The sequence below is a fragment of the Anabrus simplex genome, chromosome 1 (assembly GCF_040414725.1).
Source record: "Anabrus simplex isolate iqAnaSimp1 chromosome 1, ASM4041472v1, whole genome shotgun sequence".
Classification (NCBI taxonomy): Eukaryota; Metazoa; Arthropoda; class Insecta; order Orthoptera; family Tettigoniidae; genus Anabrus; species Anabrus simplex.
Window position 1 is genome coordinate 461,650,522 of NC_090265.1, and position 1,017,268 is coordinate 462,667,789.

The 1,017,268-nt window shown below is 39.4% G+C and overlaps 5 protein-coding genes across 8 annotated transcripts in view; 3 read left to right on the forward strand and 2 right to left on the reverse strand.

The window, feature by feature from the left end:
• The window catches only part of axo (axotactin), a 608,064-nt gene extending 588,633 nt beyond the window's left edge, over positions 1-19,431 (forward strand). Inside the window, exons 33-35 of one of the 4 annotated variants that reach the window (XR_010858480.2) lie at positions 7,562-7,695; positions 15,285-15,390; positions 18,879-18,905. Coding sequence is in view for 3 of the 4 variants with exons in the window: in XM_067135240.2 (XP_066991341.1) it covers positions 15,285-15,390; positions 18,879-19,072 (300 nt within the window). In the remaining variant the exon portion in view is untranslated. Of the gene's footprint in view, positions 1-7,561; positions 7,696-15,284; positions 15,391-18,878 lie in introns of all 4 variants that reach the window. The other 3 variants (XM_067135240.2, XM_067135241.2, XM_067135242.2) reach the window with 3 other exon arrangements.
• Positions 19,432-82,487: 63,056 nt separating this feature from the next.
• HDAC1 (histone deacetylase 1) lies at positions 82,488-361,833 on the reverse strand. Its single transcript, XM_067135243.2, has 10 exons — positions 361,577-361,833; positions 308,310-308,422; positions 264,443-264,560; positions 263,991-264,346; positions 238,605-238,806; positions 196,230-196,479; positions 196,073-196,131; positions 156,680-156,836; positions 113,268-113,380; positions 82,488-83,729 (listed from the first exon to the last, which is right to left on the reverse strand). Exons 1-10 carry the CDS (start codon positions 361,623-361,625, stop codon positions 83,659-83,661), a joined length of 1,488 nt encoding a protein of 495 aa, XP_066991344.1. The 5' UTR covers positions 361,626-361,833; the 3' UTR covers positions 82,488-83,658.
• A 1,165-nt stretch (positions 361,834-362,998) lies between these two features.
• Positions 362,999-730,970, forward strand: Src64B (Tyrosine-protein kinase Src64B). The gene is made up of 13 exons (XM_068225019.1): positions 362,999-363,494; positions 527,758-527,835; positions 664,026-664,267; positions 676,042-676,303; positions 688,545-688,643; positions 695,247-695,500; positions 695,585-695,749; positions 700,382-700,641; positions 700,740-700,893; positions 712,575-712,706; positions 725,143-727,080; positions 728,476-729,037; positions 729,323-730,970. The coding sequence occupies exons 3-11, from the start codon at positions 664,225-664,227 to the stop codon at positions 725,352-725,354; spliced, it is 1,581 nt and encodes a 526-aa protein (XP_068081120.1). The 5' UTR covers positions 362,999-363,494; positions 527,758-527,835; positions 664,026-664,224; the 3' UTR covers positions 725,355-727,080; positions 728,476-729,037; positions 729,323-730,970.
• Positions 730,971-806,632: 75,662 nt separating this feature from the next.
• On the reverse strand, positions 806,633-841,863 carry Papst2 (PAPS transporter 2). Its single transcript, XM_067135245.2, has 6 exons — positions 841,630-841,863; positions 841,414-841,532; positions 841,058-841,320; positions 840,526-840,716; positions 831,552-831,733; positions 806,633-813,085 (listed from the first exon to the last, which is right to left on the reverse strand). The coding sequence occupies exons 1-6, from the start codon at positions 841,819-841,821 to the stop codon at positions 812,905-812,907; spliced, it is 1,128 nt and encodes a 375-aa protein (XP_066991346.1). The 5' UTR covers positions 841,822-841,863; the 3' UTR covers positions 806,633-812,904.
• Positions 841,864-842,216: 353 nt separating this feature from the next.
• Positions 842,217-1,008,708, forward strand: l(3)72Dn (UTP4 small subunit processome component l(3)72Dn). Its single transcript, XM_068225020.1, has 16 exons — positions 842,217-842,501; positions 860,574-860,748; positions 868,312-868,380; positions 868,877-868,961; positions 869,219-869,417; positions 877,791-877,909; positions 904,733-904,882; positions 926,531-926,598; positions 935,943-936,170; positions 943,588-943,777; positions 968,873-968,979; positions 973,242-973,337; positions 973,422-973,604; positions 991,607-991,735; positions 1,003,372-1,003,490; positions 1,007,615-1,008,708. The coding sequence occupies exons 1-15, from the start codon at positions 842,371-842,373 to the stop codon at positions 1,003,486-1,003,488; spliced, it is 2,046 nt and encodes a 681-aa protein (XP_068081121.1). The 5' UTR covers positions 842,217-842,370; the 3' UTR covers positions 1,003,489-1,003,490; positions 1,007,615-1,008,708.
• The last annotated feature ends 8,560 nt before the right edge of the window (positions 1,008,709-1,017,268 follow it).

Here is a 1,017,268-nt window from a genome sequence, read left to right on the forward strand (position 1 = left end):
CTACTGGGTTAAACAAGCCTAATGAGCTAGTACTTTGTTTAAATCCATGACCACTGTCTTTCGAAGTGTATTCTGGTACACTCTGGTTGATGATTTCAACTTTCCTCACCAAAATGAGATGCACTAGAGCCATCAAAGCTCATCCCTCACCATACTATGACTGAACCAGGATGATGGTTCCTTCGAAATGTAGTTCTCAGTACCTTCTTGAGAATGTAGGAATCAACATTTGTGGAATTTTCACTTCACAGGCCATCATTACTTGTTCCTGTGCAATTTTATTTCTGAACAGATATTCTGTCACTGCTTTCAGTATTGAATTCTTTCCATGTGTGATGTGACCATCTTATTTCTTAGCTGGTTATTCACAGTCCCAGTTAATGGTACTCAAACCTATTGGAGGTGGTGAGTTTTTGAAGATTTTAAAAAATCTTGTCCAGTGACTTACTTAATGCAACAACAACAACAAGCATTTTCATCTGATGCCTGTATGTCAATTTTGACATTTCCTTTAACTCTACCAGATGGGTACTGGGCAACAGAGGGTTAACACCAAATATGTCACCACAAACCTTTTACTTGCAAACATTATACAATATGAAGTGTTGAATGCTGTTGTTTCCGCCCTTTAAAAATCCTACCACCTCTCCCAGTACCTTGGGATCTGGCAGCCGACACTGTATCCCTGTTCCACTGGGAAAGCTGTGTGCTTCATATAGTGCTAATTAGCCATAAAATTTTCATAACTGTCCAGTTCATAATGAAGATTTTCCCATGCAGTTAAATTGACCATGTATTCCTTTCTATTGTAAGTTATTGTTGACCTTGACCATTGGATGTAGAGCCACCATCAAAAGATACAAGAGTATTTATGCTTAGACTGAGTACATATTTAGCTCTTGTATAGTTAACTAAAGTGAACAGCTAAATCATTTTTAACATCATCGCTCACTTAAACTCATGCATTTCAGTGAAGTAGAAATAATAAACTAGTGTACGAATTTGTACAGATTTTTATTAGAACAACATGAGAGGTAAATCATTTCTTTGGAGGATGTTTGTCTCTTTTCTTTTTTCACTTCTTTAGCTCTATATACATTTACTCAAATAATGACATTACAGTACATACCGTATATGTTCCAGATTCTCTCTGTTGAGCAGAGAATATGCCCTAGTCCTATAATTACAAGTAATGCATGTCCAGCTCCATAGCTAACAGGTTAGCATCTGGCCTTTGGTCTAACGGGTTCTGGATTTGATTCCTGGCCCGGTTGCGGATTTTAACCTTCAATGCTTAATTCTGATGATTCAGGGGCTAGGTGTGTGTGTGCCGTCTTCAGCGTTAGAATTCATGATAAGAGACATGCAGGCTGCTTATGAGGCATCAACTCAAAAGACTCACAAAAGGCCTCTCCAGAGACCATACACCATTATTATAAGTAATGCACATTTTGAAGAATACCAGTGCATTAAAGATTGATAATGTCTGCTGAATTCTCCTTATTATTTCCTATACCATATAGTAAAACTTCAGTTATGATTTTCCTAGTATGTATTACAGTTTCTTTAGTGACAAAAATTCCAATTTAAAGTTATTATATCAAACTGCCAACCTGTAATGTATTTTTTATATGATCAAATTAGCTGAAGTGTGTTTACTGTGTAAGTATTTATATTGTGATAAAAATGTTTGGATTTGTAGAGTTGTTACCTGAAGAAATAGAAATAAAACGTTATTTCTCTTAGCCAATGTCTGGTTAACTGTCCTATTTGATTCAAGTGATTTTTAACTTCCATTTTTATGATTACAGCCTCAAAGTGAATCTCAATGGAAACCGGATATATAATAATATTACATACAATTAAACAGGAAAAAATAGACTGGAAACAGCAATTCTCCTTACAAAACAGCTGTCATTGTTGAACTGCCACAGATAACCTGAGCTCATCTGAACCCCCACTGATGTGTTATTTTACTAATCATGAAGAGTTTATCAGAGAATTGTAAGGGAAGATCAGAAATAGACTCTTTTGTGGGTTAGGGTAGGGATGGTATTAAATATAGCAGAAAACTTGTGCTTTGCACTTACAAAAATTTACAATATCTACAAATTTTCACAGTAGTAAAAGTTAGAACATAAGATAACTGGTGGAAATAACAAACACTCCAGCTGACACATACTGAATATACATCCACAGAAAAATCTATACACTATTATGAATGACTGAATTAATAAAATAAAAACAATTAATGAAACTTACCATATTACAGCAAGTGTTAGAAATGTTCTCCATTACCCTAAACACATGTGTTGTAGAATAAGCATAGTCCTCTGCAATCTGGTCTCTAGTATTTTTCAAAATTTCACTGTGAATGACATTATCAGTTCTTCTACAGTGCAAGGGTTTATGGACTTTGTCTTTGATACTACCCAACAAATTAAAGTCGTAAAGTGTTAAATCAGGAGAATGAGTTGACCAATAATCTACTCTAATTATTCTGTGCTGGGCTGAGTGGCTCAGATGGTAGAGCACTGATTTTCTAAGTCCAAGTTCACAGGCACAATACAATAGTCAATAGTACTTGAGGGTTTATTAATATGTCAGCCTTGTGTTTATAGATTTACCAGGACATCAGTATTCAGTACGATCAAATTTCTGGCAATCAGTAACACCATTATAAGTACTGTATGTGGCACTTTTATTACTGAAAAACATTTCTGAATTATTGTATTTAGTTTCCAAGTAAATATACAGTAAATACATTGTGTGTTTTAAAAATTCATTTGCCAATAAGAATTGCTGATTTCTTTGTTATTTTTTCCTTAAAAATTGTATGCAGTCTGTCATGTGCTGACACAGATGCATGTATTTCAATAATGGCATTCTATACTACTGTATGCGCAACTGATTATCTCATTATTATTTTTATAGGATCTATTTTTTTTTAACTACAGTTCTCAGGAGCTTTAAATGTACTAGTTATAAATGTAATTCATGTATTCCACTGCTTATCAACAAAGCTTGTGTTACTAAAGCTTCAGGAAGACACAGATCCAGTCAACAACTTGAATCCAAGATTCACCATATCTGAGCCGTATCCAGTACTGGCATTTAATTGAATAAATTCAATTGTTAAGAGTATATATGCTGGTGGATTGAATTACATAGTGTAAACTGTTAGTGTGTCAGAAATCAAGAGATAAATTAAGGGGATTTAGAGACCGTAGCAGTTTCAAAATGATGGTGGTGGTAGTGGTGAATATTGTTCTTAAGAGGAAGTAGGTGTACAACTGGGCAGCCATCCTTTCTTAACAATAATCAGAGGAAAATGGGAGAGGTCCAATGTTTAAAGGATTTAGAGTCTCAGTAGAAGAAAAGTACGGTCCACAAAGAGAGAGAGAATAAGACTCCCTAGGCCTTGCAAATCTAATACTATCAGCATTGGAAGATAACAAGAGTTGACCAAGGGAGATAGGGTAGGAAAATTGACAGTGGGAATCTTGACACAAGTAAGTGGAAATACTGTCAGGCTCAGCTGGGGGGTTCCGTGGTCATCAGCCTATATTCCCAAGTTGAGAGCCCCTGGCAACTACTCCTATCAGTTACTTCTTAAAACATGCAGGAGGTACCATGAATGTTTTCTACCATCCCCAAAAGAAGACAACTCCCAATCTAGGCTGTCTGCAGACAGATGAGCTTGATTCTCCAATACTCGTTTTGGGTTACACTCATCAGTTTTGCATTTAGCTTCACAGTAAATCCTTTTTGGAAGCTTACTTTCTTAGATGGATTCATATTTAAAACGTAATTCAATTTGACCTTCTGCATAGCTTAATTGGTTAATCATTCACCTTCTACGCCGAAAGTTGTGGCATTAGATCCGGGTACAGTCAGCTGACATTCAACATTGTGTACATTCGAGAGATTATGCCAGGAGATTTAAGTGTATGTTAATGAATCCTTTTTCAGGCCACAGTTCTGGTACTCCTGGATCTCTTAAAACCAACAGCAGTTGAAGGGACATAAAATAGCATAATAGCAGTAATAGAAAGGAACAAATGTTACAAAGTTGGTCAGTCGGTGGGTTGGTTCTCTTGAAAGGCCTAAATAACTTGAATGTTTTTGGCCCTCATATTGTTTGGGACCCGTCAATTGTGGACATTTTCAGTCCCTCTCTTACACTTAAATACTTTCAATTATTGAGGTTTTTAATGCATTAAATTTAAATATCATAGTAATTATTTACAATTAATGATAAACTTAAATAAGAAGTAAGTAATAATGCAATTATTACAATATCAATTAATGGAAAAGATATGTTAAATAAAGACTTAACTTCACTAGCCCACATGACTTGAAAATATCAGAATTATTTATTTTCTTCTATTATAATCTGATGAATCCAAGTGGTTTTGTATTTTCAGAGTCAACATCAAAAATAACATTTGATGAACATGATTACCATCAAAAACATTCAAGTTTTTTTTAGGCCTTTCAAGAACACACTTACTTTATAAATAAATTAAATAAATAAATAAATAAATAAATAAATAAATAAATAAATAAATAAATAAATAAATAAATGAATGAATGAATGAGTGAGTGAATGAATGAATTAATGAATGAATGAATGAATAAATAAATAAATAAATAAATAAATAAATAAATAAATAAATAAATAAATAAATAAATAAATAAATAAATAAATAAATAAATAAATAAGCTAAAACTGTTATTTTGTGTATAATTGATGAATGCAAGGTAAATCAGATCAAGACATTGTTTTCTATGCTTGAGGAATCCATACTTCCAATGATGTGATTCATAAACAAGAATGCATGTCAGTATATTTATTGGCATGGTTAACATACCTAATTTCAGGGCAAAATCCTGGGCATCTCTTGAAGGAATGTTAATTGCAAATTGTTAGAGAAAAGGATATTGTAACATGGTACTGTGCAGATATATACCAATGGTCAATGGTGAGATATGGTACCTGGATTATAGTTCTGATCTGGATAGTAGTTTTGTGTTCTTTCTCCACAATGCAGACAGCACCACTTAGCTGTTTCATTATGGGGATTTTTATGTTTATGTGTGTTATTTAGAATTCCTTGCATGTATATCAGAACAGTTATTAGAGTGTATTTTAATATTTTTCACTCTGCATGCCATCTGTGTCCACTAACAGTCTAGTTAACAATCCTGTGTTATCAATAGAAACAACTTGCATTCATGTGTTAACTCTGCTTTAATATTTATTTGTTGGCAAATAGACTTACATGTTTCTATATGAATATTATTATGACATAGGTCGAAGCGCAAACTTAGTGTACGTATTGGTGATATTTTTTGGAGGAGAAACCACATGCAACCTTTTATTCACTAAGAAATAACATAAAAGAACAAAAAATTAAGTAAAATGCTGAAATCAAGAGTTTCATAAAAAATTCCAAAGAAGATATTACTATCCAAGGTGTACAGCATTAAAGAAGACTTTTGTATCTTCTGACCAATGCAGTAGTTGTTGCTGTGCAAATCATGAGCAATGAATTCTCACAAATCTCAGTACTGCCTCCATTAGTTATATGAACTGGTTGTTCTATACTCATTAGAATATAAGTGTTTATGCCATAAATAACAGAATATTAAAAATGTGAAAAATACTGCTTGTAGTTTTGCATTTCCAAAATTCCAACCTAGCAGTTTAACTCATTGCTGTCATATGTAGTTTTTTCCATTGAAACAAAGGCATTCTGCAATGCAATCTAATAGTGATATTAAAAATCATAAAAACACAGATCTCAGATGTCAATCAGCATTAATATTTTTCTTGCTTCTAGTATAATTTTCTATTATAGATTAAAGAGCCTATCTATATAGCCACTTTCCTACAAAACAAAATTCTGTTGGTATCCAGGCAAACAGTAAGGTTGATTTAACTCAGTTCGATTGATTCCTCACTTAAAATCTTTGAACAAGTATGTTAAATATTCTGGAAAATATTTATGATTGTTATCTTCCACATAGTTTTACAAAAACTTCAATAATGCTAATGAATACCATAACAGTAAGACTCATACTGTTTAGAAATAAGCACTGCAAAGAAGTGTACTGCTAATACTACTTCATATGAAAAATAGCTGTCTGTGTGGACAAGAAGTAGAATGTTCAACCTACACTTCTCAGTGCAATCCTATGTAGGCAGCCAATTTTTCAAGAGCAGAAAAAAATATGATATTAAAGTGGAAGAGATCCTACCATTTGAAGAATGATAGTATCGGAAAAGAAAGGGAAGGGCCACTAAGTGTGTGTAAGTGAAAGTCTCCCTAGGCCTCGCAAACTTAATAATGTAGGGGCTAGAGGAGAAACAAGAATTGACAAAAGGAGGTTGGGCAGGAAAGATGAAAGTGATGAAGCTGACATAAGCAAGTAGAAACAATATGATACTCAGCTAGGGCCCTGCAGTCACCCACCCATGCTCCCAAGTTGAGAACACTCAGTGGTTACCTCTTTCAGGCATCTCTTTATGACAGGAAGCAGGTACAATGGATGTATTCTACCACCCACCCACAGATGGTTTTTAAAACAATCAGAATGTTGAAATTAATATGCAGGCCATCTAAATGGCATTCCTTCCGGTTTGCAATCCAATCTGAGACCATAGAATTGATGATGATGATGATGACTATTATTATTATTATTATTATTATTATTATTATTATTATTATTATTATTATTATTATTATTATTATTATTATTATTATTATTAAAATCTCTGATGTTATACATTTAGCATTTCCCATTTCAATAAGGATATTTGCTGATACAAGGATGAAAGGCTCACAATAGAACAAACTCTTCTGCATATAAAAGTGATGAAAAATTACAATACTTGGCATAATATTTGATTTGATTCATATGTTTCTATGTAACATTTAGAACAAAACTGTTCATTTAAAAAGGCATAAATAAATGGATACCAAAACCAGTATAAGTTCAGCATGTCTCAAAGAAATGAGCATCATTAAATGACCTAGGTAAATTATAATCTTAAGAATATGTACAAATTACCATATTATAAATCAGATGGTCAGTTCTGTAAGGCTAATTTCACTGATTATGTAACTATTAGCATATTTATCAAATAAGTTTATTTGACTGCTAAAATATTGTGTACTAAAAATTACAGGATTATAAATTCACCAACATGTATTTTAAGAATTTTTTTTGTCAAACATCATTCACAATTTGATTGAAATTCAGAGGGAATAAAAACTGTCTTTTGTAGAACAAAATTCAATTCCTTACAAAAGCATTGGAAACAAACTTTGATTATGTACTACAAATTTACAAGCTTATGGTTCCAGTTAATATGAACAGTTCCTACAAGAATAGTGCATTAGAAAACTGTAAATTAGGTCACTGCATTTACAACAACTTGCCCAACAGAAATGACCATCAAGTCAGTAGACTGAGTACAATATCAAAACATTTCTTTCTTTCTTGCTTGTAATAATAGAAGTGACATTGAAGAATACCATGGAACCATTTTCAGGTATACAGCCATAAAAACAATCACACACTGCCTTATAGCATTGATGAACTAGGAAGTATTGAATTTACGACGACTCCATATGCCTGATGTAAACAACGATCAGAAACTCAAAAGTACTTCCTCATTATAGAAAGGTGAAATCCAAGTAAAAATTTACATTTTAATTTATTATTATATACATTTGTTTATGAAGAAGGGTTGGTAGCCGTTAATGATGTTCTAAAATTAATGTTATATGTATATATTATATTCAATTTGGGTGGGATATTCTCAAGGATTGGAAAACATAAAATGTCATATTATTTACTGAAGAAAAACATTTCACACTCATATACACAAAACATTTTATAAAAACTATTACGGAAGACAATTCATGTGGATAAAAAGGACTGACAGTTGTATGATAATTATAAAAAGCTTCACATATAGGAACTAACAGGGTTCATCGAGTGATAAAGTCCCTGCCAAGCATAAATAAAGACCCTGTACAAGCAAAATAATAAAATTAGAAAACATGTAGGGCCTACATGCTATATCAAACTATTCAATTTTCTCAGAGCTGTATATTCATTGGATGAAGTTCAAATGTTAGCTGAGAAATTTTTGAAAATCTCATTTATAATTATCAACCCAATCTATGAAACTATTATTTTTAACAAATGCAGTAAACAGCATAATAACATTGTATCTAACTTAAGCATGCTATGAGATTAAACAAAATAGTCATAGGATTGGAAATTCCTTCAGAATCTTTCATTCACCTCCATTCAACTGAAACTTGTCAAAATGCAGTTCATCATTATCCACATCCATTACCTCGGAGAAGTTTGTTGTAAGATGAAACTATAGAAATAATCAAGAATATAATAATTTTAAGTACGGTACCCTATTTCTTATTCTACACACATGCTCTTTTTAATTTCATTTCATCTCTGTTAATTTTCTGCATTGCTTGCTTTTCAATTGTTCTTTCTTTTCTGCTGAACACAATAACTACATTCATTAACAGAATAATATAAATATACTTATTTTTGTGAATTATGAAGAACACAGCATTTCCCAAGGTAAGTAGGTCTCTATGCATTGTTCACTTCCACACGTTCCTCCCACATAAGTAACAAAGAAATTTGTAAGTACTGGAAAGGAACAAACAAGTGCCAAGAAATCTGAAAATGTGGCTACATGTGATTTAAATAAATAAATACCACATTTTAGGGCAAATATTGAAGTCTGTTCAGCAGACGAAACATTGTACTTGTTTGTCTGTTAAGTCTTTAACCTGAAAGTTGGTTGGATCCTCAAAAACCACTACCGAAGGTTATGCGGTTATAGGGAAAGCATAAAAACCATTTGTTAATGTTATAATATGGCGTACAAGGCATGATGAGTGAGGTGGTCTGCCTTTGTTTCTCTTGAAAAGCCAGAAAGTATTATTGCAACATGACCAACTTTATGAGTACCATCCTTCATAACATCCAGATGCACTAGTCGTGCTCCATTTGTCATTACTCAGTACCAGTAATTTCTTGTTTGAAGGATGCAAAAGGTATGAATATTACATATAATAAATTTCATGGTTGGTCCTATTGAAAATTTATATACTACCTTAAAACAATCAAGTTTATTAAAGTGTTCAACCTATTCAATACATTACATTCGTCTGAATGTTTATTACTTATACATTACCGTACAATCAAATTGATGTTTCACCCTTAATTGGGGACATCATCAGCCTAAACCTCTCCCCCAAAATCATAATTATCGGGATCTCGATTTTCTCTTACAGACTATCTAAAAATAATATGAATTAAAAATATACATTCTTGTCAATTTTTAACTAACTGGTATAAAATTTTAGTAATATGTGAAAATTCTTAAAGCAGTCTTTAAATTGCTCATTGGATAGTTTGTGTTGAAGACTATTAAAATATTTTTTATGTAGTGTAGCACTATTTTGTCTTCTCGGTCAATGTCCTATAAAATAAGATTACATTTACACATTATACAAAAGAAAACACCACATAAGTACTCTTACAGTATGAGCATTCACAGAATTCAGAATTTAGTTAAAAATTATTTGGATGTTGTTTTAGTTACTTGTTGTCTGACAATCTATTCAATAATACTCAAAAGAAAGATTTTTTTTAAACTCTTAAAATTTCTTGAATTCGTAGCCCTATTTTATCTTCTAGGTCAATGTCCTTTGTGTAATTAAAGCTCACATAACACTATGTATAATCGAAACACCATATGTTTATAACCATTCAATGGGTTCACGATCTGGTTAAAATAGTCTAAATGTTAATTAGACTTCTTGTTGTTTGTCAACGTATTTACACATGAAATATAGGATGGCCTTGGAGAATGATAATTAAGCTTTAAATTTGTGATAAAATGTATTGGTATGCTGGTATAATACTCGTTCAAAGTATAATAATGATGCCATTTTTGTTTAAGAAGTTATTACTAATCTTGATGAGTAGTTCAGATGAGACTGAATTCCGAAGTGCTAGATGTAAGCAATCTTGCCACGGTCCTGATGTTGGTCTAAATGGGAGACTCACGGAAATCTGTCTTGTTGAGGGAAGAATAACTTCCAATAAGGAGTAAAGATGTTAGGATGTCTGTAACGAAATGAAAAAGGTTGTCATAAGAGAATGAGATGTGATGATGGTCGCAAATAAGAAATCTGTTATGGAACTTTTTGCTTACCTCCTCGTGACTTCCACGGCAAGTTTGTGTCACTTGCGGTGCCGGCTCGACTGAATGCTACTGACCTTGTACTTCGTGTATTGTAGCAGTGTGAGGTCTTAGGTGGGAGGAGAGTAGGGGAAGAAGGAATGGGCGGAGTATTACGTACTTGGTTAGTCAGTGGGGACGTGGTAGAAGGGGGTAATAGTGAGGAAGCTGCGTTGATAGTAACTGTAGGGGTAGTTGAGGGGGGAAATTTAAAGATATTATTAGACATGCTCCCCTTTAAATTTAATACTTGCCGGGCTGAGTGGCTCAGACGGTTAAGGCGCTGGCCTTCTAACCCCAACTTGGCAGGTTCGATCCTGGCTCAGTCCGGTGGTATTTGAAGGTGCTCAAATACGACAGCCCCGTGTCGGTAGATTTACTGGCACGTTAAAGAACTCCTGCGGGACTAAATTCCGGCACCTCGGCGTCTCCGAAGACCTTAAAAAGTAGTTAGTGGGACGTAAAACATATAACATTATTATTATTATTAATTTAATACTTGGCTATGTTTGATTCAATTTCACACTAAGCCAATTAAATTTAGGAATATTTATTTTAAAGAGTTTTAAAAAAAAACTTTATTTTGAGTATTATTGAATATGTTGTCAGACAACAAGTAACTAAAATAACATCCAAATAATACTTAACTAAATTCTGAATTCTGTGAATGTTCATAAGTGTACTTATGTGGTGTTTTCTTTTGTATGTGTGTAAATATAATCTTATTTATAGGACACTGACTGAGAAGACAGAATAGTGCTACACTACATAAAGAATATTTTAATAGGCTTCAACACAAACTATCCAATGAGCAATTTAAAGACTGCTTTAAGTATTTTTACATAATACTAAAAAGTACTAAAAATTGACAAAAATGTATTTTTTTTAAATTCATATTATTTTTACACTTAAATATTAAGATAGTCTGTAAGAGAAAATCAGGATCCCAATAACTGTGATTTGGGGGGGAGAGGTTTAGGCTGATGATGCCCACAATTAAGGGCGAAACATGTCCCAATTCGATTGTAATGTATAAGTCATAAACATTCAGACGAATGTAATGTATTGAATAGGTTGAACATTTTAATAAACTTGACTGTTTTAAGATAGTATAGGTGTGAATATGTCGATATCGGGTAGTGAGTTACCAAGAGTAGGGAGACGGTGGAAGACAGAGCGTTGTTATAAGGTTAGGCACGGACGAGACACATGATGAGTGCACCGGTTGCGTGAAGGGTGGGGAGGAATGTGTATGGGGAAGTATGCTGGAAGAGTATTACATTTGGTGTAGCCATTGATTATTTTGTGAAGGTAACATAGATCGGAGAACTGTAAACGGCTTCTCAGGTCAAGTATACCCAGGTATTTCATAATGTCAGATTTAGTTTTGTTCTTAAAAACAGGACTGCGAATCATAACAATGAAAGTGAAAAAGTTAAAAATACTATTTAGTTGAGATATGTTTGTGATAGAAGATGAGGACCAAATAGGGGAACAAAAGTAAATAATGGGGAGAACATACGAGGTTAGGCATGGACGGGACACATGATGAGTGCACCGGTTGCGTGTAGGGCAAGGAGGAACATGTATAAGGAAGTACGCTGGAAGAGTATTACATTTGGTATAGCCATTGATTATTTTGTGAAGGTAACGTAGATCAGAGAACTGTAAACGAGGCGTTAATATCATTAATTTCAGTGAACCTGTAAAGAATGCCTAGGGTACGCATAGCACAGGATTTTATAGTCTGAATGAGAAATTTCAATTGTAACATTCAGTCAACAAAACATTGCTAATAACTGCCATCTTCTTGCAAATCTGGCGGTGAAATTTTTGCATCATTAAAGCACACTGTCTCTAATTGCACCATTATCGATAATTGATAATAAGGAGCAAGACTCAGAACAGACAATGTTAAGGCCCATCTTAGTGACTGATAATTTACAAAAGGACCATGACAATGGCCATAAATGTGATGAAGTATATATGACATACCAAAATTTTCTTTATGTAAAAACCTCTCTCAAAATAATTATGGATAGTGTTAGCCAGTCTCCAAAATCAGCCATTAGGAATGTTAAACTACCCACGTATTTTAAAAGAGAGATATAAAAATGACTGGCTGAAAGACTAATGATCACTTTCGACATGAAATATACTCATTAAACTGACTTGTTTCGTGATATATTGTGTTGAAACTCTTGATGATTCTGGCCGTATACAACAGACTTATTGAAACTCTATCAATGGTTGATTTGGTAATGAATGTCTCCCACTTTTAGCACGACCTTGCCATGCAAATGGTAGATTACATTTAGAAACCAATTCATTTTGATGTCTAATAGTGAACATGTGAATAATAGCCAGGATAAATGGCTGATGTTTGAATTAAAGGAGCATTAACTTCCAGGTCATTAGTTCCATCCATATTATTAAAGATTTTGTCATAAATTTCTGTTACAGTCTTAAAAGGCAGAGATCAAACTTTAGTGCTATCTACAGTTTATAATTGACAGTAAATCCAAGTGAAAGGTTCTCTCAGTGAAACTATGAATTCTAGGGAGGCACTCAATGACGGAGTTAACATGTGTTAGGAGACAAGCTTATCTACCTTTATGCTCGAGTGAATAGCATGTTTAATGTAAATGAATGTATCACAAGTAAACATATAACTTACAACTAAAACTTTTAGAACAATTTTAAAAAGTTTTAAAATCTCTTATGACATATCTTTTTATGATACAGTCTTTTAAAAAAATTAAGTTATAGCATTCTTATTTGAAGTGATGCTGGTGGTGACTGTATATAGAGACAAAATAATATGAGTATCTCCCTCTCTTGACATAACTAACAGGAGAAAGAGATCCAGCTCATATAGAATGATGATAATTTGTTTAAAGGGGCTGACATGTGTGAAGATTAAGAGCATCAACTAATGTAAGGGAAGAAAACACAAAAGACAGGGAAATGAAAGCCTCTTCAGGCCTCGTAATCCTATTGCCATTGGGGTTAGAAGAAAGTAAGCTTAGATAGGAAGGATGAAAGAATAGAGCCTGACTCAAGTAAGTGGAAGAACTGTATGTGCCATACTTTATTTAAGTGAGTACAGTTTCCTGTCAATGGCATGGCGTAGGAATTTCTTGAATGTTGCCAGTTCGAAATTGGTACAGTCGAGGAGAGGATGAAGTTCTTTAGTATATTCTACTAACATTTTAGTGGAATTTTTTTAAAGACAATATCCCATGTATAGAATTATACCAAGAACAATAGAATTATAAAAATAGTAATAATAAATATGTATATTTGTCATGGAAACTATGACAAAAATATATGCACAGCCATGGTGATTCTACATACCATGATACATTAAAATGTCTTTTGAAACCTCCATATGATTTAGTTTTCAAGTCTTTTAATTCAGGAGTTAGTCTGCCATTTGAAATAATATTATTTTTCTCACTAAATGTATAATCCTAAGGAATGGTTTAAAAGGCTCTGTATAATACAGTCGCTATCATAGGAGAATACTTCTCCAGTCAATTTAGAAGCCATGCTTGGGGAGTGTAGGGAAAGAAAAAAAAATCACTATTGTTTGCCTTCTCGTCTAATCGTCAAATAATGCATGACAAACTCTCACCCTGGCATTGAATATCACTGATATCCAGCCTGGACAAGTATGCCATTGACGGGGCTGCAGGCAACACATTGCATGAATCAGAAACTTTTTCTGACATGCGTTACAAGAATCTGTTGGATTTAGATTGTTGGTCGAAAACACAAATTATAAAATAAGAAATATACTTAGTTTCTATTTTTCTGTATATTGCTGGCAGCAACACTGGCAATATTGATGCCACGCCCGTTTCTTATTTATTTATCACAGGTATGGATCATCATCAAATTCATAGCTTGAAATGAGTTTGTACTAAGAAAAATATAACTAAAAACTACAGCTTTAAGGCTAAACAAATATAAAAACAGTTACTCTGTTTTATTTAAAAGCTTTACAGCAGAGTTTACTGAGCATTCTATAAGATCATACATCATTCAGGAGATGGTGGGTTCGAATCCCACTGTCGGCAGCCCTGAAGATGATTTTCAATGGTTTCCCATTTTCACACCATGCAAATGTTGGGGCTGTACCTTAATTAAGGCCATGGCTACTTCCTTATCAATCCTCTCTCTTTCCTGTCCTTGCTTCATCAAAACCTTCAATGTGTTAGAGCGATATTAAACTATTGCCAATTAAAAAAAAAAAATCATACATCATTTACATCACTGAAAATCCACACATGCTGATACAAGCCTTACCAATATTTGTGTTAAGAATTCTTCAATATAACTTGGTACAAAACACACCACCACTAGGCATACATACTTAAGAATATGATGAAGAGCATATAAAGCAATTCATGTAAGAATATTGGCTGGGAATTTTCTTAATATAAAGCATAGATCATCTTTGTGACAAACATATGTTTTCCAATTAAGATCAATGTTTATACATGTGGGGTTAAAAATTTGATTATCAGCATTTCAGTGTTTGTAGTCTACCAGCCCTACTTCCCTGGCATGTTAAAGGAATATATCACTGCAAGTATTTGCATGTTGCACTGAAGACCAACAAGTACCGCAGTACGATTTTCAGATTTAAAATATTTGTTTGAAAAAAGAAATGATTGAACCACTGATCAACCACATTCTTTCAATGCATCAGTACTTCCTTTTTGTGTCTGTGTGAACTGGTGAAGGTATTTGTTGCTTTAATGTGCTTCTAGATGAAAAATAGTTTTGCTCTCAAAACCAGAGTTCTAAATATAGAGTGCCTGTGTTCTTTGCTATTGAAATATGCATGCATCCAAGGGCATATGGATATATGTATAGTACATTATTTTGTGAACTGAATTCAGATTGTTAAAACTACAGATAATAATATCTTCTGTACATAATTTCATTTTGTTTTTATGTATTTTGTTTTTATCAGGGACAAGGTCATATTCCTGATGGAATAAAAAATGGGGTCTCAAAAACAGGTCAAAACTTGCCGACAATTTTTCCAACTATTCCAGAAGATGAGGTGGCTGGAAGAGGTTAGATAATTTAAACATGTCTATGTAGATAATGTTGAATGCTGGAATGAATTTGTTCTTGGTGTAACTGTAATATTTATAGAGGTTTTTTTTTTTTTTTTTACTGCATTTTAATTAACATTTACTCCTGAGAATTCCAAGTTTGTGTGTTACACAGTAGAGAGCATGCTATTTTATTATTATTACTTTTTACCTTCTGAGTATTAAGACTGTTTAACACAGTTGGAATTATTATAAAGTCCAGTATATGTCTGAACTTCATAAAAATTATTTTTCTTATGAGGCAGAAAATGACAGAACAGTATGGAAACAATATTAAGTTAAGCGAGTTCAGCAAAGCTTAAATTTAATTATCTCTCTCTGAGTTCTTATAGAGGTCCTGGAATGGTTAGACACACAAAGTACTACACTAGGTACATACCAGATTTAAAATATAGTACAAACACAAAAAGAAGTTTAAAAGGGCAGCCATTTCAATAAATGAGTTGCAAAATTGTGTTTTCTGTTTTTGAGTTTCATTGCAGCCTCATGGAGTTTTACCACCTTTCTAGAAAAGAATATCAATATTATTAATAAAATAAAATGTTCTACATGAGCAACAGTTCAGGCTGTGAGAAGTATTCACTATTGTTTTTGCAATCAAAAAGAACCTCCAACCTAAGTTGTCAACAGACCCTAATATGTTTCTTGATACACTATGAGGACAGTCAGAAGTGACTGTTGGTTTGAAACAACAAGTTTCAGTTTCTCACAAGTGTTGATGGCAAAAACTAGAATAATAAACCAACTAATGAAAATTTTGAGTTACAAGGGCCGATCTGAGTGGCTCAGACAGTTGAGGCGCTGGCCTTCTGACCCCCCACTTGGGAGGTTCGATCCTGGTTCAGTCCACTGGCATTTGAAGGTGCTCAAATACATCAGTCTCATGTTGGTAGATTTACTGGCACACAAAAGAACTCCTGTGGGACTAAATTCCAGCACCTCAGCGTCTCCACAAACCATAAAGGTAGTTAGTGGGATGTAAAGCCAATAGCATTATCATTTATTCTCACAAAGAAGGACAGATGCCCAATTCTTCAAACAATGAGGATGTAATGGTTCAAAAGATGTCATGAAAGGCAAGCAATGGTTGCTTTAATAACAGTGCAAGAGATCAATTAGAAATTGATAAGAAATATGAAAGCAGAGCCAAGCTCAAAATTTGAAATACTATGTTTTATCAAGTCCCATGCAATATTTCCTTGCCTATACAAATGCAGCATACAGCAGGCCTACTAAAGTGCTACACATATACATAAAGAAAAGGAAGCTACGAAGGATGATAAGAACATGCTCAATGACAAGCTAGTATGGGTACACAAAAAACAACAGAAAAGAGGGGCAATGGCAAACTGCGCATCTTTACTTACAGTCATCTTTAAATGGCTCATTTTTTGCCAGTCTCAGATTCTCAGTTCCCAGCTACGATAGGGAGATATACACTCTCGCTGAGGAACCCATACTTGAAAGATTATTTTTCTTGATGAGGGAAATGTACGATAAGGAGTAAGCCAGATAAAAACAAGAAAAAGTAGAGAAGACAAGGAAAACAGAAGAAGAAACACAATGGGTTTAAGAGATGTGCTGGAAACAAAACAAACAATTGTGCAAGTTTATATTAAAAACAAAAAAGAAGGAAAAAATTGGAATCTGGGAAGTAGAATTATTGATCTTGTCAGAAGCTGAAAAGAAGTAAATTTAGTAAAACTGGGATTGATCAGGAGTGAAGCCAGCCAACTCTGTTGCTCCCTCTACTGACCTTAGCCAGTCATTGTATTTGCCTTTTGTGTATGTTTTCATCTTCCTATTTTTAATGTATATTTGTTCCCTTTCCAACACTTATTACTAAATTATATAGGATATCAAAATATTTCCTCATCCACATAAGTGTATGTAAGGCCAATGATCATACTGTAATTCTAGTATCAGAAATGAAACAGTGACTAAAAATAAACCACCTTACTTCTTCTATCTAAGATACCGGTATTAATTTAGTAAATGTAATTTAGTAATTTATTAAATTGCTGAAGTTAATCATATAAATTGATTTATCTTCTTGGACTCTAACTACATAAAGAGTACATTGGAGTTTTGATCTAGAACAGTGGTTCTCAACCTTTTCTTGCTCAGGGTACACCATCCTTCCAAGCGAGTTCCCACAGCACACTGACTCAGAAGTTGGCAACGATGTGGAAAAATTGGTCATAGTTTGCCTTCAGCAGTCAGTTGTTTGTAGACTTTTGACTGTAACATCATTACATCCATGTTTTAGCATGTTATGAGGTCATAAATTAGACATGTGTTATTTGCATTATTGTGTTAATTTTGCTTTTCTTAAACATTTCAGTAGAATATTTTGATTAAAAGGAGAAAAGATGAAGGGGAATGATAAAGAATCTAACAGTAACAGAAGTGAGAATGAACCAATTCAAAGTGTAGGGACTTGAAAAGCAATATGGAGGGAAACAAGAGTGAAAGAGATTTATGTTTATTGAACAGGGAATGTGTGTGTATTTGTCTTCTTATTCAACCACAAACTGAGCTTTTGTGTAAGAAAAGACAAGCTCAAATTTCTCATTAATCTCTTTTATTGTAAAGCATAAGCCAACAAATTCCCAGCAAAATAAATATGTTTAAGCTCTTGAATATTTTTTCTATTGTTCCTGTTTTAAAATTAAAATTATTTTAATTTTACTAGCAATATCATAAAGGCTTAGATATTTCACAGCACATCTAGAGAATCTCACGGCACAGTAGTATGCCATGCCATGCCCACTGAGAACCACTGGTCTAGGAAAGTAAGTTATAAAATAATACAGAAACAATTGCACAAAAACAAACAAACAAACCTGTGGTATATAGAGTCCAAAAAGGACTTTATCCTGCCAAGGTAACTGCTGCCCAGCCTAATGGCCTGCAGATCTTGTTGCATCACCAAACTTCAACCTTAAGCATATTGCTTGGCTTTCATAATGGAATCTGCTGTCTGTCCTATCAGGTAGTTCCTAATTTGGTTTCATAAGGCTGATTGAACTCAATTCCAGACCTCAGTTCAGGACTAAAACTTGGATGAATTGAGGAATCAAACCTGGAGACTCTCGGTAAGGGACAGGTGGCTGAATGGGGATTCAAACACATAACTCTACTTTTTTTTAAAATACCTATTACTGTACAAGTAATCACACAGCTCATCAAGTGAGTAATACTGGGTAATGGAGAAGATGTAATACTAAGATTTATTCATGTCTTGCTAATGCAAAAGCACTATCAGTAAAGGTTTCCATGATGGAACAGGCTGCAGGTAATTTCCCTTTATATGAAGCTTTATTATACACATCATTTTAGCTTATAAATTAGGCTTGAAGCATAACAGAACTAGATAGCAAGTTATTATTAGTAAGAAGGATTAATGAGTATCATTCTAAACTGATTTCCAAATATTATTCCAGATATATTAACATCCAGTTATGAACCTGTTGCTGTTAAACCAACAGCTTTGATCCCAGGTGCTGCTTTATCCCCTGTATTTTTATCAGAAGAACAAAGAACGTTTGGAAATCCCATCAGTTATCTGGGCGGACCACGCCTAGATTCGCCCAACATCCCACGAGCCAGTAAAGAGAGTGTACTTTCACTGGATTAACGTCAAGAATTGTTACTGCAGCAGACCTACAGAAATAGTACAGTGTGATCATAAGACTCAGAATGAGACAAACATTAAAGAATGAATATTGGACTATTTTACTGATTTGTGCCAGAAGCATTACTTAAGAGTGAAAGAACAAAAGCAAGAAAAATAGTGATATTTTTAAGAATGAAAATTATTTAATTAATAAACTATAGCAAGAGGTGATATTAATATGATGTGTGAGTGTATGAAATGTCTTATGTTTCAGAAACATGTTTATAGAAAACATTATTGTACTTTCATTTTTCTACTACATTCCCTAGTCAGAGTTTACAAATGCATTCTTCAGATAAATAAACGTCCATTAAATTAATGTGCCCTTTATTTAACTGTAGTAAATAGGTTTTCTTAGTGTTACAACCTTTCTTCCTACTTCTACAAACAGTAGAACACCGTTAATTCGACCACCGATGATTCAACTCTCTCCATAACCTGACCATGACGTAAGCCCAGACATGTATTGTATGTTTGTACGAGTACATTGTGGGTATGTCAGCACTCAAAATGTTACACACAATATACTGTTGAGTCACTTAGCTTGGTGATGCTTGACCAACCTGTGCATTCTCATGTTTTGCTTAGTGAGTGTTTGTTGTTAAAGCAGTGTTTCTTGACAAGGTGAATAGCTTTTATGTTTTACAGTAAAATTTTGCTTTCAGTTTACCTACTCATCACAGTAGGGCAACCAAAAAAGTGTCAACACATTATGCTTACTTAAGAAAAGTTAAAAGTGTTTGAGAGATGAGACAAAGGTAAGTCCATAAAAAATTGGAAATAAAGTTGATGTTGGGGCTACTATGATTAAAGACTAGAAGAAGAACAGGAATGAACTACAAACTCATACAATAACCATTTTTAAGGAAGAAGGACTAGAAATCATAAAACGTTGAAAAAGCCCAAATCTGAACTGCTAGATTGTGCTTAGTGGGTGTGCTTTTCATAGAAAAGAAGAAAAGGAACTCCATTGTCTGGCCCATTATCAAAGAAACAATGCTTATTTTGAATAAAAAATTGGAAAGAATATTTTACTACGAGTGAAAGCTGGCTGCAATAATGAAGAAACATCATGGGATTTGAAATATGGTAATTTCAGGCAAGAAGCTATTAGCTGATGATCTAGCTTCAAGTGTGTTTGTTTTAAAACTTGATTTTTTTTTTTAAAAAACAAATACAGCATAACACCATATCAAATGTACAGTATAACATTGATGAATTGGGCCTCAACTATAAGATGCTTTCACAAAGAACTTTTGCCACACGAAATTACACCGAGAAAGGGACAAAACTTACAAAGGAGAGGGTAAATTTTGCTAGTTGGAACAATGTTACCAGTAGTCATAAATTACCAATCTTTATAATCAAAAACACCAAGGGCATTCAAGAATATCAATTTGTCATCCTTGCCAACATATTTTCGCCATAAAAAATCAGTAGCTTTAATTTTGAAAATCAGCCTGGATAGATAGCAGCCTTTTCAAAACATAGTTCTCTGGCAGTTTGTGCCTGCAGTTGAACGTAAAACAACTCCCTGTATCTGCCCTTTTCTAATACATTGCATCCAACTGAACAAGAGCAGGAAAGAAAAGGGAAAAAACAGGAAATAAAAGCTGTATTTCTTCCATCCAACATCACTTCTCTCATGCAACCCATGGATCAAGAGGTAATAGAATAGCTAAAGAAGAAATATTGCTGGAAATATGTTGCATCCATTTTGAAGAAGACAGCAAAAGTCATGGATTTTTGCATGAGGAACCAAATGATTGTTGGAAACACCTGGTTTAGGAAGAAGAACAGTCAGAAGATTATGAGGTACGAGTATGGTTAGGAAGACAGACGGATAAAGACCATGACTGATTATATTATCATAGAGAAAGAACACCGGAAGAACCTTTTAGATGTTACAGCCATGCCTGGAGAAGCCTTTGATGGAGATCATAGAGTTGTGATAGGAAAATTAAAAGTGGGAAAGATTGAAAAACCCCCATTAAGAAGAGAGAAAATTAAAGTATGGAAGTTGAAGGAGAAAAGCATACAAAAAATTTCAAAGGGAAATAATACCGTTGGTACCCAGGATGGAGATGGGAAATGTTGAAGATGAATGGAAAAGATTTAAGGAAGCACTGGTTGGATGTGCAAAAAAGATATGTGGTAGAAAATCAGGAAATGTGAAAGACAAAGAAACACACTGGTAGAATGATAGAGTAAAAATTAAAGTAAAGGAAAAGAAAATGGCATGGAAAGCATGGAAAACATCTAAGACAGAAGAAAGTAGAAGAAAATATGTGGAGGCAAAGAATTTGACCAAGAAAGTAGTGGAGGAAGAAAAGAGGAAAAGCTGGACCTTATTCACACAGAAATTGAGAGCTGATATGCAGGGCAGCAAGAAATTACTGTATGGTATTTTAAGAAACAAAAAGAGAGATCAAGTAAATGCCAGATTTGTGAAGGATGAAAGAGGCATAATATTAAGCAAGGCAGAAGAAATAAGAAATAGATGGAGACAATATTTTCAGAAGTTGCTGAACATGAGAACTAATGACAGTCATTCAATGGATGACCAGGAAAGGCTATTAGTTGATGAAGAAATGGATAAAGAAATTACAATGAATGAAATTGAAATGGCAGTAAGAAAGATGAAGAATGGAAAAACTGCTGAAATAGATGAAATTTCAGTGGAGATGATAAAGACAGCTAGAGCTGTAGGCCTGCAGTGGACATACCAAGTTCTCAGGATTGTCTGGGAGAATAAGGAGGTCCTTGAGGATTGGCAAAAAAGGAATAATCTTCCCAACTTTCAAGAAAGGCGATAAGAAAGTATCGAAGAACTATAGGGGAATTACTCTGATATCCCATGTTGCTACGATAATGGAGAGGATACTGGAAGGTAGGATAAGGTTGAGGGTTGAAAATCAGATTACAGGAAAATGAGTTTGGTTTCAGAAGTGGAAGTTCAACAATAGAGCCCATTTTCATTATGCGACAACTAATGGAAAAGCAATGGGAGTATGAGAATGATATGGTGATGACATTCACTGACACTGAAAAGGCATATGACAGTGTCACCAGGACTAAAGTTTGGGACAGTCTGGTGCAAAAAGGAATTGGACAGGGATTAATAAAAATGATCAGGGCAATGTACAAGGAATGTTGTTGTTGCGTGCAAACACAAGTTGGCAGGACAAGTTTGTTCAAAATCACTAGTGGGCTGAGACAGGGAAGTGTTCTATTGCCAATCCTGTTCACAATAGTAATGGATGGCATCATGAGAACAGCAAAAAACATATGGAAGAAGAGAAATGGACATCGTGTTATTTGCAGATGATATTGTGATTTGGGGAGAAAAGGACATGAAGGTTCAAGAACAGTTGGATGTGGTGAATGGGAAGATCAAAGAATGTGGATTGAAAATAAGTGTAGAAAAGAATAAAACTCTTGTTATGACTAGAGGGGAAATGTCAGATTAGACTTGCAGACAAGCCCCTGGAAGTAGTGGAGATGTTCAAATACCTGGGAAGTGAATTAATAGAGAATGCTCGACTGGAGGCTGAGATTAGTAAGAGAATTCAAGCTGGAAGCTGTTTCTATCATAGTGTAAGAAACATGTTATGGGACAAATATGTGCCAATGGAAGCAAAGAAACTTATGTACAAGATGTATTATGTACCCATAACAATGTACGGAGCAGAAACTTGGACAATGACAAAGAAGAATGAGAGTCGAATACAGGCAGCCGAAATGAAGTTCTTGAGGAGTATGATACAGAAGAGTAGAAGAGACAAAATAATGAATGAGAAAATCTGGGAAGAAGTTTGAGTAGAAAAAATTAATGATAGAATAGAGAAGAGCCAACTAAGGGCATTTGGGCACATTAAGCGAATAAGTGATGAAAGAATGCCAAAAAAGATTATGGAAATGCATATGCAAGGAAGGAGAGGCCATGGACGACCAGGATTGAGACGGAAGGACATAATCCAATGCAGTATTATAGAAAGAAACCTGGACTGGAACACAGTGTTGGAGGAAGAGTGGTGGAAAGACCGAAGAAAGTGGAGAGGAACCATATTTGTCCCTACCCGGCTACAGCTGGGTAAAGGGAAATGATGATGATGAGAAAAAGTCACTAACCTGTTTAAGGCAATGAAATCTTTTAATATAAAGGATGGTATTTGCACAATTGCTGAGGCTTGGGAAGAAGTTAAAGCATCAACACTTGAAAAATCCTGACATAAACTTTGGCTGACATTGGCGGTTGAAATTTATTGAAATGAAGATGAAGATACACAGGCAATCGTCCAAGATTCGCAAATCTTGAAAGCTGATGTTCAAATCATCAGTGTTGATGAGTAGCTTTCTGAAACTCATGTTGACTGCACAATGGAAGAAGAACTAGACAATGATCTGATTAATGCAACTGTTATCCAGAGAGCAGGCAATACTCAAAAAGAAGACAATGATCGAAAACTCTCCCAGTTGAGTATCCCATGCAGATGCCAAGCAAGCTTTTGATTTAATTCTTGTGTATATTGAACAGAATTCTTGTTTAACATCAATGGACATTTTGTGGATATGGAAATGGAGCATTACTGACTTTTTTTCATTCTTAAGTGTTTAAGGTATGCCTATTTATTATTGTGTTGTATGTACTTTAGAGTATAATATTACAGTAAATACTATTGCCCCTCTGGTACTCCAACCTTTCTTATGTTCCAACCATGCCCTCAGTCCCAAAGGCTAATCCATTAGTTATGTTCTACTGTAATTATATGCACTCATTCAAGAGATGAAAGAATTTTATGAAAGTTCTTTTGAATCCATATCACAGTATCAAATAAAATCAGCTATAACTATCCTAGATGTTTATTTATTATTCATGGTATGTAAAAATATTGGGTAAAAGACATTAAGACAATCAATCATGCATTACATCTTTCTAATGAAACTTAACAAAGCCTCAAACAAAATTTTGTTGTTCATTTCTTCACCAAATCTATCTTTCATAGAGCTTTGTCCTGTCTGTTAACTACAGTTTCCTGTGCTTCAGTGCATTGCAAGATGTCCACATGTGTTGCTTATTTATAACTGCACTGTATTAAAGAATGAATGAGTTCTTTCAATCATTTCTTTTGTAATTAATAAAACCAACATGTTTGACACATTCCCAAAGATTGACAAGTTTTGATATTTATGCATATTAAATACTGAAAATATAAAATTAAAAACCCCACTAAGGTATAACCATTATTGGTGTTATCATCACTGTCACTGGAACAGTGATTCTATGAGCATTTACTCAGTTCCAGGTTTATGCATCAGCATGTGAGTATTGAGTTCTCAGTCCAAAGGCTGGTTAGATCACCAACAATTTTATCAGCTGTCCCACTGCTTTCCTCACGAAGCCAGGAAGTGTTATCACATATCATTCTGACAAGACCACTGAAAGATACACACCAACATACCCCACAAGTTGTATTTCTACAGCATTCTTCACAGGGACTGATTACACAAAGATTGTTGTTACTAGCATTTCAAGTTATATGCTTGTAAGATATCTTTTTTCATGAATTCTGCAAGTTTGTAGTTTGTTTAAAGAACTTAATGATCTAGCACAGAATATAAGACACTGAGTTCACACATGACTCAATTCTAGTATAACTGACATAACTAACCTATACACCAATATACCTGTTGCAGAAGCACTAAACATACTGAGAAACACATTAAAAAGGAACATCATACCAAAAGAACACACAACGGAAAGTATTATTATTCTAAACATCATCACAAAAAAAAATGACTTCACCTTCGACATCAAACACAACATCTAACCTGAAGGATTCCCAATAGGTTTACCTTTTTCAACCATACTTATGATTTGGTTTAAAGTGGTCCACCTATTCAGAACAAACACATGTGAATACAACTGTATCTTAGTAACAGTTATATCCTCATTTTTTATTTTGGTTCTAGTTTTGACCTTTTTGGTCATCATCGGCTGTCATTATCATTGGTACATAAAATCATTAAACACCTGAATCTGTCTAAAATAAAGTGAACCCTAGATAAAATAAACACACATGAAAACACTTTAAAAAACACTCCAAGTAAGTCTGTGTAGTGATCTTAACAGTGACGATCAGATCGACAGTCATAATTGCAAACTACAACAGTCTTGATTTAACATCGGTGCGTATAACACCTGTCCTTGATTGAAGCTTGTAACTTGTGGTAGTCACCAAAATAAGGTGTATGATTATGAATGAGGGGGACATGCATAAAATAGATCCTTACAGACCAATAAAACTGTTGAGCCGGCTGTCAATGGATGCCCCCCTCACTGATAGCTTCAAGGGAATTTTCACCACACAGCAGATCCTGTCAATGACACTATCCATTGACAACCGCCTCAGCAGTTTTATTGGTCTGTAAGGATCTACACTATTTTACGGATGTCCCCCTCATTTACAGTCATACACCTCAGTTTGGTAACCCCAAGTTACAAGCTTCAATCAAGGACAGGTGTACAGGTGAAAATGAGGCAAGCATATTTGATTTTGATTACTATTATCTTATAACTCTTAAGCAATGACCTTTATTCATAGCATCATTCAGTATAGTATATGTATGTACTTCTCTTGCTGGTTTCACCAGTAACAAATAATGTTTGGCTGAACAGGAAACACACATGCTGCTATTCTGACAAAATACATATAGAAATTTTCATCTCAAGAATCGCGTGGCTTCAGGAAGGACATCTGGTCTTAAACTGTCGGTCAAAACCAAAATGAGCCTAGGTGGCTCTAGCAGCCCCAGAAATAACTCGGATAAGCTGAAGAAAGTAAAAAAAATGTTTTTGTCACATTTAACTTTGATCATTCTCACAATATACTGTTAATGATGTTTTTTCAACACAAGATAACAATGCCAGTTAGTTAGTCAATCCATCTTAGGAACTATTCATGACACCAATTTAAAACACTTCCTTTGCTCATTTGTGTATGGCAAAGGGCACAGGCTTGGCTTGCCAGATACTTGCTGCAATAATGGAGTAGATTGTACAATTAGTAACTCTCCACCGATGGTTGCATGGCAGTAAATAACTTATTTCCTTAGAGCGGTCAGTAACCTTAAATGGAGGAGCCCCTCTAAATGGGGTGATGACCTCTCAGTGGACAAAATAACACTGAAAACCATTATGCAATGTCTGTTCTTGGTTACAGTGGCTGCAAATGGTATCTGTTTCCATGTTAAGTGAGACCTGACTAAAAGCCTGTTAGTAGGTATAAAATATCTTTGATAGCAGCAAACCTATCATAATAGTAGCCTGAAATAAAAATTTATATACAGTAAATACAGTGTTTCAGAAAATGTCAGGATATCATCTACATCCAGCTATTTGTATACAAAAGGTATTGTAATAAGTGGGTGATTATCATCCAATTCATCCGGACAGACACCATTAAAATAAAAATGCACAACTGGTCAAATTCATAAAGGAGAAGGACAAGTCCATCCCTGACCAAACTGAGACCAAGTAGCAGAGCAGAAAGGAAAGAACACTGAAAAACAAATACAGGCTGCTTTATAATGAAGTACTAGATGCAAGATGGGGTAAGTATGTTTTAACAGAGGGGTATGTATACTGGAATGTTAAGACATCAGCTCAGGGGCTGGTTGGATTCTGATAAAGCACCACCAGGGTTATGTGGTTATAAGAAAACAGCAAAAACTGAAGGCAGTGTCAAAATGAGGCATACTAGGCAAGATGAGAAGTGAGGTAGTTTGCCATTGTTTTCCTCAGTGGTTCAGAAAGGGCAAATGCAGCACAACTGACCCTATATGTAACACCTTTCATAACAATCAGATGTAGTATTTGTGCTCTGAATGTCATTGCTCAGAACCAGGTGGTGGTGGTGGTGGTGATTATTGTTTTAAATAGAAGTACAATTGCTCAGGACCACCAATATCTCAACAGCTTCATAATGTCACAGCCATGGATGAGACTGGAACTTCAGCAGAAGCTGCATTTTGCTCTGGCCTGTGCCAAGAGATAGATGCAAAAATACTGCATCAGTCAAGAAATGGCAACAGGCAGAAGGAAGAGGTAAAGTATGTAAATGACAGGGATATTATACTGTTATGAATAAAACTCCATCTGTTTCATTACTCTAATTTATTTCAGGATGGCCTAATAAATGCACACACACATATTTAAACACAAACAATTCTAACCAGTTATGAATGACCACACTAATTACCAGCCTATTTACAAATCTCTCTACCTTATGGCACAGCAAGTGTCCAGGCCATTCCTTTACCTGGGATAATAATACTTACTTTCACTTTCCCAAAGTCCAGTCACCTCCTACAGCCACTGTGCGTAGACAGCTGGATTTGAACACAGTGCCACTGACTATACAACACACGTCGACTGTTCGTTGTTCGACTCCACTTATACTTCACACAGTCACATGCAGTGAGCAACTAAACAGCTCAACAGGATTCAACAACAGGACAATACTCACAACAGCGAACATTAACACAGGTTCATTTACCCTCACACTCGTGACAGCAGCTTCCCTCCCTGACTCACGCAGAAATACACGAACACACAGTATAGTCTTTTTTCCACGCACTCACTGGTTTTCTGTGGTTTCCCATTTTCATACCAAGCAAATGCTGGGGCTGTACCTTAATTAAGGCCATGGCCATTTCCTTTCATCTTCTAGGCCTCTCCTCTCCCATCGTCGCCATCAAACCTATATGTGTCAGTGCGACGTAAAGCCACTAGCAAAAAAAAAAAAAAAAAAAAAGAAGTATGTAAGGATTGTTGGCTACAAGGATAATGTCCAGATACAGGAGGTGTCTAATACTAACAAAATATAGAAATTTACCTATGCTAACAAAGACATTTACAATAAGATACAAAAGTTGAAAACTAGAAAAGCAGCTATTGATAAGATTTCTGGGGATATAGTACCGAATCTGAAGTACTTGTTTGATTACTGTTTGCATAAAGGAGCTATACCAAATTAATGGAGAGTTGCTATTGTAGCCCCTGTGTATAAAGGAAAGAGTGATAAACATACAGTAAAGCTGAAAATTACAGGCCAGTCAGTTTGACATGTATTGCATCTAAGCTTTGGGAAAGCATCATTTCTGATTATATTACACATGATGCAAAATTGATAACTGGTTCAATAGATGGAAGTTTGGTTTTAGGAAAGGTTATTCCATTGAAGCTCAACTTGTAGGATTCCAGCACAATATAGCAGATATCTTACATTTAGGAGGTCAAATGTACTGTATCGTGATTGACCTATCTAAGGCATGAAAATGAGTGCAATTGGACTAGACAAAAGGGTGACTGAAAGGGTGGTATATTCTGATCATTAAGAGAGGAATTCCTCAAGGCATTATCCTTTCTTATATATGAGTAAAACTGGAATCAGAGATAAGACATTTTGTAGATGATGTTATACTGTATAGATAATAAAAAAGTTACATGATTGTAAGCAACTGCAAAAAGACCTCAACAATATTGTGACATGGACAGCAGGCAATGATATGATGGTAAACAGGGTTAAAAGTCAGGTTGTGAGTTTCACTAATAGGAAAAGTCCTCTCAGCTTTAATTATTGCATTGATGGGTGAAAGTTCCTTGTGGGGATCACTGTAAGTACCTAGGTTTTAATATAAGGAAAAATCTTCTATGGGATAATCACATAAAAGGGATTGTAAATTAAGGGTACAAGATTTCTGTACATGAAGGGGTTGTAGTAAGGATGTAAAGGACAGAGCATATAAGCCTCTGGTAAGAACCGAACTAGAGTATGGTTCCAGTGTACGGGACCCTCACCAGGATTACTTATTTCGAGAACTGGAAAAAATCCAAAGAAAAGCAGCTCAGTTTCTTCTGGGTGACTTCCAACAAGAGTAGTGTTAGAAAAATGTTGCAAAATCTGGGCTGGGAAGACTTGGGAGAAAGGAGATGAGCTGCTCGACTAAGTAATATGTTCTGAGCTGTCAGTGGAGAGATCATGTAGAATAACATTAATAGACGAATAAGTTTGAGTGGTATTTTTAAAAGTTGGAAAGATCACAATATGAAGATAAAGTTGGAATTCAAGAGGACAAAGTGAGGAAAATGTTCATTTATAGGAAGAGGAGTTGGGGATTGGAATAATTTACCAAAGGAGATGTTCAATAAATTTCCAAGTCCTTTTCAATTATTTAAGAAAAGACCAGGCAAACAACAGATAGGGAGTCTGCCACCTGGGTGACTGCCCTAAATGCAGATCAATGGTGACTGATTGAACATTTAGGCCAAATAACATGAGGTAACCTGACTGCCCTAAATGCAGATCAATGGTGACTGATTGAACATTTAGGCCAAATAACATGAGGTAACCTGAATTAAACTATCTGAGAAACTGGTATAGCAAGATGAATTCTAAAGATTCATTTTGATTAAGGATACTGAAATTGGATTTTAGAATATTCAGACCATGTATTAGACTAGATGACTTGAAGAAATAACTAATAGCACTGTATCAGCAGACAATCCTAGGTCCCGACACAAGATGGATATGTTTCAGAGACATGAAGACGAGAAACAGAATATTTCTATATTCTGGACAAGCCAATGATAACCAAAATCAGACCATACTCCACCTTCTTCATAAAAAGGCCAAGAATAGTTTTGTTGGATTGACATTCCACTTTAGAACAGATAATCATCCCACAGTTTGTGTTCATGGATGAGAATGGGACTTCATGCAATGCTATGCATTGACAGATGTTCAAAGATGGGTAAAAAGACAAATTTTGCAGCAAGATGCAAGAAACTTTACATTGTGTATGGAAAAGAGACATCCTGATGTCAATGGAAAACTTAAATGCATAACTCAGAATAGAGAATCAATGTCCAGAATAAATTACTAGAAGAATGGGGGCTCAAATTGTTAATGAAGAGTAAGCCATCAATTTGCTTGTATATTTGGACTAGTTATAGGTAGTACAGTGGTGGTTATTATTGTTTTAAGAGGAAGTACACTGACTTAGCAAATGTCATGGGATAGTCACCTAATAGCGTGTGTGGCCTCCTCTGGCCCTGCGAACTGCAGTCAGACGCCGTGGAAGTGAGTTGAATAGTCCCTGGTAGTCCTCTGGACGCAGTTGACACCAAATCGTTTGCAGAGCGGCCGCCAATGCTGGTCTGTTCGTGGGTGCAGAATCCATGGCACGGAGCCTGCATTCCAGGACATCCCAGGTATGCTCAATACGGTTCATATCGGGGCTCCTGGGTGGCCATGGCAGTCGTTGGACCTCCGCTGCATGTTCCTGGAACAAATTCCCGGGCGACGTGGGAGAGATGTGGCAGCGCGTTATCATCTTGAAACACTGCAGAACCGTCTGGGCGCTGGAAGGCCATAAATGGGTGGAGATGGTCTCTGAGCAGCTCAACATACCGCGTACCATTCAAAGTCTCTTCCAGAACAACTAGGGGGCCCATTCCATACCAGAAAAATACATCCCAGACCATAACAGAGACATCAACGCTCTGGACCACACCTTCGAGGCAGGTGAGATCCATCGCTTCATGTGGTCTACGCCATACACGGTGCCTCCCATCGGCATGGTGCAGTTGAAATCGTGATTCGTCCGACCATATCACGTTACGCATTTGTTCCAGTGTCCATCCCTGGTGACTGGTGACAAATGCGAGTCGTTGTGCCCGATGACATTGGGTTAACAGTGGCACCCGTGTGCGGCACCGGCTCCCATACCCCATAGAACCCACGTTCCTACGGATTGTCCACTGGGAGACGTGTCTAGCATGGCCTGTGTTGAATTGAGCAGTGATTTGTTGCACGGTTGCCCGTCTGTCACTATTGACAATCCTTCTCAGATGTCGCCGGTCACGGTCATCGAGGGTGGCTGGACAGCCGATCATTCATCTGTTGTGGACGGTGACACCCGCATTCAACCATTCACGATACACCCTGGACATGGTTGACCGTGTGAAGCCGAATTCCCGCACCACTTCCGAAATCGCACTTCCCATCCATCAGGCACCGACCACCATAGCCCGTTCGAACGGTGTCAGCTCACGACGACGTTCCATATTACACCTGTCACATGCACAGCCACTGCTCACAAGGTCTCCTATACAACTGCCGCTGGCACAGGGGGCGTGTGGTGCGCAGACAACACACCGGCGCATCAGTGCTCCGCTATCCCATGACATTTGCTCAGTCAGTGTATAACTCGGCAGTCATCCTCTATTAACACTAATCAGAGGTAAAAAGATGGAAGGGATCTGACTCTTCAAAAAATGAAAGTATCAGCCAAAGAAAGACAAGGGCCACGAAGGGCATGAAAGTGAAAGACTTTCTAGGCCTCGCAACCTAATACCGCCAGGGTCAGAAAAGAACAAGAATTGACCTTGGGAAGTCAGACGGGATAGAGGAAAGTGAGGAGCCTGGTACAAGTAGAAGCAATGCCAGAACTCAGCTAAGGGCCCCGTGGTTGCCAACCCACGCTGCCAAGTTAAGAGCCCCTGGGACCCCTTTTAGTCACCTCTTATGATAGGCAGGAGATACCGAGGGTGTTATTCTACCATCCCCACCCATGACATCAGGTGACACAGGTTTATAATAATCACTAGATAGAAAACCAAATGGATCACACTGCTATTAAAAAAAAAAAAAAAGAGTGGCAGAATTCTTTATTGAATGCAAGAAATAGGTAAAGAGTAGACAGTAGTCATGTAAGAAATAGATAAGAAGCGACTACAATCTCATCACAGTGACTATGTCTATGAAGATAGCAATGATTTAACAAACACATTACAGTAAGGGGAATCATACTTCATATCAGTCTTAACCTATGGGTGCAAAACTCAGACCATCGAGGAAAAAAGATGCACTATTCAGGCAGCCAAACTTAGGTTTGTCAGAAACATGAGCAACAAGACAAGAGAGAATATGGAATGTGAAAAACTAGGCCAAAGTTGACAGACTCCATACAAAATAAGTGATAAGAATATACTTGTTTGTTCCTTTCCATTACTTAGACTTGGGAGTAAAATAACCATACAGTGAATGGTATAGTATGAGACTGTGTGAAGAACAAGTGTTGAAAGAATACCAAGGAAAGTGTACAAGTGCAGTTAGAAGATCACTAACCCAGAGGATAACCATGGCTGAAGTAAGAGAAGACAGAAAAAAAAAAAAAAAAAAAAAAAAAAAAAAACTAGACTAAACTGAGTAGGAAGAAATATTTGGATAGAAATTGGTGAATTTGTTGATCTGTTGATTAGATGGGACGTGTGTGTGTGTGTGTGTGTGTGTGTGTGTGTGTGTGTGTGTGTGTGTGTGTGTGTGTGCGCGCGCGTGCGCGCGCGCTAGCTGTAGTACCGGTGTTACCCGGATAGTTTCTGAATGTTTACCTTTAAGATTTGTATTACCAGTTAGTTATGTGTGAAGTGAATTTTTATAGAATTCGTTTTTGACGTTCAGGTTGATATGTTACGATCTATTATGTAGTTTTAGAATTATTTAGATTTTAATTTCAAGATTTAGATTATTTAATTTTTGAGTAAAACTTTGTCCTTATGGAAGCTCTAATCGACTGGGAAGTATTTGATCCTGTCAAAAATTAATAAGTGATAACAATATGTATTTAGCCGTCGCACTATAGATATGATGTACAGGATTTCAACTGTCAATGAGACTGTCCCCCTCTCAACCCCCACCCCTAAGAGATAAAAAATCTGGATTGTCACCATTCATCTCATTGACCCCAGAACTGTAGATTCAACACTATTTTTGATTATTTTTATATCTCACTCTCCCCCACACCCACCCCAAAGAGGGCTGAACATGAACTTTAAAAAATTCGGAGTGACACTATTCATTTCAGCAACCACAAAAACTATGGATTCGATACTATTCTAGATTCTTTTTATACATTACCTCGCTTGCCCCTCCCCGTAAGGGAGCTAGGGGTGCCTTACCCCCACGCAGTTTGTCTGCTGATACTAAGTCATAAGTGTACCAAATTTGGTTGAAATCGCTCCAGTGGTTTAGGAGCAGTGTAACACATACATACAAACAAACAATGACATATATATTATTTTCATACTTCTCCCCCTTTCCATCCCGACACAAAAGAGTCCTATGAGTGTCTAATTTTTTCCAGATAGTAAGTCATATGTGTACCAATTTTGGTTCACAGCTATGCCCAAATGTACATGCTCTCTAGAATCCTGGAGCTGATGTTGCCATGGTTACGGCAGTTCATTTCTTTTATCCGATTCCTAGAACAGGGGTAGTGTGGAGCCAATATCTCCATAATGGTTGGTTTTAGGGCCTTAAAACATGGCTTTTGGGCCCGTGGAGCTTGTCGATTATTGTTCTTTGCGTCATGGGGCTTAAAATAAGCTTTGTCTCGTCCTTGTACGACAAATTCGATTTCGCCCCTATTAGCCTATTATTTTTATATTTTATATCCCTCCCCATCACCCTCCTTCCCACCATCGAATTGTTTTGAAAATAAAATACAGCCCATGTTACTCACTGGCAATGTAGCTTTCTATAGGTGAAGTAATTTTTAAAATCGGTTCAGGAGTTTTTGAGTCTATCCATTACAAACAAATATACAAATTTTTCCTCTTTATAATATTAGTACCAAGCTCGATAGCTGCAGTTGCTTAACCCTCTGCTGCATAATGTTGCCATTAGGCAACAAATGACTTTTCACCTGTATAAATTTATAAATATTGTAGACAGAGGTAGTTTTATGTCACACCTTCAACTGTACAGTCAATTAAACACATATCCCAGTGATGCCTTGTTTTTTTAAATATATATACACATAACATAAGACAAAACAGCCCTACAACTAAAGGTACTCCTTCCACCCCGTCAACATCCACGCGTACCAACCACTGTTTATTTTACGTGGGTCCTCCCCATCACATTACCACAGGCTTCAGGAGTACCGCTGGCTCAACCTCAAAGACATTCCTGACCTAAAATCGTGAAAAATCGTATAGCCTATATATTCCACTATGGCAATCCACATCACATATGAGTGTTAAGCTATTAGCCCCAGTTAAGAATTGTTGGTACATCTAAAACAGTGAACGTATGTTGAACATTAAAGCTTGAAATTTTCTTCACCAAACGAAAATGAAAAATAATTCATGCAGTAGAGGGTTAAGTGCGGCCAGTATCCAGTATTCGGGAGATAATGGGTTCGAACCCCACTGTCGGCAACCCTGAAGATGGTTTTTCGTGGTTTCCCATTTTCACACCAGGCAAATGCTAGGGCTGTACCTTAATTATGGCCACGGCCGCTTTCTTCCGACTCCTAGGCCTTTCCTGTCCCATCGTCACTATAAGACCTATCTGTGTCGGTGTGACATAAAGCAAATATAAAAATATATATATATATATATATATATACATATATATTTGTATGGATGTATGCAGTGATCTTTTTCTTTAAAAAATTCAAGATGATACTCTCACTTTATACTAGTCAAAACATCGTAACATTACAATTTCCATTTTAAAATTCAATGAACAGATAAATATAAACAAATATGGTAGTATCTCCTTCTGCTGACCTGCTTACGATAATTCCCCACTGGTAGTAGAGGATGATCAGTGCCATTTTCACACCTTCTCTCCTTGCTTCTGGTGGCAGTTTGCCAGATGTTGTCCTTTCACAAACTATGATTATTTTTTTTGAGTCATGACTTTAAACATTAATTGTGTTACTGCATCCAAGGCTTCAGTGTAGTATGGTCCAGGGTTTGTCTTCCTTTCAGAAAATTAACTTGCTTGCATTGGGCAGAATTATTTGTGGCCACACGCTTACAACTCAACACAAAGTTCTGCTAACTCTTGAAGTGCATCACACACCAATGCAAGGTCTAATACAAAGTTAACATTAGTTAGGAGTCCTCCATACATGATTTGTTGGTTTTTGTCCCTTTTGGGACATTTGAAATGTGCCACTAAAACTTCAAAATGTTTCCATACTGCTGAGACAGCTCTGAAGCTGGAAGCAACCCACCTTGTATCTAAAATCCTTCCAATTTTTAGGACTATGATTTCAAACTCTTCTGCATGAGCTTTGAATTCCATGGCATTTTTGGGTGGTTGGTGGTACATTGTGTAGGCCTACAGATTGTGAAGGAAAGATTTGAAGTGGTTTACAGCTGTGAGCTTGCATCCGGGAGACAGTGGGTTCAAACCCTTAATTAAGTCCAAGGCTGCTTCCTTCCCACTTCTAGGTCTTTCCTATCCCGTCATTGCCATAAGACCTATCTGTGTCGGTGCAACATAAAGCAAAAAATTGAAGTGGTTTACATGTGAGAGGAAATCTTTACCCACAACATTAGCTACAGATGCCTGTGATTGGCACAATGCCAGAACAAAACATTAGGAAACTGTTACTTCATTAGGGTGATTACAACCTTCTTCTTTCATATAATTACTGCAGTCCCACCAGTTGCCACTGCAACGAGATTCTGTTTCAGAAACTCATCATTGAACCTCAGTGTTCTCAAATATGTCATCAATGTATTAAATATTCCTTCATACCTGGAAGAGTTGTTCTCAGGTACACTATCATTAAAGACAGCTGATTGACTGTGGTATTTTTATATGTAAGGAGAGCGATTTTACTATCCCATTCTCCTATCATGTTTACTACCTTATTTCTGTTGTGATACGAGAAGCAATATTTATCCAGGCATTATTTGAATGAAGAATGTGGCTCATATTAACACCATTCAACTCCTCCACATCAATTTCAGTTACAAAATTGTGGAAGGTTTGATTTTTTAAACTACTTTATATGCTGTTCAAAAAATATTGGCAATTACTTCCTTTTCTTTTTTGAAATCCTCAGTCATACAGTTTCCAAAGTTTTCAGTTTTGTGCAGTTTTTGTTATTTCATCTGCAGCCTGATGAGCTGAATTCTCTTTATATATATCAACTCGGTTTCACTCATTGGGGCTCTGCCCCCAAACCCCCGGGTACTCTACATTACAAATGGACATTTCAAAATAGACTGTGGCGAAACAGTATGTCACATCGACAAACGGACTGTGTCAACGGACGGACCTTTTACTGGCGTGCATGTTCGGTGCTAATATATTTTCTCGTATATTTTTGGGAGGCAAATACACAAGGATGACGTGCCACTAAGACCAATCGTGAGTGCCATTGGTTCTGCAACCCATGAGTTAGCTCGCCATATTTCATCACTGCTACAGCCAGAAACAGGGAAGACAGAACATCACATTAAAGATTCGAAACATTTCTTGCAGAAGTTACGTGAACTACGGGTGGATGAAGGTGACATTCTGGTAAGCTTTGATGTTATGTCACTTTTCACTAATATACCTGTAGAAGAAACACTTGCTTACATTGGAGAATACCTGTCTGAGGACTTGACCAATCTGGCAGCAGTTTGTTTAAAATCCACTTACTTCTACTACAAAGGGGATTATTACAAACAGACAGGAGCAGCAATGGGTTCACCTTTGTCACCAGCGGCTGCTAATATTTTTATGGAACACTTTGAATCTACTGCATTAACAACAGCGCCATTGAAACCTAAGTGCTTCTATCGTTACGTGGATGACACATTTTCGGTCTGGCCACATGGAAGAGAAACATTAAATGAATTTTTAGAGCACCTAAATTCCATTAACAGTAAGATCAAGTTCACAATGGAAGTAGAAAATGAAGGTAAATTACCATTTCTTGACATGTTAGTATACAAGAAGAACGATGGTACACTAGGCCATGTAATGCACAAGAAACCTACACATTCTGAAAGATACCTTCATAAGTCTTCACATCATCACCCCTCCCAAAAAGCAGCTCTCCTTCGAACGTTATATACTAGGGTGAATGATGTTGCAGACGATGATAACCGCTCGAGTGCATTGAAAGAACTGACAACATCCATGAAGAAAAACGGCTATATATCAGGAGACTAAACATAAGCTGTGAAGATCAAGGAGCCTAACTTGGATAGTACCAACCAGGACTACAACAAAAAGAAAAAAATATTCCTTCCTTACATGGCAGGTATAACTGACGGAATAGGGCGCATTCTTAAGAAGTACAATATAATTCCAGTTTTCACCACAGACCGGAAGCTCAAATCCCTGTTTCGACCAGTCAAAGAGAAACCACATCTTGAAACACCGGGCGTATATGAAATTCTATGTGGTTGTGGTTGTTCATATGATGGCATGACAAAAAGGCTTGTTAGCACTAGGGTGAAAGAGCACATCAGATCGGTGAAGAATGTCACTCTTTCATCCTCCATGGAGAACGCTGTAAGCCAGTCTGCCATAGCAGAACATTTCTACAGTATAGACCATGAAATCCTCTTTGACCAGGCAAAGGTCATCACGCCTGTAAAGGACTTCTATGCTCATCTTGTGAGGGAAGCCAAAGAGATAGAGCTGCGCCCAAATAACATCAACAGGGAAGACGGCTTCAAGTTATCAAATACATGGAGACCTGTACTGCAGAAATACATGCATAACACCACCATGGCACAGTGGGACGCACTCAAACTGTCGACAGAGGGCGGTGAATCAGTAACTTCCCTCCCAACCACCACAGCACTGCGCCACGATCCTTGAGTCCAGTTAGTGGGGTAGGCCGTGGATAGTACGGGCATGACTTCCACATTCCTTCGGAGAATTTCTTTGCTCACTGTTGGAGGCAAAACTTCACATGCCCTGATGAAGGCCAATGCAATTTGGCTGAAAGCTTGGCTTTATTATTAAATAAATAAATAAATAAATATATATATATAGTGGCTTTAATCCAGTTCATTTATTTCTTTATGTTAATACAATGAGCCATGAAAACCTACATTCATTAATTAGTAACTATCATCGGTGGAAAACAGTAAATAAAAATGTAAACAGACTGTTGGATGGGTTTAAAGCAATTGTTGAGGAACCTCAAAACAGGTATGTACCTTTAAAGGTGGTAAGGAATAGTAAAGACCCACCATATTATAACAGAGAAGTAAAGAGACTAAGAGGAGGTGCAGGTTAGAAAGAAATAGGATTAAAAATGGTTGTGGAAGTAAGGAGAAATTGAAGGAAATTACTAGGAAATTGAATCTAGTGAAGAAGTCAGCTAAGGATAACATGATAGCAAGTATAATTGGTAGTTATACAAATTTTAGTGAAAAATGGAAGGGTATGTACTGGTACTTTAAGGCAGAAACAGGTTCCAAGGACATTCCAGGAATCATTAATGAACAAGGGGAGTGTGTATGTGAGGATCTACAGAAGGTAGAAGTATTCAGTCAACAGTATGTAAGGACTGCTGGCTATAAGGATAATGTCCAGAAGGAGGAGGTGACTAATACTAACAAAGTATAGAAATTTACATACGATAACAAAGACATTTTCAATATAATACAAAAGTTGAAAACTAGAAAAGTAGCTATTGATTAGATTTTTGGAGATATACTAAAGATAATGGGTTGGGATACCATACCGCGGAAAGAATGTGAACTAGTGCTGTGACGTTGGCTCAGCGCACCAAAATACCATACAGTCAGGTTCAACAAACTAGAATAACATAAAGAGGCGGAAACCCTGCCTGGCTGAAGTTAACTGAACGAACATCGGCCATGTTTCCAGTGGTCAGAGAAGCAAGGGTGCATGGCTGTCGAAAGACTAAAAATATTGAAAATATGCGTTATAGAATCACTGGTGCAAATTTAAAGACCGGTGCTGGCCTGGTTAGATGATATGCTGCCTCAACACTTACATTGTGACGTTCATTGACATGCTTGAGAACTTTGAGACTGATTTAGCTAAAGCCCCATGTATCTCTTTAATTGAAAGAACAGGCATTGCCCATTTTTTTACTTACAGAGAGGTACACAATGTGATCGATCCATGCTAACTACATTCTATAACAACACCACTCAAACACAATGATAATCAAACTCATAACCTGTATGGCACTACATGCAAACATGAAATAATTAACCTCCAGGTATTTTCAGCTTCCACGAAAAAGCACCTAGTGATTTAAATACCTCAAATACCTTGTTATCAGTATTAAAAATCACAAAGTACGATCACAAGGAGACTCAATTATATCACAATTACTACTTTAAACTCGTAACCGCGATCACATACAACCTATGCATACCTGCGTTCGCGGCCATATTACTGCTAATCAAAACCTGTCTTAAGATCTGAGTATTGTAGTCAGTCTTGGTTAGTGCTCCAGTTATTCTTCTTGGTTGACTGTGCTGCGATGACGTCATGTACGTTACTAGTGGTGCTGTACTGTGCAGGACTCCACTCGCCTTGGTCGGGTAATCCTTATTTGATTATTGTTTGTATGAAAGAGCTATACCAAATCGCTATAGTAGCCCCTGTGTATAAAGGAAAGGTTGATACACACAAAGCTGAAAATTACAGGCCAGTCAGCTTGACACGCATTACATGTAAGCTTTGGGAAAGCATTCTTTCTGATTATGTTAGACATGACTGCAAAATTAATAAGTGGTTCAAAAGAAGGCAGAATGGGTGTAGGAAAAGTTATTCCACTGAAGCTCAAGTTGTAGGATTCCAGCGAGATATAGAAGATATCTTGGATTCAGAAGGTCAAATGGACTATATCGTGATTGACCTATCTATGGCATTTGATAGGGTAGATCGTGGGAGACTACTGTCAAAATTGAGTGCAATTGGAATAGACAAAAGAGTGACTAAATGGTTGGCTATATTTCTAGAAAATAGATCTCAGAGAATTAGAGTAAGTGATGCTTTATCTGACCTTTATGTTTTCTTATATATAAAAATGATATGAGTAAAGAACTGGAATCAGAGTCTTTTTTTTTTTTTTTTTTGATGTTAATCTGTATAAAGTAATAAATAAGTTACAATACTGTGAGAAATTGCAAAATGACCTTGATAATGTTGTGAGATCTACAGTAGGGAATGGCATGATGATAAATGGGGTTAAAAATCAGGTTGTGAGTTTCACAAATAGGAAAAGTCCTTTCATTTTTAATCCATTGATGAGGGGAAAGTTCCTGCTGGGGATCATTGTAAGTACCTAGGTGTTAATATAAGGAATGATCTTCATTGGGGTAATCCCATAAATGGGATTGTAAATAAAGGGTACAGACCTCTGCACAAAGTTATGAGGGTATTTAGGGGTTGTTGTAAGGATGTAAAGTAGAGGGCATATAAGTCTTTGGTACGACCACAACTAGAGTATGGTTCCAGTGTATGGGATCCTCACCAGGATTACTTGATTCCAGAACTGGAAAAATCCAAAGAACAGCAGCTTGATTTTTTCTAGGTGATTTCTGACAAAAGAGTAGTGTTACAGAATTGTTGCACACTTTGGGCTGGGAAGACTTGGGAGACGACTGCTCGACTAAGTGGTATGTAGTACCAGTATCATTAAGTGGTATGTTCCGAGCTGTCAGTGGAGAGATGTGGAATCATTAGTAGATGAATAAGTTTGAGTGGTGTCTTTAAAAGTAGGAAAGATCACAATATGAAGATAAAGGTGGAGTTCAAGACGACAAATTGGGAGAAATATTCCTTTACAGGAAGAGGAGTTAGGGATTGGAATATCTTACCAAGGGAGATGTTCAATAAATTTCCAATTTATTTGCAATCATTTAAGAAAAGGCTATGAAAACAACAGACAGGGAATCTGCCACCTGGGTGACTACCCCAAATGCAGATCAGTAGTAACTGATTGAAGAGCAAAATTAAAATCACAAATTTTTCCCAAGTCAGTGCACAAATGTATTTCTTCAATAAGAGCACTTTAATAACAATCATCCCGACAAGGAGCTGAAGAAGGTTGATTCTTCCATCAATGTAAACACAACTCTTAAACACACAGAATATACGAAGAGCATCAAAGATGATTCCGATAGTTCAGAAGAGGTATTTCTCGGTTTTAAAAATAAACCAAAAGCAGAACCAGAACTAGAAATACAACAATCTTAACATAGTCCAAGGAAACCAAAACTGATTCATTTGGGAATACGAGACCTCGAAAGCACTACTAGGAACATGACAGAAGAAAAATTGATTTTGTATGTTTGGCTGAGGTTCTAATTCAGATGGCATTTCCAGATCCAGAGAAAAATTAATGGATGCTGGTGATGGCAGATCAGTTTGTCTGCATTCTAAACAACAATCATGGGATCTCATAAACTGCCCAGAAAACAGGACAACAATTGGAATAAGTAAGAAGCAAATGGCAAGATCACAAGAAGGAAGGCTGGAGTTCTGACCAGAGATTTCTCCCACAGACCACGTATGGATTATACCAAAACATATGTACCAGTGGCACGACTCAGCTCAAAACGAGTGGCCACAATTCCAATACAACTGATCCGTTATTGGAAATTATAAATTTTCCAGCTAAATCATTCTTGGATGCCAGCATTTTGCACCAGTGTGCCAATTTGGGCTCATGTGCACACTTAAGGCAGAGGCTCACTTAGTAGTAGTAGTAGTAGTAGTAGTAGTAGCAGCAGCAGCAGCAGCAGCAGCAGTAGTAGTAGTATGATCTGGTCTAGAATTACAATTTAGGCCTATTTCAAATTATAGCACCACAATTCACTAAATAACTAAAAATTTAAAACTGAAAAGAGCCGTTTCTTAAGAAAAGCTTCTTTCTCTTCATTTTTTATTAAATTCTGCATTCATTTTATTCCAAATTAGCAGTTAAGAGGGGGTTTCTCCTCAGGCTTGGAGGAAAAATTTGCTCCAAGTCGCATAGATTTTCTGGCCGCCAGTGTAGTGAATTGAGATTTTCTGACCTATCGGATACTCCTAGGAAACAGATTAGTGAAAGGGCATAGATTTTGCCCTGGGACTCTCCACTATTCTCCCCCCTCCCGGCCGAGAAAGATGAAGAGTGTTCACGGATCACGGCTGTCTGCGCCTTGGTCATTCCAGCACTGGAACTTTGGACTGTTAGATCGGCAGTGTAGTACTGTTCGCTAAAAGTGAGAAAATGTCGGTTTTTTTTTTTTTTCATTTGATGGAGTATTTCATATGAAAGCAATGCTTTTAATGTCCGGCTCCATGGCTAAATGGTTAGAATAGAGTAAAATAATATATTATTATTGGTCCACCTTTTCAATACAAAATGAAAATTACATAGGGACTAGTTTCGACCTAGTAATAGGTCATCATCAGCCTGAAGTAAGTCAAAGATCGAAGAAAACATAAACAATGTAAACACACGTACAGTCTCTTTAAAGGTACATACCAAGTGGGAAGTTGAGTAGAGATATATTAAAAATAATAACTCATCCAAATTGACGAAGCACTGAGCGGAATTTATGTAAAGTTCGGTGCGCCGTATATTATAAAAGACCACTGTGCACTAAATGATGCAATAAAGAAGAATAGTAGGTTGAATGCTGGCTTCTTCTTAGCTGTTGTATAATCGTGCTGGCCTTTGTTCACAGGGGTCCTGGGTTCGATTTCCGGCAGGTTCGGGAATTTTAACCATCATTGGTTCATTTTGCTGGCACAGGGGCTGGGTGTATGTGTCGTCTTCATCATCATTTCATCCTCATCACGACGCACAGGTCGCCTACGGGAGTCAAATCAAAAGACCTGAACCTGGTGAGCCGAACATGTCCTCAGACACTCCTGGCACTATAAGCCATACGCCATTTCACGTTTTCATTGCTTTTAATTGCGCCATTTCTACTGACATCATTGTAATGACCTATGTTCATTTCAGTTGGGGAAACCACTAAGACAGTCTCTCTGAGGATGTAAAAAGGCAGGTGGAGAGTGAGTACCTGCCATTATAATGAAAACTCCCCAACCTTATTGTGACTGATGGTAGGCAACCGGACCTACCATTACAATGAAAATTCCCTAACCCAGTCTTCATATGAGAAAAGACGTTTGGTGAATTCCATGTTGCGTTTCTAGGGTAAAGTTAAGAGCTATACAATTTAATACAGTCTTGATCATAAAGTGTACACTACCTAATCTAGACTTCTGTATACAATGTAGAATTCCATAACGAAGCATGGGTACAGGGAGCGTGCACGGCCGCTCTTAGCGCCTCTAGCGGAAGAAATCGGTAATATTTTGGTGATCCTGTCTTGAGCTGTCAGTCCAGGCTGTATAACTCTGGCTGTAAAATTGTGGTGGTAGTAGTAGTGTATCAAAATGCCTAAATCAAATAGAAACTGTTGTGCAGCTGAACTGCCACAACACACAAAGAAACACGCATGGAAAAGGAATTACATTTCACACATTTCCTGGTCGTCCATAGGAATCGGGCAGATGCAGGAAGTGGATTTCGGCTGTGGGAAGGATAAAGTAAGTACAGTAGGCTACCTTATTTCATTTTTGACGTAAATCACACTTTTCAAACATACCAGGTATGCCAAGTCCAGAACACGTTTAGGCTATTTAAGTACACTTTGAAAAAGTACATTTCATTTCAATTATGCATTGCAGCAGGTTCATATGTTTACATTCATGTCCTTCCATGTGCACGTGTCTTGACTACGCCGAATAATAATAATAATAATAATAATAATAATAATAATAATAATAATAATAATAATAATAAATGTTTCCCTGCATTTCAATACAGATGGAACTCCATCAGAACCCACCAAATGCTCTGTCATTTGCAGTGAATATTTTGTTGGAGGAAAGCCAAGTAATATTGAAAATCAGCACAGTACCTCCAAGTATTTCGGAGAAGGTGGATGAAAGTTGTGGTCCCAACACCCCACCTGGATATATGCAGAGTATTTCATGGGTACCAGAGCATTAAAAAATGAGGCACCATTGAAGGATTTAACAAGTGTTTCATTTCGAACACTCAGCTCTTTAGTTTCTTTATTTGTTTCTAAAGTGTCTATAAATATACTGTAAGTAATAACGATGTTTGTTTACTCTTTTTAAAATGAAATTGGACCTTTGCTTCCTTGGCAGTCATATTTTGCGAATATCTTTCACTGTTCTCGGACTAGTCAAGAAACGCACTTCTAATTTTGTTTTCTGGTCTAGCAAACTATCCGTGCAAAATACTTTGCCTAGCGCTTTTAAGACACTTTATCCTGACGCACGAGTTATAATAGATTGCACAGAAATGAAATCAGAAACGCCAGCAAGAATAGATTTGAGATGTTACATGTATTCTTCGTACAAGTCATGTTATACATTTAAATTTTTATTAGCTGTGGCCCCGAATGGAACTATTGTTTTTGTTTCCGCTTGTTATGGTGGAAGAACTGATGATACTTTTATTGTTAATAATTCAGTCTTCCTAAATCTTTTGAGTGAAGGGGGCGTTATATTAGCCGACAAGGGATTCCCAGGTTTTAAAACACAGTCACCTCATTCTTTACTTGTTATGCCGCCTTTTCTTCACAATGGGAGATTTACAGAAGATGAAGTGTTACAAACTCAGAGTGCTGCAAATGTGCGAATTCATGCTGACAGATGCATACAGAGGGTGAAAATTTTCAAAAATCTTGAAAAACATTCCTAAAGATCTGTTTCCGTATATCAGCGACATTGTTTACGTAGCTCGTGTGCTAGCAAATTTCTTGCCACCAATAATAAAGAAACCCTGTACATAATCCATTCGTATAAATCTATCTTAACAGAACTTCGCTTAGCAACATGACGTGTTATATACTTATTCCAACTGAATTCCTGTTTATTTGCTTACTGGATGCTGCCTGTCAATAGCTTGTCAAAAGCACAGTCAATTTCACCGGAAATCTCACTCGCAAAAATTGAGTTTTCACGGATTCATAGATATGAGGTAGTTACAATATTGTTATTCATTTCGCCCTGTGACAACAATGTCAAGGTTAAATGTATTTTTATATGTACAGCATTACAACTTCTATAGCATTACTTCATATTTATCTTGACAAGATGCAATGATATTTTTTGCCGTAACTATGAAGCAAGTCTTCCAGCGGAACGCACTCTCACCGTATTAATTCTTGGAACTCCGCCAGAATGCTCTGATACTAGCACCGTGCACGCTCCCTACATCACCTAGTTACCAATAATTACCAAATTCTTATACTACAACAGCTTTATGTGTGGGCAAAGGATGGCTTTTTTTTTTTTTTTTTCATCACTATAAGAATACATTCAAGGAGAAATATTTCTGGAAGATTACTTCAACAACACAGTAACAATCCTAGGAACTTAAAACTGTCATGCTATACCTGTAGCATCTATAACAAAAATATAACAAATCCCTGCAGTCTTGTATATTGCAAATTCAGTGCATAAGAAGAGGTTTAAAACAAGACCTTGCCGACTTAAGTAGCAAAAGTATCATGTATTTTAAAGAAATAATTGGCAACTTTGAAGTTGCATAACTTATTTCAATTGCCACATCAGTTTAAGATTTGGAAATAACTTTTTTCACATATCAAACATAACAATTTTCATAGAAAATAGTCTTGATTTTATATAGAATTACCCATGAATAAGAGAGTCGTGGGATTGACATTTTCAGGAAATTTCAGAACTGAATGCAGTGAAATATGCAAGTTGCTCCTTCTCATAGCTCTGGTGTAATTGAAACAGATATTTTTTCTTCAAAGAAGCATGTACTGGAAGTTATGAAATTTTGATGTCCAAATAAAACTCCTATTCTAGGAAGAATTAAAAGTTACATGAGCCATGTATTTTTGCTCACGAGAAAGGAAATAGTATTCTGTAATGACCACTTTTTAAATGTTTAGATTGAAGCTTTTCAGGTCACGATGATATTCTTGAATGATATTCTTTGGAGTTTATGCCATGCGGAACAGACGAAATCCGTCCGTCCGTCCATCCATCTCTGCATTTGGCAGTCGCCCAAGTGGCAGATTCCCTATCTGTTGTTTTCCTAGCCTTTTCCTAAATGATTTCAAAGAAATTGGAAATTTATTGAACATCTCCCTTGGTAAGTTATTCCAATCCCTAACTCCCTTTCCTATAAATGAATATTTGCCCCAGTTTGTCCTCTTGTATTCCAACTTTATCTTCATATTGTGATCTTTCCTATTTTTATAAATGCCACTCAAACTTATTCGTCTACTAATGTCATTCCACGCCATCTCTCTGCTAACAGCTCGGAACTTTCCGACTTTGCTCCACTTCATCAGAAGTAAACCGTGACCAACAACATTTGTTCTAATTATGATGAACGATTTGAATTCAATGGACTGTTCCTCTTTTGATGAAATATAACACATAATGAGCCATCTGGTGATGAATAAGAGTACCATTTCATCAACAGAGCAACAGTCAACTGAATTAAATCCTTTTGGCATTATTAGAACAGTCATGGTTCACTTCAGAGGAAGCAGAACGAAGTCTTTGCAAAATTAGCTTTTCCTGAAGATTGTCTCTCCCACATATCATAAGCCTAAAAGAACATCTTGTTGACTAAATTTGTCACAAAATTAGTGATTTACCAATTTGTCATCATGACACATAATCTGCAGGCTCACTTGGATATCACATATTTATGCATTTCCCCAACATACATTTTCCTTATAAAAATGTATTCTACATTTGAGTAGTCATAGAAAGAAATGGATTGGAATTCACTTCCAATTTCAAAATAAGTAAACAGAGATTATTAGAAACTTATCTAGGTAACAATTTAAAAGATTTATAAAAACACACAAATGAAATATGTTAACCTTTAATATATTTAAGAAGAGTTCCAATTTATGACATGTGCTTTTTGCATCCTAGCACTTTAAGTCTACACAACTCTTTTCTTGAATACTAGAAAAGTGGGGTGAAACCGATCAATTTCCAAAGTGATTTTAATGAATTTTCATATTCATTTTAATTATGTCGTATATACGCTATTTTACACCTAACCTAACCCTTGTAAAACCTTCAATTATTATGTTTATATTTTAATTATCTTTTATTAAAAGCTAAGTGTGACTAACATACTGTATGATTTTCCTGTAAATAGGCCTATGTATTGTAAATTGAAAAAATTCTGAAATATTCGTATATTGGGTATGACTCGCTATCATTCTGATACATATGAAGATTTCTGGAAGCTTACCATAATGTTTTATTATCCAGATACGTGTGGAAGTTTTAGGACTTATGTAGATTCTTCTTAACAGTTTTTATTATTCTAGTCGAATATTTGAGTTTAATCTACACTGGAGTACTCCGGTCTATCAATTGTCCCTTGTAAGTTCGGGTGTGTTCCATTTATAGGATTCCAAGAACATTACCAGAAGTTAGAGATATCTAGACGATCTGTCAAACGTTTTATATATATCGAGCTGACAGCCGAGAGACCGGGTAGTTAGTCTTGCCTTGTGACGATAAAGTGAATAATCAGTGTGAGGACTTGTTGATATCTGTACTTGTCAGATTCAACTGTGAATTGCTTCAGTGTGTTTCTCTTAATAGATGATAATGATGATGATGATGATGATGATGATGATGATGATAATGCTTGTTGTTTAAAGGGGCCTAACATCTAGGTCATCGACCCCTAATGTTAACGAAATGAGACAAAATGTAATGACAATGTAAAAGTCCAAAATTCATCCACTGACGAGAATTCAAAACGTGATGATGATGAATGAATGAATGAATAATAATTTAAAATAATCAGTGGATCCAACTCGCATTACTGAAAGTTAAAAATAATTCCAAAATCAATCCACTCATTACAATTAAAAAGGATGATGATGAACAATCGTTACAAACTTAAAACAGTCACTAGATCCAACCTGCAATAACCCACCTTCCCAGAAACTATCTTAAAACAATAGTAAGTTATTACTGACCAAAGGACTGCTTCCAAAGCACAATCCTGAATCGATGATGCTTGTTGTCTAAAAGGGTCCAAAATCTAGGTCAACAGCCCCACTAGTACAGTAGAACCATAGTATTTCTCATGTTCTGGTACTAATGAAAAGTAGCGCAGACACATGGTGTTCCACACATTATGGTACTACTCACAAGTATTGTACGTTGCACACGTAACACAGACCTATGGTGTTTCTCGCATAATGGTGCTGCTCATAGGCAATGCAAACCTATGGTGTTCCTCATATAGGTGTACCAATTACTGGTGCCATATTCCCATGGTGTTCCTCACATAGCAGGTACTAATCACAGGGAACACAGACCCATGGTGTCGCTCATATAGTGGTACTAATCACAAGCAATGCCAAGACCCGTAGTGTTTCTCACATAATGGTACTAATTACAGGCAACGTAAGCCCTGGTGTTCTGCATATAGTGGTACTAATCACAGGCACTGTAAACCTACAGTGAACCCTTCTAACACAGTAGTACTACTCGCAAGTAAAGGCGATCCATGTTGTTCCCCATGTGATGGTACTAATCACAAGTAGTTTCATGGTTCTAATTCAATCATCCCTTGGTCACCCCTTTTAGTCACCTCTTACGACAGGCAGGGGATACTGTGGGTGTATTCTTCATTTGCGTCTCCCACCCACCGCAGGTTCTTTTAATAGTGTTGCAGTGTTGTTTATAATTGTGTAGTCATTATGCAGTCTGAGTGGGAACTGCGTGTGGTTAAGGAATAGACTCGGTGACTGATAATAAAGTGATTTTCCAATAAGAAGTGAATGTATCTCGTGTGATATTTATTTACACCAAATAAAATCACATTGAGAGCGATAATTTTTTTTTTTACACATTTTATTTTTTAAATTGTTCAATCATTCATCCAATAAAATATGTAGGTTGGAAATATAGAGCATATGAAAATTGTGAGGTTGATTTTAAAATTTTTTATTGGTTGTATACCAATTTAATAAAATATATTTTTAAGAAATGAAAATAATTTCTAAACAAATCAAATAACTTGCTTGATGACACATAAAAATTGTGAGTTTGGTATTTTAAATTATTATTGGTTTTACACCAATTCAGTAAAAAGTGAGTAAAATATATTTTTAACAACTGAAAATAATTTCTAAAAATTCAAATAACCTGCCTGACTTGAAAAGCACTGCTGTTGTGCTACTTCCTTGGAATTCATTACACACCAAGGAAACATTATCGACCATGCCTTATGTCCCTTCCATTCAATTTTTATGGTGTGGGTTACTGTAGTCACAACCTAGTTCTTGAAACATGGGCACCAGCTGAATGGCTGTCTAGTTGTATTCGAGGAGAGATCCTCACTGGGACTATGCATAAGTAGAGTAGCATCCTGCTTCACAAAATTCAGTGAGCTCAGCACATTTCAAGCAAGCCTTGAACCTATGGGAGTAATGGAGAAATTTTGCAGATGCTTTTAAGACCAATAACACTAATTCTCTAATCTTCTACAACACAAGTTCATTTAATGGCAGTAGTAAATTCTTAAACTTGGGGGTATACAAACTAAAACACCCACAATGTGAAGCGAGCTTTGTGGAACAGACCGGAAGAAGCTTAAGCATCAAATATCAAACCATTTTAATGCTAAAAAATATAATACATTTTTGGCCATACGTTTGCATATGACAGATTTTAATCATTCCTTTTCATGTTTAGAACAGGACCTTAATATTCTATGGTTATTTTGCTATTGGCTTTACGTTGCACCAACACAGATAGGTCTTATGGCAACGGTGGGACAGGGAAGGGCTAGGACTGGGAAGGAAGCGGCCGTGGCCTTAATTCAAGTACAGCCCCAGCATTTGCCTGGTGTGAAAATGGGAAACCATGGAAAACCATCTTCAGGGCTGCCGACAGCAGGGTTCGAACCCATTATCTCCCGAATACTGGATACTGGCCGCACTTAAATGACTGTTATCGGAAGGAAAGGCTTATTACTCAATATTTTCAAGAACATTTTTATTCCTTTTGATCAAAGATTCAACCCTACGGGGAATCTTAATGAGATTTCTGAAGAACGGAACGTCTGATTTGACAAGTTCAAATGAAAAACAAGAAATACACTGCTTCCCAACTCATCTTGTCTCGCATTACTACCACCCATATTAGTACCCCCTCTTACCCCTGCCAGCAGTGGATGACAGGGTCACCTCCCAGCTGGAATGCTCAATTAATACACAGAGAACAAGTCGCATTCTAAAAAGCCTGCAGAACAGCTTGAGAAATTCCAATGGGGCCAGCGGAGAATAAGTTGTCACCTAACTTCCACATTCCTGATTAGGTTCTTTCTCTTTAGTCGTCAATCTAATTGGGATATATCCTTTGTTTTTAGACCTCACACATTTTATGTGTTACAAGCGGTTGTCGTTAAGGAGATCTTGATATTTAAAGGTTGAATGGCTCCCTGTTGAAGTTCACTACAATATATTATAAGTCTGATCCACGCTATAAGAGGACGTTTACCCCTAATTTGAATTTTACGCACTTTGTTATGTCACACAATTTTGGTTCTCACTACATCAAGACCTTGTGTATCAACATATCAAAGAACAATTTTAAGACTTTCATGTTAGTTCGTGAAACATGTGCAACAGCTGAGTGGCCTAGTAAGTGGTCCTGAGAGTCAGGATAACAGTTGCTATGGAATGGGAGTGGGCAACTCAAACATATTCTGAGTCATGGCCTTCCTTGTGCTCAGACAGTTAGGACTATACGATCCACCGGTGGTCTCTACACCGCTAGAGGAGAGATCCTTACTTGGGCTATGTGTAAGTAGGGTAGCATCCTGCTTCATGAATTTGCCAAGCTCAGAACATTTTAAGCAAGCCCTCGGACCTATGGGAGTAACGGAGTCCTACTCCCATTTGATAGGCAAGGGACTCCTTGGAAACAACTTGGCGAACGAAATGGAATTCGATGGGGAGCTATCAATACTAATGGGGCTTATGGAAGAAAGTAGAACTGGCTGAGTTGGCAAAGAGGATGCATCTGGATGTGCTAGGAGTAAGTGATATTCGGGTAAGGGGAGAAAACGAAGAAGAGATAGGAGATTAAAAAGTGTACTTGACAGGTGTTAGAGAGAGAAGGGCAGAGTTTGGGGTAGGGCTGTTCATCAGGAATACTACTGCATGCAACACAGTTTCTGTTAGGCACGTAAACGAGTGAATCATGTGGGTAGATTAGGCAGTTGGATGAATTAGGACAAGAACTGTCTCAGTGTATTCACACTGTGAGGGTGTAGATGAGGATGAAATTGACAAGTTTTATGAAGCATTGAGTGACATCGTAGTCAGGGTCAACAGCAAGGATAGGATAGTGCTTAATGGGCGATTTCAATGCGGGAGTTGGGAATAGAACTGAAGGATACGAAAAGGTGATTGGTAAATGTGGGGAAGATGTGAAAGTTAATAGAAATGGGGAGTGTCTGCTGGACTTCTGTGCTAGTATGGGCTTAGCAGTTACAAACACATTCTTCAAGCATAAGGCTATTCACCGCTACACATGGGAGGGTACAGGTACCAGATACATAGTAGACTATATCTTAACCGACTCTGAATTCAGGAAATCTGTTAAGAATGTACGGGTTTTTTGGGGGATTTTTCAATGAAACAGACCACTATCTGTGAAAGAAAGAACTAAGTGACTAAGTATCTCTAGGACTAGGATAGAGAAAGTGAAATCTGTCTGCAAACGAATAAGGGAAGAAAATCACCAGGACGAGGAAATTAGAACTACATGGATATAATTAGAGAGAAGTTCTGACCGTGGACAGTAAGCAGGTTCAGGATATAAAACAAGAATGGGTGGCATACAGGGATGCTATAGTAGCAACAGCAAGGGAATGTCTAGGAAAAATTGTGACTAGAGATGGGAAAAAGCGAACATCTTGGTGGAATGATGAAGTGAGAGCAGATTGTAAACATAAAAAGGCTAGTCAGAAATGGATCCAAACAATGGCTGATGCAGACAGAGAATTGTACATAGATGAAAGAAACAGAGCAAAACAAATAGTTGTTGAATCCAAAACGAAGTTGTGCGAAGATTTTGGTAATAACCGGGAAAGGCTAGGTCAAGCAGCAGGGAAACTGTTCTGGGCAGCAATAAAGAATCTTAGGAAGAGAGGGAAAAAGGAAATGACCAGTGTCTTGGGTAATTCAGGTGAACTCATAATAGATCCCAGGGAATCAATGGACAGGTGGAGGGAATATTTTGAATATCTTCTCAACGTAAAAGGAAATCTTCATGGTGGTGTCGTGAACAATGGAGCTCATGGGGAGGATTAAAGTGATATTGGTGAAATTACGCTTGAGGAAGTGGAAAGGATGGTAAATAAACTCCATTGTCATAAAGCAGCAGGAATAGATCAAATTAGACTTGAAATGGTGAAGTATAGTGGGAAGGCAGGGAATAATATTAGCATGGAGTGTTGGTAAGGTAACTTCAGATTGGATAAAGCTGTAATTGCATCTACATATATGCAAGGGAACAGGAAGGATTGCAACTATCAAGGTATCTCATTGATTAGTATACCAGGCAAAGTATTCACTGGCATCTTGGGAGGGAGTGTGCGTTCAGTGGTTGAGAGGAAGTTGGATGAAAAGTTGGATGTGTTATCAAATGTAGATTATTCAAATCAATCAAAGGCATTTATGTTGACAATTGGGCTGCAGTGAGAATTGATGGTAGAATGAGTTCTTGGTTCAGGGTACTTACAGGGCACCTTTGTTTTTTTGTAGTTTACATGGATCATCTGCTGAAAGGTATAAAGTGGCAGGGAGGGATTCAGTAAGGTGGAAATGAAGTAAGCAGTCTGGCCTATGCTGATGACTTAGTCTTAATGGCAGATTGTGCTGAAAGCCTGCAGTCTAATATCTTGCAACTTGAAAATAGGTGCAATGAATATGGTATGAAAATTAGCCTATTGAAGACTAAATTGATGTCAGTAGGTAAGAAATTCAACAGAATTGAATGTCACATTGGTGATACAAAACTGGAACAGGTAGATAATTTCAAGTATTTAGAATGTGTGTTCTCCCAGGATGGAAATATAGTAAGTGAGATTGAATCAAGGTACAGTAAAGCTACTGCAGTGAGCTTGCAGTTACGATCAACAGTATTCTGTAAGAAGGAAGTCAGTTCCCATATGAAACTATCTTTACATCGGTCTGTTTTCAGACCAACTTTGCTTTATGGGAGTGCAAGCTGGGTGGACTCAGGATATCTTATCCATAAGTTAGAAGTAACACACATGAAAGTAGCGAGAATGATTGCTGGTACAAACAGGTGGGAACAATGTAGGAGGGTACTCAGAATGAGGAGATAAAGGCTAAGTTAGGAATGAACTCAATGGATGAAGCTGTATGCATAAACCGTCTTTGGTGGTGGTGATATGTGAGGCGAATGGAGGAGGATAGGCTTCCTAGGAGAATGGACTCTGTTATGGAGGGTAGAGAAGTAAAGGGAGACCAAGACGGCAATGGTCAGATTCAGTTTCTAACAATTTAAAGATAAGGGGTATAGAACTAAATGAGGCCACAGCACTAGTTGTTAATAGAGGACTGTGGCGAATTTAGTTAATTCGTTGAGGCTTGCGGACTGAGCACTGAAAGGCATAACAGTCTATAATGATGATGTATGTATGTTCTCTTTTATTAATTCAGTGTAATAATGGTTTAGTACTGATGTTATTTAGCTGAAGATGACCACTAAGTGGACAAAACATGCACTAATATTTACTTTCAGGTGATATAATTTTATCTGATTAAACATTGTATTGATTTGTGGATCTTTCACATTTGTATATGTTTTAGACCCTTAGGTTCCTGTTACTTGTTGTATTTCGTTTGGGAAAGGATATTATTGTTAATTACCATGGTTTTATCATAATATTCTTGACCTGTCCTGTGGGTCTTTGAATACACTGATTTAGTATTCAGAATAGAGAATACCATAGCTGGTTAAAGGGAGGTAGCCTTCTCATATGAAAACTGAACATGGGAAGGAATAGCAAAATAAGTGCGAATTCAACATGTTGAACAATATCGAGAACATGGATTTTGTATCAATGCTAATAACATTGTGCTTAGTAAATACTGCGACACAAGAATTGAACGGAAAAGGCAGTGATGCTTGTGCAAAGCACATTACAACCAAAGACCATATAAAGCAAATGGAGGATTCAGGTAAAAACAAGTAATGCACCCACTGTAAGAGGCAACTGACATCGAAGATTCGCTTCAAGCGCAGAAAAAGGCAAAAATTGATTAAGTGGAGTTTATTTATTATGGACACAACAGAAATGTTTATCAAGGTATGGCAGATGATATTGTTAATTAGTCCTTAGATTATGCTATTTGTTTGAGTTAGAATATTATTCAATTGGTTCAACATTTACGTGATATTGTGTAAACTTTGAAAAATGGAACATATTGATGTCATTTTACATCTGCAAAACTGCCCGAGATGTTGTGGTTGCATTTGCTGATTCTAAGAATCTACATTTGTAAATACTGTGACACTAGAATTGAATGAAAAAGCACCTTTTTTTTTTTTGTTGCTATTTCCTTCAAGTGACACCGACACAGATAGGTCTTATGGCGACGATGGGATAGGAAAGGCTTAGGAATGGGAAGGAAATGGCCATGCCCTTAATTTTTTAAAACATTCTTTTTTGCTATTTGCTTAACGTCGCACTGACACAGATGGGTTTTATGGCGACGATGGGACAGGAAAGGCCTAGGAATGGGAAGGTAGTGGCCGTGGCCTTAATTAAGGCACAGCCCCAGCATTTGCCTGGTGTGAAAATAGGAAACCACAGAAAACCATCTTCAGGGCTGCCAACAGTGGGGTTCGAACCCACTATCTCCCGGATGCGAGCTCACAGCTGCACGCTCCTAACCACACGGCCAACTCGCCCGGTCGTGGCCTTAATTAAGGTACTAATTAACTAACTAACCCCATGGCACTACAGTCCTGAAGGGCTTTGGCCTACCAAGCGACCGCTGCTCAGTCGAAAGTCCTGTAGATTACGAGGTGTCGTGTGGTCAGCACGATGAATCCTCTCGGCCTTTATTCTTGGCTTTATAGACCGGGGCCGCTACCTCACTGTCAGAAAGCTTCTCAATTCTAATCACGTAGGCTGAGTGGACTTCGAACCAGCCCTCAGATCCAGGTAGAAACCCGACCTGGCCGGGAATCAAACCCGGGGCCTCCGGGTAAGAGGCAGGCACACTACCCCTACACCACGGGGTAATTAAGATACAGCCCAGGCATTTGCCTGAAGTAAAAATGGGAAACAACGGAAAACCAACTTCAGGGCCGACAGTGGGGTTCGAACCCACTATCTTCCGGATGCAAGCTGACATCTGCGCGCCCTTAACCGCACAGCCAACTCACCCGATGAAAAGCGCATTAAAACCAGAGGCCATGTTAAGGGAATTAAACATTGTTTAATATGTTTGCTTGTCTTGCTAAAACTAATAGTTTCTTTGATAAAAGCATATTTTATTTGAGAAGTAACACTTGAATTTATTGCCTTTACTTGCCATAATTGCTCCTCGTCCCCAGTTATACGTTATGATAATTTCATAATGGTTAGTTTAATTAAAACTATTAAGATGCACATAGTTTTAATATTCCACCCCCACCCCCTAAATAAGCCCGAAGTTCTCACAATTTAGTTAATATCTAACTTTACATTCGTTGGTATGCACATTTTCTGATGTAAATTAATTTATTTTAGGCCAATATTCCCCTTGAGTAAGTTGACAATCCTAATGAAAGATCATGGATGAAAAAATACATCCCAGGTTCTGGAGATTTACCTACCACTGACTGGCTGAGGAAACAATATCTCTCAAAGAAGCAACTAAGTTAAAAAATAAAAGACTCACTTGCTAGTAAGCCAATTGCTGTCTTCAGTGATGAAACAACAGATCATAGTGGTAACTGTGTCTTTGCAATACTTTTAGGAACTTTAGATGGTGAAGCTTGCCAGCAGCTATATCTAGGCTTCTATAGTTTCTTAGAACCAGTAAATGCAACCACAACATCTCAGGCAGTTTTGCAGACTTAAAATGACTTCAATATTGATTTCCATAATGACAAAGATATTTGTATGGACAGTGCACCTTACATGCTAAAAATGTGTAAAGTCTCTTAAAGTAGTAACTGGGGATCATTTGTATGGTTTCACTTTCTGGTGTCATAAGCTCACTTTGTTACGAGAAATATGGCAAAAGAGCTTAAAAGAACTAAAGAATGTTGTCTCGAGGCTGAAGAATGTGTTCTGAAATGCACAAAAGTTAAAAAAAACTAATATAAATAATACCTCGGTAACAGGCATTCAGATTTAGAAGTAAAATTCTTCCCATTGCCTATATTGACATGCTGGTCTAGCTGGTCTGATTTAGTGGTATACCTTTCTAAATATTTTGATGCAATTGTTGATTTCTTTTCTAAGAAGGAAAGTTTTTCATTTCCTGCACAAAATTTATTAGATAATTATTTGAGTGATGCTAAATACTGCGAAATTTAAGATACAACCAGTATTCATTTCTGATAATTGGAGGTTAATATCAGATCCAATCTTGGAGTTTCAATCTAAAGAAAAACCCTTAGCTCACCTCCTTTTTTTTTTCTCAAACTAGCTGACTGAGAACCAAATGTGAAATATTAGAAAGTGGCCACTTTGGAAATATGGTAACTGAACTTGTAGAAAGCATGGCATTCACTACTGAAAATAAACTGGAAAACAATTTGAAAGCGATATGGTATGAAAATTAGCCTTTTGAAGACTAAATTGATGGAAAATTCTAGTTCCCATGGAGGGAATTAGATATTTTTCACCAATAGAGCATGTCAAAAACAAATTAGATGTAAGGCTTTTTCAGGTGTTTGCTCTATTAACCAGCGTTTCGTCTTAGGTCTGACACTAGACTCATCAGAGTGAGATGTGTCAGACCCTACCAACTGACGCTGGGGTGTATGCAGGTGAACTTATCAGAAGCCCTTATAAGAGGCACAGTCTGATAACTGCATGCGGGAGATAAATCTCCACAATGGAATTATTGCCCGCATAGCAATTCCGAATGGAAAATTCTAGTTCCCATGGAGGGAATTAGATATTTTTCACCAATAGAGCATGTCAAAAACGGATAAGATGTATGGCTTTTTCAGGCATTTGCTCTATTAACCAGCGTTTCATCTTGGTGAAATATATCTAATTCCCTCCATGGGAACTAGAATTTTCCATTCGGAATTGCTAGGTGGGCAATAATTCCATTGTGGAGATTTATCTCAAGGATGCAGTTATCAGACTGTGCCTCTTATAAGGGCTTCTGATAAGTTCACCTGCATACACCCCAGCGTCAGTGGGTAGGGTCTGACACATCCCACTCTGATGAGTCTAGTGTCAGACCTAAGACAAAACGCTGGTTAATAGAGCAAACACCTGAAAAAGCCTTACATCTGATCTGACTAAACTGATGTCAGTAGGTAAGAAATTCAACAGAACTGAATGTCAGATTGGTGATACAAAACTGGAACAGGTATATAATTTCAAGTATTTAGGTTGTGTGTTCTCCCAGGATGGTAATACAGTAAAGTGAGATTGAATCAAAGTGCAGTAAAGCTAATGCAGTGAGCTTGCAGTTGCAATCAACATTATTCTGTAAGAAAGAAGTCAGCTGCTGGACAAAACTATCTTTACATCGGTCTGCTTTCAGACCAACTTTGCTTTATGGGAGTGAAAGCTGGGTGGACTCAGGATATCTTATCCATAAGTTAGAAGTAACACACATGAAAGTAGCGAGAATGATTGCTGGTACAAACAGGTGGGAACAATGCAGGAGGGTACTCAGAATGAGGAGATAAAGGCTAAGTTAGGAATGAACTCAATGGATGAAGCTGTACGCATAAACCGTCTTTGGTGGTGGTGATATGTGAGGCGAATGGAGGAGGATAGGCTTCCTAGGAGAATAATGCACTCTGTTACGGAGGGTAGAGAAGTAGAGGGAGACCAAGACGGCAATGGTTAGGTTCAGTTAACGATTTAAAGATAAGAGGTATGGAACTAAATGAGGCCACAGCACAAGTTGCAAATAGAGGATTGTGGCAACCTTTAGTCAATTCACAGAGGCTTGCAGACTGAACGCTGAAAGGCATAACGGTCTATAATGATGTACGTATGTATGTATGTTAAGGGATCCTCTGAAGTTGATTGCTGTCTTACTGATGTTATGAAAAAGTTCCTCGAAGTCTGCAATGAAACAAAAATGGGGGATTGTTTTGTATTAATTATTAATTAATTTTATCTTTTTAAAATTAGTATTGTTTTAAGCATAACAAATGTACTATTTCAAGATGGTTTTTGAGAAGAAGAAAATTCTATGTAATTTCACCTAAGCAGTGTTATGTAGCTGAATATTTTCCTAAGGAATCTAACATATTCTGCAAATAATTAATTTGCTTAAAGCAAATGTATAGTATCAAACAGGTGGAAGTTTACTTTCATTGATTTAATACTTTCACTTGTCCAGACTGTTGGCAAAATTAGTCTCGTCATAGTTAATGATGTTGCTCGTTGCCATTCTGTCAATATAAACAAGTTATCAAAATAGTCCTTGATGGTGTCACGTCACTGTAGCCGTGTATTTTTGTTCCATCCTCACAGACAGTTCCTTGTCCCAATTTTTCAACTTTTCCCAAGCAGTTCAAATACTCCCAAACTAAGTTCCAAATGACTCTGTTCCTTAAAGAGAAACCCCCAAGTAGCACACTGCAACAAACACTCGACCAGCTGATTTTCTTCTTTGGATGATAACACAGGTAGCCTTCTAATGTAAAATTTAATATTGACCTTTCAATGTGTCATTCAACATGATGTATGGCATAGCACATTTCTTAGAGGTCGCCTGATGCTGCACCTTCCATCTTTCACTTCCCAGACTGCATTTTCCAGTGTATGGGATTATATCACTTATTTCTTCCAGGATCCAACTTCTTGTAATCCTGCAATATGATTGGTTTTACCATAATGGATTAAACACTTCCATTTTCACTCATATCTCACGGAAAAGCTCAAGTTCAAGTCTTAATTTCTTCTGGTATCATAATGAGATTCCTATGTACATAACCAGATGAAAATAAATTGCTGAAGTGCACTCCTTAACACAGTGAACACTAGCATATTTGTAACATGTTAATTGCTGTATACTGAGCACTTTAGCCATATTTTGGGGCTTTATAACATTTCTTGAGATAAATGAATTATTCTTATTGTATCCTAAACTATAATTATCTGTAGACATGATAATGGGCTTATGCCATGTCAAGGAAACAAGGTGAAACTCTTTAAGTTTCACAGAGAACTTTGCTCTGCGTCTTCAGAAGAAAATCTCGACTGTTCATGAGGAAGTCGTCTACAATAATGAGTGTTTGAATTTAATTATCTGTCTCAGCACTGAACTCATTTATTTCTTTGATTCTGACACTGAAATATGAAAAAAGGCCAATATATTATCAAATTTTTGAGGGTTTTTACATATATATGCGAATAAGCCCATTGGGACTACTTAGAAGTGTACATTTGCCTTTCTTTGTGCCCATATTTCTTTCATTCCTGTACTGTGGGCTTCCTTTCTGTATTCGGATCAGGTTGTTCCAGTCTTCTTTGGCTTTTCATGAGTTTTGGATCTGAAAATTACTCTGTTTTGGACTTCTGCTGGTGTAATTCCTGGCTATTTATTTATTTGTTTGCAAGGTGGAAAGCGAAAAGGGACCTCTTGTTGGAGAAATAACATTTTCAGTACAAGCAAATTAAGTGGTTGAGGTCGAAAATATAAATATTCGGATTTTTGGCGATTATAATACTTTGTTTCTTTCTCTGCTAGCTGATATCGATTTTAAAAGTGATTGGAACCGAAACAAACTTGATAATAATGTTAAAAGCAATCAATGTCAGCTTTCTGAAAAAGGACCTCTTGTCGTTATGGAGAAATAACATTGGCCCGATAAGATGGCCCTTGTTGATAAACTTAACCATAATAGGTTAATATGGTTGTTTGATCCTGTATTGACTTGTCTGAATCTATTACAGAACTATTTAAAATAGTTTTACTTGAGCCTGCCTTGTCAATACACCTTATAATGATAGAAAACCATTTATTTCACCATACATGTATCGGGAAAATCATCTATTCCTTTCATCAGTGATGTTAGTTCAAAGAATAAAACAATATAACACTATCTTTTGTTTTTTTACAATTTAAAGAAGTATTGTGTCCTAATTCACCATATCATTAAATAAAGAAACTAATGAAATATTATTAGGTTATATGAGACTTACCTCTCGTTACAGCACGCCATTTGACTAACACGCACTTTCTCTCCTTCTATTCGTTAATTTTATCTAACTTTATCTATCATTTATTCAGGTTAACTTCATGGACACCGCAATGAATTGCGAATTTATACCAGCCACAAATTAAGAATGTGTCAGTTTTAACCATCTTCATGTCAGCATGATTTTAACAAGCACTACGGGAACATTTCATTTTATTTTGATGTGAAACACCTTTTAGCAGTTCTGCATCAGCTGGTGGTTATTTACAGTGGCATCCAGTAGCTTGCATACTGCTAACACCACTCAAGTAGATTTGGTGATTGATGATCTGATTACAGGATCAACATTTACCAGTTCGTGTTTTGCATTTGAAATTGTAATGATTAGCAGTGATGGAACTAACGATTCTATGAATATCAATACAAGAGTGAGTCTGGATGATGAGCATACTCCAGATGCTAAGAATTTAGTCTAATTTATTTTTCAGATTTTACACTTAGTTCATCCCAGATTTTAATGTTAATCGTGTATTTGCCACATTAGTTTTCATGTCAATGGCATGTTTTTACATTTGTTTAGTTATTAAATGTATTACATTAAGGCTGAAGATGGCCAGCCAAGGCCGAAACTAGTCCCTAGTTTATAATGTATTTCAATAATATTGCACAACATAGTATTGAAAAAAGGTGGACTATATGACATTAATTTAATAATTATTATCCACCATAAGTGATTTTTTTCAGGAAAAGTCATAAACGTGTAATTTTTATAATATAAGTATCACTTATTTGTTTATACAACAAGGCATTCAAGACCAAGGACAGTTATCCCAGCGTTATTGGGCCGAGAGCGAGTGCTACAAATGTATGAATGAGAGGTCTCCAGCGTATTTGAGTTACAGGGTAATGCAGTAAATTGAGAAAAGTGCATCGATGATCGTTTTACCGCAATCAACAGTATACTGTAAAACATTGTAAATAATATGTTAAAAAGCTATTTTATAACAACTATAGTAATATTACCATTAATTTCCATGGGTCTGAAGATCATATCTTGACAATTGAAACATGTAGCCCTCTCTTGAATCTTTCATTTTAACTTCTTGTTTGGTGCTAGGCCAATCATCTTTATGGTTTGGGAATACTGTAACCCTTTGTGCATATGTGTTAGTGTATCTAGTGTCAAAAATTTCATTTTTAGGTTCCGTATTGAATCGAGATTTACATTAAAAATTGTTAGGTATGGGAATCCACCTATTCAATACAAGAAATAGTGATAATTATAAAGTCTCACTATTTCTTGTATTGAATAGGTGGATTCCCATACCTAACAATTTTGAATGTGTTAGTGTATTCAGAGTTCTGATAAATGTAGAAGAAAACATTTCAATGTATTTTAAAGGGGGCAAGTCTCAACTAAATTTTAGGATACAATATTCATAGTCTACCTCTCTCTTTGCTTCTTGTTTCTCCAGGGTCTGGAACACTCTTTCTTCCTTTACCTTTTGTAATGGGAGCAATATTCACTTTGTGGTTTTTAATCATGTTAATAATGTACGAGGGCTATTTTTTTTTCAAGGTCCGATCGGTCGCGACAGTCAAACGCCCGTGAATATATGATGAACCGCTGCGCAGATGTGTTGCGCAACGTCTCTGAAATGACTGTTATGCGCCTCACCTCAGTCCCGTCAGTAGTGAACGTGCAGCGTGCTCGTAAACATGGCTACAACGATCGCTTCGCCCGCCAAGTGTGAAGTGCGCGGTGTAATTCGATTTCTTCAGGCTGAGGGGTGCAATGCAGCCGAAATTCATCACCGAATAAGTCGTGTGTATGGTGAAACGTGCATGAGCGACAGCAAAGTGCGACAATGGTGCAGGAACTTTACAGCAGGGCGTACAGACGTCCATGATGCAGGCGGCCAGGGAAGGAAGCGTGTGTCAACCGATGATCTTGTTCAGCATGTGGATCAGGCAATTCGGTTCACAATTTCTGTGTTGAGTGCTTCGTTTCCTGAAATTTCCAGGTCAGCTCTCTACACAATTGTGAGTGAGACACTTCAGTACCGCAAACTTTGTGCGAGATGGGTTCCGAAGATGCTGTCTGACCGTCACAAAACACAGCGAATGGGCGCCGCTTTAGCGTTTCTCCAGCGCTACCATGATGGACCGGATTTTTTGAACAAAATTGTCACAGGGGACGAGACATGGGTTCATTTTGAAACGGAAGAAACAAAAGAGCAATCCAAACAGTGGATGCATTCGCACTCCCTGAGTAAGCCAAAGAAATTCAAGCGAACATTCTCCAACAGAAAGTGTATGGCTACTGTGTTCTGGGACCGGAAAGGAGTTCTGTTGGTGGAATTCATGGAACGTGGTTCCACCATCACTACAGCCACATACTGTGCGACTATTCAACGTCTACGACGGGCAATTCAGAATAAGCGGAGAGGGATGTTGTCATCAGGCATTGTCCTCCTCCATGACAATGCTCGGCCGCACACTGCAGCTGCTACCACGAACCTCCTGCAGCGTTTCCAGTGGGATGTTTTTGATCACCCAGCATACAGTCCGGACCTGGCTCCATCAGATTTTCACCTCTTTGCTCACATGAAACGCTGGCTAGGAGGACAGCGTTTTGACACCGACGAGGCGCTGCAGACCGGCGTACAAAGATGGTTACAGGCACAGGCGGCGACATTCTATCAAGAGGGCACTGACAAGTTGGTACCACACTACGACAAATGTCTCAATCTGCGAGGCGACTATGTCGAAAAATAGCTATGATGTATCAGTAAGCGATACTAATAGAAAAGTGTCAAATTTGTACTGCTGTTTCATTTCGTGACCAATCGGACCTTGAAAAAAAAAATAGCCCTTGTATTAGACTCTCAAATATGATCCCTCTTGTCAAGATCCATCACAAAGAACTTCTGTTTTTTCAACAAGATTGCATACATTTACGTCAAGAGAGGTGAAAGTTGCGAGATAACAAGTAATTCGACCTTCAAGTCATTGAGTTTGGGAATACTGTAAAGTTTGTTGAGTTTGGGAATACTGTAACCCTTTGTGCTTATGTGTTAGTGTATTCAGTGTTTTGATAAATGTAGAAAGAAACATTTTGATGTATTTTAAACGGGGCAGGTCTCAACTAAAATATTAGGATACAATATTCATAGCTTACCTCTCTCTTTGCTCCTTAATGTTTCTGCAGGATCCAGAACACTCTTCTTTCTTCCTTTACCTTCTGTAACAGGAGCAATATTCTCCATCATCCTAACACTGTATCCACAGCAAAAAACTGTATGAAAGCTTAACACAGTTCAAGAACATGTGACATAAACTGCATGTACTGAAATTATCCTCTTCTACTGGTTGACTGTATTAAGCAAGTTTTTGAACATGCACCATGGATAAGGTGAGTTATGGAACAATATCCTAACTTTGGTGACAGATTTCTATGGGAAAAGGCAAGTTTTGATGCCTACTTTAATGAAAGAATTATCACAAAACTAATCAAGAAGGCAATGCTACCTCCAGCTCATTATTTTTTAAAAATTGGATGAGACAAGTTTCGGCATGGAACACTTCAAATATGCTTTACTAGACAAGTTTTGGTTGCCTTCTGGGATATGTGGCTATTTTGACATTGTTCAAATTGAATGTTTCAACTACTGTGCAGCAGGCAGTATAGTTGAAACATCAATATGTAGTGGAATCTTGGCAGCACGTTCTCAGTTACCATGTTTTCCAATTTAACACAATGATTTTCTCAATTCTCAGTCCCAATCCTATTAAATACATGTTAATATATATCCCCTTAGTATGTTTTCTATTCCCACTTATGACAATTAAATTTTTGTTGTATTATTTGTTAGGGAACTGGGTTTTCTTCAAATTTCATTATATAAATACAAAATTTGGCACCTGGAAAACACAATGTGATATTGCTTCCTATTCTCTGATAGTTTTGCAACGTAGATGATTTAGCGTGTTTTGATGATAAATAACTGGTTTGAACTATGACACAACACAGAAGTGATAGCTAATGCCAGCGGTCACATAAAACCATTACAAAGGGCATGAAGCACGAGGTGAAGCCCGCCAATAAGCAATAGCGCTACCAAGATGGCGGGAACTGGTGATGAGTCACCCTACTAGCAAGACTTTCTGCCTTCCATTGAGTGAATCAAGCTGACGACAATCCTGTCATCAATCCCAGTTGAATATATTGAGTTATTCAACCCTCTGAAGGTGCTGTTATACTTTGTTATGTAAATTCAGGGGCGGCGGGTAGAAACCCCAAATGGAATTTTTACAAAAAAGAAAATAAACAAAAACCAACAATAAACTAAACAAACATTCAGAGACACAGGGGAGGGTCTGGTAGCCGCGAATGGACGGTAGCCTCGGACATTGGTTAATTTCATACTTCCCCACTAGGTAGCATAGCATGAGCCTTGTCACTGCCTACTAGGTACCATCTACATACATTTGTCAGTACTTCGATGTTTGTAAGTTGGCAACCATACATGCTGCAAACACATGTTGTTTTGGATATCAGTACCAGCAGATAGTACTTAAATTTGAAGGTCCGTACCTGACTTTCCAGGTAACGTACCCACTTCACACTTATGCTAATTATTTTCAATACATTTAAAAACACAGCCAACAAATTTTATAATAAGAGTATTTGTATTTTCCTATGTAAACAATCCAGTAACCCCAAACACCAGTTGTGATTGTAGCCCCGGACAAAGTGTTAATGTTATTTTGTTCCACGTAATTTCTGGACTTGAAAAATGCCTCGTAAATACTGACAGAGGGACGTGGAGCGAGGGTATAATGAAGCAAGGTATAAGAAGAGTGTCAGGGAATACTATTTATGTAGAGAAACTGCTCAAGTTTTTGGCATACCGAAAAGTTCTCTGCATGATAAAATTAATAATATAAAAAGCTGTGATGCTGAACTGACAATTTTTTCTAAGTTGGGCAGGATGAGGAGGAATCCGTGATTACAGATCATTATGTAAGATGTTGCTGGGCTAGTGAATGAAGCGTTCAACACAGCATGGAAAATGGAGATTACTAAAAATGGATTCTTTGCCAGGAATTTATCTCTTGTGCAAAGACATATTTTCCAACATTGATTTTGTACCATCTCAAATGATTGATGTTCCTCAAGTTTCTGATGGAAAGAAGCTAGCAAAATGCCCAGTGGATCACACCACTCTTATCCATCCAACAAGAAACACCACCAATGAAGCACCTGTCAGCAGAAGTCCAACAACTAGTGCAGCAGCTGTGTTGCAGCAAATTTCACCTCTCCCAGATGTATTCATCATGAGATAGGATCAAGAAAACGTTGTGCTGTTCATACAAGGAAACTTTGGAAATGAACAAAAAGCAGGAGAAGCAAAAAGGCAGTGGAAACAAAGTGAAAGGCAAGGAAAAAAAACTGCAGTTTCAAGAGGGAGAAGAAACCCATTGCATCATCTGAGCTCATGTGTCACTCACTTGTGTCAGTGTCCTCATAATGACAAGTCACGCATGCACCTTCATTGTGTTCTACCATCATTCTGTAACTACAAATCTTTCCCCCATTGGCCGATCCTGGCTACGCTACTATGTGAATCAGTGGTAATGTCTCTTTTTATCAATGTAGAGAACTGATGGAATGACAGTTGCCGAAATGAAAAAGTGCATTGGAATTAACCTATTTCCAGGAGAACACTATTTGGAACAGGAGCGAGAAAAAAAAATCATGTAATCTTGACCACGAAAGCCTCGTTTAAGAAATATTTCGCAGGGAAGTTAGGTACATCGTCACTCAAAAACAATCAGTGAATCCTTACACAAAACCAGTAAGAAATCACCTAACAAAAACAGTAACTTTTATGGACCAGTTTGTTAGTAAGATAATGTCAGCCACATTTTATCATTCATGTATAATTATATTTTCATGTTTTCTGATTATTTGGATAGATGTTTTTATTTTATTTTACATTGCATTCTGCAGCAACGATTTTTATCTTTTGTTGGAAGAGTACAAGTTATTTAACTGATGTATTATTATATTCGTTTACGGCCATTTGAGACCACGTTAAGCAACAATCACATTTTACTGAAAGCCTTCTTTGCAGCCCAAAATCTTAGCATTCTTCCTCTGGCAGCCTTCCATCTTTCCTCTGTCCGTCCCCTATTCATTTTCTGTTTGTCATGGAAGCCTCTGAAGCTGTCGATGACTGATCTATACTTTGTTCGGTTATGGATGTCTTCCCAATTTAATTCAGACTGCTCAAGATCCTTTCTTACCTTCCTGAACCATTTGTCGGAAACTTGAGGTCCACTGTTAAGTGTTTTAAAAATCTGTTATGTCAGCCTCTTCTCATCCATTCCAAACAGATGTCCATAAAACTTGAGCCTTCTTTTTTTTTTTCATTAACTCAATCAATCTTCGTAAGTAAGATGGCAGAACGCTGTTAGTGCCGTGTGTGTGCGCTCCCAGTTTTTGATCATTAACAGGTGTAGTAAAGCCGTAATTTGTTACGAAAATAGTGAATTTTAACTTTAAAAGTGTGTGTTATTTACTTCACGACATCTCTCAGTGCTGTGCAGTGGATTTTTGTAAATATAAACAAAATTTAATTATGGGAAAAGACAAGAAGAATGCGGCCAGCCGGAGAACCAGGACCGAGAAGGGGCCTGCAGCCGGCAGTGGTAGTTAAGCTACCGTAGCGGACAGCATTGTTCAGCGCGTAAGGGAAGCTCTACAGTCGAATTCTCTCGGCTATCGTTGAGGCAATAACTGAAAGTGTCACAAAGGCTGTGGCTGAACAACTCAAGGCCACCCTGGACTTCAACACTGAGATTATCAATGAACTTAAAATTTATATTAAACATAGGGAAATTGAACTGAATGCAGTGCGGGATGAACTCAGAAGGTGTACTGATGCTCTTGAGCAAGATCAACGTAGAGGAAGTGTGAGTGTGTTTGGAATTCCCGAATTACCGAATGAGAATACGGACGAACTTTCAGTCAGGTTGTTTAAAGACAAACTTGGCCTTGACATTGCCGTGCAGGATATTGATAGGTCTCACCGTGTTGGCAGACCGGGGCTGGGAGTGAAACGGCCTATAATAGTGAAATTTGTAAGCTATACGAAAAGGGAGGAAGTCTTTCGTAACAAGCGCAAGTTAGCAGGCACTGGAATCACTATCAGGGAAGACCTGACTGCGGCTTGCACCCTAATATTAAAGGCGACTGTAGATAAATTTGGAGTGAGAAATGTCTGGACCATACAGGGACGCATTGTTGTAAAAAGAGGGGAAACCAGACACAACATAACAACAATGGATGAACTGAACTCTCTCAAATAAATGAACAATACCGTAGTGTAGTATCTCACCCTGTGTCTGTAGATTTACTGTGAAATAGCTTTCTAGTTCCTCAACTGATGTCACTGATCCGAGTGTATTCCAAGACGAAAATAACTCTCGTGTACCTTCACCAACTGCATCCAACCCTCAGCCTACTGAACTACTATTGAAACAATCTCTGTCTCAGTTCCCGCGAAGTCTACAGTGTTGCCATATCAATTCTCTCTCACTCCTCAGTCACATAGATGAAGTTCGTTCGATAACATCAACCTGTTGATTCACAATTAAGTATTTATTTATTTTCCACCTAGTCGATACAATGATTGCTTAAGGCAACTTTTAATGGTCAAAAGTGGTACATGTTTCGTATATTATCAACATCTTCAGCCACATAACACTGTTTAGATGAAAAATATATAAAATTGACAAAGTAATGCTTTAGATGAAGTGTCCTTAAAATTAACATAAGGACACTTCATCTAAAGCATTACTTTGTCAATTTTATATATTTTTCATCTAAACAGTGTTATGTGGCTGAAGATGTTGATAATATACGAAACATGTACCACTTTTGACCATTAAAAGTTGCCTTAAGCAATCATTGTATCGACTAGGTGGAAAATAAATAAATACTTAATTGTGAATCTATTGAAGTGCGATACGGACCATGAAGCTGATTTTATGTAACATCAACCTGTAACATGCATATTATGTGTATTACTGAAACCTGGTTGTTCGATAAAATTAGCTCTACCCTTGTAAAACTAGAAGGATATACTCTCTATAGACATGATCGCACTGCCAGGCGTGGTGGTGGTGTAGCAGTATATTGTAGAGATGATATTAAATGTAGAATAATTATTAAATCATCATCTGGCATCACTCCACACACGGAATATATGTTTGCTCAGACCATAATTAACCGTCAAAAAGTATTGATAGGAGTTGTCTATAAGCCACCGATGTTACCAACACCTCTGACCTTGAATCTAACCTTCTCAAACTAGTACCAACCTACGAGCATATACTACTTCTTGGTGACTTTAACTCAAATATCTTAGCCCCGACTGGCAAATCAGACTGAATCAGCAACCTATTTACCTCCATCGACATGACGGTCTTACCACTAGACGCAACTAATCATGTTCATACACCTAGATATACAAGCCATACTGGAATTGACCTCCTGATTACAAATAACCCGCACAAAGTTCTTAAGTAGGGTCAATTTCCTGTACCTGGCATCTCAACTCATGACTTAATTTACCTGTGCTACTCTCTACATGTACCAAAATACAAAGCTAAATACATTAGTTACAGGGATCTGAAAAATATCGATCTACAACAACTCCAAAACGATGTGTACACTTTACCTTGGGAAGATATTGAAACGGTAACACCCTACGAGCATTCACGTTTCATTCTTTTATTAAGAGAAGCTCGCTAACACCCGACCGTAAGCATTTAAAACTTGCGCCGAGCGCACAGGCATAATGGGAACTGCGAGCAAGTTCGCGACGTTCCAGAACACCGGCCAAGGACAAGCGACGTCACGCAGAAGGTTCCTTCGTGTTCCATTGCTGCATGAACGAAATATAAGCGAGTCGCCAGCCTGGGGTAAGGCAGAATGTAAACAGAGAGCCTGCAGTAAAGCAGAAAGAGAGTGTGCGGTATGCGACGGCAGTGTGCTGAAGGCAGAGAGTGGAGCGAGTCGGCAGTAAGCCGTGAGTCAGCAAGTGTGTGCAAGTAAGCACGTCGCGACATAATTCGTCTCTCGGTCCGGCTGTATATTTGAATTCGTTTAAAGACTGTGTTCTCGCCAGCTTGAATTCATTTAAAGACTGTGTTCTCACATAAACTGTGCCAGCTTTGAATTCGTTTAAAACTGTGTTCTTGCATTAATTGTGCCAGCTTTGAATTCGTTTAAAGACTGTGTTCTCGCCAGCTTGAATTCATTTAAAGACTGTGTTCTCACATAAACTGTGCCAGCTTTGAATTCGTTTAAAAACTGTGTTCTTGCATTAATTGTGTCAGCTTTGAATTCGTTTAAAGACTGTGTTCTCGCCAGCTTGAATTCATTTAAAGACTGTGTTCTCACATAAACTGTGCCAGCTTTGAATTCGTTTAAAACTGTGTTCTTGCATTAAATGTGTCTATCCGTTGAACTGTGTTGCATTATGATCTTAAGTGCCAGTGATAATCTGAAAATCACGACGTACTGGAACTTGGACTGTCATTTATTTCAACAAATGTATTATGCTGGTGGAGTACAGTGCAGAGACTGTACTCGATTTTCTTTATGAAGTGCTTGATCACCGCACCTCGGAAGGTCCTAGATTGTTTCATTTGCGTATTATTCCAAATACGAACTGTGACTCTAACTTTATCCTTGCTGCTGTGGGAACTATTTCGGCGTGCTTCGCCATAGGGAAGTGTCACACCAGTACCCCATGACGTCAAATGTGGAAGCTCCACATTTCCCCGTTCCTGCCTCTGGTTCGAGTCATCAACACTAATACAAACACCAACGACGGAAGACAACGCCGACGCCGACCGCAAGACGACGCAGCCGCCGCGGGACAACGTCCTCTTCACGCCCTCAGGGACAAATCTACAATTCAGCTAAAAAAGGTGACATAATTATTTGCCTATTTATTGAATAAACTGAAGGATCCACTTAATCATGAATTTTTCTTTCACTACCCTTCTCTCTTACTCTCTTAGCATGGGCCGTACACGCCTTGTCGTTCCTCATGCTCTCCGATATACTGAAGTACGGGCGTTCCTGTTACAGAGAGAAGGTAGTGAATAGTGGCACCCGTGACGTTGGGGCCAGATTAAAGAGAGTAAAGTGATAAAAATTAACTTTGAAATCAGTGATATCTTAACTTACCAATTCAAATAAAAGTGCATAGTACGTACGTTAATTCCAGTTCAGTGAATATGTTAAAATTTTACGAAGTTCAATTCAATGACTTTGACGAAATTTTAAACTTTTGGCACAGAACTCTGATCAAGTTTATGGCACAAGTGATTATTTTTCTCTTTCTCTTGCTATGTAAAACATTTCAGGCATAATATTCATGCACAGGCTTATATAAATTTTGATATTTATGTTGGTGAAATTTTGAACTTTACCATTGGACAATAATGGTGATATTTAATTTTATGCACAAGTGTTTGATATTTTGTGTTGGTGAAATTTTGAACTTTACCATTGGACAATAATGGTGACATTTAATTTTATGCACAAGTGTTTGATATTTTGTGTTGGTGAAATTTTGAATTTACCATTGGACAATAATGGTGATTTTACGTATGAGGTGAATGATTGTATTTTCTGCATTTTGTGAAAATAACGACATTAATATGGAAAATATACTAGCTGCCATTGAGGCTTTAAAAATCAGTCTAAATGACAGGATTACGGAAAGTAACACTAATCTCGGGCGTAGGATTGCAGAATCTAACAATACTTTAGGAGCTCAACTTAAAGAATCTAACGCGACCCTGGAAGCCACTACGGCTAGTATAGGTCAACTTAGGGAGGCTAATGAAGCAACTAATCGTAGTATCACTCAACTAAGGGAAGCTAATGATGCCAACATTGTAAAATTGACAGAATCTGTTGATCAAAAATTTGCAGAAGTTAATAATAATTTGGAACGTAGGCTCAATAGTGCAGGTGCCGAAATTGAAAAAAGATTTAAAGAATCTAACAAAAGAATGGATTCTAAGTTTACGGAAATAAATGAAAGATTAACACGTGACTTAGAAACCATTAAGCAAGACATAAAATCACAAGTGGCGGAGGACTTAAAACTTGCTTTCCCGTCTTCTTCTCAAGAAGTCCTTAAAGAAGTAGAAAGCTTAAAGGAAGAATTTCAAGAGTCCCATGCTCAATTATCTCTTGCGCAAACTAAAATCGCGTCTATTCAAGACAAACTTCATGAATCTGTTAAAAATAATTTCATGAAGTTGGGAAACGAAATTACTCTTCTGAAAAGTCAGCAAGAGGAGGCCGATAAACGTGTCAGGACTCAGTTAGATAATGCTCACACGCAGATTACTCGTATCTGTCGCGATGTAGCAGAAGTCAAGACCGACATAGAGAAGGAGGTCAAGGAAATTGAGAATTCCGTACAGGGGAAAATTAAAACCCTAAAACTTGAACTCCAAGGAGATATAGAAGCTCTCGACAGCAAAGTATCGCAAATCGAACAGGATGTTTCATCATCTAGCCTTCACAACACTAGTGGAGAATCCATGAATGTTTCCACAGTTTTTAAAATAACTGAGGAAAAACCAGCCAAATTTTCGGGGAAGGAGGAGTATACTGCTAAGGAGTTTCTCCTCAACCTCGAAGAATTCTTTCAAGAAAATCACGTTAAGACCGACCGTCGTTTACGAACAGCATCTCGATTGTTAGAAGGCAAGGCGTTAATGTGGTTTACCGCTTTTAAATTCAGTATTAACACTTACGAAGAATTTAAGGAAGCCTTACTTAGACGATTTTGGAGTGCTGAGGCTCAGCACCTGATAAAACTTCAATTATACTCTAGAAAGTATAACACGTCCGTCAATTCCTCGCGATATTCAGATTATCTCATATCTCAGCTTAAAAAGATGCAGTTTTTCGACCCTCCTTTACCGGAGCAAGAACTTATTCAGGTCATAACGCTGCAATTTCCACCAAATGTTCAGGAAATATTGGTGGCAGCAAACGTCCAGGACTTGGAGCAGCTCGATGATGTCCTGAGGAAACTCGATACTGCGCACACTCAGAGCGCAGCAAAAGCAGGTCGAACCAAAGAAACTACAACCAACTTTACGGAAATGAAAACTCCAGTTCAAGTAAATCCAGAACCGCGAGAAGAAAGAGAAACTCGCCGAGATATTCCGTTTCGGTATAGAAGATCTAGGAATCGCCCCTACGAAGGGAGGGCTAAGTTTCAACCTGGACCTTCATGGAGGCAGGCAGCTAATCAACCCAATGATAATAGGAACTCCCAGCGGGAAGAATTAGAGAAACGTTGGAGAGAGACTACGGAATATGTAAGGAATAAGAACAGGGAAGAGGGTTTACCTGGAGCAGCTTCTTTGGAATACCAGGCAGAGATACAGAGAAGAAATGAGAGAACGGAAATGGATCCAAGAGCTACGGGTACAAAAAAAAAAAACTTTGTCGAAGCAATAAAGAGACTGCCTGAAAACCCGGAGGGAGGAGAAGTAGTATGTAGCGCACTCATTAACCATTGGTATTTAGAGGATGCAGATTTACTATATGAGGATTCAACACCACGACAGCCTCAGATACAACGCGGCTTACCGATCATTATCATTAAGTTAGGCAATATGATTGTCCACTCTCTAGTAGACTCGGGATCGCAAGCCTCACTAATTTCGCAGAAATTAATAGATGTGGCGCAGGAGACGACCTACATCTCCATCTTGCCGGTTGCTCAAGTTAAGGTTAAAGGCATAGTTCCTGACAAAGCCATTAAATGCAAATTCCAAGCGTTTCTTGAGTTAGAAATTGGTGGTGTTAAGTTCCAACATCTATTTTTGATCTTGACGCAAATGAAATTTGACTTAATTCTTGGATCAGACTTTCTCATTCAACATGGGGGAATCATTGATTATCCCGCTAATGTGATTAAATTTTTCCACGTCGAATCTGTAGGGCTACAGTTGGTTACTTATAATGACGTGAAGAATCCGGAATGTGAGACCCCGGTGGGCATAGTAGAAGGCAAGATGAGCGAGGCTCCGCCTGTCGAAGAAAGCGTCCACGAAGAGGGGCGACCCGAGGAAGTGGGACCCGTAGAGGACCAGATGGCGTCCATTATCGATGATGAGTTTAACGAGGACCACTACAACTTCACGCTTTACGCCAATGTAGCTGAAAGCCCAGATTACGATGATGATAAAGTAATAAAGGCAATCCAAGAGCTTTTTAAGAAGTTTCCAGATGTATTTTCTGAGAAACCTGGAGTCATTAAGGGTTTCAAGCACCACTTAGATGTTACTGACACATCACCTTATAAGAAACGGCCTTATCCGATACCCATGAAGTACTTGGAAGAAGAACGGGTTATGCGCGAAATTGCCAGATTCTGTAGATTGTATTGTGGACAACAGCATTGGAAGTGGGTTGAAGTTCTGCCCATTATGCAAAGGATCGTCAATACCACCATGCATGAGTCTATTCAGGACATCCCTTTGAGTGTACATAAAGGCCTCACCCCTGACAGACCTTGGGATCGAGTTTTGCCTGATCAACCTGACGCAGCAGTGAGCCAACAAGCTCGCATTACCAAGGCACTTCGGCAATTACGACATGCTGCTCAAATCCGAGAAAAGAAGTTACGACATCACAAGTTTCGACAACCCTTACAAGTGGATGACCTAGTATTAATACGCAAGCCTGCAGTTTCACACCCTGACCAGGGAATTTACGCCAAATTTTGTCCCTTGTTCATAGGACCCTTCAGGATACTTACCGCACTAGATAATGGTGCCTACGAAGTAGGAAGGGCAGATAGCGACGTTGAGGGAATCTTCAACTCGGCCAATCTCAAGAAATACTTTACTAGGAGATGAGCGAAAAGAAAATCGCCCAGCAATTTTCTTTTTCCCGAGCAGGGGGGGAGATGAAACGGTAACACCCTACGAGCATTCACGTTTCATTCTTTTATTAAGAGAAGCTCGCTAACACCCGGCCGTAAGCATTTAAAACTTGCGCCGAGCGCACAGGCATAATGGGAACTGCGAGCAAGTTCGCGACGTTCCAGAACACCGGCCAAGGACAAGCGACGTCACGCAGAAGGTTCCTTCGTGTTCCATTGCTGCATGAACGAAATATAAGCGAGTCGCCAGCCTGGGGTAAGGCAGAATGTAAACAGAGAGCCTGCAGTAAAGCAGAAAGAGAGTGTGCGGTATGCGACGGCAGTGTGCTGAAGGCAGAGAGTGGAGTGAGTCGGCAGTAAGCCGTGAGTCAGCGAGTGTGTGCAAGTAAGCACGTCGCGACATAATTCGTCTCTCGGTCCGGCTGTATATTTGAATTCGTTTAAAGACTGTGTTCTCGCCAGCTTGAATTCATTTAAAGACTGTGTTCTCACATAAACTGTGCCAGCTTTGAATTCGTTTAAAACTGTGTTCTTGCATTAATTGTGCCAGCTTTGAATTCGTTTAAAGACTGTGTTCTCGCCAGCTTGAATTCATTTAAAGACTGTGTTCTCACATAAACTGTGCCAGCTTTGAATTCGTTTAAAAACTGTGTTCTTGCATTAATTGTGTCAGCTTTGAATTCGTTTAAAGACTGTGTTCTCGCCAGCTTGAATTCATTTAAAGACTGTGTTCTCACATAAACTGTGCCAGCTTTGAATTCGTTTAAAACTGTGTTCTTGCATTAAATGTGTCTATCCGTTGAACTGTGTTGCATTATGATCTTAAGTGCCAGTGATAATCTGAAAATCACGACGTACTGGAACTTGGACTGTCATTTATTTCAACAAATGTATTATGCTGGTGGAGTACAGTGCAGAGACTGTACTCGATTTTCTTTATGAAGTGCTTGATCACCGCACCTCGGAAGGTCCTAGATTGTTTCATTTGCGTATTATTCCAAATACGAACTGTGACGAACTTTATCCTTGCTGCTGTGGGAACTATTTCGGCGTGCTTCGCCATAGGGAAGTGTCACACCAGTACCCCATGACGTCAAATGTGGAAGCTCCACATTTCCCCGTTCCTGCCTCTGGTTCGAGTCATCAACACTAATACAAACACCAACGACGGAAGACAACGCCGACGCCGACCGCAAGACGACGCAGCCGCCGCGGGACAACGTCCTCTTCACGCCCTCAGGGACAAATCTACAATTCAGCTATAAAAGGTGACATAATTATTTGCCTATTTATTGAATAAACTGAAGGATCCACTTAATCATGAATTTTTCTTTCACTACCCTTCTCTCTTACTCTCTTAGCATGGGCCGTACACGCCTTGTCGTTCCTCATGCTCTCCGATATACTGAAGTACGGGCGTTCCTGTTACAAAGTTCTTAAGTAGGGTCAATTTCCTGTACCTGGCATCTCAACTCATGACTTAATTTACCTGTGCTACTCTCTACATGTACCAAAATACAAAGCTAAATACATTAGTTACAGGGATCTGAAAAATATCGATCTACAACAACTCCAAAACGATGTGTACACTTTACCTTGGGAAGATATAAAGCAGTTGCATGACACAGTCATGAAAGTGACAAGATTTAACTCCTTACTCATAGGACTACATGGCAAGCATATTCCAGTTAGGCAAGCTAGAGTCACTCGCTCGCCTGCACATTGGTTAACAAGCGATATAAAAGCAACAATGGCTCGCTGTGACGCAATGTTTCGCCGATACAAGGAAACAAATAATGAACTAGATTCTGAACAGTATCGTCTTTTACGTAACAGAACAAAGCAATTAATTCGCAATAGCAAATTTAATCACATTAAAAATGTAAAAAGGAACTTAAATGCATGTGAAACCTGGAACAAACTTCGAGCTATGGGAGTTGGAAAATGCAAAGAGCCACATGTGCCAACTATATCTCTCGATACACTTAACTCTCACTTCGTAACTAACCCAATAAAGGAATCTCAACCTCAAAATCATATCAATCTAAATAAAAGAATCAGTGACCCTACAGAAAACGAACATAATTTCTCTTTTCACCCTGTCAGTGTAAATGATGTAAAGCGTATTTTGAATTCAGTTAAGTCACAAGCTAAAGGAGCAGATAACATCCCAATAGGCTTTATAAAAAACATTATTGGCGCGGTCCTACCAATTATTACCCATATTGTAAACCACTGTCTCACCACAGGGACGTTTCCAACTGCATGGAAGGATGCTCTAGTAACTCCAATATTAAAGCATACCGGTACCACTGCAAATGCGCCATCCGATTACCGGCCTATTTCGATTCTTCCCCCTCTCTCGAAAGTTCTTGAATGAGCTGTACATGAGACCAGACATTCTCTTGTTGATCCATTGCAATCTGGCTTCAGAAAGGGACACAGTACTATGACTGCACTTCTTCGGGTAATAGATGACATAAGACTAGCAATGGACAAACGGCAGGTGACGATACTGACACTCCTTGACTTTAGTAGTGCGTTCGACATGGTAAATACAGATATACTATTATCCAAGCTATGCTCTCTGCATATCGGCCCAATAGCCCTAAATTTTTTTAAAGTTGTACCTTACAAATCGTCGCCAGTGCGTAGTGGTAAACAATCAAAGATCCCAATGGGCTGTAAAATCATCCGGTGTCCCTCAAGCGTCTGTTATAGGACCCCTACTGTTCGTCTTGCATATTAATGACATATCTTCCACACTTCAGTATTGCAACTACCATTTATATGCTGATGATCTGCAGATACACAAACACACCACTACAAACAATTTACATGAAACAGTTCAGCATACTAATTCGGATATTGAAAGGCTTACCGCCTGCTAAAAACAACCACTTAATCCTAAATCCTCGTAAAACACAAAGTATTATCATAGGAAACTCTAAATTATTACATGTAATAAGCAATATCAATCCTCTTCCAATCAAAGTCAATGACATTGCTGTACCGTACCTTAAAAATGTAACTAATCTTGGAATCTCCATCAATGAGAATCTGACCTGGAATGAACACGTAACAAATGTAAGTAGAAAGGTTCATGCAGCTCTATATACCCTGAAACGTCACAAGAATTCTTTTCCTCAAAAACTTAAAATTTCAAAACAATGGGATGGCTACGCATAAATGAATGAAGGAATTTTCACCTAATGACACTTGTTTACCAAGTGCTCTCGATGAACACTCCTACTTACCTCTCTTCTAATTTTTGCTTCCTTTCCTCATTCCATGAAATTAGTACTCGTTCTGGTTCCCTACTTGAAATTCCACTAAGACGAATGAATTCCTACAATTATTCCTTTTTAGTTACTGCATCGAGACTCTGGAATACACTCCCAATGGACATTCGGCACCTTACTTCCTCTCACATATTTAAATCTGCCTGCCGAAAGTTTTTTCTGGGAACATAAAACTGACTAGTGTGAATCATTGTGTGTTTGTTGTGTGAATGGGTTTTCTTCATTTATTTTTATTATTATTAGTATTGTCATACTAATTGCCGTACTGATATGTAGGCCTAACTTAGTCTTAGAATTATCTGTCCATAGTATTATTTCCTTTTAGAATTTCTATGTCTTACTTTTTCTTTACATTTTAAAATTTTATTGTTTATATTGGTTAAGTGTAAGAGAGGGCCGTGAGCCCTAACTTCGCCACAAATGTAAGTCAAGAATAAATAAACAAATAAATCTTTCACTTTCTTGCTATATTTCTCCCCTTTCTCGTAACCTATACTAGCCATCCATGGTTTTCGACCCATTATCTTGCGGAGGATCATCCTCTCAAATTTCTCGGCTTCTTTCAGACCCGACATTCCTGTCATTCGGAGGCATTCACTAGCATACAGACACTCTGTTTTGATTACTGTATTGTAGTGTCTTAGTTTAGCTCACCTCGAGTGCTTTCCTCTTGTATAGAGCACGTGTTTTACGGAAAGCAGCAGCTATCTTCTGTCGCCTGCTGTAAGGGACAATGGAAATGCCATGATAGTTATTAGGATCCATTCTAACACCTTTCTTATGCAAAGGATGAATCAGCAATTACAATTACTGCACTTGTTTAATGTCGCACGGACATAGATAGGTCTTATGGCGACTATGGGATAGGAAAGGCCTAGAAGTGGGAAGGAAGCAGCCGTGGCCTTAATTAAGGTACATCTCCAGCACTTGCCCGGTGTGAAAATGGGAAACCACAGAAAAACCATCTTCAGGGCTGCCGACAGTGGGATTTGAACCCACTATCTCCCAGATGCAAGCTCACAGCTGCACGCCTTCTAACCACACGGCCAATTTGCCCGGTAAAGGATGAATCAGAGCAGCTTTCCAATCAACAGGGATTATTTCAGATTCCCAGATCTTTTCCATTTCTTGCCTTAAAGTTTTAATTGTAATTTCTCCATCTCTTTTCAGCATCTCTGCTATGATCGAGTCTTCACCTGCGGCTTTGTTATTCTTCAGTTCTGCAATTATTTTACGAAGTTTTGTTTCATCTGGTGGGACTGAATCTTTGCTTCTTTGTTCTGGATCTTTCCTAGGCCATTTATCTCTAGGCTCTTCACAATTTAGCCAAGTTTTCATTCTTGTTCACGGCCAGTTTTCCACCTTTCCTTCGAAAACTCAAGCTTGATATCCATTTAGGTGTTGCTTGGCAGTCCTGTAGAAGGTTCTAATATTGTTTTTCTTAAATTCTGTCTCAATGCTGCAGATCTCCTCAGAGATTAGGTTTCTTTTGGCTTGCCGGAGGGTCTTTGCCATACGTTTGTGCTCCGCTTTGTATGCCTTAATTTGCCGTTTGTTTTATCTGCAAACCATGCTTTGTAAGCCTCTGCTCTCTTCTGTCAACTGCCTCGTTGCAGACTTTGGTTCACCATCGGTGTCTGCATGTACGTTGTGATGGCGCAATTTCCTTGGCTGTACTTGCCATGTTTTTCCGGGTATCTTCCTTTCCCGCAGTAGTCTTTGAAACTAGTTTCTGTGGTCATAGTCCATTGAGCCAATCACTACATCAGCAATGAAACTACCATAACTTTCATCAACAGAAATCCATATTTTAGTCCCACTCATTGCTTCCCTAATTCTGTTCATTGTGTGTGCATAACAAACATCCACATAGTTCTAACACAAAGTGCTTTCACTCGATACTCTTTAGTGTACTTGTGCAAGAAATTTATTTTTTATTATCTTCAAAGGAATGTCAACAAAAATTAATGCTTTGCAGAGATCTAATGAAAATTATGACTAGCGTTTAGAAATTTCATATAAAGAGATGAGAGTTCCTTTTGGCACGCCTGCTTTTGTTGTTCAACCCAGAGCTGATTATGAAGTCTGCAGATGCTGAGAAATATGGCTCTTTTTCACACTGTTCATTGATGTTCCACATTTTTTTGCAAAATAAGATAGAGCTATCAGTAAAAAATACATCACCGAATTCTTTTACATAACTGTTCAGTTTGATTTTAAATCCAGCCGGTTCTTTTGGCACGATGACTAGGAAATATTAACAGGAAACACTTTTCTTGCAATTCCACAAACTTTTCCTTAGAAATGTTAAATAACACGATGTTACCTCTCACAAGAGTTAAGAATGGTTTGAATCTAGAAGGCAGTGGCAGAACCAAGCGGTTTGTGAGCGCATTCCAATGTGATTTTGTTTGAATACAGCTTTAAAACATGGTCCGAGGAATCAGCACAAACACCCAGATTGTCTCAACACTTGAATCGCAATATCCAGCTAAGAACAGAAAAGTCTCTTACAGACCTCTATCATCCTTTTCACACTGTTCAGGTTAAGGATCCCATTATAACTTGACCCCACTGCAAACCATGCTCGGATACAGGATTTATTAAATATTACACCGTTGTTTATAGAATGTGGCCAGAACAACTCCCTGATTTGAAGGGTAGGTCATTAATCATCTGAATATTAGGTCCAATAAAGTATCTATTCCGATTGTGCCATATTTCAGCTTCATCACCTCCCAGTGATTGGATACTTGCGAGTGTCATATCTATTACACCCAAAACACTAGCAAGACTGCATATTTCATATGAGTAATGGGTATCTATTGACGTTCTTCTACTGAAGGAAATACTAAGTCATCGTCTCATGGATATTCTTGCTGCAGAAACTTCACTAACAATTCTAAATGAAGCTTTTGAAATTCTAAGGCTTCTTGTCCACTGGAAACGGACACTTGTGAACTGCGAGTTCAGATGAATCTGTGCGAAGTTTGTTTGTCCGAAATCGTGCGTACGCTATCATCCTTTGGCTGCGAATTTGGCCGAGTTATTTAGTAGGTGTATGTGTGAGATGATGCGTCTCCTGAAGAGTTGTGTGATCTCTACGCATTAGATACACCACTGCTAGTGAGAAGATGAGTTCAGAAAAGGAGACAGGAGTGGGTAAATGATGTTATCGAAAAGGCAAATGTTTGGTAAATTTTCACATATATGAACTGATCTGGAAAGGAACGAAAGACAGTACTTTGGTTATGTTGGCATGGCATGTGAAACATTTCGATACATATTATAAAATGTACAATATTAAAGTAAAGTAACTTTCGAGAAACTGTTTCACCTGTAACTTTGAGGTAAGCAATGTTCATTTTGAAATGGGAAGCTGGAGAATTTCTCCCCTTCTACTAAATTTTTCCAATTTTAACATTCATTTAACTCCCAACCAGACAAAGGAAATCTTCTCTTATCCCAGAGTATGTTTTATAACAGCAAGAGGTAATAGAAATAGCGGAAATGATTCTCTCTCATTGGTGTGATAAATCTTGGTTCAAGCGGCCACAGCACTCGGGAGTATGTGTGGAGTTTCGTTGTCAAGTCACAGAATGATAACATTTATCTGAAATGAGAAACTTCATCTTTATTTTCTATAATTCGAACACTCGAGGCAATGATTTGTTATATACGGCACTTTTAGAACATATTTTACCAAAAATAATCAGGCGTAGGTATCAAGTGACCGGACGGAAAAATATAAATATTGCTTAAAAGTATTTTAATGAAAAATGACACTTTGAACTTGTGTTGTAAAGAATCTTCAGACATAAGACCCAAGTAAATTGGTATAAAATGAATAAACTATATAAAATTAAATTTACCTGGCTCGCCCATTTCTCTCGCCTTCTCACTCCATAACAACTTCTGCACATCCCGCATGTGGTAATTAGACTCTCGCTGGTCCCACAAATACTTTCTATCTTGTACCAGGTAACAGCTTTTCAGCACTGATGATAAAACACAGCTCTTTGGCCAAAAAATCCAAACCAATCCGGATAGTTCGTAGGTGTTCGTGCATTCACCGACGAACAACGCCGGTTCCAATGGATGCAGTCTTGCTTGAATACAGCGGTTAGGATCGTTCAGCTGTTTTTGTGTGTGTTTGTATGAATTCGTCATAGCAGCTTTTCGCATGTTTCCGCTTCCAATGGACAAGAGCCCTAACGTTGTCTTCAAATGATAACATGAAAAATCTTCCAGCTGTGCGTTTAAAAATTTCCAAGTTGTTTGAAAGCGTATAAGAAAAGGCTACGTAAACAACTGGTAGGGAATGTGTCACCTGGGGTCCTAAATGCAGATCACTGATGGATGATTGATTGAAAGTGTTCGATCTTGAATGAGCTTGATGGCATAAAACACTATGCTCTGTATGAAGACTGCGACAAAGAAATAATTTAGTATGAATCTGAATATTGATGGCGATGACTGACTAAACAATTAAATGGCACAATATTTATTCTTTATGCCTTGTGCACTTCATTATTTCATTTCCTTACATCACATTTTCTTACATTTTTGTTTCTGATTTCCCACGGGTCGGCTTACAATCGGTGTCAGCTTATAATCGAATAAATACGATAATAGAAAATTGTTATTTCAAAAGTGGTTCTTTATGTATGCAACTGTAAAGAGATGACATAGAATGATTCAATATGATTAAATTTCCAGACCACATAATACAACTTGAAGGAAAAGGAACAGGGATTAGAAATTATAATTAAAAACAAATCACAAAAAATTGTTATGCCTTTAATTCCTCCGTAGACTGAAGACCAATATAAATAATTGTGACAAAGATGAATGAGAATGCTACACAATCTATTCTAATGTAAAATGAAACACGGTTTGACAGACTGTGGGATGTATATTAATTCTGTCTTGATCTTATTTCACGCTCCTTCCCTTCCCCAACACATAGCCCCTTCCCATATACAGAAATGTTCAATTGTATGTACAACACTGAAAACAATGATCTAAAATTAAATCAATCATATCCGTTTTAAATTTCCTACAGCTTTGTACTTGCATGTTGTTGTTTTTTTCTCACCATTTACGGTTCCCTAAAAATATTCACACTCTCTCACGATAATTGCTCCAAAATTTTCTGTATCAAAATTCTGACAAACATAATCACTGTTACTAATATATGAACACCAGTGATAACAAAAGAAGGAGATTAGTGACATGTACAACGTATGGACTGCATTTTATTGAGTGAGACTTTAAATCAAATTCTGCAACTCATCAGAATTATAGTCCATAAAAATATCTCCTGTCTCTTTCTCTATTATCATCCTTTTATATGAAATTAATGATTTAATGAAGTGATTTTCTTGAAAACGATATTGCTTTTTCAGAGTATATATATATACACAGTACAAAGAAAAATCACTTACATAATATTTTGCTTCTGATACTTCTCACTTGGTACAGGAGAAGAAAATACGGTAATAATAAAATGACAGATAAGACAGTAAGAGAAAGGATGATTAATATGAAACGATGAATGAATAATGACTATCACAACATACTTTGCATCTGCCCCACATTTCCTTTGTTTTTTTTTTAAATAACAGATCACGAACTAACACTGTTCATGTCAATCAAGAGTTCTCACTGCATCACTTCACAAGAGACACATTGTATGTGGTAAGATGAGGAGGTATACAGATGGTCAACAACTCATGAGTATCACATTCCATCTACCAACACAAGAATGCTGAAATTATCTATAACTTGCTCTTCTTTTTTTAAGATACATAAAATGGACAGATGGTTTTGCTTTAAAAAAGATAATGATAAAAAATAATGTACTGTTTAGTACATTACCATGATGTAATAATATTTATGGAAATCTAGCTATGGAAAAAATGTGTCTCCTGTTATCATGGATTTATACTAGACTCCTTTTTTAAATCTTCTGAGATGCCAGACTTGTCGTCCTTATCCAATTCACCTAGAAGAAAGAAGCAAATATCAAATGAAATTGTAATTTAAGCATCTGAAAATCTGAAAGAACAATGTACCTAACAAAATATGTGATTGCAAATACAGTTTATCTACCGGATGTACATAAAAGGAGTTTCAGTACAAGTCCCGCTATAGTGAGACTCTATAACGGTGACAAATTTACTCGCTATAGCGGATTGTTGTTATATCCTATTTTTTGTAAAATTCGGGAAAACATCATACACATTAAAATCGGTAGGAAATGGCAATAAGTTTGTTATTTATCAAAATTTCATATTGAGTGAAAGTGTTTAATTTCATTCTGAAAAAATTATAGTATCACTCCACAGGCTTCTATTGCAAAGTTTCAGTTTCCTTCTTCAAACGGCGTCACCTAACCTAACCGTATATGTATAATGAAAACATATTTCAAGCACATATAGAGAAATTATAACCTCCTCGCTAAATATTTACATGAAAATAGACTTTCCAAAATTTAACTAGAGGCAAGAAAATAAACTATCCTCTGAAATCAGTGACGTACTCTGGGCCATATCTTGAGGTGTATCACATTCTTACTTAATTTCAATATATTATATTAGAATTAAGCGATTATTTATTTCATTTTTTATTTCTAACGAGTTAAGAACTGCTATTAGTCACATTATTTATGTATTTATTATGAAACTGTATTCTCCTCCTTCATTTCGAATTTTCTTTAGAGAACAGCAGATGACAGGTGTTTCTAATAGACTCCCACATTGCCTTCGATAGTCGATGAGAGAGCTCGCAAGAGTACATAGCGAAAAAACTATACCGAAAATGTTCGATTGCACTTTATGGCAAATGTTTCAGTTTTCGAAAACGTATATCAAGCGCCAGTAGAAAACTGATAACTTTCTCGCTATAAGTTTACATGGGAATAGCCTTACCGAAATTTAAACAGACACAAGAAAATATAATCAAACCTCTGAAATCAATGATGTGCTCTGCAATATCTTGAGGTGTATTGCATTCTTATTTAATTTCAGCTTTAAGATTAGACTTTATTTCTAACGATTTATCAGCTGCTATCGACCATACAATTTAAGTTTTTATTATGATAACATAGAAAGGATATATGTGGAATACAAAAGATTGAAACTACAAGTAAAGAGGATTATCAAGGAAGAAAAGGAGTAATGTTGGGGAGAGTTTACAAACAAAATTGAGCAAGATAGTTGAGGAAATCAGACTCTAGAGTATTATACAGAGTTATAAAATAAAAAAAGAATAAATCGAGAAAATATCAAGGCATTAGAGAGAGAAGATGGATCCATAGTACACGACGAAAGGGTCTTCAGAAGGTCAAGGCAAAATATTTTTAAAAACTTTATAATGAGGATGACTGCTCAGAGGAAGAAGGAGATAAGAAAATGGAAATAATAGATGGAGAAAAAGAAGAGAATCTAATAACATGGTTGGAACTTGAAGGGGCAGTGAAAGCAATGACCAAAGGTAAAGCAAGTGGAAAAGACGAATTCAATGCTAATACGATTAAGGCAACAGAAAGCATTGGACTACAGTGGCTATACCAAGCCCTCAATGCCATATGGAAGGATGAAAGGGTATCTGAAGATTGGCAACAAGGAAGCATTGTACCATTGTTCAAAAAAGGAAATAGGAAGAAATGAGAAAATTATAGAGGTATAACCCCATGACCACATGGGCTAAAAATAATGAAGAAAGTCATAGGCAAAAGACTGAGGGATATAATAGAAATACAGTTAGAGGAAGAACAATAAAGGCTTTAGAACAAACTGATCAACAATAGACTTGATATTTACAGTGCGAACGATAATGGAAAAACATCTGGAAATAAACAAGGAAATCATCTTTGTATTTTTGGATTTGGATAAAGCTTATGATATAGTTAAGAGAAAACATAGATGGGAATGCCTACAGAAAAGGAATGTACCAAAATCATTAATTAACAAGATAAAAATGTTGTATCATGAGAGTAAAAGCAGTGTACAAGTGGGGAGTGGTGACTCTGAAATAAGTTATACAATAAAAGGTCTCAAGCAAGGAAGTGCACTGTCACCATTATTGTTTATTATATTGATGGATGAAATCATAAAACGTGTAAAACAGAGTATCAGTACTGATGAAGTGAATGCTTTGGTATTTGCATATGATGTGGTGATATGGGGAAAGGGAGAAAAGGAAGTACAAAGGAGACTGGACATTTGGAATGAAAATCTGGAGTTTGGAATGATAATCAGTAAAAAGAAAACTGTAGTCATGCACTGTGGAAAAGAGAAAAAGAAAAGACAGGTGAACATTAGACGGAGAACGGTTAGAGAATGTACAACAGTTTACATATCTGGGTAGCATTATTAATGGAAGTAATGAAATCAACCCTGAAATTAATAACAGACTAAGTAAAGGTACAACATTTTATCATCAAGTCAGAGAAATTTTATGGGATGACAAAGTACCCAAGAGAACAAAATTAACATTATATAAACAGTACTTCATACCAACTGTAACATATGGACTAATAATGCTGGGAACTAATAAGAGACGAGATATTAAGATCCAAGCAGTAGAAATGAAATTTTTAAGAACATCGGTTAAAAATACAATAAGAGATAGAATTCAAAATATTAAAATCAGAGAACAACTAAATGTAGAAGCATTAGTACAGAACATACAGAAAGCCAGACTGAGTTGGTTCGGACATATAAAAAGAATGGCAAAGGAACGGGTAGCAAGAAGGGAATTGGAAAGAGACCAGTTGGAAGACCGAGAGGAAGGTGGATGGATGAGATTTGGAAGGACATTAAAGAAGCTGGACTGGATGTGGCAGAAGTAATGGAGCAGAAAAAGTAGAAGGACAGAAAGGAGTGGAGGAGGCTTGTTAACCACACCCGGGTTACTGGAGTGGGACAGTGATGATGATGATGATGATTACAAAAAAATATTCTCCTCTTTTATTTTGATGTTGCTTTATGGAACAGCAGTCGACGTGTCTTACTAATCGACTCCAACATCGCCTTCATATGTCGACGAGAGAGCTCGCAAGTGTACATAGTGAGAAAACTATACCGGACCGAAGATGATCGATCGAATTTTGTGGCAAACATGTCAGTTTTCTTATTCAAACAGTGTTAACTAACCTAATTTAACCATACTATATATATGATGAAAACATACTTCAAGCGCCAGTAGAGAAATGATAACCTTCTTACTAAAAATTTACATGATAATAGCCTTTCCGAAATTTAACCAGACGCGTGAAAATATAAGCGAACCTCTGAGTCAATGATGCACTCTGCCATACCTCGAGGTGTATCCAATTCTTACTTAATTGCAGTATTTAGCATTAAAATTAAGCGATAGTTTTTTCAGGCTTTATTTTCAACGAATTAACAACTGCTATTGGACAAGTTATTTATGCATTTATTACGAAAACATGTTCTCTTTCGTTTCAAATTTTCTTTACACAAAAGCAGTTGATGGGTATTATTTCCATGTTGAATGAATGTTGGATGAAATCATAAAACGTGTAAAAACAGAGTCAGTAGTGATGAAGTGAATGCTTTGGTATTTGCATAGGATGTGGTAATGTGATGTGACTCCGACCTCGCCTTCGAATATCGACGATAGAGCTCGCTAGTGGACATAGCAAGGAAATTATACTGAAGATGATCGATTGCATGCAACATAATCGTTGGGGTGCATAATTATCATTAACGGAAAAATCTGCAAGTTTAATCGCTCGTAATAACAGACGCGTCAGTAATAGGGCTTTCGCTGTAACCGAAGGACAATACACAGTTTAATATAGGAATTCTGAAGGGACAGACAAAAATTGTTGTTATAGCGGGGTTCTCGTTATATGCCGTACTCACTATAGTGGACTACTGTAATTATTACAGCTATGTAACCGACTTGAGCCATCTGTTTTCTAAATCCGATGAAAGAACAACTCTGAAAGTTTGTAGTGTATGGAGAGAATTGTTGTTTCTTCACTATATCATTTGATAGCTCCACATTTAGAATTCTAGTTATAAATGGCATCTCCCAATCTCAAAGCTTTGAGTGTACTGCCGTTTGCAAAGTGTGATTTGGTACTTACAGTTCAATGCGAGTTTTAACGACAATATGGATGTGATTTTCCACATAACAACAATTGGCGGCGATATAAACAGTTTCAAATGACAGGATGCTTGTGTTAAGAGTCCGGAGTGACCTCAAACATAAGACAAGACAGTAGAATGCATAAGGCCATCTTTGTGCGCATTCCTAACAAATCTATACTATGGGTTATTCATAAAAATGGCAATGCTGATGACAGTCCGGAAAGTCTTTTTATGAAAGCAAATTAAAGTGTGACCATAACTTCAGTCGTTACTGGCCCTAAAGCCTGCAGACTGTGAGGCACACGTCAAATTTCTCATGGAAATGCAGCAGCTAATGGAAGGTGATGGTTTCTTTAACCGTGTAATCAATCAATCAATCAATCAATCAATCAATCAATCAATCAATCAATCAATCAATCAATCAATCACTACTGATCTGCATTAGGGCAGTCACCCAGGTGGCAGATTCCCTATATGTTGTTTTCCTAGCCTTTTCTTAAATGATTTCAAAGAAACTGGAAATTTATTGAACCCCTCCCTTGGTAAATTATTCTAATTCCTAACTCACCTTCCTATAAATGAATATTTGCCCCAATTAGTCCAACTTTATCTTCATATTGTGATCTTTCCTACTTTTAAAGACACCACTAAAACTTATTCTTCTACTAATGTCATTCCACGCCATCTCTCCACTGACAGCTCAGAACATACTGCTTGCTGCAGGTTATAAATTTCTTTTTTTTTTTTTTTTTTTTTTTTTTTTTTGTCTGTATAAGATCTACTTGTGATACAAACTCTTATCATGTTATTAAATACTACCTATTCAATACATAATAAGCTAATGAGGACTTATATCTTTATTAAATTGTTAATATGGTACATGTTTCGCTCCTTTTTGTGAGCATCATCAGCCAATTATAATTTACCCAAGGTTTGATAAGATTGTGAACACATTCTATTGAGCTAAAATATGCTTTGTAAGCATGAGTGACCAATCTTATAATATTTTACAAATCTTACACAATAAAAATTATGTCTTTAAGGTAAAACACATTTGTCTAAAATCTTAGTGTTAGCATTGTCCTTTAAATTTATTGACGAAACTCATCTGTTGAACATCCCATTTAAAATCATTTTTAAAAACATTTTGAGATCTGGCTAATTGTACTGATCCAGTATTACTTGACTTGTGAAATTGTTACTGAACCTTCGTTAACTACATTAACGATTTTATGCAGCTGATAATTGCCTATATTATGAACACTTATCTTGTTCTCGATGTTACTGGAGTAACACTTGTATAAAATGTATTGGCATTCGTTCGTTCAGAAACAATACTGACATATTGTCAAGATGTGTTAATAATATGGGCAATTGATTGGTCATTCTGTAGTATTTTTAAGGTTATAAATGCACTTTTTATTTTGCAGGTATTGTGAAACTATATGTCAGTAAATGCCTTGTCCTAGTTGTCAAATTCAGGAGTTGTAGTGTGTGTTATGAAAACGTGCACAGTTACTCTTTCAGTCCATGTATGGTTTATTATTATATACCATAAGAAAAATTATGCACCTTTAACCCGGGAGAGGCCGCGCGATGTTTGATTACACGAAAAGGCGCGCGCGGAACTTTTCTCCGCATCGGTATGGGCTCGCAATAAAGAAAGTTGCGTATGAGCTGTGCCTTATTTATTCGGCTATAAGTAAAATAACACCTCTTTGTACAATAGTTGTAATCTGCGCATACATTAAAGTACAGCATGCTGATTGTGCATGATTTAGACAAAGAAAATTTCACCATATTTGCTGTTATAAACATCTCACATTTTATCACTATAGGCTGCACTACATAAACTGGGTCGTTATTAGAATATTCCAAGTCAGTTTCATAAATCAGACAACTTTTCGATCTTAGTTCTGTCAGTCATTTTCAAAATTTATTGCTTGTAATAACATTTTCTACCTTTCCGGGAACCTAGAATTTTGAAACAGCTTCATTCCAGTTTCCCTGCATTCCGAAAATCTGAAAATCATACAGTATATAAAAGTATAATGTAGGCCTATTGCAATTCAGTATAAAATCAATAAAAGGTTATTCGCTTACTGCGTGGTTTAGTAGTCTTCTTCTAAGTACATATCATCATTGTTGTCACATGCGGTGCATTCTATACACGACTGTGTGGAGTGTTCCGGGCATACAAACCGTGAGCAATGAATGCATTTCTTCTTAGACTTACGGTTCTTTTTGCGGTCGCAAAAAGCACACCGACCTGATTCTTTTGTTTCCTGGTGTTGTTGTGTTGGTACCTCGGGCTCCAAACCAAGAATACTTCTCAGGCGCATCTTTATGTCCCTGGGAATGTACTGCAATGTGGAACGCTGAACCATGTATTCCCTGCACAAATGTATTGATATAGTCTTCAAGAACGCACGGCGGCTGGAAGCACTGTGGTTAGCTTGATATATCACAAAACTGTTTATTCCTGCAATATTCAGGAGCATGAAAAATAGGGTCATTGGCCAGCGGTTAGCGATTCTTGACATTGAATACTCGTTTTTCATACAATCTACCACATCAACCCCACCTTCTGTTAGGTTGTAGAAAGTCAGCATTTCCGCCTTATTTGCATCACCAGAGCTCTCGTCAATTGAATCGTCGTAATGCATAGACGATACCAACAAGACGACTTTATTTTTCTTTTATTTTTTTGGCTGGTACGATAGTAGGGTGCAGTCCTTGCCGAGCACAACGAGTAAATCAAACCATACACTGAATCAAACACAGTCACACTCAGACGGAAACACAACAATGTACGTGTCAGCAAGAGTCGCGCGCGGAGAATACTTCCGCAACGATGACTATACCTAACAGTAACAATCGCCAAAGCAACAGAGTTAGAGATAGAAATAAACTAACCTTGACAATTGGTTTCCACAATCCCCGAGAACAATAAGACAAGCGCACATGCGACTTGGTCAAAGTCAAATTCTCGTACAAACAAAATAAGAAAAGTGCGGAGGTTTCCTCCGCGGCGCGCCCTCTCCCGGGTTAAATCTCCAATATTCTTCTGGCCCAGGAGGAATGGTCCATATTCAGGGATATGTCAGGAAAGATCATTTGAAGCAAAAAAATCTTCATATGGACATATGCCCTATTCTGAATGGTTTCTGAGATAAAACACATTTAATATACATTTGTTTTTGGGCTAGTGGTTAGTGTCTTCCCCACCCAACCTGTTTGACGTTTTGAAATGGGTACAAGATTTCTACATGTAATGTTCGCCATACAAGTGTTCGTGGGACATTGATAAGCAGAAAGTTGCTGTGCGCTGCTAGTAGGACTACGCTGCACCATTTCAACAATGTGTTGCTGTTCCTGCACAGGTTGTTGAACTACACGTTCAGAAGAAAAACGGAACTTAGAAGAATACCTGTAACGCAATATGCTGAAAACTTTGGTACACACTCTACAATCAGGAATATGACATGTTGGAAAGCACCGACGGTATTCCTCGGCAGCAGCAGGAGCACGACCATCGCAGAAGCTGTAAACATATACCATATCTGCATATTCTTCATTAGTGTAGATGTGTGGCATTTTAGCCACCGAGTATACGAAAACAGTTAATCGAGGCTTCTCTCTGATACACGCCCAATCCCTCGCACCACTTCACTCACAACACACCATGGACAAATCCGCATTCAATGGGCTAATTTAATGGCAGAAAGGCATCTCGAGCAAAGAGGTTGAAAGTAATGAGGTAGATTGGGCTAGAATAAAACGTCAAAGAGGTTGGGTGGATAAGACACATACTGTACATACACACCAATACCCCAAAAACAAATGTACTGTACATTAAATGTGTTCTATCTCGGAAACCATTTAGAATTGGGCACATGTCTATATGAAGTTTTTTGCTTCAAATGATTGTTCCTGTCATATCCATAAATAATAACCATTCCTCCTGGGACACCCTGTATAAAATACAAGGCAATTTCTTTGAACAGTTTGCCCGCTGTTTCTAATCAACTGATTTATGTAGTTCTTTGTTTAAATTTAAAGGTTTTACACAGTTGCACTAACTACTTTTTACTAATTACTAATTTCATAGATGATAAATATGAGCACATGATATGTGTTTACTCAGTTCACCGATCGGCCGAGAGGTTACGTCATAGTGAATCAAGGAATTGAATTTGAATCCACCTTTCAATCTTACAGTAATAAAATAAACAAAAGAATTATTTCACATCGTACATATTTTGAGAATCATAATTCTCTTCTTCAGCAAAAATAATATCCTCCAAAATCCAATGACTTGATAAGAATGCAAAATAGGGTAAAGTTTATAAGCTAAGTTATGCTGCTATCATGACTATGAAATAGTTCCCTAATTTCCAGTTCATACCTCTAAGCCCTAATGTCTAATTCAAAGAGAAGAGACTGAGGTGCGCCTCTTTCTCTGTACTTCTTCATATTCTTTGCTTCTTTGAGAATTGCCATGTAAACTCCTGCCCGAGTTATGCTACATTTAAATCGAAGATTCTGTTTTTGCACTGGATTTCTTTTAGACCTGCTGTATAATACCAATGTTTTAGGTTGTGTGTTAGTTTATTTTGTGCTGTGAACCAAAACCATCAGTAACAAGCACCAGGAGTTGTAACTACTTTTTGAGGTTATTATCCTGCATGTACACAAAGATCCTGTTTGTTGCATTGCACTTCCAGGAACTGCCATGTAATTTCAATGTTTCAGGATATGGTAATAGTTTACTCTGTGCTGTGTATTGAAACAATCACTAAAAAACACCAAGAGTTTTAACTCCTTTGTAAGGTTATTTTAGACATGGAGTTTATGTCATGCTGTATCCCATTCTTCATTCAATATCAACAAGCATCACCAAGAAATTTGGTTGTAAGTAGCTGAAAATATAGAAATGAGCAGGAAAGTTACACAGACTTTATTGTTACTGACCTTTCTTGCAGATTTCTGATGAATAACTATGGAATATGCAAATTTATCATCTGTAAAGAGTAAGTGTTGTGTCACGTTGAATTACACTTTATTAGTCAATTATTTCTGATCATTTATTTAAAATAGCCTATACAAAAATAACACAAGTCTTGACTGTGCTACCACAAATGTTATTTGTAATCTACTTTTCTCTGGAAATGCTGATGTAGGTCATTACAATGTTGCAGAATTTTGTCCCATACACAATTTCTTCATAAAACCCTAGTGCACAGCAAAGTTACCTTTGAACTTCTACAACATCTCTGAGAATCAATAGTAAGGCTGTATCTGAAATCAAATCTGCATGGTGAATTATATGGCATGAATCTCCCGTGGCAAATGTGTGTATGTACCCATTGATAGACTCCTCAAAGACCTTATTAACTGCATTATTTATTTTGGAGGAAAAGTAATCATACTTGGAAGAGATTTTAGGTAAATCTTGCTAGTACTTCTCCATGTCTCTAGACAAATAATAACTAAAAATTGTAATATGTTTTACACTTTGGTCAGAATTTAAGATATATAAATTTTTTGAAAATAAGCAGACAAAACCAGAGGTATTAGAATTATTTGATTTCTTACTTAAAATTAGTAACTGGTACTTTCACAAATAAAAAAATCTACAGCATTATACATGTACCTTACAGAAAAGAGGATATTTTTGGAGGGGAAATTAAAACCTTCAGATAATGTATTCATCATCATCACCATCATCATCAATGTCCCACTCCAGTTGCCCAATATATTGAATTTTTCTAAATTTGTTATTCTTGTCCAAAAGAATTTACAACCGTAATAAAATGGATGCTTAAGTTATAAATTTTATACCTGAATCACCAAATATATTAATCAGTGTAAACTGTTACATAACAGAAGAAAGAGAACTCCTTTAGTATCCCATAGAATTTATTTTAAACAGTTTGGAGTTACATAGTTTGTCGCCACATACCCTCACATTACAACTGTGGCAGTATTTTTATTGTGTGTTTGAGTCATCAGTCCATAGACTGGTTTGATGCAGCTCTCCATGCCACCCTATCATGTGCTAACCTTTTCATTTCTACGTAACTACTGCATCCTACATCTGCTCTAATCTGCCTGTCATATCCCTTGGTCTATCCCTACCGTTCTCACCACCTACACTTCCTTCAAAAACCAACTGAACAAGTCCTGGGTGTCTTAAGATGTGTCCTATCATTCTATCTCTTCTTCTCGTCAAATTTAGCCAAATCGATCTCCTCTCCCCAATTCGATTCAGTACCTCTTCATTTGTGATTCGATCTATCCATCTCACCTTCAGCATTCTTCGGTAACACCACATTTCAAAAGCTTCTATTCTCCTTCTTTCTGAGCTAGTGATCGTCCATGTTTCACTTCCATACAACGCCACACACCACACAAAAGTCTTCAGAAACATCTTTCTAATTCCTATATCAATGTTTGAAGTGAGCAAATTACTTTTCTTAAGAAAACTCTTCCTTGCTTGTGCTAATCTACATTTTATGTCCTCCTTACTTCTGCCATCGTTAGTTATTTTACTACCCAAGTAACAATATTCATCTACTTCTTTTAAGACTTCATTTCCTAATTTAATATTTCCTGCATCACCTGCCTTCGTTCGACTGCACTCCATTACTTTTGTTTTGGACTTATTTATTTTCATCTTGTACTCCTTACCCAAGACTTCGTTCAGACCATTCAGGAGCTTCTCAAGATCTTCTGCAGTCTCAGATAAAATAACAATATCATCGGCAAATCTCAAGGTTTTGATTTCCTCTCCTTGGATTGTGATTCCCTTTCCAAATACCTCTTTGATTTCCTTTACTGCCTGTTCTATATAAACATTGAAAAGGAGGGGGAACAAACTGCAGCCTTGCCTCACTCCTTTCTGAATTGCTGCTTGTTTTTCGAAGCCATCGATCTTTATCACTGCAGACTGATTTTTATACAGATTGTAGATAATTCTTCGTTCTCGGTATCCGATCCCAATCACCTTCAGAATCTTAAATAGCTTGGTCCAATCAACATTATCGAATGCCTTTTCTAGATCTAAGAATGCCATGTACGTGGGCTTGTCCTTCTTGATTCAATCCTCTAAGATCAGATGTAAAGTCAGGATTGCTTCACGTGTTTCTACATTTCTTCTGAAGCCAAATTGATCTTCTCCCAACTCAGTTTCAACTTGTTTTTCCATTCTTCTGTAAACAATACGTGTTTAAAAATTTTGCAGGCATGAGATACTAATGGTGTGATAGTTTTCACACCTGTCAGCACCGGCTTTCTTGGGAATAGGTATAACAACATTCTGCCGAAAATCGGATGGGACTTCTCCTGTCTCATACATCTTACATACTAAATGGGATAACCTTGCCATGCTGGTTTCTCCTAAGGCAGTCAGTAATTCAGAGGGAATGTCATCAATTCCAGGTGCCTTGTTCCTATTTAGGTCGCTCAGAGCTCTGACATCAAAATTGGGTCTCCCATTTCATCAGCATCAACAGCCTCTTATTGTTCCAGAACCAAATTGTCTACATCTTCACTTTGATACAACTGTTGGATATGTTCCTGCCATCTTTCTGCTTTGTCTTCTTTCCCTAGAAGTGGTTTTCCAAATGAGCTCTTAACATTCATACACCTATATTTCCTTTCTCCAAAGGTTTCCTTGATTTTCCTGTATGCAGCATCTACCTTTCCTAGGACCGTACAACCTTCGACATCCTTGCACTTCTCCTTCAGCCAGTCTTCCTTAGCTACCTTGCACTTTCTATCCACTTCATTCTTTAATCGCCTGTATTCTTTTCTGCCCTCTTCCTTTCTAGCATTCTTGTATTTTCGACGTTCATCAATTAGGTCTAGTACCTCCTGAGTTATCCACTGATTCTTAGTTGATCTTTTCTTCCTTCCTAACATTTCTTCAGTAGCCCTGCTGACTTCATTTTTCATGACTATCCAGTCTTCCTCTATTGTGTTTCCTTCAGCCTTTTCATTTAGACCTTTTGTAACATGTTCCTTGAAACAATCCCTCACACTCTTTTCTTTTAACTTGTCTAGATCCCATCTTTTTGCATTCTTTTCTTTCTTCAATTTCTTCAGCTTCAGATGGCATTTCATGACCAACAAGTTGTGGTCAGAGTCCATGTCTGCTCCTGGGAAAGTTTTGCAATCCAACACCTGGTTTCTGAATCTCTGCCTAATCATAATGAAGTCTATTTGATACCTTCCAGAGTCCCCAGGTCTCATCCACGTATAAAGCCATCGTTTGTGGTGTTTGAACCAAGTATTGGCAAGGACTAAATTATGATCAGTGCAGAATTCAACCAGCAGACTTCCTCCTTCGATCCTTTGTCCCAATCCGAATTCTCCTACTGTATTACCTTCTCTTCCTTGGCCTACCACTGCATTCCAGTCTCCCATCACAATTAGATTCTCATCACCTTTTACATATTGTATTAAATCTTCTGTCTCTTCATATGTTCTTTCGATTTCCTCATCATCCGCTGAGCTAGTAGGCATATAGACCTGCACTACTGTGGTGGGCATTGGTTTGGTGTCTATCTTGACGACAATAATTCTTTCACTATGCTGGTCATAGTAGTTTATCCGCTGCCCTATTTTCTTATTTTTAAACCCACTCCTGCATTTCCTCTGTTTGATTTTGTGTTGATAATTCGGTAGTTGCCTGACCAGAAATCCTGTTCTTCCTGCCAATGTACTTCACTTATACCAACTACATCTAACTTTAGTCTATTCATCTCCCTTTTCAGATTCTCTAATCTACCACAACGATTCAAACTTCTAACATTCCACACTCTGACTCGCAGAATGTCAGTATCCATCTTCCTGATGATCACCCCCTCTCGTATAGTCCCCACCCGGAGATCCGAATGAGGGACTAGTTTACCTCCAGAATATTTTACCCGGGAGGAAGCCATCATCAGTACATCATTCATACAGAGAGAGCTGCATGTCCCCGGGAGTTAGTTACGGACGTAGTTTCCCGTTGCTTTCAGCCGTGTAGCGGTATCAACCCAGCTAAGCCATATTTAGTTATTGAGTATTATTACAAGGCCATATCAGTCAATCATCCAGACTGCCAACATTGCAACTTCCGAAAGGCTGCTAGCCCCCTTTCGATGAAACATTCCTTAGTCTGGTCTCTCAACAGATACCCATCCGATATGGTTGCACCTGCGGCTCGGCTATCTGCTTCATTGGGACCCGCAAGCCTCCCCACCACGGCAAGGTCACATGGTTCGCAGGGGAGGGTATTTTTATTAAGCAGTTGAATGCTTCTCAAGGGCTTTTAAATGTGACATGGTTGTCAAAAATATGTATGACGATTGCCTATACCTGAAATTATTAATTTCAGAAGGGTAGTTCATGGAATGTTGCCAATTAATTGGTCGAGGTGGAAATCGCACTATAACAGATGAGTAGTAGTAAGTCAGCTGGAATCAATAAATTTACTGCTGAAATGATCAAAGCAGCAGGTATACCTGAAGTGCAGTAGCTACACAGAACTTTGAGAATGATATAGTGCAAAAATCGGGTTCCAGGGAACTGTGCAAAATGTATTATTAGCCCTTTACTTGAAAAAGGATGCAGAAGAAAGTGTGCCAACTATAGGGGTATCATACTTCTCTCCCATAGTCTGAAGAAAAAAAAAAAAAAAGTATTGCAACCAGACTGTGAGCATTGACAGAACCTGTCCTGGAAGAAGAACAGCATTTATTCAGAGCCAATAGAAGAACAGGCTTAATTTTCACCCTAAGAATGTAATGGAACAGCACTGACAGAGAGGAAAACACCTAACTGTAGTATTCTTAGACCTAGTACAGGCGTACGATATCTCATAGGCAATGTTCAGATGCTGTACCACAACTGTAGCAGCCGAGTGTGTGTTGTGGATGGCCATTTGGAATGGTTGAATACCACACGAAGTATCCAACAAGAGAGCGCACTCTGACCATTGCTATTCATTACTGTCATGAACAGTATTCTTAAAGACCTGAAACAAGAGAGACAGAGAACTACACACTTTGGCGTTTGCTGACGATGTAGCCATTTGGGGAAAGATAGAGGTACAAATTACGCTGGATAAATGGGTAAAAAAAGAGTAGGAAAGATACCAGCTGTCTCATAAAGCCTGAAGGTGAAATCATGTGTACACAATTCAAATACCTAGGCAGAATGATTTCCAGCAGATAAGGAAATAGTAAACAGAGGTGGCTATACTGAGAGTCAACTCAAGACCTAAGCGGTCTCTTTGATGTTAGCCAGACTTCTGGTCGGTGAGGAAGCTTCCACAGCGGTGAATAGTTCCTAGGTTTGTTGCTTGTTTCTGAAGTCAGGAGCTTCCCTCAGTTTGGTTAGATATTCTGGTGAACTGACTTGACCAATTAAAAATTTATACCCTGTAAAAATATAGAAAATATTTCACAAGTAGTATGTTATTCGGGTTCGTTACCAACTCTTATCTTTCATACGCAGATGGCTGTGAATAGTTGTTGTTCTTGGTGGTATTTGTAGCAAAATATATAATTATTTAACATGAGCTTGATATCTTACCGCATTCTGTACTTACTATGCTTTGTTTGAATTCATTCCATTGCTGTTTATTTTGCATAATTTTTACAACGTGAAGATGGATCCAAGAACAATGTTGGCAATACTGGCTGTAATAGCATGCTCAGTATTCATAAAGGCTGCCAGCTGTGAGCAATGCATGGGTGATACTGTGACACTTGAGTCACCAATGAAATACTTAATCTGATGTGGACTGTGGAGGAAGTGGTGAAAAGAAAAAAAAAAATTGCATAGCTGACAGGCATTCATTCCTATGTACAGTGTTTTCAGGGCTCGTGCGGAATTTAAAGGAATTTGTATGTTTTCTTGTGGTACCATATCGTATATGCTGTCCTATGGTTGTTTATATATATTGTGAGTATTTCCGATGATATGTCTTCCTAAAGTTGCTGAAAATTTAGTTTTAAGAAAGTGTCTGAATTATGTAAACAAGCAATCGAGGCGGGAAGGAAAGTGAAACAAAACGCAACTCAACTAAGCTGCATGTCAGATTTATGTGACAGAAAAAGTTTGTTCGTTTGGCTGTTTGTCAGTAGACCTATGTATCAGCTCAGTTCGAACTATGCAGTCACCGTAAGTAAAACAGGAAGGGCCTTAACATGGTATGGGTATGGAATCATTAGCGTACTTGAAATAATAATAATAATAATAATAATAATAATAATTTGTACTTTATATTCATAACTGTCTTCTACCTGCAAAAATGTTTCCATGAAGAGATCATGTGTTCGTTTTACCTTCCGAATGACAAGACTACAATACAGCAAAACCTCGTTAAGAAGTTTCTGCAGCGGACAACAAAAATGAATGTGTTAAGCGAAAAAACATACTACTGAATATACGAATTATTATTATTATTACAACTTCCCCCATGCGGAGGCTGCCACAAGGACAAAGTATGTCGACTACACAGTATTTTTTGTCTTCTAAGTTACTGTTGACTTTGCTAGTGTGCCAGGTAGAAGATTCACCAAAAGGCTCAGGAATAGATTTGCAATATGGTTCTTCAGATGTTATATAGATGATTGCGGAGTATGGTCACTGAACCTCGTATTGCGGCGATAGCGATGTCGTGAAGTCGTGTCCAGCTGAGACCGAGAGAATCCCACAGCTGTACAAGAAATTTAGGGATTGTGCCTCGAGCTCCGATCATGAGTCCAGGGACGGAAATATTGTCTAGGTGATATTTATCTTTATAGTAGTTTACAGTTGGCTGGTAAATTGACTTCTTTTCGGCGTCCACCTCTTCGGCCTGGCCAACGTGCGACTCGAAGCGTATTGTGGGATCTAAGATTAGTCCTTGCTTGCTAGCTGGTTGAAAGGCTATCATGTCAATACGTCTGTTACTCCCGCCGGTAGCTAGGCCAGAGACCTCTTCGTGCACCATGAAACCGTGACCCTCAGCGAGGTCGCAATCATGTGTCGTATTGTATGATGGCGGGAATTTCTCAATACCTCCCCATGAGGGCAGGCTCCTAGGTCATGGGCAAGAGTTTCGTGCTCTCTGTGGCAACGCCGACAGAGGGTGTTGTCCTGGGACCTTCCTGGCACGGAGCGAACGGCGCACACATTCGCTGTCATCTTGATGGCCTCTCTCCATTCCGCACAGGATAAGCCTCAGTGATCTCTTATCCATTTGTTCCCTGGCGTGTACTCCTGGAAGAGTCCAACGCCCTTTCCTTTGTGCGGCAACTTCGTCCATGACTGAACTTCTCTGTCTCGTAGTATTTGTCGGACCTTCCTTACATTGGGAAGATGGCTATTTTTGGACATAACTCGATCATTCATTTCTATGCCTAGATCTTGCAAACAAATTGTACATTCTTGTTCCAAGTTTCTAGTTGCATTAATGTAGCCGTTATTTGCAAGTGATAATTTATTACAGATGTTAATATGCTGTAGTTTGGCTTCCCAAGTGGCGCGAAACAAACCGAGGCCTTTATACTTCCTTTCGGTGTATACCATGTGATCCGGAACATCTGCTGGTAGTTGTAATAATTCTTTAGTTCCACTCTTTAATATTTTATCCGCATCTGATAGAAAAGATTGAGGTATCTTGTTTAGGGGAGTAACTTGGAGTGGATAAATAAGAGTAGGTGATATTGAACTGTTTAAAATTGAAAATTTCTGGTCAGACTGCAGCAATGGTGAGCTATCTTGTTTCGCAACTTGTCAAGTACGGCTTGTGGATCCAGTTTAATTTCATTGATGAAATTCACACCTAAGCAACGAATCGCACTTCCGTTGCACTGTGATTTAATTTCACAGTCATCATTAATGATTATATTCTCCTCCGTTAGCCAACCTTTCTTGATAGAAAGACAAACTGATTTTGAAGCGCTGATGTCCAGGCCGAGTTCCTTAAATCTTTCTATGGCAATCCTGGCTAGTTCGGCAGCAGATTCAGTGTTTTTCCCAAATATTACCGTATCGTCGGCGAAACACATTATAGTGAGGTTAGGCTCCTCGTTTGCAATCGAGTAACCGTAATTCCTTGCTAAAGAATCTTCAGAAAGTTCTTTCACAATGTGATTGGTAGCGATGTTAAATAATGCCGGTGACAAAGGGGAGCCTTGAAGCACACCGCGATTAATTCTGATGGGTTTTGTTCCCTGTTTTCGTGTATGTATCTGTGTTACGTTTCCCTCTTGTAGAGCAATTATCAGTCTCGTCAGTTTTTCGGGAACTCCGAGCGACTCCAGGGTGCTCTGGAGGTGCGCATGTCCGACTTTATCAAAAGCTTTGCGAACGTCGAGAAATATAATGCATGCATCGTTCTTTTCTTACATAGAGTGCTGTAAAGCGGCTTCCAAAATTGAGGTATTTATGTAAGTACCGGGTGTATTGGTGAAACCCCTTTGATTGTCATGAAACCCAATGTAGTTCCGAAGCAGTTTATCAAGAACTCTCTTGATGACTCGTCTAATAACTGAGCATATTATAATTGGACGCCAGTTACTGGGATCGTTTACGTCACCTCCTTTATGAACCAGAATTGTACGGGATTTCTTGAAAGTCGATGGTACTAACCCTGTTGTTAACATTCTAGTGGCGATGATTGCGATTATCTCTGAAATCGTGCTGTTTTTAATAGCTCGGACGATTACGTGGTCAGGACCGCTTGCGGTGTCTATCTTGATTTTCTGTGTTGCCTGAATAATGTCTTCTTTAGATATGACCGGATTGTATTGTATTGTATTTAACTCTCAGTGCATTTTTGAGGGTATTCTGGTCTTTTGTGGTCGTTAGGCCTAGAAAATATGTCCGAAAAGAATGTGTGTGTGCACTACATCTTCTTTCAGGCTGCAAATTGGTTGTTCGTTTGTAAACACATTGCGTATGGCTTTTCGGCGCTGATTGTAATAGTAGAACTGAGTGGATTCATACATGTACTTCCTTCTTCTCTTCTTTCTTCCCCTTTTCGTTGATCTTTCAGGGTTTGAAGAGGTCCTATATGAACGTTGGGCAGAATTTAGTTGGCCATTCTTTCTCAGTTCGTAATATTTCTGGGCGGGGTGTTTCGGCCCGGGAAGAATATGTGGTACTGAAGCTAAGAATTGGACAAAGTCATTAACGGCTTCGTCGAAGTAGTCGTCTGTTAGGTTTTCGGAAAACTTTGATTTCCATTTAATCGGATCGTGGTTGTACTCGCCCATATTCGGAGCTGGAGTAGTAGCGGTATTAGTTGTGGTTTCATTGGGCTGACGATTCTCTGGGGAATTTCGTATAATGCTGATTTTACTCTGCTTCTTGACCAGGGTATCTCTGTGCACTGCAGGGTGAGCTCTGCTAACGTGTATGCTTACGCCCCTATCGGATCGATAATATTTTCCACAGTGCGTGCATTGTACACCATGTGATTGTTGTTCGTCGGAAAGATTAGCCATATTGCGAACATGTATATGTGACCATATAACTTACGATTGAAATATTCTTGTCTATGCGCTGTTATCCAGAAAATAATACAAAACAAGCCACGTGATCTTCTAACATCACTGCCTTGTCGACTTGATTTTCTGAATGAGGCAGCAAAATACTAGGATATATGACAATCACATAAGAGGCGACATGTATAAAAGTTAACCATACTAAACTTTTCAACTATCAATAATCTACACCACACGAAAAAAATAAAGACTATATACACTTCTAGTCCTCTCGGATAAAGGATGTACAGTACTCCACAAGCAAGAAACCGTGAAAAGATGTAAGTTTAAAGTAATAAATGTCTTCCTTTATGATTGTCTCCACAAAACTCGGTCACGTTTTACGTATACCTTCCGCCAGGTTTGAGTGAAGTATATATCATATCCTATGCAACACCAAACGAAGAGTGCAGGTTGTCCTTTTTCTAGTAGAAGGACTTCTCTCCAGTATGTATCATTATGTGTAGCTGGAGGTCACTTCGCCTAGCGAATAGTTTGTTGCAATACTGACACTGAGAGAGCCTTTCCCCTTTATTAAGAAGCAAGTGGGTGCGAAGATTACTACGTTGACGAAACGTCTTATTGCATTTCATACAGGGGTTTGGTTTTTCTCCAGTATACGACTTCGTGTTGTCGGAGGCTACCCTTTAACTTCAAACGCTTTATTGCATTATTTACAATAGAATGGCCTTTCTCCGGTATGCGTGATGATGTGTTTCTTGAGAGACGGGCATGACTAAACGTTTAATTGTATTTCTGACACTGAGATGGTGTTTCTCCATTATGAAAAAGCGGGTGCTTTTGTAGATTACCTCGCTGGGACAGGGATAAGGAAACATTAGATACGAATTTTTCCGACATGAAGGCATTATATGTCATGTATCCGCGGGAGCAGTGAAAACTATATCTACCCTTTCTCAAGATACGAGGAAAGTATTAACATGTGTGAAAAACACGAGAGAACATATATGAAAATCTCTTCTGTTGGGGCTTATAACATAACAAGTGCTCTGAACGGTGACCAACAGGCGCCAATAAAAATATACAAGTATTAATGCAGATCACACTCTTTCTAAAACAAATGTTAGTATAAGCCTTTTATTTCGGAGCAGTGGGTTATAAAACATTATATTTTGGTCACTCTCTTAGACAATGAATTGGAGATTATACTCGGCCATGTGCGACTGTGACAGAATGAGTTTGGCCACCATTTTGAAAAACTTCAACCAAGTTGAAACTCGAAGGTGCAAGTTCAACATTCGTGACCTCTGTGCACGTAAAGATGCGGATGCCAGTCCACTTTCTGAAAGATTTTATTGTTGTCTTCATTAGAAAGTAATTTCACTTTTTCCGTATCCATACCTAGGCTATCACAAGATAAATAGGCACCACGCTGGTCAATTTCACACGATTATGTTCCTAATCCAGATATAGGCTACTGTTTCACACGAAAAAACTTCACTGTATGACTCAAACTTCTGAATGGAATACAAGCACAAATAAGCTCACTTTTTCCGTAATCACGCAACTGTGGTGATGGATCTTACCCAAGGTGACAATCACGTTTGTTTCACAAGGGATGACAATTAACATTTTCAGGGCTAGGAAAATGTGATCATATTAACCCGGGAACGCCGGAGTTTTCAAGTTTCGATTTTTTAATTTTTATTTATTATTCCCAGTATTCACATACTAGAGAACATTTGAAAGTCATTTTTCTAAATCTAGGATGATTGGTTTCTCAATGAGGGCCTGGTACCGTACGGTACCGCACGGCGCTTGACATACCTTTTGGGTGATACATAGAAATTGTTACCTCATTAGAATACCATGACATTTAGTACTTAATATTGTTATAGAATATCGCTTACAAATTACTTAGCAATAAACAAAGGAACAAATGGTATTTATAGGTTTATTTGTGACATCCCTTTGGGAATTCCAAAAAATAACATTAGCTCAGACGTGACATATCCTTAGGAAATTGGAATGATACTACCATAGACTTCAGTTTTAGTTACCTATTCCCTTTTTTCACTAGTTTGGAGTGGCAAAAATTAGTTTACACAGACTCCCACACTACACTTGATGCATTCTGTGCGGCCGCGGTATTCGCATCCTGCGGCCGCGCGGCGCCGGCAATAGTTTGTTAGAGCGATATAGTGATGTAGGGCACTCGATCTCAAAGTCTCACATACTCGGAAAAGAAAAGAAGTGTGAACAACGGCGTTTATTTCTCTTCAAAATACCACCCAGATATGTATACAGTATTAAATATTTTGCACCTTCCTAATTCTGATGGTGGCATTTGCACATAGCCACTTAGAAGTAAAATGATGACAATATTTTCATTTCTTCAGGGTTACCTTAGGTTCTTCTTCATTTTTAAAAAGCGCATACTTGATGGCTCCAGAGCATAAGGAATTCACAATTTCATTGTCAAAATAAAACTCAAAAATATTTCGGGCAACATCATATTTCAAAAAGTGGAAAATTGTGCACTAGGGAAGTGGATTGTAGTGGGAACTATAGTACGCGAACCTTTTCTTGAGCCCTGGGCTCCATAGTGCTCAATGGAAACTAGGGCTCAAGAAAGGTTTCGCGTACTATAGGTTATCCGCCGTCCAGATAGCTGGTGGACGAGGTAATGATTTCTCTCTCTTTGCGGCCCATGTATCATTACCGGACATGGATTCTCTACTCCTGTGCGGAATTTGCTGTTTCAGCATTACTTCAGGTGGTACTCGGAGTTCACCTCCCGTAAGGTTATCTGCGAGACCCCCTATATTTTCTTCAGCTGAATCTTCATCAGATAATACATAACATTCCGGTGGTTCAATGTATATGGCTTCAGCATCAGTATCTTCTTCTTCAATAACATGTAGCAGCTCCTCAAGCGTCAAGCCACTCGAATGAAGTTCACGTATGATTGGACGCGATACATTGCGATTTTCACGTGTGTTATGACGTGAATTTTTTAATAAAACTACAATTATACAATTGAATGACACATATACATCATTATTTGCAACTGCAGTGTGAATTGTTTCTTTATAATCGTCCTTAGAAGCAAGGAGGAGAAAAGAAACGGAGAGGTACGGTAAGCGCCGTGCGGTACCATACGGTTCCAACAGAATATTTAGTATCATAATAGCTAACACAGAAATGCTGCCCAATTGCTTGTTATTTCAAATCATGGACTGATATTTTTAGATAATAAACCACGCGATACAAAACTGTATTGTCAAAATTTATAAAAAAATAAAGCAACTTACCGCAGACGGGCTGTCATTTTATTCCTCTCAACACGATCATAATTCCAAGTAGTAGTTGCCGCAAACAAACACTCAAACAAAACCCTCTGTTGATTTGAGGCATTGTAGGCAGTCTCACCTTAACATTCTAAAGCGAAGTTGCCAGATTTGCGTCGCGAGTAATGATCAGTACGAGAAAATCTGAAGTAAGGCACACTGGTACTATACGGTACCGCACGGCGCTGCCAGGTTAAGCGGTAATAGCAAAAATTTGTGACGTGATAAGTGAGGTATTTTTATATAGATTTAATATGATGAGAATCGAGACTTCAAATTTACGATGTGCTAAGCGGGAAAACGTGTTAATGAGGAACGCACTAACGAGATTTGCTGTATTTACAACATTCCTGGAAACACTGTATTTTGCAATCCCACCCACAGGTGGGTTTTTATCTTGTTGAAATGTGAGAAACTACCAATGATAGGCGTTGCACGAGAGCTGAATCGTATACTCATGTCGTCATACTTTTCATTATAAGTCCCCATGTGCCTCACACAAATTCCATTATGAAATAAAAATAAACCTTGTTTCTCTTGCCTCGGTATCCATCAGTAATCTGTAGGTTGTACATGATCAATAAAGGAATAAATAGATACGGCACATAATCAAAGTAGGACGACGTGAAAGGAAGCAATTTCTTTTGATGCTACACTATTTGTGAATGAAGTATATGTCAGACAGGCGCTCGACTTTAATAATAAGCCAGTTGTGGCAGAGAAGAACCAAGATGGGAAGGGGAAACAGGAGAAGTGCTCACATGCGGAAGGATACTTTTCCTCAGCTCTTGAGTTGACTTTCACCATAGTAGTTCCAACTTCTACAACCTAGCAAGACATCTACTTGGCGATAAGAAGGTGCCCATGAAAAACAAGATGACTCTGTGTGAGAAGAGAAGCTAAAGAATTCAAGACTGATATAGTATGGACATGTACAGTGAATGCCTGGCAGAACACCACGTGCATGCCTAGAAAGAAGGGCTGGAGAAAGAAGGCCAGTGGGAAGACCTAAGAAGAGATGGCTACACCAGTTGAGAGACGATGTGGAGAGAAGAGACTGGAAGTCAGTGGTGAGAGAGAAGGCGTTTTTAGACAGAAAACAATGGCCAAGACTCGTTCAATGCGACCCTCCCCAGCATGCTGGAGGAGTGTGATGAAGACTATGAAGATGATGAGAAGTTTAGTTCAAAGAATTCAGATTTGAATCAATATATTACCACCAGATACAACAATTTCTATTTCATCAAGAAGATTAACAAAGTACAAGGGTAAACTTGAGATTTTATTAGATTTATTACATTATCATTTATTCATGGCCAGTTATATGTTGCAATGTCTTGAGTCATACAGGGTTCCCAGCCAGAAAGTCATAAACTAATTTCCCTGACAAAAATTTGGCATTTGTACAATTTTTAACAGCCTCCTCCACCCCCATTAGCTGTCCAACACCCAACTGTACACAATATTTATTACTCAAATAGGAAATAGAACATTTTGAACAGTAAAGTATATACAATTTAATAATGATCTGCTAGATAATAATAAATGTTAATACATTTTATTTATACATGAAAAATGAAAGTATTGCTATTAAAATTACTAATGAATGCACAATGTTGGTAATAATGTAAAAAAAAAGTGCAGCACAACAACAAAATTACACACAATTTTTTCTGGTTTCAAGTAGGCATATTTTATCTTCAATTCTGGCTTCACATTCTTGTGACTGCATTCTTTTAACCTTTTTGTTCGTCTTTCTTATTTCATCACTTATTTTTTGTTTCTCAGCTTTTTTTCTGTACTCTTCTTTGACCTTCAGGCGTGTCTTCTCCAAGTATTCCTGGTATTTCTTATGAGCAAATCTCACCGATAACAACATTCTATGATTAATTGGTACGCATCCGACACCTCCATAGTACAAAATGGAATCATACACCATTATTTGTCTTTGTGCAATAATTGACTCCTCATGTATGTTTTCTACCATCATTATTTATTTATAGAAAAGCCACTCTACACTGCAACATTTTCATGAGACAGAATAAGACAAAGCTTTATTACTAGCCAAAGTCACTATACTGTTTGTTTTCTGCTAAAATGTCAGCAAAGAAAATATCTAAACCCATACTATCATCAGATATTGAGATATATTCTTTGAATTTAGTTTCCAAAGCTTCCTTTGATTCACAACACAAAAATGTATTGTGCTTTAGCTCTATTGGCCACATTTTCAGCTATTCTGTTAGTTGCATACTACACTTCCAAGACATATTCCATTCAGGTCTGACCAAGACTTGGTTGCTGATATATGAGGGTTCAAACTCATAAGACCTTTCACTAATCTATACTTTAAAGGACTCTTATAAAACAGTTTTGTCACACCGGCCACTAATATTTTCTGACATTCGTGTTTAAAACCAAGAATTTCTTTCTCTGATAATTTTAGTTTATTTAGTACCTTTTTCGTACTAAATTCAACATCAACCTCAATCCAACCTACCTCAATTAAGTTTGTTGGGTCCTGTAGATCAAGCAAAGTCACACTCCTAATATCACTGGCATTTGTCATTTAACTCTGCTTGACAAAGCAATTCTTTGATGAATAGTTCATTCAAGATGGGAGTACAAAAATGGAGCAAGCAGTTTGTTACTTTGAAATCACCTGAGAAAAGGCTCACATTCCAAAGAAATGGTTTTGAAAAATGCTAGTTTGCATTTTATTAAAGGGTCTTGGATTTATTCTTTAATATTTTTACAGGGCTTACTTTCTGACAACTTAGCATTTGCAACATATGCCTTGATATGGCGAAGTACTTCTTTTTTTTTTTCTTCTTTCGTTTAGAATTTGCTTTGCGTCGCACCGACACAGATAGGTTTTATGGCGACGATGGGATAGGAAAGGCCTAGGAGTGGGAAGGAAGCGGCCATGGCCTTAATTAAGGTACAGCCCCAGCATTTGCATGGTGTGAAAATGGGAAACCACAGAAAACCATCTTCAGGGCTGCCGACAGTGGGGTTCGAACCCACCATCTCCCAAATACTGGATACTGGCCGCACTTAAACAACTGCAGCTATCCAGCTTGGTTACCCTGAAAGTGTAAGGCAGACCACTTAGAGGGTGATGACCTCTCTCTGCCTCTACGCGCACGGCCAACTCGCCCGGTGAAATAAACTCTAAACTAAACTGATAGCAAGATCAAATTGTTGTATTCATAAGCCAACCAAAACAGATCCACACAATAACAAGTTCGAATAACCACAACATAAACATTAACGGTCAACAGATTTCATTTGTCGGAAATAAAAAATATTTTGTACAGCTGGTGGATATATCTGTAGAGTAAAACGCAAATTTAATGCTTTAAGTTACTGTCACGATCAACTCTCACTATTTAACAGCCACGCAAATGACCGAAATCCCTAAATAGGACAGAGCTGATGCATCAGCGCCATGAGCGTTCTCGCCATAACCTCTTGCGCCGATCTATCAACGCGCTAAGTACGAAAGGGTTAAACACTCATGAAGAATTAGTTCATGCATACCTGCCAACTTTCCAAATAACCCATCAGTAAAATCCCTGTATGTCAAAATACGCAGGAATCCAAAGCATCAAAACGCAGTAAACACTAAAAAATTCATGTATTTTCTTCGCTTCAGATAATTACGAATTCAACAGCATTAATATAAAACACTGATGACATCATAAGGGACAAAATATTTCACTTTAGTTAAACTAATACAAATATCTTTAAAATGCATCAATGAAATCTACTTACTCAATGTAATTTGTTAATGCACACAACTAATTAAAACTTTGAAGTAAAGAGTATGATGCTGCACATAATTATATGCACACATGTTATTTACATTATTTACATTATCACACGCACACCTCCATTCTGATTTAACAGCTAAAGTTGTGGCTTGCTTTGCTTTCCTCAGAACTTCTAGTCTTCAAAACGGAAATGGCTTCAAGAGTTCCACTGGACATCAATGACCTGAACTGTGTCCTGTTCTTCTTAATGAGGATAAAAATTCATTCACACTCTGCATTACTACGTGATATGATAAGAACAGACAGCATGAATCTAGAGATCGTGTCTTTTGTAATGTCCATCCGCTCCACGGATATTCAACAACTGTGCCCATTTTGAATCAATTGTAGCTTGGTTACTTACAACACTAGATAAGTCGTCTGTCTGAAGAGGTGCAACTGGCTTTGGAGTTCATTCACAGTGTCATCTCTTGTTTAATTTCTCTTTTAAATAAAATAACAGGAAACTACCGAAAAAAATGAATAGAAGAAAACTGTGCTTCTTCAACGGCATCAAATTTAGCAACCTATGCATGTTTTAGCACATTGTTCTTAAAAGGGAACTTGTTAATCATGTAGACACAGGCTGCACAGAAATAGTTTCTAACTGATAAGAAAAACAGAGATTTGTCTTTATCTTGTACCACCTTAACCAAGTTTGAAGTTTAAATGCCAATTACCAATTCATCATCCTTCTGATTCTGGATTGGGTGATACTGGACATCAAGCAATGCCAACCATTTAACTACACTTGGCTTCACAAACTTGGTGAGCATCTGTTTCAAAAGATTCATCATTAATTTAAACAGTACATGGACATGTGGAGAAGCACTCCGAAGGGCTGTATTGATATCAAATGATGGGCTAGTCACATGTAAAAAAAGTACAAAATGCCTTGTTTAGGTCAGAGGAAAGATAAACAACTTTTCTTCACAAGATGTAGTGGGATTCATGTTTCTGACAACAGGTGAGTCACATTTGGAAGACATGCCATTCTTTTGGCAGAAAATTGGCAGAGAGTTTGTCATCAGATGTACCGTGTCCTTTGGGAATAGTAAAAAAATAAAAAATAAATTGCCAGAAATATTTAGAGAACACACTACCACCTCCTCTTTAAAAATGAAAGAAGTGGATCCCACTGATCTAATAATCTGTCTAAACACGTGGCTAAGGATAACCATCTTGTGCACACATGCTTCAACAACTTCCTTGTTTCTTTTCCATGCATACTTCAAAATTTCTGAAGACATTCTTTTCTTTTGGCACTCTTCTCCAAGTAATGGAAAATATCAACAAGATCTCATCAATTTTAACTGATAAAGCAACAGCTTTTTCAGCAGCTACTGTACGTTAATTAGATGGCAGCTGCAGTCAATACCAAAAATATCCTGATGAGCTTCTTTCAAAATGTTCGGACTCTATTTTTCTGTCCAATGGTAACAGGAGCATTGTCAGAACAGAATGCCAGACAGTTCTTAAATGGCACTTTATTTAATTCCAACTGCGACAACAGCAGCTTTCCTATGCTGCACCCTGTTTGAATCCCCTTCCAATGCTGGTACTGATAAAACAGTACTTATAATACTTTCTCGAGTAGCATCATAAAAAGTAACCACTATGGGATACAATTTGCTTCCATCTGTCGACAAAGAAAATGGACTATTCTGTAAACAAGTAACAATGTCCTGTGTTGCAATACGTGCCATTTCGTTTCGGACACACGTTCCTCTTGTGTGCCCACAACCACACATTTTTGCGATTTCTGATGTAGGAAACATCTTGCTGAACAAAGCTCCTGCATAAGCAGTTGCTCTCAATGGAATGTTGTGTTCCACTAAAAAAGAAGTTAACACTCGGCCTTTATTACATCGTAAACATTATCTCCAGCTTTGGCTATAAAATTTTTTTAAAAAAACTTTATTTTCTGATGTTTTCCTTAGATTTCAAATTACCAAGATGTTAACACGCTTTAAAAGATTAGTCAGGTCGTTTTTGCCGCCATGTGCTATGTTAATATCACAAGAGCACACGGTACAAAAGGCAAATTTGTCACCTTTTCTAGATTTCAGTATACATGGGAAACTCAAAGAATAGGTTTCCCTAAACACCTGATGATAATGGTTTTTTCGTAGATTTACTCATGATTAGCGATAAACAAAGATCATAAGACAAAATAAGCAACAAACACAATTCATGTTACTCCACAACTATAAAAACTTTGCAATATGTGGCAAATATGAATCAAATTAAGCGACGAACATAATTCACATGTTTTTTTCCTAACTACATGACAAATGCTTTGTAATTTGTAGTGAAGAACAAAAGAACTATTTTTTATACAGGACGGAAAAGGTTATTATTGAATGAATCAATGCAAAGAACAAGAGAATGGTTATCCAAGATTCAGTCTCTTTCAACACAAACAAATTGATATTGATTGACTGGGATACAGAACGCATCTTGTACTCCCAGTCGAAGACTGTAACAATCGGATGAATATAAATCAGAGCAATATATCGAATATTCCCTGGTTACACAGCATGTAATCAGTAGCTTACGGAAGCTTGCTCAGGTGCAAATTTTAAATAGAAGATCCTGGTACGTAAAATCGTAAAATATTATGGACAAACCATAAAAGTTGGCAGGTATGGTTCATGTATATGGCAATGGTAATAGTAACAGTGTCATTTGATGTCACAATATTCAGGGATTGACACAGATTATTTGTAAATTTCATCCTCCACCAGAACACCTTCCCTCCCCTCCCACTTTTTTACAAGTTGCTTTATATCGCACTGACACAGGTAGGTCTTATGGCGACGATGGGCTAGGAGTCGGAAGGAATCGGCCATGGCCTTAATAAGGTACAGCCCCAGCATTTGACTGGTGTGAAAATGGGAATCCATGGAAAACCCTCTTCAGGACTGCCGACAGTGGGGTTTGAACTCACTATCTCCCAAATACTGGATACTGGCTGCACTTGAGCGACTGCAGCTATCGAGCTCGCCACCAGACCACCACCACCACCACCACCACCACCACCACCACCACCACCACCACCACCACAGCCACATACATAGTTATTTTTGGAAAGCTAAAAGAGGCTATTTGTCATACGAATTATGGTTGACTGACTGTTGGAGTGTGTCTGTCACATGATAATGAAACCTCTTACTGCTCAAACCAGTCATTCCCTTCTTAAAGGCATGAGATGAAGTTCAAAACTAACAATCTACGGTTTGAGAGTTGTGTCATTTTCAAAGCCTTGATTATGACCATAGCAACATGGAAAAGTAAAGTATATGCTACTGTAAAATCATTTCTATTGTTGTTACATACAGAAAAATAAATTACAGAGTAATAATTTAGTTACTTCCCTGAATGTAATAAATTCCTTATATTTTATGGTGGTAAATAAATATCCAATGTAAATCAACTAGAGAACTGACAAGCCAATTTGTTAATTCTCTTTGTTCCTCGATATCTACTAAGGTTACATTCTGCTTGCACTTGATTTAGAGACTGCCTTTTAGTACTGTTTATAATCATACAATCTTTGTTTATGTAAGCTTCAAACAGCAAATAAGAAAAATATATACGTATATATATGAGAAAAGAAGAAGAAAAACCCAATTTGAATGAGGCTACAGCTTACTGGAACAAGGGCACTATATTGACGAAGTCCTTGGTCACAAAGCTCATTTCTAGAGTTCTAAAATTTAAGTCTTACTAATACATTCACCAACTTATAATGGCATTTTTACCTTTTGAGTCCAGTTTATTAACTTCATCACCCTTCACTTTCTCATCTGGATCTTGCTTTTCACTCTTGGTTTCCATTTTATCCAATCGTGGACGTTTTCTTCCCTTGAAACTCCTAGGAAAAAAAGTTAAACAACAAAAATTAACACTACAAAACATAACTTGTACCAATTCTCATTTACAGATTAGAAGCAGCAGCTTTGACTGGACCTGTCAAAAGTCATTTTCAAGTCAAATAAATGACGTTTTGCCGTTCTTGTCTCCAAAGGACATGAGGAGACAAAAATAAGGAATTAAAATGGGTGATATAAATAAAAATGAGATGTAACTCAAAGACAAGTCTCGAAGGAGGACTGAGACAAAGTCACTTGCGAGACAGAACTCGTTATGTATATGAATAAAGTTTGTTTCTCGCTAACAAGACATGTCTCCTTCCGCTTGAGATGAGTCTCGTACACTGGCTCTGGTATCTGTCAGCTGACGAGTGAATTAACAATCGGAGAGCTACAAAGAGTGGTTTTGTTGGAACAGAGGAAAATGTTAGATTTAAAAGTGACAGTGTGTTCTCGAAGAAACAGAAGAACTCATTTCAGTGCAAAAACTGGTTTTACAACTGCAAATGGAAAATATTTTACATGAAAGGGAGAAAAGAGCAGAATAAACAAGTACAACAGAAAAGGAACACCCACCGATATTTTCTTCATTTAGAATAGTTCTTGACAGCCTTTACTTCTTCAGTTGTGTTTCACTTGGGAGCTTATTCTGCAAACTATACCTTTCATATTAATCAATATTCAATAATCACTACAGTTCTTTCTAGGCTTACATAAACGTAGTGGCTCGTACACTTGGTATACTTGCACCCCAGCTTGGGAACGACTGATTTAAGGTTTCTTTTCTTGTAAGTTTCCTTCAAGATGTTGTGTAAGAAGAAGTTACATTGTATTTATCATCACATTTAGGATCCACATTCAAATGCATATTTTTCTGCGGTCATTGAAAGTCACTCAAACACTTTTTAAACACGCTTCGTACTTCATTCTTCACGAATATGAAGAGTTTATTGATCATACCTGTACATAGCTAGGGGTGTTTCTGCATGTAATGTACTTTTTCTACAATTTGTTTAAAGTCGCACCGACACAGATAGGTCTTATGGCGATGATGGGATAGGTTTAGGAGTGGGATGGAAGCGACCGTGGCCTTAATTAAGGTACAGTCCCAGCATTTGCCTGGTGTGAAAACGGGAAACCAAGGAAAACGATATTCAGGGGTGGCGACAGTGGGGCCTGAACCTACTACCTCCCGGATGTAAGCTCACAGCCGTGCGCCCCTAACCGCACGGCCAACTCACCCGGTATATAATATACAACCAACCAATACCTGTCTAAATTTCAAAGATTCAAAACATAGAAATAATACAAAATGCTATCTATATTCATAAACGAATATAACTAACAAGGGAGTTGTTTGATTTGGACCGGACAAATTGCAATGAAACTTAGTAACATAATGAGCTAAGACTGCTAAGACATCCGGAACTCAATGGTGATAACCATTCTGCCGTGAAATAATATTTTCGTACCGGTATTTATTGACAGTAAATTCTTGCTCCAGTTTTAAATGGAACGTGGTGTGTAGATGGCAGCGATTTCAATGAAACATGGTAGGATGATCAATTAAGACATCAGAACATCGCTGCATGATTGACGTTGTTATATAGGTTACCCGCACTGTGATAAAATGAATGACTCTCAACAAGATTCCAAAAGTTCAAAGCTATTTATAGCATGCAAGTTTATATACGAATGACGAGGATTTCATATTACATATTTTAGCTTCAATTGTAAACGACAAAGAAGTATTAAAAGCCTAATATTTTAAAATATTCATATACTGTGCATGTTAGTAAAATGGGTTTGACGAGCAAGACATTCTGTTCATGTTGCCAAAATGTAATTTTCACTCTAAAGCACACTGTTTAATGTAACTTTAAAACAGAACTATCTTTTTCCTTTTTTTTTTTTTTGGTAGTTGCTTTACGTCGCTCCAACACAGATAGGTCTTTTGGTGACGATGGGATGGGAAAGGCCTAGAAGTTGGAAGGAAGCGGCCATGGCCTTAATTAAGGTACAGCCCCAGCATTTGCCTGGTGTGAAAATGGTGTGCCCGTTCGCATATCGTAGACCGATTGCAAAATGGCGGCGTAGGAAGGTATGGCCCATGCGATCTATCAGATACAATGAACTTCTCGGTAATGTGATGTTATAGAAGGCGATGTACGTCACGGAATGGACCATTTTGGAAGGCACTACGGGATAGTAGAGGGTCAACTGTATTGTTTGAAAAAAATGTAGCAGCGAGGTGATTGTTAAAATAACTTCACTCTTAAAAATTTGCATCGGTAAAGGAAGGACGCAACTGCAAGTCAAGCTTCGTATCGGAAGATAATGTAAGGATTAAGAAGAGGATATCAAAGATTTACGATCACTGTTCAGAAACTGACGAAATAATTCACCCCCGGACGATATAAGAAGAGCCGAGGAATAAAAAAAAATAAAAAACGGAGATCTACATCTTAACAGGGTCCCGTAAGCAACCATCCCACGTTTTGGCAAAGGGGGACCAACTGTAAAAGAGAAGCGACAATTTCAATCGGGAAGAAGATTATTCCTGTTCAATTTAAGAAGAACGAGAGTGAATTTGGAGTTCTACAGAGAAAGGAAGATACTTAAATTCGCATATACGGAGAACTTAATTCCAACCAAAGCAAAAACTTCATCCCGAAGAACAAAGAAGAGTATATCAACTGAGAAATAAAATTATAAAAATGGAATTTATTATGACTGAATTCTTCGTCGAAATGTATATCTTTGCTGCCTACAGAACTGAAGTCATGACTGTTTGCTAAATCTACAAGATGGACCGAACTGGGGAAAGGTACATCCTAACCAGATGACCAACCTACGGCGGAGGAAGGCAACGGCCAACCAGACGACCAGCCGACGACGTGGAAGGCGATGTCCAACCTGATGTCCAGACCATGATGAGCGAGAATCGCAACCAACCAGGAGCCGATTCCAAACGTGCGGACGGAGGATGACCAGACCCGGATCTCAACCGCGGGTCTAACCACATCCAAGCACTGGAACGACTACTGGACCACAAACATACAACATCTAACGAGCTAAGTCCTTACATTTTTTTCTAGTTACGTAGTTTCTTTTTGATCTGCATCCGCACTCTAACTTCGGCATGTGTCGATTAATTGGAGATATTAACTACTTAATTATGAATGTGAACGAATTATTCAAGTTAAGTGTGAGATATTTAAGGCTTTGATATAAGATGGCAGTGTAGAATAAGATCTATATTACATTATATACGCGCTACCGTACTTGGTCAGAAATAGTATAAAGTGGCATGAGTAAATGAAAGAAGTGTTTTTCTAAGATCTGATAGCAATGAGTTAACACACGTTGTTGGAACTTAAATAGATCTCGTTTTAATTGTACAATGGTTACTTCACGTCTGACCCGCGTGGCAGATATGATTGTATTTGAGTTACGTACTCTTTGGTCTGTTGAATGAGGGCATTGAACTCTGTCTTATGTTAAAATATGCGAGGTTATTGAAATGCGTTTTATAAATAATAATAATAATAATAATAATAATAATGTTATTTGTTTTACGTACCACTAACTACTCTTTTACGGTTTTCAGAGACGCTGAGGTGCCGGAATTTAGTCCCGCAGGAGTTCTTTTACGTGCCAGTAAATCTACCGACACGAGGCTGACGTATTTGAGCACCTTCAAATACCACCGGACTGAGCCAGGATTGAACCTGCCAAGTTGGGGTCAGAAGGCCAGCGCCTTAACCGTCTGAGCCACTCAGCCCGGCGCGTTTTATAAAAAGGCAATTCTGAGATGCTTAGTGTAGCGGTATAAAAGTAATCAGCGATATGTTTATGGTAAAGAGTATGCAAAGGAAGTGATAGTAGTACATTGAAATGAAGTTGTAATGTGATTATTCGACGGAGTCTAGTAAGGAATATTGAAACGCGGATATATGTTTATGTGCTTCGGTGTTGATATGAATTGCTATTTGCTGAGGAAACGCTATGTTACGTTAATATGAGGAGAGATGCCGTGTTGAAATAAAAAGAGTATGTGAAAGAGAGTATATTGAGCGGATAACCTATCTGAGGTAAGATTGATATGTACCATAGTAGAATTGAGATTCGTGACAGTATTTATCTGACAGTTGTAGAGGTTGTGTATTAAATACGAGAGTTCATTGACATGTTATTTAAATGCGCTCATGACCAAGTGTAATTATGATATTCTTTGATGTGGTGACATACTTCAAAACATGAATGCGTGTTACTTTCATTCTAACTGACCATATGAGTTTAGTAGCCCGTAAGGATAATAGATATTGTATAATGTGAGAAAAGGAAGGCACATTGAGCCATGTGTGTGTGGATCGGAAACTACGTAAATGGGTAGCTAGGTGATTTATTTCTTTTAAAACAGAGATTATTTTGAGGCGACGTTCTTAGAAAATATAATGAGTAGGGAAATGGTAGGCTAGGAGCCGTGTCTCACAGGCACTAGGAAGGTATTGCCTTAGCCCGTAAGCTGTTATTCAAGCATATTAAAGAAGAAGGACTATATAATCAGAGTTCAGATTTATGAATGCCAACTTAGGAGAGCAATTTTATGAGTTCATACTCATGCTAGGGTTTATTTCAGAGGCATATACCCAAAGATGCTCGGTTTTATATTTGCAATCTGATTTTAATCTATTTAATTATTATTATTACGCTTCATTATGGTGAACTATATGTTTTGATTCAGAAGTAATTGACTTGAGTGTGTTGAGAATAGATAATACAATTAACATGACAGTATTTACGTCAAGTTAAAGAAGTATTTTAAGCAAGTCTGTGATTGCTCAGTGATCAAGTGTACATATTAAGGGTCATTTTGATCTCATTTCAAAATAATAATATCAAAATAATTATAAATATGGAACATAAAATAGAAATATCGAATATGATTGAACAAAAATATAAATATGAGTATGTGAGTGTGTAAATAGTCTGAAATTCAAATTACATTTCTTTTATTTCGAGCCAGCGCTGACTCTGAACTATTATGCGTATATGATATCAAGATACTACTACCCAAATTCACATTAATTTTTGGGAGGCTGATATTTTATTTCAATAAATACTAATATATTATTTTTCTAGAATGTGTCTGTGTAATGAATTCTTTCTCTGAACGCTTAGCTCATAAGTTAGTTGTTAAGGTAAGTAGGCCTATGCAATTGAATGGATTGACGAATGCTAAGAATTTTTTTCGAGGTTTTTGGTAGTCGGTACTCTCTCATACGAATTAATACTTTGGTGATACGTCTGCGATGGACTGATACTCTTCAGAGTTCACGTTAAGTGCGACCAAATGTTAAGATCACAGATTTTATGAGAGACATGGGATACCCTGAGAAGAAATTGAGCTGCTGGGAAAATAATATGCTGACCGTGCTACCACGGGGCACAATGGGAAACCACAGAAAACCATCTTCAGGGCTGCCGACAGTGCAGCTCGAACCCACAACACAACTATCAGTGCATTTCTTTAAAATAGAACTATCAGTGCATTTCTACAGTGCATACGCGAGGTCAACACAGCTGCAAACCACCCAGCTGTTCTTCAGCAATTAATTATAACAATGTCGTTGATTTTATGACAAAGTGAATTTCAGCAATAAATTTAAGACAGGTGGATTGACAATTCTTCGAAGTTTCATCGAAATCTGTCTGATCCAAACCAAATGCTTCCCTGTAGTATTCGGCGCAAGTGAGATTTTGGTGCAATGGTTGAGAAAGAGCAGCACTCATAGGGGCAGCAAATCATTGGCCAAATAATGTCATTATGCGAATCTGTTAAGTGTTGTGAAACCAGTTACAGCATATTTTTCTCAAGGGCACGAGCCGGTGGTTGAAACTTTTAAATAAACTTAGAAACAGTGCAATCGAAAAAGGAATGGGCAGGGAATTTTACGGCACTTGAAGTAAACATAAATGGGATAGCTTACACCAGGACCAAAGATACTCACACATTCGTTCAATACCATTTGGCCAACATGTGGTAGAGAGCGATAATTTTCAGACTTGAAAAAATATCCTTCCATATATCAAAATGTGATTAATAATAATAATAATAATAATAATAATAATAATAATAATAATAATAATAATAATAATAGGTAATAATTTTGTGTGGCTATTTCTAGCCTGGTACAGCCCTTGTAAGACAGACCGTCCGACGAGGATGGGTGTCATCTGCCGTGTTATTGTAGTGGATGATAGTGTTGTGTGTGAGTTGCAGGAATGTTGAGGATTTGTTAAAATCTCTGACCCGACCGCGAATCGAACCCGGGGGCCCCCTGAACCGAAGAGTACTACGCTGACCATTCAGCTAAGGAGCAGGACAAAGTGAATAATGAAAGCCTTGAATAATTGTAAGACATATCTTAAACATAGCTATGTATTGTTTCGTCCTTTTCTGTGATTGTGAATTAATTTTATTTATAAAATGTTAGTCGTATTTTGTGAATAGAAAAAATGTCAACGTACAGAAAAAAATCACAAATGTGGAATAGATGAAAAATAATTAATTTAATAATTACTAAGAAAATTTTCAGAAATGTATGTTGCATGGTTTTGCATATTTTTGGTTTGATTTTGAACATTTTAGACTTTATGATGCATGTAAATCCTATTGCTAATGGCTATCATCGTCATCATCTTTATCATTATTGTTATATGAATGTCTCGTGTATAGGCTCCAGAAAATGTTGTGCTAACAATTTTCTTTCCGGAAACGGTAGAAATCTTTATAATCATGTTCGAAAGAATCTCTTCGTACTTTATAAATGTTTCTTCTCCGTTGTAAAATCATTATAAACTCCACCATCACGTTTTCAGCCTTATTATATCGCCTTGAGTAACATTCTGGGCAGTCTCAAGAGATTCTGAGATCAGTCCCCATCCAGAGAGACTAAGCTCCAGTTTATTCATATACATTTGGAGATGTGTCTCCGAGAGAATCCGCTAATGAGCTGTGTCTCAAGGAGCAAAGGTCACTGCTGAGACATCGCTTTTTTATTCATATACAATTGAGACATGTCTTAATATTTATGAGACAAGAGATAGGTTTCCGGTTTATTCATATCACCCAATATCTGGTAACTACTTGGATTGGACCGAAGCCTGTTGGAAACTTTAGAATTAAGCAGACTGCCATAGTATGAACATATCAGAAGGATGGCTCCAAACAGCATCCCTAGTGCCCATTACAAAAAAACTGCTGCTTGTTAGAAGCCCAGAGGGATGCCCATGATGGTTGGGGAAAAACAAATTTTTAAAGGTCTTGTAATACATGATGTAAATTGGAAGCAAAAAAGAACAGGTATGGATGGGCAGGTCCAACTAGACGAGACTCAAAAACACCCGTACTCTGCTTGCTGATCATCACCATCATGACCAGTACACACCTTGGAAGAACTCCAATTTAAAAAATATATACTTCAGTGCACAGGACTCAACCCAACCCAACAAAAACAAGGCAATTTACCAGCCCTATACTGGACAGCCAGAAACAAGATGAAATAAGACTCTGTTCCCTAATACATCTGTACTTTATTGACGTTATTTGTATATAACTGTTGCCTAGAGATATCAATTTTGTATTGGAGTTACTTCCCAATTAAACCTTAAGTAACAACAACAATATTTGAAGTTATTAAGTACATCCTTCTCACACTTTCATTTGTCTTAATTTTTATATATATTCCAAGAATATACATTTTTGTATGAAGGAGGCTGATAATAAAGTTGTTTTTTTAACACGCACACACTCTCACTCTCTCTCTCTCTCTCTGCCTCTCTCTCAAATTGACCCTTTTCCAATCCCCAATCTTACAAAATGAATATTATCTTGATATGACAACACAGTTACAGGTACATCAGGAAACAAAATGGTGTTTTTCACTATATACTGTACATGTTAGAGTAGTATCCAACGTTCCTCATAGTACATGGACTCATCCATCCAATGTTCCGCCTAGGCACTGTGCTGCAAAGAAGAGAGTCGTCTGTTAGAGACTGGTTGAACAGTTAGTATCCAAGTTGTCCTCAAAACAGGAACAGCACAGCTAGATTATCTTGCTCCCAGCCATATAGAATGAGAGTGTTATAAGATTTTCATGAGGCATGCAGGGATTTAGCGTTGTCTTACAGAACCATGGCACAATGGGTCAAAGCCTTCAATGATGGACAACAGTGCGTGGCTGACATGCCTTGACCAGGACACCCTGGCGTCAGTAAGGAGGATAGTTTATGGACAGGTTGCTGGGAACAGATACAACTCAGATGGTTCATGAGTTAGCCCGAGAGAGAGGCATAGTGTCTAAAACTGTGTTTCGTATCCTGAAAGACCACCTTGGCACAAGAAAAACTGCATCATTTGATGGAATTGCAGAAATGGCAATGACATGATGCTGAAAAAACTCACTTGGAAAAGCATTAAGGGGACATTTTCCTACACCGTTTCATACAATGGATGAGAGATGGGCCTGTTCTTACAAGCCAGAAATAAAACGCCAATTGAACAAATGTAATTTTAAAGCCTTTCAGTCTGTTGAAAACACTAATTATAATACATAGGGTATTATTACATAACTGTAAAAAAATACACACTATTAAACAACGAATTATATGTTTCATTCTACAAGAACTTCCTCAGATATTATCAGATCCCTTCAAATGCATATATATGTACAATATTGTTTACGTTGTGTAAACTTGTCAATGATTGAGAGTTGATAATGTTATGAACAAATAATAATAAATGATTTGACTGTAGTAGCCTTCAACTGTCACCTTAATAACTTAGAGAGCAGGCGAGTTGACCGTGCAGTTAGGTGTGCACAGCTGTGATCTTGCATCCTGGAGATAGTAGGTTCGAACCCCCACTGTCGGCAGCCCTGAAGATGATTTTCCATGGTTTCCAATTTTCTAACCAGGCAAATGCTGGGGCTTTACCTTCATTAATACAATGGCCACTTTCTTCCCGCCACTCCTAGGCCTCTCCTATCTAATCATCGTCATAAGACCTATCTGTGTCAGTGAGACGTAAAGAAAAAAAAGAAAAGAAAAAAAGAAGAAACTTAGAGAAATGTTTCTGCACTTATCTAAGCTGCTAATCACTCATCAGTTACCTTCAGCAACAGCTGCATCTGGACTGTGGTCAGTGGCCTTGCCCAGTCTTGGTAGCTAAGGAGAAAATTCTGTAGGGAAGGGGATGTAGGGGAGTGACGGGAGTGTTGTAGGCCATGATTTTGATCACTGGACAGAGGAGGAGAATGCTACTTCTTCATGATATAATGTATTTTTGTGTATTAGGGAGTAAATGCACATTAATGATTTTGATTAAATCAAATTATGGAAATGAATAATTAAAGAGTATCTTGTAAGACATTATTTTTAGTGATAACAATAACCTAGAAACCAACTAGAGTGGAGAAAGTTACTGCGTAAACTCAAAGAAATAACATTAACTTAACATTTAATCGAAATAGAAATTAATAAATCAAGAAAAGTCAAGGCATTAGAAAGAGAAGATGGATCCATAGAACATGACGAAAAGGGTCTTCAGAAGGTGATTGCAAAGTATTTTGAATAACTTTATAATGAGGATGACTGCTCAGAGGAGGAGGATATAAGAAAGTGGAAATAATAGATGGAGAAAAAGAAGAGAACCCGATAACATGGTTGGAACTTGAAAGGGCAGTGAAGGCAATGACCAAAGTAAAGCAAGTAGAAAAGACAAATTCAATGCTGATATGATTAAGACAGCAATAAGCATTGGACTACAGTGGTTATACAGAGCCCTCAATGTCATATGGAAGGATGAAAAGATATCTGAAAATTGCCAACAAGGAAGCATTGTACCACTGTTCAAAAATAGAAATAGGAAGAAATGTGAAAATTATAGAGGTATAACCCTATGATCACATGGGCTAAAAATAATGGAGAAAGCCATAGATAAAAGACTGAGGGATATAATAGAAACACGGTTTGGGTTAGAAGAAGAACAACATGGCTTTAGACTGAATAGATCAACAATAGACTTGACATTTGCAGTGCGAACGATAATGGAAAAACATCTGCAAAGGAACAAGGAAATCATATTCGTATTTTTGAATTTGGAAAAAGCTTATGATACAGGTAAAAGAAAACATGTATGGGAATGCCTACTGAAATAAAATGTACCAAAATCATCAATTAACAAGATAAAAATGTTGTTGTATCATGAGAGTAAAAACAGTGTACAAGTGGGGAGTGGTGACTGAAACATTTTATACAAAAAAAGGTCTCAAGCAAGGAAGTGCACAGTTGCCATTATTGTTTATTATATTGATGGATGAAATCATAAAACGTGAAAAACAGAGTATCAGTAGTAATGAAGTGAATGCTTTGCTATTTGCAGATGATGAGGTGATTTGGGGAAAGGGAGAAAAGGAAGCACAAAGGAGACTGGACATTTGGAATGAAAATCTGAAGGAGTTTGGAATGGTAATTAGTAAAAAACTGTAGTCATGCACTTTGGAAAAGAGAAAAGGAGAAGCCAAGTGAACACAGAAAGAGAACAGTTGGAGAATGTAGAACAGTTAACATATCTGGGTAGCATTATTAATTGAAATAATGAAATCAACCCTGAAATTAATAACCGACTAAGTAAAGGTACAACATTTTATCAGCAAATCAGAGAGCTTTTATGGGATGACAAAGTACTCAAGAGAACAAAATTAACATTATATAAACGATAATGGAAAAAAATCTGGAAAGGAACAAGCAAACCATCTCCATATTTTTGGATTTGGAAAAAGCTTATGATACAGTTAAGAGAAAACATGTATGGGAATGCCTACTGAAAAGAAATGTACCAAAATCATTATTAATTAACAATCTAAAAATGTTGTATCATGAGAGTAAACAGCGACAACAAAAACACAGCTAGAACACAAGCACTGAGGTCCGCAGATGGCCTAAACGCAAAGAAAAAAACAGTATTTCATACCAATTGTTGTGGCACCATACACAACCATTAACTCGGCTCAAGGGAGATAAGGTCACCTTCCCTATTCCCCCATTTGAGGAATTCCTGTCTGGTGCATCCACGTCGCGGGGGTGGGCACCCTACACTTCAGTAGGCCGGAGTGATAGGATGACTGAGTTCAGTCGGGGACCCAGTCCTGTGAGGTATAACACGGAACCCATGCCCACGGATATGGGTGAAGACCTCAACGGCAGTGAACGCGGAAGTGAAAATCACTGGTACGGTGGATCTGGCGGAAGAGGCAATATCTGATCCCTGAGATCTGACTCAGGGCCTGCTGCCTTGCAGGTTGACAGGGGACTATTAATGGCTAAGGGAGATAACCCTGACAGAAAAATCTTTGGAAGTGATAGGCCCAGCAAGTCAGCTTCTGAATAATTTGGAATTGCTTTCAAAACTAAATGAGGCCTCGGATGGAAATATTGTAATCACCAGAATAATGACTCTAGTTCCCTCATTGGTAATGATATTAATGACGGTTCAATACCCGGTGCTCCATCACAACCAAAGAGGAGAACACACAAAACTCGATAGGAGACTGTAATCAAAATTGCCACACTAAACATTCTGACACTAACTGGCAAAATAGAAGAATGTGTAGACTTAATGAAAACATAAACATACTTGGTCTTAGTGAAACCAAGTGGAAGGAAAAAGGATCAAAGGAACTCAGAGAGGGATATCATCTATTCTGGTCAGGTGGAGATCAAACAACAAATGGAGTTGGTGTTGTTATGGATCATCAAATGAAAGATCATGTAGTAGAAGTAAAATGTGTTTCTGATCGCATTCTTCACATAATGCTGAAATTGGATTCTTCCCAGAACATCAACATCATTCAGTGTTATGCATCACAGACTAGTTGTGAAGATGAAGAAAAAGAACATTTTGAAGAAGGCATAGAGGAAAGAATAAGAGGAGATGGAACGATTGTCGTAGGGGATATGAATGCTCAAGTAGGAACTGTGAGAGATGGGTATGAAAGTATTCTAGGAGCACATGGATGGAGTCCACAAAACCCAGAAGGAACTAATGTAGACTACTTGATCTCTGTCTGAGGAACAACCTTGTAATAGGGAACTCACGGTATCAAAAACAAAAAAGCCAATAAGGTCACAAGATATGGATGGGATGGAAAAAGTGAATCTCTTATAGATTACTTTTTGATCGAGAAACAACTACAAAATAAACTGTTAGATGTAAAAGTGATTCCTAGTGTCTTCCTGGAAAGTGATCATAGACTCCTCATTGGATACTTCAAGTTTAACAAGTTAAAAGAAGTAAGAACCACACAGGTAAAGAAACTCAAGACTTGAAAGCTGAAGGACAATGATAGAATAATAGAGTTCCAAGAAAACATCAAAACAGTAATACCAAAGACAGATGAAAGAACAGCTGAGGAGGACTGAAAGGATCTGAAAGAAAATTTAGTAATGATAACTGAGAAGGTATGTGGACGAACCAGTGGCACAAGAAGATGGAAGGAAACTCCATAGTGGAATGACAGAACAAGAACTGCTGTCCTGAACAAGAACAACATGTTCAGAAAATATTTCAAGGACCGGAATGACCATAATAAGGAACTATACAGGGTTGCTAAAAAACAAGCAAACAAAGTTGTTACAGAAGAACGAGAGAAGTGGTTGAACAAGTGGAGTGATGAATTGAAAGAGGATGTTAATGGTAATAAGAAAATGTTATATGGGATGATGAAAAATAGAAAACGAGATAAAGAACAATCCAAAGAATGATAATGATATTATTTAATAATCATAGGAAGATATGATAGGGACAGTCGTCATGTGTCGAACTGGTCAGAACCAGATGTTGGGTTTCCACGTGGGAGATTGTTAGCGGTAGATGCGAAATAACCCACGGACGGCACATGTCTTCATTGTCAGAGCATAGTAATGAACCTTTCGGTACGTCTTGTCGTATTGACAAAAATAAATATTGAGATAAGCTTTGAGTTAATGAGCTATACCTGGCATGTTTGTGAATCTGGAAATATAGGCTAGAGTTTGTCCGTACTATAAATTCCTGCTTTAGATATGATAACATTTCCACGGTGGGGGTCCGGCTCACCAGAATGTATATACCGGAAATGACTCATGTCCAACGGAACGGGGAGATGACAGTAAATAGTTACTCTCATGCCTTCGTCTCCGAAAGAAGATCTCCAGCGGTGAAACGTCCACTCATACGGAAGTTGATTCGATCCCCAGTAACCAATGAGGCAAATTCACCAAATATTTTACACTACCAGAGTAGTGAGGTGAATCGAAGTATTATGTCATTTCTTTTTCAGGATGGAATTTTCCCAATGTAATAATTGTCATCATGTGCAGTTAGCAAAATAAGTCAATAAATTGCTCCTCATTGCAATTTCAATAGGAAACAGTTACCATATCTTTTTATTGTAGTTAGTCCAGTATGCCCATGAAATTTAAGTTGTCACTTCCCAGTCCTATTGTGGAGTCTATAATTTGTATCCATGAATGAGCCGTCCCCTGTTACCTTAATTTCCATGCCCCGTTCATCCCTGTGTTCATTTGGTGCGCCTATATATATATATATATATTTTTTTTTTTTTTTTTTTTACGTTTTATACGAACTGATCACCCCTGAGATTAAGGCTAGTCTGGGACTCAGGAGGTGAGCGGGTGCAATACACAATTAATTCGGGTGGGCAATCAAGTTATGTAAATGTCGTGGCAACCACGATATTACACAATAGCCTTCATATTTGTATGGAGAAGACTGTTTTTTGCTTTTTAAATACTAGTACTCATGTTTATTATGTTTGTTTATTCATACCCTTGCTTTGTAATTCAGTGACCATGGAATGGTTCTTGATGTTGTAAATTATATTTATATTTAATTATATTTATTTCCTTATTGCATACTTTTGTTGTTATTATTATTCTACAAATCTCTGAAAATGTAAATAAACTAATATTTAATATAGTAAATTATGCTTATCTCTTTGGATTCATCTATTTCACTGCATATTGTTATTGCTATGACAACGTGACTTTTTTATGATGTAAATAAATATAAAACCAAAGTATTTCTTCCCAAATATATTTGTATTACCTGCACCAATCAACCGACTAGGGAAGTATTTGTTATTTTTTTTTTTGCTAGTTGCTTTACGTCGCACCGACTCAGATAGGTCTTATGGCGACGATGGGACAGGATAGGGCTAGGAGTGGGAAGGAATCGGCCATGGCCTTAATTAAGGTACAGCCCCAGCATTTGCCTGGTGTGAAAATGGGAAACCACGGAAAACCATTTTCAGGGCTGCTGATAGTGGGGTTCGAACCTACTATCTCCCGAATACTGGATACTGGCTGCAATTAAGCGACTGCAGCTGTCGAGCTCGGTAGTATTTGTTATTAAGGTACATAATGTTCTTCCATACATGTATAATTGAAGAACTGAAGATCTATATACAAGTAAGTGGGTCACCCTATGGTAGAATGGGAGAAAGCAACCCCATGTGGTAGGCCTATTACGCATCATAAGAAACTGAGTGAACTGGCTGTGCAGTTCGATCATATTGCTGTGAGCTTGCTTTCAGGAGATGATGGATTCGAACCCCGCAATCGGTATATCTAATTTTTTTTCTTTTTCGGTTCCCTCATTATCATTTCAGACTAATGCTTTTGTTGACTCATTAGAGCCCCTGTACATTTCCTGAGTTTCCTTAATGTTGTAAGCTTGAGATACACCAATTTGCAAGCTGAAAATATGTTTAAAATGCCCCCGATCCCCTACTGCTTATTGAAGAAGGAAGAAGAAGACAACATCCCAGCAAAAGGAAGGACGCCAAGCTGAGTGGCTCAGACGGCTGAGGCGCTGGCCTTCTGACCTCAATTTGGCAGGTTTGATTCTGGCTCGGTCCAGTGGTACTTGAACGTACTCAAATACATCAGCCTCGTGTTCATAGATTTACTGGCACGTAAAAGGACTCCTGCAGGACAAAATTCCGGCACTTCGACGTCTCCGAAAACCGTAAAAGTACTTTGTGAGATGTAAAGCTATTAGCATTATTATTAAAAGGAAGGTCAGGTATGTCATATGTGGTAGGTCCTTGAACTTATGAAATTGCAATAAATTATGCAATCTAGATTCTCTCTCTCCCCCTCCCCCCTCCCTTTAAGAATACAGTTATAGTAATGTGTACATCAGAATAAAGGCAGGAAATGTACAAAATTTATTTAAGCAAGTGAAGGTGAGAATGTATGACTAGCTCAGGTTGGTGGGTTTGAGTCCGGCAGTATTTGAAGGTGTTCAAATATGCCAGTTCCATGTTTGGATCTACCGGTACATAAAAGAACTCTTGCGGGATGAAATTCTGGCACCTCGGCGTATATGAAAACCACAGAAGTAGTCAGTAGAACTAATAACATTATTATTCCCAATTCCGCAGTGAGCTTGAAAGCTGGCCAAATTTCCGTTCACGTAGCTTGGCACTTCAGTGCTCCTATATGTTTCCTGGATAAATCTTGAAGATATAACCAGCCTGCAAGCTGAAAATATACCCAAATAATCTCTCTCCATTACTGGTTATAGTACTGTATATCAAAATAAAGACAGAAATATGTAACATTAATTTGAGTGAGAAAGTGTATTTATTTCCTTAATTCCTCATTGAGCGTGGAAAATGACTAAATCATATCTTGATTTATTTCATCTTTACTAGGGTAAGGGAACATTCATTATCGATGCTTAAATTGAGGTTAGTTTGTTATTGTTACGTCTGGTGATTTTAAAATGTAACTAGTCAGGTTGGCAACAGTGGTCAGCCATTACAAAAAAGATAATCAGGCGGTGATATTCACTTTCTAGTGTGTGGCCTTATGTAGCAATTACTATAACTTCGAAGTTTATAATGGCACATTAAAACTTAAAGTAAAATGAGTAACCACAGGAATACAAAAGAACTATGATTTCACTAGAACTTGGCAACTCTGAAGCACACTGTAGGCACACCTAAGTCAAAGTTCGGAAAGATACCCCTGCACATTCTGGAAGACGTGTTCTATCATGACGCGGAAATTTTTAAATTCAATTTACGCCGTAAAATATTATTTTTAACAAAATGGAAGACAATTTCAAAATAAAAGACTGAACTTCGATACCGGGACCAACTTTGTCCTTCAAATTACGAATTATCCGTATTTCAAATTAAACAATTTAAATAATATGTAAAACCGTACCTCGTGTTTCCGGGAACGAGAGATTCTTAGAATTAGGCGGCATTTTGAATGAACCGATTTTGAATTATCGAGGTTCTACTGTATATATACATATGATTTAAGTTATTTTGAGGAATGTGAGGATGTTCTTGTGGAACGAACCATATCATTTTTTGTTTAATAGTGCGTATTTTTCTACAGGTATGTTAATAGTGTTATATTTAATGTTCTTGCCGGACTGAAAAGCTTTAAAGTTACATTAACTAAGTCGACACTGGAAGAAATTACTTCCTTCTTAAGAAATTGAACAAATGGTGTAATTTCAGGTCCAAATGAAATTTAAAATTGCGCCAGAATACCAGCAATGTGAAGACAGACCGTGAATGCACAGTACTACCGTTCATTTCTGAACATCACCTGCGACCAGCTTTGTGCAAGAAGTAACGACACTTTCTACAGACATGTCTCATCATTTCGCAGGATAATGCTTGGGCGCATGTCGCATAACCAGTGTCTGATTAATATGCTCCAGGTCCAGATATTTATACAGTAATAGGTTATTCACTATCTTTCCTGCAGCCTGTTTTTATCTACCATTTCTTTGCTGTATTCACCCAGTGATTTGGTTGTTCTTTTCCATCTCAATATGTGGAATCTGCCGTCCTGTTCACTGCATACAGTAGTTTGCAGTTATACTCAAGGTCAGATGTGTGAAAAACTGTATTTTTACAAAATGTATTTTGTGATCAAATCTGTGTATTGATAGTCTACCCACTAGGGTTGCTATTCATAAACATCCACTAGTAGTGTCTTAGACCATACTAAAGTTAGATCTGACTTAAGCGGGACTAACTACAGGCTGAGGAAACATTATTCATAGACTTGTATTATCAGTGGATTAAGGTAGTCTACAGTTCATCCTTGTAAACTGCCGCCAAGGTACAGTACACGTGAGCAAGGACAAAGCACAGATCACAGCAGGTTTCAGACATACACAACAACTCAGGTTTGTTTTCTACTGGCAAGCAAAACAACGTTCCACAATGTTGCAGGTCTTCCTATGCTCTGTATTGTAGGCATGATCTTATATTACAAGATTCCTTAACCCTCAAACTGCGTCGTGGGGTCATTTATGATACCGCTGAACTAACTTGCTCTTATAACAGGAAGTAGTTTTGTATGCTATTGTTGGTAGTTGCTGTACCTTCCCGCCTTTGTGTCATTTAACTGTACCAAGCTAGCAAGATTTTTCTCAATTTAGTTCGTTTTATAACAGTGTGATAATCGTGAGTGGTGCCATATTCGACCCCACCGCAGTTTATGTCGTAAATGTTGTCATCCATGTTTGTTCATAACTTTTGTGAGTGACTGAAGGAGTCTGTGGGTATGTTATGTGATGGCATCTGTCAGAGAAGCTCATGTTTCAGTTCTGGACCCTAAGTTTTCGGAAATTATTGAAAATGAATTAGATATTGTCCTTGACGAGGATGCTGATAATAGTGAGCAAAGTGATCGTGATGACGACGATCCTGATTTACATTTTATACATGATTCCGCGTCTGAGGAACAGTTTGACTCAAATAAGGAGAATACACCAAATTCACAAGAATCTTTGCAGTCACTCCGTGGTGAGTCATCAGCTGTATATAGGGACCGTGCGTAACAACAAATTTTCGACCGCAGCGCCCCTAGCGGAAGAGACGATTATTCATTGGTAGGAGAAAAACCCAGAATAACATCAGCTGTCGTCGTTTACTTATTGAAATGTGTTGTGAATACGTATAATTTGAATTAATCAGCTATGTCGAATGCTGTTATTCTTGTGGGTTTTCAGAAAATTATGTGGAGTTCTCAGTATTTAAGGAATTCTACTTTGAGGAAAGGAAGAGAGCTTAATGATAGCCATCACATATATCAGGTGGAAGAAAAACTTTCAAAAGAAGTATTTGGTTTATGTTTGAGAGAGACAAATGTTAGTCGAACCCCATATAATATTAACATCAAGATAAGAATTTTAAAAATCTTAATTTAGATCCTTTGCTCATGTGTACGAATCCGATCCACGAAATGTCACGGTATTATTTGTCCCAAATGGAAGATAATAATTGTTTTTACTTAAATAAAGTGTATAATCTGCGGTAAATTAAGAAAAAGTACAAAATATTTTACTTGAAGAGAGTAATATGGATACATACTTTACTACCTTACAACTATTTTTTTCTCTGCTACGTCGCAGCGCTTCCGTACATGTTTTGTTTGCCTAACACTTTCGTGTGTAAAAACGCCAGAGTTTCTGAATCACATTTTGAATTATCACTGAGCAAATATAAATTACAGAATAGTACATTTACATTTCCCCGGTCATATGAAAATGGTAAGTTATCGGTCTGAATACCTATACTACAAACAGTTAGGGGAGCTTGTGATTCAGGAACAGAATTCATGTTTTCTTGCATTTCACTTTGTCTCCCTATCCTGCTCTTGTACCTGACTGTCAGATTGCTCTGTATTTCGTCCTCATTAGTTCTTCCTGGTAACATATGCAACGTAGGTTTATATCCAGGGCTATCAGGGTCTCTGGTAGGTGCCCCATCAGTGAAGTGTCGGATACAGATTCTGGAATTACTGGCAGGAACCCACAGTTTTCCATCAAGTGTTGAACGTTTTAAAGATGTTATCCATGCTTCCCTTCTGATTTTATGGGCAGCTGCAGCTGGAAAAGGAAAAATTTTCGTTCCTGGTGGGCTGTTTTAGTAGGTATAATTACAACCGTACACGGAACAGTTCACGTGACATTTACTGCGTTTACTGGTACGGTATTGTGAGTATCGTTCATGCTTAGAGAATATGCTGAAAGAACCTAATCAAAATGTAGGCTACCTCAGTAAGCAATGTGAACAGTCAAAGACTTACAGCTAGTAAAATAAAAAACACTATTCAATAACTCGATGGTGAAAAATGCTCCTACCGCTCCTACCAGTTACTTCAGATTAAGCCACCAGATGGCAGCACTCGCTATACGCACGGTCCCTATAGCAGAAACAGATATAAATAGTCTACTGTTAAACCAAGTCGTAACATGAGATCATCTGCACATTATATTGTAATTAAAGTACCAACAACAAAGGGAAGAGCTAAACAGCTGAGTGATTCTTGTTCACCACTTGATATATGGGGTCGTTTATTTTCACAAGAAATGGTAGAAAAGGTCGTGAAAATGAAATGGCATATGGCTTTTAGTGCCAGGAGTGTCCGAGGACACGTTCGGCTCGCCAGGTGCAGATCTTTTAATTTGACTCCCGTAGGCGACCTGCGTGTCGTGATGAGGATGAAATGATGAAGACAACACATACACCCAGCCCCTGTACTAGCAAAATTAACCAATAATGGTTAAAATTCCCGACCCTGCAGGGAATCGAACCCGGGACCCCTGTGACCAAAGGCCAGCACGCTAACCAATTAGCCATGGAGCCGGACACATATAATGTAGATATACCAGTACTAATTTTGAAATCTCACCCGCTTTTCCAAATTTTTTCAGCCCGTTAATTGGATTTTCCGAAAAAAAAAAAATAAAAATGTTTCATTACTTTTAAAGGAGATTCCAAATACCAGTTTTCATGTCTGTACATCTGTAACACCTTCAGTAACACTCATAAAAATAATTCAACTTATACTTCTGCCTGGTGGCCATGATCGTTAAGGCGCTGAAGTCTAAAACGGTCTAACACCGAGGTTAGCCGGTTCGAGTCCCGTTGGTCGAAAAAATTTTCACCATCAGAATGTTGGCCGGCAGGGTAGGGGAGGTGGTGGTATACAATTTCTAATCACTAGATTGCGTGCCAAAAGCCTGGATTAAATTCCAAACCTCTCCGCAGTGCTCATATGGAGTGAGGGCATATGACGCTGTTGATGGTGATTCGTCCGTCGGATGGGGACGTTAAGCCTTGAGCAGACCCCTTGGTGCTATTCGACAGGAGTAGGCTATGTGCCGGCACCGGGTTTCACCCTCTCCCTACTATCATATATCACGTCATTCATTTCATCTCTCATTAACTCCTCTGATGAGGTTGACGTCAGGAAGGGCATCCGGTCATAAAAAACCGCCACGACAAATTCATCTCACCTCATACCCGACCCCGTAGGGAAACGGGACAAGGGTTGGACAAACATACTTCTGCACTTCTTTCCACCCCGCTCCCGCCTTAAGTGGACTTTCCGAAAACAAAAAATATGTCTTTCTTTATTTTGAAAGAAAATTCAAAACACCAACTTTCACGTCTGTAAAAACTTCAGTTTTTTAGATAAAGTATCCTCATAAACATATTTGAACTCCTTATTTACTTATTTTCAACCCTACACCCCTTACATCGATTTTCCGAGAAAAACAAATGCTTGTTTCTTTATTTTTAAAGGAGATTCCAAATACTAATTTTCACGTCTGTAACATCTCCAGTTTTTGAAATATAAGTATCCTCATAAAAAGTATTAAACTCCTTTTTCACCCCAGCCCGTTAAGTTGATTTCCCGCCCCCCGCCTCCTTCCAAAAATACGTGTTTCTTTATTTTAAAGGAGATTCCAAATACAAACATTCACATCTTTAACATATTTAGTTCTTGAGGTATAAGTATTCTCATACAAAGAATTCTACTTTTTCAATTCATTCACCCCCATTAGTGAACTTTCCGAAGAGTAAAGGATACGTATTTCTTTACTTTGAAAGAAGATTCCAATTACAAATGTTCATGCCTCTAACATCTTCAGTTTTTGAGATATAAGTATCCTCATAAAAAGTATTAAACTCCTTTTTCACCCCAGCCCGTTAAGTTGATTCCCCCATTCCAAAAATGGGTGTTTCCTTATTTTTAAAGGAGATTCCAAACACAAATTTTCACGTGTGTAATATTAAGTTTCTGAGATAGAAGTTTCTCCAGAAAAAGAATTAAATTTTTTCACTTCCTTTTACCCACCCCACTTAAGTGAATTTTCCGAAAACCAAAAACACTTCTTTATTTATAAAAAAGCTTCCAAATGCTAATTATCGCGACGATAATATCTTCAGTTTTGATATGTATCCACATAAAAAGGAATTAAACTCCTTTTCCACTGCCCCCGCCCCAAGTTGATTTCCCCTCAAAAATGCGTGTTTCTTTATTTTTAAAGTAGACTCCAAATACTAATTTTCACATCTGTAACATCTTTAGTTTTTGAGATATAAGTATCCTCATGAAAATAATTCAACTCATTTTTCACTCCACTCCCACCCGTTAATTTGTATTCCCCCCACCCAAAAAATGCGTGTCTCTTTATTTTTAAGAGAGACTCCAAATACCAACTTCCACGTCTGTAACCTTCAGTTTTGAGATATAGTTTCTCCAGAAAAAGAATTCAATTTTTTTCACTTCCTTTCACACTCCCCACACAAGTGAATTTTCCAAAAACAAATTATCACGACTGTAACATCTTCAGTTTTTGAGGTATATATATCATTGTAAAAGGAATTCATCCCTTTTATCATCCCCCCCTCCAAATTGATTTCCCCCAAATTGCGTGTTTCTTTGTTTTTAAAGGAGATTCCAAAAACCGGTTTTCACATTTGTAATATCTTTAGATGTTTTGGTATTTCAACTAATTTTTCAATTTTTCCACCCCCCCTCCACCATTAAGGGAATTTTTCCGAAAACAAAAAATATGTTTCCTTAATTTTAAAGAATATTTCAAATACCAATTTTCACGTCTGCAACATATTAAGTTTTTTAGATATACTGTAGATATGCTAATTTGAAAAATTCACCCCCCTTTTTCGGTTCCTTTTAAGTGGATTTTCCAAAAGAAATATTGTTTCTCTACTTTTACAGGAAATTCCAAATACCAGTTTTCAAATTTGTAGTATGTTACGTGTCCGAGATAATTTGCAGATACAATCTTTTTAAAAATTCACCCCATTTGTTACTCCAGTTCACCCCCTATTCATTGGATTATCCAAAAACATATAAATAGGTGTTTATTTTTAAAGGAGATTACAAATACCAGTTTTCATGTCTGTAACATCTTCTGTTTTTGAGATATAAGTCTCCTCATAAAATGTGTTCAACTCATTTTCCCCCCATTTATCACTCCTCTTAATGGGATTTTTCGAAAAAAATACGTGTTTCATTATTTTTTAAAGAAGATTCCAAATACAAATTTTTATGTCTGGAAACTTTTAAGTTTTTTTTTTTTTTTTTTTTTTTTTTTTTTTTTTTTTTACATATAGGTATCCACATTTTTAAAATTCATCCCTGTTTTCACCCCCTTAGCAACGGAATATCCATAAAGCCTCCACCGGGAAAGTTGGCCGTGCGTTTAGGGGCGTGCAGCTGTGAGCTCGCATCCAGGAGATAGTGGGTTCGAATACCACTGTCGGCAGCCCCGAAGATGGTTTTCCGTGGTTTCCCATTTTCACACCAAGCAAATGCTGGGGCTGTACCTTAAGGTCACGGCTGCTTCCTTCCCATTCCTAGGACATTCCTGTCCCATCGTCGCCATAAGACCTATCTGTGTCGGTGTGACGTGAAGCAAAACAGAAAAAATCCTTCCTTAGTGAGGACCTACACCCTAATATAAATGTATCCCCAAAATTTCATTTCTTTATGTCCAGTAGTTTTGGCTCGGCGATGATGAATCAGTCAGTCAGGACATGTTCTTTTATATATAGAGATTTTTGAAATGGCACCAAGAAACAAAATGGGCATTACATGTAACATTCGTGTGAAAAGCAAGTGCCTTGCCTCCTGTATGTACTGACACTACTATTCTCACACTTTTATTTTCTTTCAGAATTTAACCCTCAGCGGATGACTGTCGGGCATTTCCCGACATCCTAGTTTCCCGTTCTGGACGTATGTTGGGATATACCCGCCAGCTGTTTAAACAGTAAATATATACGCACGTGAAGCAATTATGCATGCTGCTGCTATCTATAGTTATTGTATAGAACCTCTAGGAATGTCACAAGCCTTTTAGATGCGTTAAAACTTTGTTTTATGAGTTTTACAGGTAAATAAAGAACAAGCTGTTGTTTACATTAGTCAGCTATGAAAATGGCGGCACACACACACAGGGTAGCGCTATTTCGTTTGATATAGCTCATTTTTTAGATGAAATTGACAGCAGTGATAACAAATTATCAGTTATGGACAGCGAGTTCGATATTTCTGAGAGTGATGATGACAATTCTAATGAAACGGAAGTAGTTTTAAGCGAGAATGAAAGCGATACAAATAGTAGTGAACCAGACGATTGGAGAGTTTATCGCCCAGCTGATCCGAACTTTGTAAAGATACCACACACTTTGATTCTATTTGCGTCGAATTTTTTATGGAAGAATTGGTACAACAAATTGTTGATGAGACTAACTGCTATGCAAGAGAAAAATTCAAATGAATAGGGTCTACACCACTGAGGGAGAGGAACATCTGGGCTAATTGGACTGATGTGAGAATCGCAGAAATGAGAGCTTTTCTCAGTGTAGTACCCAATATGGGCACGAATCCTAAACCAGATATAAAGGATTATTTTGTTGAAGATTGGGTAGTGAAATGCTCATTTTTCAAAGATGTGTTTTCCAGAGATCGTTTTCTGATCACTGTTTGGATGTTTCACGTGTGCCCTTCCAGTCCTGCTGCTACTAGAACCAGGGTGACTAAATACGTAATGTAGTGGACTATTTGGGAGTGAAATTTAGAGAGTATTATGTTCCAGGGCATAATATTTCTACGAATGAAAGTACGGTGGACTTCAAAGGACGCATCATTTTCAAGTGTTACAATCCCCAGAAACCGACTAAGTGGGAACTTCGCATATTTGTAGCAGCAGATTCAAAGGCAGCATTTGTATGCTCATTCATTCCATACTACGGTGCTCCCACAACAAATGCACTAACAAATCTGAATCATCTGTTTACAACAAGAATTGTTCTTCAGTTATGCCAACAGATGCTTCAGAATATCAATGGTACTGCTGGCTTCCACATCTACACCGATAGATTACGTACCAGTTGTGATCTGGTAGAGGAACTGCTGAAATTAGGGTTTCACATAATGGGAACAGTGAATACAAACAGGAAAGGATTGCCACCTCAAATGAAATCAACCGCTTTGAAGAAGATAAAGAAGCATGATGTTGTGACATTCAGAAAGGAGGATAAAATGGTTGCTGTTTCATGGAAGGACATAAGGACTGTGTCGATGAGTACATGGCACTACATCAGTATGCAGCAATACACACCTAAAAGTAGGAAGAACGTTGATCCTATTCTGAAGCCTGTAATGATTTGTGATTACACTAACCATATGGGAGGAGTGGACATATCCGACCACTATTTGTCAACATATAATTTTGGGAGTAAATCTTACAAATGGTGGCGTAAACTTTTCTTCAGGTTGCTGGATGTCTGTATGGTGAACAGCTGCTTATTACTCAACATGGAGAGGAAATCACAGCAGCGGAAGCCACTGAGGCAAAGGCAATACAGGAAAGAACTGGTACGAGAGTTGGCTGGTGATGTCCGTAACCAAAATGTCTATACAAGAGGATGACCATCAACCAGTAATGAAGAAGAATGGTTGAATGGGAAGCCTCAATTCATATAACACCAAGGGAAATTCCAAAGATGTGCAGTGTGCAGTAACAGGCAGAAAAAGGGCGGAAGAAGAGAAACAGTGTATTTTTGCAACACATGCACCAAGAAACCTGGACTTCATCCTGAAATCTGCTTTGAGAAGTACCACACAGAGAAGAAATATAAGTAGGAAAGGGGCAAACTGTCTTTTAACTATATGTTTATTGCTTATAGTGTGTATCTAGATTGATAAATTAATTCATAATGTTGTGAGTCAGACTTTGTATGTGAAGGTAAAATACCTTCATTGTAAATATACAGCTTTTTTGAAGGAAAAGAATAGTGCAGGACTACACAAGAAAAAAATTTGTCCACTAAGGGTTAACTACCAACAGCTTGACTGCAAGAATTAAGCCAGTAAGTATTCTATAGGAGCACAATTATTCATCCAATTATATTGAATTGTAATATATTTATCTATATACTTACTTTCCCACAACTGAGGACAATTACTGGATCTTCAAGCTATTCTCCATTTTACTTTGGCGTTTGAAACCTCAGTGCCTGATATTGAATGTGTCGCGCTGATCACCGGGAGCTGGCAAGTTGCTTCAATGGATCTACTCGTCTTCAACTCCTGCACCATTGTGGATCTTCGTATGTGTTCGATTGTGATGTGACTTCTGCCTGACAGTGTTTAAAAACTGGCTCATTTAACAGTTCTCTGCTATTCGTAAACATTGTGGGACTTTGCCTAGCGCTGCATGTGCCATGCTGCCGCTCAGAGAATTGCGCACTGTTTTTTTTTGAGTGACTTGCATTTTACTTCTTCTGAGTTTTACAGTGTCTACCCCCGTTCATTTATATCGCCTCTTCTACTGATCCGGAGTGTACTTAATCTTTTCCTTTTCCTATGCATTGTTTTTCATGTTTTAATCGGCTGACGATGACCTGGACTAGGGTCGAAACCGGTACCATTTCTACTTCTTATTAAATGAGAATGTAATTTACTACATTTCTTATTCTTTTGTATTGAATAGGTTGAATCTATTTATCAATTTCAATTTTAACTGTAGTATTCTTCAATATGGAACAATCAAATTTTTAACTTTAAACTATCTTTTTTCTCCCACTCGATACGAACGTTACGCATTAAAATATTGCTTTCCGAAACGTATAAACCTTCACTCGCAAACTGTTTAGCTCTGCTGTGCAGCGTAACACTTGTCGAGTGATCCATCTTCGCTACTGTCTGTGATCACTTTCTTAATTTTACCTGACCACGAAGCCGAAATATACCAGTCAATTGTGCTGCTTGTAGATGTCATTAGAGATTCCAGGATTGCAAAATGCCGTGAGGAGACAGGCTGGGGTGGGATTACCAGCCACCACAAGAACAACATTCCAAACATTTAGTTTGGCAAGAAGCCTGGAGCTAACCCCTTTTCTTTCATGCCATGTCTTAAAGAGATTTTTCAGAACATTATTGATAACATATTTCTTTTCTGTTGATGAATCTTTGTTCACTCTTCCTTTTCTTTTCATACATAATCTTGGAACAAAATGTAAAGTTTGTTATTCACTACAGATTTCGTTGTAATATCGCGCTTATCGCTAAATAATTGAATTTTGCTTTAAATTGGCCTTATCGTTTTAATTCGCTTAAATTTGCGAACGTAATATTCATATTTTCTTAACCAGAAACATACGATTCGTAAAGATATCGCAAAATCGCTTCAAAATATTTTTTGTTGCGTTTATCGTTAATGCGAAGAAATCATGCCTCTACCCATGTGCTTTAAAAAAATGGACTTAAATTGTCTTGGTGTCGAATGGCATGCGAATAAAAAGGCATGGATGACATCAGCAATATTCCAGCTCCTACCTTTGGATTCCAAGATGAAGGCCAGAAACCGTAACGTGATCAATCATTCAAGCATTCAGATTAGACTATCATAAGAGGGTTTTACGGTCGTTAGGGACAAACATGGACGAAACAGACTCAGCTTTTGATCTGATGAAGAAGATCAATGTTGGCGATGCAGTTTCGTGGACAAAGGCAGCCTGGAATGCAGTCAGCGAAAGCAGAATCAGGAAATGCTTTGCAAAATGCGGCATCGCTAATTATACAGCTGAAGAACAAACAGAGGTAGAGGTTCGAAATGAATATGATGAACTTCAGACTTCAGCAACAACAGCTGGATTGATGTATGATATTGAAGCCAAAGAAGAGAATATTCGTTGCTGTGACGATCTTGAGGGCGACTGGCAGTCCCAACTCCAGGACGCACTTTACGGTAACCTTTCTGTGTTATTAAGTTATACAGTAACTGTATGTTGCACGTATCGTAAGGTCCATGTTTGTTTGCACCTCAACTCCTCATTCATTTTCTTCTTGTGATTCTTGTGATTCATTCTTTTAAGCTAAATTTTCAGCTTTAATTTAATTCACTGCACTTCGTATATATTTCTAGCTATCCATAGCAGTCTTCATTAGTCGTACAAAAGGACCATTTTGAATAAAACCTGTTATCGTTTTACAGAGCCCAAAAAGTGACGATGACGGTGAGGCGGAAGAAGAACAAGAAGTTCTGTCAATGAAGCAGGGACTAAATATGCTTAAACAGATAAAGAATTTGTGTGTCACGCTGGACCGCGAGTATGGTGAGAACACTATGGAACCATTTAGCAGACTTTATTCCGTTTTCGAGAATATCGCAGTTAAGAAAACGTGCTAAATTTACACAAACGAAGGTTCACGATTATTTCACAAAGCTGTAATGTTTGTAAATGATGTAAAATCACTTATAATAACTATCTATGAAATACTAAGACAGAAATGGCTTAGAATAATAAAAATAAAGAAAAGTATGCCCATATTTAAGGTGGATGTTCTTTGCCGTTAAAATGTTTGATTATTTTTACAAACTTGTTTTAGCGGACACCTCTGGTAACAGACATTTTTCCTCGAAACTGACAGTGTCAGCAGAAGGGAGGTTCGACTGTAGAGGTACAGTACATTCAAAGTAACAATTATATCTTATCGGACCAGAATTTGGCAAGATCTCGACCATTTGGTGCAGACAAGAGGGCAGGAGTTGCAATTAAGGAGGTGCACTATGGTTTGTTCTTCTCCGCAGGCACAGAGGGTTAACTCTTCAGATAGACCCCACTTCATATTGTTCTTAGACTGACCGACCCCAGACCGCAGCCTGTTCAGACTCTTCCATGTAGACCATGACTCTTCATAACCGACTGGAAGAGTTTCAGATGGATCCATCCATTGAGATGAAGGTTTCTGGATCTCCAGGAAGTTAGTCTTGATGATTGAGGTGACTCCGAAAGGCACTCAGTAAAATGAAGAAAACTTCTCCTCGATTTCAATCATTGTTGAGCAGGTTGATAATCATGTAATGGATGTGTTTGGGAAATGTCTCCTTTAGACTTTTCATGTTTGGCAGCTACTTCACGTCTAATATCCGGGGGAGCAATGCCAGCCAAGCAATATATCTCATCACAAGGTGTAGGTAGATCTTAGGCAACCAGTTATAAGCCAGCAAGTTTCATTTAAAGCAATATCTACCTGTTTGGCATAACACGATCTGTACCAAACAGGGCATGCATATTCTGCTGCAGAGTAGCTCAGTGCTAAAGCAGTAGTTCTCATTGTTTGAGCCTGCATTTCCCAGCTGATACCGCATAACTTGCGAAGAATGGAATTTCGCGTAGATACTTCCATGTTAACACAATATTGTTCATACATGAGGGCACGATCCAGAGTTACCCCTAGACATTTAGGTGTTCAGCAATGATCCAAGAGAGCACCTTCCCAGATAATCTTCAGTCTTCTTCTTGCCTGCATATTCTTTAAGTGAAAAGTGCAAACTTGCGTCTTTGAGGTGTCAGGCTTTGGATGGTTTTCTCTGTAGTATGGACTCAGTTCATCTAAGGCTTCGATTAGTCTCTGTTCAACACTCTCAAACTGATCACCCCGGGTGACAATAGCTCGATCGTCTGCATAAATGAAGCTTTTTGTTCCTTTTGGTTGATCATTCATGAAAATATTAAATAATATTGGAGACAAAACACCACATTGGGGTAGGCCATTCCTGAGGTTCTTCCAACGACTATGTCATCTTTGGAAATCTACAAAAAATCTTTGATTTTCAAGAAGACATTGAAGAAATTCAGTCAGCCTGTTGTCCTTTGTCATCTTATAAAGTTTACTCAACAGAATTTCGTGACTAACCGTGTCATAGACCGCAGTTAGGTCGATGAAGATTGCTCCAGTTACTTTCTGATTTTCAAAACCATCTTCAATATATTGAGTCAAATGGAGGATTTGTGATGTACAGTTCTTTACTCTTCTAAAACCAGCTTGTTCTGGGATCAAAAGTGGTTCAACAATTTTGAAAGCCTTACCAGAATCATTCGTTCTAAGATCTTGAATAAATTATAGAACTAGGAAATTGTAATTTTTAGGATCATGTGGATCTTTTCCTGGTTTAAGGAATGCTATAACTCTACATTTCCTCCAAAGTTCGGGTATTCTGCATGTTCGAATGCTATTGTTAAATAGATTTAGTACCCATTCTCTAGTAACAGGTCCAAAATTCTTGATTTGTTGAATACAGATTTCATCTATACCAGGGGCCTTTCCATTTTTACTGATATTTATAGCCTCATTCAGTTCTGCCATGGTAATGGGATTAGAAAGCATACTGGTCTCTGGTATGAATTTTGTCTTAGTAACATCCACTTTTGTTTTAGAACTGGAGTTTACAGACTTGCCATTTTGGATGAGTTGGTGAGCAATTTGGTTTGCAGATACGTTACAAAGAGATGATACTTTTTAGGACCATCACTGAGATGCCTGAGTAGCCTCCAGGCCTTCTGACTACTCCTATCCATGTTAACCTCCTCCATCAATTTTAACTACTGTTCTCATTTAGTCTCTGAAATAGCAGAGAGAAGTTGTTGTTCGCTTGCAATAGTTTCAGCACTAAAAGGATCCCTTTCATACAAATTGAAGTAGTTTTCAGTAGGGCAGATGTTTCCTGGCAAAGACCTTGTATGTAATTAGACCTGCATCCTCTTGGAATGACTTCTTCAGAACACAATCTAATGGCATCAATAAATTGGTCATATGCCTCTGGTACGGGACTGATCATACTCATCTTTTAATCTCAAGAGGAAGTGAAACATTCCCAGTTTGCCTTTTTGAAATTATATCTTCTCTTAAAGTAAACACTCTGTGGTCTGACTGCGGCTGATATATGGCACATTATGTGATGATGATGTGTGTTAGGAATAGGAAGGCAGACAGATTTAACACACTGATGGGCAATCAGCTCACTCACAAAAATAAGGTCTGGATTATATCCACGTTTCCACCTTCCACTGTTGAAGGATGAAGGAAGTTTGTTATCATGAATGAGAGACAGTTGGTGTGATTCTGCCCAATACATAACAGCTTCTCCATTCTCATTACCATGTGGATAACCCCATATAATGCTGTGGCTGTTGAAATCAGCCACGAAGATGGACACTTTTTGCAAATTCAGATTATCAGGTTGTCTGAATGAAAAGCTTACCTTTGGGGGTTTATAAATGGAAAAAATGATAGAGTTACTCAACTCTATTGAATAATTTCTATATCATTTTCATCTGAGATGGAGGTTGCAATAATCCTGATATCTGGTTTAGTGAAGATGCCACGTCCATATTGGTCATGAGGACATTCAACTGCCAATCTCATTCCAGGGATTTTAGGACGTCGTTGATTAACATCCCTAGGAGTTTCTTGTATACATAAAACATCACAATTACGTTTTAGGCATATTTCATGTAAAAGATCTTCTTTCCATTAAGACAGTCCTTCAATGTTAAGAGAAATAATTGTTAAATTGGGCTCTGATGAGAGCCTTTCCCTACTAGAATGAATCATTTCAGATAGTACTTTAATGATGCTTCTGGAATGCTGACATTCAGTTCAGCAATGGAAATTCAATTCCGACTACCTATGCAGGAGCACCACGAGCAGGAATCAGAAAAAGAATATCTCCTGATTTCTGAGGAAGCTGCAAAATTTCTGCATGTAAATAGCTAAACTCATTAATATGAAATCCTACTTTCCAGTAGTGTATATGGAGGATCATTACAGGAATAAATTACTGGTGGTCAACAAGTTATTAGCATACTAGTTTCTTGTCCCGAAGACTGTAGGATAGCCCAGGATAATTAAATTTTTGGAGATCAGTAAATTTATAACACACTATGTTGTTCATGTTACCATGTAAAAGAACTCTACAGAGCACATTTAATGCCTGATGGAAGTTATGGAGAAGATTTTCCCTTCAAGTCTTTTGGTCAAAGAGTAATTAATGTGCAAGAACATAGTGAAAGGCTAATCATGATAAACATTAGAAGCAGAACCTACAGGAAGTGTAAAATTTCCAATATATTTTTATCAAAAACCCATTTATATGAAGAAATGGAAAAAATTTAATGAATAGTTAGAAACTGTAAACAACAAAGTTACTCCTATAATTTTGGGTGATTAGAACTCAGTTGCAGGAAACAAAAGTGAAATTGGATGATAAATCTGGTCTCAGCAATAGGAATTAAAGAGGTTGCAGACTTGTGGCAATTCATCTGAAGTTGACGTCTTGTCATAAAGAACGACTAAGACTTGAGGCAATGTTAGGAAAGAGGCAGACATAACATATAAGAAGCAAAGCAGCTGAAGAGCTACTTTGGAGCTGAAATCACATCGAACCATAAACTTAGGAGAAGTTAACATAAATGGTTTGTAAACATGAAGAAGGCAGTTCTATCAAAATACCTGTCTTTGACTTACAATGTGGCTGAAACAACAATCCAGGATTTCAACCAACTCCCAATCACCCAAAGGTTTGTCAAAGCAGAAAACACTCAGAGCATGCAATTAAAATTTGCCTAATATGGTAGGTTTTGAAGGGATTTTATTTTAATGGTTTTGCGGTTCTGATGTAATCAGCTGCAATGAAACAAAATATTTTGGTAACTATGATTTGTATAGCAACAGTAGGCATATGTAGCCTAAGTATATGTAATTAATGACACTTTTAATTAGTAATAAACTGGGCGAGTTTGGCCGTGCGGCTGTGAGCTTGCATCCGGGAGATAGTGGGTTCGAACCCCTCTGTCGGCAGCCCTGAAGATGGTTTTCCGTGGTTTCTCATTTTCACACCAGGCAAATGCTGGGGCTGTACCTTAATTAAGGCCACGGCCGCTTCCTTCCAACTCCTAGGCCTTTCCTATCCAATCGTCGCCATAAGACCTATCTGTATCAGTGCGACGTAAAGCCACTAGCAAAAAAATTTATAGTAATATGAGTTTTATGAAAAGTAAACAACAAAATACGTCACAAGATAAATAGCAGTAGCCTACCTAACACGTTCTTGAAGCAGTTACACATTCCGACACAAGCAAAGTCTTCAAAATCAGAGGAAACTGGATCAGCTTAAGGTAATTACACTTCATATTCTGTCCGGCTCCGTGGCTAAATGGTTAGCGTGCTGGCCTTTGCTCACAGGGGCCCCGGGTTTGATTCCCGGCAGGGTCGGGAATTTTAACCATTATTGGTTCATTTTGCTGGCATGGGGGCTGGGTGTATGTATCGTCTCCATCATCATTTCATCCTCAGCACGATGCGCAGGTCGTCTACGGGCGTCAAATCAAAAGATCTGCACCTGGCGATCCAAACATGTCCTCGGATACTCTTGACACTAAAAGCCATACGCCATTTCATTTCATTTACCTCATATTCTCTGGTAACTTCTTCAAGTTGAAGCAGTGTGCCTTAAACAGAAAGTCGCGTTGCTAATCAAGCAATGTCACTATTTTACATCCATGTAAACATCAAGTAACAATAAATTTGAACATGTTACTTTTGAAAGCAGTGAACCCCCAGACATTTATCCACGCGCCGCCACCGCTTGGTGATGAAAAATATCATGAAGTTACTGGTGGAAGTTATGAGTTTTTCATGAAGGTGGTCGCAGAAATTATACACAGCAGGACAGCTGTGCATCAGACAACAAGAGTTTTCTTTCAATGAATCTCTTCATGTAGTTGACGAGGACTAAAACCTGTTAGCTATTAAACTTCATATTTATAAACATGCTTTCTTCTCACTGTCAGGTGTAGACTTGATCATTCTATTTTTATGTTCTATATGTGTAATAGATAGCAGGTAGGGACCCTCTTCGGAGGCAGCCCTGCCCAGGGAGTGGCGCCCTTGCCTATGTGAGTCCCAGAGCACAATGACCTGGTGTGTAGCATCTGAAATATTTGTTCCGAATGAGTAAATTTATAATACTAATATTTACTCATTCGGAACAAATATTTCAGGTTCCCTATGGGAATCAACATCTTTGTCATTTGATGGCCAGGCAGGCATCAATTTTTGAAAATGGGACAAAGTCTCTCACAGTGCATTGGCACTGCTGGTGGCTCCAAGTAGCCTACGCAGTGGCCTCCACGGTATGCACTAGCCATGCGTCTTGGTAGGTGTGCTATTTACCAACTGATGTGCCCAACTTAGCACACTGGGGAAAAATGCTGGCAACCAGGAATGAGTTAGCTGGAAAATTTATAATGTCCAATAACGAACCAACTATATTGTGTAGCATCTGGTAAGGGTCCCAGCTCAGGGTTATGAGCGAAGGCCTCAACGGAATCTACAGCGGAGAAGATGGACTTCAGAGTGGTGGAGACTGTGGAAGAACAGTACCCCGGGAATAGTATGAGTAGACTATTCATCAGCAGCGTTTGTTTCCCATGTTAGGGGCGGCTGCAAACGCATCTGTTTCCCATGTAAGGTGCAGCCTGAATTATTGCTGGCAGTTACTCTAAAATGCTTTTGACAGTGGTGACCCCATCATAACAATAGCCTAAAATTAGTGTTGGTATTTATCAGCCTCGGAAAAGGTTAGGGCATACCCTGCTAAAAGCAACACAGAGTTCTTGTGCTGGGGGAGCTGTGGTAAGTGGGCAATCAGCAGTTAATATTATAAAGGTGGGAATAATAAACGTTGTGACTATGATGGAAAAATCAGAGGAGTTGATTGATTTTATGGAGAAAGAGAATGTTGCAATGATGGGACTGAGTGAGGTCAAGTTGAAGGGAAAGGGAGTGAAGATGATGAGTAGAGGGTACATACTGGCGTGGAGGAGGTGAGGCAAAGAATGGAGTAGGAGAGATTGTTAACAAAATCCTGGATGAAAATGCAGAAAGGGTACACTATTACGGATATAATAATCAGAGGACGACTGAGGATGTAAGAACGAGTGAAAGATTTCATCCAAGTTTATGTATCCCAAACTGGAAACAGTGAGGAAAATATAGCAGAATTCTTCGAGACACTCGAGGATCACCAATGTAGAAGTGATAGTCATGGGAGACCTCAATGTGCAGGTTGGAAATTATGGAAGTGGGAAAGAAGAAGTGATTGGTCCCTGTGGATATGGTAAAAAGAAACAGCAAGAGAGATAAGTTGATTGATTTTTGTGAGAGAAATAAAATTATTATTGTAGGTAACACTTGGTTTAGAATGAAGAATAGTAGAAAGATCACTAGATATGGCTGGGGTGAAAGAAGGACATACACAGTTATTATTTTTTGGTTGAGGAAACATATTATAAACAGTTAAGGGATGTAACAGCACTACCATGTGAGGCATTTGGTGAAGACCAAAGAGTAGTGGTAGCAAAACTGAAAATAGGTAAAATTGAGAGAGTAAAGAAATAAGACAGAAGAAAATTAAAGTAAGGAAATGAGAAGATAAAGGAACTCAAGAGAAATTTCACAAGGAAATAAGCAAATAAAACATCACATCCCTATATCAGAAATGGGAAGTGTTGTAAAAGAATGGACAAAATTTAAAAACACATATGTAAGCTGTGCAGAGAAGATCTGTGGCAAAACATTGGCGAGAGTGAAGGAAAAGGAGACCCCTTGAAGGAATGAAAAGGTGAAGGAGATTGTTAACAAAAGAAGAAAGCATGGCAAGAATGGAATACAGATAGTAAAGAAGGAAGTAATATTAATTATCAGGAAACTAAAAGTAAGTGTAAAAAAGTGGTAAATGATGAAAAGAAAAAATGTTGGGGAGATTCCCACAAGAGCTGGAAAAGGATGTAAATGGTGGAAAAAGGATGTAGTATGGATTGATAAAAAATAAAAGGAAAGAAAAATCTACACTAAACAAGTGAAGGAAGAAAGTGGACATGTAACACCAGACCCAGAGAAGATAAAGAATAGATGGAAGGACTATTTCTAGAAACTCCTGAATGTAAGAAGGTAGTGGTAAATGAGAATGATCCAGAAATGGAGAGTGATATTGCAATGTCAGATGTGGAAATGGCTATTAACCCCTTAAATGGGTATGACAACTTTTAGAAGTTTTCAAGCTGGGCTTCTAAGATGGCGTAAGTCGATCTTGCAATTTTTTGCTTATTTGTCTTGGTAGTGATGGCATATATCGCCATGGAGTCTACTGTATTAGTTGATGTATTTTCCATGATATTATGCTGCATACGGTATAGCTGTCACAGCCCCCTACAACGAATTTGTTTTGGCACCTAGCACGATGCTCTCACGCAGCTATTTATGTCAAGGAGCATGGTTTCCAAATGTAAAGTAGATCAGCTTGATTGTGCTGGTATTTTGACTGTTCTAGAAGCGGAGGGTAATGATGAGGTAATTTTTTTTTTTTAGCAAATGATAATGAGTGGATATATACTGAAGATGAGGAGAGTGAAAGTGATCCTGAAAGTGAAAGTGAAGTGGTTCCAGATGAACAAAATGATGAGGAAGATGTTCAGAATGTGACAGCTGTCTCAGTTCATTGCAAATGGTGCACCAAGACCAAGATTTGCTTTTACAAAGGTAAATACTATTAACATAGTTTTAGTAATGTACACAGTGCCAAAGAATACTTCAAAGTGTTCATAGATGACCTTGCTTCTGCCTATACTACACAGACAGCAATCTACAAAACCTACAATCATGGATACATAACCACATAATGTTAGTAACCCATTATTGAAGTATAATAGTCATAATCACTATCATTACATTAAACTAATTGTGATCACATTTTTTGAAGGAAATATTTAAATATCACAATGTGGGAGAAAATGTGCCCAGGGCAGGTTACACATGTGGAGAACTTAGTACCCAGTCCATGGGTTAAACAAATGAAAACATAAAAAAGCAGTAGGGAAGGATGAAATATGTGTGAAAATGATAAAGGCAGCAGGACCTACTGATCTACACTGGTTATATAGGCTGCTAAGGTGAATATGGAGAAAAAGCAAGTATCTGTTGATTGGTGTAAAGGTATAATAATACTAGCATTTAAAAAAGGTGACAGGAAGATATGTGACAATTATCAAGGAATTACGCTGTTGTCACAAGAATAAATTGAGATGGTTTGGACATGTTACGAGGATAGAAGGAAAGAGAAGGAAAGAGGGCAAGAGGGAGGCCCAGAGCAAGATGGATAGATGATGTCAAGAACAGTATAAGAAAAAGAAGACTGGACTGGAATACAATTACTGAAGAGGAGTGGTGGAAGGAGAGGCAGTGGCAGACAAGTGCCTTCAATACCCAGACCTGGCAGGAGCTGGACAAGGGAAATGAAAATCATGATGTAAATGATGATGTGTAATGTCAGCCTAACAAGTTGTTCGTGTTTATTACTGTGTCATCAATATCAGTCATATAACTTTTCAATCTCAATGCGATTTTATTTTGATGTAAATAAATATCACACATGATACATCCACTTCCTTACATAAAACCACTTTATTGTTGCTACGTATATTCCTTAACAACACACACTTATACACAATTATACACAACACTACACTATTAAGGGAAACACACTGAAGCAATTTACTATCGATTTTGTCAGTACAGATATCAACAAGTTCTCACACTGGTAATTCACTTCAACATCACAAAGGCGATTCTGAAAAGTACAGATATCAACAAGTCCTTATACAGTGAAACCTCGATTCTCCGTTTTCCGAGGGACCATGAAAATAAAACGTACAATACGGGAAAACGGGATATCCGGGAATGAATGAAAACCATCAACAATTTGGCTAAACATCACAAAAATGAAATATGTATAATTGGGAACATGCATCATTTTCAAAAATATTTTTTTTGAAAAGTACACCAATGAAATAGTATGTAAACGTATTACATTGTGGTATGTTGCCTTGTTTTCTACCATTAAAAAAATATTTAATAGTGCCTCTCCGCAAGGCGAGTGAAACGGCCTCTGACGTAAGCGGCGCGCTGTGACGTCACGATCCAGTACCGCATGGAGCTCTACCAGCCGTTGTGCATCAGCCGTTGCTAAAAGCCGATTGTTTATTATTCATGATCGCGAATAACTTCAACATGACAGAAGGAAGGTTCAAAACAGCACAGTCAGACAATCTATCATGTGTAGATGTCATCATTCTTGAAAAATAGTGACTTTTGTGGCCGCAGAATTTCGCGGATAAAAAGCAAGTTTGTAAGTGGCGTCTTTTATATACGTGCAATGTACTGTAACCCATAGTATTAGGATAACAACTGAACCTGGATAGATATCACATCACTTTCAACATTTCCTTCTAGACTGATTCCCCTATTAAAGAATAACATTACATTTTCGGGCTTTCAGCATTAGTAAAGTAAGAAATCGGATTTCAGCACTAACATAAACATATAGGTAGCATTATAGTACTAGTCCGCTTCTGTGGTGTAGTGGTTAATATGTGCCACTCCCGGAGGCCCGGTTTCGATTCCCGGCTCTGCCATGAAAGTTGAAAACAAATAGTACGAGGGCTGGAACGGGGTCTACTCAGCCTCGGGAGGTCAACTGAGTAGAAGGGTTTCGAATCCCACCTCAGCCATCCACGAAGTGGTTTTTCGTATTTTCCTACTTCTCCTCCAGGCACCCAAGGCCACGGCCGTTTCCTTCCCTCTTCCTTGTCTATCCCTTCCGATCCTCCCATCCTCCAACAAGGCCCCTGCTGAGCATAACAGGTGAGGCCTCCTGGGCGAGGTAATGGCACTCCTCACCAGTTTCATCACCATACTCTCACGTTCCAGGACACTGCCCTTGAAGTGGTAGAGGTGAAATCCCTCGCTGGGTCCGAGAGAAAACCAACCCTGCAGGATAAACTGATTAAGAAAGAAAGAAAGAAGGAAAGAAAGAAAGAAAGATCATAGTACTATAGGGCTATAATCTATCATTCCCCAAAAAAAAAATATTTATGGTTGGGACAACTGGCCTACCCACTTCCGGGGCCCATGAAAGAGAATTAAATATCTTTGTGGAGGGAAAAAGTTAAACATGATAAAGGTAAATATGACTTCATCTAGTTTTCACAAGTCGGGCTGAGTGGTTCAGACTGTTGAGGTGCTGGCCTTCTGACCCCAACTTGGCAGGTTCGATCCTGGTTCAGTCCGGTGGTAGCTGAAGGTGCTCAAATGCGTCGGCCTCGTGTCGGTAGATTTACTGGCACGTAAAATAACTCCTGCAGGACTAAATTCCTGCACATCGGCGTCTCCGAAAATCGTAGAAGTAGTTAGCGAGGCGTGAAGCCAGTAACATTATTTTTTTTCTGTTTGCTTTACGTCACACCGTCACATAATGGCGACGATGGGACAGGAAAGGCCTAGGAATGGGAACAAAGCGGCCGTGGCCTTAGGTACAGCCTCAGCATTTGCCTGGTGTGAAAATGGGAAACCACGGAAAACCATCTTCAGGGCTGCCGGCAGTGGGGTTCAAAACCCACTATCTCCCGGATGCGAGCTCGCAGCTGCGCGCTCCTAACCGCACGGCCAACTCGCGCGGTATTTTTACCCTTCGGTTTATTGACTTGGCTTGTATAACCTAAAACTTAGGCTAAGTTGGATTATATTTTAAACACCTACATCACTATTTTCACCTGTGTGCAATTATGTTATTTATTTATTTAATATTATGATAATTATTATAATTGAGCATTGTTAACTTATAAGACTCCAACAGACAAGCATTGGTTTTGTGTAGAGTTATACATTTGTTAAATTCACGTCGTTTCCTTTCATGATGTACACGCCTATTCTTTGTTACATTATAGGGTATTTAGATATAGCCTAAATTTCTTTACCAATTAAGCTCTTCAATAAAGACATACATAACTGTCCCATGCCAAGATATATTGGTAGAATTAGAGCTGTCAAAATGGTTCATAACCCCTTTGATTTATTATCTTGACATGGATCACCCAAAACATAGGTTAGGTTTGGAGAATACTTTAATAATCAGCATTATTTAATGCACCGTTTATTACTTTCATATTCCAAGATGTAATTGAAGCATTTAAATAAAGCATCATACATTAAAATTTAAAGTTTTACCACTAGAACAGCTGACATGGAAAAGTGATTTGAAAATTCAAACAAATTCATCTTATGTTAAAATCTTCAAAAAAATAAACTGTAGACTTTTCCGATATATCACCAGCATTTCTCCAGCTCGCCAAAATCCATTTCTCCCTAGTTTTAGCGTCTTTGGAACGTTTATAAACAATTTGTTTGGGATGGTATGCGATGTGCTATTGCACATCGGAACTCTACACCATTTATAAGTTTTCTGCCTCACTGTCTGCGCAGGATTCATTTTAAGTCTAAAATATACCACTCAGATTATTATCCAATGTATAGACCTCGAATTTAACCATACTAGACACTAACGTAAAGTAGAAATACGCGAAGTGTATCCTGCTTCTCACAGCACACTACGTGTTATTTCGTCTGCTAATTCAGTCAACCTGTACGATGACGTCAGGCCAATGAGATCGCGTACTTGCGTGACATGACATTTTCGTAGATTTTTATCATGTTTGGAGTTATTATTTGTACATTCTGATCACATTTTTGAATTCTGCATGCAATTTTGTATCAGATTAGCATATTTTTAATTAAAACCCCGGATCATGCATGTTCCCTATTATAATCTTACAAAAACTCCTAAACTAAACCAAACTACAGCCCCAGTGGGACTTTCTGCCAAGCGACCGCTGCTCAGCCCGAAGGCCTGCAGATTACGAGGTGCGCATGGTCAGTGCGACGAATCCTCTCGGCCGATATTCCTGCCTTTGTAGATCGGGGTCGCCATCTCACCATTAGATAGCTCCACAATTAAAGGTAATCACATAGGCTGAGTGGACCTGGAACCAGACTTACATCCAGGTAAAATTGCCTGACCTGGTCGCAATCGAACCCGGGCCCTCTGGATGAGAGGCGGGCATGTTAGACCGCGAAAGTGCATTAATTACCGGTACGCGAGTTCAAAATCTCGATACTTTATATTCAATTTTACAGGAGAATCTTCGTCATTTTCCCGTGAAAACGTCTTTCAGTTCAGCAACTTTGATTACGCTAGCCAAACTCTTCGATAAATCTAACAACGCCAAGCCAAACGACAATCGACCAAAAGTATTTTTAATTCTCTCATCTAATAAAACAAAGCACATTAGATACAAAAGCACCCAAAATGATGGCGAAATCCGTTCATTTCTTAATCTTTCATTGTAATTTGGTCTCCGGTATACTGTTCGTAGTCAGTTTCTGGAAATCTCGTACCGCGCAAATTAGGCCTACATCGACTTTTAAAGGTTATGTTGAACTCGAAAACATGGTTTCGAATGTATGTATCGATTCTTAAAAGTTCTTGAATGCATTAAATTCGATTATGCGCGTCACAAATCCAAACAAATTGGAAAGATAAAAGAAATATCAAAACTGCAGAAATTACGGTTATTCGTGACCTTGAGGTCATCTGGAAAGCGCGCTCACTGCTCATGTCAGTATGAGTTTGAAATGATACCAACCATTTAAAATGTAACGTGCGCAAATAAAACGACTGCGGTTTTTGGTATTTTAACACGAAAACGTAAAATTCCCAGTCTTACATTAGAACCTAAACAGTAGCCTAATAGGCAATCCCAAGACCTCCCATGGCTTTCTTTTTTTTAAATGTAAGGTGCAACGTCCGTTTTGGTCTCGCTAACATAATTATGTACGATAATATCAAAAATACTGAATTTGTGTTAAGAAGGAGCAGTTTCGATTCCTGCCCGAAAGTCCAGTTACTCTGCAGTGCCCTGAGCAAAGTGCCGAAAACCTCTTCGGCAGTACGATCGAAAAAATGTCAAAATATAAACATCTAACCCTGGACATAATATGGACGTTTTATAAGTGCGAACATTTGACGAAACTCGTTCTGTCTTCAAGCAGAACTGTCGAAATGCGCCGTGTCTCCTTGCAATTGTTGTGGCCACTCTCTGCTTTATGATTTTCCGAGATTCTCTAAACAATACCACCCGAATGCGATGCTAAGATGGTCCCTTATGCAAGTTCACCGCCGACTGCTTTTCCAGTACCGGTACAGTAGGCCCTACTTGCTTTAATTATCGCAGTGATAGAGGATTTAGCATTGATGGGACTGGAATTTCTGGACGGTTGATCCGGGAAATCGTTTCTTCGAGGAACGGATAATGCGGGACTTTTACAACGTGATTTAATTACGATGCTCGCGGGACCGCGTAATTTGAACGCATATTCCGGGAAAACGTATTTTCCGGGAACGGATAATCGAGGTTCCACTGTACTGGTTATTCACCTTGCCATCACAAGGCAAGACTGACTACCCTCTCGCTCAAATCGATTCTGACTAATACAGATATCAACTCACTCTAACCCCCACTCTACATTCTCTTACTTCACTGTCTCACTGACTGACTGACTGACTGACTTCACCATGGAATCCAACACTAACTCTGAATCCAACAATGACTGCCTGCCTGACTGTCTTACTCGATATATATATTGTGTGACAAACAGTCTAGAAATATCGACTTCTAAAAATGTTCCTGCAACCAAGTTGCAACACACTAAATGTAACACACAAGCGACAATCAATTAACCGGCCTCTAAATTGGGGTAGATCAAACTCAAATGTTCAATTACGGTTTTCCTAATGTCTCTACATATATCTGGATAATAAATCATTACAGTAAGTTTCCAGAAACCTCCATATGTATCAGAATGATAATGGACTATGTCCAATATACGAATATTACGTGGTGTTCTACAGTTTTCGACCACACAGATTTTGAGGTTAGACATATTCACAAGACATATTTGAGGTTATACAAATGTACAATACATATTTACAGAGTATAGTCGTACTTAGTATTTAATAAAAAATAAAAATATATTAACAATAATAACTGAAGATTTTACCAGAGTTAGGTTACGAGTAGGTTGGCATATATACGGCAAACTGAATATTTTGTTTAATAATGTAAATTAATCATGAAGAGTCTACATTACCACAGGGTTGACATGCAGTACCAAGATGTATTTTTTGCTCTAGTGTTTAATATAACTTTCTTTCAATGATGTATTATTAGACTCTTAGAGGTACAAATAGATCGACATTTTTCTTATCCTACTTACATATGGTGTTATACACCGATAAACTGGTTGGGTAAAATTTACCCAGTGCACGCTCATACATCACAAAACCAAACATGCGTCGTGATATATTAAAATAACATGCTTGTGAACCTTAAGATAGTTATTAGGTGTAACAGAACCGTAGTCAACATCGGCTGAATCATTTCTTACGAGATGTGTATGCAGTGGCTGAACACAATGTGTCAACAAGTGAGCGAAGAGACTGCGAACCGGGAAGAGAGAGAGAGAGAGAGAGAGAGAGAGAGAGAGAAAGCACACACACTGCACAACGTTTAGTGAGTACAGTATTTGAACTATACTTAAGACTTCCAAAGAATATCCAAGTGATTTATTATCCTGCAGCTCTTTGTTAGTGGACTAACTCACTGGAATCACCAAGTGATTGATGGTAAACGGGAACTGAAGGATTATGACTAGTAAGAATATATGAAATTAGGATAATTGAAAATAAATTCTCATAAGCAAAATATTTTAATGTATTTGTTTGTTTTGTTATTCAAAATAATTTTTAGCATTATAAAACTGTCCACTTTGATCACCTCATCTACCACTACCCTTTCATGAATTTAATTATGAACAAAATGTTTGCCTAAGATATGAGATCTTATGACATTCCCTTATCCCAACAAACTAATTCTAAAAGAAGTGAGAATTTTCTGATTTCTTTAATAAGAGAAATAAAAATAAACCATGAGTAATTACTCTAAGTACTCTTTCCTTCATGATGTCAATACCATCATTCACCAGTACCAGTACATCATCAAAGATAACAATATCACTCTTCTACATCCACTATATACAGTACATATTTGGAGACATCAAGTATTTCTCACCTCTGGTCTCGTCGACCTCCTTCTCCCTCCTCTTCTGAATCACTGTATTCGTTGTCAGGTGCTATTCTCTTGTCAAGAGATGATTGAGTCAGTCTCTCGTCAGGATTCGCTTTGTCTTCATCATCATCCGAGTCATTTACAGCATCTTCAGGTATTGCTGGGTAGAAGATGAAAATACATATTATGAGGGAACACTGTTTAAAATAATAACTTCTCTCAATTAAATTTTAACCAGTAACTTACCACACTGAAGTATTGAACAGGAAATGGTTTGGTTTTCCGAAGAAATTACAGGATGAAAGGAACATGTAAGGAAAGGATGATGTTGTATTAGTGTTATTCTACAACAGGTAATAGTGGTATACTACCAGCAACTTTCAATGGGCACAATACTATTTAATGGAGCACTAGCTAGTAAGTCACAAAAAACTAAAATATGCAACTCACTCTTATACATACAATACTTAAAAATAATAATTTTAGAATAATTTTAGATATTTAAATATGGAGAAAACTGTGCAGTTATGAAAAACCTCCATATCTATAAGTGAGTTGTGAAATGATTACTCACAAAGCTTGGAATATGATCCTTGTAAAGATGAAGAAAATGATTTTCATTGTACAATTAATGTCTATCCATCACTGATGAGGAAACAAGGAGAAAAAAAAGAAGGTTTAGGACAGTTCTCATATGGGGATACACATTTTTTTTATTCTGTTGAAATATTTTCTTGTGTATAACGACTCACATTTTGGAAATATTTCTTATTGTTTGGAAAAATTGTAGTCATTATTGCTCTCTATAGAGGTACCTACCAGCAAAATTTTCCAACTACCATAATAGCTTTTAGAGGCTCACAGATTATGTGGAACTATCTGACTACAAATTTACACACAGTGTGAAAGTATCTACCAGAAAATGCATTCATTCTCTGTGAGGCTAACAGAATAGTAGCCTTATAGCTCACTACTGCACTGAGTTAAGACATATTGATACTTGGAAGCTGAATGTCACAATATAATGGAATATTCACAACCTCACCTCACTTCCAGGAATGGGCTAGCAGTAATCCTTGCAATAATCTTACCAACTGATGGCATAATCTATATTTTCTAAGCTGAAAAAGGATATTTCCATTGAATTGAACTATTGTTTGTGTATGGGTAGCCACTGTAAGGATATTTTCAGGAAATCCAAAAATCAATCATACGAGGGCTATTTTTTCAACCTCTGATGGGCTATAAAAAAAGACACACAACGACACAACAAAATGATTTTATTACTAAAGTTTAGTAGTTGCGTACTTATTTCTGTACATCGCCAAAACCTTTTAGGCATTTCTTGTTTCGTGACACCAGCTTTCCTATGCCCTCTGCCAAGAAGTCTGCCGCTAGTGAGGTGAGGTGCGTCTGGACAACCTCCTGAAGTTCTTCATTGGTGGTGAATTATTGTCTGCCCAACCATGCCTTCAGTTCTTGAAAGAGGTGAAAATCACTAGGTGTGAGGTCTGGACTATACGGTGGATGGTCGAAAACTTCCCACTTGAATTGTTTGAGGACACCTTTTGTCATTTTGGCACAGTGCAGTTGAGCATTATCATGGATGAAAACCATGTTCCTCGAGAGCATGACTCTTCATTTGGTCTGAATCGCTCAGCGGAGGCGACGTTATATTTCACAATAAACTTCTTTTGTTATTGTTATTTCCTGTTCCAAAAAATGGTAGCGATTGTTTTCCTATTGTTCAGTGTCAGTTTAAACTTTTTCGGCATGTTTGAAGAAGAAGGATGCATCCACTGCTTAGACTGTTCTTTGGTTTCTGGAGTGCCATACAGAGCCCAAGTTTCATCGCCAGTAACAATAGACTTTAAAAACTCTTCCCCCTCACTAGGGTAACACTTAAGAAACATTAAGGCTGACACCATTCACTGAGTTTTGTGATCGTCAATCAACATTCTTGGGACCCAATGTGAACAAAGTTTCCAGTATCCTAAGTGTTGAGTCTCAATTGTGTACAGAGAAAACCTTGAAATGTCTGGGATCGCTGTAGAAAGTTCACTGATCGTAAACCTCCACTTGTAGCGGACAAACTCACCAACACGTTCATGGGTACGGTAGCGACAAACATGCATCCATTTCCGCCTTCGTCATGTATGTCTGTTCACCCTTCTTTAAATTTCTGACATCATTCCCGTACACTACCATCACTCATACAGTTTTCAGCAGGCACTACACTCATTCTGCGATGGATTTCAGCAGCGCTATATCTTTCTGCTTGCAAAAAACGTATCACACTTCGCAACTCACACTTGACAGGAGTATTTATCTTAGCGGCCACATTCAATTGTCAGCTGCTTGGCTACGACTGGCACATTGGAGCTGACAGTGACAGAGGTCGTGGAGGGGATGTTGTGCAATAGCATGACGCACAGACCTGGCTCCAGTCTATCTCTTGTTTACTTAAATGCATGATCGGAGGTTGAAAAAAAGCAGCCTTCATTGATTATAATGTAGACCCCATGGGCTGAGGGTTCTCAACTTGGGAACATGTAACAGGAACTACAAGGGGACTATCTAAGTCTACCATTGCTTCTACATACTTGTGCAATTATACTCGCATTCTCCTTACCTATCTGAACCTCCTAGTAAAATCTTGTTCTCTTTTGACATGACATTATTAGGTTTGCAAGGCCTACGGAGTTTACATTTACACACCTTACATGACCCCTAACTTTTTCGGAAACTCTCATTCTTCGTCAGCCAACTCCAATCATTTCCTTCACCTTCACATGACTGCTTCTGTCGCAACTTGAACAACATACCCAAGTAGTCCATGTCAAGAACTTTTGCACTTAAGAGAATTTAGCCACCCAGATGTACACTACTTTATGTGACAAACACTTTTAACCTTAAAGAGGAAATATTCTCTAATAAATCTCTATGGAGAAAGAACTTTTGCACACAGAAACTAAACTACAGACATCAACCATGGTTGGCATTTTAAAATAAAGCTGTACATACATGCTATTGCAACCGAGCTTTTGTAAACTGAATATTAAGCAGGATTATGTCGCCTCCAACCGAAACCTTCAGGAATTCCCTGCTAATAAACTTTGTCCAGCTAACCCTAGTTATTTCTGGGGTCACTGGAGCTACGCATGTTCACTTTTGGTTTTGGCTGAGGCTACAAGACCAGATGCCCTTACTGACTCTATGGAATTCCTGAGATGAAAATCTTGACCCAGGATCAATGAGGACTCGAACCTCAGTCTTTCAGGTGGGAAGCAGCAGCTATGCTACTCAGCAGATCACACCCTTCCCCCAGAAATGCCTTGCTACTATTTTCAGCAATTTCACGTAAGTTTGTGACCTAATTTACTGGCTAATACTAATTTACCCTTGTAAAATGGACAACTCGTCAAGCATACTAAAGCGTTAGTGCGAAAATAGACCAGTTAAGGCCATGCTGCATATGTACAGTATAGCAAATGAACAATTTCTGAGTTTGTAATATATGCTACAAAATTATGCTTAACATGCAGAATATGATGATATGGTTTTTAAACTGAAACATGTACATGGCTATTGTAAAAAGTATTAAAAACTGACTTCCGTGAAATTCACAAGTATAATTTTTTTGCTAGGGGTTTACTGTCACACAAACACACCGAAGGTTTTCGGCAATGCAAGGATGGGAAAGAGCTGAAGTTGAAAAGGTAACGGTTGTGGCCTTAATTAAGATACAGTCACAGGATTTGCCTGGTATGAGCTCAAATTAGTGGGTTCAATCCTGGCTCAGTGTGGTGGTATCTGAAGGGGCTCAAATACATCGGCTTTATGTCAGTAAATTTACTGGCACATAAAAGAACTTGTGCAGCACAAAATCCTGGCCACCCGGCATCTCCAAAAAATGTAGTGGGACATAAACCCAATATTACTACTGTACTTAAAGTTCCACATTGTGTGATCTGGTAAGCACTTCGTGATCATGGTGTACCAGAAATGCTTATCAATTGGATCAAGATGTTATACACAAACACCAGAAGTCGTGTATGTTGCGCTGTCAGCATCTCGCAGAGCTTTCCAGTGAAAGTCATTGTAAACCAAGGCTTTGCACTGTCCCCATTGCTCTTTGTCATTGCCATAGACACAATCACATGGGACCTGCAAAGGAGTGTCCCCTGGACCCTCTTATGCGCAGATGATGGTGCACTTGCTGCTACCACCAGAAGAGGATTGCAGCATCAAATTGAAGACTGGAATACCAGTCTCTCACAATACAGCCTTAGACTGAACAAAAAGAGGATCAAATACCTGGAAATCATCCTAAGCAACGTCTCCATCCAAGTTGATGGAAAGACCTTAATGAAGACCTTAAGCTTCAGGTATTTAGCATCTTGATTTCAGACTGATGGTGGGATATGTGATGAAGCGTAAAATAGGATAAAACCAGCATGGATGAAATGGAGGGAAGTCACAGATTAACTCTGTGACACAAGGATGCCACTACATCTGAAGTCCAATATATACTGCATGGTAGCACATCCTGTTGCTTTATACAGCGTTAAATGTAGACCAGCTGACAAAGCCACGAAGCGCCAATTACACAACATGGAAATGCATGTGCTCTGATGGTCGATCGGCATCACACTCCTGCATTATGTCAAAAAAAAAAGACACCATTCGCCAGCAAATGGGCATCACATCTATCACTGAAAAGGCACAGGGAAAATGTTGCCAATGGTACGGTCACGTCCTGCATGCTGCACCTGGAACAGCCAACAATTTCACCCAATCTTTTGGAATTAATGGGCAATGTCAACATAGATGTCCAATGCAGCATTGGCATGACAGTAAATGTTGATATAAAGACAGTCAGCTTAAGACCACGCGATGCTCAAGATCGTGCAAAATGGCCAACCAATCATCATCATCATAGGCATTTATTCGTCAACGAATATGCAGTATATAAATACAATGTCATTTGGACATATTAATTGTGTCGTCTCAGATGGCTGAACAGTCCGATTCTGGATGCACAGATTTTATTGCAGTGACAGCACACACTAGTAGTTGCAGCAGATGGTTGTGCAAGAATGCCATGACATGACAAAATCTTACGTAGGTACCATGTATGAACTGTTTCTGGAACATCAATTAAGATTAGGCAACTCCTGTGACCAACTAAGGATAGTGTGCCTAAATTGCAACAACCTGGTATCTACAGAGTTCCCTGTACTTGTGGCAAGGTTTATATCGGGCAGACTTCGAGAACGGTGTATACTCGCATCAAAGAACATACCAGATGTATCAGACTCAACCAACCTGATAAATCAGCTGTTGTTGATCATGCCTTAACACCTGGTCGTGATGTCTTGTTCCAAGAAGTGGATGTTCTTGCCCGTATAAAGCAATATCGCCCAAGAATTATCAGGGAGACGGTTGAAATACGTAAACACCCAAATAATTTCAACTGCGGTACAGGTTACAACCTCAGTGAATCATGGCTACCTATTATCAGAACCATTAGACAGTAATGCTTTGCTGTTGCCATTCGTCTCTAGCATGGGGCTAAAATGGTGTCCCTTTTACATCTTAGAGCACCATTTCAAGTTTCTTGTTGCTTTCTCCTAGCAACCTTTAATGCATCGTTTCATTTGTCTGTTGTCTCCTGATGAAGAAAGGCAAGGTTCCTTTTGAAATGCCTAGAGTGTGTTTACAATTAAGTACACGGCATAAGCCCAAAATATACCTCAATAAATTTTAGCACTCCAAGTTTATACCATGGTATATTTGCAGCAACTATTGCCATGCACTAATCCTTTTTAAATTGATTGGTAGAAGGCACAAGATTCCATCACCACTCGTGTACGAAGAACTTATTTTTTCGACGGAGACAGATTTTTATTCCTCACATGAAGATCAGTTCATATATGCTGTTCTAACTGACACCATAGAACAGCCAAAGTGTTTGTCATACACTGCGCACAAAACAATTTTAACATTATTTGTAAAGGCGTCATAATCAAAATCCAATCTTTTAAATTTGGATGCTAGTTTGGATACGACTGGTGACATAGCGGTAGACTAACTGTAATATAAACTTCTCAAGAAAAGTGGAAGAGCAAATGTTTTCTTTCAATACAAGTGACCGACGGTGTCTGTGCAGAATGGACATACCATAAGATAATTATCTCTCTGTTCTTGACTGCGGGAGCACCACAGGCAATGAGTCACACCATCTTTCCTATTTTACTGTTACTCCTTAAGGGATAGACAAACTCAACATGATGGATACCCAATCTTTGAAAGAATACCAACTTTAATGGATCACTTGAATTGTCGAAGGAAAAAACATGTTAAATTGTGAGATATTTGTTTTATTATTTACATTGAATACACTACGTAACAAAATTTGACAAAGTTTTTGTTTATCTTTTTTTTTTTTGTGCATTTATTGCTTAATTTGGTAATGCTGATTATGAATATATAAGTAGTTTTTCTTAAGTGTCAATATTTTGGATATGACAATGAATGTTTCAATTTTCTTAAAAGCTACTAATATTGCATGCTTATTTAATACGACTAGAGTCCTATAGAAGAAATCTACCATACAGTACCTCAAGAATTGGTGGGAATAAGTGCAAAAATATTGAATAACACTGAATCTTCACCCAACAATGGTGACAATCAAAAATGTACGTTAGAACGGCTTTTCCTCTTATGTTCTTCTGACCCCTCTGCTCGTACTATACCCCACACATAGTCTCCCATCATAGCACAGTCCCAACGTCCCCAATACCTTCCTTCCATGCAGTGAGTGTCTTGGTGAAAGCGTTCACCGTGTTCTTTACTTACAGCTCCTAAATTTGGCCTAAAGAAATCAATATGAGAAAACAAATAGTGCATTTTCACCGACATTCTACATCCAAGTACACGATAACTCTGTATCAAATTCTCTATCAGTTTCATGTAATTCTCACTTCTACTGTTTCCCAAGAACTGTTGCACTACCATTCTAAAAGCATGCCAAGCATTTCATTTATCAAGAGTCATTGCATCTACAAGTTCTTTTGTAACATCACACGAGGTACGGTGAAAATTCCGCCTTTTATTTTTGCTTCAGACAACTTGAGGAACATTTGATGAGGCTCAGAGCCTTACTGATGCTATCTATACCTTTGATGAATTGTTTAGCAAGTCCAAGTTTGATATGGAGTGGTGGTAACAGAATCTTCTCCCTGGACACAAGGGGATCATTTCTCACGTTGTGTGTACCTGGAACTAGTTTTTTTCTTGTTGGCCATTCTTTCCTGGTGTAATGCTGATCATCCGCTCTGCTGTCCCACAGGCAGAGGAAGCAAGAATATTTGGTGTAGCCACCTTGAGGCCCCAGAAGAAATCCCAAAATCTTAAAATCACCACAAACATCCCATTTGTAACATCCGTAATTTAGTTTTTCCAAGAGCAGCTTCATATTTTCATAAGTCTCCTTAAGTTGTGCTGAATGAGCTACTGGTATGGGAACAAGTTTCCTTCCATTGTGCAGTAGGACAGCTCTGAGACTTCTACTTGAACTATCTATAAATAGACGCCATTGATCCGGTTCATGAGGAATCTTAATGTGTTCAAACAGACCATTAACATCACTACAAAAACATACATTAGGTAGAAGCATGTAAAATCCTCATACCTTAGCCTATATTTTGTTATTTTACAGAATTTATCGAGCAAGTTATATTGCTTCAGACGGGATGCAAGAAATTCAGCCTTTGATTTAGTTAGCTGCAACTCTCTAACAAGGTTATCCAATTTCGGCTGAGTAAAGAGCTGTGGTTCCAAATTGCTGTCATCACTAAAACTGAAACCACTGTCATCGCTTGAATTTGTCTCTACATCATTTTCACGTGCATTCTGTTTTGGTGAAGATGGAATTGGCAGCTCTTCACTATATGGTACTGGAGCAATAGATGATGGTATGCTAGGATATGGAATATTTTTCCTGCTCTTTGTACTTTTGTAATGTGTAATATCCACCATACAATAAATAATAACAGTCATCGTGATGATTTGTAGGCTCTCGCCATGGGGAGACATGGAGAGCCCATGACACATGTTTGTCTCAAACATGCACACTGAAATAAGCGTGGTATGCCTCACAGAACTTTGTACCAGGCACAATTTTATGTTTCACTTGTTTAGATACAATGTAATGTCCACAAACATAACAAAATGCGTCTGCTGGCAATTAACAACGTTTGGATGTTGACATTTTTCGTTAAAAGACAACAATTCAACATTACTTATAACCACAGAACTGGATCTATATTCACAAACGACAGGAAGACATTTTGTGAAAAATATCGATATATATTGATACATACAAGTTAGCTTTTTAAAGAAGTCGATATATTGAACCTTTCCAGATGTATAGCAATACTGATGGAACATCACATTAAAAGTGATCACCTTGGACAACTACAACTGGACAACTGCACCATCTCACAGACATATGATACCAGTTCTTCAATATTGAGCATTTATTATGATTATAGTGATTTAACATTGTTGATACTTACAGTTCGTTATAATTAATTTCTATAATAATAGAACCATGACCAGGCCCATCTCAGCGAGTTTTATGACCTAATGAACCAAACTTTGAAACAGACTTGGAGGAAATTATTAATGAAGTGTTGGAAGACTGTGACGTGGACGACAGTGATAGTGATCCAGATTACGAAATGGAAAGTTGTGACAAAACTGATTCAGAACATCAAGTGGATGATAATGAACCAGTGGGTATGGATGATGGAGGTGAGGACACAGAAACGTGAAGGGGACGTAAATACATGGCATGCAGATCGCCATGATAATTGCTATTTTTATGGTAAGGGAAATTGCTTTTGTTGGAGAAAGGCACAACCACCTAATAATGTAAGAACAAGACAAAATATATTGTGTTGCAGGTCCCCGGGCTGCAACCAAGAGCAAATGCCTTAGGTAGAAAACCAGACGTTGAAGAAATACGGGGTCTACTTTTTACTCAAGACATTTTAGATGAGATTTTAAGGTGGACAAATAATAAAACTGCTAAAATACAAGCTAAATACTCTCAAAAGAACATATCATTCATACACAATATTGATGTTCTTGAACTAAAACCATTCGTAGGGTTATCAGTATTCACAGCAATATTCAAATCTGGCAACGAATCAATATATAACCTTTTATTAGCGGATGGAACCGGACGTGATATTTTTCGCAGCACTATGACTAAGAAAAAGTTTTTGTTTCTTTGGGCAGCTCTAAGATTTGACAACCCAGATGACATGGAAGAAAGAAAAAGGGAAGATGTAACAGCTGCAGGGTCCAAAATTTTCAACAGATTTATTGAGAACTGTCAGAGCGTTACTCTCCAGGCTCTGCTATGTGGGTTGATGAGATGCTTGTGCCTTTTCGCGGCCGATGTAGATTTTGTATGTTTATGATGAGAAAACCTGCTATGTACAGTTTAAAAGTTATGTGTATGAGAGATGCCAGGACCCAGTATTTGTATAACGTGTACATTTATTCAGGGAAATGCAGTGACGGACAAAGACACTCTGCAGAAGAAAAGAAATTGAGCATTTCCACTCAATCAGCATTGAAGCTTGCCAAACCAGTCCAGAAGACACACAAAAATATCACCACGGATAATTGGTTCAGCTTGAATGAACTTGTAAACGAGCTTCTGACAAGAGAGCTTACATAGGGACAATGAGAAAAAAAAACAAGTAAGAGAGACCCCCACTTCAGTTTCAGCCTAACAAGACACGTGTAGACACTTTATGGTTTTGCAGTAAACACAACATTACTTTACTACGTACCAAAGAAGTGGTATATTCCATGCATCACTCCGTGGCAGATGATCCTGACACTGGAAAACCTGAGATAATTGCTTTCTACAATATGACGGAGAGGGTGTCGATGGGCTAGATCAGAAGAGTGCTAACTACTCATCCATCATAAATTATAAATTTCATTTCCGTGTTGACACATCTACTCAAAAAACTTGTAGACCGGGCGAGTTGGCCATGCGCGTAGAGGCGCGCGGCTGTGAGCTTGCATCCGGGAGATAGTAGGTTCGAATCCCACTATCGGCAGCCCTGAAAATGGTTTTCCGTGGTTTCCCATTTTCACACCAGGCAAATGCTGGGGCTGTACCTTAATTAAGGCCACGGCCGCTTCCTTCCAACTCCTAGGCCTTTCCTATCCCATCGTCGCCATAAGACCTATCTGTGTCGGTGCGACGTAAAGCCCGTAGCAAAAAAAAAAAAAACTTGTAGATGGCCAATGACAATATTTTTTAATATTGTTGATGTGGGATGTGGTGTCAATGTGTTCATTCTTCATCAAGCCTACCCTGACATTGTGAAGATAGCTGAGCTTGATTTTATGAAAACACTTGCAAAGTCGCTGGTTTATCCACATATCCGTCAAAGGCTTACTGAATTGTAGAACCTTTCACGTGAATTGACATTCTGCACGTGGAGGATTCTTCAGATTGATGGCGAACAAGAGCAAAGTGAACTGCCTGGATTCTTCGAGGTTCGTAAAACATGCTACTTTTGTAATCCTAAACTGAAAAAAAAAGAAACTACCCATGCTAGAAGTGCGGCAAGCCGATCTGCTTTGAGTACGCAAAAAAAATCTGCCGAGAGTGGTTTATGGATAAATAACTTATGTGGGTGTGTGAAACATTTTTGAAGTCTGAAATATTTTTCTATATATTTTGAAAATCATAGCTAAATCTGAACACACAAAATGTTTTGAGTTATAGTTATATACATGTAAAAATCAGGTAATATGTCCTGTGATAAGGAAAATTGTGCTTTCTAACAAACATGGATTTTGGAACTCAAAATGTACATTTATGTTTTGAGTTTTCCACTAATTTATGTTTTATTTTGTTCTAGGGTCTTTGTATAACACTGAAATAGTAGTGATCATAATAAGGATCATTTCTAGATTTTTAAGAAAAACAGAAACGTCCACATTTTTGGAGCATCATTCTAATATTTTAGCAGAGGTGCCACACTCTGAAGTTAATTATCAGTAATCTCCCCGCCCCCCACCGACGAATTTTTTTGGTCAAATCTTGATAATAACCCTTCCTTTGCCCTTCCTGACAGCAATCAAATCTAATTTAAAGTATATCAAAGTATATATAAAATGTGCACATTACCAGTTCCGTAATAAAACATTCCTTGTCGGCAAACTTGTTTTGCACCCATCAGCTACTTTTCAGTGTACATTTTCTTGAAGCATCCTTCCCCCCCACCCTGTGATGGCATTTTTCTTCTGAATCATAAGCGATTTCTGTGTAGCTGTACTCAATGTAGCCCTGGATTGCCTGATAATTTCCATCAACATTGAAAACACTTCCTGTGGGAGAGTTAGTCAGGTAACAAATACAAAAAATATTTAGTTTTACAGTGGAGAAGAGCAATGAATTTCACAACGCTCACAGGTAGCAAAAGTCTGATGATGATGCTTGTAGTAAAGGGGCCTAATATCCAGTAACTATTGAATAAGGATCACTCCCAACTCACAAGCAGTGAAACGATGAGGGTTGAGCAGTAATACTCGAAAGGATTGGACATTTTTCCTTCTTTCCTTTTTTCGTAGTTTTGTTATGATGTCACTTTTCCATAATAATTTCACCTTTGATGGTAATGCCGTAATAGTGAGGTGAAATCCGTAATAATTACGGACAATTCATAATAGTTGGCACCTCTGTTTTAGTATTTTCTCCTGGATTTTTTTTCCCTACCTTTTACAATGAAGTGTTTGAAAACATATATTTAAAGGAATTAAGTTGAATTAACAACAAAAAATTAAGAAAATATTGTTTCATTTAAAAGTAAATATCTGGAGTCAGACAGGCATGATACCAGTTACGTTACAAAAGATGATACCAGTTGAGGGTTAAGCATAATTTGCAGACAATAACAACGTTACTGTTTTTACACTCCACTAACTACTTTTACGGTTATCGGAGACGGCGAGGTGCCAGAATTTTGTCCCAGAGGATTTCTTTTATGTGTCAGTAAATCTACCAACACTAAGTGATTTGCAGATACTTGAGTTTTCTTATACATACAAATACAGGAAAAGAATATGTAATTACAAACTTAGCAGCAAAAATGTCTACAATATGCATAAAACTATGTACTAAAAACCTCTATGCATTAAAAATTATAAGTATGCTGTTTATGAAGTGCTTTACCGCAATTTTAAATGATATATTGTAATTAGAGCAGAAAAATAGTCTGTCGTGTTCTTGGTAATAATGGACTCAATACAAAATTCCTATTCAAGATATAGAAAATAATTTCTCCCAGATCTTTTCAGTTTGTAATGATTACTCTGAAGTTCCTACCCAAATCAATTACCTGATCCTCAGAGAATTACTTGAGATGATACATATCAATAAATAATTTTGAAAGAGGAAATTCTATCAGCAATTCAGAAAATAGCTGTTGATACATTACCCACCTGGTCCTGAGCACATGTTAATGAGACATAGTTGTTGATACACTGAAATTCCGCTTATAGCTACGCGTATGTTAAGACACATGACATGTACCACCCTGCTTCAAGAAAGCAAGAATATTACTAACATTTAAATCTACAGATAAGATGTCATTCAAACTGGTAGCCAGTCACAATTGTTTCAGATCTCAGAAGGGTGATCAAGCGAGTCCTTGACCAGAGGTTAAGGGAATTCTTAGCTTTGAATGACCACCAAAGAGGTTTCAAAAATTCACCAGGCACAATGCTGAACATACACTTAATGAAGTCAACATTAAAATGTGCAAAGAATAGAACCAATGGTACTATAATTTTCCTTGACATTCATAAAGCCTCCGACAACATAGGCCACGCACATCTTAGAGGAACTGTGAAAAATTATCTCAAAAATGTTTTATCTGGTTTTCTCATTACAAGAAGGAAATCAAGCACAGATTGGAAGTAACCACTTAAAAACCAAGCCAATACCGCATAGAAGAGGCATTTTGAAGGATGTCCTTTATCTCCAGCATTATACAATCTTACAATGGATCACATTCTGGAAGAACTTAATGCAACAGAATATGAAGATCTTAACACTTGATTTTGTGCCATTAACTAAGATACCATCATAATCATCAAGGATAAAATCTCCTCTCGAACTAGCACAAATGGCAGTTTAAGGAATCAATGAGATTGGATTTAATATTAGTTTGTCCAATTCAGTATGTATCACTACTGTTCACGGTAAACTCACTGGTAAAGATATCTTAACTTATAGAGGAGATTTGAAAAGCATCTCTCCAGTATTTTTCCATTAACTGACGGACTGTAAAGATTAAATCAGTTGTTGATCTCCCCTTCCTGAATCCATACTGTTCTTCGAAGAGGTTCTCTTCAATAAGGGGTCTGATTTTACGCTCTATAATTCTTTCATAAAGTTTACCAACTTGAGATGTTACAGTGATGCCTCTATAGTTGGAACATTTCTTTCTGTCTCCTTTCTTGAAGACTGGAATTATGATGCCTTGTTTTCCAATCGAAAGAGTCTGTAGATCCAATGTTTTCCAGAAATGCCCATTGCCTTGAACATTTCTCCATTAATTTCATCAGCCCCTGCTAATTTTCCAGTTTTGATGTATTTCCAGGCATATTCTACATCATTCCATGTTAATTCTAACCTGTTGTCAGAGGCAGACTTGCAGGAGGTAGAACCGGTATTGTCTTTTTGTGTAGGCTGCATGCAATTCACATTTAGCAATTCATCAAAGTAAGTCCTCCAAGTCTCTTTGATCTTCTCATCTTCAGTGATTAGATTTTCATGATCATCTCTTAGGTATTTGAAGTGTTCTTTATCTCTTTTTCTATTTTTCATCATCCCATATAATATTTTCTTATTACCATTAACATCATCTTTCAATTCATCACTCCACTTGTTCAACCACTTCTCTCGTTCTTCTGTAACAACTTTGCTTGCTTGTTTTTTAGCAACCCTGTATAGTTCCTTATTATGATCAGTCCGGTTCTTGAAATATTTTCTGAACATGTTGTTCTTGTTCAGGACAGCAGTTCTTGTTCTGTCATTCCACCATGGAGTTTCCTTCCATCTTCTTGTGCCACTGGTATGGTGTATGAATATTAAGAGCTAAGATGGAAAGCCACTTCTAGGGAAAGAAGACAAAGCAGAAAGATGGCAGGAACATATCCAACAGTTGTATCAAGGTGAAGATGTAGATAATTTGGTTCTGAAACAATAAGAGGCTGTTGATGCTGATGAAATGGGAAACCCAATTTTGAGGTCAGAGTTTGACAGCTGTGAGTGACCTAAATAGGAACAAAGCACCTGGAATTGATGACATTCCCTCTGAATTACTGACTGCCTTAGGAGAAACCAGCATGGGAAGGTTATTCCATTTAGTGTGTAAGATGTATGAGACAGGAGAAGTCCCATCCAATTTTCAGCAGAATGTTGTTATACCTATTCCCAAGAAAGCCAGTGCTGACAGGTGTGAAAACTACGCACCATTAGTTTAGTAACTCATGCCTGCAAAATTTTAACACGAATTATTTACAGAAGAATGGAAAAACAAGTTGAAGCTGAGTTGGGAGAAGATCAGTCTGGCTTCAGAAGAAATGTAGGAACACATGAAGCAATCCTGACTTTACGTCTGATCTTAGAGGATCGAATCAAGAAGGACAAGCCCACGTACATGGCATTCGTAGATCTAGAAAAGGCATTCGATAATGTTGATTGGACCAAGCTATTTAATATTCTGAAGGTGATTGGGATCAGATACCGAGAACAAAGAATTATCTACAATCTGTATAAAAATCAGTCTGCAGTGATAAGAATCGAGGGCGCTGAAAAAGAAGCAGCAATCCAGAAAGGAGTGAGGCAAGGCTGCAGCTTGTCTCCCCCTCCTTTTCAATGTTTACATAGAACAGGCAGTAAATGAAATCAAAGAGGACTTTGGAAAGGGAATCACAATCCAAGGAGAGGAAATCAAAACCTTGAGATTTGCCGATGATATTGTTATTTTATCTGAGACTGCAGAAGATCTCGAGAAGTTGCTAAATGGTATGGACGAAGTCTTGGGTAAGGAGTACAAGATGAAAATAAATAAGTCCGAAAACAAAAGGGAGTGCAGTTGAACGAAGGCAGGTGATGCAGGAAATATTAAAATAGGAAATGAAGTCTTATTAAAATAGGAAATGAAGTCTTAAAGGAAGTAGATGAATATTGTTACTTGGGTAGTAAAATAACTAACGATGGCAGAAGTAAGGAGGACATAAAATGCAGATTAGCACAAGCAAGGAAGAGCTTTCTTAAGAAAAGGAATTTGCTCACTTCAAACATTGATATAGGAATTAGAAAGACGTTTTTGAAGACTTTCGTGTGGAGCGTGGCATTGTATGGAAGTGAAACATGGACGATAACTAGCTCAGAACGAAAGAGAATAGAAGCTTTTGAAATGTAGTGTTACAGAAGAATGCTGAAGGTGAGATGGATAGATCGAATCACAAATTAAGAGATACTGAATCGAATTGGCGAGAGAACGATTTGGCTAAATTTGACGAGAAGAAGAGATAGTATGACAGGACACATCTTAAGACACCCAGGACTTGTTCAGTTGGTTTTTGAAGGAAGTGTAGGTGGTAAGAACGGTAGGGGTAGACCAAGGTATGAATATGACAAGCAGATTAGAGCAGATGTAATATGCAGTAGTTACGTAGAAATGAAAAGGTTAGCACAGGTTAGGTGGCATGGAAGATGCATCAAACCAGTCTGTGGACTGATGAATCAAACAACAACACATTGTTCTTACATTTACACAACTTCTTGTTATACTGTATTTAACTCTACCAAAATAAATGCTTTTACTACACAAAATAAATTTGCAGCAAAATATGCAACAGAAGTAATAATCAGCACAGTTAACTTATTACTAAATCACAGGCAATCGAACAGAAATTGGCACATATGCTGGAAATTTAATTCATCAATGATCTTACAGTGGCTGTTAAAAACAGTTGTAAAAAAAGTTATGCTATTTCGCCTTGTTTTTTCATGAAATATTTTCTAATATTGAGTCTCCAACATATAATACTAGAAATGAAATGTAGAATTTATAAAGAGAATTTCAATTTCGTGAAATAATACATGTGAGAAAACCGTGGAAACAGTAGTTGGCAACTCTGAGCTCCATCAACCTCTAACTTTAAAACCAATATTATAAATAATACATGTGAGAAAACCGTGGAAACAGTAGTTGGCAACTCTGTGCTCCATCAACCTCTAACTTTAAAACCAATATTATATCTTATTTGCGTCCAACTTATAAACATCCACATTTGGACTTGGACAGTGACATTACTGGTAACCCTAGCTCAGCTGTTCCAATAAGAAACTGAAAAGAAAAAATCGTATCTACCCCTGAAATCACTAGTGTAGACACAAAACAAACACTAGGTAACCCATGCACTCATTGTGGGAAAACATTCCGCAGCATTAAGGGCCAGTCAACATGGGACCATCCCTATTTCTACAGGAAGAATGAAGTTATGATGATGATGATGATGATGATGATGCCAAAATCATTCAAAAACCTACTGATGAAATTTCTGCGAGTGATGAAATAAAGAACTGGGAAAACAAATTTCAGTCATTAACAGATCAAGGTAATGTGCACAGTTTTGGCAGACTAATAAATGAAATTGTCTCATTTTTGCATGAGCCACATTGCATTGCAAAGATCCTACCCATCTGGCCATTCAGTATTACAGGGCTAGGAAAGCTTGGCTGCCAAATAATAAAGTCAGATTATATGAATAAAAATCCACAATGTTGCGATAAAAGATTGCGGGAGAGAAGAACAAACACAGATATGACTTCAGGCAGCACTTTTACTACTATGGAAGGAAAAAAGTAGTTCAAAATAATACGGACCACTGTGAAAGTAAAATATGCAACCTAAGAAATGAAAGTGTTTTTGAATTCTTTTCAAAATCAGTGGGCGCAGAAAATCCCCAATGCTTAATTACCATAGTTTTGATAACTATGAGGTCAATGAGGATGAATCTCCTGCAAGTGAGGCAGAAGTAACCTGTGCAGAGGCCTCCACTACATGCACTAGCCATGTACCTTGGTAGGTGTGCTAGTTACCAACTGATAAGCCCAAATTGGCACACTGGAGCAAAATGTTGGCAACCAAGAATGAGTTACCTGAAAAATTGACAATTTCCAATAACGAACAAATTATAGTGGAATTATGACTTTAATCATTCAGGACAAATATTTCAAGTACCCTATGGGAATCAAAATCCCTAGCCTAGCAGGCATCAATTTTTGTAAAAGAGACCATCAAGTCTCTCACAGTGCACTGGCATTGCCTGAGGCTCCAAGCAGCCTGTGCAGTGGCCTCCACTACATACACTAGCCATGTGTGTCGGGGTAGGTGTGCCAATTACCAACTGATGAGCCCAAATTGGCACATCGGGGTGAAACAATGGCAACCAAGAGTGAACTAGCTGGAAAATTTATCATTTCCAATAACAGACCAATTATGTTGTAATTATAGTAGTTTACCAGTCAATGAAAGGAACGAATATTGAAAGCGCTCCCGGGCCTGACCAAATTTTATTGAAAGTCGTTCAGGAACAAAAATGTACCAAAGTCATTTGCTCTACTTCCAATATAATGTTAACTTGGGTATTTACAAAAAGATGTAAACATTATTCTGATGTTTGAATCAGGAGACCCAAATGTATTGGATAATTGGCACCCTATTACAATATTTTCAGTATTAAGAAGCATCATAGAGAGTAAACTTGAAAGGAAGCTTAACCCACACATAGATTTGTTAAAACACCAAAGAGGTTTTGTTTCAATACCAGGTTCATTCATTAACTCTTTGCTAGTAAGCAATGCTGCCTGTATGGTGTAAAAACAAAGAAAAAAGACAGCTGTGTTACATTCGTTTCATACAATTGGTCATAACATCTAGAGTTAACTGTGAACATTAAACAAATTCCTCCACATCTACAATCCTTATTACTACAACTTTTGACAAACAGTACAGTCAATGTCACAACTGATGCAGTGACATGAACCAAGGACATACATACATGTAGAGTAGTAGCTCAGGGTTCACCCTTACCACCTGTTATTCAATGCAAGTATTGATTTTATATTAAGGTAGATGAATGGTAAAGAAATTGTCCCAGAACTTGGACATATACATGTGGATGAACTCAAAAATTTGGCAGCGCTGAGCTTCACCAATGATATTGCCCTGGTAACTAAAGATGAAGACTATACTATAATTACAGGATCAACAAGTTGGCTTCAACATGAAACCACAAAAATCAAATGCAGTAGTAATTAAGAATGGTGAACCGAAAAATACAACACTTATTACAATGAACAGTCTATCAATACCCTCAAGTGAAGAGAAGGAAAACATTAAATATCTAGACTGTGTAACTTTTAATGGTATTTTATTAGATGAAGGATCTGAGAGAAAACTTTCTTCAGCTTATCCCACTTATTTCTGGGGTTGCTGGAGCCATCTAGGCATATTTTGGATTTGACCAGTGGTTTAAGACTAAATGCCCTTCCTGATGTCAAGTGATTCCTGAGATGAAAATCTCAACCCAGTATCGACCAGGATTCGAACCTCAGCCTTACGGCGAAGGGTTGAGGGGGTCGGGGGTGGAAGCTAGCAGCTAAGCCACCGAGCTAATCACAGCCCCAGATAAAGTGTTAAAATGTAGTGTTCAGCGTGTTGATATTCGGGGATATCTGACGCGTGTTGAGATGCTGTTACTGTTTCAATATGTCAGTTGGTTCTTACAGTACATCACGAATAGGACCCATATCATCCGGTGGAGTGATATAAATATCTGCTGATGTTCCAGGAATATCATGACAATCAATACCTCAAGCTCTGAAAGAATTTCAGCAAAAGTTAGATTTTTCAACCTGAAAAAGATTATTAAACAGATAGGAAAACACTGTAATTTGCTAATTAGTTAAAGAATAAACAGTTAAAATGTACTCCGAATGGTTGATATTGTTTCAAAAACACTAATTCAGAATGTTTTCTCCCAAGCACTCGCATTGTTACCATATAAATGCAAAAATACTCTGAAGTATTATTGTTGTGCGGTTTGTACCCAGCGGATCGTTTGCGACCCACGCTATGTTATTCGTGGTGTATTGTAAGAACCAGTTGACATATTGAAACAGTAAAGGCATCTCAACATGCGTCAGATATCCCCGAACAATATCAACACACTGAACGCTATATTTTAACACTTTTAACCACTCTACTTACCAATAACGGCGAGAGCGAGATGCAGGTTCCACTATGACTCAACTATACCGTATCTCAAATTACCTGGGAGACAAGAATAACAAGTCCGGCCATGTGCGTGTTGTAGAATACAACATTTATACAATCACCAGAATGAATCAATATGATATTCAATACAATTCTGAAGATTAATGTACTCACCAATGTCGCCTGCGGAAGAAAGATAGGTTACTTGATTTCCTCCATATCAACAATCAACAAATTAATCTAAAAAGCCACCTAATCGATACTTTATTTCTTTTGCCTTTGGCAAACTTAAAAATACATTAACAAACACAGTACATGTTTCGACCACTTAGTGGTCATCTTCAGCTGTATATAAAAAAATCTTAGATGATAACATTTAAAAGCAAGCACATTGGATCTTAAAACTATATCCCATGGGAATCCAAAAACTATTGTTCTAGATGCTTTAAATGAAATGGTATTTAAAATATTTAAAAGCGTCTATGGTAAAATTCTTTTTGATAACATTAGGTGGCGTGAATAAAAAGTTCGTGTTTGTAATAATCTTCAGGCATTTGTGAGAAAATAATAACTTAATTAAAATTCGCGTCTGTGGTGCTGTTAAACACTTTGTTTTTAATAAACATACTTTAAAATATTCTAAAGTGTCTATGGTAAGGCACTTATTCAAAAACACTTGTGCTTGAATGAAAGTTTATGTCATATGCACCAGTCTTCAGGTATTTATTGTTTATATTTAATAACTTCCTTGAGTGATATTCTTGTGGTTAAAAGGCCGTGTTGACTGTTTAACTTCCGAGAATTGCTCTTCGGAATGTGATGAAAGAAATTGTGTTAGTCGTTTAACTTGTTAAAACCCTGTGGTGGCTTCTGTTATACAAAATGGCGATCTGATTCGGGCAGCTTGCCTCGCGATCTTATCTGGCAAATGTTTAATCCGCGCTGCCTTGGAGAACTGCCTTCGTGCACGACCTAGACGTCCATATCATCGTCGTCTCGTCATCATCACTGTTGGAGCCATTTTCTTTTATCACTATCCGTTCAATAGCATTGTCTACTAAAATGTCTATACCCCACATTCATTTTTCTTCCGTCTCAATCACGAGTTTTACACACCTTTCCCAACAATGAGGGGTCACTAGTTCAATCTCTTCCAGCAGCAGTTTACTTACTTCCGCAAGGGTAAAAGTTTTGTTGTTCCTAGCCACATGGCCCTTAACTTGGCTCCATGCACTTTCAATTGGATTTAAAGAACAATGGTAGAGAGGTAACCTTAAAACTGCCTTACCGATTGCAATGCAATATCGTCTACTTGATATACGCCACACAAGTCCTTAATATGCAGTGGGATGACATTAAGAAATAGCGGCTACTAACCTCGTCACATTTTTGAGAGTACTACCAGGATTTGTGTCACTAAACTTCTTTAAAAAGTTGAGAACACACTGTTTTTCTCCACTTCTCAATGCTTTTCCCTTTTTATGCTTTACATCAGAAGGACCAAGCTCACCCATCTTCATTCCACACGGAACTTTAACAAAGGTTATGTAAACGTAAATTAAAACAGTTAACTAAATCCTAAACACCAAGACAAAGACTAACTACCAAGTTAATTAATAATGATATATTATCAAATATTAGCACGAAAGAAACTTGTCATAACACGCAAAGTCACTAGCACACCAATAACACCCGGAACACAGCAATAAACAGAAAGCACATGGGTTGTATGTTAGCTAAATGAACTGCTACCAAATACTGCAATGGCAGTTCTGCTGTTGACACATTGCTCCTCTCAAAAGGCACTTTAATCAAGTATCTTTATTTGCCACTGACCATATACAATGAAATAGACTTTGTCAACTGATAATAATTTAGTACTTAATATTAATAGGGCTAAATGAACAAACACGTTTTATTAAAACTTAATACCAACATTATGCATTTCTAAGAATTCAGAGGTATTATAAAATGGATTTTCTATTAACCAATCATCCTTTCAAAATTACTTAAAGGAGTGGATTGTGCAGAATGTGGTAATTTATTAAATAATCTTAAACAACTGATTTTATGTGAGTGAGCAGTTTTTGACAGCCTGTGAATTGGGATGTCAATGTCTGCTTTGCCCCGAGTATCATGAAGGTGAATGATTTCCCTAGTACTGAATTCATTTTATGTTGTTTAATATATGTCAAAGAGATTTAAATATACAAATTTATAATTGTCAGTATTTTAAGCTTAAAGAAGAGAGGTCGACAATGGTCAAATGCATCAGCCCTACACATGGTATGGACAACGTTTTTCTGTATTAGAAGAATATTACATACGTACAAAGAATCCCCCCATAATAACAGTCCATAACAAATGTGTGACTGGAAGAGACCAAAATATGCCATCCTTGGGTAGTCACTGCTAACTAAATCCATCAATTTCCATATCAAACAGGCCACTTGTGATATTTTTTTACAAACATGATCAATGTTGCTAAATCGTGATAAATGCACGAGTATCAAATATAAATTGAAACTAAACAACTTTTTAAAAGTGAAGATAAACGGATTTACATGACGTACATAACTTTTACATGGAAATAACATTACTTAACACATGTAAAGTATTTTTAACACCTTACCAAAAGATAGTCAGTAACATCGCATTTACCACATGTTTTTGGTGTTTACTTTACCTCCCAAGTTACCTGAGACAGGGTATAGTTGCTGGGCAGCAACTGCACTGTGGAGGGGGAACCACTCCGACCGAGACACAGCAGTGTGGGCAACCTTACTACAAACACTGAATGTGCCACCAACGTGAAACAACAAAAAATTTGCTGGGCAGGATTTTTTTTTTTTTTCAGGTCAGTCGCAAATGACCTGCTGGGCATAATGGGTTAACAACAATCTGATGTGGCCTTTCTGGAAGAAGTTGATAAGTTAGTCAAAAGTGTTGTGAAAGAAATAATTGGAATACCAAATAACAGCCCAAATTTGATGCTGTATTCATCTAGAACAATCTGTGGTTTGGGTGTTAGGGAGGCCTTATGGGAAGTATTTCTTCAATATTATGCATTATGCATAAATATGCAATTACAATGGTTCAAATATTTCAAATTCACAACAGTTTAAGACATCTTAACCTAGTAATTGATGAACTCAATGTTAAAATAATATATAAAGAAACTGCATGATAAGGAATGTAAAACGTTGAAAAGCTTACCCCATTGTGACAGAGGAGTATCTCCTCTCTGAGTGGAAAAAATCTAACAAAGAATGAAAAGAAGATGAACTGCAATGCTGTCACAGTTTGAAGTGGCAGAAGCCAAGATAACAGTTGCCATGAGTGCAATGGCACTGAAACCCTTCCTCACGTTCTTGATTTTTGTCGAAAAGGGGAGCTCTTCAGAAACAACAGACAATAGATAGAGCCCTGCACGGATATACAAAATAATATCCGCATCCGCACTTCCTTCATCCGCACCCGCATCCGCGAATGGTTATCCGCATCAGCAAAATGGTTATCCGCAGATAATTTAAATATTTAACTACAGTATATTACACCCAAGGTATTGAAACGGATAGATCTGTTAACATAATACAATAGGCCTGACACCTGGCACCAGAACCCCAACAGTCGCAGGTTTATGAGGGATTTTCTCTTGCGACAACTACCGACGTATTGACCTTTGTTCCTTCCTTCCATTAATTGTGGGCAGGAGCCAGTTAGGCTTAGGTCAGATTTACAGCTTTATGGTTTCAAGGCTCTTTATATATCACTATTCTCCCATACCAATATCAAGGGTCGCCTAACCACAAACAAAAACAAGACTATACCTGAGTGAAAATCAATAAACGTCATTATTTAGAAATTATCAGCAAAATTATCCGCACTGCCATACAGTTTGTATCTGCCAAGACACTAACTTTGCGAATATCCGCAGATGTCCACATCCGTGCAGGGATCTAACCATAGACTCAGAAGAAAAATAGCCGACGGCTTTAGAAATACAAAGCAGTTCGAAGTATATGAGGAAATAACCTGCACGTCATTTGAAAGTTCAATTAAATGAGCGGACATTACGGTCATCGACAGGAAATCCAACAAAGGTGACATTATCGATCCAACACTTGGATTCGAGCAGGATGAAAAACCAGTCTAAAGAGGTTAACAAAGAAAAGAAGAAGCACTATGGACCTTGCTTTCATGACTTAAAACACAATTATAAAATTCATAACTAGGAAGTTATTGGTATGTTGTTTGGTGCGTGCGAAACCATCACAAATTTCTCCGTGTATATTTTAAAATGTTTTCAACTCCCTACAAAATGTTCTGCGAGATATATCAACAGCGATTTTGAGGGATTTCCTCCAAATTGTACGAAACCACCCGTATAACTTTAAGTAAAGGCCATTGAAATAAATAGAATCCATCGGGGTAGCTGCCCAAAAATAATTAATATTGCGAGTAATATTCTTCAAATTACGATGAAAATTAATTAAATGCATTTTAATTTCTACTGTCTTCATAGATTCATCAGTAGACTGAACCTTTGCGGTTTTGCTAGTATTAGGGCAGCTATCCATAACAAAGAAATTTAGTGAAACGCAATACAACCCCTCTTTTACACTTTTCAAGAAAACAGAAAAAAGTATAAATTGTGGGAAAGCACAAATGGTAGGAAATATATACATATATTTCAAACTTCTGAATAGTTACAAATCTAAACCCACATGGTTCATTGAAACTGAGAAAGACATGAAAAATGCTGGAATTTAAACAGATACAATCAAAAACAGAACACGTTTTAGAGAATCAGTTCAAAAGGCAGCGTTTCAGGAGTGGAAGAAACCAACTACCAGAAGAAAGTGGACCCTAAAAGAGAAGGAACGACTCTCTCGAAGGATGAAGGAAATTTGGAAGCACAGGAAATCAAACACAATGAAAAGTAACCAAAGTTGATTCATCGAACCCTCCAAATGGGTTATTCAAAAGAAGAAGAATACAGACATGCCAACTTTCAAAAGTGAAAAATCAGGAGAAATTTTGCAGCAAATCGCGACGTATTACGACACATCACTGATGGCAGAACATGTACAAATTCATTACAATTCAATACATTAACAATTCTATTTGCCCATATATATATTTTTCATCATTTACATGTGAATACTAAATACTGGACATACCTGAACTGTAAGAACATGTGACTTCTCATCCTTCAACATAGTGATCCCATTACGATTAATTGTTGTTCCAACACACCAGTAGCTGACTTAGACCTCTTCAGAAACTCGGAACTAAATTTTTGTTCAAAGCACTTGCCTTGCTGAACTGATTTCAAGGTTAAAAGTTTTTCCAAAGTTTATTCAGACAGCAAGGATCGGAACTGTGTTTTTGTCTTTGTGACTCTGCTAAAAATCCTTTCACATTCTGCACTGCTATGTGGAATTGATAAAATAGCAAGCATCACCTTAGAAAGTCTGTCATATTTAAGTACACCATCAGCTGATTTCATCTGACCTACCAATGCCCATTGAACATCAATTCTTCCTTTTGCCAGGTCTGTTTCTTCGAGCTGAATGTTACAGAACTGGGAGTGCAGAATATCAGTTTCTTTATCCAAATGTTCCATTTCACTAGTCAAAATGTTCGGACACTTGTTTATGAAAAATCTAAGGCTAAAAAATGATTCCTTACTTATAGCAGAAATATTTACAACTTCTGCATTAATTAATTAAAACATCTTTGAATGGAAATTTGTGCACCATGTAGTCACACGATGAAGAGAAACACTTTCTAACAGAAATAATATGCACTTTTCCTCAGACTTCAAGGTGTTCACTAAAACAAACGCAGAATTCCCTATCATCAGATCGCAATCATCCTTTTGATTTGCTGGAGTATGATAATCTACATCAAGAAGAGAGAAGGATCTTTTAATAACGTCTGGTTTCACAAACCTTGTCATCACATTCTTCAATAGTTCCTCCAAAACTGACCTCAATTAAGTGGATGTGCGGCATACTTGACTGAAGAGCTGCATTTGGATTCTCAAAGATATCCATAAAACTTGAGAGGAAAAGGCAAAAAGATTTATGTAAATTTGATGAAAGGAACATGAAAAGTCGTTTTTCACGTGACAATGCATGGCTCTTAGTGTCATAAGTAGTTTCATTTTTTTTAGTGAAACTGATGACTGGGTTTTCCTTTTAACTGAGGAGTGACGTGAAATGTTATGACAATTCGTAACCTTTTCAGACAAACAAGACGCATCTGCTCTTAAACTGTGCTTAGGAATTTTGTAAGTCTGAGAATCCTTACTCACAATTTCGCTCCTGAATAATGTAATCAAAGTGTCCCACTGAAGCAAAATCCTATCTAAACACCTTCTTAGTGATAACCATCGAGTAGGCACATGCTTCAGAATTTTCCTTATCTCTGTGTTGTATAGTCTGAAATTCTCTGAACTTTTCTTTCCTCTTTGAACTTCTTTCCAGATAATAAAATATATCAATTATACTTTCATCTACATTTAAGGGCAAGTATGCCGCACCCTTCTCGGCAGCAAGATTAATTAGGTGACAAGAGCAGCCTACGATGATTATGTTACTATTTTCCCGCTTCAAACATCCTGCCACACCATTATTTAATCCTACCATTACCGGAGCATTATCAGCACCAAGAGCTAGGCAGTTTTTTAATGGAATGCAGAATTCCCGAAAAGTTGAGAGCAAAGGATTGGCAATGTTAGCTCCAGTAGCATCCCCTTCTAAATTTGGCACAGAGAGTAGACAACTCTGAATTTCATTGAGTTCAGGCCTAAAAAATGTTACAACAATGGGATATATCTTCAAGTCGCTTTTATTGCTACCATCAGTAGCAACAGAAAATGCATTCAACTGCAAAAGTGATACAATTTTCGCCCTTTCTTCCATGCACATTTCTGTAAACATAGCCGCTGTTTCATTCTAGCACACCCATATCGTTTAGCGATTTCCGAATCAGGAAACATTTTGCGAAACAATGGTCCCACGTGATCGGCACAATTTACAGGCAGGTTATGTTCTACTATAAATGACATAAATAACGCCTCGGCATTCGTCACAGGATTTACATCTTGGTTTTTACATGAAAAGTTCAGTTTCTGGTTTCTTTCTACACACTGGACACTCTCCTTATGTTTTTTTCGTTTGCATATGCTTGAGTATATCGCATTTCCCGCCATGCGCAACTGAAAAATCACACCTACATTTAGTACAGAACGTGAACGTTGGTCCCTTTCTGGATTCACTCAGGCACGGAAACTCTTCCCTATAAGCAGTTTTAAACACTGCATCATATTTCTTTTTTGACATTTTGGCCAAAACAAATATTAAGGCACTACACGAGTACTTCTGCAGGTCTTGCCCCGGGTAAAACGACTATGGTGAGCTACATCTGAGGTTAGGTTACTCCAAAGAGAATGTTACTCGCTTGACTCGCTTGCAAAGAGAATGACTATTATAGACAAAAGAGCAGCATATGACAGGCCACTGTGTCCCGTACTGCCATCTGGTATCATTATTAGAACTATCGACCAGCCAATCTCAGTCATATATCGATAGAACGAGGAAATCCGCGGGAGTTTAAAATAATAAGAAAATTACGGACATTGCTCTGAAAATTGGGAGATAGGACCCGGCGATTGGGAAATCGGGAGGAATGATGAAAAATCGGGAGTCTCCCGCTCAAATCGGGAGACTTGGCGCGTCTGAGAATACAATGTCAGTAAAAAAAAAAAGTAGCATTCTAAGAAAAGTTAATTATTGATATTCAGATAACTGCATTGTATTTTATGCTATTTATTTAATACCTACAGGGAGTATGAAGTGTCAAACTGTGTGTCAGTATTGAGGCGTTATTTAGCAATATACGTTAGTTATGTGATACAATTTGGACAATCTACTGTCTACGCAACATATGTTTAAAATGTGTCTTTTTTCGGCACTAGTAATCTTTGGTGAATTATTGCATTCTGCTATTGGACCATGTATTTGCAGCCTAGGGCCTGTAAATTGAGCTGAGACTGGAATTCAACACTATTTGAAGTAGTGGGTGACTATACTTTGTATCTGGTGGACTCTGATAATTTAGTGCTGGAGCACTCTGAACAGTTGGCCTACTGGTCATCTACTCAGTCTATACATGGCAATTGTGACTTTTCGTCACATAGATATTCTGTGTGTTATTATCTCTAAGGGTATAATTGTATTGTGGATGGCTACACGGACTTCTATGCCATCTATGAGAGTACATAGCTATTACAGTGTGTGTTTTGGCGGTGCCCGACAGGGCGAGTTCCGAGACGAGACCGTGCCGCTTCTGGCAGCGGATTATGTAGTGTGTCTGTCTGCGCTTGAAAGTGTTTGAAAGCAGACGTTGATTTAGAACGATGGCGTGTGCTACTGCTGCTAATATTATGCATTCTCAAACTGGTATTGGGTGATGGGCTAGAACTATCCCAACAGGGAACAAGTTTTCTTTAAATCTTTTTCTGGTTTAGTGTAGTTGTAATGATGTGAATATGTAAATTTTATTTCTAACTGGTGAGTTGTAGTGATAGTTCAGAACACGGTTGCCTTACCTAGGCATATATGGATTAATGTAAGTACGCCTTTATCATTTCCTTGTGCTCATTATTTTTCTTGTGTATGGTTGTTATATATGAATAGTAACACAGTAAAGGTTTCCACCTATTCAATACTAATATGTATTTACAATATTATAAATTACATGGAACTAGTTTCATGTAGTTCCATGTAATTTCCATGTAATTTATAATATTGTAAATACATATTAGTATTGAATAGGTGGAAACCTTTACTGTGTTACTATTCATATGTTATTCTCAGTTCAATACGGACCAACAATACGAAATTCATAACCCTTGATGGTTGTTATATGCTTATTGCCTAGGTAATTTGAAAATTCTCCTCTGCCTTGATTGAAAGTTGATTTTCCCTTGGGTTTATTTGTTTTCTGCATTTTTGCGTGTGATTTTGGCCATTGTTTGATGCGTGTGCCATTCCTATTTGGAAATTTTTGCTGTTGTGCCATGTGTTTGGTACACGTAACGGTGTGTGATTTTGTTGTGATTCTCATCTAAATTATTCGTACATCTTTCTGTATGTTTAGGCATTTCATTGCCCGTGTTCGAACGAACACTACGCTTACACTAGTTTCTAAATTTTTTAAATTTCTTTTTATTATTATTATTATTATTACTATATTCATTAATTTGTAAATTGTTTTATCTTTTAGGGAATATTTATTTGGGTTTAGTTAGTTTATTTTTCATTCCTATTGCAGGCATTTAATGAGATCCTTGTTCTAATTATTTTATTATACCCGCATTTATGTTAACGGTAGGTCAACAATGCCATTGTAACGTGTTCACGTAATCGAGGGCTTGGACAACCCTAATGCGAAAGATATAGAGTCTGGTTCTTATCTTATCTATTCTGCTTATTGTTATCTCTTCGTGCCTGTCGGTTATGTAACTGATTATTGGGGATTATGGTGATTGTCTCTGGTGCGATAACAACATCTTGTGGATTGCTCCGTGAATACTACTATGAATTGTTTTCTTCTGAAACTGTGTGTTTATTTTTTGATCTTGGTGATGTTACGTGAACTGGCTCGCTCCTTTAATTTATGTTCCGGTGTTTAATTTATTGTCTCTCCTTAACATGACTTTGTGATTTTAAATTTTGGTTTTATCTGGGTTGTATTTATTATTCTGGGTGAGCTTGCTGTGGGGACATTATGGTCAGTATTTGTTGTATTCTAAGAGCTTGCTGTGGGGACATTATGGTCAGTATTTGTTGTATTCTAAGTTAATGGTGATATCTCGGGTGACCTTCATTTATGTGGGTTTTGTGGGAATTCAGCTTCCACTGGGGTACTGTCAAAGGCCCTCGATTTACCATCCAACCTTTTTTTTTTTCTGTGTTAAATTTTAAATTCATTTAATATTAATATACTTCAAATACGTGTTTAACAAGGGTAATTGTTAAGCTAAGCTGATGCATCAGTATTTTTTTTGGGGGGGGGGGGGGAAAGAAAGGTATTAGTTATTATGGATATGAATTTATTTACAACTAAGTCATTTATTTAATGAATATTGACTCCTTAATATTGTGGTGTGTTTTTTTTTTTGTTTTTTTTTTTTTTGCAAGTTTCATTATTCCTTAGAGTTTATTTAATTTTTTCAAATTTGGAGTATAGTTGTAAAGATTATTTATTAATTTATTTTTATTTTTATTTTTTGAAAATCTTGGTGTCATTTTGAGGTGAATTGCCTCATAGTACCTTGATCCCCTCCTCTAATTTATTATTATGGCTAGGTTCCTGCACTCTTCCTTGCTTCCCTGTAAATTTTGTTGTGTTATTATCTGATTTATTATGAATTATTTGCTCTTTTTAAATGTATCTTGTGTGCACACTTGCCTATGACGTTCTCATCCTAACGTCATTCATCACCATTGTTAGGGGGTGTTGCAGTATCCAGCAGTATACGCTGATACGCATTGAAGTAAACAATTTTCTGAATGGATGCACATATAACTGTTAAATTACTTCAGCCATTGTTTATTGACACTGGAAGCCACTTATTTATTACTATTTATTATTTATTACTATTACTTTGATATTTCAATATACAGTAAACACTTGCTTACCCAAACAGTGTAGTGCCTTCTTTTTGAAAAAAAAAAAAAAAAGTTGTGCATTTTTAATCGAAACAGACTTTCAACGTATTAGGTCGTGTTACGTACATGTAGTACGTGTTGAAGAGATGTTAAGTACAGAACAAAAATGGCCAGCCGGACACCAGTGGGATCCGAACCCACAACCGACGCAAAACCGGCTAACATCTCTTCAACACGTACTACATGTATGTAACACGACCTAATACGTTGAAAGTCAGTTTCGATTACAATGCGGTCGTGAAAATTCAATATTCATTGTGCATTTTTATTTTTGCTTAGCATTTTCCTTATGGAGCATCTCGATCTGTTTTTCCAGTTCATACAGAAAATCAAAACTATCACTACTTGTACTTCCATTAGTAGCTGAAATGTGATAGTGTTTATTGACACAGCTAACATTGCATGAGAAGAGAGGGCACACTGTTATCTTCACAATCATCTACAGTATCACTTTCTGTTGGGGTTTTGAGCTCAAGTTGGCAAGTTCAATCCGAGCTCAGTCTGGTAGTACTGAAGGTGCTCAAACCCATTAGCATCGTATCAATAGATTTACTGGCACATAAAAGAACTCCTGTCTCTCCAAAGGTTATAGAAGTAGTAAGTGGGACACAGAACAAATATTATTATTAACAACATATTCTTCACTGGTCTGCCTGGTGGTCACAATCAACAAGGTACCAAGACTATATGGTCCGACACTGTGATCAGCTAGTTCAATTTTTATAATTTTGCTTTTATGTTGAACCGACACAGATAGGTCTTATGGCGACAATAGGACAGGAATGGGAAGGAAGCAGCTGTGGTCTTAATTAAGGTACAGCCTCAGCTGATTCAAGTCCCACTGATGGAAAACTTTTCACCATCATAATGTTTACAGGCAGAGTTGGAGAACTGGTGATACACAGTATCTAATGGCTAGACTATGTGCAAGAAGCCTAGGTTCAATTAATTCTCCCAGTGGATTCGTGCTTTTTAAAATCTACAGCAAACAAAAATGTGCTGTTCAACACTTAATACAGAAGACATGAAATGCACTAAACTGATCAGATAGAAAAATAAAACTTTCCCCCCATTATAGTAAGTGTCGAAAATGCTATTTCCCAGCCTGTAAAAGTGTTGTAGCATGTGATGATTAATCCAGTTCACACTATGCAATTCAGCCTTATAAATATTCAAAATTTCTGTGTGAACTGTACTTTTCAGTTCTTTCATGGTGCAGGGGTTACATCTATATATTCTATCTATCAAACTATCCTATAAATAGAAGTCATAAGGTGTTAAATATTGAGAGCGAGCTGGCATAAACCTACACTAATTATTCTGCCCCTAAAAACATCATGCACCTTTCTTGTTGTTCAGTCAGTTGAGGAAAAAATTTATTCAGTATTAATTCTGTGTACTGGTCAGAATTAATGGGGGTGTTAAAAAAAAAAAGGCCTTTGATTCTTTTAGCTTTAATAATGCACCAAATTCCTATTTTAAGGTCATAAAGTGGAGTTTCATAAATTATTCTTGAATTCTCACATGACCAATAGCAGTTATTTGGTGAATTTATATGTCCATGCCTTATCGGAGAACGGCACTAATTCAGGATATACCTTAGTCTACCACTGTGACAGACTGTGTTCTCTTACAGTTGGATCACGTGGGCTTAAACTTCATACTTGAGTAAATTTGTAAGGCATATTAAAGTTCAGATTTCTTGCGACCCGCCATGCAGAAGAATATGAAACTTATCTTTGCTGACCCAGTTTCCGAAACGATAAGGCTGGATTTAGAATGTTAAACTAGTAGAATTTCTTGTAATATTTTTTTTTTCTGTGGAATTGCTTGTTGTACTCTAGTTGTGGTTGTTGGGTAGTTATGTTTTAAGTTGACTTTATTATCACTTGTAGTGTTAAGCTAGTAGCAAGCTCAACCTATAGTACTGTAAGCTGTAGTATTAAGTACAAGTTGTTTGTGAATTGGTATATGATGATGCTGGATTTAGAAAATTAAACTAGTATTATTTCTTGTAATATTTTCTTTCCATGGATTTGCTTGTTGTACTCTTGTTGTTTGCTTCTTTGTTTGTTTGTTTGCTATTGGGTAATTATGTTAACTTTATTATTACATTACTGTAAGTGACCATTGTCACCAGGATATTTCCCATTTGCAATGTATTTGTTAATAATAATAATAATAAGAAGAAGAAGAACAATAATAATAATAATAATAATAATAATAATAATAAACAACATTTTGGGGTGAGGATCACTTCATTCTTTCATAATTATCCTGAATTGTTTCATCAGTTAAGACAGTCGGTTCTTTAACTTTTTTTTTTTTTTTTTTTTTTTGTTCAGCACTGAACCCACAGTTTTGAATTTATTGAAGTTTTCTTAATTCCATAACAAATTAGTACTTGTGATCCAGTAAATTGTTTGCAGAATTATCTTGTCTTTCTCCCAGTAGATTCATGCTTTAAAAGATCTACAGCACACAAAAATTTTCTGTTCAACACTTAATACAGAAGATTTGAAATGAACTAAACCGATGATTACCGCCATTTACGAAGCAATCACACTGTATGCAGAAAGGGAGATTATCACAGACTAGCTCAGATCACGACTAGTTATATGGTTCTCTGTTGATAAATTTGACCATAATAGGTGCTATTGACTCCTGTATTGGCTTGTATAATCTCATTAACTAACTGTTTAAAATAGGATGCTGGAGGAAATATCCGCCTTGCCAATACACTTTATGTTAATGTCTCATTTATTTTTTTTTTAATCGCAAATGTTTAGAGAAAAACAAACATTCTCTTTCTCAGCAATAATATAAACCTATTTGATCTGTCAAAGCCTAACTTCATAAACACAGCTTTTATATAAGACTAGAGGACCGGTGCGAGAAATCTCGCATGTTCATGAAGTATGTGGTGGAGTGCCCCCTGGTGAACTACTGGTGAACTAAGGAATACAATACACAAATCAGTACAATATTAGACAGTCTTACTTACCATTTAATGTAATCTTTGATTTTTTAACATTTATGGTATCCACTTCAACAGAAGCAAATGCAAGTGCATTATTATACTGACGAATGTTCCGGAAGTAATTTTTGATTTTACTGTAATTCTTTTCTTAAATGATAATTACAATATATTATAATGACAAAAAACAGGCGTCTCAGCAGCCAAAATGTGAAGTGGACAGCAATAATGGTACTATTTTCCTGCAGCAACAGTATTTGCAAATCACACACTTCGTACAATTTTCTTAAACTCATCTTTTAAAGAAATACATCAATATTTATGAAATGAGAGTGCAATTCGTCACTGCTAATGTCTATTCTCTTTCATTTGAACGATCATTTGTCACGATCGGTTACTTGCGAGCACCGTAAAAGGGATCTATACTACTGAAATAATATATATGATTTATAACATCAATGAATAAAACAATGTAACAATTTTCATTTGTTTAGTCTGATTTTAAAAGAGAACTTTTATATGACGACATATCAGTGAATAAAAAGTATATTAACTGTACACTTGGAATTACGAACATATTAAAATGGTCATCATGAAGACTGTTAAATAAAATTAAATTATCTTATTGGTAAATTTAATTTATAACAAAAACAATCTGATGAGAGAATATAATCTAGTCTGAAAATAAAGAAATGTCTGTCATTTACAACATGCTCTATCATACTTCTCTATTATCTTCACTAAAACCCCTAGCAGTAAACATCATCTTCTGCAATCAGATCCTAGAATACCTTCTTAATTTACTCTTTACTTACTCTTTGACCTTTAAATATTCATCTGTGTGTTACAGATAGAATGATTAATCAATCAGTTGTTCAATACTGGTTGAATAGGGAGGAATGATAAGACATCACAGATATAAGAAAAACTTTTTAAATATGATGCTGTATAGGCTTTTGCCGTGTCAAGAAAATAAGGTGAAATTCTTTACGTTTCGCAGGGAACTGTGCCCTGCGTCCTGAGAAGAAATCTTGACTGTCCACACGAAAGGCTTCCTAAACAGTTGAGATTTCTTCTGTGGATGAAGGGCACAGTTCCCTGCGAAACATAAAGAATTTCACCTTATTTTCTTGACATGGCACAAGCCCAAAAGCCTATACAGCATCATGTCTATAAGTACGGGCCGTGAAAGCATCAATGGCAACTTTTTGAATATACTGGATCTCTTTAAATCTTACTCTTTCTTCTTTTCTTTCCTAAATAATTATATGCTAGTTTATATAATGGATTTTCATCTGTAATTTTTTCGTTTAAACTCGCATGAAAACTATTTTTCTGTGCAAGATATATTTCTAAATTTTCTAAAACATTCATGAATGGGTTAAATGTATTAATTCCATGTAGCTATTAATGTCTGTGAATTTATGATTATTTTCTATTATTCCTGAATATCTCCTATGTTTAATAGCATTAACCTATGAATCCAACCAATACTCTCCATAAATTCCAGAAATCCAAGTGAATGTGCAAAGGATCGTGCACACTCACATAACAGTGGGCCACTGACAGGAATGTTTCTGGTCCAAATTTCAACAAACCACATATAAACGGTTTTGCCCACTTCCTCAGAGCCTCATCTTTTGTTGTGGGCCAAGGGCATCAGCATCAATATTCTGCTCTATCTTACTTTTCTGTTTTAGGAAAGTAGATAGTGTTGAAGGGCTGATGCCATACTTCTTTGCTATTTCTCCTTTCTTTCCTCCTTTCTCCACTTCACTTTTTCCTTTTTAGAAAAATGCTTTTGCTTCCTTTGATCCATATTGGTGAAAGAGTTAACTGGCACACATGTTGCTTCACAAATGAAAGATAAACAACATCATCATGAGACATGAATAAACAAAATGCAGTACTGAAGGTAGAGATGTGAAACCGTAATGTTCATTGGTTGATTGTAAATATATTGGTTACTATGAAATCGACATCCAGCTCAACCAATACCGTACATATATGGAAAATGGCTACCTGAACAGTATCCTGTAAACGCAAATACTGTAATCCAATCCAGCACCCCAATATTTGAAGATATTTTTATTAATAGAAAATTGGCTTTAATTTGCTTTTTATGTATAAGAAATTAATCTTACATAATGATGTTCAGTACCGGTACACCAAAACTGAATAAGATAACCTTAACATGCTGTTCGGTAGGCAGCCCACGCATCAGAATTGTGATGTGTTTGCTTACCTTCCCCTGATTTGTAATCGGGTAGTTTCGCCTGTGTGTTGTACAGTGTGCCGTCTGGTATTAGCTGCATAAAGACATGTTGTGCGAAATACCCAGCGATTAAAACAGGATGAATTTCAATTATATTTTGAAGAAAAAAGATGTTAAACATTCCGAACCTTTTGTTAAACTGGCATTCGTTACAATGACAAAAATGAGAATGCTCTTAACAGTGTTATTCATTTACTTGGTTCTTTGTATTGTAATGGTTGTAGAGTCCGCCATGCTAACTCGCTACGCGCTGGGGGCGTCACCATCGCCCCACCCCCCTTACGCTAGAGCGCGCCAATCCGCAAGCAACACTCAAGCGCTGTGCCGGCCCTTCTCACTTGTGTCCGTGGTCGCGCCGCAGAGGACTACGGAAACGACTGGAAGATTAATCTGGAGTCTTCTATTTCGCGAGGTTCCTCGATCCATCGAACATCCGGACTATTCCAGAAGGGCTGGCGCAGGTATATAAGAGCAGTTACTTGCCTGCAAGGGGGGTCAGTGAGAATTGGTCAGAGTGAGAGTTAGTGAGTGAGTGAGTGAGAGCGAGATTGAGTTAGCTGGGAGAATGCAACCTGATGAATTATCTGCCTGTGGAGCTGAGGACTCGTTCCTGTTTTCCTGATGTCGTGTGTGTGTGTCCCTTGAGGCTGGTTGCTGGAGGAGAACCTGGAGTGTTCTGGAGCGGCGAAGAAGGGAACACTAGGAGACGACGTGCGTAGACCGCGAACAGGGTTCGACAGATTGAGTGAACAGCGGATACTATCCCGACCTGCGAGGCTGACGTGTAGGCTGTAGACCGTGACAGCGCTAACTGTGTGGCTGAGTGGCTGGGAGAGTGTACTGTAAATAATCGATGACTCTGTGTATGTGTGTGTGTGTCATTGTAGATGGAACCTAAGAGAAACTAAGAGAGAGATAGAGAGAGAGAGAGAGAGAGAGAGAGAGAGAGAGAGAGAGAGAGAGAGAGAGAGCGAACCGTAAGTGCGTAAGTGTACTTGTGTAACTTGTAAGCTCGGCTATCGTCTGTGTGTGTGTGTGTGTGCAAATCTGTAATTGTAGTGCTAAGTTAATGAATCTTCGAAATAGGTTGCTACCAGGTGCTGTACGCATTTATTTACTTATTTACCCCGCCAACACGTTACAACTGGCGTCAGAAGTGGGATGGACAAGTGTGATAAACTAGTGGATAAACTGTTACGTAAAAACTGGCGTCAGAATCGAGTACCTGGTAGCGAATTTTGTAGTCGACAGGAATATCTACTAGCGAAATGAATTTCGAACAGCTTCAGATTTTTCTAAGCAAGTTTAGTGAGCTTGAAAACAAAATCTTATCTTCCTATGGCGAACTCATTAGTGAACTGAGATCTGAGCGGAGGTCAAACCCGGACCAGCTGAAAACCGATTTGACTGAACGGAAGAGTGAGCAGTTAAAGTCAGGAGACGAAGTGCGCTCTCTTGAAAAAGAGGTCGACGATGACGATGTGCGGGATGGCAACGAACTGGACGAGAAGGTATCCGAAGAGATGCTCGCGGTTGTGGAGTCCGGAGTTCGAGGCCCAGAGGTGGAATTGAGTGCCCTGCGTGCGGAAACGATGGCTGTGGAGACGCGAATGAATCCTGCTAGCAGCGACGGCGGCTCCACCATCGTAAAGTTGGAAACCCTACGGGACGACGGGATTACTTCCAAGAAAACATGCCGGACCCAGTTCGAGACCGGATCGACGTCCAGGAAGAGTGCCGAATATCCGATCGCTGGACTATGTGTACAACGCAGCCCCCAGCCAAGTTCGACCTACGAGGAGGTTATGGGAGTGCTCGACGTACGCTGCGGTGTCCACCAACAGAGCCACCTACCGAGTCCAGTCGCAGGAGAGGACTCAGCGCACAGATATAACGTCGCGGATAATCGACGCCGAGATCGAGCGACTAGGCGACGTGACTGTGGAAGAGTTATCGCGAGGTGACACCAAGCTCGAGGCGGCTGACGCCTGTGAGAAACTACGTGGCGCTGAGATCCGTCCAGGGAGGACGATCGGCAAGAAACAGAACTACGAAGAGGCAACTGCAACGGCACGGCTGGAGGGACCCCTACTAGGGGACGGAGCAGCAATGGAAGACGAACCGATGACCAACGAACGAGGATGCCACCTGACTAGGACACTTGTTCCGGCACGAAGCTGCGTGCCGGTACGAACATCAAATTCCGCACCTCGGAAGAAGAGGAAATCCAGCAGGGCTAAACCTGGGACGAGCAAACCAGTCCCGGACATCACACCAGAGGACTACGAAGGCGCTCAAGCCCTGAAAGTAGACGCGGGTGTGGACGAAAGGAAAACCATTGAAGTTCCGGCTGCCACGCGAGGACTTGCTGATCTTTACCAATGGGAACGAGGACACCGTCGACCGGACCCAGCGGATCCCCCATGGGAAGGTGGTGGCCAACAGAACAAACTGTATTGCAGCGAATCGTGGAGCTGCTCGGGGCAATGTAATGGTTGTAGAGTCCGCCATGCTAACTCGCTACGCGCCGGGGGCGTCACCCATCGCTCCACCCCCCTTACGCTCGAGCGCGCCAATCCGCGAGCATCACTCAAGCGCTGGGCCGGCCCTTCTCACTTGTATCCGTGGTCGCGCCGCAGAGGACAACGGAAACGACTGGAAGATTAATCTGGAGTCTTCTATTTCGCGAGGTTCCTCGATCCATCGAACATCCGGACTATTCCAGAAGGGCTGGCGCAGGTATATAAGAGCAGTTACTTGCCTGCAAGGGGGGTCAGTGAGAATTGGTCAGAGTGAGAGTTAGTGAGTGAGTGAGAGCGAGATTGAGTTAGCTGGGAGAATGCAACCTGATGAAGTATCTGCCTGTGGAGCTGAGGATTCGTTCCTGTTTTCCTGATGTCGTGTGTGTGTGTCCCTTGAGGCTGGTTGCTGGAGGAGAACCTGGAGTGTTCTGGAGCGGCGAAGAAGGGAACACTAGGAGACGACGTGTGGAGACTGCGAACAGGGTTCGACAGATTGAGTGAACAGCGGATACTATCCCGACCTGCGAGGCTGACGTGTAGGCTGTGGACCGTGACAGCGCTGTTGGCTGAGTGGCTGGGAGAGTGTACTGTAAATAATCGATGACTCTGTGTATGTGTGTGTGTCATTGTAGATGGAACCTACGAGAAACTAAAAGAGAGAGAGAGAGAGAGAGAGCGAACCGTAAGTGTGTAAGTGTACTTGTGTAACTTGTAAGCTCGGCTATTGTCTGTGTGTGTAAATCTGTAATTGTAGTGCTAAGTTAATGAATCTTCGAAATAGGTTGCTACCAGGTGCTGTACGCATTTATTTATTTACCCCGCCAACACATTACAGTATGTTCCTTGGGATATTTGTCCTTTCAACTAAGAAGTAACTAAGAAGATGACTAAATCTATTAACAGCAATGATTGCTATGTAAGGACCAAAACAACAAGATTATCAAATCAATTTCTTAGGAAATGTAGCTTTCATAATGTTGAAACATGAGCAGCATCCTCTTCAGACTTTTCTTGATAATCACACACAAAATTCTGGTGGTTCCTTTCTTGAATTCCTTGTTTTCATTTCATCCTAAGAACTTAGTAAACAAAGATCTACCACATAATTTATAACAGATAAAAAATCTAAGAAGATAAAGAAGTAAAGAAAGAAAGAAAGAAAGATATTTTAGATTCAAATACAAAGATGTTCATTATATGTAAATTGTTCCCTCTGCTTAATAAGAAATGAACTGAGTATGTAACTAGTAAGAAATGTAAACTCAACTATGCTCTTATTGAAAAAAAAAAAAAGGAATACATTAAAGTGTTACAAAATTTATGACCCACTCATGCCAGATGGTACCGTGCTTCTAGATTAATTCTAATTCCATTCCTACATGTTAAGTGTTTTACAATTAACAGTTTTTTTGAAGAGAAAGTATATATGTATATTCAGAGCAAGAATATTACAAACAACCAATGGGAGTAAACATACCTTGCACTTGAACTCCAGGTGCATGAGGAAGCATCCTAAGATTCTCAAATAACCGTGTTCTAAAGAAAAAAATTGAAGATAAATTAGAATACTGAAGATTATAAATACAACAGGCTGAAAATAATTTACTGTTCATTCCAACTACTATAGAACTTACTTGATTTTTTCTAAATATTCAGGTGTATTCTGGTTAGCCATATTAGAAGGACTGATATGTAATTTAAAATCTGGACCAAAATATTCAAAATAATCATTATATGGCAGCTCATTAGCTATTTCTGTTCCAAGTGCTACTGATGTCTCGTACGTCCAGCACCTTGAAACATTACGTATTGTGTAGCCTCCACCTCCAACCATAAGGAAAGGTAAACCGTACTTCTTCACAAATTCAACGCATTTCCCATGCCCTAGGTGAAACAGAAATAGAAGTATAATAATTACATTTCTAAGAGACAGGAGTACATTATTGCATATTTACTGAATACCAAATTTTACACCTTGACAACAGACAACAAGAATTTAAATCCAAGGAAAAAGAGAATAAGTAAAAAAAAAAAAATAGGATGGTGCCAAACCTCAACAGGCTTAGAACTGGATATCTCTGAAATGTATTCACGATGAGAATGCTTTAATTTCCAAAGATAGTACAAAATAAATTTGTTTCCTCCTCTGAAGGACTTAGAATCGTAAGTGATTGTTGTGAGGGACTGATCTTATTGTAGTCAAGATTTGGATGTACAGCATTCTGAATATTCCCACAAAAATAACACTCTCTACTGTGGTTTTTCAGCTCCAGCCATGACAAAGGACATGGACATTTTTTTTTCTCAGTCCCCTAAAAAAGTTGAACAAGGTGTACACACAACACGCAGTGCCCAACCTTTATCTTGGTCTTGAAGTGGACAGCCAAAGTACTACTGGTACTATTACTAGTGTTGAGTGATTATACACAGTAATGATTTCATGGCACATGTAAAGCAAACGTTGTTGGGGTGAACAATGCATTTCTGAGGCATGACAGATGACTAAATCTGAAGAAAAACAAAGTCTATTACAGACACTTCCTCGCATTTATTGCAATAAATTCTGTCAGGGATCAGAAAAGTAAGGCTTGTTAAACAAGGGAGCTGGGGCACGTTAAGCAAGGTGCATCCACTTATTTAACCCTCCAGTACTCGCGCAGAGTTTTGACACGCTAGTGCTCACGCAGGGTAACATATTACCCCATTCTTTCATGTATATTTACTTTAACTTAAAAATGAAATTATGCTCTTTTCATGACCCACCTGACTAAGGGCCCTATAAACGAATAAAACAAAATTAATATAACTCCTATTATTGCCATTAATATATACACCATGCAGAAAACAGATAGTTTGCCTAACTCCAAAGCAGACAATCTCATTCATAACAACACTCGAGTTCCTGTGGTCTTAAAAACAAGAAATATGAAAATCAATCACACTTCATTACAACGTATTTGAACACTTACGTTTTGTCTCTTTTAGTCACTATCGGTTTTCTTGTTGAGGCATTCTTCACACACGGGACTGAAACGGTTTTGGCACACATACTTTTCACACAGCACACAAGAGTTTCCGCTTTTCCTGTTCCGACTTCTAGGACATACAGCACATCGTCCGGAAGATCCTGGTGTCTTTCTCTTCAAGGATGGAGCCAGAAAGGACTGAAAAATTTCTTCCTTACAATTTGAACTCATTTTCAAGGCTTTCAATCTGATACTGCGAGGCAAACTAATTTGGTCTGCTCTAACGGCTGTCCTAGGTTTCACCAATTCCATTGCAGTTGAGCTTTCATCAATTAAAAAATTAAACAATGTAATTGGATCCGTAACGCCACGTGTTTTCAGCCTAGACCCAGGACAGTACAATGAATCTTCGTTGTCAGCATGAGTACAAATGTTTTAGGAGGCACTACGGTGCTCCATTTAGTCACATCATCACGTCCATATATGTAGTTTTGGCAGGGCCTGTTTGAAACGTCATCATTTTCACTCCCTGATGCATTGGCACAGTTCTCTTCAGGGAAGTCACTAACATCCTGTTCTGAGAGTAAATCATGCTCTGATCTTCCTTTGTTGTCCCCTTCACCGGCGTCATCGGAATCCACCAATTCTTTGTCACATAATACAGAAAAGATCTGACGAATTTGTTCCTGGTCCTTGCTAATCTTCCCGGCTATATCACGGCTCATATTTACCGTCTATACTAAAGTAGCTAGCTGTTCTCATAATAAACACACCCGCAAGAATGAAAATTAACAAAACATGAGTCTGCCAATTTACTTCCGCCAGTGCTTGCATGGAGCAATATGTTACCCCAGTCAACTTTGTGTCACTGCCAGAAACATACTGACAGACGAAGATTTATGATGGACAACTCAGGAGGCACCACACAGTGTCCTTGAAAGGTACACAACAGCTCAGTGTACAGTACATGACAGAAAAAAATCGGCGGCCGTATTCCAAAGGATGGGGTAATTTATTACCCCGAGCGAGTATTGGAGGGTTAATTAGAACTTGAAGGCACAGCATCACAAAACCTTGTACACTGTCATCCTGTGTGATTCACCAGCCAATATACAACTGCCATTTTCAATACATACACTGTGACTCCTCCCCTGCGAACCATGTGGCCTTGCCGTGGTGGGGAGGCTTGCGTGTCCCAATGAAGCAGATAGCCGAGCCGCAGGTGCAACCATATCGGATGTGTACCTGTTGAGAGACCAGACTAAGGAATGGTTCATCGAAAGGGGGGTAGCAGCCTTTCAGAAGTTGCAAGGGCGACAGTCTGGATGACTGACTGATATGGCCTTGTAATAACACTCAACATGGCTTAGCTGTGTTGATACTGCTACACGGCTAAAAGCAACGGGAAACTAGAGCCATAACTAACTCCCGAGGACATGCAGCTCTCTCTGTAGAATGATGTACTGATGATGGCTTCCTCCCGGGTAAAATATTCCGGAGGTACACTAGTCCCCCGTTCGGACCTCCGGGTGGGGACTACACGAGAGGGGGCGATCATCAGGAAGATGGATACTGACATTCTGCGAGTCAGAGCATGGAATGTTAGAAGTTTGAATCATTGTGGTAGATTAGAGAATTTGAAAAGGGAGATAGATGGACTAAATTTAGATGTAGTTGGTATAAGTGAAGTACGTTGGCAGGAAGAGCAGGATTTCTGGTCAGGCGACTACCGAATTAACAACACAAAATCAAAGAGAGGAAATGCAGGAGTTGGTTTAATAATGAATCAGAAAATAGGGCAGCGGGTAAGCTACTATGACCAGCATAGTGAAAGAATTATTACCAATATAATGGTCCTATGGGAATCAACATCCACATCATCGAAAGAATTATTGTCGTCAAAATAGACACCAAACCAATGCCCACCACAATAGTGCAGGTCTATATACCTACTAGCTCAGCGGATGATGAGGAAATCGAAAGCACATATGAAGAGATAGAAGATTTAATACAATATGTAAAAGGTGACGAGAATCTAATTGTGATGGGAGATTGGAATGCAGTGGTAGGCCAAGGAAGGGAAGGCAATACAGTAGGAGAATTCGGATTGGGACAAAGGAACGAAAGAGGAAGTCGGCTGGTTGAATTCTGCACTGATCATAATTTAGCCCTTGCCAATACTTGGTTCAAACACCACAAACGATGGCTTTATACGTGGACGAGACCTGGGGACACTGGAAGGTATCAAATAGACTTCATTATGATTAGGCAGGAGCAGACGTGGACTCTGACCACAACTTGTTGGTCATGAAATGCCATCTGAAATTGAAGAAAGGAAAGAATGCAAAATGATGGGATCTAGACAAGTTGAAAGAAAAGAGTGTGAGGGATTGTTTCAAGGAACATGTTGCAAAAGGACTAAATGAAAAGGCTGAAGGAAACACAATAGAGGAAGAGTGGATAGTCATGAAAAATGCAGTCAGCAAGGCTGCTGAAGAAATGTTAGGAAGGAAGAAAATATCAACTAAGAATCAGTGGATAACTCAGGAGATACTACACCTAATTGACGAACGACGAAAATACAAGAATGCCAGATATGAAAAGGGCAGAAAAGAAAACAGGCGATTAAAGAATGAAGTGGATAGAAAGTGCAAGGTAGCTAAGGAAGACTGGCTGAAGGAGAAGTGCATGGATGTCGAAGGTTGTATGGTCCTAGGAAAGGTAGATGTTGCATACAGGTAAATCAAGGAAACCTTTGGAGAAAGGAAATCTAGGTGTATGAATATTAAGAGCTCAGATAGAAAGCCATTTCTAGGGAAAGAAGACAAAGCAGAAAGATGGCACGAACATATCCAACAGTTGTATCAAGGTGAAGATGTAGATAATTTGGTTCTGGAACAAGAAGAAGCTGTTGATGCTGATGAAATGGGAGACCCAATTTTGAGGTCAGAGTTTGACAGAGCTGTGAGCGACCTAAATGGGAACAAGGCACCTGGAATTGATGACATTCCCTCTGAATTACTGACTGCCTTAGGAGAAACCAGCATGGCAAGGTTATTCCATTTAGTGTGTAAGATGTATGAGACAGGAGAAGTCCCATCCGATTTTTGGCAGAATGTTGTTATACCTATTCCCAAGAAAGCCGGTGCTGACAGGTGTGAAAACTACCGCATCATTAGTTTAGTAACTCATGCCTGCAAAATTTTAACACGTATTGTTTACAGAAGAATGGAAAAACAAGTTGAAACTGAGTTGGCAGAAGATCAATTTGTCTTCAGAAGAAATGTAGGAACACGTGAAGTAATCTTGCCTTTACGTCTGATCTTAGAGGATCGAATCAAGAAGGACAAGCCCACGTACATGGCATTCATAGATCTAGAAAAGGCATTCGATAATGTTGATTGGACCAAGCTATTTAAGATTCTGAAGGTGATTGGGATCAGATACCGAGAACAAAGAATTATCTACAATCTGTATAAAAATCAGTCTGCAGTGATAAGAATCGAGGGCGGTGAAAAAGCAGCAGCAATCCAGAAAGGAGTGAGGCAAGGCTGCAGTTTGTCCCCTCTCCTTTTCAATGTTTACGCAGAACAGGCAGTAGAGGAAAACAAAGAGGAATTTGGAAAGGGAATCACAATCCAAGGAGAGGAAATTAAAACCTTGAGATTTGCCGATGATATTGTTATTTTATCTGAGACTGCAGAAGATCTCGAGAAGCTGCTGAATGGTATGGACAAAGTCTTGGGTAAGGAGTACAAGATGAAAATAAATAAGTCCAAAAACAAAAGTAATGGAGTGCAGTCGAACGAAGGCAAGTGATGCAGGAAATATTAAATTAGGAAATGAAGTCTTAAAGGAAGTAGATGAATATTGTTACTTGGGTAGTAAAATAACTAACGATGGCAGAAGTAAGGAGGACATAAAATGCAGATTAGCACAAGCAAGGAAGAGCTTTCTTAAGAAAAGGAATTTGCTCACTTCAAACATTGATATAGGAATTAGAAAGATGTTTCTGAAGACTTTCGTGTGGAGCGTGGCATTGTATGGAAGTGAAACATGGACGATAACTAGCTCAGAAAGAAAGAGAATAGAAGCTTTTGAAATGTGGTGTTACAAAGAATGCTGAAGGTGAGATGGATAGACCGAATCACAAATGAGATACTGAATCGAATTGGCGAGAGGAGATCGATTTGGCTAAATTTGACGAGAAGAAGAGATAGAATGATAGGACACACCCAGGACTTGTTCAGCTGGTTTTTGAAGGAAATGTAGGTGGTAAGAACGGTAGGGGTAGACCAAGGTATGAATATGACAAGCAGATTAGAGCAGATGTAGGATGCAGTAGTTATGTAGAAATGAAAAGGTTAGCACAGGATAGGGTGGCATGGAGGGCTGCATCAAACCAGTCTATGGACTGGTGACTCAAACAACACACTGTGACATTTCTCTCAAATGTAGTAAAATGTACAAACACAGTGTAATAAATCTTCCAGGCAATCTACTATTTGAAGGAAGTAAAACAAATGCTTGTAAGAACAATTTTCACAGAGTGAACTGATGACAGATTTAAGATCTCTGCCTAGTTCATTAATCTACCACATAAAATTTCCTCTGCTGACCAGTGTTATGAATAATTTTGCAGGAATCATGTTATTTTAAGTGATTTGATACAACCACAAAACAATACCGACTTCTTTGTTGTTTAACAATGATAACCCTGACAAATTCACAAGATTATGACATAATATTAGTAACAGAGTGATTCAAACCAGGATTGGGAAAAACAGGGCTTTTTAAGAAAAGAAAAACAACTGAAAACCAGGTTTTTTTGGTTTAAACTAGTCAAAGTGCCCACGAGAACCAAGATGACTGTAAATGTCATAGTTTGTGCCCATTCTCACACACAGTCTAGAAACACATACACTGAAAGGAAGAGTAGTTAGTAAATTGCAAACATGCAAAATGTAGTTTCTACAAACTACCCTCCTGAAAACATGCAAGGACTGTGACTAGAGGCACCTGTGTATGTTGAAATTGTTTGCTATATTTATTTTACTTTGTCGATAAATTAGGTAAACTTTTATTTTCACTTTTCAGCAATAATAGCTAAATGAAAAGGTAGTAGGAAGGTAGCATATGTGTAATAAAACATCATATTTTATTTTTACATTTGTACAAGAAACATGAAAGTTTCTGCTGAAAACACATACCAAAACATGAATATTTGGAAGAATTTTATCCTGCAACTGACCAATTTAAATTTCACCACAAATGTAGGGAATCTTGTAAATACTAGGATATTGTAGTACAGGTATTTGATCATTAGTTGGTCCAAGAAGTTGCTGTACCTTTGTGCATGTTCCAAATATGGTCTTAATGTTGAGCTTGCAGAGAATCCTGGCTATGCGATTTTGGATAGACCTCAAGATCGGTATCCACACGCATCAAGGAATATGACAGATGCATTTGACTTACAAAACCAGATAAATCAGTATTAGCATATCATGCCTTGTCACCAGGTCACAGAACGTCATGTTCGAAGACACCGAAGTACTGGCCCGAGTGGAACACAATGGTTTTAGGATAGTATGAGAAGTAATAGAAATATAAATACATATTCATAATTTCAATATAGATGCAGGCTACATCCTTAGCACAGCTTGGATCATGGTAATTGCTTCACTTAGAGACCAGCAATAATCTGCAGCACAGAGAGCACATCTTGACGACCAGTGCTATTTCATTCGCCAGTTGTTGTGTTGTTCATAATTTGTATAATTCATTCAACACAGTTTAGCCCAAAAAGAACATGAGTGTAATTTCATACCATGAAAGTTTAAGTTATAAAATTATACTCTTGCACAAAATTCAGTTTTACTGGCAAATTAAACAATGAATTACAAATTATGATGATACTGATTTCATACAGAAATGTTGCTTCATTACTACAATGCCAATAAACTAAGCATAAAATAATTAGTGATTATTACACAATATTGGAACTAAAGCTTTAAGTCGAGTTCAAAATGCACTATAGATCTATGAATGATTTAAACACCAAAAGATTAAATAACTATGAGTATCAACACTATTTCACTTTCATGTTTAATATTTACATTTTTACATAACTATTTTCCTTCTTTATCATTTATCCTGCCAGGTTATGGGGGTCTGCTATATGGATCTGCCGTCTCCATTTAGTTCTATCTTGGGCTGATCCTGGATGGATATTCATGCTCTTGAGGTCTTTATGTAATGTGTCGCCTCTACATTGCTGGGTTGTCCCTTTGGTCTTCTGCCGATAAGCTCTAGGTTGTAGCCCCGCCTTGACAATTGTGTCGGCCCCTACTCGTAAAACATGCCCAAACCATCAGACACAGCACTCGTGCATTTTCTCATGGACTGGTGCAAAACCAAATCATTTCCTGATGTTATCTTTGGAAATGTGATCTAATTAAGCGATGGCCACTGTCCACCTCAGCATCTTCATCTCCACTGAGCTTAGCCAGCATTCTGTCTCAGTCGTATTTGGCCAACATTCGCAGCCATAATGTGACTGGACGAATGACAGTATGGTAGTTCTTAGATGATCTTTCATTCTGCAGTTGCAAGTGACTCTGGTAGTTGTTCACCGTTTCACCCATGCTACATTAATTTTCATGTTGACCTCTTCAACAAGTCAGCCATCGTCAGCTATCATGGAATGAAGGTATTTAAACTTTCTCATTTGCATTAGGTTGTCACCATCTAGGTTCCTATTTCTTGTGTGTCTGATGCTGTGCATTTGGTTTTCTTCTAGTTGAGGTAAAGGCCATATTGTGCCAGTCTGTCGCCCCATTCTTGAGTTTAGTGTTTTAGATCCAGCTTGTTCTCTAAAGCCAACATATCAGAAAAGGAAGGGTCCACGATAATGGCTGGTCAGCTGTCACGGTGTTCATCACTAAGTTGAAAAGAAACACAAGCTGAAGCTTTCTCTGTGCCTAATCAACTGGGCAACTGGATCAATTTGGATGAGCAAATAGCTCATTTTATATTTGCAACAAATACTATTTTTTATAATGTTGAACATCCACAATTTGTGGAACCAAACAGCACTGGCGTTGAATTAACCAAGTCAATAAAGTTGCACTTTTTCTTCTAACCCCAAAAGTATTCTGATTTATTTATTTCTCTCAGAAGACGATGTTGCAACACCAGTAATGGGAAGACAAAAGCAGCATGAGTGGATGTACTAGAACTAGGTGCACCTGTCGAAGTTGTGGTTGAAAAGGTATCTGGGGGGGAAAAAGTTCATGTTAATATATTTTCCAGATAGATTAAGGGATATAATGTTCATTATTCCTTCTTACTACTGAACAGGAAGATACATGGTATACAGTATATGCATTAATAACCATTGTGCATGCTTCCTATTATATACCCTACTCTTAAAATTAACACACTCCCAACCAGACCTAAAACCTAAATTCCCATCACTGCCCCGTAAGTCAGCAAAAATCATCAAACTCCCTAGAAATTCCCCAGGCAAAGGTGCCACAGACAATACTGAATACGAGCGGTATTCTTTATTTCAATCTAGGTCTTTAAGGTATTCAATTTTCTACTTTATAAGATATAACATTATTATTGAATATGTTTCTACAAATTTATTGAATACATTGTTGAAAACTGTATACTGTATACAGTTTTTATTTCTTTTGTGAGTAATTTGATTCTTTGAATTATATTTGCATACAGTGGAATCCCATTAGTACATTCCTGAATAACACGTTTTCCCGTTAATCACATTAAATTATAAAATATCCAGTCCCAAAGCACAAAATATTACGTAAAATATTGGTTTAGCACATATCTGCGCTCCCGCTTACTACAGTCAAATTTTGACATTCATTCAATATTTTGGCCAGTCCTTGCACAACATTTGTCAGTCCAGTTGGACATGCAGCCACTGACATTCACATGTCAGTGATGCGATATGTGTTAGGATGAGAGAGAATGCTTAATAACCCTTACAGACACCTGGTGCCATGCATTTTATTTTGTAAACATTGGAACATGCCCTGGAGCATTGACAGACTCATTTCATGACGTCACAACTGTTTGGTTTTCTAGCATTCGGAAACGAGTTAAGAGAACAGCAGCTACCTTCACATAGCTTTGTATTGTACAGTATTAGAGCGATTGGAATTCAATTGCTGTTTAAAGCATTGTCTCATTGAATTCTGTTGTGGTAATCTTCACTTCTATTATCATACAGACAACGGTATTGCTCATTAAGTACTATGAGTTTGATTTCTGTTTCACTCCAACAGTATAAATCTTCCTGTAACTGCCAACAACCTCATTCAAGCGACGTCAGTTCAGATCGTGTCACTTCAGCCAAGCTTAAGTGATGCCTAAGCTTGGTGCGGTAGCACTTGAGAGCTCAGCTGAGTTTAGCAGCGAGTGCTCCCTGTAGTTTCATCTATTCATTCAGTGACGACAGCTTGCCGTATAGTGATATAGAGTTCTTGGCTATTTTTATCTGGCCATTAGTTACATGTTTGCAGTGGAGAGGAACAAAGTGAGGCAAATAACAAACAGTAAAAAACTACAAATACTTCAAGAAGTGAATTGCAATACAAATATGAAGCATGTGAATGTAGTGCAGAAGTTAAACATTCTTCCATCAACATTGAATACAATTGTTAGCAAACGTAAACTGATTGAAACTGCTTTTGAAGAAGGTAAAAGTGCTCAAAGAAAACGTAATCGCCAAGGTGTTTCCAGAATTAGCTCTTCTACAGCAGTATGTGCAAGCATGAACTTTTAACATATCAGTAGACGGTACTGTGGTTCGAGCTTAGGTAACACTTACTGCAAAGAAGATGGGACTTGATGTTTTTAAAGTAAATGGCTGGATTTACAGATTGAAGAATCGACACGACCTAGTTTATAGATGTCTGCGAGGTGAAGCTGCTGCCCAGGATAATGACACTACACTGTGCAAAACTACTGAAACATGGAAAACTACAACGTTACAACACCCAGTGGTAGCAATATTACTACCACACGGTGTACGCCTCAGTGCCGCTGTTAGTAATACTACTACCATGAAATTTGAAATTCAGCCACTTGAAAGCTATTCAAATTTTTGACATGCTCTATTGGTGAAAAATATCTAATTCCCTCCATGGGAACTTAGAATTTTCCATTCAGAATTGCCAGGCGGGCAATGGTTCCATTGTGGAGATTTATCTCCCGCATGCAGTTATCAGACTGTGCCTCTTATAATGGGCTTCTGATGGGTTCACCTGCATACACCCCAGCGTCAGTGGGTAGGGTCTGACACATCCCACTCTGATGAGTCTAGTGTCAGACCTAAGACGAAACGCTGGTTAATAGAGCAAACGCCTGAAAAGCCTTACATCTAATCTGTTGTCGATTTCCTTTACTATCGATAGGTGGTGTTATCAATCGATGTTTTGTAGCCATGTGTGCGCTCAGTTAGATCTTACCTAATTGCTGACAAACATACTCCTTGCTCGCTCCAGTTAGCTAAGCTCAAATTTATGCGCGTTCTAATCATGGATTATATGACTTCACATATTTAGAATGAAAGTGTAGTAAGTCTACAGTCTGCAATAATCTCTCAAGTAGTTGATCTATACTCTGTATTGAGATATGGATCCCGGACATAGTACAAGTAAAGGAAATCCTACGCGTGCATACAGCCCATGGATAAGTGAAGATATTTTTATGGAACTTGTATAAACAATTTGGATTCTGATCTATATGAGAGTGATTGTGAAGACAAAAAATTAAAATCTACAAGCCCCTCAGGATTCATCACCAGAAGAACCGGTCGTAAAAAGACGAAGTCAGGTGAGAAGTACAGGAACATTATGGAAACAAGACATTGCTCCTGTGAACAGGCCTATTTTTTCTGGTACACCAGGAATGAATGATAATAACCCTGGTATTTCTGCAGTATCTTCACCTCTAGATTTCTTTTGTTTATTTTTTGACAGTAATGTATGAATGTTAACCGAGTGGAAAGTAACAGATATGCCCTACAGCAAATAAATCTAAAGAAGCAAGGAAGGCCCAGTGAAAATGAATGAACTAAAGTTATTTTTCGCAGTAATGATTCATATGTGTTTGATTTGTAAACCTTTTCCCTGGGACTACTGGAGCAAAACACCAATTCTATAAACCGACTACGCAAAGTCCACTGGAATGTCAAGAGTCCGATTTTTCACCATTCTGACAATGTTGCATCTGAACGACAATGATATGCAGAAACAAAGGGGCCATCCAGGCCATAATCCTCTGTTCAAAATCCGACCAATACTAGACTGCCTGAAAACAAGTTTTCTGAATTGTTACTCACCTGATGAATGACTGACAATCGACGAAGCAATATGCCCATTTCGGGGATGTATATTTTTCCGTGCATTCATGGGAGGAAAGCCACAGAAGTATGGAATCAAGATCTTTCAACTGTGTGGAGCGAGGAGTGATTATGCGCATACCTCAGCTGTGACATGAGAGCCTATGTCACAGCCGAGGATTGCAATTCTTCCTTCAATGTTGTGGGGACAGACAGTACCAATAAAATATCAGGGGCACGCAGTGTATGTGAAGAGATGGTTTTCAAACCCCACCATTTATGATCATCTGTGGGACTGTCAAACTACTGACAGATTTTTTCTATGGACGCTCAAGTTTAGGTGTTAATTACAAAAGAACTGATGGACATGTTTCAAAATGAGTTATACATTATTTTCCTTCTTTAATTCTGCATTTGAGCATGTTAAACTAATTGTTTTTGAAGTTCATTAATTATTTTGTTTTGTGGTTGTAAATATTGCCCAGGTTTCAGACTTCTCTAGGAACCTCTTAGAAAAATATACATGGAAAACTACATATCTGATGGTAATGAAATTTGTATTCATAGTGTAATACTCAAGTTACAACTTTTTTCACCGAACTCGATAGCTGCAGTCGCTTAAGTGCGGCCAGTATCCAGTGTTCGGGAGATAGTAGGTTCGAACCCCAATATCGGCAGCCCTGAAAATGGTTTTCCGTGGTTTCCCATTTTCACACCAGGCAAATGCTGGGGCTGTATCTTAATTAAGGCCACAGCCGCTTCCTTCCCACTCCTAGCACTTCCCTGTCCCATCGTCACCGTAAGACCTATCCGTGTCGGTGCAACGTAAAGCAACTAGCAAAAAAAAAAAAAAAAAAACCTTTTTTCAACCACCCCAAAAAAGTTATTTTTCTAAAGCAACTTTTCCTCAGTGCGTGAACGAGGGTAACAGAATGTACCAATATCGTAGTCTGAGTTGCTTTCCAATGCTGAAGGTAAGCATTTTTGAATTGATTTCATGTGATAGTCCACTTTTTCTAGAATATGTATATGAAATTATTTATATTGCAAAAACTGACAGAACTGTAATTTTTTTTCCGAGAATTTAAATCAAGGCAACACAGGGTAAGGACGCTATCTTGATGTGTCCGGGCTCATAGTGTTAAGAGCACGAAGTGTCATGGTGGCAAATTTAACAAGGAAAGGCTTACAGTTCTCCTGTGCTGTAATGAAAATGGAACCGAGAAGTTGGTACTACTGATTATTAGAAAAACACGCAATCTACAATGTTTCAAGAATGTGCGACCTTTTCCATGCAAATACACTTCTAACACAAAAGCGTGGATAACTTCTGCAGTATTTGAAAATTTCTTACACGCATGAGATGCAAGGCTTGGCATAGGAAACAGGAAACTTGTACTCTTCATTAATCAGTGCCCCACTCCTCAAATGTTTCTAATTTGAGAAACAAAGATTATTTCCAAAACAGACCTTCAAACTATTAGGTCATGTTACGTACGTTTAGTATGTGTTGAAGAGATGTTAAGTACAGAACAAAAATGGCCAACCGGACACCAGTGGGATCAGAAAAAAAAAATGGCAATTTTTGTTCTGTACTTAACATCTCTTCAACATGTACTAAATGTATGTAACACGACCTAAAAGGTTGAAAGTCTGTTTCGATTACAATGCGGTCGTGAAAATTCAATATTCAAAGATTATTTTCCTCCCAGCAAACTGTACGAGGAAGCTACCACCATTAGGCCAAGGCATAATATGATGCATGAAGCAGAAGTATCGTAAGAGGCTGGTACTGAGAAGATTGGCTGCAATGGAATTGACGATGAGAAAAATCAGCGTAGTAGATGCCATGCATTTCATTAAGGCTGCCAAGGGTTCTGTAGAGCAAAACACTATTCGAAACTGCTTCAATGCAGCCCGCTTTTGTCATGTTCGTGCTGATGTCGTCATGCTAGATGATTTTCCTGAGAGTGAAGAATGGTGCCAAAAGAGTAGGAGAGGTCACTTTCAAAACATACATCAACATTGATGACGATGTTCCAGCGTATGAAACTATGATAATAGATTAAATACTTGAAGAACAGAAGGTGGAAAAAGCGTCAGTGCAGGATGAAAGTGAAGGCGAGCCAGATCCCATGGTGTCAAAAGTAATAGAGGCAATAAACATAGCAAAGCAATACAAGTGTCGTTTCGAAGCTGATGACAAAGTAATGACTTTATTAAACTAGATGGAAAGTAAAATCAAACCAAGAAAGCAATCAACCACACAATTCAAACCAGTGTAAATATTTGTTTTCGACTGTGAGGTAAGATGCTTTTTTTTTTCAAGTTGCTTTACGTTGCACCGACACAGATAGGTCTTATGGCGACGATGGGACAGGAAAGGGCCAGGAGTGGGAAGGAAGCAGCCGTGGCCTTAATTAAGGTACAGACCCAGCATTTGCCTGGTGTGAAAATGGGAAACCATGGAAAACCATCTTCAGGGCTGCCGACAGTTGGGTTCGAACCCACTACCTCCCAAATACTGAATACTGGCCACACTTAAGTGACTGCAACTATTGAGCTCGGTCGGTAAGATGCATTAGAATTGAAGTTCATATACTGTAATTCATTTTTACGTTGTTATTTATTCCCCCTGTAAGTTACTGACTAACCTATGTTTATAATGTGATTGTAGTAGTGCATGTAACTAATTCTTAAGGTTGGCAATTTCACACGCACATACATGACAAGCTTTTTAAAAATTCATTTTACACGTTGTAAATAAAATATACCGTTTTCGGTAGTATGTTTTCCTGCTTTTGACGTCCAATTTTTTCAGTCCCTTCAAAAACATACTAACAAAGTTCCACTGTATTCGTAAAAAAAAAAGAAAATCATTAAATATCTTACTCGCATTACCTTCACTGTCTTCAACTTTCATGTGTGCACATTTTGTTACATGTTTTTTCATTCTCATGACAGCCCTCTACTTCATAACCACATTTTTTATATTCGGACCTCACAAGTTTTTAAAATTCCTTTCTAACTTCATCAAATGAAAGACAAAGAATGTGATATTGAATTGCTGAGCTCAAAATATTCAAAAGCCAAAGTCCAACAAGTAACACTGAACTTCATTTACTGCTCCCGCTCCTTGCTTCATGGCCAGCACTGGCATTTGGTTGGGGATTACCCTTTGAATGGGAAGGTGGTGATAGCGGTGGCAGTGGTGATTGTTTAAGAGCAAGTACAACTGGGCAACCATCCCCCCCCCCCCCTTTATAGTCACTTCTTATGACGGTGTCGTCCCATTCGCGATAAGTCTCATTTGCGATCACTCAGGTAGAATACAAGACCAGTTTATTTTTGACGAGTTAAGCATTGTCCCATTTGCGATCACTCTTATCAGTGACATACAAATAGTCAGGTACAGGTTGCTGTGAGGGAACTCCCTACTGAAGAACTGGTACAGGAAGACATCACTCAAGTAACTGGCGAAACTACATACTAGGATTCTTACGAATCGTATATTGAAACTGATTAAATTACTTATATGTACCGTTTGGGACTGATGCGTTAATATCGGGACTAACAGAGAATAAACAGGACTCAAGTAAACCTTTTATTTAGAGTTACCAGATGGCTGCGGATGTAAAGGCGGTTAAATGAGTTTTAAGAAGTAGGACAAAAAATGGGTGCATTAAAACCGTACAATTTTACAATTTACAATTTTAAAACAAAGTATATTGCTGTAACACTTTGCTTCTTCGATCACGCTATCCTTTTTGAAGCAATTGTAGCTCGTCTCAAACTTGACAGTTAATTTACACTTTCTTATACAATAGGGGGCACTATTAAATTACTGCTTAAATAATGCTCAAACTGTTTGATTATTCATACTGACATGTTAAGTAAACAGCTGCTCAAAATATAATTAGCCTACTTTCATCTATCTCTATGTATGTCTTCCACTTAGTCTCATTTCTTGATACTGGGTCAGGATGAGATGAGATTAATTTCTACAGGATGTTTCTACGGCCGGATGCCCTTCCTGACACCAACCTCAGTTGAGGAACTAATGAAGATTAAATGTGTTATGGTGAATGAAATTGGGTAAGGGGTGGGAGGACATAACTCCGGTCTACAGATAGGAACTGTACCAGCATTTACATGGAAGTGAAAATATTAAACCACAGAAAACCATTCGGAGAACAGCTGACGGTGGGGCTCGAGCCCACGCATTTCCCGAATACAGAACTTGGCTTCGTAGCCGTAGCGCGTTAAAACGCACGGCCACTCAGCCTACTTACACCTACATAAATAAAATTATAATTTTTGTCTATACGCTCGGATTAGATGTACAAAATTCCAGAACTTAATGTTAACAAAATGTTTAGATTAAAATAAGTTGAAAAAAATTATGATTCTATAATGATGGCGCGAAAAAATGAGATTACATTCGGGAAATAGTGGGTTCGAATACCATTATCGGTAGCCCTGAAGATGGTTTTCTGTGGTTCCCTATTTCCACAACAAGCAAATGCTGGGGCTGTACCTTAAGGCCACGGCCGCTTCCTTCCCACTCCTAGCCCTTTCCTATCCTACTGTCGCCATAAGACCTATCTGCGTTGGTGAGACGTAAAAAAAAATCCTTTAAGAGAGGTTGTGCAGAGTACCCCCTAATTAGCAGTCCCTGTGCTGCATGGTCGTTGGAAAACCCCGATAGGCTGCTGATAATTTCACAGTGGTCGCAAATGGGACACGGACTGGTCTTTTTCACATTCTTGTTTTCCACTGTAATTGGGAGTGATCGCAAATGGGACAACTTTTGCTGTGATCGCAAATGGGACACAATCCTTATGACAGGCTTATTTTCTACCAGCCTCACCCCACAGGGCTTTCGGAAGGGGATCACCCATTTACCAGGGTTTTTCCTAGGATTTAGTTCATTACTCATTAGTAAAGCCTGGAAGTTAGGTAAAATGCCCCTTTTAATCCGGACTGGCATACCGAGTGTCAAACAGAGATAAACACGTTTCCATAAATTCAGTAACTGTAGGAACAGTTATTATTTTGCCTTTTTTGCCTATTTTAGCTTCCACTGAATTTTTAAAGTTCAATGCCTCTTTTTAGTTATGGAAATACCCTGCTATTATTTACACACTGAAATTAACCAGTGGAGAGAAAATAAAGTATAATTTCAATGCACTGTATTAATAATAATAATAATAATAATAATAATAATAATAATAATAATAATAATAATAATAATAATAATGTATGTTAAGTGCTCAGCCCAGAGGCTGGTTTAATCCCAACAGTTCCACCCTCAGCTGTCATAGGTGGCCTAGATGTCACTCAAGAGGTGTAAATCTAGATGTATAAAATAAGAGTTATGTCTGTACGTTACTCAGAATTGAAAAAGGATGATATTTCTGTATCAGTCGTGCCCACAGTAACACAGTACTTTCCATAAGTTCTGTCTGTCTGTATGTATGTATGTATGTATGTATGTATGTATGTACACGCATCATGAGAAAATGGCTGAAGAGAATTTAATTAAAATCGGTATACAAAGTCGGGTAACGAGTCGCTACAATCTAGGCCATAAATAATTTTATTCACGCTGACTGAAACGGTAGTTTAGGGGAAGGCCTAAAATTTAATTCTCAAGTATTTGTTATTAGTGGTCATATCTTAATGAAAATTGGTATACAAGGTCGGCGCTATAATCAAGGCCATAAATAATTATACTCACGCTGAGAGAAATGGTAGTTTAGGGGAAGGCCAAAAATTTAATTCGTAAATATTTGTTATTTATGGTCGTATCATAACGAAAATTGTACAGGAAGTCGAGAAATAAGTTGCTACAATCTAGGCCATAAATAATTGTACTCACGCTGAGGAAAATGATGATTTAAGGGAAGGCCTACAATGGAATTCTCAAATATTTACGTTATTAGTATTCCTATATTAATGAAAATCGATATACAAAGTCGGGGAATAAGTCACTATAATCTAGGCCATAAATAATTATGGTAGTTTAGGGGTAGGAATAATTCCCAAATAATTATGTTATTAGTGGTCGTACCGATAAATACTACATAACTAAAGTTATCAAGTATTATATTTTGCATCATTTATGTCTTATACATTGTTACCATACTGGCTATGATCAGAGATATTCACAAATTTGGATTTTTGATACTAAGTCCTTATCAGCGCCAAGTCACGAGTAAATGGGTTTAACAGGATTTAATGAAAATCGGTAGTAAAGTCGGAGAATAAGGAACTACAGTCTATGCTATAAATAATTTTATAAGACGCCCTAATGTCACAGAGTTGAAAGAAAACTGAACGTGAAGGTCTACAATATAGAAAGCTCATAAAATTGATCAACAATAACATTACATTGACAATTGTATGTTGTGACATGCTTTGTCCTCTGTTGCCACTCATCTCCGATAGATAGTATTACTGCTGCGCACCAAGTATTTTTTTTAATTTGCCTTACGTCACACCGACACAGTTAGGTTTTATGGTAACGATGAGATAGGAAAGGGCTTTGAGTGTAAAGGAAGCGGTCTTGGCGTTAATTAAGATATAGCCCCAGCATTTGCCTGGTGTGAAAAATGGGAATCCATGAAATAACATCTTCAGGGCTGTCGACAGTGGAGTTCGAATCCACTACCTCCCGGATATAGGCTCACAGCTGCGCGCCCCTAACCAAGCTGCCAACTCGCCCAGTCGTACGAGTGTAAATATCTGCCTAAATATTGGCGGGAAGTAGCTGGGGAGTTAGGTAACTTTCTTCTTTAGCATGCCATTCCTCTGTTTCAAAAAATTTCCGATACTACTGGTATGTAACACTCTGGTTTACCATAGCATTCGAGCAATTCAATCCCTACTCTAAGGCAATGATTGGAATGAGCAGTGTGCATATTTAACGGAATAATGACAGAGAAGTGTTCCTGGCTGTCTGCGGCCTGGTCAATCCAGCTCTGGGACTTTGGACTGTTAGATCGGCACCGTAGTACTGTTTGTTAAAAGTGAGAAAATGTGCGGTTTTTCATTTGATCGAGTATTTTATACGATAACATTGCTTTTAATCACTACATTCCTAGTGACATTTTTGTAATGACCTATGTTGACTTCAGTTAGGAAAACCACAAAGTCTGTCTTTCTGAGAATCCCATAGAAAGCACGGGTACATCAGCTAGAAATAATAATGAATGTACCGGAGGTACACCCGCATTAAGCATCTTTTAGAAGGCCACCTGTAACTTGTACTTCAAACTATGTGGTAGAAGTAGTTTGAACGTTTTTCGAGAGAGGTCTCTACTGTCAAACTAGGTGCTCCCTTTGGTGAGAGGATGGACAATTAAATTTCAAGAGAAAATTTGTAGTCATTAGTTGGTAAAACTGAATTGTTTGTAAATTGTTTTTGGTGTTCTAAAGTTACCAACATTGCTATCTCTTCCCGTCAACTAAATATTATAGCCAATAGGGAATTTTGTACATTTATTTCATTCACCAATAAGAAAATTTTTGTATTTATTTGATTGTCCAATGGAAATTGGGGTGTGTCAGGGCTTCACCCCAGAGACATCTGGAACCTCCCTCTCTGCTATAAAAGCTGGGACTGTTCGGGCCACGTTGTCTTTTGATCGCTCCAGTCCAGCAGTCATCATCATCATCATCATCAATGTCCCACTCCAGTCGCCCGGGTGTGATCCAACAGTAGTGTGTGTTAATACAGAAGCCAGGGGAGGGCTTGCCTCATCCATCTCTGGAAGGTCCACCAGCCCAAGATAATGGCAGACATTCTGTAAGCATGTAATTAGTCCCAGAATGCTAACTAACTCTAGGGGAAAGTTTCCACTTTATTTCTTCATGTAATCCGGCCATGTCAATTCTACATCTAGTTTAAGATCTTAATTAAACTTAGGAAATAAAGAGTGGGAATCCTCTTGTATTCTCCTTCCACTTGGTCTCGAGGTGACTATGATTTTGTAAACTTTAAATTTATCTTTTCCTTGTAATTTAAACTTTCTCTCCATCCAGTCACCTCCGTAGTAAAGGCTTAGCCTCTGTAACTTAAGAGCCATTAGCCCAAATAGGGTTTTAGGTATTTTTCCAGTGTATTTTAGAGGAGTGCAAATGTTCACTTCCTAACACTTTGATTTTCGGCCATTAACATTAACCTTTTCTTTTTTTAACTAAGGCCATGTAGTATCCAGTTAAAGTTAACTTATATCATTCATATCCTTTTAAATGTAAATCACTGTTGAGAATACAGTGAATACTGTTTGGTTTTTGGTAAAATGTAGATTGTGCCTTAAAGAGGCTTGGAAATTGTAAATTTTGGAGAATAATCTCCTAGTGAGTAATTGTGTGGAGTAAGTCGCTCTTTCTACTGGTGTAAATTTTGGAGCTCTGTCTCCTTGAGTATTTATTGACGAGAGCAGTGGTGCTCCTGTTAAAATTGTAACTTGGGGAGCTTCAAGCTCAGGTTGTTAAATCATTTTCTAGATTTTTTCTTATACTGTTTCTCGAGCTCACGAGCTAGACTTTGTACGTGATTATCTGTTATTTGCTTAGCAAAGTGAAAAGTTTGAAAAGAAAAGAAAAAACAAAACCTAGGAAAGAAATATATTCCAAATTTTTAAAGTTTTAAACTGCTATTTGATCTTTTCTCTATCCATTCATACATGCCCGCGAATTATTTCACCTCTGCATTCCACAGAATCCCCGGAATCCAGCTGTTGTCCTGTTTCTCTATTGGGTCAGGTATGAAGTGAGATAAATCTTCGTAGCAAGCTTTTATGACCAGATGCCCTTTCTGACATATTGCAAGTTGCTTTACTTTGCACTGACACATATAGGTCTTATAGCAACAATGGGATAGGAAAGGACTAGAAGTGGGAAGGAAGCAGCCATGACCTCAATTGAGGTACAGCCCCAGCATTTGCCTGGTGTAAACTTGGGAAACCATGGAAAACCATCTTCAGGGCTGCTGACAGTGGGGTTTGAACTGACTATCTCCTGAATGCAAGCTCACAACTGTGAACCCCTAACTGCACGGCCAACTCGTTTGATCCTTCCTGACGTCAACCACATTAGAGGAGTTAATGAGATTATATATGATAGTTGGAAGCGAGAGAATGAAACCCGGTGCCAACATGTAGCCTACTCCTGTCGAATAGCACGAAGGAGTCTGCTCAAGGCTTTACGTTCCCATCTGAGGGATGAATCACCATCAACAGTGTCATGTGCCCTCACTCTCTGAGCACTGTAGAGAGGAATAGAATTTAATTCAGGCTTTTGGCACTCAAATGATAATTAGAAATTCTATACCATCACCTCACCTACCCTGCCGGCCAACATTCTGATGGTATAATGTTCAACCAATAGAACTCGAACCGGCTAACCGTGATGTTAGACAATATAGACTTGATGCCTTAAAGATCACAGCCACCAGGTGGGTTACAGTATTAATAATAGTAGAGAGGAGAATTTCATTTTAATTTATCAGACTTTTTTTTTAAAATCCACAAACAATATTTTCGTATTAAACAAATCTCTACTGTAAACCTCCCTCCACAAGCCAACTGGTCAAGAGGGTTTCTGAGTCCTGTACTTGCTATGTAAGATTAAGTACTAAAATATTAAAATATGATGCATATATGCATTAAGTAGCCTGCATTAAACTATTCATATTATTTTCGTGACCCATCTTAGTCATTTCTATTTTCATTATTTTACTGCCCATTTCCTAAATGTTCATAGTTATTTTCCAGCCTACTTTTGCAAAAAAAAAAAAAAAAAAAAAAAAAAAAAAAAAAAAAAAAAAAAAAAAAAAAAAAAAAAAAAAAACTTGTACTTCTGGGCTCTATTCAACAGCAGACATCTGTGAAAAATATATATATTTTTTTTTTTTTGAGAAATTTTGTTTTAAGACCGAAGATTTTTGGTGTTACTGTTAATGTGGAACTGTTATTTTTATTTCTTATTTATATACATAGACCTACAAATAACTTGTGAACAAAACATAGTAAAAGTCATATACTATATGCATTTCATACATTTTTCAACACTTTGCATAATTCTTTCTTCTTCACATCCAATCGTACAACAGATTACCATGGACCAAAACAGTGGGCTGAAACAGGACAAAAGGAATTGTTATAAATACTTATTCTTATCCTAGCATTCTTAATCAATTATACAATTGAATATATAAGCATAATTTACCTCTCATGAAAATGCAATCATAGTTTGTGACTCTGCATTCTCCAGCTTCAGTCTTCTTTGTTGATTGCTCACTGTGACACTGTATTTGGATGTCTCAGAGTCTACATCTGATGTTGGGTACCTCAGGATCAAGACTACACAGTCCTCCCTCAGAGAACAAAGTAGTCTGCAGCTGTCCACATTAGTACGTGCCAAGTTATAATATTAACAATAACAGTGTGTGACCTCCAGAGAGAGGCCTGGTATACATCTTTCAAGCTGACACCTTAGAGGCGACCTGCATGTCTGTGAGAATGGAGCCCTACCTAAGATGAATTATGTTGGAGACAGCAGAAACAGCCGGCCCCTAAATCAGAGGAATTAACCAATGGAAGTTAAAATCCCTGACCCAGTTAAGAATCAAACCCAGGTCCCCTTGGACCAAAGGCCAGCACGCTAAACATTTTGGAGTGGAGCCCGACAACTCAATATGTATTCACATCTTCAGGTCTGCACTCCATAGAGCCCTCAGATCAAGTAATTTTCTAAGTACTGCAAAAATAGATTTTGACGATTCTTGCTGTTAGAATATGTAATGTGATTTGACTCCTCTGTGCTGTTACTTTAATTTGGTTTACCAATTCAGCCCTTTTAACAGCTGGCATTTCTTGAAGAAAACTTAGCAAGTTCAGGTGAGATTACCTCTTTTGTCAGCAGCGCGAGCATGTTCTGTAGAATCTACAACTTTGAGTGAAGTACGTGAGCTGTTGGATAGGTGCTCCCTTCTACAAGATTTCTTAAATCAACAAATCTGTAGCAATAATCAGTGAGAAACTTTTTTCTTTTATTACAATTTGCTTTACTTCAGACTGACACAGGCTGGTCTTATGGCAAAGATGGGATAGGAAAAGGCTAGGAGTGGGAAGGAAGCAGCTGTGGCCTAAAATAAGGTACAACCCCAGCATTTTCCTGGTGTGAAAATGAGAAACTATGGAAACCGTCCTCAGGGCTGCCACTATTTCCTGAATGCAAGCTCAAAGCTGCAAGGCCCTAACCACACGGCCAACTTGCTTGGTCCATGAGAAACTGGTCTTGGACTCCAGCTACCTGTAAAGTAAGGACGTGAATCTTTCAGAAACCTAACCTCAACTTTCTTCATGTAACTGCTTCATGAAATCTATGTCCTGAAGATGTTTGTGAATTACAATCCTGATTCAAACCAGGTATTCCATCTTATTTGCACAGGCATAGGAAACACTTTCATTCTGGCAGTGTCATTGGGTGGTATGAATAAAAATTAGTCGAAGCGAGTGAACATGTGCTTGCTGAGTACCTGAGTGTTTCCCTGCCGATGAACTTCCACTTCACATTTGCGGTGAATAAAAATATAGAGCGGAAGCACAGCGTACACTTGATTGTCTGGAGCAGCCATTCAGTATCACTGATCAAGGTCGTGAATGTGCCATGTATATAAGACCTTAGACTGTGATAACACTTCGATGACTTCCGGGTAGTTCAATGCTTAACATGGCAGACGACAGTGTAAAAATTCCAGTCCGCTTTTATCTCCATTTTAAAGGAACGTACAATTATGTTTTCAAAGTCACACTTACCGGATAAGCAGCACAAGAAAACAAGTGCAATGAATGCAGTTCAGTGTGAACTACTTGCTAAACTTAACTTAAACATTTCCATCCAACAATTGACTGACTGGCTAAATGGTCAGCATTGAGGCGTTTGGTTAAGAGAGTCCCGGCTGGATCGGGGATTTTAATCGCTTCTGATTAATTCTTCTGGCCCAGACTCTGGATGTTTGTGTTTGTCCCAACACTTTCCTCTTCATATTCGCACAACACACTACGCTACCAAACATCACAGAAACACACAATTGTGATTACATCCCTCCATCCAGGGTTGGCGACAGGAGGAGCATCCCATTTTCACACTAGGCAAATGCAGGAGTTATACCTTAATTAAGGCCACGGCCACTCCCTTCCTACTCCTACGCCATTCCTATCCCATTGTCGCCATATGACCTATCTGTGTCGGCGTGACGTAAGCAAGTTGTAAGATCTGCAAAATTTGTCATCTCTTCGATTTCCTACAGAGGCGTGATAACTCTGCAAACATCGGACTTTCTCCAAATTAGGAGTCATAGAGTAAGGACGTGATACATCTACACTGGTTGAATTCTTCCTTTCCATTACAAGTGGCCTGTACATTAATGCTAGGGATGCCTTTTCTGTAAATGTAGTCATTTCCATGAAAATGTGGCTTCTGAATTTGTACATGAGTTCAGTCTACAGTTCCGACAGCATAAGGGTAGGTCAAACGTTCATGCCACTTAGCCCGTGCTTCCTGCATCTAAGCAACATTTGTTGGCATTTTATCTAATAATCTGCTTTCATTTCTGTTCATGTTAAAACCTGCAAAAATGTTTTTGACACAGTTCTCCGAGGTGTCTTCACCAACTCCACTCTGAAACCCAGTCACCAACATAATGCAAGAAGATTTACATTTTGTCTTCATTTGTTAGTGCACCATCTCTTGTTTCTTTGGAGTGCCCAAGGAAATGCTCCGCTAACCATTCAGCATGCTCCATGAAAATCCACAGCCTGTTTCCAGTCAACTGACCGGTTCAGGAATGGAATGAACGAAGCGGCGAGGATAGGAATCGTGCCAGCTGCCAAAGCCTGTTGCACTCCTCTGGGCCAATGATTAATGACTGACAAATGAAATATAATGATATTAGAGTGTGCTGCTGGAATGAAAGATGACAGGAAAAACTGGAGTACCCGGAGGAAAACCTGTCCCGCCTCCGCTTTGTCCAGAACAAATCCCACATGGAGTGGCCGAGATTTGAACCATGGAACCCATAGGTGAAAGGCCGGCGCGCTGCCGCCTGAGCCACGGAGGCTCTTCAGCATGCTCCTTACTGGACCTTTATAATACTCTAATCAAGTTGAGATGATTCTCTGTGAAGTTCACATAATTTTCTTTTCCGATTAACCACCGCCATTACCTCTGCCATGCTATTGAACTTGACACTATCATCTGGAGTCACCTATTGAGTTAGCTCAAGGAAACATGAGCAGGCGCTTACCGGAAAGAGTGCCTGCTTTATCTTTATTCAACAGAAATCTGGAACGCCCAATCTGCTACTCGAGCAACTGGAGTGCGTGCTGAAGATCACAGGTCTAATGTGAGTGACTGCTTCCAACAAGCGGGTTTATTCACCTCATTGCGAGTGCCTTTTTCTGGCATTAAGGAACACACTCTTTACTTTAGTAATGACGGTACTAAGTTCATCCAAGCTAAACTGTCAAATTTGGCCTGCCAGGTTCACTTTGTAGGTCCAACAATGAATATGCAGCATATTATCCAACAAGACCCCCACGTGTAGTGGCACATTAGGTCATGTATCATACAGAGACAGTATAAAACCTACACATTGTGTTATTCAACTCTGTACTTTATGAGTGTCTTCACAATGCCCTGACTGCAGGTAGCTGCACTGACAGTATCACACTGGTAATCAAGCATACAGACGGATGGATGATCTTTCACATGATGAAAAATCTCCTTGTCTTTCACATTTCCTTCAATTCATCAAATTTTTGCTCCAATTATTGGTATAAAATTTTATTGGCAGAAGGTAAATAATCATCACTCCACTTCATGTGCTTCGTGAATCAGCCCCTTACTTTCAGGTTATCAAGCTTTTCCACTGATATCCCTGTAGTGAAAAAGGCTTCTACTGTGTCTACAATGAATTCTGTTTCATCTTCTTTGACCATTTTTCGGCATTTGTAAGAGACTCCCTGATCGACAATGTTTTGGATTAGAGTTCCTTTGTTTGGCCTGTTAGTGCAACTCACTTTCAATGTGCTTTTCATTTGTACTCAAATTTCTTATTGCAAAACTTATCACTCACATAGAACCCCTCAATGATAAATTCTTCAGCTCTGCTGGCAACTGATACATTTGGTTTCGGCATTGTCTGAAGACAAAACCTCGTAACAGTAGTAACTATGCAACAGTTATTTTATATGTTTCCAACTGTGCTCACAGATGTGCACTCATCTGTTTACAGTGAGAGAGAAGTAAACTTGTGTCAGATGAGCAGGAAACTTGATTTACTGAAAACAAAAATGCTGGAGTCTCAATAATTGACATTTCAAAAGTATACAACAAGAATAAAATGGTAAAAATGCTGGTACTTTTTAAAACTTGAAAGCAGTTATTTTCTCACATTATTACAGAACTTTGCGTTAAATCATGATTCATAAATATGTTTAATGGGGTCACAGAGGCCAAAATGAATGTACGTGTCAAAAAACAGAAATGGAATATTTCATGATATTGCGACATGCAAATGCCTCAGATGTTAATATGAATAGAATATTGAATGATTTAATAGAGTTTAACATAAATATGTAAAATTCTGGCAGTAATTAGAATTACATGTTGTTAAAAAATGGAGATGATTTATATAAGAAAGATCATTTGGTTTAAAGCATGGTTTAAACTATTGCGGTTTCAACCAGCCAACCCTGATTCAAAGAGAAGTAAAACTTGGCTATCAAGTATCAACTTTAAATGAGAATGGAATACGGTGACACCACTAAGCAGTGGATGATTCTAAGCTCATGTATATCTATTTGTGTGAAGTTTGAAGATGACATTAATAATAATAATAATAATAATAATAATAATAATAATAATAATAACAATAATAATAATAATAATAATAACAACAACAACATCAACAACAACAAAATTATTTCGATGATACGTTCCTAGCTTTGATCAACAGATCCTCACAGACAGTTCTTGAGTGAGCTGTCGGAAACATTCAAAACAAAAACAGGGTTGAGACGGGATGATATCTCCCCACTTCTGTTCAACTGTGTTTTGGAGAAAGTCGTCAGAAGATGGAGAAAAGTGTTGATAACATATGAATCACGTAATTGAGAAAACCCCACATGTCCACATTTTGGGCAAAACCATTTTAATGCAGAAATTGGTTACTTGCTCCTAGACCCACATGTACAGGGAGCGACCTTGCATGTCTTTCACTTTGTTAGTGTTGCAAGGGACAATGGATTTCTGCATGTAATCGAGAAACCACAAAAGTCCTGGACATGTGCAATTACTCCATTCCATCGTCTGACACACTGTGTTACTTTTTGGGCATCTAAAAATCAGCATTTATGTCCTTTGCTAACAGCTGCAATTACTGGAAGTGAGTTGCTGCCTATATCTTCGGTTAGCTTAATGATGAGTGAAAATAGCAATATTTCTCCTGCAAAGAAGAAGCAAAAAGGTGTCAAAGGGAAGGGATATAAACATACGAGGACGGTTTGAAAAGTTCTTGGAATCACCGCTAGATGTCAGTGCTAGAGCAACGAGGTTCCCGCGCAATAATCACACATCCTTTGTGAGTGAACACGTGGCGCATCAGTGCTCTAGCTGCAGGAGTGTGGTAGTGACGACTCTTTGTTGTTGTTCCCGCGTAGTGATTTGTGACAATGGAAAAAACTGAGATTCGAGCAATGATTAAATACTTTGTAAAGAAAGGTATGAAAGAAAAGGAAATTCATGCCGACTTTCAGAACACATTGGGGGACTCTGCTCCTTCATTTTCAACTGTTGCCAAGTGGACCAGCGAGTTTAAATTTGGTCGGGAGAGCTTGGACGATGATCCGCGTAGTGGACGGGCAAAAAGTGTTACGACCCCAGAATTTATCGCAAAAGTGCATAAAATGGTCATGGAGGATAGTCGACTGAAAGTGCGGGAGGATTACTGAAGCTGTAGGGATGTCTTCTGAACGGGTATATTATATTTTAACCGAAGAAGTGGGTATGAAAAAATTATTCGCAAGATGGGTGCCGCGGCTCTTGGCATTGGACAATAAACGCACCAGATTGGAAATGTCCGAACAAAGTCTGGCCCGTTTTCAGTGCAACCGACAAGATTTTTTGCGCCAGTTTGTGACTACAGATGAAACTTGGGTCCACTACTATACCCCAGAGGCAAAACAGCAGTCAAAGCAGTGGAAACATGCTGATTCACCACCACCAAAGAATTCTTTTATAGACAGTGCCACTTTGTTTCGCAAAGAACAGTGCCTACTTTTCTTTCAAAGACTGTGTCAATCACTCCGTAAGAAAAACAGTGTCGACATTTTCTTTGCATAAAACTGTGCCAATCTTCATTTTTAAAAGTGTCAATCCATTTCACAGAACTGTGCTAACATTTACTTACATAAAACTGTGCCGATATTTCCGTCAAGGACAGTGCTGATTCATGGAATACGGTGCCTTTATTTCTTTTCGAGGGACTATGTCAATTCCCCTCATAAAGACTGTGTCGAAATTTGTGTGTAATATTGTGCCTCAGTGAAAATTTTTCCTCTGAGAAATTACGTGATTTTTGTTAAGACTGAGTCGTAACAGAACTTAGTTCGCTTGCATAAGACTGTGTTATAACTGTCTCTTTCCGTCTTCGCAGAAACGTTAATATATTTCTACGAGTGTGTGTGCTAGGACATTGCATGTATTCATTGCAAACAGTGCAGAGACTGTGTCCGAAGGACTTAATTTATTTTCTTTTGAGATTGAGTGAAGTGCTAAACCATCGTATCTCAGAAAGTTCCAGATTATTTTCATCGCTTATCATTTCAAGTTCGATAGCGACTATTGCACAAACTTTAAATTCATCTCTTTTTTTCTTCAAATGTGCGTCCAACCCCATTTATAGTGGAACCTATTCGACCAGTAAATAGTGTCTCGCCTTAATTCGCAGTGCAGTGTGGTAGAGAAGTGTCGTATCAGATTCCATTGACATTCTGTGCGAAAGTTTTATATTTCTCAGCTTCTTTCATGGGACTTAGTCGAATACAAAACTCAACAACTATTCCACGCTGCACTATCGTCAGACGACCGCCCCAGGTTCGAGTCTCCGTCAACTTCTAGGGCTGACAACAGCCGTGGGTCAACACCGACAACGTGGGACGACTTCGACGACGTGGGACAACGCCGGCGCCGCAGAACGACGCCTCCACCACATCTTCAAGGGCATTCAAACTATTCGTCTGTAATAGGTGACATAATTTCTATGCATTTCTTTTGAATAAACTGCAAGTTCCACTTTAAATATGAACTTATTTCACTACCCTTCTCTCATACTCTCTAAAGCATGAACCGTACACGCCTTGGCGTTATCCATGCTCTCTGCAAAACTGAAGCACCGGCGTTCCTGTTTCACTAATGAAGGCTCATAAATTTTGAATCCAAGATGCATATTTGCAAAATTTAATAGAAATGAAACCCATTCAAAGACGACGTTCACGAGTGGTTGATGAAAAGGACTTGAAATCAAAATCAATGATGTATGTATATTGGGCTCAGTGTTCACTTGGGAGAGTACACATACGTAAGACAGCTTTTCTCAATCTTCTGGGTCTTTCTTCAGAAAGAGTGCACAGACTTTGCTCCCTTCTAGCTGCAGCCGAATCACCCCAGGGCAAACGTGGCAAACGACGCCCTGGAAATGCTAAACCGTTCTCTGTTATTAAAGCAGTACAGGATCACATCAACAGCTTCCCTATTGCAGAAGGTCACTATACAAGCCACTTCTGTTGTTCTTTGAGCCTGAAGCTCACTGCCAGCATTATCTGGGAAATGTTTCTGTCTGAGAATTCAGCAATGAAAGGTTTAATTGATCACAGGTTTTATCTAAAAATCTTTAACGAGAAATCTGACATTAAGATTGGCCAGCCTCAAGTTGATATATGCTGCAAGTGTGAGGAATTAAGTGTGAAAATAAAGTTTCCCCATCTCAAAGATGTTGCTAAATGAGCTGCAGTAGCTGAGCAGATAGTGCATAAGAAAAGAGCAAAAAAATTATTCATCGTAATGAACTACATTGGAGAACTTTCCAGAACAAGAAGTGATGTTGTGGGAATTTCAATGGATTTCATGCAGAATCTTCAGCTGCATTTAGTCCCCATCCAGCAAACATTTTATTTACGGCAGCTAATCATCAATGTCTATAACATTCTTGACACTGGAAACAACAAAGCCAGTTCTACCAGAAGTATGCATAAGCTTTTGCCGGGTTTTTGTGGTAAAGAAAAGATGTAATTTTTGAGGGAAATTCATTTTTTTATTCAAAACATTGGCCATTGGCTTCTACACACTTCTTTTTTTTGTGCTAGTTGCTTTATGTCGCACCGACAGATAGGTCTTATGGCGACAATGGGATAGGAAAGGGCTAGGACTGGAAAGGAAGCAGCTGTAACCTTAATTAAGGTACAGCCCCAGCATTTGCTTGGTGTGAAAATGGGAAACTACGGAAAACCATCTTCAGGGCTGCCAAAAGTGGGCTTCGAACCCACTATCTCCCAGATGCAAGCTCACAGCTGCGCACCCCTACCCACATGGCCAATTCGTCCGGTCTACACACTTCGCCCATCTTTCAGGTAAGTTATAAATACCATGCCAGAAAAACTGCTTGTCTTTTGCGGCAAACCACTCGTCAAGCCATTTTCCAACTTCCTCGAATTTGCTAAGTGCTGCTCTGCGAGCGCGTGCCCATTGATGCGAAGAGGTGATAGATAGCGCCAGGTCGGGTGAGAACGGCGGGTGCAGAAGGATGTCCCATCCAAGTGATTTCAAGGTGTCATTCACTTATTTCACTGTGTGAGACGATGCATTGTCATGCAACAAAATCACTTTGCTATGTCTTCTGGCCCATTCTGGTCGCCTTTTGATCAATATGTGCTTTAAATCAATAACTTGTTGGCGATAGCATTGTGCATTAACGGTTTTGCCGGGCTTCAAGAGTTCATACTACACAATACCGCTCTGGTCCCACCAGACACAAAGCATGGTCTTCTTGCCGAAGCGATTTGGTCTTGGGGTTGAAGGACAGGCTTCACCAGGTGACAGCCACGATATTCTCCGCTTCGGGTTTTCAAAATAATCCATTTTTCGTCACCCGTCACAATTTTGAACAGAAATTATTTTCTTTCGTGGCATTGAAGCAGCATTTCACAAATTACTTTGCGACTTTCCATTTGCCATTCATTCAAATAGTGTGGGACCTGTTTACCGAGTTTACTAATCTTCCACATTGCTTGTAACATCTGCTGATTTTTTCTTGTGGCACATTTAATGCTTGTGCAAATTGCTGTTGAGTTTGAGTTGGGTCATCATACAGTAATGCCTGCAATTGCTCGTCTTCGCACTTTTGTGGTCTACCAGAACGCACACTATTTTTTACATTGAAACCACCACGTTTAAATTGTCGAAACCACATCACAAATGTTCTAATTGATGGAGCGTGTCCACCATAATATGTTTCTACTAGCAAACGATGACTTTCCACAGCCTTTTTCTTTTGATTAAATAAGAAAAGCAATGCGTGCCGCAAATGTTCTTTTTCAGGCACAAACGACTACATGATCACTGAACGATACAACACAGACGCTGGTGTTTGTCGGACTCAACTTGTGTGTGTTGGTAGGTTGATGTCAGACGAACAAACTGATGTATGTGTCAAATTCATACCCTGCATACTGTTTGCAAGCTCCATCTCTTAGTGAAACCGGAAAAGACTTATGCATACACCTGGTATGTGAACCATGAGGGCATTACTCACAAGGGCCCAATGAAGTGTGCACCTTTTTACTTAATTTCATAAATGAGGCAATGAGAACTGCCATAAAACACCTCCATGTGTTTTCAGATACTGCAGCAGGACAAAACAGGAACCATTGTGTGGTAAGGTTGTTCTTAAAGCTTGTAGCAAGAAGAAGGTTTGAGAAAATCCCCCATTATTTCCCAGTGAGGAGATACTCATATCTACCCTGTGATTGAGATTTTGATGTCTTGAAGAGGAGACTAAAACGACGGGACAGAGTGTATCCGATGAAAGAATATGCTGAAGAAATTGTCCACGAAATTGTCCATTTGAAGTGAATCTCGTTGAATCAGATGACATACTGGATTTCAGGATGTGGTGGCAGAACTTTTACAGGAAATCAGTCCTGTCGACAGAAACAACTGGGAGAGGTGCACCAAAAGAACAGAAACAGCCTCTCAACATCTCAGAGTTTGGGCTGATGACCTAGGTGTTAGGCCCCTTTAAACAACACGCAGAAGCATCTCGGTACTGTGAAATGTAGACCGTACATTAACAGTTTTGTACAGAATCATTTCCTTCTTTCGCACCAAAATAACATTCCTGCACCATCATCACAGCTAGTGTACCCAGAAGGTTCATGCCCTTCCAAGACAGGGAAGTGCAAGACATCAGGAAGTTCCAGGACTATCTAACTGATGAGGAAGGGGTCCAAATGTTCTGTAGAAACATTTCTGTGTGGACCACCTATACCAAAAAGGGTGCATAATGTGTTTATAAGGGCAGCGAGGTGTGAACAATATCAAGAACTTTTGCAGCAGTTAACGTGAAATTTTAAATTTTAAAAATGATAGTTACTCTTTTTGTGTACCATCTAAATAGACAAAAATGGTTTATAATGTAAACTCATTCCCTTTTATACCCGTATTTCTTGAAATGTATGTACAACTCACATTTTCAAAATTCTGGCATGAATTAGAAAAACTCCACGTCCAAGGCTTTTGAAATTTAATTTCTCAATGATGACCAATTATTTTCAGTCCAATAACGACTTATCAGATGTCAATTTATCCAATCTAAGCAAGAAATAATTATCAGCAGACTAATACAATCCTTAGTTCAAATAAAACAGTTTTTCGTGTCTCCTAAAAAATTTGTTTCCAGGGACATGTGGGGTTTCTCAAATTTGTAATTCAAATGATATCCAAAGCACAGTAAGAGCTGGCTGCAAACAAAAACAACTGATATCATATTTGATTGCCTGTTCTTTGCTGATGATGTTTGTCATAGGTCCGATAACCTAATTGTGGTAGAACCTTCAATAATCATATTTAATATAATAGATAAAACAATAGTTATGATGATCTATAAATTGTGTCAATATATTAATGTTTTGTGTCCCTGGACGTATAACGTACACATACTTATCCTGCTTACATATTAGCATGCTCAATTTACAATGAATAAGGTACCAGTGGACAGGATTTTTAAAGACTTGTGACATAGCAATGGACGTATTAACACACAAAGACTTCCAATACGGCATCAAGAAACATCACCAATAGGTCATTGGTGTGAAACATGTATATATTCTTTGTAGATTGTTTTAAAAAAGTGATTGGTCTTTTAAGGGAATAAAAAAAGATACGCAAGTGAGGAAAAAAAAGAACGATTGAAGAGAACAGTATATGTTTTAAATTTAATTTTGTGTGGCTATTTCTAGCCAGGTGCAGCCCTTGTAAGGCAGACCCTCCGATGAGGGTGGGCGGCATCTGCCATATGTAGTTAACTGCGTGTTATTGCGGTGGAGGATAGTGTTATGTGTGGTGTGTGAGTTGCAGGGATGTTGGGGACAGCACAAACACCCAGCCCCCGGGCCAGTGGAATTAACCAATGAAGGTTAAAATTCCCAACCCGGCCGGAAATCAAACCCGGGACCCTCTGAACCAAAGGCCAGTACGCTGGCCATTCAGCCAGCGAGTCGGACAACAGCATATCGTAGTGACAATAAAGTTGTTACACAAAGAAGTAAACGTGTTCTTGTGTGATATTTTTCTTTCGTAAAAAAATCGCATATTGCTAGTGGCTTTACGTCGCACCAGCACAGGTAGGTCTTATGGCGACGATGGGATAGGAAAGGCCTAGGAGTTGGAAGGAAGCGTCCGTGGCCCTACCCCAGCATTTGCCTGGTGTGAAAATGGGAAACCACGGAAAACCATCTTTAGGGCTGCCGATAGTGGGATTCGAACACACTATCTCCCGTATGCAAGCTCACAGCCACATGCTCCTAACCGCACGGCTAACTCGCCCGGTAATCGCATATTGAGAATGATATGTAGTGAGTGGTTGTTGCAGGCAAACTCTTAACAGCCGTGAAACAAATAGAAGTACTATAAGATGTTGCTGCTAAGACTGGCCTGAGTATTTATTCGGTAAGACTGTAGCTGTTACTTCAGCGGCTACACAAATACAGATAGAAGGGAGGAAAATAAATCAAATTACAAGGTACCTTAAACACTATACACACCATAACCATGTAATGAGCTGCGGCGTAAACAGCACAAGTAAAAATCAGTGAGGGCAACTTGACGGTAACGAACAAGGAACGTGGAACGGTACTGGGAACCTACCAAGGGCATGGAGATGTCTAGGTTGCGTTTTTTGGAAAAATCAACGGTGATCTTTGATTTTCAAAAATTTAATTTACAAAATGGACTTTACAAAATAATCACGGACAAGTTCAGCAATCCGAAAAATATCGATACACAGTTTGTGAAATACAAATTACATTGTTCTTTCAGACACACAAATAGATGTTCCTTGACAAGAGCTTCCTGTAAGTTCAAAGAGTCAAGCGAATACCGCACATCTAATTACAAACCAAGTCGTACAATGCAATCGTGAAGGTAAGAAGAAACACAATACGCTATTACAATTTAGATTGAAGTTAAACGTACCTTTCCAAAACATCAGTTTAATAGAGTGGCGATTAGGGCAATATCCTGTGTGATACTTTAACGAAAATTAGATGCAAATCAAAACGGGACTGAAAACAACCGTGCTTACCCTAAGGCCCCCCATCCTGAAAGCGAGGAGTCGCCCACGACGTCAAAACTCCGGCAGACGGCAGACCAAAGACAGACAGGCTTAAGACAGACCACGAAATGCTGTCTAGCTCCCTTTAAAAAGGGAACCCTGGCATTGGAGTAGCCAATCAGAACGCAGGAGCTTGCCCGGATTCACCAATCACAAATCTTTCTTCGGTCGTGATGTTTAAACCACTTTCTCGAACACATACGATCGTGAATCTTCCATTTCCAGAAAAGTAAGAACATACTTCTAGAATGCATAACTAACAAAGGCCAACACACCATGTTCAAAAGTGTCCATGACCAACTTTCTGGATTGTTCCAGTTAATATAGAAATGTAATCTACTAGTTACAACCAACATACATGTTAGAAACTTTTTTTTTACACTGTACAGGTTAGGTAGCAGAATGGAATATGAATAAGTACTACTTAAAAAATTTACAAATAAATAAGTACTACTTACAAAGATTTACAAATAAAATCTTCTATAAACACTTTCCACCTCCAAGAGATTCTACACCTGTGTCAAAGACGATTTTCATGGAGTCAGCTAATATAGACTCTATCCATCAGATTGAAATGGTGTATAGATGTATCTGGAGGACTGAGGAATTTAAGTACCTAGGTGAGATCCTTAATCCCAATGGCAATGAAAAAAGAACTGCTTGGCGAAAGAGCAAGGAGGATGGAAATGGCCTTTAAACTGTGCCATGCCACATCAATCTCTTTCAAGGCAAAAGCAAAGCACTACTGCACAAGCAGTGATGGGAGAAGTACAAAATAAGTCACTGGGCTCAATTACAATTATCTGAGAAAAACTTTACTCAATTTCAATTACTTCACAGAACATGAGATTTTAGGAAATAACTGGCATTTCTTTTTCACAGGGAAATGGAATGATACCAAAGTTTCAAGGAAAAATACATTACTCCATTATGTGGTTTTCTTAGCCTAAAGACATTAAGATGACACTCTGGAGATAAAAACAGATACTTTGGTCAGTTTGGGGAATTTTTTTTAATGACTGAAATTGAAAGGATTGAGTTCCTTCTTTCTTGTCACAAAGTTATTCCACTGGATTCAAACAATTTATCACTTTAATAATGCTTTGTTTGTCAGTCTGCACACAGCAGAAATTGGCATGGCATCTGCTGAACTGCTTTGTTAGGTAATGATGTCATTGCCATGTTTCCATTCAATCAAATATACATGTTTTTTTTTTTTGCAATTACACGTCCATGGGATGGGCCAACACTTCCCTCCCACCCTGCCCCCGATATTTATACAGAATCCGGCTGTAAGATCTGCCATATTTCTGAATGAATTTATAAAGGACTAATATTTCAGTACTCAACTGTCACTGAGTAATGCCTGTTGCTCACGGTAAAATTTTCTGTCAAATTTATTGTACAATAATTTAATTTTATACAATTTCTGTTGCTCATGGTTAAGGGACACTGGGACTGAAATTTCTAAATTCTATATAAACTGAGGTACAGCTTTGAAATTTTGTATGCTTATGAATAGTCATAAAACACTGTGGTAAATTTGAGCATTGCAGGTTGATTAGTTCTTGAGATATTAATTATTTTATACATTTTCATGTGCAAATTATTCAATATTTATAAAGGTCTGCCGCATTAAACCAATCAAGATAGTGTAACTTTTAGGTAATATTCTATTGCATTAATACAATTGAAAGAAACCTACGGATTCTTTTTTGAATTGCATTAATGAGTATGAAGAAATAAATTTTTTTCATATCCAAGTTTTTAATCTACAAAAAATCTTCAATTTTTTAAGTTTGAAATTTTTTTGCAGCCAGACCAAAAGTGCAATCCAAAAATCGATCCGCAGGTTTATAGTCAATGCAATGAAGATAATACATGCAAATTTTGAAAGCAATATCATAAGATTTATGATGCGTGTAACATTTTGAATGCCTGAAAAAGTGAAACAGAGAAAAAAGCAATTTTTTAAAATAATGGACAATGCTCATAACCTGTATTGCCAGCTGAGAATCTCAAAGAAATTTCTTGTTTTCTCCTACTTTTGGATTTTGGCTTACACCACCGAGAACTTATTGTATGCATTTCACCACAGAACAACACCAAACAATAGTAGAAAATACTCGCATACCTCAACACAATCAAACTGGAAAACAACTTGTTTGTAAACAAACAGGATTTGCACATGGTATGTACGGAAATAGTCATAAATAATGTTGAAACTAATAAATATTTCTTTAATAAGTAATCACTGTCTTTGAAAATAGGCATAAAAATTTACTCAATATATTATGCAAGGCCACACCACCACCTGTAATTTTCATTCAGATTTTTCAGACTTTTGTAGTTCTTATATAGTTTACGTAGTAGAAGTGCCCGCTTCCTCCACTAGCAAGCAGCAAAATGCAGACCGACAGATGTAGGAGGCCTTTTTGAATTATTCTTATGAAATGAAATCATGAAATCTGCTTGAATACACCACTAATGTGTGCTGATCGTGAGTCGAACAAAAGTGGGCGTTTAAAGGACTGCACGCCAGGCATTTAAAAGCAACGCTAGAGCTTTAAAAATGGAGGAAATTGGATGAAAACACTGCTATCTGATCCGCGGGGGTTAGGGGTGTATTGATATGGAAAAAGCCGAAAATCAATATTTTACATATATTTCGCCAAAATTTCAGTCCCAGTGTCCCTGATCTGCCATATTTCTGAATGAATTTATAAAGGACTAATATTTCAGTACTCAACTGTTACTGAGTAATGCCTGTTGCTCACGGTAAAATTTTCTGTCAAATTTATTGTACAATAATTTAATTTTATACAATTTCTGTTGCTCACGGTTAAATTCATGTTTTATAAAACCTTTGATAAAACTTTTCATAAAAATAGGACATGTTCTACTCCGTAAAATTAATTTTACGAAACGAACCAATCAGCAAAACTGACATCATGATGATGCTAGCGCTACATCATGAGAAGATTGCGAAGCTTGATTGTAAACAAACGCTTCTTTCTAAAATGGCAGGATCCGGGAGGATTAAGGAAGATGTTAGTGTTTTACTGGACAAATACCAGAAATATCCTTGTTTGTACGAAGTTAAAAAGCCACTTTACCACAACAGAAATACAAGAAGAGAGGCAGAAAACACAATCGCCGAATTCCTACATGAATGCTGGTCTTCTAACCTCAACTAATTTTAGACCAAGGACAGCAATCCTCTACCTTCTTCTCTTCTTTTGATCCAGTCCCTAGTCCAGCATGTCCTGGCATTTCTTTTCTTCCTTTTTAGCATTGTACAACATATAATTGCAGCTAAAGCAGCAAGTTTTGCTTTGTTTATTGGAACCATACTCTCAAACACAATACAAGTAGAACAGCTGATCCTTGGTTTAAAAGTTTATCAATAGATGGCAGCACATACACATCTTAGTTCAGAAGTGAGTTCACAGATGGCCATCCTGATGCTTCCACGGAATTTATAAACTAATTTTACCATGAGCAACACAACTTGTTTTCAACAAATTTTTATAAAATTAATTGTACAGCAAATTTTACGAAACATTTTACCTTGAGCAATAGGCATAACACTGTTTGCTTGTATTGGTATTCCTGGTGGTACTACAATAGTGCCAACAACTATAAGTTTAGTTACTCTTGTATATTTAATATTTTTTGTGAGTTCTGTAGGGGTAGCCAGTCTATTTACTTTTGTGAAGTAAGCACGCAAGTAACCTCTTGCAGTTGCGAATCAAGATACTATTATTATTAATAAGTGATAGCTTGTATCCAAGGGAATAAACAATATGCATAAACATAAATCAGCCATAGCTAAGCGACGAACTGCTGAACTTTTGATAGGAAATAAATGGGGATCGGCTATTACCGAACAGGAGTCTCCAATGAAGAAACCAGGGACAAAAGGTCACGAAATGTTATCGAAATCAGATTGTTCTCATCAGGAAAGTATCGCATCAGCTTCAAGCCATGTAAGTCCTGCCTACGGATGGCAGAAATTTTTTAAATACCAATATATTGATACTGCAATATATTGAAAACTTATTTTCGATAATAGATATTTATTGCACATAATATATCGGTATATTCAAATGATATTGATATATCGTTAATGATAACCCAAGAGTCCAAGACCAACAACAATATCATCAGAAATCAATGCATATAATATTTCAATATTGGTATTCTGCCTGTGCACGCGACTGGTTGGTTGAGTTTATCTTGCTCCTGGAATTCGCGGTTTAATTATCCATGGAATATATCCATCAACGGCTGCTAATTTCAGATGAGCACTAGCCTGCACGGTTGCTAGGGTTATACTTCCGAAAGGTTGCCAAATGCTATTCTTCTCGTCACCCCAAAATGATATAATTTTGACCCATTTTCGCATAGTTCTACATTTGCTCATGGAAAGAAATGCCACTACCTTTCTGAAATTTACTTTGGCAGAATGGTACACAGCAATAAACCATCGTTTATCACGCGCAACAAACATCCTATGAATATAAAGTTTACAATAAACTCTATCTCGGCTCTTGTATATTTATCAATATGCACAAAACATTTTCTTAAAGTAAATCCTCAGCTTGTTTAGTCATCTGACCGGGTCAGGAATGGAACGAATGAAGCCCCATCTAGCGGCGAGGATGGGAACCGTGCCAGCTGCCGAAGCCTGTCGCACTTCTCTGGGGCAATGATTAATGACAGACAGATGAAATGAAATGATAGTGGAGAGTGTTGCTGGAATGAAAGATGACAGGGAAAACTGGAGTACCCGGAGAAAAACCTGTCCTGCCTCCGCTTTGTTCAGCACAAATCTCACATGGAGTGACCGGGATTTGAACCACGAAACCCAGCGGTGAGAGGCTGGCGCGCTGCCACCTGAGTCACGTTTAAGTATAAACCATATACTCACCCCAAGTTGAATACACAAATCAACACCTCTTATAATTAATTTTAAGGCTTATCTCACCTAAAAAACTAACTTACCTTTTTGCTTCACAGTTTCCTTATACGTCTGTGTGGTTAAACAATGGAGGGCTAACACGAAGTCTAGCAGCGACTCTGGAACTAGAACGTATTTTGCGCTGTGTAAACTGCCATGCAGAGGCCTTATTACTAATCATGTAGGCAACGGTGTTACATATTCCACCGTTCGTGTTCGAATTATAGTCCAGCCTATCAGAGGCTCAGAGCAAGGAATTGATTAAATTGGATATTTCCAGGTTGCAATTCCACCTTCACTAGTACCATCTCTTGAAGAATTATCGGCGTTCTCTAGTACAGATGTTGTTAATGACAATAATAATTCAAAGAAAAACGATACATTTATGGAAAAACCAATATATTATACGATAAATTGAATCAAAATTTCGGTATCGATATATCGATAAATCAAAAGGAAAATATCGGTATTTTGTAAAAACCGATATATTGTTGCCATCCCTAGTCCTGCCCCTACAGCCAAAAATCATGACATGCCAGAAACTACAATCCTCATAACTTCGACTCAGGAAAAGTTGCACTGTGAAAAACAAAATGCAGGTGAATCATTTACCGTTGTTTGGAGAAGGAGAAGAAGAGACAAGCTTCCAGAGTTATCAGTATTTCTACAGAAGCTGCTAAGAAAGAAAAGGAAGGAAAAACATATGGTTCTGGTGACTTTTAGGTAATGAATCAGGAAGAAAACGTCACTTGAACTTTGCTTTAATTTTCCTGCCAATTGTAATTTTATGTTTAAATCCCATTTTTCTCCCATAATATTCTGCCAAATGTAACAAAATTTGTATGGTATATGTATCACAGCTATATTAGGAAACTTGCGTATGGAATTTTTTCTTGCAGAATTTTCTCAAGTAGTAAGGATTTTTAAGTCCAAAAATTTAGAACATAACAATTACACAAACTTTAGTAATCTCCTTACATAAATTATGTACAGAAAAATTGATACATGGTGTTTTTAAAGAAGTATTAGCTACCAAATTACAAATTTCCATTAACATGTTAATTAAATTTCATTAAGAAAATGGAATTAAAAATCTCAAAAAAATTATTTTGGAAAAACTATTAACTGTACTGTATATGAAAGAAATGTTCGTGATATCTCTACTTTTATGTAGGTGACATTTCCACAAAGTTTCGCAAAAATCAATGCATTCGGTAAAAATATCTGTTTATCTCCGGAGTGTCGCCTTAAGTGCCTATCATCACTAATTGGGACTAAATAAACTTTCAAAGTTTGCATGCCACATTCGTGTTTTCATTACTTTTAGGATAACCCATTCAAAATAGTTATTCAGATAGGGGAATGGATATTCTTTAACCCCTTCGCCATCACGTTTATTTTTACTCCATTCTCGACCACATAACCCCTACGGGTGGGCGTTGCAGACGGACATCCATGGTATACCCTGCCTGTTGTAAGAGACAACTAAAACGGAGACCAGAGACTCTCAAATTAGGAGTGTGGGTTGGCGACCATGGTTCCATAAGAAAAGTCTGACAGTGTTTCCACTTACATGAGTCAGGCTCCTTGGTTTCATCTTTCCTATTCGACTCCCTTGGCCAACACTTTCCCGATTCGACAGCATTAGTTTTCGAGGCCTACAAAGTCTTTCATTTTTATACATTTCGTGACCCTTACCTTTCTTTTGCCGATACCTTCATTTGTCAAATATGTTGGACTCCTTCCATGTTCCTTCTGATTAGTGATAAGAGAAGAGGGTTGCCCAGTCGTACATCCTCTTAAAACAATAATCACTGCCACCACCAACAACGATTATCTAAATCTCATTTTTTTCTGACCACATTACTAAGATAAGGTCTCTGAGTGAGAAAGAGCATATACCACGTATCTTCTTCCTCTACCACTTTTCCCACACCAGGGAGGTCACGGGTGCGAACGGCGTCGCACAACTGGATTTGGTCCTGTTTTACGGCCGGAGCCCTTCCTGGCGCCAACCATATATGAAAGGATGTAATCTCTATTGCATGTTTCTGTGGTGTGTTGTCTGAAGATGAAGAGGAGAGTGTTGGGACAGACACAACCACCCAATCCCCGAACCAGAAGAAATGATCAGAACCGATTAAAATTCCCGACTCGGCCAGGAATCGAACCCGGGACCCTCTGAACTGAAGGGCAGTATGCTGACCATTCAGCCAATGAGTCGGACTGCATGTACCACTAACTACCACGCCTCACTAACTACTTTTACAGTTTTTGGAGGCACCAAGGTGCCAGATTTTAGTCCTGCAGGAGTTCTTTTACGTGCCAGTAAATTTACCGACACGGGGCTGACGTATTTGAGCACCTTCAATACCACCGGACTGAGCCAGGATCAAACCTGCCCAGTTGGGGTCAGAAGACCAGTGCCATAACTGACTGAGTTGCTCAGCCTGGCACAGATAGGTCTTATGGCAAGGATGAGAAAGGAAATGGCTAGAAGTGGGAAGGAAGTGGCTATGCCTTAATTAAGATACAGCCCCAGCATTTGCATTTGCCTGGTGGTGGTGGTGGGGAGGATTTCGAACCCATTATCTCCCGAATACAAGCTCACAGCAGCGCGACCCTAACCGCATAGACAACTCACTCGGCTCAATATTATCAATGGCAGGAATATCATATTCTCTCTTCAAGCTTACTAATAGTACTCTTATTTATCCACAAATCAAATAATTACATAGTACAACATACCTCTAACAGTAAGATTAAAACAGCCAAGTCTATCTCCTGTGAGTGAATCTGCCCCACACTGTAGCACCACCGCACTTGGTTGAAACGTCTCCATGACCTTCGAAATTATAGGCACAAATATGGACTCATAACTCTCATCATCCATTCCATCACGCAGCGGAATGTTGACTGCATAATACTTTCCCTTTCCTGCACCTATATCCTGAAAGAGAAGAGATTTGAAGTAGATTGATGAAATTTGCCCCAGTCAATAAGAGAAATATATTACTCTCTTGATTACATGGCTGGCAAAACTTGACAATGCAAAAACACATTTTATTAACATTAAATTAAATAAAATGGTTTTAAGTTTCAGACTGTTGCCGCATATAATCCCAGGTTTAATTTGAATGACTTTATAGATAATTTTGCATTCCTGATCATATAAATCAACAACTTACAATAGTACAGTAGAGTCCCACAAACTCGATCTAATGTGCTACTTACTTATTTCATGTCGCACTAACATATAGAAAGTTTTTGATGATGGGGGGGATGGGAAAGGGAAGATAGCGACCATGGCCTTAATTAAGGTACAGCCCCAGCATTTTCCTGGTGTGAAAATGGAAAACTACAGAAAACCATCTTCATGGCTGCCGAGGACCTAATGTGGACTGAGAGAGTGTAAAATTTCCAAAATATTGAGTTTTATGGAATAAGGGGTGGGTTATTCAAAAATCATAATATTTTCCTGCATATTATTCTAATAAAATTTCTAGAACAACACAGGACACAGAAAAGTACAACATAACCTAAAATTATACTGTTAAAAATTAAAAAGAAACTTACTGTGGAACCTCGGATTGCGAGTAACTTGGTCTACAAGTGTTTTGCAAGACGAGTAAATATTTTAAATAAATTGTGATTTGATAAGCGAGTGAGGTTTTGCAATAAGTGTGTCACGATTACGTACGTTTTCACCTCCCCTGTGCCTTTTTCCCCTCCCCCTGCCACTCTCTTTCCTGGAAAAGTGCGTGTAATCACTGCCCGCACTGGACTTCAGTTGGCGTGCCTCGCTCGCATAGTCAACACCGTACGAGTGTACATGTTTTGTTTCTGTCATCTGTGATATAACTGTTCTGCAACGATGGGCCCTGTGAACGAAAAGAAGGCTAAAAAGGAATTCGGTCGGAAGAAGGAGATGATTACAGTGGATGAATCTGTTCAATGACAATGCAATGTCACATTTTCGTGAAATCCTCAAAAAGAGGCAAAAGCAACAGTCATTGGACAAGTTCCTCGTTAAAGTTGCACGAAAAGAAAACACTTCCAATGAGCCAACTGATAGCAGTGATTCTGTTAGTGAAATTCGTGCTACACAGTAACTCTTCTCATGTCATCTCTCATCTCCCTCACACCAACAATGATTCTATTGTAAAGTAAAGTGCAGTTTAATTGTTTTACGTTATATTTTGTTTTAGAAATGTTATGCGAATAAATGTTTTTGTGTTGTGGACGAATCATCCGAGTTTCAATAGTTTCTTATGGGAAAATTTGCTTTAATATACGAGCGATTTGAATTACGAGCATGTTGCCGGAACGAATTATGCTCGCAATCCAAGGTTCCACTGTATATTCAAAACTGAAGAAATGACTAGTTCTTCGTAGGGAAAAAATGCCTTGAGCCTTGACTGTCTCTCGTACTCATTTCGTCCATGTGCATTTTTGTCACGTAGGCGATGCAGAAACAAAATGTCCATAGCAGATGTACCTTGCTACTCTGAGTAAAGGAGCAATCCATAGTCTGTAGTCCTTCAATGCGAGTCATCTTTCTAACTTTTCTGTTGTCTTTCATCTCTTCGTTTTCTGATCCATCTTCATTTTTATCAATGCAACTATTTTACTATCTAAAAGTTCACAGTTTTCATCCTGTCCCATTCATTCTCCAACACCACCACCACATCTTCACAGCCTGGAATTTTCTTCAAAAAGTCCACTATTTCTCAATTTTCTTCCTTTTACCTGATTTATTGAAACTCGTTTCCTGAATGGTCCAGCAAATTTCTCCAGGAACAAACGAATCTTACATGACTGATTTCTTGGCAAGATTCAGATTTCCACCCCACTACTTTACTGATCATGTCACACCCTTCTTCCATGGCATCTGGATTGATCTCTCAGGTCTTCCCCCGTTGATCCCTCCTCCTGTGCCATTCCCAGTCTTTGAGCCAGCAGTCCACCACACTATATCTTCTTTTTCAGTATTCCATTTGTTGATATCCCAGTCTTTTTTTATTATTTGGGCCTCAAACGGTTTTTCAAAGTTATACTTTGGTATCATATGATCAGCAGGCATGTGTAGAACTTCCTCTGTTATTCCTCTGTTAATTTTACAGTGTCCTAGATTAGGTCTTTGTGCATTCCAGCACTCTGATTGTGCCGATCTATATGAACTCATTCTAGCCTGTCCTTTTATGAAACTGCATAGTGATGGGAGCTCTAGTAAAGTATTCAAGGCTTATGTCGGCGCAGTTCTCATAGCCCCAGTCATGGCTATGCATGCCATTCCCTGTAGGCTATCCAATCTACCGCTGACTTTTCCTTGACCACTTGACAATAATCCCTCTTTCTAACAACGAAGACCCTTCACTACAAGCCAGTGACCTCACATAAATGTGGGGAGAGGTATGTGGCAGCCAAGGTCTGTAAGTTTAAAAATAAACGCAATCTAACAAAATAAATTTGTGCCAGTTCACAAAATATCCCGCGCCACCACTCCCGGGTTAAACAGCCTCAATTCACACATTAAGTTTACCTTGGAACTGGAATCCCGCCAATCCTTTAATTTCTTAGACATAGCTATGACAAAACAGTCAAACCTTCTAGTTACCGTACAAAAAAAACAATCAAGCAGCTAACACTATCTCACATGATTGTTTGCACCCCCAAAACCATAAAAAAGCTGCTTACTATAGCAGGAAGTGGTAATCATCCAGAAGATGAATACTGACATTCTGCCAGTCGGAGCATGGAATATTAGGAGTTTTAACTGTTGTAGTAGGTTAGAGAATCTGAAGAGGGAAATAGATAGACTAAAGATAGATGCAGCTGGTACAAGTGAAGTACAATGGCAGGAAGAGCAGGATTTTTGGTCAGGCAACTACAGAATTATCAACAAGAAGAAATCGAAAAAATATGCGAAAAGATAGATGATTTAATGTAATATCTAAAAAGAAATTAGAATCTAATTGTGATGGGAGACTGGAATGCAGTGGTAGGCCAAGGAAGAGAAGGTAATGCCGTCGGAGATTTCCAACTGGGACGAAGGAATGAAAGAGAAAGTTGGCTAGTTGAATTTTGCACTAATCATAATTTAGTTCTTCCTAATACTTGGTTCAAACACCACAAAGGACAACTTTACAAGTGAACAAGATCTGGAGACAGAGGAAGGTATCAAATAGATATATCATTATGATTAGGCAGAGATTCAGAAATCAGGTGTTGGATTCCAAGTCGTTCTCAGGAACTGATGTGAACTCTGTCCACACCGTGGTAGTCATGAAATGTCATCTGAAGTTGAAGAAATTGAAGAAAGGAAAGAAGCAAGAAGATGGAACCTGCATAAGTTGAAAGAAAAGAGTGTGAGGGAGAGTTTCAAGGAACATGTTGTACAACGACTTAGTGAAAACGCTGAAGGAAACACAACAGAGGAAGAATGGACAGCCGTGAAGAATAAGATCAGTAGGGCTGCTGAAGAAAAGTTAGGAAGAAGGGTAAGATCAAGTAAGAATCAGTGGATAACTCATGAGATATTAGACCTGATTGATAATAATAATAATAAAATAATAATAATAATAATAATGGCGTATGACCCCTTGTGGGTGGGGGCGGTAGAATAACACCCACGGTATCCCCTGCCTGTCTTAAGAGGTGACTAAAAGGGGCCCCGGGGGCTCTGAAATTTGGAGCGTCGATTGGCGACCATGCCCTTAGCTGCGTCCTGGCATTGCTTTCTACTTACTTGTGCCAAGCTCCTCACTTTCATCTGTCCTACCCGACCTTCCTTGGTCAACTATTGTTCTTTTCGGACCCCGAGGCTATTAGGTTTCCGAGGGCTAGGGAGTCTTTCATTTTCATGCCCTTCGTAGCCCTTGTCTTTCTTTGGCAGATACCTTCCTTTTTCGAGGTGTCGGGTTCCTTCACTTTTTCTCCTCAGAGCTAACAACCTTGAGTAGACAACCCGTCACCCGCTAGGGTGGTTTCATCTACATACTCGTTGGAGTCAACATGAAAGGAAACATTAATACAAAGAATACCCCAGGTGGTAACAAATCCACCCCACTTGTGATGGGGCAAGCAGGTCATCGGATTCTGGGGAGCCTGCACCTTCATGTACCCCACCATGCAAACAACAGCAGAAAAGAAAGAGAAATATCACCTACTTGGCTACAGTGAACATCAACTCGTTGCTAAAGACTGGTAAACTTCAACAGACTCTAGACGTGCTGAACAAATATAACATCAAGATTGCAGCACTACAAGAAACACGATTCACGGATGAAGATGCATTTGAATCCCAAAGATACAGAATATACAAGGGGAAACCAGGCATCAGGGTGATGAAGACAGTCCCACATCTTGGCACTGGCTTTGCTGTTCATCATAGCATGATTGATCACATAATAGGGTTCACTTCACCTAATGGTAGGACCTCCTCAATATCTTTGAGGTTTCGCAATACGGCATATACCATAATGAACTTCCATGCACTCACAAACGACACAAATAGAAATGACCTGGAAGCAGTTGAACAATACTGGAGCATTCTAGAAGAAGCCCTCGACAAGATCCCACAACATCATACCACCATACTGATGGGTGATTTCAATGCACAGGTAGGAAAGGAGAAAAAATATCGCAGGATAGTGGGCCTCTACCCAGCCCATAAGAGGACAAATAAGAACGGAGAACATCTTATAGACCTTTGTGACAAATATGGTCTTGTCCTAAAATCAACTGCCTTCAAACACCTGCCTAGGAAGGCGAAGACATGGAAGAGCCCAAATCCACTACTAGGTGAATTCCAGATAGACCATGTGGCCATGGACAAAAAGCATCACAATGAGATTCAGAATGTCAAGGTGCTAAGGGGTGCTAACTTAGACTCGGACCATTACCTATCTCTGGTAAAAACCATCCTACAACCACTGAGAAGGCTACCGAATGTCGGCAGAAAGGCTAAAATACCGAAGTTCAACATTCTCCGACTGAGTGACGAAGACTGTGATTTCAAAGTCACTCTGAAAGAAAACACACAGAAGCAAGCGTGGCCCAACCTACAAAAAGCTCTACTGGACGCTGCTCAGAAGACTATGCCTGCCTCATACAACAAAGGAAAACATCCACGGTAGACCACTACATGTGACCATGTTATAGAAGATAGACGCAGAGCCTGGGTCACATTGAACCAATACAAAAATGAGGCTAACAACCAGGCCTTCCTTACTCAATGGAAAATAACTGCCGTATAGAACGACAGGCTAAGAGGAACCATAAAAAGGCTAAATACAACAGGTGAAAGAGGACTTTTAAGAGGCACAACTCAAGAGATTTCTACAGGGAACTCAGAAAACAGACAACGAAGTACACAGCTCCCACCCTTCATCTTCGTGGACCTGATGGGAAACTTCAGTTAAACAACAAGGATGGTACCAATACTCTTGCAGAGTATTTCAAACAGCTCCTCAATGCAGAGGAACCTAAAGAGAGACTCGCATTCCTTGAGCCTCTTTCCAGAAACCGAGACTACACACCGCCAACCATTGAAGAAATAAGGGAGATTATCAAGAGCCTAAAGAGAACAACAAGGCCTCAGGTAAAGACGGTATAGTAGCGGAGATGTGGAAATATGCTGATGAACAATCCATACAAAGCATCCATCAGATCATAGAGGATATTTGGGCAACGGAGACCTTACATGAGGAATGGACCTCAGCAGTGATCCATCCTCTACACAAGAACGGTAGTAAGTTAGACCTCGACAACTATAGGTGGGCCGGCGTAAGGTTGCACATGACAGCTGCGCACAATATTGGTCACACTGCAATGGCGCACGAAGCGATATTGCCGCTGTAACAACAGCTGATTGCACGACACATGTGTTTTTAAAAACATGGGAGAAATGTTTTTAATGTCATCGCGATGATACACAATACAAATGAAATCTGCCGACAAAAACTGAACTTTCAACTCGCCGATTATTCATCACACAAAATTATACGCGATAAATATACTACGAAGTTCTTATTGTCGCGATGTTAGAAAACACGGAAGAAATCGGCCGACAAGGATCTCACTTCATATACACCTTCACCAATAAATATTAGAATAATATACACCGGTGCTAACACAACATGTTTCAAGTAAATTCTATAAAATTTACGAAAATTCAGAAACCTTATTTTCATACCTGATTCACAAAGGCAGAGGCTCGATACCCTCCAGTTCACTGCCATCACTACCGTCGCCTTCGTTGTCACTGTCATCATCGTCTAGGCAGATCATCAACTCCTGTATTGCCATTGCCGAATTAATGAATGCTGCGACATGGCTAAATTGGAGCAATAGCCTACTCTCCCGGAACAGGCCTTCCACTTCAGTAACTGTGAAGGACGTGTTATAAGTGCGTACATAATGTTTTACTTCACCCCACACCGTACCAACTCAATGAGGTTGAAGTGAACTTCGTGCCCTTGTTCCTTCGCTACCTTGTCGACCTTTTTGCTATTTGCTTTACATCGCACCGACACAGATAAGTTTTATAGCGACGATGGGACAGGAAAGGCCTAGGAATGGGAAGGAAGCGACCGTTGTCTTAATTAAGGTACACCCCCAGCATTTGCCTGGAGTGAAAATGGGAAACCACGGAAAACCATCTTCAGGGCTGCCGACAGTGGAATTCGAACCCTCTATCTCCCGGATGCGAGCTCACAGCTGCGCGCCCCTAACCGCACGGCCAACTCGCCCGGTGTCGACTAATTTAGTCGTACACATATGCGCTGGGATATTTCTTTACTGCAGCCATTCCACTTACAGTTCTTTACGGGCGCTCGATGAAGGGGTCTTGTCCATTATTACGGAGTGGTAACGTGCATTGTCCATAACAATGACAGAAGGGACTTTGAGCTGTAAAAATCGTACTCGTGTCTTCGTATTGCATCAGCCTGGAAAGAATTAATTCCTATTACAGGAGATAGCTTAATTCGTTTCTTTCCCGGAGTGCTGTGAAACAAGTCCCTACTATCAGCCCCGTTTTCGCTATTGCTATGTACCCCAGTCACTTTTTCCTTCTGTTCTTGGAGGCGAACACCTGTGTGAATGACAGTACGCTTTGAAAGCCCTAATGTTTGAGATATGCGATCCACAACATGATCTACAGGAACGGAGAGACGGCTATACAAGCGTACGAATTTCGTCTCACTCTCGTAAAACTCACGAGTTCTCCGCACTAATTCTAATGCCTGACTATTAAGGGACACTCCGCTGCTCAAAGGATTATCACTTCGCGCTTCATGACTATGTTGCCATTTCCGAGACATCGCACTGCATTCGTTAAAATAAAATTTCACAATTATCTCAAAATGAAAACAAAACTTTCATAAACGCGCGAATCACACCCGACCACGTGCTAGCGGCGACAGACAAAACGGCAACACTTCAATACAGTAGTCAAGCTACTTATAGATGGCACCACTATACTACCTATATTGCCAACAACAATCAACTGAAAATAGTTCGTATTTGTTTTGTAGCTCGCTTAAACCTTATAATATATTTTAAATGCTCATATTTGTGTAGGCAAATAAAATATTATGAACACTATACGGAATTAAATACGAATTAACATGAATAAAATGCGTAACTGTATCTGACATAAAAAGTAGTGGATTGGTGATTCTGACTGACGGGTGACGTTCTTCATTTCATTATTGTAGTGGTGCCAACATGACTTACAACTGTCAAGTGCAACCTTGTGCCGGCCCACCTATACAGAGGCATCTCTCTAATATCGGTTACATACAAGATCTTTTCTAAAGCTCTGCAAACCAGAATGGTCAGTCAACTGGATTCCCAATTAGATTAATATCAGGCCGGTTTTCACGCAAATAGATCTTGCACAGAGCAGATACAGAACCTCAAGGCAATCCTGAGGTCCAAGAATCGTGGCGGACACCAATGGGAAGTCATACTAGTGGACTTCCAGAAGGCATATGATTCAATAGATAGGCAGACCCTCTTCTACACCTTATGGGAATTAGGCCTGGATGAGAAGACCACCAGACTAATCCAGGCTACGCTGAAGAACACCACCTCCAAAGTAAAGTTTAGAGGTGAGCTCTCAGAGAGTTTCTCTATCCACATGGGAGTTAGACAAGGTGATGGAATTTATTGCATTCTCTTTAATTGCATTCTAGAGAAGATTATCAGGGAATGGACTGCCACATTACCTCCAGGAAGTAGACTGAAAATTGGCTACAAGAAAGATAATCTCAGTGTACCATGCCTGGCCTTTGCTGACGACCTTACCTTATTAGCCAACAACATAGAAGAAGCTACTCACCAGCTACAGAGCCTCTATACCATAGCAGCTAAAACTGGCTTGAGGGTCAATATAAAGAAAATTGAGTTCATGACTAACATACAGGGAGTCCCACATACTATGCCATTGGGAAACACCACCATTCGTAAGGTTCTTGCAGTGAAGTACCTACGGGAGTGGATTTCAGCAACCGAGAATGAGACATTAGCAATAGACATCAGATGCACGAAGTTGGAAAGGATCTACCATACCTGCAAGAGCATCTATACATCCAAGTACCTCTCTAAGAACCTTAAACTCCAACATTACAATTCAGTAGTAAGACCGTCCGTACTGTACGCCTCTGAGTGTCTTCTGATGAACAGAAAAGGTCCTCTAAGGAGGCTAGAGCTCAAGGAACGAAAAATACTAAGGAGGATTTTAGGACCAATAAGAGAAGGGGATGGTACTTACAGGATAAGGCACAACAATGAGATCTATGACCATCAAGAAGACATAGTTACATCCATGAGGAAGAGGCGATTGACTTTCTATGGGCATTTGACTCGTATGAGTACTTACAGACTCAACAGCAAGATCTTTACCACTACAGGCAGAGGGAAAGCGTCCAAAAATAAATGGATCACCACAGTGAAGTCCGACTTAGAACAGCTGGGGATTTCAGAACAAACCATACAGGATCGTGTATTATTCCGGCAGTTGACCTTTCAAGATGTATTTCCAGAGTCTCTCACCGGCAGACAGAGTACAGGTACCACCCGATCGAAGTGGACCGAGGAAAGGAAACAAGCACACAGCCAGAAGATGAAAGCTTTCTGGGCGAAGAAAGAACAGAATTTCCATACAAGGAGTCGAAACAAGCTCCGTGGTCCTCAGTAGGCCCAAATGACAAGAAGAAGAATAATGGCATATGGCCTCCAGAGAGGCCTGGTGCAGGTCTTTTTCTCGTAGACGGCCTATTAGGCGACCTGCATGTCTGTGAAGATGAGGGCCCTACCTAGGATGATTTTCAATGCTGAATACGCCACACACAACCAGCCCCCGAGCCACTGGAATTAACCAATTAAGGTTAAAATACCCGACCCGGCCGGGAATCGAACCCGGGACCCTCTGGACCAAAGGCCAGCACGCTAACCATTTAGCCATGGAGCCGGACAACCTGATTGATGAACAGTGAAAATACAAGAATGCAACAAATGAGGAGGGCCAAAAAGAATGCAGGTGATTAAAGAATGAAGTAGATAGAAAGTGCAGGTCAGCTAAGGAAGAATGGCTGAAAGAAAAGTGCAAGGATGTTGAAGGTTGTATGGTTGTAGGAAAGGTAGATGCTGGATACAGGAAAAAAAAAGAAACCTTTGGAGGAAAGAAAACTAGGTGTATGAATATTAAGAGCTCAGAAGGAAAACCACTTCTAGGGAAAAGAAGACAAGGCAAAAAGATGGCAGGAATATACTAACAATTGAATAAAGGAAAAGAAGAAAAAAATATAAGGTTCTGGAACAAGAAGAAACTGTTGATGCTGATGAAATGGGAGACAAATTTTGAAGTCAGAATTCAACAGAGTCTTGAGAGACCTTAATAGGAACAAGGCACGTGGAATTGATAACGTACCCACAGAATTACTAACTGCCTTAGGAGAAACCAGCATGAGGAGATTATCCCAAATAGTGTGTGAGATGTATGACACAGTAGAAGTGCCATCCGACTTCAGACAGAAAGTTGTTATATCTATTCCCAAGTGTAAGATGTATGACACAGGGCCGGTTCTACCACCTACTGGTAGTGTAGCGCGTAACTTGCCCTCCGCGTAAAAGGATGTTTCCGTTCGACCAACCCCAGGTAGCGTTATCGGCAGCATAAATCGTAGTTACCCGGCGCGTAATTTGTCGGCCACTTCGAGGGCCCGATAAGACTTTACCTGCCGGGCAAGTATTGAAAGTTGAACATTATTAGCTGTATTTCTGGTGACATACAACTTAAATTAGCTTAGTATACTGAAAAAAGTATGATACTGTAACAGTGGCCAATATTGTATTGCAGGATCTTGAACATTAATGCTTCCCTTGAGTTGCAACGGTCACACCAGCCTCTCGCATTGGTAGCTTAGGGAATACATTTTATACGTCAAGCTTTCATAAAGAAACTTTCAAAGCATATAAAATCAAAATCTATTTGGAAATTATTCCAAATGGACTTAAATTTTCTATTTTTTTTCAGTTTTCAGACACGAGGTATAAGTTAATGTATGTATCCAAACTACCTCAAGCGTTCTCATAGCGTAATGGCTAACACGCTCACTTCGTAATGCGAGGTATGCAGGTTCGAGTGGTTATTATGATGAATCTTTTTTATTTCCATTATTAGCGTTCTGTTAATCTGTATGGCTCTTTTCATATGTTCTTTTGTTAATAATATATTTCATTGAAATATTTAATCACAATATTATGTCTACTAGGAAATTGCCTTATATGTATGTTACCTACTTATAGAAAGTGATGTTACGATTAATAGCACATGGGACTGTCGCCCAGGTAGCAGATTCCCTATTAGTTGTTTACACAGTCTTCTTGTAAATTATTTCGAAGAAATTGGAAATTATTCCATTCCCGAATTCCTCTTCCTATGAATGGATATTCATCCCGATTAATTCTTTACATTTACAGTACCTTCCAACTTTATCTTCATAAAGTTAAACATTAGAAAGAAATGCTTTATCAATAAATGGAAGCATGTGGAACTAAACGAGGTCACAGAACTAGTTGCAAATAGAGCATCGTGGAGATACTTAATCAATTCTGAGAAGCCTGCAGATAGAATGCTCAAAGGCAATAAGTCCGTAAAGAAGATGTGTGTATATATGTATATGGAAGCGCGTAAAAGAGAGTTAAGAACAACGGCAGGGAACGAAAAGATTTTAAAATGTAAATTAGAAATACGATGAAAACCTGCGTAGCTCCTATTACGGAGCGAGTGACTTAACCAATCTACTACGAGAATACCTTTCAAAAACGCTGCCTTACATGACAGGTTATAACTGGCGTAAGAAAATGTAATCTCGAGATTTTAATCCCCATTAGGTATTGATATTGAAGATCATAGATTAAAATCACGAAAGCTTGACATAAATCGTTGTCCATAACTCTTAAGACTCCCCTTATTAGGCTTTTTGGTGATAATCAGCAGACGCAAGCACAGGGAAATAAGACAATCGAAATGAGTTTCATGCATCTGTCGATAGATAGCACCACATTCGAAAGGAGAAGTCGCTGAAAATCAGTCAAGCCAACTTCGTATATCGGTGTCTAGCTCCGGGTAGCTACCCAGCGCTTGCGCGGAAGTGGTTGGACGCAAGCCAAAGTACCAGCCGATTTACACCTCCAGGTAGTTTACCTCCCGGGCAGCTGCCAGCCACTTTACCAGCAGATGGTAGAACCGGCCCACAGTAGAAGTACCACCCGACTTCAGACAGAATGTTGTTAAACCTATTCCCAAGAAATCAGCTGCTGACAAGTGTGAAAACTACTGCACCATTAGTTTAATACCTCATGCTTGCAGCTATTTGAGATTCTGAAAGTGATTGGTATCACATACTGAGAAAGAAGAATAATCAACCAAAACCAAACCCCATGGCACTACAGCCCTTGAACGGCCTTGGCCTACCAAGCGACCGCTGCTCAGCCCGAAGGCCTGCAGATTACGAGGTGTTGTGTGGTCAGCACGACGAATCCTCTCGGCCGTTATTCTTGGCTTTCTAGACCGGGGCCGCTATCTCACGGTCAGATAGCTCCTCAATTCTAATCACGCAGGCTGAGTGGACCTCAAACCAGCCCTCAGGTCCAGGTAAAAATCCCTGACCTGGCCGGGAATTGAACCCGGGGTCTCCGGGTAAGAGGCAGGCACGCTACCCCTACGCCATGGGGCCGGCTAGAATAATCTACCATCTGTACAAAAATCAGTCTGCAGTGATAAGAACTGAAAGCTATTTTAAAAAAAAAGCAGCAGCAATCTAGAAAGAAGTAAGAAAGGCTGCAGTTTGTCCCCTCTTCTTCTCATTGTTTTCACAGAACAGGTGATAGAGGAAATCAAAGAGGAATTTGGGAAACAAATCCCAATCTAAGGAGAGGAAATGAAAACTGAGATTTGCCAATGATACTGTTATTCTATCCGTGTGCAGAAGATCTGGAGAAATTGCTGAATGTAAAGGACACAGTCTTGGAGAAGGAGTATAAAACAAAAATAAATAATCCAAAACTAAAGTAATGGAGTGCAGTTGTACGAAGTCTGGTCATGCAGAAATATTAGATTAGGAAACAAATATTGTTAGTTGGGTAGTAGAGTAACTAATGATGTCCAAAGTAAAGGAGGATATAAAATGCAGACTAGCACAAGCAAGGAAGGCCTTTCTTAAGAAAAGAAACTTGTCCACTTCGAACATTGATATAGGAATTAGAAAGTCTTTCTGAAGACTTTTGTCTGGAGCGTGCCATCGTATGGAAGTGAAACTTGAGCAATAACTAGCTCAGAAAGGAAGATAATAGAAGCTTTTGAAATGCGGTGTTACAGAAGAACGCTGAAGGTGAAATGGGTAGATCAGATCACAAATGAAGGGGTATACTGAATAGAATTGGTGAGAGGAGAACGATTTAGCAGAAATTGACCAGAAGAAGAGACAGAAAGATAGGGCACATCTTAAAACAGCCAGGTCTTTTTCAGTTAGTTTTTGAGGGAAGTGTATGCAGTAAAAACAGCAGGGGTAGATCAAGGTATGAGTATAACAAACAGATTAGAGTAGATGTAGGATATAATTACGTAGAAATAAAAAGGTTAGCTCAGGATAGGGTGACATGGAAGCTGCATCATACCAGTCACTGATGACCCCCAACAACTATAGCATGCTTAATAAAGCTTCTACCATACCTTTAACAAAAAAAAAAAAAAAAAAAAAAAAAATCTCACAGAAGAATTAAACACCACTTGCAGTATTGACAAGAATAAGTATAAAGTTAAGTATTTTATAGAAAAAATAAACAAAATTATTACTGACCTCCTTCAACTCTACTCAGAGATAATGTATCTAAAACCATAACTTCCACTTTTGGACATAACGGCAACAACACAAAATAGCTTATAAAACCAACAATAATAATGTTGTTACTTGTTATCACACAGATTTAACCAACAAAATAAGTTCTCAAAATCAGGGGTTTATAAACTTAAATGTAACATCTGCGAAGCCACATACATCGGTCAGACAGGCAGAAGCTTTACGAGACATTATTTAGAACATGTAAATGCAATAAAACAATGATTTTCTGCCATGGGCCAGCATATGTCTGACTTTAATAATAAATTCACAACTATTGGGTAGGACATGGACATTCTTAATGTAGTGATAAGGGTGCTCTGCTTCACATCACTGAAAACTGTTTTACTGATTTAGAGCGATATTCAAAACCCTAACTTTAATCTTAATGAGATTTCAGAGAAACATAACATCTTATTTGATATAATTATTCCACTTTACCATAAATACAGGTCTGATAAAAATCAGAACCCTAACTCTAAATCTAACCTTCCCATCTTCCCACTCCCCCACATCCGTCTGCCCTGCCTTAATTGAGACCCCGCCTCAACCGCACTTCCACCACCAAATCTGCCCCTCCTCCCTCTCCTTCCAGCCTTTTCTCCATTTCAGAATGTTCATTGTTATTTGTGTTTTGGACATGATAACACACATTCAGCAGAGCAATTAGAGCTGGCAAGTTTCATACAACGCTACATATACAGTGAAACCTCGATTCTCCGTTTTCCGAGGGACCATGAAAATAAAACGTACAATACGGGAAAACGGGATATCCGGGAATGAATGAAAACCATCAACAATTTGGCTAAACATCACAAAAATGAAATATGTATAATTATAATCTTACAAAAACTCCTAAACTAAACCAAACTACAGCCCCAGTGGGACTTTCTGCCAAGCGACCGCTGCTCAGCCCGAAGGCCTGCAGATTACGAGGTGCGCATGGTCAGTGCGACGAATCCTCTCGGCCGATATTCCTGCCTTTGTAGATCGGGGTCGCCATCTCACCATTAGATAGCTCCACAATTAAAGGTAATCACATAGGCTGAGTGGACCTGGAACCAGACTTACATCCAGGTAAAATTGCCTGACCTGGTCGCAATCGAACCCGGGCCCTCTGGATGAGAGGCGGGCATGTTAGACCGCGAAAGTGCATTAATTACCGGTACGCGAGTTCAAAATCTCGATACTTTATATTCAATTTTACAGGAGAATCTTCGTCATTTTCCCGTGAAAACGTCTTTCAGTTCAGCAACTTTGATTACGCTAGCCAAACTCTTCGATAAATCTAACAACGCCAAGCCAAACGACAATCGACCAAAAGTATTTTTAATTCTCTCATCTAATAAAACAAAGCACATTAGATACAAAAGCACAAAAAAATGATGGCGAAATCCGTTCATTTCTTAATCTTTCATTGTAATTTGGTCTCCGGTATACTGTTCGTAGTCAGTTTCTGGAAATCTCGTACCGCGCAAATTAGGCCTACATCGACTTTTAAAGGTTATGTTGAACTCGAAAACATGGTTTCGAATGTATGTATCGATTCTTAAAAGTTCTTGAATGCATTAAATTCGATTATGCGCGTCACAAATCCAAACAAATTGCAAAGATAAAAGAAATATCAAAACTGCAGAAATTACGGTTATTCGTGACCTTGAGGTCATCTGGAAAGCGCGCTCACTGCTCATGTCAGTACGAGTTTGAAATGATACCAACCATTTAAAATGTAACGTGCGCAAATAAAACGACTGCGGTTTTTGGTATTTTAACACGAAAACGTAAAATTCCCAGTCTTACATTAGAACCTAAACAGTAGCCTAATAGGCAATCCCAAGACCTCCCATGGCTTTCTTTTTTTTTAAATGTAAGGTGCAACGTCCGTTTTGGTCTCGCTAACATAATTATGTACGATAATATCAAAAATACTGAATTTGTGTTAAGAAGGAGCAGTTTCGATTCCTGCCCGAAAGTCCAGTTACTCTGCAGTGCCCTGAGCAAAGTGCCGAAAACCTCTTCGGCAGTACGATCGAAAAAATGTCAAAATATAAACATCTAACCCTGGACATAATATGGACGTTTTATAAGTGCGAACATTTGACGAAACTCGTTCTGTCTTCAAGCAGAACTGTCGAAATGCGCCGTGTCTCCTTGCAATTGTTGTGGCCACTCTCTGCTTTATGATTTTCCGAGATTCTCTAAACAATACCACCCGAATGCGATGCTAAGATGGTCCCTTATGCAAGTTCACCGCCGACTGCTTTTCCAGTACCGGTACAGTAGGCCCTACTTGCTTTAATTATCGCAGTGATAGAGGATTTAGCATTGATGGGACTGGAATTTCTGGACGGTTGATCCGGGAAATCGTTTCTTCGAGGAACGGATAATGCGGGATTTTTACAACGTGATTTAATTACGATGCTCGCGGGACCGCGTAATTTGAACGCATATTCCGGGAAAACGTATTTTCCGGGAACGGATAATCGAGGTTCCACTGTAAATCATTTGATTCCCTTTTAACATGTTAAGTAATTCCTTTTTTCTTTCTTTTCTTTCAGACATCTATCATGTCCAACTTGATCCTTATTGACAATAAATAACCAGCTCATCATCTGGACTTCTTTGATCTAATGTTTCCAATTTTACAATGTCCCCTTAGTCAAAGCTTTTTGTGCACACCATATTTAAATATACATAATACGTTTTATACAAAACTATACATAAAATCAGGCAAAGTACCTGTTAAATGCCAAACATCATGTCATATTTGATTTAATTTCTCAACTAAATGACTCCAGAATCAACTGTAATAGAATTTTACCAGCCAAGACGTATTTAAGTTATACATAAAATCAGGTAAAGTATCAGTTAAATGCCAAACATCATGTCATATTTGATGTAATCTCTCAACTAGATTACTCCAGAATCAACTGTAATAGAATTTTACTACCCAACAACATAACAGTTCATAGACTAGGATTTGAAGTGTTTATTTTAAATTTATACGTGTTTTTGTAGTTATCAAATGACTTGACAATTTTGGTTATAATGGCTGAAAATTACCTTTAGCGGATCAAAACTAGTCCCATGATTTTTTAATGTTCGTATTACTTACATCAATTAACAATGCATATTGAATAAGTGGATTTTTCCTTAAATTTATAATTGTGACATGAAGCTGAGCAATCCATGTATCTGAATGGGATTTTCACAAGCTTAGAAGACATCTGAGCCATTTATATTTGGTACAGTGATAGACAACTTTCCAATACATCCATAGCAAGAAAAAACAACAATGATGCAGGTTGTGCATATGTCAATGCTATTCATAGCAGCTCATGTAAGGTGGTACAGACACGGGGAGATATCTATCTGAGTCACAGAAGTCTGTGAATCTTATCATTGCTCAATGGTCTTAGCTCTTGATATCTGGGTAGCCTTGCATTATCAGGACTATCTTTCATCATGGCTGATCTTGACTGGTGGTCTGAGCAAGTTTGATATTTCTTATTTTCTGAGGTAATGTGTATTATAACAAAACTTTCTATGGGGTGCTTACACGGGTAGACAGTACACAGTACCACGAAGTCATGTACCACGGGTTCAAGGATATATGTGCTTGAAAATGCGATGGCCTGTTTGTAAAGCGCAAGTAAGGAAGTCTGTTAAAAGGTGCAGCGTGTGTTTGGAAGTGGTAAGTCTATTTAAAACAGAGTGAAAAAAATCTGTGAGAATTATAAGGTACAGTACTGAGTGAACTTGATTTAACTAGAATAACTCACAGGCAGATCATTCCAGAGAGCTGTGCTGCCATTGGCTGATGCCTCTAACATGACCACAAATAAAGTGCTACTGCCAGAATCAACAGCCTGATGTTATGAGGTAAAGTTAGCCGAGTATTTTCTGAGTTAATCTTGTTAGCAAATACAATTACACTTTGTTCAGTCATGAAATACAGAAATCATGGATCCTTAAGAGGCCATAACATTCATCATTTAAAACTAATACGAAAGCATACAAGCTCAAATCCGTCTCTGTAATGACACAGAGACACTCACAACTATGATCATCAAGTTGAGAAACAGAACCTTTTATGAAAAAAATACTTGAACTAACAAGCATAACACAAACACTGCATCCAACACCTGTTCACTTAATAACAAGAGACAATAGTATTAATCATACTTAACTGACAGAGTTTAAGAAAGAAAGGGAAATGCATGTATGTAGAAAGTACAATAATTGCAGAATCTTACATTCTGAAATCATAAATATGTTGATATTCAAACACATATTAGTAATTTATATTTTGTGTCATAGATTTTTTAAGCTGGGGAGTAGGCATTAACTCTTGGTGTTACGTTGGCATTGACAGTTCTCTGGGTACATTTTCATTGCTACGTAACCTGCAAGAAAGATATTTAGATGCCTCTCTCTCAATGTACCACTGCCTATAAATAATAATTTAGTTTTGAAATCTAATTCATAAAATATGGTGTCTGCCCATTATCAGCATTATGAGAGTTGACACTTAGTATTGTTTCCATTGGATGTGAAAATTAGTTGGACGTCCCATTAGAATTTCAAGACATGAACGGCTTATTCACTCCAAATTATGACCTTAACGTTCTTGTACTCCAGTGCAAATTCTTATATAAAAAATATGATTCATGAATAATCCTAGTATAGCATCCACTCAGAGCTCTGACTTGAAGTGAGTTAGAATTCATGGCTGATGATGCCTGCAATGACAGATGAAACATGAACCATACTTAAACTTAATATAATGACAGTAATATAGTCTTAAAGACTTTATTAGTATTGAATAGGTGGTTTCAATAAATTAATTGTTTAACATTTAATAATAGGCCATCTAAGAAAAAGACCCGCACCAGGCCTCTCCAGAGGCCATATGCCATTATTATTATTATTATTATTATTATTATTATTATTATTATTATTATTATTATTATTATTATTATTATTATTATTATTATTATTTTATTAATTTAGGATTGGTGACATTGATGAGATTGCATCTAAAACTGAATCAATAAATTAACTATATTATAAAAATTTCATACAACAGAATTAAAAAGATTTTAGTGTTGTAATACAAAATGTAGAGGGAATAGCCATGGTGAATATTGTAGTCATGTTCTTGAAATGCTGCAATGCGCTCTCAACATTTATCAAGTTTTTGACTTACATATTTCATTCATTTTTGAAATTCAATATTTAAAAAAGTAGACAAAACTCTCCAGTACATCAGTATTGAACATGCTGCAGTAGGTATATGAGGGCATTCAAGCAGGAACTCTAGAGGAGAATTTTCTCAGAATTTTCCCCTATTTAACTATTATATAAAAGATACACAGCTTATATATAAGTACTTAAAAATGAGTTAGAGAAGTTGTCCAGATCAAGTATTTCCCTTTTCCATATTCACTAGCTGTCAGCTCTTGTGGCAGTGATGTGTTTCTTGTAGGATGCTTTCGATTTGTTCATTCTAACACCTACTCTACTCATACTCGTACAACACAAGAGTGGTCAAAGACTATAGACTAGAATTATTCATACTGCTCTCCTCCCATGTTCCTACAGTCTTTGAGAACACAACCACGACATGTTCTGATCAAGGAGATGAAGATATCTTTCCTGACAGAAGATTTAATTCTGAAGAAAAGGTACAGAAGTGAAGGTTCACCCATCTCATAATAAAACTGAACTGCTACTCTGCACAATTTAAAATAATTATCTTACAACATACAGTAGAATCTTGGAATGCGAGCATAATTCGTTCCGGCAACATGCTTGTAATCCAAAGCGCTCGTATATCAAAGAAAGTTTTTCCATAAGAAAAAATTGAAACGCGGATGATTCGTCCACAACACAAAAACATTTTTTTGCATACCATTTCTAAAACAAAACATCACATAAAAACAAATTAAAGTGCACTTTTCCTTACAACAGAATCATTGTTGATGTGAGGGAGACGAGAGATGACGTGAGAAGAGTTACTGTGCTGCACGAATTTTGCTAACGGTATCACTGCTGTCTGTTGGTTCACTGGAATTGTTTTCTTTTCGTGCAACTTTAATGAGGAACCTGTCCAATGACTGTTGCTTTTGCCTCTTTATGATAATTTCACGAAAATGTGACATTGCACTGTCATTGAACGGATTCATCGCTCGCACTGCTACAGCCTTATTCGGGTGGTGTTTTCTTCAAAATTTTGCACCGTTTCCACATTTTGCACTTCTCCCGAATCTCAGTTGAAGTGACTTTTCTTCCTCCTCTTCCCTGCACGAAATCTCCATAACTTCCCCTGTTGTTCGTGATGCAGGTCCATCAGTTCGTTGGTGGTCAGTTACTGGCTATGTTCTTCCACCAGCTCTTGAATGTTCACGTCATTCACCTCCAACCAGATAGTCTTCCCTAAGGACACAATTTCATCGACAATCAGCGGCTCATTGTCACCAACAATACCCTCAAAGTCACGTCCAAGAACACAGTCGGGCCACAGCTTTCCGCAAGCAGAAGTGAGAGTTCTCTTGGTGACTCCATCCCAGGCTTTATCGATGATCTTCAGGCAGTTCACGATGGAGAAATGATTTCTCCCAAACTCTTGGAGGGTAAGGTTTGTTCCTTCGGTCACTTCGAAGCATTGCTGAAATAGTGCTTTGGTGTATAGCTTCTTGAAGTTCGAAATGACTTGCTGATCCATAGGCTGGAGAATTGGAGTAGCGTTGGGAGGATGGAACTTAACCTTAACGAACTTGAATTCCTCCAGTAAGTCGTCCACAAGGCCTCAAGGCCATAACCAGCAAGACTTTGAGCGGCACATTATTTTCTGAAAGGTATTTCTTCTCTACAGAACCAAAGACCTCGTTCATCCATTCAACAAAAGAACAGGGGACGGGAAAACGTAGGTCTACGTGACGCTCGCATTGCGGAACCTCGCTTGCATATCAAGTTACAATTTATTTAAAATGTTTGCTCGTCTTGCCAAACACTCGTAGACCAAGTTACTTGCATTCCGAGGTTTCACTGTATATAATTATTTCCAGTTAGTAGGTGAATACATTTAGATAGGCCCTACCTGAGAAATAAGATGACATGCTAAACATCATTATGTAAAGGTTTTGAGAACAAGTTAATTACCAGTAGATGTCAGGTCAGGAACACCCTGCTACCGTATGTGACAGTAGATGGTACTATCTGCGACTGTCTGGCTGAGGGTCAGGCGGTCAGTACCAAACCTGGCCAACTAGGGGAGAACCAATGGCTACGGGCCAATGAGCTCTCCCTCAGTAGGTTTGATGAAGCCTTTGTGTAGGAAATGACACATAAATTCATCATAGTTCAGGGCACTCTCTTGCCCTTGGGGCAGAAAACTTCCCCTAAGGGCAGATGAACCATATTTGGTCAACAGCATAGAAAGTCCTCAACAGTGGACCAGGCGTAGGGGCAATAAGTCCCTCCTCGGCTTGAATGGCGGAAGAAGGCTGCAGAGACTAGGAACCCTTCAATCATCTTGCATCTGCTTGCCACTGAAAACAGTTCCTTAGTCATCAAGTACAGTGCAGTTGTTGAAATGCAGCAACACTCTGGCTCTAAAAGAACCTCACGCACAGCAGTCTTCCAACAACAAATTGACTATTCCAAAAGTCCTGCAGCGATCAGGAAGTTGCAACGGGGGCAGGATTGTGATGTCTGGAAGCCTCTAGTCATAACTTGGCATGTAGGCGGTAGATGTGTGATCGGTCGTCTTGCTTAGGATTGTGGCTGTAGAGCAATTCGGTTGCTGCATCTACGACTGAGCAGTCCTATTTATGGTCCACTATGCTCACCTCACATGGGGAAGGGGCTAGAAAAGGTACCCTAAACATAGTCAGCCATTTCTAGTACCGATTGGATAGCCGCGTTCAATGGTATCACCTCAATGCGGTCGAATAATAAAGAAATTATATTTTGCTACATGGAATGTAAGAACAATAACTAATGATGAACCTTCAAATGAGAAACCCGATAGGAGAACAGCCCTTGTGGGTAGAGAGTTACGAAGATATAACATAGACATAGAAGCACTCCAGGAGACCCGTCTTGCTGAAGAAGGTCAACTGAATGAAAACGGTGCTGGATACACTTTCTTCTGGAAGGGTGAACCTACCAACGAACACCAAATACATGGAGTAGGCTTTGCCATCAAGAATAAGCTTCTCAGAGATCTGCTGGTGCCTCCAACTGGACGTAATGAACGCATCATAACATTAAGACTTCGATTAAATGGCAACCAGCATGCCACGGTAACTTGCGCATATGCCCCCACATTAGGCTCTGATGATGACATCAAAGAAACATTCTATTCAGATCTGGATGACATCCTATCAATCATCAATTGCCTAGATAAAATCATCTTGCTTGGTGATTTTAATGCCAGAGTGGAAAAGGACCAGAAAGTATGAAATGGTGTCTGGCAAGGAGGGAGTTGGCAGTGACAATAGTATAAGACTCCTCTCAAAATGTGCTGAACATGGATTGATAATCACCAACACCATCTTTCACCAAAGGGATCACTTCAAAACATCATAGCAGCATCCTAGGTCGAAACACTGGCACCTCATTGACTATGTAATCGTCCGCAAGCAAGATCTACGCATATTCTCATCACCAAAGCAATGGCGGGAGCTGATGACTGTTGGTCAGATCATCGACTTATTAGATCAGTAATGCTTTTGTCACTGTCCACCCAGAGGAGGAAACAACAGAAGAGCTGCAGACATACTTTTAACACCAAGAAGTTTGGCAATACAGAAATTCCTTCAAAATACAGAGAGCTCCTTCATCGGACTTTGCCAAAGGCATATCAACCTGATGTAATGCAACAATAGGAGAGTCTGAAGACCACTATTCAAGATGCTTGCAAAGAAACAGTAGGATATGGACCAGAAAACATCAGGACTGGTTTGAGGAAAACGATGAAGAAATTGAAGCATTGATCTCAGAGAAGAGCAAGCATGGCGAAGGGACATGAACTCCCACTCTAAGAAACAAGCCGTAATTATTACCAAAGCAAATGTCCAAAGAAACACCCACGAGCTCAAGAAATCATGGTGGACAACGAAGGCAAAAGAGTTGCAGTTTCTAGCAGATAAAGATTCACGACAGTTCTTCCAAGTGACAAAAGAAGTTTATGGTCCCACTGCCTTTGGGAGGAATCCCTTTTGGTCCAGCGATAAGAGTACACCTTTAAAAGATCAATACTCCATCATGAATAGGTGGAAAGAGCATTTTGAAGACCTCTTGAACCAGGATTCGATTATTGATGAACAGGTGTATGATATAGGTGAAAGAGCATTTTGAAGACCTCTTCAACCAGGATTCGATTATTGATGAACAGGTGTATGATATATTAAAACAAGCTCCCATCAATGGAGAACTTGGCTCCCTGCCAACACTAGATGTAATTAAGCATACTGTCATCAATCATGCCAAGCATCACAAAGCCTCTGGTCCTGATGGTATACCAGGGGAAGCTCTCAAAGCAGGAGGTGAGGAACTCTTAAGACACATACATGAACTGGTTGTCAAGATTTGGAGCACTGAAGAAATGCCTCCTGATTTCAGAGACAGTCAGGTAGCTCCCATATTTAAGAAAGGGGATCGAACAAACTGCAACAACTATCGGGGAATATACTTACTCTCATACCTGGGAAAGCTTACTGCTCGAATCTTGGCAAATCATATTGTACCCTTGGTGGAGAAAATACTTCCAGAGAGTCAGTGTGGCTTCAGGCCTTCTAGAGGAACCACAGATATGATATTCACAGCTCGTCTACTTCAGGAAAAATGTAGAGAACAAAATAGACCTCTTTATATTGCCTTCATTTACATTACTAAGGCATTTGAGTCTGTGCACCGAGAAGCTTTATGGAAAATTTCAGCTCTATATGGTTTTCCGCAGAAATTTATTGCCATCTTGAAATTGGTCTACACAGATATGATGGCAGTTGTCACTGGCAGCGGCTCTATTGGAGAGCCATTCCATATCAATACCGGTGTTAAGCAAGGCTGTATGATAGCCCCCACTTTGTTTTCCTTGTATGTTGCTGCTGTCATGGAACTTGTCAGAGATGATCTCCATCCAGGAATACAAATAACTTACAGGATGGATGGTAAACTTTTTAATTTGAGCCATTTAAAGGCAGGAACTCGGACATTCTCTGCAGCATTAGTTGAGTTACAGTACGCTGATGATAATGCTGTCGTAGCTCAGACACACAAAGAGTTTGTGATAATCCTGAATGCTTTTTCCGCTGCATACAACAAGATCGGACTCAAACTGAATACCAGCAAAACACAGATCCTATACTAAACAGCCCCTGGGTAAGGTCAAAGAAATATCAATGTCACAATTGATGGAGTGAGCCTTCAAGTTGTAAATATCTTCCCATACCTTGGCAACACCCTCTCATCAAGCACAAATATAGATTCAGAAATCCAACACAGAATTAACCGTGCAGAAGCATCCTTTGCTAAGTTAAGATCTCGAGTTTTTTACTATCGTCATGTCAATATCGCAACAAAAATTCTTGTGTACAATTCTGTTGTAGTTCCAACCTTACTCTACGGATCTGAATCCTGGACATGCTACAGTCGACACCTTAAGAAGCTGGAACAATATCATCAGCGTTGCTTGAGGAGAATACTGCAAATAACTTGGCAAGACAAACACACAAATATCAGTGTTCTTGAAAAGACACACACCACCAGTATAGAATTGATGGTTTTAAGACGCCAGCTACGATGGACAGGGCACGTAGTTCGCATTCCCAAACAAGTGTTTTACTCTGAGCTATCAGTAGGTAAACGCTGTGTAGGCTGTCAGAGGAAGCGATTTAAGGATGTAATCAAGGCTAACAACATGACTGCTCTACCTGGGACTACCTGTCATCACTGTGGCAAACTGTGTAACTCCCCCATTGGACTGAATAGTCACCTCCGAACACATGGATGAAGAGGCATCCTGTCTGGAAGACAAACCTACTCGATTACGAGTGTTTGCTATCATCAATTACCAGTACTTTGTAGGCTATGCAGATACAGTTGCAAAATATTCCTTACAATTGGATGGGTAAAAACGTATTACCTAAAGAAGATTACGGCTTTCCACCTGGATAGAGATATTAGATTCCCAGTCGATTCCGGGTTGGAATTTTCACCTGAAAAATCACATGATGATGGGAAGGGCATCTGACCTTAAACCCCCAATCAAAACCCAAAATATTTCAGGTGGCTTCAGAAACACCTGGGATAAGCTGAAGAAAGTTTTTACTTATTTAATAACATATTTTCATTCTACTTTTGACCATGTATTTGTTCTGAGTCTTCTGGGCTTCTTGAGGGCCTAAATGATACAGGAATTATCTTCTCATACAGAAGTGAATAATGAAGTAAAATAGAGGCAGAACATTGCAGATATAATAAATATTCTAATTTGTCATGACTCAACAGCTAAATACAAAAGAATATAGTATATGTACAAACCTTCACAAATCACCAAATTACGGAAATCAAATATCACCTTTCCACTGTTTTCAATATTGGTACATCAGTATATCTGTTTTTCTTTATTTTTCCTACTATAGCTAGGATTCCAAAAATTATATACACAATCTTAGTCATTTCTAAGCATTAGTAAGCCTTCTAGAACTTGACTTACCCTAAGATCTCCAGTTCCTGGAAAGTACTCTCCGTATTTATGGAAGGAGACTGTCATCACTCTATCAGTAGTGTAGAATGCTTCCTCGACTCCATCACCATGGTGAACATCTATATCTATGTACAACACTCTCTGGTGATACTTGAGCAATTCTAATATTCCTAGTACTATGTCATTGACGTAGCAAAAGCCTGAGGCCTCAGACTTCTTGGCATGATGAAGTCCACCACCCCAATTAATACAAATTTCCGAAGCCTGTTTGTTTAGCTTGACAGCAGCAGCAACAGAACCACCAGATGACAGCTGACAGAATTCGTAAAGTCCATCAAATACTGGGCAGTCTTCACCAACATTAACTGAAAATAAGATCAAGTATGGTATGAAAAATCCACCCAAATATTTATTTAAAATAAAAAGATCACAGCTTATAAAAAATCAACAAATATACTTACACCGCTGCATTTGCTTGTTATATTCTGACATATTGTCAGGCCTAATACTTCTAAGAAATCTGACATAATCATCACTGTGAAACTTCGTCATTTCATCTGCAGTAGCTTTATGAGGTCTCTAAATAGAAGAAAACACACAAAGTTAGTTGTACTTTGAAAATGAACACAAACTGAATCTAATAACCAACTTATTACAGTGCTCTTAAACATGGAGACAATAAAACAGGTGGTTCAATAAATAATCTAACAAGATTTTGATTCGCTATTTCATTACAATTTCAAAACAAAAGCAGGTATACCAATGCTTCCCTTGACAGACAATAATCTGAATATTATATCAGTCATAATGCCTGAACATCAGTTGTGTGATGGCAAAATTTGCAGAAAAAGGATCACAGATGACGTTACATAATGTAGGTCAATTCCTACATCTCAAGGGCATATAAGGACCTGAAAAATCTAGATAGTAACCTGAATTGATGTAAACTGATATTGTTGTAACAAGGTACATACACTAATACAATACTACTTGTGAGTTACAATGGCACCACCCAAGAGGGAACTGGATTATAATACCCTAATATTAACTAAAATACAATTCTTGGATCACTGAAGAAGCATCTTGGTGAAAGGGGAATCAGAACCAGCAAAGAACCGGTAGTTCAACAAGCATCTTGACATCAGGTGCTCGACCCTCATTTCTCCTATGTTAAGGTTGATGCTTTGGTATACTGTTAACATTAAATGCTTAGACAAGTAGGGGGCAATGTGTAAAAATAATATGTTCCAAAATAATACTACATATTATACATCTTTGTAAGAGTTACATAAACAAACTTGGAATAAGCCTTGAAATCACTTGGTACATTGCCAATTCATGGAAAGCAGAAAAAAATTAGTGGTACACGAGAAATCCAAACTTCCAACCTCACCCAATGTCCCACTGGTTGCTCTAAAGCCACTTGAGCCACTGTTTCGCTCCATTTCTTCAATTCTGACAAAAGTGTCAGACAAGCATTATCAATAACACTAATATGATGTCTTTTCAGTGAACCCAATGTACGACTTGTATCATATGAGGTGTTCAAATTCACACCCAAACATTTCCACATTTTTCTAAAAATGAGTTATACACATAAACTGAATCTCTGCACTGAAATATTCCTTTACACATGGTAGTTAGTAGCATTCCTTATTTCCTTAGGATTTGGGTGCACAGAAATCACAAGTTGAATTCAAACCACAACAATTCCTCGTGGTGATGAAATGCAAACAATATTTCTATCAGCCAATAATCCGCTGCCTATTAGGTCATATGATGTCATCATTTACCAGCTGATCTTCCCATACTTAATTGCTATCTGTATGTGAGCTGCTTTAAATCTAACTTTGTGCATTAAAGCTGAAGTATAAACTTCAGTCCAGTAACTGCAGGAAGGGGTAGGTGGAAACAGAGGTGACATTTTCTGGAGAAGAGTAGAGTTGAAAATCAAAAGTTTATGACACTTTTAAAAAATAAAAGAATGGAACATAATATTACTCTCACCTACAAATATTTTAATAATACAGAGTTGTTAAAATATTATTATACAATGAATACAGTGAAAAGGAAACTGAAGATAATCCATCATTTCAATTTAATTAGGTGAAATCAAATAATGGAAATTCACTAATTTGCTTAACTTTTTTTTTTCAATTTAATTAGCCGTATTGTATAAATGGACTGAAATATTGCATTTGCTTAGCAAATTTTGCCAGGTATTTACCTGAAGAATTCAGCAAATAAATGTGTCCATAGGATCTGTCAAGCAAAATAAATTGCAAAATATTGTGGGCCTGATCTAAATTAAAAGAAAATCCCACAGGAACTAAGTGGACCGAGGAGAGAAAGCTGGCTCATAGTCAGCAAATGAAGGAGTATTGGAAGAAGAAGAAAGCAACAACTTTCCCCAAGAGTAGATACGAGCCCCGTGGTCCTCCGTAGGTCTAAACGACAAAGAAAGAAAGAAAGAAAGAAAGAAAGAAAGAAAAGAAAATCCCAACATTTCCAAAATTTAAGTACATTTATTTAGCATGTGCAACATTCTTCTTGCTTAACAAGCATGAAATCACACAATTTATTACAATGAAACAACATGGAAAAAACACTGACATAGAATGCAGAAAAAAACCTGCAGCAATGGAAATGTTGGAGTTTGAATTTGAATGCCTCATATGCAGGAGAGAGAATAAAGGCCTTTGGAATGTGGTGGTACAGAAGATTGCTTTAAGTGAGATGGGGTCAATCGGATTATAAACAAAAAAATATTGAACTGTGCAGGTGTGAAGGGAATAATTTGGTGATATTTGGCTCGAAGGAGAGATAGGTTGATGGGTCACATTCTGAGACATGCAAGACTTTTTCATTTAGCTTTGGAGGGAGGGTATGGGAAACTAAGGGAGTATGAAAAACAGATTAGGAAGAATTTAGGATGTGATAGTTAAGTAGTGATGAAAAGATTGGTGCAGGACAGCACGGTCCAGAGGATTGCATCAAAATGCCAACCTTAATGTTCATGGTATCTCCTCGGAAGGCTAGCAGCAACTTAAATGTATACCTAAGTTGTGGCGAGGTCAATGTATGAACTAGGTGAGCACAGAGAGCTGGCCTGGTTTGCTCCAAGAACCCAGCAGGCTGAATCTAAAGGCCAGACAGTCTTTAGTGGGAAGGTTAGAATGTTGATTTATTTTTTTGCTAGTGGCTTATGACAATCTAACCTATCAATGGTTTTCAGTGGCAGAAGGATGGGAAAGGGCTAAATTATGGGAATGTAGCAGTTGTGGCCTTAATTAAGGTCGAGGCCCAGCATTTGCCCGGTGTGAGAACGTAGATAAATAGGAAGAGAGGGGTGGGATGTAAGATGAGAAAGATTGGGAAAATGTTTCAGACCAGTCCAAAAACTGATGATGAAAATAATAAAAGTTTAATGCCTTGAGTGATCATTATAATGAAGTTTCACCTAAGTGTTATAGTTAAATCCAAAGGAGAGTTACTTCTTGAAAGGGTAAAGTAATTTCATTGGATGAGACACAATCTAATCAGATAAACTGTGTAGGTACATCATTCTAGATAGTATGATTAAAGGAGTTACCATACAAACCTCAGGAGAAAAAAAAAAAAAATGAAGCGGCAACAAACCAGTAAAGCTAGCAATCAGTACAGATGGTAGCAAAATTTGATACAACAGAAATACAGTTTTAGTTTTAATATATTCTTTAGAATAATAAAATTGCCTGCACAGTGATAAAAATAAATAATTTTGTTTCATTGATGTACTCATCGCTAGACATCGGATTTGTATGCACATGCATATTTTGTTTGCCGATATGTAAACCTTCAAAACCGACAAGGAAGCGCATTTGAAGGTGAAATTAGATTAATTAATAGTGCATGCTTGCATATATTTGAGATGAGTGCATACATTTTAAATTTTGGATTTCTTGCGCATGTTTTCAACATTTATTATGCATATTTTAATTTGTTTTACAAGCAGTCTTCAAGAAAATGTAAACTAATTAAGGTCGTAAACTCTTTCGGCAATGAAATGGTTCAATGGGAACTGGCACTTATTGAGACACACTTCCAAATCTTACCAGGTAGAATCAATCAAGCTAGAAATATGTGGGTTGCGGCTTGATGATTCACTGGACTTTACAGAGAATATGAAGCGTGAGCTGGAAAGTATCGCAGCAAACCTCCGTCTGCAAACAAAATATCGTGATATCCTTAAACAAAATCCAGGCTAAGACTCCATACTATCTATAAACAAATATTCGGCTGTTACTTATAATGAGGATCTACCAGAATGTATAACACCTACAGTCTCTCCTGAATTCAAGTACTGTCCTGCCACATCTGTAAATGTAGAGAGATCATTCTTCGTATTAGAGCTAAGAGTAGTTTTAACAAACGCCACAGATTTTTACCAGAAACCTTGGAGGAGGCTGTTGTAGTGTACTGCAAAGCAAATTATGGAGAGGAAAAGTAGGGTGTGCAGTGCAAAATGAAAGAGGAATGCATATTTAAGTGTGTTCTTCACATTTGCGTGATTTTTTTTTAACACAATCTTACTAATTGATTTATCATGTGTCTTATCCAGTAGAAGTGTGAATATTGTTTTAACAGTGAACAATGATAGATTGATACGTCTCACAAATTATGCACGGATTGTTTGTACTAGTGGAACAGCTGCAGCTGTAAGTAGTGTGATTTTTTGTTTCTCATTCAGATATTTATTCATGATCATGATTTTATATAATAGTGTGGGTGAATCACGTGAGTCTAGTAACGGAATGTTACGTTTGCGTTTCACAATAGCATGAAAATAAATACATACTTAAATGCATATTTTCATCACTTTTTGCAGCATAATTGCATGATTATATTGGTGAATTATAAAGCATATAAATCCTATGTCTACTCATCACCATATGAGCAGAGTTTGAAGAAAAGAGGAAGAGGTCTAATCCTTCAAAGAAGTACTGGCCAAAGAAAGGGAAAGTTATCTATAGTCTGTATTTTTTAAATTGAATACTACAACGTAAATGCCTTCTTCCTGTACTCTTTTGAGTACGGAAAATGATACTTTACCGTACTGTAATTACTTTCTGCACTGTTTTATCACAAACTGTCTCTGACTGGTTGAACTCCGCTTCAGAGTAATGTAAACAAGGGTAATCAGGGAGATCATGAATCAAGGAACACCAAGCTTAACCTAGCTGAATTGTTTCTCCGCCTGATTGCAGCATCATGGTTCTGTACTCATCTACACAAAAAATGGCGTCTCTGCATTCCCAGCTCAAGTAATCTGCCGCCATCACAATACTGACTAATGTATAGGTTAATCCATTTCCAACAGATAAATATCACATATATTACAGCATATCATAAATTTCGTATTATCAAAGGAACATCTTTATGACTCCGAAAGCTTAATAGACTGATCACTGCCTCAAATAACATTAATTATTATGTTTTATCACAATGTAACAAAATGTACACACCTCTTTATATCTTTCATAGCAAGATATGAACAACATAACAAGAAAACATCAATGAATGGATCAAACATTTCAAAATTCCACCCTCACCATTTATTCTTAATGTAAAAATCACTCTCCAACTATAGAATGGTTCTGCCATTTGACCGTTAAAAGCATATCAATGACCACACCTCCATCTCTCACCCAACATTAGTTCACACAGCTGATGTCATCACATCCTAACTTGAAGTCTCAACACACCACATACTTTCAGTGTATGATCAAAAGAAGGCAGTGGCAGTGGTGGTGGTGGCAATTGCTTTAGGAAAATGGTAATTAGTATTGACATGATAATAAGCTTTAGAGCTATTTTGGTGAGAAGAAAACAAGGTGAAATTGATTACATTTCACAGAGAATTTTTGCTCCGCATCTTCAGAAGAAAATCTCAACGGTTCATGAGGAAGTCTTCTCCAATAATGAAGGTTTGAATTAAAGAATGCTGTATCATTGGTCTATAGTAAATGGTACTCTCATTTGTCACCAGATGGGTCACTGTACGCGTTACAAGTTGCTTTACATCGCACGGTCTTATGGCGACAATGAGATAGGAATGGGCTAGAAGGGAGAAGGAAGTGGCCGTGGCCTTAATTAAGGCACAGCCCCAGTATTTGCCTGGTGTGAAAATGGGAAACCACGGAAAACCATCTTCAAGACTGCCGACAGAGAGGGTTCGAACCCATTATCACCCAAATGCAAGCTCCTAACCGTGCGGCCACTTGCTCAGTGCTCACTGTACGACAGCCTTCCAAGTAGTTGAATATGACGACACCATCTAAGCTCCAATTAAGAAATTTTTTTTTTTTTTTTTTTTTTTTTTTTTGGCACTGGCTAAACACCTAAGCAAATTGCTTCAGCCATTTATAGGATGTTCTGAATCATACGTTACAGACTCTATGTTTTGTCTCTAAGTTGTCAACCAGTCCGGCTCCGCGGTAAAGGGGGCAGTGTGTCTGCCTGTCACCCGGCGGCGCCGGGTTTGATTCCCAGCCGGGTCAGGGGTTTTTAATTTTAATGATTAATATCCCTGACCTGGGTGTTTGTGATGTCCTTAATCTTCCTTTCCTCACACACAACATTCCACACTACCGCCATTCCAATTACACGCAGGTTCATACAATATGGTGCCAGTAGGGGCAAAGGATCCACATGGGTTGACGCCCCAAACAAATAGGATATTTTTTGAAGTTATTAACCATAACCCTTCAACCCAATGCAATTCCAGTGAGTTTCAATGTGGAGTCCTTCTTCACTAAAGCTGATTGAATCGGTCATATCTCCCACTGAGTATCTGTTCCCTGGGGACATTACTAAGCCATTTCAACACTGCACGACTCCCAGCTATTTCTTGTGGACGGGCAATTATATGAACAGAATAATGGTGTAGCTTATGGGAAGTCCACTTTTGCCGGTAGTGGCCAATTTCTTTACGGAGCATTTTAAGGAGGCTATTGCTTCGATGCCCATCAAATGTATGATTTGGTGGAGGTATGTTGATGATACATTTATGGTCTGGACCGAAGATCCTGAGAAACTGATCTATTTCTTAACCACCTAAATCAGCAGCATCCTTCAATTAAATTCACTATGGAGTGGATTCAGATGGCTGCCTTCATTTCTTGGATGTTTGAGTAAGAAATAAACTGGACGGCTCCTTAGGGCATACTGTCTTTCGTAAGTCTACCCACACAAATCGCTATCTACATGCTGATTCTCACCACCATCCAGCACAAAAACAGGACATTCTCACAACACTCACGAGTGTGAAACAAACTTGTGAGCCATCAAAGAACGAGGAGATGGACACGCTCAAAGTCACATTCAAGGGTAATGGTTAAAATTATGTACAGACTCACAGATCTCTGCATCCTAGAGGGACAACTAAGTAAAGCTCACAGAAAGAAGAAGGGAACTGCCTAAATGCCTTAACTTCACAATACCACAGATCGAATTGCCAAGATCCTCCATAAGCACAATATAAAAACCATGTTTGGCACCATCTGATTAAGGAGTTGAAGTCTATATTATCTGACATGCGGTTAGCCGGTTCAAGTCCCATTGGATGAAAAAACTTTCACCATCAAAATGTTTGCCGGCAGGATAGCAGAGGTGGTGGTTATACAATTTCTAATCACTAGAGTGCGTGCCAAAATGAAAATCCACAGCCTGTTTCCAGTCATTCGACCAGGTCAGGAACGGAATGAAGCCCCCATCTAGCGGCGAGGATAGGAATTGTGCCGGCTGCCGAAACCTGTCGCAATCATCTTGGGCAATGATTAATGAATGGCAGATGAAGTGAAATGATACCGGAGAGTGTTGCTGGAATGAAATATGACAGGGAAAACCGGAGTACCCGGAGAAAAACCTGTCCCGCCTCCGCTTTGTCCAACACAAATCTCACATGGAGTGACTGGGATTTGAACCACGGAACCCAGCGGTGAGAGGCCGGCACGCTGCCACCTGAGCCACAGAGACTTCTGCGTGCCAAAATCCTGTATTAAATTCTATACACCTCCACAGTGTCCATATGGATTGAGGGCATATGACGATATTGGTGGTAATTTGTCCTTCGGATGGGGACATAAAGATTTGAACAGACCCCTTGGTGTTTTTCGACAGGGGTAGGCTACCTGCCGATACAGGATTTCACCCTCTCTCTCTCCACATTATCATCATCATCATCATCATCATCATTCCAAATCCAGATGTACAGGTCGTCTATGGATGTCAAATAGAAAACCTGCACCAGACTAGCCAAACATGTCCTTGGACACTTTTGGCATTAAAAGCCATACAATAAATGAAATAAATAAAACTAAAAGTGCTCACAGTTTAGGTAAAAGCAAGGACAAATTGTCCCCACTATTACACACTGGAGTGTTACAAAATTTCCTGTACTTGCTGCAAGGTATACATTGGCCAAACATGCCCGTCATTACAAAAACACCAATGAAATATCCGTCTCAACCAACCAGGCAAGTCAGCAATTCTGAGCACGCCATATTGTCGGGTCGTGATGTTGTGTTCCAACATGTTCGCGCTCTTACCCACACTAATCACTACAGTTCTAGGATTATACTGGAAGCTGTAGAAGTAAGTAGAAATCCTAACAATTTCAACAAGCCCACTGGATACCAATTAAGTAATAGGTGGTTGCTAGCCATTAAGGGCCGATTGCAGAAACGATGACTAGTTTTAAGCATTAGACATCATCTACCTAAACAACGTCTAAATCATTCACGATCTTCCATTGCATAAACAATGTTCAGTCGATGTTTAACTAGACATCCCTTAAACTTTCAATTTTGGTTTGAAAATGGAGACAGAAGTATCTTTCATGCAACTCTTTGCTTGTCGCAGCCAATGAAATTCGTCGGTGCGCGCGCCAAACGCCATTCAGCTGTTTGTCTTCCTACACATTACTCAAATATGGCTGAGCATGACTTGCCCACAGATAAGAGTATCGCTTTGGGTGCAAATTAAATCTCATAATATTGTCGACACAAAAGCGACACGGCACCGTACGGGGAAGTGTAGCTTACGCTTTCATTATAGCGTTGTTACAGTGAGTGTAATTTACTCATAAATACAGTAGCTTCAACGAAGAGAAGATGAAGCAATAGTAATGTGTAAACGAGTGTGTTGTAGGGGCCATATAGATGTAGCTTGCATTCTGGAGATCGAAGATTCGAAACGCATCGTCGGCAGCCGTGAAGATTGTTTTCCATGGTTTCCCTATTTTTTCACCAGGCAAATACCAGGGCTTTTATTATGGCCACGGCCCTTCTTCCCCAGTTCTCTTTAAACGATAATCACCACCACTGATAGTTGCCGAAAACTTATGCGATTATATATATAAAAATCCCATACAACCTACTTTTTAGTTTTTATCATTATGTGTGTTTACTTGGCAGTAAAAATAAGTGAATCTCTCCCGGTTGATGTATGTGACAGCCCTCGGACGATCGGGATACGTAATTGTGATATGAATGTTGTCGAAGTGACCTATAATTCCATGGAAATTACCCCATGTATATAATAAAATATATCGATTGCCAAGAATTTATTCAAGTTGACAGTTACCGGACTGTCACTTAGTCAGTCTCAAGAAACAAGTCTCTCGTAAAGCGAAACCTTATTTTATGATTATCTCCCCGTGCCTGTCAAACGAATTGCTGTGATTTAGCAGCGGGCGACCCACAGAGAGGCCGTCGGACTAACCTTTCTTCCCGGAATCGTCTCAACATGATAATACAAATTACATATTTCACGGTACATAACCTCTGATTGTGAATTCACTCCTGTCATTTGAGGTTAAACAGTGCTCTCGGCAGTGTTTAAACATGACCGGTTGAACATCGGTTTTAGACAGTGTCTAAGTGATAAATAACGTCTCTGCAATGCAGCAGCCATACTTAGGCATTGTTTAACCGTAGACATCGTCTAAATGCCGTTTCTGCAATCGGCCCTAAGGATTTACATCCTTTCACTATTGTTATGTTGTTTCAGTGTTTTCCAAATTCATACTCTCTTCATCACCAAATGGTTATTCCAGGCTATGTGTTAAGTGTCATACTTTCATAATGTGTATACACCCGTTATGTCGTCCACCCCCCCCCCCCCACCACCACCACCGCCACCGATTCACACTCATTATCCTCTGTTATTCTACATACTTCCATTTCATTCTTCAGTTCTATTCTATTCTTATACCCTGCGAGTGTTTCGTTGCACTTTATTTTACTTTTATTTCTATTTATCTCTTCTACCACATTCGTCCCTGATTCATCCGATGACATTGCCGTTATTTCGCAACATGCATAAATGTGACAAGTAAGGTCTTAATTAGAGCTGAGATGGTGTCGTAAGCTCCCAATTGGAAGGCTAGCATACAGTGAGCCATCTGGTGACGAATGAGAGTGTCGCTTACTATAGACCAATGGTCAAGCATTCTTTAATTCAAACCGTCATTATTGGAGAAGTCTTCCTTTTCAACAGCCGAGATTTTCTTCAGAAGACGCGGAGGAAAGTTCTCTGCGAAACGAAAAGAATTTCACCTCGCTTTCTTTACACGACAAAAGCCCAAAAGCTTATTATCATGACTAAAATTATGGGCCGTGAAAGCATCAATTTAAATATTAGAAACCTCTATGGGGAGGATACTTTTAGGAAGGCTTCTAAACTCAGCAAATTAAGGAGAAAGAAATCTATTCTTTCTTCTCTCTGCTGTCTTCTGAGATGCCGAGACCATAACATCATTCCCGACTGTGTGAAGCTGAAGCACATGTTAAATACTCCTAAGACCAGGAGAATATACCAGCGTGCTAGCAAGGCTCTTGTGATTGATAGAGTGCATCACACTCATAAGGAACTGGACTCAGTCTCCTGAGGGTTATTTTACTTACACCTGCTTTTAAGCAACACCCTCTTGGAGGAATTGTGGTTGTCTTTTGATCATGTTACTGGTACATAGGCTCAAAGCAAATTCAATTAAGTGTCATTCAAACAGATCTCTAAGTCCTCGAATTGACTCAGAAAGAGGCAGTCTCTCAGAAGAACCCTGATGCTAGTAAAATTGTTGTCTTCTTTCCAAGAAATCATTAGATGAGAATCCAACAGCAATTATAGCTATGAGACTTAATTTTGCTGTCGCTAGCTCTAACATTTTTACCGAGGAGTTAATTACTTCCGTTGAGGCAGCCTTTCACAAATTAACTATAGATGAGGCTGAGGAGGCACGACAGAAATGTGTGAGACTGGTAAGATTTGCAGTTGTACCCACACCCCAAGGTTAGTTTATAACAGGTTGCCCAGAACAGTGGTTTCTGCGTTTGAAGGGCTTCGGCTATACTCGGTTATGACATCAGCCAGTTACCCACCACGAAGGTTATAATCGATGTCAGTCATCTAAACTGTAGGAGCATAGAAAGGATGAACGTAAGAAAACTATAGTTACAGCATTACGTCATTTCAAATTAGGAGATGATGCAACTGTCGCTGAAAGCACGAATGAATTCATTGAAACTGTAAATAATTTGTACGATCTCATGAATGTAATAGATAAGAAAAATGTTCCACCGATCAATACATTTATTGTGGATGAATTATTACGCTAGTACCGGTTTCGACCTATCTTGGCCATCATCAGCTAGCACACAAATTTACAGTCATGGGTTAAATTACAAAGAAGTTACTTAAGAGCATCCGGATGTCTGATAAAAAATAGAAGTAAAATGTATTGCAGTATATTGCGTTAAAATAGCTCTGATTAAAAGTAGTGATGGTTAGAATAAACTAAAACCTATTGATTGATCATGGACATGAGTACATAAACACATTAAAATATATATGCCACATCATAAGACATTAAAAATATATAGCACATTAAACACATTAAAACATGGTATATTTTAAAAACGTCTATTAAAATTTTAGTTCATATTGCGTTGCATTCATTCTTCAATCCTCTTGTAGTTCTTGTGTTGATTAAGTTGAATATCGAGAATGTTCTATGGTTGATATACTTTGTATTAGTATTTTTTACTGACAAGAGTTCTGATAACATGTGTTTATGTACTCATGTCCATGATCAATCAATAGGTTTTAGTTTATTCTAATCATCACTACTTTTAATCAGAGCTATTTTAACGCAACATACTGCAATACATTTTACTTCTATTTTTTATCAGACATCCGGATGCTCTTAAGTAACTTCTTTGTAATTTAACCCATGACTGTAAATTTGTGTGCTAGCTGATGATGGCCAAGACAGGTCGAAACCGGTACTAGCGTAATAATTCATCCACAATAAATGTATTGATCGGTGGAACATTTTTCTTATCTATTACATTGAATCCAATCAATACGGAATATGAAACTTATAAATAATAATACGATCTCATGAATTCCTACAGTCTGGCAATTTCTAAAGACCCTAGCAAAAATGCGTATGGTCTTCAGTTAAAACAACAAGATGAAATTTTAGATAAAATGTGTGGCCGTATTAATGGAATGACATGCAAGGGGGAAAAAAAGAAAATAACCAAGTGTTCCAGAAAGCTACCCTTGTGACTATCTCCTCCTTGAATTATCTGATCTCAGAAGTTCAGAATCTAGGAATGAACTACATTTTAACCCACCGACTGAAGCAAGATTCACTCGAGAATTTGTTTCCCCACGTCCATTCTCGAGGAGGATTATACGACCACCCTACACCGCTGAACGCCCTATATTGTCTTCGGATGATTATTCTCGGAAATAATGCCAGTAAAATAGAGAAACACAACACGCAAACAGAAACCTCTGATGAATATCTCTCATCACAAATGCTGAGGAAATGCGGAATAACGTGTCGTGAGTTAGAATATTATCCTGCTGAAGGCTATTCTGAAGAAGGCAAACATGTTCCTGTTCCAACATTTGCCAGTGAAAATGACACTGAAATGGAGGTTGAAGGTTTGAATTACACTACAGATTAGATGTCTAAAAAACATGAAAGCACTCATCACACTTAGGTTCCCAAACAGACATAGGAGGAACATACGACAGTACGTATTGTTCAGGGTCCTGGTTAGAAGTCTGCCATACAGTGATCTTCCAGACCCGACAGCTGAGTGGTCACAATCTGTACGAGATATGGAGAAACATTTCTGTTTTTATCACAGGCTTATAATCCAAACAGGTTTGGGAGTAATACAGAACCTGTCCGGCTCCGCGGTGTAGGGGGCAACGCGTCCACCTGTCACCCGGCGGCCCGGGTTTGATTCCCGGCCAGGTCAGGGGCTTTTAATTGTAAATTATTAATATCTCTGACCTGGGGACTGGGTGTTTGTGTCGTCCTTAACGTTCCTTTCCTCACAATCAACACTTTACACTTCCGCCATTTAAAAAATACACGCAGGTTTCTCACATATGGTGCAAGTAGGGGCAAAAGATCTTTCTAGGTCAACGCCCTGAACAAATAGCATTAATTTAAAAAAAATACAGAACCTAGTTTCTTTAATATGTGCAAGTGATCCTAATTTAAACAGTGATCAGGTAGGCACATTTGTTAAAATGAGGACATATCCTCGTATACATTTTTTAAACTAACATGAGGAAAAAGAAAAAAAGAGGGAGCAAACACGTCAACGTTATGGAGATGAAAGTCATGAAGATAAAGAAAATGAAGAAACTTACCAGTTAAGCTAAGATCCACTGTATCATAATAGAACTGTTTGTTTGTTTTTCGTTCACTTGCTTATTTATTGGTTATATTTAATGCTCAGTTTTAACTCAAAATACTTCATTGGATTTTGGTAGCACAGTGTGGCCATTAAAATTCTATTATCAATAACCACAGTCTTGTCACACGATTAGCTCTTGTATTGTACAATATTGTGTTCGTTATCTACGAATTACAAAGGATTTCGGTAGCATAGTGTGGCCATTAAAATTCTATTATCAATAACCACGGTCTTGTCACACGATTAGCTCTTGTATTGTACAATGTTGTGTTCGTTATCTACCAATTACAAAGTCAGTTTGCGCAGGTATAGGGGATACATGACCTAATAATTGTTTGGTTAAAACATATTGCAACCATTAAATTCCTTTGGAAAGCGGTCCCGTAATCAGAGAGCAGGCACCTGTGTGACATCACACTCGAAAAGCCAATGACCGCAAGCCAGCCGTTGTGGTAACATGTTATATACTAGCTTTGCCCGCACCCAATTTAACTAGAGGTGAGAAGAGAGCTCTGAAGGAGCTTGCACCCGCCTATCGAGCGGTCAGTGCCAAGTTCTCCCGGTAACTCAATTTCTTCTCAGGGTATTCCATCTATCGCTCATAAAATCTGTGATTTTATATGGTTAGTTTTTTTTACGTGGTTTTGCAAGAGACTCGGTCTGTTGAGATGCACATCATGGGAATACCTATACGCTCAAGTAAGGACCTGTGGCCGATAACCTCAAAAAGAATCTCTTTCTTTTTGTCAAACTCATCAATTACTTATATCTACAAAACTTATTAGCTAACTTACAAACTAGCCGTCACCCAAAAGGAATTCAAAACACAGGCACTTTCTAAAAGAAAAATATAAGAAAATTTATTGAATAAATCATGTTCAATGTAAGTTAATGTGAATTCTGGGTAGTATTATCTTAATAATATTTAAGCAGAAAGGATTAGAGTCAGCGCTGGCTCAAATAAAAGTAAAATAATTAAGCTTTAAATTATTTACATTCTTTTTCATTTAATGTTCAAATTCATATTAGTTATTTACTTCTATACTCGTAGCCATGTTCCGAAATGTAATTGATTTTCTCCAATTATATTCAAGAGATCACTGAGCAATCACGGTCTCCATATAAATACTCGTTGTGAATACTGTCACGCTAATTACATAAATTATTCTCACCACATTTAAAGTCATCTCACTGTGATAAAAATGGATGGTTTGCTAAATTGAAACGTAAAAAAAATTAAATGGTATAAAGTCAGATTGCGAATGTAAATCTGATCATAACTTTACGTATGTATTTCCCAAACAAACTCTTGCGTGACTGTGAAATCGTAAAACTGCTCTCCAAATTTTCCATTCATAAATCTGAACTCTGATTATTTGGTCACTTATCTTGAATACGCATAAATAACAACTTACGGGCTAAGACAATACCTCCCTAGAGCCTACGACATATGGCTCCTAACTAACCATTATCCTATTCTTTATATTTAAAACACTTCAACTGAAATCATATCTAAGTGAAAAGAAATGAACATCTATCTAACTGTTCAAGTAGTTTCCGATCCACACACTCCTCCATCAACGGCTCAATGTGCTTTAGCTAACTGCTCTTACTCAATATCTCTTATGTGTACGAGCTACTCAACTCGTATGGACAGTACAGAATGAAATTAATACGTATTATATTGAAACATCACCACACCAAAGAATATCACATGTATACTTAGTCATGAGCCTAGTAAACCGTATATTAAAGAACTCTCTTATACTCGGTACATGCCATTTACCAATGTCAGATAAAAAACTGTCACGATTCACAATTCTACCATAATACATGTCAATCTTACCTTAAAATGGTCATCTGCGTGATATTCACACTTTGACATATTCTTTCCATTTGACACAGAAACTCACCTCATGTAAATCTAACACAACGTTTCCTCGGTGAATAGCAATTCTTTCTGTTACCGCAGAATATAAACAAACATCTATATTTCAAGTATTCCTTAATATGCTCCAAGAAATAACCACATTTCAACACCATTCAAATATACATTATCATACCACCGGCTTACATATTGCCGTACGCATATAGCCGAATACACCCAAAACTATATGCCAAACATTTTAGAATTGCCTTGTAATAAACGCATTTTAATAACCTTTTATCTTAAAAACAGCAGTTTGAGTTCAATGCCCTCTTTCTATGAAGAAAGGAATACGTAACTTAACTATATTCATCTGTGTCGCGCAGGTAAATTCGTGACGTAATCTTTGTACAGGTAAACGAGATTAATCGAAATTTCACTAGTTATATAGACTCATTGCTATTAGGTCTTCACAAGTAACACTTCTTTCATTTACTCATGCTAGTTTCTACTGTATGTATGCAAGTGCGGTAGCCTGTATATGATATAATAGAATTCTAATTCTACACTGCCATCTTATCTTATAGCCTTAAATATCTCACACTTCACTTTATGTTTCACACACGTTCTTAATTAATTCATAAATATCACCAATTATTCAGCACATGCCGAAGTTAGATTGAGGGTGTAGATTGCAAGAAACTACTCTACTAAAAAAATGTATGAACTTAGCTCGTCAGATGCTACGTTTGGTCTGGTTGTCGCTCCATTCCTTGGTTGTGGTTAGACCCTCTGTTAGGATCTGGATCTCTGGTTGGATAACGTCTTCCTGGTCATCAGCTGGTCACATGGCTCGCCGGTCCAATCCTCATCGGCCGGTCTTCTGGCTCGCCGATGCTCATCCTCATCATCCTGTCCTCTGGCTGGCCGGTCCAATCATCATCAGCTGGTCCTCTGGCTCGCCGGTGCATATCCCCAGTTCAGTCCATCATGTAGATTTAGCAAACAGTCATCATTCCAAATCTGCAGACAGCGTAGAAAATTCCTTTTGCGGAGCAATCAGTCATGATATATTCCATAGTTCTACTGCTATTCTAAACGACGAAGTTTTCTTCGGTTGGAATAAGTTCTCCGTATATAGATATTAAGTTTATAACCACAGGGGTAACTTTCTTCTCATACGAAATTGTCGGTTCTGCAATATGGTGAGTCCTTATTCTTCAATCGCAGAGTGGTTGCTCACCGGACCCAAGTCAGACGTATCTCACCACAAATTATTTATTTCTATGATATCTCGTCTCTTTATAACATACGTAGGTGAATTATTTTATCGGATGTTATCGCCGATTGTAAACAGTCAATATCTTCCTAAGGAGTTTAGGATAATCTTCAGATGTAAAGCTTCGCTTGTATTTGCGTCTTACTTCTGCAGTTGAAATTTTTAGAGTATATTTTTAAACAATCATTCCGCTGCTATATTTTTTTCAAAACAATTCAAAATGAGCCTCTACTGTCCTGCAGTGTCTTCCAAATCAGTCCGTTCCGTGACGTGCATGGTCTCCTATATGCTGTATTAATAAGAAGTTCATTGCCTTAATAGATCGCATGGGCCATACCTTCCTACGCCGCCATTTTGTAAATGGTCTACAAGATGCGAACGGGCACAAGCTCAAAGATGATTTTGAACTGACCATTCTCTCAGGTAATAAAGGAAATACGATGGTGGTAATGGACACTGATGAGCATAAAAACAAGATCTCAGCTATGTTGTCAGAGCCTGTTTACAGACTCAGCTCACGTGACCCTACGACCTGTGTATCCAACGCCACTGTAATACTCTTAAAGCAATACCCAAATTCAAAAGAGGAGGCAAAACACCTGACTCTGGGGGACTCAGTGCCACCAAGACTATATAGACTTCCAAAAATCCATAAAGAAGACATTCTGCTCAGACCAATAATCAGCAAAATAAGTTCTCCTATGTGTGCTCTGGCTATATGGCTCAGCAAATTGTTTCAGCCATATATAGCATGTACTGAATCATATGTAACGGACTCTCTACATTTCGTCAATAGGTTGTCAACCATAACCCTTCAACCCAATGCACTTCTGGTGAATTTGAATGTGGAGTCCTTTTTCACTAAAGCACCGACTGACTCTGTCATATCTCTAAATTAAGCATCTGTTCCCTGAGGACATTACTCAGCTATTTCAACACTGCATGACTTCAAGCTATTTCTTGCCAGACTGGCAATTTTACGAACAGATAAATGATGTGGTAATGAGAAGTCAAATTTTGCTGGTAGTGGCCAATTTCTTTATGGAGCATTTTGAGAAGGAGGCTATTTCTTCAGTGCCCATCAAATCTATGATTTGCTGGAGCTATATGTTGACGATACATTTGTGGTCTGACAGAAGATCCTGAGAAATTTCATCTAGGCTATTTCTAAACCAACTAAATCAGCAGCTTCCTTCAATTAAATTCACTATGAAGATAAGAGTCTGACGGATGCTTTTCTTTCTTGGATATTCTTGCTAGTTGCTTTTTACGTCACACCGACACAGATAGGTCTTATGGAGACGATGGGACAGGAAAGGGCTAGGAGTAGGAAGGAAGTGGCCGTGGCCTTAATTAAGGTACAGCCCCAGCATTTGACTGGTGTGAAAATGGGAAACCACGGAAAACCATCTTCAGGGCTGCCGATAGTGGGGTTCGAACCTACTATCTCCCAAATACTGGATACTGGTCGCACTTAAGCGACTGCAGCTATCAAGCTCGGTCTTGGATGTTCTAGTAAGAAAGAAACCAGACGGCTCCTTAGGTACACCGTCCATCATAAACCTACCCACACAAATCTTTATCTCCATGCAAATTCTCACCACCATTCAGCATAAAAACAGGGCATTCTTACGACACTCACCATGAGGGTGAAACAAACTTGTGAGCCATCAAAGAACCAGGAAGAGATGGACACGCTCAAAGTTGCGTTGAAGGATAATGGTTACAATGATATACAGCTTCATAGAGTCCTGAATCCCAGAGGGACAACTAAGTAAAGCCCACAGAAAGAAGAAGGGAAATGCCTACCTGCCTTACATTCACAATAACACAGAATGAATTGTCAAAGTCCCCCACCAGCACAATGCAAAAACCGAGTTTGGCACTATCACTAAAATTGCTCACAGTTTAGGTAAAAGGAAAGAAAAACCCATTATTACACCCTGGGGTGTACAAAATTCCCAGTACTTGAGACAAGGTATACATTGCAGCTAACTCAACCAGGAATGAGTTTAGCTGGAAAATTTATAGTCCAATAACGAACCATTTATATTGGTATTATAAATGTACTCATTCGGGACAGATATTTCAGATTCCCTATGGGAATCAACATCTATATTGAACCCTTTAGGTCCATATTGAGGGATACCTACCTTTCTTACCTATCAGCTAAGTTCATGAGATCTGTCTCTTGGGTCGTATCGGGTTCTTCGTCACTTGCTGAGGTAAAGGTAGGGTTCAGTAATTCTAATCTATCTACTGGAATGAAAGGTCTATTTAAAAGATTCCTATTTATTCAGGAAGATTCTGAAGCATTCCGATATGTCATTCGTATCATAGAAGTCAACTGTGTCCACTGGACACCACAATCATTTTTACATAAATGTCAGAACACTGGTGTGAGACTTTAACGTAACTGCCTGACGGGCATTCATACTAGAAACCATTGTCTCGATTATTAATCATTTAAGAAAGGAAAGTCTGGAAATCCTTAAATTCGGCTCCCATGTGAGACCACATGTACCATCATAGTGATTCGTTATGGTCCAGCCCTCGTAACACGAACTCTGGACTCTGGGTATAATTAAGGCCGTCCAATCGGTGTGTACCACACAGTGGTTCCACGGCATGGACCCTTAATTGAATCGATGTGACCTGCGTCTATGTCATGGACCGACATCTAATCTTCTAAGTTACTTTAAAGTCACTGTGGATGATGACCACAAGGAAATGATGCTACAATGGCATATGGCCCTAATCTAAGTCACTGAGGTTGATGACCCCCTGACCATCCAAGTTTCTAGGCTGAAGGCTAAACACAATTAAGTTACATCGGTTGATGACCAAAGTTCCACTTTACTATCCCCAGCAAATTCACTGCTCAATCAATCAAAGTTCAATAATTACAACAATAGCAATGCTCACAAACTTTGTGGCAGTAAAATCCATTTCCTTCGGATATGTCCCTTTTATCGTTACTTTATTTTTTAATATTCCCCAGAAAACAAACTAAAATTTCCAGAATGCATCTCCAAGTTATTCGCTTGATTAAAGTTATTTCAAAATGCGGTTTCACTGAATTTGATAATTAAATAAATTTAAATGATTTATCGAAATGTTAATGAACAACAAATTTTATCTCCGCGGACTCTGGTTTCTTCACAAATTCCTACGCAGCTGTGATGTGAATTCAATATTGTGATGTTTGTCTGGCTGGAAAAGAATTGTTACATAATTCATGTCCAGTTATATATCTTGTCTCGTGATCTCACACTTTTAAAATCTAATCTAGTCCTAACCGTTATTAACAATTGGATATCCTAATAATCTACGTACAAACTAAAACTACTCGCCATATAATTACGATGTCATCTCTCGTCATACCATTATGAATTTTGCACACCCCTCACAGACAAACCGATCATCACAACCATCGCTCTATTTTGGAAAACCCTGAATTTGGTTACTCTGTTCCTTATACTCAAAGTTCGTGATTTCAAATGTTCATTACGTCCCCAATTACAGTATTTCACAATACTCAGATCATTACCGGCTATGAATTTCAACTAAATCCAGCATTTTAACTTTTTCCCTGGCCGAGAAATACAGTACAATCTCAATTCCACGCCTGTCCCGTTATCACAGCTGAGGCCTCTCACCCCCAAGTTCGCTTGCCAGTTACATGAAACACCCGGTTCGTTCTACCTGACTGACTTCTCAAAATGCTCCCTTTAAACTCTGCCGACATAATTAAACAAATACGATATTCTAACCAACAAAATGCACAGATTAAGCTTCAAGATGCCCACACTAATTATACACGTCGCCTATTAATACCGCTATGGATTTCTATGAATTTCTTTCCATTCTCAACATTATGAAATATTCCTCGGGCTATCATGTCCCGGCTTCAATGACAGGACTCTAACCTGATTCGCACATCTCATCTCAACTCATATAAAACATTCCTCGGGCTTCCGTGTCCCGGCTTCAATGACAGGTCCAACCTAATTCACAAATCTCATAACGACAAAACTAACCCCTGTTTCCCAGCTCCACAATTATCATCGACAAAGAACTGGAATAAAATCCTTACTAGAAATCTCGAGGTCTAATATGGCACAATGCATTACTCATGAATAACTTCGCATAAATGATATCATATTTAATAACTTGATTTTTACGAGAAATGAGTGAAACATTCTACTAGATCTTTTTATTGTCAGTCAGACACAGTTTAAAAAGGGCATAGAAAAACGTTTCCCTCCGTGACCAAATTCATCACCCTAGGTTCTCACCTGACAGCGCGCTTCCACTCGATTGAAGATGAGTGACCATGGATTATTATTATTGTCAAATTGCAGACAGAAAAATTTTACGTCGAATGAACATCTTAATTTGGCATCACCCCACTTCACACAGATGACGATCTACATTGGACGTGATATCACTTCGAAACCCTATTCAATAACTTTTTACAACATTATACGACACTCGCAAGACTTCAAAAATTTATCCAAGTGGGAAATAAAACAAATGACTCCTTTAGTCGTACTCTCACATTTACAAAACTAAGTAGGGGTGACCACTGCGTCGTATATCCCCATTCAAATACACTTTTAGAAATCATGAGACAAGATATAAGAGGTAGTAAGATGGAAAGTCACCTACCTCATGTAGTCATAGGGCTCACCTGCGACCCTGGCATTTTATTTAGCCATTTTTACATTCATGGCTTTACAAACCATTTTTATATATCTTCAGGTTTCCTGGAATAAAGCATAAAAAAAAGAAAATACCCTTCACTTGTTTGTTGAGCGCACACGATAGACTATAATTATTTCCGCACACGAATTACTTAATCACATTAGAATTTATTCAGTACGTTGACCGTCCTATCTGGTACAATTATTTCACTCAAGAAAACTATCTCCTCACGGAGTCAAGACCTAGCCGCAATGGCTAAAATCTGCAATTGAACTCAGTCTACTTTCGTTGTTTGATTTCACAGAGCAGCTCAACAATTTTTCGTCCGCTTTGTATCACAAATGCCGGAGAAGGAGACTTCGTCATGGCGTCCCTTCATATTTATAGCAGTTACCCCCTCTCTTTGGATCTCTCCCTTTGCCGCCAAGAAAATTTCTATAAATTTTCTGACTTACCTAAACTGTAATTTCAAGAGTTTTGAAAGTGACTACATGCTTGCTACATTTCTGGCGGTAGTGTTCATGGACATTTAAAATTTTTACGGGTTCGATTTGCGAGATGATTGACCTCCTTTGATAGGCACTATATTTTTTTGACTTGGCTTGGATCACGCCATGTACACGCGCTTTGAAATAGTTCACAAAAATGACTTGAGATTCTTCCGCCGTTGACACGTGTGGCTGACGTCACGTACCCCAGAGCGTGGGACCGAAGGTAATCACCTCCTCGTCACGTGTCAAATCCATGCTATCAAGAATCCAACTTTTAAATGATTGTCGATTTATGCATAATGTTCTTAGGGCACAAAGGTCATGGGTTCAATATCAAGGTATACATTGACCGAACATGCCGGTCCATTGGTACTCACATCAAGGAACACCAATGAAATATCCGTCTCAACCAACCAGATAAGTCAGCAATAGCTGAGCACGTCCTATCGTCAGGTCACGATGTCATTTTCCAAGATGCTCGAGCTTTTACTCACATTAAACACTATGGGCCAATTACAGAAACGGTATTTAGACAATATTTATGTTTAAACAACATCTAAGTATGGCTACCACATTGCAAAGACGTTATTTATCACTCAGACACTGTCTAAAGCCGATGTTCAACCGGCCATGTTTAAACACTGCCGAGAACATTGTTTAACCTCAAATTCTAGGAGTGAATCACAATTAGAGGTTATGCACCGTGAAACATATGACTCATGGGACAGTATGGTAATTGTCAACTTGATTACAGTTCTTGGCAACCAATATATTTCATTATATATGGGATCATTTCCCTGGAATTATAGGTTACTTCGACTACAACCATATCAGAATAATTTGTCCCGATCGTCAGAGGGCTGTCACATACATCAACCGGGAAGAATTCAGTTATTACATTTACTGCCAAGTAAGCACACATAATAGTGAAACAAAAAGGTAGGTTATATGTTTTTTTTTCCTTCTTCGGATAATCATCGTGCTAATTCAGGTAAGGTTTCAAAAACTATTTTTATTTCAAATGGCTTTACGTCGTACCAACACAGATAGGCCTTTGATGGGATAGGAAAAGGCAAGGACTGGGAAGGAAGAGCTGTGGCCATAATAACAACCCCAGTATTTGCCTTATGTAAACATGTAAACTACGGAAAACAATCTTCAGGGCTGCCGATGGTGTGTTTCGAATGTATGATTTCGATTACACTCACCGTAACAGCACTGTAATCAAAGCTACACTTCCTCGCACAGTGGCGTGTCACTTCAGTGTCGAAAATATTATGAGATTTCATTTTCATCAAAAGACATATTCTTATCTGTGGGCATGTCATGCTTATGCTTCGCAATGCTTGAGTAGTGTGTAGGAAGATGACAGCTGACTAACGATCGGCGCTCGTACCAACAAATTTCATTGGCTGCAACAAGCAAAGAGTTGCATGGAAGATACTTCTATTTCCATTTTCGAACCAATATTGAAACTTTAAAAAACGTCTAGCTAAACACTGACTGAACATTGTTTATGCAATGGAAGATTGTGATTGACTTAGACGCTGTTTAGGTAGACGTCTAAGGCTTAAAACTAGTCATCGTTTCTGCAATCAGCTCTATAGGTCCAGGATTATACAGGAAGATGTAGAAATAAGTAAAAATCCTAACAATTTCAACAGGTACACTGGTTATCAATTAAGTAATATGTGGTTGCCAGCCATTAAGGATTTACGTAGGTAGTTCTCATCCCTGTCCTTTCACTATTGTTATTTTGTTTCAGTGCTTTCCAAATTCGTACTCTCCTCATCACCAGATGGTTCAATCCAGACTATGGGTTAAGTGTCATACTTTCATAATGTGTTTACGCCGGCATGACCACCCGCCCCCCTCCCACCGACTCACATTCATTATCCTCCGTTTTTTCTACTCACTTTTGTTCCATTCCTCACCTATATTCTTTCCCGTGAGTCTTTCGTTGCACTTTATATTATTTTTAATTCTATTTATTTCTTCTACTTCATTCGTCCCTGATTCATTTGATGATCTTGCTGTTACTTTGCAATGCACATGCGAGGTTGTAAGGCTACCATTCAGCGAGCCGTCCAGTGACAAATGAGAGTACCACTTACTATTTTTTATTTTTTTATTTTTTTATTTTTTTTTACAAGCTGCTTTATGTCGTACTGATACAGATAGGTTTTATGGCGGTAATGGGATAGGAAAGAGCTAGGATTGTGAAGGAAGCGGCTGTAGCTTTATTAAGATATAGCCCCAGCATTTGCCTGGTGTGAAAATGGGAAAAGACGGAAAACCATCTTCAGGGCTGTCGCCACTTACTATAGACCAAAGGTGAAGTAATCTTCAATTCAAACCTTCATTATTGGATACATACTCCCTTTGAACATTCAAGATTTCTTTTTTCTGAAGATACGATGCAATGTTCTCTGCAGAATGTAAAGAATTTCAACTTGTTTTCCTGACGCGGCAAATGCCCAAAAGCTACAACTACAGGCCATGAAAGTATTAATATAAACATTAATAATTAGTATATCTGTGATATACTTCAGTTGTAATCATTCATATTAGTAGATTTTTCCTATTGGATTTCATATGTCAGAACCAGGTAGAGAGGCAGAGATGAAAAATGAAAATTAGGAGAGCTCTGCTAGTACAAAACAGAAAACCACAGCTGAGGATTCGCACTCCTGAGGTCAGTCCCTTGAATGGGCATGTACTTTACAGGAATATTTTTAGGAGGAGTTAGTATTAGTCAGTAAGGTTATCTACAATACTGCACATGCCCTAAACATCAGTAAAAATATTGTAGTGAGGATCTGCAAGAAGTTCCAGCCTGAGAAAAGTAAAAATAAATCTGTAAAACTAGGTGCTCCTGGGAAGAAACGGCAAGTGATGAACTTGGAATCTTTTCAATAAGATACAATTTACTGCCATGTACATGTCTATGGAAGTTGGATTTGAAAATAGACATGAATTAATGATGCACTTCGAGGCATCTTAAAAACTTAAAAGCTCACTACCAGCTGACAATCTCAGGATCCCTAGAAAAATTCCAAGATGTTTAAATTTTTCACTTTTTAACTGCAAAAAATACTGAAATATGGAGGCAATTTTAATACCGGTACAGACCTTCGTTTCGAGTTATTTGGTAGCTAAATGGTATTACATGTAATAAATATCATTTTTGATCTGTATTGATGATATTTGATTAGAATAATAACTTACTGTTATTATTCTAAGCTAAACGGTAAGTCGTATCACAAAATGGACGGCATAATCTCAATTAGGAGAGATCTACAACGTTGGTCCTATGACTTTTAATCATATCTCTTTCCCTTATATGTTATACTTGGCTGGATATCTCGAATGTGCAGCAATTTTGTGCTTTCTACACGTATATTTCATAGTTTGAGGCACTTATAGTAAAGATACAAACATCAAATTTGGCATGAACATTGGCCGACCCAGTGGCCATACGTCAGCCAAATTCTATGTTTTAGCTGTCACATACCTGAAAATTAAAGCAGTGTGTGAAAACTGTATCCATTTTTTGCCCTATTCAAAGTTTTTAACTCAATCCAGCCCATAAATAGAGGAGGATACAAGAAAATATCATAGGATCAGACATGTCGATTGCTTAAAGAGGCGTCATGGTGCAATCCGTAAGTCAATATGATGTACCGTTTAGCAGGAGTTAATCTTCAATATTGTAAACGTGCATATATTTTCATATATCGATCTATATACATATATATTCACTGAAGTAAATTTATAGAGATCTAGAAAGAGGGTGTCTGCCATTAAGTTATAATTAATACTTCACAAATCGATAGTGACTGTCAGCAGAAGGGGCATCTGCGATTGTAAGCAATATGCCCAATGTCGACATTGACTGGCAGTAGGAATGGGGGCCTTCTCCAACTCTTGTGTAAATGGCATTAGTAACAAGGGCCTACCATTGTAATGAATAGTTCACTTCTTGATTTGACTTGCAGAAGGCAAGGGAGCATGCAATTTTGTTCGAAACTCCCCTACCCATTGTGTCCAGCAAAAGGCAAGGGTGCCCACCATTATAAACAAATTTACCTGTCTAAAATGTGACTGGTGTTAGGAAAAATGGCCTGCTATTATAATCGAAACTCACCAACTCGAGTGTGACTGACAATAAGCTGACTGACATTAGGAAAAGAGGACCGTCATTATAATGATAACAGCACAACTCAATCTTGACTGGCAGTAGGGAAAGTGCCTACCTTTATAATGAAAACTCCTCAACTGGAATGTGTCTGAAAGTAGGAAAGGGGGCCTGCCATTGTAACGAAAACTCTCAAAATCGATTATGACCGGGAGTAGGCAAGAGGGCCTGCCATCATAATGAAAACTTCCCAACTCGATTGTGAAGGGCAGTAGGCAAGTGAGCCTGCTGTTATAGTAAAAACTCCCAAACTTGATTGTGAATGGCAGTGGAAAAGGGGGCCTGCCATTATCATCACAACTCTGCAACTCGCACTTTACACTGGAAACAAAGTATGGGGACCTCCCTACGCTGTTCCTTGGATAACGTTAAGAGACATGCAATTTTTAAAAATCTCACTTACTTCTTGTATAGTAATTTACCATGAAATCCGTATACAATGTAGAACACTGTAGTCAAGCATAGGTACATTTGCTAGTTTATTATAAAAGGTAGAAGGATGATGTCACCACAATATCACCAAGCTTATTAGCAGCGATCTGAGGCATAGACATAAATGGTCATGAGAGATGATGAAATGACAAGCTCTTCTACAGAAAATATTCTTCATAAACTGGTTGAAAAAATGTGAGAATATCTGTCTCAGGGTTTAGTGCATAGAAATGAAGTCTGCATGAGTGAAAGATTAAAACACTGAATGTGTGTGTCACTCTGATAAATCTCTCGCCACACCAGAGTACAGCAGACAACTGTAGACACTGTCGTACTCGACTCTTATCTTTCTTAAAATTAACTTATTTCCATCATCAGTAAGTATATAAAATTAAAATATTAAAATCCACATAATTGTGTCGCCTTGGTTTTAAAATGTAGAGGACAGTTGTGCTGTAATGAAAATAGAAAATCAAATAAGAAAGCTAACTTGACAGAAATGTTAAAACCTAATGAATATGCTTAAAAAATACCTTATAATAACCGAGCATGCCGACTCAGCTGTTACATGACAACTGAACAACGTTCACAGTGCTAGCGAGTGAGTGGCATGTGATGTTGCATCAACTCAAGATTGTAAACATATCAATGCCAGCGGCGGTTTCATTTAAAATTTTATCAGGGTCCTTTTTCTGTACTAAGTATATGTCAATATTCTCATGAATGTTTAATTCTAAACCATAATTGCATTTGTAAATTAATTCCATGAAAATTATGATTTATTGCTGTATGTTTTGCAAAAGCAGAATATTTGTTATATTGAATGGCTTTAAAGCGTTCATGGTAACGCTGAGCGAATGTATGGCCAGTCCATCCTATCTAAAACATCTTACAATCTTTAAAGTTAACCTGTATACTCCTGAGTTGTTGTAGGCACCATTTTTATTAACAATGTTGGAGTTGTAAATTTTTTGTGAAACTTTGTTTTGAGTTCTATAAGCTAATTTCGGATCAAATTTCTTTAAAATATTTGCAATTTTCAATATTTCTTTCCCAAAATGTGTGAATGTGACATACTGTTTGCTAGTCAAATCTTTTTGTATGTTTTTTGGCCCCTTCTTTTCTTCTTTCTTTTTCAAATATGATTATATCAAACATTTCTGGACTGTATCCATTTGCTTTAGTGATTTGTTTTATTATTCTGACCTCCTTTGTTTTATATTCTTTCATGAGAATTGTCACCATTCTATTAATAATGTAGTTGTTATATGCTGCTAATTTGTGAATAACTGGGTGATTAGATTTCTTATTGATTATGGTGATTGTGCTGGCTTCCTAAAAATCTCAAATTCTATTTTATTTTCATTTTTTGTTAAAGTAAGATCCAAGAAATTTATTTTCTTTTTCCATTGTGAACTTAATATTATTATCCAACAAATTTATTCAGTCCAGTAATCTTGTAACAAAGGCAACCCTTTGCTTTAAGGAAATGAAAGTTAGTAACTATTCTAGTTTCTATAGCTTTTGGTTGAAATAATTATTAGGTATTATCACAAGTTGGAATGTACTAATATATTTACCCACCCAGCAGGAAGCAAGTAGTTTAGCAACCTTGTTCTCCGACTACATGGAGAGACAAAAAATCTCCTTACAGTACTTTTCTGGAAATATACAAACTGTAGCCTATATCACACAAAATATGTACTGTTGTGTAAGAAGAGAAATGCAGTTGATCAATGGAAGTCAGATAGCAGAAATGAAAGAAATTAGCCTGACACAAGGAAACAGAAGCAAAGCTAGTCTCCTCCCTGTTCTGAAGTGATCAATTACTCTTGCAAGTCATAAGTGTCTCAAAGACAGAGGAAATGCACAATGTAAAGTACCAATAATACATGGATAATTGAACATACCTGTCCCTGTTCTTTTGCTGTTAAAATTTCTTGTAGTCTAGGAGAAAGTTTTCAAAAAAAAAAAGAAAAACTGTCAGTTGTTTATTGTATACCAACATCTCAAATACAAGTCTGGACCCCTCAATTACCTGTTTTGAAAACATGACACTACTGCATGTCTCAATATTCTTCTGGAAATAAGTTTAACAGTCAATATTTTCTTCATTACAGCATTGCAGTGAATTACAATCAGGATTATCACAACCGTCGAGGCATGTACATCTTCAGTCGACAAACGTTAGTGTCAAACTAAATTGTTCAACAAAAAGTTTTCTAAGCTACTAAAAATCTGAAGTATTTGCCAACAAAGACGTACAAAATGCAGCTAACATATAACAGCTAGAGGTTGATGTTGCTGTTGTTGTTGTTTTTTTTTTTAAGATTGTATGCAAATGCTTTAAAAATTGCTAATAAAGTATTCACTTGCTTTCATCCCCAGTGCCCTCTTCTGTGTCTATCCTGTTCTTGGTATCTGTACAAGCATAGGATTAATTTTGAGTTGGAACAGCTTTTCTATGCCTTTGCTGGCGAGACAGTTTACAGTGCACTATGTCTTCTGGTATGGGCTAGAGCTATTTTGTTACTTTCACTGATCTGTCTCAGTTTTATCCTTGGCTTTCATAATATGAAAGTGACTAAGGTATGAGTGACGCTAATAATGCCATTCCTTCCGCAGCCAGTCCCTGCTATGAATGATGTGAAAATGCTTTATAGGGTCAGTTGGTGAATGCATTTCAGTGGGCTTGGCAGACTGATCTGTAATAGCAAATTCTGGTTCAGTGAGGAAAGCAACTGGAAACTATATCACTCCTCATTTTCCTAGTACGCCTCTTCAGTGATGCCTAGGCCATCTATGACAGCTGAAGGTGGGACTGCTGAGGATCCAACCAACCTTTTCGGCTGAAAATACATACAGCTTTTCTTCATCCTTTTATCTGGTCCAATCTGATGTAGTAGGAGCATATATCAATAAGATCAGTTCTCTTTTCAATACCTTGTCTGATATATTTCACTCTGGTGAAGTATGTACTGGTATTTCAATAGTCTGATATGAACATAATCATGCTTATGTACTGGCTGTGGTTTCCATAGTTTACTGTTACCCAACAAAGGCTATTTAAGCACAGAATATAGATAGTAACCTATTAACTAAATATAATTCTGTCTGTCATTCACGGCAATACTGAGAAAACGAGAAGTTTTCAACAGCCAAAATTGGTAAAAGTTACATTTCCGTGTCTTCTTTACAAGAAAAATAGAATGTACCTCTCACGACGAAGACTTTTGTACTTTAAGAAATATTTTATCAGCGAAGTCGTTGTTGCAATTACGCAATGATGACTTAGGTACACAGCTATATCCATTGGCGTGATATCGAACTGCATACATCCTTGCTTCTATTACCTTCCACAGATATATTCAATGGTACCAGATATGAGCTACAAGAACAATGCAATGATGACCATCATACTTGAACTGTTCAATGAAAAATACAATCTTTCAGCGGAAGGAACGAATCTTTTTTCATTCTGATGTTTATGTCTATCAATAAGCACAACGCAGACTATTCCGCCTGGTGGTTGTGGTTGTTAACGCGTCAGATTTATATGGTAAAGCACGATGTATGGACGATTCGAGTCCCATTCCCTGAAAATATTTTTACCCTCAGAATGTTGGCTGACAGGGTAGGGGAAGTGGTGGTGTAAAATTTATAATGTCTAGAATGTGTGCCAAAAACCTGGTTTAAATTCCAAACCTCTCTGCAGTGCTCAAATGGAGTGAGGGCATATTGACGCTGTTGATGGTGATTTGTCCATCGGGTGGAGATGTAAAGCCTTCAACAGATCCCTTGGTGCTAATCGACAGGCGTAAGCTATGTGCCTGACACCGGGCTTCACTCTGTCCCTTCCTACTATCTTATATAATGTCATTCATTTCATCTCACTCCTCTGATCAGGTTGATGTCAGGAAGAGCATCCGGTCGTAAAAACTCGCTACGAAGATTCATCTCACTTCATACCCAACCCTGTAGAGAAACGGGACAAATGTTGGGCATACAAAAGTGAGATAGAAAGCCTTCTGCTGAGTTTGAGAAATGACATCTTATCGTGATCGTGAATGCTACATTGTAGGTGTTTCTATGGTAGGCATATGAAAGGCTGAGATGGAATTTTGTATGCTTGGCTCTTTCTCAACAAAATGCCTCTCCTTCAACGAGGCGAGATTGTCATTTTGTTCACATAACAACATTAACGTCATTTATTGACATAAGACTGAACCAAGCCCTACCCTTTGTTTTGAAGTTTTCACGTATTGAAAGCGATAGCAGACAACAATCGTTGATGCTTCTCATTCAGTGCAGTGAGGTTGTCATTTTAAGTCAATCTAATGTCATTAGACTGAACCAAGTTCTGGTGCCTGCTTTGATGTCTTCACATTACACAGACATATTAGCAAGTAACAATAATTCAATATACTTTTTATTCTATGCATTTAAATGTTTGGGTAGTAGACATCGTCTCCATTTGCTCGCACTATAATGGCAGATTTAATAAGTGAATTATAATCTGGTGATCATTTACCAGGAGATTATGTTAAATTTTTCATGATATTGTCTCCGGAGAAATACATTTATCTTTTTTTTCATTTGAGCTTGGAGCTTTGAACTTAGTACAACTGGCTAGATGTCCACATATACAGATAATAATTAGAGGAAATGTCAAAACATTGATTTTGTCACACATTGTATATATGTGTTTGATGTTGATGATGCTTGTTTTTTAAAGGGGCCTAACATCTAAGGTCATCGGCCCGTATATGTGTGTTTAATGATGGCTTCAACACTAATATTAACGATAACACTAATACTTCGTTGTCACGACAGAAGGATTTTATATTTAGGCTCTTTGTGACTCCGGTCCCAGCATTTATTATCGAGTAGATCATTTCCCAAATATAATAGATTGTGGAGTATACGCCAACGCTTTTGCTGCATCCGCCACATCATCAGAAATACTTTGGGAGAACATGACGTCCATGAACATATGAGGTCTCACTTAAAAGAAGTTTTGATCGTCAAAGGTTGTATGAATTTTGTGCGTTAAATCAACAAATGTTTATATGAGCCGACCAAGGAAATTACTAAAACTCCATGAGGAAGACGGAAAGAGTAAACAAAGGCAGAAGTGGCAAAGATAAAATGTGCAGTTACAGAGACAAACAACTGAAGGTAAAATGATACATTTCAAGAAAGATGAAGATGAACTGAGAAACGTTAAGTCACAGGAAAGAGATAGTAATTTGCAGATCCCTGCATCTAACATAAGAATGTCAGAAAAGACAGAGTAAATTAGAGAGGTTAAGCTAATCCAAGGTACCCGCTAGTAACCTAAATCTGTTTTCTCTGTACCTCCCCTGTGTTTTCCCTGGGATATCCATTTTCCCCGCATTAAATTTGGTGAGACATGCTACATAAATGTGACACCCCAAGCTATCAGTCAATCAGGGTTGGGCATTATGTCACTGTTCAAATGGCAACAAAAGTTCAAACTTCCTAAAGACTAAAGTTTAACCTGTCACACGTTACAATCAACAAGATGATGAAATTTTAGAATTTCATAGACTCTTATCCTCAAAGGATAACATAAACTTTTAGCCCGACATCAAGTTTTAAACTTTAAATATCTATGACCTAATCATAAGTTCTTAAGATTGAATCACAAGTCATTCTTCAAGATTTTAGTCATATCAAATGTTCGCAAATATTTGAGAGCAAACTTATTCTACCATAATTTTAACTGAATGTATTTTTATCAACTTTTCCACTATTAAGTTCTAGTTAATAAGGGGCGCTACCAATGATTCTACCTTCTATGATATTAGTAAAATAAGTTTAAGATCGTAAAATAGTTTTTAAGTCATTAGTTGTAAACAAACCAACCTTTGAGATTCTAGATTGGCTGATGATGCTCTATAAGGGAGCAAAACATGTTCCGCTTATAACTTTATATATTAATGGTGAAACTCTAAATGTAATAACATTTTAATGTATTGAATAGGTGGGTTATAATAAAACATTGTTTACTGTAACTAAACAGGCTTTCAATACGGATTAAAATACGAGGTTAGCTCCCTACAATCCCGACCAGAATGGCGTTGCTGAGAGACGCAATTGAACACTCGAGGAAATGGCAAGGTGCCTGCTAATACAATCAAGGTTGCCATCAGCATTTTGGCGGGAGGCAATTAACAATGCAAACTTCATTAGAAACAGATGTCCCATGAAAAAGTTGGAGGAGAAGAGGCCGTACGAGATTTCGCATGGCAAGCCGCCTGATGTACCTGACTTCGAGCCGTTTGGATGTGAAGTGTTCTTCATGGGCATGTCACCAGGGAGATGTAAGCTTGAGCCTCGCTCCATGAAATGAATCTACGTAAGATAAAGCACAGAAACAAAAGGGTATCGGGTCTGGATTCCGAGCAAGGGTAAGATCGTAGTGTCAAGAGATGTTGAAACTGGTCCTCTAGTGTAATGAAACTAGTTCAGTATGTAACAAGTGTTGATATGGTTGAACATCTGTTTAACACTTTAGCGTCGACGTGTACATTTGCTTTTTTCGTGGTAAACTGCTGAAATGCGATATACATTTTTCAGGTTGTTGTCGGCTACGGATGTTCGTAATTTCATTCGTAGATGATAACCAGAGAAATAATTCATGTTCGAAGTTACTATTTTTGTGTCCCCCCATTGGGGTGACATATGGTTAACAGGTTGACTATGCAACAGACAAAGCGTTTTTACCTTTGTTGTTGTGGAACACTGTGCTCTGTGTTGTGAGCCGTTGATTTACGCGCATTTCAACGAGTTCCTTGTAATTTACAGTTTTGTGACAAGAATTTAATTCATGTTATGTGTTTCTGTGTTGAGTAAGCCATGATTACCGATAGAGAGATAGAAGAACAACTTGAAAAGGGTTTGAATGTTGAATCAAGAGATGTTGACATTTAGGATTTGCAATGTGATGCCACCTTTTCCGAGTCAGAATTCAACAGTAGTTTGTATAGTGAGGACACTTGCAAAGATTCCGGTGCTGCATCAGGCAAAGATTCAACCAAATCACCAGCCAGTGACAATTACTGGGGAACATTCTCAGGTTTGCAGGAACATTGTATTTATTTACGCGTAGCCCCGGTTTACAATTTCATATGAGTGCTAAATCTCAACCAGTATGTAAGAATAAAGCAATAATAAACACCAATCCACATTATTTTCCTTGCCATTAATAATTGAATTCTGATGGTTGCGTATGTTACTCCGGAAATGTCAGAGTAATTCCTGTGTCTGTTGTGCAATGCACAGCATGGTGAGAAAGGAATGGGCACTGCGCTGCACTCTATGAACACCTTACGTGAACAAGCAATGCATTACAACAGCGAATGGTAGCGCTAGTTTCGTGCGACAGCCTGAAGTTGAGAGGCCTGGACACAGTACCATGTCACCCCACGAGGGGTGACATACTATATTTTGTATGAGGGTCCGTCACCCCACATGGGGTGACATCGTCTTCAAAGTGTTAAGGTAGTCTGGTGCACAATCACATGAATGGCTAGAAGCTTTGGTATATGAAGTAAAGTCGATACTGAAAAAAAAAGACATGGGACACGATATCAAGGTCCGTAGCTAGGGATGTGACTAGAAGCCATTTCATTCTGCAAAATAAGTACGGAAAGGACAGACTTCTGGAGAAGAGAAAAGCCCGGATCGTTGCAAAAGGATACTCCCAATGTTTCAGGAATAACTATTCTGAAACTTTTGCCCCAGTTGCTCGATTGGATTAAATTTGTTTGGCCATCACACATACAGCACAGAACAGGATGAATATTCATCAGTATGATGTCGATACAGCCTATTTCAATGGTGTCTTGAACGAAGATGTGTTTATGGAGTTGCCTAACGACATGGAAGAAGTAATACCAATATAGTTAGTCCGTTACTGGACATTATAAATTTTCCAGGTAACTCATTTCTGGTTGCCAGCATTAGGAAGAGGAATCACGATAAAAAAATTTGTTCATGAAGTTGAGGCCATGTTGCAAAGGCTGAAAAAGGGGGACTTTGTTTGCCACATGAAGAAAGCTTTATATGGCTTGAAGCAGACTGGTCAAGCTTGGCACCGACGCCTTGATCAACATGCGTCGTTTCAACGTGTCGGAATGCAATTCCGTATCCACACCTGCCATCGCTTGTGCAAAGCTCACCAAGGCCAATGTATGGACCAGTTCAGATGATGACAGTTACAGGCACAGTTACACAGTCAAGGAGTAGTACCGACAAAGGGAAACCCATGCATATATGTGAAGGACCAAGATGAGGATCTAACCATCATTGTAGTATACGTCGACAATATTTCTGATGATGTGTCGGAACCTTGAGAAAATTATTCAATTGAAAATTGTTTAAGTGAAGCTTCTGAGTTAAAGTATCTTGGTGAGGTGAAGCGTTGTCTGGGGATTGACTTCTTACATAGAACAAGATTACCTTGAATCAAGGATGTATATAGAGGATCCTGCGTCATTTCAACATCATTTCATAGGTTATGATTTTCATTTCCGTTATGACATATAACTAATATAAGAGAGTTTGAGGGATGTTCCACCATTCAACACATTGTAATATATTTTAAATTTATTAAACAAAGACCGGTTTCGACTCCCTTGGAGTCATCATCAGTTCTTATTGAATATCAAATCAAGAGGAATCTGATAACAATCATCATTAGGGTAGCCTACATTCATCTCGATTGGTTGACATAAGACATCATAATAAAATTATACACATAATGGCAATTGCCTAAAAACACATCAATGGGTTGCAAACAACGAGCTAGAATAACATAGAGGGGCTGTATACCTGACATCAGCGCTCCCTGCTTGAAGCAAGTTGAAAAGGGGCAGCCATGTTAACGGTTGTCAAAACAAAGCGAATTGGCGCGAGAGCATATGTTGAGGTGACAGGGAGATCATGCATGCCAATTTAATTCCCTAAGTTTTAAGAAGTGAAAAGATAGATTCTCGCTTTCAAGAATGCCAGCCGTAAGCTCAGCGTATGGTTGTACTAATCAGAGTAATAAAACCAAGGATATATCGTACTTTAAGTAAGTATTACTGAATTATAGCCGAGATTCCTTTTTGTAATTTCTGTTTGTAATTAAATCCATTTTATTGTTTACTTAGCGAAAGTACGGATAGCCACGGTAATTATTTGTCAAATTTTGTTTCAGATTTTGTTTAAAGAACAAGGAATTAACTGAACAATGCGTTGTGAGGGCGAAAAGAGATCACTCAATTCAGTTGCTTATGCTCTGTACATTTCCAGCCCTATTTAATTTTCATTCACATTTACAAATAAAGGAAATGGAACGCCCACCACCAAGAAAACGTAACCACAAAAAATCACTTATTTCGTTCAAACGTACACCAGGTATGATAAATACAGCATTTTACTGCTATTTTTGAAATGTATACAGCCTTTATTGTAGATGTCTGTTGCCTTGGTTTTTAAAACTACGCCACACTTCATAATGGACAACTTTCAAGCTAGTAATAATAAATAATTACACTAAACGATTATTGTGGTAAAGTATTCATGGGCCGCCTCTGTGGTGCACTGGTTAGCGTGAGCAGCTGCCACCCCTGGAAGCCCGGGTTCGATTCCCAGCTCCGCCACCAAATTTGAAAACGGGCACGAGGGCTATGACGGGATGCTATCAGCCTGGGGAGGTCAACTGAGTAGAAGTGGGTTCGACTCCCACCTCAGCCATCCTCGAAGTGATTTTCCATGGTTTCCCACTTCTCCTCCAGGCAAATGCCGGGATGGTACCTAACTTAAGGCCACGGGCGCTTCCTTCTCCCCCCCAGAAGGCCCCTGTTCAGCATAGCAGGTGCAGCCCTCCCTCACAGTTGTATCCTCCGACCCAATGTCTCACATTCCAGAATACTGTCCTTGAGGTGGTAGAGGTGGGATCCGTCGCTGAGTCCGTGGGAAAAACCAACCCGGGAGGGTAAACAGATTAAGAAAGGAACACAGTACTCATGAGGATGCAATAATTTTAAAAATATTAACAGAATGAGGTTGTAACCTATTATAGGTCCCTATGATTTTAAGGTTTCCTGTCATAAATATTTATGTCCATCGTTTTTATTCTAATTTACGCTTAACCACAACAGCCAAGCAGGGTAACGCTCTTGTTCCGATTTCGAGGCCTATCCGTATGTCACTGTGCGATGATTTTGAACTACCCTACAATCAACCGATCGTGATGTTGGCCTCGTGCCGCAATATGATGAAGTGGCGGTATTCGCTTTCATGCTTCAAGCTTTCAGCAATGGACTTTAATTCTCCCCCAGCAATTCTAAAATGCGCATTTTCTACACTTTTCGTCATTTAAAGGCCATGCCCCCTTGCTTGTGTGACAACAGGAAACATGGCGGGCGTTCGTTCCATTAGGTTCACCAAGGCAGCGCTTCCGCCTCTCTATGTTATTCTAGCTCGTTGGTTGCAAAACATACACCTTGAATTGTAATGTACACATGATATGCAATACTTGGAATTTTTTAGTTCTGGTTTAAACTGTCGTGTGTTCTTGGAACACAGAACACTGGAAACATATGCACTGGTTGAAAATATACACTCGACATGAAAGACATATAATGATATGAAACACACAGTGCTTTAAGAATGTTCTTGGACTTCTTGTTGTCATCTGCTGTAGCTCAAGGTCTATGATTGAAACAAGACCAACAAGACCAATTAATTTTTACATGAAATTAAAATTTAAAAATCACATGATCTGTTCAATATTGAAGTCTTAGGACACACATTAAGTCAAAAGTCAGAAATGTCATATTTGATGGGTGAAATTGGGTATGTATCATATTCACAACAACAGGCATTTGAAAAATCAAAAAAATCAGAAAAATATGTTTTTAATTAACGGAACAATATTTATATACAATATTTACATTAAAGGTAATCCAAGGAAACTGCATACATTTTTTATCTGTCAACTCTGTGTGTGTGTCGGGGGGGAGAAGACATGCACACATACATAGTGTAACGGACTCCTCACTTCACCGGCAACTATTGTTATGAACTTCGCCACGCACATAACCTTTTTCTTCTATTAATATGGACTTACCCTCATCATGATATAAACTGCATTTTCTCTCCAACTGGAACTTACATACTTATGTGAATTTGCACACATCATACCTTGCATGAACTCTGCTCTATCCACCTTTACGATCTACGATAAACTAACTTCCCCGCCCGACGTCATGTGACATCACCTGGTTTGTCACGCATGCTCCACTAACCTCTGAAATCTTCCAGACATATTTCTCACATTATTCCACACTATAAATACCCGGCCTTCCTCTGAATGTATTAAGATGGACTTTGGCCTGTGTGGAGGGAGCAACATCCAACGTCAACTCCGTCCTTAGGGACATGTGCCCAGAAGTCTCCATTTTCGGGCAGCTGGTGCAATTTGGTTCATGATGAGGCATGACAAACTGATTTCTTTACTGTAAATACCTTTAGTTGCATAGCGAGATACTTTCCTTGCATATTCTGACTGGGAGCATGGCATTTCCAGGCCGAAATTTCACTTGTCTTTTTTGTATTTAAACTTTCCATTGACGAACCTAGTAACGACTTTCTTTCTAAATGTGTGTGTCGTGTATTGGCAACTGTGCGACTCCTACTATACACACACTTCTACCCGTTCAGTGCTTCGCCATTTGAGTTTCTGAATGTTGTGAAACTGGTTCACTTGAAGCATATTGCGATTATTCTCCTGTAGAACTACGTTACTTTGTGTCAATCGAGTGATAACGGAAGCGGTTGTGACTTGCATATAGCATTTAGATTTTGCTCAGAAGATTTCCTGCTGGCATACTCGAATGTGGTAACTGCGAATGTCCTCTTTTTCTCGTTGTTCTGGGTTTCTCTTTTTACAGCTATATTTATCCTTTCCTTGTTCGTCCCTTTCCATTCCTGTTCTATTCTCTCTCATTTGTTTTCTTTCTCGTGGATATCTTATTTTACTATAATGAATCTGTATTTTGTATATGTGATTGGGAAAATTTCATATTTGTACAGTTCTCCTTTCATGTAAATTGTTAGAGTTTCAATTTATTATTATAATATATGTTTTCAAATTTTATCTTGGTTTCTCATCTATTTTCACCCGTCATGTCCCTTATTTCTCCTCACATTCTCTTAATTTTTTTAATATTATCTGGCATGGTTTCCACTGCGCTATCTGCTGTTACTCTGGAATGCTTATTGGAGATCTTTTTTTTACCACGGCCTCCATTCTCAATTTGGCGTTTAACTCGCTGCGTAATATTACTACCTACCGATTTAAATTACTCGGTGTCATCGATACTTTGTGATTTCCCTCGGCAGTATTATTTTATATAGGTATATATGCATATAGCCCCACATGACGGGTTACAACAGTTACATTCTCACTCATGGAATTCCCTGAAACAGTTTGACTTCTTGTTCAGACATAAGTGAAGGTTACACTTAGTGCAGATGTATACAGTTTGTCCTTTACAATTAGGTTTTTTGCACCTTTGACTTGCATCACTAACAGAAGGCCAATGACTCACTCCAACTGTACGAGTAGATTGATCGGGTGCAGGTTTTGCAGGATCTCTACACTTTTTCAATTGCAATGCTGCCTCCATACTACCAGATGGTCTACCCCTCTTTTCCCTTGTCATATCCTTTCCTTGATTACAGAGGCCTTCTGCGATTCTGGATTTAAATTCCAGAAGGTCATTCTGTTTGCGAAGAGGAATTTCAAGACTTCACAGTCTCTGCGATAGAGTAACCAACAAGTCACTATAACAAGATCAACCATGTGAAAAAAACAATCTATGATAGTATTTCCTGGATTTTATGAAGATCCTGTAATAGGACACCAAAGCATCAAGCAAGTCTACCTCTCCCATAAATTTATTGTATGCAATTACAATGCTTGGACAAGGAACCTCAACATGCTCTCGTTTCATCCTATCTCACCTTTTACTGTGGTAATTGGATGAGCAGATACAAATGTACTTGCAAGAATCACACCTCTATTATCATACCATTTGATTAGCCTGATATCAAAACCTTCAACAGTTCCCTCCTTTTCTTCAAATGAACCTCGACCCATCTTTTTCAGGTTGTTATCACTTGAAAGTGTGCACCTTGGAGGGCGGTTTGCCCTAAAGTTCCCAGTGAATAAATCCCCTTTTCCATCAATGCAGATAACAAGTTCAGAGATGAAAACCAGTTGTCGAAATACAAAATATTATTCTGGATCCTTTCAACAATTTGTGCTAGCTGTAATACAATATTTCCACTGGCACCGATGTCTGGACAACCTGCCACTGGATTGATTTTGCCTGTGTAAATTTCAAAATTGTGCACCAGGCCTTTTGTGTCATACAGAATGAATATTTCATATCCCCATTTATTGGGTTTATTAGGTAAATACTGATTCAGTGCAGGTTGTCCTTTGAAAGGGGCCATTTGCTCATCAACACTCAACTTTTGTGATTGTGGAATAGACTGAAACTTGGGAAGCAACAAGTCAATTATAGGACGTATTTTGAATAGCCTATCTCTGTTTTGATCATCAGGTCTTGGCATGTTATTATCATTGAAATCAAGGTTTCTTTTTATTCCACTCCACCTAACACGAGACATAACGTCACCAACATGACCCAATCGGCTCGCTGCTGCCCAGTACATACGAGTGCAAGGAAGATGATACACTGACACGTATAAAACTGTACCAAGAAACTGTTTAAGTTCATCTTTATTCAGCTGTAGTGGCTTGTTTATGTTGCACTGAATGGAAAATAAATTACTGTGTTAAACTGTATGTTCCAAAATGGAATCATCAAAAAAGGTACGAAAATATTTAATGGGAGTTAGTACACAATCTCCTTCTGGGAGGGAGCCATTCCAAGTAGGCTCAGATTTTGGACTTTGAGAAGCAGGTACTGTCTTCCACAATATTGGTCTCTTCACTGGAATGTTACCTCCTGCATTTCTGGTACCAGAATCGTTTGAATTTTCAGTTGTATTGTCAGTATCAGAATCTGAAGCAACAAAAAATGAGATTTAGGGATAAAAAAAGGAAATAAAATGAAAGATAAAAAAAATAGCACACACAGAAATCAAAGCCTAGTAACTAACCTGAACTGTGTGAGTCATCATCTGGAGATGACACATCTTCTGTACTAATTGGCAAATATTCATCACCACTGTCATCAGTGTCACTTAGACAGCTGTCATCACTCTGGTCCGCTGGTGGTATACGTGTTTTGATGTGTGCATTTATTTGCTTACTTGCAGTTTGCTTTATAGCATAAAAACGTTTTGGATCCACAGCTAAAAGTCAGAGATTATAGAAAGGTAGTAATCTTCCAGACTTTCCAATAACAAGCCTACAACAATGCTGTTATCTCTAAAAATAATATTTAGACCTACTAACCAAATAATTTCAAGCCTACAAGTCTGCACTCACTCAAAGTATTTAGGCCTACTAACAATATAAGTTCACTACCCCTCTGTATAGCTAAAAATAGTGCACATAAAAGTAGTAATCTACCAAACATTCAATAACATGCCCACAGCAAATCTGTAATCACTCTAAATAATATTTAGGCCCACTAACCAGATATTTCACTACACCCTTCTAACCTAGAATAAGTTACAGCAGAAATGTTGAAATAATGGACACAAACAGGGGCTTTATCATGCACCCTCTCAAAACTGGCAAAAATTAATGTTTATGTCCCACAACTTCACCCAATGGATTGCTCCTTACAGGTACACAAATGCCTAATGATGCATTTTGTACACAAACCGTATTTTGGCATTCAATATAAACAATAACTGTTTTATCATATCAAAATGGGTTCTATAACAATTTATAGATGCTAATATATATGTAATAATTTTCTGGAGATTGAAACTTACCTGTAAATGACTTGGATATCACAAAAGAATGAACATAACCATCTATCAATGTTTACATCATGCACACGATCTTCATCTGTTGTACATCAGTACAACCTGCACTCAACAGATAGCAGCACTTGTCAGCAGCACTAGTCTGGTTTGTTTAGAATCTGCATCAATCGTCACCGGCATATAAAATTAAATATCTGTCCATATAAATGCATTAAACTGGTATGATGCAAATTCGCGACATTCAGCATTAAGGGGTTAAAACGCATAAATAACTTCGAAAATACTTTTTCCAGAACGTCCGATCAATCGGATGTTGGTGGTTAAAAGGTTAATATTGTATTGTTTCATTTTTCTAGAAGTGATTATAACTTTGAGTTATCTAAAATAACACTGAATTGAGGTACCTAACTTTTAAGAAATTATGGCCATTCATCTTTAAATCAATCTTGTTATTATTTGTTATTTAATCTTAAATTCTAATTATTGAATTTTATTAAGATCTATATGGTGTTCCTCATTTCATCGAGTATTTCTTGGCGAGCTGAACTTCGTTGGTAATTTTTTAACCTGACCTTTCGGCTTTTGCCAGAGTGTTGTACCCCAACATTGCTTTCACATGAGATTGTCACCGGTAAGTAACTAGTATAAGTAGTGTGAGAGATGTGAAAGAATGAAAGTAATAAATTAGGATGGGATATGCAAACATTTGGAATATACATGGTGTACCAAAACTCGACGGCAAAATTTAGGAATGAATTCCTCACATAGAGAGAAGAAAAAAAAAGAAGGTTATGACAACATGGGCCTGGAAACGTATACTTACAGATTTATTCAAACTTTTGTACATTTTGCACTGTACATCAGTATCGGCAGCTGAAACACTTTGAGCACATATCAGAGGAAATGTTCAAAGTGACGACCTTCGGCTTGAATACAAGCCTACACTCGTCGTCGCATGGAGTTATGCACGCGATCAAATATGCCTGGTGTAGTGTGAACTGCCTGACAGGTTGTCACAATGCATTCTCGTAAAGTTGCTTCATCAGGAACAGGAGACGCATACACGAGAGACTTAATGTGTGCCCACAAGTAAAAGTCTAGGGGGTTCAAGTCAGAAGAGCATGGTGGCCAAGCAATTGGTCCTCCTCTACCTATCTAGCGCTCACAAAAATGGACATTCAGGTACCTGCGGGCAGGCAGACTGAAATGTGCGGGAGCACCATCATGCAAGAAAAACCTTTGTCGACGGGATGCAAGTGGCATGTCTTCCAAGTAATCAGGCAATGCAGTATGCAAGAAATTTGTGTAGTTCTGTCCAGTAACCCTATTCAGAAGAACGTACGGTCCCAACAAGGAATCATCAACAATGCCTGCCCAGATTTTAATGACGAACCTCTGTTGATGAGAAGATTGGACGATTGCATGAGGATTTGTATCACTCCACACGTGTTAATTATGGAAATTCTGTATTCCGTCTCTTGTGATTGTCGCTTCATCTGCAAAGTCAGGCATTGTTGTAGGAACCACCGGCAGAATGTTACTCTTGCAGGATAATACGGAGGAGACAAGGCTTTTACACGCTGCAGATTATACGGGTATAACAGGTTTTCTCGTAGCAGTCATGTGCGGGCCTATTCCTCTGCAAGCCTAATCTCCTAGTGCTGAATCCACGACTTTCATCCACAGCTTTCAGTACAGCTTCCACTTGCGAAACTTCCGTGTTCACAGAGGCGATGGATTCCTTCAAATTTCTTTCGGTGTGGCAGTCTGCACCTTGGGTATTGTTCCTGATACAAGCGACGTGCCTCAATGCATTACCATCCGCCAAACCATACATGTAATGCATGCTCGCAGGCTCTGCATTAGTGTACATGAGCACTTCAGAGCGGCCTGCAAACCACAACTACAATTACAGTTAACCACAAAAACAGACACCATGCACCAAATCTCATATGGCTACGGCTTCTTAACTTACGTAAGCAGACTGCAAACCTCAATCACAAATCGCAGATACCAGAAGTGTTAAACAGACTGAAAACTACAGACATGATATCGGAAACGGCTAAACTGAAAGATGATCGGATATCACGTGTGAGAGCTAAAGTATTTTAACGCTCAGATCAGATTCATTCACAACATGATTACTTATGTAACAATTGTAACCATTGACCCATTTTCTTTTGCAGTAAACAGGACATGTAAATTATAACTAACATTAATTTGTGCCACGAAGTTTGAATAAATGTGTAAGTATATGTTTCTGGACCCATGTTGCCATAACTTTGTTTTCTTCTCTCTATGTGAGGAATCCATTCCTGAATTTTTGCAGTCTAGTTTTGGTGCACCCTGTATAACACCAAGTTACCAACTGATGAAAATATTTAGCAGAGTACAAAATGTATAAAACCAATATTGTGGCATAACAACAGAGAAATGAAATTATTGTTAAAACAGAACTAAACAAAATACAATTTAGAAATGACTGAAGTACTCATCCTATACTGAATTGTTTTGTAGGCCTCTATGATTACTATGATTCTCATTTTTGAAGCATTTATAACTGATTTGTCATTATTTACACAAAAAAATCTACTTACATAGATCTCCATTTTTCTATATAGTCCATAATTCAAGAGTAAGTTGTGTGTCATACGTATACGATGGGGTTTCATGGGATGACCTTGTCCATAGTAGTAGTTCCCGATGTCACCTTTGAAAAGAAATGAAGTCAAATTGAACAACTATTGATGTATTTGCAAGTTATATGTACAATTGATATTGATATTTTGTTTTCACAAAAAGTATTTTTAAGTACAGTACACAGCCAGTAACTTCAATACAGTACCTCTTTAACACGCTACTACTTATAATACATGGAAGTTAAAACAAAAATAAAACAGAGAGGAGTAAGTTAATATACATACAAAGAAAATAATTATTTCAGGTACATGCAGAATTTTAGCATGATGGAATATATATACATGAATTAAAACGACAGAACTAAATCAATAAGTGATTAAAAACAGCAATACCTTAACAGCGCAGAGATGATGACAAAACAAGAAAATACCATCTGAATTTATGAACCTGAGACACATGCTTAATTTGTTTACTGATTACAGTATGCATTCCTGAAAATAAATCTAGTTCTGCAGTAAAGAAGTTAAAACCTAACAGCATTTAATAAATGAAGAACTCAAGTGATGAGATATTCTGGATCATTGAAAGAGAATAATTTATTCTTGTAAGTTCTAACTTTTGGATAAAGATTGATAATCATAGGGAATCAAATATATTGGTTATAATTGAACGCCTCCTCAGAATAAGGATGTAACCAACAAACCAGTAATTTTTTTAGGAGAGATGAAAATTATTTTGGGGGTTTATTTCATGGTATACACTAATTGAACCAATTTATATGTAAGTGTACAAATGAGTCCATCTATTAAAAACAATATTTTTTTCTTATAACTTAAGCTTTTAAAAATAATGATACAAGTGAAAATAATCTGCAAGTATGCTTTACATTTGTATGTAAGATAAGAGAAATCCTGTACATGCATTTGGAACACAATAATATTAGTGCAATAATAAACAACAATAACAATAAAAATGTCAAGAAAATATTTCAAAATATAGAGGTGATTTCGTCTATGGTCTTTATTTAAATGATCTATTACACCTGGTGATGGACCAACACAAGCATTGTCCACCATCTTGACTAATGTTCCGTCCTTACACCACAGAAGACAAAGTTCTGCTAGCTGTAAACCAGCTTGAAGTTCAAATGTAAAACATAAGATGACACCACAGCATAGCGGCGTGATGATACAAACTAGTTCCACTGAAATTTTAACTTTAAAAAAATTTGTTGGTTATATTCTTATTCCAGGGAGGTCTTCAATTATGTTTAACATGCATAGCAAAATAAACATTCTTATGTTATGTAGCAATATGAGGTTAAAAATACTTCTTAAATACGAAGTAGATTCATCAAAAGGACAAAATATTGTTCCGTGCCAGCCCTGTGGTAGCCCCATTTGGTACTTCCTGGAAGGGGCTGGTGAGTCAGACAACCGGGGATCACTCATCTGGCCTGGAAGGCGTAGCCAGCCTTCCCGTGTATTGTTCTCATTCTCTTCATCTGTTTTTCTCCATGCATTTCTGTGATGTGCAGTGAAAATGTTCCATCTCTAGCTACAGCGCAAATATTCCAGTACACATCACCCAAGCTATAAAGAGAAGGCCAGCCACAAGCAGTCAGTTAGTGTGTGACTTGGAGTCGGGCTCAGTGTGTTAGGGTTCATTGGCCTGGGCTGAGGGTGACAGCAGTGTTGGCTGTCGTTAGTGCCCCACCGGAGTCTGAGTCTGAGGAGTTGTGGTTGCTGTGTCGGATTGTCGAGTAAGTAGCTGAACTGAAGACAGCTGTTGGTTGCCGTCAGCGTATCGTCTGTTTCGGGACGGAGTACTGTGTGTGCGTACTTCTGTGGACTGAGGACCATTGTAGAGTCAGTGACTGGAGCAGCTATCGTGAGTGTAACTGGAAGAGTACTGTCCTGCTGTTTTGTTGCTGTTCAGTTGTTCACTGTATATGACTGTAAATTACTGGAGTCGAACCAAGTTGTGTAGCCAACAGCCTTGTGTTCAAACCTAACTGTCTGCATGCACCTGTGGTGTGCGTAAGGGCTGGACTCGTGAGTGCAAGTGAAAGTGATCTAAAGGTAGTGGAAATCATGTGATTTTCTTAAGATGTATGATCATAATAATATAAGAAGAATATGTAATTAGAGAATATTGAATATGTATATCCTTATATTTGCTTAATTTTTAGTTTGGGTACGAGTCTGTACATGGCATAGCAGTGTACACAGCTCAAAATTGGTGTACAATGCTCAAGTATGTGCAACATGGGAAACAGCGTCTATATTGGTAAAGATGGTTGGAGTTGGTTGGAAGTGTTGCAACAAGTGGCTTGAAAACCTGGGTTAGAACCGGGAAGTATAGGCTGAAGATGGTAATTCATCAATTAGGACAAACACGAGAGATAGCTAACTTTCGTATCAGCCGCTCAATAGCCAATCCGCATGCTCCGGTTTTGAACAAGGTCATGTTGACTGAGAGATGTTTGAAGATGTGTAAGGTAAAGCGTTGCTACCAGTGGACTTCTGGACACACCAAGGCCATGTGGAGCAAGACTATATATACACTAGCTGATGTACCCGTGCTTCGCTACGGAATTCTACATTGTATACAGAATTCTAAGCTAGGTAGTGTACACGTTGTGAGCAAGACTGTATTAAATTGCATAGCTCTTACCCTAGAAACGCGACGGGGAAGTCACCAAACGTCTTTTCTCATATGAAGACTGGGTTAGAGAATTTTCATTGTAATGATAGGCCCGCTTGCCTACCATCAGTCACCACCAGGTTGGGGAGTTTTCATTTATAATGGCAGACACTCACTCTCCACTAGCCATTTTACATCCTCAGAAAGACTGTCTTAGTGGTTTTTCCAACTGAAATGAACACAGGTCATTGCAATGACGTCAGTGGGAATGGCGCGATTAAAAGCAATACTTTCATATGAAATACTCCATCAAATGAAAGACCACACACTTTCTCACTTTTAACGAACAGTACTATGCTGGAATTCCAGAGCTGGAATGACCATGTCGCAGACAGTTCTGATCCGTGAACACTCTTCGTCTTTTTTCTGCGGTGCGGGAGGGAGTGGGGAGGTGGATAGTGGAGAGTCCCAGGGCAAAAACCATGCCTTTTTACTAATCTGTTTCCGAGGAGTACCCAATGAATCGGAAAATCTCAATTCACTACAATGGCAACGGAAAAGCCTATCTGATTTGGAGGCAATTTTTTCCTCCAAGCCAGAGGAGAAGCCCCCTCTTCACTGCTAATTTGGAATTAAATGAATGTAGAATTTAATAAAAGTGAAGAGGAAGATGCTTTTCTTACAAAACGGCTCTTTTCAGGGTTGACTTTTGAGTTATTTAGTGAACTGTGGTGTTATAATTTGAAATATTCTTAAATAGTAATTGTAGACCAGGTCATACTACTGTTATAATTTGAAATAGGCTTAAATAGTAATTCTAGACCAGGTCATACTACTACTACTACTACTACTACTTTGTCTGACCCTGTAATAGTTGAGAGGGGAGTTCCTCAGGGCAGTGTTATCGGACCTTTATGTTTTCTTATATATATAAATGATATGAGTAAAGGAGTGGAATCGGAGGTAAGGCTTTTTGCAGATGATGTTATTCTCTATAGAGTGATAAATAAGTTACAAGATTGTGAGCAACTGCAACGTGACCTCGAAAATGTTGTGAGATGGACAGCAGGCAATGGTATGTTGATAAACGTGGCTAAAAGTCAGGTTGTGAGTTTCACAAATAGGAAAAGTCCTCTCAGTTTTAATTACTGCGTTGATGGGCTGAAAGTTCCTTTTGGGGATCATTGTAAGTATCTAGGTGTTAATATAAGGAAAGATCTTCACTGGGGTAATCACATAAATGGGATTGTAAATAAAGGGTACCGATCTCTACACATGGTTATGAGGGTGTTTAGGGGTTGTAGTAAGGATGTAAAGGAGAGTGCATATAAGTCTCTGGTAAGACCCCAACTAGAGTATGGTTCCAGTGTATGGGACCCTCACCAGGATTACCTGATTCAAGAACTGGAAAAAATCCAAAGAAAAGCAGCTCGATTTGTTCTGGGTGATTTCCGACAAAAGAGCAGCGTTACAAAAATGTTGCAATGTTTGGGTTGGGAAGAATTGAGAGAAAGAAGAAGAGCTGCTCGACTAAGTGGTATGTTCCGAGCTGTCAGCGGAGAGATGGCGTGGAATGACATTAGTAGACGAATAGGTTTGAATGGCGTTTATAAAAGTAGGAAAGATCACGATATGAAGATAAAGTTGGAATTCAAGAGGACAAACTGGGGCAAATATTCATTTATAGGAAGGGGAGTTAGGGATTGGAATAACTTACCAAGGGAGATGTTCAATAAATTTCCAATTTCTTTGAAATCATTTCGGAAAAGGCTAGGAAAGCAACAGATAGGGAATCTGCCACCTGGGCGACTGCCCTAAATGCAGATCAGTATTGATTGATTGATGTGTGTACTAAGTGAGCCTCTGCCGTAGGTGTGCATACAGCTCATTCAAAACAGCGCGTCAGAGTAGGGATCGAATAACTGGAATACTATGATGAACCAGTGTGTTACGTACCTGCAGTATCAGAAAATGTATGAACCAGAGGAAAATGAAAATGAAAACCTACAACCTGTTTTCCAGTCATTGGCCGGGTCAGGGATGTAATAAATGAAGCATATATATAGGCTGTTAGTACGATGGGGTCGCCACTCCCAGTGATACATTAATGACTGGTAGATGCTATGAAATGAGAATGGAGAGTGTTGCTGGAATGAAAGATGACAGGGAAAATGGGAGTACCCGAAGAAAAACATGTCCCGCCTCCGCTTTGTCCAGCACAAATCTCACGTGGAGTGACCTGGATTTGAACCACGGTTTACCAACGGTGAGAGGCCGACGCGCTGCCGTCTGAGCCACGGAGGCTACATGAACCAGAGGAATGGCATGCTAAAGAAGACAGTTTTCCAACTCCCCAGCTATTTCCCGCCAATGTTCAGTCGGGCTGTTATACTCGGTACGCAGTAGTAATCCCATCTATCGGAGTTGAGCGGGACCATAAGAAACGAAGAACATCACAACAAACAATGGTAAATGTAAAGTTATTGTTGATCAGTAACAAACAATGGTCAAGGTAAAGTTATTGTTGATCAGTGTTATGCGCTGTCAATATTGTAGGCCTTCTGAAATACCACTCTTATCATCGTCGGTACAGTAAAACTGAATGAAACATAAATGATCGGAAATTGTATTGTCTATAACTTTTGTTATGTAGTACTTTTTGATAGCACCAATAACATAGGTACCGGTATTTAAAAAATTAAATTTGAGGCGCCTTCCCCTAAACTACCATTTCATCTCGGGCGAATAAAATTATTTACAGCCTAGACTGTAGTTTCTTATTCCCCGACTCTATATAGTGGTTTCCATTAAATTCTGTTAAACCATTTTCTCGTGGCTAGGCGTTGATATGGACTTAGCAACAAAACTACAAATTCATTAATATCTGTGTTATCAGAGCCGTTACGGTAAAAATGTATAAGGCATAATTGATTGGAAATTTAATTCTATATAACTTTAGTTATACAGTATTTATCGATAGGACCGCTAATAATATAAATATTCAAGAATTAAATTTAAGGCCTTCCCCTAAACTACCATTTCACTCGGCGTGAATAAAATTATTTATAGCCTAGATTGTAGCGGCTCATCCCCCGACTTTACATACCGATTTTCATTAAATTCTCTTCAGCCGTTTTCTCGTGATGCGTGTACATACATACATACATACATACATACATACATACATACAGACAGACAGAAATTACGGAAAAGTAAAAAGTACATTTTCTTGTTACTATGGACATGACCGATACAGAAATACCATTCTTTTCAAATTCTGAGCAATGTACAGACAAAACTCTTATTTTATATATATAGATGTGCGCACGTGCGACGTGAACCATTATGGAGTTAGTAGTGTTGAACCTTCACTACGGAGTCGTTACTGCACAAGTTCATTACGAGTGTATTACTAGGTTATTACAAGTTCTTTCTGTGTGTGCATTCTGTGAAAGACGCTACATGGTATTCTTCTGCTCAATCATTCTCCGACAGAATGTGCAGTGCTTAGTGATTTATAGGTATGTGCAAGCAGGAGCTAATGTGTTATTTTACACAGAACTGATTATTGCTAAATTAAATTGTAGGAGTGTTCAGTGCTTGGTCCATTCTTTGACTGATTCGCCGCCGGGCTGAGTGACTCAGGCGGTTGAGGTGCTGGCCTTCTGACCCCAACTTGGCATGTTCGATCCTGGCTCAGTCCAGTGGTATTTGAAGGTGCTCAAATACGTCAGCCTCATTTCGGTAGATTTACTGGCATGTAAAAAACTCCTGCGGGACAAAATTCCAGCACCTCGGTGTCTCCAGAAAAAGAAAAAGTAGTTAGTGGGACGTAAAGCCAATAACATTATTATTATTTATTGATTCACACGGCATTCGTCGTTCATTAATTCCACAGTTGTTACTTTGGACAGACTCGCACAGTATAACGGGAGTGTGTTCTGATAAAACAGTTGTGATTAAATAAAATCACAGTGAATAACCTTCCCAACGAGGAACCAAGATGTCCATTCTGGGAATCAAGGAAGCGATTCATGTACATTAATGTCCTGGAGTGACGTGAGCAGCCTGACCAACCTTTGGAGATAGTTGTTGGAAGCTGAGAGGACTCAAGGCACGTATAATAATAATATTTCAAATGGCACCCGGCATGGGGCAATTAAAGTATTTTATTTTATTCATATTTGATCATTTTAATCATATTGGAATGGTTATTAATTATTATTATAATTATTTTTATTAATTTATTTTATTTCAATTATATCATTATTATTGTAATTACATATATTTCAAAGTACACTATAAGTAAATATGTATAGCTAAACTGAGTGTATCTAGACCCTCCTTCAGGTAAAGACTGTCCAGGTTGAGTCCTGTTGTGAGACACTTCTAAACAGGCAGCAATTAGTGTGTGTGGTCATTCATGGTTGAATAGATATGTGTGTGTGTGTGCATTTATTCATTCATCCTGAAATAAATTAGTGTGATAAAACAGGCCAGGTTTCATTCGTAATAATATAATATTTGTTTTGTAACACAAATACAGCAAAAACTTATTAATTTCAACAACATGTATTTATTCCTTTGAATGCTGGTCGCAAATTACAGACTTATAATCTAACTTACTTTTAAGGCTATTGTATATCTGAGTGGTGATTGATGGTCATTATTGTTTTAAGAGGAAGTACAACTGGGCAGCCAACCTTAAATAATTGAATGAGTATGGAAAATTAGGTAATTAATTCAGAACTCCTTATTAAATCCACACATACCAACTTTCAAAAGTTAAAAAAATCAGGAGAAATATGGCAGCGAATCGTGGCATATTACGACACATCACTGAAAGCAGAACATATTCTAATTCAATACGTTAACAACTCTATTTGGCCTCCATATATATGTTTTTCATTATTTATATATGAACACTAAATACTGGACATACCTGAACTTTAGGAACATGTGACTTATCATCCTTCAACATGCCGAACACATTACGACTAATTGTTGTTCAACACACCTGTAGTTGACTTAGCCCTCTTCAGAAACTCTGAACTAAATTTTAGCTCTAAGCATTTGCCTTGCTGAACCGATTTTAAGAAACGTTCCTCTAAAGTTTGTTCAGACAGCAAGGATCTGAACTGTGTTTTTGTCTTTGTGACTCTGCTAAGAATCCTTTCACATTCTGCATTGCTATGTGGAATTGATAAAATAGCAAGTATCACCTTAGAGAGTCTGTCATACTTAAGTACACCATCAGTTGATTTAATCTGACCTATCAATGCCCACTGAATATTAATTCTTACTTTTGTCAGGTCTGTTTCTTCAAGCTGAAAGTTACAGAACTGGGAGTGCACAATATCAGTTTCCTTATCTAAACGCTTCCCGCTTCAAACATCCTGCCACACCATACTGTAGCATTATCAGCACCAAGAGCTAGGCAGTTTTTCAATGGAATGAGGAATTTCTGAAAATTTGAGAGCAAAAGATTGACTATGTTAGCTCCAGTAGCATCCCCTTCTAAATTAGGCACAGAGTGTAGACCCCTCTGAATTTCATTGAGTTCAGGCCTAAAATATGTTACAACAATAGGATATATTTTCAAGTCGCTTTTATTGCTACCATCAGTACAAACAGAAAATACATTCACCTGCAAATGTGATACAATTTTCGCCCTTTCTTCCATGCACATTTCTGTGATGATAGCCGCTGTTTTCATTCCAGTACACCCCTATCGTTTAGCGATTTCCGAATCAGGAAAAATTTTGCGCAAAAAAACACCTGTGTGGTCGGCACAATTTACAGGCAGGTTACGTTCTACAATAAATTACGTAAATAAAATCTCGGCATTCGTCACAGGATTTACATCTTGGTTTTTCAGTTTCTGATTTCTTTCTACACACTGAACATTCTCCTTTATGTTTCTTTGTTTGCACATGTTTGAGTACATCGCACTTTCCGCCATGCACAACTGAAAATTCACACCTACATATAGTACAGAATGTGAACGTTGGTCCCTTCCTGGATTCACTGAAACATGGAAAATCTTCCCTGTAAGTGCTTTTAAACACTGCATCATATTTCCTTTTTGACATTTTGGCCAAAACAAATATTAAGACATACAACCAAGAAGCACTACTATGTGACATAACACGAGCACTTATGCATGTCTATGGCATGCTATTTCTGAAGTTAGGTTACTGGCTTGCAACTTCCACTTCCTATTATTAAGCTATTTGAAGTATTTGACTGCATTAAAGACCAAAGAGGAGCACATGGTTGGCCACCGTACTGCCATTCGGTTGTGATTATTAGAACTAGTATCGACCAGCCATACTCAGCCATATATCGATAAAACGAAGAAATGTGCTGGAGATAAAAATAATAAAAAAAATTACTGAAACTGCTCTGAAATTCGAGGGGAACGGTCCAGGTGTTCGGGAAGAAGAAATAAAAAAACGGGAGTCTCCTGTTTAAAGCGGGAGAGTTGGCATGTCTGTAAATCCAAGCATATGGTTGGCATTATTTGTTATCTTCTATCAAAAATTACCCCTCTCTAATTCTTGAAGCCATTTCTAATTTAGTACCTTGCACATAGTGAAATGCGACCATACATTTCTTTTTCCTAGTAAATGTTATAAATGAACATTTCTTCACATTAAAGACATATCGCATCATTGTACATGACAAATGTCCTACTGTAGCTCATCCCCATTTTAATTTATTTTTTTACAGCAAACAATTGGAATGACAGATTATTAATAAAAATTAACCTATTAGTGCTCCTAATTACAATAAATATTTTAAAAATACTTTTCATCGTTTCTGGTTTATAATGAACCTGGTAAGAAATAAGAACTGAAATTTCAAAAAAATATATTCACCGAGTAGTCATTTTTGACTGGCAACTTAAGTTGCCGGGGAGCACATACATAGTCAAAATCAGAAGGAAACTATAACTTATTACACTCATATTTACGGTTCATGTGTTATTCCAAATTTGTGCCGAAGAGCACATACACAGTCAAAAGGTACAAGGAAACAATAACTTTTTACAATCATAATCCACGTCTTATTTCCAATTTGTGGAAATGTCATTGACAGTTCACTGCTTGTGGAATACCTTGAAGCATTCGTTTGGATGCAGAGGTGCATCACACTTTCTACACAAATACGTCGTGCAATTTCCGCATACTCTACAATGCCTGTACTTGGATGTTCCCTTCTCAATGATGTGATCCATTCGGTCTCGCCTCACATCATCTAACACTGGTGAGAACTCTAATGTTGGTCGGATGCCTGGATATTGCTGTGGCGTCCCAAAAGACTTCAGAAGACATACAGCACAATGACGACAAATTTCCAACAATGCCATATCATGCCCAAATCTGCGGAACAGAAGCCATGCTTGCACACAGGAAACGTCAACGGCCCAAGCAAAGAATGGCCACCACCATTTCTTTGTCCTAATATTGCAGCGGTATGTAGCTACGAACTGGTCATTGATATCTACACCACCCATGTGTTTATTATACTGGGCGATGAGACGTGGAATATCCACCAATATTCTTTTCTTCTCTGTACATGAATACCTGTAGCACTTTTTCTTTGGTTCAGTGCTGTCACAGTTGGTTAGTACTGTTACAACATTGTTGTCAATCCACCTTACCACCAAAAGGTTCTTAGTAGACGATACTGCCGTTGCAAATCTGGGCTCTTTTTCCCATATTTTCTTGTCTGGCAAGTGCATGCTTAGAAGGCATCTGTTTTCTCGGAGAGTCCCAATGCCTCCTAATCTCCTCCTTGTTAGCTCCTGTAGGAGAGGTACGGAGGTGAACAAGTTATCAAAGTACACCTTAGTACCAGGCACAGGATCTACATAGTCCAACAAACCTAGAACCACATCACCACCCTGGCCTAAGTTTGTTATTGGAAGCTGAGGAGACGCACCACAGTAAAGTTCCACGTGAAATATATAACCAGAAGGATCGGCAGCCACACACAGTTTGTACCTTAATCTTATCGGCTTGCCGCGAATAAATTGCTTGCACCCATGCTTTCCATAGTATGGTATAATACTTTCATCAATACTGATAGTACTGCCGGGGCATAAAATCTTGAATGAATTATTCAAGAAACTGAAAATTGGACGAACCTTTAACATGTGATCTTCTCCTGTATTTTTGTCATTGTTGGCCAGATGGAGGTGTCGTAAAATTTCCTCGAAGCGTTTACGCCGTATAGCTTCGGTAACTAGAGGTATGTGCACGTCTGGTTCATTTCTCCAGTAAAGTCTTTTTGATGGAAGTGTGTGATAACCTGTGAATAGCATTACACCAATAAGGGTGAGTATTTCATTTGTTGTACATCCTAAATCATGTACTAAATGCTGAGCAGCATACCTGTTTTAGTCTCTTTTACTATTTGATCGATAAGGTCACTAGTGAGGTATAGCTGAAGTGCATCTAGAGGACGTGTAACTGTCTCTCGTAACATGTCCTCAGAGGTAGGTTTATAGACCGGAGTTAGTTCAGGAATACTGAAAGAAGTAGACGTTCGGTGCAATTTCCATGACAAAGATTGAAACTGTTGCCCGACTCATTTACGAGGAATGCTGGCACGAGCTGATGATGTGCTTGGTTGTGGCTCTTCCTCCTCTTCTAAATAAGATCTACCATTGCCATTGTTGTAAGTTAGCAACACTTCAGACTGTAGAACACGAGATGGAAGATGATCAAAGTCTCCAGTCACCTCTGCATCTGACTTATCAGAGTCCTTGTCGCTGTCAGCTGCTGGATTTTCCATGGGCGGGCAAACCGCAATTGTTTTAGGCAGTTCCCCATCTTCCTCATTTCCTTTAGCAAGTTCCTCGAGAATTTGATCTAAATTTAGGCCTAGCCCCCTTTTATAAGAGCCTCTTGATGACCTGTAAAATGCATGGTTGATTGAAGGATTGTGTTTTCTAAACTTCTAAACACTGTTAGCATATCAAATGTACGTCTTGTCATGTTCTTCAAATCTACCCATCTTTAGAATTTTGTCTGTTCGATTGCCGCATGCACGCGCACACACACACTCTCTCTGTCTCTCATATGAACGCATAGAAAAGGACTGTACTGAAATACAATTCCTTTTTGATAGGCTTGCTTGTATATTACTAACTGTGGCACATTGGTATTCCAAGTGCTCCTCGGCAACTTTAGTTGCCACTAATATGAAACTGTATTTGCACATCAAGATATTCCTCATAAGTGCTTGATTATCAATCATTTCACTTGTATATACTTTCATCTAAGCTAGTAATAATGTGGAACTTAGTAAAATTATTGAGTACGAGAAAATTACTTACATGTTTGAAGTTCTGTAACAACAAGCAAATGGCAGCTGTGTAGTGTATTTGAATAACTGTTCATTTAGGAAACAGTCTGGTCTAGAATAACAATGAAGCTCTCTGTTGAGGTTGTAGGAGTCTCCATTGTTACTGTTAAGATCAACTCCAGGGATGTCAATTGTTTTCATATATCACCAGAGCATGAAATACGGCATGGCAACTTAAGTTGCCGGGGAGCACTAACGGGTTAAAACTTAAACACTTAGTATGTCTGGTACACCAAAGAAAGCTGCAGTTTTTGATTGGAATGTGTCACTTTCTGTAGAAATATTTGAAGCCAAATGGTAACTTTCTAGCTATGGAACCACTTGAAAATCCGTGCAGAACTTTAAAGATGGCCGGTATCAGCTGCCGTGTTGGTGCACTAATTCTTTTGTAACTCAGCTCATAATGGTCTGACCTCCATTTTTTGTTTTTGAGAGTTCTTGTGAAGAGGACACTTTCAATCAGCTGCCGTGTTGGTGCACTAATTCTTTTGTAACTCAGCTCATAATGGTCTGACCTCCATTTTTTGTTTTTGAGAGTTCTTGTGAAGAGGACACTTTCTATCTCTATACATTTATCTTTACACCTTAAAGCTTCCGCACAATTTTCAAAAATAAATTTAATTTAATACCATCTGATGACCAAGCAGGCATCAATTTTTAATAATGGGACAAAGTCTCTCATAGTGCATTGGCACTGCCGGTGGCTACAATTAGCCTACGCAGTGGCCTCCACGGCATGCACTAGCCAGCATCTTGGTAGGTGTGCTAGGTACCAACTGATGAGCTCAGCCTAGCTCACGAGGGTGCAAGCTGGCAACCGGGAATTAGCTGGAAAATTTATAATGTTCAATAATGGACCATTTATACTGGTATTATAAATTTACTCATTCGGAACAAAAATTTCAGATTCTCTACGGGAATCAACATCTAGCCTATATCATCTGATGGCCAAGCAGACATCAATTTATAATAATGGGACAAAGTCTCTCATAGTGGATTGGCACTGCCGGTGGCTACAATTAGCCTACGCAGTGGCCTCCATGGCATGCACTAGCTAGCATCTTGTTAGGTGTGCTAGGTACCAACTGATGAGACCAGCCTAGCACACGGGGGCGAAATGCTGGCAACCAGGAATGAGTTAGCTGGAAAATTTATAATGTCCAATAACGGACCATTTATATTGGTATTATACTTTGTATTTATGTACATTTCAATATGGACCTAACATGAGAATTATAACGTGTAATGTAAAAGCCAACCAGGCTTATTATATGCTAAACAAATTTCTCAACCTGAAGGTTAAGATTAGCATTTAAAGTAAAGACATAGCGTTCCTAAAAGAAACTTTTATGATAAGATTTAATTCTTAATTTACTAAATCTCTGAATTGAAGAGGTGAAATTAAAATAACATACTTTGTATTTACGTACATTTCAATACGGACCTAACGTGAAAATTATAACGTGTAATGTAAAAGCCAACCAGGCCTATTATATGCTAAACAAATTTCTCAACCTGAAGGTTAACATTAGCAGTTTAAGTAAAGATTTAGCTTTCCTAAAAGAACCTTTTATGATAAGATTTAATTCTTAATTTACTAAATCTCTTTGTATTGAATAGGTGGATATTAGAACAACACTTGTAACATACTTTGTATTTACGTACATTTCAATACGAACCTAACATGAGAATTATAATGTGTAATGATGAGGGTAGATCTGGCAGTTGGAGGAATTAGAACAAGAATTGTCTCAGTGTATTCACCATGTGAGGGTGCAGATGAGGAGGAGGCCGAAAAGTTTAATGAAGCACTGAGTGACATAATAGTCAGGGTCAACAACAAGGATAGGACAGTGCTAATGGGAAATTTCAATGTGTGAATTGGAAATAGAACTGAAGGATAGGAAAAAGTGATGGGTAGATGTGGGGAAGATAAGGAAGCTAACTTTTTTTCTTTTTTTCTTACAATTTGCTTTACGTCCCATCGACACAGATAGGTCTTATGGCGACGATGGAATAGGATTAAGAGCAAACGCCGGAAAAGCCATCCATCTAATTTTTGATCTGATTTTTGATATGCTCTATTGGTGGAAAAGAATCTAATTCCCTTCATGGGAACTTAGAATTTCCATTTGGAATTGCTAGGCGGGCATTATTTCCATTGTGGAGTTTTATCTCCCGTATGCAGTTATCAGACTGTGCTTCATAAATAAGCTTCTGATAAGTTCACCTGCATGCACCCCAGCGTCAGTGGGTAGGGTCTGAGACATCCCAGTCTGAAGAGTCTAGTGTCAGACCGAAGACGAAACGCTGGTTAATAGAGCAAACGCCGGAAAAGCCATCCATCTAATTTTTGATCTGATTTTTGATATGCTCTATTGGTGGAAAAGAATCTAATTCCCTTCATGGGAACTTAGAATTTCCATTAAGGTAACTCTGGTGTTAAAATGCGGAAACCAGAGAAAACCATCTTCAGGGATGCAGACAGTGCGGTTCAAACCCACTACCTCCCAAATGCAAGCTCACAGCTGCGCGTCTCTAACAACATGGCCTTCGAACCTAAAAGGAGTGGGGAGCGATAACTGAACTTCTGTACTAGTATTGGATCACCAGTAACAAATACATTCTTTAAGCATAAGCATAGCTGCTATATTTTAGAAAACAAAAATAATAAAGTTATTTGCTTTACGTCCCACTAACTACTTTTTCGGTCTTCGGAGATGCCGAGGTGACGGAATTTAGTCCCACGGGAGTTCTTTTACATCCCAGTAAATTTACCGACACGAGGCTGACGTATTTGAGCACCTTCAACTACCACCAGACTGAGCCAAGATCGAACTTGCCACGTTGGGGTCAAAAGGCCAGCGCCTTAACCGTCTGAACCACTCAGCCCGGCAGAAATCAAAAATAGGAAGATTTTTTTAATTCTTGGATTTCATCATCAACATTGTGCGGCAGTCTCAATGAACAAAGGACAAGATAAAAGGCATAAATATTTACAGTTACAATGCGATTTTACCATTAAATTTAAAATCTGAAACTAAGAAAACATAAAAACGGTTACAAGAAATTGTACCTAATCATTCTCATTTATGACACAAACATACAAATAATAGTATTTATATCACACCGACATACAGAATAAAATTCATAATAGTTTCCTTTCTTAGGACTGTAAAATGAATGGAAATTCAATTTTATTGGTATCTCTGAACACTTGAAGATAACGTTTATGTTTTGTAGACATAACGTGAAGAAAAAATACAAAAAAATGTCACCAACAGAACTCCCTGAAATACATTCAAGTCAATAAAATTATGAAGCAAGAATGAACATTAATGCACTGAAATACGCGAATCTATCACATACAAAACAGATCAATATGTCTCATACATTATTACAATTTTGACAGGGGAGAAAAGCACAGAACTGCAAGAAAAACGTGGCCTACACCTCCAACAAAACTATGCACAGAAGGATGCTAAACAGCACACGAACCACACAATAACAAACTCATTCTTTCATTCCGATTAATTAACGGAGTCGGTGGCCTCTCATGCTTGCAGGACGATTGACATCCTGAATTCCCAGCTGTATGGCAAACACACTGCTACAGTGAGAGGGAAACACGATACACGAAGGCGGACGGGTTATACACTCGCTAAATAAACACACCTAAAAATGAAGTTGCGTAAATTACACAAGCATATAAGAATTTATCCTAGGGGAAGAGTAGTGACTGTACTGGAGGTTATATGGTTCAGAAATATTAAGAAGTAAAATTAAATTGGAAAACCAAAAGACGAGTTTAAAATAGAACGTTTCCGGGTAAATTGGAAGGGTAGAGGCACTGGATCCATAATAAGACTATATCATAACCGACTTTGCATAGTACAAATCTGTTTGGAATGTGAAGGTATTCCAGAGATTTTTTGATGATACATACCACTATCTGAACAGTAGTAAATTAAGTATCCCTAGACCTAGCATAATGAAAGTAAAATCTGTTTGCAGACAAATAAGGGTAGAAAATCTCAAGGACAAGGAAATTAGACAGGAACACATGGATATGAGCCCCCTTGGTGGCCACAATCATTAAGGCGTGAGGTCTATATTATGCTGCCTGACAAAAAAAAAAGTTAAAGCACCCAGAAGAAATGGTTGGATGTCAATGTAACTCGTACACACACATACCATCGGTGGGCATGTAAATGCTATTTTTTGCTATTTGTTTTACGTCTTATTGTGACGATGGGATAGGAAAGGCCTAGGAATGGGAAGGAAGCGGCCGTGGCCTTAATTAAGGTACAGCCCCAGCATTTGCCTGGTGTGAAAATGGGAAACCACGGAAAACCATCTTCAGGGCTGCCGACAGTGGGGTTCAAACCCACTATCTACCGGATGCAAGCTCACAGCTGCGCGCCCCTAACCACACTGTCAACTCGCCCGGTGGCATGTAAATGACTGGAGGTGCAATTCTCTGTGACAGGTAAGAAAGGCCACCAGAGTGGATTAGTGTTTTTCACGTTTAGTGTTGTTACTAAGCCTGGTGTTGTTGTCGGATATTCAGTCCGAAGGCTGGTTGGATCCTCAACAGGTACACCATTAGCTGTCATAGATTGCCTGGGTGTCACTGAAGAGGCGTACTATGGAAATGAAGAGTGAGGTAGTTTTCAGCAGCTTTCCTTACTGGGCCAGAAGTTGCTATTGCATATCAGTCTGCCAAGCCCACTGAAATGCGAGCACCAGCCGACCCTATAAGCAACATTTTCACACCATTCTTAGCAGGGACTGGCTGCATAAGGAATGGCATTACTAGCATCACTCATACCTCAGCCACTTTCATATTGTCAAAGCCAAGGATAAGACTGAGACAGGTCAATGAAAGTAACAAACTTATTCTAGCCCATATCAGAAGACATAGTGTACAGTAAACACTACATCCTGCCAGCAAAAGGCACACTAAGCCTGGTAAGATACACATGGGGCGTGCACAGCGTCAGAAGCTGAGTGGCCACGTTGAAGGACATGGAGAGTCCGTTTACTCGTGTGAGGCAGCATTATCAACACCTGACAGATTTTGAAAGGGGCCTCACTGTGGAATATCCAGATTTGTGGGCATTCGGATGTGACAATGGCCCGTTGTTGGACTGCATGGGAATGTAGGCGCAAGCATACTTGTCGTCAAGCTTCTGATGATGATGCTTGTTGTTTTAAGGGGCCTAACATCGAAGGTCATCAGCCCCTAATGGAACGAGATGGATGACATGATCTATGATAGTTAAAATTTTAAAACGTATGCACTGACTAGAATTTAAAAAAAAAAAAATGGTGAAGAAAAAAGTGAGTATGATATTAAAATAATCTGTGGATATAATTTGCAATGCCTTATTTTCTAATAAAATAAGAGAAAATACAGGCAAAAAAGGAATAAGGCATTGCCGGGTAATACAGATATATATACATAATTTACGTTAGACGTTAAAATAACACATTAAAATACGCAACACAAACTAAAATGAAGTTAATGGGATAAACTAAAATGAAGTCAATGGGATAAAAGCGCACTGACACAAATACACTAGGAAAACATTACACACGATAAAACAGACCACTATCCCTCATAAAGCGAATGACGAGGTCTGCTAACTGCTCGTCATCTCGCAAGATAAGGGAAATTGTACTTGGGAGGTTAAGACTACGGGGCAGATCGACCAGGTCCATTCACTCCGTAAGGACATGTACCATGGTAAGATGATCGCCGCAAGTACACACCAGAGAGGGTTCTCCTTTCAATAGATGGGAGTGAGTCAGGATACCGTGGCCGACCGAAGACGACATAATACCACTGCTTCCCTCCGAGAGGCCCGAAGGGAAGTCTTCCATACCCTTGTAGTACCTTTAACCGATCTCAGCTTATTTGGAAGAGGAGTGGCCTGCCACTCCATCTCCCAATGGGACATAACCAGATGTCTCAGCTGAGAGTGAATATCACTTGCTGAAACCTTGAAAGGCAACAGGGGCAGTGTAACTGCCTCCTTGGCAGCCTTATATGCCAACTTGCTTCCCTCTACACCCAAGTGGCTTGGGAGCCACAAAAACGTGATTCCGGTGCCGGCATCCGGACACCCGGCCAGCAGGTCCTGGATCCGCTGCACCAGAGGGTGCCGAGGGAAACAGGTATCAATAGACTGTAGCGAGCTCAAGGAGTCAGTACACACAAGAAAGTGTCGGCGCTCATTGGACAGTGCGTACCGGAGAGCTTCACAGATAGCATAGAGCTCTGCTGTGTACACACTACAGGTTTCCGGGAGAGCAAAAAGAAACCTATCAGTGTCGACAACTAAACGCACAGCCCACTATAGTGTCTGTTCTCAAGCCATCCGTGTAAACGATGACTGAACCTGCACACGGGCAAACAACGGACTGGAAGAGTCTCCGATAAATCGAAGGGTCCGCGTCTCCCTTCGGGCCAGTGTGCAGATCCAGGATTATTTCAGGACGTTGTACTACCCACGGAGGTACCCCACTTGGTTGTCTGACAAGGCAAGGAACTGAAGGTACGTGAAACAATCTGAGACTGCTATCCAATAGTATTCCAACCAGCCGTGTTGCTCGAGGACAAGCAGCGTATAGCAAACTGTTGCCATTGTTGAATATGCAAGGATAGCTTAGATGAAGTGGCATCTGTCGCAAATTTGCAGCATACAAAAGAGCATTTGCTGGCACCGCAGGTGTAATAGCGGCACACCAGACTCAGCGAGCAGGCTGGCAACGGGGCTTGTACGGAAAGCTCCCGTCACCAACCTAACCCCGCTATGGTGGATGCTGTTTAGCTTTGCAAGGACGTAGGGTCTTGCTGAGCCATATGCTGCACTGCCATAGTCTAACCGGGATAAAATATGTGCCCTATAGAATCGTAGGAGCACCATGAGGTCAGCACCCCAATAGGTGCTGCTAAGAAACTTCATAATATTCAGCTTCCTAGTGCATTGCACTTTTAACTGCCGCACATGTGGCTCCCATGATAATTTGCTATCAAAAAGGAGCCCAAGAAATCGGTAAGTGTCAACTACGGGAAGAGCGACATTTCCTAGATAAAGTTCAGGTTAAGAGTACGTTGACAACAAAAGTGGACGACAGAGGTCTTTGCGGTGGAAAACTGAAAGCCATGTTCTAAGGTCCACTGCTCCACTCTCCTAATGGCTTGCTGTAGTTGTCGCTCTGCGACTGCCATAATATGCGAACTATAGTACAGAGCAAAATCGTCAACATATAGCGACAGTATTACTGCTGAACCAGCAGCAGCGACAATACCGTTTATGGCAATCGCGAACAGAGTGACACTAAGAACCGATCCTTGTGACTCTCCATTTTCCTGAACGTGGTATTGCGAATATGTCCTCCCTACTCGGACACGGAATAGACAGAGGGGCAAAAAATTCGCAATATATACCGGCAAGTTACCTCATAAATTTCCACTGATGCAGGACTGAGACGATACCATATCGCCATGTGGTGTCGTATGCCTTCTCTAAGTCAAAGAAAAAAGCTACCAAATGCTGTTTGTGGAGAAACGCATCCTGGATAGAGCTCTCCAGGCGTACCAAGTGGTCCGTGGTCGAGTGAGCGGCTCAAAACCACACTGGTACTCAGGACAAGAGTCCTTGTTTCTTCAGACACCACACAAGTCGGCGATTTAACATCCTCTCAAATAGCTTACACAGGCAGTTTGTAAGACAAATCGGTCTGTAACGTCCTGCATACTTAGGATCATTCTCAGGCTTGAGGACAGGAATGACGATGCCCTCTCGCCACTCAGACGGGAAATCACCCTCTATCCAGATTCGGTTGAACACATGAAGGAGATATAGTGGACTATCATCACTAAGGTGTTTCAACATCTGGTTATGGATGTTGTCTGGTCCAGGAGACGTTTCCTAGCAAAGCGCCAAGGCGCTGCGGAGTTCCCACTCCATAAAGGGCAGGTTGTAATCCTCTGAAGCTTGAGTGGCAAAACTAAGCTGATGACGTTCTGCCTCCCGTTTCAGAGCGAGGAAATCATTATGGTAGTTCCCGGAGCCAGATACATCCGCGAAATGACTAGCTAGATGGTCAGCAATGAAGAGAGTTTCAGTGACGACACTGCCTCCAATGGAAATTCCCGGTACAGAAGTTGATCCTTGGATACCCGAAATACGTCGAAGTTTAGTCCACACTTGAGATGATGGAGTATGTGATGTCATAGACGACACACATCTCTCCCACAAAGTTTTCTTAATTTGGCAAATAAGAACTCGCGGCTCAGCGCAAAGTTTCTTAAATGTTACCAAATTGGCCACAGTAGGCTGCCTACGATAACGTTTATGGGCTCGACGTCATTCTTTGATAGCTGCTGTAATTTCTTCGTTCCACCAAGGAACGAGTTTTTGGCGTGGAGGGCTGGAGAAAGAAGGAATGTCCTCAGCAGCAGCAGGGATAAGTTATATTATATAAGTTATTTTGCCGTCTATGCTCCGCTTGGTATCGGCATTAAAGACAGCTAGGGATGTGAACTTTGGCCAAGCGGCATATTTAAAAATCCACCGCTTGGTATCGGCATTAAAGACAGCTAGGGATGTGAACTTTGGCCAATCAGCATATTTAAAAATCCATCGGGGGGGGAGCCGCGATGGATTTTTGTTTCATCAAAGTAAGAATAATGGGAAAATAGTCACTGTCACAAAGATTGTCGTGTGTATTCCACCAAAACAGCGGAACCAATGTTCGGCTGCATAGACTTACGTCTATACGAGAATATGTGCTGTAACGTACACTAAAGTGAGTTGCTTCCCCTGTGTTTAAAATACATAAATCCAGCTCTTTTGAAGTTTCCAGCTCTCTTCCCCAGGGGCAAGGCGTCTCAGAGCCCCATATGGGGTGGTGGGCGTTAAAATCTGCCAATAAGAGGAAGGGAGGTGGAAGCTTATCTATAAGATCAATGACATCATTTATGTTAAGAGGCTGGCCTGGTGGAAAATAAACATTACACACTGTTGCTATGACAGGCAGCGGAACGCGAACAGCTACAGCCTCAAGCGGGATTTTTAATGGAACCTCTTCGCTGTAGGTATCAGAACGTACAAAAATGCCAACGCCACCGGAAGCCCGGTGGGCATAATGTCGTTCTGTCGATTATAGTAGAAAATTTCTCAAGACTGTTGGATGACCTGGTCTGAAATTTGTTTCTTGAATACAGACTATGCCCGCCGAATACTCGCTAATGAGCTGGCGCAGCTCAGCAAGATGCCTATCATAACCGTTACAATTCCATTGTAACAGTGCCATATTGTTGGTGTGGACTTCTGAGGTTTACGATAGGAGCAGCGTGGTGCTACCTAACCTAACCTACACTCACATCCCCATCCGAAGATGGAGATAAATGCTCCATGTGCATCGCCTCGTCTTGAATTTTTTCAACGTAGTCCGGGGGCGGGGTTTCATCCTACGATGAAGCGCGCAGGTTTCCCAAGAGGAAGACCCACTGGCGCAGAATCAGGCCCCCCAGGTGGAGGGCGTGAGGCCCCATTTGTAGGAGATGTGGAAGAACGCCTTCTAAGGGTGCTCTTCTTCCCCACCGTCGATTCTTTTATCTGAATTTTGATATGCTCTATTGGTGGAAAAGTATCTAATTCCCTCCATGGGAATTTAGAATTACCATTTGATTCTTGTTTAGACGAGCTGGAAGGTGATTTCCCTCAATGATGCCACCTCCGCCGGCTTATGGGCGGCTTTCGCCGACTGCTTGGGGGAAGGAGACGTTGTCTTCATCCTCTTATGTAGGTTTCTTAGCCGGCAGAGGCTTATTGGTGGTCGAAGGCCGGGATGGACCTGCCTTCGAGCTCGTTCTCTTTGCGGCATTGCTCACAGGAGCAACTGCCACCTTGGGCGCAGCGATCTTCTGGAAAAGTGTTCCAGTTGAAAATGAGGAACCTGGGAGAGACTGTGCTATCACGCTGAAGTTTAGTGTCTTGGCCAGTGCATTCAGAGAATTAAACTTATGGCGCGCTTCCTGGTAGGAAAGACCATCCGGGGTCTTGATCTCCTGGATCTTCTTCTCACTCAGATAGGTCGGACAGTTCTGATCCCAAGGAGAATGAAGACCAGAGCAGTTAGTGCACTTGTACGGAGGTGTGCAGTCCTCCACGCTGTGAGCTACTTTACCACATGTACCACACACAGACGGATTCGAACAATGAGATACCATGTGTCTGAATCTCTGGCATTGATAGCACTGCATAGACGGTGGGATGTATGGCGTCACATCGCAACGATAGAATGTTACCTTGACATTCTCTGGCAACACCGGCAATTTGAAGGAGATTATGAACGCACCCGTAGCAACGCCTTCACCGTTTACTTTGCACGTAATGCGCCGGACGTGTGTCACGCCACGGTGCTTCATGTCTTCCATCAATTCATCGTCGGTGTTCAGAATAAGATCACGGTAGAAAATATCTCCATGAACCAGATTCAAGGTTTTGTGCTCTTACTCTTTGACGGGGATGTCGCCAAAGTGGTCATACTTAAGCAACTGATCAGCTTGGAGCGTAGTGCTTGTCTTCAGAAGCAAACCATCATTACGCATTTTCTTTAGATCCTCAAGTTCACCGTATACACCTTTGATGTATCGACTGAAAAGTATCGATTTAACCAGCTTGAAATCTTGCCCGTCGGTTCTGGTAGCAACGAGGAACCTAGGGAAGCTGGAACCCAGACTAATACGCTGCACTTGTTCCCAAGGGGTTGCTCCCCTTAGGGAATCAAAAGTTTAAGACTTGGGTAGCGAACTACCCAAGGTGGCAGGCGGTGGTTGTTTCGACGCCATGCCCAAAATCATCCTGCCCGAATGCCACCCACTCCGATCAGGGGTCTCTGTAGCCGAACCAAGCAGCCAAGGCAATACCCACCTGGTCATAGCCGGTAATGCCCGGGGTCCGATGTTGGACGATGCCTAATACGGGAGGACTGAAGCAATGAATACCAAGACTCCCTTCCTCAAGTCACCCGCAATAGCATGTACCCCATAGCGTGTACAGAGCACTAAATATAGGGAAAAATAAAAATAATTAATAAAATATTTCCTTCTGGCATTCGCCTTGCCTTCTACGACAGGCAGGGATTACCTGTAAATGTATTCAACCCCTCCTATCCACAGGAGGTCCAACACAGTACACCAAACCGCAATCCATATCCACGCCTAGGTCGCCCCTTTTAGTCGCCTCTTATAACAGGCAGGGGATACCGTGGGTGTATTCTTCATCTGCGTCCCCCATCCACAGGGGGTGTATGTTTGGTCCGCGAGAGGTATTTTATTTCCCTCACGTCCGCCGGCAAGCCAGTTAGGACCCCCCCCCTATCCGCCACCTGGGACGCACCACGTGGGAGTATCACCTCTCTCCCTGCTACGCCAGCATAGCAGGTTCGTGGCGTCAAGGTTCTGGTCGAACGCATCTGACCACCACAAGGGAGGATAACCATACCATCTGAGAACAAGTAATGGACCCCCTGCAACGTTCTGTCATTCCGCACCATTGGTCGGAGACTAGCAGCAGTCGGACTCGAGAATTAGCTTTCCATGCGTAGGATGTCATTAACACAACACAAATGGCTGCCTCTATAGGAGGGTTGACACCGGGAAACATGGACTGCTGATAAATTAACTCAACTCTTTCCCATCAACATCATTCTGTTCATACTTGTTTCAGCTGAGCTGAGTTCTAGAAGATTCTTATAGTGCTGATATTTTAGTGTTTCACCTGGTCTTCTGTGAGGTGCAGCCTTCCAATTGGAGAAAAGCTGAGAGCTTGCACAGGACATGCGACTGTGATGAGTGTTTTTAAAATCTTTACTTGTCTTGAATTTCACGGTTGCTTCATATATATTATTTTGTTATTTATTTTTTTATGCCTTGCCTTTAGTTTAATTCTGATGGATGATGGTCTCGGTAAGACCGAAACTCGTTTCAACAAATATATGTAACTTTTTTAAGGTTACAACATACAGTATTGAATAGGTGGGAACCGTTTGCTTTTGTTTTACAATATGATGAATGGTGGTGCATTGTGTTCAGCAATGAACCGCAGTTCTGCACTACCCCGGATGACCATTGGCTGCGAGTAGGTGGCAACCTGGAGAGGTCCCATTCTTCCAATGTTTCGGAGAGGCACAGCTGTGTTTCTGCTGCTGTCATGGTGCAGGAAGCCATAGGGTCCAGCAAAATCCCCAGATCTGTCCCCGGTAGAACATGTGTGCGACCAGCTCAGACGTCAAATCCGTCCTAGTGCCACAATCCACGATATCAACAGCTGTGGGCCAGCGTGCCTCAGGAGAGGATACAATGGCTTTATGACAACCTTCCCAACTGAATTAGTTCATGCATCCAGGCTAGAGGGGGTCCGTCATATTGATAAGTGGGCTCATACAGGCAAGTTCTTTGTGAATTTGGCTTGATTTTCTAATCACTGAAATAACATCACATACTCTATCAATACGTTAATTTTGATTTTGTTTCTTCCTCCACTTCTGGGTGCTTTCTTTGTCTGCAGTGTAGTCTGACACCATGGTTAGCAGGTTCGAGTCCTACTGATTGAAAAACATTTCACCATCAGAATATTGGCCGGGAGGGTAGGAGAGGTGGTGGTATACAATTTCTAATCACTAGATTCCATGCCAAAAGCCTGGATTAAATTTCAAACTTCTCTGGAGTGCTCATATGGAGCGAGGGCATATGACACTGTTGATAATGATTCATCCATCGGATGTAAAGCCTTGAGCAGACCCCTTTGTGCTATTCGACAGAAGTAGGCTATGTACCGACACCAAGTTTAATCTCTCCCTTCCTACTATCATATATTACATCCTTCATTTCGTCTCGTTTACTCCTCTGATGAGGTTGATATCAGGTAGGGCATCCGGTCATAAAAATTTGCTATGATGATTCATCTCGCTTCATACCAGATCCCGTAGAGAAATAGGACATAGGTTGGATACACATGCATGGTTATGATTAGTGAAAAGTTCCAAACAATAGACAGTAAGCAGGTTCAGGATTTAGAAGGAGAATGGGAGATATGCTGTAGTAGAAACAGCAAGGGAATGCCTAAGACAACTGTTTGTAAAGATTGGAAAAACCGAACATCTTGGTGAAATGATGAAGTGAGAGCAGCTTGTAATCCATCAATACGGATTCAACCATGAGATTCATAGTCTGTACCAAACTGTAAGCGTAAAAAGAAGGCATGTCAGACATGGCTCCAAACAAGGACTGATGCAGACAGGAAATTGTATGCAGATTAAAGAAACAGAGCAAAATAAATAATTGTTGAATCCAAGAAGAAGTAATGGGAAGATTTCGGTAATAGCCTAGAAAGGCTAGGTTAAGCAGCAGGGAATCCTTTCTGGACAGTAATAAATAATCTTAGAACAGAAAATAAGAAATGAAGAGTGTTTTGGGTAAATCAGGTGAACTCATAATGGATCCCAGGGAATCACTAAGCAGGTTGAAGGAATATTTTGAAAATCATTTCAACGTAAAAGGAAATCCTTCTGATGATGTCGCGAACAACCGAGGTCATGTGGAGGAAGACAATGATGATGGTGAAATTATGCTTGAGAAAGTCCAACGTAGATCGAGTTCTTGGTTCAAGGTACTTACAGGGATTAGACAAGGCTGTAACCTTTCACCTTTGCTGTTCATAGTTTACATGGATCACGATGGCAGATTGTGCTGAAAGCCTGCAATCCAATATCTTGGAATTTGAAAATACGTGCAATGGGTATGGTATGAAAATTAGCCTTTCCAAGAATAAGGTGATTTCAGTAGGTAAGAAACCTAAGAGAACTGAATGTCAAGTTGGGAATATCAAACTGGAACAGGTAGTTAATTTCAAGTAACTAATTTAAGATGTGTATTTTCCTAGGATAGTAGAGTGACTGAATGGGTTGCTATATTTCTAGAAAATAGATCTCAGAGAATTAGAGTAGGCGAAGCTTTACCTGACCCTGTAATAATTAAGAGGGGAATTCCTCAAGGTAGTATTATTGGACCTTTATATTTTCTTATATAAATGATATGAGTAAAAGAGTGGAATCAGAGGTAAGGCACTTTGTGGATGATGTTATTCTGTATAGAGTAATAAATAACTTACAAGAGTGTGAGCAACTGATCTTGATAATGTTGTGAGATGGACAGCAGTCAATGGTATGATGACAAACGGGGTCAAAAGTCAGGTTGTGAGTTTCACAAATAGGAAAAGTCCTCTCAGTTCATATTACTGTGTTGATGGGGTGAAAGTTCCTTTTGGGGATATTGTAAGTATCTGGGTGTTAATATAAGAAAAGATCTTCATTAGGGTAATCACATAAATGGGATTGTAAATAAAGGATACAGATCTCTGCACAAGGTTATGAGGGTGTTTAGGGGTTGTAGTAAGGATGTAAAGGAGAGGGCATATAAGTCTCTAGTGAGACCCCAACTAGAGTATGGTTCCAGTGTATGGGACCCTCACAAGGATTACTTGATTCAAGAACTGGAAAAAATCCAAAGAAAAGCAGCTCGATTTGTTTTGGGTGATTTCCGACAAAAGAGTAGCGTGACAAAAATGTTGCAAAGTTTGGGCTGGGAAGAACTGGGAGAAAGAAGATGAGCTGTTCGACTAAGTGGTATGTTACAAGTGATGAAAATCATTTTTCGTCCGTATTGAAAGTTTCATAAACTGTATATAGGAGAATATTTTTTTGTTTATTTCCACCTATTCAATACATTACAAGATGTTGGCATTTACTTTAAAACATTATTCAGATGAGACATGTTTCGCCTCCTACTGTGAGGCATCCTCAGTCATTATCAAAAACCTTATTATTATACCAGGCATCTGGTTAAAGATATTCAAAAATGTGTTTGATGATTATAAGAGAGGTAAGATTTACGTTAGTTATAAACATGTTCATGAAGTAACTAAATATCTAATATATTGATAAAAACATATGTAGTTCTTTGTTGAATAGGACTTGCTTGATTGTACTATAGTAAAAGAAGGTGGCTTGAAGCCGTAGTCATTAATAGATGTCTAATACATAGTGGAAGGCATAAAATATCAGTTCTATGAGAATATACATTACATTCAATTGATACTAAAAACTAGGAAGAAGCTTCATAACTAGGTACACAGAACATTTCAATGCTCAGAAACATAATAAACACTCAGCAATGAGCAATCACATGAAAGAAACGGGGCACAACTTTACCACAATTGAACAGGACCTTCAAATTTTAAAAACATTAAAAAAAGGTAGACTTATGACCGAATTCGAAAATTTTTACATATTTTTGGACCAAAAATTCAATGCTAATAAGAATTTAAATGATCCAATAGACAACAGAAGCCCTTTATATGACCAAATAGTAACATTATTCAATAATGTAAACCTTCAAGACAAAAAGTTTTTTAATATTTTCAAAACAGTATCAACAAACACCCCTACATCAACAAATACATCATACCCCCCTCCCCCTCCCATCTTACGTAATTCCCCTCCACGCGCCATTCATAAACCAATAAATGATACACGCCCCTCCGCTTCCCCTACTATTCACAACTCCCTCCCGTTCACGAATCACAAGCCTACAACTCCGCCCCCTCCTACCCATCCCCCTCTGGCCAGACGACATACGTACAACACAAGGAGTAAAAACCGTTAGTGACCATTAATATCCTAATAGCGCCTCACACAGCTTGTCAAGCGGGCCTACAACGCCATTGCTAAGCACCAACATTTTCTCACTAACAACACTTAAACAAAACCTTCCCATGTTTTCTTTCATTCTCGTCAAAATTAACTACAGTTTTTTCTTCATTTCAGAACCAATCTATAACAACAATAATTCAACAGCCTCATCAAACTTCCATAATACTCTTCAATAGTATAAATTATTAAAATCAACGTTTTATAAAATATATTGTCATCGAAGAAGAACACAACAGCTCTCCAACCTTCACGTCAAAAAAAAAAAAAAAAAACCATACCAACGTTGAGAATTTCCACCCATCATCATCTCTGCAACTTTCTTGATGACTTAATACAAAATTAGGCCAACTATAAACATCTGGTGAACTTCTTGTCAACGCAATCTTGCCGAATAAATCTAAAATAACCTACGAACTGTTGACCAATAAATATCACGGACAAATGCATGCCAACGTCAAGTAACTTTTGTCAAGCAATTGGAATGTTTTTCCTTCATATTTTCTATACTAAGCTTTATAATTTTGACTTATATCTTTTTACCATATATTAGCAGTTATTTGACCTATACTTCAAACTTTGACTACGGCTTTAAGCCATCAACTGTCATTTATAGTCACATGACGCCTTCATTTTTAAATGCACTGCTTATGAATCTACCAGTTTTTATGTATCAATTGATTGTATTATATATTCTCATTGAACTGATTTCATATGCCTTCCACTATGTATTAGACATCTATTAATGACTACGGCTTTAAGCCGTACAATCATACGACGTCCTAATCAACAAAGAACTACATATGTGTTTATCATTTTATTAGATCTTTAGTTATTTCATTGAACATTTTATATGTACTACCTATGAATCCACTAGTTTTTAGTATCAATTGAATGTAATGTATATTCTCATAGAACTGATATTTTATGCCTTCCACTATGTATTAGACATCTATTAATGACTACGGCTTCAAGCCACCTTCTTTTACTATAGTACAATCAAACAAGTCCTATTCAACAAAGAACTACATATGTTTTTATCAATATATTAGATATTTAGTTACTTCATGCACATGTTTATAACAAACGTAAATCTCACCTCTCTTATAATCATCAAACACATTTTTGAATATCTTTAACCAGATGCCTGGTATAATAATAAGGTTTTTGATAATGACTGAGGATGCCTCACAGTAGGAGGCGAAACATGTCTCATCTGAATAATGTTTTAAAGTAAATGCCAACATCTTGTAATGTATTGAATAGGTGGAAATAAACAAAAAATGTTATCCTATATACAGTTTAAGTGGTATGTTCCGAGCTGACAGCGGAGAGATGATGTGGAATGACATTATTAGACGGATAAGTTTGAGTGGAGTCTTTAAAAGTAGGAAAGATCACAATATGAAGATAAAGTTTGAATTCGAGAGGAAAAATTGGGGCAAATATTCATGTCCAATGTTAGTAAAAAGTATAAACTTTTGTAAACCTATCTAATTTTCGGATTTTTTCAAATTTTTCCTTTGTGTTCACTAATTTTCAAAACCCTGACCATCTTTGTGCTCATATGGCAATATTGGTAACCAAGTTGGCAACACTGTTTTAATTATTTATTAGCAGCTGATGTGTGTTGTTTTATGCTATCTGATTGATATTGAAGAATACTTTGCTGCAATATCATAATTCAAGGTAATTAATCATTATTATTTGTTTCAATGGTTGGTATATTTTTTTTTTTTGCTAGTTGTTTTACGTCGCAGCGACACAGATAGGTCTTACGGCGACGATGGGACAGAAAAGGGCTAGGAGTGGGAAGGAAGCGGCCATGGCCTTAATTTAGGTACAGCCCCAGCATTTGCCTGGTGTGAAAATGGGAAACCACGGAAAACCATTTTCAGGGCTGCCGACAGTGGGGTTCGAACCTACTATCTCCCGAATACTGTATACTGGCCACGCTTAAGCGACTGCAGCTATCGAGCTCGGTGTGGTTGTTTTTGATCCTACTGTTATTCTGTAACACCATTACCATAAACAATAATAAGCTAAATCCACTACTAAACTAAGAAACTGATTTCATTAATTTTTTGGGAATGTGAGGTTATGTTTAAGCCTAATATTATAATATATAAGAAATTGAAGAATATGTTTAGCTGGTAAAAATAAAGTAACGGGTGTTACAGAAAACACGGCCACGGGTGTTACAAGCAAATGCTAAACAATAATTTGGGTAATTTGTTTTAGATACTGTTCTACATAACAATGGGCTGTATACTTACTGGGAAAGTTTGTAGAACTAGATTAGAGGTTTATTTCCAGTAAATTTACATTTTAATTGTTTTTATTTTGGATTTTATGTACTTTAAGCTAGTTAAATCAACTGATTGCTTATTTTCTTAAGGGTAGGATTGTTTTATTTTGGCCTAGGCCTAGTTTTAGTTTCCTCGTATTTCTCATCTCATTAAGTTAACATTATACCTCTGACACTGTATTTTTTTCTTTTTTTAGAAAATAGCGCCTATTGATAAGAAGGATTTGATGAGAGCTTATCGTGAACGACTGAAGGCCAACAAAGATCAATACGAGGCACATCTTCTAAAAGAGAGGCAGCGTGATAAGCAGAGAAGAGAAATAAAAGAAGAAGCAAATGAACAATTATTAAAAGAAAAACATAGAAAGGTTCTAGAGTAAGCGAGAAATCACCATAATAAACTTAAAATTAACACTGCTGATTCCACCAAAGAAATCTCTCCGATTGGCAGCTACAAATGCCAACAGTCTTTTGGGGAAGCAGTAAAGAGATTAAAGAAGAACTTGCCTAACAGCCCTAGCAAAAAATGTGCTGTAGTAAAAAAACTTGCACTAGATATTGGATTGAAATTAAAAGAGCATAATAAAATTGTACATATAGCACGTCGGTCCCTATCCGAAGACCACAAGAAGTGTATAATTGATCAGCAGGCAGGCGCCCAGGAAAAATTATGTAAAATCAGTCAAATGTCCAAGAACTGGCAAGCAAGTACATATGCAAGTAAGGCATTTGATAATGACAGTAAGAGAGGCCTTTGAGGAATTTAAACTTCACTATCCTGAAGTTAAAGTAAAAAAATCACTGTTTTTCTCTCTACGTCTCAAACATGTATTACCGTTTCTCAAACGCCGCACAATGTGTGTGTCTGCAAATACTACACCAATATAAACTTATTATTGGAAAGCATCTCCAAAATAAATGCAAATTTTCCAAGAAATCATAAAGAACTTCTAGAATATACATGTTGCGATATACTAAACAAGAGTTGTATGTTTGAGAAGTGCTCAAAATGTTCAGGAAAAAAAAAGTGAGTGACCTTGTAATTGATTTTCATGAAGAACAGATCTCCTGGAAGAAATGGAGTGATGAGGGAGGAATCCATTTGATTGCTGGCGCTGGGAATGTAAGAGAAGCTGTTACGGAGCTAGAAAGGAAAATATCACATTTCAAGTCTCACTGTTATGTGAAATAAATACAGGAGGATTTTGAAGAACCCAAGGAGAATGTGAATAGAGAGAAAAATACAGAAACTTATGCTGTTGTACAAATCGACTTTGCTGAAAACTATTCAATTACCTTTCAGGACGAGATTCAGTCAGCCGACTAGAGTCACCACCAAGTAGGTATATTTACATGTTGTACTTGGTTGCCAAATAATAAAACAAAGTCATATGTTGTGATAAGCAATGACACAAGTCACAGCCAGTTTTGTGAATGGCCTTTTCTTGTTAAAGTAGTTAGTGACGTTAAAGAGAATTTTCCTTTCATTGACAAACTAATAATTTTTAGCAATAATTGTGCTTGCCAGTTTAAAAACAAGTACACCATGTCAGCTCTGTATAAATTGGAAACTGATTTTGAATTGGTCATCGAATGGAACTTTTTCACATCAAGCCATGGGAACGGTGCTGTCGATGGCATTAGTGGAACAGTAAAGCGCCATGTATGGACAGTGGTGAAAGGAAACAGACAAATTCATATAGAAGCAACAAAAGATTTCCACGAAAATGTTGAGAATAAAGTCACTGGCATTAAAAGCTTTTACGTTCATAAAGGTGAGATTTCACAGAACGAGTCAGTTCTCCAAAAATACTGGGAAAAGGTTATCCCGATCCCCAATATTCAGTCAAACCACCATTTTAGAGTGTACGATAATAACCATATTTTGGAAGGGAGTACTTCAACTTCTTTGATAACCAAGGTAGCAGTTTTCCAAGATGCTGAGGGCATCATATATTCTCAACCCTCAACTTCTACAACCAGACTTCATTATGAAGATATCTATTCAGATTCAGAGTGTTCAGGTGAGGAAGGAATCCTTCATTCGGAGAAGAAACTAGCCGTAAGTGTTTTTAAAAATCCAGTAGATGTTAACTCTGGAATGTATATACTTGTTGAAGTGCCTTGTGAGCAAGTCAAGAGTCGCAAGTCACAACAATGAAAAATGTATCGTTATGCTGCCATATTTACAGGTCAACAATAATAAAGGTGTTTTAATTTGTTCCACCTATTCAATACTTATATTCACTACGGGATTCTCAGAAAGATTGACCTTGTGGTTTTCCTAACTGAAGTAAACAAAGGCCATTACAAAAACGTCAGTAGGAAATATAGGAACAAATTAAAACACCTTTATTATTGTTGAACTGTAAAAATGTTCAATACGGACCTAAAATGAGGTTTATAACATGTAATGCTGCCATATGCCAAGAAAGTGTCTACAATGAGGATTATGTGTCTGTAATGTTCTTAAAATTGCATGGTTCCAATAGTGTTTTTATAGCCAATGGTAACAGCTGATGTACCCGCGCTTCACTACGGGATTCTCAGAAAGACTGACCTTGTGGTTTTCCTAACTGAAGTAAACAAAGGCCATTACAAAAACGTCAGTAGGAAAATAGCGATGTTATAATAATAATAATAATAATAATAATAATAATAATAATAATAATAATTTTGTGTGGCTATTTCTAGCCGGGTGCAGCCCTTGTAAGGCAGACCCTGCGAAGAGGGTGGGCGGCATCTGCCATGTGTAGGTAACTGCGTGTTATTGTGGTGGAGGATAGTGTTATGTGTGGTATGTGAGTTGCAGAGATGTTGGGGACAGCACGAACACCCAATCCCCGAGCCAAGTGCATTAACCATTTAAGGTTAAAATCACCGACCCGGCCGGGAATTGAACCCGGGGCCTCTGGGCCAAAGACCAGCACGCTATCCATTTAGCCATGGAGCCGGACAATGTTATCGTATAAAATATTCGATCAAATGAAAAACCGCACATTTTCTCACTTTTAACGAACAGTACTACGGTGCCGATCTAACAGTCCAAAGTTCCAGAGCTGGAATGACCAGGCCACAGACATCCGTCACCACTCCTCTGCCATACTTCTCTTAAATATGAAACTGCTCATACCAATCAGTGCCTCAGAGTACGAATTGAACAGCTCGAATGCTATGATGAACCAGTGTGTTATGTACCAGTAGTATCAGAAAATTTATGAACCAGATTAATAGCATGCTAAAGAAGAAAGTTATCCAACTCCCCAGCTACTTCCCGCTAATATTCAGGTAGACTGTTACACTTGGTACGACCGGGCGAGTTGGCCGTGTGGTTAGGGGCGCGCAGTTGTGAGCTTGCATCCGGTGGATTCGAACCCCACAGTCGGCAACCCTGAAGAAGGTATTCCGTGGCTTTCCATTTTACACCCGGCAAATGCTGGGGCTGTATCTTAATTAAGGTCAAGGCCGCTTCCTTCACACTCCTATCCCATCGTCGCCATAAGACCTATCTATGTCGGTGCAACGTAAGGCAATTTTCATCCTAACTATCGTAAATGTGTGGCAACAGAAGACACAAAGCCCACCACAACAAACAATGGTCAATGTAGTGTTATTGTTGATCAATGTTACGCGCTTTCAATATTGTAGCCTTCACATTTAGTTTTCTTCCGACTCTGAAATACCACTCTTATCATAGTCGGTACGATAAAATTGAATAAAACATAAATGCTCGGAAATTGTATTCTCTATAAATGTTGTTATGTAGTACTTTTCGATAGGACCAATAACATAGGTATTTAAAAATTAAATGTTAGGCGTCTTCCCCTAAACTACAATTTCATACAGGGCGCATAAAACTGTTTACAGTTGAATGTAGTTTCTTATTCCCCGACTCTATATACCAACTTTCATTAAATTCTGTTAACCCATTTTCTCGTGGCTCGGCATTGATATGGACTTGGCAACAAAAATACAAATTCATGAATATCTGTGTTATCAAAGCCGGTGCGGTAACAATGTATGACATAAATCATTGGAAATTTAATTCTATATAACTTTAGTTATGTAGTATTTATCGATAGGACCACTAATAATATAAATATTTGATGATTACATTTTAGGCCTTCCCCTAAACTACCATTTCACTCACCGTGAGTAAAATTATTTATAACCTAGATTGTAGGGGCTCATCCCCCGACTTCACGTACCGATTTTCATTAAATTCTCTTCAGCCGTTTTGTTGTGATGCGTGTACATACATACAGACAGACAGACAGAAATTACGGAAAAGTAAAAAGTGCATTTCCTTGTTGCTATGGACATAACCGATACAGAAATACAATTCTTTTCAAATTCTGAGCAATGTACAGACAAAACTCTTTATTTTATACAGATGATAATGACAAAAAAACATGTAAGTTTTAATATTCTGGGCAAACTCCCCAAACCCTTCAGTCAAGCCAAAGGGCCTCTTCACAATCCTATACGAGTTCAGTGGAAAAATTGATGTATTTGAGAAATAACATCAAGAGTTATTTCTCATAGTTTTGAGACACAAGATACAAATATAACAAACATACTTAATACTAAGTCATGTTTAATAAACAATCATTAGTTGTTATTATCATTAGTTAAGTATTGGCAATTTTTTTTAATTTTCTTTTTTAATTAGTCTAAAGTATCTAAGGGGCTAACATTTTTATTTAATTTATGTAAGCATATAAAAATGTTGTTTAAGTTGTGTATATGTTTGCTGTACAATGTACTGTAACATATGAACATGCTTGGTATTAGTATTTTATACTCAAGTATTTTATTCTGATAAAAAACCAACTCCGTAACACCCATTACTTTTTATTTATAGCTAAAATCATGTACCGTAATAAGTTTTTAATAAACAAAATATTTATACCATGTTGATGGTCATTGTCACAGCTAATATTTATATTTTTTTCATAATTTTGAACCATAATTCACAGTTTTAAGTAAAACCATGTAAACCTCAGGAACCATGTCTAATTTAAGTAACACCTGTTAACACTGTAATTTAAATTTGTATGAAGAATTAAAATAGATAAATAATAATAAAAATATGTGTGATGTTTAAATATTTTAGTTCTACCCTATCATTCCAATCTGAGGTTTTGACTAAACTTATTTTGTTTTATTTAAACATTTTATGCATCTGGATACAACACCCGTTACTATGGAATGCCTGGGGAGTGAAAACTGGGTGGACTCAGGATATCTTATTCCCAAGTTAAAAGTCAGAGACATGTAGCGAGAATGATTGCTGGTAAAAACAGGTGGGAGCAATAGCGGGAAGATACTCGGAATGATGAGATAAAGGTTAACTTAATTCCTAAGTTTATTTATTTATCATATGATGAATGTAAGTACATATATATATAGTTTTAGGATAAATGTGTGTAGTCACAAGTCCGTACAATACTATAACTTAGGTCTAGTTTTTTGACCCAATCAACTGCTTCATCCGATGTGCATTAGCTTTCCTCTAAAAAGCTCGAATTTGGCAGTCAGCAACAATGTGGTGGATTGACTGAGAAGGGGCATCACAATCACAATTTGTAGAGCTAGTCCAATCCCATTTGCACAATAGATAACCACATCTGGCTTGTCCAGTTCTTATCCGATTGATGATTCTCCACTGTTGCCTTGGAAGATCAAATCCTTGTACACATTAACTTAGGAATGAACTTCACTGATGAAGCTGTACGCATAAACCAGCTTATATGGTGGGATCATGTGTGGCGAATGGAGGAGGATAGGTTACGTAGGAAAGTAACAGACTCAGTCATGGAAGGTAAGAGAACTAGATGAAAACCAAGAAATTGATGGACTCAGTTTCTAATGATTTAAGAGGTATAGTACTAAATGTGTCCACAGAACTAGTAACAAACAGCGGTTTATGGCAGTGTTTCGCACATTCACAGAGGCTTGTAGAATAAATGCTGAAAGGCATAGAAGTCTATAATATAGCTGTATGTATGTATGTATGTATGTATGTATTAGTACTTATTCACTCATTATGTTATTTACATATTCAAAGGACTCTGTTTCTTATAGTCTAAACGTAATTCTTTTAATAACATTAAGACTTAAAATAAATTAATCTTGTACCTAAATCGTACATTTATCACAGTTGTTCATCTCTTTCATACATTAAGCATATTATTTTTATTATTATTACTTTGTTGATTTGTTATGTCCAACTAAGGAGCGCATTGAACTTATTACTACTTCTTTAGTTTTTCTTCTTCTCTTCCCAATATCTCTTCATCCTCCTGCTGTGTTTCTTTTTACGTTGTTCAGTCCATCCTATATTTAGTCGGGTGGGCTTTACAGAAAGTTACAGAAAGTTAAAAGTCAGGTTGTGAGTTTCACAAATAGGAAAAGTCCTCTCAGTTTTAATTACTGTATTGATGGGGTGAAAGTTCCTTTAGGGGATCATTGTAAGTGTTGTTGTTTGAGTCGTCAGTCCATAGACTGGTCTGATGCAGCTTTCCATGCCACCCTATCCTGTGCTAACCTTTTCATTTCTACGTAACTACCGCATCCTACATCTGCTCTAATCTGCTTGTCATATTCATACCTTGGTCTACCACCTACACTTCCTTCAAAAACCAACTGAACAAGTCCTGGGTCTCTTAAGATGTGTCCTATCATTCTATCTCTTCTTCTCGTCAAATTTAGCCAAATCGATCTCCTCTCACCAATTCGATTCAGTATCTCTTCGTTTGTGATTCAATCTACCCATCTCTCCTTCAGCATTCTTCTGTAACACCACATTTCAAAAGCTTCTATTCTCTTTCTTTCTGAGCTAGTTATCGTCCATGTTTCACTTCCATACAATGCCACACTCCACACGAAAGTATCTAGGTGTTAATATAAGGTAAGATCTTCATTGGGGTAATCACATAAATGGGATTGTAAATAAAGGATACAGATCTCTGCACATGATTATGAGGGTGTTTAGGGGTTGTAGTAAGGATGTAAAGGAGAGGGCATATAAGTCTCTAGTAAGACCCCAACTAGAGTATGGTTCCAGTGTATGGGACCCTCACTAGGATTACTTGATTCAAGAACTGGAAAAAATCCAAAGTAAATAATTATTGCTACTTGCTTTACGTCCCAGTAACTACTTTTACGCCGAGGTGCCGGAATTTTGTCCCGCATGAGTTCTTTTACGTGCCAGTAAATCTACCGACATGAGGCTGACATATTTGAGCACCTTCAAATATCACAGGACTGAGCCAGGATCGAACCTGCCAAGTTGGGGTCAGAAGGCCAGCACCTCTACCGTCTGAGCCACTCAGCCCGGCAATCCAAAGTAAAGCAGCTTGATTTGTTCTGGGTGATTTCCGACAAAAGAGTAGCGTTACAAAAATGTTGCAAAGTTTGGGCTGGGAAGAACTGAGAGAAAGAAGACGAGCTGCTCGACTAAGTGATATGTTCACTTATAGTGGCTACATAAACTGACTATCGGTTAAATGGGACATGTTTCGCCCTCAATTAAGGGCATCTTCAGCCTAAAAACAATCATCAAGAGTACAACTAATATTAAATGGGAAGCTAAAAGTTTAGCCAGTTATTAAAATTCGGGACATAAAAATGTGAAAAATGATACAATATATAAAGATGCTAATGGAAACACTGTCAATGATTAAACTATAATCTTGTCGGAGACTAAAACTTCTTCCATTAAAATTCTAATTAAAACAGTTCATTTTAAATGTTAGTGGAATGCCAAAGTGGAAATAATATAAAGCCAACGACATGAGGGCGTGAACACAAGCATAAACATAATTATCATAAATACAATATGTCCAAGGCCGCTGATGAAATTTGTGAGCATAAAGCGGGACAGAAGCATCAGTTGAAAAATTGTAGAAGGTAATACTATTGGCTGAAACCTTGTCAGGAAATGTCAGTAGATACTGAAATAATGTTTTCTGCAAGAGAAGGAAAAGATTAATTAAGAAGTTGAATATAAGGAGAGAATTCGGATTACATAATTTGAAACAGATGAGGACTTACATGTTAGTTGAAAGTTGTTATTTGTTATCTACTGTTGTGTTGGTTGCTGTCCGTTGGCTCTGTCTCTCGTGTTGTAATTGTGCTGCAGAGGTGGCAGTGAACTTGGAGGGGAAGGAATAGGGGAGTGTGGAAGGGAGGAGAGGATGGGTGGAGTTAACTGTGACGAGGCTGACAAAGGGGCAGAGTCAACCGTATTGTTGGAAGTAGGCCTAATATCTGTAGGTATGGGTGGAGTATTAGAGTATGAAGAATTAAATATATTAGGTATCCTAAATTTATTCGAACTAACTGACTTTAATAATGTTACTTGTTTTTACGTCCCACTAACCACTCTTTTACGGTTTTCGGAGACGCCGAGGTGCCGGAATTTAGTCCCGCAGAGTTCTTTTACGTGCCAGTAAATCTACCGACACGAGGCTGACGTATTTGAGCACCTCCAAATACCACCGGACTGAGCCAGGATCGAACCTGCTAAGTTGGGGTCAGAAGGCCAGCGCCTTTACCGTCTGAGCCACTCAGCTCGGCTTTAATAATTTCGGCATTAATTCGTGTAACATACTTTTACTGTCCGTGATTTCATTAAGATTCTGTTCCTTATTGTACGTCTGATCTATATAGATATATAAACTTTATAATTCATTCAACATTCTCCCTTTTTCTATGTTTCTAATTATCGCTAGGTCTTTCTCTATGGATTCAAATCTGTGACCAGTCTCCCTCATATGCAAACTCATCGCTGAGTATTTCCTATGTTTTTCCGCGTTAACATGTTCCATGTATCTTGTCATAAAACTTCTCCCACTGTGTACATTTGAGTCTGTATACTCCTGATCCCAAATAACGATTTATGTCACAATTAACTTTTTTATGATTAAAGAATATGGACTGGTTAGTATTAGTATTTTTTTTTTTTTTGCTAGTTGCTTTACGTCGCACCAACACAGACAGGTCTTATGGCGACGATGGGACAGGAAAGACCTAGGAGTTGGAAGAAAGCGGCTATGGCCTTAATTAAGGTACAGCCCCAGCATTTGCCTGGTATGAAAATGGGAAACCACGGAAAACCATCTTCAGGGTTGCCGACCGTGGGGCTCGAACCCACGATCTCCCGGATGCAAGCTCACAGCCGCGCGCCTCTACGTGCAATTAGTATATCTAAAAGCTATATTAAAATTATGTTTCTTGAATACATTAGTAATCTGGTGTATAGCTGGATTATTAAAAGTGAATCTAGCATACTCAGTTTTTTTTGTTTTTTCCGGTATCAGATTCGTGGATAACTTATTCTTAATTTCATTGATTAATTTGTTGATCATTTCTATTTTGAAACCATTTTGTTTACCGAGGTACCTATTATAACTTAATTCTTTCTTCAAATTCTTGGGAGATAGAGGGATTCTAAGTGCTCTATAAATCAGACTGTGAAAAGATGCTTGTTTATGTGAATTCGGGTGTAAAGAAAATATGTTTATAGTTGTAGATAATTGTATCGGTTTTCTAAATATTTGGAAATCAAGAGTGTTAAGCTTACGCGTAACCGTTACATCTAAAAAATTCAATGAGTTATCGACTTCGTCCTCTTTCGTCAATTTCAAATTAGGTTCGATTTCATTTAACTTATTTAAGATTTCTTGACTATTAGTGACATCTTTGTTTATGATTACAAACGTATCATCTACATATCTCAACCTTAAATCAATTCCTTTAATTTTTGCTATTATTTCATTTTTACTTTTGATGTTGTGTCGGTCAATGTTGGCGTGATCAATTCTCTTGTTTTTTTTTATCAACTTTGAATTCCTCTAGAGCATTAAATACTGTCTGTCTGTCTACGAAGTCGTATGCATTTATTATGTCAACAAATGTGACTACTGTCTGCCAGGTTTTTCGAAATTGAAGAATGGTTTTAAGGTTGAAAATCTGCTCTACACACTATCTCCCTTTTTGAAATCCTGCCTGATATTCACCAATTAGGTGCTCAGTTTGTTCTTCCAACTTATTAAGCAGGGCTTTAGAGAGGATTTTATGATCGACAGTACAGAAATTTCTCTGTCGTTGTCCATAACTGATTTGTTCCCTTTCTCATGAAGTGGGTGAATTAATGCACACTTCCATTCTTTGAGGATGTTCTCAGTATGCCAGATGTCCTGTAATATTTTGTGGATGATCAGGGCCAATTTGTCACCATCTAATTTAACATTTCTGCATTTATTCTATCTTCGCCTGGTGCTTCATTGTCTTTTAAGTTCTGAATTATTAGCTTAACCTCTTCCAATGTGTGTGTGTGTGGGGGGAGGGGTGCTGAGTCAGGATTTGGTGCGAGTTATTATTACTGTATAAATATACATAACAAAATCACACGAACATCAACAGAGTCAAGCCTGGATATCAGTTATACCATGTGAGGCGAAAGCAAAGCTTGTGTGTGGTTATTTAGAATGTTAATTATAAAGAAAAAAATTATATTTAAGAATAACGCCTGAAGTACGAGTATAGGTATGATCAACAGCATATGGTAGAGCATCGAATAGAAACTGAATATGATGACATTATATTTTCATTTATTTACTTCAATACCTAACTATTTTACTATTCATGACAAAGGATTTAAGATGCTTGACTCAATTTCTGGCTTAATGAAGCAGTTTGTGAAGAATCTGTAAGGAAATTAAAGCATTTTGGAATGAGGAACAAGAAACTGCACTTTGTTATGCTAAGTTTTGGCCTGTATAACATACAATGGTGGTACATCTTACTGCGTGTTAAATATTCATGCTTAATGTTCTCAATTATATTTTTGTTTTTCTTAATATAACTTATGTGTATATTTCAAGGACACAAAGCTGCTTTACATTAAATATCTTATCTTCAGTTTATAATTGACTACATGAGTATAATATTTCAATTGGTACATTATCTATAATATCATATTTATTATATCATCTGTCAATGGAGAAGTACTGACTCTGATGTTGATAAAATCAAACTCTGTCTTGAATCCAAACTACCTTCTTTCAAATAGTAATTTTACAAATGTGTCTAATATAATCAGAAAGAATGGTTTCACAGAGCTTAAAAGCAACACGACAAGCTGACTGGCCTTCAATTATTTGCTTTATGTTTAGCAACCTTTCCTTTGTACACTGGGGTTACTATAGCAACTTTACATGAATTTGGTATAGCTCCTTCATGCAAACAGTAATTAAATATTTCAGATACGCCCCTAGGCTATATCCCAACCCATGACTTTTAGCATATCCCCAGAATCTGTCAATCCCAGCTTTTCTAGCTTCCAAATTTTGTATTTTCTTTTGTATCACAAATGAATTTTACAACTTTGCCAGTATTATTCATCTCCTCTACCTGGACATTATCTTTATATCCAAGTACCTTTATATACTGCTGATTGAATACTTTTGCCTCCTGTAAATCCTTGCATATATACTACCTTTGTTCATTAATGATCCCTGGAATGTCCTACATGGAACCTGTTTCTGCCTTAAAGTACCTATACATACCCTTCCATTTTTACCTAAATTTCAAATGACTGTCAATTGTTTGTCACCATGTTATCCTTGATTTTTTTTTTGCAAAGTTCAAATTCCTAATTAGTTCCTTCAATCTCTCTTTACTTCTAAAACCATTCCTAACTCTATTTCTTTCTAACCTGCACCACCTTCTTAATCTCTTTGCTTCTCTGTTTTTTTAAATTTTATTTGTCTTTAGTAATAGCGAAGTTAGGACTCACAGTCCTCTCGTATTACACTTAACCACATCATTGTACAGAAAAATTGTGGAGAATATTAAATATTTAAAAAAACTTTGTAATATAAATTCAAAATAAATGCAACATAATAATTAAACTAATATGTACATATCATTTGTCATACTACTAAATGAAATGTAATGTAAAATTAAGTCTAAATTAATTTAATGAAATTACACATAAATTCACCATCGAAAAGACTCTAATGAGTTACTGATGTGGATGTTATTTGGAAGAGAGTTCCATAATCTAGTTCCCGCCGCAATAAATGAGCGATTATAGGCAGCTGACCTACTAAAGGGAATAGCAAGTGTATAAGAGAGCATGAATTATGTTGGTGAAAAGAGGGAAGGTATGTAAAGTTTGATGACAGGTAATGGGGAGTTCTCCTAGTTAGTGATCTGAACACCAACAGAGTTCCATGAAGATTTCTGAGTTCTTCAAATTTCAGGAGGGAAAGTTGCTTGCAATAAGGTGTGACATGTGAGTCACAGGGTAAGGAAATTATAAATATGATGCAGTAATCATGGTCCTTTTTTATCTTTCTAATTTGTTCTTTCATTGCATCTATGAATACAGCATCACAGTAATAGAATGAAGGGAGAACTAATGTTTTTATTATAAGTCTGACTTTCATATTTAACGGTAAAATGTTTTGGTGGTATTTCAGAGGACAGAGTGAGGCATAAGACCTGAAAGAAAACTGGCGGTGTGAATTTTTGTTTGTACGTCAAAAACTGACTAAAATGCTCTTAAATATATTTTTAGTTTATTCTGCGAAATAAAAATTAACATCTGAGAAAAAGCACCCACACAATTGTGCGTGTCAAGACTTAATTCACTACTTACAAAAAAGAAAAATTACCTCAATGCATGTGAATATACATATGTACATGATCAAATGTTCTATTTTACAGTGGGGAATAATTTAAAAAAATTAAATCTTTGTTAAAACACAAGTAATTATTACATTTTCTACACTGAGGACGAGTTTTGCTTTTACTGCCCTTTTGGCAGCAGTGCCTTGTCGTCGGATCTGAAAGAAAACTGGAGGTGTGAATTTTCGTTTGTACGTCAAAAACTAACGAAAATGCTCTCAAATACATGTTTTTACAGTTTATTTTACAAAATGAGAACTTTCAGCTAAAAAACAGAACCCACACAATTGTGCATGTCAGGACTTAATTCACTAATTACAAAAAATAAAAAATTCAGTTTTGTACATGTGAATATACACATGTACATGATCAAATGTTCTATTTTACAGTGTGGAACAATGTATTTTAAACAATTTAAATCTTATACATTACATTTCTCACGTAGAGTACGAGTTCTGCTTTCACAGTCCTTTTGGTGACAGCACCCAGCACTCTTGCATGCATTGCCTGTAGGGAAACCTAGCCCGCACACATATGCATATCAACATTCAAAACCTCATGGTATTACGTGCGATGTTGTAAGTTCAGAATTTACGTTCGCTAAACAATTTACACACTTAACTGATTATATTCTGATGTTCAGTAGAGCTTCTAGATTAATATGAATGCAATAAATTAATACTTATTTTAGGCATTACTGCTTCTCGCCATCTTGCCGATGAACTGTATTTTTAAACTCTTCTTCTTGCCCCCTGGTGGTCAAGCGCTAAATAAAAACAACTGAAGTACATGCTACGTGTCCCACACAAGCACTGCAGTCCGGTCTAGCACCAAGAAAACGTCAAATAAGCTCAGACATAAATAAAATACGAACCCGCACAATTGTGCGTACACGGTCTGAAAGGCTTACAGATACGAGTGACATGTTCATTCCAATTCAGGTTTTCATTTGTGTCAACACCTAGATTATTTACCAAACTTTCATACGGAATTTTGGTACGAAGTAGAGTGAATGAACGGATGTCTTAAGTCTTTGTCATGTTTAATAATTTTGATTTTCCAACTGTAATGGCTTTAGTCTTGGTGCGATTTATTAATATAGAGTTTACACAAGAATATGATGATATATTTTGTAAGTCAGCATTCATTCTGTCAGTTGCTATACGAATATCTCCCAGTTTTGTGTGATAAGTGATAATATATTTGGCGCTCATCAGCATATACATGATACGTGCAATATTTCAATCAAGATGCTATGTCATTTATGTACAAAATAAAAAAGCAATTGTCCAGGCACAGAACCTCACAGTAGTCCTGTGTCTTTCATTGCCCACTGAGAAGTATTATTCTTTATAACGACTCGCTGTCTGCGGTTTATGAGGTAAGAGCTAAAGAGGTTTTTTTTTGCTAGGGGCTTTACGTCGCGGCGACACAGATGGGTCTTATGGCGACGATGGGATAGGAAAGGCCTAGGAGTTGAAAGGAAACGGCCGTGGCCTTAATTTAGGTACAGCCCCAGCATTTGCCTGGTGTGAAAATGGGGAAACCACGGAAAACCATTTTCAGGGCTGCCGATAGTGGGATTCGAACCTACTATCTCCCGGATGCAAGCTCACAGCCGCGCGCCTCTACGAGCACGGCCAACTCGCCCGGTCCTAAAGAGTTTTATAGCAATCTGATTTAGATGAAGGGATTTTAATTTGGCCTGCAATATGTCTATGTTTACAGTGTCAAATGCACTACTAAATTAAGAACAGTAAGTAATGTGACCTTCTGTTCACTCATTCCGTATCTAATGTCAACTGTAACCTTCAATAGAGTAATGGTTGTGCTGTGTTCCTTTTTTAAAGCCTGACTATAAAGGGTCAAAAAAGGAATATTTGTTAAGATACTCAGTTAGGTACCGATGGATTATCCGTTTGAAGGGTTTGGAGAGAGATGAAAGTATACATATCAGTCGATAGTCTGATAGGGAAACAGCTGGAGACACTTTTGGTGCCGAATTATTAACTGCATCTTTCCATATCCTTGAATATGCTCCAGAACAGAAGCAAAAATTATATAAGTGAGAAATTACTGGGCAAATAATATACAGAATACATTTAATGATGATGATGGTGAGATCATCAGCTTCAGTGGCTTGACCGAAAACAGTTCACACTTCACCTCAGTTTCATTAATGGTATGAAATTTGAACATTGGTCTATTTGGTGGTGGTTTAGTCAGTAATTTGTAATACTGTACGAGTTATAATCTGTAGGGCCAACTTGGTGCTTAATTTTAATGTCAGGGAAGTGCTTATTTAAGTCGTCAAGTGGTGCATCTGGGTTACAATGGTTGGGTTATAGTGGGTCTTCATAATTTCTTACCTTCTTTAAAGGTAGGCAAGTAAAGTGTTTTCACACTCCTCAACAATTGCTTCAAACGTATGCCAATAGACTTTTACATTTAAAAACTCTCCCCAACCATATGGTATTGCCTAATAGTCCAACTTTTACAATCTTCCTTTGTATCGCATTTATTTTTAACTTTGACAAAAACAACTTCATGATCACTTCTACTTCTGCCATAATGGGGGAAGCACAACTGATCTGATATTTGTGCAGAGCTTTGAAGTAGATCAAACCTTGCTAATGAGAACAGATGGTGCACCGATGAGGAAGCACATGCCAGTCATCACAAACCTGTGCTGTAAAGAGGACAATGGAGAGACAAATCTAAAATGATCTTCAGTGATGGACAAGAACTCTCCGAGACACAAATATACTATAAGAAAATTCATGTGGTGGTGATTATTGTTTTAAGAGGAAGTACAACTAGGCAACCATTCTCTACATAACACTAATGAGAGAGAAAAATGGAAGGGATCAGACACTTTGAAAAATGAAGGTATCAGCCAAAGAAAGACAAGGGTCACGAAGGGAGTGAAAATGAAAGAATCCCTAGGCCTCAAATGCTCTAATACCATCGGCGTCAGAAAAGAATAAGAGTTGACGACGGAGGTCGGATAGGTGGAAGTGACGAGAGTGGCACAAGTGGAAACAATGCCAGGACTCAGCTAGTGGCCATGTGGTCGCCAATCCACACTCCCAAGTTCAGAGCCCCTTGGGCCCCTATTAGCCACCTCTTACGACAGGCAGGAGATACTGTGGTTGTTACTCTACCACCCCTACCCACAGGGGGACAAGAAAATTCAGAGAAGACTCAACACACAGCCTACAGCAGGATATCGTAGAATGCAAAACTGATGAGGCATCAATCCTCATAGGAGACTATATACGGGAAGCTGTTATCATTAAGTCTGGTGGCTGTTGAGCTATGCAGTGGTTCGACAGAGAGTGCTATCAAGCAAGGCAGCAACAAGTCAAAGAATTAATAGAAGAAATTGCTTTGTACACGTTGTTGTTTGAGTCATCAGTCCATAGACTGGTTTGATGCAGCCCTCCATGCCACCCTATCCTGTGCTAACCTTTTCATTTCTACGTAACTACTGCATCCTACATCTGCTCTAATCTGTTTGTCATATTCATACCTTGGTCTACCCCTACCGTTCTTGCCACCTACACTTCCTTCAAAAACCAACTGAACAAGTCCTGGGTGTCTTAAGATGCGTCCTATCATTCTATCTCTTCTTCTCGTCAAATTTAGCCAAATCGATCTCCTCTCACCAATTCGATTCAGTATCTCTTCATTCGTGATTCGATCTATCCATCTCACCTTCAGCATTCTTCTGTAACACCACATTTCAAAAGCTTCTATTATCTTTCTTTCTGAGCTAGTTATCGTCCATGTTTCACTTCCATACAATGCCACGCTCCACACAAAAGTCTTCAAAAACATCTTTCTAATTCCGATATCTTTACACAACAACCACAATTTCCAATGAATATACCAATGGAGTTATGGCAGGAGCACATGAAGGATATTGTGCACAAAAGAGGCTTGACCCATACCAAGGATAGGAGAAAACACTGAACCTTGTGCTATATTTACACGGGAAAAAGTGAGGAAAGTAACTGCAATTACAAAATGTCTAAGAGCAGCAGGGAAAGACAGCATTTATAATGAACATCTAAAAACATCCTTACTGTATTTGGAAACTGTGTGGACAGAACTAAAAAATTAATGATTAGAAAAAGGAAAAGTCGCAGAAAAATGGAGAAAGTTAATTGTCAAGATGCTCTACAAAGGAATCCCAAATCGTGCAAAGGGATAGCCTTGGAATCAGTAGCTTTTAAGCTACTCACAACATCGGTGACACAAAGAATAAACGCGATAGTGGACTCACTGCTTCCAGAAGAACAGTATGGTTTCCAAGCTGCTGGATCAACTTTGATGGCAACCGAAAATCTCTTTTAAGACATCCATAATGCCATTGGAGAGAAACGAGGTATAACATACGCTATTTTTATTGACTACTGAAGGCCTTTGATACGGTAAATAGGTCAAAGTTGCTTAATAAACTGAAGGGACTTATTTGGTACATGTGGCTAATGCCTTGTTGTTAACATACTGGCCAAAATGTATGTGCAAATATGTGGCAACCTTAGTGAGTCAAAATGGAAATGTTAATCTAATCGGGTATTACAAGGAGACCGTCTTCAAGTACACTGTTGTTTAATGTTTTTATGCATGACACGACCGAGGATATAAAGAGACACCGGGCGAGTTGGCCACGCGGTTAGGGGTGCGTAGCCGTGAGCCTGCATCCGGGAGATAGTGGGTTCGAACCCCACTGTTGGCAGCCCTGAAGATGGTTTTCCATGATATCTTATTTTCACACCAGGCAAGTGCTGGGGCTGTACCTTAATTAAGACCACGGCCGCTTCCTTCTCACTCCTAGGCCTTTCCTATCCTACTGTCGCCGTAAGACCTACCTGTGTCAGTGCGACGTAAAGAATTATTTATAAAAAGTATAAAAAGACAGACTCAAATGGTGAATACATACATATATACAATTGGTATGGCCGTAGCATCAGACAAAATTAGGAATTACAAGTCATCACGGTCCTGACTGCCGAATGGGCAGAGAAAATGAAATGGCTCTAAACAATGAGAAAACCAAATTGATATCTTTAGGAGAGGAGGAAAACTGGCAACTAGCAACTTCATACTATGCAAGGGACAAAACATGAACAAACAATGCTTACAAATATGTAGGGATAACTCAGTAGGCAACTGGAGTAACCTTCTCAATACATCTAAAAGAGAAAATAGCAGTTTTACGGTCGATCAGTGATATCAAGCATCTGCCACACATGACTCTAGAGACTGCTAGGAACTCTTTGGAGTGAAGGTGACACAAACCGTCACATATAGGCTTGAGTTAATATGGACACATCTAAAAAAACGACAACTTCAGGAATAGAAACAGGAATAGAAACAGGAATAGAAAGCAAGATTTCTTATGCGAGCCCTTAGTGTGTAAAAAAAAATGTTGTCCTGATTAGTTAACATATGGGGTTATTACAAAGGATTGAAGCGATTTCATAAATTCACTGTAGCTCCATGAATTGACATATGGTCATGAAACTCAACAGTCATGTAGAAAAACTCAAAAAGTTTTTGTCTGTTGAAGTCGCACTTCAGATCACTGCCACGAGAGTGCAGCAGCAGTCAGCAGTGCACAGTGAGACAAGATGGCGACAGGAGCCGAGAAAGCGTTTTTGTGTTTGAAATGCATCAGTCTGTCATAACAGTGCAACAACACTTCAGGACGAAGTACCACAAAGTTCCACCAATTGCTAACTCCAACTGGAGATGGTATGTGCAGTTTAAAGCTTCAGGATGCCTCTGTAAGGGGAAATCAACGGGTCAGCCTGCAAAGACTGAAGAAACAGTTGATCGCATGCGGGCAAGTTTCATGAGTAGCCCACAGAAGTACATGGAGAGAGCAAGCAGAGAGCTGAACATACCACAGCCGACCGTTTGGAAAATCTTATGAAAATGACTAAAGCAGAAGCCTTGCCGCTTACAATTGCTACAAGCCCTGGCTCCTGATGACAAAGTTAAATGCCTTGAATTTTTGGCGCGGTTGCAACAGTGTATGGAAGAGGATAAGTTTAGTACAAAACTTGTCTTCAGTGATGAAGCAACATTTTTTGTTACTGGTGCAGTGAACAGACACAATGTACGAATCTGGGGCAGAGAATCCTCACGCTACCGTGCAGCACATTCGAAATTAACCGAATTTAATGTGTTTTGTGCAGTCTCACGGTTTAAAGTGTACAGCCCCTCTTTCTTCTGCGAAAAATTCATTACATGACACGTGTATCTGGACATGCTGGAAAATTGGCTCATGCCGCAAATGGAGGACAGCGTGGACTTCAACTTCCAACAGGATGGTGCCCCACCCTACTTCCATGGTGATGTTCGTCAATTCTTAAACAGGAGACTGCCAAACCGATGGATTGGTCATGGTGGAGTTGATCAGCAATTCATGTCATGGCCTCCACGCTCTCCTGACCTAACCCCATGCTTCTTCTCTGTGTGGGGTTATATGAAATACTCAGTGTTTACTCCTCCTCTTCCAACAAACCTGCCAGAACTGTGAGATCGCATCAACCGTGCTTTCGAATCCATTGATAGGAATATGCTGCACCGAGTGGTGGACGAACTTCATTATAAGCTTGATGTCAGCAGTATCACTAAAACTGATGCCTGCCTGGCCATCAGATAATATAGATGTTGATTCCCATAGGGAACATGAAATATTTGTCCTGAATGAGGAAATTTATAATACCTATATATTTGTCCGTTATTGCACATTATAAATTTTCCAGCTAACTCATTCTTGGTTGCCTGCGTTTCGCCCTCGTTTGCTAAGTTGGGCTCATCAGTTGGTGCTTTGCAATTTTTGGAAGTGACACATATCTCTCATAGTGCATTGGCACTGCTGGTGGCTTCAAGTAGCCTATGCAGTGGCCTCCATGGTATGCACTAGCCTTGCGTCTTGGTAGGTGTGCTAAGGGCGAAACGCAGGCAGCCAAGAATGAGTTAGCTGGAAAATTTATAATGTCCAATAACGGACCATTATATTGGTATTATAAATTTATTCATTCAGGACAAATATTTCATGTTCCCTATGGGAATCAACATCTATATTAAGCTCTCCAGTTCCGTGAAAATGTTTTTGCATCCATATTGTAACTTTTATCTAAAGGCTATTATGCAACAAAGTAGGCCCTACAAATTTCCAACTCGGAAATAGGCTATACCAACAAAAACTTTTTTTTGCTAGTTGCTTTACATCGCACCGACACAGATAGGTCTTATGACAACGATGGGATAGGAAAAGACTAGAAGTTGGAACGAAGCGGCCGTGGCCTTAATTAAGGTACAGCACCAGCATTTGCCTGGTGTGAAAATGGGAAACCATCTTCAGGGCTGCCGACAGTGGGATTCGAACCCAGTATCTCCCAGATGCAAGTTCACAGCCGCATGCCCCTGACCGCATAGCCAACTCACCCAGTAAAAGGAAAAGAAAAAAATGTAAGTTTGATTTAAATTCTAGTAAAGAGACGTTACCGTTGCTCACTTCAAGTGAAGTTTATAATAAAATTGCTACGTTGGAACAAGTAAAGCAGGGCTTTGTGATGGTTGAGGTTGTTAGATATAATTATCGGGTTTTGAACAGTTCAAGCATCAGGATACTGATGAAGAATGTAGTTAATAACTCCGAGTGGAGTTTAAACACAATTTTAAAAATAGTATAGAGATGTTTCTGCTGCTTAGAAAGGGTGGGGTTTATAATAATATAAAAATGGTTACACTGTTGTAACTCTCGTGCGAAGAGATAAAACTGTAGTCTCGGAGTTATTAACTACATTCTTGAAGTGAGCAACGGTAACGTCTCTTTACTAGCTTTAATATGTTTTAATACTCCATTTGGAATTTTCAACTACAATTTTTCTTTTATCATTATTCCAATGCCCTTAACCTCCACAGGACGCCACTTTACAAGGTTTAATGTAATAATACGTTTTTATAAAATTACCAGTATGCAATTTGTTACCAATTTTTAAACAAGGACATCCACGAAAATGTATAAATTTTACGACTATTTGTTTTTTAAGACTTTATTAAGGCTTCATTTTAAGAATATCATAACTATTGTTAACCATTTGCTCACCATTTGAAGCACATTTCCAACATCATCCTCACGTTCATATGTAATTTTAATACAATTAGGTACCTGATTAATTATCTTTCAGATTGAGATTACGGCTGAAGATGCCCTTAATTAAAGGGCAAAACATATCCTATAATTTTATTCAAGATTTAATTTCTTAATTAAAATCTCTATTTATGTATTGAATACGTGGAATACATAAATTTTAATATTTATTTGACTTCAAGGCCTACAATGTCGAAAGCGCATAACATTGATCAACAATAACATTACATTGATCATTGTTTGTGGTGATGTTCTTTGCCTCTTATGCCGACACTCAACTCCGATAGATGGGATTATTGCTGCGTACCGAGTAAAACAGCCTGACTAAATATTGGCGGGAAATAGCTGGGGAGTTGGATAACTTTCTTCTTTAGCATGCCATTCCTCAAATTCATACATTTTCTGATACTGCTAGTACGTAACACACTGTTTAACCATAGTATTCCAGCTATTCGATCTCTACTCTGACGCGCTGTTTTGAATGAGCAGTGTGCACACTTAAGGCAGAGGCTCTCTTAGTAGTAGTAGTATGAACTGGTCTAGAATTACAATTTAGGCCTATTACAAATTATAGTACCACAATTCACTAAATAATTCAAATTTCAACCCTGAAAAGAGCCGTTTCTTAAGAAAAGCTTCTTCTTCTGCACGTTTATTAAATCTACATTCATTTTATTCCAACTTAGCAGCAAAGATGGGTTTTCTCCCATGGCTTGGAGGAAAAAATTGCCTCCATGTCAGATAGTTTTTTTCCCCCGCCAGTGTAGTGAATTGAGATTTTCCAACTCATCGGATACTCCTAGGAATCAGATAAATAAATGGGCATAGTTTTGCCCTGGGAGTCTCCACTATTCAACACCCCCCACCCACCCCCTGCGATAAAAACGAAGAGTTTTCACGGTTCACGGATGTCTGCGGCCTGGTCATTCAAGCTCTGGAACTCTGGACTTTTAGATCGGCAGCGTAGTATTTTTCGTTAAAAGTGAGAAAATGTTAGTTTTTTAATTTGATTGAGAATTTCATATGAAAGCACTGCTTTTAATCGCGCCATTCCTGCTCACAGTCATCGTAATGACCTATGTTCAATTTGGTTGGGAAAACTACTAACAGAGTCTTTCTGAGGATCTAAAAAGGCAGATGGAGAGTGAGTGTCTGCCATTATAATGAAAACTCCCCAACCTATTTGTGATTGATGGTAGGCAAAGGGGCCTACAATTAATTCCCTAATCCAGTCTTCATATGAGAAAAGGAGTTTGGTGACTTTCCGATGCGTTTCTAGGGTAACGTTAAGAGCTATGCAATTTAATACTATCTTGCTCACAACGTGAACACTACCTAACCTAGAATGCTGTATACATTATAGAATTCCGTAGCAAAGCACGGGTACATCAGCTCGTATTCATTATTACTTGGTACTGAATATAGAATTTTACCTGATAAAAATTAATAGTAGAAAATTTTAGTTTGATTTAACTTCAACTTCTGAAACTATTGTCGCATTTCAAACCAGAAAAAGCTAATTTACTGTTGCAGATCAATTCAGCATAAGATAACTAATTATCTTATGTACCAATATATATAGGCTATATATTCCATTCCATACTTGAATGCATTCGTAAACAATGCAAAATGGGATGTGATGTGTGTGCACTAAAAGGCTATTCACATTAATTGACATTTGTAAACTGTAATTTATTACCCAATGCACACTGTGTGCATTTCTCTTTAGTAATAAAGTAATAGGTACTAAATTTATAAATATATTATTACTCAGTTATCACATTAACGTGGATGGCTCAGGAGTCAATGTGCACCCCTCTCGCCCAATAAATAGTCTATACAATAACCCATGTCTTTTCCATATAATCATCTCAGCACAAAAACTACTCAGAGTGCTTTTCCAAGCAAACTATCATGAAATTCAAGTCAGGCATGATGCTAACAACTAATGCACTTCTTCTGAACTTCAGCGACCAAGATATTCACAAATCATTCAAGACGACTAATACAACAGAATCGCAAAGAAAAAAAAAAGATGCCTGATGTGAATATTTTCAAGAATAATATCACATTTTAAAAATAAAACTGGGTCATTTTGACAGCAACAAATGCTTTACAAAAATCGCATGACATAGGGTCTCGCTGCACTACCGGAAATTAAGCAGAATTAATTTTCATATTTTTAGATGGTAACAAAAATTTCTTACAAAACAATTAGTTGCAATACTTACTATCATAATAATAACACACGCGTTTTTTACTATGGGGTTGTGTTGTCATATTTAAATCTTCCAAACACTTCAAAAGTCAAGCACGAAAATATTTACATCCACCACCGCGTTGAGTGAAATCAGCCTTCTTGATTACTTTGACATATACATAGCCCTAAATTACTAGATATCTGAGTGTATGATCATACACAATTCTGAGGTCGAAGAAATAAAGTTTTGAGTTTTCATAAACTTTTCAATTTACTTTGAGTTTCAAGAAACAATCACATGCTGAGCGAATTTCAAACTGAATATATATAAAGAGTGCTAACTGCAATGAGCAGGCTAAATGAGAGAAACGCCATTGCATTTCATGGGCCGTGATTTAAGCTTCGATGGCTAGCGGTGAAGAGAGAGAGTCTATCCTTCATAGAAGATATACAGGCCTATTTTCAATGTTTGGTTCAGAATCTGTTGTAACAGACAATATGAAGTAAATTTTACGAATGAAATAGATTAACATGGAAAAGGTACAGAATAGATAATAAATTCAATTTCTATATTTGAAGCATTCATGACTAAATGAGCCGACAACAAATACTGTTTATGGGGATCTCAATAATGGAGAATGTTTCTGGCTAGGGTCCAAAAATGGCAGTTGATTTCTACTTAAAATCATAATTATATCCTGTCCTGGGTGAACTACACCTTGTTGTTTTGTATATTCATGGTAAGTTTTGTACGAGGATGTTTTCGAATAAATGTGCATCTGGGTGCACCCAGGTTTGGACTTTAGAGGAAATTCGTAACCTATACTTTATGATTGACAAGCGAAAATACCAACAAGGTTTGATTATATTATTATGCTGGAGACTTAATACCTTAAGGTTGCACTCTGAGACCCACCTTTCATTCATACAGAACTTTCCTGCACGAGTAACATAATGAATACCTGCATTTAACATTAATACAAATTTGCAGGTACGAAACATTTTCTTCTTTTGAATTTTAATTTTGCAACAAACATAACTACCGTACTTCTAACATTTGAAATTAAAATTATCATTTACATATTTCAATACAGCAAAATTGTACAATTAGTACACTGAAAGGTATGGGTTAAGATTTTGCTTGATTACTGGCTTTAAAATTTTATTGTACTTATATAGCGACTTCAGCCACTTCACTGGAGTAAGTAAATCTGAACAATAGACAAATATTGATGTCGTGTATGAAATATTTATGTTACAGATAATGACAAATAAAAATAGATGATATGAGTGTTTCTTGAGCCATCGCATTCACATAAAGTGAGTCAGTTCTGAAATAAAATATTCCTTGCAGAGACAACTGAGGCAAGCAAATATTTTTATTAGCTGGTATTCGTGTACTTAAGTTAATGTTATTTAAGGGAAATAGGTGCTTACAGTTGCTGATCAGGGATTGAGTATTCGTTTCAGTTTTATTCAAAGAAAAGACCGCCATGTAATGCCTCAGGAATACGTTATACTATCCTGTCGACTCCTCTTCCGTCTGACTCCAACCGTCGTTTGTTATTATTTATATCCAATATGATCAACAACCATATTCTAAAACATGTGAACTACGTCTGGAAGCTGTGATAACTATTATTAACAGGAATAGAGCTTCAAAAGTGTTTAAAACTCTACTTTACACAAAGGTTCTCCTTTAATAATCGTATTTCTTTGTACCATCTCATCTTGTGCAGGGAAATATTACATTTAGGGAATTGGCAGCAGTGGTTCGAATTAATGGTTGAAGATGAAGTTTGTTGACTGTCAGTTTACAGCAGACTTGTTTAAAGTTGAGGTGTAGGTGAATGTGAATGGTGTTCTGTGATGATGAGTGGTGTGTTGTTTTGTTTTTGTATGACATATATTAGTTACACAAATGGATTTCAGTCAATATAGTCTCTAAGGTAAGCTTACAGTGTTCTGACATTTGTTGACAATTTTGTAGCAAGTGTTCGAATGTCAGTGCCACCATTAACTGATTATTAAGTGTCATTGACATTGAGTAAATATTGCAAAACAAAATAATAGTCTTGTTTTCGGTAGGTGGCAGTGGTGTTCACATTTATATCTACTTAGTGGTTTGGGTTCATAAAACCTCATTGATCCTTGTTATTAGGGGCATTATAGTATATCGCCATCAACTGTCGAAATCTTTCATAGTCACGTTTAAATTTTGTTCTGGGTCGGACAACCTGTCACTGATACTTGATTTTAAGTATTAATATTTCCCTGACTTAACCTTTTTCAGAACATGATAAAGGACATAGAAAATTAAGTAGAATGCTGTTGATATAATTATTGAAATGTTTCGTTTTTAAAAGAGAATGTCGATTGTAATAGGCCTGCTGTTGTTCGTCCTGCTGTTGTTTTAGATTTTCGATTCGTTTACGTGTCAGGTCTTCTATTGGGTGCTATTTCTGTTCAGTACACTGTTTTCAGTTTCTTTAATAGTAGGTAAAGGAAACGAAATTGAGTTATAGAAAGAGATGCCTGTTGAATAAAGACATTTCAAATTTTTTGTCAGTTTTGGTAATTAATGTACATATCGATTGGAGAGTACACTTTTACGATAATTATTGTTTCGGACGGCTGGACCACGTTATCCTCGAGCTTGAACATTTGCCCATTGACGTTTGGTCCATTCTCGATGTTGTTTCTTCCTTTCTTCTGTCCGCTTGTTGCCTTATACATTATTGTTATTATTCTCATCTCTCGAAATCTGTGACTTGTTATAGATTTTCCGTTTCAGATACAAACTATAAAATACCTGTGTATAGAATTCGAAACAAATTTTATTTTCGGGTATATGTACCTACAGGGTTCCACTGCTCCAAAAGGCCTATGTATGGTGGAAAAATACAATGTAATGTACGATGATGTACTTAAGTTTATGAGCCTTATAATATAACGTTTTCTGTGAGCTTGCTCTCTGGAGATAGTGGGTTCGAACCGCACTGTTCTCAGCCCTGAAGATGGTTTTCCGTGGTTTCCTATTTTCACTACGGGCAAATGCTGGGGCTGTACCTTTATTAAGGGCACACGTCTGTGAAGACCACAGTAAAATAATGGTAAATCACTGTTTTTTGCCATCATAATTTGGATAGAAATACTTACTCTAAGTGGACAAGGATTATCAGGTGCAATGAATTAGCATTGTAGATTGTTATTAGCTTATTAGTTACTGGTTGCATTTTATGGTTGTTTTTATTACTGTTTATTCCTTGCGATGTATTTTAAGGCTACAATAATTCACTTCGAGCTGTCGGAAGGGTAAACTCGGAAACTACTAATGTGACATGAATTATTCTTACGCCTACTATTCCTATCGTCTAGCTACATACCGGTATCGTCATTGTATAGTTCGTTTTTAAGATAATTGCATACTGAAACGGTGTGCCGAATTTCATTTTTTATTCTAAAAAGTGCACATTTACAGGAGAGCAATTCAAAATAAAAAATATATAAGTCCAATATCCCAGTAACCATTAATGAGGGACCAATGGAATTTATCACACTGTTTAATGTGTAATCGTGTTGATTATAAACTACAATCATAAATGTAGCTCTTTATTTATGAAAAATAGGCCATAAATTATTCCAACAAAATTTGAGAAAATTCAAATAGCAATATTTCAAATTTTCCTACAAAAGCTATTATACAAATATGATTGAAGTCTACTTTATACCTACATGCTGTAGGGCAGTAAGTGTAAAAATAGAATTCATGTCTCATGAATAATTCCCAAGTTTACTCTTTTGACAGCTGGGAGTTTGAATTTACAGTCTTAAAATTCATCGCAAAGAATAAACTGCCATCAAAAAATTAACCACGAAGTAACTTAATACCAGTAAATAAGGATCCTGGTGTGTATAAGCAATTCGATGAATAACTATAACAGATGTATACACAGGAGGCTTATACACGGTTTACTAGTAACGAATTTCTCATAAACGGTGTATAAACTTTGTATAAAAGTTATACACCGTTTATTAGTAAAGGTGCGTTTTCCAAGGTGCGGTTGTAACCGCAACCGTGACTGTAGCCGCACGGCGACAGCAGTCTCCATCTCCGCGCATGCGCAGTTTTAATTTGGTCTGCGACTCGCTGCGATTGCGGCTTGAGCCGCCACACTGGTGCAGTGAGCAGTGCTGGCGGCCGCAGTCTCGGCGACGGAAGTGACTATTGCTCAACACCACCTCCGCAAGCATTCTCCTCTGTCAATCAAGGGCCGATAAAAGCCGAGCCGTGCTCAGATGTAAACAGTCTTGATAACTTGTCAAGATTACTGGGTCATAATTTGTCGGAATGAATATACAGTGTAATATGTACTTTTACATAAAATGCAAATCCCACTCTGCAATTATCATTTTTATGCATTTTTATTGATTCCTTCATTCCCTAGATTACACCGATGGAATGGCATGTAAGTAATTGACATATTGGTGCAATTAATGTTGTGTCACTCAATTAAGTTGCGGGTTTGTTAAACTTGAAGTTTACCGGGACAGTTGACCGTGCTGTTAGGGCCGCGCAGCTGTGAGCTTGCATCGGGGAGGTAGTGGGATCGAATCCCACTATCGGCAGTCCTGAAGATGGTTTTCCGTGATTTTCTATTTTTACACCAGGCAAATGCTGGGGCTGTACCTTAATGAAGCCACGGCCGCTTCCTTCTAGCTGCTAGGCCTTTCCTATGCCATCGTCGCCATAAGACCTATCTGTGTCGGTGCGACATAAAGCCAGTAGCAAAAAAATCTTGAAGTCTATTACGACCACAGATTTACTGATCGTTGTCTTACTGTAAAAACACTTATCCAGCTGAGCTAAGCACTGTTGAAATAAGATTAAAATATCCGTACCTGAGAGTGAGTGCAAGTTTCTCAGCTGGGCTGATAGGCTTCTTGTACCGATTGCACGGGGTTTTCAAAAATTCACTTTTTAAAAGTTAGAGAATATAACTAAACACTCAGTCTGAAATACTTCCTGAACTTTGTCTCATCACTTAAAAGATGCCTGTTAATGAAATTGTTATAGCGTCCTTCCTCATAGCGCGATGCAAATATACTGTTGACTTTCCTTCTTCTCGGGCCGAGATACCACGTTAACAATTCCTCTTCTTCTTCTTTCTTTTTCCATTAAAATGTCAAGGAAAGCTCTGCCACTAACGAAATCGCCCCTGCTCTCGTCCATTTCTGACGGACTGGACTCCGCGACTGGCGGCTTGAGTCGTGTCTAAGAAAACACCCCATGTGCCCGTCGCTTGCGGTTGCTGTCGCCAACGTATATGGCGACCCCAGTCGTTGCGGCTCTGGCCCCACGTGCCCGTCGCTTGCGGTTGCTGTCGCCATATACGTTGGCACAGCAGCCGCAAGCGACGGGCACGTGGGGTGTTTTCTTAGACACGACTCCAGTGCGCAGTCCAGTCCGTCAGTAATGGACGAGAGCACGGGCGATTTCGTTAGTGGCAGGGCTTTCCTTGACATTTGAATGGAAGAAGAATTGTTAATGTGGTATCTCGGCCCGAAAAGAAGGAAAGTCAACAGTATATTTGCATCGCACTATGAGGATGGACGCTGTAACCATTTAATTAACAGGCATCTTTTAAGTGATGAGACAAAGTTCAGGAAGTATTTCAGACTGAGTGTTTAGTTATATTCTCTGTTCTCTGAAATTTTGAAAACCCCGTGCAATCGGTTCAAGAAGCCTATCAGCCCAGCTGAGAATCTTGCACTCACTCTCAGGTACGGATATTTTAATCTTATTTTAACAGTGCTTAGCTCAGCTGAATAAGTGTTTTACAGTGAGACGAAACGATCAGTAAATCTGTGGTCTAATAGACTTCAACATTTTTTTGCTACTGGCTTTATGTCGTACCGACACAGATAAGTCTTATGGCGACGATGGCATAGGAAAGGCCTAGGAGCTAGAATGAAGTGGCCGTGGCTTCATTAAGGTACAGCCCCAGCATTTGCCTGTTGTAAAAATGGAAAATCACGGAAAACCATCTTCAGGACTGCCGATAGTGGGATTCGATCCCACTATCTCCCCGATGCAAGCTCACAGCTTCGCGGCCCTAACAGCACGGTCAACTGTCCCGGTAAACTTCAAGTTTAACAAACCCGCAACTTAATTGAGTGACACAACATTAATTGCACCAATATGTCAATTATTTACATGCCATTCCATCGGTGTAATCTAGGGAATGAAGGAATCAATAAAAATGCATAAAAATGATAATGCAGAGTGGGATTTGCATTTTATTTAAAAGTACATATTACAATGTATATTCATTGCTATAAATTATGACCCAGTAATCTTGACAAGTTATCAAGACTGTTTACATCTGAGCACGGCTCGGCTTTTATCGGCCCTTGATTGACAGAGGAGAATGCTTGCGGAGGAGGTGTTGAGCAATAGTCACTTCCGTCGCAGAGACTGCGGCCGCCAGCACTGCTCACTGCACCAGTGTGGCGGCTCAAGCCGTAATCGCAGCAAGTCGCAGACCAAATTCAAACTGCGCATGCGCGGAGATGGAGACTGTTCTCGCTGTGCGGCTACAATCGCCGTTGCGGCTACAGTCGCACCTTGGAAAATGCACTTTTTAAGACGGTGAGCTAATAACAGAGTACATATGCACACACAGATATACTGTATATAATTTATCCTATATTAGCCGGCGCTGCTCGTGCATTTTATTGATTGTTTACCCTAGGTATTTTATTATCTGTTATTTATGTGTGAAGCACATTTTTGTAGATTTCGTTATTGTAATGGTGACTGATATCACCCCCCCCCCTTTTTTCCACCTCAACCCAGAGGGGGTGCACACACACAAATCCATAATCTGGGCCATTTTGGACTCTTTTTTTTTAATACTGAAACGACATGCGGAGAGTCACTGTTCATCTCAGAGACCCCGAAACCTATTGATTCGACAATATTTTCGATTATTTTTATATGCCACCCCCTCCCCGCCTCCACCCATAGGTTTGGCTTACCCCCACAGTACTTTTTTTTTTTCAGACAGTACTTACGTGTAGCAGAATCTCTCTTTTGTCTAGTCTACATTTACGAATGTGCCTACTTCGAACCGCAGGCCTGTATTCTGCTGTAGAATCCCTGAGCTGACATTGTCATGGTTACGGCTGATCATTTCTTCATCCGATACTTAGAACAAGATAGTGTGATGGCAATATCTCCATAACGGTTGGCTTTAGGCCCTTAAAACATGATGTTCGGATCCGTAGGGGGGAGTTTTGTTCTTTGCGTCGTGAGGCTTAAAATGAGCTTTGTACGACAAATTATATCTTCTTCTTTTCCTTCCGCTTTTCAAACACCTGTGGGTTCGCGGGTGCGAACTGTGGCGCACATGTGCATTTGGCCCTGTTTTACGGTTGGATGCCCTTCCTGACGCCAACCCTATGGTGGTTGGTAGTGTAATGTCTGAATATGAAGAGGAAAGTCTTCGGACAAACACAAACACCCAGTCCCCGGGCCTAAAGAATTTATCAGCGATGATTAAAATCCCCGAGCCGGCCGGGAATCGAACCCGGGACCCTCTAAACCGAAGGCCTCAACACTGACCATTCAGCCAATGTTGTGCTGCGACAAAGTTATGTTTCGTCCATATTGGCTTATAATGACTTATCGACAAATTTTTGATACCTTGGGTTACATTATGTCTGTTTTCGTAGGGATCTCGAATTGTTTTGAAAATAAAATACAATCCATGTTACTCACTGTTGATGTTTTCTATAGGAGAAGGAATTTTTAAAACATGGCCCTGAGCACACTGTGGGTGGGGGCGGTAGATTACATCGACGATATCCGCTGTATTTGATGCTACTGAACAGGCAATCAAGGGGACTCGCAAATTTGAGCCTGGGTTGGCTACCACGGTTCTCCTAGCTGAGTCTGTCTTTCTTTTCACTTGTTGGGCTCCTCATGCTATCTTTTTTCTTCATAATTTGTTCTCTCCTGATCCTGACGGTATTACGTTTGTGAGACCTAGAAAGACTTTCATTTCCATGCCGTGCCCCTTATCTTTATTTTTCTGATGCCTTCATTCTTCGAAGGGTCGGTCCTCTTTTTTCTCCGAGTAGTGTTAAAAGAGTGGTAGTGATTATTGTTTTAAGATGAAGTACAGCTAGGCAACCATCTATATAACACTGATCAGAGAGAAAAAATGGACGGGATACACTTGTTAAGAGAGGATGGTTGCCTGGTTGTACTTCCTCTTACAACAGTAATCACTAATCACCTACACTCCACCCCCACCCCGACACACACACTTTGAAATTTAAGTAATGTAGGCCTACTAAGTTATATCAGCAGTTTGCCTGCGCGTGGGAGGTTAAATATGGTAATGGCAAATACAGTCTCTAATGTTCTGTATTTGGTAATGCATACTCCCGACGTCGGTTGCCAGGCACTTTTGGCTTTGTGCAAGGTGGGCGAACTGCTGTTCCACACATTGGGGAGGAAAAAAAAAAAAAAAGTATTCGACGCAAGAGCCTTTGATCTGTTGAAGTATGCGTCTATTTAAAGCTGCTCGGTTCCGAGATGAGCAGTCTAAATCCCACCGCGCTCTATATTATTCGGTTGACCGAGCTCGATAGCTGCAGTCGCTTAAGTGCGGCCAGTATCCAGTATTCGGGAGATAGTAGGTTCGAACCCCACTGTCGGCAGCCCTAAAAATGGTTTTCCGTGGTTTCCCATTTTCACACCAGGCAAATGCTGGGGCTGTACCTTAATTAAGGCCACGGCCGCTTCCTTCCCACTCCCAGCCCTTCCCTGTCGCATCGTCGCCATAAGACCTATCTGTGTCGGCGCAACGTAAAGCAACTAGCAAAAAGAAAAAAAAAATGATTCGGTTCTGACCTTCACTTATCCCATATGATACCTCATTAACTCATTATTAATTATGTTATCAACCCGTCCCTGTCCATGACCCCACTCAGCCATCTTCATTCTTCATAGAGTCGGACCTTTCCTTTCTTAGTAATAATGCTGCCATTGATGCTTTCACGGCCCGTACTTATAGACATGATATAGGCTTTAGGGCTTATGCCGTGTCAAGAAAATAAGGTGAAATTCTTTACGTTTCGCAGAGAACTATGCTCTGCGTCATCAGAAAAAATCTTTACCTTCCTCGAGAAAGGCTTCTAAAACAATGAGCTATGAATTCAGACAGCCTACGCTATAATAAAAGGCCTAGACAAGCCGACACATTTTTGGGCGAACAAAGTAGTTCAGGCAATTGCCTCTTGGATCGCGTTTATGTTCTGTTCTCATGTTCTGTCTGAATCCTTATATTGTAGATTCATACATTAACGCGAAATAATACATTTTTATTATCATTATGCCAGGTGTGAATCAGATATAAATATATAAAACAACTTAGAACACACTACACTTGATATATTTCTTTCATTTATCACTTGATTATCACACAAGAATAAAGGATAGGGAAATAGGCCTAAATAGAAGTACTCACAAGATTTTTCCTTATTTCTATAATGTCAACACTTTTCTGCTCGGAGGCTTGCTCTTGAATTTGTTTAATAAATCACAGTCTTTAGTCTCTTTCTTTGCATTAGTATCAAGAACAGGCCTGAAAAATTTTGTAAGTATAACGTATGTGATGTGTGCTTGATCACAGTCGCGGCACTGAAACGTCTCTTTAAACTTAGGAGCGGTGAGTAATTTCAGCTTTCGGACAAGGTTACATTTTCCGAGATATCCTAACGCCCGCGTTGTAAATATTAATACATTTTAAGAAGAAGATGAATTTGCGCCGGCACTTTGTCGCGGAGCAGAATTCCCCTCACTGTACTTACACTGTAATCTGATTCGACAAAATGCAAGCTACATATTCTGGAGTTATCATTAGGAGCCCAAAGAGATCCTTTTCTGCTGCCCTGTCGAGAAATAGCAAGCCTCCATTTGTCCCCTAAACTCGGATCTTTAGGAAAAAGATGAAAATTTATATTTGTGTACATTTCTTAGCTGTGTCAGATGTGCAGTTAGGCACGCAACAATAAACCACCTTAACCCACAAAATGGAAAGAGACACTTGACGGCAATTGGACCCAGGGGCTCTGAAATTTGGATCGTGGGTTGGCGACCACGGGGCCCTTAGCTGAGTCCTGGCATTTCTTCCACTTGTGCCAGGCTCCTCACTTTCATCTATCCTATCCGACCTTCCTTGGTCAACTCTGGTTCTTTGCCGACCCCGACGCTATTAGGTTTCCGAGGGCTAGGGAGTCTTTCATTTTCACGCCCTTTGTGGCCCTTGTCTTCCTCTGGCCGATACTTTCATTTTCCGAAGTGTCTGGTCCCTTCCAGTTTCTCTCTCTGATTAGTGTTATACAGAGGATGGTTGCCTAGTTGTACTTCCTCTTAAAACAGTAATCACCACCACCACCTTCACGGTAATTTGGAAGCACATAACTAAACAAATGTTAAGTGCATCTCAGCAACCATCGATATATTGCAAATTGCGACACCAAATAAATTAAAAAACGACAAAACTCTTCATATTTCATTTTAGATAAGGCCTTTCCTTATAAAACGAAGTTTAATATGTTATTTCTTCTCATGAAATATGTTGCAGTAACACACGTAATCATCGAATTCGCGCCAAAAAGCAGAACATAAACGCGAACCTAGCGGTGGAAAAGAGAAAAACTATTACCCCGCTTTTAATGCAAGAAATTGGCTCTCTGTCGAGGCCTTCCAGTATCTAGTAGGCTTTGACATTACCCAATAGAAGTGGAAATGGTACGTTCATTCGTCACCAGATGGCTCCTCGGACGCGGTACAGCGCTAGCGTTCGAAGCGGAAGCTGACGGAACCATCAGAACCAGTCTGAGAGGGTCTCATAACATAACACGTGTACGCACATATGAAGGTATGATATTGACGGAAGTCTGGAATGAAACATCTGGCGATGAGGAACGTACGAATTTGGGAAACACCAAATCGAAATATCAATAGTGAAGGGACCGGGAAGGGAACTACCTACGTAAATCCTTAATGGCTGGCAACCAGGTATTAATTGATAGCCAGTGTCCCTGTTGAAATGATCAGGATGTCTACGTATTTCCACAGCTTCCCGTATAATCCTGGATCTATAGTTCATGTGTCAGTAAGAGCTCGATTATCTTGGAACATGACATCATGACTCGACGATAGAGCGTACTCAGCTATTGCTGATTTGTCTGGCTAGTTGACACGAATATTGCGTTCGTGTTCCTTGATACGAGTACCAATGGACCGGCTTGTTTGGCCAATGTATACCTTACCGCAATTACAGGGAATTTCGTATACCCCAGGATGTAAACGTGGGGACAATTTGTCCTTGGTTTTACCCAGACTGTGAGCAGTTTTAGTGATGGTGCTAAGCACTGTTTTTATATTGTGTTTGCGGAGGACCTTGGCAGTTTGATCTGTGGCGTTATGAATGTAAGGCAGATAGGCAGTTCCCTTCACTTCTACCTTCTGTGAGCTTTGCTTGGTCGGTTCTCTGAGATGCAGGGCTGTATGAATCGGCAAATCGCTGTAACCATTGCCCTTGAACGTGACTTTGAGCGTGCCCATCTCCACTTGGATGTTTGATGGCTAAACATCTGTCCCCGGGGGACGCTGTGCCACCTACATTATATGGATTTCCTAAGATCCATAAAAATGATGTTCCCGTCAGACCTATTGTTAGTGCGATAGGTTCTCCTACGTATGCTCTAACTAAATACGTAAGCAAACTGCTTCAGCTACACATAGGACGTACTGAAACATACGTCAGGGACTCTCAGTATTTCGTCAACAAGCTGTCAACTATAACCCTTCAACCTGATGCACTTTTGGTGAGTTTCGATGTGGAGTCCTTGTTCACTAAAGTGCCGAATGACTTGGTCATGTCTCTCATTGAACACCTGTTCCCTGAGGACATTACTAAGCTATTTTACCACTGCATGACTTCCAGTTATTTCTTGTGGGGTGGGAATTTTTACGAACATACGGACGGAGTGGCTATGGGAAGTCCACTTACGCCCGTAGTGGCTAATTTCTATATGGAGCATTTTTAGGAGGAGGCTGTTGTTTCGGCGCCTGTCAAACCTATGATATGGTGGAGGTTTGTTGATGATACATTTGTGGTCTGTATAGAAGGTCCTGAGAAACTTCATCTTTTTCTAAACCACATAAATCAGCAACATCCTTCAATTAAATTCACTATGGAGATGGAGTCGGACGGATGCCTTCCTTTCTTGATGTTCTCGTAAGAAAGAAACAGGACGGCTCCTTAGGACATACCGTCTGTCGTAAACCTACCCACACAAATCGCTATCTTCATGCAAATTCTCACCACCATCCAGCACAAAAACAAGGCATTCTTACGACACTCACCAAGAGGGTGAGCCATCAAACGTCCAGGTGGAGACGGACACACTCAAAGTAGTGTTTAAGAGCCTTGGCTCATAGTTTTAGAAGCCTTTCTCGAGGACGATCGAGATTTTCTTCTGGTGACGCAGAGCACAGTTCTCTGCGAAACATAAAGAATTTCACCTTATTTTCTTGAGACGGCATAAGCCCTGAAGCCCATATCATGTCAAAAATAATGTTATTTGCTTTACGTCCCACTAACTACTTTTACGGTATTCGGAGATGCCGAGGTGTCGGAATTTAGTCCCGCGGGAGTTCTTTTACGAGCCACTAAATCTACCGACACAAGGCTGACTTATTTGAGCACCTTCAAATATCACCGGACTACCACGATCGAACCTGCCAGTTGGAGTCAGAAGGCCAGCGACTCAAGCGTCACTCAGCCCTGCTCCTCCTTTCTTTCCCTCTGATTTATCCCCAGAGAGGACTGTTGCCCAGTAGCATGTCCTCTTGAAACGACCTTCGCGCCCTTCGTGGCGCTTTCTTTCCGTAACCCTTCTAATCTTCGCAAGGTCTGGACCCTTCCTTTTTCTCTTCTAATTACTGCAAAGAGAGGTTGGTTGCCCACTTGCATTTCCCCCTGAGCAATCAACACTACCACTAGGACCGAGGAAGTAAATTGCATAGACTATTATTATCCCCTCCTCAGTCGCATAACTCTAACCTGAGTGTCGTGATCTCATGTTTACCACTGTTGTGTATGACATCAGTCCATAGATTAATTTGATACAGCTCTCCATTACATCCTATCCTGTGCTAAGCTTTTCATTTAACGTAACTACTACTTCCTACATTTACTCTAATCTGTTTGTCATATGCATACCTTGGTCTACGCATGCCGTTTCTACCGCCTATATTTCCCTCAAAAACTAACTGAATCATTCCTAAGTGCCTTAAGATGTGCCCTATCATTCTATCTCATTTTCTGGTTATGTTTTGCCAAATCGTTCTCCTTTCATCAATTCGATTCAGTATCTCTTCATTCGTGATTCGATCTAGCCATCTCACTTTCAGCATTCTTTTGTAACACCACATTTCAAAAGCTTCTATTCTCTTCCTTTCCTAGATAATCATCGTCCATGTTTCACTTCTATACAGTGCCACGTTCCAGCCGAAAGTCTTCAAATACGTCATTCTAATTCTTATATAAATCTTCAAAGTGAGCATGAGCAAATTTCTTTTTTTTTAACAAATGCCTTACTTCTACCATCATTGGTATTCTTCTACCCAAGAGACAGTATTCATTTAAGACTTGAATTCCTAATCTAATATTCCTGCATCATCTGACTGCATTCGACTTCACTCCACTACTTTTACTTCGGATGTATTTATATCTTGTACTCCTTCTCCAAGACTGTGCCCATACCATTCAGTAATGTTTTAAGATCTTGTACAAACTTAGATAAAATAACAGTTTTTCCAACTTTCTTTAAGCCCACCAATACAGAATAAAGGGCTAGGAGCGGCAAAGAAGCGGCCGTGGCCTTAAGTAAGTTACAGCCATCTTCAGGGCTACCGACAGTGGGGTTCGAACCCACTATCCCCGAATGCAAGCTCACAGCTGCGCGACCCTAACGGCCGACTCGTTCGGTAAAACATCAGCAAATCTGTTTTGATTTCGTCTCCTTGGTGTGTGACTCCTTTCCTGAATTACTCTTTGATTTCCTTTACTACCTGTTCTGTATGAACATTGGAAAGGAGGGGGACAAGCTGCAGCCTTGCCTCACTCCTTTCTGGATTGCTGCTTCTTTTTCATAGCCTTCGATTGTTATCATTGCAAATTGATTTTTGTGCAGATGGTACATCATTCTTCTTGTTCGGTATCTGATCCCGATCCCGTTCAGAATCTCAAATAGCTTGGTCCACTCAGCATTATCGAATGCTTTTTTCTAGACCTACGGATGCTGTGTATGCGAGAATTCGATCTTCTAAGATCAGACGCACTGTCAGGATTGTTTCATGTGTTCCTACATTTCTTCTGAAGTCAAACTGATCCTCTCCAAACTCAGTTTCAACTTGTCTTTACATTCTTCTGTAAATAATACATGTTAAAAATTTGCAAGCATGAGATACTAAACTAATGGTTCAGTAGTTATCACACTGTAGCACCTAATTTGTCGGGAATAGGTATAACAACATTCTGTCTAAAATCAGATTGTACTTCTCCTCTTTCATACACCTTTCACACTAAATGGAATACCTCCCCCGCCCTGCTGGTTTCTCCTAAGGCAGTCAGTATTTTTGAGGGTATGTCTTCAATTCTAGGTGCCTTGATCCTGTTTAGGTCCCCAAAGAAAGCTCTGTCGAATTTTGACCTCAACATTGGATCTCCCATTCCATCAGCATGAACTGTCTCTTCTTGTTTCAGAACTTTAAACTTCTTTCCCTTGATACAGTTGTTCAGTATGTTCCTGCCATCTTTCTGCCTTGTCTTCTTTCCTTTAAAGTGGTCTTTTATCCGAGCTCTTAATATTCATACACCTAGTTTTCTTTGATATTCCTGTATGGAGCACCTACCTTTCCTACAGCCATACAACATTCAAAATCTTTGCACTTCTCTTTCAGCCATACTTTCTGCACTTTCTATTTCATTCTTTAATCGCCTGTATTCTTTTCGACCCACCTCATTTTGTGTATTCTCGTATTTTTGCCGTTCTTCTATCAGGTCTAATATCCCTCGAGTTATACACTGATTCTTACTTGATCTTACCTTTCTTCCTAACCTTTCTTCAGCAGCCCCTACTGATCTCATTCTTCACCACTGTCCAGTGTCCACTCTTCATCTGTTGTTTCCTTCAGCCTTTCCAGTTCGTCCTTTTGCAACATGTTCCTTGAAATAATGCTTCACAATCCTTTCAACTTATCTACTGTAGATCCCATCTTGCATTCCTTCCTTCAATTTCTTTAACTGCAGATGACATTTCAGGACCACCAAAGTGTGGGTAGAGTCCACGTATGCTCCTGTGAATGTCTTGCAGTCTAACGTCGGGTTTCTGGATCTCTGCCTAATCATAATGAAGACCATTTAGTACCGTCCAGTGTCTCCAGTTCTCGTCCACATATACAGCCGTCGTTTGTGGTGTTTGAAGCAAGTACTAGCAAGGAGTAAATTATGATCAATGCAGAATTCAATTAGCCGACCTCCTCTTTAATTCCTTCGTCCCATTCCGAATTCTCCTACGGCATTTCCTTCTCTTCCTTGTTAAGAATGAAGCCATACTTTCCAGTGTCGACTTAGTTAAATGTAACATAAAACTTTCCAGTCTGTCAAACACGCAACAATTTCAATATAAATTATAACACTATAAATATACCTGTAAACATACATACTAGGTACTATACAAGGAATGGCATGTTTCGTTCTGCAAGGACATCCTCAGATTCTATCAAATCACTTAAAACATGCGTATATATATGTACAGTATTGTTTATGTTGTGTAAACTTGTCAAAGATGGTGTTTAGTGATGATATCAACAAGTATTGACAAATAATGATGGCAACATAACCAAAATTACAAACATATGGATAGAGAGAAAACAAGGTAATTACTTGCGGGGAAAAAGCCGCTGTGAAGATAACGACTGCAGAAATTCAAGCCGTCTTTGGTCTTTTGTCAGTAATTCGGAAAGCTTCCCACCTGAATTTGGATGATCTTCGGACATCAGATGATACTGGTGAGGAATTACTTCGGGCTCTAGCTGTTCAAGTTCTTACTGGGAAGTGATAGTTTTGACGATATAAACAGCGGAGTGGAATCACTTGATAAACTTGCGCCATTCCGAGAAGTGTTCAAATGTTTTTTTGGAAAACTATCAGTTTAATTGTGTAATTACAGTAGTTATGTCACGCATTGCTAGAGTAGGCAGTTAATGTGTTTTCTTGGTGATTCAATTACGTCTTACTACTTCTGTAAGATATGCATAGCTTTATAAAGAATATTTTGCCCTCATTTCCAGGGATTCCCTAGCTCTGCTTGGGGGAAATATTTCCTAGCCTCGCCCGTGGCGTTCCAAGCTTCGAGATCTCGCGAACTCGCTCCCAGACAAAGAAACGCGTGCCCACTTGATCCCTAGTCCTTCGTTCATATTCCTGTCGGGTACAATATGTTTTATAATCATCGGTGGATTTTTTTTCTTGTCAAGTATTCGTGAATAGAGGAGTTCTAGGAGACCTTTAGTAGGTTTATGTCATACCTTTTCTGGTAAAACTGTTGGCATTAATCATAACATCAATATTAACTATACGAAAACAATCGTCTTCCTAGCAAATACCGTAAGTCGTGTCGGTTTATCCTGTAAAAAAGTTGTGTTATGTAAGAAGCGAAGAGTGAACATATGTGTTTTGAATAAATTGATACTCTTGTGTGACCATAACCTCAGGCAAGTTGGCAAATATTGTTTTGATTTGGTAGGTGTTTCCTCAGTAACATCTCTAGTTAAAAACTTAACTTGCTTTAATGGTAAAGAGGCATTGAGTTATTTTTCTTCATCATCATCCTCTTTCTCTTCCTCTTGCTTTTCATTATCTTGAGGTGTTTGCATGATAAGAAAACTTGCAATAGGCTCGGACGGTGAAGTAGAATTTAAAAAATAAAAATTAAAAATTGCTTTTAAAGGTGTGCCGAGTTGCGTTTTCGAAAATAAAGCAGTATCTGCTTGAATACGTTTAAGCTATTTAAGTTTACGTTGAATATTGCTACGCGCACGGATGATACGTTGTGTAATCTTTCTGCGCGATGTTGACATGATGTCTATTTCAGGTCAGGTGCAATCTGTAACTGTTGTGCTGATGCTTTTATAATGATCAAAGCCCATGCGACACTGTCTTTATCGATAACTAAGGAGCCTTAACGTTGTGATGAAATGGCGAATAGCTTTTAGTGCCGGAAGTCTCCGAGGACAAGTTCGGATTACCAGATGTAGGTCTTTTGATTTGACTCCTGTAGGCGACCTGCGCGTCGTGATGAGGATGAAATGATGAAGACGATACATACACCCAGCCCTCGTGCCAGCGAAATTAACCAATTATGTTTAAAATTCCCGAGCCTGTTGGGAATCGATCCCGGGACCCCTGTGACCAAAGACAAGCACGCTATTTAGCCATGGAGCCGGACAACGTTGTGATAACCAACACGTAACACACAGGCGTTTAAAGTTATTGAATGCCATGTCACTGTTGACAAGATCATTATACACATCTCGCATGTTGAGCTCATCTTGTCGAAAAAGCACAATGATATTACCGAGATCATGAGAAAATTATGAAGCACATCATCTGGAGACAGTTCTTGCTTGCTCACGCACATTAATTGAAAATGTTTTAAACCAGCTTTAACTAGAATGTGCATAATAAGTTGTAGAATCGTATGCAGAGCTTGACAGAGTATTTGTCTTTTACGTATCCTGATGGTCCAGTAATGTTACAATGAATTGTAGAAGGAACCAGTGTTCCATGACGACTTTTGTTAATATTGCAACAGTACAAGGTAGATGATGTGACACTACGTCACTAACAGGTAGTGTGTCTTGCTGCTTTATAATCTTCACGCTGACTGAATAAAGATGTCGAACATGATAAATGAAGCTCGGATTTCCATGCACTATCAAATCACAAAACATGCATGCATTCATGCACTGTCATATGGCAAAACGTGCACAATAAGCTGGATAATATGCACTATCAAAATTCAGTACATTTTTAAGCATTGTACAAAAACTAATTTCTCCAGATTGTCTTGATTTAACTTCATCCGTTTATTTGTCAGTTCATTCTTAAGCACAGAAAATGGCCTACGTCACAAGAAGAGACAGGTGCATACTTAAATAAAGATGTTTGGAACAAAGTAAGGTCAAACTGTATGAGTAGTATAAGTCAGGGATTCGGCCGCCTCCTCTTCCGCAGAGGCCTCCTCCACACGGGCGGGAAATTTGAATTTTGGCGCGAGATTTGAATTTGTAAACAAAGCCACGTGCTTTTTGCCAACTGTCATCCGCCATCTTGCATCGCTAACCTCATTGCCGCCATCTTGACGGGGCTAAACCTTATAGTTACCAACTTAATCACGTGGTGGCGGACAATTTGCAAAATTCTACATGCTTTACAAAGCTACGTGCATTTTTGACAGCTGTCATCCGCCATCTTGCATCGCTAACCTCAGTGCTGTCCTCTTTATGGTACTAAACCTTATCGTGGTAGTGGGTAATTTAAAATCCACGTGCTTTTTGACAGCTGTCACCCGCCATCTTGCATCGCTTACCTCAGTGCTGCTATCTTTACGGTACTAAACCTCAACCTGGTGGTCGGAAATTTAAAATCCACGTGTTTTTTGACGGCTGTCATCCTCCATCTTGCATCGCAAACCTCTTTACTGCCCTCTTTAGGTACTACCTTTGAAATGTGGTGGTGGGTAATTTAAAATCCACGTGCTTTTTTGATAGCTGTCATTCGCCATCTTGCATCGCTAACCTTAGTGTTGCCCTCTTTATGGTACTAAACCTCAACCTGGTGGTCGGTAATTTAAATTCCATGTGCTTTTTGACAGCTGCCATCCGCCATCTTGCATCGCTAACATCAGTGCTGCCATCTTCAGCTACTACCTTTGAAATGTAGTGGTGGGTAATTGGAAAAATTCCACGTGCTTTTTGACAGCTGTCATCCGCTATCTTTAATTAACAGAGCAAACAAAACCACGTGCTTTTCTGTCGGCTGTCATCCGCCATTTTGCATCGCTAACCTTAGTGCTGCCATCTTTAGCTACTACCCTTGAAACGTGGTGGAGGGCAATTTGAAAAATTCTACTTGCTTTACAAACCCACATGCTTTTTGACAGCTGACATCCGCCATCTTTAAACAACAGAGCATCGTGCTGCCGTCTTTAGCTACTACCTTTGAAATGTAGTGGCGGGCAATTTCGACGTGATTTTTTGACAGCTGTCAGTCGCCATCTTTAACTACATGGCTTACTACTACTATGTGCACGAACTTAAAGCATAAAGAATAACTATGTGCAAAAATCTTGTGAACATAGCAGAGTGTTAACTACGTAGGTGTGGCCTTTGAACGTCACGACCACGTGCTCTTGTTGGTAAACAAAGCCACTTGCTTTTTTGACAGCTGTCATCTTGACGGACCCTAACCTCACTTTGAAGGACAATAGAGCATCGCTAACCTAACTGTTGTCTTCTTTACGGCGCTAAACCTCAAGGCTGCCACCTTATGCATGTCATAGCGCGGAATTTAAAATCTAACAACAGAACATCGCTAACCTCACTGCTGCTATCTTGACGGGGTTAAACCTTACTGTTCCTACCTTAGTTATACGCTTTTGTGTTAGTTTACTATTAATCGCTAAGCTGTTCGCATCATCAAAGTAGAGAGTAACAAGTGTATAGTAGATTTAAAGAAGAATCTGTTAGCAGAACATAAAAGTACGTAATGGAAAAACCCTATTTCTAGGTATATGTGCAAAGAGTGTGGAAAAGCATTTTCCCGAAGCTATCGCAAGAGACGTCATGAGATATCATGTAGGACAATTTTTAATGCAAACATTGTAGAAGAGAGTTCAAGAACGCATACAACGCTCAACGTCATGAAGCCGCGTGTAATGTAGCTTCAGCGAGAACAAAATACAAAGAGCTCAACCGTATTCAAGCGAACACTGATTTATATTTAAAAAGTACACCTTTGCGAGAGATTTTTAATTCTCCCTTGTTGTCTAGGCCTGCTACAAGTTCTGTTACGAAGCACAAACTTCAAGATAAAGAGAGGCAAGATCATGATTATGATAATAAGGATAATGATGTTGATCAAAATAGTAGTAAAGGGAAAGTAGAAAAAGAAGATCTTAATGTTTCATTGCCATTAGAGCTTGATGATTTACTTCATTTCCTAAGCCTACTACACGTCCTGTCGCAGTGCAAATATCTCAAGAAGAGATGCAAGATAGAGAAGAAGAAAATTTCAACGCTTCATTGATATCGAAACGAGTTAAGTTTGTACCTAGAAACGCTACTGCTGAAGCACGTATTACATCAAAACAAGTCCCCACACATCAACTGTCTGCATATAGACTCAAAGTTCACAACAAGCCTCTGTTACTCTATGTAGACATAATATACTGTAAAGATCCCAACGTACTCGTAAAACGTTTGCAACTGCTAAGAGCCTATCATGATGCTGGTTACACACAGTACAAAGCAGATATTTTTGAAATAGAGCATGAATTACGTCGCGTAGGTATTATTAAGTAATAGCTCTCTCTCGACAGTACAACAGCTTAAACACCTTTCTACAATCCCAGCGCTTACCCTCACCTAAGTCATCCTTCTGTAGTATATAGTCGATCGAGTAGCTATATTCGTATAGATTATTTTCCAACATTCTCCCTTCCTTAGGGTGTTAACTCCGCCTCTAGATGTAGAGCCGGTCTCAAGCCCGCATAAAGAGAGGAGAAGCAGCCTAGCCCATTAGGCCTTTAGCCTATTAGCCCTTTTGCCCATTAGCCCTTTAGCCTATTAGCCGTACAAGGAATGTGCGGTAATCTCATCTTCTTACAACAAAGGCATTCCCTGGCATGTTCTAAACACATGTTGTATCGAGTACAGTGTTCTATTTTAGTCTTGATTACTTATTTAGTGTTCTGAACACATCAATTAATGTTCCGATGACATGATGAAGTTAACGACATCGAATGCAGTGTTCGATTTTAGTCTTGTTATGTTTCAATCACTTCTTTTTTGATTTGCATGTCTAAACATGCATAATGATGTTATCGCTGCACACTCTTACCTTCGCGATGCAGGTTTAAACTTGTTCGATAGAGCTATGCCTTGACATAAGAGGAGACCTTAACAGCTTATGTATAACCGCTATTGTTTAAAGATGGCTGCTGTCAAAAAAGCACGTAGAATTTTTCAAATTACCCGCCACCACATTTCAAAGGTATGAGGTTTAGTGCTGTAAACATAGCAGCACGATGCTCTGTTGATTAAAGATGAGAGCTGTAAAAAAACACGTAGAATTTTACAAACAAGAGCACATGGAATTTCAAATTGCCCTCCACCGCATGCACAACAGCAGCCGCCATTTTGCGCAGTAGCCTCTAAGCTAGCTTTCTTCATAAGAGCAGCCACCATCTTGTGCGTGCACCCCTAGGCCGTATCATAAGGAGCTGTGTATAGTCACCATCTTGTCGCTGCTATCTTGCGCAAGCACCCCTAGGGCGTCTCATAAGAGCCTATGTATAGCAGCCATCTTGTACAAGCGCTCTTAAGCCGTCTCATAAGGAGCTATGTATAGCCACCATTTTGTGTCCGCCGTCTTGCGCAAGCATCCCTAGGGCGTCTCATAAGAGAAGCAGCCATCTTGTGCAAGCACCCTTAAGCTGTCTCATAAGAAGCTATGTATAGTCGCCATCTTGTAGAATTAGATAGCCGTTAATGCTAAGGGGCCTAAGTAGGAACCGAACCGTTGATCTCATCATTAGACTATGTTTTTCTTATGATATTATGTTCCTGATACTGCGAACCTACGTATTAGGCAGAATAATTTTGTCCGTTTTGCTCTACGACGTACCGTTTTCGAGATATTTGACATTATGCATTTAAGCCCCAAATTTAATTAATCGAATCGGCACGGCACGTTTTTAGACTCTAAGCTAGCTTTCTTGATAAGAGCAGCAGCTATCTTGCGCAAGCATCCTTAAGGAGTCTCATAAGGAGCCGTGTATAGCCGCCATCTTGCGCAAGCATCCCAAGGGTGTCTCATAAGAACCTATGTATAGCAGCCATCTTACAGCCACCATCTTGCGTGAGCACCCTTAAGGTGTCTCATAAGGGGTCATGTATATCCGCCATCTTGTGCAATTAACGTCGAGAGATGGCTGCTGTAGATTTTTTTAATTATCCGCCACCATATTTCAAAGGTAGTAGCTAAAGATAGCAGCACTGAGGTTTGCGATGCAAGATGGCGTATGACAGCTGACGAAATTTTTCAAATTGCCTGCTACTACGATAAAGATAGCAGCACTGTGCTCTGTTGATTAAAGATGGTGGATGACAGCTGACGGAATTTTTTTTAATTGCCCACTACTACGATAAAGAAAGCAGCATGGTGCCTTGTTGATTAAAGATGGCGGATGACAGCCGTCAGAAAAGCACGTGGGTTTGTTTCCAAACAAGAGCACGTAGAATTTTTCAAATTGCCGCCACCACATTTCAAATGTAAGTAGCTAAAGAGTGCAGCACTGAGGTTTGCGATGCAAGATGGTGGATGACAGCTGTCAAAAAGCACGTGGATTTTACATTTCCCATCACCACCGCCACGATATGGTTTAGTACTATAAGGAGGGCAGCACTGAGGTTAGCGATGCGTTGTTGTTGAGGTTTTGTGTGTCGCTAAGATAGCAGCACTGAGGTTAGCGATGCAAGATGGCGGATGGCAGCTGTCAAAAAGCACGCGGCTCTCTTTACCAATTCGAATCTCGCGCTAGTAAGGTTTAGTTGGCAGCACTGAGTTTTAGGTCCGTGAAGATGGCAGCACTGATTTTAGCGATGCGTTGTTGTCGATGATAGCTGTCAAAAAGCACGTGGCTGTCAAAAAAGCACTTGGCTTTGTTTACCAATTCAAATCTCTCGCTAGTGAGGTTTAGTTGGCAGCAATGAGTTTTAGGCCCGTCAAGATGGCAGCACTGAGGTTAGTGATGCGTTGTTGTCGATGACAGTTGTCAAAATAACATGTGGCTTTGTTTACCAATTCAAATCTCGCACCAAAATTCAAATTTCCCGTGGGAGGAGGAAGAGGCCCCTGGGGAGGCCTCCTCCCCGGAGGTGGCGGTAGAAGAGGGCCCCCGGAGGAGGAAGAGGCCCCTGGGGAGGCCCCCCCAGGAGGTAGCGGAGGAGCCCTCTGCCAAGAGCCGTAGGTGTCGGTGGCGCCTGAACCCGCCACTTATACTGCTCACCTCCTCTCCGATCCCGTATCATGAAACGGAATTTAAAGAGTATATATACAAATGCTTCGGGGTGATTGCATGTGCACAGTACTAATCTTAGTTTAATTATTCGTAATTAGTTTAATTAGGTAATTATCAGTGGCGAAGCTATTAGTTAATTAATGGGTAGGCAGTAAATCTTACCTTAAAGTTTCTTGTACAGTAGTTCCAAACGTCGAGTTGTCTTGGTTGCAAAATGGTCAATCACTCGGTCCTTCAATACTTGATCACTCACCAATTTCTTCACAAGCATTTTCTCGATAGAAATGGTACGAAGACTGCCGAGTCTTTCATTGTTCATTGAATTACGCAAGTATGTTTTTAACCTCTTCAGAGTGCTCATACTCCCTTCAGTGGTCACAGGAAATGTTAATATTAAAGGAATCAATTTTGACATTTCCACAACCGGGCGAGTTGGCCGTGCAGTTAGAAGCGCGCAGCTGTGAGCTCGCATCCAGGAGATAGTGGGTTCGAACCCCACTGTCGGCAGCCCTGAAGATGGTTTTCCGTGGTTTCCCACTTTCACACCAGGCAAATCCACCTTAAGGCTACGACTGCTTCCTTCCCATTCCTTGGCCTTTCCTGTCCCATCGTCGCCATAAGACCTATCTGTGTCGGTGCGACGTAAAACAAAGAGCAATAATAATAATACTAATAGGACATTTCCACATACACTGGTTCGAGGTCATTGAGGACAAATCAATGTAAAAGTTTTAGGGGACAAATGTTTTTCTATATCGAAATAAATCTTAATCAATTCACTTTCTAGTCTTTTCCTATTAAAACAGCGGTAAATGTTCATAAGACTCTTCAGTTTAATAGCAGAGAAGCTCTCTTTGTAAACTATGAACTGAGTCGGATCCAACAACTCAAACTGGATGCTTTCAAACTTGCCAGACGTATTTCCATTTGCGTAATTAAGGTGTCAAGAACTTCATATGTTAACATTTTGAGCTTTTGGAATGTCCTGTCGTCTACATTTATCTCGTTATTTATTTTGCGACATATTACGACGCAAGATGATACTGTATATTCTGATCGCAGAACCTTGAGGATTACAGTGGTTTTTCTAATTTCAGTATTGCACAGAATTACATCAGGTGTGCTTTTATGCTGCAGTAGAGCAACGATATGGTCTCTATAAACAAAAATTTATCTACAGAGACAGAGCAAATAAATGAATCGGTCTTTCTTGAGTATGTTAAGCAACCCTACAGCAGAATTTTAGATTCACTGTCCCAACCCTCATCATTCTCTGCAATGTCTTCAAAAACCTGTCTTAGATCATCATAGTGTGAAAATATTGTGTGGACTGTTCTCGAGTGAAAGCTCCAACGGGTAGCGCATGCTTGTGGAAGTCTGAATCCTTTGGATTCCAGAGGATGAGCTCTTTTTTAGGATCTACTAAAAATGAATGAAACGCTGTCAGATTATGAATGAAGAGCCTGTCTGATATTATTGTCTCGTTTTACACAACTAACAATCCATGTCTGAATTGTCACAAATACATCCAATAATGCATGGATTGTCTACTAATTCAAAACAAAAGCACACACTTAACAATAGGGTACTTCATTGTCACCTTCGCACGGGGAGTTACTGCGCTCTCAAATAGCAAGGAGGCTTGCCTCTCTGGGCTCTAGACCTTGGAGAGAGATGAGTGCGCGCGGTAAACGTACCCTTCCTCCACCACCCCGCGCCATTCACAAGCTGACGGAAGGGAAATAAAACAAAAAGTCCTGGGTGAGACAAGTTAGAGACTGCCTCCCTGTTAGAACAAGTAGTCTGCTGTCGCCATCTAGCGACCGATCAGCGAAGCACATCATCTGCTGTCATCATGTAGCACATATCAAAAAGAGATTATTGATTTAATAACAACGGCAGATACATTTGTTACGATAGTTATGTTTAATCGTATTTCTTAGGGTAGGCATTCCCTCAAATGACTCCAAGTAGTTTCGCCACTGGTAATTATCATACTTCCCCTAGTGCATCGTCACTGCATTGTACTACATAGGAGGCTTGCAGTGGTTTCTCAACAGTGGCACCGACCGACAGCGTCTTGGGAAGGTGTAGCAATCCAGGTGATGAACCCATTGCTACTCTGGGGCGAAACGCTGCTAATTTCACGATTGAAAATGCCTAAAGAGCTTAAATGTTTCTGACATTTTCAGTCGATGAAATTAAATTATGGTTTCCTTCTGGGAACTTAATTTTTGATAGAATGTTGTTCTTCGTCTGGATCGGACCATGTCGTTCCGTGTACAGTATGTACAGATATAATTTTCTTAGATCTGTTTCATTGTACAAAGGGCAATATGATAATGCGCATTACATTAATGACGAGTAGCATTGTGGCTATTTACATTTTTGAAAATTGAGAAATTATATAATACAGTCTATTATTCTACATGCAGGGAGAGACTCACCTCTTCAAAAATCTGGTCCATTGAGTGACGGCACCACCACTACTACTACTACTACTACTACTACTACTACTACTACTAAGTGAGCCCGCCACGTGGCATTTTTTTTAACCATTCATTGCCTTACAAACCGTATTTGTGATGAATTGAAATCTAGTATTTTATATACGTGTCTCCTGGTATTATATATTTCGGAACGTGAATTCAGTTATATGTAATAATAGGTATAAAATGCTATACAAGAATACAAGAAGCTAATGGAGGGAGTAGCGCTCGTTCGAATAAAGGATGTGTGCGAAATATCTGTTTCAGTAGATTGTACTCGTATGTACAGTATGTTGGGTAGTCAGCCCAAAGGCTGGTTTGATCCTCTGCAGTTCTACCAACAGCTGTCATAAATAGCCTAGGTGTCACTGAAGAGGCGTACTAGGGAAATGAGGAGTGAGGTAGTTTCCCGTTGCTTTCCTCACCGAGCCAGCCGTTGCTATTACATATCAGTCTGCCAAGCCCACTGAAATGCATGCATCAACTGACCCTATGAGCGATATTTTCACACCATTCATAACAGGGACTGGCTGCATAAGGAATGGTATTACTGGCATCACTCATACCTCAGTCACTTTCATATTGTCAAAGCCAAGGATGAGACTGAGACAGGTCAATGAAAGTAATAAATTTGATATAGCCCATACCAGAAGACATAGCGCACTGTAAACACTACATCTCGCCAGCAAATATCAGTTTGGTAAGTCACACTTGTTTCCTGTTTTAATCAGGAACTTAGTGCGATTTGAAGATTACCAGATTAAGGAGTACGTTAGTGATTTAGTAAGTACGTCATGTTTAAGATTTTCCATATATTTAGTTCTCCCGTATTCCACGTACATTTGTGTACAATGCCTACCATTGTCGTGATTGCGTGACACTGCGTCGTAAATGTATTGCATTCCATTTCCCGTGTTTAATCCACCACGACATGAGATCCAAGGTTGTCTCCTGATTTTCTCGTCGTATGAATGTTGTATAGGGCTTTTCTTGTTACATAGTTCTATCTGTAGTGTAATTTTATTGAGATGAACGCATTCAGAAAGGTACTGACATTTAAAATGTCGAAGCTTTATGTTCGTTCCAGTTTTATTGCTTATTTGTTCTAGACTTGAACAAAGAGTACAACGTGAGATGTGTATGCCAGGTGATTTTATTTGAATGCAATGCCAACATAATAATTGTTGAAATCATAACTATAGGTTAAAATGTAGGAGAGGTGTTATTTTTTCTACGTAGGATGCCACGATGGGTAATGTGCAGAAGATATCAATAATTCGTTACTTAATGCAATTTCCCGCTGAACAGGAATTCATCAAAATGTTTCATAAATATATTGTACCAGTAAAAGATAGCTGACTGATGATTTAAAAGAGCATGGATGAAGTTCTCAAGGCGATTCCTAGGCAAAAATAGCTAGGGCTTGGTACAGGAGGATAGGTTCTATCTACAATAAGTGAAGATGTATTTTGAATATTTAATTGATTAAAAAATATTGGCAAGTTGAAATTTATATACCTTGGTGAAGCGAACCGCCATCTCCCCAATCACCTTCCCGAATGGTTCTCCAGGCAAACTCGTACACCCGGGTCCTCTCGTCGCTATGGAATTGGACTTGTACTCCAGGCTCCTCTCGTCACCATTGAATAGGACTCGTACTCCGTGCTCCTCTCGTCGTACTCCGTGCTCCTCTCGTCACCATGGAATTGGACTTGTACTCCCAAGTCCGCTCAGCAGCATGGAATCGAACCCGTACCTTGTTCCTGAAGGTCTCGAATTTCTCGAAGGTCTGCGGCGATTTTGATGGGGATAATCACTCGTGACTTAACTTTATACGAGTGTCCAAAGTCGTACAGTCCCCGCGACACGTTCAGAATCACTTAATACCAAAGACTGACTTTATTATTGATGTAGACGTACAACAGGTAGTTTTGAAATATACCAGAAACTTCACTTGACACTTGCAGATAGAAATGATTGAACGTCACTTCAAAAGTTGAAAATGCGGATCGCATTGATTTAAGAAACGAAATGATGGAATACGGTTCATGGTTATTTACCATTGAAAATTATGAAACTAAATACAGTTCACTTGTAGTGCACTGCCTGTGGTTACTTGTCACAACGAATAATAATATTATCGCATTTGACACAAAAATGACTATTTAAGAGTTTATCCGTAAGCCACTGTTAATAGCGATGAAATAAATAATAACTTATCAGTCACCGTTAGCACAGTGAGTCGCGTAAAATAATGTCATTGAAGAATAGTTAGAAGTAATTATGTACAAGTATGAGCAGAAATCATTTCGAATCCGGTTAAGACTAACACTAGAATGGATTATCATATCACGTCGCTCACTTTTAATAGTGCGGTTGGCATAGTTTATCATACTCAAAATGTATCACCAGTTCAGGAGCATAAGTGTGGAATTGGAGAGAAGAAGAAAAAAAAAAGGCCAACACTTGTGTTATCACGATGTCATATTTTAAACACTTTTAAAATATCACAGTCACTGAAATAATGTTTTAACACTTGCATAGCAATGGAATAAGTTAAACACTTCACTTGGTTTCTGACCGAAGAAGTACTAAGTTGCGTAGTTGGAAAATTACACTGAGTTCGGTTCTCGTGTGGGAACTCTCACGTCGCGCTTGATAACCACTACGTTGTCACTCGACTCTACTGTTGACGGACAGAATAACAGAGGGTCTGGCCATGCAGAGCTCTTGTCGAAGAATGCTTGTCTGCTGCTTTTTTTCGGGGAGTCGCTCCCCCCGCGTTGCAATCATCTGCATTGCCTCCGACATGTCATTAATTTCTAAGGAGAAAAGAGATAGCAGAGAAGAGTAGGAAGTGATACAAGGAGTATCTGCCTGTTTCCCTGTCAAACATGCTACAAAGGCCAGAGTTTGTGTTGGGTATGTGGTGTTGAAGCGTGGTATTAAGGGTCAGGAAAAAAACACATAGGCAGAAAGAGAAAGAGCCTACATGTAAAACCTGACATTGTGCTTGCTCACTAATTAGGAATGAAACAATAATTAAAATATTCATGAAATAAAATGCTCGATCGTCGGACTATTGTGGTCTCTCCTAGTACTTACCTGATTACTTATACATACAATTGTTGATGGGCGCCAGCTACAAATAAATGTAACGATAATAGAATGAGAATCTTGAATATCTCTGGGGTGTAGGGTAATAAGCTTACTTTGACAGTATAATATATAGGTTCTGGGTAAAGGACATTGTCGTTTGGTTTCCCAACTAAAGTTTGAGGTTATCTGATCTACCATGAAATAAAACAATTAATTGTATTTGATACTAAACAAAACATACTTTTTAAATTTGTAATTTAAATGAGGAGATTTGCTGCGATAATTTAGATAATATAAAAATCTCAAATTACAACCGAAAGAAACACTAGGCATTAAATTTGAAATCCTCTTGACCTGACATTTAAAAGTTGTACAAGAAATGTATCCCTCACTGTTTCATTTAACAGTACCTTGAACACTTTGAGTGTTATTACGAATTATTCGTTTGAGTTGGTACCAGGTGTGCTGTAGGTATCTGAAACCTAATTTGGTGAAGTATCCTTTTACCCACAAAGGAGATATAGCATGGCTTGAAAAGATAATCACACTTCACAATCAACTTCACAATTAATTCACTGATAACTGTTAGTCTGCATTATGACAACTCAATATTCGGCTGTCACCGTACTGACACAAGAATTCGACCGAACAGATACACGAAACACACTCCGAACATATAATCCATTTGGTCACTGACGACTACGTATCCATGTCACTGCTCTACCTCCAGCTGACTGACTGACCAACTGTGGCCTCACTCTCCATATGACTATCCATCGACCAAGTCTCCTTCCAAGTGACTACAACACTTCATCGTTCGAGGCTGTCCATCCAACTGACTGTTCACCATCCGCCTGACTAACCGCTATAAGATACTGCTGTTTATATAGACACTAATTGTCACATGGTATAACACCCACGTTGTAGTTACAAACAATCCATGTCATCACTCACACCAAGCTCCAAAGTATTACAGATTGTGTTGAAATAGCCTGAGGCAAATTAGAAACTCCCTAATTTATCTCATACTTCCAAATGCTTACAATGACAGAGCGATGACTCGACAGGTACTGAAACAGTATTACACCATATGTTGCAATGTCTTAAAATTTATTTCACAAATAAATACATATCTCTATAAAGCAGCAAATCTCTGTACACTTAATCTTAATGCTAACACACACACATAGCACATAATAAAAGCAATAAAATGAAACAAGCGATAATTAATCAATAAATAGCGAAATCAGATGATATAATTGAATAAAACAATAATAATAGTTACAATAATAGTAATAATTAAAAATACAGATAAAATAATAATAACAATAATAATACATATAAAATAATAATACAAGGAATATTTGTAACGGGATTTGAACCGTTACAACATCTTTTGATAGCGAATGCATGGATGTGGGCTGGAAAAGTCCAGAGGTTGTGTTAGTTGGGAATATGTGTCATACACGAATAACCACTTCAGTGCTATTGTCGGTTATTATGGGGATCAGTCCTTCTTGTCACTGTCGGGTGCGGCTCGGGTCCACTAGCGTCTGGGATTTGGGCCACAGGTTTGTCCCATTGTCCAGCTGCCAGTGGTCCCTGGAACCATGTGTCCGTTTGGAGAAGGGCATTAAGAGCCAAGCCTTACGTGGTGTAAGGGATTATGTGCCTCCGCCTGGCGATATCCCTCTCGTGCGGTGTTGCTGCAACACACTTGTTACTGCATATCTGGGACTATGCTAAGGTTATTACATACAATACATTTACATATGTACAGACGTCCGTTAGAGTTCTGGCTTGCTTGCCTGCTCTCGTGTCCAGGATACTACCCAAGTACAGAATAGTAAATAAATAACACAGAACAACATCTAAATTAATACTGCTGTCTTCGTTATAGGGCGCGGGATGGTTTTCCGCTACCATGTCTCTGTCGGGGGGCTGAGGTGGCTTGATTCGTCCTTGGCCGTCTGGCTGCGCTCCCATCGTCTTCTTGTGTTGTTTCTTATCAGCATTTCCTCGCCTGGGTCCCTTGGGATGAAGACAGCTGTAAAGCTGTAATCATAGGAACATATTTACACAGGTACAAGGTGTCTGCAGTGTAGCGCGTGCTTATGTGATGCATAGGTGTCAGCTTAGGGAGGGGGTCAGCTATTGGCCTCCCGCCTCCTAACAGAATGTGTTTCGGTGTGGGTTACTTGGTGTAAAGATCAACGTCATAGCGTCCTGTCCCACTTACTAGTGGGTTGATTGTTACCCCATGACTTGTGTACATTTGAAGTATTTGTTTACGAATATGAAGTCTTATCGTCGATTATCTATTGCTGGGCACCCTCATCTTTTATATATGCCCAAGGCCTACCTACACGTCATCAGGTAACGTGATTATTTAAAAGTGGATTTACTCGAAAATCACTCGGTGGATTTTCTTGAGATTTGATAGTGGAGACGTTCTTGTAATTGGCTACAGAATGACGTATCCCTCAAGACGATACGGCCATTATTAAATAAGTTTTCTAAATTTTTAATTCGAAAGTTCGAGAATGCACGACTCATTGTTCCAGGTGTATCCATGTCACGAAGCAAGTTGAGGAGTTGGGCGGGTAATCTACCTCGCTCCTGTATTTACGTCATTCACAGCTGTTTTGATTACAAGCTGGCTCATCCTGGTAGATGTTAGCACGGTAACTAGAAGAGAGACGGTAGGTGTCACGAGACGGTTCCGCAGTAGACTGGCGTGGTCGTGACGTCACTGGACTCTCCCTCCCATTACACTACGCATTGTTTTGCATATTATTGTCACTCTATATACGCTTTGATGTCAGTGTCTGCATTCTAAGCAGTGAAATTCGGTGCATTGCTGTTCGTCTGTGGCCTGGACATAATTTCTTAAATTATTTAATTACTGTCGCGGTTTGCGAGTGTTTTAAAAGTCGTGTACTCGTGCGTATAATTCGTGACTGAAGTAAATTCCAGTGTATATGTCGTGTTTGTGCTGTTAAAATGCCTTGCTCTACGTTTGCAGGCTGTACAAACCATCCCAACAACGCAAAGCAGCGTAACAGTATAGATTCCCAAAAGATCGAACTCTGCACAAACATTGGTTATATTTTTATAAAATAAAATATGTTTTTAACTCTAATAACGCACGTATTTAACCCGAACATTTTCTGCCCTTTGATTTTGAAAGAGATTAAAAATGTTAACTGTTAGGCCTGCCGCCCCCTCTCCAAGCACTTGTTGAAAATAGAAACAGTTCCTTCCAAAAACATTCCCACACTTTCTCCACTTCATCGGTTAATATTATTTCTTGATTGTTCAAATTTGATTTATACAATCTGTACGTGTGTAGGGTTCTTATTTTAAAATATTTCAAGTAATTGGGAGCTGTAAATACTAAAATTCCCGGTATATTGGAACATTTAAAAATTATTTTTAAACATATTAACAGAAGGTCTTACTATTCTGGGTTTCAAATTTGGTCTGCAATATTTACAAAAGCACACAAACAAAATACCGTAAAAAATAATAGTTTTATGCAATATAATAGTGGGTTTCATGTGAAAATATTGTAATACAACGTAAAAGTATAAGGATGATAAGCGGGGCGCTCGGTGCACTGATTTGCAGTAAGTTACAGCGCTTGGCAGACTAGAGTCCGCTGATGTCACATGCTCCTGGCCCGCTGCGCGTGACACCTACCGTCTCTCTTTAGTTACCGTGGATGTTAGCACATCGAGCTTGTAGTTCTCAGCGCGCGTCTTGATTATCCGACATCGCTCGTAATAAATACGGCATGTATCGTGCATTCCTGGTACAATATGTAGGCTGTTAGAGAAAGCCATTTGGATAGTTTTCGTGTGCAATGTATCTTTCTGTGTGACTCTGGCATTTTTGCCATCAGTATAACATGGAATAAAACCAGTAAGTTTCCTCAAATTAATGCAATAAGAAAGCGGAGGAAATTAGATGTACAGATTATGGTATGAAGTGATAATGTGAAGAATTGGGCTTATGACGTCTGAGGAAACAGAGTTAGCTGTAGGCATCTCTTGGTAATGGTCGTTTTAAGAAGAAAGTTAGAGAGATACTCATCTCTTCATAAATCGAATCCATTGACTGACTACTATTATTACGATTACTACTAACTACTATTATTACTATTACTACTACTTCTGAATGAGTTGGTTACGTCGTTCGCGTCACGTAGCTGTGAGATTGAATTGGAAAATAGTGTGTTAGAACCCCGTTGTCGGCTGCCCTGGAGAGGTTTTTCCGTGATTTCCCATTTTCACACCAGGCAAATGCTGGAGCTTAATTAAGGCCCCTTTCCAATCCCTTTGCCATAGGACCTGTCGGTACAGTGTAAAACACGCGGTAAATAAGAAACTTCTACCTTCCAGTTTCCTGACGTCACTCACGCAATGAAAAGTGCTGGGTGCCATAGTGTTGCATACGTGTGGTTTATCCATTTAACTGATGACATCAGAGGCAAAAGTATGCACCAGATATGATTAAATATTCAACATCTGATAAGGCAAAAGGATGAGGGATCACCAATTCCGAAACTGATTAAAAGAAAACAATTGCGGTTTGCGTTTATTTCCCACTAGGCTAGGTTCTTAATATTAATTATGTAATTGATGTTACAGATCAGCTCCTACCTCCATTCCTCTTATTGGGAGATTTTAACGCCCATCATATATTGTGGGGCTCTGAAATGAAATGCCTTGCCCAGAGGAAGGGAATAGGAACAGTTAATAAGAGAGCTGGATTTATGCATTTTGGATACAGAGGAACCAACACATTTCAGCGTAGCGCACGCACTTTCTTCCGCATTGACCTTAATCTGTGCAGCCGAGCGTACGTTCCCCATGATGACCTCTGTGACAGTGACCATGTCCCCATTATTTTTAGTTTGTTGAAACTGAAATCCATTGAGGCTCGTCCCTGATGGATTTTTAAACGTGCCGATTAGCTAAAGTTCACATAACTAGCTGCTTTTAACGACGCGAATAGCCTGAGCGTAGAGGACGATATAACTAATATCATACAAGTTATTCGTTCTGCTGCTGAGGAATCCATTCCATCTTTTTCTGGGACTCCTCGACGGAAACTCGTTCCTTGTTGGAACGAATAACGTGCAGCAACTATAAAAGACGACGTCGTACTTATAAATGCTATTGTAGGCAGCCTACTGTGGCCAACTTTGTAACATTTATAAATAATTCGCGCAGAGGCGCGGGTTCTTATTCGACAGGGTAAGAAAGCTTCTTGGGAAAGATATGTGTCGTCCATGACATCTCATGCACCGTCATCTTAAGTGTGGACTAAACTTCGACGTATTTCGGGAGTACAAGGACCATCCTCAGTACCGGGAATTTCCATTGTACTGAGTATCGTCACTGATACACCCACACCCACGGTTGCTAACCATCTAGCAAGTCATTTCGCAGATATGTCTGGCTCCGAGAATGACCATCCTGATTTCTTACCTCTGAAGCGGAAGGCAGAACGTCATCAGCTTAGTTTTGCCATTCATGCATCAGAGGACAAAAACTTGCCCTTTATGGAGTGGGAACTTCGCAGCACCTTGGCGCTTCGAAATGACGCGGCTTTCGGAGCAGATAATGTCCATAACTAGATGTTGAAACACCTCAGCGAAGGTAGCATATTATATCATCTTTGGATGTTCAACCGAATCTGGATAGAGGGTGAATTTCCGTCACTGTGGTGAGCTGAAATAGTAATTCTTCTCCTCACGTCTGACAAAGATCCTAAATGTGCTGGAAGTTACAAACCTGGCTTCATCCGTCGACTTTATTCACAAGTGAGCATTTATCTCCTCATTTCGAGTACCCTCTTGCCATTTTTCAACCCGTTTATGCCAGCGATCATTCTCGTTACTTCCATGTCTGTTACTAATATAAGGTATCCTGAATGGTTGCCGGACATTTGCGGTTACCGGACATTTGCGGTCTCGTAGGTAAACTTGTACCCACTCACAGAATTTTCCCAGTTGTCACAGGACATTTGTGGTCACTGCAGCAGGGGGTGGGCCTCATTAGCTTAATCTCGGCGTATCCTCGCTAACCTGCCTGAGCTCCTGCTCGCTCCTTGCAGATGAATATTTTTCTCTTGCGGGGTATACCGAAACTTCCTGGTGTGAGTACTGTATTTACTAGTGTGTGCTGTAATGGGGTTGACAGTTACTAATCAGGGAAATCGTTGTGCACTTTACACAGGTTATATGTACAGAAAGTATAGGGAGAGGTCAACCTGGTATCGTCACCTGGGTGTGTCTGAAGGAGAAGAACAAGTGTAAATGACGCCTGAGGACAAGAGGCGAAGAAATACTTCATACCGTCGTTCATCAGGGTGTACCAAGTGAAGAAGCGGCCTTCGCAGTAAAAAAGCTCGTTCAAGAGGCAAAGAAGAGAGCAAGAGAAGTGACTCCACTATCACAGATGTACGTGCAGGAGTTGGGTGTTCTGCATAACAGGGGCTACGACTTTGTCACTGATATGCCACCTCAAGGAACATTAAAAAGAACAATGCGTCAGCAACGAAATAATGCACGCGGATTTCAAATAGAGCCAAAAACAAGTGCTCAGATAATTCTTAATGAAGAGGCGTTAAGGATGAATAATGGCAGCCGGTTTCTTTTAGCTGACGACGGCATGAGAGAATAGTTGTTAATACCGGAAAAGGTAGAGAAAGCCTTAGGCATTATGCGCAACTTTTTATGGATGAAACGTTCAAGAGTTGCAGAGAACAGTCGGCCCAGATATACACCATCCACGCAGACCTTGGAGACCGGACTGATGAAAGCAACGTTTATCCACTCGTCTTTACGTTCCTGCCTAACATAAAGAAACTTATATTCGTTTCTTTCACCTTATCTTGGAAGCGGTTCCCCAATGGAATCCTAAGAAAATCACTATTGACTTCGAAGCAGCTACGATATCAGCCTTACAAGAAGTATTTCCGTCAGCAGAGTTGTGTGGCTGGTTTTTGTTTTTTGTTTTTCACACGAAACCAATGCCTATGGAGATACAGGAACTTGGCCTGACGAACGTCTACAAGGAGAACGAAGATATACGTCTCCACATCCGACCGTGCGCTTCTCTGGCATTTTTGAAGCCAGATGACGTCAGTGAGGGATGGCTGGTGATACATTCTCAGGCTTCTTCTACAGAAAAACTTACTGGCTTCTTCGACTATTTTGTAGACGTATGGCTTGAGAACAGCGAGATACCAATCATTATGTGGAGCTGTTACAAAAAGCAACATTGAACAACAAATGCTGTAGAGGGATGGCATCACAAGATCAACACTTCAGTTGGAAATCCACATCCTCGATTTGACGATTTGGTGGTTTGTTTCAAGGAAGCAAGCAGGAGCGACGAACTGCATGTACCTGAAACTGGAGCTCACTCTTGAAGGTAAGAGGAGGAAGACGAAATACGTGAAGAAAGATGACCGGATTAAAATAACCCTTCAGAAATATGAAGAAATCAGTGACATCGGCGCCTGCTTAAAGGCAATGTCTTACATAAGAAAACTAGCGTAACCTTCTTGCTGCTTAAGGTGTTTCTGCTGTAAATAGGTATGTACAAAGGAACAAAACTATAACTACGTTTTCCTAAATACATACATTATCATTATAGACTGTTATGCCTTTCAGCGTTCAGTCTGCAAGCCTCTGTGAATTTACTAAACGTCGCCACACTCCTCGATTTTCAACCAGTGTTGTGGCCTCATTTAGTTCTATATCTCTTATCCTTAAATCGTTAGAAACCGAGTCTAACCATCGTCGTCTTGGTCTACCTCTACTTCTCTTACCCTCCATAGCAGAGTCCATTATTCTCCTAGGTAACCTATCCTCTTCCATTCGCCTCACATGACCCCACCACCGAAGCCGGTTTATGCGTACAGCTTCATCCATCGAGTTCATTCTTAAATTAGCCTTTATCTCCTCATTCCGAGTACCATCCTGCCATTGTTCCCACCTGTTTGTACCAGCAATCATTCTTGCTACTTTCATGTCTGTTACTTCTAACTTATGAATAAGATATCCTGAGTCCACCCAGCTTTCGCTCCCGTAAAGCAAAGTTGGTCTGAAAACAGACCGATGTAAAGATAGTTTCGTCTGGGAGCTGACTTCCTTCTTACAGACTACTGTTGATCGCAACTGCGAGTTCACTGCATTAGCTTTACGACACCTTGATTCAATCTCACTTACTATATTACCATCCTGGGAGAATACACAACCTAAATACTTGAAATTATCGACTTGTTCTAGCTTTGTATCACCAATCTGACATTCAATTCTGTTGAATTTCTTACCTACTGACATCACTTTAGTCTTCGAGAGGCTAATTTTCATACCATACTCATTGCACCTATTTTCAAGTTCCAAGATATTACACTGCAGGCTTTCGGCACAATCTTCCATTAAGACCAAGTCGTCAGCATAGGCCAGACTGCTTATTACATTTCCACCTAACTGAATCCCTCCCTGTCATTTTATACCTTTCAGCAGATGATCCATGTAAACTACGAACAGCAAAGGTGAAAGATTACAGCCTTGTCTAACCCCTGTAAGTACCCGGAACCAAGAACTCATTCTACCATCAATTCGCACTGAAGCCCAATTGTCAACATAAATACCTTTGATTGATTTTAATAATCTACCTCTAATTCCATAGTCCCCCAGTATAGCGAACACCTTCTCCCTCGGTACCCTGTCGTATGCTTTCTCTAGATCTACGAAACATAAACACAACTGCCTATTCCTCTCGTAGCATTTTTCAATTACCTGGCGCATACTGAAAATCTGATCCTGACAGCCTCTCTGTGGTCTGAAACCACACTGGGTTTCATCCAACTTCCTCTCAACAACTGATCGCACCCTCCCTTCCAAGATGCCAGTGAATACTTTGCCTGGTATACTAATCAATGAGATACCTCGATAGTTGTTGCAATCCTTCCTGTTCCGTTGCTTGTAGATAGGTGCAATTACTGCTTTTGTCCAATCTGAAGGTACCTTACCAACAATCCATGCTAATTTTACTACTCTATGAAGCCATTTCATCCCTGCCTTCCCACTATACTTTACCATTTCAGGTCTAATTTCATCTATTCCTGCTGCTTTATGACAATGGAGTTTAATGACCATCCTTTCCACTTCCTCTAGCATAATTTCACCAACATCATTTTCCTCCTCCTCATGAGCTTGGATGTTTGCAACACCACAAGGATGATTTCCTTTTACATTGAAATGATGTTCAAAATATTCCCTCCACCTCTCCAGTGATTCCCTGGGATCTATTATGAGTTCACCTGAATTACTCAAAACACTGTTCATTTCCTTTTTCCCTCCCTTCCTAAGATTCTTTATTACTGTCCAGAAAGGTTTCCCTTCTGCTTGACCTAGCCTTTCCAGGTTGTTACCAAAATCTTCCCATGACTTCTGTTTGGATTCAACAACTATATGTTTCGCTCTGTTTCTTTCATCTACGTACAAATCCCTGTCTGCCTCGGCCCTTGTTTGGAGCAATTTCTGATAAGCCTTCTTTTTACATTTACAAGCTGCTCTCACTTCATCATTCCACCAAGATGTTCGCCTTTTCCCATCCTTACATACAGTTGTTCCTAGGCATTCCCTTGCTGTTTCTACTATAGCATCCCTGTATGCCACCCATTCACTTTCTATATCCTGAACCCGCTTACTGTCTACTGTTCGAAACTTCTCACTAATCATATCCATATACTTCTGTCTAATTTCCTCGTCCTGGAGATTTTCTACCCTTATTCTTTTGCAGACAGATTTCACTTTCTCTATCCTAGGCCTAGAGATACTTAGTTCACTACAGATCAGATAGTGGTCTGTATCATCGAAAAATCCGCGGAAAACTCGTACATTCCTAACAGATTTCCTGATTCGAAGTCTGTTAAGATATAGTCTATTATGGATCTGGTACCCCTAGCCTCCCATGTGTAGCGGTGAATAGCTTTATGCTTGGAGAATGTATTCGTAACAGCTAAACCCATACTAGCACAGAAGTCCAGCAAACGCTTCCCATTCCCATTAGTTTCCATATCTTCCCCACATTTACCAATCACCCTTTCGTATCCTTCAGTTCTATTCCCAACTCTCGCATTGAAATCGCCCATTAGCACTATTCTATCCTTGCTGTTGACCCTGACCACGATGTCACTCAATGCTTCATAAAACTTGTCCACTTCATCCTCATCTGCACCCTCACATGGTGAATAAACGGACACAATTCTAGTCCTAATTCCTGCAACTGACAAATCTACCCACATCATTCGCTCATTTACGTGCCTAACAGAAACTATGTTGCGTGCAATGGTATTCCTGATAAAGAGCCCTACCCCAGACTCTGCCCTTCCCTTTCTAACACCCGTCAAGTACACTTTATAATCTCCTATCTCTTCCTCGTTATCTCCCCTTACCCGAGTATCACTTACTCCTAGCATATCCAAATGCATCCTCTTTGCTGACTCAGCCAGTTCTACTTTCTTTCTTCCATAAGCCCCATTAATATTGATAGCTCCCCATCGAATTCCATTTTGTTCGCCAAGTTGTTTCCAAGGAGTCCCTCGCCTGTCAAATGGGAGTGGGACTCCATTACTCCCATAGGTCCGAGTCTTGCTTAAAATGTTCTGAGCTCGGTAAATTCATGAAGCAGGATGCTACCCTACTTGCACATAGTCCAAGTGAGGATCTCTCCTCTAACGGGTTATGGACCACCGGTGAATTGTATAGTCCTAGCCGCCTGAGCACAAGGAGGGCCACGACTATAGAATAAGTCCGAGATGCCCACTCCCATTCCATAGCAACTGGTATCCCGACTCTCAGGACCACTTACTAGGCCACTCAGCCGTTGCCCATGGTTCACGAACTAGGACGTGACTACAGTAATCCACAAACATGAACCTAAAGCCGACAAAAATAATTGACACTTAGTTACAGCTGATTTTAAACGCGCCAAAATGATTTTAATATTACCATTATACCAGTCCAAAGCCTGAATAGAGTGTGATGGGAATCAACAGTTTAAAACATATAATGTACTGTCGACCAAATTATTGTATGTACTCGAGTTTGGAGGTTGTGACCCATGTGGGTGAGGGACGCAGGCAAATAATACATCCGCAGTATCCCTTGCCTGTCATAAGAGGCGACTAAATTCGGCCGCGGGGGCTCACAGCTTGGGTGCGTGTGTTGGCAGGATCGAACCTGTCAAGTTGGGGCCAGAAGGCCAGCGCCTCAACCGTGTGAGCCACTGAGTACGGCATTTCTAATTCTTTCCCATCCCCTTTTTCTTCGAAAATATGTTAGCGTGACATTAGACTACCAGAAATAAATAAATAAGTAGATTAATTGATTAATTAATTTAATTAACGATGGATTAACTATTATTTTTTCTAAAAATGAAGGGCTGGTGCGGAATAAAAGTGTATTTTCCTTGGCCTACATTGAATTATTCCACGATAAATAAATAGGAAACTTATTTTTTGAATTAGCCTCTGATGTTTGTATATAAAAATTCACTTTGTGGTGTATTAGAGTTTAAATATCAAATATACGAGCTTGTATATCTACGTGACTGTTTATATCGTGGTACGTACGGGACGTTTTCGTGATGGTAGTGATTACTGTTTTTGTGAGAAAGTAGAAGTGTGCCACCAACCTCCCTTAAAACTAACCACAAAACAAGTCGAATAGGTCCGACTCTCTTTTAGGGAAAAAGAAGGGAAAGGCCACGAAGGACGTTAATTTTAATTTAATTTCGTGTGGCTATTTCTAGCCGAGTGCAGCCCTTTTAAGGCAGACCCTCCGATGAGGGTGGGCGGCATGTGCCACGTGTAGGTAACTCCATGTTATTGTGGTGGAGGATAGTGTTATGTTTGGTGTGTGAGTTGCAGGGATGTTGGGGACACCATAAACACCCTGGGCCAATGGAATTAACCAATTAAGGTTAAAATCCCCGACCCGGCCGGGAATCGAACCCGGGACCCTCTGAAGCGAAGGCCAGTACGCTGACCATTCAGCCAACAAGTCGGACACGAAGGACGTGAAAATGTGAGACTGCCTGGACTTGGCAAACATCGTGCCGTGGGGGTCGGAAGAGAACAAGATTTGACCAAGAGGCCGGATAGTAAATAGAATAGATTATATTTATTTAACATCTACAGAATTGTATGTTACCAAAACATGACATGACTTGTTCTTCTCCTTCAGACACACCCAGGTGACGATTTAATTTTGACTTTCCCAGTACTTTCTGTACATATAACAATTTGCCTCATTAGTTCGTTCGTAATCTGTTTACCCTCCAGGGTCGGTTTTTCCCTCGGACTCAGCGAGGGATCCCACCTCTACCGCCTCAAGGGCGGTGTCCTGGAGATTCAGACTTTGGGTCGGGGATACAACTGGGGAGAATGACCAGTACCTCGCCCAGGCGGCCTCACCTGCTATGCTGAACAGGGGCCTTGTGGAGGGATGGGAAGATTGGATGGGACAGGCAAGGAAGAGGGAAGGAAGCGACCGTGGCCTTAAGTTAGGTACCATCCCGGCATTTGCCTGGAGGAGAAGTGGGAAACCACGGAAAACCACTTCCAGGATGGCTGAGGTGGGAATCGAACCCACTTCTACTCAGTTGACCTCCCGAGGCTGAGTGGACCCCGTTCCAGCCCTCGTACCACTTTTCAAATTTCGTGGCAGAGCCGGGAATCGAACCCGGACCTCCCGGGGGTGGCAGCTAATCACGCTAACCACTACACCTCAGAGGCGGACTGCCCCATTAGTAACTGTCAAATCCATTACAGCACAGAACAGTAAATACTCACACCAGTCAGTTTCGATATAGAACTGTGTTTGTGTCTGAAGGTCTCTAAATAATGTCCGCAAGAGAAAAATGTTGATCTGCAAGGAGCGAGCAGGAACTCAGGCAGGTTGGCGGGGATATCTCGAGGTTAAGCTAATGAGGCCCACGCCCTGCTGTAGTTACCGCAAATGTCCTGTGACAACTGGGGAATTTCTGTGAGTGGAAACAAGTTTATCTCAGTGACCGCAAATGTCCGTGATTTTGCGATGGTCGCAAATGTCCGGACACCATCCTGAATGCATCTTCCGTACAGAAAGGTTTGTCTGATAACAAACCGATTTAGAGATATTTTCTTCCGATAGTCTGGCAGCCGCTTGTTTATTGTATATTCTTCTTTTGTCTATACCTTGTGGGATTGCGGGTAGTCTACAAACTTTGTGGATGTGGCCTTCTTTTACTGCCGGATGCCCTTCCTGACGCCAACCCTATGGAGAGGGATATAATTAGGAATCACTATTGAGTGTTCCTGTGTTAGTAATTCGTTAATGTTTGTTTATTTATCTATTTATTTATTTATTTATGTATTTATTTATTTATTTATTTATTTATTTATTTATTTATTTATTTATTTATTTATTTATTTATTTATTTATTTATTTATTTTAATGCGTCCCCTATGTCGTTCACACTAACAACAAATAAAAGCGGGCCCAAAACCGACCCCTGCGGGACACCTGTTGACTTGGTGTGCCATCCTGAGTACATTGTTCCCACTGATACTCGTTGCCGACCGTCAGAGAGGTAGGAGGTAAAAAATGTAAGAGATGTGATATTAAAGTTGAGACTACGGAGTTTCAGCATTAGTAACCCAGGGCTAACTGTGTCAGAGGCGCTGCTTAGGTCTAGTAGTGTTGCTACAGTCACATATCGTTGGTCTATCGCTTGTCTGATGTCGTCCGTGACTCGCAGTAATGCTGTCGCGGTACTATGTCCTTTTTTAAAGCCGGATTGAAAAGGGTCAAGGAGGGAATTTTGGGTCAGGTAGACAGTGATTTGTGCATGAATCAGACGTTCGAGTGCTTTTGCGAGGTGTGGCAGGCGGTCATCTGATGGAGAATCCAAGGTATTGTTTTTTGGGATAGGCCTTATTAGTGCGGCTTTCCAAACGTTACAGAAAGATAGTTTAAGCCAAAATCTGCAGTGTTTTTTTTTTGTGTGTGTGTGTGTGTAATGAATCGGTGTTGTATCATTATTTTCCAAATGTACCCAAGCTTGAAGGATTATGGTTCGAATTTCAAATTCTTGTTGCGTTTTATTCGTAAATAGTAATTTAATTTTTGCCCGACATGAGATCAATTAGGAAATTTACTAAGGAGTATTTTTGATGAAAGAAACCTTCACACTGACAGGCATATTTTCACCGTGCTCGACAAACTACATAATTTCAATATAGCGGCTGTTTCTTTCATATCAGTAAACCTATACCATTCCTGTGCTGGAATAAGCTATGACAGGATTTTTCGAAGGCAATTTCGATGTATTTTCATGACCATGTTTGATCCCTCTGAGAATGTTTCTGCAAAAGTTCATGAAATTCCGCCCAGCGGTTTTGACGTGATGTTTCGGACAGACAGACATTTCATTTTTTATGTATAGATTGCGCCCCCAATTCAACATTTGTATAAGACATCATGTGAATTAGTGGGACACGGTAGAAATAATGTTACAGCTTTGTGAAGGCTTGTATGTCCGTTGCTGCATATGGCCTAGTGTTCTTTCTTGATGTCCTGGGTGCTCGCATGCAAGAACAAAAGTTGTGCTGTTTTCGGGATGTTATTGACGCAATGGAAACTCTCAGTTGTGGTGTAGATAAACGCTACATATGAGTCAGTGCCATACTCATTGGTACTTCAAATCATTATACGTTATCATGGTGCGGTATACCTAGTTTGAATATGCAATGACGTCGCTGCTCACCAGGTCAACATGGATGTGCCCATCATAATAGACTGAACAGCCATTGACCACCTAATTTTCTGACATCCCTCCTTTCAGTAAGCCTGTCGATTTACTATTGCTCTTTCTCCAGTCTCATAAGTAAATGGTTCGTCAGCGGTACCCCTTGGAGAGGGTGGCAAGTACACAAACAATACCGTACTGTATTAGACGGCGTCAGTGTGTTGCAGAAGATCGATAACGTATTCACCAGTGCTGCACTAACGAGGCAGATGTAACAAGACGATCTCCAACTAGGATTTTTAGTAAGATTTCTCAATGTCGAACTACCAGAACGTATTATCTCCGCCGTATTTCAGCCTTTCTCTATACACTGTGTACACTGAGTCCTTTGTCCGGAGCTGGTTGGATCCTCAACAACTCCACCATAAGCTGTCATAAAAAGTCTACAGCCGGTGTGAGTGGCTCAGACGGTTGAGGCCCTGGCTTTCTGACCCCAACTTGGCAGGTTCGATCCCGACTCAGTCCGGTGGTATTTGAAGGTGCTCAAATACGTCAGCCTCGTCTGGGTAGATTTACTGGCACGTAAAAGAACTCCTGCGGGACTAAATTCCGGCACCTTGATGACTTCGAAAACCGTAAAAGTAGTCAGTGGAACGCAAAGTAAATAATATTATTATTATTATTATTATTATTATTATTATTATTATTATTATTATTATTATTATTATTATTATTATTATTATTATTATTTAAAAGCCTACAGTCATCCTCAATAATAATAATTTTCATTATGATTTCGGTATTTTTTACATTCTTGCTCCCAGCATGAGGAATTAATATTGTATAATTCATAAATACTGCATTGGAATTCCTAATGAAATTACTAAATGAATGATATTACCAATAAATAATAAATACTAAACACCTTGCCTAAATGTATGTATTTTAAAAGAATTTATTGTAGCATTAACTTAGTATATGAATTATGCTTAGAAATCATATTGCTAATGTTTTTAGTCAAAACCGTAATATCATAGAAATGTACATGATTACTATCATTAATATTTATGGTTTATTCTTTTCACCACAATAATATTCTGCGATAAACTGAATCAAAGACAGTAGAGACAATACGCGCCACTTACGGATTTAGCCTTGTTAAAATGGGAGACAATTCGACGGTGGAGCTCCTAGTGACTTGACCTGAAAAGTCGCGCTAAATTCAAAATCAATGGAAATGCATAAACGAAAAGGGATGAATAAATTACGTCTAGAAAGAAAGTGTTATTGAGATATTAACTTCGAAGTGGCTAAAGCCATTCTGGTTAATTGAATGAAGAATTATTTAAAAGGTTATTATTTAAAGACTGAAATTAGACATATAAACAAGATGTGAAATGGGCTGTTGTGAAATGGCTTGATCTTTCATTTATGTATTTTTTTTTTTTTTTTTTTTTTTGCTTTAGCATTCCTGCCTGAACTTATACGGTTAGATTTGTCTTTTTTCTCATTTAAAAAACATTGTATCATCACATTAAGACACTTGTCAATAAAAATGTCGGCACATTCCTTACACACATGATGCAATGAATTAACATTTAAAAGCTGGACAATTCTTCTCTTAACATGAAGCCTACTAATAGGAAGAAAATCTATAAAATTCCAGGTTTAACCTGAGAAGAGAGATAAAAGAAAGAAAAGTATGAAAATGTTGTCGATGCTGATGCTTTGAGGAATATTTACGTACAATTGGAGTAAAAATGTAACGTACCCTTGGCTGTATAGTCGAGAATTTTTAAAGTCGCTGGCCTGGAAATTATCTGAACAGATCTTATCATCTTATCATTCTTATATAAGCGTAACGTCCCTTCTTTCTTGTACACCTTATCCGAATCACTTCTGTGACATTTTAAAACCCACAGATCACACCTACAACACCACATCGGTATTGAGGGTTAACTGCTGCACTATACAATAAAATATGCGTGTAACTGCTGCACTATACAATAAAATATGCGTATTATATTTTAAGCCAGTTAAAATATGGATCGAGCAGGTCAGAAGATTATGAAGTACTATAAAAATCTCTGTCACTGGAAGAATTATATGCAAACACAATATTGCTTACATTTTCTTGTCACGAGGCAAACGGAAGAAAGGCCGCGCATTCTTCTCTACTTCATAGTTACTCCAGCCAAACACAGCACATACCTTTCCCCTCATGTTGAGACGAGATATCAAGAAGTGACACACGCTACTATTTAATTGTGTCAATTCACTGTAAACGCATAAATAACACCAAAAACTTCACACACAAATACACGTGCTCTTATGACAGAATCAGTAGTTCTCAGGTCTACCCGCTAGAGAGAGCTCTAATAGCTGTCCCTCGATATCTCGCTGAGTGTCGCGTATTGTCTCTACTGTATTTGACTGAATCCAAATTTCGGTATCGATATATCGATAAATCGAAGCGAAAATATCGGCGTTTCATAAAAACGGATATATCGTTCCCATCCCTATACTGATCGCACAGGCCATGTGGTATGTTGGATAGTGTGAAAGAGCAAACGATGCTCACATATTGTGAAGTAAAGTGGAATTCGAAGCTAAAATAATTTCTGGTTTGCATACTAACAAAGCGAAATTAATACAAGTTTAAACTGCCCAAATTCAAATGCCTCAACATTCCGAGAAGCACAAGTCTACAAACATAGTCTTCTTTATTTCAGTTTTGTATATCTTTTCTCCGTTTTTCATGAAATATTATAAATTTTACTGTATATTACTGCTGTTTATAGAGCCTTCGTGACTCAGATGGCAGCGCGCCCTCTCACTGCTGGTTTCCATGTTTCAAATCCCGGCCACTCCATGTGAGATTCATGCTGGACCAAGCCGAGGCGGGACAGGTTTTTCTCCGGGTACTCCGATTTTCCCTGTCTCCAGAAACATTTTCCAATATCATTTAATTTTATCTGTCAGTCGTTAATCATTACCCTAGAGGAGTGCAACAGGCTTCGGTAGTCGACACAGTTCCTATTCTCGCCGTTAGGTGGGGCTTCATTACTACTGTTTTCGAATGTATAACATTTTTTAGGAACTTACGAAATTAGGATAAATGCATTGAGTTTTTTTTACTTTGCCGAAAGGGCCACAGGAACTATTATCATCTCTCAAACGCCTTGATTTGAAGGAAAGACATTTCAGTATATCTAAGTACAAGCAGCTGTATTACGAGATGCTGGACAACATTATAACCCAATTGGAATTTAGATTTTTCAAAATGTGAAAAACTAGCATTTCTTAAGTTAAGTGATACCACTCAATTATCAGTATTTGGTCAGAAGTTCCCTTTTGGAAGCGGTAAATTCATTGATACAGAGCTATGGCAAGTTCTTCAATAATGAAGTTACCAACTGAACTCGAAACAGTATTTTGATCACTTCATGGGGAAAGATTTCGTGTTTTAAATTTGAGTTGCTGAATAAAGCAAATTATTCAAAACGAATTGAGCGAAATTCTCCCAGAGGGTTTCAAATTATTTTCTTTACTTGCAACAATCCCAACCACAAGTGCGTCAGTGGAAAGAGGGCATAGTGCACATTGGTATCACCCAAATATCACTATAAAATTTGTCACAAATGGAACATGATAATTGCTTTTACACATATCAAGTGAAAAATCTGCTGCAAATTAAGAAATATTTGATTTTTGGAGAATATTATGTATACGTACTTTACCACTTTACAAGTACATTTGGTGTTGCGCTCAGTGACACACGTATGTCTTTTGTCTTACACATTTAACAATTTCGTGTGTGATATCTGTGTTCACTGAAGTTCTTTGCTTTCGTTTCATTGCTTCACTTGTCAATGACATCATTTCATGAATTGTACCGCGATATGCAATATTTAATAGGCGACAAAATGGTATGGCCAATGTACATAAGAAAAATTCAGTGAACTAGTGATTTATTGGTCCAGGGATCGAGCTACTTTCGTTCGAACAGAAATAAAAATATTTATTGGTCCAGGGATCATGCTGTTTTTCTGTTGACCTCCATTTTGCTGTTTGAACTGGCCGCTCTAGTCATATGCACAAAGATAATGAGAATCTACAGACATAGCACTCCCATTCCACGGTGCTAGCCCTGGACCTCAAGAAAGTAACAAAAGACGGCACCAGCAGCGAATGGGCTAAGATAATGAGAATCCACAGACATAGCCCTCCCATTCCACGGTGCTAGCCCTGGACCTGAAGAAAGTAACAAAAGACGGCACCAGCAGCGGAGTACGACATAAACTAGTCCTGTCTACAAGCCTTAAGTATGTTTTCATATTTCTCAAATAACGACGGTATTTCTTAATTTGCCGCAGATTTTTCACTTGATATGTGTAAAAGCAATTATTATGTTCCATTTGTGACAAATTTTATAGTGATATTTGGGTGATACCAATGCGCATCGTACCCGTGGAAAGAAATTTCTCCTGTATGAACTGTGTTGAAGCTTATTTCAGGAACTTTATGACTCAGGAATGATTATCAGCATTAGCCTCAGTATCCATTGGAAAGGGGATTTTCTCCAAACTTCAGAAAAGGGAAACGTGGTATGATAAATTGACAGCTTTGCTAAGAAGAAGGAACGGTGTGAAACACTATAAAGTAGACCTAATTTTCGTCATTATTCTCAGCCTTGATCCTTCGCACTCCATCTCATCAGAATGTAATGTGAGCATATTCTACTTTTCTTAAAACTAAAGACCATGTTGAATTGAAATATTAAGCCTGAAGTGTTGCACGTTAAATTATTAGCATGCACTTAAACTCAAATTTGGTACAAGTGATATATGCATGTTAATTTATTACACCCTGTCTTCCCCATCACATGAACCCATGAGCAGCCACTGAAGTCTCCCCGCTGTGTTCGAGCTTAATAAAGGTCAAGAGTTCGCCCAAGCTGTGTTAGGACAGTTTTGAGTCGGTAGCCGTATACTTCAGATAGGCTAGTATACATTTTGCACACAAAAACAGAAATATTGATAGTGCAGTTTTACAGTCTTCAACAGACCTTTGTTAAACGACTACTAACAGTTAGGCCCAAAATCGCGACACATTAACCCATCATCATCATCATCATCATTATCATTAACGCTAGTCACGCAACGTTGGATCAGTGAGAAGGTTGCATAAATCATTTCATGCAACTCAGACGTTTAGCATTGCTCTTTCAAAGGTTTTTATATTTTTCAACGACAGTGTTCCTAACAACAGTATAAATAACAAAGGAACTGCATATAAGTGGACCAGCTAGTTTGGTTTAATGAAACAAGATTTTCAATGAGAATGCGTAATTGTAAGAACAGGTGGCTATGGTGGCAGGGGTCCAAAATCAGACTGAGTGGGGAAAGTAAGAGCTTTTTGGATGCATGCCATTCTGAGCGCACATCAAGAGAAGAAAGCGAGAGGAAACTTCCGATCAGTTGAAGTAGTTATAAATCCCTCTCGCGCTGAAAATGTAAGAGGATCACGTCATTTTGCAGTTACTTCAGTAGACCGCTTGGTGGCCAAGATTGTTAAGACGTCAGGTATTTATAGTCTCCCATTTTCACATCAGGCAAATGCTGGGGCTGTACCTTAATTAAGGCAACGGCCGCATGCTTCCCACTCCTAGCCCTGTCATATCCCATGGTAGTCATAAGACCTGTCTGTGACGTTTCGACTTAAAACAAATTATTTTAAAAATCTTTATAGTCTGACATAGTGTTAGTTGGTTCGAGTCCCGTAGATGGAAAAAAGAAATCACTATCAAAATATTGGCCAGCGGGGTAGGAGAGGTGGTGGTATACAATTACTGATCACTAGATTGCTTACTAATAGCTTTGTTTGAATTCTAAACCTCTCCGTAGTGTTCATATAAAGTGAGGGCATATGGCTCTTTAGATAGTGGTTCGTCCGTCGAATGGAGATCATTGAGGAGACTCCTTGGTGTTATTCGACAGGAGTAGACGTCGTGCCGACACCGCTTTTCACCGTCTCCTTACCGCATTATGATCACCACACACGTATATACGCAGGTCGCCCACGGGTATCAAGTAGAAAGACCTGCACCAGGCCTTTCCGGAGGCCTCACGCCATCACATCACAGTGCCTTAAGTACGAGTATATGTTAATCCGCGCTTATGATTACATGTCGTGCTCTATATTCAAGACAAGGAGGACTACATCCGAGGGGTACTCGATCGATGAAAACGACCTGAGTCTCGAACGTAATCCACTGACCCTCCCTCGTCCTTTTGCCTGCCCTGCCACACTGGGATAACTTTTAAGTCCTGTGAAAGCTCTTTTCAAACACCATGGACATCAGAGGATTTGGAACAAACACATTCTGGAGGACGGATTTGGTGGTGGTGTTTATTGTTTCGAGAGGAACTACAGCTGGGCAAATATCCTCTCATAAAGCTAATCAGTGGAGAAAATGGAACAGGTCCAGTACTCAAAGAATTAGTGTCGGCGAAAGAACGAGAAGGGCGTGAATGTGAATGACTTACTAGGCCTCGCAAACCTAAAACCGTAAGGGGTCAGAAATGAGTCGGCCGGTGGAGGTGGGCTTGGAAGATCTAACTGACGAACATGGCGAAGGTTGAAGCAAAGTGAGACTCAGCTGGGGGGCCCAGTGGTCTATTACCCACGCTCTCACTCCACCCCAGTCACTACAACCACTATGACCACCACATTAAGCCTTGGTCAATCTGCAGCCGAAGTAACTGCTATACCTTATCACACGACATTGTCGAAACCGACTTTCAACCTATTTGGTCGTTTTACGTACATAGTACGTGTCGAAGCGATGTTATGTACAGAACAAAAAATGGCCAACCGGACACCAGTGGGATCCGAACCCACAAACTCCCGATTTCGTGTAGGTTGCTCTACCAATTCAGCTATGGTGGCCTAGGCCATATTTGTTCTGTAGTCAAGGATCTAAGCTACAGGTCTGGCACTACTGCCATCACACTGTAGAGTGCGTTTAAGTCGCCCGTTGAGGGCCAAGTCAATGAATATTGAATTTGTTCTGTACACAACATCTCTTCAACACGCAATAAATGTACGTAACACGACCTAAACGGTTGAAAGTCGGTATCGATTACAATGCGGTCGTAAAAATTCAATATTCATTGACTTGTCCCTCAACGGGTGACTTAAACGCACTGTACAGTGTGATGGCAGTAGTGCCAGACCTGTAGTTTATATCCTTTCCTACAGAACAAAGATGGTCTAAGCCACCATAGCTCAACTGGTAGAACAACAGACGCGAAATCGGGAGGTTGTGGGTTCGGATGCCACTGGTGTCCGGTTGGTCATTTTTGTTCTGTACATAACATATATTCAACACGTACTAAATGTACGTAACACGACCTAATAGGTTGAAAGTCGGTTTCGATTACAATGCGGTCGTGAAAATTCAATATACATTGACATTAATGTTGTATGCCCACAATCCAAGCTACCCCAGACATCTTCCCGTGCCCACTGTTCCTGAGTACACTTCAGGAGTAGAGTGTAAGAGCCCTGCGTCTCGCATCCTTCCTGAAGCTGCACCAGCCACTCGGCGTATTGCTACAGATCTACCACTGCCGCAAACCTCAATTCACGAAGAACAACTCAGCGTGGAATCGACACCCACTACAACTAACGCTCCTTCAGATTCAGAATACCAATCCCTCCTTCCAATCCAGCGCTCAATCACTTCCATTCGCTCCATAGAACCTCGCCCAAAAGGCTCTCACGCATTTCTTCTAGTTAACCCGACTCCTGAATTCCGCTGTGCTCGAAAGATTCTCGCCGTACTGCTCAACTTCAACATGAGGAAAGAAGAGATAGGATATATTCGACCAACTGGGAATGGTATCATAATCAAAGTGAACAGCGAAGAAGCGACTCACAAACTATCATATACAATTGGGGAGGCGCAACTAGGTTCTTCTGCACCCTTCCAACTTATCGAACAGCCCACGTTCAAGACTCCACATCCACACTGTCGCCACTGTCCACTCCGCTGTGTGGTCAGAGGGGTTGACCCCGCCTTTACAGAAGGCGTCATCGTACAAGAATTAAAAGCCGACGGAATCCTCTTCCGAAAGGCATTCCGAATTAAGAACTATTCCAGACCCACCTTCATTATCCTTCATGCTCCCGACCACCGAAGATAATGATCGCCCGCTGTCAGAAGCGGTCTACATACATCGGCAGCACTATCGTATGGAGCCATCTCATGCTCCGCCACCTCAATACCTACGATGTGAGCGCTGCTTGCAATAGGGTAAACGCACCGATAATTAACAGTATAAGAAACATTTTGTACAATTTCATCCACGTTTGCTTTTATTTCTGTAAAATCACCTCGATTGTTTGCTTCCCTCTATACTCGATACTCCTAGGGAATATCTCCATTTAAAAATATACTACGTTTGCTAAGAAAGGACCGAGCTCGATAGCTACAGTCGCTTAAGTGCGGCCAGTATCCAGTAATCGGGAGATAGTGGGTTCGAACCCCACTATCGGCAGCCTTGAATATGTTTTTTCCGTGGTTTCCCATTTTCACACCAGGAAAATGCTGGGGCTGTACCTTAATTAAGGCCATGGCCGCTTCCTTCCCATTCCTAGGCCTTTCCTATCCCATCGTCGCCATAAGACCTATCTGTGTCGGTGCGACGTAAAGCAAATAGCTAAGAAACGAGAAATATGAAATTTCTCAGTGCCCTGATTTGAGTCAGTAGTTGACACTCTGACTTCTGAAATTTTCAGTGGTTGACAGGGTGATGTATCAATAGTTGACATGCAAATAATAACACTCCTTAACTGCAGCTACCAATTTTTATTACCTACAGTGATTTGTAAACATACTTACCGTCTTACTAATAAACGTTGTATAACATTTATACAATGTTTATACACCGTTTATGTGAAATTCGTTACTAATAAACCGCGTATAAGCCTCCTGTGTATAATCTGTTATAGTTATTCATTGAATTGCTTATACAGACCAGGACCCTTGTATAAGCGCTGTATAGCAGCGAGTAGCGGAAAAAGAAACGAGTGAGCAGTTTATTTTCGTGGTATTTATTGTCTACAGTAATATAATCGTGGTGAAATATTCGACTTATCCATATAACATTGAACACACAATGAAAGAATGGACGATAACGTTGATGATCTTCACGGTATTTTAAACATAGAAGACATACACCGTTCAGAGGTTATGGAGGCTAGACATCTTCGTAAAGTAAAATACTTTAAAGAGACGGAATGACAATGAATGACTACAAAAGAAATGATGGTTGGGCGTATTTTTGTGTAATAATGTGTTACTGCTTAATAGACTTTTGAAATTGCGAGTTTATAACACATTATCTGCCTCTACAAAGATCTTTATCAAATTTGAGTACCCTATAAAGGGACATATTCCTCGACATAAAAAATGGTATAACTTGAAAACTGTACGTAATATAATTTCCATACTTTGTACTTGAATACGCAGAAATATAAATGCCTAATAGAAACTTTTTTGATCAAACCTTTATTTTAGCTACAAAACAGGTTTTTCTTTCTCCTGAAAGTAAGGATTTTGGAATGTGTACACTTTTCAACTCGCCGATTCAATTACAATTGCCTACGTTTTCCGTACTATCCCAGTTAGGAGCTATTGATCTTTTCTTAAGCTTTTCCATTTATTTTTTGGCGTTCATTACACAAGCAAGCTGAAGAAATGTTGATATCAGTATAAGCCAATGTCCAGCTGTTTCACTTTGTGTTGCCACTGCCTTTTCGATATGCCGTGCTACTGCGCGACTTTTCGGAAAGTTTTGCTCGTAGATAACCAGCAGAAGCGATCATAAAGACGATGAACGTGCGAAAAACGCCAGTGAACTGCAGGAAGAGATTCCTACGCCTTGGAACCAGTGTATACGTGCTGTATAGTAATACAATGCGTATACCACGTTTATTAGTAAGAAAAATATAAAACGTTTATACAGGGTTTATTCACTGTATAACTAAACAAGTGTTAAACAACTGTATTAGGACTTTTTATTAGTAAGACGGTTAGAGTTTAGTAAGTGGCACTGGCGGGTTGTAATAACATGGCAATGCATTTTACACAAGCATGGTAAAAGATTACTCAAAAGGGTACATCAAGTGAACATGAAAATTGATATATTTTGTTAGTTTTTGAGCTGTATATCAATGGGGAAGGTAACTTCTAAACAATACGATCCAGACCAAGAACTACAGTCCTTTGCTCGGCCCTAACATATACATTTCGCACCCTATTCAAAGGTTTCAGGACAGCTGCATTGAAATGATCTTCATCCAGTATGTTCACTATCTCAAATAAATGCTTACAATACCTTTCTGATTTCTTCATCAAAGCTAAGACTAATGTGCCTACACTGATGGAATCACTCCTAACACATGTTGGCAGGGAATTCACACTTTGATACTTTTTATTTTCATTTACGAACGCAGCCGTTAAAATGTCTGAGGTACCACTACACTCATGTAATGACGTTTCGCTAGCAGTTTTCTGAACCTCGACGCTGGCCTGAGAGGGTTCCATTACTCATTGAGATTCCGCAGTTACTTCAGCAGCTTCAACCTCAATTGTTTGAGGGAGTTTAATGTCCACGGAAAACTGATACATCCATAGGCTGTATCAAGTGTGTAGCGTTAAGGCACAAAGCTACTAGTAATATGCCATTTTCGTCGCAGAACCGGCTAGCATGGAGTGTCAAGTGAGATGCATGCCCATCTATGAAAAGAATGATAGGTAATGTGATCTTACATTTCACTAACCATGGGTGAAAGATATTTGTTCAATATTGATAGAATAGACCAGCATTTATCCATCCCGTTTCCGATCTCTCAATACCCCAACCTTGGGGAATACTGGCCGACAAGTCAGTTGGAACTCTTTTGTACTGAGAAACAACTGATGGGGGAGATATCGCACCAGTGGCATTGGCTGTTAATAAACCAGTTAAGCATTCCTTTTCATAGGGGTTTACTTGGCTGTACACCTGTTTGTCTCCCTTTGCAGCAAGAACCGTGTTCCCTTTAGGGTTCAAGAAAAACGCACTTTCATCTCCGTTGAAAACTCTGCTCGGATCCATCAAAATATCTGTCAGATTATTTTCCTGAAGATAGGTGTACACATGAGTGTACCGCTCATTTAAGATTTCTTGTGTGACAGAGGCCCTTGACACAGTCAGATTTTCTGCGACGTCTTTGAACAATGGACTTGTGCGATTCATACTTTTTAATAATTGCTGAACACTGTCAGCCACTTGATTCCTGATGAGTGGGAAGCCAGCTTTAGCAACATGTTTAATCCTTGTTACCAAAACTGCTTCATCTTCAGTGCTTATAACTGTACACGGCCCCATTTTACGACCTGCAGGGGTCTTGCCTCTTGTCTTGTAAAGCAAAGTTACACGAGGAGCACCATGATGCCTAGCTGCCGTAGCAACGAGGATTCCTCTCCGTACATCAGTAAGTGCCCTCTCCATTTGTCCGTGCTCGTAATTCAGTAATTTTCTAGTTGGTCCCATCTTTATGCACCTGAATCAAGAGATGAAACAAAAAATAATTAAAAAATAATTTAGTGCTAGTAGTTGACAGCCACAGCGTCAGTATTTGACACCCCCTGTCAACTACTGTATACGCTTATGCTATCAATGTGAAATTCTACCAGTTTAGAGAGCATATCTTTAGGAAGCCTGGGTAAAATTAACAAGAATATTAGTTAGATATATAAAATGAGCTAGTGGTTGACATACCTTTCAAGCACTGAAAAATCTCTTGTATCCTGTTCTAGTAATTGACACCCTATGTAACCTTAGCAGAATTTATAAAATAAAAAGCAAATGGCATGTATCTACAATATCAGTCCATAACGAATAAATTAAAAGTTTGAAAGTCGCTCGATTTCTCAAGGTATATAAAATGAATATTCACCTGAAGTTCCTTAATAAAAGCGATAAGCATCCCACATTGTTTCAAGTCTTACTCTGAATGACAACAAACATCATGGCGTCAGTCCGCCAAGTAGAGCGAGATTGCCGCTTATTTTTCGAGAGAACAAATGAAGGTGTGCACGCGTTCGGAAACAAAGTAGCCTAGTCATATAAAAATCATACCTTAATATGTCATAATATGTGGCCAGGTGTCAACTACTGATACTGTGTCAACTACTGGTGCTTTTACCCTCCAGCAGTCATAGCACCAATCAGTGCCGCGCAGAGCGCGTAAAGTGTGGGCACTGCTACTGCAGTCAAGCACACTTCGTACGCAGCTGTCCAAACATTCAGTACCACCTCAATGCCACACTTGCGGCCAGGCTCACGCTGCCTTCTCAAGCAAATGCAAAGCTTGTCCTGCACCACCGATAGATCGACCGGACCTAGTCACTCCACTGACTATAATCGACACCCCTCATCCGCAACAGACTTTTTTTTTTTACCCACCGCCCACCTTTGAAGATATAATCAAGTTTACCACCATTTCGCTCCTGAACATTTTCCCCTATCATCCTCCATTTTTTTTAAGTCACCTCCAAGCTTCAGCCAACCAGGCACTAAATTTACACTTCCAGACAATCCACTTTCGTCTGCGTACCCACTTTCTATTCCATCGTTTAGAAACCCTCGTTTAATCCATTGTCTATAAATTGTTTTTGAAAATAACGGAAGGATCATCACTATAACGCATTAAATAACTGCCCATCAAGACGAATTATACCTCCACTCATTTCCTCCTTTAATCATTCATTCTCATAATTCTTATCACCCCTTTCTTAAAGTCACACATTTATTCTCATATCTATCTCCACATGAACTGGCAACCATTCATTCATGCATCCACACCATAACTCATCAGCCAAATAAAGAAATAAATAGCTTCCAGTTATAGCTTACTAGGTAAGCTGACTCACACTAATATCTTTGTAGTGAACGTGTCCCACAGGCATGATTTGATTAGAGACTCGTGTGTGAACATTCAAGTGGACAAAGTTAATACAGAGATGGTTAAAATTTGTAAACATTTTCGTAATACACAGGTAATTGATAGCAGCAGTTTCGAGAGATACTGTTACACAAAGCATGGCCTTCATATAAACAATTCAGGTAAACATAAGATAGCAAATATTGTTCTAGATTTTATTAATCTTAAGATATGTACTGTAAAAAAGGCAACTCCCTTGAGTTATAATACTGACAAGGAAAACTACTAGAAAGAGCCAGCTGTACTTCAAGCTGGCTTAGTCAACTAGATGAAACTCAGGAAAGTAAGGAATTCCAAGTTATCCAATTGCAACAGTCAAGTTTTAGGGAGGAAGGGAGTCTGAGATTGCTCGTGGTAAACTGTCAGAGTGTAGTAAATAAACAATTAAAATTCGGTACATTGTCGTGATGGCACCGATGCCGGGAATCGAACCAAGGTATATTAAGTCCCATAGCATATATTAAGTTAAGGAGATTAGAATTGAACTAGTGGATCCCCAGTACAGGAGACCACTAGGAATGTATAAACGAAAGGATAAAGAGTTTTCTTACAAGAAGAATTATGGTTATTAATTGTGTAAAATGTGCTACTTTATATTTGAAACATTTAGAATTGGATATGTGAAATTACTTGTTCTTCAAGTCCTGCTACGGAAGGCTTATGAGTAACTTGTTATTGAGTTGTAATCTTATCTATGTAAACTGACCAAGGGTTGAGTAAATGAACAGTGGCTAGCTACAAGCACAAATCCAGCATTCAGAATAATTAGCATTGGGAGAGACAAGGAAAGAATACATGACTCATGGAAGGATGGAGCATCGGAAAATCTCCACTTCAAGGCAAAACATTCCACTCAGTGAGAGATATGAGTTAGGCTGAGTGAGACGGAGAATAAGTGGTTCTGAGATTGACCACTATAGCACCACCTACTGGAGAGGGATCCCAGTTGGGGGTAGACTAGTACTAGGGTGGGAGTTCCCCCTCTCACTAGTTAGCAAGGGCCAGACCAGGATATATATACAAGCTGCAGAGGCTTAAGGGATATCTTTAGTCTTGGACAGGAGAACGCTCTACGCAGGTCGAGAACGTCGGTAATAAGACTGGAGGTGCTTACATTAAGAATGAGAGAGAGGAGTAGGACATAGCCGCGTTAGAAGTGATATTGGAAAGACTTAGTCTCTCAGACAGTAGTGGGAGATGCGGACTTAGGCTTAGAGACAAGCTAGAGGGCAACTCTCAGGTTTTCAACATAGACTCTACCCAGGTCGGAAGTCAGTATTCTAAAAGCTTCCGGAGCAGGCACATCACTGAAGTATGCTGTAAATAGACATTGTAAATATGTACGGTAGTTGGGAAGTCAGAGTTGAATTCAAATATATATCATATTAAATGGGACTCAGTACTTCATTTAATGGTTCAGGGCACCCAACCCACAGATTCTCCAAGCCGCTCGGGAGAACAAATCGTCCAGAACATCTCGGGACAAGGTGAGTCACGACAGACTTACGTTTTGGTGTCAGGTATGTGGGGTGCCCTTAGTTCGAACTCCGACGAACAGTAGAACCATATCAGTCCGAAAACCGCGCATCGCAGAAGATCGAACCACGCATCGTAGGAGCCACAATTCAGCCCAGCTTCAGGGAGCCAGCAGCCCAGCAGCCTATTAAGCAGACTATACGGATCGCAGCCAACAAGCCCAGCAGCCTATTAAGCAGCCTACACGGATCGCAGCCAACAAGCCCAGCAGCCTATTAAGCAGCCTACATGGATCGCAGCCAACAAGCCCAGCAGTACAGAAGACATCGTAGGGTGAGTCCACTTTAATTCAGTATGGCAAGTCAGGAGGAGGATGTAGATTTAAATGCAGGAAGGCCAGAATTTCAGATAGCAGAGGCTGATGATGATGATGATGATGCACGTAGCTTAGAAGGACCGTATGTTACTGTAGTAGAGGGACACAGACTGATTGGTCGAGAATTTGACGGTAGTCAGCCAGACAGACTACGAGAGTTTCTTGCCAACGTAGATGCGGCTGTACGCATGATCAGGGAGAATGATCAGGCACTTTTCTTTAAATATATATTGACAAAAATTACAGGCAAGGCCCGAGAGAAGCTCTTGGTAAGAGCTGATATTACTAACTGGGAGAACGCTAAAGTAGCGCTAAATGAATATTATGGTAGGCAGGGCACGTTAGATCTATATATCTGCCAAATGTTCCAAAGCAGTCAGGAACCGCGAGAGAGTGTAGCATCCTGGGCGCATCGCGTAGACACGATGGCGTCAGCTTTCAGGGATGCTTTGTTGGAGGGCGAATGCCTAGAGGACAGGCAGGCACAGTTGAAGTGCGTGAGAAAGATAGGAGTGGCTAGTTTCACACAAGGGTTAAACAACCCAAGAATCCAATGTAGAGTGCAGGATCAGCAACCTTTAAAATTTGAAAGAGCCGTGGCAATAGCTAGGCAGGAAGAAGCAGTCATTATATCCAAACAGGCTAAGGATGGATTGCAAAGTAGGTGGAAAACACTAGGGTTCACACGGAGAATTGAAACTAACAAGCCTAATGTAGCAAAACCAGAAGGAAGGTGGCATCCTAAGCCTAGAACAGCAATGGTTAGGGTGATTTGCTACAATTGCAATAAAGAGGGCCACCTAGCTAGGCAATGTACAAGTCCGAGAAAGGAAACACAGGGTCAACCTATCGGAGAGTCAGAATTAAAAAGACCACCGACAACGCTAACGTGTCGGTATTGTAAGAAACAAGGGCACATAGAGAAAGACTGCCGAAAGAAGCAAAGGGACCAAGTAGGTGTAGAAACGCGAACGGTCCGCACAGTCAAGGCGGGCATGAGGGAGAGTACCAGGGGTACACGAACTTGTTACAATTGCCACAGGAAAGGGCATGAGCAAGAAAATTGCAGGCTACCGATTAACAGACAACATACCGAAATAACGAGATGCTATTCGTGTGGTAGAGATGGTCACTTGGAAAGGGACTGTTGGAGAAATGTACTTGGTAAACAGTCCACTAAACAGTGCTATGCTTGTGGGAAAGCGGGGCACTTACAGAGGTACTGTCGCACGAAAACAATGGGTCAACAGACAGGGAGAACGGACATGAAAGTCTTCCGAAGGTCTGGAGACGATGGTGACAGGGGGTCGCAACAAACCGAGGAGGGCCCGTTTGGATCAGTGCGTAGCCAAGGACAGGCTATGAAAACCAGGTTAGCAACAAACTAAGCAGGGACCGAAGGCCGGAGACAACCTCGGAATCCCGTAGAAAGATAAGTCTCGAAAGTTCAGATGACGAAGGCACAATGTTACTTAGCATCGTCCAGAGAGGAAAACCACTTCGATTCTTGTTAGACACAGGGTCAGAAATTAGCCTGGTCAAAGAAGGAAGCGTACCAAAAGTATGCGCAATTATGAGGGGACATGTCATAGAACTGACCGGGGTCAGTGAAGGCAAGCTATATACCAAGGGTACGGTACGGTTTGAGATAAGTGGTTCCAGTCACACCTTCCATGTGGTGGGTAAAGACATTAACTTGACCCAAGATGGCATTATTGGGAAGGACCTCTTGTCAGATGGCGTAATAAATTACAAGGAAGGCTACGTCATAATAAAAGGGACCAGGTACTCAATGGGGGCTCGAGAGACAAAGCTGATCCGTCTCGAACCTAGGACCGAGAAGGTAGTGGCCATTGAGGTAAATAAGAATCTACCTGTTGGCGTAATAGAGCGAGCAGAAGTAGCACCAGGGGTGTATTTAGCCGAATGTTTAACCAGGTCCCAGAGAAATGAGGCTATTGTAAGCATTATTAACACCACCGAGAAAGAAGTAGAGATACAGAGCCCTGTGGTATGCATTCATGAGGTTGATTACACATGCCTGTCACAAGGGAAAAGGGTAAGGCTAACCAAGGAGACCGAAGACAATGGTTTAGGTTTCGGAGAGTTGCGCTCACAGAGAGTGACCGAACAGCTGCGGATAGACCATTTGAACATGGTAGATGCAGAGAAAATATTGGCCATCTGTACAGAGTATGATGATGTATTTCACTTAGAGGGGGACAAGTTGACCCATACGAAGGTAATACAGCATGAGATTCCAATATCTAGGGAACAACCTCCTATTAACGTACGGCCCTATAGGCTCCCAGAAGCACAGAAGGGAGAGATACGAAAACAAATAGATAAACTGTTGGAGGATAACATAATCAGTCCCAGTGTGTCACCCTGGAATGCGCCGTTACTTTTAGTCCCAAAGAAACTAGATGCCTCAGGCATACAGAAATGGAGGGTCGTTATAGACTATAGGAAATTAAATGAGGTTACAATAGGAGTTAGTTATCCCCTACCATTAATTTCCGAATTGTTAGATGCCCTTGGAAAGGCTAAATATTTCTCGACTCTAGATTTAGCGAGTGGGTACTACCAAGTGCTACTGAAGCCTGAAGATAGGCCCAAGACCGCCTTCTCAGCACTAGGGCAGAAGTATGAATATAAGAGAATGCCGATGGGTATCAGAGATGCCCCAGCCACATTCACAAGGCTGATGAACACTGTGCTAACAGGGTTAACTGGCATTAAATGTTTATGTTATCTGGATGACATAATTGTGTATGGTAGCTCAGTAGACGAGCACAATGCCAAGTTACGAGTAATACTCCAGAGGCTGCGAGAGAATAATTTAAAACTCCAGCCTGATAAGTGCGAATTTTTAAGGGCCGAGGTGGCATTTTTAGGCCACGTAATCACGGAAGATGGAGTCCACCCAGATGCTAAAAAGGTCCAGGCAGTCAGGGATTTTCCCAGGCCGACCACTAGCCGCCAGATCAAGCAATTCTGCGGGCTGAGTGGGTACTATAGGAAGTTCATCCCTAACTATAGTAAAATTGCAAAGCCACTTTATGAATTAGTAAAGAAAAGACGTTCCCTTTGTGTGGGGAGACAAACAGGAGCAAGCGTTTGAAACACTGAAGCGAAGGCTAATAGAGGAGCCTGTACTGCAATATCCAGATTTTGAAAAACCCTTCGTTGTTACCACTGATGCAAGCAACGAGGCGGTTGGAGCAGTACTGTCACAAGGACCCATTGGGAAAGATGTTCCAGTTGCCTATGCAAGCCGGACGCTTAACAAGGCAGAAGTAAATTACAGTGTAACCGAAAGGAATTATTGGCAATAGTGTGGGCAGTGAAGTATTTCAGGCCGTACTTATTTGGGCGGCATTTCACTGTAGTGACGGACCACAAGCCATTGAAGTGGGTTTTCAATGTGCAGGACCCGTCTTCACGCCTGCTGAAGTTTAGGTTAAAGCTGGCAGAGTACGATTTTGTCATAGAATACAAGCAGGGTAAGCGGAACTGTAACGCCGATGCCCTGAGTCGTAATCCCATTGTAGAGAAGAGCCAAACTAGAGTGGTCAGTTCAGCTCGGAAAGGACCCCAGACGGCGGTCAGAAGAGACACTCAGTATCCTGGTGACGTTAAGGTTAGAGTAGCGAGTTCAAAACCCGAGGACGCCAAGGCAGAGGGAATCGAAGTCGGCTACACCACGGACGAGGGCTCCGAGGACGCTAAGGCAGAGGAATCCAAGCCCGAAGGTAGCTCACCGGAAGGAGAAATAGAAGGGCTAAGAGAGGAGGAGAAATTAGCCATAATGAAGGAGTGTCATAACTCATTAATAGGAGGCCATCAAGGGATTGCGAGGACATTCGCAAGACTGAGCGAGCGAATACAGTGGAAGGGTATGAAAAAGGACGTAGAACAGTACATTCGCTCTTGTCCATCATGTCAGCGAAATAAGGGGACTCGGCCAGACATCAGAGCCCCCATGGTAATTACAGATACTCCAAGCACAGTCTTCGAGAAGATGTCGCTTGACGTAGTAGGCCCTATGCCTTTGACGGAAGCTGGTAACAGGTACATTCTCACCTGCCAGGACCAGCTCTCCAAGTATCTAGTGGCAAGTCCAATGCCAAATCAAGAAACAGATACGGTGACACGTACATTAATAAATAATGTCATCAGTATATACGGGATACCGAACCAGATATTGACTGATCAGGGTAGTAACTTCATGAGCGAGGTGTTCAAAACACTCTGTAAGGTGTTGAGGATACAGAAAACTCACACCACAGCGTTCAGGCCACAGTCAAATGGGAGCATTGAAAGATCCCATAAAGTGTTAGTGGAGTACCTTAGGCACTATGTTTGTGCCAATGAACAGAACGATTGGGACCGGTATCTCCCAACGGCAGCTTTTGTCTACAACACGACCAAGAGCACAAGTACGGGGTTCACGCCTTACGAATTGATATTCGGTAAGAAGGCAAACATCCCAGGAGTATTGCAAAAACCACCTGAGTCAGGTTATAACGAGTATCAGACAGTGGTTGAGGAGCTAACCCAGCAGTTAAGGAGAAACCACGAGGCAGCAAGACGAACCTTAATAGAGAGAAAAGAAAGAGAGAAGCAGGACTATGACAAGAAGCAAAACGAAGTAACCTTCCAAGTAGGAGATAAAGTTTTGTTACGTAATGACGCACTGCGACGAGGGAAATCCAGGAAATTGAGCCCACCTTTTGAAGGTCCATACATTATAGTAGGCGTATCAGGTGTAAATTGCACCTTACAAATGAACAAAAAGGGAAAGAGAACAAAGGTTCACAAAAATAGACTAAGGATGTTCCTGTGAGAGCTAAGTGGGATAGCAAAAGAGGTAGACAAATAAAGGAAATTAGCTAGGTTAATAATGCGGGAATGTAAACAGTCAGTTAAGTAATAGAAATTAAGTTTGGGAATAATATAATTGTTAGGTAACGAATTTCCTGTCGTACCTTACAGTTGACAGAAGACGATGGCGGAGATAACGAGTTGGTTCCACATCGTAGTAACCCTGTGGATGATGATGTCGTCTCATCTCGAGGCAGGTTGAGAGGTGACAGACGTCAGAGTGACGCCATATGAGAATACACCTGGTGTATATTTCGATGACCAGGGCGAAGTGCAGTTATATACTACAGAATGGACCCTAGTAACGTATGTAAATTTGAATCAGCTGACAGAAACATTTGCTCTAGCTCAGAGATATGTGAGACGAACGAGGTTGCTATGTTTGCAATTAGAAGTTACTTCAAATTTTACTTGCCAGCAGGACGTAAATATGCTGCAGACACATTTGGAAAGAATAAAGGGATCAAAAGATGTTATTAATAGGATCACAAAAGGCGTGGCAAGGGAAGAAGGGAATAGACGAAGGAGAGGATTAATTAATGCCGTAGGATCAATAGCGAAAACGTTATTTGGAACACTTAGCGAAGACGATGCAGAACGATACGAGGGAAAGATTTCTGAGCTAGAGAAGGAGCAGCTCTCTATTATGAAAATTGCTAAAGAGCAGATGATTGTTGTTAAGTCCACCCTACAAACCATGAACAGCACCATCTACGAGGTAAATGCAAATGAACTTAGAATCAGTAAGAATTTAGATGAAATTAGATTGTATTTACAGAATGAAACACTCCAAGTAGCTGGAGCGATTAGGCAAGCAGAATTGGAGATAGCTATTAATAGACACTTAATTGAAATTGAAGGTCTTCTAATGCAGTTGCATGATCATTATAGTATAGTATTGGAAGGTATTATGAATGCTCAGTCTGGGATAATACATCCTCAGATAATTACACCAGATGAGATCATTAAGGCCTATAGAAAAGCGCAGGGAGATTTTTCCAAGAGGTATTTCCTTGCCATTTGAATTAAAGTCGACTTATGGCTACCTTATATACAGGGTAGCTTCAGCAGAAGTGTTTTTAAGTAAAAATTTCTTAGTGTATGTAATGAGAACACCCTTAACAGATAAGACAACCTATTTATTGTATAAAGTGATACCTTTTCCTACTCAAGTGATAAATAACCCTAATCATTACGTGTATGTGAACGAGGAAAAGAATTATATAATCATGGATAAGGAAAAACAAACATTCGCGCAATTGAGTGAAGAACAATTAAACGAATGCAAACAGGTAACTTCCATGTGGAAATTATGCAAGGTAAGGTTTCCAATTAATACGGTGCACACGCAAAATAATTGTGTTGTTAAATTAATTAGTGGAGTCAATCAAATGCCTGAAAATTGTGCCAAACGCGTGTTGCCCGTTAGAGACTTGATGTGGATTCTCATAGAGAATAATAAATATATATATGTGTCCCCTGAAGAGAAAAAGGTGACTTGCATGTGCAAAGATACTACTAGTGATATCATGCTTAAGGGTACAGGTACGATAGAAATAAGTCCTATGTGTACACTGTATGGCCCAAATAGTAAAATTCAGGGAGTAGGGAAAATAAATAGTACGCAAGACAAGGATTTAGTGCCAATGATAGCACTACAGTATGATTGCTGTGAGCAGATAGACAGTGAATTAAGGTTAGATCAGGTCCCTGAGTTAAATAAAGTAGCAACAACTAACTTGTTAAATCACATCGATGACTTACGTTGGGCTACCCATAAGACAGAGGAAGTAGAAAACATGGTCAGACAAAAAGAGGAAGAAATAAGGCAAAAAGCCATGTATCAACATGTAAATATATATAGATACATAGTCTGGACCATGGTGAGTATAGTGGGTTTATTCATATGGTGTTATTGTTGTAATTGTTGTTGTTGTAATTCCTGTAGAAAGGTAGGATACTCTTTCAGTAAATGTGTGGACGATGCGAAGGAGCATTGTCCAAGTATCTGTATCAAACAAACTGTAATCAATAAGGAAGGTAAGGCGAAAACCTCGGAAGAGAATGTTAATGTGATATTTCAGCACCCCAGGCTTGTTGGGAGACGTCCTGACTCACCTGCGGGGCTTTTGAGACTGGAAAGTCCCAGGCTCACTGAGAGACGTCTCAGTTCACCTGTGGAATCCCGAGAAGTAGTAGTTATCGAGGCAAGTTCACACGAGATAAGAGAACGAGGCACGCCACCACCAATAGCCAGGAGACCGTTAAGGTCATCAGAAGCGAGGCTGTGAGTTCCTCATAGTCGAAATGGACGCAAATGTGTTGCGCCCATTTCTTCCCGGGTAAGGGAGGTGTCGTGATGGCACCGATGCCGGGAATCGAACCAAGGTATATTAAGTCCCATAGCATATATTAAGTTAAGGAGATTAGAATTGAACTAGTGGATCCCCAGTACAGGAGACCACTAGGAATGTATAAACGAAAGGATAAAGAGTTTTCTTACAAGAAGAATTATGGTTATTAATTGTGTAAAATGTGCTACTTTATATTTGAAACATTTAGAATTGGATATGTGAAATTACTTGTTCTTCAAGTCCTGCTACGGAAGGCTTATGAGTAACTTGTTATTGAGTTGTAATCTTATCTATGTAAACTGACCAAGGGTTGAGTAAATGAACAGTGGCTAGCTACAAGCACAAATCCAGCATTCAGAATAATTAGCATTGGGAGAGACAAGGAAAGAATACATGACTCATGGAAGGATGGAGCATCGGAAAATCTCCACTTCATGGCAAAACATTCCACTCAGTGAGAGATATGAGTTAGGCTGAGTGAGACGGAGAATAAGTGGTTCTGAGATTGACCACTATAGCACCACCTACTGGAGAGGGATCCCAGTTGGGGGTAGACTAGTACTAGGGTGGGAGTTCCCCCTCTCACTAGTTAGCAAGGGCCAGACCAGGATATATATACAAGCTGCAGAGGCTTAAGGGATATCTTTAGTCTTGGACAGGAGAACGCTCTACGCAGGTCGAGAACGTCGGTAATAAGACTGGAGGTGCTTACATTAAGAATGAGAGAGAGGAGTAGGACATAGCCGCGTTAGAAGTGATATTGGAAAGACTTAGTCTCTCAGACAGTAGTGGGAGATGCGGACTTAGGCTTAGAGACAAGCTAGAGGGCAACTCTCAGGTTTTCAACATAGACTCTACCCAGGTCGGAAGTCAGTATTCTAAAAGCTTCCGGAGCAGGCACATCACTGAAGTATGCTGTAAATAGACATTGTAAATATGTACGGTAGTTGGGAAGTCAGAGTTGAATTCAAATATATATCATATTAAATGGGACTCAGTACTTCATTTAATGGTTCAGGGCACCCAACCCACAGATTCTCCAAGCCGCTCGGGAGAACAAATCGTCCAGAACATCTCGGGACAAGGTGAGTCACGACAACATTGATGGAATCTTATGAGACTGATGTGGTGATAGGAGTGGAATCGTGGTTGAGAGAAGGGGTGGGTAATAGAGAAGTATTTCCAGAAGGGTACACAGTCTATCATAGAGACCGAGAAGATAAAAAAGGAGGGGGAGTGTTTATTCTGGTGAAGGAAACTCATTGTTCACATGAATGGTTTACCGATGAAAGGGATGAAATATTAGGGATAAAATTAGTTTTTGATAATATGAAGGAGGTAGGAATTATAGGAACATACAGGCCTGAAAGAGAGGAAAGAGACATGGAAATATTTGAGAAAGTAATAGATTATACTCGTAAAAACAATAATAATGATATGGTAATAATTGGGGGAGATCTAAACTTGCCTGAAGTTGAATGGAATGGAGCTGCAAGTGAAGCCCATGAACAGAAACTGGCAAATAAGTTAATTTGGGAGGGAGGATTTACACAAGTAGTACAAGAACCGACTCTTCTCAATAACTTACTAGATGTATTCTTGGTTTAAACCATGGGAAATTGTTGATAAAACTGAGGTAATTGAAGGAATAGGTGATCATAACGCTGTAATAATGGATGTAGGACTGGTACCAAAAAGGCTTAATAAGAGGGTCACACAAGACAAGAAATTGTACGGAAAAACTAAAGTTGATGAATTTGGGACTTACCTTAAATCACAATTCAGTTGTTGGATAAGTGAAGGGAGTAATGTGGATACACTTTGGGCTAAATTTAAAGGAATCATTTGGGAAGGAGAGAAGAGATTTGTACCTGTTAAGAAGGGTAAAATGACCTCAGGCCCTGTTTATTATACAAGGGAAATAAGAAAATTAAAAAGAAAATGCAGAATAGTAAACAGGATTATCAAAGAGGGTAGGGAGAGTAGAGAAACTAGAAAACAACTAGTGAGGGAACTGAATAGAATGAAAAAGGAAGCAAAAGAGAATTATATGAATGGCATACTTCAAGAGGGTAATGACCACAAAGGGAAATGGAAAAAAACTGTATTCATATATCAGGAATCAAAAAGGAAAAGGAATCCAAATTCCTACAATTGTGGGAGAAGGGAGTGAACACTATTTAACAGACACTGAGAAAGCAAATCTGTTTAGTAGGGAATTCAGAAATTCAGTAGATAATTGTCAGGAGTTGGAAACCGAAACAGAAGATAGAGAGGGAGAGACACAGAGGGAAACGAGAAGCTTCTCATTCACAAATGAAGATATTTTCAGAGAAATCCAACTGCTTCAGCAAGGAAAAGCAGCAGGAAGTGATCAAATTACTGGGGAGGTGTTAAAGACAATGGGGTGGTACATAGTGACTTATTTAAAATTTCTCTTTGACTATGTCATAAATAATAGTGTAATACCAAAGGAATGGAAGGAATCTATAATAATGCCAATTTATAAAGGAATGGGTGATAAAAGGAAACCAGAGAACTACAGACCAATCAACCTGACCAGTATAGTTTGTAAAATACTGGAGAGTTTAATAGCAAAGTACATCAGAGGGATATGTGATGATAAAAATTGGTTCATGAGATGCCAGTATAGATTTAGAAAGAAATTTTCTTGTGGGGCACAACTGGTGGGATTTCAGCAGGACATATCAGAACAATTGGATTCAGGAGGCCAGTTAGATTGCATAGCCATAGATCTTTCCAAAGCCTTTGGTAGAGTGGAACATGGAATATTATTTTTAAAAATGGAGGGAATAGGATTGGACGTAAGGGTTACACGTTGGATAAAAACATTTCTAAATTCAAGGGTTCAGAAAGTCAAAGTAGGAAATAATATATCACAGGAAGAGAAAGTTTGGAAGGGAATTGCACAGGGTAGTATAATCGGTCCGTTACTTTTCTTAATATACGTAAATGATTTAGGGAACAATATAACATCAAAAATAAGATTGTATGCAGATGACATAATTTATTGTTTATAGGGAAATAATATTGAGGATTGTTCAGAATTACAAAGGGACCTTGAGAGTATCCAGAAATGGGTTGAAGAGAATAATATGAAGGTTAATGGAGGCAAATCAACTGTTACAACATTTACAAACAGGAGTTTTAAAACTGAATTTGAGTATACTTTGAATGAGGTAGTTATCCCAAAAGATGGCAAGTGCAAATACTTAGGTGTGAGATTTGAAAGTAATTTGCACTGGAAGGATCATGTTGATGACATTGTTGGGAAAGCATACAGATCGTTACATGTCATAATGAGGCTACTTAAAGGATGCAACAAAGAATTAAAAGAGAAAAGTTACTTAAGTATGGTTCGTCCATTATTGGAATATGCAAACAGTGTTTGGGATCCTCACCAAGAATACCTAATAAAAGAAATAGATAGTGTGCAGAGGAAAGCAGCAAGATTTGTAACAGGGGATTTCAGGAGAAAGAGTAGTATATCAGAAATGTTAAAGGAACTTGGATGGGAAACTTTAAGTAAGAGAAGGGAGAATTTTTTTTTTTTTTTTTGCTAGGGGCTTTACGTCGCACCGACACAGATAGGTCTTATGGCGACGATGGGATAGGAAAGGCCTTAGGAGTTGGAAGGAAGCGGCCGTGGCTTTAATTAAGGTACATCCCCAGCATTTGCCTGGTGTGAAAATGGGAAACCACGGAAAACCATCTTCAGGGCTGCCGATAGTGGGATTCGAACCTACTATCTCCCGGATGCAAGCTCACAGCCGCGCGCCTCAACGCGCACGGCCAACTTGCCCGGTGGGAGAAAACTAGACTTATAGGATTATGTAGAGCCTATACAGGTGAAGAAGCATGGGGAGATATCCGTGAGAGGCTTCAGTTGGAAAATAATTATATCGGCAGGACTGACCACAAATATAAAATTAGAAGGAATTTTAGCAGAAGCGATTGGGGTAAATTTTCATTCATTGGGAAGGGTGTGAAGGAGTGGAACAGTTTACCAGGGGTAGTGTTTGATCCTTTTCCAAAATCTGTACAGATATTCAAGAAGAGAATAAACAGCAACGGAGAAAATAAATTAAATGTTAGAGGGCATTCGACCTGTGCAGGTTAATGTAAATGAAAAATGTGTGTGAATAAATTAATTCCATCCCCTGGTCTAAGGAGTTTGGTCAGCCATGGTAGGGGACTGCCTGTAGGGGTGAAGTACAGGGGTGAAGGACTTCGAGGACCCTGGGACCGCTACGGTAGCTGTGAAGGCCCTTCAGGTACTCTTGAAAAGTGGTGGCAAAAGGGGCTCTGGTTAAGACGCAGCAGGTCGTTATGCTACTTAGGTTCCAGAATGGGTAAAAAAAAAAAAATAATAATAATAAGTAAACAAATGCAATGTAAATTTTAATCTTTTACCAGTTGTATAGTATCATTTGAAGTAATTCCACATACTGTATATCAGTTGACTATATTTGTAAGTAGTACATGAGATATTATAAGTAGAATTTTGTAAACAATATAAATTTATTAAGGATGAACTGTGTGTTTAATAGAAAAAATTGCTAGCATAAATTGTATAATATTGTATTTTGGGAAAATTTTCTTCTCTTATTAATTTAATATCTAGTGCTTGACAATAATGTATTTTAGTGTACCATTTGCCACCGAGATAGACACCTCATTTGCAAATAAAGAGATTTTGATTTGATTTGATTTCATTTCATTTCATTTCATTTGATTTGATTTGATTTGATTTGATTAACCTACTCGAGCCTAGCGAAGAGGCCAACAACCTTGCTACCACCTTCATTATTCACACAACTCCCAACCACCTCCTTCAGCCCTTCACTTTTCCATCTGAATCCCCGAATCTCTTGGTCAGAGAGAGGGCATTACCTTCTGAGGAGGTATTTATGATAATGATGGAATGTACATTCGGTCGGCGGATTCAGAGTGGGTCTCAGCCCACAAGTGGCTGCGACTGCTCCGTGGTCCAACAGCTATGCAGTCAGACCTATCAACTGAATAGAGGAAAGGTGGCCATGGCTCTACCTTGGCTGCACGCCCCTGTATTCGGGAGACGGAGATGGCTGGTCCTCACCGTCGGCTGTCCTGAGAATGGTTTTCCGAGGTGTTCCATTCGCCTGCACTAAGGCGTCACCATCTGAGAGGCCCGCCTCACCCTTCAGGGAAAGATGAAAACATGTAGTAGTGGTTGTTGTTGTTGCTTGATCGGATTCTTGATCCTTGAGATTGGTATCGTGATCGCTCTAACCTAATGTTTGAAGTTGGTCAGTACTAGGCCATATTTAAAAAGCTGTACAGGTAGAACTCTTCTGTAAACACAGTAAGGTAGCGTGATGGCTGAGTGGCTTCGTCATTGATTTCTCTTCAAGACTGCCTAGGCTTAAATGCCAGCCAGTATATATGGAGTTTCTTAAAACATGAAAAGTCACATCTGTGTGGTTCAAATTCCACGCACCCCCTATGGGTGATGGACGCAGATGAACAATACCCCCGCGGTATACGCTGCCTGTCGTAAAAGGCGACTTAAAGGGCGACAACCCTATGGGTGGTGTACGCAGACGAATACACAGTCGGTATCCCTTGCCTATCGTAAGAAGCGACTAAATGGGGCGACCCAGGAGCGGAGACGGATTTAGGATTTGGTACCCTGTGTTGGACTCCCTGTGGATGGGAGCGGCTGAATACATTCACAGCTAATGTCTGTCGTAGGAGACGACTAAAAGGGTCATGTGGCCATCGGTCCCCGCTTTTATTTTTATTTGTTTTTAGAGTTTTTTTGTAGACCTATTCGAAATTCTTCTGTACGTGCTGCTCGGTGATTGGCCTCTTACGTGTGCGACTATACTCGAAAGCTCGACGGTATACCCACAGATCACGTCGGGTGGGAGAGCCATGTATTTGTGCAGTAGTATCCGTCTGGCAACGCGGGTTCCCTGACACCCGAATGCCAGGACATTTTTTTTTCTGTATTTATTGCTCTGTACACGCCATGAGGTAGATGCTATTGCGGGTGATTGGAGCAAGGGAGTCCTAGTGCCCATTGCCCCAGTCATCCCGTATTAGGCATTGTCCAACATCGGACCCCGTACAATACCTGCTATGACCAGGTGGGTATTGTCTTGGCTGCTTGGTTCAGCTACAGAGGTCCCTGATCAGAGTGGGTGGCATTCGGGGAGGATGATATCGGGCATGGCGTCGAAACTTAGTCAGCCTGACCCGGGTGGTTTGCTACACAAGTCTTTGATTGATTCCCTAAGGGGGGGGGGTGCAACCCCCTGGGAACAAGCACAGCTTGTTAGTTTGGGTTCCAGCTTCCCTAGATTCCTGGTTGCTACCCGAACCGATGGGTAAGACTTCAAGCTGGTTAAATCGCTTCTTTTCAGTCGACACATCGAAGGTGTCTACGGCGAACTTAAGGATCTTAAGAAAATGCGCAATGATGGCTTGTTCTTAAGACGAGTACTGCGCTTTAAACAAATCGATTGCTTAAGCGTGTCCACCTTGACGAATTCCCCGTCAGAGTGGAGGAGCACAAAAACTTTAATCTGGTTTGACGAGTTGTCTTCCACCGTGATCTCGTTCTGAACCATGACGAAGTGATGGAAGACATGTGACTATAAATTGATGGAAGGCATGACGCTCCGTAGCGTGACACACGTTCGGCGCGTCACGCGCAAAGTCAACGGTGAAGACTGTGCCTCGTGTGGGTTCATAGTCTCCTTGAAATTGTCAGTCTTGCCAGAGAAATTTACGGTTCCAATCTATCGTTACGATGTGAGGCCTTACATTCCGCCTCCTATGTGGTGCTATCATTGCCAGAGATTCGGACACATGGATATCTCGTTGTTCGAATCACTCTGTGTCGTAAGTATGGAAGAGCTCATAGAGCGGAAGAGTGCACAGCTCCTTATAGGTCCGCTAACTGCCCTGGTCTTAATCCTCCTCGAAATCGGAACTGTCCGTTATATCTGAGTGAGAAGATCCAGAAGAGATCAAGACCCTGGATGGTCTTTCCTACCAGGAAGCGTGCCGTAAGTTCAATTCTGTGAATGCCCCGGTCATGTTATGAGACTTCAGTATGATAGCACAGTCTCTCCCAGTTCCGTCATTTAAAACTGCAACACCTTCCCCGAAGACCGCCGCGCCCAAGGCGGCAGCTGCTCCTGGGAACAACGCCGCAAGGAGACAAAGCTCGTAGGCGGGTACATCCCACCCTTCGACCACAAACAAGTCTGTGTCGGCAAAGAAACTTACGCTGGCACAGCAGGTGAAGAAGAACGCGTCTCCTTCCCTCGGATGGTAATTTATTTCCCAGCCCATCTAAACAAGAATCGAAGGTGGGAAAGAAGATCGCCTTTACGAAGCGTTCTTTCACCTCTCCTACGAATGGGTTCTCACGCCTTCTACCCGGAGGGTCTGAGTGCGTCTGGTGACGGGGTGATGCACATCGAGCATTCATGTACATCCCCTTGGGGAATGTGAGTGTAGGTTAAGTAGAATCTCGCTGTTTCTAACCTAAACCTCAAAAGTACATACCGTGGCACCGTTAAAGTAGAATAGTAACGGTTATGACAGGCATCTTACTGAGCTGTGCTAGTTAATTGGTCAGTTCGCAGCGAGTATAGTCTGTATTCAAGAAACCAATCTCAGATCAGTTCATCATACGGTCTTGATAAATTATAGACTATACTCGACAAAACGAGATTATGCCCACTAAGAACCACTAATGACTGTCAGCAGTTGCGATACAAGTACCGCTGCCTGTCATAGCAACAGTGTGTAATGTTTATTTTCCACTTTTTCAGCCTCAGCCTCTTAACGTCAATGACGTAATTGATCTCATAGATCAGCTCCCACCTCCATTCCTCTTATTGGGTGATTTCAACTCCCACCATCCTTTATGGGGCTCTGTAATGTCTGTCCCAGAGAAAGGGAGTTGGACAGATTAATAAGAGAGCTCGACTTACGCATTTTGAATACAGGAGAACCGACGCATTTTAGCACGGTGCACAGCACTTATTCGCGCATAGACTTTAGTCTATGCAGCCGAGCGCTTGTTCCCCTGCTTAGATGGAATACTCCCGACGATCTTTGTGACAGTGACCATTTCCCTATTATTACTTTGTTTAAACAGAAACCCATCGAAGTTCCTCCTCGATGGATTCTAAAACATGCTGATTGGCCAAAGTTTACATCATTAGCTGTATTTAATGTTTACATTATTAGCTGTATTTAATGGAGCGAATAGCCGCAGCGTAGACGACGATATAACTTAAATCTCGCAAGTTATTCTTGCTGGTGCTGAAGAGTACACTCCATCCTTTTCAGGGACTCCCCGACGAAAACTATTTCCTCGGTGGAAGGGAGAAATCGCTGCAGCTATAAAAGAACGACATCGCGCTCATAAACGCTTTCGTAGGGAGCTCACGCTGGCCAATTTGCTAACATTTAAGAAACTCCGCGCTTAGGCGCGAGTTCTTATTCGACAGAGTAAGAAAGCTTCATTTGAGAGACATGTGTCGTCTGTGACATCACATACACCGTCATCTCAAATGTGGACTAAACTGCGACGTATTTCCGGAGTCTAAGGATCATCTTCAGTACCGGGAATTTCCATTGCAGGCAATATCGTCACTGAACCACTTTCGATTGCTAATCATCTAGCTAATCATTTCGTGGATGTGTCTGGCTCCGGGAATTCCCATCGTGATTTCCTCGCTCTGAAGCGGAAGGCAGAACGTTATCACCACAGTTTTGCCACTCGAGCTTCAGAGGACTATAACGTGCCCTTTTACGGAGTGGGAACTCGGCGTCATCGCCTTGGCGCTTTGCAATGACACGTCTCCAGACCAGACAGTGTCCACAACCAGATGTTGAAACACCGTCGTTAGGATAGTCTCTTATATCTCCTTCGTGTGTTCAACCGAATCTGGATAAAGGGTGAGTTTCCGTCACAGTGGCGAGAGGGCATAGTAATTCCTGTCCTCAAGCCCGACAAAAATCCGAAGTATGCAGGAAGTTACAGACCTATTTTTCTTACTAGCTGTTTGTGTAGGCTATTTGAGAGGCTGGTGAATCGCACGCCGACTTGTGTGGTGTCTGGTGTCCGAGTACCAATGTGGTTTTCGAGCCGCTCGCTCGACCACTGACCACTTGGTGCGCATTTCTCCGAAAACAGCATTTCATGGCTTTTTCTTTTACTTAGAAAGACCTATGTCACCACATGGCTATATGGTATCCTTTCAGTCCTGCATCAGTGGAGATTCTGAGGTAACTTACCGGTATTTATTGCGAATATTTTGTGTCTCCGTCTGTTCCGTGTCCGAGTAGAGAGGGCATACTCGCAATATCACGTTCAAGAAAATTGAGCCCCACAGGGTTCGGTTCTTAGTGTCGCTCTGTTTGCGGTTGCCATAAACAGTATTGTCGCTGCTGTTGGTTCAGCAGTAATACCGTCGCTGTATCTAGACGTTTTTGATCTGCATTCACTAGCCCGAAAAAAAACTTGTTTGCGGTAATAAGGAAAATATGTGGGTTTTATGAATTTCTGAACGCAGAATTCGAGAAAAAAAATTGTTTTGGCGTATCACGTCTGGTTTAGTGGCAATTTTACAAAATGTTATTTTGTTCTTACAGAAAATTGTTGATACTTAGTATTGATTAAATTTTATATATTAATGTAAATTTCAACTTGCAAAACGTAATCATATTTTGCATGTATTAAATACACATAAATGCTGCTTGGTAAGCAAGTAGATGGTTTGTATTATATTTTTAATGTATATAGAAATTCGTGAAACTGATGCATAAAGCGCCTATTTAGTTTCGGCTGTACAGTTGCTTTTAAATTAATATAACTGTACCTTGAATAACAGTTACATGGTTAAACATACATAGTTTTGTTACATTATGTGCAGGTTAGATTCACACCTCCGGCTTTTCCGTTTTCCGTGGAATTTCCGGGCTTTTGAAGTTCTTGAATGATCTCTAGAAGGGTCGTCTCGCCCAATCGACCAACAGTAAATGGTCATCATGCACAATAACTTGAAAAGTTTTCCTAAAGAACTAAATCTAATACAAAGAATACATTGATAAAGCATGAAGCAATATAAACCTATAATTACAGTGTTCTATTCCTTTAAGGAATTAAGGTGTGTTTTTTCACTCTCCTGAATAAAGTGTTTATAGTGACATGGGCCAGCCCTTCAATTTCATTCATTTCCCTAGTATTCCTCTTTAGTGATGCCTAGGCTATCAAATGATGGTTGATCTGTTGGGGATCAACCAACCTTCGGGCTGAGGACTACGAAATAACATATATATATATATGCACATTGACTTTTAAAAATATTTTTTTAGCGAATCATTTAATCCATTGAGGTAAATGCCGTAGTAGAATTTTAAAGGAATTTAACAGCACGTGTATATTCGATTTGTATTAAACAAAAAAGATATATAATACATAATGGTCATTATTCCCTTATTTAAACATAAATTGCAAGATAAGTACTAAAAGGAATTAAAGGCTATGAATGCCGTGGTCGGTTGTTAGCTGCCTTCCTTAACTTACTTGAAAATCTGACATGGAAGGACCAGACATTCCAGGTTTGATAGCAAACTCTTTTCCATGTTAACAGTAGTGAGCGTGATGAAACTACGGAACATATGCATATGTGTCAGAAGATTTTGAGGTAGGGAGTGAAACAGAAGGAAGGTGTATAAGCACCGGAAATATGCTACTGCGAGAGAATGAATAAAGATGTAAATGGACAGTGTACTAAATGAAGAGGTAACTTATTGTTGGCATCTCCTAGATTAAGCCACTGGACGAAGCGCACTACCTCTCGTTCTCCATGTGGTAGGATACCGAAAATCCTTTGACCTAAACTCGGTTGGTTTATTTAACGTTTTCGTTTGCTGTGCCTGGTTGGTTTATCTAACGTTTTCGTTTGCTGTGCCTTTTAGTGGGATTATAGTAAAATTGGAAGATTGGCGCGGTGGAATTATTTCAGTTCACCTTTTTGTGAACCTCTTCGGAAAAGGTGGCATCTTATTTTCTCTTGAATTTCAAAGATGAGTTATACAGTGTCCGGCAGAAACACTCAACCATTTTAATCTATATCCCACAGTAACACTATGTAGTAAATGTAAAGCATGAACGAGGTAATTGATAGACTACATAAAGCAATTTTACAATACAACACAACAGAACACTGTTCAATTCGTCCAATGCCGGGCTGAGTGGCTCAGACGGTTGAGGCGCTGGCTTTCTGACCCTACCTTGGCAGGTTCGAACCTGCCTCAGTCCGGTGGTATTTGAAGGTGCTCAAATCAATCAATCAATCAATCAATCAATTTATGGCAGTCGCCCAGGTGGCAGATTCCCTATCTCTTGTCTTCTTAGCCTTTTCTTAAATGACCGCAAAGAAATTGGAAATTTATTGAATATATCCCTTGGTAAGTTATTCCAATCCCTAACTCCCCTTCCTACAAATGAATATTTGCCCCAATTTGTCCTCTTGAATTCCAACTTTATCTTCATATTGTGATCTTTCCTACTTTTACAGACGCCACTCAAACTTATTCGTCTACTAATGTCATTCCATCTCTTCGCTGACAGCTCGGAACATACCACTTAGTCGAGCAGCTCGTCTTCTTTCTCCCAGTTCTTTCCATCCCAAACTTTGCAACATTTTTGTAACGCTACTCTTTTGTCGGAAATCACCCAGAACAAATCGAGCTGTTTTTCTTTGATTTTTTTTTTTCGAGTTCTTGGGTCAAATAATCCTGGTGAGGGTCCCATATACTGGAACAATACTCTAGTTGGGGTCTTACCAGAGACTTATATGCCCTCTCCTTTATATCCTTACTACAACCCCTAAACACCCTCATAACCATGTGCAGAGATCTGTACCCTTTATTTACAATCCCATTTATGTGATTACCCCATGAAGATCATGCCTTATATTAACACCCAAAAGGAACTTGCAATCCCATCAGCACAGTAATTCAAACTGAAAGGACTTTTCCTATTTGTGAGACTCACAACCTGCCTTTTGACCCCGTTTATCATCAAACCATTGCCTGCTGTACATCTCACAACATTATCGAGGTCATGTTGCAGTTGCTCACAGTCTTGTAACTTATATACTTATTTATAACATCATCCGCAAAAAGCCTTACCTCTGATTCCACTTCTTTACTCATATCATATATATATATATAAGAAAACATAAAGGCCCAATAATACTGCCTTGAGGAATTCCCCTCTTAATTATTACAGGGTCAGGTAAAGCTTCGCCTACTCTAATTCTCTGAGATCTATTTTCTAGAAATATAGCAACTCATTCAGTCACTCTCTTGTCTAGTCCAATTGCACTCATTTTTGCCAGTAGTCTCCTATGATTCATCCTATTAAATGCTTTAGATAGGTCAATCGCGATACAGTCAATTTGACCTCTTGAATCCAAGATATCTGCTATATCTTGCTGGAATCCTACAAGTTGAGCTTCATTGGAATAACCTTTCCTAAAACCGAACTGCCTTCTATCGAACCAGTTATTAATTTTGCAAACATGTCTAATATAATCAGAAATAATGCCTTCCAAAGCTTACATACAATGCACGTCAAACTTACTGGCCTGTAATTTTCTGCTTTATGTCTATCACCCTTTCCTTTATACACAGGGGCTACTATAGCAACTCTCCATTCATGTGGTATAGCTCCTTCAACCAAACAATAATCAAATAAGTATTGCAGATATGGTACTATATCCCAACCCATTGCCTTTAGTATATCCCCAGAAATCTTATCAATTCCAGCTGCTTTTCTAGTTCTCAACTTTTGTATCTTACTGTAAATGTCATTGTTATCATAGGTAAATTTTAATACTTCTTTAGTATTACTCGCCTCCCCTATCTGGACATTATCCTTGTAACCAACAATCTATACATACTGCTGACTGAATACTTCTGCCTTTTGAAGATCCTCGCATACTCTCCTCTTGTTCATTAATTATTCCTGGAATGTCCTTCTTGGAACCTGTTTCTCTCTTATAGTACCTATACATACCCTTCTATTTTTCACTAAAATGTATATGACTGCCGATTATGCTTGCCATCATGTTATCCTTAGCTGCCTTCTTTGCTAGAATCAATTCCCTAGTAAGTTCCTTCAATTTCTCCTTGCTTCCACAGCCATTTCTACCTATATTTCTTACCAATCTGCACCACCTCCTTAGAATCTTTATTTCTCAAGTACAATAAGGTGGATCTTTACCATTCCTTACCATCTTTAAAGGTGCAAACCTATCTTCACATTCCTCGATAATTGCTTTAAATCCATCCCAGGGTATGTTTACATTTTTATTTACCGGTTTCCACCTATCATAGTTACTTTTTATAAACTGCCTCATGCCTGGTTTATCAGCCGTATGGTACTGCCTAATAGTCCTACTTTTAAGACCTTCCTTTCTATCACATTTATTTTTAACTACGACAAAAACAGTTTCATGATCACTTATACCTACTACTACTTCAGATTCTCTATAGAGCTCGTCTGGTTTTACCAGCACCACATCCAGGATATTTTCCCCTCTAGTTGGTTCCATCACTTTCTGAATCAGCTATCCTTCCCATATTAGCTTATTTGACATTTGTTGGTCATGCTTCCTGTCGTTCGCATTTCCTTTCCAATTGACATCTCGTAAATTCAGATTTTCCGCTACAATCACTTTCCTTTCCGTGTCGTTTCTGACATAGCAGATTAAATAATCAAATAATTCTGAATCCGTGTCAACGCTACCCTTTCCCGGTATGGACACTCCAAAGATATCAAGTTGCCTATTATCTTTAGAAATGAGCCTTACACCTCGAATGTCTTGTTTGTCATCTTTAACTTTTTCGTAGCTTACAATTTCTTCTCTCAGCAAAATGAATACCCATCCCGCAATTCCTACCCTATCTCTGCGATACAAAACCCAGTTCCGTGAGAATATTTATGCATCCATTATATCATTTCTCAGCCATGATTCAACACTCCTATTGCAATATCTATTAAATTACTTAATTCTATTCCTTTCTTTACAATACTTCTACAGTTGAGCACTAACATTTTTATTTCATCCCTACTTGATTTCCAGTTCCCTGTTCGCTTAACACTGCTCCCTAGACCACCCCGTTTTCCTGAATGTACCTCCCTATTACCCTTCCAAACAAATTTCCTAACTTATACGTACCACTGCGGTTTAAGTGAAGACCATCTTGAGCGCAGATCCCAATTAGTCCAGTCAAGTTAAACATGAAAAAGGGGTCGTGCTTGCAAAAGGTCAGGTCGTTCTGAATTTTTTATATGTTATTAGGACCTAAACCAGTAATTTTTTTTTGCTATGGGCTTTACGTCGCACCGACACAGATAGGTCTTACGGCGACGATGGGATAGGAAAGGCCTAGGAGTTGGAAGGAAGCGGCCGTGGCCTTAATTAAGGTACAGCCCCAGCATTTGCCTGGTGTGAAAATGGGAAACCACGGAAAACCATTTTCAGGGCTGCCGATAGTGGGATTCGAACCTACTATCTCCCGGATGCAAGCTCACAGCCGCGTGCCTCTACGCGCACGGCCAACTCGCCCAGTAAAACCAATATTAAAAAATCAGATTTGCAATTTCGAAAGTGCTGTGCGAGTAGCGGTGTACCCAAAAAACCATGATATTTTCGGACTTTTTTCGGGTTTTGCTCAATATCTCAGTGAAGGAGGGGTCTAACCGGTATAGTCACTCTATGAACTTTTAAAGTAGACTACATGCGCTACAATTTGAGACCAGGGCGAGCTCTATACAGCCATTGGTTCCCAAGATACAGTTATTCAAAAATAGGCAATTTTTTTCCAAAATGTTAATTTTTTCGAAATGGTCACTTATTTTGTGAAATATCTTCTAAAATACGCATCCCATGTCAATATTATATGAAATGAAGTTGTAGTAAATTTAATTAGCTTTCATTTGAGACCAGAGTGGTATCTGTAGGCCCAGCGATTCTCTCAGAAACGGCAAATAACCAAAAACCTTCGTAAGTAGGTTTTGGAGGAAATGCAAATAAACTGTTCTCACGTCTTTTTATGGTTTTTATGGTTTTATTTACTTTTTATTGGAACCTTCATTTGTACACTGTCCACAAGATGCTCCCTTTTGTCCACGCAGCTGGACATTTTTTATACGCTAAGAGCGTGCACTTCTACCTTCAGGATATGATGGCTCTACAAGATGGATAAAAGTGAATACGACATGTTCACAAAAGGATCATTCACCATTCGCCGGTCTGCCAAGTTTTGGTCTGGGTTGTGGTCAGACCTAACAATTGAACAGAAGCTGATGCGATCCATGAAGACAGTGTGCTGGCAAGGTGGACAACTGGAATGGTGTTTAAGGTGAACATATGTGAAGAGCTTAAAAGTTTTTACAGCAACTCATATGCTACTGGGAAGCAGCATGTATACATGAGAACTTCTAGAATCGTCCGAGATAACAGTGATTTGGAAAAACTCAAAAACTGTTTTTTTGCTATTTGCTTTTCGTCGCACCGACACAGATAGGTCTTATGGCGACGAAAAACTAGTTTGCTCTTCACCCTTCATTTCCCAAAACTGACAGTTTGCTTTCTATCAATAGTGTTTTTCTGACAGGTCCTGAGGATTTAAAGGATGACTTCAAGTATGGGTTGGAACCGTTCCGGATGTCTCTGTTCGATGCGCAAGGACACAAAATCCACTCTGTACTATGCCTTCACTCCTCTTTCCAGACACACGCCGATATATGCCAGCACTCATGTCGTTTTGGATGGTGGCTACCTCCTGCACAAGGTCGTGCGACAGTGGAAGAGCACAGTTCGAGCACTTTTGGCGCGTAATACCACCTACGTCCGTAACCACTTTGGGAAGAACGTCTCCATCGTTTCCGACGGCTATCCCAAAGATGCTACCAAAAAAAGCACCAAAACAACTGAACGACTCCAGCGGTACGCAGCTCATTCCAGCTACGAACTGACGTTCGATGAATCCGTAGTAATTCAAATTGCTCAAGAGCATATATTGGGCAATGAGAACAACCAGAGACGCCTAATAACTCTTCTCTTGCATCCGGGAGATAGTAGGTTCGAATCCCACTATCGTCAGCCCTGAAAATGGTTTTCCGTGGTTTCCCATTTTCACACCAGGCAAATGCTGGGGCTGTACCTTAATTAAGGCCACGGCCGCTTCCTTCCAACTCCTAGGCCTTTCCTATCCCATCGTCTCCATAAGACCTATCTGTGTCGGTGCGACGTAAAGCCCCTAGCAAAAAAAAAAAAAAAAACTCTTCTTTGTGATGCCTTTCGGAAGGAGTGAGTAGAAGTGGCTGTTGCCGAAGAAGTTGCGGATCGAGAGGTCGTCATGACGGCGCTTTCAAAACGAGCAGTAGCCGATCGGGGCGTCATAGTTGGAGAAGACGCCGACCTGCTCGTTCTTCTCAACGGTTTAGGCGCTGAAGAGAAAAACGTCTAGCTTCAGAAGAGCACGAAGGGCGAACCTGCTTGCTGTCACTACTCTACGACCTCCTACAACTACCAGGACTCCCAGCGATCACCAGTGACGATACTATTCACCCACGTATTTACCGGGTGCGATACCCCCTCAGCACCATTTGGCCAAGGAAAGACCAAAATCACAACACTCCTGAGCAAGAGTGAACCACTTGCTGAGCACATGGAAGTCTTCTTTCGGCCAGACTCCACCCCATAAGCCACGAGAGAAGTAGTCATCAAGTGCTTTTTGGCTCTATATGGGGGTGACATTGCGAGGGATACTTTGGATTTCCTGAGGTATAAGACGTTTGTCACTTCAACGAGCAGAAATATTGGGCTACAGTGCTCAGTCCTCTGCCAGTCATGCGGTGGCAAATTGTGCATTAACGTTCCGGATGTGGAGCTGAAATGCTCGTACGATGAAGATGACCCGACTACAGACTGGGCGCCTCTCCCAGCGTCCATCACAGCCATCGAGACACCATCTTCGTGCGAGCCCAAGCCCGGCCCACCTAAGAGAAAAGAATGGCATGATTTGGCAACCAAAATACAATACCTAAATGATTTATATTAGTTTTCTTTTTTGTGTAAATGTAATTTGCCCTTATAGTAGGTACCATGATGTTTGTACAAGCATTTTAGTATGTAGGTATATAAAACAATGTTTGATGATGACGTAATTCCCGATAGGTATATTACCTTTTTATTTTTTCATCAAACAATTCTTTAACAATAAAAAAATTAACTGTTTGATAAACAAAACAATAAAAAGACCTGAGAACAATTTATTTGCATCCCCCCCCCCCCCCAAACCACTTATGACTGTTTTTGGTTATCTGCCATTTTTTAGAGAACCGTTGTGCTATAGGTACCAGTCTGGTCTCAAATAAAAGCTAATTATATTTACTACAACTTTATTTCATATAATATTTGACGTGGAATGGGTGTTTTAGAAGATATTTCACAAAATATGTGACCATTCCGAAAAAAATTCACTTTTTGGAAAAAATTGCCTATTTTCGAAGAACTGTATCATGGGAACCAATGGCTGTATGAGCTACCCCTAGTCTCAAATTGTAGCAAATTTTAAAAGTATATAGAGTGACACTACCGGTCAAATCCTTCCTTCACTGAGATATTGAGCAAAACCTTAAAAAAGTCCGAAAATTTCATGGTTTTTTTTGGGTACACCGCCGCTCGCACGGCACTTCGGAAATTGCAAATCTGTTTTTTTTTAAATATTGGTTTAGGTCCTAACAACATATAAAAAATTCAGAACGACCGGACCTTTTGCAAGCACGGATGTACATCTTGACTGGACTATATCTCCTACCTACCCACCCATTAGGATCTAGAAATTTCACTCCGAATTTCCCTCATACCCACTCCATAGTCTCATTTAAGTCCCCAATCACCCTCCAGTCAGTATGTCTCCTACACAGTATTAGCCTGATAACAATCTTCACTTCCTTCAGCCTCGTGTCGGTAGATTTACTGGCACTGCGGGACTAAATTCCGACAGCTCGGCGTCTCCGAAAACCGAAAAAGTGGTTAGTGGGACGTAAAGCAAATAACATTTTTATTATTGTCATCATCATCGTCAATTCGTCCAAATTTTAAATATTGATTTTACGCTCCAATTACTCCTTTACGGTTGTTCGAGACGCCGTAGTGTTGGCAATTCTGTTTCGCAGGAGTTCTTTTGTATGCTCTCCAAAGGCTAGACTGTTCAAGAATTTTTAAATACCATCGGATAGTGTCGGGATCGAACCCGCCTCCGTGGACTCACTGACTTTACCGTCTAAGCCACTCAGCCCTGGTGTACTAAGCCAAACGTACAGTAATATGTAGTCCTAATGTTTTATCCGCTTTATCAATAAGTATTCATTGATTTTCTCTTTCAGCTTTTTTTCCTTAGTTCCTGATTCCGAGGTAAAATGTGTTGTTTTTTTCTTCTTCGGGGATTATGGTAATTATTCTTAAATTTTGTTTTATAAAACACATAATCGAAAATAATATGTCCGACAAAATCGAAAATATCAGGGAATTAGGTCCTTGTACTTCAATATCTTAATGGATATGTCAGTACAGTAACGTATTGTGTTGGACTGTGCCTTACTTTCACCACGTGGCTGAGTGTACTCTGTTATATTTTATACTTCCGTTTGTTTTATTGACGTCTGAACATAGAGAACTTAGTTTCGATGAACGGGATTCCTAGGGAACGGGCTGAGGTGAGGTGGAGTTAAGGTGAAATTATCCTGAGTCATGGGGAATTCTGGACTGGGGTCATTAGTTACAACTCTTGCGTGACCCAGACACCACTTCACCCCCCCACCCGCCCAACCCTTTTTGTCTCTCTCTCTTTCTCTCTCTCTCTCTCTCTCTCTCTCTCTCTCTCTCTCTCTCTCTCGTGTAGCTTGTTTTGTTTTAGTAACTCGAGTTGCTCTGGTAGGTTATACTCAGTGGCATTCCAGGATAATTTGTCAGGAATAACCGAGCGTTAAAGATCGTTCATTATTCAGTGTGCATCTTTTCTGACTGAAAATTCGTAATGTAAGTTCAACAATAAGCAGAATATGATCACGAATTAGTTGCGTTTTTAAGACCTAAATGTGATGTATAGGTTGTAAATATTTATTTGGATATTCGTTCTGTCCATCTGTTTGTTTGTCTATGTCTGTCTGTCTTCGGCTGTAACTTTGGTAGTTTTCCGGTGATCCTGGAGTAGGAAAGAGGCTAGGATTAGGAAGATAACGGACGTGACCTTACGGTACCATTTTCCGGACAGTGTAGAAATGGGAAACTAAAAAAAAAAAAAAAAAATAAACGGAGCTACCGAACGCAGGCTTTGAATTACACTACCCACACCACGAGGTCGTGATTTCTAAAAGCTAGATTAATTATTCCGGAAAAGTGTAGAAGTAATCATTGCAAGCGTTCGTAAGTTAACCGTGCTCAAATGTGAATGCCATATCAGAATCAATAATGTTAATTATCAAAATAATACACAGCATACACAGATGAATGCACATTTCACATTTTAAAATGCATCCGTGTTGATCGTGTTTTTTCTTTTCATTTGAGGCAATCCAAGGAGATCATCTTCCTCTCGTAAGAATGGCATAGAAGAAAGTTCTGTCCTACCAAGGAATGAGGAAAGAAGGCGGTGAAAAGGGGGAAAACGAGATATGTTACACTTCAAATACCGCACACCGTTTTAGTTGGAAGATAACTAGAGTTGACCAAAGGAACTCGTTAAGGAAAGATGGAGTGGAACCTACATCTACAGCCCCGTGCTCTCTACGCACTTCAACTAATAAGTCGTAATCCTCTGGGCGTGTCTTAAACTGTTGATTGTTCAAGGGCATATGTAATTCGAAAATAAAATAGATTACAGTGTTCTAACTCTGTACTGTAAACCTACAAGAAAAATTGGACGCATCCGTGGAAACCTGAAGATCAGATCTTCCATGCAGACAACTTACTGCCCGTTTTAGAAGTTTTCTCTTCTTTGAATACCGCAAAAGTAGTTCATGGTACGTAAAGATAATTACATCAGATCAGGAGATATAACATGTTATCAAACAATTTAGATTTTTTTATTTTTTACGGATCTTGATTTGAATTCTTGCTCGTAATGTTTGTAATTTTGTCTTTTATTTTTCATGGCAGTTTTGACGTATTTTTAAGAAAATTAAAATATCATTTACTTCTGTCAGGGAAGTTTGCACAGCAATGTGGAACTTTGTTTTATTATCTCAAAAGTGTCATTTGTGTTTTTAGTGAAAATGGAGTGACTTGCATCGAGAATCCTCTTCTAGATTTTGACTATCTGTTCGCGTTTGAGGGTATTTGTTTGTTATTTTACTTTTCATCTGTGTTTTCTTCTTGTTGACGATAGTTCATACAAACACTTATCAACATGCCTGGCGGATGTTTCATCTTCCACTCTGTTGAACCTGCTGTGTTGGTAAATCACGTAACTGCCCATTGTCAATGCGTCTGTAATTTTCTTGCTTTTGTGAGCCAGGGTCACAGCTGTAGGTAAACTACAGTGATGGTCTGTGTGGGAAAGAGGAGGGGCTTGTAAGTTTATATAGAATCTGTCTTATTTTAAAAATCGATCTAACAGTCCTTTTATCGGGCGTAATTTTTCTTGTCTGTTACTGAGCTTGTTGGAGAAATTTAGAACCTAATTAGATACCTAGTTTCCTGGTGTTTTAGCTCGATATTTATTGATTGATAGTAATTTGAAATACCTAAGATGATAGGTTTGGAAATGATTTTATTCTTAAATTTGATAGGCTTCGGGGCTCATCTGTGTTTCATCAGTGTGACAATATGTAATATTTGTTTTGAGCCAGCATAGGTTTTCTCCAAGAACTGTGGCTATCCTCGTCGCTTTAATTCCAGTATTGCTTCGTAATAAGCCATCACTCTGTAAGTGTGCAACAGGTCTCGCCATCCGATTTGTTCATATACAGTGGAACTAGTTGGAGATTTATTTTTCTTCTGATCTAGTTCAAGGTGAAATCAAGTTCAATTACTAGCCATCCGATAGGCTTAATTATGTCTCACTCCTCAAACATGATCTCTGATACTGTGCGACTTTTGGAATAACACGTTTGGACTCACAGTCGCGTTTGCTATCTCGAACCAGTTACTTGCAAGGGCCGAAATTGAAGTTGTACGTAAAGGCTCGACCGGAATTTCGAAAAGAATATGTGAAACTTGTCTAGTATCGTACTTATGAAACATACGTTTGATAGGAAGAAAACTACATTCGTTTGGTCGGTAGGAAACTGCTTATCTGACACCCTACTCATCCATTATTCGCCTGACAGGTACATATTGAGATTTACATTCTGTCGGGAAAATGCGTATAACCGAGCGAGTTGACTGTGCGGTTAGGGGCACGCAGCTGTGAACTTGCATTCGGGAGATATTGGGTTCGAACCCCACTATCGGCAGCACGCCAGGTAAATGCTGGGGCTGTACCTTAATTAAGGCCACGGCCGCTTCCTTCCCACTACTTAGCGCTTTCCAGCCCTTTCGTCGCCATAAATACCTATTTGTATCGGTGCGATATAAAGCCGATTGGAGAAAATGCTTATGCTTGGAAAAGTGGAGGGAACACAGAGACGAAGGATGCCGGCTGTAAGGTTGATACGACTCCAGCAAAGAAGCAACGAAGTTATCACTGAAGGACCTAAAATGTCTAGTTGAAACTGAAAACCCGAAGACACTCCATCCATGCAATTGCCGTGAGTCGGCGTCGACTTGGTGGCTTTCGGATAGAGGTATCGGGTATCCTATTTAATATTCGTTGAATAGCAAAGAAACTACTTGTCTGCATCCTACGCAGTATGCGTTTGATAGGAAGGAAAGTACTTTTTTGGTATTGTGTTACTTATGTGATACTTGTTATGTCGTAGCCAAAGTGTATAGTAATTACTTGGAGTTACAGTTCGAACTCAAAATAGCGTACAAGTCTCGTGGAATAAATTAATCAAAAAACCCATAGGGAACTGGCCACTGGAAGTTGCCCTGACAAGTTCTGCCACGGAATGTAGATTAGCGTGCTCATAATGTGCGTTAGTGTTCTGAAATCCACTCAAAATAGGTTGAATTATTAGCAGAGCTTCATTAGCCGCTTTCCGTGGGCCAAGGCTTCAAACCAGCGATCTTAAAATACGTCTGGTTTATTAAATGGTAAGTCACATGAGACTTCTTCAGTATTGTTACCGTTCAAGCGCACAATTTCAGTTTGAATGATCTTGAAAGAAACGGCACCTAGTTTTGTAAGGTGAGATTCTTGTGCTATATTGAATACTCGCACGTCATTGCGATGTATATTAGTGTGTGGTGTAGGCGTGCGAAGGCGTGTTGCCGTCGGAATTGGCGGAAAGAGGAAAAGGGAGCGGATGCATCACATCCTAGGGAAAAGATTCGTGCAATTTTATTGTACTTCCTGTCCGTGTCTCAGAAAGTGAGCGATAAAGTCAACATTTCATATAGGCCTAATTTATCGTATTCTTATTTGAAAATAACACATGTTTTGCTTCCAATAAAATAATATACTTGATTACATACTATGACGAATTTCACGTACTTCAAAATCATGTGGACAGTTGAACTTAAGGATATTGTAATTACGTATGGCACTCAACTTCAGCTGTTAATTCCGGCGGAAGTTAAAGTGATTTATAGTACTTGATGACAAATCTGTGCATGAATACCTTTCAGTTTTAAAAAATGAAGGAAATCGACCGGATAGAATGGCCGGACTAACTGACTGACTTTAGTTTTGATAATAAATGTTAATATATAAGATAATATAATAATAATAATAAAATAATAGTTTTACGTCCGTCCTAAATGTTAGTTCTTAGCAGGCGCCTCTTTATATTTTCTATACCTTATTGTTATTGGAGTATAATCCTCGTTTAACTTCGACATTGTGAGGAGGCATGCCACAAATAAAATATTTTCATTTCCTGGGGCTTACGTAATGAGAAGGCTCTTCCCACAAGCCGTGTCTGTTACGTTACGGACATGCATTCAGCTAACTTTCTGTCCTTGTACCACAGAAAATGTAAATAACAGTCATTAAATACCATATCTCATGGCACGTGCTTCATCAAATGAAATTATGGATTAGCGCAGAAATTTACATCCCAAACCTCTTATCAGGCTGTAATCCGAAGCTTCACGCCGTATTACAAATACATTTTAGCAGAATGAGCTGGAACATCTACCAGGTTAAATTTGTTGTAGTGACAACAGAGCATTGATGCATAGAAGAAAAGATTTGCATTTCCACAAGGTACATGAAATTCACGATATTATAATAGGCACACTATTTCAAGCATAACGGGTAAACTGCTTACTGTCACTATTAAACAACATTACTGCTAACTAATCGAATTGAATGACCTCTGGGCCGGCCTGGTGCAGGCCTTTCGAGTTGACGCCCATGGTCTAATTTAAAAGTGCTCGTCTTACGAGTCTATAATTTGGTGACGTTCTTGTTACTTCGTGCAAGATTTCAGTTCGCGTTATATATGTGCTTTAATTTCACCATTGGTTCGTTATGAGTTATAACTATGCGCACAGAATATTATTTCTTCTAATATACAGTTTGCCCAAACTAAACAATGGTTAGTTTTAGTGGCTGTCAGCAATACATTTTAGAGGATGACTCATTATTATTAGTTATAATTATTATTTATTATTATTACTAGGTGGCAGTAGAGAGGGAAGAAGTGGCGGGGCCTCTTAGGCACCAAGAAAATTATAAATTCAGAATATATTTTCAAATTTATCTTGTGTTTTCTTTTGATTGATAGACTCTATTCTCTTTTAAAAACAACAGTAACAATCTAACAGCCTTTAACAAGCGGAATATATAAAGGATATTTACGATATTGTAAGCTCTATCAGGGAAGAGGAAGCTTCCATTTTACAAAACACGACTTTAATGTAAATCTTCGCTGGACAAATAGGTCTACATAAATCTTTGGTTTGTGAGAGCCAAAGGAAGCTTCAGCTTCTACTAACAAAGTTACTCTTCAAAAGGAATAATCGAACCTTAAACTTCGCTAAAGAAAGCAAGAACGTAGAGCATTCGAAAAAAGTTATATAGAAAACAGCTGATGAGGGAACTGAATAGAGTGAAAAAGGAAGCAAAAGATAATTATATGAATGACATACTTCAAGAGGGTAATGACCACAAAGGGAAATGGAAAAAGCTGTATTCATAATATGAATATATTATATTAGGAATCAAAAAAGAAAAGGAATCCAAATTCCTATAATGGTGGGAGAAGGGGTGAACACTATTTAACAGATACTGAGAAAGCAAATCTGTTTATTAGGGTATTCAGAAATTCAGTAGAAGATTGTCAGGAGTTGGAAACCGTAACAGAAGGTAGAGAGGGAGAGACACACAGGGAAACAAGAAGCTTCTCATTCACAAATGAAGATATTTTCAGAGAAATCCAACTGCTTCAGCAAGGAAAAGCAGCAGGAAGTGATCAAATTACTGGGGAGGTATTAAAGACAATGGGGTGGTACATAGTGACTTATTTAAAATTTCTCTTTGACTATGTCATAAATAATAGTGTAATGCCAAAGGAATGGAAGGAATGTATAATAATACCACTTTATAAAGGAAAGGGTGATAAAAGAAAACCAGAGAACTACAGACCAATCAGCCTAACCAGTATAGTTTGTAAAATACTGGAGAGTTTAATAGCAAAGTACATCAGAGGGATATGTGATGATAAAAATTGGTTCATGAGATGCCAGTATAGATTTAGAAAGAAATTTTCTTGTGGGGCACAACTGGTGGGATTTCAGCGGGACATATCAGATCAGTTGGATTCAGGAGGCCAGTTAGATTGCATAGCCATAGATCTTTCCAAAGCCTTTGGTAGAGTGGAACATGGAATATTATTTTTAAAAATGGAGGGAATAGGATTGGACGTAAGGGTTATCCGTTGGATAAGAACATTTCTAAAATCAAGGGTTTAGAAAGTCAAAGTAGGAAATAATATATCACAGGAAGAGAAAGTTTGGAAGGGAATTGCACAGGTTAGTATAATCGGTCCGTTACTTTTCTTAATATACGCAAATGATTTAGGGAACAATAAAACATCTATATATATAAAATTGCTCAGAATTTGAAAAGAATGGTATTTCTGTATCGGTCGTGTCCACAGTAACAAGAAAATGCAATTTTTACTTTTCCGTCTGTCTTGTCTGTCTGTATGTATGTATGTAATGTAATGTTATGTATGTATGTATGTATGTATGTATGTATGTACACGCATCACGAGAAAATGGCTGAAGAGAATTTATTGAAAATCGGAATGTAAAGTCGGGCGATGAACCGCTACAATCTAGGCTATAAATTATTTTAATCACGCTGAGTGAAATGGTAGTTTTGGGGAAGGCCTGAAATTTAATTCTCAAATGTGTGTTATTAGTGGTCGTGTCTTAATGAAAATCGCTAGACAAAGATGGAAAATAATTTACTACAATATAGGCTATACACGCTGAGAAAAATGGTAGTTTAGGCGAAGGCCTAAAATTTAATTGTCAAATATTTATTTTATTAGTGGTCGTATCTTCACGAAAATTGGTATGCAAAGTCGGGAAATAGGTCGCTATAATCTAGGCTATCAATAATGTTATTCGCACTGAGTGAAATGGTAGTTTAGGGGAAGGCCTGAAATGTAATCTATATTCTTCTTCTTCTGCTTCGTTTTTCCTCATGACTGAGGCATCGTGACTATCATAATATTCAGCCCTCTAGCCGATGAACCATACTTCGCCATTCTTCCCTGTCTAAAGCTTTCAATGTGGTTACTCTGAGAGAACACTGTAGGGGGCCGTTCACCATGTCAATCCATCGCGTTGGTATTCGTCCTCGTTGTCTGGTTCCCTGGACTTTGCCCTCAACAATCAGCTTTTGAAGACTACCATCTCGGCGCATTATATGTCCAAAGTAGCGTACAATCGTTGAGCGACCTTACACGATAGACGAACTTTTATCTGAAGTTGGTTCTGGATTGATATGTTCGTGCGATGAGCTGTCCAAGGAATCCTTAACATTTTCCTCCAGCACCACATTTCAAAGCTTTCTATCCGTTCACGATCACGTTTGAGGATGGTCCACGTCTCTGCGCCATACAAGAAGACTGAGAAGACTAGAGATTCAACGAGCTTCTTTTTTGTCTTAATGGTGATGTTGTTATCTTTCCAGATCTTCCGCAGACGGATCATTGCTACCTTTGCTATTTCAATTCTTCGCTTTATTTCATCTTTGGAACCACCAGAATTGGATAGTAAGGAGCCTAGGTATACATACTGATGTACAACTTCACACCCTCCAATCTGTTTGATATGTGGACTGTTGTTGTTCTTACGATCAACAATCATGACTTTGGTTTTCTGTCGATTTAGGCGTAACCCAATTTCTAGGCTTGCTTCCTCTACTCTCTTGATCAGCTCTGTCAACTCCTCTTCAGATGATGCTATCAAGGTGGTGTCATCAGCAAATCTCAAGTTGTTGATCTTGCATCCCCCAGTGGAAAACCCTTTGTCCCAGCCATCTAATGCAGTTCTCATTTCATATTCACCATAGATATTGAAAAGTAACGGCGACAGGATATATCCCTGGCGAACTCCAGCCCTTGTACGAAACTGCTGAGACTGTTTTGAATCTTCACAGTGGCTGTATTTTCCTTATACAAGGACTTGAGGAGATCAATCAAATGGAGTGGCAAACCCATGTCATCCAAAATTTTCCAAAGATGGTTCCATTTGACAGTACCGAATGCCTTATGGTAGTCAATAAAGCACAGATATACCGGAACATTGAATTTTCTAGCCTTTTCTATGATTTGTCTTAGGCTTAAGGACTCTTCTCGAGTAGGCCTATATTTTCCTTTCATAAAACCAGTCTGGACTTCAGGAATTTGATACTCTAGAAATGCCCGGAGTCTCAAAATTTAAAAAGGATGGTATTTCTGTATCAGTCATGTCCATGGTAACAAGGAAATGCATTTTTTAATTTTCCGTAATTTCTGTCTGTCTGTCTGTCTGTCTGTCTGTCTGTCTGTCTGTCTGTCTGTCTGTCTGTCTGTCTGTCTGTCTGTCTGTCTGTCTGTCTGTCTGTCTGTCTGTCTGTCTGTCTGTCTGTATGTATGTACACGCATCACGAGAAAACGGCTGAAGAGAATTATGAAAATCGGTATGTAAAGTCCGGGAATAAGTCGCTACAATCTAGGCCATAAATAATCTTTTTCAAGCTGATAGAAATGGTAGTTTAGGGGAAGGTCTAAGATTTAATTCTCAAATATTTTTGTTATTAGTGGTCCTATCTTAATAAAAACTGGTATGTAAAGTTCTAAAATAAGTCGCTACAATATGAACTATTCTTCTTCTTTTCCTGCCGCTTTTCTTACACCTGTGGGGTCGCGGGTGCGAACTGCGTCGCACATGTGGATTTGGCGCTGTTTTTACGGCCGGATGCCCTTCCTAACGCCAACCCTCTATGGAGGGATGTAAGCACTATTGCGTGTTTCTGTGGTGGTTGGTAGTGTAGTATGTTGTCTGAATATGATGAGAATGTTGGGACGGACATATACACCCAGTCCCCGAGTCAGAAGAATTAATCAGAAGCGATTAAAATCCCCGACCCGGCCGGGAATCGAACCCGGGACCCTCTGAACCGAAGGCCAGTACGCTGACCATTCAGCCAACGAGTCGGACGCTACAATATGAACTATAAATAATCTATATTCACTCTGAAAGAAATGGTAGTTTAGGGGAAGGCCTAAAATGTTATTCGCAAATATTTATGTTATTAGTGGTCCTATCTTAATTAAAATAGGTATACAAAGTCGACGGATAAGTCGATACAATCTACGCCATAAATAATCTTATTCACGCTGAGCGAAATGGTAGTTTAGGGGAAGGCCCAAAATGTAATTCTCGAATATTTGTATTATTAGTGGTCTTAGTGGTCTTAGTGACAATTACTATATAAATAAAGTTACATAGTATTAAATTTCCGATCATTTATGTCTTATACATTTTGACCGTACCGGCTATGATAACGGAGATATTCATGAATATGGATTTTTGTTGTTAAGATCATATCAGCGCCGTCACGAGAAAATGGGTTGAACAGAATTTAATGAAAATAGGTATGTAAAGTCGGGGAATAAGGAACTACAGTCTACGCTATAATTAATTTTATAAGACGGCCTTATATTGCAGAGTCGAAAGAAAACTGAATGTGAAGGCCTACAATACAGAAAGCTCATAACATTGATCAACAATAACATTACATTGACCATTGTTTGTTGTGATTTGCTTTGTGTGTCTGTTGCCATTCATCTCCGATAGATGAGATTACTGCTGTATACCGAGTTTTTTTTTTTTAAATCTGCTCTACGTCGCGCCGACACACATAGGACTCATGGCGACGATGGGATACGAAAGGGCTAGGAGTGGGAAGGAAGCAGCCCCTATGTTAAATACGTTACAGTCCCAGCATTTTCCTGGTGTGAAAATTGGAGACCACGGAAAACCATCTTCAGGGCTGTCGACAGTGGAGTTCAAACCCACTACCTCCCGGATCCAAGCTCACAGCTATGCTCCCCTAACCGCACAGCCAACTCACCCGGTCGTACCGAGTATAACAGACTGCCTGAAAATTGGCGGGAAGTAGCTGGAGAGTTAGATAAATTTCTGATACTACTGATACGTAACAAACTGGTTCATCATAGCATTCGAGCTATTCAATTCCTACTCTGAGGCACTGATTGGAATAAGCAGTGTGCATATTTAAAGGAATAATGGCAGAGAAGTGTTCACGGCTGTCTGCGGTCTGGTCATTGCATCACTGGAACTTTGGGCTGTTAGATCGGCACCGTAGTACTGTTCGTTAAAAGTGAGAAAATACGCGGTTTATTAATTTTGATTGAGTATTTTATATAACATTCCTTTAAACACTACATTCCTTCTGACGACTTCAGGTAGGAAAACCACTAAGACAGTCTTTCTGAGAATCCCGTAGTGAAGCACGGGTACATCAGCTAGTAAAAAATAAGATAGTATGCAGATGACATAATTGTTTATAGGGAAATAAATAACATTGAGGATTGTTCAGAATTACAAAGGGACCTTAAGAGTATCCAACAATGGGTCGAAGAAAATGATATGAAGGTTAATGGAGGCAAATGAACTGTTACAACATTTACAAACAGGAGCTTTAAAACTGAATTTGAATATACTTTGGATGAGTTAATTATCCCAAAAGATGGCAAGTGCAAATAGGTGTGAGATTTGAAAGTAATTTGCACTGGAAGGGTCATGTTGATGACATAGTTGGGAAAGCATACAGATCGTTACATGTCATAATGAGGGTACTTAAAGGATGCAACAAAGAATTAAAAGAAAAATGTTACTTAAGTATGGTTCGTCCATTATTGGAATATGCAAACAGTGTTTGGGATCCTCACCAAGAATACCTAATAAAAGAAATAGATAGCGTGCAGAGAAAAGCAGCAAGATTTAACAGGGATTTCAGGAGAAAAAGTAGTGTATCAGAAATGTTAGAGGAACTTGGGTGGGATACTTTAAGTAAGAGAAGGGAGAAAACTAAACTTATAGGATTATATAGAGCCTGTACAGGAGAAGCATGGGGAGAAATCCGTGAGAGGCTTCAGTTGGAAAATAATTATATCGGCAGGACTGACCACAAATATAAAATTAGAAGGAATTTTAGCAGAAGCGATTGGGGTAAATTTTCATTCATTGGGAAGGGCGTGAAGGAGCGGAACAGTTTACCACGGGTAGTGTTTGATCCTTTTCCAAAATCTGTACAGATATTCAAGAAGAGAATAAACAGCAACAGAGAAAATAAATTAAATGTTAGAGGGCATTCGACCTGTGCAGGTTAATGTAAATAAAAAATGTGTGTGAATAAATTAATTCCATCCCCTGGTCTAAGGAGTTTGGACAGCCAAGGTAGGGGACTGCCTGTAGGGGTGAAGTACAGTGGGGACTTCGAGGGCCCTGGGACCGCTACGGTAGCTGTGAAGGCCCTTCAGGAACTCTGAAAAGTGGTGGCAAAAGGGGCTCTGGTTAAGACGCAGCAGGTCGTTATGCTACTTAGGTTCCAGAATGGGTAAAAAAAAAATAAGTAAACAAATGCAATGTAAATTTTAATCTTATACCAGTTGTATAGTATCATTTGAAGTAATTCCACATACTGTATATCAGTTGGCTATATTTGTAAGTAGTACAGGAGATATTATAAGTAGAATTTTGTTAACAATATAAATTTATTAAGGATGAACTGTGTGTTTAATAGAAAAAATTGCTAGCATAAATTGTATAATATTGTATTTTGGGAAAATTTTCTTCTCTTGTTAATTTAATATCTAGTGCTTGACAATAATGTATTTTAGTGTACCATTTGCCACCGAGGTAGACACCTCATTTGCAAATAAAGAGATCTTGATTTGATTAGGGGGAAATCAAAACCCTCAACCATATGTGGAGACATGGTCGAAGGTTCTCGAGCCCTGAATTATTATTTTAATTTTCGATGGCCGATCGGGCCAAGAGTTCACATTAGTATAACTCTTGAAAATGAAAATCGTCAGCCTGTTTCTTGTCATTTGACCGGGTCAGGAATGGAATGAAGCCCCCATTTAGTGGTCAGGATAGGAACTCTGGCGGCTGCCGAAGCCTGTCGCACTCCTCTGGGGCATTGATTAATGACTGATAGATGAAATGATGTTGGAGTGTGTCGCTGGAATGAAGGATAACAGGGAAAACCGGAGTACCCGGAGAAAAACCTGTCCCGCCTCCGCTTTGTCCAGCACAAATCTCACATGGAGTGACCGGGATATGAACCACTGAACTTGGCAGTGAGAGGCCGGCTGAGAATACCACTTATGTACTTAAAAGCTTAGCAGATTGTACACCATTGACACTTATTACCCTTACTCAGTAGAGGAGCAACAACACAATATGAGGATCGGAGGGATCTGAAAAGCAGGAACCGAATGCCATACTAAACGGCCGAGAAAGGTAAAAGCAAAAGTAAACGTGGAATGATTTTTGTTCGAATTGTTTCCATATGACCAAGGAATATTGCAGTGACTACTGGATTAGGATTGTGAAGTTTTAAAGGGTCGGTAAGCAACTTTAATCAACAGAACATGTGCAGAACATAACTCCATCACCTCAAATAAAAGATAGTCAAAATTCTCTGATTAACAACTCTCTCTCTGAAGTGAACAAGTTAACAATAAGTAGGGAGCGGATTTATGTGTCGTGGCATAATTTTCTGAGCAACTTTTTTTTTTTCCCTTTGGAGTATGTAAAATGAATGAGTATGGTTTCCGATAATATTTACTAATTATTGAATTCGGTGAAGCAGTCCTTCAGTCTGCTATTCCCAGACTATGGTTTATGATATCAGCTGAGATCGGTGATGTGTGTGGTCGTTGAAATGTGACAACTCAGGGTCGTTAAAAAAATATCTGATACCCCGGCGTCTGTTAAGATCGTCATCATTACAACGGACGTTGGTATTATTAACAAATACAATGAAATTCGGAGGTACCTCCGTGGTAGTGCCCGTTCACAGTAGTACCTTACAACAACGGTATTATTATTATTATTATTATTATTATTATTATTATTATTATTATTATGTCTAACTAGTTTCATGGTTTTGGAGATGCTGATGTGCTGGAATTTCGTCCCACAGGAGTTTCTTTACATTTCGATAAATCGATATTTTGGAGAATATGTGCAGAATGTTTTATATATTTGTCTTGAATGATTTTAGTCAACTACAGATGCGAAAGAAATTATACTAACAGGTTATTATTAATCGACTCATATAACCGAAAGACGAATAAATATAACATTTATAAGAAAAGTTCATTTCATCTTGTCTACTAATTTTTCATTTACCGAGCTCGATAGTTGCAGTCGCTTAAGTGCGGCCAGTATCCACTATTCTGGACATAGTGGGTTCGAGCCCCACTTTCGGCAGCCCTGAAGATGGTTTTCCCATTTTTACACCAGGCAAATGCTGGGGCTGTACCTTAAATAAGGCCACGGCCGCATCCTTCCCACTTCTAGCCCTTTCCTGTCCCATCGTTGGCATAAGACCTATCTGTGTCGGTGCGACGTAAAGCAACTTGCATTTTTCATTTGTAAATTCAGCAACATAAGAATTCACTTCACAGAATATCTTAATTCATTAACAGGGTGAAACGTCGTCAGGGTGGTCCTGACACATTAATATTGCTCTCTGACTTTTTCCGATGTCCTCACTCTTTCAGTGGTTGTAAATATTCCTCATTCTGTTAATGTTGGACGGCGCTCATAATTTCTTATGTTTCTTCCTATGTGGTAACACCAACTACACGAAAATTTGCAGAAATTTTCCCACATCACGTACCTTTATTCTACTACAGCTTTCCTTCGTTCCAGTAACAGTATCCCTTATTATATTATAGCCTAGCAAGATACCCGTGCTTCGCAACGGTATTATGATGCAATTTATAATTGAATGCTTAACGTTTTGTATAGGCTATAATCCGCCGAAATTCGCGATCTAATTCGTTTTCTGAGAAAATCCGCCAAAATTCGTGATCTGGCTCGTTTTCTGAGAAATTACGGCAAAGTTGCTCCCATTTTTCAATCTTTCTTTCCAACAATCGATTTCGTACTTCCCGGGCTACGTCCAGGTATTCCACGCGGCCAGTTGGGTCCCTAAATCTTTACCATCTTTTCCTATAAGCATTTTAATATGGATCAAATCCTTGTGGAGATCCGGCGTGGTGTCGTCTTGGGTGCCTTGGCGGTACTGAACCCGCGGCCGGACTGCAATCGTAGTCATTACCCGGCCAGGACCCGTTTCCAGCGCAGTCCGCACATTTTGACGACGGTCCAGAACATTATCATTATTATTTTTTATTATTATTAGGGTGGGTGATATTAGTTGAATTTAGGTGGTTATTATTATTATTATTATTATTATTATTATTATTATTATTATTATTATTATTATTATTGATGGTATGGAACCCACAGCAAGATACAAGATCGCTATTTGGCGGTAAATTACATCCTCTGCCATTGTCATTGCTGACAATGTGATTAGCACCATCGTCGCGCGTAGGCAAGTGCGCGAGATTTCTGGCGACACGATATACTTCCGTGAATTATTGACCTTATTATAGAGGTGACCAATTGCACGGTCAATATCATTCATATCGTTTATTTCAAATGTGTTTAAATTTTTATTTATATGCCAGGAGATTTTACTGTAATCTAATTTTATGTACTCCAAAGGAAAAGATGGTTCCTGAAAACGAACCGAGGAAAGATTAAAAATGATCAGTTTATGATCAGAATAAGTACATTATGAACAGTAAAATCAATTGGTCTCAACTCCTTTTTCACCCCACTGCCGTTAAGTTGATTTACCCCCCCCCCCCCCAAAAAAAAAGAAGGCGTGTTTCCTTTTGTTTAAAGGCGATTCCAAATACCGTCTGTTACCCTCAGTTCTGAGCTATAAGTATCCCAATAAAAGGAATTCACTTTTTTCACTTCCTTTCACACTCCCCCTCTACCCTTAAGTGAATTTCCCGTTAAAAATACTTCTCTCTTTAATAGTAAAGGATCGTCTAAACACCAATTATCACGACTCTAAAATCTTCAGATTTTGAGATATGTGTCCACATAAAAGAAATTCAACCTCTTTTCAACCCCGCCCCTTAAAATGATTTCGCCCCAAAACGCCTTTTTGTTTGTTTTTAAAGGAGATCCAAATATCAATTTTTACGTCTGTAACAACTTATTTTTTTATTAGATTTAAGTATCCTCATACAATTAATTCTTTCACCTCCCCCTCCCCCCTTCATTGGATTTTCCGAGAATACGTGTTACTTTAATTTTAAAGCAGATTCCAAATACCGAATTTCACGTCTGAAAAGTCTTTCGTTTTTTGAGATACTAGTATCCTCATACAAATAATTCATGAGAACTGGAGAAGTTGAAACCATTTTGGAGGATCCAGACATCTCGGTAGAACCACCAACACGACAAGAGATTGCACAAGCAGTGAAACAAATGAAGAGTGGCAAAGCACCAGGTGTAGATAACATTATCCCAGAAGCCCTAAAGGTAGATCCAGATTTAACAGCGGAAATCATGGAGCCACTTCTAACACTAATATGGAACGAAGAACACCTCCCTGAGGAGTGAAAGAAGGGTGTCCTCATCAAGATACCGAAGAAGGGTGACCTCTCAGATTGCAATAACTGGAGGGGAATAACGTTGCTCTCATATGGGGGAAAAGTGATGTCAAGAGTCATACTGAACTGAATAAGCATAGCCGTTGACCGGAGACTACGTCAAGAACAGGCAGGTTTCAGAGAATGTCGGTCTACTGTGGATCAGATTAACACACTAAGGCTAATCATTGAACAGTTTGCTGAGTATCAGACATCTCTGTATATACTTTTCATTGATTTTGAAAAGGCCTTTGACTCTATCAACCGGAGGAAAATGTGGAAGGCTATGGAAAAATTCGGAATTCTACAAAAGATAGTCCGTCTTACACAGGCAATGTATGATGGATATACTTGTCAAGTAGAACATAAAGGGAAGCTGTCTGAACCTTTTGCTGTTAAATCTGGGGTAAGACAAGGATGTCTACTGTCGCCAATCTTGTTTATCATGACACTGGATTGTATGCTGAGAGAGGCAACGAATAGAAAGCGTGGCATTCAGTGGGAATTAAATAACCGATTGGAAGAACTGGATTATGCGGACGATCTCTGTCTTCTTGCAGAATGTTTTCGGGACATGGAAATCAAACTGAATGACTTAAAAATAGAAGCTAAAGAAGTAGGCTTAAAGATTAATAACAAAAAGACTAAAGAAATGCGCATAAACCATCGTAACAATTGCAACTTGACTCTAGATGGAATGGATATATAAAGTGTAGAGGAATTTTGCTACTTAGAAAGCTTGGTAAGCCAGGATGGAGGTATTTTTAGAGATGTGGTGAGTCGTATAAATAAAGCCAAAGGAGCTTTTACACAGTTACGACCAATATGGAGATCCCCTCACATTCGTATCAAAACGAAGCTAAGGATATTCAACTCAAATGTTAAATCTGTGTTACTGTATGGAAGTGAGACCTCGAAAGTGACCAAAGACATTACCACAGGGTTGCAGACTTTTATAAATCGGTGTTTGAGGTACATTATAAGAATATGGTGGCCAAAAACTACCTCAAACAAAGACCTTTGGGAGGCCACAAGTCAAAGTCCCATACAGGAACAGATAATGAGAAGAAAATGGAGATGGATTGGGCACACCCTGAGAAGACCACAAGAGAGTATCACAAGGCAGGCATTGAGTTGGAATCCACAAGGCAGTCGCAGGCAAGGCAGACAGAGGATTACCTGGAAGAGAATCATAGATAAGGAGATTGCTGGAGTTAACAAGACATGGAGGGAGGTGAAAGCATTGGCGGCAGATAGAACAAGCTGGAGAAATTTCGTCGAGGCCCTATATTCCACATGGAATTAAAGGAAATAAGTCAAGTAAGTCATACAAATAATTCAACTAATTTTTCAATTTCCCTCCTCCCTTTATGTGGATTTCCGAAAACAAAAAATACGTATTCCTTTATTTTTAAAGGAAATTCTAAATACCAAATTTTACGTCTATAACATCATCAGCTTTTGAGATATCAGTATCCTAATTAAAAGAATTCAACCCCATTTTCAGTCATCTTTACCCCTCCACCCAAGTGGTTTTTCAGAAAACAAAAATGCACGATTCTTTATTTTCAACAGAGATAAAAAATACTATTTTTCACTTCGGTTACATGTTAAGTTTTTGAGATATACTGTAGAAATGCTCATTTTAAAATTTCACCCCCTTTTTAATTCCCCTTAAGTGGAGTTTCCAAAAGCAAATCACCTATGTTTCTTTTACTTTTACAGGGGATTATAAGTACCAATTTTTACATCTATAAACTTAAAATTTTTTGAGATATAGCTACACTCATTTTAAAAATTCACCCCTTTTTCATCCCCCATTAATTGGATTTTCCAAAAACAAAAAATACGTGTTTCTTTATTTTTAAAGGAGAACCCAAACACTAATTTTCAGGTCTGTAATATCTTCAGTTTCTGAGATATAAGTACCGGTATCCTGATTAAAGGCATTCAACCCCTTTTTTACCCCTACTATTGGGATTTTCCGAAAACAAAAAATACGTATTTCCTTATTTTTAAGGAAGATTCTAAATACCAATTATTACATCTATAAACTTTTAAAGTTTTGAGATATAGATACACTCATTTTAAAATTTCACCCCCCTTTTTACCCCCTTAGCGACGGAATATCCGAAAATCCTCTCTTAGCGAGCACCTACATCTTAATATGAATGTATCCCAAAAGTTTCATTTCTTTATGTCGAGTAGGTTTGGCTCGGCGATGATGAGTCAGTCAGTCAGGACAAGTTATTTTATATATAGATTTCCCGTGCTGCCCTTAAGGCAGGTGTTATTTACAGACCAGTAATCTGATGCTCGGTAATCTGATTACAGACAATACCAACTTCCGGACAATTGTCAATTGTTCCAAATCTAGAGCCAGATTGGATGATTTGTGCCTGAGGTTTAAAACAACTGCTACTTGGCAGTTTTCTGAGTGAATGTGAAATAGTTTGTGGAAACATCTTGTTCATAATGGCCTTCGAAAATCACTATGGTTGATGACCGATTATCGACTTCTCATTCCTGTTTCCATCACGGAAGTTGTGTATTATGGAGGTGGGTAAAGAAACAAAAGAAGGAACATTCACTACAGTCTCATGTCGCCAGGACTTGTGATCATAAAGATAACCAAAGCAGTCCATTAATATCAACTGAAGGGTGGGGGAGAAGTATTGATTGGGTGAGGGGGAAAGCTTAATGTCCATGAATGAGCACCGAATCCTAGAAGCATTGTTTATATCTGTTAGGGACTGATATTCCTCCGTTAGTTGTAAGCACGAATTCCTAACTCTTGGAGACTACTTTATAAATAGCATGATGTTTTTGCCTGGATTCTTGCCCAGTTATCATAGTTCGAGGCTTCTTAACATTTCCGGGTTAATATTCCAGTCTCTTCTGAATATAAAAGTAGGTTACAATAACAATCGAATGTTGTCGACCCTGTGATTTGGAGAGGTAGAGGAGAATCGGGTAATATGGAATAGTCGGGCAATATGGAATACCACAATATCTTGCCTGTAAGGTACTCCTCTCAGGTGGAAACTCGTCGAATTACGGTAAATGTTCTCATGATGCTTTGTATTCAGTTTCGACATGCTCGTGAGTGAGGTTAGTGCGTGGAGCAAGAATATTTGTTTTTCAGGCTTGAAAAGTTTTAGCAGGTAATTCTTTTAAAGCTTGTATTAATTACCAACACTGAGTTTAGTCCTGGGAAATCCAATGTTACATATTGTACAAGAGTTGCTTATATTGCTACACCAGTGTAACTTCCTTGTTGTGCAAAGTTAATGGCATGACGAATCCTTCAATTCAAACATGGTGTGTCGGGATATATGGAATACTGTTTTAGTTTCAAAGTAAAATGAGTTTTAAAATTAATTAAAATTAATTGCATTAATCCTGGTATATTATAACATTTAACTACCTATAGATCTCAGTTTCTGCATCTGTGACGTTTGTCACTGAATGAACAAGTGACTATAAAAAGAAAACTCTGAATAATTAGTGTATACAGATTATCATTTAAGTTAATTACCAATTTTATTCTTTCGATTTTTTAAAATTTCTGTACGTCCACCTGTAAGAACGTTCCTTAAATATAACTGAAAGAATTTATTGAAGCTGTATTTTAATATACATATTATTTACCCTACTATTCCATATTAGCCGACTATTCCCTATTACCCACCAAGCGCAACTTTTTGAAAGAAATAATTTTGACGTGAAGACATTAACAATTTACAGTTTAAAAATATAGAGAATCTTGGCTAATTATTTGAATTTTCAAACCATATTTATTTATATTTCATAACTGAATTCGGTAAGAAGTTATACTGCCAAAAATAAATGGTATTCCATATTACCCGATTCTCCTCTATGTGTATATTTTCAGTACTTACGTGGTGCTAGGGATCCATAGCTAGAAGAATTGCAAATAATTGAAATACGTTGGACATTTAGGAAAAAACTCCTATGTGATTTTAATGTGATGCATGTAGAAATAGGCATATGGAAAATTACAAATCTCTAATCCAGTGAATGAATGTGCAAGTTGCTATACGTCGCACCGACACAGATATGTCTTATGGCAACGATGGGACAGGAAAGGGCTAGGAATAGGAAGGAAGCGGCCGTGGCCTTAATTAGGGTATAGCCCCAGTATTTGCCTGGTGTGAAAATGGGAAACCACGGAAAACCATCTTCAGGGCTGCCGAGAGTGGGGTTCGAACCCACTATCTCCCGAATACTGGATACTGGCCACACTTAAGCGACTGCAGCTATCGAGCTCGGTAATGAATGAATGAGTGAGTGAATGGATGAATGAATGGAATACTCTTCTGTCCCAATCACAGATGACCACCAACTGGGCAGAGGGTAGTAGTTTGTTGTGATCCTAACACTTGCATGCAGTTAGTTTTTTAATATGCATTAGAAAACTCAGCAAGTGGTTGCGTGGTTTGGGTCACTTAGCTATCAGCTTGCATTCGGGAGACGGTGGGTTCGGACCCCACCGTCGGCAGCCCTGAAGATGGTTTCCGTTGTTTCCTATTTTCATACCAGGCAAATACTGGAGTTGTACCTTAAATACGGCCGTGGTCGCTTCCTTTCCGCTTCTGACAATTTTCTTTCCCATCGTCGCCGTAAGACCTATCTGTGCCGGAGCTACATAAAGCAAATTGAGAATAGAAAAGTGTATTGGAAAATACCAGAGATATTCCAATTAACAGAGTGTAACAAGAAATATTTAAAATATATACGGTACATATCCCATGAATATTAATCCGCTGATATCCCATGAATATTAATCCGCTGAACAAACGTAGTAACATTGTGAATCATGATTAGAGACATAGGCCCTATCATTTTGTCTTGAGCTGGTTATCAAATTCTTACATACAATTTTGTTTGTGTTGCTAGAGAATAGTAGTTCGAAAGAGGAAAGTGCTAATATGAAAGTTTCTAATGTGTTATTTGGTGCAAATTTCCTCTACCACTGTCATTATTTCCAGAAAATCTGTAATGCCTAAATACCTGTACAATTCTTACCATTATCTGCATGAGAGGATAGTGAAGTTTCCAGCGCCGTTCGAATACCCATCACCCCCTGCGTGTGGTGGACGCACATGTAGAATACACCCGCGGTATCCCCTGCCTGTCGTAAGAGGTGACTAAAAAGGGAAACCTAGGCGCGGACATGGATTGCGGTTTGCTATAATGTGTTGGACCTCCTGTGGATGGGAGAGGCTGAATACATCCACCGGTAATCCCTGCCTGTCGTAGAAGGTGACTAAAAGGGTCATGTGGCCATGGTCCCCTCTTTATATTGTTTTTCCGAGGGTCAGTTGTAGACCATTTCAAAATTTTTGACGTGCGTGCTGCACTGCGATTGAGCTCCTACGTGTTCGACTACGCTCGAAAGCCCGTGTAAGTGACCACCCACGAAGCGGCGGGTGGGAGTGCCATGTACCCGGGCAGTAGTATCCGCCTGACAACACAGGTCCCCGCACAGCCGAATGCCAGAAGGACATATCCGTATTAATTATTTTTTTTTATTTTCACTTATGCTTAGTGCTCTGTACACGCTATGGGGTACATGCTATTGCGGGTGATTGGAGGAAGGGAGTCCTCGTGCTCATTGCCTCAGTCCTCCCGTATTAGGCATCGTCCAACATCGGACCCCAGGCAGTACCGGCTATGACCAGGTGGGTATTGCCGTGGCTGCTTGGTTCGGCTACAGAGACCCCTGATCGGAGTGTGTGGCATTTGGGGGGATGATTTCGGGCATGGCGTCGAAACCACTTCCGCCTGCCACCTCGGGTAGTTCGCTACCCAAGTCTTTAACATTTGATTCCCTAAGGAGGGCAACCCGTTGGGAACAAACGCAGGGTATTAGTCTGGGTTCCAGCTTACGTAGGTTCTTGGTTGCTACCAAAACCGATGGGCACGATTTCAAGCTGGTGAAATCGATTCTATTAGTCGCCACATTGAAGGTGTATGTGGTGAAGTTAAGGACCTTAATGAAATGCGCAATGGTGGTTTGCTTCTAAAGACGAGCACTGCGCTCCAAGCAGATCGGTTGCTTAAGTGCGACCACTTTGGCGATATCCCCGTTAAAGTGGAAGAGCACAAAACCTTGAATCTGGTTCGTGGAGTTATTTTCCACAGTGATCTCGTTCTGAACTTTGACGATGAATTGATGGAAGACATGAAGCACCGTGGCGTGACACACGTCTGGCGTATCACACGCAAAGTCAACGGTGAAGACGTTGCCACGGGTGCGCTCATAGTCTCCTTCAAATTGTCAGTGTTACCAGAGAAAGTCAAGGTAACAACCTATCGTTGCGATGTGAGGTCGTACATCCCGCCTCCTATGCGATGCTATCAATGCCAGAGATTCGGACACATGGTATCTCGTTGTTCGAATCAGTCTGCATGTGGTACATGTGGGAAAGTAGCTCACGGCGTGGAGGAGTGCACACCTCCGTACAAGTGCACTAACTGCTCTGGTCTTCATTCTCCTCGAGATCGGAACTGTCCGACCTATCTGAGTGAGAAGAATATCCAGGAGATCAAGACCCTGGATGGTCTTACCTTGGATGGTCTTTCCTACCAGGAAGCGCGCCGAAAGTTTAATTCTCTGAATGCACCAGCCAAGACACTAGACTTCAACATGATATCACAGTCTCTTCCAGGTTCGTCATTTTCAACTGGAACACCTATCCAGAAGATCGCTGCGCCCAAGGCGGCAGTTGCTCCTGGCAGCAATAAGCCTGTGCCGGCTAAGTAACTTACAAGGGAACGTCTCCTTCCCCCACGAGGTCGGCGAAAGCCGTGCCTAAGTCGGCTAAGAAGGTATCGTCGACGAGGGCTAGGAAATCCCCTCCCAGCCCGTCTAAGCAAGAATCGACGGTGGGGAAGAAGAGCGCCCTTACCAGGCGTTCTTCCACTTCTCCTACGAATGGGGCCTCACACCCTCCACCTGGAGGGCCGGATTCTGCGCCAGCGGGTCTTCCTCCTGGAAAACCTGCACGCTCCCCTCGTAGGAAGAAACCCCGCCCCCGGACTACGTCGAAGAAATTCAAGGCACCAGACGAGGTGATGCACGTGGAGCATTTATATCCGTCTTCGGATGGGGATGTGAGTGTAGGTTAGGTAGCATTACGCTGCTTCTGACCTAAACCTCAGAAGTTCACACACACACACACACACACGCATACACACACACACACTAATGGCACTGTTACAGTGGAATTGTAACGGTTATGACAGGCATCTTGCTGAGCTACGTCACCTCATTAGTGAGTACGCAGCGAGTATAGTTTGTATTCAGGAGACAAACTTCATGCCAGGTCATCATACGGTCTTGAGAAGTTTCAGACTATACTCGACAGAACGATATTATGCCCACCGGGCATCTGATGGCGTGGGTATTTTTGTCCGTTCTGATACTTACAGCGAAGAGGTCCCTCTTAAGGACCCCACTGGAAGCAATTGCGGTGCAGGTACCGCTGCCAGTCATAGCGACAGTGTGTAACGTTTATTTTCCACCAGGCCAGCCTCTTAACATAAATGATGTCACTGGTCTTATAGATCAGCTTCCACCTCCCTTCCTCTTATTGGGAGATTTTAACGCCCATCACACCATATGGGGCTCTGAGACACAGATTAGTAACAGAGCTGGATTTATGTATTTTGAACACAGGGGAATCAACTCACTTCAGTGTACGTTATGGCACATATTCTCGCATAGATGTAAGTCTATGCAGCCGAACGTTAGTTCCACTGTTCCGGTGGAATACACACGATGATCTCTGTGACAAGTGACCATTTTCCCATCATCCTTACTTTGTTGAAACAAAACTCCGTCGAGGCTCCCCCTCGATGGATTCTTAAACATGCTGATTGGCCAAAGTACACATCACTAGCTGTCTTTTACGACTATATTAGGTAGACCGTCGGCGAGGCAATAACCCAAGTTATTCTTGCTGCTGCTGAGAAGTCAATTCCGTTCTTTTCGGGGACTCCTCGCCAAAAAGTCATTCCTTGGTGTAACGAAGAAATTGCAGCAGCTATCAAAGAACGCCGTCGCACTCATAAACGTTACCGTAGACAGCCTATTGTGGCCAACTTGGTAACATTCAAGAAACTCCGCGCTAAGGCGCGAGTTCTTTTTCGCCAAAGTAAGAAGGCTTCGTGGGAGAGATACGTGTCGTCTATGACGTCACATACTCCATCATCTGAGGTGTGGACTAAGCTTCGACGTATTTCGGGTATCCAAGGATCATCTTCTATACCGGGAATTTCCATTGCAGGCAGTATCGTCATTGACACACTCTCGATTGCTAACCATCTAGCTAGTCATTTTGCGGATGTATCTGGCTCCGGGAATTACCATCGTGATTTCCTCGCTCTGAAGTGGGAGGCAGAACGTCATCAACTTAGTTTTGCCCCTCAAGCTTCAGAGGACTACAACGTGCCCGTTACGGAGTGGGAACTCCGCAGCGCCATAGCGTTTTGCAAGGACACGTCTCCTGGACCAGACAACATCCACAACCAGATGTTGAAACACCTTAGTGATGATAGTCTACTATATTTCCTTCGTCTGTTCAACCTAATCTGGATAGAGGGTGATTTTCCGTCTCAGTGACGAGAGGGCATAATCATTCCTGTCCTCAAGCCTGACAAAGATCCTAAGTATGCAGGAAGTTATAGACCGATTTGTCTTACAAATTGCTTGTGTAAGCTATTTGAGAGGATGTTAAATCGCCGACTTGTGTGGTGTCTGGAGAAACAAGGACTCTTGTCCGAGTACCAATGTGGTTTTCGAGCCGCTCGTTCGACCACTGACCACTTAGTACGCCTGGAGAGCTCTATCCAGGATGCGTTTCTCCGCAAACAGCATTTGGTAGCTGTTTTCTTTGACTTGGAGAAGGCATACGACACCACATGGCGATATGGTATTCTTTCAGTCCTGCATCAGTGGACATTCCGAGGTCACTTGCTGGTATTTATTGCGAATTGTTTGTCTCTCCGTCTATTCCGTGTCCGAGTAGGGAGGACATATTCGCAATACCACGTTCAGGAAAATGGGGCTCCACAGGGATCGGTCCTTAGTGTCACTCTGTTCGCGATTGCCATAAACGGTATTGTTGCTGCTGCTGGTGGTTCAGCAGTAATACCGTCGCTCTATGTGGACGATTTTGCTCTGCACTATAGCTCGCGTAATATGGCAGTCGCCGAACGACAATTAAAGCAAGCTATTAGGAGAGTGGAACAGTGGGCCGTAGAACATGACTTTCGGTTTTCCACCGCAAAGTCCTCTGTTGTCCACTTTTGTCGGCTCCGTACTCTTCATCCACAACCTGAGCTTTATTTAGGAAAAAATGTCTTTCTTCCAGATGTTGACACTTACCGATTTCTTGGGCTCCTTTTCGAGAGCAAATATCGTGGGAGCCACTCGTGCGGCAGTTGAAAGTGCAATGCACTAAGAAGCTGAATATCATGAAGTTTCTTAGCAGCACTAATTGGGGTGCTGACCGCACGGTGCTCCTACGATTCTATAGGGCACATGTGTTATCCTGGCTAGACTACGGCAGTGCAGCATATGGCTCAGCAAGACCAAGCGTCCTTGCGAAGCTGAAAAGCATCCACCACAGCGGGGTTAGGTTTGCGACGGGAGCATTTCGTACAAGCCCCATAGCTAGCCTGCTCGCTGAGTCTGGTGTGCCGCCTTTACACCTGAGGCGCCAGCAAATGCTTCTTTCATATGCTGCTAATTTGCGACAGATGCCACTTCATCCAAGCTATCCTTGCGTATACAACAATGGCAACCGTTTGCTGTACGCTGCTTGTCCTCGAGCAACGCAGCCGGTTGGAATACGCTTAGATAGCAGTCACAGATTGTTTCACGTACCTTCGGTTCCTTGCCTTGTCAGACAACCAAGTGGGGTACCTCCGTGGGTAGTACGACGTCCTGAAGTAATCCTGGATCTGCATACTGGCCCGAAGGAAAACACGGACCCTTCGATTTATCGGTGGCTTTTCCTGTCCGTTGTTGGCCAGTATCCAGACTGGATCGTCGCTTACACGGATGGCTCGAGCACAGACACTAAAGTGGGCTGTGCGTTCGTTGTTGACACTGATAGGTTTCTTTTTGCTCTCCCGGAAACTTGTAGTGTGTACACTGCAGAGCTCTATGCTATCTGTGAAGCTCTGCAGTACGCACTGTCCAATGAGCGCCGACACTTTCTTGTGTGTACTGACTCCTTGAGTTCGCTACAGTCTATTAATACCTTTTTCCCTCGGCACCCTCTGGTGCAGCGGATCCAGGACCTGCTGGCCGGGTGTTCGGATGCCGGCACCAGAATCACGTTTCTGTGGCTCCTGAGCCACATGGGTGTAGAGGGAAAAGAGTTAGCAGATAAGGCTGCCAAGGAGGCAGTAACACAGCCCCCGTTGCCTTACAAGGTTCCAGCAAGTGATATTCGCTCTCAGCTGAGACATCTGGTTATGTCCCATTGGGAGATGGAGTGGCAGGCCACTCCTCTTCCAAATAAGTTGAGAGCGATAAATGGTACAACGAAGGTATGGAGGACTTCCCTTCGGGCTTCTCGGAGGGAAGCAGTGGTACTATGTCGTCTTCGGATCGGCCACGGTATCCTGACTCACTCCCATTTATTGAAAGGAGAACGCCCTCCGGTGTGTGTGCTTGCGGCGATTATCTTACCGTGGTACACGTCCTTACGGAGTGCGTGGTCCTGGTCTATCTGCACCGTAGTCTAAAACTCCCGCGTACATCTCCATCATCCTGCGAGATGACGAACAGTCAGCGGACCTCGTCATCCGCTTTATGAGGGATAGTGGTCTGTTTTATCGTATGTAATGTTGTCCTAGTGTATTTATGTCATTGCGCTTTTATCCCATTGACTTCATTTTAGTTTGTGTTGCGTATTTTAATGTGTTCTTTTAACGTCTAACGTAAATTATATATATATCTGCACTTCCAGGCAATGTCTTATTGCTTTGTTTCCTGTATTTTCTCTTATTTTATTAGAAAATAAGGCATTGTGAATTAGATCCACTGATTGTTTTAATTTCATACTCATTTTTCTTCACCATTTTTTAAAACTCTAGTCAGTGGATATATTGTAAAATTTTAACTATCATGTATCATGTCGTCCATCTCGTTCGATTAGGGGCCGATGACCTTCGATGTTAGGACCCTTGAAACAACAAGCATCATCATCATCATCTTTGTCAGTTAGGTCATCAATTTTTCAGGGGATGAAAGAGTACGATGAACATCAAGGCTGGAGCTATGAAATTCAGCCTTTGCACCGTCAGAATTTTAGAAATGAAAGTCTGCTGCATCAGCAATATTTACCTGACAATGCAAATATATTTTCGTGTTACCGCCTTCTAGTTGACGACGCTGCTATAGATTTGATGGTCGTGCGGACGAACATTTATGCTCAGCAAAGGAGGTATAATTCTAACCCTGATGGCAGAATGGCTCGCTGGAAACCGGTGAATAAGATAGAAATGGAGAAGTTTTTTGGCTTTTATATGTTGACAGGCATTATTAAATTTCCTACCCTACAGTGTTACTGGAAACGTATCACCCATTATCACACGAGCTTAAGATATCATGCTAACGAAATGGAAATGTATTCAGAAAGAAATTCCCGCCCAAGACCAAAAATGATTCTAGACTACCAACAAAGGGAAAAAATCCTGGTTTGGTACAAAAATATAGCTGTCGATGTACTGTTTGGCTTTGCAGTGTGTAATGCAATTTATATATATAATAAACTGAATCCTCAAAAGAAATGTACAATTTTGCAAGGCGAACTCTTCACTCCGCAGGAATACCACAGTGTCAGCTTCTTGTAAGTCAGGTCCTACATCATCTTCGCCGCGTGCTTCGTCTTCTGAAGAAGCAGGCAAATCGTCACATTTCCTAACAGATTTTGAGAGGAAAGAAGGTAAACTTGTTAGTAGTCGATGTGTTGGATGTTATGAAAAACTGGTGAAACACGTAAGGAGGCTACTAATAAGAATACGAAGGTAGCCCAGATTTGTAACACGTGTGTGAAGACTTATTGCATTCACTGTTTCAAAAAGTACCTCGAATTAAAAAAAAAGGACGAGGAGGATCAGGACGGGGATAGAAGAAAATAAAAGTGAAATGAATGGACATTTCTTTCTTTGTGCTTGTACAGTTCTGTGATTTCCAGTAAATATTAAAATATCATTGAAATGTGCAAGTAGAATTTTTTTAGCCAAGGATCGTTCCAGGCAAGTCCATTAATCAGGTAAGTCTTTCCTCTTAAGTTCAGCTCTTTAGAAACCTTAAGAACTCGGTGGCTTTAACCCACACGTGGGTTGTGGACAGTGAACAAAATATCACAATCCCCGTGGAATCAATTTACCATGTGTTATAACTGTGAGTGGCGTATGCTGGGATCAAGACGTGGGCTACCACTAGACTTCGGTTACCCCCTTTTTCATAGTTGGTTTAGTGAATGTCAAGCCCTAAGCGTTTTGAGCTGCAGTCAATAGCCAACGGAGTAGCCTGCTGTGTTGCCAATGCTGTTTCACGAGGTAGCCTACTGGCCTGGCCTTAGCTACTGTCAGTAATCAACACCTGATCAGTGGACGTGGTAGCCTAAGGTTTAGCAAGTTAAGGTGCGGCTTTGTGGAGAAATGGATAGAATGCCTGCCTTTGGTCCGATGGACTCGGTTCAATTCTCAGAATCAACCCCCTCGTACTCTTAATATCCCTGGCTTGGGGACTTCGTATTTATCACGTCTTCGCCATTCATTTCATTCTCATTAGGTCATCACAAAGTATATACAGACGTCATGCACTATTATTATTATTATTATTATTATTATTATTATTATTATTATTAAATTAAAATTTGGAATTTTACAGCATTACCAGCAGTCTTACACATCGTTCACTTGTTCATTAGCTTCCTCGGGAGATCAGTGATTGTGTCCGACCCATGAACATAGGTTCGATTCCAACGAACTAAAGAGAGCACCAAACCTCAAAGATTGCATTTCATTTTAGCAGATCTACTTATAAAAAGAAAACTACATTACTCGTATAATAGTAGCCCTGCAGTGTCTTTCTACAAGGATGTAGAAGCAAAAGGGTTCCGACTCGTTGGCTGAATGGTCAGCGTATTGGCCTTCGGTTCAGAGGATGCCGAGTTCGATTACCGGCCAGGTTGCGGATTTTAATCGCTTCTGATTAATTCTTTTGGCTCGTGGACTGAGTGTATGTGCCCGTCCCAACACTCTCTTCTTAATATTCAAACACCATACCACACTACCAACCACCGCAGAAACACGCAATAGAGATTACACCACTCTATATAGGGTTGCGTCAGGAAGGGCATCTGGCCGTAAAAACATGACCAAATCCATATGTGACACGCAGCTCGCACCTGCGACCCCACAGGTGTGGGAAAAAGCGGTAGCAAAAGAAGAAGAAGAAGTAGAAGCAAAAGGGAGCGAAATACCAGCATACTGTTATCTGTATAATAATTAAGTCAGAAGTAGGAGGTGAGGAAGTATATACGATGAGGAACGCATATGTCAATTCGGAAATTTCCGGAGAACTTCGAGTCTTTGAGCTATCTCTCCTTCGTTAGCAGTGGCGGTCTGACGGACCGAAGCTTAGCATACCTATTCCTCCCGGTCCCCGCCATAGAATTAGTAAATAGTAGTATTATTTATTTACTAACTCCATGGTCTCCGCTCCAATCGCGCGTACAGCGGCAAGCCGTGCAAGGTGAGGCGAGGGGAGAAGGATGCAGTGCTAGGGCTGCAATATCTTTCTCCGATGCCTTGCACTCAGAAATACGAGCGACGTTTTATCTCATTGCGCTCTAGTTTTGTAAATGGAATAATGTGCCAAATGCTTACAATATAATGTGCTTTAGATTTGCATCGTTCTCATTTGAGGTTAGGGCTTCGCCGATAGCCTTTGTAACCCTCAGCATACGCCACTGATAACATACATACATACATACATACATACATACATACATACATACATACATACATACATACACACACACACACATTATCATTATACACTGTTATGCATTTCATCGTTCAGTCTGCAAGCCTCTGTGAATTTACTAAACGTGGCCACAATCCTCGATTTGCAACTAGTGTTGTGGCCTCATTTAGTTCTATACCTCTTATCTTTAAATCGTTAGAAACTGAGTCTAACCATCGTCGTCTTGGTCTACCTCTACTTCTCTTACCCTCCATAACAGAGGCCATTATTCTCCTAGGTAACCTATCCTCCTCCATTCGCCTCACATGACCCTACCACCGAAGCCGGATTATGCGTACAGCTTCATCGAGTTCATTTCTAAATTAGCCTTTATCTCCTCATTCCGAGTATCCTCCTGCCATTGTTCCCACCTGTTTGTACCAGCAGTCATTCTTGCTACTTTCATGTCTGTTACGTCTAACTTATGAATAAGATATCCTGAGTCCACCCAGCTTTCGCTCTCGTAAAGCAAAGTTGGTCTGAAGACAGGCCGATGTGGGAGAGTTTCGTCTGGGAGCTGACTTCCTTCTTACAGAATACGGTTGATCGCAACTGCGAGCACACTGCATTAGCTTTACGACACCTTGATTCAATCTCACTTACTACATTACCATCCTGGGACAACACACCCTAACACTTGAAATTATCGACCTGTTATAGCTTTGTACCACCAATCTGACATTCAATTCTGTTGAATTTCATACCTACTGACATCAATTTAGTCTTCGAGAGGCTAATTTTCATGCCATACTCATTGCACCTATTTTCAAGTTCCAAGATATTAGACTGCAGGCTTTCGGCAGACACTGCCATTAAAACAAAGTCGTCAGCATAGGCCAGACTGCTTACTATATTTCCACCTAACTGAATCCCTCCCTGCCATTTTATATATTTCAGCAGATGATCCATGTAAACTACGAACAGCAAAGGTGAAAGATTGCAGCCTTGTCTAACCCCTGTAAGTACCCTGAACCAAGAACTCATTCTACCATCAATTCTCACTGAAGCCCAATTGTCAACATAAATGCCTTTGATTGATTTTAATAATCTACCTTTAATTCCATATGCTTTCTCTAGATATACGAAACACAAACACAACTGCCTATTCCCCTCGTAGCATTTATCAATTACCTGGCGCATACTGAAAATCTGATCCTGACAGCCTCTCTGTGGTCTGAAACCACACTGGGTTTCATCCAACTTCCTCTCAACGACTGATCGCACCCTCCCTTCCAAGATGCCAGAGGATACTTTGCCTGGTATGCTAATCAGTGAGATACCTCGATAGTTGTTGCAATCCTTCCTGTTCCCTTGCTTATAGATAGGTGCAATTACTGCTTTTGTCCAATCTGAAGGTACCTTACCAACACTCCATGCCAATTTTACTACTCTATGAAGCCATTTCATCCCTACCTTCCCACTATACTTCACCATTTCAGGTCTAATTTCATCTATTTCTGCTGCTTTATGAAAATGGAGTTTATTTAACATCCTTTCCACTTCTTCAAGCGTAATTTCACCATCATTTTCCTCCTCCCCATGAGCTTGGCTGTTCGCAACACCACCAGGATGATTTCCTTGTACATTGAGAAGATGTTCAGAATATTCCCTCCACCTCTCCAGTGATTCCCTGGGATCTATTATGAGTTCACCTGAATTACTCAAAACACTGTTCATTTCCTTTTTCCGTCCCTTCTTAAGATTCTTCCTTACTGTCCAGAAAGGTTTCCCTGCTGCTTGACCTAGCCTTTCCAGGTTATTACAAAAAATCTTCCCACGACTTCTTTTTGGATTCAACAACTATTTGTTTCGCTCTGTTTCTTTCATCTACGAACAAATCCCTGTCTGCCTCTGCCCTTGTTTGGAGCCATTTCTGATAAGCCTTTTTACACTTTTTTTTTTTTGCTGGGTGCTTTACGTCGCACCGACACAGATAGGTCTTATGGCGACGATGGGATAGGGAAGGACAAGGAGTTGGAAAGAAGCGGCCGTTGCCTTAATTAAGGTACAGCCCCAGCATTTGCCTGGTGTGAAAATGGGAAACCACGGAAAACCATTTTCAGGGCTGCCGATAGTGGGATTCGAACCTACTATCTCCCGGATGCAAGCTCACAGCCGCGCGCCTCTACGCGCATGGCCAACTCGCCCGGCCTTTTTACGTTTACAGGTTGCTCTCACTTCATCATTCCACCAAGATGTTCGCCTTTTCCCATCTTTACACACAGTTGTTCGTAGGCATTCCCTTGCTGTTTCTACTACAGCATCCCTGAATGCCACCCATTCACTTTCTATATCCTGAACCTGCTTTCTGTCCACTGTTCGAAATTTCTCACTAATCATATCCATGTACATCTGTCTAATTTCCTCGTCCTGGAGATTTTCTACCCTTATTCGTTTGCAGACAGTTTTCACTTTCTCTACCCTAGGCCTAGAGATAGTTTACTACAGATCAGATAGTGGTCTGTATCATCGAAAAATCCCCGGAAAACTCGTAATTCAAAGTCGATTAAGAAATAGTCTATTATGGATCTGGTATCTCTAGCCTCCCATGTGTAGCGGTGAATAGCCTTATGCTTGAAGAATGTATTCGTAACTGCTAAACCCATACTAGCACAGAAGTCCAGCAAACGCTTCCCATTCCTATTAGCTTCCATATCTTCCCCACAATTACCAATCACCCTTTCGTATCCTTCAGTTCTATTCCCAACTCTCGCATTGAAATCGCCCTTTAGCACTATTCTATCCTTGACCCTGACCACGATGTCATTCAATGCTTCATAAAACTCTTCAACTTCATCCTCATCTGCACCCTCACATGGTGAATACACGGACACAATTCCAGTCCTAATTGCTCCAACTGCCAAATCTACCCTCATCATTACGTGCCTGACAGAAACTATATTGCGTGCAATGGTATTCCTGATAAAGAGCCCTACCCCAGACTTTGCCCTTCCCTTTCTAACACCCGTCAAGTACACTTTATAATCTCCTATCTCTTCCTCGTTATCTCCCCTTACCCGAATATCACTTATTCCTAGCACATACAGATGCATCCTCTTTGCTGACTCAGCCAGTTCTACTTTCTTTCTTCCATTAGCCCCATTAATATTGATAGCTCCCCATCGAATTCCATTTCGTTCGGCAAGTTGTTTCCATGGAGTCCCTCGCCTGTCAAATGGGAGTGGGACTCCGTTACTTCCATAGGTCCGAGGCTTGCTTAAAACGTTTCTGAGCTCAGTAAATTCATGAAGCAGGATGCTACACTACTTGCACATAGTTCCAGTAAGGATCTCTCCTCTTAGCGGGTTATGGACCACAGGTGGATTGTATAGTCCTAGCCGCCTGAGCACCAGGAGGGCCATGACTCAGAATATATCCGAGATGCCCCCTCCCATTCCATAGCAACTGGTATACCGACTCTCAGGACCACTTACTAGGCCACTCAGCCGTTACCCATGGTTCACGAACTAGGACGTGACTACAGTAACCCACACCATGAACCACGCCACTGATAACTGTAAAAAAAAAATCCCAGTCACCTCACTATACTCTGGTAATCAAGCCATACACCTTCACAATGTAAATTTGTTACTGTGGAATTACTAAATAACGACAACCATGTCGTATTGGCTAAAGAATGTACAAGTAATAAACACTTGGCCTACGGTTTCATATAGCCATAATCAGTTCTGTGCACAACTCCACATTACCTCAAGATTACACATATAAACCACCTCACACACTGAGCATTATCTCGGAGAGGAATTGACCTGAGTATGACTGACAAATGATCACTCTGTAGCGCCTTCTGCAGTACATACACAGGGAATGACTTGTTGTAACCTCGTAATACACTCGTAATGATTTCGTAATGCCTTCGTCGTCTGCTCCGTAATGGTACAGTTATTATTCCATAATCAATGTTCTTCAACAACACTCCGTAATGGACACGTACAGTAATCACTCCGTAACGAATAATAAACTGTCGCACGCGCACACTTGTACAGTGGCTTAGAAAAGTATAAGGACACCTCCTGATAATTGTAGATGGTCATCTGCCCTTATACTTTTCCAATATCAAATCATGTGATAAGCATGGGGTTATTTGTATTAAAACTGATTTGTATTGGTGAAAACTAGAACTCTCTAGGTCTTAAAGATAAAAAGTTATTATTTCGTGTTTTATTGCATGCATACACTTAACCAGTTATTTTAATATAAAAAGTAAATAACTTGCCAATCAATTGGGGTCCAGTTTTCATTTTTGGTTAAAAAATGCAGCTCTACCGGAAAGATGTCAGCATTAGAAGTCAAGTTTATTCTAAAACCAGTTCTGCTTGACCCAGCTGGGTTGGAACATCTAATTTTTGAAAGGTCAAATTAAGAAAAAATCATAAATTTATCCACGGTCCTATAATAATTAAAATTTCCCCACCTCTTTGACTTGCGATTTCTCAGCCCTATTCATAGTGTTCCGTCAGTGAGTCACTGTTGCTTTAGTTACGGTTTTATCACTTCTTCTTAGATTGTGTTGGCCTATGTTTTGCAATATGCCCCGTGCCGTTGTCAGTGAAAGTGCGAAGTGCATAAGGCTGGTCAGTCTCTTCGGAACAGAGGAAAGGAGTTAAAAATAAGCAAAACTTGCGTGGAACAAACCGTAAAGGAATTGAAACCGACTTTCAGCCTATTAGGTCGTGTTACGTACATTTAGTACGTGTAGAAGGGATGTTAAGTACAGAACAAAAATGGCCAACTGGACACCAGTGGGATCCGAACCCACAACCTCCCGATTTCGCGTCGGTTGCTCTACCAATTGAGCTATGGTGGCCTAGGTCATCTTTGTTCTGTTGAATAGGATCTGAGCTACAGGTCTGGCACTACTGCTAGCACACTGTAGAGTGCGTTTAAGTCGCCCGTTGAGAGCCAAGTCAATGAATATTAAATTTTCACGACCGTATTGTGGGTTCGGATCCCACTGGTGTCCGGTTGGCCATTTTTGTTCTGTACTTAACATCCCGTCTACACGTACTAAATGTGCGTAACACGACCTAATAGGTTGAAAGTCGGTTTCAATTACAATACGGTCGTGAAAATTTAATATTCATAAACCGTAAAGGAATTTGAAGCGACCGACAGTGTAGCTAATGGTCACAGATCTGGACGACCTAACAAAACTTCACCACGACAGGACAGATCAAGCTTGTTGATGGAACCATGAATTCCACTCAGTATTGTAATACTATGGAAGAGGTTATGTTACCATCAGTTAATGGACTGTTGGGTGAGAATTTCTTGTTCCAACAAGATAACGCACCATGTGACAAGTGCAAGGCTACGTTGGCATGGTTCCAGAGACTTTATGTCGAGGTCCTACCCTGACCTGCTACGTCCCCCAACCTAAACCCGATAGAGAACTTGCGGAACTCCATGGCAGCCAAAGTTCAGAAAAGAAAGCCCCAAAACAAGGAGGATATGAAGCGTCAACTTGTTGAGCTCTGGCGTACCATTACCAGGGATCAATGCCGAGCCCTGATTGACAGTATGTCATAACGTGTTGATGCTTGCAGGAAGGCTCGTGGTGGCCACATTGACTACTAAATATATAGGGAATTCTGTGTAACATTGTCAAGACTTTGTGTGATTTCTTTGTAATAACATTGTCCATGTAATGTGCAAAAGAGCAATTTTGGCTTGGTGTCCTTAGACTTTTCTAAGCCACTGTATATGTAGGCTTGCTCCAGATGGCGTAGCGTCTGCCAAAGGTCCACCGGTAGCAACGCTCTAATTGACCCATCTTCAAGCCTCTTTCAGTCAACGCAAGCTCGTTCAAAATCGAAGCTTTCGGACTGGTTACCGAGCGGCCGATACGCAAATAAGCGGACTCTCCTGTTCATCCACATTGATGAATAACAATCTTCAGCATACACTTTCCGACTGTACTCCGCGTTTTTAAGCCACTTGTTGCAACACTTTCAACTGACTTCAACCGTCTCTACGGATATAGTCACTGTTACGCATGTTGCACAATATTCACTAGGCCATGTGTACAGACTCTTACCCAAATTAAAAGTCATAGAAATATAAACATACACGTGTTCAGTATTCCCTAACTACAAATCCTTCTTATAATACTATCTTCTTACATCTTAATTTAACAAACTCACATGATATTCACTACTTTCTGTTACAAAGTATTTAATGGAAATGTTAACACCTAAAATCGGGAGATCGTCATTTACAAACATTTCCTAATCTAAAATCGGGGATCGTACTGCTTTAACCAAGCAACATTTTATGCTGCACAACAACAATAATAACAAATTCGCAGAATTATTTCAGTGCATGGTTGCCAACTCACTAGAGCTATGCAAATCCGCCCGATTTTTCCGTCCCATCCTGCCTGCTTCATGCGCGGCAGAAGACGACGATTATTATTCAGATTCTCCTCTCACCAACTTAGTTTAACATAATTCTCGCGTAATCTAACCTTCAATGTTCTTCTGTAATGCCACATTTCACAGGCTTCTACCAGTTGTTTCACATCAATAGGTTTATTCCTGGTGGCCATGATCGTCTGAGGCGCCTGGTCTATATGGTCTGATACTGGTCTTTAGTTGGGGAATCAAACTCGGGCCGGTGAGCGTTACAAAAGCATGAAAGCTTTAAAATCGAAACAATGTCTAGACAACATGTGCGGCGACAGTGTTTAAAAAGGAAGCAATAAAAGTCTGAACTCGCTGTAACGTCATCGGGCGATGTAATAATGCTGCCATATTGAAACAAGATCTTCGTGCCGCGCGGCTAACGGCATGCCTCTAGACTCCGGGTGGATAACACGTCGTGTGAGGTTTCGTTTGATTTGTATCAGTGTTTTCTACACCAGAGGTTTGCAAACGTTCCGGTTCGTCAGTCACGCTCATTCGAACCTCATACGGTCAGCATGTGGTCGGAGGTAAAGCAGTTGATGCTCTTACGGGCAGTATCAACGAAGTTACGACGAACAAATTAAAAAGGAGGGTGGCTGACTATAAAATCGAACCGATTAATCTAAAAATCCGATTAGCCGATCAAAGTGATTTAGCCGATTAATCTAACCGATTAAAATTGTAGGTTGTGAAGGAATTCTTTTTTATTTTTTATTGATATAACTTCGCCCGTGAGGAGGCTGCTACAAGGACAAAGTATACCAACTACAAAATAATTATGTCTTCCAAGTCATTGGTGAATTTGCTAAAACGTGCCAGATAGAAATAAAAATCACAAGGCTCGGAAATAAATGTGGAACATAGCATGTTGTACTGCTCGTCGCATGCTATATAGATTATTGCGGAGTATAGTTATACTGAACCTCGTTTTTCAGCGATAGCGATGTCGTGAACTCGTGACTTCTTGAGACCAAGAGAATCGTGGCACAAAACTTGTGTATTGTATTGTTTGCCATTTGGTGTGCAAGCCTCAGCTATTATAGGCCTATGATTGACTGGTCATTTAAGTAAGCTGATGTTCATGTCTTTCCTTTAGAAAGGTAAAAGCAATCCTACCTCCTTAACTGCTTTCTAGTAAAACGAGGCTTATGACAATTGCTTTTAAAACCATTGGAAAGGAAATACCGGTCAGGCTATTGTAGTATATTGCAGATCTTCACAAAACACAGTCTTGCGGCTAAGTGGATAGATGTGAAGAAGGTACTTGAAGAGACTGTCATTAAGGAATTTCCAGGTAATGTGCAAATGAACAAATACCAATTCCTGGAAAGAGATAGTACAAAATGTGACAACTTAACCCTCAGTTCGTGTGTGGTTGTTACACAGAATTCGCATTCAGTGTTTGAGAACTTCAGTTACGAACATGGCTTATGAACCAATGCGAGGAAATCTTGATTAAATTTACGGACTTAAACAAAACTATTGTTATAAGGTGACAAACAGAAAAACAGTGTTTTGTAAAAAATGCGGAAAATCCTTCAGTTATGCTGGAAGTACAAATAGTCTTCAGTGTCATCTTAAACACATTCATCCCTTACAAAGTTTATCTGCATCTATCAGTGTCACTACTAGTTCATCTCCTCAGTCAAAGTTGGAGCTCTAATACGGAAACTGAAATTACGAATAAACTAGTGAAGTGGATTGTGCAGGATAGTAGGCCACGTAGTACTTACCGTGACACTGAAGAGGTTTTACGGGAAGCTCTCATTTCTCACTTACCATCTTCCCTCTACAGACATGAAAACTAACTAACCACATGGCACTACAGCCCTTAAGAGCCTTGGACTACCAAGCGACCGCTGCTCAACCCGAAGGCCTGCAGATTACGAGGTGTCGTGTGGTCAGCACGACGAATCTTCTCGGCCGTTATTCTTGGCTTTCTAGACCGGGGCCACTATCTCACCGTCAGATAGTTCCTCAATTCTAATCACGTAGGCTGAGTGGACCTCGAACCAACCCTCAGATGCAGATAAAAATCTCTGACCTGACCGGGAATCGAACCCGGGGCCTCCGAGTAAGAGGCATGCACGCTACCCCTACACCTTGGGGCCGGCACAGACACGCTAACCAAATAAATAATTAATTAATTGATTAATAAAATTAATAAAAAAGATGACAAGTTGTATAACGTAGAAAGATCAAAATTATTAGATGAACTGAAACAAGCAGAATTCATTAATTTCACGGGGTATTTTTGGTCTTCCGTATCTAACCGTCGCTACCTCGGGGTTACAATTCACTGGATTGATTCAAATGGGGAATATCGCAATTAAACGTAACACGTTAAACATGTTAGAGAAAACCACAATGCCGCTAACTGCTCAGAAGAGTTTGAAGATATACTTCATGAATGGGGTTTGGAAGACAAAAGTTGTCGCTGTTTTCGCTGGATAATGCAAGAAAAAATCGTTCTAGGAGTTCAGAAAGCAAAGTACGACAGTTTTCAGTGTGCAGCTCACACTACAATTTATCAAGCTTAAATAAAGCTATCAAGGATACTGTGTGAACTCGATTAAAATTCGATTAATCGATTAAAGGCATTCGGTTAACGTTTTAATCAATCTACAGCTCTACTATAAACGCTATTAAATCAATTTGTCACGTTAGTAGACACGGAATAATTATTAATTTGTACTGTCCTTCACATCGTCACAAACATTCATCATTATTGTGTTGGTTGTCTTAGTACAGAATTAATCAAGAGCACGTCGTTCTATATTTTAGTTAAGCGAACTCGTTTTGTCACAAATAAAGCTACCAGCTGAACTGAAATTTCTTTCACTTTGCCACGTTGGAGGCTGGAATATACAAATGTTCTTCGCTAGCAGAGCAAGTCTTCTCCAGTATGCAAGGGGATCGCCATCAGAAATGCGAGCCTTTAATAAATACATTATATTGTTTTAGTAAGAATATCAGCAACGTTTATTCGTCCACAGTCTGTGCCATCATCAACTTTTTGGACATAGATCTAGGAACCTATTCCAGAAACAATTACAAAGGGACTGACATCTGTTGCACACATTTGACGCACTTCCGTGGAATGTTTTGTTTCATATCATTTGATATTGTATTTGATGGACGCACTGTATTCAGCCGAAATTTACACACGTGTGCTTTCGTATGTGAGGTAGTACATGCAAACGTCAGTAACGAAGCACATTTACATGGCACATGTCCCCTATGTTGACCATTCGTACTTGTTACTGGTAAGAAGTATTCCCACACTTCGCTTTTCATCATTTCTTAATTTAGTAATCCATATTGCTTCCTCTCAGGTTTTGCTTTCATCCTGTCTTTGGACTCCCGTTCCAGTTGGCAACGAATGTTGTAGTGACTGCGAATGTGAATCAGTCGGAACGAATGTAGTGCGGTCGCTCAGACTGTCGAACGCCAAGCGGTCGGACGGGTCACGTTCTCTAGCGGAATAGGACTTACTACACGACTACCTTGTAACCGTACTACAGGGTTACAGATTCCATTCAGTAATTATTATTATTATTATTAATCCGATTCATTAGATTTTATATTCTGTTTATCATCATTTAGACTAATAATTAGGTATCACGCATATTATTGTATTTAATCATAGGTTAAGTGAATTTTGTTTGTAATTATTCTGTATGTTAATAAGTGAGTTTTGTTGGTTTCAAATAGTCATGCTGTGGCGTGTAACTGTGGCCAGATGAGCTGGCATAGTATTTTGCAATCGAGGCGGGTTTAACCGAGAATGTATTGAGCAAGTATGTTTCCCGTGACACATGCCAGGTAGTCATCCGTAGTCCGCGTGGGCACGCTTATACGACACATGATTGATGACATCAGTGCGTGGGCACGTGATTTCAACCAAGTGTCTGTATTCGCCAGCTACGGTATGTTGAGGTGGAAGGGATGACCAGAGAGTAGGGAGATGAGTGGTCATCGCGAGGTTATAAAAGTCGATGCAACGGTGGTGAGAGCTATCAGATGGATGAATAAAAATCAAATGGACGAAGTGAGGGAAGAGTGATGGTTTGTGGTCTTAGAGTGGTGGTCAGAGCTAAGAGTTGTGTTTGAAGAGGTCTTGGAAACATCGAGGAGGTCTACAAGTGGTGGTTGTATCCGAGTAGAGACTGGTAATATGCTGATAGTAAAACATCGTTTACTTGTGAGGATGGACTTCACAAGGTGTTTCAATAATATTTTCCAATTTCTTACGATCTGTTGAGTGAACGTAACTACATTGGAACTTACTACACGCGTACATGGAATGTAGGTCAACTCCAGGTTACATAAGAAGATAACAGCAGACGGCTCCCGATTTCAGCTCATTGGTTTTTCCAGGAATTTCAAGTTCAACAGCGGTGTGTGTAGACATAAGGCTTAAAGCATCAGACATGTTATGCATTAATAACATGAAGAAGAATGTAATCAGCGACGATATCACATTTCACTTCAAGTTCATGCCAATAGCTCTCTGTGTTTAGATTAAATTTTCTTTTTAAATGTAACAGCAAATCTCACAATATATATTTTTTGTTAAAATTAAAATACGGCAATGCTTGTTCATTGTGACGTAAATTATAGTTATAAACTCAGTTTTATTTTAATTATAATAAGTGATTCTATTTCCAAGTACAATCCTCAATTGTGGAAATGCAACCGTAATCTAACATTGTCCTGATCCATATCCCTGTATATTGCCAGATGTGTGAGTTTATCACCTCACGCCTTGAGATAATTGAGATCAGAGGCATGCTCTACCAAATTTTGTTGTTTTGGCTTAAAAGCAACTGGCGCTCAAACAAATATTATGTATATTTTGTGAAGGAGATGAAGGTATAAGAGTAGTGGTAAGAGTAGCAACAACCTTCGTTCGACCGACCGTAAATGGGGAATACAGACTTTCATTACACGTATATGTAAAAAATGGACAATACATGGCTTCAAAATAATGATAAAAAACTCATTCGGGAAAATAGAGCGGTTTGTAAACATTCCAAAATCACCAATGACGAGTGTCAAATGGCTTATCGATAGTGTCGGAAATTTAAGGCGGCCGAGCATCGTGAGACGAGTTTCTCACTGCTGGAGCCCCAGCTAAGCTATGGCCAACTCTGTTGGTAGTTCGGGCCTTCTACACTTGACGGTTCTGCAGGGATAGCGTCACAGTTTCGGTTCATCGACGTGGAAGCGTAAGTTTTGTTTACATGATAGTTTAGTAGTACGTTTTTGTTATTTCAACATTAGTTAAGGTCTTCGGTGGTATTTTCAAGTAATAATATTATGAAAATGTATCAGTAAACGTGTGTTTTCTGCAGTAGCACGTGTTTACTGCTATAGTGTTGTAGTTTGAACAGTCCGATGTTAACAAAGCAAGCATTGGTGGTTCACCGAATTAATTTGAACCCAGTACATGCCACTGTCTGTATTAGACATTTCTCTGAAAATCATATGATTCGGGTAGACACTGAAAAGTAAACCGATTGTGCCAAGGGAAAAATCAAAATTAACTTATTGCTATCAACTGAAAACTATATTTCCTGGCTAGCCCTCATACATGCCACAACCAACCTCTGAGAAACAAAGTTCGCAGTAGAGAGGATATATTGCAGAATGGTGAACTAAACTTCACCAGGCAAATTCTGGGGCTGTACCTTAATTAAGGTTACGGCCGCTTCTTTCCTACTCCTAGGCCTTTCCTATCCCATAGTCGCCGTAAGGCCTGTCTGTGTTAGTGCGACGTAAAACAGATGGTAAACCAAAGAAACTAAACTTCAAGACATGGTGTGAGGGAGACAATGTATCAAATTATGACGACTTGTTGGGTAAGTTAACAAATATAAATTTGCTTGTTTTATCAAGTAAAATTTATGTCGACAAGGATTTGTTTTACAAACTTCAAACCAGAGACATTCCAGCTTTCAAGGTTAAAGACGCGAGTGTACAAGTGTGCGAAAATGGTTGCAGGATATCTTATAAAAGATATAGCTGGATTTTACGAGATAGTCTGCTGTGTACCACATGTTCAGCACTTGAGTGTTTACGAAGTCATTTGAATGCTTTCAGTAACTATTCTGCATCACTACATTGGCTAGATACAGTTAGCAAGTTACTTACGTGGTCAACTCTAGATGACTGTATTAATGAGTCACTAAACGTAGATTGTGATGCCAAATTACCGCTTATTCAGTAACTCAGTTTTTTATTTAAATTTTTAAAAATATCAACTTGAGCTTAGTGTGCATAAAGAAAGAAAGAAAAAACACCAGAGATTATTCATTATTCTGAAGGCATCGATAATATTTTCATTTCCTGGTGCGTACGATCAATTGAGGAATTCCGAGTATTTTGACATTATCGCACATTCTTTCTTAGAATTAGGTGCTGATATGAAAAGTGAAGGTTTTCTGTGACGCGCGTGCGCCACCACCGTGTGCTCAAGCAAGCGTAAAAAAATCACATTTGGGAGACAATAATTCGCCTAGTGACCATCATACAGTCCAGGTGAGTAGCCCTCATTCGAACATTTTACAATATGTAAAATACCTTCGGTGCGTATGTTTGTGTATTTGTAGGATTTCTTTTGATAACATTTCTTATATTTTACTAGCTAAACCCGGCCACACTTAGGTGTGGCTCAGTCTGTTACGAAATTAATGGGTAAGTAAATAAATGTATTCTAGCGAACACGAGATCAACCGCACTTTTGAACCTCTGAATTATTTTTTTGTTGTCATGTAACATTTTTTGTGTCGGCTGAACAATATGCCTTCTGATTGCAGTAGAGGTTTGGCAGCGTGCATTCAATTGGTCATTTTCATCTCCGGTGAAATAGATTTTGAGAATTTTATTATTATTGCTGGGAAAAGGAAGCAAAGACTAATGATCTGTTGTAAATGTTGTCTCTAAATTCTAAATGTCGGCATAAAATGCTCTGCTATAACGTTAGCGCCGAGTAAAGTTATCTAAAACCAGTAATTGCCATTTCTTATGTTTTGGAGGAAATGTTTTGAATAATCAATAATTCCTTTTTACAAACGTTTCAGTGGTTCTTTTGGCTGTTCAAGTTCATGTGGCTTCACTTTTCCGTTCGCGGAATACATTCCCGGGGTTTCTCCTTTAAAATTCATTGCTATGCAGTGCGGACAGACTCCGTCTATTTTTCGTATTTGAACGAATAGACATGAGGTATTATATTGAATATCCGGTTGGTATGAAAAGGAAATTCGGTGATATGAAGCTCGATCATTCAGATATTGCAACTGCATACGTCTTAGCTGTTGTTCTAATTGTTCTTGAGACTATTGTCCTGCTCTTCTTCTCGATTCAACTTTTAAAAAACTCGTACTATGGCTGGCGAAAACACAGACGAGATCGACTACTTTTAGAGTTTTGCGAGCACAGGACGCCTTTATTCATGTTTATTCACTTTTACAATAACAGGCAATGAGTTGCCTAGTTACATGAACCTCCTAGCAAGAAATGTCCTTCATAAAACATGGCGGCGTGTTCCCATCCTCCTATACTCTACACAGCAATTCTTACCGGACTATAATGATGTAGCGTAATTCGTTGTCGCCTAGCGACAATCTTTCCAAGGTCGATTCAATCTTGGTGCTGCTTTGTAATTAAATTAATTCCATAAAGTTACTCATTATAAAAAACGACCAATCCGATTTCGTTCAAACTACTTCCTAAACATGCTCGTATTCGAATGCACCGTTGTATCAAAATTGCAAGTCAATCGATCGACTACTTTTTAAGTTTTGCAATCACAAACATACGCAGTCTGAATGTTTATATATAAAGATGTAGGCTATCTAAAGTTCTTTTCGCATTCGTTTGAATATTATGACATTTTTAAATCGTAGGGCTGTTGGTAGTATAAGAATTACACGCGACGGAATAAGACTTCTGCACCATCCCTGTGACGTCGAAGGCGTCTGTATCAAGATGGTTGCGACTGAGCACATCAGCTGCCCCAATGGGAGGAAATGATTTGGAACTCGTGGTCTTCAAGATGCGTAAATTTAATAAATAAAATTATCAACAACAAAATTCCATACCCATACTGACTAGGTACTTGATTTCGACAGAACCTATCGCGCGGTACGTATTGTACGTCAAACATTGGGACCGTTACCTTGACACCGCCCCGTCCATATACCAGGTGGCTCCCGAACGCCGTACTTTCCACTTATAAATGTCCCGCATGCACAAATGATGAATGGGATATCTACCAACTGATTTTCACAGGGGCAGTAATGCCAGCGGGCAGATTACATCAGAATATGAAGAGATAAGAACGGGACTGTCGCTCGCAGTATGTTACTCAGCGCTACCGGTCTAATGCACCCCTTGCATTAGTAAACCTCGTTTTCCACCGCACAGTTCTAGGCTGGTGTATGGTACAGCCGCGCTATATTTGCTGTCTGCATATCGGTAATGGCTAGTGTGTTGAGCAGCGACGGATACACAGACATTTTAATCTGGACAAACTGGTCGGAATGCAGCCGAAGCTCCAAACATACGTACAATATGCCTTCTACACACATATTTCGCCGAACAGTATTAGTTTCTGTTTCATACAAGCAACTCTTTTATCGAGTGGAGTGTCTACACGTGTATAAATTAATAAATTATTAAATTTCCTTTTCTGCATCTTTGGCGGGTTTACAAACAGTAGCGGCGATTAGGGAGTGGGGCGAGGACAGACAGTGTACACCCCTCACTTTGTGGAGTAAACATTACATTTTTATTCCACTTTAGCCAGCTGGAACTAGGAATTTTAAAAAGAAAGCTATTTGTACAAGCCTTGTTGTCTTATCTGCTAATTCTTTCCTTTATTTTCCTTACATATTATTATAATTATTGGCGGAAATGCGCAAAAGATGCCGTTCGTCGCGGCTAACCGATTTGTTTAGCGCTACAGCAAGTAGTGGAAACTTTGCTTGTGCTGTGGGGAAGCGTATTAGGGGTATATATTTTTTGCCAAGGTCGTGGACACTTGAGTTATAATTCACCCGCTTGCCGCGCGCATTCGTTAGTCTGGCAGTCTCTTTAGTGTCTTTTAGTTTCTTAGTGGTTTCGAATCCCACTGTTGGCAGCCCTGAAGATGGTTTTCCGTGGTTTCCCATTTTCATACCAGGCAAATGCTGGGGTTGTATCTTAATTAAGGCCACGGCCGCCTCCTTCCCATGCCTATCCCTTTCTTGTCTCATCGTCGCCATAAGTCATGTCTGTGTTGGTGCAACGTAAAGCCAACTGTAATATATATATCATTGTAATTGAAATTTCAACGAAAAATCAACGAGAGATAATACCAACTTTACTCTCACCGGATTAAATGCTTCCATTTGTGATATGTTATTTATTACGTAAATGTAATTAACCTGCCCCGTGGTTTATTTGTAATAATAGTTTTTTTGTGATTTTAATTCAATCCTGTATATTAAAATGTTCACCAGGTCTCACAAACAAACCACGGGGCAGGTTAAATACATTTACTTAATAAATAACGCAACACAAAATAAATAATTTAGCCCAGTGAAAGGAACGTTGGCATTACCTCCCGTTGAAATTACAGTTACAATTGATTTTTTTTTTTTTTTTTTTTTTTTAACATTTATTGGCTTCACGTCACATCGGCACAGATAGGATTTATGGCGACGATGAGACAGGAAAAGGCTACGCGTGGAAAGGAAGCGGCTGTGGTCTTAATTAAGGTACAGCCCCAGCACTTGCCTGGTGTGAAAATGGGAAACCAAGGAAAACTACAGCTCGCTCGGTACACTTAAATCGAAGTACGGCATGATAAATGATAAATATTCAACCTACCCCAGTTAACTGCACCGACTCACCGCCCTACCCTCCAGCCAATCCACCATTCACATTTCAGTGTCACAGAAAATCAGGTGAAAAAGGTTTTGTACTCGATTAAATCAAAGGCCACAGGTGTAGATGATATTCTTATTAGTTGTATGCATAACATTATGGTTATGCCTATACTGTCGCACATACTGAACTACTGTTTACTAAACGGAACTTTCCCAACTGTTTGGAAAACAACCAATATTATACTAGTATCTAAGAGTTTAGACCCACAATCGCCTTCTGACTATCGCCCGGTGTCCATACTCCCTGCGCTTTGTAAAGCCTTTGAACGTTTAGTATATGAGCAATTTCTGGAGTACCTAAATAAAAATGCTCTTTTGGGCCCTTTGCAATCTGGATTTAAGAAAGGTCACAGTACCACGACAGCACTTTTGAAGGTTACTGAAGACATTAGAAATGCTATGAACAAACGACTGCTCACTCTACTTATCCTTCTTGACTTCAGTAGCGCCTTTGACACTATAGACATTCAGACTATGATAAAGAAAATGGAACTGCTAAATTTTGACCTGGCTGCGCTTAAGTTTTTTAGTTCTTATTTGAGTAAGCGTCAGCAACGTGTAACAGTAAACGACAAGGCCTCTAAATGGAAAATGAAACTTACTGGTGCCCCACAAGGCAGTATTCTATGACAGAAATAACACATACCACCTCCATGCTGACGATCTTCAAATTTATCGACACTGCAAGACTTCAGACTTAGATGAAACAATACAAGATATTAACAGTGACCTCAAACGACTCAGTATACAGTATATGCACAACGAAATTCTCTTATACTAAACTCCACAAAATCTCAGGCAATCATAATTGGATCACGAAAATTACTAAACTGCTCAAACAATGTTGCAATCCCGCCTGTCCTAATGAATGGTAACATTATTCCCTACAGTACAACAGTTACAAATATGGGCGTAATTATGCATGAAACACTTGACTGGTCTGATCACACGAAAAAATCTGTAAAAAGATTTTTGGAGCGCTTCACCCTCTCAAACAGCAAAGGGATGTATTTCCATTTGAGATTTGAGCTTAAGGCCAAACTAATACAGACACTTGTTCTCCCTGTTCTTGAATATGTGGCGTTGTTCTAGTTGGTATGACGAGAGAAGAAACACTTAAACTTCAACGAGCACTGAATTCCTGCCTGCGATATATTTACAATATCGGGTAGGATGTTCATATCACCCCATACTAAAAGGCTCTCTCATGGCTGAAGCCTGATAAACGTCGGCAGCTACACATTTTAACGATGGTGTTTAGAGTACTAGCTGAAAGTCAGCCACTGTATATTTCTTCTAAATTCACCTGTTTATCATCATTTCACAACTTAAATACACCTTCCTGATCCTCTCTTTCTATTCCAGTGCACCGCACAAATAAAATTAATAGATCGTTTGTAGTGACCGGCGCCAGATTATGGAATTCCTTGCCAGATCAGGTCAGAGAAACTAGCTCTTTACAAAGATTTAAAGTCACCTGCTGAGGACAGCTGACGGAATGGTTGAAGTATGAATGTGTGCGCGCCTGAGGATTAGTCATTATTGAGAGTTTTTAATGTTAATTAGTTTTAGTATTAACTTAGTAATTATTTAAATTTATTCTCTAATTTTTGTAGTTTCAACTCAGTATTTTATTTAAGATTTTGATTAGTATGTGGTTAAGTGGAAGAGAGGGCCTCGAGCCCTAACTTCGCCCCTGAAAAAAGGCATTAATAAATAAACATATAAATAAATTTTGTAATTAAAAATCATTTAGTATTTGAATACACACTAAGAAACTAACAGACACTAAAGAGACTGCCAGTCTAACGAATGCGCGCGGCAAGCGGGTGAATTATAACTCATTGTCCACGACCTTGGCAAAAAAATATGTACCCCTTCTACCCTTCCTCACAGCACATGCAAAGTCTCCACTACTTGCCGTAGCGCTATACAAATCGGTTAGCCGCGAAGAACGGCATTTTGTGCGTATTTCCGCCAATAATTATGTTAATAATTAAAGAAAATAAAGGAAAGAATTAGCAGATAAGACAACAAGGCTTGTACAAATAGCTTTTTTTAAATTCCTAGTTCCAGCTGGCTAAAGTGGAATAAAAATGTAATGTTTACTCCAAAAGTGGGGAGTGTGCGACTGTCTGTCCTCGCCCCACTCCCTAATCGCCGCTACTGTATGTAAACCCGCCAAAGATGCAGACACGGAAATTTAATAACTTATTAATTTATACACGTGTAGACATTCCACTCGATAAAAGAGTTGCTTGTATGAAACAAAAACTAATACTGACCAAAATACTAATACTGATCGGCGAAATACGTGTGTAGAAGGCAGACGTCTGTTTGGAGTTTCGGCTGCATTCCGACCAGGTTGTCCAGATTAAAATAATGTCTGTGTATTCGTCGCTGCTCAACACACTAACCATTGCGAAATGCAGACAGCAAATAATATAGTGCGGCTGTACCATACACCAGCCTAGAACTATACGGTAGAAAACGAAGTTTACTAATGCAAGGGGTGCATTAGACCGGTAGCGCTGAGTAATATGCTGCGAGCGACAGGCCAATCCTTATCTCTTAATATATATTGACGTAACCTGCCCACTGGCAGTAGTGCCCCTGAGAAAATCAGTTGGTAGATATCCCGTTCATCACTCATGCATGCGGGGCATTTATAAGTGCGGCGTTTGGGAGCCATCTGGTATATATATTGTAATTTCAACTGTAATGCTGTCTAGGGAGTATAATGGCAGTGGATGAGACAGTGTGTTTCATATGGGCAACCTAAATATTATTTGATTGGTAAGTGGTGTAGGGATAATAAGGGGACCCAGACAGGACATATCAGATTACTCCATTAATATTAGTTGTGTCGAAAAACTGTAAATAATAAATGTTCTGCAAATATGATTTATTATATTCTTCTAGCGTCGTTATTCGAAAAAACAAAACAAAGAAAGAACGTTTCGCTTGCGTCTGTGGATTGCTACGTGTGTCAGGAAGAAATCTGGTATCGTCGGAAAGTGTTATGTGCTGTTTGTACGTGCAGAAGCAAAGTGAGTAGGTAAGGTTTTTCCACAAATTCCCCCAGAATTGCCCAGCGTTACTTGTTCATTTCATGGTGACAGATGGTGTTGGCGGAGCAGACATTTGCCGTCATGTGAAGGATGTGTAAGGGAATGAGTGTGTGTCACTTTATACAACTTTAAAGCTTTTCATTCTGTCGAGACACTAATCATAACACACATAACTAAAACATAACACAGGCATATTTTAGGGTATAATTAGACCTAGTGTTTTGACAGACTGAACAGCTTTAAAGTTGCCATTGATGCTTTCACGGCCCGTACTCATAGACAGCTTTAAACTTGTATTAACTGATTTGACACTGAAAAAATATGGGTTCCTTCGTAACAAAAAAGTACATCACTCTGTACAGTGTTTAGATAGTCTTCAGAATTCCATCATGAACATGCCAAAACCAGGTCAGGCAAAGTGGGCTGCCTGGTGAGAAAATGAAAAACAATCAGGGATGTCGGTTCGCAAGCAAGGGTGAGCCAGAAATTTCGCTGACCACGGTTGTTTTTCACTCGGGGTCTCCGTCACTAATTGGGGTTTTGCACTGCCTTCGTGAAGTATGTATCACGAAGGCAGTGGCTGTTGGGCCACTTGCTTGAATCAACAAGGAGACTATATTTAGACAGATATGTCACCCATACATCAATCTCTACTTCCTCTACGTATTACAAACAATAAAGCATTACAGAAGTCATCAAAAAGTCTGTTTAATTGTGGCAACCCTTATATAGCCTAGTGTACGCCCGGACTCTTCTTAAATTTCGTGAAATTCTGTTGAGCCAATTTTCCTTGATATAGACGGACGGACCGAGACACCCCCTAAAATGCATTCAAATGTCCCTACATAGGCTAACTAGTGAAGGCTAGGGGATACTTAGGAGTGGATGTAAGATTTGCGTTAAACTTCATACTGTATAATAAACCAGGCCATTACTAATGCTTGTCAAAAATCAGTTCATTGAACATTTCAGTAATCAAAATCAGCACATTCTATCGAGTTTTTTATTTACTTCAATTTTCAGAATACTTTCAGGGATAAAACAAACTATAAAAATCCCCGAATTTCGAATATGAGGCAATAAGAATAGTTTTAAATATATATTTCGAAATTAGCTTGTTAAGTTTTGAAGTTAGGAATTGCAGAAGATAGTGGTCGTCGTTGGAAATGAGAAAGATATACTCCCTAGTTCTTTAACTATCGCACGGTATCGTTACGTACAAATCATACAGTACGGTAGCTATCCACAGAGCGTCCCAATACTTGTTACTGTCCAGGACCTAAAATCTTTTTTCTAACATTTTGTAATCGTATTTGCGGTAAGGTTACATTGTTTACTTAGTAAGTGGAATCTTGCAAATGCTCTGAGTATTTTAAATATAATATACTAGCTGATGTATCCGTGCTTCGCTACGGAATTCTAAGTTAGGTAGTGTACACGTTGTGAGCAAGGTTGTAACAAATTGCATAGCTCTTAACGTTACCCTGGAAACGCGACGGGAAAGTCACCAAACGTCTTGTCTCATATGATGATGATGATGATGATGATGATGATGATGATGATGATGATGATGATGCTTGTTGTTTAAATGGGCCTAACATCGAGGTCATCGCCCCTAATGGTACGAAATGAGACGAAATGGAATGACAAATTAAAAGTCCAAAATCCTCCACTGACCAGAATTTAAAACGTGAGGACGAAGAATGAATGGATGGATATGGATTTAAAACAATCAGTGGATCCGACCCGCAATGTCTCGCATGCACAGAAACTGACGTGAAACAATAGTATTACTGACGAAGGGACTGCGTCTATAGCATAATACTGAATCCAAAGTGCGTTTAGCCTAAAGGGGTCCAAAATCCAATTCATCGGCCTCTCATATGGTACTTATCGTTAGGAAAGTAGAACCATGGTATTTGTCATGTTGCGGTACTAATCAAAGGTAGCGTAGACTCGCGGCATTCCACACAGTATGGCACTACTCACAGGTAATGAAATTTGCACATGGGATACAGACGTATGGTGTTTCACACACTGCGGCGCTATTTATAGGAAACGCAAACTTATGACGTTCCTCACAAAAGTGGACTAACCACAGGGACCCGCACTATCCCGGGGTGTTCCTCACATAGTGGGTACTAAGCATAGGCAAGGCAGAACCATGGTGTTGCTCATATAGGGGTACGAATCACAGGTACTGTAGAAGCCGGCACCGTACTCTATTGCTACTAATCACAAACCTATTTGGTACCTAACATAGTGGTACTACTCGCAAGTAAAAGCGACCCATGGTGTTCCCCGCGTGGTGGTACTAATCACAAGTAGTCTTATGGTTCTAATTTGATCATCCCTTGGTCGCCCATTTTAGTCGCCTCTTACGACAGGCAGGGGATACCGTGGGTGTGTTCTTCGTCTGCGTCCCCCACCCACAAGGGGTTGTGTGTTTGGTCCGCAAGAGGTATTTTATTTCCCTCAAGTCCGCCGGCAAGCCGGTGAGGGCTCTCCCTATCCGCCACCTGGGACGCGCCGCGTGGGCGTATCACCTCTCCTACTGCTACGCCAGCGTAGTAGGTTCGTGGCTGTCTCATATGAAGACTGGGTTAGGGAATTTTCATTCTAATGGTACGCCAGCGTACCTACCATCAGTCACAATCAGGTTGGGGAGTTTTCATTATAATGGCAGACACTCACTCTCCACCTGCTGTTTTACATCCTGGGAAAGACTGTCTTAGTGGTTTTCCCAACTGAAATGAACATAGGTCATTACCAAGGCTCGGAATTTCGTGCCCTAAAATACTAAGAAATATGCATGCCTATATGCTCTTAACAACTTGAAAATACGCCAGTAAATATGCACTATTAAAATGAAAAATGGCAGTAGACAAGTCAGTTTAGTATTAATAATAATAAAAAAATATTTATTCCTTGGAGATTGAAGTCGAAATGGTCCCGGTGTCAATGCTGAGTGATGAATTGCAGATCACAACCATCACTTTGCACACATTTTCAACTGGAAAACATCGTCTGTTGTCTCGCAAAACACTTCTGTAAAGTGAAAAACGTCGTTCCACACCACAAGATGTTGTTGGGGCATATTTTAAATGATGATAACTGCTCCACAGAAAGAGGCAAGTCCCTTGGTGTGACAGACGGTTTTCCTTCGACAATGTCTCGAATATCGCACAACTGTTTATAACCAGGATTTTTTGAACTTACATAATTTATTTTTTCTTTCACTATACTACCAGGAACAGAATTTAGATTGGATATCTTTTTTTTTCTTTTTCGAAAACAGTATTTCCTTTAAGGGAGATCATACAGCTTCCAGTGACGTTATAGCGGGTGGCAAAAAAGAAAAATGGGCATTTATAAAAACAAGATTCTCTTCTAACTCAATGCCTGATAGAATATTTTGCACTGTTTGTATTGATGCAGCTTCATTCGAGGCCAATGAATTAACAACTTCTTTGAATACTTCTCTGTGCTGAGCATAATACAAAGCTGCATCCAGCGATGTTCCCCATCGTGTTAACACTGGCGCAGTAGGAAGTGGGATATTGGGTGCTGTTGATCTAAACAACTTGACTCTTGAAAGAGATTTAACAAAAATTTTCTTTGAATATGCCACAAATCAATCTACCAATGGGAAATAAATGCGTATTGTCTCAGCAATGCGATTAAGAGCATGTGCCAAACAAGTTATATGAATTAAGTTAGGAAGAATGCCTGTCAGTGTTTGTCCTGATTTTACCTTATAAGTAACTGCATCGGTAACAAATAAAAGTAGCCGGTCGTATTTGATTCCAGATGGCCATAAAATTTCAATGAGTCCATCACACACTGCGTTACAGTTGCATTGTTAGTGGCCGGCAATTTGCACACATTAAGAAGATATGGTATCGTCTTTTGTTCCTTATTTAAGGCGCCCACACCAGGCGAGTTGGCCGTACGGTTAGAGGCGCGCGGCTATGAGCTTGCATCCGGGATATAGTGGGTTCGAATCCCACTGTCGGCAGCTCTGAAGATGGTTTTTCCGTGGTTTCCCATTTTCACACCAAGGAAATGCTGGGGCTGTACTTTAATTAGGGCCACGGCCGCTTCCTTCCAACTCCTAGGCCTTTCCTATCCCATCGTCGCCATAAGACCCGTCTGTGTTGGTGCGACGTAAAACCACGACAATACGTTATTGTAACAACGTAGCCTAAGTCTTACGCAATGTACTTGCTTCAGGCACATGGTTGTCGAGTGTATTTTGCAGGAAAATGTTTTAATGTGGGGTTATTAGTTTTATACAAGGGAATATCAGCAGCTAAAAATGCTTAGCACAAGTCGTAAGAAAATTCACTAATCCTACTTCCTAAACACTAATCGTTGTTTTTGAGCAGGCTCTTTATGTGTGAATTTCTCCTTATGTTTTGCTGTGTTTATGTGTTGAACTATTTGAAATCTTTTCTCACTCCCTATAGTTTTCTCACACGCTGCATTCAACAGTACCATATTATTTGTAGATATTAAGTCACCTGAAAACTCCTTCTGTAAATTAGTTAATCTACAACTCGAAGTTGCTCTTATTTGATTTAAAGAACATTTTAACGGACGGTTTTTACGCGAAACAGTTTGGTCACAATCAGTTCATAACACCGTTACACGACTCAATGGACAGCCGGTCGACAGCTAAGCACAAAACGTGAGGGACATCGTATCTCCTCACCACATGACAAGTTGCGTCATCATGCGCAACATTACTGCCAACATCAACCAGATGAAAAAAAGCTAATTAAAAATACTGTAAAAACTATTAAACTGATTAAAATATGCCATATAGGTGCTAAAATATTAAAATATGAGGCATTTATCAAAGTCATGAACATATGCAGTTATATGCACCATAAAAGCATATTCAAATGACTGAAAATTCCATTAAGTCGTACTCATAATGTATAAGCACACATTTTAACCCCCCCCCCAAAAAAAAAACATGCAAATGCATGAACTTCCGAGCCCTAGTCATTACAATGACGTAAGTAGGAATGGCGCGAATAAAAGCAGTGCTTTCATATGAAATCCTCGATTAAATGAAAAACCGCACATTTTAATGAACAGTACTACGCTGCTGATCTAACAGTCCAAAGTTCCAGAGCTGGAATGCCCAAGCCGCAGACAGCCATATTCGTGAACACACTTCGTCTTTTTTCGGCGGCAGGGGAGGGTCGAATAGTGGAGAGTTCCTGGACAAAAGCTATGTCCTTTTACTAATATGTCCTAGGAGTACCCGTTGAGTCGGAAAATTTCAATTCACTACACTGGCGGCGGAAAAATCTATCTGACTTGGAGGCAAATTTTTCCTCCAAGCCAGAGGAGAAACCCCTCTTCACTGCTAATTTGGAATAAGAATGTAGAATTTAATAAAGTGAAGAGGAAGAAGCTTTTATTAAGAAACGGCTCTTTTTAGGGTTGAATTTTGAGTTATTTGGTGAATTGTGGTGCTATAATTTGGAATAGGCCTAAATTGTAATTCTAGCCCAGGTCATACTACTACTACTACTACTACTACTACTACTACCACTACTAACTGCTATTACTACTACTACTACTGCTACTACTACTACTACTACTAAGCGAGCCTCTCCCTTAAGTTTGCACACTGCTCATTCAAAACAGTGCGTCAGAATAGGGATCGAATAGCTGGAATACAATGATGAACCAATGTGTTACGTACCAGCAGTATCAGGAAATATATGAACCAGAGGGATGGCATGCTAAAGAAGAAAGTTTTCTAACTTCCCAGCTATTTCCCGCCAATATTCAGTCAGGCTGTTATACTCTGTACGCAGCAGTAATCCCATCTATCGGAGTTGAGTGGCAGCATAAGAGACAAAGAACATCACAACTAACAATGGTCAGTGTAATGTTATTGTTGATCAATGTTATGCGCTTTCAGTATTGTAGGCCTTCACATTTAGTTTTCTTCTGACTCTGAAATACCACTCGTATCATAGTCGGTACTGTAAAACTGAATAAAAAATGATCGGAAAATGTATTCTCTATAACTTTTCGATAGGGCTAAAAACATACTACGTATGTATTTTAAAATTAAATTTTAGGTGCCTTCCCCTAAACTACAATTATATCCAGGGTTAATAAGATTGTTTATAGCTTAACTCTATATACCGATTTTGATATTCTATTACCCCATTTTCTCGTGACTCGGCGTTGATATGGACTTAGCAACAAAAAGACAAATTTACTAGCAGTTTCCCGCTGGCTCCGCCCGCAGTGTACAAGGTATGGTGTTGTTCGTTACTATCCTCACGGATGTATTTGCAAAGTTTTGAGTTAATGAAATAAAGCACATGATCTGCTGTGGTAATGGAATGTAATACTATGTCAACAAAACACTTGAAAATACATCACACAAAGAAATTGAATGAAACGTTCCTTTGAACACTACGCGCCGAACTGTTCAAAAGTCCTTCAAAGATCTTCGTCATGGAGACAGATGTACTCATAACTTTTCTCAGAATCTACCAATTTAAGTAATTACCTCAAAAGAAAGCGCTTGATCCACTGAGTGTTTTTAGACCAAAACGAACTGCGTACCTCAATTAGAACGAAAGATATGATTGCTTCAATGAGAAAAATGTTGAAGAAATGAGATGTCAAATTGAATGTGCATTCATAACTTTCCTCAGAATCAATCAATTAGAATAGTTTATAGCTGAAAAGAAAGAGCTTGATCCACTGAGTGTTCTTAGGCCAAAACGAACTCCGTACCTCAATTAGAACCAAAGATATGATTGCTTCAAAGATACAAAAAATTGAAAAATGAAACAATTTGAGGAAGGCGGAAGTTAAGTGATGTATAGTACCTGATGACAAATCTGTGCATGAATACCTTTAAGTGTTAAAAAATGAAGGAAATCGACGGGATAGAATGGCCGGACTGACTGACTTTAGTTTTCATAATTTTTTTAATATATAGATGAAAATCTGTGTTATCATAGCCGGTACGGTAAAAATGTGTAAGTCATAAATGATTGAGAATTTAATTCTATATAACTTAAGTCATGTAGTATTCATCGATATGACCACTAATAATATAAATATTTGAGAATTAAATTTTAGGCCTTCCCCTAAACTACCATTTCACTCAGCGCGAATAAAATGATTTGTAGCCTAGATTGTAGTGGCTCATCCCCCGACTTTACATACCGATGTTCATTAAATTATCTTCAGCCGTTGTCTCGTGATGCGTGTACAGACAGACAGACAGACAGACAGACAGACAGACAGACAGACAGACAGACAGACAGACAGACATTACGGAAAAGTAAAAAGTGGATTTCCTTGTTACTGTGGACACGACCGATACAGAAATACCTTTTTTCTTAAATTCTGAGCAATGTACCGGTACAGACACAACTCTTATTATATATATGACTATAACAGAGGTGGCGATAGTGATCTGGAGCGATAAAACAACGGGATTCAGTCCCGTGTACCGTTAATCAAAGTAAGAAGTTCTATCCCTTTAAGATTTGAGGGAATGGGGTTTGCTATTGTTTTTACGCCGCACCCATTCAAAGATGTCTTACAGCGATGATAATACAGGAGAGAGCTATGTCTGGAAAGACCGTAGCCTTAAGGCACAGTCGCAGCATTTCCCTGATGTGAAAATGGGAAATTACAGAAAACCTTCTTCAAGGCTGCGGACAGTGGGGTTGGGACCCAACATTTCTCGAATGCAAGGTAACAGCTACACGGTGCGAACTGCGTGGCCAACCCTCTCCGTGATGAAAGACGTGTTCCTTGAGCTTCAAGTAACCTCATTCTTTTGGGCCATAAGATAACGAAAATTGATCAGAATTGTTTGGTGGTTTCCCATTTTCACACCAGGCAAATGCCCGGGCTGTACCTTAAAGGCCACGGCCGCTTCCTTCCAATTCCTAGGCCTTTCCAATTCCGTCGTCGCCATAAGACATATCTGTGTCGGTGCGACGTAAAGCAAGTAGAAAAAAAAAAAGAATTGTTTGAACAGAAAAGATGGAAGTAATGCCAGACTTTGCTTGGGAATTGCGATTGCCTCTGCTACAACGTCTCTGGAAGAGAGAATTGAGGCCTCAATACATTTAAGGTCATTTTGTAGGCCCAGTAACTGTGAAAAAGGTCAAGTTCTGTCGAGAGAAAGTTATATTGTTCGAGCCTTTCTGTTGTCATTACGGAATAGACAGCATAGCCTTGACGGAACCACTTCTTGTTGATTCACTTTCCCTGTCGCCACATTATCGTTATCAGTTGTTCGGTTATACGATGCAGAACCAAGGTGATGCAAAGCTTTCCTATGAACAAGTTGTCTTCTACAACGTTTCTAAACAGAGCTTGCAGTTGGAAGCTGGTGGGTTCGAATGGCACAAACAGCAGCCCTGAAGATAACATTCCGTGGTGTCCCATTTTTACGTCAGGAAATTCTGGAGCTTTACCTTAAGGCCACAATCGCCCTTTCCTATCCCATTGTCGCCAAAAGAACCTGAGTTGATCACCGGTCCATCGATTAAAACTACGATCGGCTCCACAGTCGGTTTCTTGCTAACAGTAGCGGTTGTGTTTGGTACTTTATTGCCTTGTGTTCGCTGCGTTGAATCCAAAGCCGTCCGAAGTACCTAATTCTGGCTCCATGCATGTTGTTTTGAGACGGTAGATCTTTTTTAAGTTCAACATGGATGGGCCAGTACTAGAGTTTCCATCGTTGTGTTATATAGCGATTTTCTGTGGATTGATGGGCTTGTCTACACTTCTTTCAACAGAAAGCAACACGCTCTAACATTTATGTGTGTATATACGCCCTGGACGTGTTAAGTTGGAAAGCGGCTTCTGCATAGATGAGAAAGAGATATAATAATGATGTTAAAGTTTATAGCACGTAGAAGTTATGTATTGAAAGAATCAATCAATAACTAGCACACGGTAGAATGTCACTAGAATATACTCCGTGTTGTAACACTAATATTTAATGCGACCAAATGTCAATAAAATCGAACACGCAATTCATTCTTAACACTTGAAAGATAAGTAAGCGGAGTTGAATGCCAATAAAATCGAACCCGCAAAATAAATAGCCACTTAGAATTATATGACAATGTAACTTCACATCGTGGAATGTCAATGAAATCGACCTAGTAAATTCAAAGAATGTGACAGTTGGCGTAGGTTTAAGTTTTCTCACTTGACAAATATTCCTAAGTTTTTACACAGTTTTAAAGGCGATCACTTTAATCGGTAGGAAACAAAATATTGTACTTGTGATTCTTGTTCACATGTGTTATTTGAAAAATAAATTGTTAAAGGCAATCACTTTGATCGGTAGGAAACAAAACATTGTACTTGTAAAATTATTCTTGTTCACGTGTGTTAATTGAAAAATAAATTGAAATCGACTCTGTTCGTTAAGTCCTTGGTTCGATCACTCGTAAAGGTTGATAAATACAAGTTCAAATACACAGTTCGCAGTCTGTCACCTACAAAAATGTTTCCAAGTGTTTATGAATTATTTACACATGGGAAAATTGAAAGTCTGGAGACGTAGATACTTATTTTAATTTCACGTTATATTCAATCACCTGTCAATATTCGATTCTTGAGACCACGAACCTGCTACGCTGGCGTAGCTGGGGGAGAGGTGATACTCCCACGTGGCGCGTCCCAGGTGGCGGATAGGAAGGTCCTAACCGGCTTGCCGGCGGACTTCAGGGAAATAAAATACCTCTCGCGGACCAAACACACAACCCCCTATGGGTGGGGCACGCCGACGAAGAATACACCCACGGTATCCCCTGCCTGTCGTAAGAGGTGACTAAAAGGGGCGACCAAGGGATGATTGTCTTGGAACCATGAAACTACTTGTGATTAGTACCACCACGCGGAGAACATCATGGGTCGCTTTTACTTGCGCATAGTACCACTATTTTAGGTACCAAATAGGTTTGTGATTAGTAGCACACAGGAGCCCCGTACGGTCGGATTTTGCAGTACCTGTGATTAGTACCACCATATGAGCAGGACCATGGGATGATAGCTACCATGGTTCTGCCTTCCCTGTGATTAGTACCTACTATATGAGGAACACCACGGGATCCCTGTGGTTGGTACTCTTATGTGATGAACACCATAGGTTTGCGTTGTCTGTAAATGGCGCCATAAAGTGAGAAAAACATAGGTCTGTATTATATGTCGAATTTCATAACCTCCGAGTTGTACAATAATGTATGGAATACCGCGAGTCTCTGCTACTTTTGATTAGTACCGCAACAGGACAAATACCATGGCTCTACTTTCCTAGCGATCAGTACCGTTATGGGGGGCCGATAACTTGGATTTTGGACCCCCTTTAGACTGCAAGCATCATCGTTTCAGTGTTATGCTATAGCAGCAGTCCCGTGGTCAGTAATCCTATTCTTTTACGTCAGTTTGTGTGAATGTAAAGCATTGCGGGTCGCATCCACTGATTGTTTTAAATTCATGTCCATCCATTCATCTTCGTTCTCACGCTTTGAATTCTGGTCAGTGGAGAATTTTAGATTTTTAATTTGTCATTCCATTTCGTCTCATTTCGTACCATTAGGGGCCGATGACCTCGATGTTAGGCCCCTTTAAACAACAATCATCATCATCGATTCTTGAGAAATTGTAAGTCTTATAGCACCATCATGTCAATGGAAACTCTCGAAATATTTCAATCACTTGGCAAAATACAAGCACTGTTCAAGAATCTATCACTGTTTAGAACGTCTCTTTTACTTCGAAATATAAACACTTGGAAAATAATTAAAAGTCTTAAAAATAATCGATCACGTGTAAATGTTAATGTCGACGAATCACAAGTTGTATTCTATCACTCACTAACTGAAGAAAATTTATAAGTCCTATTTTTAACACCGGAGAACTTACACTGTAACTCAATGCTCCATCGCGACTGCCACGAGCCGACCGACTGTGTTCGACCGTGGTTATTGACACACTGATCTGCCTTGCTTGGGATTTTTTTTCGGGTGGAGGGAGGGGGGCGAAGCCCGCTCTCCCCGCGTGACCATCGACTCGTCTACATGGCCTCCGACATGCTATTATTTCTAAGAAGAAAAAGATAGCAGGGAACAGTGGGAAGTGATACAAGGAGTATCTGCCGGTTTTCGAGTCAGACGCACTACCACGGCCAGAGTTTGTATTGGTAAGGGGAAAACCACATAGGCAGAAAGAGAAAGCGCCTACATGTAAAACCTGACATCTTGTGATAGCACATGCAAGGATGTGGGCTGGAAAGGTCCAGTGGTTGTGTTAGTTGAGGAGAGGTGTCATGCACCAACCATGATCCATCGTCTCGCCATTCGATCTGCCAGGGGATCAGTCCGTCTGGGCACTGCCGTGACTAGCGCGGGCCTTGCCGGTTGCAGAGCCATGCGTCTAGTATCACTAGGGCCCACCGCACAGCGCCACCTCCTTGGGGTCCCTCGTACCCAGTCTTCGATCCCGGAGAATGAGGCCAAGCCTGGAAGGGGGTGGGTCATGACGCCGGGCCTCCTTTCTCTCTGCCCGCGCCATGGCCAGGTAAACACGGCAACTGCGATGGGAGGCCGGGTGGCCCCCCGCTCAGTTAGCGCACACCGGCGCCTCCTTAAGTACTGTGCAGGCCGTGTAGTGGTGATCACCCCCACAACGGTTGCACCTCACTAGGAGCCCACACCTCTCCTGCCGGTGGCCCCACCTCAAACAGCGGAAACACTGCAAGAGCCGTTGAGGGGGACGTTTCGATCTCACCTGATTGCCGCTACCCGCTGAGGTCCTCTCCTGATTGGCTTCTCGGTCGGTTGCTGTCCTGTGAGCATTCCTGGGTTGCGACTGGGCGGCCCTCTCCTGGTGGGCTCCTCTGCGTCGCCGTCGTCTTCTTCCTCCTGCTGGCTGGCGGCGGTAGCGTCGGTCGGCGTTAACACTCGACTGCGTTCCCTGTCCTGTGGAGTGCACATCGAGGTCTGCAGCTCGACAGACATGCTGGCAGGCTGGGCCTGGACAGCAGCCTCTGAACGCCAGGGGGCGTCTTCCTCCACTGCTGTGCAGCTGTCCGCCGTCACGGGCGCTTTCTTGGATTGCGCCCGGGTAACAGGCTCTTCCTGGTAGGCCTGGGTCTGCGTCCACTTCGCAGTACCGAGCTGCTCAGCCTGGGTCGCACAGTCGCTGCGCTAGGGGGTGGCATGCTCTACCTCCGTGGTGGCCTCTCTGGCCGCCGGCCGGGTGGCCAGGACTAGGTCGGTATTAATCGCCCTCTGCCTTAGCCTCCTCGGCGTCTGGGTGACGGCCTCCCTGGTCTCCGTCACGGCCCTCCTCCTGACTGCGCCGTCGTTCATTCCTGGGCACGCCGTCCCTCCCTGGTAGACGGATGACCTGGAACAGAGTAGACAGCTCCTTCTCTGCTTCGCGCCGCTCCTGGTCGTGATGCCTGATAATGAGGCCTCCTGGTAGGAAGCTCTCGACGGACATGGTTGTCGAGATGATCCTGCCTCCGTAGCGAGGGCGCCGCATTCTGTCCAGGACGAGGCCCCGTTCAGAAGGTACAGGGCGCCCCGACCTGTAGTATACGAGCAGCGCCTCGTACTCCGGGTCGGTGTGGCTTTCGGAGAAGAAGAAGCCGTCAGGGGGGTCACACCCATCCCTGTACGGCTCCGTCTCCACCTCGATCTCCGGCTCTTCATGCTGTAGCTCCGGCATGGGTGCCGGCGACTCGTTGTCCGCCGTAATCGTCCTGATGTTCGCCGCTGTCCAGTGGTCCGATGCACGCCACTCGTCCGACTTCTTCATCCTGGTCCTCCTGGAAGTGAAACTTCTGAAAGAGAGAGAAAAGAAAAAAGCGAGCACAGAGAAGTGCTCAGCTCTGACAAAAGTTCTTTCGAAGTTGTACTAATAAGTACAGCTGCCTGACTAGCACTTAAAAAAGTACAGACCGGGCGAGTTGGCCGTGCGCGTGGAGGCGCGCGGCTATGAGCTTGCATCCGGGAGATAGTAGGTTCGAATCCCACTATCGTCAGCCCTGAAAATGGTTTTCCGTGGTTTCCCATTTTCACACCAGGCAAATGCTGGGGCTGTACCTTAATTAAGGCTACGGCCGCTTCCTTCCAACTCCTAGGCCTTTCCTATCCCATCGTCGCCATAAGACTTATCGGTGTCGGTGCGACGTAAAGCCCATAGCACAAAAAAGTACAGAGCGCCTGGCAAGGAGAGAGAAAGCAGAGCGAGAGGCCCGTACGCCCTTCCTCTACAACAGTCTGCTCGTCTTATCTGCCTTGGGATTTAGCCCCCCTTATATAAGCAAATAGTGACGACAGCAGTAATTGTATTTTATTGAATATCTGCTTTAGCTTTCATCAGATTTGCACCAAACTTGGTGGAAATGGAGACAAAAAATTTGGCAACACGGTGATGATCTCATTAAGGGTGGTAAGGAATCGTAAAGACCCACCTTATTATAATAGAGAAATAAAGAGACTAAGAAGGAGGTGCAGACTGGAAAGAAATAGAGTTAGAAATGGCTGTGGAAGTAAGGAGAAATTGAAGGAACTTAAAAATTGAATCTAGCAAAGAAGGCAGCTAAGGATAATATGATGGCAAGCATAATTGGCAGTCATACGAATTTTAGTGAAAAATGGAAGGGTATGTATAGGTATTTTAAGGCAGAAACAGGTTCCAAGAAGGACATTCCAGGAATAATTAATGAACAAGGGGAGTGTGTATGTGAGGATCTTCAAAAGGCAGAAGTATTCAGTCAGGAGTATGTAAAGATTGTTGGTTACAAGGATAATGTCGAGATAGAGGAGGAGACTAAGGCCAAAGAAGTAATAAAATTTACATATGATAACAATGACATTTACAATAAGATACAAAAGTTAAAAACTAGAAAAGCGACTGGAATTGATCAGATTTCTGGGGATATACTAAAGACAATGGGTTGGGATATAGTACCATATCTGAAGTACTTATTTGATTATTGTTTGGTCGGAGGAGCTATACCAGATGAATGGAGAGTTGCTATAGTTGCCCCTGTGTATAAAGGAAAGGGTGATAGACATAAAGCTGAAAATTACAGGCCAGTAAGTTTGACATGCATTGTATGTAAGCTTTGGGAAGGCATTCTTCCTGATTATATTAGACATGTTTGTGAAATTAATAACTGGTTCGATAGAAGGCAATTCGGTTTTAGGAAAGGTTATTCCACTGAAGCTCAACTTGTAGGATTCCAGCAAGATATAGCAGATATCTTGGATTCTGGAGGTCAAATGGACTGTATCGCGATTGACCTGTCTAAAGCATTTGATAGGGTGGATCATGGGAGACTACTGGCAAAAATGAGTGCAATTGGACTAGACAAAAGAGTGACTGAATGGGTTGCTATATTTCTAGAAAATAGATCTCAGAGAATTAGAGTAGGTGAAGCTTTATCTGACCCTGTAATAATTAAGAGGGGAATTCCTCAAGGCAGTATTATCGGACCTTTATGTTTTCTTATATATATAAATGATATGAGTAAAGGGGTGAAATCGGAGGTAAGGCTTTTTGCGGATGATGTTATTCTCTATAGAGTGATAAATAAGTTACAAGATTGTGAGCAACTGCAGCGTGACCTCGAAAATGTTGTGAGATGGACAGCAGGCAATGGTATGTTGATAAACGGGGTTAAAAGTCAGGTTGTGAGTTTTACAAGTAGGAAAAGTCCTCTCAGTTTTAATTTCTGCGTTGATGGGGTGAAAGTTCCTTTTGGGGATTGTTACGGAGTGTTCCGTGGTAGGTAGAGGTGAAAGAAGGTGCGGGTGTGAATAGGTCTCCAGCTACGAAAGCAAAATTAATTTAAAATTTAACAAGGTTATATTTTCTTTTCAAAAACAAAGAAATAACAAGCATGGCAGGTACAAAGTAGCAAATCAAAAAGGGTAGTTACAATATTTACAGGGATTGGGCTTCGCGCCCAGATTTTACACTGCTTGGGCAATCAGCTCAGTTTTACCCCAAACACGAGTTTTAACAGAGGGGCAGAAAACCCCATTCATACCTAGGAGCCCTTGCTCCAAATTACACAGAAAAGCCTCCACGAGGCATACAACACTCAATTTTCAAAAGAGCCACTCGCTCTCAAAATTTAAACCAAACTCCACCTTCAAGTTGTCCTCACTGGACATAGACACAGGGGTAAAATACCCAACCTACTGAGGTCTATTAAATAAAAATGGGCAATTACATGACCTCTAAAATAACAATTTGAGAGGAGGCGAACTTGCACTCCTAATACACTTGTTTTAAAAAAACCTAATCTGGCTCTAGGCCACTAATGCAAGGGCTAATCCCATACTACCGAGGTGACTTTAGAAAAGAGCAATTTGTTTTACATTAACGAAGAATAGGTTGAGAAAATAAGTTCACCTCAAGACAATGTGAGTGGGAGCTCGAGAGGGTTAGCACTCTCTATCCCAATATGCAGCTTAAAATAGAATAGAAGAAAAGATCGTTACATTTTAGGAAAAGGTTACATGGAGGAACGCTTCGCACCCGCCCCGAGAGTTAAACTGCTGAGCTAGCAAAGAAAGAATTTATTAATCGGCCATTACCTTATTGATGACCGCTGCCTAGGAAAGAGGCGCTTCCCGCCTCCTGCTATGTACTTTATACACTGAAAGATGGAACAGAAGTGGCCCGGAGACCCTAAAATCAGCAGTTTATATCCTCTCGCGGAAGTTTCTAGGCGTTAGGGGAATGAAAACACCCTCCCACAAACTTTTTATTGGCTCGGGTACAGAAACATATCCAAGTTGGGGGAAAATACATCGGATTCGTCGGAAATTACTAAAAGAAATTCGGGATTGGATAAATCTAAAACAAGGGGGAAAAGAGGGGTATACAGCCAACTTAAACAATAACAGAAAGAAATTTAGCAAGAAACAAACATTTGAAATAAAAATTTCTCCAACAAAATAGTTCTTTGACTCCGCACTAGGGTGCACTATTGTTGATCTTCAGTAGTGTCCTCTAGAAGAGAAAGTTCACACTTCTTACTTCAAGCGAAACAAAACCACATCAAAAATGACACAGTTCAAAAACTCAAAATTTTCCACGTGGTGACATCTTCTGAGAAAGTAGAGAATTAATAGCGTAGATAAAGTTGAGACTTCCTCCAACAGAGGAGTTTCAACTGGCGCACATTTTAAATTAGCGGCGTGGAGGTGTACCGCCCGGTACAGGGATCATTGTAAGTATCTAGGTGTTAATATAAAGAAAGATCTTCATTGGGGTAATCACATAAATGGGATTGTAAATAAAGGGTACAGATCTCTGCACATGGTTATGAGGGTGTTTAGGGGTTGTAGTAAGGATGTAAAGGAGGGCATATAAGTCTCTGGTAAGACCCCAACTAGAGTATGGTTCCAGTGTATGGGACCCTCACCAGGATTACCTGATTCAAGAACTGGAAAAAATCCGAAGAAAAGCAGCTCGATTTGTTTTGGGCGATTTCCGACAAAAGAGTAGCGTTACAAAAATGTTGCAATGTTTGGGTTGGGAAGAATTGAGAGAAAGAAGAAGAGCTGCTCGACTAAGTGGTATGTTCCGGGCTGTCAGCGGAGAGATGGCGTGGAATGACATTAGTAGACGAATAAGTTTGAATGGCGTTTATAAAAGTAGGAAAGATCACAATATGAAGATAAAGTTGGAATTCAAGAGGACAAACTGGGGCAAATATTCATTTATAGGAAAGGGAGTTAGGGATTGGAATAACTTACCAAGAGAGATGTTCAATAAATTTCCAATTTCTTTGAAATCATTTAGGAAAAGGCTAGGAAAACAACAAATAGGGAATCTGCCACCTGGGCGACTGCCCTAAATGCAGATCAGTATTGGTTGGTTGGTTGGTTGAATTTAATTCTTATCCTAAGGAAAGTTATTAGACGTAGAACATTTCGAATGTTCTCTGGGTGACGCAATCCTTCTCTCACAAGGGGAGGCAGGCTGTGACGTCATAAGCTCCACGTGTGCATACGAACTTCATGCTGTAGCTAGCTATTGAGTCGGCGCGCAGCGCGTAATTCAAGTCCGAAGTGCGGGGACTTAATCTTGGACCAGCGTTCCTGGTACTATATATATACTAGCTGATGAACCCGTGCTTCGCTACAGCCAGCCAGCCATTCAGCCATTCTCAGCCACAGCAATTCGTTTGGATTCCAGGCCTAGCACTCTGCCTGGATGGAGCCTTTCCACCTTGACTCCCGTTTCTTCGGAAGGGTGGTTTTTCCCTGTCGCTCCTGTCAACCGCTAGCACTCATGAGCTAGCCCCAGCCAAGACTCCCGACAAGATGGCCGCCAAGTACGGAACTCTCCAACTCTCACGGCCGCCCCAGGTGCGCCAGCGGTCCTCGCTGGCCCGCCAAGTCCTACGACCAGTCAGAGCCCTCCTGACTGACCCAGCGACCAATCAAGATCTCACTCATCAAGAAACCGCTGCGAGGCCTTACCAAGGCTCTTTTTCAACAGTCCGGCCTGCCAAGACATCCAGTCCTACTTGCAAAGAGCAATTTGTCTTGGCGCCCTGGTGTCTTGTGTTCGCGACTTGTCTGTGGCGTTAACCACTTTAAAAACTACCTCTGTCGCGACTCAGGCACCAGGCAGCCCCCTGATTGGTCCGCCAAGTGCGTTTGACCCCTGTGTTAGCGCTCACCTCCCCTCCTCTCCCTGGTCACCGGATCACACCCCGATATCCCTCCTCGACCCGATGTACTCGACAAGGTTGTACGGCCCTGGCGGACCGCCGGCTGGCCGTTCTCACGAGCGGAGGCTGCCGTCCCGCTGGGGGGAACCCTAGGCTGCGGCCCGGGAGGCAACCCGTCTCCCAAGGGGGACATGGCTAGATGACTTATCCTGGTGCCTATGGCCTACCATGTGCGTTTGACCTCTCCGTCCAACGCTACCCCACCCCCTCCCTGGTCATGGGATCCCACGCTGATATTCCACCTCAACCCATGTAACCCCGAGGCTGTATGGCCCTGGCGGACTGCCGGCCTGCCGTTCTCACCAACGGGGGCTGGTGGCCTGCTGGGGGAAACCCTGGGCTGCGGCTCAGGGTGAAACCCGTCTTCCAGGGGGGCATGGCTAGAGGACTTATCCTCGTGCCTATGGCTTCAAGTAACGTTGAGGTCCACCTTCCCACAGCTCGCCAGCTGTCAGGGGGCCGCTGCGGCGCGATCCCTCTGCGGCTGCCGCCCTGTCCTGCCTGACCTCTCCTTACTAGGGACGAACCTTCCCTTTCTCCTCCCAAGTACAGGGCCCTTCAGTGGATCGAGTAGCTGAGTCCCTGTACTCAAGACCAAGTACTGCCTTGCCATTTCCTCCCACCTCACCCCTCTCTTCTTCTTATTCGGCCTTTCCGCTCACCACGTTCCATTGATATCTCCCAGTTAAGCACAGTTAAGCAACACTGGTCATGCTCAGCACTTGGATGGGTGAACACTCACCCTCCTTTTGCCTACCTATTAACCCACTAAAACTTCTTGAACTTAAAACTTATAAACCCCTTTACGGGAAATTATGACTACCTGGGGCTTGCCCCTAGGCCACTCTTTTGACCCTCCGAGGTCCAGGTCACATTCTGACCAATGCGACACCTTACAACGGTACCACCACCAGCCAAACCATCCTGTTCTACAACCTACCTGTCGAAAGCAGCACTCAAGACCTTCGGGTCGAAGAGCTAAAATGGCACAAAGGATCCGGGCTCCCGCCCGTATATCCCTTGTGACGCGTGGTCTGTCTGTCTTCGCTACGGAATTCTACATTGTATACAGAATTGTAGGTTAGGTAGAGTACACGTTGTGAGCAAGACTGTTAAATTGCATTGCTCTTAACGTTACCCTAGAAACGCGACGGAGAAATCACCAAACGTCTTTTCTCATATGAAGACTGCGTTAGGGAATTTTCGTTGTAATGGTAGGTCCGTTTGCCTACCAGCAATCACAATCAGGTTGGGGAATTGCATTATAATGGCAGACACTCACTCTCCACCTGCCTTTTTACATAATCAGAAAGACTGGCTTTAGTACTTTTCCCAATTGAAATGAACAAAGGTCATTACAATGACGTCAGTAGGAATGGCGCGAGTAAAAGCAATGATTTCGCATGAAATACTCGATCAAATGAAAAACCACACATTTTCTCACTTTTAATGAACAGTACTACGCTGCCGATCTAACAGTCCAAAGTTCCAGAGCTGGAATGACCAGGCCGCAAACAGCCATACTCCGTGAACACTTTTAGTCTTTTTTCGGTGGGGGGGGGGGTAGGTCGAATAGTGGAGAGTCCCAGGGCAAAAACTATGCCCTTGTACTAATCTGTTTCCTAGGGGTACCCGATGAGTCGGAAAATCTCAATTCACTGCTCTGGAAAAATCTGACTTGGAGGCAAATTTTTCCTCCAAGCCAGAGGAGAACCCCCCTCTTCACTGCTAATTTTGAATAAAATGAATGTAGAATTTAATAAAAGTGAAGAGGAAGCTCTTTTTAAGAAACGGCTCTTTTCAGGGTTGAATTTTGAGTTATTTAGTGAATTGTGGTGCTATAATTTGGAATCTTCCCAAATTGTAATTCTAGACCAGGTCCTACTACTATTATAACTACTCAGACCACATTCTCAGAGGTCCCAAGGGACCAGTGAGGGATTATAGCCCGTCGACCTCTTTTAGGCCTTGTGTGCTATTTCTGAAGTATAGTTGTTAGTGACATAATGGGTATGAATGGAGTGCGGATACTTGTGGGGGATCGAATTGACCTTAATATGGCCTGCGCCCCTTGCGGTCGGATGGTGCCAGTTGTTAGGGCGAATGTTTGGGGGGGGGCGTTGGTTCTCTGTTACCAGAGGCCAACGTAGAGGGGGTGTAGCGAGGTCGGGTGGAGGGTCATCCATCCATTGGGTGACCACGCCCGATGTTGCTTGGCCTTAGCGTGTCTTTTGAATGTGCTCATAACAAGTAGGGAGGTAAGTTAGGGAGTCGGTGTGGGTGTTGGCGCTGTGGGGGGCGGGGTACTGATGAGGTCTTGATGAGGAATTAAACATCTTGGTACAGGGCGGGAATTAGAGCGGGGGGGTGAGGTTAGTTAATGATTAGTTGTCTGCTTGGCAATGTAGGTGGTAACTGGATATGGAGCAAGTTTAGTAGGGTGGAATTATCATGGCTTGGCAGGGCAGTGTACTGGGTAGGGGGAGGTACTGGGTTCGAGGGGTAGTTACTGAGTACTTAGGCAGAGGGGGATGGTTGAAGTGCGTGTTCAGGTGTTGTGAGTGCTTGTAGTGAGCTTTAATTGCCTTCTTTAAGAAGGGACAGCCAGGGTAAGAGGCAGCGTGACTGCCTTCGCAGTTAGCGCACCTCGCCTGTTCCCTCGGTACCTTACAGGCAGTGTGGCGGTGGGGACCACCACATCTGTTGCGGCGGGTAGCTTCTGGGCATGAGGCCGCAGAATGGTTCAATTTCAGGCAATTGAAGCATTGTGTAATGAGTGAGGAGGGGCGGGGGCGTGTAGTTGTTTTGGGGGCGTGAGATGTTGGTGAGGGTTTAGACGTAGGGGCAGGTTTGCTACGCCTGCTCCCAGTCTGAGTTTGTTTGTTTTGTGTGACCTTACCCGGTTGTGAGATTGAAGGGGTCTCACTTCCGGGCTCGGGATGTGGTGGGGAGTCAGTGAGTGTTGGTGTTGTGCTGGTGGATAGTGTTGTCTGGTGATCAGGTGGGAGCGTGATGTCAGATTGTGTGGGTCTGGAAATCTTGGGGGGAAGGCGGGATAATAGGGTTTGAGGGAGTTTGTGATTGGAAGGTGGGGAGGTTTGAGTTGTCTGATGGGTGGTCAGTGGAGGGCGTAAGGAGCGTGGGGTGGGTGTGTCGGGTGGGAGTGAGAGGTCGGTTTGAATGGCAATATCATCAATTACAGCCTCTTCTTTGCATGTGTAAAAGAACACATTGCAGAGTTCCAGTTGCCTTGCGATGTTACACCAACCTTCATTCTCTTGTTAGAAAATGAGGATATAGCCATTTAAGAGTTCTTGGAGGAGTTCGATGTGTTTTTGGACGGGTTGGATGGCATCAGATATAAGTTTGCGTTGTTTTTTGACGTTTAGGAGATGAGTGGGGGTGTCGGGGCTAGGTGCTATTGGAATAATGATAGGAGTGAGCGTGGTGTCAAAGAAGTTAGAGCGTAGAAGGAGGGGATTGTTGTAGTGGTTGTAGGACTTGGCCGGTGGTTTAGAAGGGGAATTGGATGAATACATGGTGGGGGATTGTCGGGGTCCCAGCTACTGAATCCGCCGCGATTAACCCGACAAGGATTGGCCAGGGGGAATTGGTGAGGATGGAGCACAAAAGGGTCAAACTCCGAAGAGGACCAGAGCAAAGCGCACTCAGTGGGCACCAGTCGTGTCAGGTGTAGTTTTAACGGATCGCGCCGGGACAAGACCCGAGCATATGACCCACTGAGCACTAGACAAATTTGCTTTATGATGTAGGGTGGCCCTAAGACTGAGAGCGGGCTGAGTGGCTTGGCTGGATGTGTGGCTGCTTGAAGAGCTGGTGGGAATATGGCAGACCGTTCCCATATTTTCAGTTTGGACACCCCTTAGGGGGGTGCCGGTTGCGGTGCCAGTACCGGTGCGCTATGCCGCGCTCCTCACCTGGCCTGTTGTAGAAAATAAATATAAAAAGAATAAAATATATTAGAGTGATAGTAATAATAATAATAATAATAATAATAATAATAATAATAATAATAATAATAATAAATGGTGGAAGTTTACTGTAAAGTGGGTGCGGTTGTGTGATGATATGGTAAAACCCAACGTTATTCTTTGCGTGCCATGGCTGGATGTTAGATAAATGTCTAAATTTGTATTTGAGCCAGCGGCGAGGGCAAATTTCGATGGTCACCCATCCATATTTTGACCACGCCCGGTGTTGCCTTGGTTTACCGGGCTTTGCCGCTGGATTATTCGCTGGAATATGTTTATATTCCTGAGTATCGGCTGGTTTTGATACTTTAATTTAGAAATACAGCATTTAAGTGTGGAAGTAGACAGCATAAGAAATGCGGCAGTTCGTTGTGGTGCACCCGCTTCGGTGTCCGAGTGTTCCAGTGTTTTGTTGGAGCTTTAGGGAGTGAGGTGCTTGTGCAGTTTAGGAAGTGAGAACATGTTCTTGCTGACTTGGCGGGGGTGGGAAGCTTGGAGTTTCTGGGCGAGATTTAGTTGAGGATCAGTTGCTTGGCAGGCATAGTGGGGAGTAGAGGCTGATCCTGGGTTGCTATTAGCTTGGTGAGTAGGCTGATCAGGGCGTGGGAGGCTTGGCAGGGCTGGCTCATGTATGCATTGGTAGATGGTCCTGGGTTCGAGTGGTGTAAAGTGTCGTGTCTGAGTGGTGTCTGTGGTGTGTTGCGGTGAGCTTGTATGTGCCTGGCGTGTCTGTAATGGTCCCAAATTGCCCTCTTCAGGAACGGGCAGCCAGGAAATGAGGCGGCATGACTGCCTTGGCAGTTCGCGCACCTCGGCTGGCTGCGTGGTACAGTGCACTCAGTGTGACGATGGGGACCGCCACACCGATTACACCGTTGAGCCTCTGAGCACGAGGCTGCAGAGTGGTTCAGACGAAGGCAATTGAAACACTGTGTGATGAGTGTTGTGTGGGAGGGGGTGCGGGTTCGAGTCTCTGTGGTGTTGGTGTTGAGTGTTGGTGATTTCTTTGACTTAGGGGCAGGTTTTTTACGCCTGCTCCTAGTCTGAGTGTATCTGGAGTGTGTTTCCGTACTCGGTTGTGAGACTAATGGGGTCTCAGTCCCGGGTTCGGATGCTGGCGGGGGGGAGAGGGGGGAGTCCGTGATGATAGGTGGGTCATCTGTCTGCGCTGTCTGGTGTGCATGGTTTGGGTGAGTTTGTGAGATTTTAGTGAATGTTAGTGGTGTAGGGTTGGTTGAGTTTCTGTATGTGTTGTGTCCAGAGTTTCTGTATGTGTTGCGTTCAGCTCAGTTTGGGCAGCTGCTTCGGCGACTGGCGCGTACCCAGAGCACACTCTGTAACGGATGTTCTGAGTCTTGAGATGTTCAAATATGGCGCTATAGCTGCCCTCGATATCCATAGGGAATACAATGATACATCCGTTAGAGAGCTCCTGCAAGAGCTGGACATGTTGTATGACTGGCTGGATGGCTGTATATATGCGTTGGCGGTGATAGGGCCGGGCGCTGTGTAGGTAGACCTCATATGGTATGGAAAAGATGAAAGGATCATACCAGGTATTTAGGTTATTGGCTCGAATTTCTAATGGCTGTTTGAAATTGGGAGTGGTTGGGGGTTTCGTGGACATGGTTGGAGATGGGAACGTCAGTGTCTTGGCTACTCAGTCCACCAAGGTGGTCCTGACGGCTGATATGGGCTGGGGAGCTTGGGTGTTTATGTTAAAACACTGGAACGGTCAAACTCAATAAGAGGACCGGCGCGCTGTTAGGTGCTCACTCAGTGGGCACGGTCGAAGCAGGTTTAGTTTTGCCGTGTCTCAACGGGACAAGCCTCGAACCAGTGACCACACTGAGGGCTCTGACAATTTGCTTGGGCCTGCCTTAAACTTGGCTAGCAGGCGGTTGCAGTTCCTGCCTATTGTTGGTGGCAGTTAGCAATTGTTGATTTGAAATAGGCAGTATTGCAGGTGGCCTATTCCCGTGGTGAAGGGGCTCTCAGGTAGTACCCTATGTCTTGACTGGAGCGTAAGTATCGCAGTTAGCGGCTGAGTATCTAGCGTTCTGGGTGCTAGGTTCTTGGTAGCCGGGCTTAGTGCTTACAGGACTGCACTGCACGAGCGCTGAGCTGCGAATGTGTTCGGCAGACCGTTTCGCCATATTTTCAGTTTGGACACCCCTTAGGGGGGTGCCGGTTGCGGTGCCAGTACCGGTGCGCTATGCCGCGCTCCTCACCTGGCCTGTTATAGAAAATAAATATAAAAAGAATAAAATATATTAGAGTGATAGTAATAATAATAATAATAATAATAATAATAATAAATGGTGGAAGTTTACTGTAAAGTGGGAGCGGTTGTGTGGTGATATGGTAAAACCCAACGTTATTCTTTGCGTGCCATGGCTGGATGTTAGATAAATGTCTAAATTTGTCTTTGAGCCAGCGGCAAGGGCAAATTTGGATGGTCACCCATCCATGTTTTGACCACGCCCGGTGTTGCTTCGGTTTACCGGGCTTTGCCGCTGGATTGTTCGCTGGAATATGTTTATATTCCTGAGTATCGGCTGGTTTTGATACTTTAATTTAGAAATACAGCATTTAAGTGTGGAAGTAAACAGCATAAGAAATGCGGCAGTTCGTTGTGGTGCACCCGCTTCGGTGTCCGAGTGTTCCAGTGTTTTGTTAGAGCTTTAGGGAGTGAGGTGCTTGTGCAGTTTAGGAAGTGAGGGCATGTTCTTGCTGACTTGGCGGGGGTGGGATGCTTGGAGACTTTAGTCTATTATAAGTTGTTTGCTTGGCATGGGGGGTGGGGGGTTCTGGTTATGGGTCGATAGGAGGTTTAGAAGTAATAAGTTCAGGATGGTGGTGGTGTCTTGAGTAGTCTGGTTTCTGGGTTGTTGGATATAGGGTCCGGGGTTCGAGTGAGGTAGGGTGTTGGTAGCTGTATGTGCTGTAGGTTTAGAGTTTGACTATAAATGTTTGGCGTGTCTATAGTGTTCCTTCACTGCCTTTTTGATAAAGGGGCAACCAGGGAATGAGGCGGCGACCGTTCCCATATGTTCAGTTTGGACACCCCTAGGGGGTGCCGTTTGCGGTGCCAGTACCGGTGCGCTATGCCGCGCTCCTCACCTGGCCTGTTGTAGAAAATAAGTATAAAAAGAATAAAATATATTTGGTTGATAATAATAATAATAATAATAATAAAATGGTGAAAATTTTACTGTAAAGTGTGTGCTGTTGAGTGGTATTATGGAAAAATTCAACCTTATTCTGTGCGTGCCATGGCTGGATGGTATTAATAATTTCTAAATTACTTTTTGGGCCAGCGGCAAGGGCTAGGTCTGGGTGGTCACCCATCCAAACGTTAGCCACGCCCGATGTTGCTGTGGTTGACCGGGCCTTGCCGCTGGATTGTGCGCTGGAATATATTTATATTCCTGTGTATCGGTTGGTTGTGATACTTAAATTCAGAGAGAAAACAGCATTTAAGTGTGGATGGAGACAGCGTAATAAATGCGGCAGTTCGTTTGAGTGCACCCGCCTCGGTGTCCGTATGTTCCAGTGTTTTGCTTGGAGGCTTTAGTTTGGAAGTGAGGTCTGGTTCTTACTTATTGGTGACTTGGCGGGGACGATTTTCTGGGCTGGATTTAGTTTATGATCAGTTGTTTGGCAGGCATAGTGGGGAGTAGAGGTTGATTCTGGGTTTCAATTAGCTTGGTGAGTAGGCTGATCAGGGCGTGGGAAACTTGGCAGGGCTGGCTCATGGGTGCATTGGTAGGTGGTCCTGGGTTCGGGTAGTGTAAGGTGGCGGTGTCGTGTCTGAGTGGTGTCTGTGGTGTGTTGTGGTGAGCTTGTATGTGTCTGGCGTGTCTGTAGTGGTCTCGAATTGCCCTCTTCAGGAACGGGCAGCCAGGAAAAGAGGCGGCATGACTGCCTTGGCAGTTCGCACACCTCGGCTGGCTGCGTGGTACAGTGCACTCAGTGTGACGATGGGGACCGCCACACCGATTGCACCGTTGAGCCTCTGAGCACGAAGCTGCAGAGTGGTTCAGACGAAGGCAATTGAAACACTGTGTAATGAGTGTTGTGTGGGAGGGGGTGCGGGTTCGAGTCTCTGTGGTGTTGGTGTTGGGTGTTGGTGATTTCTTTGACTTAGGGGCAGGTTTTTTACGCCTGTTCCTAGTCTGAGTGTACTTGGAGTGTGTTTCCGTACTCGGTTGTGAGACTAATGGGGTCTCAGTCCCGGGTTCGGATGCTGGTGGGGGGGAGAGGGGGGAGTCCGTGATGATAGGTGGGTCATCTGTCTGCGCTGTCTGGTGTGCATGGTTTTGGTGAGTTTGTGAGGTTTTAGTGAAAGTGAGAGGTGTTGGGTTGGTCTGAACTTCTGTGTGTGTTGTGTCCAGTGTTTCTGTATGTATAGTGTCCAGCTCCGTTTGGGCAGCTGCTTCGGCGACTGGCGCGTACCCAGAGCACACTCTGTAATGGATTTTCTGCTTTTTGAGATGTTCAAATATGGCGTTATAGCTGCCTTCAATATCCGTGGGGAATAGAATAATACATCCATTAAAGAGCTCCTGTAAGAGCTGGACATGCTGTATGACTGGCTGTATGGCTGTATATACGCGTTCACGGTGAAAGGGCTTGACAGTATGGAGGTGAACATCATATGAGATGGGAAAGATGAATGGATCATACCAGGTGTTTTGGTGTCTGGCTCCTATTTCTAATGGGTATCTGAAATTGGGAGTGGTTGGGGGTTTCGTGGACATGGTAGATGGGAGCGTCAGTGTCTTGGCTACTCAGTCCACCAAGGTGGTCCTGACGGCTGGTATGGGCTGGGGAGCTTGGGTGTTTATGTTAAAACACTGGAACGGTCAAACTCACTAAGAGGACCGGCGCGCTGTTTGGTGCTCACTCAGTGGGCACGGTCGAAGCAGGTTTAGTTTTTCCGTATCTCAACGGGACAAGCCTCGAACCGGTGACCTCACTGAGGGCTCTGACAAATTGCTTGGCTCTGACAAATTGCTTGGGCCTGCTGTGAACTTGGCTAGCAGGCGGTTGTAGTATCTGCCTATTGTTGGTGGCAGTTGGCGATTGTTAATTTGAAATAGGCAGTGTTACTGGTGGCCTATTCCCGTGTTGCAGGGGCTCGCTGGTAGGACCCTGTGTCTTGACTGGAGCGTAGGTATCGCAGTTAGCGGCTGAATATCTAGCGTTCTGGGTGCTAGGTTCTTGATTCTTGGCTGCTGGAGCTGAGTGCTTACAGGACTGCACTGCACGAGCGCTGAGCTGCGAATGTGTTGCGGCGACCGTTGAAACTTGGCTCCCAGAGTATATCTGGGAAGTCGGACCGCGCAGAGAACGTGGCTGCTCTTCGTTGATTGGCCGGCTGGGCTGGGGCGAGCGGGAGCTCGCGGTGGCTGCTGGGCTGGCGGCGAAGAGAGAGCGAGTGGGCAGTACTGGCGCTTGGCGGACGATGATGGCTTGGCTGGCGGACGACGACGGTGAGCTGGCAAGTTGGCAGGGTGCAAGCTCGGACTAGGCTGTCTGACGTTTGCTCGGTTCAGGCGCTGGCTCTCTAAGTGAGCATCTGCCTTAACAGTGCACACTGTTCATTCAAAACAGCGCGTCAGAGTAGGGATCGAATAGCTGGAATACTATGGTGAACCAGTGAGTTACGTACCAGCTGTATCAGAAAATTTATGACCAGAGGAATGTCATGCTAAAGAAGAAAGTTATCCAATTCCCCAGTTATTTCTCGCCAATATTCAGTCGGGCTGTTATACTCGGTAGGCATCAGTAGTCCCATCTATCGGAGTTTAGCGGCAGCATAAGAGACAAAGAACTTCACCACAAACAATGGTCAATGTAATGTTATTGTTGATCAATGTTATGCGCTTTCAATATTGTAGGCCTTCACTTTTAGTTTTCTTCCGACTCTGAAATACCACCCTTATCATAGTCGGTACGGTAAAATTGAATAAAACATAAATGGTCGGAAATTGTATTCTCTATAACTTTTGTTGTGTAGTACTTTACCATAGGACCAATTTAATAATTTCGTGTGGCTATTTCTAGCCGAGTGCAGCCCTTGTAAGGCAGACCCTCCGATGAGGGTGGGCGGCATCTGCCATGTGTAGGTAACTGCGTGTTATTGTGGTGGAGGATAGTGTTATGTGTGGTGTGTGAGTTGCAGGGATGTTGGGGACAGCACAAACACCCAGCCCCCGGGCCATTGGAATTAACCAATGAAGGTTAAAATCCCCGACCCGGCCGGGAATCGAACCCGGGACCCTCTGAACCGAAGGCCAGTACGCTGACCATTCAGCCAACGAGTCGGACTATAGGACCAATAACATAGGTATTTAATAATTACATTTTAGGTGCCTTCCTCTAAACTACAATTTCATACAATTGTTTATAATTTAGACTGTAGTTTCTTATTCCCCGACTCTATATAACGACATTCATTAAATTCGGTTAACCCATTTTCTCGTGGCTCGGCATTGAAATGGACTTACCTCCAATGGGGGTGTGCCTGAAAAGAGCTGCACCACCTCGGGATGAGGACACGAGTGTACTTATTGAAATGAACTTGGCAACAAAAATACAAATTCATGAATATCTGTGTTATCAAAGCCGGTACGGTAACAATGTATGACATAAATGATCGGAAATTCAATATTCTATATAACTTAAGTTATGTAGTATGTATCGATAGGAACACTAATAATATAAATATTTGAGAATTAAATTTTAGGCCTTCCCCTAAACTACCATTTCACCCATACGATTATTATTATTACCCAGTGTGAGTAAAATAATTTATAGCCTAGATTGTAGTGGCTCATCCCCCGACTTCACATACCGATTTTCATTAAATTCTCATGAGCCGTTGTCTCGTGATGCGTGTACATACAGACAGACCGACAGACAGACAGACAGACAGACAGACAGACAGACAGACATACAGACAGACAGGAATTACGGAAAAGTAAAAAGTGCATTTCCTTGTTACTATGGACATGACCGATACAGAAATACCATTCTTTGCAAATTCTAAGCAATGTACGGGCAAAACTCTTATTTTATATATATAGATATAAAATGTCATGTCCAGACTGACTGATTGATACATCATCGCTTAGCCAAAACTACTAGACATAAATAACATTTTGGGAATTTGGAGTCTCCTTTAAAAATTAAAAAACACTATTTTTTTCAGAAAATCCACTTAAGGGAGTGAAAAGAAGTGAAAAACGGGGTTAATTTTTAAACTGAGTATATCTAAAAAAAAAAGTAACATATTATAGACGTAGAAATTGGTATTTGGAATCTCCTTTGAAAATAAAGGAAAACACATTTTATTTTCGGAAAATCCACTAGGGGAGGGGGTGAAAAGAAGTGAAGGAGTTGAATTCCTTGTATGAGGATGTTTACTCAAATCTAAAGATGTTACAGACGTGAAAATAAGTATTTGTAATGTGCTTTAAAAATGAACACATATATTTTGTTTTCGGAAAACCCACTTAAGGGAGTGAAAAGAAGTGAAAAAGGGCGTTACTTTTAAAACTGAGTATATCTCAAAAACGAAACATATTATAAGGCTTGGTTTCTCAGAACTGACGCATGCGAGGTGCAAGGTGCGAGGCCGACGTTGCGTACTTGCATCCCAATGACGCTGCGAGGCTCGTGGTTTCCCAGGCTGCGAAGCGGATCAGTTGCCGAGCACATGTCTCGCAGCCTGTGCGCTATTGTTGGAAGAGGAAGCGGATTATGTGTCAGTACTGGAGGGTTTTCTTCACCCCTATAGCAGTATCAATGGAAACTGTTGATGATCTTGTGATGTCAGCCTGTATCGTCCACAACCTTCTCCGGAATGAGCGAATTCCTTGCCCAAATTAACACTTTATTCGCTATTTGGAATTAACAGAAGAAAACATGATTCCTCTGGCAGCTGACAACGGAGGTAATTCTATACATGATGCTTTCATGATAAGAGACAGCTTCAAGAAATATTTTTGTAGCAGGGAGAGAGAATCGGTATGACAAAGAGAATATGCCAACAGGGTGGAGTGAAAGTTTTTTTTTTTTTTTTTTTTTTTTTTTCTAACGGACAAACATGTATTTGTTTACCTATAGTTTACTTTTTCTATGACCCAATTAGCATAATAACGGAATGAACATCGTTATTAAAATAAAACACGTGATTTTATTAAATGAACAATACTGAACTCAAATTTTGTAAAATTATATATATTGGCATATTTGATATTAAAGTAATGGATTTATTGGTTGATATATCATTTCTAAATCTGTGAATCATTTAATCCTTTGAAACTGAACTCATTTTATTTGTTATAAGTAACATCAATAGTAGTAGTAGTAATAATAATAATAATAATAATAATAATAGAATAATAGACACCCTACCACCGATCCACAGAGGCAGCTACCACATCAATGAAAAAACAAAGAATCCCAAGAACGGAGGTTCCAAATGACAGTAAATTAACATTAATCGTCTGGTACCTCCGTTTTTGGAGTTTCTATTTTTACGAACTCTTTCCTTCTCAAGACCATCGTATAATACATAAAACTAGCAACATTTATTAGCTGTTCTATCCAACTTCAGTGATATCATTTTCCATAAGTTGTCTTTCACAGCGTTGTTTTTGTAGCTCTTGTGTTGTAAGTTATACAACACTGGGTGTATTCAAACTTCTTTAATCAGTTCCTCGTCCACTTCGTCCGTAAAGCTCATCGTGTTGCTTAAAACAGTAAAAACAAGAACAGAAACAATGTCGCCTCGCACAAATCTGGCCGGACGAATCAGTGCGCGGTGACGCTACGAGGTCTCACTGCGAGGTTGCGCACACTGCGCACCGCGCAGCTTGAGAAACCACTTTCATAAGCTCGTGTAGTCTGGATTTGTGCGAGGCGGGCCTCGCACCTCGCATGAGTCGGTTCTGAGAAACCAAGCCTTTTTTACAGACATAGAATCTCCTTTAACAATAAAGAAACACGCATTTTTGTTTTCGGAAAATCCACCTGGGGGGTGGGGCTGAAAAAGGAGTTGAATTCCTTTTATTGGATACTTATATCTCAAAACTTGAATATGTTAGCCTACAGACGTGAAAATTAAAAATAAAGAAATACGTATTTTGTTGTTGTCGCATGTTCCAGAGTTAGCTCTGCCTGTAGCCTGGTCGTCTTAGCCCCAAAAGTCAATACTGCAAATGTAGTTTACAAACAGGTAAATGAAACTCGGTTTTTCAGTGAGTTTTTGTACTTTCGGAATTTTCGGATAATGTTTTAGTGCAGTACTGAGAAATGATTACAGTTACCAAATTACGAAAGCCGCTGGTAAACCCCCGCCCCCCCATGGCACTTAACGCCCTTGAAAGGGCCTTGGTCTGCCCAGCGACCGCTGCTTAGCCCGAAGGTCTGCAGATTACGAGGGGTCGTGTGGTCAACACGACGCATCCTCTCGGCCGTTATTCTCGGCTTTCGAAACCGGGACCGCCATCTCACCATGAGATCGCTCCTCAATTCTAATCACTTACGCTGAGTGGACCTCGAACTAGCCCTCGGGTCGACAGAAAAATCCCTGACCTGGCCGGGAATCGAACCCGAGGCCTCCGGGGGAGAGGCAGACACGCTACCACGGGGCCGGCAAAGCCGCGGATAACAGCTAGTAAAAATATATTAAACACATTTCGGTACAGTTTACAGTGTTCGTGAGCTCTACAAGCGGCCACAGGATAAATGTTCACGTATGCGAAGCCTCGAGCAGGAGCTAATAGACAAATTAAGTAAACTGTCCTCGGTTACCGCCAGCACGGTGAGAGTTTGCACTCGAAAGACCGACATGATTGCCTACTAAGACACCAGTATATGATATACCTCTATAACTCATCCAAGCGTCCGCTTCGAATTCTCCGCGAGTAAACCAGACGATGTTGATCATGAGCAAGGAATATATGAGCCCACAATTCCATTCTACAAGCAAGCATATAACATAAAATATAAGATCTAGTCATATGCTTGCTGATCGGGAGTAAGGATATAATATCTCGAAAATTCGTATAGTTCTGCAAAAATCTTTGGTTTTTATTGGCTTTCTGCCTTAAAATCGTCAATTAATATTTTAAGAAACCCTATTCCGAGATTTTGTTTAAAATTCAATAGATTACTTTATTTTACCACTATATACTTTTAGTTGATACAAAGTGTGCTTAGTCTTTTAGGCAGCTTCTAAACTGAGCGATTGTAACTATATAGGTATGAAAGCTTGTGTAAAATGTAAATGTGATACAATTACTGCATCACTTGGAAAATGGAACTGACTGATTAGTAATAGGGCGTACTGCATGTTTTTAAAACAGGTGCTGTTTTAACTATGTTCTCTTTTGCAGAAAATGTCATATTTGATTTTATAATGTTTATGTGTTTTTATTTATGTAGATGCTGAGAGCTGACCAGTAAACAGATCATATCAGAGAAATGGCTAGTACAGGACATGACTCCGTCTTTCATAGTGAAGTAAGTTAATTGTTGCTAGCAGCAAAACATTATTATTATTATTATTATTATTATTATTATTATTATTATTATTATTATTATTATTATTATTATCGTATTTATTTTTGTAACTTGTTAAACATCGCACTAACACAACGAAGGTTTTCGGCGACGGAAGGATGAGAAAGGGCTGAAATTGGGAAGGTAGCGGCCGTGGTCTTAATTTAAGGTACAGCCCCAGCATCTACCTGATGTGAAAATGGGAAACCACGGAAAACCATCTTCAGGCCTGCCGACAGTGGAATTCGAACCCACTATCTCCCGGATGAAAGCTGACAGCTGCGCGTCCGCCGTTAGAGGTAGAAGATTTAATACAATATGTTAAAGGAGATGGTGATCTAATTGTGATAGATTGCTGGAATGCAGTGGTAGCCCAAGGGAGAGAAGGTAATGTGGTAGGAGAATTTGGACTGGGACAAAGAAATGAAACAGGAATTCGACTGATAGAATTCTGCACCGTTCAGAAGTTAGTCCTTGCTAATACTTGGTTCAAACACCTCAAACGATGGATGTTTACGTTGACAAGGCCTGGATAGACTTAATTATAATTAGGTAGAGGTTCAGAAACAAGGTGTTGGATTGCAAGACCTTCCCAGGAGTTGACTTGGACTCTGACCACAAATTGGTAGTCATGAAATGCCGTCTGAGGTTGAAGAAATTCAAGAAATGCAAGGAAATCTGGAAAAGTAGAAGGTACAGAGAGTGAGGGATTGTTTAATGGAATATGTAGCACAAGGACTGAATTAAAATAGATGAAGAGTGGACAGTCCTGTTGAAGAAGGTAAGAAAGGTAAGATCGAATAAGAATGAATGGATAACTCTGGAGATACTAAACCTGATTTACAAACAGTGAAAGTACATGAATACAAAAAATGGAGAGCAGAAAGGAATAGAGGTGGCTAAAGAATGAAACAGAAAGTGCAGCGTAGCCAATGAAGAATATCTGTATAGAAAATGCAGAAATTCATGAAGAATGGCTGAAAGACAAGTGCAAGGATCTTGAAGGTTGTATGATCCTACGAAATGTAGATGATGCATACAGAAAAATCAAGGAAACCTTTGGAGAAAGAATGAATATTAAGAGCTCATATGGAAAACCACTTCTAGGGAAAGAAGACAAGGCAGAAAGATGGCAGAAACACATTCAACAATTGTATCAAGAGAAAGAAGGAGATTATAAGTTTCTGGAACAAGAAGAGGCTATTGATGCTGATGAAGCAGGAGACCCAATCTGGAGGCCAGAATTTGACAGAGCTTAGAGATCTATGTAGGCTTATAAAAATACATCTGAAATTGGCATACCCTCAAAATTACTTTCAGCCTTAGGAGAAACGGGGATGGCGATGTTTTTTCATGTACTGTGTAAGATTTATGATACAGGAGATGTGCCGTCCGATTATAGACGGAATGTTGTTATACCTATTCAGTGTTGCCAACTTAGTGGTTTTTCCGCTAAATTTGGCGGAATTAGAAGACTGTCGGCGGAGAAATATATCATTTAGCGGACAGCGGATTTTTTGGCGGAATTCTAGATTTATTATGATGGAATTTAGTGTTTTATCCATGTTACGTTTTTTTAAAAATGTGTACTCCAGTCTGTCTCCGAGCTATTCCGTATTTCTGGTCAGGAGCTAGCAATCACATGAGGAAAACATGTCATTTGGATTTGATGTTATGAGATCATAGTATCATAAACTTCTAATGCGTAGGGAAAGGGTACTTATCTCTTAGTTGACGAATGACGACAGATAATGAAACTGTGAGAGAGTAGCATTTATATTTATGTTACGAAGGAAGACCGTATAATGAATTGACCTGTTTTGTGTATGGCTCTTGAGGTAGGGGATTCACCTAGCTTGCACCGCTCACTAAAGGCCACCACACACAGAAAGCTAAGCTAAGCTACGCTACACTATGCTACGCTAAGCAATGCCAAGCTGTGGTGTGCTATGACACGAATAAAAAGCTAAGCTAAATTATGCTAGGCAGCACTTTATTGTCTCACTGTTGTAAAAATCAATTACTCTCTCTGCACTACTGCTCGGTGGCATGATTTTTTTTCGAAGGGGTTCGACTGGCTGAGATTGTGTAGGTGTGTGGGCGGACAGAACAGATGATGAATCAGATATATGTGATAAGGAGTGCAGGTCATCACATTCCGGTCTCTCACGTTCATCTGGGTGGCTACTTCAGTTACCTCTTGACGTCGATATGTTTCCTGTCTGTCAATGTTTGAATGTGTGCTGTAACAAAACTTAAGCCATTAATGTACATCGAAACATATATCAAGAAATGACACATGGAGATCTGTTTATGGAGAATGAGCATATTGAACTGTCCTAGTCCGTGTGCTTCAAACGCAGTTATGTTGTTCATTTTATTAGTGAAATACTATTTATAATGTCTTAGCTGCAAAACATAAGAAATCGAGACGGTCTTATTTTCTTATAACCTCAAATGGATTGCATGCGTTTTAATTTATAATATACTCAACATATACATTCCCTTATAATTTCATCAATTTTTAACATTTTAAAAATATTTTAAACATTAGTGATACTGCGTGCGTTAAAATGACAGCTCACCTTCTTGTAGAAATATAAGGCAGAAGGAAATCCATTAGTTTGTGGAATCTCCACTCCTTCATTTTTCCCTTCCTGCCCACTTTACTCTCTTTTTGTCTCGTTAGTGCCTCCCTAAAACAGTCTCTCAGTCTTTTTCATAAGTTTTTAAGTTCCTTACCTAAAACAATATATGCTATTATTTTACCTTTCACGTTCTTAGTAACTGTTGATATATTTAGGAATATGGCATACAGTTGCAGAACAGGCGCGTCAACAGTATCTGCTAAATTGTAAATGTGTGTAAAGCCATGTGAAAAATGTTTTCTTCTCAAACTATTAGAACTGTCAAAATTTTTATTATACAGTTAATTTATAAATGATAGCCTACTTACAATCAATTTAAAGTACTGAACTTATTTCCTGCCAACAGTTTTTCTTTCTTATCAAATCTCTTTAGTAATTTGCTGACATATCATAAAGGCAGGTATATATTTTTACCTCCTCAATTAGTCGTTCTTCTTTTGGCCCGTTATCCATTGTATTAAAATATCGAAGTACTATACCAGAAGAGACTCACACGACGCGACTAAACACACACGACAGCCCGCCAGACCAACTGCTCAGAAATGAAAAGCGCATGCGCCAGGCCAGCTACAGCCAAGAAAATCGCCTGCCTAGCGATCTGTCTAGCTTAGCTTAGCTTAGCTTAGCTTGGCTTAGCATAGCGGCCTGTGTGTGTCATCGTACTTAAATGCATTGTGAGCGATATTTTTCACAACACCGGGTAGCTTAGCTTAGCTTTCTGTGTGTGGAGGCCTTTAAACGCCTAGAAGTTTTATTTTAGCTCGCTGGCTCGCAGGCAGGGGGTTAATCCAAGGCCGCACTAGATAGACAGGCCACAAGGCTCGGACCGTGACGTCACGCGAGTGGCTGGCGTTCAGCATTGTAGTATACGGCCCGCTCTCACTGTCTCCATGATATTATTAATTTATTGAACCTTAACGATATAACTGAATACGCCTTCAATTGTGGTTTTATTGAGGCTTGTGCACTACACGAGTTTTATGCGGGGGGAAACTAGCGGAACAGTTTATGTACATTTATTTACGTAAAATTAAGCTGACATCTGCCATTTGTAACGGAACACGGTTTCATGCAAAAGATTAAAACCCATAGTACGTATAAAAATAGTTTTAATGTTACTATGAAAATACATTATAGCAATTCACAACAATAGTCTGGAACCTTTCTTAGAAATTAGGCTTCAACTTAAAACTTATCTAACAATTCTTAAGGTTTCAGTTTATCAATTTTCCTTTTCTTTGCCGATTTATGGCTATCCTTACTTGAGGATTTCTTCCTCTTAGCCACGAGTTTGTCTGCGATAACTTTTCTATCTATTATAAGTACACTAAATAATTTAAACTGTGTGATCAAAATTTTAACAATAAAATCTGATGGATATTTCAAAGCTCCCCTGTCAGTTATATTGAAATAAAAATTTCCTCCGGCTTTAACACATCTGACGTTACATTATCATTATTTAACAATAAAACATCTTGATAATTTATACATGTACAATTTTTCATAATTATTTTACAAATATATCCACCAATTAAACTAGACCTAACAAAATGTTTTCAGATACAATAACATCATTTAACTCAACTACCACATTTTCAAAATGTGAAATGTCTGCTGGTTTGAAGCTTTTACAATCTGAGCTCTTGCAATCCACATACTTACTTAATTAAATATCACTAATAGGGATGGCTGCATGTTTAGCAGAGTATGCATTTATTACCGTCAGGGCTTTCAATTTTCGTTCTGACTCAAGGATTTACTTCACTGAAATATGGTAGCAGGCACCACTCATTTCCCTGTACTGCCCAAATCTTGCTTCCAATTCGTCAGTTTACTTCACTGAAATATGGCAGCAGGCACCACTAATTTCCCTGTACTGTCCAAATCTTGCTTCCAATTCGTCAGTTTGAAATTTTCCTAACAATACATACTTGAATCCTAAACTTGTTTTCAAGAAATTTACTAACTCTAAAATAGTTTTTGTAGTGTGAACTAAGGTTGTTTGAGTTTCATTAGTAAGTTTTCCTTGACGACTCTCTGTTTTTTGTGTAATTTCCCCTTGAACAGACAGATTATCCCATCTAATCAACCGTGTTAAAAACTTGCGCAGAAATAAAACATTGTCGTCATGAATTGAAAATATTGTGTTACAATGAGGGTCGTTAAATCTGTCGCCTTTGAAAGCATGCTTAACATTAACAATCTTCCACCACTGAAGAATTATTTCTAGGAATACAGTTGTGCTTTTAAAACCATCTCCATTTTTTATTTTATCAAAGTGTTTTAAAGCGGCGACATTTTTCTCATCGAAGAGCTTAGAACAAAGGTTTACATTTTGTCGCTCTAAAGAAGTTGGGTACAACACTTTTTGGTTCAGGGCAGGAGCAAGCTTAACTACATCATTCTCTTCTCCTCTGTGGAGCTGTTTAAGGTGACCAACACTAGCAAAACATTTTTTGTCTGACTCAGGGTTGTCAAAGTCAGGAAACACGAAAGTTTGTAAGTTATAGGCTTGATTAAGCCAGTTATTTCTTAAGCTTTTGAATAAATGAACAGTATCGAACATTACAAAAATCTTTTGTGTTTCGTCAAATGGATTTTGAAAAGTGGTTTGTAAATTGCTTTTGCACAGCTTTTCAAACATTTTTCTATTAACACTGTTATTATCAGAAATTATGCATACTACCTTATAACCTATATCTGTTAATACTTTAAGGACTTGTAAAGTTAGTTCTTCTAAGAAATGTGACGTTAGGTTCTTACGTGGAAACAAACCAACAACGTCTTTATTTTTTTTTAAGAATGGATGACAACATAAAGGTTTGTACAGTTGTAGCTAATGTTGCGTTATTTTCTCCACTTTTACTACTAAAAGCAACTCCCTCTACCTTTCCTCCTTTATAGTTAAGCTCAGGTTTTACATAGACTTCATCCAACAACAAGTTACAAAATCGTTCATGTTCATTTAACAACAATTTTACTTTCTTTTTCAAGTAATTCCAATGTGAATCATCTATACCCGAATTTCCCGTGCCTAGTTTTGAGGTAAAAGACTGCAGATACACAGGGTGAGGCTTTTTGTAAGGAACGTTGACTCTCTTATCTTCTTATACGCCCCAGGAAATGCGAAAAATGTTAAGCGAACCATGTTATTAGTATACAGGAGTAAGACACTTTCTTTGCAAAGGCTAAATTTAACTGTTCCTTGCAAAATTCTAATTTATCAGTAATGATACAGTCATCAACTTCACTTTCAATTTCATCGATTATTTTGTTCACAGTTTCTATTTTGTCGTGGACAGTCACATTTGAGTCACAAGCAAGACTAAACAGGAAGTTACAGATCCTTTCCAAATTTGACCATTTTAATATCTTGTCCCCGTTACCTAATGCACGTATATCAGGGTTATCATTCACGAAAATACCATGTTTTATGGCTTTAAAATCAAGAGCCTCGTTTAATGTCAAAGAAGTACCAATTTTCGGAATATTTTCCTCAGTCATATAGATTTTGAGAATACATAGACTTTGGCTGTCGAAATTGACAAAAACTTTGTCAAAATCTAATTTGCATTTAGTAGTGAAATTACCTTTAACGTCATCGAAGTCCTTGATCCTGTCATCTCCTTCCTCAGCTTTCTTTCTTTCTTCTTCCCGTTTTTCAATTTCTTCTTGTCTTTCAATAGGAGTTTTCCTCGGTCTTGGAAGATTTTTAGACAGATAGGCAGGCACATTTTCAAAGTAGGAATAGCGTCGTTTGAGAGTTTTAAATAGTTACGTTTTACTGTTAAAATAGATCCATCAGGTCTTTTAACAGAATCCTCCCTAATTACGAGACGTTCGTCGAAGTGTTTTATGCACACAACTGAGCTTGCTGAAGGGACAAATTCTGTTCGATGGATGGCTAAGATCCACTTTTGTTTCCGAACGAAGTCAGCAGGAAATTTAAACACTGAAATATTGGGCTCTTTTGAACTACAGTTGCTTCTACAACCAGGTATACAGCACGACGTGGGCATAATTAACAATGTTCACACAAGTTTAAGTCATTCAACACCATTGATAGCCTTACTGCTGCGAGGTTCATATCAGCCTAGAAGTCACTGGCGAAAAATGAAGCGGATGGCTATTCGTGTGACGTAGCGCCGGAAGTGGAGGAGGAGCCTTATGGCCTGTATATCTAGTTGGCCTTGGTTAATCCCAGTGAAACTCATAGATCAGGTGAGTGCAGACATTTATTATTATTATTATTATTATTATTATTATTATTATTATTATTATTATTATTATTATTATTATTATTATTATTATTATTATTAGAGATCGGATTTCTTGGCGGAATTCAGCGGATTTTTAGTGGTATTTAGCGGATCTTGAAAATATAAGTTGGTAACACTGTACCTATTCGCAATGAAACACGTGCTGACAAGGGTGAAAGCTATCGCACCATTAGTTTCGTACTACCTCACGCTGGCAAAATAACACGCATGATTTCCAGAAGAACGGAAGGATAAGTGGGATCTGAATAGGGAGATAAACTTCAGAAAAAATTTAGGAACACGCGAAGAAATCTTTACGTCAGATCTTAGAGGATCGAATTAAGGAGGACAAGCCCACGTACATGGCATTCGTAGATTTAGAAAAGGCATACCGAACTATTTCAGATTCTGACGGTGATCGGGATCAGATACCGAGAAAGGAGTATTATATACAATCTGTGCAAAATATGGTCTGCAGTGAAAAAAGAAGAAAAGCAGAAATCCAGAAGGGAATGAGACAAGACTGCAGTTTGTCCCCTGTCTGTTTCAGTGTTTATACAGAACAGGCGATAAAGGAAACCAAAGAGGGATTTGGCAAGACAATCACAATTCAAGGACAGGAAATCAAAACTCTGAGATTTACCGAAGATATCATTTTATTCGAGTCTCCAGAAGATCTACGTAAATGAAGGGTCGGGGAAAAAAAAACCAGGTAAGTCATTTTTTCATCGAAATTGAGATATTGTTACAGTCCGCTTCAGAGTGATCATGCGCATCTATTGAATGGTCGGAAATGGAAAAAAAAAAAGCAGGCGAGTCGGGAGAAATTAGCACTCAAAGTTTCGCTGTTAGGGGAAAGAACTAGGGAAGTCGAGCACAAAAGTTGCTTTTTCTCAAGTTGCACAAATATTGACTCTCCTGCTTTTTTCCCCCTGACCCTTCAGTTGGGGAATGATATGAACACAGTCCTGGAGGAGTACAAGATGAAAGTCAATAAATCCAAAACAAATGTAATAGAGTGCAGTCGAACAAAGTAAGGTGATGCAGGAAATATTAGATTAGAAAATTAAGTTTTCAAGGAGCAGATAAGTGCTGTTACTTAGGAAGTATTGTAACTAACGGCGGCAGAAGTAAGGAGGACATAACAGACTAACACAAGCAAAGAAAGCTATTCTTAAGAACAGAAGTTCGCTCACTTCGAGCATTGACATAGGAATTAGAAATGTATTTTTGAAGACTTTTGTCTTGAGCGTCTGCGTGTCATTGAATGGAAGTGAAATATCTAGCTCAGAAAGAAGGAGAATGTAGGTTTTTTAAATGTGGTTTTACAGAAGAATGCTGAAGACGAGAGGAAAATAATTTGGCGAAATTTAACGCAAGATGAGATATAATGAAATTACTCACCGTAAGACACCCAGAAGCTTTTTATTGTTTTTGTTTTACTTTACACCGCACTGACACAGACAGGTCTTATGGCGATGATGGGATAGGAAAGGCCTAGGGGCAGGAAGAAAGCGGCCGTGGTCTTAAGGTACAGCTGATGTGAAAGTGGGCAACCAAGGAAAACCATCTTCAGGACTGCTGACAGTGGGGTTCAAACCCATTAACTTCTGGGTTGCAAGCTCACAGCTGCGCAATTCTAACCGCACGGCTAACTCGCCCGGTGCACCCAGAAGTGTTGGTGGTGAGAACGGTAAGGGTAAACAAAGGCATGAATTATGTTAGCCATATTAAACTAGATGGAGCCTCGGTGGCTCAGACGGCAGCGCGTCGGCCTCTCGCCGCTGGATGCCGTGGTTCAAATCCCGGTTATTCCATGTGAGATTTGTGCTGGACAAAGCGGAGGCGGGACATGTTTTTCTCCGGGTACTCCGGTTTTCCCTGTCATCTTTCATTCCAGCAACACTCTCCATTTTCATTTCATAGCATCTATCACTCATAAATAAATCACTCTGGGAGTGGCGACCCCATCGTACCAATAGCCTATATCTGCTTCATTCATTTCATCCCTGACCCGGTCATTGACTGGAAAACAGGTTGTAGGTTTTCATTTCATTTTCATTAAACTAGATATAAGATACTACACTGCCGGAAAAAAACATGAACATCCTCAATCAAGCAAATCAATCAATCAATCAATCAATCACTACTGATCTGCATTTAGGGCAGTCGCCCAGGTGGCAGATTCCCTATCTGTTGTTTTCCTAGCCTTTTCTTAAATAATCGCAAAGAAATTGGAAAATTATTGAACATTTCCCTTGGTAAGTTATTCCAGTCCCTAACTCCCCTTCCTATAAACGAATATTTGCCCCAATTTGTCCTCTTGAATTCCAACTTTATCTTCATACTAGCTGATGTACCCGTGCTTCGCTGCGGAATTTTACATTGTATTCAGAATTGTAGGTTAGGTAGAGTACACGTTGTGAGCAAGACTGTATTACATTGCATAGCTCTTAACGTTACCCTAGAAACGCGACGGAGAAATCACTCATTGACGACTGCGTTAGGGAATTGCATTGTAATGGCGGACACTCACTCTCCACCTGCCTTTTTACATCCTCAGAAAGACTGTCTTTAGTACAAAGGTCATTACAATGACGTCAGTAGGAATGGCGCAAGTAAAAGCAATGATTTCGCATGAAATGCTCGATCAAATGAAAAACCACACATTTTCTCACTTTTAATGAACAGTACTACGCTGCCGATCTAACAGTCCAAAGTTCAAGAGCTGGAATGACCAGACCGCAGAAAGCCGTGGTCCGTGAACACTCTTGGTCTTTTTTCGGTGGGGGGGGGGGTCGAATAGTGGAGAGTCCCAGGGCAAAATCTATGCCCTTTTACTAATCTCTTTCCTAGGAGTACCCGATGAGTCGCAAAATCCCAATTCACTACACTGGCGGCGGAAAAATCTATCTGACTTGGAGGCAATTTTTTCCTCCAAGGCAGAGGAGAAACCCCCTCTTCACTGCTAATTTTGAATAAAATGAATATAGAATTGAATAAAAGTGAAGAGGAAAAAGCACATTTTAAGGAACGGCTCTTTTCAGACATCAGCTAGTTGTGGTGCTATAATTTGGAATATGCCTAAATAGTAATTCTAGACCAGGTCATACTCCTCCTCCTCCTACTGTAAATTATTCTAAGTCGCTGACTATCTTTTGAAACATATAAATCTGAATTTATATTAAAAAATCTGAATATCTGCATTTAACATGAAAATTATGAAAATTAACATTCATAAAATAAAATACACAATCGTCGAACCCTGGACTCACACTTACTTCCCACCTGCCTACTTACACATACGTTATTTGAAGGGCGCCAGCTACCACTCAGTGCAGCAATAATAGAATGAGAATCTTGACTATCTCTAGGGTGTGGGGTAATAAGCTTACCTTTGACAACATACCATATAAGTTCTGGGAAAAGGAGATTGGTGTTCGGTTTCCCTATTAATTTTGAGGTTAAGATATTTTACTGTCATTGAAATAAAACTATGAATTCGTTTGATAGAACAAAATATATTCTTTAAATAATATATAAAAAATAGTGAGTCTTGTTGCGATAAAACAGATGAGAATATGAAAGCATGACATTGCAACTGAAAGAAACTCGGCATGAATTTGAATTCTTCTTGACCGGACATTTAACAATTTATACAAAATATATCCCTCACTGTTTCACTTGACTGTACCTTCAACACTTTGAGTGTAATTACGACGTATTCCTTAAATCTGGTGTTTACTGTAGATGTGTCACGCCTAATTTGCTGATGTTTCCATATGACTGCTTCTTCTCCATATCATATGATTTCTTGGTAAATCTGTATGGTATCACTTCTATGCAAGTGTGTCCCTCTGTGACTCCATGGTAAGCCTTTGCGTCCGTATCTTCAACTAGGTGATCGACCAACTTTGGCCTCACTCTCTTAATGACCAACAACTAATGGCTCATTGAGTCTTCTTCATCTCGTTCACACAATGGCCAACTGTGGCCTCTGCTTCCAGTGTAATAATGACTGTCCACTTATCCATTTGACTTCTTCACTGTTCAGCTTCCGTTTAACTAATGACTGACGCTACAATATGCAGCCACCTTTTATAGACGTTGGTTGACGCAGCTACGTAATCTCCAGAAATAACAATGACCTACTCCCACATACGCGACAAGTATTACATGTAATGGTGAAATTCCCTGGGGCGGCTGAGTATCTGAGCGCATTGCTAAATGCTCACGATGACGTAGCCATGACGTGGCGATGACTTGACAGAAATGTCAGCAGTATTGCACAATATAGCAATGTCATATCCAACATCTGATATATAACAATTCTCACTGTACATGTCTCGAGTGTTATTCTACACATACGTATATATGCATACATTTAACTACAATTATGCAAGCGACAAGCGTTGCAGAATTGAATTGAATAAGAATGATAATTACAATAATAGTAATAATATCACAGATAAAATAATAATAATAATAATAATAATAATAATAATAATAATAATAATAATAATAATAATAATAATAACACAGATAAAATAATCAAATAATAAAAATACAGATATCATCTTGTAACGGGATTTGAACCGTTACACTACTACTACTACTACTACTACTACTACTGCTACTACTACGTGATCCTGCGCCTTAAGAGTGCACACTGCTCATTCAAAACAGCGCGTCGGAGTAGGGATCGAATAGCTGGAATACTATCATGAACCAGTGAGTTACGTACCTGCAGTACGGTATCAGAAAATGTATGAAGCAGGGGAATGACATGCTAAAGAATAAGTTTTCTAACTCCTCAGCTATTTCCTGCCAATATTCATCAGGCTGTTATACTCGGTACGCAGCAGTAATAACATCTATCGCAGTTGAGCGGCAGCATAAGAGACAACGAACATCACCACAAACAATGGTCAATGTAATGTTATTGTTGATCAATGTTATGCGCTTTCAGTATTGTAGGCCTTCACATTTAGTTTTCTTCCGACTCTGAAATACCACTCTTATCATAGTCGGTACGGTAAAATTGAATAAAACATAAATGCTCGGAAATTGTATTCTCTATAACTTTAGTTAGGTAGGACCAATAACATAGGTATTTAATAATATTACATTTTAGGTGCCTTCCCCCAAACTACAATTTCATACAGGGAGAATACAGTTGTTTATAATTTAGACTGTAGTTTCTTATTCCCCGACTCTATATACCGACTTTTATTAAATTCTATTAACCCATTTTCTCGTGGCTCGGCATTGATCTGGACTTGGCAACAAAAATACGAATTCATGAATATCTGTGTTATCAAAGACGGTATGGTAACAATGTATGACATAAATGATCGGAAATTTAATTCTATATAACTTTAGTTATGTAGTATTTATCGATAGGACCACTGATAATATAAATATTTGAGAATTAAATTTTAGGCCTTCCCCTAAACTACCTGTTGGGGATATCACTAATACACTGACTGACAGAGCAAATGCAACACCAAGAAGGAGTGGTCCGAAAGGGATGAAAGTTGGGGTAAAAACAGAGACGGCACGGACGAATAATTGATGTTTATTTCAAACCGATATGCAGGTTACACAATGCGCACGGCATCGACTCAGTAGGATGTAGGACCACCGCGAGCGGCGATGCACGCAGAAACACGTCGAGGTACAGAGTCAATAAGAGTGCGGATGGTGTCCTGAGGGATGGTTCTCCATTCTCTGTCAACCATTTGCCACAGTTGGTCGTCCGTACGAGGCTGGGGCAGAGTTTGCAAACGGCGTCCAATGAGATCCCACACGTGTTCGATTGGTGAGAGATCCGGAGAGTACGCTGGCCACGGAAGCATCTGTACACCTCGTAGAGCCTGTTGGGAGATGCGAGCAGTGTGTGGGCGGGCATTATCCTGCTGAAACAGAGCATTGGGCAGCCCCTGAAGGTACGGGAGTGCCACCGGCCGCAGCACATGCTGCACGTAGCGGTGGGCATTTAACGTGCCTTGAATACGCACTAGAGGTGACGTGGAATCATACGCAATAGCGCCCCAAACCATGATGCCGCGTTGTCTAGCGGTAGGGCGCTCCACAGTTACTGCCGGATTTGACCTTTCTCCACGCCGACGCCACACTCGTCTGCGGTGACTATCACTGACAGAACAGAAGCGTGACTCATCGGAGAACACGACGTTCCGCCATTCCCTCATCCAAGTCGCTCTAGCCCGGCACCATGCCAGGCGTGCACGTCTATGCTGTGGAGTCAATGGTAGTCTTCTGAGCGGACGCAACGCCGGGAGTGCAGGCCTCCTTCAACCAATCGACGGGACGGGAAATTGTTCTGGTCGATATTGGAACAGCCAGGGTGTCTTGCACATGCTGAAGAATGGCGGTTGACGTGGCGTGCGGGGCTGCCACCGCTTGGCGGCAGATGCGCCGATCCTCGCGTGCTGACGTCACTCGGGCTGCGCCTGGACCCCTCGCACGTGCCACATGTCCCTGCGCCAACCATCTTCGCCACAGGCGCTGCACCGTGGACACATCCCTATGGGTATCGGCTGCGATTTGACGAAGCGACCAACCTGCCCTTCTCAGCCCGATCACCATACCCCTCGTAAAGTCGTCTGTCTGCTGGAAATGCCTCCGTTGACGGCGGCCTGGCATTCTTAGCTATACACGTGTCCTGTGGCACACGACAACACGTTCTACAATGACTGTCGGCTGAGAAATCACGGTACGAAGTGGGCCATTCGCCAGCGCCGTGTCCCATTTATCGTTCGCTACGTGCGCAGCACAGCGGTGCATTTCACATCATGAGCATACCTCAGTGACGTCAGTCTACCCTGCAATTGGCATAAAGTTCTGACCACTCCTTCTTGGTGTTGCATTTGCTCTGTCAGTCAGTGTAAATAAAACACCGAATCACTTTACTTCGTCTTGGCTGCCATCTTTATTCTTACTTACCGCAACCAAATACAGTAGAGATAATACGCGACACTTACGGATTTCGCCTTGCTAAAATGGGAGACAATTCGACGGTGGTGCTCCTAGTGACTTGACCTTAACAAATCGCGCAAAATTCAAATATCACTGGAAATGTATATACGGAAATGGATAAATAAATTACGTCTAGAAAGAAAGTGTTATTGAGATATTAACTTCGAAGTTGCTAAAGCAATTCTGGATAAATGAATGAAGAATTATTTAAAAGGTTATTATTCAAAGATTGAAATTAGACATATAAACAAGAAGTGAAATGGACTGGTGTAAAATGGCTTGATCTTACATTTATGCATTACTTTTTTAGCTTTAGCATTCCTGCCTGAACTCTTACGGTTGGATTTGTCTTTTTTGTCATTTAAAAACAGTGTATCATCACATTAAGACACTTGTCAATAAAAATATCGGCACATTCCTTACACATACAGTATGATGCTATGAATTAACATTTAATAGCTGTACAATTTTCCTCTTAACATGAAGCCTACTAACAGAAAGATATTCCTTACACATATGATGCAATGAATTAACATTTTATAATAATAATGTATGTATGTATGTATGTATGTATGTATGTATGTATGTATGTATGTATGTATGTTGGGTATTCAGCCCTAGGGCTGGTTTGATCCTCTGCAGCTCCGCCAACAGCTGTCATAAATAGCCTAGGCAACACTGAAGGGCCGTACTAGGGAAATGAGTAGTAGTTTCCCGTTGCTTTCCTCACCAGTAATAATAATGCTTTTGTTTTACGTCCCAATAACTACTCTTTCACGGTTTTCGGAGACGCCGAGGTGCCGGAATTTAGTCCCGCAGGAGTTCTTTTACGTGCCAATAAATCTACCGACACGAGGCTGACGTATTTGAGCACCTTCAAATACCACCGGACTGAGCCAGGATCGAACCTGCCAAGTTGGGGTCAGAAGGCCAGCGCCTTAACCGTCTGAGCCACTCAGCCCGGCGAATTAACATTTAATAGCTGGACAATTTTCCTGCACTATACAGCGACCCACATGCAAGGCTAGCAAGCTAGGAGACTACATCATCGCCACGCCTACTGGTTACTTGTGAAGAATGAAGAGAGGGAAGATATGATATGAGATCTACGAATCAGATGCTTTGTTGTATAGAGACTGGGTATGGAGCTGTTAGCAAGAGTGGGGAGAGATCGTGTATATTATCTGGCGCGGAGCAATCCTCGAAACACAACTACAATTTATTTTTGAGACAGTGAGTGGTCGCTTCGAGACATAGTTATTTTCGGGACAGCGTGTTGTCGCTTCAAGACACAGTACGTAGCTGCTGTGATGTCGGATCAGGGTGAGACGAAACAAGAATACGGCTTGATATATTCTATAATTATTCTGGACGAAGAACTACGTTAGTTCAAGTCCACGGTACTTGGTACAAGTCTGTATTGTATCCGTAGAATAGCTAAGTTGGATTGAGATTTCTGATAACATGGAAAAATTCACAACTCTGAATTTTCTCCTCCTACGATCAACGGTGATCAATTTTTACAAGTATAGGGCCAATGTCTAATTTAAAGACTAGGCAATTAGGGAGTGCTAGTCCAGATAGCCCAAACCATATCGCAGAAGGAAGGAAGGAAGGAAGGAAGGAAGGAAGCCCACGAAGCCAGTCTGCCACGAGAAAAGGGAAACAAGTAACCACAGAATACAGATGACCTCAACGGAAGCTACAAATTGGTGAGCCTCAATTAGACAATGAAAGCAACAGTAAATTACAGTAACGTTAAATTCTTAATTCCCTCCAAGCTAAAAGGTACTTTTCCGGCTCATCTCATTTTTTTGTTTAATAAATTCATTTGACCAGATATTGCGTTAATTTTCACCGAGCTCGATAGCTGCAGTCGCTTAAGTGCGGCCAGTATCCAGTAATCGGGAGATCGTGGGTTCGAGCCCCACTGTCGGCAGCCCTGAAGATGGTTTTCCGTGGTTTCCCATTTTCACACCAGGCAAATGCCGGGGCTGTACCTTAATTAAGGCCACGGCCGTTTCCTTCCACTTCCTAGGCCTTTCGCATCCCATCGTCGCCATAAGACCTATCTGTGTCGGTGCGACGTAAAGCAAAACAGCGTTAATTTTCTTTATCAAAGCGATACTTAATGGTTAATTATTTAAAATACTACCCCTGTGATTTAAGTATAAGTCTCTATGCTAGTAAATGTAAATTTTTCTGTACAGTTTTGTTTAAAACTGTAAAGCTGGCTCCCAAACATTACATAGAGAAATGGCAAACCATGGAGTGATAATTGATTCAATTTGCGTGGCGATTTGCGGGCAAGCCGCACATAGTTTATACTAGCTGATGTACCCGTGCTTTGCTACGGAATTCTAAATTTTATATAGAATTCAAGATTAGGTAGTGTATACGTTGTGAGCAAGAATGTATTAAGTTGCATAGCTCTTAACGTTGCTCTAGAAACACGACGGGGAAGTCACCAACGTCTTTTCTCATATGAAGACTGGGTTAGGGAATTTGCATTGTAATGGTAGGCAGGCTTACCTACCGTCAGTCACAATCAGGTTGGGGAATTTTCATTATAATGGCAGACACTCACTCTCAGCCTGCCTTTATAGATTCTCAGAAAGACTCCCTTAGTGGTTTTCCCAACTGAAATGAACATGGGTCATTACAATGACATCAGTAGGAATGCCGCGATTCAAAGCAATGCTTTCATATGAAATACTCGATCAAATGAAAAACCACACATTTTCTCACTTTTAACGAACAGTACTATGCTGCCGAACTAACAGTACAAAGCTACAGAGCTGGAATGACCTAAACGCAGACATCCGTGATCCGTGAACAATCTTCGTCTTTTTTTCGGCGGGGGGATTCGAATAGTGGATAGTCCCAGGGCAAATACTATGCCCGTTTACTTATGTTTCCTGCGAGTACCCGATCAGTCGGAAAATGTCAATTCACTACACTGGCGGTGGAAAGAACTATCTGACGTGGAGGCAATTTTTACTCCAAGCCAGAGAAGAAACCACATCTTCGATGCTAATTTGATATAAAATTAATGTAGATTTAATAAAAGTGAATAGGAAGAAGCTTTTCTTAAGAAACGTCTCATTTCAGGGTTGAATTTTGAGTTATTTAGTGAATTGTGGTACTTTAATTTGGAATAGGCCTAAATTATAATTTTAGACCAGTTCATACTACTACTCCTACTACTACTAACTGAGCCTCTGACTTAAGTGCGCACACTGCTCATTCAAAACAGCGCGTCAGAGTAGGTACGGTATCGAATAGCTGGCATACAATGATGAACCAGTGTGTTACGTACCAGCAGTATCAGGAAATGTATGAACCAGAGGAATAGCATGCTAAAGAAGAAAGTTACTACGTATCTAACTCCTCAGCTATTTCCCGCCAATATTCAGTTAGGCTGTTATACTCGGTACGCAGCAGTAATCCCATCTATCGGAGTTGAATGTCAGCATAAGAGGCAAAGAACATTACAACAAACAACGGCCAGTGTAATGTTATTGTTGATCAATGTTACGCGCTTTCGATATTGTAGGCCTTCACATTATTTATTGTCTTCCGGTTCTGAAATACCACTCAAATCATAGTTGGTACGGTAAAACTGAATAAAGCATAAATGATCGGAAATTCTATTCTCTATAACTTTTGTTATGTAGTACTTTTCCAGAGGACGAAGAACATAGGTATTTAAAAATTAAATTTTAAGTAACTTCCCCCAAACTGCCATTTCACCCAGGGTGAATAACATTGTTTATAGCTTAAACTGTAGTTTCTTATTCCCCGACTCTATATACCGATTTTCATTAAATTCTGTTTACCCATTTTGTCGGGGCTCGGCGTTGATATGGACTTAGCAACAAAAGTCCAAATTCATGAATATCTGTGTTATCATAGCCGGTACGGTAAAAATGCTTAAGACGTAAATGGTCAGAAATTTAATTCTATATAACTTAATTATGTAGTATTTATCGATATGACCACTAATAATATAAATATTTTAGAATTGAATTTTAGGCATTCCCCTAAACTACCTTTTCACTCAGCGTGAATAAAATGATTTATAGCCTAGATTGTAGCGACTCACCCCCCGACTTTACATACCGATTTTTATTAAATTCTCTTCAGCCGTTTCCTCGTGATACGTGTACATACATACAGACAGATAGACAGACAGACAGACAGACAGAAATTACGGAAAAGTAAAAACTGCATTTTCTTGGTACTGTGGACATGATCGATACAGAAATACCATTCTTTTTAAATTCTGAGCAATGTACAGACAAAACTCTTATTTTATATATATAGATTTATATTCATGTGTCCCCAGCTATTAGCTTTCGTCTCCCCAAGTGTGAAGCTTAGGAGAACGAACGGTTACAAAGTTACAGCAGACATGTGAATAATGAGGTAAGAGGCTGTAGTGTTAGCAGAAATATTTCCAGATGTTTCAAATTCTAGACGAATATCGACAGGAGAATCTTTCATTAGACTCTAGATGATAGTAGCAATCCATTGGTACTGTTATGCTTGTTTTTAAACTTTTAAATTTAAATTTACATGTCAGACATACTATGTCAAAATGAATGAGAAACCGGAATAAACATAATCAGCTTAAAACTTAATCTTAAACCAGTACGAAACAAACCTATAAAACACAGTGTACACTGAAGTTATCCATTTAACAGGTGTGCACAGGCAGATTTTCCAAGACCTAGGAAGATGTTAGACATCATGAGCTCTGTAGAAACTCAAGAAGGTGTAGTACGAAGTGAATTTAATTCTTATCAACCTTTTACTTTTGAACTCAGAAACTGATGAAATTCGCAACATAATCATCAACCGCATGAAAGCTACTTCCATATCGAAGGATGCATATATAAGGCAGATGGATCATTTTCCAACTAAGCAAGCATGGTCTTGCCTTTCTGATACAATGGCCACTTCCATTCACGACAATCTCAGACGGCAGTCTGGCATTGCTCCCTTCCATGAGAGAAGACGAGGAGGGTGGTTTGGATTTTACAGGATGAACCCGAACTCCACCGGCAAACTCTCGGAGGTTGTTCAGGGATACTTTCTAAGTATATTGGCATAAGGGACCCGTGGTCTCCGGTGGCTCGCTACAAAGTCATTGCATTTCGCTTGTCGCCCTAACTAGTTTGTATCTGTATTGCACTGAACAATACCTGTAAGGGAACAATTTTGTATTTGTTACGTACCGGTACTGTACTGTACTGTACTGTACCGTACCGTACTCGGATAGAACAGATTGAACACACCGTGATAAAAGTGTAACTTACGTGTTTCATCTGAGGGCAGTTGCGTTACTCTGTGTTGTGTGGTTGTAAGTTTTGGTTACTGCATATTACGGGCCTTTCCACTGTTGTGAAGGTATTTTAATAGAGACTAAGATGATTAGGGTAATAAACCGAATAAATCATAATTGCTCTGTAACGAGCCACTGGAGACCACGGGTCCCTGATACCAATATACTCAGAAGGTATCCCTGAACAACCTCCAAAAGTTTGTCGGTGGAGCTCGGGTTCATGCTCTATAGAAAAGATTCATATCTCGATAATTTCACCTGAAAAATTATCGTGTGTTCGAAAGTAAGTATGAGGTACGGGGTAGTTCCAAGGATCCTAAGATCACATGAAGATTCATCATCATCATCATATTATTATTATTATTATTATTATTATTATTATTTAAACTCTTCTCCACGTGATGTACTGACGACAAAAACAATGTCACGACTGACAGTACATAAATTCACCAATAAATATTAAGATAACGGCTAATAAACCAACAATTTATCGTTATCTTCACAAGTCTTCAATCTTATGGGATACTGATTAAATTCATTTACTGTTATACCTGTCTGGCCTAATGGGCGACGAAGGAAAAGAAACGGCTAGTTCAAGAGCTCGCATTGTGAGTGTTCGAAATGTCGGTCTGAGGCGTATACGCCGAGTCCATGACTTTCCACTCTTCGGAGGTTATTTCTTTATAACAAGCTCGTGATTATCCCAATACATTAACCCAAATGTCCGATTTGTCATCTAAATGCAATCCATGGATGTCACAAACCTTCCAATGTGGATTAAACCACTAAATTACAATCCTCGGAATGTAATCTCATGCGCGCTATTATGAAGTTAAGGTTTCAATTAGGTTCCCCCTAAAAAATGCGAGGCCTCCGCGTTAATCAAGATAAGACAACGGTAAATGGCCATGAAACGAAGGTATTCTCAAAGCCATACGTCTTGCTTGTATGCTGTCCAGGCCACGCAATACTTAAAGGATCTAAACGTGACTCTTCAACGAAAAGTGGGTAGGCAATGATTCTTCCGCGACGTTGGTCCTTAACCACCCCACAACACTAACCGTTTTTCGCATCCCTCTTTGCAGCCTTGTCCCCACAAGACTCAACGATCAATATTGTCAGCGCTGGAACTCCCCACTCTCGAACTACTGTGCCAGTACACACACATACATACACACACACACACACACACACACACACACACACACACAATGCGTGCCTGCTTGCGTGATGCATCGCACTGACCAGCGCGAACAGAAGCAGACAATGTCCACTCGGGGAGGAAAATACCATCAAATCCATGGAATGGAAACTGTGTCAAGAGTGAATACAGACCGGGAATCTAGGATCCTGGACACTTTCTGTGCGCCTTTACAATTTCTATAATGCTAGCCTAGCGTGTCTAAACGTAATAATAATAATAATAATAATAATAATAATAATAATCTATGTTTAGTCAACGATAGGCTGCATTGCACCGTCATCTGAGCGAGCTCACAAAAAAGTGATAGAAAACTCAATTTTTATGAGTTTGTTATTTTCACGCCCTTCGTATAATACGTATAATCTTTAAATGTAATTTTCATTTATTATGCAACCGACACGAACAAATAAATACGTCCTTCGTGGCCCTCCCTTCCCCACCTCCCTTTTGTCGTTACCTTTATTCTTCGAAGTGTCGAACCTCTTCCACTTTCCTTCTGATTAATGCTGATAGAGGATAGTTACCCAGTTATACTTCCCCTTAAACAAATAATCACTACTACCACCCCTATATTTTTGTTCCTTGTCACATTTCGGCAGTAGTAACAATACTAAAAAAACTTAATACATTACGACGCACAGACTTCTTTTCCTTTTTCTTTCACGATAAAGTTCGATGTAACCAAGTATACTTACAATAGAAACTCATTTTAGTTATTTGAAAACAACGTTCTACATCCAAGGAGCTCATTGCCACCATCAGAGATGAGATATATCACTTGAATGAGATTATACCGAGTTGCATTACTACGCCATCACTTGAGAATGACGGTCTCAGGATGTCTGTGGATGTGTGGTCCGAACGACTGTTTTGATTTTGAAACCACTGGGTATGATGAAAGTATTAGCAACTTTCTAGGATCTCACAGCCGCAATAGACTTTGTAACATTTCAACATCTGCATTACAAACGAATTATTATTATTATTATTATTATTATTATTATTATTATTATTTTGCTAGTTGTTTTACGTCGCACCGACACAGATAGGTCTTACGGCGACGATGGGACAGGAAAGGGCTAGGAGTGGGAAGGAAGCGGCCGTGGCCTTAATTAAGGTACAGCCCCAGCATTTGCCTGGTTTGAAAATGGGAAACCACGGAAACCCATTTTCAGGGGTGCCGACAGTGGGGTTCGAACCTACTATCTCCCGAATACTGGATACTGGCCGCACTTAAGCGACTGCAGCTATCGAGCTCGGTATTATTATTATTATTATTATTATTATTATTATTCCTAACGTCTCGCAGGTATAGTATCTGTTATTTTTGGATCGCAGCACGCCATTCTGATCTATCACACACATCAGCTGTGTGTAAGATGACGCATTTTAGACTTAATTACATCTCCGTGAGCGTCGACCATCGGCTTCAAAATTTAATGTACCGGCAACAGTTTCACGAGCAGTACGTCTGACATGGCCGTACTACTGGAGGCGTCTCTCACGTATATTTTGATAAATTGGTGTGACACCCATTCGTCGTCTGACTGTGTCGTTGCAGTCCTGGTTGAGTCGTGCTACTCCCATCGTTCATCTAAAGCCGCGTATACACTTGAGCATTCGCTCCGAATGAGCGTGCGTTTGCCCAGTTTTGCTCAGATGAGTACAGGGCGAACCGAATGGATCCGCATGCCTCAGCCTTGGCCTTGCCTCAGCCCGATCCGAATGTTGTCGGTACCTCAAAGTGAGCACGTGCTCTGTTCGTGCTCAGTGTGGACGGTTGATGACGAGTAGGGTCACCCGAACAGTATGAGCCGACTGCTTCCGCTGTCGCTATGCATAGGGCCTATGCGATCTCGCTCGTGCAAGTGAAGTGAAGTGAAGTGAAGGAAGAGTGTGAAATATAATTTCAAAATGAAATGGAATTGTGCCAGGATAATTCTCTTATCCTCCCGGGGTACTACCACAAGTATCCCGTTCTGTGGAGCCCCAAGGACGAGTTTATTACAATACCTTCACATAATCCTTTAAGCAGGCTACGATGGCTTGGCACACTTCAGGAATGATTCTGCCAATTGCTTGTTTCGAAATTTTGAAGAGGTACTGCAAACGGTTGCCGGACAATTGCGGTCACGGACATTTGCGGTCGCCGGACATTTGCGGTCACTGCAGCAGGGGATGGCTCTCATTAGCTTAATCTCGGGGTATCCCCGCTAACCTGCCTGAGCAACTGCTTGCTCCTTGCAGATCAACATTTTTAATTGAGTGCGAGTGAGAGTGTGTTTGTGTATTTCCTAAATTTCTCATTAAGCTTGAAAAGCGACTTAAGTATGATTATCTTGTACAAAGGAACTAAATTATAACGACGCTTACCTAAAAGCGACAAAAATAATTGACGAAGCTTTAGTTCAGCTGATTTTAAACACGCCAAAATTATTTCAATGCAATAATTATGCCAATTTAAAGCCTGGATAAAGTGTGATGGGAATCAGCATTTTAAAACATGTAATTTATTGTCGAACAAATTATTGTATGTACCGGTACTCGAATTTGGAGGTTGTGCCCCCCTGTGGGTCGGGGACGCAGACGAAGAATACATCCACGGTATCCCCTGCCTATCGTAAGAGGCGACTAAATGGGGCCCAGGGCGCTCACAACCTGGGAGCGTGGGATGGCAGGATCGACCCTGCCAGCTGTGGCCAGAAGACCAGCGCCTCAACCGTGTGAGTCACTGAGTCTAATTCTTTCCCATCGCATTTTCTCCGCAAAATATGTTAGCGTGACGTTAGACTACCAGAAATAAATAAATACACAAATCAGTAAATAAATAAATGAAAATCCACAGCCTGATTCCAGTCATTTGACCGGGTCAGGGATGGAATGAATGAAGCTCCCATCTAGCGGCGAGGATAGGAATTGTGCCGGCTGCCGAAGCCTGTCGTACTCCTCTGGGGTAGTGATTAATGACTGACAGATGAAATGAAATTATATTGGAGAGTGTTGCTGGAATGAAACATGACAGGGAAATCCGGAGTGCTCGGAGAAAAACCTGTCCCGCCTCCACTTCGTCCAGCACAAATCTCACTTGGAGTGACCGAGATTTGAACCACGGAACCCAGCGGTGAGTGTCCGGTGCGCTGCCACCTAGCCACGGAGGCCAGTAAATAAATAAATAAATAAATAAATAAATTCATTTAATTAATTAACGATGAATTAACTTTTATTTTTCTAAAAATGAAGGACTGGTGCGGAATAAAACAGTGTTTTTTACCTTGGCCTACCTTTAATTATTCCACGATAAATAAATAGCCTCTGATGTTTGTATATAAAAATTCACTTTGTGGAGTATTATAGTTTAAATATCAAATATACGAGCTTGTGAAAAATTACAAAGCCTTGGAACAAAATCTTTAGGCCTACAAATAAAATTATTATTTTCCGTGTGTACTTCAAATTTTTGACTCATATTTCGTTTTTATATTAGCTAAATGATTGGCGTCAAGGTATTCGAATCAGAGGTTCTGGGTTCGATTTCAGGACGGGTCGGGGATTTTAATCGCATCTGGTTAACGCACTACACTAACAAATACCGCAGAAAATCGCCATAGTGAATGCATCCCTCCACACAGGGTTGAAATCAGGAAGGGTCTCCACACATGGTTGAAATTAGGAAGGGTATCTGGAAAAAAAACAGGGCCAAGTCAACATGTGTACAACACCGTTCACACCGCCGGCGATAGGAAAACAACAGATAGGGAATCTGCCACCTGGGCGACTGCTCTAAATGCAGATCAGTAGTGACTGATTGATTGAATGATGATTTCGTTTTCGTGACGGTGGTGATTACTGTTTTTGTGAGAAATTAGAACGGCGCCACCATCCTCCTTTAAAAATAAACAGAAAAAATTCGAATAGGTTCGACTCCTTTTTAGGGAAAGAAGAAGGGAAAGGCCACGAAAGACGTGAAAATGTAAGACTCCCTGGGCTTGGCAAACATCGTACCGTGGGGGTCGGAAGAGAACAAGAGTTGATCAAGAGAGGCCGGATATGAAATAGAATATATTTATTTATCATCTACAGAATTGTATGTTACCAAAAGAATGACATGACTTGTTCTTCTCCTTCACACACACCCAGGTGACGATTTCATGTTGACCTTTCCTATACTTTCTGTACATATAACCAGTTGCCTTATTAGTGAATGTCAAATCCTTTACAGCACACAGCAGTAAATACTTACACCAGGAAGTTTCGATATAGAATTGTGTTTGTGTCTGAAGGTATCATTCTCTAAACAATGCCGGCGAGAGAAAAAATAATGTTGATCTGCAAGGAAGGAGCAGTACATAGCTCAGGCAGGTTAGCGGGGATACCCGGAGATTAAGCTAATGAGGCCCATCCCCTGCTGTAGTGACCGCAAATGTCCTGTGACAACTGGGGAATTTCTGTGAGTGGGCACAAGTTTATCTCAGTGACCGCAAATGTCCGTGATTTTGTGATGACCGCAATTGTCCGTGACCGCAAATGTCCAGACACCCTGCAAACTCGTGTGAGCGTCTCCTGTAGCCAGAAATCGTTGTGTCACAGCTAGGCGTTCTTCAGCAAATATGGCTTTCCTAAATATTGTGTCCTCTCTCCCAATCGTAGCCCCGATACTATGCAATATCCAATCAAAATCCTCGGATGACATTCCCGTAAAAATTTTAACGTTGTCATCTGTTTCATGTCCGATCGTTTTTAACAATTGAGCATTGCATCTCTCTTCATACAGTTTTCTTTGCCACCACCGCTTTCTCCTTTTTGTTTTTAAGGAATGCAATATAACAATATAACAATAACTGGCGACGATCAATTTTCGATTCACCATTGTAGCCTCAGGTCAGGCAAAACACTACACTACACCTAAAGACAGTGTTCTCGGTCCACACGAGGTCCGAACACAGTGGAAACACTCAACAGATTGGCATGCTGGTCGTGCTTGTGCGCTCCGGCATCGGCAACGCATGCTCATTCGGGGCGAATGCTCAAGTGTATACGCGGCTTAAGCATCCGCATCTCAATGACGTGGGTACTCTCAAGGAGGTGAGGACTTTTCTCATCTCCCTGGGTACTCTACATTCACCGTAACTGGCCAACATTCTGATCCGTACAGCGTGACTGGACGAACCATAGCGAGATATATCTTCAGTTTAAGATGAATTGGTATATGGTGGTTACAGAACACACAAGTCACCTTTCTCCACCGCAATAACGTCGCGTTTATCCTTGTTCGCATTAACTTCATAATTCAGACTGCAGTTACCGGATTCTTTTTCTACGACTGCCAAGTGTTAAAAAAAAAAAGAGAGAGAGAGAGATAGTAGTATTTTTAGCTCATCTCAGTTAACTCATGTAACAGCTAATTTAACGGACTTGTCAACGTCACATGCTATTTATATAATATACTGTATATTATAAACTATCACTTTTACACTTTATTTTATGTTGGTGCTGCGAACTGTATTTCATACAGGATTTAAATGAAATGCTATACGGTCATAATTGGTCAGTCCTCGCACACCATTCCTCACCAGGTTCACATAAAATGATGAAACCCTACTATATACAGTACTTTCTATATTTATAGATTCTTCTTCTTCTTCTTCTTCTTCTTCGTCTTCTCTTTTCCCACGCCTGTAAGGTAACGGGTGCGACTGCGGAGCATATGAGTATTTGCCGCTGTTTTACGTTCGGATGCCCTTCCCGACGCCAACCCTATGTGGAGGGATGTAATCGCTATTGAGTGTTTCTGTGGTGGTTGGTAGCGTGGTGTGTTGTCTGAATATGAAGAGGAGAGTGTCGGGACAGACACAAACACCCAGTCCCCAAACCAGAAGAATTAATCAGACGCGGTTAAAATCCCCGACCCAGGCAGGAATCGAACCCTGGACCCTCTAAACCGACAGGGATTGAGTATGTACTAATTTCATCAAAAGAATATCTAAATCATACCTTAAATAATGCCTCTGTAACCATAATCACTTACTTTAATGAAGACTGTCGTAATTGCCATTACGGCAACCCATTACCCATAAATTGCGAAGTAATTAAATTAAATTAACATTCAGCATCAAATGAGCAATTACAATACTCAAAGAAGGGACACAAAACGTATGCAGAGAAATTAGAAAAATCAAAAACTTCGGCTATTTCCTTAAAAGTGTAGTAAGACATCGATCTTCGAAGTGATAGTATTAAGAACAATAGTCCTCAGAAGCAGTAATACTATTTACATAAAAGTAAGCTCGACAGTCTTCGAAACGTATATATTCACAGAATCCAAAAAGCATATTTAAACTAACGAAGATCATTAAAGTAATACGAAAAGGCTACGAGTAGTATAAGCACGGCATTTCCTGAAAAAATGGATGCTGAATCAGCATAATCCCACGCCGAGTCACCACGTTTTATTCTAGTAGTATGAGTATGAGGGTTCCTAGGTCGTTGGGGTCAATAATCTAGTAGTAAGATAACGGTGGTTCAATGGCCACTAGATGAGGTTAATACGTGTAATAACGTCATTCTTATGTAAGAGAGCAATCCCAGCCTCACAGGCTACCTTGGAGGAGCCCAAACAGTCAGAGCAATGACATGGGATGTTTTTGACCCCTAGGTGAGGTTAAGACTCATAACATTACATACAAGGGCAATGCCAACATTACGGGCCCATTTCGAAGAACCGAATTGGTTGGGCCCACTTGGGAGGAGCCGAATCGGTCATGTAACTTGCAGATGACGTCATTATGATGTGTTTAACTAACCTTGCGCACGAACGCTAACCTAACCTCACGCAGTGAGGTGACTTGTAGTTGAGGTTAAGACTTCATGAGGTGTTAACCTTGCTACCAGGAACGCTAACCTAACAACGCACAGGCTCTTTACAGGCTTCCCTTGGAGGAGCCGAACTGGTAACACGTGTGTTAACCTATCCTTGCCCACGAACGCTGACTTAACCTCACACTGGCTCTTTGCCGTCTCCCCCTTGGAGGAGCCCAATTGGTCTTAACGTAACCACGTGCACGAAAGCTAACCTGACCTCACACAGGCTCTTTTTACCGTCTCACCTTGGAGGAGTGACGGAGCTATAACGTCACAGTGCGGGCGATTTAAAATATAGACTGTCGACTAAGAGTGTATGCTTATCTTCACATGACGTTATAACATAACGCTGGCTACGCGTGCAGGTGTAACCTTACAGGCCCCGGGTTCGACCTCTTTCCTAGATTTAACCTTACAAGGCGTTAACCTTACAGACCGAATGTTCGATACCCAAGAGTGCAAGGTTAGCCTAACAGGCTTAACCTAACTAGACAATATGGCGACTATACGGGAGGTACCTTAGGGTCTTAGATCCGAGCGACCGCGGAGTTAAATTAATACGCTAGCCTTTGAGCTGATGCGTAACGCTCTGTTTGCTAGTGTCTGGAACACACAATTTTAGATTTGAACTTTAGAGCTTATAGAATTCTAGAGACTTACAGCAGCCTGCTGTATTGTTTACATCACTCAGGGAACGAACCCGTGTGTTCAGAACAAACTCGAAATTTTATTTACTAGGGCAGCTATGGGGCAAGATAGCGAGACTGATCATGTGTCATTAAGGACACGCTGTTTCGACATCATGGTTATGCATGTTTAGGCTTGTTCGCTGACAGACTCTTTCTCTGTTAGCTAACTTAGACTATCTTGTGAAAGTTTTTTTTTTCGATTGTGTTTGAAGAAATAAAATATTGGCCTTCTGGGTTCGCCATTCGAAACTTACGCAGCGTGCATGATTTAACTAATTGCTGCTTCGTATCCACTTGAGCCCAGGACACGAACAACGGATAGGGGATGAAGAAACGACTAAAAGTTCTTTAGCCTGCATCTTCTTTAAAATAAAATGGTGATGGCTAGGAAAATATGTGATAGGCGAAAGGAGGCAAGGGAAATTCAATCATTACATTTTAAATTTAACGAAATATTTATTGTGGAACTATTTACAAAATTATATAAACTATTCCCATTTTTACTACAATCCTTGTAATGTTGTTGACAAAGTTTCTGTACGCCTTTACATCTTACTGCGAAGAGGTAGCATGCCCGAAACCTTGTGAAGCCCCTGCAACATTCAAATTCAACAAAATATTAATTGTTAACCAAATTAACTTTTGAAAATATCTTATACTATGCATGTAAAGCTTTGTAAAGAAGCTGTCGCTGTTCTTACCTTGGTGAGATCCATGTGTTTCGTTTCCTTCAGAACCATTATCAACTACAGTAAAGACGGGTGCAAGTTCATGCAAAAACTATCCACAGTTTACAATCTTTGGATTAGTTCCAACCCAATCGATACGATTCTTCACCTCGGTGCTTGTAATGTCGTCGACAGCGTTTCCATCAAGCGACATCTTACTGTGGAGAGGTAGCATGTCCCAAAAAGCATCTACGATAGGAGCTGCGTACGTACATAAAAAGCCTAGTGGTATGAAAACAACTTTATGCTTACATAACATCTTAATAGCCTAACTTACTTGAGAGGGAAAATAAGGTGTGTTAGGCAAAATGTCGCTGTGTTCAAGCGTACAGTTTTTCGTATTCTGTCGTATCAGAAAGCTTGGACGCTTTGAAGCTTTATTATTAAATTTGACGCGTTGCGGTGTTAGATAGCTTGAAACGATTATTGCTAAATTGTCTCTATCACCATGTCAGAGAGCGTTTGATTCAGTATCTGTTCACTCGTGCTTCGATCTGTTCATCTCATCTTCAGCATTCTTCTGTAACACCACATTTCAAAAGCTTCTATTCTCTTTGTTTCTGAGCTAGTTATCGTAAATGTTAAACTTTCATATAATGCTACGCTCCAGACAAAAGTCTTCAGAAACATTTTTTTCTAATTCCTCTATCAATGTTCGAAGTGAACGAATCTCTTTGCTTACAAAGGCTTTTCCTTGCTTGTGCTAGTCTGCATTTTGTGTCTTCCTTACTTCTGCCATCATAAGTTGTTTCACTACCCAAGTAACAATATTCATCTACTTCCATTAAGACTATTTCCTAATCTAATATTACCTTCATCACCTGACCTCAACTGCACTCCATAACCTTTGTTTTGGACTTACTTATTTTCATCTTGTACTCCTTCCCCAAGACTCCGTCCATATCATTCAGCAATTTCTTCAGATCTTCCGCAGACTCAGATTATCATCGGCAAATCTCAGAGTTTTCATTTCCTCTCCTTGGATTGTGATTACTTTCTTAAATACTTCTTTGATTTTCTTTATCGCCTGTTCTATGTAAACAATGAAAATGAAAGTAGACAAACTGCAGCCTTGCTCGCTCCTTTCTGGATTGCTTCTGCTGTTGCATAGCCTTAGATTCTTACATTGCACAATGATTTTTGTACAGATTGTAGTTAATTCTTCTTTCGCGGTATCTGATCCCGATCCCCTTCAGAATCTCAAACAGCATGGTCCAATCAACATTATCGAATGCCTTTACTAGATCTACGAATGCCATGCACGTAGGCTTGTCTTAATTCGATCCCATAACATCAGACGTAAAGTCAGGATTGATTCACGTGTTTCTACATTTCTTCTGAAGCCGAACTGAATTTCTCCCAACTCAGCTTCAACTTGTCTTTACATTCTTCTGTAAATAATACGTGTTAACACTTTGCAAGCGTGAGATACTAATCTAATGGTGCGGTAGTTTCCACGCCTGTCAACACCTGATTTCTTGGGAATAGGTAATAACATTTCTTTCAGACCGTGTCATCACACAATTGGGTTGACTCACACAAAAACCTAAACCAACCATTTCCGATGTTCAATGAAAACCATCTTCGATAAGTGTTACTTTATTTGTAGACCAGTGTTAATTTCAGACGTTTGTTCAATGTTATAATTTCATCAGCTGAAATCTTACGCGATTATTTAAGCAAGTTCAAGAGATAAAGTTCGAAGTATTATTTAAGATTAACTGTAATCATTTTAATTAGTTCCTGAAACATACGATTTGAGGTGCAGTTGAGCATTCTCAATACTTAATATTTTCATAATGCCAGTGTATGACGAGTGGCGTAATCGCAGGTTTATGATCTTCAATAATTTGAATTCAACTTTGGGGTGTTTGGTTACGTGAACGCTACTGATCCACGAAATATCACTGTAATATTTGTCACATATGAAAGGTAATCATTGATTTACTCAAATAAAGTCTAAAATCCCAGGTAGATTAAGAAATAATGAAAATATTTAATTTTACAGAATACATACTTTACTGCCTTACAGCTATATACAATTTTTTCTGCGTCGCAGGGCTTCCGTGTTTTTTTTTGTGTGTAACACAACACTTTCGTGTGTCATGTCTTTGCTCACGGTAATGCTTTGGTGTCGTATCACTTCAACTGTCAATTGTCTAATAGTGCTGTTCCTTTAATAAAGTAATATATCTGTTGGTCCAGGGATCGTGCTATTTTCCGGTTGCTTCGGCACGAGATTTAGGTCTTGTAATTTCCTTATTACATGGTGATTTTCGTCGTCAAAAAAAAAGCGATAACATTCTTAATGTTGTTCACCTCCATTTTGCTTTTTGAACTGTCCGCGCTAGACAAATGCACAAAGATAATAAGAATTCACAGACATGGCACTCCCATTCATCGGTGCCAGCCCTGGACCTCAAGAAACAAACAAAAGACGGCGCGAGCAGCGGAATGCAACATGATGGACTCCTGTTTACAGCTCATAAGTACGTATTCATATTTCTTGCTAGTAACGACGGTATTTCTTAATCTACCTGGGATTCGAGACTTTATTTGAGTAAATCAATTATTACCTTTCACATGTGACAAATATTACAGTGATATTTCGTGGATCAGTAGCGTTCATATAACCGGGGTGTTTTGTTTTACCATAAGTACAGTTAACCTTTTTTTTTAAACGTGAGTAAATAGTTAATAATCGGTCCAAATAGAACTAGAGCTTTACTCCGATTCAATTAAGGGTCAAGGCGACGAATTGAAGGTACCGTGCGATGGTATTACGTTGGTAAGATAATCTCAATTTTAAGGAAAGTCTGAGCTCGGTTTACGAGAACTTTCACGGATCAAGTGGATTTTTTAAATCTGTTTTGTCGCACCGACAAAGATAGGTTTTATGGCATCGATAGGATACAAAAGGCCTAGGAATGGGGAGGAAGCGGCAGTAGCCTTACTTAGGGTACATCCCCAGCATTTGCCTGGTGTGAAAACGGGAAACTACGGGAAACCATCTTTAGGGTTGCCGACACTGGGGTTCGAACCCACTGTCTCGCGAATGACAGATCACAGCTGCGCGGCCCTAACCTCACGGTCAACTTGCTCGGTAATCAAGTGGACTATACCACGGTTACACGTGGGAGCCGAACTGTGTAATTTTCAGGTCTCTGTTTTGTTGTTGCCGCTTGCCAATGGTTTTCGATCCACGCAGCCCACTAAGCAAATAAATACAGATACCAGGAGGAAGTGTAGCAGTTTCACGTTAATCGCTATTTAATTATTTCCTCTGGTTCGAGTTTGTTTTACAATTCCTTCGTCGTTCATTACACATTTCTTTTATTTTTCTATGAACAATAACTTGAAGTCAGTACTACTCTCGCCTTTAATTTATTGTAGATAAGCCTTTGTTGTTCCTCGTCCATCATTTCAACAAGTGACAGAAAAGCCTATAAACCCCCTGAGACTACAAGAATCTATAGATGCATGCCGCCGACGCAGCCGAGGTAATTGACAAGTGATCGAAGCTAAAGGTTTCAAAAAGCCGATGACACAGTTATCTTTACTTCGCGCCGTGATATGCAAGATGTGGTGAAGATATTATAGTCATGTTTAGATCAGTAGACGACTTGCCAGACGTCCGCGTAGTACAGAAGCGCGTCAAGATCGACGCATTGTGCGAGCAGCGGTGACCGACCGAGCATCATCCAGGAACGAAATCCGGTCATATGTTGCACCTGCTGTGTCACCAAGAACCACTGGGAATCGTTTATTTGCAGCAAGATTACAATCATGTGTGCCTCTGGACAGGCTACCACCGACACCAGTGTCGTGATGGCACCGATGCCGGGAATCGAACCAAGGTATATTAAGTCCCATAGCATATATTAAGTTAAGGAGATTAGAATTGAACTAGTGGATCCCCAGTACAGGAGACCACTAGGAATGTATAAACGAAAGGATAAAGAGTTTTCTTACAAGAAGAATTATGGTTATTAATTGTGTAAAATGTGCTACTTTATATTTGAAACATTTAGAATTGGATATGTGAAATTACTTGTTCTTCAAGTCCTGCTACGGAAGGCTTATGAGTAACTTGTTATTGAGTTGTAATCTTATCTATGTAAACTGACCAAGGGTTGAGTAAATGAACAGTGGCTAGCTACAAGCACAAATCCAGCATTCAGAATAATTAGCATTGGGAGAGACAAGGAAAGAATACATGACTCATGGAAGGATGGAGCATCGGAAAATCTCCACTTCATGGCAAAACATTCCACTCAGTGAGAGATATGAGTTAGGCTGAGTGAGACGGAGAATAAGTGGTTCTGAGATTGACCACTATAGCACCACCTACTGGAGAGGGATCCCAGTTGGGGGTAGACTAGTACTAGGGTGGGAGTTCCCCCTCTCACTAGTTAGCAAGGGCCAGACCAGGATATATATACAAGCTGCAGAGGCTTAAGGGATATCTTTAGTCTTGGACAGGAGAACGCTCTACGTAGGTCAAGAACGTCGGTAATAAGACTGGAGGTGCTTACATTCAGAATGAGAGAAAGGAGTAGGACATAGCCGCGTTAGAAGTGATATTGGAAAGACTTAGTCTCTCAGACAGTAGTGGGAGATGCGGACTTAGGTTTAGAGACAAGCTAGAGGGCAACTCTCAGGTTTTCAACATAGACTCTACCCAGGTCGGAAGTCAGTATTCTAAAAGCTTCCGGAGCAGGCACATCACTGAAGTATGCTGTAAATAGATATTGTAAATATGTACGGTAGTTGGGAAGTCAGAGTTGAATTCAAATATATATCATATTAAATGGGACTCAGTACTTCATTTAATGGTTCAGGGCACCCAACCCACAGATTCTCCAAGCCGCTCGGGAGAACAAATCGTCCAGAACATCTCGGGACAAGGTGAGTCACGACAGACTTACGTTTTGGTGTCAGGTATGTGGGGTGCCCTTAGTTCGAACTCCGACGAACAGTAGAACCATATCAGTCCGATGTTCGCGCACTTCGAGAAGAAGATTGTCCGAAAACCGCGCATCGCAGAAGATTGAACCGCGCACCGAAGAAGATTGTCCGAAAACCGCGCAGCGCAGAAGATTGAACCGCGCACCGAAGAAGATTGTTCGAAAACCGCGCATCGCAGAAGATCGAACCGCGCATCGTAGGAGCCACAATCCAGCCCAGCTGCAGGGAGCCAGCAGCCCAGCAGCCTATTAAGCAGACTATACGGATCGCAGCCAACAAGCCCAGCAGCCTATTAAGCAACCTACACGGATCGCAGCCAACAAGCCCAGCAGCCTATTAAGCAGCCTACACGGATCGCAGCCAACAAGCCCAGCAGTACAGAAGACATCGTAGGGTGAGTCCACTTTAATTCAGTATGGCAAGTCAGGAGGAGGATGTAGATTTAAATGCAGGAAGGCTAGAATTTCAGATAGCAGAGGCTGATGATGATGATGATGCACGTAGCTTAGAAGGACCGTATGTAACTGTAGCAGAGGGACACAGACTGATTGGTCGAGAATTTGACGGTAGTCAGCCAGACAGACTACGAGAATTTCTTGCCAACGTAGATGCGGCTGTACGCATGATCAGGGAGAATGATATGGCACTTTTCTTTAAATATATATTGACAAAAATTACAGGCAAGGCCCGAGAGAAGCTCTTGGTAAGAGCTGATATTACTAACTGGGAGAACGCTAAAGTAGCGCTAAATGAATATTATGGTAGGCAGGGCACGTTAGATCTATATATCTGCCAAATGTTCCAAAGCAGTCAGGAACCGCGAGAGCGTGTAGCATCCTGGGCGCATCGCGTAGACACAATGGCGTCAGCTTTCAGGGATGCTTTATTAGAGGGCGAATGCCTACAGGATAGGCAGGCACAGCTGAAGTGCGTGAGAAAGATAGGAGTGGCTAGTTTCACACAAGGGTTAAACAACCCAAGAATCCAATGTAGAGTGCAGGATCAGCAACCTTTAAAATTTGAAAGAGCCGTGGCAATAGCTAGGCAGGAAGAAGCAGTCATTATATCCAAACAGGCTAAGGATGGATTGCAAAGTAGGCGGAACACACTAGGGTTCACACGGAGAATTGAAACTAACAAGCCTAATGTAGCAAAACCAGAAGGACGGTGGCATCCTAAGCCTAGAACAGCAATGGTTAGGGTGATTTGCTACAATTGCAATAAAGAGGGCCACCTAGCTAGGCAATGTACAAGTCCGAGAAAGGAAACACAGGGTCAACCTATCGGAGAGTCAGAATTAAAAAGACCACCGACAACGCTAACGTGTCGGTATTGTAAGAAACAAGGACACATAGAGAGAGATTGCCGAAAGAAGCAAAGGGACCAAGTAGGTGTAGAAACGCGAACGGTCCGCACAGTCAAGGCGGGCATGAGGGAGAGTACCAGGGGTACACGAACTTGCTACAATTGCAATAGGAAAGGGCATGAGCAAGATAATTGCAGGCTACCGGTTAACAGACAACATACCGAAATAACGAGATGCTATTCGTGTGGTAGAGATGGTCACTTGGAAAGGGACTGTTGGAGAAATGTACTTGGTAAACAGTCCACTAAACAGTGCTATGCTTGTGGGAAAGCGGGGCACTTACAGAGGTACTGTCGCACGAAAACAATGGGTCAACAGATAGGCAGAACGGAACGGAAAGTCTTCCGAAGGTCTGGAGACGAGGGTGACAGGGGGTCGCAACAAACCAAGGAGGGTCCGTTTGGATCAGTGAGTAGCCAAGGACAGGCTATGAAAACCAGGTTAGCAACAAACTAAGCAGGGACCGAAGGCCGGAGACAACCTCGGAATCCCGTAGAAAAATAAGTCTCGAAAGTTCAGATGACGAAGGCACGATGTTACTTAGCATCGTCCAGAGAGGGAAACCGCTTCGATTCTTGTTAGACACAGGGTCAGAAATTAGCCTGGTCAAAGAAGGAAGCGTACCAAAAGTATGCGCAATTATGAGGGGACATGTCATAGAACTCACCGGGGTCAGTGAAGGCAAGCTATATACCAAGGGTACGGTACGGTTTGAGATAAGTGGTTCCAGTCACACCTTCCATGTAGTGGGTAAAGACATTAACTTGACCCAAGATGGCATTATTGGGAAGGACCTCTTGTCAGATGGCGTAATAAATTACAAGGAAGGCTACGTCATAATAAAAGGGACCAGGTACTCAATGGGGGCTCGAGAGACAAAGCTGATCCGTCTCGAACCTAGGACCGAGAAGGTAGTGGCCATTGAGGTAAATAAGAATCTACCTGTTGGCGTAATAGAGCGAGCAGAAGTAGCACCAGGGGTGTATTTAGCCGAATGTTTAACCAGGTCCCAGAGAAATGAGGCTATTGTAAGCATTATTAACACCACCGAGAAAGATGTAGAGATACAGAGCCCTGTGGTATGCATTCATGAGGTTGATTACACATGCCTGTCACAAGGGAAAAGGGTAAGGCTAACCAAGGAGACCGAAGACAATGGTTTAGGTTTCGGAAAGTTGCGCTCACAGAGAGTGACCGAACAGTTGCGGATAGACCATTTGAACATGGTGGATGCAGAGAAAATATTGGCCATCTGTACAGAGTATGATGATGTATTTCACTTAGAGGGGGACAAGTTGACCCATACGAAGGTAATACAGCATGAGATTCCAATATCTAGGGAACAACCTCCTATTAACGTACGGCCGTATAGGCTCCCAGAAGCACAGAAGGGAGAGATACGAAAACAAATAGATAAACTGTTGGAGGATGACATAATCAGTCCCAGTGTGTCACCCTGGAATGCGCCGTTACTTTTAATCCCAAAGAAACTAGATGCCTCAGGCATACAGAAATGGAGGGTCGTTATAGACTATAGGAAATTAAATGAGGTTACAATAGGAGTTAGTTATCCCCTACCATTAATTTCCGAATTGTTAGATGCCCTTGGAAAGGCTAAATATTTCTCGACTCTAGATTTAGCGAGTGGGTACTACCAAGTGCTACTGAAGCCTGAAGATAGGCCCAAGACCGCCATCTCAGCACTAGGGCAGAAGTATGAATATAAGAGAATGCCGATGGGTATCAGAGATGCCCCAGCCACATTCACAAGGCTGATGAACACTGTGCTAACAGGGTTAACTGGCATTAAATGTTTATGTTATCTGGATGACATAATTGTGTATGGTAGCTCAGTAGACGAGCACAATGCCAAGTTACGAGTAATACTCCAGAGGCTGCGAGAGAATAATTTAAAACTCCAGCCTGATAAGTGCGAATTTTTAAGGGCCGAGGTGGCATTTTTAGGGCACGTAATCACGGAAGATGGAGTCCACCCAGATGCTAAAAAGGTCCAGGCAGTCAGGGATTTTCCCAGGCCGACCACTAGCCGCCAGATCAAGCAATTCTGCGGGCTGCGCGGGTACTATAGGAAGTTCATCCCTAACTATAGTAAAATTGCAAAGCCACTTTATGAATTAGTAAAGAAAGACGTTCCCTTTGTGTGGGGAGACAGACAGGAGCAAGCGTTTGAAACACTGAAGCGAAGGCTAATAGAGGAGCCTGTACTGCAATATCCAGATTTTGAAAAACCCTTCGTTGTTACCACTGATGCAAGCAACGAGGCGGTTGGAGCAGTACTGTCACAAGGACCCATTGGGAAAGATGTTCCAGTTGCCTATGCAAGCCGGACGCTTAACAAGGCAGAAGTAAATTACAGTGTAACCGAAAAGGAATTATTGGCAATAGTGTGGGCAGTGAAGTATTTCAGGCCGTACTTATTTGGGCGGCATTTCACTGTAGTGACGGACCACAAGCCATTGAAGTGGGTTTTCAATGTGCAGGACCCGTCTTCACGCCTGCTGAAGTTTAGGTTAAAGCTGGCAGAGTACGATTTTGTCATAGAATACAAGCAGGGTAAGCGGAACTGTAACGCCGATGCCCTGAGTCGTAATCCAATTGTAGAGAAGAGCCAAACTAGAGTAGTCAGTTCAGCTCGGAAAGGACCCCAGACGGAGGTCAGAAGAGACACTCAGTATCCTGGTGACGTTAAGGTTAGAGTAGCGAGTTCAAAACCCGAGGACGCCAAGGCAGAGGGAATCGAAGTCGGCTACACCACGGACGAGGGCTCCGAGGACGCTAAGGCAGAGGAATCCAAGCCCGAAGGTAGTTCACCGGAAGGAGAAATAGAAGGGCTAAGAGAGGAGGAGAAATTAGCCATAATGAAGGAGTGTCATAACTCATTAATAGGAGGCCATCAAGGGATTGCGAGGACATTCGCAAGACTGAGCGAGCGAATACAGTGGAAGGGTATGAAGAAGGACGTAGAAGAGTACATTCGCTCTTGTCCATCATGTCAGCGAAATAAGGGGACTCGGCCAGACATCAGAGCCCCCATGGTAATTACAGATACTCCAAGCACAGTCTTCGAGAAGATGTCGCTTGACGTAGTAGGCCCTATGCCCTTGACGGAAGCTGGTAACAGGTACATTCTCACCTGCCAGGACCAGCTGTCCAAGTATCTAGTGGCAAGTCCAATGCCAAATCAAGAAACAGATACGGTGACACGTACATTAATAAATAATGTCATCAGTATATACGGGATACCCAACCAGATATTGACTGATCAGGGTAGTAACTTCATGAGCGAGGTGTTCAAAACACTCTGTAAGGTGTTGAGGATACAGAAAACTCACACCACAGCGTTCAGGCCACAGTCAAATGGGAGCATTGAAAGATCCCATAAAGTGTTAGTGGAGTACCTTAGGCACTATGTTTGTGCCAATGAACAGAACGATTGGGACCGGTATCTCCCAACGGCAGCTTTTGTCTACAACACGACCAAGAGCACAAGTACGGGGTTCACCCCTTACGATTTGATATTCGGTAAGAAGGCAAACATCCCAGGAGTATTGCAAAAACCACCTGAGTCAGGTTATAACGAGTATCAGACAGTGGTTGAGGAGCTAACCCAGCAGTTAAGGAGAAACCACGAGGCAGCAAGACGAACCTTAATAGAGAGAAAAGAAAGAGAGAAGCAGGACTATGACAAGAAGCAAAACGAAGTAACCTTCCAAGTAGGAGATAAAGTTTTGTTACGTAATGACGCACTGCGACGAGGGAAATCCAGGAAATTGAGCCCACCTTTTGAAGGTCCATACATTATAGTAGGCGTATCAGGTGTAAATTGCACCTTACAAATGAACAAAAAGGGAAAGAGAACAAAGGTTCACAAAAATAGACTAAGGATGTTCCTGTGAGAGCTAAGTGGGATAGCAAAAGAGGTAGACAAATAAAGGAAATTAGCTAGGTTAATAATGCGGGAATGTAAACAGTCAGTTAAGTAATAGAAATTAAGTTTGGGGAAATTTATAATTGTTAGGTAACGAATTTCCTGTCGTACCTTACAGTTGACAGAAGACGATGGCGGAGATAACGAGTTGGTTCCACATCGTAGTAACCCTGTGGATGATGATGTCGTCTCATCTCGAGGCAGGTGGAGAGGTGATAGACGTCAGAGTGACGCCATATGAGAATACACCTGGTGTATATTTCGATGACCAGGGCGAAGTGCAGTTATATACTACAGAATGGACCCTAGTAACGTATGTAAATTTGAATCAGCTGACAGAAACATTTGCTCTAGCTCAGAGATATGTGAGACGAACGAGGTTGCTATGTTTGCAATTAGAAGTTACTTCAAATTTTACTTGCCAGCAGGACGTAAATATGCTGCAGACACATTTGGAAAGAATAAAGGGATCAAAAGATGTTATTAATAGGATCACAAAAGGCGTGGCAAGGGAAGAAGGGAATAGACGAAGGAGAGGATTAATTAATGCCGTAGGATCAATAGCGAAAACGTTATTTGGAACACTTAGCGAAGACGATGCAGAACGATACGAGGGAAAGATTTCTGAGCTAGAGAAGGAGCAGCTCTCTATTATGAAAATTGCTAAAGAGCAGATGATTGTTGTTAAGTCCACCCTACAAACCATGAACAGCACCATCTACGAGGTAAATGCAAATGAACTTAGAATCAGTAAGAATTTAGATGAAATTAGATTGTATTTGCAGAATGAAACACTCCAAGTAGCCGGAGCGATTAGGCAAGCAGAATTGGAGATAGCTATTAATAGACACTTAATTGAAATTGAAGGTCTTCTAATGCAGTTGCATGATCATTATAGTATAGTATTGGAAGGTATTATGAATGCTCAGTCTGGGATAATACATCCTCAGATAATTACACCAGATGAGATCGTTAAGGCCTATAGAAAAGCGCAGGGAGATTTTCCAAGAGGTATTTCCTTGCCATTTGAATTAAAGTCGACTTATGGCTACCTTATATACAGGGTAGCTTCAGCAGAAGTGTTTTTAAGTAAAAATTTCTTAGTGTATGTAATGAAAACACCCTTAACAGATAAGACAACCTATTTATTGTATAAAGTGATACCTTTTCCTACTCAAGTGATAAATAACCCTAATCATTACGTGTATGTGAACGAGGAAAAGAATTATATAATCATGGATAAGGAAAAACAAACATTCGCGCAGTTGAGTGAAGAACAATTAAACGAATGCAAACAGGTAACTTCCATGTAGAAATTATGCAAGGTAAGGTTTCCAATTAATACGGTGCACACGCAAAATAATTGTGTTGTTAAATTAATTAGTGGAGTCAATCAAATGCCTGAAAATTGTGCCAAACGTGTGTTGCCCGTTAGAGACTTGATGTGGATTCTCATAGAGAATAATAAATATATATATGTGTCCCCTGAAGAGAAAAAGGTGACTTGCATGTGCAAAGATACTACTAGTGATATCATGCTTAAGGGTACAGGTACGATAGAAATAAGTCCTATGTGTACACTGTATGGCCCAAATAGTAAAATTCAGGGAGTAGGGAAAATAAATAGTACGCAAGACAAGGATTTAGTGCCAATGATAGCACTACAATATGATTGCTGTGAGCAGATAGACAATTAAGGTTAGATCAGGTCCCTGAGTTAAATAAAGTAGCAACAACTAACTTGTTAAATCACATCGATGACTTACGTTGGGCTACCCATAAGACAGAGGAAGTAGAAAACATGGTCAGACAAAAAGAGGAAGAAATAAGGCAAAAAGCCATGTATCAACATGTAAATATATATAGATACATAGTCTGGACCATGGTGAGTATAGTGGGTTTATTCATATGGTGTTATTGTTGTAATTGTTGTTGTTGTAATTCCTGTAGAAAGGTAGGATACTCTTTCAGTAAATGTATGGACGATGCGAAGGAGCATTGTCCAAGTATCTGTATCAAACAAACTGTAATCAATAAGGAAGGTAAGGCGAAAACCTCGGAAGAGAATGTTAATGTGATATTTCAGCACCCCAGGCTTGTTGGGAGACGTCCTGACTCACCTGCGGGGCTTTTGAGACTGGAAAGTCCCAGGCTCACTGAGAGACGTCTCAGTTCACCTGTGGAATCCCGAGAAGCAGTAGTTATCGAGGCAAGTTCACACGAGATAAGAGAACGAGGCACGCCACCACCAATAGCCAGGAGACCATTAAGGTCATCAGAAGCGAGGCTGTGAGTTCCTCATAGTCGAAATGGACGCAAATGTGTTGCGCCCATTTCTTCCCGGGTAAGGGAGGTGTCGTGATGGCACCGATGCCGGGAATCGAACCAAGGTATATTAAGTCCCATAGCATATATTAAGTTAAGGAGATTAGAATTGAACTAGTGGATCCCCAGTACAGGAGACCACTAGGAATGTATAAACGAAAGGATAAAGAGTTTTCTTACAAGAAGAATTATGGTTATTAATTGTGTAAAATGTGCTACTTTATATTTGAAACATTTAGAATTGGATATGTGAAATTACTTGTTCTTCAAGTCCTGCTACGGAAGGCTTATGAGTAACTTGTTATTGAGTTGTAATCTTATCTATGTAAACTGACCAAGGGTTGAGTAAATGAACAGTGGCTAGCTACAAGCACAAATCCAGCATTCAGAATAATTAGCATTGGGAGAGACAAGGAAAGAATACATGACTCATGGAAGGATGGAGCATCGGAAAATCTCCACTTCATGGCAAAACATTCCACTCAGTGAGAGATATGAGTTAGGCTGAGTGAGACGGAGAATAAGTGGTTCTGAGATTGACCACTATAGCACCACCTACTGGAGAGGGATCCCAGTTGGGGGTAGACTAGTACTAGGGTGGGAGTTCCCCCTCTCACTAGTTAGCAAGGGCCAGACCAGGATATATATACAAGCTGCAGAGGCTTAAGGGATATCTTTAGTCTTGGACAGGAGAACGCTCTACGTAGGTCAAGAACGTCGGTAATAAGACTGGAGGTGCTTACATTCAGAATGAGAGAAAGGAGTAGGACATAGCCGCGTTAGAAGTGATATTGGAAAGACTTAGTCTCTCAGACAGTAGTGGGAGATGCGGACTTAGGCTTAGAGACAAGCTAGAGGGCAACTCTCAGGTTTTCAACATAGACTCTACCCAGGTCGGAAGTCAGTATTCTAAAAGCTTCCGGAGCAGGCACATCACTGAAGTATGCTGTAAATAGATATTGTAAATATGTACGGTAGTTGGGAAGTCAGAGTTGAATTCAAATATATATCATATTAAATGGGACTCAGTACTTCATTTAATGGTTCAGGGCACCCAACCCACAGATTCTCCAAGCCGCTCGGGAGAACAAATCGTCCAGAACATCTCGGGACAAGGTGAGTCACGACACCAGGACACCCCCAAGCATGGCTACTCTGATGTCGTAAAATTCGAATGGAGAGGGAAATGGCCCTCTGTTGTCTTCAGTGACGAGAGTAGGTACTGTATGCTCGCAAGTGATGGACGTACACGTGTACGGCGTAGACCTGGTGAGCGGCGTATTCCAAAGTGCATTTCCCCACGACACCCAGGTCCCACTCCAGGAATTATGGTGTGTTTGTGTATGTGTGTGTGTGGGTGGGGGGGGCGCATCAGTTACAACTCGCGGTCACATTTGGTGTATCTGCAGGGTAACGTAACCAGTGCCCGCGCAACATTACACAGGTTGTCTCCGTGCTACTGCCATTTCATCGACAGGAAGGTGATGTGCATTTTCAGCAGGACATTGCACGTCCACACGCAGAGGTTGCGACGCAACGTACACTACATGCTGTCCAACAACTGCCCTCGTCATCAAGATCACTGGATCTCTCGCCAATTGAAAATGTATGGGACATGACGAAGCGGGAACTTACGCGTTTTCCAGAGCCTGCAACAACCATCGCCGAATTGCACCAAAAGGTGAAAGATGCTTGGGACAATCGCAAGATACCATTCGGCACCTTTATGATATTTTGCATGCGCGAATACACGCCTGCATTGGTGCCAGACGGAGGGGGGGGGGCGGTACACTGTGTATTGATGCGACTGTTTGGGCACCCTTTGTTGTGACGTGTGTTTCAGTTGGTCTGAATTTAATCATATAGTCCTGTAATGATGAACTACCTATCACATCGCTTGTGAATAAAATGATCTTGTCCTCGAGGGAGCAGCTCGATTTATTCTGGGTGATTTCCGACAAAAGTGTAGCGTTACAAAAATGTTGCAAAGTTTGGGCTGGGAAGATTTGGGAGAAAGGAGACGAGCTGCTCGATTAAGTGGTATGTTCCGAGCTGTCAGTGGAGAGATGGCGTGGGAAGATATCATTAGACGAATAAGTTTGAGTGGTGTCTTTAAAAGTAGGAAAGATCACAATCTATATATATATATAATAGGAGTTTTGTCTGTACATTGCTCAGAATTTGAAAAGAATGGTATTTCTGTATCACTTGTCGACGACGCTTACAGTGTTCGTTTAGTCTGCAGCAAGGCCAGACTGTCCCCTGTGAAGAAAGTGACCCTTCCCAGGCTCGAATTGTTAGCAGCCTTGGTCGGATCCCGACTTTTACATTATTTTTACGAAGCCACTGGAGTGACGTCCATCCCTGCCACGTTATGGAGCGATTCTACAGTCACACTGGGGTGGATAAGAAGTAATCCCAACCGTTGGAAGACATTTGTCTGTAACCGGGTGACTGAAATTTTGACTCGCACCACGTCCAGTCAGTGGAAACACTGTCCCGGAATCAACAACCCAGCTGACCACCTTTCTAGAGGACTTCAAGCACACAAACTGGAGTCCTTTAACTCATGGTGGCACGGACCTTCGTGGTTGAATGGACCTTCCTACTCATGGCCCAGAGATGTCACCCCCACTAATGTGAGTCTACCTGAGGAAAGAAAGACCACTCAAGTTCTTGCAACCACCACCCCAGAACCATTGTTTGCTGCCTCACGATTTAGTACATACCGGAAACTTTTACGAGTTACTGCGTGGATTCTACGATTCTTGAAATGCTTGAAGGAGAAAACCAAGTATTGTCACAAATTCACAGCCTCAGAAATGGAAGAAGCAAGAACGTACTGGATAAAGCAAGTTCAACAGGAATGCTTTGCTTCTGAACTGCAAGCCCTGAAGAATAATCTTCCACTAGCACGAGCTTCGAAGATCTTTCTCTACAATCCATTTCTACAACATGGTATCATCTGACTAGGCGGACGGCTACAACACGCAGACATCTCGAGCAACGAAAAGCACCCAATACTTCTGGATGGCTCACACGCTTTCTGTAAACTTCTGATAAAACAAACTCACATAAGACTTCACCACCTAGGTGTCCCCGCTATCCTAACTGAACTACGCACAGAATTCTGGATCTTGCGAGCACGCCAAACAATCAAGAAGGTCTTACACACTTGCCTTCCGTGTAAAGTTGTACACCGGAGGAGACCAACGGAATTAGAAGCACCACTTCCCCTGGATCGTCTACGTCCTTCCAGACCATTCGAAATAACGGGACTAGACTTCGCAGGACCACTGTACGTTACTTCTGGCAACCTCATGAAGAAAGCCTACATTGTATTATTCACCTCTGCAACAACGCGTGCCTTACACTTGGAACTGTGCGGTGACGTGTCGACAGACAAATTCCTACAGGCCTTGTTGAGGTTTATAGGCCGACGTGGTATACCACACACGATCTACAGCGACAACGCTCAGACATTCCATTCAGCGAACGCAGAGTTAACAGACTTGTGGAAAGAACTGACAGCGGCATGGACACACCACTATATGGCCCAGCAAGGTATTACATGTAAGTTCATTGCCCCACGTGCCGCTTGGTGGGGAGGATGGTGGGAAAGACTAATCGGCCTCACCAAGCGATGTCTACGGAAAATACTTGGACGTTCCACTGTTGATGATGAAGGGCTACTGACTGTTTTGATCAGCACTGAAGCCGTATTAAACACAAGACCCTTGACGCAACATGATGACAATGGTGGTGTATTGACTCCAGCCCACTGCCTCGTTGGCGATCGACTCACCACGATACCTACTGGACCAGAACCACCTAGGCGAGACCTTGCTAGAACATTCAGACTACTCCAACGAATGACTGACGACTTCTGGAAGCGTTGGAGTAAAGAGTATTTGCTACTGTTACGGAATTTTCACGAAGTTCGCCAGCCCAGAGACCACGGGTCAAGAATCAGGGTCGGTGACGTAGTTTTACTACAAGAGGATACACGTCCAAGACACATGTGGAATAAAGCACGGGTCGAAGAATTACGCGAAGGACGTGACGGGAGAACTAGAACGGTTATTCTTCGCACCTCGGACGGAAACCATGTGACACGACCTGTCCAGCTGGTCATCCCACTCGAGATAGACCAGGGTGGGGAGGATGTCGGAGATTCATAGAAAAGGACTCTTACACACTCTAAGGGCGTTATGTGATTTGAATATGCAATCTCACTGTACATAGTTTAGTATTTCAAGTATGAGCTCCTGCTATCTAGCGGAGCTACTGGGAACTGCCATATCGCTTGTATTTATGCTTTTGTTTTTTACTGGGTTGCGGCAAATACAGTAGAGATAACACCAAATACAGTAGAGACAATACACGACACTTATGGATTTCGCCTTGCTAAAATGGGAGACAATTCGACGGTGGCGCTCCTAGTGACTTGACCTGAACAAATCGCGCTAAATTCAAATATCAATGGAAATGTATCTACGGAAATGGATAAATAAATTACGTCTAGAAAGAAAGTGGTATTGAGATATTAACTTCGAAGTTGCTAAAGCAATTCTGGATAAATGAATGAAGAATTATTTAAAAGGTTATTATTCAAAGCTGAAATTAGACATATAAACAAGGTGTGAAATGGACTGCTGTGAAATGGCTTGATCTTTCATTTATGCATTACTTTTTTAGCTTTAGCATACCTGCCTGAAATCTTACGGTTGGATTTGTCTTTTTTCCTCATTTAAAAACATTGTATCATCACATTAAGACATTTGTCAATAAAAATATCGGCACATTCCTTACACATATGATGCAATGAATTAACATTTAATAGCTGGACAATTTTCCTCTTAACATGAAGCCTACTAACAGAAAGAAAATCTATAAAATCCCGGCTTTAATCTGAGAAGAGGGATAAAAGAAAGAAAAGTTTGAAAATGTTTTCGATAGTGATGCTTTGAGGAATATTTACGTACAATTAGAGTAAAAATGTAACATACCCTTGGCTGTATAGTCGAGGATTTTTAAAGTCGCTGGCCTGGAAATGATCTGAACAGATCTTATAATTCTTATACAAGCGTAACGTCCCTTCTTTCTTGTACACTTTATCCAAATCGCTTCTGTGACATTTCAAAACCCACAGATCACACCTACAACAACACATCGGTATTGAAGGTTAACTGCTGCACTATACAATAAAATATGCGTATTATATTTTAAGCCCGTTAAAACATGGGTCGAGCAGGTTAGAAGATTATGAAGTACTATATAAATCTCTGTCACTGGAAGAATATATATGCAAACACAATTACTTACATGTTCTTGTCACGAGAGAACCTGAAGAACGACCGCGCATTTTTCTCTACTTCGTAATTACTGCAGCCAAACACAGCACATACCTTTCCCCTCATGTTGAGAGGAGATATCAAGGAATGACACTCGCTACTATTTAATCATGTCAACTCACTGAAAACGCATAAATAACACCAAAAACTTCACACACAAATACACGTGCTCTTATGACAGAATCAGTACCGTTCAGGTCTATCCACTAGAGTGCGCTCCAATAGCTGTCCCTCGATATCTCGCTGAGTGTCGCGTATTGTCTCTACTGTATTTGATAACACGCAACACTGAGCGAGATATCGAGGGACAGCTACCGGAGCTCACTCTAGCGGATAGACCTGAACAGTACTGATTTTCTCATAAGAGCACGTGTATTTTTGTGTGAAGTTTTTGGTGTTATTTATGCGTTTTCAGTGAGTTGACATAAATAAATAGTAGTGTGTGTCATTCCTTGATATCTCCTCTCAACATGAGGGGAAAGGTATGTGCTGTGTTTGACTGCAGTAATTACGAAGTAGAGGAAAAATGCGCGGTCGTTCTTCAGGTTCCCTCGTGACAAGAACATGTAAGTAATATTGTGTTTGCATATATATTCTTCCAGTGACAGAGATTTTTATAGTACTTCACAATCTTCTGACCTGCTCGACCCATATTTTAACTGGCATAAAATGTAATACGCATATTTTATTCTATAGTGCAGCAGTTAACCTTCAATACCGATGTGTTGTTGTAGGTGTGATCTGTGGGTTTTGAAATGTCACAGAAGCGATTTGGATAAGGTGTACAAGAAAGAAGGGACGTTACGCTTATATAAGAATTATAAGATCTGTTCAGATCATTTCCAAGCCAGCGACTTTAGAAATCCTCGACAATACAGCCAAGGGTATGTTACTATTTTGCTCTAATTGTACGTAAATATTCCTTAAAGCATCACTATCGACAACATTTTCATACTTTTCTTTCTTCATCCCTCTTCTCAGAACTATTTTTCTTTATTAAGCTTTTGTTCACGCTATTGGTAATCCTCTTGCTGCTCATAGCTGCTACTACTACTCCAACCGCGCAGTTTTTTTGGTATATAATGTGATGGTAGTCATTTACCTTGAAGATCTCTGGGAAGAAGATGTGTGGTTGTAATTCGGTGTGGAGCATGTGGCGAGACGGTTACGGCGTGCTGTACAATTTACCTTCTGGCAAATTTCAAGTCACGAAGACATATGACGCTGTTCATGGTGATTTCGCCTGCTCGATATTGTTGGTCTGTTGTCTAGAGGAATATTTAATGTTCTTACTTGTAGATCGCTTTTCCTTATCGGCTCACTGAACATCACAGCATTATTATTCAGTAAATTCTCGTTTATTTCCAGCGGGGAAATGAGACCCGTAATTCACAGCCAAGTAACGTGTTATTGTATTGCAAGTATGGAAAATATGAGCTCATATAGCTGCTTATTCTATTGATACTTAAAAGAAAATCCGATTTGGCCGATGACGTAGATGTCAGGCCCCTTTAAACAAGCATCATGAAGCACACACTGAAAGAAAAAAATGAATACTGAATTCAACCAAAAATACAATTTATTTAAATCACTTTTAATATTTTCACTATTATTTGTTCGATATGTTCACCTCTGTGGTGTAGTGAGCTTGGTTTGCGTTTGGGTTAGCGTGATTAGCTGCCATCCCCCGGAGGCCTGAGTTCAATTCCCGGCTGTGCCACAAAATTTGAGAAATGATACGAAGGCTGGAACGGGGTCCACTCAGCCTCGGTGAGTCTTCTGAGTGGAGGTGGGTTCGACTCCCACCTCAGTCATCCTCGAAGTGGTTTCCTGTGGTTTCCAACTTCTCCTCCTGGCAGATGCCGGCATAATACCTAACTTCAGGCCATGGCCGCTTCCTTCCCTCTTCCTTGCCTGTCCCTTCCATCCCTCCACAAGTTCCCTGCTCAGCATAGCAGGTGAGGCCGCCTGGGCGAGCTAGTGGTCATCCCTCTTTTATCCCCCGACCCTAAGGGCGGTAGAGGGGCGGGGGATCCCTCGCTGAGTCAGAGTGAAAATATAGCATTCGCTATAAGCGACACCATTACCTACTCGAATAACAGTATTATAATTGCATCTGTTCAATTATGTAACGTAGTAAGATCAAATGCATAAGGGATTCTCCTCCTTTGCTCATGGTTTTAGAATCGGATTACGGAGTAATCGGTTTGCAGTGACGTTTTCTTGAATGCGAGATATCTATCAGTATAAGTTCTAGTCGGTAAAGAGATCCATTTTCCTGGCATCATTCTGGCATTTCTCCAGACCACAGGGATAGTAGCTGAGAGTAGGTTCAACACCCATTGCAGAGGACCGAACGTCGAAATTGACACATAATTCTGATGTCAGTGGGCTCTGCGGTTTTACGTTTTAATTATTTAGACTTGAGTGAGTTGCCTTTGATGTACCTTAAGGCCACCGCCACTTCCTCCCCAATCATAACTCTTTCTGGTTATGTGAACGAATCCGATCCACGAAATGTCACTGTAATATTTGCACCAAATGGAAGATAATAGTTACTTTTACTCAAATAGAGTGTAAAATCTGCGGTAAATTAAGAAATAGCGTCGTTACTAGAAATATGCATACGTACTTAACGGACTGTAGACAGTACTCCCTTTGTGTTGCATTCCGCAGCTCGTGCCGTATTTTGTTTCTTGAGGTCCAGGACAAGCACCGACCAATGGGAATGCTATGTCTGTGAATTCTCGTTATCTTTGTCCATATGACTAGCGCGGCAGTACAAACAGCAAAATAGCATGATCCGTAGACCAATAAATGCATTACTTGTTTTGTTAAATGAAAATTAGCATAATCCCCGGACCAATAAATATATCACTTAATGAATGCGTTAGGGCACAAAACGAATGAGTAACGTGAAGAAAACGACACCTAAGTAGACCTCACACACGAAAGTGTTAGACAAACAAAACACATACGAAAGCGCTCCGACGTAGCAGAAAAAATAGTAGTGAGGGAGTAAAGTAATGTATCCATATTATTCTCTACACGTACAATATTTCGTACTATTTCTTAATTTACCGCAGATTTTACACTTTATTTGAGTAAAAGCAATTATCTTCCATTTGGGACAAATATTGTAACATTTCGTGGATCGGATTCGTACACGTATCCTTGCGTCGCCGAAAGCCTTCGATGTTTGGTACGACGTTAAACCACTAGCAAAAGAAAAATACATATTCACAGAGTAAAGGGGAAAGTTATCTGAATTCGAGTCAGGAGAAGGTAAGTTTGACTTCTACCTGGATTGGTAAGTCCAGCTGACAAGAGTAGAGGCATGACGAATAGATTACCTAGTGAGATCACTCACAGAATTCAAGCGCGTTGCCGCAGAGCGGCGCTAGTAGATCCAATCACCAACGCTACGCTACACGGTTAGCTGTTTTACTGGAGGTTACACTGATACGCAAATAAGCAAATACAACATCCAATTGTTTAGACTTATGAATAATACTGTCAGAGAGTTGTAAATAATATTCTCAGTCCCCACGATGAAATATCTTTGTACTTTAATAAGAGGACACACGAGATAAAATGAAACATTATGAAAAGCGAAAGCAATATTGTGCTTTACGTACTTTTAAAAATACTTTTTAAACAGAGCGCATAAAACATTAAACATTCCGTGTTCTTAATCTGCCCCTGCAGGAAATTAATCCTAGCTTTAATTGAGGAAAGATACATTTAGCTCGCATTAAATTACGAGTTGCTTTCTTTAGCCGGCTTTTGAGACACTATAGGCTTTTGGACATCGGTAAGAGAACTAAACTAGACATGAATTTAACTACAACCAGGCTGACCTTGAACCTTACCGCTCACTTTTGCTATCATTGCTTCACTCACAATCGTGATTCTTGTTCCTTATCTTGATATTGTCTTCATTCCTTTTTCCTACTGGGTGCCTTTCGCAATTTTACCCCTGTATATAGGTATTTCGATAAATTGGGAAAAAATATGAGGCACAGCTCCTGGTTTTAATTTCAACCTCACACGAGGAAGTTCAACGATTTTACCGTTCACAACGAAACAGTCCGCCTTTATAAGTTGACTAGCTGATGTACCCGTGCTTCGCTACGGAATTCTACATTGTATACAGAATTCTAGTTTAGGTAGCGAACACGTAGTGAGCAAGATTGTATTAAATTGCACAGCACTTAACGTTACCCTAGAAACGCGACGGGGAAGTCACCAAACGTCTTTTCCCATACGAAGACTGGGTTAGGGAATTTCCATTATAATGGCAGACACTCACTCTCCACCTGCCTTTTTACATCATCAGAAAGACTGTCTTCGTAGTTTTCCCAACTGAAATGAACATACGCCATTACAATGATGTCAGTAGGAATGGCGCCATTAAAAACAATGCTACCGAGCTCGATAGCTGCAGTCGCGTAAGTGCGGCCAGTATCCAGTAATCGGGAGATAGTGGGTTCGAGTCCCACTGTCGGCAGCCCTGAATATGGCTTTCCGTGGTTTCCCATTTTTACACCGGGCAAATGCCGGGGCTGTACCTTAATTAAGGCCACGGCCGCTTCCTTCCAATTCCTAGGCCTTTCCTATCCAATCGTCGCCATAAGACGTATGTGTCGGTGCGACGTAAAGCAAATGGCAACAACAAACGCAATGCTTTCATATTAAATACTCGATCAAATCAAAAATCACACATTTTCTCACTTTTAACGAACAGTACTACGCTGCCGTTCCAACAGTCCAAATTTCCAGAGCTGGAATGACCAAGCCGCAGACAGCCGTGATCCGTGAACAAACTTCGTCTTATTTCGGCCGGCTGGGGGTGTCGAATAGTGGAGAATCCCAGGGCAAAAACTATCCCCTTTTACTAATCTGTTTCCTAGGAGTACTCGATAGTCGGAAAATCTCAGTTCACTACACAGGCGGCGGAAAAATCTGACTTTGAGGCAAATTTTTCCTCCAAGCCAGAGGAGAAACCCCCTCTTCACTGCTGATTTGGAATAAAAGTGAAGAGGAAGAAGCTTTCCTTAAGAAACGACTCTTTTCAGGGTTGACTTTTGAGTTATTTAGTGAATTGCGGTGCTATAATTTGGAATAGGCCTAAATTGTAATTCTATACCAGGTCATACTACTACTACTACTACTACTAATACTAACAAGGGGGCATTCCCTACTCATCACCACTGATTTCGCTAACATTTGTAGAACATGCAAGGCTAGAAATGAAAGTACCCGAAGCGGGAACTCCAGATGGCCAAGCGTATCGGAAATAAAAATAAAAATGTTGACACGGCTCTCGCACCGTACAAGCCACTTACGTTAGCGTGCGCGCCGAGCGGTTGTTGGCGTAGCGTTAAGAACTCGGACTGGTAATTCGATGGTCGTGGGTTCAACTCAACTCTTTCTTTCTTTCTTTCTTTCTTTCTTTCTTTCTTTCTTTCTTTCTTAATCTGCTTACACTCCCGGGTCGGTTTTTCCCTCGGACTGAGCGAGGGATCCCACCTCTACCGCCTCAAGGGCAGTGTCCTGGAGCTTCAGACATTGGGTCGTGGTATAGGACTGGGGAGGATGACCAGTACCTCTCCCAGGCGGCCCCACCTGTTATGCTGAACAGGGGCCTTGCGGGGGACGGGAAGATGGGAAGGGATAGACAAGGAAGAGGGAAGGAAGCGGCCGTGTCCTTAAGTTAGGTACCATCCCGCCATTTGCCTGGAGGAGAAGTGGTAAACCACGGAAAACGACTTCCAGGATGGCTGAGGTGGGAATCGAACCCACCTCTACTCAGTTGACCTCCAGAGGCTGAGTGGATCCCGTTCCAGCCCTCGTACCACTTTTCAAATTTCGTGGCAGAGCCGGGAATCGAACCCGGGCCTCCGGGGGTGGCAGCTAATCACACTAACCACTACACCACAGAGGCGGACCTTGGACTAGTAAATCGATGGTCGTGGGATCGACTCCCCATTTGGAGAATATTTTTTGCATATTTTTATATTATTCATTTAATTTAATTTATTTTATTTATTTGTATACAAAAGGCATATGGCACGTCATTTTTTTATGAGCGCACAATTGTAGAAAATTTAGAGTTGCGAACTTCCCGACGTATTCAAACAGAAATTCTTATTTTTTTATCCTTTATTGGCTATCTCCCCTCCTTGGGGAATGTGCCATAAACTTTTATATTATTCATTTTCCAATTAAGCAAAGAGGTGAATAATTAATTGTATTTATTTATTTATTTATTTATTTATTTATTTATTTATTTATTTATTTATTTATACGCAAAAGGTATAGAAAAGGTAAAATATTGGGATTTAATTGTCAGACCTTTTTCTACCTGCGCCAAGAATCTATTGTTTGTGTACAGCCGCCAGGAGCAACCTTCACTTGTCAGGTGGAAACGTATCTTACAGCGAAACGACTATTCACGTTTATGGCACATTCCCCAAGGAGGGGAGATAGCCAATAAAGGATAAAAAATAAGAATTTCTGTTTGAACACGTCGGGAAGTTCGCAACTCTAAATTTTCTACAATTGTGCGCTCATAAAAAAATGACGTCCCATATGCCTTTTGTATACAAATAAATAAAATAAATTAAATTAATAATATAAAAATATGCAAAAAATATTCTCCACATGGGGGGTCGATCCCACGACCATCGAATTACTAGTCCAAGCTCTTACCGCCACGCCAACTGCTGCTCGGCGAGTGCGTTAACGTAAGTGGCTTGTACGGTGCGAGAGCCGCGTCAACATTTATTGTTTTTATTTTTATTTTCTATACGCTTGGCCATCTGGAGTTCCCACTTTGGGTACTTTAATTTCTAGCCAAGCCCTGCATATTCTATAAATTTGAGCGAAATCGGTGGTGACGAGTAGGGAATGCCCTCTTGTAAGTGAGCCTCTGCCGTAAGTGTGCACACTGCTCATTCAAAACAGCGCGTCAGAATAGGGATCAAATAGCTGGAATACTATGATGAACCAGTCGGTTACGTACCGGCAGTATCAGAAAATGTATGAACCAGAGGAATGGCATGCTAGAGAAGAACTTTTTCTAACTCCCCAGCTATTTCTCGCCAATATTCAGTCAGGCTGTTATACTCGGTACGCAGCAATAATCCCATCTATCTGAGTTGAGCGGCAGCATAAGAGACAAAGACCATCAAAACAAACAATGATCAATGTTATGCGCTTTCATTATTGTAGGCGTTCACATTTAGTTTTCTTCCGACTCTGAAATACCGGTACCACTCTTATCATAGTCGGTATGGTAAAACTGAATAAAACATAAATGGTCGGAAATTGTATTCTCTATAACGTTTGTTATGTAGTACTTTTCGATAGGACCAATAACATAGGTATTTAAAAATTAAAATTTTAGGCGCCTTCCCCTAAACTACAATTTCATCCAAGGTGAATAAAATTGTTTATAACTTAGACTGTGGTTTCTTATTCCCCGACTCTGTATACCGACTTTCATTAAATTCTGTTTACCCATTTTGTCGTGGCTCGGCGTTGATATGGACTCGGCAAAAGGTACAAATTCATGAATATCAAAGCCGGTACGGTAACAATGTATGACCGAGCTCGATAGCTACAGTCGCTTAAGTGCAGCCAGTATCCAGTATTCGGGAGATAGTAGGTTCGAACCCCACTGTCGGCAGCCCTGAAAATGGTTTTTTCCGTGGTTTCCCATTTTCACATCAGGTAAATGCTGGGGCTGTACCTTAATTAAGGCCACGGTCGCTTCCTTCCCACTCCTAGCCCTTTCCTGTCCCATCGTCGCCGTAAGACCTATCTGAGTCGGTGCGACGTAAAACAACTAGCAACTAACAATGTATGACGTAAATGATAGGAAATTTAATGCTATGTAACTTTCGTTATGTAGTATTTATTGATAGTACCACTAATAATATAAATATTTGAGAATTAGGCCTTCCCCTAAACTACCATTTCACTTAACGTGAGTAAAATGATTTATAGCCTAGATTATAGTGGTTCATCCTCCGACTACACTTACCGATTTTCATTAAATTCTCTTCAGCCGTTTTCTCGTGATGCGTGTATATACAGACAGACAGACAGACAGACAGACAGACAGATAGACAGACAGAAATTACGGAAAAGTAAATAGTGCATTTCCTTGTTACTATGGACATGCCTGATACAGAAATACAATTCTTTTCAAATTCTGAGCAATGTACAGACACAACTCTTATTTTATACATATAGACTAGCAAGATACCCGTGCTTCGCTACGGCATTGTACTGAAGTTTATAATTGAATGCTTAACGTTTTATATATTACCCGCCGATATTCGTGATCTGACTTGTTTTCTGAGAGAATCCGCCAAAGTTTGCGATCTGACTCAATTTCGTACTTCCCGGGCTAGGTCCAGGTATTCCAACCGGTCAGTTGGGTCCCTAAATCGTTGCCAGCTTTTCCTATAAGCATATTTTATATGGATCAAATCCTTGAGGAGGTCCGGCGTGGTGTCTTCTTGGGTGCCTTGGCGGTACTGAACTCGCGGCCGAACCGCATTCGTAGTCATTACCCGTCCTAGACACGTTTCCAGCGCGGTCCGCACATCTTGACGACGGTCCAACACATTATTATTATTATTATTATTATTATTATTATTATTATTATTATTATTATTATTATTATTATTATTATTATTATTATTATTATTATTATTATGGACCCCACAGCAAGATGCAAGACCGCTACTTGGCGGTAAATTACATCTGATGCCATTGTCATTGCTGACTATGTGACCAGCACCATTGTCGCGCGTAGGCAAGTGCGCGGGATTACTGGCGATACGAATGACATACTTCCGTGCATTGTTGACCTTGCTATACAGGTGAACAATTGCACGGTAAATCTCATTTCTATCGTTTATTTCAAATGTGTTAAATTTTTATTTAAATGCCAGGAGAATCTACTGTAATCTAAGAACTTTATCCAAAGAAAAAGATGGCTCTTGAAAACAAACCCAGAAAAAATTAAAAATGATCGGTTTATGATCAGAATAAGTACATTGAAAATCCACAGCCTGTTTCCAGTCATTCGACCGGGTCAAGAATGGAATGAATAAAGTCACCATCTAGCGGCGAGGATTTGAATTGTGCCGGCTGCCGAAGCCTGTCGCACTCATCTGGGGCAATGATTAATGAATGACAAATGAAATGATATTGGAGAGTGTTGCTGGAATGAATGATGACAGGGAAAACCGGAGTACCCGGAGAAATACCTGTCCCGCCTCCGCTTTGTCCAGCACAAATCTCACATGGAGTGACCGGGATTTGAACCACGGAACCCAACGGTGAGAGGCCGGCGCGCTGCCACCTGAGCCACAGAGGATCCTTATAATTACATTATGAACAGCAAAATCAATTGGTCTCACCTGCTTTTTCACCCCACCGCTGTTGATTTACCCCCCCCCCTTCCCACCAAAAAGAAGGCATTTTTCTTTATGTTTAAAGGAGATTCCAAATACCAATGCTCATGTCTGTTACATTCAGTTTTGAGATATAAGTATACCCATAAACATAATTCACTTCCTTTCACACGCCACCCCCCCTTTCTGTGAATTTTCCGGCAAAAATTCTTGTTTCTCTAATAGTGAAGGATATTCTAAATGCCAGTTTTCACGACCCTAACATCTTCAGTTTTTGAGATATGTGTCCTCATGAAAGTAATTCCACTCCTTTTCACTCCCGCCCCCCGAGATGATTCCCCCCGCTCCCCCCCCCCCCCCCCACAAACGTGTTCTTATTTGTTTTTAAAGGAGATCCAATACTAATTTTCACGCCTGCAACAACTTCAGTTTTTATTAGATGTAAGTATCCTCATACAATTATTTCAATTAATTTTTCAATTCTTTCAAATCCCCCCTCCCTTTTCATTGGATTTTCCAAGAATACGTGTTTCTTTACTTTTAAAGCAGATTCCAAATACCAAGTTTCTTTACTTTTAAAGCAGATTCCAAATACCAAATTTCACGTCTGTCTCATCTTCATTTTTGAGATATCAGTATCCTAATTAAAAGAATTCAACCCCATTTTCAGTCACTTTTAACCCCCTACCCCCCACCCAAGTGTTTTTTCCGAAATCTAAAAATACACGTTTTTATTTTTAATAGAGATAAAAAATACCATTTTTCACTTCTCTAACATGTTAAGTTTTTGAAATAAACTGTAGAAATTCTCATTTTAAAATTCAACCCCCTTTTTAGTTCCCCTTAAGTGGAGTTTCCAAAAACAAATGACCTATGCTTCTTTACTTTTATAGGAGATTCCAGATACCAATTTTTACGTCTGTAACATTTCACGTTTCTGAGATATACTGTAAATATAGTCTTTCTAAAAATTAACCGCAATTTGTCACTCCTGTTTAACCCCCATTAATTGGATTTTTCAAAAACAAAAAAATACCTGTTTCTTTGTTTTTAAAGGAGACCCCATATACCAAATTTCAGGTCTGTAATATCTTCAATTTCTGATATATAAGTATCCTCATTAAAGGCATTCAACCACTTTTTCACCCCTTTTCACCCGTCCTATTGGGATTTTCCGAAACCAAAAAATACGTGTTTCTTTATTTTTAAAGGATATTCTAAAAACTAATTTTTACATCTGTAAACTTTTAAAGTTTTGACTTATAGATACACTCATTTTAAAAATTCACCCCTCTTTAGACGCCCCATTATTTGGATTTTCCAAAAACAAAAATAAAATGTGTTTCTTTATTTTTAAAGGAGATCCCAAATACCAATTTTCAGGTCTGTAATATATTCAGTTTCTGAAATGTAAGTAGCCTCATTAAAGGCATTCAACCACTTTTTCACCCCTTTTCACCCCTCCTATTGGGATTTTCCGAAAACCAAAAATTACGTGTTTCTTTATTTTTAAAGGAGATTCTAAATGCCAATTTTTACATCTGTAAACTTTTAAAGTTTTGAGATATAGATACACTCATTATTAAAATTCACCCCCCCTTTAACCCCCTTAGCCATGGAATATCCACAAATTCTCCCTTAGCGAGCACCTGCACATCAATATGAATATATCCCCAAAATTTAATTTCATTATGTCTAGTAGTTTTGACTCTGCGATGATGAATCAGTCAGTCAGTCAGGACATGTTCTTTTATATATAGAGATTAAATCTGCCAAAAAAATGCATGTGTACCGAGCTCGATAGCTGCAGTGGCTTAAGTGCGGCCGATATCCAGTATTCGGGAGATAGTGGGTTCGAACCCCACTGTCGGCAGTCCTGAAGATGGTTGTCCGTGGTTTCTCATTTTCACACCAGGCAAATGCGGTTGTATCTTAATTAAGGCCATGGCCGCTTCCTTCCCATTCCTAGCCCTTTCCTGTCCCATTGTTGTCATAAGACCTATCTGTGTGGGTGCGACGTATAGCCAATAGCAAAAAAACATTTAAAAAATGCATGCCACATACTCTGCTTTCGGCTGACAATTGCCAATTGCCTATCATTCCGCGGAATAACTCTCGTCCACTTCGCAAAGGGACTAGTTTCTCTTGGCGGTATAAAAAATCTTCTTCCATCAGGCTTCCTTCCGCAATCCGATTTACAACCAGGAACGAAACAGTATGACATTTTCTCTAAATAATGTAAAACTAGCTGACTGCACACACAGTACTGCACAGATATTAATACAGACTTTCGGAAAATATAAAAACAAACAAATTCCCTCGATAGGTGTTAAAATTGTTACCATGACTTCACGCACGCAAGCTATTACCTTCGTCAACAATTTGGTCATGTGTTGTTGCAGCTGGTGCGTTGCGACTGCAGCGCCACACTCTGGCGTGGCCATCAATGACAATGTTAAGAGAGCGGAGTAATCACACTAGGTATTCCATTCGTTATGGTAGAGGCTAGAACATGTAGTTACTGTTCGTAAACTCTTATGTCATGTCATGTTATGCGCCATGTTAGGAACATGCGAAGGAATCCTGTTTTGACGTTTATCTTGGAGGAGACAGAGAGATTTGGCCGCGCGGTTAGGGTCGCGTAGCAGTGAGCTTATATTCGGGAGATAGTGGGTTCAAATCCTACCGTCGGCAGTCCTGAGGATGGTTTCCCGTGCTTTCCAATTTCCACGCCAGGCAATTGCTGGGGCTGAACCTTAATTAAGACCATGGTCGCTACCTTCCCAGTCGTAGCCTTTTCTCATCCTTGCGTCGCCGAAAACCTTCGATATGTTAGGTCAACAGTAAACTACTAGGGAAAAGGAAAATCTTAGGAAGATCACAACACGGACAGTACATACCATTTATAGATGTGGAAAATATATTTTATAACGTTTCTGATCTGAGATTTTGGTGATTCTGGAAATTATTGGAATCGAGTACAGAGAAGATAATTATCTAAAATTTGCACAAAAATCGAACTGAAATGGCAAGAATAGAGAGATATGAAAGATAATCTACAGTATGTGCGTCAGTAGGCCTACGAGTATCACAGCTATTCAAGTTATCAGACTTAACACGAATTTTCGTCTAGATTAGTACGCTATGTAGTTAAAACAAGTTTTTATCATATAGTTGTAATAACAAAACGAATTTAGGGAGTTTTAGTTGTGTAATCTACTTTTAAAATGTGGAATGTGAATATTACTGATCATGTCCTTGATGTCGGGAAATACCCATCTGGAAATAGCCCGTACACAAATCGTTCATACTTCAATGCGTGTCGGTATGTTTACGAGCTGGTAAAAGAGCTCGTGCTTAACAAATGCCAGGTAACCGGTGTTTTTTAATACCGTAGAAATTGGTCCAGGAGGAGAGAAAGACAGGTATTTACACCGCCATTAAACGCGTCAAGCAATGCTGCTCTTCTTCTCGATTTCTTTTCGGAAAACAGGGATCGCTTTCAAGTCCCGATAAAAGTAGTGTCAATTTTAAGTTTTGACTTGTAATTCATCAAAACCTTCCGCTCGGAGTTTTACAAACTCTGTGTTGACGTTAACTATGGTCATCAAGACGAAATTAAAATATATCAATTACTTACTGAAGACAGATATCGACTTCGACGTGTCGACATGTGTTGCAGTATGCTTCAATAAGCAACTACAATCAAGACCGACTACAATATATCAGACCTTAATGTTACTATCGATTAGGAGGAAAATGGCGACTTCGTGGGCGAGCGTTTGAGACATGTGGTTGGTTCATATCTGTGTTTACATTCTGTTAAAGAGTGTTATTTTGATCGAATTATTAAAGTATAACGTATATGTTTGGTAAAATAGTAATCTATAACGGTTTATCAGTATGGTGTTTTGTTAGAAATTTATATGATGGTATTTTTGATGTATAATAGTGTTTATATTGTCGTGCTGTAACATAGCACAAAATGCGTTCCTGCTGCGTTCGTGGTTGTAGATCTAATTATACCGTTGCTGAAGCTTATAAATTCCCTGAAGATAGATCTCTACAGGAGAAATGGATAAGGAATATTCACCGGGAAAATTTGGAAGTCAAAGACCAAACTATCGTAGGCTATGTGTGTAACCAAAATTTGTGGTTAGGGAAGATCTCTGTCCAACCGATAACGGTGAGCCTATTCGTTTTAGTTTTCTCATTCAGTTGGAGTAATTTTATGTAAGTTGACGATTAGTTTCTATGTAGAATATAAGTGTGTGAGTGTATTTATATGGGTCACTGGTCACTAGGATCTGGAATTATACGCAGTCATGTGCGAATATGTTAGTTTTTATCGTGTTGTGAACCGGATTTAAATCGAACTATGGCAATGTCTCTCATACATCTATTCTTAAGTTCTCTAAGGAATAAAACATTAAGAGAGAAGTGGATTAGGAACATACAGTATATCGTGAATATTTCTACAAAACAGTAGTGTGCATATGTCATCTGTGAGTAAGTCTGAGATTAGGGAAGACTATTTTTCCTAATTCTAAATGGTTGACCTATCCGTATTCCTCGAAAAAACAATTCATTTAGATAGTGATAATTGATATGGTGATGTTCCTTCAGTGTCTATGTGCTTCAAAGTGTCGTGTGATTTAGATGTAATTGTATTTTGAAAGAATCTGTGCTTGCCTGCGGGAACATTTGGCTAGATCTTGGTGTATGACAAAACTTATAGTGTGACAGATGGAGCAATCTGAACACTGTTACACATAAGAAATAGTGACTTGCAGGGATGGTGGTGGTGGTGATTATTGTTTTAAGAGGAAATACAACTAGGCAACCATCCTCTATATAACACTAATCACAGAGAAAGAATGGAAGGGGTCCGACAATTCGAAAAATGAAGGTATCGGCCGAAAGACTCCCTAGGCATCCATACGTAATACCATCGGAGTCTGAAAAGAACAAGTGTTGGCCAAGGGAGGTCGGATATGATAGATGAAAGTGAGGAGCCTGGCACAAGTAAGTGGAAGCAATGCCAGGACTCAGCTGAGAGCCCCGTGGTCGCTCCAAAGTTCAAAGCCCCTGGGGCCCCTTTTAGTCGCCTCTTACGACAGGCAGGGGATACAGTGGGTGTTATTCTAACGCCCCCACCCACAAGGGGGATTTGCAGGGATTAGCTTTGTTTGTAACTCAGGGGTTTTATTGTACCAATACCTTCCGATTCATGCTGTGGGTATCTGTTATCAAGCAGTCTACACCAAATTGTAGCTCGTCCATGTAGGTTAAAGACATCATTGTTTAGAGTCAATAGGGTTGTTTTACTCATGTTCTTCAATGGGGAAAATATATTATATATTTAGTGTCTGAACGCTTCATTGCTAAGTTTACCACCATGGTTGGAAGTGCTACTATATCATACGTCAACATATGATGTAAGAGTTTCCAGTAAGGAAGGCTTAACATCACCGGGGCTGTTCATTGGGCTGGCATAATAATTTCGGGTGTACTTCATTTTCATCGAGTGCTGAACATTAGAAATTGTCCACCACTTCGAAACTAAGACAACACGTTATGTTTCATAGTTCTTATGAGAGTGAATAAATTGAGGAATTTCGCACCTTAAATTATTTTTAAACATTCAAAATGATGTTATAAATATCATTTTAACAGTTTTATAGTGTATTTCCACCTATCCAGCGAAGTGTAATCTAAGAGAAAACGTTATTTGACTAAGTGAAATTTCGAAATAATCAGCTTGTTCTCTTTTCCTGTGGGGCTGTCCATCTATTGTAGCAGAATATGCGTGATTCTAGTTGATGACATGTGATGAGTAGTTGTTCGCGAAGCGTTTTCTTAGGTGCAACAGTGATTTTCCTTATGGTGTTACATTTATCATGTTAAATTACCTACCACCGTTTGCAAAATATCTACGTGATCTTTCCTTAATTTCTGGCGGATTGAACCAGATATTGTGTAGCTCTTTCAGTGGTATCAATACAAGCAATTTAATGTGACCCCGGGCTGAGTGGCTCAGGCGGTTGAAACTCTGGCCTTCTGACCCCAACTTGGCGGATTTGATTCTGGCTCAGTCCGGTAGTATTTGAAGGTGCTCAAATAAGTCAGCCTCGTGTCGGTAAATTTACTGGCAGGTAAAAGAACTCCTTTGGGACTAAATTCCGACATCTCCGAAAATCGTGAGTTGGTTTATCGTCGAAATGAAGTTATTGCGTGCTACCCTAACCTTCATCAGTCGGCAGCTACTGCGCCCACGACGTCCACCATCTTGGTTTTGATATTGCGGTCTGATATATTGTAGTCGGTCTTGCTACAATATTACACAACACTGAGACCAGTGGCAGTTCGATAATAATTGTTGTGACTATAGTAAGACCTCTCCCTAGTATTAAGGTTACACTGAGAATGATGAAATCTTGTGTAGATATACTGAACTTTAAGAACACTTCGTAAGTTTGAAGCCTGTTTACAGATGTCACTACTTTGGTTTGAGGTAATACCTAGGGAATTGGAATGAACTCTCTTTAGTGGAGAATTGTAATGGTTGGAATTTGACACTGCCCGGGTTTCTTCTTCAGTTCTTGATTTGCCTCTCTTGAGCTCTAAAATTTAAATTAACCAGTCATTGCCCAGCTCGCCATTATAAATAAGACGGATGTTGGCTTCCCTGTTTCTGTCTTGATTGGTGCACCGACGTGTGAGGGTCTCCTTCACTTCAGGCAACGGGTGAGCTGGGGCAACATGTAAGGTAGGTGACTTACCTACCCTATCATATGAACTTGCTTGCATGTGGCGACGGAAATATACCAGCGTTTCCCCTCTAGCACGTAACGGTTAGGGTTATGCGCGCCTATTCATTTTTCCCAACTTAACCTAATCTTGTAATATGTAGGTTTCTAAGTTTTCAGGCCGCAGAGGTAACTACCCGAGTGGGTGTAACATCATAAGGATGTATGAATGTGGACCCTCGTTTCCCTTGTTCATTTTTTGATTTATTGTAAGTTTGTTGTTGTTGATGATGATGATGATGATGATGCTTGTTGTTTAAAGGGGCCCAACATCTAAGGTCATCGGCCATGCTTTTTTTTCGTTTAATTTTCCCTTCTTAGTCACAAGGTTGCATGGCTTATTCACTGTATCACCGGACTTTCTGCTCCATTAGGTTTTATTATGTTCATGTCATGGGATTGCTTGAGTGGGTTCAGCATCGCCTTCTATTTGCTATTGGCCTCTGTATGAGTAGGACCTTCTGTTGCTGTATTTTTTTTTAACCATTCCGATCCAATTTGCTTCCCCGTGGGTTAAGGGCAGCGAGTGTCACTGTGTAAAAGCTTTTAAGGAGTCTTTTTACCTCCGAGAATGAGATATACAGGTGCCTCAATTTTGGTCTTGAAAGTTGGGAGTTCTCCCTGTGGATTATAAAGTAGACAGTACTTACCAAATTGGGACCTCAATCTCCCTGGTTGTGAAATTGTACCTGATTATACGAAAGTCTTGTATTTTCTTTGCACACACTACTAAGCACTGGTGATTTGGGGGCTAGTTCTCCCCAGTCAATGAAGCTCCGCGAGCTGACTCTGTAATATCATAGTTACTTATCGTTATTATCTATTTATTCCTTTTGGGTGCCTACATTTTACTGTTATTTGTTATTTTTGCTTTGAGAAAAAAGGAAACGAATAAAAATAATTTAAATTTTCTCTTTTGGTCAATATTTTCCAGGGTCCTAGGCCTTGCATTTTATTTTCATCTCCTACCCCTGGAACTAATACTACTACATGCAGAACATGTCCTAGTAGTTCACCATTTATAAATAAACTTTAATAATTGGATGCTACCCTCAGAAATAATCATACCGTCACTCTCTGATGCAATTGTGTTGGCCAGCTGAACGAAACACAAGATATAAGCCGAAAGTAAACACATGGTTGCTATGTGTTGTGGTGTGCATTTACAGTGCATCTCAGCATTTATGATAAAGTAATTTAGTGGTTATTCCTTGCAAGCTTGTCGGTTTTCCATGCGTTTGATATGTTTTAGAAACGGTTTTTGTGAATATTCAGTGGTTATTTTGTGTGCCTTCACAATGAAGTGAAATGAATCGGGTGAGATATGTACAAATTAAAACTCCAAATTACTTGCAAAGGAATTAGGCCCTCCATGACCAGAACTTGTGTAACTCGGATGTTTAAGGATGAAAATAGAACATATTACAGCTACTTAAACAAAAAGCTGTACGAAAAATGGGATGAATGAGTGGTTTTCAGTTAACTCACTATTTTGCTTTACATGTACATATTTTGTTCGGTGGAAAGGAGGTTAAGATTGATGTAAAATATCTAAAACAGTGTTCCATCTCTTATGAACTTCACGAACTGCCACTGGTCTCAGTGACGTGTGATATTGTAGTTGACCTTAATGAAGCATATTGCAACACATGTCGACACGTCGAAGTCGATATTTGTCTTGAGTAAGTAATTGCTATTTTTTAATTTCGTCTTGATGACCATAGTTAACGTCAATGTCGATTACGCAGTTTGTAAACCTCCGAGCGGAAGGTTTTGATGAATTAGAAATGAAAACTTACGATTGACACTACTTTTTTTCGGGACTTAAAAGTGGTCCTTGTTTTCCGAAAAAGAATCGAGAAGAAGAGCAGCATTGCTTGACACGTTTAATGACTGTGTAAATACCTGTATTTTTCTCCTCCTGGGCCGTTTTCTACATTTCGATGCAACTACGTGCTTATTATCTGCAGTAAACGGCTTCCTTCAGCTTGTGACCCGAACGATCGAGAAGGCTCTTTCAAAACGAAGATGACGTTCACATACGAAGGTATGTAGCCCACAGCTATTGTTTTTTTTTTTTTTTTTACATCTTTGTGCAATTGTATCTTTATACAAGCTGATGTACCCGTGCTTCGCTGCGGAATTCTACATGGTTAGGTAGTGTTCACGTTCTGAGTAACATTGTATTAAATTGCATAACTCTTAACGTTATCCCAGAAACGCGACGGGGAAGTCACCATACGCCTTTTCTCATGTGAAGACTGGGTTAGGGAATTTCCATTGTAATGGTAGACCCTCTTGCTTACTATCACTCACAATCAAGTTGGAGAGTTTTCATTATAATGGCAGACACTCACTCTCCAACTGCCTTTTACATTGTCAGAAAAACTGTCTCACGAGGGAAGTACCCCGGCTCGAACGGCTAAAATTGACAGAAAGTGGGCTTAAAGTATACAGTTGTACATATGTTAATAGCTATCAAGACCATTCATCTGTAAAAGTACGTGTTCGGTCGCCAGCGCCATCTGACTATCAGCGCACAGGCCGCGCTGCATTGGAGCTGTACACGCACTGCCTGTTAGTTGCAGTGTGTCGTAGTATAGTGCACACACAAACGTCCGACATGAGTAGGTGGAAGCCAATCAACCCTGTGAATGTTGTGAAGTTGCTGCACGAAAAGGTACGCCGACGCTCCACACTGGATAGTGAAGATGTTAGTGGTGGTGGTGGTGGTGATTATTGTTTTAAGAGGAAGTACAACTTGGCAACCATCCTCTAACTAATCAGACGGAAAATTGGAAGGGATCCGACACTTCGAAAAATGAAGATATCGGCCAAAGAAAGACAAGGGCCACGAAGCGCGTGACAATGAAAGACTTCCTAGCCCTCGCAAACCTAATAGCGTCGGGGTCGGAAAAGAACAAGAGTTGACCAAGAGAGGTCGGATAGGATAGATGAAAGTGAGGAGCCAGGCACAAGTAAGTGGAAGCAATGCCGGGACTCAGCTAAGGGCCCCGTGGTCGCCAACCCACGCTCCAAAGTTCAGAGCCCCTGGGGCCCTTTCAGTCGCCTCTTACGACAGGCAGGGGATACCGTGGGTGTTATTCTACCGCCTCCACCCACAGGGGGGAGTGAAGATGTTAGTGGAGTGGAGGATGGACCATTTGCATGCATGTTATATGATATCATAACGCAGAAATACAATGGATCCGTAACAGAACTACATACCGACACATTGGAGAGTAATGGTGAGTGTGAGGTGGACGGCGTAGAAGAAACAGCTCATGAGTATTTGGGTTCCAACCGTACCGACAATCCAGCAACGGAAGGAACTACACGTGACAGTGATTTCACTCCTTCACATCCAAAACGTGTACGAACAAGTGTGATACGGAGTATTGATGACCGAATATTAGACAACATTTATGAGGATTATAATAATAATAATAATAATCGCGGTTACAATTCTTATCAGAAACTAATGTAGCGTTATAGACGCATTAGGTCGACATCAAATTGCAAGGCAATTTTAGATTATGTGACGCGCAAAAGGAAAGGCCCAGGTCTGTTCAAGAGAGATAAAACATTAAAATTGAAGGCTTTAAAAGAGTCTGTAAAAGCACAATTTGACAGAGCGAGAGATAATGGATCAGGGATCCACTACTGGCACATTCAAGCTTGGGCTCTGGAGGCCGCTAGAGCAGTTTCTCTGGACAATTTTAAAGCTTCGTAGCATTTTGTTAAGGCCTTCAAAGGCGAATATAATATTTCGTCCAGGCATATCACTATGTTCATGGCTCGCAAAGAGGGTTTTTTTTTTTTTGCTTTACGTCGCACCGACACAGATAGGTCTTTGGCGACGATCGCAAAGAGATAGAAGAAGAGCATGTTATTATACAAACAGCAGAAATATTTGTGGCAGATGTGAACATGTTATTCAGGACGGGAATATAATGAAGGAATGCACGTGGAATAGTGAGCCAATTTTTTTATGAACTTACGTCTTCTGCAACAATTTCAAACAGAGGGGAAAATCAACAGTTGGTCTGGTACAGTCTGTGCATAGTTCTACGCATAGGCGACGCATGGCTGTGTCCATGAATGGGAAATTAGTGACCAAGCTTTACATTTGTCTGCAGGAAAAGGATGGAACGTTTGGTCCTCAGTTTGCGAAGAAACTGACATCAAAGTGTCCACGGAACATCCATGCTGAAGCGAGTAAAAGTGGAAAAATGACTAAAGCACATATGAAGAGCTTCTTTAATTCGGTCCTCGCTGAACATGTTGGTGAGAGGTCTATTACTTTGCGATTCCTGGTCAGGACACAAAGACTACAGCGTCATTAAAGAATGTTTTCCAAATAAAGATATTTCATTAAAGATACTGACACCAAAGACAATCAAATACTGTCAACCTCTGATGTATATATTTTAGGCAATACAAGCTCTATGTCAGACGTCTTGTTGATTTTGTACCGGTACGTTTGCAAATAGATACCACGTAGGCCACGTTACATTATCGATACTTCATCATCCGTCTTCACTCCTTCATCTACAACCAACTATCTGCACCGGGAAACAGACCTATCGTTTTGTACATATCATATGTCGTGTAATAATTAGGTATCTTAAATCCATTTAATGCAATACTTAGAATACTACAATTTTACAAGGACTGATCGATCTACCTTCTTTAGTTTTTAAGGTTACAATTACACTTCACAATAAAACATGACCAACATCAAAACATCAAACATCCCGACATTCTCCCACCTTGCAATTTTCAGTCATTCAACAAAATTGCAACAATCAGTCATTCATTACAGAAACCGTGCAGGTTGCTTCACCACTCTTCCACATCTAGTACGGTCTACCTCTAAACGAGGCATCAATTTTGTGTTGTTCGGTCTCTTCAACTGATGACATTCTAACGGGATCAGACGTTGAACAGGTCGCATGACTACTCCTCTCTTCGTACGAAGCCTCACAACTCTTACACGACCGTCCTTCCCGGGTAACAGATCTTCGATAATGCCCAGCGGCCACTCTAGTTTATTAAGATTGTCCATCTCAATGAGCAAAACATCTCCTTTGCTAAATTTATCATGCTGCTTCTGTTTCAACTGAAGTTGGCCAAGGTACTCCTTTCGAAATCTCTGACGAAGTGCATTTCTCAGTAGCAGTCGATAGGCTGCTCTCTTCCTCAGTTGAAGTCCACCCATCGCATCCAGATCCGGTAGACCTATCTCATGGGCCTCTTGCAGAAACAGGTGGTGGTGGTGATTATTGTTTTAAGAGGAAGTACAATTAGGCAACCATCCTCTATATAACACTAATCAGAGGGAAAAATGGAAGGGATCCGACACTTCGAAAAATGAAGATATCGGTCAAAGAAAGACAGGGGCCATGAAGGGCGTGAAAATGAAAGACTCCCTAGCCCTCGCAAACCTAATAGCGTCGGGGTCGGAAAAGAACAAGAGTTGACCAAGAGAGGTCGGATAGGATAGATGAATGTGAGGAGCCTGGCATAAGTAAGTGGAAACAATGTCAGGACTCAGCTAAGGGCCCTGTGGTCGCCAACCCACACTCCAAAATTCAGAGCACCTAGGGCCCCTTTTAGTCGCCTCTTACGACAGGCAAGGGATACCGTGGGTGCTATGCTACCGCCCCCACCCACAGGGGGACTTGCAGAAACATCGCTGGTATGATTGGTCTCAAGTCATCAGGATTTTCTGTGTTTGCAGTCAAGGGTCGGCTATTGATAACTGCCTCGCACTCGCATAAAACAGTCATGAATTCTTCACATGTCAGGGAAGATTTTCCCAGAACTTTAGGAAGCAGGTCTTTCAACAGCCCGATCAATTTCTCCCACCAACCACCCCACCACGAGGCTGTGGGAGGATTAAATTTCCATGCAGTTCTTCGAATGCTGCAGTAAGACTCCATCTGCCCAGTTAAGATTAGCCATCATGTTACTTGCACCTCTAAAATTTGTTCCGTTGTCACTATAAATTGTCGAAGGCCTTCCTCTACGTGATATAAATCTTCGTAGTCCTTGATGAAAAGAGTCTGTAGATAGCGATGCGAGCAGTTCCAAATGTACTGCTCGGTACACAGCGCATGTGAACAAACATACCCACATCTTCTGATTACCTCTCACAATCAACGGGCCAGCCAAGTCAACACCAACTACTTCGAAAATCTTGGCATCTCTCACGCGATCGTAAGGTAGAGGTGGTGTAGAAACCTTTAGTCTCTCTTCCTTATATCTCTTGCAAATAACACATTTTCGCACACATAATCTCACGACTCTTCTTCCATTCAAGATCCAGAATCTTTCTCTGAGAATACCCAACAGAGTCTGTGGGCCTACATGACAATTCTGAACATGAGTACCATGAATAAGTCTCTGAACAGCAGGGTGATCTCCCGGCAAGACAGCGGGCTGACGAAACTCAAATTTATCCTCCCTCTCTGATACTCTCGTATTCACTCGCAAAATACCATGTTCGTCCAGGATTGGTACAACTGAAATCAGCTTTTGATCCTCAGGTCCTCGAAAACTCTCATTCTGGATAAGTTTAATAACTGTTCTTTCGCAGTCTTCCAATTCTGAACAACTCAGCTCTCCACTTTTCCTCCTTTTAGACTTACAGTTAAAAATAAACCGTTTGATCCAAACAATCAATCTCACTATCTTGTGAAATCGAGAAAAATATTTGTAGTACCAGTCTGACCTTAATGGATCTTCTGTGACGACGAGGCTTGTGGCAGTCTTTCTTTCGTGCATAATTTCATCTTCATTCCTGACGCTGCGATCTGAAGGCCATTCTTCCGCTGGAAGGTACAACCAGGATGGCCCCTCCCACCATCTGGAGGTTATAAGTTCTCTTGTCCCACATCCTCGAGTAGGCAGATCAGCAGGATTCACTGTACCAGGCACATGCCTCCAAGATTCATTTTGAGTCAGTTGTCTTATTTCCCTAACCCTGTTCTCAACGAAGACTGACCAAAGGATCTCACGCTGTACCCATGTCAACACTGTCGTAGAATCTGTCCACAAGTAAACTGACTCAGCGTCAAAATCATTTCTCACAGTTGACAACAATCGAGCACTTATTGTTGCTCCCATGAGCTGGAGTCGAGGAATGGTCGGCCGGGGTAAAGGAGCCACTCTTGATTTTGCTTGAAGGAGCTAGACATAAACTCCTGACTCCGTATGCGTACGTAAAAATACCACTGCGGCATATGCACCTCGACTCGCATCGCAGAAGATGTGAAGGCTACGTTCTATATATATTTCAGGGAATTTTCTGGGGATCTCCAACTGTTGTAATTCTCGAAGTTCACAAAGCCATTTTCCAAATGTGGTTTTCATTTCCAAAGGTATTTCCTTGTCCCAAGAGACGTCATTTATTTTCTGTAGTAAAAGCTTCGGCAGCAGCATAATGGGCACCGAAAATCCTATTGGATCATAAATCCGATGGACAGTAGACAGCACTATCCTTTTAGTTATCTTCTCTTGTGAAATATTTTCCAGAGGCTCACAATTCAAACGAAGCACATCCTCCTTGCGATTCCACATTATTCCAGGGACGGGTGACAACTTGCAATCATCTTCAAGCAAAGGATGAGTGCTCTTCCAACCTCTGAGCTCAAACTTGTGTTGGGAAAAAACCTCTTGAGCAGTACTGACAAATAGTTCCAGCTCCTCCTCATTTGAGACACTTGTCACACAATTATCAACATAAAAACTGTCCTTAAGCTGTATAATAATACCAACAGTCACTTTATTTTCATCTTGAGCATTTAGCAAGGCTTTGTCTAGAAGGTGGTCAATCACCGCTGCCAGTAAAAAAAGGGCTCGATGTCACTCCAAAAACTACTCGATTGTGCCTATAGGTTTTCACTTCTTCCTTGCCCCACAGGAATCTCAAAAAATATCTATCTTTTGGTGCTATTGAAATTTGCAGAAACGCCTTACGGATATCAGCAATAACCCCAACTGACTTCTTTCGGAACTGTAAGAGGAGAGAAGGAATTCGTTTGATGAGATTGGGACCCTTTTCTAGACAGTCGTTCAGGGAGGGATTATTACCTCTTCTCGCGGAAGCATCGAAGACTGGCCTCACTGGTGGTGTTGCAGAATTCTTTGTGACAGGTCGATGAGGAAGATAATGCCCACAGATTCCAGCCTGATCACCCTGAATTTCTATTATCCCTTCATCAAGCCAGCCTTGTAAAACTTTATCATATTCTTCTAAGAGCCCGTTGCTGTCAAGCTTTCTCTTTGTAATTTCTAGCCGCTTTTCTGCTGTCTCGTATGACGGACCTAAGGGCAGATGATCTTTCAGCCATGGAAGTCGAACTTCGTACCTACCATTCTTCTTTTATCGGTACGGTTTCCAGGAAATCTAGTCTTGCTTCTTCTTCCAGTTGACATTTCTTCTTTTCAGAGATAGGATCTTCTATCCCCAAAACGTCCAGTTCCTACAGGTCATTCACTTTCTCTATATTCAGCAGAATAGGTGTCGCTTCCCTCTCATCACAACCTGAGCGTCGCTTTCTGCCGAATACCGTCCACCCTAATGTAGTCAACATTGCCGTCAAATCTCCCACTATTTTACGCTCATTCAAGAAAATTGACCCCAGGAAATCTGCTCCGATAAGGTTCTCTATTTCTTTATCTTTCCCCACATCTAGGTGTGACAGTCCCAGTTGCATCAAGTGTTCTGCTGTAAGACGAGGAACATGACTGCAAATAACAGGCTGGCTAAGAGCAGTCAGTCTCAACTGATTAGAATTATCAAGATTCTGAAGAACAAGTTCAAATACACGATGTTCTACAGGAGACCCAGTAATACCACCAAACACAGCATGGCTCATAGTCACTTTTCTAATCTCCTGAAGACCTAATCTCTCTGCCAGTTCTTCTTTCACGTAAGAACGCTGCGAAGCAGAGTCCAGAAGGACACGCACAAGTTCCTGATTATATCCATGCACTATTTTAACCAAGACAGTTTGAAGACAGACACACGAGGAATTAATGCAGAAATTAGTTACTGACCTAGACTGAGGTGAAGCCTGCGACTCTTTCTCAACTTTCCTTTCTGAAAGATCACACTTGACTGGATAATGTTGCCGCTTACACACATTGCAGGAGAGGCGAGCGTAACATTTTCTTGCAACATGCCCAACCTTGAAGCACTTGAAGCATGCACCGTTCTGGGAGAGTCTAGCTTTCTTTTCTTCGAGAGTCATATTTTTTACCTGCTGGCATTGCGATGAAGCATGAGTCTCTACTTTACAGAAAGCACATGCATTACCTACACCACTAGTGTAAATTAAACATTGAGCAGTTGGAACATCAGATTTTTCAGTTCAACAACAATAAAAGTGTTTTTATTTTATTTTATTTATTGATTATTATTTATTGCTTTATTGTTTATTGTTTTATTATTTATTATTTATTATTTATTTATTTATTGTTTTATTGTTGTTGAACTGTAAATTTTCAATACGGACCAAAATTGAGATTTATAACAAGTAACATCAGATTTTCTCAAAGGTTTTGATGTTTGAGCTTTACCCACACTAATATTACTGATCTTCCTAGTTAGCTGCAAGTATTCTTCTTTTTCTACTTCAGATTTCAGAAATTCTAACAGTCCTTTGAGCTTTTCTTGTGACCCAGCTTCTTGCATATTATCTCCTCTCCTCTGCCACACACGGATAAATTCATCAGTCAAGCAAGACTCCACGAGAGGAAATAATAATGCAGCATAGTTGTCAGTAGTTAGACCCATTGATTCTAGCGACCTAACATTAACCTCATTTCGATCATACAACACTGACAGGGAAGGTTTTTCAGTCACTAGATTTATAATGTCTCTTACGTAACGCTCTATTAATAAATCCTTTCGACCATAACGTGTTTTTAACAACTGAACAGCTTTACTATAATTTTCAGGAATAAGTGGAAAACCATTCACAAGCTCATAAGCCCTTGTCCCAGGAGTCATAGCTTCTCTTAGATAGAGAATCTTTTCTGCATCATCCAGCTCGCTACTTTCGTGTATTCGTTTGAACTGTGCCCAAAATGATAACCACTGCCTAATATCTCCCGAGAACTTCACAAGCGATAACTTCGGCAATTTACTAACCAACCTACTAGTCTGAGAAACACTCGAGCTTATGGAAGAAGCATCACACGTTATTTGACATTCACTGAATTTCTCGTACTTACATTTCACTGTTGTCCACTTATCTCGATATGATTCGACTTCTTCATATTCCGCAGCTACATCTTCGTCCGTGCCTGCATTGGTATGCCAAGCTTCATGGATTCTCTCATCAAGTGTAAACAGTCGATCGGCCTTATCATCGAGTACCTTAAAACTGGTGAAAACATCTTCCTGCGTCACATTTTCCTCAGCAATCTTGTTCTGGAAGATGTTACACGCTCTTGTAAATAAACGACGTAAGTGTGTTCTTTGTTTCAATAAAACATTTAAAGCAGCCATGTCTTTACGTCGGTCGAAATCGAAAGGTGTACCGCGAAGCAAATTTTCTCTTACTTTACCTTCATAGGATTATTACACGGCCAGAACTGTCCTGTCACGGTCACCAGATGTTAATGTTTTGTACATATCATATGTCGTGTAATAATTAGGTATCTTAAATCCATACTACAATTTTACAAGGACTGATCGATCTACACTTCTTTTGTTTTTAAGGTTACAATTACACTTCACAATAAAACATGACCAACATCAAAACATCAAATATCACAACACCTATATTAACATACGCATGGCAAAGAACAGGTTATGATGTGGATGTTCCTGTTGCTTCGTTTGATAATGTGATCACCGTGACATTTGAGTTTGGACTATTGCAATGCGGGAACATTGTAAATAATGTAGTATGTCTATATGTTGCCCTCGTTAAGTGTGTATACTGTTCCATTCCGCTGTGTTTTAATCACTTAATTGAAACTCCACATTTACACTTCGACGTCGAATAAAGGACAACATAGTATCTTCTATTGTGGGAAAGATGACTATGTCAACACCGTACTCCATGTGTTAAGAGTTCTTGTTGCAACGTGTTCAACCATTGGCCAGATGATACTGCACCACGTCTGTTTTTGTTACTACAGTATAATGGTCCGAAGTGCCTGTTGCACGGTAGTTTCTGCTGCGAATTGTGTTTCTGCACTCTTTGTACGCCGTAACTTCCAAACATTGATTGTACACTAATGCGGGGTTTTGCAGATAAATGCCCTTGGTGGGTAGTAGAACAGACATATCTTCGTATGTTAAGCGCACTTCCAGTCGGTTTTAGCCGTTCGAGCTGCGGTACTTCCCTCGTCAGTGATTTCCTCAACTGAAATCAACATAGGTCATTGCAATGACGTTAGTAGGAATGTCACGATTAAGAGCAATGCCATCATTTGAAATACTTGATCTACTGAAAAACCACACTTTTTCTCACTTTTAACGAACAGTACTGTGCTGCCAATCTAACAGTCTAAAGTTCCAGAGCTGGAATGATCAGGCCGCAGACAGCCGTGAACACTCCTCTACTACTACTACTACTACTACTACTACTACTACTACTACTACTACTACTACTACTACTACTACTACTACTACTACTACTACTACTACTACTAAATGTTTTCATTCCTCCCTGCCTTTATTTCATTAATTGTGTACACTGCTCATTCCATTCAGCGCCTCAGAGCAGGGATCGAAGAACTGGAATACCATGATGAACCAGCGTGTTAAGTACCAGCAGTATCAGATAATTTATGACCAGAGGAATGGCATGCTAAAGAAGAAAGTTATCTAATTCCCCAGCTATTTCCCGCCAATAGTTAGACAGGCTGTTATACTCGGTTCGCAACAGTAATCCTATCTATCGGAGATGAGTGGCAGCAAAGGAGACAAAGAACATCACAACACACAATGGCCAATGTAATGTTGTTGTTGATCAGTTTTATGAGCTATCACATTTAGTTTCCTTCCAACTCTGAAATACCACTCTTATCATTGTCATTACGATAAAACTGAATAAAACATAAATGATCGGAAATTGTATTCTCTAGAACTTTTGTTATGTAGTGCTTTTCGGTGGGACCAATAACATATGTACTGTATTTAAAGTTAAATTTTGTGCGCCTTCTCCTAAACTACCATTTCATCCAGGGTGAATACAATTATTTATAGCCTAGACTGTAGTTTCTTATTTCCCTACTCTACTTACCGATTTTCATTAAATTCTGTTTACCCATTTTCTTGTGGTTCGGTGTTGATATGGAGTTGGCAACAAAAGTACAAATTCATGAATATCTCTGTTATCATAGCCGGTACGGTAAAAATGTATAAGACATAAATGATTGGAAATTTAATTCTATATAAGGTTCGTTATGTAGTATTTATCCATAGGACCAATAATAACAAATATTTGAGAATTGCATTTTAGGCCTTCCCCTAAACTACCATTTCACTCAGCGTGAATAAAATGGTTTATATCCTGGATTGCAGTGGCTCTTTCTCCGACTTTATGTACCGATTTTCATTAAATTCTCTTCTGCTATTTTCTCGTGATGCGCGTACAGACGGACAGACATTATGGAAAATTAAAAAGTGCATTTCCTTGTTACTGTGGACACGTCCGATACAGATATACCATTCTTTTTAAATTCTGAGCAATGTACAGGCAAAACTCTTATTTTATATAATTATAATAATAATAATAATAATAACAATAGATACGGGATTTCCGTGGCTCACAGAGGATTAGGAAGCGTCTGGGTTGAATGGCTGGACAAGGAATTACTTAGAGCAACTTCTAAGATAACACATTTCAAAATCTTATTTATTTCCTTTTTTTTTCTTCTTAAAATTGATAGCTAGATAATCTGAGAGAATAACAATCCAATAGAACAGATTATTAATGAGCTCGTCAGCTCTAACAAGATAAGGGACTTAGAAGCCCGATCATCAGGTACCAAAACTTGTAACAATTAGCAGGCAGTTACTTTACATAGAAAAGGGCCTTATTGCTTTTGACAGGTACAAAATTGTATAGGAACAGGATTTGCTCCCAGAAGTTACACTACTCAGGAGTCAGCTCCACAATACTGTAGTCTAGCCTCGCAGAAGCATCGGCTTCTTATGGCGCAATAAAAATTCCACCTCACATTAAAGTGTTCATGCACCGTTGCCCCAATGTGGTCTTATCCATTGCACAATAGTCACTGTTCCCAAATGGAATTAAAACAAGGGAAAATGTACACTCTGAAATGAATATACAGGGCCATAATTACCCATACTAAGTGGCTGTAATGGTAAAAGAAAAGGTTGCACATGACCGGCCATAAACAAAATGCAAGAAGGCGAAACACCTGCACTCCTTCTAAAAATTGTTAAAACACTAAGTGGGCTTATCGCACAACGTACAGAGGTTAATCCTATACTACATCGGGATGACTAAATGAGGAATATTAATGCCAAGCAAGATTTACGAAATTTACAGATTTTGAAAACTTTAGTCACCCCATGCAATGTTGAATCGAACCGACAGAGGGTCATCACTCCTTGTTCCCTTACATTACATATTTCCCAGAAGGGAATGGAACAGAGTCCTCAGACTTGCCGAAAATTCTACATTTAAACCACCATATTTAGAAATTTACATTGAATAAGGGATGTTGAAACATTCCCCTCAATCTGTTCGCAGGAGCTATCACAGGTCTAAGTAAATTCTGCCATTACCTTGAGTCGCAGGCCTCACCTCAGCCTCCTGGTTCACGTCAAGGTACCCTCCTTACACTGGAGAAAATCATAGAGGACGGCCCTTAAGTGTCCTGCTTTTATAGTACATTAAGGGAAAGTTTCCAGACCTCTATACTGATAGGCTGGATTCCTGTACACACCCCCGGTTTTTAATTGGCTAGAGAAAATATTTCCAAGTTTTTGATAGGTTGATTACAATCGAGGAGAAACCAGTTGAAGTGTTGACAACTTCGGTACATACAAAGAAAATCATCAGAACCAGGTTTACAACCTTCAAAAATAATCATTACCCTATGGAATAATTAGAGTTTAACCCGCGAGAGGTGGCAAGTAAACCGATGGTAGAGACATTTAACTGTAGAAGACGAAAGTTTTTGGGAGTTCATGAGTTCAAGTCAGTTGACATAGATGGCCGTATAGAAGGCGCGCAGTTTAACTAGCCGGGGAAGGTGTACCCCTGGTAAAATAATAATAATAATAATAATAATAATAATAATAATAATAATAATAATATGGCCTCAGCTACCGTGTGTAGACATTTCAGTTTGACGCCATATGGCTGTCTGCTCGTTAATTTCGACTTCCGTTTTACTCTAGGCCTACTAGGTGCCAGAGTAAACCGAATCTCTCTTGGGCGTCTACGGCTGAGTTTTTAATTAATTCTGTCGGATAAAACACCAAATGTATCACCAGATATCTTTTACATGCCGCACATCGTACGACATACAGTGTCGCATGGACGTTTTTCCGCCCTTCAAAAATCCGACTACCTCTGCCGAGTTTGAACCCGCTATCTTGGGATCCGGAGGATGACACTCTGCCGCTAATGTGCAGAAGCTAAAAGAAGAATGAGCGAATGATATTGTATGTTTCTCGCATTTAATATCTTATCAAAATTGTAATTATTAAAGCAAACAAACCACATGGTGCTATATCCCTGCTGGGTCTTAGCCTACCAAGCGACCGCTGCTCAGCCCGAAGGCCTGCAGATTACGAGATGACGTGTGATCAGCACGACGAATCCTCTCTGTCGTTATTCTTGGTTTTCAAGACCTGGGTCACTATCTCGCCGTCAGAGAGCTTCTCACCGGGCGAGTTGGCCGTGCGCGTAGAGGCACGCGGCTGTGAGCTTGCATCCGGGAGATAGTAGGTTCAAATCCCACTATCGGCAGCCCTGAAAATGATTTTCCGTGGTTTCCCATTTTCACACCAGGCAAATGCTGGGGCTGTACCTTAATTAAGACCACGGCCGCTTCCTTTCAACTCCTAGGCCTTTCCTATCCCATCGTCGCCATAAGACCTATCTGTGTCGGTGCGACGTAAAGCCCCTAGCAAAAAAAAAAAAAAAGAGAGAGAGCTCCTCAGTTGTAATCACATAGGCTTGGTGGACCTCGAACCGTCCCTCTGATCCAGGTAAAAATCACGGATCTGGCGTGAAATTGAACCGTGAGCAACCGGGTAAGAGGGAAGCATGCTGCCCCTAGGCCGCGGGGCCAACTAATTCTAATTATCAAAACATAATTCACCTCCCATGTAGATTCAAACCCCGTTAGAAAAGCGCACAACAACAACGCCGGGCTGATGGCTCAGATGGTTGAGGCGCTGGCCTTTTGAACCCAACTTGGCGCAACTTGGCGGGTTCGATCCTGGCTCAGTCCGTTAGTATTTGAAGGTGCTCAAGTACGTCAGCCTCGTGTCGGTAGATTTACTGGCACGTAAAAAAACTCGTACGGGAAAAAATTTCGGCACCTGGGCGTGTCCGGAAAACGTAAAAAAAGTAGCTAGTGAGACGTAAAGCAAATAGCATTATTATTTATTAAGAGCATACAACGTGCATAAAGATTCTGTAGTTTAGGCAGTACACATTTCAGCCAGCTTGTTTGCGAAGAGGACATCGTCTGTCGAGGCTGTGAAAATCTAATCAACACCTTAGATTGTCTCGAGTCAGAAATGAGATCAGTGCGAAATGTGGTGTTGCGGTTTCTGGAGAAGAAATACGCATTGGAGGATGGCGAGTTAGTCAATGAGAAGGGGCATCGGTGTAGGTGTGCCTGCGCAGATCACGCCAGTTCCTTTACGGAATGAAGGATTAGGGCAGCAGTAAAACTTCGGGGGCTAGAGCAGGGTTTTCTGGCACAAGCAGCCATGAAAATGTTATGTCTCGGAAAAGTAAAACAGCGTTATCTGACCTCGAAAATGAGCAAGAAAATGGTTCTTCAAACGCTATGCCTACCCACAACAAACATTATACTGTATCTGTAGGTTTAGTTGTTTCTGAGAAAAGTGTACCTGCGAAGAACTTGCCCAGTACCGGTACCTACCATGCGCTTATTTTTATAACGGCTGTACTCTTATGTTGTTCTTAAATGTAGCCCTCGCAGCGGAAGCTTATTGCAGCCTACACTCCCTACGTTATGAATGGGAAGATCATTTTCATTGACTTCCATCAATATCTTTAACCAAGCCTTGAGGTCTTCGGAAAGTTTCTATCCTCATGATCGGTCTTTTTTCGATCACTTCGCACCATACGGAGGCGTATTTTATACTGTGTTTTGCATAAGCTCTCATAGTCGGATAGTTTAAGATTGGAGATAAATTTGTTGTTCCACATAGCTATAAATTTTCTACCATCATCTACTTCCTCTTATTGTTCTGATATACTTATCATGCTTTACCGAAAGTGGGATGCTGATACCGGGATCAACCAGGGATTTCTCAAAAGATAGGCAGATATCTTCCGTTGCTTTGAATGACTGATTCATTCCATATTTGTCAGAGCTGATAATTTCCGTAAACAACTAAAAACAGGTACTTAAAAAAGTTTCCGTACATTGCCCTTTAATGTACTTTCAGAAAATTTCCTGTATACAAAACAAATCAAAACACAGCGCATGGTGTATCTACAGAAGTTCAATCATTGGTCCACTGAAATTACTTATAACATCTTGAAATATAACGCATATTATGAACGAAATAAAACAACTTTTATTACAGATTGTAAGACAAAATAAGTCTCCGTACACTGAACTTTGCGTCAAGGAGCTTGACTTCAGTTCACATTCTTCACCTTTCTAGTGATCCTCCGGGCCTCCTTCAGCCTTGATGATGTCCCTCATTCCCTTGTGCATAGCTGTGACTAGTTTTCGAGTTGTTTCAGGCTCGATTTTATTCCACTCTTCTAGCAATGCCAACTTTAATTGTCCCTTGTTCCTGATGTCATGTGCGGTCAATCTCCTTTTTAGTTCCCCGCATTAATATTCTATGGGGTTCATGTCGGGTGATTGTGGGGGTGTATGAAGTTGTCTTCTGGTGTTGTAAAGCAACCACAGTTTCACATTCAACGCTGTTGCTTAGGGTCATTATCCTGCTGAATGATAAAATGGCTCTCTCAAATTGAGTTTACGGCACACGCGTGAAGATTCTGTTTCAGTATGTACAAATACTGCCACCAGCCCATGTTTTCTTCCACAAACGCCAGGTTTCCCACGCCACTAGCATTCATGCAACCCTAGACACAAACACCACCTCCACCATGCTTCACTGTTGGTGTAAGGTTTTGGCTCTGCAACTGTTGATTTGGTCTCCGCCACATCACAACTCTGCCACCCGAGCCGAATATCCTAAATATGTTTTCCTCGCTAAATATCACTGAATCCCAGAAGGCCTGTGGTTTGTTGATATGCTCTTTTGCGAAGGTTAATCGCTTTTGTCTGTTGACCTTACTGGCATAAAGCTTTCCGAGAAACCCTACCATTATATCCAGCTTTTTTAAATATATTACGGATGGTTTCTGCTACTACGTTTATTCCGTAATCCCTTTCAAGCATGGCTGACAACTGTGGGGCACTCATCTTCGTATTTTGCCTTATACACCTCAAAACGGCGCGTTTGTGGCCAGTTTCTAGTTTCACTGGTCGTACCGAACGACACCTATTTTCCACAGAGTTTGTCTGACGTTATTTTTCTAGCACATGCTGCAAGGAAGGCGGTGGTTTCTTAACAGTTTCGGCTATTTTTCCTTACGGACTGTCCCTCTGTTCGTAACTGCACTATTGTCCGGCTCCATGGCTAAAAGGTTAGCCTGCTGGCTTTTGGTCACAGGGGCCCCGCGTTCGATTCTCGGCAGGGTCAGGAATTTTAACCATCATTGTTAATTTCTCTGGCACGGGGGCTGGGTGTATGTGTTATCTTCATCATCATTTCATCCTCATCACGACGCCCTAGTCGTGTACGGGCGTCAAATCCAAAGACCTGCACCTGGCGAGCCGAAACCGTCCTGGGATCTCCGGGCACTAAAAGCCATACGCCGTTTCATTTTTCATTTTACTGCACTATTAACTTTCTAATAGGAAGTGGTATTTCCATCTTGACGAACCTTATGCACTGTGCTGCTCTGCACACTGACAACTGAATATCCTTACTGACTACCGTTTGGATTTCAAACAAGTATGAGCTGTATTATAGGAATAAGCGCTATGTGCACGGAGACTTATTTGACGGTCAAACAGTGCTCTGGGAAGTACTTCCATGTTTTTTTGTACATGCAGTGAGATAACCTTGCAGTTATATATGAAAACAAATTGCACATGCAGTTTAACTTATTATTACACCACTTCAAATCCATGTCATACGTATTTGCACAATACCGTATACATTCGAAATCATCGGAGGCTAGTGTACGGAGAGTTATTTTATTCACTGAACGCGACTGAGAAACACTGCTTATATTTTGACAGTCAGTATAAAACCAACTGATTATACGGATGATCATGATACTTGTACTCTAAATAAATATTGTTTTAGTGGCTTAAAAGAGATAAATTTGAATTTAAGAATAATTAAAGGTCAATGGTTTTACTGGAATATTAATTAAAATTACGAAGGAATGCGAGATACTGAAATATAGAAGTACGTAACTAAAGTTTAAGTTGATTCATAATTATGGTTGAATGTATTATCTGTAGTGTAACGGTTCAAATCCCGTTACAATATGATAGCTGTATTTTTATTATTTAATTATTTTATCTGTATTATTATTATTATTATTATTATTATTATTATTATTATATCCGTATTATTATTATTATTATTGTTATTTTATCTGTGAGATTACTATTATTGTATTATCGTTCTTATTCAATTCAATTTTGCAATGTTTGTCGCTTGCATGATTGTACTTAGATGTATGCATATATACGTATGTGTAAAATAACACTCAAGACATGTACAGTGAGAATTGTTAAATATCAGATGTTGGATGTGACATCGTTACATTGTGCAATACTGCTGGGTTTTCTGTCAAGTCATCGCCACGTCATGGCTACGTCATCGTACGCATTTAGCAATGCGCTCAGATACTCAGGCCGCCCCAGGGGATTTCACCATTACATTCAACGGTTTGAGGCGGGTGGGAGTAATTTATTGTTATTTCTGGAGATTACGTAAGTGTGCCATCCTAACGTCTATATAAGGTGGCTGTATCTTGTAGCGTCAGTCATTAGTTAAACGGAAGCAGTACAGTGAAGAAGCCAAAATGGATAAGTGAACAGTCATTATTCAATTGGAAGGAGAGGCGACAGTTGGTCGGAGTGTGAACGAGATGCAGAGGCCTCAGTCGGTCATTAAGTCAACGGGAGTCTACGGGAAGGAGAAGACTCAGTGAGCCATTAGTTTTTGGTCATTGAGAGAGTGAGGCCAAAGTTGGTCGGTCACTTAGTTGAATACCATACAGATTTACCAAGAAATCATATGATATGGAGAAGAAGCAGTCATATGGATACATCACCAAATTAGGCGTGACACATCTACAGTAAACACCAGATTTAAGGAATACGTCGTGATTACACTCAAAGTGTTGAAGGTACAGTCAAGTGAAACAGTGAGGAATATACTTTGTATAAATTGTTAAATGTCCGGTCAAGAAGAATTCAAATTCATGCCTAGTTTCTTTCAGTTGCAATGTCATAATTTCATATTCTCATCCGTTTTATCGCAACAAGACTCACTATTTTTACATATTATTTAAAGAATATATTTTGTTCTATCAAATTATTTTATAGTATTATTTCAATGACAGAATTAGATAACCTCAAATTTAATGGGGAAACCGAACGCCAATCTCCTTTTCCCAGAACTTATATGGTATGTTGTCAAAAGTAAGCTTATTACCCCACACCCTGTTAGTTGTTTTGTATAAAATATTTACAGTAGTAATATAATAAAAACTCCAGAATTTATCTAGAAAGAATCTGGAGTTCGAGTTGTATCTATTTTGACTATTTAGTAACTGCAGAATTAAATAAGTAATGGTAATAAAAGAGCACAAACATAAAAGAAATCAAATATTTCAAGTATTCGTTATGAATATGTACAGAGAACAATATGCCTTTGCTGGCAAGATGATAGTGCACTATGTCTTCTGATATGGAGTAGAATAAATTTGTTACTTTCGTTGACCTGTCTGTCTCATCCTTGGCTTTGACAGTATGAAAGTGACCGAGGTATGAGCGATACTAGTAATACCAATCTTTATACAGCCAATCCCTGCTATGAATGGTGTGAAAATATCGCTCATAGTGTCGGTTTGTGCATGCATTTCAGTAGGCTTGGCAGACTGTTATGGAATAGAAACTTCTGGATCAGTGAGGAAAGCAATGGGAAACCACCTCATTCATTTCCCTAGTACGCCTCTTCAGTGACACCGAGTCTATCTATGACAGCTGTTGGTGGAGCTGTGGAGGATCAAAAACCAGCCTTCGGGCTGAATACCAAACATACATACATACATACATACATACATACATACATACATACATACATACATACATACATAGAACAAAACTTTCATCACGGAAATATACTTTACATTTCTGTTCTTTGGGTCGCTGTCTTCCAATATGTCGGCTGCACCAGAATAACAGTTACATCGTATTTATTGTGCGGTCTGTGGTCAAATGTATTACAGATGTTTCAGTGCGCCATTCTGATGAATTTATTTTTTTTAAACAAGTTCACGTGGACGCTATAAAAAGAACGTGATAATACGAAAACGATAAAATTGTCGCGATAGCTGTTGATTGGTTGAAGATCCTGATGTTGTTGTTGTTCTTCTTCTTCTTCTCCTCCGTCTCCTTCTTCTTCTTCTTATTATTATTATTAATCATATATATAGTAATAAATGACCGAGCTTGATAGCTGCAATCGCTTAAGTGCGGCCAGTATTCAGTATTCGTGAGATAGTGGGTACGAACCCCACTGTCGGCAGCCCTGAAGATGGTTTTCCGTGGTTTACCATTTTCACATCAAGCAAATGCTGGGGCTGTACCTCAGTTAAGGACACGGATGCTTCCTTCCCACTCCTAGCCCTTTCCTGTCCCATCTTCGCCGTAGGACTTATCTATGTCAGTGCAAAAAAAAAAGTAATAAATGCCCTTTCATTTGCTACAGATTTTAAGAGAGACCGGAGTGTGAGGAATTTTGTCTTGCTCTACGTTCTGGAAGCCAACGATAAGGAGCTGTCTTATGATACCCTCAAATGGCACAGGCCCCTACTGGGAACGAAACCCCTATCGTGGGAATAGAAAGATAACAGTAATCAATTGCGCATCTAACTCGACTCACCGGACTCAGAGCCACTGTATTTTGGAGTGAACTGTGTTAACTATCAAAGGAATGAAATGTTGTTTATTCATGTTCGTACATGTCGATGAATGATGTGTAATGACCTGTATAACGAATATTTCTCCGTTTTTGACTGTTACTGGGGATGTAATTGCACCTTGTCTACACCTTTTCTGTTGAATTTGTCATTGTTGGAGAAATAGTGGTATTTTTGTTTGGAAGACAGGCTAGTGCATTGAACCTAGCACCTTGTGACCTTGCGGGAGGCGTGTGCAAGCCACACAATCTGTTCGACTCAGGTTAGTGGTACCGGTACCAAATAAGTTTTATGTTGTTGGTTCGCAGTGGGTTCGTGTTCTTTTACAGAACTTGTCTTTCTATCGCGAACTTGATCATCCCGGTATATCTCGTGCAGATCATGCGAACTGCTTGCATACAGGAACAAGTTAGGTCCCTATATCGAAATTCAGGATTAATTAAAATGAAAGTTCATGAAACACGATTGGCGGGAGCTACAGGGGAGGTGCATTGAGTAGATCAATAAATGTGATTTGTTCCTTAATTAATTAATGAACGAAGTCAAATTCACTTAACGCGTTAAAATATTTTGGTTAGGCCCTAAATAACTTCAGAAAACTAAAATATACAATTTATGAAATCTGAGTTACAGTATAACACGGTTCGACATCGAATAATGGTTCTTATAATTCGCCTGTAAGGATGCTGAAGTCATTTAGATTGGTTAATTGTTTCTTCAATTAAGGGGCTTACTTTGAGTTGTACAAGAAGGTAAGTATCTAACCTGGCACTATTTGTTATTTATTATGAGCCGTAGAGCTATTGCGTGGCTGAATAATCTTAGTAGCGGCCTTTAGTTCAGAGGACCCCAAGTTCGATTCCCGGCCGGGCAGAGGATTGTAGGCTTGTCTGGTTAAATCGTCTAGCTTGTAGGTTGCATGTTTGGGTACGTCTTAACACCTCAGAAACACGCATTAGTGCATACATTGGGCTGGACACTCGTAAATGGAAAACGGCCCAAAAGGGGGGAAAGGGGGGGGGGAGGAAATGAACCGTTGAGTTATCACTGTGCAAGTAAATAGGATATAGTTTAACCATTTTGTATCTATAAATAAAATGCCTTATTCCTGTCAGTACTGTTTGAATATTGACCTGACACTTGATTTTTATATTGGGCAGGATAAGTAGTGGTCAAAGTTGGATTTAGTTTGTCATGTCTATCTGTTCGCTACAGCATCACGGGTAAACGGCTGGGTAAAATTTCATTACACGAGTTACTTAAGTTGCGGTTAAGGGTGATTCGAATCTTCGCTACTATTTTTGCGATTTGTGGCAAAAGAACTGGGTTTGAGAGGAAGTTCTGACTGAATAAAAACAACAAAATCGTTAATAACTCCCTTAGGGTTGGTGTAAATCACAGATCGCGAATTAGTCCAATCAAATACCGGTAAGGCGAAATATAGGTTAAACCTTCGAACGAAAGGTGAGAAGTTAAATGTTTGCACATACTTTTGTTCTGACGTTCTAAAGACTGGGCTGAATAGTATCATAAGATATTGCGTATGCGAGTCAAGATATCAAAGGTCACGATTTTTTTTGTAAGTATCTCGTTTCTTATGCGTTGCACATCGTTAGAGGTTGTAATAAAACTTGTATATCACAAAATTACCTAAGTGTTTGGTTATACATGCGTTTATTTCGTATGATTGACCGTTTTCTAAATATAGACAGTGTGCTGTGCAGATATCTATCTGTCCATCTATATTGTGACTACTCTCATTTATTTATAAATATGAAACTGAATTAAAATGAAATAATATTAAAACATTCATAAAATAAAATACTCAATCGTCGGACTGTGTACTCGCACTTAGTACTTACCTGATTACTGTACTTACAGATACAATTGTCCATGGGCGCCGTCTACAAATAGATGTAACGATAATAGAATGCGAGTCTTGAATATCTCTAGGGTGTGAGGTAATAAGCTTATTTTGACAGCATAACATATAGGTTCTGGGAAAATGAGATTGGCGTTCGGTTTCCCCATTAAAATTTGAGGTTATCTGAGCTACTATAGAAATGACACAATCAGTAATGTTTGATACTAAACAAAATATATATTCTTTAAAAATTGACGTTAACAAGTGAGATTTACTGCGATTATTCAAAAGATAATATAAAACCCTGGCATTATAACTGAAGAAAACTCTAGGCATAAAATTTGAGATGATCTTGACTGGACATTTAAAAGTTGTACAATAAATGTATCCCTCTCTGGTTCACTTAATTGTACCTCGAACACTTTGAGTGTTACTGCGACGTATTCCTTTGAATTGGTATCAGCTGTAGGTATCTCAAGCCTTATTTGCTGATGTATCCTTTTACTTTCACAAACGAGATATATGGTGGCTTGAAATTATATTCACACTTCACAATCAAATTTACAAGTAATTCACTGATAACTGATAGTCTGCATTACGATGACTCAGTATTCGGCTGTCACCGAACACAAAAACTCGACCGAGCAGATACACGGAAACACACTCCGAACATATAATCCATTTGGTCACGGACGACTACGTATCCATATCACTTTTCGCCATTCGTCTCCTTCCAATTGACTCAATCAGTCACTACTGATCTGCATTTAGGGCAGTCGCCCAGGTGATATATTCCCTATCTGTTGTTTTCCTAGCCTTTTCTTAAATGATCGCAAAGAAATTGGAAAATTATTGAATATTTCCCTTGGTAAGTTTTCCAGTCCCTAACTCCCCTTCCTATAAACGAATATTTGCCCCAATTTGTCCTCTTGAATTCCAACTTTATCTTCATATTGTGATCTTTCCTACTTTTAAAGACATCACTCAAACTTATTCGTCTACTGATGTCCTCCCACGCCATCTCTCCACTGACAGCTCGGAACATACCACTTAATCGAGCAGCTCGTCTCCTTTCTCCCAAGTCTTCCCAGCCCAAACTTTGCAACATTTTTGTGACGCTACTCTTTCGTCGGAAATCACCCAGAACAAATCGAGCTGCTTTTCTTTGGATTTTTTCCAGTTCTTGAATGAAGTAATCCTGGTGAGGAACCCATACACTGAAACCATACTCTAGTTGGGGTCTTACCAGAGACTTACATGCTCTCTCCTTTACATCCTTACTACAACATGTAAATACCCTCATAACCATGTGCAGAGATCTGTACCCTTTATTAACAATCATATTTATGTGATTACCCCAATGAAGGTATTTTCTTATATTAGCACCTATGTACTTACAATGATCCTCAAAAGGAACTTCCACCCCATCAACGCAGCAATTAAAGCTGAGAGGACTTTTCGTATTTGTGAAACTCACAGCCTAGCTTTTAACCCCGTTTATCGTCATACCATTGCCCACCCTCCATCTCACAACACTATCGAGGTCACGTTGACTCTAATTCACTTCATGGCAAGTTTCTCCATTCAACTCCTTCCAACCAACTGCTTCCAACCAACTGAACTATCCAACTGACTGCGGCTATAGGAGGATACAGCCTATATATCCATTAGTTGACACATGGTATAACACCCACGTCAGAGCTCAAAATAGACATGATGTCACTCCCACCCACCTACAAATATTACATATTGTGTTGAAATAGCCTCAGGCAAATTTGTAGTTCCCTAAATATGATCTCATCGCTAAAAGCATACAATGACAGAGCGATGACTCGACAGTTACTGTAACAGTATTGTACCCTATGTTGCAATATTTAAAAGGCAGTATCACAAATAATGTATCCATATCTGATATTAGGCATTAAGTCTCACTCTACATAATTTTGATGCTAATATACACACACGTATATATACACATTAAATTAATTACAATGAAGCAAGCGACAATTAATTAATACATAACGAAATCAGATTATAGAATTGAATCAAACAATAATAATAATAGTTATAATAATACAGACATAATAATAATAATAATAATAATAATAATAATAATAATACAGATAATAATAGTAATTATAATAATAATCCCTCAGCTACCGTGTGCAGACATTTCAATTTGACGCCATCTGGCTGTCTGCTCGTCAATTTCGACGTTCCGTTTTACTCTAGGCCCACTAGATGGCAGACCGAGTAAACCGAAACTCTCTTGGGCGTATATGGCTGAGATTTAATGAATTTTGTCGGGTAAACACCAAATGTGTCACCAGAGATCTTTTACATGCCGACATCGTACGACATGGAGTGTCTAATGGACTTTTTTCCGCCCTTCAAAAATCCGACTACCTCTGCCGGGTTTGAACCCGCTATCTTGGGATCCGGAGGCCGACACTCTACCAACTGATCCACAGAGGCAGATAAATGCTTGTAACGGGATTTGAATCGTTACATTATATGTATAAAATAAGTTTTTTCTGTACATTGCTCAGAATTTAAAAAAAGGACGGTATTTCTGTATCGGTCGTGTCCACAGTAACAAGGAAATGCACTTTTTAATTTCCCGTAATGTCTGTCTGTCTGTCTGTCTGTCTGTCTGTCTGTCTGTCTGTCTGTCTGTCTGTCTGTACACGCATCACGAGTAAACGACTAAAGAGAATTTAATGAAAATAGGTATGCAAAGTCGGGGAATATGTTGCTATAATCTAGGCCATAAATAATTATATTCACGCTGCGAAAAATGGTAGTTTAGGGGAAGGCCTAAAATTTAATTCTCAAATATTTGTTATTAGTGGTCCTATCTTAATGACAATCGCTATGCAAAGTCGGGGGATAAGTCGCTACAATCTAGCCCATAAATAATTTTATTCACGCTGAGTGAAATGGTAGTTTAGGGTAAGGTCTAAACTTTAATTCTCAAATATTTGGTATTAGTGGTCGTATCGATAAATACTACATAACTAAAATAACAGTCGCAGGATTTGCCTGGTATGAAAAGTGAAAAACCACGGAATACCAACTAAAGTTATAGGGCCTATAGTATTACATTTCCGATCAATTATGTCTTACACATTTTTGCCGTACCGGCTATGATCACAGAGGTGTTCATGAATTTGGATTTTTGTTACTAAGTTCATATCAGCGCCGAGAAACGAGTAAATGCGTAAAAAGTATTTAATGAAAATCGGTATGCAAAGTTGGAGAATAGGAACTTCAGTCTACGCTATAAATTTTATAAGACGCCCTAATATCATAGAGCCGAAAAAAAAACTAAATGTGAAGGCCTACAATATAGAAAGCCCATAAAATTGATCAACAATAACATTACTTGACCATGGTTTGTTATGTGCGTTGTGCCTTCTGCTGCTACTCTTCTCCGATGGATGGGATTACTACTGCGTACCGAGTACATTTTAAAATTTGTTTTGCGTCGCACCGACACAGGTAGGTCTTATGTCGATTATGGAAAGGGCTGGGACTGTGAAAGAAGCGGCCTTGCCCTTAATTAAGGTACAGCCCCAGGATTTGCCTGGTGTGAAAAGTGAGAAACCACGGTATACCATCTTCAGGGCTGCCGACAGTGGGGTTCGAATCCACTATCTCTTGGATGCAAGCTCGCAGATGCGCGCCCCTAACCACACGGCCAACTCGCCCGGTCGTACCGAGTGTAACAGCCTGCCTGAATATTGGCGGTAAGTAGTAGGGAAGTTAGATAACTTCCTTCTGTAGCATGCCATTCCTCTGGTTCATAAAGTGTCTGATACTGCTAGTACGTAACACACCTGTTCATCATAGCATTCGAGCAAATTAATTTCTACTCTGAGGCACTGGTTGGAATGAGCAGTGTGCATATTTAACGGAATAATGGCAGAGGAGTTTTCACGGCTGTTTATTCCAGCTCTGGAACTTTGAACTGTTACATCGGCACCGCAGTGCTGTTCGTTAAAAGTGAGAAAATGTGCGGGTTTTCATTTGATAACATTGCTTTTAATCGCTACATTCCTAGTGACGTTTTTGTAATGATCTATGTTCACTTCAGTTAGGAAAACCACAGAGACAGCCTTTCTGAAAATCCCGTAGCGAAGCACGGGTACATCAGCTAGTGTGTTATATACAGAGTGAAGCGAAATTTGCGCACTCGAGCGTCGCAGTGCGACTCCTCACACGCCAGCAATAAAAAATGCCTCTCACAAAAGTTCGTCCTACGGGTATATCCGGGAGAAAAAGGTCGTTGAAGAGTGGCAATCTGGCAACACTGTAACCACATGTAGGGTAACTACCTCTGTCAGCACTTATTAGTCGTGCTGTACAGTTGGTGCAGTGGATAGAATTTTGGGTTAGCATGCAGGAGGTCGAGGGTTCGATTCTGGGTTGAGGCGCTCGTTTTATTTGCTAATTTCCATCGGACATTACATACTGTAACACAGTAAGACACCGTTTCTTAGGTCACATGTATCCTACACTTACAAAATTTAGTAACGCTGAGCACGTAACGCATCTAGTAGAGGAAGTGGTGCGAATAAATTCACGCCCACGACGTGGAAAGGGCGTCTTTCAAAGCTGACCAATGAAAACGAATGTTCGTTCATTTCTAGGATCGTAGTATGTAAGTGCAAATGGTTTGTAGAGAACCCGCTGCAATTGCTGTTGACGATTAAGATGCCAGATACCACACCACCTGGACTACATTTACGAAAAAAAATACATACGCCTCAACCCATGATCGACCCCTCGACCTCCTGCATGTTATCCCAAAATTATATCCACTGCTCCAACTGTACAGTACGACTAATATGTGCTGATAGAGGTAGTTACCCTACATGTGGTTACAGTGTTGTCAGATTGCCACTATTCAACGACTTTTTTTCCCGGATATAGTTGCCGGACGAACTTTTGTGAGAGACATTTTTGTTATTGCTGGTATGTGAGGAGTCGCACTGCGACGTCCGAGTGCGCGAATTTCGCTTCACCCTGTATATGAATCGCAGTGTCGGACCCTCAGAGCGATCGTAATTCGTGTGCTTCTTTAGATTAGTTAGGAGAAAGTAAACGGATAACGCACGCGCCTTTAGGCTTCACCCTCTCCCAACGAATGTCTTGCGCGACCATACTTCACAGATTCCGTGTACGGACTTCGAAATTACGTGTTTTACTGGCAAACATTTGTACCGGGAATGACCAGGGATGAAGGCATGAGATTCACACTTGGAGGTGGACGTTTCTTATGGAGCAGGTACAGAGAGAGGTATATGCTGAGCGAAATAATAGATGAGTTTAAAAACTTAATTTATTCATCTCAATGAATTTGACGTGTAGGCCTATATCTCACATTATTTCTGGCTCGAAATTCGATTAAAGTGAAAGATCTTACGAACAGATTATCTATCGTCTTGATATTTGAGATTAAATCAATGGCAACGAATGTCTATCATAATATCAGAATTGTTTCCTATATTCTGAAATTAAATGAGTATTATTTCACTTCAAAATAATTGTCTTCATGGAGTTCTTCCTAAATTTTGTCTAAATAATGTAAAAATGAAAATGATTTCGTTTCAAGCAACTATTTCTTCACTTGAAAAACTTACGAACTTATCCTAAAGTCTTTCTAGATAATTTAACACTTTGAAAAACCATCGCAAAAATTAATCTTCTTATAGAGTTCTGTCCTGTAGTCTCTTTAAGGTTTGGTATTTAACACTTATAGAATATGGCAAGAGTAATATGATTTCCAATGAGCATCAGTTAATTGAATGTAAAACTGCCAACGAAGTCACTGATTCTAATGTTCCACTAATAAGAAAGTTAGTCTGGTGGAATCTTTAGATGGTTTGAAATGCATTCATATCACCTGTATACTCCGGTACTCAGCATTGGAATGTAGGGAGATGCGGTTCAGTGAAAAGCAAGTTGAAACCATAGGCAGCCGGTGTCGTGATGTCATCACCATGGTACCACGTTCAACTCCCACTTAGAAACCACCTTCCGTATCCCACGTTAACTCGAGATAACAGCAGGATGATGATTTAAGAAAATAGGCACTCGATCAGGATTTCACGCGTTACTGTTGGACTTATGAACACAAGAAAGTCCAACTGACTATAACGATTTGTGGGTATCCTATCTAGCATAACTCATATTTGAAAATCGTAAGACGAGCACAGTATTTTACTAAGTGCACTCGTACAGTGTCTAACCACTGGCAGTGATATTATTAAAGCTCATTTGATTGGAATCACTGTTTGTATAAAAGCACAGTTCTAATATATTTACAAGTATTTCAGACGAAGACCAAAAATTTATTCACAATAGCGAATGTTTTAACTCGTGAATATTTATAAGTTCCGATAGCCGTAGTGTTATAAAGCGTCGAATGCGGCACACTTTTACACTCCCGATGAAAGTCGAGTCGTTCCATAAACTCTCATTAAATACGCATTTTAAGGTACTATTATGAAATCGTTTGTTTCAATAGTTTCGAAGTTCAAGACGAACACTTGTATAAATTTGTTGAAGATAGTTACCGTAGAGTTGTACTTTTTTTTTGCTAGTTGCTTTACGTCGCACCGACACAGATAGGTCTTATGGCGGCGATGGGACAGGGAAGGAAGCGGCCGTGGCCTTCATTAAGGTACAGCCCCAGCATTTGCCTGGTGTGAAAATGGGAAACCACGGAAAACCATTTTCAGGGCTGCCGACAGTGGGGTTTGAACCTACTATCTCCCGAATACTGGATACTGGCCGCACTTAAGCGACTGCAGCTATCGAGCTCGGTAGGGTTGTACTTGGCGACGACTGAGTTCGAGTTTCGACGTATACATTCGCGTACGTCAGCATGTTTGCACGTCGGCTGCGAGTTGAGAACTGTTTTCTACTCAGAAAATCCGGGCTCTTTTATTTGATTCTGCCGGGTTCGACTACCTCCCGTCTTGGCAGAATTGAATTTCTTTATAGTGGCATTATTCGCAAGTTCCTTAGGCCGATTTTTACGAAATTTGAGTATGTTGGCCTTCAAATAACGGGCTACAAGATTATATGTTTTAATAATTGATATCTCGTTGGGATCAAAAGTTAGCAGAACATGTTCTAGAAGTTTCCATATCACCATATGCTGTGCACGTGATCGGTGCGTTACTTCGAGGTTAACTTCCAGCGTGGAGCTTGTGACGTGGTTTGCTCGCTAAATACATGCCTGCGCCGTGCCGTTGCGGTTCGTTGCACACAAAATGCATGCCAGGGCCGTGCCGTTGTAGTACTTGACATTGAATAAAATAATGTTCCAGACTGTAAGCGGTTCCTGGTACACATTGTTTTATCATCCATCTCCTGTACTTATGTTCTCATACGACGAATAACGAAACGACGTGCCGTTGCCCTGGGTGAGATACATTAGGAAGGGTATAAATAGTGTAGTGTAGATAGATTTTTCTTCCCGTTCGTAAATCCTGCATGCGCTGATGCATAACTCTAGAGCTGAGGAAAATATCCTTCCGCGTATGAGCACTTCCCCTGTTTCCCCTTCCCTTCTTGGTTCTCCTTCTCCTCCTCCTCCTCCTCCTCCTCCTCCTCCACAACTGGCTTATTATCATTAAAGTCGAGCACCTATCTGACAAATAGGTACTGCACTTTATTCTCAGATAGTGTAGCATCAAAAGAAATTGCTTCCTTTCACATTGTTGTACTTTGATTAGGCTAACTACCGTGCCTATTTATTCCTTTATTGAGCGTGTACAACCTATTGGTTACCGACTAATACCGAGGCAAGAGAAGCAAGGTTTATTTTTATTTCATATTGCAGTTTATGTGAGGCACATGGGGACTTAAAAAACGAAACGTATGGCGACGTGAGTATACTATTCAGATCTCGTGCGAAGACTGTCAGTGGCAGTTTCTCGCAGTTCAACAAGTTGAAAACCCATCTGTGAGTGGGTTTGCAAAATACAGTGTTTCCAGGAATGTTGTAAATATTTTAGTCTCGTCATTCGGAAGCTAAAAACGAACTCATGATCTCCTTATGAAAACATTTCTGCGGGTGAGGACAGTTACGAATATAAAGCACAAATTATTTATTATTATTATTTCGAGTACGCGAATGATTCTATACCCATTCCGTGTTAAGGCCCTTCCTGTTTTACTTACGGCGAGTGCATAGGTCGAACTGAGCTGATACATACCGGTAAGCCTACTGACGAACAGTCAAACGAACAAACTTTTTCTGTCACACAAATCTGGCATGCAGCTTAGTTGAGTTGCGTTTTGTTTCACGTTCCTTGCCGCCTTGATTGCTTGTTTACATAATTCAGACACTTTCTTAAAACTAAAACTAAATTTTCAGCGACTTTAGAGACACGTGTCATCAGAAACTCTCACAACATACATAAACAACCACCGGACATCATATACGATATAGTGCCACAAGAAAACATACGAATTCCTTTAAATTCCACGCGAACACTGTAAACACTGTACGTAGGAACGCCTGTCAGCTGCGCAGTTTCTTCACCATTTCTTCCACAGTCCACAGCGCATTCTCATCTCATAGGCTACTGTAAACGTTCAGAACAATTTGTTTACTCTCCTAACTTAATCCCCCCACCACCACACACATACACACACACACACACACACACTTTTATTAGTTTTAAAGTATTTCATTGGTGACTCAAGCGTCAAGCATCACCCACGTGTTGCTCATTGCTGGCAGCCATTATGAATACTGAGCACTAAGCATGCTAATACAGCCAGTATTGTCAACATTGTTCTTGGATTCATCTTCACGTTGTAAATATTATGTGAAATAAACAGCAATGGAATGAACTCGAACAAAGCACAGTAAGTATAGAATGCAGTAGGATATCAAGCTCATGTTAAATAATTATATATTTCGCTATAAATACAATCGAGAACAACAACTATTCACAACCATCTGCGTATGAAAGATAAGTGTTGGTAACGAACCGGAATCACATAAAACTTGTGAAATATTTTCCATATTTTTACAGGGCATAAATTCTTAATATTGGACAAGTCAGTTCACCAGAATATCTAACCAAACTGAGGGAAGCTCGTGACTTCAGAAACAAGCAACAAACATAGCAACTATTCACCGCTGCGGAAGCCTCTTCACTGACCAGAAGTCTGGCTAACATCAAAGGGACCGCTTAGGTCTTGAGTTGACTCTCGGTATAATAGTAGGCCTAAGCTTGGGATATGTTATTAACTTTAGTGCCAATGTGTCATAATTTAGACTAGAGACCAGATATACCGTATGTTAACATACTATTATGCTCCTTTTCCTTTAATGTCATTAGTAGTATTAACTCAGTGACCCTTTAAATTTATTACCTTATATTTTACTTAAAGAGGGGGAAAAGGTGCATAAACAAAAGACGATACAAGTTAAGAACATCCGTTATTTGCGCAAAATGAAGTTTGTTTAAATATTTGAAGCCAGTGTCTCATTGTTGTAATATAGGCTACATATTAGGCCTAAGTTATTTTTCTTTTAGGATCATGCAATGCTTGTTGGGTGTCTATTTAAATTGAGATATGCTTGTGAATTTCTATTTTGTTTGTCAGCAATTAACAGTTATCATTGTAAAACGCTGTCATGTTTTAAAACCATGCGCTGTTTTAATTTTAATGACAGTCACTAGAATACGGTAAGAACGACAATATAATTCAATGTCCTTTTAAAAAGTAATAATGGCAGAATTTAAGTGGGTAATTTTGGCATGTTTATGGTAATTTTGATTTGGAAGTAATGTTGAGTTGATGCTATTTGTGTGTTCGGTAAATAGGCAGGGTTGGTAAATTTTGGTTTGGTGGACGTGATGGCAAAATTTAATGTGGAGAATGGCTTGGTATTTAAATTAGATTAAGCATGGTTAAATATGATGAGTAGTAACAGAGAAGTAGTACAAAGATAAAGATGCAACGTGAGCAGAATGAGGTACATATAAGCGGCTGGTGACATAACGTGTCTTGACTCAGCTAGCCAGAGTGGGTCAAATAGAAGGATGGTATGAGGAATGAAATGTGCAAAGGTTTGCGTTATTAGACAGGAGGGACAAGAGAGTCGTTGATATTCACAATGCCTGTATTTTATTTCAACTTCATTAGGTCTTTTAATTCTATTTTATTTAAACTGCATATTCTGAAAAGCCAATATGAATATACAGGGAGGACATTGGACGTGGTATGCAGGGACTTAGGATGACTACTGTGGTGACCCTCTCCTTAGGGGTCATGTTTCCGGAGTATCCGAGGGGCCTCGTAGCATGTCCAAGGAGAAGCGTGTTTCCTTTCGTTTGATTATTATTATTATTATTATTATTATTATTATTATTATTTTTATTTTGTTTTGTTCATTTATTCTGTTTATGTGTCCGATATGCCCATTGCGTGCCAAGGCCTATGCATCACTAATAAGGGTTGATCATGGGCCAAATGGCAGTGCATATGGGGAATGATTGCCTTTTATTTTCTCTTAGTTTCATTTTATTTCATTTTGCTGGTTTTTTTATTTTATGTCGTTTACTAGCTGATGTACCCGTGCTTCGCTACGGAATTCTAAATTTTATACAGAATTCTAGGTTAGGTAGTGTAAACGTTGTGAGCAAGATTGTATTAAGTTGCATAGCTCTTACAGTTGCCCTAGAAGCACGACTGGCAAGTCACCAACGTCTTTTCTCGTATGAAGACTGGGTTAGGGAATTTTCATTGTAATGGTAGGCCAGCTTGCCTTCCGTCAGTCACAATCAGGTTGGGGAGTTTTCATTATAATGGCAGACACTCTCCGCCTGACTTTATAGATTCTCAGAAAGACTCTCTTAGTGGTTTTCCCAACTGAAATGAACATGGGTCATTACAGTGACGTCAGTAGGAATGGCGCGATTAAAAGCAATGCCTTCATATGAAATACTCAATCAAATGAAAAACTTTTTCTCACTTTTAACGAACAGTACTATGCTGCCGAACTAACAGCCCAAAGCTACAGAGCTGGAATGACTAAGACGCAGACATCCGTGAACAATCTTCGTCCTTTTTTCGGCGGGGGAGGGGGTTTCAAATAGTGAATAGTCCCAGGGCAAAAACTATGCCCATTTACTTATCTGTTTCCTGGGAGTACCCGATGAGTCGGAAAATCTCAATTCACTACACTGGCGGGGGAAAGAACTATCTGACGTGGAGGCAATTTTTCCTCCAAGCCAGAGAAGAAACCACATCTTCGCTGCTAATTTGGAATTAAATTAATGTAGATTTAATGAAAGTGAAGAGGAAGAAGCTTTTCCTAAGAAACGGCTCTTTTCAGGGTTGAATTTTGAGTTATTTAGTGAATTGTGGTACTATAATTTGGAACAGGGCTAAATTGTAATTCCAGACCAGTTCATACTACTACTCCTACTACTAACTGAGCCTCTGACTTAAGTGCGCACACTGCTCATTCAAAACAGCGCATCAGAGTAGGTATCGAATAGCTGGCATACTATGATGAACCAGTGTGTTACGTACCAGCAGTATCAGAAAATGTATGAACCAGAGGAATAGCATGCTAAAGAAGAAAGATATCTAACTCCTCAGCTGTTTCCCGCCAGTATTCAATTAGGCTGTTATACTCGGTACGCAGCAGTAATCCCGTCCATCGGAGTTGAATGTCAGCATAAGAGACAAAGAACATTACAACAAACAATGGTCAGTGTAATTGTTGATCTATGTTACGCGCTGTCGATATTGTAGGCCTTCACATTATTAATTGTCTTCCGGTTCTGACATACCACTCTTATCATAGTCGGTATGGTAAAACTGAATAAAACATAAATTATCGGAAATTATATTCTCTATAACTTTTGTTATGTAGTACTTTTCCGTAGGACCAAGGACATAGGTATTTAAAAATTAAATTTTAGGTGCCTTCCCCTAAACTACCATTTCACCCAGGGTGAATAACATTGTTTATAGCTTAAACTGTAGTTTCTTATTCCCCGACTCTATATACCGATTTTCATTAAATTCTGTTCACCCATTTTGTCGGTGCTCGGCGTTGATATGGACTTAGCAACAAAAATCCAAATTCATGAATATCTGTGTTATCATAGCCGGTAGGCATAAGACGTAAATGATCGGAAATGTAATTCTGTATAACTTTAGTTATGTAGTATTTATCAAAAGGACCACTAATAATACAAATATTTGAGAATTGAATTTTAGGCCTTCCCCTAAACTACCATTTCACTCAGCGTGAATAAAATAATTTATAGCCTAGATTATAGAGGCTCACACCCCGACTCTACATACCGATTTTTAATAAATTCTCTTCAGCCGTTTTCTCGTGATGCGTGTACATACATACAGACAGACAGACAGACAGACAGACAGACAGACAGTAATTACGGAAAAGTAAAAACTGCATTTTCTTGTTACTGTGGACATGATCGATACAGAAATACCATTCTTTTCAAATTCTGAGCAATGTACAGACAAAACTCTTATTTTATATATATAGACTAGATTCTAATTTACTGTTATTTTGCATCCTGTAATTGGCTTAGGCTATTCCAAATTCCAAATTTGAACCATGTATTGGGTGGAAACCTGTGAGGTTCAATAAAACTACTACTACTACTACTACTACTACTACTACTACTACTACCGATACTACTACTACTACTTCTTTTAAAAAGTAAACGTTTTGTTGGTAATTATTTTATTCCATGAGCAAGAAGTATTAAAATCATGTTTGTAGCGTGACATTACCCCGCTGTTGTGAGGACTTGTTATCTAGGAGGTGTTGATCGAACCCGGGGCTATCTGAACTGAAAATCAGTACGCTGATCATTCAGCCAAGGAACCGGATCCCACTTGCTCTTACACTAAATTTAAATAATTTCATGGAAGTCGTCTGTTTTCCCGTGATGCCGTGAGAGACAGACGATAATCAAACTGGATCGGACATAGGCTATTATTTGTCCTGGCCTGTTTTGAAACCAAGTAAGAGATTAATTTTCATCTTTCGTGTCTACAGTAACAAGGAAATGCACTTTTTTATTTTCCATAATTTCTGTCTGTCTATCTGTCTGTCCGTCTGTCTATCTGTCTGTACGCGTAACACGAGAAAACGGCTGAAGAGAATTTAATGAAAATCTGTATGTAAAGTCGGGGAATAAGTCGCTACAATCTAGGCTATAAATCATTTTATTCACACTAAGTGAAATGGTAGTTTAGGGGAAGGCCTTAAATTAAATTCTGAAATATTTATGTTATTTGTGGTCCTGTCGATAAATACTACATACCGGTAACTAATGTTATATAAAATTAAATTCCCGATCATTTATGTCTTATACATTTTTACCGTACCGGCTATGATAACAGATATTCATGAATTTGGATTTTTGTTTTTAAGTCAACATCAGCGCCGAGTCACGAGAAAATGGGTAAACAGATTTTAATGAAAATCGGTATGTAAATTCAGGGAATAAGGAACTACAGTCTACGCTATAAATAATTTTATAAGATGCCCTAATATCACAGAGTCGGAAGGAAACTAAATGTGAAGACCTACAATATAGAAAGCTCATAAAAATGATCAACAATAACATTAAATTGACCATTGTTGTGATATGCTTTGTGTCTTTTGCTGTCACTCATCTCCGATAGATGGGATTACTACTGCGTGCCGGGTAACATAGCCTGCCTGAATGTTGTCGAGAAGTAGCTGGGGAGTTAGATAAATGTGTGTGTGTTTTTTTAGCATGCCATACCTCTGGTTCATAAGTGTTATGCTATTACTAGTACGTAACGCACTAGTTCATTATAGCATTCCAGCTATTCAGTCCCTACTCTGAGACACTGATTAGAATGAGCAGTGTGCACATTTAACGGATTAATGGCAGAGGAGCCGGCGTCACCGTCTAGGATGCCCGCCTTCCCCTTCAGGGGAGGAATGAAAACATTTTGGTAGTAGTAGTAGTAGTAGTAGTAGTAGTAGTTGTATGATGATGTTGTTCGCGGCTGTCTGCAGATTGGTCATTCCAGCACTGGAACTTTGGACTGTTTTAGATCGGCACCGTAGTACTGTTCGTTAAAAGTGAGAAAATGTGCGATTTTTCATTTGATCGAGTATTTCGTATGATAACGTTGCTTTTAATCGGTACATTCCTACTGAAGTCTTTGTAATGTCCTATGTTGACATAAGTTAGGAAAACAGAGAGTTTTTCTGAAAATTCCTTAGCAAAGCATGTGTACATCAGCTAGTATGATTGATATGCATATATTATACACAGATATATTTTCATTGAATGGCCCAGTTGTGTTAACAGACAAATTGCCTCATCCTGTCCTCAGACAGGACGTGCGCATGTTTCCCATTTCGCTGTGTCTTATCTGTTCTGGTAGTACTTCCCGTTTGTATGTTACTTCCGTATATCCGATTGTATAGTGTGGAGATTTTCGTCCTATTACTCTTAACAATGGGTTTTGAACGTAAGAACTTGATCAAAGGTCACTCTTACGTGTTTTGGAGTGTGGCAGTGCTGCAATTGGATACCTGACCATTCTAGACGGAACTCACGATGAGCTCCTCTGTTCCTTGAATGGAAGGCACATACTTGTGTTTTAGAAGGATTGGGTCTGATTTGGTTCTGGTTGTAGTACTTTGACAGATTTCTAAGGGCATTTGTCAGATTTCTCTCCGCGAATTCAAAGCGTTCGCCTTGTGCAGTAAGGGCTAGATCATGCGCATATAAGAAGCGCCGTGTGTTCGGGGTCAACGGCTGATCGTTGGTATAGAGGTGATGTGGTGGTGATTATCGTTTTAAGAGGAAGTACAACTCGGCAACCATCCCTTATATAACACTAATCGGATAGAAAAAATGGAAGGGATACGACACTTCGAAAAATTAAGGTATCGGTCAAAGAAAGGCAAAGGACACGAAGAGCGTGAATATAAAAGACTCCCTAGGCCTCGATACTTAATACCGTAGGGGTCGGAAGAGAACAATAGTTGACCAAGGGAGGTCGAATAGGGCAAATGAAAGTGAGGAGCCAGGCTCAAGTAAGTGGAAGCAATGCCAGGACTTAGCTGAGGGCCTCGTGGTCGCCAAGTTCAGAGCTCCTGGGGCCCCTCTTAGTCGCCTCTTACGACAGGTAGGGGATACCGTGGGTGTTATTCTATCAGTCCAACCCACAGGGGGACGTAGGTCATTTTTATGTACTCTCCAACGACTTCGCTGGCCTTGGAAGTCAACTAAAACCTGCTGTTTTTAAGGAGAATACTGATAAGCCTAGTTACAGTGACTCGCATAATTATTCGGACACGTTAATTATAGCCTTTGCTACACACTGGCCCTATGGTTCAGAGAAAATATTGTACACGCAGACTAGTTTCTGACAGAACCAAGTTTGACAGATTCAACACGGCGTTGAAATGTGTACTTTTAGTAAACCGGAGAGAACCAATGATCCTGGAACCTCAGAACTCAGTTAACGTGCTTCAACAAAATTATTCGTACACAAGTCAGTTGTCATGCAGAGGTCGTGTGTAGAAGAGTCACGGACAGTATGAACGTAAACATTCCGTGAGTTAGAGTATTTATAGTGGTGGGGACGAAGCGGTTCAGTTTGGAGCAAGTACGGTGACGTCATTACTCTGTTAAACATAGCACAGAACCGAGTACAACTTTATAGCGGTAAATTTAAACTTTATATTGGCCTTCTAAGCTACAGTTTACATTCATAAAGGAGATTGTCAGTTATCAGTGGTACAATGCTCCGTACTATCTATTATTGGTGATTTGCACAATTTTTATAATGTAATATAAATTTAACAGATAACGTAACAAACAGTGTAATCACAACTCTGTGCTTAATATGAGGCATATCAAGTAGACATAAATAAAGAAATAAACATACAAATGAATAAATAAATATTAATGCATATGGATAAACGTACCGTATTCCATAATGTGATAATTGACGAAACGAAATCTAGTGCTTTGAAATTTGCCTAAACTCGTGTGATGTCAAATATTTCATTTATAACTATGTGGTAAGGAGTTAAACGAAAAATCTGTTAAGATAACATCAGTAATGGCAATAAGTATACAAATGAACTCAAGTCCAGGGGCGGTTTCTCCATAAGGTTGCAGGTTTGCGCTAACCCCATTAATTTTTTATGTTTATTTTAGGTAAAGTTTTATAATTTGGATTACTCAAGAACGGTATATTCGTTCAACAAGACAAACCTTTCAAGAGCTTGAAAGAGCAAATATTGACTACAGGAGACAACAAGCCGGTACTCTTGGATGTTCACTGCAGGAGCCGGAAAGTTTGCAGCAGAGAGTCAACCTGAGGTAGGATGAAACCTGGGCTGCCAGAGGGGTGCGCGGGGCTGATCGAGGGGTGCTTTTGGGCTGTTAGAGGGGTGCGTGGGGAGAGGAAAAGATAGGCGTGGCTTCTTATACATTGCTTATGTATGTATGTTCAGTCTTCAGCCCTAAGGCTGGTTGGATCCTCAACAGCTCTACCGTCAGCTGTCATAGATGGCCTAGGCATCACTGAAGAGGCGTACTAGGGAAATGAGGTAGTTTCCCGTTGCTTTCCTCACCGGGCCAGAAGTTGCCATTACATATCAGTCTGCCAAGCCCACTGAAATGCATGCACCGAACGACCCTATGAGCAACATTTACATACCATTCATAGCAGGGACTGGCTGCACAAAGAATGGCATTACTAGCATCGCTCATACCTCAGTCACTTTCATATTGTCAAAGCCAAGGATAAGACAGAGACAGATCAATGAAAGTAACAAAATTGCTCTAGCCCATACCAGAAGACATAGTGCACTGTAAACACTAGGTCCTGCCAGCAAAGACATTGCTTATATGGAGGTTTATCAACCTGGCTCCTCCTACCACGGCCGACTTGATGCGTCGCTCCAGCTAGCTCCTTGTAGCGCAGCGAGGGATCCAGTCGGCCGTCGTCATCATCATCATCATCGGTTTTCCCTTCCAGCGAGCCAGGTAGGGTGTTTGAAAACGAGCGTCTTCCAAAGTTGCCTATTCAAAAACATTTCGTTGTCCAAGATAGATTCCCAATTCCATCCTCTTCTCTCCACGTCTTCCCTCAGTTGGTCCATCCATCTTCTTGGTCTTCCAACTGGTCTTCTACCTGTTATTCTCTTTTCCAAATAAGCACATGGTAACCTTGCCTTGTGCTGTTCATTCGTTCTACATGCCCAAACTATTTAAGTCTAGATGACCTAAGTCTTTCCTCCATCGATTCATTTAGACCTAGGTTAGATCGGATCTCATCATTTTTCACATGATCAAGTCGGGTCTTTTGGAGGGCAGTTCTAAGAAATTTCATTTCACAGGCTTGAATCCTGCTACAATCCTGTGATGTAAGTGTGCAGGTTTCCAAAGAATATGTGAGGATGGGAATGAAATGTGACTTGTACAGGGTCATTTTTGTTCTTTGTGGAACCTTCTCATCCCATAGTAGGTGTCTAACGATACTGTAAAAGTTAGAGCCTTTGGTTACTCTGTTTGTTATTTCTATCTCAGCTTTGTTATTACTAGCCATTACGCTTCCTAAATAACTGAATTGGTGTACTACTTTAACTTGGTGATCCTGTATTTTTATGTTGCATTCTGTATTATGTCTGCTGATTTTCAATGCTACTGTTTTTGATGGGTTCAGTTTCATTCCATAATCATCAAACTTCTTACACCATGCATTCAGATTATTTTGCACTCCCTTCTCTGTTTCATCCCATATTGCCACATCGTTTGCAAACACCAGAGCCTGAAGATCGTTATTGCCTTTTCCTTTTAGTTCCTTTAAAATGGTATCCATAACTGCTATGAATAGAAGAGGTGGTAAGGCACTTCCCTGTTGTACTCATTTGGTTGTATTCAATCATTTCAAGTGACCGTCTCCAATTCTGACACAGCTTTTACAATTAGTATATAGCATTTGGATCTTCCTAATAAGGTACTCCGGTACACCAAGTTTTCTAAGACTTTTCCAAATAGTTGATCTAGGAGCATTATCATACGCCTTTTCAAGGTCCATAAACACAATAATTAGGTCTTTTCCACTTTCCCAGTGTTCCTCTGCCAACATCCTCAAAGCAAATATCAAATCTGTGGTGCTTATTCCAGTCCTAAAGCCATGCTGTTCCTCTTCTAAGATAGGCTCTAGTATATCCCTTACTCTGGCTTCAATGATCTTCTCCATAATTTTAAGGCCGTGTGATAAGAGCGACCAGTCGGCCGTGCTCCTACGAAACCAACTACTAGCAAAGTCGCTAGAGACCGTTGGCGCTCAATGTGAGAGTCTGTTATAGAACAGGGATGTCACCTAGCGACATTGGATGGAAGTTCATATGTTGGATATATAACTAATGGCTTTAAATTTGAAAATAAAAACTGCCATTTCTTTCAGTATAGTTGTGAGCTTTGTTATGTGCGTACAAGCTAAGTAGCTTATTGATTTCACTGTGTAAACATTCGTGTCAGCGTGTGTGTTTTTGTTATTGTGCGTTTTTATCAGTTAGTGGCATTTTGCCAGATCATGAATTCGGTGCAGTCTTTAATATCTGGGCTGTTTCCGCAACGGACTGCCGAAGAAAAATCCGAGGTGAAACGAATGGGTAGGCCCACGCGACGTTTAATTTCGAAACCAGATACAAACCGGAATTAGGCTACCTCACAGTGTTTCATTTCAATATGGTAAGAGTTTTTAAATGAAAAATGTATTGGGTTGTAGTAGTATTCCTGAAAATAAAAATGTAAAATCTTTGTTTTATTTTTAATAATAAAAAGTATTGTTGATGTATCTGGATTTGAAAATTAGCCCGTAATCATAATATTATATCAATGGAAAAAATTGTGCACCACTGAACTTTTAAACCACCAGCCGCCACTGCTCAATTCTTCATCTTGTGACAGGCATTAAAATCAGGACACAACACGTTGTACACTGACAGTATGGGAAGTACCGTGTAGTGTTCTGTATTGCATGGAACAGGTGTGTATAGGAGGAATTTCCATTCAGAAATATCAGTTTCAGCTCGTTTTGCAGAAAGCGACGACCTTCGGTCTGAAAGAATTTGTCCAGCATATGAAACCGCCACCTATGCTGGCACAGGTGTAGCGGGTACGCTAAGGTTAGCAAGAGCAAGTTCACTTAAGGGTCAATGAATATTGAAATTTCACTACCACATTGTAATCGAAATCGACTTTCAACCTGTTAGGTCGTGTTACTTACATTTAGTACGTGTCGAAGAGATGTTAAGTACAGAAAAAAATGGCCATCCGGACACCAGTGGGATCCGAACCCACAATCTCCCGAGTTCGCGTTGGTAGCTCTACGAATTGAGCTATGGTGGCCTAGTACTTTTTTGTTCTGTTGGAAAGGATCTAAGCTACAGGTCTAACTTTATCCTCTACAACCCTCAGTGACTGCATGTCTTCGCATACAAAAGTAGCCAAACTCCTATGCAATTTATTTTTTCCTGCACTGTCTCATCCATACGTAGGAATGGAATTACTTACACGATGTGCAACTGTATTTGTACCATGTCATTACGATGCGCCCGTTTTATATGATTCCATAAATTTGACGTTCCTCCACCTGTACAATAGATTTGATTGCAAATTTTATAAGTAGTGGATTTTCTACCTGGACTGCTAGTAAAATACTGCTATGCTTGGGAGGACTGTCATGGCATTATTGCTTCTTTCTTATTACAAATATGGGTAGAAAATATAGCGCAACAACTTTAAACAAAGATATATGTAGTAAAAGGAAAATGAAATGAAATGAAATGAAATGGCGTATGGCAGGGTCAGCCAACTGGCTGGCGTGTGGTGTAAAAGGGCCCGTGTGACGTCGGAGAGCCCATGTGACGAATGAGTGGAGAAGATGGGGAGACGTTGTCGTAGAGTGAGACGAAGAGACAGCCTCGCCTTGTAGTAAACACGTGCAGTGCCATTAGTGTTACCAACTGAAAATTTCCAAATGCGGGACATTGCTTAGCAAAAAGCAGGACATTTAAGAAAAATGCGTGACAATTTAAATCGATAACAAAATTATACATATATTACACATAACGTTTTACAAAAGGAAATACTTTACTTAATGATCAGTCATTGCTGCAGTTCATTTCCTTGAAGCTTTATTTTTCAACAGAACCTACTTTCGAAAGAAGACGCGAGTTATTTTCTTGAAGTACATATTTATAAAATTCTTCACACGACACAATCTTTGAAATTGAACGTCACAAGTACCATTCCTTTCACTGATTCTACCAACAAACGGTTCCTTTCCTTTGTCCATTGAGCGTTTATGAATGAAAACACACGTTCAGTGGAGGCATTGCTGCCTGGTATGGCAAAGAAAAACTGGCAAATGTTCAAAAGTTCAGAAAATACCTCAATGTTCTGGCACTTATTAAAAAAACCAGACCATTGTTGGTCTAGTGTTGTATCTTTATCCAAAGTTGAAGTTTTAGAATTAGCCCTTACGTTGCAGAACTGGTCGAATAATTTTGAATCATCTATTTCCACGCCTTTTAACCGTAAGTACTGAATACATGGTACAATATCGTCAAAGCTGAGGTCTTTAATGTTTTGAAGCAGTCGCTTAAGTGCGGCCAGTATCCAGTATTCGGGAGATAGTGGGTTCGAACCCCACTGTCGGCAGCCCTGAAGATGGTTTTCCGTGGTTTCCCATTTTCACACCAGGCAAATGCTGGGGCTGTACCTTAATTAAGGCCACGGCCACTTCCTTCCCACTCCTAGCCACTTCCTGTCCCATCGTCGCCATAAGACCTATCTGTGTCGGTGCGACGTAAAGCAAATAGCACAATGTTTTGAAGTTTCAACCATTTGAAACACTTGAATTCCTCTATAGGATGCATCCATTTATCCAAGTACTCAGTGCAGGTTTCATAGAAACAAGATACATTCTCCATAAACACTTTGCATTCTTTATCCAAACCATCTTCTGAAAATGTATTTAACATCTGTCTGACTTTAAGGGGAATGAATTGACCTTCAAGTCTGCCTTTCAATGAAGATTGGACAGATTCTAATAGTTCAAGCACTTCTACAACTGAATTATGTTCCTTCTCAAGTGACAACATTTTATAGTGAAAAATGTGTATGGTTGAGGAAAGCAGCAAAAGATAGAGCTCTGGAAAGTCATTTTCAAGGAGGTTTCTAATTGATGAAGGCACTGACTTCATACCCTGAGAAAGAAAGTAGGATTTCAGAGCTGGGAACAATTGCAGGATTCTTTCAACTGCTGGATAAAATGTTAACCACCTAGTCTTAGAATGATTTAAAAGCTGCAGATAATTTACATCAACAAATTCACAAAAGTCTTTCAGTTCCTGAGTGCGCGCACTGCATATATATGAAAGAAGCTGAAAATTTTCATCACCACAAACTCAAAATCAACAGGAAGAGCATCAGCTCCATGTTGCAAACAATTATGTAGAATGTGAACAGGTCATCCAACACCTACTATGTTTTCATTCAAGTCTTTTTTGAGTGCAGATAATACATTCTTCCCTTCCCTGCGTGCAAGGCCTCCAAAATTAACATTGGCATTGTCTCCAGAAAATGCAATCAATCAATCAATCAATACTGATCTGCATTTAGGGCAGTCGCCCAGGTGGCAGATTCCCTATCTGTTGCTTTCCTAGCCTTTTCCTAAATGATTTCAAACAAATTGGAAATTTATTGAACATCTCCCTTTGGTAAGTTATTCCAATCCCTAACTCCCCTTCCTATAAATGAATATTTGCCCCAGTTTGTCCTCTTGAATTCCAACTTTATCTTCATATTGTGATCTTTCCTACTTCTATAAACGCCATTCAAACTTATTCGTCTACTAATGTCATTCCACGCCATCTCTCCGCTGACAGCTCGGAACATACCACTTAGTCGAGCAGCTCTTCTTCTTTCTCTCAATTCTTCCCAACCCAAACATTGTAACATTTTTGTAACGCTACTCTTTTGTCGGAAATCACCCAGAACAAATCGAGCTGCTTTTCTTTGGATTTTTTCCAGTTCTTGAATCAGGTAATCCTGGTGAGGGTCCCATACACTGGAACCATACTCTAGTTGGGGTCTTACCAGAGACTTATATGCCCTCTCCTTTACATCCCTACTACAACCCCTAAACACCCTCATAACCATGTGCAGAGATCTGTACCCTTTATTTACAATCCCATTTACGTGATTACCCCAATGAAGATCTTTCCTTATATTAACACCTAGATACTTACAATGATCCCCAAAAGGAACTTTCACCCCATCAACGCAGTAATTAAAACTGAGAGGACTTTTCCTATTTGTGAAACTCACAACCTGACTTTTAACCCCGTTTATCAACATACCATTGCCTGCTGTCCATCTCACAACATTTTCGAGGTCACGTTGCAGGTCACAATCTTGTAACTTATTTATCACTCTATAGAGAATAACATCATCCGCAAAAAGCCTTACCTCCGATTCCACTCCTTTACTCATATCATTGATATATATAAGAAAACATAATACTGCCTTGAGGAATTCCCCTCTTAATTATTACAGGGTCAGATAAAGCTTCACCTACTCTAATTCTCTGAGATCTATTTTCTAGAAATATAGCAACCCATTCGGTCACTCTTTTGTCTAGTCCAATTGCACTCATTTTTGTCAGTAGTCTCCCATGATCCACCCTATCAAATGCTTTAGACAGGTCAATCGCGATACAGTCCATTTGACCTCCAGAATCCAAGATATCTGCTATATCTTGCTGGAATCCTACAAGTTGAGCTTCAGTGGAATAACCTTTCCTAAAACCGAATTGCCTTCTATCGAACCAGTTATTAATTTCACAAACATGTCTAATATAATCAGAAAGAATGCCTTCCCAAAGCTTACATACAATGCATGTCAAACTTACTGGCCTGTAATTTTCAGCTTTATGTCTATCACCCTTTCCTTTATACACAGGGGCAACTATAGCAACTCTCCATTCATCTGGTATAGCTCCTCCGACCAAACAATAATCAAATAAGTACTTCAGATATGGTACTATATCCCAACCCATTGTCTTTAGTATATCCCCAGAAATCTGATCAATTTCAGCCGCTTTTCTAGTTTTCAACTTTTGTATCTTATTGTAAATGTCATTGTTATCATATGTAAATTTTATTACTTCTTTGGCCTTAGTCTCCTCCTCTATATCGGCATTATCCTTGTAACCAACAATCTTTACATACTGCTGATTGAATACTTCTGCCTTTTGAAGATCCTCACATACACACTTCCCTTGTTCATTAATTATTCCTGGAATGTCCTTCTTGGAACCTGTTTCTGCCTTAAGATACCTATACATATCCTTCCATTTTTCACTAAAATTCGTATGACTTCCAATTATACTTGCCATCATGTTATCCTTAGCTGCCTTCTTTGCTAGATTCAATTTTCTAGTAAGTTCCTTCAATTTCTCCTGACTTCCACAGCCATTTTTAACTCTATTTCTTTCCAGTCTGCACCTCCTTCTTAGTCTCTTTATTTCTCTATTATAATAAGGTGGGTCTTTACCATTCCTTACCACCCTTAATGGTACAAACCTGTTTTCGCATTCCTCAACAATTTCTTTAAACCCATCCCAGAGTCTGTTTAGATTTCTATTTACCGTTTTCCACCGATCATAATTACTTTTTAGAAACTGCCTCATGCCTGCTTTATCAGCCATATGGTACTGCCTAACAGTCCTACTTTTAAGACCTTCCTTTCTATCACATTTATTTTTAACTACCACAAAAACAGCTTCATGATCACCAATACCATCTATTACTTCAGTTTCCCTATAGAGCTCATCTGGTTTTATCAGCACGACATCCAGGATATTTTTCCCTCTGGTTGGTTCCACCCCTTTCTGAATCAGCTGTCCTTCCCATATTAACTTATTTACCATTTGTTGGTCATGCTTCCTGTCGTTCGCATTTCCTTCCAAATTGACATCTGGCAAATTCAGATCTCCCGCTACAATCACATTTCTTTCCATGTCGTTTCCCACATAGCTGACTATCCTATCAAATAATTCCGAATCCTCGTCAGTGCTACCCTTTCCCGATCTGTACACTCCAAATATATCAAGTAGCCTATTATCTTTAGAAATGAGCCTTACACCTAGAATTTCATGTGTCTCATCTTTAACTTTTTCGTAGCTTACAAATTCTTCTTTCACCAGTATGAACACTCCCCCTCCCACCCTTCCTATCCTATCTCTACGATACACACTCCAGTGCCGTGAGAAAATTTCTGTATCCATTATATCATTTCTCAGCCATGATTCAACTCCTATTACAATACCTGGTAAATATATATCTATTAAATTACTTAATTCTATTCTTTTCCTTACAATACTTCTACAGTTCAACACTAACAATTTTATATTTCCAGTTCCCTGTTCCCTTATCACCGCTCCCTAGGCCATCCCGTTTCCCTGAATGTACCTCCCTATTACCCTTCCAAACAAATTTCCTAACTTATACGTACCACTGCGGTTTAAATGAAGGCCATCTGAGCGCAGATCCCTATCTCCTATCCACCCATTAGGATCTAGAAATTTCATTCCCAGTTTCCCACATACCCACTCCATAGTCTCGTTTAAATCCCCAATCACCCTCCAGTCAGTATCCCTTCTACACCGTATTCCACTAATAACAATCTCCGCTTTCTTAAACTTCACCCGTGCTGCATTTACCAGATCCCACACATCTCCAACTATGTTGGTACTTATATCACCTTGCCTTACGTTGTTGGTACCAACGTGAAACACTACCACCTTCTCCTTCCCCTCCTCCCTCTCTTCTACTTTCCTCAACATCTGCCTCAACCTAATTCCTGGATAACACTCTACCCTGGTACCCTTTCCTCCACACACTTTCCCCACGTGTCTAACGATGGAATCCCCTATGACCAGAACCTCAACCCTACCCACCTCATTTGATCCCCTCCCCTCCTGGTCAGTCCTATCTTTCCTGATAGCTGCAGAAGCTACTTTCTCATCCCTTTTCTCCTTCCCATGACCCTGTTCCACCTGTCGTTTCCTATCCTCTACTGCATCTAGAAGTAATTTTATGCTTTTTGAGAGTATTTGAAATGTAGGAGGAAATACATTCAGAACTTTCATTTGGACATGCTTGTAAATCAAGAACTTTTATCTAAATGCCATTATTTTTGTAATCAAAGAATTGGATGACAATTGGAAACAACTTCAGTGCAGTATGATTGCTTGCATCTGTTCCGAGGTCAAAAAATGGAACTTTATTGTTAAGAGTTTCAATTATAATATCTGTCGAGTGAGGAGCAATAACATTATTATGGCTTCTGTTTTAGTTCTTGCACAGGTCAGTTTCTGTGCTACTTCAGAACCTAAGAACATACTCTAATTCAATTTAGCTGTGCAGTCCATTGATTTTTACGACTGGTGATGGAAAACTGTATGAAATGACATTGTAGTTTCTGCGGCTTTAACTGGTGAATATTTGGGAGTGACAAATGATAACATTGAACATGTTATTGACCTATTTCTCACCGTCTTTTTGTGTTTTTACTGTTAACGTGTCTTTCCAAGTCACCAACACCTTTGTATCCGATATTAACATAACTATCACACACTGCACATTTCGCTTCACTTTCACTGCGTCCTTGAGTAAAGCAAGAATATTTATGTTTTAGTTTATCCGAAAATTTACACTCTCTTTTTTTAGATTCACTCCTTTCAGGTTGTAAAGATGATATACCGGTACGTAATAGGATGCAATGAGATATTTCACTCCAGTCGCTGCATACGGTACTCGCACTATAAATTACGGCGACAACCAAATAACCAAACACGATAGCTGCAAATCATATGGCAAGCACATGTAAACTGTAGCTCTCGACACTTCCGGTTTCTCTAAACATAAACGTGGAAATGAAGCGCGTTGATTGGTTGATCGATGCCTCGACTTCGAATTCAATACATCGAATATTAGTATTACTTATTTCCACCCTCGGAAGTAGCGCTCTGAGCACATGGAGTTGATGTACGATACAATAACATGCTGTCTTCAGCCTAAAACCTAAGTGAGCAATCTTGTAACGAAAAATGCCGGACAATGTCGATAAATTAGAAATGCCAGCCGGACGTAACCAAAATGATTGAAAAGCAGGACATGTCCGGCAAAAACCGGATGGTTGGTAATCCTAAGTGCTATACGTAGTGGTGGTGGTGGTGGTGGTGGTGGTGGTGGTGGTGGTGGTACAGTACAGTACATAAGTATGGATGAACCGGGCCCATCACCGTGCGACAAGCTACCTACCCCTCCGATCTTTTTATCTTTATGGAAAGATCTATATTTATTTGTTGAAAATGATAGGAATGCTACAGCTAAATGTTTACTTTGTAGAAAAGAGCTACAGTATGTAAAATGATACACTGACTGATAGAGCAAATGCAACACCAAGAAGGAGTGGTCAGAACTTTATGCCAATTGCAGGGTAGACTGACGTCACTGAGGTATGCTCATGATGTGAAATGCGCCGCTGTGCTGCGCACGTAGTGAACGATAAATGGGACACGGCGTTCGTGCCGTGATTTCTCAGCCGACAGTTATTGTAGAACGTGTTGTCGTGTGCCACAGGACACGTGTATAGCTAAGAATGCCAGGCCGCCGTCAACGGAGGCATTTCCAGCAGACAGACGACTTTACGAGGGGTATGGTGATCGGGCTGAGAAGGGCAGGTTGGTCGCTTCGTCAAATCGCAGCCGATACCCATAGGGATGTGTCCACGGTGCAGCGCCTGTGGCGAAGATGGTTGGCGCAGGGACATGTGGCACGTGCGAGGGGTCCAGGCGCAGCCCGAGTGACGTCAGCACGCGAGGATCGGCGCATCTGCCGCCAAGCGGTGGCAGCCCCGCACGCCACGTCAACCGCCATTCTTCAGCATGTGCAAGACACCCTGGCTGTTCCAATATCGACCAGAACAATTTCCCGTCGATTGGTTGAAGGAGGCCTGCACTCCCGGCGTTGCGTCCGCTCAGAAGACTACCATTGACTCCACAGCATAGACGTGCACGCCTGGCATGGTGCCGGGCTAGAGCGACTTGGATGAGGGAATGGCGGAACGTCGTGTTCTCCGATGAGTCACGCTTCTGTTCTGTCAGTGATAGTCACCGCAGACGAGTGTGGCGTCGGCGTGGAGACAGGTCAAATCCGGCAGTAACTGTGGAGCGCCCTACCGCTAGACAACGCGGCATCATGGTTTGGGGCGCTATTGCGTATGATTCCACGTCACCTCTAGTGCGTATTCAAGGCACGTTAAATGCCCACCGCTACGTGCAGCATGTGCTGCGGCCGGTGGCACTCCCGTACCTTCAGGGGCTGCCCAATGCTCTGTTTCAGCAGGATAATGCCCGCCCACACACTGCTCGCATCTCCCAACAGGCTCTACGAGGTGTACAGATGCTTCCGTGGCCAGCGTACTCTCCGGATCTCTCACCAATCGAACACGTGTGGGATCTCATTGGACGCCGTTTGCAAACTCTGCCCCAGCCTCGTACGGACGACCAACTGTGGCAAATGGTTGACAGAGAATGGAGAACCATCCCTCAGGACACCATCCGCACTCTTATTGACTCTGTACCTCGACGTGTTTCTGCGTGCATCGCCGCTCGCGGTGGTCCTACATCCTACTGAGTCGATGCCGTGCGCATTGTGTAACCTGCATATCGGTTTGAAATAAACATCAATTATTCGTCCGTGCCGTCTCTGTTTTTTCCCCAACTTTCATCCCTTTCGAACCACTCCTTCTTGGAGTTGCATTTGCTCTGTCAGTCAGTGTATAATTTACAACGCCACTACAGTTTGTGTCACGTTGCAGATTATGATCCGTATCAAGGCAAGGAAAGGGTACGTGTAATTACAGAACTAAAAGGTAAATTAAATAACCCTGTCGAGCATTCGATCAGTGAGTCAGCAGTTTGACTGAGTTATAACATTTCATATTTAATTGCAAAGAAACTTAAACCGTTCAGTGATGGTGAATTCGTAAAGGAATGTTTAATTCTAGCAAGTGAGGAGTTTTTTCCAAATATCATTGAAGAGTTCGAAGCCACCAGCTTGTCCGCGCACACAGTGTCGAGAAGAATTTAAGATCTATCTGATGATGTCCACCTACAATTATTAGAACTTACAAAAAGCTTCCGGGCATACACTTTAGCAATTGACGAGAGCACAGATATTTCTGACAGGGCCCAACTAGCCGTTTTCATACGAGGGGTTCACGAAAATCTTACAATTTGGGAGAAACTACTGGATTTAGTGCCTATGAAGAATACCACGAAAAGACGTCGACATTTTCAACTGCATTGTAAGTGTTGTTGAAAATGCTTCCTTGCCAGGGAGCAAACTAGTTTCAATAGCAACAGATGGTGCACCTTCTATGGTAGGATGCAATTCTGGAGTAGTTGGGCTCATATTACAAAAAATGAAGACTCTCAATATAGCTCACACACTTGTTCCAGTTCACTGTATCATACATTTAGGAAATATATGTGCGAAAAGCATTGAACTGAACAATGTAATGACCGCAGTGGTTAGAATTACTAAGCTCATAAGATCAAGGGCCGTACGTCATCGCAATTCAAGGAATTCCTAGCAGAAGGTGACAGTGAACTTGGTGATTTGCCTTATCATTGTGTTGTTTGCTGGTTTAGTCGAGGCAAAGTACTCGATGTGATTTTTCAACTACGACAAGATATAGCTACATTTATGGAGCAACGAAATGTGCCAGTCCCCGAACTACAAAATCGCAGGTGGATTTGTGACCTCGCATTTCTTGCAGATTTAACAGGTCATTTGAATATTCTGAATGTTTCTCTCCAGGGATAGGGTTTAATAATTACAGAAATGTTTGATAGAGTGAAATCGTTCAAAGTAAAATTGTGTCTGTGGGAGCGTCAGTTCATGAACAGAACTATTCCACATTTTCAAAAACTGCTTACAGTGTTTGAATGTGCTACGGCTGAGGATATTGATAGGTATGTCAAAATCATTAAAAAAACCTTAATTTGGAATTTGATTCTAGATTTAACGATTTGGAGTGTCTGGAAACTGATTTTCAACTTTTAACCACGACATATTCAGTTGTTGCAAATAACGTTGATCCGGACCTACAATTAGAGTTAATAGATTCACAGTGTGATAGAGAACTAAGAGATAAATTTGTAAATAATAAGGATTTGTGTGACTTTTGTAGACATTTTTCACAAAAAAAGTTTCCCCGATTGCATAGGTTTGCAGCAAGAATGTTGAGTATTTTCGGTTGTACATATGCCTGTGAACGAATCTTTTCTATTTTAAAAACAACCAAACCAAAACGGAGAAGCCAGTTGTCAGATCACAATTGAAGTGTGCTCTTAAACTTAGTGTTTCTCAAACATTAACTCCAAGTATTGAAAAACTTGTAAATGAAAAAAGACTACAAAATCAAGGAAACCCACGAGTGGCAATTGAGTATCGATATCATGAGGTAAAACGTATGTTTTGAGTTTACAGATTAGTCTTTGTACTATTTTTGTTGTAAAACTGTACTGTTTGTTATTATTCGCACTCTTTTTACAGTGCATGATATTGTAAAACACAGCAATTTTTTGTTCAATATCGGTTCCTAAGATGCACGGACAGAAACCAAGTTTAGTTTGTATATGTAGAAATGAAGTTGCTTCATAACTCCTAAGTTACGTTACAAAAAAATATGTACAGAGAAATATGTACTACACATACCGCTTTGTACCTGCAGCCCTTGGGCCTCCCCCTACGAATGACGTTGTGTTCCCCCTCGCCCCTCTAGCCTTCACTTCTCAGTTACAGTATTATCGGCACACTTTGTCTTGGTGCATTTACACCCTAGTGCTGAATCGGTCGACCTCGGCAATCTTCGAGATTCGTAATGGCAACCTTTGAAACACAAATTATGAATCGTTTAAGCATCGTTGTGCGATATCGGGCGTGCACTTTACGTGCTAGTACTGTTGTTGTTTACACAGCAAAGTTAAACTATAGAATTCATGCTAGGAACAAGATTTTTTTTTGCTAGTGGCTTTACGTCGCACCGACACAGATATGTCTTATGGCGACGATGGGACAGGAAAGGGCTAGGACTGGGAAGGAAGCGGCCGTGGCCTTAATTAAGGTACAGCCCCAGCATTTGCCTGGTGTGAAAATGGGAAACCACGGAAAACCATCTTCAGGGCTGCCGACAGTGGGATTCGAACCTACTATCTCCCGAATACTGGATACTGGCCGCACTTAAGCGACTGCAGCTATCGAGCTCGGTAGGAACAAGATGCGCATCGAGAAATGTTATATAATGTATATGTGACATAGTTGTTGGCTTAAGATAATAACGGTTTAGAAACTTCATATCGATCGATCATATTCTCGATCCAATTCAGATTTCATTTTCATTTAGTTGGCAGCACTATCGGAACCGGGACAGCTCCCTTCTTACTCCTTCACACTGTACACAAATGCACCAAGATAAAGTGTGCCGATAATACTAAGTACTTCGTTTCGCTGCGCGAGCAGTGTGTGTGACGTGTTACCTGACATCACATGTACACGCAGTTGGCTGACCCTGGCGTATGGCTTTTAGTGCCGGGAGTGTCCGAGGACAAGTTCGGCTCGCCAGATGCACATCCTTTGATTTGACTCCAATAGGCGACCTGCGCGTCGTGATGAGGATAAAATGATGATGAAGACGACACATACACCCAGCCCCCATGCCACCGAAATTAACCATTTAAGGTTAAAATGCCCGACCCTGTTCTTATGACTCATGTGAAACTACCCAGATTCCGTTGATGTTGTTGTCGTAGGATCCAGAAGAGGATCAGAGCGTGGTGTTGACAAGAGGATCTACTCGTGATTGGCTGGCCAGGATCAATCTTGACGTATCATGTGAGGGAAGGAGGAAGCTGTGGTCTATATAGGCATGCGATCAAACGGCGGAGAAGGGACTTACAACTTCAGATACTACATTGGACTGGACTGGACTTCAAACTTTGGTGGAACGTGGTCTTATTGTGTTTGTGATTTTGAGATGTAGAGAATGCCGTTTTTTAAGCACGTATAGCATATAATTAAATCATATGTATCTACGGGCTTTTCTGAATACATTATTTTTAACAGTATTTAAAAATATACAAAATATACAAAGAATATAAAATTTACAACACTTATTATAGTAACTTTATAGAAGACAGGATGCAGTACCTACAGCAATGAAACAAGAAAAATAGCTCCGTAAACCTTTTGGAAAAATATCCTTTAGTCTCTTTTGTTTGCTGCGGTTAACCTTTCCTCCCTTCACGTTGAAACGTCTCGTCAATACCACGCAGCCGAGTTTCGTAAATGGAGCTTGTCATCCGCGACTTCTGGGCTTGCTTTCGTACGTGACCGGTAATTGACACCCAAGGAACAGGGAGGCTTTGCCGATTTTCCGATCACTAGAAGTTCAAATTTTTCGGTTCCCGTCATATTAGTTCCTAGCTTCACTGTAACCCTTTCTTTACTTGTTAACTGTTCCTCACAAACCACAAATGCCGTATTGCACTGTCAATGTTGCACAAAATTCGAGTTACAGAGTATTTTTCGCTTCAAGGAAGGAAATGTGTGCCTCGAGAAATCGAGAAATTCGTGTAACCGAATTTCGAGTAATAGAGAAATAAATAACGTGAAGAATAGGATAGACGGCCGGAAAATTTAAGTTACTTCGAAATACTGAAAATTCGAGTAATGGAGGTCCGAGATATCGAGGTTCGACTGTATTATTATTCGTATGTATGTGTCATAAAGGAGAGTGATTAGGTACATTTTCTTGTAATCATTTTTATGTTTTTCTTAAATTTAAGATTTTAAATTTAATGGTCAATTCACATTGTAACTGTAGGTATGCCTTTTATCCTGGCCTTTTTTTTTTTTTCACTTAGACCGTGACGCAATATGTGTGATGAAATCCAAGAATTAAAACATCTTCGTATTTTTGATTTCGAAAAGTTAGCAGCTATGAAGATTGATAATCAGAGTAAAGAGTTGAAGAGTGAATTGCGTTTTTTAAGTAATGAAATATACAGTATTAATAGTGAATTAAATTCAGTTAGTACGGAACTGCCCATTAAGATTGATAGAGTAAGGAGTTAAATTCAGTGAGTGTTGAACTGTCTAGTAAAATTAATAGTTTAATTAGTGCTGTGAATAGTAGAATACATGAATTAAACCAGAAGTTTCCACGAACCTGCTACGCTGGCGTAGCAGGGGGAGAGGTGATACTCCCACGTGGTGCGTCCCAGGTGGCGGATAGGAGGGTCCTAACCAGCTTGCCGGCGGTTTTGAGGGAAATAAAATACCTCTCGCGGACCAAACACACACCCCCTGTGGGTGGAGGACGCAGACGAAGAATTCACCCACGGTATCCCCTGCCTGTCGTAAGAGGCGACTAAAAAGGGGCGACCAAGGGATGATCCAATTAGAACCATGAAACTACATGTAATTAGTACCACCACGCAGGGAACACCATGGGTTGCATTTACTTGCGCGTAGTAACACTATGTTCGGTACGGAATGGGTTTGCGATTAGTAGCGACAGTGTGTGAATCAGGAGGTGGGTCCTACAGTACCTGTGATTCGTACCCCTATATGAGCGACACCATGGTTCTTCCTTACCTATGTTCAGTTACCACTATGTGAGGAGTTCCACGGAATAGTATGAGTTCCTGTGGTTAGTCCACTTATGTGAGGAACGCCATAGGTTTGCGTTGCCTGCAAATAGCACCGCAATGTGCGAAACACCATAGGTCTGTATTACATGTGCGCATTACACTACCTGTGAATAGTACCATAATTTGTGGAATGCCGCGAGTCTCCGCTACTTTGAATAGTACTGCAACATTACACATAGCATGGTTCTACTTTTCTAGCGATAAATACCATTATGAGGGGCTGATGACCTGGATTTTGGACCCGTTTCGACCTTAAGCATAATCGATTCAGCATCGTGCTACAGAAGCAGTCCCTTGGTCAGTAATATTATTGTTTGCCAGCTTCTGTGCATGTGAGGCACTGTGGGTCGGATCCACTGATGATTTTAAATTCATATCGGTCCATCCATTCATGCTGCGTCCTCATGCTTTGAATTCTGGTCAGTGGAGGATTTTGGACTTTTAAGTTGTCATTTCATTTCGTCTCATTTCGTATCATTAGGGGCCGATGACCTCGATGTTAGGCCCTTTTAAACAACAAACATCAATCATCAATCAAACCAGAAGTTTGACCACCAAAGCAGGGAAATTCAGGACGTCAACAATAAGGTTCCGATGCTCGGAACTGACTGAGAATATTGAATTTGTTGAAAACAGCAAGGAATGTGATAAGAGAATAAAAATTTTTGAAGATAAGTCGAAGAACTAGGTAGAATTAAAACCAAGCAGAATGTTTTAGGGAAACGAATAGATGAGAAAAATGAGAATTTGGATCAAGACCTTATGTCGGTAGAAGAAGACCTCAAGTCGGTAGAAGGAAATGCCAGAATGGTAGTGGAAGAAGGAATTAAAGCATGCCATGTGAAGTTAAGGCAGGATATCAGTCAAATCCAAGTAGGTAGCAGGTGTAGTAGATACGTATCTTGTACGAAGGACTCTGGATTACCCAAGTTTAATAATCGGCAGTTTAATCCGATGGAATTCTTGAAAACGGTGGAGAAACTGTTTTCCAAGAATCATGACGATGGTTTGATTGAGTGGAGTATGGTTGATGATATGTTAGATGTTGGATTTATTGGAGAAGCGAGATCTTGGTTTCAAGTTTATAGGCAGGGTATTTCGAGTTTGGAAGAATTTAGGGAAAAATTTAGTTCTAAATTTTGGAGTGAAGCTATTCATGGAAGGGAAAAAGATCGTGCTATTTATCAAATATAGACCGCACGAAGGTGTCTATGACGGAGTGACAATAAGAATGTGATATGTTTGACTGTATTTTTATGGGTTTTGGAAGAGAAAACGTAGTGAGATTTTTGCACATTTTAAAAATAGGGATTTTTAAATGTGAAATTTGTTATGAATGTTCCGAATGAAAGCTTGTATGAATCGTGTGTGACTGGATGTGCTGAATGTGTGTGTGTGAGATAAATTGGATTCTAGTTGTAGTCAGATTTTATTACGGTATGTATTCCTCGTCTTTCGATGCTGATGTTAAGTTTGTGTTTAGTTCTTTCAATATCAGGGTCCGTGTACTGTGGACAGTAGAATAGGCAAGTGTGCTTATCGGCTTCTAACCTCTGAGGACAAGATCCTTGGGACAAATAATATCTATAGTCTTCGCAGATATAAGAGATAGGATCTGCACTTTGTATTATTAAATTTGAGCTTGTGTTCAGTAGTAAGAAGGAATTGTGTTCAAGGATATATGAAACAGAGTTGTTTGTATATAGCCATTATATTATTATTATTATTATTATTATTATTATTATTATTATTATTATTATTATTATTATTGTATATATCTTTATCACAGTAATTTAAGTGTTCGGTTATGTCATTGTAGAACTATTTATGAAGATCTGTTTTGTGGTGAATCATAATGTGATATCGATTCACCAAGGGGGCGTTATGTGATAGTGCACATTGTACCGGTTGCGGCCTGTAATGCGTATTTTTGATAGTTAATTGCATTTAATTATCACGTGTAATATTCCGAGCAAGCCTGGTTTGTTTACATTCGGTGGAACGAGCGAGCGAGTCGAGGACAGCTGTGTGTGTGTGTGACGTGGTGGCAGGGGCAAGATAGATCACCCGCCTGACACTCCATGTGTAGCTGGCCTGACCTGGTATGTTCTGGATTCAAGCGTCACACCTTCACGAACATTCGATTAAGACAATTTTAAAACTCCTCTAATAATTATGGTAGCGACTTGAGCGACATGTCATTTTGAAGGGAATCACATAAACGTCGCAAAGCGTGAATCTCAAGTAAATCCGTCGAGGGATTCATGAGATACCCAGCTTCAAGGGATCACGCTATATGATGACGTAGAAGTCCCCAGACCGAATATAAGGAGGGCACACTTTAGCCTGATCAGTCAGTCACAGCTGAGTATTCAGCCTGGCTCTACACGCTGCCGTAGTCGTCAGAGGCTATCTTCGAGTAGTTACAGTCTTCATGCCGAACATAAACCATCACGGCCATATGGGACTTATCAATTGTGCGCGCGTGAACTCTAAAATTATTCAAAGTCTTTCTGAACATGGACTTGCAATATCTGCGAGTGTTAAGGAACAAATTATTCTAAGTCTTTGTGAACATTGACTTGCACTTTCTGCCAGTGATGAACTCTAAAATTATTCAAAGTCTTTATGAACATGGACTTGTCATTTTCGCGAGTGTTAAGGAACGAATTCTTTAAAGTCTTTATGGACATTGACTTGTGATTTTGCTAGTGGTGAGAAACCAATTATTCAAGGTCTTTTATGAACTTTGACTTGTAAATTCTACGAGTGACGAAGAATACATTTTCGAAGTCTTTGTGGACATTGAGTCTATCAGCCACATTGGACTTAGGTGATGAGTGATTACCTGCAACATCGTCAGAGACCATCGGAGATCATCCAGAACATCGGAAGTTCGAGACTTACTCATACACGACCAACCTGGGTGTTACGGCCTCATCTTAACGGAGTATTTGGCATCTCCCGGAACGTGTTCCAGCTTGTTCGGCCCGGTGAGCTGGAGACCCGGACCATTAAAAGGACGATGTTGAAGACAACCCCTATCTACAATGAGGTGATATGCAATTTGATATGCATTTCATGAATAAACTCTTATTCAAGCTGATTAAACTTTTTCTTGTAGATAGGACCCTGCCTCCTGTACCAAGCCCTACCTAGTGTCTATCCAGTTTCGCCCCGAGAACTATTTTATGCTTACGTTAAAATTAAAATCTTAAAGTCGGGCTCTTTTACTGGTACAGTATATTACACCTCGCACTATTCAGAAGTAAGAGATATTATTGTCAGTACAGTATTCGATTTATTATTACTATTATTTCATTTGTATATTTATGAGTAATTTGTTTTGTACAAACGGATGGGAAAACAGCTATTTTCAACTCGGAAACTTTGTATGAGGCATGGAGGCATCCCAGAATACGATGAGGTGGCCTTGTTGACAAGAGGATCTACTCGTGATTGGCTGACCAGGATCAATCTTGACGTATCATGTGTGGCAAGGAGGAAGCTGAGGTCTATGTAGGCATGTGATCACACGGCGGACAGAGGACTTACAACTTCAGATACTACACTGGACTGGGCTGGACTTCAAACTTTGGTGGACCGTGGTCTTACTATGTTTGCTGCTCAAGTGAATGTATCTTTAAACCAAGTGTTAGAGTCAGTGAACACAGTATAACAAAGGTACAGTATATGTGTGTGTGATATAATAAGTGCCAATTATGAAAATCTGCAAGTTGTGTTGATACACAGAGACAGTGAAGGGTGCTTATCTACATATATGTGCTTTGTTCAACGGTCTGACTACACATTGTAGCTTGGTCCTTGCTTTTGTTTTCCCACTGTTTTCGTTGTTGTTGTTGTTGTAAATATGGAGTCTTCCAGCGGTATTTTGTGACTGTATTTTATTTATATTTTTGTGCGTTGATGAGGTACCCATGCACGGCTGTTATTCAGAATATAGTTCGATATTTTAGAATCAGAGGAGTTATTGATGAACCTAGGTGCAGTTCCTACCTATTTAGTCGTTTTTAGAAGTTTAAGTAACGCCTGAAGGAGATGCACTAGTACGCAGCATTATGTACACGCCCTGGGAGAGAAAGATTTATCATGCTCTGTCAAAATTCGAGGGATCCGTTCTGGTGGACTCTGGCGGCGCCCATACTACGGACATTTCGAAATATTATTTTTATCAATTTATTCAATTTTAATTATGTGATTAATTTGTTTATTCAGATATTTTGAATTAGATTACAATGTATGCCCAAGATTACTAGCATGTGCCCGCGGCATTGCCCGCGTTTATTAATTCAACCGTTAGATGTTTATAAACTATTTATTTAAAAGCAAATTAAAACATTGCATTTATTATCTCACATCGTTTTGACGTAAATTGCATGAAATACATTATTTTTTGTTATTTTGTTACTTTCAGTGCTTAAGATACCGGGTTGATGGATGGTACAAATAATATTAAAACCATGTAAGAGACCATGTTAGGATAATGCAAAATACATTGTTTACTTATAGAGCTCCGGACTAAAGTATATTAATGTCCTTCCATTTGGAGGTAAGATGTATACTGTATTGTGTTTGCCTTTCGAACTCTTGTACAATCCACGTACAGTTGACAATGGCAAAAGCACCGATTTCGAAGATGGAGTCCTACAACTTTAAGCAATTGTCCTATGTCAAAATTTCAGATCTCTGTGTGTCGTAGATTTGACTAGGCTTCGCACATATACACACAATTCCGAATATTTCGGGCTGATGGCTCCTCGTGCCGCGGTCCGAAAATGGCTTCCTACTCAATGGACTTCAGTCCGAGGAATACTACTTCGCCCGCGGCATGCTCATTCATGATGGTGGCTTCAATAATATTCGTCATCAGTTTCAGATCCGTGTTCATTGCAGAGGGAAGGATTCATATTCCTGAAAAGTATAATCGGTGCCACAATCGTCCACCCCAAGATGTTCGAGGGTGCTCCAGGTGACTCCAAATTGTTCAAAATCTGTGTCATGTAGTTGACAGCCGCATCTGTATGGCATGTCGTGTGGATAGACTTTTCAATTTATAGAAAACCGGATAATTATTGTGAGTGTTGCTTGTTGATGACGTTAACAGCTCCATGTCTTGGTGCAAGAATGGCTGTTAGACACAGCCATGCGTCTTAGGTGAAAACCTGTGCCCATCTATGACAAACATTTTAGATCTTTGCCGTGGATTTGGCTGGGCATCGCACACATAAACACAGACAGACAGACAGACAGACAGACAGACAGACAGACAGACAGACAGACAGACAGACACACACTTCCTTTTATTATTATAAGACTAACTGATGTACCCGTGCTTCGCTTCGGATTTCTACATTGTATACATATTTCTAGGTTAGATAGTGTACACGTTGTGAGTAATATTGTATTAAATTGCATAGCTCTTAACGTTACCATAGAAACGCGACGGGGAAATCACCAACAGTCTTTTCTTATCTGAAGACTAGATTAGGCGATTTTCATTGTAATGGTAGGCCCCAACTATAATCAACATAGATTTGTACAATGACGCCACTAGGAATGTCGTGATTAAAAGCAATGCTATCGTATGAAATACTCGGCTCCATGGCTAAATGGTTAGCGTGCTGGCCTTTGGTCACAGGGGTTCCAGGTTCGATTCCGGCAGGGAATTATAACCATCATTGGTTAATTTCGCAGGCACCGGGACTGGATGTATGCGTCGTCGTCATCATCATTTCATCCTCATCATGACGCGCAGGTTGCCTACGTTTGCGTCAAATCAAAAGACCTGCACGTGGCGAGCCGAATATGTCTTTGGACACTCCCGGCACTAAAAGCCAGCCATACGCCATTTCATTTTTCTCTCGATCAAATTAAAACCACACGTTTTGTCACTTTTAACGAACAGTACTACGCTACCGATCGAGCAGTTGAAAGGTCCAGAGCTGGAGTGAACAGGCCGCAGACAGCCATGAGCCATGGACGCTCTTTAATATCGGGGGGGGGGGGGAAATAGTGTAGTTCCAGGGGAAAAAACTATGCCCTCCTACTCATCTGTTCAATAAGGGTACCCGATGAGTCGGAAAATCTCAATTCACTACACTGGCGGGGGGAAAACAATTTGATTTGGAGGCAAATTTTTCCTCCAAGCCAGAGGAATAAAATTAATGTAGAATTTAATAAAAGTGAAGAGGATGAGGCTTTTCTTAAACGGCTCTTTTCGGGGTTGAATTTCGAGTTATTTAGTGAATTATGCTGCTATAATTTGGAATAGGCCGAAATTGTAATTCTAGACCAGGTCATAAGTGAGCCCCTGCCGTTATTCCGTTAAGGTGTGCACACAGATCATTCCAATCAGCGCGGCAGAGTAGGGATCTAATAGTTGGAATACTATGATGAACCAGTGTGTCACGTACCATCAGTATCAGAAAATCAGAAAACGTGACACAAACTGCACGGACACTTTCTCGGTGTTTTTGGTTGTGATTATTCACTGAGATGCCGGTTAACTGTGGTCTTGAAAATGTCCATGATGATGTTTCCGTTATGAAAGGATTAGCCGGCGATTTCGCCGTTGCCCAGGAGACGCCCGATTGCTTCATAACTCTTGAGTGGGTCACAATCTTCGGGGAGGCATCTTTCTTGTTTCCCTATTTTGCATTAGTAAAGGGCTCTTACAACCGTGTACGAAAGGATTCAAAGTTCGTATGGTTTTCCAGTGTACATGGTGACATATTAAGAAATGTGACTGACAGTTCTGCAGGTCGATGCGTATGTTACTTAACGCACCGTTAAACGCGAGGGATTTGCAACTGAAAAGCTCAGTTTTGAATGTCGGCCTAGTAGTGGACAGTGTGTTAAATTTTCGTGTTATGTTTGTGTTAAATTTTCGTGCCACAGGATGACAGAAGTTGCCAAGTACTTATCTACGGATATTTCGACACCCTACTCGTAGAGATGGTGTTCTCATCGTAATCGGAAAAATATATTTCTCGAAGTCGCAGCCAGGTAGCTAGACGCGGCAGAAAGAAAACTGTCTTGGAACACTTGTGAAGGAAAATAATTATATCGCAGCTGAGTGTACGAATATCTGTATGTAACGTGGAACGGTTATGGTATTTGTAGTGACAGCTTGACGATGCAGTATAACATGCGAGTCCCAAGCATTGAGAATATTATAGTCGCATAAGCATGTTTCGTGCTCCTTTTGCATTACCTACTCGATGCATGATGGACGAACGTGTGCGCGCGTGTCACTTAAATTCGAACTGCAACGTTTTTGTTAATGTTTTGCATATTCTTCTATAGAAGCCGAAAATCTCCAACCAGGACCCTGGGGAGTGGCTACTGGATCTGCTGGATGACTGCAGGAAGACAATGCAAAGAAGAGAAAACAGCAGGTCACTGAAACCAGATGTTTGGCATTACATGAGTTCCATTCGGAATTCCGTGTAAAGGAGAAGAAAGAAGCAGAGGAGGACAGAAACACCAGACACCAATACTGATTTAGTTGTTGTTGAGGGCAAGTCCTCGAGAGTGCCGGGGCGAAAACTATGCCCCTCTGCTAATCTGTTTCTGGGAGTGTCGATGATTCGGAAAATCTCTGGTACTACACTGGCGGGGGAAAAACGATCTGGCTGGCGATATTTTCCTTTCGTCAGAAAAGAACCCCCTCTTCGCTTGTGGAAAAATCAAATTTTGAAGCGGAAAGCTGTTCTTGTGGGGAGAAATTCCTTCTTAACAAATGGCCTCTTTCAGGGGTTAAATTTAGAGGTTATTTAGTGAGAGATGTATTTAATAATTTGAAAAAGCCGAAACATATTCTTATTTCAAATTAAAATAGATCGTAAGTGAAACAAGGGCCGCGATGCTTCAGACGAGTCCGCGGCCTCTTGGTTCTCACGACCTGTTTTAAGAATAGGATGCCAGGGTCGGTTGAGTGGCTAGAGAGGATTCTAGCTTTGGTCATTTTTACTATTTTATTTATCAGAGATCTAAGAGTCGGAATGCGAAATCAGTACGTATCCTCCTGTTAGATCCCTGCATTGGTGCTTTTATCATCATTCGACGTCACCGTCACCGTCTAAGAGGCCCGCGTCCCCCTTCAGGGGAGGAGTGAAAACATTGTAATTGTAGTAGTAGTAGTCCGCGCAATGGTTGAAATATCAGTGTACTGGCTTTCGGTTCAGAGGGTCCCGTGTTCGACTCCCGGCCGAGTCAGGGATTTTACTTTATGTAAGTAATTAATTTCGGGGGCTGTGTGTTTGTTTTCGTCTTAATACATATCTTCATGTACACTGACTTAGCAAATGTCATGGGATAGTGAGGCCTCCTTTGGCCCTGCGAACTGCAGTGAGACGCCGTGGAAGTGATTCGACAAGTCCCTGGTAGTCCTCTGGACGCAGCTGATACCAAATCGTTTGCAGAGCGGTCGCCAATGCTGGTCTGTTCGTGGGTGCAGGATCCATGGCACGGAGCCTGCGCTGCAGAACATCCCAGATATGCCCGATAGGGTTCATATCGGGGCTTCTGGGTGGCCATGGCAGTCGTTGGACCTCCGCTGCATGTTCCTAGAACCATTCCCGGGAGACGTGGGAGCGATGTGGCGGCGCGTTATCATCTTGAAACACCGCAGAACCGTCTGGGCGCTGAAAGGCCAAAAATGGGTGGAGATGGTCTCCGAGCAGCTCAACATACCGCGTACCATTCAAAGTCTCTTCCAGAACAACTAGGGGGCCCATTCCATACCAGGAAAAAGCACCCAGACAATAACAGACACACCAGCGCCCTGGACCACACCTTCGAGGCAGGCGCTTCATGTGGTCTGCGACATACACTGTGCCTCCCATGGGCATGGTGCGGTTGAAATAGTGATTCGTCCGACCATATCACGTTACGCCATTGTGCCAGTGTCCATCCCTAGTGACTGGTGATTAATGCGCGTCGTTGTGCACGATGACGTTGGGTTAACAGTGGCACCTATGTGCGGCACCGGCCCCCTTACCCCATAGAACCCATGTTCCTACGGATTGTCCACTGAGTGACGTGTCTAGCACGGCCTGTGTTGAATCGAGCCGTGATTTGTTGCACGGTTGCCCATCTGTCACTATTGACGATCCGTCTCAGATGTCGCCGGTCACAGTCATCGAGGGTGGCTGGACGGCCAGTCGTTCGTCTGTTGTGGACGGTGACACCCGCATTCAACCATTCACGATACACCCTGGACACGGTTGATCGTGTGAAGCCGAATTCCCGCACCACTTCCGAAATCGCACTTCCCTTCCGTCGGGCCGACCACATTACCTCGTTCGAACGGTGTCAGCTCACGACGATGTTCCATGTTACACCTGTCACATGCACAGCCACTGCTCACAAGGTCTCCTATACATCTGCCGCTGGCACAGGGGGCGTGTGGTGCGCAGACAACACACCTGCGCATCAGTGCTCCGCTATCCCATGACATTTGCTCAGTCAGTGTACACACAACCACCACAGAACCATGCAATAGTGAATACATCCCTCCACTGAGGGTTGGTGTCAATAAAGACATCCGGTCGTAAAAATGGGATAAATCGATACAAAATGCCGACCCCAGGTATTTGGGAAAAGGCTGAGAAAAATAATCCGTGATTTATGACGTGATCTTACTTCACTGAGATAGACGACGGAAGTTTCGGAGTTCGTAGATTTACTTATTCATTCATCGTTTGTCGTCAACGCGACTTTGCTGTACGGGAGTGAGTAGGAGAGCAAGGGGGGTTCTGGACCATGACGTCAGCATTTTTTGTGCTGAATCAGCGCCCGAGGTCATTGACCCCCAGTAGTATACCTATGCGGGTTCTGACCCGAAATGATCGACCCCAAGTATAGTAGTAGGGCTATGCCAATTCGCGGATTTTGCATGAGTGCGTGCCTAACCTCACAGACACCATGTTGGAGGGCCTGACCACAGTTTTACGGCACATTGCCCTTCCCGACTTGGATTATACATAAGAAAGCATGCCTAACTTCACAGTCTCCATCTTGCAGGGGCCTAACCTCAGTTTTATGGGCAGATGCTCTTCCCGATGTGGCAGTCGCAATCTTGGATGGGCCTACACTCAGTTTTACGGGCTGATACTCTTCCCGACATGGACAGTCGCCATCTTGGAGGGGTCTAAACTCACAGGAACTAGTTTTACGGCCAGATGCCCTTCCCGACGTGGACAGTCTGCATTATGGTGGGGCCTAACCTCACAGGACCTGGTTTTACAACTAGATGCCCTTCCCGACGTGGACAGTCTCTATCTTGGAGGCGTCCAATCTCTTCCTCCTCAGCAGCCTGCCCTTCCCGACGTCAGTTGCACATGATGGTTGTTATACGTGGGCTCTTATGGAGAAAGCTGACCCAGAGGCTACTGCGCAAATTAGCGGCTATACGTAGGCTCTTGTGGAGGAGGCCGGCTCAGGGGAGATATAGGACTTAAGGAGCCGGCCTCGGGGCGATTGCGCAAAATGGCGGCTATACACAGGCTCTTATGGAAAAAGCTAGCCCAAAGGCTACCGCGCGTGATGACGGCTATACATAGGCTCTTATGGAGAAAGCTGACTCAGGGGAGACAGGATTTAAGAAGCCGGCCTAGGGGCGATTGCACAAGATGGCGGCTATACACGGGCTCTTATGGAGAAAGCTGGTCCAGTGGCTACTGCGCAAGATTGTGGTTATACATAGGCTCTTACGGAGAAAGCTGACTCAGGGGAGACATAGGATTTAAGGAGCCGGCGTAGGGGCCATTGCGCAAGATGGCGGCTATACACGGGCTCTTATGGAGAAAGCTAGCCCAGAGGCAACTGCGCAAGATGGCGACTATACATAGGCTCTTATGAGAAAGCTGGTCTAGGGGATACATAGGATTTATGGAGACGGCCTAGGGACGATTGCGCAAGATGGCGGTTATCTGCCAAGTTAACTACGTGGAGCGCGGAATTTTAAATCCATGTGCTTTTCACAGCTGCCAACTTGTCAGGTCATAACCACGTGGGCGCGTATTTTAAACAAGTAAACGTTGCTAACCTCAGTGCTACCATCGTAACAGGTCCTAACCTCACTGCTGCCATCTTAGCCACGTGGTGCGCGCGGAATTTAAAATCCACATGCTTTTGACAGCTGTTACAGTTCCTAACCATGTGCACTTGTTTTGCAACGGAAATTGAGTTACTTCAGTGGATTATAGTTTTAATGCAAGTTGCCATTCTCGACATGGCTCTTCCCGACACCATTTTGCAGAGAGGATTATAGTTTAAAAGCCAGCTGCCCTTGCCGACATGACACTCTTAGAGCGGGACCTAACCTCAGTGGATTAAGGCTAGCTGCTCTTCTCGACACAGTCCTTCGCCAACGCCATCTTAAAGGAGGGTATAACCTTAGTGGATTATAGTTTTAATGCTAGCTGCCTTCTCGACACCATCTTAGAGAAGGGGTCTAACCTCAGAGGATTAAGGCTTGCTGCCCTTCTCGACATGCCCTTTCGCAGACACTATCTTCTTCCTCCTCCTCGTGACGTTACAGAGGTCAGCTCCATCCCTCCTCCTCCTCACAGTTACGGGGGTCAGCTGATTCCTTCCTCTTCCTGACAGTTACGGAGGTCAGCCACGTTCCTCCTCCTGCTCCGATGGGCTTAGCCGCGTTCCTCCTCCTCCTCCTCCTCCTGACAGTTTTACGGACAGTTGCCATCCTGTGCTAGATGCCCCTCCTCCCCCCTCTGCGTACCCTCTACACCGTCGCTAAGGCTTTACGTCTCTATCCGACGTGTGACCTCTGCTCCTTAACAAGATAAAACATGTTGTTAATCAATTCTGTTACAGAGAACCGGAGAAATTGCATTGTGCTGTGCTCCTCTAACAAGAGCAACGTTTTTATGTTTAGAACATATAGTCTGTTGTTATTTTACAGTAAAGATTTGGGATAATCAGCATGCATTCCCGCATCGTGTTCTGAACAGAAAGAAAACACCGTCGCTAAGGCTTTACGCCGGTTTTTACAATATAGAGTGTTGTGTTTGTGTGTATTATCAAAGAATTGTACAAACGAATATGAGAAGTAGTGCGTTAGCTAACATGTATTCTGTTGTTATCGTTGTTATCTTAGTAATCAGTGTTCGAATCCATTACAGTAATCGAAAGAGATTTTTATAGTGGTTATGTGTTGGTATTTTTATTCTACTATTAATCAGGGTTCGATTCCATAACAGAGAGAGAACGGGGTTCGAATCCATAATTTTTTCTAGAAATTTTCTTTCTTTAATCGGACATTCAACAGAGTGATCAGTGTTCGAATCCATATCTGTAATACAGAAATTTTTCTGTTGCATTTAATAGAGATTTTCTTCATACGTCGGTTAGAGACGTAAAGCCTTAGCGACGGTGTTTTTTCTGTTCAAAACACGATGGGGATGTATGATGAATATTCCAAATGTTTACTGTAAGATAACAGACTATATATATGTTCTAAGCACAAAAAAGTTGCTCTTGTTAGAGGAGCACAGCACAATGCAATTTTTCCGGTTCTGTGTAACAGGATTGATTAAAACATGTTTCATCTTGTTCAGGAGGGGAGGTCAAGCGTCGAATAGAGACGTAAAGCCTTACCGACGGTGTAGATAGTAGAAGGGGAGGGCGTCTGTTCGTAAAACTGTCAGGAGGAGGAGGAACGCGGCTAAGCCCGTCAGAGGAGGAGGCAAGATCGCGTCGTCATAGTTATGCATGTTTAGACTTGTTCGTTACTGTCGGATGGGGACATAAAGCCATGAGCTGACCTCTTTTCCCGTCGGAGGAGGAACGCGGCTGTGTCCCGTCGGAGGAGGAACGCGGCTATGCTCCCTTCGGAGGAGGAGGAGGAAGCTGTTATCTTGAAAGCTGTTACATTTTCAAATTCCGGTGACAACGTCGTTAAGATGTCAGCAGTGAGGTTAGGGTCTGATAGTGTAGTGAAGGGCAGCTAGCCTTAATCTTCTGAGATTAGGCCCCCTGGCTATGTTCTGTCGAGGTAATAGCAGTAAGGTTAGGATCGTTCCCTTTTTCAAAACATTCCGCGTCTGCATGTGGGTATGTCCCAGTCATGATAATACCAGTGAGGTTATGGCGATCGATCACTTTTAAAAATTCCGCTGCAAAACAAGTGCACGTGTTAGGACCTGTAACAGCTGTCAAAATCATGTGGATTTTATTTTTCCGCAGCCTACATGGTTAAGATGATAGCAGTGAGGTTAGGATCTGTTAAGTTGGCAGCAGTCAGGTTAGCTGCGTTCACTTGTTCATCAAGTGTAGGTGGTTACGATTTGTTATCTTGACAGCTGTCGAAGCACGTGGATTTTAAATTCCGCGCCCTCCACGTAGTTAAGTTGACAGCAATAAGGTTTTCTGCCTTTGCTGGCAGGACCTAGTGTTTACAGTGCACTATGTCTTCTGGTATGGTCTAGAGCAATTTTGTTACTTTCATTGATCTGTCTCAGCTTTATCCTTGGCTTGGACAAAATGAAAGTGACTGAGGTATGAGTGATGCTAGTAATGCCATTCCTTTTGCAGCCAGTCCCTGCTATGAATGGTGTAAAATATTGGTCATAGGGTCAGTTAGTGCATGCATTTCAGTGGGCTTGGCAGGCTGATATGTAGTAGCAACTTCTGGCTCGGCGAGGAAAGCAACGGGAAACTACCTCACTCCTCATTTCCCTAGTACGCCTCTTCAGTGATGCCTATGCCATCTATGACAGCTGATGGCGGAACTGTTGAGGATCCAACCAGCCTTCGGGCTGAGGACTAAACATACAACAATAAGGTTTTGCCCTGTCTATATGCCAGCAGTGAGGTTAACTACGTTCACCTGTTCAAATTCCGCGCCCACGTGCTTGACAGCTGTCAAGAAGCACGTAGATTTTAAATTCCGCGCCCCACGTGCTTAAGGTGGCAGCAGTGAGGTGATGCGCTGTCAAGATGGCAGCAGTGGGGTTAGCGACGTTCACTTGTTTACAAAAAGTAAGGCTAGGACCTGTCAAGGTGGCAGCAGTTAGGTTAGCAGCGCACACGTGCTTAAAAAGTGAGGTTAGGATCGTCAACAGCTGTCAAAAAGCACGTGGCGTGGCTTTCTTTACAAACAATAGCACGTGGTCATAACGTCACGGGGTCAGTGACCTTGGCCGGGGTTAATGACCTCGGATGCTGACTCAGCAGGAAAATGCTGACGCCATGGTCCAGAACTCGCCTTGCTCTCCTACTGGAGTGAATGATAAGTGGCTTTGGGATATCTACCTCAATTTAAAGCTTGAAACAATGGCGGGAGAATGAAGAGATAACTGCTAAGATAAGACTAATTATATTATAATAATAAATCATGTCAACCATATACTCCTAGGCTCAATTTTTAATGGTTTAAAGGGAAGTAGCAAAGAAAATTAAACAAATTGAAGATTATACAGGTTCTTTGTTCATTCTCAGAGGTTGCAGACTCAGTGTTGTAAGGCATACCAGCCTTTAATGTAAATGTATACTGCATATGTATTATTATATAGAACATACCGTAGGTCTTGTGATTTTCTTTTGATTTAAAAAAAATGCACTGTGCCTTTCCATCCTAGCAGGTTTTCTGCCTCATTTTATACCTGCATTAGAGGCAAAATTGCCTTGTATTTTGAAATTTGTCCCTTTTCTGGCTGCATTTTTTGTTTTGTTTTGAAATTTAGTGGTGTTTTGATTGGTTACTGAGAACCTTATCATCTTCCGTCACTCTTGTATGTTCTTTTTCTTGAGATTGGTATTGATTATTACCTATTTACTTGCTTAATTTATTAGGAAAACTAGCTGATGTACCCGTGCTTCGCTACGGAATTCTACATTCCATGTAGGTGGTAGTGTACACGTTGTGAGATTGTATCACATTGCATAACTATTAACTTTACCATAGAAACGCGACGGGGAAGTTACCAAACGTCCTTTCTTATGTGAAGACTGGGTTAGAGAATTTTCATTGTAATGGACGGCCCTCTTGCCTACCATCAGTCACAATAAAGTTGGGGAGTTTTCATTATAGGCCTAATGGCAGACACTCACTCTCCACCTGCCTGTTTACATCCTCAAGAAGACTGTCTTAGTGGCTTTCCCAACTGAAATCAACACAGGTCATTACAATGACGCCAGTAGATATGTCGCGATTAAAAGCAGTGCTGTCATATGAAATACTCGATCAAATGAAAAATCACACATTTTTAAACTTTAACAAACAGTGCTACGTTGCCGATCCAACAGTCCAAAGTTCCAGAGCTGGAATGACCAGGCCGCAGACAGGCGCGAACCATGGACTCTCTTTAATTTCCAGGGGGGTGGGGGGAGTGGGGTGGCGAGTAGTGTAGAGTCCCAGGGCAGAAACTATATGCTTTTACTCATCTATTCAATAGGAGTAGCCGATGAATCGGAAAATCTCAATTCATTACACTGGCGGGGGAAAACACTATCGGACTTGGAGGCAAATATTTCCTCCAAGCCAGAGGAGAAACTTCCCTCTTCACTGGTAATTTGGAATAAAATGAATTTAGAATGTAATAAAAGTGAAGAGGAAGAAGCTTTGCTTAAGAAACGGCTCTTTTCAGGGTTGAATTTTGAGTTGCTATGTGAATTGTGGTGCTATAATTTGGAATAGGCCGAAATTGTAATTCTAGACCAGGTCATAAGTGAGCCTCTGCTATTATTCCGTTATGTATGCACACTGCTCATTCCTGTCAGCGCGTCGGAGTAGGGATGGAATGGCTGGAATACTATGATGAACCAGTGTGTTACGTACCAGCAGTATCAGAAATTGAATGAACCAGAGGAATGGCATGCTAAAGAATAAAGTAATCTAACGCCCTAACTATTTCCCGCCAATATTCAGGCAGGCTGTTATACTCGGTACACAACAGTAATTCCATCTATCGGAGATGAGTGGCAGCAAAAGAGACAAAGAATATCACAACTAACAATGGTCAATGTAATGTAATTATTGATCAATTTTATGAGCTTTCGATATTGTAGGCCTTCACATTTGGTTTTCTTCAGACTCTGAAATACCACTCTTACCATAGTCGGTACGGTAAAACTGAGTAAAACACAAATGATTGGAAATTGTATTCTCTATATTTTTTGTTACGTAGTACTTTTTGATAGGACCAATAACATAGGTACCAGTATTTAAAAATTAAATTTTAGGTGCCTTCCCCTAAACTACCATTTCACCCAGAACAAATAAAATTGTTTATGGCTTAGACTGCAGTTTCTTACTCCTGACTCTATATACCGGTACCGATTTTCATTAAATTCTCTTTACCCATATTCTCGTGGCTCGGCATTGATAAGGATGTAGCAAAGAAATACAAATAGGCCTACATGAATATCTCTGTTATCATAGCTGGTACGGTAAAAATGTATAAGACATAAATTATCAGAAATTTAATTCTATATAACTTATGTAGTATTTATTAATAGGACCTCTAATAACATAAATATTTGAGATTTAGGCCTTCCCCTAAACTACCATTTCAGTCAGCGTGAATAAAATTATTTATAGCCTAGATTGTAGTGGCTCATTCCCCGACTTTACATACCGATTTTCATTAAATTCTCTTCAGCCGCTTTCTCGCGATGTGTGTACATACATACATACAGACAGACAGACAGACAGACAGACAGACAGACAGACAGACAGACAGACAGACAGACAGACAGACAGACAGACAGAAATTACGGAAAAGTAAAAAGTGTATTCCCTTGGTACTGTGAATATGAGCGGTACAGTAATACCATTCTTTTTAAATTCTGAGCAATGTACAGACAAAACTCTTATATATACATTGTTGTATTAGATACCTTCTTTTCCTTGTACAGACAACATTTTTAACTTTGTCCATTGTGTTCATGATTTGTATCTTATCATAATAATTATGATAATGTGTGAATGACTATATTTCCTGTTGCAGTTAGTGTGGTTGGCTGAGTAACACTAGTGGCAGCTTCTTGCCCATGGCTGTGAAGAAGAGTGAAATGTATGTTGAAGAAGAAGAGGAAATGAAGGAAGGAAACCACTAGGAAAAAGTTGTGTTTAGTACCATGGGGACTATAACAAGTGAGGAAGTGGGTGTTTGAGTGACTGAATGTGTTTGAACATTGCTTCTGAAGATGGGGATGTGCTGCAGTAAACCCAAGCCCAATGGTCATTTTGGTAGGTTTTGTGTAAATCATTGAAAGTTTTGTGTTATAATACATTATTAGGTAAAAGTGAAGCATTATCTAACTTGGCATGTACTTGCATAATTAGCACTGATCTTTACTCACAATGTTAGTCTCATGGTGTAGGAGTAGCATGCCTGCCTCGTACCCAGAAGTCCTGGGTTCAATTACCGACCAGTCCAGGGATTTTAATTCTGGACTGAAGGCTAAAACAGGGTGTTTTCAACCTTGTGAGACCATCAGGGGAGCTATCTGATGTGAGAGGCAGCGGACCCACTTAAGAAAGCCGAGCATTATGATTCAGGTCATCACACCTACCACTTGGCACTGAAGTTTCTCCAGGGTCCAGGCCATATGGAAGGGCAGCAGTCTGTTGTACCATGGTTAGGTTTTTGTGTTTACTCACAATGTGGTATGTTGATGGCTGACATTATTTGTGTGTTTCCATCCTTAACAGCCCATTCACTTGCATGCTTTTTGCTCTACATAAAAGAGTTGGATTTTAAATTATGTATTGGGGCCATAGTTTTTGTTCAGAGTTTCTAAACACTCTGAGTTATATTTAAAGACCTACCACATTTGCATTTATGATGGTAGTATTGTTCATTGTTTTAAGATTGAATAACTACAAGATTATCAGCTCCAATGGTAATTTACTGATTGGAATAATATGGGCTGGTATTGTTTACATCGGCCTTTCACTGCTATGTCATTAGTTCAAATTTCACTGTTTCCTTGTGAAATATGTGCTGAACAGAATGGAGGAAATGCAATGGTGTTACTGTACTTGGGGTTTCATTACTTAACTTGGCATTGGCTGGAATTGTGTTATGTGGATTTAGATTATTTGCTTCATGATGACACGTTGAGAAGTTAGTGATGGTTATTAATGTACAATGAACAGTCTTTGGAGAAAACCCCCACACCTTTATTAAGATGAAATGCACATAAAGTAAATTTTTGTAGTATTTGTTAAATTCCTCTAAATCTTCTGTTGTAATTTCCCCTCCTTCTTTCAGATATTTTGTTTTGAATAACAGTGGCCAAGTTGTCTGTGTAACTCAACTTCTGATGTATTACCAACCATGTAGCCAGCTACAATTTCGTATGCTTCTGATTATTAATTATGAATTGACTTGATGAATTGAGTTTATACATTTGAGGCAGAACAGAAACACCTGGCTCCCAAGCCAGAGAAATTAAACATACAAGGTTAAAATCCTCAATCCGACCAGAAATCTAATCCGGGGCCCCCAAAATGAAGGGCAATACGCTGATGATCATTCGGCTGGGGAGTCGGGTTTAATAATTCTGAAACTACTAAACAACTAAATGTTTTGTTCTGTGGGAAAAAAGTAGGACGCAATCTTGACCCCAAGTTACGTTAGATTGTTCTCTGATACACAAAAAACCTAAAATACTGATTAATCAGAAATCTAAAAACATAGAACATCCAAAATATTACATCGATCCTGGCACTACATGAAGTCCAAGTCAGCACTCTGCAGCTACAGCTTTGGTCTTTTCAACAGCAGAATGTTACCGAAGTACAAGTTTCAAGATTAAACTGAACTGTAAGCAGTGAAGAAAAAATTACATAGTAAAAGTAATTGGGCTAATTACAGTTACCTGAGAAATATTTTACTCAATTACTAATTACCTACTTTTTTAACAAGTAGTCAGTCAAATTACAATTGTGATTACTTCACAGAATATGTGTCTTAAGAAAATCAGTGACATTTCTTTTTACATGGGGCTGGAACGATACTAAAGTTTTTAAGAAGAAAGATACATTACTGCATTTTGTGTTCTTTAGAATAGAGACATTTAGTTGCTATCATCACTGAAAGAGACTAAACATACTTTCAAAATGATCGCTCCGGAGCAAAGTTTGTATGTCACATTCGTGTTTTCATTATTTTCAGGGCTGACTATTTCAGATTATTTGTTCAAATAGGCAAATGGTAATTTCTTAACCCCTTCATCGTCACTTATATTCCAGTTCTGTTCTCGACCACGTGATACACAATAATTGTCTAAATCTCAACCGATAATCAGTACAAGCTCTGAGTAAATGAACGATTGTGCGTCATATCCTTGGCCTTATGGCCTCGGCGTCATGCCCATGTGAGTGCTGGGGCTCCAAAAATGCTGAACACTCGATGCAATGTATATAGATTACTAGAATGTAACATTTAGAGTTTCATTTCAAGAAGTAAGTTACAAGTAAAAAATTACATTTTGTGAAAAGTAACAATTACAAGTAAAAATTACTGTAACTCAATTACTTTTAGTCAATTATTTCAAACTAAGAAGTATCCCAACACCATGGTTACATGTGCCAAGGAATGTTGCCCTACCTGAATCATGGCTATAAAGGGCAGTGGTAAAAGAATGAGAGAAGATCCGTAACCTCTGTCACCCACAAGTGCTCCATATTCATCACTAAGGAATCTCAAGGTTAAAATTGTGAAAAAAATCTGGGAGAATGCAGGTATTTAGAAACGATTTATCTTAAATGGAGCATGGAGAAGGAAATGAAGATAACTACTAATCATCCTGATATTATTAACCCCTTGCAAGGACTACTAGGAGAAGCCCTTTCTCAGAGGGCATGAACTGGTCTCAACCAAATAAGAGTGGTTGATGCCCAGTGTAAGTTGACATACAAATGGCCGATTTTACCGTCTGCACTATTTGGTTGCAGCGAGAACTATCAAGGTTGTACCATATTGTGCGCAAGTGACCAGTACCACATTTCCAGGGATCTATGAAGAATGTTACGAAGGCCACATCCTCTGTCATCAGTTGGATAATATTTTGATTAGCTCTGTCTGTGGATCAGTGGTAGAATGTCATCTTCTGGATCCCAAAATCATGGGTTCAAACCTGGCAAAGGTGGCCAGATTTTAAAAATTCATTCGACACTCCATGTTGTACGATGCCAAAATATAACTATAAAAGATCTCTGGCAACACATGTGGTGTTCAGTCAACAAAATTATTTCAAAACTCAGCCGTAGGTCACCCAACAGAGATCTGCCATCTGGTAGAGTAAAACAGAATATCAGACAAGACGAGCAGGCAGCTTAGATGGTATCAAATTGCCTGCGCATGGTAGCCGAGACCATAAGATTCTTATTGTTAGCTATTAAGATTTATAATTAATTCTGTTCTTTTTACCGTAAAATTTATTTGTCTTGAAAACATTTAAATTAATTGCCATACTGAGTGGCTTAGGTAAAATAGAAGCTTAAGCCTTCCGAGCTGAAGTTAGCGGATTTTATCCTGGCTCGGTCAGTGGTATTTGAAGGTACTGAAATATGCCAGCCTTGTGCTGCTAGATTTATGGGCATGTAAAAGAATGCCTGTGAGACAAATTCTCACCATCTCCAAAAAGCCATAGAAAGGTAGTCACTACAATGTAAAACTAGTAACAAAACTAGTATTCAGCAGCCCCTTCCAATATTGTTCGCTGCAGCCCAAATAACATGCACATGGTTATAGGGGTGCTATTCCCCTGCAGGCTTACTGTATGGTACTAATGTTCATTGAGCAAATTTTTCACACAATTCTGAACCCTAACAAAATACCTAATCATCCGTTCACAAAACATGATGCCTTGAAATCATGTAGCAACGTCCTTTTACCATGTAACTATGTGTCGTGCCTCGTAACCGGGTGTAACGAAGAGGGGAATCAATGCATAAAACAAGGTAACAGTACGGTAATTAATGTCTTAAACATTGAACCGGATGGCGTATGTACTCTGCTCTCATCGTACTACCAGCATGCTTCCAGCAGTGTAGCGTAGCGGATGTGGTTAGGCGTTCGCTTAGCAATCGACAGAATGTGCCGGCGGCTGTTCAAATCCTGCATCGTTCAAATATTTTTTCATTGGTATGTTTGAATACGTAAATGCAGGCCCACGTTTGCCACATTCAAACACTAGAATGACGCAGTTATTCATCTTGTGCCCTGCGCATACTGGTTAGGGTCTGAATGTACTGTAATATCTCTGCTGTCATTTGTCATGTTTTCCACAGAGGAATACATTCACTTGCTCCTCATTTATGGGGAAGCAAGACAAAACACGGGTGAGGTACTACGTCTGTACCAGGAACAGTATCCCGACAGGCGATACCAGGCTGCTACAACATTCCGCTATGTTGAAAGACGCCTAAGGACAACAGGCGTGATTTTCAACCAGCCACCAGTCCGTGATAGGCCCGTTACATCGGGTGAAACAGAAGAGGCCCTTCTGGAGGTAGCTTGTAATAATCCACACATCAGTACAGGAGCGATTGCACGACAGGTGAACATCAGCTAGCCGTCCGTCTGACGAATACTGCATGAACATATTTCACCCATACCATCTCGAGCTACAGCAAGAGCTCCAGGGGCGGGATATTGAAGCTCAAATGGAGTTCTGTCGGTGGCTATTAGGCAGGCTGGACAACGATGCAGCATTTGTATTGCATATCTTGTTCTCGGACGAACATCAATTGCCACAACATTCACTATTGAAATCTGGACAATCCTCACTGGGTGCAGCATCAAGTATGATGGGGAGTGAATGTTTGGTGTGGAAACTTGGGGGATCGCCTGATTGGACCTTATTTCTTTGAGGGCTATTGGACGGGCCCATGCTACCTGCACTTTCTGCGTCAGGAACTCCCACCGCTGCTGGGGGATGCGCCCGTGCACAACCGTTTGACGATGTGGTTGCAACAGGATGGAGCTCTGTCACAATCAACTTTGCCCGTTCATAACTATCTGAACGAGGAACTGCCAGGGAAATGGATAGGACGAGGAGGCCTTGATTCTTGGCCCACCAGATCACCAGATTTAACGCCATTGACTTCTTCTTTTGGGGACATTTGAAGAACGTCATTTACACTCAAGCGTTGTAAAACTCCGACCACCTCCAGCAACCCATCACGGACGCCTGCCGAGCAATTACACTTGGTGGGTGTGCTATGTACCAACTGATGAGCCCAGCTTAGCACACGGGGGCGAAACGCTGGCAACCAGGAATGAGTTAGGTGGAAAATTTATAATGTCCAATAACGAACCATTTATATTGGAATATAAATTTACTCATTTGGGACAATTATTTCAGGTTCCCTTTGAGAATCAACATCTACAGTATATCACTTGGAATACTTCAGCTCGCAAGACTATCTATTGGACACCGAGCCCAAATGTGCATAAACTAAAACAGTCATCACATCGAGCATTTGCTGCGATAAAACATTGTCAGGGCACTTGTGTTCCTATTATTTCCTATCTGTATGTGTCCGGCCTGCTAAGTAGTGCCCTTCTTAGGGCCACAAACACATTCATTCACACACAATTTGCATGGAAGCGGGTATTGAACTTACATTGTGCGCTGCATGTATTAAACAAATATTTTATAATTTGTAATCTTCGCCCCGGACTTGAACCTCCCACCTGACATGCAAGCCCGTTCCGCCACGCCTTTACCAACCACACTATGTTTCCCTACGGCGCACTGGGCAGCTTATAGCAAGTATTACGTTTACTGCTGTCACAGTATCAATTTAGTGTTTCCCCGGCGTGTCAGGTTCGTATGATTTAGAAGGCACACGCATGTCTTCCAGTGTTTAATACGAGTATAACATTATGTCATCTTATCATGGTGAGACGGTAAATACCAAGATATCTGGTTGTGTTGTCTGAGTATACCAGAAGGGCAGATGTTTTCAGGATGGAATGAATATTGTGGGTTGCATAAAACTACATTGGAAGAGGTGGCCGAATCACGCTGTATAATTGAGGCGATATGTCGAAGAAAACTTGTTGGTTGAAGTCTTTAAAATGTAAAGTATGAAATTTTGAAAGTGGTAGGTTTTCTTTTGCTCTGTGGTAGCTCTTTAAACACTTCAAACTATTTGTTTTCAAGCATTTTAACAACCTTTATTGGGTTGTTTGCCTGTAATTTGTACATAATCTTTTGATTATTTTAAAACATTGTTAATTTGTATGACACAACCTGTATACAAAGGGAACATTCCTATCAAGTTTTTAAATTAGTCTATTTTCGTTATTTCAGAAGACTAGTGTCAAATGAAAATTCAAGAATTTTAATGTGGACTAAAGTGTTTCACAATGTATTTATGCTTTTAGCTCAGGGTTTACAAACCCCATTTTATTTAATGATTGTGTCCTTATGTTAGTTTAACTTGTGTAAATGAATAGCTGAAGATGACCGGTCATACGGTCGAAACTAGTCCTATTCGTAAAAAGTATATGTATTGATTAGGTGGAATAAAATATCAAACAACATCATAAAACTTTTTTTTAAATTGTGGTACCAGAAAATATAGCAGTGCAGGATACTCTGTTGACTTATTGTATACGGGAATCAAATATATGAATAATGAATAAACAACAGAAAACTAAAAAATACAAGGTTCTGAAAAATCATGAGAGCATATGTGGTGACCAAAATGTGCAAGTATGCTGTATTGTGGTTCTAATGCTTTTGGATGTACCTGGGAATAGACTGGGAGTTGTTCATCATACATTGTTTAGTAAATGTGGAGTGTTCTGTTGGAAGAAGAACTTATCAGACAAGACCTCATAAACTAGGTTAAAATGATTGGGAAGTTATTGTTGAACATCATTTGGCTGCTATTCCTCACTAAAGAATAATTTACTGTCCATGCAAAACTACCTTAAAATATTTTGACAATCCTGAACACAACAAACAACTTTTGCACTAATTGTTTTCCGAATAATACTTCATAAATACAGTAAAGCAGCTTACAATGAAATAATTATAAAACCTTCTCCAAATATTTGATCCATACACAAAAAATGGAGTGTATGGTATGATTTTTGCACTAAAACTGAGAAAATGAAATACTAAACCTAGCAGACCCGGTCAAGTTATCCCTTCCAGGGCCACCCAAACTTTCAATTTGGTGTTGGGACTTGAGTGCTTGTTGATCCCGAGGACTGTGCCAGCTTAGAGCCACCCATGCTGGATTGGCTTTGGAGTAGAGCCACACTTAACAAAGTGTTCATGTGAGCTGCCTGAGAGACTTACATGTTCTTTTTCTTCATTTCTATATCTTCCTCTTCTATCCTGACCCCTTGAAATTTCATTTCTCTTGCTGTCTAGCCAGCCTCTCTGCCTTGCATTGTGTGTGTATTTTCTGAGCATGAACACATGTGGAGGTTTCATCCTCCCAAAGTCGTAAGCTTCAGGTAGCAGGGAAATGATGCTTCAGATACTGGGCACTCTTTGGAGTATCCAGCCTTACTTTGGTATGTGGGACTCTGTCAAAGATCAACTGTTTTCCTAGCCACTCGTGGGACCAAAAGCGGAACCTTCTCTCTCATTTTCTTCTCAGGGTGGCACCCTAAAGTAGCATCTTCTGAAGGTCTTTCTGAGAAGCATAAATGTTTCAACTGTGTTGAGCTGCCTAATCAGTGTATAGAGATAGTCTGCCTCTATAAATGGTTACTTCCATGGTTAATGGATTGATTTCTTTCTTGATTAATTAAGGCTGTGAAAATATTGTTGGCAGCAAAGTGGATGAGATGCTGAAGCTACATGATGGTTCCAATGTCATCAAAACAAGTAGAGTTGGACCGAGCAGGAAGCTACTGAAAACTATGATGTTCAGACCCGTTGTTGTGAAGGTCGAAAAGTACGAGTCCTCAAACTCCTGTAAAGTAGTCCTCAGGCACTTAACCAAAGCTTTTGATGAAGACTTCGCCCAGAGCCTTAGGTTTCTGATGTCAAGCAGCTGAAGAGGTGTGTCACTGCCAGCATTCATGACACTGGCGTTTGAGGCACAATCACTACCCGAACGAGCCAAGCTATCAATGTATCGCCTGACTGTAAGATCATACACGGAATACCAGCTCCTATGAGGTTTTATTGTTGTCAGAGATTTGGTCACACCTCCTTTGCATTGCCAGGGCTCAGCAACATGTGGGACATGTGATAAAGGAGAGCATGCCAGTATGGGTGCCCACAGGATCTTTTCCAGGGGGTGGGACACATTAAAAATTTTCTTGAATATAAATACCAATATAACGTCAGCAACATGAAATTGTTTACAGACATTTCTGGTTATAACAGATGCTAGATGACTGTCAGTAAGTTCAGTTTATGAAATAATCTGGTATGATATTAAACAGTTGAACAACTTTTTTAGAATTCTATGGGGGGTGGGAGGAAAGCGCAACCCCCCCACCCTCTTGCGGGCGCCCATGCATGCCAGTGTAGGGATATGTGAGCATCTTTAAGATATCTTGTTAAGGTGATTAATTGATAATATTTATTGGACCAAGGAAGAGATAATAGCAGCATAGTGTTTCTTTCTTAGATGACTGTATTTATGAATATCTTCAATTTTATGTGCATGGCTATTTTTATACTATAGTGTTAATAGTGTTGATTCACCTTATTAATTGTTCATCAAGACTACACATAGTACTGTATGATTACACTGTATATGCGTTCCTTTTGACTAAGTATGTGTACAGCTTTTGAAGATTCATGGTCCTAGTTGACCTTTTAATAAGACATTTTATTTTTGAGATGGCTATGTCCTTCATGGATTTTATCTTGTTGAAAAGTAGCTGAAGATAACGGTTTCAGTGGTCGCAATTAGTCCTAACTAATTGAATTAATGTATTGAATAGGTGCATAATAAATGTTTTCAAGTAAGAAATAAAACTTGATTGCTTTGTTCTTCAACCTCAAAAAGGCTTATGATACTACTTCTCGGTGTTGGATTGTCTCCATCTTTCACCGGTTGAGAAAAATTTGTCGGCATATATTGAGAACTTCACGTCCCTCTGACTATTTCGAGTCTGGGTAGCATTCACAGCATTACGTTCAAAATAATGGAGTGCCTCAGAGTTGAATGTCACACTATTTGCCGTCATTATCAATGGCATAGTTGCTGCTGCTGGGCCCGAACTTGTTCCATTGCTGTATGTAGATAATTTAGCTGTACGTGTCAGCTCAGGTAGCATGGCAGTTGCTAAGAGACAGCTGCAGCAAGCTATCAACTGAGTTGACGGATGGGCCCTGCAACACTGTTTTTGATTCTCAGCGGTGAAAACCTCAGTTGTACGCTTCTGTCAATGTTTATCCATGCATTCTGACCTCATAGCTCTGCCTTTGAGACAGTCCTACCAGTGGTAGACACCCCTGCAGGCTTCTGAGACTCCATTTTGATTAGAGACTGACATTGCAGACCCACATTTGTCAAGTGAAGGTTGCCTGCATGAAGAGACTTAATCTAATACCACCAATGGTATGAAAATCAGCCGAGAGCCACACAACCGGTTGTAATTCGCATTGATAGCTTGTGTCATGAGTTGGATGTGGCTATAAGCAGTTATATTTTGCAGACTCCGAGCAAGGTACCTCCGTGACTGGTTCTATGACTGGATATGGATATCCAATCTGTGGACTTACAGTAAATGTGGTCACCTCTATACATCAGAGGTACTTCCACGACTACATTCACCAGTATCTGGGTGTGTGACATATTTTGACGGACAGTTCTAAGATAGGAGAGAATCCTGGATGCTTGTTCATTTCTGATGATGTCAGCACCAAGATCTTGCTATCTAGTGTCTGTAGTATAATGTGACCTTACACGGATGGGTTCAAGTTAGCATACTATGCTGTGGCTGGTGTCATGCAGAGATGCAAAAAAAACTCCACTCAAGGGACGTACAAGTTCGACGAGTCGGGTCACATTTTCACACCATTAAACTTTGAGATGTTATTGACGTATGAGACTGCATATCCTACAATTACTTAAGTCTATACCATACTATTATACTAAACTTAGCCTATAAATAAGAATTCCGAGAATCATTTTTAATCTGGAAGGATATTCTGTTTTAATGAATATCATTGTTAACAACATTTAATTACAAATAATTGAAAATTGGACAGCTAGTTAAAATTGAACATGATCATTGACTGTAAATAGCCAAAATTCCTAACTTTTGTTGGTTATGATGAATCATAATAACAAGCTTTCATAATACAATTAAAATATGTTGGCAGTATTATTAATATTAAATTCAAAGATCCAACAATTTCATCAAAAGGAAAGAAAACTGACATAAAAGTTGCTGAAGGCTTAACTTTAATCTTACAGATTCCATTATTTACATAATTTAGTTCTTGGTTAATAAATAGAATTTGAAATATTTATTCTTTGGCACTTGTATTCGTTGACCCCAAAAATTCATGTCTTTCAATATTCTATCATTTCTTTTAATCATCACATGATTCAGTAAAATCTAATAAAACTACTTGGGTGCACCCCCAAAAAGATGTACATGGGGAAGGAGTACACTGTCACAATAACGTTGACCGGCTGGTGTACCACATTCAAATATTTAGAGATTAGTACGCCAGTGCAACATAACAATAACACCATAACAATTGGACTACCAAAATGATCATATTCAACAATGTTCCTGTTCCCACCTCTCGCCAGATGAGGGTATGTCTGGAATCACTACTCAGACTGCCCTGGTTGACTATCTTCTCTCCTTCAGGCAGTAGTGTCTGTGGTTTGGAACGCTCTCACTGAAGGGCCATGGTCTACCAAACGACCACTGCTCAGCCCGAAGGCCTGCTGATTACGATGTGTCATGTGGTCAGCCCAACAAATTCTCTTTACTTTTCTTTATTCTTTATTCTTTCTCCAGATCTACATAATATGTATATGATCCATTTATGTGGAGAAAAAATAACAAATCTTACCTAAACAAATTCTCTTGGCCATTATTCTTGGTTCTCCCAGACTGGGGCTGCTATCTCATCGTCAGATAGCTCCTCAGTTATAATCACATAGACTGAGTGGACCTCAAACAAGCCCTCAGATCTAGGTAAAATTCCCCGGTCTGACTGGGAATTGAACCCAGAGCCTTCGGGTTATAGGCAGGCATGCTACTCGTACCCCTTTATCTTTATATGCTAAACAAAATTTACAATAACTCAAAATGATACCAGCATTCCTATCATGAAACTTAGACAAGGAAAAACTTCGCAGTAATAATACATTGGCATGTGGCTTCCAAAGATGCCTGGTGGAGGTCTTTCACGTAGGTACTGTATAGGCAAGCTGCTTGTCTAGGAAGATGGAGCGCTACCTATGATGAATTTTAGACAGCACACACACCCAGATCCCGAGCCATTGGAAGGAATGAAGGAATGAGCGCTTGGTTTTCTATGTTTCTTGCATTTAATATTTTATTAGACTTAATTATTATAATTCACCTCCTATGTAGATATAAACACTGCGGATACCCATAACAAACATTATAGGTTCACTTGTTTCTGAGAAAAGTATATCTGCAAAAATCTTAAATACAGTACCATGCACTCCTTTTTTCTTTTTTTCTAATAGTTAATTCTAATTCCATTTAATATAAACCTTAAAAAAAAAAATACTAGTCTTATCTGCATAATACGAGCTGAAGCTGTTCAGTTTGCAGTTGACATGAACCTATGGAATAAGTAGAAATTTGTCTGGTGCAAATTAAGTGAACTACATTATATTTGCAATTGATACATAGGATATGCTTTTTCATTAGAAAGCATACATTTCCTGTAATCAGAAGAGTTGGTTTTTCAAGTTAATGATGTGTTGGTGATCTGTAAGTTCCAGATATGGTCTCTTCTTTAAGTGTGATTGTAATCATATGAAACAATTAGTAATGAAATGCATTTTAATATTTCCACTTTCAGCCTACCTTCCTGATAAACTTCATGAAGGTTCTGACACTGGGAATAATGGAAGCAATGGAGGAGATCCTCGTTACATCCATGACTCAAACCGCCCACCTGCAATACATGGCGCTAGGGGAGTGGATATTATCCGAACTCCCACTACACCATATCATCCTAGTCCTTCAAGACGCATTGTGGTCGCTGTCTACAATTACCAGGCTCGAGAGGCAGCAGATGTGTCTTTTGTTAAAGGAGATCACATGGAAATTCTTGATGATACGTGAGTTATCTTATTCTCCATAACCATTATTCTTGTGTCAATTTATCCTCCTACAACTTGTGAACCCATTTATGAAAATGATGAAGAGCAAGCATGACTAGAATTATTCTGCAGTATTTCTTTGTCTGTACAAGTTGTTTTACAGTCTCTCTTAAGAGTACCACAGGCTGAATTATGACTTAATATCCTCACATCATTTAAGATCCCAGTGGTTGAGAATGTATATAATAAACAAAATATAAGTATGATTTCAGACATTTACGTAGCAGTGTATGTTTAATAACCAGGATTTGTTCTACATGCTTCAAGGAATATAATGCAAAATGAAGAACAGATGGTACCTAAGAAAGTGGAGATAGTTCTGTTGGTCCAGTGTTAGGTAGCTATATTAGGTGATTCAGCTGCCCCTATTTCTTTGGATTTATGGAACCTACATTTTAAAACCGAACATGCAAATATCTCCCTTGTCAACTCATTATAAATTCTTGAGTAGGTACAAGGCTTGAGATATATGTATTCATTGCTGATAAACCAGCAATAAGTAGATATTAATGAATGATCACATAGAACCATGCTGTGCATATAAAAGAAACACTCTGTCTTGATCAGAAACTAGGTTGACACTGAAATGTTACAGTATTGGGACAACTGCAACAAACTTGTCCATAGCTGCAGTGATTAATGGCCAAAGCTGTGTTTTGAGTTCAGAGGTTTAAATCCAGGACTTGGCAGAATATTTTTATGCATTTATTTCAGTCTCATGCAAGCCACAATAATGAAGATGAATAATAACCATTATCACTAGGGTTCGGATTTCTACGACTTAAAAAATCTTGAAATATGTATGAATATATGCCCTAAAAATTACCAAAATATGACCAAAAAAACTCAGAAAATAGGATGTAAAAGTTAAACCAATGAACAATGGAAATGCAGTTACTTTAAGAAAGTTACAGTTCAAATAATTCATTCCTTTTTTAGCCTTCATTTTCACTATATTATATGGGACGATGACATGCAAATTCAGATGGTCAAATTTGAAGGGTCTTTAGTTGTCAGCAAGCTTGTACTTAGAGAAACTTTTTTCTACATTACACAACATAACAGGGAAATACTTGGAAAAAAGTCAAATCTTTAGTAGAAAGTTTCAGTTCATTTTCATCTAATTCTGTTTCTTCCATAAAGAATGCCAACAACTTTACACAATGTTGCGTACGTGGGATTTAATTCAAGCCCTTGTCATAATTTTTCCCACTGTGCCCTTTGCTCTTGATAACTTGCGTTCAGCGTTGCTTCACAATGCTTAATGTGTCATACTTTTTCATACCCACAGTTTCAAGACGTGATGGATTTTGAAATCGCAGAGAAATTTATTTTATGTAGACTTTCTTGACATGGTGGATGAAAACAATTTTTGTATAGTTTTGATTGAAGATGAATCATTTCTGTCAAAGTTATTGAAAAACTTTGCATTCTCACTGTAGCTTGTGTAATAATAGTTTGCAGCATCAAGCCAAGTTCTACCGAGCTTGATAGCTGCAGTCGCTCAAGTGCGGCCAGTATCCAGTATTCGGGAGATAGTAGGTTCGAACCCCACTGTCGGCAGCCCAGAAAATGTTTTTCCGTGGTTTCCCATTTTCACACCAGACAAATGCTGGGGCTGTACCTTAATTAAGGCCACGACCGCTTCCTTCCCACTCCTAGCCCTTTCCTGTCCCATCGTCGCCTTGAGACATATCTGTGTCGGTACGACGTAAAGCAACTAGCAAAAGCAAGCCAAGTCCCCCAATGTGTAGACCGGGCTGTGGGGAAAAGGGTAGTGATGGCACCTTTTAAACTTTTGCACTCTAAGTGAAGCCTTAACAAAAATCTTTTGCCGTTAGCAATGAATTTGTCCACCTCAGAGTATTACAACTTCTATTATAATTTGGATCCACCTTATTTAATACATAAAAACTGTTGTTTAGATGAATTTACAACATATTTCAATCAGAACTAGTTTCGACGCCTTTTTGCGTCATCATCAGCTGGTATAGGTTCCTGGAAAAACTGGCAATCACATAAGTTTATCTACATCAAATTGAACACAATTTAAAACCATATTAACAACCTAAAACTGTGTTACAATTATACTGTCTCAAAGTCCATATTTTCTACAAGTCTGAGACTTGCGAGTCTTAAAACTTAAATTGATGAAAACATATGTAAACCAGTTTGCTCACTAATAAAATAACGTGGATTTAAAATAACAACTTAAAAATAAAATAGTCTTGAAGAAACATTAGCTTAATTTAACACACTTCTTAAAACGTGACGTACAATCGTATTAAAATACTTCAATAAAATCTTCAGAGTCGCTTAATGGAGCAAACCTAGTGAGGTGGAAACGAGCAATCGGTCCTTTTAAGATGTTAACAAGTACAACGTTCCCAGTTCAATGCGGACCTAAAATAATAGGAATGAGATAAACTATGACTTAACTGAAGAGGCAAAATATAAAATTACGTCTTATAACGTAAACGTTTTTACGTGACTCACCTCAAAAGATCGCTATCCATGCAAAGCACAATGAAGCCTAGCGAGCAGTGTTGTGTTAGTAATCAAGTGTCCAAGGTTGGTCGGGACCGAAGGGGGGAAATAGGGCAAAGTGGGAGGAGCAACTGAGGAGCGACAACTTGTTGGAGCTCCAGAGGGCGTGGTCGTAAAAAGCAACTGGTAAAACTATTACGCATAATATGAAACACCGCCCTATTGACCGGGATATGTACATTTTTAAAAAACTCAATGAGGAAATCAAAAAGAATATTTGATTTTTCAGAAATTTCATTTAAATTAAGGTTTGGATTAAAATACTGATCCAGGTGTATATAGCAACCCTCCGTAACATCCAGCAAACTTCCTTTTCCTAAGTTCTCCAAGATCTCAATGTCCTGTTCTATAGATGTGAATTTATGCTTTAGATCATGTACATGCTGGCCTACCGTGGAAAATCTGTTATATTTTATGGCATTGGTATGTTCCGTGTATCTAATTTTAAAACTTCGTCCTGTTTGACCTAGATATGTGCACCCACAGTCGTTACATTTAAATCTATACACACCCGATTTGGTATATGGGTTCGATCTATTAACTGAGGCTGAATTGTGCAATACAAGTGTATTATTATTATCAGTACAAAACAAAACCTTGACATTATGTTTCTTGAAAATATTAGTAAACTTATATATATCCTTATTATAAGTAAATATTGCAAACGCCTTCTGATTAGGTTTGTCTTTGGGCAAAGTGGTTTGTAAACGGTACCTGAACTTGTTGATGATACGTTCAATAAAGCATTCACTAAAACCATTAACCTTAGCCATTGAACGGATTACATTGAGTTCTTTATTCAAATTAGCTTTTGTCATGGGGATCCTAAAAGCCTGTTCTACTAAACTATTGTATGTAGAGCTTTTTGACTCTGTGGGTGTTCTGAGTCTTGTCTAATAGTGACTGCCATTTGTGTAGGCTTTCTAAAAATACTATAAGCAAAAGATGAATCCGATCTGTTGATTTTTAAGTCAAGAAAATTAATTGGTTCATTACTTTCTGACTCCAAAGTAAATTTAATCTGTGGGTCTATGTTATTAAGTACATCCAGAGTAGCCGTTGCGTCCCTAACACGTTCATCTAAAATTACTAATGTATCGTCCACAAATCTAAACCAAAACAGAATGTTGTCAAATTCTCTGTCGTTCTTCATCATGTATGTTTCCACAGAATCCAGATAAATCTTTGCCAAGATTCCCGAGGCCGGAGATCCCATTGCCAACCCATCCTGTTTATAAATGACCTTGTCAAAGACGAAGTACTTATTATTTACAAGTAACTTAACCAATTTCATGAAATCTTGTATTTCAAGTTCACTTAGCTGACTGTAGGATCTTAGATTCTTAAAAACAATAGGAAGCAACATATTAGTTCTAATACTCGGAAACATGTTGACAATATCAAATGAATGTAAGGTTTGGTGAGCTTGTAATTTAAAATTGCTTAATTTATTAACCAGTTCTATGGAGCTCGTTATGAATTTGTTTGCCGTAAATCTATAGTGTTGTTTAAGGAATTTCTCATTGAACTTAGCTAATTTGTATAGAGTACTGAGTCTGTAATTTATTATGGGCTGAATGGGAACCCTGGCCTTGTGAATCTTAGAGAGTGCTCTCGCTGTTGGAAGGCCCGGGTTCATATTTACTATTTACTTCTTCTGTTCGGGAAAGAGGAAGGAAGTATTCTTTAATGTTTGTTTTAATTGGCGTTGTAGAGTTTGCTTTGGGTCTTTCTTGATCAATAATCAATTTCCAAAACCTCCAATTATAATAGGCATTACCATAAAGAAAATTATTACAAAAAGTTGTAATTATTGAAAAATTGTTTAGTCTTATGAATGTAATCATCATTAGGCATAATTATCATCACATTACCCTTATCTGCTTTCGTGATAATGAGCTCCTCATCTTTAACCTTCTTTTTAAGTTCTATAATACACTTTTTATCAATATTGATGTCCTTGGAACTGTAAACGGCATTATCTTTATTATTAGTAACTAAACTATTGCGCAACTTTCTTTTTAAATCTAATCTAACTTCCTCCTGCACCTCATGTGGTAATTTACCAATTGCAACCTCCGATTCCACCTCAAGTTTTGTGGTCTTTCTGGCCAGGTTGAAATTAGGCCAGTTATGTTTTGGTCCTTTAGAAGGAATTTGCATTTCTTTCTCATTCAAAACGGTCTTGGAAAGGTGGATTACTGGTGTAAGAAAACTCCTGATTAAATCTTTATTAGGAGAATGTTTAGCTCCTAAGACTGGTTTGCTTGAAAACGATTCTTTCTTTAGCATTTCTAGTTTTTTATCCAATACTTTCTGTTTAGCAGGAAGAAAGTTATGGTTCAGTACAGACAAACAATGAAATTTATTAATTTAACACCTCAGAGTAGTTCCTGCGAACCTCTTGAGCCACTTTATGTAGTGCATGTGCAAGACCATTTTGGGATACAGAACTTAAAATCTTTTTGCTGCTTTTACCATGTAAGGGGCAGCATCCATTATGAAGATGAGCATATTCTCCCATTCTGCTTTACCTGGCTGCAAAAAATTCATTGCAGTGTTGAAAACAACAATGATGCGGAAGTTGTTCATCCTGTCAAACATCTCACATGCCTACATTAATATTTTCCACATATCTACCGTCTGTGTTGGTGGTTTTGGCTATGGCTGCCGCACTTTCTTATTTTGTTCATTGTATTATTGTAACAGAAAGTCAGAGAGTTCTTTCTTAACATGGACTTGGAGGGAATGGGATAAGTCATGCACTTTTCTAAACACGTTTGGAAATTTGGTACCTCTGCAAAAGAAACCACCATTTCACAAAGGTTATAGAAAACTGAAGTACATTTCCCGAAGGAGATGAACTGCTGCTTGTTTTCTCAAACAGCGATCGTTGTCTGCTTTCTGTGGCTAATTCTCTTTTTGCACTGCTTTTGTGTTTAGCACTATTACATTGTTGCAAAAAATTTCTCAGCCATCATTCTTGCTTTGCATATTTTACAAAAGAAAATATATCAGTACTTAAATACTTTTCACCTAAATTTTTAACAAAATCTCACAACCTTGCACGTTACTTTAGGCATCTTCAAATCTACACTTAACTACTCAACAGCTGAGACAAATGGATACTGTTCAAGGGCATAGATACTGTGTGGTTCCTTTCCACCACTCTGCAGAACAAGGAAACTGAATGTTGGCTATCGGGAAGGAGGAAGTGAGGGAGAGAAAAGTAGCTATTTGTTTCTTCTTTGCACACAGTAAATCATACTTTTGGCATCTCAGATGGCTTTTGCAGGTGTATATATGAAACCTATCACCTGCAGGTTTTGACAGCACATTCCTGGTTAATCCTGTTACCACAAAGTGAAGGTTGATGAACAATTTTCCTTACAATCATCTGCACAAGCATTATGAAGCAATTATCAGAACTATATATGGTGCAGTACTCTATAGATATGACTAAAAGTATGCTCTTATTCAATGAATTGGCCAAATTATGACCCATCACTAAAATATGGACAAATATGCATTTATATGACCGATAAAAACTGCTTCATCATGTTCACAAATGTTAGAAATGTGCTTAAACTAACTTAAGCATGGGAAAACAATCCATGATTTAAATATGACATCATAAAAATCTGAGCCCTAATTATTACGACATAAAGCTGTTGGCTGGAACACGCTGGTTCCAAGTGGCTCAAGACTGAAGACGATGGAAGCATATGGAAGAGGCCTATATCTAGCAGTGGATTGAAATAGGCTCGAAAAGAAGAAAGGAGGAGGAGGTTCGCATGTTAGGTAGACATTAAGATGGCAGTTTATATTAGGAACAGTGGATCAGCATCCAATTCCTGCACCTACAATGAGCTGATTAATGAAACAAACTGCTTAGACAGGCTGGTTTGTGGGTTGTTCTCAATTGCATTATGGACAACTTCTTCGTTATCACCAGACATCACTGGAGCATCATGAACAGGTGGTTTCCTTCCAACAGACATCATTTCATGCAGGCATCTCGTTTCATGCAGGCATCATTCAACCCTTGGAAATATATCGGCAGCCGGTAGTCTTTATCCAGGAAATCATTCTTGTTATAAGCATTGTTTCCCATGCATTACATCTTATTTCTCTGTAAAGTAATGTCATATCGTCCCCACTCTGGCAAACTAGCGAAAGTGACAAACTAGGGAATCTGTACTTCTGAAGTTTTGGTGTAGATTTTATTGGTTAAATATTATCTACCCTCTGACAAAGTCCCACATCTGTAACTCGTTCCTTATGCCTAACACATGAAACCAATAATTAAATATAAAAATTGATTTGACATGAGTAATCACAACTTCTTTCAGCTCCTCTAACCTTTTGACAATTTGCAGATTTGCTGGTTTGCCAGAGTAGGGACGATATCTGTAAACTTATCACCTGAATACATGGAACAGTGTCTGGAATGGGTAGACAGGTTTACTGTGCTGCTAACACCACAGTGCTTTGAAGGATCATGCCTCTCTTAAAATCAGATAATGTTAACCATTTCCAATGACTGGATTATGTACCTAATTACTTTGTTAAATGGGTCCAACATAATGTTGACAATGGTAAACGCAATATATTTGTCTGTAGTTGATGTTCATGTGGCGATGTTTATTATATCTAATTACTTTATTTATAATACTCTGTAATAAGGATATCTGAGATTTAAATAAAGTTAAATTTTCATAAAGGATGTCTACCTAAATACAAACTGAGAATAAAAAAAAAAAAAAAAAAAAAGCCTGAGTGAAGGATGGTTTGAATTCTCACTGCTCTTAGAAGCTAGGTATGTACCCTCTACATAATTCCATGCAGCTACTTGAACCATGAACCATGCAGGTTTGCACCTTATAGCTCTTCATTGGAGACTGGGTAATTTACATGTCATATTTTATTTTTTACCATAATTTGAAATAACATGTTTATATCAATTTTGATGTAATAAGACTGTACAAAAATGGCAGTGTATAGACATGTCTGTTGGTTCAAACTTATCATATCTTCTGTAATACCACGTTTGCCCTTTTTGCCTCAAAAGAAAATTGCCTGTGGGACCAATCACATACACAATTCTCCTATGACAGCCATAGGTGTGGATGTAATTTTTACTGTACAGTAACATTTCATAAAAACGAACTGCACTGCACAAAAGAGTACAGTATTTTTAAGATTGGCCTCACTTCCTGCCTCTTGTACAGCTTTTGCATTGTATAGGGAAGTCTATATCAGGCTACATATAACCGTGGAGGTTCAATGTAGGAATGCAGGCTAAGCCAGGCTTACCCATTGGATTAGAGAAGAAACGTAAGCCCTAATGTCAATTTTAAAGAAATACAGTTGCTGCTGTATGGTTTTCTGCAGTAACCAGCAAGCAAATACTGCACTATGAATTTCTGCAGTAGTAAGGGTATGAAACACACTTAACGCTTGGCTTGCCACTGTTGAGATCAAGGTGATGCATGCACAGTATTCACACCAGTAATCAAGGTTGGTAAGCAGAGGACTCGTTGCTAACCTACAACAGTAGTGAAGCAGCTTTGTGCTGATTTATGATACTGTTCATGATTAACTGTGATTTGGTTTAATGCTGAAACAGATTGTGTGAGGTACTGCTGATAGCATTGAAGAACGTTTTTAAAGTAAGAGTATCTAGTTACAATTTACGTTTCACAAGGCAAAATTAGTTTCATTTTGGATGCTTCAATGTGAGAAAAACTTGCCTAGAATGTACCGGTGTTGTAGTGGACTACGTGCCATGTTTGTAGCAGTGTGCATTCTTATGATTTTGATAACTATAATAACACGCAGCGTGGACAATGTGTATAATTAGCCTGTGTTATGAGTGTGTTCTTGTGTTTTTATGTAGGGGTATTCAGTGAAGCAGAATAGCTTCTATGTCTCAACCATCATAATATTTGTGATGGCTGACTCAATTTGTATGATAGAACAACTCTTGGACAAACTGAGCTCGATAGCTGCAGTCGCTTAACTGCGGCCAGTATTCAGTATTTGGGAGATAGTGGGTTCGAACCTCAGTGTCGGTAGCCCTGAAGATGGTTTTCCGTGGTTTTCTATTTTCACACCAGAGAAATGCTGGAGATGTACTGTAATTAAGGCCACGGCTGCACTGTTTTCACAAATACCATTTTGAGAACATTGGCATTAAGTACACACCTAGAAATGTCAGCCATATTTTGCATAACTTCAGATATAATACAAAATGACTTGATGTACATTGACTTTTAGAAAAAATAGTCAAAAATAAAACACACTACATTTGTTGCCCTTCTTCTTTACAAACCTTCATACATTATAAATTTGTCTTAACTATCAACCACTCTGAGGTACGTTGATTTTGAAAGTGTAAGGTTCACAAAAGGTTCTTTCACTGATGTCAGTGCTGATCGAACAGCCAGTGTTTTGTTTGAACATGTGAAAAACATTGTTACTAAATTTAACTTAAACTACAGTCCGGCCCCGTGGTGTAGGGGGCAACGCGTCCGCCTGTCACCTGGCGGCCCCGGGTTCGATTCCCGGCTTGGTCAGGGGTTTTTAATTGTAAATGATTTATATCCTTGGCCTGGGGACTGGGTGTTTGTGTCGTCCTTAATGTTCCTTTCCTCACATTCAACACACTACACTTCTGCAATTTCATTTACTCACAGTTTCATATCCTATGGTGCAAGTAAGGATAAAAGATCTCTATAGGTCAATGCCCCGAACAAATAGCATTAAAAAAATAACTTAAACGACAAGTTGGTTGTGTAAACATTCGACGAAGCAGCTGTGATGGCCGGCCGCACAAGTGAACTAAGAACTAAAGTACATGAACACTTTCCGAAGGCCATATTTATCCATTGCTTTAGTCAGTTTCACGTATCAAGGAATGTAGAATATTTTTTCAGACATTAATGGGATTGGGATAATTTTTTTTCACTAGTCCTCTAAACAACTTCATAAATAGAAAGAATGTACAGCAAAGAAAATGCCTAGAAATGCTTCAACAGGTGGAATTTTTCATCTCGTCTTGTTCACATAGTGAAAGAACATCACACTTCATTCCTTGAATTCTTTCAGAGTGTATTTGACTAAAGCTCAAATTGGGATGGTGAAACAGTAGTAGTGACATAATATTTCATGAAATTTCTAACCAGCATTGAAACTTCCTTTTTGTTACTGATTTTTAGCAACAGTTGTACCTACACTGATATCCTCTTATGTCCTTCAGTCTAAGCATTTAGACTTCCTGTATTGCTACCAGAAAGTTCAGGAAATCAAAAGAGAAATGCTAAACCTGAGAAATAAGTGCAATGTAATTTGGGCCGAGACTGTGCCCTATCATGGTGTCGAGGACTTTCCACCAAATAAACGACAATGCTGGAAGATGATATATTAATTTGAAGGAAATGCCTTTACCACTCTATTTTTGACAGCATTAAGAAAGTTTGCACCAATTGAAAAGCACCAACACATTTTATGATCACATCATCACACAATCACAAAACAAGGAAGACAGCTATATTTCACAAGTAGATTCAGAGCAACAGAACATCTTGTGGAGGAACTTAATACATAGTTTTTGCAAGTAGTGGAGCATACAGTAGACAGTAGAAAAACCAATGGGAAAAACATGACAGTAGAAATGTTCAGTTTTGAGGTCAGTACACAATGTAATTTGCACGATGCTGAAGAGTGAAAAGTGTAATAGGACAGAGAGTTTTCTGATTCATATATGAGGTCAAAAAGTTTTTTAACAGAATAGTGACAGGTGATTTATGAATGATTTATGAATTAGGCACGATTCCTGTTTATTTGTGCACTTTGATATAGGAAACTGAATAAGAAGCTATTATAAAATCACAATTTTCAGACAAAAATGCAATATATCTCAATTCTCCTTTTCTATATAGATTGTTCACTGTCATTGAGAATAAATAATTTTATACATCTCATTGAGGTAAATTGCAACTTTTAAGAAAATATTTCAATTTTTTTCTTCTAGAGGTGAGATGTCACTAATTACTTTGTGTGAAAAGTCAAATGTTTGACATCATATGCTCTGGCTAGAAGTCCTTAAATTTTCATGAGATTACAGTTACACCTATATCATTATGGCTTGATTACATTCCTTTTACATAATGATGAACATTAAATTGAACTTCCTACATCTGGTAATTAATATGTCATACTTTGGAGAGCAGAGCATATCTACTTTTCAGAACCACTGTATACCACTGCTGTATAGATGAAATTACTATAAGATGATGTGTGTTTTAGGACTAAGAGACATTCAGTTCCTAGCAGGTTACATATGTTCAATAAAAAATAGTTGCAGCTGATGTATGTACTATCTGCGTATCACGAGAAGTCGCGGCAGCTTGTAGGTACGGCACGAGTAACAGGTAGTACACTACGCTACAAACATTAGTCGTGATAAACAGTGCAAGTTCTCTGAAAGAGATGTGTGTTCTTTATTAAACTGTTCATTATACAGTACTTGCAGTAAATGTATAACTAAAGCGCAATTGCACTACCAATTTGAAACTTCACAGCAGCACCTTGGTTCACAAGAATCACCGTGTATGGAACCGAATATTTATTGAAAGGCCTTGAGACTTGAGATTGGCGCATGCGCAGCAGCCATGCCTACCCTTTGCACTCCTTACCCCGCATGCACGCAACTTCTCGTCAGATGACCATAGTATAGACAAGAAAAGGTTCCACCTTATCAATAGTTCTATACTTAGGTACCTGAATTATAGTACATAACCATTTTACATTCAACATGCCCAATTTGGCCACTTAGACATGATGCTTCCCCATGGCGTCTCTCTTTAGGAAAAGGCATACTAACTAATGCTTGACACATATGTTAAGGTATGCATGTACAGCTGATGATGACTATTTAAAGTCGAAACCGGTCCTGTAAGCTAACTTTTATGGTAATAAAATTGTATTGATAAGGTGGAACCTTTTCTTGTCTATACATAAGTGAACTATCAATACGGAAATGAAACTAGTAAATAAAGATGACCATAGTATGTGCACATGCGTTCACTCACTCACTCACTCACTCACTCACTCACTCACTCATAGAGAGCACACACTATGTATGAGGAGCTGTTGGCCTTGTTATCTCCAGCCCCTTGTATACAGCATCAGCAGCAACAATAGTATTGTTCTTCCTCCTGTTTTTTCCCGTACTCTTGACAAATTGTGCTATTATTCTAGTTTTTAACATTGTAGCGCTGCACTTCCAATCATTGGACATACTGTTTATGGTCTCTGCTAAAGACCCCTTTTCAGACTGTTCCTAGACACATAGCACATGGAACTGACGATTTAAGATGATCTCGTACTCACTCACTCACTCACTCACTCACTTGTAATCATGAAGTTACTCATTAATTTTGTTATTTGTTTATTCTTTATTAAATGTTCATAATAATGATAAAATTTTGGTATCCTAAGCAGAAGCTATTGATTAAGCTATATTGGATAATATTATAGTTATGCGTCATTACTGCATTTTGATTTTGTTATTTTTTGGGAACTAACATTAGTACCATTTTGAAACAAATGTATGATCTTGTAATATACTGTTGCACTTCCATTCTAGTGAATCAGACTGGTGGAAAGTAAGACACCTAACCACAGGAGAAGAAGGGCTTATACCATGGAACTTTGTAGCTGAAGAAAAATCCATAGAAAGTGAAGAGTAAGTTGAATATTCATTTAAAATATAATTAATAAAGAACTATAATTTATAATTAAGCTAACCTAAACTACAATGATGACTAGGAAGCAGATTTTTATGTGCTAAAAAAGGAAAAATATTTTTTTTATGTGCTAAAAACCTAAAAATATTTGATAAAAACTTAAAAATATTCTGCTTTAAATATTACATAACCACTCACGTTCAAGAGGTAAATAAATATAAAGTTTTTTATTAGAACATAGTGGTATTTAGAAAAATGGTAATGTTTTGTTTAACTATAGCAAAAACAACCTATCATCTTTGAAAAAATTGTACCAGTTCGTACTCACCAATCACATGCTGGAATATTAGTTGCTGGAAGTAGTCTCAGAATTGCAGTGAACAACAAACGTCATCTCCAAATTGTCCATCACAAATGCATGCCGATTATCTCTGAAGAACGCCTTATACTGTGAAAATGATCGTTTGACATCACAGGATATCAGATGTGCATAGTTAAGAGAGGAATGTCACCAACACTAATGCCTTCAATTTCACCAACATGTGCACCCTCCAATACTTGAGCAACTTCACACATTTTTAAACTCTGTGTTTTTACAGAACAAATTTTGACATTTGACCTTAACAGTCCCTGTACCTATGAAACCGAGAGTGAATCTAATTTATTTTTAATACCACACACTTCCTTCACTGTAATGGACAACAGGTTAGTGGATTTTTCAAGTATGTCTGTGGTTTTACACAAGAAGCTTAGATTGGCAGATATAAATGATAAATAACTGTTCAAAGAGCTGTCTTCAGTAACTTTTGAAGAATTTCAATTGAAGATGTGTCGTTTTTATCTAATGCATTCACAACGGATGCTTAACTTCCAAATTTGTCTGCGTAGTATATCACTGCAAACTTAGTTGCTTAGTACTGTCAGTTCAGATCAGTATAAATCATCATGTCTCTATTAGTGTTGAAGCACTAAAATGGAAAAAATAGTGAGATAGGATCCAGAAGTTTGGGGACTAAGCGTATATTTCCTTAATCAATCTTTATTGTGAATATCATCCGAGACTGATGCCCAGCCACCTTCAAAGTAATCCTCTTTACACTTTACCAACATTTGTAAAGTTTCTTAAAATCCTCCATAGTTGCTGTCATACAGCTTTTGCTGACGAAAGCGATCCTTTCATATGCATCCTCATCCCTGCAAAATGGTGAAAGTCATAGAGGGTTCTTGGGTGAATTAGCAGAATGTTGAAGCACAGAATTTCCAGGTTTGATGAAAAACTGTGAGACCAATACGGATGGTGGCCCCAGTTAATACAGGACGCGACCTTGAGTGCACATGCTTCTTTTGGAAGCAGTGGCATGTCTTTTTTTTTTTGTTCTGTCTGGTCATTGTGATTTAGTGAAGTGCCGTGTGCAGTCATATCATACCATTGTTGCCTCATGGCCTGCCGAATTGTAGATATATGGCAAATTACATTGTTGTCCTTTCTGATGCGAATTTCTCATTATCGAGGATTGTACAACAGTGTAAAGTGAAAGGTCTCAACACTAGTAAGTCCTCTGTAGGCATTGTGATAAAATTACATCAGAATGGTTTCCAGCCAGAAACAACAACTTCAAAAAAATTGCGGCGGAAGATAGTTTGACTCTGCAGGACTCCGGACATCATTAAGAAGGTAAAGGCTGCTGTCCTGAAGAAAAATCCACCTACTGAGAGACACCTTACCAGCCACACAAGCACATCTGAAGGTACAGTCTATCATATAATTAAAGAAGATCTGAACCTGGTAAAGCAGCATAAGGCACGTGGACGTGCTTTGAAATCAAGGCACGTTAAATAATGCTTCACTAATGCCAGAAAATTATTTGAAAACTACACAACAGGGGATAAATGGCAGTTGGTTGTTACCCTAGGTGAAGCTTTGGTTTGTTTGGATGAAACCAACAAGCCCCGGGCAATGTATCTTTGCCCAAAAGGCCAAAAGGGGCACTCAAACTTCATCAAAAGAAACAAAGAAAAGTTTGCTAGGGGGTTCATGGTAGTGGCAGGATATAGTGCCTGGGGTAAACTCAGAATCTTTAGAGTGTCAAAATATGTGAAAATCAATGCTACCTACTTCCAGAAGAATGTCATGGACCCCTATTTCGACGAAGATGTCCCTTGGGTGTACAGTGAAGATGCTTCAAATGTCGGGAACCATATGGATAAATTATACAGTCTTATTTCCAGATCATCAGTCACCTACTACGAGATAAAAGAAGCAGAGACGGGTGACCGTGCCATACCGTTTAATGACATCCATGTCAAATCCCTGGATGCCTCGCGAATGGATTTCTGTGCCTTTGGTCTCCTGAAAGAGCTCTTTCTTCTAGACATCGCACCACTATTGAGTGTCTCTGGAAAGTGTACAAGGAGGTATGGGATAATATTCCTCTTCCTGTACTCCGTCTAAGTCTTGTACAGTAGAAATTGAGATGTAGGGCAATATTCCGTGCCCGTGGCTATCACATTGAGCATAACCGGATCTATACTTTAATGTATAGCGTTGCATTACCCAACACAATTTAATTTCAATGAACTCTCTTCTGATTTTATATTTATTACAACATCGAGTACGTGTCCCCTCCATAATTTAGCCTTCCTTTTTGAACACCAACATAATTTATTAGCAGCAGTCATTGCGTCCTGTGATGCATAAGCAGTAAGCAAGTTAGAACCAATAATTTGATCATCAATATCGGACAAGTGTTCAACTGTAGCAAGTGCATCTCGAAATACACACACATAAATATTCATACATGCTTTGCCTTTGTCACTAAGTTGTAAACACACAAGTTCATCCTCCAACCTAATAATACACCAGACTCATCTGGTTTATATAACTCAAAAGCATGATAGCAATCGCCATTAGCACAACTATCAATATGAATAATACTTTTCTTCACTATAGGTCGAGGGGACCTATACATAAGATAACGTGAACATTTATAATGTGGCATTGCTCTGCTGAGAATGAGCAAGCAGCAGCTTGCACATGCTTATATACCCAACTAGCCGCGCATGCGCAGTAGCACTGATAAGGGACTTAGAAGCTTGCTAGTAAGTCTTACGGTGGCATCTGTCATGGTCTTATTATAGACAAATGCCTTATCAGCACATGCGTGACATCAGAGCGTTCAAGGACAAATTGTGGTTTCCTGTGGGTGAGCCCATTGCGGCCAACTATGCCTAGGACAAAATGTCAAAATCGTCCAAACTTAACTGAGTAACCCTCTGTAGGGACCGTTGTACAGACACATTGTCATGGAAAAGATACCGTTGTTCACTTCATCGCACCTCAGGCTGCTTGCTGCTTATGACAAATGGACTGTTCCAGATGACATAAAATATTCAGATACGCTTCCTTGTTTACAGTTTCACCATCAGGAATGAATTCTGAATGAATAATTCCTTGCAAATTAAAAAACCTTGGGCATCACTTTCTCTTTGCTGCAATCCTGCTGGATTTTCTGCGATGGTGATTTCAGTGTTTTAAGAGGTCTGCTTTGACTGAATATCAAACAAGTACTATCAAGTTTCATCACATACACTCTTATTCAAAGAAATTGGTTCGATATCAGTTTTAACGATTAACTTGCTCTACAGCCACATGCGTTCCTCGTTTTGTTATGAGGCTGAGTGACAAGGGACCAAGTGCTCACTCTTGCATGTACTCGCATATGCTTGGTGCATGTTAAGATCCTCAGTCAAAATGCACTGCTTGTGGTCACAAATATCCCAGTAGTATTAGCAATGTCCTTAGAGGTTAGATGATGATTCTGGAAAACACATTGCACCAATATTTAATGATTTCATCTGTTCATGCAGTTAGAGATCAACAGAGTGCTCGTTATCAACAATGGAGTCTTGTTCCATCGTGAAATGCTTATACAGTAAAACCTTGGTTTGTAAGCAGCTTGGTCTGCGAGTGTTTTGCAAGACGAGCAAAAATTTTAAATGAATTATCATTTGATAAACTAGTGAAGTTTTGCACTGTGAGTAGCACTGATCTGTTTCCTGAACGCTACATAATCACATCTGAGTCGATCATTTCCCTCGCGCAGTGGAATGTGGGTAATCTTCTCCCATGTTTGAGTTCAGTTACCATGCCTCCTCACTGCTATAGTCAACATCTATACGAATTGTTTACTATAGCACTGTAATCAAGTTTTAGCTCTAATAAAGCATTTTTTATTTTGTGTCCAAGTGTAGTGACTGTTACTTAGTATATTTACGACAGCAGTGGACCCTGTGAAGAAAAAAAAAAAATGTCAAAGAGGAAGGCAATAAGAGGAAGATGATGACAATGAAAGTTAAGAAGGAAATCATCAAGAAGTATGAACAAGGTGTGTATATGCCCCGAATCGTGAGATTGTACACAAAAGTCTACATCAACTATTTGCACAATATTAAAGAAGAAGGAAGAACTATTGGGTCCCTACGGAATCATTAGAGTATCAAAACAATGGCCATGTGTTCTAGAAGGTGTAGAAAAGTTGCTTCTTGTGTGGATCATTTTATATCAGTACATATATTTGGGCTGTGTAGTTACAATTATTTCTTAAGGAAAAAGAAAAAGGGAATTTTGGTGAAGTGTGGTATGGTCTCACAACACTTCCAGAAAATAATATGAGTGCTTAGGATTACAAGCACATTTGCAGAATGAATTATGCTCTCAATCGGAGGCTGTACTGTATGATTCAAATACTTAGACAGTTTGCTGGCATTTCAAATACATCGCAGTATTCTTTGTCAAGGCGACTGAAATACCCCTATTCGATCCGAGGTAGTCAGTCTCCGAGGCAGCAATCGCACTACTGAACCGTGTTGTTGTTTTCTGTACATTACGTACAATTTGCAATTGCTGCCTGGGAGACTGATTACCTCGGATCGAGTAGGGGTATTTCAGTCGCCTTGACAAAGAATACTGCAACGTATTTGAAACGCCGGCAAACTGTACGTAATGTACAGAAAAGAACAACACGGTTCAACCTGGAAAAAAAACTAGGCTAAATAAGCTTTGGATTTATTTGGTGGGGGATAATTGCAATGTTCCCATAGTTGGATTTGCTGTTAGTTCTCCGGCTCGAAATAGTGGCACCACGTTTCTTACCCTGTGATAATACGGGACAAAAACACATGCTCTTCCTCGTGGTACTGCTGACTCAGACATAACACAGTTCTGTCAATCTTTTGTCCATCCATCAGTTGATGCGGAACCCACTGCGCGCAAATTTTGCGGAAGTGCAAGTGATCTTTAATAATGGCATGCACGGAGCCATGACTAATGCCGACCTGAACACAAATTTCTTCCTCTGTGATTCATCTGTTTTTCTGTATAAGGCCTTCAGTCCGCTCTGTCATATCAGGAGTAATGGCTTGATGGGCCTGTCCTGGGTGCATATCATCTTGCAGTACATATATTTGGGCTGTGTAGTTACAATTATTTCTTAAGGAAAAAGAAAAAGGGAATTTTGGTGAAGTGTGGTATGGTCTCACAACACTTCCAGAAAATAATATGAGTGCTTAGGATTACAAGCACATTTGCAGAATGAATTATGCTCTCAATCGGAGGCTGTACTGTATGATTCAAATACTTAGACAGTTTCTCCTCAGAATCTTCTATGCCACTCGTGCAAACTTGTCATGGACATGCAGTGTTTGCCATATACAGCAGACATGCGACGATGAGTTTTGCGTACTTCAGCCACCAAAAAACAAACCACACTTCTCTGCTCTTCGTTGCTTGCCTCCATTTCTACAGCTGGATGAACACACAAGACCAGTCTGCGTACCAAAAAAAGACATAACCCCACAACTGCGTGAACCTGTGAGTCGTCGCTATGCAATTCTCCTGCCACAGTGATAGCAGTATCGATATGTAACAATAATGCTTCCACCTTTCGCTCGGAATGCATGTTATGGCGGGTGTTCAGTTTTCATTTGACTGCCTCTTATATGTATTTATGAGTGAAACTATTGAGTAAAGGGGTGGAGGGAGAGAGCATGATAGGATACATTTCAGACACCATTACTTTAATTACAGGCTCTTTTTTACTGTGTACACTAATCCTCATACTTTGGATCCTATTTCATATTCATAGTATTTGAAAATAAACAAACAACTACAGCATATGAGGTTAGAAATTGATCTAAAACATGCCAAAGGAATTACATTTTTTTTTTTTTTTTTGTAGATTCTTCTCTGTGTTCTTAACTTCATTGTGCTAGTTAAGTCAGAAAGTCTTGTCTATTTATCTGTACTTTGCATTATAAATAACCTAAATTCATTGCATTTGCAGAACATCTGGCAATATCAGTATTGTTTTAAGAGTTGATATTAAAAATATAATTAACTGAATAGCTTTTCGATATTGTGTATGTACACCCCACTGAGAAATTGTGTAGTTACTTTCTTATATTTGATGTTTACTATAAGTGTCCTAATAATGCAAGTTATATTTGTATTTTAGTCTCATTGAATTTATCCCCTATGCTGCCTTAGATCTTTTAATGAAACTAAATATACAAATATTTATTCTCTGTAATAACTTATTTTTTAGCTGGTTCTTTGGTAAAATATCGAGGAAGGAAGCAGAAAAACTGCTATTAGCCGATGATAACATTCGAGGAACATTTCTGGTTCGCTACAGTGAACATAATCCAGATGGATTTTCTTTGAGTGTAAAAGACTGGGAGGAAACAAGAGGTCACCATGTCAAACATTACAAAATCAAGCCCATGGACAAAGGAGGATATTACATTGCCACCACCCAAACTTTTGGCACACTTCAAGCTCTAGTATTAGCATATCAAAGTAAGTAGTAGAATGGTTTAGCTGACTAATTACTCTTCAACTTGAATGGTGTAAGTTACTGAGCTTTTCTTTTGAAACTTTCAGGAAATGCCCTCGGTCTTTGCCATGTGCTCGCACGACCTTGCCCCAAACCAAAGCCACAGATATGGGACCTTTCACCTGATATGCGTGATCAGTGGGAAATTGATCGTAAGGAAATTCAACTTATCAAGAAGTTAGGTCAAGGAAATTTTGGTGAAGTTTGGTATGGTAAGTTCTGACAAAACTTCCAGAAAATAATATGTCCAGTTTTTCATAAGTCTGTAACATTTCTGCTTGCATTGCAGTTCCTCCTTATATTTGAGTTACCAAATTATGACTCAAATGGGGAAGTTTGCTTTATAGGTGCTCATAGAATGTTTTGCTACATCATACATATTTAGTATCTTATTGGAGATTTAAAAATACAGTTTGCTCTGAGAGAAATATGCCTTTCTAATTTTTTAAAAAATCATTGCCAGGGTGTAATGTAGACAATTTTGGTCCTAACCCTGTTCAAATCCATAGTTTCAGTACTGATGATGTGTGTTCAAACTTAACTCTATCATGGGATCACTGGAAGGGTTACTTGATGATGATGATAATGATGATGATGACATTGATGATGATAGTGATGATTCTTGTTACAGTGAAACCTCAGAATGCGAGTAACTTGGTAAATATTTTAATAAACTTCAACTTGATATGCGAGTGAGGTTCTGCAATACGAGCCTCACGTGTGCCTAAGTTTTCCCCTCCCCTCTGCCTCTCTCTTTCCTGGGAGAGTGTCTGTAATCATCTCCCGTGCTGGACTTCAGTTGGTGTGCCTCACTCGCATAGTCAACACCGTACGAGTGTACGTGTTTTGTTTCTTTCATTAGTGTTGTAACTGTACTGCAACAATTTGCCAGGTGAACGAAAAGAAGGCTGAAAAGGAATTTGGTCAGAAGAAGGAGATGGTTACGATCGAAGTTAAATAGGAAATGATCGAAAAGCACAAACGAGGTATGCGAGTGGCTGATATCGCGAGATTTTAACACCAGTCTGCGTCAACGATTTGCGCAATATCAAAGAAGAAAGAAGAAGTAAAAAGGGTAGATGGAGCAAAAGGAGTCAAAAGAGTATCAAAGCAATGGCCACGTGATCTGGAAGATGTAGAAAAGTTGCTTCGCCTGAATGATAAGCAACTAGCAGGCGATACTGTGACTGAGAATGTAATCTGAGAGAAGGCAAAGACGTTGTACACCGACCTCATAAGTAAATTACGATGTAGTACACGTCCGTAAACAGAAATCGAAGAATGCTTCAAGGCCAGCAGGGGATAGTTTGTTAACTTTAAGAGGAGAAGTGGCATCCAAAGTGTTGTGAGGCATGGGGAGGCTTCCAGTTTGGATGCTAAGGCAGCTGAGGCATTCACTGCTAAGTTCCAGAGGCTCATTGTTACCACGTGTTACCTGCCACAGCAAGTTTTTAACTGCGATGAAACAGGACGTTTTGGGGGGAAATATGCTGAAGAGGACCTACATTTCAGCAGAAGAGAATTCAATGCCTGGTCACAGGCCTATGAAAGACCGTTTAATCATGTTATTGTGTGCTAATGCAAGCGGAGATTTAAAAGTAAAGCCCCTGCTTATGTATCATACCGAGAATCCACGAGCCTTCAAGAAATGCTAGATGCAGAAGAGTCGGTTAAATGTTATGTGGAAGTCCAACAATAAGGGTTGGGTCACTTGTATTTTCTTCGTTGAATGGATGAACGAGGTCTTTTGTCTTTTAGTGAAGAAATACCTTTTGGAAAATAATCTGCCACTCGAAGTCTTGCTGGTTGTGGAAAATGCTCCTGCTCATCCTTCAGGCCTTGAGGATGTCTTACTGGAGGAATTCAGATTTATTAAAATTAAGTTCCTTCCTCCCAACACTACTCCAGCCTACGGATCAGCAAGTCATTTCGAACTTCAAGAAGCTATACACCAAAGCACTATTTTAGCGATGTTTTGAAGTGACTGAAAGAACAAACCTTACCCGTGGAGAAATCATTTTCATATTGTGAACTGCCTGAAGATCATCGATAAAGCCTGGGGTGGGGTCACCAAGAGAACTCTCATTTCCGCTTGGGTAAAGTTGTGACCTGTCTGTGTTCTTGGGATTGTTGGTGACAATGAGCCAGCAATTGTCGATGCGTTTGCTGGCAGGACCTAGTGTTTACAGTGCACTATGTCGTCTGGTATGGGCTAGAGCAATTTTGTTACTTTCATTGATCTGTCTCTCTCTAATCCTTGGCTTTGACTATATGAAAGTGACTGTGGTACGAGCGATGTTAGTAATGCCATTCCTTCTGCAGCCAGTCCCTGCTATGAATGGTGTGAAAATGTTGCTTATATTGTTGATTGGTGCATGCATTTCAGTGGGCTTGGCAGACTGATATGTGATAGCAACTTCTGGCTCGGTGAGGAAAGCAACGGGAAACCACCTCACTTCTCATTTCCCTAGTACGCCTCTTCAGTGATGCCTAGGCCATCTATGACAGCTGATGGCAGAGCTGTTGAGAATCCAACCAGCCTAAGGGCTGAAGACTGACATACATAGGGAAGACCATTGAGCTGGAGGTGAATGATGTGGACATTCAAGAGCTGGTGGAAGAACATAGTTAGGAACTGACCACCAACAGACTGATGGACCTGCATCACGAACAACAGGAGGATGTTATGGAGGAGATCTCGTCCGGGGAAGAGGAGGAGGAAAAGTCAATGTAATCTCTCACTTCAACTAAGATTTGGGAAAAGCGCAAAGTGTGGGAAACGGTGCAAAATTTTGTATAAAACACTACCTGAATAAGACTGTAGCAGTGCGAGCGATGGAGCTTTGAATGACATTGCAATGTCACATTTTCGTGAAATCCTCAAAAAGAGGCAAAAGCAACAGTCATTGGACAGGTTCCTCGTTAAAGTTGCACGAAAAGAAAACAATTCCAGTGAGCCAACAGATAGCAATTATTCCGTTAGTGAAATTATGCTACACAGTAACTCTATTCATGTCATCTCTCGTCTCCCTCCCACCAACAATGATTGTATTGTAAGTTAAAGTGCAATTTAATTTGTTTTATGTTATATTTTGTTTTAGAAATGTTATGCGAATAATTTTTATTGTGTTGTGGACGAATCATCCGCGTTTCAATTGTTTCGTATGGGAAAATTTGCTTTGATTTACGAGCGCTTTGGATTACAAGCATGTTGCTGGAACAAATTATGCTCCACTGTATTATTTATTTTCTCTGTTCTACAGTTAAAAGAACATGTATAATCAAAAGAGAGAATTTTTCTAACATTGACCTTTTTTTATATAGCAACATAGTACAAGGTTTATCATATAGTTAATATGCTCATTTTCACAATATTTTGATTTGTTTTGGGTAATAGTACCATGAAAAAGAAAATTAAAAATGATCTCTCTAAATATTCAGTTTAATCCCATCGATTTTCAACTTGTATATGTATAAATTAGTTTGAATGCTTGATGGATTGATGAATAACCATTACTTTCTAGTCTAGACCTCTGGATGATGATGGATCATCATATGGCCTCAGCTACCGTGTGCAAGCATTGACACCATCTGGCTGCTTGTTCATCAGCTTCAGTGTTCCGTTTCACTCTGGGTCTACTAGATGGCAGAGTAAACCAAATCTCTGTTGGGCATCCATGGCTAAGTTTTAATTAATTTTGTTGGTTTGGGGTGTTGAATGAACTATTATTCTGCCCTTCAAAAATCTGACTACCTCTTTTGGGTTTGAATTGGTTATCTTGGGAGCCGGAGGCCAACACACTACCACAGATGGAGCTGGCCTCTAGATAATTGAATATGATAATGTATATCTTCATGGACTCGTAGACCCTTCATTCAGAGAGCAGTGGCAGTCATCTCGTGAATGGTGTTATGTGATTTAATCCTCAGTAATTCACCCGTAGAACACTTTCCCAGCCCCTGAGGAAGGGTTTGCTACTTACCGCAGTCATGTCTGCAGTGGTATCTGCTGGAAGAGCACCCCGGAAGAAAATGGACTGGTGCTACTGTTATGGTAGTTCTTAATATGTTGCTCCATTCGGAACCTCAGATGCCTTCATTCCTTATCACCCAAGAGTTTGCAGCAGTAACTTTGCTGAACAATTTCACTCCTTATATCTTGTCTGGGTAAGCATACCGCACAAGATATTCACTCAGGTGTACCGAGCGAGTTGACCAGTTAGGGTTGTATAGCTGTGAGTTTCGGAAGATGGTGGGTTCAAATCCCACCGTTAGCAGCCTTGGAGATGGTTTTCCCATTTTCACACCAGGCAAATGCTGAGACTGTACTTTAATGAAGGACACAGCTGCTTCCTTCCTTCCCTCCCAATTCTAGCCCTTTCCCATCCTTACATCACTGAAAACCTTCAGTGTATTAGTGCGACGTTAATCCACTAGCAAAAAATAATCTATCAGGTGTTCCCTCAGCTGTATGACTGTTTGTCTGCTTCTGATGGATCAGTAGGTTTAGTTGTTTATGAGAAAAGTAAACCTGCGAGGAACTTGCACAATACTAGGAGCGGCTGTACGTAAGAAATTTGATTATTTTACTGTATCATCAACTTTGTCAGTCACAACTGTATGTTGTTTAATGACAATAAAATTATCCAATTTATTCTGTTCTGTTCTAAGAGTTCTCTGTCTGCAGCTGAGGGTATTATATCAGCTCAGTTGAAATCACCTTTAATTTTATGACACCATCAAAAAGATTCTCCTCCAGAAGGAGTTGTCAAGTAAACTGCTACTTATATATTTGGTAGATAAATAAAAGAATAGCTGAATTAATAACTTTCTAAAATTTCCAGGTAAATGGAGAGATAACATTGAAGTTGCTGTGAAGACTTTACGCCAAGGCACAATGTCAACAGCTGCTTTCTTAGAAGAAGCTGCAATAATGAAGAAATTTCGTCATGACCGTCTGGTGGCTCTCTATGCAGTATGTTCCAAAGAAGAACCTATTTATATTGTTCAAGAATATATGTGCCACGGTAGTCTTCTTGAATTCCTTCGGCACGGAATGGGCAGACGCTTGATGTTTGGTGACCTCATTTACATTGCTGCTCAGGTAAGATTCAAGGAGTGACTTGTACTGTTTGGAAATACGTCCTATCATTCTAAAATGACTGGTAAATAAACTGTATGATACGTAACATTTTGTTTTAGGTGGCTAGTGGAATGCAGTATTTGGAAGGGAAGCAATTGATTCATAGGGATTTAGCTGCCCGAAATGTGCTTATTGGAGAAAATAATATAGCCAAAATATGTGATTTTGGTTTAGCTCGAGTGATTGAAGACGATGAGTATTGCCCTCGACAAGGTAAGGAAGGAAGGAAAGGGTATTTTTATGTCATTGACTGGTTAATAATATGGACGTATTAAGTCACTTTTATCAACACAAAGTAAAAATAAACTTTGGTAGGTACTGTACTGGCAACTGTCATCACTTGTGGATTTTGGTGCCAAAGTTATAAGATTTCCAATTCATTTTGACTGTTGATCCTGATCCAATAGACATATAGACATAAATATTCCAAAGTCCTGTATCCTTGGTTGACCATCTTTACCTTTTAACCATTGTACATTTTAACATTACGTATCTTTTTTTTCTCTCTCTCATTATCCTGTTATGGGGTCAGCAACATACGTGCTTCTTTATTGCATCTAATCCTTACCAACAGCAGCAAACAGTCCGAGGAAGGTTAAACGAGGCTGGACTTGAGTTTCCACAGTCAGCCTGGGTTGTCATCTATTCCTCCTGCCCTCCATCGACATCTGCCATACTCATCTTAAGTGATCATCCTCTCTTCACTCAACATAGCTCCCCAACACAGACTTCGTTCGTGGACCTTGTTGACAGTCCTCACTTCTGCATGTTAAATGGACTTCTTCATTAGGATGTCTATTGAAAAGTGTGATGCTCAATGACTTCCACAGCATACTTGTCTCAGCAGTGTGAGGTTTGTATGTGTTCTTCCTTGACCCAAAGAGCCCAGCATTCTTCAGCATATATATTGTGCACGGGCAGACAGCTTCTTTGAAGACTTATCCTTTTAGCTTTAACAGCATCTTCTTGTAGTGATGGGTCGAACTAGCTCTTTTGAGGGAGCTAGCTCATTCGCTCCCGCTCCTTACTGAGAGTCGTTCAAAAGAGTCGATTCTTGGAAGCGGGAAGGTAGGAGCGAGCCGAGGAAGTCAGAGGCCGCTCTCCGCTCCAGGTTTGTTTGTTCATTCGTTCATCCGGTTTAGGGCAGACGGCTCTTTATGACTTCTGGTTGCTCTGTATGACTTCCAGGAACGAACGACATAGCGCAAATAGTTTATATTTCCCACAACAGATGGCAGCACAATGACCAGTTTAGAAAGCTACTCTTGAAATAAAACAAATGAACAACTAATATATGCACTCCTGGCAACATTGGCAATTAATCTAACGATAAAGCTTTATATACAATAATGAAGAAATGTTTAACAAATATGCAGTATTAATAGATAACATCTAATATTACTTTGCCTATGTTCCTTTCTTCTTAAAATTATGCTTTTCAAGACTGAATGCACCATGACGAGACGTATGTTCATGATATTGGCAATACTTACACGTTAATAAATAATTGTTTAAAAATGTAATGGGATGTAAGTTACTATAGTATATACTAAGCCATGAGTTATTTATTCATAAAAGCCCAAAATAGTGTGATTGTACATTTTCTAGATTAATCATGACTCCCGTTTTTATTTGAAGGAGCGAGATGGCGCAAGATAGTTTACCTTTCCCACAACAGATGGCAACACAATGTCCAGTTTGGCATGCTACTCTTGGAATAAAACAAATTGGCAACATTCGCAATTAATCCAATGATAAAGTTTTATACACAGTAACGAAGAAACGTATCACAAATATACAGTGTTGATTGATGACATCTAATATTACTTTGCCTAAGTTCCATTCTCCTTAAAAAGATGATGGGACGTATGTTCAAGATATTGGCAATACTTCCGTTCGACCCCGGCAGTCTAGATAAGCATAAGAGGAATCTCTATTCCTGTTCACATTGTTTACATTTCACTCAAAAGATGTCACCAGAATATCCTCTTTCGACTGGAGCTTCAGAAAGTTTCTCACTTGACTCTCGACGTTGGAACAACAGATTCTTTCATGCATTAATGCATCGTAGGAAACATAACTGATTAAACGCGATCTTTAACGAAAATAATGGAAACTACTATCAGCACAAATGTACATACATACTACAGTACGCATAGCATTTTGCCATTTTTTCACATACAGTATGGTCACACTCTTTTCTATTTTTTTATTTTCTAGAACGATTGAACCGTATGAGACGTATATTTTCGATGTATTGGGATTCCTTACACTACCTACTTCTTCTTCTTCTTCGACCACTTTTCCCACACTTGTGGATTCGCAGGTGCGAACTGTTCCGCAAATGTGGATTTGGCCCTGTTTCATAATAATAAACTAGCCGATGTACCCGTGCTTCGCTACGGGATTGGATTCCCAGAGAGACTGACCTTGTGGTTTTCCTAACTGGAAGTCAACATAGGTCATTACAAAAACGTCGTTAGGAAAGTAGTGATTAAAAGCAATATAAAATACTCGATCAAATGAAAAACCGCACATTTTCTCACTTTTAACGAACAGGACTACACTGCCGATCTAACAGTCCAAAGTTCCAGAGCTGGAATGATCAAAGCTGCAGATAGCCGTGATCCGTGAACACCCTTCGTCTTTTTTCGGCAGGGAGGGGGTCGAATAGTGGAGACTCCCACGGCATAAACTATGCCCTTCTACTAATCTTTTTCCTAGGAGTGCCCGATGAGTCGGAAAATCTTAATTCACTACACTGGCGGCAGAAAAATCTATCTGACTTGGAGACAAATTTTTCCTCCAAGCAAGAGAAGAAACCCACCCTTCACTGCTAATTTGGAATAAAATGACTGTAGAATTTAATAAAAGTAAAGAGGAAGAGGCTTTAATTAAGAAATGGCTCTTTTCAGGGTCGAATTTTGAGTTATTTAGTGAATTGTGTTGCTATAATTTGGAATAGGCCTAAATTGTTATTCGATACCATGCCATACTACTACTACTACTACTACTACTACTACTACTACTACTACTACTACTACTACTACTACTAACTGTGTCTCTGCCTTAAGTATGCACGCTGCTCATTCAAAACAGCGCGTCAGATTAGGGATCGCATAGATGGAATACTATGATGAACCTGTGTGTTACGTACCAGTTGTATCAGAAAGTGTATGAACCAGAGGAATGGCATGCTAAAGAAGAAAGTTTTCTATCTCCCCTCTTATTTTCCGCTAATATTCAGTCAAGCTGTTATACTCGGTGCGCAGCAGTAATCCCATCTATTGGAGTTGAGAGGCAGAATAAGAGACAAAGAACATCACATCAAACATTGGTCAATGTAATGTCACTTGTTGATCAATGCTATGCGCTTTTGATATTGTAGGTCTTGACATTTAGTTTTCTTCCAACTCTGAAATACCACTCTTACCATAGTCGGTACGGTAAAACTGAATAAAACATAAATGATCGGAAATTGTATTCAATATAACTTTTGTTATGTAATAATTTTCGATAGCACCAATAACATAGGTATTTTAAAATTGCATTTTAGGCGCCTTCCCCTAAACTGCAATTCCATCCAGGATGAATAAATTTGTTTATAGCTTAGACTGTTGTTTCTCATTTCCCAACTCTATATAACGATTTTAAATTCTGTTAATCCATTTTCTCGTGGCTCGGCGTTGATATGGACTTAGCAACAAAATTACAATTTCATGAATATCTGTTTTATCACAGTGTATAAGACATAAATGGTCGGAAATTTTATTCTATATAACTTTGGTTATGTAGTATTTATCGATACGACCACTAATAATTTAAATATCTGAGAATTACATTTTAGGCCTTCCCCTAAACTACCATTTCACTCAGTATTAATAGAATGATTCATAACCTAGATTATAATGGCTCATTCTCCGATTACGCATGCCAATTTTCATTGAGATAGGACCACTCATAACGTAAATATTCAAGAATTAAATTTTTTGACCTTCCCCTAAACTACCATTTCACTCAGCGTGAATAAAATTATTTATAGTCTAGATTGCAGCAAGTCATTCCTCGGCTTTGAATACCAATTTTCATTACGATACGACCACTAATAACATAAATATTTGAAAATTAAATTTTAGGCCTTCCCCTAAACTACCATTTCTGTCAGCGTAAATAAAATTATTTAAGGCTTAGATTGTAGCGACTTATTCCCCGACTTTGCATACCGATTTTCATTAAGTTCTCTTTAGCCGTTTTCTAGTGATGCATGTACATACATACAGACAGACAGACAGATAGATAGACAGACAGACAGACAGAAATTACGGAAAAGTAAAAAGTGCATTTCCTTGTTACTGTGGACATGACCGATACAGAAATACCATTCTTTTCAAATTCTGAGCAATGTACAGACAAAACTCTTACTTTATACACTGACTGACAGAGCAAATGCAACACCAAGAAGGAGTGGTCAGAACTTTATGCCAATTGCAGGGTAGACTGACGTCACTGAGGTATGCTCATGATGTGAAATGCGCCACTGTGCTGCGCACGTAGCGAACGATAAATGGGACACGGCGTTGGCGAATGGCCCACTTCGTACCGTGATTTCTCAGCCGACAGTCATTGTAGAACGTGTTGTCGTGTGCCACAGGACACGTGTATAGCTAAGAATGCCAGGCCGCCGTCAACGGAGGCATTTCCAGCAGACAGACGACTTTATGAGGGGTATGGTGATCGGGCTGAGGAGGGCAGGTTGGTCGCTTCGTCAAATCGCAGCCGATACGCATAGGGATGTGTCCACGGTGCAGCGCCTGTGGCGAAGATGGTTGGCGCAGGGACATGTGGCACGTGCGAGGGGTCCAGGCGCAGCCCGAGTGACGTCAGCACGCGAGGATCGGCGCATCCGCCGCCAAGCGGTGGCAGCCCCGCACGCCACGTCAACCGCCATTCTTCAGCATGTGCAAGACACCCTGGCTGTTCCAATATCGACCAGCACAATTTCCCGTCGATTGGTTGAAGGAGGCCTGCACTCCCGGCGTCCGCTCAGAAGACTACATTGACTCCACAGCATAGACGTGCACGCCTGGCATGGTGCCGGGCTAGAGCGACTTGGATGAGGGAATGGCGGAACGTCGTGTTCTCCGATGAGTCACGCTTCTGTTCTGTCAGTGATCGTCACCGCAGACGAGTGTGGCGTCGGCGTGGAGAAAGGTCAAATCCGGCAGTAACTGTGGAGCGCCCTACCGCTAGACAACGCGGCATCATGGTTTGGGGCGCTATTGCGTATGACTCCACGTCACCTCTAGTGCGTATTCAAGGCACGTTAAATGTCCACCGCTACGTGCAGCATGTGCTGCGGCCGGTGGCACTCCCGTACCTTCAGGGGCTGCCCAATGCTCTGTTTCAGCAGGATAATGCCCGCCCACACACTGCTCGCATCTCCCAACAGGCTCTACGAGGTGTACAGATGCTTCCGTTGCCAGCGTACTCTCCGGATCTCTCACCAATCGAACACGTGTGGGATCTCATTGGACGCCGTTTGCAAACTCTGCCCCAGCCTCGTACGGACGACCAACTGTGGCAAATGGTTGACAGAGAATGGAAAACCATCCCTCAGGACACCATCCGCACTCTTATTGACTCTGTACCTCGACGTGTTTCTGCGTGCATCGCCGCTCGCGGTGGTCCTACATCCTACTGAGTCGATGCCGTGCGCATTGTGTAACCTGCATATCGGTTTGAAATAAACATCAATTATTCGTCCGTGCCGTCTCTGTTTTTCCCCCAACTTTCATCCCTTTCGAACCACTCCTTCTTGGTGTTGCATTTGCTCTGTCAGTCAGTGTATATATAGATAATAATAATGTTATTGGCTTTACGTCCCACCAAATACATTTACAGTTTTTGGAGACGCCGAGGTGCCAGAATTTAGCCTTGCAGGGGTTCCTTTACGTGACAGTAAATCTACCGACACGAGGCTGACGTATTTGAGCACTTTCAAATACCACTGGACTGAGACAGGATCGAACCTGCCAAGTTGGTGTCAGTAGGCCAGCGCCTCAACCGTTTGAGTCACTCAGCCCGGCTGACCTTGTTTTACAGCCGGATGTCCTTCCTGACGCTAACCTCATGCGGAGGGATGTAATCAATATTGCGTGTTTCTATGGTGGTTGGTATTGTGGTGTGTTGTCTGAATATGAAGAGGAAAGTGTTGGGACAAACACAAACACCCAGTTCCCGAGCCAGAAGAATTAAATTCCCGACTTGGCCGAGAATTGAATCCGGGACCCTCTTCAGCGAAGGCCTCAATGCTGACCATCCAGCTAAGGATTCGGACTCCTTACACATTAATAAATAATTATTTGAAAATGTACTGCGGTATACACTTTGGTATGGGTTATTTAGCCTATATTTTAAAGCCAAAACTAGTGTTATTTTCTATTTGCCTTAATTCGATTTAAAACTACGGTAGCCTATATTATTTTATCCACTGTACCGTCAAACCAAAAGATTTTGGCAATATGTTAATTCATAACTACGACTGCATTTAAGAAACAGGTGAGGGTTTGTCAGAGTATTTCTTAATTATTTCAGACAGATTAAAACTACGCCGTTTCTACTTGCCGAGTGGTATATTCAGTATTCTGGATAGTGACTGTTTGTTCGTGCTTAGTTGAGGTTAGTTAACCCGAACTTTGTGTCGTTTATTTGCTCCTAACCTACTGGATCTATACTAGGCCCTACATCCTTCATAGATTATGAGTGCATACAGGAAGTGAACAGGTAAGTATTGCTCAATAACATGTTGTTTATTTCATTTCATTGTTTCGTTAGGTTGCAAGTTGCCAGAACTATGACACAAAAACGTACCTAGCAGACAGACCACATCCACTGCACTCAGAGCACTGGCTGAATGCGGGAAGAGGCTAGAATGGGCAGGCTATAAAAAAGAAAGCAGCTTCTGTATGTCACGTGATTATCTGAGGCATGGTATTGGCTAGAAATGAACGAGAGTCGATGTGACGAGCTAGCTCTTTCTTGGAGTCGCAGTTGATAAGAGTCGGCTCGTGGTAGCTCTCAGGGAGCAAGGAGGGAGCTAGCTCTTACAAGAGTCGACTCTCAATGAGAGAGCTCTGAGCTAGCTCTCTCCAATGAGTCGTTCAAAAGAGTCAGTTCGTTCATGAACGACCCATCACTATCTTCTTGTCCTTCAAGTTTCCCAATATGTTACCCCACTTCAACCCAAGTGGAACTTATTCTGTGTCATACCTCCTCTTCACAGCCACCATCGTATGTCAGTGTGACACCATGGTACTTGAAGCTAGTTGTCTTCCTAAGCTCAAAAAGTTTGATGCCAATAAATCCTGGCTCTTGCTGAACACACTCCATATATTCTATCTTGCTACAGTTTACCTTCAGCCCTGTTTCTCAATTACCTTCACCCATCTTTTGAACTCTAGCTGGATATTCTGGCATGGGTTGGTGGTCAAGAGGATATCGTCTGTGAAGAGAAGGCTGGCCGGTGCTTCACCTTGGATGTCTTGGGTGACAACAAATAGAAACTGACTAAGGGCTGATTCATGGTGCAGTCCACATCTGATGAGAAGGGGTCTCTGAGCCCTACATCACTCCTTATCTCTACCAACAAAATTTGCAGTTTTTCTCTACCTACATTATAGAAGTGATCATTTTGTTTAACTAAGAATATTTCCATATCATAAAAAGGCCTTGCAGCTGTCTGTCTGTGAAAACATCCTGTGCTAATCTTTTCATTTCTACAAAACTACTAAATCCAACATATGATCTAACCTGTTTGTTGTATTCATGCCTTGGTCTATCCCTACCATTCTTACCACCTACAATTCCCCAAAAATCAACTGAACAAGTCCTGGGTGTCTTAAGAAGTGTCCTGTTATTCTATTACTTCTTCTCATAAAATTTAGCCAAATCAATCTCCTCTCACCAATTCGGTTCAGTATCTCTTTATTCATGATTTGATCTATCAATCTCACCTTCAGCATTCTGTAACACAATATTTCAAAAATTATTTTCTCTTTCTTTTTGAGCTAGTTATCATCCATGTTTTACTTCCATGCAATGCAACATTCCAGACAAAAGTCAAAGTGAGCATATTTTCTTGTCATAAGAAAGACCATCCTTGCTTGTGCTAGTCTACATTGTATGTCCTCCATACTTCTGCCACCATTACTTATTTCACTTCCCAAGTAACAGTATTCATCTACTTCCTTTAAAACTTCATTTCCTAACATAATATTTCCTGCATCACTTGAGTTTGACTACACTCCATTACTTTTGTTTTAGACTTATTTATTTTCATCTTGTACTCCTTCCCCAATAAGCCCGCGTGGTGGCCATGATTGTTAAGGCATTGAAGTCTAGGTGGTCTGACACCATGGTTAGCTAGTTCGAATCCTATTGGTTAAAAAAGGTTTCACTATGAGAACGTTGGCCGGCAGGGTAAGGGAGGTGGTGGTATATAATTTCTAATCACTAGAATGCGTGCCTCTCCACAGTGCTCTCATGGATTGAGGGCATATGACGCTGTTAATGGCGATTCATTCGTTGGATGGGGACGTTAAGTCTTGAGCAGACCCCTTCATGCATTTCGACAGGAGTAAGCCATGTGCTGGCACCGGGCTTCACCTTCTTGGTGAGTTTGACATCAGGAAGGGTATCCAGTCACAAAAACTTGCTAAGAAGATGGATCTCGCTTCATACCTGACCCCTTTGAGAAACAGGATAAGGATTGGACATACGTACTCCTTCCCCAAGACTGTACATACCATTTAGCAATTATCCAGATCTTCTGCAGACGCAGATAAAATAACAATAATGTAGTCAAATCTAAGAGTTTTGATTTCCTCTCTTCATCAGCATCAACAGCCTCTTCTTATTCCAGAACCATATCATCTACTTCTTTATCTAGATACTTCTGTTGGATATGTTCCTGCCATCTTTCTGCCTTGGCTTCTTACCCTAGAAGTGGTTTTCCATCCGAGCTCTTAATATTCATACACCTAGATTTTCTTTCTCCAAAGGCTTTCTTGATTTTCCTTGTGTGCAGCATCTACCTTTCCTAAGACCGTACAACCTTCAAGATCCTTGCACTTCTCTTTCAGCCATTCTTCCTTAGCTGTCCTGCACCTTCTATCTACTTAATTCTTTAATTGCCTGTATTCTTTTCTACCCCTCCTGATTTTTTTTTTTTGTTTTTTTTGTTTTTGTTTGTACTTTCATCATTCGTCAGTCGGGTCTGGTATTTCCTGAGTTATCCATTGATTCTTAGTTGATCTTTCCTTTCTTCCTAACTTGTCTTTAGCAGCCCTACTGACTTCATTCTTCATGACTGCCCATTCTTCCTCTATTGTGTTTTCATTATTCTTTTCATTTAGTCCTTGTGAAACTTGTTCCTTGAAACAATCCCTCACACTTGCAACTTGTATAAATCCCATCTTGCACTTTTTCCTTTTTTAAATTTCTTTAACTTCAGATGGCATTTCATAACCAACAAGTTGTGGTCAGAGTCCACGTATACTCCTTGGAAAGTCTTGCAATCCAACACCTGGTTTCTGAATCTCTGCGTAATCATAATGAAGTCTATTTGATACCTTCGAATGTCTCCAGGTCTCGTCCATGTATACAGCCATTGTTTGTGGTGTTTGAACCAAGTATTAGTGAGGACTAAATTACGATTCGTGAAGAATTCAACCAGCTGACTTCTTCTTTCATTTCTTTGTGTCAGTCCGAATTATCCTACTGCATTACCTTCTCTTCCTTGGTCTACCACTGCATTCCAGTCTTTCATCGTAAATTAAATAATTTTCACCCTTTACATATTGTATTAAATCTTCCATCTCTTCATATATTATTTTGATTTCTTCATTATCCGCTGAACTAGTAAGAAATATAAACCTGTACCATTGTGGTGGGCATTGGCTTGGTGTCTGTCTTGACAACAATAATATTTTCACTATGCTGGTTGTAGTAGTTTACTTGCTGCCCTATTTTCTTATTCATTATTAAACCAACCCCTGCATTTTTTCCAGTTTGCTTTGTATTAATTCTGTAGTAACGTGGCCAAAAATCTTGCTCTTTCCGCCAATGTACTTCACTTACACAAACTACATTTAGTCTATATATTTCTCTTTAACCTACCATAATGATTCAAGCTCCTAACATTCCTTGCTCCGACTCACAGAATGTCAGTATCCATCTTTCTGATGATTGTCCCCTCTCATGTTGTCCCCACCCGGAGATCGCAATGTGGAAGTATAAAATAGTTTATTTAGTTTATTTTGCCTGGGAGGAAGCCATCATCAGTCCTCAGGAGTTGGTTACGGCTGCAGTTTCCCCATTGCTTTCAGCCATGTAGCAGTATCAACATAGCTAAGCTATGTTAAGTATTATTAAAAGGCCATATCAATCAATCATCTATCTAGACTGCCATCCTTGCAACTTCTGAAAGGCTGCTACCCATCTTTCGATGAACCATTCGTTAGTCGGGTCTCTCGACAGATACCCATCCAATAAGGTTGCACCTACGGCTCGGCTGTCTGCTTCACTGGGATGCACAAGCCTCTCCACCGCGACAAGGTCACATGGTTCACAGGGGAGGAATTGGCATTATGATGTTATGAGATTCAAAGGAGGTTGGGTTCTAAGGTGCTGGGTGGGGGTTGTAATAGTAATTGAAATGATTTCTTGCTAATATTTTTAAAATGATCAGCTTTATTTAGAAATGTTTTGAAACATACTTTAAAATTTTATTTTATGTGTCTTATATCATGACAACTTTTGATTGATTGATTGATTGATTGATTGATTGATTGATTGATTGATTGATCGATCCTCTCAACATAATTGTGAATAGTGCAGAAAATGGTACTACTGTCTGTTTTGAATCTGTGATCTTGGGATCCAGAGACAGACATTCTGTTACTGATTCTCAGAGGGTGCCCATTGAGCTGATAAACAATATAACATTACACTCACCAAAATAAACAAAGTACCTTAAACCCTAGACATTGGCAACCTAGTCATTGCCACCAAGCTGGGCCAGGGCCTAGTGATCAGGCATCCTGAGCTGGAGTTTACCTGTGATAGAGTGACCAATTCTTTTCTGCTCCTCCTCCAGCCTACAGCGTGTAACTACCAACCCTTAAAAGTGAATACAGTGCCTAAACGGATTGTCCTATTAAAAAAAAAATTCCTAGAAAGAAATGTTTTCTCTTAATTTTCTTCCTAGCTCTAACAGATTTTCAGGAAGGTATGCTTAATTTCAGAGATCTCATGAGATCTAGTGTTTTAACATGGCTATGCTGTTGATCATTACACTGACTGATTGAAATGAAATGGCGTATGGTTTTTAGTGCCGGAAGTGTCCGAGGACATGTTTGGCTCTCCAGGTGCAAGTCTTTTGATTTGACGCCGTAGGCGACCTGCGTATCGTGATGAGGATGAAATAATGATAAAGACGACATATACACCCAGCCCCTGTGCCAGCGAAATTAACCAGTGATGGTTAAAATTCCCGACCCTGTTGGGAATCGAACCCGGGACCCCTGTAGCCATGGAACTGGACACTGACTGATTATTGTTAATTGACATATGCTCTGTCTCTTCTGTGCCCCTCACCTCTATTAGATGATGGCATTACTGTTTCAATTGTACAAAATCTATCCTGTCAACAATGGGTACAGCAGCTAGTTTGATTATAAAATACTTCTTCTCTAAGAGTATTAAATTGTTATTTATATTGTTGTTTACATATTACCATACTAGGAATATTATTGTAAGAATTTCTAAACTTCAATGTATCCTTTAATTTTGTATTTTGCTGTTGACTTATTTCTTTTCTTTTTTCTTTCAATCAGGTGCTAGGTTTCCTGTCAAGTGGACAGCCCCTGAAGCTATAGTTTATGGACGTTTCACTATAAAATCAGATGTTTGGTCATATGGAATTTTTCTAATGGAACTTTTCACTTACGGTCAAGTACCTTATCCAGGTGTGTATAAATATGTGTATATTGAATTTTTATTGATTTTATTTTAAGAGAAGTTGATAAAAGTACTCTTTCTGGTCTGTGAAAGATATACTCTGAATCTATTTGCCTTCGATCACAATGGGAAGCATTATATGGTCAAAATTATGTCTTAACTTGTCTTTAGAGAAAAATCCTATATGGTAAGGTTAATATAATATTTTGTACTTCTAACTTGTAAAGACCACAATTTTTTGGGAAATATATACACTGACTGACAGAGCAAATGCAACACCAAGAAGGAGTGGTCAGAACTTTATGCCAATTGCAGGGTAGACTGACGTCACTGAGGTATGCTCATGATGTGAAATGAGCCGCTGTGCTGCGCACGTAGCGAACGATAAATGGGACACGGCGTTGGCGAATGGCCCACTTCGCACCGTGATTTCTCAGCCGACAGTCATTGTAGAACGTGTTGTCGTGTGCCACAGGACACGTGTATAGCTAAGAATGCCAGGCCGCCGTCAACGGAGGCATTTCCAGCAGACAGACGACTTTACGAGGGGTATGGTGATCGGGCTGAGAAGGGCAGGTTGGTCGCTTCGTCAAATCGCAGCCGATACCCATAGGGATGTGTCCACGGTGCAGCGCCTGTGGCGAAGATGGTTGGCGCAGGGACATGTGGCACGTGCGAGGGGTCCAGGCGCAGCCCGAGTGACGTCAGCACGCGAGGATCGGCGCATCCGCCGCCAAGCGGTGGCAGCCCCGCACGCCATGTCAACCGCCGTTCTTCAGCATGTGCAAGACACCCTGGCTGTTCCAATATCGACCAGCACAATTTCCCGTCGATTGGTTGAAGGAGGCCTGCACTCCCGGCGTCCGCTCAGAAGACTACGCCTGGCATGGTGCTGGGCTAGAGCGGCTTGGATGAGGGAATAGCGGAACGTCGTGTTCTCCGATGAGTCACGCTTCTGTTCTGTCAGTGATAGTCACCGCAGACGAGTGTGGCGTCGGCGTGGAGAAAGGTCAAATCCGGCAGTAACTGTGGAGCGCCCTACCGCTAGACAACGCGGCATCATGGTTTGGGGCGCTATTGCGTATGATTCCACGTCACCTCTAGTGCGCATTCAAAGCACGTTAAATGCCCACCGCTACGTGCAGCATGTGCTGCGGCCGGTGGCACTCCCGTACCTTCAGGGGCTGCCCAGTGCTCAGTTTCAGCAGGATAATGCCCGCCCACACACTGCTCGCATCTCCCAACAGGCTCTACGAGGTGTACAGATGCTTCCGTGGCCAGCATACTCTCCGGATCTCTCACCAATCGAACACGTGTGGGATCTCATTGGACGCCGTTTGCAAACTCTGCCCCAGCCTCGTACGGACGACCAACTGTGGCAAATGGTTGACAGAGAATGGAGAACCATCCCTCAGGACACCATCCGCATTCTTATTGACTCTGTACCTCGACGTGTTTCTGCGTGCATCGCCGCTCGCGGTGGTCCTACATCCTACTGAGTCGATGCCATGCGCATTGTGTAACCTGCATATCGGTTTGAAATAAACATCAATTATTCGTCCGTGCCGTCTCTGTTTTTTCCCCAACTTTCATCCCTTTCGAACCACTCCTTCTTGGTGTTGCATTTGCTCTGTCAGTCAGTGTATTTTGGTATGTTCGCTATTCTGTGGAGCAAAGCTTGTGGGAGAGTGGCCCATTATGGCCCTGCCCCACATGTTTTCACCATGCCAGAGCCTCACTACTTGCTGCACAACCAACCTGACGGGATTGGATCAGTGCGCATTGGTCAGCTCCTAATGTAGTCACTGTCAAAGGCTGCTACGTCGCTGGAGACCTCAAGGGGTGCAGAAACGACGAAGCCTGCGGACCGAGAGCCTTCCATTTCTGGAGGTTTCAACAGAATTTGAATAACCAATGTATCTCGAAGGGTTGGTCCTTTTATAAAATAGCAGTGGACAAATGTGGGACAGTTCAGTTCAGTTGGAGCTCAGCCAGTGAGCGAAGAGTACTACAGTCTCTGGTTCAGTACGAGTGAGCTCAGTGTGAGTTAAAATCTGAACTGAGTGTACTAGTCTGTTGGAGCTGAGGACTTGTACAGTATACCTTTCTTTGTGGAGTTGTCTCTCAGGTCAGCTGCTGGAAAAGAGCGTCGCATGTTCTGATGCAGCATGGGAGAGATCACAGTGTATCGGTATAGGGCTGCGAACAGAGGTCTGCCAGATTGCGTGGACAACGAATACCATCCTGAACTGCGAGACTGATGTGTGCAGGCTGTGGACTGTGGCGGCAGCGGCAGCAGCAGCAGCAGCAGCAATGAAGAACTGAGTGCTAGTGAGTGAAGTCTGAGTGAATTAGTGTGAATGAACCGTGAGAACTGTGTACCATATTTCTCCGAATCCTAGACTTTATTTTCTCAGAATTTCATGTGAAAAGTGATGGGTTGTCTTGCCTTTGCAACTTAGCAGTAATGAACACCACTGGCAGCTACCACGATAACCACGCCGTTTCCCTTCAACTCCCGTGTGTGCATAAAACTCGGATTTTCAATGTCCACATTTTTATTATACATCACTAGTCGTGGCGTCGATTGTACAGTGCTTCTGTGTAACATCACTGGTTCTTGGAAAATAGTGAAGACAGAATGACATTCTACTAGCCTCTACAAAAAAGTACAAAAAAGTTTCTCAAATCTGCAAAATGGCATCAAAACATTAGGCCTAATCTCCTGAGCTAATTACAAGGTCAATCATAATGTTCCACACCTCTGAGTCCCAACTTTGCAGGGAATGTCATTCAAAGTGGAATAGCAAGGATGCGACCCGTAGAATTCCTAGAAAGGCCACTGTTACTCAGTGACAGAGTTATAATGTGTCTGCTCTACCTCTATAATGGGTCAGTTAACTTGGCATTATACATTTAGCTAACTCATTCCTGTTGCCAGCATTTTGCCCTATTGGAAACTCGTGTCTGGACCCTGTCCTTCATTCCACTCTCACTGTTAACTCTTCTCTTCAGTGAACACTGCAGCATTCAGTCAGCAAACAGAACATGGATGGAGAAAGAAAGCTCCACTACAAAGTTGAATCTTCACGTGCCCCACCACCGCAACCTACTCACTGCGAAAGATGTCTGATATACAACTCACACACAACCAACTAGTGTCGTAAGTGCAGGTCTGAAGAGAGCATAAATTGTTGTGAGGATGTCAGGTGCCTGAGACTGTAAGTGAGACGCTGGTGGGAGGAAGAGTTGGTTCAGATGTGGTTTCCGTAGGGGGTGTTGGAGATTGATCCAGATTGACCTGGCGAGTATCTGTCTGTCTGACCGCCAAGCGTAGGTTTGTGCATCTTCTGGAGGGCTGGTTGGAGTGGACCTTTTATACTGAAGGCTGTTGGCGCCCATGTTAGAGATAGAACTTGTGTTAAAAATCTTGTCTGGTAGTTGGGATGAGCAAAGAAGGACATGATGTTCATACTTGTAAAACGTCCAGAGTTAATGGTTTTTTTAAATTTTTCTTTTTAATTTTTTTTTTTAATCGCCGAACAGGTTTTCAGCTCTTCCCTCAGGGCACTGTATAATCACTGGGGGTTCGGGCAGGAATCGAAACTGCTCCTTCTTAACACAAAACTAATATTTTAATATGTATTATCATATCGATTATGCTATCGAGATTAGAACAGATGTTGCATATTATGTTCATAAAGGCATGGGAGGTCTTGGGATGGCCTATTGCTGTTTTGTTCCCAATATTAGACCGGGAATTTTACGTTTTTGTGTTACGATGTCATAAAAACTGCAGTCCTTTCATCTGCGCAACGTTACATTTAAAAAGTTTGTATAATTTCCCACTCATACTGACGTGTGCAGCAGGCGCGCTTTCCAGCTGAACTCAAGGTCATGAGTAACTGTAATTTCTGAAGTTTTGATGATATGTTTTCTTTTTCCAATTTGATTGAGATTAGTTTCAGGTAGAATTGAATATAAAGCATTCCAGAACTTTTGAGAATATTGATACATTCGAAACCATGTCCTCAAGTTCAACATAACCTTTAAAAATCTATATAGGCCTAATTTACACGGTACAAGATTTCCAGAAATTGACTATGAACATTATGCCAGTCACAAAATTACAGTGCAAGATTGAAAAAAGAAATGATTTTGCCATCATGTTGGGCGCTTTTGTATCTAATGTGCTTTATTTTATTAGATTAGAGAATTAAAAACTACTTGGGGTCAATTGTAGTGTGGCTTGGCATTGTTATATTTCTCAGTAAGTGTACAAAAGGAGTATTTTTATTACCCCACCTATTCAATACAATTAATTCCATGGTTATGTGGTTAAATAGACATAGAAATTACTAAATATAAAGGGACATGTTTCGCCCTTCTTTTATTGGGCATCATCAGCTTTATTTAATCTTAAACCAACCATTGGTCAGAGAACATTATCACTTATAACTTATAAAAATTGAAATGTGATTTCTTAAAAGTAATGACACTGTGGAATAATTGTTATAAAAAAAGGATGTTGAGACATAACATATATAACACATGCTAAAACCACTTTATACTATTTAAAATATTTTTCTAAAAAGAATAGAATTTTGTGTCATATTCATTCTAAAAACAACACATGTCGGACACTGAAGTGGATCCTCTTTGTAGGAAGTTTGAACATTCGCATTGCTTGGGGGTCAGATATCGAACCCAAGACCTCGATAAACAAGAGTGGTATGGCAATACACAAAAGCTAAAGTTGAATGTTAAACACAGGAGCTAAAAAATATTGGCCAGGAAAAAGGCGAACGATTTAGGATTATCTTGTTAAGCTGATTAATCAAAAATTATCGTAAGATAACTAATGCAAGAAGACGTTGATATGTTGGTTGAAGTTGCTGCTGAGACAAGTATATCAGAGTATTTGACAGATTTGTTTGACAGTCTCATGAAAGTGTGGTCCCTCTAGAAGATGTAGAACACCGTGGAAAAGACTGTGGTTACACTGTAATGAAAAAAAAAAACGAGCTTGATGGTGTGCGTTTAAATCGTATGTGAACCCCTAAGAAATATATGTTACGTAAAACAAGTACTTATTATTAAATGGGAATGTAATTCACTACATTTCTTATTCTTTTGTATTGAATAGGTTGAATCTCTTTATCAATTATTTCAATTTTAACTGTAAGTACTTACCCGTTCGCCGTAAACTATGTCCGTCTTAATGCATCAGCAGCGTTAGCCTGTCTGGAGTTCCTACTCCTTGCATTGTATCGATGCGGTAGAGGTGGTGGGGAATGCTGAGGGGAAGCAGAGATAGACGGAGCTTTGTATGCCGATGTTAATGTAGGAGGTAGGTAGTTTGGAGAGGCAAGTGTAAACTTGGTATTTGGTGAGATTCGGGGAGTTTTTAATTCAAAGGGTTTAAATATTCGTGGGACTTTATTCTGGTTTGGGTTGACCGTTTTTAGAATGGAAATTGTTCCAACAACACATATACAACAAATTGATGCACTTGGTAGATAAGAAACAGGCGACACTGGATAGAAAACTAATGCAATTAAGAGTATCTCAAACACAACATTTGATAGACAGAAGGTAAACCCTTTAGGTACCAACACTCCTACAGTAGTAAATACATAGTTTTCAAATAAAGAGCTCTTGAATAAGGGTCAGTTTTCAAATAAAGAGAGAGCTCTTGAATAAGGGTCCTAAATATAATTGGCCTAACAAGAATAAAGAGGTAGACATCATAAACACAGTGGCCGAGATAGAAACCAATATTTCCAAACTACCATATGAAATACAAAACGACATAAAAACAGAATTAAAGAAAAAACTTCCAAGGTTAGCAGAAGATCTGAATACCAAATTTAATCCTAGTCAACACACATTAATACAAAACTTAAAAACCAAGATAGAAAACAACATCCTAGTAATTAAAGCCGACAAAGGGGGATCCATAGTTAAATATATATCCAAGGAACAGAAGGATGTGTGTATATAAATAAGTTAAATGAACATTGTTTTCTCAATGAACACTGTTTCATAATGAGATTTTAGTAACAGTTGCCAACATTTCTGATAATATAACGTCAATACTTCATATGGACCACTGCTGCTGGACATTGTCAAATACCCTGTGGTCTTACCTATTAGAGCAAGTCACTTATCTTTTTCTTAAACTGTCCCATGTTAATGTCTTGTCATCCTTTGTAGGACATACCCTAACATTTTGATGTTGTTATCCTTCACAACTGATAATTTACAGCATCACTTAAGTATTATCTGAAATATGAGCCAAGTGGTCTGATAACAAAGATGTTAAAAACTGAAGACAAAGTGTATCTTAAGCTTCTAGGCTTATGACCATTCAAATATATACATATTTCTAGAATAACAGTAAGACAATATACTTTGTTTTCCACTTTCTATATTTATATGATGCTAATAAAAGGCCCAAGACAAACATTTTAGACGAGAATAACTTGGTCTGGAGTGTAAATAATTGAATCATCATCATCATTTCCCATTACCCAGCTGTAGCTGCATAGGGGCAAATATGGTTCCTCTCCACTGTCTTTCGGTCTTTCCACCAATCCTCCTCCAACACTGTGTCCCAGTCCAGGTTTCTTTCTCTAATGCTGCGTTGGATTGTGTCCTTCCATCTCAATTATGGTCGTCCGCCGCCCGGCCTCTCCTTCCTTGCATTTGCATTTCCATCACGTTTTTTGGCATTCTTTCATCACTAATTCGCTTTATGTGCCCAAACCATCTTAGTCGGCTCTTCTCTATTCTATCATTCATTTTTTCCACTCAAACTTCTTCCCGGATTTTCTCATTCCTTATTTAGTCTCTTCTACTCTTCTGTATCGTACTCCTCAAGAACTTCAATTTGGCTGCCTGCATTCGACTCTCATCCTTCTTTGTCATTGTCAAAATTTCTGCTCCGTAAGTTGTTATGGGTACGTAATACATCTTGTACATAGTTTCCTTTGCTTCCAATGGCACATCTTCGTCCTATAACATGTTTCTTACACTATGATAGAAACAGCTTCCACCTTGAAGCCTCTTACTAATTTCAGCATCCAGTCTAGCATTCTCCATTAATTCACTCCCCAGGTATTTGAACGTCTCCACTACTTCCAGGGGCTTGTCTGCAAGTCTAATCTGACCTTTCCTTTCTTTCTCCCCTCTAGTCATAACAAGAGTTTTACTCTTTTCTACTATATTTTCAATCCACATTCTTCGATCTTCCCATTCACCACATCCAACTGTTCTTGAACATTCATGTCTTTTTCTCTCCAAATCACAATATCATCTGCAAATAACAACATGTTCATTTCTCTTCCTCCCTATGCTGCTTTTGCTGCATGAATGATAGTGGTAAATCCTTTTTTTAAATTAAAAACAAATGTCACCAAAATTAAAATTTTCAATTGTTTTATTTTCCAGATTCTTAATTTTGTAGTGGTGTTGATTTAATGGGTTGAATTTGTTTACCCCCCTCCCCCCCACTTGCTATGGCCTTGATTAACAATAATAATAATAATAATAATAATAATAATGTTATCTTGCTGTATTGCTGTCTTCAAGATAGCTTAAAATGGCAGTATGACAACCATGTTGTGATTCATCTACTTCGAAAGTGTGTCAGCTATCAACTAGATTTCAAGGGACAGACTAGTTAAAATCCTAGAACATTCATACCCATAAGTTTTATTACATTAGTCAATATTTTTAAGAAGTAATTATAAATCCACTATTATTTCAAGGGAAAGACTTGTTGAAATTCTAGAACATTCATACCCGTAAGTTTTAATACATTAAGTCAGTTTATTTATAAGTAGGTCTAATTGTAAATCCACAATTATTTCTATGGCACATTGATTTTTATTAATACCTTGACTGCCAGGACACATAGCAAGACATGTCCCAGTGGCCAAAGAATTTTTTCTTCATTGCATGTAATAAATAAGCAACAAAGCAATATTCGAAGTGATATTTCAGTTAAGTGTTCAATGTACGTACGAAATACAATAAAAATTCCCAGCACCCCGAGGTACCGCCATGGCCGCACAGAAAAGTTCACTGCATGGTTTTGCCTAGACGGCCAGAGCGGTACAGTCTAGCAGTACCAGAAGCTTGCATTGCTTGATAGTACACATTGTAGATAACAGAGCGAGCCACGATTTGTTCACTAGCGCTTAGGATTACAATCGCAAGGCACTCATTCTTTTACAGTAGGGTGTGTGTGAAATACTTGTGAGATATTTCTAAGTTATTTTACCAGTGAACAGAGAGGTTAGTTATAAAAATGAAACCGTTTTCTCAAACTCGGAAGATAATGACGCTAGCCCTTCAGTATGAGAATTCTGGTAAGTAGTGTCCATGTCAAACTGATCTAATACGTTTTGCAACACAAAAAAACTCTTCACAAAGTTAAATTTGAAATATATTGATTTCCTATTTACTCCTTGCCAAATGCTCGGTGGTAATGTAAAATGTTACTATGTTGTCAATGAATGTTGTCAATTTAGAAAATGCAAATACACTCATGTTTATGCTATAATTTATTGCGATAAGCGTAGAAATCAGCTCAGGTATGGGTGCAACAATTTGGAAGGAATCAGTGTGCCCTATTGAATAGGTAAACATAAGCTTGGGGTGAAAATGGGAAATCACAGAAAACCATTAACCAGGTTTCCCGACAGTAGGATTCAAACGTACAATCTTCAAAATCTTGAGTTTACGAATTAACTAACTCGGCACACCTAAGCGCATGGCTAAAATGATTGGACAAATACTCACATATTGCCAGTAAAAGGAGGTTGGATTAATAAAAAATAAAGACTATATTTTGGAAACCAAGCACGCCAGGATTTGCTCCGAGGCCAAAGCGGTACGCTAGCATAGCGAATCCAACAGCTCAGTGGTCCGCCGGCCTGGTAGAGAAAGTCTAATAGCAACACCTGTCAGCGGTACTTTGTACCGCTCTGGCAGCCGACGTGTTAAATTAAGTTGACTGGCAAATTTTTTGTCATAAAGTAATAAGAGCTCCAGAATATATCTAGAGAGAATTTTGAGCTTGAGTTGTATCTGGAAGTATATTGTTTTATTTTTGCTTTTAAACTCTTATGCTTCATCAGGGTAATGCAGTTATGTTCTTTTAATTGTGTTGTCTGTGGTCAAATGCAGTGCTTAATTTTAGCCGGAATGTGCCAGAACGGTGTTCCAGCTCCTCCCAGGGATTTTTTTTTTTTTGCACATTGTTTTTAAGGGTTACTGTTCAATAAAAAGTTAATGCAGCATGTATGTATGTATGTATGTATGTATGTATGCCTCATGAAGTTTTATCACAATTTCTGAAATATCAAAACTTGTGACTTTTATGAGGTGGGCAGAAGGGCTGAAAGGGAGAAAAATGTGTTGGTATGTGTTCCAGCATTTACAAATTTAAAAATTAAACACTGGAATGTATTATTGAAGCTGTTTTAGTGTGCTGTTATTAAATTTATATAAAAGAAATGCATGTAGCATACCTGCCAACCCTTCCGATTTACCCGGAAACTTTCCGGTTTTTAACTCGTCTTCCGATTTATTTTTACTTCTTCCTATTTTTGACCAATATAACTTCTAGTACGGCCAATACTCTTCCCCTGTGTTTGTGTAATTTACGAAACCTCATTTTCAAGAGTATTTATTTGATGCTTTATTTCGTGAGTATTTCGTCCTGCGCCTTCGTGTATCGTGTTTCCCGCATACCACAGCAGCGTGTCCGCTTTATACAGCTGGGGATTCGGGGCGGCAATTGTCCTGCAAGCAAGACAGGCTGGCGTGCGCTAGCGACTCAGTTAATCGGGATGAAAGAATGAGTTTATTATTGTTCGCGCGCTGTTAACATCGTTTCTGTGCGTAGTTTCGTCGGAGTTTTAGGCCCCTTTTTTTCTTGCATTTGTATGCTTTCCCCCACTGCCAAAGTCGTATGTTAATAATGTATGGGACATATAGAATTGTTTTGTATGTGGTAGTTTCGCGTATTTAAGTGCATCATTTTAATGAGTTGAATGTTTTTAAGGGGGTTGTGTCGGTGACAGTTTCAGGTAGTTTATTTTCTCGTTAAGGCCAAAAATATAACAAACGTTATCTCCAAGTGTTCAGAGATACCTGTAAATTTCCGTTCATTTTACCGTGTGATAAAGAAACTACCATATTCTTTCGCGTAATTAACGCCCTTGCATAATTTACGCATCCCAATATTTTTGGGTCCAAAGTGGACAAAAAACAAATGTTCACGTATTTGACGCTCCCACAACTTCGAACATCCATCACGCAGCTCCGGTTGCGTTTCGAAACTACTCAAGTAGCAGGCTTCCTATTGCGAAAGCGGGCATTCCAGATACAGGGCAACGTGTTGTTATTAGCCGGCACTAGTTTTACGAGTGTTTCGGGTACGTGACATTCTGTGATCTCAAAATTGTCAGTCCACAGTATTCTAGTAATACTGCATCATACTAACTTGCGGTGATCAGTTACGCCGAAACATACGGGAAGAGGGCAGCGAGTATTCAATGCCCAAATGAAAAGTGCGCTACCGCGGTAACAGAAGTGCACTTCAAGCGGCCAACATGTCTCGCAAAGCATTTCGCGGACCAAAAAGCAGCAAGTTTCCGCAAGTAGAGAAGGATCTGCTTAAATATATGATTTTGTGACGCAACGTTGGATAAGCAATTTCTCACGAAATGCAGTATTTTAAAGAATGTGAAATAACCGCTGCACATGGAATCAGTGTCTCGGATTTGAAGGTTAGCCGAGTCTTGATTAATTTTATGAAGAGAAATGGACTTCCTCTTCGGCGAAGAACATCATCATGCCAAAAATGACGAATGATTTAAACCATTTTCATCGTTTTGTGACTGAGAAGCGTAAAGTGAGGAATATTTGATCTCCCTTATAGGAACCGCAGATCAGACGCCAATCAGTTTCCATATGCCACAAAGTCGAACAATCGATAAGAAAGGATCATACAGTGTTATCGTACGCGCTACCGGAAGCAAAAAACAACGATGTACTGCAATGCTTGCTATAACAGCTGATCTCAGAAAGCTTACACCTTACATTGATCTAAAACGAAAAACAATGCCCAAAGCAAAATTTCCGCGAGTGATCCACGTTCGTATTCAAGAAGAAGAAGGATGGATGGACACGTCACTCGTACAAGATTGGATACGAACGGTTTGGAGTAATGTAGCAGGGTCCCTCCTTCGATGCCCGGCCCTTCTCGTGTTGGACAGTTTTTTTGCCGGTGTGTCATTGTTATGGCATTACATGAATTGTACTTTTATTAGTTCATGTTTTCACTCCAGGTCGTATTGTCAGCTCGTAATGGGAAGAATATTTTCCAGTCGGTACTTCCATCCCACGTGTCTAACTTACCTGATGTACCCTATTTGAATTTTCAGGAAAAATCTCACTCCGGAATTTTACGCCAAATGACGATAACCGCAAACGAGTTGAACCAGTTGTGTTTTTATATTATATTTGATGTATCTTTTAAATGTAAATGAATTGTAAATATCTTAATTGCTTGAATAATTTACGCATCCGAAGTTTTCGCCTGTATTTTTCGTCAAAAAGTGCGTTAATTACGCGAGAAAATACGATATTATGCATTTTGTTGCGTGTCGGTGTGACATAAATATTATTATTTGTTTAAGTGTCATAAATGATAATGATAAGGTACATTTTCTTGTAACCACTTTTATGTTTTGGTAGTTTAAGATTTGAAATTTAACGGTCAATTCGCATTGTAACTGTAGATATGTATGCCTTTTATCTTGACCTTTTTTCACCTAGACTGTGGTGAAATATGTGTGATGAAATCCAGGAATAAAAAAATCTTCCTATTTTTGGTTTCTAAAAGTTGGCAGGTATGATGTAGGTGTGATAAAATGAAAGTGATAACACAGAAATGATGAAGTTTTGGCAGTAGACAGCTTTTGAATGGATGAAGTTCCTGCTATTCTAATACCGGATTATTCACTGGAGCCATGAGCTAAATGTCAGTGTAATATTGTGTTTTGTGCAAGTATTTTGAAAGATTTTTCATGTTACATTTATTATGTAAGAGACCTGTCTACCCAATCTTCATTAACATGTTTTCAGATGTGTGAATGGGACAAGGTCTATCATTGGAATACATTTCTAGAACTGTTGGACACAGCTTGAAAATTTTAATTGCAATACCATGATTATTTTGGCTACTTATTCTTGCAGATTTAAGTTGACTTTTTAATAATTTTTTTTACGTACTCAGAAGTGTGACACTTCCCGATTCAAAACAGATTTCATTATTTGTGTTGTAAACATATAGGTAACCAGTTAAAGCTTTAATCTCTTCTAGCAAAGAACATTGAGTATTTTGTTCATTATTCATTTTCTTTACAGGCATGCATGGGCGTGAAGTGATAGAGCAAGTGGAGAAGGGCTATCGTATGCCAAAACCTTTGACGCATAGCATACCTGATAGCATCTACAAACTAATGCTTACTTGCTGGGATGCTGAACCAGAGAGAAGACCAACTTTTGAGTTCCTTAATCACTTCTTTGAAGATTATACCATTACCTCAGAAGTACCCTATAGAGAAGTGGTTGACTGAAACAGTATTTATAGGCATAAATTAATTCTTTGTTGACAAAAATAATCTGTTAGTGCAGTCATTTTTGTCCCCCCCCCCCCTTTCCTCTTTGTAAGTGGAGAATATTTATCCAGGCTCGTTTAATGTGTGAGAATGAAAAGCACTGTTGAAATAAATATTGGAGCCCTTTCTTCCTATGGACTCCCTCCACTGTGAGGATATTGTGGAAAAGGGGCAGTATTGTGAAATAGGTCTGCATTATGCAAATTGAAAGGCATTGCTAATACATGAACTAATTCCCAGTGCCTGTGATAAGTTATTAGCTTCCGAATGCTCAACCAGCGTGAATGGAAAAGAACACAGCTGTCACACTTTGTGCTTCTGCAGATGTCAGTGTAATATTGTGAAGGAAGAAGTGTTACTGAGAAGCAAATAGTGACTATTCTACTAGGATATAAACAACTATATTTCCAGTTCAAGTAACATAATTTGTATGTAAAGTTTGAGCTTAGTGTATATTTCTACTTCAGCTCTTAAAACAGTGCTAAAGAAGCCCTGTGGGCAGACTGAAAATAATAACCAGTTGAGACACTTAATTCCTCTTGAGACATTTTTGCACGCACACAGCTTTCATATTGCACTAATATGAATTTTAAAAGTACATTAGCTTTGTAACTGTTTTATATCATTTTGCATATTTCATATGTTTAGACAGTTTTCTTGAATTGTACAAGTTCTGCATCTTCAAAACTTGATTTTTTGTCTCCTTGAGTTTCAGCTTGTCTGCCGTAAGATATTTGCCAAATATGCAGTCATTTCAGGGAATTGGTAATGATAGCCATTCTTTTTCTGCATATAATTCAAAATATCCAGATGCTCTATTTTTCCTTATATTTTCAAGATTTCTAAGATTTCTCCAGAAATGAAGACTGTACCTTGATTTATGCCAGTTATATTTCAGAGATACCATACCGTATTGTTCTTTTTATTCCTAACAATCAATCAGTCACTACTGATCTGCATTTAGGGCAGTCACCCAGGTGGCAGATTCCCTATCTGTTGTTTTCCTAGCCTTTTCTTAAATGATTTCAAAGAAATTGGAAATTTATTGAACATCTCCCTTGTTAGCCGTCCCCGCAGTGTAGGGGTAGTGCGCCTGCCTCTTACCCAGAGGCCCCGGATTTGATTTCTGGCCAGGTCAGGGATTTTTACCTGGATCTGAGGGCTGGTTCGAGGTCCACTCAGTCTACGTGATTACAGTTGAGGAGCTATCTGGCGGTGAGATAGCGGCCTCGGTCTAGGAAGCCAAGAATAACGGCCGAGTGGATTTGTCGTGCTGACCACACAACACCTCATAATCTGCAGGCCTTGGGGCTGAGCAGCGGTCACTTGGTAGGCCATGGCTCTTTGGGGCTGTTGCACCATGGGTGGGGGTTCCCTTGGTAAGTTATTCCAATCCCTAACTCCCTTTCCTATAAACGAATATTTGTCCCAGTCTTAACTTTTTCCTGTTAACCATATATTATTCTTTCATTGCTAATCCTTTCCCTCTTAAATTTCAGTGGGTTTTTTTTTTTTCTGTTGATCAACCTATTTTCTTGTGAACATTTTGCACACATATGTAAAAAGTCCTTTTCAAAAAGCCATAAAGAAAACTGAGTGTAATGGTGTTAACTTTTAACTGTGTCTGAAACTGAAGAGTTTTGTTGGACAGCATTGGCTGCTGGTTTCTTGGATGATTTAATTGGTAAGATATCACATTTAAATTTACAAGATAAATTGCATAAGATATTCATTGGTTCAAGATTTTATTCCCTCCGATATGGTTTTGTTGTTCACTTACAGCATCCCATTTCAAAATGATTCAATGTAAATATGTGTTATAAACTTCGTATACTTCTAGAGAATAGTTTTGACTGGTATTCTTAAGCATAGTCAGATACTGTTTTCAATTCAGAATCAGCTTATTTTTTTATTTCAAATAGAATTGAAAACATTCACTGCCCAAGAAATTTAAACCTGAACTATTCTCTAAATACATTCCAAAATTGTAATTAATTTTTCCTTTCCCTGTAAATATCTCGATGTAATGCTTTGTAAATTATAATTTAAACTACCTCTATCTCAAGAAAGATGTTTGGTTAAAAAATCCTGGATATTAATACAGGAATACTACTTATATACTGGAGGCAAACATTTCAAAGTATTTGTCATATATTTTTTGACTTTTGTGTGTGCATATATGGTTGAGAAGATCACAAATCTACACTATTGAGAATAAAAAGTTGTAACGATTGTATGAGAATCTGTAGTCCTTGCAGGAAACATCCTGTTGGAAACTAATTACAAGGGGAACACCTCATTGTTTACTTTTAAGGGCAATAAAATAACAGTTTAGTGTGAACTCTCTTCCCAAGTATTAAGAATAGATAAAATTGAGGGGAAGTGGCTTCTCATAAATAATGGAAACAAAATTCAGTTTCTCTCTTTTGTTTGGGATATTGGTTATCTCTGTTTCCTCCACTAGCTTGAACTACTGCAGCACAGCAGCTTGGCATATTTCTGATCAGCCTTTGAATTTTTATGTTGTGGAATTTCTTTCCACTTGTCTCGTAGAGCTTCTGCTAACTATTGCAGTGTTTGTAGAGGATGTGAGTGCTCCCTAACATGTCATTTAAGATGGTTTCAAATGTATTCAGTGGAATTAAGATTGGGGCTGCATGGTAACCACTCCAGAACATTGTTATTGTCTTAAAAAATACTGCACTGGCCGAAGGACATGAGAGTGATCATTGTCATGTGTCGGTATAAAATTCTCACTGACAAGGGGAAGGTACTATCTGGAAAATAGGCTTTGGGGGCAGGCCGCATGATTGTGGTAGTAGTGTACCCTCAATTAAAATACTAGGATGCACTGGCCAGTCAGTCACATGATAAAAATGCTTCAATGTATTTGTAGCAGCTTATTAAAAAATGTTTCTCCCTCACATACCATTGGGTAGCTGAGGCAGTAGCATTCTGACTTCAAGAGCATGAAGTTTGGGGTTTGATTCTCCCTTTATATGAATCATTATTTTGTGAATTTTATTCAGCATCTCCCTTTTTTTTTTTTTTAAATGCTTTTTCCTAAACTACCCTACAGACACCGTCTGCCGCTGGCTCAAAATCTGATGAAAGACAATTACTCAGGACTGCAAACCTGGAATGAAGAATGGATTGCTTTTGCCCGTAATAAATGGAGATTGATCTTCAACCCTACACAGACCCCGCCTGGATTTCATCTCCTGCGGAGTGTATGGGTTTCACTAAACAGTGTGTGCACTGGGCATGGAAAAAATTGGCTTTTCGACACATTCTTGGAGCCTATGGTTTTCTCCAGGCTGTGACTTTGGGGAAGATGTTCAGACAGTGTTGCACATCACCTACGGTTACCCACACAGAGCCTTGTGCAAAACTATCGACGACCTTTTGACAGCATCGACGAAAGCTATTCAGTGGCTGCTCAATTAGACATCCTAGTTTAGTTCGTGTTTTCCTTCTATTAATTTATGTATATTTATATTTTGCTTCATTTCTATTTATTTTTCTTTCTCTTTTCTGTAGTGTACATATCTCTCTCCATTTCTGCATTGAGTTTGTCCTTCACTTTTTATTTTGTCTTATAAATCATTCATTGTGTTTTCATCAGGTTCATTCTTCCTCCCGTGCGTGTAGAGGCGCGCGGCTGTGAGCTTGCATCCGGGAGATAGTAGGTTCGAATCCCACTATCGGCAGCCCTGAAAATGGTTTTCCGTGGTTTCCCATTTTCACACCAGGCAAATGCTGGGGCTGTACCTTAATTAAGGCCACGGCCGCTTCCTTCCAACTCCTAGGCCTTTCCTATCCCATCGTCGCCATAAGACCTATCTGTGTCGGTGCGACGTAAAGCCCCTAGCAAAAAAAAAACAAAAAAAAAAAAAACAAAAAAAAAACAAAACATTCTTCCTCAGTTTTTGTGTGGCTAACTTCTGCCATAAGCTAAATAAATAAAAACAATCTTTTCCAAAATAATTTTCACAAAACTTCTTCAGTATCTAACATTCTTTTCCAAATATAATTTTATATTGAATTACTTGGTATTTTATGCAGAATATTGTATATGGAATCAGCATTTTGGAAGTAAATGCAATTACTCATACAAGAAACATTCGTTATGAGGCTATGGTTTTCACTTGACTATCAGTGTGCAGCTCCACTTCAATACAGAAGGTTGGGAGCATCTAGACATGCCATGTTGTGGATTTATCCTGAGTAGGGGAGAATCAGGAACATGTGGGTCACTAAGCGACTGAAAATAAAATAAGAACGTCCACTTTATTTCACCATTGATTAGAAGTATTTTATGGTGTCTTGTGAAATAAAGTAGTTTTCAAAAACATTCTTCAAGGGAAATTTTGATGAGCAAAGAAATTCCTGGTCTTTGGGAGGTTGAAGAGAAAAATTCTGAAGAATGAGTGTTCAGTGAAACATTAAAATTGCAATTAAAGGATGCAGTGGTGTATAATGGAGGATTGCTCGCTGTGAATAATTTGAATGCTTCATAATCTTCAGTTGCAATAAATATATCATGCTAGGACAAGAACTTTACGAAAATACACTAGAAATGTTGGGTGAGAAACTGCTTGTAAGTGAAAAGACAGTTAAGAAGTGTGTGAAGAAATGGTTTTTGAAATAATTGAAGAAAATTATTCATCGGGCAAGTATGAACCAGTAGGGGGGTCGTCAATATTGCCAAAGGACGTCCTACTCAAACAAACTTTGCAAAAGAAGGGATGCAGTCGTTCAAAAAAATATTACATATCCTGGCGGGAACAAGATAAGGATAGGGAAATGCATTCAATAAATATTCTGTTATTGACTCATGGAATATTATTCTGGTGTTTTATTTCTTGGCTATTCATGTGAGAAGAAGTGTATACCTTGCTCCGTACAGAATATTCTGTATAAAATACCACGTAAATACTGCATTAAAAAATATATATTATTTTCCAAATAATGTTGGAAAATTTAAAAAGTTTTGCGATTTTTGGAAATGTTTATGCAAGTTCAGAAAAGAGTATTTAAACATCTTTAAAAGACAGGGATGCTGAACAAAATTCCTTAAAAAATGATTGAGGGAAAGGAAAATAAATGTGTGGATAGAGAATTAAACTGCAAACTTCATGCTCATGAAGCCGGAATGCTACTATCTCAGCCACCCAACAAGTTGTCAGCGGAAAATGCTCATTTAATATGTAAACCGCTAATACCAAAAGGAGATGTAATTACATCACAAAATGTGACTCTCTTCCATTGCTGTAGCTGTCAGTTTCTGTGATACTCTGGAAAGCGCTATCTCATTTGTTTTCATCATCTGGTTAAATAAGGAAGTATTTTCTACCTTGTGCATCTCAAATGACTTGAATGAACCTATAATGTATTGTTTGATCCTTTGTCCTGTAGCTTGTTGAAAATTCTGTTGTAGTTCTCACGTTCTTGTACAATGCTCAGATAGTGATCCTCTGCAGGAGTACTGTACATCTGCTTTGACAGCCTGACCTTGGTTTCCTTTGGACAGTGTATCACTTATTGAACTGTTTCCATTCTGATTGATGACACATATCTCTGAGTGTGGTCCGCTTCAACCAGAGTTACTCCATGACTGGCTTCCTCCACTGCCAAATACCTATTCAGCCTGCATTTTCCATGTTCTGCAATGGGTATAGTCCCCTTCGCTTGGTGTTTCTGTGCTAGAAACAATACACAGACCCATATCATGTCCTTGCCTCTTTTTCCAGCATATAAGGTTACTCATTTGAAATTAATAACAAGGTTGAGTTGTCATGGTAAGAAAATGATTTCAGTACAAATATTTCTTCGTAGATCACAAATCATTAAAACTTATGTCTTCATCTTGCGGAGTGTTTATAACAAGCAATTTAACAGGGACTACCAAACAAAGGTTATTATTAGAAGATTTGTATGTCAGAAGTCCAGATTCATCAAATTTTGTCAATGATGCCTATATGTTACTTTATATTTACTTTACTTGCCAAATTACACATAAATTACATAAAATATATCACTGTTATTTCTCTCAAAGAGCACACAGATTTAAAATTTCCCTGTAGAATCAATATTTTTTGTAGAATGAGATATGTAAGATTCATCCGAAGGTAAACGTTCAAGAATTTCTTATACTTCGATAGTCTGGTTACAAATCAAATTTTATATACTTGCAATTTGTCAAATTCTCATTTATGTACATCTAAAAATATTGTACTGGGCATATACAGTAACTTATACACTGTACAGAAAGTTTGGTTTGGAAATTTGATTGGAGATGCTACTTGTTTTAGAAAGCATTAAATATTTTCCAAATTGAGGATTCGTTTTTGAGAAAATAATAAAATCTTCAGAAACATTTGGCTTGAACTTACTTTTCTTTGTGCCATACAGAGAAGTTGAGTAGCTGATAAAATATTCTTGCATGGAATCCTTGATTTTTTTTAAAAAAGAAGTTCTTAAAAAATGAAGTGAAAAACAGACACATTAAATTAATTCTTTATCTCATTTTATTTTCTGGATCCTATTCACTTTACCAAGAAATTGTGTGTGAAATTATTTAATTAGCTATTTAAATTCTCATTATTGGCACAAAGAAAAGTATGAATGAGCAAATTATTTTTGTAATATCAAATTCAAATGAGAGTTTCAATTACTTGCACATGCCCATATGCCTTCACACCATTTCCCTAACCATAAATATTCTAATTTAATAATAATAATAATAATAATAATAATAATAATAATAATAATAATAATAATAATAATAATAATTTTATTTTGTCCTTCAGGTATTCTTTTATGCGCTGGTAAATCTTAACAACACAAGGCTGATGTTTTTTAGCATCTTCTACTGAATTGAATTCAAACTTGCTAACTTGGGCTCAGAAAGCTAATGCTCTGTTGTCTGAGCCACTTGGCCCACCTTTAATTTAATTACTTACAATTATCTTCCTTGATGTTGTTATGAGAAGTATTTAGACTCGGTACTTAATATGAAGATCTGTAATTGTGCCCCACATAGATTCAGTTTCTTAAAAATCTGGTGCTGAATACTGTTACTAATCTTCCAGATATTCGCCTTTTGACCTGCTACTTGCTATATGGCTGTAACCCAATTCTCCAGCAAGTAAGGATACCAAAGAGACCATGGTTATCATGGTGTATCATAAATATTAAAATAAATCTTATGGAACTTCACAGTTTCAGGTATAAAATACACTTAAATTATTGATATTGGAAGATATACCTTGCATAATCTTCAGAAGTTTCTATCTACACTACTTCTAATAAAATACTGTCATAACTTTAAGGGTTTTATTTCACAGACGTAATGTAAATTCAAGGAAAAATCAAATGCATCTATGTATCTTTCTTGTTAGGTGTACGGTACTTGCTGGCAAATTGTGTTTGAGGAAGCCATGCTGTTTAGTATAGGGATTCCCAACTAGCACTTTACTGTGTCAAGAAATGTAAAAAGTGAATTTTAATGTTTCATCAGCAAATTTGTAGAATACTTCAATATTAGAGTTGGTAACGGTACATTCAGAACTTTTTTAACCACATTTTATGTAGCTAACTTGTGCTTGTTGATCAGTTGGTCATACATAGCCAGTATCTGAGAAGAGAAAGGACTTTTACCTTTCGACTTTTCTGACAAAGTAGATGTTTTAATCTAATTGTTAAATAGAAAATGAACAGCCCATTGGTATGTGCTGTGTTTCTATATTGTGAGAGAGACCAATTTATTGGGTTAGATTAGTGGATAATCGTGGCAGGACATTACCCATTTACGTTACGAAGTACTTATATTGTTGGTATTGTTGGTGCCTCTTTGTTTTAAAAGACTAAAAAGACTATAAATTGAGTTCCAGGACCTGTCTTTCCTACACTGAGCATAATCTGTTGGCAATTCATAACTTAACCAGAGACTGGCAAAATTTACAAGCTATATCAATCCCAAAAGCTACCATTGTTATTCCAAAAATGAATTTCTTACGACTTGCTCAGTTTGTAACAATATAATGAAAATCATCTGCACATTGGCATTAATAATAGAAATTCTGACTTAAATTTTATAGAAATACTAGCTGATGTACCCGTGCTCCGCTATGGAATTCTACATTGTATACAGAATTCTATGTTAAGTAGTGTACATCTTGTGAGCAAGATTGTATTATATTGCATAGCAACGTTACCCTAGAAATGCGACAGGGAAGTCACCAAATATCTTTTCTCGTATGAAAACTGGGTTAGGGAATTTTCATTGTGATGGTAGGTCTGCTTGCCTACTATCAGTCACAATCAGGTTTGGGAGTTTTCATTATAATGGCAGACACTCACTCTCCACCTGCTTTTTTACATTCTCAGAAAGACTGCCTTAGTGGTTTTCCCAAGTGAAATGAGCATAGGTCATTAAAATGACATCAGTAGGAATGGCGCAATTAAAAGCAATATGAAATACTTGATCAAATGAAAAACCATGCATTTTCTCACTTTTAACGAACAGTACTACGCTGCCGAACTAACAGTCCAAAGTTCCAGAGCTGGAATGACCAAGCTGCACAGCCTTGATCCGTGAACACTCTTCGTCTTTTTTTCGTCGGGGGGGGGGGGGGGGAGGGGGGATGTTCGAATAGTGGAGAGTCCCAGGAGGACGAATCTATGCCCTTTTACTAATCTCTTTCCTAGGAATACCCGATGAGTCAGAAAATCTCATTTCACTACACTAGTGGCGGAAAAATCTATTTGACTTGGAGGTAAATTTTGCCTTCAAGTCAGAGGAGAAAACCCCTCTTCACGGCTAATTTGGAACAAAATGAATGTAGAAATTAATAAAAGTGAAGAGGAAGACACTTTTCTTAAGTAACGTCTCTTTTCAGGGTTGAATTTTGAATTATTTAGTAAATTGTAGAGCTATAATTTGAAATAGGCTTAAATTGTAATTCTAGACCAGGTCATACTACTATTACTAAGTGAGCCTCTGCCAAATCTGCACACTGCTCATTCAAAACAGCGCGTCAGAGTAGGGAGCAAATAGCTGGAATACTGATGAACCAGTGTATTACGTACCAGCAGTATCAGACAATGTATGAACCAGAGGAATGGCATGCTAAAGAAAAAAGTTTTCTAACTCCCCAGCTCTTTCCCGCCAATATTGAGTCAGGCTGTTATACTCGGTACGCAACAGTAATCCCATTTATCGGAGTTGAGGGCACGATAAGAGGCAAAGAACATCACAACAAACAATGGTCAATATAATGTTATTGTTGATCAATGTTATGCGCTTTCATTACTGTAGACCTTCGCATTTAGTTTTCTTCCGACTCTGAAATACTACTCTTATCACAGTCGGTACGGTAAAACTGAATAAAACATAAATGATCGGAAATTGTATTCTCTATAACTTTAGTTATGTAGTACTTTTCTATAGGAGCAGTAACGAAGGTATTAAAAATTAAATTTTAGGCGCCTACCCCTAAACTACCATTTCACCCAGGTTCAGTAAAATTGTTTATAGCTTAGACTACAGTTTTTTCTTCCCTGAATCTATATACAGATTTTCATTAAATTCTGTTCACCCATTTTCTCGTGGCTCGGCGTTGATGTGCACTTAGCAACAAAAATCGAAATTCATGAATATCAGTGTTATCATAGCCGGTACGGTAAAATTGTACGACATAAATGATCGAAAATTTAATTCTATGTAACTTTAGTTATGTAGTATTTATCGACAGGACCACTTAAAATATAAATATTTGAGAAATGAATTTTAGGCCTTCCCCTAAACTACCATTTCACTCAGCGTGAAAAAATTATTTATAGCCTAGATTGTAGTGCCTCATCCCCCGACTTTACATACCGATTTTCATTAAATTCTCTTCAGCCGTTTTCAAGTGATGCGTGTACATACAGACAGATAGACAGACAGACAGAAATTATGGAAAAGAAAAAACTGCATTTCCTTGTCACGGTGGACATGAACGATACAGAAATACCATTTTTTTTTTTTCAATTCTGAGCAATGTACAGACACAACTCTTATTTTATATGTATAGATTTGTCACTGTCTTACAAAACAGCCTGTAAGCATGTTCAACAGTAGGCCCTATAGTATTTGTCTCGACTGAATCACAAGTTGCAAAAGGTTGGGAATCTCTGATTTACTACATAAGTTAAGAAATATATTTTCCCTCAACTTCATATTATGTTTTCTAAAATTCTGGCTATATGATACAAGATTTCAGAAGTAGTAGTATGGAAAGTAATTGCCATTTCTACAGGTGAAATAAATTATCTCCGAAACTGTTGTAGTACAAATTCAGATGTATTCTATAAAATATTACCTTCTGGAAGATTTGGAAAGAGGATTTTATTGCCATCTAATCTACTAATAACTTGAAGAGTTATAAATTATAGCTAGCCCCATGGTATTGGAATAGTGTGCCTGTCCCTTACCTGGAGGCCCCGGGTTTGATTCCTGGCCAGGTCAGGGATGTTTACCTGGATCTGAGGGCTGGTTTGAGGTCCACTCGACCTACATGATTACAATTGAACAGCTATCTGATGGTGAGATAGCACCTCCGCTTTAGAAAGCCAAGAATAAGGGCCGAGGGGATTCATCGTGCTGACCACACGACACCTTGTAATCTGCAGGCCTTCAGGCTGAGCAGTTGTTGCTTGGTAGGTCATGGTCCTTTGGAGCTGTTGCACTATGCAGTCTGGTTTAGTTCGGTTATGAATGATAGGAAAGATTGTGTATGCCATGGTAAAATTAGAAAGTGTGTTCTGAATTCAAGTACGGTACAAGGAAACAACCATAGTTAGATTGGTAAACATTTCTAGTAGGCCAAAATCAGATGGTGGAAGTGTTATTGGAAAACTTTTCTCATTGAGGCTTGTAATATGTACTGTATTACATAAAATTGTAGTTTTTGGTGGACCATTACTTCCTATTTAATATAGTGTTAACGCATACTGTACTTGGTTCTGTATGAGATGTAAAATATTTCTGGAATATTATCATGTGAAATCACTTTAATCCAGCACTTGAACAGTAACAGCTTTTGGTCTGTCTGCAGGGCTGATGTATACACTGCTATTGTACAGCAGCTATATTGACCCTCTATGACCAAAATAATCGTATGAATCATCACACAATATACAAATATACAAATATTCAGAAATATTTGTTTTATCAGCAAATACAGTACATGCCTCCATCCATATTAGAAATATAGAAACATTAATGAAGTTTGTTTTTCTTACATCATTTAAGGGAAGATGCTGGAGGAGAGACTATGCTGCCTCCTTTCTGTTCATGTATGATACAATCTCCATGAAAGTGAAGTGTGTATAATTACCGTAAATATTACGTATGAACATAACATGCAATACATAGAATATTAAACAGCGTGTGCATAAATTAATCGTAGAATATTTACAGTATTTTTTTCTCTCCATAAATCCAATATTCTAGCTCTTCCAGTAATCTGACATCCCTCCGAGGCAGAGAGGAATGGACTACTGAGATTGTATGAGAGACCATTTTTTTGTGCAGACATGAACTTTTTTTATATCTTCACCTTGTGCCTACTGTTAAGGGCATGTTATTAATAATTTTTTACCTAGTGTTGCAAGGTATATTGTGGAATAAAGTATGTGCCCTAATTTTGTTTTGTATTAAATAATGCCAAGTTTTTTAAATAATACAAAATAACCTACTTTTCATGGCAAAATGTTGTATTTTTGTTATCTATGAAAGACCCCCTAGCAGTTACAAATATTATATTGTAATACAGACAATATTTTATCCAGAGGAAGGTTTATAATCTGTAACAAATTATTTTTTCCTTTCCAAGATCAGTCAGTGTTCATCAGAAATTATAGAAAATTATACCATTTCTTACGTTTTCTTGTGGTCACTAGTTGAATTAGATTCAGTATGTGATTTAGTATCAGAGAAATAAGTGCTCATAGACTTGCCAGGTAAAAAGTAAAGATCATCTAATCATCCCATCAAGTTTGTTTTTTAGATTGTACTTGATTGGATATATATAAATAAAAATAGGTCAGAACTAAAAGATCCATAGCAAAATAAATCACTGGGTGAGCTGATCATGCAGTTAGGGCGTGCAGCTGTTAGCTTGCATCTGGGAGATAGTGGGTTCAAACCCCACTGTCAGCAGCCCTGAAGATGGTTTTTCATGGTTTTCCATTTTCACACCAGGCAAATGCTGGGGTTGTACCTTAATTAAGGCCACAGCCGCTTCCTTTCCACTCCTAGGCCTTTTCTATCCCATCATTGCCATAAGACCTACTTGTGTCAATGTGACAGAAAGCAAAATTGTTAAAAATAAGAAATAAATCCTTTCTGTTCCTAAAAATTACCAGGCATGATAGTATTCCAGAAATATTTTATTAATCTTTCAGTTTCCTTTTAAATGTAGATGCTACTGTACTTTCTGTTACTGATTTAAAGTGAACAACTTGCTGTACTGATCTGGAAATTGTTGTATTTAAATGGATTGATTCTTAGGAGGAGGCTGGTTTTTGAATCTGTAGGTGCTTAATAAGATTATATTTCCTTTTGTGTTAGCAGGGGTGTGCAACAATTTGCCCATTAACAACCTATGACCTGACTGGTTATTCTAAGGTGACCTTGGCCTTTTCTGTCTAATAATATGCTATATTGGTCATAATACATGATGCCCTTCAAAAAAAATTTCAGTAACATATACTTCATCTGGTTTACCATCTCTTTAAAAGTGAATACTGTACTACACAAAAATACATTATTATCAAGCACTAAATTTTAAATTAACAAGATAAGAAGGCATTTTCATTAAGTTCAGTATTATACAATAACTCTAACAATTTTTCTATTAAATACACAGCTCATCCTTAATAGATTTATATTATTTACAAAATTCTACTCACAATATAAGTTTAAAATTTATATTGCATGTTTTTTTTTTTTTAATAGCCATTTTGGAACCTAACAAGCATAACGACCTGCTGCGTCTTAACCAGAGCCCCTTTTGCCATTGCTTTTCACAGTTCCTGAAGAGCCTTCACAGCTACCATAGCAGTCCCAGGGCCCTCGAAGTCCCCACTGTACTTCACCCCTACAGGCAGTCCCCTACTTTGGCTGTCCAATCCCCATAGAACAGGGGATGGAAATAATTTATTCACAAAAATTCTGTATTTACAATAACCTGCACAGGTTGAATGCTCTCTAACATTTCATTTCTTTTCTTTTCTTTTCTTGAATATCTGTACATATTTTGGAAAAAGACCAAACACTACCCCTGGTAAACTGTTCCACACCTTCCCACCCTTCTCAATGAATGAAAATTTTCCCCAATCGCTTCTGCTAAAATTCCTTCTAATTTTATACTTGTGGTCAGCTCTGCTGATGTAATTATTTCCCAACTGAAGCATCTCACGGATTTCTCTTCTGTATAGGCTCTATATAATCCTACAAGGCTAGTTTTCTCCCTCCTCTTACCTAAAGTTTCCCACCCAAGTTTTTGTAACATTTCCAACACCGGTACACTACCTTTTCTGCTGAAATCCCCTGTTACAAATCATTCTGCTTTCCTCTGTTTGCCATCTATTTCTTTTATTAGGTATTCCTAGTGAGGATCCCAAACACTGTTTGCGTATTCCAATAATGGACGAACCATACTTAAGTAATTTTTCTCTTTTAATTCTTTGTTGCATCCTTTACGTAGCCTCATTATGACATGTAACGATCTGTACGCTTTCCCAACAATGTCATCAACATGACCCTTCCAGTGCAAATTACTTTCAAATCTCACACCTAAGTATTTGTACTTGCCATCTGTTGGGACATTTGGATCATCCAAAGTATATTTAAATTCAGTTTTAAGCTCCATTTTGTAAATGTTGTAACGTTGATTTGCCTCCATTATCCCTCATATTATTCTCTTCAACCCATTGTTGGATACTGTCAAGGTCCCTTTGTAATTCTGAACAATCCTCAATGTTATTTATTTCCCTATGAACAATTCTGTCATCTACATACTGCACCTGCTCACCCTCTGAGTCCCAGGCTAGCATTAATCTCAGGAGTGATTATTTCTTAAATAAATATCTAATAAAAATCGGTATACAAAATAGGGGACTCAAATGAACATAGGGATGAATGGGCATGCAAATTTATGTCGGGGAAAGGCTCATCCTTAGACACACAAATAAAGGACTCCACAATAGGACTGAGAAGTATCGGAATTGATTTCCATGGGCATAACTAACTATCTACAATAAAAAGATAACTATTTCCCTTTTAAATTGCAACAAGGAGCAATTTATTAATGTTACTTGGCAACATTGAATTAACGAAAATATTTCACATTTTACAATATCATTCCTGCAAAGAAATACAAGGTTTTGTTCCACCTTACCACACTGATGGTGTGGATGAAATAATTGAGATCGAACAGCTGATCCATGGGGATCGAACCAATATCCATGTGATTGGATCTGTACAACAACAAATAAACCACACCTTTGAGGAGACGTGGGTACGATGGTAAGCTTGAATGACAGTCAGTCGTATCCATGTTCCATTTGATGAGTCACCTCCGGGTATTTACATTTCAGATAGTCTGGATTCGTATCTTGGAAATGTTATCGTATCTAAAACAGGAATTAAATTAAATGGACGGATCCTAGCCTACACATCCATATTCATGAGCATGCCAGGAACAACTTGTCAAATTAAAGCTTAAATTAATATCTACAACTGTCAAGGCAACAATAAAAGTATTGGAAAGTTTATCTTCCAATCTCATATGATTCTGACATTTATCGTCCATGGTCTTGTAAGTCTCCAAAGGAAACCTAAGATGTGGGTCAGAAACAGCCCGACTCACGGCGACTACATCTGTTGCTGTTGTTGTTGTTGTTATTATTATTATTATTATTATTATTATTATTATTATTATTATTATTATTATTATTATCATTTGTCATTCAGGTCATGATTTGTGTACGATCTTCGGCGTTTCAGTATAATGGTCTTGTTTACTGGTAATCACTATTCATAGGTTATTATTATTATGATTATTATTATTATTATTATTATCAAACAATAACATGACGATTATTATTACCGGTGTGATCAATTTTGTTATGTTTATCTTAAACATGTTTTAATCATCTAACTTCATTAATACGGTCAATATGATGGGTCTACAATATTTTTATTATTATGGCTTCCATTTACATTTGTTTCATCTGTCATGATTTATCATTCCTCCATATGTACATTCGTGTGGACACCAACCTTTATGATCTATGGGGTCGTAATGCTTCAACAATTTAACATGCAGTTTTATCTTTATCGTACGTATTTCAATGGGGTGTGATCCCAGACTCTCCGCAACTCAGTCTTACTGTGCCTTTGTCCCATGGGCTGATAATATCAGTTTTCAGTACCCAGACTCTAAATAACTCTCTGTGTATCTCGTAGATTCATCTTATTGTCTCATTGTAGATTCATTATAATATTTCATCATAGACTCATTTTAATATTTCATCGTAGCTCCCTCGTTACTAGGTACCCCTGACATGAACATCTCTCTGTCCTCAGACCTCATCTTTAACTGCCTGTTATTTCTCATTTCCCCATTTACCCTTGACTGTTTGTTAGAGGTCATCCTCCACGAATTAACGTCAGGGTGTTTATTTATATTCCCTTAAATTTTAACAATCCCGGACTTGTAATATTTATGTGGTCCCAAACCACTATCGACCATCATATAATTTAAACCATATTTAGCATTTATTAGCACTGCGGTGTTTACAATAAGTTTAGACCATTATTTAGCAGTCATTTTTAATTCAAATTTCAAATTATTTGGGACCCTATGAAAACTCTAGCACTTCATTTGTGACACATAATCATCTTATTAATTTATTCTTTTAAGGTTCAAATTTTAACACCGTTTACACTTTAATATCATATTTTAATCCCGATAATTTAATCCATAAATAACACAGCCGGCAAAATCTCAGCAATTTAGGAATTATTATTATTTCACACGACCTTCCTTATGTAAAACACATATTTAAATTCACTGGCACCTTCATGTGTCTGGGTTTCTCGCAATAACATGCCTAGTTCCTAATATTAAAGTACACCAATTACCATGGTGATTGAGAAATTCGTGCAAAATAAACTGGGTTAGCATCAAAACAAACACTGAACAACTTAAATGATCTCAAATCAATTTATGTACAACAAGTAATCATTAATTAAATGATATAACCCATATTTATGTCATGTACAACAAATAAGTAATAATTAATTAATCTAACCCATATTTTCGTTAATCTACAATTTTGTCCGTCCGTCTTTTCTTAAATAATTCATGGATCCATGAAGCGGTCGTTGCTTTACGTTAAGTAACCATGATTAATTTACTTATTTCCCCATCTTATCGCGATAACATTCCCACAAAATAAATCAAGTTTTGGTACTCATCACTCGGTAGAATTCCTGTGTTCAACGAATGAGAGGCCGCCTGGCCCACATCCTTCTTAGGCAGTCATCCTGCTCGTCGTCAAGAAATGGATTTCAATTACACCTGGGCACTTACCCAGAACACACATCTTAATTAATATTTACAAGAAATTACACATCATTTTGATACAAGGTGCTTAAGACCTGTTAAAACTTTCACTATTATTTCTTCATCCCTGACCGAACCATGGAACCTTGATACTCATGCGATCCGCGATTGTCAAATACGACACTACCTAAATGTTATCTAGGCCATCTAGTGTTCGCAGTGCTCACTCTCTGTTCTGCACATGACAAATCCTACAGTCTCACATTAAACTTTATAATTGTAATGTCTTCTAAAAATCCTACCGGCACTTGCCAATAATTAATATTAATTCACTAACACTTCTAATGATATAAGATTCATCGTAAAAATAAATGGTATTAACGCTTATTATCATGAATATAATTGATCATCTTTGCGTTCACAATAACCGGCTTAAATGCAATGTGGAACGACAGGCGACTCTGTCTACGTTCTCTGACCGTCTGATTGTCTGATAGTAGTTGTGTGTTCATTCATGTCAGTCTTATTTATAGATGCTGGGCCCTTCCATTCAGTTCATCAGAGGTCAATCCTGAGAGGGGCGGGGGTCCGTAAATCGGTACTTGGAAGCCGACTGGGATATTCTAAATTATACCACAGAACGATCTGATAATAAACACTCACATGTCGTAATATCATCCAAATTCAATCATAGATTAAGATGATTTTAATGAATGTCTTTTCTCCACTTTTCGCGTGCTGATTGGCGTCCCTGTTAGCGCGGGATCGTTCTGACTAATAACAATCCAGCTGGGGTCAATTCCTAGAAATTGATACCTTAATTCAACAAATCAATTAACATGGGGATACATTTGAAATTCGGTGGTTTGAATATTTTAATTATTATTAATTTAGAAGATAGCCGGATTTCAAGTTTTACTGGGTCATGCTGGTGCACCTGCGACTGTTCTAGAATTTTGTCATTGCCCAAAACTGAAGCGGGTTTTTTAAATGTTCTTCTCACCAACTTGACAACAAATATGCCTGTAGGCTCTGGGAATTTTGTTTCAACACTTCCTAGAAATTGTGTCGTATTGAGAGCTGCCTCGTTCAAAATATACAGTCTCCACTTCCTGGTAGCAATTTGCTTCTTTGTGATGAATCCTCCTTCACCTTTCCATTTTCGTAACTAATGGAGCAGCCATCTCATATGCCTGTCGTCCGAGTAAGCCTCTTAACCTGCCAGGTCTTGCGAAAAGGAAATTACCCTGCCATTGTTCCTACACAATCTTGATGGCACCAGGTTGTAGCGAGTAGACTTGCAGAAGTCAAAATCTTTCATCATCCCTAGTGGCTTCCAATGTGTATTTCATTATTTCAATATCCATCAATTGACTTCACTATATCAAATCATGATGATATGACCCATCCCACATGGGCACAATACAATCTTATTTTTGATGTTATATTGTTCCCTAAATCGTTTGCATATATTAAGAGAAGTAATGGACCGATTATACTACCCTGTGCAATTCCCTTCCAAACTTTATCTTCCTGTGATACATGATTTCCTTCTGAACTCTTGAATTTAGAAATGTTCTTATCCAACATATAACCCTTATATCCAATCCTATATCCTCTAGTTCCTTTAACAACATTCCATGTTCCACTCTGCCAAATGCTTTGGAAAGGTCTATGGCTATGCAATCCAACTGGCCTCCTGAATCCAACTGATCTGATAAGTCCTGCTGAAATCCCACCAGTTGTGCCTCACAAGAAAATTTCTTTTTAAATTCATACTGGCTCCTCACGAACCAATTTTTTATCTTCACATACCCCTCTGATGTACTTAGCTATTAAACTCTCCAGTATTTTACAAACTACACTGGTCAGGCTGACTGGTCTGTAGATCTCAGGTTTCCTTTTATCACCTGTATCTTTAAAAATTGGTATTATTATGGGTTCCTTCCATTCCTTTGGTGTTGCACTATTATTTATGACATAGTCAAAGAGAGTGCCTTTGCTGGCAAGATGTAGTGTTTACAGTGCACTATGTCTTCTGGTATAGGCTAGAGCAATTTTGTTACTTTCATTGATCTGTCTCAGCTTTATCCTTGGCTTTGACAAAATGAAAGTGACTGAGGTATGAGTGATGCTAGTAATGCCATTCCTTCTGCAGCCAGTCCCTGCTTTGAATGGTGTGAAAATATTGCTCATAGGGTCGGTTGGTGCATGCATTTCAGTGGGCTTGGCAGACTGATATGTAATAGCAACTTCTGGCTCGGTGAGGAAAGCAACGGGAAACTACCTCACTCCTCATTTCCCTAGTACGCCTCTTCAGTGATGCCCAGGCCATCTATGACAGCTGATGGCGGAGCTGTTGAAGATCCAACCAGCCTTCGGGCTGAGGACTCAACATACATACAGTCAAAGAGAAATTTTAAATAAGGCACTATGTACCACCTCATTTGTGAATGAGAAGCTTCTTGTTTCCTTATGTGTACACATTTGTATCAGAAATTTGTTTTAAGAAATACTCTTAATTCAGGGTGTTGTGTGATGATATCTGGGCCCCTAGCTGAGCCTGCAATTACTTTAGTTTACTTGTGCCAATCTGCAAACTTTCAAGTTTCCTTTCTGTCCTCCCTTAATCAACTATTGTTCTCTTCTAAACCCAATGGTATTTGATATGCAAGCGCCAAGGAATCTTTCATTCTCATGCCCTCCTCTTTCTTTTTCTGATACCTGCATTCTTTGAATGGTCAGACTTGTTTTTCTCTCTTGTCTGATTGGGATAATTCTCACTGTACTTCCCATTAATACAACAATTGCCTCTGCTGCCACCTGTTTGTAGAGTGAAATTAAGTATATCTTCTCGCAATCTTTTCATGTACTTGGAGTTAAGCAAGATGATTGTCCCACAACTGCTCAATATTATAATTCATTGACTGAGAGGACAAGAGGGAAAAATTATTGTTTTTATCCTCTTTAATGTGTAAAAGTAAAATGGGTCTGACCGAGAGAGTTGGCCGTGTAGTTAGGGTCATGCAGCTGTGAGCTTGCATTTGGGAGATCGTGGGTTTGAACCCCACTGTCGCTAGCCCTGAAGATGATTTTCTATGGTTTCCCATTTTCCCACCAGGCAAATGCTTCCTTCCCACTCCTTGCCATTTTTATCCCATCAGTACCATAAAAGACCTACCTGTGTGGGTGTGATGTAAAGCAAATATTATACATATATGTATATATACACACACACACTGGTATATAAATAAAATAGGACTATGGCAAAGAGATGATTGCACACCCCTCAACACCATTTGTAACTGTGTGATCTTTTAAATAATATTTCTTTTTAAAGAGAATTAATTTCTTCATCCTTTGATTAGGTTCTATCAAATTCCTTTGCTTGAATTTACTAACACTCTTAGAGCCTATTTTACCTTCTTTTATGTTTGAGATATATGATAAAGGCTCATATATTTTTAGGTTCCTGATCTTAATCATCTCTTATATTTTATGTAAGCAAAAGTTAACTTATACAAACTGTTAAATAATATATTTATTTGTAGCAATTCAAAATTATCACATATATTTTCAACATATAGTGGTCTTAAAATATATACTTCTGTGCCTTTCAAATCTATAAAGAAAGAAAAAAAAAAAAGTACTGCCCGTTTTACATGGAGTAGAATATTCCAAGATAAATCATCCATTAAACTATTAAAAAAGTCTCTAGATGTGATTAATGACAAATAACTTAAGAAAAAAAATACTTTTTGTGGATGGACTATGTTTTGATTATGAATATGAAGGTTCTTACAATATTGAAATTCACCTTTGTATAATGTGCTATGTTTTCTACTTTAAGAGTACTGTTACATATACATGCATTTATATAAGAGAGAAAGAGTTGGAGAGATTGTAGGAATGCATGAGAATATTGTATATGAGAAAATGAGGACCAATTGATTAGGGACAACATATTGTCTTTTTCTTCTTCTCTTTTTATTGAATTGCATGCAGTGCTCGAGGTGGTATAGGGGAAAAAAAAGTGATATCCTGGCATTGGCACTATGTATTTCAATTACTTTTTATGTTAATTTTCCTAAAATCATTTTCCTTTTTACCATAATTAACCTTCTAGATCATTTCTCATTGTTATTTCCCCAAACTAATTTTCTCAATCCTTTACGTGTTTTACTTCTTCTAAGTATTTTATTGTCCCGTTTGTTTGGCTTGTACCTTGCCTGAAAATGAAACCAACACTCTGTAAAATTTATTTTATAATAAAAAATTGTCAGAGATGTAGTCTGATAAGATGAAAAACTTCTTACTAATTTTTCACTTGATAATCTGGCAAATATATCCATCCTCCTATGTTTCATTACAAACTTGATTAAAGGACTAGTTGTTACCCATTTTTGATTGCTCCTTTTACTTAACTTTTCTCATAATAATTTTTTGTACATAACTCTCTAATATTGCAACCATTTTCTCCAGTCAGAAATAAGACTGAGGTGAAGGAAGAAAAAATTGAGGGTGAGGAATAGATGGTAATGTTATCACAATGACTACACTGCACCTAACTGCAGGTGACATTGTACTGTGTATTGTGGCTATTAAATTACTGTTTATGTTAAAAGTAAACAAAATGGTAGTTTTGCACTTGTATATTGGAAAAGTGCAAAGTGTGGTACAAAGTTCATGTTATTTCCACGAAGGAATACAGTTTGTCACAAGTGTCAGTGGAGAGGTTACTCCATCTTTGCGTATTCACCATCCAATAAGATAGAGTTTGAGGGATGTTCCACCATTCAACACATTGTAAAATATATTAAATTATAAGAAGACCGGTTTCGACTCCCTTTGAGTCATCATCAGTTCTTGTTAAAAATCAAATCAAGGGGAATCTGATAGCAATCATAATAAAAAATTGTGTACCTGTAGGCAGTTGCATGGAAACACATCAGTGGGTTGCAAAACATTACCTTGAAATGTAACGTACACATGGCAACCAGCACTTGGAACTTAAAAAGTTCTTAGTTCTGGCTTAAACTGTCTTGTATTCATGGAACACGGAACACTGGAAACACATACGCTGGTTGAAAATACAGTGGAACCTTGGATTGTGAGCATAATTCGTTCCGGCAACATGCTTGTAATTCAAAGCGCTCGTATATCGAAGCAAGTTTTCCCATAAGAAACAATTGAAACGCGGATGATTCGTCCACAACACAAAAATATGTATTTGCATACCATTTCTAAAACAAAATATAACGTAAAAGAAACTTTTCCTTACGATATAATCATTGTTGGTGTGAGGGAGATGAGAGATGACGTGTAGCACGAATTTCACTAATGGAATCACTGCTATCTGTTGGCTCACTGGAATTGTTTTCTTTTCGTGCAACTTTAATGAGGAACCTGTCCAATGACTGTTGCTTTTGCCTCTCTTTTAGGATTTCACGAAAATGTGATATTACATTGTCATTGAACTGATTCATCGCTCGCACTGCTACAGCCTTATTTGCGTGGTGATTTTCTACAAAATATTGCACCATTTCCCACATTTTTCACTTCTCACGAATCTCAGTTGAAGTGAGAGGTTCCATTGACTTTTCCTCCTCCTCTTCTCTGGACGAGATCTCCATAACCTCCTCCTGTTGTTCGCGATGCAGGTCCATCAGTTCGTTGGTAGATAGTTCCTGGCAATGTTCTTCCACCAGCTCTTGAATGTCCACGTCATTCACCTCCAGCCCCATAGTCTTCCCTAAGGACACAATTTCATTGACAATCGGCGGCTCATTGTCACCAACAATCCCCTTAAAGTCACGTCCAAGAACACAGTCAGGCCACAGCTTTCCCCAAACGGAGGTGAGAGTTCTCTTGGTGACCCCATCCCAGGCTTTATCGATGATCTTCAGCCAGTTCACAATGGGGAAATGATTTCTCCCAAACTCTTGGAGGGTAAGGTTTGTTTCTTCGGTCACTTCGAAGCATCGCTGAAATAGTGCTTTGGTGTATAGCTTCTTGAAGTTTGAAATGGCTTGCTGATCCATAGGCTGGAGTAGTGTTAGGAGGAAGAAACTTAACCTTAACGAACTTGAATTCCTCCAGTAAGTCGTTCTCAAGGCCTCAAGGCCTGGAGGATGAACAGGAGCATTGTCCATAACCAGCGGCAGATTATTTTCTGAAGGGTATTTCTTCACTACAGGACCAAAGACCTTGTTCATCCATTCAACAAACGAACAGGGGAGGGGAAAACGTAGGCACACGTGACGCTCGTATTGCAGAACCTCACTTGCTTATCAAGTTACAGTTTATTTAAAATGTTTGCTCGTCTTGCAAAACACTTGTAGACCAAGTTACTCGCATTCCAAGGTTTCACTGTATATACAAACACGACATGGACACTTATAATGATATGAAAACTTGGCTCTCTAAGAGTGTTCTTGGACTTGACAGTTCTGTTTCTATCTGAAAAAACTGGATGAAATACGCACACATTGAAACAAAATGTACAAAGACATAGTTCTGGCCTAAACTGTCGCGCGTTCATGGATATGGAACACTGGAAACACATACACTTGTTGAAAACGCACACATACGATATGAAACACTTACAACGATATGAAACAATTGGCGTTACAAAAATGTTCCTGGGCTTGACAGTCCTGCATCCATCTGACTAAACTAGATGAAACATATATACATTGAATGTACAACTTGGCATTTAAAAGTTCTTGGTTTTGGTTTCAAAAATCGTCATGTGTTCGTGGAACACAGAATAGAACTGTTGGTCTTGTTTCAATCTACTGGAAGCAAATGCACTATCGTAGTTGAGAATATACATATTGATTGAAAGTTTGTACACTGATATGAAACACATGGCACTTTAATGTTCTTAGATATGAGTAAATATGTTGTCGTATGTTTGTACAACTCAGCATAGACTTGTCAAACGGTCTTGCCACAATCAACTAGAATATGTGAACCTTTAAAAAAAAAAAATCAAAACTTGTTGATTATTATAACCACACAATCACATGAAACGTTTGGTAATCAGCTGAAGTTATACATTGGCTTGAGATGCTTAGTATTAAAGAAAGATCTTGGGTCTAATTTAGAATTATTACCATGTGTTTGTGGAACACGGAACTTGATTGTCAGCCCTGATTTAAACAACTTGATATATGACATAGTTGAAATGAAAGTACAGTATGTTTGACAATGAAAACATTTAGAACTTGCTGGTTTTAGTTTACATAATCTGGCAGTGTTTTAGTATAGATGGAATAAACTTATTAGTGGATTTAAGTTGGTTGAAGAGCTGGGGGAACATCCTTCATTACGGAACACTTGCTAATGCAGTTGTAACTGTCGTCGACTATTGTTGATGTAGATGATGATGGTATGGCCTTAGCTTATGGAAACGTGCATTGAAGGTGTGTGAGGAAAAAGAAAGAATAAGAAACTGTTGTGTGTGTGTGTGTGTGTGTGTGTGTTTGAGTTGAATTGAAATGGTGTTTGTATTACTTACTCGCTCTGACCAGCCATTAGAAGAGTGGGTTGCTATCTCTTCAACTGTGCTTGTGTGTGTGCGTGTGGTGCTATTGTTGGCTAGGAGAGGGGGCGGGGAGAGGAGGGAGGAAGGGGTGTGGCTTACTTTGGGTTGGTTGAGGTGTGGAGGGGGTGTGTGAGAGAAGGGAAGTACTTTGTTGTCGAGCCGTTCTGTCTAGATATGTCTTGATGATGAGGGGATGAATGGCCTCATAAAGAATGTTTGTTTTTTTGTTTCAGTGTGTGTGTATTTCATTCGGTTTTTTCAGATAGAAACAGGACTATCAAGTCCAAGAACGCTCTTAGAGAGCCAAGTTTTATATCATTATAAGTGTCCGTGTCGTGTTTGTATATATTTTCAAGCAGCATATGTGTTTCCAGTGTTCCATATTCCATGAACACAAGACAGTTTAAGCCAGAACTAAGAACTTTTTAAGTTTTAAGTGCTGCTTGCCATGTGTACATTACATTTCAAGGTACTGTCTTGCAACCCATTGATGTGTTTCCATGCAATCGCCTATAGGTTCACAGTTTTTTATTATGATGATTGTTATCAAATTCCCCTTGATTTGATTTTTAACAAGAACTGATGATGACTCCAAGGGAGTCAAAACCAGTCTTCTTATAATTTAATATATTTTACAATGTGTTGAATGATGGAACATCCCTCAAACTCTATCTTATTAGTTAAACGTCAACACGGAAATGAAGATCATAACCTACGATTCACCATCGAAAGCCATGTTCTATGTTACAGATGGATGAGCTGGTGGTAACCACTGTTGTAGAATTCCTATTGTACTGTATATTTAGGATTTGCTTCATTTCAACAAATTATTCAATTATAATTTCCATGCAGTAGCTTCTTTATTCCAGGAAAGAGGAAGAAGTCACGTTAGGATCAGGTCATGCATATTTGGCAGATTTGATGAACCAAAGCAGCTGCATGTGTCTTCTGTCTTCTGCAGTGAATGAGCTGGTGCATTGTTGTAGAGCAAACACACTTCCTTTGTCTGCTCCTCAGGATGCTAAACTATGAGGAGCGTCGTGTAATTGCCACTTATGGACATAACCTGTCTGGAGCATATTGTAAAAGTCCCCCCCCCCAAAAAAAAAAAACAAAGATCAGCATTGCCTTTCCTAATGATGAACTCATATTCATCTTCAAAAACTAAAATATATATTAGACTGATCTGTATGCTTTTACTGTTGGCTTGGCTCCACATCCCAGGATTGCAGTGGATCAACAAACTCATCTATGGTAACCAGGCAATCAAAGAAGTTATCAAGGTTGGTCTCACACAGCTGGTACATTTTTGCAAGTGCTTCCTTTACTATTTGATCAGGTGTGAGCAATTGTTGAACCATGTACATAACAATCTTCAAGTGGAAGACATTATGAACAATGTTGTTTAAGGATGCACAACTGATGTAGACGACTTGCACTGTCATCTCTGCAGTGATGTGCTAGTCTGTGACAATCTGGTCTCTATTTGCATTGTGACTGCTGGTTCCTCTCTGAGAGAGGGTTGACTGTTTTCATTCTGCATCTTCCAAGTTTGTTTCCTCACCTTGGAAGTGTCTGTGCCATTTTACTGTGGTGCTATATGTTGGAGAATTGCCACTGTACATAGCAACCTTCTCAGTATGAACTCCTACACATTATCCCCTTCCTAAGTAGGAAGGAATCTCTGCATGTTCCATTTTCTCCATGGGCTGCACCAGTTTGGAGTGGATAATTGAGGAGCATTTTGCTATAACCTTTTGTAATATGAGTCAGCTGGAATCTGTATTTGCCCCAACATTCATATTTTTGCTTTTAAAAATAAATTGACAAGTAGTGGAATGCCATCCCACTGTATCCTGCCCCACTTCAGGCTCTGCTTGTACAAGAGATCACAAAGAACTTTGATTTGGACCTTCAACACATGGAATCTGATGGAATAGTATCCCCTTTTTTACTGAACAAATTGGGCTTCTTGGTATTGCCCGTCTAAAGTATATGATGCTTTGATATTCAGGCTTGCATAACTGTGTGATGTGATAGTAAAATTATTGGCTTTAAAATGTTGTTCATACAAACAGTTATGTGATGTACCTGTCATGAAGCAAATTACAAATAAAGAATTTTGTTATATTTTGTACAAATAAAGAATAAAGAATAATTAAATAAAAAGAAAAATAGACTGAACTTAACAAAGATACTGATCAAATAGTAGATTATATCATAAATATCTTAGTGGTATTAGTGATTCTTACTGATGAAGGTGCAAGTCTGTAATTTCAGTGATTATTTCAGGTAGCATTTTGTCATCTGAAGATGGTACATTTGAACTTCCATGAAAATAATGAATCTGAGTTTTGAAATGTAGCATAATCTTACTTTTGTATATGATAATATGCTATTGTAAACAATTGGCTTACCTGGAGATCCTTTAAATGCATAGGTTATTGTGAAAGTTTTGAGAGCATATAATAATCTGAAAGTGACACATGGAGTGTTTGTTGAATACCTGGTATACTGTAGTTTTTTCTTTCTACACTCCTTGTCGAAGCTCATAAACTAATATGTTTAAAAAGAAGTGTGTCCTTCAAGAAATAGTAAAATATGCTTTCACTTATCAAGTATTTTGATACTGATATTCAGCATCCAGTTTGGGTTTGTGTACTTTCTTTTCAGACAGCCTGAACCATCCCTGACTTGTGGATATAACCTTAGGATGAAGAAGGAAAGGAAACCAGCATTGCATTGTGTATTTGGTCTTTGGGTATACAAAATTCAAGAACGCTGGAGCTGTACTGAACCTTAACTAAGGCCACTCGAGTTGGCCATGTGGTTAGGGCGGTGCAGCTGTGAGCTTGCATCCAGGAGATAGTGGGTATGAACCCCACTGTCAGCAGCCCTGCAGATGGTTTTCTGTGGTTTCCCATTTTCACACCAGGCAAATGCTGGGTCTGTACCTTAATTAAGGCCACGGCCACTTCCTTCCCACTCCTAGGCCTTTCCCGTCCCATAGTCGCCGTGAGACCTATCCCTGTTGGAGTGACGAAATACAAATTGTAAAAACAAAATTAAGGCCACGGCCGTTTCCTTCCCACTCCTAGCCCTTTCCTATCCCATTGTCGCCATAAGACCTTATCTGTGTTGGTGCAATGTAAAGAAAAAGTTGTAAAAATAAATAAATAATTCAAGAACTATTTATCCCAGAACTATAAATAACTAGGTAAAAAATGGGAATGAAATATGTGAATTTTACAGAATGGTACAAGATGTGCGGAAGAATAATTAAATATAATCTTGGAAAATGACTTGTCACATTTTGACCACGTCCCTTTTCCGTCCTCAAAAAAAAATTTGAGTATGACAGAAACACATGTTTGTGGCTCAGATGATTAGATGTCAGTTATTCTTTGCATTGTTAGCTCCCCCTGTGGATCAGTGGTAGTGTGTTAGCCTCCAGATCCCAATATAGTAAGTTCAAACCCAGCAGAGGTAGTCAGATTTTTTAAGGTCAGAAAAAAGTCCATTTGACACTCCACGTTATACGATATTGACGTGTAAAAGTTCTCTGGTGACACATGTGGTGTTTGCCTGATAAAATTAATTGAAACAGCCATAAATATGATTATTATCATCATCATCATCATCATCACCATCATCACATGGATTGTGTGAAAATGTGTGCTTGGCAAAGGAAGGTGGAACAATTTTCATTTCCCAGGTTTTTCATTTCATTAACATTGTGGTATGGCATCACAGCAATCACAATATGGATATTGGGGTATTGGCTGTGATAAAGATGCGTGTGCCAATATACATGCAAGCATTCAACTGGAAACAAATGATTGATTAGGAGTACAAAAATAACGATATAGAGAATTTGGAAAAATTAAACATTCAGAAGACTGGTCTTGCTGTACTCTTTTTTTTTTTTTTTTTTTACAAGTTGCTTTACGTTGCGCCGACACCGATAGGTCTTATGGCGATGATGGGACAGGAAAGGGTTAGGAGTGGGAAGGAAGCAGCCATGGCCTTAATTAAGGTACAACCTCAGCATTTACTTGGTATAAAAATGGGAAACCACCGAGCTCGATAGCTGCAGTCGCTTAAGTGCGGCCCGTATCCAGTAATCGGGAGATAGTGGGTTCAAGCCCCACTGTCGGCAGCCCTGAAGATGGCTTTCCGTGGTTTCCCATTTTCACACCAGGCAAATGCCGGGACTGTACCTTAATTAAGGCCACGGCCGCTTCCTTCCACTTCCTAGGCCTTTCCTACCCCATCGTCGCCGCAAGACCTGTCTGTGTCAGTGCGACGTAAAGCAAATAGCAAGAAAAAAAAAAAAAAAATTGTTTTTAATGGGAAACCACAAAAAACCATCTTCAGGGCTGCCGACAGTGGGGTTCGAACCCACTATCTCCCGAATACTGGATACTGGCCGCACTTAAGCGACTCCAGCTATCGAGCTCGTGGTCTTGTTGTACTGTACTGTACTTTCCTCAGATAGTATATTGCAACAGATAAGGCAACCAAGTTTTTAGTATCAAATATTGATATTAAGGTAGGGTTATCAAATGTACAGTTTTGCCTGGAACAGATTTATTATATCTAATTTTTTCCTCACAAGTGCACTCTTTAAACCATATGTTAATGTTCATTTTTCAGAAAACAAATTCACTTTAAAATTTCACTCTTTAGACCATTGCAGCATTGTTAAAATGTGTGCGGTTTTGATTGAAGAGAACAAAATATTATTTACTCTTTGGTTCTGACTATCAGTTTCAGTCAATGGTAATCAGTCTAATTGTAATGAATTGTAAAGAATATCTGAAGAAAGTTTTATTGAACAAGAATAGGTTAAGCATGGCTATTTTCGTTATTAGTTTGAAATAAATATTTTACACTGATATATTATTATTTATTAGTTAATATAACTTCCATTTCTTCTTTCATTCCTTCATTTCTGTGTTTTAAGGTAAATAAGTCACAGTGCTCCTTATTTGCCATTTAGAATCTAGCAACCCTAATTTAAGGAAGCTTAAGAGTTAATGGTGTGCATCAGTACATTGACAGTCATGTTAAAGAGGAGGGGGGAGAACATCCACAAGGGATAGTTGCCCTAGAACAAGGGGTACTGTGATAGTAATGTACTTAATGCCATTCCAATATTAACACTATTTATCTTAGGTTAAAATGAGCATATATATTTTAAAATCTAATTTTCAAGTTCTCCTGTTGTATAGCTATCCCTGACAAGGAATACTTTAATTTTCTTTGCATATACCATATAAAAGGTGATTTACTATTACTATTTACTTGTTTCCCTTTCTTTCTATTCAGTATGAAACTTTTAAAAAAATCGTAAGTTTCAACAGTTAATTAATTCCACTTCAGGTTACCATTCGTGTGCAAGTTCATCTTCTGAATAGGGGATCTAGTTAAAGAGCCTGATGGTCTTATTAAAGTCAGAGGTGGTTCCATGTTATTGCTGAAAGTTGGCTTCTGCTACTAGTAAAACTGTCTGCTTGTTTAAGCAGAATAGAAAGGAAAATGTTACAAATAATCAGCTCCCACTTGTGCTTCCTTTTGGACTTCATTTTGCAAAATTCCTAAAATCATATCTGTATGTTATGTTCTTGGTAATTGTAACATGCCTCATATAACTTTTGGTTGTATGAAGTCATCAAATGTACTATCTAAAACTTGTCACATATTTTGACTTGGTGTTAAATTTGTGTTGTAAGTAGCTTTGTATTATATCTTAGAATATTTGTGATGATCTCCAATTGAGAATTATTGTGTATATTTTGTGGCACATACTTAAAATGTATTAGTTTTTACCTGTAAATTATTTTCCTTGCATTGTATTACTTCTGTATTGTCACTGTATTTTTACTGCTATTAAACTATCATTGTGGTGCTAGATTGCATTAAAAAGTATTCTCCATAAACAGATTTAATATTTTTTGTACTTTGTTTACCTCCCTTTCTGAAGAACTTGTTAACTGCATCATCTTTAAAAACAAATTTACTTTAATCTGATATGTAATATATCTGTTTCTCTCCTCTTGATGGCGAGTGAGCGATATGTTGAAATCTTTTACTTTGTTGTACATTACATTACCAGTCTTATGTCGGTTACATACATTCTGTAATTCTCTATTCATTTAACAATACATAACAATAACCTTATAATTCTTTACAGAATTTGACTAATTGTCAAGAATATGTTTATCTTCACACAATCCTTTCATTTCCTTCAATGGCATATTTTAGATGTAATCAGGCCAAGATTAAGAAAAATAAAAGAATTCTTCCAGTAAAAAATATTTTTACTACTTGATTAATATGCCTCATGCAAAAGTGCAAACAGGAATCTGATGACTCAGTAGTGATGGACAACATTCATTCATCAATTCATTATTAAAATTAGTCAACTTTGTGATACATTATTATTTGGTTATATCATTAATGAATTTCTACTGGAAAGTTTGTTTATATCTAGTAGGTTTTATTACTTTCCAATTATTAAATATCTGAATACTTTATCTACTGAGCTGGGTCATTGTGGACAGGTGCTTCAGAAATGTGATGTTCATTCTGTTGACTAGTCTTCACTACATTTAACATGCAGTATATTCTGTTTTATATTTTAATGATGACCTCTATTATACATCATATTTTTTCTTTGTAATGAGCATATGCTGAAGATCATGCAGGGTGACAGAAGAGGGTGTGGTGTAATTTTGGAATTGAGCCGTTCATGAGATGTTAGTTTTCATTATTACAAAACCCTACTAAATGTGGTGAAGTGTTTCATAGTAAGTTTTAAAATGAGATTAAAGTCTTGTAATTATTCATATGGTAAAATACATAAAAATTACAGATGAACTTAAGTGAACTTCAGGGAACATCTCAATAGCAGCAAATTGTCAAGTTGGGAAGGTAAAGAAATCCTTACGTTATAACATTTCACATTGTTCGTATGGAAAAGATTAATCTGTTTCAAGTCATTACATTTGTACACAAAGTTTAAAAGTGTTTGTACCATAATTTGTGCTTAATTAAAGTAATAATGTTATATAACCATGCTAATTTTCATGTGCCTTTGAAATCCTAAACTTACAAAATAACACTGACAATATTGCCAAAAAAGATGTCCACCTTTTAATGTAAAAAAACTGCAAATAGCTTTGCTCTGAAAAATATGGTAATGTAGTACATTCCTTAGAGTTCACTGCTTACCTAACGGTATCAGGTACAGCCTTAGCTGAGGGGCTGAGGGTGGTAAAAGTATGGTACCTAGTAGCATTCATTGTTTGCACGGCAGTTGACCGCTATAAATTGAGGAACATGGGTCATGTCAGAGCAAGTTGCACTTCAAAATTTTAATTACAAATGGTGTGTTACACTGAAGAAACTGGTAACAGAGAAGCGGGAAAGAAGTTTGATGTTGATGTAAAGAATGTGCCGAGTTGGATTTTAATTAAAAATGCATTTAAAAATTCACAATCGGCAAGCATTTCGCAGGAGAAAAAGCACATTATCCAGAACTCTTATGGAGTATGTATGTAAAACACAAGCAGACAGATTTTCTATTTCAGTTGAAATGCTAAAGTTTGAAGGACGAAAAATTGCTGAAAAAATGTAAATTCCTGAAAGTCATTTTAAAACAAGTTATGGTTGTCCCCGTTTCTACTATCAAGGTAATTCACCCAAGAGTAGTCAGCTGTTCCCAGGTGTGCTCAGTTCGAACTATGAATAATAATAATAATAACCTAACTTTAATTAATTTCCACGTTCCTCATGTTGTTCGCATGCGATAAAAAATGGATACTTCGACTTCACCAAAATGCAGAAAAGCAACAACAACATCACACATTGGGCAAGCAATTATATAACCACTGTGTCTAAAATACAAACAGGGTGTGAAAGGCATCAAACAAAGCCCCATGTTGGGCGCCACTTATATGTCCCCGTTTCTACTATCAAGGTAATATGCCCCAGACTAGTCAGCACCTCTCAGGTATGCTCAGTTTGAACTATGAAAAATAATAACTTAAAAATATTTACACCCTGGATTTGATGGGGAACATAACTAATATGGACACAGTGAGGTCTACTAAAATATATAAATAATACAAGGCAAAGCATGATGTCAGGTTGGAGGAAAACATGTTTATTAAAAAATAAACAAGAAAATACAAAACAAAATTAGCAATAATCATCAAATGTGATAAGAAAATTTACATGACTCAGATCTTTCTCTCAGCTTATAGAGTTCATCTTGAGGATCAAACATATATTGCAAATTAACCAGCGTATGTCAACGCACATACTTAACATTTGCAAGGAAAAATTCTTGAATTTAGCACTTTAACAGCTTGGCTTGTATGCTCGCAGCATGCTTCTGGCGAGATTGGTTCATTCTTTTGACTATAGGATGAGTATTCCCCTTTCCTGCACACTTGACATTGCAGTTGGGGTCCCTAACCTTAAAGAAAAGATGTATTTTAATATGCGTTGCAGAGAAAATAACTAATCTAACTTTACACGATAAATCTGCGTTGAGTGGTAAATCATCCTACTAATATATCATTGTTGCCAGGACAAAACCTCCTATGTGATAATATTTTTGGAGATATACTGACCCGCAGCACATACATTATGAAGAGGGAGAATGCCTTGACAAAATGCACACAATTTTGCACCTCAGATGACAGAACCTCACCGGCCAAAGTTCTAAGATAAAACATTTCACATAGGAGGTTTTGTCCTGGCAGCAACGATATACACCTCAATCATGAGTACCCTCATGAGCATAACAAACAGTGTGGATTGAAACCACACATCAATACAACTCACATCAGTCAATCAAAACTGATCTGCATTTAGGGCAGTCACCCAGGTGGTAGATTTTCTATCTGTAGTTTTCCTAGCCTTTTCTTAAATGGTTTCAAAGAAATTGGAAATTTATTGAACATCTCTCCCTTGGTAAGTTATTTCAATCCCTAACTCCCCTTCCTATAAATGAATATTTGCCCCAATTTGTCCTCTTGAATTCCAACTTGTGATCTTTCCTACTTTTAAAGATGCCACTCAAACTTACTAATCTACTAATGTCATTCCACGCCATCTCTCTGCTGACGCTGACAGAATGTGCCACTTAGTCGAGCAGCTCGTCTTCTTTCTCCCAATTCTTCCCAGCCCAAACTTTGCAACATTTTTGTAATGCTACTCTTTTGTCGGAAATCACCCAGAACAAATCGAGCTGCTTTTCTTTGGATTTTTCCAGTTCCTGAATCAAGTAATCTTGGTGAGGGTCCCATACGCTGGAACCATGGAACAGGAATGGCGAATATACACAAATCAAAGCGCAGAAAAAAGTAATATATTCTAGGCCTCACTAAGAAAAAGCATACTGCATTTAAGAAACTCTCACTCATAGACTTGATGGAAAATATTAATGAAATAAATATTACACTTTGAGCAATCACTTCCTATTCAACACAGGTTCCTGAATAAATTACAAAACCAATCATCTGGTGGACTTTACAATGTCCCACATAAATCAACGTGGATTCCTGAAATAAATTACATGACACAAAATTCAAGAAAATAACAGAATAGGCTTTAACCTTCAACACATAACTCAACGTTGGTCTCTGAAAAAGACTGCATGACACAAATATTCCTGTGCACAGTCATATCATAAAAGAAAAGTCAAAACTAAATGTCGTTATATAAAAATCTCGTCTACAGCATCAACCGTAGTGACATGGACAAACACTAAAATAGAATTAACAAGATATATAGGCCGCCTAAATAAAACTCTCCTCGGTAGAAACGCACACCATCCTCGCCTACCACACGGCGGAATGTCTCAAAAGCGGAGATTCAGTCTCCCAAAAATATGCAGCAAACACCAAAAACATCCGGGTTTCAACCCTTAACACATGCTGCTCACAAATCTACACAAGGCAAGTTACTTAATCATACTTAATCATGAAAATGCAGGCCTTTCAAATGAGGTACGATTCTTCTTACTCATCATCACACAAAAATATGTATCACATGTCCTAAAGTTGCCAAACAGAATACAAATATAAATAACGTCGTCTAACTTCGCTCTCAAGAAAACAAAAACAACACTATGCTGGTCACTAATCAGAGCACTCGCGCTCATAAAGTTAAACTTTAAAAATAAATGGCCAACTCTGTAATAATACAATAATTAGAAACTTAGAAATTACTATTTAGACACAGATCATGTCTGAAAATCTGAAAGTTACTGAAATATTTTATCCTTTCAACTTGAGAAAATCGCATTAATAATAATATTTAAAGAAAACGTTCTAATATTCAGAACTTGGAATACGGAATTGCACTCGAGGAACTTCGTGAGCCAATCACTAATTCACACATTCAAATAATCATGAGGTCGTGGATCCAGTCTCCACAATCCCACACATTCTCATTTATACTTCATGGAATAAATAAGGAAAAACTTAACGGCATGTTTTCGTACACTTTGAACTCCTATTATCAATTTAATCTAGTCATTCCTGACTTTAATTTAAATCCTTTTTACATTTACAATTAAGCCCCAAGATGTTCAATGTGTCTCAAACATCAAAGGAAAACAAATCAAAAATAAACGAGGCAAAGCAAGAAACTGACTAGTAAAAAGAATGACGTTAACCACTCAGCTATAAAATCTGAATAAAAATAAAAGGCAAGCTGTGACCTCATGCAACCGGTCCACACGTACTTTACAGTTATTTACATTTACAAGCTTCCTTCATTTACTGAAATAGAATGTAGTCTTTCCAAACAACATCTAAACCTACTGAAATTAAATAACAAAACTAACCTATCCCCTTGGCTACATTAAAACACGTGTACACATACATAATTACATTGCAAATCTAGTACTCGTCTATTTGTTGATTCAGCCGCATGCCTCTGGACAGCTGGCTCCCATTCCTTTTAGCCAGCCATATTGACTGTGATGCCTTCAAAATTGAACTGGATCAGACCTTGGTTTTCCATCCTGGCGTAGAAATGTGGTCTCGTATCTTGTTGCTTCTGCCGGTTCGGAAGATTACTAAAACATCCATTCATTCACGGTACTGAAAACTGTGTCAAGACAACCTGCCAGTTGCTATCTACTACTGCTGGGGTAATTTCCACTGACCGTGAAAAACCAGTTCCCATTCAGCCACGGGAAAACTATGCTTATCTAACCCCGTAACTAGTCAAATTTTCCCCACTGGCTCCATAATTCGTCTGTGTTATATCACAGCTCAAACATCTACAAACAGTACACACATGCTGGACTAAAAACTGTAATGTTTGTGTCCTGCGAAAAATCTACTTTAAATAGGCAGGCAATATGCATGTAAGTGCTCAAATCGGAAACTGTTCTCTCTGAAATTCAAAGATAGACTACTAAATGCAAATTTATCAAAGTTAAATCATGAGTAGTTAAGTGCAGTCTGAGCGTATAAAGCTAAACTGTTAGAAGTCCCCACATGATCAAGATACATAAAACCTGACTCCGTACTTGCATAAGTATACAAAGTACTTCTCATGACATAACACCTTTGAAGACTCCTGCCTTGTTGCTAGCCCACGCGCTGGTCACTTTTATTAATTCGTCTTCATAGACACCGTTGTATGCTCGTTTAGGGCCATCTCTCACTTTAACCAATGCATAGCCAATATCAGAATGATGCTTCCTTTCCATTGGTTCAAAACATCGCGTGTGTGATGCTACGCCGTTGTATACTCGTTTAGGGCCATCTCTCACTTTAACCAATGCATAGCCAATATCAGAATGATGCTTCCTTTCCATTGGTTCAAAACATCGAGTGTGTGACGCTTACTTCAAACTTGTGTCATATGATCTCCTAGCCTCTCTCTAAACTGAGCATGTGAAAGTTGGGTGCGTCATGTAAAAATCCCTCCTTCTTAATATAGCTTGCGAACAAATAGACCCTCGGCTCCAAGCTTCCTGTTGAAATTGCGAAATGTACAGTAAATGTATACAGTCCCTGCAAGTTACCAAGACTCTATAAGAAAAAGTGCATTATCCAGAACTCTTATGGAGTACATATGTAAAACACAAGCAGATGGATTTTCTATTTCAGTTGAATTGCTGAAAGAATGGAAATTCCTGAAAGTCATTTTAAAGCAAGTTATGGTTGGGCAAGGCATGATATTGTCCCCATTTCTACCATCAAGGTAATTTGCCCCAGACTAGTCAGCTGCTCCCAGGCGTGCTCAGTTCGAACTATGATAAAATAATGCTCTAAAAGTAAATACACCCTGGATTTTGATGGGGAACATATAACTGATATGGACACGGTGAGGTCAACTAAAAGCTATAAATAAAGCAAGGCGAAGCATGATGTCAGTTTAGAGGAAAAATATGTTTATTAAAAAATAAAACAAGAAAATGTGAAAAATACCAAAATATATGAAGTTATCAAATTTACAAACTTAGAATTATTCCCTCAGCTTAATAAAGTCCATCTTGAGAATCAAATATCATACAAATATGCAAGTGTATGCCGACTCACATACTTAACAGTACAAAGCAAAATTCTTGAATTTCATTAATTTTAACACATTGGCTAGCGTGCTTGCACCACGTACCTGGCTTTACTTTTGTTAACACTTTCAACTGTAGATGGGTACGTTCCCCTTTCCTGCACAATTGACATTGCAGTGGGGATCCCTAACCTTAAGAAAAGATGTGATTTAATGCGCAAAGGGGAGACAAAAACTAATCTAACTAATCTAACATCCTACGCACGAATATATACACCTCAATCATGAGCGACCTCATGAGCACAACAAAACACTGTGGATCGGAACCACACACAATAAAATCACAAAAATATTACAATTCTTTTATAAACTTTTATAATGAGCATCTAATGGTCGGCCTGTTATGCTGTAATTTTCATTATTTCATTTTCACTTACTTTAACTCTTTAGAAACAATGCTTGCATTTGTTTTTTTGTTTGTTTTTTTTTGGAGGGGGGAGGGGGGTGGTTGCAGTTTGTTACTTGACATTTGAGTTCATTCAATTCTTTTATACATTTTTATAATGAGCATCTAATGGTCAGCCTATTATGCTGTAATTTTCCTTATTTCATTTTCACTTATTTTAACTCTTTAGAAACAATACTTGCATTTGTTTTCTTTTTGTGTGTGTGTGTGTGTGTGTGTGTGTGGGGTGTAGTTTGTTACTTGACATTTGAGTTCATTCAAATAAAGCTACCTTTTCATTGTTGTTACTATTGATATATTATTATCATTATTTGAATTGTTTCTGAAAACTGTTCAGGGATTGTCTTACGAGCTTGTAATGGGCTGGTTAGTTTTCCTTTAATTTTCTGTTATATAATTTACATTTATATAAACAGCTCTTATGGAATTATATTCATAGTTTTATTATTACAGTTATTATAATAGTTGTTGTTGTTTTTTATTTGGGATTAAATTTATGTTCCAAGTGCAGATATGTCCTATGCTGACAGCAAAAATCTATCTGGCCTCCCTCTTGCAGAATGTTAAGATTTCTTTTGTCTTAGTAATTCTTTATGCAGCATCACAAATAACTTTTTTTAAATGACCTCTTAACACAGTTCTTTTATTTGGTCTACTGCTAGAGCAAATCTTCAAGAAGTTCTCATATTCTTTGAGTCTGGAAAATTAGAATACAGTATTCATTCTGAGATTGCAATATTCAACATGTAGAGAATATCACCATTGTTCAGCGCCCGGTGGTTCAGGCCACATTGTAAAATGCTGATCTCTTATCTTCTCAGTCCACATCTCCCATAGTTGAACTATAGAATGTGATTATTGTAGACTTCTTCCATTCCTCTGTTGATTTCCTTGGAAAGCTAAAACACTCTGCTGTAAGGTACTCAGTTTTTAATTGAAACAAAGATGGGTGGTATATTTCTCTTATTTTTCAAACTGTACCAGCTACAGTAATGTTATGTTCGATACTCATTTTCTTGACTTCATTGTCTGATTTGAAATATAGGCCTATGTCTTGGTACTACTCCTTCAGTTGTTTACTGGAATTAATTTCTAAATTATAGGTACAAAGCATCTTTGCATCAACCAGAACAAACACTTTTAGTCCATTACATGATTTAGAGGGGATATAAATCTAAAACTACATCACCCCTGAAAAGTTAAATACGGTACATCTCATCCGATATCATCTAACATCCAATGGAATAGTTCTTTTTTGAAATTTTTTGTAAATCTTCCATAATTTCTCTTATTATCTGTTTATCTTGTCATCATCTTTGCTGTCTGATCCTCAAATCATTAAAATTAATCATTTAACAATAAATCTGAAATGTCTGACAGCCATAGTTACTGGAAATTTATCTGATTCCAAGCCATCAGCAGTCCAAAACTAGAGAATATTCATTCTCCCACCATGAAAGAATCCCTTGCCATACAAAAGCCAGTAAGTGCTCTGATTTCTGAAGTTGTCACAGGGTTAGTAATCAGGATCTTGATATCTAGTGGAATTTTCCAAAATGTAGATAGTTGTTTATGAAACAATATGGTCTACTACTTCATTGCTAAGATAATAATCAAACAAGCATAAGCAATTATGAGTGGATAAAGTATTGCAAGGGATAACTAGAGAGTTGTGATAAATGGAAAGCTAAGAAAAATGAGACTGGTATACATAAACATATGGAGAAAACTCTTCCCGTAGTATATGATCCACTAACTACGGATGAAGTATTAGAGACAATGAAAGACGGGGAATCACTTATTAATTAATTTCGGAAGGAGTTAGGTAACAACAGTCATGTGCTGGGAATACTAACAAAAAATATTTAACACAATTTTTGATGGTAGGAATATCTTGTGATTTTGGCAAGGAGTAATATGTCCGATATACAAAAAGAAGGGGGAAAGAGAGAGGTCTAATACAAATAATTAGAGGCATTACACACTCAGCAAGATTTATATTGGAATACAGTAAAACCTGTCTCAATGGACACCTCTCACTGGTGGAGATGATTTTCTAGGTCCATGATAAAATCTCATGTTGTGTATGAGTAATTTACCCCTCTTATATGGACACTATGCCTTCGCTGGCAGGACCTAGTGTTTACAGTGCACTATGTCTTCTGGTATAGGCTAGAGCAATTCTGTTGCTTTCATAGATCTGTCTCTGTCTTATCCTTGGCTTTGACAATATGAAAGTGACTGAGGTATGAGCGATGCTAGTAATGCCAATCCTTATGCAGCCAGTCCCTGCTATGAATGGTGTGAAAATGTTGCTCATAGGGTCAGTTGGTGTATGCATTTCAGTGGGCTTGGCAGACTGATATGTAATAGCAACTATGGCTCGGTGAGGAAAGCAACGGGAAACTACCTCACTCCTCATTTCCCTAGTACACCTCTTCAGTGATGCCTAGGCCATCTATGACAGCTGATGGCAGAACTGTTGAGGATCCCACCAGCGGAATCGCTGACGGACTGAACATACATGTGGACACCCTACATTACGGACATGGGCACACCACAGACACTGGGAACTCAAATGAAACCTCTCCTAAGAAACAGTTGTTTTCAAAGTAAATTTGTGTATGCACTGATTTTGTATGAAAATACTGTACTAGTAAGTATTCATTTACTTTTTACACAGACAATACTTCCAAGAATTGCAGTTACCATACTTGCAACACACACTGTACACATTCTTGGAAGGCAACACTAAACTATGCCCTCACCTCTGGCAGTTCCATTATCTGAAATGTTCGACCATGCTGGAATTCATATTTTCACTGTCAGGTTACTTTTAAACTGACTCGCAGGCTTTTGATGGGTTCGGTTTTACATTAGTAAATCTGTTTCTAACATGGCTCCAAGGAAGTGTTTAACTCTAAAAGAAATGGTAGGCATGACAGACTATCATAAACGTGAAAAGTGTGGTACGTGTAAACTCTCTGAAATGTTTAAGTTAGTTTGTAAAGACACAGACACCAGAAATTGTGAAAAACCAAGAGAAACTAATCAAAGAACAGCATTTAAATGATAACGAACAATGGATGAAACAGTTTCGAAATGGTAGTGGAGCTCTTACTCACTAGGCAATAATAGAGTGGTTTGGTAAAGAAAGAAGTCAGAATATCCCTATATCAAAACCAATGATATAAGCAAAAGTGTTTGAATTTGCAGCAGAATTTGGTATCAGAGATTTCCAAGCCTCGAATTGGTTGACTAGGGAGATTCAGAAAGCACACTCTCATGTGAGTACAGCACATTGCTGAAATATAGTGCAGTATACTGTACAGTAAGTAGTACTATTAATTTGCAAGAGTTTTTGTCTCATACAGTATGGTATCCATTTCATACCCTCTCTCAAGCAGACACTGCTACATAAAGGACATTCTTTTCTGTCCTGAAGGTGTCTATTATAGAGAGGTTTCACTGTATTAGCATAAAGACTCAAAACGGGTGGAGGATTACTTTGTACTCTTTTGGTGTACCAGTCCAGATTCAGGAAAGGAATGAGAACTTCAGACAATATATTTATCATTAAAACAATAATAGATGAACAGTACAGACAAAAAAAGGGGATCATCAACATTTTGCTAACTTTTCAGTAGAAGCATTTTAAACTTCAAAACCTTGTAGAACCTGTTCTTTTAATGATTTTAAAGTTCAGAAACTCACAAATCTTGGTACGTTTATTATAGATGTGTAACTTATTTTCATTATGGAATTTTAACATACAATAAGGCACAAAACATTTTAAATCTTTGCTGACTATGTACACGTGTAGGAAAAAAAGGAGCTCATTGCACTGAACTACCAGGTGCATCAAATATAATCTAAATTTAAAATTAGCGGCTCTGGTAACAAACAGAAATAGGTGGGGCTTTGCGAGGATGTTGCTGATGATGTCCAGAATAGGGTTCTTGATTCACAACATACCGCAGAGAGACTGCTCGCTTCAGTACACCATGAGTGAGCAAGAGGTACATACGTCCATTGTGCAGCACATTATCATCAGATTTCCGGCAAAAGAAGGCAACAAAGCTTTGGAATTTTTGAGAAGGCTCCGTGCACACTTTGGGAATGCAACCCTTTCCAAGAGCCAGGTGTATGAATGGCACAAACAACTTTTGGCAGGATGAGAAGAAGTGGAAAATGAGCCCTACCCAAGATGACCACGTACGAGCATAACTGCAGGCAACATTCGTACTGTTTTCGTATTCACAAAGACACACACATGAGATGCTGTCATGTACATTGTTTTATTTACAAATTATATACACATTTACACACGCACACATTAATGAACCGCCATCTTGAACAAACACTTGACTGCCACATTAGTATGTCAACCGTCTACCAACACAACAAAATCACAACATGAGTTAAAACACTTCATTCGACTAACAACTTTTTTTAACAACTCAACTCAGCTCAAGACTGTCTCTTTATATACCTTGCCTTGTCAGGCTTCTAGAAAAGTATGACACAACATGCTTTCTCGTACCTTCTCGGGTTTCCAATAACCTATATACAAATGGATAGAACATTCTGTAAAACTCAGTGACAAAGATGCGTTGTTCTGGAATATTACCCTGTGTTGCACAACATTACATTGGATTTATACATCATATTTACAGGTAATAATAAATTATATACTATTAATTATGTGTTCTTACATTAATGAAGTCGTATTAATATACATACAGCAGATGTATTGTGACATAATCTCACATGTTTTGTTACACAAGACAGATCATACAACACACAAATAATAAATGATACATCTATGATTTATACCGAATAAAGTCTGTACTGACAACCAGTCATACATAACTACGTGAATAATAATAATAATAATAATAATAATAATAATAATAATAATAATAATAATAATAATAATAATAATAATAATAATAATACATACTAATCGAGCTCGATATTTTCACTATTTATCCATGGTTTTAGAGAATTGTCCACAAGTTATACTAGTCCTCCCTTACACACTTGCATCAATATCCTCCCTATAACTTGAAACAATTTCAACAGTCTATCACACTCATCGACTTTGCCTTGGTCATAGATTATATCGTCTCTCTTTGTCGATGTCACTGGATGGGCTCTCCTCCTCTTGACCGGATCGTGCCATGTCGGAGGTCAGTGTCACCTTGCCACCAGCCTCTTCCTCGGTGGTAGTCGATGTGTTCTCCTCATCATGACCAGACTGTGCCATGTTATCAATAGCCTCTCCTCCAGGTGGACCCGTGACGGTACAAGCTTACTCTGTATGCACAGCGGTTGGGTGACTTGCCACAATTCTGATGCGTGGACCTTGACAGGAGGGTTGATCTTTAGTAAGTAGATATCGTGGCCCAGCTGTTTATCAACCTCGACGGGACCAGCCCACTTAGGTGCGAGACCTGCACAAAACCCTCCAATCTTATTACTGACTGGGTGGTTATTTTGCAATACTTGTTGGCCTGGTAGGAAGATGTAGGTCTCTTTGACATCTTGAGCCTTGGCCTGGGTAAGGAATCTCTTCTTGGCCAATGCTTGTTTTTCCTTGATGTCCTGCTGCTGCTTATGCTGCCACTCTGAAGGGAAACAGTTGCATCATCTTGACCAGAAGTGGGTGGTGGACAAATCTCCCAATCCCCTGTGCCATAGAGCTGTCGACCAAGGAACAAGGAACCACTGGGTAATAGCCGGTGACACGGTTGATGCAAAGAGTGATTGTGGTATCTGATGGTCCCACAGTCTATGTTCCTTGTCTATTAGGTGGACCCGTAGCATCCTTTTTAGCTCCCAGTACCGTTATTCTGTTGGATTGGATTAGCCCTTGGGTTGTAGATAGGGGTGGTCCAGTGTTCCACACCCCATTCATTCATCATTCGCTGCTACTTCCTTGATATGAACTGACTCCTGTTGTCTGATAGAATGCACCGTGAATAACTGTAGTGGCTGAATACCTCACCATGTAGAAGACTGGTGATGCATCCCATCGTGGCTTTTGGTATTGGAAATGCTTGAATCCATCTTGTGAAAAGGTCAGTGATTACTAGGAGTCCTGTTTTACCCCTTGGTGTTGTAGGGTAAGGACCCGTCAAGTCCAAGGTTATGGTCTCCCAGGGGCGTTGTGGCCGTCTTCCTCGCCGACTGGAATCTGCCTTCCTGTCGCTTGCCTTGCTGCATTTAAAGATAAAAATTTCATGATGTTCCGTATTGAACTGTATCACAATTAAATTGAAATAACAAATAATGTAGTTCAACCTATTCAATACAAGTAAATAAGAAATGTAGTGTTACATTCCTATTTGATTATAAGCGGAAGCGGTACCGCTTTCGACCCCAATCTGGGTCATCATCAGCCGAATAAAATGCAAGAACAATGCATACGTAAATAAGAAATTAAAGAATGAGCCTTTCACAAAAACAGTTGAAGAAGCAATATAAGATAATGGGGATTGGCACTGTGCGATTTTAAATCGTAAAATCTAGAAGAAGTAGGTCAGTCACTTATATGAAGTAAGGCGCAATCTTCTGAATAGTAGCACAACACACGCGAAGTTCGGCACTGTGTCTCAAAATGTTTATGAGAAGAGGTGAACAGTTAAGTGAGCCAGCCTGCATATACTATCAGGCGCGAAGTCACAACAATTGAATAAATATGAAGTCCCAAAATTGTGTAGAAGTCGAAGACGAGTCGCTTGATTGAAGCAAATTGCTAGCTCCTGAAGATCAGCGCAACATACTCAATGTCCGGCACTGTGCTTTCAAATGCCGACGGAACTCAGTGAATAGCTTAATGATCCAGATGTAGCACCCTTTCACATAGTCAAGAATGCCTTTCCACATGTTGACCCAGAAGAATCTTCGTTGGATAGACTGATATGTCTCTTCACCTCCTGGATGTCCGGCTTCTGTGCTGTTGTGGAACTTCTCAAGGATGTCTGTCGTGTGCTGTCTAGGGATCATCACTACTGCAGGTATATCGGAGAGGTGAGATCTAAACATTAAGAGTCCTCCGTCAACCGAAGTTCTTGTAGCACATCTTGAATTCCCTTGGAATGAGTCGATTAACAGTGTTCTGCCTCCTAATGCACTGCGTCATGGTCCTAAAGGGCTTGTCTTGTTCTTGCCATTGCTTCATTACTCCCAGATCAAGATCCTTCCTGATGATCATAAGAACAGGTTTAATGGGTTTACTCTGGTGTGTTTTTGGAAACTTCCTCTTGACAATGGTGCTCCTAGCTTCAGATTCCATTGCCGGGTGCCTAGATAAACTGTCTGCTCCTATGTTCGTCGATCCTGGGATGTGACACACATCGAAATAAAATTCTGCGATTAACAGAGCCCATCGCATCAGTTTAGATTTTGAGCCAGAGACTGAGTTCAACCATTTGAGAGCTGCTATATCGGTGTACAGCTGGAACTTCCTTCCCTCCAAGTAGCCTCTGATTTTTCCCATGGCCCACACCACAGCTAAGGCTTCCTTCTTGGCAGTACGGTAGCACTGTTCGCTGGGAGATAGCTTTCTGCTGGCATACTCAATTATGTCCCTTCTGCCGTCACTCCACTCTTAAGCCGGAGTCGCTGGCGTCCGTCTGCAGGCACATCTTCCGTTGAGGGTGGGGATGGGCTAGACTGGGAACATTACATATCGCAGCCTTAATGCCTTGAAATGCTGCCTCTTCCTTGCTGGTCCATCAGAAGGGGCAGTGGTCATGGAGCAGATTGGTGAGTGGTATTGCATTCTCTGCAAAGTGTAGCACGAAGCTGCTATACCATCCAAACAAACCAAGGAACTGATGTACTTGTTGCTTGGTCCACGGGCATTCAGCTTCTTTGATAGCTCAATTCTTCTCCAATTGCCTTTCTAAACCTTCAGATGTTTACACATGACCCAGATATTCTATGCAGGACTGGGCAAAGTGGCACTTCTCCAGTAGGCAAATCAGTCCATTAATTTTCAGTCGTTCCAGCACTTTCTTCAGATGTACCAAATGTTCTTGAAAATTCTTGCTGTGGATTAAGATGTCGTCAAGATACACTTGGCAGAAATCTCCAACATATCCTGACAATACCTTATCCATCACTCACATGAAGGTTGCAGGAGCATTCTTCAGTCCGAAAGGCATTACTGCAAACTGGTACAATCCTCTCGGTGTCATGAAGGCAGTCAGTGGCCTAGAACTTTCCTCAACCTCCACTTGCCAGTATCCGGAGTTGAGACTCAGTGTGCTGAAAAATCCTAGATCCACTTACTTGTTTCAGTGAGTCTTTCAGGTCAGGCATGGAGTAGGCGTCACTAACCGTCTTCTCATTCAACTTGTGGAAGTCCACGCACAGTCGATACTTTCCATTCTTCTTCTTTGTTAGGATGATAAACGAAGCCCAATAGGATGTATAGGGTTCGATGAGACCTTGTCCTTCCATCTCTTGAATCTTCTGAACGACAAAGTTGCGCTTATTCGAGTTGATAGTATATGGACATTGCTTGATGGGTGAGGAAGTGCTGCATTCAGTAGTGTTTGTTACAGTGGTACTCTGTCATATTTTATTTGTGATGACTTCTGGAAAGTCCTTTAAGGTGTGTCTTAGCTCCTCTTCTTCTCTTGGTTGAAGATGCGTTAACTGGATATCTCCCAGGTCTACATCGACTTCCTCATCATTGCGAGTCTGGAGATTTCCATCATGCCAGGTGACCCTGGGATGTCTGTCTTTTCCCAAAAAGACTTCATGAGCTGCATGGTCTAGGATCACCTTGTATTCTACCAAAAAGTATGATCTAATATGATGTCAGATATTAGGTTCTGAATCACTGCAACGTTAACTACAATAGGCAGTTCCATGCATTTAGCGGTTAGGTTAGTCTGTCCTTGGATGGAATAGGTTACCCCGTCCGCTGCTCCCACTACCCTTCCGAGATGGTGAGACTTCATAGGTGGTAGTAATCCGGCAACAGTCCCATTTACGAATGAGTGGCTTGCTTGGCTGTTGAGTATGGCTGAAAAATCCTCGTTGCCTATCCTCAAGATGATAGCTGGGCGAGGTTGGCCTGTTCTGCTCACAATTGACCAATCCCATTCCTACTTGTCCAGGGCTCCTAGTCTGTCGGGTCTTGAGGCGTATTCCTGTTCCCATCCCCCCTCAATCCAGAATGGGCCGGACCTAGTTTTCCGATGCAAAAGGTGGGCATTTGTTCTTCAGGTGTCCCGCTCTTCCACACTGGTAGCATTTTCTAACTGAGCTGGTCTCTTCCATGGCTTTAATCTTGTGTTCTCCTTCCAACTGGGCAATGATTCTAAGCAGATCATCAAAGGATCTCGGTTGCGATACTTTCACTAGGGGTCTAATCTTATCCTGGAGTAGCTCTACGATGTCTGGTAAGATCTCATTCTCGCTTCCTTCAGGATGTAGCCACTTGAAGAGCTGGTTTATCTGGAGGACGAACGCGCTATCTCTCATGCTGGTGGTTTGTGCATCAGTCAGTAGCTTCCTTTTTACAGAGCTCTTCACCCCTTCAGACTTAAACCTAGAAAAGAATTCCCTCTTGAAGTCAGTCCAGTTTCAATTCAAGCTCTTCAAGTTATTCCAAGTAGCGGCTTGCCCCCTTAACTGCGGTGTGACGAGTTGAACGAAGGTGTCCTCCGGTAGATTAGTCCTTCCTAGTAGACTGACCGATCCCTCGATAAAGCTAGTCGGGTTCTCTTCCAGTCTCCCGTGGAATTTAATCACCTTCAGGTTTAAGTGTCCTGTATTGCTGGTTAGGTCTGAGGGGGTTGAAAGCATGGTGATAGGTCCTGTTCAATTTTATCTATCTTCTACCACATGAAGGATGGTCTCTCTCATATTCTGAACATCTCCCTTGATAGTCAAAATCCGGTTTTCTAATGTTCCTTCAATGGCAGAAATACGGCTCCCAAAATTTCCCACAACGGCAGAGATACGGTTTCCAAAATTTCTCTCGACAGTAGAAATTCTCCCCTCAACCTGTTGTTTGATGCTGGAAACCTGGATTTCCACCTCTTTGAGGTTCAAGATGTCCCCTTCCAGCTGGCTTATCCTACTATCAATCTGCTCAACCTGCCCCAGTTTTGACCCGATGTCTGATATCTGCTGCATTAATTAATTGGTGACATCGCTAATTTGGGAACTGATCTGCGAAATTTTATCATCTACTGTTGAAATTTTTTAGTATAGGCAATGTTCTACTTTGTAAACCTGTGTGTACACTTGACATATTTGCCTGGTTAAAACTGTATTAGCTTGAGAAATCTTGTCATCTACCTTCGACATTTGTTTGGAAATCTGTTCTGTTAAGGCAGAATTAACGTATAAAATTTTGTCTATTACTTTTGAAATGTTGTCGGAAATCTGTTCTCTTAAGGCAGAATTAACTTGTGATATTTTGTCATTTACTTTCAAAATGTTGTCGGAAATCTGTTCCATTAAGGTGGAATTACCTTAGGAGGTCTTGGTATCGAGTGCCAGTATCATGCTCATTATGTCGGTCATGTTTACGTCATCTTCCGATGACGAGTCTGGATGTTCTTCCACCTCAACGGAGAACTTTTTGGGATCTTCACAATTTTTAATGAGGTCTTCTTCTAGCTGTGTCTTCAGTGTTCTCTTACTGCCATTTGTAGGAAGATTTTGTTTTGCGAGTTCGTCTTGAAGTTGTTTTACAGACGTATTTTCCAGTATTACTTTCATTTTCTTCTGATTTCCACTTACACTCTTACTCACTACCGAAAATTATTCTTCAATCCTGTCACACGGTCGCCATTTATTGTATTCACAAAGTCACACGGAATTCTGTCAATTGTGTACTGTTTTAGTTACAAATTATATACACATTATACACACACATTAATGAACCACCACCCTCAACTCGACTGAATGGAAGAAGAAGAAGAAAAAGAAGAAGAAGAAAAGAAATACTGCCACATTTAGCATGTCAACCAACTACCAGCACAACAAAATAACAGTTCACACACTTGACTAACAACTGTCACTAGCAACAACTCAACTCAGCTCAAGACTGTCTCTTTATATACCTTGCCTGGCCAGGCTTCTAGAAAAGTATGACACAACATATTTGTTGTATCTTCTCGAGTTTCCAATAACCTATGTACAAAGGGATAGAACATTCTATAAAACTCTAGTGACAAAGGTATGTTGTTCTGGTCTATTACCCTGTGTTGCACAACATTACATTGGATTTATACATCATATTTACAGGTAATAATAAATTATATACTATTAATTATGTGTTCTTACATTAAATAAAGTCGTATTAATATACATACAACAGACGTATCGTGACATACAGTAAGCTTACATGCTTTGTTACACAAGACAGATCATACAACACTCAAATAATAAATGATATGACTACGATTTATACCAAGTCCATGCTGACAACCTGTCGTACATAACTAGTAGATAATAATAATAATAATAATAATAATAATTGTACCGGGTGGTACACCTCCACGCCGCTATTTCAAACTCTGCGCGCGTTGAAACTCCTCTACTGGAGGAAGTCTGAACTTTATCTACAGTGTTAATTCTCAAGTTTCTCAGAAGAAGTCCCTACTTGTAAATTTTGAAGTTTCTGAACTGGGTTGTTTTTGATGTATTTTTGTTTTGCCTATAGTAAGAAGTGTGGACATTCTCTTCCAGATGGCACTACTGAAGGACTACAATTATGCACCCTAGTGCGAAGTGAAAGAACTGTGTTTTTGGAGAAATTTTGCGTTCATAAGTTTGTTCTTTGTTAAATTTCTTTCAGTCATTGTTTAAGTTGGCAATATTAACCCTTTCTTTCCGCCAGTTTTGAATTCGACCAATAAGGAATTTCTGTAATTAATTTTCCACCAATAATGTGTTTCTTCTTCATCTAGTGTAGGGGTTTTCGTTGTTAGCCAATAAAATGATTGTGGGCGGGTGTTCTCATTCCTGAAACGTCTCGAACTTTTCACGAGGGTATATAAACTGCTGACTTTCGGGTCTCCGCGCCACTTCAGTAACATCTATTAGTGTGTAAAGTACGTAGCAGGGGGCGGGAAGCGCCTCTTTCTTCGGGCAGCAGTTCAACCACCAGGTAATGGCCTTTTAATAACTCCTTTTCGTGCTAGCTCAGCAGTTTAACTCTCGGGGCAGGTCCGAAGCCTTTTACCATGTAACTTTCCCCTAAAATGTAAAGACACTTGGTATCATTCTATCGTTTTAAACTACATATTGGGATAGAGAGTGCTTAACGTTCTCGAGCTCCCACTCATATTGCGTTGAGGTGAACTTATTTTCACAACCGTTTCTTCCTTAACGTAATGTAAATTGTCTCCTTCTATAAGTTACCTCTTTAGTATGGGATTAGCCCTTGCATTAGTGGCCTAGTGCCAGGTAGGTTTTAGTAAAGTATATTAGGAGTGCAGTTTTGCCTCCTCTCAAGTTAGTATTGTGGAGGCCATGTAATATTTCTGTTTCTTCATTGAAAGGCCTCAGTAGGTTGGGTATTTTTTACCCCTGTGTATATGTCCTTGGAGGACAGCTTGAACGTGGAGTTTGGTGTGGCCTTTGATAGGCTTGAACTTAAGAGCGGGTTGCTCTTTCTTAAAATTTGTTTCTGCGTGCCTCGAGGAGGCTTTACTGTGTAGTTGGGAGCAAGTGCTCCTGGGCATGATTGGGGTTTTCTGCCCCTTTGTCGAATCTTGTATTTGGGTAAAGTTGGGCTAATTGCTCAAGAATTGTGAGTCCGGGGCTCGAAGCCCAAATTCTGTAAAAACTGTAATTGTACATTGTTAAATTGTTGATATTCAACTGTGTTTCTGTTATTCTTGTTATTTCTTGATCTTGATAAGAAAATATAACCTTGTTAAATTTTATCTTAACCTTAATTTTGTATTTTGAGACCTGTTCACCCCCGCACCTTCTTTCACCTCTGCACATCCACAAAACTCGGTAACAAGTGGTAGCAGAGCGTGTTTGAATGGGTCTCAATTTAGCCACCTCTTGACGGCTAAACATTGCTTTGATTTGAACTCTAACAATTTTCTCAGTCGCTGGAATTTTTGTTTATTTGCCTTTCTCAAAAATTTTCTCTCATCATGTCCGGCCCTTGCGAGGTTCTCCATCCTTTCTATTTGCGTAAAGAGGAATTAATTTATGAATTATCTCTCAGAAACGTTCAGTCTGGAGGCATGGTTGCAGTAGACTCCAATAAGCTAAAAGATTCCCTTGATTTACCTATTATCATCCCGACTTTGGGAGAAAAAGAGATTGACGATGCTCTCTCCACGATCAATGACAATACTACTGAGCTAGCATCTGTAGTTAGTTTTTTTGAAGTAAGTGATCCATCTCCTAATCAACTCAAAAGAGTACAGGCTAGGTTGTACCACTTTTATAATAGGGTATGTGATCTATTGTCTCTGAAGTTAAATAACGTTCAGGGAAAGGAAGCTAGCGCCCTTGCCTGTCCGAAATGTCTAGTAAAGTTAGTCAGTTGTTATCTGGACCTGCCATCCCTGAAGTCGACCAACCTATGGTAGTAAATATTGTTAGTGGGGAGGATTCCTCGAAAGAGGAAGGAAGTAGTACTGAGGCGACAACCCAACGTACATCTGCCCCATCAGAAAATATGTCAGATCCACCCTTTGTGTTAAATAATGCTCCTTCCGAATCTGCTTTTCCGCCACTTAGGCCCCTTCCTACTACATCTCCGGGTTTCAGCAGTTTGCCGCATCCATTAGCAATGTTGCTTAGAGGTATCTCTAAGTTTTCGGTTAACTCTACCAGTGACATAATTGCATTTTTACGGTTCTTAGTTGAGTTTCAGGACCATGCTCTTGTTTTTTCTCTTTCTCCGTGTCAAATTTTACAGATAATTTATCGCTATGCAATTGGTGTTCTCTCGGACAAAATTGTTAGAGCAATAGCGGAACAGTCATCCATTGAACACTTTCATGCACATTTTCTTGCAAATTTCATTCCTGCTCGTGCGAGATCATCCCTGATTCAGAAGTACTATTATCGTGTACAGCGGTTGGATGAAAACTTGGCAGATTTCATCCAAGATATTAAGTTCTATACCAGGGTGTTTGCTCTTCATTTTCCTGAAGATCAAATTGTACAGGCTATTGTAGAAGGTATTTCACCACCTTACCGATCATACTTGTGTTTTGCGTCGCGTCCGCGAACTTTCGCTGAGCTAGAAGCTATGGCTGTATCGGCTGAAGGAGTTAGATACGCCGATTCCTTGCATGTCGCGAAAGAACCCCCTCCTTCTTTTAGTAATCCTCGGCCTCCACCTCGCCGACCAGTCACACCCCGTAAACGTTATGCTTGCGGGTCGCCTGACCATCTTCGCAATAAATGTCCATTGATCAAATCGAGTAGGACAAATAGTGGACCAGGTTCATCACAAGGCTGTTTTAAATGCGGCGCGTTCTCCCATATTGCCAAGAACTGCCCTAATACCAACAGCACCCCCTCTTGCTCAACTTCGGGTGCAACTTCCAACAACAATCAAAAGTGACTAGTGGCTTTGGCTGAGTCGACTAATCCATCTTCCCGAGGCTCAGCCCCTGGTAAACAGGTCGAAAATTCAGAGAAAATTCAGTCTTCAAATTTATCTTTTGAATGCCCCAAAGAATGTCTTAGGATTGCGGCGGACTCCCCCGCACCCGTACCTTTTCTCAAAATTGAGTTAAATAATGAACCTGTAACAGCTCTTTTAGATTCAGGCAGTGTTTGTTCAATTATTTCCGCTCAATGGTATTCGAAATTGAAATCTATTTGTAAACTTCCTGACTATTGCTCATCTCCGGTTCAATATGTTTCGGCTAATTCTTCTCCATTAGAAATTTTAGGTTCCTTAAAAGCCAAAATTCGTATTTTTAAATTTACTTGGAAAGTTAAATTGTTTGTGGCCAAGCACTTGTCTTGCTCGACCTTCAGAGTAAGTCGTGCACATTCAAATTTGCTTCCAATTGTAAAATCCCCTTGTTAAAGTGTAATTCTGTATCATGTTCATCTATCTCGCCTACCCAGGATGAGGTTTTGTTAGACCTTAGACATCTACCTGAGGAGCAGGCTGATAGTATTCGTAAGTTGTGTCAGTCGTTTTCAGAGGTGTTCTCTGATACTCTTGGTGTTACTGACCTGATCGAATACAAAATTGAGGTCACGGATTCGATTCCTGTCCGTTTTCCACCTTATAGGCTATCTCCACCTAAAATGAAGGCTCTGAAAGAAATCATTAATCAAATGTTAAAGGATGGTATTATTCGGCCCTCTAAGTCAGCGTATTCTTCACCTATTTTTCTAGTCCCGAAACCCCAAGGTGGCTTCAGGCCGGTCATTGACTATAGGGCTCTCAATCGGAAGGTGGTGTTACAATCTGTGCCCCTTCCTGACCTTCATTCTTGTTTTTCATGGTTTCGTAAAGCTAAATTCTTCACCATCTTGGATTTGAATCAAATTCCCCTAGCTGAAGAGTCTAAACATCTTACAGCGTTTGCCACGGATTGGAATTTGTATGAATACAACCGCGTGCATTTCGGGCTCCCCACGGGAGCAGCTGTACTCACTAGACTGCTAGATAGGGTCTTCTCCGACATCAAATTTGAGTACTTGTATCACTATCTTGATGATGTCGTATTTTCGGAGACTTTTGAAGAACATCTAGATCATCTGCGAGAAGTTCTCAATCGCCTTCGTAAGGCTGGGTTAACTGTGAAGTTGTCCAAGGTCGCCTTCGCTAAGCCTTCAATGTCATTCCTAGGGCATATTGTCTCGCCTGATGGTGTTGCTGTCGATTATTCTAGAACACAGGCCATTAAACCTCCCAAGGACATCAAAGGGATCGCCAGGTTCATTGGTATGGTGAATTTCTTCAGGAAGTTTATCCCTAACTTCGCTAATAGAGCGGCGCCCTTGAACCTTCTCCGTAGGAAAGGCATCAAGTTTGAATGGGGAACTTCTCAACAAGCCGCTTTTGAAGATCTTAAATTAGCTCTGTGTAATGCCCCTGTTCTGGCTATGCCCGATTTCTCCAAAAAATTCATCGTCCAAACCGACGCGTCATCGTCGGCGGTAGCTGCAGTCCTTCTTCAAGAGACTGAACTAGGGAGGCGACCCATCGCCTATGCATCTAGGACTCTATCGGCTCAAGAAGCCAAGTATTCCATCTATGAGCTCGAAGGTTTGGCAGTCTTATTTGCCTTAGAAAAGTTCCGTCTCTATCAGGAACATGTCAAATTCGACCTGGAGACGGATAATCAAGCCTTAAGCTGGGTCTTAGGTAGGCCGCGTCGTACTGGTCGTATAGCCCGTTGGGCCATCCAAATTTCTGCCTTCCAATTTGACGTTAGGCATATCAGAGGTACTGAAAATGTTGTTGCAGACAGACTCAGCCGTATGTTTTCCAACGACGTCGAGACCCATGAACCGGTCGATAGTTCATCACCTCCCGAGTCCATACTATCTGAGGTTAATGCCTTCTTAACAGATGCTCCCATGCTCTTTAGGGACATTGAGAAATACCAATGTGAAGATCCGACGCTGGCTCCGATAATGGAAACCCTTTCTTCTGGGGAACACGTCGTCCCTTATGTACTGAGGAATGGAGTTTTATGTTGCCCTTCGAGGCATGATAAGATGACGAAAGTTGTCATTCCAGCTGTTCTTGTACCTATGATCTTTTAGTACTATCATGAGACCCCATTAGGGGGTCATCTAGGCATCTTTAAAACTCGTGAAAAGATTAGTGAAAGGTTCATCTGGAAGGGTATGGACGGTGAAATTCGTGAACTAGTAAAGGCTTGTAAATCCTGCTTGCTTAGTAAACCCACCATGTCTACCAAGGTAGGCCTTTTGTCTTCTCTTCAAGCGTCGCGCCCAATGGAACGCCTGTATATTGATTATGTAGGACCCTTCCCCCAGTCAAAGGGAAATGCCAACAAGTTCATCTTTGTATGTGTAGATGGTTTTATAAGATTTTCCTGGTTATTTCCGACTAAGCTGGCTACCGCTCAGTCCACCATTACTTGTTTAAATTCAATCTTTGCTTCTTTTGGTCCGTGTCAATATATTGTGTTTGACAATGCCAAGGCTTTCACATCTAATCTATTTCGTAAATTCTGTTTTGATCTGTCCATATCTCATGTGACTACTTCTGCTTATTATCCCCAACCATCTCTTGCTGAAAGAGTCAATCATAATCTCAGGTCGGCCCTTATTGCCTATCATCATGAAGATCATTCTAGGTGGGACACGTCCCTGCACTGGTTAGCTTTTGCTTTGAACTCGGCTGTTCATGAATCACATAAATTTACTCCAGCTTCGTTGATGTTCAAGTTTGTTCCCAACTCACCGCTCTCTAACCTCTGGTCTTTGAGTGATATTCTGCCTGAGACAATAGATCCAGATAACATTAAAGATCTTTGGAAGAAGGCTAAAACCAATCTTAAAGTGTCTCATGAAAAGGTTAGGGAAAGATATGATCGTGGACGGAGACCCACCAATTTGAAGGTACGCGACCAGGTGATGGTCAAGAATTTTGTTCCCGCGGGCAAGCTTGCCCCCAGATTTCATGGGCCGTGTACTATTCTCGATTTCCTTACACCCGTTACCTTATTGCTAAGCAATCCAGCCACCGAGAGGATATTTAGGGTTCACCTGTCACAGGTGAAACCGGTGTAATTTCTGTGCTAACTTGCTTCATAAAATTTTGAAAAAAATATGAAGGTTATATTTTTGTTTGAGGGGTTTCACTTTTAAGGCCTTCTGCCCTTCGAATCTGTTTCCCTGTATGTAAGCATTTTTGTAAACCTTCCCCGACCAGTTAAACTGCCATCCTGTCCTTGCCATGGCCATTACCACGCTCCCGTCTCCTGCTCAACAACACACAGTGGCTTTTAAATGAAATAAATATTTCTACGCCGCTGGCCCCGCAGTTCCACCACAATGAATGTACCCTAAAGTCATTCTGGTCCAACAAAATTCTGCCGCCGAGCTTTATGTTTCAGTGCTCCCGCAGCAGCGCGGCGCCGTACCGCCACTGAGGTGGGGTAAGGGGCCGCCCCTCTCCAGTGAGGCCAACCAGTGTACGGCGAGCCGGAGTCCTCCTCCCGGCCAAGGCTGTTGTGCGGCGCACAACCTGCAACTCGCCTGCGACCTGTATGTTCGCCGCGGGCGCGGCGTGCTTCAACTCCACTACTCCTCTCATAGTGCGGGCGAGCGGTATCTCAGGGTACTTGAGGGGTCCGGGCGGCCTCCTCTGGACACAAGCAGCAGTGGCCTGTCTGGCCGTCTAACTTAATCAACCTTGAATATATATTTAATCAGCTACATGGACATTTAATATCAACATTACTACTATTTTTGAATTCAACGACAATATCTGGTGGACTTAGAAAATTTTTCTCGACTTTCAAGAATTAAAGGTTTTTCCTTCTGAATTCAACTTCTACAAGCACAAAGACATTACATCAATAGTAACTAAAGAATTTTGAAACTGGATCCAATCATTTTAAGAAAACTTGTTGGTAAATACTTCCGCAATTAACTTCTATATCAGCATCATAACTTGGACCTTATTTTGAAACAAAAGTTTATGTTCTTCTGTGTTACCCCTTGGAGGGACTTTTGGGGGGGGAGGTCTGTACCGGGTGGTACACCTCCACGCCGCTAATTCAAACTTTGCGCCAGTTGAAACTCCTCTACTGGAGGAAGTCTGAACTTTATCTACAGTGTTAATTCTCAAGTTTCTCAGAAGATGTCCCTACTTGTAAATTTTGAAGTTTCTGAACTGGGTCATTTTCGATGTATTTTTGTTTTGCCTGTAGTAAGAAGTGTGGACATTCTCTTCCAGATGGCACTACTGAAGGACTACAATTATGCACCCTAGTGCGAAGTGAAAGAACTGTGTTTTTGGAGAAATTTTGCGTTCATAAGTTTGTTCTTTGTTAAATTTCTTTCAGTCATTGTTTAAGTTGGCAATATTAACCCTTTCTTTCCGCCAATTTTGAATTCGACCAATAAGGAATTTCTGTAATTAATTTTCCACCAATAATGTGTTTCTTCTTCATCTAGTGTAGGGTTTTTTGTTGTTAGCCAATAAAATGATTGTGGGCGGGTGTTCTCATTCCTGAAACGCCTCGAACTTTCCATGAGGGTATATAAACTGCTGACTTTCGGGTCTCCGCGCCACTTCAGTAACATCTATTAGTGTGTAAAGTACGTAGCAGGGGGCGGGAAGCGCCTCTTTCTTCGGGCAGCAGTTCAACCACCAGGTAATGGCCTTTTAATAACTTCTTTTCGTGTTAGCTCAGCAGTTTAACTCTCGGGGCAGGTCCGAAGCCTTTTACCATGTAACTTTCCCCTAAAATGTAAAGACACTTGGTATCATTCTATCGTTTTAAACTACATATTGGGATAGAGAGTGCTTAACGTTCTCGAGCTCCCACTCATATTGCGTTGAGGTGAACTTATTTTCACAACCGTTTCTTCCTTAACGTAATGTAAATTGTCTCCTTCTATAAGTTACCTCTTTAGTATGGGATTAGCCCTTGCATTAGTGGCCTAGTGCCAGGTAGGTTTTAGTAAAGTATATTAGGAGTGCAGTTTTGCCTCCTCTCAAGTTGGTATTGTGGAGGCCATGTAATATTTCTGTTTCTTCATTGAAAGGCCTCAGTAGGTTGGGTATTTTTTACCCCTGTGTGTATGTCCTTGGAGGACAGCTTGAACGTGGAGTTTGGTGTGGCCTTTGATAGGCTTGAACTTAAGAGCGGGTTGCTCTTTCTTAAAATTTGTTTCTGCGTGCCTCGAGGAGGCTTTACTGTGTAGTTGGGAGCAAGTGCTCCTGGGCATGATTGGGGTTTTCTGCCCCTTTGTCGAATCTTGTATTTGGGTAAAGTTGGGCTAATTGCTCACGAATTGTGAGTCCGGGGCTCGAAGCCCAAATTCTGTAAAAACTGTAATTGTACATTCTTAAATTGTTGATATTCAACTGTGTTTCTGTTTTTCTTGTTATTTCTTGATCTTGATAAGAAAATATAACCTTGTTAAATTTTAACTTAACTTTAATTTCGTATTTTGAGACCTGTTCACCCCCGCACCTTCTTTCACCTCTGCACATCCACAAAACTCGGTAACAATAATAATAATAATAATAATAATAATAATAATAATAATAATAATAATAATAATAATAATAATAATAATAATAATAATAATAATAATAAATACCCAGAAACAGAGGGTTTCATGTTTGCCATACAAGATCAAGTCATTGCCACAAGGAACTACAGAAAGCATATACGGCATGATCCGTCTGTCTATTCAGATCTGTGACGACGATGTAATACATAACCTCAGGTTGTCAATTAATGGCAATCACAGACTTCCAAGTACAGACATGATCAAATTGCAAAAATCTCTCTCTCTCCAGTCGTTCCACTCATGACTTAGTATCGTGACCCAAGGACTTTGTTGTTTCTTTTATAAGCTGATACCATTCTGTACGTACTTGCAAAAATCATTCACCAGAAATTAGCCCAACAAAATAACCTAATCCATTGTACCACAGCATATTGGAAGTACAAACCCCAATCAGTCTTGGAAAGTGAAAATTACAAAATTTACTGGGATAGAAGTATCATTACTGATAAAACTATTACCTGCAATACACCAGATATACCTTTTGTAGATAAAAACAAGAAAATCTGCTTCATAATTGACATAGCATGCCCTAATACTCACAATCTCCAGTCAACCCATACAGAGAAGATTTCCAAACACACAGATCTGGCCAAAAAGATAAAAACCATGTGGAAACTCAACAATGTTATCATAATTCCAGTAATGATTGGATGTAATGGTATTATACCAAAGGCACTACACAGGAGCATTGAAGCCCTTAATCTCCACCCTCTCACTTACAGGGAATTACAAAAAGCAGCAATCCTGCCACTTGACATATATTAACACGTTGGGTGCCACGTGCCGCCATATGGCGTCACGGTGGTCTTCAAATTTGAGATGGCGTGACGCCATATGGCGGCACACCGTTCTTGAAATCAGAGTTGGCGTGACGCCATATGGCGGCACAGTTGAGTTTCAGCCGATGCGCCGTAGATAATCAGCTGTGACATCTATGCGTGTAAAATTGGAACTACGTGAAGGGCGAACTTCAGGGTCTATTCCAGCTATGTATTTTTACTGTATGCCACCATGTGGCGCCACAGTATTCTTCCGAAGCCACTGACTGGCCAGTGGTCATTGTCACAGGTGAAAGCGCGCCAGGCTTTGTTTATTCCACGTTTACGTACGTATTATCACTCAGTTTATATAGTTGTGCAAAAATATTAAAAAATGGAAGATATTGGTAATAATCTTACAAACGAACACATACATGTGTTACACTCGGATTCGGTTGAAATTTGGTAGGAATATTCGTGGGAGGCAGTGGAATGCCAAGGTGAAAACTGCATGTACCCAGCGCAAGTTTAAACCCAAAATCGAGCAAATAAAGTCATAAAATTAAAAGTGCCGCGGGAGTATCGGGGTGTGGCGGAGAGGTAGGGAGGAGCGAAGCAGCGGACGTGAACCAACCGGGCTGCGTCGAACTGCGCCAGTAGCCAGGTAGCGTGTAGTTAGCGCGTTCCCCTTAACTTCCCGATCAGATGTGCAAAACGTAAATATGAAAACAGCACATGAAACAAGTGTACAAAAGGACGATGTTTGAACAACGATGCCAATAAGGTTTGAAATATTACAACGAGTAACAAGAACTCGGGCATGCCGAGACGCATATTTTCATTGTTTAGAGTTATCAGAAAACTGTTCACAACAATATGTAATGTAATATAAGTACTTGTTTTGCATTTTACTAGGTTTTCATAAATATTGCGTTAATCTGAATTAGGAAATAAATATCCCGTATTGGAAATTCGTATTGAACATTCCATGTCAAAAAATTCTGTGACACCATATGGCGTCACGCTATATTTTATCTTTCCTAAAAATTGATGTGACACCATATGGCGTCACGGATGACCATGGTATGGTGAGATAAAATTTACTTAGTACATCATATAAATACATCCCAAGATTATATAAACAGTCTACAACGCGTACAATTGCTTTGGCACCAGCGGAATGCAATTCAAAAACATGCCTGGCACCAGTGGAATAGTGTGCTACAATCGGCTCGGCACTCAACGTGTTAAGGAAGTTTATTGGCATGAACCATCCACCATATACAGAGGGCTAATGAAAATCGTCCACTAATAATTTTGACCATTTATATATAGTAAATATCTCATAAATATCTGTCAAATTTATTTGTCAACAATGTAAATATATACCGATATGTATGAAGCATATGTGCGTATGTACTAAATAGTACTTCTTCCATGTACATTGTACCGAAGAAGGTCATAAACCCAATTATAAAATTGTGAATTATATATGATAAAATATAATAATCATAACAATAATACCTACTAATCAGCTTGATATTTTCACTATTTACCCATGGGTTTAGAGAATTGTTTCCAAGTTATCCTAGTCCATTACACACTTGCATCACTGTACATGACCTTATTGAAGAATATCACCACATAAAAGTTTCTGAAAGAGCTTCACTCATAGGAGTAAGCTTTGGAGGTGTTCAAGCCATCGTCAATGATGAATTTACCTTCGTAAATGGTCTGTCTGGTGGGTTCCTCATCTCCTCACCCAGGAACAATAAAATTCTGCTAGGATGTTTGTCAGAGGCATCTGAATCACTACAACGAGGAAGAATATGATTTTTATGTCGCATTATGACTTTGGATGACACTTGGATTCACTGTTACACCCAAGAGTCAGAACAAACAAGCATGGAGTGGCAGGAATGAGGTGCAGCTGGGCCAGTTAAGGTCAAAACACATCTTTCTGCTGGAAAGGTGCTTGCAACTGGGACTATATGGGCATTTTGCTTGTGGATTTTCTGCTTGAATGGAGGACAGTGAATGCAGCCTATTACTGCCGTCTTTTCGTCGAGACAAAAGCTGCATATCACAACAAACATCGCCGGCAACCGATCTGAGATGTTCTTCTTCTGTACGACAATGCAAGGCTACACACACTGCTGTTGAAACATGGGGAAAACTGGAGGAAATGCATTGGACACCTCTGGAACACCCTCCTTACAGTCTAGATTTTTCACTTTGTGACTACCACTTGTTTAGACCACTGAAAGAAGAACTGAGAGGAAATCAATTTCATAATGAAGCAGTGGTAGAGGAGTATGTGTGTAACTGGCTGCACTCACGGACTTCTTTTTTTTTTTTTTTTTTTTGAGGAGGGCATGAAAAAGTAGCCAACTTGGTGACAAAAATGTGTGAAGAAAAATGAAGTGCTTGTTGTGTATTTGTTGGTGGATTCAATAAAATTGTAAAAAAATAATCCCGGTTTATATTTGATTCACCTAGTATTATCTTCAGTCCCTGTATTATTGGTTATTTTCATTAATAAAGTAAGAGCAATATATATATTATGAACATTTTTTCAAGCTCCTGACAAGCACAATATAACATTTTACAATATTTATAACAATTTACCAATTACTTTAGTAATTATTACGTCCATCACATCCCGTAATACAGGCTACAGTTTGTTATCCATGAGGAATTTTTGAGAAATAATCACTTACCTTATTACCACAGAATGTCATTAACTCTTGTAAATCAATGAATTTCTTGGCAGATATGGGCAAACAAACAAACAAACAAGGCAGATATGGGCAAAGCTAACAAATAAATAAATAAATAAATAAATAAATAAATAAATAAATAAATAAATAAATAAATAAATAAATAAATAAATAAATAAATAAATAAATAAATAAATAAATAAATAAATAAATAAATAAATAGGCAATTGTATGAGGATAAATGGGGTTAAAAGTCGTAAGTTTCACACATAGGAAAAGTCCGCTCAGTTTTAATTACTGCATAGATGGAGTGAAAGTTCTTTATGGGGATCATTGTAAGTACCTGGGTGTTAATATAAGGAAAGATCTTAATCGGGGTAATCACATAAATGGGATTGTAAATAAAGGGTACAGATCTCTGCACATGATTGTGGGGGTATTTAGGGGTTGTAGTAAGGATGTAAAGGAGAGGGCATATAAGTTTCTGGTAAGACCCCAGCTAGTGTATGGTTCCAGTGTATGGTACCCTCACCAGGATTACTTGATTCAAGAACTGGAAAAAATCCAAATAAAAGCAACTCAGTTTGTTCTGAGTGATTTCCAAGAAAAGAGTAGTGATACAAAAATGTTGCAAAGTTTGCACTGGGTAGACTTGGGAGAAAGGAGACAAACTGATTGACTAGGTGGTATGTTACCAATATAGTTGATTCGTTATTGGACATTATATATTTTCCAACTAACTCATTTCTGGTTGCCAGTTCACCCCAGTGTGCTAAATTGGGCTCATCAATTGGTAAATAGCACACCTACCAAGATGAACAGCTAGTGGATACCGTGGAGGCCATTGTGTAGGCTACTTGGAGCAGTGCCAATGCACTATGAGAGACTTTGACTCATTTTCAAAAACTGATGCCTGCTTGGCCATCACATGATACAGATGTTGATTCTCATAGGGAACCTGAAATATTTGTCCTGAATGAGTAAATTTATAATACCAATATAGTTGGTCCTGCTTTAAAGAGGTTAGCGGTCAACACCACTCAAGCAGGTTTCAATCACGAATCACCAGCAGCTGTTGAAATGACTGCAGCTGCAGGCCCCAACCCAGGATCGCAGCCAATGGACGTAGCAGCAGTCTACACCGCTTCAGCCACCAAATTTCCTCCTCTCTCAAAAGCACCCCGCCTAATAAATAATATCCGATCCATCCAACAATGCCCTCAAGGAACCAATAGTTTCCTCCTCTGGAACCCAGCCCCCAAATTCCGATCCTCACAGACCATCTTCCGTACCCTTCGTCATTTTAATATGAAACGAGAGGAGATTGGCGCCATCCATCCGTCCGTCCATCCATCCATTAAATTATGTCAAATAAATTGGATATTTATTGAATTTTTCCTTTTGTAAGTTGTTCCAATCCCTAGCTCCCCTTCCTATAAATGAATATTTACCCCAATTTGTCCTCTTGAATTCCAACTTCATCTTCATATTGTGATCTTTCCTACTTTTAAAGACACCACTCAAACTTATTCATCTACTAATGTCATTCCACGGCATCTCTCCACTGGCAGCTCGGAAAATACCACTTACAAACCATTATTCTCGTCATTGTTCCGTATTGAAAACAACTATATTGCTAAGTTTACACGAGGATTATTTTATTACACCACCTATTCAGTACAATTCATTCCACTGTTGCGTGGTCAAATGAACATAGAAACTACCAGATTTTCAAGGTACATGTTTCGCCCCTGTTTTATAGGGCATCAGCCTTATTTAATCCTAGAAACAAAATTTGGTCTGAAGACCTTATCAAATGTACATAAATTGTATTGATAAACTCTTAACGGTACTGACGCTGTGGATTCATTATATTTACATTACAAAGATGTTAGATAAAACATAAAATAAAATCACTTTGAAAATTAAAATGTTCGTACAAAAGAATTTAGTTTACTTTTGGACCACCGCACTATAAAGGGCATATGCATGTGAATATGGTGTGTTTCAGGGAGGGAGGCTATGACGGAAGAAACATGTGCGAAACCCCCTTCCCAAACCTTTTCGGACTGGATATGAACATTGAAATTTGTGTTCCTAAGCTTTTTGCCAATGATCTTCTTCACTGTTTATTATTTAATGTGATCTACTTTTCCACATTGATATTCTCTACACATGTATAGAGGCTCATACCTCTTTGAAGAGCTTAAAAGCCATGTTGTGGAGTTGGACTTCTATCAAGATGAGCGGATGCGTCTCGTGTCGGGGCAAGAGCCTAACTTCAGCCTGGGTTGTAGATACAGGCTAGATTTGTTATTTTCAATGGGCATATTTGCCCCATCAACTTTCTTGACATCATCCTCAACCTTTTTTCATTTGTGAATAATACAGAATCTTGACTCGATTCATCTAATGGAAGTGTAGTGTGCCTTGTGACTATGTGCTTCGGTGATGGACCAACTAAACTGCAAGTCACTCCACTCTTTTATTAATTTGAAATTGCTTTAAACCTATGGATTCGCCTTCAAGAAAAGTGTTTTAAAAAAGGGATCATTTCATTTGCATGTGCCAGACATAAACTTTAAAACTCGATGCCATGTCTTAAAATAGTACCTTTCTTTGCCTATGGCTCCTATGGAGTTATGGTGTCTTAATTGTCTAAGAACTTTAGCTTGATTTAATTAAGTAAGAATATGTGTGGCATTTTCAGTAGATATTCAAAATCTCATTCTAATCATGATTATTATTATCATTACTACTTTTATGTCATCTCGAGGTAAAAGGTTAGCGTGGGAACCAATGAGGTTCATGCAAGGCTTCCTAATTTCATCACTTTCAGGTTATTTATATTTCCTCTATTTTTTATGTATTTAGTTGATTTTCAGTTGTTCCTAGGTTTTTGCCTGATTGTTGTGCAGGGTCCTTTGTGATTGGTTGATTACTGCTGGTATGGTAGCTTGTGTTCATTACTATAGCAACGGTTGTGTGTGGCGATTGTTGTGACAATTTATTGACTTTGTTGTGGTAACTGGTTGATGCAATTGTGACGGTGAATTCAATGAGTTTCAGCTCGTTCTTGACCTTAATGTTTTCTAGTATATTTTCTTCCACCGTCTAATTATCTTTCGGGTTTGGGGAATTTGAGGAATTCTAGTTTCTTATTTATTTGCAGTCTAACCTTTGTGTCCTTGCGTTGACCCCTTGGTAGCTAGAAAGTTACCTCACGTCAAATGAAAGTCCTCAAGAGCAATGAGGTGTATCACTTTTGTTAGATGAAAAGGTCATGTAGTAACCTCTACTTTAATTTACCTTATTTCAAATATTGCTACTACATGACTAGTCGTACTTGTAACCAACAAATTGCATCTGAGGACGATTTTATTTTATTTCCTGTTTAATTATGATAAATAAGTTTTGATTTATGAATTAAAGTTAGTCTTATTGATACCTAAAATGTGTTGGTTTTCCTTTTTTTTTTTTTGATTAATTCAACACTGCCATAGGTATTAACTTCATTCTCTGCCTTTTTGTGTTCCTAGTGTGTTTCTTCGAGGTAAGTGTCTTGTTTTCCTCTCATCTTATCTTGTGTTTTTGATTGGTAATTTGTACCTTACCATTTTCGTCTCCTTGTATCGTGCTTGTTCTAGCTTTAACTCCATAATGAACCTTCAGTCATCGTGGGTGTTGGGTTACCTACGGGATTGTAAGGTAAATGCTGAACATTTGTGTGCTTATGGGTTTATCACACGAGTGGGACAGGATCGGGTGATGGTCCCTCAGTGGAGGAAATGCCACTGAAATCCAGTGTGTTCTGACCCACAGCAAAGCAGGTGTAGGAAGAACCTCTTAGTTCCCAATGGCTGTGGAGGTCGAAGAGATCATGCCAGATGTGCCGCAGCGTGTGGGTCAATCCCAGCAAGTTGTGATCCACCTTAAACAAACTCATATCTATGGCATTCTCTCCTGCTGTTCCCCTAAAAGCCCAACGTTGATGGGATAAGGATGATGGAAGCAGGTTTGGCTAAACTGGAAACTTCTAGTCCGGACCTGCACGTTGGCGGCAGATGTGTGATGGTCGCCTTCCTGAGACCCTGTGACTACTCAGGGATCCGGTCCTGCATCTGTGACTGGGCAGGCCTATTTAGGACCACCGCTGCCCACCCTGAGTGGGGAAGGCCCTAGAAAATGTGGGCTAAACATCAGTAGTCACTTTCAAAATCTGTCTGGCAAACTGCACTCTTGCTGTCGAAATCAAGAAAGAGAGAAATCTACGTTCATCACTATTGGTGCATGGAACGTCAAAACATTATTAGACAATAACAACAGACCAGAAAGAAGAACAGCTCTCATCAGCCATGAGCTAAAGAGACTCAATATTGATGTCGTCACCCTGAGTGAAACCAGATTCGTGGGAGACGGAAAAATCATCAAGGCTTCATCAGACTACAAAATCTTCTGGAAAGGAAAGGAAAGGAGGAAAATGAATGTCACATCCATGGTGTGGGTTTTGCAGTAAAGACCAAATTGGGGAATGATCATTGACTCGCTCCCATCGCAGTAAATGAAAGACTCATGACCTGCAGGAGGCAGGTTCATTACTCTCATCTCCTCACATGCCCCCACTCTTAAGGATGACGAGGATCCTAAGAACTGCTTCTACCACTAACCGAACATAGTCCTCACCAAGGTACCTGCTACAGACAAGCGTGCACTTCTAGGAGATTGGGAACTGCAATGCTAATGGTCTGTTACTTCTTGGTCGGTGTGCTGAGCATGTTGTATACAAGAACAGGTATACAGGAACACAACTATATTTTATTGCTTCAGATAGTCTTAACAACATATATACATACATTCAAATAAAACTTTCCTCGAAGCAGTATGAAATTATAAACACTTAACGTTGCTTGAAGACTGAAGTTCAAAAAAAAAAAAAAAGTACACTTTATATACATATATACATGAATCTATCTTGATGCAAAAGTTCATTGAAAGCTAGAGTTCTTGATAGTTGAAAACTATCTGTTCTATACCGTCACAAGTGTAAACAGTAGCGAAAGCTTGCACTAATAGAATATTAGTTGATTCTGTAAACTTGTCAGGAATTGACATTGAAATGCATAATTAGTAGAATACTAATTGATGTGTTTGAGCCTAGGTGGGACTGAGGGAATACTGTCATCGGGCTCGACGTGGCTGCGGGAAACGGGAGCGGAGGAAGTAACCCGAGGTGAAACCTCAAACACTCAGAATCAGTCCACCTATTCGAGACATCTTTTTAAGAGGGATAGCCTCCGTGTTCGACATTCGGCGTAATCTGGTGCTGGGCACTGGCAAGTCCTCGCCTGTGGCTGGAAGGCAGCGCCTTTATATAGCTGGCTGATGGAACAGGCAAGCGCAGTGCAGACGCCTCGTAGAGTCGAGAACAATCCAGGCTGTTGCGTGCGCGGAGCAGAGCGAGGAGCGCGAAGGACACACGACACCCTCCCCTCCTAATTACGCCGGTACGGCGCGAAGCGGCGGCGGCGTTGGCAGCGAATCTGGGCAGGAGAGTCGGCTGTCTCTGTCGTGTTGTCTGGAGCCGGGACTGGGTGAAGTGGAGAAGAATCTTCCTGAAAGGAACCCATATGAATTAAGTGATCTAGAGCTCGTTCAGCAACAGACTTGGCAGGTTTAACAATACAATCAATAGTAGGATATGGACGATATCGGAGGCGTATCTGGTCCTGGTGGTGGCAGATGCGTTTCTCAGCAGTCTGAATCTTGTAGAGACGATGACCTAAAGTGCGGCAGATGATACCAGGTAGCCAGAGCGGATTGGACTTGAAGGTGCGAATGTAGACCTTGTCGTTGACATTAAACTTCGTTGGAGAGTGCTTCGGCTGGGCAGGAAGAGGCTGCAACAGAGAAAGTAAAGTTCTGTGAGGGCGTCCATGGAGCTTTTGAGCGGGAGTTACATTGTCAGCGCCGGGCAGGGTTCTATAATTTCCTAGGAGCTGTAACAAGGCTTGCTCTTTACTTAAACCTGAAGATACGGCTTTCTTCATACTTTTCTTAAAAGTTTGCACAAAACGTTCAGCTTCACCATTAGATTGAGGGTGAAAAGGCGGTGCTAGGATGTGCCGAATACCATTATATGTACAGAAGTTCTGGAAAGCAGTAGCAGTAAATTGCGGTCCATTGTCGGAAATTAGCAGTCGAGGTAAGCCTTCAGTTGTAAATATCTTCTGAAGTGCACGAATGGTAGCTTCTGTAGTAGTAGTAGTAGTAGTAGAATGCATGTCAACTACGTAGGGAAAGTTAGATAGAGAATCTATCACGATGAGCCACATGGAGTTGAGAAAAGGTCCAGCAAAGTCGATGTGTACTCATTCCCATGGAGAAGTAGGAGGAGGCCATGAAGCGAGGTCAGAGGACGGGGCGTTCTGATGAATTTGACATTGTTCACAATGGCGGATGAGCTTCTCTATGGCGGTGTCAATACCGGGCCAATAGCAGTGTTGACGTGCAAGTTGCTTAGTGCGGGATATGCCCCAATGACTTTGATGTAACAAGTCGAGAACTCGTTGTCGTAGACTCAGTGGGATAACCACTCGGAAGAGGGAGCCTGTCTCTAAGAGTATAACTCCGGCACGAGTCATGAGACGATGCTGAAGACGATGATAAGGCGCTAGGCTGGAAGGGAGTTTGTTCTGAAGAGGCCAACCGATGCGTATGTAAGTTCGTACAGTAGCAAGCGTATTGTCCTTATCCGTTGCTTTAACGATGCAGGTAGCATCAATGGGAAAGCTGGATACAGTGTCTTCGAGTTCGATGTCCAACTGGAGATATTCTGATTCCTGGGAATCGAAGGAGGTGTCAGGACCCACTAGTAAGCGAGAGAGGGCATCAGCATTACAATGGTGGGATGTGGCACGATAGGCGATCTGATAGGAATAATCAGAAAGGAATATGGACCATCTTTGAAGTTTACGGAGCGAATGCTCAGGGATCTTATTACCAGGATGGAATAAGTGTACAAGAGGCTTGTGATCAGTAATGATCAGGAAATGGTTGCCATAGAGATATTCGTTGAAACGGCGAATACCAAAGATGATAGCTAACGCTTCTTTTTCAGTCTGAGAGTAACGGTGTTGATGCTCGTTGAGTGTCTTTGAAGCGAAAGGTATAGGACGTTCTTGTCCGTGACAATCCTTCTGAGAGAGAACGGCGCCGATTCCATAATCTGAGGTGTCCGTGGCGAGCGTGAGGAGCTTGCCGGGCTGAAAGTGAGTGAGTTTGACAGCTTGAACAAGGGCTTTGTTGATAGCTTGCCAGGCATGTTGGCATTGCGGAGACCACTGAAATTTAACACCTTTCTTGCGTAAGGCGTTCAACGGAGCTGCAACTGAAGCGAAGCGTGGAATGAACTTGTTATAATAGTTCGCTTTGCCTATGAAAGATTGGAGCTGCTTGATGTTCTGTGGTGCAGGCATGTTGACGATCGCAGAGACATTCCGTTCACTAGGTCGAATGCCGTTCTTATCGAGGATATGACCTAAGTAGTGTACTTGCAGTTGAAAGAAAGTGCATTTATCTAAGTTCGCGCGGAGACCGTTTTCTTTCAATTTAGTGAGAAGTAAGCGCAAATTATGGAGATGTTCTTGATGATCTTTGCCAGTCACCAGAATGTCATCAAGGTAATGCGCACAACTAGGAATGGAGGCGGTGAGCTGCACTAAATAGCGCTGGAAAATAGCAGCTGATGAAGAGACGCCGAAAGGGAGACGCTGGAGCTGGAGCAGTCCAAGAGGAGTATTCAGCGTGAGAAATTGCTTGGATTCGTCGTTTAAAAGTAGCTGTGATAGGCTTCTTTTAGATCCACTTTAGAGAAATATTGACCACCTGCTAAACGGCGAAATAATTCTTCTGGACGGGGAATTGGAAAGACGTCGGTTTCAATCTGTGAGTTGACCGTAGAGCGAAAATCACCACAAAGGCGTACCTTGCCATTGGGTTTCTTAATGACGACCAGAGGAGTAGCCCATTGACTGGAAGTAACAGGGACCACTATACCGGCTTCTATCCATCTGTTTAACTCGTCATTAACTTGGTCTTGTAGTGCAAGTGGAACAGGACGGGCTTTGAAAAAGCGAGGCTTGGCTCCTGATTTCAGCTGTATGTGAGCAGTGTAGTCCTTGGCGGTGCCTAGTGTAGAGTCGAAGACTTCAGGAAATTGCTCCAGTAGATCCGTAACATCAGAGGTAGGTTGCAAGGTAGAGACTACATTGACGTTGTCATGAATTTGGAAGCCGAATAAATTGAAGAGATCCATGCCAAGAATATTAGAAGCTGAGTAGTTGTTGACTACTAGTAATGTAATGACTTTCTGAATACCCTTATAGCTGGCTGGAAGAGTGATCTGGCCCTTAATATCAATCTTCCTCTTGTTAAACGTAACAAGCTGCATGTCAGCCGGAGAGCACGAAGGTGAGCCTAAGTCATGATACGTAGCCAGGTTGATGATAGAGACAGGTGAGCCAGTATCTAACTGAAATTCAATAGAGCGATCAGAGTAAGAGAGTGGAACTAGTATCTTGCTGGAATTCTTGGTAGGCAGAATGAGATTGATCTGATCTATTTCCATGTCCTGTTGGGGCTGAGTATTCGGCTTTCGTGTCGAAGAAGTCTTGGCAGGGCAGAGCGAACAGTTACAGACTGTCTTGATGTGCCCGATTTTATGACAACCATCACAAGTGGCTCTGAAGAAACGGCAGTCACGGCGGTCGTGATGTTTGAAACATCCTCTGCAGGAAGGCAGGAGGTGAGACGTCGTCTGAGCAGCAGGCTTTCTTGGAGAAGAGCGAGAGGGAACCTGGCGAGAACGCTTGGCAGAAAGCGATTTGCTGGGGCGGTTCGAAGGAGCAGACGACTGGCGGGCAGACTGCGAGACTTGAGTGACCTCATGTTTATTAGCAATTTCCGCGGCAGTCTTGGTAGTGAGTTCATATACAGTAGCTATACGCTGTACTTCTTCTAAAGAAGGGTTACTCTTCTTAACAGCGTCAAAACGAACTTTGTCCTGGGGAGTATGGAGAATGACCATGTCCCGAATGAGAGAATCTGTATAGGGCGTACCACAACCGTCCTTGGAACAGATAAACTGGCAGGGCTTGGCGAGACCACGTAGTTCCGCAATCCACTCGGCATGAGTCTGGTGCGGTTGCTTCCTGCTTTGAAAAAACTTGTATCGAGCAGCTACGATGTGCGGGTCTCTAGTATAATGCTCATTGATACGAGCTAATACCTGCGCGAAAGGCACTTTGGAAATTTGCTCCTCGGGGCTTAATTTTTGCAGTAATTCACACGTCGAATTTCCAACTGAACTGAGAAATAGAGCACGTTGTTGCTTTTCGTCTGTGATTGAATGGCAGATGAAGTGTTGCTGAAGGCGGGCGTAATAGGCTGACCATTCTTCGTGAGCCGGGTCAAAAGCAGAAAATGTTGGGACTGCTGTGGGCTGTGCAGAAGCAGAAAGAGCTTGTATAGCTGTAAGCAATGCTGTTTGTTGTTGTTGCATGAATTGCTGTTGCTGCTTTTGTAAAGCTTGTAATATAGCAGCGAATTGCTCTGTCGTAGCCATGGTGTGCAGTGCGAGAGAGAGAATAACTTATGAAGCAGCGTGTACTGAGACTGGTTGACAACCTGACCTTCACGCGAGCAGCTGGGAGTGAGAGAGAGAGCTTGGCGTGCGCTGAACAGGTGTTGGAAGAGGGCAAGTCGTGAAAAGGAAGCGGAGTGTCCGCAGTTCGATGGAGTCGTAGTGAGGTAGAACTGCGCTGGATAAATGCGAACTGTTGGCAGAGTGCTGTTGGTCCCGATGTGCTGGTTATAGTACTGATGACGTTGTTTACTTCTTCGCCGAATTTGTGTGGTAAGTGAGGTACGTAGTACTGTGTGTACCTTATCGCGAATTTAAATGTAATTGGCGAGGTCTGCGCGTTAGTTTACCTCGTCGCCAATTTTAGTTGTGTTGTATACAAGAACAGGTATACAGGAACACAACTATATTTTATTGCTTCAGATAGTCTTAAGAACATATATACATACATTCAAATAAAACTTTCCTCGAAGCAGTATGAAATTATAAACAGTTAACGTTGCTTGAAAACTGAAGTTCCAAAAAAAAAAAAATGTACACTTTATATACATATATACATGAATCTATCTTGATGCGAAAGTTCATTGAAAGCTAGAGTTCTTGATAGTTGAAAAATATCTGTTCTATACCATCACAAGTGTAAACAGTAGCGAAAGCTTGCACTAATAGAATATTAGTTGTTTCTGTAAACTTGTCAGGAATTGACATTGAAATGCATAATTAGTAGAATACTAATTGATGTGTTTGAGCCTAGGTGGGACTGAGGGAATAATACTGTCATCGGGCTCGACGTGGCTGCGGGAAATGGGAGCGGAGGAAGTAACCCGAGGTGAAACCTCAAACACTCAGAATCAGTCCACCTATTCGAGACACCTTTTTAAGAGGGATAGCCTCCGTGTTCGACATTCGGCGTAATCTGGTGCTGGGCACTGGCAAGTCCTCGCCTGTGGCTGGAAGGCAGCGCCTTTATATAGCTGGCTGATGTAACAGGCAAGCGCAGTGCAGACATCTCGTAGAGTCGAGAACAATCCAGGCTGTTGCGTGCGCGGAGCAGGCGGCGCAGAGCGAGGAGCGTGAAGGACACACGACAGAGCACAAGCCCTTTATCACCAATATCCAATTCAACCTGCTAAATCGCTTCAAGACCACATGGATGCACCCACGTTCTAAACATTGGCATATGATAGATTGTCATCACCCGACAGTGCGACAAGAACAATGCCCTAATCGCGAAAACAGCCCGGAATATTGATGAGTGCTGGACAGATCATATTACAGGTAGTCGATTCAGGATTACCATCCATGAAAAGCCACGAATCCAATAAGGAAGAAGTTCAACACCTCTAAGCTTCAACTTGATAATGTTGCCACAGAATACCAAAACTCTGTTCTAGAACAACTAACTCACAATCCAATCAACACAAAGGATGTAGAATGTGAATGGACCACACTTCAAAATATCCTTACAGAGTCTGCACAGAAATAGGCTATGAGGAAAGGAAGAGACAAGGCTGGTTTGATAATAAGAATGAAGAAATCTTGAACCTCATCAAGCCTAAACGGGATGCCTATCTATCTGTTCCTCAAGATCCATCCTCCAGAGAGAAGAAAATGTGTTTTCAAGAGCTAAAACAGAAGTGTCAGTCTGAAATCAGGGAAATAAAGAATAACTTGTGGCAGCAGAAAGCCAACGAACTTCACAAATTCTCGGATAACAGGGACTTACGCAACTTTTACACAGGACTGAAAGAGCTGTATGGTCCTGTCTGCTCATCGTCAGGAACTCTGAAAACTGTCGATAATACCACCATTCTTACAGACAGCCAGGACATCTTGAAACGATGGAAAGAACACTTCAGCTCACTCTTGAACTGTAGTTCTGCTGCTGCTGCTGCTGAAGATTTTCTTCAACATGTTCCTCAACATACTCCCCAACCCTGGATGGACACTTCTCCAACCTTCCAAGAGTTTATCAAAGCTCTCAGCAGAATGAAAACAAGGAAGGCTCCAGGATCAGACACCATTTCTCTTGAACTCATTCAAAGTGGAGGCTCATCTCTAAAAACCAGACTTTTGTATCTGATTCTTCTAATCTGGAAAACCAAATATGTTCCTGCTGCCATAAAAAACTTTAGAATAGTTACAATCTTCAAGAAAGGTGATCGCAGTATCTGTGGAAACTACCGTGGTATATCCCTGTTCTCCATAGCTGGAAAAATATTCGCTAGAATCTTACTGAATCGACTTCAGGTTATTCCTGAGATGTTACTCCCTGAATCTCAGTGTGAGTATTGTGCCTCTCGTGGTACAATTGACATGATCTTCTGTGCAAGGCAACTCCAGGAGAAGTGTAGAGAACAAATGACACCTCTGTTCTTAGTGTTCTATGACCTTGAAAAGGCCTTTGATATGGTTCCTCAAAATGCTGTGTGTCTGTTAGGTCATCAGCCCAGAGGCTGGTTGGATCCTCAAATAGCACCACCAAAGGTTATGCGGTTATAAGGAAACCGCAAAAACCAACGGCAGCACCAAAATGAGGCGTACTAGGCAAGACGAGGAGTGAGGTAGTTTGCCATTGCTTTCCTCACTGGGTCAGAAAGTGCTATTGCAGCACGACTGACCCTATGAGCAACACCTTAATAATAATGTTATTTGTTTTACGTCCCACTAACTACTCTTTTACGGTTTTCGGAGACGCCGAGGTGCCAGAATTTAGTCCCGCAGGAGTTCTTTTACGTGTCAGTAAATCTACCGACACGAGGCTGACGTATTTGAGCACCTTCAAATACCACCAGACTGAGCCAGGATAGAATCTGCCAACTTAGGGTCAGAAGGCCAGCGCCTTAACCGTCTGAGCCACTCAGCCCGGCAGAGCAACACCTTCAATAACACTCAGATGCACTAGTCGTGCTCTGAATGCCATTTGTGTGGATGATTTTAAGGTGATTTGGATGCCCCGAGCATTTTGTTGGTCTGATCCAACCTCTCTATGATGGTATGGTTGGTTGAGTATGGTATCAGAATGATATCTCAGAAGAATTTCCAGTCACAAATGGACTCAAGCAAGGATGTGTACTTGCACCTACATTTTTCGCCCTGTACCTGGCAGCTATGCTTTATGAGACGATTGCAAACAACACAGGTGTGGAGATTAAATACCTGTATGATAGGGGTGATTTTCAACCTGGCCAGACTTCGCTCCAAAAGATTAATCTATTCCACCCAGGTCACAGAATTGCAATATGCAGATGACAATGCTTCTCCAGCCTACACACCAGAAGAGCTTCAACAATCTGTCATCTGCTTCAACAGAGCTTATGAGCATTTTGGCCTGACAGTCAACATTCAGAAGACCAAAGTGCTTACTCAGCCTGCTCCTGGAACCAACCCCCAGATTTTGATATCACCATACCTGGCACTGCTCTGGAAAGGGTGGAGCACTTCTTGTACCTTGGGAGCATTCTCTCAACGCACTGTACCTCTGAGAAGGACGCGGAAAACAGAATACAGGCTGCCCACAAGGTCTTTGGACGTCACTCACATCATGTATTCCAAAACAAAGATCTAAGAATCTGCACTAAAATAAGGGTGTACCAAGCTGTTGTTATTTCTACGTTACTGTATGGGTGTGAAACGTGGACCCTATATCACTGGAACATCAAGAAACTGGAACGCTTTTATCAACAAAAATTTAGATCCATCATGAACATCAAATGGGATGACTATATAATGAATATAGCAGTTCTCGAGAAAGCAAAGCTAAACAGGATCGAAGCCACCATCGTAGGTCATCGGCTTAGATGGGCAGGCCATATCCATCGTATGAGTGGCAACAGACTTCCTTGGCAAATCCTGTACAGTGAACTCAGCACTGGCAAGAGCGATATAAAGACCAACTCTAGCAGACCATGAGAAGAGCAGATATAAACCCAAATACTTGGCATACTCTCACACGGGATCTCTCTAACTGGTGTGCTACCATCTCAGCTGCAGTTGCACAGTCTGAGCTGGAACATCGAAAACAGGAAGAGGAAACTCGCCAGAGAAGGAAGCTACGTCAAAGACTGCCACGTTCCCCACCTTCCATCAGATGCAACATGTGTGGCTGTATGTTTTATGCAAGAATTGGTCTGATAAGCCATCAGCGCCACCTTCATTGTGTGGACTAAGGATTACGGAACTGCAGGCGAGAAACAAAAACTCAGATACGAGTATCGGCCAACGATTCCTGTGGGTCATTATTGCATGTGACAACAGTGATTATCTCTTGTCATACTATTAAAATTATTTATTAAGTGCTTATTAGCACAGTTCATTGTTTGTATATATTTATTAATTTCTAGATTTTTATATGCTTATATATATATATATATTGTATTTATAAATTTTTAGATATTTTTCAAATGTGATTTGATAGAATCTGATGATGTTCCTATTCTGTCCTCACTGCTAGATAAGGGCTTCATTCATTTCACATCTGACCTGGTTGAATGACTGGAAACTGGCTGTAGATTTTAATTTTAATGATGATGTTTTGTCAGGAACTAAACATGTCATTCTATTTTTAATTAAGTTGTTTCTTTTTCAGGTAGTTTCTAAATTTATTTATTCATTAATTAGTTTCGGAGGCTGAAGAACCTAACAGTTATAACTTTTTTGATCAGTCTGATAGAACTGAGTTCAGTGAAATATTGTCATGCTGCTGAAGTACTGTTCTGAGGTGTACAATAGTACAGCAACAAATGGTACTCTTCAGAATAATTATTCAGCTTGAAAACTGAGATGCTGCAGTGATTCAAACTTTCTTGAGCAGCAACATTGTTGACAGTAAGTACGATTCAGTTAATAGAAAAAAATCACTATCACATCTTATAGCTTTGAACGGCAGATAGAGTCAGTTAAGGTTTTTATACGAAAGAATTCATTGTTTTTAAATGTCTTTTTTAGAATTTTCTTTACGTTGCACCGACACAGATAGGTCTTATAGCGACGATTGGATAGGAAAGTGCTAGGAGTGGGAAGGAAATGGCTGTGGCCTTAATTAAGGTACAATCCCAGCATTTACCTGGTGTGAAAATGGGAAACCATCTTCAGGGCTGCTGACAGTAGGATTCGAACCCAGTATCTCCCGGATGCAAGCTCAGTGAATCTATTATTACTCCACAAAACAGTATCTATGTTATACAGAAAATACACAGTCTGAAGATCAGCAGCCATCAGTTCCTGTATTACTGGATGAACAGTACCCCTTTCATTCCCATACAGGCGTTGGCCCGAATGACAGTGGGGATAGTCGGAAATGCGTTGCCTTGGGCTCCACCATCTCTAATATTGCGGATAGCCAGGCCTATTGTTTAACTCCTGAGATGATACATGATGATTCTCAGACACTGGAAGCCCAAAACAGTGATTATCTGGGAGAAGGGGGGGCCAAGGAAAGGTTGGAAAAGAAACTGTCTAGTTTGGAATAGACTAATTAGGAAGATGAAATGTGTTAAAAATGAAAGCTATATCACACAGAGAGGAAAACTAAAAGAACAAAAGGAATTTAGAAAATGTATTTCCTCACATAAATGTTTCACCAAGATAGGAATTGAAGTACTGAAAGAAGAATTTAAAAACTTTTATAGCACTTCACCACATGATGCACAAACTGCTCTTATTTGTCTCACGGCAAAAAGAACAGATGTCAAAAGGAAGAGTGTGAAGGACTCCAAGAAAATGACAGCCACAAATAACTTACACCATCAGCAATGTCCAAATATACGAAAGTTTGTGGATCATTGTGGATTGGGCGGGTGGAAGGAACAAATTCCTTGAAAATAAACTGAAAGAAGTCATAGATCACATAAATGAGTTTCCATCTTAAAATTTCACTTAAATCAGCAACATCCTTCAATTAAATTCACTATGGAGATAGAGTCGGACGAATGCCTTTCTTTCTTGGATGTTCTATAAGAAAGAAACCGGACGGCTCCTTAGGACATACCGTCTATTGTAAGCCTACTCACACACATCGCTACCTCCATGCAGACTCTGACCACCATCCAGCACAAAAACAGGGCATTCTCACAACACTCGCCACGAGAGCAACACGAATTTGTAAGTCATCAAATATCCAGGAGGAGATGGACACACTCAAAGTCATGTTCAAGGGTAATGGTTACAACAATGTACAGATTCATAGAGTCCTGCATCCCAGAGGGACAACTAATCAAAGCTCACAGAAAGAAGTGAAGGGAACTCCCTACATGCCTTACATTCACAACCCCACAGACAGAATTGCCATGGTCCTTCACAAAATTCCCTGTACTTGTGGCAAAGTATACATTGGCCAAACAATGCTGGCCCATTGGGATCAAGGAACACCAAAGAAATATCCGTCTCAACCAGCCAGACAAGTCAGCAATAGCTGAGCATGCCCTATCGTCAGGTCATGATGTCGTGTTCCAAGATGTTCGAGCTCTTAACCACACTAAACAGTACAAGTCTAGGATTACATGAGAAGCTGTGGAAATTCGTAAAAATCCCAACAATTTCAACAGGGCACTGGCTATCAATTAAGTACTACGTGGTTGCCAGCCATTAAGGATTTACGTAGGTAGTTCTCTTCCCTATCCTTTTTATATTGTTATTTCATTTTGGTGTTCTCCAAATTTGTACGTTCATCATCAGACTGGTTGGTTCATTCCAAGCTATGTGTTAATGTCATATCATATGTGTGTAACATCTTATTTGGACCTTAATGCTGTCATCAGCTCCCGCTTGGAGAGCTGTGCCAGCATACAGCGAGCGAGCCATATGGTGATGAATGAGCGTACCATTACAATTCTCCAATGGTAAAATATTCTTAAATTCAAACCCTCATTATTGTAGAAGACTTCCTTCTGGACAGTCAAGACTTTCTTCCAAAGATGCGGAGCAAAGTTCTCTGCGAAATGTAAATCGTTTTGACTCTATTTTTTTTTTTTTGGCATGGCATAAGCCCATATCATGTCTACAATTAATTCATTTATTATTATTACTATTATTGCAAACATGCCAACCAAGCCAACGTCAATGACCACACACATTTAAAATTCCCCCTATTTGCACTACTTAATTTCTGAACAACATTTCACACTTTTGCAAATTTACACAGCATCTTCCACTCTAGTAGGTTAATATTTATCACAAAAAATAATGTCTTATAAGAGTCTTTAATGTCACATTTTTTATTACATCAAAATCATGAACTTACATAATAATAATAATAATAATAATAATAATAATAATACATTTCCACAAATTACACCGACATCACTGAAAATACATCAGAAAATGACATTAGGGGAAATTACTGGTTAGCTAGCCAGCCTATTAAATGATCACTAAACAACTGCTATGTAATTTCCAAACCAATTGAAATATGATTATAATATTATGGTAATAATAAAGCTAAAAGTACTATTCAAAATAACCAATGAATTGAATTCACCAAAGCATTACATAATGAAAGTTACCTGTAAGGTAGCCAGGCCTTGTGCAAATAACAGAGCATTGCACTGCAGTCCTTGTTAGACAGCAAAGAGAGAGGATGCACCACTGAGCAATTCACTACGATAAGTTATAACTCAATTATTGAAGGGTATAAATAGAATTTAAACATAAATGTTTCTAAATTTCTAAACAATTTATCATTTCAAAAACTATATAGTGTGATTTGAAAGAATCTGATGATGCTCCTTCAAAAAAGAATCATGTCATTGTTTAATAATGTTTTTTACATGTATGGTATTGCGATGTTTAGTGTTCGACAGACTGAAAAGCATGAGCATATGCTCACTAAATTTAGAAGTAAATTCTCAGTTTTAAGAACATATAAAATTGCACTTGAATGATTAAAGTATGGTTTGTATGTTGTTATTAATGGACTTATTCTTATTCATGTTGAAAACATTTCTTAACAGACAAAGTAGGGGGCACCATGCTACGATAAATGTAAAATTAAGCAATTTCCTCAATTGTGCTTAGAGTTGAAGGACTAAAGGACCCTAAAAGGTTTCAAATTGTGAGTCTTTGATAGCTCTATCAAACTAAAAAAGCAAATTTCAAAAATCACTTCCGGCCTAAATGCAGTTCCAGAAAAACAGCCTAAAATTGCTTTTTTATTTGTTTTCTTTTTTATTCAAACGTTAGCCAAATTAACTAATTTACATAATTCTTCCTGTAATGTGTTTCTTGGTTCAATACCTTCAGACTCTTTTGATTTTTTGAGAAATGTCCATACTGAATGTACTTCTAAGGACTTAAGTGAAACTCTGCATTGACTCACATTAGCGCTCGTAGTGGTAGACAAAAGGCAAACTGCTAATCTAATTGACAGGATAACAATGATTAATAAAAGGATTGTCCAAACCCAATGTTAGGAGAGTTTCAGTTAGATCATGTGGCTGTTTAAAAAAAAAGTACAAAAGAAATTATGAATGTGAAAGTAGTAAGGAATGGTGAATTTGATTCCGACCATTTCTCTCTAAAATTAAAGCCAAACTCCTACCTAATAAAGAACAAAGAAAGCCACAGAGGTTAATAAAATATAATGTAGACAGACTTACTATAACAAAAGAATCAATTAAAAACTACCAAGATGAAATTAAAGTGGCTAAAAACAAGGCAACTGGCAAGAAATATCCAAAGCAATTAATTATGCAGCACAGAAAACATTTGGGCCAATAAAAAATAAAAGGAAAATATGGTGGAATGAAATATGTGAAGAAGCTTTAGCAGAGAGGGCTAAAACATGGAAAAAATGGAAATGCTCAAAGAAAATTGAAGATTTTGATCAGTTTAAACAACAAAGGAAGGAAACAGCAAGGATAATCAGAAGTACTAAACGAGCCTTTCAAAAGGAGAAACTTATAGAAATGGACAAAAACTTTATAAAAAGTAACACCCGTGACTTTTATCAGACTTTTAAGAATGAATTAAAGGGGTACCAAACTACAAATGTTAGTTTCAAGGATGAAAACGGCAGAATTGGACTAAGCAATACTGAAAATTGTGAGATATTAGCAAGATATTTTGATCAACTTTTGAACTGTCCTGAACCAAGTCATAAATTAGAATTTCAAGATATTGATGAAAATTTGGAAGAAGACATACCACCAACTATAAAAGAAATTGAAGAAGTAATTAAAACCCTCAAAAACAACAAAGCTAGCGGAGAAGATTCTATTACAGCGGAACTTTTGAAGTGGTCCTTGCCAAATATAGCAAATGAGCTACAATTACTCTTTGAAGAAATCTGGAAAACTGAAAAAATTCCTGAGGAATGGAAAGTAGCCTTGATACATCCACTCCACAAAAAAGGTAATAAACAGGACGTTAATAACTACAGAGGAATATCTTTATTAGCAGTGGCATATAAAATATTTTCCAAGATTTTATTAAACAGAGTAGAAACAACACTAGACAATCATTTAGGTGAATATCAAGGTGGTTTCAGGAAAGGAAGATCATGCTCAGAACAAATATTTAATCTTAAGTCAATAATTCGCCACAGGTTACTTAATTCAAAGGACATTGTAGTCATGTTTGTAGATTTCAAAAAGGCTTTTGATTCTGTTGACAGAGAAACTATATATAAAATAATTCGAGAATTTGGCATAAAGTCTAAACTGGCAAATCTAATCGGTGAAACACTTACAGACACAGTCTCTAAAGTGAAATTTCTGGGAGAGATATCACAGCCTTTCAAAATAAAAACTGGTGTACGACAAGGCGACGGACTATCCCCAATTCTTTTTAATTGTGTCCTAGAGAAAATAGTGAGAATTTGGAACGAAAAACTTATTGAACTCAACATTTCACCGATAAGGTTAGGAAGAGGAAACAAAAGGATTGAAATAAATTGTCTTGCATTTGCAGATGACTTTGCAATACTTTCTGAAAATGTGACATCTGCTGTAACCCAAGTAAATGTCTTGGAAAGAATCACCAGCAGAACTGGCTTAAGAATTTCTGCAGAAAAAACAAAATTTTTAACAAATATTTGGGATGCACCAAAATTTCTGAAAACAGATATTGGCCAAATAGAGGGGGTAAAAAAATTCAAATATCTAGGGGAAATAATCCAAGAAAATGGTTTAGAAAAATCTGCAGTAGAGGAGAGGGTACATAAAATGGAGAGAGCTTATGGTGTCACCAAAGATATCTACAATAAAAGATGCCTATCCAAAAATGCAAAAATAAGGCATTACAACACAGTAGTGAAGCCAGAATGCCTATATGCAAGCGAGTGTCTGGCATTAAACTATAATTTAGATAAGCTAGAAATACTAGAAAGGCGAATCATGAGGAAAATATTAGGCCCACAAAACACAGCAGAAGGTTGGAAATTACAAAGTAATGCTGAAATATATCAAAAAATAGAAAATATATCAGATGTAATGAGGAAAAGGAGACTTATGTTTTTTGGACATTTATATCGAATGCAAGATAGTAGATTAACCAGTAAGATTTTCAGATATTTGTGGAGTAAGAAATCAACGACAAGCTGGGTCAACGAAGTAAGAAAGGATTTAGAAAAAAACAATATAACAACAGAAGAAATAAATAATAGAGAAGGCTTTCGGTTAAAAGTATTGAAAATAGAAGGATTCCAAGGTAGGAAAGTAAAAACGACTGGTTCAAAGTGGTCTGAAGACAGAAAGAAGAAACATAGTGAACAGATGAAAGCGTACTGGAAGAAAAGGAAAGAACAAAGAAGAAGGAATTGAAATTGGCACGTGGTCCTCTGGTGGCCCATTCGAAAGAAGAAGAAGAAGAAAAGGATTGTAATTTTTAGGAATAAATAAAGAATATATTCTCATACTTTATTATATTTTATTTACCTAAAATTAGTAGCTCATATCCCAAGGATGTTTTCAACATTGAGTTGCTTGACTGAAGGGAACTGTGGATTTTTTAAAGCAATTTGAACAATATGAATTGCCACAAGAAAATGTAAAAATATTCTCAAGGAAGATATTGCAATATGCTAGCAGGACATCAACAGTTTAAAAATTACCCTCAAATTATGTCACTGCATTTAACACAAGTTTCTACAAGAAAATCATGGTTATTAATGTCATCTCTAAAGAGTTATTTTTTTCTTCTTGTGTTAGGAGAGTGTCTTCCAGAAGACCACCCTCATGTCCACATCGTGGGAGATGAGCAACGTCATGAAGTAAGAAACTGCCCGCAGCAACGAAGTACAGTGGCGACTATGTGTGCCCGGGGACTGCTATGGTAGCTGTGAAGGCCTTACAGGAACCCTGACAAATGCTGGCTAACAAGGCTCTGGTGAATATGCTGCTGCCCTGTCATATAAGAAGTTTGGTTTTCAAAGGCTAGGGGTAGAAAACTTAATAAAAAATTACCTGGCCCTTGAGGTTGCACGTAGGGCCAACAAATGTATCCCGAAAAAACCCCACCCTCTTGTTATGGAATCAAAAGACAATAAAAAGCTGGACAGATGTATCAGGTAAATGACTAGGGCAACAGAAAAGAAACATGAATTGGTATTTAACAACATGGGATGTGATAACACTGGGCAAACCCAGAGCATTGGAAAACTAAAAGCACAAATAGAAAAAATATAAAATGACTGATAGGGGAAAATCCAAATCCAAGACCTGAAATGGAAAGGAAGTGGAATTCTGACTACTGGAGAGTATTTTTTTAGAAAATTTAGAAAATTCTGAAAAAGAAAAAAACATATAACAGAATTATGCCTGAATAAAAGAAAATTTAGAAACTACCTGAAAAAACAAACAAATCAAACAGAATTATACCTGAAAAATAGAAAACGAAACAACTTTTTCAGGTATAATTCTGTTATATGTTTTCTTTTTCACACGGTTTCTAATTTATTCATAAATTAGTTCTAACAGACTGAAGAACCTAACAGTTATAAATTAAGAGAGTTGAAACTGAAAAAGAATGGCGTCAAATATCACAAAAAGAATTAAAAAATACTGGAGAGTATACACTGTTATATAGGTGTGGGGATAGAGCAAGAGGTGCACAGGGCAGCTATACTGAACTTTAAGTCTATTAATGAAAGGATGTGTAAACTGAGAATGAAAAGCATGTTTCTTCAATATATCCTTTATGAGTGTTTATGCACCAACAGAAGAAGCTGAGGAGATGAAAACAGAACCTCTTCTACGAGCAACTGGCACAGGAACTAGTACATGTAGCAAGGCATGATATTAACGTGAACATAGGTGACTTCAATGCTAAGAATGCTTTCTAGAGAACTGCAGGAAAGGGAAGTTTTTATGAGGTCTCCATTGATAATGGAATTAGATTGACTGATTTTGTAATGGATAGTAATATGATTATCAAAAACACCTGGCTCCAAAGGAAAGAGATAAGAAAAGTTACTTGCTGTTCACCTGATGAAGTCACAAAGAACCAAATAGGCCACATACTCGTAGACAGTTGCAGAGGAGCAGATAGCGACAGTGATCACTACCTGGTACGAGTGACATATCAACAAAGGACAGCTTCCCACAGAGCAAATAAGAGGGCAACAGTTGTCAGATTTGATGACTTCAAACTTAGAAAGAATGAAGATAGAGCCCAAATATACAAAATAGACATGAACAAAGCTCCATGATATAAAGGAGTGGGAGGAGAAGAGTAGGGAGGGAAAATGGGAAATCATAGGAATAGTAAGATTGCTGAAATTGTATTCGGGAAAAAGAGAGAAACAAAGGAGACAGATAAGGTTTGATGAAGATTGTAGGAAGAAGACTGAAGAAAGATGAAGCTATAAGAAGAATGTATGGAGAAGAACAAGCTGATAAGGAATGTAGAAGAAAATGGATTGATGTACTGGAGGAGAGAAACACCAATTAGGAAATATGAGCATTTTATATGACAGTGAAACATCTAAAGAAAGGGTTTCAATCTAAGGCTGCCTTTTGCAAAGATACGGATAAGGAGGGAGACCTCATTGGTGGTGAAGATGGGATGTAAGATCACTGGGAAGAATATTTTCAGGAATTGCTGAACACATGCCTAGGAAGTGAATGGAGGAATGAGGTAGAATATTTTGATGATGAGGTGCAAGTAAGGAACAGAGAGGAAATGAGCAATGAAACTATTCCAGATCCTGCATTGGAGGAAGTTCAGAAAGCCATTCATGAACTCAAAAACAATAAAGATCCAGGTGAAGATCATATAACAGAAATGATAAAATCTGGGTGGGGGGGAGAAGCCTGTAGAGTATATGTATATGAGCTTATTAAAGAGATATGATTAAAGGAAGAAATGCCAAAACAGTGTAATATAGTAATATTCAGCCCCATACATAAAGAGACATGACAAAGTAGACTCTGGGAAATACAGAGGCATAGCACTGCTAAGTGTATACTATAAGATATTACCAAAGATCATAGGAGGTACAATGAGGGTATGTGGAATTATACCTAGGTGACTACCAGTGTGGATTTGGAACTAACATATCCACTGCAAATCAAATATTTACAGTTAGACAAATCCTGGAGAAATATGAGTAAAATGTGGATGTGCATCAGCTATGGTTGGCTATGAAAGAGGCCGGGGTGCTACCCAAAGTCATAAGACTGGTTCACATGACTTTCCGAAGGGCAGTACGGTATGTAAAGTGAAGGTTGAAGGCAAATTATCAAGGGATTTTGACTATGGCAAGGACTATGAAAAGGATTTTGAGGTTAACTAAGGTTTATGACACGGAATTGTGTTCTCCACTCTTCTATTCAATACTGTCATGAGAAAAGAACAAGAGAGAACCCAGGAGGAACAATATTTAATTGAATGACCCAAGACCTAGCATACGCAGATAACAGACTTGTTATCTAGAAGAAGATAGGATCTTGAAGGAAAAAATAATATGGTGCTGAGATAGGACTGAAGATCGGTAAGTCAAAAGCTAAGTATATGCTATCATCAAGAAGATATAGAGAACAGAATGCACTTAACAGTAACAATTTCAAATCCTGTCAAGAGTTTTGTCGCACTAACACATCAAACGTTTTTGGCGACGGAAGAACAGGGAAGGGCTGGGATTGGGAAGGTAGCAGCCATGGCCTTAATTAAGGTACATTCCCGCAATGGGAAACCACAGAAAACCATCTTCAGGGCTGTTGATGGGATTTAAACCCACAATCTCCCAAATGCAAGCTCACAACTACGCAACCTTAACCACACAGCCAGCTCACTTGGTGTTGGAGTCTTAAATATCTTGGAGTTATTATTACAGATAATAACAATAATTTTGTGTGGTTAGTCCTAGCCTGGTGCAGCCCTTGCAAGGCAGACCCTCCAATGAGGGTGAGCAGCATCTGCAATGTATAGGAACGATGTGTTTTTGTAGTGGAGGATAGTGCTGTGTATGGTGTGCAAGTTTCAGGCATTTTGGGGACAAATTATAATCATTATAAAATATCAAAGCCATTTCTTATTAACAGTGCTGATGTAGTTATTTTATTATTATTATTATTATTATTATTATTAATTATATACAGTCGTATCAGCACACACTTTATTAAAACATAACCGGTTTTCGGACACTAAGGTCCATCATCAGTGTTAAAATTTAAATTTAATTTCACGTAAGTGTGTCGTCAAAATTGGTTAAAATGAGTTTAAAATGTAGCCCTGTTGACATCAACCTTAAAAGAAGAAAAAGAAAAAACAAGTGTAAAAATATGAAAATAATACATTTAAACTTACAATGTTGTTGTAAAAGGTATGGACATACCAGAGGAAGGGCTAGCTTTCCCTCGTGCTCAGGCTGTTGGTCGAGTACTGACAAATGTTCAGCTTTAAGTACGGAACCACCCTGCAAGCACATGATGTTACGTCACCTCACGGTTTCGTTGGAAGCACCTGATGTTATGTCAACTCAAGATTGTAAACAAAATGTTGCTTTCGACTATTTCATTTAAAATTTTATCTGGTTCCCTTGTCTGCGCCAAAAATATCTCAATGTTTTCACGTGTATTTAATTAAAATCAATAATTACCCTTAAAGATTAACTTCATGTCCTTTTCGATCCCTAAAAAGCTGTGGTTATTGTAAATGTGTTCCGCAAAAGCTGAATATTTGTTGTACTTTACTGCCTTGAAATGTTCTTGATATCTTTGATTTAAGGTTCACCCAGTTCTTCCTATATAAAACATTTTACAGTCGTTACAAGTGAGCCTGTATACTCCCGAACTGGTATATATATCTTTTTTATTGACACTCTGTGCATTATATATATGTTCTGATATTTTATTTCTGGTTTGAAAAGCTGTTTTAAGTTGAAATTTCTTAAATATATTAGCAATTTTAAAAACTTGATTTCCAAAATATGTAAATGTTACAAAGTGATTACGTTCATGGATTTTCTTTTTTTTTCTCCGTTTTCTTTCTTACGTATAATATTGTCTATCATTTCTGGGTTGTAGCCATTTGCTTTAGCAATTTGTTTTATTATTCTAATTTCTTTCAGTTTGTTTTCATTACTCAGGAGAAGTTTTAATAATCTATTAACCCTCAAGCACAAGCGCCAGATCTTAGGACGCAGACACACGCGTGGGGGTGCTTTCCACCCCACATATCATTGTATTGTAAAATATGAATTACTGTATTAATTGGAGATTTTAAGACAGATTATGTACGAATGACTCTTTCTGCAGGGATCCAGCCAGAGAGGTACAAAAGCGGGGAGAGCACAGAAATGTTATTTGTATGTTTCACTAGGAAATAAAATGACCTCCGGTGGATTCCACCCCATACGTGTGTGTTTGAGGGTTAATATAGCTGTTGTAAGCTGCTTGTTTGTGAGTTCCTGGGTGGTTGGAATTTTTATTGATGGTGGTGATGGCCTGTGTGGGTTTTGGGGACAGTATAAACTCCCAGTCCCTGAGCCAGGGGAAAAACCTTTAAGGTTAAAATCTCCAACCCGGCCGGGAATCTAACATGCGGCCTTCTGAAATGAGCATGACTACACTGACCATTCAGCCAAGGAGCCGGACATGACAGATAATAACAACAACGTAGGAGAAGAGATATATGCAATAATAGCTGCTGGTAACAGGAGTTACTTTGCTCTGGACAAAGGATGTATTCAAGGCACAAAGTCTCAGTAGACAGCTGAAGTAAACTGTGCTGTATTGTGGTGAGACCTGTTGTGATTTATGGTTCAGAGACCTGGACAATGACATACACAGATGAGGAACTGTTAAGGAGATGAGAAACGAAAATTCTTAGAACAATTTATGGTCCAGTGAATGACAGAAGATTTTGGAGAGTGGGGAACAATGGGCAGATTAGAAAACTGTGTAATGGACCAGATATTGTTTCAGAAACCAAAAGTAACAGAATGCAATGGCTGGGCCATGTAGAAAGAAGACAGACTTGTTATGGTAAAGAAGGTTATCAAGAAGCCAAGGATGTCAAATGAGGGGCAGGCCTAGAACCAGGTGGCTGGACAATGTGAAAGAGGACCTGAGGCGGATGGAAGTTAGATGATGGAGACATAAAGCAAGGGAAAGAGATGTCTGGGCAGAAGTTGTCAAGGAGGCCAAGGCCCTTCAAGGGCTGTAGTGCCAAGGAATGAGTAAGTAAGTATTAAGCGATTGAAAAGGGGGAGATTAAAATATTCAGTTCAATAAATCTAATTAATGTCTTGCACAATTTCCAGCCTTCAGCCTGATACATTGTTTCATATATGTGCCATAATTAATTTTGAAAGACACCAAGCTGTGGAATTACAAAAAAAAAAATCAAACAACACAAGATTCAAAGCCATTGAAGACCTTCCATTCTTCACTCTTGATGTTTAAGTACTGTTGAATGTTATAAAAAGAACCACTTAAAAAATGCTACACTCTGCGTTTCTCTTTGTGCACTGTGATGTGATGATTACAAAGCACAAAACCACCATCTATACATCTGAAAGGAGTCTCTTTTCAGTGGAGTAACTTTTGTGTTTCACTTTAGAAAATATCCATTGAGTAGTCTGTTGAAATCTTTTAATAACGTCTTTTAAAGTGATTTTATTTGGATTTTTACTATAAATATTTAAATAAATACCTAAAACAACCAGCAACCCAGACCACAGGTACCTGAAAAGAGAAAGAATTATGAACTGTCAATAAAAGTTCAAGGTATACATCTAAAAAGGGCACGTTATATGGCAGAATGTGTGTAGTCCTGATGAAGTGGTAGAGAGTACTGTATACACACAAGTAATTCAATCACTTGTTTACAATACATCAGATGCCTATGGTTTATATTGAGCCTGGGGTGAACAATGCCTTTTCAGGTAATAATGTAATGAAGCGTGGCCTCCGGAGGAGCCTGGTGCAGGTCTTTCATGTTGATGCCTTATAGGCAACTTGTGCATCAGGAAGGATGGGGTCCTATCTGTGTTGAATTCTCATGCTGAAGATGGCATACACACCCAGTCTATGAGCCATCTGAATTAACCAATGAAGATAAAAATTCCTGATCCACCCAGAAAAAGAACCCGGGACTCCTTGGACCAAAGACCTGCATACTAGCCATTTACCAATGGAGCTGGACCCCTTTTTAGGCAAAGACTGATAGTAGTGTATACAGTGCAGTACGTGCTTCAGCTAGTGTATGTTTCATGCGCAATGTGTATTTCCCAGTTGGACTGAGCCTGAATTGTGGCATTGATTCAGGGTGGACATACACAAGAAGCAGTATGATGCCTCATAGGGTTTACGCAAAGTGCAGTGTCAAAAACGTGGAAAAGGTACTGTGAGACCAATGATGTGACTGACAGACTGAGGGAAGGTTGACCGAGGGTGAGAATGCTACGTCAAGATTGGTATATCCGCATAAAAGACCGACTTTGACATCTCAACAATTACAAGATGACTTCTTGAGGGCAACCTAGGTCCAGGTATCTGCACAAACTGGACCTAATCAGCTGCAAGTATCTAATTAAGGTCATTTCAAGTGTTTCAACCTGTTCCACTAGAGAATTGTGTTGAGAGGAGAAGATGGGCAATCTAACATCGTAATTACGGACTGGATGAATGGCATAATGTGATGTTTGCAAATGAAACACAGATATCACTTAGGCAAGATACACTATGACAAAGGATGTGAAGACGCAAAGGATGCGGTTCAAAGTACCATCATGTTCAAGAGGTGCATGCAATTGGAGGTGTAGTAATGTTGTTGGGCTGGGATTATACATGGTCAGCATACACCTTTGATGCCAATCCAAGGGAAATTTATTGCCCAGCAGTATACTGATAAAATTCTTTGACCCTTTGCACAACCCTTTACGGATAACAATGCTCACCCTCATCGAGGAGCATCAGTGAGGAACATGAGAGAAGTGGGTGGTGATGATAGCAAACGCTCGTAATCAAGTAGGTTTGTCTTCCAGGCAGGATGCCTCTTCATCTATGCATTCAGAGGTGACTATACAGTCCAATGCGGGAGTTACACAATTTCCCACAGTGATGACAAGTAGTCCCAGGTGTAGCAGTCATGTTATTTCTATGTCTCCTCAGCGCTTATTTTCCTTTCCTATGTTGCCTCTTGTCATTCGCTGTATGTCGGCAGTTTTCTTAGAAAGATAGTGTGCCGTAATGGACTAGTGATCTCCAGGATGAACGGTCAAGGGCTAAGTTCTCCCAGTTATCAACATCAATGTTACATATCTTCAAGTTAGCCTTGATTACATCTTTAAATTGCTTCCTCTGACCGCCTACACAGTGTCTACCTACTGATAGCTCAGAGTAAAACACTTATTTGATAATACAATTATTGGGCATGTGAACTACGTACCCTGTCCATCATAGCTGGCGTCTTAGAACCATCAATTCTATACTGGTGGTGTGTGCCTCTTCAAGAAAGTTCATATTTGTGCGTCTGTCTTGCCAAGTTATTTGCAGTATTCTCCTCAAGCAACGCTGATGATACTGTTCCAGCCTCTTAAGGTATCGACTGTAGCATGTCCAGGATTCAGATACATAGAGTAAGGTTGGAATTACAACAGAATTGTACACAAGAATCTTTGTTGTGATATTGACATCATGATTGTCAAAACCTCGAGATCTTAACTTAGCAAAGAATGCTCCTGCATGGTTAATTCTGTGTTGGATTTCTGAATCTATATTTGTGCTTGATAAGAGGTTGCTGCCAAGATATAGGAAGGTGTTTACAACTTGAAGGCTCACTCCATCAATTGTGACACTGATATCTTTTTGACCTTCCCCGGGGGCTGGTTGGTATAGGATCTGTGTTTTGCTGGTATTCAGTTTGAGTCCGATCTTGTTGTACGCAGCAGAAAAAGCATTTAGGATTATCACAAGCTCTTCTTGTGTCTGAGCTACGACAGCATTATCATCAGCGTACTGTAACTCAACTAATGCTGCAGACAAGGAGTTCCTGCCTTTAAACGGCTCAAATTAAAAAGTTTACCACCCATCCTCTGGAGGGAGTTCATCTCTGCCAAGTTCCATGACAGCGGCAACATACAAGGAAAACAAAGTGGGGGCTATCACACAGCCTTGCTTAACACCGGTACTGATATGGAATGGCTCTCCAATAGAGCCGTTGCCAATGACAGCTGCCATCATATCAATGTAGAGCAATTTCAAGATGGCAATAAATTTCTGTGAAAAACCATATAGAGCTAAAATTTTCCACAAAGCTTCTCGGTTCACAGAGTCAAATGCCTTAATAAGATCAATAAAGGCAATATAAACAGGTCTGTTTTGTTCTCTACATTTTTCCTGAAGTTGACGAGGTGTGAATATCATATCTGTGGTTCCTCTAGAAGGCCTGAAGACACACCGACCCTCTGGAAGTATTTTCTCCACCAAGGGTACAATATGATTTGCCAGCATTCGAGCAATAAGCTTTCCCAGGCACGATAGTAAGGATATTCCCTGATAGTTATTGCACTTTGTTCGATCCCCATTCTTAAATATGGAAACTACCAGACTGTCTCCGAAATCAGGAGGCATTTCTTCTGTGCTCCAAATTTTGACAATCAGTTCATGTATGTGTCTTATTAGTTCCTCACCTCCTTCTTTGAGAGCTTCCACTGGTATACCATCAGGACCAGAAGCTTTGTGATGCTTTGCTTGATGGACAGCATGCTTAACTTCACCTAGTGTTGGTGGGGAGCCAAGTTCTTCATTGATGGGAGCTTGTTTTAATATATCATACACCTGTTCATCAATAATAGAATCCTGGTTCAGGAGGTTTTCAAAATGCTCTTTCCACCTATTCATGATGGAGTATTGATCTTTTAAAAGATTTATCGCTGGACCAAAGAGGATTCCTCCCAAAGGTGGTGGGACCATAAACTGCTTTTGTCGCTTGGAAGAACTGTCGTCAATCTTTATCTGCTAGATATTGCAACTCTCTTGCCTTTGCTGTCCACCATGCATTCTTGAACTCATGGGTTTTTCTTTGGACATTTGCTTTGGCAATACTTACGGCTTGTTTCTTAGAGTGGAAGTTCATGTCCCTTTGCCATGCTTGCAAGGCTTTTCTCTTCTCTGAGATCAATGCTTCAATTTCTTCATCATTTTCATCAAACTAGTCCTGATGTTTTCTGGTCTTATATCCGACTTTTTCTTTGCAAGCATCTTGAATAGTGGTCTTCAGACTCTCCCAGTGTTGCATTACATCAGGTTGATATTCCTTTGGCAAAGTCCGATGAAGGTGCTCTCTGTATTTTGAAGTAATTTCTGTATTGCCAAATTTCTCGGTGTCAAAAGCATGTCTGAAGCTCTTCTGTTGTTTCCTCCCTCTGGGTGGACAGTGACAAACGCATCACTGATCTAATAAGTCAGTGATCTGTCCAACAGTCATCAGCTCCCGTCATTGCTTTGGTGATGAGAACATCGCATAGATCTTGCTTGCGGACGAGTACATAGTCAATGAGGTGCCAGTGTTTCGATTTAGGATGCTGCCATGATGTTTGGAAGTGATCCCTTTGGCGATAGATGGTGTTGGTGATTATCAACCCATGCTCAGCACATTTTGAGAAGAGTCTAATACCATTGGAATTTTCACTGCCAACTCCCCCTTTGCCAATGACACCATTCCATACTTTATGGTCCTTTCCCACTCTGGCATTAAAATCACCAAGCAAGATGATTTTGTCTACGCGATTGATGTTTGATAGGATGTCATCCAGATCTGAATAGAATGTTTCTTTGATGTCATCATCAGAGTCTAATGTGGGGGCATATGCGCAAATTACTGTGGCATGCTGGTCGCCATTTAATCGAAGTCTTAATGTTATGATGCGTTCATTATGTCCAGTTGGAAGCTCCAGCAGGTCTCTGAGAAACTTATTCTTGATAGCAAAGCCTACTCCATGTGTTTGATGTTCGTTGGTAGGTTTACCCTTCCAGAAGAAAGTGTATCCTGCTCCGATTTCATTCACCTGACCTTCTTCAGCAAGATGGATCTTCTGGAGTGCTGCTATGTCAATATTGTATCTTCGTAACTCTCTACCCACAAGGGCTGTTCTCCTTTCGGGTCTCTCATTTGAAGGGTCATCATTAAGTGTTCTTAAGTGCCCGATGACATCATAGCATGAGTACAACGATTATATGATGAAACCAAGTGTTGTGTCCAGGTCAGGTTGGTTTGAAACGACGAGTGGAGTCCAGCAAGGAAGTTGTCTTTCACCACTTCTCTTCATAATCATAATGGATGAAGTTTTCAAATCGGTTAAGAGAAAGGATCCAACAACTAATGCCCTGTTTTTTTCTGATTATGTAATGGTATGGGGTGAGACAGAAGCGGAAGTACAAACTAGACTAGATCTCTGGCATGAAGCTTTTACAACCTTTGGTCTCAAAATCAGAAAAACGAAGACAGTTGGCTTGGTGATGAGTAGAAACTCTCCAACTGTTCATCTAAGAATTGGAGATGAGGAGATGGATATTGTAGACAACTTCCAGTATTTAGGTAGTGTTCTGTGATCAGACAATACCATACATCAAGAGATTAGTAACAGAATACAGAAAGCTTCCAAATTCTATCACACTGTACGTCAAATACTTTGGGATGAAACATTTCCGTTAGTTTCCAAGATTAGCTTGTACAAAATATATCTAGTATCTATACTGACATATGGCCTGGAAGCAGCAACACTTACTGGACCAACAAAGAGTCGTCTTCAGGCAACAGAAATGAAGTTTCTCCTTTCTTGTCTACAAAAAACAAAAATGGAATGTGGATATCTGACAACAGCTTGGATTGGAAAGAAGCTTGCTGGAGACTCTAGAAGTGAAGAGATTGCAATGGTATGGTCACATGAAAAGAATGAACCCTCACAGGACTCTTCGAACATACTTTGACTACAATGTTCCTGGGAAGAGACCAAGAGGAAGACCTCGTGATGTTTGGGAAAAACAAATAATGAAGGACCTTGAAATTAGAGATGCAAACTGGTGTTGCATATATGAGCAGCATATGTGGATGGATAGAACAAACTGGAGGAGGCTCGTACACAACCGAAGAAATGATGATGTGTGTATGTTCAGTCTGTCAGTGATGCCGCTGATGGGATCCTCTGCCATCAGCTGTCATAAATGGCCTAGGTATCACTGAAGAGGCGTACTAGGGAAATGAGGAGTGAGGTAGTTTCCCGTTGCTTTCCTCACCGAGCCAGAGTTGCTATTACATATCAGTCTGCCAAGCCTACTGAAATGCATACACCAACCAACCTATGAGCAACATTTTCACACCAATCATAGCAGGGACTGGCTGCATAAAGATTGGCATTACTAGCATCGCTCACACCTCAGTCACTTTCATATTGTCAAAGCCAAGGATAAGACAGAGTGCACTGTAAACACTAGGTCCAGCCAGCAAAGGCATACGTTCCATGTAGCAAAATATAATTTCTTTGTTGTTCGACCGCATTGAGGTGATACCATTGGACGTGGCTATGCAATCAGTACTAGAAGTGGCTGACTATGTTCAGGCCACCTTTTCTAGCCCCTTCCCCATATGAGGTGAGCAGAGTGGACCCTAAAAAGGACTGCTCAGTCGTAGATGCAGCAACCGAATTGCTCTACAGCCACAATCCTAAGCAAGATGACCGATCACACATCTATCGCCTACGTGCCATCACTAGAGGCTTCCAGAAATCACAATCCTGCCCCCGTCGTAACTTCCTGATCGCCGTAGGACTTTTGAAAGAGTCAATCTGTTGTTGGAAGACTGCTGTACGTGAGATTCTTTTAGAGTGAGTGTGTTGCTGCACTTCATCAAACGCACTGTACTTGATGACTTAAGAACTGTTTTCAATGGCAAGCCGATGCAAGATGATTGAGGGGTTCCTAGTCACTGCAGCCTTCATCCACCATTCCAGCTGAGGAGGGACTTACTGTCCTTACGCCTGGTCCACTGTTGAGGACTTTCTATGCCGTTGACCAAATATGGTTCATCTGGCCTCAGGGGAAGTTTTCCACCCCAAGGGCAAGAGAGTGCCCTGAGCTTGATGAATTTATGTGTCATTTCCTACACAAAGGCTTCATTAACCCTACTAAGGGAGAGCTCATCTGCCCGTAGCCGTTCGTTCTCCCCTAGTTTGCCAGGTTTGGTACTGGTTGCTTGACCCTCGGCCAGACTGTCACAGATAGTACAGTCTACTGTCACATACGGTAGCAGGGTGATCCTGACTTGACATGTGAGAAGTGGGTATCAGCCATATGAATTGGCCAGTTAACTCACCAGATAATGAATTACACTGAGCATGCATGGGACAAGATCAAAATGGTTGTTTTTGATCATTCACAACCTCCATAGGCAATATCAGACCCCATTACAGTTGCCCAAATGGAATGGGACTTTCTTCCTCAAGATGACATCGACGTACTGATCGCAAACAAGCCGCAGTGTGTCAGAGATCTGAACAGTGTCAAGAGACCATACACGGCAGTGTGAAAAGGGAACACCGTTCACTAAAAAATCCCCACATAAATTGTGATCTTTTTATTATTATTTTTTATATACAGTTAGATATCAGAAAAATACTCTGTGGCCTTTGTCATTGAAATTATCTACTGTTACCTACAATGAAAACTCATTTCCCTCCTTTTGAAATGTCTGTTAGTTTAAACTATTTTCTAACACTAACGTTTAGTGTCCTGCTGTACTTACTTCCATTTTAACATATGGATTTTAGTACTTAATTTCATTTCTTTATCATGTAGGTTTTCTAGCTTCCTCTTCAAGGTATGAATGTAACCGCCCTAATGGGTGTAACTTTTTAAAAGGATGTACGAGTGTGGATCCTTGCTTCCCTTTTCTCAATTTTGTTTCTTGTGACAAAGTATTCTAAATTTAATTTCATCATTCACTTTTCGGTCGTTAATTTTCCTTCCTTCTAGTCACAAGGTAGTACTGTATGGGGTTATCCTGCCAATTATGTTTGCCATCATGTTATCCTTACTTGACTTTTCTTTTTTCTTCTTTTTTTTTTTTTTTTTTGCTAAATTCAATTTCTCAGTAAGTTCCTTCAATATACTCCTGCAACCATTCTAATTCAATATCTTTTTATTCTGCACCTTCCTCTCAATCTCTCTATTTTCATGTTATTGTATAATGGGTCCTTACCATTCCTTACCACTTTTATATGTACATACCTGTTTTCACACTCCTCAAGCCTATTGAGTTTCTCAGTTCTCGGACCCTTGCTGGAATGCTTCCAAATAAAGTTACATTGAAGGGGGGGGGGGGTTCTACCATGTGCATCAGAAACCTGACGACCCTTTCTCTGTGTAACAGAATGAGGCTGCAGGTCAGCAAGCTAATGACCAGGGTAATCGAGACAACCATAACAACAGGCACCAGTATGGGTGAAAGTGTTCACATTTTTTTTTTTAAAATTGGCTTTATGTCGCACTGACATAGATAGATCTTATAGCATTGATGGGATACGAAAGGACTAGGAGCGAGAAGGAAGTGTCCGTGGCCTTAATATAGGGTACAGCCTAGTGTGTAAATGGGAAACCACGGAAAACCATCTTCAGGGCTGCCGACAGTGGGGTTCGAACCCACTATTTCCCAAATGCAAGCTCACAGTTGCATGCCTCTAACCGCATGGCCAACCCACTTTGTCTGTTTACGTTTCTCGCATTCTACTGGTACCTTCCGATTCCTCTATTCCCGGTGAAGCTATGCTTCAGGATGATGATCAACAAAACACAGGGACAGACAATAACGGGGACACTTCCTTCCCGCTCCTAGCCCTTTCCTATCCCATCATCACCATAAGACCTATCTGTGTCAGTGCGACGTAAAGCCAATTTAAAAATAAAATGTGAACACTTTCGCCCACACTGTTGTACGGTACTCACACGAGTTCTCCGTGTCACCTACATCTACTCACGTCCAATGTGAAACAGTTAACACGATTTATAAGGAGGTGCTCCACTGGAGTATCCTATAGACTGGCAGTGGGAAGAGGGGGTAGACTGCTAAAAATATAGTATACAGCAAAATATTATTGATCTGGATTCACTCGGAGTCATTGCTGTCGCAATGAATAAAGGTCAAGATTAATTAAAGTAACCTAAGTGGATGGTATAAGGTACATTAAAAAAATGTGCATAAGAATAAAACATGTGTACTGGTTTAAAATTAATACAGATCTATACTGATAGATGGAAGTTGAAGCATAGCAATATTCAAAGGTAGATATCAAATATTCAAGAATTAATTATGCACTTCCAGGCACACAAGGTACCTAAAGTTGCTACCATAGAACCTGACAGCTACAAAATTCCTACAAAAATCTAACATTCAAAAACCCAAAGGAGACAAACTGGGCTAAGTTGTCCACAAAATTGAGGCCCACACACAAAATAAGTCATTGCTGTCACAATGAATAAAGGTCAAGATTAATTAAAGTAACCTAAGTGGATGGTATAAGGTACATTAAAAAAATGTGCATAAGAATAAAACATGTGTACTGGTTAAAATTAATACAGATCTATACTGATAGATGGAAGTTGAAGCATAGCAATATTCAAAGGTAGATATCAAATATTCAAGAATTAATTATGCAATGGGAAATAAGTAAGTGTAAGCATTTTTTCACACAATGGGAAACATTTTTTTCTAAGCAAAAACCTATATATATATATATATATTATATATACATCGAGTTGAGCCTCTATGGACTGCGTGGTAACAACCAACTTCATTTCAGTGTCTAGGTCTTGTTCTTGTTCCGGCTTTGACTTCCTGCCAGTATCTTCTGAGCCCAGCGACGAGTGCCTGTTTTATGCTCATCAGACAAAGGTCCTTTCCGTCTTCTGGAAGTTGATGCCATTTGGAAACCTTGATAGTTGTTCACCAATCTTCTGAATGTGCTCCTGTCATGAATTTCTTGGTCTGAAATACCAATCTGCATCAGATCTTTTTCGCATTCCTGGAACCATCTCGGCCTTGTTGCCTTAGATTGAATAAAATTCCATATTCTTTTTGTTAGCCGACCATCAGTCATCCTCAAGAGATGACCGTAAAATAATAGCCGTCTCTTCTTAATTGACGCTGTGAGAGGTTCTGTCTTGCTGTACAAATCCTCATTTGGTCTCATTCGCCACTGTCCATCAACCCACCTATTACCTAGGATTTTTCTTAGTATCCTGCGCTCTCTTTTTTCCAGCCGATCAGCTTGACCTTTACAACTTAAGGTCAAAGTTTCAGATGCATATAATCCCTCAGGTTTTACAACTGTGTTATAGTGTCGGAACTTGGCCCCTATACTCATAGACTTTTTATTATAGATATTCTTTGTCATTTGGTATGCCTGGTCTAACTTCCTCATCCTGACATTGATTGCTTCCTCTTCTAATCCATTCTGCTGGATGACTTCATCAAGATATCTGAAATTCTTGACTCGACCGATTTTTCCAAGATTAGTGATCATCCATTCTGGTCCATCACAGATGTTTGTCATATATTTTGTCTTTGGAATAGAAATCTGGAGTCCTACCTTTTCAGCAACTTCTGACAGCCTATTGATCTTGTTGACTGCTGAATCTATGTTGTTAGCAAAAATGGCCAGATCATCCGCAAAGGCCAGGCAGTCAACGTACACCCCTTTGTGCTTAGGACCAAGTCTGAACTGATCTTCCTTTGTTTCTTCTTGGTCTAACAACTTCCTCCACTCTCGAATGACTTTTTCCAAAACACAGTTGAAGAGGAGTGGGGATAGTCCATCTCCCTGTCTGACACCCGTTCTGATTGTAAACGGTTCTGAGATCTCACCCATAAATTTTACTTTCGACACTGTGTTGGTTAGAGTTTGTTTGATCAAATTTCTTGACGTATCGTCCACTCCAAACTCTTCCAAAATATTCATTAATGACTCGCGGTCAATGGAGTCATATGCTTTCTGAAAGTCAACAAACACAACCACGTACCTGTGTCCTCCTGTCTTCTTGTACCTTATGATGCTCTTCAGGTTAAATATCTGTTCTGGGCACGAACGGCTTTTTCTGAAGCCAGCCTGATATTCCCCAATCTGTTGGTCAAGGTGAGCTTCAATTCGGTTCTGAACTGCTTTGGAGAAAATCTTATAGGGAACAGATACTAATGAGATGCCCCTATAGTTGTTGACATTCTTTTTATCACTTTTCTTGTGCAAAGGGTGGATTAGTGCTGACAGCCATTCAGTTGGTATCACCCCAGTTCACCTATATATAGTTTTCATGGACTTTAAGTGTTGTGCAAATTGTTTGAGATATTAACGACGTAGGGAGACATAACTGATCGACAAATTATTTACTTTGGCCCTTTAATTTAAAGAACTCTCCTTAAGATTTACTGCGATTTGTGTGTGGGCATGGGCACCACTAGTTTATCTATAATAGGGCATAGTCTTCCAAGAACTAAGCATCATTCAAAATTCTAAAAATTCATCATCATCATCATGCTATTTGCTTTACGTCGCACCGACACAGATATGTCTTATGGTGACGATGGGATTGGAAAGGCCTGCAAATTGGAAGGAAGCGGCCGTGGCCTTAATTAAGGTACAGCCCCGGCATTTGTCTGGTGTGAAAATGGGAAACCACGGAAAACCATCTTCAGGGCTGCCGACAGTGGGGCTCGAACCCACTATCTCCTGATTACTGAATACTGGCCGCACTTAAGCGACTGCAGCTATCGAGCTCAGTATTTTCTAAAAATTATATGGGTTGTCAGGGTCCTTAAACCAAAATGACTAATCAAAGGGGTAGTGTGCTCTACTATAGACTAAGCTATTATAGGGAGAGGTAGTAAATTCTTACTGCACTCTGCAGGGGATATGAGGGGAACAGAGGCAGCTTTTCAGGTGAAGTGCCACTTCACCACTTATTTTTACCATAATGAATTACTTAAATTTATTTTTCTTATGACATCTGTTGGTTTTACGTAAAGAAAATGTTTTACTGTACGGCGTTTGGAGCACCTCATCACCTGATGAGAACCAGGGGAACTCACGAAAGCGCTGGCTGTCGGCCACAGTACGGCGAGTGAGACTGAGTGAAGACAAGAGATTCCGCAGTTGCCTCTACCTCCCAAGTGCTCTCTCCTAGCACTTGGCCTTGGCGGTTGCCATGACAACTGTGACGTCACCTGCGTACTTTCCACATAGCGGAATGTGCTAGTGAAGTTGTTGGAAAAGCGGAATTTTTCATCTTCCCTGCGTCATCCTGTGTGAAGTACGAGTACTTACGCATTGTGGTTCATTCGTAGTGTTGTGCTGTTTTATTTAAATATGTATCCTATTTATGACATAGTGTGCATTTTATTATAAACACCGTTTTCACGTTGGAGAAACGAAGATCAGAATGAAGTTCTACGTTTTGATCGCCCTACTGAATCACTGCAAATTTGTGCTACAAAAGAAGTGAAACATTCCGGTAAATCTTACAATCTTAGTTTCAAACGATTGTGGTTTAAGGAATTTCCATGGTTGTGCTCCTCTCCAGCTCTACAGAAGTTGTTTTGTTGGGCCTGCTTGCCTTTTATTAATTAAAATAACGTTTGGAATAAAGAAGGATTTTCAGCCCTTTTGAACATAACACGTTCTTTACATAAGCACTCAGACTCTGCAGAACATTAAAATACGGCAGCTAGATTTCAAGGCATTGGAAACAAACCAAAATACGATCTCTGATGTCCTGAAGGAAAATGCCAGACTGTATATTGTAATTGTACAGTTCAGTGAAAATGTACATTTAAATAGGCTTTTCCTTCAGTTGGTAATTGATGCAGTGCTCTATTTAAGTAAGCAAGAACTAGCTTTTTGTGGTCATGATGAAACGTTAAATTCAATAAATCGTGGTCATGTGCTGGACCCTCCGTCAGTCACAGGTACGAGTACAAAACAACCAAAAACAACACGTAGTTCCTAAATCTTGTCCTCCTCTGTGGTGTAGTGGTTAGTGTGATTAGCTGCCACCCCGGAGGCCCGGGTTCGATTCCCAGCTCTGCCACGAAATTTGAAAAATGGTACGAGGGCTGGAACGGGGTCCACTCAGCCTCGGGAGATCAACTGAGTAGAGGTGGGCTCGATTCCAACCTCAGCCATCCTGGAAGTGGTTTTCCGTGGTTTCTCCACTTCTCCAGACAAATGCCGGGATGGTACCTAACTTAAGGCCACGGCCGCTTCCTTTCCTCTTCCTTGTCTATCCCTTCCAATCTTCCCATCCCCCACCAAAACCCCTGTTCAGCATAGCAGGTGAGGCCGCCTGGGCGAGGTACTGGTCATCTTCCCCTGTTGTATCCCCCGACCCAGAGTCGGGAGCTCCAGGACACTGTCCTTGAGGCGGCAGAGGTGGAATCCCTCGCTGAATCCGAGGGAAAAACCAACCCTGGAGTGTAAGCAGATTAAGAAAGAAAGAAAGAAAGAAAGAAGTTCCTAAATCTGTCACTCGAAACCGAACGGGTAATAGCTCTTCACCATACTTTACAGCCACGAGCTGCCACTGGTGGGGAACAGAATGTCTGCAATCCAATGCTAGATTCACCAGTAAACTGTAGTAGTTAAGAGACATGAATTTCATTCTGAATGGTCCACATTGAACTGTGATTACAATTAAATTAAAATTTAAGATTAAAAAGGGACTTTAATATCTTTGAATGACTTCTATTTACCATCTTTTCACATTGTTCACTGCGTGTGCACAGATTGTTTTCTCAGCACTACTATTAATACCGTTGATGATTTGCAGCTTTTAGAACTGTGCATCGTGTGATGCGTAATTCTCAAGAATATTTGTTATCCTTCAACGACAACTATATGCATTGATGTATGCATTTTTAAACATAATCTGAAATTTCAATCACTAATGAGACCTTTCCTGCAATATGTCCAACACATCGCAGCGCAACTATCTGAACTTCATAAGGAGTGAGATATACAAACCTCAAGAATCTTAAACACCCAAATTCGTCTTCTTGAATTCTTCCTTCAACAGCTAAGTGCATTAATTTATGCATTTTATGCATTATCCAAAACTTTTACAACAATTTTGACTTTTTCACATTTATAGTGTCAAACCACAACTTTTTACAATTTCTATGAACTATCAGATAGATTGTGCAACACGCAATTTGACTGATGATGACCTTAAAAAATAGGTTGAAACTAGTTCCAATAAATATTCCTTCTGTAATGTAACCCACATTACTCGATTTTGTATTGAAAAGGTGGAAATATTTAACTCCTAATTTTCAATTTAATTGTAAACTGTAGTAGGGGGGGGGGAGGGGGGCAGGCATTCAGTTCCATTATGGTAGGCCAAAATTTTTAGTTAAGAGTTAATAATGAAGTTGAAAACTAATGTAGATCTTACCTTTCATCAAAGTAGTTGTTGAAAATAATGTACAAATGTTCCATGGGTGTAAAAAATTCTGAAACACTTGTACCTTCGCCTCTGAAATCTGATATATAAGTCATCTGATTTCATTCTCCAGAGCTTCAAAAGTATGTGGATTCTTCTTATTCACTTTCTGTTTTAAAGTTCCCCACAAATAAAAATCACAAATGTAGAAATTTGCAAATGGTTCTGCCATACAATTTCTTAGGGAGAAATGTCTAAACCATTGTCCAATACTACTCGTATATGTCACCACTGGCTAGAGTGCTGGTAACTTTTCGCTGCCTTCCCTGTACAAACAGTTATTTACAAGAGCACTCAAGTTTGAGTTTTCCACTTCACGCTTTTTGCACTTGCTAATTTGTTTGACCACATATCCCTCTGACGCTTGAACTCTGGCTCTCCAACAGGGCTTCTTACAGCATAGTGTTGTTCCCACAGCAGTTCACTCTACAACTCAACTCAAACTCTGCATAGTTAAGGTTGTTTCACTCCTTAATGGCACACTCCCAGAACACTAGCGACTGACAGGCGCTTGCCAGCTTCACTCATTTTATAGGCCAGTGTAAGAGTCTTGGCCAAGCACCAGATAGTTTCCACTTCCAGATCATTCTTTGTGCCTGTCAATTGTTGGCCGTTTCCAGTATCTTCGAAGGAGCTCGGTCAACTTCCTTACTGTATGACTCAACAATATGCCGAGCCTACTGTTTTGCATGCCACAGGCCCTGCCCACAAAGTCAATGCTGCACCTCCCCTGTACTCTAGGCCTTCATTCTCATGATATATTAGGGTGATCACTGCCTATCTTAGTAGAGATGCTGCATTGCAATCTAGTGACCACGCTGTGGACCGTATCCGAGTTAGCCCGGATAAGCGCAACCTTGAATTGGAGCTGTTCCTACGCAGCTGGGATCTATTTTGGTCACAAATATGTGCGAGAGAGATGAAGGTATTTATTGTGCTGCTCACTTTTTAACGCATTTTGGCTCTTCCAGAACTCAAATCCTCAAAAATCAAAAACATTTCTGAATTTCATGCAGACAGTAGTTAGGAACTTGCTCCAGGAAAAAAGCGAACCCAACATACAAGTACAGTCACCTCTCTCCGGCATCTCAGCTCCATATACATCATCAGCTCCAAGTCAACGTCCCGCGATTTTGCCACCAAAAAGGACACCGGCCAAGGATCCACCATTTAGGTTAGATGGGAAGAGAAAAGAGCATATTCTTTTGAAGTTTCCACCATCAAATAAAGTCAAGTTCCTCACAAGAAGGTGCAAAGTGTGCTTCAAAAATGAAATTATTAGTGAAACACGCTATTTTTGTGGAAAGTGTGGTGTTCTCATTCACCCATGAAAGTGTGACATTACCTACCACACCCTACAGAGATACTAGAGGACTTCATTAAGGTATGTAGAAAATTTTGTTTCCATATCTTGTTTAGTTTAGAACTTATTGTGAAAAGAATTCATTGTTGTTTGCTCTGCCACTAACAGCTAGATTAGCTGGGCCAGCCCTCAAAATTGGTCTGGCTACAGGAGCAAATGGCAAGGGCAAATTAAAAGATAAGTAAATAATTGTTTTAAAATGGACAAAATGAACATAAGTCTTGCACACCTGCATGAACTGTTGTAAAACTTAGAACACTGTCAACAGAGAAATACCCAGATGAGTGAATAATTTCAAGCCTGTCTTCTGTTGACACTGACATCTCTGTGTGAGCAGACATGGAACGTCCTCTCAGTAACAGTTAATAGTTGCTATACATCCATGTTTGAGACCCCAACTGTTTGATATGACAAAGCTCTATTACCTAATGCTTCCCTTATCTCTACAAAATATTGACAGGAATTTCTGCCACAAAGATTTGCAAATTTTGCATATGACCACTGTTCCACTTTACTTATATCTATCTTGGAGCACAGCTAGTAGCACACTAACATTTTAACCAGCCATCAATACACACAAAAAAACAATCTGTTGGGGGCATTTAGTAGGGTATGACAGAGGTTTTCAAGTGTATATTATACCGGAAACACCGCTACATGAAAACAAGTTTGAAGTATGTGTGTTAAACTTCGCGCGAGGTGCAGGATAGGCAGCCCGCCGAACTCGCTGACATGCACAGCCGTGATGTAGCCGCTTCGAGTTAGTTCCACGCAGCCAGGTGTGACCATATATGGTAATGTTCCAACCCATGTGTAAAAGTCTACTTGGAGTCAAGATGTTATTTTTACACCGCCAACGTGGAGGCCATTGTAACAGATGCAATCTATCAAATTCTTGAGAAAATCCACCATGTACTTTGGGAGTTATAGAGCTGGATAATATCCACGTTTCGAGAAGCTTCGTCGGCTCCAGGTATAAAAGGAGGGCGATCCAGGCTACAGATTCAGTGATACTCCACCATCTCTGCGATACGGGTGACAGGTGGAGATCTACAAGTGCGGCAGACCGGAACCTATGGTCAGACAAGACTTTGCATCTCAAGTGCTCGGTTCCAGTGGAGTTGGAACTTTATAATTTTCTTCAAGTGCCATGTTAGGACTTGTGTTTCAGTGACAAACTGAAGGAAATTAGAATTTCTTTTTTTTGCTAGCTGTTTTACGTCGCACCGACACAGATAGGTCTTACGGCGACGATGGGACAGGAAAGGGCTAGGAGTGGGAAGGAAGCGGCCGTGGCCTTAATTAAGGTACAGCCCCAGCATTTGCCTGGTGTGAAAATGGGAACTTAGAATTTCTCTTGTGAGCGTTGTAACCCTTCCAAGTGCTGCATTTGAACTTGTGTATGAACTTGTGTTTCGTAAACAAACTTTGGGAACATAGAAATTTCCCTAGTGTCATATTTGAACTTGTGTTTTGCGACAAGCTGTGGGGGACATATAACTTTTCTTGTGAGTGTTGTAATTTTCCAAGTACCACACTGAACTTGTGTTTCATGACGAACTGTGGAAACTTAGAGCATTTCCGAGTATTACGTTTGCACTTGTGTTTCATAACAAATTGTGGGAAAATAGAATATTTTTGAGTGCCACATCTGAACTTGTGCTTAAACTTGTGTCATCGTAATTGACTGTGGAAACAGAGTACCCATGCCATATCTCAATTTGTGTTTTCCTCTCGTGAAGTTCCGAGAGAACATAGGATTATTCAGTGCCATATTTGAACTTATAAATTCCATTTCATAATAATTATTCATGAACTGTGTTAGACTCTTTCCAAGTGCAGTTTAACTTTAATGATCATTTAAAGACATTGCTGAACAGTCTTCAAGTACACGTAATTTTTGTTTATAGACGGAATAAGACATTTCCGAGTGACATTAAATTTGCTCAATGTATTACGAACATGCTAATATGTCCTGAACTTGCATGAACTGTGAATATTGCGCTCAATATTGTGTTTTGATTATAAAGTGACTTAGTCAGTATGTTAGGAACTGTGATGATAACGATTAGTGATCTAATAGAACATTCCAGTCTGCCATGCCAATGTTAGCAGACTTATGTCGTGAACTTGACATTATAAATTGTACATAATTTTCTCAAGTATTAATTCGGCTGGCATCTAACACGTGGTCAGATATTCAGTTCAATCGTCTTACTTTCTAGTGATAATTTATGAACATTTGTGATTCAACGAGGTGTTTGAATCAAGATTCGAGTGTCAGTTTCATTAACATTTGACATATTCCACTTGCAATGAATAAACACAATATTTAAAGGTCAATGTTAATTTATTTAACAGTGCTACAAGTGAGTTGAATGCCATATGGGGAACTTGTGTGCGCGTCACGCCTTACCTCTCAATATTATCGTGTGAGATCGAACCCCGCAACGTGTGCACCTAGAAATTCGAGAACTCCCAGATCCTCTAGAACTTCAAGAAATTCTAGAACGTCGAGAACTTCACATCCAGGATGGGCGTGGTTCCTGTCCAGACTGTGCCCAGTAACCATCCCGGAGTCCGGAGATTCCAGCCTGCTACAACGCTTCAACTCAACTTGTATGAAAGGCAATATGAATTTGTTTCCAATGAACAATAAAACCAAATTTTCAAAGAAATCTAAGTTCAGTGAACTAATACCCCTCTCTGTACCAATTCCAATGTTTACGTGCCACACCCTTAGAAATATTCCACGTTCTTCAAGCCAGTGTCAGCGGCCCCAAAGACAGACATTTTTTTCCCAGTACAATATACTGGATTTTTCTGTGCTCCCTCAAGTTTGGAAAGAAGAATATGGACTTATCAAACAATGCCGGTACATAGTTTGACACTGGTTCATTCAATGGTAAGGTATTGGCAAAAATTTCGATCCATCAATAACTCCAGAATGAGGATAACTTCACTTTTCCTATACTGGTTGAAACATTCTTAAATGCACTTGCAGAAGGTTTTTGTATCAAGCGGTCAAACTGAAAATGATATTTTCATTAAACCTCGAAATACTGTTATGTGACAGACAATGTTAAGAGGAGAAATACTGACCCGCAGCACACATCCACTTAGAATGAAAATTCGTTGATATAGTTCATGCAATAGTGAACCTTAGATGAAAGACTCTTTCTGATCAGAGTTCTAAGCTGAAATATTAACACAGAGCAGATTTTCTAGATGTAACGTTGATATGCTGAAACAAGTTATTTACTTTTCAAATGTACATCAATTCTTAATATTATTAATACTTACTGATAAGTGAATGGTTTGGTGAAGAAGATGAATGATATGATGATTGTTACTGCTTTGCGACAGGTAGTGACAGTTGCTGCAACTAATGCTCCACAGGTTCTTACAAGAGTAAGCACTATTTGGATCCCCAGATATCCAGATATGGAGAATAGGAAGGCATAGCCGTATGTCTCTTTAGGATGCTAATTCGAGAGAAAAAGAAAAAACATTCAATTTAAAAATGACCACCTAATTCTTGTATTGTTTTAAAAGCTTTCCTTATTTTAATTTGTATCAAAAAACATAGTAGGAAAATATTCAACTGCAGTATCTCAATTAATACACAGAGATCTCTAGCAATTTAAAGAGTATCTCACTGATCTGTGCTTTCTCAAGACAGAAAGTAGTTACCATTGATGCTTTCACGGCCCGTAATTGTAGACATGTTCAAGAAAATAAGGTGAAATTCTTTACGTATCACAGAGAACTTTGCGTCTTCAGAAGAAAATCTTGACTGTTCATTAGGAAGACTTCTCTAATAATGAAGGTTTGAATTTAGCCGATAGTAGTAGGATGTGGTATGTTCATTCGTCACCAGATGGCTCACCGTACATTGGCACAGCACTAGCATTCCAAGTGGCAGTTTAGGTAAAACCAAGGACAGATTGTCCCCATTATTACACCCTGGGGTGCACAAAATTCCCTGTATTTACAGCAAGGTATACATTGGTCAAACATGCTGGTCCACTGGTATTCAGATCAAGGAACATGAACAAAATATTTGTCTCAACCAGTCAGATGAATCAGCAATAACCGAGTACGCCCTATCATCGGGTCATGATGATGTGTTCCAAGATGTTCGAGCTCTTACCCACACTTAACACTACAGGTCTAGGATTATATAGGAAGCTGTGGAAATACATAGAAATCGTAACAATTTCAACAGGGACACTGGCTATCAATTAAGTAATACGTGGTTGCCAGTCATTAAGGATTTACGTAGGTAGTTCTCTTCCCTGTCCTTTCACCATTGTTATTTAATTTCAGTGTTTTCCAAATTCGTGCGTTCCTCATCACCATATGTTACATTCCAAGCTTGTATTAATGCCATACTTTCATAACTTATGTGCACCTGTTATGCCCCCCTCTCAGACCGACTCTAGATGGTGCTGTCAGCTGTCACTTGGAACGCTAGTGCTCTGCCAGTATACGGTGAGCCGTCTGGTGACGAATGAACGTACCACTTCCTATTACTAATGGCTAAATTCAAACCTTCATTATTGAAGAAGTCTTCCTTGTGAACAGTCAAGATTTTCTTCTGAAGATGCGGAGCAGAGTTCTCTGCAAAATGTAAAGAATTTCACCTTATTTTCTTGACATAGCATAAGCCCAAAAAGCCTATATTATGTCTACAGAAAATAGTTGGCCTTTGAGATAATAACCGCAATATTTCCAGTCAAATAGAAATATCAACCCAAGCAACAAAACTCACCATAAGAAAATATACACCACAAAAGGCAGCAAAATGATGTTTTACAATATTAATCAGAAATAGTTATCAATACAGCTGGTAGTTTTTGCAGTTTAAAACTAAGAACTTAACATTCAAAACATTTTATTTAGCATTACGGTATAGCGTTTTACGACGGAAGTGATATTTTCGAATGGAGAATTGGAGGTTGAAATTTCAATGTCAACTGCTGAATTTTCTAGATTTTCCAGTTTTAATTCAAGAAAATAACCGAAGGAACATAATATAAAAATGAAATGAAATACTGAACATTTACAAACATGTAAATTGATATGGACCTACTTACTCACAAAATATAACACACATTTAGAAGCTAGACTGATATTCAGTGAAAAAATCATTACTCAAGATATTGTATGAACTTACATAATTTGAAACACTTGCTGAAAGTTTAGCAAGTTTACACACTGTCACAGAATCAGTCAATATGTTACAATCATACCAAAATAGCTCCACCAACTGAGGCAGAACCTGCTAATTGCATTCAGAACTCCAGATAACAATGAAGAGTATAAAGATGCTATTCATAGATGATAACAAGAAAAATGCACAGAAGGGTGACGAAACTACCCAAAGAAAAGTCAAAACCTGTGCCAGCCTTCTGATTAATATAGTGCAGACAATGTAATCGCTCTTATTTCATGGAAACACATACATTTAGCATTTTTTAAACTCAATTTTCATTTTATCGCCATTTAAAAACAATAATGACTCACTTTTCTTTTAAAGGTCAAGTACACTTACTTTTAGAGCATTTGACCTATTTCACATTTATTATGATCTCAAAAAATCTACCATCTCCAGGAATCAGTAAATTTCAATCATAATTCTTCTTAACAAAGAGAGTTAATTTTATTGACATGGTAATTTCTAAAACTGTAATAGCTTTTGAAACAGAGAGGGAATATGGGAATTAAAAACAATTCTCACTGCCTAACTTTGTATCATAAAAATGGTGCAAAATGATATTTAAAACTAATTGTTCCCCTAGAACCTCATCAGTACTGGGATGTGACCATAGAGCCCCAGGTAAGCCTGGCATTTTTTCTTGTGCCAGACTCATCCTTTTCATCATCCATGTCCAGCCTCCCTTAGTCCACTCTGTTTTGACATGATGCCACTGGATTACCTACACCTTGGGAATTATATAATGATCTCGTTTAGCAAGGCCTCTTTGATTCTTCATTCTGTATTCGACGAACTATCATTGCTCACTTCCTCCTTTGATTGGAGTAATGGAGGCCTCATCGTTTTGTTTTGTCAAAACTATGATTACTGAGAGTTTTCAAACAGAATACCACAATCAATATATGGACAGTTTTATTTATCTCCCTTCATTTTATGCCTCCCCTCTTGATATGGACAATAGTGTTGCTAATCAAAGACACTGTCTGATTTACTGATCTAATTTAATTCAGGGTGACTCAGTAAATACATACATTCATACATACATGTAGAGTCTCTCACAGTAGGATTCTAGCTGGGCAGTCTTTACCTGAAATGGACCATAATCCTTATTGACAGGCTTCACATTTCACTTACACGCCGAATGCTCAGTCACTTCACTTACAACAGCTGCATGCAGACAGGTTTGAACAAAGGGCTGCTGACCACCACCACCACCACCACCACCACCACCGTTCCTTGGCTCAACTACAGAGAAAGTCTGCCACTCACAATGTCAATTCACGTGGCCACTCCGCAAAGTGAACTACTTAACACTGACAACTAAAAACAGCGATCACACAACAGCCACAGCATAAATAAAGACTTGTATGATTGAATGAGAAGGCAGAAAATCCTAAAATCATGTTCACAAATTGTCCACACTCCCATTTCCCCATTCTCCAAAACCACATCAGCTCAGTGTATGATCATGCAGGTTTTGGAGCCACAATATTCTGACACAGGAAACTAGAGAAAATACAAACTTCACAATGACCAGCCTTGAAAAATCACTCTCCAGTGTTCCCATTCTGATTCGAAGCAGATGCTAGAGTGGCTGTCTTTTTTCAGGTCATAGCCGCTTTCCATCAAATCCTAGCTCTTATTAATTTCAAATACGTCTCAAACCGCTACATATAAATAAGTCAATTAAAGATCTTGCGGGATGTTTATCGACCTAGTTCAGAAATGCAATAGATCAAATCGAAATATCTTTAATGTTGAATTTTTCTGAGTTTTATTTATTATTTTTGTTGTTCATTATGGAACGGTCCGGAATATAGAACATTAGTGTATGCCATGTGTGTATATACACTTCCTCTTAGATACCTTGGACGTGGAAAGAAAACATCGTGGAAAATAGATAATCATAACTATATGTTATCGATTTACCATCGATCATCTGTTGACTATTTTCTGACTTGAAGTCAGCTTGAAGTGCAGTACATGTGCCGCATGTGGTCGTTCCTAACCTGGATTGTTTCTTTACCTTTTGATCATAATTATATTATTACAGTAAGAATAGGTGTTTTTATCTCCTGTGTGTGGAAAACACAAAAATAAGTATATTTTATTGTGTCTAGTCACAAATGCAAATAGTGTGCCAGAACATTGTGCTGCACGTGTCCGAGTCTTTCTTCAAGCACTATGAGTTCCTGTAAAGCGCATAACGTGAGATTTTATGACCTGGAACCCAGGGTTATTCACTATATGGCATCTGAACCTCAGCACAGAAAGCTTGTGCTTTCAAGGTATGTAACATATATTTGTTCCTCTGTGATTCATCACTACTTGTTTTTGGAAGAACGTGTTTTACTTTTGTTGTCTTTGTTTTATATTTATATTGCTTGCATGATGTCACAAGATGAAAATTTGGATGGAGAAATTTATTTAAGAACACAGCAGTCTGGTAGTTTCAACCAGTGTGCAAGACACATTGTATGGAACAAAGATATGCCAATGAAGTACAAGAAAGTTTTATACTCGTCCTGTTATAAACCTATACTGACCTATGCTTCAGCAGCCTGTATGTTGATTAAGCAGAACCAAAGTAAGATACAAGCAGCTGAAATGAGGTTCTTGAGGAGCATACAAGGAAAGACAAGACAAGATAGAGTACGAAATGAGGAAATAAGAAGCATGGGAGTGTGTAAACTTCAAGAAGAGACTGATATAGCAAAGCTAAAATGGTTTGGACACATAATGAGAATGCCAGGAGAGAGAATATCAAAGATAACATTCATGGATAGAGAGACTGCAAAGAGGCCTAGGAGACGGCCTAGAATGAGATGGAGCAGCTCTGTTGTGGAATGTATTGCACATAGGGGAGTCGAAAGCAATAAAGTACTACAAGAGGAGTGATGGAAAGATCCAGTAATGTGGAGGGCTTTGGTACACTACCCTACCCAGAGAGAACATGAAAAAGGAAATGGATGGAAGAAGATGTGCCATTTTTTAATCTTTATACACGTTTTTAGCTGAAGATGTTCCAAATCAGAGGAACGAAACATGTACTTTTTAGTCATTTAACTAGACTTCAATCTGACAAAACAAAGTATTGGAAGGCAGGATTCTTCAAGCTAAACCTTAGTTGAGTTGATACCAATACAGGATAAAAATGAGATTTATAAATAGGAACTGGCTCTATAAGGAGAGGCCAGTTCAATGATCAATGTATAAGGAATGATATTACTGATATTTGCTCATACCTCAGTCACTTTCATACTGCCAAAGTCAAGGACGAGACTGAGACAGATCAATGAAAGTAACAAGTTTGTTTTAGCCCATATCAGAAGACATAAATTTGGTGCACTGTTAACACTTGGTGTTGCCAGCAAAGGCAGTCACTTAGCGAGCTGGTAATTTTATTCAGTTGACTGTCAAGTTCAAGTTGATTGTTTTCATTTTTTATTTTATGCATCCTTTCTTTTTTTAAAGTGGTACTAGACTTTTCCAACACTAAAAAGTGCACTTGTAGCAAAAGATCTTAGAGGTCGACGCTAATTAGGAACTAATATTTAGAGGCCCCATGAAGAAAGGAAGAAGAAAAAAAGAAGAAAAAGCGCACGTTGTTCCTAAATATTTTTAAAAAGTTTCACGCCTGCTTTAGTTTGTATAAATGCTTTAGTTGAATAGAATATATATGTATTTTACAATATGCTTTAACTCTTTCGCTGCAGAAGTCGACTCTTGTAGACCTACATCCCTATAGCATTCGCTGCGGTAATCGACTTTTGTCGACTTGGTACTTTCCTGCTATAGTTTCCACGCACTTCTTTAATAAAGGTGCATTTAATAATACAAACTTCTATAGTCATGTATTGACTATGTACTAAGCATTGTTTGAAAACTCTGCCGCAAATACTGGACCTATGTTTATTTGTTATCTTTCACCCATCCGCCCACCAACATTCCTGTCAGCTGTCTGGCCGATAGCAGACCGCTCAGCAGCTATGAGTGCGTGGAACAACATTAGTAATGACAGTGAAGAAATCTTCAATCTTTTAGTGGCAGATTCGGACAATGTAACAAGTGATGATGTGCGTAGTGATTGTTCGGAAGAAAGGGCCAACGAGGAAGATCTTCATTTTGTATCGGACTAGCGGGATATTAGTGAGGACATCGAAACTGCACCAATGAATGGAAGAATATTTTACAATAAGCTAAAAAAAAAGGCAATTGATGCTCCTGACTTCAAAAATTCTGTCATAATGGGACTTCTATGAGAGTATCAGCGCAGTCTGCCGGCGAAACGAAAAACTTCAGATTACATACCTCAAGCGCTTGATGGAGAGGCATTTCCTTGGGGAGCAGTAGGACAAGTCACAAACCTAATTGTGTTGTTTGTTCCAAATTAAGAGCAAAATGTTCAAATAAAGGACAGGGACTGTGCAAGAGAAAACAGACAGTATTTTTTGTAAGAATTGTCCAGGACAGCCTGTAATGTGTCCAGTTCCATGTTCGGAGATGTATCACAGTAATGTGTGTTTCAAGGTCAAATGTCACTGCTACTTTGCCAAAGTTAAGTTAAAAATGGTGCAATTGGTGTTGCATGTCACTAACCTTCAAAAAAAAATAAAGTTTCACTTCATTTGGAAAATACAAAAAAATTACATTTTTCTGCAAGGGTTCTGCTTAAAAATAGCACAGCGAAAGAGTTAATGTTGCACCAACACAGATAGGTCTTCTGGCGATGATGGAATAGATAAGGGCAAGGACAGGGAAGGAAGTGATCATGGGCTTAGTTAAGGTGAAAATTGGAAAACACTGTAAACCATCTTCAGGGCTGCCGACAGTGGGGTTCGAACCCACTATCTCCCGAATGCTAGTTGATATCTATACTACCCAAATGAAGCAGCCACTTGCTAACGTGTCAGTGGTTTATTATAATGGTTCATAGATAATTACAGGTAGAGGGTCTTCCTCTTTATTGACCGGAGATAGGATTGGTTACCCTTGATGTTTAATTTTCTCAGAGAGTTGAGCTTCACTTCCCACATTTATGACCTTCCTCTTATGTGGTCTTCTAGTAGCCTGAAAATGAAAATCCACAGCCTGTTTCCAGTTATTTGACCGGGTCAGGAATGGAATGAATGAAGCCCCCATCTAGCGGCGAGGATAGGAATTGTGGCGGCTGCCGAAGCCTGCCGCTTTCCTCTGGGGCAATGATTAATGAATGACAGATGAAATGAAATTGGAGAGTGTTGCTGGAATGAAAGATGACAGGGAAAACCGGAGTACCCGGAGAAAAACCTGTCCCGCTTCCGCTTTGTCCAGCACAAATATCACATGGAGTGACCAGGATTTGAACCATGGAACCCAGCGGTGATAGGCTGGCGCGCTGCCGCCTGAGCCACGGAGTATGTAAATATGTTTGTGCTTTGGAAAATCTTCAAACACATATAAAATGACATCTGGAAGTAGGATTTTTGTTGTTGTGCTGACACTATAATCAGAGTGCTTAACATACCTACTAGAAAGAGTGAAAAATTTACTTGGGTTCCACAGAGATCCCAGTCTGTTACCTTGATAAGAAATTGCCAAACAATTTATTCTGATTGTTTTTTCCTCATTCATGAAAGGAAACACCATATGCCTTTGCAGACTCTGCAAGGAGAAACACAGCAGTATACCGTTTTTAATCTTTATATCATGTAGTTTTATTAATTTTATTTACCAACTCACAAATCACCTGCATTAGTGCCTGAAAGCTAATAAATCACTAAAATACTTGTCGACATGTCTGTGAATACTTGTACTGACTACTCTGATGATGATGTTTGTTGTTTAAAGCGGCCTAACAGCTAGGTCATCAGCCCCTAATGGTACGAGGTGAACGAAACTAAAAAAACATATCCACTGACTATAATCTAAAATGAATGATGATGAAAAAACTGATTGTGTTACCCCTATAGTGGTATTAAGCACAGGTAATGTAAACTCATGGTATGTCACAGTGGTACCACTCACAAGCAACACAGACCCATGGTGTTCCTCACAAAGTGGAACTAATCACAGGCACCGGTATTCCTGTGGTGTTCCTCACTTAGTGGAACGAATCACAGCCCATGTATACTCATGGTGTTGCTCACATAGTGGTACTAATCATAGGCAATGTTGACCCACGGTGTATCATCCATTATAGTAATGCACACAGGCAACACAAAGCCATGGTGTCCCTCACATAATGGTACTACTCTCAGGCAATGCAGACCCATGGTTTTCCTCACATAGTGGTACTAATCACAGGCAACATAGACCCATGGCGTTTCTCATAAAGTGGCACTACTCACAGCTAACGCAGACACATTCTGAACACAATGGAACTGACGTGGAATGCACATGATAATACTTATCACAAACAACGCCCAGACATGTAGTGTTCCTCACATAATAGTGCTGTTCCTATGTAATGTAGATCCATGGTTTTCCTTGCAAGGTGGTACTCGTCGCAAGTAATGATGACCCATGGTGTTCTGCATGTAATGGTATTAATCACTAGTACGGTAGTCTCATGGTTCTAATGTCATCATCCCTTGGTTGCCCCATCTAGTCGCCTCTTACAACAGGCAGGGGATACCATGGGTGTATTCTTCATCTGTGTCCCCCACCCACAGGGGTTACTAACTACTCTGCCTGTTCAAATCTATGTCTTTGAAGCATACAGGCTTGTGGCAAAAAGTTGCATTATATGAGCTGAACTGAGAACCAATTTCATGTCCAACACAGCATTAATGTACGGTAAAGACGATGTCTAAAGTTACCTACTTATGATATTAAGAAGACTGTTCGTTTCTTCAATGCCTAACTTTTACATTTTCCAAATAAATTTTAGGCCTATTAATTCCGTTGGACGGGTACCCAGTTCTTGCATTAGATTCTGTAATATCATAGGTTTCATATAATAGAGACAACTCGAAAAAACAACATTTCAAATTACCTAGTTCTAACATTCAGATGACAATATGAAAGGATAGATCACAGCTACTATATCTATTATGGATAAAACTGAAAGTTAACCTTTGAGCAAAATGAAATTCCTTTCTGTAAGTCTCCACTCAGTATCATAATAATGAGCAGATACATAAAGCCAATAGCATATGAGTACAACACTACTTCACTGTTGCTTCCCTTGTACGTCTTCATAGCTTTCTCTTGAACATTACCAATCGCAGCATCACACAGTAATGCACAAGAAATCATAAAAATACCTACAACAGAAAGGAAAGAAAAACTGTTTAAATCACAATGTAGGAAATTTAGTATGAAACAGGCTACCGGTACCAAATTAAATGACAAAGCTTTGCATCTATAAACATAACTTCTAACTTAGTTGACCTGTGACTCAGTTTATGGACATTCAAAACACTGCAAAACTTAACACAATGAAAGATATGTAATACTGTGTCACTAACAAACTTTGTATGCTAACAAACAATTATCATGATTATTTTGATTAGATTCACAATTATCAACATAGTCTAATGTTTACAAAATTCAATCACCACAAAAATGACTACAGTACACTTATTATACTGCATTTCATACTGACCTATGACACTGAAGGTTGGCGAAACTTTGCTGTCAGCCAAGGTGAACAAAGTAAGTCCTATACACATGCAACCCGCTGCTAAAAAATCAATCAAGCCATACTGTTTCTTCTGGATTAGTATGCCTCCAATCAAAACAGGAATTAGTTTACAGCACTTAAATATGACTTGCGTGGGGTAATTTAAGTAGCCCAAGGAAGAATTTGAGAAACCCATCGTACCGAGAGTAAGAAGGGCTAGCAGTAAATAAACTGGCAGTGGAATTCTGAAACATAATTAATTAAAAATCGATTTTAGAATGATGTAAACCAGTATTAAACTGAAAGGCAGGAACAGTTGAAAAGGTAGAGTTACTTACGTTCTTTTCACGCTTTTCAAAACTGTCTCAATATATCCAAACACTGAATAATAAGCAAACTGTACCAGGGTTAAGTACCAACCAAAGGGTTTAAAACCATCCAGAGTAAAAATTAACTCCTAAAAGAAAAACACAAGATTTAAAACAGTTCATAACTTAACGAATACTAGTTCAATATCCATAAATCTAAGATAACAACTTTATGGCAAACCTTACTTGTAAATATCCATACATGAGGTAAAATATGAACACTCCAACACAACATATGAAAAATTGACTAGTTTGCGAAAAATTGCTAATGTCACAACATAAAAATGATACATTCGTGGTAATTTCACTTATTGTCTGTTTTGATTTCACTTTTGACCCACTGGTGAAACCATTAATGGGAATGTTGACACTTCCCATGGTACACGTCGCCGGGCCTAATCGGCCCCTAGATAACTTGATGCTGATGTCAAGTACGCGACTGTCAACAGTTTACATGCGGTGCGGACATGCCCATCTGCCAGCTGATCTTGCGGGATGTTTATCGACCTAGTTCAGAAATGCAATCGATCAAATCGAAATATCTTTAATGTTGAATTTTTCTTAGTTTTATTTAATATTTTTGTTGTTCATTATAAAACGGTCCGGAATATAGAACGTTAGTGTATACCGTATGTGTATATACACATCCTCTTATATAGATACCTTGTACGTGGAAAGAAAACATCATCAACTATTAGTTATCGATTTACAATCGATCATCTGTTGACTATTTTCTGGCTTGAAGTGCAGTACATGTGCCGCACGTGGTCGTTCCTAACCTGGGTTGTTTCTCTACCTTTTGATCAAAATTATATTATTACAGTAAGAATAGGTATTTTCATCTGCTGTGTGTGGAAAACACGAAAATAAGTATATTTTATTGTGTCTAGCCACAATTGCAAATAGTGTGCCAGAACATTGTGCTGCATGTGTCCGAGTCTTTTTTCAAGCACTATGAGTTCCTGTAAAGCGCATAACGTGAGATTTTATGATCTGGAACCCAGGGCTATTCACTGTATGGCATTTGAACCTCAGCACAGAAAGCTTGCGCTTTCAAGGTATGTAACATATATTTGTTCCTCTGTAATTCGTCACTGCTTGTTTTTGGAAGAACGTGTTTTACTTTTGTTGTCTTTGTTTTATATTTATATTGCTTATTTAAATTTAGAATTTTGAGGCAGCCTGCAATGCTTTACTTTATTTATATGTAGCGGTTTGGGACGTATTTGAAATAAATAAGAGCTAGGTTTCGAAGGAAAGCGGCTATGACCTGAAAAAAAGACAGCCACTCTAGCATCTGCCTTGAATCAAAATGGGAACACTGGAGAGTGATTTTTCAAGGCTGATCGTTATGAAGTTTGCATTTTCTCTGGTTTCCTGTGTCAGAATATTGTGGCTCCAAAACCTGCATCATCATACACTGAGCTGATGTGGTTTTGGAGAATGGGGAAACGGGAGTGTGGACAATTTGTGAACATGATTTTAGGATTGTCTGCCTTCTCATTCAATCATACAAGTCTTTATGCTGTTGCTAATAGTAGTTCTACTAAACAGTATAAATCATCATCATCATCGTTATTTTGTCACTAGTAGACTAATTGTGGGAATCATAAATGATTAACACTGCATTTTAGTTACCGTATTTGAAATTCATTGCACTTCGGGCAGATGATAGTTATTATTTCTACAATTTATATGCAGAAGTCCAAGTAATAAGAATCTAAATTAGTTGCTACTTGTCTAATTTCACATGACTTGTTGCCATAAGACCTATCTGTGTCGGTGCGACGTAAAGCAGCTTGCAAAGTAAGTAATTTCATATGATCCCTCTGTAGGCTACTCCTTATTTCTTCCCTCTCTGCATTCAACCCCCTCTGGTTGGGGGTAATCGAATGCATTCACAGTATCTCCTGCCTGTCATAAGAAGCATGTGAAAGGGGCACCAGGGACCCTCAACTTGGAAGCGTGGGTTGGCGACCATGGTTGCCCTAGCAGAATCTGGCATTGCCTCCACTTACTCTTGTTAGACACCTTGCTTTTATCTTTCCGACCTGACCTTCCTTGGTTAAGTCTTGTTCCCTTCTGATACTTTCATTCTTCTGTTTTTTTTTTTCATTTTGTTTATTGTTAAGAGAGGGTGGTTTCCCAGTTGTACTTGCTGTTAACCCACTGACATAAATTAATTCACTTGAAAATGTGCTGATACACATAATTATTCTTTTACATTTTAGATTCCTATCTTATACTGAAGGTTTTATGCTATTTTCTCTTCCTCTCGATGATAAGACCTTTCAGTTATGATTATTATTATTATTATTATTATTATTATTATTATTATTATTATTATTATTATTATTATTATTATTATTGTCAGTATACTGTCCAAATTTGGTTTCCCCCTCGGATTCAGCGAGGGATCCCACCTCAAGGGCAGTATCCTGCAGCGTGACATTTGGTTGGGGATGTAACTGGAGAGGAGAAGCAGTACCTCTCTCAGCCAGCTTCACCTGCTAGGCTGAACAGGGGCCTTGTGGGGGATGATAAGATTGGAAGAGATAGGCAAGGAAGAGGGAAGGAAGCAGCCTTAAGTTAAGTACCATCTGGGCATTTGCCTGGAGGTGAACTGAGAAATCGTGGAAAACCACTTCGAGGATGGCTGAGATGGGAATTGAACGACCCTCTATTCAGTTGACCGCCCGAGGCTGAGTGGGCCCTGTTCCAGTCCTTGTACCACTTTTCAAATTTTGTGGCAGAGCCGGAAATCGAACCTGGGTCTCCGTAGGTGGCAGCTAATCACATTAAGCACTACACCTCAGAGGTGGGCTATTACTATTACTACTAATTATTATTAATTCCCAAAAATCGTGAAGCAAGATGAAAATCATGAAGCAATGTATACTTTGGAGAAATAGCATTCGGATAATAATTCCTGTATACAAAATATTAATCTGGAGAATCACAATCGAAAGGAATTAACATTGACAGTAACTATTCTTGATATAAATACACATAACATTTGTATTCGACGTCGTAAGGGAAACGGTCAAAACCATAATCACCGCTACTACTCTTTGCATTTAAATGGCATATTATTTCTTCATGTGCCTTGTGTAGATGAAAATAGTAGGCCTACTGTAGTCTCAGCCTCAGTTCTTCAGACTCAGTGTAAGGTTCTCCAGCTAGTAATTAGCCTAGCAAATTTTGACAGGCATAAGGTGCTCTTTAAAAAAGTTGATTTAATTCTCTCCAACTCTACAAAGTAGTTTCCATGTAGTCCTGATCCATTTCTGTTGAGATGTAGTGTTCTGGTATTGATGAGAAATAATTTGTTTCATAGATCTGTCTCAGTCTTAGTCTCATTGGCTTTTATAGTGTGAAAATGACCGAGTTACGAGAAATTCTAGTATTGTAGTACCAAGTTTCCTTATACAGCCAATCGCTGTGATGAGTAGTGTGAAAGTGTCACTCATAGGGTGGGTTGGTTGGTTGGTTGGTGTGTGCATTTCAGTGGGCTTGACAAATTGATATGTAACCTGACGTGGTGAGAAAAGCAGCAGGGAACTATGAAGGCGGGTCAAATATAAACAGGAATTTGAATGTACCGTTGCTGTTAGTAATAATTCTGAGGCGGGGCATTGCTAGGATATTGGTGGGGGTGTCTGGAGGAAGGGTTTGTGCGCGCGAACGACTGTGGAGAGCTGGGCTGCTTCAGTACGCCATGAGTGAACAAGAGGTTCACAAGTCTGTTGCGCATTCCATCATTATCAAATTTCTCGCAAAAGAGGGCACCAGACCGTCCGAAATCTTGAGACTGCTCTGCACACATTTTGGGGAAGAAACACTTTTGCAAACTTTAGTGTATGCGTGGGCTCAAAAATTTGCAGCAGGAAGAGAACTTGTGGAAAATGAACCTCATGAAAGGAGACCATGGACAAGTATCACTGCAGACAACATTGTTGCCATTTATGACATTATTGGTGAATATCGGTGAATAAAATTTTGCACATTGTTTTCGCCATAGGAATAAGTTACGGAAGTGTTCAAACCATCATCCGAGATGAACTTCATTTCAGAAAATTGTCTGCCAGGTGGGTTCCTCGTCTCCTCAACCAGGAACAAAAAACTTTACACAAAGAAGTTTGTCCGTCGCTACGAGGAAGAAGGAGAGGACTTAAGGCGTCGTATTGTGACTTGTGATGAAACTTGTGTGCATTATTACATCCCAGAGTCAAAGCAAGCAAGCATGGAGTGGGGGCAAAGAGACAAAGCAGGTCCCGTCAAGGCCAAAACAGCCTGTCTGCTGGAAAGGTGGTTGCAACTGTTTTGTGGGACTCCCCGGGTGTTTTGCTGGTGGACTTTCTTCACGAACAAAGGACAATTAATGCAGATTATTACTGTCGTCTTTTTGATGAAGCAAAAGCTGTGTATCACAACAAGCGACGCCGGCAACCGATCCGAAACATAATTCTTCTCCACGACAATGCAAGGCTCCATACTGCCGCTAACGTGGGAAACACTGGAGGAAATTCACTGGCCACCTCTGGAACACCCTCCGTACAGTCCAGATTTATTGCCCTGCGACTACCATTTGTTAGGACCACTCAAACAAGACCTAGGAGGACAACAGTTCGATGATGATGCAAGTGTTGAAGAGTTCGTGCGCGAGTGGCTCAGCACACTCTTCTTTCTATCTGGATGGCATAAAAAACTTACCATATCGATGGCAAAAATGTGTATTAAAGGCAGGATATTATGTAGAAAAGTGATCTCTATGTGTGTATTTATTTTGGTTGATGCAATAAATTAAAAAAATAATTCCCGTTTATATTTGATCCATCCTCGTATATTGCTCCTCATTTCCGTCATGTGCCTTCTCAGCGATTTATGACAGCTGATGGCAGGTCTGTGTGTTTGCAGAGTGTTAGACTACTTGCAGTGAAGGTCTGTTTACACTCAGACAGTAATTAAGTGGTAACTGAAATTTTAACTTAATTTTAAGTGACTTGCAGTGTGTGAACTGCTACTTAAGTGGTAAGTAAATGATTAAGCAACAATGTAGTCAAGTGGAATAGAATGACGTATTTTTTCCTTTCTAGTAGACGTCCCCACAAGCTGTGCATGCACCCATCGGATTAGTGGGGGAAGCATTGCACGTACCACGTGCGAAAAGGCACAGTTTAGTCAAGTTCATAAATTGTGGGTGAATTTACGGAGTTGATCATCCCTGTGAGTTTGTTTTTATTTCGATTGTTCATTCTAATTGCTGAGAACAGTGGCTACATGGACAGAAGATAACACTCTAAAATTTGTTAGTGAATACATTCAGCACAAGTACTTTTGGAATACTAAAATGCACTATGCATGATTATAATCTCTCTTTTGTATCAGAGGTTCAACTTTATGCAGTAACTCATTAAATGTTACTTCTGACATTTGCAAGGTTCTATTACAGAATTATTTAAAATAGTTTTACTTGAGTCCGCCTTGTCAATACATTTTATAATTATAGAGAACTATTTACTTTACCATACATGTTTTGTGGGACTCCGCGGGTGTTTTGCTGGTGACTTTCTTCACGAACAAAGGACAATTAATGCAGATTATTACTGTCGCCTTTTTGATGAAGCAAAAGCTCTGTATCACAACAAGCGACGCAGGCAACCGATCCGAAACATAATTCTTCTCCACGACAGCTGGCAACATTTTACAGTTTAATTAATAGAGCTATGAACATACTAGAATTATAATAGAGAGATAAATATAATTCACCAAATTGATCATAGCAACGGATATTCCAGAAAATTTATTAATAGAATGATAAATAAAATGAAAAATGAACTATAAACAACTTTAATTAAAAAGTGAAAGGAGAAAAAGAAATCTGCAGTTCTAACTTTTCGAAATAAGCACTCTTAACAACTGGCTAAAATTTTCAGGAAAAGGAACATCAATGTTGCATACAAAACTGATAATAATACTAAGATAATTTTCAATTCAGATAAGATAGAGAATAATAATGTATAGGCCTATTTAATACATCAGGAATTTACAAATTGACACACCAAACATGTAAATGATACATAGGACAGTCTGGATGAAGATTGGCTATAAGGTACAAAGAACATGTTAATGCAGTCAAACATAAAAGATATTCGGCAATGGGAGAACATATGGTTGAAAAGAATCATAAATTTACAGACATTTCTAATGACATGAAATTAATACATTCGGCCAAAAAGGGAAAGTTCATAAATGTTTTGGAAAGTTTAGAAATTTATCTTGCACAAAAAAATGATTTTGAATTAAGTTTAAATGAGAGAAATACGGAAGATAACCCATTATATAAACTAGCATTTGATTACTCAAGGAACGAAAAGAAGAAAAACTTGATCTTAAATTTATAAAGGTGTTCTCATTCAGTTCAACAAAATTTTATGTAATGATCAATTTCATAATATTTAATTATTTTCTTTATTCATTGATATGGTGAATTAGGACACAACACTTCTTTAAATTGTAAAAAACAAAAGATAGTGTTATATTGTTTTATTCTTTGAGCTGACATCACTGATGAAGGGAATGGCTGATTTTCCCAAAACATGTATGGTAAAATAAATAGTTCTCTATAATTATAAAATGTATTGACAAGGCGGACTCAAGTAAAACTATTTAAAATAATTCTGTAATAGATTCAGACAAGTCAATACAGGATCAAACAACCTTATTAACCTATTATGGTTAAGTTTATCAACAGTTTGCAAGGTTAACAATTAAATAATGTTATTCACTTTACGTCCCAGAGACAGCTTTTATGGTTTTCAGAGACGCCGAGGTGCCGGAATTTTGTCCAGCAGGAGCTAACACCTTGAGATACCACCGGACTGAGCCAGGATCGAAGCTGCCAAGTTGGGGTCAGATGGTGGTGATTAGTATTTAAAGAGGAAGTACAACTAGGCAACGATCCTCTATATGACATCAGTCAGGGAGAGAAAAAAGGAAGGGATCTGATACTTCAAAAACGAAGGTATCAGCCAAAGAAAGACAAGGGCCATGAAGAGCGTGAAAATGAAAGACTCCGTAGGCCTTGAATGCTCTAATACCCTTGGGCTCAGAAATGAACAAGAGTTGATCAAGGGAAGTGAGGAGCCTGGCACAAGTAAGTGAAAGCATTGCCAGGGCTCAGCTAAGTGCCCCTTGGTCGCCAGCCCACGCTCCAGAGGTTAGATTCCCTGTGGCTTGGGGTCAGAAGGCCAGCACCTCAAGCGTCTAGCCACTCAGCCCAGCAGTTAACAGATTTTCCTGTGGATCCTCCTCGGCTAAGTATTTAAAGAGAATTGTACTTGCTCCGAGATTATTTCTGGTTATCCATTTTCACTCCCATTCTCTTTTTCTCCTAACTTTGGTCACCGAATGACTGAATCAACTTACTTGGGTAATAGATTGCCATTTACCACTGTACTAAACGCTGTCTTACGTTTAAACTAGCCTACGTGAGTTAAGTAGTGACTAACCACTTATTACTGTACCTAACACTGTCTACGTGTAAACCGGCCATGAGACACTGATTCAGTCATGGTCTCATCAACTTCAGTTCACGCTGCCAGTCTATTAATTGAAGTCTTTTCCCTGTTTGGTTGAGGCCAACACCGTATCTTCTGCATATGCAAACAGCTCACTGTTTCGGTAACATCTCCGATATCAATTTCAAATAAAATTGGGTGCCCAGGAATACTCCAATTGTTTACTGTATAGGTTTGAATCTGATAGGTAGTTTTCTTCACCTACCATTTTCTCTATCTCCCCCTCCAGAATTTGCCTTTTGATGAGTTCAAATAGTCTGTGAAAACTGGATGAAGTTTTCTGTGGTGATGCCAGGGCTTTCTTTAACTCAATCTAGCTACATTGGATTGATTGCATTGTGGATCTACCTCTTGTGAAGCCGAACTACTCTTCAGTGATGGTGGAGAGTGGGAAAGGAAATACAACATTAAACCCTCCAAGTTATATAACCATACCTAACCACTGCTGCCCCCCCCCCTCCCCACCTGATCTTTCCTACCTACTCTCCACCATCATGAGCCATTCCATTATACCTAATGACTGATCAGTCTAGTATCGGTATTAAATATCTTTACAATATACCTAAAGATAAATCTCATACAATTAAATCACCTTTTATTCCATTTCCAGTTTAATGTAATTTATTTTTCTTTTCCAAACATTCAAATTTATACAGAATAATTTAACATATCAATCGACCAGATCATTAGGCCCACAAATTCATGCTGTAAATATCTCCGTAAATATTACAAAATGATGGTTCACATGTTCACATATAGACCATCCTTGCAACTTCAGTTATATAAATTGGCAATGTACTTGATAATAAAACTATTTATAATAAAGTTTGATCTTTGTTATGCAGTACTCATGTTGCTTACCTTATACACCTATCTTAAAATAAAGTTGATCTACACCAAAGGACATCACAAAAGATTTTAATGTGTTGATTGTGTTATCTTGAATGTGTAATATTTACATCATATATCAAGACTATAGTTTTCTTATAAGAACAATTGATTCACATGTGCAAGTTATATAAGTTTAAATAGACTCATATTTGATCATAGCATGTTTTATCAGTGAGTTAAGACATACCAATGTGATATGTCGGGTTTTAGTGATTGTAAACTTAAATTACATATAATGTCTTCCATTTGTAATTAAGGCTGATAATGGCCCAATAGAAGGGTCGAAACTAGTCCTAATATAAAACGAGCCGTGCGTGTATAGGCGCGCGGCTGTGAGCTTGCATCCGGGAGATAGTGGGTTCGAATCCCACTGTCGGCAGCCCTGAAGATGGTTTTCCGTGGTTTCCCATTTTCACACCAGGCAAATGCTGGGGCTGTACCTTAATTAAGGCCACGGCCGCTTCCTTCCAACTCCTAGGCCTTTCCTATCCCATCGTCGCTATAAGACCTATCTGTGTCGGTGCGACATAAAGCCCATAGCAAAAAAAAAAATATATAAAATGAATAAATAATAATAACATATAATTTAAGTTATTGAATAGGTGGACCTATCCATCTTTGTTAATAGTAATAGGCGCTGTTGTTGATGTGTAGTATGCATTTGACAGGGATCAGTTGGGAGTGGTGTTGAAGTGAAGAGTGTCGATTTCACCACTCTGAAGCATAACTTATATTTAAAAGGTGATCAGCATTCATGTATTAAAATCGAGGATGCCCATGGAAAAAATGCATCAGAATGTTATTGAGGATTACATGAAGCCTGTTTTGAGAATGCATTACTGTACAGGATGGTTGCACAGGTCGGCCGTCCATTCCTCAAGATCAGATTGACATCGTGAGAGGTCCTATTTCCATAGAGATTGGTCTCAGTCATCAAACGATATGATGTCTTAACATTTGTAAAATTGCGTCCCATTGGGTACCACATCAACTCAGCGACGTAGAGAAATAGCACTGGTATGCACTGCCTGGCATCCAAATGGGCAGATACCACAATGAAGGAGACACATTTCTGCAGCATATTGTTGCCATTAGTGAGATGTGGACACGAACCTGTGAGCCTGAATTAAAGTGTTAATCGAATGAATGGCGTCACCCAGGTTCGCCACGTCCACAGTAATTTTGACAGGAACCCATTCGGATGAAGCTTATGTTGATTGTCACATACAGCTACGAGGGTGTTATTCTTACAGATAATGTTCCTGTGGGACAAACCGTCAACAGTGACTACTGTTGCCGATTTCTAGAGCAACATCTGCATCTGGCTCTTAGGCGCAAATGTCCATGTTTATTGCGCGATGATTGCCCTATTATGTTGCATGACAATGCACTTGTCATGTTGCAAACATTGTCAAGCTCTTATTGCAGCAGTGACATTGGGAGGTCTTGAAACGCCCTCGGTATTCACCGGACACGAGTCCTTGTGACTTCAACCTGTTTCTGAAGTTGAAGGAAGCCCTCTGAGGCCATCAATTTCCTGACTTGACATCTGTACTCCACACAGTAAGGTGCCTTGTCGCTGTTATCAACAGAGAACACCTTGCCAGCGGTCCCCAATGGCTTCCTGACATTTGGGTGACTGAGTTGAAGGAATGTAATTCAGTTGAATTGGTCGGTTAAGAAAGGAAGTAAGTCACTTTTTCTTAGTTTTCTTTTTCAGTTTTCAGTTTAGTTTTCTTAGTTTTCAACTGTCTTATTATTAAACTATTCAACAGAATGTATTCAAATTTTTCATGTTTGTTATGCATTAAACTATACACACTCTGATGTATCCACAAAAACTCACAATGCTATCATTTGTGTACACTGTTTTTATTTACAATGTATTTACACATTGCACACACATCAGTAAACCACCATTTTGAACAGCTGCCTATCATAAAGATTAAGAAGACTGCAACAGATGCATGTCAACTACCAACCCAACAAAACCAATTCACATACTTGACTTCAAAGACTCGCTAACACGACTTCCACACAAGTCTCATCAAAACAACTTAACTCTCATGCACAAGACTGCCTTTTTATATACGTTGCCTGGTCAGGCTTCCAGAAGGATATGACATGACATGTTTTTCTCATACATTTGAGAGTCTCCAATTGCCTAGTTACAATGTAAAGAAGTTTCTACAACTATCTAGTGCCAAAGATACATTATTCTGGATATTATATTGTGTTGCACAATGCTACATTGGATTATACATCATATATACTGGTAATAATAAATTATCTATTAATTATGTATTCTTACATTAAATAAACTCATATTAATATTTATACAGTAGATGCTTCATGACATAACCTCACAAATAATACAATCGCCTGTACATAACTACGTAAATAATAACAATACTAATAAATGGATGTAAATTTTTTTTTGCTAGGGGCTTTACGTCGCACCGACACAGATAGGTCTTATGGCGACGATGGGATAGGAAAGGCCTAGGAGTTGGAAGGAAGCGGCCGTGGCCTTAATTAAGGTACAGCCCCAGCATTTGCCTGGTGTGAAAATGGGAAACCACGGAAAACCATTTTCAGGGCTGCCGATAGTGGGATTCGAACCTACTATCTCCCGGATGCAAGCTCACAGCCGCGCGCCTCTACACGCACGGCCAACTCGCCCGGTGTTGGATGTAAACACTTCATAGCCATACCTCACAAGTCATAATAATAATCATCAATATTTGCATTATTTACCCATGGATTAAATAATATTGTTTCCAAGTTATATTAGTCTATTACACTTGCGTCAACTGGAAATGAAATAATTTCTCTATATCTAGGAAGTATCCTAGGAAAAAAAAAATTAAAATCTGTTATATAGTTCCTTTCTCCAGTCGAAGAGTAAATTTAGCACCTTTCATGTGAAGAACTCATTCAAAATTACACATTTTTGGCATAAAACTAAAATGGACTATATTACTTAACCAATGTAAAATTATCTTAAACTAAACATAAAAATAACTAATAGCCTAAATGGAATTCTATATTCTGAATAGTTAATATCACATTGAATCATTACATGTGGTCGGCCATGTTCCTCATAAAAGAGCTCAGCATTTTCCCCGTGGATGTACTCAATCAGTTTCTGAATATCTTCGATTTTTTAAAATTCTTACTCTTCTTCTACTGTACAGCCTTTCCAAACCAATACGAAATGAAGCAAGTTTAGTTTTTGCCAGATTAAAGGAGTGACTGACACAGCTGCTTTTAAAGGGGTAGGCAGTCACTACTCCAGGTTTTGTTGATTCATAACAAAATCTTTGAATCACAGCAATAGAACCAGCTTTTGGGTGGTTAGGCCGTGTGCATAATGCAGAGTTTCGTCCAGACGTGCCATTTGGACTCATCAGCTGGAATAGCATAGCAGAGGCAGAGTCCTGGAGGGGCGTGCCATTCCAGCTGATGAGTCCAAATGGCACGTCTGGACGAAACTCTGCATTATGCACACGGCCTAACCACCCAAAAGCTGGTTCTATTGCTGTGATTATAAGATCTGCGGCCGTGAAAGCCTTTTTTGAAAATCTTTGAACATTGATACAGTAAAACTCAAGCTTCTCTTAAGCGAGGCTGCTTTTGATGTGCCGTTTCCGTACACAGTACTTTTTTTTTTTGTAATGACAAGGCCACCATGTGTCAAAATCTATTATGTCTTCACTATATTGTCCATAACTTCTGAAATACTCCTTGCTATGATTTCGACATGTCTTTTGGAGGTGTAAACTCCGTCACTTTTCTGTATTTTTCTCTTCAGTGTTCCAATCACGCGGTTGTAAGGGAGAAACGACTGACCTCTTTTTGGAAATCTGTCATTGATTTTAAATTTACTGATGTCTGTCAACATAAGGCATATTCTTACTATGATATAGTTTTTATTTTGACTGGGTGCTCCGTCTAAAAACTTCTGTATTTCTTTAACATTCTTTGATCGTCGCCATAAGACCTATCTGTGTCGGTGCGACGTAAAGCCCCTAAAAAAAAAAAAAAAAAAAAAAAAAAAAAAAACCATTCTTTGATATGTAGTTTTCAATATAGCAAAACAGGAATGAACAGACCTCATTTGCTCACTTTTCTGGCTTCACCTTCATGACATAGGTACAGCATGAAATGTTTGGACTTTTACATCATAAATGCAGAAACAGTTAATCCATAGCTGACTTCAATAGAATATTTCCTGCACTGGGATATTTGGCAGAGGCAGATTTTTCATACTGTATAGTCAAAAGTTATTCCAACAATGTCATCCCTGCCCATACATTGTTGCTGAGTTATTGTAATGAACTTATAAAACTTTCTGCTGTGCTGCTTATGAATATCCACCTGCCACAATTAACCCTTGTAGATACACATCCGGATTGTTTTGTTGCCAATGTTTAAAAATTTAGGAAATATCTCCATGCATTTATCCTCGTTGATACGTTTAAAACATTCCATTCAGCATCTGAAATGAAGTAATCGCAAAGCATAACGGTGCTGTGGATTTTATATCACGCTAAACTTGTTAAATGGGTAAAAGACAGTACTTTTAACTTATCTGCAATAAGCACCAGTAGATTTTCTGGGAATTGCTTTCCCATTACAGTCAGCATATGGCAACCCATTTGCTTACTGTCATTTCACTTTCATTTGGAAGACATTGAAAAAAATTGCTTTAATTACCTTACAGCAACCATCAACAATAGCAATAACACATCATGAAGTTGGCACCAAGTTAAGTTACTGGTGTGTTACGCTTGCTGCGAACTGCAGGCTGATGGTTGTTTATTGGCAGGACATGATGTGTGGTGGAAAAAGGACCTAAGTCAGTGACTTGATTCCTTTCTCCCCGGTATGTAGAAAATCAACCTTGTATTTCTCCCACAGGGAGCAGCCAAACATTTCATGATAGTAAGGTGTGCCTTGATCTGTTTAATATATTTACATAACAAATAAAAATGGGCCAAAAAAAGTGACTTAGTTCCTTTTTCCACTGACCAGTGCAATTGTAACTTATTACATTCTATCAGTATTGCAGCTATTTTGTTTACAGCCTCATATTTTACTTGTCTAAGGATAAATGTAGCTTGTAGTAACATTATTGTTTGGATGAAATATCACGTATGTATAAGTCCAGAATCAGCCAGCATGAGCGAGCATCTGTATGACTTCATCTATGATGTGTTTAGAAAGTTGAGGCTTGCAATCGTGATGGATAATTCGAAGGGACGTGTGGTGGCAGCTAAATATATAAATTAAATGGTCTGCTATATTTAGCTGTTTGAGATGATGTAATACAATCTACAGGCACTAAATTGGGTTAAGACTTCACTAGTTGGTTTGTAAAAGAGACATTAATGATCCGATATGATGCACCGGACATAACGTGGCCAAAACCTGGCTAGTATGAGGTAAGACTTACGTCTGGCAAGTACGAAAAGCATTGACTGGTTTGGCAAAACCATTGATCTGGGTACAAGCAAAGGGAGTCTGCGGGTGTAAGCCCCCACATTAGAGCCACTAAGCGGCCAACAGGCCTCTAACCATCCCTTATGAAAACAATTGTGTTTCACCGAAAACCATTGATAATGACAGGTTAGGTTGTGATCTGTCAAAAACCAATGATAGTGACAGGTTAGGTTGTGACCCACCGAAAACCACTGGTAGTGGCAGGTTAGGTTAGGTTCACTTAGGTGCAACAGCATTGCTAATTGAGCAGCGACTGTTGTTGGAAGTACACGTTTGGTGATCATGTCACGAATGGGCAAGCAACACTATACATGAGGAGTATATTGTAATCACTAAGACTGGATATGAATTTATGGGCACTCAGCATAAGTTCAGGATCCGTTGGCGCAGGAATGGACAGAAGATGGACTTCTTGCGTTTGCGTAGTTGTACTCCCTCTTAAAATAATAATTACCAGTGTGGGTGCAGCACCAAACAGGAGATTCAATTGTTTTGGTTAGTTGTAGTTCCTCTTAAAACAATAATCGGTACGATAGGCCAGATTGGGCAGAATATTGAATTGTTTCTTTCTAGTTTTACTTTCTCGTAAAACAATAATCACCACCATCTCAGAGCTGGACACACAACTGGATTGTTTTCGTTTAGTTCTACTTCCTCTTAAAACAATAATCACCACTATCACAGAGCTGGACACACGACTAGATTGTTTTTGTCTAGTTGTACTTCCTCTTAAAAACAAAAATCAGCACCATCACAGAGCTGGATTGTTTTTGTCTAATTGTAGCCTACTTCCCCTTAAAAACAATAATCAACACCACTGGTAATGAAACTTGTGATTTGAATTTGATGTATTTTTGTTCCTCTTAGAAGTTAAGTTGGCAGCAATTGAGAGAGACAACAGAGTCATCTTTTGGGGTTACTTTGCTATGCCATCTTTGTTACTGGTAATTTACTGTCTGTATCTATATGTATACAGAGTGATTCAGCCACCCCTTCCAACGTAGTTTTATGCCACCCACAATATTCATTCCATCCTGAAAACATCTGCCCTGCCGGTATGCTCAGACACCACAATCGGATATCTTGGTATTTAGCGTTTCACCATGATAGAATGCTGTTAATGTCATACTTGTATTAAACACTGGAAGACATGCATGTGCCTTCTAGATCATATGAACCTGACACGCCGGCTAAACACAAAATTGATATTGTGACCGCAGTAAACCTAATACTTGCTATAAGTCACGCACTGTGCCGTATGGAACCGTAGTGTAGTTGGTAAAGGCGTAGCTGAGCGGGTTTGCATGTCAGGTGGGAGGTTCGAGATTACACATTTTTGAAATACCGCACGCAGTGTAAGTTCAGTACCCGCTTTCATGCAAATTGTGTGTGAATGAATGTGTTTGTGGCCCTAAGAAAGGCCAATTAGTTAGCAGGCTGGACACATACAGACCGGAAATAATAGGAACACAATTACTCTGACAATACATTATCGCAGCAAATGCTCGATGTGATGACCGTTTTGGTTTATGCACATTTGGGCCCGGTGTCCAATAGATCGTCTTGCGCACTGAAGCATTCTAGGTGTAATTGCTCGGCAGGCGTCCGTGATGAGTTGCCAGAGCTGGTCGGGATTTTCCGGTGCTTGAATATAAACTACGTTCTTCAAATGTCCCAACAAGAAGAAGTCCAACAGCGTTAAATCCTGTCATCTTGTGGGCCAAGAAACTGGGCCTCCTTGTCCTATCCATTTCCCTGGCAGTTCCTCCTTCAGATGGTTATGAACAGGTAAAGTCAAATGTGGTGGAGCTCCATCTTGTTGCAACCACATTGTCAAACGATTGTGCAAGGGCACATCATCCAGCAGCAGTGGGAGTTCCTGATGCAGAAAGTGCAGGTAGCGTGGGCCCATCCAAAGGCCCTCAAAGAAATAAGGTCCAATCAGGCGATCCCCCAAGATTCCGCACCAGACATTCACATTCTAGCACCCAGTGAGGATTGTCCGGATTCCAATAGTGCATGTTGTGGCAATTGACATTCCCATTATTGTGGAAGTGCAATTCGTCCGAGAACAAGATGTGATACGAATGCTGCATCATTTTCCAGCTTGCCTAATAGCCACGGACAGAACTCCATTCGAGCTTCGAAATTCCGCCCATGGAGCTTTTGGTGTAGCTCAAGGTGGTATGGGTGAAATTTATGTTCATGCAGCATTCGCTAGATGGACGGTTGGCTGGTGTTCACCTATCATGCAGTCGCCCTTGTATTGGTGTGTGGATTATTAGGGGCTGCCTCCGGAACGACCTCTTCTGTTTCACCCGATGTAACGGGCCTCTTGCAAACTAGTAGCTGGTTGGAAATCACGCCTGTTGTCCTTAAGCGTCGTTCAGCATGGCGGAATGTCGTAGCAGCCGGGTATTGCCTGTCGGGATACCGTTCTGGTACAGATGTAGTGCCTTGCATGCGTTTTGTCTTGCTTCCCCATAAATGCGGAGCATGTCAATGTATTCCTCTGTGGAAAACATGCCGAATGTCAGCAAGATTACTGTACATTCAGGCCCTAACCAGCAGAGTATGCGTAGGGCACAAGATGAATAACAGCATTTTGAATGTGGCAAAAGTGGGCGTGTGTGTATGTATTCAAATTCATACTGTTGCAAAAATATTTGAACAATGCAGGATTTGAACCACCACTGGCACATATCATCAATTGCTAGGCAATCGCCTTATCACATCCGCTAAGCTACACTGCTGGGAACATGCTGGTAGTACGGCAAGGGCAGAGTACATACGCCATCTGGTTCTGTGTTTAAGACATTAATTACTGCACTGTTACCTGGTTTAATGTATTTGTTCCCCTCTTCGTTACACCTGGTCACGAGGCACAACACATTACTATAGTTACATGTTAAAAGGACGTTGCTACATGATTTCAAGGAGTTATGGTTTGCGAACGAATTATATACGGTAACATTTTGCTAGGCTTTGGAATCGTGTGCAAAATGTGCTAGCTAAACATTGGTACCATACAGTACTCCTGCAGGGGAATAGCACCGCTATAGCCATGTGCACGTTAGTTGGGCTGCAGCAATCAATATTGGAAGGGACTGCCGAATCAAGCTGTATGCACATCTTTTATACCTCAAATTATCAAGCAGCTTGTTAGCCGGGTGGGGAAGCTGATGGACTACGGAGTTGACGATCACTGGTTCAAGGCAGCCTGTTGCCAGGAATTTATAACATGTAAGTAAAATGAGTATAATATGCAAATATGTGACATAAATACGTATAAATTGGTTTAAGTGGATACCGGTGAAGTAAAGATGGGAGGAGAAGGAAAGTGAAGAGATTGAAAGTAAATGGGGAATATTCTTCAGTAACTTTTATTTTCTCCCCACCCGAAACACGTACTACCCAGGAGGTCCCGTAAGTATGTCGTAATAGCTGTGCTGGCAGATTTTGGCCTTGTTCCACATGTTCAGAATATGTTAAAGAAGTGTTTCTTCTGCTTGTTTAACATCGCACTAACACATCTAAGGTTTTTGGCAACAGAGGGATCGGAAAGGGCTAGGATTGGGAAGGTAGTGTCTGTGGCCTTAATTTAGGTACAGCCCTAGCATTTGCTTGGATGTGCAAATGGGAGACCACGGAAAACCATCTTCAGGGCTGCTAACTGTGGGATTCCCACCATCTCCCGAAAGCATGCTCGCAGCACTGCAACCCTAAACATACGGCCATCTCGCTCGGCTGACAAAGAAGGTAAGTAAATGTTACAAGGACAAGGTTTATTGATAGCACCAAGCTTTAGGAGTCACTTTAATAACTCTAAGTGGGCCGATGACCTTCGATGTTAGGCCCCTTAAAACAACAAGCAACAACAAGAATAACTCTAACTTGTTCAATAACAGAATGTGTTATCTTTGTGTTTACACTCCCTGAAAGAGAGAACTGCTTGGAGGCAGTATGTTTGGAAATTCTAAGTTCCCATGGAGGGAATTAGATTCTTTTCCACCAATAGAGCATATCAAAAATCAGATCAAAAATTAGATGGATGGCTTTTCCGGCGTTTGCTCTATTAACCAGCGTTTCGTCTTAGGTCTGACACTAGACTCTTCAGAGTGGGATGTGTCAGACCCTACCCACTGACGCTGGGGTGTATGCAGATGAACTTATCAGAAGCTTATTTATGAACCACAGTCTGATAACTGCATACGCGAGATAAAACTCCACAATGGAATTAATGCCCGCCTAGCAATTCCAAATGGAAATTCTAAGTTCCCATGGAGGGAATTAGATTCTTTTCCACCAATAGAGCATATAAAAAATCAGATCAAAAATTAGATGGATGGCTTTTCCGGCTGCAAAGATTTTGCTCCACTTCCTCAGAGGCGAACTGTGATGGACCATGACTGTTCTGGTTCTAATAATGATGGCAAGCTTAAATTCAGTTAACTAAGGAAGAGGCCATCTATAGTAAACTCGTGTCCTCACACTGAGGTGGTGCAGCTCTTTTCAGGCATACTCCCAATGAAACTTTTAACTACATACCAGCTCTTCTGCAAATGTTAAATTTCTGGCAGTACCGGGAATCGAACCCGGACCTCTGAGGACAGCAGCTAATAACTGTCATGCGATGGAGGTGAACTATGTGTGAAGATCTGAATATTGTCTTTGTTGTTTTGTGTTTTCATAGTTGTTCTTATCTTTTCTTTCTATTACATCCGTTTCCCGTAGTAAACTTTGCAGTATCCTAATGTTGTGATATCTAAACTTCTATCTTTCTATATATTATAGGAAAATTATGTATTTACCAAAATTTGCAAGCTCTAACTTAAAGCTAAATCAAAAATGTTTTCTGTTCCATTAAAACAAGATAAACATTTAATATGTTGATAGAGTTTTATTAAAATTCGTATAACCTGTTTTTTAATAACACTATTTTTTTTATATTGACAATAGCATAGGTCTACTGCTCAGAGCAGAGACAGCAATAAATTATTTTGTGTTGTGACTTTTAGTACTAGAATGGTGCATCTGAATAACCATGTTTAAAATGTTATTTTGTTTTATTCAGAATGAATCATTTCCTCTACCTATTCCACCTAGCCTCTGCATACATTTTTCTCTGCATATTCCCCTGTTTGCTGTTTTCAGGAGTGATCACTCTGTTGAAGTATGGGATATCAGCTCCACTCCCCACATGGAATGTTGGATACCCAATCTAAAAGATGTGTCTGTAGAAGCTCTGGGTTGGTGTAATACTCGTCTTTTCAGCACAGGTCTTCAGGGATTTGTGGTTGAGTATGATTTATCTTCATTAATGAAGAAGGTAAGTAAAAGTAAACAAAGTTTATTGATAGCTCCAAGCTGGCTCTACCTTGTTCATTAATTGGGCAGAAAATGAATGTGGTACATTTGGGTTTAAGCTGTGTGAAAGAGATGAACTGCAGAAAGCTATATTTTTGTGAAGATTTTGCTCCACTTCTTCAGAGGTGAATGGTTCTGATTCTAACAGGTTTGAATTCAGCTAACCTTTGCTCTCCTGATAAAACAGTACTTTTATTTGTCACCAGATGACTCGCTGTGCGCTGTTATATTTAGGAAAAAAGTTGTCACCATTTTTGCTTCAAGTCTGATGTTTTCTTGGCTGTCAGTTAGGTATTATAAAGAAACATGGTCATGAAGCTATTACAAGAAGGGGAACTTGCATGAAAAATAAAATCAAGAGCCATGAAAGACAGGTTAAGAAGACAGAAAATAATAGGATTGGGATTGAGTTGGGAATGAAGAGACAGTTATAAAATGAGGGTGCAGACAAGGTGAAAATTATGGGCTATATAGGAAGTTAAGAGAGGAGAAAGAGAAAATAAATAAAGGCTACTCTTAGAAAATGGTCTGATTAGATTTCTTGCAAAACTTTACACATCCAGTCATACCACAGAGATATCATTCAGGGTATCTGGGGCTGCCAAATAAGTCAACAGTCAAAGACGTTTTACCCGAGACTGATGACGAAGATAGTGATGAATAAACATCGTAAGGACTTGTACAGTATAACCTGCAGTTCGGTTTTAGGAAAGGTTATTCCACTGAAGCTCAACTTGTAGGTTCCCAGCAAGATATACCAGATATCTTGGATTCAGGAGGTCAAATGGACTGTATCGCTATTGACCTGTCAAAAGCATTTGATAGGGTGGATCATGGGAGACTACTGGCAAAAATGAGTGCAATTGGACTAGACAAAAGAGTGACTGATTGGGTTGCTATATTTCTAGAAAATAGATCTCAGAGAATTAAAGTAGGCGAAGATTTATCTAACCCTGTAATAATTAAGAGGGGAATTCCTCAAGGCAGTATTAGTGGAATCAGAGGTAAGGCCTTTTGCAGATGATGTTATTCTGTATAGAGTAATAAATAAGTTACAAGATTGTGAGCAACTGCAACGTGACCTCGATAATGTTGTGAGATGAACAGCAGGCAATTGTGTGTTGATAAATGGGGTTAAAAGTCAGGTTGTGAGTCCCCTCAGTTTTAATTACTGCGTTGATGGGGTGAAAGTTCCTTTTGGGATCATTGTAAGTATCTAGGTGTTAATATAAGGAAAGATCTTCATTAGGGTAATCACATAAATATGATTGTAAATAAAAGGTACAGATCTCTGCACATGGTTATGAGGGTGTTTAGGGGTTGTAGTAAGGATGTAAAGGAGAGGGCATGTAAATCTCTGGTAAGACCCCAACTAGAGTATGGTTCCAGTGTATGGGACCCTCACCAGGATTACCTGATTCAAGAACTGGAAAAATTCCAAAGAAAAGCAGCTCGAATTGTTCTGGGTGATTTCCGACAAAAGAGTAGCGTTACAAAAATGTTGCAAGAATGTTGCTGGGAAGAATTGGGAGAAAGAAGACGAGCTGCTCGACTAAGTGGTATGTAAAAAAAAAAAAAAAAAACCAGTTCAGATTCTGATCTGTTTTTTGACATGCTCTCTTGGTGGAAAATTATTTAATTCCCTCCATGGGAACTTAGAATTTCCATAAGTGGTATGTTCCGAGCTGTCAGCGGAGAGATGGCGTAGAATGACATTAGTAGACAAATAAGTTTGAGTGGCATCTTTAAAAGTAGGAAAGATCACAATATGAAGATAAAGTTGGAATTCAAGAGGACAAACTGGAGCAAATATTCATTTATAAAAAGGAGAGTTAGGGATTGGAATAACTTACCTAGGGAGATGTTCAATAAATTTCCAATTTCTTTGAATTCATTTAAGAAATGGCCAGGAGAAAAACAGATAGGGAGTGTGCCACCTGGGCAACTGCCCTAAATGCAGTTCAGTATTGATTGATTGAATTATTTAAAATTTTAGTGCCACTTTGCCTATATTTTTCAATTTTTTTCTTTAGAATTAGGCTCACAATACCAACTATTGTGACCTAAGAAATCCATTGCATTTTAAAAATATTCAGTTGAGTAATCTGTAGTTTTTAGTCTCATTGCAATGTGTTTAACATAACAAATCCAATTTATCGGTTTTAGTTTATCTTAAAAATTCAACCTGCAAAAACTTGTAGAGATGCTACATAGAAATGGTAACCTAGGAAAAAGGGTGGTATCAAAAACTCATACTTATGAGGATATTACTAACTAGCAAGATACCCGTGCTTCGCTACAGTTTTAAACTGAAAGTTAGTATTGAAAGTTTTACATTTGGAGAGTCCAGCTCCATTGTTAAATGGTTAGCATGCTGGCCTTTGGTCATAGGGGTCCCGGGTTCGATTCCTGGCAGGGTGGAGAATTTAACCTTAATTGGTTAATTTCGCTGGCACGGGGGCTGGGTGTATGTGTCGTCCTCATCGTCATTTCATCCTCATCACGACGCGCAGGTCGCCTACGAGCGTCAAATCAAAAGACCTGCATCTGGCGAGCTGAACTTGTCCTCGGACACTCCCGGCACTAAAAGCCATACGCCATTTCATTACATTTGGAGAGTCCACTATCAGCTGAGCCTGTTAAATACTCCCTCAGTTTGTACGTCAAACGGTTTTGGGTGAATTATTATTTTCTGATCTAACATTCATTTGAACCCCATACAGATTTGAATAATTTCATTGAATAATTAATTTAATTTAATAATTTAATCCCTATCTTATTTAACGTCTAGGATGTAAAAGCGACCAACCTATGAAATTTTGATTTAGTATGTCGAGGAGTAGTGGAGGAATGGATACTTTTTTAAGGGGTGAATGATTTTAAATATTTATTAACATCTAGGGTATAAAAGACCACCCTTCATAAAAAAAATAATAAGTTTGTGCCTGAAACGGTTTCATGATATTGAGAGTCAACCATCATATAAACCTCTTAGGAGGGAAATATTTTGAAGTATATGATATTTTACACCTAGACATATCAGAGGACCCTTATTGTAAAATTACAACTTTGTATGTCAAACGGTTTTGGAGGGATGAATAATTTTTGTTTACGGAGCTAACCTCATTTAACACTTCAGGGGTGGAACGTTTAAAAATATTACCTGTTTCACACCTAGGATTTATAATGTATATCACTATTTGGAATTTTGTCTTTGTACATTAAACCATTTTGGAGGAAGGAATGAATATATTTGTTTTCGGATCTTAACCCCCATTTAACTCTCTGATGGTTACATTTGTTTCAAACCTTGTTATATAACACCTAGGATATCATTTGAAAAAATGAAATGGTGTATGGCTTTTTTGCCGGGAGTGTCCGAGGACAAGTTCGGCTCGCCAGATGCAGGTCTACATGTTACAAACTTCATATTTGGTCCGTATTGAAAATGTACATCAATTTAAGATTATCAAAATTTTATTAGTCAACCTATTCAATACAAATGATATTTGCAAAGTTAGGACTTACATCCTATTAAACTAAGGTCTAAAGAGACATGTTTCACCCTTTAAAAGGGCATCATCAGCCTTTTTACACTCATGCTAAAGGTAAAAATCAGGATCCTGATTGTCGATATAAGAAAAAGTATATAAATGAGAATAAAAATTAGAATGAATATTATACGATATGTGCAATCATGAGTTCTTAAATGACAATTGACAATTAAAAATCATTTAAAATGATTGCGAAGAAATAAGAGTTGGTATGGTAATTACATCAGCAATCTTAAAATGATCTTATAAAACTGTACAAACTAGGCCTTGACCAAATAAATAATAAGAAAGTCTATGGCTAAAGTTGCCGTATCAAGGTTCGTGAAATTCAGCTGGAAGCAACCTGATTTTAAATGGAGAGCAAATTAGAATCCAATGGCCACTCAAGACAAGATAAAACCTCTCTCGTTGAAAAGTCGTAATGAAACTGCAGTATGGCGCATGTAGATTATAAAGTTGTGTCCAATCAATCCATTAATTTCATATTTTACGAGACCATACAAGCAACAAGTTCATACCGCAAAAACCGAGAACATTCTGCACCATAATTCTTCAATAGTCAATCCACATTCAAACCTACAGCCAACACGTAAGAATGTTCCCATTTAACCATCGGTATACGAGCTGACAAAATCTGTACAGCGGCACTTATTAGTTAACTTCTCACAACTCCTTCAACAAAAATACTGAGACCGCGATCCCACTTCGTAAAATATGAAATTAATGGATTGATTGGACACAACTTTATAATCTACATGCGCCATACTACAGTTTCATTACGACTTTTCAACGAGAGAGGTTTTATCTTGTCTTGAGTGGCCATTGGATTCTAATTTGCTCTCCATTTAAAATCAGGTTGCATCCAGCCGAATTTCACGAACCTTGATACGGCAACTTTAGCCATAGACTTTCTTATTATTTCTTTGGTCAAGGCTTAGTTTGTACAGTTTTATAAGATCATTTTAAGATTGCTGATGTAATTACCATACCAACTCTTATTTCTTCACAATCATTTTAAATGATTTTTAATTGTTATTGTCATTTAAGAACTCATGATTGCACATATTGTATAATATTCATTCTAATTTTTATTCTCATTTATATACTTTTTCTTATATCGACAATCAGGATCCTGATTTTTACCTTTAGCATGAGTGTAAAAAGGCTGATGATGCCCTTTTAAAGGGCGAAACATGTCTCTTTAGACTTTAGTTTAATAGGATGTAAGTCCTAACTTTGCAAATATCATTTGTATTGAATAGGTTGACTAATAAAATTTTGATAATCTTAAATTGAGATGCAGGTCTTTCGATGTGACGCCCGTAGGCAACCTGCGTGTTGTGATGAGGATGAAATGATGATGAAGACGACAAATACACCCAGTCCCCGTGCCAGCAAAATTAACCAATTAGGCTATGGTTATAATTCTCAACCCTGCTGGGAATCGAACCCGGGACCCCTGTGACTAAAGGCCAGCATGCTAACCATTTAGCCATGGTGCCAGACTATCATTTTAAATTTTAACTTAGTAATTCAAATGGTTTCATATAACTGCATATTTTTGTCATAATTCCTCACTCCCCCACCACCCCCAGTAAGTTTTAAGTCCACTTCTTATTTGTATCCTCATAAAAATAATTCAACTCCCCTTTAAGTTCATTCCACACACCCTCTCCCCACCACCACAAAATACATGTTTCTATATTTTTAAAGGAGATTCCAAATACCAATTTTCACGTTGGTAACACCCTTCATTTTTGAGATATAAGCATCCTCAAACAAAGAATTCAACTAATTTTTCAATTCATTTATCCCCGTTCCCCCTAATTAGACTTTCCTAAAACAAAAGATTACGTGTTATTTATTTTTAAAGGAGATTCCAAATACAAATTTTCATATCTGTAACATCTTCAGTTTTTGAGATATAAGTATCCTCATAAAAGATATTCAACCCCTTTTCACCTTTTTTGACACCCCCCACCCCCCGCTTAAGAGGATTTTCCAAAAACAAAAAAATATTTATTTCCTAATTTTTAAAGGATATTCCAAATACCAATTTTCACGTCTTTAAACTGTTAAGTTTTTGAAATATAGACACTCATTTTAAAAATTCACCCTCCTTTTCATCCCCTTAGCGATGGAATATAAAAAAATCCTCCCTTAGTTATTACCTACATTGTAATATAAACGTATCCCCAAAATTTAATTTCTTTATGTCCAGTAGTTTTGCCTCGGCGATGATGAGTCAGTCAGTCAGGACGTGTTTTTTAATATGTATATTTTGGGTTGATGCATAAGTTCAGCAGTTCTTATATTTCTTATTTTATTTTATTTTACTGTCACTGTCACGACTGTAAATCACAATCACCCAGTGATGTATGCACCTCTACTCTCTATGACCTGCCAAAGTTCAGGTAGCAGTTGAATGCCTCACCTGTAGAACTGTTTTGGTTTTGACTGGAAGAAATCTGTTAGCCATTGGTCAAGAGAAGCTTCGTCAGGAAACACTTGCCCCTGAATGTGGTTAGAAAGAGAGCGGAAAAGATGGAAATCTGAGGCGGCGAGGTCAGGGTATATGGAGGATGAAGAAGAGGTTCCCAGCCAAGTTCAGTAATTACACCTTTGGTCACTTGCGCTGTATGCAGACAAGCGTTATCATGGAGCAATCAGACTGGTTGTTGTTTTTGTCTTCTGTTGTCAGTAGCAGTGGCAGGCCATCTTAGCTGCTCACTATACACAGCAGAGGTAATCGTTACGTTTTTCGGAAGAAGTTCATAGTGAAGAATGCCATCTTTGTTCCACCAAACACACAACATGATTTTCTGTGGATCCTTGGCACAGGGATTTGCTTTTTTTGATGGGCTGAGCCACTCTTTCCTCTTCTTCATGTTGACATACAAGCACCATTTCTCGTCACCGGTGACAATGTAAGGAATGCTTCGTGCCTATCACAAGCCAACTGGTGCCGGACAAGCAGTGGTGAACAAATATTTACTCGTCGATTTTTGTTACTGTCACTTAGCACATGTAGTACCCATATACCCTATTTCTGTACCTTACTCATCGAATGCAAATGGTGTACAGTAGTTGACTGATCACATCAAAAAACTTGCGCCATTTCCCGCGTTGTTTGATGAGGCTTTTCATGAAGCAACCCATTCAAGTTATTTTCATCAAAATCTGAAGGTCTTCCAGAACGTGGATCATCAGACAAGTCAAACTGTCCTGCACAAAAATGGTAAAACCTTTTTTGTGCTGTTCTTTTAGCAGTTGTTTCTTCCCGTACACTTCACAAATTGTTCTCACGGCTCCTGCTGCACTGGATCCTCGGTTAAACTGAAAGAGAAAAATGTGTCAGATATGCTCACTTTTCTTAACTTGACATTCCATATCACTTTTTCTGAAATAAACACACATAATACATTCACAATCGAGAAAACCTGTGTTTCACAACACACAAACTCCAAACTCAGTTGAAACAATGGAATAACAATAAGCATTCCCTTCATGCCGCATTGTTGCCAACCTAAAAGAATATCGCATGAACTTATGCATCGACCCAATAGATTTGTCATTTAATTTATCGTTGTAGCATTAATACGAAAAGACTTCCAGAAAATTTCTGCAAATATTGATGTACAGAGGGGTGAAATATCAAATGCTGATTATTTAAAACATTTTTCTTTTCACCTCCTGAAAAGTTGAAATTTAGTTGATAATGCCCTTTTTGCAAAATACCATCAATATGAAGCTCGTTTCAACCCTTAATTATATGAACACACTTTAGTTGATAAAATCCTTAATTCTTTGTTTCAAACTCACCTGGTTGTATCTTTGTGAAATGATGCGTTATATACCATTTGAATTATATAGTTCCTAGAATATAAAAATCTGAACTGTGCTGTATAATTATTTATTTAGTTAGAATGTTGAATTCTTATTTTACAAGTAAGTTTTTCCTTCCATTTCAGTACGAAGTACCAGTGACATCTGGACCGGCATGGTGTCTTGACGTTAGCAGAGATCATAGTCATCTGGCTGTAAGTTTTCCTCATATATGCTTCTTGACAGTGCCAAAATCTTAATAAGAAAATATGTTACATATAAGCAAAATGTAGACGTTTATCTTAAAAAAATCTTGTACCAACTTGCAAAACATTAGGTATTGATTCTTGAAAGAGGAGGGAATGGTACAATTGAGTACTTCCCACAGGTAGTGTTTTTAAATTCAGGAATGCAACTTGAATGTGAATTTTTAGTGCAAGTTTTTGAAATATTTATTCAAGGGCTGTGTGTTAGCTCCTGTACTTGAAACTTCCCTAAAATTATGCAAAAATTGCATTTTTTTTTTTAAATTCTATAAACTCTGTACCATGTCTCTTTCCAAGGAACACAAAGTTCTAGGGCCATTTAGTTGAAAATAGCAGTTATGATACAGTGTGTGTGTATTTGTGGCATAAGTTTCCAATAGAATATTTTACTTCTTTGATACATTTATTTGTATTTGTTTTTTCTGTTTTCTTTTTTACTTTTTAGGTTGGTACTGAAGATGGCTATATTAACATCTTTAAGGTAACTGAAGATGGTTTGGAGTTTGTTAAGATTTTGGACAGGCAAGAAGGTAAAAATCTTTGATGAAATATTAATTTTAACAAAAGGTTATTGTGAAAATTTCAAAATAGTTAAATTCATATGCAAACTGTATTTTACTTGATTGGTCCATAGTAAGATATTTTCAGGTTGCATAAAACCAATAATATAGCTCATCTTTGGACTTGCTTGTTTTTGTGCTTGTATTTAATAATAATAATAATAATAATAATAATAATAATAATAATAATAGAATGTTATAATTTATTAGGAACTGAATATTTGCAGGTCGTGTTTTGTGTCTGGCTTGGGATGCATCAGGAGAGGCTATAGTTACGGGTTCTATTGATACAGTTCGTATATGGAATGTTCACAAGGGGCATGCTGTACACCGTATGACTACAGGTCGAAATGAACGGAATAGAGAGACTATTGTATGGTGTTTAGCTGTTACTGATGACTTCACAATTATTTCTGGTGATTCTAGGTAAGTTTTTCATTAGATTGTGTTTGTTGAATAAAACAAAATACAGTAAAAATATCTCATGGGGATGAATAAAAAAAGGTATTTAAAAATTTACTAGTACAAAATTTGAAAAAAAAAAGAATGATTATGAGTTACTAGCTTGTGGCATCAATATCATAGTCGTTAAGATAGCCAGTGATGGATTACAAAATTTTTTGAAGAACTGGCAGAATTAGTCTGCCTGCGTTGAATTCAGAATAGAAATTGATTTGAACACCATTCGTAACAGTCCGATAACAACTTACCTCTGATAAATTTCTCTTTCATGTTCCATTTCTCCTCAGCTTCTACGTCAATTAGTGTGTCAATTCTCATTACAGATCAGGCGGTATATACCCTTGTACACTTCCTTTGACTTGCTCCACAATTTTTGTCATTGTGCCCTATTTTCGATCTTAACAAAGTTTCTCTCATAGAGTGAAAATGTATACCTATTGTTTATTTATATATTTAGCACTAGCAGTTACCCGTGGCTTAAAGTAATCATTCCTCGGCATCGTACTAAGACGTTATCTGAAAATTCCTAAAGTATAAAAACTCACCGAAAAATTATGCTTCATTTACCCCAGAAACTCTTTGTAAACCACGTTTGTGGTATTGCTGTTTGGGGCTAAGATGACCATGCGACAAAGAACTGTACACGTGAGAATGTCTTCTCTCAGGTAAAAAAAAAAAAAAGTTTCATTATTTTTAAAGGATTTTCCAAGTGTCAAGTTTCATGTCTGTAACATGTTAAGTTTGTGTCATGCACTGTAGATATTCTGGTACTCATTGTAAAAATTCACCTGCTTTTTCATTTTTACGTGTTTTTATTTTTAAAGGAGATTCCAAATACCAGTTTTCACGTCTGTAACATCTTCAGTCTTTGAGATATTTGTATCCTCATGAAAAGAATTCAACTCCTATTTCTCACCCTCCCTCCCCCCACCCCCCACCCCAAGTTGATTTTCCCATCAAAAATGCATGTTTTATAAATTTTTAAAGGAAATGCCGAACACCGATTTTCATGTCTAAGATCTTTAGCTTTTTTTTTTAGATATAAGTAACCTCTTACAAATAATTCAACTAATGTTTCATCCTTTCATCCCCCCTTAAGTGGATTTTCCTAAAACAAAAGAATACATATTTCTTTCTTTTAAAGGAGACTCCAATTATCAATTTTTACGTCTATAACATCTTCAGTTTTTGATATATCAGTATCCTAATAAGAATAATTCAACCCACTTTTCAGTCCCTTTTACCCCCACGTTAAGTTGTTTTTCAAAAAACTAAATAATACCTGGTTTTTTAATTTGTAAAATATTAAAAATACCAATTTTCACATCTGTGACATGTGAAGCTTTTTGAGATGTACTGTAGATATGCTCATCATAAAAATTCACACCAACCCACTCTTCAGTCCCCCCTCCCCCTCTCCTTAAGTGTTTTTTCCGAAAGCAAAGTAATACTTGTTTCTTTATTTTTGAAAGCAATTATAAATACCACCACATGTCTGTAACATGTTAATTTTTTTGAGATATACTGTAGATATGTGCAGGGATTATGTGTACCAATTTTGGTTGGCATCTATGCCCAAACGTACGCGCATAATCTTGCTGCTATAAAATCCTGGAGCTGACGATGCCATGGTTATGGCAGTTAATTTCTTTATCCGATTCCTGGAGCAGGGGTAGTGTGGTGCCAGTATCTCCATAACAGTTGGTTTTAGGGCCTTAAAACATGGTTTTTGGGCCCGTAGGGTTCACAGAGTTTTGTTCTTTGTGTCAAGGGGCTTAAAATGAACTTTGTCTCATCCTTGTGCAACAAATTGGATATTTCGCCTATATTAGCTTATTATTTTTATGCCTACCCCAGTCACCCCCCCCCCCTCCCTCGAATTGTTTTGAAAATAAAATACAGTCAATGTCCCTCGGGGATTACGTGTACCAATTTTGGTTGGCAGCTATGCTCAAACATACATAATCTCGCTGCTGTAGAATCCTGGAGCTGACCTTGCCATGGTTATGGCAGATTATTTCTTTATCTGATTCTTAGAGCGGGGGTAGTGTAGTGCCAACATCGCCATAACGGTTGGTTTTAGGGCCCGTAGGGCTTACCAAGTTTTGCTCTGCGTCAAGGGGCTTAAAATGAGCTTTGTCTTGTCCTTGCAAGACAGTTTCGATATTTTGCCTATATTAGCCTATTATTTTTATACCTCCCCCGTCGCTCCCTCCCTTGAATTGTTTTGAAATTAAAATATAGCCTATAGTACTCAGGGATAATGTATCTTTTTATTAGTGGAAGAATTTTTAGAATCGGTCCAGTAGTTTCTGAGATTACCCTCCAGATATACGCAAACTAACAAAATTCACACTCTCTCTTTATTATATTATAGTGTAAAATTATATTGTAAAAGAAACCAAAGAATAGGATTTGGGAATTGGAGGAGGGGGATAAAAGAATGGCATTCCAAGATTGTATAAAAAGGAAGTTGCCTAACACGGAAATACGAAGTGGAGAAAAAGAGTGAGACAATTTAAAACAGCAATTGAGGTATGTGCAAAAACAAAAGCAAAGGGAAAGGAGACACGGTGGTGGACAGAGAAAATAAAAAAAGAAATAAAAGAAAGGAACAAGGTGAAAGAAGAAATGAATAAGGAAAAGCAAAAAAATATATCAGAGGGATAGAAAGGTTACATGTGTAATACAGAAGATTGAAACTTCAAGTAAAGAGGAGTATCAAGGAAGAAAAAGGAGAAATGTTGGGGAGAGTTTACCAACAAAATTGAACAAGATAATCGAGGAAATCAGAAACTATTATACAGAGTAATAAAATCGAAAATAAAAAATCAAGGCATTAGAGAGAGAAGATGGATCCATAGTACATGACGAAAAGGGTCTTCAGAAGGTGATGGCAAAGTATTTTGAAAAACTTTATAATGTGGATGACTGCTCGGGGGAGGAAAGAGATAAGAAAATGGAAATAATAGTTGGAGAAAAGGAAGAGAACCCAACAGTAACTAGTGTTAGTGTATCTGTTGGCAGAAACATTCTTAGGGCTGACCATGACTCAGTTGAAGCTACCCTCAGCCTACCAGCTTATCGACATAAAGACTCCCCCCCCGTTGCGTGGCAAGCATTTCCTCTGTGGAGTAAAGTGGACTGGCTATAGTTGTCAATCAGGACTTGTCATCCTTCCCTTGGTGCTGGTTATCAGCTGAGCGTGACGTCAACAGTGCGGTTTCCCTGTTTGAGGATTTAATATTTACCACTATTAAACAGCATGTACCTTTCTCCAAACCCAGAACACACAAATATCCACCCTGGCTGAGTGCCAAAACTAAATTGGTACTAAAGAACAAAACCCGTGCGTGTTCACTCTGGAAGGCTATCCCCAATTGACACACGTATAATACTTTTAAACACCGCAGGAAAATTTCAAAATCGTACCTTAAGAATGACTACAACTGGCACATCACTTCTATAACTGGAAACCTTAAAAACAACCCTAAAAAATTTTAGACCCTCATTTCATCACGTAGAAAGTCACCCCAGTTACCACTGAATCTTAAACTACATAGTGATGATGTCCCAACTGAATTAAGGTCTCAAAAATTCAATGAGTACTTTCACTCCACCTTTACCCCTCCTGCACTTATCACAGAACTACCACAGATCAATAGTGTTTGCAGTTGCTCACTGTCACAAATATCAGCGACCCCTAACGAAGTTCAAAATTTTCTCAATAGTCTCCCAAAAAACCGTTCCACCGGGCACAATGATATTGGCCCTATATTCCTCAAAAATACTTCTGCATCTCTCTGTGTGCCGTTATCTACAGTTTTAAACCTGTGTATGGTTACTGGTACATTCCCCGACAGCTGGAAACAAGCTGATATCACACCTAATTTCAAATCTGGCAACAAACATGATATCTCATCATACCGCCCAATATCTTATCGTTCCAGTACTATCCTCTGTCCTTGAAAGAATAATCCACCGCTGACTCCTCTTTTTCACACAGCCATACCTATCTGAAGAAGAACACAGGATTCACTCCTGGAAAATGATGCCTCACTAACCTCACTGTTCTCAATCACCACATTATTTCAGCAAGAGAAAATAAATCTCAGATGTAATCTATATAGATCTGGCCAAAGCATTCAACTCAGTGGATCACGCACTTCTTCTTCATTAGCTTGCTAACAGATTTAATATCCATGGCCTCATCTTGTCAATGATAACAAGTTTTCTCTCCGGCAGAAAACAAAGAGTGGTACTCCCTAAATCTGAATCATCATGGTTATCTGTGTTATCAGGTGTATCTCAGGGCATTTTTCTGGGACCCCTACTCTTTGTTCTCTATATCGATGACATAATTCTTTGCACCCAAAACAATCCGAGTTCCCTCCTCTTGTACGCCAATGACCTGAAAATCCTAAGAGAAGTGTCTACGCCTGATGACTGTGATGAATTACAGACTGTTCTCAATTCGTGTGGTGACTGGTTTAAGAAATGGAATCTTTCTCCCAATGTTAAGAAGTGCAATACAATCTCCTTTTCATTGCTAAAGCAAGGAATGGACACTGCATATACCATCCAGGGAAATACATTGCAATCGGCTTCTCAGGTAAGAGACCTAAGTGTTATAATAGACTGCTCATATTCAGTCTACAAAATCCTGTGCTATGCGTACCCTAGGCATTCTTTACCGGTTCACTGAAATTAATGATTTAATGCCTTAAAATTATACTTTGTTTCGTATGTTCTCCCTATTATTGAAACATTTTATGCAAAAAAGGTCTCAAACAAGGAAGTGCACTGTCACCATTATTGTTTATTACATTGATGGATGAAATCATAAAACGTTATAAAATAGAGTATCAGTAGTGATGAAGTGAATGCTTTGGTATTTGCAGATGATGTGGTGATTTCAGGAAAGGGAGAAAAGGTAGTACAAAGGAGGCTGGACGTTTGGAATGAAAATCTGAAGGAGTTTGGAATGGTAATTAGTAAATAGAAAACTGTAGTCATGCACTGTGGAAAAGAGAAGCCAAGCGAACATAGACGAAGAACGGTTAGAGAATATAGAACAGTTTACATATCTGGGTAGCATTATTAATGGAAGTAATGAAATCAACCCTGAAATTTTATCATCAAGTCAGAGAGCTTTTATGGGATGACAAAGTATAAGCAAATTATCACAAAATAATTTATTCTATTGTACCACCTATTCAATACAAGCCACGTGCTACGTGGGTGAAATTTACATAGTACTATGTTCACTTCTTAGGAACATGTTTCACCCCTTGTTAAGGGCATCATCAGCCTGTAGGTAACCTTAAGGTCAAAAGTCAGAATCATTAACCAATCATACAAGGAATACACTGAAAATATGTTACACTTTAGAAATATCTTAAGTTAACATGCTAAAATTATAACATAGAAAAATGCCTATTACTAACCAATCATACAAGGAATTCTCAAAATATTGTTTAGTAACAATAACAAACAGGTTGAAATCACTGTAAACTATGTAAACTATGAGGTCCACAACCTCACCATGTGCTACTATTGTTCATTTCCGTCTGCATCATTTGTTTTTTCATTCCTTTGTTTTCTTAGGTTAACACAGTTTTTAGTTTCAATTATTATTTTAAATTAACACCTTTTCACTGAATTTTGTCGCAGTGAGTTATTTTTTGCTCCGCATATTGATGTAAATATTGTATATTTGTACTAATTTTGTTTCTGTCTAGGCTCTCTTTTGTTTGTTTTATCATTTGCTCCTTCATTATGTTTTTTAGCATTTTTTCAACTTATATTATGTAAATTATTTCAAATCTCCCCTCATTTTTCACTGAGATGGCTCAAACGAGCTAAAAAAAGTTTGAATTTGTTTACTCCGTCTAATGACGGAATATTTATTGTATTGAATTAGGAGGATACTCTCATTTTTCACCTTTGTAAAGTGAAAACCGTCAATACGGAATGATTCCAATATCTTGTAATCAGTTAATCATGACGAAAGAATGAGTATCTTATTGTGTGGTTCGGCACTATTACCATCGTTTGCTTACTGCAGCAGCATGTGTGCTTTACGGCTGGGGATTCGGGAGGGCAATCGTCCTACAAGCAAGAGATGCTAACTGCGCCTCTAGCGACTCAGTTAATCGTGATGAAAGAATGAGTTTCTTTTTGTGTGGTTTACGCACTATTAACATCGTTTCTATGCGTAATTTCGTTGCAGTTGTAGGCCACATGTTCTTTCTAGTGGTTCTGTGCTTTTCCCCATGTCAAAGTTGTATGTTTATAATGTATGAGACATACCGATCTGTTTTGTATGTGGTAGTTTCACGTATTACAGTGCAATTTTGTTCATTCTTACTTCATAATTTTAATGAATTGAATGTATTTCAGGAAGTTGTGTCGGTGTGATATAAATACAGTGGAATCTCGATATCTTGAATCACCTCTGGAGATAAATTTTATTTCGAGTTATTGAAATTTCGAGATATAGAGAATAGCGTTTTTGTGCATGTATAGCACATAATTGAATCATATGTATCTACGTGCTTTTACTGAAGACATTATTTTTAACAATACTTAAAAATATACAAAGAAACTCTATTTTATGGCATCTTTTTAATTATAGCACTTATTATAGCAACTTTTTAGAAGACAGGATACAGTACATACAGTAGTGAAACAAGGAACATAGCTCCGTTAACACCTTTGGACCGAGCTCGATAGCTGCAGTCGCTTAAGTGCATCCAGTATTCGGGAGATAGTAGGTTCGAACCCCACTGTCGGCAGCCCTGAAAATGGTTTTCCATGGTTTCCCATTTTCACACAAGGCAAATGCTGGGGCTGTACCTTAATTAAGGCCACGGCCACTTCCTTCCCACTCCTAGCCCTTTCCTGTCCCATCATCGCTGTAAGACCTATCTGTGTCGGTGCGACATAAAACAACTAGCAAAAAAATAACACCTTTGGATAAAATTCCATTATTCTCTTCTGTTTATTGTGGTTAACCATTCCTCCCTTCACGTTGAAACTTCTCGTCAATACCACGCAGGCGAGTTTTGTAAATGGAGCTTGTAATCCGCGACTTCTGGGCATGCTTTCGTACGTGACCGGTAATTAATTCACACCCAAGAAACAGATAGGCTTTGTCGATTTTCTGATCACTATAAGTTTGAGTTTTTCGGTTCCCGTCATATTAGTTCCCAGCTTCACTGTAACCATTTCTTTACTTGTTAACTGTTCCTCACAAACCACAAATGCCGTATTGCACAGTTAATGTTGCACAAAATGGAGTTCCCGCTGTATGCTGTACTCGCTATAGCAGACTTCTACTGTATATAAGTTGAATATGAATTTTAAAATCATTTGTAGCGTTGCTGATACTCCACAGTGGGGAAGGCCACATTCTGCACTGGCAGAAAAACACTGAATTGTTGCATAAGCCATTGTGAAGAATTATAAGAAATAAACGTGAAAAGTATCAGCTGTGCAAATACTAAGAGCAACTGTACAAGATATTCTGCAACATTTATGCTTCAAACCATTCCATTCACAACTGCTGCATGCTCTAAATGAGGATAATTGAGATAGACAACAATTTTGCGAATTGTTTGCGATTATCTGTGAAGCTGATACAAATTTCACTAAATCGGCCCTGGATGAAGCATGTTTCAAATTTAATGGCCATGTGAACAGACATAACTGTGTATTCTGGATAGACAAAAAACCACACAAGATTATCCAGAAATAACTTGGTGTGCCTGAGCTCCATGTTTGGGGTAGGATCAGCGAGGCTGGTTTGATTGGGCCACACTTTGCTTGTCGTTATCCAGTCCATGCCATTGCTTTGGTCATGACCAGTGAAATAATCCAACAAGTCCAGAATGCCTAGTTCAAGGATACAAGAATAACAAAATAAATAAAAGAAGTATTGAAATATAACCTTTATGAGAACTCTATTCAGAAAAATGATTTGTTATACAAGATGGACAATGAAGAATAAGAACTACTTGTGATCCCAACTGCTATGCATATGGAGATTATTAGAACCCAGTAGATTTCGAACCCGCTGGTCACCTATACGCAGAGCTTGGTTTTCTAGCCTTAGCTCGTTAATATGTGTGACCATTCTGCCCAGTTCATTCTTAAAAATTTATATTTGTCAACATTCTGGAACAACTTTGCATATCATACCTTGAAAACATTTTTTTTTTAAAGTGAAATATTTGTTTGTACTGTTTTGCTGCGTATTTCTTCATATATTGTTCTTTTTTCTAGAATAACTGCTTTTATTTTATCTTATTTCATTTCTTTTTTTCTTTTCAACAGGGGCAAGCTCTCCTTTTGGAATGGCCAGATGGGAACGTTAATTGAAAGCTTTCCTACACATTTAGCTGACATTCTTTGCTTGAGTGTGTCAGATGATCAAAAGTCTGTCTACTGCTCAGGTGAGCTAATCTGTTAATGTAATTCTGTGATATGCATCTCCTTTTCTCTGATAATGCCCATTATCTTTGAATATGTATTTTTTTAGTGCTCTTGGGACCATTTGTATTATAGAATTTAGTTATGCTTTAGGTGACACTCATTAACATTATTTTATTTCCCTAGTGTATATTATGGATGGTAAATAAAATGAGCTGTGCGCGTAGAGGCGCGTGGCTGTGAGCTTGCATCCGGGAGATAGTAGGTTCGAATCCCACTATCGGCAGCCCTGAAGATGGTTTTCCGTGGTTTTCCATTTTCACACCAGGCAAATGCTGGGGCTGTACCTTAATTAAGGCCACGGCCGCTTCCTTCCAACTCCTAGGCCTTTCCTATCCCATCGTTGCCATAAGACCTATCTGTGTCGGTGCGACGTAAAGCCCCTAGCAAAAAAAGAAAAAAGAACTGTTCACCATATGCTGTGCACTACAGTGCCCCATAGCCACACTATTCTAACATAACATGTTGTATGAGTCATCAGTCCATAGACTGGTTTGAGCAGCTCTCCATGCCAGCTTATCCTGTCCTAACCAGTTCATTTCTATCTAACTACTTCATCCTACATGTGGTTTAATCTGCTTGTCATATTCATACCTAGGTCTATCCCTACCGTTCTTACTGCTTACACTTCCTTCAAAAACCAACTGAACAAGTCCTAGGTGTCATAAAATACCTAATAACCGATCACAGTGTTAATTATTCTTTTGTTATTTCTCTCTCTCCTTCCTTATAGCCCACCTAAAATGTGTGTGCTGGTGGTAAGAGGTTTATTTTGGGTGCCTACTGTAAAACCCTGAGAGATTAACATTTGAGTGGGCAGAGGGAGAAGAAGGATTACTCCCTGCCCTTGATGGGCAGAATGAAAGGAAAGTTAAAGTGGATGAAGGGAAGAGGATTGGACAGTACCAGTGTAGGACTTCCAAAGCAAACATAGGTCGTATCTTTTCATTATGGCTGTTAAGGTTGGAAGCAGTTGGCTGGAGACTGAGCTTCTCGTAAAATAATCAGTTGAGCTTGACTCTGAATCCTTTCCAGTTTACTTCATTCCTTTTATATAGGACAGGGGATATGGATGGATATAATTTTACACCTGTACATACATACATACATACAGGTAGCAGGTAGGGACCCTCTTCGGAGGCAGCCCTACCCAGGGAGTGGCGTCCCTGCCTATATGAGTCCCAGAGCACACTGACCCGGTGTGTAACATCTGGTATGGGTCCCAGCTCAGGGTTACGAGTGAAGACCTCAACGGCATCTACGGCGGAGAAGGTGGACTTCAGTACGGTGGAGGTGGCGGAAGGGGCATACCCGTAGCATCTGTACTCCAGAGGAGCGGCTACGAAAGGCGTCTGTCTCCATGTTAGGGGCGGCCTAATTTTGAACCTGGCAGTGGGTATAAAATGCCTTTGGGTGTGGCGAGCCCATCGTAAAAATAGCCTGTATGGACAAAGCAGATATGGTGCCTCGGAAAAGGTTAGGGCGTCCCCTGGTAAAAGCGAAGCGCAGCTCTTCAGGTGCTGGGGGACTGTAAAAAATGGGCAACCAGCACCAAACTACATCAAAATTGCAACAGTTAATGTACTGACACTGACGGGAAAGACAGAAGAACTGGTTGACTTCATGATAGAAAAAGATATAGCCATACTTGGACTGTGCGAGACCAAGAAGAGGGGTACAGGGGAAATCCCTCTGAGAGAAGGATACAGGCTGTATTACAGTGAAGGACCTGAAGCAAAAAATGGAGTGGCCATCATACTTCGAAGAGAAATCCAAGAATATGTGGAATATACAAAGTACGTCAGCGATAGGATGATGATGATGAGACTCCAGTTTGAAAATGGCGTGAAAGATCTCAGTTGTATGCCCCACAAACTGGTTGCATAGATGAACATCTAGAGGACTTCTTAGAGGAAGTGGAGAGACAGATAGAAGATAAGGAAGTACTATTGATGGGAGATCTAAATGCACAAGTTGGAATGGAAAGACAAGGAAAGGAAGATGTTGTAGGGCCCTTTGGATTTGGAAATGTAAATCCAGAAGGCGAGTTGTTGGTGGATTTTTGCATTAGGAATCAAATGATTGTTGGAAACACCTGGTTTAGGAAGAAGAACAGTCAGAAGATTACATCGTATGGCTGGGGAGACAGACGAACAAAGACCATGATTGATTATATAATCATAGAGAAAGAACACCGGAAGAACCTTGTAGATGTAACAGCCATGCCTGAAGAAGCCTTTGGTGGGGATCATAGAGTTGTGATAGGAAAATTGAAAGTTGGAAAGATTGAAAAACCCCAATTATGAAGAGAGAAAAGAATTAAAGTATGGAAGTTGAAGGAGAAAAGCATACAAGAAGAATTTCAAAGGGAAATAATACCCTTGGTACCCAGGACAGAGGTGGGGAATGTTGAAGAGGAATGGAAAGGTTTAAGGAAGCACTGGTTGGATGTGCAGAAAAGGTGTGTGGTAGAACATGGGAATGTGAAAGACAAAGAAACACACTGGTGGAATGATAGGGTAAAGATTAAAGTGAAGGAAAAGAAAATGGCATGGAAAGCATGGAAAACATCTATGACTGAAGAAAATATGTGGAGGCAAAGAATTTGGCCTTGAAAGTAGTGGAGGAAGAAAAGAGGAAATCTGGGCCTTATTCACACAGAAATTGAGAGATGATATGCAGGGAAGCAAGAAATTACTGTATGGTATCTTAAGAAACAAAAAGAGAGATCAAGTAAACACCAGATTTGTGAAGGACGAAGGTGGCATAATTTTAACAAAGCCAGAAGAAATAAGAAATAGATGGAGAGAGTATTTTCAGAAGCTGCTGAACATAAGAACGGATGACAGTCATTCAATGGACGACCAGGAAAGTCAATTAGTTGATGAAGAAATGGATAAAGAAATTACAATGAATGAAATTGAAATGGCAGTAAGAAAGATGAAGAATGGAAAAACTGCTGGAATAGATGAAATTTCAGTGGAGATGATAAAGGCAGCTGGCTGGAGCTGTAGGCCTGCAGTGGACATATCGGATTCTCATTAATGTCTGGGAGAATAAGGAGGTCCCTGAGGATTGGCAAAAAGGAATAATCATCCCAATTTTCAAGAAAGGTGATAAGAAAGTTTTGAAGAACTACAGGGGAATTACTCTAATATTGCATGTTGCTAAGATAATGGAAAGGATACTGGAAAGTAGAATAAGGTTGAGGGTTGAGAATCAGATACAGGAAAATCAGTTTGGTTTCAGAAGTGGAAGGTCAACAATAAAGCCCATTTTCATTATGAGACAACTAATGGAAAAGCATTGGGAATACGGGAATGATATGGTGATGACATTCATTGACATTCAAAAGGCATATGACAGTGTCCCCAGGACGAAAGTTGGGGACAGTCTGGTGCAAAAAGGAATTGGACAGGGATTAATAAAAATGATCAAGGCATTGTATAAGGAATGTTGTAGTTGCGTGCAAACACAAGTTGGCTGGACAAGTTGGTTCAAAATAACTAAGGGGCTGAGACAGGGAAGTGTTCTATCACCAATCCTGTTTACAATAGTAATGGATTACATCATGAGAACAGCAAAAGCGGCATATCGAGGAAGAGAAATGAACAATGTTATTTGCAGATGATATTGTGATTTGGGGAGAAGACGACAGGAAGGTTCAAGAACAGTTGAATGTGGTGAATGGGACGATCGAAGAATGTGGATTGAAAATAAGTGTAGAAAAGAGTAAAACTCTTGTTATGACTAGAGGGGAGAAAGAAGGGAAAGGTCAGATTAGACTTGCAGACAAGCCCCTGGAAGTAGTGGAAACGTTTAAATACCTGGGGAGTGAATTAATGGAGAATGCTCGACTGGATGCTGAGATTAGTAAAAGGATTCAAGCTGGAAGTTTTTTCTATCATAGTGTAAGAAGCATGTTATGGGATAAAGATGTGCCAACGGAAGCAAAGGATAATATGTACAAGATGTATTATGGTACCCATAACAACTTACGGAGCAGAAACTTGGACAATGACAAAGAAGGATGAGAGTCGAATGCAGGCAGCCGAAATGAAGTTCTTGAGGAGTATGATACAGAAGAGTAGAAGAGACAAAATAAGGAATGAGAAAATCCGGGAAGAAATTGGGGTGGAAAAAATGAATGATAGAATAGAGAAGAGCCGACTAAGATGGTTTGAACACATAAAGTGAATGAGCGACGAAAGAATGCCAAAAAAGGTGATGGAAATGCAAATCCAAGGAAGGAGAGGCCGTGGATGACCACGATTGAGATGGAAGGATACCATCCAATGCAGCATTATAGAAAGAAACCTGGACTGGGACACAGTGTTGGAAAGACCGAAGAAAGTGGAGAAGAACCATATTTGTCCCTACCCGGCTACAGCTGGATAAAGGGAAACGATGGTGGTGGTGATGATGATGATGATGATGATGGTGATGATGATGATGATGATGACATACATACATACATACATACATACATACATAATAGATGGTCATGCCTTTCACTGTTCAGTCTGCAGGCCTCTGTGAATTTACTAAACTTCGTCACAATCCTCTATTTGCAAATAGTGCTGTGGGCTCATTCAGTTCTTACCTCTTATTTTTAAATCGTTAGAAACTGAGTCTAACCATCATTGTCTTGGTCTCCCTCTACTTCTCTTACCCTCCACAACAGTCAATTATTCTCCTAGGTAACCTATCCTCCTCCATTCGTCTCACATGACCACACGACCGAAGCCGGTTAATGCGTACAGCCTCATCCATTGAGTTCATTCCTAATTTAGCATTTATCTCTTCGTTCTGATTACCCTCCTGCCATTGTTCTCACCTGTTTGTACCAGCAATCATTATTAATAATCTTGACCATAGTGGCCGGTATTTGATCCGTATTGACTTGATCACAACAAATATGTAGGTGGATGTATTGGCAATAGTTCTGGATTTCTTAATGCCCCCCCCCCCTCCCTTTTTATTAGGTCTTTTTGTGTACAAGAATTTTAATTTTAATTTGACTAGCTGATGAAGGGAATGTATATAGATTCCCGAAACATGTACTAGACTTGTGTAAATAAATATAAATAATTAATATTTAGTATTGACCCACGTATTTGTTGCCAGCAATCATTCTCACTACTTTCATGTCTGTTACTTCTAACTTACGAATAAGATATCCTGTGTTCACCCAGCTTTCGCTCCCGTAAAGCAAAGTTGGTCTAAAAACAGACCAATGTAAAGATAGTTTCGTCCGGGTGCTGTCTTCCTTCTTACACAATACTGTTGATCGCAACTGCGAGCTCACTGCATTAGCTTTACTGCACCTTGTTTCAAACCCTTTTACTATGAGGGGGATCAAATATAAACAAGATTTTATTTTTTATTCAAGTTAATTTATTGAAGAACACAAGGCAATTACAATTTATTTTTCCACATAGTTTCCTGCTTTGGAAATGCATTTGTCCCAATGTATTAGCAGTTTTTTGATCGTAAAATGAACAGGGTCGTGTCACCAGCCAGTTGCGCACAAGATCTTCCACACTCTCATCATCTTCAAATCGTTGCCCTACTAGAGCTTCTTTAAGCGGTCCGAACAAATGGAAATCGCAGGGTGATGAGTCTGGGCTGTAAGGAGGATGATCAAGTGTAGTCCAAGTGCATTTCCTGTAGCTTGGAGACAGTTAGAGCTGCAGTGCGGGGCCGCGCATTGTCGTGGAGGAGGATGACCTGTCGAATTGGTTAGTCTCTTTTTTTGCAGCGATATGCAACCCTCGCCTTGTTCAACAGCTCGCAGTAGTAAGTAGCATTGATTGTGCGTCACTCAGGCAAAAAATCAGTTAGCAAAATGCTTCACCGATAGAAAAAACAGTTGCAAGAACCTTGCCAACTGACAGTCAAGTTTTGGCTAACACTCCTTCACGTGCAAGAAATTTTATAATTATATATTGTGCAGTGGGGAGGTGCACCTGTTGCTCTGACATTGTGAGTGTTACTGACGAAACGGCGGGAAATATTTAACAGCTCGTTCTCCCCACTCCTAACAGTCCTGCCCAAGCATAGCAGAAGCGCGGAGCCAGTCCTACCAACTGTTGATGTTCAGGAACAAAAAACCTGTTTGTATTTGATCGACCTTCGTTTATTGCTATCCTGGGAGAACACACAACCTTAATACTTGAAATTATCTACCTGTTCCAGCTTTGTATTACCAATCGGACGTTCAGTTTTACTGAATTTCTTACCTACTGAAAGGCTAATTTTCATACCTTACTCATTGCACCTATTTTCAAGTTCCAAGATATTAGACTGCAGGCTTTCGGCACAATCTGTCATTAAGACCAAGTCGTCAGCATATGCCAGACTGCTTACTATATTTCCACCTAACTGAATCCCTCCCTGCCACTTTATACCTTTCAGCAGATGATCCATGAAAACTACGAACAACATAGGTGGAAAAATTACAGCCTTGTCTGACCCCTGTAAGTACCCTGAATCAAGAACTCATTCTACCATTAATTCTCACTGCAGCCCAATTTTCAACATAAATGCCTTTGATTGATTTTAATAATCTTGATCCCATAGTCCACCAGTATGGTGAACATCTTTTTCCTTAGTACCCTGTCATATGCTTTCTCTAGATCTATGAAACATAAACACGACTGCTATTCCTCTCATACCATTTCTCAGTTACCTGGCGCGTACTGAAAATTGATCCTGATAGCCCCTCTGTGGTCTGGAACCACACTGGTTTTCATCCAACTTCCTCTCAACCACTGAACGCACTCTCCCTTCCAAGATGCCATTGAATACTTTGCCTGGTATAGTAATCAGTGGGATACCTCGATAGTTGTTGCAATTTTTCCTGTTCCCTTCCTTATACAATAGAAACTCGATAATTCAAAATTGGTTAATTCAAAATCCCCCCTAATTTGAAGAAGCTCTCATTTCTGAAAACATGAGATACGGTTTTGCATGTTATTTAAATTGTTTAATTCGAAATACGGATAATTCGCAATTCGAAGTACAATGTCGTCCCCATTACCAAAGTTCAGACTTTTAATTCGAAACTGCCTTTACATTTTAAAACAATAGAACGTTACAGAGTAATTTAAATTCAAAATTTATCCGCGTCATGATAGAACACGTTCCAAAACGGTGGGGGGGGGTGGGGGTGGGGTAGCTTTCCGCACGTACACTCCCTTCGGTGGGTCTACATGATGTGTTTTGATTGGGTGGACCAAAACCTATGATGTATATTGGTTGGGTGGACCAAAACCGAACATTGTTTCTTAGTTTTAACTGTATCAATACCGATCTATATGATGAAATTTGTAAATTGTACTAATTGACAATATTGTTCGGTGCATATGAATTGATTATATGAGTCACACTTTTCACCAACTGTCGGCATTGCCGGTGTTCGTGGATTCTACTTCTCCACACACTGCCTGCTACGTGATATTGTGGCGTTCCCTAAAATGCTGAACACAAAAGAATTACGATTTCACTCGAACTTAGCAAGTATGAAGCACACTGTAGACACACCGAAGTGAGTGAAAGTGCAAAAAGCTATCCCTGCACGTTTCAGAAGACGCGTTTTATCATGACGCGGATAAATTTGAATTTAAATTACGCTGTAAAATACTTTTTTTTTTTCTTTTAATGTAAAGGCAGTTTTGAATTAAAAGTCTGAATTACGGTAATGGGACCGACATTGTTCTTCAGATTACGAATTATCCGTATTTTGAATTCAACAATTTCAATAAAATGAAAAACTGTACCTCATGTTTCCGGGAACGAGTGTTTCTTCGAATTAGGCGGGATTTTGAATTGACCGATTTCGAATTATCGAGGTTCTACTGTATTTAGTTGAGGCAAGTTAAAAGTTGACACAATAACAGACTTGAAATTCCTCATCCCTCAACAACCTGTTGTTTTGTATCTGAGAATTCTCGAGCTGTTAAAGTTTAACATCTACAGTATTTGATGTTTTCTTATTTAGTGGAAATTTTTTACTGCATTTGTGGTGAACTAGTTTGTAGGTATGATATGTAAAATACCGTATTTCACGGCATAATCGTCGCCACCGCGTAATCGTCGCATCCTTTATTTTCAATACAAAAATCGGACTTTAAACCTTTAATTACATAATCGTCGCACGTCCAAATTTTGTTCACTAATCTGGTTAAAAGGTAAATGGAACTGCAACGTAAGTTGCACATGAATGCGCAATTTAAATACGTGTATGGTTTATGGGCAATTTGGCAACACAGTCACGTTTGCGACATGTTGCACAACGTATAAATAAATAATACCGGTATATGTACGACGCATGGCTTACCGGTAGACTATCGGCAGTTTGACAACGTGGTCGCGAGACAGTGTACTATTTATTCACCACCTACATATTATGCTTACCGGTAGGCTATCGGCAGTTTGACAACGTGGTCGCGAGACAGTGTACTATTTATTCACCACCTACATATTATGCTTACCGGTAGGCTATCGGCAGTTTGACAACGTGGTCGCGAGACAGTGTACTATTTATTCACCACCTACATATTATGAGTTCCCATTTGAAATACGTAAGGCTGTAAGTTATCGCTTATCGGCAACGTCGCCAGGAAATACCGGCTAGGTAGGTTGAATGGACCTCGAACCAGCCCTCAGATACAGGTAAAATTCCTTGACCCGGCCGTGAATTGAACCCGAGGCCTCCGTGTAAGAGGCAAGCACGCTACCCCTACACCATGGGGCCGGCCCCTGTGTTATTGCGCACGAAGTGAAATCCAAGACGATAACGCAGATTTCCACGGAATTATTCAGCCGAATTATTTACGATGTCTCAGTTGTCATCGCTATCGCTAGACTCTTATCTTACTACTACGTCATAAGTGTCCGGGCATGGGATGAAAACTTTTATCCAAGCAGTCAAGATAATTATTATCCAATGCTATTAAAGTTTTATTTTATAAACTCGTCAGTAATGTAATGTAAAATCATCAATAACTGGGAAGAAATATTAACCTAATTACCGTATGTTTAAAAGAAATTGAAAAAAATGAATGTTTGTTACTGACGTCTCAGAATACAGTCAACTACACAGTAGATCTACACCGCGCTAGCTAGAGCTCCGGTTTGCGAGCTTTGCGCAAGCGCAGTAGTGTGTCGCAACCAACGAGCTAAACTGATAAATTGTTGCATGCTTCCTTGCTGCCTAACAGTATTGGCTGCTCTGGAATGGACAGATCACAGATGCATTTATTTGTTTCAGATTTACGTGATTACTGTAGACATGTGTGCGTGAGAATTTAAGTTTTTAATTTGTGTTTTGGGTGTTTGCAGAAATAATTTGTTTTAATAGTGAACAATTACGGAAAGTCATTTATATCGCAAAATATTAACGTGTGAAGCATTTATAAGCGATTATGGGTAAATATAGAAACTATTCTGCGGGCTTCAAGCTAAGTGTAATTGCTTTCGCTAAACAGCACGGGAACAGAGCTGCAGAAAGAAAATTTTCTGTGAGTGAAAAGTTGGTGCGTGACTGGCGGAAAGTAAAAAACAAGCTAAAAAGCACAAACCCTTCTAGACGCGCGTTTAGAGGTCCTAAAACAGGGAAGTTTCCTATAATTGACGAAGAAGTGTTTAGGTACGTCAGTGAAATACGTAACAATGGCTGCAGTGTATCATATGAAATGTTACAAATTAAGGTACAGGAGGTAGCGCGCAAACACAACATATCGGTAACTCAGTTTAAGGCGACTCGTGGGTGGATTAAGGGGTTCATGCGACGACACAATCTGTCAGTGCGAAGGAGAACAACACTAAGCCAAAAGTTGCCTGCTGATTACACGGACAAGATTGTAAATTTTCACCGATTTGTCATACGTTTGCGCAAGGAAACTTCGTACTTGCTTTCTCAAATCGGTAATGCCGATCAGACTCCAATCTTTTTTGATATGCCTCGCAACAGCACTATTGCGCTAAAACGATCACGGAGTGTATTAATGAAAACCAGCGGTAGTGAGAAGTTGCGATGCACGGCAATGCTAGCCATTACAGCTGACGGGAGAAAGTTGCCGTCTTACATCATACACGACAGATAGTCATTCCTGGTGGCCTAACATCTGCTTTGCAGCCACTAGACGTATGTGTTAATAAACCCTTTAAAGACCACTTACGTCGATTTTACAACGAGTGGATGATGAGCGGCGATCAGCAATTGATGCCCGCCAGAAATATCAGGCGTCCACCCTTGGACTTGTTATGCTCGTGGGTGAAGAAGAGTTGGGATCTTATACCACCTGAACTAGTCTCCAAGAGCTTCAAAAGGACTGGGATTTCGAATGCACTAGACGGTTCCGAAGATGACGCAGTGTGGCAGGGAGACGAAGAATCTGATATTGGTATTAACAGAGGCGAGGACGGCGCATCAGATAGCGAAACCTGCGATAGCGACACCGAAGATTTGGAATAAATTGCGTACCGGTAAGTCCGCATTTCACAACAAAGCGATAATTTTTTGCAAGTGTAATATTTTAACTTTAATACTCAAATTAATGACAAATTAACTTAATACGTTCATTTTTATTTTCAGGTTGGAAAAACGTTCGCCGAATTGTTGCGAAAAATTATGAATTTTGTTTTAGACTATTTTAATTATTTTGATGTATAAACGCGAGTATTGCGTGCATCTTAAATTTGTATCAAATACAATTTAGTTATAAATACATTTTTTGAGTAATACAAATACTGGTATTAAATATTCATCGTATAATGGTCGCACCCTACAATTTTTTTCGAAAATTTTGGTATAAAAAGTGCGACGATTATGCCTTAAAATACGGTAACAATGATGGAAGAAGGAAGCAGGACTTAAAATGTAGGTTGGCATTATCAAAAATTCCTTCATGTGAAAGAAAAGTGTACTCACCACAAACCTAAATAATGTCAGACTGTTGTTTCTGAAAGTATTTGTGTGGAATGTGGTACTAAATGGGAGCGAAACATGCTCAGCGGCTGCTGCAGAAAGAAAGAGAATATAGGCCTTAAAAATGTGATGTTGTAGAAGAATGCTTAAGGGGAGATAGGTCGATCGGAATACAAAGAAGATGTATTGAAATGAGTAGATGTGAAGAGAATGAATTGACGATAATTGACACAGAAGAAAGATAAGTTTGTTGGTTACATTCTGGGACATGCAGGGCCTGTTCATTTAGTTTTGGAGAATAAAAATGACCAAGAGAGACAACAGGACTGGTATGACTAGTAGATTAGGAATGATGTAGGATCTTGTAATACGGTAGTTTAGTACTGGGCAAGTTGGCCGTGCGGTTAGGGACACGCAGCTGTGAGCTTGCATCCGGGAGATAGTGGGATCGAACCCCACTGTCTGCAGCCCTGAAGATGGTTTTCCGTGGTTTCCCCATTTTCACACCAGGCAAATGCTGGGGCTGTACCTTAATTAAGGCCATGACCACTTCCTTCCCACTCCTAGCCGTTTCCTATCCCATCATCGCCTTAAGACCTCTCTGTGTCGGTGCGACGTAAAGCAAATTGTATAACAAAAAGCAAAAAAAGTAAAAAAAAAAAACCCAGTTTAGTGATGAAGAGATTGGCTCAGGATAGGGTGGTGTGAAGAACTTATTCAAAGCAGGCAAACGGGGGCAATACCTTAACCCTAGAATGGGAATGTTAAATTCTGTATTGGCAGCCATTTTGTGTGATATTTCCCTACCAAGTGGATTTTTATTTTCATCCTGTGGTGAACGATCTTCCATGGCACTGTTGCATATCATTGGAAAGCTAATAAATCACAGATTCAGGTGGTAACATTAACTTTTCTGTGAGACTTGATAAGAAAAAGAAATTGAGACTTGAAAATGGTGGAGTTTTTATTTCATGAGCAATATCAAAATTCTAACAACGTAAAATATGAGATGAAACTGGAAAACACAAAATCCAAGATATGCAAAATGATGCACATATACCGTATAATCCCTAATACCACCCGCACTTTTTTCCCTAAAATATTGGTTCTAACTCGTGGATGAGGGTCGTATTCAAGCTGTTCATTCTTGTAAATGTTTACTACATTTACATGGAGTATTGAAATAGATTTGAATGCGGTTACCGTACTCAATATACCACATGTAAACGGGCATTCAGGTCTTATTGTGTTTTAGTTGCGTTGATATAGATGTTGATTCCCATAGGGAACCTGAAATATTTGTCCCGAATGAGTAAATTTATAATACCAATATAAACGGCCTGTTATTGGACATTATCCAGCTAACTCATTCCTTAGCACACGGGGATGAAACGCTGGCAACCAGGAATGAGTTAGGTGGAAAATTTATAATGTCCAATATCGGACCGTTTATATTGGTATTTTAGTTGCGTTCTAGAAAACAAGATCGATATTTTCTCAATACGGTTACCTTGGCATGTAAACGCGAAATGTAAGGTAATGAAATACGGTAAATCAAAGAATATGGGTAAATATGCGATAAATATGACAGCCACTGCTGCGGATGCTCAATCGTCGTTTGTTTCGCAAGTGTTGCTGGCATGCTGGGTGCGCGAATAACTGATCTCACGGGATATTGTACTTTGCGAGAGTGGAGACTGTTGGTTACAGAAGTCTACCTCGCTCACATTCGAGTTCCGTATCTGTCCCGTGAAAGTGCTATCTCGATAGTAAGTGATGGATTCAGAACGGTGTCTGCGGTCATTTACTGTGCGCGAGAAACTTGAAGTTGTAAGCGAAGCTGAAATATACCGAAATCGTTCCATTGGCAGAAAGTATGATATTGATGATTCATGTATTCATGATTGGTGGAAGAAGAAGGAAAACGTTCTAAAAAGTAACGGCGACGCAGAGCATTCCGCGGGGTGAGCGCAGTGTTTCTGGAAATTGAAGCACAACTCCACAAAAACGTGAGTTAGGATATGGTGTTTCTAGTGAAATATGTCAATTGAAAGCACTAGAAATCTCAAAAGAACTCAAAACACGGGGTTTTACTGCAAGCCGTGGATGGATCCGAAACTTTTATCGGAGAAAGGGATTGTGCATTCGGAGATGTATGTCTATTTCACAACGTCTCCCTGGGGCGTATGAAGAAAAATTAATGGCCTTTCAGAATCACATTATTCATTTGAGGAAGCAAAATTCTTATTTGCCAGTCGCAAATTGGGAATGCTAATCAGACATCTGTCTATTTTGAAACGCCGTTGGAAAATACAGTGAATATCAAGGGTTCTAAAAGTGTAACCATCAGAACAAGATGTAAAGAAAAGCAACGATGCACGGTAATGTTGTGCGTATTAGCAGATGGAACCAAACTCCATATGTGGTTCTGAAAAGGAAAACATTTCCGAAAGGAAACTTACCCTCCGGTGTTATTGTTAGAACACATGAATCTGGCTGGATGGCCAGTGCGTTAGTTGAGGACTGGGTGAAGTGCTTTTGGCATCGTCGTCCGGGAGCTTTGTTACAAAAACAGAACATGCTTGTGTTGGACAGTTACCGAGGACGTACAACTGATGCCGTACAAGAGATGATGAGGAAAGGAAAAACCGATCTGGCAATAATTCCTGGAGGACTCACTTCTATTCTACAGCTGTTGGATGTGTGCGTGTACCAGCCTTTCAAAACTGCAATGAGACAGTTGTACACCGAATGGATGTCTGATGGTGATCACGCGTCAACACCAACTGGACGAGTGAAGAGGCCTGATGTAGGACTAATTATGTAGGTGGATCAAGACCGCATGGGTAGACACTGCTCATGGCTGTACTTCTGGAGGCGCATCTGTCATTTCTTCTTCCACAGTAGCTGCAGTACCCCATTTGTTGTTGAATTGTGTAATTCCTAGCTTGTCTGTTACGGGAAATGCCAATCATCAAACAAAGCATTTTCATTTCTGTGATGTGCAACCGATGTTCAGTGATTCTGTTGGCTCATTGTTTTCATCTCCACATAGTGCTACTGACCATACCACTGTCCTGTATATCTTTCAGTTTAGGCGAAGTGATACTGTGACCTCCATCCATCCCATCCTGGTTGCATTTATACTTGCTTGGATTTCAATGTTGATGCTGTCGTCACTCTGCAGCCAGGTTACCTGAAGCTTTTAGTCCTAACTAGTTTCCCCCCACCGACTTGAATGGTACTGGCTCTTGGATTCGTCTGTATAGTGTGTGTCTACCGTAGAATGCAGTACAGTGTAAGTGGTGTGCAGTCATGTAGTTGCCAGATTGGTACTACCACAGGCAAAACTGAGAATTCAGGAGTTGAAATGAGATTAATTGAATTATTGCATTCATTGGTTGCATAATGTAATAACAGTGTAATACCGGGCAAGCTGGCCGTGTGGTTAGGGACTCGCAGCTGTGAGCTTGCATCTGGGAGATAGTGGGTTCAGACCTCACTGTCAGCAGCCCTGTATATAATTTTCCGTGGTTTCCCATTTGCACACCAGGCAAATGCTGGGGATGTACCTCAATTAAGGCTACGGCCACTTCCTTCCAACTCGGCCTTTCCTAACCCATTGTCGCCATAAGACCTACCTGTGTTGGTGCGACGTAAAACAAATTGTAAAAGAGAAAGAAAAAGTCAGTGTAATGCATATATTAGTTAATATTTTGATTAAATTGTGTACAGTAAAACCTCATTAAGACTTTTTTTCAGGTGACATGGAAAAATATTGTGTTAACACAATGCTGTCCGCTCACGTATCAATACGTGTTTCCAAGCACGGTGCTCTGCAGCCGATCACGTATAAATACGTGTTTGTGCAAGTCTGTCTTCTGATGCCATCTAACGGTTATTGAGGAACTATTTGGAGATTATCGTTGATGTGCCTAAATGGTAGAAAAACTACGCTTCTTTTAGTACTGGTTTTGCCTGTTTTAGTGCGTCAGTTGCATTTGTTTTTTCCTTCGAATATCTTCCGTGTATCCATCAATGCTAGTAAACAAAAATGGCAGCCCCGGTAAACAAAAACAGTGGACTGACTTCTGGTGATATTATACATGAATTATACGCTGATAATTTGTCATATGTTTCCCGTGATTGTGAGGAGAGTGAAGATGAATTGTCTAATGATAATTCTAGTGCTAGTGTCATGCATTTATGTGGAAGTGATGCGTTGAATGACACATTTATTGCACCATGTGAGCAATAACCTGATGTTTCAGATAGCAAAGATGGTCTTAGATGTAGGTACTGTTGATAATATTTTCCCTATTTCTGGCAGTGTGTGTCCTAACAGGATATTATACTGTTTTTGGAGTCTTTCCCGTGGACGCCTGGCGTTAAAATTTCGCCGAGTGAACCAGAAAATATAGGTTATGATGTCAAGTTGTTCATTTGTAATGATTTGTTGGCGTATGTGGTGGAGGAATCAAACAGATATCAATACCAGAATGAACCGAAATATAAAATCTCACCAAAAATTTTTAAAGTGGACAGATATAACTGTGAATGAACCTAAAATTATTAAATTATGATACCCTGTAATAACTCCATGTCTCTGCCAAAACCTTCCGGCCACAGGGGCCAGTTATACGTCAGATGGGCCGGACAGCAATGTGTTAAGCAAGAAAACTTACTACTGAATACACAAATAAAAACTATCCAACAGGGATATGGAAACACTAGATATGATTTTTCCAACATGACAGCATTTTATGTCATGTATCCACAGGTACAATGAAAACTATATCTACCATTTCTAAAGATGAGAGGAGAATATTAAAAGGCGTGAAAACATGAGAGAACAAATATGGAAACCTTTCCTGCTGGGGATTATAAAATAACAACAGTGCAATGAAAGGTGTGATAAACACCAGACAACAAAAATAAAAGTATCAAAGTATTATTGCAGATTACACTCTTTTTTTAAAACAGATGGTAGGAGAAGCCTTTTATTTTGGAGCAGTGGATTATTAAGCACTCTTGGAGGTTACACTCGACCATGTGCGACGCGTGTGAATCCGAATTTGGCCGCCATTTTGAAACCGACAAAACCTCATTGATAATACCAATATAATGGTCCGTTATTGGACATTATAAATTTTCCAGCTAACTCATTCTTGGTTGCCTGCGTTTCGCCCTCGTGTGCTAAGTTAGGCTCATCAGTTGGAACTTAGCACACCACCCAAGACGCAAGGCTAGTGCATACCGTGGAGGCCACTGCATAGGCTACTTGAAGCCACCAGCAGTGCCAATGCACTATGAGAGCTATGTCTCATTTCCAAAAATTGATGCCTGCCTGGACATCAGATAATACAGTTGTTGATTCCCATAGGGAATTTAAAATATTTGTCCTGAATGAGTAAATTTATAATACCAATATAATGGTCCGTTATTGGACATTATAAATTTTCCCTGTACTTGCAGAAAGGTATACATTTGTTGCCATTGATGCACTTATGGACATGATATAGGCTTTTGGGCTTATGCCAAGTCAAGAAAATAAAGTGAAATTCTTTATGTTTTGCAGAGAACTTTGCTCTGCGTCTTACGGATTTAGAAAACACCGAAAAGAAATGACAGTAGAGAAGGGACAAGGAACGGAACTACCTATGTAAATCCTTAATGGCTGGCAACCACGTATTATTTAATTGATAGCCAGTGTCCCTGTTTAAATTGTTAAGATTTCTTCGTATTTCCACAGCTTCCCGTATAATCCTGGACCTGTAGTGTCTAATGTGGATAAAAGCTCGAGCATCATGACCCAACAATAGAGCGTGCTCAGCTATTGCTTATTTGTCTGGGTGGTTGAGACGAATATTTTGTTCATGTTCCTTGATACGAGTGCCAATGGACCGGCATGTTTGGCCAATGTATACCTTGCTGCAAGTACAGGGAATTTTGTATACCGCAGGATGTAAAAGTGTGAACAATTTGTGCTTGGTTTTACTCAGACTGTGAGCAATTTTAGTGCATGCCAAACACTGTTTTTATTTTGTGTTTTGCGGAGGACCTTGGCAGTTTGGTTTGTGGTGTTGTGAATGTAAGGCAGGTAGGCAGTTCCCTTTACTTCTTCTCAAGACCGCTGCACATTTTGCACTCGTTGCTTTTTGTATAATATTCTTAAAGCCATCTCTTTGATCGTATCAAACTCCTCTCCCCAGACCATAACAAAAATATCCAATCCCACAAAGTTATCACTTTCCATACACAAAATTACAGTCTACATTAAACCATTCATCGTTACTGTAGCCTGATGTTGGAATCTCCTGCCAGTGGATGTTAGAGGCATGTCTAGCAACTCAGATTTTAAACATACGGTACCTATTTCAAATACAGTACTATGAAAGCATGAATGCTAGGGGCTTTACGTCGCACCGACACAGATAGGTCTTATGGCGACGATGGGATAGGAAAGGCTAGGAGTTGGAAGGAAGCGGCCGTGGCCTTAATTAAGGTACAGCCCCAGCATTTGCCTGGTGTGAAAATGGGAAACCAAGGAAAACCATCTTCAGGGCTGCCGATAGTGGGATTCGAACCTACTACCTCCCGGATGCAAGCTCACTGCCGCGCGCCTCTACGCGCACGGCCAACTCGCCCGGTGAAAGCATGAATGAATCGTCTAGTTGTGACCTCCAAACTTTCCCTACTTCCTCTTCATCATCATTTCATTCTTCCTTTCATAGATCATCTTCTTCCTATTCTTACTTTTCCTTCTCAACACGTCTACATTGGAGGTGACATTTTGGTATCTTCTTCAAATTTAAATATTTTTCACACATTCTTTTAATTAATAAATATGGTTCTTTTAGATTAAATTATTTTAGAATTACTGCTATGTACATTGACTCAGATTTAATGTTTATATCTGTGTTAAGCAAGTACACTGTGCATTTTATATATTTATATATGATATCCTATTATAATGTTACTACGTTAGATTATTTTATTCGTACTATAGTAAAACTGGCCTCAACGTACCCGTGATTAAACGGAAACTTGTCTTAAACAGAAATATTTGACAGTCCTGTGAATTTAGGGATGAAAAACTTCTTCAATTTCCTGCATTAAACTGAAAATGTGTTATGTGGACAATGGAAATCAAAATATGCATTTTACCAGAAAATTTCCAAGTTCTGGAATGCAGTGTTTAGACAATTTTCAGGCACCCTATGGAATTCAGCCGTGTCTGCTGTAATAGTTCATTCTGTAGTTAACAAGGAATGGTCAAATAGGTCTTTGTTCTTTTGTTGTCCAACTTGCACGTTAAAGTATACTGCTAATTGCCTGTTTACTGTTGTCCAAGCCTTTCTCAGTTCTCACTTTAATGAGCTGTCAAATGCCTGTCTTTATATTGGCCCTTGTCAATCAGCTTAGAATTCGGCTTTTAACTGAGCACTTCCACACTTACATTATTGACATAGTTCGGCAGTAGTAATTATGGCTTCGAAAATAAGAGTTGTGCTTGATCTTAATACAAGAGTAAAAGTGATTCATGGTATTGAACGAGATAGACCGAGTGTAATGCAGATTGTGAAGATGTTCAATGTAGGTAAAACTCAAGTATACATAATTTTAAAGAAAATGGAAATCTTGAAGGAGTGGAAAAACTGTGCTAATGAAAAAATGAAGAGAAAACGTAAGAAAACCGAAAACTAAGACATTAATGAAATAGTGTGGGTGTTGTTTGTTAGTGCCAGGGGAAAATTATTATCGCATTTTGGATCCTATGTTACAAGAATACGCTAAAAACGTGGCTGAAAAACTAGGTAGGACTGAATTTAAAGCATTTAGTGGATGATTGCAGAGTTTCCGCAGAAGTCATAAGATAGATTTTAACAAACTTTGTAGCGAATTGAGTGATGCCAGTAGTGAGGCCATCGCTGAATGGATTTCTAAACTACTAGATTGTGAAACCTTTCATTTATTTTAATGAAAAATTTGTGCCTCATGAAGTGTCGTATGATAAGACAAATATAACTTATGATTTCTTTGTACGTGTTCACCTCTGCTAATGCGAGGGATGTAGCTTAATCTGTGTGTGTATAATCGAAGAAATAATATAGTTATGTAAGGATGGTTTTTAGTTAAGTACGTAAGCAACCATTGAGTTTATGGGTTCTTAAATTAGATGTACCGTATACCACACAGCCATGAAAATAATTAATAAGTAGAACAACTTACCATAGTCGGCGCAATTTTAGCAGAAACTTCAACACGTCTCATCGAAACGTATGATTGCTGAGAATCCTGCAATCGTTTCTTTTTATTACAAGTCCATTCTTAAGGCCTTTTACATGTTTTATGTAGTGGACTTTCATCATTTTGTGATAGTTTCATGGTATCCAACATACCTAGGCACCAAACAGGAATGATTTGAATAAAAGGTTGAGAAAGTACAAAGAAACGTGTTAGACTTGGGAGGAAGGAAAGCCCATACTGGTTTGTGGGGACTGCACGAAGCAACAGTGCTTTTATTGGTACGTGTCCCATTGTTCCACCAGACATAAAATACGGCTCATTCAACTAAATTGAGCCTGCCTCACTTTCTAGTGGATTTCTCTTTTAACTGACCATGAATCACATTAGAAGAGGCCTCAATCTCGATGTTCCACTGAAATTTCTACTTTGCTCAAATTGGCGCTTGTCCCGTGGTTTGGCCATGCCCTTCAATTGTCCAAGGAAAGATGGACGTTTTTTAAATGTGGTTTTATATCAGGTGAAATGGACAAACCCTTAGTGATCACTAAGGCTGCTAACCCATGATGCTTCAAAAACATTGACCTAAGGAACCTACGCTTTGATTGGAGATTCAACAAAAAGGCATGGATGACGTCACAGATCACAGAAGAATTGATAACAGCACTTAATGGAAGAATGAAAAGGCAAAACTGACATGTTTTGCTTTTATTTGGATAAGGCAACATATTGAACTTTCCAATGTACCACTTGCTTGGTCTCCTCCAAACACCACAAGCGTTACTTAACCAATGGACCAGGGCTTCATTCAGAATGTTACTGTAAAATGCGGTATAGTAAACACATATAGTAAACTGTTAATGTAATCGTTGTTCACCAACATGAATTCTATGCCTCTGAACTAACTAAAACTGTCTCTCTGCTAGATGTGTATTTTGTGTAAGCCAAGGTGTAAAGAAGTTGTTACCATAAACAGTGACAAATTGTTTAGGAAAGGCAGAGTTTTCAACAAGAAAAGTTATTGATAGCAGTGGCGGAGGGCCCTTAGTGGCACAGGGGCACGTGCCCTTTCAAGTTTTTGCACTCAGAATTTCAATAAATAATTTATAATTTAGTTGGGCTACAGCCGAATTATTTCTACAAATATTATCACGACAAAATGTTATATTCTTAACTGGATTATGGATTTTGGTAGGTATTTAAACCCACCATGTCTTTAAGCACGAAGAGATGATACCTTTTGTATTTAAAGAGACAAGCTGTTGCTGTCAGCGCGACAATGACTACAGGAGCCTTGGTGAGGCGAGTAGCAGGCTAACTGTGGAGCTCTGGGCACTAGACCGTCTTGTGCCCAAACAACGCGCCTGTACATTAGAACACAGTATTTGAAGATGGTGAACGTCCATGACAGTTGTGGGCTTGTGTGGGGATCGGGCGACGGGGGGAGGGCTTCTGGTTGGCCACTCAGATCCTTGAGGCCTTCTGCAATGCATGCACATGGAGCAAATACCTGATCACGAGAAATATCCACGCTTTGCAAACATCAGTGTAGCCAATTTACCAATGCTGTAACTAAAGTAAAGCTAATCATATTTTAGTCTTGTGTTTATTTAAAAAATGCGTTCATATTGCTCCTGCAGGGATTTAGTTGTTTTCAGATGTTTGAATTATTAAAATAAGTTATCTTACATGAGGTTACCGTGTATCTATATCTGATATAAGTTATATCAAATAACCAAGTGACGAATAATTAGCAACAGTAACATTGTGTTCCGGCACTTACATGCGTTCTCTTTTGCTCGAGGTGCTACTAATAAGTTAGTTACAATAACACTGGGTGTGATGTGAATTCTCTTCAGTGTTATATTTTGTGTATTTGTGTGCTTGTTTATTTCAAAACGAATAAAGTCAGTGAGTTAATTGGAAAGCAATTAAATTTTGAGACCAGAGTTCGTGCTAAGAGTTTAGGACCACCGCGACCTGATATGATTATTGTGCAGCAGACGAAAGGAAAAAACAGGAATTTCAACAGAAAATTTAATAGTGGTATGTATGCTAAAGCGAAATGGTTATGTGTATGCGAAGAGAGAAATTAATTTTTTTTTGCTTTCCTTGCATTCTATTCAGTGGTAAAGATGCATGGAGCACAACAGGTGTAAAAGATTTAAAGCATTTGAACGAAAAACTGAAAAAACACAGTGAATCAAAAAACATTTAAACAACGAAATGGATCTCGCAGTTGTAGATGACATAAGGATGCAACTTGATAGTGGGTACAGACTTTCACTTCGTAAACAGCATGAACAAGTCGACAAAAATTGATATATTTTATCTCGTCTGATTGAGTGTGTAAAATTCTGCGGTGTGTTTGAACTTGCACTCCGCGGCCATGATGAATCAACCAATTCAAACAATTCTGGAATATTTCGCGGTTTAGTCGACATTGTAGCTAGCTTGGATATTGCAATGAAAGAACATTTAGTATCTGCAACAGTTTCTAAGGGTACGTCGAAGATGATATAGAACGATATACTAGATGCTATGCTCGAAGTATGTCATACTTTTATAATGATAGAAATTAGTGCTGCTAATTACTTAGCCATCCAAGCAGATGAAACAACCGACATTGCAACGAAAATGCAGGTGGTGCTTATCTTTCGCTATCATATAAATGGCAAAATACATGAGCGGTTTTGGGGTTTCTTTCTGGCATCCAGTCATACAGCTGAAGGTATAAGCTCTGTGATTTTTAGTGGACTAAGTAAGTTTGGTATTGACAAAACCCCTGAAAAAACTTTGTCAAACATTTGATGGGGCTAGTGTAATGAGCGGTGCGCAGACTGGTATACAAGCATGCATAAAGGAAGTATATAATGAAGCTAATTTTGTTCATTGTTATGCTCATGTAGGAAATTCGATTATGCAGAAAGCCACGTCCGATATAAAAGAAGTGAAGATATTTTTCAGTGATATTCAGGGAATTTCCTCCTTTTTCAGTCGCTCTAGTAAACGCACCGAACTACTAGATACAGTTGTAATGCCCCATTTGCCAAAAGCAGCTCCAACGCGTTGGAACTTTTAGACACGCATTGTCAATACAGTGTTTGAAAACAGAGACATCCTGATTGATCAAAACACTGTAGGACGAGCTTCTGGATTTATCAGATTACTGAAAGACGCTGACTTCATATATTGGCTGAATTTCTTCCATAGAGTGATGCCTCATGTTGATATACTGTTCAGATGCGTAATATTGACCCTGTCTTGGTATCTGAATTCCTAGCGAACTTTGTTCTTAACATCAGAAGCATTCGCTCTGATTTAGAGGAAACCGATGACTACGAAGCTCCAGTTCCTCCTAAGCGACAGCGAACTTTCCAGCAAGGAAAACAAATCACTGCTTTGGAAACATGTGATACTATTTTACTACATGCAGAAGAAAGATTTCGTTTCACAGGCCATTTAGCAGCTACCAACCTTTTTCGGGTATCAAATTTTGGAGAATTTTGTACTCGCTTTCCGGAAAAAGATTTCGTGTCAACCGTAAACACGTACCCGAAAGTGAACAAAGCCAGGCTCAGGACTGAACTTGAAGTGTTATATTCCAGGGTAGACGTGCATGCGGCATATGGTGCTGCGGCGCATTTGCAACATTACCTGCGCAACAATGCGTTAGGTTACTGGGCATCATTGTTGCAATCCCGATGTCGACAGTGGATAGTGAAAGGTGTTTCTCTACTCTAAATCGAATAAAGACCTTCTTGAGGAATACGATAAGCCAAAGACCAACGGCCCTGGCGATGCTTTCAATTGAAAGTAAAATGGTACGTTCGATTCCCGACTTCAACCAGCGAGTTATCAAAGTATTTGCTCAAGCAAAGGATCAAAGAATGGACTTCATCTATAAATAAGAAGGTTAGTGTATTCATTATTGCTTGACTTGTAGGGGAACAGGTTATAAATGAAATGTGGATCAGCTTATCCCTGGCCATTTAGCTCAGTGAAATAACACTTGACCGGAAATGGAGAGGTCACGGGTTTGTGTCCCGGTTCCTTTGACCCCACCTTTCACTGTCTTTTTCCTTGGTGTTAATGTCTAACTGGTACCAGCTGTAAACAGGATAAGCTGATCTACAAGTCAGTTGTTAGTGTATTTATTCACATGCACATTAGTGTTATATTTTTCAACCGATACCTTAAGTTTCTACTTGACTGTCCATATTATTTTATAAGTTGTGCTCTGCCAGATAATTTGGCCATGGGCCGCCACTGATTGATAGTGAGGAAAATGAGGATGAAAAACAAGAATTACAAAACTAGATTAATGAAGCTGCTTTCATCAGTTGCAGTGCTGTGGACTGTGTAAACATAGATGGTGATGTGAAACATGGAACAGACACATTGGATATAGAAGGCTTAATTAAGAAATTTACAGACAGTCAGAAAGGAGAACAGGAGGCAGAGGAGGAGGAGGAGGACGATGACGACAAAGACGACGAAGAAGAAGATGAAGAAGAATATGGCACTGAGTTGAAAGAAGAGTGTAGGTTAAAGACTTATCAAGATGATATCAAGAGTTTAAATGAACTACAGCAATTTGCTCTACGGCAAAATTAATCTGATGTGCTTGGTGTGAAAATTCGAGCAGCTAAACAGCAATATGTGCAGAAAAATCACCTTGACTGTTGAAAAAAATAAATGAACCGTGTTTACAGTGATTTTTTTTTTTTTTTTTTTTTTTTTTTTGCTAATTGTAAGTTTTGCTGTACTGTATTAATTCATAGGTTATAAACTTCATGGTTCTGATCTGTATTGAATTGTAATTACAATATAATTATTAAATTAATGTAGTAATATACTAGGCATAAAACAAGATACTAAAATTCAGAAATTCATCACCAAAGGACCCCTCCTTAAAATTACCAAAAGCTGCTTTATACACCTAGTTCAGTATTTCAACCTAATGAAATTTCAGAAAAGCCAAATGTCCTTTTTGACCTTCTAATTCCCATGTTCAGTAACATCAAACCAACAAGTCATAATTCAGTTTTTCATAATATTCACAGCACCTTTCCTCAACAGCCATCCTTTTTTCCACATCCTTCAGCCCCGCCTTAATTCCCCTCCTTCTCCTCCCCCCTCTCCTTCCTTTTCATTTGAATCTCACAACAGTTAATCTAGAGATGGGCACTATCGATTAGTTGGGCGATAGTTCCTTCAAACTATCAACTGAATAGTCGAATGTTTTCAGTCGAATGAAAGTATTCATATAACGAAAGTAGTCAGTCCATGAAAAACATTCGAATGTTTCCAGTTGAAACTCTCCATATCAGAAGTGGAGAGTCGTACTTTTACGAATTTGACTCATTTTAACGCAATTTACCAATAATTAGAAATCACTTGTATAGACACCCATTAGAACAAAATTAATTTTATATTGAGTGACTTACCAATTTATTCAGAGGGACCCACGTTCACAGCCGAGGAGTCCACTCCGCTCCTCATTAGAAATAAGAAGCTGCACCACCTGGATATCCCAGGTTCGTATTCCATTCACTGACAGCGGATATCTATCCTTAATGCAGTTTTCCATGGGGTTTTCTACATTCATTCCTGGCAAATGTCACAATGGTACTGTACCTTGGGTGCATACCCCAATCCCGGACTTATATAATCACACTATCGAGGAATTCACATTTGCGCAGTTTAAAATCCGATTTACGCACTCGTTCGCACACGGGGCTAATAAATAGAGAGATGCCCTTAATGGGAACCAGCATCATATGAATGGCCTTTCTTGGTGCTAAATGGACAGTGAAACGTAGAGAGACGACAATAAGGCTCTATTCCTGAACAATGCTAACAATAATAATATGTAAAACTTGTTGCTGTAGTGCACAATCAAGATATACCGGTATATGAGAATAGCCAAACACACTACTATGCTACTACTACTGGTATATTTTCTAGATTATTATTATTATTATTATTATTATTATTATTATTATTATTATTATTATTATTATTATTATGCCTTATTTATGAATAACGTAATTAATATAAACAAATATACAATGAAATAAAAGAGCTCATAAACGACAAGAGAAAATTGCCATATTAAGTAGGTACATATAAAGTTAACGTATATATTACATATCCGAAGTGACCATAAACTGATAGTTCCATTCGCTTCCGCGTCGCTGTGACGGGAATGTGACTGAATTCAGTCGACTTGTTTTGTGCTGACTGGACAGTGAAACTTGGAGAGATCCGTGACGGTAATGCGACTGAATTCAGTCGACTTGTTTTGTGCTGACTGGACAGTGAAACGTGGAGAGATCCGTGACGGGAATGCGACTGAATTCAGTTGACTTGTTTTGTGCTGACTGGACAGTGAAACGTGGAGAGATCCGTGACGGGGACTGCGACCGAATTCAGTCGACTTGTTTTTAAAAGTAGTCGACTGTTACGATAGTTTAAACAATTGACTAGTTCGATAGTTATCAGTTGATAGTGCCCATCTCTAAGTTAATCTGAAGCACACACAACAATAGGCCACACACCACATGCTGTGTTGATAGGTAAGTCTCATATATAACCTATGCCATCTAACACACATTCTCTCATTCAACTTCACAGAACTGTTAGTTCTAATACTGCTAATCATTAATAATTCAGTTGTACATGGGAACTGGTAAATGTTGATCCTGTAGTTCATCACTAAATCTATTTGAGTTGTGTTAGCCGTATGCAAGTCATTGGACACCGCTGTAAATAACCACTAGCTGACGGAGAACTGTTAGATATTGTTTCATCATCAATCAAAGTAATAAAATGAGATGCTCTCATGGTGCTTGTTAAATCATGCTGAAATGTTGTTGGACATTGTCAGGATGGCACAAAACAGATACATTGTGTCTGGTAAAAAATTCATTGTGGTGCCCATGAAGTTAACCTGAATAAATTAGATGAAATTAAATCGACAAATTCATGTTTTCTGTTTGTTTTTCTCATTTTCCCATAGTACAGAACATCAATGCACTATGGAGGCCTCTCATCCCCACATGTTGCGCAATTGTGCGACATGACCACCCAGCCTCTCGCACGCCCACTATACACCCTCGCTCAAACTCCATCAGTTGCACAAATGGTTCATGTACACGCTGTCATGGCATGTTAACAATGATGCAGACACAGATGGAGCTGTGTGTGCCACGGCAAACTGGCTGCCACTGGTTCTGGCGGTAACGAACTGTTGCGCAGCTTGCAAAATTCTACGGCTGGTAATGTGCTTCCTGGTGTGTCCATAGTGCTACACGTTTGATCTTTGCATGCACTGCCCTCTCATAGTGTCCCGTGCAAATAGGGCAGATCTTAATCACTTGTGTCAAAGTGTCCTTTTTCCATTTTCCCGAAGTGTATATGCTGTTGTGTAGTGGAGTTATAGAAAATAACACACTACGCAAACTCTTCTAATGTCTTATTTTGTATGTCTCTTCTGGCATTGCTATATTAGTAAAAAGATAATTCAATGTCCAGGGATTGAAATGACCTTAATACTCTCGGTAGCTGAATTTCAAATTTCACATATGTCTCTCATTTGCAGGTGTGGATCCATTGATAGTTTGCTTTGCCTGTGTTCAAGTGCGAGTAGCTAATGGTGAGCGTAGCCGTTGGGTGAAATCAGTTCAAAGAAGAGTTCATGAACATGATGTTCGTGCTTTAGCCTGTGCTGACGCTCGTCTTTTCTCAGGAGGTGAGTATGTTTCTTTTGGCTTCATTCAGTTTTATTGACTGTGGTTTTTTTCTTTGTGTGGGGCCATGGTTTAATAGTTATTATTATATTCTTTTATTCTGATTTTGTAATTTGCTCAAACCTTCCAGAATGAAATGTCTAATGAATGTAATTATGTTATTGTTTTGTGTTTTGTAGGATATTTCTATATTGATCCCTTAAGTGGTTGCCGGGTTGAGTGGCTCAGACGGTTGAGGCGCTGGCCTTCTGACCCCAACTTGGCAGGTTCGATCCTGGTTCAGTCCGGTGGTATTTTAAGGTGCTCAGATACGTCAGCCTCGTGTCGGTAGATTTACTGGCACGTAAAAGAACTCCTGCAGGGCTAAATTCCGGCACCTCGGCGTCTCCGAAAACCGTCAAAGACGTTAGTGGGACGTAAAACAAATAACATCATCATCATCCTTAAGTGGTTCTTCATTTAAATACAGTTAATTTGTTATTACCAGTGGCTCAGCCACATTCTATCACCAGATCCCACAAAATATTTGAAGTAGGAAGCAAAGAAAAAACTTCATAACTTTCACCTTAATCAGGATTTCAAAGACAACACAATAACCAATAAGCATAGAAACAACTTGAAAAAGAAAACTAAAGACAATACCGTATTTACTCACGTATTAGACCCCTTTTATCCCAACTTTTACAACCAAAAATAGTAAAGGGGGTCCACTATGCGATAACCTCAAAATTTTATGCAGCGAACACACAACTTCTAGGGTATAAAGAGCTATAAATTGTACGTGTAAACATTCTATACTATTATTTAACATACTTAGAATGTATTTAAGTTATACTGGCTATTTTCGTCAGAAGGCTGTACAGTATTTCTAAACGTAAAGAGATAATAAATGGTGAACATGACTTTAAGGCGTGCGGTACATGTAAAAGTCCATTTTAGTTACTCATATCACATTATTTGTTACATCTCATTAATTTCTCTGGTGAGGTTGACGTCAGGAAGGGCATACGGCCGTAAAAACTCGCTATGGAGATTCGTCTCACTTCATACTCCATCCCGTAGAAAAAAGGGATGAGGGTATTGTGTTATCATATAATTAAATATTGATACAAAAGAACTTAATGGCCAGTTCTGTCAGTTCAGCAGTAGGCCTATCACACAGTAAACCTGATCACTGATTTCATTTGAATTATCGCCATGCGCCGCCAGGTTCCCTGCCCTGCTACCGTAGTGTCGGCAATTCAAGTGATGTCATCTTCACTGCCATCTTGTCAGTCGCGTCAGCCATGCTTCATTCTCTTTGAGCCATGCACTGCAATCGAGAGCATACGAGGTCCCATCTTTTTGAACCTTTTAAAAATAATTTTGTTCTCGACTATAGAGTCTAAACAGTGTGAATCTATTCCTAAATGGTTTCTGGAGATGGTCCCTGATATTCCCAATTGGTGTATATGTAGCAGAAGCCACTCCTTCCGAATAAAGCCGTGCTGTAGAAGGCATGCCAAACTATCAGCATATGTTACGAGTTGTACTTCCGAATGTAATACATAGTAACTGAAAACATTCTTTTGATAAGTGTGGCTGTTGAAACACAGACCCTATTTTTAAGTACATTTCGTGCTTGTTCTCTACATTTATCACATCAGAATTTACGTAAACAGCTGTCCATGAGATAAGACAGACCACATTGTCAAACTCCATCAGTTGCACAAATGGTTCATGTACATGCTGTCGTGGCATGTTAACAATGATGCAGTCACAGATGGAGTTGTGTGTGCCACGGCAAACTGGCTGCCACTGGTATATTATCGCCTGATACTGCCAAAAGTTCCTCGATGGAAAGAATAAAAATAAATAACAGGAAAATATACCACATTTAAGGATATCTACTGGTGTGGTAGTAATGCATTTTTTATTCATAATGTTTAATTCCGTACGTTCGTTGTATCTTTTTTATTAACGCATGCCCTAGTACGTTTTGTTTCGGCATCTCCGAAATACATTTAAACTACGTGGGGACATAAAATTATTATTATTATTATTATTTGTTAGGTACGTTGGCGAGTAAAACAATCATTTTACTTGGATAGCTTTTATCATCTCACCGGCATCTACGGCGGAGAAGGTGGACTTCGGTATGGCGGAGATGGCGGAAGGGGCATACCCGTAGCGTCTGTACTCCAGAGGAGTGGCTACGAAAGGCGTCTGTCTCCATGTTAGGGGCGGCCTAATTTTGTACCTGGAGTAGGTATAAAATGCCTTTGGGTGTGGCGAGCCCATCGTAACAATAGCCTATATGGATAAAGCAGATATGGTGCCTCGGAAAAGGTTAGGGCGTCCCCTGCTAAAAGCGACGCGCAGCTCTTCAGGTGCTGGGGGAACTGTAAAAAATGGGCAACCAGCACCAAACTACATCAAAATTGCAACAGTTAATGTACTGACACTGACGGGAAAGACAGAAGAACTGGTTGACTTCATGATAGAAAAAGATATAGACATACTTGGACTGTGCGAGACCAAGAAGAGGGGTACAGGGGAGATCCCTTTGAGAGAAGGATACAGGCTGTATTACAGCGGAGGACCTGAAGCAAAAAATGGAGTGGCCATCATACTTCGAAGAGAAATCCAAGAATATGTGGAATATACAAAGTACGTCAGCGATAGGATGATGATGATGAGACTCCAGTTTGAAAATGGCGTGAAAGATCTATTTCAGTTGTATGCCCCACAAACTGGTTGCATAGATGAACATCTAGAGGACTTCTTAGAGGAAGTGGAAAGACAGATAGAAGATAAGGAAGTACTATTGATGGGAGATCTAAATGCACAAGTTGGAATGGAAAGACAAGGAAAGGAAGATGTTGTAGGGCCCTTTGGATTTGGAAATGTAAATCCAGAAGGCGAGTTGTTGGTGGATTGTTGCATGAGGAATCAAATGATTGTTGGAAACACCTGGTTTAGGAAGAAGAACAGTCAGAAGATTACAAGGTATGGCTGGGGAGACAGACGAACAAAGACCATGATTGATTATATAATCATAGAGAAAGAACACCGGAAGAACCTTGTAGATGTAACAGTCATGTCTGAAGAAGCCTTTGGTGGAGATCATAGAGTTGTGATAGGAAAATTGAAAGTTGGAAAGATTGAAAAACCCCAGTTAAGAAGAGAGAAAAAAATTAAAGTATGGAAGTTGAAGGAGAAAAGAAGAATTTCAAAGGGAAATAATAACTTTGGTACCCAGGACAGAGGTGGGGAATGTTGAAGAGGAATGGAAAAGATTTAAGAAAGCACTGGTTGGATGTGCAGAAAAGGTGTGTGGTAGAACATCAGGAAATGTGAAAGACAAAGAAACACACTGGTGGAATGATAGGGTAAAGAAAATGGCATGGAAAGCATGGAAAACATCTAAGACTAAAGAAAGTAGAAGAAAATATGTGGAGGCAAAGAATTTGGCCAAGAAAGTAGTGGAGGAAGAAAAGAGGAAAAGCTGGGCCTTATTCACACAGACATTGAGAGATGATACGCAGGGCAGCAAGAAATTACTGTATGGCATCTTAAGAAACAAAAAGGGAGATCAAGTAAACACCAGATTTGTGAAGGATGAAGGTAGCATAATTTTAACAAAGCCAGAAGAAATAAGAAATAGATGGAGAGAGTATTTTCAGAAGCTGCTGAACATAAGAACGGATGACAGTCATTCAATGGACGACCAGGAAAGGCAATTAGTTGACAAAGAAATGGGTAAAGAAATTACAATGAATGAAATTGAAATGGCAGTAAGAAAGATGAAGAATGGAAAAACTGCTGGAATAGATGAAATTTCAGTGGAGATGATAAAGGCAGCTGGAGCTGTAGGCCTGCAGTGGACATATCGGGTTCTCAGGAATGTCTGGGAGAATAAGGAGGTCCCTGAGGATTGGCAAAAAGGAATAATCATCCCAATTTTCAAGAAAAGTGATAAGAAAGTTTTGAAGAACTACAGGGGAATTACTCTAATATCCCATGTTGCTAAGATAATGGAAAGGATACTGGAAAGTAGAATAAGGTTAAGGGTTGAGAAGCAGATACAGGAAAATCAGTTTGGTTTCAGAAGTGGAAGGTCAACAATAGAGCCCATTTTCATTATGAGACAACTAATGGTAAAGCATTGGGAGTACGGGAATGATATGGTGATGACATTCATTGATATTGAAAAGGCATATGACAGTGTCCCTAGGAAGAAAGTTGGGGACAGTCTGGTGCAAAAAGGAATTGGACAGGGATTAATAAAAATGATCATGGCATTGTATAAGGAATGTTGTAGTTGTGTGCAAACACAAGTTGGCAGGACAAGTTGGTTCAAAATAACTAGTGGGCTGAGACAGGGAAGTGTTCTATCACCAATCCTGTTTACAATAGTAATGGATGACATCATGAGAACAGCAAAAGCAGCATATGGAGGAAGAGAAATGAACATGATGTTATTTGCAGATGATATTGTGATTTGGGGAGAAGACGACAGGAAGGTTCAAGAACAGTTGAATGTGGTGAATGGGAAGATTGAAGAATGATTGAAAATAAGTGTAGAAAAGTGTAAAACTCTTGTTATGACTAGAGGGGAGAAAGAAGGGAAAGGTCAGATTAGACTTGCAGACAAGCCCCTGGAAGAAGTGGAAACTTTTAAATACCTGGGGAGTGAATTAATGGAGAATGCTCGACTGGATGCTGAGATTAGTAAAAGGATTCAAGCTGGAAGTTTTTTCTATCATAGTGTAAGAAATATGTTATGGGACAAAGATGTGCCAATGGAAGCAAAGGATACTATGTACAAGATGTATTACATACCCATAACTACCTGGACAATGACAAAGAAGGATGAGATTCGAATACAGGCAGCCGAAATGAAATTCTTGAGGAGTATGATACAGAAGAGTAGAAGAGACAAAATAAGGAATGAGAAAATCCGGGAAGAAATTGGAGTGGAAAAAATGAATGATAGAATAGGGAAGAGCCGACTAAGATGGTTTGGGCACATAAAGCGAATGAGCGACGAAAGAATGCCAAAAAAGGTGATGGAAATGCAAATCCAAGGAAGGAGAGGCCGTGGACGACCATGATTGAGATGGAAGGATACCATCCAATGCAGCATTATAGAAAGAAACCTGGACTGGGACACAGTGTTGGCGGAGGAGTGGTGGAAAGACCGAAGAAAGTGGAGAGGAACCATATTTGCCCCTACCCGGCTACAGCTGGATAAAGGGAAATGATGATGATGATGATGATGAGCTTTTATCATGTTTTAAACTTAGTTCTCTCCAAATATATACCTGTATTGGCCCGAGTTAGGAGATATTAAACGACCACTTTGTGAATGATCTCGCCTGCTGTATAAATCGCAACAACCGCGAATATTTCTCAACTAAAGTAAACTTGTTTCCTCATCCCGAGGTGGTACTGCTCTTTTTAGACACACCCCCAGTCAAAGGGAGTTACATGTACCACTTTTACAGCATATCAGCCTTTCTGCCATTCATAAATCTCTGGCAGTACGGTACCGAGAATCTGAGTCAGACTACCGAGAACAGCAACTAATTGTGCTAACCATTACGCTGGCAGACATTATTAACTAAAAAACACAGATATATAGCATGACTGATGCATGCTTGCAATGCGCGGGTCGGACATGAAGCTAGGTTTATTCACCTATTTTTGTTATGTCATCAGAGCTGCAGTAGACCTATGCTACGGAGGCAGACATTCTTAACTACGAAACACAGATGTACCGCATGGATTCGACATGTTTTCATTGCGTAGGTCACACGAACAAAACTGTTCACAAATTTGTGCGATGTCATCAGAGCTGCAATAAGACTTGTTCCCTCTTCGAAGCGGAATCGTTTTCTTCTCTGACGAATTACGTTGGGGGTCTTATATGCAAGATTTATTTTTTCCATTTTCTTTGTCTCGAAAAGCCAGGGGGGTCTAATATGCGAGGGGGTTCAATACACGAGTAAATACGGTAATTTAATAGTCACCAGAACAGACAGATCATGGACAAATCAAAACAATTTTTTGAAGATGATAATTTCATCATTAACGAGAAAGATCCCACCAATTCAATGCAAAGAAAATAAAAGCAAATCCTTAAAAATTCCCATTTTTTTCTCAGTGCAGAAAATATTTCTAAACTAATGTACATAAACCCTAAATTACTTACAGCCATAGCCCTACCTAAACTACGTAAACTACATACACTTATTAGACCTTTTATCAATTTTAGAAACAGCCCCACTTACAAGTTTTCTCAGTTCATTCAAAGATTTTTGAAACAATATTACCCAGCCAAAACGTCAATTAAAAACTCCAATGAGTTCTGCAGTAAAACTAAAAATCTAAATCTACTACCCAACTATTATATTTATTTTTACATCATCACAAATATGAATTCTAACATTGCAATTAAAGTGACAGTTCATTTCATCACCAGTAACCTTAATAAATATAGTAAACTAGAAATAAACAATTTTCTAAATTTACTGAATTTTATTCTAGAATTGTAATTTTTTTTTACCTTCAACAATACCATTTACAAACAAAATGGTTTACCAATGGGTTCACCTGCATTAGGTATTTTGGCAGAGATTTATTTGGACAATTTAGAAAACACCCAAACAATTAATAAATATAAAGATATTTTTTGGTCAAGATATGTCAACGGCATTGTCATTATCATAGATAACCAAGTCACTAATGGGGACATTTTACTTCAGTTCTTAAAATCTATAGATTCCTAAATTAAATTCACTTTAGAATCTGAGACTAATAGATCCCTCACTTACCTCGATCTCCCGATTACTACGGAGCATCCAAAGTAAGGCTTACTGCGTTCCACTGTTGCCACAGTCCTTCACTCTCCACGGCTCAGACATTCTTTGTGAAGTAACTCACCTGGTGCAGCTGAAGCAACAGTATGTGTTGTAGATAATAATAATATTATTTGTTATTATTGTTGTTGTTGTTATTGTTATTATTATTATTATTATTATTATTATTATTATTATTATTAGGCTCGCCAGGTGCAGGTCTTTTGATTTGATGCCCGTAGGCGACTTGTGTGTCATGATGAGGATGAAATGATGATGATGACAACACATACACCCAGCCCCCGTGTCAGCGAAATTAACCAATGATGGTTAAAATTCCTACCCTGCCGGGAATCGAATGCGGGTCCCTTCTGACCAAAGGCCAGCATGCTAACCATTTAGCCATGGAGCTGGACTCAATAAAATAATATTAATTTTAGTGTGAAAATGTGTGTTTTGTTTTGAATTTTGGAAAATGTTGCCCTGTTTTACTTATGGGCATACAGCATTTCACGTCACAAGAAACTAACAATTTCAAAGGAACTCTCAACGTAGAAATTTACTTGTTAAAAAAAAAGATTACCCAAACTTAATTCACTTTTACAAAAATGTTTACATCTACAGTTTGATGCATTCAATCATCACTAGGGAGCGGATTTTTATGTAATTACATATATTTTTTGCGTAAGTTTTAACGCAAGTTACGAAGTTCATTATTCCTATTGTGCATCTCCAAGTGTAAAAACTGAATTTTATTTCACATAAAAACACATATTTTCACATTTTTAAAATGTAAATACATATTTTAAGAAAATCTATTATAAACACATAAATCGGCAATGTTTGTTGATCAATAAAATTTAAAATGCTTCTGTGTTATAAAACAATGCTCATATTTTCATTTTACGATTACGGTATTGTTTTCAACAGTGTATTTAACATAATGTATCTGAATGTTTCGGCTATTTATGGACTTCCCTCCATAAGTTCTAAAACTTGCTGGTCACTGGCTACGTTGTTACATTTAGACAGGGATTTGATTTGCTGCACAAGATGTTTCCTTGCATGATGTCATTCCAACTCTTTATGAGTCAGCCCTCTCGGGTTTTGTTTATAGAATATCAGCGAAAGGCAATCACGGAGAGATAAGGTGACGTAATTCCGTTACGACATGGGAGACTCGGAAGAATATTGCCCCACCATTAGGTAGTGGAATTTCATCACTCCTAAGAGTAAGGTTAGCTGTTCGGGTCCATATATCATTCCCGTGGTCGTGTGATTTTGTATGGATTTATAAGAAATATTTCCTTCAGTGTCCGCTGCTATTCTTTTTATTGAAACAGTGATTCACCGTAAATGCATGTGTCGTAACCTGCAAAATAATGCCAAAAGAGAAGTCGAGTACAAGGTCGCGTCTTCAACAATATGTAGTGGAATTTAAAAGCATTTTCACTACCGATGGAAAAGTATTATTTTGCCTACCGTGTGGTAAAACAGTACGTGCAGATCAACGTTCTCAAGTAATCCAGCATTTGTCTGGAAATAAGCATACTGCGGCTGCTTCGCGTGTGCGTTCGTGACAATTACTAACAGCTGAACAAGCTACTTCAAATGCAGGCCCATTTAAATATTCCCAGTATTATTTAGATCTGTGCAGAGCATTTGTTTGCGCCGACATTCCTCTTGGTAAAATAAATAATCCGGGACTGAGAAATTTCCTAACAAAGTACATTAATTTTGAGCCTCCAGACGAATCCACATTAAGGAAAAACTATCTCCCAAAATGTTACGAAGAAACTTTACAGAGAATTCGGGCAGTATGTGATAGCGAAAAACTGTGGGTGAGCATTAACGAAACCACTGATTCAAGTGGCAGAAAAGTAGGAAATGTTGTAGTTGGTGTGTTGAAGAATGACAAAACTGCTTGCGAACATTCTTATTTGCTAGCGTGTAAAGAAATGCTTGCTGCAAACCATGTCACTGTGGCTAGGTTATTCAATGAAGCCATGCACTTACTTTGGCCAAAAGGTATAAAATATGACCATGTATTGCTTTTCCTTACTGACAGTGCAGCTTACATGAAAAAGGCAGCCGAAGGCCTTTCTGTGAGCTTTCCAAAAATGATACACGTAACTTGCGTTGTTCATGCTCTACACAGGTTATGTGAAACTGTGTGGGCTCAGTATCCTCAAGTGGATAAATTAGTGTCTAATGGCAAAAAAGTCTTCGTAAAAGCACCCTCAAGAATCGATGTCTTTAAAGAGAAAACCCCGGATCTTGCGCTTCCTTCCCTGCCTATTGTTACGCGGTGGGGTACCAGGCTTAGTGCTGTGGTATACTACGCATACAATTTCGAAAGTTTTGCATCCGTTGTGAAGTGCTATATTAAAACGATGCATCGTCAATTGAGATTCTTCAAGAGATACTAAAAGACAGCTCTTTGAAAAAGGATTTGGCGTTTATATCTGCCAATCTAAGCTTCTTGTAGAAAACTATAGACATACTTGAAAAATCCACTAACCTGTTGTCCGAAACAGTGAAGGAAGTGCACGTTGTTGAAAATAAATTAGATTCACTCCCGGCTTCGCAGGTACAGGGACTGTTAAAGGTCAAATATCAAAATTTGTTCAGGAAAAACAGAGGATTTCAAACAATGTGCCAAATTTCTAATGTATTAGAGGGTGCTCATGTTGGCGAAATTGATGGCGTTATTGTTGGTGACATTCCTCTCTTTAACTATGCTCGTCTGACTTCCTGTGATGTGGAGCGATCGTTTTCGCAGTATAAGGCGTTCTTTAGAGATAATCGGCATGCATTTGTGATGGACAATTTGGAGATGACCTTTGTTGTTCACTTCAATTCTGAGACTACTTCTAGTAACTAATATTCCAGCGTGTGATGGGTGAGTACGAACTGGTAATACTTTTTCAAAGATGATAAGTTGCTTTTGCCACATTTAAACAAAACATTACCTTAGAAAAAGTATCCATTCATAATATCTACTCTGGCATATCAAAAATTAATATACCATACAGCACGTTTCCATATACAGACACCATTTTGCCTTAAGGAGCACGTTTGGTAGCACCATATTCTAATACAAAACATTATACTTATTTACTTCTTGAGCGCGAGTAGTTATGTGATATTTGAAGGAAAATAATTTCAATTTTTTATCACATATTTTAAAGTTTTTCAGCACATAAAAAATAAATATTTTTCACATTTTTAGCACATAAAAATCCGCTCCCTAATCATTACCTTGTTCAGTGGTTACAGGCCACTTAATAATGGGAAAATCTGTCATATTGCATATTATAGCATTGTCATTTATTTTATTTCCTTTGATAGGAACTTACTACACATGTAAGCATTATTTTATGGGAAGCTGATACATTAACTGCAATGAATTCTCATGTTAGTGGTGGACCTAATAAGTCCATTGAATATACTATATGCCTTGATACACCCTTCATATTTGTATTGTAATCTAAATGATAGAAGGTACTTATCGAGAAATACATCTCTTCTTGACTGGGTTTGCTCTTTGTTTCAAGGGACACTGCTGGCTTACTTTAGTATTTCTTCCACCACTGTTAGTAGTCCAGAATATCTCATGCTCAAACGTTTTGAACAATGAATTTATCTGGCTTGCCAGAACATGTGATAACAAGCTGAGTAACTTGATGTCACAGTGCTAACAACGGCATTCTGGTAAGTCTTCTGTTTCCATATCCCACACTGACGTTAAAGCACGCTGCAGTGACCTGCTGGATATGCATCTGATACTTCATGCATTGAATCATCATCATAATCATCATCATCATCAATGTCCCACTCCAGTCACCAGGGTGTGGTTAACGAGCCTCCTCCACTGCTTTCTGTCCTTCCACTTTTCCTGCTCTATTACATCCGCCACATCCAATCCAGCTTCTCTAATGTCCTTCCAAATCTAATCCATCCACCTTCTTCTTGGTCTTCCAACTGGTCTCTTTTCCTTAACTTCTCTTTCCAATTCCCTTCTTGCTACCCGTTCCTTCCCCATTCTTTTTACATGTCCGAACCATCTCAGTCGTGCTTTCTGTATCTTCTGTACTAACGGTTCTATATTTAGCTATTCTCTGATTTTGATATTTTGAATTCTATCTCTTCTTGTCTTTTTAACCGATGCTCTTAAAAATTTCATTTCTACTACAATTGGTATGAAATACTGTTAATGTTAATTTTGTTCACTTGGGTACTTTGTCATCCCATAAAAGCTCTCTGACTTGGTTGATTTCATTACTTCCATTAATAATGCTACCCAGATATGTAAACTGTTCTACATTCTCTAACCGTTCTTTGTCACGTTCACTTGGCTTCTCTTTTTCTCTTTTCCACAGTGCACAACTAGTTTTCTTTTTACTAATTACCATTCCAAACTCCTTCAGATTTTAATTCCAAACGTCCAGTATCTTTTGTACTTCCTTTTCTCCCTTTCCCCAGATCACCACATCGTCTGCAAATACCAAAGCATTCACTTCATGACTATTGATACTCTATTTTACACGTTTTATGCATTGAATGTGGATGTGATTGGAGCTATTTTGGCTTGTATGTTACCACAGACAGTTCTAGCCAGACGCTGCTCATTGCAATCATTAAGCTTCTTTGGTTGGCCACTGCCCTGTTCACCGTGGGTGGTAATGCCTTCAATGAGGTATTACCGATTACCAATACACACGTGACACCACCGATTAAAGATTATTAAATATCCACACAACTTCGACAATGGAATGTTCCATTCATCTGGCTCCGACTATCATGCCCCATTCGAAATACTATACAGTAGAACCTCGATTCTCCGTTTTTGGAGGGATCGCCGTAAAAAAAAAAGTACAACACGGGAAAACGGAAAGTTCGGGAATGAATGAACCATGAACAATTTGGCTAAACATCACAAAAAATAAATATGTATACTTAAAATCTTACAAACACCCTGAAACCAAACCAAACTACAGCCCCAATGGGCCTTCTCCCTATCAAGCGACCACTGCTCGGTCTGAACGCCTGCAGATTACGAGGTGACGCATGGTCAGTGTGACGAATCCTCTCGGCCGTTATTCCTGGCTCTCTAGACCGGAGTCGCCATCTCACCATTAAATAGCGCCTCAATTAAAGGTAATCGTAGAATGAGTGAACCTGGAACCAGCCCTCATATCAACGTAAAAGTACCTGACCTGGCCGGGGATTGAACCTGGGTCCTCAGGGTGAGAGGCAGGCAAGTTCGACCGCGGGGCCGGCTTCAAATATTAATTACCGGTACGCGACTTAAAAGTCTCGCAACTTTACATTCAGTTTGACCGGGGAAACTTCGTCGGCTTCCTCTGAAAACTTTTTTCAGTTCAGCGATTTTGATCGGTCAAACTGTTCAAAAAACCTAATAACATCAAGCCAAACAATCAACCACAAATATTTTTTAATTCTCTAATCTAATAAAATCTAATAAAATAAAGCACATTGGATACAAAAGCACCCAACATGATGGCGAAATCCCTTTTTCTTTAAATCTTCCATTGTAATTTGGTCACTGGTATACTGTTCGAACTCAGTTTGTGGAAATCTTGTACTACGCAAATTAGGCCTACATCGACTTGTAAAGGTTATGTTGAACTCAAGAATATTGTTTCGAATGTAAGTATCGATTCTCAAGTTTTTGAATGCATTATATTCAATTATGTCCGACACTAATCACAATTAAATTGGAAAGAGAAAAAATATCATCAAAACTTCCGAATTTACGGTTATTCCTGACCTTGTGCTCAGCTGGAAAACGCGCTCGCTGTCCAAGTCGGTACGAGTGCGAAATGATGCAAAGGTTTTTACATGTAACGTGCCCAAATAAAACGACTGCGGTTTTAACATTTTAACACAATAACGTGAAATTCCTAGTCTTACATTAGGACCAAAACAGTAATAGGCAATCCCAAAACCTCCCATGGCTTTATGTATGTAAGGTGCAACATCTGTTCTGGTCTCGATAACGTAATTGTATACGATACCGGTAATATTACAATACTATATTTGTGTTACTTAAGAAGGAGCAGTTTAGATTCCTGCCTGAAAGTTCAGTGACTATACAGTGCCCTGAGAGAAGTGCCGAAAACCTGTTCGGCGATACACTCGTAAAACAAACAAAAAATCTAACCCTGGACATTATGTAGACGCTTTGCAAATACAAACGTTTGACGAACTTGTTCCGTCTTCAAGTAGAGTTGTTGAAATGCGCTCTGTCTTCTTCCAATTGTTGTGGACACTCTCTGCTTTATGATTTCGATTCTCTAAACAATACCACCCGAATGCGATGCTAAGATGGTCCCTTATGCAAGTTCACCGCCGATCGCTTTTTCGCTTCCTCAAATTACTGCAGTGACTGGACGTTAACACCAAGATCCGCAAGTATGCCGTAGCCGTCCTTTCGTGAGATACAGTTTCTTGAAAAACGTGTGATCGAGTTTTTATCGTTGATGGGACTGAAATTTCTGAACGGTTGATACGGGAAATCGTTTCTTCAAGGAATGGATAATGCGGGATTTTTACAACGTGAGTTAATTAGTATGCTCGCGGGACCACGTAATTTGAACGGATAATACGGGAAAACGTAGTTTCCAGGAACGTATAATCGAGGTTCTACTGAAATTGATCTTGCCTTGTAGTACAAATGGTATTTACATTCACTCTCGAGATGTCATGTCACTTCCAAGAAGTTTCATTTTCGTGGCGCCACCCACTGTTACCTTTAAATACTGCTATCCATGACTTGTGGCATGTCAGTGTATAAGTAGACACTATTATAGAAACCTTTTGTCTGATGAAATAAGGGACATGTCAGTGAAAATACGGGACATTTTATGGAAATAATGGACACTGCTGATTTGAGAACAGGATTAAATTACCTTATATATTTCTGGTGTATTTGTTGTTTGACTTTTAAATGTCAGCGTCAGATTTGTTTTTGTTGAAGTGGAAGCCTTTTTCTTTTCAGTTTTGATGTAGTTAATACATCTTATGTTTTTCAAACTGTCAAAACTAATGCAAGATTAATCATTTTTAGAAAAACACAAGAAAAAATGAATTAATAAGTTCAATTAATAACAGAATATACCTAAAAAGAAACATTTAATTAACAACATAATGATATGTTTTGTTCTTGAAAGATCATCATCAGATCCTATCAAATCACAAAAAGACTTTCTGCGTTCAGTGTCTTAATAAATGTGGAAATGTTCTTGAACTTATCTTACTGTATACATTTTGACAAAAGTATTTTTACACTGGTTAAGAATATTCATCCATAATTTTCTTTTTGTGATTCAATAGAATCAATATGTTATTTTTTTAGGCATTTTGTAGTATTTATCAATATTGCGTTAGTTTTGTCAGAATGAAAAACGTCAAGGTTATACCATATATATCTATATATATATAAAATAAGAGTTTTGTCTGTACATTGCTCAGAATTTGAAAAGAATGGTATTTCTGTATCGATCATGTCCACATTAATAAGAAAATGCAGTTTTTACTTTTCCGTAATTTCTGTCTGTCTGTCTGTCTGTCTGTACATGCATCACGAGAAAACGGCCGAAGAGAATTTAATAAAAATCGGTGTGTAGAGTCGGGGGATGAGCCGCTACAATCTAGGCTGTAAATTATTTTATTCATGCTGAGTGAAATGGTAGTTTAGGGGAAGGCCTAAAATTCAATTATCAAATATTTATATTATTAGTGGTCATATTGATAAATACTACATAACTAAACTTATGTACAATTAAATTTATGATCATTTACATCTTATGCATTTTTACCGTACTGGCTATGATAACAGAGATATTCATGAATTTCGATTTTTGTTGCTAAGTCCATATCAACGCCGAGCACCGACAAAATGGGTAAACAGAATTTAATGAAAATCGGTATATAGAGTCAGGGAATAAGAAACTACAGTTTAAGCTATAAACAATGTTATTCACCCTGGGTGAAATGGTAGTTTAGGGGAAGGCACCTAAAATTTAATTTTTAAATACCTATGTTCTTGGTCCTATGGAAAAGTACTACATAACAAAAGTTATAGTGAATATAATTTCCAATCATTTATGTTTTATTCAGTTTTACCGTACCGACTATGATAAGAGTGGTATTTCAGAACCAGAGGTAAGGTAAGGGTTATTCTGCCCGAAGGCAGGTCCGAACCTCCGCAGAGGTGTTCCTGAGCCGGAGTTTACGTGCGGTAGGATGGCCAGTTCCTTCAGAACCAGAAGATAATTAATAATGTGACGGCCTACAATATCAAAAGCACGTAACATAGATCAATAATAACATTACACTGACCGTTGTTTGTTGTAATGTTCTTTGTCTCTTATGCTGACATTCAACTCCGATAGATGGGATTACTGCTGCGTACCGAGTATAACAGCCTAACTGTATTTTGTATTTATTTATTAGTGAACAAAACAGGCGTTCAGCCCCGAATACATGTTCACAATAATAATAATAATAATAAATAACAAATAAGATTAATAAGAATAGTCCAACCTGAGCCACCCCTCTCCACTATATACTAAATAACATAAAATGAAATACACAATACCGTCCCGGTTTTATACCAGAACCAACTCCATCTACATCAATTCACAACAGCCTGGTCAATGTTTACATTCTACTGCTGGTGTTACAACTCCATGCTTGTTATCACTCTCACGTACGCAACCTTCTTACTTCAGCATTTTCATCACCTCTATTGTTCCCTGACCTACTCCAGCATAAGCTGCAGCAGCAGCATTACCAGGTTGCATTCCAAACCAGCCATTACATGATTGCATACCAACCCGGCCATCTTATTCCGTCATTGCGTTCCAATCAACCATACCGCAACTTTTACCAATCTGCGTTAACATTGCTTCATTTCATTTCATTCCGTCATAACACTCCATAATAAAATTACCTCTCATCTCCAGAAATTTCGGCAATGAATAACAAATACCAATCACGCCTCCAAAAATTTTGGCCAGCAATACTCCAACACCACATTTTAGCAATACCACACCAACCCTACCTCATATACCACCTCTACTTCTTCTACAAATACACTCACCTTCTGCCATCCACCTTCTTATACCACCACTTCTCCAACACCACATTTCAACCCTATAACATATCATAATTTAATACTTCCAACACCACACTTCAGCATACCAGCTCTACTCCTTCCACAAATACACTCACCTTCTGCCATCCACCATCTTATACCACCACTTCTCCCACACCACATTTCCACCCTATAACATATCATAACTTGCATTTACCATACACTCATACTCATCCTACCCGTCATAATTATCTACTGAAGACTCCATCTTCTACCAAACCAAAATTTCAACACCACATTACAACCCTATAACATATCATAACTTGAATACTAAGCCTTCAATACTTCCAACACCACACTTCAGCATACCAGCTCTACTCCTTCCACAAATACACTTACCTTCTGCCATCCACCATCTTATACCACCACTTCTCCAACACCACATTTCAACCCTATAACATATCATAACTACATCTCCATACCTTTCCAACACCACATTTCAACATATACCACCTCTACTTCCAACACCACAATTCAGCCCTAACACACACTCATCTGCCATCACTCAACATTTATACCAGACACCAATACAATCTCAGTACCACCACCTCTACTTCTTCTACAAATACACTCACCTTCTGCCATCCACCATCTTATACCACCACTTCTCCAACACCACATTTCAACCCTATAACATATCATAATTTGCTCAATTTGCCATACACTCATACTCATCCTAATACCCATCATAATTACCTACCGAAAACTCCATCTTCCCCCAAACCAAAATTTACAAATAGCCAAATTACAACACTTATCCAACACCACATTTACCATCACTCCTCCAGCTCCAAATATCAACAAACTGCCATCCACCATCTTATACCACCACTTCTCCAACACCACATTTCAACCCTATAACATATCATAACTTATATACCACTTCTCCTTCACAACATTTCAGCCTCCACGCCCTTAATTACTTACTTACTCGCTATATTATTGTTTTTTACTTCTTGTAACAAAACCCTCACTACTTTTCATTGCTCTCATCATGTCCGTAAATCTTCTATCTCTCCCTGCGCTCCTACTCAAATTCTGTGCGAGGTACTCACGGGTTAACACTGGCCTTACTTTTATACCCTGATCTTGTCTAACTACACCACTACACTCAGCTCTCTCAGCTTCTTGTTGCTCACTCTCCTTTCCCCCATCACCCCTTTGATCTTCAGCCTCTCTCCTGCATTGCCCGTCCACTGCTCTTTCCTTACCGTTGTTCATACTTCCACTTAGCACCTCGCTCTGTCTCTCTTGACACTTTTCAGTACTACTTCCTATAATTACACTTCTACCCTCGTTATCTTTCACTTGCCTATTATCTTCCACTCGTTTGTCATCCCCGTTATTCACTACACTTCTCTTAGCCTCCTCATCTTGTTTCATCTTCTGTTCTAGGTCCATCAGTCTATTCACCGACCATACTCTCCTCCATCTGTTGCCTGTCACCACTAATTCCTGTCCTCTGATGACTGCATTCAACCCTTGCTGCCTAGCTCGTATCATGTGTTTTTTAAGGGTTTTTTCATTCCTCCACTCTTCAGCTCCTATGTCCCTCCTTATCCATATTTTTTCTCCTTGCACGTTACCTGCATTACGCACCACTGTATCAGCCATCAGTGTAGAAAATAATTGCACTTTGATAGGCCTATTACCTCTAAATCTTCCCACTCTTGTCACATCATCAATGTCCACTTCACTGAAATTTATTTTCATTTTACCCTGAATTAAGTCCACTACTTTATAGACTATACTCGTCTTATCTTCCTTCTTACCCTCTTGCACTCCATATATAAATAAGCATTTATTTCTGCGACTTCGGGTGTTAACAACTACGTCGGCTTTCAGTTTCGATATCTCCTCTTCCAATCTCCCTATCTCCTCTCTTAATGCTGAAACTTCTTCACCATTTCTTCTCACCTGTGAAGCTGTGTCTTCTATCTTTTCCTGAAACCACCCCTTCATTTTTTCAAACTCCCTCGTTTGTTCCTTGATCATGTTCTTGATTTGTTCGAAGGGACATGTCTCTGCTACCACCTCTGTTACGATTTTTCTTATTGTTTCCATGTCCTCCCAGCTCATATTTCCTCTGGAAGTCGGACCTGGGTTCAGTTCTACTCCCCCAATCCAAAGCAATATCAAAATCACCGCTGCAGAAAGTATAAAGTATCCTATTTTATCCAGTTCTATTCTGCATCTTCTTGTCTTCACTTCTTCTTTCTTCTTCCTTCCCTCCCAACCACCTATGCTCGCCCTGTACTGCTCTGTACCAATCATTGCCTGTAAGCACCTCGCTGACTTCCAACACTCCGCACTTACACTACCTTCTCCCACTCCAGGGACCCTCCACTCCGTACGTCTGCACTCGCCGGTGGCTCTAGGTGAACTGTGAACAGCCTAACTGAATATTGGGGGAAATAGCTGAGGAGTTAGATAACTTTCTTCTTTAGCATGCCAATCCTCTGGTTCATACATTTTCTGATACTGCTGGTACGTAACACACTGGTTCATATTAGTATGCCAGCTATTCGATACCTACTCTGACGCGCTGTTTTGAATGAGCAGTGTGCACACTTAAGTCAGAGGCTCAGTTAGTAGTAGTAGTAGTATGAACTGGTCTGGAATTACAATTTAGCCCTATTCCAAATTATAGTACCAGAATTCACTAAATAACTCAAAATTCTACCTTGAAAAGAGCTGTTTCTTAGGAAAAGCTTCTTCCTCTTCACTTTCATTAAATCTACATTAATTTTATTCCAAATTAGCAGCGAAGTTGTGGTTTCTTCTCTGACTTGGAGGAAAAATTGCCCTCATGTCTAGTTCTTTCCCGCCCGTGTAGTGAATTGAGACTTTCCGACTCACCGGGTACTCCCAGGAAGCCGATAAGTAAACAGACATAGTTTTTGCCCTAGGACTATCCACTATTTGAACGCCTCCCCCCCCCCCATCCGCCGAAAAAAGGACACTGATCACGGATGTCCAGCTCTGTAGCTTTGGACTGTTAGTTCGGCAGCATAGTACTGTTCGTTAAAAGTGAAAATATGTGTGGTTTTTCATTTGATCGAGTATTTCATATGAAGGCATTGCTTTTAATCGTGCCATTCCTACCGACGTCATTGTAATGACCCATGTTCATTTCAGTTGGGAAAACCACTAAGAGAGTCTTTCTGACAATCTATAAAGGCAGGCGGAGAGTGAGTGTCTGCCATTATAATGAAAACTCCCCAACCTGATTGTGAGTGATGGTAGGCAAGCTAGCCTACCATGACAACGAAAATTCCCTAACCCAGTCTTGATTTGAGAAAATACGTTGGTGACTTGCCCGTCGTGCTTCTAGGGCAACGTTAAAAGCTATGTAACTTAATACAGTCTTGCTCACAACGTTTACACTACCTAACTTAGAATTCTGTATAAAATTTAGAATTCCGTAGCTAAGCACAGGTACATCAGCTAGTAAATTTATATATGCGAATAATCCCCATACGCTAATTTTAGAAAGGAAATTTAAAAAAGGTTTTTTTTTCTTCTTAATTGTATATTTCTGTTAAATATTAATGTTGAAAACTGTAGAAACTACAGTACAATAAATACATCTGGACTCCATTACCATTTTGTGAGAGTAAATACAAATTTATCTGGTACAAACAGATAACAAGTCTGTGGAAATTTAGAATATTTTCTTCGTAATTGCCTGGGAGACTTTCTACAATGCTACCTTTCCTACAAAAAATGGCCATGTGCCATCCATGGCTAGCCTTACATCTTTATGTTGACGACTGCCCCAGCAAGTATATGCTGAATTTTCTTACGAAGAGGATCCACTTCAGTACCAGACATGCGCCGTTCTTAGAATGTTATATGACACAAATTTTCTTTTGGACAAGATTTTAAATTTCTTTACAATGATTTTAACATGTGTTGTGTATATCATGTCCCAACATCATATTTTATAACTACTATTCCGTAATGTTAATATCATAAGAAATCACAGTTCAGTTTTTACAAATTATAAATGTCATTGTCCTCTAAACAATGTTTGTTTTAAGATTAAATTAATATGGCTGATGATGCCCTATGAAAGAAGGGTGAAACATGTCCCCATAATATTTAGATTTTCTATGTTTTATTAATGTGGTACTAATTGTATTGAATAGGTGGGGTAATAAATATACCTCTTTTGTAAACTAAGTGAGATCTACAGAGCATAGTCGAAGTATTATAAGGCTCTGATTCTAGAAGGGAATTAATGTTTAAATGCATTCACTGCTGGTGGGGCTTATAAGTGTCAGAGTGAGCTGCAAACCCATGCAGCTGGTCCTTATAAGCGTGTGTAATCATATGTTGCAAAATGTATATTTTTTGGTGTAGGTTGGCAGCTATGGTGGTGTGTTTGTACTCACTCTTGCTAAAATCCTAAGAAACGTTTCACTGCCAGAGTTTGTTTCTTATAAGCATCAGGCAGCATATAGAATTCTCTGGTGTTAATAAATTATACATTAATATTTAGTAATTACTGAACACTAAAACTTGACATAAAAAATGATTTAAGTTCCTCAGTGATGCAAGGGTCTAAAGGATCAACAGTGAGTGTGTTTAGAAGAGAGAGTATTACGAAGGCTGTTTTTTGTTTCAAGTTCCATCTGTTTGTAAAAGTAAATTGCGTAGTGGCAGGAAGTGGGTCTACACGTTGTACGATTGCGCCGCTCCCTCGCTACAACTGCCGCCAGTGCTGGGCTAGTAACGACGGCCGCTATGATTGATGCTCCCGCCAATTGTGAGTTGCGAAGTGTGATTAGTTTCCTTCAAGCTGAAAGATGCAGTGCTGCTGAAATTCATTGCAAGATGAGTGAAAAAATGAAATGGCATATGGCTTTTAGTGCCGGGAGATCCCAGGCCGGGTTCGGCTCGCCAGGTGCAGGTCTTTTGATTTAAAGCCCGCAGGCGATCTGTGCGTCGTGATAAGGATGAAATGATGATGAAGACAACACATACATCCAGCTCCCGTGCCAGGGATCCAGGGGCCCCTGTGACCAAAGGCCAGCACGCTAACCATTTAGCCATGGAGTGTACGGTGAACACTGTATGAGTGACAGTGTTGTGAGAAAATGGTGTAGGAAATTTGCTGAAGGTCAAACAGATGTCCATGACAAAGATGGTCAAGGATGCAAAAGAACTTCTCCAAAAGTTCAAGTGGGAAGTCTTTGACCACCCACCGTACAGTCCTGACCTAGCACCCAGTGACCTCTTTTGAGAAATGAAGGCATGGTTAGGTGGACAACACTTCGCTACCAACGAAGAGCTTCAAGACGCTGTAAGGACCTACCTGAGCTCACTGGCGGCAGACTTCTTTGCAGAGGGTGTAGGAAAGCTTGTCTCTCATTATAACAAATGCCTCAACCTTCATTGTGACTATGTAGAAAAGTAAGTAAGAATGTACAAATCTTTTGGTAATAAAATCATCTTGTTATCTCAATACATCTGTTATTTATGGCCTATCGGAACTTGGAAAAAAAAAAAAAAAAAAAAAAAAAAAAACAGCCCTCGTATATGCAATTAAACTAAATGTTGGTGGTTATTGATGTGTAATATTATTCTGCAAATCCTGTTAAACTGTTGTCTGTTTACAGGTGTGGATGGTTATCTGGCCCTTAGTTATCCTCCCAAAATATTGTTCAAATATCCGCCTATTCTCCAGGTATGATTTAATTTACTTTTATTTCTGTTGTTTAAAGAAATATGAAGTAAACTTATTTATTTTCATTTTGTTTCCTTTTCTGTTTCTTTAGCAATCTGGTGAGTAGATATTGATTGATTTAAATAAAAATATAGAGTATGGCATTATCTGTCTGAATATAGCATATCCCAAAAAATAGCAGTAGTGGTCAGTGAACTAGAACGGTTACCTCACCACCATCTTGAAAGAAAATTACAGTAGAACCTCGATAATTCAAAATTGGTAAATTCAAAATCTCACCTAATTCGAAGCAGCTCTCGTTCCCAGAAACATGAGGTATGGTTTTGCACGTTATTTAAATAGTTTAATTTGAAATACGGATAATTTGTAATTCGAAGAACAATGCCAGTCCTGTTACCGAAATTCAGACTTTTAATTCGAAACTGCCTTTACATTTTGAAAAAAAAATTAGTATTTTACAGAGTAACTTAAATTCAAAATTTCTCCGCGTCATGAAAGAATGCGTCTTCTGGAACGTGCAGGGGTAACTTTGCGCACTTTCACCCAGTTTGGCATGTCTACAGTGTGTTTCATATCTGCTAAGTTCAGGCGGAATTGTAATTAATTTGTATTCGGCGTTTTAAGGAACACGACAATATCACGTAGCAGGCAGTGTGCGGAGAGATAGAATCCATGAACACTGGCAATGCCGACAGATGGCAAAAAAGTGAGGCTTATAGCCTATAATCAATTCATACGCACCAAACAATAATGTCAATTCCGATGAAACTGCATTGTTTTTTGTTTTATTTTTTTAAATGCTGAGGCCAAACGGACTTACGGTTTTAAAGGAGAGAATTGCCAGCCGGGAAATGTACTTTGTTGCTATGCAGTGCACACAGAAGCGATAGACTTACTTCCGTATGTATAATATAACTATTTATAATAGTTCATTTAAATCCAAAACATGTATGGTTTAATAAATAGTGTTTCTTTCATTTAATGAGTGTATTGATCAAGGCGGATTTAAATAAACTATTATAAATAGTTATATTATACATTCAGACCGTCAATACGGACCAAACACAATATTAACCTATCATAGTTAAGTTTATTAACAGACTTACTTCCCCCGTCATAAGAAAGTTCAAAAAGCCACGATGTTTTAAGTGCGTCCGGCACTTTCCATGCAAGTACAAGGCATCTAAAAATGCAAACAGTACAGTAATCCAAAAGATAAAGCTTTTGCACAGGGGAGTCAGCATAATTTTTCCTCGTCTTTGAATCATGTTTTTCTTCCTTTCATTGCGTGAGGTTATGTTTGCCATTGTTTTATGCAAGTGCATTATTTGAATAATGTAAATGCACCTTGTTGGATATATTTCTGAAATAGTATTTTTCATGGCATTTGAAAAGTTTAAACTGAGACTCACGGTGATTGCATGCATTAATGGGTCTTAGAAGTGCCATGGCGGGAAATCGTACAAGTATAGTCACTGTACTGTTGTAACGTGGACGGAAGCAAGAGTCTTTCTTCCCTTGTCATAGGAAAGTTCGATAAACCGCGATGTTTTAAGGGCATCGGGTACTTTTTGTACAAGCATAAGGCATCTAAAATGGATACAGTACAGTAATCGAATGAATAAAGCACTTGCACAGGGGAGCCAGTATAGATTTCTGCTCGTCTTTGAATCATGTTTTATTTCTTTTGATTTCATTGCGTGAGGTTATGTTTGCCGGTGAGTTATCCAAGTGCATTAATTGAATACCATGGCATTTGTTAGGTTTAAACTGTGAATCAAGGTTCAGTAATGGGTCTTAGAATACATTGTGACGCCGCAAGGGTTGGCATTTCTTAATTACGTGTTGGTGGTTAATTCAAAGTCCGGTTTATTTAGTCCCAACAACTTCGAATTAACAAGGTTTTACTGTAATTGATTAATATTTGACTGGTATGCAATGTAGACATACCAGCACATTAAGCTAAAAACAGTTCAAGTAGAAGTGATCAGTGTGCAAGAAGAGATATCTTAACATTGACAGTCTAAAAGGAGCCTTGAGTATTGTTGTAGCCATGAACATTGTATGTGACATCATCATTGTGTATCCAGAAAGATAATAGGTCTGTTTTCAAGAAGAAAAGGGAACATTTTGAGAAGTATTCCCGAAATCCTTTGTATAAATACATGTTATTTCATACATAAATATTGTACTGTATTTCTCTTTTCCCACCTGTATTATAATATGTAACACTATTTATGGCCACACTAGGTATACTGTATGTTGTTGAACGCATGTTCCTCCTTCCTGTTGAAAGTTGTCCGTGAATAGGATTATGGGGCCTGTTGTGCAGACAACCTCCAGGATGGTGCTGCCTGGCCAATGGACTGCAAGGTCTAAACTTTACCCAGCTGAGTCACAGAGCATGGTTTGGACTGAGATGGCTAGAGCAGCCACCCTACAGGTCAGTAGGGTAGAATCAGGTATTACCCCATTACAAGTCGCTCAGCACATCAATTCCTGGCAGAAAATGCCCACCCGGGCAGCCATAACATGGAGAAGGTACAAGAAAAACTTCAGACCATTAAATCCATTTTTAGCTCCTCATTTACAGACTCTGAAATTGAGAATGCCATCAAATCATTCAAAATAAGGAAAGCTTCTAGTTAGGTGGAGGCATTTCAGAACTCATCATGTAGGCTATATGTGAAAATACGAAAGAATATGGCTTAGGGACTTATACCCTATTGCACGAGAAGGGATCGGGTACCAGCAGACTTTAAGCAAAATGTCCAGCAATCTCTTTAACCATGAAAGCCTAAAGGGGTGACCCCTGATACTACTGGCCAATTGCTCTTCTTAGTGTCTACAAGAAACTGCTTGAAAAACTAATATACAAGAAAGAAAAAAATTATGTATATGGTGTACCTTAGTCTGTACAAGTAAAAGAGAGAGAGAGAGTTAAACAGAATTAGTTGTGGCCACAAAACAAAATATGCAAGTCCATGATCCTTTTGTTTCCTCATCTGGCCTTTTTCTCCCCCCCTTTTTTTTTTGATCAGCAGTTGATCTGATTTTGGCCCAGTTTTATGACTGGATGTCCTTCCTGGTGCCTACCATATGTGAAGAGATGTATTTACTATTGCGTGTTCCTTTGGTGGTTAGTAGTAAAGTACAATACATATGTTGTGTGTGAATGAAGAGAAATGTATCATGAAAGGGCCACCTAGTCCATACACACCATTCACAGTTAAGTCCCCGACCCAACCAGGAATAAAATTCAAGGCCCTCAGTACTGAAAATTGAAGAAGAAACTGAAGAGAAAAAGAGAAGCCAAGTGAACATAGACGGAGAATGGTTAGAGAATATAGAATGGTTTACATATCTGGGTAGCATTATTAATGGAAGTAATGAAATCAATCCTGAAACTAAATAAAGGTACAACATTTTATCATCAAGTCAGAGAGCTTTTTTGGGATGACAAAGTACCCAAGAGAACGAAATTAACTTTATATAAACAGTATTTTATACCAATTGTAACATACGGACTAGAAACGCTGTTCACTAAAAAGAGAGAAGATAGTAAGATCCAAACAGTAGAAATGAAATTTTTAAGAACATTGGTTAAAAAGACAAGAAGAGATAGAATTCAAAATATTAAAATCAGAGAAGAGCTAAGTATAGAACCGTTAGTACAGAAGGTACAGGAAGCAAGACTGAGATGGTTCGGACATGTAAAAAGAATGGGAAAGGAACGGGTAGCAAGAAGGGAATTGGAAAGAGAAGTTAAGAGAAAGAGATCAGTTGGAAGACCAAGAAGAAGGTGGATGGATTAGATTTGGAAGGACATTAGAGAAGCTGGATTGGATGTGGTGGAAGTATTGGAGCAGGAAAAGTGGAAGGACAAAAAGGAGTGGAGGAGGCTTGTTAACCACACCCTGGTGACTGGAGTGGGACATTGATGATGATGAGAACTGAAAGCAGTACATTGACCATGCAGCTTTGCAGTCCATAACGCATAAATGTTGAACACTAGACTCTCTTCTTTATGATTGAAGAACGTCAGAACAGACCATAATACACATAATCGAGGAATGCTTTAAGAGACAGTTTAATGGCAGTTGGAGCCAAATAATTAGTGCTACTACAAAAGCATTAGAATGAGTGAACTCGCTTGATGTCATCATTTGATCTATATAACAACATGTATACATTTTCCTTCTATTGTTCACTGAGGAGAAAAATATCTATCTGAAAGGTTGTCTGCATTAAAAGATCGTTTGCAGTTCGATTCCAGTGTATGTTTGCCTGAATAATCTGCATTATTTACCACTTATTTTAGCCTTTTCAGGAGCTTCACGAAATGCTATTCACGCTCCTGAACCAGGAACATGATTTTGCTTTGCTTCTTCAACATCAATGTCTGTACAAATTACACATAGTGGCTTTGCTTTACAACCTGCAGCCTTGTGTCCAGCTTCTCCACACTCAAAACAAAGCTTACATCTCTCGATGCCTTTGCAGTTATGTGTCTGATGTCCGTATGATAGACATTGGAAGCAACGAGGTACCATGTTCCTTTTCTGGATTCTACAGTATAACCATCCTATATTCATTTGACCTATCTTAAATCATTTCTGAGCCTTCTTATCTTCTATCGCTATAATGGCAAGATTCTGCCCTCTCCTGTTCGGATTTATAATTAAGACTTTTTATTCTCCTTCAAAATTCCCAAAATCCCATCTTACCCTCTACATCTAAAGCAGTGGTGACACACTCCATGTCCTGAATTTCCAAGGTAGTACGAGGATTTAAAGTCTTCACATCCCCATTTTGTCCAAGGACATCTCTCAGAGATTTATTAAAATTACAGTCTCTCTATTCTAATTTTGTGTGACTTTATTGAACTCGAGAAGAATTGGCCCACCTTGTGTTTTGCAAATAGATTGAATGCTCACGCCACTGTCCTCTGGTTTTACAACCTGTGAAAATAAATTTCGGTGAATGAAGTCAGAACGGTCAATCCGCCAACATTGGCGAAACACAACGCTGCACCTGCGTAGCAGCAGGCTTTGACCACCTGCTCCCAATGTTGTTCAGTTGAGCATCGTGTGTGTGCCATGGAAGACCTGTTTGACACAGTGCATGTTTAGTGCGTTGGTTCTGAACTGCGAACAGGAACATGAACGACCAAAAGATCAATGTACAGTTTTGTTTTAAGCTTGGCAAGACACCGAAAGAAACGCATGCGATGCTGGTACGTGTTTATGAAGATCAAACACTGTCCTTGAAGTGAGTGGACGAGTGGTTCGCCCATTTTTGAGGAGGCCGGGAAAGTGTTTCTGACAACCTCCATTGCGGAAGACCGGCGACCACCGTCAATGACAAAAACATTGAGGTGAGGACATTAATCACGAATGATCGGCGATTAACTGTGCGCATGATAGCAGATGAACTGCAGATTAACCGTGAATCTGTGCGACATATCACTACCCACAATTTAGGGAAGAGGAAAACATGTTCTTGTCTTTTGCCACATCACTTGACGGACGATCAGAAGCAGGCACGTTTAGATGCTTCACAGGAGTTTGTCGAAACGGCGGATGCGACACCAAATTTCTTGATCTGCATCATCACTGAGGATGAAACCCGGTGTCTCAGGTACGACCCTGAAACGAAACAGCAAAGCATGGAATGGCGTCCGGAATTCCCTCGCTGGAAAAAGGTCCGAGCAAAACGTCACGCATCAAAACAATACTATCACCTTTTTCAATAGTTAAGGCATTATCCACAAGGAATTTCTTCCTGAGGGAATGACATTGAATGCTGCACAGTACATTGAAATTTTGACCTGTTTCATGAAACGTCTACGCAGGGTAACACCCCAGTATGCACAACAAGGTTCATGGTTTTTTGTCCATGGCAACACCCGCCCACACACAGCCAATATTGTCAAACAGTTCATGGCAAAACAGGGGGTGATGCTACTTGAACATCCCCCATACTCGCCAGATCTCAATCCTCCAGACTTCTTCCTTTCCGACGACTCAAACTCGCTTTGAAAGGAAAGAGATTTGACGATATTCTTGACATCCAGCAAAACATGACGAGGCTTTTGAACACCATCCCAAATGAAGCCTTCTTGCAAAATTTCCAGGACATGTATCGCCGATCTCAGCAGTGCATAGTTATGGGAGTGGATTATTTTTAAAGACAATAAGGTCACTGTCGTGCATTGTTCATCTATATTGATAGTACAGGACTATTCACCAAACTTTATTGTCACAGGTTGTATTTTACTCTGAATGTCCTTCAAAACTCCGCATAGCTCTCGCCTCTTGTTGGTTTGATAAACTCAACTTCTAAATGATCCCTTAATTTTAATTCTGTTTCTCTTGATTTTCCCCGCTATCAATGAATTCCATTCTGCCAGAATCGGCTCTGTAAGTTGAATTTCCTTATTCCTTTTTGATTCTCTCTTCTTATTCTTCTTGGAGAGAAATTTGACCCATTTCCCATTGTCTTCATCCTCTTCATTCGTCACTAATGGTTTCATAGGCAATTCATCCATATCTTTAGCTGCTGATTCCTGTATAAGATTTTCCCTTGCTCTCTTCCAGAATGTCCTGCATGTCATTCCAGTATCAAGTGCTTTCTCCAGTTTCCATAAAACCATTCTGAATTTCCATCTTCAAATTCTTAAGTGGAATAGACCGCATGCTTTTCACTAGTACCCAGGCAGTCTCAAGATGTTTCTCCTCCCTGAATTGATCCTCCATTATCTGCTGGCTGATTTCATTAACCGAGTTCATTTCTTCATTCCCCTTCTCAATAGTTACTTGAGACATGTATGGAGAGTAGTATAGTTGGCGACTATTCCTTAAAACTTCACAAGTGTGTGATGCCTCTTGTTCTATATGGCAGTTTTTACTCCGGTTTTCCCCACTAGATTTCATGTAGAGCATGTTTTTTTTTTACGTCGCACAGACACAGATAGGTCTTATGGCGGCGATGGGACAGGAAAGGCCTAGAAATGGGAAGGAAGCGGCCGTGGCCTTAATTAAGGTACTGCTCCAGCATTTGCCTGGTGTGAAAATGGGAAACCACGGAAAACCATCTTCAGGACTGCCGACATTGGGATTCGAACCCACTATCCCCCGGATGCAAGCTCACAGCTGCGCGCTCCTAACTGCATGGCCAATTCGCCCGGTAGAGAGCATGGTTTGTTCCCTAAGTATTGTTGTGTGGTGGGTCTTGGAGAGTATTATTTCCAGAATAAAAATTATATTAAATGGTGTATGGCTTTTAGTGCCAGGAGTGTCCGAGGACAAGTTTGGCTCGCCAGATGCAGGTCTTTTAATTTGACACCTGTAAGCTACCTGCGCGTCGATGATGATGATGATGATGAAATTATGATGAAGACGGCACATACACTCAGCCCCCCGTGCCAGCGAAATTAACCCATTATGTTTAAAATTCCCAAGCCTGTCGGGAATCGAACCCGGGACCCCTGTGACAAAGGCCAGCACGCTAACCATTTAGCAATGGAGCCGGACATATCCTGATTGATGTTACTAGATGGCACTAATTGTATCGTGAAACTGCTGTCTTCTTCATCTGCCGTAACTGTTCTCTGGCTGTTGTTAACCTCAATTTCTGAGATCGCTATATCTTTAGTATTAGCATTATCAGTGTTCAGAACCTTTTTGTTACATCGCAATATTCTTCCAAAGCACTCACACAATTAAGATATCTTCCTTCATATCTTTCTTAATATATCCTGTATTCGTTAAGCTTTTCAGTTTTTGTAGGACACTTTCTTAATGTTCAACTAATACATCTGCCATTAATAATAATAATAATAATAATAATAATAATAATAATAATAATAATAATAATAATAATAATAATTAGAATAATAATTCCCAAATGTTAAATATACGTAAATAAAAAAATCAATACCAGAAATTTCTTTCACGATTTGGAGCTGTGTTTTCATTTACTTCACATACACCATCACTTGGTTTTGGAAATGATATCCTCTAAATGCCAGCTGTTCTTTTCTATGCAATTTCAAGTCTCTGTCTGAAGTTTTGCGTTACTCTTCTGGTCATTCTAATGATTTTGCCTTAATTTCTTGATGGATGCCAGCTTTCATGTCGTCTAGTGTTCTCGACTTACCTTGGTAGGTTTGAGCCTTCAGGTATCCACAGATAAAGAAGTTGCAAAGCCCAAGATTGGGGGGAATGAGCTGGTCACAAAATGTCACCTCGAAAGGAGATCAGACACCCTGGAAATGTTTTTCTTAGGAATTTCACTGCTGCTCTTGCTGTGTATGTGCAGTGGCATCATCCTACTGGAACCATGCAGCAGAATTTACTATTTAGTTGAGTTTTGGCTGCAGGAAGTTGTGTAGAATCTGTAAGTAATGATCGGATGTTACTGTCACAGTTATGTCCTCCTCTTTAAAAGAAATATGGGCTTATAAATCTGGACTCATCGACAGCCCACCAGACAGTAACATGTCCACTGTGGAGAGGTTGCTGATGGAGTTGTTGATGATTGGTTTCTGCCTAGTAATGGAAATTCTGCTTATTAATATACCCCTACAGACAAAAGTGAACTTCGTCACTTGACAGTGGACTGGCGTCAGCAGCATCATCTTACAAAATAGTCCCACAAAATGCTTTGCATTTGACACAATCATGTTCACTGTGTTCCTGCACACCCACCATTTTCTAAGGAATGAACTTAATTTCTCTGTGTAAAATTCTCATTACGGTGCAGTCAGCTAGTCCTATAGCAACTGCATTCCTACAGACGAGATAGCATTAACGGCTTGTTTCACTGCACGGATGTTCTCTGGTGTTTGAATGCTACGAGCCCTACCAGGCAGCTTCATTCTTGAAGTCAAATCTATTCTTTTCAAAACGGCGACCCATAACAAGTGCCCTGATGGCGACTGACGTGGTAGGACACATGTTGTGAAAGGCCACCACAATGCTGCATGCATCACCACTAATGCCTGAGAAAGAGTAGTGGGAAATTTGGGAGTTATTTCCATTGCTCAAGTCTACCAACGTAAGCTGTGACATGTGAAATAAATGGTGAACACTGCTCTTTCAAACTGAAAAATAAAATCAATAGCTTCTAGCGTTGCTTTGTTGTTTGCATTTAACATTTGGGATTTATTTCTGCTGCACCCTGTAGTTGCTTTTGTAGTTATTATGATATTAATTAATCAGTCAATACTCTTAATGTTCAACCAGTACCCATCACAGGTAGCCTCAGTTGGACTCTTTGGCTTGTGTTTAGTGATGTTGCTTTTATTGATTTAATTCAGTTTCTAATGATAATTGTTTCAGGGACCATGTGCTGTGGTTTGTCGACAAGCTCGTTGCTTGTTTCTGCGGTATGTTTCTCGTTTGGAAGTGTGGAAGCTAGCAGAAATTTCAGACATTCCGCAGCCTGTCAAATTATTGACCCTATATAGTCGAGGAGGAGAACCAATTGTGTGTGCTTCACTTAGTGGAAATTCTAAGTGGCTGGCTTATTCAACTCCAACAACCACATGCTTCTTCACATTTACAATGGTAAGCATGCTTAAAAATCCTAATAGTTCTACTGCTTCCTAAATAATGCCTTATTTATTGTTTCCCAAATCAGTTCTATGTCATTGATGTTTCTACATGTTTAGTTACCCTTGTTAACTTGACAAACAAACCAGATGGGAAAAGGACAAACAAAGGAAGTACAAATCACACCATATGTAGAAAGATGGGAACATCAAAAGGAATGCATAAGATAAACGCAATGGCAGTTCAGAGTGGGCAGAGGGAGAAAGAGAATGAAAACACAAAAGGACAATGACAGTCTCCTGATCATCATACACTGCTGTTCTTCACATAGATTGACTCTCTCTTCGTCATTCCCAGTTATTTTACACCCATTTCTTCTCTCAAAGTGGATCAGAAGAAAGAGAGGGCAAAATGGAGTTCACTGATCATTGCCTGTCCCAGAAGCTCTCTGAACAAGAGTGACAGAAGAACTAGCGATGCAATGTCCAGTTTCTACTTAACAAGTTTTAAAATGATTTTAACATTCAAATTAACAAAAAGAATGAGTTTCATCAACGAATGTTAACAATATTTATTAAACTGCACGTTAATATCACTGTTGCCTGGTGTTAAATGTGTAACATTTTGACTGATGAATCGTGGTTTGGATGTGTATTTGCTGTACCATATTTAGATTTTTTGGCAATATTCCTCATAGGAGAAGTTTCTTTTTTAATGTTATGTCTTGAAAATCAGACTGATGCAGAATTTCTATAAAGGTACAGATTATTAAAAACAGTTTTAGTAAGGTAGTTGATGAAATTTGAGTGAGGTTAGAATATCCCACGAACAGAAACTGGCTTCTTTCTCCCATACTGCAGGTATTAATAACTAAGATTTTATTTATTTATTTATTTATTTATTTATTTATTTATTTATTTATTTATTTATTTATTTATTTATTTATTTGTTTGTTTGTTTGTTTATTTATTTATTTATTTATTTATTTATTTATTTATTTATTTATTTATTTATTTATTTATTTATTTATTTATTTATTTATCGTATGGCATAGAAATACATTATTACAAATGAACAACAATAATCAATGAACCAAACTACAAACATCTAGACCTTGTATGTATTCAATATATTTTGGGGTTGCTAACAAGAAGTCTTCATATGGCCCTCCATATGCTCTGATGCTGCATTCCTCTCCGCTGTGCTTAATAGTTTGTCGCAGTGCACCACAGTCGCATACCGGTGAGGACAGCATTCGCCATTTAAAAAGTGAATTGGGAACATGCATCATTTTCAAAAATATTTCTTTTGAAAAGTACACCAATGAAATAGTACGTAAACGTATTACATTGTGGTAAGTTGCCTTGTTTTCTACCATTAAAAAAATATTTAATAGTGCCTTTCCGCAAGGCGAGTGAAACGGCCTCTGACGTAAGCGGCGCGCTGTGACGTCACGATCCAGTACCGCATGGAGCTCTACCAGCCGTTGTGCATCAGCCGTTGCTAAAAGCCGATTGTTTATTATTCATGATCGCGAATAACTTCAAAATGACAGAAGAAAGGTTCAAAACAGCACAATCAGACAATCTATCATGCGAAAATGTCATCATTCTTGAAAAATAGTGACTTTTGTGGCCGCAGAAATTCGCGGATAAAAAGCAAGTTTGTAAGTGGCGTCTTTTATATACGTGCAATGTACTGTAACCCATAGTATTAGGATAACAACGAACCTGGATATATATCACATCACTTTCAACATTTCCTTCTAGACTGATTCCCCTATTAAAGAATAACATTACATTTTCGGGCTTTCAGCATTAGTAAAGTAAGAAATCGGATTTCAGCACTAACATAAACATATAGGTAGCATTATAGTACTAGTGCGCTTCTGTGGTGTAGTGGTTAATGTGTGCCTCTCCCGGAGGCCCGGCTCTGCCATGAAAGTTGAAAACAAATAGTACGAGGGCTGGAACGGGGTCTACTCAGCCTCGGGAGGTCAACTGAGTAGAAGGGTTTCGAATCCCACCTCAGCCATTCTCGAAGTGGTTTTTCGTATTTTCCTACTTCTCCTCCAGGCACCTAAGGCCACGGCCGTTTCCTTCCCTCTTCCTTGTCTATCCCCTCCGATCCTCCCATCCTCCAACAAGGCCCCTGTTGAGCATAACAGGTTGGGCCGCCTGGGCGAGGTAATGGCCCTCCTCACCATACTCAAAGTCTCACGTTCCAGGACACTGCCCTTTAAGTGGTAGAGGTTAAATCCCTCGCTGAGTCCGAGAGAAAACCAACCCTGAAGGATAAACTGATTAAGAAAGAAAGAAAGAAGGAAAGAAAGAAAGATCATAGTACTATAGGGCTATAATCTATCATTCCCCCCCAAAAATATATATTTATGGTTGGGACAACTGGCCTACCCACTTCCGGGGCCCATGAAGGAGAATTAAATATCTTTGTGGAGGGAAAAAGTTAAACAAGATAAAGATAAATATGACTTCATCTAGTTTTCACAAGTCGGGCTGAGTGGTTCAGACTGTTGAGGTGCTGGCCTTCTGACCCCAACTTGGCAGGTTCGATCCTGGTTCAGTCCGATGGTAGTTGAAGGTGCTCAAATACGTCAGCCTCGTGTCGGTAGATTTACTGGCACGTAAAATAACTCCTGCAGGACTAAATTCCTGCACATCGGCGTCTCCGAAAATCGTAGAAGTAGTTAGCGGGGCGTGAAGCCAGTAACCCTAATTACATTTGGCTTTTAACAAGCTGAGCATATCAGGAAAGAAAAGTGTCCTGGTGACATTTTAGTTGCTCAATACAGGAATGTCTTTGGGTGCTGTGACTTTTACCTTTTTTTTTTTTTTTGCTGTTTGCTTTACGTCACAGCGTCACATATAGGTCTTATGGCGACGATGGGACAGGGAAGGCCTAGGAATGGGAACAAAGCGGCCGTGGGCTTAGGTACAGCCTCAGCATTTGCCTGGTGTGAAAATGGGAAACCACGGAAAACCATCTTCAGGGCTGCCGGCAGTGGGGTTCAAAACCCACTATCTCCCGGATGCGAGCTCACAGCTGCGCGCTCCTAACCGCACGGCCAACTCGCGCGGTATTTTTACCCTTCGGTTTATTGACTTGGCTTGTATAACCTAAAACTTAGGCTAAGTTGGATTATATTTTAAACACTTACATCACTATTTTCACCTGTGTGCAATTATGTTATTTATTTCATTAATATTATGATAATTATTATAACTGAGCATTGTTAACTTATAAGACCCCAACAGACAAGCATTGGTTTTGTGTAGAGTTATACATTTGTTAAATTCACGTTGTTTCCTTTCATGATGTACACGCCTATTCTTTGTTACATTATAGAGTATTTAGATGTAGCCTAAATTTCTTTACCAATTAGGCTCTTCAATAAAGACATAACTGTCCCATGCCAAGATATATTGGTAGAATTAGAGCTGTCAAAATGGTTCATAACCCCTTTGATTTATTATCTTGACATAGATCACCCAAAACATAGGTTAGGTTTGGAGAATACTTTAATAATCAGCATTATTTAATGCACTGTTTATTACTTTCATATTCCAAGATGTAATTGAAGCATTTAAATAAAGCATCATACATTAAAATTTAAAGTTTTACCACTAGAACAGCTGACATGGAAAAGTGATTTGAAAATTCAAACAAATTCATCTTACATTAAAATCTTCAAAAAAATAAACTGTAGACTTTTCCGATATATCACCAGCATTTCTCCAACTCGCCAAAATCCATTTCTCCCTAGTTTTAGCGTCTTTGGAACGTTTATAAACAATTTGTTTGGTATGGTATGCGATGTGCTATTGCACATCGGAACTCTACACCATTTATAAGTTTTCTGCCTCACTGTCTGCGCAGGATTCATTTTAAGTCTAAAATATACCACTCAGATTATTATCCAATGTATAGACCTCGAATTTAACCATACTAGACACTAACGTAAAGTAGAAATACGTGAAGTGTATCCTGCTTCTCACAGCACACTATGTGTTATTTCATCTGCTAATTCAGTCAACCTGTACGATGACGTCAGGCCAATGAGATCGCGTACTTGCTTGACGTGACATTTTCGTAGATTTTTATCATGTTTGGAGTTATTATTTGTACATTCTGATCACATTTTTGAATTCTGCATGCAATTTTGAATCAGATTAGCATATTTTTAATTAAAACCCCGGATCATGCATGTTCCCTATTCCCACATCTTTTGTGTCCCATCCTGAGTCTGTTGAGCATTGACCATACCTTACGAGGTTGATCAGACCCTGGAACTGTCTTATCGATGCATGGCATTTCCAGGCATATAGCTGGAGCATTTTACATCCATTCTTCCCTCCAGGAATCGGTGATGTTGAACCCAGTGTGATTGATGTCGGCTGCAAGAGGTGTATGTCTCAAATGAAGTCATTTGATTTTGAGGTCCGAGATGTCAGAGTGTACCGGTTGTCCAGGGTTCGCTAGGATCTTGTTGTATTCTCTGATCAAAGCTACTTTCCTTCGCAGGTTAGGGGGTGGTATGTTACTTAGGACAGGCAGCCAGATGGTGGGAGTAGACCTTATTGTTCCTGTAATAATGCGCATAGTACTATTAAGTTGGACATCAACTTTGTTAGTATGGGCGCTGTTCAACCATACTGGCGCGCGGTACTCCGCTGCAGAGTATACCAAGCTCAATGAGACGTCTGTAGAGTTGTGGTGGATGATCCCCATGTGGTTCCACAAAGCTTTTGTATGATGCTGTTTCTTGTTCTCAGCAGTTTTTGTGATATGTGTCTAGCGTGACTCCCAGATATGTTGATTCCTTATTGTAGGTAAGTTGTGTAACCATCAAAGTAGACTTCCAGAGTCCTATTGGATTGTCTGTTGTTGAGATGGAAGCAAGTCACCTCTGTTTTTGATGCATTAGATCGAAGCATCCATTTACGGAACTACTCTGCAAGCACAGACAAATCAGATGTTAGAGTTTGCTTAGATTTAATACTATTGACTCTTTTCATATAATGGTTGGAAATAATGGAATTTCAAAAGATACAGTTAGTACTGTATTGGCCAGAATATAAGGCAATGTTTTTTACATTAAAATATAGTTGAGTCCTTCAACAAAATGCAGGGCATTCTTCTCCAACATCTCATCTTAAAAGCATATATTTTCTTCCTCTCTGGTGCGCCAATGGTCCACATCTCGGCACCATAAATGAAGATGCCGAAGATGAATGTGTGAACTAGCCAAACCTCGACTGCTTTAAAAATGAAATGGTCTTTCTAAATGGGATTAACTTGTGACATTACCTTCAATGCCATTGCGATTCTGCACTTGATTGCCTTGTAGCAGTTTCCACTGCTGGTAATAGTTGTGCTGAGATATGTGAAGTTGGATACAGTTTCAGGACTCCCTGTAATACATCTTCCAGAAAGTTGGTTATATCTGGGCATGTCATTTATTTTTGCTTTCTGACGATTGATCTCCAGATCTAGTTTTTGACTGTCTTCTTCAACTCTTTTGAGTAGAACTGCTAATTCTTCCTCATCTGCTGTGATGAGGGTAGTATCATCTATGAATCTCTTAAGTTTGTACTCTTCCGACCACCCATTGTTACTTTATTCCATTCTCTATATATACTCCCTATATATAAATAGAATTGTGGATAGAATGCAACCTTGCTGAACTTCTTTGTGCACTTCAAAATCATTGTAATGTTTCTTGTTTACCTAACTAGCTGTGTTTGCATTATACAGATTTTTTTTCACCCACACTAAATGTTTAGGGGTTCCCATTTCTCAAAGGACTGTCGACAGCGTTTGTTATTGGGCAGAACTGAAAGCTTTTTTGTAGCCTAGGAAACATAGAACTGTGGGGATGTCGAATTCCTTGTTTTTTCTCATTCAGTTGCCTTATGTTGAGAATCTTCTCTGGTACTTTTCATTTAACATAACTACCTTTTTCAGAGGAAATTTGCCATTGTAAGAAGTGAGTCAGTCTTTCTGACAAAATATGCAACATAATTGTACTGGCATGGGAAATTAAAGCCACTGTGCAGTTGTCACATTTTATAATTTTGGATGTATGCTGTTCAAGTGATCCAAAAATATGGATAATTCGTGCTCACCATGGGGCCAGATAACAAATGTGTCATCAGCAAATCTCATCCAGATGGAAGGCTTGAGCGTGCACTATTGAAGACAACACTCTTCAAAATCTTGCATATAGAAATTAGCGATGACTGGTGCCAATGGTGATCCCATGGCAACACCATAATTTTCTTCAAATATTGTACCATCAGATGGAACTTTAGATAGGTCATCTGGCTTATTGTAAACCCACCTATACTAATAGATATCGTCACGGGTCCTCTCATCACCATCGTTGACAAAAGCTTGCTGTGCTTAACACCCTTACCAGCCAAGCAAAGGAGGTTTGAGGATAAATTAAATGGTGAACTTGAGTTCCTAACCAGAACATTCCTGAACAATGGCTACTCAAGGAAACAGATTGATGAAGTGCTACATCCTAAGCCAAAAGACAGATTTGTCACGTGATTCTCGTCCTTTGAGTCTGGCCTTCTTGCCATATGTACAATCTGTCATGGATAGGATTGGCAATATTCTCAGAAGGCGCAATATCAAGACCATTTTAAGCTTAATATCCTAGGCAATTGCTTGCTATCTGTCAAAGTTCCTATTCGTTTAAACTGTGCTGGAATATATATGATTCCTTGGTGCTGTGGATCGGTTTATGTTGGCCAAACATGTAGGAAGGTAGCAACGAGGGTAATGAACATTGCGGGCACTTACGTCTTTGCCAACCAGAGAAGTCTGCTGTGGCCGAACATGCCATACATAATGACCATCAAATCATTTCTGATGCAACTTCTGTCATTTATAAAGAGGAACATTTTATACCTAGAATCATTCATGAGGTGATATAAATTGTTAAACACCCAAATAATTTTAACAAAGGTAACAGCTGTATACTGATTAGATCATGGCTATCCTTCAGAGTTAACTCATCAGCATATTTCTCTTTGACTCTGGAGGCCCTGCAATGAAGTATATATCTAAAAGGGTCTCTCTCTCATCTTGAGTGTGGTTACTATGGAGTGGCAGTTGCCAATACATTATTTGTTATTGCTCTGAAGACAGTTTTGGTTACAGGATCGAAACACGTCTGCAGATTATTAACATTACACAACCTAATATTCCCAAATTAAGTATTATTATGTCATTCAGTGGTCGTGAAAGTCTACGTATTATAAAGATTGTTACGTTGTCTACCATTTATGAAATCACTCTGTACATTTTGCAGAAAAGTATGGTACATACCTTGAATTGTTTATACAAACATTTCTAGAATTTCTATTTTGCAATATTTGTAATACATTCCATTTACTGTTTATAGGATGCTGAAGAACCATGTGTGAAGAAAATTCATGGAATACCTCCGGAATGTGGTCCTTCACATCATATACTGTTTACTATGGATAGTTCCTATGCTGTAATTGCTACAAGTACAGGAAATATACTGATACTGCAAATGGAAGAACATGAGCCTGTTTTGATTCACAACCTGCACCCTATTGAAGATAAATGTGAGCATCTCTGATTGTTGTTGTTGGTTTTTTTTTTTTGGTACTTAAATTAATTGTTAGTCAAGTATGTGTTGCAATGAAGTTCTTGCTTTTTATATTGGCACATTTCAATCCTACCCAGCGCTATAACCAAGCAAAGTATGTCCCATTCAATATACAATTCCAAATTCATAATTCATAGATTCCTGGTATCATTACTTTCTGTGTCATAATAAATGTGTACTAGTGTCCAAAATTTGAACAACAAACAGAAATATTATCCTCCTGTGAATTTTTTAAAATCACAAAATAGTGTCTTGTATAGTCAAATATAAAATACAAAGTAAACACTGTAACATTATTATTGTTGGCTTGTGGTTGACAAAAGAACAGTCATAAAACACCTGTTTGGGAAATTTTTACCTTTTCTTGTAAATATTTGTGTTGGTACATATATCAAACAGTTGAATGTTAATAAATATGGTGTTCGAAGATACATTCCTAACATTGGTCCTCCGGCCTGGATGTGGATTTCAACGGCAAACTCCATGAACCTGGCAAGTTTTGGTATTTACAAGGTATCAAAGGATATAATCTAATGAAATACTATTACTTACTGCATCAATTTCGTGAAACATGTTGATTTTGTGTGTTTTCAACGCATTGCCTTGGACATTTCGATTACGACATCTACCGCAGTGTTTACAAACTAACTTGTGCCAAAGAGAATAAGCGACCTGTACAAAACAACGGATTGCACATCGTTATAATGACAAGTAGCGTCATCTAGTGTGACATATGAGAACTATTATCCATGGCACGGAAATTCTACACGGTTACATTCGTGCCACATGATTTAGAAGGCGGAAATTAGACGGAATTGACACGTCGTAAAGACGACACCAATCATTCGTATTAATCTCTACAAATGCAATATGGATCCCGATACAAAGAGAGCTCTAATGAAGAAAAGATCCGTTCTTAAAGCCGGTTTAACACGCATACAAAGCTTTGTGAACTCAGAACTTGATACGGCAGACGCAACCTTAATCGAAGTAAAACTGAATAGGCTACTTTCTCTTAAGGAAGATTTCAAATACATTCAAACTGAACTCGAGCTAAATGATGACGAAAATATCGATTCACATATCGATTACCACCAGGAATTCGAAAATAATAGCGATCTTCTGGAAGCTAAGCTTAGAAAGGCTATCATTTCCCAGACTTCACATTTAGCTGACGAAGTACGTTCTCTTTCAACCAATGATGTAGCAAGGCAAATAAAATTGCCAGAAATCAAGCTCCCTACATTTGACGGTACATTAACAACTTGGCTTCACTTCAGGGACACCTTTCAGAACCTGATAGTTAATAACAATGATCTGTCAAATGTTGAGAAGTTTCATTACATGTTATCCTCGCTTAAAGGTGAAGCCAAGGATGCTATTAGGAATATTGGCATTTCAGACTCCAATTTTACTGTAGCTTATGACCTTCTCGTGAGCAGGTATCACTCGCCAAAATTAATAGCTGCTGAATATATTAAACAGATCCTAGAATCACCGGGTAAAGTATGTTCAACCGAAACAGAGATACGCCAACTCGTTAATAAATTCCGAGGTAGCATTGATGCGCTGAACGCACTAGATGCTAAGATAAGCATTCTAGATCTTCTCCTAAATGAGCTCCTACTATCGCGAGTGGATAAGAAATTGAGACTAGAGTTCGAAAATAAACATTCTCATCTCGAAGCTGTAGAGTTTAAAGAACTTGTTAAGTTCTTGGAGAGACGTTGTCAGACATTGCAACTTTGTGCCTCCAACCCCTCTCCCAGTCTATCGCAAAACCATCAGACAAGTTCAAGGTCAAAAATCGCAGCTCAACAGTCATACATTACAACGTCAAGACAATGTTGCATCTGTTCAGATGAACATCAGCTTTATAGGTGCCCAGATTTTCTTAAATTAGATTGTGATGAAAGGTTCAAAGTAGTAAAGGATAAAAATCTATGCAGCAATTGCCTGAGCTCATCCCACACTTGGAAGGCATGTACATCAAAAACATCATGTAGATCATGTAACAAATATCACCACACGTTGTTGCATCATGAGACTGACCATATATCATCTCCTGCAAATCAAAACAACAATCCACAACAATCATCTTATCATTCTCTGAGAAGCACATCCAAGAATCAGATACTTCTGAGTACGGCTTTAGTAAAGATCAAGGACGGTCAGGGAAGATTCCATTTAATTCGTGCCATACTCGACAATGGTTCGCAGAGTAACTTTATATCCGAACACATGGTGCAACAACTGAGACTGAAAAAGAAAAAGACCAGCGCCATAACATTGCAAGCTTTTGGTGAACTCACATCCCAAGCAAACACAGCAGTGAATATTGAGGTTCACTCAACAATCAACGATTATCACTTCAACATGGAATGTATTGTTCTTCCCAGAATAACTGGCAATATACCTGTCTCACATATCAATTGCAAGGACTGGAACATTCCACAAGACATCACTCTCGCTGATCCTGACTTTCACATCCCTCGGGCTACCAATTTACTGATTGGCGCACAATTTTTCTTACAGCTCCTGCAACCCGGAAGAAAAAGCCGACAAGGGTACCCATGCCTACAGAACACACAGCTAGGATGGATTCTCAGCGGAGAATATTCACAACTCAATCGAGAAAGGGAAGAGGAGACACCAACCAAATCGCTCTTTATCAGATCTGACCTCAACTTAGAAATACAAATTCAGAAGTTCTGGAGCCTCGAGGAAGTGAACCATGTTACACACTCACCTGAAGAGAAGGAATGTGAAGCCCATTTCAAGGACACCACAAGAAGAGATGAAACTGGGAGATTCATCGTAGAGCTACCCCTTAAGGGAGAGTTGCAACTTGGAAACTCAATGCAGACTGCCAGCCGACGTTTTCATCTATTAGAACGGAAACTACAAACTCAAGACGACCTTCGTAAAAATTACATCACCTTCATGAGAGAGTACCAGACCCTTGGACACATGACAGAACTTCCGTCAGAACCCGTTGAAGGAGAAAGATATTATATGCCTCATCACGCTGTTGTCAAGCATTCTAGCAGCACTACTAAAACAAGAGTCGTATTTGATGGATCAGCAAGGACTGACAACGGTACTGCCTTAAATGATATCTTAATGGTAGGACCTACAATTCAAGAAGATCTTTGCTCAATAGTTATGAGATTCCGCACTCACAACATTGCTTTCACCGCTGATATTGAAAAGATGTACCGCCAGATAATGGTTCATCCTAAACATCGACACTTACAGTGCATCCTATGGAGAGAACATCCTCAAGATAATCTAAAACCTTATGCTCTTAACACTGTCACATATGGCACGTCTGCAGCATCGTTCCTGTCCACAAGATGTCTCCAGCAATTAGCACTCGAAGAAGCGTCCGAATTCCCGAGAGCGGCCGCGATCCTCAAACGTGACTTCTATGTTGATGACTGTCTTTCTGGAGCAGATACTTTAGAAGAAGCCTTGGAGCTGCGAATCGAGTTACAACAGCTTCTCAGTCGTGCAGGGTTTCCTTTGCGAAAATGGTGTTCCAATAGCCCTGAATTACTGAACTCCATCCCAGAAAGCTTACGAGAAACTAAGCACTCGTTAACTGACAACGTTAGTGACATGGTAAAGACATTAGGGTTGACTTGGCATCCATCCACGGACAAGTTTCAAATAAACTGTAACGCAAATTTTCAAGAATTAATGGGTGATACGACGTTCACAAAGAGAATGGTGCTCTCAACGATATCCTCAATTTTCGACCCACTTGGATTTATAAGCCCTGTAGTAATCAGCTTCAAGGTTTTCATGCAACGTCTCTGGCAGGAAAGGTCAGGATGGGATGACCCTTTACCAGTAAACTTACTTGATATTTGGTTGAAATTATATGATCAGATCCCCACGCTTAATAGCATCAAGGTCCCAAGGTGTGTTCTCGCTGAAGGGAAAATCAAGTCCATAGACATCCATGGTTTCTGCGATGCTTCACATCACGCTTATGGCGCCTGTATTTACGTGAGGTCTGTGAACAACAATGGTGACGTTCTTATCAGATTGTAATGCGCAAAATCGAGAGTCGCACCTTTAAAGCAAGTCTCAATTCCCCGACTAGAATTGTGTGGTGCCTTACTGCTCTCCCATCTCCTGAAGAAAACACTTGCCTCTCTACAACTGCCATTCACTAAGATACAGCTTTGGACTGACTCGACAATTGTACTAGCATGGTTAAATGCGTGCCCCACTAAATGGAAGACTTTCGTAGCAAATAGGGTTGCAGAAATTCAAGAAATTGCTCCCTCGAATCACTGGTCTCATGTTAAATCACAGGATAACCCAGCAGATCTTGTCTCGCGAGGCATTGAACCAACAGACATGAAGAACAACATGCTGTGGTGGCACGGTCCAGCCTGGCTATGCTTAGACCCCTCAGCTTGGCCGAAACAAGAAACTATCTCCGACCCTAACAAGATACCAGACAAAAGAATATTAACTTCACTTGTTATTGTGCAACATAACGACTCATTTCTAAACACATTCTCTTCGTTAAACCGACTACTCAGGACGATTAGCTATTGCCTCAGATTTGCTTCAAACTGCAGGAGAAACCCCGATGATCGCGACATGTCCCCGTTAAGGCCTCAAGAAATAAGTAATGCCCTCAATGTATGTATCAAGATTGTTCAAGCAATATCCTATCGCGAAGAAATTCATTGCCTCGAGCAAGGAAAGAACATTCACTCAGCTAGCAAAATTAGGAATTTAAGCCCGACTCTGGACCAACATGGCTTTCTTCGTGTTGGTGGAAGACTGTACAATGCATCATCCATCTCTTACGAAGCTAAACATCAACTTATATTACCTCCCAAGCATCACCTCACGAAACTTATTATTTTAAGTGAACATCAAAGATTACTCCACGCTGGACCCCAACTTCTGATATCATCATTACGTGGGAGATATTGGATTTCAAGAATTCGACAAGTCGTTAAAGGGTGCATTCATTCATGCTTGCCATGCTACAAATTAAAATTGACAACAAATCAACAGAAGATGGGAAATCTTCCCAAAGAAAGAATCACCCCTGCAAGACCATTCCTGAACGTGGGGGTAGACTATGCTGGTCCATTTCTTATAAGAATTGGAACACTGAGAAGCAAACGAATGGGCAAGGCCTACGCCGCCATCTTCACTTGCCTTGCCACAAGAGCTGTACATTTGGAAGTTGTCTCAGACCTTACAACGGATGCATTCATGGCCGCACTGCGACGTTTCACGTCACGCAGAGGATGTCCATCAAATATCTATAGCGACAATGGCACTAACTTCGTTGGTGCTGCAAAGGAGCTGAAAGAACTGCAAGAATTTCTCCAAGATTCTGATCAAAACAGAAATATTGTCGAAGCTGCAACCACAAAGGGGATCGCCTGGCATTTCATCCCTCCATCAGCACCGCATTTCGGCGGAGTTTGGGAGTCCATGGTGAAATCTTTCAAGTACCATCTGCGAAGAACTATGGGTAGCACGGTGCTTACCTTTGAAGAACTAACTACCCTTTCTTCCCAAATAGAGGCCTGCTTGAATTCTCGTCCTCTAACAAGACTCAGCGATGATCCTACAGACTTATCTTGTTTAACCCCATCTCATTTCCTAATTGGGGAACAAATTACTGCACTTCCTGATCATGAACTTGTTCACTGTTCCATAAACAGACTTTCCAGATGGCAACATCTTCAAAAGATGACCCAGGACTTCTGGAAACAATGGCATAAGGAATATATTAACACTCTGCAGCAGCGCCACAAGTGGACTGAGAAACATCCTAATCTTCGAATTGGAGATCTCGTGTTCATCAAAGATGACAACCTACAACCTCTGCAATGGCGATTGGGCATAATAGAGTCTGTTCATCCTGGTGAAGACAACCTCGTACGGGTCGCCACTGTGAGAACAAACTCCGGTATCATAAAACGACCCATCAAGAAGTTGTGTGTTTTGCCTGAGAATGAGAAAGAATACTAAAAGTTTCGAGTTACTCAGTGATGTGATTTATACATTTATGAACTCCCTGACTATCTGTGTTATGTGTTTATTCCTGAAGTGAATTATCTTTCTTCTTCCCTTCTTAAAAGGCCAGTGCCTTTTGGTGGCCGGTATGTTTGGGAAATTTTTACCTTTTCTTGTAAATATTTGTGTTGGTACATATATCAAACAGTTGAATGTTAATAAATATGGTGTTCGAAGATACATTCCTAACAACACCATTGTCTGCTTTGCTATAAAATGTACCCACTGTCACAAACACCAGAACACGGGTTTCTTCTTCTCAATAGGGCATGTGATCACCTCTTGTTGTAATACAGGCCTGACAAGGCATGCTGTGAAAAATATCTTCAATCTCATTTTGTAATATTAACACCCATTCTTCCTGTACATCAACTCGTGACACCTAGAGAGTGCTTGGTGGAGTCAGACTTGAAGAAATGTTCCAAGGGCATCCCACACGTACTCTATCAGGTTTAATTTGGGAGAATCAGCGGGCCACTTCATGCCAGCAATAGCTTCAGTTTACTGGAAGACGCCAACCAGCTGCGCTTTATGATGGCTTGAATTATCAACCATCAGGACAATAAATGGGCCCATGGCACCTCGAAACAAATGATCATGAGGTGACAAAATCTCATCACGATACCTGACGGCCATCAAACATTGTTGGTTTATCCATACAGCTTCATGGAGAGGTGTTTTGAGTTTCATAATGCCTCCCTACACCATTATTGATCCACCTCCATATCGGTCCCTTTCTACAATATCAGAAGGCCAAAACTGTGTGCCAGGTTCTCGCCAGCTGCAAATCCATCATGAATCATTCCGGGAGACTGAAACATAACTCACCCATAAACAGGACATTGGCTTACTGTTTCACTGTCCTGGTGACGTTGTTGACTGTACTCTGGATGTCTTCTGTGCACATGTGTCAGTGGTACACATACAGCCAGTTGCCGACAGTAAAGGCCTCTCTGCCTAATCCTTCCATACATTTTTTTTGCCTCGATACAACTGTTGCAGTGGCTGCTGTGAGGTCAGATGCCAGCTGCCGTGCAGTCCTATGGTTTAATTGCGTAATTGTACAGGCTAGAAATGGGAAAAAATTGGCCGTAGCTTTGATGAGGATTCTGTCCCGGCATTTGCCAGGAGTTGAAATGGCCACATAATGGTCCTCTCTTTCAGATGTCACTCTTGATTGTCCTTGTCTTGGTCTTTGGTACACATTTTCGGACTCCAAAAACTGGTGCCACATCCAAGTAACAATAGACCAATACACATTAAGTCATCTGGCCACTTCAGCTTGCGACTGTTCAGCTTCCATTTGTACAATAGCCCTCCACAGCAGAGAGTGTCCAGGCATCTTCTCTGTGCCATAACTGAATGTTTACACAGTGAACATGGAGGTTGGACATATACGGCAGTACACACTGTGTACACCAGCTGATAGGGGCACTGACATCATTGCTTTCATGGTTTTACAAAGGCATGCAATTTGCTGGGCAGAATACAGGAGTAGTATCATTTATTTATGCATTACTATCACGTGATCGTATTTTATGATCAAATGGAAATACAGGGGAAAAAAAATCAGTTTGTTGCTTTAATTTTGGAGACTAGTGTAGTTTTTCTGCACTATTTCAGAGCAATCCAAGTTTAGCAATTTATTGTGTCACCTGTTCCATTCCAGACCAATCCAAAACTAGCAATTTATTGTGTTACCTGTTCCATTCCCTGTTTTTTCCACATGTGGCTTTTAGTGCTGGGAGTGTTCCACGAGTGCTATGGTTGGCTTTCCTGGTGGACCTTGTGGGATTGAACTACCTGTACCACTGTGTGAGGGTGTTGTCTATAGGTGTAGGTGTAATTGTACAGGCTAGAAATGGGAAAAAATTGGTCGTAGCTTTGATGAGGATTCTGTCCCGGCATTTGCCAAGAGTTGAAATGGGAAACCACAGAAAACCACTTTTAGGATGGCCAACGGGAGATTTGAATCCACTTGTCTCCCAAGTACGTAGCTAACAACCAAGACTGGCTGTGCTGCAGCTTACTTAGCTAACCTATCCAGTTCCAGTCCTTGTGATCAGTGTACACAGATTTCTACAGATGTACAATAATTCTGGTGTACCTAGTCATGCCATAAGTTCTGTCCCTAATGTACAGAGGTCTCTACAATATGTTACATTGACGTCCCTGCAGGGGTGTGTGCAACAAAGGGACCCTATAATCCTAATTCCTGGAAAGGAAGCTGATGAAGGTCAGTCACTGCACGGTCTGTATAGAACGGGGAGTGAAGAAGAACCATATTGCTGTGGTTATATAGTACAAGTGTTCTGAAGCTTCAGTGGGATATACTTTACTTGCTGTGACCACTGCATATAACATGAAACATTGTATATAGAACCATTAAATGTTATGGGGCTGTCTTTTGATGATAGGGATAGTATCAGTGTAAGCCACATGAAGAAAATACAACTGCAGCCACCAAAACTGTCGCTGAGAGAACCCAGAAAAATTTGCTCCACAAACAAAGAAGCATAGCATTTCTTTATCAAAGAAAGGCTTGTAGCATACGGAAGAAGCACTGGACAGTGACTGACAGAAGGTTTATGTCAGATATGACCCACAAGAGCCAACAGACTGTTGGAGAAGCATGGCAGTGAGAGTCATCATAATATTCTCTCCACAAACAAGACAGTTTTCACTGGGAAAAGAAACTGAACCTTCACAGCTCTTGGTTAGTTGCTGCAAACCTCCCAAAAGTGGGAAGAGTTCACACCCTAGCATCAGTGGGGATTTGGTGGGTAGTGTTAACCCATTCAAGTACCATTTGTTGTTATAAGTTTGTGACGTAGAGTACCACTTCTTGAATGCAATTCCAGTAGCTGTATACAATGAATTGGAACAGTTATATTTACAAAAAATAACTATGGGTTTATTTTGAGAAGTCCTTCGCTGTATGGAATACCATAAAACATTTCTCCACATGTAGGGCCACCTTGCATTTGTGGCATTCAAAAGATGATTCCATCTGCAGTGCAGAGTTTGCATTTCCTTGATGGAATGTTTTTCTTTGGAGTTCGAGGTATTTTGAATAGAAAATGTCCCCACTGCTTTCCCTGAAATCTCGTGGCGTTTCCCCTGGGTTTGTCATCCTCTAATTGTGTAACAAGGCAATACAACACTTGCCAACAGTTGTTCAGGTACGTTGATTCAGAACGTTGTAAATGCATCTCGCATCCTACTAATATTGAGAATGTTTAGGATTTATGTGTAATAAAAATGACTAAATATGTACATATGTATGGGCTAAAATTTCTCAAAATATGGAGAAAAATATGGACTAAATACATGCCACACAATAATTTAAAGGAAAGGCACAAACAAAAGTTTAACCTTCTGACATCTATAATTTGAGATTTTATTTTGAGCTGTTGCTACAATTATTATTGTTGATTTTTTAATGAGAATTGCTTATGTGCGAAGCAGTGGGTTAGCATTGTTAACTGCATAGTATGCTACTGCCTCTGACCACATTCCCCATCGAGTTATGATTGGTTTGGGTGGCAGTGGCATATCAGGGTACATGTGTCTCAGAATCTGAATCCTACCAGGGCACAGTGGGTCAAAATCGAAATCTAGGGGGACAAAATTATTTTTACGTTTTAATCATGAATTTAGAGTGAATGCAATATAATTTGTTTACTTCATAATAAACATCAGTTAAGACCTTTTTTAAGCTACATCTACGTCTACACATGCAAGAAATTGTCTATGACTAGGAGTTGGATAGAGCCTAAACTACAATAAACTACAATAGATTGTACTCAGTTTACTTTTAATTTGGAAGACTGCAATTGTGGAAAATTGCAGACAGCACTTCAGTCACTATCACTAATCACTCGATGACCCTGACCTTGATGACTCATCACATGTGTCATCTGAAGCATCATCGTCATTCACTGCCTCATGCTGTTAATGATGAGCCGGTACATCTGGTTCTTTCAGGAGTCACTGGATAATGCTCTTCTCGTTTTATGTTCAATTTTGGTTTTATGAGATATTACTGAGTCCGAAGATATCAGCAGCATATGCAATATGTCCTCATTTTTATGTTTTCGTGAGGATTTCCTAGAATGTCCAAATCTGTATTTTCTCAAATCTTTGTTACGTGTTTCTTGGGCTTCTTCTGACAATTGCCCGATAGGTATAATACAAAAATCAATTATATCTGCACCATGAATTAATACTTTATGCACAGTGATTGGCATATAATACCATGGATACAGATTTAGATACAATTTTGCTGTATCCTGGGTGTAGGTCTTGAAAGCGGTGTATTTATAGGGAACTGACAAGAAAGAGCACACAAAATTGTAGAAAAATGTCTGATTAGCTCTTCATTTATACCCGTAATTTTGGATGACAAGACTGGATCCTCAAAAAAAAAAAAAAAAAAAACTGGCGAGCAGTGTTTCCATCATTTGAATTCCCGATGCCTCCAGATCTGGGTTTGTCAACATGCAGCCCCATTTCTGATCGAAATTTATTTTGTATTACTTTCTTTCTGTTTTCTATTTCTGTCTGATCTTCATCCCCTCTTACTTGCCATTTTTTAATTTCTATTTTGTAAGATATATGTAGCAGGCATTCAATAAAACGGATCCAACAATGGAGGGTAGATAATCCAAATTTATAGCTCTCTTCAGGACAAACTGTTTTTGTGAGTGTGTTATTCATTTCTCTGGGACCAGCACCACACACATAACACCTCGGTGCTGATGAACCTGTAATAGAATTGCAGACTTTTCCATCCACCATGGTCAGCAATAGAGTTTGATTAATATATATGTATTGATCATAAATTTCTATTTTACTTGGTTGGAGGGACGTTATTTAAGTTTCAGTAATTGAACCTCTCGCCTAGTCAATTTGACAGTCTCCTTTTCAAACAATAATTTAAAAGGTCTGAAAAATCATGTCGAAGAAGGTCGTGGGTTCTGTCATAAAATTTTCTTTTCATTGTTGCTTTCTACATTTAAAAAATACATTTGTAATGGAACAACTGAAACTACAAAAACATCAGTGTCACTTCCGTCATCATCTGTAAATTTCTGCTTATACTGGCTATGTCCACTTGAACCATCACACCCCCATTTTAATATAATATGAACTGTATCATTGCTAGAAATAGACTGTTTCAAAACATCTTCTTGAACTACTGCAAGGCGCTCAATTGTACGGTCGACCAGTCATTGCAGTGTTCTTGTGGCTGATGTTTCTGTTATTGTTATTGATTCACTTGGTGGATAGCATTTCTGTTTTGTTTCTCTAATGATGTGGTAAGGTGGGAAAATATTACAGTTCTTATTTTTGCATTCAAGTCGCATATTCATATATTGGCTTTTGCTGTAACTCTTATCTACAAGGAATGATAGAGCCTCTTCACTGGTAAGTGGTACAGGTTTTACGTTTTACAGCTGGTGACATATATGATTTTTTAATTTTAGTAGCTCTATGTGGAGACCTAAGAGTTTTTTTTTTACCATTTTTGCAGCATCTCGTTTTCCAGACATGTGCAATGATACTTGTGTGGCATGAATAAGTTCTTGTTCTGAATGTGCAGAGAGTAGCGGTTGAATTTTTCGTCTCTTTGATTTGTCACTACTTTCTAGGCCTTCCAACTTTCAATGCGGATGGAGTAGGAGGATTTAAATTTTCTATTAATTTAGAATCATACACACTTTTCGAAAATGTTATCTTCTCTTTTAACCAATCAGAATATTTTGAAATGAATTTTGCTTCACTTCTATGAACCTGCTTCCAACGCCTGGTAAAATTATCAACAAAATCCTTTAAATCACCTTGTAGGCATTCAGTTATCTCTTCAAAACAATTGTCTATCCCTAATTTACTTTTGACAAAGTCACAAAGTTCCACTTTTGACACAATCTTCGAACACAGTGCTTCAAACAGTTGTAAACGTGTGAGAACTTGTTGCGCGGCATCATCTAAAACGTAAAATAACTAAGTAAGTTGCAAAAAGATGCAAAAATTCTTATAACAGGCGTAAACTACAAGACTTTATCTACATTTTAACATTAAGTAGACAGTGACGCAGAGTGACGCGACATACTAAAACTCTTAAGTGAAAATATAATTTGAAAAATAATAATTAAATAATACATGATGCAAATATAGCTAAAATTACGTAACAATTATGCCCATTAATAAACGAAACCCATTACAAATGTAAAGATCATACCTTCAGCTGCATGTTCCAACTTAAGGCATCACACTTTCCTCAAAGACAACCAAACCACAGCCACTTACATTCACTCTCCAATTCAGATTGCGAGATACGCACGCACAGCGTAGGAGATAAGATAAGATTCCAGCTCAAACAGTGGTGACAGATTTACACTAAGATGTGTTTATATCCCAGAATAGTGCGCGGCAATTATATGAGAATGCTGTGGAAGTAATCAATTTTGATTCTTTAATTATGAAAAAAAATAATTTTGTCCTCCTAGATTTCGATTTTGACCCACTCTGCAGGGGTCTTCAGAAGAACTTCGTTCATTGAAGATATTAGGATGTCCACTGTAGGCTAGCTAGCTTGAATAAGTTCTGCACACTGATGAAGGGCATGGCTGCGCAAGTGAAGTGAATCGTCTTGGGATATCATCATTGTGCAATGTGACTCTGACGAGGAAGATTCAATATTGCATGAACTATATCGACAAATTTTCGTTCTAAGTGATACATGTGCTGTGAGTCAGTATTTCTTCCCTCCACATTGTCGCATAGGCCTAACAGTATTTTGAGGCGCAATGACGATATACTACTTTCAGTACTTCACCAGCTTTGACCATATACGGAGCTACATCTCACACAAATAAATAGAAGACTTGTCTTCAACAGTGATAAACTGCCTGTGATTCACAGCGTAACGGATTATGCGTTACATGTACCAGAGCAACTCAGAAGGAAAATGAAGGAAGGCAACAAAGCAATGGCTGTTCCTGGCATATAGCAAGAACTCCCGCTGTCACGACAGATTTTTTTTTGTCCCTTGAAAATTCCTATATTAAACTGTGTATTATCCTTCAGTTATAGCGAGAACCCGGCCACTGATGCATCCGTTATTACGAGCATTTAAGTGTGCGCTATTATTTCCATTATCGATATCTATAGACTCTAGCATTTACAATGAATGTGAATGATCATATTCGGTGTAGTTTTCGCGCTATGTGCACTACCGAGCTCTCTCACCTACATTGAAACTCAAAGGGAATGTCAGTCGATTAGTAATACTCATTGACTGTTGTTCTATAAACACAATTCGAAAATGAAAGAGAACATGTTTCCGTAATAAATGCGTAAATAACCTGGCCGATATTGGTAGCTAACTCGTTAGGCTGAAGTAAACAATCAATTAATTTAATGTTATGTACTGAAATTAAGTAGGAATGTAATACATCTCAAAATAGGCCACTGAGCTGAGTGGCTCAGACAGTTGAGGCGCTGGCCTTCTGACCTCAATTTGACTGGTTCGATCATGGCTCAGTGCGGTAGTATTTGAAGGTGCTCTGATATGTCAACCTCGTGTCGGTAGATTTACTGGCACGTTAAAGAACTCCTGCGGGAATAAATTCCGGCACATACTGCGTCTCCAAGAACCGCAAAAGTAGTTATTGGGACGTAAAGTCAATAACATTATTTTTTAAAATACAGCACAGAAAGGATTACTGATTTCAGAGTTTAGTTTATTTAGTAAAACCTTGTTTGGACATTTCTGCAGGGAACAAGAAAAGAGAATTTGTTAAGCGAGGAAACATACAATTGAGTACATGAATCAGAACTATCCAACATGGATAAGCTATTTTTTTCGACGTGAGTACACTTTACGTCGTGTATGCACAGTGAAAGAGAGGGGCTATCTACTGTTTCTAAAGATGAGAGTATTAAAAGCTGTGAAAAAGACGAGAGAACTAATACGAAATTCCTTTCCACTGGGGCATATTAAATATCAATGGTGTATATGGTGTGTAAAACACCAGACAACAAATATAAAACATTTGCACTGGAGTCCATAAACGTATGAGCATGTTATTTGCAGGTCACACTCTTTCAAAATCAAATGTCAGCTGAAGTCTTATATTTTGGACCAGTAGGTCTTTGTTTTCTGGTCTCACTCTTCGACTAAGTATTATGTGGAGGTTAAACTCAGCCAATATGCGAGAGGATTACTTTTACCTAGACCAAAAACAATTGTAGTTAGTCTTACTTTGACCGTCATCTCGAATGTGACAACACTTCGATCGACTCGAGTCGAAACTCGAAGGTACAAGTTTCAATGTACGCGCCACTCTTGAAAGATGTGGATGCTTGTCCTTTTTCTGTATTTTAATTTTGTCTTCATTAGTAAGTGAATATCACAACTTTTTTCAGTATCTATAATTGGGCTATACAATAATATTACCCCGCTAGTCAACTTAACACGATTATGTTCCTCATCCGTACGTGGGCTATCACGCGACAAATATTCGCTACCTTTCATTGTATGGCTCAACATGGAATACGTTTTTAAACTTCTGAAAGGAATGCAAAATACAAGCACAAACAGACTTTCTAGGTTATTCAGTAATATCCATGAAAATCAGAGAGAGCAAAATAGAACTTTACTGAGGCTAACGGCTTCCTTTCCGAAGGTGTAATTTACCCTGTAAAGTTTAGGAATTCAAGGCCATTTCTCATTTTCGTGCAACTTTCTCTGGCTGGCCTCCTGTGGCGAGGGCCCTAATCTGTGTTGGAAATCTGTTCCTTTCTCAAGGGATGACAAAGAACATTTTCAGGGCTAGGAAAATTGTGATTGTACTACGCGGTAATAGTGAAAATCTGTGATGTGATACGTGAGGTATTTTTATATAGATTTAAAACGCCATGGTTCATGTTTGTGGGTTACTGTAGTCACGTCCTAGTTCGTGAACCATGGGCAACGGCTGAGTGGCCTAGTAAGTGGTCCTGAGAGTCGGGATACCAGTTGCTATGGAATGGGAGTGGGCATCTCGGACATATACTGAGTCGTGGCCCTCCTTGTGCTCAGGCGGCTAGGACTACACAATTCACCGGTGGTCCATAACCCGTTAGAGGAGAGATCCTCACTTGGACTATGTGCAAGTAGGGCAGCATCCTGCTTCATGAATTTACCGAGCTCAGAACACTTTAAGCAAGCCTCGGACCTATGGGAGTAATGGAGTCCCACTCCCATTTGACAGGCGAGGGACTCCTTGGAAACAACTTGGCGAACGAAATGGAATTCGATGGGGAGCTATCAATATTAATGGGGCTTATGGAAGAAAGAAGGTAGAACTTAATGAGTCAGCAAAGAGGATGCATCTGGATGTGCTAGGAGTAAGTGATATTCGGGTAAGGGGAGATAAGGAGGAAGAGATAGGAGATTATAAAGTGTACGTGACGGGTGTTAGAAAGGGAAGGGCAGAGTCTGGGGTAGGGCTCTTTATCAGGAATACCATTGCACGCAACATAGTTTCTGTTAGGCACGTAAGTGAGCGAATGATGTGGGTAGATTTGTCAGTGGGAGGAATTAGGACAAGAATTGTGTCCGTGTATTCACCATGTGAGGGTACAGATGAGGATGAAGTTGACAAGTTTTATGAAGCATTGAGTGACATCGTGGTCAGGGTCAACAGCAAGGATAGAATAGTGCTAATGGGCGATTTCAATGCGAGAGTTGGGAATAGAACTGAAGGATACGAAAGGGTGATTGGTAAATGTGGGGAAGATATGGAAGCTAATGGGAATGGGAAGCGTTTGCTAGACTTCTGTGCTAGTATGGGTTTAGCTGTTACGAATACATTCTTCAAGCATAAGGCTATTCACCGCTACACATGGGAGGCTAGGGGTACCAGATCCATAATAGACTATATCTTAACAGACTTTGAATTCAGGAAATCTGTTAGGAATGTACGAGTTTTTCGGGGATTTTTCGATGATACAGACCATTATCTGATCTGTAGTGAACTAAGTATCTCTAGGCCTAGGGTAGAGAAAGTGAAATCTGTCTGCAAACGAATAAGGGTAGAAAATCTCCAGGACGAGGAAATTAGACAGAAGTACATAGATATGATTAGTGAGAAGTTTCGAACAGTAGACAGTAAGCAGGTTCAGGATATAGAAAGTGAATGGGTGGCATACAGGGATGCCGTAGTAGAAACAGCAAGGGAATGCCTAGGAACAACTGTGTGTAAAGATGGGAAAAGGCGAACATCTTGGTGGAATGATGAAGTGAGAGCAGCCTGTAAACGTAAAAAGAAGGCTTATCAGAAATGGCTCCAAACAAGGGCCGAGGCAGACAGGGATTTGTACGTAGATGAAAGAAACAGAGCGAAACAAATAGTTGTTGAATGCAAAAAGAAGTCATGGGAAGATTTTGGTAATAACCTGGAAAGGCTAGGTCAAGCAGCAGGGAAACCTTTCTGGACAGTAATAAAGAATCTTAGGAAGGGAGGGAAAAAGGAAATGAACAGTGTTTTGAGTAATTCAGGTGAACTCATAACAGATCCCAGGGAATCACTGGAGAGGTGGAGGGAATATTTTGAACATCTTCTCAATGTAAAAGGAAATCATCATGGTGGTGTTGCAAACAGTCAAGCTCATGGGGAGGAGGAAAATGATGTTGGTGAAATTATGCTTGAGGAAGTGGAAAGGATAGTAAATAAACTCCATTGTCATAAGTCAGCAGGAATAGATGAAATTAGACCTGAAATGGTGAAGTATAGTGGGAAGGCAGGGATGAAATGGCTTCATAGATTAGTCAAATTAGCGTGGAGTGTTGGTAAGGTACCTTCAGATTGGACAAAAGCAGTAATTGCACCTATCTATAAGCAAGGGAACAGGAAGGATTGTAACAACTATCGAGGTATCTCATTGATTAGTATACCAGGCAAAGTATTCACAGGCATCTTGGAAGGGAGGGTGCGATCAGTCGTTGAGAGGAAGTTGGATGAAAACCAGTGTGGTTTCAGACCACAGAGAGGCTGTCAGGATCAGATTTTCAGTTTGCGCCAGGTAATTGAAAAATGCTACGAGAGGAATAGGCAGTTGTGTTTATGTTTCGTAGATCTAGAGAAAGCATATGACAGGGTACCGAGAGAAAAGATGTTCGCTATACTGGGGGACTATGGAATTAAAGGTAGATTATTAAAATCAATCAAAGGCATTTATGTTGACAATTGGGCTTCAGTGAGAATTGATGGTAGAATGAGCTCTTGGTTCAGGGTACTTACAGGAGTTAGACAAGGCTGTAATCTTTCACCTTTGCTGTTTGTAGTTTACATGGATCATATGCTGAAAGGTATAAAATGGCAGGGAGGGATTCAGTTAGGTGGAAATGTAGTAAGCAGCCTGGCCTATGCTGACGACTTGGTCTTAATGGCAGACTGTGCCGAAAGCCTGCAATCTAACATCTTGGAACTTGAAAATAGGTGCAATGAGTATGGTATGAAAATTAGCCTCTCGAAGACTAAATTGATGTCAGTAGGTAAGAAATCCAACAGAATTGAATGTCAGATTGGTGATACAAAGCTAGAACAGGTCGATAATTTCAAGTATTTAGGTTGTGTGTTTTCCCAGGATGGTAATATAGTAAGTGAGATTGAATCAAGGTGTAGTAAAGCTAATGCAGTGAGCTCGCAGTTGCGATCAGCAGTATTCTGTAAGAAGGAAGTCAGCTCCCAGACGAAACTATCTTTACATCGGTCTGTTTTCAGACCAACTTTGCTTTATGAGAGCGAAAGCTGGGTGGACTCAGGATATCTTATTCATAAGTTAGAAGTAACAGACATGAAAGTAGCAAGAATGATTGCTGGTACAAACAGGTGGGAACAATGGCAGGAGGGAACTCGGAATGAGGAGATAAAGGCTAATTTAGGAATGAACTCGATGGATGAAGCTGTACGCATAAACCGGCTTCGGTGGTGGGGTCATGTGAGGCGAATGGAGGATAGGTTACCTAGGAGAATAATGGACTCTGTTATGGAGGGTAAGAGAAGTAGAGGGAGACCAAGACGACGATGGTTAGACTCTGTTTCTAACGATTTAAAGATAAGAGGTATAGAACTAAATGAAGCCACAACACTAGTTGCAAATCGAGGATTGTGGCGACGTTTAGTAAATTCCCAGAGGCTTGCAGACTGAACGCTGAAAGGCATAACAGTCTATAATGATAATGTATGTATGTATGTATGTATGTTTAAAACGCCGTGAATCGGGACTTCGAATTTACGCTGTGCTAAGCAAGAAATAGTTTTAATCAGGAAATCCCTAACGAGGTTGCACTCTATTTTCTCACGTCTGGCTAAATTTCAGAAAAGCTATTCCCCTGTAAATTTATAGCGAAAAGGTTATTACTGGTGCTTGAAATATATTTTTACGATGCATATAAGGTTAAGTTAGGTTAGATGATGCTGTTTGAATAAAAAAATAAGAAGCCACTAGAGTGATACTACTCCACTTTTTTGGAATGAAATTCATATCGTAGGTTATGATCTTGATTTCCGTGTTGACGTTTACCAATAAAGTAGAGTTTGCGGGATGTTCCACCATTCAACACATTGCAACAATTTATTCAATTATAAGAAGACCGGTTTCGACTCCCATGGAGTCATCATCAGTTCTTGGTGAAAATTAAATTAAGGGGAAACTGATAACAATCATCATAATGAAAAATCCATGCACCTATAGGTGGTTGCATGGAAGTACAATTCAATGATAAATGAAAAACTGGAATATATAATGGATTTTCTTGAAAATAAACTGGATCAAAAGACTGAGTAGTATGACCTGGTCTAGAATTACAATTTAGGCCTGTTCCTAATTATAGTACCACAATTCACTAATAAACTCAAAATTCAACCCTGAAAAGAGACATTTCTTAAGAAGGGCTTCTTCCTCTTCACTTTTACTAAATTCTACATTCATTTTATTCCAAATTAGCAGTGATGAGGGGTTTTCTCCTCTGGCTTGGAGGAAAAATTTGCCTTCAACTCAGACAGATTTTTCCGCCACCAGTGTAGTGAATTGAGATTTAACGGCTCATTGGGTACTCCTAGGAAACAGATTAGTAAAAGGGCAAAGGTTTTGTTCTGGGACTCTCCACTATTCTACATTCCCCCCCACCACCGAAAAAAAGACGGAGAGTGTTCACGCATCATGACTGTTTGCGGGTTTGTTGTTTCAGCTCTGGAACTTTGGACTGTTAGATCGGCAACATAGTACTGTTCGTTAAAAGTGGGAAAATGTGCGGTTTTTCGTTTGATCAAGTATTTCATATGAAAGCATTGCTTTTATTCGCGCCATTCCTACGGACGTCATTGTAATGACCTATGTTCATTTCGGTTGGGAAAACCACTAAGACCGTTTTTCTGAGGATGTCAAAGAGTGAGTGTCTGCCATTATAACAAAAACTCCTCAACCTGATTGTGACTGATGGTAGGCATGCGGGCCTATCATTACAATAAAAATTCCCTAACCCAGTCTCCATGTGAGAAAAGACGTTTGGTGACTTCTCCGTCGCGTTTCTAGGGTAACGTTAAGAGCAATGCAGTTTAATACAGTCTTGCTCACAACGTGTACACTACCTAACCTAGAATTCTGTATACAATGTAGAATTCCATAGTGAAGCACGAGTACATCAGCTAGTATTCACTATCCACGTGAATAACTGCTGAAAATTTCCTCTCAGTAACCTAACATGGTAAGTGATACGACCTAATTTCAACAAACACACTCCACTGAGTTAATATTAAGCATGGTTTCAGTACAGCTCAAAATGCCTTCCTAGTCATAACACACCAGAAAATTTCCTGAGAAATGTTCAAAATTATGTGGGAAATAGGGGTCCAGATACAACTCGCTTAAATACTGCAGTAGGCTTGAATACTGGGGTAAATAACTCTTCAACTTGAACATATGCCAACAAGGTCTCTATCCTAGCCATAGGAAAAATTTACACATTAAAAAGGTTTACAGAGAGGCTTATTTCATCATAACAAGACTTGGGATTAGAAATGCACAACATCTCTGCCTTGGATATAACAGAATGACACTGAAGTGCTGGAACTGATCTCTTGCAAGCAGACATTAGTCATCATGCCTTGTACTTACAAAAGACACTATACATACTGCAACCTCGCAGACTTATTCTCACTGCAACTTCCTCCACTAAATATAGTATCTTTGATCAAAATCATACATATCACTCTTATAATGACCTCACAGGGCTCATTCCTTGTCAAAGACTCTAAAATACCCCTTTTTATACCCTCGCAGGCGTTTTACCTGGCATAATATCTTAATTCTTCCCTTACCAGAGCAACTTCTATATACTGTATCGAACAACCACACAGGGCTTGCTCTGTGGAAACATCTCTACCGATAAGCACATTTATCCAGTTACAGAATGTCCATCAACATACAACAACGCTCAACATCCAAAACAAACTTAATACAACTTCCCAAGTAGTCACATTATCTCTGTGTGGAAATAAAGACATCTAGGCTTTACCTGAACACCAACTGGGCATAATTCAAAAGAGATAGAATTTTAAATATGAAGTTACCGCACAGTACTGACTTGTGTGAGAATCAATCCACACACAATGACTTATAATCACCTACAAAGCACTTTAGACACAGTACAGCTGATGCACAATCTTACAAAATCTCATCTCAACAAAATGTAAGCTGGCTATTATGACATGGCTCACCTCACAGATCCCAACACAACCTGACCACTTTAAATGAGGCAGAAAAATATACACAGCAAAATCCCTAATTCATCCAATTTGTCCACACGCTTTCAACGAAAACCTACTAGCCAAAATTCTGCACACAGAAATAATAATTAGAAGAGATACACAATTAAATGCGCCACTTAAAGTGATGAAATATATAAGATAATTTTACTCACATGAGTGTGTCCCAAAGGATCTGTTCCCTTGAGAAGGCGACATCCCTCCAGGTCAGGCTATCCCAGCTGCTCAGGATTTATTTTGTCATAGTTACACTGTAGTTGATAGGTTGAAAATTGTAGGACAATATTGCTGGCACTAATATAACACATTTTGACTTTTGTTTTACTATGAATCAATAAATTTGATATTTTTAAACTTATTTCCCACACAACTCTTTCTCATTACTGTAAACACTTAAGTGAATAAACAAAACCTAACACACACATTGTTTTATTGCAGTAAGCTTTATCGTGCCAAAATTCCACCATCATCGTACCACGACTGATGTCAGCAGTAATTCTGTTCTTATAAACAAGTTCTCCCCGTTATCATACTGAATTGAACATGTTAAATTGTATGACTCTATCTGAATTACCTGAGTTAATAACGTTCGTGTACATTATTAGTAATACTGTAACTGGCGTTCACAATCACTGTTAACAAGTTCTCAGAATGTAATTACTGAACTCCTTTTAAAGTTTGTGCTCATAGTAACACATATTCTCACACTTGAAATTTTTACAAGTCCTACTGTTACTTTAACAGAAAATTTCTAAGTCCCAGAAGTAGTAACTTAAGATACGAGCCCCTTTAGCTCCCATCAGAGAACAAAGTATCATGGAGACAGTCCTGAACAGACACTGTTAAGAGCAAACTTTCTCATATGACAATTCAGAGAAACTAGCTTTTTATCAAGATTTAAGGTCGCCTGTCAAGACTATCTGCTGACTGAATGGTTGAAGTATGAATGTGTGCGTGTCTGATGATTAATCAATTTTAATATTAATTTAGTAATTTATTTAAATTCATTTTTAATTCTATTAATTTATGTAGTTTTAACTATTTTAAGTATCTTAGCATTTTATGATTTTACTTAGTATGTGGTTAAGTGTAAGAGAGGACCTTGAGCCCTAACTTTGCCACTGTAAAAAGGGCACTTATATGCAAAACAGCATCCTGCCAAAATGCAAGTGTGCTTCAACATCCTTTCTGAGGGCTGAATGCGGGAAATTTAAACTTATTGTCCCCAATTAATAATCTTGGTTTTTAAGCTTTTCTTTGCTCAGGATAGCTTCCCTCTGAGAAATATGACCTGGAATTCATCTTGCGGTCCCATCAAAACCTGCCAAAATAGGCTAATTCTTTTTTTCTGCTGTGGTTGAGTATGCTTGATCTCTGCAAAGTGATCAACCAGTGCTGCGGTTGGGTTAACTCAATCTGAACTTTGTGCCGTCAGTGCTACGATTGAATATATTCAATCTGTCTTGAAACATTTGTACATGCTTCTGCCATCCAGTGGCTAACCTTCATATAACTTAGTTACCTTTCTGTGTGCATGCAGCGTGCAGAATAAATGTTTATTTTCCATCACCTCATGTAAATAAACGGTGTTTACATCATTGCTGTCGCTTATGATTGTAACATGGATCCAGAGGATATTCGTACTCTTTTAGAGGAGACAGAGTCCGATGTTGATTTTGATAGTGCTGTATGTGATTGTGGTGGCATTGGTGAATCTTCAGATAGTGACAGTGGGGAAGATACGCATTTGGGGGAAAGGAAAAGTGATCTGGAATTAGGATTACCATTCATGTGGACTGGGGATAAATTTATTCCCAATGTGCATGGATTTCAGGTATGACTAATACTGACCTCACTTTAGAATCCTCTAAACTTCATTATTTTGAACTATTTGTCAACAAAGAAATATTATCTAAGGTGGCAGATGAAACAAATAAATTTTACAGACAAACAGTTGAGGCCAAGGCCCGCCCCACCACTCAGTTTTCCAGACTAAAGAAATGGGTGAATACAAATTTTAGGGAAATATTTGTGCTAATTGCTGTGGCTATTGATGGTTCAAAAAACATTTATCCATTCAAGAACATTGGTCCGGTGTTCCCCGTCTTCATGCCCCTATTTTTCAACAGGTTAAGTCACGTGACAGGTATCTCATTTTACTCAGCATGCTTCATTTTACTGACAACGAAAACTCCAATAAAGGTGACAGCTTGAATAAAATTTCTTTGATATTTGACCACTTCAGGACAACTTTCAAACACTGACCCCATTTGCTGATTTGTGTGTGGATGAGAGTCTAGTGTTGTTCATAGGAGCTAAGGTTTCAAGCAGTATATGCAATCTAAGCACCATCGCTTCAGAATAATACAATTTTTTTCTCTGCGACTCGACAGGATGTATTTTAGATTTTATTACCTATACAGGCCACCTCTTAAGTCAGGCAGGGGATACCATGGGTATTATTCTACTACCTCTACCCACAGGGAGAACTGACAACTAGTCACTATTAGGGTTCAAAATACGGCCTTAATTATCTGTTACTTGTGCATCCTTAAAATTGTAGCATAATTATTAGTTTATTGTGTAGTTACCCTGTTGACACATGCAGCTTCTGATTGTTGGCAACTTTTCTTGCTCTGACAACACAGAGATTAATGTAGTGGAGCATGATGAGGAATTATAAATGGAGTGACTCCTTAATGTACTTAATACATTCATAGCCAGAGGGTACAGTACATGTCAGAAACTCATGTTAAGTCCCAATTAATTAATGAAGGGAAGAGTGGCATCATGGACCGCAATCTTTAATAATTATTCTTTTTCTGCTGCTTTTCCCACACCTGTGATGTTACGGTTGCAAACTGTGTCGCACGTGTGGACTCGGCCCTATTTTACGGCTTGATGCCCTTCCTGATGCCAACCCTGTGTGGAGGAACGTAATCACTATGGCGTGTTTCTGTGGTCGTTGGTAGTTTGGTGTGGTTTGTGAATATGGAGAGTAGGGTGTCGGGACAAACACAAAAATCTAGTCCCAAAGCCAGAAGCATTTATCGTACGCAGTTAAAACCCCCAACCCGGTCGGGAATCAAACCCGGGACCCTTTGAACCAAAGGCCTCAATGTTGACTGTTCAGCCAAGGAGTTGGACAGACCACCGTCTTTAATATTTTTAGAAAATCTTTGAGAAGCATTACATATTTGATTTAAATAAATATTTTCTTTACTTGAGCAGGAATTAAATTAATAGATGCATCATGTAATAAAACTTACATTTTCAAGTGATACCCAAGATATTTTTAAAAATCAAGAACCCTCCAGAGGGATTGCAGCCTGCCTTCGCGTATGGATATCTGCACAGTACTCCCAAGAAGAGTCAAGAGATAGTGCCTGAGTTAAGAATTGCGTGTGCATGCACTCTCTCTCTCTCTCTCTCTCTCTCTCTCTCTCTCTCAGTATACAAGATTTCATGATACATTAAAATTGAGAAACGGGAGCTAGCATACAGGCAAGCTAAATAATATTTTAAATGGAAGGTATAAAACTTTAAATTGACACCAATTTCTAATAAAAGCTTAAAAGCAGCCAAAACAGGTGATGATAATGAAACTACTGTCACATATTGTATGAGGGACAGAATTTATGGCATGACTACGTACAGACATTACAGGTACACTAAGGATATGGGACTGATAAACAGAATTGTTCATAATACCCAAGACATGAGGGAGGCGTATTTTGATATTGAATTGACTATCTTTGGAGATATCTTGATTCCTGCGAACCCTCTTCACGAAAGACGTGGAAATGTATCTGCTTTCAGGTCTCAGAGTTGTATCCCCTGTTCTTTGCATGGATGCAATAACGGATTATGTCAGGATAGTCTACACACTCCCCTCCTTCATATTGAAATTATTATCTTTTGTCCTAAAATAACAACTGCTTCAAGAGAAGAAAATATCCTCTATAAAGCCATCTCTAAATTCCAAAAATTGAATATGTTTTTGACAAGTCTGTTGGAGAATTCTCCAGGTATCATTATGTATCATTAGTAATTGAATCCTTGCCTGCTGGATGTACCCTTAGACAACTATTAACATGATGTATCAGATCTTTCAAATGAAATAATATCTTTGTATTTTAAGATTAATTTTGTGGATCTCCGTTTGTTAGTGCTGAGGAGTCGAATCCATCTGATGGAAATATCTACTGATGGAAATTATTTAGTAGCTGCTGATCATCAAAGCCGCATTGGTGTCTGGAATATGAAAGATGGCAAGGTGAGTACCATTCATCTATTCTTATCATGAAACTTAAAATAACCACATTATTGTATGTGGTATTAATTTTCAGTTAAACACAACTCATATATTTCATACATATACATTTTTCAGGTATTTTACTTTTTTTTTTTTTCATTTGATAAGTTCTGCATGCAAACTTTCAGCTTCCTAGGCCTTCTAGTCTTACAGATATTTTTGTTCAGACAGAGCATCTGGATATACTTTGAAAAAACTGCTATCCTCATACAGTAATTGGGGGTTGCCTAGATTAACAAAGCTTACAATAACATTGTTAGGTAGTTGTTGTTGTCGTCATCGTCGTCGTCATCATCATCATCATCATCATCATCATCATCATGTCAGACTCGTTTTATGCATTCAGTAAATGAAGACAGTTATTGTTGTAATACTTAAACTTGAAACAGTGACCTTTTTTTTACGAATTGCATTAAGTCTCACCAACACAGATAGGTCTTATGGTGACGATAAAATAAGACCTCTCTTTCGGTGCGACATAAAGCAAATTTCATTAACTTCAGATGGCATTTCATGACCAACAAGTTGCGGTCAGAGTCCACATCTGCTCCTGGGAATGTCTTGCAATCTAACACCTGGTTTCTGAATCTCTGCCTAATCGTAATGAAGTCTATTTGATACCTTCCAGTGTCTTCATATCTTGTCTACATATACAGCCATTGTTTGTGGTGTTTGAACCAAGTATAATAAGGACTATCAAATCAAATCAAAATCTCTTTATTTGCAAATGAGGTGTCTACCTCGGTGGCAAATGGTACACTAATATACATTATTGTCAAGCACTAAATTTTAAATTAACATGAGAAGGAAAAATATTTTTCTAGAATCCAATAATATACAATTAATGCTAACAATTTTTTTCTATTAAACAAACAGATCATCCTTAATAAATTTATATTGTTTACAAAATTCTACTTATAATATCTCCTATACTTACAAACATAGTCAACTCATATACAGTATGTGGAATTACTTCAAATAATACTATGCAGCTGGTATAAGATTAAAATTTACATTGCATTTATTTACTTTTTTTTTTACCCATTTTGGAACCTAAGTAGCATAACGACCTGCTGCGTCTTAACCAGAGCCCCCTTTTGCCACCACTTTTCAGAGTTCCTGAAGGGCCTTCACAGCTACCGTAGCGGTCCCAGGGCCCTCGAAGTCCCCACTGTACTTCACCCCTACAGGCAGTCCCCTACTTTGGCTGTCCAAACTCCATGGACCAGGGGATGGAATTAATTTTCTTTTTAACACACATTTTTTATTTGCAATAGCCTGCACTGGTCGAATGCCCTCTACATTTCATTTATTTTCCCTGTGTTTATTCTCTTCTTGAATACCTGTACAGATTTTGGAAAAGGATCAAACACTACCCCTGGTAAACTGTTCCACTCCTTCACACCCTTCTCAATGAATGGAAATTTACCCCAGTCGCTTCTGCTAAAATTCCTTCTAATTTTATATTTGTGGTCAGTTCTGACAATATAATTATTTTCCAACTGAAGCCTCTCACGGATTTCTCCCCATACTGCTTCTCCTGTATAGGCTCTATATAATCCTATAAGTCTAGTTTTCTCCCTTCTCTTACTTAAAGTTTCCTACCAAAGTTCCTCTAACATTTCTGATACACTACTGTTTCTCCTGAAATCCCCTGTTACAAATCTTGCTGCTTTCCTCTGCACACTATCTATTTCTTTTATTAGGTATTCTTGGTGAGCATCCCATACACTGTTTGCATATTCCAATAATGGACGAACCATACTTACGTAACTTTTTTCTTTTAATTCTTTGTTGCATCCTTTAAGTAGCCTCATTATGACATGTAACGATCTGTATGCTTTCCCAACAATGTCATCCACATGACCCTTCCAGTGCAAATTACTTTCAAATCTCACACCTAAGTATTTGCACTTGCCATCTTTTGGAATAACTACCTCATCCAAAGTATATTCAAATTCAGTTTTAAAGCTCCTGTTTGTAAAAGTTGTAACAGTTGATTTGCCTCCATTAACCTTCATATTATTTTCTTCAACCCACTGTTGGATACTTTCAAGGTCCCTTTGTAATTCTGAACAATCCTCAATGTTATTTATTTTCCTATAAACAATTATATCATCTGCATACAATCTTATTTTTGATGTTATATTGTTCCCTAAATCATTTGTGTATATTAAGAAAAGTAACAGACCGATTATACTACCCTGTGCGATTCTCTACCAAACTTTCTCTTCCTTTGATATATTATTTCCTACTTTTACTTTCTGAACTCTTGAGTTTAGAAATGTTTTTATCCAATGTATAACCCTTACGTCCAATCCTATTCCCTCCAATTTCTTTAATAATATTCCATGTTCCACTCTATCAAAGGCTTTGGAAAGATCTATGGCTATGCAATCTAACTGGCCTCCTGAATCCAACTGATCTGATATGTCCTGCTGAAATCACACCAATTGTGCCTCACAAGAAAATTTCTTTCTAAATCCATACTGGCTCCTCATGAACCAATTTTTATCATCACATATCCCTCTGATGTACTTTGCTATTAAACTCTCCCGTATTTTACAAACTATACTGGTCAGGCTGATTGGTCTGTACTTCTCTGGTTTCCTTTTATCACCCTTTCCTTTATAAATTGGTATTATTATTGATTCCTTCCATTCTTTTGGTATTACACTATTATTTATGACATAGTCAAAGAGAAATTTTAAATAAGGCACTATGTAGCACCCCATTGTCTTTAATACCTCCCCAGTAATTTGATCACTTCCTGCTGCTTTTCCTTGCTGAAGCAGTTGGATTTCTCTGAAAATATCTTCATTTGTGAATGAGAAGCTTCTTGTTTCCCTATGTGTCTCTCCCTCTCTATCTTCTGTTACTGTTTCCAACTCCTGACAATCTTCTACAGAATCTCTGAATTCCCTACTAAATAGATTTGCTTTCTCAGTATCTGTTGAATAGTGTTCACCCCCTTCTCCCACCATTGTAGGAATTTGGACACCTTTTCCTTTTTGATTCCTAATATATGAATACATCTTTTTCCATTTCCCTTTGTGGTCATTACCCTCTTGAAGTATGCCATTCATATATTTCTCTTTTGCTTCCTTTTTCACTCTATTCAGTTCCCTCATTAGCTGTTTTCTAGTTTCTCTATTCTCCCTACCCTCTTTGATTTTCCTGTTTACTATTCTACATTTTCTTTTTAATTTTCTTATTTCCCTTGTATAATAAACAGGGTCTGAGGTCATTTTACCCTTCTTAACAAATCTCTTCTCTCCTTCCCAAATGATTCCTTTAAATTTAGAACAAAGTGTATCCACATTACTCCCTTGCGGTAATGATCGGTGCAGAATTCAACTAACTGACTTTGTCTTTCATTCCTTTATCCCAATCCAAATTCTGTTACTGAATAAACTTCTCTTCCTTTGCCTACCACTGCATTCCAGTCTCCCATCACAATTAGATTCTTCTCCATAGAACACTATCGTATGCTGTTGTTAGATCTATGAATATCATGACCAGATACTTTTCATATTCCCAATTCTTTTCCATTCATTTGTTTGGAGTATTGTCCAGAAAACCAGTCATGGCAGAATAAGAAATACAGATATGAGAAACATGCCTGAAGATGGGGATTATAAGAGACCACAGTGTCATCCAGGTTCAAGTGGTATAGTCACATGCAAGGGTTGGACGTAAACAGATTACCAAAGAAAATGTTTGGCTTACAACTTGAAGACAAGAAACTAAAAGGAAGGCTCAGTATAAGATATAGAAGCATGGTGTCCAATGAGATGAAAGGTGGAGGCTGGATCACTATCAAAACTGAAGAGAGATACAAGAATAAAAATTGGTGGACCCATCGAATATATGGAACGACACTGGATATGAATGAGTTTAATATGTGCTACATAAAATCTGAAAATGTTTGAACTACATTGTGAGGCTATAGAAGCACAGTTTTCTATCTCATATTTGGTATGTGGTACCAAAAATCCGTCTCGCAAATATTTTTCTGGAATGTTTTTGTAACATATCCAAAATTTAGGGTCCAACTGCTTGCTGTATTTTGACTGGGCAGTTAGAATTCCATACCTAATTCTCTTTATTGTCTGGTTAGTTTAGGTATTGAGGTTGTTTTCATTACCATAAAATTTTTGTTTCTTATCAGTGTTTGAAAAACAGTTGATCTCTATATTTTTAATGCTTTACGATCTTTATAGGTACATTGTTTACTGCCACAATATCGGTATGCACCAACGGCTATGGGAATTCATCCTGAAACTAATTATTTAGTGGTGACTTATGCAGATCACAAGGTGAGCTATCAAGCTGTTTACTAAGTTACAGTATTGGTAATGTAGACCATTTCAAATTTAATAACTTGAGATAATATTTTCTAGCTTATAGAATATGATATACCACATCGCCAGTATACAAAATTTTCACGCAAAATAGAAGCAAGACATCCCAAACAGTGGCTTTCCAAAGGTTTTGCTGTCAGTAATATTACCTTTGATTATCGCAGTACAGAAGTGATTCTTCTACAAGACGATAGCAATATCTACGTCATCAACAAAAATAAGGTACTATCTTTGCATTTATATTTTATAATTGAATGGATGAAAACCATAATGGTACAAGTGGCATTTAAAAAAATGAGTTAAGTGCAGGATGTAACTCCGGGAGGATGTATCCTTTTACCAGCTAAGAGATACAAGTGATAGCAGTCCATTAAACGTGAAGTATTTATTTTTTTGTTTTATTCCATACCCGACTTTATACGAGTGTTAAGATGTTTAAATGCCTTTTTCTCTGAATGATAAAAATGCTACTTATACCATTATGGTTTTCATCCATTCAATTTTTGTGCTGAATAGTATCTGTAATAATCAATAGCAGGATCATTTCTCCTTTATCTGAGGAGGATTGAACTATTTGTACTTATTCTTATGAATGCACCAAGTAAAATTGGCAGCGATATGGAAATAAGGAAGGTGCGGGCTTCAAGACCGAAGGCTGAATACCAGTGACGGGCAAGGAGAGCCATAACGCAGTCAGCGAAAACCGAGTCGTTGTAATGCTGAACATTTATTACAATAATAAGTGCGCACAAATAAAGTCCGTATTCATTGGGGGACCTGCCCTCCAACAATTCAAATATTACAACTCTCAATTCTCAATTCTTAACAAACTCCTTTAGTGACAACATGTTGAATTAAAAGAAACCCCGTTAACACATTAACTTTTACAGAAGCAAACCCTCTTACTATTCTGTTTACTGAGGCTCTTAGCCTCTATTAACAAGAGAACAAATACGTTACATTCTCAATATAAGGCAACTCCCTGCCTAAGCCTAACATTGGTTGGTAAGCTTTCCTACCTCCATGCTCGCGGCTAGATGACCAAGCTGCTTGCTCGCTCCAAGCGAACTGAACGAAGTTTACTGCGAGCACCGTGCCATCCCTCGGCAGAGGCGAGGAGGGGCAAGGTGGAGAGAGAACACGACAAGTACGCAGGTCGGAGGAAGGCTTGCCAACACAATTTGGAGGGTGCCACCAGGGCGGAAATAATTTCACATTTCCCTGGGGCCATAAGGGAATGGGACAACATTTGTACTTTATTAAGATAGGAAGAAAAAACACACATGTTACAAAGATATAATATATGCAGATCGATCTGTATGAATTGTAAATTTAAAAGTTCATGACGAAGGAGAGTTCCTCTTGGTACAGACCTCCCTCCCTAAGTTTCCAACCAGGTTGGAAAAAGTCTTTCTTCTTCTACTTTAGACACCACAAGAGCTCTTGATAAAAGGTTCCTTTTTCCCAAACAAATAAATAACAGTTTGCTTAAGCAATTAAAAACACTTGGAGAAAGAGTCTTTGCTTAGGATACACCAACAACTGGCCTAACATTTCATTAGGTAAACACCTTTTAGCTTGGCGCAAGGCAATAAAAGCCAGTCCGTGAAAATCCATATTTCAAGATGCACATCTCAAAGATTAGAATAAGTTGGAGCAGAATCGCCGGGCGAGCTACCGGCTTGCAAGTCCAAGTGAGGACGAAACTGGCATGGCTCAAAATGAATGACGAATGCCGAACACACGGCAACCAGGCACACCAAGATGCAATAAGCTAGATGGACGATGCGTGCCACAACTGGCGGCGAATGCTAGCCAGCGCCAAACATACAACATGCAGAAAGACGGCCCGGAAGGACGGCCGACGGAGTCAGCGCATGCCAAAACACGCCCACATGAGGGGCCCTTCTCACGGAGCGACGGCGAAGATGGAACCTCCATAATGCTGAAACATACAAGTTTAAGGCCAGCAGTTTTGTCTTCACAAGAGCCGATAAGATGTAAGAGTCAAGGTGGAGGAAGACAATCCGGGGTCAGCGCGCCGGGCGTGGAGGTAGGAGGCTAGGTAGGGCTGCAGGAGGGCTCACATACCAAATTTAAAAACTCTTACAAACTAAGTAAAATACAACTCCCCATAAAATACAGAAGTTAGCAAAACAACAGGGGAACAAACCCCGCAAACATGAACACCACAGACGTATCGGTTCTCGCCAACCAATTAAAGCAAAAACTTCATTGAGCAGATTGAAGCTGAGAAAGATGAACACGAAAAAATCCCTCGGTCACGGGGTCTCTCACCAACAGGGTGACCGGGGTAAGAAAATCAATAATCCGGAAAGGACCACGGAACCTGGGTGCCAACTTCCCAGAGGGAACAAAATTCTTAATGAATACCTCATCCCCGACAGCCAGGTTGGTAGGCTGACGCCCCTTATCGTAGCGCTCCTTCTTCCTCTGGTAGGAGACCTGAAGATTCTCTTTAGCTTTCTTCCAGTTCGCGCGAATATTAAGAGGATCCACCCTCTCAGGCAACAAATCATCAATATGCCACAAATTGGAAAGCGGCGAGTTCAGAAGAAACGAAAACATGAGAGAGAAAGGGGAAAACTGGTGCGCCTCATGCACCGCAGTATTAAAAGCATAAGCCAGCCACGGCAAAGTGGTGTCCCACCTCTGAACATCGTGGTGATGGAAAGCAATGAGGGCCGAGCGTAAATTCCTATTAACTCTCTCCGCGTACGAAGGCTGGGGGTAGTAAGGGGAAGTCGTGACGTGAGTAATCGACAGGCTAAAACAGAAGTTCTTGAATAGATTAGACGTAAAGGCTTTAGCATTGTCTGAAACCAAATACTGGCTAGGACCAAATGATGAAAATATGGTTTTTAAACATCTAATGGTTGTTTCAGCGTTGGCCATCCTCGTCGGAAATAACCATGTAAAGCGAGTGAAGCCATCCACGCAGACCAATATAAACCTATTTGATTCAGATTTCGATCTCGGGAGAGGTCCTACGAAATCAATATATAGACGTTGCATAGGACGGGTAGCTTGGGTAGAGGATAGCAACCCAACCCGAGAATTAACACATGGCTTACTAATCCTACAAACCTTACAAGCCTTGACAAGTTCGCGAACGTCTCCGTCCATTCCCTTCCAGATGAAATTTTCTCTGATCTTCTCCCTTGTTTTAAATACTCCCTGATGACCTGCGAGGGGAGTTTCATGAAAATACTTAAAGATCATAGGGACCAACACAGATGGAATTACAACCTTCATCTTACGATCATGACGGGAGGGGCAACAAAGAACTCCGTTCCTCAATACATACGGATCGACAATTTTCCCATCCTTCAAGTCTTGGACGATAGGAGCCAAGAGCGGATCTTCCAATTGAAATTTACCTATATCGTGATACAAGAGAGGGGTATCAGATAAAATCGCTCCAACCAAAGATATTGCTAGAGAGGACTCAGAAGGACCTGGTTCGTCATCAAGAATAGGTTGTTCAGAAAACATCCTGCTGAGAGTATCCGCTACAACGTTCTCAGAGCCCCGAATATGACGGACGTTGAATTGAAAGGCGGAAATTCTAATGGCCCAACGAGCCAAGCGACCAGTTTTCCGTGGTTTCCCAAGCACCCAACTTAACGCCTGGTTGTCAGTTTCAAGCTCAAACTTAACATGCTCTAGGTACACACGAAAGCGTTCTAGAGCAAAAAGAACAGCCAAACCTTCAAGCTCGTACACGGAGTACTTAGCTTCTAAAGGGGTAAGAGCCCGTGAAGCATAAGCAATGGGGAGTCTCCCTAACTCAGATTCCTGGAGCAAAACGGCTGCGACAGCTGACGAAGAAGCGTCGGTTTGCACTATGAAGACCTTAGTGAAATCCGGCATAGCTAACACCGGAGCGTTAGAAATGGCCAGCTTGAGATCGTCAAAGGCAGCCTGCTGAGAAGCTCCCCACTGAAACCTTACTCCCTTACGCCGGAGTGCATTAAGAGGGGCCGCACGACTGGCAAAATTCGGGACGAATTTTCGGAAGAAGTTAACCATTCCGACAAAGCGGGACACACCTTTCACATCCTGCGGAGGAGGAAAATCCTGAATGGCCTGAGTGCGGGAGTGATCGACCGAGACACCGTTAGAGGATACAATATGCCCCAAAAAGGACATCTGAGGTTTGGCGAACGAGACCTTGGACAATTTGACTGTCAAGCCAGCCTTCCTCAGGCGTGACAATACTTCATCGAGGTGCTGGAGATGATCCTTGAACGTCTCCGAATACAAAACTACGTCATCAAGATAGTGATAAAGGAAGTCAAATTTAATGTCGGAAAACAACTGATCAAGGAGTCTCGTGAGAATGGCGGCGCCTGTCGAGATCCCAAAAGGCAGCCGGCAAAATTCATAAAGGTTCCAGTCCGTCGTGAAGGCCGTCAGATGACGAGACTCCTCCGCGAGCGGAATCTGGTAATGAGCTTGATTGAGGTCCAGGACAGTGAAGTACCTCGCCCTCTTGAACCATGAAAAACACGTATGTAAATCCGGGAGCGGGACAGACTGCAAGACCACTTTACGATTAAGAGCCCTGTAATCCAAAACAGGCCTATAACCAACCTGGGGCTTGGGCACCAGGAAAATGGGGGAAGAGTAAGCCGAAGTAGAGGGCCGGATGACCCCTTCCTCAAGCATGTTGTTAATGATCTCCTTTAATGCCTGCATCTTAGGAGGAGATAAACGGTAGGGCGGAAATCTGACAGGGACCGAATCCGTGACCTCTATTTTATACTCTAAGATATTCGTCATCCCCAATTTCTCAGTAAACACATCCGGGTAGGCCTCGCACAACTCCCTAATATGCTGCGCCTCATCCTCAGTCAAATGGCTAAGATCTAACACCACTTCGTCCTGAGGCGGCGATACCGACGACGCTGAAGCAGAATTACTAATGTGCAAAGGTATTTTATTCATTTGTGAAAACTTAAACCAACATGAACGCTCCTGAATATCTAAGACTAAACCAGAATGATCGAAAAAATTTGAACCAAGAATGACAGGATACGGTAAATTACTCGCAACATACAAGGAAAATTTCCAAGTAAAATTGGAAAGACGAATTTTACATTTTACCAGTCCCAGGACTTCAATTCTGGAAGAATTGGCTGATACAAACGAATGCAAAACCGGAGATAAATGAGGAAATTTACAGACAGCTTTATGTAAAGCAAACCATCTTTCACTAATAAATGACACCACACTACCAGAATCAAGAAGGGCCGAAACGGGCTCATTGTTTATTTCGACCTCAACCAACGGACTCAAACCTTTAATTTCCGTAGATATCTCTAAACAGCCCACAGGGCAAATAGGAGCCGGTTCACCAAACGAACAAGATGTTTGATTAATAACAGGGGAAGGCGAGGCGGTACCATTGTCCTGCACCACCTCCCGCTGTAGTCAAGAGCTATTTGAATGGGTGGTACAATGTCGCGCAAGATGACCTGCGACCCCGCACCGAAAGCATACAATATTACTGGTTCTGGGCGGAACCTCTACCCTAGAACCAGCACTAGCCCCCTGACTGTTGTTACGAGACCGAAAGGGGCATTTATTACGCAAATGATTAGAAGCGCCACAATTATAACACTTTCTTAATAAGTTAGGCTTACGAACCACCACAGACTCCCTGTCATTAGAACCAACCGGAGGCAAGCTAGCAATACGAAGTGAGTCCGCATGGCGAACACCTTCAGCCGATACCACTATCGCTTCGAGCTCCGCAAAACTGTGAGGTTGAGCGGCAAAACAAAGACAGGAGCGGTATAACGGGGAAATGCCCTCTACGATCGTGAGAACGATCTCCTCTTCTGTATAATGTAACGCAAACACCCTAGCGTAAAATTTAACATCAGCAACATATTCTGTTAAAGGCTCGTCCGAGCGTTGAACCCTGAAATAAAATTTCAGCGCTAGAGAGCTGAGAGCCCTAGCCGGAATAAAATGAGTAAGCAAATAAGCATGAAACTGCTGAAGTGACAACTGATCAGAAATAGCACTAACTATTTTATTGGAAAGCACCCCTGTAATATACGGATAAAGAATTTGCAATATTTGAACGTGAGTTAGCCCGAACACAAGAGCATGATCCTGAAATTCCACAAAAAATCGCAAAAAGGTAACTACATCATCGGCAGAATTTACCGAATAACGAGGAACGTTTTTCAACATACTACTTAACGGGTGAGGGATACTAGAAAAGGGCAAATTCACAGAAGGCAAGATCGATTGCTGAACTGGAAGATTAGCCTGGGGGAGAATCCTAGGTAAAGAACCTTGCTGCGATTCCAGCAAGCCTTGCACACCATTCAACTCAGGATTACCAATAACCTTATTGGGTTCCTCGTCAACCCGATTAACAGAAGGAGTGACAGGTTTAGATTTAATGGAGAGTGCGGCCAACCAAGCCTCAACCTTTCCTAAAAGTTGGACCGCCTTGTCCTTCAAAGCTCCAATTTGACTTACTAGTTCCTCCTTTAATTCTAAGGAGAGTAAATCTTCCGTCCGATAAACATAATGGGTTAGACGCCCTTGGACTCGTTTTAACTGATGGAGAGACGCTACATCGTTCTCTAAAAAATCCATAATTGAGGATATTTCAGTCAAATTGGCCTGAATAAGGGACGCCACACTCGCAGCCTCACCGTCAGAGAGCTTGGGTACCACAACAATTTTATCTAAATTAGTTCGTAATAATAACTCATCCGCTTTAACTGTCCCTTTAGACTCTACATTACGAATTGACAGTTCGTATAACAACTCTTCTTTTCTAAGAGACCCAGGATATGCCACGTCTCGAGTAGCCATGGTAAAGATATCGCCGGCCACCAAGCTGAACGAGAAACACCGTAACCGAAAGAGAGAGAGAGACCACGCACACTCAAAATTGCCCGAAAGAACTGGTAGGAGCACAAATAAACGCTCTGCTACCAGACTGCTGCACCAAGTAAAATTGGCAGCGATATGGAAATAAGGAAGGTGCGGGCTTCAAGACCGAAGGCTGAATACCAGTGACGGGCAAGGAGAGCCATAACGCAGTCAGCGAAAACCGAGTCGTTGTAATGCTGAACATTTATTACAATAATAAGTGCACACAAATAAAGTCCGTATTCATTGGGGGACCTGCCCTCCAACAATTCAAATATTACAACTCTCAATTCTCAATTCTTAACAAACTCCTTTAGTGACAACATGTTGAATTAAAAGAAACCCCGTTAACACATTAACTTTTACAGAAGCAAACCCTCTTACTATTCTATTTACTGAGGCTCTTAGCCTCTATTAACAAAAGAACAAATACGTTACATTCTCAATATAAGGCAACTCCCTCCCTAAGCCTAACATTGGTTGGTAAGCTTTCCTACCTCCACGCTCGCGGCTAGATGACCAAGCTGCTTGCTCGCTCCAAGCGAACTGAACGAAGTTTACTGCGAGCACCGTGCCATCCCTCGGCAGAGGCGAGGAGGGGCAAGGTGGAGAGAGAACACGACAAGTGCGCAGGTCGGAGGAAGGCTTGCCAACACAATTTGGAGGGTGCCACCAGGGCGGAAATAATTTCACATTTCCCTGGGGCCATAAGGGAACGGGACAACATTTGTACTTTATTAAGATAGGAAGAAAAACACACATGTTACAAAGATATAATATATGCAGATCGATCTGTATGAATTGTAAATTTAAAAGTTCATGACGAAGGAGAGTTCCTCTTGGTACAATGAATATAAATATTTTAAATAAGAAAATTGAATCATGTGAAGCATATACTACTGAAAGGATTTACAATTACAAGGGTGTAAAATTAAAATAGAAAGAGTGGAAAACCATATTTTCAATAAAGTAGTGTGACTAGAAATTATTCTCATATTAGCTGTTCACTTTCTCAAGTGCAATTTCATTTTCATCATCATTCTCCTTCCAATAAACTTTTGTTGAGAACTTCATCGGAAAGATTTCCTGTTACAGTGAGAAGATTTTTGTGATAATCCTTCCATTGTCCACTGATTCTGTTGGATCTGCTATGACTTCTCTTAATTTACCAAAAATGGTATTTATTTCTCTCTTCCCTCCCCCTCCGAGATTACTCCATTAAGGTTTCCCTACCATCTGACATAGCCTTTTCAGGTTATTTCCAAAATCTCTCCTGATTTTCTTTTGGAACATGTAACTTTTTGTTTGGATCTTAACCCTTTGGATGCCGATCCATAATAGGTCATCATATGCATAGAATGCCAAGCATGTTTCAATGGATTTTGCGTCACTGTTTAAAAAATTTAATAAATGTCTCAGTTTAAAAGATATTGAGGTAAAATTAGGTATGTGAACTTGATATACTCCAAGGAATATAAACATGTGACTTGCATTTCAAAAAACAAAATTTTGTGGAATACTGTGCACAAAAATATTATTTTTTATTTAAAAAAGGAAAAATATAATTTGAAATTAATTAGCATATTTTACACTAAATCCAACGTGACTAAGTGAAAATATTTAATCTTAACTCTTATCTGGGATCATATAGCAATTTATATTGTTAATGTAAGTCTACTTTCCAATTTATAAACTAATTTCCAAAAACATTGAAGTTGTGGAGAGAAAGACACCAACAGTGTAACCTGTCAACGATTGGATATTTTATGAATTTTGGGAGAGTAATAGTAATCATTTGAGAGAACTGTGTCTAGTAGCAATATTTGTTACTACAGAACAGTTCAGAAGATAAGAACAACATACAAAATCAACTATTAGTGTCAGGAATGAAAGTGAAAAAACCGATTGAAATATTCTATGGGTGGAGCATCAGGTTGAGGTAGGCCTAAATGTTTTGGATGTTTTGGCCCTGGATTTCATAAAAATGGTGGGGATGGACAAAATTACTTTCAGGGAATATGGATTCAGTCCTAAAATCATCTAATTCACTGTCATTTTCTTTAGCACTGTCACTCTCATTTTCATTAGCACTGTCACACTAACTCTTTGACATTGCACGAAATGTTGTTAGCCAATGGCGTGGCTCCATCATTCTCTGGTGCGCTCTCTGAAGACCCAGAAACATCATAATCATCACTTTCACTAAAATTAGAGTCGCTTACATCTTCAAAGCAACCCAAAAGTTCCTCAATTTCTTCTACCAAAATAGGCCTACGTGACAACATGCCTTGTTGTGATAAATGTACTATTTACAACTTTACTACGACCTAAATAAATTACTAAGTAATTGTAACTACAGTAGAAATAATAATAAACTTAATATATTACGATAATGAACTCAAATGCGTCAATTAGAACGTACAATTATTGAAAACAAATCACAACACGCAGACATAAACAAACAAGGATCATAGACATCAAGCGCTCAAAGATCATACGCTCACAATGGATGAGTAAACTAGCAAAAATGAAGCTATGTCAGTGCCATCTGATGACATTAGAAGGAATTACAGATATTCTACTTCTTTCTACTTGATTTGTGGCGCAATCTAGCACCTTACTGCATAACTACACCACTTATAAGAGCGTGCCAATCGAATCGGCATCCTGGCATTTTTCGTACAGAGTGTGTCGGCATCTTGGCACTGTAAGAGTTAATCATTCCTCTTTGCATTGTTTCCTGTCTACATCATTTTCTTGTTTGGGGCTAATTTTTATATATCTTGTGTGCCATTACACTATTCCCGAAGTCAAAATCCAATCGAGTCGGAGTAAGCGCGATTACCCACATCGAGATTAAACAGAATGAATAACTTCATAGAAGATCGTAGAAGCTAAGATTGACGCAATATCAAAGTAGATATAATCATAATAGCAGTGAGAAAGAAACAAAAAAAAAAAAAAGGAGCCAGATTGTCAAGACATGGACCCAACACTGTAGAAAATAACAAGACAACTGGCTTTTTCAGCGAGCAGATGTATCGCAAGTAAGGAGCGAATTAAATCAGATAAAAGCATCAAGAAAGAAGATAGTATGGTTAAAGAAGCTATCGACTGCAATTATATATCAAAACAACGCGCAATAAAGTAATATTTAAACACAAAAAATGCATTAATTTCACTCAAAACATTTACCAAGAGTTAAAAATCAGCCAGATTGAAGACGCCAAGGGAATAGAATTAACTAGGGAATCAATAAGTCGCATGAACCATGGCCGACTTTATAGAAGGCCGCGGCGAGCGATAATTGGCAACCCCGCAGTGAATGGCTAGTCTGCTCTGTGTAGCCCACTGAGTTACATGGGAGATGTATCTCGCGTTCGTGTTCTCTTCAAAATATAATAACTAAATTAAATGATACTGTTGCTTATCTGTATATAGTGGTTGGTTACAATGCCCAAGACTTGTGTTGTGCCGAATTGTAAGTCTAATTATCGTTCATCGATAAAAATTGAAGGATTTGTTACAGTGTGTGGGTTTCCTAAAAATCCACAATTGAAAGCCGTATGGGAACGTGCCATTCCTTGAGCCAATTGGCTACCTACCAAATATTTGTTCGTATGTATTAAACACTTTCTTCCTGAAGACGTAAGCTATGTTGAAAAATACAAGGACGGTGATGGGAACAATCGGGAATTCACACGGAAGAAGCCTGTATTGTTACTTCGTGCGGTTCCAAAGGTATTACCAAACTTACCATCATACTTCAGTAATTGCTCCTCCAAGATAAGGAAATCCCCAGGTGAAAGAAGGGAAGAAGAAAAAAAAAATGTACAGAGTCTGCAGAGGAATGTAAGAAGACCTAGCTGAGGAAACAAACAAAATTAAGACTTTTGAGTCCTTTGTTTCTAATATACAAAACAAATTGGCGGAGCATAAAATTGAATGGTCTGTAAGTACTGGTGGAAACTATTGTATTTTGTGTAAATTAGATGTGTCAAACATACCTAAAATAAGGTCAAGTATTAGGGTAAACAACGATTTTATGGTCGGAATTCATATCAGTGGTGAGGTAATTCCTAACGCAGTTACTTTTTCGAAAGAAATGATAATGTACTCTTCCGATACAAATTCAAGAAAAAGTACAAGCAGCCTTTTGTCAATTACTGTTGACGATACCTTTTACAGTATTTTAGAAGACAAGTATACCGAAAACATACATTTTGATGAGTCAGGTTTTATTTATGCCTGTGGTTGCATTTCGTTCAAGCAATGCTCAAAAATAAAATGTGAAGAATGTTTGGCTTTGCTGAGAAATAAAGAGCCAATAAATGACAGCTACTTCAATCAAATAAATAGGGGTGGACTTTCAGTTCCTGTGGATACTATTATATCATTGTGTAAACATATTGTTGGAATTACGCAGGCACTCATTTCTGATAAGTTTGAGGAACAATTTTTAAAATGTAAATGTAACGATCAACGCCAAGTAATTCAGCATCTTAGTCTACTTGGCATTTTATCAGATATTGAATTGTCAGAAATTGCCGAGAAAACTTGTGCCTGTGGATGTGATGTTATTACAATAGTTACAAATATTGTCTTAACAATGAGTAACATTTTGTTAAATAATTACAGGAAGTTGAGGACTGAACGGGTAACTTCTCATACTAATCACAGAAAACTCGCTATTCTTTGTTAGAGTCCAATAAAATTGAGAGGAAATCGGTTTTGTTACTCAATGTGCTCACTCCTCACTATCCTTTCACTTTAATGCTGATAATAACAAATACTTTATTTCCTTATTTCAATTCCTTTCGTAGCGAAGCAAACGCGTGCCAAGAGCTGACAGTGGCCATCCCAGACTAGAGAAGTGCGGGGTTGCAAGGTCGAACACCGCGGCCTTGTGTAAAGTTACCCATGCAAGAACGCAATACCATTGCTAGCATAAATCATAAAGCAAACCCATTCGACATATATTTTTATAATATTGCAGACATATTGGGAGTCTGATAAAAGTTACAGATCAGTCAAAGAAATTCTAAAACGAGATAAATAATTGTTAAATCAGAAGGCTTTGTTAGCACCCACATGTATTAGCTGATTTTATTTATGTTCTGTATTTCTATAATTGAATGAGACAAGATGACAGCTCTTTAAGAAGATGGGTGACAGGCTATCTGGGATAACCTGAGCTGGACGATGATTGACCGACATCGCAGATGACGACTGCTAAGTCAGCCACGCAGCATGAAGATCGCCCTCAGCAGCAGAGAATGAATGAGGCATAAATTATCCCAAAAAGCAATGGAAAAGAAATAAGTTTCACAAATAAAAACATGTAGTTTGGTGGATATTATTTTAAGTAGATAATAATTGGTAGTTGAAGTGTTGATATTGTGCCGTTTAATCTTCAAATTAAACTATATCATGTTAGATTCTCGCGAATGATTTCTCATTAGATCGATATAAAGGAATTAAGCAGTCTTCTATAGAAATATAACCAAACCTTAGATACAGAAATGAGTATCCAAGTAATGCTATATCAGATGTGAAGTTCTGACAAGAAGAATACTTAATGATATTGCATAGATTCCAAGTGATAGGTTAATATGAATGTAGATGATATACAGTCTAACCTTGGAGTGCGAGCATAATTTGCTCCAGCAACATGCTTGTAATCCAGAGCGTTCGTATATCAAAGCAAGTTTTCCCATAAGAAACGATTGAAATGCGGATGATTCGTCCACAACACAAAAATATTTATTCGCATACCATTTATGAAACAAAATATAACTTAAAACAAATGAAACTGCGCTTTACCTTACAATAGAATCATTGTTGGTGTAAGGGAGACGAGAGATGACATGAGAAGGGTTAATGTGTAGCACGAATTTCACTAATGGAATCACTGCTCTCTGTTGGTTCACTGGAATTGTTTCCTTTTCGTGCAACTTTAATGAGGAACCTGTCCAATGACTGTTACTTTTGCCTCTTTTTGAGGATTTCATGAAAATGTGACAAGGCATTGTCATTGAACTGATTCATTGCTCGTACAGCTACAGTCCTATTCGGGTGGTGTTTTTCTACAAAATTTTGCATCGTTTCCCACATTTTGCACTTCTCCCGAATCTCAGTTGAAGTTAGATATTCCATTGACTTTTCCTCCTCCTCTTTCCCGCGCGATATCTCCTCCATAACCTCCTCCTGTTGTCGCGATGCAGGTTCATCAGTTCGTTGGTGGACAGTTCCTGGCTATGTTCTTCCACCAGCTCTCGAAAGTTCACGTCATTCACCTCAAACCCCATAGTCTTCCCTAAGGACAGAATTTCATCGACAATCGGCAGCTCATTTTCACCAACAATCCCCTCAAAGTCATGTCCAAGAACACAGTCAGGCCACAGCTTTCCACAGGCGGAAGTGAGAGTTCTCTTGGTGACTCCATCCCAGGCTTTATCGGTGATCTTCAGGCAGTTCACGATGGGGAAATGCTTTCTCCCAAACTCTCGGATGGTAAGGTTTGTTCCTTCGCTCACTTCGAAGCATCGCTGAAATAGTGCTTTGGTGTATAGCTTCTTGAAGTTCGAAATGGCTTGCTGATCCATAGGCTGGAGTAGTTGAGTAGTATTGGGAGGAAGGAACTTAACCTTAACGAATTTGAATTTGTCTAGTAAGTCGTTCTCAAGGCCTCAAGATCTGGAAGACGAGCAGAGCATTGTCCATAAACAGCAAGACTTTGAGCGGCAGATTATTTTCTGAAAGGTATTTCTTCACTACAGGACCAAAGACCTAGTTCATCCATTCAGCAAAGGCACAGGGGAGGGGAAAACATAGGCACACGTGACGCTCGTATTGCGGAACCTCACTCGCTTATCAAGTTACAATTTATTTTAAATTTTTGCTCGTCTTGCAAAACACTTGTGGACCAAGTTACTCGCATTCCGAGGTTTCACTGTATTTAAATAATATGAGTGGGTGATACGTTGCTATAATAAAAAAGAGTACTGTAGAACCTCAATAATTCTAAACTCGGTTAATTAAAAATCTCGCCTAATTCGAAGCACCTCTCGGTCCCGGAACCATGAGGTTCAGTTTTGCATGTTATTTAAATAGTTTAGTTCAAAATACGGATAATTCTTAATTTGAAGAACAATGTCGGTCCCGTTCCCGAAATTCAGACTTTTAATTCAAAATTGCTTTTACATTTTGAAAAAAATAGTATTTTACAGAGTAATTTAAATTCTAAATTTCTCTGCATCATGAAAGAACGCATTTTCCAGAATGTGCAGGGGTAACTTTGTGCATTTTCACCCACTTTGGCGTGTCTACAGTGTGCTTCATATCTGCTAAGTTCGAGTGGAATTGTAATTATTTTGTATTCGGCATTTTAAGGAATGCCACAATATCATGTAGCAGGCAGTGTGCGGAGAGGTAGAATCTGCGAACACTGGCGATGCCTACAGTTGGCGAAAAAGTGTGGCTTATAGCCTATAATCAATTCGTATGCACTAAACAATATTGTCAATGCCGATGAAACTGCACTGTTTGTTTCTTTTTTTTAATGCTGAGGTGAAACAGACTTATGGTTTTAAAGGAGAGAATTGCCAGCCGGGAAATGTACTGTGTTGCTATGCAGTGCACACGGGAGCGAGAGACTTCCTTCCCTCCATCATAGGAAAGTTAGAAAAGCCACAATGTTTTAAGGGCGTCCAGCACTTTCCATGCAAGTACAAGGCATCTAAAAATGCAAATAGTACAGTAATCCAACAGATAAAGCATTTGCACAGGGGAGCCAGCATAATTTTTCCTCCTCTTTGAATCATGTTTTTCTTCCTTACGTTGCGTGAGGTTATTTTTGCCATTGTTTTATCCAAGTGCATTATTTGAATAATGTAAATGCACCTTGTTGGATACATTTTTGAAATAGTGTTTTTCATGGCATTTGAAAAGTTCAAACTGAGTATCAAGGTGATTGCATGCATTAATGGGTCTTAGAAGTGCCATGGCAGGAAATCGTACAAGTATAGTCTCTGTACTGTTGTAATGTGGACGGAAGCCAGACACATTCTCCCCTCGTCATAGGAAAGTTCGATAAGCCACGATGTTTTAAGGGCATCGGGTACTTTCCGTCCAAGCACAAGGCATCTAAAAGGCATACAGTACAGTAATCCGATGAATAAAGCACTTGCACAGGGGAGCCTGTATAGATTTCTCCTCGTCTTTGAATCATGTTTTTTACTTTGTTGGATACATTTTGGAAATAATTTCCATGACATTTGGGAGGTTTAAACTGTGAATCAAGGTTAATTGCATGCAGTAATGGGTCTTAGAATATATTTTGACGCCGCAAGGGTTGCCATTTCTTAATTACGTATTGGCGGTTAATTCAACATCACGTAATTCAAAGTCTGATTTTTGCGTCCCAGTGACTTCCAATTAACGAGATTTTACTGTATTACGAAATATGGAAATGTTAGTAGACAGAGGGAATGTTATTGTAATTCGACAAGAAATAGATACAGTGATGAGAAGACATGAGAACGGGGTTATTTGTGTGCCAGAAAGAAGTGATTATGTGAAAGGTTGGGAATAGTAGGAAGAAATGCGAGTTGAAATGAGTAAATGAGGATATAGATTGGTTTTATGAAAGAAATTAAAGATGAGCTGGGTGAATTGTATCCGACGATGAAATGAAAGAAATGGAATTTTTAAAGTAAGAAAGGAGATGATTGGCGCAGACTAGGATCAGTTATGTTTGAGATGGAATGACATTGCATATTTTGTCAAGAATCCATATATAACAATAATTGTGGCGTATCTTAACCTTCATAGAGTAGGATGTTAGGGTGTGGTAATCAAAAGATATCATTATAAGAACGAATATGCGTTATACTTGGAAATACTAACTTAGGATTTCTTCTGTAAAGTTGCACTCTTAGATTGACATGAAGGATCATTGCTACTGTATATAAGTTGGTGCCGTACAGTATCTTCAAGAATGATTTTTCCCTGATGCTTTAATTGAATCACGTGAGATCACTCCATCATGTTGAGACCCACTATAGGTTATAAGTACCATGCTAAATTTTATCATTACTTTAATGTAAATAGGAAGGTTATTTTGAGATATGAATTTGAATGAATATATAATTTCAACGGATTTAAAGCAAGATTTTGCTGACTAACTGATAACTTATCACTTTTTCCTTAGGCTTTTGAGGAGATATAGTAAATATCATGCGATAATTCATGATTAGAAGTCACTAAACAATATCTTATCAAAATATTCTATGAACAAATAAGAATATTACAATGGATATGGAATATTAGCTGCAAGGAATGTGATACCTTAATATAACCAAGCTTCCCATGATCAACTTGCATTTATTAACAATGTTATGTTGCAAATATTGGAAATATAATGAATCATTAGCTTATTTCAATGGTGATATAAAAAATATGCTACGAAGAATGTGATTGCTTACAAACAATACCAACCTACCTAATGTTAACTTGTTAATTAGGTTTGATTGTTGTTTTATTTTATTATTCTTTTCTCTTTCAAGATTTTATTTTTATTAGTAAATCATGGTAGTTATGATTTACTGGATGTCTTATTTCTAGGTTGCTGTGATAGCATAAGATGCCATAGAGTCAAAGTAATGAAATTTTGGGTATTCATACGATTTATGGATACTTCCGATGGAGACGTCCATCGACTCTAATGGTACATAAAATAATTAATCGGCGTATTGACTTTCTTTTCTGATCCCACGTAAAACAACTATTCAATCAAAAACCCTGAGCGACTAGCCAGAATTTCTTTTACGTGACCCATCCTGAACGCGCGAAGGGCGTGCTTCCATTTTATGTTTTAAGCAACCTTAACTGCATTATTCCAATGAGACGTGGGCTGCTTCTCCCCTTTTTTTTTTCTTATTTTAAGAAAGCCATACTTTTGAGTGTCGACCTAGTTAATGCAATCTTAAAGTTTTTCAGTCTGTCGAACACTTAAGAGTAACACCTATAACACCGCAAAATACCTGACGTTTCATTTTTGAAAGAAAATCATCATATTCTATCAAATCACACTTGTGTTTAATAGTGTGGTTTTTACATGTGTAGTGTTATAGGTGTTAAAATTATTAGTGTTTGACTGCTATCCTCATACAGTAATTGGAGGTTGCCTAGATTAACAAAGCTTACAATAACATTGTTAGGTAGTCATCATCATCATCATCATCATCATGTCAAACTGGTTTTATGTATTCAGTAAATGAAGACAGTTATTGTTCTAATACTTAAACTTGAAACAGCAACATTTACGAGTTGGTTTTCGTTGAGAACTGAAAAACTTCGAAGTTGCGTCTTCTCATCTTTACATGAAGTTCTTTCAGTCAGAATTAATAATTGTGGAACTTGCTGACATGTAATCCTTGAGTAGTTCAGGTGTTGGCAGTTTCTTCCCATACACAGAGTCCTTCATCACACACTAAAATAAGTCCAGTCTAGTCCTAATACTTGCAACTGCAAAATCTACTTGCTAAATTCTCTTACCTGAATAACATTAATTCCTAATACATCCAGATGCATCCTCTTTGCTCTTTGTTGACTCATCAAGTTTTACTTTCTTTTTTCCACTATTCTTCCCTAGGAATTGCTGACTATTCAAATAGAAATGGAATTCTCTCACTTCCATAGGTCTGAAGTTTGCAAAAACCTCTGTGAGCATACTCAGTGAATTTCTGAGAAGAAGGGTACTAGCCTGACTTATACTATGTCCCAGAGATAATTTTTACTTTAAGAGTTAAGACCACCACTTTAAGACCACTGGTGGTTTGAGTAGTCCTAGCTGCCTGAGCATAAGGAGAGTCTCAACTCAGAATATGTCCAAGATGCGTATTCCTGCTCCATAACCACGGGTATTCTGAGTGTGAGGGCCACATACTTGCCCACTCTGCTGTTGCCTATTGTTCACAAACTAGGACATTACTACATGAACCCACTCCGTATCGTAAACTCTAAGCATAGGTTTAATTCAAAGGAAGAATTTTACTAAGGAATTGGGAAGTTAACATGACAAGAAACTGGTTTTTGGAATACAACTCTTAAATTAATTTTTTTTTAAATTCCAATATTCATAATATTTCCAAATGAATTATATTTATTCATAAACACAGGACAGGAGTTGAAAGTATTAAGGAGAAGGAGCACTTAAATACGAGTACTACAGAATCAGGTAATACATAAACTGTGCTACTACAATCATAATATGATGTATGTGGCATGTTTAATTTCAGGAACTGCCAACTGTAGAAGCAAAGATACCTCGCCTTGACATGTCCCATTCAGATAGTATGGATAGTTTCCAATCTCATCCTCGCACTGCTGACCCTCCACATGCATTCCATGTCATCAAGAAGTACAAGGTAAGAAAGTTGTAGAAGAATAAGCAGGTGTAAAATATATATAGTAATTTTCAGTCTTAGAGGTTTCAAAGAGTAGAGATCAGAATCAGATGTACGGCAGAACATTGATGATCTGTCTCTCAAATACCTGATCAGCTGACAAACCTATGGACCACCAATTACAGTGGAACAGTTGCCAATTTCATCCACTCCTTCGAAATTAATGGGCAATGTGTACGTCAACGTCCAAAGCACCGCTGGCATGACACAGTAAATGCTGATGTGAAGACTCTCAGCTTAAGACCACACGATGCCCAAGATCATGCAAAATGGCGAGCCAAGATTAAAACAGCAAACCCTGCACCAGCGAGAAAACATCATCTGTCACCTTAAATAGGAATGCAGTATTTCAGTACTTGTTTGTTTGTTACTGTCAAAACTAGTTAAGACGTCCCTGTCTAGTGCATCTCCATGATTATTACGCCATTATTCCAGATTCCCAGTCCATGTCCTATTAAATACATTGACTCTCTGTCATGAGTGCACGATCATACCATAACTATGTAAAGTGTGAATATCCTGTTGGTGAGTCTTTCGGAATCCAGACAGGCCAGTGTCCATAAAAGGTCAGGTGCCTTTTCCTTATAGACGTGATGATGTCTTCCTGGTGTTCATACAGTTCATCATTTTGGCAGATTCTGTAAATACCTCCTTTCTCTGTGATTGGTTCTAATATCTTCCTCAGGATCTTCCTCTCTTTTAACTCCAGCTTTCTGAGTGGGCCCTTCCTGGCCATTACAAGGCACTCAGAAGCATACAGAATAGATGGTTGGACGACCGAGTTGTAGTGTCTGAGTTTGAAGTTCTTGGAATAATAATAATAATATATTCTTGATTTAGGAAACTGGCCCTTAACTGGTTTTCCTTAAAAGAAGCACAGGCCCATGCACAGCCACCTCAGCAATCGTGGCTAGGTAGCTTTCCTTGAGGGAAAACATCTTCCACAACTCGGCCATCATCCCCGGTATGGTACCTCTTGTACCCACTAACAATCCGTAAATGGTGATGGAGTTAACATGATATTTCTCCATGATGTAATTGGAAACTTGAATGTAGATTGCCTGCTTCTCAGAGTGCACATAATGCGGCTGTTGTTCGCCTGATTCTTAGACGTACCATTGGATCCAATATTACAGAACAATCTCTGTTTATTGATGGCTAGAATATCTATTCTTCTTGTGCTACCATTTTCAGCTAAGCAGTTCACTTCTTCATATACTTCCCACCTGTTACCGCGAAAGGCTTTTGCAATAAGGCTGCGAATTGTGTGATGGCGAGTATTCTTAAACAATGAGCCGAATGGACAGTAGCTGAGAACATGTCCCAAAGTTTCAATCTCACTGCAGGCACACCTTCAGAGGTTATTTTCCTGGCTTCTATCATACAAGCTTCTTACTGGAGCCACGTCTGCCATAATTTTGATGCTTTCAGTCCACTCTGATGTTGAAAGGCTTACCTTTTCTGTGAACCACTTATTTCATTCAGGGTGCTGTGCAAAGAGGGCAATTTCTTTACCTTTTTTAGGAAGGGAGCAGCATTTTTTAAACTCCTCGTTTCTTAGCCTTTCCCTGATAGCTTTGCAATTTGTTTTTGTTGTTGTTTTTCTTGTAGCAATTTTCAAATTACGAAAGCAATCACCTTTTTCTTTCTCAGTATTTCTCCCACAGAGTGCATATATGTTGTTAGACTTTTCCAGAATGTTTACCATGTTAAGATTTTGAATAAATGCTTCCCACTGGGCCTTAACCAACCTATGTGTTTTGTAGTGAATAAATCATGGCATCCGGAACATCAATAGGGAGTGAAAGAATCTCTTTGAGCGTTCTCTTTAACATCTAGTCTACATCCTTAAGGAATCCTATTGGCAACTGATCGAGCGGAGCATTCTGTAATGGATACACAAGTGTTGGCCATAGGTGGTTATTTAGTATCTATAATTTTTGTTCAGCTTTCAGAAGTGGAGTGGTGATTAATTTCTCAACTTTATGTTTTAGGTTATTAATAACTTTATTATTGAATTGTTTCTGCCAATCCTTTTGATCGTTATTTTCTCTGATATATGTAGATTTACTTTTTTAAGATTTCCTTTATCTATTATAATGCTGGAACACTTGGATTTGTTGACTTCCAGCCCATTGTTTTCCAACATTTTAATAGCCTTGAGTTCCGATCTTCTGCTATTAACACAATATTATCTCTTATGGCCTCAGCTACCATGTGCAGGTATTTGTTTAAATTTGAGAATATCTAACTTCATACTCTTCAGTTTTACAATTGATGACCTTCATTATTAAGTATCCGCATTGATGCTGTGTAATTAAAATCAAGAACCCCCTTTCGATGCAGTTATTATGTTGTCAAAGAATGACACATGTTTATAAGGACATGTTTCGTCTTTTCATATGACATATCTTCAGCTTAGTAATTCAAAATAATGACAAGAGACATACTAATTAAAACACATATAAGGAATTGATCAAATGTCTTTAAGAAGGCATGTTATTTGCCATGGTTGTTTTCTTTTTCTTTTCCTACTTCTTTGTGAGAAAAAACACTAAGTCTGTATATTATATAATTTTTGCTGGCGAGTGATTAAAAGTCTTTGAAAACAACATTAAGCAATGTAGTGTGTGTATTTTCTATCTTGAAAGGTAAAGATAAAGCAGGGGAAACTCCTCTCGATTATAATCTGTAGCTCAATACAGAATTTGTAGATCTTGTATCTCTGGTGTATTAGATGTTATGGGAGTCTAAAAAGAAAAAAAGGAATAATATTTAAAAAATTGAAATTGAAAGATGTATAAACATTGGTGTGTTCTAATGAGGTAACTGTACTCACTTTCCTGCTGATCCCTTTTGAATGTGTGTTGCCTCACCTTGCTGTTGGCTGCCTGCTAATGTCAGGTAGCTTAGCTGACTGCTAATGTCAGGCAGCTGATCAGGTGCGGGCATGGACGGTGTGGCTGGAGGGGGATGTTATGATAGGAGAAATGTACTGTTTGTATTATCGGTAATATCTTTTTTACATTTTTTATGTTTGCTTTTTGCGATGTTATTGCTAAAATTTCATCTGATAATATATTTGTGCTGTCTGTAATTAAGATACGATTTCTGATCTATTTCATTATAAACTATTTCAGGTATGTTCATCTGGGTACCTTTATTTACTATGTGTAAAATTATTTATAAGTCTTGGTCTGTTGCGGTAAACATATGGTGAAAATCACTCAAGCGTACTCATCGCTGAATATCTATTATATTTTGCTGCATTTGTGTGTTTAAGGTAACATGATATAAAGTTTCTTCCAGTTTGACCTATATAAGTTCTTTTGCATTGTGAACAATTATTTATAAATACTTGAATTTAGATCCATTGATTTGTGTAATACTTTGTTGATTGTATATTATTTGACAATTGGTGTTATTTGTTTGGAATGCTACTTCATAGTTGTATTCCTTGAATATATTGGTGATTTAATAAATATTATTGTTGCAAAGTTCTTGTTATTCTTACTAGCTTTCCTAAGTTGCATTTTTGGCTTTCTTGTTGTTGATTATTTTGTCTATGTAATTGATAGTGTATCCATTATTAGTTGCTGTTTTGTAAATAGTATTTATTTCTTATTTGAAATCTTCCTGTGACATGGGAATGTTATAGGCTCTATTAATCAAATTGTGGAATATTTCTTTTATGGATTCCTGGATGATGTGAATCTTTATGTATAGTATTAATAGTTTGAGTTAGTTTTCTGTATTTGTACGTCAGGTGATCTTTTTTCCATTCTACTGTAAGGTCTAAAAAATTTAGTTTTTTTCATGTTCTACTTCTAGTGTAAATTTTATGTATGGATCTGTTTCAATTAGTTGATTTAATATTCTAGAACTGTTGTTAGTTTTTTGATCTATTACAGTTTATAATTGAGAGGTATTTCCCCTGCTTTATCTTTACCTTTCAAGACAGAAAATGCACACAGTACATGGTGTAGTGTTGTTTTTAAGGACTTTAATCACTCGCCAGTGAAAATGATATAATGTACAGAATTAGTGTTTTTCCCCTCACAACATATAACATGCTCTTTAAAGACTTTTTATCAATTCATTATATGTGTTTTAATTAGTGTGTCTCTAGTTTTTTTATATATTACTAAGCTGAAGATGTCTCATATTAAGAGACGAAACGAGCATCTGTGGCTGAGTTTTAATGAATTTTGTTGGGTACACTAAATGTCACCAGAATTTTTTTACATGCCAACGTTGTGCGTCATGGAATGTCGAATAGACATTTTTTGGCCTTTGTAAAATCAGACTTTCTGCTGGGTTTGAACCCGTGGTCTTGGGATCTGGAAGCCGACACACTACCACAGAGAGAGCTATCCAATACATAAACTTGAGGTAACAGACATGAAAGGTGCAAGTATGGTCGATAGTACAGTATACACCAGAGAATCATTACATTATGACCACCTACTTAATACGGTGTAAGACTACCTCTAGCTTGCAAAACTGCGACCACTCAGTAAGACATTGATTCACTGAGGAAGCGGAAGTTATCCTGGGGTATCTCATACCACTAGCTTGACAGCAAGTCTTCCAGTTGGTGCACATTGTGGCATTGTGATGTAGTACAAATGTGCTTCTTTAAGTCAAACCAAAAAGTGTTCTGTTGTGATCATAAATGGGTTATTTGAGGGTCACGACATTAAAGTAAATTCATTATCATGTTTCTCGAACCAGTCCTTTGCAATCCTGGTGATAAAGTGACATGGTGCTTTCTCCATTGGAAGCAACCTTCACAAGCAGGAAACATTGCTGCATGAGCGGATGAACTTGGTTCCCAATAGTATCCATATACCGGACTCCTGTTAGAGATTGGTGTTCCAGGATAATGGGCTCCACAATGTCCCAAAAAAAACATCACCCAGACCATCACACCTCTGCCGGCCTGTCTCCATGCAACATTGCAATCAGCTGGTAATGGTAATCAGCATACACATGCTTGGCTGTCAATATGATGAACCAAAAATGTAGATTCATTGGAAGAGGTAGTCTTTTTTTCAGTCATCCACAGTCCAATGTTGTTGATTTTTTGCCCACCATATGCACTGCTGTAAGCGGGGTGCAGTCACAATGGGCTACAACTACATACATACATGCGTACATACATCTTCATTATAGACTGTTATGACTTGCAACGTCCAGTCTGCAAGCCTCTGCAAATTTATTAGACACCACCACAATTCTCTATTTGTAACTAGTTCTGTGACCACATTTAGTTCTAAACATCTTTAAATCGTTAGAAACTGAGTCTAACCATTGTCATCTTTGTTTCCCTCTACTTTTCTTACCCTGCATAGCAGAGTCCTGTCCTCCTCCATTCACCTCAGAAGACCCCACCACCGAAGCCAGTTTATGTGTATAGCTTCATCCATCATTCCTAATTTAACTTTTATCTCCTCATTCTGAGTGTCCTATTGCCATTGTTTCCACCTGTTTGTACCAGCAGTCATTCTTGCTACTTTCATGTCTGTTATTTCTAACTTACGAATAAGATTTCCTGAGTCCACCCAGCTTTTGCTCCCATAAAGCAAAGTTAGTCTGAAAACAGACTGTTGTAGAGATAGTTTCATCCGGGAGCTGACTTCCTTCTTACAGATAGCAACTGCGAACTCACTGCATTAGCTTTACTGCACCTTGATTCGATCTCAGTTGCTATACTACCATCCTGGGAGACCATACGTTATAAATACTTCAAATTATCTGCCTGTTCCAGCTTTGTATCCCTAATTTGACTTTCACTTATCTTGGATTTCTTACCTGTTATTTCTAACTTACGAATAAGATTTCCTGAGTCCACCCAGCTTTTTCTCCCGTAAAGCAAAGTTGGTCTGAAAACAGACTGTTGTAGAGATAGTTTCATCCGGGAGCTGACTTCTTTCTTACAGAATACTGTTGATAGCAACTGCAAACTCACTGCGTTAGCTTTACTGCACCTTGATTCGATCTCAGTTGCTATACTACCATACTGGGAGACCATACATTATAAATACTTCAAATTATCTGCCTGTTCCAGCTTTGTATCCCCAATTTGACTTTCACTTATCTTGGATTTCTTACCTACTGACATCAATTTAATCTTGGAAAGGCTAATTTCCATACCATACTCATTGCACCTATTTTCAAGTTCCAAGATATGAGATCACAGGCTTTCGGCACAATCTGCCATTAACACCAGGTCATCAGCATAAGCCAAACTGTTTATTTTATTGTCACCTAACTGAACCCTCCCTGCCACTTAATACCTTTCAGTAAACTATATAAACTATGAACAACAAAGGTGAAAGATTAAAGCTTTGTCTAACCCGTGTAAATACCTTGAACCAAGAACTCATTCTACCATCATTTCTCACTGAAGCCCAGTTGTCCTTTGCCTTTGATTGATTTTAATAATCTAACCCCTAATCCGAGAGTCCCCAAGTACGGTTGAACACCTTTTTCCTTGCTACTCTGTCTTATCCCTTGTCTAGATCTACAAAACATAAATATAACTATCTGTTCCTCTTGTAGCATTTTTCAGTTATCTGGTGCCTACTGATCCTGTCAGATCCCCTGTGGTCTGAATCCACACTGGATTTCATCCAACTTATTCTCAACCACTGATCGCACTATCTCTTCCAAAATCCTAGTGAACACCTTGCTGTCTATACTGATCAATGAGATACTTCGATTGTTATTGCAATCCTTCCTATTGCCTTGCTGAAAGATAGGTGAAATTATTGCTTTTTCCAATCAGAAAGTACGTTATTAACTCTCTATGCTAATCGTTTTACTCTTTACGAAGGCCATCCCTGCCTCCCCATTATACTTCACCATTTGAGGTCTAATTTCATCTATTCCTGCTGCTTTATGACATTGGAGTTACTTACCATCTTTTCCACTCCCTCAAGTGTAATTTCACCAACATCGCTGTCCTCCTCCCTATGAGCTCAGTTGTTCGCAACATCATCAAGAAAGTTTCCTTTTATATTGGGAAGATTTTCAAAATATTTCTTTCACCTGTCCAGTGATTTTCTGGGATCTATAATGAGTTCACCAGATTTAGCCAAAACTGTAACCTTTACTACAGTGGTTACACAAAACAAAGCACTAAACACAATAAAGGGGGAAAGTATGAGCAACTACACAATATCAGAAACCACTACACACTCAGCGAAACATCAGCTGAACTACGCGGGTCTCTGCCGACAACATACGTAAAACAGTAGGGCCAACTAGTGGATAATAAACCAGGAAGGTGGAAAGGAGCTAGGACTTTACCGAGGGCATGGCTTAGTTTGGAGACTCTGAAATAATTCGCCGTGATCCTTAAATTTGAAAAATATTATTTACAAATGAATTTTACAAATACATTCCAAACAAACCACCAACTTGCAACTTACGAACTATATGCTCCGTGATACACATATCTTGGAAGTTCTTTGATAATGGCTTCGCTACATGTTTCAAACATCAAACCAACTATACATCTAGTTACAAATCCAATTGTACAATGCAATTTAGTAGGTTAAAAGCAACGTAAAAAGCAATTACAATTTACAGTGAAGTGAACGTACTCTCCTAAACTCTAGCGTACATCAAGTGACACTGAACTACCAGAGGCAAACCCCAAGGTAAATATATTAAATTACAATCTACATATTTAGTGAAATAAGAAATGGGAATGCCTCGAAAACAAACAGGCAAGCCCAGCTGAAAAGCTAAGGTGTCACAAATATTTAATTTGGCAAATCTAGGTTAGGCTAGGGCAAACTCTTATACGAAATAGCAACCGAACATTACGGAAATTTTAGCCGGAACGGAATTCAAGAGTGCTTACCCGAAGATGGCCCATCCCAGAAGCGAGGCGTCGCACACGGCGTAAAACTTTCAGACAGACCAAGACAGACAAAACAGACCGAATTGTCACGAATGCTGCCTCGCTCTCTATATATAGGTAAACCCTGGCCTTGGAGTAGCCAATCAGAATGCATGAGTCTGCCCATCCCCTCCTAGGTTCACCAATCACAACTCCAACTTTAGTCGCGAACTTAACCTACATTCTCGAATACGCGATCACGAACCTTCCATTTCCAGAACAGTCAGAAAATACATTCTAGAATACCTAACCAACAAAAGGCAACACACCCTGTTCAAAAATTTATATAACAAAAGTTTCTGGATACTTCCAGTAAATATAGAACTGAATACTACTATTTACAAATATTACACAGTACAGGTTAGGTCATTACAAATAAAACATTATATCATACTTTACAAATAAAGTCTTCAAAAAAACACTTTCCACTTCCACTACATGTTCACCTGTGACAAAAACACTATTAATTTCCTTTTTCCCTCCCTTCCTCATATTATTTATTACTGTTCAGAAAGGTTTCTCTGCTGCTTGACCTAGCCTTTCCAGACTATTAGCAAAATCTTCCCATGACTTCTTGGATTCTACAACTATTTGCTTCGCTCCATTTCTTTCGTCTATGTACACTTCCCTGTCTGCATGAGACCTTGTTTCGAGCTATTTATGATATATCTTCTTTTTACGTTTATAAGCTGTTCTCACTTTATCATTCCACCAAGATGTTTGATTTTTTCCTATCTTTACACACATTTGTCCCTAGGCATTCCCTTGCTGTTTCTACTACAGCATCCCTATATGCCACCCATTCTCTTTATATATCTTGAACCTGCTTACTGTTCATTGTTTGGAACTTTTCACCAATCATATCCATGTACTCCTATCCAATTTCCTCATCCTGGAGATTTTCTATCCTTATTCGTCAGATTGCAGATTGCATTTTTTCTATCCGAGGCCTGGAGATACTTAGTCCAGTACATATCAGATAGTGGTCCATGTAATAAAAAATCCCCAGAAAACCAGCACATTCCTAACAGATTTACTGAATTGAAAGTCAATTAAGATATAGTATGTTATAGATCTGGTGCCCCTACCCCATATGTAGCAGTAAATAGCCTTATGCTTGAAGAATGTACTTGTAAATGCTAATCCCATACTAGCACAGAAGTCCAGCAAATGCTTCCCATTCTTATTAGCATCCATATCTTCCCTACATTTACCAGTCACCTTTTCTTACCCTTCATTTCTATTTCCAACTCTCGTATTAAAATCACCCAGTAGCACTATCCTATCCTTGTTGTTGACCCTGACTGCAATGTCACTCAGTGCTTCAAAAAGCTTGTCAACTTCATCCTCATCTTCACCCTCACACCTCTCAATCTAATTCCTCCAACTGGCATATCTACCCGCGCCATTTGCTCATATACGTCCCTAACAGAAACTATGTTGCGTGCAGTAGTGTTGCTAATGAACAGTCCTACCCCACACTCTGCCCTTTCCTTTTAACACCCATCAAGTACACTTTAAAATCTCCTATCTCCTCCTCGTTATTTCCCCTTACCTGAATAGCAGTAACTCCTAACATATCCAGATGCATCCTCTTTGCTGACTCGGCCAGTTTTACTTTCTTTCTTTCTTCCTTAAGTCCCATTAATATTGATACCTCCCCATCGAATTCCATTTCGTTCACCAAGTTGTTTCCAAGGAGTCTGTCACCTACCAAATGGAAGTGGAACTCCCATTACTCCGATAAGTCTGAGGCTTGCTGAAACGTTCTGAGCTTGCTCGGTGAAAATTCTGTGAAGCAGGACATAGTCCAAGTGAGGATGTCTCTTCTAACGAGTTAGGGACTACCGGTGGGATTGTATCATCCTAGCCGCTTGAGCACAAGGAGGGCCGTGACTAAGAATATGTCCAAGATGCCCACTCCCATTCTATAGTAACTGGTATCCCAACTCTCAGGACCACTTACTAGGCCACCCAGCCCTTGCCCATGGTTCACGAACCAGGACATGACTACAGTAACCCACTCCATGAACCATGGGGTACAACTGGGTCTTCAAATCTACAGTCCCATAATTCCAGTATAATTGGTCCGTTATTTGAAATAAAAAAAATTACATCTAACTTATTCTTGATTGCCAGATTTTCATGCCTTTGTGCCTATTTGGGCTCATCAGTTGGTAATTAGCACACCTGCCAAGATGCATGGTGTGAGCATGTAATTATGGCCACTGTAAAGGCTACTTGGAGCCTCGGGCATTGCCAGTGCAACCAAGAATGAGTTAAGTGGAAAATTCATCATTTTCAATAACGGACCAATTATATTGGAATTATGAATTTACTTGTTCAGGGCAAATATTTCAAATTTCTTATGGGATTGAAATCTGTATCATCTGCAGTCCCAGGTATAGCAGTGTTCGCTGAACCATGTGCTGTGAAACATTTCCTTGGGCATTATTGTTATACTTCTTGGCAATTTCTTGAACTGTGGCTCTGCAGTTGCTCTGAACAATGTGGGACAGTCTTTGCTGGCCTTTGGCATCAATGAGACCCTGTCGATACATGGCTGAACAACGTGTTGTTTGCCCACTGTTGCACCACTCTCGATTCGTGCACACAATAGCGACATGAGAGGAAACAATAGGATGTGCCGCTTCAGAGATGCTGGAACCAAGGCACCATTCCATCACAGTTTGACTATCAAATTCAGAGAGATTGCTCGCTTTTCCCATTCTGATGCCAGAGAAAAATATAGCAGTGAGCCTGCAGATCTGCCTTATATATATACCATGCTGCCAATATATCACGTGTACCTCTTCGTGCTTCAGGTGCAATAAATAATCCTGGATTGGGATTGCCATAATATAATGGCTTATCAGTGTATTTACAGTAAGTCCTAACAATAGTTGGAGGCCATTTGCATGAACATCCACATTGGATTACACTGGGTATGGAGACGAGGAGTGTGATTTGTTGTTTGCTCTCATAGTTCTGGGTATGAACCAACTTTAGTGGTGGGGACATATGAAGGGAAAGGAGGAAGCTTTGTCACTTGCAAGAATAATGTGACAGTTCAGATTTATATGTCACTATGCACATAAGATGATGATGATGATGATGATGATGATGTGGTAGTTTATGAAGAGATAAGCGAACATGTAACAGGTGTAAAAAAAGAAGTTAACTTGATTATTATGGGTGATCAGAACATATTAGCAGGGGAAGGAATTAATGGAACCATTGAGTTTTGTACTCAGCACCTTCTAATAGTGTGCAACATGTGTTTTCAACACTATTCTTATAGAAATGTAGGAGAAGCTCAAAGTATGAATAGTTCACCATAGAAATGTTTAACTAAGATGTTGAAGTAAACTGCTGAACAGTGGAATTGGTTTTGAGCAAGCAAGCACACAGACGTAGAATTTTCACAATTTTCACAGATGACTTTAAATCTGCAGTTGTCATTATCATCATCATCATCATCATCATCATCAAATTTGTAAAATTTGAAGCTGTAGTGTCGTGTCAATATTTTTAAATATAGATGTCATTATATATATGTTGCTATACCTGGTGAGGCATTATGGAATGTGGACTAGGTACTTTCGGAGTTGGTTTTAATTGTTATATCTTTTGTGTATATAAGGAAACAAGGAAGTATTAAAAAAAAAATTATAATCTTTTACAGCATCTGATATATTTGGAATGGTTGGTAGATGATGAGCTTTTAGCTGTTGAACTGTGCCCATCTTTCCTAGCAGAGAGACTGCCACCAATACTCAAGAAGAAACGGTTTGGAATTTAATGGTAAGTAGCCTTATCCAAGGAGAGGATTATCACCTCACTTCTCTCTGTTACATACAAACTTTCTTTGTGCTGAGGAGTGTGGGAAACAACCAAGCAAGTTGGCTATGCAGTTAGGGTCATGCAGCTGTGAGCTTGCATTTGGGAGATAGTGGGTTCGAACCCCACTGTTGGCAGCCCTGAAGATTGTTGTCCGTGATTTCCTATTTTCACCCCAGGCACATGCTGAGGCTGTACCTTAATTAAGACCATGGCCACGTCCTTCCCACTCCTAGCCCTTTTCTCTCCCATCATCACCATAAAACCTACCTATGTCAGTGCGACATAAAGCAGATTGTAAAATGTAACATAAAAACTTTCCAGTCTGTCAAACACACAACAATTTCAATATAAATTGTAACACCATAAACATACCTGTAAAAAATAAAGAAGCAGTGTGGAAAATAGTAAGATGTTATTGAGATTGGTGTTCATCTGTGTGTGTGTCATTTTATTTCTGTCCATAGATGAACAGCAAGAATAATAGATAAAATATGCAAGATAAATTGACATATTATGTAAGGTCAGTAATCATGCTCAAAATTATGCATGATACCACTGGTAACATTGATGGAAGACTGGAGGGATAAAAATTTTTCTGAGCAAGGAGAGAAGACAGAGTCAGTAGATATGAGAATTGTTTTATTCATGCCAGAATTCCATGGAGTTTCTAGCCTCTCTTCTTTGGTTTTCTAGTTCTGGTCATCACAGCAAGATCATCATTCTCCTCCTCTTGTAGCCGGGCTTTGGACTGTACGTGGTGGAGTCGTGGTGCTCATTATTTTAAGAGGAAATATGAGATAATAATTTCCTCTTTATCTCTAGTCAGAAGTGGAAATGATAATGATAAAGAGTATGATGGCCACACACTTCCCATCACTGTCATGCTCATGTTCAAATTCAACTTTATAGCTCAACATTTGGTATAGTTTTGTTGGCTCCTCTCTGACCAAGCTTGCCTCGAACTGGGTGGAATGACATCCTCTTGTGCCCAACCGCAATCTACAAATCTCGTTACACCACATGTTGAATTAGCATGGCATACCTGCCAACCCTTCCAATTTTATCGGAAACTTTCCGTTTTTTAACTCGTCTTCCAATTTTCCTATTTATTTTTAATTCTTCCTATTTTTGACCTATATAATCTCCAGTACGGTTGTAGGATAAAGGCTAAATTCTTATGTGCTTGTGTAATTTACCATCTCATTTTCAAGCGTGTTTATTTGATGCTTTATTTCGCGAGTGTGTCGTCCGTCGCCTTCGTGTATCGTGTTTCCTGCTCGCTGCAGCAGCATGTGTGATTTACGGCTGGGGATTCGAGACGGCAGTCGTCCTACAAACAAGAGAGGCTAACGCGTGTACCGAGTCAGTTATTCGGGACGAAAGGATGAGTTTCTTATTGTGTGGTTCGCGCACTATTAACATCTTTCCTGTGCGTAATTTCGTTGGAGTTGTAAGGCACATGTTTTTTTCTAGCAGTTCTGTGCTTTTCCCTGTGTCAAAGTCGTATGTTAATAATATATGAGACTTACCGATCTGTTTTGTATGTGGTAGTTTTGCGTATTTCAGTGCCTTTTTGTTCATTACCCCTTCATAATTTTAATGAGTTGAATTTATTTCAGGGAGTTGTGTTGGTGACAGTTTCTGGTATGTTCTCTTCATGTTATGGCCAAAAAACATAACAAACTTTACCTCCAAGTGTTCAGAGATACTTATAAAATTAAATTTCCATTCATTTTACAGTCTATTTTGCGTTTTGTTGCATGTGTCGGTATGATATAAGTACAGTGGAACCTTGATATCTCGAATCACCTTGGGAGATAAATTTTATTTTGAGTTGTCGGAATTTCGAGATCTAAAAAATACCGTTTTTGGGCATGTATATATAGCACATAATTGAATCATATGCATCCACACACTTTTACTGAATACATTATTTTATGGCATCACTTTAATTATAACACTTATTATAGTATCTTTTTAGAAGACAGGATACAGTTCATACAGTAGTGAAACGAGAATCATAGCTCTGTTAACACCTTTGGAAAAAAAAAAAAATCAGTCTCTTCTGTTTGTTGCGGTTAACCTTTCCTCCCTTCACGTTGAAACGTCTCGTCAATACCACGCAGCCGAGTTTCGTAAATGGAGCTTGTCATCCGCGACTTCTGGGCTTGCTTTCGTACATGACCGGTAATTGACACCCAAGGAACAGGGAGGCTTTGCCGATTTTCCGATCACTAGAAGTTCAAATTTTTCGGTTCCCGTCATATTAGTTCCTAGCTTCACTGTAACCCTTTCTTTACTTGTTAACTGTTCCTCACAAACCACAAATGCCGTATTGCACTGTCAATGTTGCACAAAATTCGAGTTACAGAGTATTTTTTGCTTCAAGAGAGGAAATGTTTGCTTCGAGAAATCGAGAAATTTGTGTAACCTAATTTCATGTAATAGAGAAATAAATATACATGAAGAATAGGACAGATGGCCGGAAAATTTAAGTTACTTCAAGATACTGAAAATTCGAGTAATGGAGGTTCGAGATATTGATGTTCGACTGTATTATTATTCGTTTGTATGTGTCATAAATGAGTGATTAGGTACAATTTCTTGTAACCATTTTTATGTTTTTTAATTTAAGATTTTAAATTTAATATTCAATTCACATTGTAACTGTAGATATGTATGCCTTTTATCCTGTCCTTTTTTTTCACTTAGACCATGGCGCAATATATGTGATGAAATCCAAGAATTAAAACTATCTTCCTACTTTTGATTTCTATAAGTTGGCAGCTATGGCATTGTTTGGCATACCTCATAATCAACATTTATATCAATATGTGTATGCTCCAAGTGCTGGTTTATATTAAGGTATTAGTTTACAGATGGTATGAATACTGGAACATTGCCATATGGAGCCTCTTCTCATTCTATAGCTATCATGAAGCTCTCTGTACCTCTGCTTCATGATGTTACTTTTCTGATGTAAATCATTGCAACTGCTGTTGATCTATTTTCCCGCAGTCACCTTTTAATCATTTAAATTAGAGGTTTGTTACTATTTAAAAGATACAGGGTGTTTCAAACCTTTTGGGTCAAATTGAAACAGGTAATAGTGGGTCCACAACCGATTGCATTGAGACTGGTGGCCGTCACTTAGAAAAATTACTATGAGCTACATTGATGTTATGCTGTGTACACTGTGTATGTCCATAACACAATAAATATGCATTTCTGACCATTGATTCTATATCTCAATATAATTGGTTGTGAACTCAACTGTCACTGTTTCAATTTGATCCAAAAGGTTTGAAACACTCAGTATAATGGGACTTGTTAACTTAGATTTTTATATAGGGTTTATTAAAACTCAATGGCAAAACTTCAGGAGTTGATTCCTCATACAGAGAGAAGAAAAAGTTTTTTGACAACATGGGTCTAAAAATGTATGTTAGAGGGTTATCTGACCTTAACCTGAGTTCAGTCAGATACTCCCAAAACTGTTCGACTGAATACATCTGTAACACCAGCTGGAACACTCTGTTCCAGTATCAGATGAAATTGTCAAAGTGACTTCCTTCTGGCTAAATATAGGCCTCCACTCGTCTTTGCATTGAGTTACAAGTGATAAAAATCATTTTTGTCCGTATTGAAAGTTTCATGAAGTATATAGGAAAATATTTAATATTTTCCTATATACTTTTTGCATTGAGTGTCAAATATGATCATTAATGCATGATGTAGTGAGAACTGTCTGTCAGGTTGCCATAATGCGTACACGGAAAGTTACTCATTATCAAAAGCAGTCAAATACACAAAAGACTTTACGTGTCCCCAAAGATAAGTCCAGGGGTTTAAGTCAGGAGAGCATAATGGCCAAGTAAAGTTTGGATAACTCTGCCATTATGCATTTCCGGACCTATCTTGGCATACCCTTTTTTCCTTCTCTGTGAGGAATCCATTCCTGAAGTTTTACCATTGAGTTTTGATATACCCTCGATAACCTATTGTAATTTCTGAACTACTGATATAGAAACCTGTATGCATGTTCTTCAGCTATTAAAGAGGTAATGTATTGTGAATTGTTTCAGCTTCATGCTTGTTCTTGGAATGTAAACTTCCTATTCTGGAAGGTTATATTGTCATCGAGCACAGTGTTGGGTCACATGAAGGAGGTGGCTGACTGCTTTGTTGTTTATGTGGTTTCCACATGTTTCTCCTTCATCTCTTGTATCTGTTGAGCTGGTATCTTGCATAGTGCATGCGGTGGTATAGCTATTGATAAAAGTGAAACAGATTGACTGGAAGCTGTCGTCATCTATGTCACGGAATTCCAGCTCCCAAAATCTTGTGCTGTAAAACATTTGTTGATCATCTTTTGTAATGTTGAATTTTTGGGACCTGGCATATTGCTAAATGTTCCACTGCACAAGTAGCAAGCTGTGGAATTTATTATCCTGAAAATATTCTGTGGGATACTTTAGCTTAAGAAGATTCTATTTGATTATCTTGCCAACTTTTGTGGCCTATTTTGTGATATTAGAATTTTACCTCTCCACATACGTAAAGGAAAATCCACAGGCAACAAGTGAAACTGTTTTTCATTGCACATCATAATCTACAAAGGTGAACCAAATAGGGTGCGAGAGAAAAATATCACAAGGTGTAGAAGAGGATGTAAGATAAAGAAATTGAAATTTTTTAGATTCTGTGAGCTGCACATTTTGTGTAGAATTGTAAGATATAAAAATGTGGGATAAGATAGCTGTAGTAGGCTGATTTCAGTGAATTGGCTCAAAAATTCACAGTAGAAACTCAAATTTTCACTAGTTCTTGATCCTTACATGATTTGAAAATAGAGGAGACATAATGATTACTGTTGTTGATATCATTGTTTTTCAATACTATTATTAGTAACAAATGATGATGTGGAACTTACATCCACTTGAGTACTTTATCATCCCCTAGATTGTAATCTCTCAAGACAAGTTCAGTGTGTTATAGAATGAGGGTGAGTGCCTCACGATTTTAGTAGTAAAACAGTGATTAATGGATTTATCAATGAAATTGATTTGCCTTGTGTTGGCAAATGAACATACCGTACATTGCAGAGATGAATGGTTGCAGCATAAATTTGTGACCAACCTATACATCAACATTGTTAAACTATTTTATGATCAGTACAGTGAGATTGTACTTGTGCTAGTTTTGTGTATGGCTGAAAGCTCCATTTTGATTTCAGCATATTTCATAACATGTGGGACTCACCTCTATCAGTGGACAGAAGGCAGTAAAACAAGGGAAAAGGTTTGTATAAACATGTGTCTTATAGAAATTGCTTGGATAATAAACGGGTCTTCTTAGACATGGTAGTCTATAAGGTGTGTGCCTTATTAAAAGAGAGAAACTGTTGGATTTGTTTCATATAGCATAAACTTGAAAATCTGTCATGTTTAAAGTATAAATCAAAACAGTAACTGGTTTGATATTTGTTTTTAAAATGAGCCTGAATCTCATTTGGTTGGAAGGTGTTATTAGGAAAAACACATTGAGATGTAATAATTCAGATGGTAGGTCCATTCATCAGATACATATCTGGCTTATCCTGGTTTGATTAATTCATATCTCAGTCTATTTATTAGACAGCATCAGTTGCTCATTGCCAAGTGGATGACATCACTAGAAGAATGAGCCCTAGAACACACGGCGTAATATAGTATCAGTTGCTTTTATTAGTTATAGCAAACACGTTGAGTGATGATTTCCATACAAACTGTTCAGGTAGCTTTAATGAGGAAGTAAGATCAAATGAACATCATGTATACATGAACTTTTGTCGTTGCTTCTGTATCTCTTGTCAGTTAATAAAATTGGTTGCATGTATCGTGGAATACCCTCTCCAATACAAGTTATACCGAAAGTAAATTAATAGAATCTTCGCTGTGACTGATGGTTAGCACATTATATTTCAGTGCAATTGCCATGGCAATTTAGGCTGTAATAATAATAATAATAATAATAATAATAATAATAATAATAATAATAAAAACGGGACTATGGCAAGGACGTGGACTAACATAACTACTTTTCAACTGTGCTCTCGAATGGGTCATCCAGGAATGGAGACATGTTCTCCAATTTAAAGGAATTTCTAATGGAGTTCAAATAGGACAAATAGGTATCAGTATTGATTGCCTCGCTTTTGCAGATGACTTTACTCTCCTTACTTCCTCTCCTAAAGTAGCTACTCAACAAATCAATTACCTGCATGAATGTGCAGTTAAGATTGATCTCAAAATCTCCTACACCAAACCCACTTCATTTCTAACATCATACGTGCTCCACCACACCTTCTGACTACCCATGGTAGAATCTTGAAAGTGGAAAGATTCAAATACCTTGGTGAATGAGTCGAATCCAACAATTCTGAGAAGTTTGCTGTCTTAACACTTTCTTCAAAACTAACTTAAAAAGATATTCCACCAAATCAACACTTGTTATTTACTGAAACACTTTTATTACACTAGAGGACCAGTTTCAACTCATCATGCTGTCATCTTCAGCTCAGGTTTTAAAAACAAGAACCATTATACAATTACATACTTAGAGATAAAGAGTCTCTGATTTTAAAAATCATATTAAAAGTAACACTTTTATAAATTTATACAAGAGGACATTGAGGAATAATTTTCCAGAACCCTCAGTGGTTTGATATTATGTAACATATGATACTTTGTTGTAATTTTTTGTCTGTAGGTAATTGTATAACGGTTCTTGATTTTAATATTTGAGCTAAGTATGTCTCTATGATGACTTGAAACTGGTCCTCTAGTGTAATAAATCTGTTTCAGTATACAACAAGTGTTGATTTTGTGGAACATCTTTTCAAGTTTGTTTTTAAGTAAGTTAACATCAACATGGAAATGAAAATTATTTGTCAAGTCTTAAACTTGTCAACAAGTTTGAAACAGCCTTCCGACTCACTCAAAACATATACATTATAACAAAAAGTCTACCTCTCGAAATGCAAAAATTGTAATGCAAAAATTAGACATTATCAAACTGTGGTTAGAATGTTTAACACTTTGAACATATGTAGCCTGCTTGAAAATGTAGCAATTAAGGAAAGGAGGATTATCTGGAAAATTCTTTGTTCCAACCTCAAAAATGGTGTTTACGGATTTTGGAGCAACTTAGAAATATACACCATACCGAAAAGATATCAAGCATAATCCAAAAGAGAAGGATAACTTTTTATGCTCACCTCTTCAGATTGCCAGCTGAAAGAATCTGTACATGTTTGTCATTTGAAATTAGGAAGAATACAATTATTTCGTACTAATATGGAGTAGATTACATTTATCAGAAAAACAAGAGAATTACATATTAACACAGTTTTTTATTTTCATATAGTAGGAATAGTTTGAAATCTAAGGCAGATAATTATATCTGCTATTGTGTTCATCCTATTATGTGTTTCTTTCTTGTTCCTATATCTCTGTATATGACTTGATTTGACACTTGTTTGTTCCTTTCCTATACTTATCTTTGTAATTAGTTCCCTCCCCAGTGGCCTCACCTTAGAGGAAGTATTATGTACACTGGAAGACGGTGGCAAAGATGTAAGGGACATAAATATACATTGAGCCACTGGATGCGGCTATGCATTCTAATGAGGACTCTGTAGGGGAGGTTGAAAGGGGTTTTGTAGACAGTCTTACAGGACAGCAGTTGTGCTCACTAACCAGATTAGTTTTCAGCCACAAACATGATAAACATGCAATGTTTTCCTTGAATAGAATTTCCTGCCAAGTAAAGCCTAAAAATAGCCTTGAATCCTCTCACATTGATCCAGGGATGATCTCCAGACTGAATCCTTACAGTTTCCTGATCCAACTACTCGTCACTCTGGGATTAGTCAGTCAGTGAGATATTTGAATGCTTCTTTGACAAGGAATAAAATATCTTCTGTATGGAACAATCGGTCAGTTGTTGAAGTTAACTCCACAGAACAAACCTGTGTAATGTGTAGAAACAATCCTCTGTTTGTTTCCTCATAACAGTAAACTAAATGCAACCAAATGTTATGAATAGTTGTAAATAATAGTCTACAAATATACTTTCTTTTAAAGTTTGTGTGACTATGTTTTTCTGGAAGTACAGTAGAAGTCCGCTATAACAAGTACAGCATATAACGAGAACCGTGTTATAGCGACAGTTTTTGTCTGTCCCTTCAAAATTCTTATATTAAACTGTGTGTTATTCTTCAGTTCTAACGAGAGCCCTATCACTGACGCGTCCGTTATTACGAGCGATTAAGCGTGCACGATTTTTTCCATTGCCGACATTTATGCATCCATTGATTATATTGCATGCCATCGATCATCTTCGGTATTGTTTCCTTGGTATGTCCACTAGTGAGCTCTCTCGTCGACATATGAAGGCGATGTCGCACACAATTAGTAATACCCATCGACTGCTGTTCTGTAAAGAAAAATGGAAATGAAAGAGGATAACATGTTTTCAAAATGAGTACGTAAATGTGTCCGATAGCAGTTAACTCTTAAAAAATAAAAGCTGAAGTAAATGATCGCTTAATTTTAATGCTAAATACTACAATTTAGTAAGAATGGGATACAGCTCAGGATATTTTATATTTTTTTGCATCTACTTAAATTTCGGAAAGGCTGTTCCCGAGTTATTTTGTAGCGAGGAGGTTATTATTTCTCTACGTGGACTTGAAATACATTTTCATTATACATATATGGTTAGGTTAGGTGACGCTGTTTGAAGAAGAAAACTGGAACGTTTGCCACAGAGGCCTCTGGAGTGATATAATTTTTTTCAGAATGAAATTAAACACACTTTCACGTAGTATCAGATTTAGAAAAATAACGATGTAGCAAGCCGTAGTGTGGGTATCATCTGCGAAAACGCAAGTTTTGAACAAACTGATTGCTGTTTCATACCAATTTTAATGTGTATGGGACTTTTACGAAAAATCGGATATAACGACAATCCGTTATAGCAAGTAAATTATGAATTCTCGCTATAACAGACTTCTACTGTACATTTTTTCAGGTTTTTTTCTTCCAAATAAAAGACCACATGGGGTGACATTCAATAATACAGTGAATTTCTCTCATCAGTTATCTGCTCCCCATTGACTCAACACTCTCTGCTCCATGACATAGCAACAAGGACAGCACTTTGCTCACTTTATCCGAGCATGACATGAGATAAAAATTAAAATTAAGAAAAATAAGCTTGTACCTTGTGACAGGAGATGTCGGAAATGTTCTCCTCCTGCATCCACACATTTCTGGCATCATCTTAGGAAACTTCGATTCACATGCGTAACTTCGTCTTCCGTAATTGAGGCTATTTCAATTTTAACATTTTCGTAGCCAGCCTTGCTGAGCTCTTCGAAACCCCGGCTTCTTATCCAAGTCGTCTTAGGGATTTTGTAGGTGTATATTCTAATCTTTCTGCGATTTCATTTACTTTTTCCTCGTTTAAGTACACGTTTTTTAACACTTCACTTGTTGAATAAAGAACAAGTTCCTCTCAGTTTGTTTAAGAGTTTCTGCACGGGGGGCGTACACCTGGAAATTGTGTTACAAATTGACTGCAAGTCTCTGTTTTCCCATAATTATCATACATAAATACCCTTTCCTCTACCGTGTACACATGTGGAGGCATTATGAGAATTATACCCTGAAGTAACAGTTCACAACTCAAGAACAGTTGAAGCGACAGATCAACACTTAATACACATTCTAAGCACAGACCTGAACTCCAAGTGCAGGGATTCCTGTGCTGTCGCTGCTTTGTGTAACGGGAAGTGATGAGTCAACATGAGGCAGATAAGCTGGGCGCGCTTGCTGGCCAACCGATGAGAAAAACTTACTGTATGCAACTTAAATGTATTACCTACCTTCTTAAAATTTGCAGCTTACCTTGGCATTACTCTTTCTCTGTTTTTCTAAATCCAACTTGATTTAGGTGCATACTTTTCTAGACATATATTTTTTCCAAGAATTGTTTCAATAGGAAACGTTGTTGGAAATTTGTCACGTGGTTGCCATGTATAATTAAGTATTACTCACTGCAAGTCATCTGAAGGAAGCATATATTCTTAAACATGGTTCTGTGGAAATTATTATGTTAATAATATTTCAATTGTAAAACAATTTATTGCATTGAATTACAAGTAATGTATTTGTCAAATGTGCTAAGAACTAAATAAGAGAGAATCTATTTTCTGTATATAAGGGATAGAATACTTCCAGCAAATGTATAATGTACCTACAGTATATTATGAAGTCTGAACATGTAAATGTGAATTTGATGCTGCTAAGTATCTTGTATATTCTAAGTAGTATAATTTCTTCTGTGTACACTTAAATAAAATTTGATGAATATCTTTTTTTAGCAAAAATAAATGTGAGATAGTATTCCATTTATCAGAATGACTTTTATGAATGTTTACGACAAAGATATATCTATTTTTGATGCTTTTTAACGGAGATACTTAGTGGAATCTTATGTCAAATACAAGAAAATTGTACTTTCTAGTTTTAATTTTAAAATGTGTCTGAAATGAAACATTGTATTGGCAGTATTTTAATGAAATTTCCAAATTTAAACATGGTTTGCACTTTAAAATTTAAAATGTATCTTTTGTGTCTACTTTTACTGTAAAAATGGCATAATGGAGGCAGTGCAATAAAATATTTAAATTAATGTCTATGTTGTCAATATACAGTAAATAGTTATACTTCCTTTCAGTTATCTTGTACAACTAGATTGAGACTAATTGCTCGCAGGGGATGATGGTGTTTATTATTTGACAGTGTGTAAGTACAACTGCATAATCATTTTCTATTAACACTAATCAGAAGAGGTAAAAGGAAGAATAAAGGTATTGGCAAAAGAAGGCGTGAAAACAAAAGACTCCCTAGGCGCCCTGAAGCTAATCCCATCGGGGTCGGAAGAGAACAAGAGTTGACCAAGGGAAGTCGGATAGGAAAAAATAAAATGATGTGACAGGCATGAGTAAGTGGGAGCAGTGCCAAACTCATGTAAGGGTCCCATGGTTTCCACCCACACTCTTTTTTAAGAGTCAGGCTGAGTGGATGAGGCACTGGCTTTCTGACCCCAATTTGGCAGGTTTGATCCTGGCTCAGTCCGGTGGTATATGAAGGTGCTGAAATACATCAGCGTTGTGTTGGTTGATTTACTGGTATGTAAAAGAACTCATGCGGGCTTGAATTCCAGCACATCGGCGTCTCCATAAAACCGTAAAACTTGTTAGTGGGACGCAAAGCCAATAACATTGATTAATCTTCTTAAGAGCTTCAGGGATTATCTTTTAATCACTTCTTACTGTGGATGTATTCTTCCACCCCCACCCTCAGGGGATACATTGCTCACAAGCCCATTCTAATATTGATGGTTTTGCTGGACAGGTGAGAGTAGAACTCTTCAGTTACCAATATTCTTTAGACTAGGCCTCTCCAACACAATGCTGGTATGTGCCGTGGCATCTGTGAGATAGCTTTTGTAGCAACCTCCAATTACAGATTTAATTTTACCTACTTTAACTAAATATAACCTCCAAGTAATGGTTACATTTTACTGTGCCATTGCCTGCAGTTGTCATTCACATTTTTCTCTCATATTTAGGTTATTCATTCCACAGGCCACACCTGTCTTTAATTCTTTTTCTCATTTAAGAAAGCATTGACATTTCCTGATTTTCAGCAAGACAAAACACAACTATTTCCAAGAAGGCATAAATCCTCTGCTGAACACTATCCTGTTGCTGGGAATATTTTCCAACGATTATTTTGAAGGTTTCATAAATCATTCCTTCTCGACATTCGTACCAAGCATTGTTCACTGTCGTAGAACAAGTAGTGGCATGGAGTCCATGGAGAACAAGAGTTGACCAAGGGAAGTCAGATAGTAAAAATTAAAATGAAGAGACAGGCACAAGTAAGTGGAAGGAATGCCACACTCATTTAAGGGCCCCATGGTTGCCACCCACGCTCTTTTTTTTAAGAGTCGGGACGAGTGGATGAGGCGCTGCTGGCCTTCTGACCCCACTTGGCGGGTTCGATCCTGGCTCAGTCCGGTGGTATTTGAAGGTGCTCAAATATGTCAGCCTTGTGTCGTGTAGATTTACTGGCACGTAAAAGAACTCTACAGGACTAAATTCTAGCATCTCAGCATCTCTGAAAACTGTAGTAGATGTTAGTGGAGTGTAAAGCCAATAAGAGGAAGTACAGCTAGGCAACCATCCTCAGACTGTATTGTGATGAGAAGTAAGATCAGTGTACTAGTTCTCTACTTCTTCCTCCTGTCCAATTGTCCCATTTTATTGAGGTCAGCACTTGAGGTAGATTTGGCCCAATTTTATGGCATGATGCCTTTCTTGACACCAACCCTATGTGGAGGGATATATTCACTATTGCATGTTTCTGTAGTAGTGGGTAATGTAGTGTAATGAGAGTATAAATGAAGAGAAATATATTAAGACATACACAAACACCCAGTCCTCAAGCCAGAGGAATGTTTCTGTAGTAGTGGCTAGTGTAGTGTAACGAGAGTGTAAATGAAGAGAAATATATTAAGACATACACAAACACCCAGTCCTCAAGCCAGAGGAATGTTTCTGTAGTAGTGGCTAGTGTAGTGTAACGAGAGTGTAAATGAAGAGAAATATATTAAGACATACACAAACACCCAGTCCTCAAGCCAGAGGAATGTTTCTGTAGTAGTGGCTAGTGTAGTGTAACGAGAGTGTAAATGAAGAGAAATATATTAAGACATACACAAACACCCAGTCCTCAAGCCAGAGGAATGTTTCTGTAGTAGTGGCTAGTGTAGTGTAACGAGAGTGTAAATTAAGAGAAATATATTAAGACATACACAAACACCCAGTCCTCAAGCCAGAGGAATGTTTCTGTAATAGTGGCTAGTGTAGTGTAACGAGAGTGTAAATGAAGAGAAATATATTAAGACATACACAAACACCCAGTCCTCAAGCCAGAGGAATGTGTCTGTAGTAGTGGCTAGTGTAGTGTAACGAGAGTGTAAATTAAGAGAAATATATTAAGACATACACAAACACCCAGTCCTCAAGCCAGAGGAATGTTTCTGTAGTAGTGGCTAGTGTAGTGTAACGAGAGTGTAAATGAAGAGAAATATATTAAGACATGCACAAACACCCAGTCCTCAAGCCAGAGGAATGTTTCTGTAGTAGTGGCTAGTGTAGTGTAACGAGAGTGTAAATGAAGAGAAATATATTAAGACATACACAAACACCCAGTCCTCAAGGCAGAGGAATGTTCCTGTAGTAGTGGCTAGTGTAGTGTAACGAGAGTGTAAATGAAGAGAAATATATTAAGACATACACAAACACCCAGTCCTCAAGCCAGGGGAATGTTTCTGTAGTAGTGGCTAGTGTAGTGTAACGAGAGTGTAAATGAAGAGAAATATATTAAGACATACACAAACACCCAGTCCTCAAGCCAGAGGAATGTTTCTGTAGTAGTGGCTAGTGTAGTGTAACGAGAGTGTAAATGAAGAGAAATATATTAAGACATACACAAACACCCAGTCCTCAAGCCAGAGGAATGTTTCTATAGTAGTGGCTAGTGTAGTGTAACGAGAGTGTAAATGAAGAGAAATATATTAAGACATACACAAACACCCAGTCCTCAAGCCAGAGGAATGTT

What these genes read in the sequence shown, in the direction of transcription:
- Papst2 (XM_067135245.2), bottom strand. Translation starts at nt 841,821, where the DNA reads ATGGGAAGTGTCAACATTCCCATTAATGGTTTCACCAGTGGGTCAAAA. An exon ending in GCCAACCTTCAGTGTCATAG is followed by an intron (nt 840,717 to 841,057) that starts GTCAGTATGAAA and finishes TTTCTGTTGTAG; the next exon opens with GTATTTTTATGATTTCTTGT. An exon ending in ACCAAACCATTCACTTATCA is followed by an intron (nt 813,086 to 831,551) that starts GTAAGTATTAAT and finishes TTCTCTTTTCAG; the next exon opens with GTACCTGTGGTCTGGGTTGC.
- HDAC1 (XM_067135243.2), bottom strand. Translation starts at nt 361,625, where the DNA reads ATGACAACACAACCCCATAGTAAAAAACGCGTGTGTTATTATTATGAT. An exon ending in ATAGAAAAATGGAGATCTAT is followed by an intron (nt 264,561 to 308,309) that starts GTAAGTAGATTT and finishes TCTTCTATTTAG; the next exon opens with AGACCTCATAAAGCTACTGC. An exon ending in GGAGGTCGACGAGACCAGAG is followed by an intron (nt 113,381 to 156,679) that starts GTGAGAAATACT and finishes TTTTTTTCCTAG; the next exon opens with GAGTTTCAAGGGAAGAAAAC.
- Src64B (XM_068225019.1), top strand. Translation starts at nt 664,225, where the DNA reads ATGGGGATGTGCTGCAGTAAACCCAAGCCCAATGGTCATTTTG. An exon ending in TCTAGTATTAGCATATCAAA is followed by an intron (nt 695,501 to 695,584) that starts GTAAGTAGTAGA and finishes TGAAACTTTCAG; the next exon opens with GAAATGCCCTCGGTCTTTGC. An exon ending in TTTTGGTGAAGTTTGGTATG is followed by an intron (nt 695,750 to 700,381) that starts GTAAGTTCTGAC and finishes TAAAATTTCCAG; the next exon opens with GTAAATGGAGAGATAACATT.